At 43.2% G+C, this 1090904-nt stretch overlaps 22 protein-coding genes, 2 long non-coding RNA genes, 1 other non-coding gene and 2 pseudogenes across 108 annotated transcripts; 15 read left to right on the top strand and 12 right to left on the bottom strand.

Moving 5' to 3' along the window:
• Positions 1-3743: 3743 nt before the first annotated feature.
• Positions 3744-36281, bottom strand: Snap23 (synaptosome associated protein 23). Of its 3 annotated transcripts, none has more exons than XM_063250187.1 (8): positions 36107-36281; positions 22024-22126; positions 21161-21202; positions 20592-20640; positions 18748-18865; positions 9145-9303; positions 7610-7754; positions 3744-5171 (listed from the first exon to the last, which is right to left on the bottom strand). In XM_063250187.1, the coding sequence occupies exons 2-8, from the start codon at positions 22078-22080 to the stop codon at positions 5106-5108; spliced, it is 636 nt and encodes a 211-aa protein (XP_063106257.1). In that variant the 5' UTR covers positions 22081-22126; positions 36107-36281; the 3' UTR covers positions 3744-5105. The 3 variants fall into 3 exon arrangements, with proteins under 3 accessions (XP_063106257.1, XP_063106255.1, XP_003475764.1); XM_063250185.1 differs by lacking the exon at positions 36107-36281 and adding an exon at positions 35892-36010; XM_003475716.5 differs by lacking the exon at positions 36107-36281 and adding an exon at positions 25238-25323.
• A 6093-nt stretch (positions 36282-42374) lies between these two features.
• Positions 42375-122550, top strand: Znf106 (zinc finger protein 106). Of its 9 annotated transcripts, none has more exons than XM_013158760.2 (22): positions 42377-42531; positions 57103-57188; positions 73150-73211; positions 78388-78588; positions 81704-83887; positions 85175-85805; positions 88234-88303; positions 91482-91639; positions 91723-91783; positions 92132-92473; positions 94623-95379; positions 95683-95738; positions 96330-96475; positions 97702-97836; positions 104376-104492; positions 107501-107692; positions 108114-108176; positions 114584-114703; positions 115446-115517; positions 116326-116397; positions 118290-118436; positions 118810-122550. In XM_013158760.2, the coding sequence occupies exons 1-22, from the start codon at positions 42510-42512 to the stop codon at positions 118864-118866; spliced, it is 5751 nt and encodes a 1916-aa protein (XP_013014214.1). In that variant the 5' UTR covers positions 42377-42509; the 3' UTR covers positions 118867-122550. The 9 variants fall into 9 exon arrangements, with proteins under 9 accessions (XP_063106262.1, XP_013014214.1, XP_063106261.1 ...); XM_013158758.2 differs by lacking the exon at positions 42377-42531 and adding an exon at positions 55205-55234; XM_013158759.3 differs by lacking the exon at positions 42377-42531 and adding an exon at positions 55205-55234 and having other exon boundaries at positions 91485-91639.
• A 456-nt stretch (positions 122551-123006) lies between these two features.
• Capn3 (calpain 3) lies at positions 123007-173078 on the bottom strand. Of its 9 annotated transcripts, XM_063250198.1 has the most exons (24): positions 172458-173076; positions 143563-143632; positions 141921-142039; positions 140688-140821; positions 139694-139862; positions 138746-138889; positions 137135-137218; positions 136177-136262; positions 135503-135580; positions 134687-134847; positions 132838-133007; positions 132575-132586; positions 131824-132032; positions 130963-130999; positions 128660-128677; positions 126782-126895; positions 125693-125770; positions 125338-125395; positions 125190-125254; positions 124537-124605; positions 124370-124448; positions 124103-124219; positions 123864-123922; positions 123007-123542 (listed from the first exon to the last, which is right to left on the bottom strand). In XM_063250198.1, the coding sequence occupies exons 1-24, from the start codon at positions 172761-172763 to the stop codon at positions 123516-123518; spliced, it is 2463 nt and encodes an 820-aa protein (XP_063106268.1). In that variant the 5' UTR covers positions 172764-173076; the 3' UTR covers positions 123007-123515. The 9 variants fall into 9 exon arrangements, with proteins under 9 accessions (XP_063106268.1, XP_063106273.1, XP_063106270.1 ...); XM_063250203.1 differs by lacking the exon at positions 138746-138889 and having other exon boundaries at positions 172458-173077; XM_063250200.1 differs by lacking the exon at positions 128660-128677 and having other exon boundaries at positions 172458-173077.
• A 76-nt stretch (positions 173079-173154) lies between these two features.
• LOC134476398 (uncharacterized) lies at positions 173155-194024 on the top strand. 2 transcript variants are annotated; one of them, XR_010048000.1, is made up of 6 exons: positions 173155-173490; positions 177086-177219; positions 189560-189810; positions 190243-190456; positions 191592-191670; positions 193735-194024. It is a non-coding gene; the product is annotated as an uncharacterized LOC134476398 (long non-coding RNA). The 2 variants fall into 2 exon arrangements; XR_010048001.1 differs by lacking the exon at positions 190243-190456.
• Positions 180538-244112, bottom strand: Ganc (glucosidase alpha, neutral C). 6 transcript variants are annotated; one of them, XM_003475441.5, is made up of 25 exons: positions 243968-244108; positions 243109-243439; positions 241248-241310; positions 240528-240636; positions 234669-234796; positions 228037-228219; positions 222877-222922; positions 216744-216810; positions 214599-214695; positions 213394-213574; positions 213027-213180; positions 210093-210328; positions 207177-207303; positions 205876-205955; positions 203960-204103; positions 202427-202523; positions 199337-199438; positions 194039-194282; positions 192209-192273; positions 190492-190568; positions 187401-187475; positions 184068-184181; positions 182327-182439; positions 181696-181799; positions 180538-180799 (listed from the first exon to the last, which is right to left on the bottom strand). In XM_003475441.5, the coding sequence occupies exons 2-25, from the start codon at positions 243153-243155 to the stop codon at positions 180690-180692; spliced, it is 2763 nt and encodes a 920-aa protein (XP_003475489.1). In that variant the 5' UTR covers positions 243156-243439; positions 243968-244108; the 3' UTR covers positions 180538-180689. The 6 variants fall into 6 exon arrangements, 5 of the variants coding, with proteins under 5 accessions (XP_003475489.1, XP_005006287.1, XP_063106266.1 ...); XM_005006230.4 differs by having other exon boundaries at positions 243109-244063; XM_063250196.1 differs by lacking the exons at positions 180538-180799; positions 181696-181799; positions 182327-182439; ... (2 more) ...; positions 190492-190568; positions 192209-192273 and having other exon boundaries at positions 194117-194380; positions 243968-244112.
• A 6-nt stretch (positions 244113-244118) lies between these two features.
• On the top strand, positions 244119-292278 carry Tmem87a (transmembrane protein 87A). 4 transcript variants are annotated; one of them, XM_005006228.4, is made up of 20 exons: positions 244119-244302; positions 245413-245473; positions 250238-250323; positions 254294-254407; positions 256269-256322; positions 256405-256449; positions 257987-258104; positions 263478-263539; positions 264494-264677; positions 266078-266177; positions 268976-269069; positions 270334-270405; positions 272579-272687; positions 273827-273885; positions 274934-275037; positions 283470-283543; positions 283918-283979; positions 284954-285009; positions 285571-285601; positions 291140-292278. In XM_005006228.4, exons 1-20 carry the CDS (start codon positions 244162-244164, stop codon positions 291179-291181), a joined length of 1668 nt encoding a protein of 555 aa, XP_005006285.1. In that variant the 5' UTR covers positions 244119-244161; the 3' UTR covers positions 291182-292278. The 4 variants fall into 4 exon arrangements, with proteins under 4 accessions (XP_005006285.1, XP_063106278.1, XP_003475763.1 ...); XM_063250208.1 differs by having other exon boundaries at positions 284957-285009; XM_003475715.5 differs by lacking the exon at positions 270334-270405 and adding an exon at positions 270990-271058.
• Positions 292279-294360: 2082 nt separating this feature from the next.
• Positions 294361-346891, top strand: Vps39 (VPS39 subunit of HOPS complex). Of its 2 annotated transcripts, XM_003475713.5 has the most exons (25): positions 294362-294597; positions 300900-300965; positions 310004-310068; positions 310721-310763; positions 321191-321285; positions 322469-322567; positions 323002-323094; positions 325927-326110; positions 331361-331481; positions 331581-331701; positions 333078-333207; positions 335139-335281; positions 337426-337569; positions 338056-338197; positions 338313-338399; positions 338779-338852; positions 339133-339231; positions 339834-339951; positions 340396-340524; positions 341190-341292; positions 341479-341524; positions 343282-343431; positions 343583-343717; positions 343964-344055; positions 345076-346891. In XM_003475713.5, exons 1-25 carry the CDS (start codon positions 294525-294527, stop codon positions 345149-345151), a joined length of 2628 nt encoding a protein of 875 aa, XP_003475761.1. In that variant the 5' UTR covers positions 294362-294524; the 3' UTR covers positions 345152-346891. The 2 variants fall into 2 exon arrangements, with proteins under 2 accessions (XP_063106267.1, XP_003475761.1); XM_063250197.1 differs by lacking the exon at positions 331361-331481 and having other exon boundaries at positions 294361-294597; positions 331526-331701.
• Positions 346892-348978: 2087 nt separating this feature from the next.
• On the top strand, positions 348979-362419 carry Pla2g4f (phospholipase A2 group IVF). The gene is made up of 20 exons (XM_013158497.3): positions 348979-349184; positions 349903-349975; positions 350462-350598; positions 350678-350806; positions 351231-351271; positions 351530-351572; positions 352015-352081; positions 354217-354386; positions 354496-354609; positions 354807-354844; positions 355055-355190; positions 356810-356946; positions 357160-357379; positions 358260-358374; positions 358573-358710; positions 358789-358896; positions 360084-360275; positions 360503-360669; positions 361489-361675; positions 361953-362419. Exons 1-20 carry the CDS (start codon positions 349074-349076, stop codon positions 362171-362173), a joined length of 2544 nt encoding a protein of 847 aa, XP_013013951.2. The 5' UTR covers positions 348979-349073; the 3' UTR covers positions 362174-362419.
• Positions 362420-380970: 18551 nt separating this feature from the next.
• Positions 380971-398039, top strand: Pla2g4d (phospholipase A2 group IVD). The gene is made up of 20 exons (XM_063250211.1): positions 380971-381015; positions 383624-383696; positions 383841-383977; positions 384778-384909; positions 385951-385991; positions 386384-386426; positions 387004-387067; positions 387247-387383; positions 388115-388225; positions 388344-388381; positions 388557-388692; positions 388984-389120; positions 390344-390566; positions 393688-393805; positions 394178-394315; positions 394553-394660; positions 394749-394940; positions 395212-395378; positions 395909-396095; positions 396487-398039. Exons 1-20 carry the CDS (start codon positions 380971-380973, stop codon positions 396711-396713), a joined length of 2454 nt encoding a protein of 817 aa, XP_063106281.1. The 3' UTR covers positions 396714-398039.
• Positions 398040-415150: 17111 nt separating this feature from the next.
• Pla2g4e (phospholipase A2 group IVE) lies at positions 415151-469198 on the top strand. Of its 2 annotated transcripts, none has more exons than XM_063250213.1 (20): positions 415151-415349; positions 433825-433897; positions 439390-439526; positions 444100-444231; positions 445112-445161; positions 447065-447107; positions 448016-448079; positions 448809-448969; positions 449084-449170; positions 449506-449543; positions 450748-450883; positions 455231-455367; positions 458408-458630; positions 460129-460243; positions 460780-460917; positions 462448-462555; positions 462935-463138; positions 464164-464330; positions 465822-466005; positions 466383-469198. In XM_063250213.1, the coding sequence occupies exons 1-20, from the start codon at positions 415164-415166 to the stop codon at positions 466601-466603; spliced, it is 2604 nt and encodes an 867-aa protein (XP_063106283.1). In that variant the 5' UTR covers positions 415151-415163; the 3' UTR covers positions 466604-469198. The 2 variants fall into 2 exon arrangements, with proteins under 2 accessions (XP_063106283.1, XP_063106282.1); XM_063250212.1 differs by lacking the exon at positions 415151-415349 and adding an exon at positions 428368-428462.
• A 6885-nt stretch (positions 469199-476083) lies between these two features.
• Positions 476084-545321, top strand: Ehd4 (EH domain containing 4). The gene is made up of 6 exons (XM_063250251.1): positions 476084-476408; positions 493221-493397; positions 503658-503755; positions 527861-528273; positions 537648-537812; positions 542839-545321. Exons 1-6 carry the CDS (start codon positions 476173-476175, stop codon positions 543373-543375), a joined length of 1626 nt encoding a protein of 541 aa, XP_063106321.1. The 5' UTR covers positions 476084-476172; the 3' UTR covers positions 543376-545321.
• A 5204-nt stretch (positions 545322-550525) lies between these two features.
• Positions 550526-590516, top strand: Sptbn5 (spectrin beta, non-erythrocytic 5). Its single transcript, XM_063250252.1, has 67 exons — positions 550526-550771; positions 550940-551107; positions 552271-552387; positions 553709-553866; positions 554439-554667; positions 555440-556071; positions 556803-556941; positions 557034-557266; positions 557538-557691; positions 557781-557981; positions 558263-558473; positions 560295-560521; positions 561121-561273; positions 561454-561584; positions 561801-562040; positions 562349-562636; positions 563601-563841; positions 563972-564111; positions 564226-564325; positions 564841-565011; positions 565470-565634; positions 566062-566276; positions 566588-566774; positions 566979-567179; positions 567382-567498; positions 568051-568196; positions 568706-568841; positions 569058-569203; positions 569753-569867; positions 569943-570053; positions 570274-570453; positions 571617-571820; positions 572021-572170; positions 572485-572589; positions 572929-573096; positions 573242-573391; positions 573508-573699; positions 573888-573977; positions 575522-575637; positions 575724-575838; positions 576561-576674; positions 576921-577042; positions 577339-577501; positions 577687-577875; positions 578074-578151; positions 578563-578735; positions 580736-580817; positions 580919-581065; positions 581547-581684; positions 581759-582021; positions 582188-582374; positions 582577-582789; positions 583689-583885; positions 583975-584179; positions 584391-584585; positions 585522-585677; positions 586007-586224; positions 586336-586525; positions 586759-586935; positions 587078-587182; positions 587492-587701; positions 587817-587894; positions 588293-588384; positions 588465-588547; positions 589268-589331; positions 589509-589617; positions 590335-590516. The coding sequence occupies exons 1-66, from the start codon at positions 550661-550663 to the stop codon at positions 589579-589581; spliced, it is 10965 nt and encodes a 3654-aa protein (XP_063106322.1). The 5' UTR covers positions 550526-550660; the 3' UTR covers positions 589582-589617; positions 590335-590516.
• Positions 556268-558007, bottom strand: LOC134476399 (uncharacterized). 2 transcript variants are annotated; one of them, XR_010048006.1, is made up of 2 exons: positions 557894-558007; positions 556268-557676 (listed from the first exon to the last, which is right to left on the bottom strand). It is a non-coding gene; the product is annotated as an uncharacterized LOC134476399 (long non-coding RNA). The 2 variants fall into 2 exon arrangements; XR_010048005.1 differs by having other exon boundaries at positions 557826-558007.
• A 156-nt stretch (positions 590517-590672) lies between the features above and the next one.
• On the bottom strand, positions 590673-607018 carry LOC106024982 (bifunctional peptidase and (3S)-lysyl hydroxylase JMJD7). Of its 9 annotated transcripts, none has more exons than XM_063250245.1 (25): positions 606928-607018; positions 603388-603541; positions 603057-603310; positions 602683-602739; positions 602122-602217; positions 601814-601890; positions 598661-598733; positions 598198-598334; positions 597924-598055; positions 597429-597469; positions 597243-597285; positions 597032-597086; positions 596577-596707; positions 596260-596343; positions 596022-596059; positions 595098-595233; positions 594083-594219; positions 593620-593842; positions 593408-593525; positions 592989-593126; positions 592739-592843; positions 592439-592618; positions 592059-592225; positions 591373-591559; positions 590673-591288 (listed from the first exon to the last, which is right to left on the bottom strand). In XM_063250245.1, exons 1-25 carry the CDS (start codon positions 606989-606991, stop codon positions 591050-591052), a joined length of 3066 nt encoding a protein of 1021 aa, XP_063106315.1. In that variant the 5' UTR covers positions 606992-607018; the 3' UTR covers positions 590673-591049. The 9 variants fall into 9 exon arrangements, 8 of the variants coding, with proteins under 8 accessions (XP_063106315.1, XP_023423155.1, XP_063106317.1 ...); XM_023567387.2 differs by having other exon boundaries at positions 590673-591270; positions 606928-607004; XM_063250247.1 differs by having other exon boundaries at positions 590673-591270; positions 592045-592225; positions 606928-607004.
• Positions 607019-607138: 120 nt separating this feature from the next.
• Positions 607139-667325, bottom strand: Mapkbp1 (mitogen-activated protein kinase binding protein 1). Of its 10 annotated transcripts, none has more exons than XM_063250242.1 (33): positions 663585-667325; positions 663089-663180; positions 662819-662959; positions 636281-636372; positions 622948-623010; positions 622706-622763; positions 621865-622035; positions 621244-621381; positions 620845-621027; positions 620605-620622; positions 620113-620273; positions 619080-619269; positions 617992-618138; positions 617606-617781; positions 616536-616627; positions 616164-616289; positions 615824-615894; positions 615551-615672; positions 615204-615279; positions 614997-615108; positions 614760-614823; positions 614398-614532; positions 614109-614245; positions 613857-613906; positions 613090-613326; positions 612485-612648; positions 612144-612292; positions 611849-612046; positions 611596-611680; positions 611086-611366; positions 610317-610910; positions 609810-609895; positions 607139-609235 (listed from the first exon to the last, which is right to left on the bottom strand). In XM_063250242.1, the coding sequence occupies exons 3-33, from the start codon at positions 662933-662935 to the stop codon at positions 609008-609010; spliced, it is 4521 nt and encodes a 1506-aa protein (XP_063106312.1). In that variant the 5' UTR covers positions 662936-662959; positions 663089-663180; positions 663585-667325; the 3' UTR covers positions 607139-609007. The 10 variants fall into 10 exon arrangements, with proteins under 10 accessions (XP_063106312.1, XP_063106311.1, XP_013014201.1 ...); XM_063250241.1 differs by having other exon boundaries at positions 662819-662971; XM_013158747.3 differs by lacking the exon at positions 663089-663180.
• A 266-nt stretch (positions 667326-667591) lies between these two features.
• Mga (MAX dimerization protein MGA) lies at positions 667592-803406 on the bottom strand. 28 transcript variants are annotated; one of them, XM_063250215.1, is made up of 25 exons: positions 803269-803402; positions 750902-752029; positions 725840-726785; positions 724797-724875; positions 724584-724679; positions 710047-710178; positions 709723-709827; positions 707822-708564; positions 705547-705892; positions 701487-701713; positions 700114-700296; positions 699148-699220; positions 697400-697917; positions 693347-693641; positions 691119-691739; positions 689218-689253; positions 687618-687908; positions 685931-687438; positions 681855-681985; positions 679996-680041; positions 676288-676494; positions 675152-675263; positions 674637-674870; positions 672800-672976; positions 667592-671495 (listed from the first exon to the last, which is right to left on the bottom strand). In XM_063250215.1, the coding sequence occupies exons 2-25, from the start codon at positions 751960-751962 to the stop codon at positions 670222-670224; spliced, it is 9441 nt and encodes a 3146-aa protein (XP_063106285.1). In that variant the 5' UTR covers positions 751963-752029; positions 803269-803402; the 3' UTR covers positions 667592-670221. The 28 variants fall into 28 exon arrangements, 26 of the variants coding, with proteins under 26 accessions (XP_063106285.1, XP_063106286.1, XP_063106287.1 ...); XM_063250216.1 differs by lacking the exon at positions 803269-803402 and adding an exon at positions 802862-803112; XM_063250217.1 differs by lacking the exon at positions 803269-803402 and adding an exon at positions 762025-762144.
• Positions 803407-845436: 42030 nt separating this feature from the next.
• Positions 845437-862418, bottom strand: Tyro3 (TYRO3 protein tyrosine kinase). The gene is made up of 19 exons (XM_003475707.5): positions 862281-862418; positions 860474-860657; positions 860139-860239; positions 859251-859421; positions 857777-857863; positions 856922-857037; positions 854856-855033; positions 854099-854244; positions 853473-853617; positions 852815-852944; positions 852633-852733; positions 852275-852370; positions 851877-851957; positions 851240-851332; positions 850738-850859; positions 850211-850320; positions 849874-850033; positions 849538-849674; positions 845437-846862 (listed from the first exon to the last, which is right to left on the bottom strand). Exons 1-19 carry the CDS (start codon positions 862393-862395, stop codon positions 846472-846474), a joined length of 2664 nt encoding a protein of 887 aa, XP_003475755.1. The 5' UTR covers positions 862396-862418; the 3' UTR covers positions 845437-846471.
• A 21401-nt stretch (positions 862419-883819) lies between these two features.
• Positions 883820-910734, top strand: Rpap1 (RNA polymerase II associated protein 1). Of its 3 annotated transcripts, none has more exons than XM_003475706.5 (25): positions 883820-883895; positions 893166-893417; positions 894222-894370; positions 894608-894697; positions 895339-895459; positions 896554-896775; positions 899007-899183; positions 900127-900242; positions 900622-900720; positions 901535-901636; positions 901833-902000; positions 902222-902398; positions 902509-902643; positions 902730-902900; positions 903358-903515; positions 903978-904136; positions 904282-904480; positions 904980-905089; positions 905324-905519; positions 905699-905851; positions 906033-906175; positions 907109-907865; positions 909871-910047; positions 910171-910230; positions 910328-910734. In XM_003475706.5, the coding sequence occupies exons 2-25, from the start codon at positions 893240-893242 to the stop codon at positions 910475-910477; spliced, it is 4167 nt and encodes a 1388-aa protein (XP_003475754.1). In that variant the 5' UTR covers positions 883820-883895; positions 893166-893239; the 3' UTR covers positions 910478-910734. The 3 variants fall into 3 exon arrangements, 2 of the variants coding, with proteins under 2 accessions (XP_003475754.1, XP_005006279.1); XM_005006222.4 differs by having other exon boundaries at positions 883838-883906; XR_010048007.1 differs by lacking the exon at positions 910328-910734 and having other exon boundaries at positions 883838-883906; positions 909852-910047.
• On the bottom strand, positions 898479-898572 carry LOC111758501 (small nucleolar RNA SNORA40; annotated as a pseudogene).
• LOC111758518 (U2 spliceosomal RNA) lies at positions 909624-909784 on the top strand (annotated as a pseudogene).
• A 2671-nt stretch (positions 910735-913405) lies between the features above and the next one.
• On the top strand, positions 913406-922442 carry Ltk (leukocyte receptor tyrosine kinase). 5 transcript variants are annotated; one of them, XM_063250256.1, is made up of 20 exons: positions 913414-913656; positions 914322-914465; positions 914557-914728; positions 915125-915275; positions 915371-915517; positions 915693-915849; positions 915932-916114; positions 918172-918270; positions 918674-918826; positions 919217-919312; positions 919563-919752; positions 920188-920278; positions 920409-920473; positions 920606-920735; positions 920834-920931; positions 921099-921191; positions 921291-921392; positions 921516-921650; positions 921724-921814; positions 921926-922442. In XM_063250256.1, exons 1-20 carry the CDS (start codon positions 913614-913616, stop codon positions 922172-922174), a joined length of 2589 nt encoding a protein of 862 aa, XP_063106326.1. In that variant the 5' UTR covers positions 913414-913613; the 3' UTR covers positions 922175-922442. The 5 variants fall into 5 exon arrangements, with proteins under 5 accessions (XP_063106325.1, XP_063106323.1, XP_063106324.1 ...); XM_063250253.1 differs by having other exon boundaries at positions 913409-913656; positions 921099-921392; XM_063250254.1 differs by having other exon boundaries at positions 913409-913656; positions 914391-914465; positions 921099-921392.
• Positions 922443-922526: 84 nt separating this feature from the next.
• Positions 922527-932180, bottom strand: Itpka (inositol-trisphosphate 3-kinase A). Its single transcript, XM_063250258.1, has 7 exons — positions 931648-932180; positions 924435-924531; positions 924125-924341; positions 923841-924045; positions 923532-923633; positions 923203-923274; positions 922527-923105 (listed from the first exon to the last, which is right to left on the bottom strand). Exons 1-7 carry the CDS (start codon positions 932131-932133, stop codon positions 922902-922904), a joined length of 1383 nt encoding a protein of 460 aa, XP_063106328.1. The 5' UTR covers positions 932134-932180; the 3' UTR covers positions 922527-922901.
• Positions 932181-938442: 6262 nt separating this feature from the next.
• Positions 938443-993133, bottom strand: Rtf1 (RTF1 homolog, Paf1/RNA polymerase II complex component). Its single transcript, XM_003475432.5, has 18 exons — positions 992914-993133; positions 976440-976550; positions 965265-965412; positions 961479-961683; positions 957749-957863; positions 956831-956942; positions 950222-950357; positions 949730-949907; positions 947814-947896; positions 945142-945229; positions 944946-945053; positions 944344-944421; positions 943190-943311; positions 942964-943021; positions 942524-942601; positions 941695-941790; positions 940590-940701; positions 938443-940403 (listed from the first exon to the last, which is right to left on the bottom strand). The coding sequence occupies exons 1-18, from the start codon at positions 993109-993111 to the stop codon at positions 940297-940299; spliced, it is 2133 nt and encodes a 710-aa protein (XP_003475480.3). The 5' UTR covers positions 993112-993133; the 3' UTR covers positions 938443-940296.
• A 7961-nt stretch (positions 993134-1001094) lies between these two features.
• LOC111758555 (small nucleolar RNA SNORA2/SNORA34 family) lies at positions 1001095-1001231 on the top strand. The gene has a single exon (XR_002792728.1). It is a non-coding gene; the product is annotated as a small nucleolar RNA SNORA2/SNORA34 family (small nucleolar RNA).
• A 9494-nt stretch (positions 1001232-1010725) lies between these two features.
• Positions 1010726-1029285, top strand: Ndufaf1 (NADH:ubiquinone oxidoreductase complex assembly factor 1). Of its 2 annotated transcripts, none has more exons than XM_013159002.3 (5): positions 1010726-1011261; positions 1016846-1017496; positions 1022918-1023103; positions 1027508-1027582; positions 1028179-1029285. In XM_013159002.3, exons 2-5 carry the CDS (start codon positions 1016921-1016923, stop codon positions 1028326-1028328), a joined length of 987 nt encoding a protein of 328 aa, XP_013014456.1. In that variant the 5' UTR covers positions 1010726-1011261; positions 1016846-1016920; the 3' UTR covers positions 1028329-1029285. The 2 variants fall into 2 exon arrangements, with proteins under 2 accessions (XP_013014456.1, XP_003475479.1); XM_003475431.5 differs by having other exon boundaries at positions 1010728-1011322.
• Positions 1029286-1030670: 1385 nt separating this feature from the next.
• Positions 1030671-1059306, bottom strand: Nusap1 (nucleolar and spindle associated protein 1). The gene is made up of 11 exons (XM_005006219.4): positions 1059127-1059306; positions 1055500-1055568; positions 1047683-1047826; positions 1046548-1046704; positions 1043705-1043803; positions 1042089-1042186; positions 1038036-1038217; positions 1036715-1036875; positions 1034869-1034985; positions 1032235-1032343; positions 1030671-1031316 (listed from the first exon to the last, which is right to left on the bottom strand). Exons 1-11 carry the CDS (start codon positions 1059217-1059219, stop codon positions 1031220-1031222), a joined length of 1326 nt encoding a protein of 441 aa, XP_005006276.1. The 5' UTR covers positions 1059220-1059306; the 3' UTR covers positions 1030671-1031219.
• A 312-nt stretch (positions 1059307-1059618) lies between these two features.
• Positions 1059619-1078472, top strand: Oip5 (Opa interacting protein 5). Of its 3 annotated transcripts, none has more exons than XM_063250259.1 (5): positions 1059619-1059937; positions 1060237-1060303; positions 1062034-1062156; positions 1063405-1063486; positions 1071129-1078472. In XM_063250259.1, exons 1-5 carry the CDS (start codon positions 1059619-1059621, stop codon positions 1071282-1071284), a joined length of 747 nt encoding a protein of 248 aa, XP_063106329.1. In that variant the 3' UTR covers positions 1071285-1078472. The 3 variants fall into 3 exon arrangements, with proteins under 3 accessions (XP_063106329.1, XP_003475477.1, XP_063106330.1); XM_003475429.5 differs by lacking the exon at positions 1071129-1078472 and adding an exon at positions 1069655-1070383; XM_063250260.1 differs by lacking the exon at positions 1071129-1078472 and adding an exon at positions 1070202-1070383.
• The last annotated feature ends 12432 nt before the right edge of the window (positions 1078473-1090904 follow it).

Here is a 1090904-nt window from a genome sequence, read left to right on the forward strand (position 1 = left end):
CTGCCTGGCAAGTACAAAGACCTGAGTTCAATTCCTGGTACAAAAAAAAAAAAAAAAAAAAAATTATGGTAGTGTTCCACCTGAGCATGGTGGCACATTCCTGTAATATACCAACACTCAGGAGCCTGAGGCAAGAGAATCATTGCAAGTTTGAGGCCAGCCTGAGCTAAATAGTGAGATCTTGACTTCAAAAAAATAACTGTTCCCCACCCCTCTCAGAACCAGTGACTATCACTTTGTGATTTGAATCCAGCCATATTTTCAGATGCCTTTTGTTAACTTATTTTGCCCACTCAACCACACCAGATTATTCTGTTCCTTAAGCCTATGGTGCAGTGCCTCTTTTTGGGCTTACTTTGTGTTCAGGCAGAAATGCTATTTTATCATGAACATGCTCCTTCCCTGCATCTGAGCTCCTACCCTAACACTAAGCCGAATAAACTGTTCTCCCATCTGCCACTGTAACAGCTCTTGCATTCTATATTTATCTCTCTTTCCAGACTGACATGGAGGTCAGGGGCTATATAAAGAACTATGCCAGATGGGTGTGGTGGCACACATCTGTCATCCCAGCACTCTGAGAGGTTGAGTCAGGGGGATTATAAATTTGAGGCCAAACTGAAAGAAATATAAAAAAGGAAGAGAGGAGTCATCGAAAGTTACAGTGAATAAGATTTAGACTTATTTATGAGTTAAAGTAGACTGACTTGTAGAGACCCTGACTCTAGCTTGCCGACCAGCCTATGTCAACTAAAATTTTAGATCATGGTTAAGAAGTCAGTGTAGCACAGTAAATTAACAAGCCCTGGAGTCAGAAGGATCTGGTTTGTATCCAGAGTCCTTACCTTACAGCTTTTTTGAGCCATTTACTCTCATTTATAAGTATGGGAACTATATTCTACCTCTTATGCATGTCACAAACGTATGGTAAAAAGATACATAAAAGCAGGTGGTACAGTGCTCCTGACAGAATAAGCACTTAATAAGTCACATTATTTACTCTATGAGGCATTAAAAGGATAAAAATGGCTACAATTTAAGAAAGTTGAATATCAACTTGAGAAAAACATAAATTTGATTAGGAATGTAATTCTGGATAACCCAGAATTTTGGTAAGAATAACCTGAAGAAAACAGCATTAAAGAAACTAATTCTAAGTGTACACAATGTAGGATTTTGGGATGTACATGTTTAAAGAGAGACTGAGTCATAATCCACACAGGACATGGGAAGATACAGCGTTGAAATGTAGAATCAAATGATAAATTAAAACTGAAGAAAAAAATAAGTGAAGCTATATAGGATACAGATCTTTCTCTGACCAAGTGTGGTGGTTCACCCCTATAAATCCAACTACTTAGGTGGAAGCAGGATAACAAATTCAAAATTTTCAGTGTTACAGGAGAGGAAATGAACAAGTGGTTTCAAGTCAATACCTTTCATTTTGAGTGCATTATTATGGGCCTAACTTCTAGGGCCTCAGTTCTCTCCTTTCTCAGTAGCAGAAGCTGTGCAAGTTTGCAACCTGGGATCTAGGAGTAGACTTAGAAGACCTTAATGATCCTCATGCAAGATTTACACTTGTGGGAAGAGATGTACTGTCTTTCATTAAAATGACAAACAGATTTTGAAGACAAAAGGTTCTACCTTAGAGAAAGCAGCAGCTGTCACATATTAAACTCTTACACCTCCCAGGCACTATTCTAAGAGATTTACAGGTGTTAACACTGTAATTCTAAGCAGGAATCACTAAGCCTCACTGCCAGACTAGGAAACCAAGGCACACAAAATGAGCTTAGAGTTAACTCCAAGCAGCAAAAGCTAAAGTCTGAATCCAGACATTTAATGCCTTAGCACAAGCTTCTAAGAAACATTTAGTTACTGGCTTACTTTAAGAAAACTTGCAGGAGTTGGAAAACAGCGACGAAGGACAAAACAATTGTGCGTAATGACCCAGTTTTTCCCCTTCTAGGATTTTCTCAAAGAGTTAAAAGTCATTATATCATAGTTACACTTACAATTTTAAGTGTGACTTATAATACTATTTATTATACTATATAATACTACTTATTATCAGTGTGACGTACAGGGGCTGGAGGTTTAGCTCAGCGGCATAAGCGACTGCCTTGCAAGCAAGGCAGTCGCTGAGTTCGATCCCTGGTACCGATAAAAAGGAAAAAGACAAAAAAAAAACCCAACCAAACAAACAAACCAGTGTGACTTACAATACAATTTATAATACTAAATTTTGGAAACAATCCATATGTCCATCAACAGATAAATGGATAAAGAATGGATACTTTAGGCATTTTTAGGTAAATGGATGTACCTCAAGACCATAATCTTAGGTAAAATAAATCCAACACAAGTTTAAATATAGCATTGTTTCTCTAGTGCGAGAAACCCAAAATATAAAGAACAAAACAAAGGACAGATAGTAGGATATAGGAAAAACTTTTTCAAATGGCAAGAGGAACAAGAGATAGGGAGGCGCAAAAGGAGAAAGCAAAAAAAGGATTTAAAGAAAATTCAGAGGCTGGGGATTTAGCTCAGCGGCATAAGCACCTGCCTTGCAAGCAGGCAGTCCTGAGTTCAATCCCTGGTACCAATAAAAAATCAAACAAACAAACAAAAAAATTCAAGGGAAAAATGGAAATAGAACTTTTACAAAAGGAGGGGAAGAAGAGTTGTAAAGAAGGGAGGGGGAAGGAACAAAAAAAGAATTGAGACGTGTTATGTACATGTATAAATTCCCCATGATGAATGAGTTCTTTATGTACGGCATTTACTAATAAAAAATATTGTGTATAAAAGCTCCAAAACCAAGTATTATACTTAATTGGCAAAAACTGAAAATTAAATAAAAAACTAAATATTGTTAAATCTTTATTGTGACTATGCAATATTTTGTTTTATGGCCTGCATATTTTCACTGAGGTAACTACCCCTCTTCTCTTTTTCTGAGACAAGATCTCCCTATGTAGTTCAGGCTGGCCTTGAACTTGCTGTAATCTCCTGGCTCAGCCTCCTGAGTACTGGGATTACAGGAATGTACCACGCCTGGCAAAAACCTCTTTCCTTGTCTTTCACTACCACAAACCAAAGCCAAAACAGTAACAACAATAAAACAAATAAGACTGGTAAAGATTAAAATAAATTCATGCCCGGTACCGATAAAAAGGAAAAAGACAAAAAAAAAAAAAAATTCATGACAAATAATAGAAAGTCCTGTAATATTTCATTTGTTTGTTTTGAGAAAAGGTCTGGCTATGTAACCCAGACTGGCCTTAAAACTTTCAATCCTCTTGCCTCAGCCTCCTGAGTGTTAGGGTTACAGAATTGTGCAGCCATATCCAGCTCCTAAAATATTTCTCATAAGAACTGGAAAGAAACCAATGGTGACTATATATTAAAGCACTTTTGTTTTGGAGGGATCTTTTTGCAGTATTGGGGGTTTGACCCAGGGCTTCATGTATGATATGAAAGTGCTGTGCCACTATATCCCAAAGTCTTTTTGTTTAACCAAGTTGCTAAGTTGCCCATGCTGGGCTTGAACTTGTGATCCTCTTGCCTCAGTTTCTCAAGTAGCTGGGACTACAGGTATACACCTCCACATTCAGCTTGAAGTACTTCTTGATTTATGGAATTCTGATTCAGTTTGTTAAACAAAAGCTAATGAAATTATCACCTCCAAGACAACAGGCAAAGAAACAAGTACCTATTTGAAAGAATAAGACCATTAGTTAGTTACAAAATTTAATTATAAGAATCCACGAGTCGTTATTGGTGGAACCAATTCACACCAACAGCTCTGAAGAGTGCAGATGCTAGTTTTTAAATAAAGGTGACAAATACTGATTATATTCCCATAATAGTGTTTGGGATCTACATAAAACTTGATTCTGGACATAGTTCATTATACAGGGCTAACAGAACAACAAGGAAATCACCAACAATTACAACCAAAGGTGTAATTTCCAAAGCATTTTTAGTGAGACAGTAAGTCTATTCTAACTTTTTAAACATATAAAGCTAGGTAAAACTCAAATCTATTTTTCTACCTGAGATCAAAGTAAGTTTTCTGTTTTTTATCTAAACATAATTCTTAGCATTGAGGTAAATCTGAATTCACATATTTCGTCAAACTTTTCCAAAAACAATTTAAGCTTGCTTTAAAGATTCTCATGTTACAAATATATATTTACATTTTTTCTTCAAACACTAATGACAATCTTATGTGGTTAATAGGTCTATAATGGGACTGTGAAACTATTACCAATATGAAAATAAAAAGCTACTCATCTGTACAAAGTGATCCTGCATGTGCAATATGAACTGGGGTCACAGAATCTATGTACATGCATAAATTTCTAGAATTCAAAATGCTTTAAATTCACTATGCAGCCCTGCCTGGCCTTGAACTTGTGGTGATCCTACCTCAAGCTCCCAATTGCTGGGATTACAGGTGCATGACACCATGTCCAACTAAATTTACATGAAAAAAACTGTTTTATTCTACTCTTTGTGGCAGAGGTTACAAACTTGTGATGTAGGACAAAGATACTATGTATACAAGTTCCAGAACCAAGCCCTAACCTTAACTGGCAAACACTGCAACTTAAATAAAAACTAAACAAGACTAGATCTTTATTGTGGCAATGTAATTTTTTGTTTTGTGACCTGCATACTTTTACTGAGGTAAAAACCTCTTCTCTCTTATCCTTCACCTACTACAAACTAAAGCCAACAAATAAAAACAAAAAATACTTCCACAACTGCCTTCTTTACGGCTGTCTTTGGCAATGCTTCCAAAATGTGAAAGCAAAAGAACCTGCTGAGGTGAAGAGGATGATATTTCTCCTTTCTTACTCGATGTGACGTGTGAAAATCAATCTAAGAGTATGAATAGAAAACAAACAGTGAAGGTTGAGCGGTAGTCTACCCTCAAGAGAAACAGCAAATAAAGTAGGGAGGTTGTTCCTCTACTGGCCCTTCTACATTACCTCCCAATTAGCACAGTGTAAGATCAAAATTTCCAACTCTGAAAAGGTGTGGGAGGAGCAGCTAGAGAAGTGAATAAATGCTAATGAAGTACAGCAATAGCTTTAGCTGTCAATGAGTTTCTTTGCTCTGGTATTGGCAATGTCAATACGATCTTTGTTGGCTTCCACCTGAAAAAAAAGCAAAAGATAATAAGTATTACTTCATAAGGCAAGTCATTTTAATAAAAATAAAGTTTAGGCTAGGGATATAGATCAGTGGTAGAGTCCACACTGTGCAAGTGTAACCCACACTGGGTTCAATCCTCAGCACCAGGGGAAAAATATTAAACTTTATAAATTTGGAACACTTGACACACTGAGAGAATACAGGAAACACTTAAAGTCACATTATAAAACTCATTTTGGTAAGAAGTGACAGAAATGGAAATTCATTAGGGAAACCCTAGTATATAAATACAACAAAGATATAACAGAAGAATTCTCCAGTATTTTATCAATCTTTTTTTTCCCCTTCACTTTTTGAGAGAGGGTCTTGAACTCACTATATAGTTCAGCTGGCCTTGAAGTCACTATGTAGCCAGGCTAACCTCAAATTCACAGCAATCACCCTGCCTTAGCCTCCCAAAGTGGGAGGGATTACAGTTATGTGCCCCCACATCCAGCCCAGTATTTTATCAATTCTATAACGCATTTTTTCATTGTCTGACATGTCTGAAACTAAGATACATCTTATAGTCAGTGGGTGTTGTAATTTTTAATTTATTAAGAAGGGTATAAATATATAGCCCAAGCTGGCCTTAAATTTGCAGGGATCCCCCTGCCTCAGCCTCCTGAGTGCTGGGATTTTAGGTGTGTACCATCATGTCTGGCTTTTTTTGTTTGTGTCTTTTTCCTTTTTCCTTTTTTATCGGTACCGGGGATTGAACTCATGACTGCCTGCTTACAAGGCAGGCGCTTATGCCGCTGAGCTAAATCCCCAGCCCCTAACCATGTCTGGCTTTAAAGTGTGAAATTTTAAGCAACAAGAAGCCAACCCCTCCATGCAAGTCAGCGCCATGCACAGGCCACTGAGAGGAGAAGCAGAAGCCCACCCTTTTCTGTGAATCGGCACCATTTGTAGACTGCAGGAGAGAACAATGACAGCTATTGAGGTAAAATTAAGTTAATACTTGTAGTGTTTAGTGTTTCATTTTTATAGGCCAGCTTTGCAGGCCGAAAGCGGATAGTCTGATCATCTATTCAGAGGAAAACAATGCACAGTGTAGTATCTATGGGGTGTCTCCTTCTGAAGATGGCAGCTATTAATTCCCAATTATCTTGTTTTGAAGTCCTTTATCATTTTTATTGTTTTATTTGGTTGGGTTTTATTCTGTTTTGTCTTGATTTTATTATATCTGATGGCATGGGCAGCTATTTCAAAGACAACGATATATTGTAGTAGCCATTTTGGATTTACTACCATCTTGGTTTTTTGGGGTTTTTTTTTTGTCTTTTTCCTTTTTATCGGTACCGGAGATCGAACTCACAACTCCCTACTTGTAAGGCAGGCGCTTATGCCTCTGAGCTAACTCCCCATCCCCTACCATCTTGTTTTGAAGTCCTTCATTGAGCTCATTGTATTGTTTTTTATTATGTCTGAAGATATATGGGCAGCTATTTTGAAGACAAGAGGCATTATGGTAACCAATGTTGATTTCCCATTATCTTGTTTTGAAGTCCTGTGTCATACTGTTTTGTTTTGATTACCTTTATGCTGTTTCATTTTGGTTTTATTCTCTTTAAAAATAAAAATTACAAAAAATAAAAAAATGAAGTGTAAAATTTTGATTTAACTCATCTAACACTGAACATAATTTGTTTTTCAGTATCTTTTTTCTTTTGAGACAGAGTATCACCACATAGCCAAGGCTGGCCTTGAATTCATGGTGATCCTCTTGCCTCAGCCTCCCAAGTGCTGGGATTACAAGCATCAGTATCTTTTTTATCATGTAAAGTTAAAACAAGGAATCATAATTTTTCTTTAGGATTATTTTGTGTCTACTGTACAAGGACTATTTTACAGAACTGCTTCTTGCTCTTTTCTGAGATGTGAATTCTGGCACTTATTACTCAGTTAGTACTTAACACAATAAAACTAGCCAGGTGTGATGGTGTGCACCTGTAATCCCAGCACTCAGGTGGCTAAGGCAGGAGGATCACAGTGAGGCTTACATAATGCACTCAAGCCAGCCTAAACTGCATAGAGATATATCTTACAACAAATTATCAAGCAAACACTAAAAGCTAACAGTCACTGGTGAGGTGTGGGGTAAGACACACTCAAAGGCCACTGTAAACTCTAAGCTTTATGTGCCAAAGTTTAAATAAAACAACTTCATTCCAAGACTGAGGCTTCAAAATGAACCAAGTGACATGAGATGGGATGACTTGGCTTCTGCTTCTTCAGTGTATTAGAAGCTCTTCACCAAAACTCATCCAAACTGTGTGTCCAATAAACACAACAATGTCCCTCCTGCTGTTCTCCCCTACTGTACCTGTCACAGAGCATTCCTAAATGTTTACTGAGCTGAATGTCTCATTTTCTTGTGGTCATAAAAGGGTTTTACCTTTTTTGTGATTGAGTCTATTTGTCGATTTTGAGCATCAATTTCATTGCCCATGTCCAAGGCCAAGTTCTTTAGATTTCCCAGGATATTGCCCACTTGGGTCAGGTTCTCCTCCATCTCCTCCTCTTTGGCGTCATTGGTTATACTACCACAAACAGACAAATTAGTTCAGTACTTCTTATTACAATGTAATGGTCTCATTCTGAGTATAATTTTCCTAAAAATAATAACCAAAATCACGTCAACAAGTGTTAAATTCAAGGAGAAATAGGCTATTCGTCTAGGAAAATACTATATGGTTTAAAACTGTGATTCTTAGTGTCACCTAGGCATCTGTTAGACACAAAAATAAGCTAGATAATCATATCTCACCCCGGAACTGCTGAATCAGAAACAGTGGATCCACAATCCTCCTGCCTTAGCCTCCCAATGCTGTTCACTCTGTTTTAATAAATCCTCAAATGATTATCTTTTCTTTTTGGTGGTGCTGGGAATTCAACAAGTCCTTGAGCACACTAAGTAAGTGCTCTGCCATTAAGCTACATCGCCAACCCACTTTTACTTTATTTTGAGTCACGGTCTTGCTAATTTGCCTTGAACTTGTGATATGCCTGCCTCAGCATCTTGAATAGTTGGGATTACAGGCATGCAACACCACAGCTGGCCCTCGAATGATCTTAATGCAGGCTTAGATCTAAAAAAACATGGCTCTGAAATAGGTTAGAAAATCATGGCCAGAGGGCCAAATCTTGCCCTCAATGGGGATGTAGCTCAGTGGCCTAAGTGCCTGCAGGGTGAGCACGAGGTCCTGAGTTCAATTCCCAGTACAAAAAAAAGTTGTGGTTTTTTTTTTTTTTTTTTTTTTTTGTCTTTTTCATTTTTATCGGTACCGGGGATTGAACTCACGACTACCTGCTTGCAATGCAGGTGCTTATGCGGCTGAGCTAAATCCCCAGCCCCCAAAAAGTTTTATTCAAATATAGCCTCTCAGTCTTTTGGCGTCTTTCTCTTTCTCTCTCTGAGACAGAGTCTTGCCATATGGTCTGCCATATAGTTCAGACTGTCCTTGACTCACAGTGATTCTCTTACCTCAGCCTCCCAAGCGCTACAATTTCAGGCATGCACCACCACACCAGGTTTTTGTTACTTTTTTTTTTTTAATACATGTCTGGCTGCTTTCATCTTATAAGAACTGAGTTAAGTAACTGCAAAAAGACTATATAACCTGACAAATCTGAAATGGTTACTACCTGGCCCATAACCAATATCTTTACAGAAATATAGCTAATCCTTGCTCTAGATAAAATATCTTGAAACTTATTTTCCTACTTATAAAGTAAACAGGTCTACATTAACACTTTGAAAAGTACAAATTTGGACAACAACCACAGTCAACATTTTGTCAGATGGCAGGTAGATAAAAGTAGTTCTAGTGGAATAAATATTATTTCTATCGGGTGACACAGGGTGTATATTCATAGCTCCTAAGTGAGCCAGGACTCACTAGGAAAGGTACAGAAATGTGGAAGACGTACCGTTTAATGTATCCACCACTGACTGCTCCAGTGGCTGGCTGCTGGGGCTGCCCATTTGTGACTCGGGCTGGTTGCTTGGATACCACGTTGCTAGGTGAGTTGCCTCCCCCTTCTCCCCATGCTGCCTTATAGGCCTTGCCAGACTCAAAGTTCTTCGTCCTGTGGAAGAGTCAGGAGTGCAGAACCCCAGAAAGCAGAAGAGGGACAGGTGTAATTATTAACGTTCATCACCTTAAGGATGTCACTTAACACCTTTGGCAGAAAAACTATGCACAGCTAAATCTAGATTATCTATGCCTCCTGACAAGGTAGGACAAGAAAAGGATTAACTATGTAAACTCATTGATGTTAAATTTTTTTTAAAATAATTTTTATTTTTTGAGACAAGGTCTCATTATGTAGTTCAGGCTGGCCTCAAACTCACAGTGATACTCCTGCCTCAGCCTTCCAAATGCTGGGATTACAGGTATGTGCCACCACACGTGGCTTTAAATAATTTTTAAAAGGTCCAAATATTTACTACCAAATCTTTACTAAGCTATAGCAAGTAGTAAAATGCAAATATTTGATTTTTAAAGTTCTTTGGCTTAAAGTTTTAAAGGAATGTCATGGGATGTCATGAGGTTCTTGGACAGCAACTGTTGAGTATTTTCATGTATTATCCATTGGTTTAGCCAATTTATATGTATTCTGTATTAATGATGGGCCCCCAGGAAAATTCTAAAGCAGAGTAATGGTACATAATGTAAACGATATATTAGCTTATCAGAAAGTAAGTAACTTTAAGCTTTCACTTTAATTTCAGAGCTGAAAGACTGAACCTAAAACCTCACACTTGCTAACCATGTACCCTATCATTGCGCCACATCCCCAGAGTGGGGTTTTTGTTAAGACATCAAACTGGAACAGATGGAAGATAGAGAGTTTGAATTCAAAGTGAGTAAGGAGACAGTAGGTTTTTCAGTCTTAGCAAAGAGTAGATTGAGGCAAGACTATCTTAGGCCCCTGATCTATCAAGGTTCCAACCTTGACTCTAACCCATAGCTTACAGTTCATGCCTGTTAAGTGTACAGATTAACAGTGAGTACGTTATTTCTTCATCCACTGATACACCTTAGCTTTGAGATCTATTTGTAGCTGAATACGTAATTAGAATACGGCCACATAAGGAACATCTAGGTCTAGGCTGTTTTAAGAAAAAATGGTTCTGACCTGACGAGACTTACAAGATCAAATTTACAGCCCCTTCTGGGAAAGAATTAACCTATGTGATAAAATGTTTAATCAAATTGATGATGAATTTTAATGAGATAATTCTATCTGAAAAGGTAGAGATAAAGATTCAAGATTTATACCTGATTGTTACTTTCCAGAAATCTAATTTTTTTTTGAGTACTGGGGATTGACTCCAAGGCTTTAATGCTGAGCTACATCCCCAGCCCTTAGTTATTTTTTGAGACAGGATCTTGCTACATTGTCCTGGTCAGGATCAAACCTGAAAGCATGTCAGAGTGCTGGGATTCCACATCCAGCTAGAATCTAATAATCTTTAGCTATCACTTTTTTTCACTTAAATGTCTCATTAAGAATGATAAAGCCCTTTAAAAGAAAATTTTAAATATCCCTTAATGATAGGGGCTAGGGATTTAGCTCAGCGGCATAAGCGCCTGCCTTGCAAGTGTGTGGTCGTGAGTTCGATCCCCAGTACCGATAAAAAAGAAAAAGACAAAAAAAATACCCCTTAATGAACTCAAGAAGCAGAAAACAAAGTTATCAAGACATAAGCGCAAACTTTTTTTTATTAGTTCTGGCTGCCATCATTAGCACTGAATAAAAATAACAAAAGGAAAGCCAAATATTATTATTATTATTATTTTTATTAAGGAGAAAGAAAATTATGTAAATATTAATTATAATATGAGGGAGGGAGGGGGAAGAAATTATATATCACAGTATTAGATAATTGAGTTATAGGAAAGGAAAAAAAGGCAGAAAATAAAGGGTTCATTCAGAAACTTCATTTTAAAAAATTTAATCAGTCTTTTATAATTCTCATAAAGATCTAAAATCAAAGAGGTAAGACAATACAGTATACAGTAAAGTAACAGAGTTAACTCATGAAAAAATTAGGAATCGTTAGCCCTGTATCAACTCAACACAAAATCATAGCAAGCTAACATGTGATATAACAGAAATTATGGAACAATTGTAATGTATAGAAGGGGCATCTTCATTTTTATGTGATTTAATTATTTTTGAGACAGGCTCTCACTATGTAGTTCACATACATATAAAGGGGATTATATAATATGAATTATAAAGTGAGAGGGTAAGAGGCCTTGAGCTCACTATATAGCCCAAGCTGGCCTCAAACTCAAGGTGATCCTCCTTCCTCTGCCTCTCAAGTGCTGGGATTATACATATGTGCCAAGAGATCCAGCAGGAATATTTATTTTAAAAAAGAAGATAGTACATATGTCAACATTTAAAATTTATATCCCACCTTACTCTGAATAGGATTTAGGATGACTAGATTGTCAATTTCTTGATTTGGTAGTGGCCTAAATCATGGGGAATTTCAATTATTAGAAGCAACACTTTAAGAAAGAAAATCTTGATTCAGGAACCAGAAATCAAAATTTTATTGAGAGAGAGGCATTCAGTCTGAATTTTTTTACCTTTGATAAAACCTATATTGCAGCCACTATCTACAAATACCAACCTATTTTAAATTTAGAAAACTTGAGAAGTGTTTTTATTTTGGTATTAGTAGAACCATTAGCCAAAGGGAATTTTTATACACTAAGATTCTGTCAAGTTCACCTTTTGTCAGCATCCATGGAGAACAAATTCATTTTACATTTCACAGCACAGTACAGCACAGTACAGCACAGCACAGCACAGCACAGCACAGCACGATTTCTTGATCATTCACAAAACCACACACATACACAGCAAAGCCAGTAGAGCATCACCTTGAAAGAGCAGGTTAGCAGCCCACACTGCGCCACAACGGCATCTTAAAGTTCCCTTTCATCAGTAATTGAGCCCGGCTTCTGATGTTAAATCTTCATTTTAGTAAGCAGATTAGAAAGGAAGAGATTAGGTGAGAGAATGAGACAAAGAAAACAGTAAATGCCAGTCAAACGGAACAGAAGCAGATTTAAAAACGTAACACACTCCAATTCCTGCCTGATTTTACAGAAGCAACCCACAAATGAGAATCTAGATAAAAAAGAAAAATGATAGAACTATTTAACAGAAGAACTATTTAAACCAAAGCACATTTCATTTTCCCTCAAAATGTTTAGGTGATGATATCCCTTCCTAAAATTATAGAAATATGAGAGAAGACAAATATGGCAACATTCACTTCTTAGGGAACACAGATTTCTCTTAAATTACTATTACATATTTTATTTGCGTTATAGTTTTTAAAAATCTTTATGTCTAATTTTCCCACCAGCAAACAAGTTTCTCAAGAACAGTCTATTCACAAGTATTTCCTGAATATACATCAGACACCATGTGAAGCATAAAAAGATAAATTATAGGGGCTGGGGGTTTAGCTCAGCGGCATAAGCACCTGCCTTGCAAGCAGGCGGTCGTGAGTTCGATCCCTGGTACCGATAAAAATGAAAAAAGACAAAAAAAAAAAAAAAAAAAAAAAAAAAAAAAAATCAAAAAAAAAAAGATAAATTATAAACAAACAGACAGGGCCACAGGTATACCTTATTCATCTTTGTATTTTCAGTAAGTAGGACAGAGGAAGCACTTAATTGTCAAATGAAATATAATTCAGTATTTATTTTAATCACGCACAGCTTAAATTTTGCAGTTCAACATGACCAAAGATTAGAATAGTAGAAAACCTATAGTACAATTTTGAACTTCATTTCAAATGACCCAGAAATATTCATTTTGCTTCAAATTATATACCATTATGTAACAGACATTTGTTTTTTCTGCAAGCTAGATACTGAACCCAGGCCTATACTCACTGAGCCATACCCCAAATGCTTTCTTCAATTTGAAACAAGTCACTAAGTTGCCTAGGCTGGCCTCAATTTTGCAATCCTTCTGCCACAACCTTTTAAGTACCTGGGACTACAGGCTTGTGCTACTGTGTCCAGCTCTATATTAATAGACTTTAAGTCAGAACAGCTTGATAAGAATGGTTTAACTAGGATATTAGTTTACTACTCTGCAGTTTACTACTCTGAGACTTTCCAGTCTGTCCCTTGGTGAGACTGAGGGAGAAGGATCCCAAGTTTCAGAGCCAACCTGGACAATTTAGTGAGACTCTGTCTCAAATGACAACAACAAAAACGGCTTGGGATGTATAGCTCAATGGTACACGTGAGAGCCCTGGATTCAGTGCCCAATACAACAACAACAACAATAAAAAAAGAAAAAAAAATATGCATAGGTATGGTTAGGGAAAAAAAAGAAAAAATATATAAAAATAAGGAACAATTCTTGTGAGAGAAAAAAAAAGGATCTGGGGCATTTTACTTTTAGACTCCAAATGTGGCAAGTTAACGTATGTTTTCTTTTTAAAATTAGGGTTTTGTTTTGTTTTTTTGAGACAGGGTCTCCCTACGTAGCCCAGGCTAGCCTCAAAACTCATAGTGATCCTCCAGGCTCGAGTACTGGAATTACAGGCATGCAACACCATACTTGGCTCGCTCTTCTTTTCATGGTACAGGGATTGATCCCAGGGTCTTCTCACTGAACTACATACATCCCTACCCCCGTGAAACAGGGGCAAGTCACAAACTCAGTGATTCTCCTGCCTCAGCCTCATGACAGGCATGCACCACCACACCTTTATTTTTTATTTTGACACAAGCTTTTGTTAAGTCACTAAATTACCCAGTCTGGACTCAAATTTGGGATCCTCCTGTGTCAGACACAATAACATTTATCTACAATTTTAAACTTTAATCCTGGTAGTCTGTTATTAAATTCTACTAGTTCTTTAGGAAAAAAAAATCAGTGGCAATTCAATTTTTTTTTCTAAATAAAGCTACTCCTATTTCTTAAATGAAAAGATTTGCTTCAGTTATTCCACTAAACAGACCTCAACAACTACATGTCAGTCCAAAAGAGAGAAGCAATGGAGAGAGAGGTGGGAAGAAGGAGAAGGGAGGGGAAGGAAAAAGAATTAAGATTTGACATTTACATGTGCCAACTCTCTACAAGGACTGGAATCAAACGTGAACTCAAAAATATTTTCAAAAAAAATTTTTTCTTTTTTGAGATGGGGTCTCACTATGCAGTTCAGTCTGGCCTTGAGCTCACTTTGTAGCCCAGGCTGGTCTCAAACTCGAAACAATCCTCCCACCTCATCCTCCGGAGTGCTGGGATTACAGGTGTGAGTCACCACGCCCGGCAATTTTTTCAAAAATTTTAAATGAGTCTGGCATGGTGGCACATGTCTGTAATCCCAGCATTTGGGAGGCTGAGGCAGGAGGATCACTTTGAGTTCGAGACTAGCCTGGACTACATAGTGAGTTCAAGGCCAGCCTAGACTATATAGTGAGACCCTGTCTCAAAATGAACATTTTTTAAAAAATGAAAATAAATGAGAGGAAAAGGACACACACATGGACGCACACTTGTAATCCCAGCACCCTTGGAAACTAAGACAGGATTTCAAACTCAAGTCCAGCCTAGGGAACTTAGTAACTTAAAAGACCCTATTATAAAAAAATAAGAAGGGCTGGAGATAAAAGATAAACCCAGTGTGAAGATCTGGGTTTAATCCCCAGTAATGAAAAAGAATGAAAGAAATGTTGGGGTAGCAGACAGACAGACAATGGGCCTGTGTTGTTAGTACTACCAGTTCTGTAATCCTAGTACTTGGGAGACTGAAGCAGGAGGATCGCCATAGGTTTGAGGCCAGCTTGGCCTACATATAGTGAGTTCAAGACCAGCATGAATTATATAGCAAGACCATGTCTCAAAAAACCATTAGTCATCTTTAAACTGAGACATTAGTCTCCCCTTTTCAGGAAGCAACTGCTGCTATGGCAGCTCCCTGATTTAATCAGTTAAGAAATGCCCTCTTCGGACCCACTAAGACAGGGTACTACTGAGGGCAGAGGCTGTAGACTGCTTCATGACCATACTTGACCTCCACTCCCACCTATGTCTAAGAAAAGCTTGCCTCTGCTTGGCTGAGATGTACAAGAGAAAGAAAATTACTGCTGCTGTAGCTCTATTTACACATTTCTATATTTGTAACCATTTTAGGACTCATGGCTTTTCCTTTTATCAATCCAGGACCTAAAATTGATTCTACTCTATAAACTCAAGAGAGGATTTCTTCCTTCCTTTTCTTCTTGTAATAACTGGTCCCTAAGGGGTTGGGGATTTAGCTCAGCGGCATAAGCACCTGCCTTGCAAGCAGGCAGTAGTGAGTTCAATCCCTGGTACCGATAAAAAGCAAAAAGACAAAAAACAAACAAAACAAAACAAAACAAACTGGTCCCTAAGAAATTCGTGTACTTTCTCCCTCTTACTCTTAGCAGACGGAACATGGAAAACAGGCGAAAGGCATAACATGTTTGCAAAATATGGCTAACAGTTTGAAATCTATAATCTGTGCATTTGCTAGGCAAGGTGGCACACACCTGTAAGCCAGTGCTTATGAAACTGAAGCGGGAAGACTGCAAATATCGGCTCCAGTCAAGGCATGGAGCACCCAGTTTGCCAGTGGTGGCATTGTTCTTAGAGAAAATTCAGCTCAGCATGAGTGCTGTTGCCCTTGGCAAACACAGGATGTCATAAAAAGAGAAAAGGTGGAGCATGAAATCTTCCAAGCATCAGGACATCTGAGAACTTCCATACATTTACACCAGACGCCCTGAGGACTTTGACCACTGAGCCACTGGACATTTGAAGAACTTTGACCTCAGATCTCCTTACTTGAAGTCCGTGACCCACTTACCAGACACCTTGCCTGATCTACCCACTTGACCCACTTTGTCTAAGACCAATAAAACAGGCTCCAATTTTCTCTGTACCCTCCTCCCCAACAAATGCCTCTTCCATGCTCTGTCTGCCTGCACTGAGGCACAATAAATCTCATGCCATATTGCCTTTACACAGGCCTGACAGTCTGCTGGTCTCTGACTTGCGCTATTCCTTATAGCCACAAGTTTGAGGTCAGCCTGGGATACATAGTGACTTTAAGGCCAGCCTGAACTACATAGCAAGACACTGTTTCAACAAACCAAAACCAAACAAAACCACTGCCTTTATAACTTGTTAGATGATTATGTAACCTTAACTGATACGTCACAGCTATTAAAATACGGATTTTCAGAGAGTCAACCAAGATCTAAACAGATCAATCTACCTGTATTAAGATAGAAATTCAACAGACCAGGTTAGGAAGAACATTGTCAAATCTTAATTTCTAATGACCAAAACAAAATGTGAAGTTAACCAACTAGCAACTTAACACTATTTATCTAATAGAAATGACACAGAAAATGTTATATGACATTGATCTGAAAATACAATGATTTATCAAAAGCACTCCCATTCTTAACTGCTTTGAGGAGAAAAATGCTGAGAGTTATAGACCTCTGAGTGGGACTCTTCATTTACCAGATCACTTGAGACAACTGGATGCAAATACTGATGCCTATGAAGCTCTTCAAAAACAAACCCTTGTGCTGGGGATTTAGCTCAGCAGCTCAAGCACTTGCCTAGTAAGTGTGAGACTGTGAGTTTGATCCCCAGTACCAAAAACAAAAACAAAACAAACAAACAAACAAAAAAAGCTAATGTTGAAAAGAAATCCTTTCACAAGTAAGTATAGTCACTCACTTTCCAGATATTGTCATTTCAACTACATGTAAAGTTCAAAATTGTTTTGTTAACCATTTTTTAAAAAACAGATGAACAGAAGAGAATGGTTAACTCCCTCAGTCCAACTTCATCTACATCTGATAATAATATTTGTCAACATTGTGTAAGTAAAAAATATAAAGTCATTAATTAATAGATTGATTAATTAATAGATTAATTAAATTCCTTTGTATCAAGCATAATCTCATATGGTATACATCAACAGTTGGAAAACCTTGTATCTCCTAGTTTACTAGAGACTCCAAATCTCCACCTGCCTTTGATTCTTCCCTCTTATGGTGCTTATAGTCAGTTCCCTCTCATATTGCTTATATTACTTATGTAATAATAAATAATAATAAATTATAAATAATAAATAATAATAATAAAATCTACCTCCCAAGTCTCATCCTTGATTGCAAAGGGTTTTTAACTAGCTCATGGGGTAAGGTCATACAGTTCAATTTTGTTTCTTCTACTACCTGCTTCTTATTTTCCACTTCCCATCTACATGATTAGCTGAGTCAAGCTCTTCTTTACTGTTTGTTTACTCTGAATATTCCACAAGAAATTTTTCTGGGAGTTGCTCACTCCCTGGGGATTGAACACAGGGCCCCACATGGCCCCCTATATTCCCCAGGGGCCCTCTTCCTTCATGTTCACTCAAAGCCCAGGACATGTCCTCCCTCCTCTATGATACGTTCTCTACTTGACTTTTATCAGTTCTGCACTTTAGTCAGTATCACATGATCTAACACCAGATTTATGTGCCTTTTGCTATTCCTTCTCATATATCCAAGCACATGACAAATCTTTTAAAGACAATGCCCAAATCCTTCACTTCCTTGGCCATTTCTCATGTGCATATGGCATAATAGTCCAGGCCAAAGTATTCCTACTCCTTGTTTGAAAGTAAAAGATACTAACTCCATCCTGTTCCATATCATCCAGATGTATGTATTTCCCAACTCTTCCATGCACAAATTAAAATTGGGATTTCATTATAGGCAAGCCTGTTTAAATTTATGGCTTGCCTATGAAAAGCTTACTCTTCCTGAAGGAGAACGTTTTTTGCCCCCCATACTGAGAATGAACCTTCCCACTGAACTACACCTTATTTTTTTTTTTCTTCAATTTTTTTCCAAGAACTGGTTGAGACAGGTTCTTGCTAAGCTGCCATTTACCAAGTTTGAGCTCCTCCTGCTTGCAGTCCTCCTGTTTCATTCTCTCAAGAATGCTGGGATTGGGGCTGGGGATTTAGCTCAGCGGCGTAAGTGTCTGCCTTGCAAGCAGGCAGTCGTGAGTTCGATCCCCGGTACCAATAAAAAGGAAAAAGACCAAAAAAAAGAATGCTGGGATTACAGGCATACATCACCATGCTTGGCTGAGAACTTTTTTTGGTAGTATTGGTAATTTAACCCAGGGCCTTTGCCCTGGGTTTCATCTCTAGACTTTTTTTTTTCTTTTTTTGACAGAGGGTCTTCCTAAGCTGCTAAATTGACAAGGCTAGGTTCAAAATTGTGATCCTCCTGCCTCCGACTCCCAGAGCACTGAGATTATAGGCATATACTACTGTGCCAAGTTGAAGGAAAAATATCTTAAATATATCTATATCAAAGTTCCTCATTTAGGTCTAATTATATTTCTGACCTTATCTGGGGAAGAAACCTGTGGGTACATCTATTATCCCCTCCCACTCTCCCTCTTTTTCTTTCAAAAGGTGATGGCTTATCAACTTACCTGTTACATGGACAGACACAAAGGCCACAGCACTTGTTGAGTTCTGTTAAAGTCTTCTCTGTCTCTCTCATGTCTTTATTTATCTGGTCCATGCCTTCTTCTATGCGGTTTAGTTGTTCTAAGAATGAGTTGTGGGAGTTAAGTTTCGTGTTATATTACATTCTCAAACCATATATCCTATTATTATAGAGCTTAGATTTAACCTTAAATCTACCAATAACCTGCCAAGTTGAATATGTCAGTGCCATAAAATATTACAAACCATTCAACACGAAAGAGTCTCTCACATACTGATCCTGTAACTGAATTGATCATTTGATTCATCTTGCAACCCTGATTTGACCTCTTCTTGTAGAAAGATCCATTCTAAAGGAAGTTTGTACCAGGTATGGTGGTGCATGCCTGCAATCCTAGTGCTTAGGACATTAAAGCAAGATAATCACCAGTTCAAGGCCAGCCTAGACTACAATAGTGAGTTTTCATGGTCTCATCATGAACTATGTGGTGAGATACAGTCTCAGGAAAAAAAAAAAAAAAAACAGAGACAGAGAGAAGAAAAAGAAGAGAGAAGAGAAAAGAGAGAGACCAGGAGGTTGAGCTTGGGAGGGTGGTTCAGAGGGACTCTTACAACCAAGTTAAGTATACTTTGACCAGATCAAATTCCCAGTATTTCCATCACTTACTGGGCTCAAAACCTGAGGACTGGGGCTGGGGATTTAGCTCAGCAGCATAAGCACCTGCATTGCAAGTGTGTGGTCATGAGTTTGATCCCTGGTGCTGATAAAAAACCAAAACAAGGGGCTGGGGATTTAGCTCAGTGGCATAAGCATCTGCCTTGCAAGCAGGCAGTCCTGAGTTCGATCCCTGATAAAAAAGAAAAAGACAAAAAAAAAAAAACCAAAACAAACCCTGAAGACTGTCACAAGACTAATAAAAAATATATCACAACACCCATGGCCAACTCAGATACAATATTTCTTTTTTTTCTTTATATTTCTTTTTATTATTTATATACTTAGTTTTGGATTTTTTTTTTTTTTTTTTTTTTTTTTTTTTTTTTGAGACAGAGTCTCACTATGTAGTTCAGGGTGGCCTTGAACTCACTATGTAGATAGGCTGACCTCAGACTTGCAGCAATACTCCTGGATCAGTCTCTGGAATGGTGGAATAACAGATGTATGCCACCACACCTGGGTCCTTATTTTTATTTTTGGGATAGGGCTTGGTAGTTTAGGTTGGCCTTAAACTCACTATGCAGCCCAGGCTGGTCTTAAACTCACAGCAATATTTCTGCCTTAACCTCCGAAGGAATAGGATTACAGGCATGCACTACCATGCTTGATTCTAATCGAATTTTTTTTTTTTTTTTTTTTTGTCTTTTTTGAGATAGGGTCTTGCTATGTAGTTCAGGCTGGCCTTGAGCTCACTTTGTAGCCCAGGCTGTTCTCGAACTCATAACAATCCTCCCACCTCAGCCTCCTGAGTGCTGGGATTACAAGCATGAGCCACCGTGCCTGGCTGTAATCAAGTATTTCTAATGTCTTCAGAATTTAGACTTGCTTTAGGAATTAACTAGATTGCTGAGGAAGATGCAAGAATATCATAGTATTTGTAACCAATGCCCCAATATGTCATGCTGGCCTATCAAATATCTAATAGACAGCTGGGCATTGTTGTCTCTTATCCCAAACCAGCACGAAAAGTGGTATGATTCAAATAGGAAAAAAAGAAACATATTCCTCTTATCTTACAAAGGGGAGGTACTCCCAAATTTATGAGTGGAAGATTTGACAGGGTTTTAGACACTGTATGTCAAAAAGTTTCTACCAATGATTTCAACTCACCCCCTTGTTCATCCAGCAGGGTGATGGTCTTGATTCCTGCTTCCTGAGACTAAAAGAAGAGGAGAAAAGCAGATAATACAACAAAAACAAATCTAAAATAACAGAAACAAAACCTACACAGACTGACAAATAGAATCATTTAGAAACTTGGGTCATAAACCAACACACTTTAATATATTAATTCCCTAAAACAAGTCACAAAGTTATGATGAATGCATCCTCCCTGTCATACTCTAATATAGTCAGAGAGAACAGGAAAAGTCCATTAGTATACAACTTAATTTCAGCAACTTCTGGTTTCAGATAATAGTGTACTGATATGATATACTTTAACACCAACTCTGGTTCATGCTATTACAATGCTACCTATAAATTTCTGTGTTTAAGGTGACTATGAAACACTTCTTGGACAAGCATGGTAGTATATGCCTATAATCTCAGCACTCAGGAGGCTGAGGCCAGCCTAGGCTACAAAGTGAGTTCAAGACCAACCTGAATTCATAGTGAAATTCTGTTTCAAAAAGACGAAAAAACAAAGGAACAAACAAACAAAAAAATCCACTTCTTACCTGAACAGCTAAATCTAGAATTTTCCTTGTACTCTCCAGAGACTAGGAAAAAAACAGAGTTTTAACATTCTAAAATATGAAAACAAATGAAAACACAGATCATAATCCATATTCATGATGTTACTCTAATTTTAAAAATCACGAGGCCATCCTTCTCTTTAAAACAAAACAGGGCCAAGATTTAGATCAGGGGTACAAGCGCTTGCCTGGCAAGCACGAGGTCATAAATTCAATCCCCAATCCCCAAAAATAAAAAAAATAAAATAACAGAGTTGGTCTTCCTGCCAGATGCCCTTTAATAATTTAGAATTTAGATGGTAGAGTAATAGACCACATAAAAAATTAGTATTAGTATAACTCTAAATATATTATACACTATCAAGAAACAAAAGTTTAGAGTATCTTTGTTGCAAGGAACTGTTTAGAAATGACTTACCTAAAAGGAAAAAAATTATATAAATTGTTTTCATTTATGCAATTTTTCTTTAAATTGAAAAAAAAAAAAAGGTTAGTGAAGCCGGGTGTGGTGGATCATGCCTGTAATCCCAGCAGGAGGACTGGGAGGCTGAGGTAGAATGATTGTTACAAATTCGAGACCAGCCTGGGCTACAAAGTGAGCTCAAGGCTAGGGGGCGGGGTGGGGGGGCCCTGGGGATTTAGCTCAGCCGCATAAGCGCCTGCCTTGCAAGCACGTGGTTGTGAGTTCGATCCCTGGTACCGGTAAAAAAAAAAAAAAGCTTAGTGTATTATGGGACAAATGTATTTTTGATATAAAAGGCTCAGGAAAAGGCCAAAATGAGCTCTAGGAAGGCCCTGTCATTTCTCAACTGCGAAAACTGAAATAGAATCAATTACTTATTTACCTCATCAGTAAGCTGGTTAGCCCTCAGTTGAATGTCTTCGGGTGACAGATTATCCATGATGAATCAAAATTCTACCAGGTACAGTGATGGAAATGTGAATATTCTGTAAGAATAAGGATGCACAAAAGTTTGAGCAGAGTGTAGAGGTATGGAATTTATGTAATTATGAGGCAAACAGGACAAAAGAGCTGACCTAGTCACCAAAACACACACACACACACACACACACACACACACACACACACACACAGGTAAGGAATTAAGCTAACAGAGGAAAATTAGATGTTTTAGGTTAATTAGTACTTAAGATGAGATATCCTTTTCATCGGGAAAGTAATCCCTCTACTTTGGGAAGCCAATCATCACTGGAAGACAAGCTCTGAGAGACTATTAAAATAAATTCTCAGCTATATAACATTCTTCTTATACTGTCTGAACACGGGTAAGCAATAAAATAGTCAACTGAAGGCAGTGCTACACACTTGTAACCTCAGCTACTTGGGAGGCTGAAGCAAGAGGAGCTCAAGTTTTGGGGCTAGCCTGGTCAACTTTACAATTTAAATTTTAAATAAATTTAACAAGCGCTGTTGAGTGTAGATCAATGGTAGAAAAAGTGTGAGGTCTTGGGTTCAATCACTGGTGCTACCATGAAAAGAAATGAAATGAAACAAAACAAAACAAGACAAGACAAAAGACAAAAACAAAAAACAAAAAACAAAAAACACCAAGAAACCCAGAAGTTCAAGTACATTTTGCAGTAAAGTAACTCAAAGTCACATGAATGAAAAAGACACTGGAATCACTTTTTTTAAAAAAGTTCCAGAGAAAGTGGTTTACTTTTTGCTTTTAGAAAATAATATATTCCTAGAACTAAGATACTCTTAGAACTGTGTTGTCAGTTGATGAATTAGCACTTTCTTAATGCAACAGCCTGGAGGAGGCAGATGCCTGGGCCACACAGCACTGCTATGATAGGGTCCTGTACCTGCAGTGTGTACTGAGGACCAGATGGGACTTCATGCTCTGACTCCCTGGGGCCTTCCTCCTCCTTCAGCACCCACTCTCGGCTCCCTCCAATCACACCCACTAAGAAATCCAATAGGGACCCTAAGGGGGCCATGCTACTTTGGGACCAGTGTAGTGCCTTGTGGTGGTGCACGTATGTAATCCTAGCACTCAGGAAGCTGATGCAGGTGGATTGCTGTGATTTCAAGGCCACCCTGGGCTACATAATGAGTTAAAGGCCAGCCTGAACTACATAGTGAGACTCATGACTAAATCAATCAGTAAAGAAAAGACCTGGGATACAGCTCAGTGCAAAGGACCTGGGTTCAAATCCCAGTACTGCTAAGCATGAAAACAAAACATTTAGTTAGGTCTTACTCTGTACCACAACTATGTGAAATGAACAGTGACAAGTGCTTTGGGACAGATATAGGTTCTTTTTATTACATTTCCTAACTTTGTATTAAACTTTTATAAAATAATTTATCAAAGCTTTTTGTCACTGATGCACATAAAAGTATGGTTCATATTCTACATTTGTCTCCAGGCACCTAGCAATGCCTGGAGACACTGTTAACTGTCACAACTGGGGGTTGGAGATGCTACTGTCATCTACTAGGTAGAGACCAGGGAAGCTATTAAATATCTCATATGCATTGTGAAAGCCTTTCAACAAACAATGATCAGGACTAAAATGTCAAAGTACCTCACTGAACAGTCTATGGAGTTTTCTCATTGATAAGTACAAAATCTAGTTACCGAAGTAGGCACTACAAGACTGAACTCTTGGGCTAGGGATATAACTCAGTCGCACAGTGCCTGTCTTGCAAGCGTGAGATCGTGAATTTGATCCCTGGTACAAGAAAAAAACAAAACAAAATGAAACAAAAAACAAACAAAACTGAACTCTTGGTGGAGAGGGATGTGCTCTCTTCTCTTTCCATTTCTAGTGTCTATCAAGATCTGACATTAGGAACTCAGAAAACATCTACTGAGTACACAAATAAGTATCAAAACAGGCTGTCCTCTCAAAATAAATTGGCTCTAAAAGCTACACATGATAGTATCACCAAGCCTCCAAACAACTACTAGAACCACAGACCTAAAGCTGCTATTGAGTGCATATGATGTGGAACAGCCTGCTAGTCACACACAAATCTTTTGAGTTAGGATATAGTCAGAGACATGCTCCTGTCTCGTATGTGAGAAGGCCTGAGTGCAAGTCCTATCACCACAAAAATATACACAATATTTTTTAAGTCATGTTCAGTAAAATTACTACTCTAGCCATCACTTTTAATACAATCATCTTTAATTTTAAAAAATGCATTTCCAGTATATGGATTATGCTGGAGTTACTGCAAGGCAGGCATGGTGGCACACGGCTGTGACCCCAGCACTTTGGGAGGCTGAGGCAGCATTAGGCCAAGTCTGAGACCAATTTGGACAATTTGGCAACCAGTGAGACCCTGTCTCAAAATAAAAATAAAAACAGCTGGGCACCTAGCTTATTACCAATTGCAAAACTACAGCTGTTCCTCTTTAACAATCTGCCTTGCTAACAACTGTTCAGCCTTATGACCTGCTGCCAGGACTTACAACCTTGTGTATATATAGTTCTGTACATCTTGTTTAGACAGCCTCAGGTCTTTCTTTTTGTGCAGCATACCTTTATATAGTACTGTAATTTTTGCTGATTAAACAGTTTAGTACAGTACTGTAGTTTAATGTTCTGTACTACATTACAGTACTGCATGTAAGAGTCATCCAAATAAAAGCAAAGTCATCAAATTGGAGATCTCTTTGACCATTTCATTGTTCTGAATATTGTAATGTACACACTATATCCAATTCCTCATTTAGCAACCAATTCAATTAGCACCAATTCAGTTAACAACCTAGCTGCAGGAACATAACAGCCTTAAACAAGAAATGTCTGTAAATAAATAAAAAGGCACTGCAACTAGAATCCTATTTATAATTCTATCATAGCTAAATTTTTTTAAGGTTTAATTAGTGTGTGTGTGTGTGTGTGTGTGTGTGTGTGTGTACAGAGGCTCAAACCCAGGGCCTCATACATTTAATTAAGATTTTAAGCCTTGAGAAAGGTTCAAGAAAAAAAACTTTCAGTTCCAATTTTAGCTTTATATCTTTTATATCTGCGGTAAAAGCCAAAAGATTAGAACACTAAAATACATAATTGACATACAAAGGCCTAGACCAGGTGTGATGGCTCATGTCTGTAATCAGGAAGCTGAGGCAAGAGGATTGCTCTGCTCCAGGTTCAAGGTCAGCCTGAAATATGCAGAAAGAACCTGTATCAAAATAAACAAATTAATTTAAAAAGCCAGAATATCTGTTTAAAAAAAAAGAGGGCCAGGGGTATAGCTCAGCAGCACAGTGCCTGCCTGGCAAGCACGGGCTCATGAGTTTGATTCCCGGTTTAAAAAAAAAAAAAGATATAAAGGCCTCTCTTGAATTAACAACTGCTCATGCATTAGGTATAAGCACAAATAGAACCATGTGGTTTACTACTTTGCTAATCACTTATGAGACTTCAGCTTTATCACACATGTCCCATGCTACCACTCTTCATTAGCCAATCTTTTATATTTACAACAATAAACAGGAAGGGTTTTTTTGTGTGTGTGTTTGATTTTTCAGTTCTAGGGATTAAACCCAAGGTCTTTATACTATGTTCCCTTTTTTTTTTTTTTTTTTTTTTTGAGACAGGGTCCCACAAAGCCCAAGTTGAAATTGAATTTGTGATCCTTCTGCCTCATCCTCCCAGAGTGCTGGGATCACAGGTGCGTGCCATCTGTCACATTTGGCAGAAATGGAACTACATAGTAAGACCCTGTCTCAAGAAATGAAACAAAAAAACACAAAACAAACAAAAAGAAACAAAACAAAACAAAACAAAAGGATACTGAAGACTCCAAGAGTGCATATCAAAAGAAACAAAACAAAACTCCTAAAGCCACAGATATAGATGAAAATCAGTTAGGAAGTAAATGTGAAGAATCACTCCTGTGAAGACAGTGAGGTCATTCTGAAGAACACACCCTTTCAGGGAACTCAGAGATCTATTTAGTACTTCTTTTTGGGGACCAGGGATGTAGCTCAGCAACACAACACACAGCACCTGCCTGGCAAGTGCAACCTCATGAATTCAATTCCCAAAACAAAAACAAAAAAAGGTACATTCCTTAAGCAGATGACACACAAAACACAAAGCTTATGTGAAGTTCTCACACATGTGGCATGCAGAACACAGATGCTGAAGAATTCTCTACTTTGGATTCCTGAAGATATTAAGCACATGATCATGCTATGTGGAGATCAGAAAAACAACTGAATTGTAAGGGACAACAGAGACAAGAACCAACCCTCCTCAAACTCATATAAGACTTTCTAAGCTGCTTACAGGTATCAGGCATCATCTACAATTTTATTATTTATATATATTTACAGTTTTATTATATTTGTTGTTATCACCAGAAAGTTTCTTTTCTTTTCTTTTTTTTTTTTTTTGGAGACAGGGTCTTGCTACGTAGCCCAGGCTCTGGGTGATCCTCCTGCCTCAGCCTCCTAAGCCACCACACCTGGCATCAAAAGATTTCTTTTTTTTATGGAATCAGGACCATGCTACCCAGAATGCTGGGGAAAAGAATTGGTAGAGAACAGGCTGAAAACCACAATACAACCTAACACAAAGATGCCATTAAGTTTATTTTTCTCAAATTTAACCTAATAGGTTGAATATTGTATTATATTTTTAACAGCCCTGAGAATTTAATGTACTATGCTATATGCCTTTGGTGCTTTTTTTTTTTTTGTCTTTTTGAGAGAGGGTCTCCCTATGCAGTTCAGGCTGGTCTTGAGCTCACTTTGTAGCTCAGGCTGGTCTCGAACTCATAATGATCCTCCTGCCTCAGCCTCCCAAGTGCTGGGATTACAGGCATGAGCCACCACGCCCAGCTCTCTTGGTGCTTTTTTTATACACAGTTTTCCTTATGGTTTACAGCAAGTTAATCTCCCAATACTCTCAATTTAACTTTTCTTCTTTTAATTAATTTTTTTTAACCGGTACCGGGGATCGAACTCACAACCACAAAAAAACACAAAACAAACAAAAAGAAACAAAACAAAACAAAACAAAAGGATACTGAAGGATACTGAAGGATACTGAAGACTCCAAGAGTGCATATCAAAAGAAACAAAACAAAACAAAACAAAACAAAACAAAAAAAAAAAAAATTCCACGGGGCTGGGGATTTAGCTCAGCGGCATAAGCACCTGCCTTGCAAGCAGGCAGTCGTGGGTTCGATCCCTGGTACCGATAAAAAGGAAAAAGACAAAAAAAAAAAAAAAAAAAAGAAACAAAACAAAACTCCTAAAGCCACAGATATAGATGAAAATCAGTTAGGAAGAATCACTCCTGTGAAGACAGTGAGGTCATTCTGAAGAACACACCCTTTCAGGGAACTCAAGAGATCTATTTAGTACTTATGCCACCAGTGCTTATGCCGCTGAGCTAAATCCCCAGCCCTTTTTTTTTTTTTTTTTTTTTTTTTTTTGCTGTACTAGGGGATGGAATCCAGGGTGCTCTGTCACTAAGCTGCCTCCCCAGGCCTTTTTTTTTTTTTTTTTTTTTTTGGTCTTTTTCCTTTTTATCGGTACCAGGGATAGAACTCAGGACTGCCTGCTTGCAAGGCAGGAGCTTATGCCGCTGAGCTAAATCCTCAGCTCCTCCCCAGCCCTTTTTAAAAACATGTTTTTGAGGTTGTGTTTTGCTAAACTGCCAAGGTAGGACTTCAACTAGAAATCCTGCCTCAGCCTCTCTACAGGTATGTGCCACAGCTGGGTGTCACTGCTTTTCTATTTTAAGTCCGGGTAGAGAAAAAAATTTCATAGCATATCTACTGCATGTTGTATACTTACTAATTACATACATCACTGTCTCCATTATCTACTTTCATAGATGGGGAAACTAAGGCTGGGTTTAAATAATCAGTAAAGAACAGATTTATTATTCCAGTTTGGACTTACTCTGAAACACAGGTTAATTGGGCATGGTGGCACATATCTGTAATCTCAATACCTGATTGCTATGAATTCAAGGCCAGCCTGGGCTACATAGTTCAAAGCCAGTCTGAAATACATAGACTGTGTCAAGAAAAAAAATAGACGCGCGAGACAGAGACAGAGACAGAGACAGAGACAGAGATACAGAGAGAAAGAGACAGAGAGAGAGAGAAGAGAAGAGAAGAGAGGAAAAGGCCAGGGTTAGCTCATGATCTTGTAAACAGGTTAACTTCCTTAACAACTATCAGACCATATGAGACCCAATGAATACTGGAAAATTAGTTAAGTAATCCTACTTAATGGCTCATGTCCAAATTTCAGATGCCTTCTAAAAGATCACAGAATCTTATCTTTTCCAGACTCAAATATTACCATAGTTAAAGGGAGAAACAACAGAAAGGTCAGAAGAATCCTGGTTTTCAACTGCTATCTAATATTTTAAAACCTGAAAATATGGGCTAGGATTGAGGTTGGTGGTGGTGTGCTTGACCACCATGCTCAAGGCCCTGGGTTCAATCAATCCCCATCCCACAAAATACCTATGTTATGTTAGAAATGGAAATAAGGCTACTGAAAAGGAATACACAGAAAAAAGTTCTCAGAAGATACAATATGATTCTATTCATAAAACTGGACACCTACTCAGGAATTAATAGAAAAAGAAAAAAAAACCTTTAAATCACCATCAATTCCACAAGAGCCCTGACAAGAATGATTTTATAAAACAGTTCACTTTAGGCCAGACATAGTAGTGCATGCCTGCAATCTGACCACTTGGGAGACTGAGGCAGGAGAACTGTAAATTCAAGCCCAGCCTGGGCAACCTAGTGAGAACTTGTCAATAAATAAATAAGTGAGGATGTAGTTCAGTGTGAAAACTCTGTTCAATTCCCAAGTATCACTAAATAATAAATTAACAAATAAATAAATTTCCTGTTACTTAGCTTATTTGAGATCATTTAGTACACTGATGTATATAATGAAGTATATGAACATATGACATATGTATATGAAGTATATGAACAACTTTAACCCTTCTTACAAACATCTTGGTTTTGGGCTGAGGATATAGCTCAGCAGCATACCACCTGCCTGGCAAGCACAAGGTCTTGAGTTCGATTCCTGGAACAAACATCATGGTTTCAAAGTACAATGAAGTATATGATTCAAGACAGAAATTACACTAAGTGGGAGATAACCAATGAAATCAGGTAGGAAAACCAAAGTGGACCAAAATTACACTTTGGTGTACAGAAGTGTCTATTGCAATTTAACTGTTGATGTCTCATACCTAGTCAAGTCCTTGTCAAACCTGAAACCTTACAATTCGAACCAAGAGTAATCCTGCGGAGCCAAAGGCTGGTGTGACTGTAACCAGTTATATCAACCCTGTCTATACTGGATTTAAAAAAAAAAAAAATCCCTAGAGCCAGAAGTTGGTCATCTACCTGGGGCAGACATACAAACAATCTGGCAGGTGTATGTCCCGTTATGTGCTTGGGGGATCCCAACTGCAGGATTGGGATGGATAACAAGGCTTCAACTCCATGAAACACTGTCTCCAACCAAACTAGTATTCTCACTTAGTTTACTTAGATGCTTTCTAGGAAGCTTCTTAAATATTCTGCCAGGAGTTTGAAAGCAGATATAAAGCACATAAGCACTCAGGTCTCTGGAAAAAGATCACTCTTTCGATATATTAATTTCTTCTTTCTTTTTAAAAATTCTGTATCATTTTTATTCTTTTTTTATAATTAAAAAAAACTTATACCGAACAGTAAGAAACTAGCATTTCTATTCATATAAAAGGCAATATAATGGTTAAGTGGAAACAAATAGATTTTTTTTTTTTTTGTCTTTTTGAGGCAGGGCCTCACTGTAGTTTAGGCTGGTATTTGGCTTACTTTGTTTGTAGCCCAGGCTGGTCTTGAACTTGCAGTGATCCTCCTGCCTCAGCCTCCTGTGTGCTGGGATTACAGGACTACACCACTATGCCCAGCTAACAAAATGATTTTAAATACCGACTACTGATTATTTAACTTCTCTGTGGTTCAGTTTCCTCATCAAATAATAATGTTTATGGGCTGGGGATTTAGCTCAGCAGCATTAGCATCTGCCTTGCAAGCGTGTGGTCGTGAGTTCAATCCCTGGTACCAGTAAAAAAAATAAATAAAAATAAAAGACTAAAAAAAATAATGTTTACTACAAACACTGCATGGATTGAGTTAATTTGTGCAAAGCGTTTAGAAAAATGCTTAGCACTGAGGGTTAGCACTGTAGGTTAGTGAGAGAAGATGTCCTTACGATTCAGGAAGCCCTGGATCCAATCCCCTGCACCAAAAAATAGCACCAGTACAGTTCAATAATACTATTATAATTTTTTTTCTGGGATGAAGTCTTGCTTTGGTTGTCCTAGTTGGCATGGAACTTGCAATCCTCCTGCCTCAGCTTCCTGAGTAGTCCCAGTTATTTTCATAATTATTAAATATTTTGGGGCTGAGGGGATAGAAGTCAGGGTCTAGTGATAAAAGCTCCAAATAGAGCTTATGCTTAGCTGCAATTCATTACAAAAAAAAAAAAAAAACAAAACAAAACTTACTTTTGATTTATGTAAGTCAAAATTTAAGTATGACCAACTCTAAAAAATTTATGATGTTGGACTTTCAAAGAAATGCCACAGTAGACAGTCTTAGGGGTCTGGCAAGAGTATGCGTGTAGGAGTCTGAGTGGCTTTAAAAGGCAGACAGAAGGTGGACTGAGAAAAGCTTTGTATACTATACCAAAAAGTCTGTATTTTATCTCATAAGTATTAAAAGATCATCTAAAGTAATTTCAAGTCGAAACTGTCAAAATAAATTTTTTTTCTTTTTATCGGTACCAGGAATCGAACTCATGACGCCTGCTTGCAAGGCAGGTGCTTATGCCGCTGAGCTAAATCCCCAGCCCCTGTCAAAATAAATTTAAAACAACTTTAAATATGTTTCCAAATTCACAAAAATCAACAAGATGAGGTAATTTCAGAAAACTTTAGTGACATAGTAGTTTAAATACAATACAGTGCAATCTAAAGTGAAACCAAAACAAAATAAATACAAATGGAAAAACATTCATCATTTATGCAAATAGAGTCCTCTTTCACATCCAATATTTAAAAAGGAACAGAAATAGAAGTATAGGTCAGTGGTGAACACTTGTCTAGCATGTACAAGGCCCTGGGTTTGATCCCCAGCATGACTTTGGTACACGCTATTTCCTGGCTCCATAATCCCATTTCCTCTAATTGTTGAAGGTACTGGATTCATCTGCTTCACATTTGTACGCACCACCACCACAACAAAAGACCAGTTCCTATCATCTGCTCTTCTAAATATGGTACTAGGATAAAAAAAAATCTAGCACTTTTCGATGCAGGCAACATCATACATTACAAATGGCAACAAAATTGGGCATGGTGATTCACACGTGTAATCCTAGCACTCTGGTAAACTGAGGCAGGAGGAGCCTGGTTCCAGCCTGGGAAACCTAACAAGACTTTATCTCAAAAGAAAAAACAAATCAGGTATACACTTGTAATCCTAGCACTAGAAGGCTAAAGCAGAAGAAATGCCACAAGTTCAGGGCCAGCCTGGACTACACAGCAGGACCCTGTCATAACAAAACAAAAACAAACAACAACAAAACAGTTGACATATTCAAGGGTGACTGGAACACATAAGGATACCTACATTTTAAAGTATATGAAGTAATGTCTTAAGTAACATATTAAGTAATGTCTTAACACATTGCCATTAATCTGCCTCAAAATACTTCCCTTATTTTGAACACACTTATCCTATCATTCTTGTCACTTTCTGAACCAGTTCTGGAAGTCCTCTTTCATGAGTGTCTTTATGAGATGTGACCAAAAATATGAATGCTGTTGCCAAGTGCCGTCCAATGAAAAGGCAGGCTAATAAAAGCATTACAGTGTGTCCTCCTCCACCTTATTGATCAAGCACCATGAAACTACTGGTTCTTCCCCAAAGTCAAAATGCTCATGAAAGATAAATGTTTTTGGGGCTGGGGATTTAGCTCAGCGGCATAAGCACCTGCCTTGCAAGCAGGCAGTCGTGAGTTCGATCCCTGGTACCGATAAAAAGGAAACCGACAAAAAAAAAAAAAAAAAAAAGATAAATGTTTTTTATCTTTGAATTGATTCAGGACATGGATGTAGTCACAGCAAAAAACACAAAACAGGTCTTCACCCCAAGTGGCAAGAATCACATGGCAAGTGCTTTCTAAGTGAGGGGGAGTACTTCGAGGGGTCTTAATGTCTTTTATTGTCATAACTTTTTTTTTTGGTACTGGGAATTGAATTCACAACTTTGCACTTGGCAGGCAGGTGCTTATGCCACTGAGCTAAATCCCCGGCCCCTTTAATAACATTTTTAAAAACATTCACCATCTATTTAGATTATACCTCATACATAATGCGGACATGGCCAAAAAGCAGCTTTCTAGAGTGTGTGAGACACAGGAGCCAAAAAGGAAAATAAAACAAAACAAAAAACACTTATTGGAGGGAGGGGAGGAAGGCAGCTAATTTCATAAGCTTATCAAAGGGCAAACATCCTCTTTTTCTCTTTTGGTTTCTAATTTTCACTTATCTGGTGAAACCAAGTAAATTTACTGGAATTAGATCACAATAACGAATAGTATCTCATGGCTTACAGAATTGAATCTTATTACCTTTAGTCTAATCCTTATTTTATTTTAAAAATAAGTAGATTAAGCCCAAAATAGTATTTTACAAAGTGCAGAGCAAAAATGTGAGGTATTTTTACATGATACATGATCAATTTATACACTTGCTGATTATATATTTTACAACAATGTATCTTAGAAAAAGCTATAAAATACATCCAAATCATGATTTCAATTGTTTCACTACCTAAGAAACCATTTAAAGTATGAAGTAAAATTGGGGATGGAGGTACAGCTTAAAAGTAGGATGACTGCTTTTCATGCTTATGGCTTTCAATTCCCAGCACACTAAACAATAACAACAAAAGTTAAAATAATAACAGATAGCATTTTAAATGGCCAAAATTATGTAGTAGTATGATTCATAAGTGAAGAACAGTTGTGTCATGAGCACAGGGCTGTTTTTGTTTACATGGTTTCTTGCTGCTCTAGGTTGTTTTGAATGATTAGAAAAGATAGGACCTTTAATCAAAGAAGGTTATATACATAAAGTAAATTCATTCAGAGTTTACGAAACAAACACCATGATGCAGACAGAAATTCTACTGTTTATAGAAAGGAGAATAATACTATTAGGAAAATAATGGCACAAAAAATCATTTGTTTTTAGAATTAAGACAGCAAAAATTTTCTAATGCACATCCATATACTCTAGGCAGTCAAAAACAAATGAATAAAAAACTAGCAAGACTGATAAATACTGGCCAGGGATTTGGCTTAGTGGCATAAGGGCCTACTTTGTAGTTGTGAGGACCTGAGTTACATGCTTGGTACCAAAAAAAAAAAAAAAAAAAACCTGATAAATACTTTAACAGCGGGCTAAAGTATATGATCATTTAATTTACTTTCACGTGATCTGTTACAGGACCATGGTAATGTATAAAAAAAAAAAGTGTTGCTCTTATTTGCTACTCATTATACAAATGTGTTCTCATCATCATTTTTTTTTTATGTAAGACAGGCCTCTCCTTATAGTTTAGGCAGACCTTGAACTTGTGTAATAATACTCCCGCTTTAGCCTCCCAAATACTGCGATTACAGGTATGCACCATCATGTCCCACTTCTCATTACTTCTTGTCAAAAGAATGAATGGGAAGTGACCATTAGAAATTTTAGGCATCAATTCTACCAGTGGCAAGAATATGAGATTTTCTTATTTTGCTATTGGTACTCTATAACTGTTGAGGCAAACATGAAGCTCCAGGAGGCTGAAGCAAGAGTATGGAAAACTTGAGCCCAACTTGGGGAACTTAACAGTTTAGCAAGACTGTTTCAAAACAAAACAAAACAAAATTAAAAAGGCAGGAGATGTAGCTCAGAGTGAAAACCCTGGTTCAATCCCCAGTAACACCAAAACACAAAACAAAACAAACAAACAAACAAACAAACAAAAAAATCCAGAACCAAAACAAACAAGCAAACACAAACGATGAGATGAACCATTTCTTTTTCTTTTCTTTTTTTTTTTTTTAATCGGTACCGGGGATTGAACTCACTACAGACTGCTTGCAAGAGATGAACCATTTCTACAGGTCATGCATGCACTACTAATATTGTACTAGTACATCTGAGAATCAGTTTTTTGTTTTATTTTTGAGATAAGGTCTCATTCTCTAGTACAGGCTGGCCTTGAACTCATGACTGTCCTCCTGTCCCAGCCTACTGAATTCTGAGATTACAGTTGTGTGCTACCATATCTGGTGAGAATCAGGTTTTTACAAATTTCATTAATTTTGTGTTATTGGAAATTGAACCTAGGTCTCTCATACTAAACACTACAGTCCAAGCCCATTTTTAAAAATTTTTATTTTGAGAAAGGATTTTACTGAATCACACTGGCTGGGCTCAAACTTTCGATCCTCCTACCTCAACTTCCAAAAGTGCTGGTGTCATAGATGTGTGCCACTGTGCCCAGCCTGAAAATCAGTCTTAAATGCAGCAAGGCAGATGAAGGAGGTCCCTCTCAATTCTTTTTTTTTTTTTTTTTTTTTTTTTTTTGTCTTTTTCCTTTTTATCGGTACCGGGGATGGAACTCATGACTGCCTGCTTGCAAGGCAGGCGCTTATGCTGCTGAGCTAAATCCCCAGACCCTCAATTCTTAAAAATATCTGTTATTAAAAGCAACAGAAGCCGGGCGTAGTGACACAGGCCTGCAATCTCAGCAGGTGGAAGGATGACGCGGGAGCATCGCGATGAGTTCAAGCCTTGTCTGGGCTACATAGTTCAAAACCAGCCCGGACTATACAGAGTGAGACCCGGTCAAAAAAAAAAAAAAAAAAAAAAAAAAAAAAAAAAAAAAACCGCTACAGTATCTCACAAGTTTGAAAATACAGTATCCAGACTCCTTTCTCCCAGCCACAATCTCTTCTCTCACTCCCAACCTAGGTGATGAGTAACAACAAATGCTAAAATGACAACTCTGGTTCTTTCCCCAACTTTGATGTCTTTCGGTTTCTTTTACCATCAGCTGACTTTCCTAAATACCGTAATGACTAATAACTAAGGACAAAAGAAGAGGAGGAGGAGAAAAAGAAGAAGACGAATAAGATTTTACAGTACTTTTCTTCCTTACTACTTCAACTCTGAATTGCAAAATTCCTTCATTTACTGATCCTTTGAGCACGTCTGATGAGAAGCACGAAAGTGAGGACGGACTCTCCTAGAGAGCAAGAACTATCCAATGCCAAGAACCTTCAGTGTTCTTTTCAAACAATTCTTTTCTCATCGCGGTGGTCACCACGCAGTCTACCGATTCTGCTCACACCACACGGTGAGGAGGGGAATGCGGGGCTGGGAGCTGATCTCCGGTTTCCAGGAAGAGTCCAGCCACTAGCACCCGCCACACTTCCTCCATTGGTCCCTCCAGCCTCTGGCGTCTGGCGTCCCTGCACGGGCCCAACTGGCCGAGTCTGGGCCGGACCACCCTCAACTCCTGTTAAGCCTGGGCTTTTCAAATGTCATATTCTTTTGCCTCATAATATCCCACACTTTCCCCGGACCGGCTCCCTCAGCCCCACTCCAGGCGGCTCACCGACAGGTTTCCGGCCACTCCTCTCCGGCCGCGGCAGCTCGGACACTAGAGACCAGAACAGGCGCCGCGCCTTTATCGCGCCTGCGCGCATCATTTCTACGCGCCTGCGCACTTCTCCCGCAGCTGGGTCGCAGACACACCTCTACAGCTGGAGCCAATCACGTGCGAGAGGTTTAAATCTCCCTGCCACGCAGGCGGAGAGCCTGGGAACTCACCCGTTAACTCCATGGATTTCCACCCCGTCCGGTGTACAGGAAATAAACGTTTATAGAAGGCAGTCGTGTGTCACATATTGTGCTGAGAAAAAGACGACTACGAAGTCCTGACCTACAAGGTCTTTGATCTGCCTAGATTAAGAGATACATACCTAAATAAAGTATAGTGGGCACATACGGTGCCGGGCACATAGAGAACCCAGCGAGCCTTACAGTGAACAAGATTTTATTCTTAGGGGTGTCTGAAAGACTTAGGAGAGGAAGTGACTTTCTAGAACTGAAAGATAAGCAGTTCTCCCCTGGAAGTCTAGGAGGAAGGGAGGTGGTTTTCCGGGTTGTGAGAACAGCTTAGGCAAAGAACAGCATAATACTTCTGGAACTTTATTGTTAGAAAAGTTAAAGGTTAAGGAGATTCATTATAACGCCCATTCTCGTTGACTTTTCTCTACTTTTGAAGACCTACAATGTCTCCAATGGTTTGGTTTTGTCGGTTTTGTTCTTTACTGTTTTGTTCAATTGTATTAAAACTAATGGTATAGGCAATTCTATTAGAGATAGCGGGAGGCATTATGGTAACCATTATTGATCACCTTGTATTATGTTTTCACATTATCTATTATGTCCACCCTTTTGCCTTGACCGATTCTGTTCTGTTATGTCACATTTGGTTTTACTCTCTTCCAAAAAAGTAATAAGAACCGTGAGAGCAATGAAACCCAAAATGTGTAATAGTCATTGTACAAAAGAGAGGAAAAGAAAGTGCTCTAAACTATATAACTGCATGTATATTTAAGTGTATAAGATAGAATATGATATCACAGAGTTTTATTGGATCATTGAACAGAACTGTTTGCAGTATCATTGATGGAATGTCCACTTTACAAGCTTTAATTTTGTGACTTGAACAATTATTTCTAAGATGACAATATGTAATCCATTAACTAGTGATTTCCTACTGTTCATTTTTTTTCTGCAAATCTGTATAACTTGTACCCTTTCTCTGCTTTTTTTTTCTTTTCTCCTTAAATAAAATTAAAAAAAAAAAAAAAGAAAGAAAGAAAAGTTAAAGGTGTAGAGCTCCTTGTAGGCCCCTGAATGTAGGGGCAAGAGCTTTTCAGTGCTGGCAATGAGCCTAGCTTGATGGCTCAGGTCTACAGTCCTAGCTATTGGGAGGTTTAGGCAGGAAGATAGCAAGTTGAGACCAATCTGGGCAGCATAGTGAGATCTTGTGTCAAAGTAAATTATAAGAATGCTGAGGGTGTAGCTCCGTGGTAGAGCATACTGAGTTCAATCCCTAGCAACAAGGAGTTTGGGAAGGGGAGTTTTAAACAGGTGGATAACTATTTTAAACTTGGTCTGGCATCTCTTCCACACGTAAGAATTTAAAATCCTGGAAATGGGGGGGGGGTGGCATATATTTCTAAGGGCTCAAAGAAGAAGCCTGAAAAATGTCTTTTGAATTTAATAACACAGAGATCATTGGTGATATTAACAGCTGTTTAGGAAAATGAGGAGCTTGCAAACTAGGGTACACTACCTTAGGTGTGGAAACGGGACAAGTTATAAAATGTCTCTGGAAATTTTGGCTTTCACAAGGAAAGGAGAAAATAATGAAAGTCAGGGTTTTTCGGTTTTGCTTTCTATATTTTTGTTAGAGTTAAGACAGGAGAAACATGATAAGATCTAACTGAAAAAAAGTTGAATTAAAGGAGAGACAGGACTCAGAATATAGTTTAGTGGTAGAGCACTTCTTTACAAGAGTTCAGTCCCCAGTACCTCAAAAAAGAAAGGATACTCAATAGATAAAGATCTTGAGAGGATAAGAGTAAAGGAAATTCAGAGCACACTGGGAGAACTGGTCTTGGAAGAAAAGATGAGAAAAGGGAACTACTTCCTCAATTATAAAAATGTGATGGTAAGAAATAACTCCCAATCTTTTAGATGCCTTATGTGTAGAGTTCATGGCCTTATGATATCAGAACCAAAGGATGAGACTAGGAGCGTTTTATTGGAAATAAGAATAGCTGAAGTGGGTAGTTGTATTGCCCCTCAACCCAGCTCTAATTATAAATAAGCAGAGCACAAGAATTGCTTGTTTGTTCAGAGGCTGAATATCACAGATGGCTCTTTGAATTTAAAATGATCAGTTGGAACTCAGGCTTCTAACCCAGTTCCTCTGCATGTAGGGTTTAAAGGAAACTAGGATTTTAGAGAAAAACTGTTTTGTTTGTTGTATTTTTAATTCCTCAAAACTCCGTAGGGGGCCTGGGATTTAGCTCAGTGGTTTAAGCACTGCCTGGCAAGTTCAAGGAGCAGAGTTGATTCCCAGTACCAAAAACAACAACAATAACAAAAACCCCAACTCAGTAGGGAGTGGCTGTACTTCCCTTTACTAAGGAGATTACTGCATTCCATATTGCCTAAGGAAGTTCATCCTTGCTCTGCAATCGAATCTGTCCCTTATTTTGAATTCCATCAATATGGTTGATTATTCAACTCTATCTCAGGCCCTTCTCTAGCTAGCTGCCTCACAGAACAGCTAATTAAATAAACTTTACAGTAAGAGGAAGCTTTTGTAAGTTAGTTTAGTAATAGAAAATAAAGGAAGTTCTCATTTGATGACCTGTATTCTCTGTGAAATAGAGATCATCTGCTGATGAAAAATGAAGATGTTGGGAGTTTTAAGAAATATGAGAAGCTTTAAAGCATTGTGGAAAATGACAATGTTCTGGGTTTCTAAGAACTCCTGGAGACCTTTTTTCTAGGTACTTCTTATCCTGAGCAAAGAATTGGACCAAAAAAGCATAGAAGGTAGTAAGGTTTTGAATTTATTAAAAAATGGGGGAAAATGCTCTGCAGAATGAGCGTGGATCACTTAAAAGTAGAAAAAGATGTGCAGTTTAGAGGATGACAGTGGACCATCACAAAAGAGAGAGCACAGTGGCCAAGAGCCAAAGCAATAATCTTTTGTATCTCCCACCCCTCAGGATGAGGTCAGGTCTAGTCCTATCAAGAACTGTCTTGAGTTCTCCAGAGAACTGAACTAGTATTCTCTGGTGGGTTCCAGATGCAGGGCTTTGGGAACTGTTTTTCTGCACATTTCCTGGATCTATGTTTTTGGCAAGCCATGTCTGCTTGCTGAGGCAGTTTGACTTGCCTTAATCTCCTGTCTCTAGTTGACCAGAGATTAGTAGAACTAGTAGGTAGTGCTGAAGTCTTACTTAACTTTGGTAGAAATGATGGAGATGGTGAGACACACCTGTTAATCCCAAAATTCTAGGGAGGTGAGGCAGGAAGATCCAGCTGAGTGTGGGCAATTTAATGACTTACCATGACATTGTCTCAAAAGCAGAAAAATAGAAATGTAGCTCAATATGAAAGTTCTGGGTTCAATCCCTAGTACCAAAAAAATAAATAGTTGAGATTATGTAGGCCTGGTGGCACACACCTGTAACTGTAGCACTTGGTAGGCTGAGGCAGTAAGACCATGTCAAAGAAAAAAAAAAAAAACACCTGGATATGGTAGTGCAATCTGCAATCCACCGTGGGCAGTTTATGATTTAGTGAAACCCTGGGGTTGTTTACTCAATGTGAATGTCTTGGGTTCAATGTCAGTTAAAAAAATATTGTTAGACATAAACTCACCAGTTTGTATAGCTTCTGCATCCAGTAACCACTTCCTGAAGCCAGAGATAAAGAATATAAATTCATGTAAGGTTGGATATAATTTTATGGATTTAAATCAGGGACAATGTTGTTTTCCAATGAGACATTTTTGCATACTTTAGAAATACTTTTTTATTATTGTGATGAAAGTGAGGGTGGTCTGGAGTATTATTCACATCTAATGACCAGGGATGCTGCTAAACATATTCAGATGCAAGAATAGACCCTGACAACAAGGAATTATATGCTCCAAAGTGTCAGTACACTATGCTAAAGAGTGAGAAATCAGGGGCTAGAGGTTTAGCTTAGCGGCATAAGCGCCTGCGCCTGCCTTGCAAGCAGGCAGTCTTGAGTTTGAACCCCGGTACCGATAAAAAGGAACAAGACAAAAAAAAAAAAACAAAACGAGAAATCCTGATTTAGGGTGTCTCTGTGGTGGGTGGGACAGACATTATAGGATAAACAGTTCCGTGGTTTCATTTTGTTAAGACAGGGTCTCACTTTATAGTTGTGGTGATCTTCCTATTGTGTAGTCTCTTCTAGAAGTGGCTCACCAACTATACATTACAGGGTTCTAGATTGCTTGCCTCTCCTTCTGGAGCTGCACTTCAGGTTCTCATCTCAAACAAAGACTTGAACAAAATGAGCAAAAAAGCAGTGACCAAGTTTGAACTCACTGTGTAACCCAGGTTGGCCTCAAACTCATGGCAATCCTCCTACCTCAGCTTCCCAAGTACTGAAATTACAGGTGTATGCCACCAACCCAGCTCATGTGTGTTTTCAAAGGAGGGTAGAGTGAGCAATACAGCATAGAACCTGAGTGTTTCAAGTACTTGTGATGTCACAATTGCAAAATTAAAAGTTTCCTAAACTTCTAGAAGCAAATATGTATTTACACATAAATGAAAGTAGTTTATTTCAATTTGGGGTATTGAAGGCTGCACTATATGGAGATGTTATAGTTTAAATTTCCTATATGGAAGGAGAAGCACTTTACATTATTATCAACCTTATTGTAATTTTGTTTATCTGAATAGTTTTAGTTACTAAAATAAGGACCCCAGGGAGTGATTGTGGCCTGTTTAATTTTGGATATGGATTACAATATAATCATTAATACTGATGGAATGTCATTATTTATAGATCAACACTTGACCTATACTACACCATTTAATTTTTTTTTTTTTTTTTTTTTTTGTCTTTTTAAGACAGGATGTCACTATGCAGTTCAGGTTGGCCTTGAGCTCACTTTGTAGCCCAGGCTGGTCTGGAACTCACAGTGATTCTCTTGCCTCAGTCTCCCAAGTGCTGCGATTATAGGCATGTGCCATCACTCCAGGCTCTAAATCTTTTTTTTAAGTTTTTTTTTTTTTTTTTTTTTTTTTTTTGTACAGGGAATCAAACTCAGGACTTCATGCTTGCTAGGCAGGTGCTGTGCTGCCGAATTATATCCCTGGCCTGATTTTTTTGCTTTTGCATTTCTAAAAAATTTAATTGGCACATTTTAGATCTACATAATGATATAACATACATCATACAGGAGGCTAGAGATATAGCTCAGCGGCACAAGCGCCTGGTGGCAAGCATATAGGTCCTGAGTTCGGTACCCAAAACAAAACCTGCATTGTAGAGAATTTATATCTCTACATGTTTTATCTTTTTTCTTTTTTAAAATTATAAGTGAGGCATGGTGGCACTCAGCAGGCTGAGGCAGGAGGACTGCTGTAATTTTTAAGGGCAGCCTGGCTACCCAGTGAGTTCAAGGACAGCCTCAACTACACAAGAGCCGGTCTGAAAACAAATCAACCTTCCTTACCCTACATACAGTAAATATGGAAGCCGTGTGATGGTGGACACCTGTAAGCCCTGAATTTAGGAGGCTGGGACAGGAGGATCATAAATTCAAGGCCTGCCTGAACCACACAATAAGATCCTAAAATATATGTGTGGGGAGCTTGGAGAAATGCTCTGTGAGATATTTCTCTAGTAATTGTTTTGTTTTTGGTACGGGGGAGGGGAGGTTGAACTCACAACCTGGAGCTTGTCAGGCAGGAGCTGTGCCATTGAGCTAAAACCCTGGCCCTTGCTTTGTTCTTAGAGAAAGGGTCTCACTGTGTAGCCCAGGCTGGCCTCAAACTCACAATGAGCTTTCTGCCTCAGCCTCCTGAGTGCTGAGATTACGGGCATACACCACCACGCCGGACTTCACTAGTAATTTTAACTCACAAAACTGAGGCTCAAGAAAACATGTTATTTGCCGAAAGTCACAAACTGCAGTAGCTAGGCTCATATTTGAATCAAATTTTTTCTTTTTTAATTTTTTTTTTATCAAATTTTTTCTAAAGCTCTTGCCCCTTACATTAAATTTGGCTGTTTCACAGATAGGAATGGCTGTCACTACCTATGATGGGAGGCCCAGAAGGAGAGGCGAGAACAAAAAAGGTTCAGCAATGTTGTTGCAGCGGACTGATTAACCTCCAAGCTGACCTTGCTCTTGGATCCTGGCTCTGAGTAAAGCCTTACCCGCTGTGTCCGTTGTTCACTCTTGTGTTTAAATAAAGCTTGATTATTGAGAAGGCCTGGGGAAGAGCGGGACAGCGGCGCTGTGCGCCTGCGCGCTGGTGGCGACAGTGCGGGGTGGGGAGCTGGTCTGGAGTGGGCCGCGGGACCCTAAACTGAGGGGGGGCGTCTGGGACGCTGGGGACCTCCCTTGCCGGGCCCATGGCTGCTTGATGGAATGAGAAAGGTCGACTGTGAATGTGAGTCTTGGGGAGCCGACCTGCGCTGAGCCCGAGGGTCCTGGGGGTCTGCCCTTAAGGTGCGATGGATGGGGCTGCGGGACTTGGCTGGGTGGCTGCCCTGCAGGCTGCGGCTGCGGGATCACCCGGTCTCCCCCTCTTCTGGAGCCGGAGCGGGTTTACAGGCAGATGGTGTTCCTGGCTTCAGGGTAAAGGTTCTGGTGGGGGCGTTCCGACTCTGCTCCGAGCCTCGGAAGGAAACGTGGTCCAAAGCCTTGCTTGACCTTTAGGGGAGGCCGCTGCCTCCTGTCGGCCTGTGGTTGGGAAGGAGGCCCTAGACGCTGCTGCGTAAGGTTTAGGGGTCCTCGGGCAAGGGACACCTTTCAGCCTCTTGCGACAGCCTCTGTTGTTTTCCTTTGGTCGATCTTCCTTGTGGAAGGAGTTGTAGTAATAGCAAATAATAATTGGGTGCTTACTTTGTGTCTTTTTACTGTTTATTATAATCTCGGTGCATAATTATGGAGAGGAAATGCATTGCATCGCCCTTTCTTCGCACTCTGGTCCGTTCAGTCATCTTTAAGAGTAAAAAAAAAGTAAGGCATCTTCGTTGTGCAGTTTGAGGTTTATATAGCTTTTAACAATTTGGGACTGCCATCCTAGTTAAGAACTTTTCTTTTATTTTTTTTTTGAGACAGAGTTTTTACTGTACAGTTCAGGCTGGCCTTGCACTCACTTTGTAGCCTAGACTGGCCTAGAAGGCAAACCCATCCTTCTGTCTCAGCCTCCCAAGGGCTGGGATTACAGGCGTGTCCCACCACACTCTACTAAGGGCGTTTTTTTTGTTTGTTTGTTTGTTTTTTGTTATTTTTTAATCTAATAAATGTGCGCTTTAGCTACCATAATGATTTATACTGAGTTGATTCAAACCACACATCACTTTTGAGTACTTTTCTGATTCCCATTAGAAATCATAAAATTCTACAACCGGGCATGATGATACATGCCTGTAATCTGAACACTCTGTAAGCAGAAGGATTGCTGCGAATTCAAGGCCAGACTGTATTGCATAGTGAGACCCAGTCTCAAAAAACAAAAACAAATCATAAAATTTGCTATAAGTTCTGTTCTCAAGTTCTGGAGTTAGCTCTGGACTAGAAAATGGTAGGCTCCTCCTCCCTGCTGAGGATTGAACCCCAGGGCCTTCATAATGAGCTATATCCTCAGCCTTTTTTTTTTTTTTTTAAAACAGTTTTATTGAGTTACTTTACCAGTTACTTTTATTACTTTACCAGAATTTGGGACCCTCTTGCCTCAGACTCCCAAGAATGCTGGGATTACAGTGTGCATCAATATGCCCAGTGAATAGAAGCCTTTACTTAGAGTGATCTACTTGATTATTTTTTGTGAGTCTGCAGATAAATCCTAGAGTCTTGCTCAGGTGAGGCAGATGATCTACCCCTGGGCAATGAATTTTTGTTCTTCTTTTTTGTTTTATTTATTTATTTGAGACAGACACTCGCTCGCTGTGTAGTTCAGGCTGGCCCCAAATTTACTATGTAGGCCAGGCTGACTTGAAACTCATGGAGATCCTCCTGCCTCAGCCTCCCCACCACTAGGATTATAGGCATGCACTACTAGGCCTGGCCTATTGATGGTTTTTAAAGAGATTTTTTCATAATGACCTGCAAGGAGGTAGAGGATGTGCAAGAATTTGCTCTGGCTAGTTCACAGTCAATTCCTTTGATTAAAGGGGCAACATTTGAAAAGAAAAAACTGTTTTGATTATTATACATGTAAATTAGAGCAGATCTAGTTTAAAAATTTTTTTTAGGGGCTGGGGATTTAGCTCAGTGGCATAAGCGCCTGCCTTGCAAGCAGGCAGTCGTGAGTTCGATCCCTGGTACCAATAAAAGTGAAAAAGACAAAAAAAAAAAAAATACAAGTAGTTTCTATTATACAAGAAAAGCAAGGAACAATGACAGGTATTCATTGTCATTGTATTCATTGCCAGGTATGGCTCAGTGATAATTGTTTTCTCTTGAGACGGGGTCTTACTATGTAGTCCAGATTGGCCTCAAACTCATGGCAGTCCTGCCTCAGCCGCTCAGTGCTGGATCACAGGCATGTGCCATCACGCCTGGTAGTTCAGTGAGAATTATTTGTACTGTATGTTTTGTAATTGGAGTCATTTAGTGAGAAGTTTAGGATTAATTTGAATATCCAATGAATAAGAGCACCTATACTGAGAAGTTACATCTGAGTACTCTGATTGCACATTATTAGGCATGCTGAAAGCTTAAAAGCAATTGCAATTTTTTTTTAAAACTCAAAAAAGACTACTAAGTATGAATTCCCAGGCATTGATCATTGATCAGTAGAGGGCTGGTTAAGTGTATTACACAGTTATGCAGTTGTTAGAATCAGGCAGATCTATATGTGCTAATATTGAATATATGCATATATGATGTATATGTGATATATGGCATATTAGGGCACAAAGTATCTGTGAAAGGTAGTCAGAATTAGGGGCTAGGGATTTAGCTCAGCGGCATAAGTGCCTGCCTTGAAAGCAGGCATTCGTGAGTTCGATCCCTGGTACCGATAAAAACGAAAAAGACAAAAAAAAAAAAAAAAAAAAAAAAAAGTAGTCAGAATCATAGAAATAAAAGAGAATGCTGGTTGCAGAGGCTGGAGAGGGGGATATAGGATAAGTTGAATTTATTTACTGGATCCAGTTTTAGTTTCTTTTTTTATTATTATTATTTTTTTTTTGTCTTTTTGTGGTTTTTATCGGTACCAGGGATCGAACTCACGACTGCCTGCTTGCAAGGCAGGCGCTTATGCTGCTGAGCTAAACCCCCAGCCCCTCCAGTTTTAGTTTCTATAAGATAAAAGTAGTTACGAAGATAGATGGTAGCATAGCATGTGAATCCATTTAATACCACTAGGCTACACTTTGACACAATAAAATATTTTTTAAAAAGAATATCTTTGGAAGAATACATAAGTGGCTGGAGATGGTAGTGCTTGGGAAATCAGTGGATGGATACCTTTCTCCGTAAGACTTTTTATTCTTTTTTTTTTTTTTTTGTCTTTTTCCTTTTTATCGGTACCAGGGATCGAACTCACGACTGCCTGCTTTCAAGGCAGGCGTTTATGCCGCTGAGCTAAACCCCTAGCCCCCAGACTTTTTATTCTTGAACCTTACTTTGTTTGCAGAAAAAAAAAACTTTATTACTTATTACTGTAAAACATGTAAAATAGTCAGAAAAGTAGATAAAGTAGTACATTGAACGCCTGTGAATCTATTACTCAGATTTTAAAATCTGAATATTTTTCTGAAATATATATTGCTTTTATTTTTGAGCTTCTAAATATCTTCATGTATAATCACAGTCCACCACAATAATTCCTTTATATTATCCAGTCCTTGTTAAATTGTTTCCAAACTGTCCTCCACTTTTTTTTCTTTTCTTTTTTTGGTACTGGGAATTGAATCTAGGGACTCTGTACCACAAAGCTGCATCCCCAGCCAACCCTTTTGTAAAATTTTAAGAGACGATTTCTGAGTAAGTTTCCCACTTGACATCTTTCTGTCTTAATCTCCCAAGCAGCTAGGACTATAGGGGGAGCCACAGTGCTGATATTTTTGATTCAGTTTGCAATAGAAAGCTATCTATTGCTTTTTTTCCTCTTTCTTTTCCAATTCTAGATATTGAACCTAGACTCTTCACACTGATTGATATCCCCAGCACTTAAGTTTAACTGTTTTGTTTGAGATAGAGTCTTGCTGAATTGCCAAAACTGAGCTCAAACTTGGGAACCTTCCATATCAGCCTCCTAAAATGCTACGGTTACAGGTGTGAGCCACCCCTGCCCAATTTGTATTTGGTTCTGTTGTTTTGTTTTGTTTCGCTTTTTTGGTACCAGAGATTAAATTCACAACCTCACGCTTGCCAATCAGGCACTTGTGCTACTGAGCTAAATCCCCAGCCCTTGTATTTGATTATTAATGTGTTTGAAGTTTCTTTTTTTTTAAATTTTTTTTATTTTTTTGTGAGGAGAACAACTAGAGTGTTTGAAGTTTCATCTATTTAAAATTTTTTTTTTGTTTTTTGAGACTGTCATAGCTCAGGTTAGGCTTGAACTCTGTGTAGTCCAGGCTGGACTTGAGCTTGAGGCAGTTCTCCTGCCTCAGCCTCCCAGAAGTTTCTTTTAATCTAGAACACTTGACTCTCTTTTTTTATCTTTTTGAAACAGGGTCTCGCTGTGTAGTTCAGGCTGGCCTTAAACTCACTTTGTAGACTAGGCTGGTCTCGAACTCGCAACAATCCTCCTGCTTCTGCCTCCTAAGTGTTGGGATTACAGGTGTGAGCCACCACACCTGGCCTGAGTCTCATTTTCTTTCCTCTCATTATTCGTTGAAGAGCCCCAGTCAGTTTTCTAGATTACCAATTGATCCTGGTGAAATCATGTAGATTGTTATTACAAACTGGAAGTGTAAGTGAAATGCTTGATTAGATTCAGGTAAATGGGGATAATGACTACACTTTGTATGGTAGTATGTTAGAGATACATTACAGAGACAGGATCATGGGTTTAGGTGGGGAGTCCAGCTTCTGTTGTTAGATTGCACATTTCTGTTTGAAACTGGCTGTAAACCCTTTATATCTTTAGGATTCAGAAACTACTGGGATTACCTATGCAAAATATAAATGATTATCTTTAAAATGACAAAGCTCTGTATAAGAAATTGCTAGGTTTTTTTTTTTTTTTTTTGGTCTTTTTCCTTTTTATCGGTACCGGGGATCGAACTCACGACTGCCTGCTTGCAAGGCAGGCGCTTATGCCGCTAACCCCAGCCCCAAGAAATTGCTAGTTTTAAAAAACTGAATCCATAACAATGGTTTCCCTTATGAAAGAGAAATTTGAAGTTAGGAGAGATTAAAATTTACTCAAAGTAGTAGACCTATGAAGCATTTTTGCCTGAATCCGAGGCCTGTGCTTTTTCCATCGTGCTTTGTAACTATAAACTGCTATATGAATGCTGTTTGTACTTTCTTTGTAGTATCTAGTAAGATATTTTTGAATGTTGGTTGCCTAGATCTGTGTAGTGTGGTATCTGTAGCTACCATTTTGGGCTTGGAATGTGGGTTAGTGGCACAGTGCCTGCCTGTAATCAACCATTCTAAAAGTTCAAAATATGTGAAAGCCATTCCTTTTGATTTTTGGAGTCTCAAAAAAGTCTTAGTCCTTAGGTACAAAATTTTTTTAAAAAATATTTAAAAAACAGATGTAGTTTTGTTTTGGTGGTAGTTTTTTTTTTTTTTTTTTTTTGTCGTTTTACTTTTTATCGGTACCGGGGATCGAACTCATGACTGCCTGCTTTACAAGGCAGGCGCTTATGCTGCTGAGCTAAATCCCCAGCCCCCTTGGTGGTAGTTTTTAAAGATAATAATATGAATTGCTTAAATCTTAGAAAGTACACAAGATGGGGGCTGGGGATTTAGCTCAGTGGCATAAGCGCCTGCCTTGCAAGCAGGCAGTCGTGAGTTCGATCCCTGGTACCGATAAAAACGAAAAAGCCAAAAAAAAAAAAAAAAAAAAAAAAAAAAGAAAGTACACAAGACTCTTTGATGAAAAGTAAATCTGTTCCTGTCCTCAGGCCCTGAGTTCTTTTACTGAAGTCAGTGACTGTTACATTTTCTTGGGTATCACTGTAGAAATACTCTATATGTGTGTATATCTTCAAGGTAAATTCTAGCAATTGTATGTGTAAGCATCATTGCAGTGTAACCTAAAAACTGTGGAAGGTTATATTCCAGTTTTTATTATGTTTCTATTCCAAACATCTTAATTGTATTCACTTATTCAACAAATGTTGAATAGTTTACACTAGGTGACATGCTAAAAAGTGAGAATAAAATGTTGAACAAGAAGGTGTTTTGAGGCTGGCGTGGTGGTGGTGCAGCCTGTGATCGCAGTACTTTGGGAAGCTGAGGTACAAATTGAGTCCAGGTGCTGGGAATGTAGCTCAGTGGCACAGTGCCTGTCTGGCAAGCACAAGGTCCTGAGTTCGATTTCAGATACCTAAAAACAAAACAAAAGTTTAAAAAATAGAAAAATATGAAAAAAGTTTGAGTCCAACTCTAGCAACTTGATGAGACCTGATCTTAAACTCTCAGAAAGGTAAAAATAAAAAAAAAGACTGGTCATACAGCTCACTCCCAATACTAGAAAAAAGAATGGAGATGGGAAAGGAATATATGAGGTGTTGATATTATTTAAGGTTGATTTTTTTTAACCTAGTTTATTAGAAAGTTTTGTGTATGTTTGTATTACATGATGATTCCATTCATCATGGGGAGTTGGTACATGTACATAATACATTTTAATTCTTTTTACATCTCTTTCCCCTCCCTATTCTCTCTCTCCTTCCCTCCTAGAATGTTTAAAATAAGGATAAATGGTTCTTTTTTTTTTTTTTTGAGACAGGGTGACCTTAAACTCACTATGTAGTCCAGGCTGGCCTCAAACCCAAATTGATGGTGATCCTCCTGTGTCAGCCTCCCAAATGCTGGGATTACATGTATATGCATGTGCCACCATGCCTGGCAGCATCCTATTTAATTTTATTAAAACAACTTTAGCTGAATGTAGTAGTTGAGGCTGGTCTTGAACTGACTAAATAGCTAAAGCTAGCCTTTAATTTGGGGTGATCCTCCTCTCTCAGCCTCCCAAGTGCTAGGATTACAGATGTGTGCCACTTTACCTGGCTAGAGTATTTTTACTATGTATCCAGCTTTCTTTCCTTGTTTCATGCTGAATTCAGAGCCTTGTGCATGCTAAGCGTACACTGTACTGTTAAGCAGCACTCCCAGCCCTTACCACTTTCTTTATTTAATAGAAATTGACGACTTTGGTTTTGTTAAATCGAAATACAGTTTGTACTAGGTGTGGTTGTCTATTTTAATGCCTGTTACTCAGGAGGCTGAGACAGGAGGATCAGAAGTTTGAGGCCAGCCTGGGCAACATAGCTGAGACTCTTAAAATTTCAAAAGGGGTGAGGATCCATTTCAGTGGTGCAGTGCTTGGCTAGCACATCAAGGCCCAGATAGAAAAATAAAAAGAAACAAAAGGAAAAAAATATAAACTATGTTTCTTTTCTTTTTCTGCTTTATGCTTTTAGTGCTTAGTTCTCAACTGAGTAAAAGTATAAAAATTCTGCAATAACTGTTTCTTGTGCCAGAAAGTCACACTTTTTTCACTGAATTTATTGATTCTGATTTTTTGGTTTTTTTGGTACAAGGGATTGAAGTCAGAATCTCACACTTACCAGACAGGTACTATGTCACCGAGCTATATCCCTGGCCCTGATTATAAGCTTTTTGTTTTTATTTTGCTTTTGTCAACACCTTGAAATAGAATATAAATTACTGGACATGCCTTATCAGCCCTGGCCAAATAGTACTAAGTACTCAATAATTATTTATTGGATGAAATAGCAAAATATCACATGTAAGTAGTAAACTTGAAGTAAATGCTAAGATATGATAGCTAGGTGGGGTGGTGCGTGCCTGTAATCCTAGCACTTAGAAGGCTGAGGCAGGAGGTTCATTGTGAGTTCAAGACCAGCCAGGTCTATAAAGTGAGCTCAAGGCCATCCTGAACTGCATAGCAAGACCTTGTCTCAGAAAGACCAAAAAAAAAAGTAATGAGAATTAAAAGAATAAATGTGGTACAATACTTGGCAGCAGGGGGATTTATGTTAATTTTGAATATGATTTAGGAAATGATTAATAATACTGCAATCATAAATAATACTGTACATATCCATTAGGTGTATTTCTTTGTTTCCACAGTGAATTGATATTCAGCTTTTCAAATGTACAGATTTTTACCCTATATAATCTATTTTTGGTGTTGGTTATTTTATGCACACAGTAATGTTATGAAGTGGGCTGCAGTAGCAAGCAAGCTGCTGAACCACTAGAAACTTGGAGAGCCTTAGACCATCCTGATTGATCCTTTGCCATATTGTCTAGGGGTTACAGCTTGGCTGGTCCATGACCTCATTCTCTCCTGATTTTCAGTCTAAGAAATGAACTCCGTGTAAGGAAGTGGATATATTTGGTATAGTTTAGTGTTGTTTAGAGGGAAAAAGAGTGCTTCTTGGAGAGTGGATTTTAAATTTTTTTTCTTTTTTAATCTTATGTAGAGCATAAGACTGAAGAGGAAAGTATGTAAGTGCAGGAGAGTTGATTGTACAGTAGAAAACCTTCATGTCTTACCCTAAGCCTCAGTATGAGTTCCTTCTATGTCACAGTTAGTAATCCTGGATAATTCCATTTGGGATAATTTGACAAATACTTAGGATTGCCAACAATGTGGCAGCCACTGTCCAAAGTATTACAACTATACTAGTGATCAAAATAGATAATGTGCCTGTTCTCATGGAAGTTAAGTTTCAGTTGCAGCAGACAGAGAATAACATACATGATGTCAGAGCTGTTTGTTTAGGACTGGGGGTGCAGCTCAGTAGCGTAGTGTGTGTCTGGCACACATGAGGCCCTGGGTTGAATCCCCAACACCACTACAAAAAAGAAAAAAAGTTACTTGTTTCAGATATTTCTTGCTGCATTACAAGCTACCCCCAAATTGACGAATGGGTAAGGAAAATGTATTTATATATAATGGAGCACTACTCTGATATAAAGAAGCAGAAACTTGAGTGAGTTGTGGGCAAATGGATATACCTTGAGGTCACAATGTTACATGAAATAAATCAAGTACACAAGCTTCAATGTCAATTGGTTTTTCTTATAATGGGAAACCCAAAATATAAAGAACATAATAAAAGATAGATAATAGATCTTTTTTTTTTTTTTTTAAATTTTTTTTGATAATTTTTTATTTTTTTTTTTTTGGTCTTTTTCCTTTTTACCGGTACCAGGGATCGAACTCACGACTGCCTGCTTTCAAGGCAGGCGCTTATGCCGCTGAGCTAAACCCCCAGCCCCAATAATAGATCTTTTGTGAAAGGAAAGGGGACCACGAGTGGAGGGAGAGGGGAAATGAGAGGGAAAGGGGGTGAAAAAAGACTGAGATGTATTATGTATATGTATCAGCTCTTCACAATGAATGTGATTGTTATATACCAGTAAATGATAAAAATTGAACAAAAAAAGTTAAAACTGAGCCATGTGCTCACACTGTTTCTGTGTGAATATCTAGCTCTCCATGACTGCTCAATGCCCAGTGCCTACCAGCTAGAGCCTTTGCACCCCTTCCCAAATTTCAAAATTCCAAACTGACACTGGATGGGTCAGAAACTGACATGCAGCCCAATAAACCCTCTTTTAAAGAGGAATAAATAGGGGACTTTGGGGAGAACATAGCAGATAGAAAACAGCAGCTACGAAGGCTCTCTGAGATAGCCAGCTTAGATTCCAGGAATAGTGCAGTGTGAGGAGTCTTAAGTAGGGGGAGATATACACTGTCGACCCAGGAACGAACTAAGCTGAGAAAAACCAACTGGAAATGCAGTCCTGGTGCTATGACTGGAACAGCTAAAGTCTCAGGGCTGAAGCTGGAACCCACGCCTCTGAAAACCGCAGCTTGAATTTCCTGTTGCTGCTGCTGCTGCATCTGAATTGGCACAGCAAGGATATAGATATGAAAGCTCTAAAAGTGGGAATCAGCGAACTGAATTGAGAGCAGAGCTGGCAGGGAGCCCTGCATTGACCTGCGGTGAGTGAGAGGGACGGGGACCCTTCCACAGGCTAGGAGGCTTCAATAGAGGAGATTCTGGGACCGGGCAGACCACCCGGAACAGGACACTGCAGTAACTTCAGTCACATATTCCCCTCTCAAGTGGGACTGGTGGGGAGTGCTTGACCTGGGTGACGCCGCGGACTAAGACCCAGTAGGCTAGCCCAAACCAGGTCCCTGGGCCTGGCAGTGCACCTAATGCAGTGAAACCTTCAGCAGGTTGACTGACCTGGAGGGGTGGGCCCAACATACATCTCAGGTCTGTATCGCCCCTAGTACACTGCAGTGGGCAGGAATACCTAGCCGGCGCGATTCAAACACACTATAACCGACAAAGAAATAAACTGGGCCTCCTATATAGGCTTGTATGGAAGGAACAAAAAGTATGGGAAGAGGGAGCAACAAGAAAGGGTCCTCAGTCCCCAATCCTGAGAACACTGATCCAGGAAAGGTAAATGCAAAGGAGAATGAGGACAGAAAACATGCAATATCAGGCACGGCACCAATAGAGATAAAGCGATTATCACCGGAGCCTCATAGACGAGTTCAAAAGTGAAGTATTTAAGCAAGTAAAGCAAGATATAAGTAGAATAGTTAGAGAAATGCTAAGCACCTCCCAAGAAAAAACAGATGGTGGAATGGAAGAACAGAAAAAAGGGGAGAATTGTTTGATGAAGACAATAGAGAAAACGTAGAATACATGAAGCAGGTTCAAAGAGATTACCAGCAAACTAAAAACTCTATTGAAAGCTGGCATAACAACTTGAAAGAAATTAAGGATAGATTATCTGAACTGGAGGACAGATTTGTAATGTGGGAGCATGAAAGGAAAAACTTCTTAAAAATAATAAGGAAACAAGCAGTAACAATACAAAGGCTATAAGATGATAAGAGGATCTATAACTTAAGAATTAAGAATGTAAAGGAAGAAGCAGGGATACAAACAAATGAAGTACAAAGGTTATTCACAGAAAGAATCCAGGAGAACTTCCATAAGTTAAGAAAAGGTAAAGATGTATGAAGCATACAGGACCCCAGCCACCTACAACCCAAACAGAACTACACCCAGGCATATAATAATCAAATTCCAGAAATCCAATATGAGAACAAAATACTAAAAGCTGTCAGAGACAAGAAACAGATCACTTACAAGGGAACACCCATCATAATTACAGCAGACTTCTTGGCACAAACCATCAAATCACGAAGAGCGTGGGGTGAAATAATTCAAGCTTTGAAAGACAGTAACTTCCAGCCAAGATTGATATATCCTGCACAACTGTCCCTAGAAATTAATTGAGAAACAAGGTGCTTCTAGGATAAAGAGGAACTAGGGGAATTTGCGAGCACCAATTCAACTCTACAGAGAATACTGCAGGACATTCTAAAAGAAAAATAACAAGATTTCAAAAACAGTGGCAGAGAGGCCACAATGAATGGAGCAGAAAGTGAAATGAAGAATACAAACTGACAACTAATGACAGAAAAAGAGCTCAACAGAAATGAGGCAGAGAAGGTTGGATGGTATGAACAGTTGTTTTGAAAAAAACAAGACATCATAATAGCTAGTGCTGATTTAATACCATCTTGTTTTGAAGTCCCATCAAGCTTTTGTTCTTCTGTCTCCATCGGTCTTAATAGGTTGTATCTTATTGGATTTTATTATATGTGATAATATAACCAAAAACTTTTATAGACAAGGAGATTATACAGAAACCATCATTCATTTTCTGTTAGTTGGTTCTAAATACCCTATAATACTGTCGTTCTCTTGAATGGTTTTACATTGTCTTGATATGTTTGATGCTATAGTATACAAAGTTATACTCAAAGATTTCAAGGGCTGGGGATCTAGCTCAGTGGCATAGCGCCTGCCTTGCAAGCAAGCAGTCATGAGTTCGATCCCTGGTATGGATGAAAAGGAAAAAGACAAAAAAAAAAAAAAAAAGAAAAAGAAAAAGAAACTGTTCTTAGGGCTGGGGATTTAGTTCAGCGGTGGTAAAAAGGAAAAAGACAAAAAAAAAAAAAAAACAGAAAAAAAGATTTCAAGGAAAGAGACACTATAGTAACTACTTTTATGTCGGGATATCTTGTGGTGAAACACTATTTTGCTTAAATGGTTATGTTCTGACCTGTGCTGTTTTGTTGTTATGTCCTCTTTTATCTCAATGTCATTTTTTTATTATTTTTTTTTGTTTTTATCTTTTTAATTAAGAGAAAAAATAGATGAAAGATGGCAGGATATATTATAGTAACCCACTTTGATTTCCTATTGACTTGATTTGAAACCCTGTGTTCTCACCATCTTGTTTTGACTGATTTTCCTCTATCCTGTTTTGCTTGATGGTGCCAAGTTTGAGAGTACAGGCAACAACTGTGAAGACAATAAGATTCACTATGATGCCCATTTTGGTTGACTATTGTCTTTTGGAGTCCTGTAATGTCTCCAATGTTTTGGTTTCATTGGGTTTGTTCTTTACTGTTTTGTTCAATTTTGTTGTAACTGATGATATAGGCAATTCTTTTTAAGATAGCAAGAGGCATTATGGTAACCATTGTTGATCACCTTGTATTCTGTTTTTACATTATGTACTATGTCCATCCTTTTGATTTGACTGGCTCTGTCTTGTTATGTCACATTTGGTTTTATTCTTTTCAAAAGACAAAGTAATCAGAACTGTGGGAGTAATAAAACCCAAAATGTGTAATTGTCATTGTAAAAAAGAGGAAAAGAAGGTGCTCTAAAGGATATAACTGCATGTATATTTAGGTGTGTAAGATAGATAACCATATTACTGAGTTTTTGTTGGATCATTGAACAGAACTGTTTGCAGTCTCACTGTTTAAATGTCCACTTTGTATGTTTTAATTTTGTAACTTGAACAACTATGTCTCTCTCTCTCTTTTTTTTTATCGGTACCAGGGATTGAACTCACGACCACCTGCTTGCAAGGCAAGTGCTTATGCCGCTGAGCTAAATCCCCAGCCCCTTGAACAACTATTTCTAAGATGGCAGTATGTAATCTATTAACTGGTGATTTCCTACTGTTTTTTTTGAAATTCTGTATAACTTGTACCCTTTTTCTGTTTTTTTTTTCTTTTTCTCCTTAAATAAAATTAAAAAAAAAAGTTAAAACAACAATTTGCAAATAAGAGGATTTAAACCTAGGCATAGTTTAGGTACTTTTCCCCACATGGCACCATCTTATAAAACAGAACTATTTTATCATTTCTGTCAATTCTGTGGTTGCAAAAGGCTTTTTGGATGACTCATCTGTTGATGTTCCTTAGAGTTGGTCATTGGTCGATGGATCTGGAGTTCCCCAAGATGGCCCAGTCATGTGCTGTCAGCTGGCCCTAACTGTGGTGTGGTGCTCTGCTGGGCCTGGTTCTTTTTCACAGAGCCTGTGCTTGTGTGTGGTTGGGCTTCTCACAACACAGTGCCCAGGTTCCAAGGGAGAGTGCAACAAGGAGGCTAAGGGAGAAGCTGTGGATTTTTGAAAACATAGGCTCCAAAGTTACAGGATGTCGTTTTTACTGTATTTTGTTGGTCAAAATAGTTCACAAAGCAGGGAAACAGTACCTTTGGTGGCAAGATTACACTGCAAGAGCACATGGGATAGGAGATACTGCTCTGCATCTGTGGAAATGCAGTCAATTCAGTGAAATAATTAAGTTAATGGGGAGATAGAGGAATCGGGGAGGAGGGACAAAATGTGCAGTACAGAGATTGTTATGGTTTGTATCTAAATGTCCCCTCAAAGCCTCATGCAGTTTTAGATGGGCCTTTTTCAGAGGTGACTGAATCCAGAGTGTGTGATTAATTGGTGGTACGATGCTGGGATTAAGGGTGCTGGAACGGTGGGTGATTGCTGGATCTCTTCACTGATTGGATTGGCACTGTCCTAATCCCAGCAGCCTGGATAGAGTATAAAAAGGGCAGAAAGACTCTTAAGGGTGGGTTGTTGATTTTTGCCATCTTCTGCCATGAACTGTTGTCCTTTCTGCCTTGAAGCCTGCCAATTATGGACTGAAATCTCTACAATGAGAAAAAATTAACAAAGTAATGAGAGAAAATTAACAAAGACAGGGAATCCTAAAGCGGCAGTATTTAAGATACCAGATGGAAATTAGTGTAAACCATGAGTATCAAAGGACACTGTTAGGAAGAACACTCCAGGCGGAGCTCGTATACAGGACACAACAGCGGGTCCAAGGTGGGAGAATCTGCCAATTGGAAGGGGAGGATGACAGATGTGTATGTGACTGGATAGGATGATAAACCAGAGAGTGATAGGCACAGTCTGAGAGGAGATAAAAAATAGATTGGTAGCTTTGGCAAGCTCAGAATTTTCTGAGTAAGATGGGGAGCCCTGGAGGGTTCTGAGTAGTGAGATTACATAATTTAAACTTAAATTTTATGAAGTCTTCTCTTGTGAGAATCCTTGGCTACTATTTTGAGAGTAGATTACAAGAGGACAAGAATAGAGGTAGGGAGTCAAGTTAGTAGGCTAAGCCATGTGAGAGATGAGAGATGAGATAAGTAATGAGGAGGGTTAGAAGCTGTATATATTGCAAGATAAGATGGGTAGGATTTGTGGTTGAGGGTAAATATAGGGTTCAAAAGGGGGATCAAAGATGAACCTCAAAGCTTTTGCCCTGGGCACCTGGAAAGTTGAAATCAATGTATACTGAGCTAGGAATAGTTGGGAGGGCAGATTGGAAGTGAGGAATATGCAGGATTTATAATTTTGTCTATATTGAGGTGAATTAAAGATGATACCTGGGGAAAAGTTACTAAGTGTTACTTCTTCATTGCAGGTGTGACGTTGGGTGCTTCAGATCTGGTCACTATGGTACGAGAACGAAAATGCATATTGTGCAACATTGCATACAGCTCAAAAAAGGTAATAATGGAAGGAGAATCTGAGGCTTTATGACTGAACTTATTTTTAGAGGTATCTTATTAATAAATGGGTAAAAGCTCTTACAGTGATGTCTTATTTGTGTTTTTCTCCTAATCCGTAGTCTCATTTCACTGGTACTTTCCATTATTGCTTCATAAAGCCTGAAACTATATTAATTTTATCCAAATTTGTGCATACTCAAAGATGGTATACAGAAATTAGTTGGTAGCCAGTTATAGAGAAAATATCTTAAAATTTGGGTTATTTGAAGTTACATTATCTTCTGAGATTTTAAAACTACATACAATGGGGGACAGTTGAGGCCAGGGCCTCTTTGTAGTTCAGGCTGGTGTTAAACTTGTAAGGACCCTCCTGCCTCAGCCTCCTGAAGGCTAGAATTACTGATGTGAGCCACCACACCTGGCAAAAAAATGTGATTGTTAACTCATGAATATTCAATGAATACAGTTCATAATATTATATACCTGTGTTCTGTTGATGCCCAGCCTTGTAAAAAGTATAGTACAAGAGAATTGACAGTATCCTAGATATCCACAAGGTGGGGTGTTGCTTCAGAAAAAACAAACCTTTATAAAAGGCAACCAAGGCAGTGCTCAGCCTGTAATCTCAGCAATCTAGGAGATGGAGGCTGGTAGATGGCAACTTAATGACTTAGTAAGATGCTGTCTCAAAATTTTAATTTTAGAAAGGATTGGGGACATAGCCCACTGTGAAGGCCCTGGGTTCAATCTCAAGTGCTGAGAGGGGGAGAAATGTAAAAAAAAAAAGTTCACCTATGCCTCAGGGAAATTGGTACAATTTGTCTGTGTCTTCACCTTCTCTTGCTTCTATTTGCTTGCTTGGTTGGTTTCTTTCTTGTTTTCCTTCTTGACCCAGGGTTTCACTATGCAGTTCACTTTGTACCCAGGCTGGCCTCAAACCTGCAGCAATCTTCCTGCCCAGTGTATTTGCTTTCATAGTAGTGCTGCTAGCTTAAATATGGAGAATTTATTCTCTCTACCTTGATTGTCACTGAAAATTCAGTGAACTGGAAATCAATGAGCTGCGTTAGCTAGGGAATTCTGAGTGGAAGCAGGGAACCATCAAAGGTATCTAGGAGTGAGACAGTTTACATGAAAGGGAAAGAGATACTTTAGGTTTGCCCCCTTTTTTTTTTTTTTTTTTTTTTTAAACTTTTTATCGGTACCAGGGATTGAACTCACGACCGCCTGCTTGCAAGGCAGGTGCTTATGCCGCTGAGCTAAATCCCCAGCCCCTGAGATACTTTAGGTTAAAGGGCAACATTAATAGAGACAGGTGGGTTGGAGTCAATAGTAGTAGGTGTGGTAAGAAGACTCATCTGATTAAAACAAATTGTGTCAGCTAGATGTGGCGGCATATACCTATAATCCTGAAGCTGAGGTGGGAGAATTGCCGTGAGTTCGAGACCAGCCTGGCCCACATAGTGAGTTTATAGTTAGCCTAGACTACAGAATGAGACCCTGTCTCAACAAACAAACAAACAAAACCCTCACAAGTGTTTTTTGTTTTGTTTTGTTTTTTGTTTTTGTACCAGGCACTTAATCTCAGAAATTTTGTCCTGGCTCTGATGGGAGTATAACGTGTAATTTAGCTGAAGGTCATTGAAATTAGTTTTCCCCTTTCAGGATTTCTGTTGATGGTGTAAAAATGAGTTGAGACTTTAAAATCATGTTTAATAATAACCTGCTTTTATGAAAGTAAAAGAATGTTCTAGTTTTAATTTTTTTTTTTTTTTTTTTTTTTTTGGATACTGGCATTCAAACTCAGGACCTTGTGCTTGCCAAGCAGGTACTTACACTGAGCTATATCCCTGGCCCTCCTAGTTTTATTAAATTTTTAGATGAGGGTTTGTATAAGTTGTCAGTAAATTAGAATTCTTATGACTCCTTTTAATTGTAGGAAGATGGAGAAAATGTATGAGATGTATCACACATTTGTCTGAGATGTGATATCTGAGAGAATAGCAGCCCTATCTCTGATAGCATGATTTTGCCATTCTCAATCTTTTTAGCATTTCTTCCTGCTCTAGCTTAAAACATGTTTTTACCTCTTTATGCTTTCCTGTGATCACAACAAAGTTAAATCAAGTAATGGAGTTATTTACTCCTACCTCAGGGAAAGCCAGTTGTGTATTATTCAACAAGGAAAGAATAGTTTTAGTGTATAATACAATTTAAGAAATTAAATGGATTAGAAGGGATCACTCTAATGCATATGGTATTTTTGGATAGACTGAACAATTTTTTTTATTTTTTATTTTTAAATTTTTTTTATTGGTACCAGGGATCAAACTCACGACTGCCTGCTTGCAAGGCAGGTGCTTATGCCACTGAGCTAAATCCCCAGCCCGACTGAACAATTTATGTTGAAGCAGTTGTTTTCTCTAGTTTTCCAAATGAGTGTAATCCTGGTTGCTCCAAGTATGCTGTAAAGGAGAAAAAATTTCAAGGCAACGTCAGTGGGATAAGGGTGTGTGTCACACTCTTGAGTACCCTGATGCCAACACATATAAAAGACCAAGTAACTCAAGAGTTAATTAACAAATATGCATATTTTAAGATGTTGTTCTTCAGACCTGTTCAGTGATAACCCTCCCTCTTTCAAAAAAGTACTAACTGCAAAGAACTAGGGAGAAACCTGGTATAAAAGAAGGTATGTATATGGAATGCTGTTAGCTTATGCTGCTGGTTGGATCTTGCCTAGTTATTTTTCTTTTGTTAGTATATGTTTGCAATGCATAATTTCTTTCTTTCTTTCTTTCTTTCTTTCTTTCTTTCTTTCTTTCTTTCTTTCTTTCTTTCAGGACTGGGAATCAAACTTACAGCTTTGTACTTGCCAGGCAGGCACTGTACCCTTACGCTGTATCCCTGACTGCAGTATATAATAATTACCTTCATCATGTATATAACACATATCTCAACTTTCCCTCCTTTTGTCTCTTGATCCCTTCCCCTTTTGGAAAAGATCTGCCTCCATGTTTCCTATTATATAATGTTTTGATTTGCTCTTTTTGTATATTTTAGGTTTTTTTCATATAAGAGAAAACATGCAATATTTAAGCTTGTGTGTATGATGTATTTCACTTAACATTATAGTCTCAAGGTAAATCCAATTATTTTTACAAATGTCTTAAGTTTATCCTTTATGGTAGAGTACTACTTCATTGTGTGTAGAACCGCAGTTTCTTTATCCGTTTATCTTTTGGTGGACATAAAGGGCTGCTTCCAAGATTTAGCTATTTTGAGTTGTGCTGCATGAGAGCTGTGAGTTATATACATGGTCTGTGTGTGGTTTATATATCACTGTAATATGTGTTTAACTGTTTTGGGAAGATATCTAGAAAGGGAATAGTTGGGTTGAATGGAATTTCTATTTTTAGGTTTTTTTTTTTTTTGAGGAGTCTCCATTCTGATTTCCATAGTAGTTGTACTAGTTTATATTGTCGCCAAAAAGAATACAAGGGTTCCTTTATTCTTATAGTCTTGCCAATATTTGTTGTTTTTTGCTATTTTGTAGGTGGTATTTTTGTTGTTTTTGAGACAGAGTCTCACTATGTAGTGCAGGTTGGTCTTAAACTTGCTTGTGTAGCCCAGGCTGAACTCAAACTCATGGTTAGTTATCCTGCCTCAGCTTCCCAAGTGCTGGAATTACAGGAGTGCACCACCACACCTGGCTGTAGGTTGTCTTTTTATACTGCTGGTTGTTTCTTTTGCTGTGCAGAAGCTTTTTAATTTGATATGGTCCCATTTGATGATGGTTTTTTATATTCTTGTGCAATTGGGATTCTGTTCAGAAAGATGTTGCTTGTTTTTAAATTTTTTTTTTTTATTTTAAAGAGAATAAAAACAAACAAAATAAAACAGAATAAAGCCAATCAAAACAAAACAGTGAATGTGATACAGGACTTCAAAAAAGATAATAGGAAATCAACCATTGCTACCATAATGCCTCTCGCTGTCTTCAAAATTGCTGCCCATAACATCAGGTATAATAAAATCTAACAAAATAGAACAGAATAAAACCAATCAAAACAAAACATTGAATAAAAATAAAAGAGCAAAACAAAACAGTGAAAACAACATTGGATTTCAAAAACAAGACAAGAAAACCCCCCACAGTCACTATATTGCATATTGTTACCCTCTAAATAGATGTTCAGACTATCAGCTTTGGACCCGCAAAGTCAGTCAAACAATATAAGCATTAAGTGGTTTTTGTGCCTCAATTGCTTTCAACTCAATCTGTGTTTCTCTGAACCAGCCAAGGGGTCAGGTGTTGGCTTTTCTTGTCTCCCAGTCTGTGTGTCAGTTGGATCATGAGAAAAGCACTTCTGTTTCTCCTCCTGACCAGCAGTTACTGTTGGCTCATGGGAAGAGCACATCCTGTGGTTTATTTATTTATTTTTTTGGCACAGGATCTTATTATGTAAGTCAGGCTGACGTGAACTCACTGTATAGCCCAGGTTGGCCTCAAACTCATGGTGATCCTCCTGTCTCAGCTTTCTGAATGTTGGAATTACTTGTTTGCCACCATGCCTGGGAAATGTTTCTGTTTTAATGTTTAGGTCTTTGATCTGTTTTGATTTTAGTTTGGTATATGTGAAAAATATGGTTCTATATTCAGCCTGCATATGTTTAGCCAGTTTCTCCCAGTACCATTTATTAAAGAGGCTATCTTTTCTCCAGAATATGTTTTGGCCTCTTTGTTAAAGATCAGATAGCTAAATGTGCTTAGACTTGCTTCTGCATCTTTTATTCCTTTTTACTTTTTTGGTATTGGGAATTAAACTCGGGGGTCCTGGGCTTGCTAGGCAGGTGCTGTGCTAAGTTATATCTCCTGCCCCCTACATCTTCTGTTCTGTTCCATTAATGTATGGTCTGTTTTAGTGCTAATATCATGCAGGGTGGTTTTTTTTTTTTTTTTTTTTTTTTTTTGTATCGGGGATCACACTCATGACCTGTTTTTGTTGTAGTAGTCTTTTATTTCCTTGGTTAGGTTAATTTCCTATGTATTTTTCTTTGCTATTGTGAATGGTATTGTTTTCCTAATTTCTTTTTCTATTAGTGTACAGAAATGTTATTGGGGTGTGTGTGTGTGTTGATTTTGTATCCTTAATTTGGTTATTTTAGGAGTCTTGGTGGAATTTTGGGGGGGGGTTTCTATGTCATCTGATATGGGTTGATGAGTTGAATCAATTATTTAGTTGGATTAATGTATTGAATTCTTGTCTAGTTTTGGGATCAGAATCATGCTGTCTTCCAGTAATGACTTTGAGAGTATTCATTCCCTTCCAGTTTCATTAAAGAGTTTGAGGAATATTGGTGTTTGATCTTCTCTGAACTTCTATTAGAATTTAGTATTGAATCTGTCAGGCCCTGGGCTTTTCTTAGTTGGTAGGTTTGGTTTTTTTTTCCATTACTACTTCAATTTCCTTGCTTGTGACTGGGTTATTCAGTGTTTTTATAGATTATTGGTATAGTTTTGATAATTCATATAAATATAGGGATTTATCCATTTCTTTTGAATTTTCCAATTAGAGTACAAGTTTTTGAAGTAGTTTCTACTAATCTTCTGGACTTTGGTGGTGTCCGTTGTGATTTCATCTTTTGTATTTTTTTTTTCTTTTAACTTTTTAATTTTTATTTTATTGCTTTTTTTTTTTTTGTCTTTATCCTTTTTATCGGTACCGGGGATTGAACTCACAACTGCCTGCTTGCAAGGCAGGCGCTTATGCCGCTGAGCTAAATCCCCAGCCCCTTAATTTTTATTTTAAAGGGTGTAAAATTTAACACAACAAAACGGAACAAAATAGGACATAAGAAAGCAATGTAAGAGATATAAATTTCAAAGCTAGACGACCTGAGATCTTCACTATCTTATTGTCTCTTGTGTTCTTCCAAATAGTTGTCCATGTATTCACATACAGAGAATTCATACAAAACAACATAGTATAAAACTGATCTGAACAAAATGAGGAAAGGCGCTTTAGGTCTTCAAAACCAGACAATAGGAAAGTCACTAATGACTGCTGTAGAGTCTCTCATTTTATTCAAAATAGCTGACCATACTTTCACGTATATTGAAGTTCAACAAAACAAAACAGGCTAAAATAACACTATTAATTAGAACAAAACAAAATAGGGATAAAAGTATTTGCCTTCAAAGAGATGGTAGAAGGAAACCCCCCCTATTTGCTACATTGCCTATGATCAGCCTCTCAAGGGATATCCAGATCACTGGCTCCCACTTGCTAAGCGGGGGAGGGGGATGTAATGTTTGATTCTCAGCCCAAGTGCCAGCAGGCCCACAGTCCCTCACAGGGGTAGGGGGTTGCATGGCTCAGGTCCCAGTAAACATGGGAAGCTCCCGTCCACCTTTTGTATTTCTAATTGTATTGATTTTTTTTTTCTTCTGGATACCAGGGATCAAACTCATAACCTTGTGCTCTTTTTTTTCCTTCTGAGACAAGGTCTCCATGTTCAGACTAACTTTCAATTCAGTATGAAGACCAGGCTGGCCTCAAATTCACAGCAATCCTCTTGCCTCAAATGCTGGGATTATTGATGTACATCACCACGTTTTGTCGATTTGGGTTTTTTCTTCTTTAAAAATTTTTTAATTTGGATTCATTCTGTTTTTGTGATGTGGGCATTTATTGCTATAAATGTCCCTTTTAAGATGATTTTCTTGTGCCCCATAGATTTGGTATGTTTCACTGGAACTTTTATTTGATGCTAGGAATTAATTTCTTTCTTGATTTTTTTTTCTGTGATTCATTGATTATTCAATAATGTAGTAATAGCCATGGGTTTGCATAATTTCTGTGGTTTCTTTGGCCATTGATTTCTAGCTTCACTGCATTATGAACTGATAATATACATGGGCTAATTTCAGTTCTTTATTTTTTTTTTTTTGATCGGTACCAGGGATCAAATTCATGACTGCCTGCTTGCAAGGCAGGTGCTTATGCCACTGAGCTAAATCCCCAGCCCTAATTTCAGTTCTTTTTGTATTTTCTTAAGCATGCTTAATGGGCTATTATGGGTTCTCTTTTGGAAAAAGTTCCATATGCTACTGAAAAGAATGTATGGGTAGAATACTCTCGATATATTTTTAGGTCCATTTTGTTTTAAGGTGTGAGTCTATTCTAAAATTTAAGTTGTTTTATTGATTTTTTTTTTGTCCAGTTGATTTATTTGTGATAGTATGGTAATGAGGTCCTCCACTAATTGTGTTGATGTTTATCTGATTTTTTTTATGTCCTGTGATTTTTTTTTTATAAAGTTGAGTGTGCTGGTGTTCAGTGGATGTATAATTTTCTCTTTCTCTTGAGTTATCCCCTTAACCAATGTGTAGTGACCTTCTTTGCCTCTTCTAATTAGTTTCAGCTTGAAGTCCACTTTATTGAAAAATAGGGAAGGTAATCTTGCTTGGTTTCAGGCTCCTCTTGCATTGTTTCCATACTTTGATGTTTAGTCTATGAGTTCTTGGATCAGATGTGTTTTTGTATACAAGTCATACTGTTGGATTTTGTTTTTTGATCCAGTTTGTCTTTTTATTGGGGAATTGAGACAATTTACACTGAGAGTCATTACTGAAAGGTATTGATTTTTTTCTGTTATTGCGTTATTTCACTGTTGCTGATATCCTTTTCCCTCCTCTGCTTGATTGCTCACTGTGCCTGGTGTATTCATTTTTTTTTAGACTTTTTGGCATTATTGGCTTCATTGTCTCTCTGTAGGATATTCTTGAGAATGTTTAGAGTGTTGGTTTGTGATCATGAGTTTCTCAAGGTGCTCTTTGTCAAGGGAAGACAGGCATTATTTCTCCAATTTTTAATGACAGCTTTGCAGGACACGTGTGATTAGTTGGTTAGTTTGTTTTTAGTGCTTGAAACAGTTCTCACTACAAGCTGTCTTAGCTTTTAAGGCTTATATTGAGAAAGTCTGCTGTAATTCTAAATGGTTTATCTTTATAAGTAATTTGTTGCTTTTCTCTAAAGGCTTTTAGGATTCCACCCTTGGGTTGAATTTCTGAGATTTTTTTTTTTGTTACCGGGAATCAAACTCAGGACCTTATACTTGCCAGATAGGCACTTGTACCACTGAGCTATATCCCTGGCCTTCTGAGACTTTTTTAAAACCAGGATTTATCATGGAGAAGTTCTTTTCTGGATATTGTATACCATAAGAATCAGTAAAGCTACCACTGTACCATGTTTAACCATAAAAAGGAAACCTATAATTATAATATAGGCACACTGACAAAGCAAATAATGATGTACAGTGAATATCTACTTAAATGCAACAAGTATATCTTCATTAACAATAGGGAGGAATTCAATAATTGTATAGAGATAACAAAATTTCTAAAGATTAATAAAGTTTAAAGATGGTGGTGAAGAATGGGAAAATGAAAGAAGATCTGCAAAATAAAGTGAAATAGAAAGGAGGAAAGTGAGATCAATATCCTATTAAGGAGTAGAGCTTGGCATGGTAACACAAAGCCTGTAATCTCAGTGCTTGAAAGGCTGAGGCAGAAAGATCACTGAGTTCTAGACCAGTCTGAACCACATAATGAGTTTAAGGCCACCTAAACTACATATCAAAGTGTCTTTGGGTGTCTCAAAACAAGAACCAAAAAAATCCTATTAAGGAATAAAATAAAGTTAATAAGATTAAATAAAATTAACAAAAATAGCTGGGTGTGGTGGTACATGCCTGTAATTCCAGTGTTTGAGAGGCTGAGACAAGAGAATTGCTATAAATTTGAAGCCAGCCTGGGATACAGCAAGTGAGTTCAAGGCCAGCATGAACTGTCTCAAAAAAAAAAAGTGAAGACAACAAAAATGAAAAAAGAAAAAAACCTCAAAAGAAAAGTTCTTAATGTTTTTGAATGAGTGGTTTCTGTCCAGGTCTGCATTATTGGAGTCCACTAGATACAGGGGAGGGATCACTGCTAAGACCTATTTTGTTTCCACTTTCATTTTTTTTTTTTTTGTACTGGGGATTGAACTCACAACCTTGCACTTACCAGGCTGGCGCTTGTGCCACTGAGCTAAACCCTTGGCCCCTTCCAGGCTCATGTTTTTAATGTGTGAATTCTAAATCCCGCCTCACCTTTCCTGCTGGGCATGACTGGTCAGTGGTGTCCACCCTAAGGACACTATCACTCCGACACCTCCGTTTTATGGAGTGTGGTTGGTTAAGTGCTTGCCTTTCTTCAGAGGCCCCATCTGTACACGCCAGCTGTGGCAACTGTCCAAGCTCATGTTTATCCTTGGACTTATTGGTAGATGGAGAACATAAGCAGACTGAATTCTATGCTGGATGTAAGGGTATCTGTTGCTGGGTCAAGGGGTTCAAGCAGACCACTAGAATTAATACCAACACTTTCAGACCAGACCTCTCTGAAAGGCACACGTGACTCGCCTGGCTCTCACCACAGAAGGCAGGAATCCCATGTCTTTCCTGACCTGAGTTTACACTTCTCAGGGTCTGTGTCTAGCCTGCATCTCGTGTGGCTATCTCCTACTGACTCACTGTGATAGGGTGACAGCAGAAACTCTACAGAGTAGTTGTTCTGTAGCTCAGTGTTCAACAATTAACTCCTTCCCAGAATGGCTCCTGATTGAAGCCCCTCAAATACAGTGGATTTCTTCACTTCTTCATGTGGAAGGAGTCACTTTGGGAATAAAATCCCCAACTGTTTTTGCAGTTTACAGTAGCTGTGAGCTTTTCTTGGAACTATTGCTGCCAGCCAGTATTTTATTTTTAAATGCTTCCTAAAGTTTCTAACCCAATGTAGTCTTTTTTTTTTTTTTTTTTTTTGTCTTTTTCATTTTTATCGGTACCAGGGATCGAACTCACAACTGCCTGCTTACAAAGCAGGCGCTCATGCCGCTGAGCTAAATCCCCAGCCCCCCTAGTGTAGTCTTATCTGTGTCAGTAAACACAGATCTTACTCCTGGGAGCCAGGGTGGTTTCTACACTGCATTGTTCTTGTCTCTGTATTGTGTGGCATTTTTCCAGCTTCTCTGTAGTTTCTGGTTTTCTGTCAGCTCTGTCCTGATTCCTGGAGACCTTTTTTTTTCTGTTCAGGTTATTTTCCAGGTAACTCCATTGTAGGTCTCAAGAGAGGCTGTATTTTGCTGCTAGTCTCTTTAGTTGGCTGTTACATTATTTTAAAAACTCAGTTGTTTCACTGTTTGCATATATTCCTTAGAACAAAGTGGGAGGGGACTTAACCTGTCAAGTATATGTATATTTCATTAAATTCTTTCTGGATGAGAAATGACTTGGTGGCTGGGCACAGTGGTGCACACCTGTATTCCTAGCACTTGTGAGGCGGAGGCAGGATTGCCACAAATTTGAGATCAGCCTGGATTACATAGTGAGTTCAAGGCCAGCCTGAACTGCATAGACCCTGTTCAAAAGACCCTGTTCAAAAGAAAAGGGGAGAAAAAAGGGCTTAATTATAAAGAAGAGAACTTGTTTAAATTTAGTTCAAGAAAAGGAGATTTGACGTATGGATAAGAATCTAAATCAAGGAAAAAACTGAATAACGGAGTATAAAGGCTTGAAGATACTGTATATTCATAGATTTTCTTAATATATTCTGTCATTAACTTGACAGTGAAAACTGTTAAAGTGTGTTCTAGTGATTCCAATTGGTTGTGGCTTGATGGAGTCACATGTAAAGTTCTGTCCAAGTGAAGCAATTATAGAGATTAGGAAGGCAGTGAAGATCCCTATAAAATTGCCATTTAAAGAAAGTGCTGGAATCACAACCCTATTTATCACATTGTAGAAGAAAAACAATAGTGGGTTGTTGAATTGTACTGTTTCTACCAGCTGAACAGTACTACAACTCATTAGATGCTTTCATTTGGTGTTAGAACTGGCTTGAGTTTGAGTCCCAGTGTTTTTTTTTAATCTTTTTCCTTTTTTTTATCGGTACCGGGGATCGAACTCACGACTGCCTGCTTGCAAGTCAGGTGCTTAATGCCGCTGAGCTAAATCTGCAGCCCCTATTGAGTCCCAGTTTGATCACCTTTATCTGTGACTGTGAGGCAGCTTTTCATATTTATACTTGACATATAATAAACCCTTCATAAATATCTGCTGAGTGAAGCAGTTGACTTTGTTTTTTGGTTTTTTTTTTTGTTTTCGTTTTTTTTTTTGGTACTAGGAAAACCAGGTACTTGCCTGGCTGATATTTGTGCTGCTGAGCTAAATCCCTGTCAAGGAGTTAACTTTTATATCATTGTGTTCTTAAAAAATTAATATTCCTTCAGTAGTACTTTGCTGTTCATGTTAGAAAATATGGGAAGTGATAAACATGGTTTGGCAAACATGAGTATTTGGCTCAAGGCCTACTGTATTAGATTAGGGATGCCAATAATAAACTAAAATTTTTATTTTTAAGTATGTAGTGAGCTTTTTATGTCACTTTTCATGGAATTCTATTTGGTACCCTGTTTAAAAGAGAAAGGACAGGTTTAAATATGGAACTAATCCTTAAAAAAAGACACCAGAAGATATTATTAATAGTGTATCAGGAATCAAAACCCATATTACTCGCACCACTCTGCTTAGATAGAACTTATTCTGTCCCAGTTTGTCTAAAAGCACTAGATCTGAGAGCACAGCCATCCCAGAAATGTCAGGATGTAGCACAATAATCATCTTTAATTTCCTATTAACTTAATCTGGAGCCCTTATAACTTACACTGTTATATCATGACTGATCTTAGTTAAATCTGGTTTGTTTGATTGCTATTTGTTATCGACAGATTTTATTCAAAACTGATAGGATTGATAGTATTAAGTCTGAGAGTATGGGCAATTACACTGAAGATGACAAGACTCTACGATACACATTCTGGTTTGATTACTACCTATTTTTGCAGTTTAACACTATCCACAAAGTTGTGTTTCTATCAATACTGTTATATACTGATATATTCGATTATACTATATCTGTTGATATAGCCAATTCTGTTGAAGATAACAAGAGGTAACACAGTAACCATGGTAGAACTCCTTGTACAGCAGTTTTACATGTCTTTTTCGTTTTATGTATTTATAGGAATATGTTCTGTTCTGTCCTACTTGGTTTTGTTTCCCCCTCTAATATAGAAAGGATAGAAATATATGTTAGAGACTCATGCATGTGTATAATCTACGAACAGTTTACGAGAACTGATCTTACCACACATGATGAAATGAACAAATACTTTGAAGGGAGAAAGACACTACAGTACCCCAATGTTGATCCCAGAGTGTCATGATGTGAAATCCAGCAATACTATTATTCCTTGTCCAGAGTGATCTTAGTCTGCTTTGGTTTGTTTAATCTTAATATAGATGAAGATATGGATAACTGCGTATATGTTTAAGTGTATAGAATAAGCATATTACTAAGTTTTTGTTGGATAGTTGAATAGAACTATTTGCAATCTCGCTGTTTGAATTCTTACATGTTCCACTTTTGTATCTTGAACAGTTATTTGTAAGAGGACAATATGTAAACAACAACTAGTGATTTATTACTGTTTTTCTTTTTCTTTGAAAGAATGTATTATATTTACCCTTTACTGTTTTGTTTAGTCTTTTTTTAAATACGGGACTAATCATGTCAACTGGTATCTTTAGAGAAACTTTATTGGAAAGACTATGTAGCAGTTCCTCCTGTGACCTGGAAGAGCCCTCCTAAAGAAGGATTGTATTCCTCTTGTGGAGACACTTCTCTCAGGAATTTTGAGAGACACTACTTCAATCCCCAGCCTCATTGGGCTGGGGATTTAGCTTTGTGTCATTAGTGCCTGCTTGGCAAGTGCGAGGTTGAGTTCAATCCCCCATACAAAAATAAATAAATAAACAAAAAAGAAAGAGTCAAAGTAAGGCCTCATGGAGCCAGAACCCTTAAAAAATATGTCCTTATAACTCAACCACAGGATGGCAGCTAGCAGGTCATAGTACCACTTGACATCATGTAAAAAGCAAAATCCCAAAATAGCTAAAAAGATGGCTAACTGCAAATATAATGCTTGTCATGTGATTCCAATCAAAAGGCTTAAGGAATGTAGTTCTGCAAAGCTATGGATGATGAGCCAGTTAATTTTCCAAGTTTATTTCCATAAGTTTAGAATTAAATGACAGCTTCCTAGTGCTGCCAATCAGCTACTTGATCCAATTGTCTGGAATATAGATAACACGCATTACTTTTCTTTCTTTCCTTCGTACAGGAGATCTCATACTTGCCAGGCAGGCACTTAAGCCACTGAGCTAACCCCCCAGCCCTCTTCTCCATTTATTCTTAAGACTGTTACTTCAAAGATTATGGTTTGGGAGTGACTCAAAAAAGAGGCTTTGGCTGATAACCATCCTAATGATAACAAAAGGTAGAAAAAAGGTCAGAAAAACTGATGGAGAAGTATGGATTAAAGAGCCAGTAGACCAATGATTATTTTCTAGTCTTTAAGATTTAGGGACAGCTTAGCTGTGGGTCAGGGAATGTAATTCAGTTGCAGAATGCTTGCCTTGGACATGAGGCCCTGGGTTCAATATCTAGTCCAGTAAAAAAAAAGTTTTAACTGTCAAATTTTAGGTAACAACTCTCACACTGGCATCTTAACATGTTTTTGTTTGTTTAAATAAAGATTATTTCACACACATGCAAAATGTTTGAGGCATTTTGCATGGGTAAAATAATAATTCCCCTCTTTTTGTTCCTGAAACTTACGATTGAACTGAGGACCTTTGCACTGAGCTACATGCACCTGTCTGTCTGTTCGGAAGGAGTTGAGACAGAATGTTGCTGTGTAGTTGCTGATCTTGAGCTCACTATGTAGGCTAGACTGCTCTCAAACTCATGGCAGTCCTTCTGCCTCAGACTTCCAAGTGTTGGGATTACAGGCATGCACCGACACACCTGGCCAGGATGTACATATGTATGTGTGGATCGATCAATTTTTTTTTTTTTTTGAGGCAAGGTCTCATTATATAGCTTAGGCTGGCCTTAAACTCTGCCTTGAATTTGCTGATCCTCCTGCCTCAGCCTCCCCAGTACTGGGATTTCAGATGTGCAGCACCACACCCAGCATGTGAGCAGGTTTTTTGAGACAGGGTCTCATTAAATTGATAAAGTGCCTAGGCTTGGTTTTAAGGCAGTGATGGTGAACCTTTTAGGGCTTTCAGTGACAGAAGTCGTCCACCCCATGGCACACGTGCCATAGGTGTCCTACTACTGCTATAGGGGATGCTGGCTGTATATACTTTGGCATGGTGGTGAGATATTTACAGATCTTTGTATTTTGAGTGTGTATGTGTGTGGTGTGCATGTACATATATTTTTAAGTAACATCTTTTTCACAGATTTTATTTTCTTATTTAAGGGTGAAGTGACAGAGTGGAGTTGGGGGACTTAGTAATTGTTCAAACTTTTCATTAGACCCAGACAAACCAATTAGAGGAAGAAGGGAAGTGGGCAGTAAGAGAAAGCAATGATTGAGCTGCTATGTTCAAAGTTTTGCTTTTGTTTTTGTTTTGTGGTACTGGGGATCAAACCCAGGGCTTTCACAATGGGCTACAAGTCCTTTATTTTGAGACAGAGTCTTAATAAATCACTAAGTGGCCTGGGCTATGCTTAAACTTGGAATTCTCTTGGCTCAGCCTCGCAGAATGGTATGTATCAATCATGCCAAGCTGAAAATATTATTCGTTTTTTTTTTGGTATTAAGGAGCAAACTCATCACTTCATGCTTGCCAGGCAGGTGCTGTATCACTGAACTATATCCCCGCCCCCTGAAAGTATGTTTTAAAAAACTTCCAGATCTATTATAAAGAGACTTCTGTTATATTTATAATTGCTATCTAGAATGGCTGTAGTCATCTGTATTCATTCAATAAATATTTATTGACAACTGCATGCCAGGTTCAGTCAAGCCATAAGTAAGAGCTGTAACTTACTTTTGATAACTCTGACTTGTAAGTAGGGAAAGAGTGTGGGGATTAAGGTAGCAAAATAGCTCCAGGTGTGGTGATGTATGTCTATAGTCCCAGCACTTGAAGGCTGAGGCAGGAGGATCACGGGGAATTTGAGACCAGCCCAGGCTACATAGTGATTTTTTGCATTGCAAAGCAAAACCCTGTCTCCAAAAATAAACAACCAACCCAACTAGGAAAAAAGCTAAAAAGTGATTTGAGAGGGGTCACACTTCCCCCCTTTTCCATTACTGAGTATTGAACCAGGAATATGAGGCAAGTGCGATACTCAGCTGTGTATTTAGCCCTTTATATTTGATAGTGTATTTGAGTTAGAGACCTACTAAGTTGCCCGCCCTGGCCCTGACCTTGCGCAGTTTTCATACTACAGTCTTCAAGTAGCTGGGATTACAGACTTGGGTACTGTGCCTGACTGAGAGGTTTTTAAAAATAAACTGGTAAATTCTTTATAACAGGATAGAATTTAACCTGTATAATTTATTCTTAAGTGTTTTGTCTCCTGAAGGTAACTTTCCAACCATTTTGGAAAGCCACTTAGATATGCCTAAGAATTCCTTTTATTTAAAAATAAAATATGGCTGCTTACAGCAGAGCACTTCCGTAATGCCAGCACTTGGCAGGCTGAGGCAGGAGGATTGCTGTGAGTTCAAAACCAGTCTGGACTCTATTGTGAAACCTTATATCAAAAATGCCCTATCTCAAAAAACAAAAATAAAAGTGAATTATGTAAAAAATAGTCAAAGAATTATTTAATAAAAACTGATGTTAGTATTGAATTGAGAAAAGTGATCACAAAAAAGCAAAGGGAATTTGATCCCCAATTATTGATTGGCTAGGAACAGAGGAGTTTAATTTTTTTCCCCCCTTGAAGCAATCCCCTGTAGTTTAATCTACTTTCTTTAATTTTGAAGGAGATGGACGAACACATGCGGAGCATGTTGCATCACAGGGAACTTGAGAACCTGAAGGGCAGGTATGGGAACAGCTGTCTTCCATAAATTTGTGAATGGAGGTACAAACTGATTGTCCTTGTCAGTTTATTTTATAGTAACTCATCGGAATGAATGTTGTCTTATGACATAGAACAGTCATTTAGAATTAATAACTAGTAAGTTTTTGGCATTCAGAAGTGATCAATCCCGATACATGTATAGAATTCGTCTCACATGTATAGAATTCACAGCAGGCCTGGAAAGTAGGTTATGATAAAGGTGAGTTGAGAGGACCTAACTCTGTCATTAGTAAGCTGTCTCATTTCTACACAACAGCCAAACAACTAGGGTATCTTACGTTTTTGCTTTAAAAATATTACAGATTATTGGATACCATAAATCTGTATGTTGCTAAAATAGTGTGAGAAATTCAGACTGCTTTGCACTCACTCTCATTAGTATAGACAAATCGAATTACAAAAAAAGTCTAATTACAGACCTTAAATGTACTTGAGGATACTCTTTTGAAGATTGAAATATTTAAGGGAAGAAAATCTAATAAGTAGCTTTAAAAAGGAAATGTAACATATTGTATTTTCTGTCAATAGCTTTTTTTTATGTTTCTCACTTATGTGAATTTGAAGTTTAAAGATTGGATAAACAGAAAGGCATTGGGAAATTAAGAAATATGAATTACGTTTTATTTCGCGAATAATAGTTAAAAATTTTGATCAGAAAGTCACCATCAGTCTTTGGCATTTTTGTTTGCTTTCTGTTTGTTTTGAGATAGTGTCTCACTATGTAGCTCAGGTTGTCCTTGAACTCACTACGTAGCCCAGGATGACCTTGAACTCATGGTAAGGTAATCCTTCTGCCTCAGCCTTCGCATTGCTGGGATTGTATGTTTGTACCACCACACGTTGCTCTTGCCAGGCAGGTTCTGTGCTGCTGAGCTAAATTCTGTCTTAAAGGAGAGTTCAGACTACCTCCTACCCAGACTTTTACCTGTGTATTTACAATTGCACATAGAGGAACATTAAAAGTATTTGAGCTGCTAATATAAACGTCAGCTTTTATACTCTAATTCATTTTGTGTGAAGGAGAGCATTTTATTATTAATTTGTTAGACACAGTGCTAAGTTTTTTGTTGTTGTTGTTGTTTTTAAATTTTTTGTTACTGGGAATCAAACTCAGGGCTTTGTGCTTGACAGTCAGGCACTGTACCACTGAGCTATATCCCCAGCCCGAACAAGTTTTATATGATTTTTCTGGCCTGTGAAAAATTTGAAGGGAAACTAGGTACGGTGGCTCACATCTGTAATTTCAGCACTCTAGGAAGCTGAGGTAGAAGGATCATGAGTTTGAGCCTATCCTGGGCAACTTATTAACTTAGTAAGTCCCTGTGTCAACACTAAAAATAAAGCAAAGGATGGAGTTGTAGTTCAGTGTGAAGGCCCTAGGTTCAATCACCAGTATCATCAAAAATAAGAAATACTGTAAAAGTGGAGATGGGAAATAGCATACATAGCAAGAAAAATATCTGACAAAATTGTATTTAAGAAATAAGCACACAAAATTATATATTGGTTTTGAACATTACTGTAGGGATAAAGAATCATCCAGTCATTCCTTGTTTCTGTTTTCCTCAGTTTGTGATTATTTCTTCTGGATATCATGTTTAATGATGGATTTTCGAATGTTAAGACTTTATGTTTGTAGTTGTATCTATAATTTGTGGTTGTGATTTTGTGAGGAATTGTAAACTACTTACTTTTTAAGCTTTGAATGCAAACCTGACTGAAAAATAAGTAACTGACCCTCTTTGGTTCACAGTTAGGAACATCTGTAACACTTCCGTATTTTTTCCTAATAATACATTTATTCAGATGTGTGGTCTCTAAGTAGTTTCTTCAGATAGATGGAGTTAAGGAGACTCAAACCTTTATTTATCATGCAGCTGTTGTGGTGTAGTTAGAGCAAGCTTAATAAAGAAAAGCTTATGCAGAGAATATCTAAGACTGCCTTTCACACGAGAGGAAATTGTGTGGTAACAGGATGAAGCTAATTTGGGCCATTCAAGCAGCTTGAGGAAAATTATTACCTTACTTGGTAAGACATGAAAGCAGCACATTTTTCTTTAATCATTTTATGCACTTATATAGGATATTTAAACTGGTTATTAATAAAAGATTTGATAAGTGACATCAATAAATATTTAGTTTACTATTAACTTTTTAAAACATATGGCTTCCCATATACGTATGGAAGCATGATTGCCTGTTGTATATAGAGAAGAGGTTATATGGTTGAAATTAAAATCTGCGTATTTCGTACTATATTTCTTAACATTTTAAAGGGTCACTATGACCTTTCAGGTGTCTTTTTTTTTTTTTTGTGGAACTCAGGATTGAATCTATATTCTCCTGCATGCTAATCAAGTTCTGTACCACTGAATTATAGTTGCACCTCTATTCCATTTTTATGTATTTATTTGTGATTGTTTTGAGATAGACCCTTGCTATGCAGTTCAGGCTGGTGTGTTAATCTTGCTACAGTATATAGCTCATGCTGGCCTTGAACTCCCGGTGACCCTACCTCCTCAGCCTTTTGATTGCTGGGATTATAGGCATGTACCATCAATTTCAGCAATCTTTAGAGAGAGAGAGAGAGAGAGAGAGATCTTGGTGATTTGAACAGGAGAAAATTTCTCTTTTTTTTTTTTTCCTTTTTAAATTTTTTTTAATTTTTTGTCTTTTCCCTTTTTATCGGTACCAGGGATCGAACTCACGACCGCCTGCTTGCAAGGCAGGTGCTTATGCCGCTGAGCTAAATCCCCAGCCCCTTTTTTTCCTTTTTAAGACAGGATTTCACTGTGTAGTTTAAGCTGGCCTTGAACTCACTAGGTAGCCCAGGTATCCTGGAGCTTGGAGCAGCCCTCCCACCCCCTAGCCTTCTGAGTGCTGGGATTATAGACATGCACCATGCATTTTAGAAATAAAGATAAAATCAGGAATTTTATTTGAGAGTCTTTTAGGGGTTGTACTAAAGTTCCCAGCAGAATGGTGTTACTAATAGTACTGTAATAATAGAGTTTGGCATTATATGAGTTCTTAAGTAGAAAACATGATTTTAAGGAGTGTAAAGACAAAAACATTTTTCCACTGGAACATTAAGTTGATTTGAATTCCTATTGTAGTGTAAATTAGTTATGCTGCCTATTGTGGATCAATTTATATATTTAACTGTTGCTGTGAGAAACACCGTATTTTCTACTGCAAGTTAATGTTCACTTAGGATAAACTACCATCAATTTATTTACTACCCTTGGAAAGCTGGGAAAAGTTGAAGATTATTTTTCAAGTATATATGTGTAGTAAATATAGTTGTAAACTCTCAGTAAAAATAATGTGTTGAAGTACCTGTGGGATTTGAAGGAATTAGGATTTGAAGGAATTGATATTCAGAGTAATCAGGTATTGACTTTTTTTTAGGGAAACTGGTCACAGCTCCTTGAAATGAATCTTTAAAATACCAACAGTTGAGTTTGACTTAAGAGTCCCCCCAAAAGGTGAACACTTATAACATTTCTCCATATTTCTCTTCTCTGTGATGCTTACAAAGTAAAAAATTATTGTATCTGTGTGTGATGTTTTTTTATTGTGCTGAGGATCTTATGTTATGCAAGTGCCCTACTATTGAGCTGCACCCCTTAAGTATTGTTCTTATAGTTGGCCATGGTGGCTCATGCCTGTAATCCCAGCACTCAGAAGGCGGAGGCAGGAGGATCATTGTGAGTTGGAGGCCAGCCTGGGCTATGTAGTGAGTTCAAGGTCAGCCTGAACTACATAGTGAGACCTTGTCTCCCCCCGCACCCCCCAAAAAATTATTGTAAACTTACTGAGCATTGTTCATATGTTTATACTTTGCCATCCTGGGTGATCCTGGTGCCTCACGTATAGGAGTTGCTTACTAAGGTGGTTTTTGATTTCTGGTTTTAAATGAACATTTAGGTGATCTATAACAGAAAGTGTCTTCTAGTAAATGAAATGCTCTGTTTCAAGTTTCTTTTTGGTTTAATCAATATAAATTCTGCCCATGTTCTTGGTAGGTGCATATGAGAAGGTGGTGAGAGGTGCTCATGAGTGTGTTTCTGTCTGACCAAAGACAGCATGTGTTTTTATTTTTTTTAATAGATTGATATAGGAAGTACAAAAATATAACTAGTATAAACTCAAGACACATGATATGGGATCAAGCCAGTTTGGATTATTGACTGGATACTACCACCCTACCACCCTGTAGCCATGGCATTCAAATGTTTCTCATCAGTGACTACATAGACAGCTGACCCATCAAGGGATTTCATAGCAGAGAGCAGCAAAATAGTTGATCTCTTATAGACCTGAAGTAGATTGTAAGACTTTAGCTTAAGACTGGTCAAGTATGAATTTCACCATTAAGTGTGTCAAGCAAATGAAAAAAAAGTCTGCACAGTTTAAATACAAACCTATTCTGCTTCTCTCTGAACTGTAGTGTTTTCTGAAATTTGAGAAAAAACATTTGCCTAACACAGCTGTTAACGTCCCACAACTGAAATGCTTTCCATTCCCGTTAAAATAAGCCCTTCTGAAGCGGAGCATAGGTCACATGTATCATCCAGATCAAAAAAGCTGCTGAGGATGACTCCTATCAGAATCTCCACATTCCAGGCAGAGTGCCAGCTATTCAGATTTAGCTACCTGTTGGGATTGGCTGCGCCATCTACCCGTTTCTCCACCCCTTAATTTTGACTGGACGAACTCTCCAGAGCAGGAGGTTAAAATTCAAGCGCTGTCGCCAGGCTCTCTGAGTGCAGCTGGCACCATGGGTGTGCTCCAGGGCAACTTGTGTTTGCTCTGAGCCCCCTGCCCTGCCTCCCCTTTCACCACGTTTCCTCTGGCAAGATCTTAAATACAGCAATTCAAGAAGATCTCTCCTCCTAAAGCACATTAATCTGAAGTGTATTGCCTCTTGAATGCTGGAAAAGAATATAAAATTCATTTCAAAAATAACTTACAAATCTATTAAAAGTGATGAAAGGAGTCTTAAAATTGATGAACACTAATTTTCTACTGTGCGAAATTGTTCAGTGTCTTTCAGAGGAGACTGTAACATATCTCGTGAGTGTGCCATGCCAGTAGGGAGAATTGAATGTCCCTCATCTCCCTCTCTCCCTAGGGATAGTAGTCATGATTGCCGCGTGTGTGGAGTCACAATAGTGGGTCTCTCTGCATATGCAAAGCACATTTCTGGCCAGTTGCACAAAGATAATGTTGATGCCCAAGAAAGAGAAGAAGATGGAAAGGGAGAAGAAGAGGAAGAAGAGTATTTTGACAAGGAACTTGTTCAGTTAATAAAACAAAGGAAAGAACAAAGTCGGTAAGTAATGATTTTTTTAAATTCTTGACAGAACATAGTCCAGAATACATTTTTGTACCTTTCAGTCTATAGCATTTACACTTATCTTAGTTAAAAGTTTAGCCTGAGGTTGCAGTCTTCTGAGTAAAGAACAATGAAATGCTTTCTTGAATTGCTGTACTATTTGCTGTTAAAAAAAAAAAAAAGAAAGAAAAGAAAAGGCCCAGTAGTGTCCTGACATAAGCTAGCACTAGCTGTACGCCTGAAACTTTTGCCATATTGGTAATGATGTTCATACTCTTCCTACTGGTATTCAAATTTTATAGTGGAAAGCTATTAAATACCATTGAATAAATTACAATACTTACCTTCTGTGAATTAATGTGGTGCCTTTGGCAAATTTGATTTTTCTCTTTGTCTTTGAATCCCAGTGACTATCACAGTGCTTGGTTTACACTAAGTGCCTTTCTAACATATTATTGAATAAATTTATTTTAAATTTGACAATGTCAGAATCATTTGAGCAATACTTTTGATAGCTTGTACTGAATAATTATTTACCTACATTTATGTGTGTAAGTGTTAGGCATCATGTCTTTACTGATTCTGTATCCTAAAAAAGTTTTAACTAAAAAGGTAGAAAATTTCAGATATTAGTGAAAGGGAGAGAACCATATATTAGAAGTTTTTTGAACACGTTTTGAAGAAGACTTTCCTAGTTTTAAAATGTCATTAGTGACATGATTCTTGAATTCTTCAGTTGCTGAGTCCTTCAAATGACATTATTACTTTTAGTAAAGCTAGAGTTGATTCTTCTGTTTTAGGAATTTGGAGACTAACTTCTTAAATGCCTGTGCCATTATTAGTTTAAATGTATAAATGATTAAACACTAAGAGTAAGAAGCATTTTAGCAAATTAGACATTGATATACACTGTTACTGTTCTTTGAGTCTTTTGATATGCTTCTGTAATGACCTATATATAAAATCTTATTTGTTTTTGTGATGTTGTTGTCTCCCCCCCCCCTTTTTTTTGTACTGGGGATAGAACTCACAATCTCTGCCAGACAGGTACTTGTGCCACTGAGCTATATCCCTGGCCCTCTTTATGATTTTTAAAAATTTTCTTCTTTCCTTCATCAGTTTTTAAGTTATCCTGTAGTATTAGGGATTGAAACCAGGACATTGTGCAGGGTAACTAAGCCCAGTGCCATTGAGCTATATCCTGTCCTATTTTTAAATTTCGTGGGGTCTTGCTGTGTTGACCAGGCTTGCCTCAAATGTTTGACTCTTCTGCTTCAGCCTTCCAAGTAACTGGGGTGACAAGTGTTCATCACTGTATCTGGCTTCCTCCTGAGACTTTAACTTAGATTGTTGTTTTTAGGCTATGATTTAACTGAGTGCTGTTATATCCTCCATCTAGTCAGTTCATGGTGACCTAGGAATTCTGCTTTGTGATTTATTACAAGATTCTTTCCCCACTTCTGATCACATTCCCTTCATTTAGTATGGCTGAGTTTGTCATTCTCCTAGATGTTAAAAGTTACCTGCTGCTTAGAAATGAAATGAAAAAGCAGTTTGGTTGATGATGACCACTCCTAAAACAAAACTTGTTCGTGTATATAATACCACTCGTTCCTTGGAAACTTAAGGTCTCCTGCTGAGATGAGTTTTAATTTATAAAGTAAATAGATATTTAAAGTTTTCAAGTTAGATTAATTTTTAAGCCCATTTTATAAAAAAGGGAGAAATCCCAATTTGTGTCTAGAAGTTATTTCATAGGTATTATAAGCTTTTCAGACTAATTAAAGTAAATATGGAGTTTAAGATTTAGGTCAAGTTTAGAGAAACTTAACTGTGGAAACTTTTGTTTTGGGATTTTCATTTTGTAAAGTCCTTGTGGTTAGAAGTATAAATTTGAGTCAGATTGCCAAGGCTCAGTTTCTGCTCTATCAATTTGTCTTACTCTAGATAGGTTGCTTGATCTCGCTAATGATTAGTTTCCTTATGTAAAAATGTTAAAAATATTATTTGCCTCAAAACTAAAAATTATGTGATATAACCTATGTAAAATACTAGCTTACTTTAAATGCCTGATAGTAGATATTCTGTCACTTTTCACTAGTTCATTCAAGGTTTTGAGCACCTCCCATATGCTGAGCATTGTTTTGGGCAAACCATAGACAGTTTATAAAGGAAAAACTTTATTCTTGTTGCTGTGATGTTTACTTTAATTCACGCCTCTGTAGACTCTGTCTAACTTGAATAGTTCAAGCAGCTGAAGCTTCTTTATAAAAACCTCTAGCTCATGGGCTCCTTATAATACTTATTATGGTTACTACTTATTGCCGTGTGCTATTTTATTCCTGTGTGTGACCTTACTTATTTCCTCAGCTAGATTCTAAGGCCATCATGAACAGGAACTATGCCCAAAAGTTTTCTTATGTTACTAACAATAATTGAGTGACTGCTCAATAAAGATTTCATTAATGAAAGTAATCATGTATAGTATAAATTTACTATTCAAAAATGATTAAGAAACTAGATTATTAAAAAAACTTTCAACTGCACAAATCATATATTAAAAGTAGCTGAATGAACATAAAATTGTGTTAAAAATTAATCATAATTATGAAGTATACTTTTCCTATTTGGAAAAGTTGCATAATATAAAAATAATAGGAAAAAAATTCTAGAACATGAGCCAAGAAAATCAGAAAAATCCTCAGAAAGGAAAAATGGTACAAATGTGCCAGATTTTTAGTATTCTTAGGGTGATAAGGAAAATAATATATTGTTTAATTTTAAGTTAGGTGGGGAATGTAAATTTCCTTTTTTTTTTTTTTTTTTTTTTTTTTTTTGTCTTTTTCGTTTTTATCGGTACCAGGGATCGAACTCACGACGGCCTGCTTGCAAGGCAGGCGCTTATGCCGCTGAGCTAAATCCCCAGCCCCTGGGGAATGTAAATTTAAACATTATCTTTAAAGATATGAAAGCAATCACCATTATAGTAAAAATAGATTCTGTTACATAAAGCTTAGGAGAAAAGGGTGGAGGGCAAGTTTGGTGAGTTACGCCTTTTCAGGAGGCATAAGAATTTTTTTAAATCCATAATGAAAAATTGTTTTTCTTCCAGACAGGACAAATCTTCTAATAACAGCCAGGAAATAAACTCAGATGGCAGACAACCGCAGTGGAGGCGAGAAGATCGAATTTCTTACCAAGACAGGGAGACTTACAGTCAATCTGCAAGGCATCATCGTGGACCTCCACAGTGGGATTGGAAATGGGAAAAAGATAGCTTTACTAATAATAGGAAAAATAGCTTTTCACATTCTTTGAGGAATAGTAGTGGGCCAAGAGGATGTACTGGGTGGCATAATGGGATTACAAGAGGCTCCTCAACTTGGTTTCACAACCATAGTAATTCTGGAGGAGGTTGGCATCCAAATAATGGGATGGCGGATTGGAATTATAATGGTCCAGGAAGGAATTCCAGTTGGCATTCTGAAGGAACAGGTGGTTTTTCCAGTTGGCATATGAACAACAGCAACGGAAACTGGAAATCCAATGGACGTAATATAAATAGTTGGAATTACAGTGGCCCCGGAGACAAATTTCAATCAGGCAGAAACAGAAATTCTAACTATCAGATGGAAGATATGAATATACCGTGGAACAAGAAGTCTAATATGTCATGCAAATACAATCAAGAGAGATATAATTGGCAACAGCAAGATAATGACAAAATTGGTATGGTTGCAGCATACGGAAGTCCTTCTGAAGACTTTACTAGTGATAGATTTCCTTCAGAAGACTTACATGATTTCAATTTTGAGCAGCCAGAAAGCCAGACTACTAAACAGACAGAGAGTGCAGCTACCAAAACCGGTGGAAAGAATAGCAGCGTACCAAAGGAGAAGCTCCATCGCTGGACTCCATATCCTTCCCAGAAGACTCTGGATTCACAATCTGGATTGAAAGAAGTCACTGACAGTAAATCAGAAACAACAGATAAGCCTCTCTTTGATTTTAGCTTGATAACCGCAGGAATACAAGCACCTCTAATTGAGGAAATTAATAGTTCCCCAACACTAAAAACACAAAAAGAAATACATAATGGATCTCTTAATCACAAAGCCCCTTCTGACTGCCCTGCTTCCTGTGAGGTGGTGAGAGATTGTCCTGTTACAGATAACCCTAAGCAACGACATAACTCAAACAAGATGCCGTCCTTGAAATCCCCACTTCTTCCACTTCCGGCCACTAAATCTGTTTCTCAAAAACAAGATTCAAAGACTCCCTCAAAAAACACCAAAACAAATTCTTCTGCTGCAGAAAATTCAAATCCTTTGAACAAATCCACTTTAGAAGATAACCAAGGTTTTTCCTCCATGTCCAAATTACGTAGTTCATGTTCTAATGTTTTAAAAGCAAGTAAGATTGCATCTGGCACTCCAAAAGAATCTGATGTTAATTTAAGTGATACAATACAAAAAGCCAAAGAAGTGTTACAGTGTCATGAGTCATTGCAAGATCCACCTCTTAGCACTTCTAAAAGGACCAGGATCTATGCGAAAGCAAGTAGGAATGTAGAAGAGTCTGAAAAAGGATCTTTGAAGATTGAGTTTCAAGTGCAAGCATTAGAAGATGAAAGTGATGGAGAAACATCTGACACAGAAAATCGTAGAACAAAAATTGGAACCCTGGGTTCTGTAGCTACAGAGGTTTTATCCTGCAGCACTCATACTGTTGATGAGAAAGAAGGGGATGACCAGATCTTGAAAGTATCTAGAAAACTTTCTTCCACCTCATGTAATTCCACAGTTCATGAAAAAGAATCGGAGTTACAAATGCCATCTGCAGCCAGTCCACACTCTGGTTTATTACTAGATTTGAAAACTTCTCTAGAAGATGGCCAGGGTGATAACCCTGTTAAATCTCACATATCTTATGAAACAGAAGCCTTTGAGAATACTAGCTTGGAAGGAGAACTTCACAAAAGTGATATCAGTCAGCCTTCCAGTTCTCTCCTGCCCGAACTAAGTAAGCTTGGCTTTCCTGCCTCACTCCAAAGAGATCTAACCCGGCACATTAGTTTAAAGAACAAAACTGGAGCACACCTTCCTGAGCCAAACCTTAATAGTGCTCGCCGCATTCGCAATATTAGTGGTCATCGAAAGAGCGAAACAGAGAAAGAATCTGGGCTCAAGCCAACCCTACGACAGATTCTAAATGCATCTCGGAGAAACGTCAACTGGGAGCAGGTCATTCAGCAAGTAACCAGGAAAAAGCAAGAACTGGGCAAAGGCTTACCCAGGTGTGTGCCTCTTTTCAGTATCTATCTTGTTTTCATTCAAAGTTACCTCTTGACCTTGGTGAAGAGAATTCTACTTGTTTCATTTAAATGTTTGCCAAAAATAGCCAGTGTAAATATCTGATTTAATTGTCAAATACTGAGTAATGCTGTGTGACCAATAGAGTTCAGTCTTTCCTAGCAGAAAATGCAGTTAAAATGGAAATATACTTTCTTCTGAGTAACTAGAGAGGCACAAGGAGAAAAATCATCATTCTAATTTACTTCTTTTTCTTTCTTTTTTTTTTTTTGGTGGTACCGGGGATTGAACTCATGACTTTGTACTTGCCAGGCAGGCACTTATGCTGCTGAGCTAAATCCCCAGCCCCGTTTTCCTTGGTTTTTGAGACAGGGTCTTGCTATGCAGTTCAGGCTGGCTTTAAACTTAACTTTGTAGTCCAGGCTGGCCTCCGATTTACAGCAATCCTCTTACCTCAGCCTCCCAAGTGCTGGATTACAGGCTTATTGCTCTAATTTCAAGAGGCTAGAAAGTAACAGCATGGAAATGTATGTCCAGAAATCGGTATCTTTGTTTAGATCATAATGCTATAGTACAACTGTTTTAGTATTTTAGGTACAACTATTAATACCTTCTGCTTAGAACCTATGGATAGTTACTTTTCTATATGTACTCTGGGCATTATTCTTAGGATCACAAAATGCTTTCTCTTCAAGACTGGTGATATTTTGGGTATTCATTTCAAGTCAAGTATTAGACTTTTTTTTTGAATGATAAAGCAATGTGCATGATAGGTTTACTACTTGAGAATCATAATTTTGCAGTATTACACATTTATCCATGCTTAGGGCCATTTTTGTCCTCATTGAAATAATGGATTTATTTTGTTTCATTTTTTAAATTTTTCCATACTTTGTGGGTAGTACTCAAGATTAATTACTCAGCCTCAGTACTGTCCCTGCACTTGTGAATATTTACTTTAAAAAGTTTTTGTTTGCTTTGATTTGCTTTTAAAACTGATGTATTTATTGTAAATTCTTAGCTTCATTTGAAATAAAACTCAATTTTTATTCCATTTGTATTCTCATAGCTGTAATCAAGTCTTTAATTTAGCACTTGTGGCATTTTATTATGTATAACAATGTTTACTTTGTAAACACTTGCCTATCAAACTGAAGTACCGTAAGGCAGAAAGCATCTCATTCGCATACATGCTTAGCAGAGCCTGACACATTCAGTAGTACTTCTCCCCTGACCAGGGCTGATTTTTGTCTTTTCTTTCTTTTATTAAGGTTTGGCATAGAAATGGTACCTCTGGTTCAGAACGAACAAGAGGTCTTGGATTTGGATGGGGAGCCTGATCTGTCTAGTCTTGAAGGGTTCCAGTGGGAAGCTGTTTCCATTTCTTCATCCTCTGGGTTGGCCAGAAAGCGAAGCCTTTCTGAGAGCAGTGTGATCATGGACAGGGCTCCTGTGTATAGCTTCTTCAGCGAAGAAGGTACTGGCAAAGAAAATGAGCCCCAGCAGATTGTTTCACCTAGTAACTCACTGGGTGTTACACAGCATCAGAAAACAACACTGTGCCTTAAACAGGAAGCAGCACCTCTGGCCATCTCCTTCAGAACACACGAAAAAGCTGAAAACTTTGCTATCCAAAGGCGACATAGTACACAATTGCCATCTGATCATATGATACCTTTGATGCATTCAGCAAAAGATATGAATAGCCAGGAGTGTTCTCCATCGCCATTCAAGACTCACAATGCTCAGGAGAGCACTGGAGAAGGAAGCAGTCTGTCATCAAATGTGTCCTCAGTCCTTGCAATCTCCTGCTTAGCAGATGCAGCCACAGATAGTAGCTGTACCTCTGGTGCTGAGCAAAATGATGGCCAGAGTATTAGAAAGAAGCGAAGAGCCACTGGAGTGAGTATGATTTTTCTGTTTTGTTTTTTAATAGAACATCTTATGTAGTGACTTGTTTATAATAAAGGCTTAACTGTTTGATTTTTCCCACTAGTTGGGATTGTGGTTCTATCTACTCTGGAATAGAGTTGTGAGGCTCTTTCATCCTACTGGTTTCTTTTACTGAGTAGTTCTGCTAAATTAGATGTAATGTAATATGAATGTACAATACCAGGAAAATATGAAGTCATGTCTAAAACCAGTCTCCAACCCAGTGACTCTATCACTTGACCAAGGATAAGTTAAAACTTTAGCTGTAACTTAATCTGTTTTCGTAGATGCACTCTGTACTGCTTCTTAGGAAAGGCATTCTACTGTTGGATTTGTAGGGCTTGTATAAATGTTGCATTCAAGACTGTGAGATTTAATATTAAAGTGGTTTGATATTACTAAAGTGCATATATATGCATAATATAGAAAAAAATTTAGTCTCTCTCTCTCTCTTTTTTTTTTTTTTTTTTTAACAGTACTGGAGGTTGAACCAGGGCCTAGTACATCTAGAAAAGTACTGTGCCACTGAGTTACCACCAGCCCCCAGCCATTTTTATTTTATTTGGAGACAGGAACCTACTAAGTTGCCCAACCTTGGCCTTGAACTTGCGGTCTTCTTGTCTTGGTCTCCCAAGTACCAGGTGCTGGGATTACAAGGCACCACCAAATAGTCTCATCTTTACTTTGTTTCATTTTTTGGTGTTTGAACCCAGGAAGCACTGACCTACATCTCCAACCCCTCTCCCTTTTTTCTTTTTTGCTACTAGAAATCGAACTCAAGGCCTTGTACTTACAGGCAGGTGCTGCACCACTGTGTTACATTCCTGGTTTGCCCAGCCCATTTTTATTTTATTCTGAGACAGGCTCTTAACTAAGTTGTCTTAGCAGAGCTTGAGTTTGTGATTCTCCCCTTCAGCCTCCCAAGGAGCTAGGATTATAGGCATGTACTACCATAGCTGGCCTTGTCTGTCCGTCTGTCTCCATCTATCTATCTGTCTATCTATCTTAGCTATCTTAGCTATTTGTCTATTGTCTTTATAAGTCTATCTTTTGTCCTTCAGTTGCCTAGACTGGCCCTAAGTCGTCTTCTTCATTGATACCAATTTTGCTTTTCTGGCATTCTTGTCACACTAATTGCTTAACCCTCTCAGGATTTCTCTTTAAAAAGCAAATTACTGGAAGTGGTACAGGCTGGAATTTGGCCCTGTGAAAAAATGAACTTGTTAAAGCAAAGCAGTGTGTGGGTGTTGTGATATATTCCTGTAATGTCAGCACTCTGGGAGGCTGAAGTAAGAACCAAGCCTAGGCAATTTAGTGAGACCCTGTCTCAAAATTTTAAAAAAGTTGGAGATATAGCTCAGTGTGAAGAATCCAGTTCCCCAACTCCAAATCCCCAGTACTAGAAAACAAAAACAAAAAATTTTAAGAAATAAAATGACATAAACAGTAGTTAGTATAGTGAGTTTTAGACTCATTTCAAATTTCAGCTCTGTTACTTTCAACTAGACACTATGTGGCCAGGCATAATAGCGCATGCCTGTAATCCCAGCGTATGGGAGGCGGAGGAGGAAAATCACTGAGTTTGATTGAGGCCAGCCTGGGCTGCATAGTGAGATTCAGTCTTTTTTTTTTTTTTTTTTTTTTTATCCAGTCTTAAAAAACAAAAACAGCTAGACCCTCTATAGGAAATATTTATTAGATGATTTGAAATACATTTGAAGCTTGAGATTATCTTTCAACAAAGTTATTATCTTGAGATTTGTCTCATAGATGGTTTAGCTTGTTGTAAAGATTTTCTTGGTGAAATTCAAAATAGAAACACGCCAAATACGATGAGAATTGCAAGTTCATTTACTATTCAGTGATACATACAAGTTCAAAGCCAGCCTGGACTACCTAATGAGACTCTGAAAAACCAAACACAAAGTAGAGACTATACCAAGATAAACTTTGTATATGTTAATGAACTATCAGTGCTCTCATCTATGGAATGCTTTGCCTAAGTCTCATTAACTTTTATTACCTGTAGGATGCTCGGAGATATCTGATTTTAGATTCTGTGTGTGTTTTAATACTTTTTTTTTTTTTTTTGAGATAGGGTCTTGCTATGCAGTTCAGACTGGCCTTGAGCTCACTTTGTAACCCAGGCTGGTCTCGAACTCGTAAAGATCCTCCCACCTCAGCCTCCCAAGTGCTGGGATTACAGAAGTGAGCCACCATGCCCAGCACTTTAATACATTCTTTTAACTGCTTTTTGAGTTGGGCGTGAGACTTCTATTATCTTAGATGGTGGCAGTAGTGAAGGACAATGTTTGACTATCTTAGAATTCATTGTTTTTGCTTTCTTGGATAGTGACCTTTAACACTTAATACTATTAAAATTTCTTCATTTTCTTAGGATGGATCTTCTCCTGAACTCCCAAGTCTTGAGAGAAAAAATAAAAGAAGAAAAATTAAAGGAAAGAAAGGTATGGTACAGAATATTCTGGCAGAAAACTGTTGTTGTTATAGTACTTCAGCCTTTTGGATAATTCATTCTTTTTTGGGGGGGTGGATACTGGGGATTGAACTCATGACCTCGTGCTTACCAGGCAGGCGCTTACACCACTGAGCTAAATCCTAAGCCAACGTCAGCCTTTTTACAGCTTCATGCAGCACAGCAGTGGTCATCAAAACACCAATCATCCATTTATTATTTATTAGACAATATTGCCTTGCTAAAGAGTAAATTAGATTCCCTCCTTCACCCATTTACAGCTAGAAAGGACATATGACCTGAAAGCTAAGGCTTTGTATCTTAGTATGAACCAGAAGTCTCACTGGGCCTCTTCCTTGGCATGAAAAGAAAAAAAAAAAAAGAAACTGTTGACTTATTAAAAACATTGTATCTCTTGACCATTAATAGCGTTTCTCTTGTTTTTTAGCATCTTGGTTGCTTTGCTGATGTGAATGAAAGAGAAACTTGTATTATCATTGTCTCCCCCCCCCCCCCATTGATAGGTTTCAGTGATTCTTGCTTTTCTGAAGGAAGTGATGGGTGAATATTGAGTGAGTGGGATAGATCAGGGAGAGTTCTGGGACAGCCCTAGTTTCTGGCTCAGACAACCCAGTAAATGATACCATTTATAGAGCCAGAAGACTCCAGATGGGAGCAGAATGAGAGTGGAACAAGATTGAGTTCCCTTGGGGCTGGGGATTTAGCTCAGCGGCATAAGTACCTGCCTTGTAAGCAGGCGGTCGTGAGTTCGATCCCCGGTACCGATAAAAAAAAGAAAAAAAAAAAAAAAAAAAAAAGATTGAGTTCCTTTTTGGATCCTTTGACCAAGTAGACTTTTGAGACATTTGGTAGGGGTATTACAATTAATAGTTGTGTGTGTGAATCTGGTGTTCAGGGAAGAGATCTCGGTGTATTGAGTTAGTGACAAACATAACAATGAGAAATACACATAATACAGCTTTTTAAATTAGTGAAATGTGGCTTATATTGTGAAATATGTTTTTGATTTTTTTAAAATTTTAAGCAGAAAAAATAAAATTTCAAAACAAAAGGAGAGTAACAATAGTTAATACATTATGTATTTTTATCTTTAAGTTAGTTGCTCAGAGTCTAAGATACAGAAATTTAATTGTCCAAACAATATTAGCACAAACCTTTCTTTTCAGTGAACTAAGAAAAATCAGGGTTATAACTGTCTTAACTATTATATATGTATTTGCTTTTCCCTTTCTTCTTTTTTCCTTTCCTTATCCCAGTTTCTCTTTTCTTTTGAACAGTTTCATCACATGTCACATTATCTATTGTACATTTTGGATCTAATTTACTCTTTCAGCTTCTCACACTATACAGTGTTTGCATATGTGAGTGATTTATTTCACTTCTGAGTATGGTCTCAAGTTGCATTCATTTACCTATAAATTCTCCAGTTTGTCTTTTTTTATGACTGAGTAGTACTCTATTATATAAAAAGTTGGTCTTTATTTTGTTTACAGGCATACAACTTTAATATCCTCAGGAGCTCTGAAAGACAGGCAGAATTGGAGACTTAGGATCCTCAGCTTCACCCTCTTTAACTTCCAGAGTGGGAAGGAGCTAAAGATTAAATTGATCACTGGTGTCCAGAGACTTAATCATTCATGCCTGTATAATGAAGTCTCCATGAAAACTCCAAAAGACAGGGTTTGGGGATATCAGATACTGAGCACATGAAGGTCCCTGAAGCATAGCACATCTGGAGAGGGCATAAGAAGCTCCACATCGCTTTCCATATACCTTGCATTACACATCTCTTCATCTGTGTCCTTTATAATAAACTAGTAAATATGGACATTTTCATATGTCATCCATTGCAGCAGATTAACTGAACTGAAGGAGTGGTTGCAGGAACTTTTAATTTATACCTATCAGAAACACAGCTGCCCCTAAATATGAGGTTAGTCTTGTGGTCAGAGTCCTAAACTTGTGGAATCTGATGCTGTCTTTTAAGTATATAGTGTCAGAATGATTTGGAGGACAGACAACTGGTGTCTACTGCAGAACGGATTGCTTATTTGATACATCTTGTTTGTTACACTTGATGTCATAAGTATCTGTGTTGTTAGTATCTAATAGGAGAAACAGTCTGTTTGGGTTTCTGTTGACACAATATCAAAGTTGTTTTTTCTTCAGAAAACCTTTTCCAATAAAGAAAACTATTCTTACTATAAAGCTACTAGAAGAATACATAGAGGGAATGCATCATTGGAATAGGCAAGGATTTCTTGGATAAGACCCCAAAAGCAAACCAGTTGAATATAATCCCAGCACTCAGGAGGCTGAGGTGGGAAGCTCAAGTTTGAGGCCAACATGGGTTATATAGTGAGTTCAAGGCCAGTCTAAACTATATTGCGAGCCTGTGTCTCAAAAAAACAAAAACAAAAAACCTCTAAAGCAAAATTCGTAAATAGGACTACATCAAACTAAAAAACTTCTTTATTTTTCAAAGAAACAATCAGAGAAAAAGACAGTGTTAACACATGGGGAAAACATCTGCAAACTATATATCTGACAAATGTTTCATGTCCAGAGTATGTAAGGAACTAAAAAGTGTTAGTGACAGAAACAGGCAATCTGACTAAAAAGTATTTGAAGTTAGCTGACACACTAAGAAGAATATGGTTTGGAAGAGTGCAAGTAGTCTGGACCTGCAACCAGTCTGAGCAGAAGCCCTGAGTGAAGTGGGTGGTAGATAATGGAACAGTGAGAGATGAAACTTAGAAGAGCTGATGTACCTAGACAGAGAGCTCACTTAGAGAGGTAAATGTGGGACCTGGAGGTTGGGTCAGACAAACGACTCCATCTACTTCCGTCTTTGGTTTCTAGCTTTGATGTCATTTGTGTTTCTCTTTTTAAAATTTATTTATTTATGGTTTGTTTATTTGTTGAGACAGAGTTTTACTAGGTAGCACAGGCTGGCATCAAATTAAAAATCCTCCTGCCTCAGCTAATATCATTAGTCTTGATCACACATTTTATTATGAGATTTGTTAAATTTAATTGACATTGAGAAAACAAAGGTTAATCCTAAGTCATTGGTGGACTTCAGTCTTCTGAACAGCCTTATGATTATAGGGAAATCTCTGATATTAAGCTTGACCTTAATCTTTCAGCAGAACGGTCTCAGGTTGACCAGCTATTGAATATCTCCTTAAGAGAGGAAGAACTAAGCAAATCCCTGCAGTGCATGGATAACAACCTCCTGCAAGCCCGGGCAGCTCTGCAGACTGCATATGTTGAAGTTCAGAGGCTACTCATGCTCAAGCAGCAGGTAACAGGCCAAGAATGGTTTAATAACAACAAATCATCTCAAAGTTACATTTTAGTATGCATAACCACATACTTTATTTTCAGATAACTATGGAGATGAATGCACTGAGGACCCATAGGATACAGATTCTACAGGGATTGCAAGGTATCCAGTGTCTGATGAACTTGTGCCCCACCCCGAACTTACTGCTTTTTGTTGTCTATAGAGAAGAAAAGTAGTCATGAAGCAGTCATGTAATTTATTTCATGTCTTTGTTTACAACTCCACAACTGTTGCTCTATTTAGCAACAAAGACAGTAGCTTTGTGTTAGGAATCTTAAGGCTTCTGTTCAAATTTTGACTCTTCTTTAGTATAACTAATGGTAACTTTGGGTCAGTTACTTAAAATTTGAAAAATTTGGTAGTGATTCTGTTTTGATGAATTATGAGAACATACATATATATTTATATATATTCATTTTTGCATTTGTGTGTGTATGTTTCCCATTCTAGAAACATATGAACCATCTGAGCACCCAGACCAGGCAGCCCATAACCTCACTGGAGATCAGAGGAACAACAGATCTCAGACATCTGCTGATACCACACTGCTACCTGCTCCTCTTTTTCCAGCTTTTCTGGAGCTGCCTCCTTCCCATGGGTGCTTATCACCTGCTGGAGCCCCTCTCCAAGTAACCGCATCTGCTACATTCCAAGCCCATGGCAGTATCCCTGCTCCAGATTCATCGGTTCAGGTTAAACAAGAGCCCATGTCTCCTGAACAGCATGAGAGTGTCAGTGCCATGTCACAAGGCTACGCTTGCAGTGTGCCCAAGGAATTATTGCAAGCTAATAGTAAGTAAACTTATTTATGGATTAAAAGCATGTCTGTAGTGAAATTAGAACAATTGCATATCAGTGTGTAAAGCCATACTTGCCCATTAAAACTAAAGTCATTACAATTAATTTTTCATTGAAATGTCCTTCACATGGGAGGGTAATTTATTTTCTTTCTTTCTTTCTTTCTTTCTTTCTTTCTTTCGTTCGTTCTTTCTTTCTTTCCTTCTTTCTTTTTTAAAAAGAGGGTCTTGTTATGTAGTTTGGGCTGACCTTGAACTCACTGTACAGCCCAGTTGCCTTGGACTCATGGTAATCCTCCATCTCACCCTCCCAAGTGCTTGGATTACAGGTATGTGCCACCATGCCTAGCTTAGACAGTTATTTTAAAATATTACAGAGAATATAATTTAAATGTCAGAAACTTTTCCCTAAGTTTTTCGAAGGTTATTGAGTTGACTTTGCATTAACATCTAAAAGTCTCTATTTATTAAAAAGGATGTAGAGTTGTAGGGTCTTTGTGATAATAGGCTAAAGTTGTTCAGGCAGTTTTCTAGCTAAGATACATGTCCTGAACTTCGCAGTACTTACCCTTCTTTTATCTCAAACGCAAGCCAGGACTGATACAAGTCTGAAGGGTAGGTAGCCATGGTAAAGAAAGGTACAGGTTCTGGGGTTTGAAGTCATCTAACAAGAACCTGGGTAGTTTTTTTTGGGAGGGGGGTAGTTTTAAGAAGTAGTCAAGGTGGGTTTTTTTAAAAACTCTTTTCATAAAACACTCACCTGGTTAGCATTTGAGAGTAACTTCTTAGCTATTCAAAATACTATTAGAAATTTTCATGATTATATGGTGGTGTTATTAGCTGGGCATGACATTCTAGGAGGCTGAGGTAGGAGGATTGCAAATTTGAGCCAGCTTGAGCAACTTAATAACTTACTGAGACTCTATCTCAAAATAAAAAAATAAAACAAGAACTGAGAGTGTAGCTCAATATAAAGGCCCTGGGTTCAATTCTCAGTATACACAGATATACACATACACACATACACAGTGCTATATGAAAAGTCAAAAAAACAAACTGGCTTTATATAATTTCTTGAGTGAAAACAAAAAGTCTGAAAAATTAGTTTAGTTTTTGCTGCCAATACTCTGTTGCAATACTAATGAACATACCAATATCAAATTTGTTTTTCCTTTGCAGTACTGGTGATCAATCTCAGGGTCCTCTGCCCCTGAATTATATCCTCACCCTTTCAAAAAAAATTTTTTTTTTTTTTTTTTTTGTATTTTTACTGGTACCAGGGATCGAACTCATGACTGCCTGCTTGCAAGGCAGGCGCTTATGCCACTGAGCTAAATCCCCAGCCCCCTCAAAAAATTTTATTATGGGGCTGGGGATTTAGCTCAGCGGCATAAGCGCCTGCCTTGCAAGCAGGTGGTCGTGAGTTCGATTCCTGGTACCAATAAAAAACGAAAAAGACCAAAAAAAATTTTTTTATTGTGTGACAGAGCCTCATTAAGTAGCTCACGCTTGGGCTTGAATTTGCAATCCTCCTGCTTCAGCCTTCCAGATTGCTAGGATCACAGGTATGAACCAGCATTGTAAGAGCTTTTGTAAGGAGTAAGAAATACCTGTGTTGTTTTGAGATTAATGCAGTAACAGGAATACAAGTTATGGGAAACTGAAGAGTGAGTTAACAGCTAGCTGTAACAGTCATGATTTTGTGGATATATTACTGAAACATTTGATAATTTGCAATTTGTGTCTGTGATGGAAAACACTTACAAAAGGTGAAATAAACTGTGCATGGTGGTGCATACCTGTAATCCTAGCACTCCGGAGGCTGAGGCAGAAGGACTATAGGACTATGAGCCCAGCCTGGTCATCGTAGTTAACTTGGCAGCCCTATCTCAAAAGAAAACATAAAGAAAGGCTGGGGACCAGGCAAGGTGGTACACACCTGTAATACCCCAGCACTTGAGAAGCTGAGGCAGGAGGATCTTGGTGAGTTTCAGGCCAGCCTGACTTACATAGCAAGACCTTGTTTCAAAACAAAACAAAAATGGGAGAAGGGGTGTAACTTGGTGTGAATGTCCTGGTTTCAATGCCCAACTGAAAAAAGAAAAAAAATAAAGATGTAATACTTTGTTTTGTTTTCAATTCAGGAGAAATCAGTGATGGTCATCTGATTAATTCAGGCCTCATGGCAACAGACACTTGTCAGGAGCCTAACCAAGATCTGAAGTTTTCTGTGGAGCAGGGAAGTAGCAGAAGCAGAGAAAACTCTCCTTCTCCTCAATCAACTGATCTTCCTAGCATAAATAAAGAAGAAGAACCAACCCAAGGCAACAGTGGGTCTGAGGCCTGTAGCAGTTCCTTTCTAAGATTATCTTTTGCTTCTGAAACCCCTATAGAGAAAGAACCTCCCTCTCCTGTTGAGGAGCCTGAGCAACAGGCAGAATCTACTCTGACATCTCTTGAAACCAGGGGAAACAAGAAAAAGAAGAAACTTCGGAAGAAAAAAACGCTACGTGCTGCTCATGTTCCTGAGAATAGTGACACTGAGCAGGATGTATTTACTGCTAAACCTGTAAGGAAAGTAAAAATGGGCAAGTTACCTAAAGGAGGGAAAGTGACCACCTCCACCTGGGAGGACAGCAGAACTAGTCGGGAACAAGAGAGTCTCCGAGATGAGCCAGAGAGCGACTCCTCTCTGGAAGTTTTAGAAGTTCCTCATCCACAGTTAGAAGTAGTAGCCATCGATTCTTCTGAATCTGGAGAAGAGAAACCAGATAGTCCCTCCAAAAAGGATATTTGGGACACTGCAGAGCAAAATCCAATAGAAACTTCTCGTTCTGGTTGTGATGAAGTCAGCTCCACCAGTGAGATTGTCACTCAGAACAAGGATGGCGTCCTTGTAAGGTAAGGTGTTGTATTGGGCCAGATAGAACAGCTTTCATCAGCCTTTTTTTTTTTTTAAATAGGACTTTTAGTCATGAATCAATTTAAGAACCAAATTTTACGAAATAAGTTATAGAAGAATCAAATCTTGGTAGTGGATACTCTATTTTCTGTTGTCTGTGTTGTATTCACTGCTTTTGTTTCTCTTAGAAATTTCAGATGTATCATTATTGCTTTGCCATTGTTTAAAAAATCCTTTGAATCAGAAAATTTTTAGTTTTGCTACCTGTCCTGTTCTCATATATTTTTGCTATTACTTTGTAGTGTGGCAGAAACTCAGACTGTGATCAGCTCCTTAAAAGGCTCAAAGAATTCTTCAGGTATTTGTTGTTCTATTTTATTTATATTAACCACAGAAAAAAGAAGTTGGTAAATTTAGAGTTCACATTTCCCTGTTGACTAAGTTTACCAAATAGGAGAGTGATGAGGGGTTGCCCTAAGAGGACTGTTGGGATCAGCAGTAGATCTGCAATTTTGACCTTTGCAAGTTTCTGCTGCCAGTCTCCTATCTAGCTCCTTTGTCTTTGTTGTTAGTGTTAACTTTTCATTAGCTCCAGGAGTTTTTGCTTTGAGAAAAAACTGCTTAAAGAATGATACCTTGCTTAGAGAAAAACTCTTTGAAATTATGGAGGTGACATGGAGAGAGATAAGGTATCTTCCAATTGCTACTCAAAAATTCCTGCTGTAAAGATCTTTTTCCTAAGTGAAAGGTCTTCTCTGCTGTTCCTTATTATAGAATCTTCATAGCAAAGCTCTTTAATAAAGACTGTGATATCCTGCTAGTAGAAATAAGCTTTAAGGAGAATTTTTCTTTTTAAATTTAATTCAGGGATCAGTATGTGGTATGGTTTTGATTTTGAGTGTCTTTTCAGGCTGCAGCTGAAATGTCTGAGATACTTCTTGTTTTCTAGAAATATCTTCAGAGCCAGGAGATGATGATGAGCCCACAGAAGGAAGCTTTGAAGGGCACCAGGCTGCAGTGAATGCAATTCAAATATTTGGAAATTTACTGTATACTTGTTCAGGGGATAAAACTGTCCGAGTGTATAATCTGGTGGTAAATACATGTAATACTTTAAATGTTTTTGGTTGCAGGTTTTAGAAAATCTCACTTGCCTGGTATAGTGGCTTATGCCTATAATCCCAGTACTCAAGAGGTGAGGGAGGAGTATTACTGTGATTTCAAAGCCAGCCTAGGCTATATAGTTGTGTTCAAGGCCAATTTGTATCTTGTGGTGGAGCTCAAGGCCAGCCTAAATTATGTGACCTTGTCTTAAAAACCAAAAAAACAAAACAAAAAAACCACTTCACTCACACTTTCATTACTATAATATCTGTTGTACATTTTGGATCTTATTACTCTTTCAGTTTTTTTATTTTATTTTTTTACACTAAGGAGATATAAGTTTGATTTATTTCACTTGTGAGTATGGTCTCAAGTTGCCTCCATTTGCCTATAAAGTCCTCAGGATTATCCTTTTTTATAGCTGAGTAATATTGCATTGTATGAAAATACATCCTTTTTATGCATTCTGCAGTTTGGGTCTAACTTTAAATTGCAATGGGTGTGTGCACATGCACACATGCCTGTGTGTGTACTTGTGCATTCTAACTACTTGTGCACTCTAATGGGCACAGAGGTAACAGTTAGGATAGTCCTTTATACAACCACACCTGGACCGCTAGGACCTGGGAGGGCATCTGACAATTTTTTATATTGTGGAACATTCTTTTAAACTAAGAATCAAATATACAATTTTTCTGGGTAATTAGCTAGTTTAGTTTTGCAAGATCCTTGGCCTATTTGTTAGAGAACCTTGCCCAAGGCATTAAAATTCTGAGTTAGGTGTGGTGGCACATACTTCTACTCCCAGGACTCTGGGAGGCTGAGGCAGGAGGCAAGTTTAAGCCCAGCCTGGATAATTGAGTGAGACCCTGTATCAAAATTAAAAAATAGAAAAAAAGATTAGGGGATGTAGCTCAACATGAAGGATCTGGGTTCAGCCTTAGTAGAAATGAAAAAGAAATCTGACCCATGTTATAGTGAATCATTGTTTTTTAGTATAGCTCAGCTGACATAGAAGTACCTGAGAATATCAGACTATTTGCTACTCATTCAGTGAACAGATATTTCTTTGATACCTTTTGTGTGCCAGGCACTATTGTAGGCATTGAAAACAGCAGTAGAGTAAAAGTTCTGCATTATTTTGTTGAGTTGAGAAAATACATTATCTAATCCTTCCACATCTTTCAAGTAATCATCTGATCCGCACTTGACTTTAGAGTCGGAAGTGTATTGGCGTCTTTGAGGGCCATTCTTCCAAAGTGAACTGCCTCCTGGTTACTCAGACCTCTGAGAAGAATGCTGCACTCTACACGGGTTCCAGTGATCACACCATTCGCTGCTACAATATTAAGGTAGGTGGGTGCACAGAAGTCAAAGTGGAAGGTGGAGACATTGGGAAATGTTTCATTCTACCCACTTGACTCTCTTGTTTTGCTTCTAAACCTGTTTTAGCACATCAATAAACCTTAAGTCTATTGCCTTTAATAGAAACCACATTTTCTGTTTCTCCACCAGTGTGTATTTTTCTATTAATAAGTATACTTCCCTTGGTCTTGACCCACTAATTTTTACTTTTACATCTTATGCTCATTTGCCAAAATTAATCCTAAATAGAATAGAAAATAAAATGTTTATTGAAATCTGTAGAATTAGAGTTGAATATCTCCCCTGAGAGTTTTTGAAATCTAAATACATTGAGAGAAATGAGAGAAAATTGCATTATACAACAGATGCAGGGATAGGTCAGTGATACTGCATTTGCCAAGTGTGCTTGAGGGCCCAGATATGTCCAGTTTGTAGTCCATAGGCTGCTTGCCCTTTCTTTTTAAATGTTTGCATTTTTTAAATGTTGCAGTAACAAGTATTTTTAAAAGTTTTTTTTTAATTTACATAAAACTATATCGTATGTTTTTTGGGTAATCCAAGACAATTTCTCTTTGCTCAGTACAACCCAGGCAAGCCAAAAGGTTGGATATGTCTGCTTGAGGCCCTGAGTTTGGTCCCCAGTAGCACCAAAAAAGGAAAAAGGAAAAATAGTCAATATGTCTAACTGGTAAATGGATAAATAAAATGTGATTTGTAACAATAAATATGGTATATAAACCATCGAATGACAATAGCTAAAAAAGAAAGGAAAAATCGATGCGCATACCAACATGATGGATCTCAAAAGCTTCATGCTAGATGAAAGAAGCCCAGTGTAAAAGACTACATGCTATGTGTTCTCTTTATATGAAATCCTAGAAGAGGAACAACTATAGTAGTTACTTGGGGTGTGATAAGGATCTGTTGAAAGATTGTGTAGGAGAACAGTTTGGGCTGTTGGGATATTCTGTAAGTTAAGAGAATGTTTTCATCTTTTCACATGCTGTATGCTTTATCAAAACTTAATGAAATGTTAAGTTTTGTCCATATTAAATATGGACAAATTTTGTTTTATGGAAATTATGCAAATTGGTTGCAAAATTTAGTGCATGTGATTTTTTTTTAAAAGAAAGACAAAAAAAAAAAAAAAGAAAACAGGCAGAAATAGTACATACTTTCAAAGAAAAGTAATACAGTAATAAATCACTAGCTGATGTATACATATTGTCCCCCTATAAATAGTTGTTCAAGGTACACAAATGGAACATATAAATGGGATTTCAACCAGAGAGACTGCAAACAGTTCTGTTCAACTATCCAACAAAAACTTAAATGTTATGGCTATCAATCCTATACACTTAGATATGTACGCGTTTATCCATATCTTCATTTATGTTGAGACCTAACACAGTATATTAGATAAAAATCCTTCTGAAAAAAGATTAATAATATTGCTGGATTTCACATCATAGCACTCTGGAATTAGGATCGGGTACCGCAGTGCCACTTTCTTTCAGAGTTTTTGTTCATTTCATCATGTGTCATCAGATCAGTGTTCAAAAACTGTTTATAGGTTTTATGTAAGCTTGAGTCGTAACATGTATTTCTGTCCTTTCTATGTTAGAGGGAAAAACATAACAAAGCAGGACAGAACTAAACTTTTTCCTATAGACATATAAAACTAAAAAGACATATAAATCTGCTGTATAAAGAGTTCTATCCTGGTCACTGTGCTGTTTCTTGTTATCATTAACAGAATTGGGTATATCATCAGATAAAGTATAATTGAGCATATCAATTATACTTTTAACAGAATTAACAGAAATACAACTTTATAGATAGTGTAGAGCTACAAAAACAGGTAGTAATCAAATCAGAATGGATATTGTAGTGAATCAATATCATTTTCAGTATAGTTGTCTGTACTCCTCAACTTGTTGCTATCAACCTTACAGGTTTGAATAAAATCTGTCAATAATAAGTAGCAATCAAACAAGTCAGATTTAACTAAGATCAGTCATGATGTAACAGTATAAGTCATTCATGGATCCTAATTGAGTTAATAGGGAATTAAAGATGTCCCCTATGCTATGGACAGCCGTCTGTGCCCCTCAGATCCAATGCTCGTACACAAACTAGGACAGAACGAGTTCCAACCAAGCAGAGTCGTGCAAGTAATAAGGGTTTTAATTCCTGATACACTATTAGCTATATCTTCTGCTTTTTTTTTTTTTTTTTTTTTGAGGACTATTCCTCCCTTTTACTCCCCCAGAATGAACTATGTATTTTTGGGTCTCCCCAACACTCACGGTTTTGTATTGAGGGGGAAACCTGCTATTTACCTAAGTGTTTCTGAACTTTTTCACTCCTGGGCTGGATTTCTTCATCTATTAAAGCCTGTCTGTTCAACCTATCCATATATACTGGTCCAGTTACCCCTATTACTCTTTGGTTCCCTATCACATCGAGTTCCATTTTCTCATGTTTGATTTTGGTCCATATAACCTTCTTTAGGCTAATTATATTTCCTATAAAGAGCCTCTCGGTGGACCCTATCTCTTGATCTACTCTGCCTGCTATTCTCTATTTTTTCCTTTAAGTTAGTGTATCTAGGCCATCTATATTAGAAATTATATCCAACCTTCTCTGCCTCATTTCTGTTGAGCTCTTTTTCTGTCATTAGTTGTCAGTTTGTCTTCTTCATTTCACTTTCTGCTCCATTCATTGTGGCCTCTCTGCCACTGTTTTTGGAACCCTGGTACTTTTCTCTCTCTTTAGAATGTCCTGCAGTATTCTCTGTAGAGTTGTATTGGTGCTTGCAAATTCCCCTAGTTCCTCTTTATCCTAGGAGCACCTTGTTTCTTAATTAATTTCTAGGGACAGTTGTGCAAGATATATCAATCTTGGCTGGAGGTTATTGTCTTTCAAAGCTTGAATTATTTCACCCCACGCTTTTCGTGATTTGATGGTTTGTGCCGAGAAATCTGCTGTAATTCTGATGGGTGTTCCCTTCTAAGTGATCTGTTTCTTGTCTCTGACAGCTTTTAATATTCTGTTCTCATATTGGATTTCTGGAATTTTGATTATTTTATGCCTGGGTGTATCTCTGTTTGGGTTGTAGGTGGCTGGGGTCCTGTATGCCTCATACATCTGAGTATCTTTACCTTTTCTTAACTTAGGGAAATTCTCCTGGATTATTTCTATGAATAGCCTTTGCAGTTCATTTGTTTGTATCCCTGCTTTTTCCTTTACATTTTTAATTCTTAAGTTATAGATCCTCTTATCATCTTCTAGCCTTTGTATTGTTACTGCTTGTTTCCATTTTATTTTTAAGAAGTTTTTCCTTTCATGTTCCCACATTACAAATCTGTCCTCTAGTTCAGATAATCTATCCTTAGTTTCTTTCAAGTCGTTATGCCAGCTTTTGATAGAGTTTTTAGTTTGCTGGTAATCTCTTTGAACCTGCTTCATGTATTCTATGTCTTCTCTATTTTCTCCATCAAACAATTCTCCCCATTTTTCTCTTCTTCCATTCTACCATCTGTTTTTTCTTGGGAGGTGCTTAGCATTTCTTTAACTATTCTACTTATATCTTGCTTTACTTCGTTAAATACTTCACTTTTGAACTTGTCTATGAAGCTCCGGAGATATCGCTTTATGTCTGTTGGTGCCGTGTCTGATAGTGTATGTTTTCCGTCCTCATTCTCCTTTGCCTTTACCTTTCTTGGATCAGTGTTCTCAGGATTAAGGACGGAGAGCCCTTTCTTGTTGCCTCCTCTTCTAATATTTTTTGTTCCTTACATATAGGCGTATATAGGAGACCCAGTTTCTTTCTTTGTGGGTTACAGTTTGTTTGAATCGTGGCAGCTAGGTGTTCTGCCCACTGCAGTGTACTAGGGGAGAAACAGACCTGGGCAGCCTATGCTGGGCCCGCCCCTCCAGGTCAACCTACTGAAGGCTTCACTGCTAGGGTGCACCGCCAGACGCAGACCTGGTTTGGGCTAGCCTACTGAGTCTTAGTCCGTGGTGTCACCCAGGTCAAGTGCTCCCCACCAATCCCACTTGAGGGAGGAATATGCTACTGAAGTCACTGCAGCATCCTGTTCCGGCTAGTCTGCCTGGTCTCAGAATCTCTTCTGTTGAAGCCTCCTAGTCTATGGAAGGGTCCCCGTCCCTCTCACTCACCACAGATCGATGCAAGGCTCCCTGCCAGTTCTACTCTCAATTTGTTTAAGTGGTGGCAGGGAATTCAAATTGCGGTTTCCTGAGGCACAGGTTCCAGCTTCGATGCTGAGACTTTATCTGTTCCAGTCATAGCACCGGGATTGCATTTCCAGTTGGTTTCTCTCAGCTTAGTTCGTTCCTGGGTTGGCAGGGTATATCTCCCTCTGCTTAGGACTCCCCACACTGCACCAGTCCTGGATTCTAAGCTGGCTATCTCAGAGAGCCTCCATAGCTGTTGCTGTCTATCCACCATCCAGTCCGTGCATGTGATTTTTAAAAAAAAATTTATTACCATAAAAGACACATTGCCATTAATTTCTTTCCAAAACATTCCCCCTCACTCCTTATTTTTTAAAACAGTATCAAAATTTTATTAAAGGTAGGAAGAGACTCTGCAGAGCAAGTTTAGGCCAAGTATAACAGTAGGAAAAGTACACTGTACAGTGCAAGGGTGATCCACTGTGCAAATGGGAATACAGTGCCTGACCCTCACTTTGGTCACATTTGTCCTTCATTTTTGCTACTTTCTGAAACAATTCTGGAAGTCCTTTTGTAAGTTTTTTTAGTTGCTCTGTTGTGCCTGCCTTGATGTCCTGAATCAATTCAAAATGTTTACTTTTCAATTTAACTTTGGAGAAGAGCCAGATTGATGCCAGATTCAGTGAATAAGGTGGATAAGCACAGACACATCAAACTTTAGGAGCCTGCCTTTCCATTGAATGTTAGCAGCATTCGCCATATTTTGGATCACTTCTCATAAAACACAAGAGAGCTGCCGAAGTGACTGGACTGATGGGATAAGTGTATTCAAAGTAGCAGGGGGAGGGGGTTTGAGTGGAAATTAATAATGTATTTTATTATAATTTTAAAAAATTTCATCATTTACTGTATATTTCGATTGCCTGCAAATACTTCATTAAGGTAAAAAAATTAACCATATTTTGGCAACAAACAGTCTTATATGAAAAGGAAAATAACTAATATGTGTTGTAAAGAGTTTATACTTTTAAATCACAGTAGGTTTGTAGGCAAAGACAGAAACAGGTTCTAAGATGAAATACAAATAGCTGAAGATAATATTTTGCATTATTTATTATAATTATTATAGTGACAATGAATGCAAATTGAAACAAAATATAATATTATTTTGATTGATACAATTACAAAATAACTAGATTTTTCAGTTTGTTTGTTTATTGAACCAAGGGCCTTTTATTCTTGAGATAGAGTCCCCCTAAGTTGCTCGGGCTGTGTTCGAATTTGTGATCCTTTTGTTTCAGCCTCCCAGAGTGCTGGGATACAGGTGTGTGTCATCATACCCAGCTCAGTCAATATCCTTAAAGGTTTTAACATACATGATGTTTATGCTCACATATATTAAGATTGGAACATCTATAGTGTTTGGCATAGGAAACAAGATTTCACGTGTTAACCATAGGGAACATGGATCTTAGTATTTTGTCATTTTTATTAGGTTTGGCTGTATTTTATAATTTCATGTATAGCATTTATATTTGTAAGTTTATAAGGGAAAACTGGATAATTTAAGAAATTAACTCAGGAAAGAAGGCTGAGAAGAGATTAAAGGATTTGACAGCTGACAATTTGTACATTCTATAGACAGCTCTTATCTCCCCCATTTTTAACCATCTTGATTTTAGCATCAGTATTCAGACTTGCTTAAAAAGCTTTTAAGCAAGGGGCCTTTTGTTACTTAGTACCATTTAAAAACAATTTTTTTTTGTTCCCTAGTGCTAGGGTTGAACCCCAGGCTCATACATTACTGGGCTAAGCACTCTGTCACTGAACTACATCCCTAGCCCTCCACAACAGTTCTTCATTACTGTGTAAATAGCCTTACTGTCAGTTTTAGATTAGATTTGTAATCTAATTTGTAATCTAGTCTGTTTTTGGAAAATTAAGATAAATAATTTCTTAAAGATCATATCAAACAGTGCTCCTTAAACCTGCCTGAGATCTGAATTATTATGGAAACTCTTTGTTTATTTGCAGTGCTAAGATGGAACCCAGAGCCTGTACATGCTATCTAAGCACTCTATCTCATTCTAATTAAGTACTCTTAATTAGAAACATAGGCATTACTAGAATTTTTTTTTTTTTCATTTTTAGCCAGAGCCAGAAGTCTCTGGCCTCCTGTTTCAAAGAGAGAAAAGATCCAATATAGTCCTCTACAAAATAGACTGCCAGGTTTTCTTCATCAGTCATTTTCAGCTCTGCTTTCAGGAGAATTGTTTTTGTATTTCATTCTATCTGTTCACTAGATGTTGTGTTCTTTTGTTAGACCCGAGTGTGCGTAGAGGAGTTAAAGCTGGAAGACCGGGTTCTCTGCCTCCACAGTCGATGGCGAATCCTATATGTAGGACTAGCAAATGGCACTGTGGTCACCTTCAACACAAAGGTCAGTGGTTGGGGAACAGAAAGTAAATTCCCTTGCTGTTTGGAAATGAGAAAGAGTAGGGGTAGTCAGGCATTCGTATGTATTTGTGTGAGGAAACAACAGAACCATTACTCAGAAACTTTGTCTTCCGTTGTAAATGAAACAAGGTCCTCCATCCTGTCTGCTTAGACTCAGCTGGTCAGACCAAAATGTAAATTCAGTGAAGCCTGAAGATCTGGGGGGTCAAATAATGAGTCACAGATTAAACCAGCCTGTCTCATTTTAAGAGTGACACCATGAAAAAAGAACCTGAATTCCTTCATAAGGCAGTGGTATGGTTTGGAACTGATCTAGAGTTAATGAGATGGCTTATTCCATAAGGCAAGTCAGGTTTGCCTTGATGCTCATGTGACTCTTCCTAAGCAAAATCTTCCTGAACATCTGTTATGTGCTAGGCCCCAGGGTAAGTTTAAGAAGTTCTTGATGACCTTATGTTTTGCTAAAGTAGTTTGGCTTGTTCACATGTTAACCAGAGGGAACATACATGTATTATATCCGTGTTTCAGAAAATGTTACTATGGAGTTAATGAATTGGAAAATATAGTGTTAATGTAAGCTGGGAGATTATTCAAGAAGCAGAAGCTTTGCAATGAAAGCTGACATGAAAGGCTACACTAAGAAGAAATAGAAGGAAGTAGATGAAAGATGTAATCTAAGAGGTGGAAGAAATAATAGCCACCATATCCTCTGGTCATCATCTAATAGTATGTTAGAGTGTTTCCTGTTACAGTATCATTTGTATATTTATATCTAGCTAGAACTACTGTAAGAAAGGCAATAAAATATATCTGCTTTTCTGTATTTCTTCTTTTAAGAAAAGTCAAGTGGATGTAGTGGTGCATGCCTGTAATCTTAGCACTTATAAGGCAAAGACAGGAGAATTGCCATGAGTTAGAGGCCAGCCTAGACTACATAGTGAGATACAGTCTCTAAAAAAAAAAAAAAAAGTAAAGGATAAAAACCTAATACTCTTCTCTTTTATAAGATTATTGTTAGTAAAGGTAGATGTTAAAAGCAAGATATTTGAAGCAAGACAATCACAAAATTTGTATGTATGCATTTATGGCTTTTTTTTTTTTTTGAGACAGAGTTTCCCTATATAGTTTAGGCTGGCCTTGAGCTCACTTTGTAGCCCAGGCTGGTCTCGAATTTGCAGCAATCCTGCCTCAGCCTCCATGCTGAGATTACAGGCATGTGCCACCTTGCCCGGCCTTATTTGTATGTATGCATGTATGTTTGTATTTTTGAGATAGGGTCTCACTATGTGCTTTAGACTGACTTTGAATTCATTATGTAGCTTAGGCTGGCCTCAAATTTGCAATGATCTTCCCGCCTCAGCCTTCTGAGTGCTAGAATTCTAGGCATGTACCACCATACCCAGCCTAAAAGCTTTCTTTCTTTATTTATTTATTTATTTATTTATTTATTGCTCCAGCCTAAAAATTTTAAATGGAACAGTCCTGGTTGAAAAAACTGTGGAAAAGATGACAGTTTTTTGTTGGATTGGATGTTTTTTTTTAAGATAGCATCTCGTTTCCTCAAACTAGGACTAGCGTTTCCATTTGACCCAGGTATTCCTTCTGGCTATCTTCCCAAAAGAATTAAAAACATAATACCATAGCGATATATGTGCACTCACGTTTATTGCAGCACAATTTGTAATAGCTAGATCTTGTGCTCAACCTAAATGCTCATCAACTGAAGAATGGATAAAAAAAGATGTGATAATTTTAAACAATGGAGTTCTACCCAGTCATAAAGAAGGATGAACTGTGGACTTTTATAGGTAAATGGATGCAACTTGAGACCATACTCATAGTGAAATAAATAAGTCACACATATGTAAACATCGTGTCTCACCAGATTGAGAAGCTGAAACAGTGTATGTATATGTGTATATAAAAAAGATAAGAGAGTTATGCTGCTTATTTCTCTGAGTTCATTGAAGAGAAAGATTTGTGCTGGTATTGTTTGGACAGTTGAATGCAGGTGTCTTGTGCAATATATGTACCATTGTTGCCCCCTGATATGTTTTGAAATTTTGTCTCATTTTTTCTCTTTAAAATAAATGGATTTTAAAAAAGGAAAATATAGCATCTTTTTATGTGATTCAGACTGGCCTTGAACTCACTATGTAGCCCAGGCTGGTCTCAAACTTGGAGTTGTCCTGCTTCAGCCTCCTGTGTGCTAGAATTATAGCCATGCACTACCATGCCCAGTTTAGAGACAGTTATAAGCGTCTCTTTGTAGATATGAATTTTGAAGACTGGGGCTGAGTTTTATCTTTCATTATCAAAAAGGGAAGTGAAAAAGGGCATAAAAAGAAAAATTTTTATTGGGATCAGGATAGTATGTAGGTTGAAGGACAAAATAGTTTATTATGAGCCAAAGTTGGTAATGCATATCTATAATCCCTGCTATTATGGACACTGAGGCAGGAGGATTATAAATTTGAGACCCACCTGGGCAAATTAATGAGTCCCTATCTCAAAACAGAAAAATAAAAGGATGGGGTATGTTGCCTAGTACTCCCTGCGTTCAATCCCCAAACACAAAGAATTCATCGTTTAAGAATTTGCCCTTTTTAGATCGGGAGAAAGGAGGTCATGATCACAGCAAGAGCATTGGAGCGGACGCAGCAGGAATTGAGAGGTTAAGAATTTGAAGGCGGTATGAGAAAACTCAAATCTCAACACCCCCCCCCCCCATTTTTTTCCTGAAACCTCATCAAAAATTTTAATGGAGCTGGGCGTGGTAGTACAGGTCTGTAATCCTAGCACCAGGAAGCTGAGGCAGGAGGATCATTGTGAGTTCAAGGCCAACCTGGGCTAAATAATTCAAAGCCAGTCTGAACTACATAGTGAGAGTGCAGTGATGGAGCTGAGAGTTTGTAATAATTTTTGTTGGTTGGTTTTGAGCTTTTCTAGCTCTGTTACTTTTGCTTTATATAATGAAGGCTTATTTTTCAGAACAACAAACAACTAGAGATCTTTGAATGCCATGGACCAAGGGCTGTTAGCTGTCTTGCTACAGCCCAAGAAGGTTCCCGAAAGCTGCTGGTCGTGGGATCTTATGACTGTACCATTAGTGTGCGGGATGCCCGAAATGGACTGCTCCTTAGAACTCTGGAAAGCCACACCAAGACCATTCTGTGCATGAAGGCAAGTACAGTGTAGCAACTAGAGGGGCTTGGGGTGAGGGGAAGGGTATTGAATGGTATTTCCCATTTCTAAGATCACAGCCATCTTGAAAAGATTATTAATGCCTGGGTCACCGAGTAGAATACTACTCTTTAATGTATTAGCCAAGAAACAATTAAGAGAAGGTTTTATCATAGAATGTAGGTACAAATATGTTGCCTTTCTAATCATTCTGGGAAGGTAACATCATGAATCCATGAGTATGCCTAGTGGTGGGGCATAAGTATTAGTAAAGAAAATTGGTTTGGAGACATTATTTTATACCTAGTTCATGCTCATCTTGAGATAGTATGAAAGTAAAAATCTGCTAGTTCATATTACAAGTTACAGAGCAAACCGAGACCTTGTGTAGACTCTAACAAACTCAATTGTTCCATTGAAGGTGGTGAATGACCTTGTGTTCAGTGGCTCCAGTGATCAGTCTGTCCATGCTCACAACATTCACGTAAGCTTTTTTGTTGTATAAAAGGAAATCTTTAATAAGTTACTGGTTCACACTTAAAAGCTTCCTCAGACCTCTTGCAGTTTAAATTAAACCTTTTATGCAGTGAAAGAATTAATACTGATCCCTGTGTATATACTCTAGGATTGAACAACCTGAAAATTCTAACCTTGTCAAAAAAAATTTTTTTCCCAAAACTTTATCAAAAATTTTAATGGGACTGAGCATGGTGGCACACATCTGTTATCCTAGTACTTGAGAGACTGAGGCAAGAGGATAATTGCAAGTTTAAGGCCAGCTAGGCTTATATAATAAGTTCAAAGCCAGCCTAAACTATCTCAACCCCCCCTCCCCCAGTTTTTTTTTAAATGGGGAACAGACCCAAAGCTCATGCAAGGTTTCATTTGAATGCCTCATTTAAATTGAGGTAAGTTGAGCAGCTGAGGCTCTCAGAAAGTGGACATGATATGGAATTTAAAATAGAACAAGTGAAAACAGCTGAGATTCTATACTTAGATCATAAAGTCAGCTCTCTGAACCTCAGTTCCTGATCTGTAATCCAGGGCACCTAAGGAATTCATTGTCCAGGCCAGGCCCATGAAATAGTAAAAGCAAAAGTACAGATTGATCATCCTTCATCTGAATACCTGTTGATGTCCGCTCCCGGCCGGCAGGAAGGACACACGACAAAGTCTGGTAGTGGACAACCTTTTCTTTTTATTTTCCTTCTCCGTACAGCCTGCCCTGGGTTCTCCCAGCTGAAGCCTCCTCTGGTCCGCTCCCCGCGGCTCCTTTTGTGCTTCAGTCTGCCCCAAAGCCTCTACCGGTCCGCTCTCCGCGGCTCCTTTTGGGCTTTTACTTCTGGGCTTCTACCTGGCTTCTTCTTCCGCCCAGGGGTGGCACCGGTATATATACGGGTACAGTGTCCAATCATGTTAAAGTAAGCAAGGCAAGCTGATTGGCTAACATCATCAGTTGCCAGGCAGACTATATTGTTGAGCGGGTTGTTTACGCGGTAAGCAGGAAACTAACATATTCGATGGGAGGGGTAATCTACCTCAGGCTTTGCTCTTTACCACAGGCCGCACGTCCGCCGCGCAAGGCGAGCTATCACAGACGCGGCTCCCAACATCTCCCCCTATTTTATTTTTTATGAATGTGCGCATCGTAGCCCTTCCTGGACTGGGTGCAGAGGCTTATGCCCTATGTGTAGGTCCACCGTAGGTCCTTGGCTTAGACCCTGGTTGGCCATGCCATGGTCTGCCAAGGCCCTGAGGCCCTCGTCCTTTTTCTAGGGCCAGGCACAAACTGGACGGAACCTGGTTGCACACAAGCTTGCACTCATTTCCTCTCCGTAAAGAAATCCCCTCGGAGAGAAATTTAGACCTGGGCAGCATCTAACAGTCCAGCGGCTTACGTGCAGGATGGGGTAGGGCCTGGCTTAGGTCGAGTCGTGCTGGGGAGGCACGCTCTTACCCGTCATTGACTCACCTACCCTGCTGTGTATTGTCACCTTATGGAGGAGAATGAGGGATGCCCGCCATATCTAGACTCGGTCGTGGGCCAATTGAGCAAGCCATGCATATGCCTGAGGATCTTCTTGTCCATTTCGGGCTACCGCTATTTCTATTCATCTTATTGGTTGGTCTGTGATGGATCTCCAGTAGGGCAGGTCTGATCTTCAGTCGAGGGCTTTGTTGCCCGTGTCAGTCTCTCCGGTATCCACAGTGGTTCTCGTCCCGGTTCCTGTGGGAAAACACAAACCGCCCCTCGGTTCCAGCTGACCACTGGATCCGGGCCCATCCATTGTCCTGTCAGGACATCTTTCCACTTCACCCACCCTTTATGGTTGGGGGAAGGGTTGCAGTGCTCCACAGCTGGGGAGCGATTATCATTATTTAAATTTAAAAAATTGTGTGTGAATAGTGCCATGGATAATCGTGCCTTTGGGGCCAGGCCTTGGCCTACTCCCCCTTTTTGTTTTTGTAAAATTTCTTTGAGGCTTCTATGAGCCCTCTCAATGATTCCTTGACCTTGGGGATTGTATGGGATACCATGTTTTAATTGAACCTCCATCATTTTGCAGAACTCATTGAAGGCTTTGCCTATATAGGCTGGTCCATTATCAGTTTTTAATATTTTTGGTTTGCCCCATGCGGCCCAAGCTGCCAGGCAATGATTGATCACATTAGACACTTTTTCACCTGTTTCTGCTGTTGCGAATATGACGTGAGAACAGGTGTCTGTGGAAACATGAACATATTTAAGAGTCCCAAACTCCTGTATATGTGTGATGTCCATCTGCCAAACATCACCAGGGATCAAACCTCGAGGGTTTACTCCCATCGGTATGGCAGGTTTGTATGTGGCACAGGAGTCACATAGTCGCACGATATCTCGTGCATCTGCTCTAGAAACATGGAAATGGTTTGCTAGTGTCCTGGCATTAACATGAAATTTATCATGGAAGGCACGGGCTCGCTCGATTGGTGTTAGTAAGGTAAAAATCCATAACGGGCGAGTGGCAGTGTCAGCAGCCGCATTCCCCTGTGCCATGGGCCCCGGCAGGGATGTATGTGCTCTTATGTGGGTGGTGAAGACCTTATGGTGTCTGTTCTGAAGCAATGTCTGGATAGACAGGAACAGTCCAGCCACTGTGGAAGTGGATCTAATTAAACTGGCAGTCTCAAGCACTTGCATAGCATTGACCACATACCTAGAATCGGAGACAATGTTAATGGCTTCTGAGAACCGTTCAAGAATCATTTTAACGATCTGCAGTTCTACCACCTGAGGCTGATCTGGTTTAAATTGTATGGTAACCGGGGGCTTGCCTAGGATCACATAGGCGCCTATCCCCGTCTTGGAGCCATCTGTGTATATTGTAGTTGCTAGGACTAATGGCTCAGAGGCAGTAACCTTTGGAAAAATTATAGGGTGCTGAGTGACAAATGACAAGATAGGGTCTTTAGGGTATTGATTGTTTATATCCCCATGGAAAACACATCTCAGAATGGCCCAGGTATCTATGCAGGCAGCCAGGGTCTTGATCTGGCTGGCGGTATAGGGTACTCGGATGGCTTGTGGTCCTGAGCCAAAATGTTGGACAGCTCTATCATGCGCTTCAAGGGCCAATGAAGCGACTGCCTCCGGGTAATGCTCTATGACTTTTGCAGGTGAGACCTTAGGGTGTATCCACAGTAGTGGTCCTTTCTGCCAAATCACCGCTGTAGGCTGTAGACTAGTCTGTAGCAAACAGACATCAAAGGGTCGCCCTGGTTCAATTCTGTGTAAGGTAGCCCCACCTAAGGCTTTTTCCACTCTCTGTAAGGCAGCTCTTGCCTCAGGAGTGAGCCTCCTGTGGGAGGCTATATCTGGGTCTCCCTTCAGAAGGTCGAACAGGGGTTTGAGATCTGAATTTGGTATATGTAAATATGGCCTAATCCAATTAATGTCTCCCAATAGCTTTTGCATGTCATTTAGGGTCCTAACGCCATCCGTCCTAATGGTGACCTTCTGTATAAGTCTGGAGGCGACACTGAGGTCCACACCTGCTGACCCAGGGGTGGCCCTTGTTGAAGGTTGCCATCCTGAGCTGTCCTGTCTCTGGGGCGGGGGCCCGCCTGTGAAGGGGGCCCCCTCTGGCCGTTTTTTGGCTCTCTAGCATCTTGTCCACAAATACGGTTGCCCTGAGCATCAAAGACCGACCTACACTCCTCAGCTTTGTGTGATCCCTTTTTGCATCGCCCACAAACATATGGTTCTTCATTCCTAGGGCGAGGCCTAGCATCTGCATTGTTTGGGCAATGACGTTTAATGTGTCCTGGCTCCCCGCAGGCAAAACACCCTTTAGCCTTACATTCCCCTTCTAACCCGCGAGGTCCCCTCTGCTGTACAGCCGCGGCCAGGAGAGCAGCCACTCCCGAGTTGGAGAGCGGCCCCCCTATCTCTCTGCATATCCTAATCCAGGCGTTGAGGTCCTTGTTCTTATGAGGAGCTATCGCTGCCTTGCACTCCTTTGTACATTGCTCAAAAATCAGCTGTCTTACCAGCGGTTGAGCCACTCCCGGATCAGGAAATATCTTATCGGCAGCATCTTGCATTCGGGCCACAAAGTCAACAAATGGCTCTGTGGTACCCTGAATTATTTTTGAAAGACACAAGGAGGCTGTTCCGGCACCACTTACCTGTTTCCAGGCGCGGAGCCCTATGGCATTGATTTGTTCATAGACAGCGCCGGGGAACTGGGTCTGGTCATCAGCGTGCCGACCTTCTCCCATAAGCATTTCCTTGTTCCACCCCCGGTTTCCCCGATTGGCGTTTCTCTCAGCCTGCTCTGCAGAGAACTCTGCGTACCAGGCTCGCCAATCCAGGTAACTGCCCGAGGGCAGACACGCCTTTGCCAGCTGAATCCAGTCCGCGGGGGTGAGGGGCCCAGAAGACAGATTCTCCAGCATGGCAATGGTGTAAGGCGCAGTCGGCCCAAAGGTTGTAACTGCATTTTTAAGTTCTCTAATCTGCTTTATCTCAAAAGGCTCCCATACATTGCGTCCCTGGCCCATAGCTACTTGTACAGGAAATATCCCGTAGGGGCCACTATCTATCCCAGGTGGATGTACCTCATGAGACAAGCGTCCCCCCTGCCAAAGCCGCCTGTAAAAATACCGACCCGCCGGCGGCGGAGCATAAGACAGCGGCCGTGATTGGGCGGAAAATGGGGGCCCGTGCATCACTTCCTGTTCTGGCGAAAGGGGAGAGAGCTCCCAGGCGGCCGCCTCGTGGCGAGGAATCGCCTCCGGAAACGGCCCCCAAGGTGGGGCGGAAGGCTTCGCCTCCCTCTCGCGCCGGGGAGCGCTCAGGAGCTCTCTACTCCTCCGCAGACCAGGTTGAGCAGAGCGCAATTCGCGGGGCAACGCTGGAAAAGAACCCTGCGACTCATTATTGAGCGATTTAGGCTCCTGACAGCTGGTCTCTTTGGCCTCCTTGCCATTCAACTTTCCCTCGTCCTCAGAGTCAGACGACTCCGAGGCTAGAGCCCCGTCCTCCTCCTTAGCATCCTTGTTCCCCTTGACGGACCCCTCTCGGGAGCTCCCTGACTGGGCCTGCTCAGATACCCTGCGTACTTTTGTAAGCTCTTGAGAGCTTTCTCCACAACCACCCTCGCTCTTAGTGTTGCTACCTAACATGTTTCCCATCTTTTAATATGTTACTCACCGCGTGAGGCCCAAGGAATCCGCCACTTACGCGTGAGCCTGAGGGGAGTCTAAAAGCCCTGTAGGTGCGCGCCACCCAGAGCCCAGGCTTATCCCCAACTCACCTGTCTCGCAGCTCTGTACTGGAGCGTTGTCCACTTCCACGTCTCGGGGGTGATCAGTCCCCGGGCGGGCCTCCAAATGTCGATGTCCGCTCCCGGCCGGCAGGAAGGACACACGACAAAGTCTGGTAGTGGACAACCTTTTCTTTTTATTTTCCTTCTCCGTACAGCCTGCCCTGGGTTCTCCCAGCTGAAGCCTCCTCTGGTCCGCTCCCCGCGGCTCCTTTTGTGCTTCAGTCTGCCCCAAAGCCTCTACCGGTCCGCTCTCCGCGGCTCCTTTTGGGCTTTTACTTCTGGGCTTCTACCTGGCTTCTTCTTCCGCCCAGGGGTGGCACCGGTATATATACGGGTACAGTGTCCAATCATGTTAAAGTAAGCAAGGCAAGCTGATTGGCTAACATCATCAGTTGCCAGGCAGACTATATTGTTGAGCGGGTTGTTTACGCGGTAAGCAGGAAACTAACATATTCGATGGGAGGGGTAATCTACCTCAGGCTTTGCTCTTTACCACAGGCCGCACGTCCGCCGCGCAAGGCGAGCTATCACAGACGCGGCTCCCAACAAATACCTAGGAAGCAGAAGTATTTCAGATATCAGACTTTTATAGATGTTGGAATATTTGCATATGCATGAGATAGCTTGGGGGTGAGATCCAAGTCTAAACACAAAATTTGTTTATGCTTCATATACACGTAGCCCAAAAGTAATTTTATATTTTTAGTGTGCCTGTGTTTTAACTGGTTTGTCACATGAGGTCAGGTATGGAATTTTCCATTGGTAAAACAAATCTCCTCTAAAAATGTTTTGGATTTTAGAGTGTTTTTAAGTTTCATATTTTTTGGAGTAGTGTTGCTCAGTGTGTACTTCAGGAACTGTAAAATACAGAAAGCATTGTAGCCCTTCCTTTTCAGTAACTTAGGCTCTTTCTGTGAGGATGTAGTTCCTGTACATCAAAAAGATAACAAATGCTTGTGCGAGTACTTTACCTCTTTTTATAGATAGCCTCAGAATTATGCCTCCTAGAATTATAGAAATCTCAAAAGTATAGGAAAGAATCACATAAAATCTAGTGATCCCTACCTCTTTTCCAATATAGACTGGTGAACTCGTGCGGATCTATAAAGGTCATAACCATGCAGTGACCGTGGTGAATATCCTAGGAAAAGTGATGGTGACTGCTTGCTTGGATAAATTTGTTCGTGTCTATGAATTACAGGTAGAACTGAGTTCCAGTGTTTTTGCTAAATGGTTTGGGGACATTGTTTGTCTGGGTTGGTGTTGGGCTTTTGTATAGCAAGGCTGGGTTGGAGCACAAGAATGCATTTTCATAAGCACAGTAGATAATTACAGAATGGCTGGCTTAGGGGTCACCCCTTACAGACATTGTGCTGAAGTGCATGGTGCCAACCTCATGAATGTCAGACTCTAAAAGGTTTCTGGAGAGCAACCTGACCTCTTAAAACTGTCCAATTTTTCATGTGTGCATTTTCAAAGTTTGAGACTGATCCTGAAGAAACCAGCTTCTCTTTCTAATTAACAGCTTCCTCCTGGAGGAATGGGATTTTAAGAATGACTGATGCTTGGTACAGTAGCACACATCTAAATTTTAGCAGAGAAGGTGGCTGAGACAGACAGTTTGCAAACTCATATTCTTGGGCAACTTAGTGAGACACTGTCCCAAAAGAAAAAAGGGCTGGGGATGTAACTCAGTGGTAGAATATTTATCTAGCATGTGCCAATCATTGGATTCAATCCCCAGTATGAGGTTGTGGGGGGTGCGGTTTGGCATAGTAACTATTATCACTAGATTGTATTTCTGTTAGAATGCTGCTAGTACTTGATGTTAGTACCTCAGGTGCAGTTTTAAACCTCCTAGAGGCCTGAAGGGACTATGCTTTTTAAGCACAAGGTTTAAGTAATCTTAAATTCTTTTCCTGTTTTTTTTTTTTTTGCCTAAGTCTCATGATCGACTGCAGGTTTATGGAGGACACAAAGACATGATTATGTGTATGACCATCCATAAAAGCATGGTGAGCATTATTTGTCTTGTAAGATGTTTGCTTTTGAATATGTTAACTTGGAAGTCTATATATTGATTGACTTGTGACCTCTCAAAGTGATACCTGTTTCTGATACACACCTGAGTATTGAGTGCCTTTGATTCAGCACAATAGTGAGAAGTAACCCAGGGATATTGTTGAATATTTCATTTCTATTAATAGTATAATAAAATAGTATAATAAAATAGTATAATAAAATAATTACAGTAAATAATATATAAATATATTACAGTATATAATATTATTATAATATATTACAGTAATATAATATCAGTAAGTAGAAGATATATTTAAGATCTTCATAAAATTTTGCAGAAGCCTTATGATCTGAATAGAACTTTGGAGTCAGGAGATTTGACCAGCCTGGCAGAGTTAGAGCAGACCTAAAAGTAGATTCTGCTAAGCCTTACTTGATTTTATTTTTAAATTATGAGGTGGAATCAGGATGGATGTTTTTTAAATGCAGTGTAGTAGAAGCCTTTCTGGCAGTGAAATTCAGATGCCTGATGCCAAACACCAGTAAGAAGCCAGAGCTCCCTAGTTAAACAATGGGTGGTCCACTGGGTGTCCTGATGTTGCTCACAGATGGGGTTCCAAGAGTATTCTGTAAGGGGCACAACTTCTAGGTATCCAGACTCTCGAGCTTTAGAAATTGCTTTCTCATTCTAATACTGTGCAGCTGGTTGTGCTTTAAGTTAGTGTTTTCTTTAACTCTTTATTTTGAGGGTGGTGTTTCTTTGCATGCATTTTGGTCTGATATTATGACTTGTTTCTCCAGATTTACACTGGCTGTTATGATGGCAGTATTCGGGCTGTGAGGCTAAATCTGATGCAGAATTACCGCTGTTGGGTAAGCAGTAAAACCTATTTTGTCACCTGATTTTAGGAAATGCTCAGATAACTTCATAGATCTCCATCATCGTCAATGTAGCATTTTTGTATTTGAGCATCTAACTGGTATGTCTTTCACTGTAGGACAAAGAAAGAGGCTTTTATACCTCCTTAATGAAATATCTATCATAAAATTAGGCATGAGGTCTACTTAAATATTGTCTTCTCAGGTTGTGTCCTAGGTGGTTTTTGTTTTGTTCTGTTTGTTATAAAAAATACATGCTTAAAAATATCAACCATGGTGGGGGGAAGAAAAAGAGTTGCTTATTTTTATAGCCTGTCCTTTCAACCATATGCACCTCTCATGACTGCAGATATTTCATGGATTGCTTGTGTCCTCATTAGTTTCTGAGGAATAAGCAAGGAAAAGCTTATAGTCTCTAATTTACAAACCTAGCAGATATGATGGTACATACCTGTAATCCCAGCGCTTGGGGACGCTGACACAAGGATTGCAAGCTCAACCTGAGCAACTTGGACTGTCTCAATATAAAAAAATACAAAGAAGGCTGGTGATAGCTCAGTGCCAAAGTCCCGGGTTCAGTCATCAGTAGTGCAGAAGGTAAACTAATAAGAGCTGGGGCTGACCCTATGTTTAATCCATAGTACGGGAGCTTCAGTCCACTGGCCTGACAGGTGTGATTTCTATCTTTGGGGTAGCGGCTGACAATTAGCCCTTGCAACTTTGTTATTCTTTACAAGCCTTAATTTTTAAAAAAATTCAGTTTGAGGTTGGGGATTTAGCTCAGTGGTATAAGCGCCTGCCTGGCAAGCACAAGGTTGTGAGTTCAATCCCCGGTGACACCTCCCTCCCCCCCCAAAAAAATTCAGTTTGAGAACAGTAGTGACAAAAAAAAAAGTACATGCCACTGAATTTGTTTCCTCCATAGCTAGCCTCCTTTTCAGTATTGGTGAAATGAACTTGACACTTGAGTTTTAGTTGATTTTACACTTCTCCACAGCCTAACTGTTTTCAGCTTTTTAAATATATTATTGTCTTTGCTTTTTAGTATTATCAAAGAAGGCAAAAAAGATCTAGCACAATGAGATTTCTAGAGCACTGGAGAAAATACCTCATGATTTCAAACATAGCAGAGGCAGTGGTCTGACAGAAAAAACTCAAATTTGTATTATTTTTAGAAAAAAAATCAAGCCAAAACCAAAAAAAAAAAAAAAAGTTAGAATCACAAGATTTAGTACAAACAAGCCTCTAAGAAAAAAGTCAAGACAAAGGATGCTTATGCTTTCTGACTAATATGTGAAATTGAGTCATATTTAAAACTAAAATTAAAATTTAAAAAAGGATCCTAACAAGATTCAAGTGATAGCTTGTGAGAGAAGTCAGGTTTCCAAAGCAAACTCAGTTTTTACAACAAATATTTCCGCAGATGTCATTTTCCTTATCAGGTATTTTTGTTTTCAAGTTTATAAGTAAACAGTTCTCAGAATTGTATTTTAATTTAGGGAAGCCTTTTGCCTTTTATAATAAATGGACTAAGATAGAAGTTCAAATTTTATGGCAAGATAACAAATATAGTTTAAACTGAATTTATGGTGATTCAGATGGTAAGTATCTGTTACCCTTTCCCTTACCTAACAAGCACTAAGGTAGTGCTTTGCTTTCTCAAAACACTAGTGTGGTGAGTGGCTTTATTCTTTTCAAGGTGCCTCATTATATATATAATTTGGTTGCCTCTCGTTTTGCTACATGTTACAACTAAGAATGAATGAAACAAAGGGATTTTTGTTTTCATGGTATTTATGGAGTATTCTGACTACATGTTTACTGTGCTCTTTTTTGTGTTTTTACTGCACTCTTTTCATCTAGCCCCTCATTCTCTTTCTTTACAGTGGCACGGTTGCTCTCTGATATTTGGTGTTGTAGATCATTTAAAGCAACACTTGCTGACTGATCACACTAATCCAAACTTTCAGACCCTAAAGTGTCGCTGGAAGAACTGTGATGCTTTTTTCACGTCTAGGAAAGGATCCAAGCAGGTACGTTAGTAGCCTCTCCAAAGCAAAGGCCAGCAGATCTTTTTTGCTTTTTTAGAGTGTTCAGAATTATAGTATATACAGCCCAAAGATTTTTTAGTTATTCAGAGACTTGGGGGATTTTTCAGTGAAGAACCTTGGGAAAGTGTTTTCATAGGTTTCATATCCAGTAGCTGATTGTAATGCTTTGTGCTAAGAACTCATCTTAAAGAACACTTAAAGAACATAGTTTCGTGCCATTTAGTGGAGTGCGGGCCCCTAACTGCCTTTATGTACAGATACTAAGTATAATAGACCCATCTGGCTTTTTGTGGCTTTTATTTTCTCCTATTACACTGCCAGCTTGTCTCTCACAGCCCTTCTCCCTTTTTCCTAGGATGCTGCAGGACACATTGAACGACATGCTGAAGAAGAGAGCAAAATTCACTCATGAAGTTTTTTGCCTCCCATGTTGGGAAGTCATTAGTTGAACTATTTTCCTTTGTGCTCCTCACACAGGCACTCTTTTCCTTTCCTGGGGAAGTAGGAAAGGAGAAAATGGTTACTGGCCAGGTTGACCACTAACATGTGTGGGGAGCTCTGTGAGATGGTAGACTATACTTCAAGATCTTGCTGGAGTGTTGGAACAGCCAATTTCCAACAGTCTTTAAAGAACCATGAGGCATGACATAGGGAAATTCATGTTACCAGCATTCTCCAGATATCCACTAGAGATCCAGATCTTAATTTGTTGCCCAGTCTGACTACTAGTCATGTGTATTTTATTGATACCAGTTTTTAATTTTTATCTCATGTTCTTAATGATGGCTTAAACCTACTCTCAGGTTTTTGGAACAAGCTTATTCCAATGCTAAATTTTTCACAGGGATCTATTTCAGTAACATAAGTGCCTGCCTGGCAAGTGTGTGGTCGTGAGTTCAACCCCTGGTACCAAAATCAGTTTTAATTTCTCTAGTTGCAGTAACTGGGTATTTAAATTGGCAGATAGTTTCCTTCATGATTATGTACAGTGTGTTTCACTGTTTATCTGCTTTGTTGAAGGGCAGAGCAGGCTTTAAATGCTAAAGAATACACAAATTTTTGCAAAGCAGCTAAAATGGCTGCTCTGCACACTGTATATTTTAAGAATTCAGAAAACAAGTCCCACAGTGGTGATTTCTTCCTGACAGCATTTCCTGGTGAACTGCTATGCTCAACGTGAGGCAGCGCATAGCCTATCACTTGCCTTTTGAGTCTTGCTGCTAGACCTGAGCGCTTGTGCTGCAGTACTGTCAGACTGAACTGAGGTATACCTTTATGTCCCTCTCCAGGTTCTGGAGAACCTTGTGTGGGTCTGACCCTTTTGGTTTCCACCATTGTCTACCCCTGTCTCCCTGTGCCTGGACTAAGGCAGCCAGTAAGTGTTCCACCAGACTCACAGGGTGCTCCCTGCCCATCTGTGGCACCCAAGATGGGAGAATTAGAATAAAGCATCAGGATCCAGTTTCAGGGCTTCCAGGAGGCTTCCTGGAGACTCATTTCTGAAGCCAGTGTCTTTGCCTTCACTTTCCCACTAGGTGGAAGAGGAGGATGGAGTATGGTGGAGGAAAGCCTCTGCCTGTCCATTGCCAATATTCAAGCCAACAAAACCTGCGTAGGACTGCTTTGTTTTTTTAGAATTCTCTGTATTCTTATTTGTGAAGTTGTACAAGTGTCTTTCTAACCTTTGTGTTTCTGGAGTTTCAAAGCTCAGATTTCTTCAGATAAGGAAGGGGGAAGAGCCCAGGCCACATTCTGAGCTTCAAGATATTATGACACCTACTGTTATTTCGGATGGCAGAGTATCTGGGTTACTACCCCCTACCAGTGCACACACACATCTGCATGTCTTCTCTCAGGCTCTAGGGCAGTGACTTCACCTAGGGTTTCTAAATAAGCTACAGGAGGCTCTTCAAGCCCTGAAAGTATATACAAGATAATGTGTGTGGTTTCTTTTTTTTCTCCAGAAAAGGCTCCAGTAGTTCTGACTGGAGCCAGAACTAGTTTAGGAACTACTACTAGATAATGGATGACTAACCTCATGCCTATTCTGTCCTTGTGAGTGTCCTTTTTGTTAACCACACTGTTTAGATTTGCATGAGCTGAAGAGAGAACAGAGCTCTTATAGATAAAGTGTAATCATGCAGTTTCTGTGTGTGAGATTAACGGATCTTTCCCCACCTCTTACCCCTGTATCTTACAAGGGTGACCCCAGAAGCTGTACTATTCTGTGGGTTTGGGAATAGTGATTTCCCAGGAAAGTCCATTTGGATTCATTGCTAACTCTGACATTTTCTCTGGGCTGCAGTGACACATTGCCACATGGGTAGGGTGTAGTGTTCACAGAGCCCAAACCAGGATGATCGTGATGTCTTTGTACAGGAGGAAAGGGGAACATGAGATGCCAGGCAGTCTGGGAACTTCTGAGGGTGTTACACCCTGAAGGAGTCAGTAAGAACTGAACCGTGATCAGTTTCCCCTTGGTAGAATCATGTGCATGTATCTGCCTCTGTGTGCATGTGTGAAAGTCCCTCTCGGTGTGTATATACTTGTGGGCACCTATATTTGATATCTTTCCTCATCTCACAAAGTCCTCTGGGAAGCAGTGGTGGTAATATTGTTTCCAAGGACACATGGAATTCTTAATGCCAGATTAATGAGTTATTCGGAATGAACCATTTTAGCCCCCATTGAGAAATACAGGAACCATAAGTATCTTGGCTGCTGTGGTTGTGCTGCTCATCTCTCGTGGCATCATTGCAGTCATGCATGGCCTCTATTTCCCTCACTGAAGAACTTTAGCTCAGGCATCTGTGCTGACTTCGGTAGGTAGCAGCTTCATGAAGGAGGAAACTGTTCAGTGACTGATAAAAGCTGGCATGCAGGAGGCCAATTTTTAGAATTTTTTGGTTTGTGCCTGTTTTAGTATCTCAAAACCAAGAAAACCATAGAATAAATCCTCTCGTGTGTACATGCTGGTGTTTTAGTAGCCATTTGTTCTGATAAAGTATCAGTTACTTCAAGTTTTATGCAAAAGTTTTTAAATTAGATTCAAAATATCTTTTGGTACACTTCTACTTCATTATAAGACAAATACAATGTAAAAGAAGAGCAAGGAACTGCCTTGCCCTGCTGTTTCTTGAGTTTGAGAGGAGGTTGTTTCTTACTACTACTCCTGCTTTTGTGGGGAAAAGTTTTCTCAGAAGAGTTAGTGGTTGGCTGTTTAGCTAATGGCTTACATATCATTTACAGATACAACTGTTGCTTTTCAGGTATTTGCCTAACAAAGGTTTTGTTCTATCAGTTTTTTCAAGTAGATGATACAATGGACAACTGTAGAGACGAGGTATGTGGCTGATGTGGTGAGAGCAGGTGTACACTTAGAAGAATGATTGGTATTTTAGGGAGCGGAATTCATTGGAGGTTGAAGTGTAGTATGATGTGGAATTTGAGCAGTACATATTCTCTGGTTTGCTCTGTTAAGTGCAGTTTCCATATGCTGACTTAGAAATACTATTCTTGTCACCTGAAGGAGAGCTCCTAGGATTATTATGAAAGTCATGCCTGCCATATTTATCAGATTCATCTCTCTACGAAGTCATTAGGATCCTTGATGTTTAAGAGTAGTAGTCAGATGAGGAGAGAAACTGGTGGAGGAGATCAGGGCTCTACTGAGTTCCATGCAAGTGAGTTGCAATCCTCATATAAACCAAACCCACTACTTAACAGGCAGTAACCCTCTACCTTCTCCATCCTCAAATACATGGACTTGCCAGGTCTTTCCCAGATTTGCTCTAAACTCAAGTTAGTAGCTAAATAATTGGAGCCTGACAGGGTCAAGGAAGAAAAATGTTGAAGATCTCTCTTCTGTTAAAGAGAAATATGTGGCCTAAGCTGCTCCATTTTTGATTTCTGATTTTTTTTTAAACATGGAATATGATTTAGAAGAAGGATGAGATTAGATGACATTTGACTGCAAAAAATGTTTATAAATAAACAGCCTAGCCTTACATTTTGGTATAAAGTTGTGAACTTCATAACTTTGTAAAGCAAGATATAATGCAAATACAGAGGAAAATAAAATACTTTTACTAATGACTGTTTACTTGTATAATCTTGTCTGCATATTCACAGTCAGCCCTTTCTTTTCTGGCATAGAAAATCAGAAGAAACTGGATGGGAACCACAAGATGCTCATAGATGGGCTGCAGACCATGCTCCAAATAAGCTTGTCAAAGGTCAGCCTGCAGAGGAGCTCTGATTAAAAAACGGCATTGCTGTTCCATTGCCCTGGTCACTCCCTCCAGTCACAGGCCACCCATTTTCTACACCAACTATTCCGCCTTGTTCCTTCTATATCTTGGGAAGTATCTGAGTGGTTCCTGTACTTAAGAAATAACAATAGGTATGTTTTAATGGGCTTAAAGGCTTGTTTTTGTCTGAATTTCTGTTTTATTCTGGAATTAGGGCTTTCTGCAGGTGATAGGTGAATGTTGACTGGAAACTGTGGCCATGCTGTGTTGTCTAAATGTGAGGGCAAAAAAGAAAACAGTGGAACCAGCCATACACATGCTTTTATTTAGATCAACTCTGCAGAATGCAGCCAAACTTGTGAGTCAGAAACCCAAAGTATCCAGCTCTATACCACTGAGTTAGTGTAGCCCAGAGTGGGCCACCTTAAAACAGGCAGATCCAAGTAGAAGTTTGGTTACTCCCACAGTGAGGCGAGTGGAGGGTGAGGACAGCCATTGGCATGTGCTTCTGCAAACAGCCTGATGCAAGCTGAGGCTGCTCAGAATCAGCAGACCCCTCGGCGAGGCCACCTACCATTGAGGCACACACTTGCCTTTATGTGGCAAAGTGACAAAGCTGTTCTCCCAACGGTCAGGCTAGTCATGCTAAATGACAATATGGACCAAAATGGAGGAGGGACAAGAACAAGGAGGTCCCTGGAGGCCTTGTGGGGTTAGCTGCTGGGTCCTTTGAGGTAAGTGGCTCTAGCTATCCTGGGTAGACTGACTCCTGTGAGAGGTCCTGCATGACCTTGGCTAAGGCCAGCTGGGTTCAGGCGTACATGGTGAGCTGTAGCCACTGAAAGAGGAAATTCCAGGGTCAGAGTGTAGACCTTAGCTGTAGGGATCTTATGGGATGGAATATTTTCAAAGGACCAGTGGTTTATCACAGACTTTTTCTCCATATGTATTTCTGAGAAACATGGAAGCTGAGGCCTCTGGAGCCCTCCTCTGTACCTGTCTGTGAGTCACATTTCCTGCCAGGCTTCCCTCTGTTCCCTTCCTATCCCATGCCTCCCCCAGTCCTTGGAAATGGGAAGCACACAGTGGGTCCTGTTGGCCTCATTCATTCCTCCACCTTGAATTGCACGGTGCAGAGAAGGTGTCCATTATGTTTTACCTCTAGAACATTGAGTTTGATGATACCATCTCCATCCTTGTCAAATGCATTGAAAGCTCCTGCAGGAAAGAACACACAGATCAGAGACCAGTTACAGGTTCACTCTGCCTCTGCTGCTGGAACTTTTCTTAAGGGGGTGTTGTCTGCAGGCATAGTGTCATCAGTAACCCTGCCATGGATGGTCAGGCGGAGATTCCTACTGCTTCAATGTCCCTGTGGGATGGGGCTGGCCCACTTACGGAACATGCCCTCCAGCCTGACAAAGCAGCAGATGAAGCTGTCGAAGTCGATATTCATGTGTCTGTCTGCGTAACGCATGGTGATGATGTTGTAGAGCTGGCTGTTGAGATGGAAGCCTGCCGAGAGGGGTTAGAGGAGAAGCGAAGTTGGAATCCACATGCCTGCATTCCGTTCCCCTGCCCCATGGCCACCCTGGCTTCAGGACAGAGTCCCCTCCTTTTTCTAGAAGGGCCCTAGCAGCCTGATTCCCCCTCTCCTCCCACCACCTGCATCGTTCACTGCATTGCGCATCTCGTGGCTGTTGATGGTGCCGGACTGATCTGTGTCGTAGTGTTTGAAGATTTTCTGGCAATAAAGAATTTGAGGATAGAGGTCACACGCTGAATCCCTGAATCAGCCCCCACCTTCAGTCCCGTGCTCATTCTCATCCCACCTGCCAGGCCTTGATCTTCTTCCACAGGTGATGAAACTCTTGCAGGTTCAGCCTCCCAGAGCCATCTGTCTGAGGAGTGAGGTCAGGTCTACAGGCACATGGCAAAGTCCCCCTGGACGTGGAGGGGCGGCCCATAGGAAGCCTCCGCATGGGCTTCCTACCCACTGTCCTGTTCTGTCCTTGACCCTCCCCTCCACCCCCACCAGTCCAAGTTCCCACTGGCTCAGTAACCCATGGAATCTGTCTGAGGAGTGAGGTCAGGTCTACAGGCACATGGCAAAGTCCCCCTGGACGTGGAGGGGCGGCCCATAGGAAGCCTCCGCATGGGCTTCCTACCCACTGTCCTGTTCTGTCCTTGACCCTCCCCTCCACCCCCACCAGTCCAAGTTCCCTGTCTTTAAGGACCCCTCTGACTTGGAAGAATCCCAGGTAAACCCTCAGGCTGAGGTAAGAGCTGGCGATAGATGGCCAGGTACAATTCATGGCTTTCCCTTCTCCCCCTTTCAGACTGCCATCTGGTGCTGAGTCAGGTTCTCTTTCCTTGGGAACGAATTTGGGTCTTCTGTCTGACTGGACACCTGGACACCCCTAGTATGTCCCTGGCCCTGGTGAGGAGAAGCCAGAGAGTTGGGAGGGGATGGCAGGAAGGATACATCCATGAGGGCAATCATGCTACGGCAGGACTCCAGCGTGAACCCTTGTGCCTTCAGGTCCTTATCTGGGGAACAGAGAAGAGTGAGGGGCTGCTGTGCGACAGCTGGGCCCCCTGCACATCCCCCCCATGTGATTTGAGTTGCTCACGTTTGTTTACAACAGAGTTAAGGACATTCTTGAGCTCATCTGCAGAGATCTCCATGTCCTCAGGAGGAAGAGAAGAGAGTCATGGTTCACAAGGAGAGCAGCTAAAAAGCAGAAGCATTGCAAAGCAATCCCCGCTGTCCACATTTGTAACATCCCTGTTGGTGCTGTTCTACAAGGGGAGCTGGGGCTATGTGAGGCAGGCAGAGGCCCAGATACTGCGCCCCTGGCTCTTTCCTGTAGTGGGCAGTCACAGCCACCCAGCAGATGTGTCAGTAGAAGCTCAAGGACCTGGGGATTTGGTGCTGTGCAGAACACAAGTGCGCTCCTGCGGGCCCCCTGGGTTGGAGGTACTTACATCACCTGCTATCTGCTTGAAAATGTTGCGAAATTGCTGCTGTTCCTCACTTTCGTGGTCAGTGTTGCCAGGCGGTGGCTGTGGAAGTACAAAGGAAAATTGGTTCACAGGAATCAGGGATGAGTGAGTTGGGAGAAAAGCCAGAAAGACACCAGGGTCCCCGAAACAGATGCAGGTGGCAGCAGGAGCCAGCATCAAGCTGATTAATGCTCTTTGCAGTCCATCCTGGTGAGCTGGAGTGAGAATCAAGCCCTCATAGCTCTTCACATCTCACCAGGCCTGCCACCTCACGTGTGAGCCTACTGACATGCAGACGTCACCCCCTGGGTCCTCCCCAGCTAGAGCCTTCATTCTGGAACCCGATCATTCCCCCCAAATTGCCCCACAGCTCAGAAGGGTAGAGCTTTCTGATTCCCCTAGCACCTGTCATCAAGGTCAAGTTCTTGAGGATCCCTCTCCCCCTCCACTGAGGGGCAGCCCAGGACAGAGGACCCCTCAGCCTCATATTCTCTAGGATACATGTGACCACACCTTCCCACTCCAATATGACATCTTCCCCTGAGTCTGGAGGAGTCTGTGTCTGATGTCACACCCCCCCCCCTTGCTTCTACTATTCTTGTCTACTCTTGTCAAGAGCTTGAGCCAGGAATATAGCTTAGTGGCACAAGTGCCTGCCTGGCCAAGTGTGAGGTTGTGAGTTCAATTCCGGGTTCCCAGAAGCAAAACAACAACCAAAAAAACGCTTGAGGACTGAAGACATTGGTACAGTCTCTGCTTTCTCCGGCTGTTCTCTCAGCCTTTGCCACCACCCTTTCTTGCTGTCCTGGCTGAGAGCTCCAGTGGGGGAGGCTCAACTTGTCATTTTAGTGCTAAGACCAGTTTGGTGTGGCAGTCAACCCTCAAGATATGCACCCAAGCAGCAGGCCAAGTTTAGAGGAACCTACATGACAAAAGGGTCAGTACGACAATTCAAACCCTGCGTGTTTGAGACCTCCCTGGCAACCCCTCCACCGCCACACACCCAGGAGCACTGGTGGCCCTCTGAGTGCACAGTGCTAGCCCCCCCATGCATGCCACATGCTCAGAAACCTGTGGGGATTTCTCCTGTTTATCAGGGCTTGCTTTGTCTTTGCCCTCCTCTGACTCGTGGTCCACACCCAGCTCCTTGTTGCTGTTTGCTCTGTCTGAAACGAAGATGATGGGCTGGAGAGAGGAGGGAGATGGGAGGGGCAGGAAGGAAGCAAGGGTTACAGGCCGAGTGGCACACAGAGGCACTGCCCCAGCAGCTGTGTCTAGAGAGAAGAAAAACCTCAGTTCAAGCTCCAGCTCTGCTGCCAGCAAGGTGTGTGGCAGGGTAAAGATGCCACACTTCTGTGGGCTTTAGTACTTGTCTTTTGATACCCATTCCAGCGGTCCTCGGGGAAGAGTCACACAGGTGCCACCACAGGTGGCACATCCAGAAACGCGGAGACTGCTAAAAGCAGGATGACCTTGGGCTATGGTTTTAAAATATTCCATCGACTTTTTCTTAATGGAAATAACTTCAAATTACAGAAGTCTAGCGTAAAGCCATTATGAACAGAGCTTGGATTGAGGCAAGCAGAGCTCTTTGCCCTCAGTACCCACATCACCACGATGGCAACCAGAGAATCTCCAGAGAGACACAGAGTGAGACTGAGAAAAGACTGATAAGTGGCAGGATCCATGCATGGTCACAACACCAACCAGCCCTGCTCTTCGGGGAGAAATGTCTTCACTAGCTCAATTGCTCAGCCATTAAAGGGGATGCTTTTTCCTCCTCCTAAAGCTCTGATGGGGATCAAATGAGATGCTGAATGTAAAATTGTACTGAAAAAACATTCAAAGTGCTACACAAATATCAGGAATATTTTCAGGATACACTCATGCAAGAGGAAACGGAGTGGAGATGTTATGCCAGCAGGCAGGCTGTTCGCCACATAGCAGAAGGCATCACTGGGGTTTGGAGGCTGCTGTTCAGAGAACCGTTGGACAAGCAGCTTCAGAGCAGACCAAGGGAGACCCCAGAGTCTCCCCGTGCTACTTATTGGTCAAGGCCGAGTCAGGGAAGAGCCTATGAAAATAGCTCCCCTGCCTCTGGCTCTGAGCAGGCCCCAAAGCCCTTGCTCTGCCTTCTAAGCAAAGGTCTTGCCCAAGCAATGGGAGCTCATGTAAGTCACAGTCTGTAGGGGAATGTGCCAGCGGCATGGGGTAGTCACAAAGTGTCCCTGCCTGCTATACTTATCTAGCCCAAGTACAGGTCTAGACTACACAGGTCTAAGAGAAGTGGGGTCAGGAAACCCAGGTTTGTAGTAGACAAATAGTTTTGATTTCAGTTCCCTCATTGGTTGTGTGCATTTGGAGAAGTCACTCATTTCTCAGGAATGTCCCCTCTGAATCTGTCCTCTTGTCTATAAAAGGGAAATGATAGCACCTACTCCACTACCCAAAGGATGCTGTAAAAGAAGCGTCATCAACTGCACTGTGCTTGGCCAGTGGTGGCTTTAGTCTGGAGCAGTGCTGATATTGGGAGAAGCCCTGTATTGGGTCCCCCAGGCATAAAAACGAACCATAAAAATGAACACCAAACCCCTGATGGCAGGTTTTAGACCAGGGTTCAATCTGTGGACCAAGAGTGTGGCTCTGGTGCTAACCCTGCCTTGTTAGTTTATACCTTTGCTCCTTCCTGAAAATGAGGATCAGTAATGGCGCCAGTTTCCTAGAATATTCATGAGGACTAAGTTAACCCCCAGACAGCAGCCAGGAGCATGTTCAGCATAATGTCCTCTCAGTGGTACCAGCTTTCACTGTCACACAGCCCCAGCAGGAACTTGGTAGAGCAGAGGAAGGCAAGTCTGGTGCATACATGCACATGAGCACCTAAACACATGCACATGTACACATGGGTACACACATGCATGCTCCGCCTACTCACCCTGTTACACTCACCTTGGGCTTTTTCTTTTTCTAGATAAAAAGAACAGTACATGCAAATAAGAGAAAAGCAAGTTCCCAGAATGGCCAGTGCCTTTGGGATTCCCTATGTACTGATCCTTAGTTTGGGATGAGGCTTAGGGTCCAAATATCTGGATTATTTGGCACTAAAAAGGGCACAGGGTGGGGGTGAAGAGAGGGCATAGTTCTTCCTTCTTTCTCCCCCATGTCCAGAGACCGCTAACTTTTAAAAATGGTCACTAAAACCTTGAAAATAGTCTCAGCATTCTGGAGGCTGAGACAAGAGGATTGCTGTGAGTTTGAGGCCAGCATAAACTACATGGTTCAAAGCCAGCCTGAACTGCATAGTGAAACCCTGTCCCCCCCCCAAAAAAAAACCCCCAAAAACCAAATAAACAAAATACATAAAAAATGTGGCTCACTCAAACTGGCTTGAAAATGAGTTTATCTTATAGGTTTTTTAAAAAAAATTTTGAGCAGTAGTCAGGCATAGTGGTGCACGCCTGTAATCCCAGCACACGGGAGGCTGAGGCAGGAGGATTGTTATGAGTTTGAGACCAAGCTAGGCTACAAAGTGAGCTCAAGGCCAGCCTGAACTGCCTAGCGAGTTCCTGCCTCAAAAAGACAAAAAATTTTGAGCAAACATTTAAAATATGGAGACTTAAGATGTAAACTGGGATTTGTGGCTACTTTTGTAAAGTTACCCCTATAGCAACAATCAGCTGAGCTGGGCATGTCATCACTCTTCAGAATGCCACCAGTGGCTGCCACTCCTGTGGTCCCTTCAACATGGAAGCCAAGTGTCACTGTAGAGCTATAGATAAGTATGGCAGCATGGACCCCAATACCCCTACACCTTCCTGATTGCTCAGGTAGGTAACATGCTGGCTCCCATCAGATTTCCAGTGTGAGACTTGATAAATACTGTACACTGGTTACCAGTGTCCTAAGGAGAGAGCACAGCCAAATGCATGTGACACTGAAACCAAACACCTGTCCCAGTTCTGAAGACGGATTTGGAGATGTAACTGGCATATGGTTGGGATATCATCACTTGGAATGCAGTTCAGTGGGACATCTGTCCTCCCTGAGCTCAGGGGATTGTTTACTAACCCAAAGCCCAAATGAAACACATGACTGCTCAATACAGAGACCCGAAGCCACCTAGATCTGTGCTGCTGACCTTGCGCTTCTCAGCTCTGGGGCTGGCCCCAGCATGGAGGTGAACTCAAGAATGTGCACATGAATTCAGCCCCACTTGTCACTTACTGGCCCCATGAACACAAGTCATTCAACTCTACTGAGCCTCTACTCTCTGGCTTGAAAGGCAGGGGAGATAATTTCTCTTCTCAGAAAACAATCTTGGAAGGATCCAGTGAGATAACACATATAGAAAGTAACATGCCAGTTGTAAAATAAAGGATAAATTCTATTTGAGTGTCCATGCTGTGCCAAACACTTCACATATAGTCAAACTTAACATGTTTATGATGCTATAATTTATGTCTTGCAGCCGGGAGGCTCTGAACCACAGGTGGTACACACTTGACTGTCCCATTGGAAGGCATAGGACAGTCTCACTGGCTGGGACAAGTCACTCATAGGGAAAATTATGCATATACCAACAGTAGTGCAAGCTGGTGAGCACATGTAAATTTCACAAAACACTGCCAGGCCCATTATTCCTGTTCTGAAGAATAAGAAACTGAGTCAGGGGAAGGTTTATAACTTATGCAGGCCACCAGCTAGTAGAAGGCTCTGACACTGGGTGCACAGTAAGTATACTTCCTTCTGTGTAACACAAATCTACTTTTTTGTTGTTTGTCTTTTTGAGACAGGGTCTCTCTATGCAGTCCAGGCTGCCTTGGGCTCACTTGTAGACAGGCTGGTCTCAAACTCCCAACAATCCTCTTGCCTCAGCCTCCTGAGTGCTGGGATTACAGGCATGAGCCACGATGCCTGGTTAGAAATCCACTGTTGTCTAATCTCATAATCAGGGTAGCTGTTGTTCTTGTCATCATCCCTTCCTATGGCTTTGTTCCCTCCTAATTGTTGAGACTGCTTCTTCTCTCTCCCACACTTCCCAGTGCTGAACTGATAAACAGTCCTAAGATCGTCAGACCCATTACTTTTGGCCATGCCAAGCAGAAGCTACGGTGACATGGCGTAACTGTCCCACACAGCCCAACTCCCATCTCCCTCTGCCCACATCCATCCACCTCACCACCAGTCAGCCCCCTGCAGGGTTTGGAAAGTGACCCTCTGGACCTTTGCACACATAAAACCAAAACACTCACCACTGGTCGATCCACTGAGATTGTGTTTTCAACTTCCCTGTGAGAAACACAAATGTGGGTGTCTCAGTGTCACCAGGAACAAAGAGGAAGCACATGGAGGATTTCCTCAAGTCACATGACTTTCTGGTGCCCAAATTGGTACTGATCTTAAGAGAACCCCTGAAACTGAACCTTCCCCCCAGCCACCAGCTCCATGTGGGCAGCATCCCCAGCAATCCAGCCTGGGCCCAGCCAGCGACCCACGGACCCTGTGCTGCTTCTCGAAATGGACACCACGATGACCAAGCTAATGTGGACCTGCTGGCTTCCCTTGCCACACTAAGCTAAAATTTTAATCACATCCACTTCTTGGAGCTATATGCCTTTCCTATTTTATTTTCACTTTTCAATTTCTTTTCCGAGTCTAGCATACTAATATATATAGTAAATATAGTAAACTTTTTAGAGACAAGCTCCCAAATTGCAACCCAAATCCCACTTATTTATGACGAATTGCCTAAACTGCAGTTATACCTGCTTTTAGTTTAGAAAAAACAACCCATACATCTTTTGTCTTAAAAGAAAATTAACACACATGCCAGTGATTCACCACCACCTCTCTGAGTGTTAAACTTCATGAGGCAGAGCACTTTTCTATCCCCCAGTGCCTAGAAGAGTGCCTGGGACATAGTAGATGCTCCATAAATATCTGTGAGAGGAATGAATCAGCGATAGGGAGATGTGGCAGCAGACAGAGAAGAGATGCAGACTGCCCAATGCATCCCAGGAAGCTGGAGGAAACCTAGCTACTTCTGCCTCCAGACTTTAGAATGGGTCATATGAGCTTCTAGGGACAGATGAGGAAAGCCAGGCAGGACTCACTCAGAGAGATTCCTCTTTTCAGAGAAGACCCGGAGGATGAATTCTCCTTCCTGGTGGGGCTCGTAGGTGGAGGGCACGATGACGTACTCGCTGGGAGGCAGGCGGAAGCGCTGGGACACCTCTCGCATGTTGATGTAGGTTTTGCTCCTGGCCCTGGAGGCGTTGTACAGGAAGAAATCTTTCTGCAGGTGCTGCTTGTTCCCGTGCATCTGGGGACAGAGGAGCCCACTGGACCTGAAGCCCTTGGAGGCTTACCCCATCCTGCTCACAGTCCCTTCCAGCTGTCCCTTCCCAAATTCTGGGCAGAGACTGATCCACCTACTGCCAGTCCAAAGGTCTCAGCCAGCTCAGCATCCCCGGAGCTCCCTGTTTCCCTTCCTCTCCTTTCTGCTGAGATTCCGAAGTGAAGGTCGGGTCCATCGCCCCACATACAAGGCACTTACCAGGACAGCTGCTTGTCACCCGCGTCCCCTCAGGCTGCAAAGGCCCTCAAGGCTAGGTTCTGAGGGAGGTGACTCCTCCTCCCCAGAGAGAGCAGCCCCCCTCAGGACATGTGTGTGAGTATATACGTTCATGAGCATGAAAGCAGGTGTGACGGGGTTGTATGAGGGGCAGTGTCAGGTGGGAGGATGAAAGTGTACACCGTGCCACAGTCCTACCCACAAACCCCACAAGAAGCTCCTGGCAAGCCAGACAGACTTGGGACCCCAGTGAATGCTGCACACAATCGCTGCCGCTGCCACTGCTGTACCTCTTTGGGAACCTTGGGGAGAAACAGAAGAGGCCTCAGAGCTGAGCGAGGAGGAAGAGCCGGCAGGAGGGAAGCACAGCAGTCCTAAAGAGTGGTCGGACTCTGACTCCCCCTCGCCTGCCCTGCCAGCCTGGTCTCCCCCGCACTGCAGCCCTCGCATTTTCTGCTTGTCAAGGACAGAAGCTGCCCTGGGGAAGCTCCCCTGCCCCTCTTCCCATGAAGGCGATGTTTCCTGTGCCAGAGCCTAACCAGGGTCCACACACCTCATAGATGGCGAAGCCGATGGTGAAGAGGTTGGCGCCCAGCTTTCGATCCTTCCGGCGGTTCTTCTGCATCAGAGCCACCAGGAAGCTGCAGATAACCTCAGAGTCATCAGGGTCATCGTCCTCCTCCAGGAGCTTCAGACGGTACTGTGGATTGGTCCAGAAAGTGTCTGTGCACCCAGAAAGGAAATACAAGTTCAGAGCTCCCTCTTGCAGAAAGTGCAGGAAGGAAATGAGAGAGGACTCATCTCTATCCCCTATGGATGGTTAATTTAGGTGTCATTTTGCCTGGATTTACAGCCAGAGGGTGTCTGTGTCTGTGAGTGTTTCCAGAGGACAGCACCCCGTGAACTGTGGACTGAAGGGGAAGATGCACTGATGGGGGATCACATAGAACAAAAGGGAAGAAAAGAATTTCCCTTCTGGATCCAGGCGTGGTGCTGTATGTTTGTGATCCCAGCACTTGGGAAACTGAGGAAGGGGGATGGCCGAAAATTCCAGGCTAACCTGGCTAACCTAGGCCAGCTTGGACCACATAGTGAAACCCATTTCTCCTCTCTTTCCTGGAGCTGGGCACTCTTCTGCCACTGGACATCAGAACTCCAGGATTGCTGGCTTTTGTACTCCAGAACATGCATCATACCACACTCCATCCCAACGCCCACGCTTGCTGGTGTCTCAGGGTCTCAGTTTGCCCATGGCCTGTCGTGGGACTTAGACAGGATCATGTAAATCAATTCCCCTGATGAATTCTCTCTGTTCACCAGTCCTATTGGTTCTGCCTTTTTGGTGAACCCCAACTAATACTAGGTGCTCAGTAAATGCCTATGGAAAAAAGTGCGTCAGGCATTTGTCCAGCTATTTGGTGGGTGAAACCTCTACCTTATGCAGATGGAGTTGTGTGCACTGGATGTGTAGGTCTTCCTTCTCTCAACTTGCATTCTAGCCTTTACTGAAATCTTTACTTTTCTCACCTGCACCAAAATGTTGTGGGTCCCTAGGATCAGGTCTTAAGTCTCTTGTGCTCTCCACTGCCTATCCCGCTTCCCCAGTGTTACCTAGATCCACAGTTTACTTCACCCTGTATGTGGACAGCACCTGAGGTACACGTCTGCTCCGTCTCTGCTGCCTCCTTCCCTTCCTTCTTCCTTTTGTTTCTTTCTTGATTCCTCCCTTCTCCACCCCGCCCTCCTTTCCTTCCTTCTTTCTTCCTTTCTTTACTTTCTTCCTTCCATACTTAATGAGTCTGTATCATATAGCCACATACTTTCCTAATATGTGCATCTAATTCTTTTTGTTTTGGGTGCTGGGGATTCAACTCATGACTGTGTACTTGCAAGGCAGGCACTTACGCTGCTGAGCTAGATCCCCAGCCCCTATGTGCATCTAGTTCTATATTGCAAACACCACAAGTCTTTTTTTCCTCCACATTTCTCATCTGGCAATACTGACACTGCTTGCTTGGGTCCCTGCACAGAAAACTTGGCATCATTCTTCACTCTTGCCACACCAACCAGTCTCCTCTCTCCTGGATCTACCTGCTCCCATCCCGTCTCTACAGCTGCAAACCTGACCTCAGCTTTCAGCTGCTCTGACCTGAGAGATTCCTCTAGGACTATCTTCAACACAAAGGACCCCAATAATACTATTCTGACAGTTTCCTGTATTTTTATCAACTCCCTGCTGCAAACTCCTCAGTGTGGCAGCTTTCTTTCTCAGCAAAATGGGAAGGATTTAATGAGACAGTGGCTGTCCGGAGCCTGGTAGAGACTCGGTGCATGACTGTGAGGATGGTTCTACCTGGGACTTGGGCTGCTCAGACCCTTCCCCCTCCAAGAGTATCTCCCACCTGGGAAGTTGCGGCAGCCTCCAGCAGAGCAGCCCCTCACCCAGCGGCCCTCATTCACCGACACTGTCCACGTTTGCAGCTTGTCAGATTCCAGGGCGTCAGCAGTCAGGTTGCAGATCTCCAGCTTTGTGAAGTGGAAGGTGAAGTCATCATATGACATCCTGAAAGGGGCAAGAGAGAGAGCCACAGGGGACCAGATAAGGAGAGTCTGGGAGAGGGCAGACCCCAGGGCCAACACGACCCAGGAAATGAGTTCAGAGAACCTTGGTTGTGTCTCAGCAGATCATGCCCTTCCTATGTAGCAGAGATACCCTCAGTTCTAATGCATCCGGCCTCAGCTACCCTCCAGTCTTTTAGTAATGACTCAAACTCATATGTCCTTGATGGGACAGCTTGAAAGAAATTCAGTTCTCCAAAAAGTTGAAAGAGTAGTTATTTGGGAAAAACCATTAAGTGAGTGATTTTAAGGGTAACAAGCAACACAAATGAACCTTGAGAGTCCTGAATGAAGTTGCTGTTAATCTGCTGTCAGAAGCCTGCATAGGCAAGTGAGGCTGAGGGCAGCTGAGAGAGATCAGCATTTCCTAGGCTCAGTAAGGAGCTGTGTTAGGCCAGGCAGCAAGTGACAGGAGCAAGAGCTGCCTCCTGCTGGCCTGGTCCTCACTATGACCTAACACTCCAGTCTCTGGCTGGAGGAGGACAGGCCCAGATCTCCCTAGGCCTAGACTCTGACAGCCTCTGGGGGACTGAGGTCAGAGACTGCACCTCCCTAACACATCCCGTACCCTCCTGAGTCTTCCTAGATCTGAGACTCACCAGAACTCTCCATCCTCAGTGACCTGGTGCTGAAGACGAGCCTTTTCATCTTTGTCCACAAAGCTCCAGTCCTTCCAGCTGGTGGGGAGGTGGGGGAGTTATGGAAGGAAGAAGAAGGGAAAGCTTTATGTGGGGTGGGGCAGGAGCTGTCAGAGAAATGTGGAGTTGAAGAAATAGCCCATCTCTCAATTGCAGCCCATGTGAGCCTCTAAAACGTTGATCTGATCTGTTGCTCTCAGTGCAAATTGCTTCCTGTGAGGCCTTTTAACATGCTGGAGCCTCTGGTCTAGTCCTTTCAGTGACAAGCAATACATTGCTGTCAAAGCATATGCCTTTGTATATGGATAATGAAGGCCTGGAAATCTGAGCACCAGCTAAGCACTTTGCAAAAACATCTACTTATAACAACTCACACTGTAAGTGCTAATATTATTCCCCCTTTAAGATAAGGTAAAGAGGTTCCAAAAAGGGACGTTGCTTGTGCTGTTCAGACCCTAAGACTCTGCTTGCCCCGGGCATCATCTAAGCTTTCTGGGGTCCTTCCCCTCCAGTCTATGGCTGTCTGCAGCGTCTTGGGATTCCTGGCTCCCCACACCTGGACCCTTATCCTCTGTAGGTCTTCGGGTTTTGAAGGTGATTTATACCAGTTTGCTCTCACTGGTGGCTGCCTGTACCTGTCACTCCAAGAGCCGTTCCACTCCACCTGGCCCCAGGGGTTCCGCAGTCTCACCAGTTTCACTTTCTCCCCTTTGAACAGGGCCTGGGGCAGAAGGAAAGAAGCTCTCTGAGCCGTCTGCAAAGGGGGCTCTTGTCTCACCTGAACTGGGGAGGGGACCGAGCCCCCTCCCTAGAGGGCTGTCCTGATTGGCTGGCTGAGGAGACTATTGGAAGCTGCCTGTGGATGCCATGTGAGGGGTCACAACCTTAGGACTGAGTCATAAGGGATGAGTTCTGGCGCTGCTATCTTCTAGGAGGTGATTTTCCTGGAGAACTTGGCAGTCATTATGAGCTTTGGGGGGAGGGAGGAAGGGAGGTGGGTTCTGCAGGGGCTGTTGACACATCTGGTATCTGCGTGAATTTTTAAGAAGGGCTCTATTGGCTGAGGAGTCTCAGACAAAAGGCACCTCTAGATGGGTCAAGTAGAAAAGGTGTCCCTTCCCTCCAGTCTGCTGTAACGCGTTGATATCTTTCTGCCTGTGCCTTTGCTCAGGGCACAACCTGCCTAATTGTGCCACATTCAGCCAATGTTCCTGTCTCTGACATGTACCAGGGAAGCCCATTGTGCCAGAGGGACATTGTAACTGTAGGAACCTGAGAAAGCAGAACACGTGGGAACACAGGAAACCACATTGATAGAACAAAAGTGACATTTCTGTTTGTTTCTTGGAAATATTGGAGAAATTGCTATTTTTCATCCTAAAAGCAAAGATAAAGTGAGCACTGTCTGTGGTAAAGCCTGTCTCTAGCAGGTCCCATGGGTGCCTCCCCACTCAGGCACCTGCTTGGACCTTGAGCAGATTCCTCGAATTGGTGGCAAGCTCTGCGGTCCGTGAAGGGTACAGAAAGCTAAGCCCTGACTCCAGGACATCAACCCATGTGGTCCTCATGCATCACCAGGTGCCCCAGGCTCACCTCCTCCAGTCCAGTGACCGAATAGGCATGGCCTTTGACCAGCCCGCAGGCCATTCTTGTCTCATACTGAACCGGAACAATTGTCTGTGGGGCAACAACCAGATGGTGGGTCAGGAGTTGTACAGCAGAGGTTCTGCATCATGGAGACCAAGTTCTCAGGGGTCCATTTTCTGGGTCCTGTGAGGATAGCCCTACTATGCTATCTGAAAGAGTACCTTATGACCCAACAGCAAACCTTTGCTGGCCCTGTAAGAGCATGGAGAAGACGTAGCTCAGACCAGCTGGTCACTGAGAAGGCTCTAGGAAAACTCTGTCCTGATGCACAGGTGATAAGGAAGACCCTGCGATGTGGGACAGATGGCAGCTTCCCTTAGGGTCCTTCACAGGAGGCAGGGAGATGGCTGGGCTTCCTAGACTGGGACTATTCTGGTTATATCCCTCAACTCTTGCACAACCACCAAGCACATGATGTTCAAGAAATCAAGAGTCACAGCACCCAGGGAGGGAATCCCAGGGAGCTCTGCTCAGACAGGACTGTGCTTAAGAGTGAAGAGGGGGCTCTTGTACAGGCAGACACGCCCACATTGCAGGCACAAGGGATCTGGGCAGAAGGGTAGTGTCGCAGAGCTCAAGAGGGCTAGACAGGCTGTTCAGGGATTTAGTAGCAGTCTAGTCACACAATAGTTCTAAGGAGAGCTGTAAGAGCCACGCGAGACTATGGAATTCTTGGAGACTTTTTCAGGGTGATTGGCGTGGGTATGTCAGGGCTTCTGGTGTTTCAGCCTCTCCTAGACCTCAGTCCTCCTGACACACAGCTGAGCAGAAAGGATGCAGCAGGACAAGTGCTCATCCTCAATTCTACACTTGAGGAGCAGGTGCTCAAAATGACTCTTGATATCACATAAGAGTATCATTCAACTAGGAATTATACTACTGAAAATCTGTCCTAGGGTACCATCATGGACATAAACAAGCATGTATCTATTGCAATGTTCATTGTAGCCAAAAAACAAAAAAAGAAAAAAAAAAGCTTTAAGTTTCCAATAATAGGGTATTGGTAAGTAAATTACAACATATCTGCCTGTTAGAATATTGTACAACTACTGAAAATTCTATATGAGAATATTCATTAGTAAGAATATAAACCAGGAGCTGGGGATTTAGCTCAGCAGCATAAGCACGTGCCTTGCAAGCACGGGGTCATGAGTTCGATCCCTGGTACCAATAAAAAAAAAAAAAAAAGAATATTAACTAACTTAAAAAGTCTGCAAAGAGGACCTTGTCTGCAAATGACAAGGTCCCAGTCTAGGAAGCCCAGCTTAAAATAAAAATATGTATTAAGCTTGGGGCATGGAAAAGTCCTGGAAAGATATATACAACAAATGTTAAGAGTGATTATATCAGAAAGAGGAACGTCAGTTAAATTTTCTTCTGTGTTTTTCTGTGAAATGCAGTGCACAACTTCTGAAAACACTGGAGCCCTCTCCGAGGGAGACCCTTGCTTTCTTCACTGGAGAAGTGAACCAAGGGGAAGGAATTCACGGTCTTGTGCTGGCTGCTGTGGGGCAGTGACAGCAGCAGGGAGAGGTCCTGACAGCCGGAGGTACACACCCGCGATGGTCTGTCATCTGAGCCTCTGGGGATGAGGTCTGAGTCCCTGAGCAGCGAGTTATCCATGTTCCTCACCATCCGTTTAATCAACTCCCCCATGTTCAGACCGGAAGGAGAGGTTCCATAGGTCATGTTCGTGCCATCCTGAGGCCCGACAGGGAGGGTGGGGGGCCCAAGAGAGGGGTGGGGGAGAGCAGACAAAGGAGGGAAGGGAAGGAGACAGAAAGAAGGGAAGGGGCAGAAAAGGGAAAAGAGATTAACAGAACATGAATGGAGAGAAGATGGAGAAAAGTGACACAGAAAGAAAATGTTCATCTGTGGTGTTTTAGGCTAACTGACCTTCCCCAGCTTTCTGTCCTTGGAGAGTGCTGGGAGAGAAAGCGGAAGGAATGAGCTCAGTCTCTTCCTCTCTCATGGAAGTCACCAAGATGGCTGACATGCAGGGAGGAGGGAAGATGCCTCTCCTGACACCGAGCAGGCCTGGTGTCCCTGGCCTGGTGTCTCCTCAGTTCCCTTCTCCCTTTGCCTGGCTGTGTTGCTGAGCGTGGACTGCAGGCTCACCCTCCACTCAACACAAAGCTTGTGTCTCTGGCAGCCAATGTGGCCAAAGCTCAATGATGTGGACATTTTCTTAGGGAAACTGTGGGCTCAGATCCCTAGCTAAGTATGTGGCCAGCTTTTGGGGACATGCTTAGAATAGAAGGTCCAGACAAGAGAGGCCCCCTCTGACATAGGCCTCAGGACCCACGTTCATCTAAATTTCAGGGCCAGAATATCCCTGCCCAATCACTTTATGAAATCCCCAGGAACACTTAAAAAACTCCCATTTTCCAAAGTTGAGAATCAGTCCTCTTTCTTGAAACAAAATATTCACCCTGTCCCAGAAGACTGTGCTGCCATTAACTGAGAGATTGGCTCCCTTGTCTTGTGGCACCACCTCCAACTTACATCAATGGAGCAGCCCATGAGGGAGCCTCTCTCGATGGCTTTCCTCATGATCCTGTACATGTCTCGTGGAGCATCCTTGATCTCAAAAAACTCCGTCACCCCTCCTGTGAAGTCCTCCATGGCCTCTGTGGTATTCCCACCTTTTAGGGCTTCATAAGAACCGTGGAGCCTTGGGGAAAGGACGAAGAACAACCTGGGGTTATGTAATTCTAGGAAAGATGGCCAGGTACCATGGCCCCAGAACTTTGCTCAGGTCCCATGATGTTGTTTCATGAAATCTCAGTTACATGAGCTAACGAGACAGATGGTTACTGTGATTTCTGTTCTTCCCAGTGACAGAGCTGAGCTCAAGAGGCCAAGTGACCCACCCAAGGCCATAGAGAGTCAGAAACATGGGTATTGTAGCCCAGTTTGCCCATTTCCTGGCAGCCCTTTCAACTGAAATGAGCTTCTCAGTAAAGCGATGACAACATGGTTTATGCTTAATAAAACTCATGACTTTGAGTCAAGCAAGATCATGAGATCTGAGCTCCAAAAATACAATGTTCTGATCCAAGATTTGCAAAACCACCAGAAAGGAAGAATTTAAGAGCTCACTATGGGAAGTTAAAGCTAAAGACCGTTCTTTCTTTCTTTTTTCCTTCCTTCCTTATCCTTGCCTCCTTTCCCCCTTTCTTCCTTCCCTTTACTGAGGTGGGGTCTCACCATTATCCTGGGGCTGGCCTTGAGCTTGCAATCCTTCTGCTCAGTCTCCTGAGTAGCTGAGATTACAGGTGTGTGCCACCACGCTCAGTTTCTCTGTCCTCCTGCATTTCCTCTCTTAAACTTAGTGTTCTTAGTTAGAGCTATTGCTGTCTGATCCACTGACTCTAACTCTGGGTCTCAGTTGAATTCCCGTAACACCTGTGAGGGCTTCCACACACACATGCATCTTGCTGGATTCTGCAGCCCCTGCCTCGCTGCCCACCTGCCTCACACGCTAATGTCATCTTACTTAGCGTAAGCCTTCTCCAGCAGAGCGCTCCAGAACTCATTGCGGTGGTTGGATTTGGTGAAGACGAGCTGATTGTTGTATGTTGGCAGGCAGTCATCAATAACCACATCCACCCAGTCACCATAGCGCCAGAACTGCACGGACACAGAAAGCAGAGACACATCCTCAGATTACCACTAGGAAGTACACCTTCCCTCCCATTTTCCATTAAGAGGTAGTCCAAAACAGTTCTGTTTCCTAGTTCAGCATATTGGTGTTGGATCATTTTTTTCTGGGACGTGTGATGTGGAACTCTATCTGGTCTGTGAGCTTCTTGAGGACAAGGACTGAGTTACCTACTGCCTAGTCTTCCACAGAGTATAGTTCAGATCTGAGTGCGATAGGTGCTCCTTGAATATGCTGGGACTTGAGATTTTCATTGCCCTGCGTGGGAGTTCTGGAGCAGGTCCCACATAGCATTTTGTGTACAAGAAGATTCTACCGTGCAGTGAGGACTGAGAGCTCCTAGTGTCTGTGAGGGTGTAGTATCCGTTAATCTGTTAAGTATTTCTCCTTTCTTTCTTTCTTTTTTTTTTTTTTTTTTTTTTTTTGCACTGGTGATTGAACTCACAACCTCAAGGTTTAAGTATTTCTTGATGAACAGTATCCTAGGAAATACCTGATCCTCACTTTCATTCTAGGCCAGCACCAATATTTGGCTCTATGGCAAAATTATTTGGACCCAGAAAGTTTCTAATGAATCTAGTATCAAGAGACTTAGTTCCAGGCCAACATAGAAATCTGATCTTCAAATTAACTAGAATTTTCTTCCAAGGTCTGGAAGAGGCAAGTGACAGACCTGTAGAAGTGCCTTATGGCTCGAAGGAAAAGGAGCTGTAGTTGCTGAACCAGAGTCCCCACAGTAGCCCATGGGGCCCCACTGCATGTATGGAGTTACTTGTGAAGGGCTGCAGGAAATAACTCAGCTGCCAGCTGGAGGGCAAAAATAGACCTGCCGGCTAGCAAACAGGAGGTCTTCCTGACTCTCCTGGGCCAACGGAAAGTCTGGGGTTAGGAGGGCAGAGATAAACAACTGCTTCCTCCCTCCCAACCTTGTGGCATGGAGGGGTCTGGTCCTGCCCTGTGTTGCAGCTGGAGCGGGGGTGGGGCCTTCCCAGAGCCTTGGGAGTCTAGGCAATTAGAGGTGGGTGGGTGTCTAAGGCTGGCACTCTGAGCTCACACCCATCACCTCACCTGGAAGTGGAAGATCCCCGCGTAGTTTTCAGTGAAACTCTGGTCATGTGGGATAACTCGGAAAAGCAGCCGCTCGTTCAGGGTCAGGCAGGCAATGGCCGCGAGAAACCAGCAGTCCCCTGCAGGCAAACACACCCCAGGTTTCATGGGTCTGCCCATCCCGAAAGAGCAGACTTCACATTAGCCAGCTACGCCTGATGCTGAGGAACTGGGATTCTCTTAATGCTCTGTTTTGCTTCCAGATCAGACCTTACAGAGGCATCAGCCCATCAAGGAGATTTCACAGGAATTCCTGATAACAGAACCCACCAGGCCCTTGAATGTTTTCCTAAGGCCTTTGCCAAAGAAACTCAGTTCAATTTTGGGCCTTAACAGATAGGAGCAGTAGGGATTGTAACTAGGTTGTTCTAACATCTTCAGGAAATCCACTTGCCCTGTGCCTTCTGGTGCAAGTTTGCTTCCCTTTTGACCTCAGCAAAGCCCATCCGTTCTCTCACTGGATTTGTTGTTAGGGGAGGCCAGTTAGACAGCTGCTGTGGGGCCCATGTATGGGGACCCAGAGAAACTTTGGCAATGGGATGAGACAGGGACACTTTCTCCTTTGCTTCTTCTACCTCCTGTTGAATTAACTTGAGAGGACATCAGGGAGGATCAGCTGACCAGGGCTGTCATCAGCTATCACTGGGGCAGGGACCTGCACAGCCGCCTTGTCCTCAGCCTGTCCTCCTGCATCCAGAAAAACCACATTTTTCTCCCTCTGCTTTGGGTGCTGTATGCCTTCTGGTTTTAATTGTGTTCGTGGACTTTCTGAAGAGCTTTCCACAGAGCTTGTTTGCAGTCACACAGACAATACTTCTAGGACGAGGGACTGAGAAAGGGGAAAGTTGGAGTGGGACAGTTATGCCATCACAAACTAAACACCGGCTGCTCCTCCACAGGCAAATGTCATTCTTGTTGGAAGACTTTTGACATGGAGCTCTTCTGGTGCAAGTTAAATAAGAGTCTCAGTTATAAAGGCTTTTTTTGGTACTGCATTGTTTGTGAGTATATAGATTTTTCATGCCCAAGGGACACACTTGACACACAGTCACAGAAATGCTTTATAAGAGCACAACTGAAAGTCATGTGGAGGGGCTTTAGTCTGGAAGAGTTGCCACCCCACCCCCCCCCCCCGCAGCACAGGCAGTTAGCACCTTCGTGTTAAAACGACAAAAAGTCATGTTGAAAGCTGGACATGATGGTGAAGGCCAGGAATCCCAGCACTGTGAGAGGCTGAGACGGAAGTGCTCCAAGTTTGAGCCAGCCTGGGGAACTTAACAAGACCATGTTTCAAAATTTTAAAAATTTTAAAAGGACTAAGAATGTAGCTCAGTGGGAAAGCCCTGGGTTCAGCCCCCAGAATGGCAATGAAAAAAAGTCCTGCTGAGGGGGCATATAGTGTGTGGCACACCCCTTGCCTATGCAACCCAGGGCCAGGAAACAGAGCAGTGGCCAGCCAACATGCAGGTTACTTTAAGGGTAATTGGTCTTAAAATCTTCCAAAAATGCGTTAAAAACAAAAATAGAGCTTTGTCCCTTTACTTCCTGGAAAGGCACTTTCCCTCCTCATCACCCTTGATCACTGAGGAGGGGACTCTGTTACCTAGGTCTCCTTGGCAGATGTCCGTCCTATTGGCTCCGCCAATGATAAATCGGGGATTTTCACAGATTTCCTGTGAAACAAAGAAAGAGAAAGTGACCAGGATATAGTGATAGTAGCTGTTTTGTTCCATCATGCAGAGTGTTGGCACCATGTACCTGAAGCTCCAATACTTCACTGCTCTCAGCCTTCAAAACAGCCCCGTGAATTTTTTTCCAGCCAAGCAAACTCAGGCTCAAAGAGGTTAAGAAACACTCCCAAGCACACACAGTAGTAAGTGGTGGGAGCCAGAAGCGCTCCTCCCTTTGACTGTTCCATGTTGCTTCCCATGCGATCATGCTGTGTAAGGAGCGCCTTGAGAGTTAGGGAACCATGGCTCCCATCACAGATGTGACAGAGGGACAGCAGGAAGCATGGCTTTTGCTTTTTCCTATGCTGGAAGAAAGGGTACTCGAAGGAAAAAACAGATCTTCCTCTCCAGAGGAGACCACACAGATATTTAGAGTCCACATGGAACTTGAGTGCTCGGTATGAACCTCACTCACCTCCCTCGCTGGCCCTGGACACATCTTTATTCAAGGCTCCTCCTAGAGCACTTTTCAAGTCCAGGTCCATAGAGGCCAGCAGAGAGTGCTCTTGGTGTCCAGATATGTTATGCTTTTTTTAAAAAACAATTTTATAATTATAGACTCAGTATTTTAGTTTGAACATTGTTATTCACAGGTACAAGAACCCTTGTGACTGGTTATGGTAGCACATGCCTATTAGCCCAGCACTTTGAGAGGCTAAGGCAAGAGGATCCCAAGTTCTAACCTGCCCCGGACAATTTAAAAAATCAAAAAAGGACTAGGGGAGTGACTCAGCCCCCAGTAACCACCCCCCCCAAAAAAAACCAGAAAACTTTGCTATTCCAATGAAATGCACCCCCCCCATGACAACCAACTACATGCAAGTACACTGAAACTCCCACACTCGGGGGTGTCCCGTCCTCCTAGAGGGAAAGTCTTGCTTATACCACTCTTCAACTTTGATCTTACCCCATCAAAACTCTGAATGCAATGAAAGGATAGGTCAAGTTCTTAATTTTTATTTATTTATTTATTTATTTATTTGGAACCAGGGATTGAACTCACAACCTTGTACTTGCAAGCACTTATGCCGCTGAGCTAAATCTCCTGTCCCTTAATTTTCATTTTATTTATTTATTTTTGTAGTGCTGGGGCTGGAACCCCTGCCCTTACACATACCAGGCAATTTGCTCTACTGCTGAAATATACCCCTAGCTCTTTTCTTTTTTTTTTAATTTTAATTTTAATTTTTTCTTTCTTTTTTAAAATTTATTTATTTATTTACAGCATTTCCTTGGTTCAGAATTTCAATTCTCTCCATGATTCTGGTCACAAACTGAACTGGACTAGAACAAAATCAAATTTCCCCAGAAGGTCAACGTTGCACCTAACCATTGAAATTGATTTGCTTCTCATCCAATTTGGAATCACAGAAAGAATCAAATTCATGAACCAAAGTACCACTGAATTCCGAGACAGGGTCCTGTTAAGTTGCCCAGCCTGGCCCAGGATTTTTGATCCTTCTGCTTCTCAAGCAGCGAGGGTTACAATTATTTTTTATAAACTTCCCTATGTTGGAAGGAAGTAAAAAGATGAAAATAATAGGGATGGAAATAAAATTCTCAATATAAGTATTGGAAAATAGTTTTCACACAAAATTCACATAAAGTTTAACACAATGAAAAGTTAGAATTCAAGAAAAAATAATTTAAAAAGTAGTCTGCAAAAGTTGAAAGGAAACCAAAGGAAGGAGCCTAACTGCATATGAAGTCAGTGACCTACACACACACACACACACATAAAAAGTTATTTTGAGTAACTTAAAATGTAACTTTTTGGTCATTGGTCCCTTTTGGGATATATCTTAAGGACAAAAACCCCAAACCTTAAAGAAATAAGAACCATAACAAATAATAATAAATTACTGTTTCAAAATTTTGACATGTATGCAGCAGGAAAAGCAAATAAGAACTTACGTTAGAGTCATTAAGAGCAAATTTTGTTTTGCTCCTAATGAAAAAATAAAATATGTAAAATTATGATAACAATCCATAATGTTAAAGTCAAATTTGATATGTAGCTCATAGTTTTTTGTTTTTTGGTCCTGTTAAATAATTTTCTGTCCCTGTCAATTAAGAACAATCAAACAAAAACAAAAGGAGAAGCAAGAGCAACAAACAGATAATAGAGGTCTCTGAAGAAAAAAGCAAAGCAAAAGAATAGAACTATAGTTCTATTATAAAAACTATAGTTCAAAAAATCTTTCCCAAAATAATACATTTGATACCATATATTTGAAGGGCACAATCCTACTGTGACTCACATGAAAATATATTCTAAAATATTATTGGACTTTAAAAATAAGTTTTTTAGATATCCAGGAAAAAAAACCAAACAAAAACAAGTGATTTCTAAGAAGAAAACATTAATTTATCACTTTTCAGTAGCAGTGCTTTATGTCAGGAGAAATTAAAACAGTATGTTTGATACTCAGAGAAAGAAATTGTGAACCAAAGATTTATAAACAGCAGAAATTTCAAATATAAAGGCTGTGGGTAACCTGTTTCCAAAAACGGGAGAATTCAGGAAATGTTCTGTGAGCTCCTCTTGGGGAATCTGCTAAGGAATGATCTCCAGACAACCCGAAGCGGAGGATGTTGACCCAGGATTGGAGCAGCTAACACGGTACAGTGTAGTTAATTGCAGAATTAAAATTAAATGACGGTCAAAAGGGAGAACATATCATATGTAGTATTTTGCATGTGATATTCAAGTAATGCACACGCTTTGAAAACTGCTTTACGTGAGGAAAGAAAAATATACAAAAAACTTAAATTACTTTTAGGAATTATTTTGGTAGTGATATTATTAATATTGACATTCTGTAGCTCATGCAGACAAACAAAAGTTGAGGAAACTCATTGTCAGCATATTGCTGGAAATATTAAAAAGAAGTTCATCCAGGAGAAAAAAATAATATGAGAAAGAAACTTGGGTCCTTGTAAAGAAAAAATATGGAGGAAAGAATGAAAGTAAAATAAAATAATTTATTTTTAATCTAAAAGGTAATTCTGTTAAAAGTAATAATAAGCTGGGGGTGGTGGCGCACTCCTGTGATCCCCGCATTCAGGCAGGAAGGTTGCAAGTTCAAGTCCTGCCAGGGCAAATTAGTAAGACCATATTTCAAAATAAAAAATTAAAAAGGAATGAGGATGTATCTTGGTGGTGAGGCATCTTGGATTCAAAACTCAGCAATGGAAATTTTTTTTTTAAAAAACAGAGAGACATTGTATAAGAAAAAGATCAGTTCTCAAGAACACGTATCTTAAACTCGTGTGCACTTAACAGAGTGTCAAAATATATCAGGCAATCTGTATGGCGCACACATGTAACACCAGCTAACGGGGAGGCTCAAGCGAGGGGATCACAGGTTTGGGCCACTCTGGGAAACTTAGTGAGACCCTGTCTGAAAATAAAATAAAAAGGGCTGGGGATTTGGCTCAGTGGCAGACTGCTTGCCTAGCATTCTTTGAACTCTGGGTTCAATTTGCAGCAACACACAGAGTGATAGAACTGACAGGAGGAAGAGACAAATCCACTATCGTAGCTGGAGAGCTTCGCCACCCCTTTTCCTGTAGATCAATAAGACAAAAACTCAATGAGAGTATAATAAGCCCGAATAAGGCTATCGATTAACTTGATCACGTTACCATTACTTAATAGTCTATCCTAAAACAAAAGAATCAGCAGTCTTCTCAAATTCTTTTGTAATGATCACTGTGATAGATCACATTGTGGGCCACCACGCACTCTTTAACAAGTGTGAAAGAGTAGGAATCATACAAAGAATGTTTTCAGAACACAGTAGAATAAAACTAAAAATCAACTAACAAAGCAGCTGAAATTATTAGGAAATTAAACATCATGCTTCTAAGTACACATAGGTCAAAAAAGAAATTCTAGAAGAAGTTAAAAATATTTTGAATGACATGAAAATAAAAATACAGCATCAAAATTTGTAGAATGAAGCGAAAGCAATACTTAGATGGAAATTGATAATGTTAAATATATCATAAAAGAAGATCTGAAATCAGTGGGGACTATTAAAGCTTTAGATGGTAGAAAAGAAGAAATTTTAAACCTAAAGAAAATAAAAAAATTGTTATGAGTTCAATCCCTGGTACAAAAATAAATAAAAAAATTAAAAGTTAAAGTATAAATTAATGAAATAAAAAACTGAAATAATAGAAAGTCAATAAAAACCCTAATGATTCTTCAGAAAGATCCATAAAAATGTATATACTAGGCAAGATGTATGGTGCTTTAGCTATGCTCAATGAGGAAAAAAAGAGAAAACACAAATTACTAACATAAAAAATGTAGTAGTGGTTATCACTGCTGACTCCATGTCACTATAAGGATGATCAAGAAATACTATAATTAGACTCCTGCTCATAAATTTGAGAACTTAGACAATATGGACAAATTTCTTGAAAGATACAAACTGCAAAATCTTACACAAGGAAAAACAGATAATGTGAATAGGGAGTACCTCTTAAAGAGATAATGATTAACAACCCAGCCAAAAGGAGAGCAGTAGACCCAGACGTTTCCCTGGTAATTCTACCAGATTCAAGAAAGAAATGCTGTAAGTTTACCACAGTATCTCCCGTGAGTGGAAGCCGAAGGATCACTGCCATAACTGAGTCTATGAAATCGGCGTGCCCTTTGTACTCAAGCCAGAAAAACAGTGCAAAAAAAGGAAAACTACAGACCTATGTTTGCTATGGACAAAGAAAATCCTCAGCAAAGTGTTAGAAACTCAAATATGCAAACACAATTACACTCCATAAGTAGTTCATTCCAGTTACACAGGGTGGATTTAATATTCAAAAATCAATGTAAGTTACCACATCAACAGGCTAAGGAGAAAAAAATGATATGATCATAATGATCAGTGCAGAACAGGTATTTGACACTTCTCAATGCCCATTCATGGTTTAAATAAATAAACAATCCCCACAACTCTCACTTAACTAGGAACAGAGGAAAACGTCCACAAGGTGGTAAAGAACATCCACTTTTGCAAAGAACAACACTAAGACTTCTACACGGTGAGAAACTAGATGCTGTCTCCCTAAGACTAAACATTACTCTGGAATGCAATAACTAATGCAATAAAATATGAAAAGAAAGTGAAAGAGATTAGAGCAAAACAAAAAGCCCCTCAAAAAACTATATTTATTAAAAAATTACCTCATCACCCATAAAGAATCCTCTACAAATGACAAAAACTAAAACCAAAATCTCAGAAAGCCCATCTAGAACAAATAAGCAAGTAAGTGTAGCCTGGATTCAGGGTATAAAGTTAGCACATAAAAGGCACTGGTTTTTTACACACCACCAGTGAACAACTGGAATTTGAAATTTTAAAAGTTCCATATACAAAAAAGCAGAGAAATACTTAAATATAAGTCAGTGTGAACTCATGTTTAACTTATTATAGTCACATACTTACACAGTACACAATTTATAGGTATGTACATGCATGAAGTAGCACACACAGGCATGCATTGCTTTTCTCTAGCAGCTGAGAGGGATAAACAGTAGCAATGACATTCTAGTAGCAATGAGCATACCTGCCAATAGATCTTGGTTCTTAATACCATTTTCCATAAAAAAGATGGTGCTTTACCTCTGTGACCCTCCTACCAAAAACCCATAAGTCCAATGGGGAGAAGTGCAGCAAACAAATACCGCCTGACAGACTTTTAAACAGACCTAAGCAGCTCACGCCTATAATCATAGCACTTGAGAGGCTGAGACAGGAGGATCGTTGCAAATTCAAGACCAGCCTGGGCTACAAAGTGAGCTCAAGACCAGCTTGAACCGCACAGTGAGACCCTGTCTCAAAAAGATCAAAAAAAAAAAAAAAAGACTTAAGTAATTCTATAAAAACTAGGAAAGCTGAGACTGTCACTGTCAAGAGGAGGCTAAGGAAATATGGAGGCTAAATGTAATGTTGCCTGGGTGGCATCATGGAACAGAAAAAAGACTGAAGACAAAAACCTATAGAAGTCTGAATGCAGAACAGATGTGAGTTCCACTAGAATATCAATGTTGGTCCATTAATTGTTACAAATGCAACACATTAATGTAAGGTGCTAATAGCAGAGAACACTGTGTTTAGGGGACAATAGTGACATCTTATTCATACAGGATACATGCCAAGTCCCCAACTAGATGCCTGACCTTTAAGTAGTACTGGACCCTGCACATACTAAGTGCTTTTCTATGCATGCCTACATGTCTATGATAAACTTTAATTTATAAAGGAGCCAATTAAGAGATTAACTAGCAAACAGAATATTTATAATAATATACAGTAACAGATTTATTTAGAAGTTGCGAATTTTTTAGTTCCAGAATTTCTCATTTAATGTTTTTGGAGGCAAAACCACAGGTAAAGGAGAACTGCTGTAGGTGGGAACTCTATTTTGGCCTCACAATTTTTTCTATAAACCTAAAACTCTTCTGAACGTAAAAGTTTATTTTAATAAGATATTTAAATTGGGAAATATATTTTCATACACTGCAATGGACTCATCTTGCAGATCCACTGAGCCACAAGTCCCTGGGCAGAGAGCTGGGCTGCTCGAGTGCACGATTGCTGTTCTAGCTTAGGCAGCTCTTGGAAGCAGAGCGGCGTCCTGCACACCCCTGAGTACCTGGGCCTATTCCTGCTGGCCCAGATGGGCTCTTCGTCCTCCTATACATTACAGGGCAGCCGGCAGCAAACTGCTTCCTCCAGGAGGAGGCCCGCTGCTCAGCATAGAGCTTTCTGTTTAAACACAGTGACGCTGCACTAATGCACCAGGATAAGGACAGGGCAAGAAGGCTGGTCTCAGCCTCCCATTTCCTTCCTTTCCACAGAACTCTCCCTGAAACTGGGCACCTTGGAATGCTTAACTGTTCTTCTCTCCCATCCCTGAACTCCTGCTTCAAGAAGTACAGTGATAATCCATTACACTTTGCAACCTTCCTGTGTAAATTTGAGTAATGTGTTAGCACATATATGCAAATTCAGAGGCCCTCAGGACGTTGTAATGTACTTTGGTTCAGGAGTAAAGAATAACACCTCCAGTTTGGGGAGGAAGCAGCAAGGTATTTAGGGGGCTACAGGTAGGTAGAACTTGCTGAGGTGGGCTTTATGGCCTCAGGGTTGGGAGCACCTTACTTCCTGTTCCACAAAAGCTATCTCCTGAATCCACATCCCTTTTGTCCCTACCTTTGGCCTTTTCCACGTGATGGCCTTCATCTTGGTTTTCTGGCTGAGCTCATGCGAGCCCAGGGCCTGTACACCTGCAGGGAAGACCCGATCTTCAAAGAGGCACTTCTGAGCCAGGCAGCGTTTTTTGAGAACGACAAAATCCTGCCCCTCAAACTTGAGGGGCTGTGTCACAGTGCCCTCTCCATTCCTCCTGTCCCTCTCTCGGATCACGCGATCACAGAAGTATCCCGGCAGCATATAGGGCATGGTGTTGGTTCAGGGAGTGGAGCTGGGCCTTCACTGTAGCCTCTGCCTGCGCTGCCCTCAGCCCAGGCCTAATCCTCTCCTGAATGGCCCAGAGTCTATATAACTCCTCCACCCTCAGCGGCGTGATGCAAATGAACACAGCCCAGAGAAAGGCTGTGGTCAGAGTCAGCAGCTTTGGTTGGAGGCCCCTGAGCCTACGGTCTAGGGGTAACACCGTGCAAGTCAGAGAGGGAGCCAGGGAGGGGAGAGAGTGCCAGAGATGGGCCGGGGACAGACCACAGTGGCTTTCAGACCTTTAGGGCATCTCCAACAGCCTTGCTAGAACTCTTTCTTTAAAAAGAAAAAATATAGTGATAGAGAAGCTTATCCTGCCTCAGCAAAAGGCATTCATGCCTTTGACACTGGCGGTCAATGGGATATAGCATGGGGCCTACTAAACATGCTGTATACACTAATCCTATACAGGCTGCTGAATGCATAGGAGGAATCTGCTTCGAGCCATTGTGTGAGGGTAATGAAGCTTTTATTCTCCTGACATCCCTGCCAGAGACCTTGACCAGGCATTTAGGGGTTATAATCTGTGAGAAGAACCCAGGGGTGGGCAACTGGGCCTCAGAGGAATAGAGTAGCTTCAGCAGCAGTGAGCAGACGTTCACGTTGTGAATTCAGGACCCGTAGGGCAGGGAATGGGGCACACGTGGAAGGCAGATGGATGTGTATTGTGTACTTCCCCAAGAAAGACTGGCATTTTCAAAGTTATATACTGCTCAGATGGGCAACACTGAGAGCTGGGAGAGGCGTGGGTGGGAACTTGAGTCTGACAGGGTGCCCAGTGCTCGGCTACTCACTGATCCAAGTGTGGCTGAATAATCACCTCAGAATTACCTGAGATGCCATTGCAGATTACAGATGCTCAGAGCCAGCCTCAAGTTTCAGAAGCCTCAGAAATGTAGGTGGTGGTCTAGGACAGTCATAACAAACATTTTGGGGCTTTCAATGATCCAAATACCCTTCAGAAGCATGCATGTCATAGGTTCACCACCACTGGTCCAGGATCCCTCCTCTTTCTTTTTTTCTTTGTTTCTCTCTCTGTCTCTCTGTCTCTCTGTCTCTGTCTCTGTCTCTGTCTCTCTCTCTCTCTCTCTCTCTCTCTTTCCTTTCTGCTTTCTGGTATCGGAAATCAATACCTAAAATGGGTGCTCTACTACTGAGTTACACCTCCTGCCCTTTTTATTTTTAATTTTGAAACAAGTTCTCATTAAGGGGCCTACACTGGCCTTGAACTTGAGATCCTCCTGCCTCATCTCCTGAGTAGCTAGGATTATAGGTATGTGCCACTGTGCCTGGCTGGGACTCTGTGTTTTAAGTAGGTTCATCAGGAGATTCTCATGCTCACTGTTGTACTCTAAGAAAATAGCTTTGTTATATGTGTATTATAGCAAACCTGCAACGTGGCTTACTAAATGTGTTTTTTTTTTATCCTTTTTCCCTAACTGACATGTTAAGTGACCTAACTGATATGTTGAGCAATACTCTCCTCTGTAAAGAATTGCAAGAATCTCACCTAATTGATATGTTAACCATTGTTGCCCTCTACAAACTACAGAAGTTGTGCTAAAACAAGCTAACAAAGGTTGTTAATCACTGTTAGGCGCCTCTATTCTCCGCTAAAGAGCTAAAGAAAACTAGAATGGCCCATTAATTTACACTTGTTTAAAGTAACCTGCTTGTGTGCAGAGAGATTTGCGTGTGAGTTTAACCCTTTACCTGACCTTGACACATAACCGCCGTTTTCTGTTCTGTATGGCGCCTTATTGCCTCCCTCTCCCCTCACCTATCTATCTAGGCCATAAAGAATTTGGGTTTCTGGTGACCTCTTCCCGACCTGGTGATGATCTGTCATAAAATGAGCCTGCCCCAAATTTTAAGAACTGTTTAGCTTCAAAGAAATTACTGGGAAATACTATGGCCCAAACCCCAATCAGTGCTTTCCTTTTGTTCTGTATGCATCAAATGAGTTAGATATCAGATTTTTGTAAAACTTAAGTTTCAGCTTCTTGTAACTCTTGACCCCTTCGCACCCACTAGTGAAAACGAGCTGTCCTGGGATAATTAACTGTCCACTTTCTTCTCCAAATATTGTTGCAGATGTGCCACTCTGAGATAATGTCAGTCTGTAGGATGGGAGTAATTTGAAAAACACCAGGAACTCCCGAGATTGTCAGAGCTAAGTGGACAGAAATACAGTTTCCAGACTTGGGTCAACAAGTTTGATGGCTCTGCAGGTTTCTTTGTTTCTCCCCCCACCCTTTTCCTCCAGCCTCTTTTTAAAGTCCTCCCTTCAGTCTCTGGGACACAGTCTCCAAATTGGCTCCCGGAGACTTGTCACCAGGCCTGGAAATAAAGCCTTTGCCACCTAAATTTTTGGTCTCTTGCCTCCTTGGATTTTATACCGGTGCCCAAGTTATAACACTCACTAAAGTTTGAAACTATAGTTTTAGCATTACAGGATATTGTCATAACTCCAAATAATTTATGAAGTCAATTCTTTTAAGAAATAATTTAATTTTGAGGAGTTCAGCAGGGTGATACATGTCTGTAATCGCAGCTGTGGGTTCAAGGCCAGCCTGGGCTACATACTTAGTTCAAGGCCAGCCTAACTTATAATAGTGTGGTCTTGTCTCAAAAAAAATCCCCAAAATTTTTAATTTTGAGAGCTGGGGATGATATCTCAGTGGTGGAACACTTGCTTAGCATACATGAGGCCCTGGGTTTGAACCTTTAGAATTGCAAATAAATGAATAAACAAGTAAATAAATATTATTTAGTGTATACATGAACAAAGTTTTAAATAATCAAATAATAATACAAAAAGTATATACAGAACTAGTGGTCCCTTGCTGGTCCTCTTGACAGCCAAATCTCTCTCCTCAGAGGCAACCATTTTTAATTTTTTGAGTCTTTCTTTTGGCATTTCCTCTACACTTGACCTTGACCAAAAGACTGAGGAGCGATGGCATTTACCTCTCTATATCTAAATATATGCTTATATTACCTCTTTTTAATTTGTTATCTTTAGAAAGTATTAATATAGTGCCTATTTTGGTGAATTAGATGGAAACCTCTTACATTATGTTTTGTTCACTGTGTTCCTAAAATAGTTATAACACAAATTTTGGTAAAATTAAAATTCAATACTTACTTTGGTTGGGTAAATATTCACTTTTCAGCTAAGTGATATGTTGATCATATTTCCTAAGTAAATAATTCTTTTCCCTGATTATTTTGGCATTGGGAACTGAAATCACAACCTCGTGCTTGCCAGGCAGGCACTGTGCTGCTGAGCTATATCCCCAGCTTTCTCCGATTATTTTGAATCAATTTTTTTTCTTATGTGGCTTTCAAGCTTTCTTTAGCGATAGATTGTACAAATATGCAAGCTTTTTGGATACTCTAACAGCTGTTTCTGCCCTCCATGGCGCCTCCGCAGGCTCCTTCACCCCCAGACTGGCTGCTCTGCAGGCCTGAGGCAGTGTTCAGCGACGTTGTGCCTTTGCCTAGAAGGAATTCTATTTCTTGCGTTTTGTTTAAACACTGAGCTTCAAAGCCTGGGCCTCAAGCATGCCAGGCAAGCCCTCTGTCAGGGCGACATGCCTGGTTGGGATTATAGGTGTGCCCACCACACCCAGCTCAGTTTCCAGGTCTTCACTTTTATTTGGCTTGCTTTTTGACTTCACTGGCACAAACCTTCCAGCTTCCTCAGATGGGCTCCTTGGGGTGAACAGTGTGAGTTCTTGCAGTCTCCTGTATCTCTTCTCTATTTTTCTCTTGCCTGAGAATTTGGCTTGGTATTTTACGATGAAAACGACTTTCCTTCAGAATTTTTTCTTTTCTCTTTTCTTCTTCCTAGCACTGGGCATTGAACTCAGAGTGCTGTGCTACATCCCCAGCTCTTTTTACTTTTCTATTTTGAGGCAGAGTCTTGCTGAGTTTTCAGGCTGGCCTTGAAGTTTTTCTTTTGTACCGAGAATCGAACTCAGGTCCTTGCACTTGCCAAGTACGTGCTTTGCCACCGAGCCATGGCCCAGCCCTGGCCTTGAACTTGTGACCCTCCTGCCTCAGCCTCCCTAGGGGCTGGGGTTACACATGTGCACTGTAGAGCCCTGCTTCCCTCAGAGCTTTTAATGCACTGCTCTATTGTTCCTATTATCTGGTGTTTCTGAGAAGTAAAATGCAATTCTGTGAACATTCCTGTGTATCTGACCTAAGGTTTTCCCCCTGCCCTCCCTCCCTTCAAAATGTCACTCATCTGAGTTTATATCATTTTAGTTCTCACGCTAAGTGGTCAGTGATTGATTCCTTTTGATAAAGAGACTCTCCTCAGTCCTGCGATATTCGGTATTATTTTCTTTGATATTTTTTCCCTTACAATTTTTTTCTTTTTTGTCCTTTCTTCCTTTTAATTATTTTTTCTGTAGAAAGTAAACATTAGATGCTAAACCTCCTTCCTTGAATATTTTTCCTTTTGTCATTGTTCTGTCTCGGTTCCTTGCTTTCTGTATTCTAACCTCACTATTGAGGTTTTAAACTTCAGCTACTGAACTTATCAATCTTTTATAATGACAAATTTTTAATTTACATGGTAATTCAAAAAAGGGCACCCACTGGACATCTAGACCCAAAAATTGTCAACATTCTGCCATCTTGGTTTTATCTAAACAGGTGTGCATGCATATATTTTATTCCTTCTGCTGGGCCGTGTAAAGCATGTTGCTTCTTTATCCTTTACAGGTTAACGTTTAGGGTGTGCGCAGGACACAGCTGGCATCACCCAGAACAAGAGAACAAGAGCGTCTGTACTGAAATACCAGCATCACTGAGAAAGTTAACGACTGTTCTCCGGTGTTAGCCGACATCCAGCCCATTGCTAATCTCTTCAGTTGTCCCCCAGATGTCTTGTATGGATCCTTTAATTTAATTTTTTAAGACCAAAATCACTTAAGGTTAACATAGTAAAATTTATTAATTCAATCACTGAATTAGGACTGTTAAAGTAAGAATGAATGAACTGAAAGCTAAATCAGATGATACCATCTAGAACAGCACAGAAAGAATGAAAGAGATGGAAAGCTGAAAAGAAGAAAGTGGTGTAAGCTCTGTGGGGGACAGGAACTTTCCAGAAGGTAGAGAAAGGGCGTTAGCATTGATTCCAATTTTCAGACTCAGGAATTCCATGAATCCTAAGCAGGGAAGATAAAGCAATATATGCTTAGATACAGTATTGTGGCATTGTAGAATGTCAGAGAGATCTTAAAAGCAGAGGAAAAAGACAGACTTTGCAGTAACTAAAGACAGTCAGAAGACAGCATTGAAATCAACTGAGACTTCAGGGAAATTCTTTTTTTTTTATTTTCAAGAGAAAAAACCCAAAAAACCAAAATTTCAAAACAAGATAATTAGAGGTAACAATGGTTAATACATTGTATATTGTTATCTTTATATTAGCTACTCAGAGTACAAAATAGTTGCATTTAATTGTCCAAAGAGTGTTAGCACAAACCTTTCTAAGGGAAATTAATAGAGAAATTACAACAAAGAGAAATTAGTAGTCTGTCTATCTATCTATCTATCTATCTATCTATCTCTAATTTCTTTCAACTTCTGACACTCAGGAAGCCATGTGATGTTTACACATGTAAGTCTGATTTATTTCACCCATGACTATGGTCTTTAGTTGCATTCATTTACCTATAAAAGTCTCAAACTTATGTTCTTTATAGTTCAGTAGCATTCCATTGTACAAAAATACCACATCTTTTTTATCCATTCTTTGATTGATGGGGATTTAGGTTGCTTCCAAGATCTAGCATTAATAAATTGTGCTGCTATAAACATAGGTGCACATATATCACTGTTTTAAATTCTTTTAGGCAGATACTCAGAAGGGAAATAGCTGGGTCAAGTGGAACCTCTAGTCCTATTTTTCTGAGGAATCTCCACACTGAATTCCAGAGTGGTTGCACCAGTCTACACTCCCATCAACTTTGGAGAGGGGTTTCTTTTTCCCCACAGTCTCTCCAAGCTGTTTCTTAATACTAGCCATTCTTTCTGGAGTGAAGTAGAATCTCAGTGTTGTTTTAATTAAGAAATTAATTTTAGGGCATATTTTAAATTACCAATGAGGCTGAACATTTTTTCATATATTTATTTGCTGTTTATATATATATATATATATTCATATTTCTTCATCTGAGAAGTTTGTATTCATCTCAGCTGCCTACTTTTGGGTTCAGTCTTTAAAGTTTGGAGAGCTGAGTTTTTTGACTTCTTATATATGTTCTCAATAGTAATCTTTTGTCTGAGGAACAGCTGGCAAACATTTTCTCCCACATTGTGGGTTGTCTCTTCACTCTGTTGGTGGTTTATCTTGCTGTGCCAAAGCTTTTTAATAAGACGAGATCCCAGTTGTTGATTCTTTGGGATGGTTCCTGCGTGATCAGGGTTTTATTCATAAAGTCTTTGCCTATACCAATGTCTTCAAGGTTTTTACCTATTCTACCAGGAAAATTTCTTTTAAGTCTGAGATAAAATTTCTTTTTTTTAGTTTTTTGATACAGGGTCTTGCTATGTAGTTCAGGCTGGTCCTCATCTCACTATGTAACCTAGGCTGGCCTCAGACTTGCAGCAGTCCTCCTGCCTCAGTTTCCCAAAGGCTGGGGTTACATGTGTGTGCCTCTACTTCCAGCTAGGAGAAAATTTCATACAAATAAAAATGCTTCATAATAGGCAGACACTCATTAATGGAGCTCCCAAAAAATGCACTTCAAGAAGAGGGAAATTATTCTAGAAGGAAAATTTCAAGCTATAAGAAGGAACAGAAAATTGAGAACTCGGTAAACATATAAACCTAAGCAAATATTGGCTGATTAAAAATTACAGTGTCTTAGCTGGGCCTGGTAGTAGGACATGCCTGTAATCCCAGCTGCTTAGAGGCTAAGGCAAAAGAATTTCAATTCAGGACCACCTTGGGCAAGTTTTTGGGAATTTAGAGGGACTCTGTCTCAAAATAAAAAGCAAGGGGTCAGGGATGTAGTTCAACGGTTGAGCCACCCTGGTTTGATCACCAGTACCAACTGTGTATGCACAGGAACACACACACACACACACACACACACACACACACACACACACACACACACATTTAAAATTTCTCATTTTAAAAATTGGAAAATTAAGATAGAGTTAAAATGCTATGATATTGTTTGGGCAACTGTAGGCAGATGACTTGTGCTCTGGTGGATGATTTGGGGATGACAATGTGCAATGTATACACCATTGTTGCCCCTGCTTGACATATTTTGAAATTTTGTTTGTGTCTTCTTCTTCTTTTTTTCCTTGAAATAAAATGGATTAGAAAAAAATAAAAAAATAAAATGCTATAAGGCAATGGCATGCTAATTAGGAGAGAGGTACTTAATTGCTTTATGGTCCTTATGTTAGTTAAGATAAAGTTATTAATTAGTTTCAGACTTTGTTAAGATAAATATACATGTTGACATTTTTAGGGCAACTTCTAGAACAACAGAAATAATCTAAACTTTCAAACCAGTAGAATGAAAAAAGAACTTTGGAAAATACGCTTTTTAAATCAAGGATAGAACGAGAAAGTTTTTTTTTTTTTTTAAGCATTTAATAAGAACTGTTTCAAAGCTAAGTATGTTGGCAGACAGCTATAATCTCACTGCTCTGGGAGCCGAGCCTACGCAGCTGGGCTTGTCCTTCAACTCTGTGTGGCCCAGGGTGCCTCACACTGTGGCAACCCTCCTGCCCCGGCCTCCTGAGTGTTATAGGCGCGTGCCTTACTCCCAGTTCTGTTTATCTTTGTTCTTTTTCTTGTTCACTCTTTCCTGTGATTGTTGTCTAGCACAGTTAATTTCCTTTTACTCCTCAATAGGACCCTCTATCTCACTTTTATCTCCTCCCTCTCATATCCCATTGATTAATTTCTTAAATTTTGCTTTTTTATTCTCTGGTTCCCCATTCCCTCTATCTTTACTAGTATAACTATTAAGCTTTATGACTCTCTAGTTAACTAGTTAACTTTACGTTATTGCTGCTGCATACTGTCCTATTGTTTGTACATACATACCAGGTCAACAGTAGGTAAATTTTTGGTTTGTTTTAGTATTCATACTATAATTATAGACCTCTTATTGTGGTTAAGGGTGGTATGTTATTGGGTACTTAGGGTTTGTCAGTACTCAGTTAGGGTTTGTCAGGACTCAGTTTGCATTTGATGCTATCACTGAGGTTGATTTTATTACTATAGCCAAGGTGACACAGCTGTTGTTATTAATTGGTTTTCTTGGGAGGCCACTATCTAGATTGCCTTGGGGTCATTAACAATATTGTGGCTCATTCCTGGGGATCTGGGTAGTGGGCCAGCTACACTATGATCTCCCGTTCCAGGTAAATAGATGTAATAGGACCCCCCCCCCTCAGCCAGTACACTTCAGTTACCAGGTATTAGCTCCTGTTGTAGTTCTGGTTGCTTCTGTTTCTTAAAAATGACTGGTCAGGGCGATGCATAGCTGGTTACTATGATGCTTATTGTAGGAGCCAATCAAAGACAGCCAAGTACCCTATCTCTGTATCTCCTCTTTACAGACCATAAAAACCTCCCTCCCGAAGCCTTTGGGGCCCGACAATTTGAGAGACAATTGATTCCCTGTCATTCCTCTTTGATGTACAGTAAATCTGCCTTCAAATCCTAGGTGTCCTTTTGTTGTTTCTGTTCACTGTTGCACAGAGATGATTGGATCCTGGTGTGGAGGCAAAGGCCAATAGTTATCCCTGCCCAAAGGACACCATTGAAAAATAGACATTAACTAAAGACATCCCCATATCAGAAACAGAACTTTCCACTACAATCAGTGCGCAAGCCTGAACACAAAAACAAACAAAAAATAGAACATGAGAAGATAAGCCAACAAAACAACCTCTAAAACACCCAACTCCCGCAAAGCTAATTCTTGGGACACTGACAGGGAGAAAACTAAAACCACACACCACATTGTCTCCAAACGCTATCAGGAGAGATAACAGAACAGACCCAGGCATTTGGCAAGCTCATAGAAGAAACGTATGAACAGATATTGGACCAAATAAACAAAATGATCAGCAAGGCTACAGAAGACACTAATGAAAAGGCAGCAGAGCTGAGCAAAATGACGCAGAACACATTTGCGGTACACAAAGATTCCACTCATTGTGGGAGTTCCTTTCCCTTCCCCTCGCATCCCCCCCATGTGTATTTGATCACAATAAAAAAGTTTATGTAGCAGCTGTTAGACTTGGCCTTAGTTATAACTGGTAAGCTTTCTCTATGTCATATTGTCGTGTTATATAGTACCATATATTTATTTTTTCAAACATTCTCTGGTCAACGTATATTTTTTACATTTCAGTTGTAGAATCTTCGTTTTTGTACTTTTGCTTCACAGCAATAAAATTAATTTCATCCATTATCCTAATTTGTACCTTAAAGTCATCATATTTACATAAACAGTCTTCAGTGACCATCAGTGATAACAGTGAAAACTTACATTCTAAAGTGGAAAGTAAAATATTATTTATAGGTCTGCAACCCTCTCATAAACTAATATCTACATTAAATACATCTAATTTCTTTTAAAGTCATGCAGATAGACAAACTATTTAATACACACTCTTTTTTATTTTTTTTAAAATCTTTTTGAGACAGGGTCTCACTATGCAATTTAGGCTGGCCTTGAGCTACTTTGTAGTCTAGGCTGGTCTTGAACCTGAAATGGTTCACCTACCTCAACCTCCCAAGTACTAGGATTACAGGAGTGCACCACCATGCCTGGCTTAATATACATTCTTAAATCAACAGTGGGGTGCTAAGGATTTAGCTCAGTGGCATAATCATCTGCCTGGCAAGCAAGAGGTTGTGAGTTCAATCCCTGGTATCAAAAAAAATAAAATTTAAATAAATAAATAAATAAATAAACTGGATTTCTGAAAATAGTTCTAAGAGAAAAATTTATAGTCATGAATATTCATACCACGAAAACAGAGTGAGACCAAATATAACCTAATGATACACCTCAAGGTCCTGCAAAAACAGGAACAATCCAGACCAAAAGCTAATATAAAGAAGGAAATTATAAAGATCAGAGCAGAAGTCAATGAAATTGAGATTTAAAAAAATGCAAAGAATCAGGGAATCAGAGTTAGTTCTTTGAAAGAATAAGCAAAATAGACAAATACTGAGCTAATCTAACTAAAGGGAAGGAAAAGGAAAACAGACCCAAACCAATGCAATTAGAAATGAAAAAGGTGAAATCACAATGGACAATGCTGAAATCAAAGTGCTTCACAAACCTGCTTGTCAATAAATTGGAAAATACAGAAGAATTGGATTGATTCCTAGATACATGTGAATTGCCAAAACTTAAATGAGATGATTTAAAAACTGAATGATCCAATAACAGGCAATAAAATTGAATTTGTAATAATAATAATAATAATAATAATAATAATTTAAAAAATCCTATGAACTAAGAAAAGCCAAGTTTATATAGATTCACTGCTGAATTCTAAAAAAAAAAATCAAGGATGATCTAACACAAGTATTCTTCAAGCTCTTTAATGAAAATGAATTGCAAGGAGTACTTTCAGAGTCAATCTTGGAAGCAAGCATTTCCCTGATCCCAAAGCCAGACAATGATTCAACCAAACAAGAGAACTATAGACCAATCTCTTTAATGAGTATAGATGCAAAAATCCTCAACAAGGTATTGGCAAATGTAATATAATAAATCATCAAAAAGAGCATGCATTATAACAAACCAGTTTCATCCCAGGGATGTAAGAGTGGTTCAACATATTCAAATCACACAAAGAGAAGCAAGGATAAAAATCACATGAGCATCTCAAGAGATGCAAACAAAAGCCTTTCACAAAGTTCAGCACCCTTTCCTGATCAAAAACACTGAAGAAAATAGGTATGGGAGAAAGTTAATCTGATAAAAAGCCATTTATGATAAATCCATTGCCAATATCATACTGAGTTAGGAAAAGTGCAAAGATTTTCCTCTAAAATCAGGAACAAGACAAGGACATCTACTACTCACCTTCAACATAGTACTTGATCAGAGTGAATTTTTTAAAATTTGGGTACCAGAAATAGAATTTATGACCTCACACTTGCCAGGCAGGGACTTATACTGCTGAGCTAAATACCCAGGTCAACAGAGTACTTGAAACATCAGCCAGAGTAATTAGGCAACAAAAAGAAATAAAAGGGATACAGACAGGAAAAGAAGAAGTCAAACTGTCATTATCTGCATATGACATGATCCTCTATATAGGAACAAAAAAGTCCACTAAAAGACTCTTAGAATTAATAACAAAGTTCGGTAATGTAGCAGGTTACAAAATTAACACACAAAAATTAATATGTCACTGTACAATAATAATTAACCCACTAAGAAAGAAATTAAGAATAAATACCATTCATAATAGCACCAAGAACAATTAAACACATAGGAATTAACCTAACTAAGAAAATAAAAGATCTCTACAATGAATACTACAGTACTCTGGAAAATGAAATCAAAGAGGACATCAGAAAATGGAAGGCTATATTCTGTTCCTGGGTTTTTAGAGTCAATATAGTAAAAATGGCCATACTTCCAAAATTGATATACAGATTTAATGCAATCCCAATTCAAAAACCAACAATATTCTTCACAGAAATGGAGAAAGCAATCCTAAAATCTATATGGAATCAGAAAAGAGCCATAATAACAAAAGCAATCGGGGCTGGGGATTTAGCTCAGCGGCATAAGCATCTGCCTTGCAAGCAGGTGGTTGTGAGTTCGATCCCTGGTACCGATAAAAACAAAAAAGACACACACACACACACACACACAAATAACAAAAGCAATCTTGAGTAAAAAGAGCAAAGCAGGAGTCATCACAATATCAAATTTGAAGTTATCTTGCAAAGCTACAATAGCATGATACTGGCATGAAAAGATACACAGGTCAGTTGGACAGAACAGAGGATGCAGAAACTACCTCAAGCACATTCAACTATTTCATCTTCAACAAAGGGGCCAAAAACACACCCTACAGGAAGTGTAGCTTTTAATAAAATGCATGGGGAAGGCTGCCTCTCCACATGCAGAAGACTGAATTTAGACTCATTTATCATCTACTAAACCAAAATAAAAATGGATCAAAGAAGTCAATGTTAGAAGAGAAACACTTAACCCTCTGGAAGGTAAAATGGGTCGAACTCTTGAAATCATAGGTGTCGGCAAGGACTTTCTGAACAGAACCCTGGCTGCACAGGAAAGAGTCCTGAGAATCAACAAATGAAATCATATCACATTAAAAAGCTTCTGCATAACAAAACAAACAACAGAGCAAAAGGACAACTTACTGGAACAGGAGAAATTTTGCCACCTCAGAGGCATAATATCTATAATACATAAAGGACTCAAAAGATTAGACCCTCAAAATAAAAGAACCAAACAATGGGTAAATGAGATGAGTAAACACTTCACAGAAGTACAAATGGCCAATAAATAAAGAAATGCTCGACATCTCTGGCCATTAGAAAAAGCAAATAAAAACAACACTGATATTTTGCCTTACTCCAGAAGGAATAGTTGGCATCAAGAAACAAATAATAACAAATGCCAGAGATGCTGCAGGGGAAAAGGAACCCTTTTACACTGTTAGTGGGAATGTAAACTAGTAAAATACTATGGAAATCAATGTGGAGATTCATCAAAAAACTAGAACTGCAGTTTCTATTTGACCCTGAAAGAGTTAAAGACATCATAATAGGGTGATGCTTATATAACCACAGTAGCACAATTCACGATAGCTAAATCTTGGAAGCAGACTATATTTTCATGAACAAATGAGTGGAAAAAGAATATGTGTTACTTACACACAGTGGAGTACTACTCTGCCATAAGAAGGATAACCCTGAGTCATTTGCAGGAAAATGAATGCATCTTGAGACCATAATAAGTGAATAAATCAGACACAGAAGGTTAAATATTGCATGGTTTCTTGCATAGGAGAAACCAAAGTATAAATAAAGAATAAAGTAAATGCTCATAGGAAGTAGAGAGAGAGATCTTTCTCACATGGCGATTGGATCAGAGACAGAGACAGAGGAGGAGGAATGGGAGGGAGAAGGGGATGAAAACACGTATACCTAGTCCACAAAGGAGTGTAACTATATGCTAATAAAACACGTACTAACAAAAAAGGAAAATAAAAGAAATTACCACTGACCCAAGAAGAAAAACAATTTCACATAATCTTATCACTACTGGAGACGAAAGCAGTTGATTTTAAAAAATCTGTATAGAATCACTGGCAAAATTCTACCAGATAGAGAAATCTTTAGCTATTCTTGCATACAATCTTAGAGAATGGAAGAAAAAACATTTTCCACTCATTTTGTGAGGAGAGTAGAACCTTGATAACAAAATCGCACAGTAAAGAAAGGGCAACCAGCCAGGCATGGTAACACAGGCCCAGCACTTGGGAGGCTGAGGCAGGAGGATCACCAGGCCAGTCGGGGCTACATACACATCAACAGCTTCAAGACCAGCCCGCACTGTAGGTGAGACTTGGTGTCAGGAAAAAATGAAAAAGAAAAAGAAGAAAAGAAAAAACAGAAAAAGGAAGGAAGGTAGGGAAATAATGATCACAAGTTCATGAATTCTCACTAATGAAATAGATACAAAAACCTATGGAGAATATTTTTAAAACTCAGGTTCAGTAATGTGTGAAATAAAAAAAACAGCCAAAGACATGAAGAGGTGTTTCACAGGCAGTGACTGGGGAAAGGTGTCTCTCTTGGCCATTTCCCTCCCCGCCCTTCCCATTCCTGCCCTGTACTGCTGAATCATGTCGGCTGGTTTATCGGGGTATTCAGAACTGTCCCCACCATGGCCTGCAGGAGGAGCTGCCATCTGCTGCAGTATAAAAAGGTGGCCTAAAGGTCACAGAATTGTCCCGGAGCTCTGCCACCGAGCTACAGTCCCGGCCGCATTTGCCTTTCACTGTCTATGTCTGTTGTCACCGACCAGCTGATCCATTGTGCTAAGTGTTATAGTTAGTATCTCATTTAATTCTCATGCCAACAATGGAGACCTAAAGACAATCAGTCACCTGCGTGAGGTCACAGGGTTAAAGGTGAGCTGGGATCTGCATCAGGTCATCTTTCAGACATGGCAGTCACCCCTGGGCTGACTCTGCCCTGTGATGGTGGTAATTATTACCTTCCCTGGAGCATCTGGGACTTAAGAGTGCACCTTAGAGCAGCTGGACTTTGAAAAGGTCTTTATCTTCCTTGTAGCAGAGAAAAAACACACTGTAATCCAGCGGTCCTGACCACTAGGCTTGAGCCCCCAGTTCTTTCTCTTTGTGGCCAGTATGGTGAGCAAACTTTGCTCTCACTGACAGAAACAGACCCCAAACTGATCTTTCCGCCAAGCCAGCTTCACTGCGAAGAGGAAGAGGAAGCTTCCCAAGCCTGTACCCCAGAGCCTGCACCCCAGGCCCAAGATCTGGGGGCCCCTAGCTCTGAGGCTTCTAGCTCTCCACTCATCCCGCACTGGCAGGGAATAACTTTATTTTGGGCCAACCCAGGATTTCTGCTTTTTAGATCTGAACGGTGCAGGCTGGTTAACTCTCACCAGGGAAGATGCCTGGGATTCAATGTTCCTTCAGGTGTTACCCTAACCCTAACCCTACTCCCACCCCTAACCCACAGTGCAGCCTGCTCTGAGGGTGTGGAGGGGAGGCGACGGCCAAACGCTCAGCTCAGCTGGTAACCAGTGTGCAGGGCAATTCGGATTTTTCCCAGTTCCACAATTTACCATAAACTTGAACTTGGGGTTATAAATACATTTCACTGAGTAGGTGAATTACAAATACAGGATCTACTGATAATTCAGATTGACCGTGTATGGAGCATAGTACTAGGATCCCCAGTGCTGAAAATCATACCTCAGGGTAACGTTGGAGGAGTTCTGGGGTCATCTTTTGGGGGTAAAGTCAGAGGAGTTTATTTGATGTGAAAGAAGGGTGTCGAGGGGCTGGGGATTTAGCTCAGTGGTATAAGCGCCTGCCTTGCAAGCAGGCAGTTGTGAGTTCGATCCCTGGTACTGATAAAAAGGAAAAAGACAAAAAAGATTAAAAAAAAAAAAGAAGGGTGTCTAATTCAAGAACAGGAAAGATCACCATGTAGGGGGAAGCAGCTGACTCTTTCACTGTCACCTGGGCTAGAGACAGAGGTAACATTCTACAGCTGCTGCCAGAGGAGCTCTACCTAGAAGTGAAGATCAACTTTTAAGATTGTAAAAGTTGAGAGTTTTAGGTTGTTCAAAGAAGAGCAGTCCCTTTTCCATTCGGGAAAAGAAAATTTTCTACTTGGAATGACTTAAAGCAAGACTTCCTAAACATTTTGCTTCTGTCATCCATAAGGAGTGTTTGTTTGTTTGTTTGTTTGTTTAATTTGCTGTATGGGACTTGCACCCAGGCCTGTGTAAGGCTCCAACTGGACCTGAGTCTCCAGCCCCCAGCCTGCTTGCCAGCAGAAGCTCTACTCTGCAGGGAACTCAGCTCAGTGTTGCAGTTGTAACGGCCAGCACAGGAAAGGAGGTGAGACAGGAAAGGGAATTTTGCAGGTTCCCGGCAGGTTCTGAGGCCAGCTAGAGACACCTGAGAATTTATACAGGACACTTCATGGACTCTGCTCACTGAGGTGCAAGACATCCAGAGAACTTTAACCACAGAGGCTTATTGGGATCTTTCTGCCTAATGTCCCCGCCTTCTCTCTGTCCCTATGAAAAGGGACACACTTCTGTCTGTTCCCTGCAGACTGTCTTACCACACTCCACCTGCCCGCACCCGGCCACAATCAGTTCCCCCCATTCTGCCTGTACATGAGCCTGGTGGTCTCTGCTGGTCCCCCTCCCCCATGTTACAGCCTGAACATGTCAGTCAATGATCTGCCACTGAGCTATACCCTCAGCCCTCTCAGAGGTGTTTCTCAGCATTCTCATCACTGCGGAGTGTGCGGCACCCTGCTAAACATTCTGATGATTATTTAAATTTGAAGGTTGGGCTGAGCTTGGTGGTGCACGCCTGTGATTCCAGAACTTGGGAGGCTTGCGATAGGAGGATCACTGTGAATTTAAGGCCACCCTGGACTACCTAGAGAGACTTTATCTTAAAAAAATGTTTTTATTTGAAGGTTGGATGAAAACAGTACAGCTTTGTGAGTTTGATCCCTGGTACAAAAAAAAAACGAAAGGAAGGAAGGAAGGAAGGAAGGAAGGAAGGAAGAAAACAGTATAGCTGCATGAGCTTTTCCTGGAATGCTCCCCATGTGTTAAGGGGGGCCCAGACTTTGCTGGGGATGGGCCACATTTGGAACTCCTGGCTCACAGCATGTATGCAGACCCTGCAACCAGAAGCTCTGTGCTTCCTGGTAGCTCCATCTTTCTGGCATCTCTCTTTCCATGCTCTAATGCTTCCCACACTAAGTTCGTGGTGGCTCAGTCCCACCCATCTGAATCCAGATGCAGCACAAATCTCTGCTCTTCACCAAAAAGTCACTTGCTCAGTTGTTCCCCAAGGTGATCAGGAGACATGAGGTGAGGGTTAGGCCGTGGAGAGGGCTGCAGTGGGTGGGCGCTGTCTGCCCTGTCCGGGTTCCCTTCTGCTTCCCTTCTAGCTCTCCTCCTTGTAAACAAACCTATGATTTTCCCCTTCTTCTCTTCCCTAGAAAACAACTACATCCATCCCTGGAGAAAGTACTCTGTAATTTTAAAAAATCCACCTAATTTTTCCTTATGAGTTTTCTTCTTAAAGAAAAAAGTAGAAAGCTTCTGCATGTTAAGGATTTAAAAAGTAAGCACAAAGTGTGTAAAGAATCAAAGGAAAACCTGTGGTAGTCCTCAAGACAGTAAGTGAAGAAAGCAAACTTTTCCCTTGGTGTAACAGCCTTGGATTTTACTACTCCGTTCCAGGGGTCACTTTTCTGTGATCATGACACATCTTCTTCCAGCATTACCTAAAGCTTCCTTCCACTGCACTGAGCTCCGCAGCTGGGTGGAGAAGATGCTAGCACAGCCTGGCGTGGAGGCACGCGTCTGACGGGAGTCACGATGCACAGGAAATTGACACTTCCAAGAGGGCTTTGCAATACAGAAAGTTCTGGGGTCATCATAGTTTTTAATTTTAACTAATCTGTGTGACAGCCTCTTGCCCTTTGCTCTCACATGGAAGGTAAAGGACTGTGCCTGGATCTCCCCAGGACCCACTCCCACCATCTGTGTTAGATGCCTGCTCTGTGCTCACAAGGCAGCACTCCCCGATTGGAAGCCCCGCAGGACATTTGCTATGTGGTCCTTCAGTGACTTGACCATAGAAAGTTCAGGGGCTTTGCTGTTGGTAGTGGAGGAGCCGGGGAACAACTGGACCTTTCGGTGTTTGTCATTTCACACACTGACACGGGCTGTGAGAGGTAGAACACAATTGGCAGGGTAAACAGTTTTATTAATTCACAAGTCAGTTTTAAGGCTTAAGTCCACCGATGATTTTGGTAAAAACAATCTTTGTAGGTTTCGCCCCACCCTCTGCAGTGGTGGTTGAAAGGCTTTCTGGAGTCCTCTGTCTTGGTGAGTCAGGCTGGTCCCAGGGGTCTTGGTGGCCCCTACAGGTCCGGTCCAGCCAGGGAAGGAGTCTAAAGAGGAACAAGAATGGCTCCTGCTTGGAGGCTTAAGGCAAGTGACTCCTGGGCAGTTCCAGAGAGAGACTAAGGTGACCAATCAATCAGGTAAGAACAGGAGGGGCATTCCAGGCAGAGGACGGGAGAGTGGAGACCCTGGGGGAGAGGACCAGGGGCAACAGGCAGCCTGCTGGTGAATCAGGGTCCATGGGAAGGGAGTGGACCAAAGTGGCCAGGCGGGCGGGGCAGCCTGAGGCAGGCTAAGGAGTTTGGACCTAACCCTCGGGCAGTGGGGTGTCAGTGAGGCTCTGCCAGCAGGGATGGGACATGCCCCACTACGCTGGTAGCAGGACAGGCACTGGGCTGAGAGTGAAGCTCCTCACAGCGTTTCCTTTGCTCTTTGAAAAAAACTTTTTGGGATGTTTTGTTTTTGGAGATAGGGTCTCATCATATTACCCAGGCTGGCCTTGAACTCCAGATCTGCACCTCGGTCTCCTGAGTTGCTGGGATTACAGACAAGTGCCACCCCAACAATGGTTTGCAGTGTTTTTTTCCTGAACCGGCGGCCCTCAGGATAATTACGGGCTTTCCCTAAGAGTGGTCAGAATGGCGAAGGAGTCCTGTGGCACACAGGACTGTTGAGTACTCCAGCACTGGTTAACAGTCCAAAGCACGGTTAAGGAGTGCACCCGCCTTCTCCCTGGATCACTTCCTCCCTGAATTAGGTAAACTGTCCTTGCCATCTGATTCTGTGCCAGCTTGGCCACTGACAACTGACAGTCAACCACACAGTCACTCTCACAAATGCTTGTTTTCCAATCAGGACTCCATCTCCCAGAAAGCAATGTAGTTTGTCTTGCTATCATCCTAGTTACTTGCCCTGAGACTGGTATGTGTATGTGTGTGTAGTTTCTTGGCTAAGATACTTCTTGAATTAAGGAGGGTGCCATCTGGGCACATGTTACTCAGGAATCTGAGGAAGGAAGACCTCAAGTTGGAGCAAGACTCGGTCTTAAAATTAAAAGGTCCAGGGATGTAGTTCAACGGCAAAGTGTTTGTGTAGTATGTGAAGGCTCTAGGTTTGATTCCCGCAGGAAATAAACAGTAGCCATAAGTGGCATTATAGGTGGTCGGTGACTGGGGCAGGAATGAAGGCAGAGGCCCTCTAACTGTAAAGGCTATTTTAATGTAGAGAAAGTTTAAAAACTTATACATCTGATACTGAACATATTAACACTATTCAAGGATGAAACTAAAAACCACAGCCTGTTCCCAGGTTAGAAAGCTACAAACTTAATGAAGCTTGACATTCCGGGTGCCAATCACAAGATAAGTGTAGCTCAGCCCAGAAGAAATGTTTCTCTTGCTTTCACTCCCAGAGAGTTCTCACTGCAAGGATGTCTCAAGCCATCATTGCCTCCATTACAGCTAGGCCCATTGATTGGCTGGCAGGGGAAAGCCAGGGTTTGGAAATCCAGTCTCTTTTGCTGGGCTCGGTAGTTCAAGCAGGGTAAGGAAGGGTGGCCTGGGCACTGGCAGACCTGTCCTCAGGCGTGTGGGAGGTGACTTATGTGGGAGGATGGATTCTTTCTCCATTTTATGTGATGGTAACTTCACTTAGCTTCGGCTTCGTTAAGAAGCTGCCTAGCAATTAATGACAAAGAAATACGTAACTGGCCGAAGGATGTTACGTTATCTGCCTTTTGTACTTCCTTTTGGAAACATATATAAATGATTGCAAAACTGCAGTTGGAGCTGATGATTTGGAACTGGGATTCCCGTCAGCCCGCTGGCATAATAAAATCATCTTCTAGAGTTGTTCTAGAAGATGCCCTGTCTCCATTTGCTCTGGTCTTGAATTCCACACCATAACCCTGCTAAGTGACTCTGAGCAGCGGTAGGAACGAAGGACAGAGGCTGGCGCTTTCCCTGATCTCCAGGGAGCATGGGGTGCGCCCACTCCACACCTGTACCTGGTGACCTTCTCGTGTCCCCAGGTCGAGAGCCTGGGCCAAGTACAGAAATCCCCAGCGCCCGAAGCCTGCCGCCCTAGCCTCATCCTGACACGGCCAGCACCTGGACTCCAGGGCGACCCACCGCGCGCTCCCTCGGCGCCTACCGGGCAGGGGGCTGCTGGCCCAGCTCGAGGCCGCCCTGCGCCCCCTACCGGCGCCCGCCGGTGACCCCGGTGCCTTGGTCCTGAGACCGCGCCTAGGACGGGCTGCACAGGCTGGGGCCGCCGCGACTCTGCTGAGGGTCCAGGTCCCGTGCCCGGGGCGCCCGTCCAGTACCGCACACCCCAGGCTGGGCCGCGGAGTTGGGAGCAGCAGCCGCGTCGCCTCCCGCCCCTCCCCCGTTGTCCCCTGGGCACCTGGAGGGGCTCTGCCACCCTCTCCTGAACTCCAAGCCTTTCATCCTCCCACATAAGTCACCTCCCACACGCCTGACGGCAGGTCTGCCAGTGCCCAGGCCACCCTTCCTTTCCCTCCTCGCACTACCGAGCCCAGCAAAAGAGACTGGATTTCCAAACCCTGGTCTTTCCCCTGCCAGTCAACCAATGGGCCTAGCTTAATTAAATGTGTGTTCGTATTTTATATAATAGTAGGCAGTTTTATTTTCCTGGAAAAAAATACAGAGCAAAAAATAAAAAAAGAACAAGAGTCATGTTAGTGGAATGATCATGAAAGGAGCCAGGGACATAGTTTTCCTACTGGTAGATCACTGTAAGTGACACCTGGAGGCTGAAGAGTTTCCCAGGAGAGTAGAGATTTTATTGGGGCTCGGTCACATGGTCACTGGACAGATTCCACTCTGTGTGCCGTACCTTGGTTTCCTCATCTGTGAGGCGAGTTACACAGACCAAAACAAGAGCTAGGGTTCTTGTCATCCTGCTAATGCCTCATGCTTGAAAAAGTGGTCTCTGCTTGTGCCTTTCCTGTGTTTAGGCTTCTGTGGGAAATGGAAAGACTCTTACAAAGATACAAGCTGTTTAAACAGAGAGTGTGGATTGATCTTGCTGGAATTTGTTCTGGAGGAGAAATATTTATTTTTATAGGATGAATTAAAATGAGTTACAAAAAACTCATGGAAGAGCAAGTTTTAACCAAGCACGAATGGTCCATCCCTATAATCTCAGTTCTATAGGAGGCTGAGGCAGGAGGATCCCAAATTCAGGCGCAGCGTGCATAATTTAGTGAGAATCTGTCTCAAAGTAAAAAGGGTTAGGGATGCAGCTCAGTGCAAAGGCTAGGTTCAATCCTCAGTACCACAAACAATACAAAACTCAGCAAGCCCTCACCCTCTCAAAGCAAGAGAGTATCAGACCTGCCTCTTCTTTTAGTCTGGTGAAACGTGTAGGCTTTGTCTTTCTCCCCCCTTTTTCCCACTGGAACACAAACTTAGCAGAGCCGCTGCCAGGACCCTGCTCTCAGCGGCTGTGCACACAGCCTGCCTGGAGGTGCTGAGCGCCCCAGCCACCAGCCAGGAAGCTACTCACCGGAGGACGCTTCCAGACGAACTGGATGGGGAACTTCTGGCTGTAAAAGAGCGAGGTCTCATCCGGTGGGAACTCAGGGTCCAAATAAAGAACTTTCTTTTCCAGACATTTCTTGCGAAGCTGCTCAAATGTCTTCTCTTTCACTCCGATGACAGGAAAGTTGCGGCTGATGATGGCTGAATAGATGCCACCTGGGTGTCCTCCCCCAGCCTCAGTGGCCTTTCCCTGGGCTGGGTGTGGGACTGGCCCTGGGGACCGGGGCTCGGCCCCCGTCTGTGGGGCCACAGATGCGCTGACGGTCTGCATGGCAGGCAACTTTTGAAAGGAAGAGGTTTTACAGAAAACAAGATACTGCTACCTTTAAGGAAGGGAAGCAAGTGCAGAGGGGAAGTTGGAGTGGGTCTGTCATCTGAGAGAAAAATGTCCACCTCCAATTCCAAATTGAAAGCTGTCAGAAAGTCTTCTGGCTTAATGTCCAACTTAAGAAACCAAGCTTCAATCCTGGAGCCCTAAGTTTCCCCAAGGAACGAAGACAGCAGGATTTCTGAGGACTTTTTACCTGAGGGCTCTTACCAGCTGCACTCATGCCAGAGGGACAGTGACAGAGTGTGAGGGTTGTGTTTCAGTAGCCTGAAGAAGCTTGAGCCAGGAAAACTAAAAATAGATGTAAAGAAAGATTGGGAGCCCAGGAGAGAGGCTGCATGAAGGAGAGGAGGACCCGGCTGGGGCTCCCAGTGCTGCCAGTGTGGCCAGGAAGTGGGCAGGGAACAGCTGAGTAAGGTGGACGGTGGGAGCCACTCATTTGGCCACCAAGTTAATGAAAACAATATTTTAAAAGCTAACTAGAGTTGAACACGGATGGTAGTACACATTTGTAATCTCAGCACTGAGGAGGCTGAGGAAGGACTGCCGTTGGTTCAGTGCCAGTCTGGGCTATGTAATGAGACCCTGTCTCATAAATCCAAACCAAACCAATCCAAAACAACAAACAAGAAGAAGAAGCAAGTTCTAATGTGAGATGCTGAGTTTGAAGGTAATATTCTGTGTGTGTGTGTGTGTGTGTGTGTGTGTGTGTGCGCGTGCTTGTGTGGGGAGGGTGGTAGGGACTGAACTCAGGGCCTTCACATTGAGCAACACCCCCTGTGTTTTTTATAGAACGTGAATTTTACTTTCTAAGCTCTAGGATGCCAAAACGTTATTCATTATTGGGTTCGGCATCTCTTCTAGAATGTCAGTGCTCAGTGGAACCGTGTGCTTGGAAAATACCACTCAGTCCTCACTGAGGACTGACCCATCCACTCACCCACTTGACCTCATCTCCCAGATAAACACTGGGAGCAAATCTGCCACAAAAGGTGCGTCTGAGTTGATTATAAGTTGACTATTAAGCTGAGCTGCATTAGGCATCTGAGGCCTCAGAAGCTGTCCTTGGACAGTGAGCCAGGTTCACAGAGAGTCCTGGGATGTCCTACCTCAAGTGTGACTTCAGGGTTTTCAGTGAGGGCATACGTGTCTGGGGAGAGGATGGCTTGCCTGGCCTTTTTCTTGTCTTCTGCCCTTGGTAGCTGCTTCCTGGGTTATAAGATGGCTACATCCTATACCTGGCAGAGAACTGACCTCTCTCAATTTGCAGCCATGGCTGTTCCCCTGTGACCATCTCTCTGATCCAAGATTAGAGACCACAGGGAAAGGGGGAAGTGACGACTGAAATAGGGAATACTTACCAGGCTTTTGGGTTGCAATTTTGAAGAATCTTAGATCTGGAATTGTAGGGGCCATCAGTCTATCCTGCTCCTCCACGAAAATGACCAAGGATATTGACTACTTTGGGAAAGGAAAATAGAAGACAACATTGTTTAGAGACCGACAGTCCGGGTTCAAAGTCTAGGGTGGCCACTTTCTGGTTGTGTGTGTGTAACTTTAGCTGAGTTACCTTTCCTTTATTCCTGTGTGTCAGTTTAGTGTTCTCACATGTAAAATGAATACAATGAGTCTTTCTATTATTGCGTTGCTGGGGGGAATTAAACAAGCTTTATGGAATGTATTTTTTAAAAAGTGTTAGGATTGTCTGAGGCACTCAGTGAATGGACTTGTTAAGATCTGAATTTAATCCTACTTTGGGGTTAGGTGTGGTTGAATGATGCATTTGCTTACTGTGTTGTCAGCTTTGTGTCACTCTAAGGAAATGCCTGAGATAATTAACTTAAAGGTTTACTTTGGCTCACAGTGTGGAGATTCCAGTCCATGATCTCCTGGTTCCATCAGGCTGAACCATAGTGGGAGCTGGAGGCAGAACAAAACTGCCTCACCTTAAGGCAGGGAAGCAAAAGCGCGAAAAGCAAAAGGGAGGGACAGAGGTCCAGCAATCTTCTGAGGCCCTAAGACCCAGTGACCTAAGCACCTCTTTCTGGGCCCTGGCTCCTGAAAAGTGCCACAATCTCCAACAGCGTCACCCTCATGACCAAGCCTCTAACACTTGAGCCTTTGGGACACTCAGGATGCAAATCAGCATTCACTTTACTCAAATTTCCTGAACATCTCCCTGTGTACAGCGGCTGGGTCCCCTCCCCCAAGGCTTGCCAACTCACAAATGCTGAAAGAGTCTCTGGAAAGATTTCTGCCTTCCCTGAAATCCACCAAAGGCCCAGAGAACCAAGATGGGCTTTCCTTCCTCCACCATCATAATGCTGGTTCCTACCTAGTACAGTGCTTTATACCACACTGAAATGCACAGCATGGACCCGGATGTGTGTATGTATGTATGGTACAGGAGATTGAACCCAAGACCTTTGCACTGAGCTACAGCCTCAGCCCTCACTTTCTTAAGACAAGTTTCTGCTAAGCTGCCCAGGCTGGGCTCAAACTTGTAAATCCTCCTGGAGTGCTGGAATACAGACGTGCACCACATCTGGCTACCCTGTTTTATTGTTTCAGCTTATTTAACTTCTGGTTTGCCCAAAAGACTATAAAGGTGGGACTAGGTTCCCATTCCACCTTCAGGGCAAGCATACAGAAGGCCCTTAATGAATGTGTGTTGTGTGTCTATTGAATGAAATTTCCCTGTGTGAATAGAAATTTCATATATACATTTAATTTTTTTGAGACAGGACCTTATTATGTGGCCCAGGCTGGCCTAGAACTCACAGTGATCTTTCTGCTTCAGCCTCTCAAGTGCTGGAATTATAGGTGCATGCACCATACCTGGCTAGGAAATTTCTTATACTTAAGGCTTTGTCAGTACCACTGAAGTTTCATGGGAAATGTACTTATGGGGGAGAAGCTGTCTCTGGGCCACACCTATGGAGCTTCCTTTCCCCAGCTGTTTAAGGCAGCTCCACCTGTTAGTAACAAGATGTGTGTGCTTGTGTGTGTGTGTGTGTGTGTGTGTGTGTGTGTGTGTGTGTGTGTGTGACACACAGGGTCCAGACAGGGTGGAAGATTTAGTGCAGAGCGGGTGAGATGCCCAGGTCCAAGTCAAGGCTTGTCCAGCTGCACAGCTGGGGAAACTGATGTTATCATGGAGCAATCCAACCTGAGCCCATGATCAAAGGGCAGATCATGAGCACAGAAACTCCCAGAAGCCTCTTCAAAGATAAAGAACTAGTTTTAATAAGAGATTTCAGCCAATGTCATGCAACACCTGTGGGCAAAATGGTTTCTGCTGCACAATAGTGCTGGCTAATGGCTCCTTATCACTGATTCTTCCATTCCCCAAAATATTGCTTTGACAAACATTATGGGAAGCAGTCTATTTGCTTTCTTCAACACCTCTGATTGATTAAGTGCTTACTGAGAGCCAGCTACTTCCCAGTGAGCGCTCTAAAGAATTTAAAGAATAATTTTAGATCCCTATAAGAGTCAAAGAGCTAGAAGTCCTTAGTGTCCTCCAGCCTGATGACCCCACGGTCTTGGTTGTTCTTGATTTTGACACTTTTGAATAGCACTTCTCAGGTATAACATGTCCCTGGGTCTGTGTTTGTCTGATGGTTTTCACGTGATTAGAACGTGGTTATGGAGTTGGGGAGGAAGTCACAGGTGCAGCGTGTCCTTCTCAAGTCCTGTTTGGGGGTGTGTGATTGTTTTATTATAGGTTGTGTGCATTTTGATCATTTGGCAAAGGCAGTTGCCCCCAGGATTCTCTACTGCAAAGCTACTGTTTTCCTTTTCATCCATGTAAAGTATTTTCAGTCTATAGTACCACACTGTAGGTTTGATTAATTCCATTTTGCAATCAAGGTTCTGAGATACCTACTTTACCTTTATAGCTAGATTAAGGAAAACTCAGAATGTTGGAGATGATCTATTTTTCCACAAATGAAGAAACCAGGCCTGCAGGAGGTTAAGTGGCTTGGTCAGTAGAGCTCAAGTTTATGGATGGTTACGACTCCTCCCTCGAGATGAGTTAGGCATAGGATCTCTCCGGTCTGCACATACAGTCAGGGCTCCCTAGCCTTACCCGGTTGTGCAGGACTCTTACTTCCACTAGCTCTGCAGGAAGCACCTGTCAAAGAGCAGCAGTCTGATTCCGCCAGGACTTGCTTGGCAGCATAGCCTTTAGCAAGACTGGTCGTTGGATAAGCAGATCCGATATCCAGTGCTAATATTTCCACCTGTTTTGCTTCTTCTAGAATGCTGGCTCGTGTGTCCCTAATTGTCTGTGGCTAACAGGGTATGCGCTTCCAATACCACCCCTTCCTACCAGTCCAAGAAGCTGTTTTAATGTAATGGGCCCCACCGTTATGCTGGGCATTCAGAGGGCTTGGTAAGTAGAAATCTTCAAAGCACAGTGCACTGTGTGATACTGTCATGGAAATCCCATTACCCAGAGCTTTTAGGGAGGAAAACTGTAAAAGCTCCAGGCATGTGTCTGACTGCATTTCTGCTGCCTGCATCCTGAGACCCTGACACTGAAAGGGCTGTGAAAAGTGGAGTGTTCTGCATGCCACTGAACTCTACTGTTTTCCTGAACCACAGGTGGTTCTTCTATACAATAATCATGCAGCCCTTGAAATCAGAAAAACTACTATGCAATAAAAAAATTCGCCTCAGAATGCTGCTGGACTGTCCCAACAATGGCCTCTGTAGGTCTAGAGCCCACCTAGGATCACACATATGTGGTCACGTCTCGACTCTCTTTCCATCTGGAACATTTCCTCTGATCTGGTTTTTGGTTTTTGGTTTTGAGGCAGGATCTCACTATGTAGTGCTGTCTGGCCTTGAACTCACTATGTAGCCCAGGCTGGCCTTGAACTCATGGTGCCTCAGCTTCCTGAGTGTTGGGATTACAGGGGGTATACCACATGCCTGGTCCTCGGATCTGTTTTTCATGGGTCTCATGGTCTGAAAAATATACAGCTTCCTTCAGATTTAGCTTTGTTTTATTTTTTTACTTAGATGGAATCACTCAATAAACATTTTATCAAAAGTATTTCTATGTTAATACATATACATCGATTTTTTTGTCTTTTTGTGACAGGGTCTCTTTATGCAGTTCAGGCTGGCCTTGAACTCACAACAATCCTCCTGCCTCAGTCTCTTGAGTGCTTATTATTTTTAATGGCTACATACTACTCTCCTGCACAGAGATGCCAACCCTGTGTTAAAGGATACCTAGCTTCTTTCCAGTTTTCCACCCATAAAACACATTGCAGGGAGCAGCTCAGAGCAGTCATCTGACTTCTCTGAAGTGGTTTCTGGGATAGGGGATACAAATTTAAAATTTTGATAATACTGTCATCCTGAAAAATGATACTTGTTATAATTCTACTAATGATGTGCAAGAGTGCATGTCCTTACACCCACATTAGATCTGGGTATTTTCATTCAAAGTAATCTTGGCCAAATATGCAAAAAATAAAACCATTTATTTAGTTATTAATGAGACTGGGTATCTCTCATATGCTTATTTTATTGGCTTTTTTTGTTTACTTTTGTGCATTTTTTTTGTTGAGCAGTTCTTGTTTTTAAACTCAGTTTGCCAATTTATTCCTTTGCGTTTAAGTCTTTTTTTTTTAAATCTTTTTATCGGTACTGGGGATTGAACTCACGACTGCCTGCTTGCAAGGCAGGTGCTTATGCCATTGAGCTAAATCCCCAGCTCCGCATTTAAGTCTTAAAGAAGAAATAAACTAAGCACACATTTTGAAGCTGTGTTAAAATCTCTGCTAAAACGATTCTAGTTTCTTACATAAAGTCCACTTTCCTATAAGAGAACATGTCGGGAATTGCCAAATGAGTTAACTGAATGCCCCAGGCCAACTGAGCTTCGGGTTGGTCTTTGAAGGATTAGAGGATTCGCTTGGGTGGAAGGAAGGAAGGAGACCTCAGATAACCATGTCACAGTGCTAAGTAGCCAAGTAGTGCCAGCCTGAGAAGATGGCACACTGAGCGCTGAGGAGCTCAGGCTGCGGGACAGATGCTGGGCCCCTGGCAGAAGTGACAGGATCTCCGAGCAGAGGTGGCCGTGATGTAGCTGGTCTGCTGCGCTGTTCTGTTCTACGCTAAGCATCTTGAGCCTGAAACAAAGGAGAACTCAGTCCCACTAAGCCTGTTATTAAAAATTTTGATATTTTTCTGTATGGTTTTTAAAACTAATTTTGATTTTAAAAAATAATACAGTAAAGTACTATTTATTTTAATTACTGATTGTGTCAGAGGGAAGTGCCTCACCTGGATTACCATATCTTAGTTCTAACCCTAGGCTTTTCTGAAGTTCAGTGGTCAAGTCATAGGTACTTATTTCATTATTATAGTATAGTTTGCTCATATCATAAATACTTTTTGGTAACTAGATAGCATTAATTAAAAAACACAAAAAACTTGCATTTTAAGAAGGCTAATTTGGAACCTTTGAACCTGAGAAACATGAAAGGTAAACCGCCCTTGTGCTCCCAACCATTGTCTGTAGCGGAGGAGAATCACTCCCCTCTGTGGCAGGCATGCCGTAAGCCAGGGAGAGAGCTGTCTCTCACCTCCATGTTGGGGGTGATACAGGGATATCCACCTCCAAGTATGATATAAGGGAAATATTGTAACTCCCAATCTGCTACATGACCGAAACACCAACTTCATGTTCTCTAAAATTGATGAATTCTGAGAACACTGGAGGTTAAGAATAGGACATTTTTTTTTTCTTGGTACTGAGGATCAAACTCATGACCTTACGTTGGCCAGGTGGATGCTTATGCAGCTTAGCTAAATCCCCAGTCCAAGAATAGGAAATATTTTTTTTTGTTTTTTTTCTTTTTATCGGTACCAGGGATCGAACTCACGACTGCCTGCTTGCAAGGCAGATGCTTACGCCGCTGAGCTAAATCCCCAGCCCAAGAGTAGGAAATATTAACAGAGGGGGAGAGAGAGCTACAGTTCCTGAGAGGCAGGTGGAGCCCTGAATGGGCTGCCAAGGACCCCAATTCTCAGGAGAAGTTTATAGAGCACATCCACATGGGTTCAACATGGATTATAGCTATAACCAACCAGTAAGATTGTAAGTATAGTGCTTTAGGTAATATTGCTCCAGTGGGGAAGCAAGACAAGCAGCAAGTGCCCATGGAAAGAACAAAGAACTTTTTAGGAAGTGATAGATCCAAGAATGTCATTCACCCACTAGGTGACTGATGCTCAGACTTTATCAGATCAGGTGTTACTGGTTATATCTTGTCCTTTTGGAAAGTATGCAGGCCTGGTCAGTTTGTCGCAATCTTGAGGCCTAGTCTCCAACCTGACTCTGGCCAGGTTGTGTTTTTACCTTTATACAGACTCTCAAGGACCCACCCCTAGCTGACTCCCTATAATATTTCTACCTGGCTTAGCAGTCTAATAGGGGCACCACAGATGCTGCCCACTTGGAGCCTGGCCCTGGGCAGCTCTGCTGCTGTTACAGAGTGACTGCTGCGGGGTCTGATGCAAGCCTTGAAAGCAGACCCTCGGAGTGGCTTGGCTACATGGAACTGCTCCCTGGGATAGAGCTCAGGAGGCAATGGAAACACACACATTTTATCCATATCTCACGCTTTGAGGGTCTATGAGACAGGGGGTGTTTGTTCAACACTCAGATATCTTACATGTAAAGCCTCAAATCTTAAAATCTGCCATGCATTGTTTATTAATACACTAGTGGCTAGTCAAAGATTACTTTCAGCCAAAGCTGATTAGATGGTAGCACAAGTCTCAAAAAAGGCCAAGGGCTGAAGGGTGCAGGCCACTCCAGTGCATGTTGCTGGCTCTTCTCTGTCACTGGATGTGAACTTCCCAGTCTGCATCAATACTCAGGGAAAGCTTCTCCAGGCTTAAAGTGGACATTCTGGCACAGTACGCAAAAGCCACGGGCTTGACTTTCCCATCTGTATAGAAAGACAATCGAAGAGAAGGTCTAAGGACTATGTAGAAGACAAGAGTCTTTCACTCAAATCTGACATGTTTTCTGAATCTACCATAAGACCTTATACTTCACTTCGGGGAATCATTTTAATAGCACTTTTATTCATGAACATCTATGATGTTTTTACTTTATTTTTTAAGTTAATCAATTAAAAAGGATTTTTTCTTTCTTTTTTTTTTTTTTTGTCTTTTTCCTTTTTATTGGTACCGGGGATTGAACTCACAACTGTCTGCTTGCAAGGCAGGCGCTTATGCCGCTGAGCTAAATCCCCAGCCCCAAAAAGGGTTTTTTCTGAGACAGGGTCTCACTCTATAGTTCAGGAGGACCTTGAATTCACTGTGTAGCCCAGGCTGGCCTTGAACTGATGGCACTCCTGCCTCAGCCTTCTGAGGGCTGGGATTATGGAGCACGTGCCTCACAAAATTTAAAAACATGAAAAACTTCATTGTTTGAACACAATACTGGTTGAAAAGAAGCTGTAAGGAACAAAGTGATTTGTCCACAAAATTCACTTGGAAAGATACAGTTCCCATCCTTTGCATCCTAGACATGGGCAGAACTCTCCAGCTTCAGCTAACCATAGTATAAAGACATCCAGAGATACCTAGAGTATTATTTCAAGCTCCAGGTCTTTTTTTTTTTTTTTTTTTTCTGAGACAGGGTCTCTCTATAGAGCCCTATAGGCTGGCTTTGAACTCACTACATAGCCCAGGCTGAGTCCTCCTGCCTTGGCCTCCTGCATGCTGGGATCACAGTCATGTACCACCAGCCTTCATTTTCCTTAGGAATATATTAACAGTGTATAGGAAGAGGAGCAAGATGGCCTCATCCATGTGGCAGACAAGGACTTTTCCTCACCAGATGAGTGGGTGGTCACAGAAGATGGCTCCTTCCTGAGGCCTAAGACCAAGATCTGCTCCACCACACACTTGCTGGAAAAGTGTCCCCTCTCATCAGCACAACTGGAATAGATGCAAATAGTATTAGGAGACGGAAAGGGTTGTTGGTTTGGACTGGTCAACATGTCCACCTGTAAGCTCTCCTCACATATGATCTGGTTCACATAGAGTCATATTAATTAGGATGAAGAGGTGAAAAAGATGATTTTTTGGTGTGTGTCCAGGACTAGCTAACAATTAGCCAAACCAATTTCCCTTTAACAAGCCATATGAAGTAAAATCACTAAAGAACACAAAAATCACAAATATAACTAGGATATTAGTCAAACTGTAAGGAATCAGATGAATGGTAAATGTTAGAATGAATGGAATTAACTGGGCCTTAAATTGAATCCCTATTACTTTTTAGAGGAGAGAGAGATGAGGACACCAAGAAACAAATATTCATGATAGAGTGACTGAAAAACAGATGGCCTTCACTACTCACTTAAGTAGGAAACTTAAAACATCAGCTATACATTTATGTCAGGATGCCAAAATGATAGCACTGTGTAATTTAAGAATATACACGGCTTTTTTAGCTCTGTTACCTGTTGGTCAAAACCCTGGAACAGAATGAAAGCTTCCTGTGCAGGAACTGTCTCTGGTGGAGGTACTGGAACGAATGACCATCATCGAGATACAGCTCTCCCACTGCAGAACCCTGGAGAGTGGGTCACAGAGAACACACAATGTAGTTGTTTTATAGGGAAAGAAGTCAGTTCCCAAAGGTAAATAACTTTAGAAATTTTGAAAAATTGTGCCAAACAAAAGTGTACCATTTGCTACTGTTTGGGCCTGGAATATCCCCGAAAGGCCCATGTGTTAAAGGTTTGGTCCTCAGGCCGTTGCACCCTTTCGTGACAGGAGCCTTGAGGAGGTAGGGCCTTCCAGGAGGGTTGCAGGGCATGAGGGGGCACCTTCAAAGGAAGGGCTCCCCATCCCTTCCACTCCTCTGTGCTTCTTGGCCACGAGGTGAGAACCTCTGCTCTGCCACGCACTGCCTGTCTGGGTGTGCTGCTGCCCCATAGGCCCGAAAGCAACAGGGCCAACTGCTCATGGACTAAAGCTTCAGAACTGTCAACCAAAACAAACGTTTTCTTCTCATAAGTTGAGTATTCCAGCCATTACTGTGATAGAAAGCTGGCTAAAGTGATACATATGCATATTTTTTGGTACCAGAGATCGAACTCATAACCTCGTGCTTGCCAGGCAGGCACTGTGCTGCTGAGCTAAATCCTTGATGGCCAACACAACGTTCAAGATGCGCAAAGGTCTTACAAATACCCAATCACTCTCGAATACACGATGAATGATATGAAAAGGGAAGTCACACAAAAGGAGCACAAAGAATTGCTGAAAAAAATTTAAACTATATAAGTTTAAGCTTAAAATATACTTTAAACTATAACTTAAACTTAAATTTACACTAAACTTTAAACTAAGTGTTATGTAAGTGGCTTTCCTGAAAATACTATCCCAAGACATGCAGTGAAATAAAGTTCACAGAATAAAATCGAAGTTTAAAAAAAATCAGAAAATAATGGATTCTCCATTGAGAGGATGGTATCTGGCTCTTGCTTCTTTTTAGTACAAGTTCCCCTCTGCGTGTCAGACACTCCCTGAGATTATCATTATTGACAGTGTTGGATTCAAAGCCCATACTTGGCCCCAAAAGACATGCCTAAGCAAGACAGATGGAAAAGAAAGCTATAATTTATTTTATAACATTAATGTAAATAATGATAGGCATTATAGTAAGAATTGTTGCTTGGCCCTGTAATATATTTGGGCAAATGGACAGGAGGGAAACCTGCTCTAGGCCTCATTTGGCTCAAAAGATCTCATAAGGATGAATTTGTGCTGGATCTTCCCAGCTGTTATTCAAGGAGATTTTAGTCGTTTGGACTACCTGACGAGAACAGAAGTCATTTAGAGGGGCCAGGGTTCCTGAACTGGTAAAAGAAACACAGGTACACTGTACTAGGAGACTGGGTTGTAGGGGTGATCCTGGCTCAAGCTGTCTATGGCCTGATGGGCTTTCAGAACATCAGTAATCAATACCAGGCGAAGAGCACCAATAGTCACGTGCAAGAAAGACATTTCTTCAGGGTAGAAACGTTGCCTGGAGAACAATTCCAAGAAGGGCAGGCAAGCTGGGCAATGACTCATAACCTTGATTTCCAGACAAACATCAGATACACCTGTCTCATAGATGGGGTCCCCCGCTTTTATATGTCGTCACATCCTCTGAAGGCCACCACTGTAAAGAGGTAAGAATTTTCCAAATACCTCAGTGCTCAGGGCCACACGGAGTCCATATGGGGCGTCAGTCATCCAACCTGTGGACTTTCCCACGGCTGTCTTCACTGGCACCACACTTCCGCCTCGCTGAAATACTGGTATCTGTAACACAGTGCGCTCTCAGGTAAGCATACTCACAAAGGAACTTGCAGAGCAGAAGTTGAAAGTATGTTCATGCCTAGCATTCACCTTCTTTACAAATATAGTCTCAAAGGCAAAACAAACGTAAAGGCACAGAGATGGCAAATGTGGCAGACCTGGGATTACTCAAAAAGAAAAGACCTCAACTGGAGAACAGCCTATTTTTTTTTCAGTTATTTGAGAAACTGTCTCCGCTCACTGCTTTATTATATATTCGCCCATCTTTGCTTTTTTTTTTCCGCTAAGTGATGAATTCTATCTGCCCACCCCATAAGTGGCCTTCCTTGTTTTGTATTTTTGTGTTCTTGTCTACAATTACACGTTTACTTCTAGAGCCCTGCTGATGAGTGCATTTGCTGCCTGTGGAACTGGGCTCGGGTGGACTGCAAGTGAATGTGTACATATGTGACGGGCTGCTTGCTTTGAGGCAATGACTTTTGTCCTTTCTCACTGCACCTGCATACTTCTTGCTCCCTGCATCACTGGATCAGCAGGAAGGAGACCCAATTCTGAGGGCAAATTTGTGAAACTGTTACAGAGTTCTTTAAGTAACTCTAATAACACACTTGTGGGCATGGTGCAGAGCTAGTGGCCTTGTGCAATGGCACTTTTGTCAGCTTTGGCCTTCTGTCAGGTTTCCTGCCTCGGGTAAGGCAGCTGCCTGCATCAGATGACAGTTTATATTTTGCTTGGAGTAAAGTACTAGCAAGCAGAAGCATATATAAGCATTTACGAAGTTGGGAGTGAGGGTGGAAGACTTAAGATGCCACCTCTGTTTAAGCTACAGTTGGCAGCAAAAAGTAAAGCACATCTATTTACCCCACACCTTCTTGATTAGCCAATCTCTTTCTTATTTTATTGTTGCACATTTTTTTTTTTTTGAACAAGGCGGTTGTTATAGGAGAATGGGGTTTGGACCAGGAATCCAGCAGATGGGGCCTGTTTCAGTTCTACCACAATCCTGGTCAGGAAACTGAACTTCTCTGAGTCTGTAAGTGTGAGGGATTAGAGCAGATGATTAGTAAGGTCTGTTTTGCATCTGAGGGTTGATAACTGAAATGTCCTTCTTTTAATTCACGCATTACTAAAAAATTTAAGAAATAACATTACTATTTTCTTTTCTTTTCTTTCTTTTTTTTTTTTTTTTTTTTGGTACTGGGAATCAAACCTAGGACCTTGTGCTTGCCAGACAGATGCTTGTGCTGCTGAGCTGTATCTGTGGCCCTAATATCACTATTTCAAACCATTCAGGGCATGTGGTAGTGGCTGTGTGTTACAGTTCATGACTGTGCTGTGGCGTTGTGGCATGAAAGATGAAAGAAGGGGCTGGGGATTTAGCTCAGCGGCAAAAGCGCCTGCCTTGTAAGCAGTCGTGAGTTTGATCCCGGGTACCGATAAAAAGGAAAAAGGCAAAAAAAAAAGATGAAAGACCACTCAAGAGTCCATGTCCACTTTGACTTTAAGAGGGTCCAGGAAGGGCTGTTACCTCTCAGCAGGAGAGGCTCAGGAAAAAGGATGTCCCCAACCAAAGCTTCTGTGGCTTTTTATAGGTAGAACCAGGAAGCAAGAATAAAGGACAGGAAGCAAGAATAAAGGACAAAAAAGAATGTCTTAGTACTTGGGAGGCTGAGGCAGGAAGATCATTCAAAGTTCAAGGCCAGCCTGGGCTACATAGTGAGACCCTGCCTCAAGAACAATAAAGGAAGCCTGCTCAGGAATTCACGTAGGGTACAGGGAAGGGGGTCAGGGTGATCTGTTATGTGACTGACCTTAGGGCCAAGCTAGGTAATAAATCGGAGAATGAGGATGGGGAGGATGTAAGCCAGAGCATTCATTCTTTAAGGCAAAGTGCTAGTTGGGCTTGTGGCCCTGTAGGCACTGTTCTAATCTCTAACCATCTGCATATGTATCTCATACCAACCCTCACACTAACACTCCCACAGTTGTGAATCACCTCGGGAAGACACTTCCTTTAGAAACTCAGGACAGCCCAAAAGGGCCACTGTGAGTCTAACATCATAATAGATGCATTCCCTGGGGTCTGAAGGCCCGAGTTACATCTGAAACTGAGACAGGGTCTCACATGTGGATCAGGCTGGCCTTGGACTGCTTCGTAGCTCAGTCTGGCCTCGAATTCTCAAGTGGTCCTTCTTGCTTAGCCTCCCCAGGGCTGGGACAGGCGTGTACCTCCAATGACCAGCTCAAAAACTCATTTTCATTTGTCCCATATAAGACATTCTTTTTTTTTTTTTTTTGTCTTTTTCCTTTTTATCGGTACCGGGGATCAAACTCACGACCGCCTGCGTGCAAGGCAGGCGCTTATGCCGCTGAGCTAAATCTCCAGCCCCTAAGACATTCTTTTTGGCACATGTGGTGACTACCATTTCTGTTTTCAGTGTTATCATTTTCTTAGATGTACCAAATGTCAACATATCTGGGAGAATTATATTTATCCTCAGTGTTTCATACCAACTCTTTTTGCTCACATTTTAACAACTTCATTGACACAATTAAAATGCTGCAAAATTTACATTTAAAACATACACTTAGTTTACAGTATATTCAGCCATGCAACATTGTCATAACAGATTTTAAAGTATTTTCAGTACTTCCAAAGAAACCTGTACATAAACAGTACAGCCCACTGCAGTCCACCCACACTGGCCCCCACTGCACCCCCTGCCCTCCTGCCTCTGTTTGTATGCGTTACTAAGCAGAACACTTGCTTCTTTGAGTACAGAAGCATGTTATAGACTGATTATCTGTGCCCCCCTCAAATTCAAGTATAAAACCCGACCCTTCAGTGGGACTGTATTTGGGGTGGATGGGGCCTTTGTGCAGGTAATGAAGGTTAAAAATGAAGTCCCAGAACTGGGCCTTCCCTGAGAGCAGCAGTCTCCACGGCGCGGAGCGGAGAGCTGGGCAGGCGCTGTGTGCGCTTACTCACTTTCCCGCCTCCCTCCCTCTGTGCGTGTCAGTGAGAGCACAGGGAGAGGTGGCAGTCCACAAGGCAGGAAGAGGCTCTCATGAGGAAATGAGTCAGCTGGCAACTGGATCTGGGACTTGTACCTTCAGAACTGTGAGAAAATACATTTCTGCTGTTTAATGCAGTCTGTGGAATTTTGTTATGGGAACCTGAGTAACAAGGCAGGTAGAAACAGTGGCCTGGAAGGAACTCACAGTAGCCAGGGTTACCGGCATCTTCATGGTGCGTCCTCCTTCCCAGCAAGCAAATGTCTTAGAGTCATACCAGACCTAAAAAGTAACAGACACCACTGAAAAATAATACACGAGCAACTCTGCTCACACCTTTGTTTAGGAAACACTCATTTATCTGCATCTTGAAAAGCCCAGAAATATAAAGTACGTTGAATTTAACTTGGGTAGAAGTTAGGAAGAGTATATGCTTTTAAGAAAATCCCAAGATGGCTGGGGATTTAGCTCAGCGGCATAAGCGCCTGCCTTGCAAGCAGGCAGTCATGAGTTCGATCCCTGGTACCAATAAAAAGGAAAAACACACAAAAAAAAAAAAAAAAAAAAAACCAAGAAAATCCCAAGATGCAAAGTCAATCAAGCTAAAAAAAAAAAAAAAAAAAAAAAAAGAAGAAGAAGAAGATCCCGAGGGACAATGACTAAAAAGCCATTGTTTTTTTCTTTTGCAGTACTGGAGACTGAATCCAGTACCCATGGTAGGCAAATGCTCTGCCACTGAGCTACAATCTCCAACTCATCTTTTTTTTCCTTTTTGAAGTAGGGTTTGCTAAGTTGCCCTTTTAATTTGTGGTCTTCCTGCCTCAGCCTCCTGAATAGGAGTAAGTCACAGCAACTGGTTCAAAAGTTATTTATTGAACAACTTACCTCCATGGTAAGTGCTGGGTGTACATGATAACTAAAATCTCTATGTGCGTGAAAAGAAAAGACATAGCTCCTGCCTTCGTGGTTCTTATAGATCATCTGGCTTATAACAACTTAACACATCTACAAGTAAACAATATGATTACAATGGAAAAAAGAAACAGCAAGAAGAGAATCACAGACTGAAGACAAATGAGGCAGAAGAAAAGGAAACCATCAATGAAGAACAAATCTGGGAGGAAAACACAGGAACTTTTATCCCTAGAGTTCCTTTTTCACAGAACACAATTCAGAGCTAAGGCTCTCACCACGGAAGGTTAGCAGCAGAAGTACCAAAAGGGTCCCATTAAGTCACATGGTGGAATTAATCCTTAAAATATCTTCAAAATCACCATGAAAGCAAACATCTCATTTCTCTCTCCTAGCCCAGTGCACTTTCTGGCAGCCACAGAGTCTGTGTCACAAGTGCCCCTGCTGGGATTACCACATTCTTAATTTAGCAGGGGCACTGAGTCTCTCTCTGTCCTGTTGGGAAGGTGACAGTATTGTGACTTGACAATCACTAGCTATAATGAACTCTTCATTCAATGAGCTCAACCCCACTGCAGTCATGATGTGTGACCCTTGGTTGGATTCAATTTACTAATATCTCGCCAAAGATTTGCATGTCTGTGATCATGAGGGATGCTGCCTCAGCTTTCTTTTCCTGTATGCCCTCGTCTGGCTTTCTCCTATCTCTCTGACCAATTCCACGAGCTTTGCACAAAGAGCTGGTAGGGGAAATGTACAAAGTTAATGCAAACAAATTTGGAGATTCCATATCTACCATTTAAAAAAAAAATTAAATGAAAGGTGTAGGGTTTGTGAACAGATGCCCCCTGCAAAGATCTCCAACATCAAGAAGGTAGAACTGGTACAGAACACCATGAAGATCAGATCCAGACCTCTCCCCAGCTCCTCGGTCAGCAAGTGCTTACTGAGGGTCACTACATGCCAGAAATCCATCTCAGTGCTGGGGATCCGACAGTGAACCAGAGATAAAAACAACTGCCTTCCAGAAGCTCACAGTCACATGGGAGCGCGACATAATAAACCAACATATTCATATCTATATGCATCTCTCTATCTATCTATCTATCTATCTATCTATCTATCTATCTATCTATCTATCTTGTAGCTAGTCAAGGTAAAGGGGTAGGCCTGGTAAGAAATAGTACGGCTCTTTTATCCAGGGTTTGTGAAGATGTAGCAAGACGGACACTCACAGAACATTCTGGGAAAGTGCTGAAGGAATGCAGCACACAGTCACAATGATGCATTTGCAGTGGTGACAGGTCATTAATAAAAACTCTTGGCCATGTTTGGAAGGGTGCCAGTTCCGCTGCATGGGAGCTGCCTCCTTTGTCAGAATCAACTCAAGACACTTAATGTATGTACTTGGTGGGGCCATTTATTTAGTTATTGTTGTATTCAACCTTTCCCAGGTTTTCACTTGGCAGGAGAACCTTTGTAAAGAGCTCTCAACTTCATAATTAAAAACACTGGAGAAACCAAGAAGAAAGACCACACATCATCAACATTCTGGAGAAAATCCCAGTTATTGTCATATCAATAATGCCACGTGTGGTGGGCTGAATGTTGGCCCCTCATTGTGGCATGGCAGTACCCAGCAGCCAAGACCGCTGGTGTCCTCCCCGTCTGCCGAAGTCTGGGCAATGCTCTGGTGCCCAACGCTGTAAGTCTGTCCCTTCCTCCTCTCCATTCCATGTTGACAAGCCAGATTTCTACCCCGAGTCTTCTTTGGGCCCCTTTGGATGCATACAATCTCTCTGCTCTACAGATCATGGGTTACTCCCACCTTTCCACTGTACTCTGGGCTCTAGCAGGTATAGTATTTTATACAGTATAGTTGGTATTTATACAGTACACTGATGACACCCAGTAATAGTAACTACTAACAGCAGAGGAAGGCCAGAAGTTAGAGAAGGAAGAAAAAGGTGGTGTTTTTATCCACTTTAGAGAGTGTTAGGAGCCAAGTTTCTGGTAGCAAACTTGGCATTCAGAAGGGGCTGACACCAAAGAGCAAAATCTCTTTATACCTACATTTCCCATTCCTAACCCAAGTTTGCTATCTCACAGCTGACTGAAGATTTCTTCTTACTCTAAGCTTCAGGGTACTTATAGAAGACTCACTTAAGACAAAGTGTGATTATAAAAAAAATCATCATGATCATTCCTGGAGTCATCACCTGGTTTTCTGCCTCTCTTCTCCTTCATTACATTTCTGAGGACAGTGGCCATCAGTTGCACAGATGTTTGGAGTGTGCTCACAGCTGCATGATGAAGAAATCTCTCAGAAATGAAGGGGTGAGAGATATGAGGTATGAGATATGTAGCCATTTGTTAGGACTCTTACCTCATTTGACCCTGGCAGAAATATATCAACGGTGGTTGCTTTTGGTTCTGTGACTGGATGAACCAGTAAAGCACTTCCTAAAAAAATGGAAAAGAAAAAGAAATCGAGTATCATTGGATTTTTTTCTTCAGTACTGGAAATTGAACTCAGGACCTTGTGCTTGCAAGGTAGGCACTTGTGGCCACTGAGCTATATCCCCGGCCCCAAAATCAAATATCATCGTAAGAGATCTGAAAACATCCTTTCCATTTAGTTACACTTGTGCTGCTGAAGACCACTAGCTTGTGTACTTCTGTAAGGCAAGAAACACAGGGATCTAAAGGAATGATTCATCACAAAAGCACTGTGAGAAAGAGACAGGGGCTCAAAGAGATGGCTGAGGTATCACCTGTCATGAATCCACTGATGGCACCTGGGGGAAGGGACTCAAGACGGCCTGTCAGTCTCGCTTTTGCACCACTACTATTGGCTCACTAATCAAACAGCACTACTGCACCTCTCATATGGGTGTCACTGTTCGCTGTGAGGGATGCTGATGACAGTGAGCCCACAACAGCTATCTATAGGGTGCTCAATGTGGCTACCCAGTCCCTCTGCTTGGGGGTTATCAGCAGGAAGGTTTAGTTCTCCATAATCTAGATTATTATTTGATTTGGCTTTGGCATCAAACCTGTATAAAATCCATCAGTTTGTGAAGTCATTCTTTTATTCAATAAGTACTTATTTACTGAGTGTCTACTAAGTCCCAGGCTAGACTTTGGGGACAGAGTAACAAATAAAGCAAGCATAGTCCCTGCAATTAGGGAATTTACAGTAAATGAAGATAGATATTAAAAGATAATTACATGTTAATTACAATTTAGAGGCAAAGTTACAAAATGAAAAGGAAGTTAATCGGAAAATTAATTGGAAAAAGTGATTTGACCTGGGAGGGAAGAATTAGGTCCGAGGAGAACAGGAGTGGTCAGGGAATTTTCTCCAAGATAGTGACTTTGCCTAAGGACTGAGCCAAAAAGCAGCTTATTATGTATAACCTGCACTCTTCCGGATCTGTACTATAGCCATCTGATCTACTTTTTTTCTATATCCTTTCCCTGCAGTGGTCTCACAGGGATTGGAGGAATGGATTCAAAATAAAAACCCAAATTACTCCTACAAATGGGATGGATGTATTTGAAGGTGACAAGAATACTTACTATAAGTGGTACATTATAACGCAATAGAACTATGACCCCATTAATGCATTGTTATGGTTTGTGTCTGGATGTCCCCTCAAAGCTTCATGTGGTCATGGGGGGGTGGAGTAGGGGGGTGGGCAAAACCTAGAGTTTGCGATTGGTTCATTGTCTAATGCTGGGATTGGTGATGAGTGCTGCATCCACCCTGGGGCAGGGAGCCAGCATACAATATAAGGGAGGGAAAGTGGCTTGCTCCTCCCTTTTGTCCTTTTGCTCTTGTAGCCTGTCACAACCATGAATGCTGCTCCTCAGCCATGCCACCCTGCCTTGGAGCCAGCTGAGTATGGGCTGAAATTGCCTTAACTTTGGGTGTCAGGTATTTTGTCTTAGCAATGAGAAAAATGCATTAAAAGTTTTGGTGAAGGAATGTCTTTTATTTTTGGTTTTCTTGGAAATAGGGGTGGTTAAAATGCTCTCATATTAGAAAACATAATAAAAGCATAATTATAGTACTTATCATAACCCTAATTGATACTCACCTAGCATATATTCATCTTCTATGTCAAAAGTTTCTAATTCACTAGGGAACTCTATCCATAGAGGCCTAGGGAAAGAAATTCACATTTTAACCTCATTAGATGCTTTATTACATCTTTTCTTCGACTTTTGTTGTTGTTGCTGTTGTTTTTGAGACAAGGTCTCGCTACGTATCCCAGTCTGGCCTGGAACTCACAGCGATCCTCGTGTTCCAGCCTCCCAAGTGCTGGTTCTTTTCTTAGATTTTTATGCTTTCAGTTTAGGACTATTCATAGGGAATTGGAAAGCATCAAAGAGCCAAGATTCTTCCTCATATGATTCAAGATTTTATAAGGAGTTGCTGTGATTATTTTATATTTTTAGTATGTTGGAGAGTGGTTAATGCAAATGTTTCTAGAATTTGCAGTTTTTCCTTATGATTGTTGAGCACTAAATGCTGTGGAAACAGACAAAAACAGAACTTTATATAAGAGCAAATGCCTAACACCTTTGGTAATCAAATTAAATGTTCATAAAATCATATTCTATGATTATAATTTTGTGCCATTTTTCTTGCTGTCACTGTCTTTCATGTAGACCTTAATCATTAAGTATTTAAATGAAATGAATTTTACTACATATATTTTGGGGGAACTGAGAAATTGCTTAGTATTCTTTTTTATTGTTTTTTTCATGCAACTATTTAGAAGGCTTTTGGGTTCATAGAAGATACGACCTTTCAGTATCTATGTATCTGGCTACCAATAGTTCTAGTCATTTTTCAATTTCATGAGGAAAATATATTTTTAATGTGAAAGATTTTTATTCACGAGCTTTTGTAATAACATATTATTTTCATTCTGAATAGTAACAAAGAAGTGATTGCTAAACCCTGCCGATGCCTACAATCACAGGGAAACATCTAACAAATGCAGAGCTCTAAAACTTACCGAAGGACATTCTTTTTTTTTTTTTTGTCTTTTTGAGATAAGGTCTTGCTGTGCAGTTTAGGCTGGCTTTGAGCTCACTTTGTAGCCTAGGCTGGTCTCGAACTCTCAACAATCCTCCTGCCTCAGCCTCCAGAGTGCTGGGATTACAGGTGTGAGCCACCATGCCCGGCACCTAAGGACATTCTTAAAAGTGTTTGAGTATGGCCACTGAAGTCTATAATTTTAAAGCACTCCTAGGAGATTCTAATCTGAACTATTTAAGAACCACTAATCCTGGAGCCTTGGTATATTATTGCTATATCCTTCTCTAACCTAGCAAGTTGTTTTTTCATATTCTGCCTTCAAAATAAAATTAGAATTTAGACATTAAGAAAAAGTTAAACCCACATCAAGAAGAACTGAGCCTTAGGTAGAAGTCTAAGATTTTTCATGAGAGGGTACATGTGGGTTAAATACTAACAAAATCAGTTACAAGACCACTTCCTTATTCTTTGAAATGTCTCTATCTCTGTGTCTTAGCAGACACTAATACTTTAATCACAAGTACTAGGGGGACCTATTTTTTATCTTCTGCATTTTCTTTTTTTTTTTTACTCTAGGCCTCCAGTTGGACATCTGCATTTTCAACAGCCAGCACTTTCTGCACAGTTGATAATCAATAAATGGATGAAGTTGATTGAATACACGGATTTTCTTCAACTTTTCTTTTAAAATCTCTGTGCATGTACTCTAGTCCTTAATCACTAAGGGGTCTGGGAGAAACTGGTTGCTATGACCCTAAGTGGGGCTTTTTTCTCCATATACCGGGGATTGAACCCACTGCCTTCCTCATTCTAGGTAAGTGTTCTATCACAGAGTTAATCCTCAGCCCAGCAGGGTCTTTGTTTTGTTTTTTTGTTTTACCTCATGACAGGATCAGAAGCCACATGTGCTTGGTAGAACAGAGAATACAAATAGGGCAACAGAGTGTAGCGCTCTCGGATGGCTTCTCTGATGAGGTGGGTGTGCTCCTTCTCACACAGCCAGGGTTCTCGCCGCTTGGTGTTCATGGTGGCATGGCCACGGAAGAAAGGCTGGTAGGCCCCAGCCTGGTACCAGCGAACTAACAGCTCTGCTTCCGGGTTCCCGATGAAGCCCCCAACATCAGCTGGTTAGGCAAAGAAGGCCATGTGAGGTAACTTCAAATCAGAGACAAACAGGTAAAATACGGCCTTGAAGTCCTGACAAGGAGATGCCATCTGCACACTTGAAAGACAGGACAAAGCGTGGCCTCAGACAAGAGCACATGCTGCACAATGTACTCTGGGATCTGACAGAATACTCTTAGAGTACTCCTTTCTTGTCAAAGGACCACAGGCTCTACTGTGAAATGCACACTGTCATATGTTGAAGCCATGGTCCTCAGAAATTGCATAATATTGGCTTGATTAAATGTGTGTGTGTGTGTGTGTGTATGCATTATATGTGTGGGAAGAGGTTGTTCCTTTCCTTGAAAAAAAGATAAATCTCAAAGAACTAGAGAGAAACAAATAGCTAGAATTAGAAGTTTTGGTAGACTTCCATGCTAAGTCCTTGAGCAAGGTATGTATGTCTTATGTAGTACATGGACCAATGCCCTAAAAACACAGGAAGCTTTCTGCTTCCTGCAGCCATGAGTAGCTTCTCCTCCTCTAGGTCCCGCTGCATGCTGTCTTGCCTTGGAGCCAGTGAACCATGGACTGAAACCTCTAAAAACCATAAGCTAAAATAACCCTTTTCTTCTATTTTTTTTTGGAGGGGCAGAGCAGGGGCTGGCCTCAAAGTCTCTGTGATCCTTCTGCCTTAATCTCCCGGGGACTGCAGGCCTGACAAATTTCTTCCTTCAATTTTGAGTGTCAGGTATTGTATCTCAGTTACAAGAAAGTAACAAGGTGTCTCTGTCTCAAATTTTAAATTTTAAAAATTAAAGCTGTGGCTTAATAAGAAGACCCTTTCCAAGTATGGTGGTGCATGCTTATAATCCCAGCACTTAGGATTCTGAAGCAGGAGGATTGCTTCCAGTTCGAGGCCAGTCTGGGTTACATACGTGAGTTCAAAGCCAGCTTGTACTACATAGTGAGACCCTGTCTCAAAACAAACAAACAAACATAAAACTAGAAAACAAAAATCAATAAAAAGACCCTGGGTTCAATTCTCAGAACAGGCAAAGGAAAAAAAAAAGAACAGAAGGCATTGAGAATCCTCCTTAGAGTTCTGCTCTTTACAAATCTGAGAATCCCAAGTAGAAAGTGAAGTAGAAGTATTGCTGTTCACTGAGGAAGCCCTATACAACATCTAAAGGTGACTGGGATCAACATGTTGAGTCTCTAGTTAGAGTTCTCTAAGTGGTAACATAGGTCTATGTCCTGGAATGATATGGAAGAGCTCAGGCCACACAATGATGGCCCGATGCCAAGTACAGCAGGCATGCAAGGAAGCACAAACCACTAATAATAATTACTCTGTTTTTGGCATGGTGTTCATGCCTGTAAGTCAGCACACAGGAGGCTGAGTCAGGACACGGTGCTGACATCAGCAGGGACCACCTGAGGGATGGAGGACAAGCAGAATCCTGGTCCTTCTGCTGCTCATTAAAAGCATGACTTGTGTTTTCTTCTGGGACAGTCCAGGGCTTACAAGACATTTTTGTTATGAACCATTATGCTGTATCTGGGCCTCTAGATGCCAAATAGGGAATAAAAAGAGAATGAAACTTGCTCTCTGTGTTCTGTTCTTTGGGTCAGATCTCTACTCAGTTTCTTTGATAGGGAGTGTCTAAGAGCTGTCAGACAGGGTGGATTAGCCCTGAATTTAAAAGATCTCATCCTCCTTGAATGTTGAAAAGACAATGTAAGGGACATTCAACTACATCTAGATGTCTCTAGTCACTGTCCTAAATAAGTTAGTATCCAGATTCCAGGAAAGGTGGAGCTCCACATAACTGAGAACCCCAAGGATAGACAATCCCTACCTGGGAATAGAACCACCACTGTGCCAAGAAGATTCCAGAGCTATGACACTATGCCTGGGATGGGACCCCACCTGTGACAGGCATGGTAGCACATCCCTGCAGTCCTAGCACTCAAGAGGCTGAGGCAGGAGGATCACCAAGAGTTCCATTCCAGCCTGGGCTACATAGTGAGTTCAAGGCCAGTCCTGGTTACACAGTGAGACCGTGTCTCAAAAAAGCAAAATAAATATGTGGGGTGTGGTGGTGCATACCTGTGATTCCAGTACTCAGTGAGATTGATGCAGGAGAATGGCTACATTTTCTTGAAGACAGCCAGAGCTACAGAGTGAGTTCAAAATCAGCCTGACCTATATATTGTGACCTTTTTTTAAAAAAAGATCTGAGATATTAAATACTAGAACCAACAATTAAACTATTACAGAAAAGGGCCAAACAGAAGAAACATTGATCCCTGGACTCCTGAGTAGTAATCATTATTTAGTTTTTCTAAACCCAAAACACTTGATGGTCTTCAAATGCAATCAAATTATGGGCCAAGACTTGCTAATTCTGTTCTGTAATTAAAAGAACACTGTAATAGTAGGCTGAGGTTGGGGGCCAGCCTGGACAACTCTGAGGTCTTATCTCAAAACATAAGTGGGGTTGAGGATATAGCTCAGTGGCACAGGACCTGCCTGGCAAGTACAAGGTCTTAAGTTTGATTCTTGGTACCCCCAAACCCCTACAAAACCAAAACACAAGTGCTGGGGATGTAGTTTAGTGGTAGAGCACAGTTGAGTTCAAACTCGAAGACAGAAGAAGGAGGAGAAGGAAGAGGAGAAAGAAGAAGAGGAGGAGGAAGAAGAGGAGGAAGAAAAGAAGAGGAGGAGGAGGAGGCGGAGGAAGAAGAAAGGTGGAGAGGATTAACTTGCATGAAAATACTGAGTTTACCTAAAGGACTAAGGACAGGCAGGAACTAAAGGAAATCAATCATGGGAATACCCAACTAAGAGAAACAAGAATAACCCCTGGAGGTCATCACACACCTTTCCTGTGCAATACCTCAAGTTCCCTTTTTCCTCATAAAATCTGCTGGGCGTGGTGGTGCACACCTGTGATCACAGGGCTCTGGAGGATGGGGCAGGAGTATTAGGACCAAGGGCAGTCTGGACTGTATGGTGAGAGCCTGGCTCTCAAAAAGAAGGAAAAAAATTAACCACACTCCTTTTGTGTTATGGCTTGTGTCTAGATGTCCCCAAAGCCTCATGCAGTCACAGACGGTGGTTTTTTTTGTAACAGGATTGAACTCATGAACTCATGCTTGTCAGGCAGGTACTTATACCACTGAGCCAAATACCCAGCCCCACAGATAGAGTTTTTTCAGAGGTGGCTGGATCTAGGTTGGTGATGCTGGGATTGAGAGTATGTGGTTAAAATCAGTCCACTGATTGGGTTTGGCACCAGCTTTATCCCAGTAACCTAGATATAATATAAGGAACAGAAAGAGGATTGTCTGCTCTAGTTGTTTTGCTACCTTCTGGCTGCCATGAACTGGTTCTCCTCTGCGATGATGCCTGTCTGCCATGTGCCACTCTGTCTTGCAGCCAGCAGATTATGAACTGAAACTTGTACAAACTGTAAGCCAAATAAACCTGTCCTCCCTTAAAAACAAAACAAAACAAGAAAACATACTGTATATTAAAAAATGATTTAACTGTTTCTATTCCTGCAAGAAACAAGAGAGCTGGAACTGTGGGCATACTGGTCACCTTTCACCTTGCTATCACCATCTGCAGATTTCAGGATCTGGGGAAGGAAGTTCATCAGAGACACTTTATCAACTAAATTTACTTTTCTCAAGAGTGCATCTTTAAAAACCAGTCAAATTATGTCACAGAATTTTGAATCTGTTATGTGGAAAGAATTTCTGTAAGGCTTACTTTTATTGTTTGCAGTACTGAGGATTGAACTCAGCATGCTAGGCAAGTGCTCTACCACTGAGCTCTGTCTCCTACATAGGCTAACTTTTGATTTGCTCAATTCTTCATAGATCATTTTATTGTCTCAATTTCAAAATAAAAATACACGCTGTGATTGAAAAACATAGTGAATGTTTAAAAATTATTTTTTATTGTAAAAGACACTGGTATAGCTTAGAATTAAAATGGTCCCCAAAGCTTCATGTTTGAAAGGTAACTGCATTATGGGCACTATAGCTGACACACTGTGAGGAGGTGGAACCTGGTCAAAAGAGATGGGTCACTGTGGGTAGGGTAGATCTCCTTCCAGGCTCCTCCCTTGACTGTCTGCTTCCAGGACACCATGTGAGTAATTTTCCTCTGTGATGCTCCTCTGCCAAGGAATCAAATTTTGTAGCCAGCAGATTATGGACTGAAAATGTGAGCCAAAATAAGCCTCACCTCTTTTAAATTATAAGCTGTGGGTAATGGGTTCCAGTAACAAGAAAGTGGCCAAGATGGACACATTGCCATTAAACTCCGCAAAATATTCCTCACTTTGACAACACTTATCCCATCATTCTTGCTACTTTCTTAAGTAGCTCTGGAAGTCCTCTTTTGTGAGTGTTTCTAGTTGTGTTGTGGCTCACTCAGCATTCTAAATCAATTTACTTGCATGCTCACCTTGACTTGGGGGAAGAGCCAAAAGTCATTGCACAGCCCCAGATCTGGTGGGTAAAGTGGGCAAGGACACACCAGAAGGTTTTTAAGAGCATGCCTTTCTATCATATGGCACTCAGCCACAGCATTCACTGTATTTTTGGTCACACCTTGTAAAGACACTCATAAAAAAGGATTTCCAGAACTGTTCCAGAAAGTAGAAAGAATGATGAGACAGGTGTGCTCAAAGCAAGGAGGAACCGCATGAGGGGGTTAATAACAATGTGTCGATTAATGTAGTAACTTTTTAGAATGTAAACATTCACATGTATTTTGGTCACACCTCACATATGTTTCAGGAAGAGAAACTTAGCAAGTGCATCTCAGGAGGAAGTGGTAAGAAAACAAGGGAAGGAAGTACTCTGGTTGTCCTTCTGACAACCTCATTTTGTGTTCTCAATTCAGACAAGACACAAGCAAATCTGATGCTCCTCTTTCACTCTCCTTTGTAACCTGCTTTCACGTTCCCCATTTTTCTCTTCCCCACTTTCATCCCTGACTCAAACAGCTAAGGAGAAAAACGCACTTCAAGCCTTAGGACAGGACATATCTTACCTCCACAAAAAGAGATCCCAGTAATGCTGAGAGTGAGTAGCATTGGGATGGAAATTTCCAGGTAACTCCATTCTGCTGTGTTGTCGCCTGTCCACACTGCACCTTTGGTCACCAGTAACAAGGTATTTTAAAAAATGCAAATCAGCCCATGTATTTAATTTCATTTCACACTTAGATTCCTCATTTGTAAAAGACAAATTAATAAAAAGGAAAACAGATACCTTACCTTTAAATAAATTCTAGATTGTCTACAATAAAAAGTACTGATTTTCTAATATAAAAAAGTTATTAAAATCCACAAAATAAGCTAGGAAAATATCCTGAAATTGCACTTATTTTTGAAGCACAATTCAAATCTGAATACAGAAAAAAATTTTAAGTAATGGGTATTAAATTTAGGGTCTTGTGCATGCAAAACAAGTGCTCTACCACTAAGCTATACCTCTATTCTTCTTTTCTAAACAATTTTTTTTTGTCTTTTGTTGAGACAGGGTTTTGCTATGCAGTTTAGGCTGGCCTTGAACTCACTTTGTAGCCCAAGCCGATCTTGAACTTGAAGTGATCCTCTTGCTTCAGCCTCCCAAAATTACAGGCATGTGCGACTATGCCTGGCTAACAATTTAATTTTGAGAGAGGGTCTGACTAAATTGCCCAGGCTTCCCTCATACTTGTAATCCCCCTGCCTTAGCATCTCAAGTCGCTTGGATTATAGGCTTGTTTTATAATGCCTAGCAAGGAGGAATTTTTGGAGATAAAATTTACATGCAATAATATACCTATTTTAAGTAGACTTTGATGAGTTTTGAAAATCGCATATATCCATGTAGTCACCACCATAAACAAGACATAGAAACTTTCCAAAACTAGACAAGTTCCGTCAGGCTTCTTTGCAGTCAACAACTACCCACTTTAGCTAACTATAGAAGTGATTTGATGGATTCTCATTTATAAGTTTTCTCTTTTATGGTTCATGCTTTTTATGTTCTAGCACAGAAATCTTCTCCCATCTCAAACTCACGAAGATTTTCTACTAAAGTGGCTTTGCTTACTTGATTTAGCTTTTAGAATTTAGGTCTATATTCCATTAAGTGGTTTTAAGGCAAGTTTTGCATTCAGACAGTTTTGCTACAAAGCCAATGTTATTGTTCTCTTTATAGTTGGCAACAGTTTATAACAATAGATTATATATCACTAAGAGGATGTGGAAAAGGAAAAAAAATCTTATTTTACTATATTTGAGTACTTCCGAGGTATTTTTGTTTATATTCTATTGAACTAGTTTTAGTAAATATTTTGAATTTTCCACAGAAATTTTGAGCTGTCTAGTAGCCTTCCAAGAAAAATATTTTCAAGGGATTGTTCTTTTCAATAGGGCTTTTGTAATTTCTCCTTGACCTCAAGTGAGATATGTATATACCTACATAATTTTGAAATCTGCATGGTGACATTCTTGAGAAAGCTTATGTAAACACATAGATGTTTTCCTGTCTCATGCAGTTGCTTAGCCAGAAGCTCTCTCTGGTTACCAGTCTCACTGCATGACTAAACAAAATAGAGTTCTCTACATGTCTGGCTACACACTGGGCAAAGGTGATAGCTTCATACAAATACTGAAGGACAGGAAGTAGGTGAGCATTTAAGAGATCAAAGATAACAGTGGTCATATCTCCTCTTACACTATAAAGCTGCAGCTTAGAAATTTTTTCATTCAAATGCATTTTTAGTGGTGAAAAACTGTACTTGTATAAAATATGGAAAATAAAAGATAGGTAAAATGTGATTAAAATCACAATTACCAAGGAACTAATTCTTTTGTATTTTACTTGACTGTTTACCTACTTGTTGATTTAAATTTATAAAATTTACATTTTATAAAAAAATTGGGAAATACTATTCTTTTTTTGTCTTTTATCATGATGTCATGAAGATTTTCTCATGTAATTAAAGCTAACTTTTTGTTGTTGATGTTGTTTTGAGGCACAGTCTCACTATGTAGTGCAGGTTGGCCTTGAATTTGCTTATGTAGTCTACACTGGCCTTGAACTCACAGTGATCCTCCTGCCTCAGCCTCCCAAATGCTGGGATTATAGGTGTGTGCTACCTCATCTGACTAAAGCTAACATTATGAAAAGACTCATTATAGTATTATGTGGCTACATCATTTTTGTTATATATTTATCTTATTTTAAAAATATTTTTGAGACAGAAACTTGCTAGGTAGTTTAGGCTGGTCCTAAATTAACCATATAGCCCAGGCTACCCTGAACTCATAGCAATCCTCTTGCCTCCAGAGTGCTGGGATTCCAACTATGTGCCACCACACTTGGCTTGTTACCTCTTCAGATCTTTCTTTCTTTTTCTTCTTTCCTTTTCTTTACTTCCTCCTCTCCTTGTCTGTCTGTCTGTCTCTGTTTCTGTTCAAGGAATAATGCTGTGCTGAGATTATGTACATAAATCACTAACTGCAATGATAATGCTTTGGCTTTTGGCTAAGTATCATGGGCTGGTTTTCAGGGATTGTATAGGAGACCTAATAATATCTGCAAAACAGTAGAACTGAGCTGTTCAAATTAGTTATCTGTAACTAATTATATGGTATTTATACAAGAACAGGAGACTTAAAATTGCCTGCCTACCACAGGGTGGTTAAGTTGAACTAGATCTATATTAGCTAACAAACTACATCCAGTTATAGATGACCCTGACCACAACCAACAGCCAGGTCTATTTTCAGCATATTACTAACTGGAACAGGTGGTTGAGGAATATGTTAGAGGTATATTTCCCCTGTTTTGATCAATCCAAGAGACAACAGCAGAGATGACCATGCCAGCAAGCTAAAAACTGTGAAGGAGGATCACAAGTTTGAGGTCATCTAGATAACTTAGTGAAACTTATCTCAAAATACAATTTTAAAAAAGGGCTGGGAGATAGTTCAGCATGTCTTGGGTTTAATCCCCAGTACCAAACCAAACAAAATGAAACAGTAGCTCATTTCTGCTCATTTCATGATCAATACAATGGCAGCATATAAATGATAAAGACAAGTGGCTAATTTTTTTTTTCAGTTTGATGATACAGCTAGCTTACCATATTTTTGTGATCCAGCAAAAAAAGAACGTGAAAGAACAAAAGGTCTCTCCTTCCCTTTTGATCGCTGTATCAGCCCTTCTGCAGTAGCCATTTGCTGTAATGTTCAATGGGGAAAAATTTCAGTGATAAGTTTAGGGCACTATGCCAACACCATCAATAAACTATTTAACATGCAAAAAATAAATAATAGGTGAGAATGTGAAATGGAAAACATTAAAATCCATCACATCATTTTCGTGATATAATGAAACCAATCTAATATCCCCTATTAAAGAATGAAAAAAATTTTTATTGATGATCTCAATGAAATAATAAAAAACAGGGCTAGGGAGGTAGCTCAGTGGTAGAGCACTTGCCTAGCATATGTGTGGCCCTGGTTCAATCCTCAGCACTGAAGGAAAAAAAAGAAAAAAAAATAGTAGTAAATAACCAGCTTGTACTTATTTTTTTATTCACTGTTTACTATTACTATGTATTTTATAATAATTCTTTGTTTTTTGGTTTTTTTTGAGGGGGTACTGGGGATTAAACTCACGACTGCGCTTGCAAGGTAGGTGCTTATGCCATTTAGCCAAATTGCCGGCCCTATAATAATTCTTCTATAATCTTATAATAATCTCTGAGACAAGTATTTTTTTGTTGGCAAAAAGAAAAAAAAAAAGCCATTCAAAGAGGGTAAATGACTGACCTTGAACTACATAAAGCAATTAACTAAAGCAGTTCACAGTTATACTAATAGGCTATTACTTGAAAACTGTGCTGTTTCTAATCAGCAACTCCCACTGGAAAATACCAATTGATGGGAGGGCCATGAGTATACAGTGAAATTTTTAAAATAACAAAGAATCAAGGGTACAAAATTATGGTAGATGACTTTCAGGCCTTTGAAATGCCCCACTCCTTGCAACATGATGTGACTGGCAAATAAAATACAATTCTACCACCTTTATTGAGAAGGGTAAGTCCTTAATGAAAAGACATTCTACATCGGAAAAGCATATTTATTGAAATTACACATCTGAGGGGCTGGGGATTTAGCTCAGTGGCATAAGCGCCTGCCTTACAAGCAGGCAGTCGTGAGTTCGATCCCGGTACCGATAAAAAAAGAAAAAGACAAAGAAAAAAAGAAAGTACACATCTGTATTCTAAATCTTGCTCCCTTGTTATGAATGATAGGCTTGTTGTATTTGAGTATCTGTGAAATTTTAAAATGTTTGTCTTTGTTAGTATATAAATATTATCTACATTAGTAACATTTTGAGATAGTATCAAATGTAGTATACTAATGGGCTCTATTAACAGAGATATTTCTGTTTCATTAATCTCACAATATATTTAAAAGTTCATTGAGTTCATTATAGAAAGAAAAGAAGCAAAAAGAGAAATAATAAAAAGTCTTACATTGCTTATAAACTAAGACTAAACTGTACTTATTAGAAAAAACAACAGAGACAAGGGCATGTATGTGGCTATTACAAAGTAAACGACTTTAGTCCACTGGGGCAGGGCACTCGAGTCTCGATACCTCACCTGATATAAACCGTAGATGTTGTGAAGTTCTCTGTGCTCCCAGTTGCCATGATGAATGGCATTCTTTTGCATGGTTTGTTCTGGCCCCCGGAAGACTGAAGGCTCATTCATGTCATTCCATATGAAGAGAATATCTGTAGATCCCTATGAAGTAAATGTTAGTTAAAAAACACTCCCACATACTGATATGTAACATCACTTTACATTCTTTTTTCCTTCCCCATTTAATTTACTTATTTACTATGCTTATTGGGCAGGAAATTTCACGTTTTTTTCCATGATAAATAACATCTAGACTATTACTTGGGTCACAGAAAGTTGTCAATAAATGTATGTTGCTGGATGAAAGAATGCTTTACTGTACTGTCTATGAAATATATACTGCCCAGCAAGTTCACTCATATTTCTCTGGAGAACCCCTGCCAGAAATGTGAGTGTTCACAAGGAAGCTCTGCATCATTCATTATCTGCTACAACTGCTTTTTTTCTCTTTTTTTTTTTTTTGGTACCGGGGATCGAACTCACGACTCTGCATGCACCAGGCAGGTGCCTGTGTTGCTAAGCTAAATCCCCAGCCCTTCTGCTACATTACATATGAGACTTTTCTTTCTAATGCTCAGAAGGCTTTTAAAGGCTTAATTATCTGTTTGGTAACATAATCTTACTTGTGTTCTACACAGAATAGTTCAATACAGAGTGGAAAGGGAGAGGTGAGTTTTCCAGTTAATATGGTGTTATAATCCCTTTTACAGAATCCCTACCTGCGGCAGCTCATTCCATTATTTTCTGAATGCCCTGTTCCTGGCAACATCTGCTCACAAAGCCTAGTGTGCCTTGTAGGCTACCATAGAAGACATCTGCTGCCTCACTCAACCTTAGGGAGTCTGACAAATGCCAGGAAATGGTTTAAGTGTTTTCCTTTGACTCCTTACTTTCCACTATTTATAAACAAGTGTGCTTCCATGAACATGACTATGTAGTTTCCAAATAGTACCTTAACCGTTTCTTAGCATCTTCTAAGGCAGGCATTAGCAAGCTTTTTCTGGTAAAACATTAGAAAGTAAATATGTCTAAGTTTGGAGACCATAATATCTCTTTAATTCTGTCAGAGTAGAGTCTTAGATGGTGGGGGAGTGAATGAAGATGACCAAATTTGGCTCAAGTCATTGTCTAGTCCCACCCTAAGTTATTTGCTATTGTCTTAAGACTCAGAAATTAGTGTTTAGAAGATAAGTAACAAGTTTAGAAGTTAAGATCTTGGCTTAGCAGACTACCAGATGAGTTTAAATCTTGGGTAAATCACTTACTGGATATATGACTTTGGTAGGTTTTTAAACTCTCTATGCCTCAACTGCCTTATCTGTGGGATCAGATTTAATTAGAGCTCCACCTTCAAAAGGTTATTGCGAAGAAAATAATGGTATAACACACACAGCGGAATGCTTGCCACACAGGTTGCACTAGTATGTGTTAGGTATTGCCATCACCAAAAGCATTACTATCAATATTGCCAAAACTGGTTGAAACAGTTTTCCAGGTTTGGAGATAGGGCTTTTTTAGCTCTCTATGATTCTTATAAGATTTTAAAATAATAAACACTTCACTTTTATCAACACATTATATATTTTCACATTTATCATGCCTCTTTAATAGTTATAGAATGCTATTTTATATTAAAATATATCTCATAACTTGAAAATATAATAAATTTGTTATAATGTATACTGGTATGTCACAGAGTCTATCACAGCAGAGGTCACAGCTTTTGTGCACTTAGTCATGCACATGGCACCTCTTGCAGCACTTGGGAATCACACACTTATCAAGAACTACTTAATGGAACAGTGTTCTGTTTAATCCCTTTTTCTTTCATTCTTTCAACTTAACTAGAAAAGAGTAAAAGAACAAAAACAAACCTGATAAGCAGAGAAAGCAAAAAGACCTGCATACCACTCTCTGACCTTGGGATTGGTGAAATCCAGGTAAGAGGAGAGACCTGTTGAGGCAGAGCAGTAGACAGCCTGTTAGGAGCAGTGGTCTTCCCAGTAAGATGTGTTATAAAGAAGATACCAGATGCAAGAACTAGATAATCAATGGGTACCTCACATCAAACTTAAAAGAGAGATGAGAGAGGCGTCCTCTATAAGAAGTGAATGAAGGTAGTACTGGACTCTATGGGTAATCACTAGACCCTCCAACACCAGAGTTGGCCAATGCCAAAGAACAAGCATCAAGACGGAGCCTTGCCTCACTAATTAATGGTCTAGGACAGCCCAACTAAGCCATGCATGTATCTTGCAGTGGCCCCTTAGATTTTAAAGAGAATAGAAACATCTGTTCAACTGGTTTTAGGAGAGAAAAGGAAGGCCTGGATTTCCTACGCAGTATGTGGGTTTGTGTTAGAATTCTACAGTATGACAGAGGGGGCAATGTCTTTTTGTTTTGGGGGAGTACCCATTATGACTTAAGTAACTTTATTTGTTGAGACAGAGTCTTGAACTCACTGTGTAGCCCCAGACTGGCCTCAAATTCTTGATGATCTTCTGCCTCAGCCTTCCAAGTGCTGGGATCACAGGCGTACGCACCCACATCCAGCTTAAATTAATAATTTTTGTTTATTTATTTATTTTTGAGACAAGGTCTTGCTATGTAGTACAGGCTGCCCTTGAAGTCTCTATGTAGTCCAGCTTGGCCTTGAACTTGCAGCAACCCTCCTGCTTCAGCCTCTCCTGAGTACAGGGGAGGATTATAGGCATGTGCCACCATGCCCAGGTAAACCAGTAACTTTTGAAATGAAAAATCTGTAGTTTCCAAAAGCAGCTTAGGTTGCTCCTAAAAGTCTGGGAAGTCAAAACCATGGCCTAAAAGCAGAGAGCAACCACAAGAGACAGCCTTCAAGACACTCTTTTCCTTTCCTCCTTCCCTTGTCTTACTCTCTACTTCTGATATCTATTTGCTTAGAAAAATAGCATGCCACTGAGGTTTACTTATTTTATATTCATTCATTTGATTGCTGATTGAAATTCATCCAAAGTAATCTATGCTTTGGATATTATGAAAGATATTACAGAAGATAATACCATCTCTTTCTTAAAGGTGCTTAAAATGTAGCTAGAGGCATAAGGGACATCTACAAGGCACAAGAATGACAGCCATGTGACACTCACTAGCTGGAACTGAACGTGTGAATATAGTTAGGTATAAAATGATACTGTACCAGGCCAGCATACCCCTTCAAAGTCACCTCCTTCATGAGTTTTCACGAAGAAGCCCTGTTCTTTGGCCTTAATGTACACGGAGTAGTCAGGATCCACCTTGATGTGGGGGTCGTTGATAACCACGAGCTATCAGGGCATAATGGGTTGAAGATATCATCAGTTTTACATGACACATTCATTTACAGACTTTCATCATAGTTTTAAGCTTCAAATTTTATTCAGAAACAACTACAACTCTCATATTAAAATATTCAGATATTAGTAAAACTTCTATAATCCTTCATATGATCATGGAAATTTAAATTGGTATCAAAACCAGGCCAATTTTTTTTGTAATTATTGCTGCCTAACCAATACATATTCTTTGTGTGTGTGTGTGGATACAGAGAATTAAACCCAGGACTGCACTCTTACCATGCAGGTGATGTGCCACTGTGTTATATCCCTGCACTCCAATATGTATTCTTAGGAGGCATTTATTAAGCTGTCTGTGTTTCTGGGTGCTAGACGTGTTATTCAAAGGACTAAGAGGTGGAGTCCTGGCCTCCTAGGTACTTAGAGGCTAAGAGAACATCAATAAAAGCAAATTTTTTGTTGCTGTTTTGAGATAGGGTCTCACTATGTGGTTTAGGTTGGCCTTGAAAACACTACATAGCACAGGTTGGCCTTGCACTTACAGTGATCCTCTTGCCTCAGCCTGCTAAGTGCTGGGATTACATGTGTGCACCACCATGTTTAGTTATATAAGCAAATGAAAGCAAAAATATCAAACTCAGGACCTTGAGCTTCCCAGACAGGTACTTGTGCTACTGAAACATATCCCTGGCCCAAAAGAATAACATTTTTAAAACAACCCAAGCCCAACGGTACAGGCATATTTAGGAGGAAGATCTAAGAAAAGCAATGAGCCACAGCTCCAAATCTCTAGCATGTCTCCCTGTCTTTCTAATGCATTATATCTGCCTGATTGAGGTCTCTAATACCACTTTATTTGGCTAAACCAGCCTTCTAAATATCTCAACTCTAGTCTATCGTACATGCTAAAGTTTAATTCTTCATTGTTCAAAAGCTTCAGTATGTTTAATTATGGTAAAATATACTTAACACAAACTGTACCATCTTAACTACTCTTTAAGTGTATTATTCAGCCATGTCAAGTACATTTGCACTGCTGTGCACCAGTCTCTAGAACTCCTGCAAAACTGAAACTCTTATGAGTTAAACAACAATTTTTTCCCCCTCTTGGCAGCTACTTTCTAACTTTCTGCCTCTGTAAGTTTTGCTATTCTAGTTACTTCAAACTAATGAAATCACACAGCATTTGCTTTTTTGTGATTGGCTTACTTTAGTTAATATGCACCATCAAGTTTCACCCATGTTGTAACATGTATGAGAATTTCTTCCTTTTTAAGGATAAGTAACATTCCATTGTACAGGTAGTATGCATTGAATTTTTTTTTTTACATTTTTTATCAACTCATTTATCTAGAGATACTTCCATTGCTTTTATCTTTTGGCAACCATGAATAGTGCTGCTCTGACCATAGACGTACAAATATTTGAGTTCCTGCTTTAAAAAAAATTCCTTCTCACATGCTTGGGATGGAATCCATAGCTTTTGTCCTGAACTACATCCTCGCCCTTTTTTACTTTTTATTTTGAGACAAGGTCTCATTAAATTGTTAAATTGCTCAAGCTTGATTGAACTTGTGATGCTTCTACCTCAGCCTTCCAGAGTGCTGGGATTACAGGTGTGTGCCACCATGCCCAGCTGAGTTCCTGCTTTCAGTTCCTTTGAGTATATATCCAGAAGTGGAACTGTTAGATCAGATGGTGAACCTAACTTTCATTTTTTAAAGAAATGCCATGTTTCCTACAGTAGATCCACTATTTTATATTCCCAATAATGAGTACAAGGTTTCCTACTTCTCTATATATTTAGCAACATCTGCTGTTTTCTGCTTCTTTTTAAACAGTAGCCCTCCTATGAGTGTTAAGTGGTACTTAACTGTAGTTTTGATTTGCATTTCCCTAATGATTAATGATGCTAAGCATCTTTTCATCATATGCTTGCTGGCTATTTCTTTGGTGAAAAGTGTGTTCGTATATTTTGATTTTTTTTTCATTTTTGTAGTGGAGCTTGAACCTAGGGCCTCTCTGTCACTGAGCTATATACCTACCCCTTTTTATTTTTAAATTTTGAGACAGGATCTCGTTAAGTTGCCCAGGCTGGCCTCAAGCATGAAATCTTGCCTTAGCCTCCCAGGTATCTGAAATCACAGCTGAGAGCTACCACGTCTGGCTTTCTCAAGTCATTTGCAAACCATTGGAAGATGGTCCTGCTCTCCCCATAAAGTCTCACTATACATGTGCATAATAAAGTTTTATACTATTTGGAGTGTGTGTGTGACACTTCATCATACTGCTACAGGGCCACAGCAGCAAATGGAACAGGACATGCTCATCCCCTTCATTACTCTGGGGCCTCAGACAACTAAGGCAGTGATGGAGGGTGTCCATTGTCTTTTCATCATTTATTTTCTTTCGTAACATTTACAATTACATTAGAAGGTAAGCTTTCATAGCCTCTGGTATTTATATTTTATGCCCCCCCTCGTTTTTTTTTACCAGATGGCCTTCCTTCAATAAAGTACTAAGACAAAGTTAAAAAATCTTCTTCTCCTCCTTCTCCTTCTCCTTCTCCTTCTTCTTCCTCTTTTTTTTTGTCTTTTTGAGACAGAGTTTCACTATGCAGTGCAGGCTGGCCTGGAGCTCATTTTGTAGCACAGGGTGGCTTTGATCACAGTGATCCTCCTGCCTCAACCTCACGAGTATTAGTATTACAGGTGTGCGCTACCATAAAACATCTTAAAGAGCTTTTAATATGAAAGCTCCAAAATGGTGGCTTATTTTACCTTACGTTTTTTGCTTCTAAGCAGCTCTTGCATTCTTGTGGGGGTTGGGAATCTCTTTTTGTCCCAGGTGAAGTACCTCTTGCCCTCAGTGTGTTCTATGTCCAGCCATATAACATCATAAGGAATGTCATGCTCATCAAATCCTGTGTCCACTGCCCTGACATCCTGCTCATCTTCGTAGTTCCAGCGGCACTGGTGGTACCCCAAGGAAAAGAGAGGGGGCATGGCTTGAGTGCCTAAAAGGGAAAGATGATGGCTGAGTCAATGACCACCACAGTAATCATTATTCTTCGGTAAACATTTCCTCAGTATCTGTGCGGTAATGAGCACTGAGGTGGATACTAACCACAGAAGATCAAGGACAGGAAAGCACAGTCTCTACTTTCAAGGAAGTCATAATTTGGGTGATGAGGCAGGAATGTAAATAAAATACTTTGCCCTGCACTTAGAAGCCAGAGGCAGGAGGACTGCTTTGAGTTTGAGACCAGTGTGGGTTACACAGTAAGTTCAAGGCCAGTCTGAATTACATAGCAAGACCCTGCCTCGAAAAAATAAAAACAATACTTTGCCTTGAGGTATAGTTGCTATGTTAAAGGTACCAGCCTAATGTGGGAATACAAAGAGGTTAATACATTATGCCTCTGGTGAAATGGGGTCTTGAGAGGCTTCACAGAGTACATAGTCCTGGTTTCAATCTTGAAGAATAAGGAGGAATATCCCAGATAGGGAAAACAAGTAGAGTATTTCAGATATGGGAATAATAGCAGGGATGATCAGCAGGCTTAGGGAAAAATAAATACCCCTGGGTAAGGGAGACCAAGAGAAGATGAAACTGGAGGTCAGTTTGTAAACATTCTGTAGTTCAGGCTAGAAATTCTGAATCATTTTGGCCAGATGTAACCTCACAGATTTGTTTTATACAATTGAGGGGCTGGACATATAGCTGAGTGGTAGAGCACTTACTTACAAGGCCCTGGGTTTGTCCCATGATATGACTTAAGAAATTAAGGTAGGAAGCAGTGTTAAGGCTGACTGAAAGGGAAAGTGACTGAAGTTAAGAACTGTCAGCACAGTAATTATTTTAAAAGATCTGCATTAAGGAATTTCATTATAAACTTTCAGAATATTAAACAGGTATTTTAGAGAAAAGATCACATGCAAAGGAATAGAACTAAGAATGATTTTGGAGGAAGAAGCGAAAAGACAATAAAGAAACCATCAAATTTTGCACAAAGAATTTTTAATCTAGCCGGCCAAATTATCAACCAAGAGAGAAAATAGGAAAAAAGATAGCATTAAATCTGAAAGGAGCAAAAGTTTGCATTTCATTTACTTATGGCTTCTTTCAGGAATGTTTTGTTATTTTCAGTGTTCAAGTCCTTTACTTCTGCTCTAATTTAGATCTGGAGTTTCCCTAAAGGCCCATGGATTTGGTCCTCAGGTAGGTATGATGGGAAGACTTTAAGAGGTAGGACCTAGAAGTCTTTAGGTCTTTGGGCCTGTCCTCCAAGGAGACTGTGGAACTCTAGTATCTTCTTTCTTTTGTGTCCTGGCTGTTCGTGTTTTGTTCCATTTTTCATTTCTACCATGACATACTGATTTGCCATGGGACCAAAGGAATGGGCCAATCAATGATGAACTGAAACCTCCAAAACTGTGAGCCAAAACAAACCTTCTCTCTTTATAAGCTGATTGACTTGGGGATGTGTTACAGCAATGGAAAGTTGACCAATTTCTTGGTTAAGTTTATTTCTAGATATTTTACTCTTTTTGATGGGAGTGTAAATAGAATTTTGAAAAATTTCTTTTTAGGATTATTTCATTGATAGTGTATAGAAACAACTGATTTCTGTGTTTTGATCTTTTTTTTTTTTGAGATAGAGTCTTACTATGTAGTTCAGACTGTCACTGAACTCACTATGCAGCCCAGGATGGCCTCTACCTTACAGTGATCTTCCTGCCTCAGCCTCCCATGTTCTGGGATTACAGGCACATGTTACTATGCCTTGCTTGTGTTTTGATCTTTGTATCCTGAAACTATGTGGAACTTATACCTCTAGTAGTTTTCCTTTTTTCTCCCTTTGGTGGATTCTTTGAGGTTTTCACATACTAGATCATATGTCTTAGTCACTTTCCTTATCACTGGGACAAAATATCCACCCAAAAATGGAGATACCCACAAATTAAAGGAAGAGAAGTTTATTTTGGCTTATGTTCTAGAAATTTCAGTCCTTGCATGGTCAACAGCATAGTAGAAGAGCCTGGTTGTGGATAATTGCTCACCGCATGGTGGACAGGAAGCACAACACAAAAGAAGGAGCCAGGGAGGGAGATGATCCCTTCCAGACTATGCCCCCAGTAAATCAACTCTTCTGACCAGGCTCCAGCACCTAACAACACATTTGGCTATAAACTCATCAATAGACTAATCCACCAATGAATACAGTGTCTCCGTGACCTAACCATATCCCAAAATCCCAATGATCACGTGAGGCTTTGGGGCTCTTTTGAGGCAAATGTCCCACTACAGAGCTCCATCCCTACCCATTCTTTCAGTCTTTTAAAGGTAAAATGCTGTATTGCAAAATCAGCATTTTATTTTATTTTTTAAATTAGTATATTTTAACACAGAAGAAAACATTCAAAAGTTGGTCATCTGAGTTAGAGGTAGTTAGATTAACACCCAGAGACTAAATGCTCCATGGATGGCAAATGGCAAGTATTAGGGGTTAAGGCAGTGAACAGTTGTAGATCAGTGTCATATTTAATAGAGCTGAATGAGATGAGGGGTGGCGGAGGAATGCTTACCACTTAAAATGCTAAAATAAGTTGTTTATAAATTCTACATAGCATGAAACAAAAATTAACTTACAGTGGTAATACATGAGACAAAAATCCAATGGAACAAAAAATGGCACTCCTACATGCAAATACCTGTCAGACAAGAGTACTGCTTGAAAACGTCAGAAGGTGTTGGTCCTGTCAGCAGAAAAACATCAATAATTCCACTCTCAGATATCCAGCGCACATCAGTTTGACATCTGACTTTTTGTTTAGCAGCAGCTGGGCCCATTTGGGTCAGTGTGTACTGGAAAGGAAATGGAATGAAAACTTGAGAAATTTATCTTTAACCTACAACACTCGATTGTATGTGAGTCTGTTCTGTTAGTAGTACTCACGTTCACTGATTACACTGCAATATTTTCGGGGGCAGCGAACTGCCACCACAACAAAGAGCTCTGACTACCATGCAGTGGTTGTCTTTTTTCTGTATGACACACAGCCATGATTCACAGCTCACCTCTACTGCAGGCTCTGTATTGATCTCCACTAGTGTTTCCGAGGCATTCAGCCAAAAAATACCTATGGTTCTGCCCAGTTTGTGGGCCAGCAGATAAGGCACTGAACCATAAATGCCCATTTTGTCATGTATTTGATAGCCATAGACATCTAGGTTATAAAGACGGTAAGCATCTCCATCCCTAAAACAACAATAAGAATCATTAATTCCATCACAGATGTATTATTCATAGACAGAACACTTAGCACTTCTCTAATAATTTCCCAACCAACCTAGGTGAATGTGACTCTTGTTCTTTGGCTCCTTTGGCACCCCTATACCTTAGCTATCTTTTCTAAACATGTCTTGTGAGGCAAGATCTGTCTCCTGTGACACCTCTACAGTAGTCAGCACACACTAAGAATCCTGTGATGCATTTTGTGAGTACTTCTCTACAGCCAGAACAAAAGGAGATGTCCTAACATACTTCCCCACAGTGAGCAGGGAAAGATCACAAACTGAATTGGGGTGAGGGCAGGGTACAGAGCCAGGTTGATATGAGAGCACAGTTTCTGCTGGACTTGTTACTATACCTACTTGTCAGGTAAACAATTCAGGAACCTGGCACCTTTGGCCAGACTGTTTTTCTCCCTCTCTCTTCCCCTTCAGTCTGATGGCTCTCAGATTTTCTGTCACTATAAGCCTAAATGATCCCCGTGAGGGAATCACAGGCAATACGAGATGTCATACTTTTTAGCTCTCTGGCTTACTATTCTCTTTAGAGTAATGGCCCTTTTTAAAGTTCAATAACCTTTCACAGTGCATTCTCCCAAGATTCCACAAAAAAAGATTTAGCTCAGCGGCACAAGCACTTGCCTGGCAAGAGCAAGGCTGTGAGTCTGATCTCTGACGCCAAAAAAAAAAAAAAAAAAAAAAAAAAAAAAAAAAAAAAGAAAAAGAAAAAGAAAAAGAAAAAAAAAATCCACAAAAAAGCCCTGCAAGGTAAGGTGATGACCTAAAGAGAAAGATAGCTTCTTTGCTTCAATTGTAGCAGCTTCCTATTTTGGTTCCTCTGTATTAGTAAATTCAATATTATAGTTTTTATAATTGTCTAATTTTTGCTAAAAAAATTTGAAAACTTCTGCTTTGACCATTCAAGGAAGGTTCATAAAATTCTATAAGTAGTATCAAACCAGTCTCCTATAAGAATTATGGTTTTCATTTACCTAGTATTTTTAAGTTGGTGTGATTCTGCATGCTGTGGGATCCCATAGACATGTTCAAATCCATGCAAGGAGAAATCTAAACCAATGGAGGCAGGACCTGTAAAGATCAGAATGCTGATTACATTTTGCTCCTCCATAGGCTCATCAATTAAGGAGATTCTGTTGACTCTGAGATGACTAGACTAGTGTTAGGGAGACCTGAACTTGCTATGGTCGATCAGCAAATGCACTGCCCTGACCCTGCAAGAAACTGTATTCAGGTACTGATGGAACACCAGGCAAAACTCTCTGATTACTTTTACTCATGTTCTGTGAGGAACAAACTGTAACTACTGTGTGTTAAAGGCTGTGTCCTCATTTATAGTAAATGTATCTCTCTGCTACCTGTAAATACCTGTAAAGCAGTTACAATGCTTTAGGTTCTTTTTCTCATTGGAATTTTTGTAAAATACATCATATACTTTTTTTGTTTTGAGGAGCAAAGGCTATTGAACTTTTAATCTTTGCTGGGTGAATGAACATCTTCTATGAGGTAATTAATTTTTACTGCCATCCTTGTCTTACGGTTGCCTATAACGACTGTCATGTCAAGGGTACCAGGAAGGCCTTTCCTAGCTCCTCAAAATACTATTTCTCTGTTGTAGGTATATAAATTGTAGGTATATAAATTTCCTTTAAACAAACACAAAGTCCTTTATTTCACAATTAATTTAGAGTTCTGGGAAAAGTACAAATATAACATTGACATAAATTTACATTCATATTAAAAGTATCTGACATTAAATGGTCTTCACTTATAGGAGTTTGTGGAAAGAAAATGTACAAAACATTATATTACAGAAAGGAGAGCCTTAAAACCACTCCTTACTTAAAAAAATTTCAACGTTCTTCCAGCTGTGGTCATTATAGAATACCAACAGTGGCAAACCTATGGCACGCATGGCACAGTGGGCTGTTTATATCACTGAAAATTCTAAAAGGTTTGTAATTACTGTACTACGCTGTAAATAAACAGATGGAACAAGGATTCTAAAGGAGTCAGGGAAGGTTTGTTATTCTATAGGGTAGGCAGGAAGAAGAAAAAGAAGTATTTTTCTAACTATATACTGCCATGTAGCAGAAAAGGACTTCCAAAAGGGATAAACTCTATCCTCATTTCCCATAAATGCTGATAGGTCAACTTCATTGAGTTGAGAAATACCTAGACCATCTGTAGTGCATGCTTCTGGATGTGTCATGGAGGTGTCAATACACCTCCATGGGCCCAGTGAGGGCCACTCATGCGCTCTCATTGGATCCTTTCAGGAGCTGCTCCCCTGCTTCACTCCCCAGTCACCATGAAATAAACAGTCTTGCTTCTCCATGCCATCTGCCATAATACGCCTGCTTTGGAGCCATGCACTGAATTGACCAAACTGTGTGCTAAATTAAACCTGTCCTCTCTTAATTTGTGAGCATCAAGTATCATGTCTAGCAATGGGAAAGATAACTAATACAATGTGAAATGTCACAAATGGATATGTGATAACCATGGGAATGATGGGAGGCATGAAAAAGCTGGGAACACTAGATTAGAACAGTGGAGCTGATGAGCTCAAAAACATAGTTTCCCATAACTTAAATCTCATAAAAATAGAATGTGAATATCAAGGTATGGTGGCAAACACCTATAATTCCAGCATTCTGGGAGGCTGAAGCAAGAATACTAGAATCCAGCTTGGGAAACTTTCTGACATAGTGAGATCCTATGTCAACACAAAACATAAAAAAGGTTTGGGGACATGGGAATATAGCTCAATGCAAAGGTCCTAGGTTTGATCCTCAGTCTCTTTCTAACACACACACACACACACACACACACACACACACACACACACACACAGTGGAGTCTACTGGATAATGCAAACAGTGAGTTGTCCCAGGCCTCTTCCTGAGTCATGAGTTCTAGGTGGCCTATACTTTTCTCACATTCCCCATCAGATACATAGAATCACCAGTTCTCTGTTGGAATGCATTATAAAAGGATAAGGAACTCAAACCTGAGATTTCTGTTCACCTTACAGAAGTTACAGAATAACAAGGAACTTAGAGATATTTAGCCATTTTGGAATCATCTGTTTTAATACTACTCCGGTTTTAATTTACCATTAGCTTTGACATCCACAAAATTTCCAAATTTCTCTTCCCACAGGCCTAGATCCTCTTGATCTTCCTGTTGGTACAAAAAGAGCACAAATTGAGTTTATAAAGTACAATAAACAGAGTTACTACAAAAACATATTTGGCTTATTAAAAAATAAGACTAAGAAAATGATTCATGTTTTAGAAGAACAACTTGTAATGTCAGTACACTTCACAAATCAAATCTTTAATATAAATGTCAATAATCATCCTTATGAACTATATAGCTGCCATAATTTTTTTGTGATAAAATACATATATAACATATAATTGACCTTTTTTTTTTTTGGTATTAGAGATCAAACTCATGATCTTGCGCTTACCAGGCAAGTGCTTGAGCCACTGAGCTAAATCCCCAGCCTAATTTACCATTTTCGAGACCATACTTCACTGGTACTCTGGACCATAATTCACTGGATTGGAATTATCACCAATCTATCTCCAGAACGTCTTCATTTTGTTAAATGGGCCCTCCCCACTCATAAACCAATAACTCTCCATTCTTCCTCACACCATCTCTGACAATACCATTCTACAGTTGATACGAATTTGACTACTCTCGTCCTTCATGAAATGGAGTCATACACTATATGTTCTTTTATGACTGGCTTGCTTCACTTAGGATAATATCTTCATTATGTAATGTGTATCAGAAATTCTTTCTTCTTTAATGAATAATATTGCATTGTATAAACATAAGTTTGTTTATGCACTCATTCATCAACAGACACTTGAGTGGCTTCCTCTTCTTGGCTATGTGAATAGTGCTTGCTATGCCTTCACTTTTGGGTATATACCTACAAGTGCAATTGTTGGATCAAATTTTCAACTTTTTTTTTTTTGCAACAGGGTCTTACTCTATAATTCTGTCTGCCTCAAACTCATGGCAATTTTTCTGCCTCAGCCTCCCAAGTGCTGTGAAGACAGGTGTGTGCCACCACACCTGGCTAGATTTTAAATGTTTAATTTTTTAAGGAACTACTATACCATTTGACGTGAATTTTTTTGCACACACTAAAATGATATGAAAGTAGTAAAAATATAGTCTTTACATATATAAGAAATATTTTTATCATAAATTTGTGACACAAAATATTGAGAATCAACTAACTTCCATCTTTTGAGAGACTTTAAACAGAACTTTTTTTTCCTGAGGTAGGCACTATTTTTCCCTACTTCAATTAACTAGCTAGACTGCTGGCTATGTGGGTTTGAGAAGTCAAGTTACCTGGGATAGCAATAAATGCTCAGATCTACAACCTTTTAATCTATAGCTGTACATTCTTTTAGCTTTCAAGTCTTTCTTCTAGTAAAATGAATGTTTTAAAAAACTTGTATGTGTGAAATGCATATTTCTTTAAAATGAGATTATTTCAAGATTATATTTTTATAATTCAAGCTTCTGCAAAGTGATGATATACATTTTTTTTTAAAGTCACACTGAAATTTTTAATGTAACACTTATTTGGTCCATCGATGGGCTTTAGAGTATGAACTCCCTTGACAATAAGAAAATACATTTTTTTCTATAGAGATGATTCATAGCTTTTATCAAATTCTTTTTTAAAATTTTATTTAAAGAAAGACTAAAAACAGAAAATAGGTAGAAATACTACATAAATTCAGAGAAAAAAATAAACCGTAAGAAATCACCAGTTGATGTTTACATATTGTCATTTTACAAATAGTTGTTCCAGATACAAAAATGGAACATGTAAAGTCGGAATTCAAACAGTGAGATTGCAACCAGTTCTGTTCAACTGTCCAACAAAAACTTAGTAACATGGTTGTCAATCCTATACACTTAAACATATATGCAGTTATCCATATCTTCATTTATGTTTAGATTAAATAAACTAAAGTGGGTTAAAATCATTCTGAACAAAGAATAATAGTATTGTTGGATTTCACATCATGACACTCCGTGATCAGCACTGGGTACTTTAGTGTCTTTTTAAAAAAATTTAATTTAAAGAAAGACTAAACAAAACACAAAATGGGTAGAAATAATACATAATTTCAAACAAAAAAATAAACAGTAAGAAATCACTAGTTGATGATTACAGATTGCCTTCTTACAAATAGTTATTCAAGATACTAACGTGGAGCATATAAAGTGGGGATTCAAACAGTGAGATTGCAACCAGTTCTGTTCAACTATCCAACAAAAACTAAGAAATATGGTTATCAATCCTATACACTTAAACATACATGCAGTTATCCATATCTTCAATTATGTTGAGATTGAATAAACCCAAGCAGGCTAATATGACACTGAACAAAGAATAATACTATTGCTGGGTTTCACATTACGACACTCCAGGAACAGCACTGGGTATTTTAGTGTCTCTTTTTCTTCTAAGTATCTGTTCAATTTATCATGTGTCATATGATGAGTTCTCATAAACTTTATAGATTCTACACATGCATGAGTCTTAACATGTATTTCTATCCTTTCTATATTAGAGGGAGAAACAAAACAAAGCAAGACAAAACAAAACATATTCCTATAAACACATGAAACGAAATAAGCATATAAGACCATTGTATAAAGAGTTCTACCATGGTTCCTGTGTTGTCTCTTATTATCGCCAATAGAACTGGCTATATCATCAGACATTCTTTTTTTTGCCATCAGTTGTCTGCTTATCTTCTTCATTCTGTTTTCTGCTCCATTCATTGAGGCCTCTCTGCCAGTGTTCCTGGAATCCTAGTACTTTTCTCTCTCTCTAGAATGTCCTGCAGTATTCTCTGTAGAGTTGGATAGGTGGTTGCGAATTTCCCAAGTTCCTCTTTGTCTTGGAAACATCTTGTTTCTCCATTAATTTCTAGAGACAGTTTAGCAGGGTATATCAATCTGAGCTGGAGGTTATTTTCTTTCAGGACTTGGAATATTTTGCTCCAGGCTCTTCTTGACTTGATGGTTTGTGTTGAGAAGTCTGCTGTTATTCTGATGGGCCTTCCTCTATAGGTTATCTGTTTCTTGTCTCTAACAACTTTTAATATTCTATTCTTATATTGAATTTCTGGGATCTTGATTATTATATGCCTGGATGTAGTTCTGTCTTGGTTGTAGGTGGCTAGAGTTCTGTATGCTTCATGTATCAGAATATCATTTCCTTTTCCTATGTTTGGGAAATTTTCCTTAGTTATTTCTGTGACTAACCTTTGTAGTTCTGTTGTTTGTACCCCAGCTTCTTCATTCACATTCTTTATTCTCAAGTTATAGATCCTTTTATTGTCTTCTAGCCTTTGTATTGTTTCTGCTTGTTTCCTTGTTATTTTTAAAAAGTTTTCCCTTTCATACTCCCACATTGCAAAATTGTCCTCCAGGTTGGATAATCTATTGTTAGTGTCCTTCAAGCTGATTTGCCATCTTTCCATAGAGTTTTTAATTTCCTAGTGATCTCTTTGAATCTGCTTCATGTATTCTATATTTTTTTTATATATTTCACCAAATGGTTTTCTCCTTTGAATTCCTCCTCCCTTCTTCCATCTGTGTCTGCTTAAGGGGTGCTTAGTATCTCTTTCATTAATCTTCTTATATTTTGTTTTATTTGGCTAAATATTTCACATTTGAACTCATCTATGAGGCCCTGAATATATCTCATTATGTCCACTGGTGCTGTGTCTGATATTGCATGTTTGCTGTTCTCATTCTCCTTTGTATTTACCTGTCCTGGGTCAATGTTCTCAGGGTTGGGACCTGGGGACTTTCTGTTGTTGCTTCCTCTTCCCACTTTTTTTGCTTCTTCCAGGAGGCCCCAGTTTCTTTCTTTGTTGGTTACAATTCTTCTGAAGTGCGCTGGCTAGATGACCCTTCACACGGCTGTGTGCTAGTGAGTTGCAGACAGGGACAGCATATGATGGCCCGTCCCCTCTGGATCAGTCAAACTGTGGCCTGCACTGCACCACCTTGTGCCGCCTCCCTTCCGGATCAGTTAAACTTGCACTGCTCTAGGGACTTGATTTCAGATAACCTATTGGGTCTTAGCCATGTCATGTGACCCAGGCCTAGCTCACTCCACCAATCCCATTCGGGAAGGGAACAACTGACTGAAGTCACTGCTTCCCCTTGTACTTGCCAGTCTTGCCTGGTCCCAGAATGTCATCCGCTGGAGCCCCCCTATTCATGGAATGGCTCCACTCCTGTCACTCACCACAGGTCGATGTAGGCACCCTGCCAACTCAGCCCTCCGTTCGTCTCGCTGACCCCTGAACTCAATGTAACTGTGCCTCCAGTGAGTCGAAGTGGTGGGACCTCGGACAGCTTGGCAAGTTGTGGCAGGATCTTAGCAAGTCACGGCAGGACCTCAGATGGTTGGCAAGTTGCCTTAATTTCTTCTTGGGACGAGAGAATTCATCTCCATCTGTTTGGGGCTCCCCACTCTGTATTATGTTGAATTCTAAGTTGACTACCTCAGGGAGCCTGATTTCCTGCAACACATCTTTGGCCGTTGACTTATGCCGTGGGCGTGTGGGAGGGGTGGACCTTTTATCAAATTCTTTCAAAGAATTTGTGGCTCAAAATCACTGTAATTTCAGCACTTACAAGGCTGAGGCAGGACAATCATGAGTTCTAGTTCTGCTTACACAACTCTGTGAGACCTTGTGTTAAAGTAAGGAAAAAATCAAAAGGGCTGGGAATGTAGCTCAGTGTGAAGGCACCGGGTTCAATTCCAATACCACAAAACAGCAACAACAACAAAGCATCAGATATCTAATTAGGCATCTCCTCAAAAGTTGATTTTAGATTTTATCACAATTCAGTGTGAAGCTATGCATTTACCATCTTTATTTGGAAATGGGAAAAAATTGTCTTAGATTCATCACTATGGATCATTTCTTTCTTTTTTTGTACCAGTGATTAAACTCATGACCTTGCACGTGCCAGGCAATTGCTTGTACCATTGAGCCAAATCCCTAGCCCCTTATAGATCGCTTCTTAATAAAAAAAAGCACTTAGGGCTGAGAATGTAGTTTGGAATACAGTGCTTGCCTAGCATATATGAAGTTCTTTTTTTCTTTTTTTTTGTCTTTTTCCTTTTTATCGGTATCAGGGATCGAACTCACAACTGCCTGCTTGCAAGGCAGGTGCTTATGCCGCTGAGCTAAATGTCCAGCCCCATATATGAAGTTCCTATTGCACTATTATTTTACCATTTCAGGTAGTCATAGCTATTGTCAGGCTTCCCTTAAGATTTATGTAACTATGGATGAAGATAAAATTTCTAGAGTATCTACTCTTCATAATTAGGCCATAAATCTTTTAAAGTACAGAAATAAAACCATGTGTTTTTGCTGCTTAGAACTTTTATACAGTTTTCATTTGTTCTTAAGATAAGCTAAAATAGATTAACATGGCTTATAATCTCCATGGCAAAACAGGGGACTTAAGATATATTCAATGATGAACCACCAATATCTTGAACAGTGCCTGGAAGTATTGTTGAATAAGATAGTTATTACGACTCTGCACAACAGTGCCTGCTCATCTTTCTCACCTTATTACTCACCACTCTTCCCTTTGCTTTCCTTTTTCCCTTCTTGTATGTAGTTACCCACCCTTCCACAAACAATTTTTTACTGGCTAATGCATACTAGTGTATAAGTTTCAACCTTTTTTTTTTGGTACTGGGGATCAAACTCATGATCTCGTGCTTGCCAGGCAGGCACTTATGCCACTGAGCTAAATTTCCAGCCCCAGTTTCAACTTTAATATTACTTCCTTTGGAAGTTTTTTTAGGCCCTCCTCTTACATCAAGTCCCTTGTATTCTCCCACAGCACCTTTCTGTAAAACTTCTCTTGTTCCTAAGTATTTAATGCTTGCTTTCCCCAAGAGATTGACAAATTCTATGAGGACTGATTTGATATTTGTTTCATTCAAGATTGATTATTTTTGCCTAAAATAATGCCTAGCAAAAAGCAAGCATTCAAGCTCAGTCTGATTTTATGAATAAATGAATGAATAAATCAATAAGGTGATAAGTGATGGTAAGGGGAGCAGTATCCTTCTGTGGGAAGAACAGAATTCATTACATACCGCATAATTATGATGGTGGCAAAGAAAATAACAACTTGTTCAACCTATGTTACCTGAGATGTGTCAATTGATGTACTCTTCTCATGTTCTTTGGTAGCTCTGTTTTAACAAAAATAAAGTTGGTTCACCCAATGGAAAGAATAACAGAATTTTGTTCAATGACAAAGATCTTAATTTCTACCTTTTAGGATCTCAAAATTATATCCTTTAACTTAAAACATCATTATAAAAGTAAATTAATGTTTAAAACTGGATGTTGCACCTGCCTGGTAAGCGTGAGGCCATTGAGTTCCACCCCTGGTACCAAAAAAACGAAAAACAAAACACCCAAAAACGTGAATGTTAATGATGAACTTAAACTAATAGCTTGATTTCTTATATAACTGTACATGTATATGAATTTTCTTAACTCTTTAAAACACATTTATCAATTTTTTATTAAAAATGTAACACATGTTCATAATATTTCAACAGAATGTAAATTAACGAGGTAGTATATGGCACTCTTCCCTGCATGACATTCTAACATACAATAACATGGTGCAGTCTTCCAGAAAGATTGTGACTACGCTGCCACCCACAATCGCATTTTTTTTTGTCTTTTTCTTTTTTTATCAGTACCGAAGATCGAACTCATGACCACACACTAGCAAGGCAGGTGCTTATGCTGCTGAGCTAAATCCCCAGCCCCCACAGTTGCATTTGAGAGCTTGTCTTCTCACGTTCTTAACACTGGATTTATTGATCTTTTGAGCCCTTATTCTAAAAGTTTAGAAAGGATAATGTACTTTAGTTTGTATTTTTTGTGATCAATAATGATGTAGACTACCTTTTATCCATTTAATGGTACTTTTATTTCTTTGTAAATTGTTTATTCATAATCATTATGCATTAATTTTAGCTTTAGTATTAAACCAGCATGTAGATAAAATAGATACTGTATTCGAAGAGCTCAAAGAATAATAATAACTCTGATACACCATTAAGTTTAAGCAGCCAGAACAGCTCATTCCTCTCTTCAGATGCACCTGTGTATCTCTCTTCAAATGTATTCATATCCACCCTGACCTGCAGAGGTAATCACTTTATGAAATTTAGTGTTAATCATTCCCTTGATGTTTTATTTCTACATATACGCGATTTCTCAAACAAAATACTGTTTGGGTTTTGCCTTTAAATTTTTATATAAATAAAAGTATACTGTATATATTCTTTTGGATATGCTTTATTTTACTCAATATTTATTTATTTTTTGTCTTTTTGAGAAGGGTTTTGTTTATGCAGTTCTGGTTGGCCTAGAACTCACTTTGTAGCCCATGCTAGTCTTGAGCTCAGTGATCCTTCTGCCTCAGCTGTCTGAGTGCTGAGATTACAGGTGTACACTACCATGCCCAGCCAATTTGTAATTTTTTGATATTCACCATATTAATATGAATTGCTGCAGTTTGCATCAAATATTTGGGTATTCTTTTGCATATTGATTCAGATGAGCTCTATACTGTACCTATTAATTTTTAAATCTCTTAAAAATTTTCTTTGTACATATAAAATTTTTCCATAATATACATATTTCCATATATATATGTGTATATATATATATGTGTGTATATATATATATATATATTTTTTTTTTTTTTTTTTCTTTTTGGTTTTTTGGGACAGGGTTTCACTATGCAGTTCAGAACTTTGTAGCCCAGTCTGGCCTTGAACTTGCAGCACTCCTCCTGCTTCAGCCTCTCGAGTGCTGAGATTACAGGCATATGCCACCATGCCCGGTTTTCCTTACATAAGTTAAAATTTTAAAGTTTTCAAAAATTAATAGACTTTATTTTTTAGAACAGTTATAGGTGCACCGCAGAAATGAGCAGAGAGTAAAGAGTTCCCATATACCCTACTACTGCTGTCCCATACCACATTGGTACTTTTGTTACATTTGGTAAACTTGAATTGACACATCATTATCAGCCCAAATCCAATGCTTATGTTAGGGTTTACCTTTGGTGTTGCCCATTGTGTGTGCTTGCATAAAAGTATAGACATGAATTCACCATGGTAGCACTATCTATACTTGTTCTGCTACCTTAAAATGCTTCTGTGTCCTGCTGATTCATCCCTCTCTCCCCACAACCTATCGCTACCACTCATCTTTTTATTGTCTCTATAGTTTTTTTTTATTGTGACCTGTAGTTGTAGATTAGCTCTGTCACATAGTAATACGCATTTAAATTTTCTCTAGGATTTTTCATGGCTTCACAGCTTATTTCTTTTTAGTGCTAAACAATGTATTCCATTCCATAGTTTGTCTATTTATGTATTAAGAGACATTTTGGCTGCTTCTATGTTTAGCAAGTATAAATAAAGTTGCTATAAATTCTATGTACAGGTTTTTCTGTGGGCATAAATTTCAATTCATTTGGCAAATGTCAAGGAACATTACTGCTACATTATATAGTAATGGTGTGTTTACTTTTATATGAAACTGCCAAATGGTCTCCCAAAAATGGCTCTACCATTTTGCATTCCCACGAACAACAAATGAGGTTGTTCCACACCCTGTTCAACATCTGGTGTTATTGAGTTTTAGATTTAGGTTATTCTCATAGGTGTCATGGAATCTGTTCAATTTGCAATTCCCTGATGATGTATGATATATATTTTGTGTGAGATATATATTTTTTTGGTGAGAAAACTGTTCAGATTTTTCAAAGAAATTTTTTTCTGGTTTTAAAATCTTTTTATAGCCAGATATGGAGATGTATTCCTGTAATCCCAGCACTTGTGAGGCTGAGGCAGGAGGATTGCTATGAGTTTTAGGCAAGTTTGAGCTACATAGCAAGATCCTGTCTCAAAAAAAATTTTTTTATTGTTGTTATAAGAGTACTTTGACTATTTTAGATAATAATCCTTTATCATGTGTCTTTTGCAAATATTTTCGCCAAACAATGGCTTGTTTGCTCATTCTTTTGAAATTTCCATACAGCAGAACTTTTTAATTTTAATGAAGTTGAGCTTGTCAATTGTTTCTCTGTTATATTCAAAAGGTCTTCACTATACCCAAGGTCACCTAGATATTCTATGTTATTTTCCAAGAGTTTAACAGCTTCTTGTTTTACATATGAGTCTCTGATTCATTTTGAAAATTTTTTTTTTGAAGGGTGTAAGGTTAGATTAATTTTTTTGCATGTGAATGTCTAATCGTTCCAGAGATGAAAAGACTATCTGCTCTAGTTTATTGTCTTTGCTGGCAAGACCAGTTGACTTCATTTATGTAAGTCTCTTTCAGATCTCTCTATCCTGTTCTATTGATCAAACTGTCCATTCTCTACAGCCATGCTATGCTGATGACTGCAGCTTTATAGCGAGTCCTTTTTTTTTATTAGTATATGTTTGTAGTACACAATGACTACTACATTCCTTGTAGAGAGTTTACACATACATAATACATCTCAGTTCTCTTTTTCATCCCTTTTCCCTCTCTTATCCCATCTCTTGATCTCCCTCCCCTTTGAGAAAAATCTGTTTCCCTACTTCCTATTATCTTTTACTTGCTCTTTATATTTTGGGTTTTTCATATAAGAGAAATCATGTGATATTTAACCTTTGGTGTCTGACATATTTCATTTAACATTATGGTCTCAAGGTGCATCCATTTTCCTATAAACCATCCAAGCTTATCCTTCTTAATAGCAAGTAGTACTCTATTGTGTATAAATACCCTATTTTCTTTATCTATTCATCTGTTGGACATATAGTCTGCTTCTAAGATTTAGCTATTATGAATTATAAACATAGGTATGCATATATCACTGTAATATGGTTTCTTTAACTTTTTCAGGAAGATACCTAGAAGGGGAATACCTGGGTCAAATGGAATTTCTAGTTTTAGTTTTTTGAGAAACACCGATTTTCATAGTTTTTCTAATTTATATTCCCACCACCAGTACTGAAGAGTTCCTTTTTCCTCTGCAGCCTTGCCAGCATGGTACTATTTGATTTCACCACATCAGGTCTTGTCTTTCAAATGTTTTATCAGAGTCTATTATAGTTTTCCTCACATAGATCTTATATATATTTTATTAGATTAATACTTGAATATTTCATGTTTTGGATTCTAATATAATATAGTAAAATATGTTTTTTATTTCAAATTCTTCTTGTACATTGTTGATATACAGTAAAGCAGTTGATTTTTGTACACTGAACTCATATTCTGTATCATTGCTATAATCACTTAGTTCCAGGAGGGTATTTGTGTTTGTTTTTTGTGGTACTGTGTTTGAAATGTAGAGCCTGGTATATGATAGGCAAGGACTCTACTACTGAGCTACATCCCTGGCCTCTGAGGAAATAAGGCTTTTTTTTTTCTTTTTTTAAGTAGTGGGGATCAAATTCACGACCAGGTGCTTCTAAGGCAGGCGCTTATGCCGCTGAGCTAAATCCCCAGCCTAAATAAGGCATTTTTAATATTAAAATTTTAAAATAAAACCTAGTAGAATCTCAGAAAACATTACCATGTAGAGATAATGAATGTTAAATGCTTTTTGCAGACTAAATAATGTTTACCATTATGATAAAGTACAAAGAACTACAAACTAGGAGATTTAAAACTATAAGTGATTAAAAAAATGGAAGAAGACTGTCTGCTCTTATCATTCCTTTTTAATCACATGAACTGCAATAAACAACTTTGATCAAATGCACTGTCCCAGAAAATCCCTACTATTCAAATCTTGGTTATTGGTATTATTTTAAGGGAATAAAGTGACACTCTGAAGACATGCTAGTTCATATACCATTTGTCAACATTGTGCTTATTTAGAAGGGTGTAAAAGGTAGAGAATGCCATCAGTCACAATGTGTCTAAAGGATAAAATTCTCAAAACTTTGGGAATCGTTTTTGTCACAAAGCCTATATTCATCTGCAGAGATGAAAAAATGATATTTCTCATTTGTTCTGTAGTATTGGTGATGATGGAACACACTGAGCTATATCCTGGTCCTTCTTGTTTGTTTATGTGTTGATTAGTTGAAATAGACTCTTATTAAATTGCCCTGGTGGGACTCAAACTTTCTATTCTCCTGCCTTAGCCTTCTTCAGTGTTGTACCACTGTACCTCGCTGGAAAACTGACTTTCTGTGATGATTTGTTATATATTTAGGAAGTGGTATTCATAATCAGTGTAAAGGTAGGTGTCAAGTAATGTAAAAAATACCTTTGCTTGGGAGGAATCTGTAGATGCTCAAAGTATAACTGGCCCAGGGAATTTATGCTCATTACAACCTCTTTTTCAGATACCAAATCTATCTTAAATGGGTTTTCTGTGATATGACACTTCAAATATCCTTTTTCATCAGACAGTATCAGATTGCCTGTATCCTTGCAGCATGAAATCAGCCTAGAAAACAAAGCAAAGAAGAGAAAAAATTTTTTACATGGCTCTACATGATTTTCAACTCAAATTAACAGCATAGAATGGGTAATAAAAAACTGTCATTGAGAGCATAGGTTTTGGCATTCAAGAGTGTGTATTGAATGTAAGTCCACCAGGATAACAAAGTTATCCAATCTTTCTAGGTCTGCTTCCTTCTCTGTACAGGACAAATAATAAAAGCAACAACAAGAGAGACTGTCTGTAAAGAACTTGGTACAGGGCTTGACACACTAACATTTTTAAAAAATTGAACTGTCATCAATTCTGTCTGTAAAGACTAGTAATAATGTTGGTACATAGAATTTAAACACTTTCTTTCTCACTCCAATAGTAAATTCAGAAGCTGACAGAATAGAATAGATTAGATTCACAGGAGACAAAAATAGGTCAGTTTTATTTTGTTTTTGTGGTGCTAAGGATTGAACTCATGTCCTCATGCATGCAAGGCAAGAGCTGTACCATTGAACCACATCCTCAGCCCTAATAGGTCAGTTTTTACTTAACTATTTATTGCCTGACTGGTATCGAACTCTAATAATTTAGATCCTCAGGATACACACTCAGAACCATCCCTCAGAAGTCTAGATATCTCCCTTCCTCTAGTGCACTGTCACCTTGATAAATAGGACTCTTTAGTGATGGCTGGGAAGGGGATGGTTTATGTTCTTTGTTTTTCTTACTGGATTTGGTTAAGGATGCCCTAGTGGTAGGGGTACCCTATGACTGAGTTATGTCCTCAGCATTTTTTATCTTTTGAGACAGGCTCATGAAATTATTCTGCCTATGCTCAAACTTGTGATTCTCCTCAGTGACTGGGATTACAGGGTATGCTACAATGCCTGGTTTAGTTTGCTATTATTTTATCTGTTTAGTCCTTATCCATTGATTCTAGATTTTCTTTTCAATCAAGATACCTGGGTCCTGGCAACTAACTGCCTACTATTGGTTGAGGGGCTGTATCTTACTGTTCATTAAACCTGGATAGAATTCTTTGGATTCTTCTATCCACTAGGACTTTAGTCAAACCATTCTAGACTAATGGAGCCCAGAACAAATTTCTAATTACCCTGAGAGTCAGATCATTTTTGTGAACCATGTGGGGCCTATGGCATATTACAGAATTATGACCACTTTACATCTGAATTAAATATTGTTACCTTGCTTCTGTACCCAGGGTCTCATCTTTACTGATTCAGGGAGCTCATTTTACTGTCATCATTTCCTACCATTATCTAGTCCCCAAAAGAAAGACATCCACTATAGTACTTTCCACCTGTTCTCACACCTATGTATTTCTCAATCAAGGAGTGCCTTTTGGATCCTCTTTAGAAGGGCTCAGGGCTATGTGATCTGGTTGTACATAACAAATTTACTTCCACATCTTTATCTTCTTAAGTCCAGGGATCATTTCTTCTACACTGTGTTATGGAATTTGTGTATCTTAACTTCAGTTAGAATTCACAGCTGAATTCAATTTGTAGTTAATCAACCAAAGAAACAATGGGTGCCACTGTTAGTGGCTCAAACTAACATATCAAATCTGTATTCTCTGGCACATGTTCTTGTGCCAATAAATTTAGCTTGATCTGATTTTTTTTTTTTTTTTGGATACTGGGAATCAAACTCAAAATCTGATGCTTGCCAAGCAGGCATTGTGTTGCTGAGCTATGCCCCAGGACCTAGCCTGATCTAAAATGATTCTTTCCTTCAAGTCTAGAAATTCTCCAGAAATTATTTCCATGTATGTGTCCCAGATTTTCACCATTAAAAAATCTTACAATTCTGCATGCATGCATTTTTTCCTGGGTTTGACTGCAATAGATTCTCTGTGCAAGATGTGACATGACTGACTGACAATGGGTACGGTGACACTGAAGGATGGTGTAAGGGTGAAGAAGGAACACTAAAAGCCCTCTGTAGAATCTGCTGTAGGTAAGGTCAACAATGGGTGTTAGGGGGCTGGGGATTTAGCTCAGCGGCATAAGTGCCTGCCTTGCAAGCAGGCAGTCGTGAGTTCGATCCCCGGTACCGATAAAAAACCCAAAAAACCAAAAAACAATGGGTGTTCAAATAAGGTAGGGTCAATACCATCAGGTAGAGCAGAAGGAGGTGCTTCTGCTGGAATGGGAAGTTCAGTGTAGTTTTGTGTACTTAGAATCATCCAAAGTTTCCTGAATGTTGCCATTCAATTCTAAGAGCTCCTACCTTTTCCCAATTAATCTCACACATTCAAAGACCTGAGGAGGCTATGATTTCAAACTTTAGGCATCTGCAGTATCCAAATCATGTATCTGATTGTCAGCTACAAGGACTCTTTAGTTATAAGAGATTGAGAGACTTTTAGGAGAATCACAGAAACTCATTAGCTTTTTGATATTGTCACAAATTAAGAACTTTTAATCCTGAGAATGTTGTTCTCTTTCATTAACCTCTTTAGGGAAATTAAGAGTGCTGAGTGACAATCATAACTTGCTATGGTCCTACAATTTGGTCTGTTCTAAAAGACATTTTATTTCATTGACCATGTATAATAGTTTAAGTACCTTGGTCATTTAATGCCATGGTTTACCATTAGTTGTATCAGTTTGCTACTATTGCCAAGATAAAATATTATAGACTACATGACTTAAACAACAGAAATTTATTTTCCTACGTTCTGGAGGCTGTATAAGGTATCTGTTTCTTTTGCAGCCTCTCTCTGTAGCTTGCAGAAAGCTGTTGTCTTCTGTCCTTTCATGACTGTCCTGTTCTGTGTATATGTGTATCTATATATATACACACATATATATGCCTTTTTTTGAGACAAAGTCTCACTATACAGTTCAGATTGGCCTTGAACTCACTTACTAGCCCAGGCTAGCCTTGAACTTGCAGCAGTCCTCTGGTTTTAGCTTCTCAAGTGCTGGGATTACAGATCTGTGCCACCATACTCGACTTCTTAATTACCTCTTTAAAGGCTTTATCTCTAAATATAGTCCTCATTTTAAGGTCTCCCCTTCTGAATTTCTGGGGAGACAGAAATACTACTACTAGTACTCCAACTTTTAACGGTACCTCAGTCCTTATTGCCTTCAAATTCAAATAAATCAGCAGGTCAATCCCACACTTCTATTTTTAAAGTCTGTTGTTTAACCCACTTCTGATACCAACTATTTTATCAACGAGGGTTCAAGTGTCAATAACAAAACAAGTTTGAAGAGTTTCTTTTACTTTGGTATTGAAAGACAAACATCTTTATTTTAATGTATTTGAATGACTGTACTTGTTAGTCTGAATAATAAAAGCAAGTGAGGGGGAAAAAGAGAGAAAGATAAAATGACAGGCAGGAAACAGAAGCACAACTAATGGTGGGAGTTAGGGGAGAATGACATTTATTTATCCAAATGACAAGTAAAAATGAATGATTTTTTTGGACAGAAATATTTCATTAAGGTAGGACTGTGCCTTTTTTTTCTCACTTATATTAGGTATAAATACCAGAAAAATATTATTATTTTGCCTAAACTCATTTATTAAAATAAAATTTAAAATGTGGTTCCTAGACATCTACCTCCATCATATCAGGAAATAAATTGGTTTTCTCTTTTTTCCTCCAAATATGCCAGAAGAAATTAGGTAAAAATGTAATATAATTTATTACATATTTTCTCCACTATGGAAGAATATATACAGACTTCTTATACAGAATTTGAAAATCAGAGGGAAAATAATATTCTTGCCACCCAAAGAAAACAAATCTTAACATTTTAATTAATTTTCTTTCCCTTTTTTTCCCTTTAAAGTTATGAGCTGGGCACAGTGATACATGTCTGTGCACTTGGGAGGCTGCCTCAGCACTTGGGAGGCTGAGGCAGGAAGATTCACTGTGAGTTTGAGGCTAGGCTAGGCTACAAAGTGAGTTGGTAAGGCCAGCTTGAACTGCCTGGTGAAACCCTGTCTCAAAAAGATTTTAAAAAGTTATGGTTATACTCACATTTTACAATGTATTGGAATATCCACAATTCAATGATAGTGGTGTCATTATTATTTCCTTCCAGATTGAAAAAAAGCAACAAATGCTTTAGGAACCCTTAGTTCATGCATCTTTCTCTGAGCCCAACAGAAATAACTGCTTTAGTCTAAATTGAGTTAATTGGGCCAGGGATATAGCTCAGCAGCCCAGCATCTGCCTGGCAAGCATGAGGTCCTGAGTTCAATTCTAGCATTAAAAAAAAAAGAAGAAGAGAGAAAGAAAGAAAGAAAGAACGAAAAAACAATTGAGTTGATTTCAACTTTGCATCCTTCACTGAACTCTGGATACTCTATACAGAAAACAAGTGCCTCAGCCGAGTATGGTGGCACATGCCTATAATCCCAGCTGAGGCAAGAGAATCATTGTAAATTCGAGACCTGCCTAGGCTATAAAGTGAGCTCAAGACCAGCCTGAAGTACACAGTGAGACTCTGTCTCAAAAAGACAAAAAAAAAAAAAAAAAAAAAAGTGTCTTACTATTAGAAATTAATTGCTTGTGACATCACGGGAGGGAATGAAGTAGTAAGTTTCGTTCTAGACATCCAGTAATGGTCTCTAGAAAAATACTGCATTAACTGGACTTGGTGACCCTTGTCTGTAATTCCAGCACCTGGGAGGGTAAGGCAAGAGAATCACAAGTTTGAGGTCAGCCTGAGTTACACAGTGAGCTCAAGGCCAAGCTGACATACCTGTTTCAAAAAACTAAAATATAAAAAAAGAAACAAAAAGAAAAACAAAAAACTACATAACTATATGAAAAATAGAACCTCTATTAAACCAGGCATGATGGTGAATGCTTGTAATCCCAGTCTTTGGGAGGGTGCCCTGCATGAGGGTGCTTAAAACCAAAAAACAAACAAAAAACAAAAAAAGAACTTCTATTTCTATTAGAATCAGGAAGTTGGAGAATCAGAAGTCACTTTGGCAAGTGCAGGGCTCCAGGATTACGCTATTTTAGTTGTAATATGAAGAACAGGAAACTATAGTGCTAACTAATGAGCTTACAGCCAATCTACGGGTGTCAGATTTATACAAACAAAACAAGCAGTCAAGTGCTAACATTTTCTGTAAGAGCATATGATTGGTGGAAACAGAATTATATTAGAAACTCTATCTACAAAAAAATCTAAGAAATGGAGAAATGTAGTTTTTAGCTCTTTAGTTACCATAGTAGTAAAAGTATTTAGAAAGAGGATGGAGCAAAAACAGACTGACAGATCACATTTATCAAACAAAACTAGTATCATCCTATCCCCAACACATAGAAAATATGGTACAGAAAAAATCAGAGTAATTTTTACTTATAGAAACAGATACGAATTTTTTTTTTGTCTTTTTGAGATAGGGTCTTTCTATGCAGTTCAGTCTGGTCTTGAGCTCACTTTGTATTCCAGAGTAGTCTCGAACTCACAACAATCCTCCTGCCTCAGCCTCCTGAGTGCTGGGATTATAGAAGTGTGCCACCACGTCTAGCCAGATATGAAATTATTAACAGATCTATTAGCAAAGTGAATCCCCCAGCATAACAACAAATATATTGTGATCACATGGTTATATATATATGCAATGCTCACTTTCAAACTACAAAGTCTCTGAACAGTCTCTTTAATTCTTGTTTCCTAAATTGTTGGTAGTGAAGTTATATTTTAAATTTATGATGGTTCTATTTTAACTGAATAAATTTTTTCTTTTTAATTTATTAACTTCATTATTTTTTCATGGGAAAATAATCTGCATAAAACTATCACAGTGAAATAATTAATATTAAAGATCTGTCACATTCTTATATTCCCTTAGTGAAATAATATGAGAAAAACCCAAAAGTCAATCAGGAAAACCAAATTGAAGTCTAACTGGAAAGTGTAGGGAGAACTGATGAAGATTTCATAGGTACTTAAAAATGCTTTAGTCCCTAATGACTTCTTTCACTTAAACATTATTAATTTATACTCAACTCTAAGTAAAATTACATGTTAGTCTTCTGAGAATACCCTTAATTAAAAATGAGTCAATCTAACTATATACTGTAAATCGCTATAAGCAAGGGAGTTTGACTAGTGTATTAGGTCTCTGGAGCCCTGCTGCTATATAAGTAAGTAGCTTTCCTGCTATTTGCTCTTAAAGTCTAGCTAATAAGCTGCTTTTACTGTGAGAAGGAGGATAGAACTCAAAGCTCTATGTTCTCCATTAATAGATACTGATGAGTCAAATTAGTGGATGAAGGAAAACTAGAATGTATAATATACAAAACTGATATAGTTATCCTCATATAATTGAATACTAACCTTGAAAATGATTATAGATTTGAATGGGTAAAACAGGGAGGCAAATACAAAATCTATTCAAGGTGTGATAAAAGAACATACTGAGGGTGTATCTACGATACTTGTTCCTTGGCTTACCTTACAGTGTTCAGCTTGCTGATGAGGACATCAGAAACCTCATACCTGGGTTTCAATGGAGTCTCTTCATTGATTTTAAGTCTGAGAATGTTTTTCTCTATACCATAAACTTCAGCCAAGAGAGGAAGCTGGTAACAGATATATAAGCTTAGCTTCAACATACAATAATTTGTTCTAGTTGTTAAATTACAATAATTAAAAATTTTACATTATTATAAGCCAAGCAAATTGCAGAACTAATATCAATAATAAAAACGAGCTCCCAATCTATGTATGTACTTGCTCAGCTATATCTCTGATTGCAAAAGAAATACCTTCTGTGTGTTCTATGGATAGTTTAACATATACTTGCCCAAGACAGAATCTATAGAGTGAAAAGGATTTCTATTAATAATTACTACACAAGATAACAGGCATAATCTGAGATCAGCTTCACAATATTGGGATATATGTATCTATGATACAGTTTGATAAAGTATATATGAATTAAGAATAAAACAAGACCAATTAGGTTCCAGTTGAGTAAAAAAAGGAAAGACAGAAGGCTATAAAAAAGAAAAGAATAATACAATTACTGTTGGGGTTCTCTAGTGGAGAATGAAATAAAGCTTGCCACTCTAAAACTAAGAGACTTGTAACTGGAAATAGGCTCAGAGAACATTCTCAGTGGACTTGAAAATTTAGATAAAATTCCACCTACAATGAATGAATTATACAACATAGAACTATGAAGACGGTAGGTTTGAAAAGTACAACACAAAACAAGATGAACAAACCTCAGTACAACAGAAATGGCTGGATTCAGGTTACAAAATGAGTCTTTAAGATTGGAGGAATAAGGGGCTGGGGATTTAGTTCAGTGGCATAAGCGCCTGCCTTGCAAGCCTGTGGTCCTGAGTTCGATCCCTGGTACCAGTAAAAATACAAAATACAAAAAAAAAGAAAAGATCAGAGGAATATTTCAAGGCTATGGTTTTCAATTGATGAGCCATGCCACACTAGTCTACTGTAACTTCTTAAAGTATGATCCAAGTTTTGGTCACAAATGGAGACCTATATTATTATGTCTATTACAAGAGGCTGGGTAGGTACAATGTGGTGGATGCAAGACATAAGAAGCATGGAAAATACCAAGAGATGCCAGAAAAGGAATGTTACTCAAAGTTTGCTTCTTGAGGATATGAGATCACTTAAATAATGATGTGATATGAACAGTGATAAGCTAATACTATGGCTATGGATGCTTTCTAGGCACTTTAAGGATTATCACAGAAGTAATCACACTCTAATCACTATTTACATGTTTAATTTTTTTGTGTATTTGAATTATTATGTGTATTATAAGAAGCTATGAAAATTCTAACAAAATATGTCCAAATACAAATAAAGCCGAAATCCTATCAGACTAATATTATCTACCTCATTAGACATATATTTCCATTCTCTTAAGTTTAATTCAACTAAATATTGATTCGGCATTTACTATTGTGATGACTACTTAGAAAGATTACAATTTAGAGGACTAGCAGATGCAAAGTTTATGTAAAGCATTTTTATGGCAAGTGCTAAGACAGAGGAAAGACAGAGGGAAGAACATATAAGGTAAGTGCAAGATAGAAGAACGATGAACGAGATTCCCAAAGAATATAAGCTGAGAGGTTCTGGGTCATCTCTCTGGAGGAGAGATTTAAACAGGCCTTCATGGATTATTAAGACTTTAGGAAGGTAAGAATCGGGACTAACATCCCAAACACAAGGCACACAGGTGGTCTGCCTATATACGATTAACAAATTACATCTAGTTATGCACTCAGGATTCTATTTCTATTAAAATCTTCCTTTTTAAAAAATAAAGACAGTTCTGTATGTTCTGATGTTAAGGCTATGATACAGGAAAGAATCTTAATTATATGAGAAAAGATAACAATAACTCTGCTTTTGTCACAGTGATCTATGTAAAACTCAGAGTTAAAACCCTGTTAACATTTTTAAAGAATTAACCTTTGAAAGGTCAATATCCAGATTCATTTCTCTTTGGTTTTGGTGCTGGGGACTGAAACTAGGGCAGGCTAAGCACAAGCTCTACTACTGAGCTGCAAGCCAGTGAACGTTTTAGAGACAGGTGCCCAAACTGCAATTCAAAACCCACTTATTTATAGCAAAATGCCAACACTGCAATTAAGCTTGAATACTGAATCTGTAGTTTAGAAAAAACAACTCATATATTAATATCTTTTGTCTTAAAAGAAAAATAACATTTTAATCTAAGTGCTTTGAGAAAAAAAAAGAAAAATAACATACATTTTGTAGGTTACACTGTTCTGAGTACATAATTCCCTTAGACTTTATGCATGTGCTCCTTGATCTGGTTAATGCTGTATTTTCTTTTTTTTCTTTCCTCTATTTATTTTTTTGAGACAATGTCTTGCTATGTAGTGCAGGCTGTCCTTCAATGTACAGTGATTCTCCTGCCTCAACCTTGTGAGTGCTAAGATTGTAGGTATGGGCCACCATGCTCAGCTAATGCTGTACTTTCAATTAGCTTAATTTTTAAAAATATCATCACATTTAAATCTGGGAGTCATGGCACATTCCTGTAATCCTAGCATTCAGGAGATATGAGTTTGAAGCCAGCCTGAGTTTCACAATCAGTTCAAGGCAAGATTGGACTACACAGTGAGACTGTCTCAAAAAACTTTAAAAAGAGAGATATAGCTACAAATTATAGATATATATACACATATATATAGACATCTATATATCTATACCTATCTCCCTCTCTATATATATGTATCTCAGCACATTGCAAAAAAGTTTGTTAAGTAGAGTTACTTGGATGAGGACAATAGGGAGAGACTCTGAGGTCCCATCTTTAAGACCCATCTCTTCCCTGCATGGAGAAACCTTCAGGCTTTGCAGATGAGTTTAGAAACTACTTCCTTGAAGCTTCTTAGCTGATAGTTACTGCTCAATTCTATCTTCACAAACCTGCTCCTTCAAAAATTCTATGTAAAACACTAAGAGTTTCTATTTATTCCTAGTATTTGCTATGGAATTGTTTAGATATTTATGAAAAAATAAACTGACAAATCTCTTCCTCAAATTAGTGATGTGTGGAAATGACTATGGAAAAATATATAAAGAAGGTAAGTTATGAAAGCTGGGTTGCTAAGATTGAGAATTTAGTATTAATTCTTGGGTAGTAGGATAGTTTCACTCAAATATAAGCATATGTACTTATGTAAAACAAGTGAACAAACATATCTACAAATTTTAAATGGCCATCTTAAATGAGGTGACATAGCAGTGTTTTAATCCTTTAGAAATATTTAAAATGCGTAAAATTATATGTATAGAGAGAAGCCGAGACAAATTCTCAGAGACAGGAATACAATTTGGAGGTTCTTTTTAGTAGTCTAAGTCTCTACTTGTTTTTTTGTATACTTTTACTCAGAAGCACATCCGTCATGGTCCAGGAAATAGAGTACAGATTCTCTTTTCCTATCTTAGCTCCCACACTCAATAAAGATAATTAAAATCTGGCAGCTTGTCATCCATAAGTCTAGTTTTTATATGACCACATAGGTAAAAATATGAGATAATTTGTAAAAATACTGTAGTAGAGACAGTTTGGTTTATGTATTCAAGTAGAAGATTGATAGTAACTCTACTAAAACTTATATAGACCTGGGAATCATAACTAGTAGAGACTATAATTAAGTTAACAGAACAATCCTGGAATATCTATTTATAGGTATTAAGGAAAATTATAACTCCATCAACTCCTTGATTGGCAGATCTTACTTTAGTTCTAGAAAATTCATTTTTTTATTTATTTACTTGTTAATTTTTGTACTAGGAATCAAACTCATGACCTTGTACTTGGCAGGCAGTTGCTGTGCTGCTGAGCTATATCCCTGGCCAATATTTTTTTCTCTTTTCTCATTTTTTTTCTTTTCCCTTCCTTTGTTTCCCCCTCTCTTTTACCTAGTTCCTCTTCCCATTTGAACATTTTCTTTTTATTTCACAATATCTATTATACACTTGAGTCCTTGTTTATGCTTTGTTTTGCACATCAGAGAAACAATGTATTTATATGTGTCTGATTTAATTCACAGAAGAGAATGGCCTCAAAGTGTATCCATTTAGCTAGAAATGTCATAAGCTTATCCTTTGCAGCAGAGTCGTACTCCATTATAGAAAAAAACCCCACATCTTCTTTATCCATTTTTTAGTTAATGGGCATTTGGCCCGTTTCCAAGATTTAGCTACTACAGACTGTGTCCTCCAGCAAGATTTGGACACAGGGTTTGTTCTAAGGGGTCCACAAAGTTCTCAATTTTGGGAACTATGTTGCTAACACTCCAGATAATTTCTGAGTCAGATAGTACCTTGTGTTAACATCCTTTGAATCTTCCCATAGTACAAGTTATTCCCCCTGTAAAGCTCCAGGGCTTCGGTGCTATACGTGATCTAAACCACACTGTCTTTCACACAATCAGGAAACAAACAGAAAGAAAGGGATATACAGTCATGTGAAAGGGTACACTGGAGTCTACCATAACTGCACTGATACTCAGTTGTGTTGAGAATTTCCATTTTGTCTCATCACTGATAGTCAGAATAATTCTGCCTCATTTACTCTGCTTCTATGTGTCTTCATGAGATGCGATCACTCTGGAGACTGAATATATTAAGCCTCTCCAAGGATAGATGAAAATTCTTGTCCTGATCACAAACACTATAACTCTCTGGAGACAGGTACCATGGAACCAAGAAGGGAAACAGGAAAATGCCTGGAAAAATAAGACAAGAAGGTTTCTGACATCTGGTGGCAGGATTAAAGTCTCCTAAAAAGCCTCTGGTGGGCTCATTGCATTTGTCAGAGTGAAGTATTTCTTTTGACCCTGAATATTCTAAATTAAAGGTCTTCCAAATATTATGGAGAATTCCCTGATGAGATAGCCACAGATCTCAGGTGAGTCAGGGCCTCAGAACTGAGATGTGTTAGTGAGTTGGGTGAGTTATTGTCTAAACTGTTAGGGAGCCCAGACTATACAGCCATAATTGCAAAAATTACCAGTTAATTCATATTGCTTTGAGGGGCCCCACATGCTTAAATGCCTTTAGAAGATGGGTGAGAATGTGAAGATCAGACAGTCATGTTTCTTAGCATAGCCCACAGCATTTCTTTTATGATTGGCCCATCTCTGTGGCACATCTGAAGTAGCATGAAGAACTGACAGGTGAGAAAAACTACTTAAGACATGGTTCTGTAACCTTTTTGGCATATAACAGCTATAGTAATCTTATAGTAAAGCAGCTTGGGAGACGGAATACTTGTGATTTATGTTCTCTACTGCACAGTCCATTTATCTGTTCTTTTACCACCCACACTGTGAAGTCTAAATAGTTAGGAAACCTGTTTCTTATCCATGCTGCATGTACAATGGTATGTTGTAATGGTGAAAAGTGCATGGGTGTTTGATGGAGTCTGAGAGATTCAGGAGGGTATTCTGGTTACTGGTTGTGTGACTTTGGCAAGTGACTTTCCAGATTTCACTTTCCCTATCTGGTAATTGAGAATAATACAATGTACCCCTTGGTGTACTATGAAGGCTAATTAAAAGGAAATTAACACTGCAAATCAACTAGAAACACATCTGACACATGGACACTTTTTATGTTATTATCATATTATTATTAAATTGCTATAATATAGATTTGAAAAGATGACATCTCTTCTCACCAAAATTTGTATTGAGCTATATAAAGTTTTATTAGCTATTAAACTTACATCATGCAACTCAAATTAATACAGAAAAAAATTACTCTCTTTAGAAGATATTTCTATCTTACCTTTGTTGCTTCATTAATGATTTGGAAACTGGTGCTCTCTCTGCCTATCGTGACTGAGTCCAACAATGCCCGATAGGTGGAATTCTTGGAGGGCTGCTGTTTCTGACGCCTGTAGATATGGAATATATACATGTATGAGAACTATTTGTCACTGTTAGCAGCATCCAATAGACTATTATTACGTGAGAGTCATTAAAATTTACTACAATAAATATAAACTGGGCATAGATTATACTCTAAAAAAACCTCTCATGAATAGAACAGTGTATACAGAAGGCTATTTGGTATAAGACAGGGAGTGATATAAAAATATATGTACTTACAAAAGAAATGCTAGGGGAATAAATAAGTTAGCACTTGTTCCTCACAGGGACAAGATGAGAATTGAAAGGGATAAGATGAGATTAACCTTGTCAATTTACTTCTCTTTATATTATTTTTGAACTATGTAAAATTATTATCTATTCAAAGATATGAAATAAAAAATTAGCTCAAAAAATTTTGGTACTTAAATATAATACATTTTAAAAATTTAAATCATACAGTAGTGAGTATATAAAGTTAAAAGGTGAGTCTTGTATCTGATGAATTATTTAATCATTAAATTTCCTAATTGACCTTTTATTTAGAAAGTCTACCTAGTTTTCAAAAATTCAATACCACTAATTTTTAAATACAGTCCAGAAATATTTTGATCCATTTGATATTTATTTTCCATACCTGTAGAAAGCAATTTTGCTGCAGTCTCTGAAAATGTTTCTATCCACAGCTTCATCTTCAACACTAAATAAAGACATTTTAAGAAACATATTTTACACAGGGTTTGTGAACCCAATTTTACTGATACAAAGTAAGTCTTTGGAGTATATTTTGCAATGGAGAATTGTGTCACTGACATAACACAATAATATCATGTAATATAACAGCACTTATGCTGCAGAATAGTAATCTTTTGTAAAAAACTCGAGTCAGCAAATATCAAATTCTAGGATTACTTCAAAAGCAGTAGAAAGAGTACTGTTCCTTATGAAGAAGTGTTCTTTAAAAATGACTGCAACAGTTATATCTCAAAGAGCAAAAGAACAAGGCAAAACCCCCAAACAAAGCTAAACCAAAGCCCTATTTTCAGCAATAATTCCAGAAAACTATTTTTCAGAATATTCGTTCACTGGGTGTTTGGCTCTGCACAAGAAATAAACAGTTGTGTCCAAGCTTTTTGCAGGAGCCTAACCAGCAACTAGACAATACAAGCTGATGAATACTCTGAGAGGTATGTGCAAGGTGCTAGAACAAGAGTAGAAACTAATGCAGAAGATCTTTTATATTTTTTCTTTTTATCGGTACCGGGGATTGAACTCAGGATCACGCGCTTGCAAGGCAGGTGCTTATGCCGCTGAGCTAAATCCCTAGCCCTCTTTTGCTTCTTTTAGATAATGCTGATAATGTTCTTTAAAGGCAAGTTTTTAACAATGCTTCTGGAATAAAACTCAAACAAGGTGTACACTGCTCCGTGAATATATGTATTTAAATAAACCTCCATATAACAAAAACAACTATTGTCTATATGGAAAATAAAAAACCATATTGGCTTTCACATAGAGATGTGACTGAAAACAGCTGTAGTCTGCATGTTCATTATTTTGTAGGAAGCTATAATTGAATACAATTTTTAACATGAGAAAACAAGCCCAGATACAGTTGGTTATCCTAACTTGATCATGAAAGTAATTAACACTTCATTGAGCTCAGTTTTTTGCCAGTTTCTTTTAATCAAGTGTGCAAAGATTAGAGAATCTTACAGTCTCCTCTTTCTAGTTTTGAAGAATGAGTTCTGAAATTAATTAGCTAAACATGGAAAGTAACATGCTAGAAATTCGTGTGTTAGTGGCACAGTCACAACGTTTCCACTGTTAGTGTTACTTACCATCCTAAAAGTATTTTACGGGATAGCTATTAATACTAGCTGCTCTATTCAGAATTGAGTAAAAATGATAAGACACACAAATATCAAATATTCAAATAAGAAACGCAATGAAAAAAAAAATGACAATAACACCCAAAACCAAAAACCAAACAACTTCCCAGGCAAGGTGGCAAACACTTGCAATCCTAGCACGAAGGAGGCAGTGGAGGCCAGCCTGGACTATACAGCAATCCCTGTCTCAAAAAGAAAAAAACAAAATAAAACAAAAGGAACCGAATGGACCTCTGGCCGAGGATTTAGCTCAGCGGCATAAGCGCCTGCCTGGCAAGCATGAGGTCCTGAGTTCGATTACTGGTACAAAAAACAAACAAACAAAAAAAAACCCGAAACAAAAAACAAACCACACACCTCAGTAAGCCAGGTTGGTAGCACAGGTTTAATTCCAGCTATTTCGGAGGCCGAGGCACAAACCTCCTAAACTCTAGGCCAACAAGATCATTTCTATGAGATGGGGGTGTAACCCAAGTGATATAGCACCCCTGGGTTCTATCCCCAGCACTATGGGGAAAGGGAGAAAAATCAATGAAACTCAAGGCAGAAAGTTGCTTTCAACCCCGTTCCCTGGAATCATTTGGGGCCCAGCACTTTGTTCTTTACCTGATTTCCTCTTTCCCAGATGTTTCCGTGGCTTCCCTGTCACTCATACTGGCTTCCAGCTCGCAGGACAAGGCCTCCAGCAATCTTTTTAAAAACTCACGCAGCGGTCTTCCTAAGTTATGACCAGCATTTCATCTCTGCCAAATTTCCGGGAAACAGAGTCCTTTCCGCTTCCATATAGAGTAACAAATCTTACGCCTGCTTTTTTTTTTTTTCTTCCTAGTGTTTCTACAATTATCATAGGTAAATTTTTCTCGATTATAGGTGGGTGGTGTGGACTGTGCTTTTATTGGGAACCTCTGGAGCAGAGTAGGCGCAGAACTGATGACCCCTGGAAGGTAAAAGGTGAGAGATGAGCTCAGAAAGCAGCAAGGCTGCCTCTTTGACTGGAGCGAAGCTGCAGGTCCATTTCCGCGGGCCACGCCACTACAGCTGTGTGTAGTCTTGGGTGGGAAGTGCCGGCCGGGGGGATTTCTAGAGGAGCTATCGCGGGCCAACTCTTCTGTAGCTTTCTACTCTTCAGGGTGGAAGGGGTCTTTAAAGCTTATCTGTTACACTGTCCAATTTAGCAGTCGTTTCTACTTCTGCACTGCCAAATTCTGGCTTCTGCTTTAAACAGCTCCAAAACCAGAGACCTCATTGCTAGAAGCCACCATGCAGCTAGAATCACTGCTTCTCTAGACTTCTGACCCTGGGTGTCCGTCTTTGACGAAGGGGTGAAGGGTTGGGGCGAGCCGGAGGAGGAGAGAGGCAAACGTTGCACCGAGTGGCACCCTGGTCCCCAAGCCTTTTAAGGGACAGGAGGCAGAAGAGAAACGAGGCCGGACCCGCTTCTACGGACCATCCTAAACTAGCTTACCAAGTTGACAGAACGACGCCTGCGCAGTAAGTTGAAAGTCTCACGTGGAGTTCGGAGTATCGTGGAAGGGGTACAAAACAAGCCTCCAGACGTTTGAGGACCCGGATGATCCGCCCTCTGCGCAGGGCCGGAAGCGGGCAAGACAAACCGGAAGGAGGTGAAACGGTTTCTGTGGGTACTCAAAGGCTGTGAAGATGGCGTCGGCTGCGTGGCTTCAGCTGTTGCCTGTCATTCTTCTTTTGGGGGCTGAACCTTTCCCATTGTCACTTTTTGATGCGGGACCGGCAACCGTGTCTGCTGCCGACCGGTCTAAGTGGCACATTCCAATGCCGTCTGTGAGTATTACAGTAGCGACCGAGTCTCGAGAAGTGGGAAGTGAGACTACGGCAGTCCAGGCGGTCCATGAATGTTCTGAAATGTCCACTTCTAGAGGGTGGGATTCCGGGACGGTGTGCGTGCAAACGGACTGAGACCCACCTCCCAGCTGCAGAAAGGAGCTGTGGAACGGTTTTTCATCGGGCAAGTGATAGAACTTGCAGTGCCTGACTTGAGAGTACAGATGGAGTGGTTTAGACCTCGATATACACATAAAGATAGTAGCGTGTCTTTTAAGTTTCTTTCTTTCTTTTTTTTTTTTTTTTTTTGTCTTTTTCCTTTTTAGCGGTTCCAGGGATCGAACTCACGACTGCCTGCTTGCAAGGCAGGTGCTTATGCCGCTGAGCTAAATCCCCAGCCCCCTGTCTTTTAAGTTTCACAATCCGATGACCCTGGGTTGGATGGGGAGATATGTAAACGGCTTCTTTCTTTCTTTTTTCTTCCGCACTTTCATTTGTTTCTGCGTACTTTTACTTTCGAGATGGTTTGATTTCGGTTAAACTTTGAAATGGTTACTTTAAGATTGTGTGGCCATTAGGAAGCGTAGGGAAACTGTGTTTTAACACAGGAATGATTAACATGGAAGAAACAGTTGTGTAATGTAAAGCTTCATTTGCCTCTCTCACTTTTAAAAACTCATTTGAGTAAGATATATTCCTGTGAAGGACAAAAAACAGATGCAGGCAGAAAATGCTAAAAAAAAAAAAAAAAAAAAAAGCTATCACGTTGGTATTTTTGTTTCATTCCCTCAGCTCACTGATTGAAAATTTATATGGCAAGCATTAGCTTGAAAATCTTTTAGGTTTTCATTTTAAAATTTTTGTTTGTAACTACAAGGGTTAACAGTGGTCTTTTTAGACAAAGTGATACTCAAAATAATTATTTATGAAAATGACTTTATATTGAGCAAATCTTGGAGTTTGGATGTGATGGAATTTCGCTAAAAGGAGAGATGTTCGTGTTTTAGTTAGAAAACCAATTTAGGTATTTTATAAATTTAGGTGGTAGTATTTTGTCTTACAATTGAAGCCTTCTGATGTTAATTATCTTCCTTTTCTTTGTCTTTGCAGGGGAAAAATTATTTTAGTTTTGGAAAGATCCTCTTCAGAAACACCACTATCTTCTTGAAATGTGAGTTTTTGAATTTTCATAGTGTTTATTCGAGTTTTTTAAAGTTATAAACTTCTTAATTACCTGTTTACTACCTCAGATAACCTACTTGCCACACATTTTTAAGTTCTGAAATGTCCAGCATGATCTAGGTATAAGCATTTATTAGACTTAAGACCCTTTCATTAAACATATAGTTACTTGTGTGAACCTTTATTTTTCGTTTACTGTCCATTATATATGTACACACTATAGTTAATTTACACTATATTTAATTTTGTATACATTGTATATGCTGTACATAAAACAAGTATTTTGTATACTATATTGGATATGTATGTTGAATATATAATATTACATAGTGTGTGTACATATATAGTGTCAAAGTAATTAATGAATTACTTTAATAAGTTATTAGTGAGTTATTTTTCTCATTGCTGGGACGAATACCCACCACCCAAAGTTAAAGAAGGAAACGTGTGTTTAGTTCACAGTTTGCAGAGGTTTTCAATCCATAATTAATTAACTCCACAGAGAAGAAACAGTCTGTGGCAGGCAGAAGGTAGCAAGGAAACAATGGATGACCACAACTTTTTCTGTCCCTTACATCTTATCCAAGCTACTTAGGGCTACTTACTCTTTTCCCAGTGACCTTGACGACCCTAGCATTGCACCATGAATCAATTCCAGTGTTACCTACTCTAGATCTAACCATCTGAAAAATCACCTATAATAGCATGAGATTTTGGTGGGGACAAAAACATACAGAGCCATAACCTACAGAGTCCACCAAAAAAAATATATATACATCAGGAAAAGAAAAACTTGCATAAATATTTTAATAGTAAATTTATTGAGACCTTGTGAGAGTAATTGAAGTTACCTTTGGCCTCTACAGTTACAAAGAGGTGTCAGCGTGGAGGCCATTAGCTTTTAGACATTTACTAGTATGGCAAACTGATACTTGGGTAGCCTTGGCCATCAGGATTGCTGCACATGCACTTCGAATTTCTTCTCTAAGGCTTGGCAGTGTAGTGAGTTTTCTTTGATATATGACCTCCTCTAGGGTTCCCCTGATGGAGATAACACCATCTGTTGGAAAAAACATTGTACTATTCTTTTGCTGGAGTGTATATAAACTTTTTTAGCAGGCTCTATATACACATACACCATATTTATATATATATTAAATATATGTTCAGTCAGTTTACAGGTGAGTTACATTTAGTGCCTTGGTCGATTACTATACTGATGTTTTAATATGTTCTGAGTTGTAATAGGTACCACTGATTTTATTCTTCATGGTTGTTAGGCGCTTACAGAAAACATGACCTAAGGTAGTTAGACCATTGGGTCAGAGCAAATATATTCAGTAGATCTTTTATTTACCGAAAGAGTATTTTATCAAATTGAAATTCAGGGATATTATTAGGAAATAGGGGTTATATAGGAAAAAAAACAGTTTATCTAGTGGAACAATCTGGTATCCCATTGTTTATTGTTGTAAAAAGCTTCTAGTTTTAAAACCAGCTTTATTTTAGGGAATAAATGGCTATGGGAAGCTCTATGTTGAGATGAAGCATGAAAATCCAGGTCAGCCAGGTATGGTGATGCACTCCTGTCATCCCAGCACTCGGGCAGCTGAGGCAGGAGGATCCTTGTGAGCTTGAGACCAACCTGGGCTACAAAGTGAGCCCAAGGCTAGCCTGAATTGCATGGTGAGACCCTGTCCCAAAAAGACCAAAAAAAAAAAAAGTCCAGATCATTCATGTGTACTTCTAAACATACCTCCATGAAAGTGCACAGTTGTAAGTCATACTTGGAGGAATTTATTCTTTTAATTGTTTAATAAATAGTTGTGAAATACTTGCTGTGGGCTGGATCCTCACGGTTTTTTTCCTTTGAAGAGTCTTACTTATGTAGTTCAGGCTGGTTTACAACTTGCTGTGTCTTCCTCCCTCAGCCTCTTAAAAGCTGGGATTATTGGTATGCACCACAGTGCCTGGTTGGGTACTCTTATTTTAAATACCAGGGAAGTGATAGAAAATTTTCCTTTTTTTCTTAATCTTACATTTGTAATGAGGTTTAAGGAGCAGGTAATTTCTATATCCATGAAAATATAACCCGACAGATGATTAAAATTTGATTTAAATCAAGCCTACTGTGACACACTGATCTTTCTTACGAAATTTTGTTTACTGGGTAAGAGTAGTTTTTGGTGATAGCAGAATTTGTCTCTTGGAATAGCCCAATAGCCTGTTCTTTCCTGTTTATTATGGACAGTTTTTTTCTAACCTGTGTTTTGATTTATTGGTATTTTTCAAGGTTATACAAACTGTATTTTGAAGTGTCCACATTTTATTGTTTTTGGAGGATTTGAGGCTCCGTAAAGTTTACACTTTTATCTTTGTTACTTACGTGCTTTTATATTTACCTGTTCTATCTGATTGTATGCTTTTGTGGGTATGGTGTATAGCTTGTGGGTATGGGCAGGAGCATTGTCTCTTAAGGACTTTTATTCAAAGTCCTAAAGTTTGTCTTGGTTTTTTTTTTTTTTTTAAATTGGTACCGGGGATTGAACTCACCACCGCGCGCTTGCAAGGCAGGTGCTTATGCCACAGAGGTAAATCCTCAGCTCATCTTAGTTATCTTTTAACATAAACAATATTTTTGCAGCTAAATTCTTTTGCGTCTCTTTTGCTAAGGGGATGATATTGATGTCTAATTAACTTTGTATCTCTATAGTTTGATTTAAATAGTACATAATCAAATTGCAATATCTTGTATATAGTCTCCATAAATTCTGCTAAGCAGGTCAGAATTTTTTGTTCAGCAGGTCAGATATTTGCATATTCTGGTACAGCCCTGTGAAAACATGTTAGTCATTTAAAAATTAGTTTGAAAGCTGGACCTAGTAGCATATCCTTGTAATCGTAGTACTCAGGAGGCTGAGTCAGGAGAATTGCTATGAGTTCAAGGCCAACGTGAATTATCTCAAAAAGCCAAAATAAATAAAAATAATTTGAAAATCAATTTAAAACAGGAAAAGGGGATGCTTGTAATTAGATTGCTGCTTTTGCTGTGAACTCCTGAATAGATCTTTAAGTGCAGTCAGGTTTATTTTTGTTACATTTGCATTAAGTAGGGAGACTTTAATATGTTCTCCCTTCTATATTTGGCATGGATGATAAAGTGAATTCTTTTTTTGTTTGTTATTTTATTTTATTTTTTAACAGTAATAGGTATCACAGTATATTTCATTATCTTTACAATAGTTGTTCTTTCACTCATATATCAAAATAAAATGAAATACAGAACATTATAGCACTTATCAAAACAGAATATTGAATAGAGCAGTACCATTAATCAGAATAGAGCAAAACAGTAATAAAAATATTTGCCTTCAAAGAGATGGTAGAAGGAAATCCCCCTTATTTGGGATGGTCAACCTCCCAGGAGATGCTCAGATCTCTGGTTCCCATTTGCTAACGGGTGGGGGGGAGGGGGACAGGAGAAGTGGGATGTTTGACTGCACCACTAGGTTCACTATTGCTTAGCAGGTAGGCAGGCTCGTTGCTTGGTTTCCCAGCTTCATAAATTCCACCATGGTGTGGATCTCAGAAGACACTCCCCCTGGAGGGGCTGTAGTCTGCCACACGGCAGCCACTTACCAGGGAGGGGAGCTGCTTGCTTGGCTTCCCAGCATCCTAAGTTCCAACATGGCGCGGATCTCAGGAGCTGCCAGTGGTTCTCCCTCTGGAAGGTGATAAAGTGAATTCTAATTTCCTCCAGCTAAGAGAACAAATCAGTCATATAGTTAGACTTATATTTTCTTTCTTTCTTTTTTTTTTTTTTTTGTGGAACGAGGTATCAAACTCGCGGACCTTGTGCTTGCCAAGCAGGTATTTATGGCACTGAGCTAAATCCCTAGCTCGTCAGACTTACATTTTCAAGTCTTCAAACTAATGTCTTTTTAAAATTTTTTCTAGTGCAAGGGATTGAATTTGGGGCCACACACGTTAGGCAAGCTTCTACCACTGAGCTACACTCCATGCCCTACATTAGTGCCATAATCTGTTAGAAAGTTGTATTCTAATCTATACTTTAATGAGTTATATGAGACTTTTACAATTGCATAAGGCTTTTCTTATGGTGAATTTTGAAAAAAGTCTGGTTTTCTTTGTTTTTGGTTTTGTTATTGCCTTAGCCATGTTTTTTTTTTTGTTTGTTTGTTGCTCCATCTTGATGTCATTTAAGATTCAAACTACAGATTTTTTTCCTCAGTGGAACTATTATTTGTACCACAGTTTTAACGTTGTGAATTTTACCAAGTGACGTCTCTGATGTTCTTAGTCTGTGGCTTTTCAACTGTAATGTAGCCTTTTAAAAGGACTTTAATAATTTATTCCTTTCTCATTCCTCTTTTGTCCAGCTCTGTGCTATTGTATCTTTGTATGTTTGTGTTCTGCTCAGTAAGTGTTTGAATAATGGAAGACGGCTTTTAATTTAGACTGACTTACTACTTCAAGGCTTTTCTTAATAGAGATCTAGAATTTGAGGTTTTAAGACAGAAATAGAACTAAAGTTTCAAAAGGATAAAGTACTGTTTTTCCTCCATGAACAACAATACTTTTATCTGAAAAATATTGCTTTATTTCCTTAATGTTTGGAGAAAGGAGTGCTTTTGAATATCTCAGGTTAGAAAATAGGATATAGACTAATAGGGTAATGCTTCTAAGGACGAATGTTTTGATAATCTTTTATTCATAATGATTTCTTTTGTAGTTGATGGAGAACCTTGTGATCAGTCTTTGAATATAACCTGGTTTCTAAAAAGTGCTGACTGTTTTAATGAAATCAACAACTTTAAGGTAAGGAATGTAACACTACAGACTTGCTGGGCCTGGCAGTGTGTGCCTATAGTCCCAGAACTAAGGAGGCTGAGGCAGGAGGTTTGGTTGAGTTTGAGGTCAGCCCATACTATGAAGTGATTTTAAGAGCAACTAGAATTACATAGTGAGACTGTCTCAAAAATTAAAACAACAGCAAAAACCCCTGCAGACTTTGCTTGGATCTTATAGGTTGTCTGGTCCCAACCTCTTTGTAGAGGAAAGGGTATTATGTTAGTTATGTTTTACTCTTTGCTGGGACAAAATACCCAACACCCAAAATGAAGAAGGAAAGGTTTATTTCTTACAGTTCTTGGAGGTTTCAGTCCATACTCGGTTCCAAGGCAGGGTGGCAGCTGCAAACTGCCAGGTGCATACGACAAGACAAGAGAGAGACACACACCTTCTTCCTGCCGTTACATCATATCTTGGCTCCACCCCTGGGTGGGTGAACCGCTTGCACCACCAATCCAAGTGCTAGACAGTGAACCGATCACAAATGCTAGATTTGGTCCAATCCATAATTCATAAGGCTTGGGGGCCACTGATATAAACCATGACAGGTATTGTGTAGTTAGAAGAGCAAAGTGAAACAATAACCTATGCATCTCAATTTGTAGTCTGTGTCACTAATTCTGAAACTTTTGATTTCAGAACTCTTTTTTTTTTTTTTTTTTTTTTTTTCCCTTTTTTTTTTTTTTTTTGAGGCAGGGTCTCACTATGTATTTGAGGCTGACCTTGAACTCACTGTGTAACCCAGGCTGGCCTGGAACATGTGATCCTGCTGCCTCAGCCTCCATGCTGGGATTACATGTGTGTGTCACAACACTTAGCATAATTCTTACATTGTTAAAAATTACTTTGGATTCACAAAAAGCGTTTGTTCATATAGGTTTCTCTTTTAGAAATAAAAGCTGAGAAAATAAAAAAATATTTAAAAGCACTAATAAGTACTGCATGTTAACATAAATACATTTAAATGAAAATAATTTGTTCAAAAGAAATCAAAGTAGCATTGTTTTGCTTTTTGTAGATCTCTTTAATTAAAATCTGGCATAACAAAACAGTTAGGTTCTTGTAGTAAATAATTTTTATTCAGCCTGTTGTGATCCATTATTTTAGTTAAAGTATATGTTAAAAATTTGATTTCACACAGTTATATAGTTAGAAAAAGAGATGGTATTTCAATGACCTTTTCAGATAATTGGAGATGTTCTTTGTTTCTAAATCAAAATTCAATAATGGAAATTTCTATTTAGGTATTTTTATTTTTTTTTTTCTTGTATTGGGACTTGAACTCAGGACCTTGCCCTTGCCAGGTAGGCACTTTTGCTGCTGAGCTATATTTCTGGCCCTAATAAATGAGAATCTCTTAAAAGTTGAGCTTTAGAATCTGACAAAAGAGCCAGGGATATAGCTCAGTGGCACAGTGCCTGCCTGGAAAGTATGAGGTCGTGAGTTCAATCCCTGATACAAAAAAAAAAAAAAAGAAAAGAAAAGAAAAGAGAATCAGACATGTTCAGATATGTTCAGGGAGTTATGGCTATAGGTAGGTGAACTATGGAATCTGAAATCAAATTAATGGACTTTTTAATATTCTATAATATAAAATATGCTGACATGTCTCAATTTGAATGAGTCTTTTACCTGTGCATGATTTTATAACATCATTCATTGATCATTTAGAAAACATTGGTTGACATCATTATGTAAATCTTTAAAACATTAGTTTATTTTACACTAAAATCTAAATTATACTTAAAACTCCTGCCTCCTACTCTCCTTCCTATCAGTAGTTTCTTAAGTGTTACGAGCCATTTAGTTCGTACTAGTTCTTTAAAATTCCAGTTTTTGCTTGAAAGCTCAGATTTTATCATTGGTTTGTGTAGTGCTGTATCATTGGTTTCTGTAGTGCTGTGTTTGTTCTCTTCCTTGAAGTGACAGCTCAATTTCAGAATAGCCAAGTCTTATAACTATATTGAGTCATTCTATTAAATAAAACAAAGTAGCTGGTTTAGTTATACAGCAAAATAGTTGCAAAGTCCCATTTTGTCATGTAGATTATTAAAAGTGACATAGTGTCACAGATGTAGATTTAATAGCATTACTAATTTTTGCCATTTCACCAACGATACTCAGTTATAAAGCTTTTTTTTTTTTTTTTTTTTTTTTTGCCTTGTGAGCTAATGACTGAAGAACAGAACTAGTAGTATAGTTTCTTGCCACTGCCTTGGTTCCTGGTAAAGGGCATGATTTTACTGTTTTTCTGCCATCATTGCAAGGCAAATAGTTTTGATCTTTTACTCGTTGTGAAAGACCATTCTTTGAGAGTTGCTGTAGTATATATAATAACTTTGCCATTGCTCTTAGGCTTTCTCATTCTGTTTACATCCTGATATTTGCCATTTGCATCATTTCTTCCTTTTTTCCCCCACTAAGATTTTCCTATTGAAATTTCTTTACAAAGATAATTTGCTCTTAAAAAAAAAAACCCAAAGTCACCATTCTGACTCTCTGCTTAGGGTTTTTTTTTTTTTTTTTTTTGTCTTTTTCTTTTTTTATCGGTACTGGGGATTGAATTCATGACCACACACTTGCAAGGCAGGCGCTTATGCTCCTGAGCTAAATCTCCAGCCCCTTCTGCTTAGGTTTTTACATGTATTTTTTTGAAGTATAGATACTTTTTACTTGCTTTTGTTATAAACATTGGATTAGCTTGATATGGTGGGAATGAAATGACTGAAGAGTTTAGAAATAAATATGATTTGAGGTTTCATTGATCTTTTTCTCTTAATTATTTGCTAATTGAATATAGTAAAAGAGGTTCATGCAATTTGAAACTTGATAAGTGCTTAGCAGATCCTCTCTGTAGGAACTTTTGGATACAGGATAAAGTGTGGAGATGACAAGCAGAAAGTGGATATGGTACTGGAGGTTTTTTTTTTTTTTCTTTTTTTCTTTTTAATGAGGGCAAGATCAGAGATACGGGTATTAGAAAAACCACAAAACTGGTAAGTGAAGAAATTAGGTTTGGGGCTATGAATGGCTACAATAGTTTTATACTCTGTCTTAATTTATAACTACAAATATCTTTTGGTTGATGTAATTTAGGTTATTTTTATTAGTACATATTTGCAGTTCATGATGATTACATTCATCTTGGGGAGTTGATACATGTACATAACCCATCTTACTTGTTTTTATTTGTCCTTTCTTTCTCCTTACCTCTATTTCATGTTCCCCTTCTTACTTTCAGAATATTTGCCCCATTTTCCTATTATCTGTCTTTTATTTCAGGATTTAGTTTATGTATACTCCAGATTTCTTGTATAAGAGAAACCATGCAGTGTTTAAGCTTGTGAGTATGATAGGTAACTTTTAATATATTTTCATGTGATTAAAACCTTCTGTTCTCTGGCAGTTTCCCAGTGTTGCTGAAATTACTACCCTTTATGAGCTAAAGACAAGACTTCTTCAATTTATAGTTTACTAATGTTAGATTTTGGATATGATTATAATCTTTTTCTGATTCTGTTTTTATGGTGCTGGTAATTGAACCTAGACAACATTGAGCTACATTTCTATCCTTTTTCACTCTGTTCTACCCCTTTTCAAACATTTTATTTTGAGATAGGATTTTGTTGTGTTGCCTAGGCTGGCATCAAATTTGAAGTCTTCCTACCCCAGCATCCTGAGTAGCTGCAATCATAGATATGTGCAACCATGCCTCACTTGATGCTGTTAACTTTTAAAATAGACTCAGAGCTGGGGCTTTAGTTGACTGGTGCAAGTGCCTGCTTAACAAATATAAGGTCATGAGTTTGATTTCCAGTACCAAAAAAAAAATGGACTCAGAATTACATTTGTACCACCAGTGATCAGTTTGCTTGTGTCTACATAGCTTATTTTTGATAAGTAAGTTAAATATTTTATATTTTTCTTTTTTTCTCAGGCAGAAGGAGAAGAAACATATTTAGAAAAACTTAAAGAAAAAAGAGACTTGTCTGGAAAATACCAGACATCATCAAAACTGTTCCAAAACTGCAGTGAACTCTTTAAAACACAGGTAACCTTTGAAAGTGATTGGAGGAAAGTTTAAGAGGTTAAAAAATATAATAGCCTGTATTTTCTCCTGTATCGATTTCCCTGTCAGTTAAACAGAAATGAGTTGGAATCTTGTTCTGATAAGTGCAAAGTCAGCCACTTACATATTTATCTTATTAGAAGAGTGTACTTTCTTTCCTTTGCGTGTAAAAAGCCAACTGCAGGTTTTGTTACTGTTGTAAAATATGTACAGCTTTTTAATGTGTAATTTGATGTATTATTCAGTGACAGTTAAGTAATACATTCACATTGTTGTGCAGCCACAACCACCATCCATCTTCATAGCTTTCATCACTCCAAATTGAATTCCATAAATAATCACTCCCATTTGCTGCCAGTCCCTTGTATCCACTTGAGTGTTCTGGATGCCTTATATACATTGAATCATACAATTTTTTATTTAGTTATTTTACTTTACATAGTGTTTTCAAGGTAAATCTATGTTGTATTTCATTTCCTTTTAAGGTGAATTATATTCCATTACATGTATGCATTAATTTTATTTATTCATCTGTTGATGGTCATTTAACACTTCAAATTTTGAATTCTCTTGTCATGTGTAATTAGCATCTTCCCAGAAGAGTCAGAGCTTTATGTTTTATTGTTATAAATCTAAAGTTGAAAGGGTATCCCTCCCTTAGGGTTGAATTTCACAGCTTTCTTGGAGAAAGGAAATTTTTTTTTTATTACTTACACATGTATAATCATTTAATATAGTTTCTGATATGAAATTCTGTTCTCTCAGTAATGGAATCTAGTATCAGTTTTCTGATGGAAAAATTTTTATAGGTATTGAAATAGTTAATTTGTCTTTATTGTATCTAAAGATTTCTTTGGACCGACACATGGTAGCATATGTCTGTAATCCCAGCTTTTCAGGAACCTGAGGTAGGAGGATTGCAAGTTTGAGATCAGCCTGGGCAATTTAAACTTAGCAAGACCTTGTCTCAAAATAAAATTAACGGAAGGAAAGCAAAAGCTGGGGATATAGCTTAGTAGTGTCCTTGCCCACTGTGTGTGAAGCCCTGAGTTTACTCTCCAGTGTAGAGTAAAAAAACACTTTGAAATTTTTAGTAACTTGCTGTGAAGTGGCAAGGAGTTTCTTGAAAGCTAAGTTTTCTGGTTAGTCACTAGAAGGTGTTGATAAGATTTTCAAAATAATTGGTAATTGCTAAGCAAAGAAAAGTAATTGCATTGTAAGTCTGGCTCTTGTCCTAGCTTAGATTTTATGGAATTAGGGGCGAAAGAAAATAGCTTTAAAATGGTAGAAGAAGTGTGGAAAAATAAAACTAGAAGCAATGCAATTTTGAATCATTTGTATGTTTTCTGTTGGTTCTCTGAGCAATGCATAAAGATAGGAGGATTGGTGATTCTTTCTTAGATTTGATTATGGAAAGTGACCTGTTATAACTATGGCATGTATTATGGAAGGAATAATGGATTTAACAGACAGAGGTCAGGTTCAAATCCATTTCCGTCTTTATAGTTTTAACAATTTAAGCCTTATTTTCCCCATCTGTAGAATGAGAGGAGATTTTCTAAGGTCTTCCATTTTATGTATAAATCATAATCTTAGATTTTTGCCATTCATATATATCGTCATGCTTATATGGTAGAAAAATCGAGTGGCCAGTTTGCTTTTGATACTTTTTAGCTCACAGCAAAAGTTGTTCACTTTGTAGTTAATTGGGAATCTTGTCTGCTGATGCTTATTACTATCTTAATATTATGATATTATGTTTTTGCTTTAATCATTTCTAGGTATTTTGAGGTATACTTTTCCTTTACTGCTTATACATCTTAGTTTTGTGTTCGTTTTATAGATCTTTTCTGGGGAGTCAGTGCATCGGCTGCCTCTTTTAGGAGAAAAACAGGAGGTAATTATTTTCCTTTTGTATTTTTGAAAGTAAAAGAAATTATTCTGAATTAATTTCCTTGTCTTTTTTGTCGTGTTTAAAGGCTAAGGAAAATGGAACAAATCTTACCTTTACTGGAGAACGAACTGTAAGTGAATTTGGACATTTGAGACACTGAATACGTATTTTAATGTTCAGGTAGTTTTGAATTATTTTCACTATGCTAGCATTTACAAAGAAATGTAAGACCAGAGGCTGTACACCAACATGTTAATTAATGGTTGCCTATAGTTGACATTATGAGTGATTTTTATTTTCTTCTTTGTGTTTTTTATATTCTCTATAGTGAATCCTGTATTGTGTTGGCAATTATTCTTCAACAAATATTTTTGAATGAGAAGAAACTCATTAAAGAACACTTAAAATTCTATCTAAAATTATCTATGATAAGAGTATAACTAGAAGAGAGTTTTGGAATTCTGTCTAAGTTGTTTGAATTTGGAATCTTTCTGCTTCGACCTCCCAGTGTGTTGGGATTATAGGCATATAGCACCACACCTTCTCTCTGTTTTGTAATTTTTTTTTTTTTAGACAGTTTCCCTATGTAGTTCAGGCTGCTTTTGAACTCACCATGCAGTCCAAGTTGGCCTTAGACTCTTTGTGATCCTTTGCTTCAGCCTCTGAAATGCTGAAATTACAACCTTGCACCACGATGCCCAGCTCTGCATTTGTATTCTTAATACAGCAGCCTAGTAAATGTATAGCTGGAAGAATCACTTAATCTAATTTATTTGATGCTTGGAATTTTTATCATAAAATACATTTTGAACTCTTAGCAATTTTTTTCTTGAGTTGTAGGACATTTTTCAGCATTTAAGAAAAAACTAGTTGTACAAAAAAAACCTTATAAATGTGTAAACTCTGTTACCCACATTGAGGGGTTCAATTGGTGAGTGAAACTTACTCAGATTCTGTGGATAAAAGATTCTAAGATAAAACAATGTTAGTTGCAAGTCTAAATAGCAGTGTATTCTTTCATACACAGGGAAGGAAGAAGTTTTCCCTTTAATTCGTGTATCTTAGTCTTGTGCTGGGAAGACTAGTGTTTGTGGAAAGCCTCAAAGACGGGGATTAGAAGGGTGTTGCCTCAGCTTCTCTGGCTCTGGAGGCAGTGCCGCTCTCCCTATTATAGGCTAACCCTGTGGTTAACTTTTCTAGTTAAGTGGGAGCCTGTGTCAGCAGAATTGTGATAATCTTAGAAAGGGTATTGAGCAAAAGGAATCAGGCTCAAAATTTAATATATATCATTTGCATTCACTGATACCATCACAAATGTTTTTAGGTAATTGAATATTCCTTAGTTTCATGGAAACTTTGTAAAACACAAGCTAGCATGGTTTAGGGATTCAATGTAGTAGTTTTACTTGAGATTTACTTTGTAAAAAACAAATATATTAAATGTGACATGTGTATATGACTGGATATAAAATGTCCTGTCTTAGTATTTTATGATCTCGTGTGTTACTATGTACACTATAGGCTAGCTTGATTTGTTGTTCCCTTTTAATGAAAGTGGTGGACTCTTTCATGTTTCTGAGGCACATTCTGCAGCAAGGTTTTCATGTTGAATTGTGTACTCTTAATTCTTAAAACTTGAAAGTTTCATACCTTTCTTCCCCTTCCAGGCAATGCATGAGCCACTGCAAACCTGGCAAGATGCGCCATACATTTTTATTGTACATGTTGGCATTTCATCTTTAAAGGAGCCATTGAAAGAAAATCCACTGCATAATCTTTTCACCAGTAAGTTCATTGTTTTCATAAAGTTTGTGATTTTTTTTTTTTTTTTTTTTTTTTTTTTTTGGTCTTTTGTGACAGGGTCTTGCTATGCAGTTCAGGCTGGCCTTGAGCTCACTTTGTAGCCCAGGCTGGTCTCGAACTCTCAACAATCCTTCTGCCTCAGCCTCTCGAGTGCTGGAATTACAGGCATGAGCCACCATGCCTGGCTAAGTTTGTGTTATTTTCTACTTGTGTCAGATATGGTAGATAGGATAAAATTGCTTTTGGTGAAAGAATAATTTAGTAAGAATGTTTTTGTGAAGTAGCAAAATTAGAGGGAAAAAATTAACATCTTCATTCAGTATTACCAGGTACTTCATACATGCTTCCTTATGAAATATTGCAGGTACCAAATTATGTTTTTCTTCCTCCTGCTTTTAAAAATTTTAATTATTATCAGGTATTCTCTGAATAATTAGTATTAGTATCCTCAAAACTTGGTCAGGGCCTGGTATGGTGGGGCAGCCTGCAATCTCAGCACTCAGCTGAGGGAGGAGGATTGCTGCCAGTTTGAGACCAGCCTGGGCTACGTAGTGAGTTAAAGGCCAGGCTAAACTACATAACAAACCCTTATCTCAGAAGAAACAAATTTGGTCACCAAGTCAAAAATCATTAACATTGGTACTTTTTTGTTATCTCAAGAATTTTTCTTACCTGTTCTTTTGTTGGTGGAGAACAGTTTGTAGAGCCTTCACTTGTACCTAGAGTTTTGTGGAACTCCCTCTGTGGTTGTATTTTCTGTGATTTTCTGTTTTTGTTTCTTCTTTCTACCTTGCATTTTTTTTCTCTACCTTCTTGTCTCAAGTAAAATATTGAACAGAAGTGATGGCTGTTTTTATCTTTTTCTGACTTTTGGCAATATTCATATATTTGCTATAAGTGTGATGTTTACTATAAGTTGGTCAAAGTAGTCTTCATGTGGTTAAGAGTGTTCTTTTCTATTGAACTTACTACATATTTTCCTTTTTTGTACATGTTTGGCAAGTAATCTATCACTGAGTTACATATTCCTAGGCTCTCCTTTAAAAAAAAATACAAAGAAGTGATGCTGTTTTATCAGGTTAATTGATATTGTTGATTAAAATTAGCCTTTTTTGTTTAATATGTTCATGTGGCACATTATATTAATTGCCTTCTTTTTTTTTTTCTTTTTCTTTTTTTTTTTTTTTTTTTTGTCTTTTTCCTTTTTATCGGTACCGGGGATTGAACTCATGAAGGCAGGGCCTTATGCCGCTGAGCTAAATCGCCAGCCCCATATTAATTGCCTTCTAATTTAAAATTTTTCTTAAAGCCCAGTGTGGTGGTACATGCCTGTAACCCCAGCACTTAGGAGGCTGAAACAGGAGGATTGACATGACTTTGAAGTCAGCCTGGGTTACATACCGGTAGTGAATTTATGAACTACATGGTATAAGACTGTCTCAAAACAGACAAACAAAAAACTATTATTAAATTTCTTGGATGCCTGGTACTTGATCTTGGTAATTATGCATTACCATCCCCTCCCTCTCTAAATAACAACATGCCTATTGCTGAATTCTGTTAGTATGTGATTAGGGTCACTGTCCAATGTTCAAAGTAAGATTGGCCCCAATTTTTTTTTTCTTACTCTGTCTTCCTCTGGTTTTGGTTATGCTAGTGTCATGCAATGAATTGGAGAATGTCCCCTTTTAAAATACTCTTTGAAGCAGTTTTTGTAAGGTTAAAATTTTCCAATCTTTGAGTGAATGGTAGAACTTACCTGTCTTACTATTGTGACCTGATGTTCTTTTTGTCCATCCTCCTTCCCTGACTGATTTTAAACATTTATTTTCCTTAGTAGTAATGTGTTCTGATTTACTTTTTGTTTTCTTTGAATCTTTTTTTTTTTTTGAGAAATCATTCATTTCACTTAAGAGTTCTTCCTCTTTTTCTTAATTTCTTGTTTTACTTTGTCTTTTGACACAGGGTCACACTGGAAGTTCAGGCTGGTCTTGAGCTCACAGCTTCCCTCTTTGCCTCAGCTTTCAGAGTACTGAGATTATAGGTGTGTGCCACCATACCCAGCAAGATTTTATAATTTTTAATATTGCTTTTGTCTTTTTAACTTGTTAAATGTTTTTAGAATTTTTAGTTGTATTTTTATGCTGATGAATTAGCTTTTCTTTGTTAATTTCCCAACATTTCTTTGACTGCTTTTTTTTTTTTTTTGAGACAGGGTCTCCCTATGCAGTTCAGGCAGGCCTTGAGCTCACTTTGTAGCCCAGGCTGGTCTTGAACTCTCGATGATCCTCCTGCCTTAGCTCCCTGAGTGCTGGGATTACAGGTGTGAGCCACCACACCTGGGTATTTCTTTGCCTATTTTATTAACTTCTGTTTTTTCTTTTATTTGACTCACTTTTAAACTTCTCTTTCTGATTCTTTTGTTAAATGTTTAACTCCCAATTCTGAAATGCGTCTTGTGTCCCGGAGTGAAATAAGGTATATCAGATACCAGCAAGCCAGTGGGCAGTCTGGCAGATGTCTGTACGCTGACCTCTGAATATCTGTGTGTGCTGTTGCTTGTCCAAGGCCATGGTTTGTTCATGGGTGTAGCAGTCTCAGGGAGCAGTTGCTGGCGTTTATTTTTTAATTTAAAGAATGAAAAAGAACCTATGCTCCATTTTCTTTCAGTCTCTTCATATATCAAGCTTGACTTTAGTCTTCTTAAGTTTTTTTGTAGACTCCCACTAATTTTAGTGCTCCACTGAGAACTACACTTAGAATGCCTGTGGCCTGCTTTTGGGCCCAGAATTCAGCATGAACATGGATTTAGCTCTGCATGCTTTTTCTTTTTTATGTTTTATCCACTTATGGTTTGGAGCTAAGATGGTAATTATATCATCTGAAAGTCCGAGGATTATCTTTCTAAAAGAGTTTTATGTTCTCTTCATTAATACATTTGGCGACTCATCAGTACTAATAAAATGTCTATATTTTGCAGTAAGATTTATACAATTCTTTACAATGTTTTCCAGTTTATTTTTTGTTGCTGGGCATATAGCTCAGCAGCATAGCACCTGCCTAGCAAACACAAGGTCCTGAGTTTAATTTCTTTTGCCAAAAAAAGTCTCCAGTTTTTTGTTACCTTATGTCAGAATACTACTATGTGTTACTATGTACAGTTTAGACTAAATATTTTAAAAATATATCACATAATTTTAAAACGTGCAGTGCTGAGGAACCTAAGCATTAGACATACTGAGCTAGCACCCTACCATGAACTACATAGTCAGAACTTTGAAAGCTTCCTAATATGTCTTGGAAAGTACATACTTAAGCAGAATCTGGCTCAGAAATAGTTCTCTGGTATTTCCCAACTCCCTTTGTCTGCTAGGTGGTAATCAATTAGATGGCAGAAAACATCTTACTTAGCTTTCTGCCATGTTTTCTGCCTTCCTCCCCACTCATCCCTCCCTCTTTCCTTCTTTCCCTTCTGCCATTATTCCCTACTTTTTTGATTCTTCTTAAATGGCAGATAGTTCCTTCTTTATTGCAGCTACCCAGCTCCACTATAGTGGTGCAGGAGCAGGTATAGACAAACTATAAATGAATGAATATGTCTGTGTTACAATGAAACTTTGTTTATAAAAATAAAGGTGGCTAGAATTGGTCTATATGATATATTTTGCTACAGTCTGGCATAGAGTAAACAAAAAATGTGAAACAGATAATTCACTGCTGTTTTGATTACTTTTCTTGTTACTGAAACAAAACACTTGATGCCAGAGTTAAAGGAGGAAAGTTTATTGTAGCTTTGTTTGTGGAGGTTTCAGTCTGTAGTGGACTGTCTCCAAGGCAGGATGACATGACAGAGGGTTATCACAGAGGAGAAAGAGTCTAGCAGGCAGGCAGATGGCAGTAAGCAACAGGTGACAAGGCAGCCCTCTTTCTGCCCCTTATATTCTGTATAGGCTCTCAGCTTTTAGGATGGATAGCATTCATACCCAGGGTGGAGCACCCTTAAGCCTAGCATTGCACCATGAATCAGTCCCAGCATCACACACTAGGTCCAGCCACCTTTGAAAAAGTCCCACTGCACAGGGCTTTGGGGGACATCTAGATATAAGTCTTAACAACAAAGTTAGCAAAATATTTAGATTTAAGAATCAGTTCTCTGAAATTTTTGATGGCTATTATGTTTTTCTTTTATTGAATATTAGGACTTGTTTTACTTTCAATAATGTTACATCCTTTCAATGTGATAAACATTAAGTGCAAATTTTTGATCAAGTGGCAGTTATCATATGTCGGTCTAGAGAAGATCACGTTTTAGGTAAATCAGATTTTTATTTAGAAATTACCCAAAAAATTTTTTGAGAAGTATAGTTTTAAAATAGTCCATTTTAAAATAATTTTGTTAGTTACGCACAGTCTTATAATAGCCAGTAGGTTGCTTCAGAAAGGCAAATCTTTTTGATGCATGTTGCTATCGCTTTTTTAGCTTGTTAGAAGTTTTTGAAAAACAGTGAGTTTGGGAAAGTTGACTTCTGATTTTGTTTGATAGTTCTTTGTATTCATCTGAACTTTTAGTTTCTTTCATTTTGAAATTAGGCTCCTGGATGCACAATAGGGAACTAGATAGTATTTCCCTTTATTTTTTAGGAAGGGCATATGATTCATGGACGTCCAAATGAATTTGTACGGTTCTGAAAATGGTACCTTAATGTAGCAAAATTACTAAAATTAAAGTCAGAAAAAAATAAGGAAATACAGGTGAGGGGTAACATACAAAGATGGTGATGAAATGAAAAAGCAAATACTATAAAGTGTGAAAAATCAAATACTATAAAGTGTATTAGTGATATGTTGTAAGGAAAAGCATATATTGAGGGGCCGGGGATTTAGCTCAGCGGCATAAGCTCCTGCTTGGCAAATGTGAGGTCATGAGTTGGATCCCCAGTACAAAAAAAAAAAAAGCATATATTGGGATTTAGAGATGTGCACCCTTCAGTAGCTGAGGTAGTAGAATGGAGGACTGTGGGCAATCATCTGTGAAATTTAGAGGAGGCAGGATTCTTCTAGAGGGCAGTCAAGAGGGTTTTGTGGAGGATGTATTGTCCGTACTGGATAGGAGTTAGGAGAGAAAGATTTCCTTACTTCATACTGGAGTGGGTGTGAAAGTCTGTGGAGGACACAGGATGACTATGAGAATATTTGATGACTTTTAGAGGGCTGCACAAATGTAACATGGTATTCACCAGGATTGAAGCGGTGAAATGCATGTGATTCAACAAAAATGTTACTAAGTCACCAAATATGAGCATTTAAAAAAATTCTGGGTTTATTAAATTAATTCTGAGGGCTCTGTTTTGGCAGTGACTGTTGAAGTGAAAGGTCCCTATGGCTACCTCACACTGGAAGATTATCCTTTGATGATTGTAAGTAAACATATGTTGGGATTTTTTTTTTTTTTTTTGAGACAAGAATCTTGCTATATTGACCTTGGCATTCCTTGACATCGCTGTGTATGGTAGGCTGGCTGCAAACTTGGGATCTCTTTGCCTCAGCCCTTAAGAGAACTGGGACTACAGGCGTATAACACCATGCCTGGCATGACTTTGTTTTTAATGTCACCATTAAATGAGTTTAGCTTGAAAGCTTCTCTCTGTTTTCTGGCAATATCCTTTTTAAAGAATTATTCCTCCACAGTTGAGAAAATGTTCTTTGAAGTTCCAGGCTTTTCATTAGACTGACCTCGGCAGAGTTGGTAGCCCGCTAAACCTTGTTTTTTAACCTGTAAAATGAGGAGGTTAATAGTGTTTGGGTTTTGGACTTGGAAAGTACATCAGAGGTCTTCTCACTTTTCACATTGACACAAGATATGTCTTGCTGGAACCCTGTAGTTTCTAAGTCCATTAAAGTTACAAAATGGCCGTGCTTCCTTCTCTTCACTGTGTGAATGTGAGAGAAGTGTACAGCTCTGAAAATATCCTCAATCTGTTTTCAGCCTTGTTCATAGCTGCTCTTCTTTCTTTACTTTTGAGCATTTCCCGCTATGTTGTGTTTTATGACTGCTGGGTGCAGCCCTACCCTGTTATACCTTTTTCCCTCTGCCACTGTGTCTTCACTTAGGCAATTTGGGGTTGTAAGGTAAAGGAATTATTAATACAGGGGAGCAGTCACTCTTGAGGATGGATGAGTCCTTGTGTAGTCTGCCTCTGCTCAAGAGAATTCTTTTTATTTGCTAATAACTCCAAAGATATAATTACTGGTCACGTAAAAAGTTGGAATATGTACCATGTTTTTTTGTAATGTGTTAAGACTATATTCTAAATATAGATAGGCACTTGGCTCTAATTCTCCTTTTTGTTTCTTACCCCATTGGGTGACAGTTCTTCATGGTGATGTGTATTGTGTATGTCCTGTTTGGTGTTCTGTGGCTGGCATGGTCTGCCTGCTACTGGAGAGATCTCCTGAGAATTCAGTTTTGGATTGGTGTTGTCATCTTCTTGGGAATGTTTGAGAAAGCTGTCTTCTATGCAGAATTTCAGAATATCCGCTATGAAGGAGAATGTGGTATGTAGTACATATTGGCATTTTTCTGGCAGAACTTTTTTTTAAACAATTGTTCCTGAATAGTGGAGAAAATGTTCATTGAAGTTCTACATTTCTCATTAGACTGTGACCTTGGCATAGTTAATGACTCTCTAAACCTTGTTTTTTAAGCTATAAATGAGGAGTTCATTGGTGGGGGTGTATGAAATTTTTCATAAGGTGAGCAGCCATTTAATAGGTTTACATTTTCAAATTAGTTATTAGAATAACTAATTAAGATTGTGACTTTAAATTTCATAACTTAGAGGTTTAGTAATATATGAGCAAGTTCACTGAAATATGCTTGCCAGACTTGAAAAAGTAGTGACCATTTGGGGAATGATTATTTCTGTCATCAAATCTCATTTGCCATTGATATGTATGTCATCATTATTCTGTGCATCTCAGGAAAAACGTAAACAATGTCAATTTGATTATGTGATGCCTTTGATTTTAAATAAAAACCATGATTGATTGATTGCTAGATTGATTGATGAGACAAGAGTCTCACTTTGTAGTTCAGGCTGCTTTTGAATTCATTGGGTAGCCCAGGCTGGCCTCGAACTCACGGTTATCCTGCTTTCTCAACTTCCCAAGTGCTGGGATTACAAGCATGCACCTTCACTGCGTGGTGCAAACCTTGATTTTAAAGATCTTAATGTATCTAGGAATTGATAAAAACACAATAATATCAGCTGGGTGTGGTGGCACACATCTGTAATCTCAGCACTAGGGAGGCTGAGGCAGGAGGATCTCTTGAGTTAGAGGCCAGTCCGATGCTACATAAATTGAAGCCTGAACTTCATAGTGAGACCCTGTTTCAGAAACCAAACAAACAAAAAATTAAAAAACCCATGAAAATAGGAAGAAACTTAAGGTCTAGTAAGGAAAACTGACTATAACAAATTCTTTTGTAGTGAAATAGCTTCAGTTACATCTCATCAGATCATTTGAGTACTAGTGATTACTACTTTAAGTTACACTAATTAGATCTTTTCCATATCTTTGAGAGGGTTTCAAAATACCAGATATGAAGTTGAAAACCATACACATGCACGAATAGGTGTATGTGTATGTTTTGTACTCTTCATGATTTTTAGAAATGGTAAGGAAACTCCCTGAATGCCATAAAAGTAAGGTATTGTGTTAAAGTTTTAGTGAAGTTGAGAATTGGAATTGGTGGGGTGGAAAATGAGTGTACCCAGATCATATATGTAGGAGAGATTGTAAGTGGTGTCAGCTTTTATGCTTTTAACAATTGCAGAAGTGTGTTTTTTTAGTAGTGCTCATTCTGAAGTGTTGGTGATCTTTGTTTGGACATTAGAATTGAGCCTTTTGCTGAGTTTAAAAGTATAGCACCATTTCTCCTTTTTCTTTTTCAGTTCAAGGGGCCTTGATCCTTGCAGAGCTGCTTTCAGCAGTCAAGCGCTCTCTGGCTCGAATTCTGGTTATCATAGTCAGTCTAGGATATGGCATAGTCAAGTGAGTATTTTATTTTCTCTGTGAGAGAGCTAATTAAAATACTGTCTGAATTGAAACACTATTTTAAGTTCCCAATGTCATAATACTGGGAGAGTTAATAATTAAGAAATCATTTTTAGAAAAGTTATTTAACATTTTGTAGCATTGTAAGTGTTAGGAAAACTTACTGGTTCATGCAAGGCACATCCTCAGGAAACCTGCATTATAGCAAATGATGTCAAAGCACCAACTTTTAGAATAAATTTAAATGACTTCCAAAATTTTTTTCTAAATCAAGACTTTTTATAGGAAGAGCATAACTATCCAAAAAGTTTTTTGAGTTTTTTTTCCCCATAAAAGTTTTAATGGGTGCCCTATATATGTTAGACATTATTTTAGGCCCTGGGTAAACACAAGAATAAAAGATTTACAGTTTACATTTGCAGTTTCTTTCTTTTTTTTTTTTTTATTGGTACTAGGGATCGAACTCACGACTGCAGGCTTGCAAGGCAGGTGCTTATGCCGCTGAGCTAAATCCCCAGCACGACATTTGCAGTTTCATAAAGACATAATTGAGCTGAATATATGATGTCAGTGAAAAGTACTGTGAAGCTGAGAAAGAGTAAGGTGACTAGGAGTGCTAGGCAGGGGCTGGAGCTTGCAGTTCAATAGTGTTGTGAAGGAAAGCTTTGTTTCGTGACATTTAAGCAAATGCCCGAAGGAAGAAGGAACTGGAATGTGATTGTGCTTTCAAGGTTAGAGCCAGTGGAATGTCCTGATGGATCAAATGTATGATGTGAAAGACAGTAGGAATGAAGGAAAGTGCTGTCATCAAGTTTCAAGAAGTTTCAAGAAGAAATTGATATTACTGGGTTCAGGAAGCACATAAGTGGCATAGATAGCTGGATCGCTTCATGAAGTAGTTAAGGGAGAAAGGTTTGGGCAAAGATAGTTTAGACATCATCAAGGTTTACATGTTATTTAAAGTTATTAGACTGGATTTGGCTGCCAAAAAAGTGAATGTTAGTAGAGAAGAAGTCTAAAGAGTGGGCTCTTGAACATTTTCTATTATTTAGAAGTCCATGACATGAAATACAACTAGCAGAGGAAATTGATGATGAAGCAGTGTGGTGAAAGGCGAACTGAAGATTGTGTTCCAAGGAGTGATTGTGTTAGATGCAGCAGCTAGGTCATGTAATGTGATTGAGAAGTATCATGAGATTTTATTGTATGTTAATTGTGTTAGTGACTATAACAAGAACAGTTCTAATGAAGTGCTAGGGACTGGGACAGAAGTCCAATTGGAGGGAGAATAGGAGAAAATTGAAGTTAGTCAGATACATAATTGTTTTAAGGAGTTTATCCTTAAGTGGGATTAGACTGGTGGCAGAGAATAGTGTTAGTTCTTAAAATGTATTTATTCATTTAACGAATATATAAGTGCTTTCTGTATGCCAGGAAATATTCAGAGTATCTGCAGTTTAATAGCAGAGGGAAATTTCCATTCCTTTACAAAGCTCATTTATTTTAAGTGTATAACAAAAAATGAAGAAAGAAAGGGAGAAATAGGTTTAGCCAGATGCAAGTTAAGCCAGTGCATTTCATTTCAGATTATATTACTATGATGAAGTACCTGGGAATTTTGTTAAAATGTGGATTGTAGTTCAGCAGGATTTCAATGTGTGTGTGTGTGTGTGTGTGTGTGTGTGTGTGTATGAGTACGCATGCATGTGCACTTGCACACATTCATATGTACCTAGGATTGAATTTAGAACCTCACACCTAGGCTCTACCACTGAGCTACATCCCAGACCCCCACTTCTACCATTTTTTTTTTAAAATTTTGAGGTAAGATCTAGGTATGTTGCCCAAGATGGCCTCAGCTTTTTTGATCCTCTTACTGCCTGGCTAAGATTTTTAAAATTAAGGATCTAAGACTTCTTTTAGATAAAAGTTGTTCAAAAGGCTTTTCATGTATCTTTGGACTTTGAGCTTGCAAATGTACCATTTGTTTAATGAACTTTAGTAGGATATTTGATTATATTAAGAAATTATTAAAAATTTTTAGATTTGATAATGGTGTTATAGCATATTTTTTAAAGCCCTAAGTTATTAAAAACACGTGCTGAGGGCCAGGGATGTAGCTTAACAACGCGGTACCTGCCTGGCAAGCAGGAAGTCCTGGATTGATTCCCAGTAACAAAAAACAAAAACATGTACCAAAACATATACAAATAAAATGGTATGCTATCTAGGAATTACTTCCAGATAATATGAAAAGTTGGAAAAGAATGGGGTGTACATGCAGCAGAATGAACTATATAGATTGGTCATTGTGCAAACTAGGTGATGTGTTTGTCTATAGGGGTTTGTTATACAGCTTTAAGTGTTTCAAAACTTTGTAATAAATTTTTTCCTAAAGATGTGTAAGATGTATAACCAGGGACCAGGTAGGAAGTTCTCTTTTTTTTTTGGGGGGGGGGGTGATGGTGCTGGGGATTGAACCCAGTGTTCTGTGTGTGCTAGGAAAGTGCTTTCCCACTGAATTACGTGCTCAGCCCTTTTCGTTTTTAAAAAATTTTGAGGCAGCATCTCACTAAATTGTCCAGGCTGACTGAATTTGTGATCCTCCTGCCACAGCTTCTTGAGTAGCTGGGGTTATAGGAGTGAGCTACTGTGTCTGGCTCCCCTATGTTCTTCTCACCTGAATTGTTTGTTATTTATCATGAAACTACTGACCTCTACTAACAAGTCACTCACTTAGCTTGTTGAGAGTTTTGCTTCCTGTGTACTCACTGTCTCTTTGCTTTCTTCTTTAGGCCTCGCCTTGGAGTCACTCTTCACAAGGTGGTGGTGGCAGGCGCTCTCTATCTTTTGTTCTCTGGTATGGAAGGAGTCCTCAGAGTTACCGGGGTCAGTACTGTTTAGCCTGAATTTTTGTGATCACTGCAGTTCTCTTGGTTCTGTCTTGAAAAATTGCAGGGTGCACTGAAAGTGTCAGTGGCCTTCTTCACTATTGCTTCCACTACCGCTAAGCTCTGATTTGTAAAATGTATATACAGGTTAAGTATCCCTTTTATTTATTTTAAAAAATTTTAGCACTGCTTGTTTGCAGTGTGTAGTGATTACATTCACTGTGGGGAGTTGGTACATTTACATGACACATTCTAATATTTTTAATGTCCCCTTTCTACCTTCTTCCTTCTTCCTAGAGTATCCTTTTTCTGAGGTGCTGGGGACCAAAAGTGTTTCAGATTTCAGAATTTTTTAGGTTTTGGGATATTTGCATAGATTTTACTAATTCAGTGTTTCTAACCCAGAAATCTGAAATCAAAAATGCTCCAAAATCTAAAACATTTTGAGTGTCACAGAGTTGGGGTTTTGAATTAGGGAATACTCAACCTGTATTATTCATTTTTTTCTTTTTAATCTGTTTTCTAGACCTTTGTAAAATTAATGCATGATGCAAAGTAAATGCTTCTCCGTATGTCTCCATATTGACAATTACTCAGTTTCTTCTCCTAGAGAGTGGACTCCTTTTTTAAATAAAGGGCATGCATTGGAACTAGGGAATTACTGGTTAATCTAAAGTATCAGTGCTCTTTGCTTACCTAGCTCTTGAGTTTTGAAAACTTGCTTACAAGGCAGCTAATTAAATTTCATACTATCCTTGAGAAGAACAAAGCAGTGAGAATTCTAAGTGATAAAGTATGTTGAGACGTTGGTTAATGTGAAAAAATAGGCCTCTTTGGGCCATTCCAGTTAGTATTTTATTTATCTAAAAATCAGATTCTGCACTAATACAGATTCTTATATTCAAGTTGGTAAATTTGATAAACAACTTTTCCCTCAAAGCTGGGTTGGTTAAGCTTGTTTTGTTTTTTTGAAACATTGTCTCACTGTAGTTTAGGCAGGCCTTGAACTCAGTATGGAACTCAGGCTGGCCTCAGACTTGCTGTGGTTCTCCTGCCTCAGCCTCCTGCATGCTGGGATTGTAGGTATGCTCCACGGTGAATCAAAATGTTTTGCAGTCCATTTCCCCATAATTAAAACACTTGGAGATTGCAGATTTGTTTTTCAAACTACATTGTCCTCTGTGTGTAATCTCCTTAGACTTTGAGCAACTTTAAAACCCTCTTACCAGTTTTTTTTTTTCTTTCTTCTGCTGATGCTGTAGTATTTTTCTTATTCTTTGGCTTTGATGTTAAGCGTGGCCCTCTCAGCAATTGATGCCTGTATTATTTTATGGATATCCTTTCAACAATGTCTTGATGATTGTATTTGGATTACATAAAAAGCATTATATATAAATTTGTGGAAACTAACAAATAGCTTTGGGTAAGATAATTGCCTTACGTTTTATTTTAGGGGTGAGCTATTTTTAAAATTTCATTTTATTATAGTTTGGGAAATCAATAATTCTTAGTATATTAACTATTGATATTGTAACCAGAAGGATCTTATTAGGCTTGTAGTCTAAATCACAGTAACAGGAGCTCAGGAAGAGATGGAGGTTATAAACATTAGAACTTTTTTGATGTCACCTCTTCCATGAATCTTAATATTTTAGGAACTCTGGTAATTAGCAGCAGTTTCATTTTATTGAGATTATAATCATAATTTGTGTAAACCACTAAAGTAGCTGTATATTCTAGGTAAAGGCTTATAAGAAAGGGAAGAATGCTTAGATGTCAGGTGTTAGTTCTTGTTACAGTTTTCAGTTCAAATGCAAAGCTACTCTAAATAATTATATAAATACAGATCTTGCTCTCATTTCTTCTGTGTGTCTTTCTAGCAATCTGTTTTTCACTGCGTCTTTTTCTTTGTCTGCAGGCCCAGACTGATCTTGCTTCCTTGGCCTTTATCCCCTTGGCTTTTCTAGACACTGCCCTGTGCTGGTGGATATCCTTCTTATTGGCTTGTTTGATGTGCTCCATTTTCTTCCCTTGGAGATGGGTTTTTGCTAATCTTTCTGAAGAGTTTTTCCCAGTTTTGTTGATGTCTTTTTGATCTGGGAAATACTGTATAATATTTTAAGTGTTAACAACTTAAGGGTTCAGGTAAGAAATTTTTGTTGTTTTAATTTTTAAAATCAAGAGTTAGTGATTATGGACCGCATGCCCATTAAGTCTTCTGGCCTTCTCTTACATGAACATTTCATGCTGAATTTTTATTTATTATTTTTGTACCTTACTTTGGTGTTATAATCACTGGCTCCTCTTGATTCTGCTCTACTTAGCCTCTAGCAGTTGCTAAGAGCTTTGAAAGTTACAAAAAAGAGTTGATCCATTAAAATATGATCTGGTTCTTTTGAAACTCTTATGTAGGATTAGCAGGTTTTAATTCTTACAGGATGTTTTCTTCCCTTATTCAAAAGCTGACTAGGTGTTGTCTGAACGCTGCCACCTTTCAGAGTAAATACTGATACATGTGCATGCAAAGTCAACTGCTGATGAACACAGTTCTGTTTGAATCTTTTTCCTCTCATTTGGAAAATTAAACATTTAGTTACTTGAGACTTGTTATGTGAAGGATTCAATTTTTTTGAACTTTATCTTTTTGGGGTTATTTTCAATTTGTTTGGATTTCACATTACTGTCTTGATTTGGTTTATAAGTTGGGAATTTGAATGGATTGCCAAATGGATAGCAAAAAATTTATAACGGAAGTGTCCTGGGTCCAAATGGCCAGAGATTTTCTACATTGGTCCTTTTCAAGTATGTACAGTCAACTCTATAGTTTTCTTCGTTCACAGCAGTATAAGGTAGCTGTTGACAGGTTCAGTAAGATGAATGAGGTAGTGGATTTAGCATAGATGTATGGAAGGCTGTATGTGTGACTATAGTGGTGACCCTAGAATGAATTAACTGGTGGGACTAGTGGTGACCTTAGAATGAATTAACTGGTGGGAATAGATATCTGTCATCATGATGTTAATACTTTCTTTCTACCTATTAATTCGTTTTTATTTTACACCTTCATAGTTAATATTTTTCATCATTTTTTCTAGAAAGCTTCTTTTTAATATTTTTACCGGTTTTTACATTTTTTATGATTGTAAGTTTTATTATAGATAGGAAAAGAAACAGGTTCGCAGAGCAAGTTTGGACCAAGTAAAAGTAGGAAAAGAAGTTACACTCTACAGTGTGAGGGTGCACTACATTCAAGAGAAAACACAGTGGCTGCATTCTTACTTCATCTTACCTGAAGGGTCTTTTCTTCTTTTCTGTATCTTACTGAAAATAATGACTTTTCTCATTAATCTTGGTGAGGTTTAGAATGTTCATAAGACTTTAAGTGAAAATAAATAGAGCTGCAAGGCTTCTGAATCCATAGCTTTATTGATATAACCCCAGATCCTCAAGAAATCTGAGGATTAATTTTTACCTATCTGAATGTTTAATTCCTTGACCTGCAAACACATATTTATTAGCCTGACTCAAACCATGAAGCTCTTGAAACTTCGAAGGAATGTTGTAAAGCTTTCGTTGTACCGACATTTTACCAACACACTTATCTTGGCAGTGGCAGGTAAGTCTGAGATTTTCTGTTGTTTAATTTTGATTCTGTGCTTCTTTTAGAAACAGAGTCTTAACCTGAGAGGCTGTGGCTATGCATAGAATGTTTTCTGCATTTCACTCATGTCAGATTCTCAGAAGTATCTGTGGTCTTAAAAAGATTTAAGAACCTCTTTGTTTGTTTGGGTAGCAGGGATCGAGCTTATGAGTTTGTGCTTGCCAGGCAGGCATGTCGGCCACTGAGTTAAATCTGTGGCCCCAAATAAGAACCTTCTAAGTGTAGCAGGTGATGATTAACCTCATACAGTTTTAGCTCCAAGTGTGTCCCTCTCCTGTCTCCATTCTTTTTCTTGAAAAAAGCTAAATTGAATACCACATAGCATTTACAATTCTTTCAGAAGATGTTACAACATGATTGCTTGTTTTTGTTTTTTCATTTTTCATTTAAAAATTTTTTGTTGGTGCTGGGGATTAAACCCAGGACCTCCTGTATGTGAAACAAGTCCTTTACCACTGAGGTGTATCCCCTGTGTCTCCCTACCCCTCTTACTTGATTTTATTAAACAGCTATAGAATTTTAGGTTTGGGTACATGGCTACGCTAGTGCTTTTTTTTCATGTATCATTAAACATACATAAAATGTAGACATTAGATAGACTGTAACCAGACTAGGCTAATATGTTTACCTTGTGGCTCTTATACCAGGAATAGCGAGGAATGACCAACGGTGAGAACTGGCTCTTCTGTTAGTGTTATAGTCATTTTATTAATAACTTTTTTTTATCTGACCAGCCAGTAAGAAATGAGGATCACTACTGTACAGTAAAAATTATACTGATTCTGATGGAAAAAGCCTATTTTCTGATAATTTCTCTTCCAATTTTGAAGATTATTGAAATAGATAGATGCTAAAAAAAAACTATTTTAAGTTTATTCCTGAGTACAGAAAGGGTTGACTAGAATAAACACCTTGGGCCCTTGCTTACAGTATGTGGTTAGGAAATTTATATTTAAATATATTTGTGAAAATAACTGATGGAAAATAATTGTGATGTATTGGGGTTTAGGAACGTGTGGAATTTCACTTAAACAGGATCAGGAAATGTGTAACCAAAATTCATGTTCTGACCAAGTTTTTTCGTATCATGTTAGCATCTATTGTGTTTATCATCTGGACCACTATGAAGTTCAGGATAGTGACTTGTCAGTCGGTAAGTTATAAGCATATACCCTTCTGAGTATCATTCTGTTGCACACTTGATGGTGTATGGCAGTGTTTATGTTTTTGTGATAAGTAAGAAATGAGGCTGGATCTTTGTTCTGAGGATTATACAGCACTGTGTTTTTAAATGTTCTGTGCTGTCATCATACATGGCATGATAACTGGATTTTATCTGTTTTTGTTTTATTGGTTTACAGTACTGGGATTCAAATCTAGGGTCTTCGACATGCTGGTCAAGCCCTTAACCATAAGGCTTTATCCTTGAGCCTCTTTTGTTTATTTCGCTATATATTTCAACCCTGCTAGAGAATTGTGTGAGTGATGACTATACCCTATCATAATTTTGACCTGTTTTAACTAAAAATCTTGAACAAGCTGGAGTTGTTGGTACATATCTATAATGTCAACTACCTGGGAGCCAGAGGCAGGAGGATCACATGTTTGAATCCAGCTTAAGCAACTTAGTAATTTAGTGAGACCCTGTCTCAAAATTTTAAAGTTTTAAGTGTAGACACTGTAGCTCAATGTGAAGGCCCTGGGTTCAATTCCCCAATGCTGAGGAGATGAGGGCTCAAAGAAGAAATCCAGTGTACTGAACATCAGGTGTGTGTGAATGCTACTAATCTGAGTAGAAGTCATGTCCTTAAGATCTGTATGCAAAAATTGTGGTCAATAGGAATTTTCTGGAAGCAGTTAAAGTTCTATTTTGGTAAAAAGAAATGGAAATGTTGAAGTCTAACAACCTAATGTTACTTTCTCTAACTTTGTATAAAACTCTTCCTTAAAGCGTCTCAGAGCTGTGGTGAAGCTTTGATAAATTCTGTGTTCAGATGGTACTTCTTTTAACAACACCAAGTACTATGAGGGAGGAGCCTACATTCACTCATTTTGTGTTCCTAGCACTGAACACAGTGCCTGGCACACAACATGTTCTCAGGAAATATAGCTTATGTGCATAAATGATTTTTGTTCTCTGGTAAGGACTTGATAAAGAGAGGTTAAAATAATACGGATAAATGTGCTTTTCCCCCTTGTAGGACTGGCGGGAGCTATGGGTGGATGATGCCATCTGGCGGTTGCTGTTCTCAATGATCCTCTTTGTCATCATGATTCTCTGGAGACCATCAGCAAATAACCAAAGGTTCTTGGACTCTTCTTCCTTATGCTACTAACCATTAAATAGCCATTTCATGAGTTAGAGGCGGTAAGGGACCATGTCAGCGCTGTGTCATACAGTGCAAGGACCACCAGATCTGGAATCAATTGAATGGGGTTTCTCTCTTGGCTCTTCTCTTCACTTGCTTTGTGATTTTTGGCATGCTGTCTTTTCTCTTCTTTAGGCCTTAGTTGTTTTTTTCCCCCTTCATATAAGGGAATTAAAGCAAGTGATATGAGCTCTCTTTCAATTCTGACATTTTCTGATAATACAAATAGGTAGATAAATAGGTAGATGTATTGTATAATTATAGAGTCACTACCATTTAGTGACCAAAAGAAAAGTAAAATTTCTGTAGGCCAAGCCCAGCTCACTTTGTAGATAGAGATGGTAATATGAAAATTTAGGTGATTTGAATTTGGTTTTTTCACCTATTGGCAGATCTTACTTTGTTTTGTTTTGTCTTTCTGAGATAGGAGTCTCACTTTGCGGTTGAGGCTAGCCTTGAGCTCATGTGGTAGCCCTGATTGAACTCTCAATGATCCTTCTGCCTTAGTCTCAAAAGTGTTGGGAATAAGGCTGAGCCACCACTCTCAGTTTAGATTTTAATTCTTTAGGAACTGCCTGTCTTTATTTCCTGGATATCCATGCATTTGTTTTCCTGCTTATTTCTCTCTCCTTGTGTTTAGACAGAAGCTTAAACATACCAACTAAAAAGGAAAAGAATAACATGGTTTAACTGAACAATTAATTTTATAATCAGACATGAGATTATAATTTTATAATCTCATAAAAGATGAGAAAGAAAATAGGTGAACATAGCTTTGTTGTCTTTTCAAACTAAGTGCTTAGTATGTGTTCATTGAAAAAAAGTCAGGCAATAGAGAAAAGCCATGAAAGAAAATAAAGGAGATGTGAAATCATACTGTTCAGAAAAAATCCTATAGACAGACTTTCTTTTCATACCTCCCTGTTGATCTACTAGTTAATTGCTAGCTTATTTAAAATGTTTCCCTTCCTTCGTTAAAAATTTTATGTTGCCTTCTCCTTCCCTCTCTTCCTCCTTTCCTTTCTTCTTCTTTTAGAACATTGCCCCTATTCCCCATGACTTAATTGTTAACATCTTAATGTGGTGTGTCCTTCCACATTTTATTTCCTGTGCTCACACACAATTTTTCTATGCTCAGCATTGCACTGAGGAGATTGATTTCAAGGTTGCCTATTTTAAGTTGAACTCATTTGTTTTTGTGGATGGCCTAATGTTACAGGATTTACATGGAATGTAGGCAATTAACTTGTTCATTAATGAGCATTTGGGCTGTTTGCAGTTTGGAGACCACCCATACGCTTAATGATTCACTAGAAGGAATCATAGGACTCAGCATATGGTTATACTTAAAACTAAGGTTTATTCCAGCAAAATGATAGAGCATGGTGAAAAACCACAGGTAGAGTCTAGAGAAACTGTATTTTCTTTCTTTTGTTCATTCCCTCCTCTGGGGAAATACATCAGGTATGCTCCTTTTTCCAGCCATAGAAATGCTCTGGTATGTGAATAGTTTCTGACCATCGAGGCCAATTTACTCAGTACTTGAAATTCTTATTGAGGGCTAGTCACATGAGCACACTTTGCCTAGGACATAGGAAAGCTGTTTTCCCGGGAAGAAAGCCAATGTTTGTTGTAGACTTCATCGCACACAGCCTGTACTCCTTGCTGCCTATATCATTTAGGGAACAGGTCAGGTTTCCAGATATCAGCCATGGCCTAGTCTTACAAGTAGGCCTTTCTAAAGGCCTATTATGTTAACTCACGTTTATGTAGTAGATTAAAAGTAGGAGAAAGTACAATAGTGTAAACACCATGTAAATCTATTTTTTGGTACTCCGGTATCCCTTGCCCTATCCCTATGACACTTATTATATTCTAAATCCTACATATCTTTTAATGTATTTGTTAATGTCTGCCTTCTCCCACCCCTCAAAAAACCCCCCACAATCCAGAAAAATCTCAAATGTGAACATAAAGTTAAAAGAACTCTTCTAACTATAAAATTAGTTAAATTGCAGAATCTTACAGAAGAGTCCTGACTAGACTGGCTGCATTTCTGATACTAACTGGTTTCCAAAAGTATTGTCAGGTTTGAGAATTCACCAGAAAGACTCAGAACTCACTGAAAACTGTTACATGCTTATGACAGTGATTTATTTCCAAGAAGGAGTACAACTAAAATAAATAGCAAGGAAACTCATAGAAGAATCTGGAGGAACTCAAAGGCAGAGCTTCCAATTGTCGTGTTTTTACAGTCAGTCTGCCTTCTTTTGTGACTGCAGAACACTGCCAAGCAGGGAAACTCCTGAGCCTGAAGTGTCTAGTTTTCGCTGGGGCTCAGTTTTATCTTTCTTGTGAGGCTGACCTTTCATTTCCAACCCTTCCTGGTAGAAATGAAGCTAATGCTTCAGCTTCCATTTCCTCTGTAGGTCAGAACTAGTGTGGCATAGCCTTATAAACCACACTTACAGACTTTCAAGGAACCTGCAGGAAAACAGACATTCCCATTGGGCAGACTCAGAGGCATAGTGACCACCTCCGAGTGCTCAAGGGCACACAGGCTGGACTTCTTTTTGGGTAAGGTTGATTTTTATTTATTTTTTTAATGTAGACTGCCCCTGACTTTTGCCTAGTGCTTTCTCAGAGTCAGAGTTATATTTGTCTGGGCATCTCTGTTTACTGCTCCAACATTTTTGTGATAGAGAACAACTAAAAATATGTGTGACATTTGGAGGAGTGAGTATATGATAGAGATAGTTTTAAAGAAAAAGCTAATCTGTTTTCCAAAGCCATTACAAACATTTTCATGTTTTATACAGATTTAATTATGTATTCCCTTGATCTGCCGGTTTTTGTACTTAAAATAATTTGTTCAAAACCATGTAGCATAGAAATTGATGATTAGCTAATCTTTTCCATCATGTTTAGAGACAGACAATTCAACTCAGTATCCCAGCACATTTTATTATCATACTTTCATAAGGCTTATTTACATGAAGTAATTAAATCTTAGCAACAGTGCCAGTGTGAAGCAGTATCAAAGTATGGTAATGATATAATTCTATTAGAATTATAGAGATACTTGCTTTGCCTTCCTAACAGAATTGACCTTGCTCATATACCAGATGTTATTACAGGCAAGCATCATGGTCATGATTCATTTATTTCTGGGTTCTATGTTAGTTGAGAACAAAGCCAGACATCCTGTCAGTGTACAAGCTTTTACTGAGACAGATTTCCATTGTGTGGTGTTATATGGTAGAGCCTGCCTCCCTCCTACAGTGAGCACAGTGTGGCATCCAGAGTAGTCTTTGTGCTTGCTAGCTGTACTGCCACATATATCTGATTTCACTTGATTTGGGAAGTTGAGGGTAGTCGTAAGTGGTTGTCGCTCAAGTGATCACTTTTTGGTTTCAGATCTTGGCAGTTGTTGCAAGTTCTCAAAGGCTTTTTGTTAGAACCCTGGTCTGTATTCCCCCTGAGACTCTAGTATGGAGAACATGGCTGATCAGCACTCCAGCTTCTGTTCTTAGCACTGTATGGAAATTAATGACCTTTGCAATTTCATTGGTTGCCATTCAGCATGTCCAGTTAGTGTAGAGAGGGCAAATTTATGTGCTCTGTGTTTTATGATAATAGATCAGGGAAGAGTTCCCCTTTCAGACACAGTAGTCATCCTCAAGATAGAGAAGTCTCACCATATCACAGAGAGACTATCCAAGTATTTTGGGACTCATCTCAACCTGCACCTTCATCCCATCAGTTGTTGCATTCATACAGCCTCCCAGACTAACTATAGTTCTGCTAGGACTTTATCCATTGGCTTTTTGTTTACAGTATTAGAGGAGGTATTCCTCAATTAGATGTAACTGTTTTCTCTTTTTTTTTTCCTTCCCCTAGTGTATAGTAAGTTTACAGACACAGTTATTTCTGAGATACTTTGAGGTAAAGACATTCACCGCACATAAAGCCTCTTCAAATGGATCAGTTTTCATCTGAAGACTTACCTTAATTACACAGCTTTACATTTCTGTATCTTACCAGCCTCACTGAAACCCCGATCCAACTTCACCAATAGGCTTTGAGGCACCTAGACTGAGGACTACCTATTCTCTACCCCTTGGCCTTTTTACCCACTAATAATAGTGTTACTAGGTTTTGGGGCACTGGAGTGTCCTGGAAGTGGTTTCTAAGTTTTTTCTGTCCTGAACAAAGGATTAGTCAAGACAAGCATAAATGGTAGCAAAGTTTATTATAAGGTAGGAAAAGAAATAGGCTCTGCAGAGGGATTTTGGGCCAAGTACAAGAAGGAAAAATGTTATACCCTGCAGCATGAGGGCAGGATACCTATGCAGGAGAACACAGTGGCTAAATGTCAGTGTAGTCTGTTCTTTTTGCATCTCCCACTCCTTGGGCTGACAGGAGGTCTCGGTCATCCTGTCGAAAACTTGCTTGAGTTCTCTCAAGACATTCATATGCAGAGCTTTGGATACTGTCCTGGAATTTTGTAATTAACAGGTCTTACCTACTTCCCTAGCCAGCTTTGCTGTATCCTAATTTCCTGTCTTAGCTGGCCTACAGCCAAAGAACTTAGGCCTCTTTGTTTAGGACTTTTCAGTATGGAAGGACTAGCAGGTATTCGCATCAGTCTACCCAGAAGAAGGCTGAATGAAGCCTTTTGCTTTGGTCTCATCCATACCTGCCTTATTCACTCCTTCCTTTTCTTTTTAAAATTTTTTTAATTTTTTATTTATGTAGTACTGGGCATTGAGCCCAGGCCATTCACACTTGAGCTATATTTCTAGCCCTTTTTTTTTTTTTTTTTGTACTGGGACCTTTTTAAAATTTTAAGATAGGGTCTCACTAAGTTGCGTAGGCTGGACTTGAATTTGGCGTCCTAGAATTTGAATTCAGCCCTAGAATGCTGGAATTACAGGTGTGTGCCACCATGCCTAACTTTATTGCATTTCCTGGTATCTGTATAAAGACTTCCATTCTACTAAGACAAGTTCCAGTAGTCTTCACTTTCTTTGATTTCTGTTGTTTTCATCCTGCATCTGGATCCCGCAACTGGATTAGTTACCAAAGCTACCTGATATGTCTTAACATCAGAAGGCCTATTCTTCTAGCCTTACATTTTTTTTTTTTTTTATGTTTTTTAATAGCACTTGGAAGGTGGATATGTAGCTCATTGGTCAGAGGCCTACATAGCACATGTAAGGCTCTGGGTTCAATATCTAGCATCAGGAGGAAAAATAGCACAAATTGCTCTTTGTGTAATTCTGGAAATACTTTTAAGATTTTGATTAGAATTTAATTAAATTAATGTATTTTTTTATTTGTTTGCATATTGGAGATATGCGGGTGATCTACCACAGAGCTATATCCCCAGCCCTTTTTATTTTTTGAGATAAAAGTCTTGCTGAATTTCCCAGTTTGGTTTTGAAGTTGTGATCCTTCTGCCTCAGCTTCCCAAGCAGCTGGGTTTACAAATATGCACCACCATGCCTAATTAGATAAATTATGTATTTTTTTTGATAATTCCATTTTTGGTCATGTTGTTTCTCTTCATTCTTTTAGACCTTTCATGCTGCAATTAAGTGTAGCTAACATTTTTGTAAGCTGTTCTGAATGTAGTCTTTAAAATATTGCATGTGGATTTTCCAAATGTATTACAAATGCTATTGATATTTGAAAATTATCACAGCCATCAACCCTGCTACATGTTAGTTTTGATAATTTCTGGATTTTCTTATCAGGTATATTCTTGCCCAAAGTAATCATAATGTTCCTTCCTTGAGAAATTAGCTTTTGCATTTCTGATTCTCATACAGTAAGCCCCTCACTTACAGATTTGCGAACTTTCACAGATATGAACGGATCTTATATTAGGAACATTCATTTATGTGAACAGATCTTGGAAATAGCTCACATGTGTACTGGGCATTGTCACAGTTGTGCTGCTGGGTGCTTTCTGTGCAGTACGAGAGTGGACAGTAGCACAGAGCCTAATCACAGCCCAGGGTTTCCGAAGCAAAAGTAAAAACGGTGATGTGGAGGGCACAGCTAGCAAGCACAAAGCAATATACAGTGAATATTTGTGTCAAAGGTGTTTAAGACTCACTTTGTCAGACTTACTGCCTGTTATGGTTTGTGTCTACATAACCGTTAAAGCCTCATGTGGTCATAGTGCTTTTTTTCTGGAGCTGGCTGAGTCTAGAGTGATGCTAGGATTAATGTCACCTGATCTGCTCACTGACTGGTTTGGCACTGATCTAATCCCAGCAGCCTAGTTAGGGTATAAAAGGGGCAGAAAGACACTGTTAAGGTTACTTGCTTGCTTTTGCTGTCTTCTCTTGCCATGAATGTTCTCCGCTGTTGTATGCCGCTTGCCTTGGAGTCATCTGATTATAGATTGAAACCTCCACTAATTGTAAGCTAACTGAACCTTTCCTCCCTTAATCGTGGGCATTGGGTATTTTGTCTTGGCAGCAAGAAAAATAAGATAATGTATTGTCATGCTGGCTAAGTCTTTCTTAATAACTTTGAGTAGAAGCAGCAAGAGAGTGTCTCTGCCTCCTATTCTGATTCCTCTTCCTATTCTCAAGTGTCATTATTAACAAAGAAAAGACCTGGTGACTAAGTTCAGGATAAATTTCTAAATTCATGGTATATAGTGTCTTCACATCTACCAGGGCATGCATACATATGTATGTGTGTGTCTCTGTATTTTGTTGTTCTTTGGTTTGGTTTTGGTACTGGGGATTGAACTTAAACTGATATTTGCCACAGGGCTTATGTTTTTATACCATATTTGGAAGGTTTACTTGGCATATATTGGCTGCATCAAGAGCCATGAAATAATGCAAGTTGTTCATTGGTTGTCATGTGTTTGAACTGTATATAATTGCTTGATAGTTTGAAACAATGTTTTCAATAAATGAGCAAATAGCAGCCAAATTGTCAGATTTTTTTTTTTCTTGGAAGGTTCTTTTGGTTTTCAAAATCTAGGGAATTTTGAAAGAAACCAAATCTCTTGAGTGTCTTTATTCTAAAAATCTCAGCCTCACACCTGTCATTTCTCCATAAAGGTTCTGATGATTAGAATGATGAAGTCCTGGTATGAAAATTTCTAGTTCAGAGAGTGAGATGTCATGATAAATATATTTTTGAGTCTAACTATTGATGCATATAGAATGTTTTCTTATATTTCATTATTAGTATATTTTGAAGCATCTTGTAATATATTGTCTGTTACAAAGAAATTTCCAACATCATTGAACACAATTGTTCGAATGTCCACTTTGTATGCTTTAATCCTGTAACTTGAACAACTATTTCTAAGATGACAATATGTAATCTATTAACCAGTGATTTCTGGTTTTTTTGAAATTCTGTATTACTTGTAGCCTTATACTATTTTTTTTCTTCTCCTTTAAATAAAATAAAATTAAAAAAAAAAAGAAATTTCCAACAATGAATCATGGTGTTGGCATTCCCTCAAGAAAGTTTCACCTATGGCAAGAACCTAATAACATTTTCTGACTTAATATTAATGTTGGATTGTTTAGATATGCATGACTATTTTGCAGCATTTTTGACTTGTGAAATATTTATGTACATTACTGTTTTCTTCCTCATCTGAATCAGGGTCTTCATTCTGTACTTCTCTGTCATATCTCCATCTGTCATATATTGCTAGCTTCTTTTTTTTTTTTTTTTTATTGCTAACTTCTTTGGCTTACATGATCCAAGTCATCACTGATAGTCAAGTTACCTCATGACTCACTTCCAACCTCCTCCCAAAGACGTATAGATTTTTTATGTGACATTGTATTAAATTGGGCTAATTCTACAACAGAAATCAAAAGAAAACATTTAATTAAAGAACTTCTAAGTACACAAAAGTGAAGTACAGCACATGATGTGAGTAAAACCTATTGACACTTTGAAACACATGTGTATACCATTCATTGTATCAAATAAACAGAAAGACTGCTTCCTGTATTCCCCCAGCTCAACTGCACATTTGGCTACTGTTATACTAACATATATACTTTTATTAGAGAAGTATGGTATGAGTATTTGTGACCCAGTATGAGAAACTAAGAGGAGAGGTTAAATCACTTGTCTACGGTTACAGGGAGTATATGGTTGAGTACTTATAAATACGGTACTGTTCTGCTTCTTCCTTGCTAAATGAAGGCCCCTCAGAGCTTTCTGGAGAGGAAGAAGTATTGTTCCTAAACTAATTATATGTTAATTACTACAGTTGCAGTTTCAGTAATAAGTCCTGTAAAAGTCTCAGATAGTAGAGCGCTTTGGTAGTTTTTTTATTTTTCTTTCTCATCTGCCTTTGTTCTTACAGGTTTGCCTTTTCACCGTTGTCTGAAGAAGAGGAGGAAGATGAGCAAAAGGAACCAATGCTGAAAGAAAGCTTTGGTAGTGATAAAACTCATTTTTTACTTATACTTTAACTATCTTTTTCACATTAGTACATTGTTCATTCTTTACCAACATATTATTCCTCAGTTTGGTGTGTGATAAAGTTAGGATGGAAGGGAGATAAAGGTGTAAGTTTTAAGCTGAAGCAGTGATAAATTGAACAGTTTAACATCAAATGTCTGGTTTAATGCTAGAATTCTACTGTGAGTTTAGCTTTGAACTTCCCAGTATAAATGCAAAGATGGGGAAATGTCACCTGTTGTATAAATCACAGTCGGTAAGCTTAAAATGAAGTTCTCAATCCATTTTTTGCAATAATTGCTGATCTGTTTACACAGTTAATCAGTCTGCATACTTTTCTTCTTTTACAGAAGGAATGAAAATGAGAAGTACCAAACAGGAACCAAATGGAAATAGTAAAGTAAACAAAGCAGTAAGTCTGACTTTTTTCCTTCCTCTTTTTTACCCAAATTTCTAGTCCTTGTTGGAACTTAGGAGTTATATATAAGCCTTAATGGTTTTTGTGCCTATGCTATAATTAGACTTGCTTTATAAATCTTTTAATATATATTAATTTCCACATTCAGAATCAGACAGCAAATGAGACTAAGGTATAGTAATCTTTAACAAGATGATTTACTTCTCTATTCTAATATATAGCAGATCACTGTGGTTGTCCTGTATAGTGGTTTGCAGTAGTGAAGTCACAATCCCATTAATAACCTAAGCTATTTTTTGGAGTAAAGACCTAGATCTCGTCTGTCAGGGTTTTTTTTTTTTTCTTTTTCTTTTTTTTTCTGGTGATGGCGATTGAACCCTGGTTGTCAGATGTTTTAGGCAAGTGTTTCTGCCTCTTTAGAAATTATCTTAGTCTTATGGGTCAGAGCCTGTGTGAAATATACTTCATGCATTAGGCCAATTGGAAGAATATTTAATAATAGAGGATATTATATTTATATGACTTTAAAAATTAAATTATTTGATTCTACCCAGAGCAATTAGGCAAGAGAAAAGGCATCTATGTTAAAAGTTAAATTGTTCCTGTTTATAAATAACATGATCTTACATATAGGAAAAACCAAAGACTCCATAACTGTTAGAACTAATTTTTTTTGGTGGGGAGGGTATTGGGGATCTAATTCATGACCTCATGCTTGCAAGCTTGTGCTGCTGAGCTAACCCCATGGCCCAGAACTAACGAATTTAATAACATTTCAAAATAAAAACTCTGTGCAAAAATTAGTTGTATTTCTATACACCAGTAATGAATTATCTGGAAGAAATCAAGAAAATATTCCATTTGTAATAGCTATCAAAAAAAAAAAAAGATCTCAAAGCCTGTTAGAGCTTTGCTTGAGTTGTGTTATGTGGTGCATTGTATAAGGCCTAGTATTTGTGTGTTCCCAGCAGGAAGATGACTTGAAGTGGGTGGAAGAGAACGTTCCCTCTTCTGTAACAGATGTGTAAGCGCTTGAATCGTTACTGTTACTTCGTTTTGGCTGGCCTTGAACCCGCTATGTAGCCCAGGCTAGCCTCAAACTTGGGGTGATCCTTCTACCTCAGCATCCTGAGTATTGGGATTGTGGGCACGTGCCACCATGCCTGTCTTGAATCATTACTATTAAGAATCCTATTTCAAAGTTAGTACTACTTTGTTTTTTATTATTTTAAAGCTTACTAATGAGAATACAAGATGGTAAAGAATGATTTAAAAATAATTAGGATCATTCATTCAGATGACATTTCTGTTAGATTTAGTTGTAGCTCTTCCCAAAATCAGTGGCATGGTCCTTCCATAATTTTGAAGTTCTTTTCCAAAGTTGTAACATGAATGAATCACTAATTTATATTCCAGAACACAATTCTCTTTATTTGCCTTTTTTTTTCTAAAAGGGCCATTAATAAGTTACAAATCTTAGCTAAGTTGTGGAAAAGCTTTAAATTGTAGTCACTATCTCATTGTTCTTTATGAATTATTTAACTTATTTAACATTGTTTAACTTAGTATTTCCTTCTTTCTACAGAGCACTTCCAGCCCTTCTGGATTCAGATGAGGTTAGTAATCAAATTATGTCTATAAACTGTGGATCTAGTGACTCAGTAGTCATGAACTAAAGACTTAGGTTGGTAAAGCTGAAAAAGAGAATGAATAGAACATAAATGAATAGACATATTCATAGAATATGTCTATGAATAGAACATAAATGTTCAAAGAGTTTCCTTTCTTTACATCTGTTTGTCCACATCCCCTTTTTCTTTTCTAAAATTACACGTCCAACTTGAGAAATGTTTTCATTTAAATTAGGTAACAAATACTGAACTCTCCATTGTCTAGTTTGTTTGTTTTTAAGAAATTCAAATTATCATTATCTAATCTTGCCAAGATTAACAGAAAAATTGAGAAAGGAATATTATAGACTAAAAATATCAAGTTACCTTTTACATTTAATGTTCCTGTGTCACCATCCTCTTCTGGTATGATTATAATTACCTCTAATAGTTATGTTGCTTTTTAGGCTTTTAATATATCTCCATTCAGTTCCTTTAGAAGATGGCACATAGATAGTCTTATGTAGGAATTGTGATATGAGTTTATGGGACCTAGTTCTAGATACGTTTTGAATGCTAGACTCTAGTTCTAGAGTCCTTTGGTTTCAGAAAGCCTTTTGAAGCATCTTCCCTGATTTGGACTTAATGATATTGAGGTGGTAGCTAAAAATGATTTGTACCTTTCCCACTGACCTGCTTGGTGACAGCACATACATGCAGTGTCAGATTCCTTACTTGTCCTTTGCACTGAAATAATTGAGAATTCCACTATTCAGATTTGACATTTTATTATTCAGATTTGATCTTGTCCACAAAGTGCTTTGTTTCTTTATAGTGTCTTCTGTAGTTTCCACATCTCTCGCTTGGAGTCTCTCCCTGCTAATTACTTGCCATCAGGGTTTCCCTTTGGCTTCAGCTCTCCAGCCAGGCTAGGAGGATGACAGTAGGAAAGCAGTTGTGCCATTCATTAAAACACAGGATTACCATTGATTTCAGCTGTCTTTTCAAGTATATGTAAGTATCAGGGCCCTTTATTGCGATAACAACATAACAATGAGATCTGCCCTTAGAATTTTTTAAGTATATGGGTTTTTTTTGTTTTGTTTTGTTTTGTTTTTTTGTCTTTTTCCTTTTTATTAGTACCGGGGATCGAACTCACAACTGCCTGCTTGCAAGGCAGGCGCTTATGCCACTGAGCTAAATCCCCCGCCCTGAAGTATATGTTATAGCATTAAATATGAACATGGTTTATACAGATCTATAGGACTTGGATTGCCTAACTGAAACTTTTACTGCTGTCTAAGGGGTTCTTTCTGTGTCTCCTCTCCATGCTACACACTGTTCTACTTTCTTATATGAGTTTGACTCTTGAGAGTGTTAAATTTTTTCTTTTTGAGACAGGGTCTCGTTGTGTAGTTTGAGCTGGCCTTGAACTCACTTTGTAGCCCAGGCTGGTCTTGAACTCACAATGATTCTCCTGCCTCAGCCTTTTAAGTGCTGGGATTACAGGCGTGCATCACCATGCCCAGTAGTTTGACTGTTTTAGATCCCTCATATAAATGTAATTGTGCAGCATGTGTTCTACATTCACAGTTTTTCCTTTCTGATTGGATACTTTTATTCCTGTTACCTAATTGCTGTGGCTACAGCTTCCTGTGTTGTGCTGTGTTGAACAAAAGTGGTGTGATTTGGCATTGTTGCATTAGTTTTTATTGTTGAATACTATGTGAGCCATTCATTTATGGACTTTATTGTATTGAGGTGGTTTCCTTCTGTTCCCATTTTGTTAGTTCTTATTATAAAAAGGTAAGTTTTGTTCCTTTTTCTGTATCAGTTCATAAGATCATGTGGTATTGACCTTCACTGTGTCCTTATGTTGTATCATACTAATTGATTTGTGTATGTTGAAACTTCCTTTTATTTCGGGGATGAATTGTACTTTCACAGTATGTGATTCTTTTAAAAATGTGCTGTCATGGGGGCTGGGGATTTAGCTCAGCGGCATAAGCGCCTTCCTAGCAAGTGTGTGGTCACGAGTTCGATCCCTCATACCAATAAAAACGAAAAAGACAAAAAAAAAAAAGTGCTGTCAAATTTGGTATGCGAGTATTGATTAAAGTTTTTGTTTTGTGTTTTCAGAATTACAGATTGAACCCAGGCTTTTGTGCATGCTGGGCAAATACTGTATCACTGAACTATATCCCTTGCCCTTTATTTTTAATCCATTATTATTATTATTATTATTATTGATAAGGTCTTAAGTTCCCCAGGCTGATTTTGAACTTGAGCTCCTTCTGCCTCTGTTTGTCAGGTAGCTAGAATCACAGGTATGCCCTCCCCAGGTCCAGCTATTGATCTATACTTATCAGTTCTATTGGCCTGTAGTTTTCTTTTTTTTGTGTTATCTTTGTTTACTTTGATATCAGAGTAATGCTGTCTTCATAGAACATATTTGGGAGTTACTACTACTACTACTATTACTTTTTTTTTTTTTGTCTTTTTTGAGTCAGGGTCTCACTGTGCAGTTCAGGCTGGCCTTAAGCTCACACTGTAACCCAAGGTGGTCTAGAACTCACACTGATCCCACCTCAGCCTCCCACGTGCTGGAATTACAAGTGTGTGCCACTACGCCCAGCTTGGAAGTTACTTCTAAGTGAATTTATTTTTATCTGTGTTATGGAAGTGTTCTAAAAGGTTAGGTTATTGTTTGGTAGAATTCACTAATAAAGCCATCTGAGTAGTGTTGTTGTTGGGAGATTTTATTACAGGTCCATTTAGATTTTTTTGTTTGTTCATAACTCAGTCTTGGTGGGCTGTACATTCCTAAGAGTTTATCCATTTTTTTCTAGGTTATCCAGTTAGTTGGTTTTGTTTATGGTTTATTTTTGAAACAGTGTCTCACTGTGTAGTTTAGGCCAGCCTTGAACTCACTGTGTAGTCCAGGCTGGCCTCGAACTCTGAGTGATCCTCTTGCCTCAGCCTTCCAAGTACTGGAATCACAGGCATGTGCTGCCATGCCTGGCTTGTCAGCATATTTTTAAAAATATTTTTCACTCCTATGTTGAAATTCTTACATTATTTGTGCAGTGTTCTGGGCTTGTTGAATTATCTTGTTCTCTTGAGCTAGTTATCTTGATTCTCTGTCAGGTATTTCATATAACTGTTGCATTAGGGTTGATCTGTAGCTATATCGTCCTCCTTTGGGATCTAATTGCCTGTTACACTATTTTTCTTCATTCTTTGTGTTGGTATCTGTGCATTAGAGAAAACAACAACCTCTCCCATGTTCATAGACTTTCTTGTACACTTGTCTTCACCTTCACAAGTCAGGTTGGCCCGGGGCTGGGGATTTAGCTCAGTGGCATAAGTGCCTGCCTTGTAAGCAGGCAGTCGTGAGTTTGATCCCCAGTACCGACAAAAAGGAAAAAGACAAAAAAAAAAAAAAAAACAAGTCAGGTTGGCCCAAGATTCCAGAGCTCCTCCAGTCTTCTCTATATATGTGTCTTCTTTGGACTTGTGTGTATGAATTACTACTCAGAGGGATTTGCTTTTGTCTCCTAGGAATTGAAAGTTGCTTCTCTTCTGTTGTCTCTCTGGTGTACTGGGGGTCTTGGGGGAGCAGGAGCATGCTTCATCTTCTTTTTTGTTTCTGTTCACAGTGACCCCCAGGCACCTAAGTATAGAGTTTCCACTGTGTTCTAAGAAGTTAGTCTTTGGACAACTTCCTGAAATTTTGGAGTGTGGTCCAACTCTCCTCTTGAGGCAGAAACTGGGGTTTAGGACTTTTTCATTTGCTCTGCGCTAAATTTAGAGGTTTGGGGAGTGGATCTGGCAAGTGTGTGCCTTTTTGCCTGGACATCTGCCTTTGTTCTCAAGGGTTTCCAGCCTGGGATCCTTTGCTTTTAGTGTTCAAATTAAGGCAAGACACAAGCCATTCTACTGGGAAGCTTCTAAACAAGTCAGGATATTGAATGTGCTTTCCAGTCCTCCCTTTCTTCCCCATGTAGATGCTGGGAACTAAGAGTTTTTTCCAGATCCGGTAGTACTGTGCCACATTTGGGGGTTAAGTTATGGTAAAAAAAACACTTCAGCTTTTCCTCTTGGCTTTCTATGGCTAGGTTAGTGCTTCTGTGTGATACAGGAGCCCCTTAACTGGTTTCTGCATTTCCCACAAAGAGATCGTTCTGCACATTGTTCAGTTAGCGTGTTCATAAGGAAAGAGAACCTAGGCTTTTTATTCTGCCATTAGGCTGTCATAACTTTCCACGGACTTATTTTTTTAAAAAAAATTTAAAAAGATCTTAAATGAATTACAGAAGAAACAAAGCAGATAAAGGGACAGAAGTCAAAATGGCATCAGACTCTACAACAGCAATTTTGGAAGTCAGAATATACTAGGATGATGCCTTTGAATTCTGAGAAAAAATATTTTCAACCTAGAATTCTATACTATCTAAATCATCAATAGTAACTAAAGATGTATCACATAAGAATTGACAGTTTATTTATGTTTCTCAAGAAAATAAAGGAAGGTGTTCACTATTAAAATGAGGAAATTAGGAAAGACTGGTCCTGGAAATAAAGGATACACTGTAGCGATGGAAAAAAGATTCCTGGGGTAACAACATAAATTCTCAGGATGACAGCTGAACAGCAGGCTTGGAAAGCAGCTGGAATGAAATAGGTAAACAGACTTTCAGGAAATGTATTTGTAAGATAACAGAAGAATAAAGATTATTGGATGCAATTAACCATATTTTTAAAAATTTACAAATCTGTGATAGGTACTTAGCATATAAAGCAAAGGGAAACTGAGAAAAATACTAAAAATTGCAGAGTAAATCAAATTTGATAGTATATTAAAACAGGACATGTAAATACTATTTTATAATCAAACTGTGTTAAATTTTTACATGATTTTTAAAATTTTGGTAAAAACACCATTAAAAATTAAAAAAAAACAAAGCAAAACAAAACAAAAAAAAAACCACATTTAAAGCCAGGCATGGTGGCTCACGCCTATAATCCCAGCACTCTGGAGGCTGAGGTGGGAGGATTGTTGCAAGTTCAAGACCAGCCTAGGCTACAAAGTGAGCTCAAGGCCAGCCTAAACTACATAGCGAGACCCCGTCTCAAAAAAGACAAAAAAAAAAAAAATCCTGAACTAGGAGAGGTGCATGTTCTTAACTAAAATTTAATCAGAAAGGTGTGGTGGTGCACACCTGTAATCCTAGCACTCAGGATGCGGAGGCAGGAGGATAGCTGTGAGTTTGAGACCAGCCTGAACTACATAGTGAGACTTTGTCTCAAACATAGAAATAAAATATTTATTCAGTCATCTTAGTTGGCTCCAAAATATACATCTCTTTGTGAGTTGTGGTTTGTTGTCTAGAAAGCTTGGACATTTTGACTCGATTGATCTTGGTGGGCCTGTGTATTTGTTTTACAAAATCCTCATATAAGAACCTTGTACCATAGAAGGTATTTGACAGGTAGACCATTTTAAATTAATACACTTAGAATTAACCTTTTCTTCACCTCTAGGAACGAATGATCACACACTTTGAGCGGTCCAAAATGGAGTAACGAACGGGAAGATTTGCTATTGAAGATGGCTAGTATCAAGGAAGAGATTGGCTTCTGTGTGTCTTCTACAGTGGTCCACGGGATTAAAGGAGACAGTGACATCCTGATCTCTTTGTTGATCTTTGTGTGTTGGAGCTGGCGAGAGGTGTCAGAACAAGGAGAATATCTTGTGAAAACATGTTCATAGGATAAAAAAAAACCTACAAGCTTCTTATTTACAACATTGATGCCCTTTCCCTCCCAAACTCTGACACAGATGCTTATACAACTTATGTGTTGTTCCTGAACTTCCTGTGTTTCAGTTTAATCTGTCAAACTAAAGTTTAATGTCTTCTAAAGGACTGTCAACAACACCATTGTATGTAATCTCCAAGAGCAATTGCCTGTAATTTTTATTTATTTAGGGAGTTTCATGGGTGATGGGAGAAATTGTTGCTTATCTTTCAGTTTCCTGGGAACTCAAAGTTACATCTTGTAGAGAGTCCTTCTGAATTAAGGAGAGGTGGTTCTGTCAGTGATCAAAAGAAAAAAAGCAGTTATAGTGAATCATTTTTAAAAAGCAAAATCAAGTGCACTTTTGTTTATAAATGGTGTATATTAAAGATTTTTGTATTTCAGATGTACTTTAAAGAAAAATATTAGCTTCACTCCTGACATCTGCTATTGTGACGCATCCCATTGCTGGCAATGTGGTACACACCCAGAAACTTTTAACTGCTGTTTTGTAAGCCTCCAGAGGTGGCATGGAGAGTCTTACAGTGCCTGTCTGCCTGAGTGCCATTTCTTGAGAGTTGCACCAGATGCTGAGAAGCACCTATTTAAGTGCTGTGATTGAGCATCCTGGTAGGAAGACTGTCAAGCTTTAGAAGTGGGAGCTTACACAGAAGAAACAGTTCCTGCTGGCTGAAGCTGAACAGTTATTCTTGCATGAAGTAGTGGGGAGGCCCTGGCTGCTGCTCCTTCATTAGGATTGACTGTTCTCGTGTCTGGTGTTGGTTTAGAGACTTTATAAGGGACATCACAAGGTGATGGGATTCCCAAAATTTGTGTTCTACATAAGTTCGTGTCACTTTTTAATATAAAACATTTTAACAAAATATTTTTCCTCATTTATTTCAAGCCTTCTCTAAACATCTTTCTCTGTTACTCTTGTGGGATTCCCCCTCCCCCCATAGTTTTATTCTAGACTATCTGTTAAAACCAGTGATCACAGTCCTTACACTGTAATGAAAGTGTTAATGTTTAGGTAGCATTTTTGTACACCTCTTTGTTATGGTGATTTTTTTTTTTTTTTAGATCACACTGGCAGTATTTCTAAGAAAAAATAATTTAAACTACTATGTTCTTAAACAAACTACTATAGTAAAAGTCTAGGATAGATTTGGTGTTACTGTTGCACCCTAAACCTTGTAAGGTGAAATCATAGTTATAATGTTGCAGGATAGTTGGTTAAATATTGTTTAGTCTGTTTTGATGTTAACTTGAGGCTAGAAAAACAGACTTAAAACATGAGTATATAGGACACATTTTGTAGGCTGATGCCTTTTAATTCTATTTGTGTCTGTTTACTGGGATTGAATATAATATATATTTCTTAGTGCAAGTTCAAGGAGAATTTACAGTTTCACATTGACAAATAATAGTTAATATTATTTGTATTATTCTTGGTCCTCGAATCTGGAGCCACCAGGTTATTAGACTTTTTCTGGGTAATTCTTAATTTTGAAGGGAGTGATCCATTTCTATGGTAAAAATCAAACATAATATAAGAATAGTTGAGCAATTTTTGTGTTTCTAATTGCTTGTAAATTTACTTTCATTTATTAGAACAGCATTTGATAAAGATGTGACCTAAGAACCCTTAGTTTATATATGAAGAAACTGATACTGTATAAAAATATGGTCACTAGGACTTTTTAAAACTTTTATCCTTTTAGATTTTTTGCTTTAATTTCAAAAGCTTATTACATACATGGTGCTTTAATTAGGGGCAGTTACCAAACTCAGATCATTGTTGCAGCTCATATTCAGTTTTTGTTTTAAGTCTCCAGTGTGAATATTGTAACCTCAGAGAGTATGGCCCTATCAGAGGCCTAAGAGCTGTGTCACTTGCTTTCCTAGAAGAAACTAGGATGTAAGACACGGTTTGGGGAGAGTTGACTTGGCAGGTGTGTGATCAGTTTAAATTTGTTTTTAACTGACTTCTAGGAATTACAGATCAAATTTTGCTGTCTAAATCCTTACTACTCAAAATGTGGTCTTAGAAAAAATAGCATTAGCCACATGCACAAGCTAGTTAGAAATGCTTAACTGAGGACTCCACTGATTCTCCTTAACCAAAATCCCAGGTAATGACATCTGATGATTTGCTGGGAACTGTTTTCACAGGTGGGATTTTGTCTCTTAGGGGACTTTAGCAAAGGAAGGTGTTTAGAGTTCCATTTCTGATCTCTAGGAAGGGTGTTGCTGGCATCTATGTACTATTGGTAAACTACTGCCAGATAGCCTACAATGCACAGAAACAGTGCCTCCTCCAACCATCCTGTCCTAAATGTTAGTAGTGCTACAGTTGATAAGCTTAGGACAGGGGTTTTCAAGATTTTAAACCCAAGGGTTCACCTTGGGAGACTACTAAAAGATAGCTGTTCTTCAGAATTTGATTAGAACAGAAGAGCTGGAGTGAGGCCCGAGACTCCGTTTCTAACAAGTTGAGCTTTAGGAATCACACTGAAACCCATGTGCTACAACTTTTAAAATGTAAGCTTCAGGCAGTTAATTTAGTTGGGATATAATGGTAATACTGAAGCTTTTATGCATTGGCTGGTTAGAGTATATCAGTATTGCTAAGTGGGAACAATAGAACTTACACAAAAGCCATTTCATAGTTTAGGAAAATGAGGGCTAGACTGGGAATAAGTCCCCCAAACCAATTTATTTCCTAAATGGTAGGCCTCTTCCAATCTGACAACAACTCACGAGTACTTCAGCATCACGTTGATTGCTTGAGGCCTGGCTAAAGATTCAAGATCTGTCCCCTTTGGAAGCCCGCCAACTCGAGTAGAGCCCTAGATGGAGCCAGCCTCGCTGCCAGCGAGGCCAGTAAACAGATTACTTGAGGACACTCCTTGCCGCCAGTGAGGACAAGGCGGAAGGGAGGGGCTTCGCAGGCGGAAGGGGCGGGCCTAACCTGGCCGGAAGTGCTTCTTTGAAGATGGATGTGTTGCGGAAGCTGCTGTAGCAGAGTTCCCGGTGGATATCGGTTTACCTTATCCTTCACCCTGGTTCTTACCACGAGCCCGACCCATTTTGGGGCGAGGAAACAGCGGTGACCCTCAGCATCGCTATGCACGACGCTTTCGAGCCGGTTCCGATCCTAGAGAAGCTTCCTTTGCAGATCGACTGCCTGGCTGCTTGGGGTGAGCCGAGGGTCCTGGGGTCGAGGTCGGGTCTGCTCGAGAGCGGCCTGGACCTTTCGCAAGGCTGGAGAAGTGGACCAGCGTCTGGCTGTATGGACCCCGGTCAAATGATATCCGAGAGCGGTCCTGGACGAGGGACCCGGTGATGATTGTGGGAGCTGTTCGGGCGATCCCTTGAGGACCCAGACTTTTAGGGACCTACTACCCGCTCTGTGCAGTCAGAGGTTGAAGTCTGTACTCTTTTGGGCCCATTTCGAATCCCAAAAAGTCATCTGTGTAGAGGGGCAAAGTGGTGGGCAGGCATTCTGCCAGGCGCTTGTACTTGTCAAATGGTGGTATTTTCTAGGTGAAAGGCGGTTTATTGAGGATAAAGCAAATTAACACCATCTGCTTTTTTCCCCCATAGTGTGCCCTCGTAATTAACTTTTTCTTGCTGTAAATAGCTAATATCGGTAATCTCCTAATGCAACCAATTGTTTGTCTTATATTCAAATTGCCTAACTGTAGGTGGAAGAGCATCATACCAGAGTGCTGTCTGATAACCCATATAACCTTGTATAATCCTTTTGGGATTGACTAGTGCAGAAAGCAGAGTCAGGTATCTCTGTGTGTTCTGGAGTACAAAATGAAGATTTCAGGGATCTAAGCAAACCTTGGCTGTCAGCCACAAACATTGTGCACCTGCCTGTAGGTAGTTGTGTCCAATAACAGTCCCCAGAAATCAGAAATAATTTCAGTCATTCCTGTTAATGTCCAGGACTTGGAAATCAAGGGCTATAAAAAGATGGCTTAGAACCCTTATCACATTTTATTCTGTTATGGAATCTTTGAATCCATAACAGGAACCCCATGGAATTTTAGTGGCTGGGATCCTATGCTTCATCCACTGATGGTGACCTCTCATGCTTACAGTTCTTCATAGCCCCTTGAGTAGGATTCCTTCACTGTAAATCTTCATGTTTGTTTGGTCATTTGTTTGTTTAGACAGGGTGTTACTATACAGTTCAGGCTGACCTTGAACTCACTTTGTATCTGAGGCTGACCTTGAACACCCAGCAAGCAGTCCTCCTGCCTCAGCTTCTCAGAGTGCTGAAATTACAGGCTTGCACTACCACACCCAGCTAAATCTTCAAGTTAGTGTGTGCCCTCCTCCACTAGCAGCCCTGGGCTGCTCTAAAAATTGTCCCTCCACAGGAAGCTGTGGTCCTTTGGATTAGGGGGAGAATTTTATTTTGTCTGCATGCCTCAAGAAAACCTCCATTTCATTGAGGAAAAGTTAATAGAGGAAAGTGAAAAATAAATTAGCAAAATGAAAGACCTGAGACTGCATGGAAGGATTCATTTCTCTGTTGCTGCCTCAAATGTATATTAGAAAAAAAAATGTATACTAGGTGCCTGCGTGGACCATTGTCTGCCAGGGACAGGAAGGAATGCAGAGATGAGTAAGAAACTGGGCCTTGAGTGCAGTAAGTCAGACTTGGAAAGACTGAATGTTTTCCTCATATGTGCAACCTAAAATAGATGACAAAAAAATAAAGGAGGGACTATTACTAGACAAGAGAAAGTAAAGGAAAGAGGAGAAGGACTGTGAGGGCAGATAAGAGAGGTCCTGACTATGATCACTGTGCACACTGAACCTTTGTCCAAATATGAAACTAGGGAGGAAATTGGGGCAAGTGGAGCAGTTGGTGGGAAGTGATTAAAATATTTTAAGTACTAAATGAAACCCGTCAGCCTATATTACTAGTATGCACTAATAAGTGTGTGTGTGTGGGGGGGGGAACAGTGCGTGTGCTGCTAAAACACAGTGGAGAATAAAAACACATGAAGAAATTATGTTAAAAGATAAATGATACTAGAGACATATGCTGCCTATTAATGCAGTGTGCAGGATGGGTACCCAGCTCAGTCCAAGATACGTGCGTCTAAAACAGATGCATTTAGCTGCTTATCACATTTAGTTTGTCAGAATCTTTGACCCTGGTCTCCTGTGGGACCATGTATCTGTCTTGCTAACACCACTTTGTCACATTTAGAGATTCCTCATACCTATGCTTTTTTAAAGGAATACAATTTTGGACTGATAGGTAGCTTTTGGCTTACCTTTGTCACTCACCAAACAGGAGTAATGCCTTTACTGGGTTGCTGTGGTGAGTAGTGGGCTACAAGAGGCGATGTACTTCCTCCTGCCTCAAAACTATTAATTTTCAAGACTTGAGCAGCAAAAATTATTGCAATTTCTAGTCATCACCGCCTCGTATCTGCGTTCATCCATGAATCTACTGGAGTCATACCAAGGGCCAAAATTTGAGCTGGAAGGTCTTGGTGACAACATAATCCATGTCTTGGGAAATGGAAATGAGGAAGACTGGTGGTTTCTGCCTCAAGTTCTGAGTTACTTTTCTGGCTTTTTCATTTGAATGTGTGGCAGTATGGCCAAACCCATTCAAAACTTGCCTGTCTTCCTGTACCCCACATCTCACCAGATGGAGTCTCCGTACCTCTTTGCCTAAAGCCAAAACCTTGGACTTATTCTTGATTTCTTTTATTCTCTTTTATAATCTACCCAGTCCATCAGTAAGTTTTGCATGCTCTGCTTTCAGAACAAATCTAGACTACTCTTGAGGAAAGCACCATCATTTCTGAATTACTGAGTAGTTTTGTCACCCTGTGTTTGCCTTTGTGTCATTTTCAGATTTTTTTAATTTACATGGAGTAAACCTTTGAAAACTTAGATCATAACTGTTCTGCTCAAAATCTTCTAGTTGTCATCACAGCTAGAATGATTTCCAAAGTCCTTAACTATGGCAACAGTCAGCATTCTCAAGCTGTGGCTACTTCCCTCACTTAGTCTCATGTGGACTTACCCCTTACTCCATTTTAGTACCAGTCACAGTGTTCCTGGTCCCTCGAACAGACAGAACACCTGGTCCTTCAGGGCCTTTGCACTTGCTGGGATCACTCCTTGTTGGCTACTGCAATGCCACTTAAACAGCAAACTCTTTCCTAAATACACTGTAAAGAGAATGTCATGTCCACCAGTACAATATTCGCTTACTCTTGTCTTTATGGTGGATAACCACTCGGGTAATTTTATATACTTATTACCATCACTTTCCACATTGAAAAATCAATTCCTTCATAGCAGGTACTTGGTTTTGTACATTGCTGTCTCTCCAGTACCTTAAACAGTTTGTGACCCAATGAATGTCTGTTAAATATTCATTTAATCAATGAATAATGATATTAATATTTATTATTGATATTAACTTTCATTTATTGAGTACTGATCTATATTTATGAATATATAGTCATATTTACTTAATGTTTCCCAAAGAAACAATGGAAGGACCAAAAATTATTATATCAATTATTAAACCAAAAATTATTAAATCTTATCTGTGGCAAAAGGGAGAGATAAAGCTTGAATGTTAAATGATCAAAACTAGACTTCTTATAGTTTGGGCTTTATTAAAAAACAAAGTTAGGGGTTAGAAGTATAGCTCAATGGTATAGTATTTACCTAGCGTGTGCAAAACACTGGGCCCAACCCCTAGTACCACACACATACCCACATAATGTATGTATGAGTATATTTAAAAATGCAGCTTCTGTCGCCCCAGAATCATTGACTCAGAATCTCTGGATGCAGGGCTCGGGAATTTGCTTTTTTTTTCCACCCAGGAGTTGAACTTGGGGCCTTCATACTGAGCCTTCCTGCATCCCTCAGCTCTTCTTTTTTCCTCTCTCCTCCCCTCCTGCTATAGATAAGATTTAATAATTTTCTGTTTGTCCTTCCATTGTTTCTTAGGAAAATGTAAGTAAATATGAATGTATTTTTATGAATATAGATTAGTACTCAATAAATGAAAGTTATTAATCTCTTTAATAAATATTAATATCTTTTCTTATTTCTGTGGTAGTGGAGATTAAGAACAGGACCTCATGCATGTGAGGCAAATACTCTACTGCTTGCTTCATCATTAGTTCTCTCTCTTTTTTGGGGGCGGGTACTGCGGATTGAACTCATGACCTAGTGCTTATCAGGCAAATGTTTATGTTACTGAGCTAAATCCCTAGCCTCTTATTTTTTTTTTTATTTGTTTTTTTGGTCCTGGAAATCGAACTCACGACCTTGCGCTTGCCAGGTAGGCACTTTGCTTATGAGCTAAATCCCTGGCTCTATTTTTTATTTTGAGATAGAATCTTGCTAAGTTGCCCAGACAGGACTTGAACTTGTGATCATCCTAGTTCAGCCTCCTAAGTACTATACAAGAATTTGCATTTCTAATTTAAAGTGTGGAAGATTCTGACACAGCTAGTCAGAGGCATGTGCTTTGCCTGTTTAACTACCTTATTCACTGCTTGTTCCCTGTTCCCTGTTCCCTAGTTCCGTGTTGTGGCCAGCACTGGGCCAGCAGTGAAGTTGTTTATTACATGAAGGTGGGCTATACTACATTGTTGAATGGAGCTTCATTAGGGTAATTATAAGCAAAAGCATCCAGCTATATTTCCCAGGAGGGACCAAGTTCAACCTGGAGGCCCATTATTAGGCCATTACAGGTTGTCTAGGACTGGCTGGCTGATTTGTTTGTGTACATCCTGTTTATATCATGTGTCCCACTTTCTGACATGCAGAATTGGGTCTCAGAGTTCTTTGCCCTTCACACAGCTGGATGACCCACTGCTTATCATAATGAGTTTGGAATGAGGAATTAGTATGTGTGTAGTGTCTTTACTATTTAAAAAAAAGGAGTTTAAATACTTTGCATATATGATAAATATATTTTTCCTCATAAATACATGAAAGTTAAAGTTTTTTTAATTTCAGTAAATGTAATCTGATTTTCTTTTATGGCCAGTTGAACAGACATTTAATAAGATTTATTTATTGATAAATAAGCATTTCGGTGAAAATGGGAAATAGACTTGAATGTCATGTGAGGAGTTTATCAGAGAATTGTTATTTGGCACAAGAGGGTATTGGATCACGCTACCAATAGATAATATTTATTGAGCATGCTTTGTTTTGCAGGAAATGCAAAGCACATGCCATTTGTTACTTCACTAACCCTCACAACCATACTATGAAATAAGTTTTTATCTTTTGTTTTACAGTACTGGGATCCTTTGCACTAAGCTACATCATTAGCTGGTACTTTTCTGTTTTGAGACAGGATCTTGCTAAGTTGCAAAGTTGGCCCATGCTGGGCCAAATTTAGATCCTCTGTCTCAGGCTTCCGGAGTGGTGGGGTTCAGGTGTGCACCACCATGCCAGGCTGTTTTTTTCCCTTTTATTTCTCTTGGGTTAGTGGTAGGCCCAGGAATAGAATTGTTGAGTTAAAGGGTTACTCTGTTTAAACTTTTGGAGAACTATCAGACTGTTTTCCAAAGCAACATACCATTTTACATTCCTGTTAACAATATATGTTTCTAATTTCTTCACATTGTTGTCAGCACTTAGCTAGACCATCCTTGAGATTGTTAAATTCTGTAAGATTAGTATACTTTCTTTAGTGATGTCTAACAAAAAAAAAAGATTAGTATACTGTGGCACTTATTTCCCCTGATATAAAAATTATTAAAACTTAAAAAGATTCTTCTTGGCTGTTATTTCTGAGTTTCATGTTTATGCTATCCATACTATGACTTTATAAATGTCCATCATATTCTTTTTAGCTGCACTAAAATATATACACTTACTAAAATAAAAAATATCTTTTACCCCTGCTTAGTACTGGAGTTGAACCCAGGACCTTTGCATTGAACTACATCCTTAATTCTTAATTTGTTTTTTTTTTTAATTCGAGACAGGGACTCGCAAAATTATGTTGCCCAGTCTGGGTTCCAGTTTGTGATCTTCCTCAGTTCTTAGGTGCTGGAATTACGGGTGTGTGCCAACTGCACCCAGCAAAAATGTATCTTAATAAGAAATAAATATAATAAATGCTGAGCTCTTGTCAAAGAAAGAAAAAAAGATACTGACTGAGATTCTTTTTTTTTTGTTCATTTTTTTGAGAAAGGATCTCACTGTGTAGCTCAGAATGCCTTCTACTATGTGGCGTTAATCTCTTGGTGATCTTCCTGCCTCAGCTTCCTGAGTGCTAGAATTACAGGCATGTGCTACCATGCCCAGCTGCTCAGATATTTCTTGAATATAAGTATTTCTTAGCTTTTCAAGACATCTGCTATCAAAGGCAGCTCATTTTCTTGACTAGTTGATTATCATAAGACCCAGGTAAACAAGTAGTTTTATTAAAGCTTGCAAAGTTGACCTTTCTCTTGGTACTTTTACCTTGCAGAAGAATGGCTTCTTGTTGGAACCAAACAAGGACATCTTCTTCTCTATAGGATTCGGAAGGATGTTGGTAAGTGACAAACTTCCAGAACCAAGAAAGAAATGGGAAGAAATGACTTACTAGAAAAAAAAGTTTTGCTAGGTGACTACTATACAATTGTGAGATCAGTGATTCCTGGATCATTAAAGAGTGGCTGGGGATCGGAGGGAGCACTGTTAGAAATGGTAAGAAATGTGAGACTCTTTATGATTTTAATCCCTAACCTTTACCCTCATGTGGAGGTAGGATTAGATATTCCTCCCTCTTTGCGTCTCGTAAACTCACTTCTAGCAATATAAAACATTACAGGTGGGAATAAGAGTCCTGTGTAAAGTGTGTGTGTTGTAGGAGGGTGAAAATTTCAGAACTATTGATTTTAGAAGATGTTGTGAACTTGTCATGGGCAAACTCTGAAGAGAGGACCTGGCTTTGTGTTTAGTTTTACTTCTCTCTGTCCTCATGACTGTGGGCAGGTCCTTTCCAGTGTCAGGTTTCTGTTCTGTAATCTGTCTTGTCTGTTTCTGTAAGCTGTTGGGAACAGATAAAATAATAGGCATGAGGCACTTGAAAACTAATGTCTAATCAAATGACTTTTTCAGTAATAGAGAATAATAACTGAAATATTTGAAATTTGTTCTGCCAAAGAATTTGTGGCAATCCTGCTTTAGCTGCGTGTAGAGCACATACTTGTAATCTTACTGCTGTTGGGAGGCTGAGGCAGAGACTTACAAGTTTGAGACAAGCCTCAAATACAACAAGACCTAGTTTTTGTTTTGTTTTGTTTTAAATGAGACAGGGTCTCACTATGTAGTCCAGGCTGGCCTTGAATTTGTGGCAATCTTCTTGCATCAGTTTACCAAATGCTGAGATTTAGACATATACTACGACCCAGTCCTTTAAGGAAAAAGAATATCCTTTACTGGAGAAAAACAGTCTCACTCCCTTTTCCTAATTCTGTGCTCCTTTATAAACAGATGATGTTTGGATATTATACTTACACCCATAATCTACAGAAATTTGTTGTCAGTGTCAAGTAGATTGAACCAAATTGTTATTATTCAATCATAATAAGACTTACAAAAATAGCAGTTTCATAGCTTTCAGCCTAAGATCTGTTTCCATAGTAAATAAGGTAAGAGTGGAAATAGTGAAGATAATGAGATTCATTATAACGCCCATTCTCGTTGACTTTTATCTACTTTTGAAGACCTGCAATGTCTCCAATGGTTTGGCTTTGTCGGTTTTGTTCTTTACTGTTTTGTTCAATTGTATTATAACTAATGGTATAGGCAATTCTATTAGAGATAGCGGGAGGCATTATGGTAACCATTGTTGATCACCTTGTATTATGTTTTCACATTATCTATTATGTCCACCCTTTTGACTTGACCGATTCTGTTCTGTTATGTCACATTTGGTTTTACTCTCTTCCAAAAAAGTAATAAGAACTGTGAGAGCAATGAAACCCAAAATGTGTAATAGTCATTGTACAAAAGAGAGGAAAAGAAAGTGCTCTAAACTATATAACTGCATGTATATTTAAGTGTATAAGATAGAATATGATATCACAGAGTTTTATCGGATCATTGAACAGAACTGTTTGCAGTATCATTGATGGAATGTCCACTTTACAAGCTTTAATTTTGTGACTTGAACAATTATTTCTAAGATGACAATATGTAATCCATTAACTAGTGATTTCCTACTGTTCATTTTTTTTCTGCAAATCTGTATAACTTGTACCCTTTCTCTGCTTTTTTTTTCTTTTCTCCTTAAATAAAATCTAAAAAAAAAAAAAAAAAAAAGAGTGGAAATAGAGGCTTGGAACAGGGGTTATGTAACATGGAGAAGAAAAAGCACCAGAGGCAGGAGGGAGAGCAGAAGGCAGGTTCTGCTTAGAGAAATAAGCAAAACTACAAAAGAAAATGGAGAATTTACTTTTGTTTCTGCCTGTCAACGTTACTTTAAATCAGACTTATTTGCAAAAGGTTCACATGGGCTTTGTGGCTCCTAAGAGCCCTATTGTGACTGCCGCTGTAGAATGAGCTAAACCATAAACCATTTGTAAAGGAAAAGCATGGCTGTGTTCCAATAAAACTTTATTTACAAAAACACACAGGGGGCTCAGTTTGGCACATGGGCAGTACTTTGCTGATGCTTGCTTTAAATTTTTATTTCTCAGAGTCAGATTATTTACATTTCTTGACATATTCCTGGTCAGTAATTTTAAAACTAAGTGAAAGGGCCTGGAGATGTAGTTCAATGGCACAAGTTTCATTCTCAGCTCAGAAAAAAAAAAATTTGTCTTGATTTTATTCAGTGTCAACTGTTTTGTGTGTGTGTTGTTTGTTTTGCTGTATATTGACCTCAGATATAGATGATGAGAACTGGAAGCCAAACCATGATTGCTTCTTGGCCTTTGGCTAAGATCAAGTTTAGAAAACTAAACTATAAAAGTGAGTCTTTTTGCTGGGCATGGTGGGACATTCCTTTAATCCCAGTGCTCAGGAGGCTGAGGCAGGAGGATCATTGCAAGATTGAGACCATCCTGGGCTACAAAGTGAGCTCAAGGTCACCCCGAACTGTGTAGTGAGACCCTGTCTCAAAAAGAAAAAAAAAGTGAACTTTCAATGCAATGTATACTCTAATGATGTTAGTGTTCACCTGACTTCAGACCCTGGTCTGAAGGGTGGACCATTTCATGCCTGTGCAGGTCTCCATGTGGCCTTTGACAAATTCCTTTGTTTTCTTGGGCCTCAGTTTTTCCATAGATAACTCGAATAACACCACTAACCTCTCTATGGCACTTAAGAAATCCAAATATAATTTAAAACTTTGAGAAGCTTCCCTTCTCCCTATATCTGTAGAGAACAGTCTTACACCTGCCTCTGAGCTGAATGGGGCAAAAATAGATGTGGGCCTCTTTGAGTTAGTCTTGAGACAGTTTGGTTTCTAGGTTTGATATATTAAAATCTAAACTGTCTTTCCAAAGAGAAAGGAGGTATTACAGTGTCAGGAAAAGTCACAGGTTAGAGGACCTGTATTCTGACCTGATTTATACCAAATGAATGTCTTTAGGTTTCGTTCTACTGTGGCCTGGACAGATGGGTTAGATTAGGATAACTCCTTGTTTATTTCCACATTATTGTCACTTTACAGCAGCACTTCTCAAGATGTCATCTCTACACCCTCTTGTAATCCCAGTGCTTGGGAGGCTGAGGCAGGAGGATTCGAAGTTCAAGGCCAACCTAGGGCTGCATAGTGAGTTCAAGGCCGGCCTGGACTACATAGTAAAACCCTGGCTCAAACATCAGTCTAACCAAAAAACAAGAGTTGAGTGTGGTGTCACACACACATCAGAGGCTGAGGTGGAGGATGCTGTAAGTTCAAGGCCAACCTGAACTGGACAGAGAGACCTTATCTCAAGCAAGACAAAGCAAAATAAAACAAAACAACCCAAAAAGGAATGTTCTTGGTAAAACAGTAAATCCTCATAATTCAGTTATCTAGTATTTTCCAGGTGATCAGTGTTTGAAATTTCTAAGGCATGAGTACGAGTCTTGGGTTTTACTGTACCAAGAGTATAAAAAGCACCTGGACAGGTTTGAAACTGATTCTTTTATTATTATTATTATTACTTAAAGAAAGACAAAACAAAATAGAAAATGGGCAGAAATGGTACATACTTTCAAAGAAAAGAAATAAACAGTAATAAATCACTAGTTGATGTATACATATTGTCCCCCCATAAATAGTGGTTCAAGATACAAAGTGGAACATATAAATGGGAATTCAACCAGGGAGACAGCAAACAGTTCTGTTCAAGTATCCAATAAAAACTAATATGGCTATCAGTCCTATACACTTAGACATGTACGCATTTATCCATATCTTCATTTATGTTGAGACCTAACAAAACTTATTAGATTAAAATCCTTCTGAACAAAGATTAATAATATTGCTGGATTTCACATCATAACACTCTGGAATCACTGCAGTGCCCCTTTCTTTCCTTCAAAGTATTTGTTCATTTCATCATGTGTCATAAGATCAGTTCTCACAAACTGTTTATAGGTTTTATGCAAGCATGAGTCTTAACATGTATTTCTATCCTTTCTATATTAGAGGGAGAAACAGAACAAAGCAGGACAGAACTAAACATATTCCTATAGACACATAAAGCTAAAAAGATATATAAAAAGGCTGTATAAGGAGTTCTACCATGGTCACTGTGCTATTTCTTGTTACCGTCAACAGAATTAGCTATATCGTCAGATAAAGTATAATTGAACATATCAGTATGTAACAGAATTAACAAAAATACAACTTTATAGATAGTGTAGAGCTACAAAAACAGTAATCAAATCAGAATGGATATCATGGTGAATCATTGTCATTTTCAGTATAGTTGTCTGTACTCCTCAACTTGATACCAGCAACCTAACAGTTTTAATAAAATCTGTCAATAATAAGCAATCAAACAAGTCAGATCTAACTAAGATCAGTCATGATATAACAGTATAAGTCATACAGGGATCCTGATTGAGTTAATAGGAAATTAAAGATGACCACTGTGCTATGTCCTGATATCTTCAGGACAGCTGTCTGTGCCCTCAGATACAGTGCTTGTATACAAACTAGGACGGAACAAGTTCCAACCAAGCAGAGTGGTGCAAGTAATAAGGGTTTTAATTCCTGATACACTATTAGCTATATCTTCTGCTGTTTCTTTTCTTTTTTTTGAAAACTATTCCTCCCCTTTACTCCCCCAGAATGAACTGTGTATTTTAGGGTCTCCCCAACACTCATGGTTTTATACTGCGGGGGGCAACCTGCTATTTACCTAAGTGTTTCTGAATTTTCTCACTCCTGGGCTGGATTTCTAGTTATATTTCTTCATTTATTAAAGCCTGTCTGTTCAACCTATCCATAAATACTGGTCCAGTTACCCCTATTACTCTCTGGTTCCCTATCACATCGAGTTCCGTTTTCTCATATTTGATTTTGGTCCATATAACCTTCTTCAGGCTAATTATATTTCCTATAAAGAGCCTCTCAGTGGACCCAACCTCTTGATCTACTCTGCCTGTGATTCTCTCTTTTTTCCCATAAGTTAGTGTATCTAGGCCATCAATATTAAAAATTATATCCAACCTTCTTTGCCTCATTTCTGTTGTGCTCTTTTTCTGTCATTAGTTGTCTGTCTTCTTCATTTCACTTTCTGCTTCATTCATTGTGGCTTCTCTGCCACTGTTTCTGGAACCCTGGTACTTTTCTCTCTCTTTAGAATGACCTGCAGTATTCTCTGTAGAGTTGGATTGGTGGTTGCGAATTCCCCCAGTTCCTCTTTATCTTGGAAGCACCTTGTTTCTCCGTTAATTTCTAGGGACAGTTGTGCAGGATATATCACTCTTGTCTTACAAGGCTTGGATTATTTCACTCCACGCTCTTCTAGATTTGATGATTTGTGCCGAGAAGTCTGCTGTAATTCTGTTGGGTGTTCCCTTGTAAGTGATCTGTTTCTTGTTTTTGACAGCTTTTAATATTCTGTTCTTATGTTGGGTTTCTGGGATCTTGATTATTATATGCCTGGGTGTAGTTCTGATTGTAGGTGACTGGAGTTCTGTATGCCTCATTCATCTGAGCATCTTTTCCTTTTCCTATGTTTGGGAAGTTTTCCTTAATTATTTCTGTAAATAGCCTTTGCAGTTCCTTTGTTTGTACCCCAGCTTCTTCATTCACATTCTTCTTAAGTTATTCACATTCTTTATTCTTAAGTCTCTTGCCATCTTCTAGCCTTTGTATTGTCACTGCTTGTTTCCTTGTTATTTTTAAGAAGTTTTTCCTTTCATGTCCCCACATTACAAATCTGTCCTCCAGTTTAGATACTCTATCCATAGTTTCTTTCAAGTTGTTATGCCAGCTTTCAATAGAATTTTTAGTTTCCTGGTAATCTCTTTGAACCTGCTTCATGTATTCTGTGTTTTCTCTATTTTCTCCATCAAACAATTCTCCCCTTTTTTTTTGTTCTTCCGTTCTACCACCTGTTTTTTTCTTGGGAGGTGCTTAGCATTTCTTTATTCTATTTATATCTTGCTTTACTTGGTTAAATACTTCACTTTTGAACTCGTCTATGAGGTCCCGAAGATATCACTCTATGTCTATTGGAGCCATGCCTGATATTGCATGTTTTCTGTTCTCATTCTCCTTTGCATTTACTTTTCCTGGATCAGTGTTCTCAGGATTGGGGACTAAAAACCCTTTCTTGTTGCCTCCTCTTCTCATATTTTTGTTCCCTCCACATAGGCATATTTTGGAGGCCCAGTTTAACTTTCTTTGTTGGTTTTAGTTTGTCTGAAGCGTGCTGACTAGGTGATCCCACCCACTGCAGTATACTAGAAGGTACAGACCCAGGCAGCCTATGATGCCGCTCCAGGTCAACCTACTGAAGGCTTCACTGTGTTAGGGTGCACTGCCAGTTACAGGGACTTGGTTTGGGCTTGCCTGTTGGACCTCAGTTCGTGGTGTCACCCAGGTCAAACACTCCCTACCAATCCCGCTTGAGAGGGGAATATGTGACTGAAGTCACTGCAGCACCCTGTTCCGGCCAATCTGCCCAGTCCCAGAATGTCCTCTGTTAGAGCTTCTTTGTCTATGGAAGGGTCTTTATTTCTCTCACTTACCATAGGTTAATACAGGGTTCCCTGCCAGCTCTGCTCTCAGTTGGGTTCACCGATTCCCCCTCTCAGAGTGTTCACATCTCCAGTGAGTTGAAACTGGCAGGCTATCCCGGCTGTACCAATTCAGGTGTGGCAGCAGCAGTGGATTCAATCCGCAAGTTCAAGCTGTGACACCGAGACTTTAGCTGCTCCAATTGTAGCACTGGGACTGCATTTCCAATTGGTTTCTCTCAGCTTAGTTCATTCCTGGGTTGACAGGGTATATTCCCTTTGCTTGGGACTCCTCACACCACACCATTCCTAGAATCTAAGCTGGCTATCATAGAGAGCCTCTGTAGCTACTGTTATCTATCCACCATCTTTTCTCGATCCCCTGAAATTAATTCTACAAAGAAACTCCATATGCCAAATTTTTTAATGGTATCAAAGAAGATTCATAATTATCTGAAAAATCTATTAAAATAGTTCTTTCTTTTTTTCAACTGTATATTCATATGAGGAAAGATTTTTGTCATATCACCTAAAACTACATATCAGAACATACTAAGTACAGGAATGTGGGTATAGCTTGGTTGTATAGTACTTGCCTAGCATTTGTAAAACCTTAGGTTTGATCTCTAGCACTATAAACATTAAAAAAAAAAGAACAGATTAAATGCAGAAGTAGCAGGGCTGATTGGCACCTGCCTTTAATCCCAGCACTGGAGAGGCTGAGGCAGGAGGATCACCATGAGTTCAAGGCCAGCCTGTACTACATAGCAATACCCTGCCTCAAAAAGTAAGTAAATGAATGCAGAATTAGATATAAAAGTCCAACTGTTTTCTATTATGCCAGAAATTTATAAAGTGGTTTACAAAAATGCAAAACAGTACTTTTTTTATTTTTATTTTTTGGTAAAAACTTCCCTTTCACGAAACAATGTTATTTATGCCAGTTTGTAATGAATTTATTGCGGTTATTTTTAATTAATAATTAAGTATACATTTTAAATATAATGATAAATTTATAGGTATATATTTTAAATATTTCTCTAATTTTGAGGCCAGAGATTTAGCTTAGCAGTTCAAATGCTTGCTGGGTAAGTGCAAGGTCATGAGTTTGATCCTCAGTACAAAAAAAAAAAAAAAAAAAAATATATATATATATATATATATATATATATACTCACATACATACATACACACATATACATAAAATGTAGGAATTTGTAGTTAACCCATATGAAAATTCTCAGTAATTTTTAAGGTTAATTATTAAGGGACTCTGATACCAAAAAGTTGACAATCTCTGACCTAGAGAATTCTTAAAAAAAGAATTGTTAAGTATAATAATAGGGCCCTTTACAAATATAGAACATTTCCACAAACAGAATTATTGTTGATAGAATACCTTGTTTGCCACTGTAGGGCCTGTCTTTATTATCTCTCATGCTGAGGGACTCACAGAAGGAAGTCTGGCCAGAGAAGAAGTCATGTGGCAGCCTCAGTCTCCACCAGCTTCCTGCGCCAGCATGTGGCAAGCTGTGGGGAAGGAGGCCCAACTGTGGCGGTTTCTTCCAGCAAGTTGGAGGAGGATAGCAAGCTATGGGGCAGCACCAAGTTTATTTCCAGGCTCAGCTTGCAATGGCTGCTTCCTAAGTGCTTGATCCTCCAGATCCCTTAAAGATGAACCAGGAATAATAATCTACTTTTGGGGGGTTGTGGAGGCTACAGAAAAAAGTGTAATTTTTCAAACCCACAACCTGTTATCTATTGTTGATTAATGATAGCTGCTGTTATTACAATAATTACTGTTATTTGATGTCTTGCTGACTTGTGAGACTGAATATTTTAGTCATCCTCAGCAAAGCTGAATTCACCTGATTTTTGTGGTTTATAACTTTCTTCCCCTTTTTTGCAACAATGCCAGTAGATGTAGCATCACCTGAAAGCAGCAGTAAGTGTAGATCACTAAATGGTCTAGCTCTGGAGGTGGCATTAAGTGTTTGCTCTGTCCTTGGGATCTAGGACTAGGGCAGCTGCTGGGAATTTGTTGGTTTAGATGTCCGTGTGCTTTGAGCTGGTTTTCCTTGCTTGGGTTCTTATATTTGACTTTTTTACATTCTTTCTTGTGATATACTTGGCCAAGGTACTTGGGTAAGATCTTCAGACTTAGCGTCAGCCAACTTTTGTGATCCTTTCTACTGATACCAAAGGTACATGAAACCTTCTGTCCTAAACTTGGAGTTGAAAGCAACTTACTGTGCTTAGTAAAGACTGCCGGCAAATCTCTTGACTTTAGTCTTGTAGGAATTTTTGAAGATTTGTGTATAAGTAGTATTTTTGTTGTGATTGCCTTTATATACATCCCTGAATTTAGAGATTTGCATATCTGCTTCTTTTTCATAGGTTGTAACAGATTCGAAGTAACTCTAGAGAAATCCAATAAGAACTTCTCCAAAAAGATTCAGCAGGTAAGGAGTGATGATGGGTGCTACAAGCATATTTGACTTTATGACACTCTGCTGTATTAGTCTGCCTTTCATTACTATAATGAAATAACTGATACAGGCTAGTATATAAAGGAAAGAGATTCATTTAGCTCACATTATGGAGGTTCAAGGACCTGAAACCAGCATCAACCCTTCTCTGATGAGGCTTCCTTGCAGGAGCACACAGATGAGGGAGAGATCCTGTCTCCAAATGGGCAGCTAGAGAGTATTTTTTTGTAACAAGCCTCGTGAGTCTAATGTAAGGGTTCCATAAGAATTGTGTTAGTCACTTCTGAGGGTCCGTTTCCAACAATCTAGCACCTCCTCCAAGCCTGATCTCTTAATATCACCACACTGAAGACCGAGGTTTCAGCACATGACCAACACCTGATATAATCAAATCATACCTAAGCTAGAACTTTGATGTTACTTTTAACTCTTTGACTCCTCTGTTCTCTGCCCACATATCATGTACCTAAATCCTCTTTCATAACAGAAATTGTGGTTACACAAAAATGAGTCAGACTCCTGTAACTGGTTAGGTTCTTTAGTCCCTTCTTAGCGCTGTTGTTAAGTGAACATTTGCTAAACCTTGTCTACAATGTTTAATTTTGTCTAATTTGCTCTTTTCTAGATCCATGTGGTTTCCCAGTTTAAGATTCTGGTCAGCTTGTTAGGTAAGAAAAGGGGTTGCATTTGTATTTTAGGTGCTAAACGTCAAAAACTGATGATGTTAATTTGATGTTGATTAACTTTAAAATGAATTGATATGTTCCAAAGCAGATATAGCCTATGGGTAATAAAGACAGCATCTGCCATAAACAGGAACTCTGTTTTGCAAGGATCCTTGTTTCATTCATTCAGTAATCAATCAAGTACTGTGTTTATTGAAAAGTGCTGTGTCCAACACTAAACTAGACATTGGCAATAATAGGTTTAATGAGGTACTGTAGAATATGAGAACTGAAATAACAGAAAGTAATAGTAATATAAAGCCCCTCAAATTCAAAGACCCAACCCAAAACTGGGCATCTGAAATGAATATGCATTTCAAATGCAAATAAATAAATACATGAAAAAATGTTCAACATCATTGGTTATTTGAGAAATGCAAAATAAAACAACACCGAGATTCCATCTCACCCCAGAAAGAATGGCTGTCATAAAAAAAAAAAAAAAATGATCCAATGACAAATGTTGTTGGAGCTATAGGGAAAAAGGAGCCCTTCTCCACTGTTGGTGGGAGTGTAAACTGGTGCAACCACTGTGGAAATCAGTATGGAGATGCCTCAAAAACCTAGGATTGCTGGGGATTTAGTTGAGTGGCTTAAGTGCCTGCCTGGCAAGCACAAGGTCCTGAGTTCAGTCCCTGGTACCAAAAAAATAAAAATAAAAAAAACACCCTAGGATTGCAGGTCCCATTTGACTCAGCTATTCCCTTCTGGATATTTTTCCAGAAGAATTGAAAACATTATACTACAGTGATATATGTGCACTATTTACAGCATCATAATTTATAATAACTAAATCTTAGAAACAACACAAATGCCTATTAACCGAGGAATGGATAAAAAAAGATGTGGTATTTTTATACAGTGGAGTACTATTCAGCCATAAAGAAAGATGAACTCAAGGTTTTTATAGGTAAATAGATTCAACTAGAGACCATACTCAAATGTGAAATAAATCATACTTGTATGTGTAAGTGTTGTATTTTCTCCCTAGTATAAGAAACTGAAAGAGTAAATAAGATCTCAAAGGTACAATAGATGTGAAAGGGAAAGAAAGTACTCATAAGGAAGAACTGGGATAGGAGAAAGGAGAAAACAAGAAAGAGGGGGGGAAATACACACACACACACACACACACACACGATAGCAAGACAGTTGTATTAGTCATTGTATTACTTCATTGAAAGGAACTTACGTTGTTTGATCAATTTGTTTGCCTGTATCTGATAATCTGGGCAGCTATTTATTTTATTTTAAAGAGGGTAAAATTAAACATAACAAAACAGAATGAAACAGAAAGAAAACAATTTAAGAAACACAGATTTCAAAGCAGGACCACCGGAGATCTTCACTGTCTATCGTATTGTCTCTTGTTTTCTTCCAAATAGTTGTCCATATCTTCACACACAGTGACTTCATACTGAACAAAATAGTACTAAACTGATCAGAACAGGATGATAAAGGCATTTTAGGTCTTCAAGACCAGACAATAGGGAAGTCAACAATGTCTGCCATAGTGTCTCTCATTCTCTTCAAAATAGCTGTCCATATCTTTATGTATGTTGAAATTAAAAGAAAACAGACTAATATCACTTTGGACATAGGGTAATAGTATTGCTAGATTTTATAGCATGACACTACAGAATTAGCACTGGGTATCTTGGTGTCTCTGAGTATCTGTTTATTACATCATGCATTATATAATCTATTCTCATAAACTGTTTAAAAGTTCTACACATGCATGAATCTGTACATGTATACCTATCCTTTCTGTATTAGAGGGAAAAACAAATCAAAACAAGACAACAAAACAAATTCCTAGAAAAACATGCAATGAAAAAGACATAAAACCACAACACTAGGAGATCTACAGTAGTTACTATGATGTCTCTTGTTGTTTTTAATAGAATTGTCTATATCATCAGACATAACATAATTGAACATAGCACTACATAGCAATATTAATAAAAACACAACATTGGAGACATTATAGGACTTCAAAAGCAATTAATAATCAAACTAGAGTGGGTTTGATCCTATTGCATCTTGTCGTCTTCAGAGTAGTTGCCTCTACTCTTAGACTTGATACTATCAAGCATACCAAATTTGAATAGTCAGTCAAGACAAAACAGTGATCTAATAAACCAGATTCAAGTAAGATCAGTCATAGTAAGACTGTGTAAGTAATACAGGACTTCAGGTTAAGTTAATAGGAAGTTAAGGATAGTTACCGTAGTGTATCCTCTTATTTTTGGGATAGCTTCTGTGCCCTCAAATCTAGTACTGACTGAATTTAGACAAACTGAAACAGAATAAAATCAAACTGAACAGAGTGATAAGACTAATGTGGCTTTTAAATACTGATATACTATTAACAATGTCCTCTGCCTTCTTTTTTAGGCAGTTCCTCCCTTTTGCCTTTCTCAGGGTGCTTTGTACATTTTGGGCCCCTTTAGTTTTTAGATTAGGGGGACAACCTGCTATCTACCTAAGTGGTTCTGAATGTTTTTTACCCCTGAGCTTGATCTTGAGCTGTATTCCTTTACTCTACTAAAGCCTCAAGGTTTTCCTTCCTTATAGCTGAGTAGTTTTCCATTGCACAAAAGTGTCATGACTTTCCAACCTGTCTTTAGCTGCTGGATGAGCTGTCCGTATTTCTCTCTGGTTCCCTGTCACATAGAGCATTGTTTTCTCATCTTTGACTTTTGGTTCATTAATCCTCTTTCAGGTAGATTATATTTCCTATTCAGAGCATCTCTATAGACCCTATTTCCTGATCTACTCTGCCTGTGTTTCTTTTTGTTAGTGTATCATGGCCATCTGTGTTAGAGAATATAGCCAGTCTTTTCTGCCTCATCTCTGCTATGCTATTTTTCTACCATTGGTTGTCTACTTTTCTCCTTCGTTCCATTGTCTGCCCTGTTCATTAAGGCCTCTCTGCCACTGTTGCTGGAATCCTGATGATTTTTTTTTCTCTCTCTGGAATATCCTTCAGTATTTTTTATAGGGTTGGATTGGTGGTCATGAACTCCCACAGTTCCTCTTTGTCATGGAAACATCTTGTTTCTCCATTAGTTTTCCTTTTCCTATGCTTGGGAAGTTTTCCTTAATTATTTCTGTGAATAGCCTTTGTATTTCTTTGTGTTTACTCCTTCTTCGCTCACGTTTTTATTCTTAAGTTACAGATCTTCTTGTCGTCTTCTAGACTTTGTATTGTTACTTCCTGGTTTCTTGTTATTTTTAAGAGATCTTTCCTTTCACGATCACACATTGTAAATCTACAAGTTTTGAAAGTCTAACTTTAGGAGATTGGAAAATGGCGGCGAGCTAGGGGATCGAGCGAAGAATCTCTCCAGAGAATTCAAACTCAAAGATAAAAAAAGACAGCATGGAGAGGACCAGACAAATCGATAGCGATTCTTATTAACCAAGACAGTACAACTGGAGGATTTAAAGTCGTGCTGAGACTGGAGGCTACAAATCCCGCGCCCTTAAATCAACAAACAGACTCGTGGACCCAGCACGAAAAGCTGAGTTGCTTTTGGAGACCGCGGGAAACTGAGACCCAGATCGAGACTCCAAGTAGCAGCCAGTTCTGCACCGCTGCACCAGAGCGGATGTACAAAGCTCTGGCGATTCAAATCTAAACGGTGCACAGAAATCTGACCGGTCAGCGCTGAGCCGCGAGTGGGGGAAAAGTGGACAGCTTGGTGTGCGGCGGTCCCGGAACGAGGACTTGCACCGGACTCTGGTGAGTACAGAAAACCCCGCCGCTGCTGGGTTTGACCAGAGAACAGCTGGCCCGCCACCACGGGGAAATCAATAACACAGAATCTGGTGCAGACATATTAGCCTGGCGGCAGAAATCGCAGCTTGGTAACATCACCAGGTACCCCTGTAGGGAGGGCTGGTGGAAGACATCTTGAGTCCTGGCAGAGCCTGATTACTTGTTGGCTTCAGCTCCACACAGAGAACTTAGTGGGAGCCATCTTTGTTTTGGGCAGATCTGCTTTTCTGGTGCACCTATCACAGAGAGGTTTGGAAGAGAACGGCTGGGACCTGGGCAGAATCCTGTGCCATTACTCAGCTGCTTCTGATTCAAAGAGAACTGGCAGGAGCTTCTGGGGCTAAACCAAGCCTCTGCTTGGGGCCCAATAAGCAGATACAAAATAGTCACAACTCAGTGACAACCAGAAAGTACAGCCTAATTTATGAACTAACTGACACAGAGGCTAGAGACTAGACTGTACCGCCCCTACATCCCAGCCTACCCCAGATAACAGCAAATTGGGGAGGACAGCAAAAACTCAAGCCAGCACGCTTCTGAAAGGCCCTAAGCAATTCGGAGAGGGCCAGAGAACTCCAGGACAGTCTGAAAGAAACCAGAAACATGACAAGAGATAAAAATAAAAAAAAACCTCCAGCTGTTCAACAGGAGAAATTAAACCCAAGAGAACTAAACACTGAAGAGAACAAGCACAGTAACCATCCTCTACTCGACACTGCATCAGCCGAAATTAAAAAGTACTTACATGATCTCATAGAGGAATTTAAAGATGTACTCCTGCTCCAAGTGAGGCAAGATATAAAGAGATTAATTAAAGAAATGACAAGCCCCGCCCAAGAGAACACAGATGGAAGAACTGAGGAAATCAGAAAAGAAAGAGAAGCATCTGAAGAAGAATTTAAGCATAACTTAGAAAACATGAAACAGATCCAAAGAGAATATCAGGAAACTCAGAACTCCATTGAATATTGGCAAAATGCCTTGACAGAAACTAAAGACAACCTTCTGAAACTTGAAGAGAGATTTAGGGCTTATGAACGTGAAAGAAAAAGCCTCTTAAAAATAACAAGGAACCAGAAAGAAGCAATTCTAAAACTGGAAGATGATAAAAAGATACATAACCTAAGAATAAAGAATGTGAGTGAGGAAGCAGGAACATCCAAAAATGAAATACAAAAAATATTCACAGAGATATTAAAGCAAAATTTCCCACGTATAGCAAAAAGAAATGATATCCAGATAAAAGAAGCATACAGAACGCCAGCTACCTACAACCAAAACAGATCTATGCCTAGGCATATAATAATCGAGATCCCAGAAATCCACCAAAAAAACAGAATAATAAAAGCAGCCAGAGAAAGGATGCAGGTTACCTATAACGGGAAATCTATCAAAATAACAGCAGACTTATCAACACAAACTCTTAAGTCAAGAAGGGAGTGGGGAGAAATATTCCAAGTCCTGAAGGAAAAAAATATGCAACCTAAGTTCATATATCCGTCAAAACTCTCTAAAAATTAATGAAGAAATAAGATACTTTCAAGACAAGGAGGAACTGTGGGAGTTCGTGGCCACCAATCCAACCCTACGGAGAGCGCTGAAGGACATTACAGAGAAAGAGAGGAAGAGATATCAGGATTACAGCTACAGTGGCAGAGAAGCCTCAGTGAACGGGGCAGACCATGGAATGAGGGAATAAGGTGGACAAATTATAGCAGAAAAGTGGAGTAGCAGACATGAGGCAGAGACGGTAAGCTAGTCTTTAGTAGAGACAGCTCTGAAACTATATTAAAAAAAAAAAAAAAAAAAGCAGAGGTCATTGCTAATGGTGTATAACGATTTAAAAGACACAGTAGTCCTAGTGACATATTTAGATTGAATTAAATTTGTTCTGGTCTGTCCACTCATATCAGATTTGAGGACACAGACCTCTAGAACCAAAAATAGCAGGTTATACCACGGCAACTATCCTTACTTTCCTATTGACTTAGGCTGAAATTCTGTATTACTTACATTGTCTTACTATGACTGATCTTAATTGTATCTGAATCATAAGACTATTGGTTGGCCTTGACTGATCCTATTTGAAATCGGTATGCGTGTTAGAATCAACCCTAAAAGTAGAGGAAACTACTCTGAGCATGACAAGATGTAAAGGATATCCATACTGGTATGAATCAGTAACAGCTCTCAAATACTACAATGCAGTCAAAGATAAGTTTTTATAAAAATAGGTGATAGTATGTTTAACTATAATAAGCCAGTGTTGTCGACAAATCTATTGAAAATAACAAGAGAAAACATAGTAGCTACGGAAGATCATTTATATTATAGTTTTATAAGTCCTATCCATTGCATGTTTATCTAGGAAATTGTTTCGTTGTCTTGTTATGACTTGGTTTTCCCTATAATACAGAGAGGATAGGAACAAATACTCTGAGAAAGAGACCTGAAAAACCCGAGGCTTATTTTGTAGCATTATAATATAAATTCTAGCAATCTATTGCTTGCTGATTAAAATGACTCTGGACTGGTTTCTTCAGCTCAACTTCAGCATATGCAGAGATGGGGACGGTTATCACAAAGAGAATGAGAGATGCGATGGTAGTTGGTATTGTCTTCCCTAATTTGGAACTTGAGGACCTAAAAAGACTCCATCATCCTGTAATGATTTGATTAGTTCTATAATATGCAATAAGTATAGAAAGTGGGTGAAGTTAGGGACAACTATTTGTAAGAAGCTAGAGACAGTTAGATAAGGTAGATCTCCAGTGGACTTGCTTTGAAATCTGTATTTCTTTAAATTGTTTTTTATTTTTTTTTTAAAATGTTCTGTTCTGTTTTGATATGGTTAACCTTATCCTCTTAGAGATGTAAAACAAATAGGTGGGACTGATAATCATATTACGGAGCTTTTGTTCGGCCATAGAGCAGAATGGTTTGTAGGGTCATTTTTTTTTGAATGTCATTCTATATACTTTAATTCTATAACCTGAACAGCCATTTCGAAGATGACAATTTGTAACTTATCAACTGGCAATTTCTTACCTTTTGTTTGTCTGTAATTTAGAATTATTTCTACCTTTTTTTTAATCTCCATGTATTTTTTTTCGTTTCCTTTTCTTTAAATAAATTAAAAAAAATAAATAAATAAATAGTTGCAATTTGCTAAACAAGTAAATCTTACTTGTTACATATTCTCACCATGAATATGTGTGAGTGCCACACACAAAAGCACTGACACAATACTTACGTTAACTAGCTTGATTATAGTAACATTTCTCAATGAATATGCAGGCCAAAGAAGCACACTGTACACATCTTTTATCTTACTCTCTTTTGTCTATTTTACATTGTGTGTGTGCAAGAGAAAGAGATTTAGGCCAGGGATTTAGCTCAGTGGTATAAGTGCCTGCCTGGCAAGTGTGAGGTCATGAGTTCGATTCCTGATACCAAAATAAACAAATAAAAGAGAAAGAGATCTGACTTCCTATGGACTGTATTCCATTTCGTTGTGTCCTGCCATGTTCAGTTTACTGTGGAATTCCTGATTTCAAGCATTATATTTTTTAATTCTAGGGATTTCCATGACTCTATCATGAAATTCAGGTTGCTGCTTAAATTCTACATTTTTGTCTCTAATTTCTTGAACTTATTAATCATGATTTAAAAGCCTTTTTAATAATTTCACTTTTTGAATTACCTGTGATTTGTTTCTATAGACACTGTTTCTCTTGGTTTCTAATTGAATATCCTGTTCTCAGCATATTTCATATTTTATTGGAAATGGGCATTGTAAATGGATTCCCCTCAAAAAATAGACAGAAAATAAATACATTTCTAGATGACAAAAAAAAAAAGAAAGTCTAACTTTAGTTTCTGTCAAGGAATTTTGCCAGCTTTCAATGGAGTTTTAATTTCCTGGTAATCTCTTTGGATGTTTCATGTATTCTAGATTTTGTTTATGTTCTTCATCAAAGGTTTCTCTCCTTTTCTGGTTCCTCCATTCTTCCATCTGTGTCTTCTTGAGAGGTCCTTAGCATTTCTTTTATTAACCTTTTTATATCGTGCTTCACTTGAATTAGAATTTTAGTTTTAAGTTTGTCTATGAGGTCACGAAGGTATTTCTTTATGTCCACTGACGCTGTGTCCGATACTGCATGTTTGCTGCCCTTGATCTCTTCTGTATTTACCTCTCCTGGACTTACTTTCTCTGCTTCAGCCACTGGAGGCTTTTTCTTGTTTCTTTCTCTTGTCATGTTTCTGGTTTCTTTCAGACAGGTGTATGGTGGAGGCCTCAGGCCCTTTCCATATTGCTTACAGTTTTTCTGAAGCGTGCTGGCTAGGGGATTGTTGCCCTCGCCAGTTTGCTATTGATCTGTGAGGTGCACATAGGGATGATGCGGGCTGGCCCCTCCCCTCTGAGCCAGTCAACCGGCAAGTGCCTTCAGCACATTAGTCTGTGCCATGCAGACATCACAGGTTCAGGACTATTGGGTCCTGAACCAGGGACGTGATGCAGCCCAAGCAGATCCCACCAGCTTGCTTTGTGCCAGGGCTGGCTGATTGACGCCACTGCGGTTCTGGGTTCAGGCCTGCCCTGCCCAACTCCAGTATGTCGTCCAGCCGGTCACCCTACTCCACGGGACCAGATTCCTAGCACTCATCACAGGTCAGTGTAGCTCTCCACATTGGTTCTATTCTCCCTTGCGCCACATCCTCCCACCAACAGCCTTGGGCTCACCAGCCCCCAATTTCAGACTTCAGCGCAACCATGAGTTTTGATTCAAAGACACACCCAGCACAGCCCGGGACCGGCTCCAATGAGAGCACATCTGGTTTCAGCCTTTCGTACACGTTTTTCCTTCCTTCCTTTCCTTTTATTTTTCCTAAATTTCTTCCTGGATCGTGAGAATCCCTGTCTTTTTGTCTGGTCTTCTCGATGGTGTTAAATTCTAGCATCTGAATTGTTTTTCTCAGAGAGGCTCTCTACCCTGATACCTATCAATCTGCTATCTTCCCAGAATCCCCTGAGCAACTATTTTGAAGACAACAATATACAATATAATAACCACTGTTAATTTCCTATCTTGTTTTGAAATTCTGTATCATTTTTAATGGTTTTAAATAAAAAAATACAATTGTCAAAAAATAATAATACAAAGTAGTAAGTAACAGTGGAAATTTATAAAGTGTATTATGGGGTCAGATATGGTGGTACTTTCCTATAATCACATTCGGAAACTGAGGCAGAAGAAATACAAGGATGAAACCCATCTCTGTGACTTAAACTTAGCAAAACCCTTTCCTACTAATGTGAGGAACTGTGTTGTTTAGTGGATTACTAGGATTTCCCCAGGAAGAGAGGTGGGCTGAACATCACAGTCAGAAAAAACAAATTTGTACAAGACCTCACAACATGGCTACATGGCAAATGGCTCATTGTGGCTGGGCTTAGGATGTGACAGAGTGACAAGCTATCACATGGGGGAGGCAGATGGGATCAGACTGTTCAGGGGTATGTAAGGAGCCATTATTTCATAGAAGCAGCTTGTAAGCCCTTTTCAGGACAAGAAAAGGACTAGAAACCTGCTTCGTATTCTGCATATTTCAGCTCAGGACCCCACACTTAGTTTCTGAGGCTAAGGATGCACATTTAAGGCACCTTATGGCAGAAACTATGTAGGAGGCCAGGGTAGAATCACTGCTGTCTCTGTGATCCACAGTTTGCTTCTTGAGGTCTCAGTAACTATGGTCAGCTGTGAGTTCAAAAGAAGGGCGGCCAGGACAGTGCAGAAAGATATTTTGAGAGACAGCTACTACATTCACGTAAGCTTTTTATTACAGTATAATTGTTTAATTTTATTAGTTTAATGTATTTCATTTATGTTTTACATTTCTTACTGTATCTAATTTATAACTATCACAGGTATGTGTAGGAAAATATATATATATATATATATATATATATATATGTAAAGGGTTCATTACTATCCCAACTCAGCCGTCTGTTGGGGGTTTTGGAACTAAGTAGTCTAAGAGGGTACTGCTGTATTACAGTGTTAACTTGGCTTGGATGAAATCCTTGCCATATGTTCATTAAAAATCCACAGACTGGGCTAGGGATATAGGCAGTGGCACAAGTGCCTGCCAGGCAAGCGCAAGGTTGTGAGTTCAATTCCCAACACCAAAAAAAAAAGGCAGCCTAAAATCCACAGATTTCCTTTTCCTAATGTAAGTAGCTTTGAAAATTATTTGTTGTACATCTGTTGCATCACAAATTTCCAAGCTTGAGTAGGGCAAGGTATAACGTGCTTTGGACATGAAAGAGCTCTTCTGTTCAAATCAGCCCAAATTTTTAAAGATCAAAACATCCAAGTTGAGACGAGCAGATAACCTGTGAAATGTGTGGGCTGGTGACAAACCAGAATAAATCCTCATTAGTGAAACTGAAGCTACGTCTTGAATTGGCAACTGCCATTTGATGGTCTTAGGTATTACATAGTTATTGCCTTTTTCATCTTTAATGTGGCTGTACTAGAGAAGGATGGTCATTTATAGTGACATTTTACCTCTTTCCAAACAGAAAACAACATTTATGTCCATGATCTGTTAACATTTCAACAAATCACTACAGTCTCAAAGGCAAAGGGAGCATCGCTGTTCACCTGTGACCTCCACGTGAGTACATGCAGGAAAAGCATGGCGGCATGCTTGTGTGTGTGCAGTCTGCTCTACCTTTGCACAATTCTGTGAGGAAGTGGAACTGGTAAGCTCAGGCCACGTGAGTCGGAAGAGAAGTGCTAGGGTTGGGATTATCATGGAGAGATTTCTCTCATAGTGCATGGTGTGAAGCTGAGATATTTGCATTCCCTCTGTGTTTTAATTAGAAAGCCAAATGTCTGAATGTGATAATTACTCATTCAACTCTCATAGAAGCCCTTGTGATGGATAAACAACTAGTGGGAAAGCAAAAGTGTGATAGTATCATGAACATAATTAGAACATTAAATTGATTTGTTAAACAGATCACTGAGGGAAGTCTTTATTGTTGAAGCTTAACAGCTTCTTATTTTGCTAATTCATTATTCTTACAATCTTCAAAAATCTGCCTCACATCCCTATATGTGATCTCTTCAACATGTGTGCTTCACTCTGATGTTGCATTTTTTTGTTTTTTTAAAATTTATTTTATTGGTACTTTTTAGATATACATACACCATTCATTGTAAGGACTTTGTACCTGTACATGATACATCTTAATTCTTTTTCTCATTTCCCTCCTCTCCCTTCTCCCTTGATATTGCATTGTTTTATGCTTAGAACTTTCTTTCCCCAACTCTTTTAAAAGGGGTAAAGCTGAGTGTGGTGGCTCACACCTATAATCCCAGCCCTTAGGAGGCTGAGGCAAGAGGATTGCCATGAGTTGGAGGTCAGCTTTTGTTACATAGTAAGTTCAAGGCCAGCCTATACTACATAGTGAGACCCTATCTCAAACACCCCTCCCCCCAAATAAAAAATAAAACAAAGGGGTGAGAGTAGGCCTGGGATCACTGGCATGTGCTGATTCTTGTCTCACTCATGCTAGTCTTGAGTAATAGACATTTAAGAATAGAGTCATGTAAGTTAAGGCCTACACTGCGATTTTTGGCTAGTGGGACTTGGGGATAAAGTGCTCTGAGTTGCTGAGGACATCTAGGAGGATGTTGGGGTTCTCTCCAGCTTTGCTGGCAGCATGGCTTTTTGCTACAGGGGATTTTCAGCTTAACTGCCATTTCAAGGTAGAAAATCTCTGATGTAGTTGTCACCAAGTTACAGAGTCATCCTGTGCACGTCCTTATTTGCTCTTGGTATCTCTTCCCAGCACACAGAGACTGGAGAGGAGGTGTTGCGGATGTGTGTGGCAGTAAAAAAGAAACTGCAGCTCTATTTCTGGAAGGACAGGGAGTTTCATGAATTGCAGGTGAAGTCCACTGATAATGGGTCCCTGGGTTGGGTGGGAGCTGCTGCTGTAGACCTATAGTGTGAAAGACTTCCTGTGGCTCTAATGGAGTTTAGGATCCCAGCTTACACTCTCCCCATCTGAATACTCTGGTATAAAGTAGTTGAGAGCTTGTTCATGTCCACTTGTGATATATAATTCTATAGCATTGTATAGATTGGTTTATTCCAAAGTGGGCTTTACCTTCTCCAAGTGCACTTTGCCTCATTTTTGAATGACTTCTATTTTTATTATGCATGGTTTCCTGGCAGTGTGCTAGGAAAATTGTGTCCAGATGAGGGTGAGAGTTATTTTGCAGAAAAGAAGTGAAATAACAGGTCATAAGTTTTGTTTATTTTTTTCTTCTTGTTTTATTTTAATGTCTTTTCAACTATATTTCTGTTCTCTCTTTTCAGGGGGATTTCAGTGTATCAGATGTACCCAAGTCTATGGCGTGGTGTGAAAATTCTATCTGTGTAGGTTTCAAGAGAGACTACTACCTGATACGGGTAAAGCTTATTATTTTACAGATATCATCTGTTTACCTTGGGAAAGATGATTATGTACTTGGGAAAGTTGATTATGTACTTCTGAGGTAGTAAGTCGGGAAACCAACATAATATAGAGCTTTTGGCATATCAGTTTGTATGTTTGTTTACTTTTTATGCTGTTAGAATTTTTCACAAATAAGATATCTGAGTAATTTAAGCCAAGCAGTGTCTACTCTTTGTTTTCTCCATAATGATTATTTGTGGCATACATCTAATTATTAGGACCATGGTCACTAGAGCTGCTCACACATGACCTGCTGTCCTCATTCACTTCAGTCTTTATAGCTTTGAATCTCCTACCTCCCCCAGTCTCTTAGTACAATTGTTTTAAAACTTCTTTTTGAGCTGGGCATGGTTGCACATATCTATAATCCCAGCACATGGGAAGGATCACTTGGAGACTCAGATCAGTCTAACTTACGTAGCAAGACCCTACCTCAAAATTTTTTCACTGTTTTCTTACATTTCAAAAGCTACACATGTGTATTATTTTTTAAAAAAAAACAAAATCTAGATAAGGGACTAAAGGAAGTACAAATCATCTGGAATTCCCCTTTCAGAAATACAGTGCTGTGTCAGTTCATGAATGTAATTTGTTCTTTGGTTTTGGAAAAGATGGCCACATTTGTGTTTGGGTGGGAAAGTTGACTGGGGTCATGTTTGTTACCCAGTTCAGAGTTTGCAAACAAAAGCAAAGTTTTGCCAAATGCTTCTGTTTGTGAACTATATTGTTTGAATACCTCTTTTTTTGTGTGTGTGGTACCAGGGATCGAACTCATGACCTCATGCTTGCCAGGCATCCACTGAGCTAAATCTCTGGCATGAGCCATATTGTTTGCAAACAAAAGTGTGTGTGAATCAAGGTGCCACTGTAGTCACTAAAGGATGAGAATGCATCTTAGTGGTAAAGTACTTGCCTGGCATGCACAAGGCCTTGGGTTCAATTCTCCAATACTGCAAAAATAGATAAATAAAAAGGAGAAATTTTTTAAGTTTTTGGTTTATGGGCTTCTACCTTTTTATGAATATATCATGTATATTAGTCACTTTTCCATTGCTGAAACAAAGTACTTGACATATATGACTTGTAAGAGGCAACGTTTATTTTGTCTTAAGATTTCAGAGGGTTCGGTACACAGTTGATTGGCTTTGCAGCAGAAATGGCTTGGCAAAAAGTCTGGGAGAGGAAAGCTGCTCAACACATGGCAGTCAAGAAGCTGAGAGAGAGGGGCCATGGATAAGAATACTGCACACCTATCCAAGTCACACCCCCAGTGACCACCTCCTCCAACAGACTCTACTTCTCAGTGGCACATTTAACAGCGTTACCAATAGTGAATCATAGATGAATGTGTTTAGAGCTCTTGTAATCCATTTGCTTTCAACAAGCACCACTTCTGAACACATGAGACCTTAGGTAGACATTCTAAATCTAGATCATAAATAACTTCATGTTATACACATTGTTTTATAGTTTGCTTTTTCTCCCAATTTAAATGGTAAAGATCTACAACATTTTTTCCCTCCAATGTGTGTCCTCTGTGTAGAAAATGTTTCTATCCCATTTATTTCATAGAATGAACTAAATCCCTTTGCTTTACTCATTTTTATTGATCCAGACTTGCCAATTCTGGAAGACTTTCTTCCTGCTCCCTAATGTGTGAGTTCTTCATGGTTTATTAATATATTTGTTCCATAGTTTATTTTGAAAACATCCATCAGCATCAGGGTTACAAATCCCTGGAGGAAGCACTCCTGTGCAGCAGTCTAATAGCAACAAGGCATAGAGGTGCAAAGAGGGCACTGTGAGGTGGGGGACTGAACCGGAAGTTGGGGGAGACTCAGTCCTCTGACATTTTTGTTCATATATGTGCCGGACAAGTAGTGTGCCACTGAGCTACATCCCCAGCCTCCTTTACCTTCTTGAGTGCAGCATCCTAAGAGTAGGAAATCTTGCTTCAATTAAAAATTACTTTCTTTATTGATGTACATTAAAATTCATTCTTTTTGGTATACAAAGAGTTGTACAGAGGGATTTTAACCAGTGCCTACACTTGTATAACTAATACCACAATCAAAACCCAAAACTATCCTATCACCCCCAAACTCCTTCACACTGCCCCTTTGAGATCAGCCCCATGTTTGTCCAGCTCCCAAAACTTTGGTAACTACTGATCTGTTCTTTGTCTTCTAAGATTTCATCTTTTCTAGAACTACATATAGTCATTAGTCTTTGCAATTTGGATACTTTTGCTTGGTATAATACATTCCACATTCACTTTAATATGACAATAGCTTTTTTTAAGTGGCTGAGTACTGTTCTGTTTTATGAATGTACTGGAGTGTGTTATCCATCAGTTGCAGATGAAGTTGTTTCTAATTTTTGGCAATTATGATGAAGCTGCTATAAACATTTTCATTTGGATACTGCGCAAATGGATTTGCATTTCTCTTGGGTAAATGCCTAGAGATGGGTTGCTGGGTCATATAGTAAGTTTATGTTTAATTTTACAAGGAACCAGCAAACTGCTGCCTCTCCCAGCAGTGTATGGCAGCTCAGGTGCCCTGCACTTTCTGGCACCTGGCATCATCCAATTGCTAGGTAGACACTGTTCTCTATATTAGAGCACTAGTCATACAGTACTATAAAGGTTGTCATAACAAACAGATACTTACATCAAAAAAAGAACATTACTGGCCTCCCTAGGTGTGGGGTTTTGCCTGGACATTTCGACCATTCTTGCCTCTGGCCAGGGAAAGCTGAGTGACTCACTCTGTATCTTCCTGTAGGTGGATGGAAAGGGGTCTATCAAAGAGCTCTTTCCAACAGGAAAACAGCTGGAGCCCTTAGTCGCACCTTTGGCAGATGGAAAAGTGGCTGTGGGTCAGGACGATCTCACCGTGGTGCTCAATGAAGAGGGGAACTGCACCCAGAAATGTGCCCTGAACTGGACAGACATCCCAGCGGCCATGGGTGAGACTAGCGGTCACTGCCGTTTCCCTTTTAGGCTGGGTTGTGTCATCCTTGTGTAATGAGGTCCCATCCAAGCTCTAGCAGATTGCGTTGCACTGTGTTGTTCATGTGTATAGGTTCCTTTCACGCACATAAGTGATGTTTCAGGGCCTTTAAAAGCCCAGGAGGATCACCACAAGTTTGAGCTGAAGTTTTTGCATGAAGCTGAGTGTTGCTCAAGAGGAGAAAAATGTAAATAGAAATGTACGTTTCAGGACATGCTTGTCTACTGCTATTTTTACTTATCTCCTTTTCTGATGTCTTTTTAATGGTTTTATTGTATCCCCTGTCAAGAAGTCTATATTTGAAAGTTAGTGACAATTGCTCATTTGTTCCAGTGATTTATATGACTTCATTTGATGTCATGGTTATTGCTGCCATTCCTTTTGTAGCTTAGACACACAGACTGCAGTTAGCTGACCATCTCTGACTGGGTATCGAGTGTTTCTGCTGCTCTGCCTGCCTCAGGTACCCACCTCTGAGGAGGTGTTGCGATGAAGCATCTGCCCATCTTGTTTTTCTTTTCTTTTTGGGGTGGTGGGGAAGGGACAGGATCTCCCTATGTGTTTCAGGCTGGCCTCAAACTCACTGTGTAGCCCAGGCTGGCCTCAGACTTGTGGTGCTCCTGCTGCCTCAGCCTCCTAAGGACTGGGATTACAGGTGTGCACCATCACACCCAGTTTCAGCATCTGCCTACTTCTGCAGCAATTTCTTGGCAGCCAGAAACATGAGCACTGATAACTAGTTCCTGTGGTGAGGGGGGCACACAGACCTGCGTTGGATCTTGAAAGACTCTATAGTTTTAGGAAAAAGGATGATGTCACAGGAAAAGAGACAGAACACTTGCTTCAGATGTTCATTTGGATGCATTATCTTCAGCCTTTCTCAGGGAAGTTCACTGTTTTAACTAGGAAGATTCACTGCATAGCCAGGTCTGGACTAGGACAAGTAGGAAGTTTGGAATCTGGCTTGAAGAAAAATTTCCTTGCATTGGAGGCAGAAAGAATAGTTGGAAAAGTGGGTGTAAGTGCAGAAACTGTGTAGATTTGTGGGAAGCCACTGCCAGGACTGAGGTGCTAAAGCAGTGGTCTGTGGATGGAAGAGTAGGGTGGGGTCCAGGAAGCCAGAGGCTTCCTCAGTGGTAGTGGTCTTGATAAAGGCATTGTGTTCTGATGATAATCAAAGATGCATAAATCAGAAGGACGGTATTTTAGAAGGCCCAAGATTATGTGTAGTAACAACTTTGGAAGCTGAGAGGATCTGGGAGGCTTCTTTGTGTCTTAGGGAGCCCTGGTTTCTCTTCAGGTAAAGCAGCTTGGCAGACTAGATGAAGACCTGTGAAGCAGTGTTTGAAGTGTGTCTGAATCTCCAGCACGGGAGGTCCTGTGTTAAAGCCTTTGCTGGTATCACAGTGGGTTTCACAGTCTGTGCCTTAATTTCCGGGGCCATGTCCTGAGACCTGTCCTCAGGAGTCCTCTGGGCTGCTGGTAGGATGAGCCATTTCTCTGGCTTTCCACACTCATGTCTCTGAGACAGTGCTGTCCTGGCACCCGCCCATCACACTGACCACCGTGAGTGTCACCTCCTCTGGCTCCTTATATAAGTGGGCCAGGTTAAAAAGAATGAAGAAATTTTGCAAAGTTATACAAGTTAATACTAAAGAAAATTATACTAACTTTCAAAATGAGGCTAGCATAAAAAGAGAAAAAAAAAAAACACAGTCAATGAGACAATATGCCCTTGGGGCCGGGTTTGTAGCTCAGCAGCACAGCGCCTCCCCGGCAAGGATGAAACCCTGAAACTGAGTTTGATTCCTGTTACCAAAAAAACAAAACAGAAGAAAAAAACCTTGTCTTAAAATTTTCTTTTAGTTTTGGTAAACTAAAAAAAAAAATATCAGCATAATAATAACAAGAGCAATAAAAATGATGGAAATATGTGGACCCTAAATAACTAACTTCTTAGTTTCCTTTTAGCTTTGAGATCTTATGATATTATTCAGAGTATTAATTGCAAATGTAATAGGAAAAACTTTATCAGAAATAGATAATTATAAATAAAAATTAACAGCAAGTGAAATACACCAAGAAACTATAGGGATTATGTGTTTTTGTTGTCTTTTGTGGGAGTTGTCTGTTTTTGAGACAGGATCTTGCTGTGTGGTACAGGCTGGCCTTGAACTTACTCTGGGTATCCCAGGTTGGTCTCAAACTCAGCAGTCATCCTGTCTTGGCCTCCCAAGTGCCTGGATTCTAGGTGTGCGTCACCACACTTGGCAGAATACAGTATGTTCTTTAAAGTTAAATTTCTGTTTAATTATGCCACCTAGTGGTTTGCTTTTTGCTAACTTTTCACATTAAAACTATTTTTAATATTGTGAAAAACATTTAACAAAATTCATCATCTTAACCATTTTTAAATGCAGTAATATTAAATGTATTTTTTAACTTTTTCATCTTGGTTAACAGCAGCTCTTAGACCTAAACAACTACCCCTGACAGCCACTATCCTGCTTTCCATTTCAATGAATTTGACTCTTCTAGACACTTTCTATAAGTGGCATCAATCAGTAGCTGTCTTTTTATGTGACCTGGCCTCTCACTTAGCATCATGTCAAGGTTTGTCCAAGTTGTACCATCTGACAGAATTTTCTTCCTTTTCAAGGCTGAATGATACTCCATTCTGTGTATATATCACATTTTGTCTGTCCATGCACACTCGGTTTGCATTCACCTATGGCTGCTGAATAATGTTGCTATGGACATAAATATGCAAATATCCCTTTCAATTCTTTTGGCTCTACCAGAAGAGGGATTTCTGGAGCCTTTGGTAATTTGACCTGTAATTTTCTGAGCAACCCTCATGCTGTTTCTTATAGCTGCTTCACCATTTATTAGTACATATTTGCAGTACATGGTGATTATATTACTGTGTAGACTGCTGGGGATTTAGCTCAGTGGCACAAGCACTTGTCTTGTAAGTGCAGGGTCATGAGTTTTGTCCCTGGTTTATAAAAATAAAAACTGGTGGTACCATTCCTTGTGTAGAGTTGGTACATGGACTTAACACAGCAATTCTTTTCTTCATATCTTTTCTCTTCCCTTTCTCTCCCTCTCTTGATCGCCTTCTCATTTGAGAAAGATCTATCTCCCTACTTCCTATTATTTATCTTTTACTTTTAAAGTACTCTATATTTTGAGGTTCTCATATAAGAGAAACCATGTGATACTTTGTGTGTCTTTCATTTATTTCATTTAACATTATGGTCTCAAAGTGCATCCATTTTCCTATAAGTGACCCACGTTTACCCCTTTTTTATGGTAGAATAATACTCTAATGTATGTAAATAACCACATTTTCCTTATTCACTCACCTGTTGATGGACATATAGGCTGACTCCAAGATTTAGCTATATGAATTGTGCTGCTGTAAACATAGGTGTGCATGTGTTTCCATAATATGATGTCTTTAACTCTTTTGGGAAGATCCCTAGCAGGGAGTCAAACAGGATTTCTAGTTTTAGTTTTTTGAGGACTCTTCATTCCGATTTCCATAACACTTTTAAATTTTTTTTATTTTATAGTGTCCTTTGTAATGAGTATGAGGTAATAGCTCATCACAATTTTTTTTTACCAGTTCTTGATATAATATGGAACATAGCTGTGAAAATATTTATTTTATTTATTTATTTTTGCTTTTTTGAGAAGAGTCTTGCTCTGTACTTCAGGCTAGTCTTGAACTCACTTACATAGCCCAGACTGGCCTCAATCTTGAAGTAGTCCTCCTGCCTCAGCCTCTTGAGTGTTGGGATTATAGTCATACACCATGACAGTGGCTGATATGTTTTTATTTTTAATTATTCTTTCTTTCTGTGGTACTAGGCTTCAAACTCAGGGTCTCATGCGTACTAGGCAAATGCCATACCACTGAGCTCCACTTCCTTTTTTTTTTTTTTTTTTTTTTTTTTTGCTGTTTTTTTGAGACAGTGTCTTGCTATTCTGTTCAGGCTGGCCTTGAGCTCACTTTGTAGCCCAGGCTGGTCTTGAACTCCCAGTGATCCTCCTGCCTCAGCCTCCCAAGTGCTGGGATTATAGGCATGTGCCATCACATCTGGCTCTATTTTTCCTATTTTTAAGTTGATACAATTATATTTAATTTGTTTATATTTAATTTCTTCAGTAAAAAGTAAAGCAAAGCGTTATTCAGTGTCATTATAAGTTTGTGATTGTTTACTTGTTTTGTCTTTCTTGAGATAGTCTTTCACTCTGCAGTTTAGGCTGTCCTGGAACTCATTTTCAGCTGAGGGTGACCTCCAACTCACAATGATCCTCCTGCCTCAGCCTCCCCAGTGCTGGTTATTACAGGCATGTGCTATCATGCCCAGCTCAGTTTTTGTATTTTAAAGGCTATGTTCTGTGTTAGATCTTTCATCACACAACCTCTAAAAAAAAGAAAGGCTTTCCTCATAAGAGTTTTGGGCTTTTTACATACTGACTTCTTTAGTGCTTTGGTTCTACTTCACCTGCATGTTTAAGCTCTGGTTTGTCCCATGCATATTATATAGTACAGGCAGGAGAGAGTAGATATATTTAGGTGTTATTTTTTAAAAAATAGAGAAACCAGGTATTGTGGTACCTGCCTATAATCACAGATGGTCAGGAGGCAGAGGTGAGAGAGTCACACTTTAGCACCTATCTCAAAATAAAATTCCAACACATGATGGGGGTGAAAGTGCTCAAATCGTAACAGCCACTGAATGGAACATTGCACCTGTGAAAATCAGGCAGAAACGCTGGTGAGCCATGTGGCTTGAGAAGTAAGAAACTGCTTTTCTTTTCCTCTTTCTGAGATGAGGGAAGAAACAGTCTGTAGTCAGCTTTTCCCCTGAGGCCTTGCTAAAGGCTGCCACATCCAGCTTTTGTCCAGCTGCTTTTGACTGAAGAGAGAGGGCATGTGTGGGCGCGGGGTCGGGTCCCTTTGCAGAGCCAGCACGTCCTTTCTGCGCAGGAAAGTTCCCTCCTTGGCATCACTCAAGCTAAGTGATGTCCTTCCCTTTCGTACCATCATGGGATGACTATTTGACTGTGGTATTTGACTGATGGTATTTGACTTTTATTGAAAGTTCATTTGAACGCGGTGTCACATGAGCAACTGAGTCTGTAACAGAGCTTTTCAATGGAGCTGTAGCTCAGCCCATTCTCTCTTGCACAGAGCACCAGCCCCCCTACATCATCGCAGTGTTGCCTCGATACGTGGAGATCCGAACGTTTGAGCCAAGGCTTCTGGTGCAGAGCATTGAACTGCAAAAGCCTCGTTTTATTATCTCAGGGGGGTAAGGAATTTCTTTTTTCACTGTGGCTACCATGCTATCTCCAGGGTTAAAGTCGCCTGTGTCTTCATCTTCTACTGATAATCTTACTTCTGCATCCAGATTGAACATTATCTACGTGGCCAGCAATCATTTTGTTTGGAGACTCATTCCTGTTCCCATGGCAACCCAGATCCAACAGCTGCTCCAGGATAAACAGTTTGAATTGGCTCTGCAACTTGCAGTAAGTCTTATTCCTGAGATTTTGGGGTGAGTTGCCTTTGTTTTCAAAAGGCCGAATGTGATATAGATGGTATTTAAACAGTTACTTTTCTTTAAGTTTGTGTGACATGTTGCCCATGGCAAAGCAGTGACTGTGCCCTGTTCCAGTGGAGCTTCCGTTTCCAGGAATCATGTCTTTTGGTCCTGGACATCGAACTCACAACCTCACACTTGCCAGGAAGGCTCTTAGGCCCCTGAGCTAAATCTCCAGCCCCTCCAGGAACCATTTTGAAATTGACTTTTAGCGTCTAGGTCTTACTCTTATAAACATTCTCAGTGATGATGATTATAATCTGTGGAGAGTGCATTTGATTTCAAGAAACAGCGAAAGTCATTCTGAGCCTAAATGGAACAGTGCAGATTTAAAGACATTTGGATGAAGATAACAAAAGTTAATTTTGAAGCATACCAGCAATCCTTGCACTTGGTAGGCTGAGTCAGGAGGATCACAAGTTTAAAGCCAGCCTTGGCTATGTAACAAGACCCTGTTTCAAAAAAAAAGGGGGTGTGGGAATAAGCCTAGTCATATGCCGACAGTGGCTAGACTCAGGTGGCCATAGGGAAGGAAAGGGAAGAAGGGGACTGATATGTTGTGAAGAAGAAATTAGATTTGGTAAGGACTGATTAAATGGGATATAAGGGGGAAAGGTAATAAAAAGTTTATTGTACTTTTGTGATAAGTAGGCTCTTTCCCAACTCTGCAGTCTCACCAGATGTTTCATTCTTGAGCATACCGTGTTCTCTGTCATTTCAGGGTCTTGCACATATCTGTCCCCTTTCCCATGAACACACCCCCCTTTCTCCTCCCTTGCCATCCCTGCCTGGTTGCACGTGGCTCACTGCCGCTCTTCCCTGCTGCCGCAGGCTTGATCCCTGCTGACGCCCGTCCTGGAGCCCTGCTCAGACTGCTTCTGCCTTCATACCTACCCTGTCCCATTTTAGATTTTTGCTTTAAAACTAATTTTAAGACTTTATTCAGACTTGACCAACTTTTTTTCATTACTGTCCTTTTTTTCTGTTCCAGAATCAAATCTGGAAATTGTATTGCATTTAATTGTCACATATGCTTAGTGTCCTCAGGCCTGTGACATTGTCTTTCCTTTCCTTGTTCTGCATGACCGTGGCAGTCTTCAGGAGTACTGGTTAGGCTATTTACAGAAACCTTGGTGTGTTTTAGTTGCATGGTTACTTGTGGTTAGATTGCATCTGTGGGGGCAGACACACGTTGGTGCTGTGCGTCCTGAGCTTCTGTGGCTTCTAAGATAGTGTCACCCAGAATATGCTGAATATGTGTTTACTGGGTTAGTAATCACTTAACCTGTTCTACTCTCTTGGCAGGAAATGAAAGATGATTCTGATAGTGAAAAGCAGCAACAAATCCATCATATCAAGAACTTGTATGCCTTCAACCTCTTTTGCCAAAAGCGTTTTGATGAGTCCATGCAGGTCTTTGCTAAGCTTGGCACAGGTAACTACAGGTGTGGCTTTGGGATAGGAGCTTATAAGGCTAGTAGACCAGGCAGGTCAGGGATCTTAAACTTCTGAGAATGGGGAAAACTGATCCTCGGGCCTACCATGATCTTGTGATGGCTATAATGGTTGCATATCTACAGTCCTAATCTGGTCTTATCCATAACCAGAAACTTGGAATTTTCAGACCATATATGTACTTGATCAGGTAGTATCTATGGGATGCTGTCCTACACAGAGGTCCCTAGATTGAACAGTAGGACACATTCTAGAGCCATCACAAGACAACACTACAAAGTCTTTCCTTTTCTTAGTGTCTTAAGACTTCTGCTCATACCTAGGCATGAGCAGGAACTTTGACAGTAGCCAGCCTACTCGGCCGGGGCTGCTGGACCACTGTGTGTGTTTGAGTTCCCCCTTGCATGAGGTGGACAGTGCTGATGTTTACCAGTGTGCTGTGTAAATGAGGTGGCCTCCACTGTGGAGCACTGTGTGTGTTACTGTCTTTGTTAAACATGTTATTTCTACATGTTCCTTTTTCTTCTTCCTCCCCTTTGCTTTGCCTTTCCCCCCATCCCTCAACCCTGGCCTGTAATGCTCTATGGTAACTCCTATATCTGTTCAGGTTTCTTTGTGTGTGTGTGGACAAGGAAGCCAATTCTGAATGCCCTAAGCAGCATCTGATAAGTGAAGCAGGATGTGTTAGAATGTTGGTGGTTTGGCAGCTGGAAGTGCTAAACAGTTGCCAGGTGGCCAGGCTTGGAAACAGCTCTGTGAGTGCTCCCGGCAGGAAACAGGAAGCTGAACAGCAATCACTCTGTAGCCAGGACCAGCTGGGCAATCCTGCTCAGGCATAGCTACCTCTTTGGCCTTCCACCTCCCCTGTTAACTACATCCCCAGTAAAAACTGCACCCACCTATGTGTTAGCTATCTAATGCCATGTAACAAATCACCCCAAAACTTAGTAGCTTAGAGGAGCTGTCATCTGTTACTTTTCCTTGCATTGCTGGGCTCAGCTCTTGCTTCAGGTCTGTTGTGTAGGTGGAGTTGTGTGTCAGCCAGGCTGTGGTCACTGGCTAGCCAAAGGATGCATTTCAAAGCTGGCTTATTCTTCTCTTTGCTAACTCTTGGGAGTGGGGGCCTCTGTTTTTGTCCAGATGGGTCTCCAAAGAGCTGCCTAAGTCTCCTCATGCAAAACAGCTGGCAGGGGCTAAGTGATTAGCCAGTCCTTGTGGCAGGTGGACATCTGTGAAATTACAGGAAATTCTGAGTAAAAAAAGAAAATTTTACCACTTTGACATTACATTTTTAGTGTGGCAAAACTTATTTTTATCTTTCTTTTGCCAGTTCTTTTGTCCAAGTAAAATCTTAGAATTCGTTACCAGTTTGTGTGGATTTATGTAATCAACACTTCCTCTTAGTGTTTTGGTAGTACTGGGGATTGAGCCTAGGGTTCCACACATGCTAGGCAGGTACTCTGCCACAGAGCTGCAACCCCAGCCTGATTTTGTATAATCAGTATACTACCTTCTTGCCCACATATATTACAGATGTGTTCCCTGGCCTGTTGTCTGGGATTATAAAAACTAATATTTATTTTTTGACATATAAATTTTTTATTAAGTCTGTTGATGTTTTTCATTTCAATAGCATCAATTTTTTCTTGAAAGTTTTTATATTCTACTTAGAGTGTTGTTAAAGGTTCACTTCTAATTCTGTGGCTGTATCTGTATCTTGGAAGATAGTCATGCCACTTTTATAGTGTTTTATAGTGAAATATATGCATAATATTTAAATCAGATATACACAGTTCGCTGAGTCTTTCTGAATATAGAGACATTTCTGTCAGTCTGGAACTTTGCTATTGTAATAATCTTGCTTTATCTTTATTGTTATTTGCGGAGGACTCACGTTTGCCTTTCTTGTAGATCCCACCCATGTAATGGGCCTGTACCCCGACCTGCTACCCACAGAATACCGGAAGCAGTTGCAGTACCCTAACCCACTGCCCGCACTGTCAGGGGCTGAGCTGGAGAAGGCTCACTTAGCACTGATCGACTACCTGACGCAGGTAGGTACCGTGCAGGGGCAAAAAGGATTCACCTGCAGCTCCGTTCGCTGTTTCTCTGTAGCAAGGATTGAGGCTTCAGAGAAGGCCGAAGCATGCTGTGAAATGGTTGCTGCTGAGGTCATTCATGTGCAGGCACCTGTGTGAGGCGCTGTTCTCCCAGGATAATAGTACCATCAAGCTTGTTTTACCAAATCCTGACACCAGGAAACTTACAGAATTCCTAGTAATTTCATACTAAGTGATTATAGGAATTACCAGAAGTACACTTTAGTTCCTAAGAGAGTTAATGTTTCTGTTTTTGATTTTGTTTTTGTTTTGATGCTGAGAATTGAACTCCCAACCTTGTGCTTGTCAGGCAGGCACTTAGCCGCTGAGCTAAAACCCTGGCGAAAGCTAACTGTTTTTAAAATAAACTTTTTAATATTTTATATAATTACGGGGGAAAATAGCTCTGTGAAAACATAGAAAAGTACAAAACAGAAGTACAAATTGCTGTATAACTCTGCTGTCAGAAGTAAATAACTGATAGTTTATTTATTGTAGTAAGTTTACTAATAGTTTACTTTTGGGGCTGTGTTGTCCTCTTAGACTTTTATGTGTATTTATTTGTTAGCTTTTGTTTTTATTTTCAGTTTTTATGTATTTATTTATTTTTTTTTTTTGCAGTACTGGGGATTGAATTCACAGCTTTTCATTAAGCTGTGCACCGCCCTCACTCCCTTTTTAAACTTTTAAATTTAACATGGACTCACTAAATTACTGCATTGCTGAGGCTTGGCTTGAACTTGTGATTCTCCTGCCTCAGCTTCCCAGAGTGCAGGGATTACAGGCATGCACCACCACGTCCCACTACTTTTGTGTGCTTTTTATTGATTTACTTATCACAAATGGAGAGTGGGTACATGTATATATTAAGCTTTTTTTTAAACTCCCTTCCCCTCTGGTTCCCCATTCACTTGTTTCTTACCTTTGATGCTGTTTGTCTTAGCATATGTTATGGCTTATATATAATGTTTGCATTGGTTGGGAGTATTAGATTCTTGTGCATGACATATCTTACACAAAGCTCTTGTTTACTTCCTGGGTACCCATTCAGAGTCAGAATATTTTCTGTATGTGTTCTGCGGATCTTTCTAAGAAGTCTCCTGTGGGCACAAGAAGTATTGCTTTAAAAATTATAGTACTGTCTTCCACTCCCTGTGTCTGGGTCAGTATGCCTGCAGGTCTGCTGGACACACTTAAGCTTGGAACTGTTTGACATTGGCCTCCTGGCTACCGAATTTTGGTTGGTAGGCTGCCAGGAGTCTGTCTGCACACTGTACAGCCCTGGGCCCAGTGTAAAAGGTTCCTGGGGAGTAATCTGCCCCAAGACCTACTGTGTTGTAGGATACCCTCTCCTCAGGGGCTGGGGATTTAGCTCAGCAGCATAAGCACCTGCCTTGTAAGCAGGCAGTCATGAGTTCGATCCCTGGTACCGATAAAAACGAAAAAGACAAAAAAAAAAAAAAAAAAAAAAAAAAAAAAAAAGGATACCCTCTCCTCATAAGTGCGCACTCTTTTCTGATCTTCTGCACTGATACTCAGAATGTGTAAAGTTAACCAACAGCAGAATTGTGCCCAGGAGAGTAAAACACCTAAGACTGTGGGCTTTGCTAAATGCAAAAAAAAAAAAAAAAAAAAAAAAAAAAATGTAAACTGGTTTATTCCATTTATATAAATTAGAATAGGCAAGTGGGTATGGTGGCACAGCCCTGTAATCCCAGCACTCAGGAGGCTGAGGCAGGAGGATCACTGCAAATTTGAGGCCAGCCTGGACTACATAGTAAGTTCAAGGCCAGCCTGGGCTAGATAGTAAGTTCAAGGCCAGCCTGAATTATATAGTGAACCTGTCTCAAAAAAAAAAAAAAGGACAGAATAGAGAAAAACTGATCTCAAAGACAAATACATTGGTGCTATCATTGTGTCTGGCAATTTGGCACCCATGTGTTTTGATCCCTGAGAAAACCTGAATGTTAATGTGCAATCATGGTTGATAGGCAACCATGCTGAGCCCAGTGTAAAAGGCTGAGTTATCCAGTAGCTCAGGGTAACAGAAGAAAGCTGACTGAGTCCTGGCCTTGACCCTGCGTGTTTGACTTTTGCAGAAACGAAGTCAGCTGGTGAAGAAGCTGAATGACTCTGACCACCAGTCCAGCACCTCCCCGCTCATGGAAGGCACGCCCACCATCAAATCCAAGAAGAAGTTGCTGCAGATCATTGACACCACCCTGCTCAAGTGCTACCTCCATGTGAGTGACCTGGGCCCTTGGGTCCCCTGGCCCGGAAACTCCAGGATGTGGAGCAAATTCTGCACTGTAGGGAACAAAAAGATTAGTGCCACAAGGTCAGTGGAGATAGTAATTTCTCACAGCAAGTGTACCCTTCTCCCCATAGGACATGGAGGCATGTTTTATAGAAGGACACCTATGCTCTTAAAGCCACTATCTGTCTTAAAAGTGGGGAGGAGGGTTGCTTTTTTTTTTTCTTTTTAAAAATTTTTATTTTTATTTGTACACATTCACAGCACATGATTAAAATACATTCATCGTGGGGAGTTAGTCTGTGTATACAACACACCTTGATTCTTTTTAGTAACCCTCCCCTCTGGGTTGTGTGCTTTCTTGTACTTGTGTTACATTTTTGGCCTTCAGCTAGAGCAGGTCTGGACTAGGAAGGGTGGAGCTCCCCCAGGCAGCAGTTTCTGCTGACATCCTGCTCCCTACACCTATCCCTAGACGAATGTGGCCCTGGTGGCCCCTTTGCTGCGCCTGGAGAATAATCACTGCCACATCGAGGAGAGTGAGCACGTGCTTAAGAAGGCTCACAAGTACAGCGAGCTGATAATCCTGTATGAAAAGAAGGGGCTCCACGAGAAAGGTGCGGGGGAGGGGCTTTGGGGATCTGGGAGTCCTTGGCCTGCTGGTGTAAAACCTGAGAGAAGATGCATCTCCCCTGGGGAGGCTTATGACCTTGTTCTCGGCTCTGTGGCCAGCTCTGCAGGTGCTAGTCGACCAGTCCAAGAAAGCAAACTCCCCTCTAAAGGGCCATGAGAGGACAGTACAGTATCTGCAGCACCTGGGTAAGTCACCTCTGAGAAGCAGCAGGGATAGCTCTGTATGGTAGGTTGGTCCCCTCCCTCTATTGTTCTCACCCCACTTCGTTCCTCTGCCTGGCACAAGAATGGCTTGATACCCCCTTGGCATGTGATCATCCCGAGTGGCCAGTGCTGATTCAGACTATCTTGTCTGTGACATGAGTTCTGGAGCCATCTGGACTTTTGCCTTCCTGGTTCTATTAGACAAGTTTCATATTCTCCCCATCCCCCACCCCCCACCCCCGTCCAGGTATCAAACTTACAACCTCGAGCTTGCAAAGCAGGCGCTTATGCCACTGAGCTAAACCCCTGGCCCCACAGGTTTCATTCTTTCCAGTGCTGACAAGTCTTGCTTTTCCTCTAGGCACAGAAAACCTGCATTTGATTTTTTCCTACTCAATGTGGGTGCTGAGAGACTTTCCAGAAGATGGCCTGAAGGTGGGTTGCAGAGCCCCTCAGGCTTGGTCCTGATTGTCCCTAGGACAGCAGTGGCTGCTGGAAGGGCTCTAGTTTAGGTTTCTGCCATTTCTTGGGGCTTGAAAGGGAAGGCAGAAACAACAGAGTAAACTTGCCCTGGGGCTGGGAGACCTGTGGCCCAGTTTCTACACACTAAGCAGCTATGGCTATATCTCCTGCACCATTCCCTCCATGACTGCCCATCTAATCCCTGTGCGTGCATGTGTGGGCTCAACAGAATCACTCAGGTGTGTTCTGACAGATATTTACTGAAGATCTTCCAGAGGTGGAAGCTCTGCCCCGAGATCAAGTTCTTGCCTTCTTAATAGAGAACTTTAAGAGTCTGGCTGTTCCTTATCTGGTAAGATATTTTTTTGATGAGCACTAACAGACTTTAAACCCAGGATCCAGGACTATGTGATTCAGTTATCAGGCAGTTCAGATTTGGGGTTTGTGTCACTTGGGGCTAGTGGAGATGTAAGGAAAAGAGTTATTTCAGCTTCCTCTGAAAAAGATCCTAAGAAACCAAGATGGAAATGCTACTGTTAATGATACCTTTAGAATGTAGTAAACTACAGAGGGATAAAAGAATACTTTAGAGAAGAGTTAGTTATATTTATATAGCCTAACTCTGCTGTAACCATACAGGATAATCACATAGATTTTACGTACCAGAATATACTCATTTAACCATAATTACATGGGCTAAGACAAGAGTTGGAAGGGTTATAGGACAAAATTAAAAGGATTTGAGATTGAACATTGAAAACAGTTCCTGATACTGCTGGGTTGGATTGTGAGATTATCCTGTGGTTTCAGAAGACCTGGCCCTCGGTGATATTGGCAGCTTCATTAAGGGATAATGTAGATAGGACCTTTGGGGCTTTAAAAATGTGAGGGAGACCCGGGGCCTGGATCACAGCAGGGCGGGCAGCAGCCAGACAGCCCTGCATTCTTCCCCAGGAGCACATCATCCATGTCTGGGAAGAGATGGGCTCTTGCTTCCACAACTGCCTGATCCAGCTATACTGCGAGAAGGTGCAAGGGCTGATGAAGGAGTACCTGCTGTCCTGCCCTGCAGGTACCAGTACACCCCAGAGCCAGCGGGCCTGACCTTGGAGCAGGACAGAGCCAGTGCAGTGTGTGTGGGCAGCGAGAAGTCCCTGAGAGGAGCCAGATACCCGGTGGCCCAGGTCTAGCTGCATGAGACTCGGGAACATGGCCTTGTCTGGGTCTGGCCAACTCTGAGAGTCATCCTTAGGGGTGGACATAAGGAACATCTGTCTGTCCGTAAAACGACAGCCGTGCAAACAAGAAACAGGTCGACCTGCCAGTGTTTCTCTCTTTTTAACTAAGCTGCTGTTCGGGGACCACAGAGACCGCATAGTAGATTTTCACCTGGAAACCCCTCCGAAGCCCTTCTGGTCATGTGGCAGCAGCCCTGAGCCCCCTCTCCTCATTTTTCTTGGTGATTACACATCGCTGCCCCCAGCATCCTTTCATGTTGACTTGATTTCCCTGACAGGCAAAGCCCTGGTCTCTGCTGGAGAGGAAGAGGGGGAGCTGGGAGAATACCGGCAAAAGCTGCTCATGTTCTTGGAAATTTCCAGCTACTATGATCCAGGAAGGCTCATCTGCGATTTTCCTTTTGATGGTGAGTGTGTGGCTTAAAACTAGAAGTCTCTAAGTTTGAGGTACTGCAAAAGCTGGTCTTTCCCTTTCTGCTGGTCCCCATTCCTCCACAGAGATGAGTCTGGGAAAACTAGGTTTTCAGGCCAGCTCCTGTTTTGGCACCTCTGAAGAGTCACTTTTGTACCTTGGCTGGGCGAGGTCTCTTTGCTGGATGTGAACCACATGCTAATTGATAGCTCTATGTTGGAACCTGTTCCTTGCTTCAGAGCATGTTCTTGGCCGTGTTCATCAGTTAGTAGTTTTTGTAATCAGGCATATTCATCTAAAAAAGACATGTCTGTCTAATATATGAGCTCTGAGCTTTGAGACCACATATTGATTTCCCTTCCTGGAGCATCTGACTTGCGTAGGTCTTGTTACATACTTGACTATTGCATGAATATTGTTACCATTTATAAGTGATATTAGAAAGGTGGGATATGTACCTCCTAAAATAGCTGCCTTTCTCTTGTAAAAAATGTAGTCATTTTCTCCTGTTTACTCTCAATTTGTTTCATTATTTTTATTCTGGTGCCGTGAATTGAGCATACTAAGCCCACACCCCATACCTATGTTCAGTCCACTAACAGTGTAGTCCCCACCCTCATCGTGGTGGTGACAGTGACTTCTATTCCTTCTTCGTCCTAGGCCTCTTAGAAGAGCGAGCACTCCTGCTGGGGCGCATGGGGAAGCATGAACAAGCTCTTTTCATCTATGTGCATGTCTTGAAGGACACGAGGATGGCGGAGGAGTAAGTCAGCCCGACACTCTCCCAGCAGCCCCAGGGAGCCGAGGAGCACTGGAGGCTCAGAAGGCAGCTCCTCGCCCTACCGCAGCCTGTCTTCCATACCCGCCCTGGTTTTGGCTGTCTTAAGGTGTTTCAGGTGGCTACATGGAGTCAGCCCCTCACCTAGGTTGACCATTTTTTCCCTTGCAGGTACTGCCACAAACATTATGACCAAAACAAAGACGGCAACAAAGATGTGAGTGAGTAGTGGCCCGGCCCAAGGGAGCATGTGTGCCTTTCCTCTCGCTTTAGCAAGCTTCACCCCCTAAGTGTGTCCTTGGATGGTACTAGCATTAATTGCTGAAGGAGACAGGGCATATGACAGCGCCCTGAGTTTTGCATGTTTGAGGGAGAAGCAACGTCCTGTCCTGGTTTGCTTGGGATAATTCTGGTTTACATCTATGGTCATCCATGTGATTTTTTTTTTAATTTTATTTAAAGGAGAAAAAAAAAAAACCAAAACAATATAAGGGTACAAGTAATACAGAATTTCAAAAAAAAAAAACAGTAAGAAATCACTAGTTAATAGATTACATATTGTCATCTTAGAAATAGTTGTTCAAGTTTCAGTATTAAAGCATACAAAGTGGACATTCAAACAGTGAGACTGCAAACAGTTGTGTTCAATGATCCAACAAAAACTTAGTAATATGGTCATCTATCCTAATATACCTAAACACACTTGCAGTGGTATCCTTTAGAGCACTTTCTTTTCCTCTCTTTTTTACAACAACATTTATACATTTTGGGTTTTATTACTTCCATAGTTCTTATTACTTTTTTTTTTTTTTTGGAAGAGAATAAAACCAAATATGACAAAACAAAGCATTCAGTCAAAACAGAGGATGGACATAGTACATGATGTAAAAACAGAGTACAAGGTAATCAACAATGGTTACCATAATGCCTTTTGCTATCTTAAAAAGAATTGCCTTTATCGTTAGGTATAATAAAATTGAACAAAACAGTACAGAGCAAGACCAATATAACCTAAACATCATCCATGTGATTTTTAACAGCACCTCTGTCACCTTTAAGTTTGTGTATAGTTCATGTGGGCCAGGCCTGGTGGCGCATGCCTGTAATCCCAGCACTCGGGAGCCAAAGTCAGAGGGATCTTTGTGGGTTCAAGGCCAGCCTAAACTTCATAGTGAGAAACAAGACCATGTCTCCCCCCAAAAATTTTTTTTATCCAGGCATACTAGTGCACGCCTGTAATCCCAACACTTGGGAGCTAAAGCTCTAGGATCACTGTGAGTTCAAAGCTACCCCGGACTACATAGCAAGTTCAAGTCCAGCCTGAAATACGTAACAAAATCCTGTCTCAAAACACCAAAAATAACAAAAACAAAAATATATGTGATCAGCCAATTGAGAAGGAACATCTGAGAGGTCTGACCCTCAGGTGTGTGTCCATGTCTTCAGATATTTGTGATTGTCATGACTTGGGGCAGGGTGTTGCTAGAATCCAGTAGAGGCCAGAGTTGCTACTGAACAATGTACAGGACAGCCCCAACCACAGAATTACCCAGCCCCTAATTAAGTACCAAGGCAGAGAAACTGAATGGCACTACTATTGTAGCCAGGAAGAAATGTGATGTGCTAGTTTGGGTTAATCCTTGCCTGCCAAAAGATGGCCAGGGTCTCAATTTTCAAAACCAAAGAGAATGAGAAACGTTTTTCAGTTATTTTGCAATAATAGCATTTTGTAAGTGGTGTAAAATTAGACAAATGTGAGCCATTTGCTGTGGGGCGGGGGCTGGAAATCTAGTCTTTACTACTGCTTTTGCAATTGTTTGTCTGTTTGACTTTACTGAAATTTTAGAAGTTGGAAATGAGTGTTCAGTGTTCCCCAGACACTATTGCTGTAGACCAACTCCCCTAATCTTCAGGTGCATTCAGTCAGGCCAGGTTCCTGTCCCCTGATGTCTGTGACTTGTGTCTGTGAGACAGGTGTATCTGTCCCTGCTTCGGATGTACCTGTCACCCCCCAGTATTCACTGCCTTGGGCCAATGAAGTTGGAGCTGCTGGAACCACAAGCCAACCTCCAGGCTGCACTGCAGGTCCTTGAGCTGCATCATAGCAAACTGGACACCACCAAGGTCAGATAGAAGTCCTCAGGGAGGCTGTGGGGCACTGGATGAGAAGAGGAGTAGGGAAAGGGCTGGGGCCGAGAGCTCTTGGCCTCCAGTATTTTCCAGGTCTCACTCCTGTACTGCTTCAGCCCATCCCTACTTCTGTTCTTGTCCTTAGGCCATCAACCTCCTGCCAGCAAACACTCAGATCAATGACATCCGCATCTTTCTAGAAAGGGTGTTGGAAGAAAATGCACAAAAGAAACGGTTCAATCAAGTGCTCAAGAACCTCCTCCATGCGGAGTTCCTGAGGGTATGAGCCTTTCAGACTCAAGGGCAGCTTTCTTTCATAGTGTGACAGTTTCCACATGGTCTGTTCCCAGCAAGGCAGAGCTTTCCATACCTGGTCTGTATAGCACAGGCTGACCCAGCGGCCAGCTTGACATTTAACTGGAGGAGTTCCAACAAGGAGAACCTAGACCCTGAGAGGAAGTGATGCTAATCTGTGCCTTCTGTTGTGTACATGGGCATGGAGCTTCTCCCCCAAACTGTCTTCCAGGTGCAGGAAGAGCGTATTCTGCACCAGCAGGTGAAGTGCATCATCACGGAGGAGAAGGTGTGTATGGTGTGCAAGAAGAAGATTGGGAACAGGTGAGCTGCTTCCACCCACAGCCTCTGAGCGTGATGGGTGCTCCCTGGGGGCAGGCAGCACCCAGAGCACCCGGGGGAAGACACAGCTGCTGGCTGTCTTGACTACCTCTGCTTCTTGAACAATTAAGAGGGCAGGCCATGTTGTCTGTCAGTGGCTTTGAGAATTGAAACACACGGCATGTGTGGTGTGGAACTCTTGAATTCTCACACCAGGAGATCTTTTAGCAGTTAGAAATAACGATGTAGCTGTGGTATCTGAGAGACATTTGTGGGCTGGAAGTCCTTAAGGATGAGTCTCTGAAGGGATACAAGAGATCTTTTTTTTTTTTACTGGAAGACTACGGTTTAAGATACAAGAGATGTTTCAGCCTGCTATCTCCTAACTGGAACAAGCACGTGAGCTGGCATCTTATAGTGTTAAGACATGTTCCAGCAACCTCCTCTCAAAGAACTGGCTCATCTCTTTTTGAATGGCTAGAAGACTCCTTCCTTTCCAAAGATCTAACTACTGTCCTTTGTTAGAATTAGCCTGAAGCTTATTGTCTTGAGGATCATCAGCCTCCTGTGAGCCAGGACTGAGTTTTCACTTTGTGTGTGTGTGTGTGTGTGTGTGTGTGTGTGTGTGTGTGTGTGTGCATGTGGGCCTACCTGAGTTATATAGTGAGATCCTATGTCAAAACTTTAAAAATAATTTTAAAAGCTAAAAACATTTAAAAAAAAAAAAAAAAAAAAAGGCCTGGGAATATAGTTTAGTGATAGAGCACCCCTAGGGTACCGGGTTCAGTACTTAGAAGGGCGGGGAAGACAGAAGTATCCTCCCACACTTGAGCTTTGTGCAGCACATCCTCTGTTCAGTTCCTTATCAGAAATGGTGGCCAGGATCCCACAGGCTCCTGGGGCAACTGTCCGTTGGGAACAGATGGACTGCTTCTGGGGTGGTTCCTGGGTGTGAAGTCTCTGCGAGAGCTGGGGAAAGAGTATGCAACTGCCCGCACTCTTGAGCCTTTTCTCTCCCCACAGTGCTTTTGCAAGATACCCCAATGGAGTGGTCGTGCACTACTTCTGTTCCAAAGAGGTAAACCCAGCTGACACCTGAGCCCAGCATCCAAGCATGCGGCAGTAAACGGCGTGGCTATACAAGAAAGGTGAAGGAGCAGCCGGCCCAAGAATCAGGGTCTGCCACCACCAGGTGTCACCCCGTTTTGACACTGCTGGCTTTCTTGCACCCTGGAACATCTCTGACTTAATTAGACTCATGATCTGGCGTTGTCAGCTTTTTAGTAGAAAAAGAGATTAGTTGCACCTTCTACCGTTGTGTTGCGGGCAGGTCCAGAGAATCCGTACCCGCCTGGACAGGAGACCAGACGTCCGTGCCACCAAGTTGTTCAGAGAGTTTGCTGTTAAGATGAGTGTGTGGTCTCACAGTCTTCAGCATGGCTGTCTAGAGAGCCCCGTGGGAGGATAGTACCAGAGCCCCCCAGCTACAAAGAATAAGTGGCCGGTTGTCTATGTCATGCCAGTGGTTTCACCACAGCAGTGTGCCCTGTGTACCCCAAAGACTCCCTGCTTGTCTCTTTAGTTGTCATTCTCCTTTTTACTTCTATTTATTTCCCACTCCACCCCCTTTATCTCTTCCTTCATGGCGACACACAGACTCTCCTCCGCTTCGAGGACACAAGGGTTAGCTAATATTTAAATGAGGTCAAATGAGAAACGAGGGAGTCTTTATTTGCAGGAACACACTGAAATGGCCAGGTACATTGTGACTAGGTCCCTTTGGCTGTGCACTGTCTGCCCAGAAGCTTGGGGAGCACCACTGTGTGCCCAGAAAAGGACCTTGGCACCTGCCCTTGGGGACACAGCACAGTACAGTTTTGTGACCTCTGACAAGGTCCTGTGGAGGCACCCCCTCCTGCCTCACTCCCTAGCTGCCCTAGCAGGTAGCAGCAGAGTCTTCTGAGCTGTGGATACCTTGCTTTGTACTGTGGGTCTTGCCCTCTAGCCTTGCAGCAGGGCCTGGCCATCACTCCTTGCTTTGTTCTGTGAGGATTGGAGGATGGCACCAGAAGGTAGATCTCTGGCACAATGGGAATGATCAGCTCGGGAACTATAGTGATGTGATTTTGTGATGGGGCAAGGAATGACAGAGCAATGCAGGTGGTGGGCAGGAGCCTGTGGGTCTACATAGGAACTCCCCCAGCTCCACTGGGCCTGTGGGGACCCTACCTGCCAGTGGTGCACAGGTGGGGCCTAGAACCACAGGCTACGTGGGACATGTGGTCCTGCATCCTGTCCTCCCCAAGCTTCTTGTACACTTGTAGTCTTCCTGCTTTGGTGCCTTTAAAGGCAATAAAGATGGTGATGGTTCCCAGCACTGATGCTGTCCAGTGGCCTGGCCTTGACATCCTGAGGCTTTGGTAAACCGTACTGTGCCATGCTGTGGGCTGACTCACCGGGCACAAGTGGACCGGGCTGCTCAGGCAAGCTCTTATGGAGGTCAAAAGTGACCAAGAGAGAACATGAGCAGCATTTGGAGCAGCAGTACCACCACCACCCAGGAGCAACAGTGCTGCTATGGCCCCAGCAGACTGTGACCCTCCATGAAGCGCCTGATGGGCCTGCAGCAGGGCCAGAACCTCCCTGCCTTCCTGGCCTGCTGCTCTGTATCTTCCATTCTTGCGACCTGTGGTTGACACAGTAAAAAACATACAATAAAGACTGTTCCCTTTCCACTGTTTTCCCAAACTCCACCCTTCCTTCCCAGAGAGACAACCGCGCTATTGCGAGGACTAATGGAGGTTTCTTAACACTCATAATAAACATGACCAAGTAAGAAGATGAGTCTGTATAAGTCTCCTTTTTTCCCCCTTCCACAGATTTTGATGAAAATGTAATGAAAGAATAGTAATTTCACTAAGAATAGAGAATAAGCTAATGACTAAGAAAAAAGTCACGTAACACTGTTCAGTCTCTGCTGAGTAGTATGACAGGCAAAGTTGTGGGCTGAGTCAACAGCACAGGTAGGGAACATTTCCATTGTCATGGAAGTCCTGGATAATCCAGGTTGTCTCCCTTGTCGCTTCACACAACAGGGCCTCTTGTGCTCCTGTGGCTGTGATGGCTGGGAGAGCGTGTATCTTACCTTCTCTTTGCCAGGACACAATGCCTGACACTCCCAACTTAGAGGAAGTGAGGTTTATTTTGGTTCACAATTTATGGAGGTTTCAGTTCATAGTCTGCTGGCTGCAAGGCAGGAAACATGGCAGAGGAGAAATAGCTCATGGCAGGGCAATGGGAAGCAGAGAGTGAGATCAAAGAAAGTTAAGAAATAGATCTTTCCAGGCCATCTCCCCAGGGACCCACCTTTGGCCGGGCTTTACCTCCCCTCACAGTTAGCTATGAACTCATCAGTAACTAATCTGCTGATGAATATGCCTCCATGATCCAATCACAACTTGGAAACCCCAACCATGAATGCATGAGGCTTTGGGGGAACATCCAGATATAAACCATAACAGCATGTAGGGAAATAGGGTTGGTAGGAGTAAGGGACCCACGGACATTGGAGAAGTGGGAAAATACAAGTCTGTTCTGCTAGTTCCAAAAGGCAGTGTGGTCTCTACCATTCTACTCTTGAGCTGTCTGTGACTCTTCTGAGGTTTCTTGGGAATCAAGACCGTCTGCCACTATGAGTCATGACTTCATTAAGCACAGGGCAGATGACTTAAGTCACAATCCAAGAAGCCCTCTAGGCCCTCAGGAGCTGGACCCAGCTCGGTTCTTCCACCAGTTAGCCCTCCTGCTACAGGTCCAGGAATGCCCGCCATAGCATTTGCAGAGACCACCAGAGGACTGGACACCACACAAAAACCAAATTAAGCAGAAATGCTCTGCCTTGAGTCTTGGCTGCTAACAGTTACACCCTTGTGGTTCTATCTGAACTTCTCCAGTTTATTCATTTTGGAGTTGAATCGTCTTTTGGGATGTTGTCTTTCAGCCTCTGATGCTAGGTCTTGAAGAGAATGGAGATGACTGGTTCTTGGGTGAAGACATGTTTCTCCCTAGTGACTTCTTCACTGCCCCAGAAGTCTTGTCTCTCCCTGGAGACTGCCTGTCTTAGTCGCCTAGATGATCATAGTCCAGAGGAGTCATCACATACAACCAATGTGAGGCTTACAGTGATCCAGAGGGTTTGAAAGCCTTTATCTCTAGTACCTCAAGGAGAAGCAGGTCTGCTTTTTACTGCCCTTGTTATACCACCTAATCATGTCCCTATATCTGTGCCCAAGCCACTTTAGTGTTTCCACTGACCCACAAAGAGGACGGAGTGAGACCCACAGGGAATCATGATGCATAAAGGTCTATACCAGTGATGCTGAATCTTCTAGAGCTTTCAATGGTAACAAACAGCCCACTGCAGCATGCCATAGGTTCACTACCACTGGTCTACACAATAGATATGACCCACCTTTGCAAATTAGTGTAGAGTACAGGCCCAACATGTAGCAGGTGCTCAGTGTTTGGGGGATAAATGAGAAAGGCCAATAGAGACAGGAAACATCTTCTAGTCCAGATGAATCCTTGTCCCAGACACTGAGACTGAAAGGTTAGTTTTAGACCTTGGGAGCAGCTGCTATAGCAGCAGTCCCTGCTATAGCACTTCCTGGCTGGAAATAGGATTACCTGGACTCTATCCCAACCCAACAAATAGGACTGTGCTAGGTAAAGAGTAAAGCTCTCAGATACCTGTTCCTCATGTATCCAAGGGCTGGGTTCAGGAACCAGAGTACTAACTGGAGATTCCAAGAGTCTTGCAGAGGGCTTGAACTGCCTTCTGCCTGAAGAAATCAGGCTCTAGCTACTTCCTGGAGAGTATCAAACCCCACCTCCAGACCCTGGTTGCTCCACCTTCCCCATCCTAGTGCTACCTGTCAGACCTGAGTTGCAGTGAGTGTAGCCCAAGAGCTGGCAGCCCTGGAGAGCAGAAAGGCTCTCTGTTAGGAACTACATTGCCAGCCATGCTTGGGAACCTCTGGGCAAAGTGGCTGGCAGGCAAAGGGCTGCCCCTCCTAGGGGCAGTGATGCTGCAGAGAAGAGAGAAGGGGGGATCTCAGTGGAAGCACTGGCAGGTAAGGGACTGATGTCAACTGGGAAATGTGGACTGGACAGTCCTGGGAGCTGAGGTCCCCTGTGAGGATGGAGCCCACCCCCAGATAGTGGGATCTGTTTTCTTCAGAGGACCTGGCAGAGCTTAAGTTAGAGATATTGGCCAGTGGTTTGGCTCTTGAAAAGAATACCACTCACCCCAAATAAGATATGGAGAACAAGTCATGTGACACTCACCTTCCATTGGCTGAGTTTTTGAGGACTGTTCTAGCCTGGCTGTAGAACCCACTGTGGGGAGAAGTAATAGGAGCTTGCAGGTGGTGAGGGGAGTCTCACTCCCAGGCGACTGTGCTCCACTGTTATCTAGCTCGCTTGAGTCCTAGCTGCAGTCTCCTTAATGACTCGTCAGACCAGTATAAGCTGGTGACTCCTGGCTTCCCTTCCCCCAGTGGCTGCCTCCTGTGCACTTTCCAGTGCCAGTCAGGGAGCTGATTGGATGTGGTGTGTCACAGCTTTATTGTTTAATGTCTTTAAACACATTACCCCGGCTCTCTGGCTATTACCCCTGGAGCTGAGATTTATGGTCGTGATAACCATGATTGGTTCAGATAGCTCATGGTAGAGCTTAGACATGAGTTCAGGCATGGAAAAACAAGGAACTCAGGACTGAGAACCCCTAGAAGAGGAGACAAGACTTCATCCCCAGCTTCCTAGAACTCAGTGCCTGGTGTTTTGTTGCAGCGGGAAGCCCACCCATATTATGACCTCCAGGTGAAGGTGCTGAGAGCCAGAAACATCCAGGGTACAGACCTAAGTGAGTGACCCTCTTTTTATATTCTCCCCTCATTTTCCCTAAGGCCTTGCCAGAACTCTGCTTAGGATGTGTGTGCACACATTTGGAATGGGTGGAGGACCAGTGCTGACCTTGAGAGGGGACCTAGGAGGCACAAGTATGTATGTGTAAAGCCAGTGGTCATAAGCTTGTGTCTGCTTTCCAGGAGCTTGCTAGGCTGATGCTGCCATGGAGGCTAAGGTTTTATTGCCTCAGGCAGTTTCTGGTAATTACTGCGGCCACAACTGGCCACTGGCAACTGGCCACTGCAGTATTTCTGCTCTGTTGTGTGGGAGGTACAAATGGTCAAGATGGAACCAAGGACACCAAGGCTGTCCTCCACCCACCATGTTGCTTGGGCAATCTCCTCACTGGGCTGCTCCTTCCCCTCTGCCCTTCCTCCTCCAGGAAACCTTTTTAGCATTTAGGCTTACAACTGATCCACCCCCACCACCCCTGTCCCTGCAGTGTCCAAAGCTGACTGCTACGTACAGTTGTCCCTGCCCACAGCATCGCCCAGCCCCACCCAGACAAGGACGGTGGCTAACTGCAGTGACCCTGAGTGGAATGAGACCTTCTGCTACCAGATCCATGGTGCTGTGAAGGTGAGAGCCAGCAAGGGACCTGACCGTGGGGGAGAGAGAGCCCCCCTAGAGTGCTGACCTCCTGCTGCTCTGCTCCCAGAATGTCCTGGAGCTCACTCTCTTCGACAAGGATGTCCTAAGCAGTGACCAGCTCTCTCTGCTCCTGTTTGACCTAAGGAGTCTCAAGCCTGGCCAGCCCCATAGACACACCTTCTCACTGAACCAGCAGGTGAGCCTGCCTGTACTGGTACAGGCCACGCTAGTGGAGAGGCCAGCCCAGGGTCACCAACAGGGCTGGGGTACATCCACAGGACAAGTTGCCATAACTGTTCCATCCTGCAGTACTAACCCTGTAACACTTTCCCTCAAACATCACTGCCCCACGTGAAACCAAACATAGGCTCATGGAGGGCACCGGGTTCCATCTGCCTTGGTCCTTCTGAATCCTGTGTCTAGAACAGTGCCTGGCTCGCATTTCTAAATGAACAAAGCTCTGCATAAAAGTGCCATTGTACTATGTGCCCATGTTTAAGCCACAGCATCGCCTCTTCCAGTCCTTGAAGTTTAGGAGTAGTTAGATCAGGGACAGTTCCTGGGACCTTAGGAGCCTTTAAAACACCAACGTTCTTTACCCACCCCCACACCCCATGTAGGACTCACAAGAGCTTCAAGTGGAGTTTATTCTGGAGGAGAGGTGAGACCATGCAGGTCAATGCCTTCCCATTTGTTCTTGTGTCCCAGCTGTTCCCATCTGTCAGTCACCATGTCCCATGCTGGTCTTGGAGGCCTCGCCTCAGAGGAGACAACATGGTTTGCTCGACCATTTGCATGTCAACCAACAGCCCCCAGCCCCAGCCCCACCATGCTTCCAGGCTCTTCCAATGGCTTTGGTCACATTATTGGGATCACAGCAAGGGAGCCTGATGGCCCATGAGCCCCTCCTTCTTTGCAGCCAGGTGCCTGCACCTGAGGTCATCACCAATGGAGTCCTGGTGGTGAGTGGGGAAGATGCACTTGGGTGGTCTGGGGTCGGAGAAGGGAGTAGTCCCTGACCAAGTCCATGATGCAACTTTGCCTCTAAAGGACACAGCCCTGCTCAGAAGGGCAACTAGGGAGATGCAGAGCCATAAGCTGCCTTGACACTGGCTGCACTGTTCAGTCCCCAAGCTTCTGACCTGGTGTGCAGCACTTTATTCCCTCTGGATGTAGGCTGCCTTGGCTGCCAAAGCAGCCCCTACCAGGGTCTCACATTTCCCTTACCCACTAGGGCCACTTCCTCCAAGGCCTGGAGGGGAGCAGGATACAACCTTGGTGTGACCACAAGGGCCAGGACCAGGAATGGTTGTTTCTGCTTCTTCCTTCTTCCCTCCATCCTGGTCTGGACCCTGCAGAGGGCCTTGTGGGCTGGATGGCTCTCAAAGCTTCTGCTTTCCTCAGGCTCAGCCCTGTCTGAGAATCCATGGCACTCTCAAGGCAGACGGGACTGTTCCACAACGAGAGTACGGTGAGCTGCTCAGGGCCTTGGTCTTGCCATCTCTCCTGGGGCTGGGGCTGTGAGGATGTGTTGGGAGCTATGATGTAGAGGTGACACTGGGGAGGACATGCTCAACTCTTTCACTGCTCAGAGCTGACCAAGACAGAAAGGATTGTAAGTAGGGAATTTCCTGTCCTCGGAGTATTCAAGGGCAGACTGCACTTTTCCAACTATAGCTCCACAAACCCTGTGGCATGCAGGAAGAAGCACTTATTTTGCACATACATCTGGCAGTCAGCCAGGGTTTGGTTGGTTAAGACTGGGCTTGGCAGGGGTGGGTCTGGCTCTGCTCCAGGCAGCCCACTTGGCCAACAGCAGTCTAGCGTGGGCATATTCTTAAGGCCTCCAAACTGATGCAAGAGAGCAAACCCAATGGCGCAAGCCATTTGTTCATGTCCTGGCCATTAATATGTTATTGGCCCAAGGAAGTCACATGATTGAACTCCAAGTTGGAGGACACAACCTCTTTAGTGGGACAACCAGGGTCACTCAGCTGAGCATGGGATCCCGAGTGAAGGAAGTGAGGAACTAGGGCCATCAGTGCAGCCTGCCATCAAAGGTAACTGCTCAGGCAAAAGGACTTGAATGTGGAAGTGAAGCCAAAGCCATGAGAAGGCCAAGGTCCCTTTCTATGGGATGAGCACCACCCAAATGGCATGGAGCACTGTGTAAATGCTCTGCATTTGTTTGAGCTTGTAACCTCCAGCAGTCCCTTAGGGTAGATGCAATCACTAATCTTTCCCTTCATAAACTAAGGTCCCAAGAAGAACCTAAGTGGGGGGCCAGGACCAAGCCCAAGTGGAACAGCCTGAGGCTGCCTTCTTACCCAGTGTTTGATTCCCTCCTGTGCACGCAGTGTGTCTCCTTCTCAGTCCATGTGACTTGGTACAAATGAAACACCACATGCCTGACCTGCTCCACTCCCCTACCCCAGGCTTTTGTCAAGTCTCTGGTCTCATCTAGTGTGAGGAGGAAGAGCAGCGGGAGGGACTGGGACTCTGTCAAGATCTCCCCCAGAGGAGTCTGCCACTCACCGGCCTTTTGTATCACTTGTTCCTGTGCTGTGTTTGGAGCCTGAGACTCTTCTACGAGGCTGTCTGTGGTCCCCTTTGCCTAGATTTCATGTGCAGCCTTTTCTCTTGGGGGCTTGTCCTGCCCCCAAAACCTGCTAGGAAGCAGGGCAAGATGCCCTCTATTCCTTACCAGCACACAGGCCTAGTTTAGTTTCTTGCTTCTCCCCAGTATGTATATCACCTTGTAGTTGGGACTGGCCCTTGCCTTGTTATCTAAGGAATTCTCTCTGCACCCACGGGTCCCATGCTGCCTTTGACCGTCTCTGCTAACTCCCTATGTTCTCTCTCTCTCTCTTTTTTTTTTTTTCCTGAGGTTTGAACTCTTTTTTTTTTTTTTTTTGTCTTTTTGAGACAGGGTCTCCCTATGTAGGCTGGCCTTGTGCTCACTTTGTAACCCAGGCTGGTCTTGAATCCTCCCACCTCAGCCTCCCGAGTGCTGGGATCACAGGCATGAGCCACCACACCCCCAGCGAGGTTTGAACTCTTGACCTTGCACTTACCAATCAGGTGCTGTGCTGCTGAGCTAAATCCCTGGCCCCTCCTACATTCTCTTGATGTCTTCTTCAATTAGAAAACATTTCTCTTTTCTTTCTGGCCATAAACCGCCCCCCCCCCCCGCCCCCGGGGAAATAAGCACAGAGCTTGAATGGAGGAGAGAAATAGGGGAAACTGCCAGCTGAAAACTGGTAATTAATATAATGAATAGATGAATAATTGCACATAATTCTATATTATACATTGATATAATACTTCAAAATCACCAGACCCATAGGCTATGGAACAGCTCCTACCTGCCTGTGTCCTTTCCTAGATATTTGTGCATTTCCTACCCTCCCCCCACTCCTCATTTCTGACCCCAAGAACCCTTCCCAGTGGTTTCCCGTGGGCTGAGGGCTGAGGGTGAGTAGGGAGATGAGAGCAGTTGGTTCCTGTGGAAGAAGAGAAGGCAGGAGCTGTTGGTGTGCCGGTGCTGCTGTCTTGAGCCCCACACAGACCTCATTTTCACTCCTCTCCTGGACCTCCTGCCCTCAGGCTCCAGGCAGGTCCACCTGGCGGTGCCTGGGGCCTATGAGAAGCCACAGGTCTTGCCCCTGCAGCCGCCCCCGGAGCCAGGCCCTCCCCGCACCTTCACCTTCCATGTGAATCCTGTGCTGAACTCCAGGCTAGACGTGGACCTGAAGGAGAAGCTCAGGGTTCTACAGGTGAGCACCAAGGCCAAGGGAGGGATGATGGAGGCAGCCCAGCCCAGAGAGCCCCCAGAGGTACATTTTCTTCTACTTTGGGTTGCTCCTTTGGGGGCCTTCTCTGCAGAGTGACCCAAGTGCTGAGCTAGAGGCTCAGACCAGCAAGCTGGGTGAGGGCGGCATCCTGCTTTCCTCTCTGCCCCTTGGCCAAGAAGAGCAGCGCATCATGGTCCTGGGGGAGGTAAGGCTTTGTCTGTGGGCCAGGGACCCCTGCCTAACAAGTGACCATCAAGAGAGGTATGGGGTGCACAGGGTTAGGCTACTAGTGGGTCAGCCATCCGGCCACAGGTGCAGAGCAGTAGGGGCCATGGGCAGGAGGCAGTTTCCCTTAAAGGATCCAGCTCTGCATGCCAGGAATGGGGCTGCTCTCTCTTTCAGGACCAGGAGGTGACTCTGAGTGTGAAGGCAGAAATGAGGTGAGGTGGGGTTCCAGTCTCTGGGGGTTGGGCTGGAGGTGCACTCTGCCCCCACCAACTCCCGCTGCCTCGAGCCGTGGAGGTTCCTTTCCCTCCCCATTTCTGTGGAGAGTCCACAGAGTGGGGTCTGCCCCTGTGAAAATGGAGCGGGGCTGAGGTTCCCCTCTACCGAATAGTCACCTAGTCCTCCACCCTGTCCCTCTGAGGCAGCTCTGGGGACCTGGACCTGCGCCTTGGCTTTGACCTCTGTAATGGTGAGCAAGAGTTCCTGGACAAGAGGAAGGCGGTGGTAGCCAAGGCCCTGCAGCAGGTGCTGGGATTGAGCGAGGCTCCTCACTCTGACCAGGTATGGAATGGAGGAGGAGCTGGGTCTTGAGGTTGCTGGGAGTAAATCCAGCTTGTCCCCTTGTGTGGACAGAGGGGACTTGTGTGACATCAGGTGACAGGAAGCAGGAAAAGGAGAATAGTAGGAAGGGAGCAGATCTGTTTGAGGCATGATGAGGAGAGTCAGGACCCTGTATGGAAGGGGGGCTCCACAGCTCTGGCCAAGGGGCAGGTGTCTTAGCCTGGGCCGCCATTAAAAAATACCATAGACTAGGTGCTGTCAACAGTAGACATTGATTTTTTTCCCCAGTCTGGAGGCTGAAAACCCAAGGTCATGGTGCCAGCAGAGTGGGTTTCCATGAGATCTCTCTTCCTGGCTTGTCAATGGCACCTTCCCACTATAATCTCGCCTTGGCTTTTCCTCATGTCTGCAGATGTGAGGAGAGGAAAAAAGAGTTCACTGGTGTCTCTCTTCTTATAAGGACACTGGTCTTACCAGATTGAGGCCCTACTTTGTGATAGATCCTGACTTTTATTATTTCATTATAATGAGTTTTGGTCCCTAACCATGGCCAAAGGGATTTAGAAGTAGATGGGATCCCTGTGTAAAAACATGGTCAGTCTGTGGCCAGGAGATGGGAGGAGAAGATGCACAGAGGTATACCTGTGGGATGCCAGGAGAAAGTTGGTGGCCTCCACCTGGTGACACATGTACTCAGGAGATCAGGAGATGGAACCTGTGACCAGCAACCACACGCTGACAAGCCTGGACTGCTCATCCAGTCACCATGTATGGCTGTGCTGCTGGACACTTGCTGTCTCGTTCAGCACTGTGAAACAGCAGAGCCCCCAGCAAGCATTCTTTAATACAGAATAAAGAGGAAGAGGAAAGGACCCAAAAGTTGGGGTGGAACGAGGCAACTATCTGTGGGAAAGCTGACCAGCTACGAGCCTTTCAGTATGGTCCTATTAGGCTCCTCTAACCCTGAGGAGGACCCCCAACTTTTGGATGCCTCACATGTCTAGGGGCAGGTCTGGGTTGCTTACTGCTTTTCATTTAGCTCAATGGTTCTCAACTGGGGCAGTTTTGTCCCCCTCTCCCCCAGGGGATATTTGTCCACATCTAGAGATTTTTTTTTGGTCTTTTTCCTTTTTATTGGTACCAGGGATCGAATTCATGACTGCCTGCTTGCAAGGCAGGCGCTTATGCCGCTGAGAAGAGATGTATTTTATTTGACAGCTGGGGTAGCAGGTGCTACAGGCACCTACTGAGCAAAGGCCAGTAGCATTGCTAAATTTCCTGCCACACACAGGACAGTGCCTCCCAAATGATCCAGTCCAAAGTACCCGGATAAACCAAAATAAGGGGTTTTTGCTGAATCAAGTACATCATCTTGGAACCCTGGTTAAGAGCCAGCTCTGGAGCTATATGGTGTGTGCTTGACAGCACATCTTTTACTAACATTCTGATCTTGAGTACATTATATCCCATGCCTCAGTTTCCTGATCTGTAAAATAAGGGGTCTTATCAGATTGCCATGAGGATTCAATCAGATAATACCTGTAAGGTTCTTGTAATAATGTCTGGCAGGGATGGGCAATATTGTACAAGTGTGGAGTGGCTGTCATTACTGTGTACAGGTTCCAGTGGTGGCTGTGCTGGGCTCTGGGGGTGGAACCCGAGCCATGACTTCCCTATACGGCAGCCTGGCAGGGCTGCAGGAGCTTGGCCTCCTGGATGCTGTGACCTACCTGAGCGGGGTCTCTGGGTCCACTTGGTAAGTGGGGTGGGGTGCAGAGTGAAAGCCAGTCCTGCAGGATGAGGGGTGTGATCTGGAGAGCTGATGGAATCTTTGAGGTGGAGCTGGGTTAGGAGAGGGCTTTTGGGGCAGCAAATGCAAGTGTGTGTGGCGAATCCCTCAGCCTCCTGTGCCCCTCACTCTTTTGGCCGTACTCCCCTGCCCCAACCCAGGTACCTCTTCCACATCCAGGTGCATGTCCACGCTCTACAAGGATCCAGCCTGGTCCCGCGTGGCTTTGCAGGGCCCCATTGCGCATGCGCGGGCTCGGGTCTGCAGCAGTAAGATGGGAGCAGTGTCCATGGAGCAGCTGCAATACTACGCTCAGGAGCTGGTGGCCCGGGAGAGGGAGAGCAGCGTGTCCTTCACTGACTTATGGGGCCTCTTCATTGAGTATTTTCTGAACCAGGAGGTGAGAGATGAGCAGAAGTAACTCTCTCTACCCTTTTCACTGCGCCAGCTCCCATTTCTGCCTCATTCCTCAGGCTAAAGTCAGATCTTCCCTGGAGGGCTGAGCTCCCTGGAAAAAGGGGAGATACCAGAGTGGGCTAGCACCACTTTGCCTTTTGGGCTCTGAACTCTAATGAGAAGACCCGGTCCACAGTTCTCAGCTTTCTGCATAGTGAGATTTCCTGCACAGCTTTTCATGTTTTTCTCTCCCCTTTTTAACATTGGGATATGTTCGTGTTACATAAGTACGTTCAACATGGGACACTGGTGCACATATGTATTCTATCTTGATTCTCTTTTCTTCCCCATCCTTTCCTCTCCCTGCTATCAAAAACACCCACGCCTGAACTCTCCTTCCAGAGAACGCTGTCTGTTGGTCTCACTGACCAGCACTACCCTGACTCACGCCACCCAGTGGCTGTTTGTAGAAATGCAGGCCCAGCCTGTCCTTCGCAGCAGGGTTCAGAGCTGGGGACCTACTGGCTCTCAATTGTGTGAGTCACCAATGACTTCTCATTTCTAAGTAAAGAAGCTACATTTTCTTAGATAAGTTAGGCCAGATTTTCAAGGATTCCTTTTATATGTCCGTCTGTGCCTTCTGATATGCTCTCTTGAATAAAAAATGAGGGGAGGGTGTCCCTAGGGGCCCTAGAACTGTAAAAACCCAGTGGCTGTACCCTGATACAACTTGTCCCTTGGAGCTGTCCGCACAGCCCTGGCCTTGACAACTCAAGCTCTCTCCTGTGGGCTCACCACATCCTGCAGGGTCCTGACTTAAGATCTCAAGGATGGGGCAGAGGTATTCCTAAAAGTCCACACTGCCTCCCTTTTCTCCTGCCCAGGAAAACCCTGCCAAGCTGTCCGACCAGCAGGAGGCAGTTATCCAGGGTCAAAACCCTTACCCCATCTACGCCGGCATCAACGTCCACACCAACATGAATGCGGAAGATTTTGCAGGTACCTGGTGTGGAGACAAGGAAGGAGCACTTGGGATTGTTGGCAGGTTGGATGAGGTCAGAGCCTGGGGTCCAGGTGGAGTTGCCTTGGTGCATAGTGGGATGCTGCTTCCTGTCCTTGGCAAGGCAAGTTTCCTGCTCCGGCAGGAGGTCCCTGGTGGGAAACCTTTAGTGATTTTGCCTTCACTTGGGCCCTCAGAGTGGTGCGAATTCACCCCTTATGAGGTCGGCTTCCCCAAATATGGAGCTTACATTCCCACTGAGCTCTTCGGCTCTGAGTTCTTCATGGGGCGACTGGTGCAGCTCAGGCCTGAGCCCCGCATCTGCTACCTGCAAGGTGAGTGTAGACCCGAAGGCAGGGATAGGAGGAGCCGTGGCCAGGCCCTGATGTGGAGGCCTCTGCCTGTCTGCCTAGGTATGTGGAGCAGTGCTTTCGCAGCCAGCCTGGATGAGATCTTCCTGAAGATTGGTGGCTCGGGCCTGGGCTTCCTGGACTGGCACAGAGGCAGTGTGAACATCACAGGTGAGGGTCCAGCCCCAACATCTCCCTCACTTGCTAACACTAGGGTCCTGACAGAGAGAGGAAGGATAGGAGAGGGGCTCGTGAAGGACTTAGCTCTTCACTTGCGCTCAGGAAGGAAACTCTAGCTAGAGTATCCGAAAGCTTGGGGCAACAGAGGCCCGCATCCAAGTTCTCCACTGTGCCTCCTTAGATCATTTGGCCAAGGCCTCTAGATGTTCACAGTCCATTCATGGTCACCCTTCAGCCTAGCCCTCGAGAGACCTATGAGAGGCCAGCTGCCCAGCATGCCCATCCCACCTTCCTTTCCTGGTAACTTTCACTCCACCCGTAAGACTCAGCTTTCTGTCACTTCTGCTTTCCCGTCTATGCTAGCTGGGACTCAACCCCCGTGGGCCCTGAGGACTGCATGCCACCCTCGTGCTGTTATGATATGTTATTCTAGATGTATGAACATCCTCCCCCTTTCCAAGTAGGCTGCCAGCTGCAAGGCTGGGTCAGGCCCCATCAGCCTGTGTACCCCTCAAGTTTTATATGCAACAAAAGGAAGGGAGAGCAGTTTGCCAATGAACAGCATCATAGGCGACTTCCAAAGCATGACAAGTACTTTGAAAGGAATTCTGTGCCAAGTGCATAGAAAACTACACCACCATTAGCAAATCTAAAAATTTTAACAGTACTTTCATATAATTAACTATCCTACTGTAGTTGATTAAACTGTAGTAGCTTTGTAAGTTCAGAACCCACCAAAATAGCAAGTCTTTTGAGCAACTTCTGTTTGAAGGAAGAAACATCTTAGTTCTTTTTCTTTCCTATTTTTCTTTTCATTTCCCTCTTCTTTCTCTTTCTTTTTTTACTTTTCTCTTTCTTGGGATTCTGAGACGGGCTCTTGGTGTGTGTCTTAGGCCAGCCTTAAACTAACTGTGTTGCCTAGCTGGCCTGGAATATATAATCCTCCTGCCTTAGTCTCCCGAGTGCTGGGATTACAGGTGTGTACCACCATGTTCAGCTTCTATAGTCTTAATATTAAAAAAAAAAAAAAAAGAATACGTGAAGCAGTAGTTGAGGTCTGAGGGAGGAGGGGCAGGAAGGGTACGCAGTGTGGGGGAGGAGGCTGCCCTGAGCGGTCCAGCTGCTCTGGACAAAGGAGGGCATCACCGCTCACTGTTTTTCACTCCCATTCCACCTAGAGTGCCCACGGTCCCAGCTCTACGACCCCTCTCGCCTGCGCACCAGGCTCTTCACCCCACAGGGGCCCTTCTCACAGGTGGTGCTGGACATATTCACCTCCCGCTTTACTTTCTCCCAGAACTTTAACTTCATGCGGGGCCTCTACCTGCACAAGGACTACGCGGCCTGCAGGGACTTCATGGCCAGGAAAGGTCTGCCTGGGGTGTGAAGTGACAGTGTCCTTTGGCTGGGGCCAGCACTGCTGTGCATGTGCCTGTGAAGGGTGCTGTCTGCAGTGGGGATGGGGGCCTGTGATGGGGTACTCTGTCCCTGTGCTGGAAGGTGGGATTGCCTAGGTTGTCAGAGAAAGAGAAGGCGAGGTCTGTGGGGAGAACGCAGAGGGCGCACAGAGCCAGAGCAGCTGTCTCATACCTTGCAGACACACACCCAGACAGCCTCCCCAACCAGCTCACACCCATGTGGGACTGCCTGTGCCTGGTGGACGGAGGCTTTCACATCAACTCTCCCTTCCCATTGATCCTGCTGCCCCAGCGGTCGGTGGACCTCATTCTGTCTTTCAGCTACTCCCTGGAAGCTCCTTTTGAGGTACAGTTGGGCAAGGACTGAGGTCCTAAACTGAATGGAGGAGGGAAGAAAAGAGGACCCAGCAGAGGGCCAGGCTTAGTGTTTGGGGTCACTCTTCTGGCTGACCTGGATTCTGCTCAGTGGCTGGTACCTTTGGTTGCGGTTGCCAATCCAGGTCTCTGAGAGTTTCTGGGCCAACGGGTGGAAGTAGGCATAGGAGGCCAGTCCTTTCACATCTTCTGGCCGCTCTTCCACATCTGCCCGTTTGTAATGGGATTCTCCATCTCATCTGGGCCTGCTGTCCTTTGTTACTATGGTAACAGTAGGGTCATGGGTTTCCCTCAGGTGACTTCAGTAGTGACTCTCTTCAGCTCTGTCAGGCAGTGACCAGTGCCACTCCAGATGTGGATTCTGGTCATGCTGCTGGACCAGCCCTTCCTCTATTCTCCTGGTCCACCTGGGTACAGTGACCACCTGGGATTGGAGGGCTGAAGAAGTCTTGTCCAGCGCTGACTTTGCAACCACAGTGTCAACCACATGAAATTGCCATTGGCCCCCAACAAGGAGCAGGGAGGAGTCAGAGAAGGGAAGGCTGTATCAGGGGGAGGGGTGGCAATGCCAGAGGCTCTGGGGTATTGATGATCGGCCATTTCTGGTTATGGCAATCTCCTATGTCTGACTAGTCAGTTATTTGTGTTTGATGAATGAGGGGTGTGGCCAGGAAGGGCAGTGTTACTTGTCCACAGCCGTCCAGCTATGCAGAGGCAGAGCTGGCATAAGGCCAGGCTGTGAGCGTCCAGGGTGGGAGCAGGCAGGTCAGCAGCTCTCATCTCTGCCCAGGACTTACAGATGACCGAGAAGTACTGCCTGGACCGAGGAATCCCCTTCCCCAGGATTGTGGTGGGCCCTGAGGACCTGGCAGAGCCAAGAGAGTGCTACCTGTTTGCTGAGGCCGAAGACCCCCAGGCACCCATCGTGCTGCACTTCCCGCTTGTCAACCGCACCTTCCGCACACACCTGGCCCCAGGTGAGGGAAGCCCTGGCCTGGGTCTGACCTGCAAGGGCTGGGCTGGGAGTGCTGGGATGCTATTCCAGGCATGGACCCCTGCACGGTGTGCCAGAGCGTGCCTTCTGGGGTGGGGGATGGGGCTGACTAAATGTCACTTACTGTCCCTACTTGCTGGCCCTTGTTGTGTATATGGGACCTCTCCTCCAGATGGGCCTGAGAGCTGAGAGGTGGGCGGAGTCTAGGGCTGTCAGCTCCTGGGGAAGTTCCAGAGTGCCCCAGCCTGCCCCCCTCGCAGGTGTGGAGCGGCAAACAGCTGTGGAGAAGGCCTTCGGGGACTTTGTCATCAATGGACCAGACACCCCCTATAAAATGATGGATTTCACCTATGAGCACCAAGACTTTGACCGGCTGGTGGCCCTGAACCGCTACACTGTCCTGAACAACGCAGAGACCGTGAAGCGTGCCCTCCGGCTGGCTCTGCTGCGGCGGCACACTGGGGGTAGGGCTGAGGCCTGATCAGGTGCAAGTCGGGACTGTAGGACAGAGTGGAGCTGCAGGGCTCAAAGCCAGTGCTTGCCAAGCAAGAAGTGGGTGGACTGTTCTGCTGTAGTCTCAGCACTCTAGGAGGCTGAAGCAGGAGTTCAAATCCAGCCTAGGCAATTTAGTAAGACCCTGCCTCAAAATAAAAAATAAGAAAGGACTGGGGATATACCTCAATGCTCTGGATTTAATTCCCAATTTCCAAAACAAACAAACAAACAAACAAAGCAAGCACAACCCTAGTTCTGGATCCTAGCTGGAGGAGAGCAATCAGGGCCCTGGCTATGGCCCCTGCCCAGCCTGGCCTGGGACCTGTGCACAACCCCTTGCTGACAGAGCAGTGAGGGGTGGAGCTAGCACTTTTTGGCTGGCATGCGGTGGGCAGCTTGGCTCCCTGTTCTGCCTTCTCTGTTCTGCTGCTACCTCTCTGCTTCTCAGCCCAGCAGTGGAAGTTTACACGGGCACTCCTGCTGTGGCCACTGTCACCTGCTATGGCCACTGTCTCCTGCTGTGGCCACTGTCACCTGCTGTGGCCACTGTCACCTGCTGTGGCCACTGTCACCTGCTGTACCTGCAGTCATCATCCTTGGTGCTCATGGAGTTGAGAGTTCCCACTTTAGAACCTTGAATCTGTGTCTAATGCCCCTTCCTTTATTACCAGGCTGTATCTGGCTTCCTGGAAGCAGAGGACAGCAGCTTTTGTCTGTTTGGGCAGGGCCAAAGGGAGGTATGTGGGTTGATTCTGAGATGGGCTTTGGCTGATTTGCTGGGTTTACGAGTCTTCCTGGTCATCCTGACTCAGAGATGGGCCTCACTGGACTAGACAATAGGGAGCTGGCTCTGCTGATTCACTGTGGGGCACATTCCTCACCCCTACGATGTGGCCCCCACTCTGGACCTGGGCTGAGGCCTCTGCAGTAAGGCCTAGGGGTCCCTTTGTCTGTCCATCATATGGCTCTGGTTGGTATCCAAAGCCTGTTCTGGCTTTTCCTGTCACCTGCTGGCATCTCAGAGTCTCTGTCTCCTCATCTTCCCTCTCCTCTTCAGCTCCTTAAACTTTGCTGAGATTATTCAAGGGTAACTCCAGGCTTCTGAGAACCTGTAAAGACTGTATCTTGCCTCTCCATTTGAATTACCATCATTTGGTTCCAAACTAGTCATCTTTGCGGGAGTTTTAAAGTAAGTCTGGGTCTTGAGATCATTTGTTTTCTGTTTGCTATGCTTTTCCCCTGCCACTTTTCTGCTTTCTGATTGTATTAGTCTGTTTTTCATTGCTACAAGGCAATAGTGGAAGCAGGTTACTTTATAACGAAAAGATGTTTATTTTGGTTCATGATTCAGAGGTACAAAATCCTCCTGGAACCCCACCAGGTGATGCTTTCTTGCTGGCACATAGCAAGATGCAGGGAGACATGTGTATGTGCACTTGTCTTCCTGGTCTAACTTTATAAAGCCATGGGATTTTGATCTTGGAAGTTCCACCCAAAGATCCTATCTGGTTTCAGTCAGTTCTCCAAAGCCCCTTAAATGCTGGGATCAGATTTAGTCTTCTGCCTTCTTAATAACTCACACTGGGTACACCTGAAGCTTTGGAGGCATCCACACCATGTCAAGCCATAGCACTGACTCAGCTGTCGCTTCCTGCCCTCTCCCTGCTGCAGCCCTGAGGTCCTTCTGTTCTGTCTCTAGGAGCTGATGCTCTCTCCTGTCAAAGTCCTCCACGTATACTTTCTATAGAACAGCATGCATCCACTCTAGATGAGCAGCAGTATACTTTTTGAAGCTCTAAAAAATTATCTGCTCTTCATTGTCTCTTTCTGGAATTCATCATACTTGGAAATAAGAATATCCAAATCACTGTTCTATATTCTTAACTTTCCTTTAACACATTCTATCTTTTCATTGTGCTGTGTTCTGTGTCTTAGCATGACTGAATTATTTTCCGGTTCATGAACAAGATCTTCACCTGTGTCTTCTACCTGTCTTTTGGAGTTTTCTGTTTGATTTTTTTTTTTTTTTTTGTACTGGGATTGAACCCAGGGCTTTCACACCAACTACATTCTCGGCCTTTTATTTTCTATTTTTTTATTTTGATACAGGGTCTCATGAGGTAACTACATGACCCAGGCTGGGCTTAAACTTGTAATCTTTCTGCCTCAGCCTCCCAAACCTGAAAAAAAATTGTTAGTACTAGGTGTGGACTGTGCTGGACACAGTGGGCAGAAGGTAAGTGGCCTCAGCTCTGGTGCTTACTACTTTTCTCTTGGTACTAATTTATTACCTGGTACTAATGCTGCCACCTGGGAAGAAAGCCCCCTGGCTGCTCCTAAATCACCTGGTCCTTGTCAGGCTCCACTCCCTAGTGGATGCATTCCAAGCAACCTGGCTCAGGCTGCCACATTCCTGCCACACTGCCAGGGCAGAGGTGGTGGGGGTGAGGCCAGAGGGACCATTCCTTGGGTCTTAGCCGTTCTCTAGGTTCGGGGGCATCTACCTTCTCAGAAGCTTCATGGCCCATGGATCGGCCTCATCCTCTCCTTCACATCCTGGAGGAGACATGATGTCCTGTCACAGACACACGCCTTGGTTCTTGTTTATGGGCTGAGCCAGAGCTTCCTGCTGGTGCTGACTGACCTATAGGAGGTACAGGACAAGGGCCATCTTGGGAGCCACATGGAAGGAGCTGTCCCAAATCTCATAATCCCTGTCTCACTGTGGTCACAAGGTCACATTCCAGTGTCACAGTCCACTGTGATCATGATCGTTGGTGCCACTACCAGAGAACAGCTGTATTGGTCAAAGCCTGAGCATGGGCTGGAGCAGCAGCCAGGGCTGTAGCAGGGCAGAGGGCTGGCAGGGAGCCTTGCCTCAGGAAAGGTGTCCCTGCCATAGCTGCTGTGCTGTGCTCCTGAGTGGGACACTGTGCACCTCTCAGCCCTCCAAGTGGCCAGAGCCCTCTTACCACTCCCCTCCAGCTGTCTGCAGATTTGTGAGCCAGGTGGACAGGAGTGTTATCCTATGACAAGAGCTGGGCAGATCCAGCACTGGATCTTCTCAGTGTTCTTGGTGCTAAGGGACAAGCAGTCAGGTGGCTACAGTCCACATGCAAACTCCAGCCTAGCCTAATTCACCCACGTGCAAGAGGTGACTCAGACACACCCTGCAGGCTTTGCACGTGCCAGGAGCTTCTACTGGCCTTGTCCTCCTTCATCACTCCTGCTGAGTCACACCTTCTTCAGAGCCAGAGGTGCTGGAGAGCTGTGCTTGCGGGGGAGGGGGGGCAACTGTAGTTCCAGCTCTGGGAAGCTGAGGCAGAAGAATTGCAAGTTTGAGTCCAGCTTGGCCAATTCAGCAACTTAATGAAATCCTATCCCAAATAAAAATTTTTAAAAGCCTGTTTCTTAGGCCCCCCTGGTGTCCCATGTGATGGCTGTGGAGGGCACACACTAGCTGATGCTCTTGGCCTATTCCTAGACTGTGCCCGTCTTCTGCAGCCTTGGCCCTAGGAGTCTAGCCTGGGCGGTGTCCAGACTAGTGCTCCCAACTGGCACTCTCCAGAGGATATGCTGGGGATCCAATTGACCCCAGGAAATTGCAAATGAGAGCTAGTTTGGGGTCCAGGTCAGAGACCACCCTGAAGAACAAAATGACCTGAGACTTGCCACCACAGCCTGTGTCAGCCTGTGGTGCTGATGTTCCCAGCTGCTTATCCATTAGCAGGCAGAAGTACCTTGCTGTTGATTGGAGGATCCCCAGGCTGAAAGAAGTGTGGATGAATAAGGGAGCTGCTGGGGCCCTGGTTGGACACCTGGAATGTTCTGGAAGCCGGGTGCAGGGCAGAAGCTGCTTCCTGTGGTGGAGGGATCCTGACTCTGTCTGTAGCCCATGGCCTCCTCTGTCTTCTCCTCCACAAATCTCTTCACTACCACTTGGTCCTAGTTGACAGGAGCAGTGGGGATGAGGCTTGGCTTGCACTGATGGTGCAGGTGCTACAGTCTACAGTGGGAACTGCATGGCGTGAGACTGGCAAGTCAGAGCCTTGTGTGTTCCTGACTGGGAGATGGACAAGGGAGAGACGGAGTCAGAAAGAATGGAGACAGGAAGTCCTAGAAAGGCAACCAGGCCTCAATGGTGGGAACAGACAGCCAACTTGTATCTGTGATTCAGCAGGTGGGAACCATCTAAAACTGATGCTGAAGGCTGGTCTGAGATTAAGAGTGACATGGTGGCAAGTACAGAGCCATGTGGCCAGAAAGCCTGGGTGCTCTTCTTGCTCCATGTGATGCCTCTCACCTGCTCTGACAGGGTGTTTCCAAGATTATTCCTCCCTGGGGACTCTTTCTCAGCTCCAAGGCATCATATAACGTCTCTTTATGTCTTATGGCTATTTTATCACAGTTCATAAATCTTCATATTAAACTTGCCCTAGAGACTTCAGGGAGAACATGGTGGTAGATTGCAGCAGCTATGGAGGCTCTCTGAGATACCCCGATTAGCAGGAATGGGGTGGTGCGAGGAGTCCTAAGCAAGGGGAGATATACCCTGTCAACCCAGGACTGAACTAAGCTAAGAGAAACCAACTAGAAACGCAATCCCAGTGCTATAACAGGAACAGATAAAAATCTCAGCACGGAAGCTGGATCCCACACCATCGGAAGCCGCGATTTGAATTTCCTGCTGCCACTGCTGCGTCCAAAATGGCACAGCAGGGAGAGAGACGCGCGAAAACTCTGAGAGTGGGAATTGTCGAACGGAGTGGAGAACGGGACTGGCAGGGAGCCCTGCATCGACCTGCAGTGAGTGAGCGGAACGGGGACCCTTCCATAGCGTAGGAGGCTTCAGCAAAGGACATACTGGGACCAGGCAGGCTTGCCAGGACGCTACAGTAACTTTAGTCGCATATTCCCCTCTCAAGCAAGATTGGTGGGGAGTGCCTGGCCTGGGTGACCTGGCCTGGCTTCTGACTAAGACCCAGTAGGCTAGCCCAAACCAGGTCCCAGCGCCTGGAGGTGCACCCTAGCAGTGAAGCCTTTGGTAGGTTGACCTGGAGGAGTAGGCCCAGCAGAGACTGCCCAGGTCTGTGTCTCCCTAGTACACTGCAGTGGGTGGGAACACCTAGCCAGCGCAATTCAAACAAACTGTAACCCACAAAGAAAGAAACTGGGCCTCCTATATATGCTTGTATGGAAGGAACAAAAAGTATGGGAAGAGGAAGCAACAAGAAAGGGTCTTCAGTCCCCAATCCTGAGAACACTGATCCAGAAAAGGTAAAGGCAAAGGAGAATGAGGACAGAAAATATACAATATCAGACATGGCACCAATAGACATAAAGCGATATATCCGGAGCCTCATAGACGAGTTCAAAAGAGAAGTATTTAACGAAATAAAGCAAGATATAAGTAGAATAGTTAGATAAATGCTAAGCACCACCCAAGAAAAAACAGATGGTGGAATGGAAGAACAGAAAAAAAGGGGAGAATTGTTTGATGGAGAAAATAGAGAAAACATAGAATACGTGAAGCAGGTTCAAAGAGATTACCAGGAAACTAAAAACTCTATTGAAAACTAGCATAACAGCTTGAAAGAAACTAAGGATGGATTATCTGAACTGGAGGGCAGATTTGTAATGTGGGAGCATGAAATGAAAAACTTCTTAAAAATAAGAAAACAAATAGCAATAATACAAAGGCTAGAAGATGATAAGAGGATCTATAACAAAAATTAAGAACATAAAAGAAGAAGTAGGAACACAAACAAATGGACTACAAAAGCTATTCACATAAATAATCCAAGAGAATTTCCTTAATTTAGCAAAAGGTAAAGATACTCAGATGTATGAGGCATACAGGACCCCAGTCACCTACAACCCAAACAGAGCTACACCCAGGCATATAATAATCAAAATTCCAGAAATCCAATATAAGAACAGAATATTAAAAGCTGTCAGAGACAAGAAACAGATCACTTACAAGGGAACACCCATCAGAATTACAGCTGACTTCTCGGCACAAACCATCAAATCACGAAGAGCATGGGGGGAAATAATTCAAGCTTTGAAAGATAATAACCTCCAGCCAAGATTGATATATCCTGCACAACTGTTCCTAGAAATTGATGGAAAAACAAGGTGCTTCCAAGATAAAGAGGAACTAGGGGAATTTGCAACCACCAATTCAACTCTACAGAGAATACTGCAGGATGTTCTAAAAAAGAAAAATACCAAGATTCCAGAAACAGTGGCAGAGAGGCCACAATGAATGGAGCAGAAAGCGAAATGAAGAAGACAAACTCAGACTGCAGCCCTTCCAGGGGGAGAACTAGCAGTGTCTCCTGAGATCCACGCCATGTTGGAACTTAGGACTCTGGGAAGCCAAGCCAGCACCTCCCCTCCCTGTTAGCGGAGGCAGGGTGGCAGACTGCAGCCCTTCCAGAGGGAGAACTAGCAGTGTCTCCTGAAATCCATGCCATGTTGGAACTGAGGATGCAGTGAAAACAAATGACCATTCTGCCTCCCTGCTAAGCAATAGTGAACCTACTGCTACATGGCCTGGAGTCAAATATCCCACTTCCCCTATCCTCCTTCTCCTCCCCCTCCCTGTCCATTAGCAAGTGGGAACCAGAAATCTGAGCATCTCCTGGGAGGTTGACCATAGCAAATAAGGGGGACTTCCTTCTACTATTTCTTTGAAGGCAAATATTTTTATTACTGTTATGCTCTTTTCTTATTAGTGGTACTGCTCTGTTCAATATTCTGTTTTGATAAGTTCTTTAGTGTTCTATATTTCATCTCATTTTGATATACGGGATTGAAAGAACAACTATTATAAAGATAACAAAATATACTGTGATACCTATTACTGTTATCCCGGTAACCTGCTGTGAAGTTCTGTACCAATTTCACTGTACGATCTTATTTGGCTTTATTCTGACTTATTCTGTTGTATACTTTCAAAATAAAAATTAAAAAAAAAAAAAAGAAGAAGATAAGCTGACAACAAACGACAGAAAAAGATCTCAACAGAAATGAGGCAGAGAAGATCGGATGGTAGGAACAGCTATTTTGGAGAAAACAAGACATTATAATAGCTAGTGCTGACTTAGTATCATCTTGTTTTGAAGTCTCATCAAGCTTTTATTCTTCTGTCTCCATCGGTCTTAACAGGTTGTATCTTATTGGATTTTATTATATGTGATAATATAAGCAAAAACTTTTATAGACAAGGAGATTATACAGAAGCCATTGTTCATTTTCTGATAGTTGGTTCTAAATACCCTGTAATACTGTCATTCTCTTGAATGGTTTTACATTGTCTTGATATGTTTGGTGCTACGGTATACGAAGTTATACTCAAAGATTTCAAGGAAAGAGACACTATGATAACTACTTTTATGTCAGGATATCTTGTGGTGAAACACTATTTTGCTTAAATGGTTATGCTTTGACCTGCACTGTTTTGTTGTTATGCCCTCTTTTATCTCAATCTCCTTTTTTAATTATTTACTTTTTTATTTTTATCTTTTTAATTAAGGGGAAAATAAATAAAAAATAGCAGGATACATTATATTAACCCACTTTGATTTCCTATTAACTTGATTTGAAACCCTATATTGCCCTCACCATCTTGTTTTGACTGATTTTCCCCTATTCTGCTTTGCTTGATAGTACCAAGATCGAAAGTATAGGCAACAACTGTGAAGACAATAAGATTCATTATGACGCCCATTCTGGTTGACTATTATCTTCTTTTAAAGTCCTGTAATGTCTCCAATGTTTTGGTTTTATTCTTTACTGTTTTGCTCAATTTTATTATAACTGATGATATAGGCAATTTTTTTTAAGATAGCAAGAGGCAGTATGGTAACCATTGCTGATCACCTTGTATTTTGTTTTTACATTATTTATTATGTCCATCTTTTTGATTTGACTGACTCTGTTCTGTTATGTCACATTTGGTTTTACTCTCTTCAAAAAAAAAAGTAATAAGAACTGTGGGAGAAATAAAACCCAAAATGTGTAATTGTCATTGTACAAAAGAAAGGAAAAGAAAGTGCTCTAAAGGATATAACTGCATATATATTTAAGTGTATAAGATAGATAACCATATTACTGAGTTTTGTTGGATCATTGAACAAAACTGTTTGCAGTCTCACTGTTTGAAAGTCCACTTTATACGCTTTAATTTTGTAACTTGAACAACTATTTCTAAGATAACAATATGTAATCTATTAACTAGAGATTTCCTACTGTTTATTCTTTCTGAAATTCTGTATAACTTGTACCCTTTTTCTGTTTTTTTTTTCCTTTTTCTCCTTAAATAAAATTAAGAAAAAAAAAAAAAAAAAACTTGCCCTATATAGTAAAACCCCTCTGACCTGGACTTAGACTGCTAAATTTCCTTTTCTGGATAGAGTTTTGTTTTTTTGGATAAAATGACAAAAGTTCATAGTTTATCATAGGGTCATCTCATTTTTCTCCTGTCAAATGAGCACCATGGTTTGGAATGGGGAACTGGACAAAACACACCCACGGAAAAGGAGATTACAAAGTCATTCTCCCTCTGGCCTGGAGACACTTCTGGGCAGATACAACAGGAATTGGGTTCCTCCTCAGATTTCAACCAACCAGTGCCAGGGCACCAAATTGGTGATTGGACGAGAGCTAAGTATCAGCTTCCACTTGCTTCCAGCTGGGAGCCTTTGTGTGGAGCAATGAGTCTAGCCATGAGGTGTGGGTAAACTCCAGGTGGGGAGCACACAGGGTGAGACCTCTGTCGGATGGCAGTGCCTACCATTGGCAGAGGAAACACCAGCCAGCCAGGTGGGTCAGCAGACCTGTGATGTTTGTCAGTCAGCTGTGACCTCAGCCATTCTGGTTCTTATGCAATGAGCTCCGGAGTGGAGATCAAGATGGTAACTGATGGAAATAATGCATGGATCTGATAGCTGAGACTTCTGTTTCTAAATGACCCAGCTGCTACCACTGCTCAGTGTCTGACATGCCAGATACTGTGGTTGCTGTACCCAGAAACGCGACTGCCCCTTGGTGGCAAAATGGCTATACTGGACCCCATTGTTCTGGAAGAAACACAATGCATGCCCACTAATATGAACACCTGCTGTGTCTGTGAGCTTACCCATTCCAGGTTCTGCTCCTCCTCAGCTAGCACTTTTGCTGACCCATGTGGCTTTCATGGTGGGCTTTCTAGATCGTCCTCTCTGAGTATGCTGGAGATCTGGTCACAAGGTGTTATCAGACCCCAGTGGCTGTTTACCCATTTCACAATGAAAACTTGGCACCAGATTGCAGATGACCACCTGGGAACCAAATGTATCTCCTTCCCGTTTGCATCATCCCATTCATTATGTAGCCCCAGCCCTGTCTGATCCTGATGACCAGAGTCAATTCCTCCTGTGATGCAGTAACTGCCCCTTCTGCCTGGAGGTCTACCAGTAGGAGGAGCCAAGGCGATTAGGCAGCAGCCAAAACCTTAGGCTTAGTGGGCTTCTACTGTGTCTCCAGATAGAAGGTCACTTCCACTCCCGGCCAGCAGCCAAGACTTCCAAACCACAGAGCCTAAGGTCTCAGGGTAGGGAAACATACACGCTGGGTCCCTCAGAGCAGCAGTAAGTGAGGCCATTCCTACCTTTTGGCCTTTAAGCCCATCCATTCTCCATAGTGAATGTACAACACCATGCAATGGGCCTTGAATTGACTACTAACTGCATTTGCCTTATTGGTATGTTTGTGTTTGTTCTTACCATCATATTTTGTGCTTTCTATTCGGCCTGCTATTTCTGAAGGTTTTTTTCTTGAATTTTTCTTTTCTTTCCGTATTATTTTGGAATTTGCATGCTTTATTTTATTAATTTTTAAGGACCGCTAAATTTTAACCTGTTTACTTAAATCAACAGAATCTTTTTTTTTTTTTTGTCTTTTTCCTTTTTATCGATACCGGGGATCGAACTCACGACTGCCTGCTTTCAAGGCAGGTGCTTATGCCGCTGAGCTAAACCCCCAGCCCGAATCTTTTTTTTTTTTATTGGTACCAGGAATCAAACTTTGACCACGCACTTGCAAGGCAGGTGGTTATGCCGCTAAGCTAAATCCCTAGTCCCAAATCAACAGAATTTAAAATGAATCCCTGACCTACTCCAGATCAGTGGTCTGACTGCTTTGCTTCATTGTATCTCCGTTTCATTTGTCACTGGTTGATGTTTTGCTTTCTTTAGTTTCTGATTCTTCAGGTTAGTCATCACCATGATCAATGTTTAATTTACCATATCTTTAATGACTTTAGCTATCAGAACATCTTGCATGGCATCATCTGATCTATTTCCTTCTTCCTGGAGTAAATATTTACAAATGGCTGGTGGGATTTGTGACTGTAAACCTGCAGGTCTTGTTGAAACAATATGTGCTTCATTTAGTGCTTAGTCTTAGTAATCTTTTGGCTGGGTGTAAGAATCCCAGCTGTTGGAATTTTCCCTCTCAGAACTGAGAAGATATTTTGCTTCATTCTGGTTTCTACTACTGCTATTGAGAAGCCTGTTCCAGCCCAATTACCAGTAGTTTGCAAGCAACTTATCTCTCCTTCCTCAGAGTTTTTAATATTTTTTATCTTTTGTTTTCTGTGTCCACGATGAATTTTCTGCCTTTCAGATTATTTGGAGCATGCTGTACACTAGCAAAAAGAGCTTCGTTATGTTTATATGACCAAAGTACCTGTAAGGTTGCCATACTGTTCTGTGTGTGTGGTGGTGGGGGAGGTTCCCCTCTAGGTGACCTAATTGATATGTTATTATAAATCGCTAAAAACTTAACCTAATTGATGTGTTAACCATTGTTGCCCTCTACAAATAACAGATGTGATGCTAAAATAAGCTGACAAAAGATTAATGACTGCTAGACTTCTCTGTTCTCTGCTAAGGGAAACAAAGGTCTTCCTCATTAGTAGATTTCCTGATCCATGTCCATAACCCCTTTACTTTGTAAACTGTAATATCTACAAAAGGGCAGAAAAGTTTCAAAGTGACACACAGCTTTTGCTAACTCCAACTGCACTGTGTCGCCGGGCTCAGGATAAAATAAATCAGTGCTGCTTTTAAAATATGTTTTTGCCCCGTTTTTTTGAACTCGAGTTTGGGGGCTCATTTGTGGATTACAAGAGAGTAATAGCTTATAATAACAATAGTTAATATTTATTATTAGCTGTGCACCAGCCACTATTCTGAGTACAGTAACTTTACCAGGTTAACTCATTTCTTAGCCTCAGTACTACTATTATCCCCATTCTTTAGGTAAGTTAAGTATCTTTCCAAGTCACACAATAGTATATTTGAAGGCAGGATTTGAACCAAGGAGTTTCTCATGAACTTCCTGGGACTCCATGAATTGCTTTTCTACTTAAGCCACTTGGTTTCTGATATTTGCAATTACCAAAATCCTGACTGCAAGAGTTTTGGTCCAGACAGGACACTGTAGCCAGAAAAGCCTTGGAGGCAGAACCAAGGGGCTCCTATCTTCCCCACCCCTAGGAATTTGTCCGTGGTGCCAAATGAGTGCCAATGAGATGGGGGCGGTGTGTGGGGGGGGAGGTGAGGGAGCGTGTGTGTGTGTGTGTGTGTGTGTGTGTGTGTGTGTGTGTGTCTCCCCACATTCTTAAAATAAAGGTCATTTATATCTCATACTTCCTATCTTTTCAGCTGCCAGCCCCCACAATTCTATCACTGACTAATCCATTGGGCAACCAGGTGGATGTTGCTGCTTCTACTAAGGGAAATAGGGAATGCGGAGGAACAAATTCCTTTTGGAAAAAGGCACAGCATTGCATGTCTCATTTGGGACTTCGTTGAGTGTCCCACCGGGAGCAGGAAGTCTCACCAGCTGCGGAGCTGGCTGGAGCTGTCCTTCACGCATTCCTGGTTGTGGTCCCTCCCAGAGCTGAGCTGCAGAGGGGAAGCGCTGGCTCCGAGCCGCTTTCTGCCCCCCCCACCACAGAAGGGCGGTTAGCTGTGAGTGCACCATAAGCGGGTTATTGTCAATGACAAAACAACATTTTCAAATAAGTGTCTTTGAAAATTTAATGTTCAGCTAGTATTAGTTCAGGTAGTCTTGAACTCACTATGGAGCCCAGGCCAGCACCGCCACACTCAGTTTAATTTTAATTTTTATTACAGTTATTACTTATTTTAAGAAAAATCAAATCATTTACAAAGCTTGTAGTGAAGTCACATTAATTCTTTGTCCCACCCACTCATCTGATAGCAGCTACTTTAAATCCTTTGAATTATTTCTGTATGGATCTCCACATTTCTACACATCAAACTTCTATTATTTCCTGATTGTTTCGTAGTTCTTTACCTTTTCTATCCTCTAGTGACTCTCCAATATTGTTATAGTACAATTTTTGATCAATATATGGTGTTTATATTATTGTGATTGTGTAGTCTGTTATGATTATATTTCTTTTATTCTTAACTTTTAGTTTCCCTTAGAGTTAATGATTGCCTCATTTTCCATTTGCTTAGTTTTCTATGTTACTATCACTAATCAAACTCTCACCAGAAGTCTAAATCTTGGGCTGGGGATACAGCTCAGCAGCAAAGCGCCTACCTGGCAAACACGATGTTGTGAGTTTGAACCCTGGTACCATTTTTAAAAAGGAAAAAGTGTACATCTTAAAATACCAGGTAGTCATCAGTTTCATCATTTTTTCTTCTTTGACCTCTTCCTCCTTTTGATATTTCCTTTATATCCCAATTTACTTACTTACTCTTGTTTTTTTGTTTGTTTGTTTTTTTAGACAGGGCCTCACTATGTAGTCCAGGCTGGCCTTGAAAGTGAGGTGATCCTCCTGCCTCCAGTCCTGAGTCCTGAGATTGCAGGCTGCACCACTTGGCTGAATCCTCCGCTTTTCACAGCCTGTTCAGTATCAGGGTCTGATGGGTAAATCTGAGAGAGGGGAGGAGAGCTGTTCTGAACTCCTGGGCCTTTCACAGATGCAGGGGGAAATGTGTTCTGCACACTTGGGCTCTGGGCTTGCAGGCTGCCTGAGTGTACCCTAGGTCCCTCTTAAACTCAGACAATCAGGTCACTAGTCAGTTATTTGTGGGTGTTCACAGGAAAGCAATTATATTTCAGATGAGTTAATGCTGGGTGGAAAGAGGAAGATGAAATTCCATACAAACTCCTGGCCACAAGCAAGTGAGGGGAAGCTCTGGATTTGAGGCTCTGGTGGAATTTCTCATCAAATCTGGTGCAAGGGGGTGGTGGTCGCCACTGAGTTGAAGATGAAGATTTCTTCCTATTTGGTTAACTAGCTACAGAAATAAGAAGCACTAGAAATTTCCAGTGTGTGGAAGGATTAGCTTGGAGCAGGGGTGGGGACGCCAGGTGGGGACGCCAGGGGGGAGAGCAGAGGAGTGCCACGGTGGCTGCTCATTTTGCATGACCCAAAGCCCACATATCTCCAAACATATACTTATATGACCTTCAAACTAATGCAGTTAGCTGAGAGACACCTGTTTGCAGCTCTTTTGTGGCTCTTTTTCTTGAAATGCTCTGCATGAGATGTCTGTCCCTGCAGGTGACCTCTCAGGTTCCAGAGCACTGGCATCTTCCCTGGCTGAGACATGAGGAGTAGATGGTGGGCTGAAAGCTACCAGATGGAAGCTCCCCATTTTTACTCCTTGGCTGTCTGTTGGGTACATAGCAGGTGCTCAATAAATCCTTGTCATATGGCTTGGCCAGATGGTTTCCTGTCCCTTGCTTAGAGAGAAGCTCATCATTTCCAATGAGGAGAGGAGAGCTTGAGGAGAGGGCTGGATAACCTTTCCTGGACAGGAAATGGTCCTTTCTCACTTGTCAGTACAGGAAGGAACTACTTCCTCTGAGCAAGTGCACAGACCCACCTGTGTGTCGATCTTGGACGGTGACGAGGGACACTTCGGTGTGTGTCATCCCTGTCTCATGCCACCTTGCAACATGGTCCCCACCTACCTGCTTCATTGCATTTGCCTGAAATTGAGACTCAGCCAGGCATTAGCTGCCTTTCCTCTCCCAACCCTGTCAGGTGCTGCTGTTCCTCCGTAACACTGTCACTGAGTGCTGGTCTAGGGGAGTCACTGAGCCTCTCTTTCCTACAGTTAAAGTAAGTAGGAAGGATCTGGCACCCAATTGAAAAGCTCAGGTCTACATCTGCCTCTTCAGGCAAGGCTTGATCTGGGGACTCCCCAGTGGTCCCTCTTGCCTGCTCCATCCTGGGGGAAATCACAGTGCAGGTGATGGGTAAAAGCATTGTCTTTGGGTAGATTTTTGGGTATGGTGGGGCTGATTCTTCAACCAATTCCTGCCTTGGTTTTCTCACTTGTAAAATAAAGGTAAATAAAAGTAACTGGTTCACAGAGCTTGGCAGGTGAGTAAAGATGCTCTACATATAAACACACTTTAAATAGCCTGGCACATGGGCTGTATTCTGCGGAGCCTGAAGTTTACCAAATTAGGCATGAAAGTGAATATTTATTTAGAATAATGAAATCACATAAGTTACAACTTTTTAAAAAGTTGAAGAATGTCAGAACTTTACAAAACTGAAAAAAAAAAAAAAAAAAAAAAAGCCCACCGTGGTATTTGCACTAATCAGCAGACAGATTCGCTTTTCTGTCTCCTCTCTCCCTTCACTGTTAGGCTGCATTGAGTCTAAGGCTACCTTTATTCATGCCGATTTTATAATACCACTGTCTTTAGTGCAAATAGATAGCTATCTTTCGTTTAGTTTGGCTGAACAAAATTTTTAACTTACCTGTAATCCTAACAGCTGAGAGGCTGAGGCAGGAGGATTGTTGTGAGCTCGAGACCAGTTTGGGCTACAAAGTAAATTCAGTGCCAGCCTGTACTGCATAGTGAGACTCTGTCTCAAAAGACAAAAAAAAAATTAATTATTGACAGTTAATAATAGTTAATTATTGATAGCTTCTTTCCTCTTCATTGGTAATATTATGTAACATCTTAGAATTGTTAGTAAATTGGGAAAACCTCTGTTTTACTTACTTGACTATGTAAAAGATCAACCAAAACCTAAAGGGCCCCACATAGCAACCACTCAATTAGGTTCACAGATTCTGTAAATCAGAAATTCAGAATAGGCACAGGTGACGGGTGACAACTGTTGCGGCTGGAATCCCTTGAAGTGTGAAATGGCTAGGACTGCTGACTCCAGCTCTGACTGGTGGCTGTTCCCATGGCATGGCAGCTTCACAGCACGCTGGCCTACCAGCTGGACCCTTGTAAGTTTCAGGAAAGTTGCATTCCTTTATAATCTCACTTCAGGGGTCAGGTAGTATCATTTCCTCACGTCCTGTACACTGTGAGCCCATTACAAATTCACCAGATTGAAATTGAGAATTGCCCTCTACCTCTTGATGGAGAAATGCTTCTAGAAGGTTCATAGGTAGGCTAATGTGGCTGCAACCATTTTTGGAAAATAATATTTGTCATTACTTCTAGCAAGTTTTTTTTATTTGTACGTTTTTTAGGTATGCTAGCTACTTCCAGCATAGGACCTATGATAAATTCTCTCTCTCACTCTCTCTCTCTCTCTCTGTTACTGGGGATTAAACCTAGGATCTTTGCACTGAGTTACATCCTTAGTCTTTTTTTCTTTTTCTTTTTTTGGTACTGGGGATCGAACTCATGGACTCATGACCTCAAGTCAGGTTTGCCAGGCAGGTGCTTATACCGCTGAGCTAAGTCCCCAGCCTCAGTGTTTTTTCTTTTAAATTTGAGACAAGGTTTTGCTGAAATTGCTAAATTGCCCAAATTGGACTGGATTTTGCAATCCTCCTCTCTCAGTCTCCCAGACTGCTTGGATTACAGGTATGCACCACCAATGCCCAGTTGATAAGTGAAATTCCCTCAATAAAGGAAAAAATGCATTCAGGGTATAATTGAAACCATTATTCTCAGGATAGACATTCTGATTTCCATTTTGTTTTGTTTCTGGTGCAGAGAAATCAAACCCAGGGCCTGACATATGCTAGGTAATGGCTCTCCTTTGGCTCTTTTTATCTTATAAAGAATTTCTGAGGGGCTGGGGATTTAGCTCAGTGGCATAAGCGCCTGCCTTGCAAGCAGGCAGTCGTGAGTTCGATCCCTGGTACCGATAAAAGGAAAAAGGCAAAAAAAAAAAAAAAAAGAATTTCTGTTTTGATCAGGCACCAGTGAAAACTAAACCTTCCAAGCACAATTTTATATGTCTGGATGAATTTTCCACAGGCTGGTTTCTGACTACATTTCAAAATTTGTTTCTCTTCCTCGGTCCAATTCTTCTGGTACCGAAGGTCACGTCTGCACCACAATGCAATTGTCTTTTTATGTGACAATGCCATTGAGTCAGCACAGTGGGTGGTAGGAGTGTTTACGAAATCTGCTGCTAAACCTCAGGTCTCAAGGACTTCACTACCCATCAAGATTTATTGCAGACTACATAAAACATATCCTACTCAGCTGACATTAAAACTATCTCTAACTCACTTCCAGATCCTAGAAACATCCACTCCCCTATCCCTATCTAAAAACATCCATTGCTAAGAGAGGTGGAGGAATGGGAAGACAGCAGTCTTAACCAGCTGTGGGTAAAATAGTGGGCTTTTGTAAATTTTACTAAAACCATGACCACAACAACCTCTTGCAAGGGTTCCTCACCAGCCCAGAGGGAGAGATGCACAAGAGAATGGCCCAGCTGCAGCATGCTCAGCTCCACAGTGACGCCACTTCCACCTGGCAGAAGTGTTGACTATTATCATTGGCCCCATTTTCTGGTAGTTCTTCCTCTTATGGTGGGTGATACATTCAGCAACTTTAGCTTCATTTCCTCCCAGGTTCTGGTCCAACCAGAAAAACAACGTGTCTCTTCCAGAACTTCACACACCAGGATTTACCTTGATTACACTAATGTGAGTAGTGAGTCTAGCGAACCACACACCATGATCAGTGATTCCGGGAGCTGATGAGCCAGGATTGAGGCACCTGATGCATTCTTAAAACTGGAGGTAGATGCAACACCCACTAACCCATGGGGGCACAGCACAGGGATGGGCTGGTTGCCTAAAGAAAATTTGGGGAACTTCAAGAAACTGAATGCTGAGTAAAAACTACATGTTCATTTACTGTGAGCATAGAGCAAACTTTGAGAAAAGAAGGTGAAGGAAGGGAAGCGATGGGAAGACCTTCAGCTTGGCAGTGTGGGTCAGGTCAGCTCTGATGGACCTTACAGGGGTGCTCCCTGCAAGGAGCCCTCTGGTCAGGCAAGCCCCTGCAGGTCTCTGCCCACCTGCCTGTCCCCTTATGCTGATCTTGACCCTCCTGGACCTACTCCCTGTGTGCAACCTCCTGCTCACAGCATCTGCCATCTCTGTGAGACACTCATAACCACGAGAGTCTAACTGTGAAGCACTGGGTGGCTTTTCTTTCCTTATTTTGTGGAGATAGGGTCTTGCTATGTAGTTCAACCAGGCCTCAACCTCATTATGCAGCCCAGGCTGGTCTCAAACTCGGGGTGACCCCCTGCCTCAGCCTTCAAAGTACTGCGATTAAGAGTATAGACTTGTGTCACCACACCTGGCCAGAGTGACTTTGCTGCCTTGTGTCATCTAGGACTAGCTTTGGAATACACTATTCTTTGTAGCTTTCTACATATTTCACTTATGTCTGGTGCATGCAAATTAGAAGTATTTCCCATTCATTAGATTTTCACTTGTTTTCATACCAGTTTCGATGTTCTGTTTTGGTTGATTCTATAATAACACATTTCACACTCATTTGTAATAATTTGACATTAATTTAGTTTCATTTGCTTCAGAAAACAAATCATTATTGTTCAGAAATACATTATTGTTCAGAAAACAAATCATGGTTTAGTTCTGTGTCATTAAGGGACATCTGCGTCATTATGGGATGGCATTTAAGGCTCTGTGCACAATGAATAAAGAATTTGGTGGCTTCACATGATTTTCTTCTCTAACATTCATAATCTGAGGGTTTTTGGATTGGTCTCTTTTGTCTTTCTTTATTACCAAGTCTGCCATTCAATTCTAAAAGAAGTCCCGGGGCTGGGGATTCAGCTCAGCGGCATAAGAACCTGCCTTGAAAGCAGGCGGGCATGAGTTCGATCCCCGGTACCGATAAAAAAAAAAACAAAAACAAAACACAAAAAAAGAAGTCCTCAGATTTCTAGAATCTGCTGAACTCACGGCAGTGGGGTGGGTGGGGGTGAGGAGCCTGTGATCTGAGGTGTCTGGAAGCCTTTGCAGCTGGCCAGCAGGACACACTGCTCTCACCTGTAGTGAGCTCCTAGCTTCAAGGAGCCACCAAGAGGTCAGACTTCCTGCTGGGTCAGGTGCTCCTCTCTTGGGGGCTGGCTTGGCATGAGTGGGCCACAGGGCTCTCAGTTCTGCTGGGTCCTCCATCTTCTGTCCTCAGCCCTAGAGAAATTGACTTCCTGCCACTGCTCCTGGATTTGTCTGCCTGCCGTGGTTGCATGTATCCTGACAGTTTAGGTCTGGAATCGTGCTCCACCCAGGGGCCCTGGGGCCCTGGCAGAGGTTTCTGGAGATGCAAGTTGACCCAGCCTGTTAAGAAAGAGGAGAAGCAACCTAGGGGTGGAGTTCCAAGATGTTTATAGAATCCGAGCACCTCTGAGGCTAATAGATTTGAAGTTGATCAAGACATTGACCGACACCTGGCTAGGAAGCTGGCATCTTCATGAAGATGGGGATGGAAAGCCTGTCACCTGAGGGACCACCCAGCCATCTGCCCAAGGTAATAGTGTCTTCTGAGACCATGGGACAGAATGATTCTGAGAGGCTTCACACAGATGAAATCATGGTGGTTCGCATCTTTGCATGGGGTGGGAGGCAGGTCTTGTGTCTGTGCTTGGGAATGTGGGGTGGGGGAGATGGAACAATACCCACAGAAGCATGGGCCTGCAGTTCAGAGCTTGGTTGGCAGATCCTTCCTTCTTTACCGTAAGAGTCCAGGCAGTAGTCTCTAGAAACCTTTTCATTTCCCTAAAGTCTCATCTCTCAGTGGAAACTCACCAGGTACAAAGCCCACTGCCACAAGTAGTGGGCTTCCTGGATCTGGCCTGAGCACCAGAATCGCCCCATGTGCTCAGGATCTCAGGGAACCCCAATTGCCTCCACTGCCAATTATTTACGGGGTCTAAGAGTTAGGAGGCTGCATAAGGAGCTTGTAGACTGCTCACCTATCTGCCACACACTTCCTCTTGGCTCTAACGAACTCCTTATCATCTGCCAGGGGCTAAGGCCAATAGGACTAGCTCCTCAGATGTCCCCTGATGCTCCAGATGGTGGCCATGAGCAAGTCAAGTATACCACGGTCACTGCCCAAGATTCTTTGCTTCATTCAGAGCCCACAATAGGCTTCTTCTTGTCTTGGTCCTGGATCCAGGCTTGAGCTACAGTCAGACAAGTAGCTCAGAATGGAGCTCCTGGAAAAGATGTGGTCAGAGCAGACTATACCCCAATGAACCTGGAGAGCCCTTCCCCATAAAAAAACAATGGCTCTTGCCTCAACCTGAGGTCAGGAGGACCTACCCCTAAATCATCCATGAGTGGAAACATTCTAGTGAGGTTCTGGGGGAAACTGAGGCTGAAGGGTAACAGAGTGGCCAGCCAGCCTCAGCCCCATCACCACCTCCCATCAGGAGTGCCTCATCCCAGAATAGCCAGCTTTGAGGTTTCTGGAATATCTCTCTTCAAAGTCCATCTCCCTCAAAAAGCCTATGCACCTTTCCTCCTCTGTCTGCTCTGGGTCCAGCCTCAGTGGTGAAATAAAAGTCTGAGTCTGCCTCATACCTGGAAAGCCCTCGCTTCTGGCTGTGTTCCTAGCACAGGTCCTAAACCCAGGTCCTCGACCCCCAGCCTTCAAGTCTGGTCCTGTGATGAGGCAGCAGCTTCAGCACCTCTCTTCTGTTGGAATGGGTGCCTGCAGCCCATGCAATGGCAGGAGCTTGGCTGGCAGGGCAGCCTGGTCATCCAGGACTGGCTCTGGGATGCGCCTCTGTGCAGTCCACGGGCAGCAGCTCAGCCCAACCCAGGAAGCTACAGGGTCCAAAGCCCTGTCCATAGTATCTGTCCTCCCCTCTCAGCCTTGCCCACACGGTCACCACAGTAGCTGGGGGCCAGCAAGGGATGGGGGGAGGGAGGAGGTTGCTCCTTTTCTCCTCTCACCAAAGACCAGGGTAATGGTCACAGATAATCTGAACCCCAGTCTGTGAGCTCAGCTCTTCCATGGTCAGGGAACAGCACTAAGCTGTTCACAAAAATTCCCTGGCAAACACAGGCCCTGGGCTCCTGCACAGGAGGAAAATGGCAGAGCCCCAGGATCCCTGTGCAGTGGGCAGAGTGACTGAGACCTTCACCAGGGCATGCCCAGGATCTGCAGGCGGTGAGGCTGGAGCACCCCTTGAGAAGCACTTGATAATCCAGATAGGAGGGTCCTTTGACAGGGGAAAGAGCCCTCTCAGAGAGGAACTGTGTTGGCTAATGTGTTAGCTTGGCAGGCATATTAGTCAAAGAAGAGTCTACAAGATTCTAGCATCTAAATTCCCAGAGGGCACTGGGAGAAATTTGTGCTGTTACAAAGAAGGAAAGCCCCAGGGTGGTAAATAGCACAGGATTTATAGCAGTGTTGCCTGCCCTGGCTGCTGCCTGCTTTGGGCACCAATAGTCTTTAGTGTTATCAGCTCTTACTGTAGCAGTTCAGCATGCTGTGACCAAGACAAAATCATGACTAGGCAAAACAAAATGCCACCCAAGAGAGACTCATGCTGCAGAATAAGGGAGAGACTTTATTAGGACTCCTGCTGCCGTGCATGGGCTGATCCTTTAAGGGTATAGTGAGGTAAGTTATGCAGGATAAAAGGCAGGCTTACACACGCACATTGTCAGACTCACAAGCTCATGGGTAGGGGAGGGGTTCCCGTCTCATAGATCTAACTCAGGAGGGGGTTGAGGAACGGAACCATCCAGAAATGCTGCAGGGCAGAGTTATCTGTGATGGGTTCACATTCAGAGCTTGCTGCAGCTATAGCAGATGTCTTCCAGAGCGACCACGGGGTGCCCAGAGTGGCAGGGATTATCTCTGTAAGGTTGGGGAGCATTAGTCCTTTCTCTCTATTCTCACATGAAAGGAAGAGGATTCCACAACTCTGCCCCCAGCCGATCTGCCATTTCCTGCTGCAGCCTGAACCATGATCCCAAGGACAGTGGTACACAAAGATTACTTGGTCCCCAGCAGAGCTGGCAGCCTGGAGATGTAGAGTGTGTCCACCCCCATGGATGTGAGCTACACAGCAGCTCCAGATGTGGGTGGCAGAACTTAGCAGTGTGCTATTTCTATCCAGGGGGAGCCCTCTGCCTGTTGGCAGCTCACTGTGCGGGTCCTGGAGGCGCGGAGACTGCACAGGGCTGATGTGTGTAAGTAGCTGTCCCTGGGTGCCAGAGGATGCAAAAGAATGGAGAGGCTCTGGAAGTGTCTTGTGGCTGGGCTGGGCTGTTCATGGTAGGACTCTGGTGAGGCTGATAAGTTTGCTCCTTCTGATGGTCCCTTGACTTTGGCAGTGAGTGAGACAGATCCATATGTGATCCTGCAGCTGCCAACTGCTCCTGGAACGAAGTTCAGGACCAAAACGGTCTCCAACTCCAGTCATCCTGTATGGAATGAGACCTTCAGATTCCTCATCCAGAGTCAGGTCAAGGTAAAGGCTGGGGCACCATTGGCTGCTTTCAGATAGCCACGCCCACCCCTCAAGGTCTTGGGATGCAGGGCTTCCTCCAGGACTATCAGCACTCAGGACAAGTTATACTCCAGCCTGTGCATGCTGTGTGTGGGAGAATGTGTGATCTCCAGAAGCTACTGCTCCTTTCTAAACCCATCTGTGCTGTGGACACAGTAGGTGCCCCCTTTTGAGGGCAGTGCTGTGCGGTTGAAGAGTGCACTATAATCACAAAAGGCTGCCACCATAGTATCCCACACCTCCCTTGGAGTATGCTTTAGGAAACCAGTAAAGCTGGGCAGTCTTTTTCAGTAGAACTCTATTTTTGATAAAAATAAAAATCAAGAGCCGGGTGTGGTGGCACACACCTATAATCCCAGCACTTGGGAGGCTGAGGCAGGAGGATCACTGTGAGTTTCAAGTGAGCCTGGGCTACTTACTAAGTCTAGGCTGGCATGAACTACATAGTCTCAAAAAAAAAAAAAAAACGTCAAGAGGAGGAAATTAGGGACTTAGTTGGACTTCTTTTCTTTCTTTGGGGAGGTGGGGGTTGGTGGGGATTTTTTTGTTTGTTTTGTTTTGGGGGGCAGGGTCTCACTTTGTAGCTCAGGTTGGCCTTGAACTCATGATGATCCTCCTGCTTCAGACTCCCAAGTGCTGGGATTATGGGCATGTACCACCATGCCTGGCTGTTGGATCTTTATACTTTTAAATTTCACAGTTATTCATGAGTGGTGGTCAAAATGAAAAGATAATACACTGTTGCTGTTCCTGTCCCCTAGAATGTTCTGGAGCTGAGTATCTATGATGAAGATTTAATTACAAAGGATGAAATCTGCTTCAGGATTTTCTATGATGTCTCAGAAGTCCTCCCTGGCAAGCTGCTCCAGAAAACCTTTTCCTTGGGACCTCAGGTAGGCAGGGAAGTCCCTATGGGCCCACCTCATTCAGTCCAGGCTGAGGAAGGACTCGGTTGTTCTACCTCCTGGGATGCTGCTCGCTGAAGCAGTATCAGAAAGCTGGGACGCTTCCCAAAGAGATTTGCGTTTTAGTAGGAAGGGGGCCAGCTCACCCACGAGGCTCCAGACTACATCACTGAGAGCATTAGCCTTAGTCATGGCGGGAGGGAAGTCTGGGAAGTGGAGGGAGCATCCCTTAAGACACAACAATCCCTCGGGTGCGGGCTCTCCCTGCTGCTCATGGGCCCCAGGCCTGCTCTGTGCTGGGGAGAGGAGAGGAGGAGAAGATGGGGACCGGCATCCTCCAGTCTCCTTTCACTCAGCCCTTTGTCTACTCCTTCAGCGTGGCCCGGGGCTTGGGGAGCCAGAAAGAGGAAGCACTGTTCTCTGTAGACTTGCTAGCTGCAGCAATGTGGGCAGATCATCTTCTCGACCGCTCCTCAGTTTCCTCATTGTGAATGGGAAATAACTGTAACACCATGGATCCCCGCTTAAGACAAGTTGGGATGATAAGGCATATAAAAGAACGGTACTGTCTGCTTATGTTCACTGCTGAGACAAGACATATACAACTTAGGTCTCTTTTGGCTGACAGTGTCAGAGGTTCCAGCCTGTGGTTGGTTGGATCCAAGGCAGAAACATCATGGTTGAAATTCAGGGCAGACGAAAGCCCTCACCTCATGGCAGCCAGGAAAGAGGGAGAGAGCAAGGAAGAGTCAGAGAGGGAAGGGGCCGGGGACTGGATCTGCTCTTCCAGGTCACACTCCCGGTGACCCACTTCCCTCACCCAGGCCTCACCTCCTCACAGCACATTTAGCTAAGAAATCATCAATGGATTCATCAGCGCTGAGGTTAGAGTCGGTCGCCTTCCACAGCTCCACATCTGAACATCGGGAGTATACGATGGTGGGAGGGAGATACTGGACATTTTTGACCCAAACGATACCATGTGTCGGCTGTAAGTGTTGATGACTTGCTCATACTCTTTGATCTTAGGGACAGGAAGAGCTGGATGTGGAGTTTCTGGTGGAAGAAATGTGAGTAATGCCCTGTTTACTCACATTTATACATGAGTAATGTCACACAACCCAGGGCGTGACCAGGTAGCCAGGCTTTGTTCAGGAAAATGGCCCTGACCTAGAATTGTGTTGTCTTGCCCAGCTGAGAGTCATGGTCCCTTATCAACCCCTGCCAGAGAGGTCTGGAGCTCCCTGAGGACAGCTGAGGGAGAAAGGCCAATAATGTCCCTGCCCTGCTGTCTCCCCTTTTCATTCTGCACAGCGCCCCTCACTGATCTTTAGCCAGGATGTAAGAGCCCTCAGTATCACCCAGAGAAGCAGCAGGTGGGCAGGACCCTTGCCATGAGGGGCAGAGCAGTGTAGGATGGGCCTGTCTCCACCAAACCAGACACGTGGTTTTATTTTTCTAGATCCGACCCTCCAGAAAACCTGATCACCAACAACGTCCTTGTGGTAAACACCTTCTTCTCCGTTCTTAGGGGAGGGACCCAGAGCAAAGAGATGGGGGCAGGAGCACTGAGATAGGAGACAAGGGACAAGGCAGGGGAAAGCTTTGTGGGGAGACCACCCTAGTGTCCTAGCCAGGGATCACCTGTGGCTGTGTAGGGCTTTGGGGGTGTGGTGCTAGAGCTAAGGGACACAAGAAGAGAGGGTTCTGTTGAGAGGAGGTCTGAGGCTTGATGGCCGAGGGATGGTTGGGAGTATCAGATGCTTCCTGATGGGGCCTGGTCATGTCTGAGGAGCTCGGAGTTCTTGTTTGGAGTTGTGAAGCTATATGAGCGGCTAGAAGCTCAGTAAAGCCAGGATGACTGGGTTGACAGTGGACATGGGGCCTCCTGGGGGATCCAGATTGACCAAGGCTGAGCAACTGCAGTAGATTAGAGGTGAGGTGAAGGGTTCTACACACAGTCCGATTCTGGGCCCCCCTTCTTGTTCTGTGTGTGATGGATTTGGGACAGAAGGGCTCTCAGAGTGAAGGCTGAGGTGGTCCTAGCTGACCCTGCACAGTCACCACCATGGTCCGTCCCAGGCCAGGGAGCTGTCGTGCCTGGAAGTCCATCTGGACGGAGCAGAGAGCTGCTGTGGGTTAGCAGGTAAGAATGGCAGGAGGGTCTCTTGACACGGGAAGTGGGAGTCTCCTGGGTGATATGGGGAAGGCTCTTTTCAGAATCTAATGTACCATGGTCCAGCCTACCTGACCTCTTTCCAGATTTACTGCTAATTTCCCAGGTCAGAGCTTGAGTTCTTGCCAACCTGCCCACTGTCTCCCTAGATGGGGACAAGCTGGAGCTGGAGCTCGTCCTGAAGGGGTCCTTTGAAGACACGCAGACATCTGCTCTGGACGCGGCCTCTGCCTTCCGCTTCCATTACCTGGCAGCCCAAGACACAGAGCTACATGGATGCCTGAGGGTGAGTCTCTGCTCTCCAGCTCTCCCCACCCTTTTAGCCAGTTCCAGTGGTGGCAGAGTCCCCTTCTCCTGCCTCCTGGCAAGGTCAGGTGTCCTGTGGCCTCCTCAGCTTCCCTCGCTTAAGTACCCCAGCCTGGAAGACAGAGAGGATCATCAGGGGCCGCTACACCATGCAGGTCTTGGTTCGAACACACTGGTGGCTCCTCCAATGATGCTCTTGGAATAAAACTTGACCCCAGTGCCCATAAGGTGCACATAGCCTGCCCTTCACCACCTCTGCTGTCTTGTGTGGCACATCCTCTTATTCATGCTCCAGCTGCTTTTGTGTCCTCTTGCTTTACACCATGCCAGCAGCTCTCCCTGTCCTCCACCAGTTCCCTCTGAGGCCACCTCCCACTGCCTTGGTTACTCTGTCCTGCTGATGGCTGGTGTCCTCCTTCCCAAGGCCACATTCCATTTCTAAAGACATGTAATGTGATCAGAGGGAACAATACCTTTGCACTAAACACGTACTGGCCATTATTATTTTGTACTTGTTAGCATCTAATTGTTAGCTTCACATTAGTAGGATGGGATCGTGGCAGTTAGATGCTCAGTAAGCACTTGTTTGATGTTTTGGTATTAGGAATGGAACTTAGGACCTTGTGCTTGCCAGGCAGGCACACATGCTGCTGAGCTATATCCCTGGCCAACACTTGCTGAATGAATGAAAGAATGAATGTTTTCTTCCAGAGCTCCAGAAGCAATGGTTGGCACTCGAACAACTCAGTTGGGCACTTCACTGTGCCCCTGAGGTCTTTGGCCAGGGGAAAAGAGGTGACCATTAGTGTTCCTGCTACAGATGTAAGTGGCCTTGACTGTAGGGAAGTACTGTGGAAATAAAGACAGACTTGTCTCCAGGGGACATCCATGTCCCCCAGGATTAGGACATCCTGAGCATGGTTTCTTGCTCTGATTTTAGGACTCAGGAGTGAGGCTGAAGCTCAAGGCAGATAGCTGGTAAGGGACATTTGTATCTGTGGGAACAGTGGGGAGTTGTTATAGAAGGGGAATTCTGCGACACAGGTGGCTCTTGGGGTTGGATCAAGGAGGTAATTTGGCAGCTCCCTGCAGGCTTGGTCAGCCAGTGAGCCATGCAGGCGCCCCCTGACTCTTGGGTCCTCTTCTGTCCCAGCCCTAAGGAGATGGCCGTGCGCCTGGGCTTTGATCTCTGTGCAGAAGAGCAGGCCTTCCTGAGCAGGAGGAAGCAGGTGGTGGCCAAGGCCCTGAAGCAGGCTCTGCAGCTGGACAGAGACCTACAGGAAGATGAGGTCTGGGAGAACATGAGGGATGTGGGTCCAGATACCCCAGATTGACCTTGTGAAGCTCCCTGATTCCCGTACCCTCCTCAGACACCCCAGGCAATGGAAAATGGGGTGGGAAGGGAGAGAAGGGGCAAGTAGGTACACTTGGGGTTCTTGGTCCCTTGGGGCTCTGACTTGGGCTGAGGGATGTACCTGACCATATCAGGACCTGATCTCAAGGCTCTTGGGCTAGAGGCACAGAGTAGGATGCTGCTTGGGGTCTCCGTCCCTGAACCAGCCTGTATCTGTGTGGTCCAGGTCCCTGTTGTGGGCATCATGGCTGAAGGAGGAGGTGCTCGGGCCATGACCTCACTCTTTGGACACCTACTGGCCCTGCAAAAGCTGGGCCTCCTGGACTGTGTGACCTACCTGAGTGGTATCTCGGGTGCTACATGGTAAGTGCTATGGGGACTGGGACAGCAGAGATGACCGGGGCCTGGTGGGGAGCAGGACGGACACCAGGGGAGCCTGCATATGGGAATATCACAAAGGTGTGAGCAGGCATTTTCTTAAAACAGAAAACAGAAACAGAATTGCTGCCAGGAATGGTGGCAGGTGGTCTCTTTCCTGACATTACTGAGGGCCTGAAGGTGAGTGGTCCAAAGGGAGTTAGGCTTGGTCTCACAACACCACTTAGGCTTGGGTGACCTTAGTAACCTTCTCCCCTGAGTCTCAGTGGGCCTTTCTCCACAGTGAGTGAGCGCAGGGCAGGCATGGAACAGCCCATGTCAGCATTTAACTAACAACTGGCACTAACAAAGTGCTCCAGACTGGTAGCCCTTTTTTCTGCCATAGTTATTCCCATGGTTAGTGCTCAAATAGTTCCTGAGGTGGTTCTCTTCTTGCTTATAAAGTACAGAGGAAACTGAGGTCAAGAGTTACCATTTTAGCATTGCATATGATGAGGTGGGCCATTTCACTATGAAAGATTTGTTCCTTTGAGTCTCACTGAAATGTTACAGTAAAGTGTGAAAGAGAATTGAATCCTCAGAGATGTTTAGGTGACAGCAGCTGGCTAGCAGAGTCATGAGAACTTCAGGACAGGCCCATGAAGATGGGGGTAAGATTTAGTGCTGTCCAGTAGGGTGGCCACCACTCACAGTGGCTACTGACTCCTTAAAATGAGGTCCATCCAAATTGTGTTATAAACATATATTTGAAATTTTAGCTTGAAAGACACCAAATTACAACAATACTTCTAGGGATTATATGTCAAAATGGTATTTTTGATGTCTTGAATTAAATGCAATATATTATTAAAGTTAATTCTCACTGATTTCTTTAAACTTTTTTATTGTGGCTACTGGGAAATAGAAAATTCCATTTGGGGCTAGAGCTATAGCTCAGGACTAGAGCACCCGTCTAGCATGAGCAAGGTCTTGATCCCTGAGCCAGGACTTGGTTATCACCGCCGCCAAAAAAAAAAGTAAAGAAAATGAAAATTACCTATGCAGGTCACACCCTACTACTGGACAGCAGGGATGGGCAAAAGAGAGCTCCACACGGTTCCAGGACAAATGCAGTCCTGGCAGCAGGACCCCTGTCTGGGGAGAAGCTGCCTGTGGGAAGGCGCAGTCACAGGACAGCCTCCACCAACCCTCTCCTCTTCCTACCCCAGGACAATGGCTCACCTGTACTGTGACCCAGAGTGGTCGCAGAAGGACCTCCATGGACCCATTAGCCACATCAGGGAGCATCTGGCCAAGAGCAAGATGAGAGCTTTCTCTCCCGAGCATCTCGCAAGCTACCGGCGGGAGCTGCAACTACGGGCCTCCCAGGGGCTCCCCACCACAGCGGTGGATCTCTGGGCCCTTTTGCTGGAGTTCGCCCTGCATGGTCAGGTACTGCGCCTGCGCGGGAAGCCTCCCAGGAAGGTGGAGGGGCGGAGCCTTGAAGGCCGTGGGACCCACTGAGTTTTGCCATCCTTGCGACACTGCCTTTCTGAGGTCGGCAGCTCTTTGGTTAATTGCTATTAACAGAAATTCGTGAATCTCCCAAGATCTGGGGATAAGTCAGTATTAGTCAGTGAGATAAAGCTCTTGCATTGAGATTTCTAGAACGGCTTTTATTTATACTGCAGTATAAAATGTTATTATTATCTTCAGTGTTGTATTAAAAGCCCAGATTTTAGAAACAGAGTTCCTGGGTTCCCATTCCTGTGCATTTTACTCGTTGTGTGTCCCTTCTTAATCTCTGTGCCTTGGATTCATCTGCGCGACAACATGGAGCACAGACGTGTTTACTGCAATGGTTCTTCATGGAGAGTTTAGTAAGTTAACTGTGGGATCTTACACTAACTGATACAACTGTTAAAATTGAGTGATTCTTCCACTGGTAACCATCTGAATAAAGTTTCAAAAGCATCTGAAACAACAGAAAGACAAAAAAGTATGTTTAGCTTGCAAAATACATGTAAACTGTCTGGCTGAGGAGGTGGCTTTCCTAGCGTGAACAAGGCCCTGGGTTCCATCTCCAGTACTATTTTTTAAAATCAAATTTATTAATAGCAGAAGAAAGAAATAATGTCTCCTCGAATTTTGGAGGTTGTTATTTTTACTAGTACATGATTATGATCACATTTCTCATGGGGAGCTGGTACATGTACACAACACATTTTCATTCTTTTTTTCATCCCTTTGTCCCTGCTCCATTTCTCCTCAAATTTTTAAAACTTTTATTTTCACTGGCAAGCATAGTATCACTTTTATTTTTATTAGGTTAGCAATACTTATGCAAATATCAATATTTATTATTAAACATTATTAAAATCTTCACACCTAAAAAAAATGCGTGAACCATAAATACCAATGTAATAAATATGCATGACTTCACCAGACACTCTCAGCGGAAACCCCTCACTGTGTTTTCTCTCCAGCCTGCTTTTCTTCCTGACCTCAGAGCTTCCACATCATCCATCACACGAATATCTACAATCTATGCACTGTTCTATTCTATGTCACACATAATTCCATATAATGTACTTTATACACCTTTATTACATGGATATTTATTTCATATGATTTAATATCTGTACCTTTAAGAAAAATATTACTTGCAAGAATGCTTGTGCACAAGTCTCATTGTACATATGTGTTAGAGGCTTGTCACGCCTCTGATATTTACATTCAGGAGTTGAACTGTTGGGCTTCTGGATCTGTACCGTGTCTTTTCTAGCTACTATCAAATTGTTTTCCAAAGCAATAGTGTTAATTCACAGTCCCATTACCAGTGTGCAAAAACTTCTTTGTCTTTATGAGACAGGGTTTCACTATGCAGTTCAGGCTGGCCTGGAACTCACTTTGTAGCCCAGGCTGGACTTGAACTTGCAACACTCCTCCTGCCTCAGCCTCCTGAGTGCTGGGATGACAGGCATGCCTCATCACACCTGGTGATGTGTAATATTTCTTTCACTACATCTTCTGCAGATTTGTATTTTCATCTATAGATATGAAAGTCCATTGTAGTTTTCTGTTTCCTTGAATTTTACTGAGATGTTATAGTTTCAAGTATATTTATCATTTGGGATCCTCTTCCATGAATTACCTACTTAAGTTCTTTCCCAATTTTCTATTTAGTTTGGTTTTTTTTTTACAGTTCTTTTTAGAATTTTTACATAGTCTGCATTTAACATTTTACCAGCTGTGACCCTCTTGATGCATAACTCAACAGTCTTATTATCATTTTCTCTTTTATGTTGTATGTTTGAAGTGTTTTCCTTTTCCTTCCCCCAAGTTATAAAATCCTTCTCTATATTCTAACATAAGCTTTAAAACTTTGTTTCTTACAACTGGGGCTTGAATGCACCAGAATTTAAGTCTCATATGGCTAGGGGTCAATTTTTGGAGGCTGTTTCCTGGGATGCTTTCTTTCCTCATATACAGGTAGGGACTTTTCCAGTCTTGTTTGTGAATTTCTTTTGTCTCCCTGTTGCATTACTCACCTTGGATCAGGTTCCTGTGCCCCCAGGGCTCTTCTTGAGCTCTCTGTTCCATTGCACGGGACTGGCTGCCCTAGGTTCCCATTGATACAGTTCATGTCTCTGCCCCTCCTGAGTGCTTTTTTGTTGCTCCCCTTGCTGCATTCAATATGAGGTTGCATCTTGTGGTTTATTCTGCCATCTATTCTTCATTTTCTCTTCACTAAAACTCTGGGGTCTACAGTGGTTCCCTGCATTCTAAGGGCACAGAAAGCTTCAGGTCATCCTGGATCAGAGGAGCACAGAGCTTCCCTCCAGCTCTGGTTAGCTGAATGAGGGGCTGCTTGCAGCCTGTAGCTGTTCTCAGCAAGAAGGCCCAGGCAATCAGCCTCACATGGTTTGGGACAGGGCATTACATGTGCCAGAAATGTGTCAGCCTTGTCTTCGGCTTTTTGGGCTACAAGAGTCCCTAGGGGACTCCCAACCTCCCACAGCAGCCCTTACCAGCTGATTTACTTAGCAAGCAGGAATTTGGCTAAATATACACATGTCTTCCTCTCTACTCAGACTCAGTCTATTAGAAATTGCTTTGGAATTAGTCTTTTAAAAAAATCTTCCTGGTTACCTGATGACCAAGCAAGTGTACATCCTTGGAGTCTAGCTCAGCCATCTCCTGAGTTAGCTAAAAGGGGACTATGTGTGCTTTCTGGAAAGAAATGTGCATGTGTATGTCCTTGTACATGTGCCTGCACTGGGTGCCACTAACCTCATCCACTCCACCCTTAAACCCAAAGAGGTGGGCTCTGAAAGCCCAGGATGCAGGAAAAGGGACCATCAATGTGTGTGATGCAAGCTGTGTAGTCCACAACTTGTATAGCCCCAAGTGGCGACCCTGCAGAGGGGCCTGGGCAGAAGTGCCTCCACATCCCAACTCCCAGAACCCAGAGGGCTGCTGCCTCCTCATCCCCAACATGTTCTCCTGCACTGTTCCTTTCCTGTGGAGCTGCCACCGCACCTCACTTTGGCTCTCATCCCTCTGATGCTAGGTGATGGATCAGACGCTGTCAGGACAGAGAGATGCACTGGCGCGGGGTCAGAACCCTCTGCCCCTCTACTTGAGCCTTAATGTCAAAGAGGACACTGTGGACACCCTCCACTTCAAGGGTATGGTCCTATCCACTCTGTCCTCCAGTACACATGCGCCTCAGGCCTGTTCCCCATCTCCCCACCCCCAGCTCTCCACAGAAGCCAAGGCTGGAATGACTGTATAGATTGCCCCAAAATGGTACTGATGGGCCCAGGGCCAGCCCCAGCAGCACTGTGTCCTTGGACTGGGCACTGAAGCTTATGGACTGGGTTGGTGGAGAGTGGTCAACCAGGGGTCTGTTTTCCTCAGTCTGCTGAGTTGGTACTGGGCAGTGGGGAGGCTGAGACCTGCCCAGGATGGGAGGCAGTATCTTTGGCCCTTGCTAATGATGTGACTCCTCCAGCCCACTCTCCCCAACCCTTCCCTGCCTCTCCTTCTTACCCCAACAGAGTGGGTCGAATTCTCCCCTTATGAGGTCGGGTTCCTGAAGTACGGAGCTTTTGTGCCTCCTGAGCTCTTTGGCTCTGAGTTCTTCATGGGGCGACTGATGAGGAGACTCCCTGAATCTCGGATCTGCTTTCTGGAAGGTGAGAGCACTTACTCTGGAGGCACTGGCCAAATGGCTTCCTGGACCTGATCTCTGTAGCTGGGTCTGGGCAGAGGAGAGGGGAGAGACTGGGTGGTGAAGAGGAGCCATTGTGGGAAGGGCTTTTTCCCCTGCTGGCATTTCCCATCAGCACCAGGTGTGAGGGCCTTCGGCTTCCAGGGATGAGGAGGCAGGGCTCTGGGGCCTGAGGGCTGCCCTCTTCTGGGGTTGGCTTCAGGTATCTGGAGCAACATTTTCTCCATAAACGTGATGGATGCCTGGTGTAACCTCACCTGGTCTCATGAGAAATGGACACAGCATGTCAAGGACGAGATACATAACACAGGTGAGAGAGGGTCCCTGGGGTGGAGGGGGGAGAAGGGCTGGCATTTCTGGGCCTCTTGCTGGAGCATTGCCTGTTTCTCTGGTCATAGACAAGGAGCCAGGGGATTGCATGAGGACCTCTTCACTGGTGGAGTCCTGGCTGCAGCCTGGAACGGCCCTGGCACGAGCATTCAAGGGGTTCCTGACAAGGAGGCCGCTGTGCCACCATGGTGCCAACTTCCTCCACGGCCTCCAGTTACACCAGGGGTACTATGGCCAGAAAGACTTCTCTACTTGGGCGGGTAAGAACTATGGTCCTGTGCCCCCAGTGGAACTCTGGACTCCCAGATGGGTGTGGGCCATGATGGTTGACCTGCAGAGGCCTCAGGGGCCATAGCATCCATATCTGGAGGGAGGTCTGGAAAAGATCCCATTGGGAGGGCTTGGGGAGGGACCGGGCACCAAGGAGTGGCAGAGGTACAAAAGGGATGTAGAGGTGAATGTGGCCAGAGAGGATGGGTGGGCCACCCATGGCAGATGGCTGCCTCTGATTATCTCTACCTCTCTTGCCAGACTGCCAGTTGGACTCCACTCCTAGCCAGCTGACCCCCCAGGAGCCCCAGCTCTGCCTGGTGGACACCGGTTACTTAATGAACAACAGCTATCCCTCCATGTTCCAGCCAGGCCGCAGGCTGGACCTCATCCTCTACTTTGGCTACTCCCTGTCTTCACACTTTGAGGTGTCCAGGCTGTCCCATGGGAACCCCAGACCTCTGCCTAGTCAGACCAGGCTTTGGGGACAAGCAACAGACCCCTGACCCACAGCCTACACTTCCCATGTCCCCAAGGGAGGAGAATGACAGGGTGGTGCTGGGGTTCTAGGCCCCAAGAGAACAGGATGGAGTTCAACACACCTACCCTTACAGAGGAGCCACTGCGCCATGTGGGAGAGGCCTCTGGGATTTCCAATCCGACCACCCCCTTACCCTGCAGACTACTGGGGACTCTGGGTGGAGCAATGCTGGGGTGGACACTTCGGTCCTCTACTAAGGTCCTCTAAGCTTGAGGACTTGAATCATCCATTGATGACCACAAGTGGGGAGAGCAAGTTGGGTTTGCAGCCCACCTAAAGGTTTTACCTCCTGGGATCCTCAGATGTGCCCCGTGACAGTCCAGCACAGAACCAGCCTGCTGTCTAGATGCTGAGGGCATAAGCAGGCATTCTCTAGAGTAAAGATTTGGGGTGACTGTGCTTTCTCTGCCCTGCCAGGCACTGCAGCAGGCTGAGCTGTACTGCAGGACCCAGGGGCTGCCCTTCCCCCATGTGGAGGCCAGTGCTGAGGACCACCGCCAGCCTGGGGAGTGCTACCTGTTCTCGGACCCCACCTGCCCGGAGGCCCCTGTCCTGCTCTGCCTCCCCCTGGTCAATGTCTCCTTCAAGGATCACTCCGCCCCTGGTGAGGCAGCCTCTCCCCAACTGCCCAGGGAAGGTTTAAGGCCAGGCCCACAGCCTGGAGAGCCAAAGTTCCCTTGTTTCTACCCTGAGCTTTGGGAACCATGTACTAGCCCAGTGGCCTTTCTCCTGGCTGTTTCCACCTTACCCAGGGGTGCTCAGTTAGGATGGCAGGACAAGTGTCATGCTCCCCAGAGTGTGGCAGCAGAAAAGGCCCACTATCCCATAATAACACTCTGCCACCCACACGAGTGTTTGTGGGCACAGGGCATCGAGAGCTGGGAGGAAAGCAAGAAGCCTTCCATGGAGAGTGGCCCCACCTCCCCCCAGTGCAAAGTTTAGTCCAGTGGTGGAGGCCTCTGGGCCTGCTCCTGACCCTGTTCACCCCTGCACAGGTGTCCCGCGCAGCCCCACAGAGCTCCAGGCTGGTCAGGTGGACCTCAACAAGACCACCACGCCCTATTTCCTGCACAACATGACCTACTCAGAGGAAGACTTTGACCGCCTGCTACAGCTGAATGACTACAACCTGCGGAACAGCCAGGGCACCATCCTGAAGGCCCTGAGGATGGCCCTGAAGCACAGGGCCCCAGAGTCTGGGCGTCAAGGGGCCCAGGTGTAAGGTTGCTCAGGGGTCCCAAGATCCTGCGGGCCTGGGGCCTGACTACCTGCTGCTGGACCCTTCTTAGTGAGAGCCCTTCTTAGCTCCTGTTCTCCAGCTCTCCCAGCCTGGGCCACCTTTTTAGCTCATCTTACTGCCCTGATGCTTGCCCTGAGGTTCATAGCTGGCTCGAGGGTTGGAACTAAACTCGTCCTCTGGCTAGCATTTTAGCCGGGTATGGAGGTGCACACCTGTAATCCAAGCGCCCTGGAAAGCTAAGGCAGGAAGACTGCAATTTAGTGATTAGTGAGACTCTTGTCAATCAATCAGTCAATCAAATAATCAAGCAATCAAAGGGTGATTCACTCAATGCAAAGAGCCTGAGTTCAATCTCCAGTGGTGGAGAGGGAAGAGCAACTGGTCATATTAGATAAGTCTTCACAAGTAACTGCTTTCATACTTGAGCAGAATGGATTTGAGGTGGTTTCAGGTACCAGGAGTCACACTCTCTTTTCTTCTGTCTTTCACTGTACAAGTCTTATACTTTTATAAATTTATTCCTCAGTATTTTTTTTCCTTGAGACAAGGTCTCACTATGTAGTACAGGCTGGACTTGAATTTGCAGTCTTCCTGCCTCAGCCTCCTGACTGCTGAGATTACAGATATGCACTACCATACCTGGATATTCTTAAATATTTTATTGTTATGGTGTTGCAAATGGAATTATTAATTTCATTTTCAGGTAATTCACTGGTATTGCATAGAAGCACAGTTTTTAAAATTCTGTTTAATTTGGGGGAATTTTTTCACTTGTTTTGATACCGGGAATTGACACTCAGGACCTTGTGCTTACCAGCCAGGTGCTGTGCGCTGAGCTACATCCCAGGGCCCAGCACAGTTTATTTTTCTATTTTGATTTTGTGTTCCAAAATCTTGCTTGTTTATTAGCTCTAATTCTGTATTGGTGGATTCCTTAGAACTTTGTACATATAGAACGTGTCATCTGCACATAGAGGTGATTTCCTTTTTTCTTTTTACTTTAATGCTTTCTGTTTCTCTTTCTTCTGGCCTGGTTCCCCTTACTAGAATCTCTAGCCCAGTGCTGATTGTGCAGACCTGAGTGTCTTGTTCCTGATAGAGGAATGTGTTAATCTTTTCTCCTTTGGTTCTGGCTTTGTCTTCTATGTTCTTTATCAGATTTAGGAAGTCCCCTTCTATTCAGTTTGTTGAGTGTTTTGAGTTTCTTTCTTTTTTTTCCTATGCAACTATTGAATTTTGTCAGATGATTGTGGGTGTGTGTTGTGTCTATTAAGATAATAGTGGGGCTTTTGTCCTGTATTATATTAATGTACTCTGCATTAATTGCTCTTGCCTTCCTGGAACCATAGCGTATAATTCCTTATAGGCATCATGGGCATCACTTGGGTACTTTGCTTCTCACACTCAAAGGCACACACACACACACATACACACACACATGCACCAACTATGGCTGCCCTGGCCTGATGTGGGTGTCACAGTGAAGGGTTCACAACAGATCTAGGCTCAAGATCACCTCATTATCCTCTGATCTCCCTTTGCTCAGGATTTTTCTTTCTCTGCTTCTGTATGTATTTGGCTTTCAGCACAATCTTGTTCCTCTGCCTCCTAGAAAAGTTACAAAGACATCTTTCGTGAAATCATTGCTACTTCCCAACAGCACCCAATCCAGGCAAAACTTTGCTTCCTGAGCGCTCCCTCAGATTACCTTTCCCAAGCCCAGTCCTTCCGTAAGCCTCCTCTGAGCCACCCTCTTACATTCCCTGTGATGCACTGTCTCCTTAGTACCAACAAACTCTCATTCATTCAAGTACCAAGGAGGTTCCTGTGGCCTTTCACTGGAGGGCATCGACCCACTAAGCAACTTGCTCAAGATCACTAGACCTGAAAATGGCAAAGGCAGGCCTGGAAGTGGAGGCTTTCAAGATCAGCCCCCAGACTTGTAAGCCCTGTACCACCCCAAACCTTTGGCCTGACTTTGCAGCATGCACCTCTTGCAATGAAGGATTCATCTTACCTAAACACAGGTCTGACCTTTGCTCTTGACTATAGAGAGGTGATCTCTGGGCCATAGAATGTCCTGTTTGGAAGAAGTATCTTTGTTTCCTTGGATCCTTGACTGGATGGAAGAACTGGAGACTATAAGTGTTAGCCTGAGGAGGGGTTAGAGACTGAAGGGGCTAGAGACTGAAGGTCAGCCGTGTGGACAGCACCTGACAAGCCCCAGGAAAATCTATTCAAGGGCTGGCACTATTCTGCATGAACTGTGGTTCCTGTGGCTGGGAGGAGGTGACAGTATCCAGGACTTCACCAGGAAAGGAGGCCCAGGGTTCCATGTGTGGGTCTTACCCAGGCTCTGTCCTGAACATCTCTCCCGCTGGCTAATTTTAATTTGTGACTTTTGGCTATAAGAACACTGTAACCCTAGGTTCAATGATTTTTTGGAGACTGAATCCTGTGAGTCATCTAGAAACTATAGAATCCAAGGGGGGGTCTAGAGGCCTCTAGATTTGTAGCCATCTGGTCTGTAGTGAAGGCAGCCTGATCCCCTTGGACTGTGCAGTTGGTGGTCCTCAAGGCAGGGGCCCAGAATCCTGCAAAAACCTGGCAGTCTAACATGTGTCCTCAGCCTTGGGGTTTGGTCAACTCCAGGCACCCAAGTTCTGGAGATGACAGGGGTGGGGGTGGGGGAGTAAGGACAGGGGAAAATGAGCTCTTTCCACTTGGGGAACTTACTGATGCCAAAGAGGGTTAAGCAGGGTTCTATGTGACCCCAGAGTAGGCTGGGCTGAGATCCTGGCCATACTTGGCTTGCGAGTGCTTGTGTATTTTCCCCTCCTGCTGCTACCTGAGGGCCCTGACTCACCCAGTACCAGGAGGTCCTGCCAGAGGCACTCTGATTTGAACACAGGCCGTACCCAGCAGGGGTCAGGCCCAAGCCCATGGCTCCTAAGCAGGTCATACAACTGGGCCCACCTGACCGTGCCCAGAAGGGACAGGCAGAGACAGGAAACAGCCACCAGTGCCAGGCCTCTGCTCCATGTAGATGTGGCAGCGGGAATGAAAAGCAAAAGATGAGCTGTGGGGATTTGTTTTATGATCAAGTTGGACTTATGTAAAAAAATGCAAGAATGATATACATTAGAAAACTTACAAAAATTTTAATAATGTATGGACGAATCAGAACAATGGTATGAAAATATTGCTTGATAAAATTAATCACAAGCTCAGATTTTAAAAAAAAGTTTAAAGTAGGGCATTTCCTTAAAGGTTAATTTAATATGCCAGTGTGACTGAGCTAGTTTCTAGTCAGTCAAATCATATTCTGGATGTTTATCTGAAAATGTTTTTTCCTTCTTTTTTTTAATGGGGTTAACATTTAAAATGGTGGGCTCTGAGTAAAGCAGATTACCTTCTAAAAGTGGGCAGGCCTTGTCCAAGGTCAAAGGCCTTAAGCAAATGAAGACTGGCCTCCTCTGAACAAGAAGAAATTCTTGTCATCAGACGCCTATAGACTCAGACAATAGTTCCTCCCTGAGTTCCAAACTATTCTACCAGGCCCTGGACTCACCAGGCTTCTCCAGCTGCGTTACCCAATTTCTCAAGATAAATCTTTCTGTTTCTCTCCTTCTCTCTTTCTTTCTCTTTCTACACAGACACACACCCGAAGTCAGGGGCCCATATACATAAGTTAAAAATATTCAGAGAAAACTGTGTCTATGTTGAACATGTACACAGACTTTTCTAGTCTGATTTCCCTAAACAACATAGCATAACAACTGTGCACCTAGTAGTTACATTGCGCTCTGTATTATAAATTGTCTAAGGATTAATGTAAATAGTATGAGAGAATGTGTGTAGTTTATATGTAAATGCTATGACATTTTACATAAGGGAGGGTCCACACATTTGGGTGTTTGTGGGCCCCAGAACCAAGCTCCAGACACTGAGAGACAACTGTATGCACATCTTTGTACCACACTGGCTAATCAAGTATCTGTTAGAAGAAAAACCAGGGGACTTCCAGGAGAACATGGCAGACAGATAGCAGCAGGTACGGAGGCTCTCTGAAAGACCCAGCTTAGAATTCAAGAATGGTGTGGAGTAAGGAATCATAAGCAAGTGGAGATATGCCCCGCTGACCCAAGAACAAACTGGGCTGAGAGAAACCAACTGGGAATGCAATCCTGATGCTATAACAGGAACAGAAAAGCCTCAGTGTGGAAGTTGGAGCCCGCGCCATTGGAAGCCGTGATTTGGTTTCCCGCCGGCGCTGCTGAGTCTACATCGGCTTGGCAGGGAGAGAGACGCACGAAAGCTCTGAGAACGGGAATCGGTGAACGGAGTTGAAAGCAGGACGGGCGGGGAGCTGTGCATCGACCTGCGGTGAGTGAGAGAAACTGGGATTCTTCCACTGTCTAGCAGACTCCAACAAAGGACATTCTGGGACCGGGCAGACTTGCGGGAACAGGGTGCTGCAGTGACTTCAGCCACGGATCCCCCTCTCAAGCGGGATTGGTGAGCAGTGCCTAGCCTACGTGACGCTGCTGGCTGAGACCCAGTAGGCTAGCACAGCCCAGGTCCCAGCACCTGAAGGTAGATTGACCTGGAGGGGCGGGTCCCACATAGGCTGCCTGGTCTGCAACTTCCTGGTGTGCTTCGGTGGGCAGGAACACCTAGCCGGCGCAATTCAATCAGACTGTGGCTGACAGGGAAGGAAGCTGGGCCTCCTATATACGCTTGCATATATAAGGAACAAAGAATATGGGAAGAGGCAGCAACAAGAAAGGCTCCTCGGCCCCCAATCCTGAGAAAGAGGCAATAGCAGACACAGCACCAATAGATATAAAGTGCTATCTCCAGAGCCTCATAGACAAGTTCAGGAATGAAGTTATTAATGACCTGAAGCTAGACATAAGCAGAATAGTTAGAGAAATGCTAAGCACCACCCAAGAAAAAAACAGATGGTGGAATGGAAGAACAGAAAAAGAGGGGAATTGTTTAATGGAGAAAATGGAGAAAGCATAGAATACGTGAAGCAGGTTCAAAGAGATTACCAGGAAACTAAAAACTCTATCAAAAACTGGAATAACAGCTTGAAAGAAACTAAGGACAGATTATCTGAACTGGAGGGCAGATTTGTAATATGGGGGCATGAAATGAAAAACTTCTCAAAAATAACAAAGAAACAAACAGCAATAATACAAAGACTAGAAGATGATAATACAAAGACTAGAAGATGATAAGATTCTATAACTTAAGAATTAAGAACATAAAAGAAGAAGTAGGGACACAAACAAATGAACTACAAAAGCTACTCACAGAAATAATCCAGGAGAATTTTCCTAATTTAGCAAAAGGTAAAGATACTCAGTTGTATAAAGCATACAGGACCCCAGCCACCTACAACCCAAACAGAGAAAAACCCAGGCATATAATAATTAAAATTCCAGAAATCTAATACAAGAACAGAATATTAAAAGCCGTCAGAGACAAGAAACAGATCACTTACAGGGGAACACCCATCAGAATTACAGCAGACTTCTTGGCACAAACCATCAAATCACGAAGAGCATGGGGGGAAATAATTCAAGCTTTGAAAGATAATAATTTCCAGCCAAGATTGATATATCCTGCACAACTATCCCTGGAAATTGATGGAAAAACAAGGTGCTTCCAGGATAAAGAGGAACTAGGGGAATATGCAACCACCAATTCATCTCTACAGAGAATACTGCAGGATATTCTAAAAAAGAAAAATACAAAGAATCCAGAAATAGCGGCAGAGAGGCCACAATAAATGGAGCAGAAAACAAAATGAAGAAGACAAACTGACAACTAATGACAGAAAAAGAGCTCAACAGAAATGGAGCAGAGAAGATTGGATGATAGGAACAGCTATTTTGGAGAAAATGTCGTCTAATACTGATTTAGTATCATCTTGTTTTGAAGTCTCATCAAGCTTTTGTTCTTCTGTCTCCATTGGTCTAAACAGGTTGTATCTTATTGGATTTTATTATATATGATAGTATAAGCAAAACCTTTTATAGACAAGGAGATTATACAGAAACTTTTGTTCATTTTCTGTTAGTTGATTCTAAATACCCTGTAATACTGTCATTCTCTTAAATGGTTTTACATTGTTTTTGATATATTTGATGCTACAGTATATGAAGTTATACTCAAAGATTTCAAGGAAAGAGACAATATGGTAACTACTTTTATGTCAGGATTATCTTGTGGTGAAACACTATTTTGCTTAAATGGTTATGTTTTGATCTGCGCTGTTTTGCAGTTACGCCCTCTTTTATCTCAATCTCCATTTTATTATTTACTTTTTAATTTTTATCCTTTTAATTAAGGGAAAAATAAATAAAAAATAGCAGGATATATTATAGTAACCCACTTTGACTTTCCATTATCTTGATTTAAAGCCCTGTATTGCTCTCACCATCTTGTTTTGACTGATGTTTCTCTATTCTGTTTTGCTTGATAGTACCAGGTTCGAAAGTTTAGGCAACAGCTGTGAAGATAGTGGGATTCATTATGATGCCCATTCTGGTTGACTGTTATCTACTTTTGAAGATCTATAATGTCTCTAATGTTTTGGTTTTGTCGGTTTTGTTCTTTACTGTTTTGTTCAATTTTATTATAACTGATGATATAGGCAATTCTATTAGAGATAGCGGGAGGCATTATGGTAACCATTGTTGATCACCTAGTATTATGCTTTTACATTATCTATTATGTCCACCCTTTTGATTTGACTGACTCTGTTCTGTTATGTCACATTTGGTTCTACTCTCTTCCAAAAAAGTAATAAGAACTCTGGGAGCAACAAAACCCAAAATGTGTAATTGTCATTGTACAAAAGAGAGGAAAAGAAAGTGCTCTAAATGATATAACTGCATGTATATTTAAGTGTATAAGATAGATAATGATATTCCTGAGTTTTGTTGGATCATTGAACAGAACTGTTTGCAGTCTCACTGTTGGAATGTTCACTTTATAAGCTTTAATTTTGTAACTTGAACAATTATTTCTAAGATGACAAAATGTAATCCATTAACTAGTGATTTCCTACTGTTTATTTTTTTCTTTAAATCTGTATAACTTGTACCCTTTTTCTTTTTTTTCCTTAAATAAAATTTTAAAAAAAAGAAAAGAAAAACCAAACATCTGCTATGCTGAACCTTAGATCTGTTTCCTTGGGGTCCAGGAACAAGGTCAAGAGGCCCAGGATTTCGGTTTCTCGGTGTGGTTTCCTGGAGTTTTTGCAGTTTCTGTGGATCAGGAGCTGGGGCCTGACTTGGCTGGTCCAATGCTGTCAAGAAAATACAGCAGCACATGTCCAGCAGCTCAAGACTACTGGGGCAGTGTTGGTTCCCAAGCTTGAGGATGTCACCTCTGGCAGGATTCTGTTCAGAGACGGAGACATGGGGAGACACAAGGAAAGAATGGGTCTATGGGGGGAAAATGACACAAATTCTTTGATAGTTCAATTGAGAGGCCTGAGGAAGATAAAGACACAGCATCTCCAAAGGTTGTGGGGAAAGAACTTTTGGTCTTGGGTTTGAGCTTTTGTCCTCCATCCAACCACCGGCTAAGAAGAATGTGATATCAGAGCAGCTGGACCCCTCTCCCCCGTGGTACTGGAGATTGACCCCAGAGCCTTCACACTGAGCTACATCCCCAGCAATCTTCACTTTTTATTTGGAAGCAGGTCTTGCTAAATTGCCCAGGCCGGGCTTGAACTTTCAATCCTCCTGCCTTAGCCTCCAAGGATGCTAGGATTACAGACATGCACCACCATGCCTGGCTGCGGTTAGATATTTTTGATGTTAGACTCCCACAGAGTTCAGGCACAGCTATGATATTTCAAGGCATGGCAGGAGCCCAGCACAGCTGCGGTCCATAGTAAGAATTCAAGGCTGGTGGGCCTCAGAGCCCTTGGTCCATCATTTCCATCTGCAGTGAGGAAGCAGACATCAGAGGAGGTGACATGTCCTTCCCAGGGTCACACAGCAAACCCAGGGCATGTTGGTACTCCTTGTCTCCAGCTGTGACCACCACCCTTCTAGGAACAGAATCCTGGTTTCCATGCAAGGGGCTCACCTCTCTTGCACTTGCTTCACAGCTCAGTGTCCCCACACACTCTACCCAACTCAGCAGGTGGCCTTATGGCTCAGACCTGTCCATCCAGAAGGCCCTACCCCGGCCCGAAACTGGTATGGTGACATACTCTGCTTCAAAACAAGCTATTCCAAAACCGTACAGGAGAACAGCTGTTAACATTCCTCTCTATTGCAGACTGACAGTCATGTTATCTGTGCCCCAGGCCTAACAGAGGCCCCAGGCCTCATGTCTACTGAGAAAGTCCAGGATGTGACTCTCCCAGAACTGGACTGGCTTGAGACTTGGGTTCTTGGGTCAGAGGGGGTTTCAATGTAAAATGAAGACAGTCTTGGGCAGGCTGGGACAAGTTGGTCATCTTACCTAATACCTGATGGTGAGCAGTGACATGGGGACAGAGGACAGGTTGAACTGATGCCTTTCAGATGCAGAAAGATGGTGTCAGACTCACCCACTGGTACACTGTGATCTGATCAAGGTTATTCCAAGCACACCTTGTCCCCATTGTGAGAATAAAGGGGGAAGATGGAGTGGGAGAACTTGCCTAACAGCAGAGAGCTCGGAGAAATTCTGAACTGTTCTTGTCCTCCTTGGGGAAGGGACCCGGTCTGCAGGAAAGATCCTGAAGAAAGCAAGGAGCACCCAATTGGGAGGGCAGGACATGATTGTAGGGGGCAGGCTATGGTTTAATCCTGGGTCTGAGCACCTGGAAATGATTAGTGGACTTTTCTAAGCCTCTTCATCTTTAAAAGGAGCCAACCATAGCCTCTGCAGCATTGTTGACTGATGACAATGCAGGTGAAAGACTTGGCAGATTACTGAGAGGGGACCACCTCGCGGGGTGAAGCTGGACAACTGTGGGTTAGCCGTGCAGCTAAGCTGCTTTGGAAAATCAATGTAGCTGGGCTTCTTGAAGAGATGGATGGTTTTGACTCCAGTCAAGTACAGGTTCAGCTGTTAGGAAAACATCAGTAGAGCATAGCAGACTTGGAAAAGCTCTTCTGAAGTTCCTGTCTTCTGGATCACTGTTCATTTCCTTTTTAAATTTTTATTTCCTTTTAAACATTGCTTTTGCTTCTGTAGCTTTGCTCTGTTCTGATTTCCAAAGAAAAATTGCCCCATAGGATAGAGACAATATAAGAGTGGATACGGGGCTTTGTTCTGGGCTCCAGGGTGGACATTAGTCCCTGGGGGGGGCACTGGCAGTAAACTGCTCTTTGGCCTATTACTCCATATCTTGTTGGTTCTGTCAGAGATCCCCTGTAGTCTCCTCCTTCGCCGACACGTAGTAGGTATTAGGTAAATGCTAGTTGTTATTTTTAATGTACTCATTTTAAATATGGACCCGAATCCTGGTTAGATTTGGCTTTTATGTACATAAATGATCTTTGGTTCCTGTATAAGTGATATCCTGGGTGTGATGCTAGACAACGCCTGGTTTGAAACTTTGCCATTAATTTGAACTAAGGTTGCATTTCAGATGGCCGCCACCAGAGGGCTGTGTTGCGAACCAATTTCTGCAAGGACAGTGACCAGCAGTGGAATATGGGTAGGGTGGGTATCAGGTGGCAGACAGTTAAGGGAGGAGTGAGGGTGGGAGGAGAGAGTAACCGCCCCACGCACAGAGCATGTGCAACACTCTATAATATATATTCTTAAACTCATGTAGCGATCATAGTGTATTGATTAGTAACCAGCATTTATAGGAATATTTAAAAAAAGATATAATTCAGAGCAAAATTTCAGGGTGAGAGCACCTGAGTGAGGTCTCTAACAGTACTGTCCCAACCTGATGCCTTTTGGGGTTTCCTCTTCATGACTGGGATGCCCATCAATAATAAAACTGATAAGTAGATTTTGATGGATTCGTGCCATGAGTTACTAAACTATGGGAATGAGTACTGTGTCTTACACACAGCACTGGCGATGAATTTCCATCATGCTGAGGCATGAAAGCATAATCCTGAATGACAGCACGAAAGCTAAACTAATTATGATACTGGAAATGAGGACAGAGTATCTTGCAGGCCCCAGGGAGCATGACTGGAGGGGAACCCAGGAAGGTTCTGGGTACTCGTAATATTCTGTTTGTTGATCAAGGTACTGGTTATGTGAATGTGTTCAACAGTGTCAGTCTTTTCCACCGCCCTAATTGAATACTTGAGACTGGGTATTTTATAAAGAAAAATTATTTTTTCTATAGCTGTGGGGATTGAGAAGTACTTGGTGAGGGTCCTCTTGCTGTTAGGTGTCCCACAGAGTCTCAAGATGGTACAGGGCATCACATGGTGACAAGGACCCATACAAGAGAGACCCATAGAAGCCAGTGTGGGTTTTATTACAGACTTGCTCTGGAGATAACCTAGTAATCCATTAATCCATGAGTGGATCCAACTCTGCCTGAGGGCAGAACTCTTATTACCCAATCACCTGCCAAGATTCTATCACCTTTAAACACCATTAATCCATGATAATGGGACTTAAGTACCCTATGCAGAAATTCAGGGTGACAAACATTCAAACCATACCAAATCATGAAGAGTCATCAAGTTGCTCACTTATGATCCATGCCCTTTTCTGTATGTATTAAGAGTTTATTTTTTTAAAAAAGCCAGATACAGTGGGTCATATCTATAACCCCAACTACCCAGGAAGTTGAAGCCAGAGGATCTCAAATTTAAGCCCAGGCTGGGCAATTTAGCAAGACCCTATCTCAAGGAAAAAGATTTTAAAAGGCTGTTGATTTAGTTGTGAAAGACTCTGGGTTTATCTACCACCACCACCATCACAACAAAAAAATTTTAACTACAAAATTTGGGGACACATGGTGGGGTGCCCCGGCAAAAGGAAGGAACTCCAGTTCTGGGTCAGCCCAACTAGGCTTTCCTCAACCCGGACCATGTGAGTGGCAGCTGTGAACCTCAACATGGCGAGGGAGACCATGGATGTTCTGTTGGGGATTTCAAAAATCTTGAATGTTGATTTAGATATGGAAACTATTTGTGTATAACTTTGTGAGCAAGGCATTAAGCCATAAGCTTTATCACTAGTTATTAGGGCTATTAAGGCTTTTTTTTTTTTATCAGTACCGAGGATCGAACTCACGACTGCCTGCTTGCAAGGCAGGTGCTTATGCCATTGAGCTAAATCCCCAGCCCCTGTTATTAGAGCTATTAAAGCATTAAAGTTTGCTGAAAACACAACAAGCTGACTTTCCAGAGAAATACTGAGGAGATACTAGGTCAAGCTCTGCAAGAGGATATTAAGATTACATTGCATCAAAAAGGTACAGTGAAATTACTGTGTGCAGCAGTGCAGAAAAAGTTTTCCTTTAGGGAGAATTATAAAATCATAGCTTTATAAATAAATTGAAAGAGGCTTATAGAGGGAACTATCAGATGTATTTCCTTTGTGTCTTATTCAGTTTTTCTTTTTATTTTAAAAAAACAAAAAAGATAAAAAAGGACAGAATTTCAAAACAAAATAATAAGAAATTAACAGTAGTTAATATACTGCATTTTGTTATCTTCAAAGTAGTTTTTCAGATTATAAGATTTAGTCTTGAAAAAAAGGATCAAACTAAACGAAAACACAAACTGTTCTTTTTGATGAACTAACAGAGATTAGTAGGATAGTTATCTACTTGAATATATATACATACACACAAATATGTATACATATATACATAGAATCTTTCCCCGTCTTCCTTTTCTCCTTTCCTCTATCCCAGTTGTTCTTTCCTTTTGAGCACTTTCTTTCCCTTTCATTTTCACAATTATATTGCACATTTTGGATCTTATTCACTCTTTCAGTTTTTTTTTTACAGTAGAAAGGTAATATGATATTTACACATGCAAGTCTGATTTATTTCATTTATGAGTAGAGTCTCAATTTGCATCCATTTACCTATAATATCCTCAATTTTTCCTTCTTTATAATTTGAGTAATACTCCATTGAACAAAAATACCACATCTTTTTTATTTATTCTGCAGTTGATGGGCATTTGGGTTGTTTCCAAGATTCAGCTATTACAAGTTGTGCTGCTATAAACATGGGTGCATATAGATTGCTACGGTATGATGTTTTCAATTCTTCTGGGAAAATACTCACAAGGGGAATAGCTAGATTGAATGGGCCCTCCAATCCTAGTTTTTGAGGCATCTCACACTGATTTCCACAGTGGTTGTACCAATCTACGCTCCCACCAACAGTGCAGAAGGATTTTTTCCTCCCCCAGCTCTGCCAACATTTGTTATCAATTGATTTCATGATGATAAACATTCTTTCTGGAGTGAAATGTAATATCAGTATTATTTTAATTTGTATTTCTCAAATAACCAGTGATTTTGAAAATTTTATTCATGTATTTATTTGCCATTTGTATCTCTTTTGTTTTTGTTTTGGTACCAGGGATTGAACTCACAACCTCATGCTTGCCTGGCAGGCACTTATGCTGCTGAGCTAAATCCCTGGCCTAACATTTGTATTTCTTCATCTGAGAAGTGAGTGTTAATCTCAGATGCCCATTTTTGGATTGGGTATTTGAGTTTGGGGAGCCTTATTGAGTTTTTTAATGCCCCTGTGCTGTGACATGGCTGTTCTCATCTTTATGTATGTATTCCTTATTTAGAGCACTAATAACTTCAATTTTCTCAACAGGACTGTCTGTCATGTGCACACCTGTTGTGCCTTGTTGAAGGACAGTGGAGCCCATCAGCAGGAATGTGCAGTAATTATGACTTGTTGACATTTCCATTATAAGAGCCCTGGCCCTGGGTTTTGCTGATCAAACGCTGTACCCCTAAGAGAAAGCCGCCTGCTGAACAAACTGCTTCCCGGCACTGTCTTGCTTACAGGAGCAGCACAGAGTCCGAGCTGCTTTTCATTCCAGGTTTCTTTTGGTCCCACATCTTTTCCAGTAAGGTGAGGCAATGAGTTGCTTTTTATAGGTAAGCTTGTCTGACACCTGCCACTGAGGGTGCCCTGGCTAATCTGCTTAGCACCAAGGTGCCAGCTGGGCCTCTGGCTGTAGGAGAAAGAGGCTTCTCTTCCAGATACAGGGCCAGCAGCCTGGTCTGTCTCCTCTGAGAAGGAGATGTTGGGAACCTGGCTCCTTCCAGTCTCTCCCTTTTCTTCTGATCGTCATGAAGTAAACAAGCTCCCTTCCATTTTTACTCTTGAAATTTTAAGTCATGAAAGTGATCATTCAAGAATATATTTTAGAAAATTTCAACCTGCCCTCCAACATGATGTCCTGCATCATCAGAGACCCAGAGCAACAGGGCCAAGAGACTATGGACTTATACGATGGAATTTCCAAAATCATAAATCAAAATAAATCTTTCTTCTTCGTAAGTTTCTTAGTTCAGTTATTTCATCACAGTATTGGAAAGCTGGCTAATACAAGCATCAATCCAATGGGACATTATCAGAAACAGCATGACATTGCTGGTATATGTGGCACCCCATTCTCTATGTGCCCCCCCCCACCAAGATGTCTTCTTAATGCAGCACATTCTCCATTTAAGAGTCTGAAAGCTGAGGGTGTCATTTTCTAGCTACAGGATTTCCCACATCCTAAACTAAGTGGTTAGTTTAATATAACAAAGCAAAAAAGTATTCTACCATTTAATCTTGACATGGGAAATGTCTGTGCTTTACCAGTGTTTTTTGTAATAAAAAAGAAATAAGTAAAAACAAATGATCAGTCCTTTGTCCAATTAGCAGTGAGTAGGAATAAACAATGCAAAATAAAACCAACAAAAGCTAAAATTGCACATGATAAAGGCTTAAAGAATCACACTTGTGGGAATAAAAATAATTAATCTGGTTACACTTAGATTTGGTTTTTTGGTTTTGGTTTTTGAGACAGGGTCTCACTTTGCAGTGCAGGCCGGCCTTGAACTCATTATGTAGCCTAGGCTGGCCTCGAACTCTCAATGATCCTCCTGCCTCAGTTTCCCAAATGCTGGGATTATGGGTGTGTCCCACGAGACCCAGCTAGACTTGTTAAGAAATAACACCCACAAAAGAAAATTCACAAAGTTCAAGTTACAATGGGTGAAATATCATGGTATGTGGAAAAGACTTGATCTAAACAAAAACAAGTAGAAAAACTGGAAGCAGCTAAATATTTTTTATTGAAAGTTGACCAAGAAATTAAATTGAATTATTAGATTTATTCAGAGAAATTCTTTTTCTTCTATTTCTTTTATTGAGAATTATAAAAATACTGTTCTGTTATAAACAATTGGGATGAAACAGGAATATACAGCTTCCCTATACCCCCCACCTACTTCCCTTCTCTATAATCAGCTGTGTACAGATTTCATAAAATATGTTCTAGATAAAAATTCATTAGTGTACTCATAAAAATGTTTAATAAAATTAAGTTAAAGCTTCCCCAAGGTTGTAAAAAAGGGAGAAGTTAAAAGATGAACTTTAGTCACCAAGTAGGACAAACACAAATTACCTCGACATAAATCCTCTGTGGCTGTCACCCTGAAATGCTGCTGCCATCTCCACAAATCACCTACTGGGCCTTGCTTTTCTCTCCTCTTTTTCTTCCTGCTTCCCTCCATCTCTCCCTTTCTCCTTTCCTCTACCAATTCTTCTTTCATTGTCAACATGTACCAGGCTCTGTCATGAGCCAGGTACATTCCTCAGATACAGACCCCACCTCAGAGAGGACCCAGCAGAAATGAGCACAAGATGAGCCCTGGGGAGAAGGGTCATAAAGGTTTGCTTGTGTGTATTTAAACTCAGAACACACTTCTGTTAGGGATACTGCTGCTTGAACAATGCTGCCATTCCAGGACAATATTGCCAAGATTCCTGGGGTATCACCCACAGGGACCAAGTGACCAACTGTGCTCCTCCCAGGGGCCTTTCTGGAGACCAGGGGCCAAGGGCCTGGAGCTGGGGGTGGACCCTGATCCCGTGGAGCTCAGTGGAAGAGCCTTGTTGGGATACAGTCATTGTTTTGATTGAGGCAGAAATTCTTTTGACTGTCTTTAATTTTTAATATGTAGAAGGTGCATTTTACAGGGAAATAAGTGAGATGAGCCCTGGAGACATCCCTTAGAAATATTTCTAAACTGGGTATGGTGGCATTAGTCTGTAACCCCAGCACTCTGGGCAGTTGAGGAGGATTCTAAATCCAAGCCTAACCAAGGCAGTTTAGTGACTTAGCAAGACCCTGTTTCAAAATCTAAAAAAAAATTTTTTAAAGACTGGAAGTGTAGCTCAGTGCAAAGACTTGGGTTCAATCTTTAGTGCACAGTATATGGGCCAGGGGATGTTGCTAAAGGAAAATCATATTTGAACTCTGTGTGACTCGAGTCTAGATGACATGAGGGCTCCTTGTGCTCCTCTAAGTTCCCAAGGATCTACGATTTGTGAATGTCACCTAGCTGTCCCTTCATGCAGTTCCAGCCTTGAAGCAGCTCTGGAGCCTGGACCACATGGGGAGATGTGACCCAAGCAGGAGAGGGTCTTGGAGGACAGGTAGGAAGAAGAGGACAGGGTTTCCAGGGAGCAGGGAAGGAGCCAGCTGACTGTGCCCGCTCTGTACTGTCTCAGCCTCAGCACCTTATCCCCGGCCTCCAGCTCCAGCCACCACCCACTGCACCCAGTCAGGTTTGTGATGAGGATCTCCCTGGCCAGCTGCTCAGAACCAGTGCCCAGTGCCACTCCAGGTCTCACCTGCATGTGGGGCTGCAGAGCCAGGAGGGCCCAGCACCGCTCCTGTGCCCTGCAGGTGAGAGCTTCCTTTCCTTGATTAGTCCCAACAATATTTACCAAAGAAGTCTGAAACTGCCCCATTTCTAACCTCTACATTTATTTTAAAGTATAAAAACGATGAGAGTATAGAAATGAGAGTGAAGTCACTACTCTCCACCTCCTGTGAACACGTCTGCGCCTCCTCCAGCTCACCTGGATGCCCTGACCGTTCACTAGAACCCACAGTTCTCAGGATCTAGCACGTGCCTTCTCACTGACTTCAAAGAAGCCCGGCTTCAATTCACTTGGAGATTAGAGACTTCTATCCACAGAACTTTTTTTTTTTTTTTTTTTTTTTTTTTTGGTACTGGGACTGAACTCATGAGCTCTCACTTGCCAGGCGGGTGCTTATGCCACTGAGCTAAATTCCCGGCCGACAGAACATTTTTTCTTCCGGTTTCAGGCTTCCTCTCTCCTTTGGGGCAAGAGGCAAAGTTAAATATGATGGCCACAGCTGGCACTTATACACGGACTCCACAAATTACTTCCTTTTGTTCCTACTTGATTGCCAGCGATGAGAGCAGTCAAAGAGGCTGCAGTGTGGGACCAGGCTCAAGATAGCTCCTCACCTGCAGAAGGTTGTTTGTTTTTTCTTTTTTTTTTTTTTTTTTTTGGTACTGAGGATTGAACTCACAACCTTGTGCTTGCCAGGCAGGTGCTTGTGCTGCTAAATTAAATCCCTGGCCCTGCAGAAGCTATTTTTAAAAGTGTGAAACTCAACGTATTAGCAAGTAGAGGACAGAGTGATGCCCCAAGAAATGAACAACTTAAGTGAGAGTGTTTTGAGAACTGCTAAGTGCCCTGCCAAAAGGACCTGGAAAATTCTCAGATCATTTCCGAAGTGCTTTTAATTTGTAAGGGAACTAGATGTGTATTTAAAGAACATGGGCACTGTCTATCATTATTGGTGTTATTATTCATGTGACCTTCCCTCCAAGCGACACAAATAGAGAAAGGATACCTTGTGCACATTTTTTACCCCATTTCACTCAGTCTGAGGACAGATCTGGCCATCACATGGTTTCTGATGGGGCTGTCGAGGCCAAATACATCCTACAGCTCAACAACAGCCTCAGTAAAAAGCATCTTGAAAGAGGCTAGGAGAGTGACAGGGAGGTTTCCGATTCAAGAGCATGCTGGATAGCTCAGAGTCAGCAGAGAAAGAAAGGCGCACATTTTATTTTATTTTTTATTTTTTGATATTGGGGGTCAAACTCAGGACCTCATGCTTGCCAGTCAGGCACTTATGCCACTTAGCTAAACCCCCAGCCCTAAGTGCACATTTTAATGTATTTTTAAAAATTACTGTAAGCAGATTACAAAGAGGGTTTTTGTTTTTAATTTCTGATTTTTTATTTTTATTTACTTTTAAAAATTTAGCTTTAAAGGGAATAAAACAGATCAAGTAAATAAATCAAAACAGTTATAAAGACAGTAGAAAATCTACGATAGTAACTATATTGCATATTGTTGTCCTTTACATAGTTGCTTGGTTCTAAGCTTACAAAGTCAACCAAACCATACAGTTCTCCCCAGCCCATTCATCGGCTGGCTCACAGGCTGGAGCTCAGCTTCCTTTCTGATTTTTTGTTTTTAATATGGAGCTATGATGCACTCTCTACACTGCCAGATACTGTCTACCAAACCAAAGAAAAGGCTGAGCTGGATATGGTTGCACACACTCATAATCCTAACATTAGGCTGAGGCAAGAGGATTGCAAATTTGAGTCCACTCTGGGCAACTAACAATTCAGTGAGATTCTGTCTCAAATTAAAAAAAAAAAAAAAAGGCTGGTCTGTACTCAGTGCAAAAGCCCTGAGTTCAATCCCGGTACTCTTAAGACAGAGAAAAATAAAAATAAATAAATTAAAAAGGAAAAGAGGAAAAAAAGGAAGAAAAGAAGAAAGAAAAGACTGAAATGAGAGGCAGAATAAATTATGAAACTATTCGGGTCCGTAGCCTCCACCATAAGCTTGCAACACAAGACCAGGTATTCACTTTCAGTGCTCAGTAGAGGTCTGGTGTGTCAAGCAGGAGCCCGTGAGTCGTACTGCTCTCCAGGAAAGTGAGTCTCTCCTGGGCCTCCTGGCCTGGGCTGCTTCACCTCCAGCCTCACTCCCTCCTCTCCCTGCTGATATATCGAGTTTCACACATTTAAAAATAGCTTCTGCAGGTGAGGAGCTGTCCTGAGCCTGGTCCTGCCCACACTGTGACCTTGCTGCCCCAGCGCTGTCCAAGGTGAGCATGGTTTTAGCCCCTGGTTTCCCCAACAAAGCTCAAGACTTTCTCACTACCAGAGCAGGCACAGCTGTTTAAATTTTTCCCAGAGCGTGGGAGGAGGGGAGAGTCTTTACCTAAATTCTGGCTTTCTTCACTTCCTTAATAATTTATTTGGCTTGTCTTCAGCAGGAACCTGATGGCAGCCCTGTCGCTTTCTTGACAAAATATCCTTGAAACTCTCAGGAGTCCCCCACCATCCCATCCGTCAGTTTCACACAACTGTCCTGAGCCCAGAATGGGAGACGAGGCTGGAATGTACCTGCAGTCCTCAGAAGGCCACTGTGGCCTGAGAACTCCAAACCCCCAATGGGATGAAGAGGACAGTGGTTCTGGAAGACATTTCAGTGAGTGGGAAGATGCACAGGACCTGGAGACTCTCCATCACCCACCTTTACACCCAGTGGCCACTTGCGTCTCTCAGGTATATCTGTATCCCTGGGGAATTTGATCCACCTTTGACCCCCCACTTCAGTGACTGAATTAGGTCACTTGCTTTGCTGCAGTTAAACGATGGCGTTTGTATGAGTTCTTTTTGTTCCTGGAGGAGCCCTTCACATCTTCCCTATTGCTTACCTGTCCGTACCTCTCTCTGCTCAGATCTGCTGACAATAGAGATGAGCTTTCATTGAGTGTATTCTATACACCTGATACTCTCCCAGCTAGGAATTAGGTAAAGAGACTGAAGCTCAGAGGGGTCACATAGCAATGCTGATGGCAATCTCAGATGGCAAGTTTTTCTGTGAATATGATACTGGGAAGAACATACATGATCATGCACATGTGCATACAAAGCACCTAGCAGGGAGCCAGGTATATGATAGTCCTCAGGCCATGGAAACTAGCATGGTACATGGTGGGTCATACATGTAGAAACCTGTAGTTCAGAAGGATTTGACCCTGTTTGCAAATCCATCCTAGGCAACAAAGAGACACCTTCAGTAAGGCCCATCTGATAAACTTGGTAGGCTACAAAATGCAGCAGCCTCTGTGGGTAAGGTCAGTTGTCCAGATCTGGCCTCAGCTGCTTCCCAGGTGACAGAGGGCATCCTGTCAGTAACCCACGGTCTGAGGGACTGTGTTCTCCCTTGGCTGAGCTTGGCAGGGTGGGCCTCACTTTTCCCTGCTAGCCAAGGCCTCATTCTTGGAGTCACTGACAATACCTCCTGCCTCTGAGAGGCCCTCTAGGGTCTGCCTCCCCCAGCCTCTGGCTCATTGGGTCTATCCCAAGCCTCAGACATGGGATCACCTTGCCTGACCACAGAAGTCCCACTTTACACCTGCATCCTAACATCCGCCACACAAATTAACAAGAGGCATCCCTGGTACCCTTCCAAAAAAAAATAAGAACAAGAGGCCACTGAGGGAGGTTGACCCTGCGCATCCCTTGGCTAGGCTGACAGCTGTGGGCATGGAGAACTCTTTCCGCGGCCTTCTGAAAGCCACTCCAGCTGTGTAGTTCCCCCAACTTCTGCCCCATTCCATCTCATCCTTCCCAAAGCACATGTCCTCCAGAAGCCAGGCAGACCACTCACTCTTCCTCTTCTCCCCATGCCACCTCCTTCCCAGACATCCCTGTGTCTGCTCAGACAGGCTCACTACTTGGGGAGGGGGGGCAGTAAAGAAGGGATAGGACTCAGGGCCTCACATATGCTAGGTAAGCCAGTTGAGTCAGATCCCCAGCTCATAATGTTACTGTATTATTTTGAGATAAGGACTTCCTAAGTTGCCCAAGCTGGCCTTAAACTTATGATCCTTCTGCATTGGCCTCCCAAGTATCTGGGGTCACAGGTGCATGTCACCACACCCAGCCAGGCCCACTCTTGATGTGTTATGTAAAGGAGAGATAGGAATCAGGACAAGCTCTCTGCCCGTTGCCTTGCTAAAGAGGTCAGGGACCTGTGTGCCTGTTTGGGCATCCTAAGCTTCCTGGCTCACAATTAGAGGCAGCCATGAAAGCACAGTGGTTTAGTATCTGTATCTGTAAGAGCACTGGTCTCCTTAGAACGGCTCTGCACATGGGCTTTGGAATCAGCTGGGCTTCGATGCCTTGGTCTGCCATATGTCAGTTTGTTACCTCAGACACATTCATAACCTTATCCATCATCGGTGCCTCTGTCTGTGGGAAGTATTTAGGTGAGGTGTGAGAACATACTTAGCATAGTGCCCAAGTCATCCAAGCTGGAGCGATGTGGCTCATTGTGGCTGTTATTTTACCCTGTCATCTCTGTACCTGTCCAGTAGAGATCTGACCCAGTGCCTGTGGCTCCCTAATCTTTTTCCAGCTGCTTCAGAGCAGAAAGGCCACATGACTGGAACACAGAAAATCATAGGAAGATATTTTTTATTTTGTGTTGACTTTTAATATTTAATTTTATTAATGTTTTAATATTAAATATTAATAAAATTATATTGCTTAATTCGATTTTAATAGTTTCTTTTACAAATCTTTTAATGTTTAGCTGACACACAGTAATTATATAGATTTATGGGGTACAGTGTGACAGACAATGCAAAGCATGTGTAAGATATATAATGATCAGACTAGGGTAACTGGCATCTCTGTCACCTCAGAAATAATTTCTTTATGCTGGGAATATTCAGAGTCCTCTAGTTATTTTGAAAGTTCCATTTATTGTTGTTAAACATAGTTATCTGACTGTGCTGTATAACACCAGGAGTTACTTTATTTCTCCCAACCAACTGCACCCTGCCCCCATTAACCCTCCCCACTTCATCTTCCTACCCCACCCACTGCCCAGGTCCGGTAAACGCCATTCTAGTCTCCAATATTTTCATTTTTATATATGTGGAAGTAGTTTCTAAAAACTTTTGGAAAATGTAAAGGACAAAGCCACCATAATTCCATTGGGTCAAAACGGTAACTCTTCTATCTTTTTCTCCTTCAACAATCTTTATACAATCGTGCTCTTCATGTTTACACAGATATTTTAGCTTAAACATTATAGTCATGGAGAGTTTCTAGGTTGTAACATAAACTTTATAACTATCATTTTAATGGCCAGATACTATTCCTTTGTGTACACGCGCGTGTCATCATTCATTAGGATTTACTGGGACCCATTAGGGTTTTCGTAGGCCATTTATTTTTGTAAATCTCTGTAGGCTGAGAATGGTAGGCTGGCCATTCTCTAAGCCCTGTCTGAATAGGACTAAGAGTCATATCTCTGCAGCGAGGAGGTGCGTCTGTGTAAGGGACAGCACAGGTGATGGCGAACATGTGACCAAGCAGTGACGGCAGAGTCCTCCATTACATATGTGGCAGCTTTTGAGGGGAGGACCCGCCAGTCTTCCAATGACATCTGCCAGCCCTCTACCTGGCCTTGGGAGTCCCCGCTCTGGCCCACCCTGTGGACAAGGTGAGACAGGGGCTCCTAGTCTGGGGCAGCCTGTCACTGCTGTTGCCTCTGGCCAAGCCCAGCCCAACCAAGTTGTTTTCCTAGGTTTTACCTTTGCCTTGTACTCTTGGGTAATTCTTCATGTCACTTGCTACATTCTCTCCTGGAAATCAGGACAGATGAAGCATTTTTTAATTCATTGAACAAATATTTGTTGAACTCCCACTATGTATCTGGTGCTGTTTTTCTAGAAATGGGAGAGAGTGCCAAGCAGGTCAGACAACACCTGGCCCTCATGGAATCTACATTCTAGTGGGGGAGCCAGACAAAAACTACAGGACAGTTTCTGATAGCAAAAACAAAATATGGGGACCAGGGAGAACTAGGAAGGAAGCTGTCCCTCACCACCACGTGAGCCAGGCACATGGGCTGGGGAGAGAGGAACACACACACACACACTGTAAGCAGCCAGCAGATTCAGAGGAACTGTATCGTTTGATTGAATTTGCAAGCCTAAAACCGGTAGTCTGAGCAACTATTTAGAGGCTAACAATATGCAATATGGAACTATTGTAGATTTCCTACTGTCCTATCAACTGCTTCATTTTGCTTTATTTTTCTGTTTTACATACATACACACACACACACACACACACACACACACACACACACATAGTGAGTAGCTGACAAGAGGAAGAGGATATCTGAGGTCCAAAGGAACCAATAGCTAATAAATGATGAGCTTTAAACTAAGATCTGAAGGATGAGTTTGGCCAGGTGGGATCTAGAAACAGAAAACTGAGGTTTCTGGCAAGCAGAGACCAGGGAAAAAGCAGGAGAAGACACTGGTGGAAGAGAGATCAGAGTTTCATGCTGCGCCAGATGTGCAGAAAGTAGCTGTGGGGTCCACGGAGCATTCCCACCGCCTGTGTTTCACACTGCCTGCTATGGCCGGTTTACTGTGACTGTCACCTTGGAACAACAGGAAGACTAGTAAAGAGGATTTGTTATAGCTCGAGAGAAAGAGAGGTGGCTTGACAGGGATGGTAGTGATGGATCTGTCTGAAAGTGGAATTTATAGGACTGTGGATAGATCGAACATGGAATGAGAAATCACGGGTGCTCCTTGGGTTTTTGTCTTAATAACCCGGAGGTACCTGGTTTAGGGGAACTAGGATACGAATGAACTGGGGTGCAAGGGACTGGCAATGTCCGTCTAACTTGAGATTCATATCCAAGCAAAGCTGACCAGATGAGCAGTTGACAACACAAGTCTGAAGATCAGGAGCCAGGTTGGTGAGATAAGCTGTGTGAATATATATTCAGAGAAGAACACACTTGTTTTCAAAGCCACTAAGCTGGATGATCTCCAGAGGACAGGGGAAAGGGACAGAATAGAGAGAGCAAAATCTGTGTTTTGCTGTTCTCTGCCTTTTGGAAGCCCAGCCAGGGAAGCACCATCAAAGGGAACTAAGAAAGAATAGTTAATGAGGTCCAGAGGAGCCGATGCAAAGACGAAGTCCTGGGAGACTTTGTCTATAAACCTCCCATACTATTCTCTTTTCAGCACAGAATACATGTGAAAATATTTTCAGGGTGCAAAGGCTGTGCTGCTACTTGCTTGAGGCCTCCCCTCCCCTGATACAGACTTGCTTGTGTCAAGGGTGGATTCATGGCTGGCTGGCAGCTGGCCTAAGAATCTACCAGCGTCCCACTATCTGTGCCATCAAGACAGCACCTCCACCTGGCTCCAGAGGCCCCACCTGGGCCCCCACCCTCCTACCTCACGCCCTTCCCTCCTGGCAGAGCTCACGCCTCTGTGCCACCTACATGGCATGAGGCAAGCTCATTCCTACCTCTTCTTCCGTGTTCTGCCACTTCTGTTCCTGGAGATTGCTCTCTTTTTGACTTCCTGCTGCCGCTCCAAACCTAACCCCCACTTCAGGCCTAGCCCCAGGCCCTGTTCCCAGGTGCATCACCTGCTCCCACACTGGACCAAGTTCCTTCCAGATCCAGCCTCTCTGGGTTTTGCTTTTGTCCACCAGGTCCTGACTCCTCATGGCCACCCTATGCCTTAGCCTACTGTCCACTCCATCACAATACCCTGAAGTTCTCTCTGGAAGCACCTCTGTGTCCTGCTACCTTTTTCCATCTCCACCCTCACCCTGGTCACCAAAGCCCGTCCTCCCATTCCCAGTCCTGCCCACTCCCATCCTGCCAGCAGCCAGAGTGATCTTACATCTCTCCTCTGGTTAAGACACTCCAGGTAAAACCACGAGTCCCCACCATGCTCTTCAAGGCCATGTGAGACCAGCACTTCCCACCTCATCATTCCTAATTCTGAGGCTTCAAACATACATGTTCAGTTCCCAGACATGGTGGCATTTCCACCACTCAGTGGAGCCTGTGCTCTGTGCTCGGGCTGGGAGGCTCTTTCCTGTGGCCCACACAAGGCCAACTTTGAATTTTTCTTTAGGCTTCTTTTAACTTAAAGGCTGAGAGGTGGTCCCCAATTCCTCTTCCAGACTATATCACAATACTATAGTTGATGACAGTGATAAATTGCTTGTATTAATTCTTCCCAACTTAATTGTCCTGTAGCAAAAATAATAAAAACAGCAATAGCTATCCCTCGTTAAGTTTTATGATATGTTAGACTCTTTACACAGTTGTATAATCCACTGTGTGTATCTTTACAAGAATTCTGGGAAAGGGATTCTATTAACCCTGTTTATAGGTCAGAAAAATGAGTCTCTAAGAGGTAAATCAGCTGCCTAGCCATCTGGTTAGTACCAGAGCCATGATACAGATTGAGGCATCTTTCATCCCAGACTTCTTACTCTTTTCTCTAGATTTGCCATTGTGAGTCTTATCTAAGGCTGTGAATTTTGATGTGGTTGTTGTAAGCTTTTGGTTGGCAGATTTTTGATTTGTATTTTTGGTATCTTCAACCTCCATGTAAAATCATTTGTAGTGTTGTATCATTCAGCACATGAGACCCACACAGGACAAAAGAGTGCATGTTTCCATCAATGTTGTCCCAAGAAATGAGTTCCAGGGCTGAGTCTGAGAAAGGCAAAGTGGATGACCACCTCCAGATCCTGACTTCTAGGGACCCCAATAGCTTCTTTCAGGACCTGCAGCCTTACCCTGTCCTCCGTCCCTGCCTGTGAAGTCGCTGCCATCAGAGCAGTTCTTTACCTACTAGGCAACAAAGCTGACCTGGCTTGTAGGAAGCCTCTCCCACAAATGTTTCATCCACCTAAAGGGATTAGCAGATTCAGGGCAGAGGAGCTGGAGAATAACAGAATCGCTTCACTGAAACAAGTGGGCTGGGTTCTAGGCCAACCTTCAGTGCCCAGCACAGGAATCTCTTCCGTATCTATCTCCCAGACAGGTACCCATTGCATAATTCCAGGTATGCAAATTTATTGCTTCCCAAGCCACCAAGTTTTCCTACTCTGAAGTCAAATCTACCTGCCCACAAAGCCCAGTTTCTACCCACAGCTTTAAAACAACACCCGCCTGTGACACAAAGTTAATCTAACTCTTTCCAAAGCCTTGAAAGCATGTCATTAATATCCAAAATTATAATAATTTTTCTTCCTTGCCAACTTGACAGAGAAGTCAGTATTTCCCATAAATAGTCCAAAGAGCCCCCAGGTTGTTGTCCTTGTCTGTGACACAGACCCCCCTCACTCCTCTGCTGTCTAGAGACTTCACAAAACACCCAGTTGATTCTCCCTCTCAGGGCCACATCTGCCTGTCCCGAGGAGAGTTACCTGGGTACCAAATGCTATGGTGGTTTCGATATGGCTCATTCCACCAAACTTCATGATAAGGTTTGGCCCACATATACTGAAAGGTCTTGGGACCTTTAAGCGGGTATTAGATTATTAAAAGGGATAAAAGCTGTCTTCAAGGAGCTGAGTAGTTCTTGCTCTCATGGGACTGGTTTGGCTTAAGAGAAGCCTCACCACATGCAGCCCCTGCATGGTAAAACTTCTCAGCCTTCAGAACTGTGAGAGTGGATACCATTTTACGCTGGTACCATTTTATACTCACTGCGTTGGCAAAGCTTATGCATCACCCTGAGAGTGGACATTCTTACATAGTGATGGGAGAGTAAATCAGGGCAATTCAGCTAAAAGTGGTGACAGTGCCCTCCCATCACCAGCCGTGTTTTCTTCCAGGAGTACACAGTGAGGAAGCAGTATGAGAGTGGTCACAGCAGCTGAGTCGGTCCCCCTTGTCCCTGGATCTCCAGTACACCATTCATTACAGGAATCACACACATCACACATCATAATTTTTAAAAAGTATTTCTTATTTCGGAGATTTTTAAATGGGAAAAAGCATGAGCCTTAGAACTCATGAAATATAATAATAGCAAAAACCTTAGACACAGCTTGAATATGTGTCACCAAAAATGGGATAAATAATGGTGGTACAGTTCACAGCTATACAAATGAATAAACCAGATCTATATTTATTAATATAGGTAAACCTGACAAACATAATGGTGGCCGGGCGTGGTGGTGCACACCTGTAATAATAGCACCCAGGAGGCAGATACAGGAGGATCGCTGCAAGTTTGATGCCAGCCTGGGCTACATAGTGAGACTCTGTCTCACAAAAGCAACCAGCCAACCAACAAAACAAACAAACAAAAAACATAGCGTTGAGTAGAGGGAGAAAAACATGTTTATAATAGACTGTATATTCTTTATAGTATGTTGTTGAGGATAGTTTTAAAATATACAAAATAATACCAAATGCAGCTTAGGAATACATGCATGTGTAGGGAAAGAATGAAGCAATACCTGGAATGATAGATGCGAGCTCAGGAGGAAGAGAGGTGACAGGTGATGGGCACGTGTCTGGCTGACGGTCGTCTACACAGGGGGCTTCAACTCTGCTGCCAATGTTATTTTTTTAAGCTGTGAATAGATTCATGTGTGTTTGCTTGGCTGTTCTGCATGCATGTTGTGTATCAGGAATATTTATGACTTTTTTTTCAGTACTGGGAATCAGACCCAGGACCTCATGCTTGCCAGGCAGGCGCTGTGCCACTGTGCCCTCTTATTACTTTGTGAAAAGGAGTAATTTGGATTAAGGAGTAAGCAGGGGTGGTGTGCTTTCCTGGGAGGCCGCATTTTCACCACGGCAGGAAAGCAGTCTCTGCCTTCCAAAGCCTCTGCTTCTCTTCCCCCTCCCATCCATACCCTGGCCGTGTACCTTTTCTTGGTTTGAGTTGAAAAATCATCCTGAAGCCCAAGTATTGAGTCTACTTATGAGTTCTTTTTTATTTCATTGTTTTTGTTTGTGGTTTTTTTGTTTTGTTTTTTGTTTTGTATGCCCGCATGGTAGGCATACCATCACTGAACTACATCCCCCAGCCCTGTATTTTCATTAAAATATATCTGTTCATTGACACATAGTAATTGCACATATTTATAAAGCATTTGCAAAGTCTTTTCCCTACTTGCGTAAGGCATGGCTTCCATTTCCTGTCCTCCAGAGGAGCAGCAGCCAGTATGCTTTCTCCATCTCCATTACCAGATGATGAAACGGAGTGATTCAGGGGTTGGCTGGTCCTTCCAGGGCTGGGAGTGGCTTTCCCTGTGCTGCAGATGTCTCAAAAGCAGTCAGGCATGTGACGTGGGCGGATGTATGACAGTGTTGTCTTCGAGTGTCGGGGGCAAATGAGAGATTTGAGCAGATCCTTACCATGAGGGGAGGAATTGTGACAGGGAAGAGAAGGGACTTGGAGGAAAGTGCTCTTTCCCATCATCCCTGAAAGAGGACTTTTGAAGGCCAAAGATGTGACTTAGAGGAAGACATGCCTTCATCTAAAGGCATAAGGGACCCAGTTCAGAGCACAGAGAGGCACCTCCGCCCCATATGTGTACATCTCATTTGTGACTTTAACCCACTCTGTCCTACCCCACCTTCTTCATCTGTGACCTCTTTCAGTCTGTTCTCCAGTGATGCCCACACAATTTGCTTCCACATTGTGAAACCATAAGTGACATAGGGTAGATGCCCTCTTATGCATCTTTATGCGTGCTGTGGGAGATTTCTCCCGGGATATATGAGCCCCAGGCAGATTGCTCTGCAGATATTTTTTCTTGGTTTAAGTGGTGACAGACTGATCATAACATTTCCTCTTCCAGAGCAGGACATGATGGCACCTCTGTCCCCATAACCCAGCAACACATATCATTATCCAATTTCTCACTGCTTTCCAATGTAATAGCTATAGTGAAGTCTCATCTGTTGAACATTTTTTCATATATTCACTTGCTGTTTGTATTTCTTCATCTGAGAAGTGTGTATTTATCTCAGATGCCTATTTTTGGATTGGGTCTTAGATTTGGAAAGACTGATATTTTTGAGTTTTTCATATGTTCTCCATAGTAATCCTTTGTCTTAGGAACAACTGGAAAATGTTTTTCCCCACCTTGTGGGTTGTCTCTTCACTCTATTGGTGGTTTCTCTTGCTGTGTAAAAGCTTTTCAGTAAGATGAGATCCAGTTGTCTTTGTGATAGTTCCTGTGTGATCAGGATTTTATTCATGAAGTCTTTGCCTACACCAGAGTTTTCAAGAGTTTTATCTATTCTATCCTCCAGCAGGTTTAATGTTTCTGTTTTAATACTTAGATATTTGATCCATTTTGAATTTAGTTTAGTGCATGATAAAAGATGTGGGTCCAATTTTTATCTTCAGCTTATGCAAAGCCAGCTTTTCCAGCACCGTTTGTTGAAGAGGCTATCTTTCTTCCAGTGAATGTGTTTGGCACCTTTGTCAAAGATAAGATGGCTGAGTATGATTGGAGTTATTTCTGCATCTTTTAATTTGTTCCATTGATCTTCAGGTCTGTTTTGTTGTTGTTTTTTTGTTTTGTTGTTTGCCAGTACCACACTGTTTTATCATAGTAGCTTTATACTATAATTTCAAATCAGGGATTATGATGCTCTCTGTCTTGCCTTTGTTGCCCAGAATTGCCTTTGCTATTTTAGGTCTTTTTGGGTCCAGATGAATTTTAGGATTGTTTTCTCTAATTTTATAAGACTTACTGTTGGGGGGCTGGGGATTTAGCTCAGTGGCATAAGCGCCTGCCTTGCAAGCATGTAGTTGTGAGTTCAATCCCTGGTACCGATAAAAAAAAAAAAAAAAAAAAAAAGACTTACTGCTGGAATTTTGATCAGAATTGCATTAAATCTGTGTAACAGTTTTGGAAGTGTGGCCATTTTCATTATATTGGCTTTTCCTACCTAAGAACAAAGGATATCATTCTATTTTCTGATATCCCCTTCAATTTTCTCTTTCAGAGTACTGTGGTTTTCAATGTAGAGGTCTTTTACATCCTTTGTTAGATTGATTCCGAGGTATTTCAATTTTTTGGATGCCATTGTGAAAGGTGTTGTTTCTTAATTTCTCTCCCAGTGAGTTTTTTTATTCATATACAGGAGGCTATTGATTTTTGAGTGTTGACTTTGTATCCAGCTGCACTACTGAATTTACTTACTTATTAAATCTAGAATGAACTACTATTTTTAAAGATGATTTTGTTATTTATGGACATTTGTTAAGGATAAGAAATATGAAACATATTTTGGAGGTAGAGGTATGCTTATAGCATGTTTTGCTTTACTGAAGTTTTAAATTTCTATATATTAAAATAAGGCAGTATTTCTCTATTGGCTTTTAGATTTTTGGAGCCTCATTAAGAAAATTCTCCCCACCCCAATACTATATAAATATTCTCTAATGCTTTACTCTAAATCATAGGTTGTTTAAATGATGAGATAATCTCTCTGAGATTTATTGCAGATATAAAGTCAAGATCTAACTTTATTTTACTACAAATGGTAAGAAAGAGAGGCAAAGCTGCAGCTGGGAGGGGACAGGGACAGGTCTGTGAGGCCTCAGAGAATCATCTTGCTGGCTTCCCAGGAGAGTGGAACCAGCTGAGGTACTGAGAGGAGTGTGGTTCTCAGTGTCTGTCAGCCAACACCAGGCGGTCACCCACACCAGGCAGTCACCCATTCTGAGTCAGGTCACAGGCCCTGGAGACACAGCTACCTCTGCCTAGCTCCCTGCTCATCTGGGAAGAGGGCTGTGCAGTGGAGAGGGGCTCAGGCTGTTCATCTGTTTGCAGAACATTGTTAGAAGGAAGGGGGATTAAGGGAAGGTAGCTGCGGCCAGTCATTGTGTGCCAATTTGGAGCCACTGGACAGGAGGAAGGGCTTTCCACAGCTTTCCCTTTGTCGCTCTGTCCCGGGGACATAGCCCCTTCCTCATCTCCCAGTGACTTCTGCCTTCCCCAGCGTGCCTTCAGCCCCGTTCTGCACCACTTAGCATCCATACTGTACAACTGGCCACTTCATTCACCCCGCTCTTCCAGAGCCCAGATGATAACTACCTGAGGAGTCGTAACGGAGGTGCCACACAGCAGGTGGGTGGTGACATGTATTGGTAGATGACCCGGCCTCAGTGAAAGGCTGCAAGCCCTCCAACTCAGTCAGAGGCACCCGGGAGGGTCTGGAAGAAGTTTCCACCCCACCTCCTCTTCCTTAGCCTCCTATTCAATTTGATTCAGTCCAACTCAAATGAGTAAGTTGAGGCTCTGCTCCTGAGGAGCTGAAGGTGAGGAAATGGCCGTCAGTGGATGGGGTGGGGTGGAGGCTTGTGAGATGAGGTCCAAATTCCTTAGGGAATTCTTGGAGTTCAGAGTTTGCTCTGGGCCTAATTGTTTGGGAAGTTGGGGAAATGGGAGGGGAACAGGCCAGACCCTTGCGGGACAGTGCAGTGCTGTGGATTGGGTTGTCACAGCAGTTCTTGGATTCAGATGCTGCCTCTATGAAGCCTTTGTTTACTCGGCCTCCCCAGCAGGCACCAATTTCCATCTTCTGTGCATCCTGACCAGTTCTTGGTTGGTGACAGAATTCTGTAAACTACAGATCCTTGCAATTATAAAGGATGTCTGTGATCTTCCTAGGATGTCCACTGTCCCCACAGGGAGACCTCGACCTCAGAGCCTCTGATGGGCTGGACTTATTTGATCTCAGTTAGTCTATGAGTGGCATCAAGCCTGGCATTTCCATCTAGTAGTTGTATTTGTAAATGTTCACAAGGTGCACAAGCTAAGTTGAATTTGTGGCATTGACTGTGGCCATGGGTGCTACATTTGTGTCCCAGGCAGGATAGAGAGGGAATCTTTGACTGAGACAGGCTAAGGCTTTATCATCCTTCTCAAGGGCCAAGCCCAGGAAGAGATTCTGCAGACCCCACCTGCATCTGACCCTAACTACCCCTCATTCAGATCTCACCCTTGGTCCCGTAAAGTTGCTCCTATCTGTGGGCCAGAAAAGCCGGTTGTAAGGCCTCAGGCAAGAGCTGAGGGAGGAAACTCCCAGCAAAAGAGTCAGGCAGCCAAGCCGGCAAAGCTACCCTCATCCAGCCCAAATGAGCCAACCACCAGGCCAGAGATAAGAATCATCTACACAAGGCAGGGTGGAGCGGTGCATCCTTCAAACTGCAGGAGCTGAGCTCGCCCTATCTCTACACAGCCTCCCAGGAGGTAGGGCAGAGGCAGCTGCCCTGGACCCTTTGCTGACCGTGGCATCAGCCGATTGTTTTCTTTCTTCCCCCTCTACTGTAGGGATCCTCTCCCTGCCTCTTATGTGATCCCTGGCCACAGTTCCTGGGACATCAAACCATGGGACTGAAGTGTAGTTAGGATAGAGGGCATCTCCCCCAGTGGGAAACCTATGAGTCATAACCCTGGTGAGCTGGAGAGCCAGGAAACCAACATCCTCTTCATATCACCTCTGTGCCTTGGGCAGCTCATTCACTCTCCCCTGCCACAGCCAGAGCCACTGCAAGGTCTGAATTTCTAAGATCTGCCGATAGTGGTCCCTTGGTGATGAGAGATCTCAGCCAGGTACCCTACCTGCTATTCTCTTTAGCCACTCCTTGGGCCACGCCAGCCACTGCCAAGAGGTAGCCAGGAGGGTGGAGCTCTGAGTCAGAGTATAAGTTTCTGATCCTGCCACCCAGCTAGAGAGCTGCCGAGATGCTGCAAAGGACAATACCTGCCTGGATCTCTCACTCTGTGCTAGATCCATGCCACACAGAAGATAGTGAGTGTTCAGCCACCTGTGCCTTTAAGGTGAGGTTACAGGGCTGGGGACTGTGGACCAGGGGCATGGCCAAGAGGTAAGGGGTAGGGGCTGGGACTGAAGGGCAATGTGTCCAGTACACACCAGGGCCTTTGGCTCAAGAATCTCTACCTAGCACTGGGGAAGATGGTTTAGCCCTGTTGGGACCAGCGTGCTTGGGCAGACCCCCAGCTGAAAGTACCCAAAAGCTTTACAGGGCCCTGTGCTCAGGGCCATCCTGGGTCCAGGCCAGCGCCCTGGGTAGTGCTCAGTATTCAGTACTCAATACTACAGCAAGGATCCAGACCTGTACTGGTGGTGAGTGGGTTTCAGTCCTGTGGACATCTTGGGCTGAGTGATACCCAAGAAGGTTTTTGTCCCTGCAAGGAAGAGATGGAGACCCCATTGAGTCTTCAAAGGAGGGAGGGAAACTTTGTACTACACACAACAGTTAGCCCCACTTCCCTGGCAGGACAGACAGCACTTTTGGGTGGAGTGAGAGTTCCCTACTAGAAAGGCCTCTGGTGGCACTTGTTCCTGCCTTTCCAGTCTTGCTGAGCTTCCAGGAACTTGGGACAGGAGCACTGAAGCAGGTGGTGAAGCAGCTAAAATCTGAGGCCTGGAAAGTGACTCAAGGGACTTCACTGACTGCTCTGGTCCTTCTCTGGTCCTGGAGGGCCACGTCACTTGGTGCTGGCACTTCTTGTCCTGACTGTTCACTGAGCCTGCATAATAGAAAGTAAAGCAGCCATGAAGGCCCATTCCATGTGACCTCTATCTGGGATGTTGCTCAGGCTGATTGGGCCCTGTTCCCAGGTCCCAGATGTCCCCATTTTAAAGATCTCCTTGTAGATAGACAGCTTATGTATTCTGGAAGATGTGACCCACTCTAGCACTGTGTTGGGAGAGCATGTGGATAAACCCAGTTCTCTAGGGGGAAGGAAGTGGCACTGCCTGCCAGTCCTTGCCTAAGATGCCCTGGGGAAGGCAGCTGTCTTCCCTTTCCGGGTACCTATACCTCATGGGATAAGCAGGGGAGAAGATGCCTGGCCTGAATGGGCATCCAATCCACCACTTCTGAAAGCTTATGGTCAGACCTCCCTCTCCCCCACTGACACCCAGGAGCCCATCTGTAACTAACAACTCTTTGGAACAATTTATGGCAATAGCTGGACCCTTGGGCACAGGGAGAGTCCTGACTTGAGAGGTGAGGAGTTTATTTCTGCCTCTGCCATTAACCAGTCTGGTTTATCACCTGCAGCAGGCCAGTGTTGGTCCCAAGTGAGGAGAGCCAGCCTCCAGGTGGCTGGACAGTATACTGACAAGGCAGGTGGATGCAAAACAGCCCTGGGTCCTGGAGCCTGGCTCTGCTGCTTCCAGATGTGCCAACCTGTGTGGGATGTAATCTCCCTAAACAAGGATGATAATAATACACACCCCCCACTCTGAGGCTGCCTGGAGGGTTAGCACCCAGTGCAGAGGCAGTCAGGCACACTGGAGAAGAATAATCACTTTTGTTCCCCACCTCCATCTTCCCAGAGGTCATATCTATTGTGCTGGGCCTGGGAAGAGGCAGCAAAGGACTTCAAATGGCCCAAAACTCTAGGGGATGGCACTTTTCCATGTGATATGGCAAAGTACTCAGTCATGAGCAGATCTTACAAGGAAAGTATGGTCCTGCTGAGGTCAAGCTCAGAGGTCAAGGCCAGGCAGGAGGCTGGGGCTGTGTGTCTACATCCTGAGCACTGGGGTTCTCTCTCCCACATAGCTTCCCAGACAACTGCTGCCCAGCCCTCTTCCTGGCTCCACAGACAGATTGCTCCATGGCAGGATACAGCTCTGGGCTGTTTGGCCAAAGTTCCTGCCTCGGTTTCCAAACCCTGTGTGTACACGCTCTGCTCTTCACCCCAGGTTCTGTCCTATGCCCTGTGAAAGAATTATCTCAGTCCCTACCCCAGGGCTGCCCAAAGTGGCTTAGTAGCTAGTCATGCCTGTTATTAAATATTCTGACTTTTGCCCTGTTATCCAATCTCATCCAAAGGAACAAGTTTATCCGAAGTTCTCTAAAGTATTGACCCTTGCCACACAAGGGACTCCGTAAACTTGGGTTCTAAAATTTGGCTGGTTTCTGGCTCCCATCTGCTCCTGCATAGACAATGTGCTGGCTCTAGGGCAGCTGTCTCTATAGATCGGTTATCTTGAGGCTATGAAGTTTTGATCATCTCTAGCACTAGTCCTATCGAGCTGTTATACAAGGATCAAATGAACACATTCTTTCCAATCCAAGATCATTTTTCTTGGACTATTCCTGGACCCAGACCTAATGCCCACAGTCCTACTTCCTTTCTCCCAGAACAATCCTCTGCTGTCTCCTCAAAATCCTTCTGGGCTCAGTCTCTTGGCAAAATGTCGGAGCACTGTTTGGAGTACTTCAAAGCTTGTCTCTCCTAAAAATTCCTGGGCTTGAAGATGTGACCTGAGGCTCAAGGGAGACCATAAAGGAAGCCTTGGTGCTTGCTAGAAAATGAGAACTTCCTCAAGGACCTGGATGCCATGGCACGCTCTAGATGTCCACAAAGGACAGTAACCATGGGATGTGAGAGTAGAGACATAGATAACAAAAGCAGAGCCAGCAGGACTGCCAAGTTTAGGGTTTGTGGGGGCTTTGGAGGCATTCTCAGGGAAAAATAAAATTATTAAGAAAACTGGTTCTAAGTGATGAAATTCAAGGAAGAGAAGAGAGATCAAGTAATACTAAGGGTCATTTAAGTAAGACAAGAGTGTAACAGTGTTTCTGGGCACAGGTTTGAGAACTAGAGTTCAATTCAAACTCAGGTTCCTCTGATTCTAGCTGAGAGTCCTATGTCAAAGGACTGAGCTCCAGATTCTGCCTCCATAAAGTAAGCCTAATAGTACTTGCTTCACAGTGTAGTTGTAAAAATTAAGCAGATAACCAACAGAGCGTGTATATACAGCACATGCCACCTGGGGTGATGCTGACATGGCCTGCATTGCTGCACAGTTAGAGCGGGGGAAAAAATGATCCATCCCATTGAGAGGTACAGAGGCTCAGTGACAAGACAGTGTTTCCCTGGGGATGGGAGACCTTGACTGAAGTTGCAGGGGAAGCTGTGCACACTGCTTCTTTTCTAGAACAGACCCTGCAGGAATCATACTGGGCATCGCAGCCCATCCTGGAGACAGAAACGCCATGATGGCTAAGAAGACCTGGGCCTTGGGCTCCGAGCCCTGCTGCTACACTAGGGATGTCCCCAAGGATCAACCTCTGCTTAAGATGCACCCTTTTCAGCTCCTGCTAGGATTCCAGGTGCCCCTGAGAAAGTGGGCAGTGGGACCCGGTTTGCCAGAACTGTGCTCCTGCTGAAAGATGATTTCTGTCTCCTCACCAGGCCAGACCAGAACCCACCCTGCCCAGGTGGGAAGTGAGAATTGAAGAGCTCACTGTTCCATGCCTAGAGGTCCTGCCAAAGGCCATATGCATGGTCAAGGGCCAGAAGAGAAGCCAGTTATATGGCCTTGGTCCAAGTCACAACCCTCAGGACAAAATGCTGTTAGAATATTGAATGTACATCATGTCCAGAGTTAACCCACAAAAGGAATCCTTGGGTGTATGTAACCATCAGCCCAAATTTGGCTCTGGTTTTAGGTGGCTATTGGTGAGAGAAGGGGAAGAGATTCAGGCATTTACACATCTATCTCGCAGACAATATAATTTAGCAGTCCCACAGCCATCCTTCCATTGCTGCTGGTTAGAACCAAGCTCCAGAAAAGTCTTGAGGGATAGAAAGCAAATAATGATTGTCTCTGAGTGGTGAGATTATGCATATTCTTTCTTCCACCTTTATATTTTTCTGCAAACTTTGGTACTACTTAAAAAGAGCAAATTGTGTCTTCTGAAAAAAGCACCAAGTAAGTCTATTGCACAGAGCTCTGGTGGCATGCTGGTAAGCACACTGGCACAAGGCAAGTCAGTGGCATTTGTGCAAGCTCAGTTTAGGAGCGGACAATGACAGAGACACTTTGCAATTGCTGGGTAAAGAGCAGCTTGGGAGGCGAGGAGAGATGATTTCAGGAATCTGGCAAGCACAAAGTAACAGGGCACAGGGAAGACAAAACTGGCCGAGGAAACGGTAGACAGCAGGGCATGTAAGGGCCACCCCCACTGCACCCACTGTGGGCTAAGGAGGGTGGGGCTTACTAGAGGGCTAGAGCTGAGATGATGTCTCAAGACATGATCAGAACGAAAAGAATAGCAGGACTCGCCGTGGGAGAGGAGGGTTCTCAGGGGTTAGCGGTACCGACAAAGGCATCTAACAGGAACCAGTCATCAGATCGAGGGGTACTTATGCTTTTGCTATCATGAAAGAGAAGCCATTTCAGGTCAGTCAGACTTTCTAAACGTCAATTACAAAATGCAGTGAAGCAAAAAGAGGCAGGTTGTTCACTGGGAGGGAGAAGTTGAGGACCAGAATGATTTAGGGGAAGGTACAGATCCTGGACTGGGGCTAAGCACCAGGGTAATGGACACCTGGCCTGAGGACCCCAGTGAATAGGTGTCTGTCACTTGTCCAGTCACATCATGCCTGCTGGGCAAGCTGCCATCTTGGTCAAGCAGGAGAGCCTCTCTCTCTCTCTCTCTCTCTCTCTCTCTCTCTCTCTCTCTCTCTCTCTCTCCTCTGTTATTCAGTTGAGAAGGACAGTGAGAATACCTCAGGACTCACTTGTTGTTAGTGTTCCCTCTGGCACTTGGGCCAAAATGTTCATCCATTTATTCACTTATTTAATGGACATTGATTGAACACCTTCTATGTATCAGCAGAGGTGTGATAATGAAACCAGAAGGGTCCCAGAGCTATGAGCTTCCAGAATTTTCCAGGCAGGAAATAAGACAGATACCCAAACAAACAATGACAAGAGAGCACAGAGGTTGCTGTAGTGGGCAGGGAGGTATGCATGGGGGATATATCGGTTAGCTTTCCATTGCTGGGACAAAAATGCTGAGTACACAATTTACAAGAAAAAGGATTTATTTTGGCTCACGGTTTCAGAAGTTTCAGTCCATGGTCATCTGACTTCAAGGCACAAACATCATGGAGGAAGTGCATGTGGAGGAAAGCTGCTCACCTCAAGTGGGAAGCAGAGGTTAAAGGAGAAGCCAGATAGGAGACCAGATATAGTCTTCGAGGTTGTACCCTGAGACCTACCAAGACACATAAAAAAGCGTGTTTTGCTTATCTCCTAGTGTCTCTCAAGACAAGAAAGTTGACAGTCAAAATTAACCTTCACAGCTGAAGTCTCCCCAGGGGCACTGGCGTTGGGGCGATGCTTGAACCCTGTCCTCTCAATCCACAGGAGGGGCTGTCACGATGCTACATGTTGACAGTGAGGATCATCCGGATGAAAAATGTCCATCAGGCTGATGTGTGTGAGTATCTTCCTGGCTCTTCTTTCCTTATCTGAATGATAAGAGGCCCTGGCTGGAGAAATGGTCAGGTGTGTGTGTGTGTGTGTGTGTGTGTGTGTGTGTGTGTATGTGTGCCTATGTACGCATGTACACATATGCATGGGCACGTGTGTACTCTCCACTCTGGTTGCATTTCAGGGCCATTTTCAAGGGTCCTCACTCTTGCCATTACGTAGGCACTACCAGCCTTGCAGTCTGTTCCTGTAACTGTCCCCCACCCTGTTCTCCCCTCCCACTTTCTTCTCTGCCTCCTCATATTTATTTCCAAGAACATCATCTTCCCAGACTCTTTGATCTTCCATGAGTTTAGGGGAGAACTCATGATGTTGGGGTGAAATAGGAAATTTCCTTGGCCATGATGGGGTCAGCAGCTGCCAGCCTTCTGAGAGCCTTTTCATAGCATAGGGGTCCCAAACCGGGTCAGGGATGGGGTAGCATGGGCAAGTGTGTTACCACAGCGCACAGCTCTGCGGTCCAGTCTCCTGGATGTGCATGGACCTACCAGGGCTACCAGGGTTTTCTTGCACCCTTCTCCTTCCTTTGTCCTAATGCATGGTCAGGGAGCTTCTGCCTCAGGAAAAGGTGAAAGCACCAGAGTAGGTGGGAAACCCTTCCACCTGAGATCAGCCTCCCACAGGCTACCCTCCCTTTGCCCCATACAGAGAAGAGGTATGATTCCCCCGGGAGAAAGCTCTGTGTCCAGGATCTGTGGTTGTGAGAGTGTCCCTGCTCACTGGTGACCACACAGGAATGTGTGGTCCACAGGAATGTGGGGACACAGAGCTAAGATCCTGGACTTAATCTTTTCTTTTTCCATTACTGATATTGAATTCAGAGCCTTCTCAATGAGCTACATCCTCAGCCCTTTCTAATGTTTTTTTTAAATTTTGAGATAGAGTCTTGCTATTTTGTCCAAATTGGACCCAGACTTTGGATCATCTTGCCTCATCTTCCCATAGTGCTTGGATTATGGGTGTGTGCTATCACACCCAGCTCTGAGTTTACATTTTAGCAAGAGAGACACCCATGTCCAAAGCAGCCACAGAAAATAGAGATGGCATTTTGACCTTGTCACTACAGAATTTAGAGCCACAGCTGGGAGGGCCAGGGTATAGGCGTAGAGACCCAGGAACATGGTGTGGGACAGGCTGTTTTGAAAGATCTGCCTCCCGAGCCACTGCTCTGGGCTGGCCAGACCAGCTGTCCAAACACCATGTGATCTTCCTGAGAACCTACAGGGTAGTGGTGAGAGGTCTATTTTGAAGATGAGGGATTAATGGTTGGCTAAGGTGGAAGCGGTGTTTAGTTTCAGGCCTGAAGAAGTGGACAGAAGATGAGACAGGCCAGGGGAATGAGGCTGGGACCAGTTGGTGGGGAGGCCAGAAGCCAGGCAGAAGAGCTGTCTGATGGTCTCTAAGCGTGGGCTGCTTGAGTTGCCAAAGAAGGGATTGCATGACTTCCTGGGGGCACACAGTGCTCGTGCACAGTGCAGAGGCTGGGAGCTTACAAAATGGGGTGAGTTTGAAGGGTGCAAAAGTGCGCTGAGCCCTGCGTTCCCAGAGAGTGAGGGATCAAGCAGGTTGAAGTGTCCAGGGCTCATGCCAGTGGGAACAATTCCACACACATCAGGCTTTGGCTTGTGTCACCAAGTGGCCAGACAAAGGGCCCGAAACCTTTCTTGGGGCTTTCTCAGCCCACCAGTTGTGAGCTGAGGAGCCAGAAGTGTCCCCTGTGCCTAGACTGTGCTCTTGCCAAGGTGTGTCACTCACTTACTTCACCCTCTCTTGGGCAAAGATTGCCCCTCCCCTGGGCAATCAGCTGCACATGACCTCTTCCAGCTTCTCCTGAGGCGTGTCTGTCCAAATCCTAGAGTCACCTCGCCATGGGTGCTCACTCTGCAGGCCCACACTTGCATGCCACACCTTCCCAGGGTCCAGTGCTCTTTCTTCTGCTTCTTCCTGCAACACCTGTCCCCCAGAAAGTGGCAGGAGAGCTGCAATCTGGCTCTACAAGGCTTCTCTACCCCTTTTCCCACCCCGCCATGGTATGCCTTTGGGGGTCCCCTTTGGGAACCTCATTGCTATTTATGTTTTCCTCACTTTCCGAAGACCCAGAGGGCAACTGTGGCATCTGAAGTACCAGTCCCCATCACATCAGGTCTGGATTCTTTAACTGGCAAGGTCTGAGCCATTTTTCTACCTTCCTTAGTTAAGTTGAGACTATCTCATTGGCTTTTGGGTCCTGGGTCATTAATGCTCAAAACTGTCCCTCTTATTCGAATCCAAATTGAACTGCTCTCCAGTTTAGACCTGTAACCAATCTATACCCATGTCTCCCAAGATTTTGGAGAGGTTAATGGCAGAGAGTACGCAGAGCTTCAGGAATGAGCCCCTTGCCAACAACTAAAAAAGCACATGTGCCAGCTCTGGGCCAGGACTGGGGGACAGTCAGCCTCCAGACATCAGGAATCCTTGTTCCTCTTGGCAATGCTATGAGCATCAAGTAGGTGTCTCCAGAGGTATGTTCTGAACATCTGTGAAGATGATTGAGCCATCTCTGAAACTCACAGATCAACAAAGAGTACACATCATTCTTATGACCAAGCCTTCTGACACTTCATGGGAAATGAAGACTAGAACCTGTCCTTTCCAGGAAATCCCTGGATCCCTAGAAATTCTCATATTGGGTCACCACTGCTTTATCATCCCTCATGGAAAATGTCATGGCCACTAACCTACCTTTAGAGGCGCCTGGCCCAACTGTCATCCAAGCCCTAGCTGATCCTCCTCCATCACCCACCTTCCCAGGATTCCCATCTCCTTATTCCCAACATTCTGTGTGTTGGAAAGTAGGCAACATTCTGCAATAGAACTGAAAAATCAGTGTTGGTAGTGTGGATGAGTGTCTAATCAATCTTGTCTCTTGTAGCAGTATTTTTATCTTAACTAGAATTTAAGACAGGACAAAATCCTGAGATTTTTTTTTCTGAGATTTTATTTAATGGGAGAACTTAGACATGGATTGATGATGGGTAACTGTTTAGAAGGAAGAAGGCCTTCATAAGGTCTATCAAGTTATGCATGTGCAACAGGTCTTGAGAGTCAATAGATCTAGATTTGGTTGGTCCTAGCCTACAGGCTCTTACTATACAGGAAGCAGATCTGAGGTGAATATTCCAGGCCCAGTAGGAAGGGCTCGTGTACAGGAAAAGCCAAGAGAGGGCTCCAAGAGGTGGAGCAGGTCCCTGACGCAGCATCCCTGTGGGTAGAGCAATTAGACATGCTGAGCTGCTTACCTGGATCTGCAGTGACTCAGTAGAATTTCATGAGTACTGATCCATCCCTACAGCAGGAAGTAGAGCTATTCATCCATCCGTCTATCCACTCATCTATTCATTCCTTCATTCATTCAAAGACAATGGTGAGTGCTAAAGATACATAGCGTCCTGTCCCAGCCCTCTGGTGTTCAGAGAGCAACTGTTGTCACAATGTCACAAGAGAGGATCAGGGACTCTGGGCCAGGAGGCACCTGGCCTACAGCTGGGCTCTAGGGAAGGTTTCCAGAGGAACTTCCTTCTGAAACTGGAGGAGCTATCCAGGAGAGGAGAGGGCAAAGGAGAAGGAAAAGGTGTCCCAGGCAGAAGGACAGGCCCCTGAAAGGCTGGAGGGCAACACAGCCTGGCAGCCTGGAGACCTGAGAGATTGCGTCTGGTGTGTATGTACAAGGGCACTGTGTGCACAAGTGTGAGTGTGAATGTGATTGTGTGATGGGACAGGGTGGGCGACTGGGAGTGCAGTTGGAAAGTGGCACAGACACAACAGCGGCCGCCTCCAAGACTGTGGCAGTGCAGAAGAAGGGGCAGATTTGAGAGAGGCGAAGTTCGAAGGGTTCACTGTGAGAACTGAGGGGGACACGGGTTTCTGGCTGCATTTCTCATGCTGCCCATGAGATCAGCATGTTGAGCCCAGTGGCCCAGCCCTTGAGTTGTTCAGAGTGGTGGAGATGGGTGGCGATGGGTAGAGAATCATTTTCTTCTGATTCTGCCAAAGCATGGCTGTTTTTCTGCCTGGAGTAGATGATTATTATGACACCTGAAGGACTATGTCATCTCACCTTTATTCAACGGAAGGAAGCTATGCATTCTTATTCACTGAATGGTGAGTTCTCAAAGATCAGAAGTAAAACCAGAAACCAGGAATGCCTGGGACAAAAGACTTCACTTGCTTTCAGAATGAAACTCTAGCGCACTCTCTTTAATGATTATTAGTAATAATTAACTACTTTGGATCAATTCTATCAGTGTAAAATGCCCATCCAAACCAGTTTTACCATCCAGTTCTGGAAACTGTGATGACTGTTACCATTCTCTACCACCTGGTGTGTGCCCTGAGATTTACCTCAACAGATTGTTGAGAGACAGACAGACCCGGCACCTCCTCCCTACACCAAGGCAGAGCAGAGACGGAGCCACGATGGGCTGCTGTGCCTCCATATCCCTTCTGCTGCTCCAACCAAAGACTCAAGAGGCTTCCTTCTGTCCTTCTTTCTGTCCTTTTTTCTTTCCTTCCTTTCTTCTTTCCTTCTACTCTTCCTCACTTTCTTCTCTCCTTCTTTCTTTCCTCTTTCCTCCCCTACTCCTCCCCACCACCCTTCCTTCCCTTTCATCCCATGTTCTGTCTCCTTCTCTTTGTCCCCTCACCCCATCTCCCTAAAATAGGGCTTTGCTATGTTACCCAGACTGGCCTAGAACTCTTAACCTTGCCTCAGCCTCCATGGCAGTCAGGATCATAGGCCTGTAACACCTCGCCTGCCTCCTTCTTTCTGTTTTGAAAAGGTTTTTTGGGGGGCCAAAGCCTTCCAGGGGGTATAGAACTTGAAAGGAAAAAAAATGCACTTGGCATCAAGTATGAGAGTTTCCTTGTGCTGGGAGACCAGGGCAGGCATGAATTGCCTAGCAGGGTGCCTGTGAAGCACTGAGCTGGCGGGCAATGGTGGTCCCTGCTGACAGCTTGTTCCCATGGGGTCCTCCTTGGCCAATTTGCTGCAGGCTGTGTCCCCCTCTCATCCCCATATCTTCTCCTTAGCCCAGAGGCAGACCTTGGCCCTGATTTTATTTCCCTGGTGCTAAGGCAAGAAGTAAACCAGATGCTATGGGCTGGTCTTCCAGATCTTGCCCTGATAGGGGAAATGATGGTCATAGCTTGTCCCAAAGCAACAGGAATTTGCTCGAAGCCTGGGGTATCCATGTGAATGGTCAGTGGTCCTGATCTCCTCTGTGAAATGTACAGCCTGCAGACCTTCTCAGGACCACAGGGCAAGGGCATCTGCAGAGCTGCCCCTGAGTCAGGAAGAGGCCCTGCAGCTGAGAGAACTTCTCTCTGGAAGACTTGTCTCCTCTCTGAAACTGGGTCAGCTCCTCTCCTGTCTCCTCAACCCTTGTTTTCCTTGGACAGTGAGCCGGACAGACTGCTTTGTGAGCCTCTGGCTGCCCACTGCCTCTCAGGAGAGACTGAGGACCAGGACCATCTCCAACTGCTCAAACCCGGAGTGGGATGAAACCTTCAGCTTCCACATCCAGAGCCAAGTGAAGGTGAGCACCAACCCGGAACCTGCCCGCCTGCCTGCCTGTGGCTCTGTCCCCTCTCGCCTGTTTGTCCCTCTCTTTCTTGTGAGTCCTTCTTCTGCCCATTTGTTCTTCTTTATATGTACTTCTTCCGCACAGCCCGCCTTCCTCCTCATCCACGTCTTCTCTCTGCTTATGTGATGTGTGTCCCTCTCCAACGGCAAACATGGATCAGTGTCCATTTGTCCCTGGGGGAATAGGCCAAACAGTCTATCCTCCTACTTTTTTCTGGTCTCTCTTGCCCTTCCAGTTAACTTGCTGGTTCTGAGTCTCTTGCCCCAGGACAGACTGTTTCTAGTACCTTCAGAAGGAGATTCACAGAGGGATGGATAATTCTTTTAACCAGGTCCAAGATTATTCTATTAGCTACTACAGTCTAAGATCAATCTCATTGCAGTCAGAAAGTTTTCTCTCTCTTAAATCCTTTTCTGGTTGTGTTATTATTCTGTTTCCTTGGTTGCATGTTCTTCGTCTGTTGAGTTGTTATTATGTGGTTTTAATCTTCTTCAGATATATGGTCATTGTAAGTTCACATCTCCCTTGAGTGCCCCACAGTGTGACAACCTCAGCAGAGCTCCCTTAAGACAAATCAGGCCTCGTGGTAGAGGCATCAAACCCGGGCTTCAGGCACTTGAAACTTCACAGCTACTGCTTCTTTTTTAATTAGTACATATTTGCAGTATGTATGTTTATATGCCTTATATGGAGCTGGTACATGTACATAACACACCTTAATCCCTTCTTCTATCCCTCTCTCCCCTTCTCTCCATCTCTTCATCCCCTTCCCTTTGAGACAGCTCTGTATCCCTGCAATCTTTTATTTTGCTCTAGATTTAAAGTTTGGGTTTCTCATATGAGAGAAACCATGTGATATAAGCTTGTGTGTCTAATTTATTTCACTTAACATGATGGTCTCAAGGTGCACCTATTTCCTACAAATAACTCAAGTCTATCTTGCTTTATGGCAGAGTAGCTCTCCGTTGTGTGTAAACACCACATTTTCTTTATCCATGCACCTGCTGATGGACACATAGCTGCTTCCAAGAATTAGACATTATGAATTATGCTCCTGTAAACATAGGCAGCCGTGTGTATTTGTAGCATAATGTCTTTGATTCTTTTGGAAAGATACCTAGAAAGGGAACAGCTGGGTCAAATGGAATTTCTAGTTTTAGTTTTTTGAGAAATTTCTGTGCTGATTTCCATAGTGTTCTAATAGGTTTACATTCCCACCAAAAACGTACAAGGCTTCCTCTCCCCACCCCTCACAGCCTCTCCAGCTTTCATTATTATTTGGTTTCTTGCTGATGAACATTCTGCATTGTTACAGGGATCCATCAGATGGAATCTATGTTGTTTTAACTTGCTTTTCTTTAATGGCCAGGGATGTTGAACTTTTCTTTATGTATTTTTTGGCCATTTGTATTTCTTCTTCCCTGAAGTCTCTCCTCCTTGCACTTGCCCATTTTTTATTGGGTCTTTTATTTTGGGGAGTCTATTTTTTCTGAGTTTTTCATATATTTTAGATATTAATCCTGTCAAAGGAATAGCTGGCAATTTTTTCCCATTCTGCAGGTAGCCTTTTCACTCTATTGGTTGTTTATTTTGCTGTGCAGAAGCTTTTTAATTTGACACGATCCCATTTGCTGATTCTTGGAACTATTTCCTATGCAACTGGAATCTGTCCAGATGACCTCTCCTGTGCATCTGACTTCAAGAGATTTTCCTATTTTATTGACCACCAGGTTGTTTGTGTTTTAACACTTTGATACACTTTGATTTTAGTTTAGTATGAGTCTAGCTCAATCTTCTGCATGTGGAGAGCCAGTTTGCCCAACACCATTTATTAAAGAGACTATCTTTCCTCCAGTGTGCGTTTCTGGCCCCTTTGTCCAAGATGAGGATAAGTGTGCTTTGTTCCATTGATCCTTCCATCTGTTTCTGTGCCAGTAATATAATTTCAAGTCTTGAATTGTGATGGGTTAGCTTTTGTTACCCAAGATTACTTTTACTATTCTACAACTCTCACCATTCCATATGAATTTTGGAATTATTTTCTCCAGTTCTATGAAGAATGCTACTGATATTCTGGTTGGGATTGCATTAAATCTGTATATCAGTTTTGGAAGTTTGGCCATTTTGACTATAGTGATTCTTTCTATCCAGGAAGAGAGGCTAGTTTACCATTTTCTAATCTCCTCTTCAACTTCCTATTTTAGGGTGCTGTAGTTTTCAATATAGAGGCCTTTCATCTCTTCAGTTAGGTTAATTCCTAATATTTCATTTTTCTTGGTGCTGTTGTGAATGGTATTTTTTTTTTTACTAATTTCTTTCTCAGTGGGATCATTATTAGTGTATAAGAATGCTCTGGATTTTTGTGGATTTATTTTGTATCCTGCTGCATTCCTGACGTTGGTTACTAATTCTCAGAGTCATTTGTTTGTTTTTTGGGTCTCAATATCATGGTTCCAGGCTGGCCCTTGACTTTACTCTGTAGCGCAGACTGACTTAAATTTGTTGTAACCCTGCTGCCTCAGCCTTCTAAGTTCTGGGATTACAGGTGTGTGTCACCATGTCTGACTATAATCTGTGTGGACTTTTTTGGGACTTTTTTTTGGTCTGTCTTTAATCTGAGTGGATCCTAAGTGGACTTTTTTTGGGTCTTCTGTTTAGAGGATTGTGTCATCTGCAGATAATGATAATTTGACTTCTTTTTCTTTTTAGGGGGTAAGGTCGAGTTGAGACAGGGTCTTGTTCTGTAGTTTGGGCTGACTTTGAACTCATTATGTGATCCACGCTCGCCTCAAACATGCGGCAATTCTCCTGCCTCAGCCTCCCAAATGCTGAAATTATAGGTATTGGTCACCATAGCATCTCTTTCCCTATACATATGCCTTTTATTTCTTTTTCTTGTCTAATTGCCCTTGCTAATGTTTGGAAGAGTATCTTGAACAGAAGTAGTGATAGTGGATATCTTTGTCTTGTTCCTGATTTTGGAGGGAAGTTTTCAGTTTTCCCCATTTAATGTGATGGTGCAGGTAGGTGTGTTATAGATGATGTTTAGCAGGTTGAGATAAAGTCCCTATAAACCTACTTTCTTCAAGGTTTATTTTTCATGAACGGATGTTACATTTCATCAAAGGTTTTTTCTGTATCTATTAATATGATCATGTGACTTTTGTTCTATCTTCTGTTTATGTAACGCATCACGTGTGATTTGCATATGCGGAATCCTTCTTACATCCTTGAAATGAAGCCTACTTGTTCATGGTGTATAAGCTTTTCGATGATTCATTGATTCTGTTTTTTAGTATCTTGAGGATTTTTTTCATCTATATTCCTTAAAGAGACTGCTCTATTGTTGTCTTTTTTGGTTGGATCTTTGTCTGGTTTTGAAATCAGGGTAATGTAGCTTCCCAAAGGAATGCCTTTGAGAGTACTCCTTGCCTTTCAATTTCATCAAAAAACTTGAGAAATATTAGTGTTAGAACTTTCCTGAAGTTTCTTTAGAACTCAGCAGTGAGACTACATTGACCTGCGCTCTTATTAGTTGGTAGTTTTGGTTTTTTTAATTACTGCTTTAATTTCTTTGCCTGTTCAGGATTTTTATTTATTTTTTTAAATTTTTATTTATTTGGGTTTGTTTTTGTTTTTGGTTTTTTGGTTTTTTGGTACTGGGAATTAAACTCACGACCTCACGTTTGCCAGGCAGGCAATTGTACCACTGAGATAAAACCCCAGCTCCCTATTCAGGGTTTTAAAATCTTGGTTCAATTTTGGTAATTCATATGTAACTAAAAATCTATCTATCTCACATTTTTAAACAATGCTTTTCTATTCCTAGTTTATAAAGAATGCTTTTTGTTTGCACGGAGGCCTTTATAGTTACTACTTTTTTGTGGTGTTGGACATCAAACTCAGAGCCTTGTCATGCAAGCCAAGAATTCTACCACTGAGCCACATCCCCAGTTATAGTTACTACTTTATAATGATGTTTCTATCATCCATGAGTTTGGTGATGAAGAAGCTTTTCATGTAAGCTTAGTCTTTTTTCTTAAAATCAGAACTTTGATTTTCTCTGCATTAAGGATTATAGGGATGCTGGGTTGGCTGTAGGTCTTACTTGGGTATCTAGTAAATATAAGGTCAACAGATCTCATCTGGTTGGGAAGCCCCAGAACCACAGATAAGTCTACTAGACAGGGACCTAAGAGGTAATACTGGCCTTAACCCACATCTCCCAGAATCCTTGGAGCAAGAGGCCACTGAGATGAGTCCAGGTCCTCAAAGACCACTGAGTCCAGCTACCTAACAGGGTAGCCACTGACTCTTGACATGCTGCTTTGAGACCCTCTATGTGACTTTATCAGGGGCTGATGAGTCAAAGAATGGAGTTCTTACACCTTATCCCAATTCTATCAGTTATGCATCCTTAATTCCTCAGGTCTACCTCCTTGCTAGGACTGAGGCCAGGCCCTTCTCCTGGGATTGGATTGGTGCAACCATGATAAGCAGACTTGCACCCTTTTTTCTCCCCTAGAATGTGCTAGAGCTGAGCATCTGCGATGAAGACACAGTAACACCCAATGACCATCTCTTGACATTTCTCTATGACATCTCCAAGCTCTGCTGCCGGAAGAAAGTCCACGTGAAGTTCCCATTCAGCCGAGAGGTAAGTGCAGGAGCCCAGGCCTGCAGCCCTCTACATCTTGAGGAGCTGTGGATGATTCTGATGATGCCATTGCATGGATTCCTCCCCATATATAGCCAGCCAAGTCAGGAAAAGATGGTGCTCTAGTTCAAATCCCAGCACTCTCCATTATTAGACGTGTGATGCAGGGTGAGAAGATAACTTCACTCCTCCAAGTTTTCACTTCTGTCTATACAGTGATGACAGTAACATCCCCCAGGATGTTGAGAGGCATAAGTGAGAAATATAGTTAAGGCACCAAGTGACCCATGCTCATGATGCAGAATGGAGATGTTTATGCTGGTTCCCTTTCCTCTTTTTCTAGCCTTACAGTCCTTCAAGGATGCCCCAAGAAATGAGTACCAATGAGGGTAAAGGGGGCAAATCCACAAATCAGAGATGGTCGAGCTAAAAAGATTCAGTCACTTAACAAACACCCGAGAGCCTGCAGCCAGGCAGCTACTCTTCCTACCCAGGGCACCCTGCAAGGACAGGCACATTTCCCCTCCTCTGTTCCCAGGAGGAAACCGAAGCCCTGGCTTGCCTCAGGCCATACAAGAGCTGTGAAGGACCAGGAGAGGGAATGCCCGAGCTGTGAGGTTGTGGGGCAGAGAGGAGCCATTCTGGGACAGGGGGTGCACGTGCTGGTGCAGGGCTCAGCTCCTCACCCTGGCCCCTCTGATGTCAGTGTTGTCCCTGATGTCAAAGACTTGGGGACAGAGAGCATAGAGGGGGCCGGGAGCTATCTCTGCTCCAGGCCATGAAAGGTGGGAAACAATGGCGCATTCACAGGCAGCAGAGCATCCTGGCTGGCAGAGATGTCACACACTGCTCGCAGTCACTTTTGCTCTTTCCCCTGCAGGACTCGGAGTGCTTAGAAGAGCTGGAGGTGGAGTTCCTGCTGGCAGACAGGTGAGCAGACCCAGCCCCGGGAAGGCCACCATCTTGAACTGCAAGTGGCCCGCCCCTTCCAGTCTCACCCTGAACCCACTCTGGACCCCTTAATTGGCACCTGCTCCTTTGGCAGGTGGGTGTGGGCCCCACCCTGCTCCTCAAGTGCACCACCATCAGTCTTGCTCTAAAGATCCAGTCCCCTGCATTCCTGAGGGTGGCTTCTAGGAAGAATTCCTGCCACGACAGTAGGGGCCCTTCTTAAGGTCCAACTAAAAAAGAGCTCAAGATGTTAGTTCTCTTGACCCAGAACTCTCAGAATGAACACCCCCAAACCCTGGCCTCAGCAGCTGGACCCAACTCAGCAGGGAGACCCAGAGCCAACAGACAGTGTCTTGAGGCTGGGACTGTGCTGGGACACACAGAGCTGGAGGCAGGAAGAGAAGCTGGAAAACAGAAGGAAGGGAGGAAGGAGGGTCTACCCAGGGAGGCAGGCCACAGCCCAGAAGGGCAGAATCCCCTGTAATGAGGCAACCCAACCTCTTCTCTTCTTAACCTAGGAAGCTTGGGCCCCTGTACTTGTGATCAGCCTGGGGACAGGAAGACGTGAGAGGCATGAGATAAGACAAGAGGGTTGACCAGGTTCCCCACTTAGAGAGCCCTCTGCCTAGGGAAGTTTAGAACTATTTGGGGGACCTTGTTTCCTACCAACAGCTAATCAGCAAATTAAAATCGACTTTGTTTCACACTGAAGAAAATCTAGACTCTCTCCTTCAATTCTTGGTCTGACAGAACTTTTGAGAAGAGCTTCCATGACTGAATTAGAAAATGACTTACAAAATATGTCAAAACTGATAAGAGTTGATCTGATAGCCAAGCATGGTGGTGTAGACCTGTAACAGCACTTGGGAAGCTGAGACAGGAGGATCGCTGTGAGTTTGAGGCCAGCCTGGGCTACAAAGTGAATTCAAGGCATAATGAAACCCTGTATCAAAAGGACAAAGAAAGAATGAGAGAGACAGAGATAAAGACAGAGACAAAGAAAGTTGATCTAAAGACATAGTCATCTTGGGCTTAATTTTGGCAATGAAGGCTGTGGACCTGAAGCTAACTATAAACTTGGAGACTTATAATCTCAATTTTATAACACAAAGAGGTCTAACATCCCCAACCCACTGTCTGGCTAAGTCGAAACTGTTAGATGCATGTACTAGATAAAGCACACAGTGGAGACTGGATTTTTTTTGATGCAAAATATTTATTCTAAGTTAGTTATTTTATGCAGTAGCTTTCCCTCTCAAAAGACTTGTGATAATCACATCTCTTTAAGTCTGTAAATAATGTTAGCAAAATAATCTTAGGCTTTGAATTCTTACAAAAATTCATATTTTACAATCTACCCTGAATATCAAGGCTGTAAGAATAACACATTTCCTACAGCCAAATATCTTATAACTGTATCCCAAAAAATAAAAAAAAACCAATAAAACCATAGCTTGGGCTAAGGGCTAAAGTTACCCAAGGAGCCTAAAATAAAACTGAGATAAAATAAAGAGTGGGTCATCTGTGTGAACATACTATTCACATCTTCCCTGGTTGGTAGGCTGCAGATGTTTCTTGCAACTAACTGATCCTTATAACTGTACACAGTTGTGTCTAGTTGGACATAAAGAATAGCTGTTCTTTAAAAAATAATGAAAACTTTTCCATTTCTTCTAATTTATAACTCTTATCTTCCGCTGGACACTCTACTTAAAACACCAGTTTCCTCCTTGATCAGCTACAAATCCAGGGTTTCTTAAGCTGATTTTCTTTATGATAACCAAGAAGCTTCTGCTATTTTATTATTTACCTTATTTATGTCATCTGCATGAGAGATCATTCAAAGATGATGGAACTGAGGAATTCTCATTTTGTCTTTCAGTCCCTCTCCACCGGAGACCCTCATCACCAATGGCGTGCTGGTGGTAATTTTTCCTCTGTCCCTGTAGCTCTAGAGGTCACATCTGGCTGCTGCTGTCAAAAGACAGGACACTGGACCTGTGTGGGTCCTGGTCCCATCCTGAGCCCTGGAGGAGTTGGGCTAATGACTCAGCTAAACAGGGGTGCAAAGAGCTAGCAATCCTGCATCCAGGGAAGAGGTGGCTTTGCATCATCCTGGCCCGGCACCCCACATCTCCAGAAGACAATCCTTCCTCTTGGGGTCTCCCCAGTGAAGGAACTCACTAAGGGGAGCCTCCTCAGGCTCAGTTCTGGCCCTGTTCCCCATAATCCCAATGCTTCTGAAGCACAATGGCAGTATTAAATATTTCCCCCATTTCAGATATTGGTACAAACGTTTTAATCAAATGTATCTAATGCCCCCGGGTTCAGTGAAGCCTCTCCCTCAGTAAGCAGAGGATTTTTTGGTGCAGAGATGTAGCTCGGGGTTGGAGCACTACCATATATGAGGTCCTGGGTTCCATCCCCATCACTACAAAAAGCAAAAACAAAAACAAAAAATGGCAGAGGCTTTGGGAAATTGTTGTGAAAGAATGTGGCCTGCTTCTGTTTCTTGCAAAGACTACCTCATTCAGGGTCCTCACTGTCAAAGTGCAGAGCTGAACTCTACCTGGTTAACTTCTGGCACGCCCCTTGGTGAACTATGACCATGTGTCCAAGAGCTTACAGAACAGCCTCATTGTTAAATACTAAATATCCCGTTTCTGATTGGGGTGGCATATCTTGATTGGGGTCAGAAATGAGGGGCAGCACACCCAGGTTTCCCAGCCAACCCAGAATTCATAGCTCCGTCTTGATTTCCTCCCTTTGGGCTGGAAGAGAAAGGAGTTGGCTTGTTCTCCGAGTCCCAGTGACCCTCTCTGTTCTGTTATAGTCCCGCCAGGTCTCCTGCCTGGAAGTTCATGCAGAATCCAGGAGGCAGAGGAAACAGAAGAAAAGTGAGTATCTCAGCTCGCTGCTTTCTGGGGGAGGAGAAAGGGCTGACTGCTTCCAAGCCTAGTACCTACTCACAGTGTTGGTCTGGAGCAGAGGCTGGGGAACGTGAGAGAGAGCTTGGCTGAAGCTCCTCGGCTCACCCCACCCTCAGGTCCTGAGCCTCTGTCCTCCCCAGCCTCTAGGGAGTCCTGTGGCTGGGGCCTGGTGCTGCCCTCTCTATCCACACCTAACTGCTCTGCCCCCCTCTCACGGCAGCAGTGGTCCTGGGGCAGGTTCTTTTGCTGGGTCCCCTTCTCCAGCCAGCTCACCTTTCACAGAGTCCTGGCACTTGCCACGTGGAAGGGACAGAAGAGACCCAAGGACTCCTCCTCACTCTCCTGACCCAGCCTCCTATAGCCTCTAGTTTGTCCCAAGAAGAGAGCAGGCAGGACAGAGGCCTCTGCCACCAGACACACTGGGATAAGTGAGCCGTGACTCTGGACTGGTCCTGAGGATTCACTTGGCAGCCCAAAGGGCTTTCTGAAGACTTCATTGATAGCAGTGTTCACCAGCCTGGTTAGAATGCAGACTCCAAGGCCCTGCCCTGAAGATAGAATGGGACTCTGGGGCACCATAACCAGGGCCCAGACCATGTATATTCTGCTGGCCCCTCCACATAGGGCTTTTGCTCAGCCGAGTAGGGTGGGTAGAGAGAAGTTTCCCAGGAATCTCACCTTTGTCCTCTTTCTCAGTAAAAGACCTGCTGGTGACAGTGACTGAATCCTTCGAGAGAGTCCAGCGCATCTCACCCCACAGGGAGCCCCACTGCCCAGACCCTGCTTTCTTCCACTACTCCAAGTACTCCCAGCCCCGCTTGAAGGTGGCTGTACCCAAGAGCCACTGGGACTGTTTGGTAAGCAACACAGTGGCTGTGACAGCATCAGGGGAGGGGACTGGGGCAGGTGGACACTGTGGGGTGTCCTCCCCATTCCCCGTACCCCCTCACCAAGCCCGCCTGTCATTCCAGTGTGGCTGCTGCCGTGCACACAAGAATGGTCCTGTCTGCCAGCCCCTCGACTGCCTCTCTGATGGCCAAGCTGTGACCCTGCCTGTGGTGAGGGCCTGGGTCTGGGATGGGCTCCTGAGTGGCTCAGCCTGGAGCTCCTGTGGTTGGGGGACCAGGCGAGTCCAGGGCATACAGGGGAAGGGGACACGTGAAATGTCTCAGGAAGCCCTGAGAGGTCTTGGGAGGCAGGCGATGGAGGAGCCACAGAATGTGTGGAAGCCAAGTGAAGAGGGAGGAAGGCCATGTCCAAGGGAGGAGGAGGGGTTGCAGTGCACATGTGTGCTGAGGCAGGTGGGCTGTGTGGTCAGTCTCCACCTCTTTGGTTGGGGTCGCCTGGCTCTGAATTGTAGTCTGTGACAAGTTGTTCACCTTTCTATCCTCAGGGTGAGAATTACGAATTACACATGAAGTCCCTGCCCTGGTAAAGTGCCCCTTCTGTTCTTCCCTCTAACTTATCCTTACCAATAGATGCAAAGCAGTATCTCTTGTGGTCTCTATTTGCATTTCCTTGATGGTTAGTGGTGGTGAGCATTTTCATGGCTTATTGGCACTTACATACCTCTCTGGAGATGTGTCTATTCAAACCCTTTGCCTGCTTCTTAAACAGACTGCTTGCCTTAAGTTGTAAAATTTGTTGTATATGCTGGGTACAAATCCCTTATGAGATACCTAAATTGCAAATACTTTCTCCTATGCAGTGTGTTCTGCTTTTGTGTTCTTGATGGAGTTCTTTTGATGGAATCTATTAATTTTCTCCACTGCTTGTGCTTTTTGGTGTGATATCTCGAGAAACTGCTTCACAATCCAAGATCATGATGATTTACTGGGCTTCACGAGCTGGGTGTTGCAGGATGGCAGGTTATAGGTGGTCAAAGGAAGCCTGGTTCCAGTGAGACCCAGTGCAGAAAATCAGGCTCCTCCTGGGGCTCTGAGAGCCTGACACGCCTCTTCCAGGGGGTGGGTGTGGGCAGGGCAGGTAAGATCTTAGATACCAGGCTCAGAGCCTGGACTTGTGCCTGGAAGGGATGTGATAGAAAGAGGGCAAGAATCGTGCATGCCATGGCATCACCTACCGCTGGCCTAGGCCTGTGGGGAGGGCATGGTGAGATCGGAGATGTGAAGTGCTTTTGTCAGCAGCACTAATGCAGCAGGAGTGTGATTCCGTGATCAAGAAGGACTTAGTGAAGACTGTGAGCTCTGTAGGAGCAGGGAGCTGCTTTACTGAGCTCAGAAGACTGCATACCGTAGAACCTTGTCTGGAGAATTTGCCAGAAGGATTCAGGGCCCATTGTCACCCATCCAGGGACTCAGGCTACTGAAGGCACTGGGGGGGAAGCTCTCCAGTCTGGACCCTGCTGAGGGGCACAGGTATCAAACAGTCCCTGATGCAAATAGGCTGCTCTGTAGAGCGTGAGGCTGAAGTTTGGGGCTTTCTATGTTACCTCACTAAGTGCTGGGGACGGTGCTGATGGCACCATTTCACAGAGAGAAAGCAGAAGTCCAAGGTTGTAGGTGTAGCATATGGTAGACTTAGGCTTCCAGCCTGGGTCAAAGGGGCTTTAAAGTCACAGGTGGCCCTTGAAGGTGGAGACGGGACTTTTCAGCCAGGGTGCTCTGTCCCCCAGCCCTGACACAGTGGATGTACGGCTGGGCTTCAGCCTATGTCCTGAAGAGCTGGAATTTCTGGAAAAGCGGAAGGTGGTGGTGGCCAAGGCACTGAAGCAAGTGCTGCAGCTGGAGGAGGACCTCTTGGAGGATGAGGTGGGTAAGCAGGGGAGCTAGCCTGGGCCCACGGTGCTCTGCACCACGCTGGTCTTTGCAACCCCACACTCCACTAGCCACACAGCCCTTCCCTGCCCTCATCAACCATGGCACTCGCTGTCATGGAGCTCCTGCTGCCCCGAATACAACTCAGATATGCATTCACCAGGGCAGCGGTGGCCAAAGACAAAGAGAAAGAAAGAGCTCCATTGCTCCTGTGTGCGAGGTGTGAGTGACTGAGCCTGCATTAATGACACAGGGGCCAAATGGTCTCTGCACCCCAGCTAGAAAACATTTTAAGCTCTATCATGGGGTACACCTCCCACTCTACCCAAAAGGCCATGATTATCCATCCAAACCAAGAGGTTTCTTGTCCCTTGAATATGTACATATAGACAGTAGGGCACTGGAGAGAAGTAAGTGACTTCCACTCCCAGGACCAACTGCTTCTTTCCATGGAGCTAGACAGGGTGCTTCTGTCAGGGCTCTGCGCCACCTCCCTCATGAGGACTGGGCCCACACTGCCCAGCGTAGCAGGCCCAGTCCCTGAACACTGCCTTCTAAGTCTGACCTTAGTACAGATGGAGACTGGGTGGAGGGCACAAGGGGACTTGTAAATGGGCTTCAGCCAACTGAAAACTCTTATAGCTGCTGCTAAATGAAAACAGAGTGAATTTTGGTCAAAATTCCTCTTCTTTCTTCTATCTTTAGAGAGAAATATACTAAGAGAATTTTATTTTTTTTACAAGTAATACAAAATTTAAAAAATAAACAGTAAGAAATCACTAGTTAATAGATTACATATTCTCATCTTAGAAATAGTTGTTAGTTACAAAATTGAAGCATATAAAGTGGACTTTCAAACAGTGAGAGTGCAAACAGTTTTGTTCAGTGCTCCAAAAACACTCAGTATTATGCTTATCTGTCTTATATACTTAAACGTATATGCAGTTATATCGTTTAGAGCACTTTCTTTTCTTTTGTACAATGACAATTACACATTTTGGGTTTTATTACTCCCACAGTTCTTACTACTTTTTTTGAAGAGAGTAAAACCAAATGTGACATATCAGAACAGAGTCAGTCAAATCAAACGGATGGACATAATAGATAATGTAAAAACAAAATACAAGGTGATCAACAGTGGTTGCCATACTGCCTCTTGCTATTTTAAGAAGAATTGCCAGTTATAATAAAATTGAACAAAACAGTAAAGAATAAAACCAAAGCATTGGAGACATTACAGGACTTTAAAAGAAGATAATAGTCAACCAGAATGGGCGTCATAATGAATCTTATTGTCTTCACAGTTTTGCCTATACTTTCAAACTTGGTACTATCAAGCAAAGCAGAATAGGGGAAAATCAGTCAAAACAAGATGGTGAGGGCAATACAGGATTTCAAATCAAGTTAATAGGAAATCAAAGTAGGTTACTATAATGTATCCTGCTATTTTTTATTTATTTTCCCTTAATTAAAAAGATGAAAAAAGTAAATAATTAAAAAAACAACAACAAAAAGGGGATTGACATGAAAGAGGGCATAACTACAGGACAACACAGGTCAAAACATAACCATTTAAGCAAAATAGTGTTTCACCACAAGATATCCTGACATAAAATAGTTACCATAGTGTCTCTTTCCTTGAAATCTTTGAGTATAACTTAGTATACTGTAGCACCAAACATATCAAGACACTATAAAACCATTCAAGAGAATGACATTATCACAGGATATTTAGAACCTATTAACAGAAAATGAATATTTTCTGTATAATCTCCTTGTCTATAAAAGTTTTTACTTATATTACCATATTTAATAAAATCCAATAAGATATAACCTTTTAAGACCGATGGAGACAGAAGAATACAAGTTTGATGGGACTTCAAAACAAAATGATACTAAATCAGTACTAGCTATTATGATGTCTTGTTTTCTCCAAAATAGCTGTTCCTACCATCCGATCTTCTCTGCCTCATTTCTGTTGAGCTCTTTTTCTGTTGTTTCTTGTCAGTTTGTCTTCTTCATTTCACTTTCTGCTCCATTCATTGTGGCCTCTCTGCCACTATTTCTGGAATCTTGGTATTTTCCTTTTTTAGAATATCCTGCAGTATTCTCTGTAAAGTTGAATTGGTGGTTGCAAATTCCCCTAGTTCCTCTTTATCCTGGAAGCCCCTTGTTTTTCCATCAATTTCTAGGGACAGTTGTGCAGGATATATCAATCTTGGCTGGAGGTTATTATCTTTCAAAGCTTGAATTATTTCCCCCCACGCTCTTGGTGATTTGATGGTTTGTGTTGAGAAGTCTGCTGTAATTCTGAAGGGTGTTCCCTTATAAGTGATCTGTTTCTTGTCTCTGATCACTTTTAATATTCTGTTCTTATATTGGATTTCTGGAATTTTGATTATTATATGCCTGGGTGTAGCTCTGTTTGGGTTGTGAGTGGCTGGGGTCCTGTATGCCTCATAGATCTGAGTATCTTTACCTTTTGCTAAACCAGGGAAATTCTCCTGGATTATTTCTCTGAATAGCTTTTGTAGTCCATTTGTTTGTGTCCCTACTTCTTCTTTTATTTTCTTAATTCTTAAGTTATAGATCCTCTTATCATCTAGCCTTTGTATTGTTGCTGTTTGTTTTTTTGTTATTTTTAAGAAGTTTTTCATTTCATGCTCCCATATTACAAATCTGCCCTCCAGTTCAGATAATCTATCCTTAGTTTCTTTCAAGCTGTTATGCTAGTTTTCAATAGAGTTTTTAGTTTCCTGGTAATCTCTTTGAACCTGCTTCACATATTCTATGTTTTCTCTATTTTCTCCACCAAACAATTCTCTCCTTTTTTTCTGTTCTTCCATTCCACCATCTGTTTTTTCTTGGGTGGTTCTTAGCATTTCTCTAACTATTCTGCTTAAATCTTGCTTCAGGTCATTAATAACTTCATTCTTGAACTCGTCTATGAGGCTCTGGAGATAGCGCTTTATGTCTATTGGTGCTGTGTCTGATATTACATGTTTCTGATATTACATATTTTTGTTTTTTTAATTATTTACTTTTTTCATTACATGTTTCTCAGGATTGGGGGCTGCGAACCCTTTCTTGTTGCTCCCTCTTCTCATATTTTTTGTTCCTTTTATACAAGCGTATATAGGAGGCCCAGTTTCTTTCTTTGTCAGTTACAGTTTGTTTGAATTGCGCCGGCTAGGTGTTCCTGCCCACTGCAGTGTACTAGGGAGACAGAGACCTGGGCAGCCTATGCTGGGCCTGCCCCTCCAGGTCAACGTACCGAAGGCTTCACTGCTAGGGTGCACTTCCAGGTGCTGGGACCTGGTTTGGGCTAGCCTACTGGGTCTTAGTCAGTGCAGGCCAGGCACTCCCCACCAATCCCGCTTGAGAGGAGAATATGTGACTGAAGTCACTGCAGCATCCTGTTCCAGGTATGTCCTCCCAGTATGTCCTTTGCTGAAGCCTCCTACTCTATGGAAGGGTCCCCGTTCCGATCTGCTCACTCACCACAGTTCCATGCCAGTCTCCCAGCCAGTCCTGCTCTCAACTCCATTTACCGCTTCCCACTCTCAGAGGTTTTGCGCCTCTTTCCTTACTGTGTGGATTGGGATGCAGCAGTGGCTGCAGGAAGTTTAAATCGCAGCTTCCAGAGGCTTGGGGTCCAGCTTCCGTGCAGAGACCTTATCTGTTCCTGTTATATCACTGGGATTGCATTTCCAGTTGGTTTCTCTTAGTTTAGTTCGTTCCTGGGTCAGCAAAGTATATTTCCCCTTGCTTATGGTTTCTCACCTGGCACCATTCCTGGATTTTAAGTGTGGTTTCTCAGAGAGCCTCTGAAGCTGCTGCTATCTATCCGCCATGTTCTCCCGGAAGTCCACTAAGAGCATTTTAAACCTATGTCAATGCACAAATGTTCCCCCTACACCAGTCCTCCCTGCAGCAGAAATTCATGCTATTACACACACAGTACAGACTCTGTGCCATGGATTACATACTCAGGGGCTGGTGTCCTACCATCATATCCGATCATGGAAGACATGGGTTTGGCACTGTTGAGACCCCATCTCCCCACCTGCCCCCTGTTCTATCATCTGTCACCTGAGGCCTACAAAGGGAATGATATGAACTTGATGACCCATGACTGCCTATGACGCAGCAGAGCCCTTCCCGCCACCACCACTGCTCTGTGAAGGCAGTTGATGCTGCCCCTCTCCCCTCCTCTCCCTGCTCTCTGGCCAGTTTGTCCTCCTTGCTGTTCTATCTGAGCTGCTGTCTATCATTCCAAGCCCACTCCTACTCAGCCCTCCCCCAAACTCCCCCAGCAGTCTGTCTCTTCCATGACCACAGGTACCGCTGATAGCCATCATGGCCACCGGGGGTGGAGCAAGGTCCATGACCTCCTTGTACGGCCACCTGCTAGGACTGCAGAAGCTAAACCTCCTGAACTGCAGCAGTTACATCTCCGGCCTGTCTGGGGCCACCTGGTAAGGAGCTGGGAGCCACTATCCAGTGGAGTCCACAGCAGGCAGCAAATGGGCTGGCTGGGGTTTCTCATGAGGTTCTATCTCCTCCTAGCACAAGCAAAAGAGAACGTAACCTTTGGAGGCTCAGTGTCTAAATCTGCAAAGTGGGGACAATAGCACTGACCACTTGAGAGCACAATGAGAGCCACTGTGTGAATGACCATTACTGACCCACGAACATGGCAGCCAATGATTAGTGAACCTCTGGTGCCACTGACTCCATCCTGTGGGACAACGTGGATATCCTCTCCCAGGGCTGTGCAAGTCTCTTGTGGTGGGGACCTGGCCCTGACCCTGTGGCTTCCCTTCCTGGGGGCTCCCCTGCCCTGTAACCTGTCACTCCTCTCCCCTGCCCAGCTCCCTCACACTGCTTGAGGGGAACGGGGAGGACCTTGTAAAGGCTCTGCCTCCACACTCTGCTGAGGACTAAGGGGACGGAGTGCAGGCTCATGGTAGAATTCCTGATAGGGCTCATGATAAATAAAAATGTCTTATGACTTTTTAAATCAGAAATAAAAATAGACTTCTAGATTAAAGAAAATTTGTTCTTGGTTTTGGGGGGTTTTTTGAGACAGGATATCTCTATGTGGTCCAGGTTGGCCTTGAACTCACTATATAGCCCAGGCTGACCTTAAACTCAAGATGATTTTCCTGCCTCAGCCTCCCAACTGCTACGATTACAGGTGTGCACTACCATATCCAGAAAGGAAATGTTTTAATAAATAACATAAATATATTTGTCTTAATACAACAGAATTATAACACTTGCTTTTTAAATATTTTTCTGGTGGACGGGAACCACCAAAGTCATCATGTAGCCCTGGCTTTGAATAGCTGGGGATCCAAGACCAGGCAAGGCCTCTTGGCCCGGATTGCATCCTCCCGTGGTAGTGAATGGTAGGCCTTGGAGCCCTGGAGGTCTCTTATTGTGCCTTTTAACCTAGAGGAGCTCTGGGTGCCTGTCATTTAAGCAAACAGATGTGAACTTACCCTGGAAAGTTGTCAGGACCTGGAGAAGCCAGAATAGAAGCAAGAGCTGATAGTTGCTGGTGTGGCCTCTATGCTGAGCACAGATGTTCCTCAGTGTCAGAGAGGACGTCACTCCACAGCCTACCTCTCCAAGACACCAAAATCTACCGATGCTCAAGACCTCTATATAAAATGATTAGTGTTTATGCGTAACCTACATGCTTCTCCCACATGCCTTAAACATCTCTAGATTACTTATAATACCAAATGCAGTGCAAACACTGTGTGAGAAGCTGTGTGTGGGCAGTTGTTATGCTGTCTTATTTAGGAAGCAATAACAAGAGAGGAAAGGCCATACAGTGGATTCAATACAGAGGTAAATTTTTTCAGATATTTTGGTTCATGGTTTGTTAAACACACAGACGAGGATCCCAAAGACAAGAAAGACTGCCTAAATTTGCCCAGTATGACTTTACAGCTGGAGGAATGCAGTAATTTGCTGAGGGTCACTTAGCTGAGTGCAGACCAGGAGTTTGAGTCCAGGTCAGGGTCCCTATTCTTTACACAAGAGGCTACTCCAGAGAGCAGACCATAGGATAACCCACTTCCAATGAGGTTAAGGGCGATCTGCCCCCTTCCACCCCGCACTGCTGTGGGGTAGGCAGGAAATGGGGAGCGGGAAATGGGGAGGACCTTGGGCTCAGCGAGGGAGGTTGGTAGGCTAAAGGGGCCCCTGCCTGGGGAAAGAGTGGGAAATATTCTTCTTTTTTTAAAAAGGTTTGCTTTTTTTTTTTTTTTTTCAGGACTGAGGATTGAATCCTTTCCACTGAGCTACATCACCAGTCCTTTTCATTTTTTATTCTGAGACAGGGTCTGGCTAAGTTGCAAAGTAGCCTACATGTTGTCCTCCTGCCTCAGGCTCCCAGAGTGCCAGGATGACAGACGTGTGTCACTATGTCTGGCTGGGCAATATTCTTTTGAAAACAACCATTAGTAATGGTTTTTAAAGTGCAAAAGTAGCAGTGTAGTCTCCATTTGGTGGTGCACACCTGTCATCCCAGCACTCAGGAAGCTGGTCAGAGAAGTGCCGTGAGTTCAAGGCCAACACAGGTGACAGAGTCAGTTCAGGAGCATCCTGAACTAGATAGCAAGACCCTGTCTCAAAAAATACCACACCCATCACCTAAAAAAAGTAACAGGTGAATTTATGGAAAGTGGAGTGTTTTTTGTCCAAGAAATCTGACCAAATCCTACTTTCCCTACACCAAGTCCTGTGCAAGAACAGGCCATAGTTTATATAACTGCAACCTAGCAAGCTCTACCCCAGGGGTCACTCTCAGTTCAGAATAAAGAGGAGCCCTTCCCTGCCCTGCTGTAGACAAGAGGGGGCCAGGCCAAGGAGAGACAGACACAGTCTAGTCCCAGGCTGGGGGATAGGGTCAAGGGTGTCACTTGCTTAGTTTTGCTGCCCCTCATGGTCCATATAGAAGTTCAAAAGGTCAAAGAGAAATAAGTCTCTAGCCAACATCATAAACATGGGAATGAACATGTAGAGAAGAGAGAGCTCAGTACTGGGACAGACCCCACCTGGGCTTGTGTGTGGCCCCAGCGTTTGTTCAGTGCCAGTCAGTGTTCCAGAGCAGTGATCAGCACGAGAACTCTATAATCAGGGTCCCCCTCATTTCACAAACAGGGAAACTGAGGTGAAGAGTGGTTACATAGCTTGCCCAAGATCCCGCAGTGAGTGAGTGGCAGAGCCAGGTTTGAGTTTAAGAAGATCTGGGTCCAGAATTTCATCTTACCCAATGTGCTACGCCAGCACACAGTGGGCACTGGAGAAATAGTAGTGATTGCAATTATGAGTAATAAGATTCAGCCTCCCTCCCACCACCAGGCCCCATCTCAGCCCTTTCCCCAGGCTCCTCTCACAGTTTAGGGTTCCCGATGACTTGCCTATCTTCTCTCCCTCCTGGACCCAGGGTTGATCAGAACAGGGCCGGGTCAGCTCCATCAGCCATGCCTGTCTCTCCAGGACCATGGCTACCTTGTACCGTGATCCCGAGTGGTCTTCCAAAAACCTGGAACCTGCTATCTTTGAGGCCCGGAGACATGCTGTCAAAGACAAGATGCCTGCCCTATTCCCAGATTACCTCTGCAAATTCAAAGAGGAACTTCGGCAGCGCAGCCAGGAAGGCTACAAGGTCACCTTTACAGACTTCTGGGGCCTGCTGATTGAGTACTGTCTGAGCGATGAGGTAGGCATTCGGTTTCTTCAGGACCCACCTTTCTCCATCAGGGGTCGCCACAGCGATTAGGTTCACCTGCCGCTGCATCCATGGACTGTGTGAGCCATAACGCACTGGATGCATAATGCCAGATCTCCTCACATTCCCATTATAGGATTACTGGGACTTGTGTTTGAGGCAGTTTAGGTGCATCCCGATATGTGGGCAGCATGTTGTCCTAAAGCCAAGACACCTGTCAGAGAATATAGGAAAGGGGGAAGGAGAGCTGTCGGCCGTGATGCAAGTCTGAGCCTGAGTGGAGGAGAGAGGCAAGGTTTGACGGAAGCATCCCAGGCTTCTGTGTGGCCTAGAAAGGCTCCAGAAGGCTCTTGGAGGGTCCCTTGGCCACAGCCAGGTGTGAGTAGTGTCCTCCGTCCCTGAATGGGCCTGCTCAGCACCGCTGCTGCACTCGAAGGTTATGTGGCCTTGGTACCGTCTTGGATTTCAGAGTGCGAGCTAGGGCCCTTCATCTATAGCTCTCTTGCTGAGTTGTGCAGGGCACACTTTCCTGGCCACCATCCAGGAAATATATCCAGTCAGGTTCTTTCCTTCTAAGTACCAAGGAGCTATGTGCACCCCAGAATGGAGACAGCCTGTGATGGCAGAACCACGTGGGATGTGGTAGAGCAGGTGGACAACGTGACCTTGGACATCAGGGTGAGCTCAGCTAACACTTGGACCCTTCAGGTCACAGAAGGCCAATGAGGAACGAGCCCCAAAGCAGAGCTGCCCACCTGACTTGTATCCAGGCTCTAGCTCTCAGCCCCACTCCCAGCTGTGCCTAGGAATTCTGCATTCAAAGCAGAACTTTCCAGAAGAGGGAGAGGCAGCAGATTATCTTCTAGAAAATCAAGCAATTTGAGCAACCAAGGATGACTTGACATTCATCATCAATATTCACTCATTCCTTCCTTCATCTTCTAACTAAATTAATTTCCTGCTGTGGTCCAGGAACTGGGCTCTCTACTGGTGATTCAGAAAGGAGTCAGACCTAGCTAGTAACCCATGTGGGCTGAGCATTTTGAGGGTTTAGCATGGAGAAGAGCCAGGAAGCCAGCTCAAGGAGCAAGACTAAAATACTGTTGGGAGGCCTCTGGTTTTCTACTCTGGCCAAAGCAGAACCACTTTTTCTTGCCGTTGGCAATGACAGCGGACCGGGCTCCTCCCTCAGTCTGTGGCTTTACTTCCAGCACAGCCAGCTCTGTAGTGTCTGGCTATCCAGGCCCAGTTCCTTCCTTCAAAGGAAGCCCCCCAAATCATCGGACCACACACTGTGTTTGTCCTCTCACACAGGCTGCTGATGGATCACCTGGGGAGGTAGGGCACATTCTCCAGGAGCATTATAAGAGCATGCTAGTGGGCTTGAGAGCTGGAAAATGTCTGCTGAGGATCTCCCTGGGGGAACCCCACCCCTGGGGGAAGCTTCTTCCATCTCCTGCTTCCCCTTAACCAATTTCTTTCCCCATAGGGTAGTGAGTACAAACTGTCAGACCAGCGAGCTGCTGTGTGCCAGGGCCAGAACCCCCTGCCCATCTACCTCACCATCAATGTCAAGGATGATGTAAGCAACAAGGATTTCAGAGGTAACACTGGTGGCCAGCGATTTAGGGAGGGGGCCCTTCTGGGCGGGCAGAGGCACTCAACCTCCAGGTCTCCACACACACACTCTGCCAACCTCCACATCGGAAAGCTAAAAAAATCAGTTTTGCTTCCACAGTCTGCTATGTCCCAGGGTTGGTTGGGGCTCTGCTTGTGATTGCGTTTGATGGGACCGGGAAACTTAAGCTTGTGAAAGGAAGGGGTCCTGGATATTTCTTAAGCTGTTTAGAGAAGGAAGATCTCACTTAGGGAAGATCTCACCTGCATCAGGGGTCAGCTTGGTCCCTGTTTAAATTTACCAGGCTTTGAGGAGCCAAATTGCCCAGCCCCTTGCAAAGAAAGCTATTTTGTCAGCTTGCGGAGGCTGGCCGCGGGCGCCCCACGTGTCCGCTCTGGGAACTGCAGCTTCCCGGTCCCAAACTCCCACAAGCCTTGAGCCCAGGAGGGAGGCCCCGGTGGGTTGTGCACCCCTGGCTCCCTGACCTGGAGCTAACGCCCTGCCCTGCTGCTCCCTGTACAGAATGGTGCGAGTTCTCCCCCTACGAGGTGGGCATGCAGAAGTACGGAGCCTTCATCCCCACCGAGCTCTTTGGCTCTGAGTTCTTCATGGGACGGCTGATGAAGAGGATCCCCGAGTCGCGGATGTGCTACATGCTAGGTGAGTCCAGCTGAGGGGCTCCCCTGGAAACCCCGCCCTTGCCAGGGAGGCCCTGCCTTTGTATTAGAGGAGTACAGGCAGGCCCTTGTCCCCGTGCCGGGCCTGCCCAGAGCACGGGACTTCTGGCACCCCAGCATTGCCTTATCCCAGGAACCTGCCAGCCTCCAGGGCTGCCTGAATCTCCCTGTGGCCTTCTTGGCTGGGAAAGGCCTGACAGGACACACACACACCAGTCACTGGGGACCCCGGGGACTCTCCCACTGGTCTGGCCTCCAGTGGTCCCCCTGGGGACAGCTCAGAAGCAGCCTGGCTGTAATAGGCTGAGACAGAAGCCTCAAACTTCCCCTTCCTCCCCCTGGCTCCAGGCAGCAGTGTGTCTGCTTCCAGTGCAAGTTCAGCACGTGGGCTGTAGGGACCACGGGGTAAAGGGCAGAGCCTCTGGGGAAGCCCAGCCAGATCCCCACCCTGGGGTCCCTAGTCCTTCTCAAGCCAGGGCTGCGGAGTACAGGGACAACTGTGATGTCCACTCTCAATTCTTCCCTTTAGTGTCTCAACTGCATCTGCCAAAGGGTGACCTCAGAACACAGATTCTCCTGGGCTGGGGATTTAGCTCAGCGGCATAAGTGCCTGCCTTATAAGCACACAGTTGTGAGTTTGATCCCCAGTACCAAAAAAAAAAAAAAAAGAACACAGACCATCCTTACAGCCTCAGTGACAGTTACACTCTTTATTTAAAGGCCTTCCTTCTAGCCCAACCTGACTCATTTCACGAGGCCTAACGCATGTCCCATCTCTTTTGAGAAACCTACCTGGAAGCCCCCACCCCACAGTGGTCTCTCTGTCTGCTGAACACCTGTGTTAGTGACCATATTGTTGTGAAAACTATAGTTAATACACTTGGTTTTGGTACCGGGGATTAAACTCATGACCTTGTGCTTGCCAGGTAGTTGCTTACACCACTGAGCTAAATCCCTGGAAATACACTTGGGTTTGAACTCTGGTTCTCCATTTATTAGTTGTGTGAAGTTTCCTAAATTGCTTAACTTCTCTGAGCCTCAGTTTTCTCATCTGTGCATTAGGCTGAAGAGTATAACCTACCTTAGAGAGGATCCAAATGGGTCAATATATGTGAGAACGTTAATGAATATTGTACCTGTTACTTTTTTAAAATAATGAGATGACATTGCATGTATCAAGCCTTCACCCTATGCCAGGCACTGCCCTAAATATTTTAGCTCTGTGACCTGATGCAAGGGGTGAATCTGGACTAGAAATCCAAACCTGCACTTGTCATATGACCCTGCCCCCCCCCCGCCACCTCCTGAGCTAGGCCTTATCCACCTTCACCTCTCCTGCCAGCCGGAGGGATGGGGATGGGCAGAGGGCCAGCACCATGGGAGCTGCCCCATGGGAGAAGGGGGTCCAAGGCCCCCAGCCCCTGAGCATCTGGCTGGGTGGGGGCACCAGGCAGGACTGAAGCTGCCAGGTTTGTGGGGCCCGGGAGGGCTTCTCAAAGGCTCTGCTCCCTAGGTTTGTGGAGCAGCATCTTCTCCCTGAACCTGCTCGACGCCTGGAATCTGTGCAATACCTCGGAGGAGTTTTTCCACAGGTGGACGAGGGAGAAAATACATGACATCGGTGGGTGACCTGCTGGCTTTCCATCCTGGTGGAGTAGCAGGCAGTACGGGGCATGGACAGAGGAACTGTCACATGTGTCCACATGGTTCCATGGCCACAGACATGGAAGACACCGGGGCAAGATAGCGGGGTGACTAGGTGACACTTGTGTCAATCTGGCCTTGCTGTCCTCTCAGGAGCCCTGCATCTCCACTGCTGGCCCCTGGCCTGTGCCTCTAACCTGGGTCCCCTGGCACCAGGCCCAGGCCCTGGAGAGCGAGGCCAGGAACATGTGAGCTGTACATACAGGCTCTTCTGGGAGCAGGCAGTCAGGTGGTGGCTCACCTGGGTGATCGGGGTCCCCAACTCGTGTGCTCTGTCCTCTATCCCCTCCCTGCAGAAGATGAGCCACTCCTGCCTGAAATCCCCAGATGTGATGCTAATGTCCTGGAAACTTCGGTTGTGACGCCAGCGTCCTGGCTGTCCAATACTTTCCGAGAGATTCTCACCTACCGGTCCTTCGTGTCTGAGTTCCACAACTTCATGTATGGGCTGCACCTGCACACTGACTATCTCCAAAATAGCCAGTTTCAGAAGTGGAAAGGTACTGGTGGGCAAGTCCAGGGCCCAGCTCTGTCGGGAGGAGAGCAGTGGGGGCCAAGCGGCCTTGGAGAAAGGAGTAGACAACTCTGGCCATGTTCCCCTCACTTTTGGCCATGTCACCATAAGTGGATTATGGGGTGTGCCAGCAGGGTGCGCTGTGGGTATTTAACTAAGAGATTATACAAATCACAATCTAGCAATGGCCTACTCCTACAGACAGAAGAAACACCTTTTTTCTGCAGTTGTGCTAAGCATGGGTTGTTAAAGTGGTGGCTCCTGCAGGTGGGCAGGGGTGGCCCAGTGTGGGAATCCCTGAGTAGTAAGTAGCAGTGCCAGGCTTCCCACCATGCTCACCTAGCTTTCACTCATCACCTCCTCCTGCCAAGGCTCAAAGACTGACTTCTCATCCTCATTGATATTTTATTTGGCCATGACCTGCAAAGGCTGCCTGAGTCCTGCCTGTTAACCTTTGTCATCATGGTCTGGGCCAGAAGGGCAATAGGCTTTGGGACCTGGGTAGCCCTAGTTTGCAGGATGGTCTTAAGCTCCTATAACCCTACTAGCTCTGTGGCTGGGTCAGAGGGAGTTTCTGTGTATTACCCATAAAGGACTTGTTAAAATCCCAAGAGCAAGTTGTTACTCACCATCCCACCCAGAGGGGCTGTGGGGCTCAGGAGTGTCCTGGTCAGAAGGGGGAGGGCTGGAGTGTGGTGGTCCGTGCCTGCCTGAAATCCCAGCTCACAGCACTCTGAGAGCCTGAGATTAGGAGGATCACAAATTTGGTTCTAGCTCAGGCAACTTAGCAAGACCCTGTCTTAAATTTTTTTTTAAATCTTTTTAATAGACTGGAAATGTAGCTCAGTGCAAAGACTCTGGGTTCAAATCCCAGTACCAGGGAGAGAAAGAAAGTGAGAGAGAGAAAGGAGAGAGACAAGAGATGGAAAGGGAAGCTACAGGGCACTCACCCCCCAGGGGCCTTGGAGCATGGCACCGTGGCACACTGCAACCAGAAGTCTTGGCTTTCAGACACGGTGCTGGACTCCTTTCCAAACCAGCTGACAGAGTTTTCGAAACACTTGTGCCTGCTGGACACTGCATTCTTCGTCAACTCCAGCTGCGCACCCCTGCTCAGGCAAGAAAGAAAAGCCGACCTCATTATCCACCTCAATTACTGTGCGGGGTCCCAGACAAAGGTGAGTGCTAGGAGCAAGGTTCCTTTCTGAGAGCAGATGCAGCAAACATCAGTGTCGGAGCCATGGTGGCATGGTACAAAGCTGGAGGGCCAAACCTCAGGGGTAGCTTCATGGCTGTCACACACAGTGGGGCCCAGGGGAGACATAAATTCACTTAGCAAGTCCCAATTATATTCTTGTCTTTGAGCATTGGCTGTACTTAACCATCAGTTTTTAAAAAAGTTAAAAAACAAAATCAAATAAACATACAAAAAACCTTAATAAGCAAAGTTCAGTGACACATACTTATAATTCCAGCACTCTGGGACAGTAAGGCAAGAGGATTGCAAGTTTCAGTCCATCTTGGGCAACAACTTAGTGAGACTGTTTCAGAATTAAAAAAGGGCTGGTGATATAGCTCAGTGCAAAAGCCCAGGGTTTAATCCCCAGTAGTGAGGCCAGGGGACTTAATACAACCTAGTTCACTCTAAAATTTTATACCACTTAAAGTGTTTAGAATGTTACACTTCCAAAATAATCATACCAGACCCCCCTTCCCAGAGCGGTAGTCCTCTGTGTAATTACCCTAACAAGCAAGACCAAAGAGGTCTATATTTACTTCTGAAAAGTTCTGGTCCTCTCAGGACAAGACACTGGTTTTGGGCTACTTGTGTCTTGTCCTATCCCAAAGCCAGGGAACAGGAGGTATAGACAAATATTGAGATGACCACAATGTTGATGACCTAAGTTTATAAACAAGTAGCAGTATACTTTCTTACACATGGTCTCACCAGGTCCTGACCCTGATTTTTTGTTTTTTGAGGTTTGTTTTGTTATCTTTTGAGACAGGGTTTCACTATACAATTCAGGCTGGCCTTGAACTTACTTTGTAGCCAAGGCTGGCCTTAAACTTGCAGCAATCCTCCTGCCTCAGCCTTCTGAGTGCTGGGATTGTACGTGTGGGCCACCAGGCCCAGTTGACCCCAGTTATTTGAAGTTAATGACACAGCCACTATTGTCTCTTGAGTTATGGAAGCACGGGGAGAATACATAGCTTACTTAGGTTCACACAGCAAACAAACCATGGCACAGGTGTAGAACCAAGGGATTCAGACACTACTAAGTTTGTTGCTCTTTCTGCTGTATCATATTTTTAAAGATATTCTGTCAGAATCCAGCCCTGTGACAGTCATTTCCAAAATCCATGCATGTGCACAGGAGCCTGGCCAACCCAGCTCCGGTCACTGTTACCCCACAGGCCACCATCCACATCTACACAGGTACCTGCGTAGGTGAGAGGCCAGGGAGCCTGCTCTCCATTTCACCTAGGGAAGGAGCCAGCAGCTGGGCCCACACTAACCCTCTCCCTGAGGTTCTTGTCCTGATCTGGTAAAAATACCACAAACTGTCAAAGTAGTCAAGAACATAGTTATTAGGAGACTGGGCCAAGGACTCCATCTCTTACCTGCCTTCAGCCCTCTAGTCCTCAAACCTGTCCCCGTGATCTTCCAGCCCATGAAACAGACCTGTGAGTACTGCAGTGCGCAGGGCATCCCCTACCCCAGCTACAACATCCAGGATGATGACAAAAGCCTCCAGGAGTGCTACCTGATGGACTGTTCCCAGGATCCCAATGTCCCCATTGTGGCTTTCTTCCCGCTCATCAATGATACCTTCCAGAAGTACAAGGCACCAGGTGAGCTGCCCCCTCACTGTCCCCAGTCCCCTCAGCCCCCAGCTGAGAGAGTGCCTGCTTCGGACTTGTGGAAGCCCCTACTGCACAGAGGGAAGCTGGGCTTCCCTCGGGTGGAACCATTTTGGCTTTGGCAAGAAAGAAGAGAGCCCCATTGATTCTTTTTAGTCTTCAGCATTTCCTGACACCCAGCTATGTGCCTGGAACTGGTTGGTGCTGGGGCAAACCCAAAATGGGAAAGCTGTTCCCTGCCCTGAGGTGCATGTGAGTGTGTGAATGTGTGTACAGCTGTGTGGAAGGGTCCAATCCGTGCAGGGTGGAAATGGGTGCTTGCAACCTGACATAATAATAGTCCACAGCAAGTCTTTCTGCCGCCCCAGGTGTGGAACGGAGCCCTGAGGAGATGGAGCTGGGTCAAATTGACATTTATGGCCCCAAATCTCCCTACGCCACCAAGGAGCTGACATACACAGAGGCTGCCTTTGACAAGCTGGTGAAGCTCTCTGAGTACAACATCCTGAATAACAAAGACAAGCTCCTTCAGGCCCTGCGCCTGGCAGTGGAGAAGAAGAAACGCCTGAAGAACCAGTGCCCTTCCTAGGTCCAGGGAGCCCCGTCCATCCTGCGTCTGCTGCTGCTCTGAGTAGCTATCTCGGGCCACACCACCAGGCCTGCTCTCTGGCGAGTAATGTGGGCATTGGCTTGGGCTTTCCACCCAAAAACATCCCGAGAAGGGGAGAGAGGAGCCACACTAGGGTTTTGTATGGCTAGGATTTCTCTCCCCACTTCCCTACAAGGAAGAGTAATGGCCACGAACTCCCATCTTTCTCCTCGAACATGGAGAAAAGCGTGGCCTGAGAGAGGGGCTGGTTCCCAAGAAGCTCAGGCTCCAAGCCTCCCCCTTCCTGTTCCACAGTGAGCCTAGGGATGCTGAGAAGGACTCCAAGTTTCTCTGTAAAAACACTTTTCACATTTTAAGGCAATTGCATTTTTATATTTATTATCCAAAAATTTTAGGATTTTGACTTTCAGGGTTATTAGTTGCCAAGAGACCTAGAAGGAGAGCTAGAGAGAGCCTCGTGTCTGCACTAACAAAGCCAAACAAACGACCCGTGGTACCTGCCTGGAACAGGGCGATCCCAACCAGGCAGCCATGGCTAAGCACAAAACACCAAACAAAGCTAAGCTTACTGTGGCTCCCAGAGTAGGGACCTGGGCAGGCTACAAAGAACAGCTTCACGGGAGCAGAGCTGCCCAGTGCTGCCATGACGTCTCTCATCTCTCACTCCCCTGGCCACCTGATTTACAGATGAGATTATTTATTTCTAAATGTGATCCCACTAATTTATCATGCAGACCCTAAGCCGGTACAGTTGAGCACTTGGAGGATGAACTGAGAAAGGAACAGCTTGGCAAGGCCAGGTCAGCGCTCCCAGAAAGAACCACTCCTCCCTGCCCCCTCAGAGTTGGCCTCCAACCTGGGAAAGCCCTGGGACATGGAGAAGCCCAGTCAGTGTGACCAGATCCCCCAGCAGGTCAGGGGCTTAAATGGAGAAAGATGTCACTGAGAAAGATGGACACAGAAGGGCAGAAAGGCACATGGCCTGAGCAGAGCCCAGCAAGCCCTCTCTGAGCCACGCTACTCCCTACGCAGCGCTTCGATGGATGGTGACAGGTACTCCAAGCTTAGAAAAACTGGGCTTTCATTTTGACATCTTTGCTGCTCAGAATGTAGTGGGGAACTGGCTAGAAATTCAGAGTCTCAGGCCGGGGATTTAGCTCAGTGGCTCAGTTGCTTGCTTGTTAAGTACAAGGTCATGAGTTCAATCCCTGGGACCCCCCAAAAATTGATCCAACAGAAATGCAGATTCTCAGGTGCTGCCCAGCCACACTGAATGGAAGTACACTGGAAAGAGACTTAGGCCTCCTCTCCCACGCCACCCCACCCCTGCGTGGCTCCTGTGTGAGTTAAAGTTGGACAAGAAGCCAGGCTTCCAGCGTAGGGGTGCCTGCCTGTGATCTCAGTGTCACTGCGCAGTGTGCAGGTACAATCCAGGTGCTGGTGCACAGTAAGCAATGAATTGAAGGCATACACCAAGTGAAAAGCGGCCACATTCATTGAAGATCACAAGAAGTTGTGCTCAGGGCAAGTCTATGCCAGCAAAAGATACAGAGCAAAAGTGGTATGCCAGGGTGACAGCGGTGTAAAACCACTGCACAAACAGCACCCAGTAATAGCCACCCATAAATCAGCCTTTCGGAATTTAAAGGCTCTGTACCTCAGCCCTGGTGCCTCCCCTGAGTCTCCAGGTGTGACTGACTGAGAAAGTCCTGTGTTATCTCGGGGGCTCTCAACACACACGCTTGTCCTAGAGCTCACTTTGATCTTAATTACATGCATGAGATGTGGTTCCTATGTATGAACTCTTAATGAGGTGGAGTAGGGTGAAGATGATTAAAGGCTAGGAGATCCAGTAGGCATGCTTAGACCATCAAAGATCTCCTGTGTTATTGTGGTATGATTTTCCATCTCTTCTAAAGCAATGGAAGGAGGAATGGCCAGGGTGCTGTTTAAAATTAAATGGAGGGAAGGAAGTGACTTCCTCAGTTGGTAACAGTACTGTCAGCCTCTGGAGGGCTGAGGCAGGAGGGCTGGGAGCTGGAGCTAAGCCTGAGCAATTTAGGAATTTGGTGAGATCCTATCTCAAAATAAAAAAATGCCAATCGCCTTTCCTGGGTAGCTCGGTGCAGAAGTCCTGGTGTCAATTCCTAATAATAATACAAAAAAGGAAAGAGTACAGGAAGGAAGGAAGGAATGAGGAAGGGAGGGAGGAGAAGGGAAAGCAAAGGAAGTGAAGGGAAGGGAAGAAAGCTAGAAAGCCGGGGTTTACCCACTGTCCCCTACAAGCCTGGGACCCATACATCCTTCAGCTCTCCTGAGGCACTGGGAAGCTGGGCTCTGGGACCTGCAGCACTAGTCCCCACCCCGGTGACTCTAACCTACTGTCACCCCTCCCCTCTGCGCCACTCTTCCCTCCCAGCTACAAGCATGGGGTTCTCCAACTTCAGAAGGAGCAGGCCAGGCCTCTCTGCTTGGAGGGAAAGGCAGTCCTGCCGTGAGTTCGTCGCCCATGTGAAGTGAAATTTGTACATCATTATACTATGTGAGCACCAAATAAAATGGCCATGTGGTTAAGTGTTGTCAGCTCATCTGCTTTCATGCCCTAATACATGGAGCACCCACTCCTCGTGCCCTGTCCCTGCCCTGGCTTCCTGGGTCCCTTCCTTCTTCCCTCCAGGGTTCCCTTCACCACTGGGGACACCACAATGATCCCTTTTAAACCCAGGCGTCCTAATAGGGCTTTGTTTTCTACTGTCCCTTCTGATGGTGAGGCCATTTCCAGTTCTTGTTTCCTTTTGCTTTGTTTTTTATAATGGGGCTTGAACCCAGGGCCTTTGCACTAAACTATATCCCCAGCCTTTTTAATTCATTCATTTGTTTATTTTTATTTTGAAAAACGTTCTCAGTAAGTCGCTAAAATGCCCAGGCTGAGCTTAGACTTTGAGTCCTCCTGCCTCAGACTCCAAAGGTGCTGGAATTACATGCATGCGCCACTGCGCACAGCTTCTTCTGTTTTTAGGAAGCCGTGTCACCAACACATGAAGCACCATCCCACGCTGATCCAGGCTGCTTCCAGCTCAGATGTTTTTCAGGAAACACTGATTGGGAGGAAGGAAAGGCGATTGGCATCAGCAGAGCCCCTACTTGGTGCACAGTGGCTGTAAACAGTCTGTGTTCCAGGAACTTAGATTCTGGTCGTGGGACATGGAAAGATGTTAATACATATGTGAGAAATTAAGCAGTGGGTTAGTCACTGAAATGACGGAAGTGTCATCTGCTCCAACAGAAGAGAGGCCAAGAGTGGCTTGGTTTCAGGTCCTCTGCCCTCTGCCTTTGAGCATGATTAGCCAAAAAAGAAATAAAATCTCCTGACTCCCCAGCACCCTTCTGGCCCAGTCTCTTCCTCTCCTTCCCAAGAGTGACCAGTCCATGTCACCCCGTCACCTCAGCCTGCAGATAGCTCCCTCCTCTCTCAAGCCTCTCTTCCTGTACCTTCCTGGCTAACCACACCTCAATTCAGTCCAGCTTGCAAAGGGCTATTCCCTGCCAGCCCCTGCTGTAGGCACGGGGACAATGAAAAACATCAGCAACTCCAGGCTGCTTCCTTCTGGTCCCAAGTGGGAGTCACCCAAGGACAGTGAACTTCACAATGTAAGGACAAAAGCTCACTGAACACTTCCCGCCCTGAGTTTCTGCCCACTGAAAAGGGGAAGCCTCTCCTCCAGCTGCTCCTCCCCTCCTCTGCACTCCTGAGCAGTCTCATCTCTCCCGGATTTCAGCTATTGCTTCTATTTTGCCTTCCCCTCTGTCAGGGAAGCCCTTCCCTATCCTTCCCTCCCAACTGCAAGCATGGGGTTCTTCAACTTCAGAGCAAGCCTTTCAGCTTTGAGGGAAAACCTTTTAGCTCTAGCCTTATGTATTCGAACTCGCCTATTCAAATGCTATGCCTGTTTGCATTAGTTTTACTGTATAACTTAAAGATCTAAAATTATGATGGTTAAAAAAAAGGGCTGGAGAATTAGCTCAGCAGCATAAGCACCTGCCTTGCAAGTGCATGATTGTGAGTTCTATCCCTGATAGGATAAAAATAATAAAATAAAATTACGATGGTTCTTGATCTCATAGTCCAGAGTGAGCTCTGGAACTCCAACTATCATATCCATATTATAGGCCACAAAAAAGAAGGAGGAAGAAAATTAACTCTCTTCCTGTTAAGTAGACTTCCTGGAAGTCCCACACTTCCTTCAGCTAACATATCCCCAAACCAGACTTGGTATCATTATCACAGTGATGGAGGAGAAATACAACTCCCACCCTGTTAGATTCACATGTGTGAGTTCGTAGTTTTGCAACACTGAGGAGTGAAATTGTCAACCAAACGCAGAAGTTAGGAGAGTTTATTGAAAACAAAGAGAAGACGAATAGTTCCTGGATTTCCAGCAGGGGTCCTAAGTGGATAAGGCCTTTTGTCAGGGGTAATTTATACAGCAAAATTACAATGTGCGCACTGTTATCCACTTGTATGATTACAAGTACAGCCATTTAGTGGCTATTAATCCAATAAGGAAACAAGTCAGGTAGCAAGAGTGTAGAGAAAGAACGAAGGAATTCCTGAAAAAGGAGGGGAGGAAGGGAGGATGGGTCCTGGCATTCTGGCCACCTGCCTATGTGCCTGATGCCTCCCTGGACCCACTGGACCAGGTGGTGCTGATTATAGTATACAGTTGCTATTACACCCAGGGAGACATGCAGCCTATTTCTTTTCCATCCTGAGGGCTAGCTTCAGACTCACCTCTAGCCACAGTTCTGATCTCTTCATCTTTTTGTGCTGACCTCTCTGAAGGCCCTTGCTGACTGTCTATTAATTTCTATTTAACTTAGCTGCCTATAATAATTACCTGTAGAAAGGATGGGCAATTTTATTTTTTCATCTGAGTGGCAATGTGTCCAGGTAAAAATCAGAGTTCTGTTACTAAAGAAAGACAACTTAAAATCTTGCAGCAAGCACCTACTGGATACTCCCACCAGCAGATCCCACCTGCAACCCCTCTGACCTGGGTAAGTAGCCACAGAGAAAGGAAATGAACAAGTGAGAGGGAAGGGTCTTCGTAGCTCCAGGCCACGGTATTCCCCCATCCCTCAGATTTTCATTCATCCTGCAAGTTAGTTTACAGAGTAAAAAGCTGAGTTTTGGTAGCAACCAGAGCCAGTACTGAACATTGATAGCCAGCCTGGGGCTTAGTTATCACTAACATGACATCCGCCTGACTTGGCCGGGCCTGAGAAAGTTTATCTCTACAGAAGTAACTTCTGTGTTCTTCCTCTAGTTCCACAAATAAACTTCCCACTCCCTTTTTGTGCATGGATCCCTCTCCAATCCCAAGATTCCACAACCACCCAAGCGCTCCACCTCCAGCCCAACTCCATAAAGACTGTTTCCCAGCTTCCCCTTTCTGAGGGTCTCTGCAGTCTCCAGCAGCCCTCCTGAACTCGCAGTAAAGGCTTTTTAAAAAATCTTTTTCTCTCTTTATCTCTCAACTGCACCAAAAAAACCTGACAAACATAACCTAGTGCAAACCTTATCAGATTACCTGAAAGGGAACCTTACACAGGAATTACAATAAAATTTCCATATGGCAAAGACAGCCACAAATATTATTACCAGGACACTTATTTCCAGAATTATTTAGTACAACAAGTTTCTGAGCAACTAATACTACTACCTATACAATTGCTTGCAACAAGATTTGACCTATAAAAACAACTGGATTCAGAAGAAAAGGTGACTGGAATTTGAATTGTGTAGTCAGAAGAAAGCAAACCAAAAGAGTATGACAGTGAGCAGGGCATGATAATACCTGCCTGTAATCCCAGGACCGAGAAGCTGAGGCAGGAGGATTGCAAGTTCAAACACAGTCTTGCCACTTTACTGACTTAGTGAAACCCTATCTCAAAATAAACAATATTTTTAAAAGAGCCAAGGATTAAAAAAAAAAAAAAAAAAAAGCCAAGGATGGGGCTGGGGATTTAGCTCAGCGGCATAAGCACCTGCCTTGCAAACAGGCAGTCGTGAGTTCGATCCCTGGTACTGATAAAAAGGAAAAAGACCAAAAAAAAAAAAAAAGAGCCAAGGATATAACTCAGTGTGAGGATCTTAGCTTCAATATCCAGTGAAGGAATCTGACCACCACCGTCCTGGGCTGAGCAGAGACCATTTAAAAAATCCTTCTTCCTGCTGCACTTCCGGCTGCAGATGTGCGGTCATGGGTCAGTAAGGCCCAGTAAGCACAGGTACACCCTTTAACTCCCAATCATTGTTCAACCCTGCTCTTGACAAACAACAGCCAAGTCTTTGTACGTCCCTCAAGTCTTGTCCCGGGTGGATAGTCACAGCTCCTGTACTGAACGCTCCCCTTGAAAGTCCCATTGCGATGTTTTCCATCCGCAGTGCCCCTTTTTATGCTCATAACCCTTAAAGACTGTATGGCTTATGTGAGAATTCGCCAGTCTCATCTGTAACGCCAAAGCAGTTGCTCTCTGGGTTGATCTGAAATAAACCTGCTCTGCTGAGAGCATGTCCCTGCTTCTTTTTCTTTTTCTTTTCCTTGTCCTTACAAGCAGTACGCCTACACACACACACACACACACACACACACACACACACACACACAGAGTGTCACAATGAGGAAAGTGATCATCTGTGGAAGATCAGTTACCCTCTCTCTCCTCTGAGGACAGAAGGGCTAGGAGTAAGGCACAGGTAGCCCCAGTAATCCAACACTTTGAGAGGCTGAGATAGGAAGATTGCAAGTTTGAGCTCAGCCTGGGCAATTCAGTGGTTTAGTGATTCCCTGTCTCAAAAAATAAGTAACATAAAATAAAAATAAAAATAAATGAGCTGGGAATGTAGCTCAGTGTGGAGGCCCTCAGTTAAATCCCTATTCCTCCCTAAAAATCCTACACATTCACTTTGAGAATGATGGTATAAAAACCCCACATAGCACAAACATTTACCATCCTAATCATTTTTAGTGCACAGTTCAGGAAGGCTAAGCATTTTTATACTGTTGTTCAACAAATCTCCATAACTTTTTCATTTTGCAAAACTGAAACTTTATACCTTGAACAACTCCCCATTCCCTTGTCCCTACAAGCCCTGATAACCATCATCTGACTTTGTGTGTCTATGAGCTCGGCTGCTTTAGAAAACTCAGGTAACTACAATCCTAAGGTATTCTACTTTTTCTTTTTGGTTTTCAACTCAGTCATGTTGTAGCATGGGCCAGGATTTCCTTCTTTTCAAGGCTAAAATAACAGCAATAGTAATGCAGTAATCACATTTTGCTTTTCCATTTACCTGCTGATGGATAGCCTCTTGACTATCATCATCATCATCGTAATAATAATAATGGAGCAGGTACTAATACTACAAAGTATCTTTTTCTTTTTTTATCTTCTTTGAAACGGGGTCTCACTATGCAGTTTAGGCTGGCCTTGAGCTCACTTTGTAGCCCAGGCTGGTCTCGAACTTGCAATGATCCTCCTGCCTCAGCCTTTCGAGTGCTGGGATTGCAGGCATGAGCCACCACACCTGCCTTATAGTTTTAATTTGCATCTTATTAATAACTAAGGCTGTTGAATACATTTTCATGTGTTTGTCTGCCATCCAAATATCTTCTTTGTGTTTTGTGAAGCATAGTATCTATTCAAACAATTGGATTTTTTTTTTTAATGCTGGGAATTGAACCCTGGGCTTTATGTATGCTAAGCACACAGTCTACCACTGGCCACACCCTAGCTCCTCCTTTCTTTTACTATTTTAAAAATTGAGATGTTTACTTTCTCCTCGTGATGATGATATTTTGTTTTTTGAGACAGGGTCTCACTATGTAATTCAATTTCCCTTGAATACACTATGTAGCCCATAGACTGGTGATCTCACAGTGATTTTGCTTTAGCTTACCAAGTGCTGGGACTACAGGTGTGTGCCGCCACCCCAGACCATTTTGTTAATTTCCATTAAAATAAGAGTTAGCTAAAACTTTGCATTAGGATCACATTAATTTGGGGAAAACTGACATCCTAACAATATGGAGTCTTCTGATTCATGGACATGGTATTTATAATCTACATTTAGGCCTTCTTTATTTTGTGGCCTCAGTATATAGATCTGATACATCTTTATTAGATTTATACCTGTTTCATAGTTTTGACGCTATTAGGAGGATGTTCATTTTTCACTTTAATACTCTATTGTTTATTTCCATAATATAGAAATATAGCTGGTTCTTGTGCCACTTAATGGTCACAATAGTTTATATCAGTTTATTCTTCTATGCCTACTGAAGGATATTTGAGTTGCTTCCAAGTATTGGCAGTCAAGAATAAGGCTGCTATAAATGTTCATGTGGAGCCCTGGCACTTGCTAGAATTGTAACTTGGGCCCTATCCTGTAGCTGCTTCAACAGGGTCTGCATTTCTGTCAGGTGCACCAAGGAATGAAGCAGAACATCTTCCTCAGATGCAGGGTACACAAAAATCATCTGGTCCTTGCTGACTGCTGTCTCTCCTCAATATTTAACTTATTAAGAGAATAAGGACCCTCCTTCTGGAATGAGGACCAAGAACCTGCATTTCCTCAGTCAGCTCAGGTTATTCTTAGGTTACTGGCCTCATAGACCACACCAAGAAATGTTCTGATAAATATCCTAGAACTGCAACCAGAGTACCTGCGACGGCCGATCATTTCTCCCAGTCGCTAGACAAGAATCATTTAGTCTGAAAAGACACAGCTAGGAAGTGACAATAACTCTTTTTTTATGTCAGTTGCTGGAATTTAGGTTGTAAACTGAAAATAATGTAATAATGAGAGTGATGGATGAATCTTCAGTTTTACAGAAAGTTAAATAAAGCAAACTAAGAAGAAAGCGCTTTCAATTGATTAGTCGAGGCAACCTCAGTAGGCGAACTATGACTCATGAAGATTGGAGCCCAAGTCCTTTCAGTCACACCGGTGAGCCTAGGGGAATAAGGACCGGCCAACGCCCAGAAGAACCTGTCTGTCAACTTTCTGAACTTTTCCTCCTCAGTACTGACTTTCAAAGGCTTGAAACCAATAAATGTCCCAGGAGACAGAGCAGCCCGCAGAGGCGAGTTCGCACCGCAGATTTCCCCGGAAGCGGATGCCACCTGGCCAGAGATGAAGTCCGGGCAAGTGACTCTTCTGAATCACCCGCCCGGGGCACACCTTCCCCTGCCCTTTGGACAATCCGTCAATAATTTATTAGGAGCCTCCTCCCCATTGGCTGGCGCCTCCACCCCTCTGGCAGAAGCCCAATGAGGAAGGGCCCGAGAGAGTTCTTCTGAATATTGAATATGAGCCTGTGACGTAGCGATCGGTGATTGGCGGTGGCGCCCGAGGCGGGGCCAGGCGAGCGCGGCTGAGACCGCTGCCAGGGCATCCCAGTGGGTGCCGAGGAGGCTTGGGCGCTGTGCAGGGTCCCAGCGCGGGGTGGGTCCGGGCGGGCGCGGCGGCGGCCGGCGGCAGGATGTTCAGCTGGATGGGCCGGCAGGCGGGCGGGCGCGAGCGCGCGGGCGGCGCGGACGCGGTACAGACGGTGACCGGCGGCCTGCGCTCCCTCTACCTGCGCAAGGTGCTGCCGCTGGAGGAGGCGTACCGTTTCCACGAGTTCCACTCGCCGGCCCTGGAGGACGCCGACTTTGAGAACAAGCCCATGATCCTGCTGGTGGGCCAGTACAGCACCGGGAAGACCACCTTCATCAGGTACTGCAGCTCCCGCCGCCCGCGTCCTCCTGGGTGGGGAGTTCCACTGGCCCAGCGCCCCCAGACCCCGGGCCCTAGGGAGCGCGGAGCCCGGAACCCCGCCCCGCCCTGCCCTGGGCGAGGCCGGCTGGTCCGGCTGGCTGTCCCCACATGGGCTGTCCTCAGCGGGTGGCGTCCTCGACAGCCCTCCGGGGCTCCGAAGTCCCCTTCCTCGCCACTTTCCTCTGTCCCCACCCCACCGTCCTGGGCCCCGGAGGGTGGACACTCCTCAGCATCCGCAGAGGGGGCGGTGCCTGGGGCTGGAAGGAGTGAACTCGGCGCCCTGCGGGCAGGACTTTACTGGATGAATGAGTGAGTGCTAGTAGAGGGTGTTGCTCCAGCTCCCTCCCCGAGATCCCGGGTGCCACCCCGCAGGGTCCGTCCTGTCCACAGCCACGTCTTTACCCAGCCGGCCCTAGAAGTTAGGGGCGTGCTGCCACACCAGCCTGTGGAACTACGGGGAGTGTCGTGTTACTATTTGTTAGTTTCCATTTCTTTCATTCCCTCCTCCCTTACCCTTGACAACTGAAAATGTTTGTCGTGGCTGTGTCTCCTGAAGCAATTACTGACTCGTCCTGTGCCTCAAATCATATAGCTTCCTCTGAAGTGACTTTTGATGAGAAATAATTTACATGGAAACAGACTGCTTTTGAAATAAGCTGTTTATTTCTAAAACAGCCATAGTATTAAAACTCTCCATGGTAAGGAGACCTGGTTTTGGGGGCTAAACTCCTTATGGATTGAAACCAAGTGACTACCATTTAAGATCTGGGCTTGGGGTTTTGAAAATTCTAACAGTTTCATCATCTGATGTTCAACAGGTGTTCAGAAATCTGCATCTATATTTGGATACATGCCATTTCTGTTGAGTAGCGACCTCTTTTCTCCACTCCAGTGACCTAAATAGTTCTGCAAATAGAGTACAGTAGTTGTCACTACAGGAAATGTGTTAAGCCCAGTCCTATAGATATCCTGTGAATGAATTCAGCAAAGCAGATACACTGCATATTGGAATATAATTCTAGACAGAAAGTTGACTGTGAAGGAAGACCAAAGAAAATGTGTTAAAACTGTTTTATGTGGTGATTATTAATAAACTGAAAAGAATATTAAACATATCACCCAAGACACTCAAAAGTGAACTGTAGATACATTGCAGTAACTGACTTCTCAGAAGGTGACAAACAGATGGTACATTTAAGATCTTAGTAATACCAGTTTTTTAGTACTGGGAGAATAAAGCATTACAACTATGTGGTACAAGACTGGGTGGAGATTACATTTTAAGCACACAATAAATAACACGACACGTTGTTATAGTTTAATGGTGACATGTTCACAGCACTCCCTCCTTATCCTCCTGGTTGTCTTTGCCCTGAGGGCCTCTTTGTGCCTGTGTGTATGTAGGGAGTCCCTGCTTGAAGCTGTGCCAGCCTGGGGACAGTTTGGCCCTGTCTGTTTGCATACATAGCCTGAGGTAGAAGAATACAGTTCAACTCCTGGAACATGGATCAATCTATCTTTTCATTTTATTCTTACTCTTCTCTATTTTATTATTTGGGAGGAAGCTTCGTGGAATCACCAAACATAGTTTTAGTATATGTATTGCTGAAAGGAGCCACTAAAAGTAGTTTTAAAATGGGCCCAGAAATTTGATTCTTGGTGACCACATTTAAGTTGACCACTTCTCAAATTAACCTCTTCTCAGTAGGTGCTGGAACCATTTGTACCCCACAGTTGCAGGAGTGATCTCCTTAACAAGAAGCCAATCTCCTGGATCTCCTTAACAGGAAGTCGTTTGTTCTTAAGGACTTCCCTTAGCTGAGGGGCTTTGTCACTAAGTGATGGGCACAAGACAGACCTGTGAGATTAGAAAAAAGTTGGTGTTGACAGGAAGCTTGGTGAGGCCACAGGCAATGAATTTGGCTTCACAGTAGACTGAAGAGAAGTGATTAGTCCCTAAAGGGAAAGTCCCCAACAAAAGGCCAGCAGTCCTGAAGATTTGCACCTCTGGAATGGTGAGCAGGGTGCTGGCCTCCTACTGGGTGCCTCCTACACGGCCTTAGACTCTCATCCATTTGGTTCCCTGCACATCCCAAGAGGTCACTGACAACACCCAAGAGGTCATGTACTGACTGGGACAGGAACTTCTTTCTTCAATTGTAAAGTCACTCAGCAAAGCCATGGATGGTGAAAAAGAGCAAGTTAGTGGGCTCTCTGGCAGATCATAGCACTGATTTGGAAGGAGGCCTCAGATAGAGATGCTTGTCGGTCTCTTTGCAATAACTACACACAGCTGATAGCCCTATGTCACTCTGTTTTATTTCTCATTAAGCACAATGAGTGCCATAGGAACTGCGGCTTAGCCTATCCCTGACTCTCAGGGAAGAACTGCCAGAGAAAAAGAGATGGCCAGTTGGGAAAGTGACCAAGTCATCCTAGACTTTGTAATAGCCAAGGAAGAGTGTAAGTTAGGCTCTTCCAGGCTGCATCCAAACCTTGAGAAAGGCAGATTTCAGATTCTTCTAGAAAATCCCTGAGCCCAGGGGCTATGAAGAAAGATGTTTCCATGCCAGGCATGGTGGTGCATGCTTGTAATCCTAGCAGTGGAAAGCTGAGGATCACTGTGAGTTCAAAGCCAGGCTGGGCTAGGTAGTGAGTTCAAGGCCATCCTGAAACATAATGAAATCCTGCCTCAAAAAAAGACCAAAACTAAATAAATAAAATAAAAAAGAAAGATGTTTCCACTTAGAGCTGTGAGATCCAGCAGAAATCAGTTTAAACTACACATCGCTACTTCTGGCTCCTAAGAGCCCTACTACTTTCTCTCTTCCTCCTACTTATACCCTGTCTGCTACCCCCTAGAGAATGTATTCTAATGAGAAAAAAGGAGGGAAGTCACTCACGAAAGTATGTAGGTTTTAAAAGGACAGGGACCAGGACCATTAAGTAAACAGGAAAAAATCACCCAGATTAGAAAAAAGTAAAACTATTTGCTGACCACAGGATCTTATATATAGAAAATGATAAGGAATTCACCAAAACAAACAAAACAAACAAAAAGCTATTGGAACAAACATATCTGTCAGGGTTGCTGTACAAGATCAGTATATAAAAATCAGCTGCATTTCTACATGTTACCAATGAACAATCCTAAAGTGAAATTAAGATAACTCTATTTACAAAAGCATCTAAAAGAATAAAATACCTAGGAATAAACTTAACAAAGAAGTATAAGACTTCTTAATTGGGGAGCTGGGGATTTAGCTCAGTGGCATAAGTGCCTGCCTTGCAAGCAGGCAGTCGTGAGTTCGATTCCCGATACCTATACCGATAAAAAAAGGAAAAAGACCAAAAAAAAAAAGACTTCTTAATTGGAAACTATGCAACATTGTTGAATGAAACTAATAATAAATGAAAAATCATCCCGTGTCTATGGATTAGAAAATATTTTACAGTGGTAATACCTCTCAAGTTGATTTAAAGATTCGATAGATTTTTGTTTCTGGTACCAAGAATTGAATTCAGTGCTTTTGTACTGAGCTGTGATCCTAATCCTTTTTCATTTATTTTTTATTTTGAGCAGGGTCACTAAATTATTCAGGCTGAGGTCAAACTTGTGCTCCTCCTGCCTGGGCCTCCTAGGGTGCTGATATTACAGGTGTGTGCCATTATGCCTGCCACCTCATTAGATTGTCTATCAAAATTCTAGTTTGTGGGCTGGGGATTTAGCTCAGTGGTATAAGCGCTTGTCTTGGCAAGCATTAGGTCATACCAAAAACAAAAACAAAAAATCCTAGTTTGCGGCTTTGGCCTATAATCCCAGCATACGGGAGGCTGAGGCAGGAAGATCACTGGGAGTTCAAGGCCAGCCTGAACTGCACAGTGAAACCCTGTCTCCAGAAAACAAAACAAAAACAACTGATCCAGGTTTGCCAAAACAGTCTTGAAAAAGAATGAAGTTTGGAGGGCTGGAGATATAGCTCAGCAGCATAAGTGCCTGTCTGACAAGCGTAAGGTCCTTTATGTGATTCCCAGTGCCAAAGGAAAAAAAAAAACAAGTTTCATTTGGAGGATTTATATTTCCTGTTTCACAACTTACTACACTGCTACATGTAGTAAACTATATAACATGGTGCTGGTGAGACACCCTGTGGTCTGCAGTTGGGAATATATTTGTGTTGTTGGAGACACCCTTTAAGATGGGTGGTCTAAGATATTTGGCCTAAAAACCTTCTTTGTACCCTTTGAATCTTTGGTTGTTTCTTCATCTTAAGGTCAGGTTACTGCCCTGTACCTTAGGGATTTAAGTATGATAAGCTTCCAAGAAAAGACAAACAAGCCTGGGGAGTACAGATACAGATAACCTTGGGGGACTCTGGATAACCTTGGGTAGCTTTGTTTTAAAATTAGGATTTTCATGTCTCCTTTCTACCTATTTTTAGCTCTTCTACCTCAAGTCTTCTAACACTAAGAGCCTATGATTTATTTAATTTCCATAATTTTACAGCACTGCCAAATAATTTCTGCATCTATGTGATATGATTTAAAAAGAAAAATGGGCGCTAGAGAGAAAAAGAAAAGTAGAGAAGAGCTAAAGGAACCCAAGACAAAGGAATTAGAGGGTAAATGTGAAGGAGTACAAACAGGCGCCGCATGGTCCTATGTGGTTTTGCCCGGTGTGTTTGTCCGTGCGTGAACACGTTCATTATTCATAGCGCTCAGCTTGAGTTAGACAGAGATAGGGTAAATATTTTCTTTTAAAATGCTTGATTACCTAATTGTGTTTCAGAACTTTTAAATATTAGCATTTAAATATAGTGATTAATAGAGAAAAAGACAGAACCTACATTCAAAATAGAAATACATGCAAAATACAAAGGGTCAAGAATCTAGCATAGGCTAAGAGACCAAAAGTGCTTGGCACAGTAGAAGGGCCTTTTAAGGTATGATTAGAACAAGATAGAGAATCAGGAAGTGATAGATGGGCCCACTGCTTGGATTCCTGCTGCAATGTTAACAGAAAGCAGAACTACTCGGCTGTTATTTTGCTTCCTCCTTTTCTTTCAAAGAAAACCTTCTACTGAGGGTAAAAGGGAGCCCAGTCTTGTGCTAGGAGGGGTTAAAACCCAGAGGAGGAGAGGAGGAGAGGACCCTGGGCCTGCCACAGGTGAGGGTCCGGAAAGATCTGGGTGCACTGGATAGAAAACTTGTGGTTAGGATGGAAAAACCATCTGGCGATGTTGAAGACATGATGAAGAATATACAGAGTACTGGGAAATTGGAAGCAGGTGATGTCTTTTCAAAAAAGGAGAGAATGGATTCTGGGTAGGCACAAAGCATGATTTCATTCCCTTACTAAACCTCTGTACTAAGAATTTAAGAAGGAAAATGAAGGCCTCTATAAGGCAGCCTGCTATATACATTTTTGGAGTTACCCAGTCCTGGCTGACTTTGAACTCACAGCAGTTTTAATTCAGCCTCCCAGGTGCTCCACCATGCCTGGCCAGCCAACACACAAATTTTTTAAAAAAAACAAAAATCCCATATCAGAAACACTTGAGGGTTGAATCTGACAATTCTCTCATTCAGATGCTGGAGCCCCTGAAAATCATAGTCTCCTGTGCCATACACAATGCTCTCTCTAGATCTCTCTCGAATATTGAGGTATTATGTTTACAGAATTATAAATATATAGGCTATATTTACAGTTTGCAATATAAGGTCATGTTTAGATTCTAGTGTTCATTTATTCCAGTAACATTTATTTTATTTAGGGATTGGCACATTGTAGAACCGAGATTCGTGGAAATGTAGAGGAGACTCATCATATCTCTGGCTGACAAGGGCTATAGCACCAGGAGCCCAGGCTGACTGGAGGCATACGAGGGACACCTTGTCCAGGCTTGGGTTGGAAAAGGCTTCCCTGAGGATGCATCCTTACAGCTGAGCCCTGAGGAATGAACCAGAAGTAGCTGGCCAATGAGAACCAGGTTTCTGGTGTAACTGGCAGGTAGACCCGTTCACCGACCGAGATGAGGACCTATGAAGAGGAAGAAGGGGGCCTCATGATAAAACTAGATTCAAGCCTGCTGTGTTTAAATGGATACCAAGATGGAGCTTCCCCTGGCGTGGGTCTGGAACACAGGGATGCCTGGGTAATACACTGATTTGTGAGGATAGCATTGATGGCAGGTGTCTAGGCAATAGAATCTGAGGAATACTAGCATTTGAAGGTAAATGAACAAGCAGAAAAGCAGCTTGTGGAAAAACTAGCAGGAAAGTTGCCAGAGAGACAGGATAATGTGGTGGTGGCTCAGAGGTCCCTTAGGGCTCTTTAGATTGTAAGGGACAGAAATCCAACTGCACATGGCCAAAGTGAAGAGAACATTTTTTCATGAAGCTGATCAGGGTGTACTAGCTTCTCGCACATCTGGGATTCCTAGTGATGCCATTCAAGCCACACTGTTGCTCAGCTGCCTCACCCCTGTTGGCTCTCACTCAGGCATTTGGCCCTTGAGTGGGCAAATGGCCACCTCCAATTCCAGATCCACTTTCTGCCAGCTTAGCAGCCCCAATGAGAACAAAAACTTTTTCCCGACAATTTTAGCAAAACTCTCACTCAATGGAGTCTCATTGTTCAGTATGGACATATGCCTGACCATCTCTGAGCCAATCCGTAGATGTAGTGGAGGGCAGTGGCCAGTCCCCCGGTCCTTGGCCCAGGAGTAGGGGAAAACAGCTCTCAGGAGGTTGTTATCAAAAAAGGGACAGGATGCTAGACAAGGCAAAACAGCAAATGACCCCACAAAATCCAGGGAAAGAGAGACTGGTGGTCAGAAGCATCAGATGCTTGCAGGAAAAGGGTTGAAAGTGAAAAACCAGTGATTTTGCCATTAGGAGTCAGGGTGTCCTCGGCGAGAGCCATGTCAGGAAACAGCCGTGATGGAAGCCAGAGGATAGTGGGGTGAGGACTGAGTGGGGGGCAAGGCCTCAGGTACTGGAGGGAGGCAGAGGCTCTGGTCACAGGCATCTCATGGGTTTGGTTAAAGATGAGTATGGTCTGAGCTGAAAGCAGATGGGACGGGTGGCAGAGTATCTGGACTAAGGGACTCCGTGAGGGAGTTCTTTAGCAAGTGCCGCCCAGAAGGAGAACTTTTGCTCTCTGAAGGTTCAGCCAGTGACATAATGGCAGCTGGACATCAGGCCCGAAGAGGGTGAACCTCAGCCCAACAGGGGAGTCTAACGTGAGCAAGCTTGCCACTGTTCTGAGCCCTGCCCACTGACATTTTTAGCAGTGATTTGGATAAAGACGTAGAAATCAAGCTCACAAACCTGGGGGTTGCATATAAATACAATTTAGTAAAGTGATTTTTTGTCACTTAATATGATAAACATTTTCTTTTATTATTAAATAGTCTTCAAAAAATAACTTCAATATTATATCATATGGTATGATACAAGCTTGCAGGATTTAAGTTTTCTGATTTTACACTATTAGGCATAATGTTGCAGTGAACATTTTTGGTTGTAAACTTTTTTTGGTAACAGGAATTGAACTCAGGACCTTGTGCAACTATTTTTCTCATTAACAGTGATCTTTTGTCATAGTTGTTATAAGCACTTTTCCAGTTGCAGGTTTGCCTTTTAACTTTTCGTGATAATTTTAATATACAGATTGCCATCAAATCTTAGAATTGTTCCTATTTTTGATGTCTTTTATTTTATGGTTGGGAAATCCTTGGTTGTCCTGACTCAAGAAGTATTGTTCGTATTTTCTTTTTAAAATAGGCTTGAATGGGGGCTGGGGTTTTAGCTCGGCGGCACAGCACTGGCCTGGCAAGTGAAAGATCGTGAGTTCAATCCTTGTACCAAAAAAAAAGAGGATATAGCTCAGCGGCTGAAGTGCCTGCCTGGCAAGCACAACATCCTGAGTTCGATTCTCATTAGCCAAAAAAAAAAGATCTATTGGGACTTTTCTCTCCTGTTACACTGCTGTGAATTCTTAGGCCAGCACCATACTATTTTAATTATTGTCACTTTGAAACGTTTTTAACAAGTGGCAGCTTCAGGCCCTTTTAGGCTCATTATTCTTTCTTTTCCAAATACTATCAACCAGCAGCATCTTTTGTTGTTCTTTGAGAACTTTAAAATTACATTGTTAGATGCTTTGGGGAAAGAAATCCCATCAGGATCCTTTTGATTTGGAACTGCATGAGATTACTAAATAATGGTTTTGTAGTATATGCTTTTCTCCAGCAGAGCTCAGCATTGCTTTGACTGAGGCTTTTTATATATCTCAGAAAGGTGGCTGATTTACTCCTACACATCCTGGGTGTCACTGATTAACTGATTAACGTCATCTTCAGGTGTTTTCTATTTTGTTGTCTTGCGATTTGTTTCTTTACATTTTTTGACTGAGTATTGCTAGTATGTAAGATAACTACAGAGTATTTGCATTTTTGTTGATGGCTGGTCATTTGACTAAAAAAACGTACTCTGTCATCTTTTCAATAATTCTCCTAGGTCTTCTAAAAAGATATCCATATCTATTATATTCTTGATAACTTCATTCCCTCTTAGAGTTCATATTTTATGACACTAGGAAATGGCCATACATCGAGCTTCTAATTTAAATGGTATTAGGTTTGTTACTTCACCTTGAAATAGCCTATTTCTGGACAGGTGGCACACATTTATAATCCCAGCTATTTGGGAGGCTGAAGCAGGGCTATTAGAAGCTCAAGACTACCTAGGCAACTTAGCAGAACCTTGTCTCAAAATCAGAATAGAAGGGAATGGGCTAGGCGAGGCTGGGGCTGTAGCTGAACACACTCCATGGTTTCAGTCCCCAGTCCTGGGCAGGCGCAGGGGACTTGCTAGCTGTTGGTTAAGTATTTTATAAGTTAATCACATTAAGAAATTATTTCCTTTTTTGAGACAGGGTCTTGCTGCATAGCCCAGGTTGCCCTCAAACTCAAAATCTTTCTGCCTCCGTGCTGGGGTTACATGTATGCACCACCAAATCATTACTAATTTTAAAAGATTTTTTAAATGTTCATAGAGCTGGGTGTGGTGGTGCATGTCTATAATCCTAGCACTCAGGACGATGAGGCAGGAGGATCGCCATGATTTCAAAGCCAGCCACAGTGAGTTCAAGGGCAGTCTGAATGGCATATAGAGACCCTGTCTCAACAAATAAAATAAATATTCATAGAAAAGAAAGTGTTCCGTAGTCAAACAACTTTGGAAAATTCAGTGTTCTATGAGCCCCAAACACATGATGACTTTTAATAATACTTTTTTATTAAAGAGTTTGCAATTTAAAGAAAAAGTCTATTGTCAGATTCATTCAGTATAAATCATAACATCAAAAACACTCAGTAAGTATCCACTGTATGAGTGAATAAAAGACGAGAAATGACCAGGACTACACGAAACCGCTCTGATTCCTAGGGCTTCCTCTCCTTTTTGTAACTCTCCTGCAGCAGTGCGGACACCAGGAGTGCAGGAGTGGCCCTGGGTAGGCAGCAGGATGCCTGCTGGGCTCAGCCTCGAGTGCTTTGAATTCCATTCATAGCTGGAAAATTGAGATGTGAGGCTTAACCACCCCCACCCCAGATTTCAGGTTTTGGGTTTAACAGGCAAAGGTCCATTCCTTTGGTGGGCACAGCAGGTTCATAGATAAGATTACCAGACACCAGTTCTGGAGATAACATGTCAATGATTTAACCAGATGCAAATGAAACCTAGGTTTTACCCTTGAGAAAGACAGAATTTTAAGATGAGACTGGGAGGAAAATACAAAAACCAAAATTAAATAAATCAAACGGAAATGAAGAGTGACAATGACTAATACATTGCATATTATTATCTTCAAAGTAGTTACTCAGAGTATAGGATATAGGCGTGAAAAATTGACTGAACACTGTTAGTAAAAACCTCCCCTATTATCTTGTTTTGAAATTTTGTTTCATTGTTTTTATTGTCTTCTTTCTTTAAAATACAATATTACAAAAATTAAATATATAAATTAAAAATAAATAAAATGGAAATGAAGATCTAACTTAGTGTTTCACTAATTCAAAGATTAAATTCTTAAAAGTAGGTGAGATATTTGTTTGAGGATATTTATCTCAGCATTATTTGCAAGAAATGGAATCTATTTATTTTTGGCTGTAGGATTAAACCCAAGGCCTCATACATGCTAAGTATGTTCTCTTCCGCTCAGCTACACCTCCAGCCCCAAGAAATGGAAGCTATTTAAATGCTAACAGAAATACCAAACTAAAATGATAACATTCAGCTGGTTGAGATGGCACACACCTGTTATCCCAGTACTGTGGAAGGCTTGAGGCAGGAGGATCATAAATTCAAGCCAGCCTAGACAGCTTAACTAGGCCTTATCTCAAAAGTCAAAAATTAAAAGAGGCTAGATAGCACTGTGTGAAGGTTCCAGATTCAATCTCTAATACCTTCAAATAAAATAAAATAAAATGTAATTCATTTTATTTTAAAAAAAGTTAGTGCCTCAAGAAAAAATTAGTAGTGAAAAAATGTAGTTGCAAAATTATTTTTTAAACACTGCAATTTTATAAAGAAAAATTACATGCATAGAAGACTGGATGGGAACATATCGAAGTGTGGAAAGCAGTCATTACCTCCCTACAAGTTATTTAACTGGTCTTCAGCAATGTTCTCTGTAAGCCAATGATAAAATACCTGCTCCAGTGACAGCAAGGACAAAAAGACAAGGTGAATGCATGAAACGCATATAAACCGTAGAGCAGCTTCGAGACACCCTGGTGTGTTTGGCTGTATCTGGAAGCGGTAGCGATGGGGCACAAGTTTACTAGGAAATAAGTGTGCGTTCTGGAACATTTTGATTTTAGCAATGATAAGGGTTTGACTCTTCTCCCAGTTCCACATCTTGGTATTTAGCAGGAAGATACTTTAAGCAGTGGAAAGTGCTTTCAAAACATGATTTCCAGGTTGGGGATAAATCAGAAGAAAAGACTAACCCTTTCTTTTCCGTCCCTCTGCTAGTGAAATAGTGACTCAAATAAGTGCTATCAATAGTTATACGTTATGTGAAACATTCCAACACTTATCTTAAAGTGAAATGTGTTTAAACTCAGTCATAATTTAAAAATAAAGAAGCAATACTTTGCCTCCAAACTCTTACAAGTTGTACTTCCTATTAAGTTTCTTAATAATCAAGTTTGAATATTAATTTTAATAATACTCAAAGGAATAAGGCAACGTTAGGGTTAGTTTAATGCTCTTTTTAAAAAATGTTTCAAGAGGGGCTGGGGATTTAGCTCAGCGGCATAAGCACCTGCCTTGCAAGCAGGTGGTCATGAGTTCAATCCTCGGTACTGATAAAAAAAAAAAAAGAAAAGAAAATGTTTCAAGTACATAGCAATTAGTTGAACCCCAAATTCTGCCCAGATCCCTGTGTGCGCATGTGTTTTTTAAAAATCCTGTTTCCCACCATAAACCATTTGTCTAGATTTTGGCTTGAGAATGTTGAAACAATGCTTAAACAACACCAAATACATGTGCTGTGTTATTTTTTACAGTAGTTACTTACTGCTTAGCTACTGAAAGTTCTTCCATTTGTGTCCTTGTTAGGATTCACATAGCTCATTCCTCCCGCCGGAGGCTGCTTTGGCCTCTCACATGCTCACAGTTAGCATCCTCACAGGACTAGTAAGAAATTCTGTCTTAATAAACCACTTCACCTGTTTCGAGTCTTTGTTTCCTCGCCTGTAAAATGGGGATGAAAATAGAACCTACCCATAAGATAGGGTGAAATGAGGTTGAAGTGGTATAGACTTTAACAGTTACAGCCCTCAAATGCTAGGTGCATAACCTATTCCAAGCCGTAAGTGATAATGAAAACCTCATGATAACACTGACAAATGCCAAAGCAAAATAAGCAGCTAGAATTTGGGGTGTCTGTCACTGAGCCCTGTCCAGCGTATTGGTAATTTTGTTTGTTTGTTAGTCATTCTTAAACCCACCTTTGAGAAGGTGGTGCTTGAGTTCCTTGAGGGACTTTTCATTGTCCTGAGATTTGTTTCTTCCCCTTGTCGCAAATGCCATCTTTTCTACAAAGCTTAAAAATTTTCTCTTCAACCTAAGCAATAGAAGAAAAGCCACTGTGCTCCTACACCTCGGGTCACACCAGCTTCTTGAGACAGGCTGAGCATGGGTGAGGTTGGACTGGGTCCCCCGGCAACCGTGTGCTTCCGCCAGCTGCTGGGAGTCCAAGCCTGTGCCTTTTCATGTTGACTGCTTGGCTCAAGACCTTGGCAGCAGTCACCACTAGAACTGGCAGGCAGCTCTGAGAACATAGAAAGGGGGCAAGGTGGCGCCAAGGATGAAAGTTGTGCCTGTGCTGCACAGGATGCCTGTGGCGTGGGCTGCTCTGCTCTGAGCCACGGTGAATCCTTTCTGTCGTCTTCCTGTGGCCTCTGTTCCTTTGAACTCTTACTGTTGCAGATAACACCACAGAGTCCCTAAAACTTTTAGTTTTGGGAAAGCCTCTGGGACATCCAAAAACAAGGTTTAACACACTGAAATAGCCTTGTACACGGGCTTTGATCTGCCTGGGTACAACCCAGCTCAAGGTCTGCTCAGGCCTCTGCTTCCAGGTTGCTGTTTAAAACTGCATCCCATTGATGTCACATTTCCCCAGCCGCTCCTGGATGTCTTGGTCATTCTCTATAGACCACAGCAGTCAATGCCTGCCTGCTCAGCAGGGTGACAGAAATATATTTGGCTTCCAGCAGAGCTCCTCAGGGGAGTCAGCACAGTGTCATGCTTTGTGCCTGACAGATCCTACGAACAGCACCAGTCAGCTGGGGCCATTGGAGCCCCAAGGGCATGGTGCTGAGCCTGGAGTAGGAGCAAAAGCCTTGGCCCAGAGGAGGGGCTCTGGTCTCCAGGTCATTTTGTTGACACTGTTGTGGCTGCCAGTGAGTCTGACTAGTAACAAGTCACTTTCCTGCATGAATGTTCAATTTCTACCTGTAAAGACAGTGGGATGGATCAAGTGATTCCAAAGAGACTTTGGAGTCTAAATTCTGAGTATGTAAATCAAGGCCCACAGGAAATGACTCTATGGGAAGAGGAAAAATAGGCCCACAGATCACTGTCATTGCAGTGACATTGTACCAGCTCTTCCCCACCGACGTAGACAAGGGTGTGCATTTCATCGGATGCTCACCAGCACTGAGTCTTATGGGGTTTTTAAGATGTTTGCTAATATGCTGTGCCTTTAATTGGTATTACTTGGATAATGAAATTGAAGTGTATATTTTGAGAGAAAGTATCAGGAAACAAATGAAAAGCCTAAGCAAGCTTTATGGTGCAACTGGGAATTGTGGTACACACCTCTAATCCCATCACACAGGAAGCTGACGCAGGGGATCCTCGGACTGTGAGTCCGAGGCCAGCCTAGGCTTCTAAAGTGAGTTCAAGGTCAGCCTGAATTACTTCGTGAGACCCTGTCTCAAAAAAAAAAAGAAAGAAAACTTTATAGTGCAGTGATTCTTCCTGATTCTAGTTCCTCCTGTTCCTGGGACCCAGAGAATGAAGGATTTGCCAAGGCCACAGAGGAGGGGGTACCTTGTACTTCTAATGGTTTCACATTTGTAGCCTGCTTTGAAAGTAAGTGACCGTTACGGTTCTGTCAGGCAAGTTACTGTATAGGAAATTCTAGCTTCTATTACCATACATTTGAAATAAACACCTACTCTTTATTTTTTTCTCTTTTAGGGGGAGAGGGAAGTACCAGGAATTGAACTCAGGACCTTGCACTTGTTAGGCAGGCACTTGTGTTGTTGAGCTACATCCCTGGCCCAACATCTGCTCTTTAAACAATTTTATAATCAAAGTTTTTCCTGGAAATTTCTGTTGTGCTAAAATTAATGGAATTTGCTGTGCTTTTATATATATAAATGAAACCTCCAAAAAGAATCCAGGCACTTACTTCTTGCAGTGGTCACAATTTGACACCCTTATGTGTGAATTGTCCAGCGGTGATGTCCTGCCTCCTTGCGACACACCTGGGCCCTCTCTTACCTCTGCTCACCTAGAGCCTGGAGGCTTCTCTCCCTGCCCAGGCCTGGCAAAGGCATCACCTGACAGGTGGAATTCAACCCTGATCCCATCTCCAAAAGCCGGCAGCACAGCTCCTGCCTGGCCTGCCTGTTTTACTGGTCTGCATAACATTTTGTAAGCCGTTGTGTTAACGTTGGTCCCAGGGACAGTGCCCGCCAAATGTCAGACCAGCACTCAAATTTGGGCCTTTGATGATCTAGGAACCATGTGTGTCCCAGAGCCCTGCCCTCCTGCCTGGTATCTCCCCTTTCTTGAGTCTTCCTAGGATTCCTGGCCTAGCCTCGGCCAGGGCATGGGGTATCAACATCAAACCAGACACTGGGCATGCAACCTGGTCTTGGAGTCCAGCCACGCCACTGACTGACTTCAAACTAGAGAGCTTAGAGTGCCTGTGAGGCTGCACGTGTCTGGGTTTGCTAAATCCACACACTCCAGATACACAATGAATGCTGCAGTTTCAGAGTATGAAAGATGCTTATGACAGCTCTTACCAGTGTCCTTGCACCTTTGTGGAATATTATAAACACTCCTAAATATAAATGTCCCCCCCTTCCATGGTATTTTAAGCTGTTAGGTATACTAAATTGCGTGTGTGTTTGGGGCAGGGGGACTGGGGACCGAACTCAGAGGGTTTTTATGCTAAGCTGCATTCCCAGCCCTTTTCTATTTTGGGACAGTCTCACTAAGTCATTGACTTTGCCCATGCTGGGCTTGAACTGTGATTCTCCTACTTCAGCCTCCCAGAATACTGGCATTACAGGCGCACGTCACTGTGTCCAGCGTGCACTAAGATTTTGATTGAGAAAGATTTTAAAAAATTAAACTCCATATGAACACATTTTAAAATGACAATATGTATTCACCTTTTCTCTAGAGATCAGGGGAGCAGGCTCCTGTGGTTAGAGAGGTCAGGAGACCATGAAGAAGGGCAGTTTGGAGAATTCTTTTCCCTCATGATGAATGCTCTGAATGTCCCTCATGCTACTCTCTCTGAGAAAGCCACTAACTCAAGGCCAAGTTTAAACATACCCAGAGTACCCAGACATGGTGGTGCACACCTACAATGCCAGTACTCAGGAGTCTGAAGCAGGAGGATGGCTGCAAGTTCCCAACTGGCCTGGGCTACACAATGGGTTCCAAGCCAGCCTTGTCTCAAAGGTGAGACCCGATATCAAAAAACAAAAAAATCTAGAACACATGCACTGTGGGACCCAAATATAGTCCTAACTACCTGGGAAGCTGAGGTGGGCCATTGGAGCCCAGGAAAGCAGCCTGGGCACCATCTAAAAATAAATAAGTTGAGGATAATGCAAATTCAGGAATTCAACTGACTGCATTCTAGTAGTACTCAAACATTTATGTAACTCTAGACAAGTGGTTTTGTCTCCCTAATGCCTCAGTTTTCCCACTATAAAATGAGGAATGTTGTCACTCATTTGAGAGTGTTCAATGAAACAGTAGTGCATGGAGGAGGCTTTGTGCTTTCCCAGTAATTGTGTTGATACTATCGGATCTTTTTTCATAAGCACTCTTAATTTGGAGACACTTTTAAGTCATGTATCTGTTCTGAGACTCCATAACTTCACAAAAATGTAGAAACTTGGGGCTGGGGATTTAGCTCAGCAGCATAAGCGCCTGCCTTGCAAGTGTGTGGTCATGAGTTCGATCCCCGGTACCGATAAAAAGGAAAAAACAAAACAAAACAAAAAAAGTTTATTAAAAATGTAGAAACTTGGGCAACTAGTAATGATATAAAACTAGTAATGATATCAGTTAAAGGTTTAGAATGTAGCTTGCTAATCCATTTCCCTTTGACTTACATGGAAAACAGATTTAAAGAGTAGCTTCACTTCTCACTCTTATAAATATGGTAATATTGTGTTGGATTTTTGATATCCAAGTCTTTCCCTCTATCCCTGGAAATAGAGTCACAGGTTACATTTAACCAGGCAGGACTCTTAGAAGCTAACAAGTAGTATAGAACCAACTAGATCATCACTGCAGGAGTGGAGGGCTGCAGACAGTCAGGTGGGTCTCCCTCCTGTCCCTTCGTCCCCCTAAGTGAAGGGTCATGTGTTGGCAGGGCTGGGTCAGGACTAAGCCCAGTCACCTCAGGGCCTCAAGGGGCTCACACAAGTACGTATGTCACCATGCTGACCATCAACTCTCAGTGCCCAGAGATTACAAAGACGTTGTCCTCACTGAAGGCTGGGTGAAATGAGCCCAGGCTGTCACCCAGAACACGCAGGAGTGTGGGGTGCGCCCCGCCTCGAGTGGAACCACAAGTGAGAATGGCTGTGCTGAGCAGGGTCACTCTCAGAAAGCCTGAAAAAAGCCTGAGCTCTTTACTGGGGAGAAACAGGTCTATAGATTTCATACTTTGAATCGTATGTATTAGCAAAAGAATTAAGTGCCCTTTGTTTCTTCTTTTTCTTGGGGATACTATTTCTAAGTTTTTAAATGCTTAAAACATGGCCTGAGGATTTAGCTCAGCAGCATAAGCGCCTGCCTTGCACGTGTGCAGTCGTGAGTTTGATCCCTGGTACCGATTAAAAAAAATGCTTAAAACATGAGGCACCCCGGAGCTTTCTGGCCTCTTGTTTATGACATGCTAACCTTTCTTTTTTTTTCGCTTCTCCCCAGATACCTACTGGAACAGGATTTCCCAGGCATGAGGATTGGTCCAGAGCCCACCACTGATTCCTTTATTGCTGTGATGTATGGAGAGACAGAGGGAAGCACCCCTGGGAATGCTTTAGTTGTGGATCCCAAAAAGCCATTCCGAAAGCTTAGTCGCTTTGGAAATGCTTTTCTGAATCGGTAAGGGTCAGCAAACTGCCAATCTTTGGTCAGGTTGTTTTAACCTTTTCTCGAAATTATTGCTACTTACAAGTAAAGATTCAAAACAGAAAAAGACAAAGGGTCTACAGAAGGCATAGAGGAAAGCTAATCCCAGTCTTCCCTCTATGAAGAAGACTGTCAAAGGCCACGATCATTTATAAGTATTCTGGATGTGTCTGTTGGGCAAAGGCCAGGACTGGACGTTACCTGGCTGCAGAGTATAAAGACCAAGATCGCTGGTTCTGACTGCCTACCTCTTCTTCAGTACCCATACCTTTTCCCTCTCCCCCTCTCTCTGTTCTTTCTCTCTCCCTCTTTCTCTTTTTTTGGTAGTGGAGATTAGTCCTAGTGCCAAGTGCTATAGTGCTGAGTGACATCCCTAATATTTAAAAAAAAAATTATTTTGCAACCAGTTCTGGCTATATATTTCAGACTGGCCTGGAACTTTCAATCTTCCTGCCTTGGCCTCCCGTAGCTGGATGACAGGTGTGTGCCTTCTAGCCTTTCTTTTTTTTTTTTCCTTTTGAGGCAGGGTCTTGCTATGTATTCCAGACTTGCCTTGAACTCACTGTGTAGCTCAGGCTGGCCTTGAACTCCTGGTGATCCTCCTGCCTCAGCTTCCCAAGTGCTGGGATTTCAGGCTTGCGCCACCATGCCTGGCTTTTTTTTTCCTTTCATTCTTCAGTTCTTTAGTTCTTTCTTTCCTTTCTTTCTTCTTTCCCCACCCTGCATCTAATGTTCTTGCTTTTATTTTTATTTTACTTTCTATTTATGCAAGAGAACTTATGAAGCTTGTTTATATCTGGCTTATTTTGCCTAACATGATGTCCTCCCATTCCACGTATTTTACTACATGTGAAAAGGCTTCATTCCTCTTTATGCTAATACTCCCCTGTGTGTACGCAGCATATTTTCTTTATCCATCTATCTATTGGTGGGCACCTAGACTGACTCTGTATCTATTGTCAGTAGTGCCACAGTAAGTATAGGCACACAGGTGTCTCTTTACTTGCTGATGTCATTTCCTGGGGTGTAACCCAGGAGGAGGACAGCTGATCATAGCACACTTCCATGTTGTGTCTCCTGAGGAGCCACCATCCTGATTTCCGCAGTGGCTGTACCATTTCGTCTCACCACCCCATGTATAAAGGCTTCATCTCCACATCTTTCCTAGCATTCATAATTTTTTTATAATGACCATTCTAACTGCAGTGAAGTGGAATCTCATTGTAGTTTTGATTTGTATTTTCCTGATGGCTAAGACTGAACACTGTTCATGTATTTATTATGTTTTATTTTAAAGGGAATAAAGCAGAACAGTAAAATGAAACAAAGCCAAACGGTGATAGGACAGCAGGAAATCCACGATCGTTACTATACCACATATTGTTAGCCTCTAGTAACTTCTCAGGTTACCAGCCCCAGGCTTGCACAGTCAGTGAAACAACACAAATGTCAGGTTCCTTCCCTACTTGCGTTATCATCTCATCCTGTGTCATGTCCGGTTCCTTGTGTGTGGGGGTGGCAAACGGACGGAGGCAGCTTGTTGCTGGTTCTCCCCAGCTGAAATGGCCTCCACTGGCCTGTTTCATATATTTATTGGTGTGTATTTATTTATTTATTGGTTTTTGAGACAGAGTGTCACTTGAACTCACTATGTAGCCTAGGCTGATCTCGAACTCACTGCAATCCTCCTGTCTCAGTCTCCTGAGTGCTAGGATTACAGGCATGTGCCACCAGGCCCAGCACCTTTTAGAAGTGTCTATTGAAATCATTTGCCCACTTTTAAATTTTACTTGTTTTTGTTGTTGTTAAATTTCAATTGCTTTATAAAATGTGGACATTAAGGACCCTGCAAAGATTTTCTTGCATTCTATAGGTTATCTGATTCCTTTGGTGTGCAAATTTTTAGTTTGATGTAACCCCATTTTGACAGCTTTGGATTTTGTTTCCTGTGCTTTGGGATCCTATTTAGAAATCATATCCACAGATTGGAAGAATTAATATTTTTGAATTTTCTACAAGTAGCATGGTAGCATAAGCCTATAATCTCAGCATTTTGGGAGGCTGATAGGAGGATCTCAGGTTCAAGTACACCTGGGCATTTTAGCAAGTTACAGAGAGAGACTGTCTCAAAATAAATAAAAGACTGGAAATGCAGCTCAGTATAAAGGCCCTACTTTCAATCTCCATTATTGGGTATAAAAAAATGTAGTCTGTTTTTTGTTTTGTTTTTTAGTGTCGGGGATCAAATTCACAACCTCGTGCTTACAAAGCAGGCGCTTATGCCACTGAACTAAATCCCAGCCCATGTTTTTGTTTTTGTTTTGTTTGTTTGTTTGTTTTTATGGTACTGGAGTTTAAATCTAGAACCTCACACATGTGCAAATATTGTACCACTGAGTTACACTCCCAGCCCTTTTTATTTTTCATTTTGAAACAATCTCCCTAAATTGCCCAGGCTGGCCATGAATTTGGCAATCCTGCCTCATCCTCCCAGGTGGCTGGGATTACAGGCGTGTAATGCATATGCCTTGCTCCATAATTGCTCTTTAAAATACTCTTCTCTTTTCTCCTGTCACCCCCTGCATACACACTCCTCCATTTCCCTCTTTCAGGTCTGGCTTTAGAGGTGGGGGAGCTGCTGGTGGGAGGTGCTGAGCTGGGGAGCACTGAGAGAGGGGAAGTTGGATTGGTGTTGATGGGCAGCAGAGAGCTTGAGCTGTACTTCTTCTTTCTAGATGTTTCTAAAAATAGGAAGACTCCCCTTTGACTGCCACCCTCCTTGTGGCTGAGAGGCCCATCCCTTACCCCACAAGGGCCACTGGCATGAACCTCACAAGGACCATGTATGTCCCCAGGGTGTGCCTCATGCCCAGGGCACCCCGGCGCCCTCCACTGGTCCATATGTGAAAATCTGTTCTGTTGGGGCAGTTCTGTCTTTCAAGGGCTTCCTTATTCTGTTGCAGCAAAGAGGGCACCCAAAGGACCTTGGCACCCAAGGGACGAGCAGAAGCGTGCATGTGACATTGGTGAAGCCACGCTTTGTCTCATTATCCTCGCACAGGGCTGTTCCCCCTGCAGGATTCTCCTCAGAGGAGCTCACTCCTTAGCTCCAGAGCAGCTGAACTCCGCAGTTTCTGAAAGGAGAAGCAGAAGTTGAGCCAGGGTGAGAGACCCCACAGGATCAACTGCCCAGGATGAGTGCACCCGTGCTGAGCGGAAGTGAAACAGAGGCTCCCGGTCCGGGCCCTCTGAGATCCCTGAACATGGCACAGCCAGCAGCTGTGCTTCCTCCCCCTGCCCAGCCCTGGAAGGTTCTGCGGGCTCCGTTCCCTGGAAGGTGCTCTCGAGTCCTGTGGGTTCATCACTACCACCTTTTGTCTTATGCTTCTTTTGCCTGCCCAAGGCATAAAAGAGAAATAAGCTGCCACGTTTTTCAAATGCTCATTTTGTGAAATCTACATTCACAAGGGAAAAAGCAGGAAGAGTGATTATTGGCTTATCTCATTTTGGCAAATGATTTGCTTTCCTAATAAAAACAATTCGTCTTTCAAATCTTGAACATACTTCATGGAAGTATGGAAGAGAAATACTTAGGAAAGATTTTGGTTTTGGAGGGTTTTCCTTTTTGGCTTTTTGGAGTGTGTGTGTGTGTGTGTGTGTGTGTGTATGTGTGTGTTTCGTTTTATTTTGAAGCAGGGTCTCACTAGTGCGGGCTGCCCTTGAGCTCACTTTTGTACCCCAGGCTGGCCTTGAACTCATAGTACCCCTCCTGCTTCAGCCTGCCAAGTGCTGGGATCACAGGCATGCACCACACACTCAGCAGCAGGGGAGATTTTTTTGTATTGGAAATTGAACTCAGGACCTCACACTTGCCAGGCAGGCACTGTGCCACTGAGCTATATCCCTTGCCCAACATGGAAGATTTGAATGGCAAGCTTTGTGATCTCAGAATTTAGAAGGTACTGAAAATAATCCAAGTATTATATAATCAAGTGCTGAGTTCAGAGTGATACACAAAAAAATAACAACATAATTATATGGCATTTACCATCCAAACTTTCCTTATACATTAAGCAAAAAACTCTGGAGTATATTGGCGTTATAGCCTCCTAAAAGCTGTGTGCTAAGTCTGTTAGCATTGTTTCCTAGGAGGAGAGGAAGAATTGAAGCATAAAGAGGTTACTTTAACTTCCAGGCTGTCACTTAGCCAATACATAGTAGTGCTGGGATTGGAACTCAGGCCCCGGGCCATTCCTGCCAGAAACCACACTGCTGAGCTGCCTGTGTGGTGTTTAGACTGAGTCCTTGCCCATTTAGCTTTAAGGCAGTTCCTGGGATGCCTCCCAGGTAGGGAGGAGTAGCAGTGAATACGCCTTGAGGTGCACACGGTTTCACCTATGCTGTGCTTGTGGGTAAACAGGTGATATGGTGGCCGGGCACAGATACAAAAACTAGAAGCAAAGAAGGGCCTTGCTCCAGAAGAGGCCCTGAGGAAGAGGCAGGAACAGGAAATTCAGGTTCCCAAACAGAAGGGCCTGTCCTAGCAGTCCAGGGGGCTGTGCCTGTGTAAGCTCACAAGTGAGAACTGTGGTTTGGGGCCACATCCTGGTCACCCTAGGACAGCCCTGCGACCCCTCATTGCACTGAAGGAAGAGTTCAGTGAATTAGTGGAGGCACCACAGCAGGGTCCAATGATAGCAGCCCTCTGGGGACGCCCCCAGGGTTAGCTCCAAAGGCGGGAACCTGTTTTCATACGGCACACTTTCCTGGGAAGTAGGTCAAAATATAAAAGTTAATAGGAAAGAAAATTGATTGTTTTCTTTGGAGGACTTTCTTTCCCAGTTGTGTCTTTTCTCCCTCATCACAGGGTGTCAGCTTAGGGGTCTGCCCCTGGGGCACCTTCAAAGAGTTAAACTGTGCAGAGTGACACTACCGCCAGATGAAGCAAACCAGTGGGCCCAAGTCTCAATATCCAAGTCTAGCTTTTTGTTTGTTTTTTTAAAAGATAATTGTTTTTCCTCTTTTTTAAAAAAAAAAAAGTAACAGACATTGATAATACATAATTACATCTTAAAAGATGACCTAATTCAGTGAGAACAGACAGTAAGTGCATCCTAGAAGGCTGCTTAGTAAGTATTAATAATTTTATAAAGTCTTACCTGTATAAAAATAAGTACAGGCACTTAAGGTAATAACTAGGCACAACTATATTTAATAAGTGACAAACATGATTATAAATAAATAAATACCAAACCTAAACAGGAATTTGCATGGATTTTACTACCTAAGAATTTTCACACAGAGTAAACAAAATCCAAATCCCAGACTTGCAGGGTATCCAGTTAATACACATGGTCTCTTAGTGGAGGCCTACCTAACCTCAGTAACATTTCTGAAGCATAAAGTCATGCTTTTTTAAAAGATTGGTCCAGTTGTTTTACCTCTGATTTTAATTCTTCTTCTTCTTTGCAGTGCTGGCAGGAGAATTCTGTGTGGCCGTCTAGAATGGCTTCGTTCACTTCTCTCCTGTCTTCCTTTTGCTTCTCTCCAGTATTAGCCTTGTTTTTGCACTGGCTGTGTTCATCACTGTGTCACTTCCAAGGGCCTGGCTGCCGCACAGCAGTGCTGCCCGCCTTCCTTCCAAGGCCAGTGGTTTATTTTTCTCAATTCTTTTTTTTTTTTTTTTTTTTTGTCTTTTTTGTTTTTATCGGTACCGGGATCGAACTCACGACCACCTGCTTGCAAGGCAGGTGCTTATGCCGCTGAGCTAAATCCCCAGCCCCTATTTTTCTCAGTTCTTCATTGCTGCTGTTTGTTAGACTCCTGCTTGACCTCTCACCTTCAGGTGAGTTCGTCAAAAGGGAGCTCACTCAGCAGCTGAGTCATCAAGGCCATTATTTCTCCCTACTTCATTTGCATTATTACTAATAAAAGTTCCATGTGAAGTAGGGAGATCAAGTTGATTGTGTGTGTGTGTGTGTGTGTGTGTGTGTTTGAGACAGAGTCTCGCTGTGTAGCTCAGGACGGTGTTGAACTCACTATGTAGCCCAGGCTGGCCTGGAACTCTTGGCTATCTTCATATCTCAGCGTCCTGAGTGCTGGACTTACAGACATGGACCATCGCACTTGATTTGAATTTATTTTAAACAGGCCTGAACTTCCTTTTTATTTCCCGGATAGTCAACTCTCAATGAAACTGCAGTTTGGGAAATAGTCTGTGTACCCAAACCTGCACATGCCTAAAAGTGTCTTCAGGTCTTCAGCCTTTGACCTTTACCTTTGAATTTTGTCTTGTCAAATGCCTACTTTAAGACCAGGAGCCCTTTCTCTGAAATTATTCTCTGAGCATTCCACTTGGGTATATTCCTTTTGACTATTCTCTTTAGAGATACAGGAACAGGTTAATAACTCTAGTGAAATATACTGATTTAGTATTAAATAATTTAAGCTTTAATTATAAAATGTATCTCTTCTGAGTGAATAGACAAGTAGCTCAAATACAGATCGTTTTTATGAAACTCAATGCAAACCTTCATGAGCCTCAGCTCCTTTGCTAGCTCTCTGTGAAGAGGCTGGAGGTGGAAGGGAGGAAAAGTTTCATCTCCTCCACGATCACTGTTGCCTAGGTCAACCAAGCTACTTTCTCATGGTCCTAACATGTTTTTGCTAAGGTGGACTGCAGCAGCCACAGAGCTATGCTTGGTGTGGTGAACGAACTGTACCTCTCAAGTGGCTCTACGGAGCCTAGTTTTGAAGAGACTGCCCCACCTTCCACACCATGTCATGCCAGGAAGCTCCACTGGGGACAGCTGCAGGGCTGTGGCCCGTCACTCCTCCATTTCCCTGCGTGTGTGCTAAAGCGACATAGCCGTGGTTCCTGCCATGGTAAGAGTAGCTGACTAGTTAGGACCCTGGTCTCCACAGGCAGCACTGCCAGGCCAGCAGCTTCCCAGCTCCCTCACTTGTCCCCCGTAAACCCTGTGGATCCCCGTCTCCTCCTTGGTAAGATGACAGCCACAACCTGCTTGCATGGAAGGATTGAGTTCATGTGCAGAAAGTGATCAGAACAGCCTGACAGGCGCTAAGAGGTCGGTAAACACTGACACTGTTTAATTAGTACTGTGGCTACTGCAGACATCACTGATTCATTAGAAAATCAGAATCATTGGGGACGGAAAGGCACTCACCGTTGTTGTCCTATGATTGTTGTGTTTTGAAATACTGTTTTATTTTTTTCTTTGAAATAAATGGATTTGAAAAAATAGAAATCAAAAGCAGTACGAAGGTATTGGCTTATTCTTTTACAAGTCTAGTTTTATAAATGTTGAGCACTAACTTAGAATTTTGGCATTTGGAGGAAAATTTAAATTTAAATTTGGAGGAAAATTTTGGCATTTGGAGGAAACAGGTCTAATCTTGTTGCCCCCCCACCACCACCACCACTTTTACTGTGAGACAGGACTCCTGCAGCCCGCCCAGGCTCTTACAGCCCCCGCCACCTCTCAATCCCCGACCTTTCCATGCCCTGACTTTCCCTAGATATGCAGGAGACACAGACTGAGGGCCCGGGGCAGGATCTGTTCCCTCTCCTTTTTCTCTGAAAACCAAACTCTGGGGAAAGACATTTATGGAAGCCAGGCAAGACTCTGGGTCTAAGCGGCACCTGTCTGTGAATTTCATGTGACGGGAGAAGGCCAGGCACATACTCTTTGTGTTAGTCCCTCTAGGAAGGAGTAGGAAGCTCATCTTAGGATGGCACATCTCTGCTTGGAAATGTCTCAGTGGAAACGTTGGAGCAAGGTTCTGTGCCAATCATGGTGGACATAATAAATCACCTCTCTGTCATCCTTTCTCAAAGGAAAGGAAAGGCACAGTTGCTGTAGTGGCATCCAGCGTTTTCTGATTACTGTAGCCTGTGCCTTTAAGAGCACATCTGTACATGGTTCTGACCTGTGCTCCCTTGTCCCTGCCCACCCTCTGCCCTGGGCACTTTCTTGTGTGCAGTGGGGTCCAGCTTTGCATACAACCCTAGCCGCCCCTTCAATCATTCAGGCTTCTTCTCTTTTTGGCTGCCATCCTAACCCTTGACCTGCTTTCCTGCTGTGTTGTGCAGTGATCTGAGCTCATCTTGCTGCCTCTTGCTTTGTGGCCCACACATTTGGCCGTTGCTCTTGTGTCAGGAGGCCTGGGACCCGATGAAATGCTGTCACTTTTCACACAGAGAGTAAAAGATGTGCATATTTCTCCATGCCAGAATCTAGGATTTGTGTTTTGGAAAGAGCGACACTGAGTGTGAGCTTGTGGTTCTGGAGATGGATCACCCTCTCCATCCTTGCAAGCAGCTGTGATGTGCTCAGTATTGCATGGCCTCGACTCATCTGCTAGAAGGAAACAGGTCCAGCTCAAATGTGCTCCTAACCCTGCTTCTCCCCTTGTTCTAGAGAAGAGGATGGTGTGTTTTTCTCTTTGTGAACTGGGTCCTTTATTTTTGCCATTATAAAGTTTTTATTTTTCTACATTTTATTTATTTATTTATGGTTTTTTGAAATTGAATCCACCGTGTAGTTCAGGCTGGCCTTGAACTGGCAGCAGTCTTCCTGCCTCAGCATCCCAAGTGCTGAGATTACAGGCATGTGCCACTTACTCATTTCATTACGAGGTTTTTAACTTAATGGGTTAAGTTCTACTCACCTGACATCAGAAATGTCAGGTCGCAGCCTCCAGCCAGCCAGGCACTCGCACATGACCTTGGTGTCATAACTATCTTGTGCTTCAACTTTTCCACCCACAAAAGTGTCCGTCATGATATCTTTTCCTGCATATTCCTGGCCTGATCTGGAAGTATCAGAAGTGTGAAAACTTATCCTTAACACATAAGGGAAAGTGATCTTGATTTGTCAGTAATGGCATCTCAGGATGTGTCCACCCTCCCCTGCCTGTGGGACAGTGCTGGCCATAGGCACTGTGGGGTCTGGGCGGCCTCCCTGTCCCGAATTCCCAGCATACTTACTTTCTGAGTAATCCCGCCCCTTCCACTGACTGGAAGAATTGAGCTGGGTGTGAGCACTGTCAAGCTCTCTGCCCACACAGACGCAGAAGTTAGCACTTCTAACAGAAAAGGAGGGGCACCCCAGATTCCTCCTTCAGATATACACAGGGCTTAGCAAAGACCCAGCCCAGGCTCTGCCACCCAGGGTGAGAGGAACAGTGCTTCCTGCCGGCATGATGGAGTTCACAGGGAAAAGCCACGAAGGACACTGCCAGCATCTGGTCCAGAGGTCTCCATTTACACAGGAGGAAATGGGCTCAGAGGAGGAGGCCCTTGTCAAGGGTCCCACAGAAAATTATGGCAGAGCTTAGTGGAACCTGAACCCAGGTCTGCTGACCCACAGGCTGGTGTTCTCTTGCTGTCCTCTCTGCTTTCATGGGGCAGACATTAGGCAGCTGACTGAAACTAGAGGAGGAAGGACCAGGATCAGAAGGAAGGGATGATACCAGGCAAGTGAGGGGTGAGGAGAGAGGTCTAGAGGAGCTCGGCTCGCTCCCACAATCCAGACCAAAAGCCTGTTCTCAGGGGATCACAAGACTCTAGCACAGCGAGGGACGCGGGGCATTCCTGAAGGAGCCTGTTCCTTACTGACTTAAGGCCACAGCTGAGCTGTGATTTGCTGAGCTGAGTACTAAGCCTGGAGCATAAGACAGAGAAATGGGCCCCAATACCTGCAACTCTCTGGTTGGGCCATGAGCAGGACAGGACAGGAACCTTAGGGTACTCTGCTCGGAGGAGCAAAGCACCCTAAAGAAGCATGGGACTCCCTGCAGCAAAAGCCCAGACTTGTGGGCAGGGAGCAGCAGGAGGCTGTGGTTCTGCAGTCAGGTTTGCCTAGAATTAAAACCCAGCTCTGAGTTAACTCTGAGCTGGTTACTGAGCCTCTCTGAGGTTGACAGTAGGTTGACGCTCAAGGGTTTGATAAATGTCACCTACAGTCAGAATAATCAGTAAGGAGTCCCATGATCAGAAGCAGCAGGTGCCAGCTCCTCTCCCACACCTGTTGCACGGCATGGCATCTGTCGGTGGCACCCGTGCAGTTGCCAACGATCTCCTCCAAGCCCCTGCCTTGCAGGCAGCTTCACAGGTATCTCTGTTGGCCTCTTCTGCCGTCCTCCTTTGTGGACTCAGTGAGCCCAAGGCAAGGCCCAGTTCTAACTCTGCCTTCCGTCCATCTCTTCCAGGTTCATGTGCTCCCAGCTGCCCAATCAGGTCCTGAAGAGCATCAGCATCATTGACAGCCCCGGCATCCTGTCTGGGGAGAAGCAGCGCCTCAGCCGAGGTCAGTGCCCTGTCCACCGCCTCCCCCATAGCTCCCTGGGGTCCTTTCTGATTCTAAGCAGAGAATTTCTACCCCTGTTGTATTCTTTCCATCCTCTAGGACAGCACTGCCCAAGTTACCCCTTAGTGTCCTGGAGCAACTGAGGAGGCCCCAAAAGGCAAGCAGGGGGTCAAAGTATCATGGGCACTGCAATGTCAACTGAGCAGCTAACTTTATTAAGTCTACACATTTAAGAAAGGAAATATTCCTCAGTAACGTCATCTGGACACATGTGATAAAAACTAGGAGTAGGAACCTGGTCATAGGCGGGAGAGAGTGCTGCGCAGCTTGACTCTCCTCCCTTCTATACTGCGTGTTCCACTCCGCAGCCCTTGCGTGGTCCCTCCTATTGAGCAAGCCTGTCCTCGGAAACCATGTGGGAATCTTGGCCAGGGACGCACAAAGGCAGGTGTAGTTTCAGCCCTCAAACGGCTTATGTTCTACTGAGGAGGATAGCTGTCAGCTAGGGTGTCACAGAGCCACATGAAAGGTGAGGATGGCCCTGTGTCCTGGTGTACAGGGACCTGGCTTGGTCTTGCTTGTCGAAAGAGGCTCCCCAGAGGCAAGGACCTTCAGACCTAAAGAGTGAGTAGGGACTGCTTAGGTGGGCATTACATGGAGGGGAAAGCCTGGAAGTGTCAGAGGAGATCTGGAAAGAACAAACAAGGCTGGATGACAAGCCCAAGCTGCCGCTGTTTCCAAACCAGAGACGGGCTCGGCAGATGGGCCTGATGCATCAGAGGGCACAGTTGACCGACCAAGAGGAAATAAATGTCTGGCAGGAGGACATTAGGTTGACTTCCTGTAGTCACAGAGATAGGCCAAGCAGCTATCTGCACTCTGACCCTTGAAGGGAAGGTGCTTCTGCAAGGTCAGCTGGGAGGGATCAATGTGGCAGATGCAACGTGATTGTCACTCTTCACTAATAACTCTGTACAGCTCAATGAAACCACACTGAGAAGTGCTGGCATGCCAGAGTTGAGCTCTTGGCCACAAGCATGGCTGAGCATTGAACCACTACAGCTCACTAAGCAGAAGTACAGCTACACAGGCTATGAAAGGTGCTGATGGGGGCAATGACAAGGCCAGTGGCCCTCTTTACCATGGCATTTCAGGAAGGCCAGTCCTCGACCTGCAGAGTGCTCAGGGCTGCGCTGCTCCTTGGCTGATTCAGCCAAGGCATGCACGGTGCTCAGAGGCTACCCAAGCCTTCCGAGAGCCCAGCTACTGGAGAAAGGACCACATTCAGACTATTGTTCCCTTGCAAATAATCTTCGTTGGTTTTATTCTCTATTATAAAAGTAATAGATGTTTGTTATAAAGGGTTCAAACAATGAATATGGGTGTAAAAAGTCCTCACTGTCACAAATTCTTAGTGAATTTTTCCAATTCTTTAGAAGCTTTTTCTTATTCAAACATCATTTCTTTTTCTTTCTTTCTTTCTTTCTTTCTTTTTTTTTTTTTTTTTTTTTTGTATCGGGGGTCGAACTCATGACCTCGCGCTTGCCAGGCAGGCGCTTATGCCACTGAGCTAAATCCTCGGCTCAAACATCATTTCTAACCGAAATATGATCACCATGAATGTTTTCTACAGCTTGATATTTCTCCCTAATCATCCATCTCAGACTTCATTCCATATCAGAACATTCAAATTATATCATTCAGCAGCTGCTTGGGCTCCGTGAAAGGGACAAGAGTGGTGAACTAACTAATTTTGGGGCGCTGTGATTGTTGCCATGTTTTTACTCTTTCTGGTGTTACAGATGTCCCCTTCCTTGTATATCTTTACACTTCAGTGCCAATAACTTTTCTCTAATGAACCAGGTTAGGGCCATTCATTTGGTCCCAGAAAGGTTGCTCTGTAGATAAAATAATTTGTTTTAATACGATCAACTAAGCAAATACACGTTCCACAACTCTTCTGAGCTGCCCCACCTTGCTAGTCGTACACGTCTGACCCAGGCTTGCTGGGAAGGATGTAGTCCTGGAAAGTCTTCCTTTTTACTGCAGAATTTTAAGGCCTCCAGGTTTCGTGGCTTCTGTCTTTCCCATTTGTTCTTGGTAGGCTTTTGACCAATTCGAATCTTCTGTGTTCTTCAATGTTTCTCCTTCACTTAGTAATTATAAGTGTCTTTCAAGCTGACGGTGTTGAAGGTTGCATGATGCTTTCTGCACACTTTGAAGACAAGTTCTGTCCAGGTTTTTAGTACCATCTGACTCACATCCTGGTCTGACTTACCGTGGTGTATACTTACATCCTATGCACAGAAATAGCACATGTGGTTTGCCAGTCAGCTGATCCCTGTCTCTGTGACAGACATAGCAGCTGGTGGGGAAAGAATATGCACCACAGCCCATGGCAGTACAGTGACCCCATATTTGAGAGCCACAGGGTTTTAGGGCACAGTTGATGGTTACCAGCTAACATTTTCAGCATATTAATCCCCAAGCCTCTGTGGTGTTTCACAGCTGGTTCTGTTTGAACTATTGCAAACAATGCTAACTTCTCAAATATGCCATACTGACGTCCCTCTGTCTGGCTGTAAAAGATCCCAGTCTGACCTTTGCCAGAAACTAACGTCGGCGTTAGACTGTGGAGTACATGCCAGCTGTGACCCACTGGCTTTTAACACGGCCCCTGTTGACTTTGTTCGTGGCCCTTTCCTCCCTTACAGGTGTTTTTCCTGTGAAGGAAGAAAGGGGCAGCTGATGCTCCATCCTAAACTGCCTTTTCCAATCTCCTTCTTGCAGTTGATGGATTAACCTGTGCCTTGCCTTACGACTGAGCCTGATCACCAAGTTGATCCCTTTTACACATTTAAAGAGTCTACTTGAAGTGTGCATTGATAAGAGTATGATACGAGCCACTGCATGCAAGGCTTTGCTCTATGTCTACATCATGCCATTCATTTCTGATTTGTTTTCTAATTCAAACCTGAACAGATGAACAAGGAAACCCTCACTCTCCATTATAATTCCAGGAAAGTAGCTTTTCAGTGATCATGAGAATTTTTTCCCAGCTGCTAGGCAGTTGGGTGATCAAGTGTGACACCTATGGAGTGGCTAGAGTTAAAAATTGTTGACAAGTTGTGGTTTTTGGAAGACAGGTTAAGGGGAATGACTGCTCCCAACAGCAGCTGAGGCTGAAGCCATTTGGGAACCAGCCCACCTACTAGCCGTGGAAAGGTAGCAAACCCCAGACTAAGAAATCACTAGGAAGGAGGCAGAGCTGCAGCAGGAGATGGGTGAGCAAGTGGTGATGCCCCAGGAAAACCCACGACTCCCCCAAGCCCAATGTCTTGCATCAGCTTGGTACCCAGCAGATGGTAAGTGGGCAGTTGAACATTATGCTGGGTTCCAGATGGGTGACAGGAGGGACCTAAATTGGGCAGCTGGCCTCAGTCATCACTGACAACCTTCACACATATTGTCCAGTCCCACAGCTCTGGGGGCCAAGTGTCCTGGTGCCCTGTGAGGGGTTCAGATGCCTTAGTGGTGAAAACAGAAATAGGGACTCCAATCCCAGAGCTCGCTCACGTGCCTCACCTCACCTGGGCTCCTTGGTTCCTTATCAGCTGTCTTCCTGATGGCATCATACGCCTGGTGCCTTGGTATGCTGTGCTGTGTAGAGGGACAAATGGTTTGGGCCTCTGAGGCCATTCCTATCCCCTAGACACTGGCAGTAAGAAGAAACACTTGAGGCTTCTCTGTGATACCTCAAGTTCTTTGGTGTTAGAGTGTATCTTAACACATCCTTTTTCCTTTTCACCAGTGCAACCCAACAGGGGCCCCAGGAGTCAGGATATTGTGCCCCTGGACTCCTATTGCTGTGCTCTGAGCTCAAGTCAGCAATGATACCTGTCAGCATTGACATCTAAGCCTTCTTAGAAGCCGTGTGAATGAAACAGCTTGAGTAATCCAATTTTGTAACAATTGTTAATGTATCACTCTGTATGAAAACAAATTACCCTTTAGATGTTCCTTAGTTCAGTTAGCAAAAAAAAATCTTTAGAAAAAAAGTATCAAGTTTTATCAAGAAAGTGTAACTTTCTTGGCTGGCATGCAAGATTCAGTTCCCACCAAGCAGGGATAAAGACATTATGGTATCTTTAATATTTTATTGTAATCAAGGAAGAGCTACCTAACAGCCCTCAAAGTTTGCTTGATTCTTTTCTTGCCAAAGAATATATAATATAATCCCAGAACTCTAGGAGGCAGAAATAGGAGGGTCACAAATTCAAGCCTGTCCTGGGCAACTGAGGGACTTAAAACAAGACCCTGTCTCAAAATGTAAACAAAAACAGCAACAACAAAATGGTTGGGGGTATACTCAGTGAAAAGATTCTGGGTTCAATCCCCATTCTAGGGGGGAAAAATGAATTCTTGAGGTTTGCTAAACTCTTCCTGTAGTTGAGATGTGAGCTGGTTCACTCTGGAACCTACTTCCCCCCCCAGTGACAGCGTCCTGACTTTTCGCTGTGTGATGAGAAGACAGCGCATGTGTGTCCTGGGTTTTGTTCCTAATCTGTTGTTTGGACGGTCTACTTCCGAGATGACTTTATTACCTGCAGAATTTAAATATAAGCTGGGATTGCTTTCCAATTGTGGCGTAAACACTCATGTGTTCCCAGCTCTGTAGGGCTGGGCTCCGGGTTCTGGTTCCAGGCACAGAGTCCACGTATAATGATGAGAACACTTGGGAAAAGGGTAACACGGTGGTCGGTCTGTCCTGCAGCTTTGGTAGTGTTTTGAGGTGCTGCGGCAGCCACATATCATTTTTCCTGTGGTTTTCTGAGCGTATGCGGTTTTGTGTCGCTCTCAATAAGATTGACTGTGGCAACAAAAATAGTATAGTGTTTCCCTTTTAAAATGTAAATAATTCTAGAAGGAAAAACAAACCTCTGAATTTTCAAACAAATCTTCCTCTCCCAGAACCAACAGCTTCTAAGTGAAAACTTAAGAGTGCCTCCCTGGCACAGAAGCCCTTGGCACTGTTAATCCCAACCTGCGCATTATGGTGGGGACCAGAACTGAGAAGATGGTGGGAAACAGGGGCAGGAGCTAGCCTGCCAGGAGAAGCGTGGACAGTAATAGTGCATGAACCAGGGCGGAGCTGCTGTGTTTTAGGTGACAGTGAGGACCACAGGACCAGAGGCTCAAAATCACAGATTACTGTTTTACCATTTACATGCAGATATCCCTCAGCCTCCCACCCGGATGCTGGCAGGGCCCCATGAACCACCGTTTGGAGCTCTGCCTACAAGGCTGGGGTCCTCAGACAGGACCACAAAAGAATGCCCGGAGCTGGGAAGTGGGCGTGGAAATCCAAACTGTGTTAAACGTGGGTGTGGAAAAAAGTGGGAAAGGCAACAACAGACCGTAATCAGGGAAATACAAACACATCTACTTGACAAGTTTTTTCAACTTTAAAGACAAAAGACCGGATTTTGATGGCTGCGCAGGAAAGGAGATAGAATGGTTAGCAGTGGCCTGATAAGAAGGACTTCCCCTCTGAAGAGGTAGTCACAAGGAGGATTTGAGAGAAAGCCCACACAGACTCACAGAGGAATGGGGCTTTTCCCCAGGGAGTCAGAAAACCGGAGCAAGATGTCAGCCAAGTTCCGCAGCAGCCGAGAGCCCTGGAGGAGCCCTAGGGAGAGGAGGAGGGGCCGGTTAAGAGGTGTAAACCCAGAGCCCCATTCGGAGCTTCAGAAAGCTCCTGCCAGTACCTGCTGGTACCCCCAGAACAAGCAAGTTCAGGACAGGCTTGCACAGTATTATCAGTAAGAGTGAAAGTCCAAAATACAAATCACTTAAAGAGCAAAATTAAAGGTAGATGATAGGAAAAGTCAGGAGATGGAAAGGGGATTTGGGGATGGAAGGAGGCAGGAGGGTGGGGAGGGGAAGGAGAGGTAACAAGGACCAAGATGTGACCGGTGTGTACCAGGTCCTCAAGAGGAAGGTAATTGTTAGGTATCACAAACATGCTAATAATTGAAAAAATTAAGAATAGGAAATAGTAACTTTACAAAACTGTGCCACTCTGGTTACCAGAACCACCCAGCTTTGCTGCAGCGTGGGACACTGTGATCTCCAGAGCTCACTCAAAGAGTCCTTGATTGATTGATTGATTGTGGTGCTGAGGTTCAAACACAAAGCCTTGTGCATGCATAGCAAGCGCTGTGCCCCTGAGCCACATCCTCAGCCCCGAGTCCTTGCTTTAGGTTCTGCTTCTGCCCCTGATTGCCCAGCCTCTGGTTGCTGTAGGGTTTCTTGCTTTTATTTGTTATATTACTTACGTTTCTTGTTTCCGTGCTTGTTTTGTTTTGTTTTTATGATACCAGAATTGAATGCAGGGCCTTTACATTGAGCTACATCTCAGGGTCTCACCAGGGATTTAGCTCAGTGGCATAAGTGCCTGCCTGGCAAGCACATAGTCGTGAGTTCAATCCCTAGTACAAAAAAAAAAAAAAGAATGAAACAGAGTCTCACAAAGTCCCTGTGTAGCCCAGGCTGGGCTCAAATTTAACAAGCCTTCTGTCTTGGCCTCCCAAAGTGCTGGGATTATGGGATTACTGGCATGTGCCACTATGGCCAGCTCATTTGTCAGGTTGTTTTGTTTTGTTCTGGTACCAGGGATTGAACTCGTGACCTCATGCTTGCCAGGCAGGCGCTTATGCCGCTGAGCTAAATCCCCAGCCATGTCAGTGTTTTGATTATAGCAGTTCAAGCTCTCAGCAGCTCTCCCTGTCCACGTGGCTGCTCTTTCCCCTTCAGATCCACAAGTTGAGTGGACAGGGCTTAGAGTCTTATCGGTAGAGATCACTGTGTAGGTGGCAGCAGTTCATTAATAAACAAGTTCAGTGAAGATAAATTGAGCTGTTGTGAACCAGGTACCATGTCAAGACTAGGGAGTATAAAGATGAAAAAGGTACTGGCCCGTCCTAGAGTTACTACCAGCCCGTCACTGATATACCAAATTGTTCCAAAAGAGAGTGTTGTCTAAGTGGAGCTGTTCATTCAACACGTACTGAGTCAACATGGACACAGTCACTGTCTTTTTCTCCAATGAGAAAGTCAGACTAAAAGAAGCAGGCAAATTATTTCATTCATTACAGTGAAGAGTAATATCAAGGACTAAGAAAGAAACGTGAAATATTGAACTCAGTGAGAGGCCAGGTGAAGGCAGCTCCTGGGAGAGTGGAGGGATCTGTGGACACAGTGCTCAGAAGAAGCCTTTCAGGGCCTCAGGCTTTGACATTTGGCTGAGTACACTGACTATTCAGATATTTCCCACTTGAGATTTAAGAGATATATAAAATTAATATTCAGGAATCAGTTATTCATGCGTGAATTTAAATTCCTGCATATTCATGATTTTATGAGATTCTTTCTGTAATCTTATCATCAGGACAAACTTAGAATCAAACAAAATATTTGCCTTGACCCAAACAAGGAATTGAAGTTCCTGCAGACTGTACCACGTCGTAAAGCAGGAAGAACACAGAATGGCGTCAGATGTCTTGGGTTGAAAGTCAAATATAGCTCAGCCACTTACTAACCTCATGACCCTGAGAACACTGTCAATCTTTTGTGAGGTAGAGATGATAATAATAGAACTTACCACATAAGGCTGTTGTAAATAATACATAGAAACTAGTCGGGTGTGGTAACCCACACCTATAATCCCGGCACCCAGGCGGCTGGGCCAGGAGGATTGCTGCAAGTTAGAAGCCAGCCTGGGCTACAAAGTGAGTTCAAGCCAGCCTGAAATGCATAGTGAGACCAAAGGAGAAGGAGAAAGAGAAGGAAGAGGAGGAGAATGCAAAAAATGAAAGAAAAGCTATGGGCATAATCAAGGATGTGCTAAACACAATTCCCCCAGCACCCCACTGGCTTCGGGATGCTCACACTCTGTGGAGGTGGGTGCTCAGACAGCCACTCTGATGCTGCCCTGGGAACTCCAGGGTTTTAGTCAAGAGGTGCAGTGAACAGAAACCACCAGGCCCATCAGGAAGCAGGTGATGGGCTGTAAGTAAAGCTGCTAAGAGAGTTTTTCTCCTTCCTTCTTTTTGACTTCGTATTTTCTCTCTCACATAACATTCCTTTGCATGTGGAAATCCAGTTATCCCAACACAATTTGTGGAAAAGACAATTTTTTCCTCCGTCAAAGTGCCTTGACACCTTCATTTTTTAAAGCCAATTTGCTATGAATCTGAGGATTTATTTCTGAGTTCTCAATCCTGTTGCACCAATTAGTGTCCTTTTATAGGACTCTTTTTGACCAGTGACTGGCAGGACAAGTCACCAGCTCACCCATCAGCGAGGTCCTGGTGTCATAGACCGGGTGAGGATAGCACAACAGGATGATATGCAGCTGGTTCCGCGGTGTCTGCATGTCACATAGTCAGGGAGGAATGATGGTGGCTGCTCTCACTGTTACCGCTTCTAGACAATAGAAAGGTTGTGCAAGAATAAAAGATGCAGAGCTTGGGGCCTTTTGGTGGAAGAGGGCTGTGCACGCGTGGGAAGGTGAGTGCCTCACAGCTGGGCATGCAGGTGGCAGGAGAGTGGTTTTGTTCTAAAGGCTGCACAGAGCACTGCGCACTGAACTGGGGCAGAGAATTCTGTAGAACAAAAAATACATCCACACGCCCAGACCCTGAGGCCGTTTGTATACCTAGTGCTTTGAGGCCAGGAACCTGTCTCTGAGCTCTGTTAGGATTTGGCAGCAACAGAAGAGTGTCCATCCCTCAGGAACAGGGCCAGTCCCTGCAAATTTGTTGGAGTCCTGTTTTGTAGCTGTTGCTAAGGCCAGTCTCAGGTTGGGTTCTGAGATGCCAACCATCATTCACTCCTCAGACCTCCAGCAGGAAATCCGGATTTTTGTTTCGGGGAAGTCTGCTGACAAACACATTCATGGGTCCCTTTCCATCGGTGCCACGGGAAATTCCACACCACAAGTGCTGCCGCTTCTGACCCGAACACAAGAACATCATTGCCGTGACTCAGAGTGGCATTTGCCATTCTGGCAACTATTTTTAGTGGTTTTTAAAAAATATTTTAAATGTATTACTGATCATGAGGAATAACTTTTTTTGCTTTAAGACCTGAACTTTTACATGAAAAAGATATTTTAAAATTTTTGATGGTAAAAAGTACACTTCTCTTTGCATATAGAACAGCATGTGACCACACATTTCAACACATGGGGAACCAAATTAATCATAGAAAAAAGTGATTACTTCCCTGAGCAATAGTAATAGTAGTTAATACTAAGATAGGTGCTTTGTTATGTGCTTTTCATATATTATTAGCTCATTGGCTCCTCACAGAAGCTTTATGGTGTAGGAACAGTTTGTCCCATGTTAGGGAAGAACAGACTGAGACGCAGAGAGGCCAAGTGATTTCCCCACAGTTGTGCAGCAAGTCTGGTGTCTCCTCGTAACAGACGCCCCCACCTCCCAGCACCACACTACATCAGGCTTCTCGGTGCCTGGGGTCTTGGGTGGCCTTCTCCCCATGGTTTGGCCTGACTGTCCAACACAGCTTTGCTCAAGAGAATTCAGCAGAAGTGATACTGCATGACTTCCGAAGCTTGGTCAGCAGAAGCCTTACAGTTCCGTCTGGGCCTCTTGAAACCTTTGTTCTGGGGATGCCAGCTGCCATCTAAAAGGCCAGGTGTCTGGAGACCACCACACAGCAGGGGAGACCCAGGAGGCCCCGTGGAGAGATGGAGAGGTTCAGATGTGTGGCCCCTAAGCCATCGATCAGCTCCGTTAGGTTAGACTGTAAAACAACCTCAGCTCCAACTGCCCTCTGACTGTCATCTCGTGGGAGATGCCACCCGAGAACCACCAGCTGAGCCCAGTAAACCCTCAGTGCCACCAAAGAAAATAGGAATTGTTTAACCACTAGGCCTTTGTGGCTACTAACCAAAGAATAACACTGACTGAGTGTGATTCAAGCCAGGCCAGCCAGTTCCTGAGCAGTTGCTGTTAACTGCAGAGGAGAGATAGACACAAACAGGACAAAACATCCCATGATCCCTCTCTCCAAGGAGTAGCCGTGATGAGGGTACCTTGTGAAATATGTTTCCCCACCTAATGGGCCTTTGTACTGAGCTACACCCTCGCCCTTTTGTCGTGTGTGTGTGTGTGTGTGTGTGTGTGTGTGTGTGTGTGTAGACAGAATCTTGCTAAGTTTTGCAGGCTTGGCTTGAACTTGGAATCCTCCTGTCTCAGCCTCCCCACCATACCTGTCTTTCCTTCATAGGTGTTTGACAGTAGTCTTTGGGAAAGGTAGTACACATCACCCAGCTCTCACAATGCAAGGCAGTGGGAAGAGGAAGGAGGTCTTCCTAATTGCACTTCTGCGGTGCACCACATAGTAATAGGGGCCTCCTCACAGCCTGTTTCATAAGCATCTACTATGTGTCGGATGGCTTTTGTGTACCACTGAACAGCAGCAAGACAGACCCTGGCTGGTTACAAGGAGCACACATGGGAGAGGAATAGATGAGCCAAAATATAGAACTGTAAATTATTGAAACAAAAGCTTGAAGGACGTGGCTGTACCCCATGGCCACATGCTCCTGCTTTAGGTGACCAGGGCAGGGTGCACCAGTCTCTGAGGCGGTACTTGGGCTTCACATCAAGAGTAGAGGATTCACCCGGACACTTGCCAGTCTTGGTAGCCATGACACAAAGAAAGGAGACATTGACTTCAGGTTTCCCATCCAGGTGCCCAGTCACAGCCAGTAGAAGTCAAAGCCCTGAAAAGAACAGTGCTTGCTGGGCATCTGTGGTTTCCACAGAAGCAGAGACTGAGGTGGTGAGGTCCAGGCAGCTACTGTGGGTCCTGGAGGAAGCCAGCTGAGCTCGGTCCCAGCGAGGTCCTGGAGATGAAGTGAGATTCATTTCTCAGTCATTGAGCATAGAGTTGTGGCTCTGACCAGTGGGGATGGCAGTCACTGCTCATTTTATAGCACTAGGGTTAAACCCAGAGTAGACAGACCAGGGCCACCTTGCCAGCTCGGCCAGTGGCTGCCATATTTCCCAGAAGAGGATGGATGTGGCCAGGTCCTAAGACTGAGACACACAAGGACCCTGCTCTTCTAGGGACCAAAAACAAAAGGCAGAAGGAAATAAATTAAGTATTTGGAACCAAGAGCAGAGCCAGGAAAAGCCAGGAGAATACAGGCAGACTGGTCATGGGGGACCAGCCGCAGAGGATGACCAGCCCCCGAGAGTGACCAGCACTAAACAGTCTGTCAGAGGCTGGGCTCTTGTCACCTTTCCACTTCTTTCTGTCATAACTCTTTCCCTTACCTGTGGATATTTCTCACATGTGTCTCACCTTAGACAGCATCCTCAGAAATCACCTATTCTACCGGGTGTTTTTCTTCTGTTTCCCAAAACCGTCTTCTCTCTGAGTCCCACCCGTGACACAGAAGGCAAATGGGCTTGGTCAGCCTCTCGCTGGCAAGTGCTCTTTGGAGCAGAGCTGCTGTGTGCGGGGGTGCAAGCAAGCTTGGGACAGAACAAGTTCCACAAAGTCAGACAGTGGGGAATGTCTGTCCCGCCCACACGTCCGTCCTCTTCCTGGGACTTCCAAGGGAGGGCTGTCACCCTGCGCTGCATGGGGTTTTTCAGTTGCAATAACTTTTGGAGCTGGGGTCATTTCGATAGAGGACATTCAGGCTGCTCCTTACCTTCTGTTGTTAGAAACACAACCGCCATCAGTATACTTGGAATATTGACTGTGAAAATATATTTTGTAGGTACGGTATAAGTATATACATTTTGCACAATGCCAGTGTTTTTTTTTCAAATAAAATGATCTTTATTGGTACATTTTAGGTATACATAATGATCATTCATCATGGGGCATTTGTACCAGTACATAACATAACTCGATTCTTTTTTTCTCCATTCCCCCGCTCTCCCTTCAACCACTCTTTCCTTCCTTATTGACAAAAGTTTTGTTTCCATTTTTCCTTGTTTTCTCAGTTTCATTTACTTCTCCCTTCCTTCCCCCCCCATCCTTTGTTCCCCTTTCCATTTGAACATTTCCTTCCTACTTCACAACATCTAGTATATGTTTTGGTCCTTATTTAAACTTTCAGTTTCTCACACCACAGAAACCATGTGGTATTTGAACATGTGTGTCCAGTTTCTTTCACTTAAGAGGATGGTCTCAAAGTGCATTAATTAACCTAGAGATATCTCAAGGTTATCCTTCTTTATGGTAGAGTAGTACTCCACTGCATAAAAAACTCTATCCATTCACCAGTTGATGGACATTTGGGCTCTTTCCAAGATTTGGCTGTTACAAACTGTGCCACTATAAACATGAGTGTGCATGTACCACTGTGGTACGATATTTTTAATTCTTTGGGGAAAGATACCAAGAAGGGTAATACCTGGGTCAAATGGGACCTTTAATCCTTGTTTTTTGAAGAATGTTCATGCTAATTTCCACAGTGGTTACACTAATCTGCATTCCTACCAACAGCGAAGAGGAGTTGCCCACAGCCCTGCCAGCATTTATTATTGGTGATTTCTTGATAATAACCATTCTTTCTGGGGTGTGGTGGAATCAATGCCAGTGTATCTTAAAAGTTGCTAAAAAAAAAAATGTGAATTAGTACTTGTGTTAATTCGCTGATTTAGCCATTCTACAGAGCATACGTATTTCAGAAAATCATGTTGTATATAAACATACACAATTTTTATTTGTCAAACAAAAAAATGAATAGAGATCGATAAAAAGAAGTGCGAAGATAGTCAGAATGCACTCCCGGAAGGGGAACTGCTGGAGCAAAGGAACTGTGGTATCTGATTGTGTTAGCTGGAGCCAAAATGCCACTCAGAGCTGCACCTGCTTATGTTCCCACTAACTAGTACACACAATGTCCCTGTTTCCACATCTCCCCAGCACTTCACCCTTTACTTTTCCTAATCTGGGAGGTAAAAGGCATCTCCTTATATTCCTAACTTTTATTCCTCTTGGTTATATGGTAGGGCATCTTCCATGTTTAAACCTTTCAAAAGCATTTCATTTTCAGGAGTTATTTGACCACTTTGAAATTTTCTGATGACTACATGATTTTTGGTTGGTGAAATCCGTGAGTCATTTCTTTACAAGAAAATGTGGGCTCACGCGGTACCTGCTGGCTTGGTCCATCTTTTCATCTGTGATGCTGACCCAGAATTGACCGTTTCTGAGTAGCAACTTGGCTTTGTGGGCAAGTGAGCAATAACTTAGCTGCCAGAGCTGCTGTCCACAAGCTGTTGTCCACACGCTCCAGGACACCCATGCAATGCTGAGACGTTTAAAGGGAGGCCAGGGCCAGGAAGGGCTTCGGGATCAGAAGCCGCTTTCAAGCCCTTTATCAGTGTCAAAATTGTGGTCTTCGTTTACCAGCTCTCTCTAGAGAACCGTGGCTTGAAGAAACGTTGTCCTCTTGCCCTTCTGAACCCCAGGATGACAAGATGCTCTCTCAAGGTCAAGGCCTTGTTTGTCAGTGTCTGGCCTCATCGGACTCGGGAGGAGTCTGGAATCACTGGCATTTTGCCTCAAGATAGTTCAGCACTAGGAATGTTTGCCAAGCTGACTTCGTCTGATTTATAGACATATTGTACACGACTTTCTCGCCTGACCTACACAAAGCCTACTTGAAAAATGAGCGATGAGTAATTTCCATGTGCGTGACACTTGATTCCTGGATGCTATTATTTCTGATATTAGAATGTGGGATTTTATGACTTCTTGAGCATCCTTTGACCTAGCCTCTGGCAATTTCTTTCAGAATAAAGCTGTTTGGAATTGAATAACAAGAAAATTAAACTTTCAGGGTAACTGTCCTCTGGCAGTGATGGCGAAGCTTTTAGAGATGAGTGCTAACCCGGCACCTCCAAAGCCACTTATTATCACAAAGTGCCAGCACTGCAAGGAAACCTGAATGCTGAGGTTTTAGTTTAGAAAAAACAAGACATACATTAACATCTTTTGTTTTAAAAGAAAAACAAATAGCACTTGTGCCATAGGTTCACCACCACTGCCCTATGAAAACATCCAGGGACTTTCAAATTGGGCCAAGAGCTGTAGCACATGAGGCCAGTGGAAGGAATATAATAAAATAAGATTTATTTTTAATCATTTTATTATCTACAATAAGTCATTCAGTACTGTAGCTGCCTGGAGGCTTACATTTTTATGCTGGTTCTGTAATTCCTTAACATCTGTACTATGTAGACACCAGGCTAAATTAACTTCCCTGAAATTTTGACTTTTCAGAGAAGTTTACTATCCAGAATCACCATATATAGCTGTACCTTGTGCTCCAGAAAGAATCCTTGTCAGTCATCTGGTTCATCTTAAAGTTGTAGAAACTGAGACCCAGAAAATAACATGGCTGGTTGAGCCACGCTTCAGGACTGACAGGTTTTTCTTGGTGGATTTTTACCAAATTCCTTCTCCAGCAGATCCTAAGACATGTCTTTTCCAGTGCTTGCTTGATCCTCTTTTAATGGGCTTACTTCTAGAAAGTGAGATTTAAAAAGATATAACACTTTTCCCTTCCCCAGCCCCTTGACATCTTCTTCTAGAACCGTCTTCTATCCCCACCTGTGGTGTGGTGTGATGCTGAGGTAAGGGCCTCCCTCAGGCCTTGAGGTCCCGCCCCACTCCACCCTCCAACATGCCCTGCCATTATTCTCACACCCTCCCCAGGGGAAGGAGGCTGTGAGCTTGGCTTGTTTATTTTATGAGGAAACACACAGGAAAAAAAAATGCTGTAGAGGCCTTGCACTGAATCCCAAAGAGACGAGTAGGAGGAAAAGACAGAGGGAGTACAGTGCAAAGCCCACTCCTTGGACACATCTGGTCCTTGTTTAATCCAGATTTTTGTGTGTTCATTGACCGCCAGGCCAGGCACAGAAACCCAGGCAGGCTCTCAAGGCAAGATTTATTGTACAATCTCTGAGAGGCGGTTCTTGCCAACTGAGAACTGAAAGGTGCACTGACATTGAGCCTCCACAAAAGATGGGCTCAGGACACTTTATGTGTGGACATGGTAAGTGTGGCATCTCTTCTCCCCTGCCACCTTGCTGAATCTCCAGGACAGGGATTAGTGCCAGCCCTCCCCAATGTGGGGCAGGGAAGGGGGATCAGATAGCTTCTCGGTCCCCTTACACACACACACACACACACACACACACACACACACACACACAACTTCTGGGTCAGCTGTAGAAAGGGGAGTGGGCCAAAGGAGAGAGGAAGTTGGGCACAGTCACGGAGCCATGAGCTTGTTCCTCCTGCTGTGGGACATGCAGCTGACTGGGCACTGCTCCTTCCCTGGCGGAAGAGGGTGGGGTACAGAGTTGCTTCACCCTCAGGATGGTGACAGGCAGGCCCACACAACACCACCTCTGTGTGCAAAGTGCTAGAAGTCCAGCCATCTCCTCCCCCTGAAACATTACAGAAGAAAAGGAGCAACCACCGTAATTTTTTAATAATAATATATACACTGTAGAACACTTAGCCACCAATAAAAATAAAAATTGCCTCCAATTCTACCATGCACCAGCTCTGAGTTCCTAGGTTTGAGAAAGAGCTGTGTGCTTGGGGAAGCTACCAAACCTTTCTACTCTGCCTGCAGGAGTGTAGCTGGGGTCGTTGTGAGCTCTGCACATAGTGGTGCTGATACGGAGCTCTGGGACCACGAAAGAACGGAAGGGAGCTCAGTCAATGTTAGCTGCCTTTGTTGCTTTAGCCATCGCTTTGTTCTCAACTACAATCATTTTTTCAGAAACAACCCTTTCCAGTTGCAGAGTAAACTCAGCTAGGAAACGGTGCCAAGACTCCTTGCATATGCTTGATCGGTGACTATTTGTTAAAACATGACCCCAGATACTTGATGTTTATTTTGAGATTTATGCTTTCTAAAGCTAATAACAGCCTTTCTTAGAAGCTCATACAAAATCCTCCAACTTGCTAAAAATCAATTATACTGCTTGTTTAAGACAATTCACTTGATTAAACCAAATGTCTTCCTCGACAAAGTTTGGTGTCCAGTACAGTGTTGTTAGCTGAGACCACCATGTGGCCCAGCAGCTGCCCGGAGCTCAGTCACCTGGGATTCAGTCCTGTTGCTGAGCCACTCCCCGGGTCCCCTCTCTCCAGCTTCCGGCAGTCACCATTAACCCTCTGAGGGCGACAAGCTAGGTGGAATCATGCAGCAACGGCCCCCATGTCTAGCTTATTTATTAGCATTATGTCCTTGAGGCTCATCCGTGTTGCCTATTACAGAATTCCCATCATTTTATGGCTGAATGATATTCTGTAGTGCAAATGCATCACATTTTCCTTATCCATTTATCCACTGATGGACGTGTGTTGCTTGCACATTGTGGCTTTTGTAAATAAAGCTCCAGTGAACATGAGAAGGCTGGTATCTCTTTGAGATCCTGATTTTGGTTCTTCTGGATAAATACCCAAGAGTGATGTGGCTGGATCATGTGATAGTTGATTTTTTGTTTATATGAGAATAAACCAAATTTATCGAACCTCTACTATGAGTATATGAAGTGTGATCAAAATATACAGTCAACATGCAAATCGTCAAAAGTATATTGCAGCAAATATCTTTTATACATTGCCATTAGTCCCCCTCAGAATGCTCCCCTGGCTTGGAGCATCACTCTTGCCTACTTCCTGAAGCGGTTCTAGAATCTTCTTTCAGCTGTGCCTTTATGAGATATGATCAAAAATACAGTGAGTGCTACAGCTGAGCACCATCCTGTGGAAAGGCAAGCTTGTAAAGACACGGTGCATCCTCGACCCCTTATCCACTGGATCTACCCCCAAATCAAAATGCCCATGAAAGGTCAACATTTTGAATCAGTCGAGGACACCAAAGCAGCGACTAAAGGTACTCACGGAGGAGGACTTCCAGGACTGCTTCAGGGAATGGGAGCACCTGGCCGCAGAAAGCTGCTGCTGAAGATGCTGCTCCCTGGGGTCAGAGGTCTCGGCAGGCGCCCTCCTCCAAGACCCGCAGCACCTGCACACACCTGCCCCTGGGCTGCAAAAAATGTATCAGAATTCTATGAATACAACAAGAAGAAGGAGAAGGAGGAGAAGGAGAAGAAGAGGAAGAGGAAGAGAGAGGAAGAGAAAGAGGAAGAAGAAGAAGAAGAAGAAGAAGAAGAAGAAGAAGAAGAAGAAGAAGAAGAAGGAGAAGAAGAAGAAGAAGGAGAAGAAGAAGAAGAAAAGTGGTAAGAATGATGGAATAAGTGTGTTGAAGTGAGTTATTTTGAAGGGGATTATTGGCAATATATCTTTTACGACAGTAAGTTTGTTAAGTTTTTTAAATGTTCACTACATTTTCCCATCACATCTCACGTAATAGAGAACAGAATGAGAGGGTCTCTGCCCTCATGGAATTTTTGCCTTCTAATCACGAAGTAAATATTTGCACACTGTGGAGTGTAAGAGCTAAGAAAAGGCCACCACTGTGCTGTAAGAATATATCAGAGGGCTGTTAGCTAGATGGTGGAAAGCATCTGAACGGGCTTCGCAGTTAGAAGCTTGGTTGAGACCTGGTACCGCTCTTTGGCTGCCTGTGGTCCTGCCCAGTGAGTGAGCAGTGCCAGGCAGGAGCACAAAGGGCTGTGGCTAGAACAGACCCTAACAGGAGGACGCGGAGGAAGGTCCCATGCTACTAGGGAAGGGAAGGGGGGTGCATTCCAGGCAGAAAGGAAAGTCTGAGTGGGCCAGGGCACAGAGACAGGAAAGCACGACTGCTCCTGGATGTAGCAGAGAACCCGAGAGCTTTTCGGGGTGCAGAGGGTGGCGCCTAGTAGACTAGGAGAAAAGCTGTGGTGAAGCAGAGACTAATCATGAATCATGAACAATTTGTTCTATAAACATTATTCTCAAAGTCGTCAATAGTTTAGAGATTAGCTCAGAGTGCTAAGAAGAAAAGGGTGATTTGAGGGCTGGATTGGGAACAAGGAGAGCAATTGGGAGCAGCGCCAGCCCCCTCAGTGCCTGCCTGACCAGGTGCTGGGGGGGACACAGGGTCACGCAAGGCCTGGGAGACCTCAAATCAGCACAGAAATGCTGAGGTCAAAGGGGCAGTGACCAGATGCAGATGGAGTCGCTAAAGCTGGGAGTGCCACAGGCCATACCTCGAAAAGATGAAAGGTTCTAGCAGGGCCTCAGGCTGTGTCCTGGCAAAGGCCCTGCTGCCCCAAGGGCACAGGAAGGATGCAGGCAGGGGGAGCCCGGCCCGGGTTTTGGCTGTCCTCCATTGAACTGCATCCTTTCATCAACAGTCATCTTGCTTAAAACTCAGGTAATTAGAAATTTGGCTCTAAAAAAAAAAAAAAAAGAGTAAGATCCAGTCTTTTACAAAGTGAGCTCAAGGCCAGCCCGAACTGCATAGCGAGACCCCGTCTCAAAAAAGAAAAAAAGAAAAAAAAAAAGAGAAATTTGGCTCTGGGGGAAATTTAGGCTGTTTCCCCTTTCTTGTTCTATTAAAAATAGACAGCCAAGCTTGCTTCCTCCAGGGCCCCCACCCTGTATTTACCTGAGGCAGGGAACAACTGTGTAACCCCAGATGCTGCTTCCTGGTGGGTCTTTCTTTAGCCGGAGTGGGGGCCAGGGCTGTGACGGGAAGCCTCTTCCTTCCTGGCCCTCCCATTGTTCCTAGAACCTGGGGCCAGGAGTGCCAAGCTGGAATCTTCCACAGGGCAGACTGTCCCATAGCTTTGGGGTCCTTTTGCAATGATAGAAACCACACTGTTAGACAATAGAATTGACTACATGTCATACTTGCTCCAGATTCATAAGAGATCCCCTGGAAAGTCTTGAATTAAAATTTCCATAATTGAGTGAATAAATGTTAAAAATTGATTGAATAGGGACTGGGGATTTAGCTCAGCGGCATAAGCGCCTGCCTTACAAGCAGTCGTGAGTTCGATCCTCGGTACCGATAAAAAGCAAAAAGACAAAAAAAAAAATTGATTGAACACCATGGGCACTGTTCATAATTGTACAGATTTCTGCACTCTCCACGCACACGTGCGTACTACATCCTGACCTATCTGTTCTCAAGCTGTTTCATTAGGCCTGCCTCAAACTGATTCCCCTATACCCAAAGCAGTCTTCTTTCTGATCTGTCACCGTGGGAACCTCTTTTATCACCTTGGTCAGAGGGCAGGATGCTTGGGAAATGCACAGCCTTCAAAGTGCCAGCAGACAAGTCAAACTTTACATCAGCTTATTAGAATGTGTTGTGTTTTGTTGTCCAGGCTGAGGTTAAACTTGAGATCCTCCTATCTCAGCCTCCTGAGTGCTGGGATTACAGGTATACACCACCATGCCTGGCTTTCGTATTCCCCTTACAGTGAACACAAAGAGCTCCTGCCCTGTCTTCATTCCCTTCAGCATAGTCTTGACTTGACAGTCACATTGCAGCTGCCTAGTCCATCAACAGTTTGCAGAGATTTGTGTCTTTAAACAAGTTGAGCAACAAGGGTTCTGTCCTTTCTTCTCACTTATTTATTGTTACTTTTTAAGTCAGTTTGTCAACGTATAACTTATATGCACCCATTTCAATTGTCCAGTTTGGTGAGTTTGGCAAATTTGTATACACACACAACTACTACCATCATCAGTTATGTTTAGCTCTAAAATGCCCCTTCCCCAAATTCTCATGTGTCTGGAAGGCAACTGGATCATGGGGGCTCCATCACCAAGGGATTCACCACGGATGAGTAGAAAGTGTGCTGTTAAGAGGGGGGCCTGGTTTGAGGGGGTCACTGGAGCTGTGACCTGCAAGGGTGTTGCTCCTTCTCCACTCCTCCCTTCCCGGCTGCCGTGCTGTGAGTGGCTTTCCTGCACCCGAGCCCTTCCACCATGCTGGTTCTGCATTGGAGCCTGCTGACCCTACACTGAAGCTTCTGACCCTGTGAGCTAAAATAAATACCTCTTCCTTCAAGTTACTGGTGTTGGCTTGTATGTCCCAGTAACAAGCAAAGTTACTAAGATGAAGGTGTAGAAACTCCATCACCCCAAGAAGGTCCCTTTTGTTCAAGCCACCTAGCAGCCAGCAACAACCCCGCCCTAGCCACCGGTAGCACTGGCCTGCTCTCTGTGGCCTGCCTCAGCTTTGTGTGTTCCGGGGTTGATGTAAATGGAATCTCTGGGTGTGGGCTGTTTGGTGACAGTTCCTTTACTTCCCATCACAGTGTGCCAGTGTAGGCTTGTCTCCAGCCTGGGGCTCTTGGGGATAAAGAATGAGCAGCATGCGTTTTATAAATGTTTCCTGGTAACAGTTTAAGTACATCCTGGGCATTTGATAAGGATTAGTCATTTTCTGGCTTTTGATTTGAAATACCTTATTAAATTCTCAGAAGTTGGTCAGTATATTTCCAATTTCCAGACAGATAATATTCCAAAATATTGTGTAAAGCCAATTCTGGGCATTTTGAAGATGTTTTTCCTTAGGAAACTTTCCTTCAGAAGCTGCTTTTGGAGAGCACTGTCCTGGGACTACAGCCCCAAAGAAAGAAGAGCCCCCCAGTCAGCCAGCAACAGTGAGAATTGAGGCGACCCAGGGAACTGCAAGCACAGAACAGCAGGCTGGCTTCTCTGAGGACAGTCGGGTCTCAGGCCCAGTTAGGCCATCAGCAGAGGATGCCAGGGAGGTGCATCCGTGGATGAGGCTGCTTGTAAGACTGAGAAGTCCAAAGATTTAAGCTCCTCATTTTTTTTCTTTTGTCTTTTTCATTTTTATGGGTACCAGGGATTGAACTCATGACCGCCTGCTTGCAAGGCAGGTGCTTATGCCGCTGAGCTAAATCCCCAGCCCCTAAGCTCCTCATTTTAAAACTCCACATACACCAAGCTACATGCAGTCTGAAGGGTTTTTACGTTTTCCACGCCTTTGTGACCTGGTGTGACTGACTGCCAACGCTGTGGGAACCCATCTACCCTCTGTAACAAAAACTTTGGGATAGGTCCTTATCCTCATCCTCCTGGGTCCAAATGTATGCCCGAGTCAGTTCATCAGGCATGGGTATGCACAGAACTTCCCTGAGCCAGGAAGTATCTGTGATTGACTCAGATTTATTCTAGGAGCAACCCTGATTCTTTAGATTACCTATCAAACTGTCACAAGCAAGCAAAGGAAGGCCACCAGGGTTGTGAGTCCACCGCCCTATTTATAAAATCAGTGGATTTTTGTTTATTTGGTATCTTTCATTATCTGGTTTCTGAGTACAGTGGTACCTCAGTTCATGAACTTTATTTGTGTCCCAATTCTGGAAAAGATGAGCACGTTTGTCTCTGCTTCTTTTGGCACTGACATTGTGAGACACTTAGAAATACTAAAATGGGGAGGAAATGGCTCACCAGTTGTGCTTCTTGGTAGGAAAACAAAGAAGCTGATTCTAGCTAATCTGAGCAGACTTCTTAGGAATACATCATTCCTAGAATTACTGGGAAGCATGGAAGCGTAGGCTGTAGACTGAGCAAAGGATTAGGAAGCCACCACCATCAGATTGTCAGTTCAGCCACCACCACAACTGTAGTTCAATTCTTTTTTTCCCTCAGGGTTCAACCTCCATTCTGGTGGGAAGAGAGGACTGTATAATTCTGGGTCACCTACCCTTGGCCCTGCCTGCTAAGGAATGGGGCAAAGGACTGTCTGCCACAGTTTCAGCCTCTATAGTCCACAGAGGTCCCCTTCTCTCCAAACATGAAGGTGTTGAGCAAAAACCAAAAAACCATGGCCACTGTGCTCCCTAATCACATTGTCTTTAATCTGTTTCCAGACCTTCCTGTACCTGATCCTGGTCACAGCGAGGCCATGTGAGAAAGTGGTAGCATCAGAGAAAGGGACGGACCATCCCTGAAGGAAAAGCAACCCCCCTGCAGGTCCCCCTGTGGGTGGGTCCCATGGAACAGCAAGTGCATTCATCTGCTGAGGCTCTGCCACTGTGACCTGTGGTGTGGGGTTGCCTCGTACAAAAGTCAGTGTCAGGTGACAGTGTGGCAAAACTGTGGCCTTGCAGGGACAGGCTCAGAGTAAAATATTGACTCTCAATCTTTACGTACTCCTATGTGCCCCCTTCAGTAAGCCTTTAGTTTTCCTCTGACCTAAACTGGCTACCAAAAGAGATGAGAATATTCGGCCAGGTGTGGTGGTACACCCTTATAATCCCAGCACGTGGGAGGCTGGGACAGGACAACTGCGAGATCAGGGCCACCCTGGGCTACAAAGTGGGTTCAAGGCCAGCCTGAACTGCATAGTGAAATTCAATGTCAAAAAGACCAAAAAAAAAAAAAATGATAAGAATAAATTATGCCCCTCCTTCCAAACACTGCCTTTGTCTTCCTCATCCAAGAAGTTGGGGTGCTGCACCAAGACAGACTAGAGAAGTGAAAAGTAGGAACTGGACATCTCAAAAGTACCCAGTGGCATCTGCACATGCTGGCTGGTTTCCCTGGGGAAGATGGGAAAAGGACCAGGAGAGGCACACGGAGGCTTTGGCACTTCTGAATTTTTATTGCGAAAATTTATCTTACTCTACTTTGCATATGCAGCTGCTCCTCTTATACCTGTTCTTCAAAGGCATGAAAACGTTGGTCTGTGGATGCCTTCACTGTTCTCCTTAGACATGACCTGATCTGCCCTAGAGGCCCCACTCCCTCCATCCCACAGCCAACCAGTATCCTAAGCTAATAATGATGTTTTTGGATTTATTTGTACTGTAGTCTGTACTCCATAAATTGCTAAATATTATTTTGTATGTTAATATTTTACATAAACATTATCATGTGGTACTCATCCTTTTGAAACTTGCTTTTTTACTCAACAGTTTTTTGGTGTGTGTGTGTGTGTGTGTGTGTGTGTGTTTAAGATTTGCATGTGTTGATAAAGATCCAGCTCATTCTTACCCCTGTATAATATTTTGTTATCTGAATTTTTGCCTTTTGGTGGGGTGTGGAATGTTCTTTTTTAATTTTGCTGATTTTAATTTTAAAATAAGCTTGATGTCGAAAAGCATCTGAAATAAACAAGGCACAATGTCAAAATCTGTTATCATTTCCATCTGCATCACTTATACTCTAGATTTCGATAGATTTGAAAGTTTTAGAATGGAGAGGAAAGAGGAAACACCAGTGGAGAACAGGTCAGGAAAGGTAGCCTCTCCATCTAGGCTTCTGCAGCTAATCAGCCTGAGAGAAAAATAAACTTTGAGGAACCAATTTCATCTCATTTGCAACTCATGGGAATCTGCCTCCCCGGGAAAGGCCGGAAAGTCTTGACCTTGGGCTGAATGAAGGCTGTTTGTTTAGCTGCTTGGTTTGGAGCATATTGGTAGATAGCCAAAATGGGCTCAATGGAATTTGTTATAGGCCTGGCTATTTTAAAAGAGAAATTGGCAAGGAACCATTTCACAGAACTGCTATGCGACATCATTTTAAAAATATTTATAACATGTAAACTATAAATAATCCAAATGATAAATACCCGTCACAGCTTTGACTAGGCCAACCTTTGACTCCCTCAACACCCTACAATCTCGGGTTAAGAGAGGTCAATTCCTCTTCTCCTGTGTCTGCTGGATACCCTGTGGGACCCCAAGTGGCTCTCAGGGTCTCTTCAGGGAGGCCTGGCAGGAGTCAGAGCTTCCCGTGAGTGGTGCTTCCACAGAGCCGTTGATCACTGATGGAAGCACTGCCCTAAGTGAATCAGAGACCTGCAAGCATCTGATGGAATTACCAGTACGCAGCATGGGATCAGAATGAGCAGGAGCCCCATTTTATTCCCTGCTCCTTTCCATAGGCAGTCTCCACAGATCCCCAGTGTTAAGAGAGAGCCCCATTTAAATTATTTTCAGGTCATAGGGCCTCTGTTGCTTCTAACTTCAAAACGGAGCTTTCTCCTTGGTAACTGCTGGAGCCCATGTTATTTCCTGAATGCCCCATAACCATGCACCCCAAAGCTGTCAGGCACACTGACATGCCCTTCTCTCCACCCAGGGTATGACTTCTGCCAGGTGCTGCAGTGGTTTGCAGAGCGAGTCGACAGGATCATCCTGCTCTTCGATGCTCATAAACTGGACATCTCAGATGAGTTCTCGGAGGCCATCAAGGCTTTCCGGGGCCAGGATGATAAGATCCGTGTGGTGCTGAACAAGGCTGACCAAGTGGACACACAGCAGCTGATGCGGGTCTATGGGGCCCTCATGTGGTCCTTGGGCAAGGTCATCAACACACCCGAGGTGCTTCGAGTCTACATTGGCTCCTTCTGGGCACAGCCCCTGCAGAACACAGATAACCGCCGGCTCTTTGAAGCTGAGGCCCAGGACCTCTTCAGAGACATCCAGAGCCTTCCCCAGAAGGCCGCAGTGCGCAAGCTCAATGACCTCATCAAGCGAGCCAGGCTGGCCAAGGTAAGCTGGTGACACCAGGTCAATATCTAGGCTAGGGTGCTCCATCCCAGAGGCCTAGGGATGAGACACGTGACAGAGGAAGATCGAGGAGGCCTCCATACATCTCAGTTGCTGCTCTGTGAGCTCGGGCCAAGGGTTTGGCCTCTCTAAACTTATTTTCCAATCTTTAAACTGGAGCAGACAAGGGCACTTCATATGGTCCTTTCTAAGGATTCAGCATGACAGTTTGCCACTGTGGCAAACTGCATGACATAGGCCCTGACATACAAGGTAGGACCTATCAGGGTACTTGCTGCTTGCAAACTGTTCTTAGGACAGTGGTAGTGAAACTATCAGGTAGCTGAACCTGAGGGAGGTGGCCTAGGTGGAACTAGCAGGGTGCTGAGAGGCAACCCCTAGGAACCACATACCTAAGGTTAGAACTCATGTCACCTCCTGAACACAGAGGAGCCCTGGAGGAAGGTTGGCCCCCCCAACCCAGAGTGTGTGCTGGCCTGAGGACACACCTGCCTCCTCTCTGTGCTGTAGCTGCTCATCTATGTGTTTTGGCCCTAGCCCTACCTCTCCGCAGCCCCTGAGGCACATATGCCCTGTGGGCTGAGCAGCAATCTGCTGACCTCTCAAGCAGCAGAGTCAGTCGTGTCTCTGAAGAGAGAAAAGCATGTCACCTCTCCAAGAAGTATAAGGAAAAGAAGACTCTTTAGAAAATCTGTATACATTACATGAAATTATTGTCTTCTAATACTGGAAGCATTTCTAGAGTCACAGACCTGGCTGGTCCTCAGAAACCTGTCCCTGTGTGTCCTTACAATATGCACATATGCTCCTCTGTGTCAAAAGAGACGCATCCTGGGTGACTCTGATGAGCAGCAAAGGTTGGGATCACAGGTCTATGCTGACCCCTGTTTCACAAGGCAAGGTAAACTAGAGCTTTCTGCAGAATCACCTAATCCATTTGAGACAAACCTGAGGTTGAACATCAAGCTTCCTGGTAGGCAGCCCCGCCTTCTGTTCTGGGCCCATCCTTCTCATGCCAGTCTACAGCCTGCATCTGCAGAGCCACTGAGGTTTGGTTGGGAAGTGAGGTCAGCCCAGCTTTGGCTGGTCTTGGGGTGCCAGAGAACCCATGTCCCCTACTGCATTACTCCTAATTTTTGTCTGGCCTCAGTACAGCGATCAACCCTCTGGAGTCTACCTCATTCATCCAACAGGAATGAGTGGACAAGACTCAGCGCCCGAGGGAGGACTGAGGAGCTCGGCCTCAGGGAGAAGGGAAGAGGGGGGGTGGGGGCAATTGCTGTGGGTGCCTGTTCTGCAGGGGCAGTGAGGTACCCACTGGGGATAGGCAGGCAGAGCTTCCCTGAGGAAGACACCGGGGAGGGCCACAGCCTCCCAGCCTGTTCTTGCTCCTTAGCAGCCACCTTCATACCCCCAGTAGCATCTCTTCTGTGTCAAAAGAGACGCATCCTTGGCTGTCGCCGCTCCATCCTGTTTCCTGTCTGCTCACCTCCTGAGCAGTGCAGGCATATGCATCCCTCCCAGTGGCTCAGCGAAGCTGAGGTCACACAGTTCTTGTGTGAGTCACCACACTTTATCCTTTCTTCCCAATGCAAGCTGCTTCCTCTCTCTGGAATGGCAAGCCACTTTTTTCCAGTCCTGCAAGGCAGTTATACTAATTGGTTTGGAAATCCACTTGCCTGTCGCTCTCCCACATTATCTTTTCTCGAGCTTCCCTGGATCTAATGCTTGGTGGCAAGAAGTCTGTTTTTGCCCCTTCAGTGGCCTCCTCAGCATGCCCTGTCTCTCTCATCCAGCTTAACTTCAGAGTATGAAACAGCCCATGTTGCTTTAGAATCAAAGCTGGTAACTCATGCCATAGCTTTTGCAAATTTTAACATATTTTTCCCCACTATTTTTAATTACCCAATTGCCAGTCTTTACTCAGGGCCTGGATCCTCAAGAAACTGCCGTATTAGGTTATATAACTCAGTAAGGAACAAAGATCAGGCTAGAAGTACCAAGCACCATAGCCCCTGGGGCTTCCCTGCCACCCTGAGCATCTGCCCTTTAAACAGGCCAGTGTGGCTGAGGTTTCAAGAGGCACAGAATGTGGCTCTGTGTTCCACCACTGTGAATAATGAAAGCCCTTGTACAGATGCAGGGAGGCAGGGAGGCTCAAACTTGCTGAGCTTACTTATAGGAAAAAAGCTTGCATTTCTTTTCTTCCTAAGAATAGTATCTGGCTTGTTCCTTTTCACAAAGGAAAATCTTTGAGGTGCGGGTTCTTCCAGCCTGAGCTTCTCAGTGCTGGGTGCTCTGGGGCAGTGCCATGCCGAGTTACAGAGCAGGAAGCAGGCTCAGCAGCATGAGGAGCAGAGCTGAGCACAGTAGATCCAGTCACGGATGAGTGGCACTCATGTTAGACCACCAGCAGGATTTGTTTTGGCAGCGGTGAGGACCAAACCCAGCGCCTTGCACGTGCTGGGTACCAGTTTCCCAGTGAGCTGTCCCCGGCCCTCTGCCTGCCATTTTCCATTATACTTGTGAACCTTAAAAGGACAAGCAGCCACTTGAGCTTTTCTCTTTAGAATGTTCTATTTTCTAAAAATGTTTTTGCTTTGCTTTTGTTTTTTGGCTTTCGTTTTTGAGACAGTCTCACTGAGTAGCCCACACTGGCTGCAAACTCAAAGCCTCCTGCTCAGCCTCCCAGTCGCTGGGATTACAGGCTTTTAGTCTGGTGTATTCATCTTTCTCCTCTTGATCTAGTTTTCCTTTTGAAGCCAACAGTCCTCCGAGAGCCACACAGCTTGCATTATGTGTGTTATTTTCTCTGATCCTGTCAGTAGGCACACAGAGTCGTCCTCCTCCTCCTCCTCCTCATTTTACACACGTAGGCCTGACCCTTGCAAAGGTGGGCTAACATCCCTGAGACTCACAGCCTGTAAAATGTGAGTGTGTGTACTTGTGTACATTACATTCCACATCCAGGTGGTCAGACTGCTAGATCCAGAAAGTACTCACTTGCAATCTGGAGTAGACAGCCCCTTCTTTACACCCTTGCTTCTGCATTTTAATCTGCCGTTCTGTTTGTTCTAGAAAATTCCCCACCCACAGAAACCTTTACAAGCTGAGAGGCTTGTTGAACTGAAATTTTGAAAACAAAAACAGGGGGCTGGGGATTTAGCTCAGCGGCATAAGTTCCTGCCTTGCAAGCAGGCAGTCGTGAGTTCGATCCCTGGTACCGATAAAAACGAAAAAGACAAAAAAAAAAAAAAAAGAAAAGAAAAAGAAAACAAAAACAGGACTAGTTTTCAGATATCACTTAAGCAGTGACATCTGAATTGACTCTTGGGATACCTGATTATAGACTGCTGTAATTAAGCAGATTCCATGGCCCATCCAGAGAAAACAAATATGTCCTCATTTTAATTAAGGTGTCACAAAGATGACATTGTAACAATATCAAAAATAAGTACAGTTGCCAAAATCAGTTAACTTCTAGGTCCTCTGGTTTTTCGAGGCAAGGTCTTGCTTTGTTGTTCAGGCTGGTCTGAATTTTGCTATGTAGTCCAGACCTGGCTCAAACTCTCAGTCTTCCTGCTTCAGCCTCCCAAATGCTGGGGTTACAAGCATGCACTGCCACAGCTGGCTCTCTCTTGTCCATCTGTATTTTTTTTTTTACAGTATCTGTCCCAAAGCCAGAAAATCTCAGAGTGGGCTTAGCAGGGTACAGAGACCAGGTCTTGTGGTATCCATAGGCAGCCTGCGTGAAGACTGCTTACTCTCTAAAGTCTCTAAAGTGCACTGCAGGATTGTTTAGAATGAGCATTTAGAGAAAACCTTGAACAAGGGTTTGCAAATATGTTAGTTTTTTCAGCTCTAATAAATTAGACTCATGGAAATCAAAATCATCTTTATGAGAGAAATGGACTAAAGTAAAAAGAGAGGCAAGTTTACTACAGGTCCAACCCTTCATAAACACATTGCCCAAGATTCGGAAACATTCCCACCCACTTGGAGAACCTCACTCAACAAAAAAAGGTAGCATTTGAGGAAGGAACCAGTAAAAAATGAGAAAGAAATGGAGAGCTCAGTGATTTTGAGGGTTCACTATAGTTCTGCAAAATTCAGTTTCGTCTTCCGAACGTGCTTTCCCCTCAGTCACGTGTGTTATGCAGAGCCTGGCTTCCCTGTTCCCGAGAAGTGAGGCCCTTTGTACCCATGCATGAGCCCGGCTCGGGATGTGAGGACTGCTGTGTGCTGGGTGGGACTGAGCTCTTTATTGTTTATCCACCTTGAGGCTTTAAAAATAGCCCAGCCGGCAGCCAGAGCTGTTGTAGATGTCAGTGCTTGAGCCCATATACGGAAGCCTCTCACTTTGCAGCTTGACCTCAGATGTCTCCGCAGCCCCCTTAAGTCCCTTTAAGGCTGTTCTGGATCACAGGAGTCACGGGGGCCAGCTTTGATCTGAACACAGTGACAAACCCTTGCTCAAGCAGGAACCAATGAGCTGCCCGTCGGTGTCTCTTTCAGACTCACATTTTATTACCCCATGGGTTTATCTTTCCACTCTCTGCTCTATTAACTGAAATTTTCCTCCTCAATACTGTGGACTGACCCAGGGTCCTCACACTGAACTATATCCCCGGTCCTTGTTTATTTTTTATTTTAAGGCAAAGTCTCACTAAGTTACTAAGTTGCCCAAGCTGAATTCCAACTTAATTCCTGCCGCAGCCTCCCAGAGTGCTGAGATTACAGTCATACAACAACACCGCATCTGGCTATTAATGGAATTTTTCATATCTTCACAAACCCACTTCTTAAACGTGCTGATTCCCTGATTGTAAGTGTTCTGTATGTGTTTCCAGCTGAGCTTATAGAAACACAGGTCCCCACCAGTTTTTTTAAGTTTGCAAATGAATGGCAGGATGTCTAATCCTGCTTCCCCACCTGCCTCTGGAAACCACTGTCCAAAAGCTACATGCCATGAAGGCATCTGTTCCACCTGATACCTGTCCCCATAAGGGGCGAGGTGCTGCCTCCCAGTCCCAATGGGCTGAGCCAGTCTCTCTCCTGAGGCATCACTCCTAGATGATTTAGGACTTTTCCAATTTTATGGAAGGAAAAGGATGAATGGCACAAGATAAGACTGTTGCAAAGCCCACAGAGGTCAATGTCATTCACTTGTGAATTAAGCATTTGAGCCCAGGTTCATCATGTTACTGTTCAAACAGAGACAATGTGCTAGTTCCTCAGTAAGGACGAAGAACCAAACACTCTTGGGCAGTGGTTCCTTCAGCTGTCAGCCTTAGGCCAGTGGTTAAAAATGAGTAACATTTATCCTTCCCTCCCGAGTAGACCAAGCGTACTCCAGTGCATCATCTATGCTTCTCATAATAACTGTGTGAGATAAGTGCTGTCATTTGCAGTGTGTGGATGACAAGCTGAGGTGAGGCTCCCCTTGGGTTGTCCAGAGTGGTGACAGGGCCAGGCCTGCTGTTCCATCCCCTTCCCTCCCTCCAACTCCTCCTTCTGAACACTGTTCTTCCCTATTCTCCCTTTATTAATTCTCTTCATTATATAGGACAGAAAATCTCAGGCTCTTTCCACCTCTTTGCACAGGGGCATCTCCCAGTGTGGCCCTCAATCCAGAATTTAGCTGGAGAGACATCTCCGAACACGAGGGCAGGAGTGAGCTTTTCAAGTCAACTGTGATTTGTGCCATTTAGCCTGTCCCCTGTGTTTACCAAGCATCTTTAAAAAATGACAAGGTGCCTCCTGCCAGAGGATTACAGCCTCTTTCTGTATTCCCAGGTGGTGTCCCTAATGTCTGTGTGCCATGACATAGCCATTTTTGCTGTGCGGTAAAGCGAGAGTAATCATCCTCCCTTAAAACTTCCACAAATGAGGAACGATCCAAAATCAAACCCTGAGTCAGTTTTCCAAACTATTGTTCTATGAATCTGCCTTAGTTACTTTTTACTCATCGCTGAGACAAAATACTTGATGCACCAAGTTGGGAAAGGAAAGGTTTATTTCTTACAGTTTTTGGAGGTTTCAGTCCATACTCAGTTGGCTCCAAGGCAGGGTGGCATGGCAGGGCTGCAGTTCATGGCGGCTGCAAACAGCAAGACAGAATCAGGCAAGAGAGAGAGAGACACACCTTCTTCCTGCCATTACATTACATCCTGGCTCCACCCCTAGGCGGGTGTAGCACTCACACCTTCAAATCCAAGTGCTAGACAATGAACCAATCACAAATGCATAATACAAACACATGAGGCCTGGGGGCCACCGACGTAAACCATAAACCATGACAGAGTCATAGTTCTGAGTTCCAGATTTTAAACTTAAGTGAGATTTTTGTTGTTGTTGTTGTTTAGTATTAGGAGGTCAAATCCAGAGCCTCACATACGCTAGGCAAGTGCTCTACCTCTGAGCTACATCCTCAGCCCTCTCCTCACTTAAGTTTTTAACTCACACTCACAGAAAATAATTTTGTAAGGGTGGGAATAGGGCCTTTGGGTGCCAGTGCCAGCCCCATGCCTCCTAACTATTTGTGTGACCCGGAGGAAAGTATACAAAATTCCTGGAACCAGGAGTTCCATTAGACAGACTGTCCCTCCCATACTCAATCCTCTACAATTCTGATTTACCAGGCACCTTAATCAACTTTTTAAAGCTAGGGCTCCCACATGGAATCTGAGGCTGGGCCAAAACTGGAAGTGGGCTGAGAGTAGCATAGCTGATCGCCCGAGGGTGATGATTCAGATAATACCAGGCAGGTAACAGGTGGGGGAAGTTAGCACTCAATACAAGAGCTGCCCCCGGTGTGTCAGAGGACTGGAAGCCCAGGGTCCGAGGGCAGCCTATTATCCAGCAGCCTCAGTCATCAGCTGGCAAGTGCCACAAGATCTCCAATTAGGTATTAGGTGGCCATGAGCACATTATCTCCTGAGTTCAGCCCAGGCTACACAGGCCTGCCAGGGATCGGGATTAGGTGTCCAGTTTACAGAGCAAGGGCGGGGTGGGAATGAATCAGAATTTGGAGCAGTGATGAAACCTTCCCGGAACAGCTCAGCAATGTCTCCCTAAGCAGCCTGTAGGAGCTGGGCCTCTGGGAATGGGCAATCAGTAGGAGCTCCTCATGGGGGGCTGCCAAGCAGCTAGAAGCTTCCTACCTCCACTGGAGCTGGCTGCTACTCAGAGCAGGGCCGGCCTGGGCCAGGCCATAATTTCAGGGAGATTCTGCCCAAGAGTACAATGCAGGGGCAGATGGCAATTATCTGGTTCTTCCCACGGGAGTGTGGCAGTTCCGTAAGTACTTGGGACTCCCCCAGCTCCATCCATGCTTCACCAGGCAGTCACCACCCAAGGCCAGGCACTAGCTCCTCTTACAACTCATCATAGCCTAGGATTCTTTTTTTGGAGGGAGGTACCAGGAATCGAACTCAGTCCCATGCTTGCCGGGCAGACACTGCTGCTGAGCTAAATCCCCAGACCTCTTTTTTTTTTTTTTTTTTTTGTACCAGGGATTGAACTCACTCACACAGGCAATTATACCACTAAGCTAAATCCCCAGTCCCATAGCCTAGAATTCTAAGGGAAAGTTTCCTTTTTATCTCTAGAAAATCTTGGAAATACTGTAAATCATTTAGTATTGAAAAATAAACAAGATTGCCAGTGACGGAAAGATTGAGAATCATCTCTCCAGTTCTGTGTACTCTGAGCCATAGCTGGCAACGCAGCACGCACTATGCTGAGATGACCTTGGTGTAGATGGAAAAGTTAGCCCTGTCCCCTGTTCATACCAGGTTTGCATCATGCACCCCTCATCTTAGCAAATGTGTCCGGCTTTGTCTGGTGTGTCCCCATCCACAGAGCACCTTGGCTGAGCTACAGAATGTATCCACTTATCACTTACCCCGTTTATTTAATTCCCACGAGATTATGTTTTCTTTAATAGGGCTTCCCATAGCTATGTAGTCATTTTCTTTTTGTAATCTCTGCTCTGTTTTTCATTCTTTCTTATTTATTTACTTGACTTCTGAATTACTCTGTAAGAGACAGCCCCTACAGGAAATCTTTTGTGATGAACGTGTCACATTGCCCTGAACTGGGAAGCAGTGAAAGAATAGATATGTTGAGAAAGGGCATGACACAGGCTAAACTCAGCTCTCCCGCCCACTGGGTGACCATCCTGATGATCAGGATTTCAGGGGCTTCTCCCTCACACACCCAGGCTTCTCTGCAGGGGCAGTTTCTGCCAACCAGCATGGTCCGGGGTGACTGGTCTTGGTGCCACCTATAGAGATTTTGGCATCTAAACTTCCCACAGAGTTGTGGGCATTCTTGTGTCATTGCTCACTAGAGAGTTTCCGTGTAGATCAGCCATTGCTATCAGTCTCCAGTTTCATTTCCTGGTGCCCTGAGGACCAGGTGAAATCTTCTCCTATGTCTTCTGGTTAATCACCACATCTCAGGTCTGTCCCACACCTGTCACTTCCTACCCAGACCCCAGAATTGCCACAACTGGGCTGGAGCCATGGAATTTCCCCAAGTCAGTTACCCTGCCTAGAGGGCTGTGTTTAGGACCTGGGACATCCTCTTCGCTATTCCATACTGCCCGGTCTGTTCCAGCCCACCTGGGAAGCAGGTTGCTCTCAGTCTATGTGCTCTGTCGGCTCCTAGTACTTGGTGAGGAGAGTCTGTAGGCAGCCCACCCTCCTTCACCTCCCAAACCACATCCATGACATTGCCCCCATGCATGGTGTGACACCTCAGCCCATGCTCTTTCCTCCACAGGACTGGTGCATTCCTCCCCTCAGCCACACATCCTGTCTGTTCTGCAAGGCCAAGTTTTTTTTTTGTTTGTTTGTTTGTTTTTGTCTTTTTCCTTTTTATCGGTACCAGGGATCGAACTCACGACTGCTTGCAAGGCAGGCGCTTGTGCCGCTGAGCTAAATCCCCAGCCCCTCGAGGCCAAGTTTTATATCATCGCTTCCTCGATCTGTTGTCCCATCACCCTGACCTGTCACATTCCACCTCCCAGAGTCCTTCTGGCTCCTCTTCCATCTTGCTCTTGGTCGTGGTGTTCTCGCTTTACTCTCCCTGCATGGTTGCAGTTTCTCCCTTGGCTCTGTCCGCCCCACCCTACTGCCAGCTCTCAAATCCATGGTCCTGCCCAGCACTCGGGACTCTGTACATACATCCCAGCCCCCTTAGACAGTCTCCTCCCCAGACTTTGCTCCCACCCGTGTGTGAGGACCATGGCTCTGTATGGGTGCCCTTCTGTGTCGTTGACATATATAAGATGCAGTCTCTTTTCTGGAGCAGTTCTGAGTAGCACATCTTTACCTGGCATCCCCCTTCAGGTACATGCCTACATCATCAGCTACCTGAAGAAGGAGATGCCAAATGTGTTTGGAAAGGAAAACAAGAAGCGAGAACTTATCTACAGGCTCCCGGAAATCTACCTTCAGCTGCAGCGAGAATACCAGATTTCTGCAGGGGACTTCCCTGAGGTCAAGGCAATGCAGGTAACTGGGAGCCCATTCCCATGTCATGGGACGGGAGGGTGATGCAGTGGGGCGCAAGAGGGGCTCGTGGTTTAGGGTCAAAAGGAACATAAGAATCTGTCCCCCTGGATGAAGCAGAAACTGCCTGCTTTCCTGAACATTTAAGCAGAAGAGGTAGCATAGCCAAGCTCATTGGCATTCATGTGGAGAAATCAGTTGAGCCCTCTGAGGCTGTGCTCAAGGAAGTGGCTTTGATGCTGAGGTAATGCCCGTTTCTCAGAATCCTGCACCTTAAGGGAATCGGAGCTGGTATTGCCTTGAAATTCACCTTGGACAGCCTCCTTCGCCTGCTGGCACCATGGGATTATGTGCTCAGGGGGCCTCCTCAGGGGCGTGGGGCTCTGTGGATGTGGCCAGGCTTTGTCGGACATAACAAGGATTTTGCTAAAAGGCTGGTGCTGGTGACCTTGACCCAGTATCAGAGCCATTCTCAAGTTGAGTCTGGGAGGTCCCAACTGAGCTAGGCTGGGGGTTGCGGTTAGCTGCTGGACTGCCCAGTGTGTCTGCCTCCTCCTGGCAAATCAGACAATCATGTTCTCCTAAGAGAGCCACCCAACTGGCATCAGCAGACAGTCTTTGCCGCCAGACTGATGGTCGGCTCATCCGGATACACATCCATCTGCACAAAGCCACTGTTCTGTGGAGTCCGTGATACCAGCTCAGGTGCCTGTGGCCCCAGCCAGTATTGGGACCAAGGGAAGCCACCCAGGTAGAGAAGCACAGATGACCCTTGCTGACCACCTGCTTCTGACTGCCCCATCTGACAGGCACTTGAATTTGCATACAGAAGACACAGGTCTGCCCCTGCCATGGAGCTTATGGGCCCCTCATGGGGAAAGCATACTCAGTCTCCATGGGGACACTCTGTGCAGCCTAGTGAGCACCACTCTGAGGAAAGACAGGCCTGTGTGATCACAGAGAATCTAGCTTTGTATGTAAAAGCACCTGGTTTTCAAATTTTGACTTGAACTTTCAAAAAATTACTACACGGGCCAAACAGAGGTCATCTGCTTATCTGCTGTGCCCTAAGATCATTCATCACATCTGCCCCAAGCCACAGAGGCCAATGTCATTGAAGTAGCAGTGCACAGAACCAAGGTCCCTGCTAGAGGAGGAGGAAGAGGAGGGGAGAAGGGACCACAGTACTATAGAGTCAGGGGCCAGCAGGTGGGGACAGTGGCAGGAGTTTTGTTCTGAAGGTGGTATTTGGTAATGTGAGGTTTAATACATCACACGGAAACACAGGGTGGATCCTGCTGATCTGGGGAGAGTTCTTTTCACCTAGGCTCAGGTGAGCATTCTGGTCCAGCTGTATTTCATAACAAGTACAGAAGCATCTGTTCTCTTCCAGCAGTGAAACTAACATGCCTGTACGCAGAGGATAAATGGGGTTTCTCCTGTTACAAGTGGGCTGATTCAGGCCTCTCCAGAAAGTTCCCCATTCACACTCTCAGGCTGTGCCCGATCCTGTGACCAGCTGTTTCCGTTGTCTTTCAAATGGACCTTTAGTTGGAAGGGAACTTGATGTCTCAACTTAAATGAGTTATAAGAAAATACATAGCATGTGCCATGGCCTCATGGGCCCTCTGTGATTCCTTTACATGCCCAGGCTGTCACCATGTGTTAGCTACAAGAAGAGGATGCTCCTGAGACCAGGGCATCCTAAGCCCCCAGTTATAGGGCGCTGACTTCAGGACCAGAGCTACTCATATCAGAGTTAGGCTGGGCCTGGCGGTGTCATAGGACAGCCAGGCTGCCAGAGCTGGAGCAGAGGAACGGTCCCTGGGAAAAACCAAGGAAACCATCATCTCTGGAGCAGCAACAGGCTGTCCAGCTGGAGGCCACAGGAAGGGTCCAGGTGTGTTGACAGCCCTGTGGATCAGACTCCACACCAGGACCCATAGCAGCGGGTCACTTGTGTCCACTTCTTCCTTCATCTGAGACATGAAATGGCCCACCACAGCCAGGCACTGTTCTCAGTCCTGGGAATAAATCAAACAAAAAAATGAATGAGGTTAAAAATAATTTAGTCTTTACATTGTGACACTGGCAGTGAGGCTTTGGGCAGCGAAGTCTGTTGTTGGGTACACACTGCTTGCTACAGCATGAATGCTGTGTGCTTCAGAGTAATTAATTGCATCATTTCCTGTCTGTCTTCCTCAAGGCTGTGACTCCATGAGTTCAGTGACCCATGTTCTGTTCTCTCCCCTATTCCCGGCATCCAGGATGCAGTGGCTGCTCAGTGTACCTCAGTTACTACGTGTTCATGTGATGGCACCTGTAGGGTAGTGAGCTTTTCAGACCCTGGCCCAGATCTGAACCACAGAGAGCTTATAGATCAGGGGTTTCCAGAGGAACCCCTAGGAGCTGAAGGATGATTTCTCCTTGGGAACCCAGCTGGGTTCTAACTATATCATCCAGTCTCATTAAAGAACCCCATGGAATGAGGCGGGCCAGTGGCCCATCAGAAATGTTTACTGTCCCCTGTGTATCAGCTACCTGCTGTCATCTAGGAAGCTGGCATGGTGTGGGTGAGGGCCTCTCCACCCCAGAGGCCGGTGAGAATCTAACACCCTCCATGGGACCTCTCCGGTGTCTGGTATAGAGGTGGGGACGGAAGCTGAGAGACGACTGTGTCGTGGACTTCACCCCTATCAGGGTGGTCTGGAGCTTGTGTAAGTCAGCTAGCTCTAGGTGTTCTCCACACCCTCACAGACCCGTCTGGTCAGGTGACTCAGCTGTTGAATGAGCTAAGCCTGCATTCCGAGGCTTCCCGTAGTGGTAGGACAGGCTCTGCTCCTGAGCCTGCCTTCGTCTGTCCTGCCTTCCCTGAAGGAAGCTGACTTTTTGCACAGATGTGTCAATACCTAGAAATGCCACTTTGACTCACTTCCGGGAAGAACAGCATGGCCCCGTGACTGATGAGTTGGCAGCACATCAACAGCAGAGGGCAGCACAACCACCGCTGTCTGCCCCGCCCTCCTGGCGCTGAAACCCCACTCCTGGTGTCCCTTGGGAAGCCTAGGGCTGCGATAGCCCGGCCAGCTTGGGTTGAGCTGGGAACTGACCTTTGTCTCTCGGGAAGGAGCAGTCCCAGGGCCCTGGCTTGCTGGATAATTGCCAAGGGGTCCATCCTCAAACTCCCCAGTGTAGTCGTCCCAGAAAAACACTTCTGTTTCAGACCCACCTTGATGGAAGGGATGATGATGGTTTAACTTGAACGCCATGCTCTCTGCTCAGGCCTGTATGTAGGGTTTATGTCCTTTGTGCCCTTCGGGGGAGGAATAGCAGCTGTTCTCTGACCGCCCCTGCAAATACTTGGCCATTTCCTGTCAGTTTCCCAAACACATGCCTTCAGAATCTATGGCCCCTGTGAGCTGATAGTGTTAGGGTAGGCATCCCCCTCTCGTATCTGCCAGGCCAGACGCAGGGGCTCTGCGTGGTCCCGGTTCAGGTGCACTCCTGCGCTATAGTGCAGGTATTCATGTACCAGGGAACCCAGCCTTCTTTACCCAGCAGTGCTGGGATTTTTGTGTAGGATGCTTCCTCCTCCTCCTCTTCAACATATTCTTTTCAGTCCCCTGGCTGACAGATCTGGCATTATTGCTTGGTGCCAAGGTTGAGGGTGACATGCTGGTGACTATAATCATCCAGTGAGGATGAAGGGCAAGGGAACCAGAATTCTCTTTAGAGAGCAGTCCTGCTCCACCCCATTGCCCAGAGAAGGACACAGGTCACACTGGGGTGTCATCGCAGCCCTGCAGGGTTTGATAGCAGTGTGGGAGGCCCTCTTTTAGAGACTCACCAGGCTGGCTAGCTTCCGCTAACATGTCTCTACAATCTAAAGCTCAGGGTGCCCAGAAATATCAGCACAGAACTGCTGCCCTACCACGCATCCTAGAGACCATTTGATTCTCCATTACAAACAACCTAGGGGACAGGGTAAAGGGGAAATGACCCTTCTAGACAGTTAAGTTATAGAGCTACTAAGAGTAAGATTATATAAAAATTAACAGCATAGACAATATGAGTTTTTTTTTTTTTTTTCCAGTATTGGGAATTGAAGCCAGGGACTTCACACTTAGCTGCATCCCGGGCCTTCTTTTAAATTTTAAATTTTGGGATGGGATCTCACTAAACCACTATTACCCAAGCTAAACTTGGACTTATGCTCCTTTTGCCTCAGCCTCCAGAATGCTGGGATTACAGGCTTGTGCCACCATGCACAGCTGATACATTAGTTCTTTAACATGCTGATTGTGTATCAGTGTGGTGTTACTGAAGTGTGTGTGTGTATGTAAAAGTGGCTAGAAATGTATGCCCATGCTTGTGAAATGATGGCTGATGGCTATTATTACTCTGTATCTGCAAGATTCCCACACTCCTGACCTAGATATGCCGCAGAGGGCCGATTCCACAGGGCCCCCTGCCCCATCAGCATTTGGGGCCATTCATAAGAGATTACTGCCCTAAACTATGTTGGCGTTTTTTGTTGTCATCTTTCTGTTTTTCTTTCTTTTCTTTCTCTTTCCTTCCTTCCTTTCTTTCTTTCATTCAGCTGACCCAAAACAAAGTTCTTAAGTACTTTTTCCTCAAATACAGTCCCCCATCCCTCCCAGGATAGCATTAGTGAAGAGCCGGGACGTGTGGGCCCGGTCTTGACTCCATCAAGGCACCTTGTGTCTATAAAACAAGGTTGGAAATAGTGTTGCCTTCCCTAACCAGGAAAGGCACGAGGATTAGCTGATAACGTTTAGAGTATTCAGAAAAAGGGGCAGGTAAAAATAAAAGATTTTCTCAAAATCCTAGTCATGCAACTTTTCCTTCCAAAACCCTCCCTTCCCAGTGAGTCTGGGTGTGGGGACCCCATGAGAGAGCAAGCTCTGGAAAACACAGGGTAGGTGGGGGAGTTCATCTCCCTCCATCTGCCTTCCCTGTTCCTTTCTGAAGAGAGAGCGGGTCTTTAAGGCTGTGTTTTCTCCTGCAGGAACAGCTTGAGAACTATGACTTCTCCAAATTTCACTCGCTGAAGCCCAAGCTGATCGAGGCTGTAGACAACATGCTGACCAGCAAGATCTCATCCCTCATGAGCCTCATCAGCCAGGAGGAGATGAACGCACCCACGCAGATGGTGCAGGGCGGCGCCTTTGATGGCACCATCGAGGGCCCCTTCAACCAGGGCTATGGGGAGGGAGCCAAGGAAGGCGCCGACGAGGAAGAGTGGGTTGTGGCCAAAGACAAGCCGGTCTACGATGAGCTCTTCTACACTCTGTCACCCATCAACGGCAAGATCACAGGCGTCAACGCCAAGAAGGAGATGGTAACCTCCAAGCTGCCCAACAGCGTGCTGGGCAAGATCTGGAAGCTGGCCGACTGTGACTGCGATGGCATGCTGGACGAGGAGGAGTTCGCGCTGGCCAAGCATCTCATCAAGATCAAGCTCGATGGCTACGAGCTGCCCAACAGCCTTCCTCCCCACCTCGTGCCCCCCTCGCACAGAAAGTCCCTGCCAAAGTCTGACTAAAGGCCCCCACAGAACAGGGTGGGTAGGGAGGGCAGGAAGGGGGAGCTAAGACCTGCTCTGCCACTGACTGTGGAATGGCCTTGGGCAAAGCACTGCCCTCCCTGTGCCTCAGTTTCCCCATCTGTACGATGAGGAGGCCAGACACTGGATACCAGACACCAGACGAGGTCCTTTCACCTCTAAAACTCTAAGTTTCTGTTAAAATATAAGGGGGAGTGGGAATGGATTAGATCAGAAGTTTGAGAAGAAAGGGGAATTATTCAGGGTACCCAGGAGCCTGGAAGAACACATGTGCAGGGATGGGCTTGGTGGACTCCTGGACCGGAGAGTGAGCTGGGGTCCTTGCAGGAGCAGAAAAGTGTGTGGGCCACACTGGGCTTTGTCATCTCAAACCGTGGCTCAACACCTGTCTGTCCCTTGGAGGACACTAAGAGGCAGCAAAGATGATCCTATTTATTTTGTTTATTGTGTTTTCTGCTATATTTGGAGAGAAAAAAATAAAGCAGAAGATCCCATGCCCTCCAGACTAATGAGGAGGCTAATGCCCAGGCTTGTCTGCTGTACCCCTCTCCTAAGCAAGCAGGGCAGATCTGTCCCAGTGCCCACCCCTGCCAGGCCTCCTTCCAGGGTGCTTCTGGCAAAGCAATAATTGGTAAGAGATTTGGAACTCACAACCTCTGTGGATCTCCTGCGAGACCTCCAGGTAGCATTTCAGGTCATCTTGAAGTCTGAGGATTAGCCTGTTTTGCCAATTTGCCCAGCAGGTGCTAGTGAATCCACTTAGCAGAACTAAACCACACTCATTGTTTAGTATAGTCCCCATCACCTAAGGCTTCTTGGGGGGTGACAGAACTTAAATTCAGCAGAACCTCGTCTTGGTGTGTGCAGTGCTCCAAGCCCTATTTTCAGAGTATTCAAGGAGAGATCAGTCTAGTGGAGCTGGACACTGCTTTGTAGAAAAATAGGCACTTTTCTTACACTCACTTGTGTTTTTCTTATAAAAGGCTTTATACAGAAATGTTTATGTAAACCCTTTCTTCAGAGCCTGTGTGTTCTGCCCATGAATGCCCATCTGGAGGCGGGACTTGGCCACTTTCCCTTCCATTGGCTCTTGGGTGTCTTTCCCAAGCCCTCAGGTTTACCTGGGCCACCTGCTTGGATTCCTGGGTCAGGTGGAGGTGGCTGTTTGCACCACCACCCTCCCCACACTAAGGAAACAGCTGGGGCAGCAGGTGGCTTTTACCCTATTTATGCAATGGGAGAGAGTCACAAAGCAGCAAAGGCTGTGTGACCTGGACTTTGCCAGCATCATAAATCAGTGAAATCCGACAGTCTCACTGAACCTTCCAAAAGCCACATTTTTTACTCCCTTTTCCTTTTACCCACCTCCAGTGTCATCAGGGTCAAAACTGCACATTTAAGAGAAAATACTGAGCCAGGTGTGGTGGCACGTGCCTGTGATCCTAGCACACAGGAGGCTGAGGCGGGAGGATCACTGTGAGTTCAGGACCAGCCTGGGCCACAAAGTGAATTCAAGGCCCGCCTGAACTTCATAGTGAGACACTGTCTCAAAAAGAAAGAAAATACTGATTTGGGAAAAGAATTTATCAAGCTGGCCAGCCTTTACATTCTCCAACTTCCTTTCTAAATAGTTTTAAGAAATTGCATAATGTAGCTTTTAATCTGAACGAGCACTTTTAAATTAATTACACAGGCAGAGGAGACATTTGTGATTCAGGGAGTGTAACAGGTAGTTTGGGAAGGTGAGGACCACTCAGGTGTGCAGGAGGCAGTGGCTGCCATTAGCAACTTGAGAAGAGAGATGGTTTGTCCAGCAGTGTAGAGATACCAGGGAGAGCTGACTGTCCCTTCAGAATTGTCTTGCTTGCGTCTGTAACTGCTCAGTTATCATATATAAACATAAATATATACACATATACTCTTCACATGAGTATGACTTAATTTTTTGTTGCTGGTTGTTTTGGGTTTTGGTTTCTAGTTTTTGGATTTTTTTTTAGTGCTAGAGATGGAACGGGGGCCTTGGGTACACTAAGTAAATGCCCTGCTACTGAGCTACATCCTCAAGTCTAAGTTTGTATTTTTAAAACTTGTCAGCATGTACATATGATCAGACTGGGTCTCCACAAAGACCTAGAAGGAAGCCTGTTGCAGAGCAGCAGGCTGAGGCTCTGGTATGGCCGTGGAAAGAAACTCCTCAGGCAGTGTGGTCTTCCTGCTGGAACCCTGTTGACATTCTTCAAGGAAAGAAAGAAAGTGCCCACTTCTAATATCTTTTCTTACACCATGAAGTCACTCATCATGACAAGTTTGCTGGAATGGGAAACCTAGGCTTGGTGAGCAAGGGAGGGCCTGTCCCTTCACAGGACCAACACACCCCTTGAGTCTGTCCAGAACACCAGCCACCCTTCCCGTGCTGCCCCGGGGGTCAGAGCTACCTCTCCCGGGGTGAGTCCATGCAGGAGGGAGGAGGGTCCGAGCCGCCTGTCCCCGCACCCAGTCCCCTGCCACCCAGGCAAGGGTGCTGCCTGGGCCTTCCCACCTTGCCACACTTTCCCCAGACCCAGAGCAATGCCCAAGATAAATCCGTATGGAGATGAGGGAAGCATTCTTTGCTCATGTCCTCTGTGGATTATAGCAGGACAGCATTTTTAGGACAGAACCACTGAGGTGTAGTTAAGTAAACAAGGGCCTAAATTAAGAGCGTATCTTAATTTAGCTACACTTAATTTAGATACAGGTGCAGGGGCACACATAATCACAACATTCAGGAGGCTGAGGTAGGAGGATTGCTGCAAGATCAAGGCCAGCCTGGGCCACAAAATGCGTTTAAGACTAGCCTAAACTGCATAGTAAAATCGTCAAAAAAAAAAAAACCAACCACAAAACATAAAAACCATAAGAATTGGGGCTGGGGATTTAGCTCAGTGGCATAAGCGACTGCCTCTAAAGCAGGCAGTCGTGAGTTCGATCCCTGGTACCGGTAAAAATGAAAAGGCTGGGGGCTGGAGGTTTAGTTCAGCAGCATAAGCACCTGCCTTGCAAGCAGGCAGCCGTGAGTTCGATCCCCAGTACCAATAAAAAGGACAAAAAAAAAAAAAAAAAAGAAAAAGCCAAAAAAAAAAAAAAAAACATAAGAATTTCTGCATTATGGTTAAATCACTAATCAAAAAATTAAAAAATTTTGTAAAAGTCCTTTTTTTTTTGGTACCAGGGATCGAACTCACAACCGCCTGCTTGTAAGGCAGGTGCTTAAGCCACTGAGCTAAATCCCCAGCCCAAAAGTCCAAATTTGTAAATTTTTAAAAATCTCATTCTGAAGTCAATTAAGTGAAAAGTCAAAACAATTCTACAAATCATAAGTACTGTTTTCTTTCTGAAACTCATATTTTCCAAGACAAGTTTCCAACTTAGTTTTCTTTAATATTGGTATTTAGAATCATCTTTAAATTCTAAGTTTGTAGCTATCTTGATTTTTGTTTGTTTGTTTGTTTGTTTGGGTTTTGTTTTGTTTTGTTTTTTTTTGTCTTTTCCCTTTTTACCGGTACCAGGGATCGAACTCATGACTTGTTTGTTTGTTTTTTTATATCAGAAGTCAATGGGGGCTGGGGATTTAGCTCAGCAAGCAGGCAGTCGTGAGTTCGATCCCCGGTACCGATAAAAATGAAAAAGACAAAAATAAAAAATAAAAAAGAAGTCAAACTCAGGACCTCACAGTAGCCAGGCAGATGCCTGTGCCACTGAGCTACATCCTAGCCCCTGAATATCTTATTACACCTTGAAAATGTAGATCTAGGTGGACAACTCTTACAGAAGACTTCCAATTACTGTACTAAATACAGAGGAAATGAGAAAAGTAGCAATCACCATTAGAATGCCATTCCTTCTTTTCTTTTCCTGCAATCTTATTTAGAATTGGCAATGCCGGAAGACGCAGTCTACTGACCAGTGAACTAACGGAAACCCGGACCACCCTCCTGTTGGCTCTGGTGTTCAGGTGCTGGGTGCCAGGTGGCCTCACTGGAATGAAGTGTGCGTCACCTGGGTGTCTTGAAAGGAGGGGAGAAGCCAGGAAAAGCCATGCCTCCTCCACACACCCCGCTGACTTCTGCCTTCGTTCCAGGAGAGACTCCATCTAGCTGGGGACAGAGACCTCAGGAAGGCTTCAGCCCCACTTGCAACACGTGGGAAGCCGAGACAGTAGGGTTGGCCCTTGAGAGGCCGGGGACAGAGCTCCAGGGGGCACGGGGCTACCTCAAAGTGCACCCAAAGGTGGAGCCCCCTAGCTGATACCACCCTGCCTCTTGCTGGGCCTCCCCAGTGTGCACCTCCCGCAGTGCACCCCTCGGCTGCCCCTGCCCCTTGTGGCCTCTCAGTGATGCAGTCTGGAGCACCTCGACAGCACTCTCCCGCTTCCCACCTTCCCTCCCGGTCTTGACTGGTTGAGCCAAGTAGAGCACCGCATTCGGCATTCCCCACAGAGACTAGTTCAGAGACAGAGATGAGTAAGTGGCCAAGCTTCTGAGAGCTGCTCTCTCCCCAACTTCTGCTCCTGCTCTTGGGAGAGATATTCTCTCTTCTCTCCATTCTGTATAAAGAAGTGAGCCTATTGGTGCAATAGTATAAATGGCATTGGGAGGAGTACACATAGCTGCCAGGGGCAGGGGAGGGAGGTCAGGTTCCAGAAGCCACTCTGTGGCACATGAAGACAAAGGACATACTAAGGAAGGGACAGGAAACCCAGACCTGTGCTGATATCATTTGGGCTCCTGGATCAACCCTCACCAGAAGTCTTCCTGCCAGATTTTTCTTTCTTTCTTTTTTTTTTTTTTTTTTGTCTTTTTTGAGACAGGGTCTCTCTATGCAGTTCAGGCTGGCCTTGAGCTCACTTTGTAGCTTAGGCTGGTCTCGAATTTGCAGCAATCCTCCTGCCTCAGCCTCCCAAGTGCTGGGATTACAGGCATGAGCCAACACGCCCAGCACCCTGCCAGATTTTTCAATTATGTGAACCAATACATCTCTCTTACACTGTTTAATACAGTTCAAATTGAAAGTAAATTCCCTGCAATTCAAGTAATCCAAACATCATATTGATTAATGGGGTCTCGTCACTAGCGCTACAATCAGCAGAAAAGGAACTGGCCCTAATGGCATAGGTGTCCATGAGCTGTCCATGAGCTAAGGAGTCCCCGGTCCCCTCCAACAACCTCACAACCAATCACCTCCAAGACATCGGGCAGTTCGGCCTGTTCTCAGTACTCATGTCACACGAGACACTGCACCAAGGTCTTAGTAGAAAGAGAAGTAAACTCAGTCATCCCTGCGCTAAACAGGTGGGGAGGGACTTTCTGGAAGGAGCAGGACTTCAGCTGGGGCCACTAGGACACAAGAATACAGAGGATGGGAGAGGAAACCAGCCAGCCAGCACCCAGCCTTAGGACAAGAGAGCTCAGGTCCTGTCCAGGATGTAGGGAGAGGCAGCCCATTAGGAGGCTGGGGCCTCGAAACCTTGCTCAAGCCATCTCCCAGTCTTCCTAGCAGATAATGGGGAGTCTTCATAGGTGGGGTGTCATGCCTTGAAACAACAAAGGGGCATGGTTCCTAGGCCTAGGAGCCAGAGGACAGCCTGCAAGAAGTGGGGAAGGGAAGCTGAGTGTGGTGCTATCCCGGCACTCTGGGAGGCTGAGGCAGGAGGATCACAGGTTCCAGCCCAGACTAGGTAACTTAGCTACATACTGAGAGACCCTGTCTCAAAAGAAAAAAGGGTTAGAGATGTTCCTCAGCGCAAAGGTCCTGGGTTTAGTCCCCACACATGCACATTAGTAGAGAGAGAGAAAAAAACATGATTTGAGGGGGACAGGGCACAGCAGGCTGACAGCAGCAGCCCCTGGGGTCAGACTGGATCTGGGCCACAAGCAAAGCAGCAGCTTATGCCCTGTAAGCATCTGAAAGCTGGCAAGGGACAGCGGGGGACTGTGAAGACGGAAGTCAAGGAGAAGGAGCTCCTCCTGGTCACAGGGCCTTGCAGTGATCTGACCCACAAGCTCCTTCCATAGGGCCTGGCCCTGTGGCTGCAGGGACCCTTCCCCCAGGAGAGTCACCTCTCCTCAGAGCCTCAGGAATGCTGGGGTGGGTGCACCATGACACATGGGTGACTGTGACCCTGACTTTAACCAGACTAGCGTCTGAAACCACCAGGATAGAAGTTGCTATTTTTCGCAGATTCCCTCTGCCCACAGCCAGCTCCACAGAGCCCAAAACAGTTAACTCCAAGTCTCTGATTTTGAAGGAAATTCTGCCCTTTCCACAGCTTTTGCAGCTTCGGATGGTCCCTTTATAAAGGAAACCCCCCCCACCACGGGTCTGATCAGCCTGGCATCTATGGCTGCTCCTAGGGTCAGAGAGGCTGCTGGCCTCTCTGTATTGACAGGGTGGGGGTGCTCACAAGGCGTCCCTGGAGGGCACAGGAGGGTAGTTGAAAAGTGGGTCTTCTCTGGCCCTCAGCCAGGCTACCTCACCCCGTGACATTCTCACTAGACCCAATAACCATCTCCGAGGTCTCTGGGTCCACTTGATGACTGGGAAAGTTACCAGGGGCAGTGGAGATAAGGGGACATCCTCTAGCTATGGGCCTGGAGCATTCCTGAGCCACCCCCTCCAGTCTGGGCCACGCCCTGTGGCAGGTGGGAGGACAATGCTGCCTGTGTACAATGACCCCGACAGGCTGGCTCCGGAGCAGGGCTGTGGTGTGGCCCCGGCTCCAGCCTCAGGCCTCTCCTGTGCATCACAGCCCTCCGTCAGCCATCCCCACCCGTGCAGCAGGGCCTCCTCCCCAGGACCCGGCCATTGCCAAGGTGAGCGATGCTTTCTTTCCTCCTGCCTTCAGCAAGCCCAGGAGCACAGCCAACTGCTGTGGGCAGGGTCTGACCACAGGGGTCTGAGAGGAGGACTAGGAAGCTGGGGTGGGCCCTGGGCCCTCCAAGTGCAGGACACCAGCCAGGAGCCCCAGATCTCTCTGGTTAGGATCCAAGCCACAACACCTACCAACTGGGGACAGTACGCCAGAGCAGAGCCTCAGGCCCCAGACAGTGGGCTCGGCAGTATTCACACCCCTCCCCACCTCTACACTCAGGGAAAGTCCGGTGGTTTCTCATCCCCAAAGGGCTGCAGGCCTGACGGCTGCTCGGCCCATAACCCCCAGCAGCTCCCAGCTTCAGGACACCTGCAGCAGCAGGCCAGCCTGGTCCTATCCAGTGCAGGTCTCACCATGGCTTCTGAGTACGAGCTGGGCCACGTCCGCAGGCTGCAGGCTCAGCACACACACATGCAGGAGAAGACTTTTACCAAATGGGTCAATAACATCTTCCGGCTCAGCCAGGTGAGTGGCTGGGGTGCCCTCAGGTGGATCTGGGGCACCTGTGGGGACATCTGCCTGAGAATGTCCCGAGATCTCAGTAGAGCCAAGGACAGGGCTCCTCCCTGGCAGCTGTTCTGCCTGCACCTGCCAGGTCCCAGGCTAACCCTGTGCCTGCCCTGTCCCCTCCAGGTGGGCATCAAGATCCAGAACCTGTACACAGAGCTGGCCGATGGCACCCATCTGCTGCGGCTGCTGGAGCTGATCTCAGGGGAGGCGCTTCCAGCACCCAGCAGGGGCCGCCTGCGTGTGCACTTCCTGGAGAACAATAGTCGCGCGCTGGCCTTCCTCAGGGCCAAGGTGCGCCTTGGGGTAGCGGCTGTGCCAGTGCTGGGTGGGCATCTTCCCAGGGTGGGCCACAGGGCAGGACAGAGAAGGACACTGAGGACTCCTGGCTTGGACAGCACCCAGCTAGCCACAGCACAAACTTGCCACATGCTTACTAGGTCTGAAAATGTCACTTCTGTAATCAGGGAACTCTGCAGGGTTCTATGCTGAATGACTCTTCATGTTCTCCTAAACTTCTCCTTTCATAAATGTGGATACAGAAGGCCCCGATTATTTACCAGGCAAACACACAGTCAGCCAGTGAGCAGAGCCAGGCATGGAGGTATGAGAGAGGCCATCAGGGGGGAAAAGAAAGGCCCGGCCAATGAGCAGGCAGCGGGAGGGAGACAAGTCTCAGCAAGCAGGAGAGAGCCAAGGTCTTCCCTCTGGAGCCCTGGGATGGGTGTGAGCCCCGTGGCCCTTGGGAGAGGCCCTGCAGTCTCCTGAGCTTTACTACTGGCCCATCATTCACACCTGAGAAGAAGGCGTCCTTGACCCAGAAACACAAGAGGCCACTATGGTTGAGACAGGACAAAGAAGCAGTCCCAACACAGTCACCAAGTAGGGATTTCCACCGAGTGCCAAGCATTTTAGGTCAGTGCTTGGGACACCATAAGCAAAGCCACCCCTGACATCAAGGAGCCTGTGACAAGCCAGACCAGCTACATGCTGGTAAATGTTTCAATACTGATTCTCTGGGGAAAACCAAAGTGCTGGTTTACTTATTTGCTGATTTCTATGGTGCTCATCATGGCCCCTTCAAACTGCCAGCTGACACTGCTGAACACGGAGCTGGGAGGATCAGCTGGCAGGGGCAGACTCGGCATCCAGCCCCCAGGTGCTCCAGCAGAGCTGAGGCGAATGCAGCAGAGGCAATGTGCCAGGGAGGGAGGGGAGCGAGGGAGAGGGATCCTTCAGAGACCTGCCAGACACGCACGGTGTACCCAAGGAGACGATCCCCAGATGTGGTTCCCCACAAAAGGCGGTCAGTTAGGCCATCGGCCCCCCTGGTCCTGCAGTCCTGGCTGGGGCAGGTTAGATCCCAGGGCCTCCCACCCCACAGCAGGCCTCCTCGAATTCTGGCTCCTCTTGGGAACCTAGGCTTTATGGCTTAGCCCAGGCACCTGTGCCCACAGGTGCCCATACCGCTCATTGGGCCAGAGAACATTGTGGATGGAGACCAGACACTTATCCTGGGGCTCCTCTGGGTCATCATTCTGCGTTTCCAGATTTCCCACATCTCATTGGACAGGGTATGTCTCAGACCCCAGCACCCCATGACCTAGCCCAGCCCTGACCCCCACTCAGGCCTTTGGGACAGCACAGTCCCACCCACCCTTTATGATTCCCACATCATCCACAAATCAGTGTTCACTCTTCAGCCCAGGTATTGACCCCCGAATGTCAGATATGCTGCCATGAGGTAGCCTGAGAACTGGAGTCCGGGCCTCACACCTGAGTAGGGGCCGGTCACTCATGAGGTCGGGGTAGGGTGACCCAACAAGTCAGCTCCAGCTTGTTAGGAAGCAGTCACTGAAAAGAAGCCATGGAGCCCACTGTGGTGCCACAGGCCTGTAACCCCAGGACTTGGGAGGTTGAGGCATGAAGATCAACGGGAGTTCAAGGTCGCCCTGGAATAGAGCTTGGGCAAGAAGGGCACAGGGCACCAGTGTAGGGCAGGACAGGGTGTCAAGGCCCTGGAGTCGTGAACAGGCCACCCCCCAAAAACTACTGAGTTGGCAGATCAGGAGGACCTCAAAACTCATACGTGACCATGAGCCACAGGGGAACAGGGCCTTATTTGTCCACATCCTCAGAGCTGAACCCATGTTGGGGAAATGACTGGACAGGTGGACAAGTCTAATTGACCACAGCTCTTTCAGGAAGCAGCGCTGGCCTCCCTAGGCTCCCCGTGGACTGGGCCTGCCACAGATCAACCCCTTGGGAGGGGCAGGGGCTGAGTCCCCTTCCTGGTGACTTAGAAGAGGCTGGACTCCAGCTGCCCTGCTACCTCCAATGCCCAGCCCAGCATAGCCCCCAGATCCCATGAGGCCCAGCCCAGCTCTCAGGAGCTTGGGCCTGGCCTGCTCACGACTTCAGGGCCTTGCCACTCTGTCCTGCCCCATGCTGGTGCCCAGTGTCCTTCTGGCCCAAGCTCCAGGGCCTGCTCACTTCTGAATTTATTAAGAGCACTGTAGTGAGGGGAGCAATGGAAGGACAGGAGATGGGACAGCAAACCTGGAGAGGGGGGTTTGGGGAGCGGGAGCCGGTGGAGGGAGGGAGAGGAAGCAGAGAAAGAGTCCACTGAGGGAAGACAAGGAAAGAAGCCCAAGAAGAGAGGCAGGAGAGGGAAAGAAGCACTGACTGAAGAGGTGAGAGGGAATGGTGGCAGAATAAAAGAATCATCTCCCCAAAACAGGGGAGGGCGCTGGACCCAGCCCCTGAGGCACTGGGCATGCCCGGCCTGTGCCCACCACACTCCACAGAGAGGATCCCAGCCCTGTCCCAGCCTGACTCCCCACAGCATGAGGCTCTGCTGCCCCGCACAGTGACTATGCCTCCCTGTCCTTCCAGGAAGAGTTTGGACCCAGTGCAGCCCAGCTGTCTGCCAAGGAAGCTCTGCTGGTCTGGTGCCAGCGGAAGACAGCCAGCTACACCAACGTGGCCATCACTGACTTCTCCCACAGCTGGAGGGATGGGCTGGGCTTTAACGCTCTCATCCATGCCCACAGGTGTGGCCCAGCCCAAAGCCTCCACCCTCTAAGCCCAATGCACTGGGCTCTGGGACTTCACCTACCCACACCCTAGAACCTCACAGCTCTCAGGCCCAGAAGGAGGAGAGGAATTGTGCCCAGAAGCAGAGAGGGCTCTCAACCCTAGTGGCCTAGGTTAGCCCCTCCCCACTCTTTGGGACAAGGTTTGCCCTGACCCTAGCCTTCTCCACTTCCTGTGGAACCACTTTCTGGCTCTTTTCTCTGTCCTCTCCCTGTGCTGTGTCTTCCCCTTCCCCCCAGTACTGGGGATTGAACCCAGGGCCTTGCCCCTGAGTTACACCACTAGCCCCTTGTTTATTTTTTGAGACAGGTTCTCTAAGTCACTAAATTGCCCAAACCAGGCATGCCTGTCCTTTTAAACTTCTCCCGCAGCCCCTGGGTTGCCCCCAACCATCAGAGTCCTACCTGTACCTTCAGCGGGGGACTCGGGTCTCAGGGTCAGAGGGAGAGGAAGTGTGAACTGCAGATATGAACGTGTACGTCTTGCAGTCTATTAAACTAAGGCAGGACATAACCCTATCCTCTGCCAGACCAGACCTGCTGGACTACAGCTCCCTGCACCCCAGTCGCCCACTGCACAATCTCACCTGTGCCTTCCACGTGGCTGAGCAGGAGCTGGGCATTGCCCAGCTGCTGGACCCCGAGGATGTGGCAGCCCTACATCCAGACGAGCGCTCCATCATGACCTACGTCTCCCTCTACTACCACTTCTTCTCTCGCCTGCAGCAGGGACAGACAGTCAAGAGGCGGCTTGCTAAGGTTCGTGCTAAAGGGAGTCGGGGCAGAGCCGTGGCACTGAGCACCAGTGGCATGAGCATGGGCCCCAGAGTCAGGAAGACCCAGGTTTGAAACCTGCCCCTGCTTCTTAACTTGCTGTGTGGTCTTGGCCAAGTTACCCAACTTCTCTATGCTCCATATATAACACAGAGAGGACACCTGGGTAACAGAAGGTTGTTGGGCACATTCAAGGGAGCCAAAGAGAAGTACTCAGCCCGGTGCTGGAAAGCCAGTAGAGCAGTGTCTCTCCTGTCCCTCCCACTCGCTGGCTTGCAAACCAAGCTCCTAATGGATTAAAAGGCTTACAGCCAGGAGTCTGCAAGGACAGGAGTAAAAAAGGCTCTGTTGGAAAGGTTACGCCAAGTCCATGCATCTGGGCAGCTCCCTCACTCTCTGGACACAATGGCAGAGGCTGAGGCCTGGGAAGTCTGTCTTCAGGATGAGGGTGACACAGGGAGAGAGCTCTGAGCTGTCTTAGAGGGAGGAGACCACAGGGAAGGGCAAGAAGGCTTGGAAAGAAGAGCCGGAAGGGTCAACCCCAAAGGTGGGGACATAAGGAAATACAATCAAATAAACTTAAACTGCACCTCAGTCACTTCTGGGTGAGTGTACAATGTCCTGCTTTTCTGAGCGACCCTCACTCTGCTGAAGACAGAGTCACAGACCTTCTGGGCAAGTCTGGCTATACCCAGCATCCAACAGGGAAGGGCCTCCAGCCCAGGGGCACCCTGACCCCTTCCCCTGCCTCCACCAGATCCTGCTCCAGCTCCAGGAGACGGAGGCACTGCGGACGCAGTATGAGCAGCTGATGGCCGACCTGCTCCGATGGATTGCAGAGAAGCAGCTGCAGCTGGAGGAGCGGAATTTCCCAGACTCCCTCCCCGACATGTGCCAGCTATTGGCAGCCTTTGCCTCCTTCCGTGCCCAGGAGAAGCCACCTCGGCTGCAGCAGCGAGGTGCTACAGAGGCTCTGCTCTTTAGGCTGCAGATGGTGCTCCGAACCCAGAACCGCAGGCCCTTCGTGCCTGTCGAGGGCCTGAGTCTTGTGGAGTTGTCCCAGTGCTGGGCAGCACTGGAACGGGCAGAGGCTGCCCGGAGCCAGGCTCTGCAGCAGAGGCTACTGCGGCTGGAACGATTGGAAACCCTGACCCGGCGCTTTGAACGCAAGGCTGCCCTGCGAGAGAACTTCCTAAAAGATGCAGAGCTTGAGCTGAACCAGGCCAGAATTCCGCCAGCCAGCCCAGCCACAGTGGAGGCAGCCAGCCAGAGGTTGGGCATGCTGGAGGCCAGCATTCTGCCCCAGGAGGGGCGCTTCCAGGCCCTGGTTGAGATCGCAGACATCCTCCAGCAGGAGCAGTACCACAGCTGGGCAGATGTGGCCCACAGGTGAGCCATCCTCACAGCAGGATGGGCTTTCCTATCACATCCCCACCTTTGCAGGTGCCTATTCCCAGCCATGGAGGAGAAGGTGGTTTATGGATTTAGGTCTCCTAAAAAGATCAGTCTTCCACATGTGTTTGAAATTCCATCATCAGTAATTCATCCCATTGGTAAAGTATTGTCCTTTCTGGATAGACTCTGATTAGCTCACTCACAAAATGGGCATTTATTTATCTACTCTGTCCCATGCTCCATTCTAGGGGCCAGAAATGTAGCAGTGAAGAAGACAAAAAAAAATCTCTCTCTCCTCATAAGGCTTACACACTATTACGAAAGCAGACAAATACGAAAAATCTGGACCTCAAATTCAAGCCCAGTCTAGGCAATTTAGTGAGACCCTGTCCCACACACAAAAAAAGTTTAAAGACTGGAAACATAGCCTTGGGTGAAGGCCTGGGTTTAATTCCCATTACCACACACACACACAAAAATTAATCTGAGCATCCGGAAGGGGCATCAGAGCTGAAGGCCTGAACCTTCCAAGCCCTCTTCTGGTGTCTCTGCCTGTGACCCGGGCAGGACACATGCCGTGATCTCTATAAACCAGGACACTTAAGTCCAGATCCTGCCTCCAGTCTAGAAGTCTGACTCCTACAGTGCAGCCAAGCATACCATAGCCAGGAACCTGGAGGGAGCTTTCTGCTCCTGCCTGCTGGACCCTTATTCTTGTCCTTCAGGCAGCGGGAGATCACTGGGCGCTGGCAGAAGCTCCTTCAGCATCTACAGGAGCAGAGAAAGCAGATAGCAGGTGTGCAGGCTGTGCTGAACCTGCTGCAGGAGGTGGAGGTTACCGCAGAACGGCTCCGGGAGCTGCAGGTGGGTACCAGACCAGCCAGTTTCTGGGAACCGTAGCAGGGTATAGGAGGCCAGCATCTTGGGACTGCAACGACTGCTTTCTATCTGGTCAGGTGCCGGCAAGCTCCACCAATTGTGGGCGGCAGCTGGAAGAAGTAGTGGAGCTGCTTCAGAGGCACAACCTGCTGGAGGCCCAGGTCTCGGCACACGAGGCCCACGTGAGCCACTTGGCGAACCAGACGGCAGAGCTGGACCCCTCCGTTGGCATGAGCGTGGAGATGCTGCAAGCCAAAGCCAGGGTGCTGGTTCAGCTCCACCAGAGACTGGTGTCTCTTGTCAGGGCCCGGTAAAGGCTGGCCCGCAATTCCTCATCCCCAGCCCTTCAACCTCCTCTGAACTTCTCTGTAACCCAAATTATCTCCGGCCCAGGCTAAATATTGCTGGCCTGGCAGCCTCCTCTGCATCTACTCTCCGCAGCCAAGGCCTTTTTGTCTCACCTGTTGAGTCACCCAGAGAAAAGAAAAATCCCATCTAAGGGCAGGGTCTGACCGCGGTGGGGTACCCCTTACCCAGCCCTACTCCCTAAGCCAAGCCCTCCGTGGCCTTACTGCCCTCAGGCGGGCCCTACTGGAGCAGACTCTGCGGCGGGCAGAGCTGCTGCACAGCTGTGAGGAGGAGATGGCTTGGCTGGAGGGGCGCGCACTGCAGCTGGAGCAGACGGCGTTGGGCCAGGACCGCAGCCAGATCGCAGACGCCCTGCAGAAACACAAGGTGCCCATTCCTCGCCACCGGCTGGCCCTCACTTGCAGCCCTTCCGATCCTCCTCCCTCTCCTCGTCATCGAATCCTGCCCTCTGCTAGGCCCTAGAAGCAGAATTCCACAGTCACAAGGCTGTGTGCTCAGACCTCGTGCAGAGTGGGCGCGTACTCAGCACTCAGGGGCCCTCGACGCAGCCAGATCCCCGGGAGCGCACCGAGGCTGTGCAGGGAGCGTGGCAGCTGCTTTGCAACAGGGCAGCACGGCGCGGACGGCGGCTACGGACAGCCCTGCTAGCGCTGCAGGTAGCGGCGCAGGGCTGGAGTCAGATGAGAAAGGGGTTGACTATAGGCGTGGCCTCTTGGAGAGGCGTGGGCCCAGAGGCGGGCACTGTAGCGCTGTTTCCAGGGAGGGACTGTGGGGCGTGGCTTCAAAGCATGCGCAGCGGACCTTCTGGGGCTGCGCGGTGGGGCGGGGCTTCTGGTGGGCGGTGACTACGGGCGGGGCTTCGATGGCCGTGATTGGTGGGCGGGGCGGACATCATTGGTGGGCCGCTGCGGGCGTTCAGTCCAGCTCCTCTTTCTAGTACTTCGAGGATGCTGCGGAGGCGTCCTCGTGGCTGCGTGACCTGCGGCAGGCGCTGGGGAGCTCGTGCGGTGGGCAGGACCAGGCGTCCGCCCAGGTCTTACTGTTGCGCCACCTGCGGCTGGAGCGCTCCGTGCGGGCCTTCGCTGTCGAGTTGCGGCAGCTGGACGAGCAGGCGCGAGTGGCCGTTGCACAGTCGTCGCTCACGGTGCGTGGGGCACTGGAAAGGGACCCAGAGTGCACCGCAGCAGGGCTCCACAGATGGCAAAATGGAAAGACCTTTGTGGCCCTGCTCTGGGGATCTTGGCTTTCCCCTGGGCATGGGTGTGCATATGACTCACCATCCCCTGCATTCTCAGCGGCATCTCACAGCTAGCTGAGCCCTGAAGCAATGGAACCCTGTCCAATGTGACAGATCATAAAAGACAGCTGGGTGTGGGTTAGTTTGCCCAGCACAGTCCTGTATGTTAAACAGATTCCTCCAGAAATGCCCCTTTATTTTCAGTCCTAGAGTGACCCTTCACCCTCAGCCCATTTTGGCTCTCCCAACCTGACAGACAGCCTTCCTGAGTTTGGGGTGGCCTAATCAGTCGTTTCTGAAACTCCTCCCCCAATTCATAAGCTCTTGGTTTCCAAAAGCACTATGGCAGGCTGTTGAAGGTTGCCCCCTTTCAAGAAGCTGGGAGTGTAGTTCATAGTGCAGCCTTCAAGATCCCCAAACTTGTGCCTGTACTTGGGCTGTCTACCCTCATCCCTAAAAGAGCTCCAGCTCCTAGGAGCCCTCTCTGCTCAGCCTCGTCGCCCGCATACTTTTGAGGTTCAGCTCCCATCCTCCAGATCCAGCTGTGTATTTAGTAGCTGACTGGGGACAGGACTGTGAGTTCCAGTCCCACCCTACACTGAACAGCTTTGTGACAGTTTGCATTCCCAGGTTTGAAAGGTCAATTCTTCCCTGTTCCTTTATGCCTTTATGCAGGACCACATAATTAATAATTTTAAAAATAGATCTATGTTAGCAATTGTCTGGTCTAAGCCCCTTGCTTTACAGGAGAGGTAAGTAAGGTTCAGAAGGACCACATTTAGGGACTCACCGTTAACCCCACTCGAGAGGCCTCCCAACCTCCATCTAGGGCTGCTTCGCCTTCACCCCACACTGCGTCGTCATGTCTCCTTACAGTACTAACACAAAGTGCTTTTGATATAGGAAGATAGCTTTGCTTCTTCCTGTTCTCCATGCCCTCCCTGCCTTTCCAGTTTGCTAATTATTTAAATGAATGAATAGGAGCTATCTCGTCCCTTTCTTGTATCCTCTGCTACCCAAAAGATGCTGGCAATGACAGGACAGGCCTACCCCTTGACATTTTCAGACGTCTGCCCTGCATTGGAGGATTGCATTGTTGTCCCCACTGCTGAGAGGGGCACCCTCTTGGTCACCTAAGTGGAGCCCTTCTCCCTCCTCTCAGGAGGATCCCCCAGAAGGCTGGAGCAGGACTGATGGAGACATAACTGGGAGGCCCCAGGATGGAACCCACATCTTAGCAGCACCAGGCAGCCAGCACTCATGCTCCCAGGTCCAGATCCCCTTGGTCTCTAGAGGTACAAAATCAAGATCTATGTGAGGGGCCAGGGATTTAGTTAAGCAGTGTAAGTGTGCCTGCCTGGCAAGCACGAGGTCCTGAATTCAATCCATGGTACCAAACAAACAAACAAAAAATAACTATGTGGGAACTTAAACAGGCTGTCACAAATGAAGATATTAAACATCTTTGGCTCCCTCTGGAGCATCAGGAACTGAAGGGAAAAATTAAGGGGAAGCAAACAAGCTCATCAGAAAGAGGGAAAGAGTGCTGGGCACTCAAAGGAGAGCTCCTGGGTGGGGAAGAGGAGTGGGTCCTGAGCAGCCCTCAGCCTGTGCTCCCACAGAATCACCCTTTGCCTGGCTCCCAGAGGCTCTGGACACCTGGGAACTGAAGGACTCAGGGCACTTCCAGGCCAAGGTACCCATCAGCCATGGCATGGAACAGGAGTTCCAGGTACAGTCACCAGCCCTGCCCTGCCAGGACTTCTGCTGCTGGGTGGGAGCCCTGTCTGGAAAACTCTGGCTTCTCTGGAACAGGTGGTGTCTGCCCTGGGCCCTCCAGGAGGAGGCATGAGGATCACTCACCCTGCTAAGCCTGGCCTCAACTTTGACCCCAACACCATACTCCAGACACAGGATTTCCTGAGCCAGGACTATGAGAGCCTGCGAGCCCTGGCAGAGGTAATGTTCTTGGTTCAAGAAATGTTCATCAAGCCCCTCGGGCTAGACTGTGTGCCTCCATCCCAGAGGCAAAGCACTTTGCCCTCAAGGAGCCCATGTTATAGCTGAGGGGCTGTCAAGTCTTGGATGGATGCAGTGTGAGGTGTGCTTAGGAGAGACAGAGTGAGCCCAGGTCTGCTGGGGAGGCACCTCAAGGAAAGAACCTTTAAACTGAGACTTGAAGCAGAGAGCAGGCAGCCCTGGGAAAGCTAGCCGAGACCTGAGGAAAGGCCAGGAGGAGGCCTGATGAAAGAGGCTAGAGTGCCCAGAGCAAATAGGCCAGGATGGCAGTTGCTAAGAGAGAGCTGGGGCCACCCAGAGGAGAGCCGTGGTCCATGGAAAACACACATTTGACCTAAGAGCAAGGCCCCATTGGTTCCCTCAGCTGGGTACCAAGAGGATTGTGGCAGGATACAGGGCCCAGCCACTGGGCAGGGATCTAGGCCCAGGACCTGGGCAAATGCTAGTGGGCCTGGGTGGGCAAGAGCACCCTAGACCTGCTCTATATACCCTGCAGAGGACACTGACCCTCACCCAGCCCTGGGCCTGCCTGTCCTTAGTGCCACAGGACCAGGTTGGAGGAGGCGGTGGCCCTGTTTGGCTTCTGCAGTTCCTGTGGGGAGCTCCAGTTCTGGCTGGAGGAGCAGATAGCCCTGTGCCAGTCACTGCAGCCCCAGGCTGACAACTTGGAGGTCATGCAGCTCAGATATGAGGTACAGCCCCTGGGAGCCTAGGAGGTCTTGTGGTGCCCTCCCCACCCCCGTTTCAGCCACCCTGTCATTCACTGCTGGGCCCCACAGCCAGAGTTAATTGTGGTCCCAGGGGGGAGTGAGGAGCTATCCTGATTCTGAGTGACAGACAACATATCCTTCAGAGGTCCTCCTTCTCCTCAGAACTTCCTCACTACCCTGGCCATGGGGAAGGACCGCTGGACTAAGATCAGCCATTCTGCTGAGCAACTGAAGCGGCAGTGTCCTGGGGACGCCACAAGAATCCAGCGTCAGCAGGCAGACCTGAGCCAGAGGTGAGAATCGGGAGGACAGGGTGATGAGAATGGGAGGCAGCAGAGCCCAGGCGCGGGGCAGCCCTCCATGCCAGGTGGAGAGGATGGGCAGTGTGAAAGACAGGTGGCAGAGGGACAGCCAGTCTGGCAGCTTCTGGCAAGAAAGGTTGTGGCCACGGTCCCAGGACAGGCAGGAGGGCCTCATGTGATGAAGACATCCCTGTTCCCTCTGCCTAGGTGGGAGCAGCTGGCAGCTCTGAAGAAGGAGAAAGGCCTGCAGCTGGCCCGCAGCATGGAAGTGTGTGGTTTCCTGCAGGAGTGTGGCCCCACACAGACCCAGCTGCGAGATGTGCTGCTCCAGCTGGAGACGCTGCAGCCAGGAAGCTCCAAGGATGACCACCATGCCCTGCAGTTGACCCTGCAGAAGGTCCAGGTGCTGGAGAGCAGGATCCACTACCTCCAAAGGGAGGCCACAAAGTACGGCCAGGTTCAGCATGGCAACGGTGCCCTAGGAGGCAGTTGGGCAGAGGGAAGGCCAGAGCAGGGTGATGCAGTGAAGAAGGGGACAAATTGGGGTGGGAGAAAGTGGCAAGAATGTGCTGGCAGAGGCGCTCAGGTGGCGGTAGGGATGGTCAGCATGAGAAAGTGTCCTCATGAAAGGAAGGGCCACATGTTTATGCTGCCTCTAGGTCATGGTGGGTGGGGGACACACACTTGGGTACAAGACCTATGCCTGGGTACCAGGTCCAGGGCAGGCCTGGCTGTGCAGTGGCTTTGTCTCCCAGGGTGGCAGAGTCAGGCCCTGCGAACAGTCAGCTCCTGAAGGAACAGGTGGAAGGGCTGCAGAGGCTCCTGAAGCAAGCACAAGCCCGAGGGCTCCAGCAGGCCAGGGGCCAGGCTGAGGCTCAGGCCCAGCGGAGCTTCCTGCAGGAGAGCCAGCAGCTGCTACAGTGGGCAAAGGGTGTCCAGGCTCAGCTGCACAGCAAGGAGGAGCTGCTGGACGTGGCCTCAGCCCAGAGGCTGCTGAGGGAATTCAGAGAGCTGCAGGAGAAGATCCACATTCAGCAGGACAGGTCAGGATGTGAGGGCAGGCAGGGCCCAGAAAGGGAGGGCAGGAAGTGTGGTCACCAGAGGAGTGGCCCAGGCTAGTGTCCAGCATGGTTCCTGAGGCAGATTTACATGGGGCAATGAGGCCTGGGTTGGGCAGCCTGCATGCTTCAGGGAGAGTCCCAGGAGGCAGAGCCCACTGGGCAGTTCCATTCAGTCTAGCATCCCCAGAATTCTGGGTAACACAGACCCCACTGGTCCTTGGAGTTGAATATCTCAGGACAGTCCACAGGACCCAATCACACCTCTCTGCCTGCAAGAATGATGTGACACCTGGCTGTCAGCCAGGGATACCACATGTGTCCCTAGGCTGTGCCCTGCCAGGGGGGGCCTGACAAGTATCCAGTGGCCCCCACTTGCTGCACCGCGCTGCCTGGTTTGGGCTACAGTAAAGCGGAAGAAACAGAGGCTCTAATTCCCACAGTGGTGCTACCTGTCCCCAAGTTGTGTGAGCTGCATGATGCTGAAGGGCACTCTTCCTGTCTGTTCAAAGGCTCCTCACTGGGACTGGGGATTTAGCTCAGCAGCATAATTTCCTACTTTGCAAGCATACAGTCATGAGTTCGATTCCTGGTACCAAAAAAACAAAACAAAGTCTCCTCGTGGGTTGGCCATGGCCCTGTGGGCAGGCATGTGTGTGGTTGTGGCTGCCCCAGCTTGTCCATTTGCCTGGATATTGGCCACTGGTGGTCCTCATTTATAGGCAGGCAAGTCGGAATGAGGCACGGCCAGGAGCATGGAGCTCCTGGGTCCTGAGCACGCACTCTCCTATGCCCGTGTGGCAAGGGGACCAACAGGGTAAACAGCTGCAGGGCTTTGTATCAACCCTCACATCTGCACTCCACCAGGAGAGACAGAGGAGGCGGAGCAGGAGGAAGCCGGAGAGGAGCCAGATGGAGTGTGACTCTCTCTGCTTCTTGTCCTGGACAGGCTGAAGCAGCTGGAGGCTCAGGGCCAGCTCCTGGCAGCCTCAGATGGCCCTCACTCCCAAGAGGTGACCAGCACCCTGAGGCTCCTGAGCCAGCGCAGCTGGGAGCTGAAGGCTGCATGTGAGCAGAGACAGCAGTGGCTACATGAAGGGCTGCAGCTGTACAGGTTTGGCCAAGAAGTGGATGGCTTCACGGCTGCCTGTGCTGACCATGAGGCTGTGCTATGCCTGGACAGCCTGGGGGTATGGTGCCTGGGATGTGAAACTAGGGTATAGCTCTCCCATTCCCAGAGGAAGTTCAATCCATGGGCCTGGAAGACAGGCTGGGCAGGACTCTATCCTCCAGGCATAACCTCAGGTCTCTGCACTCCAGGAGGACGTGAGGGAGACCCAGAGCCTGCTGCAGCAGCACCAGAGCTTTAAGTGGCTCCTGGGCACCCTAAGCCTTCATGCAGAGGCCCTGCAAGCCCGTGGCAAGAAGCTGGTCCAGAGCCACCACCCTGCTGCCCACAGGTGAGCCTAGCGCTTGGCCCCTGCAGGAGCTGCTACCCCAGGCTGGAGGAATGGGGAGGGCAAGGGATGGGTGGACTCAGACAGAGAAGAGCCCTTCCTGTCCCTGCCTGCCAGGGTCAGAGAGCAGCTGCAGAGTGTCCAGGTGCAGTGGACCAGGGTCCAGGAGAGGAGCGAGCAGAGGCGGCAGCAGCTGCAGGCTTCTCTCCAGCTCCAGGTGAGGGGACTCCTTAGGAGCAGTGCCTAAGAGCCCACCCTTGGCTAAATGTTACCATCAACCTAGCACTGTTCCACACATCCTGGCAACCACCCACACATACCTCCCGGAGGCAGACTTCACGGCTTGTGTTTCTAGATGAGGAGCACAAGCCACGGGGCTCTCAGAGGCTGCCGAAGCTTAATATGTGTTCAGACCGCACCAAGCTGGGTCAGTCCACTCCATGTCCCTCCCAGACCTTCTGCCAGTTTGGGGCAAGATGGTCGTGCATGAGCTGCTGTGACTAGAAGAGTGCAGACCTGAGCAGTGCTCCTTGTCTCTGGGCATAGTGTCCCTGTCCCCTGTCCCCATTTGGAAAGCAGTAACCTCAGGCTCCACCTTCCTTGCACACTAGGGTTGGTTCTGGATCCCGCTTTTCCCCACGGGGTCCCTGAAACCCCTATTTCTAGAGATAGGTCCAGTGCCAGCCCTTGTCCCTGGGCTGAGAGACCCGCTGTCTCCTGGGTCTCGGGCAGGAATGGAAGCAGGACGTGGCAGCGCTCATGCTGTGGATGGAGGAGAAGTGGGCAGTGGCAGCGGATGAGCCCCCCCAGGGACCTGGCAATGTTCTTCGGAAACTCTGGCGGCACCAAATGGCCGAGAGTGAGCTGCTGGCCACCTGTGGGCATGTGGAAAGCCTGCAGCAGGTAGGGATGCCAGACAGAGGGCGCAAAGCTGCCCCTCTTGAGTCTCAGCACACACCTCCCCCTGTGTGTAGAGCACAGTCCCTGAAGAAGACTCAACTTGGAGTGAGGGTTCCCTGCCACCTCCTTCACTCAGCTGGGTGTCCCCTGGCCCTGGCACCCAAACCAGCACGGAAAGCTGCTGCCGTTCCTGCCTCCATTGTCCAGGGTGAACTTACAGAGCCTACCCCTGTCCAGATCAAGGCCCTCACCTGCTTCCACCTAATGCCTGCTCCCTCTGTTCTGCTCCTCTCCTGCCTTGGTCATAGCTGGGGGACCCCTGAGTGGCCAAACCCCCAGCCATCCCGTGGAAAGCAGCTGTGGCCCATCACCACCCACCCCCACCGAGGTCCAGGCTACTGTGGTTGCTGGTGGTCCTGGCCACTCAGAAAAAAATGCCCTGGGCCTTGTCTTCACTTCAGGCTGGGAGAGAGCTGTTGTGCAGCAGACCACATGCCTGGAAGGACGTACAGACCAGACTTCAGGGCCTGAGTCAGAAGTGGGAAGAGTTGAAGCACAAGATGGCGGAGCGTGGGGTTGAGCTTCAGCAGGCGGGACAGCAGGAGCAGTTCCTGAGGCTGCTGCAGGTCACCTGGGAAAGGGCCCAGGGCGGGGCAGGAGTGGGCAGGAAGGGAAGGGCCTGGGTTGTAATCCTAGCATTCTGGGAGACTGAAGCAGGAGAATTACACCCTGGGCAATTTAGTAATTTAGTGAGACTGTCTCAGTTAAAAATAGAAAAGTAAAGTAAACTGGCTGGAGATAACTCAGTGCAAAGCTGTGAATTCAATTTCCAGTACAAAAGACAGTCTGGATGCCCTGATGCTTCAGGCCCCATCAGTCCTGCAGCATGTGGAAGCCTCTGGCCCACAATGGGTGGCACATGGCTTTACCCATCAGAAGGCCAGTACTTGTATGCCCAGTGTATGGTCAGCACTTAATCCTCTAGGGAGGAAGAAACATGAGAGGAGAAGACAAGTTTGGGCACTGCTAATGAAGTTCCTGTGGCCACTGCAGGATGCCAGGAAGCAGATGGCGCAGCTAGAGGAGGATCTGCAATCCACAGAGGTGGGGCAGGACCTGCACTCAAGCCAGAGGCTGCAGAAATGGCACCACCAGCTAGAGGGCAAGAGCCAGGTGCTGGCCAGCGAGGTGACTGCCCTCATCTCCCAGGTGCAGCATGTGGTCACCTCCCAGGCTGTCCTGGAGGAGGCCCTCCAATGCCATCAGAGGTGAGTCCATGTCTACCCACTCCCCTCCGTTCCATCTTCATCCTACTGTGTCCCCTCTTCCCCTACTGGCACCTAAGGAGGCTGAGACATCCAAATATCCTTATAGATAGGGTCATTCTGGGATGGGAGTGTCAGAGGCCCCAGTAGTCACCCTAAAAGCCTAAAGTCAGGGGGTCCTCTTGGGGAGGTGGGGTCCTGCACCTCCATCTGTCCCCCATCAGAAGAAGTGTCCCTGTAGTCCCTGGCTCAGCCGTGAAAGGGACCTTCTCACCTTGTCCTTACCTGCTTGACCCTCTTCTCTCTCTCCTCAGACTTAAGTCCCTGCAGGGCCACTTGGCTGCCAAGCACATGCAGCTGCAGGCCACGGTTGAGCTGTACCAGTTTGACTACGTGAGCAACTTGGAGCTCGCCTGGGTGGCTGAGCATATGCCCAGTGCCAGTGCTACCAGTGGTGCCCAGTGCTGGGCTAGTACCCAGAGCCTTCAGTATAAGCACAAGGTATGGCTCTCTTTTTATCCCAGGATTCTGGATGTCCCATTCCCAGACTTTCAAACCTTCTGCTACTGCTCAAGGTCAGCTAACCTCTAAGTCCTTCCTGGGGGTGCTGATTTCCAAATCTCTGCCCACCTCTGGCTGGGGCTTTTGCTACAAGCAGGCCTGTGGTTAAGGGAATCCCAAGCAGCTCCAACCTGTCTGTGGCAGGAGCTACAGGCCAAGGTGAGAACACACCATGGGCGGGTACAGCAAGTTCTGGGTTCCGGCCAGAGCCTCGTGGCCTCTGGGCACCCCCAAGCACAGCACATCATGGAGCAGTGCCGGGAGCTGGAAGGCCGTTGGGCAGAGCTGGAGCAAGCATGTGAGGCCCATACCCACAGCCTGCAGCAGGCAGCTGCTTCCCAGCAGGTAGGCTGCAGAAAGGGAGGGGGCAGGGAGAGTCTGTGGTCCCTGCGGGAGGTAGTTCAGTGGTGAGAGCCCAGTGCCAGGAGCTGGCTTGTTCCCACAAGGGCCCACACCCTCTGTGCCGGCTGCAGTGAGCAGGTGTCCTTGCAGGGTGGTGGAGGGCTCGTCTGAGACGGCCAAGGTGAATCGGCCCCATTCTTGGCAGTACTTTCTGCGCGTGTCAGAGCTGGAAGGCTGGGTGGAAGAGAAGCTGCCACTGGTGAGAAGCCAGGACTTCGGGAGAGATGAGGCAGCTACCTTCAGGCTCATTAGGAAGCACCAGGTACCATGGCCCCACACAGTGGGGGTGAGGGGCCAAGGAGAGGAGAGGGCTTGGGCTTGTCACATCCTCGAAGCATGCATCCCACATCTCCCTGCACCCTGGGCGTTGGCATCTCTGTCTTCTCACTTCCTCTCTTCCCCAGCATGTTCTGCTCCATCACGGTCACCGACTCCAGCCAGCCCCATGCCTTCCACGTTCCCCCCGCCCAGGCTTTGAGTGGTCCCCTTCAAGTTAACTAAATGTTCTTCACCAAATTCTGGGTCCAGTATAATGTCCCCTCTCTTCCTTGGCACACACTACATAGCTATATAGTGGGTTCCCCGAGGGCACAAGAATGTCTTCATCTTACGGAACATAAATACACTTCAGTACTGACTAGTGGATGACAGACAGGTGGGCGGTGGAGTGGATGGATCTGAGAATGATTTGAAGGTTAGATGGGTGGAATTGATGGGGGTGTTGCTAGGGAGGGGTGGATAGAGGCAGGGAGGCAGGTTGGGAGGATGGGTAAGTTACCTATTTTGAGCCTGGCAGGGCCTCTTATGTTGGCAGGTGCTGGAGCAAGAACTAGCTCTTTACTGGAGCTCCATGGAAGCGCTGGACCAGAGAGCCCAAGCCCTCGCTGGGTCCAAGGCACCTGTGGTGCAGAAGAGGCTCTGGGAGCGTCTTCAGGCACTACAGGAACTGGCAGCCACACGGTGAGGGCCTCCCAGGATACAGGGAGCCTGACTACAGCTGACCATTCCCATACCATGGTCCTAGGCTCACACAGTTTTGTCAAGAGGATGAGGGCCTAGTGTGCAATCCCAGCACTTGGGAAGCTGAGGCAGGAGGATTGTTGTGAGTTTGAGGCCAGCCAGGGCTACACAGTGAGTTCAAGGCCACCCTGAACCACACAGCAGGACCCTGTCTCAAAGAAAAAGAAAGAGGGAGAGAGAGACAGAAAGAGAGAGACAGAGAGAGGATGAGACCTTGCTGGATGTTGCTTAACTCTTTCCATAAGTCTTCAACAAGGGCCCAAATCCCAGCAATCCACCTCTTCTCTATGTCCACATATGATCTTCCCATGATTCCTTGTCCCTGAGTCCTGAGTTGCATGCTTGGGCAAAGACTGTGAATAACCCCATCCATCAGGTCAGCCTTTCAGTTAGCCCTGTTCGCAGGAGGTGACAACTAACTCCTGGGGAACCATGAATGTCACCCACAGGAGTCGGCAGCTAGAGGGTACACAGAGGCTGCACAAGTTCATGCGGGAGGCTGAGGACCTGCAGAGCTGGCTAGCCAGCCAGAAGTGGGCGGCTACACGAGGGGAGTGTCTGGGAGAGGACTATGAGCACGTGCTGGTGAGGGGCCATGGGCAGGGAGGACACTGAGCAGGCGCTGGGAGGTGGGCAGCTGGTCCTTTGGGGTAGATGGAATCACATGGCCTCAGGGTAGTGGGCAGGTGATGGCCATCCGACCCCACTTGGTCCAGTGGGTCCCTGAGATCCCTTACTCCCCCAGCTGCTTGCTGCCTGCCTGCTGGGCCCACCCTGTCACCCACTCCCCTCTCTTCTCAGGACCTCTGCACCAAGTTTGCAAAATTTCAACACCAGGTAGAGGTGGGCAGCAAGTGGGTAGCTACCTGCCAGCAGCTGGTGGAAAGCCTGCAGGAGTGTGAGCATAGAGCTGCCCCCCAGGCCCGCCAGCGGCAGCAGGACCTGCAGTGAGTGCCAGGTTTGGGGGAGGCTGCATGGGCCAGGGAGGGTTTCCCGCGGACTTCCTCAGCAACCTTGGGCCCCTCCCGTACAGCCAGTCCACACCACATTTCTATGATCACCAGCAGGGCACCTTGAGGCAGGGTCGTGACTGGTCCCTGGCTTGGGCCCTGGCCTGGTAAGAAGTCTTTGCGCGCAGCAATTTGCTAAATAAACAAGGAATGGAGAGATGTGGTCTCCTCCCTGAAGGCTGTTGTAATTGGATCAAAATACTGAGAATCATACAAGATGCAAGAGCATCACAAAGCAGAGGTCAATTAAATCTGAGCATTACAGTGGTAAAGGTTCACCCAGAGGCCCTAGAGAGACAGGAAGACAGGCAGGGCCAGAGGCTGGAGAAAGCCTCTGGAGGGCCGAGAACCATTCAGGAGTCTTGGGCAAGGCAAGCAGCAGGTACAAGCCAGTGAGGAGGAGGGCTGACTACTTCTGCAAGGGAGGAGGATCCAAGCTGGCCATGATTGAGCCCTTTCTGCTGCTCTCTTTTCTGCTGGGAGCAGGACCACCTGGTTGGAGCTGTGGGAGCTGACCCAGGCCCGAGGCCACCTTCTCCGAGATGCTGAGACTGCCCTCAGAGTTCACAGAGACCTTCTGGGGGCCCTCACCCACATCCAGGTGTGAGCCCAGGGTAAGGAAGGGGAATCTTTCCAGGCTCAGACCCCTCACCCATCTCCCTGGTCCTGTCCTCAGGAGAAAGCCTCAAGCCTCCCCAGGGATGTGGCCCAGGACCTGCATGCAGCAGAGGCGCAGCTGAGGGCTCACAAGGCACTGGAGTGTGAGCTTCTGGGCACTGAACACCAGGTAAGGAGCTGACTGCCTCCCAGATGGACCCCCACAGGTGCCCTCCAGCTGGCACCTGGCCCTCTAGATCTCCTCTTCTCCCTTGGCCTCCAGGTGGGCCCGTTGGGCACAGCAGGGTGTGACCCACAGAGTCCCTGTGTTCCCACATGTGGGATACATGGTTGGCCCTTCAGCCTCTGTAAGGACAGCACCTTCTTCCCTGTCCCCTCCCTGTTACCAGCTGCAAGAATTGCTGGAGGCTGGTGGCAGGGTGCAGAAGCTGCATCCAGGGTCTCTGGCCCATGCTGTGTGGCAGAGGCAGCAAGCTGTGAGGCAGGCCTGGGAAGCTCTGCAGCTGAGCATGGACGGGCGCAGGACCCAGCTGGAGCAGGCGTGTCTTGTGGCTCACTTCCATGCTTTGGTGAGGGTGCCTTCCCCTTTGAAGGGTGTGTGTGTGTGTATGTGCGCACGTGTGTACGTATATATAATGTACATGCACTGAGGCCCCCTACTCTGGTGGGAAAACAAGTGTGAACAGGAGGAGCAGAACATGAGCCCGTCTAGATGTCAGTCTGCCTGCCTCAAGGTGGAGCAGAGCTGATGTGGACTCGTGTTTGGAGGAACACCAGCCCAGGTGAGTGACAGCCCAGGCAGTGCTGGAGAGTGACGATACCCTCTGGATCAGCCAGTGTTTGTGCAAAATCTGTTTCCAGCCCCCTGCTAGAGCTGTTCTGGAAAGGTCTGGAAGATGGAATGGCTTCACTTACAGAGCCCACCCATCTGGGGATGTGGACCTCAAGCCTGAAAGGATAGACCAGGACAGTGACCTTGCTGTGGGACACAGGAGTCTCCATATCCCAGAGCCTGCTTGACCAGTATAGACTCAAACTGCAACCCTGTGAACAGACTATAGTTTAGGAACCCTCATCTGCTACTTTGTCACATGTGAACAGGGCCACTTCACCCTAGGTTGTCACCCTTTGTACAAGTGCCTGTGGTGGTTTTGTTTCGGGATGGTGCTACTGGGAATTGAGCTCAGGACCTCATGCTTGCCAGGCAGGCACTGTGCCACTGAGCTGAATACCCGGCCCAAGTGCCCATTGTTTGCAAGACATATTCACATACTTGGTGCAGTGCTTGGACAAGGACCAGGTCTCTCCATATTTAATGCTGTGTAGTCATCTATATATCGACAGGAGGTAGGGTTAGGGCAAGGTAATGTCAAGGTACAGGGAAGGCTATGAAGGGAAAGGTGGCCCCAAAAAGCTGGGATTCTTTCTCCCCATCAACCAGCTGTTTGTTTGGCCACCTTGCCCTCACAGGCATGGCAGAGAGGGGACTCAGGAAGGCCCGCTACCAGGACGGCAATGAGTACCACGGTACAGGTGGTCTCAGTGAGGGTCTGGCCTCCATAGGAGGTTCATGGCTCCCAGAGAAGTGGACTGGGTGGGAACCCAGAAACCAGAAACCAGACCTCTAGCCCCATGGCCTCAGCTGAAGCCGGGTGGGGGGGCTGCTGTTGTGCCTGTGCACCTGGTTCTGCCAGCTGCACTCCTTACCCTCTCTCCTGATCTCTGGGGCCAGGTACGGGACTACACCTCCTGGGCAGCCAGTGTGCTTCGGGGACTGCAGGCAGAGGAGGGGCCCTGGGACCCCAGCAGCAGCCCATTCGCACTCATCACCCACCGACAGCTTAGGGCAGAGCTGGAGGCCCGGGAGGAGCTACAGCAGCAGGCCACCAAGCTGGGCCAGCGGGCACTTCTGACTGCAGGAACACACATCAAGGAGGTGACCTCTTTCCCAGTGCCCCCAGCCTACTCTGACTTGCCCCAGCCTGCCCAGCCACAGGCTCCTGTGCCACACTAGCTTCCCCTCACAGGCTTGCCCTGGGTTCACAGCCATCTTGCCTGTGAAGCCCTCCTCGTCCCCAACCTACCTCCAACCCTGTGCACCTGGGTCCAGCCCTGCCCCACATGTGCCTATCCTAGATCCAGGATGGGCTTGGAGCCCTACAGGAGGAGCATGACCAGGTGTTTCAGGCCTGGACCCAGAAGCAAGAGAAGTTACAGGCTGCACAACAGGAACAGCACCTCCTCAGACAGTGTGGTCACCTGGAGGAGACCCTCTCTGCCCAGGAGGCAGGTCTCCCCAGCCTCGTCTCTCCAGGCCCCCTTCCTTCCCAGGTTGCTTGGTCTTTTCTCTGACCTAGGGCACAGAGGTTGTGGCGGCCAGGGTGGTGCCGGGGTACCTGGGCCTCCACCAGTCTGTAGACCAAGCCCTGAGTATGTTGACTGGAGGCTCCCTTTCTGCAGAGGTTGAGGTGCCACTGGCCCCCAGCTGGGCCCGTCTGCCCATCCTTAGTACTTGGATCAGCCCCATCATGGGTCTCTTGCTTCTCCAAAATGCCTCAGCATAGACAGGCACAGAGAGACTCTGACTTTTTCTGATCCAGGTGTCCCTGGAAACCGGCACCCTGGGAAACTCAGTGGAAGAGGTAGAGCAGTTGATCCACAAGCATATGGTCTTCCAGAAGGTGCTGACTGCCCAGGATAAGAAGGTGACACACTTGGGGCCTCATGGGCGTGGTCAAGGGGTCCCAGTGTCAGGGCTAGGGTGAGCCCTGCCTGGGTGTGTGGGTGCTGGGCATATCCCCAGAGGCAGCACTCATAAGCCTGTGGAGCTTAGATACATGGCTAAAGAAGACCCAGGATGGGCTGGGCCACACTGAGGGACCACCAGCAACATTGAGATTGCTCCACACCACACAGTCACCAGGGAACCAACCATTCAGGGGCCAAGAAAGCTAGCAGGCCTTTGGCCATGCAGGGCTGGAGTTTCCTTGAAGAAAGGACGTTGAGCCCTGGGCACTGGCCCTGCCCCTGCCCCTGCCCCACAGGTGGCAGCTCTGTGTGAGCAACTGAAGGTGCTCCCAGGCCCCAGGGGACAGGACTTGCTTCGCAGCATCCTGGAGCATCAGGCTCATGTGAGGGAGCTGGCGGAAAACCGGGATCGCGTCCTGCACACCTCTCTGCTTATCGCCAGCTTTACCAGGGCCGCCGACCAGGTCAGAAGGCTACACCTGCCCAGTGCTTTCCCTTTAAACCACATTCTTTAGCCTGACATGGCTTTCATACCTGTGAATGGGGAAACTGAGGTTTGGAAGGGCCTGTAGGCGAAGCATCATAGACTCCTGTCCCTACTCATATCAGGCCGAGGACTGGGTCCAGGAGCGGGTCCAGCAGCTGAGACAGCCGATCCCTCCTGGAGACCTGAAAGATAATTGGAAGCATCTACAGAAACACCAGGCCTTTGAGGCTGAGGTCAAGGCCCTGGAGCAGGCCCTGATCTCTGTTGCCAAGGTAATGCCAGGCCTTGGTCTTAGCCTGCCCCAAGTGCAGATGGCAAGATGGGCCAGGGGGAAGGTCTCAGGCAGGGACTCGGAGCAAGCAAGCTTCAGTGTCCCCTCTCTCACCAGCAAGGTGAGGCTCTCCTGGCTCAAAGCCACCCTTGGGCAGGAGAGGTCTCCCAGAGGCTGCAGGCACTGCAGGAGAGTGGGGAGAAGCTGAGGCAGGCAGTGGCCATCCGGGGCCAGGAGCTGAAGGACAAGCGGAACTTCCTGGAGTTCCTGCAGAAAGCAGATCTCACAGAGGCCTGGATCCAGGAGAAGGTGGGGACCCAGCTGGGGACTGAGGTGGGGCAGGGAGAAACCCAGGCCTGCATTCTCTGGCCCCCTGGCAGGAAGGTGTCCTGGTGAGAAGTCTCAAAGCCTCCACCTACTGCAACACTGCCCGGGGCTGGGTGCCCGGGGCCAGTGCTCAGAGTGCTGTCCTCCCCTTCCTCCCTCCGCCTCTGCAGGAGATGATGGTGAACACTGGCGACCTAGGCCAGGACCTCGAGCACTGCCTGCAGCTCTGCAGGTGGCTTCACAAGTTCCAAGGCACCAAGGTGGGCACAGTACCTCCACTGGGAAGCATGGCTCCCAGTCGTGGAAGTGTGGCCTCTGTGACCAAGGGTGGCCTCAAGTGTCAGCTCTGCACTTACTGCTTAAGCAGGCTCCTTGGCTGTTTAAGATGTTGATGTTATGTGAGAAGCTAGGAGAAGGGTACAGGGAGCCTAAGGAACTCTCTGTACTACTTTTGCAATTTACTATGCATCTATAATTATTTCAAAAAATGTTAAAAATGGTATGTGTGCCTGGAGGTACTAATCAGTGTTCCTTCACTGGGATAAAGGGTCAGGGATCTGGGTGGCTCCTTCTTATACCACCTCCCCAAACACACACACACCAGAAACCTGTTTCTCTTTTATAGTATAAAGAGAAAATGTTGTTAGAGATCCTGTGCCAACCCTGTCTCCCTCCTATAAGTATACAAGGTTTTGTTTTGTTTTGTGTGTTTGTTTGTTTGTTTTGTACCTGGGATCGAACTCAAGATCACATACTTGCCAAACAGGCTTTTATGCCACTGAACTAAATCCCCAGCCCTATGCATGGGTTTTTAAAGGCTGCAGTGTTACAGGCAGAACTGCACAGATTCAGTGCCAGGCATTATGGCAGGAAGGGTGTGGGCCTGAGTCCCAGCCCAGCCACAAAAGAACCATCCCAGCCTCTGCACTCTGCTCCAGCACCCAGAAAAGGAGACAAACACCCATGCCTGCAGTCTTGGATGAGACACTTCACAGGGGCTTTGGAAAGTGCTTTAAAAGCTCATCTGTATAAATTCAAAGGACAGGGAGCCTACAATCCCTGCCCCTTGCCCTGCTGGGGCTCTCCTCCCCCTGAGCCTCAGTCCAGTCCTGAGGATGAGACACCCAAATCCCAGGAGGCTGGAGCTCATGGTGCCCCCCTCCACACACTTCTCTCTATCCTAATAAGCTGCATTTGAGTTTTTAAAATGTCTGTTAAAGCTAGACATGGTAATACACACCAGCACTCAGGAGGCTGAGACAAGAGGATTTACATGAGTTCAAGGCCAGCCTAGGCTACATAGTGAGTTCAAGGACAGCCTAAACTACACAGTGAGACCCTGTCTCAAAAAAAAAGCCTGTTAACCAGGAATGGTGCCGTACACCTGTAACCCCTGCACTCTGAGAGACTGAAGCAAGGTCATAAATTCAAGCTTAGCGTGGACAACTTAGCAATTTAGAGAGACACTGTTTCCAAAATATAAAGTAAAGAGTTGAGGGTCATATAGTTCAGTGAGAAGGCCCTGGGTTCAATTTCCAGTCCCATCTCCCCTCAGACCTCTATCAATGAGTGTGTGCCCCCTCCCCTTGAGGAACATATTCCCCGGCATGAGAGACTCTGAGGCTTGGGCTTCCAGCTGAACTTGCTCCCGTACCTGGGCCAGTGGCCTCCGCACCTACCACAGGAAGGAAGACATTCCCCTTGTCCCCTCACATGCTGTTCCTACCTCCGAGTGCCAGCTTCAGTGCCAAGAAGGGACTCTGAGCAAGTGGAATGAGTGCCCTTACCTTCACTTCCCCCACAGAGCGTCGTGGGTGATGCCCACATCAGGACCATCAATGAGCTGGCGCTGCAGCTCAAGAGCCAGGACCCTGAGGAAGCCAAGATCATCTGCCAGCGGCGAAGCCAGCTCAGTCACAGGCTAGTCACAGACTGGGGAGGGAGAGGGCTGGGAGCCAGACTGTGGGCCACCTCAGGTGTCACCTGTCACCCCACCCATTGACCAGGTGGGGGAATTTCCAAGGCAACCTGCTCCAGTACCAGCGGCAGCTTGAAGGGGCCCTGGAAATCCACACGTTGTCCAGAGAGCTGGATGACATCACCACGCGGATTGGGGAGAAAGTAAGCAATTGGGGTCGCCTTGCGCACTGTGAGCTGGGGGAGCAAACACCACACTTCATGTGCCTCTTAGCAAGTGCTTGGAGATCAGTCCTGTCACAGGTCACCCTTAGGGAGGGCTCAGTGACATGCCGTGGAAACCTCCCTTTCATACTGGAAGCCAGCCCACCTCCTCCTTGCTCCTTGGGGTTGCTGTGCGTCCAGAGCCCAAAGCTCATCCTCTTCTGGGCTCCAAGCAAGACCAAATCGCATGGGAAGTTTGCCCCAGATTAGTGTCAGCCACCACAGAGAAAAACACGGCCTGAAATCTGGCTGAGGCGAAAGCAAAGCCACACATAGCCAGGGAAGCCTCGCATGAAACAGACAGACGATGCCCTGTTCCGGGGCCGCCTGGCTTCTTCCGCTGTCTGCCCTCACGCGTCAGGCCCAGGCTGCTAGTTACTGCTCCTGTTCTTCGTAGTTCCACATAGGGATGAGAGTCAAAGGAGAAAATGGTGGGAAGCACTTGATGCAAAGATTCTTTCCTCAGAGGAAACCCAGGCCCGAAGTCCCTCCTCAGACTGTCCTGCCTCCACAGAGGAAGGGACCTGGCCCCACGATCCCCGCCGAGAGCAGTGGGCAAGGACTCATGCTGGATGCTCACTTTCCACGTTGCCACCCTGGGGCTGGTGAGGGCGCAGCTAAAGTGAAGGCCACACCCATAATGGCCCATTCCCCACCCTCAGGGCACCGAGGTCCAGACCTTGGAGGGCAGGGAAGAGCTGGAGATCGTGCAAAGGCTGCTGTGGAAACAGGTGGTGCTGGAGCAGGAAGTGGGCCTCATCCAGGCACAGGTGGAGGTGTGCAGCTAGGGGGTGGGGCAGCTGGCCCTGGCCCTGGGTGCTTCCTATCGGGCAGAACTTTCTAGAGTTTTCAGTAATATAAATAGCCTGCAGTGGCATACATGCCATAGGTTCACCACCACTCCCCTAAGGGATCATAGCAGACACCGGCGGAGAGAGCTTCAGGATCCTGAGAGCCACAGGCCAGGGGCCTCACCAGCCAGAGCCCTCCCTGCCAGCCTCTGATCCTAGCTTCCCCTACAGTCCCTCCAGCACAAAGTGGGCTGTCTCTGCCAGACACAACCTGGGGCAATCCATGGCCTCAGTCACAAGCAGCGAGAGATGATGGACAGCTGGTGGCAGCTCCAGAGCAGGGTGCAGAAGCGGTAGGAGCCCCTTGGGCCTGACTCCCTCCCTGGCCCATTCTCTGCAGTGTTTCAGTCCTTATTCTTCCCCCAAATTCCCATTTCCTGAGAGTCTGTTCTGCCCCATCAGGGTTCACCAGTGGCATCTTATTAATGGTCATATTTTTCATTCTCAATCCATTAACTCTCAGCCCACTCATCCTGAGCCCTTGAGTCCTTTTTTGTTGTGGGGATTAAGAGACAGGAGATGACACAGGTGGGCATGAGGAAAGAGGGCCTGAGTGTCCCTGGGACTAGCTGATGAACCCCGTGGACAGGAGGGAGTCACTGGAAACTGAGCACCAAGTACAGAAGCTCCTGGTGCTACTGGGAGATCTGCTGGTCTGGGCCCAGAGGCTGCGGGCTACAGTGGACAATCAAGGCACTCCCTCTAGCCTCGCAGTGTCCTGGCATATGCTGGAGGAGCACCAAGCATGCAAGGTAAGCTGCAGGGACCCTGGGCCTTTGGGGACCTCCCTTCTCCCTGCATTCCTTCCTGCCTCCGTCTCCTGCTCTCTTCCATCCTCTTCCGTCCCACACAAGGCCCTTCCCCATCTCGCCCTCCCTTCCCTATAGCCCTGGCAGGAGCTAACACCTGCAGGAATCTGAGCCCAGCTCTGTTCCAGGATGAGCTGGATGGCCGGAGAGACAGCATCAACCTGGCCCGAAGCACTGGGCAACAGTTGCTCGCAGCAGGGCATCCTTTGGCCCCCTCTATTCACCAGGCCCTGACTGCCTTAGACCAGGAGCTGAGCAGTCTGCAAGGGGCCTGGCAGGAGCACCAGCTGTACCTGCAACAGGCAATGGAGCTGCAGGTTGGTGCCACCGCAGTCCCCAGCCTGCACCACCTTCAGGGCCTCTGCAGCCTGAACAATCCCAGGCCAAGCCCATGTCAGAGGCTGCTGTGCCAGGGGCTTCCCCACAACAGGTCTGACCTGTGGAAGACCTGTTTGTGGGGCCAGGACCCTGGGTTTGCAGTGACTGGATCCTCTCACCTTTCCTTTTCTCACCAGCGGCTTCTGAGCTCTGTGGAGAAGGCAGAACGTGAGCTCTGCAGTGAGGAAGCCTCCCTGGCCATCGAGGGGCTGGGGGTAGGTGTCCGTCAGAAGCAGGGGGTGCACAAGGCAGCCTGAGGAGCAATACTGAGACTGGGGCTCCCATGCCCAAGCATAGCTGTCACCAAGAAGTTACTTCCCCTTTGGTCCCAAGTGCCTCTTGTTGGCCTGCAGTTCCTTTTTTCCCACCACCATACCAAGCCCATGACAGATAACTGTCTCTTGGAGAACTCAGCAAATATTTAGGGGTCTATATTGTCTGGCTGGTTGCAGAGAAGAGTGTGGGAAAGCTCTTTCTGCCCTGGAGCCTGGTCCAACCTTTACCCAACCCTTCTAAAGCCAGAAGAAGCCTTGAGGGGCTTGAGGGTGACTCAGCGCAGGACAGTGGCTCTGTTGGGAAGGGGTAACCAGGATGGCCAGACACTCCCAGATTCCTGCTCCTGCCAGGACCCCTCGGCCAAGATGGAGGTGCTCCTGCACAAGCACCAGAGGCTTGAGCAGCGCCTGGAGGCACAGGTGGAAAAGCTCAGCACACTGGAGGCCACAGCCCGAAGCCTGCAGCAGGGCAGACATGCTGAGGCCCAGAACGCCCTGGCCAGATGCCAGGCCTTGCTCCTGAGGTACTTGTGGCTCTAGGATGGTGGGGAAATGTGGCTGGACTGGCATGGGCCTCCCAGCTCTCCCTTCCTATCCAGGCTTTGTAGTCTTTCTCAAGGACCAAAGTTGGATGAGTCTTCCCCACAGCACATGTAAACTGCCCCTTCCTTCCTTCTTAATTCACTGATAAAGGGATTAAGGAGAGTTTGACAAGAATTACACACTAAGAAAATAATAGGAAAACCTAGCTGATGGGACAGGAGATAGGAGAGCACAGTGGTTAGGTCCAGGGTCAGGACACCCTGCATTCTCCACTGCCCACTAATGGCAGAACTGGAAGTGAGCTTCTCTCTGGCTTAGCTAAGACTCGAAGCTACAAAGAGGGGCTAACAACAGTGTCTGAGTCCTTCGGGATCTCAGCCAGATCCCTATTGCTCATTTAACTGAGGCTGGGCCACAGACACTCAGGGCCTGCCCGGTTATGACATCAGGTGCTGCCTCTTCCATCTTAAAACCCATCCGCCTCTGCTGCTCTTCCAGCTCCTCAGGCTTTTATTTTTTTTATTTTTTTTTCCTCTCTCTCTTTTTTTTTTTTTTTTTTTTTTTGACTTTTTATCGGTACCAGGGATCAAACTCACAACTGCCTGCTTGCAAGGCAGGTGCTTATGCCGCTGAGCTAAATCCCCAGCTCTTTCTCAGGCTTTTAGATACAGGCAAATATAGCATGGAGTCAGAGCCCAAACTGGCAGGATCCATCTTTCCTAGAGAGGCCACCAGCACTCCCAAATGTTGTGGCTCCCTGGCAGGGGCGAGGACATCCCTCTCCATCCCTGCAGGCAGCCCTCACTTGAGTATGTAGGTCTTTGACTTGACAAATGGCAAAAGTGGTTCCTGACAGGCCAGACACCCTCCAGCACAGTGCCACTGTGACCTTCACTGCACACCCATCCTCAGGAGGGCACCCGCCCTTCTAGGAAGCCTCTCTACACCAGCCACCACCCCACCCCCTGTCATACCTGCCGAGGACACACTAATAGAAAGGGGGAGCATGGTGCAGGGGGCGAGGTGTCCTATTTCCCATAGATCTCACTTATGACTTGTATTTTTGTGCATATGGCAATGTACTTAAGGCATTGGTATAGAAGTGCATATATAGGATGCACTCCTTGGGGGCCAAGGATTTAGCTCAGCAGCAAAGCACCTGCCTGGCAAGTACAAGGTCCTGAGCTTGATTCCCAATACCCACCCACTCCCAAAATGCATAATTTGGTGTGTGTGTGTGTGTGTGTGTGTGTATACATATATATGTATATAGCGCCATATTATTCTATTATAAATTATGTATTGAATGTATATAATGTGTTTGAGGGTTCTTGCTTAAAACATTTTTACTAATAGCAATGTGTAATTTTTAAACAGTAGCTTAGATACTATTAGTCTCAGGGTAGCATAACAAAATGCCACAGACTGGGTAGTGTAAACAGCAAAACCTTGTCTCACAATTCTGTTGGTCAGTGTTTCAGCAGGCTCAGTTTCCTGTCCTCTCTTGACTTGATGTGATTGCCTTCTGCTCCTGCCCTCACACAGTCATCCCTCTGTGTGTGTCCTCATCGTCCTATCTTCTGAGGACACCCACTGTATTAGACTTACCCATGTGTCTGCATTTTATCTTAGGGGCTTTGAAGAGGTAACTGACTCCAAATGTGGCCACATGCTGAGGCACTGGGGGTTCAGACTTCAACACAAGAATCTGGGAGACACAACTCAGCCCGCAGTGAACACTTATCTAGAGGAGAAGCATGATGTGCCTTTATTTCAAAGAATACCTGAGGCTCAGGGTGTGCCGATACCAAGGGGGGTTAGAAGAGCACACCTCTCTCTCTCTCTCTCTCTCTGTCTCACACACACATACACACACACACACACACACACACACACACACACACACACAACAGCACACCCACATACCCCTGTAGCAGTTCTAGGTCCTGGCAGGTGAACACAAGGTCCACTCCTCCTGCAGGAACAAGACCCTCCTTCAGCGAGCCAGGACCCAGGGTCAGCAGCTGGAGCAGCTGCAGACCTTCCTGCAGGATTCCCTCGAGGTACCTTGACTAGGGCAGGTGTGGTTGTGGATGGGAGAAGTCACCACAAGGAAAGGGCACCTCAGAGTTTAGGGAGCCCAGCAGAACTCAGTCTTCCCCAGGTGACCACATGGCTGAGGAAGAAGAACCTGGTGGCTCTGGAAGAGGGCTGGCGGGACCCTGCCACTCTGCAAGCACTGTTGTGCAAGCAGCGGAACTTGCAGGCTGAGCTGGACACGAGTCTGCACCAGCAGCAGGAGCTACAGCAGGTGAGGACAGCCCAGAGCTGGCAGCTGTGTCTGAGCCACAGTGGTGACAGCAGCTCCTGACAGTGCTTTCTCTTTGTTCTCACTTGAGCCCTAATGGGTAGAGCATTACAGTTGCTTCCTGGAGGTTTCCTCTTTAAAAACAGTGCCTTTACAGTAATTGTAAAGATGATATTTTGAGGTGTTAAGTGCATGTGAACCAATTGTGTGGGTAAAGATGCAAAACACTTCTTTTTAACATTACCTTTCTACCTGCCTGACCTCAGGCAGACCCCCTCTGATATAAGATACCCTGCTAAGTACTTCACATGCTTTATCTCATTTAAACAAATAATTATTTTCTCCATTCTGTGGGTGAGGAAAATAAGACTTAGGGAGGTTCAGAAACTTGTAGCTAGTGCAGAGGCTCAGTAGCTTGGGCTGTTGCCCGAACCCAGGGGCCAGCATCCCTGTGTCCCTGAGGTATGTGTCTCTGTCGCTGCAGGAGGGGCAGAGGCTGCTACAGGGGAACCATCCAGCCTCAGAGACCATCCAGGAGCAGCTGAAGGAGCTCAGGGAGCTCTGGGCTAAGCTGCAGGCCAACAGCCAGAGGAACATGGCCCAACTGCAGAAGGCCTGTGAGGTGAGGCCATGCAGGTCCCCGAGAAGTGCGGGGGCTCCAGCCTCTACCTCAGGCTCACTCGTGTTCTGCCCTAGGCCCTGCATCTACAGCGGAACCTGGGGGAACTGGAGAGCTGGCTGGAGCCCATGGAGGTGGAGCTGAGAGCCCCTCTTGGGGACCAGGACCTACCTGGGGTAGGCAAGCTCTTGAGGGCCCAGGAGGAGCTGGAAGCAGCTCTGAGCAGGCAAGTCAGGCGGGCATGGGCCCTACTGGACCAGGCACGAGTGTTGACTTCTGAGCAGGAAGGCCACTGCCTTGCCAAAGATGTGGAAGAACAGGCCCAGAAGCTGCTTCAGAGGTAGAGCACTCAGCCTATTCCTAGGTTTATTCCTCCTTGGCCCCCTTTCCTTGCTCCCAGTCCTTGTCTCCTCCTCTCCTTTCCCCTGCCCATAGTGAGGGGCACAAATTGGGTGAGCACTGTGTCTGGCCCCAGTGCTGATTCCACCCACTCGCCACTGCTGCAGGTTTAAGAGTCTTCAGGAGCCCCTGCAGGAGCGCAGGACAGCCCTGGAGGCTCGGAGCCTCCTCTTGCAGTTCTTCAGGGATGCTGACGAGGAAATGACCTGGGTGCAGGAGAAGCTGCTGCTGGCTGCTGCCCAAGATTTTGGCCAGAGCCTGAGCACTGTGCAACACCTGCAGGAGAAACACCAGGTGTGGGCCCATACAAGGAGCAGCCACCCAAAGTACTCAAGGCTTTCCGCCAAGGACATGGTGCCTTGGGGGCCCCCTGGATTCTATGGGAGGTCCACAACAGGGCACTGTGTAGGAGCAAATCTGTGGGGTGCCATTAGGCTTGAGGCACAACTCAGGTTGTCCCGGGTGTCCAGTAGCCTTCCTGGTCCTCCCTTCTCAGAACCTGGAGAGTGAGATAAGCAACCACGAGGCTCTGACAGAGGCAGTGGTGGACACAGGGCACAAGCTGGTGCAGGTTGGGCACTTTGCTGCCCACGAGGTTGCTGCCCGGCTGCAGCAGCTGGAGGAAGCACTGGAGCAGCTGCGGACAGAGGCAGCGAGGAGGCGGCTGCTGTTGCAGCAGGCCCAGGAGGCCCAGCAGTTTCTGACAGAGGTGAGAGAGCAGGATGGAGCAGAGGGCTGGGGCTGGGTCTGAGAACTCCTGGAGGGTGTGGGTGCTGCAAGACGACACCCAATGGGTTGGGTGCTATGCATCTTTCACCTCATTCTCCTGGGGTCTTAATTCTGTTCCCCAGAGAACTGAGGGAATCAATCCTGATTGATGTGTTTTGAAATTTTGTTGTAGTTTTTCTTCTGCTTGTTCTTCTTCCTCTTCTCCTCCTTCTCCTCTTTCTCCTTATCCTCCTCTTTCTTTTTAATCCTTGAAATAAAGTGGTTCTCAGGCCATGCTTTACATCAGAATCAACTGGAAACTTCGGTGCTGATTATACCTAAATCACCTCCCCATGGTGAATGCTCTTATATAAAGAGTTAAAGTAGTAAGTGAAGAAAAGAAATATGCTTAGGAATAGAAACCAGATTTGGTTTTATTATTGTGAAATAACAAAATCTTGTCGGACACAGTGGTGCATGCCTATAATCTCAGCACTTAGCTGAGACAGAAGACTCACCGCAAGTAAGGTCAATATGGGCTACACAGGGGGACCCTGTCTCAAAAAAAAAAAGAATGAGGTACCTTTAGAAAACACTGACCGTTGTGGATGGGGGCACACACCTGTTGTCCTACCTGGCATTTATGAGGCCACAGTGGGAGGGTCACTCAAGTTGGAGACAAGTCTGGGCTATATAGTGAGACCTCCTCTTGAAAAACACTGGAGCTCAGGCTCCATCCAGACCTCAGGAAAACTTGCTGGGTTGGGCTGGGATTCACCAGGTGACATCATGCAGCCAGGTGAGAACCATTGCTCTGAATCTTGAGACTTCAGAGCCTAGCTAGGCTTAAACCTCAGAGGGCTTTGCCCAGGGAAAAATGAATCAGTGTCATCACCCCAGCTCCTAGAGGCAGAATCCTGGCTGGCTGAACGCAGCCATGTCCTGGACAGAGAGGACATGGGCCAGAGTGCCGAAGCCACACAGGCTCTTCTCAGACGGTTAGAGGCCACCAGGAGAGACCTTCAGGGGTTCAGTAGGCGCATTGAGCAGCTGCAGCAGACAGCAGCCCTTCTGGAGTGTGGGCAGAACCCTGACAGGTGAGCAGGAGCCACGCCCCGGAAGGGGTCTGGGAAGGGTGCTCCCACCAGAGCAGCTGAAGCTCAGGTCTACGCTGTCTCCATTGCAGCCCCAAGGTGCTGGCCCAGCTGCAGGATGTGAGGCAGGCCCATGAACAGCTGCTGCGGAAAGCAGAGTGCAGGGAACAGGGCCTCTGGGAGCAGCTGCAGCTTCACCAACTGGAGCAGGAGGTCCTGCTGCTTGATGCCTGGCTGAACGCCAGGGTGGCTGTTGCTGAGTCCCAGGACTATGGGCAGGACCTGCAAAGTGTCCAGGCAAGACTGTCCTGGGATAATCTGGGACAATTGATGCATCCCCATGTTTGAGGATGAATGAAAGGCCACAGAAAGCAAGCTGGAGGAGGGCGCCTCTCTGTGAGGATCTTGGGGTTCTAGGAGGGTGGAGGGAGTTTAAAGCTCAGAGTTTAGACTTTTGGGCCCCCAGGCAACACTTCCACAGTGACACTCCTGGCCTCCATCCTGGCAGGTGCTGGAGGCGAGGTTTGATGCTTTCAGGAGGGAAGTGCAGAGCTTGGGTCAGGCCAAGGTACAGGCCCTGAGGGAGCTGATGAACCCCCTGGAAAGGAGAGCCCCTGGGGTCTACCCCCAGATTCAAAGCCAGAAGAGTCACATCGAGGCCACTTGGGAGAGGCTGAACAAGGCAATCAAAACTCGCACAGAGGTAGGAAGATAGGAAGCATGGGCCTTACAAGCTGTGTGTGTGTGTGTGTGTGTGTGTGTGTGTGTGAAGTTGGCTGCTTCAAATGCCCACAAACAAGCAGCTGGGAAACTTATGTTCCCCCTTCTAGCTTTCTTCAGTGGCAAGGCTTTCCCTTAGTGCATGTCTCAGCTCCAAGGAGAAACAGCACCCATCTAGCCAGGTTTCTGAAGCCCTCAGGCATCCCCAGCAAGGGCTCTAGTCCTTAGCAGATGCCCTTGCTGGTCCCTTCTTGTTACCCACGTGGCTGGGTGCTACAGGCTCTCATGCAATGCTGCGCTCCAACCCATCTTCCCCGCCCCCACCAGCTCTTCGTATCCAACTGCGTATCCAACTGCCTGGGTTTGTATCAAATAAATCTCCAGCTTTCTTCCACGTCCTTAGCTCTCAGTCACAACTGCTTGGTTGTTTTTTGTTTTGTTTCCTGTCTTTGTGGTATTAGGGATTAAACCCAGCATCTACCTTTGCACTGCTACGTCTCCAGCCACCTTTTTAAAATTATTTATTCTGAGACATGGTCTAAGTTGCCCGGGCTAGGCTCACACTTGTAAGCCTCCATACCTGGCTGCCACAGCTGCTTGTGTCTGTCAGAGAAGCCTGGTTCCCTGTGCTCCACAGCAGAAAAGATATCTAGGGGCTGGCCCTCTCCTCTTCTCCTGGATCTCATCACAGTGTTCAACCTCCTCCCTCATGGGGCCCCAAGCTCACACCCCCAGGAAGTTACACCAGCCCTTCTTAGATATGTTCTCTCTCTCCTCCCCACATGCTCCTGGGCCCAAACACATCACGAGCAACATCATATGTTCATCGCCAAGCCCTACCAGTTAGCAAGGAGGTGGCCCTGAAGGCCATGTCTCAGGGGAAGAAGTCAGCCCCAGCAGGCCTTCTGTCCTCTTTCAGAACCTGGCTATAGCCCATGAGCTCCGAGGCTTTGAGCAGGAGGCAGCAGAGCTCCAGGGCTGGATACAGGAGAAAACTACCCTCCTAGAAGGACAGCTCCATGGCCACAGCCTGCCACCTGTGCATCCCTTTCCGCAGCAGGACAGCTGCCTGCAGGTGAGTGATTCAGAGAGATAAAGGCTTTGTTTCAGTGTCTTCCCTCTACCCAGTGACTCCTACCCAAGCCCTCTTCCCAGAATCCCAGACACTCTTCCTCAGGGCCTCAGAACTTGACCCAGGTTGTAAAGCAACACAGTGCAGACTCCTCAGTAAGGCCTGGGTGGGGCCGGGAATACAGCTCAGTGCTATTGCCCCTGCCTGGCAAGCACAAAGTTGTGAATTCTATCCCTGGTACAAACAAACAAACAAACAAAATTCCTGGGTATGCAGGGGACAGGCATGGGGGTGGGGGCAGACTGAGGCCTGATCTTGTTCTCTGGTTGCAGAGGGAACTGGCAGCAATAGAAAAGGAGGTGGCACAGGTACAGATGGAGGCCTTCCAACTGGGCCAGCGGCACCCTGCAGCTCAAGAGGGCCTGGCTGAGCTGCTAGTCAAGGTGCAAGAAGCCTGGGCCACCCTGGAGGAGAAGGTCCAGGAGCACAGCCAGCAGTGGGCACAGGCAGCCCAGGGCCATGCCTTCCTCAGGCACTGTTGGGAACTGCTGTAGGTAGCATCTTCCTCTGCAGGGATGGGTGTCACCCTGCTTTGGGGGAGCAGGACTCTCTCAGGCTACCCTGCCAGCCCTGACAGCAACTTCTTTCCCCTGCCTTGCAGAGCATGGGCTCAGGAGAGGCAGGGGATTATGTCCTCAGAGGAGCTAGCCAGGGACCTGGTGGGAGCCAGGCAGCTCCTTGGACAACACAAGGAGCTTGGGCAAGAAATCCAGGAGCACTGTCTTAAAGCCCAGGCCATATGGCAGGAAGGACAGCAGCTGCTGGACAATGGCCACTTCATGTCCCCAGAGGTATGAGCCCAGAGGCTGAGATGAGCCCAATTGCCCAAGGCCTCAGAAGCCCTGGCAGTCATGGAACAGAAGCCAGCAGGCCAGAAAGACTGGTTGAGGGAGGGAGGGAGAGGCTGAGAAGAGGTAGGTCCTGGTCTCGTGGCCTGTCCTCTGCTCCCCACAACTTCCCTGCCAGCCCTGCCCCAGGCAGGAGCTGTCCATGGGCTCTCTTGGCATCAGCACTTCTCTACCAGGTGGCACAGAGTCTGCAGGAGCTACAAGGGCAGCTGCAGGAGCTGCAGGCAGCCTGGGTCCTGCGTCAGCAACGCTGTGAAGAGAGCCAGAGCCTGCTGGAGCTGCGGCAGGGGCTGGAGCAGGCTGAGGCCTGGCTGGCCTCCCGGGAAAGCCTCCTGTTGCAAACTAGCTTCGGGGTGAGTGAAGGCCCTCCTGGAACTGGTGTCATCAGGCAGCCACAGCCTAGGGTGGACCACTCACTGGCTGCCCAGCCTGGGCTGTGGGGGCTGAGGGAAGGCCCTGAGAACCCAGGGCCTCACCCTGACTTGCCTCTCCTAGTACTCAGTGTTGGATGTGGAGAGGCTGCTCCACAGACATGAGGACTTAGAGACACTGTTGGCAGCCCAGGAGGAGAAGTTTGCTCAGCTGCAGAAGAGGTCAGAGGTGTGGCACCAGGCAACAAAGGAGATGGGGTGCACTGAGTTGGGAGCTGAGGGCTGGTGGTAGCAATAGTCCCTCCACTTATCCTGCACATCAAGGCTCCCAGGCAGGGAATCCTTAGCCCCTCAGTCCCTCAGGGTTTACCCTATACTTCCTTGGCACCGCAGTGGGACAGGACACCACTGTAGGTTGGCAAGAGAGGGCAGTCAAACATGAGCATCTAGCACTCTTCAGAGTGTGATGCAGAGGCCGAGTGGCCTACAGCAGTGGCTAGTCTGCCTCAGATGGGCTCACCTTGTCCCCCACCCCAAGGTGGAAGAGAAGCCGCTAAAGGACCAGATCACTGGGAGAGCTGGTAGCCCCCCAACAGCCATCCAGCACCAGGGCCCAGGAGCGCAGCCAGCTGAGACCAATATCCTGCAGCCAAGTGTCCCTACTGGACTGTGCACACCCCTCACCATTAGTGTCTCCATGGAATCCAAAGCTGGGCAGCAGCAGCCCAGTGGAGCGAGTGTCAAGGGGGTAAGTTGTCCCTCCCCCAGCAGGCAGTGAGGCCCTGGGGGCTTTAGAGATGAAGCAGGGAGGAGAAGGGGCCTGTGGTCTGCTGGCCTGACATTTCCTGGGCCCTGTCTTGCAGTTCCAGGAGACAAAGGGTACCCCCACCGTGGAGGGGTCTCTGGAGCTTAAGCGGTGGCCTGTTCCTGGGGGGAGGCAGGTAAGTGCCACCAAATTCCCTGTGCAGCTGCCAGGATGCAGGGACCACCCATAGACTTGGGCAGAGCCCACATCCCCTATTATGACCAGAAAATGATGGGGTTCTGGTTTCCCCGTCAGTCACTTCCCCATGGGGACCAGGGTCTGGCCCAGAACTTTCCCTGGGACACTATGGAGATGGGTCAGACTGGCCAGACCTGGCTGTAGCCTCCCTCATATGTGGCCTCATCATAGCCCAATGCCAGCTCTTGGGACAGGTGCTAGGGGCCTTGAGTAAGAGGGTGGCAATGGGGGCGCGACAGTAGGGGCTCGAGAGAAGCAGCAGGTGGACAGGAAAAGCCCCATGGTGGCAGGGGAGCTGAGATGACCATGTGATTCCTGCCCCGAATCTCTCCTCAGAACGTGGCTTCCCTGGCCCCCCTTGATCTCAGAGAATCCCAGTGTGAGAGGCTGAAGGACCAGAGTGTGAGGAAACACATGTTCTCTTTAAGGTGAGAGACTGGACTCAGGCAGTAGGAGGCAGAATCCCTGATGGGAAGGGGAATTTGACACCTGACTGTTTGGGTGCCAGGCAGAGCAGCGGGGCACATATCCTGTTGGCAGCACTACCCAAAGGGCAGACTGGACGCTGGCAGCGAGCCCCAGGCAGTGCAGGTGAGCACAGGGAAGGGGGCTGGTAAAGGCAGGGTCCATTCCCAGGCTCCCCACTATGGTGTGTAGAGCCTACATAGGAGTTTGCTAGGCTTTAAACCTGAGAAGAACAGGGCCCAGGGAAGCTAAGTGATTTGGCTGAAGACTTTTGATGAAGCAGCCCCATCAGTGGTAGAACCAGATAAAAGCCCAGCTGCCTCCTCCTGGTTCTGCTCTGCACTCTCTGGAGTCCATCGCTCAGGCCTCCCCCTCAAGCCCTTCTGCCAGGGCCTATAGATTCTGTTCCCTCCAAAACTTCCCCATCTCTGCTCTAATCCTGGGACTTCTCTAACCTCAGTCATCTCTGAAGGCCACTCTACAGGTGTCATAAGGGCCATCATCAAGCACTTGGTGAGCAAAAGGAACATGTGGAAAGCATCCCTTTGGGCAATTTCCATCATCATTTGTCTGATAATGTCATAGGAGGCCTGGGGCTCCTTCCAGCCTATAGACCCTGGCTCCATTTCTAAGGTCATCTTTCTAGAATCCCAAAGTGACCATTTCTTCAGTATTTGAACACCTCCTACCTCCAGCTGAGACACACGGGAGCCTGCCTGCCTGCCTTCAAGTGTCTGTGCTGATATCTGTTTGTCTGTATGGGAAGGCAGGCTACAGGCAGGCTCCTCAGGGCCAGCGGCGTGGTGCGCAGGCTAGAGTAACTGTCGTTCTCCCCTTGCTGTCCAGCCCAGGATCAGAGTGCAGAACCCATGGCCAGCAGCTCAAATGAGACAGCAGCTGCTCTGCTCAGGTAGGGTGGGGTGGGGCTCCTGTGCCCCAGTGACTGACATGAGGCTTCCTCCTTAGCTCGAAGTCCTGAGACACAGTTTGTCCTGTAGGGCTGTGAGGGAACCCCTGAGGAACAGGGATCCCTAAGACTGCTGGTTTGGATGCAAAGCCAAGGCCACAAGGCTCCCTTTCTCTCCAGACTCGAGGGCTGTCCCCCAACAATGGCTCACTCCACCTCAGCTCTGCCCTCTGCAATGGAAGACACCAAGTGACAGGCCCAGGCCTTTTCCACTCTAGCCAGCCTTTAGGTAGGTGGCATCCTGGCTTCCTCTTGGCCACTTCTAGACTCTGGCTGATCTTGCCTGGTCCAAGGCCCATGCCATTGTCACCTCATGACCTCCCTTCACCCTTTCAAGACTGAGTTTTCAGGCTATCCCAGCCTCCTGCTGTTGTCTCCTGCTCCCCAACTGCAGGCAGGGATGGGGGGTGGGTGCATGTGTGCCAAGGCTGAGAGAGTGCAAAGGCTGAAGTACATATACAGGGTTTTCTCTGGACTCCTCAGCCTCCTGCAGATCCTGACATCACTCAGATGCTCGACACCACCATCTTTCCCCTCCACACCACAAGGCTTTGGGCTGTTCGGAAGGGACACCTGGTGCTGGAGAAACAGGGGAGGAACCAGAGACAGGCGAGACACGGTCGCACCCTCCAGACAGGAGCCCTTAGAATAAGCCAATGTCATGGCTTGGCTGTCCCTATCAGGCAGCAGCCAGGGATGGGTGTCTAACAGTCAATCCTACTGGGTCCACATGTCCCAACTTAAGGTTCAAGTGAAATGTGGTTAAAGAAGGAGGCCTTGTCCTAGGCCAAGTAGCCATTTCTTCTGCCCTGAAATCCCTAAATGCCCGGGACTGATAGACACAGCAAGCCAGATCATAAGCATCAAGGAAATTAGCTCCCATCCACACCAGAATTGGGGTCATCCTATGGCTGGCTGTCAGCCCCTGACTGATGGTCTCTCTCAGCTGCAGGCACAGGGGCTACTGTGGACCAGTTTTTGGAACAGACAAGTGTTCTACAGCCTGCTACTGAGGCCACTGTCACTGATGTCTGGTTCATCTGATCCCAAGTCGGGCTGCCCCTTCCATGTGGCAAGAATTGTGCTCTAACTGGATCGTGGCCCTACCCTGCTCCCTGCCTGAGTGAGGCAGACAGGGCAGGGGCCCAGAGTCACCAAGAAGATGCTTGCTCACTGTGAGGGGTGCCCAAGCTGACGAGCTCGCTGTGTCAGTTACCCAGAGAGATGGACTGCTTTGCTTTTTAACCAAGAGCCTGGAATGACAGATGACCTTGGAGACTGTCATGCATTTGGAAGTGCATTTGTATTGTAAAGTGCTTTGCTTCACTCTGTACATATGGTCACTTGTCCCCATCACTTCCCACAGCCACAAGGCCACTGAGCCCTGCCTGTCCATGGAAGGTGGCTCCATTCCACTCCATGGACTCTGGCTATGGCTACAGCCATAAAGAACCAGGCCACTCACTCCCAGCCTCTTGCAGGGGGTGAGAGTCCTCAGCCTGGACTCTGTGCAGGGTTGCTGGTGGTTTCAGTGCCACCCCTGGATGGTCCTGAGCATCACAGCCCCCAAAGGCTCCAGAACACATGATGATGCTGTCTCCATGTAGACTCACAGCCACAGGGAAAAGGGCTGGCAGGGCCCAGCTGGGCATCTCCCACCATCACTGGGGTCTGTGCTGCCTTCGCAGCTGCCGCCGCTGCACAGCTTGGCGCAGGGCCTCCAGAAGCTGCTTCCGGTTGTTGCAGATGTTGTAACGTGTCAGGTGCAGCAGCTTGTCCGTATCCTCAGGGCTGTATGTCACCTTGGTGTAGTGGTATGGGGAGCTCGTAGAGGACAGTTCCACCTCCCCAGCTGCCTTCTCCTCAGGTGTCCGCCGCACCCCTGCAAAGACAAGGCAACCTGGGCAGGGAGAGGACTACATTGGGGAAGGAGTCTGGGCCACTGCAGAGAGGTAGGGTAGAAGAGGGGGTATCTGTGGCTCACCAGGGGCCGAGTATTCCTGGAAGGAGTCATTGACCAGAGGGAAGTGGAGCACAATGGGGGCTTCAGGCTGGGTGGGGTCGCAGAAGGCATGGCACTCCTGAGGGTGGCTTTGCTCCTCAGGGCTGGGCGAGATATGAGGGAATGGAATCCCCTGCTCCTTACAGAAGTGGTCCAGGAGCTGCAGCTGCTGCAGGGCGTGCAGAAGGGTCATTAGCAGGAGGCAGATGCATAGGACCTACTGTCCGTAGGCTGAGGTGGAGACTACAGTGGATCCCAGGGGCGGGCCCACCATGACAAAAGCTATGACCTGACACTGCTTGCCATGCAGTCCTTAGTTTGGGGAAGTTGGGGGCAAATGTCTCTCACTGGAGCAACACAGAAACTCTCAGCAGCAGGGCCCACAGGGCCAGACCTTCCAGAGGGGTTAGGCACAGGAAAAAGGACTCCAGTCCAAAATGCAGAGGGAAACCTCCCCAGCTGCTCCAGCACCATAGCTCCTGGGCCAGGGAAGGTGCCCTGGTAGGACTCACAGGATCCAGCATACCATTCTACATGGTGTCACTGTCACTCAACCTAAGGTGAGCTGCACCAGACCCTGGACACCAATGGGCCAAGGAAGAGGTCAAGCCAGGGTCACCCACCACCTCCCATCTGTCCTGCAAGAGTACTCACGTGCCCCTTCTAACCTGGAAGGCTCCATGGAGGTTATAGTCCAGTGACAGGATGAGGTCCACATCCCGGGTAGGCTGCAGGAGTGGCAGGCAGCTAGTATTGATGAGGTAGCCGACATCCAACAGACAAAGGTGGGGCTCTGTGGGTGTCAGCTGATTGGGGAACCCATCCAGTTTGGTAGCTGCAAAGGTTTGTGAATGGGGTAAAAGCAGCAGCAACTGTCATGACACTGGGGACCAGACAATGAAGCCCATGGACAGAGACTCTTCAGCCCCAGCTCTGCTCTGCTGCACCCCACATGTTGCAGCACCAACACAAGCAAAGATCAAAGAGTGCTGTGCTCTAGGAAGGGAGGGACACTGTAGAGCTGGGACTAAGGCAGAAAAACCGCTACCTTTCCAGGTGGAAAAGTGGGGGTGGTGGAAATAGTCCTTGTGGAAATGGAGACCATGCAGAAAATTGTGGGTGGCCTGGGCCAGTGGGCGCCTTGTGAGAAGATCGGTGAAGAACTCAGCAATCCGGCCAGCTGCTGTGGGTGGTTCTTCCATCTTCACATGAGGAACCTGCTCCTTGTCTGATCAGCAAGAGTATTGGGGAAATAAGGCTCATGGGTCCTTATCCCAGTCTCTGTGTGAAGGGGGAAACACTGAGGTCCCTCGAGCCACCACCCTCAGTGTGCTGCCCAAGCACCTACCCAGGTTGGCCCGATCCTGGGCCCAGCGGTCCCAGAACTGGCTGGGGTCTGAGGACCAGTACAAGCTGTCCTGGAGGTTGGCTGCATACAGGTTGCTCCAGATACCTGAGGGAGGACCATGAGAAGAGTTCCTGCCCCATCACGATCTGACCATTCCAGGTGGCCCATCCTAGACCAGGATACTTTTTGGGGCTCAGGTCACAGCTCAAGGGTACTCCTCACCTCCATACTTCACCCTGGTGGCCCTTACCTTCCAGGAAGCAGATGCGGGACTCCGGGAGCTGCTTCACCAGCCGTCCCATGAAGAACTCAGAGCCAAAGAGCTCAGAGGGGATGAAGGCCCCATACTTGGGGAAGCCAACCTCAAAGGGGGAGAACTCACACCACTCTGTGAGGAGAGCACTCATCTCAGCTTGGGGCATCCAGAGACACCCACAAACCCACAACAAGCTTTGCTTAGGCAGCCTTGTGACTAGAGGCCCAGGCCTCATTGCTGTGACTTGAGCACAGAAACTGATGCCCTTACCCTCGTTCCACAGGCCTGAGGAGCCCCAGTAGGACAAGTCTCTGGGACCTGGCCCAGAAGAGACTGGTGTAAGACCTGCTTCCCACACACATGCCTCACCTTCACCCCACAAGAGCAGGTATCTGTGTTTTGGGGCCACTTACCTCCAAACTCAAAGGTTGTCAGGCTCTGCTCCTTGGTATTGAGGGCACAGTAGATGGGCAGAGGGTTCTGGCCACGACTCAGGGCCTCTCGTTGATCTGAGAGCCTGTGGTCATGAGGCTGAGGGAAGAGCATCAGAACCTAAGTGTGCCGCTTCCTGGGTCCAAACCTTTCCTGCCCAACCCCCAGGAAGGGACAGATCCAGTCCACATACCCCATCATGCAGCAGTGCCTCATTGATGAGGGCCCACAGGTTGGTGAAGCAGGGAGGGTGGCCCAGGCGGGTACGCTCAGCCAGCTCCTGTTTATACCGCCACAGCTTGCTAGGAGCCAACACACCCAGCTTACTCTTTGTCACCTGTGTCTTCAACAACTCAGTGGGCCTCGCCAGGTCCTTCTGAGACCACTCTGGGTCCTCATAGAGGTTAGCCAAGGCCCTAGGAAAAGGGGAGGTAGGGTCAGAGGTCTTATACAAAGAACCCCGTCTGGGCTGCACCTATTAACTTCTCTTTTGGAGCAAGCAGTCCTCTGGAGCATCTCTCCCTGTTGTGTTTGCCACCCAGCCTCCTGGTTTGTTTGAGGCCTGTGAGATTCAGCTGCCTTATCACCCACACCTCCTCCCACCCAGACCCAGTGCCACCCCACTGGCTCCAGTATTCAACCTGCCAATAGCTCACCAGGTGGAACCTGAGGCCCCTGTGATGTAGGAGATGCAGTCCAGGAGGCCCAGCTCTTTCAGACCAGCCAGCTGTCCATAGAGTGATGTCATTGCCCGGATCCCACCACCCGTGGCCATAATGGCTACCACTGGGATCTGGAAAAGAGGGTAGCCAATCTCAGAGGCTCAAGGAATGGGGAAGGCCATGCTCCATGAAAAGGAGGTAACAATCAAGGGCCCTTCAGCCCCCAAAGCCAGTCCAGATGTGATTAGGGGCCTGGGACAGTTGTGAGTCAGCGGTGCTAGGAAGATCTGTTTAGGAACAGCCTCCCAAGGGCCAGGCTTCTCTACTCATGAGGGCCCCAGGGTATATAGGTCATTTGCCCCTGCCCCAAAGGCCTGAAGAACTCTGATAGAATCAATCTCTGGGATCTGGCGCAGGAGAGGAGAGTGTAAGAGCTACCTCCTGCACACAGCTTGGTTACCTTCACCCTACAAAAGCACAGGCCCTACTCTAACAAGTACTACACCTCATCACTTCTGCTCATGTTCCTGGGGAGTCTAAGACCACTTTCTGGAAGTTCTTGGGCCACTTTAAGAGTCTCAATAGTCCATCTCCCTGCCTGCACCAAGCCATTCCCCTACGAGATGAACCAAGCTGATGTGAACCTTCTGGGACCTCCAAGACAGGAGGCTGTTCTCTACCAGAGGTCTGTATTACTTATCAGTTACACTGGGCCCAGTCCCAAACCTGGGCTAGGCCAGGGACCACAAACACAAGGAAAGAAAGCTAGCCCACCAGGGACATTCCTTTGTGTGAGCTCCAGATGCCTTGTGTAATGCTCCACACACACAACCCTGATGACATCAGTGGAAAGAAGTCAAGCTGAGCTGGCACGCAGGAGGAAGCTATGACCTCAGGTTGGCACCAGCTCTGGACCATTCATAGAACAGCCAGGTACATCATTCAGCCTTGGGTGCAAGCGAGCCCACAGTGACCCGCCCTAGACCTGCTCAGACCCCAAGCACCAAACCTCATCCTCCTGTAGGTCTCTGTCCAGCTGTAGGGCCTGCTTTAGGGCTGTAGCCACCACCTGCTTCCGCCTGTTCAGGAAGGCCTGCTCCTCGGTGCAGGGCCCACTGCCCAGCCGCACAGCCAGCTCCCTTGGGCTGGAGGAGAAGAAACATCTGGGATGCCGCTCTTGGCACTCCCAGAGGACAGGAAGCTGGGTCTGCCTTCCTGCCAGCTGCAACCTTCTCCTCTCTACTCTCATTCCTTCCCCTTTCTCCCCTCCCACTTGACTCTGCATGTGACACCTGTGAAGTGAGGGGAAAGTAAGCCCAGCCCATGAGTTGACAGCAGGGGCAATACAGCAAAGCATACTCGTGGGCCTGGGACTGTAGTGACAGAGGAGTCCATGCTGATGCCAGGTGCAGGGAGCTGGCACAGTGAATCCCACTTCAGTCCCATCTTCTTTTCCTCACCCACCAACTCCAAAAGTGGTGACAGAAAAGAAGGACAGGTAGTCCAATGGTCCCTTCTCTGTGTGGGGAGAAGCTGCTCTCCAACACAGGGAGGGCTGATGGGTGACCCTTCTTGAAAAGGGATTTATGATCCAGCTATACAGCCTCTACTTAAAAAGGGTACAGCACCCCTTCTCCTTGCTGTTTGCACCCCAAAGCCTGGTCCAGTTCACATTCCCCAACCTGTTCATGCAACCAAACATTTATCCAGCACTTCCTGAGTGCTGGGCACTAGGCTAGGCCCACTGTTCTGTCTAGAGTAGAAATGCCAAGTGCCACATCTAAGAAAAAGACATGCTCTACCTGTGAGCCAAGCCCTGTAGCCCTGGAGGGTTAACTTGCCATGAGCCACCCCCTCTCTCCACTGGACCAGCCACCTGCTCCTCACTCTTGCCACTTCCCTGTGGCTTCCATGTCCCTGCCAGGTCTCTTACCCTTCTTCTTTCTTCAGTTCCACCCTCAGCATAGGTTCCTGAAATCATAAATGCTGCTGTCACAAAGGGTGGCCACTTCCATCCAACCTGTTCCTTGAATTGGTTTCTGTGCACCCAACTTGACCCCTCATGTCCCTAGACTTCTGAGCAGTCCCCCAGAGCCTCCCCTTCAGTAAGAGGCCTTTGATGCCAGGGTCAGTCCCATCCCTGCACCCAGCTCTCCTCTGGATACTAGTACCTGGGATGTGGGGAAGACTAGCTTCACCAGCTGGCCAGAGGGTAGGGTCTGCAGTGGCACCTTCAGTTGCTCTTGGGGGTCATCCTACAGGGGGATGAAGGGCAAGCACCCCAGGAGTCTTTACCCTTCTTCTCTTAGTAAGGACCCCACCCGTTCCTGGCAGCAAGAGAGGAGCCTCAGGGAGAGAAGTAGGTGGCCAGCATCTCCAACTTCACCCAAGACAGTGGCCCTAGGTAAGCAGAGGCCACGTGGGAGGAGATATGGAAGGAAGGAAGTGGGAGGCTCTGGCGTCCAGCTCCCAAGGGCAGGCACATTACCTGCAGGTGAATGCTCAGCTCTTGCTCCCAAGAGGCCAGACAGTGGAACAGGAAAGAGCTGGTGCCCTTAGAGGCCTCCTGCATACCTTCACAGGCTCCTGGAACCACAAGCTGAACTCTCCTTTCTGACCCTAGAAATGGGAACCAAAGCAGAGGCCAAGGATGTCATCCTTGCTCAGAGTCCCTCACTGAGCCTTCCTTCTCTCTTCCCTTCCTTCCCTGTCTCCTCTAAAATGAAGATCTGGGTGAGGGCCTAGCCCTGACTGGGAGATGGAGTCCCAACCACAACCCTTGCAGACTATGGGGAAAACCCAGGTCCTGCATGGATTTATCCCAAGCCACACTCTTGCCTGTGGGAAATGAAGACAGCTAGTACAAGGTCCCTTCAAGGTCCCTCAGAAGAAGGAAGACTAGGAATGGAAGTGGAGGGCTGTTGCAGTAGATCACAGACTCACCTTCCCGGTCCCCCACCTCTTTCAGCTGAACATACAAGCAAGAGAGCTCCCGGGCCTGAGTTGGGGAGAGCATCTCAGATACCAGCGCAGGCCCCCTGCATCCTCACCCCTGCCCCTCAGCCTCAGTCACCAAGCCCTGCTTGGGCTGGTTCTCTTCTGAGGCACAATCACCCAGGGGCCCCAGCCACCTGGAGCATGGCTCCTGACTTACCACCAGGATGCCGTTGCTGACCAGACATTCTGCACAGTCTGTCCTGGAAAGAGCCCCAGAGACCTTAGCAAGGGCCCAGGTCTTCACAGTCCCTAAGCCCAAAGCCTGGGTACTCCTCCTGCACCAGGGAGAGCACCCAGGAGGAAGCACCACATTCCTGCCCAGCCTGTCCCATGCCCGACTCACAGGCTCTGCAGCCGAAACTCTACTTCCAGCTGCATCTCACCCTGGAGAGAAAGAGGAGTTAGAGAGAGGAGTGTACGTGTGTGTGCATGTATGCATGCATGTATTCCAATCTAGACATGAGCTGGGCCTGCTGAGGCTGCAGTGATGGGGAGGAGCCACTGTCCCTCTTTGGGTTGCTCTGTCCACATTCTTTGGGTCCTCTTTTGACACACCTGTAACACCAGTACTCAGGAAGCTGAGGCAGGAGGACCACAAATTCAAGGCCAGCGTGGGCCACAGTGAGTCTGAGGCCAGTCTGGACTACATGGTGAGACCCTGTCTCAACCCCCCATTCTCCCCAAACGAAATATAAAAAGCTACCCTTTAGCTCTTCTAGAAGCCAAGAAAGAAGTCTAGGGACAGGACGCTCCTTGGTTACAAGCTGTTCCTAGCTGACAGTGGCCCTGGGGTGCCAGGGATGCCTGCCATGCACTGGAGAAGAGGGGCCTGCCTTGCCTCAGTGTTCAGGGAGAAGCTCTGGCGCTGGAACTCCCCAGCTTGCAGGGTCCCTGCATCAAACAGCACTGATAACACTGCATCATCCTTGGTACACAGGTCTTGGTCAAAGACTTTCAGTTCCAGGATATTCTGAAAGGGTCCACAAAAAGATGTCTATAAGGAGGAGGAATGAATGCGACAGTGAGCAGGGTAGGGGTCAGGAGGCTAGGAAAGAGCAAGTGACCATGATACATGGGGACAGACAGCAGGGCCAGCTTGATGCCTGGACCACCTTGAGCTGGCTGTGGATTCGGAAGCGAAAGGTTTGGTTCCAGACCGGGTCTCTGCTGTTCTTGACGGTGCGCGTCCGCAGCCTGTGGCTGGAGGCTGTGGGCAGCCACAGAGTCACGTAGCAGTCAGAGGGGCTCACTGCAAGGTGGAAGAACAAGCACCAAGGACCAGGGACTTAGCTCAGCAGTGTAAGTGCCTGCCTGGCAAGCACAAGGTCATGAGTTCGATCCCCAGTACCAAAAAAAAAAAAAAAAAAAAACCACCCATGATGGTGAAGAGACTTCCCAGCCCTGCCACCAGAGACCACTTCTCCCAGCACCTGCAAATTATGCCCATGAGGCTAGACCCTCTGCCCCTTCTCCCCAGAACTGCTCCACCTTTTCCCACTGGCACAAGCCTGCTGGTGCCCACTGTAATGTCTTCCTCCCCCAGCCAGCACAAGGCCAGTGGCACAGCATACTCACTCAGGTCCTTGGAGGGCAGGCCATGGGCTTGCAGGACACGCACAATGAAGAGACAGGTCCCAGGGACCTTTACCTGCAGGAGGGAGAAGGGTATGTTTGCTGCCTGCAGATGGGACCACAGCAAAGACTAAGCCAGTCCTGTGAGGTGTAACTGAATCAAAGATTCAGGCCCACTCAGGCCCAGGTCCACCCTCCATGCCATCACAATCCTGAGCCAACAAGAGACAGTCGTACTGACACCTGGCTACACTGAGCAGGGCCGCACCAGGGCTCTATGTACATTCACTTACTTACCACACCACAGTCTGTGCAGAGAAATAAATATGATGAGTGACCTCACAAGGAAACTGAGGCAGAGGAGCAGTCATCTGCCTGAGATCTACTAGGGACTGGTTGGCTCCTATTTATGCCCACACCTAGCTGCTTCTATTTCCTTTAGCCTTTCCACCCTACACCCCCTAAGCAGCTTTGGCACTGGTCAAGGGCAGCAGGGCATATTAGCTACCTTGAAGGAAGGGACATGTCAGGGTCTAGACACACCTGTCCCTCTGCTATCCATCCCATCCTGGAAACTAGCTCTCTGCACAGTGGGAACAGTGGCTACCATCCTCCAGGTCCTACAATGACCCCTAAAGAGCTCTCTCTAAACCCACTCCCTGGTTCTGGGGATGTAGACGCTGGCTTGTGTGCTTGGGAAAAGGAAGCCTGTGTCAACTGGTCCTTCCTGTTGGTTCCCATCCCTGCCTCTGGAAGGACACCAACAGATCCAGTCCAGGGAGTTCCAAGGCCTGGGCCGAGCCAGAAAAGCTCATCGCCTGCAGCAGGGCTCCCACACCCCAAGCAACTGAGTCAGGAGGAATATCAAGCAGCACTTCCCGGGGCACATTACAGGGCAGAAAGTCCCTCAACCAAGGGACTCTGCCTTGCCTCTGCTCACTGCATAAGTCCCACAGTCAGCCTAGTCATACCTAGAGACCATAGCTTCTCTAAGAAACAGCAGAAAGCTGGCAAAACATAGGGGCAAGGTTCAAAGTTAAAAGTTGGCTAAAAGTCACTCCTGGCTGGCAGAGGCCTCTGTGATGCCAGGGTTGCCTGGGCCATGAACTGGAGAAGAGAGGCCTATGCCAGATACCCTCCATAGTGGGTACAGTGCCCATGAAGCCTTACCAGAGCCATGAAGCTGAGTCCTCAGAAGCAAGAACGATGGGGCAATGGCCACAGGAGCAAGGACTGCTGCCTTTAAACCCCAGCCAGGTGTCCTGGATGGCTGGAGCACCTCCCTGGTCCTGCCTACCTGCCACCTCCTCTCCACCCAAGTCCACGCCCACTGCAGAACCAGCCCACAGTCCCGGAAACCAGGTACCTTCAGCCTATATGGAGCTGCTGACACACTCATGGTGCAAGCCCCAGATCCTCAATGACCCAGATGTCCCACGTGTAGCCTGCCCCAGCCAGCCCTGCCTTGAAGGAGGAAGCTCTAGAAGAGCTTGTTGTCAGGGTTAAGCTGAAGGAAAGCAGAACCTGGGGCCTAGAGCAGCAGTGAACTGAGATGCCAAGTGCTCGACATCAGCAGGACCTTTCATAACCTCCTGGTGCCAGTACGACAGGAATGCTCAGTCCCAACTGAAGCCTCTGGCCAATCTGAGAAGTAGTACAGGCTCCATCCACACCTGGCCGGGGACTGGCTTTGCCACGTAAGCAGCCCTTCAAACCTATGTCTGGGTCTGGGCTGCCTCCACCTTTGGGGAAGAGGAGGCCAGAGATGAGCCTGAGCAATGACACTGAGAGACAGGGTCACTTTCTGCTCTTCAGAAGGGTGGCGAAGGACACGTCCTTCAGCCTCAGAAGGAGAATCCCAGGAGGAACAGGACTTCTGTCCTTTCCTGCCTGTGTCTACTGTAGGGTAAACAGGGTTTACCTGCTGTCCAAGATTGAGAAGAAAGCAAACCAGAGTAAAGCCAGGAATGGTGCCAGGGGCCACGAGCCAATGGGGCTTCAGCCAAGCAGTCACAAGTGAACTGAGGCCAACTTGCCCACCATAGGGAAGGGCAGCCAGGGTTGTTGTGGATAGTGCTTTTGGGCAATAGACAGCTCCCTAGGTCTGCATCTGGCCTATAGCCGCATCAGCATCAACCAGAGATTTTTACCTAAACCTTCACATTCTCACTAGGCCGCAGAAAGCAACTGTGACGGAGAATCAGAACAGGTGAATTACAGATTGTTTTATTGACTATTTCCTCTGTGCTGGCCCATACTGGCCTCCCAAATATTATCTCCATCCCCACAACAACCCTTAAGGAGGATCATTATTATTTCTGCTTTGAGGCCGGGGACATCAATGCCAACAGGTGGTGATGTGCCCTAGGTCACAGTATGGGTAACTGCTGGACCTGATCCCTACTCCTTCTCACCTGTGTGGCAACTTCCTGGCACCCTCCCGAAGACTTGCCTAGCACCTCCTGACTGCATCCCAACCCTTGCTGGCTCTGGGCCAGCAGCAGCAAATTTTCAAACTCCAGATTGTCACTGTAGTTGATGAGGCCAGGAGGGACTTGACCTTTCTCCTAAGCTGTCCTTGGTGGTATCTACAGGACACCATCAGTTGAGGCCTGCAGCCTTCGTGAGAGAGTCGAGCAGCTGGAAGTAACTGTACTTGAGGTCGTATTCCATGTCATACCAGAAATTCACTGTGGGGAGAATAGGGACCTGAACATGAGGGTCCATGTTTTAAACTGGAGCCCTCAACTTTCCCCAGATCCCCTGCTGGCCTGCTCAGCCTGCCCCAGATGCTTCTCACCAGCAATGCAACCATGGGACTGCTGGACATGGTGGAACCACAGAGCTGGCAGGTACAGCAGCTCACCAGCCTGCACTGTGCAGCACAGGGCCTGCGTCTGGCTGTAACTCGGGTATTGCGTCAGGTCTGGAGCCAGGGGGTCCAAGGGGATCCAGGGCACCTAGGACACAGCAAGTGCAGGAGGGAACAGGCCCCCAGGTCCAAACCCTCCAGCTCTGTTCTTCTAAAGGTAAATACCATGGATCCCTCCTTTGCTCAGTACTACAAGGCCTAAGAATTAACATCTTTTCAAAGCAAGGTGCCATGTGTCCAGATCTTCTTGCCCTCAGGGCCCTTTTGTCTCCTCAGACAGATACCTTCTCCATGGCTTCTTCGTCCACCATCTTAAAGGTGCCCTCTTCAGTCAGCTGGTAGCTTGCTGGTGTGAACAACTCTGAAAACCCAAAGAAAAGGGTTTTCAGAGCCAGCCTTGCCAGCTCTGCCCCATTCCATCAGGCCCATGTGCTCCCCTGGGTGCAGGGTCAGAGAGTTGAGGTTTCTAGTGCAGTTTAGATCTGTGGCTATGCTTCAGGACTGGACATCAGCCTGCCCAGGTCTCCTGCTGCCCTCCCTCCACTGCAGGCCATCACCTCCATAGCCTCTCCTTTAGAACATATATCCCTACCATAAGGGATAAAGGGCCGGTCACTGGGCGGATGTAACAGAAAGTGTTTCTCTCCAGACACCACACAATACAGGTTCTCATAGTGGTCCTTGTGCACTGTGAACACAGGTTAGGTTGGGAGCAAATCTCCTCCCCTCAGACCTGTACCCTAAAACTACCTATGACAAAAGTAAGAGCACCCAAAGGGTCAGCTGGTTCAAGAAGGTACCAAGGACTCAGGTGTACACCAAGGAACCCAACCCACCAGGACTGGACTCTGGGCAGGCCCTGCACCTCCACCATGAGGGTAAGCAGAGCCAACAGGTTTCTATGTTCCCTGCCCTAGCTAGCCTTCAAAGTGCCTTCCAGGAACCCAGAAGAAACAGCATGCCCCACTCCAAAGGACATGGGTACCCGCCCTGCTGTCAGGGGAGATCCTCTGTAGTGTCCATGTCCCAGAATTCCAAAGGAAGTCTGAGGGATCTGCCAGCCCAAATGCTATCCTATTGACCTTCTGTGCAGGCCTCATCCTCCATCCCTCTACCCTACCGGCTCCTCCCTACCTGTGATCCCCAAACCTACAGGATGTCACTGCGGCTGCCTCCCCAAGCCAAAAGTTCACTGCATCAGGCATCTTTCCTGTAGGGTAGAAGGTAGGTCAGGAAGGCCCCACACAAGGGTGGTCAGGAAGAACCCAGGCAAGAGCAAAGGAATGCAAGGAGTCAGGGAGAATAGGACGAAGGGGCAGAAAGAACAGCAGTAAGCTTCTCTTATGTGTCTATTATTAAGTCTAGGCCAAAGATAGGCTGTGGGCAATACCTGACCTCAGAGAACTCAGCCAACAGCAAAGAAAGAGAACAAAAGAGGGCTGACTCCCTCCTCCCCACTCCACCCAACTCAGCCTCCAGCCAGAGAACACCCCATGCCACCCCACTCCCTCCACTGCCTCCACGCACCCAGAGCCTCAGAGGCCCAAGGTATGTGGGGCTCCAGGTCAGGCAGCAGCTGGGGCAGCTCAGTGGTCAAGTTGGAACATTGCTTCTGCACATAGAGGACTCCCGGGTGCTGGGCCTGGCCCTCTAGCACATCCAGTACGCAGCTCAGGGGCAGGTGTCGCTCTGCAGGCATCACGAAGCGGTCACCTCGTACCACGTCTGCATAACCGTCTGGGGTCACAGCCACACTCACCTCTGTGGAGCCCACAGTGGCTCTGGAGGAACAGACACAGGCTCTCAGGTCAGCTGCCAGAAACCACAGCCCATCCAATACCCCCAGGGAAGCTCCCACCTTAAGTAGGGGAAGGACCACTTCTGAAGGGCTGGCCAGTGCTGCAGGGCATTGCGGATGATGCAGGGCCTGTTGGGGCACACCCAGTCTCTGTAGAAGCAGAGTGGAGTAGGCGGCTGGTCCAGGTAGGGCACAGCAGGAGGTAGGCTGAGCTCTGAGAGACAGCGGAAATGTGGGGCTGAGGGAGCAATACCCAGTCTGCTGCACTGCTACTTGAGGCCGGCCATCCCATGACACTGGGTAATGACCAATGGCTGGCCAAGTGGCCCTGGACAACAACGAAGGCAGGAGAGAGACAGCAGAAGGCACACACACAGAGACGGGCCAGGGCTGTTGCTCAGCTCATAACCCAAACTCCCCACGGGACAGTGTTAGGCCCTGCACAGTGGACACTCAGCCTTGCCACCCAGGAGGGGCCAATCTCCCTGCATCTCTTAGAAGGAAGTCACTGAGGAGGGGAGGGGAGGCCCAGAATGACCTCCATGTGCTGGGCTAGGAAGGGGTTGGGGACAAAGCTCTGGGAAGCCTCCTCCAAAAGTGATGCCAATATGGATACAAAGGGATGACCCAACCACTAGCTCAAGAAGCTTGTAACTCACCTGGGGAGATATGCTATCTGGTGAAGACACAAGAAGGAAGGTGAGGACTGTTTTGGGTCTCACCGCCCTTGGGTACTGGGGATCACCAGGGCTATTTGGACAGCTTATGCAGCAGCTCTCTGCTGGTCCTGTGTCACCCTGTGCCACTCATGACATCCTTTCCCCTGCTCTTGTCATCTTATTATCTCTAATGATGATTCTTCTGTTTCTCAAAGCCACCTCTCTGCCTGCTCTCATCCTCCTTTTAGTCCTCAAATACCACATAAGGCTTCCTTCCTTGACCATCCTTTTTAAAATCACAGTCTGCCTCACACAGGCCTATCCTTTCCCTGCTTTTTCTCCTTAGCCTTACCACCATCTGATATGCTTTATATTTCATGTATCTTTGTCTTCCTCTCCAGAATGATGTAGGCCTAGTACCCAGCATTAGTATATATATAGTAAATATATGCTTAATAGTTGAACGTATCTCAAACATCTGAAGCGGATAGTTGCTGCAGTGAACTAACTAGTTTTTCTGGCTTAACTCCCGTCTGAGAGCACCACCATCTGGACCCAGTCATCTGTAAATACAATTTCACCTTGTCACATGCCTAGTAAAAAATCCTTTGATGTGCTGGGTATGGCACACACCTATAACCCCAGATACTCAGGGGGCTAAGGCAGGAGGATAGCAAGTTTGTGGCCAGCTGGAGCAACTTGTAAGATCCTGTCTCAAAACTTTAAAAGAGGGTTGGGGACGTAACTAAGCACATGTAGGGCCCCAGGTTCAGTTCCCAAGGCCACCCCTACACATACTTTGATGGATTACCACTTCTTACAGAAGACAGACTGCTTGTCACACACTCAAAGTGCTTCATGAGCAAACAAAACCCATTTTTCTACTATGATTTGCTCCAGTTTCACGCCTACTCCTCACCACACACCCCAGCCAATGCTGGACTTCATTGTGACTGCTCACTCAGATTGGAAGGCTTCTCTGGTGGCTTTCACAAGGGCATAGGCCTTTGCTCTGTTACATTCATCCTTCAGGTCTGGCTGAAAGGCCCTGCCCCAGTCAGCACTTATTGTAACCTGCTCCTGATGGCCACGAACTCATCTTCACCACTGACATCATGCTTCACCTCTCAGGGCCACTTCGCCACACTAGTCATCTTTGCCTTGCAATCAGTCAGAAATGTGCAACTTCACATCAGAAACTGGAACTGAACAGAAGACCCTGGTATGTCCAGGAAAACAACTGGCACACATGTGCTTGCTTCCCTTGATAGGGACAAGATGAAACCTGCCATGAAGACATGGGAGGGAAGGAGGAAATGCCAGGTCATCCAAGTAGTCACCTCCAGAGAAGGTGTGATGGCATTCAGTACATCTTCCTGTTGTGTCCATCAGGATTGGGGAGAGGGCAGTCCCATGATTCTCAAAATATGTACAAACTGTCATATTTTATTCTTTGGATTTTCTGCCATTTGTTTTATCTGCTTACCATTTCCTTTAGAGAATGACTGTTAGTGTTTCAAAGTAAGAGAATGTGAGCCAGGGATTTAGCTCAGTGGTGTAAGCACCTGCCTAGCAAGAGGGAGGTTGTGAGTTCAATCACTGGTTCAAAAAAAAAAAGAATGTGAAAAGGGATCCCGTCAAATAACCTAAGAATTCTTCTAAGAATTTAACCAACAAAAATACATCCACAAAGACTCTCCTCCAGGCATGCTGGTTTCTTCACTTCACTAACCATACTGCCACCTAGACTCTGCTGGCCCACACCTCTCTTCTAACCTTCCTTAGGACTTCCTTTTAGTGTGCCCGTGGTTAACTGCCTCTTTACTGAGAAGATAAGCTCTTTGAGCTTTGTCTGTTTGGTGACGTACCCCAAATACAATGCAGAACCTGGTACAGAGAGGTGCTTAAAAAATATTTGCTAAAAGAACACTTAAGTATTGATTGTAGCATTACTAAAACCGACCTACATGGAGATTGGAAACGACCTACAATGTTTAGCTTCATGAGCTGATTAAGTAAATTACAGCGTTCATAGATATGAAAAAGACCCAGGTGGATGGATGTGGAAGACTTCTAGGATGCATGATGCAGAAAAATGTACTTACCCGGCAACTAGTTACAGTATATCAAAAAAGGGCTAGACTCACTCGTGCATGAACATAAAAATCTTTTTGGAAAGATGCAAAGTGGCTAAACGAGTAGCAGGAAAGCTTTTTTTGTGGTATTACTTGGGAATGAAACCAGGGTCTGACTACACTATGCAAATGCTCTCCCACCAAGCTACAGCCAAGCTCCCCACTCTCTTGATAGATTAAGAGCCCCTGTAAAAGCTTACATATATTATATACACAAGTGCCCATATAGCTTCTCCACGGTAATAAACCATGTGAAAGATGGCAAACCTGGCCATAGTAGTGCACATCTGTAGTCCCAGCACTTTGCGAGGCTAAGGCTGGAGGATCTTAGGATAAAGCCCAGCCTGGGCAACTTCGCCAACTCAGATACCTCGTCTCAAAATAAAAAGGCTGAGGATGTAGTTCAGGGTTCAACCCCGAATATACTGCAAAATAAACAAATGCTATAAATAATAAGTGCTATTTTTTAAAAAATATCGTTCCACAGACATGCAACGACGCACTGCCCAGGTTTTCTCAGCACAGGCTAAGCTGGGGAAGCCAGAACTGCACTAGGAAGACCGCGAGACCACAGCGGGCCTTGGGAACACAGTGAGTCGTCACTCCCGGAAGCCAGGACCACCCACGGCCGCCGCACGAGGAGCCGCGGACGCCCCGCTGGCGAGAAGGGCCGTGACCGCACAACACCGCCGCACGAGCCGACTCCGCGGTGGCGGCTGCCCAGGAGCAACGAGGTTCCGGTATCCCAGGGCCCCGCCCACGAAGAGCCACCCCCGCACGCCGCAGCTCTACAAGCACCCACTCACCCCGCGCCTCAGCCGGGAACTCTCGTAAAGCCCGCCTCACAGCGTCCAAAGCCCCAGCCGCCATGACACCTCCGGCCTGTAGCACCGCCCCCCGCGCACGCCAGCCCCTGGCCCCGCCCCTGCCGCACTGCCGCGCTCCCCACCCCGCTATGCGCGGGGTCCAGCGGGTTGCAGCTCTTCTGTAGCCGACCCGCTTGCTGGCATCCCAGTATTAACAAATGATTGTGTTTATTGATAAATTCAAACAGCAATACAAACAGACACGTTAAAAACACACCCCGCCCGGTGCAGCAGAAAGAGACAAGCGCCACGGTCCAGACAAAGTATAAAAGTTATAAATAAGGGGATCTCAAAACTGGGGCGGGTCGAGTCTGGACGGGGTGGCGGCGGCCGGCGACCTTAAACATGCACAAAGGGACATGTCCCCGGCCACAGGGCCCCACCTGAGCTGGGCAGACAGGAGAAGGGCGGCTACTTTCTCACGAACCGGCGGCGGGAATGTAGCCCTGGCCTGGTGAAGACTGGCTGAGGATCGCTAAGCACCTGGCCCTGGGGAGCGAGCCCGCGCCTAGTTGTGGTGAGCTGTGGCTGGTGCAGCCAATTTATTTGCCCGTGCAGGTGGTGGTGGCAGAGGGAGGTTTTGCCCTGCTCTGGGCACCCTCCAGGACCCGGTTTCTTTATCGCTTAACTACAGCGCTGCCCGTGTGTGAGCAAGCTTTTGTGGTCTGAACTGGTCACAATAGTCCTGCTGTGCGGAGTAGACGGAAGCAGGGGGCCCACAGACACGTTCTTCACTCCAACTGTGCACCATCTATTAACTACCTACCGTGGGCCTCCTATGCCCTCTCCTTCCCTTCATCCCTAACCACCACCCCTTTGATGCTAATCTGTCCCCTCACCTCTTGTCACTTCCCTGTGCCACCTGCCACCTTCCAGTGTGTCTCTTGGCCCCTGTGCCTCCTTCACAGCATTGCTTCTGTTGAGATGCATTCTACCAGGACCAGGTGAGTGTTCATGGGCTCCCTCACAGATAGGGTGTGGACACCAAGAATTTTGGATTGTGTGTTCCATTCCTTTTTGTGCTCCTTGATATGCGTTCCACATAAGCCAGGGTGTTGAAGCTGAGGCAGAATGTGAGAGGAACCCAGGCACGCATGAGGCAGCCAAGTACCCTAGTGAGGAGCACACAGTTGTGTGGAGTGGGAGGGGGGCTGGTTTCATCTATGGGTTAGGGTTAGGTGAACGTCCACCCCCTAAACCACAAAAGAAAGTCCACATAAGTGTAAGTTTCTGACCACATCATTTGGGATGCAGTGAGAAGGCAGTGGCTCCTGGGCAGGCTGCTGGGGACCAAGGCAGGAGGATAAGGAAGGCTAAGGGGCTGAGGAAAAGAGGCCAAGGCTTCGTGTCTGCCCAGCAGAGGGCTTTACTGTCCTGCAGCAACACCCAACAGCTGGCTGTAGCCACGAGGGGAGGGGCTCTTGGGAGTTGGAGTGGAATGTGGGGACTCAGGTCCTGATACCAACTCATCTCCTAAGGGCTGGGATGCTGTGCCCTTGCGAGCTGCCAGGAGCTGGAAGAAATAAGCTCTGCTCTGGGAGCCAACAGTGTGCAGCTGGTATGGGAGGGGAGTGGGAGTAGAGGCGAAGGTGCACTGTTGGCTGGTGGCACTGAGTACCATGTCACCGCTCACCGCTACCCCATGGTGTACCCTGTGTATGAGCTGATCCCTGAAGTAATTTCAAATGGCTTCTAAGAAGAGAGAGCCAGCCCTTCTCAGTGTCCATCAGATGGGGCAGGCTGCTCTCTTACCCTTCACAGCACCAAGATGACAAAGACTCAAGACCTCTGCCTGCCAGGAGCCACTGCAGGGGCTGTGGAGGCGGAGTTTTAAGGAAGTGAGGGCACAGTCAGGGAAATAAATTAATAAATACAGGGCCCCATGAGGAGCAGCTGGGAAGCTGCTTCCTGGATGAGTGCCAGTCCCTCCATCCACTCCAAGCATCCTGCAGGTTGTGGTGAGTAGAGGAGGAAGCACAGTTTAGAGTGGAGAGCATTCACTTGCAACAGGCGCCAGAGCTCAGAGCTTTCGTTCCATGCGCCGCTCCACGGCTCGAAGCAATAGCTCTGAGTACTGCTCCAGCAAGGCCTGTGTTTGCTCAGCTCCCACAGCCCCAGGGCTGCTGCCTGGGCTGGACAGCGCAGTCCCAGCCAGGGTCTCTAGCTCCTGCCGCACTGAAGAGAAGGTGTTTCTGAGGAGCTGGATGATTTGACTCTGTTCCTCTGAGGGTGTCTTGCAGCTGGCCACCTGCAACAATCCCAAGAGTTGAGTTGAAGGAGCTGTGGAGGGCTTGTCCATGGCCCTGCTGGCCCTAACCTGTCCCAGAAGTAACTGGCCAGGAGTTCCATACTCTGAGATCAGCAATCATGACCAGGGACTGTGGAGTCCATTCAGACTCTGAAGGGCGACCCAGAGGAGTGTCCTTTCAGATTACAAACCATCTACAGCTTGCTAGCACCCCTCGAAACAGCTTGCACAGGCTTCACTTTCGCTTTTAAAGTGTGGACCCTCATGGCCTGTCTCCTATGTCTGGCATGGTCAAATAATTTTTAGACATGCAAAGGGTATTATTAATACTTGTACTTGGACACTAGCCATAAATGAGGACATGATCATTCCAAGCCCTGTGCTTATCTGAGGTTTCCAGCGCTTCATGGGTAGGTGCCTGGTTTAGCAGGCATGGCTTAGCCTCTAGCACCCTCACATACTCCACCCAAGGTGCTTCTGAGTGATCCAGCCATATTATTCCAGACATTGAGCTGTCCAACACCCAGTATTACTGACATGCTTCATCTTCCTGCCAGCTGGTGTCAATACGCACCATGTAGTAGAGCCCCACAGCCTGGTGCACCTTCCCACGGAGCTCGGCCACAAGTTGTTCACACTGCCCCAGGCTCACTGCTGGCTCTGAGAAGGAGAGAGAGCTCAGTGAGGCTCAGCAGGTTATCCTGAGGCCTTCCCACCCAGGGCACTCAGAGCAGGAGAGGCCTACACTTCAGCGCTGCACCCTACACCCCAGTCCTCTGGCCCACTTCCCTTCTAACTGCCTCTCCGCCACCCCCAGCAGCACACAGACAAGGTCCAAAGGATAGGGCCAGCTCCAGATTGAGTCTGGAAGGCACTGCAGGGGTAGGTGGGTCACAAGAAGAATATGAAGATTGGCAGAAGTGTCTCACCATCAACGGTGTGACTTATGGACCGAGACAGGAGCAGACAGGACGAAAAATGCTAGAGGCTGGATGCACAGAGATGGGATGGAGCCAGAGGGTGGCCAACAGACAGGAAGAAAGGATGGAGTAGGGAATGGGAGCTGGGGAACTGTGCACACCTGAGTCCTGGCTCAGGGCTGACCCTGGCCTGGTGCATTCCAAGGGGTTGGGAGTCTTCTCAGGGGGAAGGGGCTGGAAGTTCTCAGGGCCTCGGAGGAGGGTGCTGACTGACAGCCGCTGGGCACCAGGGTTGTTGGACTCAAGATGAGCCTGGTACTGTGTCCTAAGCTTGGGAGTGGTACCTTCCCTTATACAGGCCTGCCTCTCAGTTGGACTGTGACCCTTTCCTAAGCCTGCTAGGGAGCCAGGCTGTTCTGTGTCATCAAAGGCCCGGCCCTTGGTTACTGGTGAAAATGTGGCCAGGGTAGGGCGGTCAGGCAGTGGCTTGGGGATGTCCAACACCAGGTGAGCCCGGCCAGGTAGGGTCAGCTTGCTGAGTGGTGATACTCGGAGTGGGACAGGAGCTTGAGGTTCAGCTGCTAGGCCCAGGTTCTCCCCGACAGAAATACTGCGGGCTATCTTGGCCATAGAACTGGTGATGGGGCTCTGGAAGGAGCAGGGCCGAGATGGACATCCATCAGCCTGAGGCAGGGCCAGGCCCTCCTGGGTCTCCATCTCCCGTGAGAGCAGGGGGCCCGATGCAGGTACCTCATCTGCAGAGATGGAGATACAGGCACTCAGGGAGGGTGCCAGGTGCTGCTCAGTCCCAAGGATCGCTCATCACCTTGCATATGCCCACTCCAGGGCCATGGCAGGCTCACCATCCCCCAGCTTGCCATGGCTTCCATGTTCCCTGCTTCCTGAAGCTGAGCCCACCAGCTTCCTCACCCTGTGGCATCAGACTGTGCACAGACTGGGCTTTCTGGAGTCCAGTCAAGGGGCTGGCTGTGGCCACTTTCTTGGGGACCCAGCTGCTGTCTGGGTTGTGACGGCGGCGTGGCAACAGCACAGGAGCTGCTTCATGGGAACCAGGGTTGCCAGAGGATGATCCTGCCCCCAGGGGTGTTTCCAGGGGACTGGCTCCATTGCCTCTCAGCTGGTCACCAGATGCCTGTGGCACCTGGATAGGTTTTGGTATCACTTCCACGCATGAAGATGGGGATGGTTCCCTACAGGGAGGAAATACAGGAGGAGGCTCAGTGCTCTTCTCACCAAGAGGGTGAGCTACTCTTATAGTACTCGTGAGGAACTGGGAGAAAGGATCAGACCAGGCCACTGTTCTCATCCAGGAGTGCAAAACACCCCTAGGGAGGGGGAGAGCAGGGCTGAGTGCTGCCCCAGAAGCACGAACACAGGCAGGTCTGTGGAGCCAACCTGCTATGGGGACAGGGTCCATACCTGAGTGGGGGTGTCTGCACTTGCAAGAGGAATCGTGAAGAGATGCTCCGAGACTCTGTCCTCTCTGGGACCCGCACTGGACCTCCTGCCAGAGCCACCAAGACCATGAATTGAGGCAGAAGCCAAGCCCTTAGCCCAGGTTCTGCCTCCCCAAGAAAGAAACCCGGCACTGCCTGCCCCTCCCTCTCAGCTAGGCAGGGAGAGGAGGGAAGGGGCAGACTGCAGTGACTGGACGCTGACCCTCTGACCACACCTGGAGCAGCCCCATTGGCCAGAGTCTCAAAGTGCTGTTTTAGGAACTGCTCCTGATCGGGGGTCCGGGGGCTGCCTTCCTGGAGCCCGTAGAGGCCAGTGCCTCCCTCCTCTTCTTCCTCTTCTTCATCACCCTCAGCTGGCTCTTCTAGGTCTGAGGAGATGCCATCCACACTCAGGGGCTCTGTGCTCTCGGAGTCTGGATGTTGGGAGGGAGAGGCATCACACTGCACCTGTCACCAGGGCTTCCTCCTTGCTTCAGACAACTGGCATCTCCCACTAGGCTGCAACCTCACCTTCATTGGGGTGCTCCGGGCTGGAAAGGCGGCTGCTGCTGTAATCCACAGAGCAGGCACTATCTGGGCTGTGCTTTTCTGAGCCCCTGCTGCCTGGGTACACTCGTCCCCGGGATCCTCGGGTCAGGGCCTGCACCTGGAACTCACTGCTGGGAAGGCCAGCGGAGGGAAGAAGACTGTGAGCAGACAGGAACAGCAGCCCACTGGACTCCTGCCTACAGGCAGGAAGGACTAGGGAGAAGGTGGTGAGCAAGCCCTAAGCTTCTGCTGACTGAAAAGCACTCAAAAGAAAGAAAACAGCTATAGAGCCCCAGGAGGTCTGGCTAGAGCAGGTCCCTTGCCTGGTATCCATAGTGGGGCTGTCACTAGGCTCCGGGTAAACGATTCCATCTTCAATGGGTGCAGGCTCCAGGTCTTGGGCAAAGACCCCTTCCTCTTGTGACAACAACTGGATAATGTGGGGGCAGGAGCAGGGTTGGAAAGCCTGAAGCTGAGACTTGTCATTCTGGGAACACACAGAGAGGCATGATAGAGTTACTTGTGTGAGAAGAGGGCCTTGGGGAGGACATGGAGGTGGGCAAGGGTTTGGTATGCATTGATGTATTCCAGCTTCTTGGAAAGAGACCAGGAGACCAGGATGGGCACCAACTGATACTGAGCTTCCAGAAGAACTGCACTAGCGCTCCAAGATGCCAGCCTCCAGCCACACTTAATACCAGTAATCATCCAAGGAACCCAGCCCAGGGCAAAGGCTTTGCCACTCCACCTCAACCCTTCCTCTGCCCACCTCAATACCAACGACGCAACCTAGCCTATGGTCAGGTGACTCATGTACCACAGGGTCAGAGCAAGCACAGCTGAACCCAGGCTCAGGCCCCAGCTGTTGGTAAAAGGCCAGCTGAGGCTTCTTGGAAATCTTTAGAGAGCAAAGAGAAAGCTGGCTCACCTGGCTAGCACATGAAGCCTCAGGAGCCTGCTGACCATGCTTCCCAGGCCCAGACGGGGGCATGGCCAGTGAGTGCTGGCTGGGCTCTCGAGGGCTTGGGGCCAGGGTCTCTAGCTGCCGCAGGTCTAACATGGAGCGAACACTCAGCGGCACACCTGGCTGAGCCCAGCGTCCCCTTCTTCTGGGTCCTGAATTGGTTGCTGGAGCTGGGTCCAGAAATTCTGCTGTCTCTTGGGCCTTGTGGGGGTTGAGGGTGGAGGAGTAACCATAAGAACTACACAATGCTGTCATAAACATTCATTTTCCCTGTGAGCCACGCCCCCTCCACACACTAGATCATTTCACCCTCACAACCACCTTACGGAGCTATTATCCTCATTCTGCTGAGGGACACGGAAGCACAGAGGGCTCAAATGTCCAGTCAATCTCCCACACAGTAGGAGACCTGCAGTCAGGTTAGCTCTGGAGTTCACGCTCTTATTTGCTCTCTCTGCCCTCATGGAAACCTCTAGTCTCTGCTGGTATCTACCATCATGGACACTTCAAATGAACACCCAGGCAGCTATATAGTTACTGTACCTCCCTGTGTGGTAAATAGCCTCATCCAGCACAAGAAAGGAAGCTGGGGTTTCCTTCATCACTAACCAGGATGCTCCCAAAACCTTTCTTGGACACAGGAATGGAGCACCTGGGCAGATCCCATACCAAGTCCCCTCCCTGCTTCCCGCTGTAAGCTCAGGAGCACATCTAAATGTCAGCCAACTCACCTGACTCATCTCCCAGTGGGACAGGCTTCGGGGCAGGGATGAGCTCGGGCCTGAGGCAAGACAGAAACAGGCAGCCATTAGGGATGTCACCTCATCCACTCCCAAAACCAGTAACCCACATAATCCCATCCCTCTCTGTGGCCTAAGGTGAAGTCTGGAGCGCTCAGCTTGTACACTCCCTCACAACCACCTTATGGTCCCTGACACAGTCCATCCAGCCACTACAGCAGCTGGTGCCAGACAATCACAGACCTAGCTCTTTTTTGGTCATTTTGGCAAGGATGGGCAGAGCTGGCAATTCTTCCTCTTCGGTACCCTCATCTTCTCCCTCCTTGTCACTGTCTGATGAGAGAGCTGGTCCAGAAGAAATTACCACTGGAGCCTGGGGCCTGGGTCCAAGACAAGAAAGGTCACAGGGAGAGGAGACTTGCTGGGGGAAAGGCCAGCACTGTGTCTTTACATGGAGGGAGAACAGTGAGATTGGTGAGCTTGTGCGGAACCACCTAGACCCACCCATCACCTGCCCACCTCCCATTCTCACCGCTTGGGTTCAGAAGCCCTCTGAGAAGAGGATGGGTCCTGCGGCTTGCCCCCTCGCTGACGCTGGCGCAGCTCAGCCAGACGCTGCCTCATGCTAATGGTCATCTCAGAGCTCAGGCGCCACACAAAGATGCAGCTGGGACAGAGCCACAGAAGTGGATGAGGGAGGGGCAGGGCCGGACCCTGGAGGTGGCAGCACCATTAGTCTTCTTCCCCATGCATGGAGAAGAAGATCCTAGCCACCTTCTGAGGTCAGGCCCAGCCAAGGAATCCCCATCCACGCCCACTTCTCAGAGACAGTGGTGTGTGTATGTGTGTGTGGGATATCTTTGGCTTCTCTCAGGGAAGCTGGCTTCTGCTTACCTGTCCCCTGACACAGAGATGAGATGTTTGCAATCATTACTGAATTTCATGCCAGTGACAATCTCTATGAAGAACAAAGAATAAGCTCTATGAGCCACCCTCAATTCACGACCAAACTCCCACCTCAGCAGAGGACCTGGAGGCTGACTAGAATGAGGTCAGGTACCTCTGCTGGGTCACAAGAAACTAAGAGAAGAAAGTAGAGTTCCAGGGGTGGCAGTGTGGGGCTACACTCACCTGAGTGACCAAACATGGTGGCCACACACTCGCCTGAGGAGAAGTCAAAAATGGAAAGGTTTTTGTCGGAGCAGCTGGTGGCAATGTAGATCCCTGAGGGGTCTGTCTGCACCTGGGGAGAGAATCACAGAAGTGCAAGTCCCCTGTCCACCTGGACAGCTCTATCTCCAGGCTACTGGCCCAATGCCCCGCCCACTTGGCCCTTACCTTAATGAGAGTGCCATCCTCACCCTGTGACCCTTTAAACAGCTTTTTCTGTTTCCCACTACTGATGTTAAAGATCCTGTAAAGAAAAGTACTTGCTCATGCAAGGAGATATGTGGATCTAGTGCACCAGGAGCAGAACCACTAGCATTCACTCCAGCCTTGTTCTCTCTGGGGGTTACCCCAGCATCTGCACAGGGGCTACTCTTCTGGGGTGAGGCAAGGTATTCACTTAGAGACTTAAGGGGCCAGAGTCCAGACAAAAAGACAGAACTGGGGACTTAGATGTGGGCAGCTGACTCCCTAGGCACGGCAGAAGTGGTCAGATGGCCTGAGGAAGGGATACCCACCGAATATTCCGGTCCTGACAGCCGATGGCTGTGTACTTCCAGCTGGGCTCCACATCCATGTCATAGAGGGTTGTCTTACGCACCACGTGGTGTGTCCGGGTAAATTGTATTCCATCTCCACACTGCCAAAGTGGAGCACGTGGCAAACCCACCCTAAGTGCTTTGCCAGGACAGAGCCTTGCTTTCACCTTCCTTCATCTCTTGCAGCTCCAGGCAGGGGAAGTAGAAACCCAACCCCACTCTGCCCCTTTCAGGGATCCCCAATACTCTCACCTTCTGCGCAGTGCGGAAGTAGATGCTCTTGTCTGCTCCACAGCTGATCATGCGCACTTGCCCATCGCTGGCTACGGTGGAGAGCGCCTAGTTGTTTCTGCTGTTTCCACCACACAGTGGCAGCCTTTCCTCTGCTTCCCTCCCTATTTTTTTTTCCATCCAGGCTGCTCCACAAGTAGCCTGGACGCCAATCAAACCAGAACTACACTTTTCATCCCATCCAGCCCCATGCCTCTCAACTGCTGTCCAACACTTCTCTACTCCTGGGAAGTGTGATCCTTCTCACACAAACAGGAGGTGATGGGAGGCGGCAGGATGTCCCTCAGTTGCCCCGACCCACCTGCAAACTTGACAGCGGTGATGGAAGATGAGTGTTCATCCAGAGTCTGCTGTAGGCTGTACTCCCGCCCAGCATCCAGCACGTGGATCAGCCGGTCTCGGCTCGCTGATGCCAGCAGCTTCAGACCTGGGATTGGAAGAATTCCATCAGCCCATGTGTGCCACGTGGAGGCCCATAACTAGTTATGGGGAGGGAGATGAGCCTCCAATCCCTCAGCTACATGAACCATGCAGCAAGGAACAGAGCTGTCCTTTTCAAAACCTGAAAAGGCCAAATGGTCCAAGAGATTACAGGCTGCACATCTACAAGCCACAAGAGATGTAAGTGCAGGCATGGAGGAGCTCTATGTCTGGGTACTGACAACCTCCTCACCTGTTTCTGGCTTAGAGTACTCCAGGCACAGGATCTCTGAGTCATGGGCGTCTACCTTCAGCATCTCACTCAGGGACTGCAGTTCATGCACCCTGCAAAGATGAGGAGAGGAGGAAAGAGGTTATTGCTAAGGCTGCAGGAGCTAGAACTTGCCCCACCCCCACTTCATCTATGTTGTCTCCCCTAATATTCTTTTTCTTTTCCTGCAACTTTTTATTTTTTTGAACTTTGCTGCTTAGAGGAAAATTACAGAGTACATACATTCCCCGTGTCTTACTCTGCTTTCTCTAATGTTAGTATCTTGCATAATGTTATGGTTTGATCTAGAATGCCCCCCACAGTCTCATGTGTTCAGAAGTGGAGCTTTTGGAAGGGACTGGATCTTAGGGGTGCTACACTCCTCAGACTTATGACTTTGGAGGGGACCTCTCCCTCTTCAGTCCTCTCTTCTGTTTCCTAGTTGCCATGGTGTGAGCAGCTTTGTTCTGCCATGGTCTTCCACAATGCCATTTCTGCTTTACTGCTGGCTAACCATGAACTGAAGCCACTAAAAACTGTGAACAAATAAATCTCTTCTCCTTTAAATTCTGGGTTATCGGATATTTTGTCCCAGCAATGGGAAAACTAACACACATAACAATACCAGGACCTGGAAATTTATGTTGGTATAATACTATTATCTAAAGATTTTATTTGTATTTCATCTTTTCCCCATGTATCCTTTTACTTGATCCAGGATCTCACCAAGGATCCAATAAGCATTTAGTGTCACTTTTCCTTAGTCTTCTGTAATTCATAATGATTTTTTGGTTTTTTCTTAACCTTTACAACCTTAACACTTATGTCCTCCTTAGTATATTATAGGTTTCATAGAGTTGTAAGATCACTTAAGATGGTTTCTGCTGGGTTTCTTCATTGTAAAGTTATTATCTTTTCCCCTTAAGTAACAAATGTCTTATACCTCCACCTGTTTTGAGACAGCCCCTCTTAAAGCTCTATCCTTAAGGGTCTAGCTACTCCAGGCTGCCTCATGAGAGGCAGTGAGTACTGAACTCCAGGTTTGGCCTTACCTAAGTGTGCCCATCCGATCTCCTGAAGCTAAATGCTGCCCATTGGGGCTGATACACAGAGAGCGGATGCCCATGCGGGGATCCATCAGGGATCCATCAGCTTTGTCTCCTCCTGGTAGTTCCGTGTCCAGAAGGGCCTGAGTGTTCCCATCCACATAGATTATCTTAATGAGATCCTGGTGGAACATGTTAGAGAGCTGGGTAAGGCAAACTCAAGGGAGGGGAGGGGAAAAGGATGCTGGGCAAGCTAAGTCTTGGCTCACAGAGCCCGGCCAAAGAAGAGCTGGAAGAGTATGGTCAGGAGGAGCAAGGTCTTGAGAAGGAAGCAAGAAACATATGGGTGTGGGGTGCAAAACCAGGAATGGAGTGCAGGACCTCAGGCTCACATTGCTGAGGATGTTCCGGTGCAGGGTGGAGCCATGTATTCCAGAACTCTCTGTGTTCCACAGGCGGATGGTATTGTCTGAGGAACAGGTAATAAAAGAACTGGGGGGCAGACAGGCCTGGTTACTATCCTTCACCTCAGGGTAGACCTGCAGGAACACAGGGAAAGAGCAAGAGCCCATTTAGATATCAGTCCCTTATCTGCCCCAAATTAAGACAGAGTAGTAGCTAAAACTTAGCTGGGTGCCCCCACATATAGTAAGCAAGACATACATGTTTTATAATTACAAAGGGAAGCTAATTAGCAGCACACCTACTGTGTACCAGGCACACATAAATGTGCCTTACAGCATTTCACTTCATTTTTAGAGCATTTAGATGAATCAGGTACATCATTTTACATCAAAGACTTGGCCAACTTAGTAACTTGTCCAAGATCACTGAGCTGAGGATGAGACAAAACTAAGGATACCATAGGGGCATATAAGAAGAAATCTGAGATGCATAACCACTAAAATTCACGCTCAATCCCCATGATCTATGAAAAGGGTGTTATGGTTTATATCTCGGTACCCCCCGCCCCCACAAAAGCCTCAAGAGCTCATAAATGGGGTTTTAGGGACTGACTGGATCATGGCTATGTGACACTGGGTCATGGGTGTGTGATACTGAGTTAGCCCACTGATTGGTTCGGCATAGTTCTGGGTATGTCTGAATGGATTTACTGAAGATAGAAGATCTACTCTGCATGTGAGTGACAGCAACCAATAGGCTCATAGCCTGGATATAATAAAAAGGGAAAGCAGAAGGAAGATTGCTGCTTCCTGCCTGCCTTGCATAAGGCTCTTTGTCCGCTGCTATCCTGCCCTGCCTTGGAGCCAGCTGACTATGGACTCTATAAACTATGAGCTGAAATAAATCTTTCCTCCATTGACTTGTGGGTGTCGAGTATTTTGTTCCAACAAGAAAATAACTAACATTAGTGATGGGGTATCAGGAACGTACGGTTACCCTTGGGGTTCCGTACTTCGTGTCCTCACAAAGCATCCCAGCAAACCAAGTCAGTCTCCAGCCAGCCTAGCCCACCTACCTCCACACTCCACACACAGGAGGAATGATACAGAGCTGAATACACCTTGCCCACTTTCTTGGGGTCCCTCACATCCCAAACATAGATGCTGTGATCATTGTACACACAAGACAGCCACTGATTAGTCGGATCAAAGGTCAAGGCAATGGTATCTGGATACTTGGCATTGGCCCCTCCAGAGAAGAGGCGGCTGTGAAGAGATGACAAGCAAAACTGGTGAGATTGAAGGGGAAGAAGAGAGGCCACTCACAAAGGAAGCGGCAGAGCATGGGGCATCCTCTCCAGCCTGCAGGTTTGCAAGTACTGGTGCTGCCTGAGAAAAGAAAGCAGCCCCTAAGAGCCCTCAGGCGGGAGCTAACTCCACAGTGGCTGTTGAGCCATGATGCTCCTCTAACAAGCACAAACATGCTCACAGGACACCAACACCAGACAAGGTATTTCTGTGGCCATGACGGGGTGAAACGAGATCACCATACAAACCCCAAAATGACCAAACATCATCCTTTCCCATCTAGCATGACTGATGGCTACTTCTTTAACAAAATAGCTTTACTGTACACATTTCATTCTAACTCTTTGATAATGATCATTTAGATGTTCAGTTGTAGAATGGTCCCCATTTCTTTTTGTTGTTCTTTGAGATAAGGTCTTGCTATATTGTTCAGGTTGGCCTCAAACTTGTGGGGAGATCCTTAGCCTCCTGAGTGCTGGGATTACAAATAAGTGGTGTCATGCTTGGCTTTGTCCCCACTTCTTGATAGCATACAACCAAAACAAACTTCAATCCCTGGAACTATTCCTCAATTATCTAACACAAGCCCAAATCTTACTAAGTCCCTCATGTCGCCTACTTACTGAGACACTCTCCACCCATGATGGCATGTGTTCTGCTCAGTCCCAACAAGTGCAAATAACCTGAATTTGTCTACAAAGGTGTCCTGGTACACTTTGAGCATCACCTGTTCCTTAAAGCACAAGGAAGCTGGACACAGGGTAAAGCTCTGAACAGAGGCAGGGGGTCTATGTAGCTTACCTGGCCTCGGTGATGCCAGCGATGTCTGTCCCCAGGGCATGGGGTCTGGGAAGGGTGCTGAGGAAGTGCAAGTTAGAGGGGTTGAAAAGGCGCACAGTGCCATCTGCGCAGCCACAGAAGATGTAGTCCTGGCTTACAGAGATGCAGTGGGCCACTGTGGTCTGTGGGCAGAGTGGCTCAGGTCAGCAAGGGGCATAAGTCCACTTAGTCTTTCCCTACCCTACCCACCCTAACCCCTCAGCAAGTCACCTGCTGAAAGGAGAGACAAACCAAGGCAGGAAAGCCTGGCTGCTCTATCCTGAGCCCCTCCATCTGCCTAATACTGAAATACACTCCCTCCAAAAGCAGGTGGCCAGAGGGACCCCCCAGCCCTGTGCAGCCAGGGGATAGCAACCAGGGTCCCAGAGGTTTTTGCAAAGAGGGTAAAGGTGGAAAAGCCAAACAGAGAAAATGGCAGCCTAAAGAAGAGAGGCAGAGCTAGGCAGCACTTACTGTGAAGCTGTCTGTGTTCTGAGCAGAAGAGGAAAGCAGGGAAGGAAGACAGAGAGAGAAAAAGAGAGAGCAAGAGGAGGCAGTTACACAGATCATGGGGCCAAGCTCCAGCACCCCAGGCCTCTCTTTGCTGGAGTCACCTCTTACACGCATGAGGCCCAGCCCCTTGTCTGCAGCTCTCTGCAAGCTCTCCCTATTTGAAACCCAGGGTATCCCTTTCCCCAAAGCAGAGGTACTTACTCTCAGCTCTACCCATTTGTCCAAAAGTCTGCGATCACTGAACTCGCACAGCAGCCCAGAGGATGTGATGCAGAATGTGCTGTCTGCCTTCTTCCCTCGGCCACAAGCCACATCAGTGAACAGGTTGTTCCGCAGCTCTCCCAGCAGCCCTGAGCGACCCAGCAGGGGCACGGTGGCATTCACCTGTGGAAACACAGCACCACTATCCATCCCCCCCAAGCCTGCCCCGGGAAGAAGGCCCTACAGAGCAGAGGGGAGCTGCAAGCCCCCTGTGTTGTGAGACCTTCTCCTTAGTCCAGATAACAGAGGACTCATCTAAAATTTCTGAGTGACACTGAGAAGGTAGATGAAACCCACAAGGAGCAGTTCTTTAGGCTGGGCTAGGCCTCACAGGCTTACCTTTGAGGTCTTGCTGTCATCGAGGTACCAGAATTTGATGTGCCGGTTTCCTGCAGTGACAAAGTAGCTGCAATCTTCTGAAAAGGACACTGCTGTCACCCGACTGGACACCTTGTTGGAGGCTACCACAATGTTCTTCTGCAGGGAAAGTCAAAGGAAGAGTTGAGGCTCTGCCTCTTGTGGCTAAAGGAGACTAAACCAGGTAGGAAGTGAATCCCTATAATCCTGACACTTGGGAGGCTGAGCAAAACGATCACAGACAGTCTGAGGCTAGCCTGTCTACATAGTAAGACTCTGTCTCAAAACAAATAAATGGATAAAAGGGCTCACAGAATGAAGGAGGCTTAGAATTTCTACTTTAAAAATGTTTCTTTCCAGGATTTGCTGGTCAGAAAAGGAGAAGCAGAGAGTTACTTTCTTAAGGAATTGAAAAAAGTCATTTCCTCTGGAGGTACTTGGAAGCATAAAGCCAGTTATCTCTAGCAACACGCTTGCACACAGTTGTTCTTTTATGATTCCAATAATTTTCTAGAATGAGGCAGAGATCAGCAGAGTGGAATGAAGCAGCCTGGTACCTGGAGTTCCACGTGGCCGCCAGGCCATCCCACCCTGCCCACTCACCTTCCAGGCCCACACGTTGACAATCATATCATGCTGGTAGCCCACAGAGACAATGTACTTGGCGCTGGGGGAGAAGGCCACACAAGCCACACCATACTTGTGCTCTTGTAGCTCTGCCACCTGGCTATGCTCAGCCACATCCCACACCCGTACTGCAGGCATGTGACCACTCTGCAGGGAGGCAAGGAATGGATGTGAGGACTACACAGTGATACACAGCATCCCTTAGCTGTTCAGAGTAGGGCCTGACCTCCTCCATTACTGGACACCATCCTCTAATGGACCCTGGCCAAAAGTCAAGAGCAGGAACAAAGGGCTAGAAGATTATGGTAAGTATCTGCAGGCAACAGTCAGTATCAGGGAGGCAGTGGCCCTGAATTTTTCCTCTGTATCTCTATACTGGGGCAACCTCCTGGAATGAGTCTGATGAGCAGCCAGGCTTTAGAACCACTACCACACCTATCTTGTCTCTTCCTTTCCCAGCCCCACCCCAAGCTGCAAGGGCAGAAGTGTTCACCCTGTGCCCAGCAGGGGGCCACCAGGAATAAGGAATATATGAGGGCAATGGTTTTCAAGGCTGTGAACTAACAGCCTGCATCAGCACTAACTGGCAACGTGCTGGAAGAGTACCTTGAGGGACCCGGACCTACATAATCGGGAGATTCAGCAGGTTTAGCAATGTTTACTTTGACAGGTGATTCTGATGCACTAATGAGTCACTGTTTAAAGGACAACAAAAAACCAAGGATTGACAGCAATACTAACTGCACACAGGACTACAGCTTTGGCCGAGGGCAGGCCACCCATACTGCATAGCGTGGCAGCCCTCCCCCTCACTCACCTCGCCTGTGACCAAGTACTTGCCATCTGGGGAGAAGGCTAGGGCAGTGATGGTTTTCCTGAAAAAGATAGGCATGCTCAGAAGTGCGCTAGCCACTCCGTGGACCTCTTCAAGGTGACCCCAGCACACCCCAGGGGTAAGTGTAGCACTTCCTATTTAACCCTGGGCTAACCAGGTCCCAGCCCCCAGAAGCCTAGAGCTCCAAGTCAGAAGAGGTGATCCCTGGGGTCAGGCCCACCTACCTGGAACTGTTGAGGATGTGGTGCTGTTTGTGTTTCCGGGGATTGAACAGCACAACCACACACCTGAGGAGAGGAACAAGATGTCAGGTTTAGTACCAAGCCCAAGATCCCTCAGAAGTCCTACACTACCTGCAACTTCTGGTCACCCAGAAAAAGGAGCAAAATTATTAAGCTACAGTAAAAGGGATTCTATTCCTTATTCCTGGAAGCCTATCCCTGCTTCCTTCCCCACATAGCAGGGTCATCTCTGCAGCTCCAGGGAGTGAGAAAGCTCCTTAAACACTGGTACCATGGGTGGTCATACCTATGAGGGGCAGCAGAGACATGACCTTCCTCCAGCCTTTCAATGCCCAGGAAAGGTGTACAGGGCAAAACAATAAATATGCTGAAGCAAGCCTCAAGTGTACAGCCAGTGCTTAGGCTTGGAGCCACACATATGCCAATCACTTGTATACTGAAGAGGGATGAGGCCTTGCACCTGGACACATGTGTCCTTGGCAGGAACTGGGCCCGTAACTTGCATATGTGGATGGGAAAGGCGTGGGAAAGGGTGTGGGGAGCTACACAGGGGCCAGAACTATAGGGAGGCCCAGGAAGATGGGGGGTGCAAAGAGGTGCAGACAGCTTGAGAGGGTCTGGGAAAGCTTTTAGTGCCACAGAACTTCTGGGCTCAGCCAGAGAATCCACGGCCCCAAGGAGCCTAAGAAGGCCTCCAGATTACTAGGATGAGCAGGGAGAGGGCAGCAGCAACTTCTCAGCCAGGTGGCAAGGCTGCTGGATGAGATCAGGTGCAGACCATCCAGAGGAAGCTCCACGGAGGGAAGTTAGGTGCTAGACACAGGAGCAAGAAGCTAGAAGCCAGCAGTCAGTGTCCTTGTCAGGGCCTACAGCTGTGAGTGGGCCTGGCCTGCTGCCCCCATGCCTTTTCATTAGCACTGGAAATAGGAGCAAGCTCAGAGTCACTAGGTCAGGGAAGAGGCGGAGGAGTAGGCAGGAGAAGACAGCTACTTCTCCCAGCCCTGAATTCCTGCAGGAGGCATCCCACTGCTGCCCTTGCATCCAGACCCCACTGCTAGCTGGAAAGCTGAAGCATGAGCTGCTGGTGAGTGCTTAGCATCTTAGGCCCAGCAAACCACCTCTGTATGCACATTCCCAAGTACTCTTCTTGGGACACTGGGACCTCTATGTGACCAGATCTGTCCAGGGCTTGCACACTGTCCAACAGCCCGGGATGCCTGAGTCTCAGCATCTCCTCTAATTCCCCTGCCAACCTCTCCTTGCTGTTTTCTTTGACTCCCTCTACCCCTCTCTTCCCTTGTTCTCATTTCCTTGTTCCTTGTTCCTCTTTTTATGCCAGCTTCTAGTATCCTGCCTTCCTTTCTAGACCACCACAGTCAGGATTTTAAGATACGACAAAATTAAGATAGTACTGGGAACCCTGGATCTTATCACTTGGATGAAAAGTATAGCAGTTATCATTCAAAGTCCACAGATAGAATATTCAGACACTAAGACTTTAGACAGTGTGAAAAATATCACTCTCTAGGTGTGCCATGATCAAGAATTTCCAAGCCCAGCAATTTTTAGTGACCAACTGGGATTTTCTGAATCTTCTTACAACTATGTTGACCTGTTGACGGGGTGTCTACTGGCTTGTCTCTCACAAAAAAGTCTTGTCTGGTTCTCGTTACCTAGCTTTCTGATTCCTCTGGATGAGCTTTGGTGAAGGCTACAGTGAACAGTTACTCTGAACGGACAGGATTGACGCAGAGGTTAGCCAACCACATTCTGAATCCAGAAGAACTAAGTGCCAAGGGCTCTATGGTTAAGTCTGTGCTTTCATTTCAAGCATTATGGCCTTTAAAGAGCAGTGTATTTGACTGTTTAAAACACTTCCAGGTCACTAGACAAATTCTGAGTCTTCTCAACATCCTGTTTCTTCTGAGTTCAAATCCTAGTAGGAGGAGGAAGGAAGGCAGCAGCTGTGATAATGGTGGTGGTGGTGGTGGCAGCAGCAGTGTGTGTGTACACAATGCAAAGTAGATGGCTAGAGGCAGATGAGCAAATCCTCCCTTCTCCATGATCTCTCAGACCCACTCTGCCTCCACTAGTGCCTACAAAATTCTAAGGCATAGCACAGAAGAGTTAAGCAAGGCAGGGATACATACAGATTATTATTATTAATATTATTATTCTATTATTCAGATCTGGAAACCATCCAATACAACAAAAGGGAGAAACCAACTCAAAGGGTTACAGATGCTGAACTCAGAGTGGAGCATCCTAGGTTCCCTGTGTGCCCAACTTGCTTCTGTCTTCCCAAAAAGACAGGGGGGCCTGTTCTCAACCTGTCTGAAGAGTCACCTTAGTCTTCCTGATGAATTTGGCACAAGCTCCTCAGTGAGCCAGAGAAAGGAGGCTGGGGCCACATCCCTATTAGGCACAGTGAAGCCTTACAGCAGTGCTGACCGAAATCCTCACCCTGCCAAGGGCTGTGCTGGTCCAACATGCTGGCTCCTGTAACTCAGAACCTGAGGGTGCAGAGAAATTGCTCACTCTCTCAAGGAGAGGGGAAGGCCTCAGTTCCTCCAGGCATCAGCCCTCAACATCTGCCTTCCCTGCACAGGTTCAGGCCTGCACCACTGTGAAGATCCAGGGTCCACCTCCTACCATTCTCCACCCTCCAGAGGCAGAGCCAAAGGAACCAGGATGAGCTCTGAACGGAGCGGCACACACGGAGCAGGCAGAGAAGGATCAACCAGTGCCCTCAAAGTTCTTCTTTCTGACCTTGTAAAACCGGATGGGGCCCTCACAAGGAAAAACATCACCTTCCTCGGCCCACTCCCCACCTTCCTTACTACTGACACCACCACTGCTCATATGTTTTTCCCACACACTCTCCAACTTGTAACAGTCTGTAATTTACTGTAGGGGGAGTGCCTATCTTTACACCCTACATTGCCGCTCTATGAAGACTGTTTTTGTATGTGTTGTTTACTGTTATGTCTCTAGGCCTAGAAGGCAAGTGTTTGTGATGAGTGAATAAAACCTAAGTCATGCTCTGTGGGATCTCCACCCTCTGACTGCTTAGACACCTGGGTATGAACCTGCGGCTCAAGAAGCTATGGGGCAGCTCTCCAATGCCCCAGGGCAGTGTGGCGGAAAACAAGAATGCTGTGGTCCGGCAGACCCATCTACTAACACATATGTGATCTTAGGTATGTTCTTTCAATTCTCTTAAAGTCGGGGCTGGGGATTTAGCTCAGTGGCATAAGCGCCTGCCTTGCAAGCAGGCAGTCTTGAGTTCAATCCCCGGTACCGATAAAAAGGAAAAAGACAAAAAAAAAAAAAAAAAAAAAAAAAGTTTCACGATTTCTCTTAAAGTCAAAGTCCTCACCTGTAAAATAAGAAACCTCTACCTCACAGAATTGTGGGAACTGAAGATAACATTCAAAGTTATCAGCACCTACACTTGGCCACAAGGCAAAGATGATGGCTAGAGGCAGACGAGCAAACCCTCCCTTCTCCATGATCTCTCAGACCCACTCTGTCTCCACTAGCACCTACGAAATTCTCAGACATAGCACAGAAGAGTTAAGCAAGGCAGAGAAACACACAGAGGGAGCCTCTTGAAATCTGAACCCTGCTGTACAAGTAACTATAAAAGAGTCAGCCAGGGGCAGCAGTTGCAACTAGAAGCCCAAATGGCATCTCATACAGGACACTAGTTAGTCTCTGAGATCATCCAGACATAGCATTATAAACTATTCCTCTAGATTCAATTTTGGAGGGGAATTCTTCTTGCAGGGAATACTGAGGACTGAACCCAGAGCCTTCACACTGAGCTATATCACCAGCCCTTTATTTTTTGTATTTTGAGACAACCAAGTTGCTAAATTTCCCAGGCTTATCTCAAACTTGAAATTATCTTGCTTCAAGACCCCACAGTGGAAGATAAAAGGCATGCAACACTAAGCCAGACTCAAAGAGGGACTTTTACGGCTCTAATTATTCCAAAAGACAATGATGCTACTATGCTTTTTGTTTGCTTGCTTTGGGGGGTTTCTTTCTGAGACAAGGTCTCACTGTGCAGTTCAGGCTGGCCTTCAACTTACTTTGTAGCCCAGGCTGGCCTCAAACTCAAAGCTAACCTCCTGCCCCAGCCTCTCAAGTCAAGTGCTGGGATTACAGGCTTTTTTTTTTTTTTTTTTTTTGGAACCAGGAATTGAACTCAGGACTTCATGCTTGCCAGGCAGATGCTGTGCTACTGCACTATATCCCTAGTTTTTTGAGACAGCTTCTTGCTATATAGTTCAGGTTGGTCCTGAATTCACTATGTAGCCCAGACAGTCCTTGAATTTCGCAATCCTTCTGCGTCAGCCTCTCAAGTACTAGGATTGCATGCATCACCATGTCCAGCAATAGTGTGTTTCTTACGGCACCTTTGGTTAAAGTCCTCTTTAGATACATGGAATCCAAAAAAGTAACTCTCTTCAGCAGGCCCACTATGTGAACCCCACCTCAAGGACATGAAACTTTAAGAACTCTGTCAAGTACATGGCCCAAGGTGCAGAGCTATCAGTATGCCTCCCTCTCCCACAGGACCCTAGCCTTATTCCCCTCTCAGACAAGAGGTGAAGCTTCATGAGCTGCAAGACTCACAGGCAAGGTCCAATGGCAGTACCCATGCCCTCCTCACTCAACCAGTCCAGCCACCCAGGTGCTGTGGGCTCCTCACACAAGTGAACTGATGCCTCCTTCTCTTAGCACTCTGCACTTGACAGTTCCTGCACCTGGAGCACTCTGGTGCCAACTGTCACATGGTACCTCCTCCTTCTCATTCAGGGGTCAGCTCAGCTGTTACCCTCACTGGGCCCTGATGCTGTCTTCAAGTAGCCCCTCTCAGTCCCCTATTATTCACTTTCTTTCCACCTCCTGACCTATTTTCTAGAACCTTTCCCGCTCTCTAATGTACCCTGTTTGTGGTTGTTTCATGTCTGTTGTGAGCTAACATTTCCTGACCTCCACAAGCTGTGGTCCTGTCAGTCCCGCTCACTGTTATTATACCTGGTGTTTGGCCTGGAGCAGGTTTTCAGCAAACATCTGATAAACAAATGAATGAATGCGCTGATAAATGAACAGTGAGGGGAAGAATTAAGAGGCTGTGGTTTCAGGTGTGAGACGGACAGAGAACAGGAGGGAAGGTAGTGAGAGCACAGAGGCTGTCTGCCCCTGGGTGTGATCCAACAAGGGCACCAGGTCCAGGAATCCTCCTTCAGACCCACTGGTCTCTCAACTATCCCACATGTGCCCTGGCCAACACACACAGGGCTGCCTCAGCATCAGAGGGAGCTCTGAGTCCTTCAGCTCAGATGCCACTCACACACTTCGGGAGATTCCATGCTCTGATGCTGGGCCATGTCTTCGCAGACCCCATATGGGCTTACAGGGCAGAACACCTCATCAGGAGAGGCCAGCGTCCTTTTCCCTCCACCTCTTGGCTGCTGCCCAGGCCCAGTCGCCTTGCTGGGATACTTTCCACTCCAGCAGTCAAGAAGCAGCTCTGCCCAGAACACTCACCCCCGTTATTCCTGCAGGGGAACCCACAAGTAACCTGTTCTCAGGACTGACTCGCTCTAAAGGGGCAACCAGGGCTATGAAAAACACCCCAATATCATTAAGGCTATTTGGGTAAACTAAGTCCCCCCAAAAGACTGCCTGGTCTTGACCTAACATCCTTGGGTAGGAGGGCTTAAAGAGTGGCAGGTGAGGGGTGGGCTTCAGGTGGGGAAAATGATAGCACAGAGAGAGCGGTGGAGAAAAGAAGCAGGAGCCACTAACACTGAGGTCGCTGTCCTGGGGCTCCACACTTAGCCTGAAGTTCCTCTGCCCTGTGCTGTTTCATTTCCTCTCAGAATACTTTGTTTTGGTTTGATGTTTGCTTCTAGGCCTCTGGGAGACTTTTCTGAGTTTTGTTTCTCTTCTTGTTTCTAGGATACCTGAGCTGGATCCTTGCCTACAGGAGGAACAAGACTGGGGGATGGGGTGGCAGTAGGATTATCAGATAGGAAGAGGAGAGTGACAAGGAAAGCAAAGGGCCTGCTTGGGCTCACACAGACGGTGTTGGTCTCCAGATACCCCAAAAGCAGATCAAAGAACTCTGGCATAGCTCTTTGATCTGAAACATTCAGAAAGAAGCTATCTGCATAGAAAGAAATTAAAGTTATAAGAAACCCAAAGGTCAGGGAACAAACAGATCAGAGTGTTGTGCAGGGCTGGCTTAAGCCAAGCTCACTCAGGAAGCCTACTAGAGGTTATGGTGGAGATGCTACATGCTCTGCCTGGAAGGATATGGGGGCTGGGTTGGGACCTGCCTGTAAACAGAAGCACAAACCCTTAGTGGTGCCAAGCCTGGGGCCTAGATGTGTATGAACAGAAGGGGGCTGGGTCTCCTCGGGCAAGGACACAGGGCTCAGCATGCAGGGAGCAGCACCCCAGGCCTTTCCTTCCTGTCCTAGCTCCACTCCCAGCCCCACCTCAACAAGACAGAACCTGGCTTTCCCAGGCAGAGGCAGGAATGAGCGGAATTCCCTGGAGGCAGGCTGCAGAAGGCTATCCAAGAACAGGGGTCCTTCTCAATGCTTCTGGAGCAGAGGAGGCGGCCAGCACAGCCTTGCCAGCAGAGCCCCCCAGCACCAAACACCAGAGGGCCCCTGAGGAGAGATCCCTGGAGGCAGCAGCCTCCCTGGCAAAGATTCAACTGCCTATAAATTAGACTCTTCTTTTTCACATGGCCAGTAGAGAGCTTAGAGGAAAAGCAGCGTTGAGAAACAGGCTAGTCTTCCCCCACCCCATGCCATTTTAGGAGTCAGAGCTCTGTAGTCAGACTCCTTAGACACCAGTGAAGAAACATGAACGAACTGTTTACCTCCTTGAAACTCAAGTTTCCTCATCTAGAACATGAGAAAGACAATAGCACCAACTGCACAGTGCTGCTCTGCATATTAAACAGTTTGTGTAAAATGCTTGGAAAGTACCTGGGCCTGGCATGACTGTGCACACCTGTAATCCCAGCACTCAGGAGGCTGAGGCAGGAGGATTGCCACAAGTTTGAGGCCAGTCTGGGCTACAGACAGCACATAGAGAGACCCTGTCTCAAACAAAACAAAATTTTAAAAAATTCCAAAAAGTCAACTATCATGATCCCATTAACATGAAATATCCAGAACAGGCACATCTACAGAGATAGAAGTATATTAATGGGGTTTTTCCAGGGACATTCTTCTATACCCTAAAGCTATCACTGTCCTAAATCTGTAATTATCTGGATTCCAGAAAAGGCAGAGTACCATGTATCTGTAACACCACAGACAGAGATAATATTTTCTTGGGAACAAAACCACCCTCAGTCATAAAGATTCTTACACTAACCTGGGATGGTGGCACAGCCTGTAATCCCAGCACTTGGGAGACTGAGGCAGGAAGATGGCTGTGAGTTCCAGGCCAGCCTGGGCTACAAAGGGAGTTCAAAGCCAGCCTAAACTGCATAGTGAGAACTGTCTCAAAACACACACACACACACACACACACACACACACACACACACACACACACACACAGAGAGAGAGAGAGAGAGAGAGAGAGAGAGAGAAACACAGAGAGACAGAGACAGAGACAGAGAGAGAGACAGAGAGACAGAGAGACACACTCCTATACTATGACACCCTGGCATAGATAATAATCAACAGACCCTAGCCCAGCAGCTAATACTTGATATCTGGCCTCCTTTTTTGGGTAGGTCAGTCTGAGCCCTGTATCAGTGGATCCCCTCCAGCTATCTAAACTGGAATCCTTTTTAATCTTCTAACTTTCCGTTTAAATTTTTTGTTAGAAAAAAATAGATTAGTGGTTGCCTACCTTTGGGAGTTCTAGGGGAGATGAGTAGGACAATGACTGCTAACAACTATAGAGTTACTTTTTTTCTTTTTCTTTCTTTTTTTTTTTTTTTTTTTGGTCTTTTTGAGAGAGTCTTGCTATGCAGTTCAGGCTAGCCTCAGACTTGCAATGATCCTCCTGCTTCAGCCTCCCAAGTGCTGGGATTACAGGTGTGTGCCATCACACCTAGCTCATCTTTCTTTTTTTTTTTTTTTTTTTTTTAACTTATTTTTGCAGTGTTAGGGACTAAATCCAGGGCCTTGTGCATGCCAGGCAAGTGACACATCCTGTTGCCTAGGCTTAAACCTCTGGGTCCAAGAAATTTCAGCCTCCTAAATAGCTTTTGGAGCTACATGTGCACGCCACTGCATTGGACTATATGGTATTTTAGGGGGCAATAAAACTGTTCTGAAACATATTGTTGTGACAGCTGCACAAATCTGTGAAAATATTTTAAAAAATAAAAGAGAAGAAAAGAAAGAAAAATAAAACACTGATATTTTATTTATTGTGGACCTAGGGCTCAAAACCAAGGCTTTGCAGATGATAGGCAAGTATATTCCCATGGGGCTACATCCCAATCCTAACTTGGCTATTTTAAAAGTACGGTGTCACATCTCAATAAGGTTGTTTTTAAAATGACCAAAAGGTAGTTACTGAGCCTGGGGCTGAGAACTGTGCATAACAAAGTATGAATCTGTATATGTAGATGGGTAGATGAGAGTAGATGGCCAAAAAGCAGGGTATGATGCAACAAAGGCAACACCAATGAACAGCCTTTTTCCCAGTCTGGCATCTAGGCAAGACATAACACGGGGTTACAACAACCCATCCTTTCTACTGTAAAACTTGTATTTTAGTTTAATAGCAGCAGACTGTGCATCTTAGTAGCTGCACCCGGGGGATGTTTACCCAACTGGTATGATGAACAACAAGGTATGTGTTATGTGTGCAAATTTGTCAAACTGGGGTTTTTATCTACATAATGTCCCTTCTAAGAGGTTTTGCACATTTCCTTGAGCATCACAGGGGGTAAAATATACCCACACAACTCTTCTGTTCTGCAAACATGCATTTTACCATAATGGATTGTGATTGTGACACACAACAACTTCCCCTGTGAAAAATAAAATCCCATCTGTGCAGTTATCCACTCGGCAGGTGAATGGCAAGGTATGTACAGCAGATCCAAAGTAGCAACAGGTGAGCTTTATAGATGAAATGCTCATAACTAAATTTCTGTGTATTTAGGATTTTTTTTTTTTAAAGTTCTCTTGAAGGGATGGGGATTTAGCTCAAAAGCATAAGCACCTGCCTGGCAAGTGTAAGGTCAAGAGTTTAATACCTAGTACCAAAAAAAAAGTTCTTGAGCTGTGTGTGGTGGCACATGCTTGTAATCCCAGTACTTGGGAGGCTGAGGTAGGAGGATTGCTGTGAGTTTGAGGTCAGCCTGAGCTGTATAAAGTAAGTTTAAGACCAGCCTGAAATGCACAGCAAAACCCTATCTCAAAAAGGAAAAAAAAAAAACTTTTTTCTTTTGGTTTTTCTTGGAGAAGTAGCCTAATTCAGTAAAACAGCACAAGAAAAACTGATTTGCCAGCTTTAGAGGAGGTTGAAAGTGAATCATCAGATCATTCATGTATGGATGATGAAGGTGGTAACGCCCATGATGCTGGCCATGTGAACCAAAGTTTGGTGGCAGTGAAATGGAGCAAGAATCAGACATGGGGAATGCAGACCTCCTTGATTTAGATGACAAAGAAAGCAGCACTACAAGTTCATATTGCAGTAGTAGGAATGGTACAAAATGGTCACACAACAAAATGGAATGACCCCATGTTAGAACTGGGTCCAAAAATATACTCAGGGTCTTGGCAGAGGTGACATTTATGGAACAGAATGCCAGTACTGCCATTCAGTGCTGGAAATTGTTTGTAACAGATGAAACACTACAAGATGTTGTCAAATGCATACATGCTGAAATACAAGTAAAATGTTCTGTATGTACAACAGCCTTACTCAAAAACATTTATTATGATACCCTCACTAGATGAACTGAAAGCACTGACAGATCTGCTGTACTTAGCAGGGCTTTCCATTGGTAATCACAGGAATGTAAAAGACTTATGGAAAGCCCATGGGGGTGGGCTTGAGGTCTGCAGAACAATGACAGTGAGGACATCTGGTTTTCTTCAAAACTGCCTGAGTAGGGGAGGCTGGGAATTTAGCTCAGTGGCATAAGCAGTTGCCTTGCAAGCTCACGATTGTGGGGTTTTGGTTTTTTTTTTTTTTTTTTTTGGTACCAGAGATTGAACTCACAATCTCATACTTGCCAGGCAGGCGCTTATGCCGCTGAGCTAAATCCACAGCCCAAGCGCACAATTGTGAGTTCCATCCCCAGGACAGATTTAAAAAAAAAAAAAATGCCTGAGGTTTGATGACAAAACCACCTACCAAGGAAGAAAAAGAACTTAAGCTAGCTGGTATCCACTCACTCTTGGAGAGACTCGTGGGTATGTGTCAAGCAATTTACATACCATCTGAATACATGACTATTGATGAATATATTGGACCATTTCATGGTCGCTGTAGCTTCCAGCAGTATATTCCCATAAAACCTTCACAATATGGCATAAATATTTGTGCCCTAGTAGATGTAATAAGACCTTTTATGCTTTCAGTTTAGAAATTTACCCTGGACTTGGCTATCTTATCATCATTATCACGAAGTACTAAACCAAATGATGCTGTCAACAGACTTGTTGCTCCCATCTCCCAAACTAATCAAAACGTGAAATTCAACAACTGGCTCACCAGGTTCTAACTGATGTTACATTTGCTAACAGAGCACAAGTTGACCAACAAGGGAACTGTATGCAGGAACACAGCAGAAATTCAAAATGAAATGTTGCATTCAAAATAGGGAACTGTATAGTACAGTCTTTGAATTTCAGAAAGGCATAACACTGGCATCCTATGTGGCAAAGAAAAACAAACATACTGCTGATGTCAGCATTGTACCATAATGGAACTATTGATAGGGAAACCTCAACAAAACAGAAGCCTGAAATGGTAACTTCTTATAACACAACCTAAGATGGAATAGATGTTGTTGGTGAATTACATGGCAACTATGATGTCACTCAAAACACAAAGCACTGGCCAATGGCTGTATTTTACTGGATCTTAAACATGTGTGACAAAGACTCGGCAAGAAACTGAACCATGTTTCCCCGTGAGCCAGCCGATGTGCGGGTCGGAATACCAGAAGAGCATCCCCCAACCCCTGCCATAAGAAACTGGCTGATTCAGAGGAACTCAGGGTGATATGATAGCAACTGAGATGAAAGGAACAGCTTGATGTTTGTATTCTCTGATTGACTCTGCAGGCCTTTGGCATCTATGTGGAGGATGGCAGTGTGTACAGTGGCACAGTGGGGAATTTCCTTCCGTCTCATTTTTAAAATTCAGTGTTTGTTCCGTTTTACTGTTTTATTTTATTCCTATATCTGGTAAAGTGAGCAACTATTTAAAAGATAACAAATATGCAGTATAACAACCATTGTGAAATTCCTAACAGCTTGCTTTAAAAACCTATATAGCTATTTTTGTTGTTGTCATTTTGCTTCTGTTGTTTTGTAGGTTTGTTTGCTTGTTGATTATTCTGTTTCTTTTTCTCTTTAAAATAAAATCTTAAAAAATATTTAAAAATTTTATGACATAGTTTGATAGTTTACAAAGAAAACAACAAATGTAAAACATCACAGAGAAATTTTCTTACAAGACTGGGACTGGAACTCAGAAGGGATCATTTACAGCAGAGGAAAAACAAAATGTTCCTGCTCAGGAAACTATGTACAAAAACTATGGAGCACCCTGGTAAGCTACAGGTGAACAGGCAGGCACAGCATCACAAAGATCTATACCAGGAAAACCAAAAGATGTAAACTGTGTCTTACAGGAAAACAAAACGTTAGTGCTACTGGTGTAAGCCACACTCGTATATGAACATGCAGTGTGCATGTGTGAAGCCTGCCTCGGGTGTCACAGTTGAAACAAAGATTATTTCTGTGGTAGACTTTTGTTTGTATTTACATTGTAGTTCACATAGGTTTTTTTTATTTCAGATGTTATCTTTTAGGTTTTGTAAGCTGGTAAGTAGCTGATGTGAAAACGTTAATGTCTACTCTAAGCACTCATAATTACATATTTGAGATTTTATTTTATTAACATCTTATTTTCCTGATGTGTGCACATTGTACAATACAGTAGGAAGTTCCTGAAAAACAAGAAGACAAGAGGTAACAAGACTGGCTTCCACGTAAGACAGGAAAGGTAAGCCCATGTGCTGGCAGTGTAAGCAAGACATGTTCATAGAACATACAGTTGTCATGTGTAAAGACAGCCTTGGAAGTGACCACTAAAGTGAAAATTAGTTTTGTTGTAGAGTTTTACTGGTATTTTCATTGTAGCTCATATAGGAATTTATTTCTGACATTATTTTTTTAGATCTTGTAAGCAAGTACAAAGCTGATGTGAAAATGTTGATGTTCATTATAAACACCAATACATATTAAGAATTTAATACTTTATTTTACTGGTGTTTGATGTTCCTGTTAACTATATATTGTATAATATAAAAAGAACCTTCTGATAAAACAGAAGACCAGCAAGATGTCAAGTGCATCCTAGAAAAAAGGCAGGAAAGCAAACACATATGATACCAGTGAAAGTGATACATGTATATGGACTATGTTGTTGTCATATGTGAAGACTGTCTTAGGTGTGATAACTGAGTAAAGATTATTTTTTGGCTGGATGGGATGGGGCACTCCTGTAATCCCAGCACTCTGGAGGCTGAGGCAAGTAGATTGTTGCAAATTCGAGACCAGCCTGGGCTACAAAGTGAGACAAAGGCCAGCCTGAATTGCATAGTAAGACTCTGTCTCAAAAAGACAAAAAAAAAAATTTTTTTTGTAGAGTTCTATTGGTATTTTTATTGTAGTTCATATAGGAATTTATTTTTTTTTAAACTTTGCATGCCAAAAAAGTTGATGTTGAAAATTTTTAAGTTTTTTAATAAAAAATAAATATTAAAAATTCAATACTGTATTTTTGATACTTTTTCCTGTTAAGTACACATTGCTTAATTTAATAAAACTCATAAAATTAAAATTAATAATTCACCAATAGAAATATTCTAAAGAATAAACATAGGTATTATATACCCACAATAATGCACCTTTATGACAAAATTGGAATTATACTCTATGAGCTACTAGAAATGGCACCAAAACATTAACCTGGAAATATCTCCCAAAAGATACCAGAAAAGCCCTGCCCATCCCAACTGGTCTAGCACAGCTATAAAAAGATCTCTTCTGAGTCACACACTTACCCAGCAGGGTAGGCAACTAAACCTGATCGGGGATCACAGGCAAGTCCTCTGCCTCCAGAGACCGTTATTCCCAGCACCTTCTCCAAGGTTACCTGTTAGAGCAAGGCAGAGAAATGACATGTTATAGACAGAGCAGATTTGGGGAGAGAGTACTGTAGACAGCTAGGACTGTACTTTGGCCTTGCTTTTCTGATACCTTTATCATCAGGAGAACAAGAGCCTTCTCCAGCTGTTCTGCCCACTGGCTCTTCATCACATGGAAAAACGCCAGTGCGAATCACTTGCATTCAATGGGGCTCAGTTTGCTGGTACCAACTGGTTAACGCACATCTCATGGCCTAGAGAGCAAGCATTCCTCCAATCCAGGAAGCCACCTGAAGTTTTGGGACCCCTCTGAGACTTGGGGAAGGCTAATGATCCTCATGCCTTGGCAGGCATGAAGGAGAGGCCAAGGAAAGAATGGTAGGTATCAATTAGGTGACTCATTTGAATTCCATCATGTTCTTCCCCTCATCAGATGGCTCCACTTCCCAAATGTCTACCAGTTTATATATACTTTGAGCCTAGAAGGCAGAAGCATGGCTTAATCATGTCTTTTTCAAAGCACAGATGCTCATAGTATGCTGGTTACTATTAAGCTGCAACTCCCAGCTGAAAAGAAAACATTTGTAAAGTGCTCACAGATCCTGAAAGGACATGGCCACAGGAGACAGGACATTTATCACTCATGAATGGGACCTCAGCCCTTAGGATCCACACTGGGCTGACTTCAGTTTAGTTCATGGTCCTTCTGCTAAATGATGCAACATAAGATCTCCTGCACTGTGAGCTCCTGCTTGTCATTCCATTTCATACTGTTATACAATATCCTGCTGGTCACCCCAGGACCAGCTTCATCCCAAACTGCCTACATTTCCTCCACCAACCCTCCTCCTGGTATCCCTGGACTCAGAGAGAGGAGCTTCTGAATGCAGAAGGAACATGGACACCATTCTGTCATAAAACCCTGACCCTGAGGAGTCTTGGAAATCCTAGGAGGGCAACATGAGCAAGAAAAACTTAAGAGGTGGTCACACTTGTGGCAGAAGAGAATCTGCTAATCCTAGCTAGTTTCTACACAGGAGAAGCTCAGCAAAATCAGTTAGGATAGTTTTAGGATTTCTCTTCTTTTTGGAGAATTAAAGTACTCTTAGAGAACCTGTTTAAATTCTTATCTCCAAGGATCATTTTAGCTTGAAGTAGGTTGGAAAAAGTATCCTGTGATGGCCCTGAGTCTCCCAGAATGGTACCCTCAAATTATTCCCTAGAGACATCCCCAAGAGTCTTCTGTACTTGTAGGATATAATCCAGAAATTCCAGTATGTGTCTACTCATTGGTAGAGGTGCTTTTCTTATGGGGCGGCAATCCAAAGCCACCTGGAAAGCACCAAATTTGTCAAGTACCCGTGGTCTCAGCTGGCACTAAAGTTAATGAGAAAATAAACTAATTTTAGCCTGTCTTAGCCTATTAATTCATCCCCCCCCCCAGGATTAGGGATCAAACCCAGGGCCACAATTGTGTCAACCAAGTGCTCTTCCAGTGAGCTACACTCTCAAACCTTTTGGTTTTTATTTTGAAACAGATTCTTGCTTAGTTTTCTATGCTGGCTTCAAACTCATGACTCTTTTTTCTCAGCCTCCCAAGTGCACCACTGTATGCACCACTGCACCCAGCTCCTAGACATTCTTGATAGTTTGTCTCACCTTAGGCCTCCTTCGATTCTTTTCCCTGGCACCCAGTAACCTGGAACTGACTTAAGAGCACAAGATCATTCTGGAGGAGTCTAGGGATACTCATCTTGGCAACAGGACTTCACCTCAGAGTAAAGAGAACTCTGGAATTTCCGTTGCCTACTGCAGAGGACAGAGAGGAACTTGAAGCCAGCCTGACCCACAAAGGTGGCAGGGGTCGCAAAATCAAGTACAGTGAGTAACAAGCCACATAACTATTCTCTTCAGACTAATCTGATTTAAGGCAAAGCCCTTGAATTCAAATTGCATCAGTTCCTTCCCTCCCTATGCTTCAGTGCTGATTCTCAACTGCTCTCCCTTTTTGATAGCAATTTAGGTTGCTGTTTAGAGATAGCTGACCTAGTTTGTAGAGAACTGATTCCAAAACCCACTTGCACTTTTCAATAGCAATTAAGGAAGGAGACATGGGTTACTCAGACCCTGAAGGGTTTATCAAAATTTTAGACTATGAACTATGGTAAGAAATTGTCTTGGTTACTTTTCTCCTGTTGCTGAGACAAAATACCCAACACCCAAAGTTAAGGAAGGAAAGGTTTATTTAGCTCACAGTTTTTGGAGGTTTCAGTCTGTACTCAGCTGGCTCCAAGGCAAGTGGCATGGTGAAGGGGTAACAGTTCAAGGCGGCAGCAGAGAGCAAAGCAACAAGAGCACAAACCAGGAAGAGCAGGCCTCTTTTTCTCCCTTATATTGTAAGCAGCCCTAGTCCTTCTGGAGGTATAGCACTCACATCATCTCTGCACAGGCTCAGGACGTTTACAAAGTGAGGACCCTGACCCCCCGGTGAATCACTTAGTTAAGTTCTAAACTACTCAAGTTGACACAGTGAAAACAGCTTAGAGTGGTAAGGGCATGTCCTCTGAACCCCAGGATGTAGAATTGCTAAGTTACTTAGTTAAGCTTCTAGACTTCTCAAGTTGACACAACATACCAACCACTACAAAAATATACTTTGCATCATGATCTAGTGTGTTCATACATTATGTGTATGTACATAATACTGAAATTTGAGTTCCACAGAACACTTTACTGTATGTGATATAGTCTAACATATCCCATTTCATTAAAAGTAATTATGGCCTTTTATCAACTTCATGACATGCAAACTGGCTGCAAGACCTATTTTGGGAGACTATCTCTTTCTGTGCCAGACTCTGCTAGACTTGAGTGACAGGGTCTAGTCACAGACATCTCTGTATTCTTTTGTCATTTCCCTCCTGGAACTTGCACAGCAGAACACACTTCCAGACTAGGGAAACCCCACAGACAGAATCCTGTTTGGGTTCCAACCTAACTTATTTTCAAAGGATTAACAGCTGGAGCATTTTCCTGGCTTTCTGAAATAGCTATCCAAGGAGGGGGTGGGGAGAGTTTCCTCTGGCTCTGAGGAAGGGGAGAAGCAGGGGAAAACATTTCGGGGCATCAGCTGGTTTTTATTTTATGTTCTTAAGTCAAACCAGCTTCCTGTTTGCATGGAGTTTTGGGGCAGAGCTCTACGCTCAAAGGACATGAGAGAGTTCAGAGCTCCTGTGAGGCCTCTAGCATTTATGCTGATATTGCAAGACTTCCAACACAATAGACTTTATAAACTGACTCCCTTTTCTGATAATGTTCTCCTTTCCCTCTTTTTGCAGGAAGGTAGTGTAAAGCTTCTACCTGTCCCAGGAAATGGAGACAAATCTGTACACCTCCTCCAAATCCTGCAGGCTAAATGCACCCACGTTCCATCGGCAGCGGACAGGGGTCAGCTTATATCGGTTCAGGAACAGATTATGCACCAGAGTTCCAACACTGTACCAGTGACAGACCTCACATCATGAAAGCAGCACAGGCCTTTGCTCTCCACTCAGAGACTTGGTGCATCACTGAGCTCCAGACACTACCATCTCTCACGTGGCCTGTACCTGTACCTGTACTGTAAATGTTCTCCTTGCTTCAGACCTTGTCCCCTGCTGTCCTTTCCAACATGGCAGGTCACAGTGTATCTCTTCAAATATAAATGAGATAACGTCATTACTCTGCTCAAAACTGCCTAGTGGTTTTGCATCTCTCAAGTTAAAATCCACATATCTGACCCAGATTTATATGGCTCTGTGTTATCTAGCCTCTGGCTACCTCTTTCGCTTCATTTTCTTACTCTCCACCTCACTCATCCCACCCCAGCCATCCTAGCAACCTCCAGGACTTGAAATAGACCTCTAGTCCTTTGCATATGCTATTCTTTGTACTAAACAGCTCTTCCCTCAGCTCCTCACATAGCTTATACTCAAACTTGAAGATCTCCTTGCAGAGAGCTCTCTAGCTTTACTTTAATCATTCTAATCTGACTTAGCCAGTTTTACTTTATTCTTTTTATTTAGTTTTTTGAGTCAGGGTCTTTCTATATACCATAGGCTGGTCTCAAACTGCCAACAATCCTCCTGCTTCCAAGTGTGGCAACACAGGTGTGCACCACCACACCCAGCTGTACCCACAGTATGTAAAGGCAGTAGTGATACTGATCTTATCTCTGGCCAGCTACTTACAGTCTGGCCTTCCCATCGAATGGGAGCGCCTTGAGGACAGGACCAAGGTAACTATCCCTCACTGATAAACCACCAGTACTTGGCACAGTCTGGCATACATGGGGCACTTTGATACAAAGTGATGAATAAATGAATGTCTGGGAGAGCTTCAGGAACAGTGGAAGACCACACATACACAGGAAAGCCCAGGACAATGAGGGTATTTCAGGCTGATAGAGCTATTCTCCACAAAGTATCTAAAATGTTATGGCAGAATAGCCACATTCAGCTGAAGATAAGCAAAAAGGGAGCCTGAAAATACAGGCAATGTTTTGTTTCTTAAGCTTATGGTGGGTTCATAACTATTTATTATTCCATGTCTTCAATACTGCATAATATTTTAGGATATGTGCTGCTAAAGTGAACACAATATCTTACAATGAATGTTTGAAAGGAAAGACATGGCCAAAGGCACGGCATAGGGGTTGAGGGCATTAGGAGAACCATCCTGTAACTCACAGCCCTGAATTTCTATCTGCAAGTATTTTGTGGCCACTAACTTGACCCACCAATGTGAGGGAAAGAGTCCGAAGAACTGAAGGACACATCATTTTATGTCACATTGTTTATGCTATGTTCTGACATGACATTTTTTTTTAAGGACAGGGGATAGAACCCAGGGGCCATGCAAAGTATGTGCTCCACAACTGAGCTACACCCTCAGCCCTTTATGAACTTCTTTTCTTAACTTCGGAGACAGGGTCTCACCCTGTGGCCTAGGCTAGCCTGGAACTCCCAATCCTATTACCTCTGTCACCCGAGTAGCTGGGACTGCAGGCATATGCCACTGTGTATAGCTGACAGGTCATTTTTTTTTAACAAAAAAAGAATAAAAATAATATAGAATTTAAAAACAAAATAATAGGAGATTAACAATGGTTAATATAGTGCAAATTGTTATCTTTAAAGTAGTTGTTCAGATTACAAGATATGGACATGAAAAAATGATCAAACAATGAAAGCACAAACCATGAACTAAGAGATTAGTCATATAATATCTATCATATATATATATGATATATATATATATATATATATATATACACATATATACACACACACACACATAATAAACATAAGGCTTTCCTTCTTTTCTCCTTTCCCCCATCCCAGGTGTTCATTCCTTTTGTGTAGTTTCTTCCCCTTTCACTTTCTACTGTACTTTTTGATGTGTCACTTTTTTTCTTTTTAATACCGGGGGCTGAACTCACGACTGCATGCTTGCAAGGCAGGTACTTATGCCACTGAGCTAAATCCCTGGCCCCCAATGTGTCACTTTTAAGAAGTACTTTTAAGAAGTACTAGGTATCGCTCTTTTCCTAGCTGCTAGCTGCTAAGCATGGAAGCAGAGATGAAACGGGCTCCTCAGCCTGGACCCCTGAGTTCTGATGTTGAACAGGACTCCTGTGTTGGCTCACACCGGATATGTAGCATGAGGAAAAAAATAAACTATCGGCTAGGCCACAAAGATTTAAGAAGTAGTTTGTTACCAAGCATGAGCTAGCCCAGTTTTTTTTTTTTTAAACTTTTTGAGTTTAGGACCTTCTTATAATCTTAGAAATCATAGAAGAGTTTTTGTTTATGAAAGAATTTATGACAGACTGGCTTTATCAATATTTGAAATACATTTGAAATAACAATGGAATTTTTTTTCAGTACTGAGGACTGAGTCTATGGGATATACACTGAGCTACATCACCAGTCCTTTTTATTTTTGAGACAGGGTCTCACTAAGTCATTAAATTGCCCAGGCTGGGCTCAAACTTGTGATCTTCTTGCCTCAACCTTCCAAATGCTAGGATTATAGTTGTGCACCACCATGTCTGACTTACAATGGAAATATTTTTAAGTATTTATTTGCTTCACTTAAAAGTAACAGCCAGGTGTGGTGGTGCATGCTGGTAATCTCAGTACTTGGGAGGCTGAGGCAGGAGGACTGTCATGAGTTTGAGGCCAGCCTGGGCCACATAGTGAATTCAAAGCCAGCCTAAACTACACAGCAAGCTCATCTTAAGAAATCAGCAAAAGAAAAGAAATAAAAGTAAACCCATTACTCATTTACATTTTTATTAAAGATAAATATCTTTCAAAAAACAACACAATAAGAAGAGTGGCAGTACCGTTGACATTTTTGCCAAACTTTTTAATGCTTAATAGAAAAGACAGATTTTCATATCTGTATCTACATTCAATCTGGAGTGATGCTATTCTATTTGAAATATATGAAAAAAGTCTGACCTCATTTGGATGGTAAAGTTGGAAAAGGGAGATGACATGGCCCAGTACAAGTTTTGGGGAGCCCAGGGGTTCTTGGGCCACACTCTGAGATAACCTAGCTCCTCCTGAACACTACAGCATGTTTCTATATAATGATGCAAGCTTCTCACTAGTGTAAGTGATCTAGCCTCAAGCAGCATTCAGGAAATCATGGGAGGGGAGGTCCTGAGAGAAAATAGCTGTCCCATAACTTTTTAAGTTGTGGCCCAAAATTCTGATCGAAACTTCACCTCCAAACTCTCAAGACTCAAATGTCAATGACACAAAGGCCAAGAGGCACCCTGCCTAGGCAACTGCTTATGGCCAGTGACTTGGGACACTACTGCCCCAGGTTGCTCCACAGCTCTACAACATTATTTCATGCCAAGTGAAAACGCAGAAGAGGGCGCCCATTTTGTACTCTGCCAGGATCTCCCCCACATCCACAATACATCCTGGAAGCAGGGAGGATACCCACATGGTGACCTGGAGTGCTGAGATGGAGGAAAGTCTATACCAACCTGAAATAGGTGTCATCTTGCCCCCAGAGGGAGGCTATCAGAGGACAGGATTACTGCAGGTACCCTGCCAGGGAGGGTTTATATGATCACCACTCCCAAGATTAACTAGCCAGGCAGTATAGCACCTTCTAGAGAGAAAGGAGGGAGGCAAAATTTCCCCTAGTCTAATGAGATAAAGGGATAACTTCACAATAGCTTAGTTTCAAGAAAAAAGGAAAATAAAGTCACCTGTTTAAGTGCTCTCCTGACTCTCATCAAAGTAGATGGAAAAAACAGGTGGCTCCGAGGCAATAGGACAACTCATTCATTCAAGATAGAATAGTGCTGGGGCTGGGGATTTAGCCTGCCTTGCAAGCAGGAGTTTGATCCCTGGCACCGATAAAAAAACAAAAAAGACCAAAAAAAAAAAAAAAAAAAAAAAAAGATAGAATAGCGTTTTCCAACCTTCAACCTGCAATCTGTTAGTGAGACTTGGACTCCATTTAGTTGATAATAAATAGAATAAAACAGAACAAACAGGAGATAGCACAGAGTACAGTAAGGGTAAGTATTGATGATGAGACTTTTGCTCAGTGGTGTATATGTATACAGGTCACAATGTAAAATGTACTTCTTAACATGGGCAGTTCTCAAATTTATGAATGCTATGGGAGAGCCTCCCCACCCTCAAAATCTGTTAGGAAAGATAAATAATTTACACAGCAACTCAACATGTGATAGAGGTCACAAGATATAAAGTGCTCAAAGACAAGGAAGAGGGACAATTTCTCAACAGAATCAGAGAAGGAAAACAAGAATGCTTGGGTCCCACAGTATTCATCTCTCTCTCTCTCCACTGAGCTACATCTCCAGTCCTTTCTAAAACAAATTTTACTTGAAACCAGGGTCTTGCTAAATCACTGGATTGCCCAAACTGGGCTTGAACTTGCACTCCTCCTGCCTCAGTCTCCCAGAAGGCTGGGGTTTAAGCCAGTCACCACCACAGGATTCCACCAGCATTTTGACAGGTGGAAATACAGACAGCAGGAATCATCAGTAAAGGAAGCCCTATGAGAAATGTTCAGAGATAGGAAGTAACTGAGCCAGTGAGCAATGGTAAGAGCAAAGAGCATATAGGAGAGATAAAAACAACTGGAACAGGTAGGGCCCTGAACGTCAGACTCAGTGGGTAATCTGTGGGGTCAGGCAAGCCATGGAAATAACCTTGGCAGATGCATGTGAAATGTATCCAGGCCAGCATGAAGATGGTGAAATGGAGGAGGTGTGATGTACTCAAACAGAGCAAACAGAATGGCAGGACACACTGAACAACAGGAAAAAGAGGGCTCGAACAATGAACTTCTAAGGCAGTGATCATGATCTCGAAGGAGATGAGAGCAAATGTTTTCGACATGCTGAATCTGAGGCTCTATGGACGTATTTAGGAGGAACTACAGAACACCCAATTGTGCAAGTTAAACATAAAACTAATGCCTGGAAAGACGTCAGGACTAGAAATAGATATTTGGAAATTATTCACATAGAAGTGAAAACCACCACTGGGAGTCCAAGGAGACAGGAAAACAGAGGGGAGAGAGAGGAGAGAGACAAGGATAACCTCTGGGAAAGCCTATTTTTACCGTATAGAGAAGTTGAGATACCAGGCAGTTAGAGAGGAAAGAGGTGCCCCAGGAACCAGGAAGACAGCTCGGAGAAGGGAGGAGCAGTCAGAGTGAGTGCTGAGACAGTGAAGGAAGCAAGTGTGCTGCTGCATGCCTGTGATCTCAAGCACTCTGGGAGGCTGACGCAGGACAGCAAATCTGAGCCTAAAGTGGGGCAACTTAACAACTTAGCAAGTAATAAAATATAAAGGGAAGTGGCTTAGTGCAAAAGCCCTGGGTTCAATCCCCAGTACCTTAAAAAAATTACTAAATAAAATAAAATGAGGCAAGCACTCTCCAGGGCCCAGGGCCATCTATCACACAGGTAGTGCAGCATAGGGTTCCACATAGTGCCAGAGCCTTCTAAGTTTTTCGAGTTGTGTTTTCCTCTACCTCTGTGTGTGTGTGTGTGTGTGTGTGTGTGTGTGTGTGTGTGTGTCCGTCCTTGCTTTTGACTGTCCATGAGCTAGAGATTGCTTGGACCCTCAGCATAAAGTGTTAAGTAAGACTTTCTCTTAGTGTGAAGGACTATTAAGAGTCTGTCCATGGCATAAGCAAGACTGCCTCCCCCTCCCCTGCACATAAGAGAACTGGGAGGCCAGAGTCAAAAAGGCCAGAATCACCTAGGAGCTGGCTGACCTCTAACTGGTGAGGAAGCCCCAGCAACTGGAGGGACACGGATTTCTGTTTTTGTTGCTGTGTTGTGCTGCTACCAGTTTCTTTCTTCCTCTTCCCTCCCCAACTTCTCAATCCCACTCAATACAAGTTATAAATACCTGGGCTGTAAAGCTCTCCAGCTAAACCATGGCTTGCTATTTCTACAAACAAGCATGCCAGAGTCCTGTCTTAGGCAGAGCACTCCTTGTCTCTCATTCCCTTCCTTCAGGTTAAGAATAACTATGTCTCTTGCCCACATAATACACTCTAATCTCACAAAGCAGATTTTCTACCAGATTCCGAGAACTGCCACTTATACCAAAGCCACAGAAGGCAGCAGTTTTGTGGAAACAGGAACGCAATGGGGCAGTGAGGTAGGGAGGGACCCAGTCACTGAAGCTGGAAAGAGAGGCACAGCTTCCTCACTTCAAGTCCTTCAGAGCACAAAGTGCCATCTGGTCAGGGGTAGGCGGGGCCACATGTCACTCCAAGACCAAAAACATACTGTGTCTCTCAGCTCTGGTCCTGGGCTCCAGGCGGTTTGGCTGATTTACTGTTCTGTCTATACACCAAAGCTCCCATAAACCAATGACTTCCAATATGGTAGAAAAAAAGCAGGCTATCCTGCTTAACAGATCAGAATTAGCTGGCGTTGAGTCAGTCCTCCTGTGCTGAGATTAAAATAGCTCCAGCTTCAAAGTAAGGTAAATCTGCCGCTGCTTGGGAGGTGACCTTAAGAAAGCTTCCAGCCATAAGCCCCTAGAGACCATGAAAGCAGAACAAAGGTTCCCAGATCTGCCCTACCAACAGAATTACTCAGAAGACTGTTTTTTTCCCAGATAGTAGCCCATCCCATCTCCACATCTGCTTTCCCTGTCCTGCAAGACTCTGACATAGAGCAAGGCTTAAGGATCTGCATATACAAACATCTCTGGAACCTAGCAGAGTGGCACACCACTGTAGTTCCAGGTCCTTGGGAGGCTGAGGCAAGAGGACTACTTGAGACCAGGAATTATAGACAAGCCTGGACAACACGGCCAGACCTTGTGCCAATCAGCCAATCTGTCAATCAATTAACTTTATCTATTTGGTTCTAAAAGATTAATCAGATTGTAAATTGGGGGGGGGTACTGGAGATCAAACTCATGACCTTGCACTTGCCAGGCTGGCACTTACACCACTGAGCTAAATCCCCAGCCCAGGTTTTTAACTATTAAACTAAAGCAATTTATTTCAAAGTTTAGTCCATCCTGCAACCAAAAGGAGAAAACAGTATTCTAAGCTTTGAAAGAATAGAAACACAGGGAGGCGAAGATGGGGGCCATCACTTGAAGGTGGGGTGGCCCAGTGGGCACTGGGGGCAGCTCCCTACTCACTCAACTTCCAGGCACCCAGCAAAATGAAATAAATTTCAACGTGAGTGGGAAAAAAAACCAACAACAACTGCAAGGTGCAGAGTCTTTGCCAGAGGCTGTCTAGCAGTGAGGGTTGCTATATCCTGAATGTACTCTGCGAAGAGCTGTTGTAGGCACTTCACAAGGACTATCTCATGCACTACCCTTGACAATCACTGTCAACAGCTTTAAAGATGAGTTCTATGTCTATTTACAAGTGAAGGAATGAGTAAGCAGTTAGTGGCAGAACCAGAATTTGGACCTGGGGCTGTCTGTTTCCAGAAACCATGGTGCCCTGAGGATCTCAGGGGTTCAGGTATTCCAATACCATCAGAATGTTAGTGTTCTCTCTCTCTCTTTCTCCCCTCTCTCTCTCCCTCCCTCTCCGTTTTCTGAGAGAGAGTCTTGCTATGTATTTCAGGCTAGTCTTGAACTCACTATGTAGCCCAGGCTGGCCTCAAACTCATGACAATCCTCATACCTCAGCCTCCTGAGTGCTGGAATTTAGGTGTGAGCCACCATGCCCAACCAGAATGTTGCAATATCTGAAAGAGCACATAGGGAAGTCACCATGCCTTTGTATTGGCGCCATAGACATGTCTCAGAACCAAGAGAGAAGGTAGAAGGTAGGCAGGCAGGGTGACATGCCTTTTAGTACTTAGAAGGTTGAGGCAGAAGGATCATTTTAGCCCACACATTTAAACCAATCTAGGCAACATAATGACAGCCCATCTCTTTAAAAAAAAAAAAAAAAGAGAAGGAAAGAAGAGAAGGAAAACAACAGAACATGGCACCACGATGAAGCAGGGGAATAAGAGACCTTTCATGCTAGCTTTAATTTTTTTTAATTACTCAAACTTGTCAGAAGCTGAAATGAATATAAAAAATGGTTTCTTTGCTGTCCATGATGGTATACACCTGCAATTCTAGCACTCAGGAGACTGAGGGAAGAAGTCCATCGTGAGTTTGAAGCCAGTCTGGGCTACATAGTAAGTTCAAGGCCAGCTTGAACTACATTGCAAGACCCTACTCAAAAAACAAATGAACAAAAGACATTTATAAACCAAATGTTTCCAACATTTCCTCACTGAAATAGAGTAAGAAAGAGAAAGAGAGGGTTTTTCTTTTTTTTTTTTTTTTTGTCTTTTTCATTTTTACCGGTACCAGGGATCGAACTCACGACCGCCTGCTTACAAGGCAGGTGCTTATGCCGCTGAGCTAAATCCCCAGTCCCCGAGAGGGTTTTTCTAATAGCAGCATATCCTGTATGGTCAGAGCTTGCCCATGTCAGGGCACGCTGCAACCTATAGGCAACATGGACAGATGACACCTGTTCCAAGGCAACTGCAGAATCCGAAGAGTGATTTTGTATGAAGATGGGGAAGCAGTATGGAGGGCACTGGACCTCCATAGGGGGTAGACTGAAGAGACTCGTGGAGTCTCTCTGAAAGGACTTAGTTCCAGCACAGTCACTATCACATGCCCCAGGCCAAGAGCAACTTTAACAGCACCACACTTGGGATAGGACTGTCCTTTCTACCCTCCTTTTCTGTGTCTTGGAAAGACAAGGACAAGAAATCACAGTTTAAGCAGACAGAATGGGGCGTTTGGGGCGGGGGTGAGGAGAGGCTGTCTCCTCTAAAATCAGGCCTCTTTACATCAAGACCAGACAGACAAACTTTGATGTAAGCTAAAAGTCTAGTTATCACAAGGGTCTTGGTCCTTTTCATTTGTCAACTCTACGTACCTGAGGAGTTTTGTTTTCTTTTGTTTTGCGTGTTTTTTGGGTTGTTTTGTTTGTTTTTTGAGACAGGGTCCCTTTACTGTAGACCATGCTGTTCCCCTCTTCCTAACCTATCAGAATAACCTTTCCCTGGTGCTTTGATCGGAAAGCACAGCTTTCCCGATTCTATTGTCTAAATGAAGTGTAAACATCTTAGCCCAGCATCAAGAGGCCATACATTTCTTCTAATCATTTCCTATGGGTCACATACCCATAGGTCAATCTGAATTCTTTATTACTCTGGAAAGGAGCCTTAGGATTTTATCTCATATTCTTCTTTTCTGAAAAGGCCTTTCCGTCTACTACCACCTTCCTTCAAGGACTAGTTTAAATGTCACAACCCATGTCTGACCTTCCTGTGATCACCTGGCCAGGACAAATCTTTCTTCCTTCAATACTCTTATAAAAACACTGACTGCATTATTCACCAAACACACACTACTTCGTAATTTATACAGAAATTCCTGAAGGTTGTCTATCTTTTCTACCAATCTAGAACTCAAGAGAGCAGAGGCTGTGTTTAATACAACTCTGTTCTTATACTCCAGAGTACAGTGTTTAAAATATATCTGTGATTCAATCCACGACCATGTGTATGTTAGGGAAGTATTCTGCCACTGAACTACATGCCCAGCTTTTTAAATACACTTTCTAAAATACTTAAAAATATTTATGAATACTTTTTAATCTTAGTGGGTTCCTTTATCTCCCAGAGATATCACCAACTATTTATCATTGCCAGACCTAGAAAACAGCAGGAGGCAAAATTTTCCTGTCTTTACAGAAAGACTGAGGAAGGCCTGATTGGTATCATCTATGCTTCAATCATCACAAATACTTTTATCCCTGACTATAGAAAGACGCAGGCTTGGGTCTTTATGAATTTGTCAAATTATCATTGAATAATAAATTTGAAAGATTAAAGGTAGTCAGGCATAGTAGTGCACATGTCTGTAATCCCAGTCCTCTGGAAGGCAGGAAGATCACAAATTTAAGCCCCACCTAGGCAACTCACTCAGTGACTTAGCAAGACCTGGTCTCCAAATTTAAGAAAAGTGGGGAGGGAAGTGGGAATGTAGCTCAGTACCAAGGCCAAGTTTAATCCCCAGCACTGAGGGGGTGGGGATGGTGGTAGAGGAAAGTACATGTATTTGAAAAAGGATTAGAGTCCGGAAGAACATGGTGGATAGATAGCAGCAGCCTGGGAGGCTCTCTGAGAAACCGCACTTGAAATCCAGGAATGGTGCCGGGCAGGAAGTCCCAGGCAAGGGGGGATATTCTTTGCCAACCCAGGACAAACTAAATTAAGAGAAACCAACTGGAAATGCAATCCCGGTGATACAGCAGGAACAGATAAGGTCTCAGCACGGAAACCGGACCTCGCGCCACTGGAAACTGTGATCTGAATTTCCTGCAGCCGCTGCTGTGTCCCAGTCAGCACAGCGGGGAGAGAGGCACGAAAGCTCGGAGAGTGGGAAGCATTGAATGGAGTTGGGAGCGGGGCTGGCCAGGTGTCCTGCATCGACCTGCGGTGAGTGAGCAGATCAGGACCCTTCCATAGAGAACGAGGCTTCAGCGGAGGACATACTTCCCGGAACGAGATGCTGTAGTGACTTCAGTCACATATTCCCCTCTCAAACGGGATTGGTGGGGAGTACCTGGCCTGGGAGACGGCGCTGGCTGAGATCCAGTAGGCTAACCTAACCAAGGTCCCAGCACCTGGAGGTGCACCCTAGCGGTGAAGCCTTCGGTAGGTTGACCTGGAGGGGCAGGCCGGCATAGACTGCCCAGGTCTCTGTCTCCCTGGTGCGCTGTGGTGGACGGGAACCCCTAGCCGGCGCAATTCAAACAGACTGTGGCCGACAGAGAAGGAAGCTGGGCCTCCTATATACACTTATACATAAGGAACAAAGAATATGGGAAGAGGGAGCAACAAGAAAGGATCCTCAGCCTCCAATCCTGAGACACATGCAATAGCAGACACGGCACCAATAGACATAAAGCGCTATCTCCAGAGCCTCATAGACGAGTTCAGGAATGAAGTTATTAATGACCTGAAGCAAGACATAAGCAGAATAGTTAGAGAAATGCTAAGCACCACCCAAGAAAAAACAGATGGTGGAATGGAAGAACAGAAAAAAAGGGAGACTTGTTTGATGGAGAAAATAGAGAAAGCATAGAATACGTGAAGCAGGTTCAAAGAGATTACCAGGAAACTAAAAACTCCATTGAAAACTGGCAAAACAGCCTGAAAGAAACTAAGGGTAGATTATCTGAACTAGAGGGCAGATTTGTAATATGGGAGCATGAAATGAAAAACTTCTTAAAAATAACAAAAAAACAAACAGCAACAATACAAAAGCTAGAAGATGATAAGAGGATCTATAACTTAAGAATTAAGAACATAAGAGAAGATGTGGGGACACAAACAAATGGATTACAAAAGCGATTCACAGAAATAATCCAAGAGAATTTCCCTAATTTAGCAAATGGTAAAGATACTCAGATATATGAGGCATACAGGACTCTAGCCACCTACAACCCAAACAGAGCTATACCCAGGCATATAATAATCAAAATTTCAGAATCCAATATAAGAACAGAATATTAAAAAGCCGTCAGAGACAAGAAACAGATCACTTACAAGGGAACACCTATCAGAATTACAGCAGACTTCTTGGCACAATCCATCAAATCACGAAGAGCGTGGGGGGAAATAATTCAAGCTTTGAAAGATAATAACCTCTGGCCAAGATTGATATATCCTGCACAACTGTTCCTAGAAATTGATGGAAAAACAAGGTGCTTCCAGGATAAAGAGGAACTAGGGGAATTTGCAACCACCAATTCAACTCTACAGAGAATACTGCAGGATAGTCTAAAAAAGGAAAATACCAAGATTCCAGAAATAGTGGCAGAGAGGCCACAATGAATGGAGCAGAAAACGAAATGAAGAAGACAAACTGACAACAAACGACAGAAAAAGAGCTCAACAGAAATGAGGCAGAGAAGATCGGATGGTAGGAACAGCTATTTTGGAGAAAACAAGACATCATAATAGCTAGTGCTGACTTAGTATCATCTTGTTTTGAAGTCCCATCAAACTTGTATTCTTCTGTCTCCATCAGTCTTAAAACGTTGTATCTTACTGGATTTTATTATATATGATAATATAAGCAAAAACTTTTATAGACAAGGAGTTTATACAGAAACCATTGTTCATTTTCTGTTAATTGGTTCTAAATACCCTGTAATAATGCCATTCTCTTGAATGGTTTTATAGTGTCTTGATATGTTTGGTGCTACAGTATACGAAGTTATACTCAAAAGATTTCAAGGAAAGAGACACTATGGTAACTATTTTTATGTCAGGATATCTTGTGGTAAAACACTATTTTGCTCAAATGGTTATGATTTGACCTGTGCTGTTCTGTTGTTATGCCCTCTTTTATCTCAATCCCCTTTTTTTAAAATTATTTACTTTTTTCATTTTTTTAATTAAGGGGAAAATAAATAAAAAATAGCAGGATACATTATATTAACCCACTTTGATTTCCTATTAACTTGATTTGAAACCCTATATTGCCCTCACCATCTTGTTTTGACTGATTTTCCCCTATTCTGTTTTGCTTGATAGTACCAAGTTCGAAAGTATAGGCAACAACTGTGAAGACAATAAGATTCATTATGACGCCCATTCTGGTTGACTATTATCTTCTTTTAAAGTCCTGTAATGTCTCCAATGTTTTGGTTTTATTCTTTACTGTTTTGCTCAATTTTATTATAAATGATGATATAGGCAATTTTTTTTAAGAGGCAGTATGGTAAACCATTGTTGATCACCTTGTATTTTGTTTTTACATTATGTATTATGTCCATCCTTTTGATTTGACTGAGTCTGTTCTGTTATGTCACATTTGGTTTTACTCTCTTCAAAAAAAAGTAATAAGAACTGTGGGAGTAATAAAACCCAAAATGTGTAATTGTCATTGTACAAAAGAAAAGAAAGTGCTCTAAAGGTTATAACTGCATATATAAGATAGATAACCATATTACTGAGTGTTTTTTGGATCATTGAAGAAAACTCTTTGCACTCTCACTGTTTGAAAGTCCACTTTATATGCTTCAATTTTGTAACTTAAACAACTATTTCTAAGATGAGAATATGTAATCTATTAACTAGTGATTTCTTACTGTTTATTTTTTAGATTTTGTATTACTTGTACCCTTTTTCTCTTTTTTTTTTCTTTTTCTCCTTAAATAAAAAAAAGGATTATAAAAAACTGACTTAACCACGGAAATATTTTTGAACATATTACAAATGAATGATTTCAAATCAACAAGTCAATTATGGGCTGGCAAGAAAATATTTTTATGTTCTCTTATTCCTTTTTAAAAGCCTTATTAAAACTGAGCCTATAATGCCAGATATATTTCCCAGTAACACTGTGCATAACTTCTTTAATGAAATAAATACACCAAGTTTAAATTTTTGAACATATTTATATAGGAAACACACATTTAAATTGGAGAGACTTTCATCTTTATTGTTTTCTCTACTTACAAAAATAATACAGACTCATTGTTTAAAGTTCAAACATTACAGAAATATATAATGTAGACAGTAAAAGTCCACCATAATCTACTATCTCTCCCTGAGATAACCAATATTAACAATTTGGTATATATAGCCACACTTTTTATATGCATATACTAACATGTATGTTTTTAACAAAAATATAATCATTAACATAATGATTATAAAAATAACTGTTACACAACTTGCTTTTCCTCTTCATTTCTATCTTATGTATCCTTCCACATCAGTACACATAGATGGACCTCATTCTTTTTAGCAGATACAAGGAATTCCATTTCATCGGACACATGACAATCCTTACTGATAAGTACTTAGACAACTTCAAAGTTTCACTATTATGAATAACATCAAATCAGTTATATATGCCTTTGTGTAGTATGTTTGCACAAAGTAAGACATAAGAATTAACTGCTGAATCAAAAAGTATGAATATATACATTTTTCTTCTGAGTACTTATCAAATTGTCTTGTAAGAAGGTTGGATCAATATATGCTTGTCGCCAATAGTATGAGTAGGTATAACTGCATCTATCTCCCCACATCTTCCTAGACCTCTAGGTTTTCCAAGCAAAAATAAATAAATAAATAAAACACCATAGTTTAAATAGAATATTTCACTCTGGCTTAAATATTAAAAGCTTAATTGATTATAAAAACTAACATTTTTACGCAGCCTGCAAATTCTTAGATTAAAAGGAAGCTACCAGATTAATTTACTTCTCAATATAAATTATTTGCAAAAGAAGAAAAATTATATTCATACCCAGAGAAAGTATAGATGTTAAAAAGCATGCTTATCATCTGAATGGTTTCTAGTGTGACACGGAAAATTCAGGCTCCCACTACCCCTTAAAGTTCACTGATTTGACTTTGTTTTTCAATTCCCAAAAGCTCATAGTCATAGCCCTGATATACATTACACCGTAGTTAGCATCAAAAACAACTTGTGCTAAGCCTTCCTTTAGGTCAGTAATAAAAGTAATATTGATACAAGCTAGAATACTGGCAAGCAAAAGGTACTAAGGATAGGTCACAATGAAAAGATCACACAAAGAGTTCATTAAATACGGGGACAAAAGAAGTTGAATCTACAAAAACGGACTTCTCGTAAATGAAAATTTCAAGGAATAAAATCTTGCCAGCAAATTAGAAGAAACTTTCTCAGCATTCTACAAATCTATGATATTAGCACTCTCTTACAGCTGTAAAGTTATTTAGGCCTTACAATGTGATTTCACATTTACTAAATCTCATTTAAGCCTCATTATAGCCCTATAGGCATGAGTATTGCAGCTTTTCAAATGAGAGAAACCAACTCCCCCAGAAGTGAGGAAGCTGCCCTAACTCCAGTAACACAAGTACACTGTGCATGCACACACACTCCACAGCCTGTCAACTCAAAGTGTGGGTCAAGGAAGAAGAGCCTGCGCATTACTGAGGAGCCCTGTAAGTAGGAATGCATATTCTCAAGAGTGGGCTTGCATCTGAATTTGTAACAAAAGCTCTGCCTTTTCCCAGTCCATCTCCCTAGGGTTTGTATTTTAACTGGCTAAAAGCCCCACTGATTAGCCAGAACTGAGTTTGTTGGGACAAAATCTGTGACAGCTGCTATAGAGACCTCAGAAGTGGGGCTAAAAGCAGCCTGGGGAAGAAAGGGCATCATATGCAGAAAGGATGTTTAGAAAAGTGTGCAGCAGGGTATTATGGCATAGTGCACCAATACTGTAGTCTCTCAAGAAGACGCCAATCAATGAGCGTCAAGAGCAACAAGAAAGTTGGCCTGCCTGCCCCAAGTTTAGTTCTGACAAGCAGCTGCTTGCTTTTCTCCAAGGCAGTCACTGAGAGAGGGCAAGGGTCAAAGTCTCTGAGTATGCTTTGAGATCCTCCCTCCTCACCACAAGTGCAAATGCCTGTGGCCTGCCCTGAGACCAATCCACCTGGCTTGGGGCTTTCTTAGCTCAGGACAAACATGACATTGTAGGGAAGCAGGTCTTGAGACCAGGACCTGCTTTTGCACCTACAGTGGACCCTTGAGTTACAACTAGCCTCACATACGAACAATGTGGGCTATGAATGGAATTTTAATTTTAATTTATACCCACACAAAAGCAATCAAGATATCTGCTGGTCTCCATTCCTTCACCAGCTTCAAGAGAGAAGAAACAACTGCTTATTAGTCATTTGGAGCCATGTAGCTATACTCTGTCAGTATGACATTCAAGTGCCCACAAAACCACAAGTTGCACAGTTCCTAACAGAACCCCAGGGCAAGAAGTGTGGATAACAGTAAATCTGAAGGTGGAAGTGAGAAGAGAAGCAAACAAGGATATGATGATGAGAGATGATGATTACTGAATAATGGCCATGAAATAAGCCTGGGAAATTCACTGAATTTACTTTTATAGGGAATGCTGGGGGAAAGCTGACTTTTTAAAGGAAATGCCTTTTTCTGAGCTAAATGCAGGGTATGACTCTTGGCTACAGTAATACTAAACTTATTTTTGTGCTCAATTTTGAAAAAGAAGACTCTCTGAGAGGAGTGTAAATGAAGATTAACTGTGGGCTTTCAAGTTAAGAAATCCTGTGTTGGAATTCCAGCTCAGCCACCTACTGGTTGAATAGCCATTCTCTACTCACCCAACTCTTACCATTAGTTTCCTCATCTACAAAATGGTATTTGTGGTAGAACCAAGTGAAGTTTAATGCAATAATATACGTAAAATGCTCATTACAAGCCTAGTAAATAGCAAAAGCTCAGTAAATGTCAATTACTATTATGATTACAAATGATATTTCTATTATTTATCAGAAACACCTGCAGGGGGCTCCAATCTTCTGTTGTGTTACTGTGCACAGCAGAAACAGTAAGAGACAAAAATGGCACAGCGGGGATCCAGGATGACCAGTTGTTCGTGGTGAACAAAACGCCATGAGGCAGCCAAAATCTCAGTATTTACTGAGGAAAATGGTGGGGGGATTACTCAAATGAGATAGTAATCTTAAACTAATGAGGATCTTGCCCTGCAACATTTTTATTCTTAGTAGTCTTAGTTGTAGCGTTTTAGTCTTAATCTTAGTAGATGGGAGAGGATGTCCCATCCCTAATGGGAAATCTCAAAATGGTGATACCAGTAATCTCAAACCTCTGTTCATCCCATAGGGAAGTATGTAAAACTAGCCATTGTGAATTCCTAGACCCCAACAATGATTATTAGAAAAGTACCTGTTAGGTTTGAACAAAGATCAGGCACAATGGTTCTAAGTAAGTACACTGTATGTCCAATGGCACAAATCAATAATAGTTGGAAAAAAGAGGAATTTGAAAAACAATTGAGATCAAGAACTTGGGTATTTTAATTTTTAAAAATAAACTACTTTAGCCAGGTGCAGTGGTACATGTGAAAAATCTTAGCCACTCTGGAGGGAGAGGCAAGAGGATCACAAGATTGAGGCCAGCTAATAATTCATCAATAGAAATATCCTGAAGAATAAATGCCAGTATTATATACCCACAACAATGTACCTTTGCCAGGAGTGGTGGTGCATGGCTGTAATCCTAACACTCAGGAGACTGAGGCAGGAGAATTGCTGCAAATTTGAAGCCAGCCTGGCCTACAAAGTGAGCTAAAGGCTAGCCTGAACTGCATAGCAAAACCTTTGTCTTAAAAAAGACCAAAAAGAAAAATAAAAGGTGACTTTATGACATAATTTGCAATGATGCCCCATGGGCTGCAAGAAGAAAATCTAAACATTCAAAACTACCAACCCCATCCAGGTATGGTGGCATGTACCTGTAATCCCACCTACTTGGAAGGCTGAGGCAGAAGGATTTTTGTTAGTTTGAGGCCTGTCAGAACTACACAGCAAAACCCTGTCTCAAAAAACACACTGACAAACCACCAACAACACTAAAAGTCTACACTGCTCAGTCAAACTGATCCAACAGGAGAACTTGCTCTGAAATGCAGAAAAGAAGAAGAAAAAACAAAAAACTTGGAAAGCAGCAGTGCTATTAGACTCTAAAATGAGTGAGCTGAAGCAGAGAAGGAGAGGCTCAGTGAGACATCTCAGAGCCTGAAGAGGCTGAGCTATTTTTGGACAGAATGGAAGAGGATTTTTTGGGTTCAAGGAGAAAAGAATCCTCTCTCTCTGGTGAGAATCACTTTGAAGGCTGAGGGCAGCTGCAGGCACTGGAAGGAGAATGAAATGGAGATCAAACAAAACCAGGAGGACACTAATGGTTTTCAAGGCAAACCACCTGTTCTAAGTATCTCAAGACACTTCATAAGCCTTGATTCAAGGACACAGAACAGACAGCAAACTCAGTGAGAGCTTGACCAAGGTCTCTAACACAGGCAGGTGAGAGGCAGCACAGCTGGCTGCAAGGGCCCCTTCTCTTGGTTATGTTTTAGGTGGGACCCCAGAGAGTTTGTATCTATAAAGTTGTTGGTTCCTGAGTCCCAAGAGAAGTACAGTGAAATGGTGACTGACTCGGCCTGAGTCCAGTTTCTTACTCCTGATCACAGGGGAAAATCCTGCTCATCTGCCTCTAAGGCAATGATTAGACCCTCAGATCTGAACTCACAACAATGCAGTTCTTTTAAGTCAGTCACTGACAGCAGTTTACAGAGCCATCATCAGTCTAGAAGTCTAAGCAGAGATAAAGAATACTCAAAGAAAAGACTAAACTTGCTAGGCTAGCTTGATATACTTTCTTTTTTCATCTTTTTTTTTTTTTTTCTTTTCTGGTATTTTTGGGTTTTTTTTGTTTTTTTTTTTGTTTTTTTTGTATTTTTGCTTTTTTGTACTGGGCATCAAATTCACAACTTCACACTTACCAGAGAAGCGCTTAAGCTACTGAATTAAACCCCAGCTGCCCTCCTCTTTTTTTGGCTTTTGGACAGGGTCTCACTAGGTAGTTCTGGCTGGCCTTGAACTGACAGCAATTCTCCTGCCTCAGCCTTCTGGGTGCTGGGATCACAGACACATGCTACCATATCCAGCTTGATATTCCTGAAGCCTCAATTAAGATTTCTGTATGAGCTAGGCATGGTAGCTCATGCCTGTAATCCCAGCACTTGGGAGGCTGAGGCAGGAGGATCTTTGCAAGTTCGAGACCAGCCTGGGCTACAAGGTGAGCTCAAGGCCTGTCCAAACTGCATATAGAGACCTTGTCTCAAAAAAAAAAAAAAAAAAAAAAAAAAAGGCTTCTGTATGAAGAAAACAGATTTCAGAGTCCTAGCCTCTAGGCCAGGGGTTTATAACCAGCAATAGGCCTCTGATGAATTTTCATACATTATTATACAACTACCAAATTGTACCCCCCAGAGATTTTGATTCCATACAGTTAGGATGGAACCTAGGAATATATGCTTTTTAAATGTTTCCTGGATATTCTAATGCCTCACTGCCTGCCCCCTTATCACTCTCCCAATTCCATAGCCATCAAGCCAAAACTAATAATCCACAAATGCTTTCAAAATGAGTATGTTTCTCCCTACCAGATAGGCAGATCAAAGAGTTTCAATACTACTATCTGGACTCAAACACTGAGCAAAAGCTGAAATTAGATTATTGCCTTTCTCCTTCACAGAATCCACCCACACAAACTCTTCTTAAAGCCATAGATTAAAAGGCTTAAAGCACCACCATATAATCACACAGGAAAAAAAAGAGAGAGAGAGAAGTATTAGACTTGCAATCATAAAAACAAACCAGAAGAAAGTCACCTTATCCATTGTTTCCAGAAGGGATAACACTGAACCCAGATTGGCTTAATAGTTATTAAGGAAGAGGAAGATTTCAAAACCTCCTTTACTTAACTGTTTCAAAATCTAACAAACCCCCAGAATAGACAATCCTTTTGTATCTCTAACTTACAGTCCATTTCTGTACATTGTTAAAACAGAAAAACAACTCAGCTCACTCCACCTAAAAATCTCAGAGACTTTAGGAAAGAGGGGGAGGGTTCGCTACCAAGAACACATACACTTTCTTCTTCAAGAAAACTCTGCCTTTTATAACAATCTTTTTGGTTTTATACTTTGAGTAACCACTTTGAAGATAATGATACACAATGTAACAACTACTGCTACTCTATTATGTGAAGATGAAATTGTGGGTTTCATAAAAATAAATTTCAAAAACAATAGCCTCAACTGAGATGAGAGGCAGGAACTGACAAACATACAGAAGCTGAACTTGAAGGGTATTTGTAAGTGATAAGTTACAAATCAAGTTTCACTTTAACTCAGCAGATTTGACAAAATAAAAAAACATTGTATCACTCTTTCCTAATTACTCCCCTACCCAGCAGACTCCCATGGAAAAAACTTAATAAAAATAGCAGCTCTTACCAACTATCCCTGTAGTAATTTAAATCTTCATCTCTATTGGCTCTCTCCCTTCAGCTTTTAACCATATTTCAACCATATATTTAACTAGGTCTCTCCTGAATTATAAAGTCCTTAATGAGCAGTCCTTCTAAGGTACATATGCTTCCCTTCTCCCTTTAAGCACTCTGCATGTAAATAGGTTACCTTTACTTTTTTTTCCTTTTTTGAGGTAAGGGTCTCACTAAGTAGTTCAGGTTGGCCTTGGACTCATTGTGCAGCCCAGGCTGGCCTTGAACTTGAAGAGATTCTCCTGCCTCAGCCTCCTGAGCACTGAGATTAGAGTAATCCAGCTATACTTCTTTTTCATCATGTTATTCCTAGTTTTTTTCTTCAACAGGTTACAAACTCCAGATCATTTCTTACTCTTTTGAACTTCCAAGTTTACCCTATTACATCAGACACCTTTAAATTATTCTATTTCATTTACTCCTTTAGTATTTACTACATATTTTATGCTGTCCTTTATATCACACTGTAAAATAACAAATACAAAACTTCACCTTAGAAAATGAAGACATACAGGAGAGGGCAGTTATATATTGGCTTCAAAGTAGTAAAGCTAGCCAACTAACCCCATCCCCTTTCCCAGAGAAAAGTGTAGAATTCTGATGAAAAGGCAGATGAAGGCAACCTCAGAACATGTGATTCTAGGCAGAAGCCCTCTGACCTAAGCGCTGTATAAAGACCCTGTAACACTTCCTTCTTTGCCCCTCTCCCCAGCTAAGGCATGTCTTTCTGTCTTCAATTTTATTTCAGAATTGGCTACCACAAGTCATAAGTTTTCTATTACCATGATTACCCACAGCCACCATACATTAAAACAATTCACGGAGCCCAACAGATTAGGACCTATTTTGGTTATCACGACACAGGCTTTTTAGAATGATCTTAGGTAGACAGTCATCACTACTAAGGAGTCTGGGGAGTTAAGCATCTCTATGGTCCTAAGGTTCAAAAAGCAAGCTATCCCTGTTGGATGTTAAAGATAAGCACTACTGCTCTTGCTCTGTCACACCACTCAAGGGTCATCTAACTCCTGTTAAATATTTTGCTCATAAACGTGTCAGGCCCTCTTTCACTGTTTTCCTAGTGCTCTCTCCTCTTACCCCACACTCACAGCTCACACATACCTTCTCTGTGAAGTGGTTCATACTCCCCCAAACTGAGGACCCCTCCACTGTGCTTCCATTAATAATGCATACTTCTAGAACAGCAATTACCATATCATGGTGTAATTATTTGTTGACATGTCTGCCTAGCTACAGGCTCTTTGATGGCAAGAATGTTTTATTCATCACTGATTCCACACTTAATAGGTATTCAATAAACACTTGTTGAATGTATTATGAAGTTAATGTGAAGTTTTAAAGAATGTAGACAGCACACCAAAATTACAGTAAGTATTCACAATTAAGACTAAACCATTATATATTTTTATTATGTATACCATTCCTGGCCAGAAAAATGCCCATAGATGTGAGACTGTTTTAATAGTGCTGGGCATTGATAAATTACCAGCAAAGAATATGAGCATCTGCAGTACTAACAACAAGCAAAGACTGTCATGTCTAACACATTTTCTAATTTGGGGGCTCATTCTCCTGCTTCTGGTATAGGTACAATTAGTAATAGGAATCCTTTAAAAGTCAGGCATGATGGTGCATACCTACAGATCCAGCTATTTTGAAGGCTGAGGCAGGAGGACTACTTGAGCACAGGAGTTAAAGAACAGCCTCAGCAATATAGTGGGACCTTATATTAGGAGAAAGGGAGAAAGGAGGAGGGGGGAGGGAGGAAGGAGAAAGAAGTTCTAAAAAGGGTCACCATCTCTACCACCATGGAATCTTGTGGCAAATTTTGATTCAATACAATTTCTGCTGAAAACTTTTCACCTTACCAAATCCAATTACGATTCTGCTAAGGGACAGAGATCTGCATTAAGTCCTCACAGAACCCTATCACAATGTACATGAGTACTCTAACTCATTCCTCACGAGTTACTCATCTCTAAAGAGTCCCAGGCAAAGCAATAAATGGTGCTGTCTCAAGTGACTTCCTGTAACAATCCTGTATCACACAAAACTAATATGTTTACAGGCTGCTATTAAGATACAAAGTTTTATCTGATCCTATGGGAACAAAGCCCTAAACTCCCTCAAGGGATTAAATAAATTTAGTTTACTTCTATATTCTCAGAGTTGCAGGGCTCAACAAAGTTGAATAAAGAATAAGGTCCAAAACCAGACAGGTGAAGGAGTAATAAAGGGTTCCGCCTTGGAGGAGCATCTGCTGCTGCAAAGGACATGGCTCTTGACATAACAGTAAACCAGATAAGCACTGTTCAAGGGCAAACCAGGAGAACTGCTTTGCTGCACACAGAAGTCCTTGCACATTATCATGCCTAAGAAGCCAAGAAGCTCAGGTTAAACTAATTTAGTTTTCCTAAAGAAACAAATCCATTTTGACCCCCGGCAAGAACAAGACATTAGCAAGTCAATATCTCAGACAAGGCTCTTTGGCATATTTCTTTCTGTTTCTACAGTCTTACGTAACTCCAGCTGCAACACCTGGATCCACATTACTCACAGCTTAATTCTTCACAGGTATTGGTCTCACTATCTTCTTCCAAGAAGGGAAATTGAGTCATCACATATCAACTGGCTTCCTCAAGCACGCTCTTGGTTTGTAGTGAGGTCAGCTGAGCTCAGGCTGCCTTCCTCCTATTCACCTCCCACGTGAACATCAGCAAGCTTACTAGTCCTGCTGCTCTTTTACCTTCAACCTAAAACCAAGTCATTGCCTCCTTGAGGAGCAGAGATAAGCTATTTATCTTTTTAGAGCTAAGAGCTCTCTTCTTCCCCAAGAAAGAGGAAGGTGAGCGAGGAACACAAAGTGGGAAAGGGAGGGATGGAATGAGGTGGCGCTAATACTAGGACTCACCTTAGAGCTGAGGTCCTCTCGCCGATTGCCTGCCTTACTCCTGCGTAGTTTAATGGATGGAGATCGCAGCAGGTTCTTGATCCGGCTGGTAATGGTTGACCCTTCCACAGCCATCATGATAAGGAGCCCCTTGGGACAGTCCTTTAAATGGTCCTGGGTTCAAGAATGGCACTTTCTTCCCACTCCACAAGGCCTTCCAATCTGCCCTTTCACTGGCCTGAGATGGCACAGGCCACTAACTTACGATCATGGTAGGTATCTTGTACCTACCTGAGTCTGCAGCTTTGACCTCTAGGTACTGCCCTCTTTCTCCCTCATCCCTTCAAGTCTTGCGTGTTTTCTTATAAAGTGGGAAGGCCAGACTAGTGAAAAAGGTGGAGGGACTTCTGAGCCATAGGAAAAACTTTGAGCCGCAAAGAAGTGCCAGGCCCACGCCTCCGAGAGGCGTTTAACTAGAAATGGGATGGGCTGTAGTGGGGGTGGTGGCCAGCCTGGTCTCCCGTTAAGGCTCAACTGTTCCCATGGCAACTGCGGTGTCCCAGGGAGGAGGCTACGGAGGCCACCTGGGAGGTCCCCGGGGGACCTCGAGAATTCGGCGCTGCGGCTCCCTACGGCCCAGCAGTTTTTCTGCCACGGAAGCCTCCCTCCCCCACCCCCGACCCTCAGAAGCTAGCTCTCTGCTCTCAACACCCTCCTGGATCTTACTCTTTCACCCGCCCAGAAGCCCCTGCTACTCGTCAGCGCCCCCGCTCGGGCCCAGCCTCACCAGCCCCGGAGCACTAGGGCTGCCTGGCCCACAGCGCCCTCAGGCATCGCGCTGGGCGATTTCAGCTCCGCCGCGGCAGCATCGACAGCAGCCGCAGCAGCTATGGTGGCACGAGCGGCTCAAAACGCGAACTGGAGCCTGCGCCAAGCTTCGGGCTGAAAGGCGGAGCCGACGCGAGGGGGTGCGGTCTGCAACCGGGAGGTCGTTCCCCGAGTGGACAAGCGAAGCGTACGGAGGCGGGGCCAGTGCAAGGTCCTAGGAAGCCGAAGATTTAGGACTCCAGAGCTACGAATTGCACACGGTATAATTGTGGGTACCGCTGTTAGAGGAAGGTCAACAGAAGACAGCTTCAGAATTGAAGAGAATCAGACCTTTTATGGTATTTTTAGGCCTGGCCCCCCGGAGAACTGCACTTCCCAGAACCCCAAAATTATAGCCACGCCTCCAGAAGGTTGGCATTTGATAGGCCCGAGGGACCACAGCTGAAACTCCTAGCTCAGAATTACAAGGTTGGGATACAGCCAGAGCCCTGCTACGATCCACCCCAAGCGCTGGAATTTAAAGCGTGTGGGATTGGAGTAGGTTTTGATCACTGTCAGCCCAGCGCTTAGGCCCACGTGGAAAGCATTCTTCTGCATAATCCAATTCAAATGCTAACAGCGGTGAACTGGGTAACGTCTGGTTTTGTTGGAAGAGGCGATCAAAACCCGAAACAGAGCTTTAAAGATAAATCACAAAAAGTAACAGGTGATCGCGCCCAAAAGGATATACTGTGTCTCATGGTTTGCCTCGAAGTCCTACAGTGTACTAGGTTAACTAGGACTTTGTTAACGACTTTCCTCGAATTTGTGAAATTTTGTGACTACTCACCCCCTTATGATGGGTAGTTTTCAAGGTCACTGCAAAGCTTACTGGGACTTTAGTGGTTAGTTTTTCTAGCTCGTAGGGTTGGGGAAATATGTGGAAAATACATTCACATGTATGTAAGCTAAACAGCTGTAGGCTTTTTCACCTAGGTAATAAAGATTATTATATTATGAAAAGATTAGCTTTGGCCTTTAGAGAAACGGTATGTTGACGCTGTCTGTCCCTATCGAGACCTTTCTGATCCCTGTGACACCTTCACAAGAACAGAACTCCTAAACAAAAGGTTGTGAGCAGACTGCACATAGCCAAATGACAAAACAGCAGTGTGTGTACTGCAATTATGTATTAAAAACAAGACTTACAATAAAGCTTACAGGTTGACATGGACATCAAGGATGCCACGTCCTGGAACACAGTGGGGCACAGCTACCAAAGGCTTCCTTCCCCTCAACCTGCATTGTAGATCTGATGAAATTAAAACTGGATTTTCAAATTACCCAAATATAAAGGAAGGATGCAAGAGCCATTAGCCATAATCTGAAAAGCAGGTAACTAACTCCTTTAACCTTTTGATTCTTCACAGAAAGCAACACTACTATAAATGTTTCCACCTGGTGTCCGTGCCAGTCATTTTTGTCAACTAATGATTTTCTTAGCTAACCAGGTCTATAGCTGTCACTGGTCATTTCTTGTGCAAAGCTAATTTAGCCCTTACAAAAAACATTCCCAAATTAGTCTCTGACACTAAAGCTACACTTGCATATCTAAATAAACTCCTGCTTTCCTTGTCTACCATGAAAAACAGGAGCAGTGTAATAAAATATAAGTCTGGAATCTGGATTATTAGAAGCGCCGGGCCAAAAGGACACATTGTAAATTCTTTCCAATCTAGGCCAGCTTAAGTTATTTAGATAGCATATTGCTTTTTTTTTTTTTTTTTTTTTTTTTTTTTTTTTTTGATGGGGTCTCGGTATGCAGTTCAGGCTGGCCTTGAGCTCACTCTGTAGCCCAGGCTGGTCTTGAACTTGCAACAATCCTCCCACCTTAGCCTGCTGAGTGCATATTGCCTTTGAGATGTCAATGTGAAGAACAGGGTCAGTGATGGAGATCCTTTTAGAGCTTTCAGTCATACAAACAGCTTGCTTTGGCACACATGCCATGGGTTCACCACTATACAAACTGTTTCTACACTTCATGAATTCCTCAGAAAGTATCAGGTGCAGTGTAAGGGGTTACTCCTTTTGCTCCAGTACTTGCTACCCTATACTTCATGTTTCATCCTCTGCACACTATTTATTATGCTTATGTCCTAAGCATGTACACGTTATTTACTAGACTCTGAAGTAACTGAGAATAGACATTACAGAATTGTTTCATTTACCATTATGCTTATGCTTATGAGGCTTTTTGTTGTTACTGCTGTTTTTAGCAATAGTAGGGATCAAACATAGGGACACCCATTCACTAAGCTACATTCCCGGTCCTTTTTATCTTTTTGTAAATTCTGAGATTCGGTCTCAACAAGTAGGCCAGACTGGCCTCAAACTTGCAATTTGCCTGCCTCAGTCTCCTCAGTAACTGAAACTACAAGCATTTTTAGGCCTGTGCCACAGCACCCAGCTTGGATCAAATTTCTTAAACTGCCTTAGGCAAATAAGGGGCAATTACAAGAACCTTCAAAACAGGCCAGATTAAACATTTGCTCATTATGCAAGACACTAAGTCAGCTGAGCTAGACTGCCATTGAAGACAGGATAAATCTCAGGGCAATGCTTCCAAAACCACTTTCCTGGTTAACAAAAATCTTTTCTACTAGCAGGGTTTTATAGTGATAGAACTTAATTTTGTCTCGAAATGTCTAACTTCTCATCTAGTATTTAGCTCCACCTATTCTCCACACATACCTCCACACTTATGTGCCTTGTACATCAGTTCCATCCTATTTAACTACTAGTTATGTCTCGGTTTAAAAGTTGTATATATCAAATTATTTTCCTTTGTTCCAAATATGCATTTTAACTTGATTTTTTTCAACTGACAGTAGGTCTTGACTACCTCATTATGAATTCATGTCCACGTAAAATTTTAAAATCAACAATACAATGGCACAGGAATCTTGATGGCTTTATAGGACCATTCAAAACTAATGATTCTGCACTGGAAATGTATCAAGATGTGCTACCTGTACTGTGTGAGACCTTTTCTTAAAATTCTGGGAGAGACTAGAGCTATCACTATTTTTTAGGTCCTTCTTCAAAGCATGTTTACCTCTCAATTCACTTCAGCCCATTTTAAGTACTATATGTCAACCAATTATAGTTATAAATATACTATCATACCATGACAGAAATATATAGATTGTCTGCCTTTGTCTTGTGTTCAAAATATTTTCAAACCTATTACAGAAAGGTATCACCCCAGATGTTTCATCCATAATTCTGAAAAAAAAATAGCATTTACTATAAAACTATACAGTATGTATAAAGCATATATAATTGAACTTGATTTGTTAGTGATCTCAGATTAGTAATACATCAATGTCAAAAAATCCCTTTAATAAAACCGTGTAAATTATGTGTAAAACTGTAAATTATGAGAGTTGGTAACATCTTGTCTTAAGAACACCTACTAACCACTAAGATTGTGTTTATGTCCTATTGTTCCTTGAGGTAACAAATTGCCTTGCACACAATGGTACATGAGGCTAGCTTTCATTGTAGGATGACTTCTAAAACACACACATGTCAAGTTGTACACAATTTGGGGGAGGGGGGTTTCTGGGGATCGAATTCATGACCTCGTGCTTGCCAGGCAGGTGCTTAAGCCACTGAGCTAAATCCCCAGCCCAAGTTGTACACAATATTGAAGCCTCTTTGGCAAGACATTCCACAAAGACTAGAAGACTAAATACACCTCCCCAAAATGGCATATTAGAGACTTTAAGAATGGGAAGGAATTCCTATGATGAAAACTTCAAAGGCACCCTCTCTCAAATATCTTAGGGCATTAAGAATTCTCTACTTCCAATTTTACAAAAATCTTCCAACAGCAAGTCCTGCTTTAATTAGTATAACTGATTTATTTCAATCACCAAACAACTTCTGTTCTTGTTTCTAAAAAAATAGTCACTTTCAAAAGCAGAAAAGGAAAGATATATATTTAATATATAAAAGAAAATGCTAAATCTGACATAATTATATTCTTAAAAACATTCCATTTATTTACAGATGTATAAAAAGATGAATTATTGGTCTACTGAGATCATGCGTCTTATAGTTAGGGTGACAGTTGTCTTCCAGATTTCTCAACTCTTTTCTTACTCATCTTTCATTCACACACATGTAATTTTCTTTTTTTTTTTTTTTTTTTTTTGGGTCTTTTTCGTTTTTATCGGTACCAGGGATCGAACTCAGGACTGCCTGCTCGCAAGGCAGGCGCTTATGCCGCTGAGCTAAATCCCCAGCCCCTACACATGTAATTTTCATAGATCAGTTTCTTCTGGGGCAAGATTAAAGGATATAAGTTTTTGGAGATTCTAGATTTCTGTCAAGACTGCAAGACTTTACTGAAGACTGAGCCCTCCTCAAACTTGCCCTGATGACTCCTAGATCTGTCTTAAGAAGACTGTATCTTAGTTGGGGGGTAATGGATTTGCAGCCTTCCACGAACACCTGGAATACTTCATTTCTATCTCTGTACATCTCTTGTAAGCATATCCATCCATTCAAGAATTGACCTGGACTGGTTTTCTTCTAAAAAAGGGAAAGTGTTCAAAAGTGAAAATGGTCCTTCTTTTCCTGAGGATTTTTCACTCCCTTGCCAGCTGATCCTCTACGGCCACAAGAGCCTTGGGAAGTCAGGAAGAAAGCAAAGAAGAGACAAACAATAAAACAATGGGAAACTACTACACCCAGGTTAAAGAACTGGCATCTCCAATGAATATTAGCAATGGAGACAGGTGCTAAACTCCTTGGCTAAGGCATTGAATAAAATCTGCTGGGTAAATAAGAGACAAGGAGACTAGGGAGCACTCTTTGAACTACTTCAAGCTTCCTCAGTAGAAAGGGAAAGTTAAGTACTAACAGGCAGGTCTAGAAAGGCAAGTAGCACAAAAACAAAGAATTTATTCTCTCTGCATTTTGCAAAGGAAGCCTTCCTATTCTTTTAGACCAGTTGATGGCCAGAGTTAATGGAAGGGGAATCAGTTGAAGTAATTCACCAGCTAGATCCATTCCAAAGCTGGTCTCACAACCTAGGTGTGAAGATATGCTGAGTGGAACTTGGGTAAAGGGGGAGGATACAGAAGAAACAGCATGACCTAGGCACAGCCCAGGCAGTGGAAGCTCTTGTGTTAGTGTTTTACAACACAAGCAAATCCTGTCAGTAAAGACAGAACAGGGGTTACATTCCAAAATATAATTATTTAAGAAAGGCAAAATGCAGCAGCTAAATCCCAGTCTATACATTTTCTGAATAGTGATTCTTGCCCCCCGGAAGTTTCCAAGAGACCCCTCAAGTGCACCATGATTATTTACAAACTAGATAGGAAACATCATTTCTATACTCAATACAAATCTCATCTTCTAGGTTGAAAACTTCAGCCTTTGAGAAATCTATGAAAACTATACAAAAATATAAATATCTTTATCTTTACAGGCTGTCAGTTCTTCATACCCTGACAGCTAATGAGTGAAAAAGCTCTACAGATCATTGAATCCATGATAGTAGATAAAAATATATACTGTGATTCAAATACTGCCTTATTTCCCTGGTAGAGTGCCTACTATGACTTTTCTTTACAACCTGTACAGGTAACAGTGAATTGAAACCTTCAAGCACCGGAAGGCTGGTTTGATCTGGGAAATACCCAGCCCCACAATTTTTAATTTTGGCCACTGTCTCTGGTCTTGGGGGCAGAGGATGCTTTTCATTTTAGCTATCTCTTGAGTGATGTGATTTGTGAAGGGGGAAGAGTTCCCTCCTTACCGACCTCCAAGTATGTATTACTGGTAGAAATTTCTGGCAATAGGAAATTATCTTCCAAGACCCACAAAGGCAGTGAGGAAGAACTATGGTTTTTAGCATCTCAAAGTAATCACCTTAATAATAATAAAGCTAAAAGATCTCTACTTTACCAAAAGGCTTGCATTTGGAATTCTGATTGAAAAGGTAAAGCAAATGGAAGCTACTCAGGATATAAAAGATAAAATTTTGCCAAATGACATAAAATCCTTCACTTTGGTATTTCACGGTACACATCCTATCTCAATCACTGAAATAACAACTTAAAATGATCTCTTCTGGACCCCCTTGCACAAATACATCACATTCCTTTGATTTTTAGATTTAACGAAACAGCTATCAGCTATAATTCAATCCAAAGCCAATTCCAAAGTCTAGCACAGCTTTTTCTCTTGGGGAGGTACGCAGTGGGGGTGGGAGGAATCTGGGACACTAGGTACCACTATGGAGCCAGAGTCTTGAATGAATTCCTTGGGTAAGGGGCACCTCATGTTCAGTAATGGATCACATCTTCTCAGAGAGGAACAGAGAGGACCCAGCACCACAAGTGAGGTAACACATTTTAACATGATCAGAATTTCATATTATTTCTTATAGCAGGGTCAGCACCCTACCCTCTTTCTCTATCTTCTACTGCACCATTAAAGTCAAGGAGCACAGTTCCATGACACAAACAAATGCCTACAGAGAAAGGAGGTGAGATTCAACTTTCCTTCACAGTCTGGTTTCTGTCTGAGGACAAACAAGTTCATTTCCCTGAAGAACTTGGTAAGACCCCAGAGTTGCCTAATTTAGCCATAATAGGTGCCAATGTAGGCATCACCTTGCTCTCCCGGCCTTCCTGATCACTCCCTGGAAAGTTCATTTTATGTCCAACTGACCCAATTTTAGCAGCTACAGGTGCCAAACAAGGCATCACCTTGAGAGTCTGACCATCTGCATCACTCGGAGGATTAGCTACTTTTAAACCTAAAGGTGCTAACTTTGGCATAGGTCTCCATATAGTATCTGTGTTGCTATTCTCCAGGCCAGTCTTCATGTGTAGGATGGGAGGTGAGGACACACTTTCGGGTTCTACAGGGAGACCAGAAGTACTCTTCCCTCCATCACTAGATTTCCTGTGAGAAAGAAATGAATCCTTTATCTCAGAGTCAATGACAATCTTAAGAACATCTGGCTCAGAGGTTGTTTCAACAAGTTGTTTTTCATTCTCAGAAAAATCATCTTCTTCCAAGTGCAAAAGGAGGGGGCTAATAGAGTCACTCTCCCCTTGGTCATCTGGCATCTCTTTCAAATCTGTTCCCAAGTGGCCAACCTGGAAAGGTGCTCTGTTCCCAGGAGGAAGCTTATTGATAAAAGCCCGCTGAGTATCTCCTGGGAACTCCGTATCCATAGAGGTGGGTAGTTCAGCAAGACTGACAGAGTCATCATTCAGCTGCTGATTAAGAAAGGCAATCTCATTGAGCAGTGAAGTCAGTGTCTCATCAGTATCATCATCATCTTCCATGTTAGTCAGTAGTTCACTGGGATCAAGAGCTGCTTCCTCTATAGCTGATGCGACTTTTCTCAGTTCCATCTCTATGCTCGAGTCCTTGAGATCTTTCATCTTTAATTTATGAAATGGAGAGTCCTTTGACTTCAGTCTTTCTCCTCGTGATTCACTCTCCTTCCACTTATACCGATTCCCTCTTATATCACCTGAAATCTTTTTAGGTAAAAACTCTTGTGTTTCCTGCATACTGGAAACATCAACTATTTGTGAAAAACCAGAATCTTTATTTGCCAGAAAAACTTGTGTTGGACCCAATGCCATCCTGCCATCTCTGTGATTTCCTCTAGAAGAGACTCTATCGGAATCTTCTGAGTTATTTTCATTCCTGACAGTCTCTTTCAGGTGGTCAGATGACTTGCCATCAGAAACTTCATGCGGGTATTTGCTGCCACCTGTATCTACTAAACTTCCCTCTGTGGCCAAAGATGTAACATTAACAATTCGTGGCATCATAAATAAGTCATCATTTTCTGAAAAATAAAATTTAAAAAAGAAAAATTCATTTAGATATACATCAGATATGACTATTCTCACCATCAATTATACCAAATGACCATCTTGATATAGTCAAAATTCACTAGTCTATTTTTTGTCAAAAAGATGAAACCCAAGTTAAATAAAACCCAACCAAAAGATTCTGATATTCCATCACCAAAAAAGTTCTATTTATTTGTTTTGTTTTTGTTTCTGGTTCTGGGGATTGAACTCACAACCTTGCACTTGCCAGGCAGGCATTTACACCACTGAGCTAAATCCGTAGCCCTAAAAATTCTACTTAGCTGGTACAGTGCTGCAAACAACCACACCTAGCTAACTTTTTAAACCTGGAGGGCTGAGGCAGGAGGATTACCATGAGTTCAAAGCCAGTCAGGGCCACATAGTAAGTCTGATGCCATCCTGGGCTACAAGGTATGTTCAAAGCCAGCCTAGATTACACATAGTGAGATTCTGTCTCAAAAAGTTCCATTTAAAGCCAGGCATGGTAGCACATGTATATAATCCCAGTACTTGGGAGGCTGAAGTAGGATCATTGCTGCAAATTCAAGCCCAGCCTGGGCTACAAAGTGAACCCAAGGCCAGTTTGAACACATAATGGGACCCTGTCTCAAAAAGGAAAAAAAAAGGTCCATTAATAATTTTAAAGAACTGCAACTAATTTTACTCCAAGGGCAGTGTCTGATTCTTGTTCATCCAATTAATTGTTACTCTGAGAAAAAAGTAAAGCCCTAGAGATAGCATGGTAAGGGAAACAGAGTAGTTCTCTAGATTAGACTTGGAAGCAGAAACAAGAACTGCTGTTGACATCAACAAAGTAACTAGGATTTTAATACTGATGAGGATGTTCTATTACCTTAACAGAAATTTAGGTGTCTAAGACCTAAATTACAAAATGAAACTTCCTTTTCAACTTTCTCCTTTTACCCTAAAAGAGTGGTACTCAAACTCAATCTTGCTGGTAAAGTGGGAATACACAATTGCTGAGTAAAACACAAAATTGATATTCATCAACACCAAGAACTAAGACAATAATCCCTCAACATCTTTCATTTTAGTATCTTTACTTTTCTACTTAAAAATAACCAAAGTAGTTCTTAATCCCAGATAAAACACACCAACTCAAGCTGGATTTCTTCAAAAACACAATTACTAGAGCAAATGTCAACAGAACAGCTATCTCTTGAACGTGTTCAATAATGAACACATTCAAAGAGTTTCTCTGTCAATGAGATACCAGGGCTTTTTTTCACTACCCATAGAAGAAAACATGGCATACCTGATTGAGCCATACTACTGCTGGCAACTTGAGGCTTCAGATCAGTTTCTAAAAGAGCAGGCGAAACAGTTACCACTGTTCCTGAGAGCAGAGGACCTTTTAAGGTAAGTAATTGCCCTTGTGGAGTCATCACGAGGTTGGCAGAGGTGTGTGGAGTACTACATGGAGAGGTGTTTTCTATAAAGATATAAAAGTTACAGATAAAATACCATACTTTCACTTAAAGGCAAGAAATACATTTCAAATTTAGAGCAACTAAATGTAGATTTTACTTTCTTGAATCACATTTAACTGAGTAACAGTTACCTGTCCAAAGACTCTGCTAAGGGAGAGAATCTATTGAAGAACATAGCTGTGAAAATATTTCTAAAATGATGTACCTCGATTTTATATTTAAATAAATATACAAAATTTTCTTTTTTGCCTCTGAGAGTATCAATAGCAAGTCAGGATAAAAGAACATAAAATTCTATCCCTGGGTTCCCTTTCCCATACATTTCTAACAAACTAAGTTTCTAGGTCTTAGTTTTTCTATCTGTGAAATGAGAAAGATGGCCACTAATTTCTTTCTAGCTGGGTGCAGTGGCACACACCTGTAATTCCAGCACTTGGGAGCCTGAAGCAGGAGAACTGCTGTGAGTCTGGGGTAGCCTATACTACATAGTAAGCTCAAGGCCAGTCTAAACTATATAGTAAGATTCTATCTCAAAAAACTAAAAGAAAAGTGAAATAAAATTAAAAGACAAATTTCTATCTTAGATAGAAATAGTTAATATTAGAACTAACTTGCCAGGTGTGATGGTACAAACATGTAATCCCAGAGCACAGAAGGCCAAAACAGAAGGATTACTACAAATTCAAGGCCAGCCTGGGCTACATAGTGAGTTCAAGGCCAGCAACTACATGGTGAGACCCAGTCTCAAAACAAACAAACAATTAATTCAGTATGTTAAGAGGTTTTAGTGTCCATATGGTCTGATACAATAACCCGTATTTCCTTGTTCATACACACTAGGCTACCTTAAGAGTAAATAAGGATGCAGGTAATGTACATGTATCTATAACCTTATTTCCAAAATCAAGACAAAAGACCTTACAGTCAATTTTCTTTGTTCCTTAACAGATTTGATGAGAAACAGAGCCTAATTCAATGAAATTAAATTTTCCCTTTTTACTTTTTTAAGCCATGGTTTAATGTTGCAGGGCAATTCCAAACTCCTAGGGTCAAGTGATCCTGCCTTAGTCTTCCGTGTACCTGAGACCAAAGGCAATCACCATGGACAACTCATAATTAAAAAAAAAAAAAAAAAAACTATTCTTCAGACAGGGTCTCAGTATGTAGTTTAAATTGACCTTGATCTCACTATGTAAGCTCAGGTTGGTCCTGAACTCACTGCAATCCTCATGCCTCAGCCTCCCAAGTGCTGGGATTATAGGCGTGTGCAACCATACCAAGTTAAAATGAAAAATGTTTAACAAAATTTCCAATGTACTGGTCTCAGCTAGACCCAACCTTGCTCAACCTATCAGCAGAATTGCAGGAAAATCTCAATGTCATGTATAAAATCTGAAAAGACAGTAGCTTATAAACTTACTAAAATTACCAACTGTAGATGACTATTAGAAGTAGGACTTAATGTGACAATGACTGGCTTAATTTATTAAGGTTTGCTTGAGAATGTGAAGCCAGAAACTGAAACCTAATGTAGTTCATGTTCTACTTTTCACACAACTCATCTTTAATTAAAACTGGAACTACTAATGGCCAAGAGAAGACATTCAGTCTACTTAATTGATACTCAACTGCATTAAGGAAAGCAAAGAATGTCCTTCCTACCTGTGGCCTGGTCTCTTTTTCTGGAAAGAATCAAAGGCTTTCCCCTCCTGTTATTAATAAACATCTGTCCAAGATCTACAGATGATGTAGAAGATCCTTCCTGCTGTTTGCTAGTTCTGGGAGACTCATCAAACTCATTTGATCCCATCTTCTTTTTTCTCTTTTGAGCCTCTAGTGCTTGTTGTTTTGCATAAATATACTCTAGTTTCTTCAGGACCACTTCTTCTGTCTTACCTACAGGTTGATAAGGAATAAATTATCACTCTTTTCATGACCCCACATAATAATGAGAAATAGAGTCAACTGAAATCCAGTTGATTTAACTATATTCCCCAAAACTATGGAAGGCAAGAGTGATTAGAGTCCAGAAAATATCCTCTTCCCACTCAAAAGATAGCTCTACTATAAACTTAAGGCACCAAGCTGAAACTAAGTAGTATCTAAAAGGCCTACTAAGGATTTCTCCTTGATAAATGTATTACTAAACTCTACTAGAGACTACTCACATATCTCACCTGAAAGAGATGATACCTTTCGTATCAGAATATTCCGTTTTCTAGTCAGGAGGTTTTTTTGTCCTATCAGTTTGTCTGCCTGATCTGTTAGTCCCTGAATTTCATTGAATGCCTAGGATAAAAATAGTAATATATTAGTTGATCCACTTTTCTTAAACACCAAATTTCTTTAATGAAAAAACTTTAAAATGGTATTTTGAGAACTTTATAAATGCCATGTAAAATAACCATGTACCAGAAATCATTTAACTGTATAAAGTTTTTAGGCTTATACTTATAGGGAAAATAGATTATGATTATTTCCGAAGAGCATCACTGAGTGTCAAATAGATGTTCCATTGTGAGGACACATAAAATACTCATATTCTGCTTAGATTTCAATCAAATTTAAAATAACATCAGTGGAGTAAGGTGGTACACACCTATAATCTCAGCACTCAGGAGGCTGAAATAGGAGGATCACCACTGAATTTGAAGACAGCCTGGGCTACACAGTAAGTTTCAAGGGCAGCCTGAACTACCCTTTATTTTTGAGACTTTATCTCAAAAATCAGAAGTAAAAATGAAGTAACACTGTCCTAGAGGGACACACATGTTTACCCTGTATGTTTCTAATTTCACTTTAAGCAATTTAAATGAAATTGCCTTATTCCATTTACAAAGGTGAAACATTGCAAGTTCTGCTAGCTTGAATATTTCAGATTTTCTTTTAAAATGTCTTCAACTGAGATATATATATATTTTTTAAATCGGTACCAGGGATCAAACTCATGACCGCGTGCTTGCAAGGCAGGCTCTTATGCCACTGAGCTAAATCCCCAGCCCAACTGCTAAATATATTAAATATGGTATGACTTTCCACTGTGATAAACTGTTCTAAGTGTTAGTGAAAACAATTTACAGAGTACATGGTAAACACAGTCAGTTTCTGACTTTATCTGAAGGTGGAGTAATTATGTCAAGTAAAAACTTAACTTTGAGTAAAAAGCTATTCTGACTCTACATATTTTCTAAGAGACTTATTAGGCATTCATTAGTCTACATCAATCTCCTGCATATGACAATGGGTCCCCTTTATTACAGCATGTGTAAGAGTCTTCTTTAAGGTCTTTGTTGTCATTTACACACACACTTACCCGAGTAAGAATAAGACTTTTGGAAACCTTGGAAGAATGAAGTAATCCCAACGTGATCTTCAACTTTTCAAAGAGATCTCTCATTTCACCACGCCGCCGCCGCTCATTGGCAGTATGTGTCCGGCGATAATAAGCAAAAGCTTCTGCTTCTTTCTGTAGTTTGTCGCTCCAGTAATCAGGTTTCAGTTTTAGAGGAACCGGTGGGATCTGTCCAAACAAGAATACCTCAACATCTTTCACGTGGACCTCTTCTCCTCTTCTACCCCAATGATACTCACTGCTCTATTTTGGGTACCTAGTGACATCTGTCTGGAATGTTGTTACAGTCATTCAACTACTCATCTTGCTACCATCTTGTGTCCTTCCTCCAAATCTACTTTCAACAATGCCATCGACGTATATTCTAAAAGACATGCTAATGTAATCACATCAATTCCTAGCTAAAATTTCGGAGAGTCTCAAACGAGAAAAAGTCTAAGAGATGGAAGGGATTAAGAGATTGGGAAAACATTACCTGTACAATTTAATAAAAATATAGCTCAGTGGCAGAGTGCCTGCCTGACAAGCAGGAGGTCATGAGTGTGATTCCAGTACCATAAATAAAATAAAATCACATAAAGTAAGTCTTCCTGATACCAACTACATGAAAAAGCAAAATTTTGGCTGGAGGAAAAGAGACTTGACCTTCAGTTTTTGATAAAAGATCACCTGTCAGTAACCCAAATAATCTTTCTCTTCAACAATTCCTATTAAAAACTCACAGCTAGGCATGGTGGTGCATGCCTGTAATCACAGCACTGGGAGGATCACTGCCAGTCTGAGGACAGCCTGGGCTATATATACTGTACTCAAGGCTAGTATGGAATGTACTGAGAGACCTTGTCTCAAAAAACAAACACAAGAGCAGGGAGTTTAGCTCAGTGGCTCAAGAGCTTGCAAGCTAAGCACAAGGTTATGAGTTCAATCACCAGTATCAACAAAACAAAACAAAATCCTAAAACACACAACCCACACATTCCTGTAATTCACAGGCATTAATCTATATCTGATCTATATCTTTGTCTTCTAATCTTCCACATCATTTAAATTTTAACATTTGAAACTCAAAGTCTGCACTGTTTTAGGAAAATCTCTTGACCCTCAGTATGCCTTAGAGCTCCTTTATCTTATCCTATTTCAAATTAAAAAAATTTTAGCTGGGCGTGGTAGCACATGCCTGTAATCCCAGCACTTGGGAGGCTGAGGCAGGAGGATCATTGCAAGTTCAAGACCAGCCTAGGCTACAAAGTGAGCTCAAGGCCAGCCTGGACTGAAACAAGCAAGACCTTGTCTCAAAAAGACAAATAAATTTTTATATGGACCAAGGGTATATAGCTCAGCAGCACAAAGCCTGCCCTGGCAAGCACAAAGTCTTGAGTTCAATTCCTGGTACAAAAAAAATTTTTTTCTTATGAAGAAGTTGTGGATACATGTGAGGTTTAAAATACATGAAGAGCTCATAATGAAATGCATAAGGCATAATGATACCATGCCTTGTATCTACTCCCAAATCTTCAGAAACATTTTTATTCTTTTAATGGCCTCTTCTGGTTCTCAAACAAAATATAAAGTTATTCTTTTTCAGTATCAGTAATACCTAGTGATTTGCTGCTATGTAGAAGGGGGTTTAGGGCATATTATTCTTAATAACTTTTCATTCCATCTTTCTAATACACAATTATATCATTAGTTCTTCTGACTTCTTAGTCACGTGAATGTCATTCTTTTCCTGTTTTGTCCATAAACAATGTATCTTCCCTTTCTTTATGAAGATATCATCTGTATCCTTCATGCCTTTTTCCCTCTTTAGCCTCCCAACTTGTGATTTGTATTTATATTTTTCAAGAGTGAAAATAAATCTTCCATGTTTTACTCATAGATTTAAGTTATTTTAAAAAAAAATCACTGAGTACTTAAGGTATTATGACATTGTACATATTCACAGAAAGTGAATCATGATTAATTCCCTGTCTTACATAGTTTTCTGTTTTTCTTTCTGAAGTATTTAATGGCCCCTTATCTGACACTATTTGTCTTTATCACAACGCTCCAAATTTCTTATGTAAAACCACTGTCTTCTTAAAGCTAAACCTACTGTGGACAAGGGGTCCCACCTGATGCAGCTATACCCCTTCTGAGTATCTTCCCAAAAGAATTAAAAAGCATCATACCACAGGGATATATGCACACCCATGTTTACAGCAGCATAATTTGTAACAGCCAAATCTTGAAAATAGCCCAAATGCCCATCAACAGGTGAATGGATAAAGATGTGGAATTTTTTATACAATGAAGTATTACTGTCATAAAGAAAGATAAGCTTGACAGATTTCTAACTAAACCGACGCAGCTTGAGGCCATACTCTTTTGTGAAATAAATCAGATGCACATGTACAAATACAGCATTCTCTGTTGTAAAATACCAAAAGTGCAAATGTGGGCCAAAATTCATAAGTATTGTGAAATAGGAAGAAAATATTCAAATGAGGAGGAGAACAACAAGGGAAGAGAAGAAAAGGAAATAAAAGAAGGGGAAAAGGAGGGAAAAGTAATTAAAAAAAAGAAGAAGAAAAATGGTAACAAAGCTTTTGTAAATGAGGAGGGAATGTGTTGAAGGGAGGGTAGAGGAATGGACAAAAATGCAATCAAGTTATGTACAGGTACAAATTCCCTATGATGAATGTGATCATTATGTGTATCTAAAATGTTCCAATAAAATTTGATTGAAAAAAGAAAAACCCACTGTGCATTAAATAGTATGAAAGAATAGCTGGGTGTAGTGACACACATGCCTGTAACTCCCAACACCCTCCCCAAGGACTGAGGCAGGAGGATCATGAAGTCAGCTTGAGCCAGCCTGGAATACAGTGAGATCTTGTCTTTTTTTTAAAAAAAAAGTGTAGAACAATAAAATGTGCGGGAGACAGGACAGCAAATCTCTACAAATATTTACATGAAATAATTTGAGTATTAATAATTATGTAAGATTTAGAATGAAAAAACGAAAGTAACATGCAAAACGATTACAACCACAGAAATATGGTTTATGTAAGATCTCTAAATCAGATTAACGCCAAAGCAATCATACTAAAGTTTCTGAAAGGGCTAGAATTTAAATACCATCTTCCAATCCAATCCTCTTCACTGTCTTTTCCCACTTAAGAGGACAGAATAAAATATAAAAGTTTAAACAACCACACACTCTTTTCTATTGTTAAAGAGAATGCTTGCTTAACTAGGCTATCATGATACTACCTGCTGAATGTATTTGCAAAATTAAAGGATAATAATTCCACAGCTCTTTGAACTGTGAGTCATGATTATTCAGAGTAATCTTTAGGCTGCTGAAAATCACGAACCCAGTCAACGAAGAATGCCAAGTGTCGCACTTCAAATCAATACAGTATACGATTAATTTTCAAATAATTACTTTTGATAAATTCCATACCCATTTTAATGTTGCCAAATTATTCCACTCTTTTTGGGGAAGGAATGAATTAAAAGAAGAAAAAAGTATAGTAATAATTTTATTATGGAAGACATGTTGATTATGCTAAGAAAAAAAAAATCACCCTAAAAAATCATGGTTAATATAGTATTGTTTCAACCGTAAGACAGAGGTTACCAATTTATTATATGAGTAATTTTCACTAAACATGCTTTAAATACCTTTCGACTTCTTTCAGTAGCTTTTTCATCTGCATGGGTATGGCACCTAGATAAAGACAGTATTGTTTAATATCACACTGAAATTCAATAATCTAGAATCTATTTCACACCTATATTTCATCCCAAATGTCTATATTATAACCAAATTATTTTCCCCAAGATGCAACAGATGCCACCTTGTTTATGTAACAGAATACATTTTTCCTCTACTCATTAAAATGGCAAATCTTCATGAAATAATTTCAAACATTAAAAACTGTACAAATACAGATATATTCTATACAGCTGAGAAATACCTACAAAATAGAGATCTCTGTGCAGTCTATTCAATCACATTTCTTTTCTTCCTTCTTACAGTTGAGCATTCCTGAACTGAGTTTAAATGTGTATCTTCAGAGTTTCACTGGGAATACTACTTTAAGTAATACATATTACATTTTTCTGTAATTCACTTGCTTCACTCAGCATTACACCTGAGAGATGTTGATAGTCAGAGTTCTAATTCAATCATCCAACTGGGCGTGACAATAGTGTATGCCTATAATCCCAGCATGCTGAAGACGAAGGCAGAAAAATTGCCCCGAAGTTAAGGCCAGATTGAGCCAATGAGCTCAAGGCTAGCCTGAACTACATACAAGATCCTGTCTCAAAAAACCAAGTCAGTCAATCAATTGGTCTTTTCAACTGGTATAGAGAGCTGGGGATATAGCTCAACAGCATGAGGTCATGAGTTCGATTCCCAGGACCAAAGAAACAGAAACAGAAGCAAATTCTTTTTTGGTACCGGGGATTGAACTCACAACCTTGCGCTTATGCCGCTGAGCTAAATCAGCTCAGAAACAAATTCTCTCTCTCTCTCTCTCTTTTTTTTTTTTTCCTTGCAGTACCAGGGATTGAATTCACAACCTTGCACTTGCCAGGCAGGCACTTGTGCCACTAAGCTAAATTCCTGGCCCAGAAGCAAATCTTAAACAAAGAAGAAGAAGGAGGAAGAAGAGAAGAAGAAGGGGGGGTGGGGGGGAGGAGGAGGAGGAGGTGCTTATGCCACTGAGCTAAATCCCCAGCCCCTGGTCATTTATTTTTTGAGACAGGATTTCACTACGTACTTCAGGCTAACCTTGATTGAACTCATTTTGTAGTCCAGGATGACCTCAAATTCACAATGATCCTCCCATCTCAGTCTCCCAAGCGCTGGGATTGACAGTGTATGCCACTATGCTCAGTTTGTTTGTTTGTTTGTTTTTTGTTTTTTTGTCTTTTCTTTTCTTTTCTTTTTTTTTTTTTTTTTTTTTTTTTTTTTTTTTTTTTTTTTTATCGGTACCAGGGATCGAACTCACGACTGCCTGCTTGCAAGGCAGGTGCTTATGCTGCTGAGCTAAATCCCCAGCCCCGCTCAGTTTGCATGTATAATTTAACATTTCACTTTGCTCCTTTCTGACACAGTGGTGCTCAACAGTAATCCCACCATTCAGGATCCTCCTGCCTCAGCAGGAGGATCATCACAAATTTCAAGGCCAGCCTGGGCTACTTCATGAGACTGTCTCAAAAAACAAAAAGAAGACTTTTACATTGAAAGAGATCCAAGACTTGTCTAAGGTTAAGTATTTCAAACTACAAAACTAGTATATTTATGCCAGTACATCTGGCTCAAAAGCACATTATTTGTGTTGCACAATGTCTCATAGCAATGACCAACGTTGTCCTTCCTATCTCAGTTCCTATTCTCATCTATACTCATCAATAAAACAGAACAGTAAGGAAACCTGATCTGTTACCTAGAACTCTTTAAACAGAGTATCTAGTTTTCTTTCTGGCTATAAAGCAATGACAACAATAATCCAGAGATAAATAAAACTTACATCTGTTTGAATGATTGTGTGTGAGTTGCTGTGGCGTTCTTGTGGGCAACATTAATTTCCTCTGAAAGTTCTTCTACAGTTTCAATATCCACATGCTCTTCATCATCCTCCATGTATTCTATACAATTATTCTGAAACACATTATTTTAACAGTAAACACTATGTTGGGAGGCACACACACCCCAACTTTCAACTGTAAGCTCTCCTTACAGAATCAACCAACCAGTGTCAAACACTGATCTTACACCATGAGTAATCATGATCCTTAACTTAAAGGAATTAAACTAAGAGAAACAATGTGATTATAGCCAACAAAGAACACCTTATAAGTCACAGATATATGTTAAACAGACATCATTAACCCTTGCTATGAACAGAGTCCCCAAAGGGTTGTACTGATGCTTCAATATTATTTCTAGAAGACCAAATTTAGTTATGAGTATGTTATGTATTTATTTATTTAGGTGGTACCAGGGATTGAACTCAGGGCCTTGTACATACTAGGTAAGTGCTTCACCATTGAGCTACATCCCTAGCTCTTTATTTTTATTCTGAGACAGAGTTTCACTAAGTTGCCCAGGGTGGACTGCCTCAGACTCCAGAAGCAGCTAGGCTGGCTTCATAAATCTTAAGATCAAGTAACAGTAAAATAAAATTTAGAAAGAAGAAAAATTCTATTGGGGGGGCTACAAGTATAACTCAGTGATATAACACGTATTTAGCATGCATAAGGCCTTGGGATCAATCCTTAAGCACCAAAAGAAAAAATTTTTTTCTTTTCTTTTCTTTCTCTTAATGGTCTTTTTGAGACACGGTCTCGCAGATCAGTCAGGATGGCCTCGAGCTCACTTGCAGCCCAGGCTAGTCTCAAACTTTGAATGATCTTCCTCAGTCTGCACAGCCTCCTAAGTGCTGGGTTTATAGGAATGCACCACCATGCCTGGCTAATATTTTCTATTTTAAGCGAACTTCATTATCAACCATATCAAATGCCCCAAATCAATAAACATTAACATATGTAACACAAATATATAAAAAAAAGAACAGAACCCAGATTAACCTTCTAAGTTCATAATAACACAGAACAGCATCTAATGAGGAAATTGAGGTTTCAAAAGAAACCCAGATTGCCATACTTCCTATACCTAAAAAGGAGTCAATAAAGTAGCATTTATTGAGCACTTTCATAGAAATTCACTGGATATTTTATGTAACAATAGAATTACATGGATATATGTGATAAACAGATATTTTTGAGTCCACCTTTCAAAGAAGTGTTTACTATACTCAGAACTAAACAAGGAATGTTATGTTATGTATACTTGTACTGAGAAGCACAACTCAAAATGAAGCATTTCAGTCACCTTGTTAATCTTTTAGATTTGTTGGAAAACTATCCCCAAATTGTAGGTCCCATAAGGCTAACAGACACTAAATACAACCTATTATTTATGTTTCCTTCTCACGTACTATGTAAATAATGTATATTAAACTTCAGCATTGTAAACAATATGTATTTAAGTAAACTCCAAGAAGCAAATTAATACAATCCCAACAGAATCTGGAGTTAGTAATGTAGGCATATGATTTATAATATTGAAACTGAGGCTGAGGCAGAAGGATTGCCATGAGTTTCTTGGCGAAATCCCGTCTCTCAAAAAAAAAAAAAAAAAAAAAAAAAAAACCAACAATACTGAAACTGAAAAAGGTCTAGCCGGGCATGATTGAGTGCTCCTGTAATCCCAGCACTCAGAAGGCTGAGCCAGGAGGGTTATTGTAAGTCTGAGAACAACTTCAGCTACAAAGTGAGCTCAAGGCCAGCCTAAACTGCATAGTGAGACTCTATCTCAAAAGATGACCAAAAAAAAAGAAGAGAAACTGAAAAAGGTCCGGTTATTTCATGGCTTTAACTACAGGGTTGGTAATACCCAAACTTCACAATGGAAGATTATGGTTACTCACAACATTCCTCATACCATCTAAAATAATGCTAAAAAGATAATTTAGGGGTGGGACATTTAGAGACAATTTAATATAAAGTTTTTACTTTTAAAAGGTCAGTGTAATTTGTAGGATTCCCTAAGAAGGGCATGGTGGCACATACCTGTAACCTCAGCACTGAGAGGCGGAGGATTACTTTGAGTTTGAGGTTAACCTGGGCTAGAATGTGAGTTCAAGGCCAGCCTAGACTAACATAATGAGATGCTGTCTCAAAAAATTCCTATTAGTACATTCAAGCAATACCACCTGATGATTAAGGTGCTCTTAGGTTTTATTATGGTCAGTTCCACTGACAGTCTTCAGGATTATTTGTTTCATTTTGCCTCCAGCGCCTGGGACTGGAACAGGAAGGAATGCGACATCCCCAGCTCTCTTTCATCCTTTAAATTTTAATAGACAGTGTCTCCCTAAGTAATTCAGGTTTGATACCAAAACTTGTGATCCTCTTCCTCAGCTTCAAGAGTAGCTGGGATTACAGGAGTACATACCCAGCTGTTTTCAAGACTGGACTGTTTCCTTGTTTGACATGTTTACCTAGACTAGTGGAAATGAGCCTATGGCACGCCTGCTACAGGTGGCTATTTGTTTCAATGAAAGTTGTAAAAGATTCACACGGTCACTGATCTACACTGACTTACAAGGTGAGACAGCAAAAAGCACAAGAAGATCTATAAAATAACTCCTAAATTCAATGAATTCAAATTTCCTTGAACAGGATTAAGCTATAGAAAAAGTATAGACAAATTTTAGAACTAAACCCTCATGTATGAGACAACTGTAGGAACAGAAACAACCAATATAAGAATATTAAAATAATTAGACTTCAGAGTCTTAAAATACTAATCTGTTCACTATATTTTATCTGCACAAGGCAGTCAGATATTAATAGAAAAGGACCAAATAACATGGGCTGAGTGAATCCCAAGGAGGTAGTATTCTAAAACAATCAACTGCAAGATTACTGGCAAAGATCTGTCATCTACTCCTAAAGAGGAACATAGTTCAAACTTCAGGATGCCCTGTAGGCAGCAGAATATGGCTGCCTTGGGTTTTATATCAGTCCCTTTGTCAGGGGTCAGCAGCTTACCACCTGTTTTGATAAGAAGAGTTTTACTGGTACACAGCTTCCTCATTCTCTTAAAAATTATTAATGACTGCTTCTGCACTCCAACAGTTCAATCATCAATCCTGCCAACTCTAAAGTACTATCTGCCTATTTGCAGAAGTTTTTCTATGTCTCTTATATCATTCTCTCAGTTATTTAGTTTAGTAAATATATCCAATGAAGTCTATATCTTGTATCTTTCTATATCTCTTATATCACTCTTATATCATTCTCTCAGTTATTTAGTTTAGTAAATATATCCAATGAAGTCTATAAAAATGCTTCATAAAAGTTTAAACTATAAATGCTATATTACAAAGAATGATGATCAAAATCTAGAATATAAATTCTAGTGACTAATTTCAGAAGGTATTTTAAAAAGCAACTTAAGGCAGAATATTAAAATATTTGATGGTATTTTGTAGTCTCCTCCCCCAAAAGAAAATTCTTTTCACACATACATTTTTTTTTCCTAGTTCTAAGGTCACCCACACATTCATTCTCTGTATCTTATTATATATATCAGATAAGCTACAATCACTCCATGTAGAAAATGTCAGAAAAACTGCTAGAATCAAATGGATGTAATGATTTCAAACACCTCTTTTAAATCCAACTTGATAGGAACTCCTAAGCATCTATACTCCAAAGGCTCAACCATAATAATAAGCAAGTCTCAAAAAAGAGAAACTCAATAAACACTGCCTGATGCATTCTAGAAACTAAGAAGGCATTTTATTATCTAAACCTATCCATCCAAATAAATGTATTAGGTTTGATTTTTTTCCCCCCTTTGGTATCAGGGATTGAACTCATGACTGCGTGCTTACAAGGCAGGCACTTATGCTGCTGCAATAAATCCCCAGCCCCTTAATGTATTAGGTCTTAATGATCTTCTGGAAAAACTACTGTCTCTAATAAATCATTTAAATCCTTGAGGTTTCAGTCACAACAAAAATGGGCTCACCACCTTTTCTACATCATCAACCTCCTCACTCTGGTAGTCAGACACAACATCCACAATTTCATCAACAGAATCATCGGTTTTCTCATTCTCATCTTCATCCTCCTCCTCCAAATCCAAGCCAGTGAAGTCAGCACTGCTGCTTCTACTCTTCTGTTCTTGCTTCAGTTTTATTTGTTTTCCTGGTAGTAGTAAATCGCCCCGAAAATGTTCATTTCCTCTGCTTCCTTTCATAAGTCGCGTAGGAATAATGGAGTAGGAAGCAGGATTACAAATCCTACTCCAAGAATCACACTCAGTTTTTAATACTCCATCACTTTGAGAAGTTCCACTTTTCTCATATAGACCAGAGATGTTTTGTTCTTGAAACACATCTGAATCTTCCTGATAAAGCTTTGTTTCTCTAATTAATTGCTCATCTGCCTCTTTCTTACATTCTTCATCTGCCACTTTTCTACATTCTTCTGAAGTTCTAACACACTTCTGGACCAAAGGGCTCTTTGGGTACTTTTTCCATCTCTCCCTAATACTGTCCTTCTCCAAAGTGTCTCCATGATCTTTCTCCTTGGCTTCTGGCTGAGGATTAGATTGTTGCTGAACAATAACTTTGCTCCCTGATAATTCAATAAACAGAAACTCATTTGGTTTTCCCTCTGGATTGTCTAATCCTTTCTGCTGCTCCACCTTCACAGCGCCAGATTTTTGAAGCTGTACTTTACTCACATTTTGTACTGCCATATTACTGGATTTTTCAGAAACTGTCCTAACTTCTAGAATAGTCAGTTTTTCTCTGGAACTGTTATGATTCCTAATCCTGTGCTCTTCAGTAACCTCTTTACAGTCTTCACCTGTGCATAATTCAGTGATACAGGAGTGCTCAGGAGGTTTGACAGGATCTTTTTCTATAAGGGATTCTTCATCCAAACAATCACCTTCATCTTCCAAGGAAACATTCAGAGTTTCTTTTGAGGTAATAATTCCTGAATTCTGCTTAATTATACTAGCCTCAGGACCTATACCTTCTCCTTCTGACTGTACAATCTTCTTAGTTTCCTTCTCTCTTTTTGCATAGTTTGCTTCTTCTTTCTGGTCTGTATTCTGGGATTCCTTCTTCATCTGAAGGGAAGCAACATGCTGAAGAATGGAGCTAGAGACAGGTTTTTGTCCTGGGAGCTGTAGTAAGGCAAAACTGCCAGACTGGAGAGGAATAAGATTGGCTGTACTAACAGGCTGCCCTCCTGAGCTAGATGTTATTTTGGTTTCAGACCCTGTTTTACTTGCAAAGCTCTGGGGCTCAGGAGCAGAAATTCTCAGGGTCAATGTACCAGCCTGGGAAACAAAACTTGGTCCAGAGGAAAGTAAAGATGGTGCCTGAGTGATAACATTCACCGCTGGAGAAGATCCAACAGCTTGAATTACAGGATTTACAACAGAGAAAGTAGAGGATGAAGTACAAGATGGTGGCATCTCAGAAGGCTTGGAAGGTGTAGGCAACCGGATTCCCACCACAGACCCTGTAAAGGAAAAAGAAAATTTCTTTAGTTACCACTATCCATAACAAAAATTTCAAGCATGCTTTTCTTTTTGGACAGATGACTCTAAGAGACCAAGAACAACCCTCATGTATTAATACCGTATAACATATGGTCAACTGATTACACAAAAACTGTCAGAAAGATCCCCAACTTTATACCTGGATTCCGAAACATGACAGGTTGTAAGCTGGGCTGGGTATTAGAGCCTCGGATCTGATGCAAAGGTAGAAGTTGGACAATTTGCCCATTGGGATGCCTAAATAGGTTCATTCCACTTGGGCTCCTAACAGGCTGTAAAACCATTCGATGTCCCTGAAGCTGTGGGTTTGGAACAGGTCTAAGAGTGGGAGAACCCTGTTGTACTGGAATCAACAACAACCGAGGTCCAGGACGTTTCACTGCATTAGGAGAGATCTGTGGCGCAGACACTGGAATCTGAGGGGCATTTTCTGAAAAACAAGCATGAAAACATAGTATCAAAATTCCCCCTTGAACATATATAGAAATGAAACTATTTATGACACAGGGTCTCAAAATACTGAATTATGAAGGTGAATGTACAAAGATAAAGTTTTTGTCTAATGAAAAGTAGAGGTAAGCCTATTAAATCAGAATTTATACAAAGCTCAAGAGATTATAAAATTCCATTCTTCAACTTTATTTTTATTTTCTATTTCTTGGTACTGGGAATTGAACTCAGGACCTTATACTTGCCAGGCATGTATTGTGCCACTGAGCTGTATCTCTGGCCCTAAATTTTTATTTTATTTTTTGGTACTGGGGATCGAACTTGAAACTTCACATTTGCCAGGCAGGCACTTAAGCCACTGAGCTAAATTCCCAGCCCCCCTACCACTCAATTTTTAAATTGAGGCTGAAAATATTTATTAACCTCGCTTTTAGTTTCATAGCTTACACTTGTGGAAGATAAAAGTCACTAAAATTAATGAGCCACATGAAAGGCTTCTTGGCTTTTTAAAGTCCCTAATAAGCAAAGTTTAAAGATCTGTAGAAACTATTTTTCCAAAGATAAAACAAGTAACATCCCTATCCCCAGCCTATGATACACAATTCAGAGATACCAAAGCAGCAGGTGGGTAAACCTTGATTAGGAAGGGCAAAAGAGAATTTCAAAACAAACTGATATGAGAAAAAATAAGTAACCTAGAGATTTTTTGGATGGGAGGTCATAGAAATAAATAGGCAGAAAAGGTGATAGTGAAGATACTAACAAAACTGACCTAATATTGCCATTTAAACTGGTGAACTTATTTGGCTTCTTAATAAAAAAACATTTTTATAGTTTCCCACTAAATTGAAAAATCAACAAACCAAACTAAGCATACTTTTCTTTTTGGACAGATGATTCTAAGTCATGCTCATAACATTTATGATGACAAAACTATACACAGAAAATCCAAGGGTGCTCTAAAAGTGAAATAAAGCTGAGCATGGTGGTGCACACCTGCAATCCCAGCACTTGGGAGGCTGAGACAAGAGAATCACACTGAGTTCAGGGCCAGCCCGAGTTACAAAGTGAGTTCAAGACTAACCTGAACTACACAGTGAAACAATCTCAAAAAGACCAAAAAGAAAATGGCGGGGTGTGTGTGTGTGTGTATGTGTGTGTGTGTGTGTGTGTGAAATAAGGACCACAGACCAAATTGCTCATGAAAATTAAAGTGTGCAATTTTTAAAAGCTCATTTATCTTACATTAATTTTTAAAGATGTTAATTTTCTTGATTAAAAGTATTCACCTTGGAGCCAGGGATTTAGCTCAGTGGCACAAGCACCTGTCTGGCAAGCACAAAGTCGTGAGTTCGATCCCCGGTACCAAAAAAAAAAAAAAAATTTCACTTATTACATTATGAAGATTTTTTAAAAATTCATAAACTTTATTTCTAGTGATTTTTAAATTATGCTTTAGAGAAGAGATTCCAACCGTAAATTATTCCAATTTAGAGAATGAAAGCAATCTTTATTATAACCAATGAATTTATGACATTTACTTAAATTATACATGTGGGCAAGAAAAGAGGAATAAGGGAAGTCAAATGAAAGGGCCACAATCAAAATGCCCAAGTTAAGATTCTCTCTTTAAACTAAGAATAAAATGACATGAAGCCTCCTTTGAAAAGGCAGTGCTCTGAGTCAACTCCATTTATAAAGGAGAAATGAGAAAATTAATGTTACTCTTTAAGTGCCATTATAGAAAAATTTTAAGTGGTACACAAATGTAGAGTAGCATCACATTATGTTACACTCTCAGAAAAGTAATTCTTTTATCAATTTTAGTCTTTTCATTATGTACAGAAGAAAGTATTAGTTTGATATTACATTTTCAGTATTACTCCAGTATTTTCTAGCTTTCTTTATTAACAGAAAGCCATATATTCAGAACATATAGCAGCTAAGTAGAATTTATTAGAAATAATTTTTTATTTATGTTTTCAGATTATGTACTTATCAGATTAACGTTTATTTCAACAAATAATGCTGTTGATTAAAAAATATGTTAAACAGCCGGGTATTGTGATGATACATGTAATCCTAGTACTCTGAGAGGCTAAAGAGGGCCACAAATTCCAATCCAGCCTGGGTGACTTAAACCTTGTCTCAAAAAAATTTAAAAAGGGGTGTAAACACAGCTCAGCACAAAAGGTCCTGGGTTCAATATGAGAGGGGGAGGTGCACAACCAGATCAAGCATGGTGGCACACACCTATAATCCCAGCTACTAAAGAGGCTGAGGCAGCAATATTTTTACTAGACAAGAACTCAAAAAATTGTCAGCAAGAGAAAACAAAACAAAATAAGGGCTTCAGCTTGGATACAGCACAGGCACAAGCCCTCATCTGTCTTTTGTAAATTAAAAAGCAGCACATATACACAAGTGCATGTACTCCAAAAATAAGAACATGTACATGGCACTACCTTCCTTGGAGAAGTGCACCCCAACTCTCAGCTCATAGTAAGTTGTACATTTCCTTCCAGACCAAGCTTATTGGCTGCTCTAATGGTTCAGAGTTCTACTCTCATATGTATTATTTCAGCATTCTTCAGCCAGCATTTCCATTCTAATGTTTTTTAATATCTTCTGAGGCAATCTCCAACTCTATCAAACTACTTATCAAAGTATCTGCCAAGGAATCAAACTGCTTTCTCAGCATCCTGGTAACAGAACTGCATAGACCCAGGTGTGGTGATGTAGATCTGGAATTCCAGCTAAGAGGAGGCTAGGCAACAGGACCAATCAAGGCCAATTTGCCAAGTTTAATAAGACCCTATTTCAAAAGAAATAAAGGGGGGGGGCCTCCGACAGTAGCGCGTCAATGCAAAGGCCCTGGGTTCAATTCCCAGTACTAAAAGAAAAAGGAAAAAAGCAAACCCACAGATTTTCAGTGATCTGTGCTATTATTCCCAGTGCTTAGTTTTAAGAATAAAATATTTTCAAGAATACAGAATAGCAAATATGCCTATACCAATGATAGCGAACCTTTTAGAGCTTTCAATGATCAAACAGTCCAGTGCAGCACATGTGCCATAGGTTTACCACCAATGACCCACACAGCTATCCTGATATATATGCATTCCTACCACAATTTCAAAATTATATACACAGCTATATACTAATGCAATGAGTAACAACTAGGCCTTACCTGGCCTCTGGCTTACTGGTGGATTTCCGTTAATTCCTGAGAGTATAATAGGAACAGAGCCCAGAGATGAAGTTGGTGTGGTCACCATGGAGGAAGAGGCAGCTGTGGTCACCATGACTATGGAAGTGGAGGCATTGGAAGCAACAGGAAGAGTTATGGTTGGAGGAGATGCTACCAAAGATTTAGGAAAAGCAACTGAAGCCACAGGGGTAGTTATCCCAGTAGTTTTGGTAAGGTTCACAGTGGTTGTAGACTGAGTAGATGTTACAGTGGTGCTGGTATTGGTTTCAGAGACCTTAATAACCCCTGCAGTGGTGGCACCAGAAGTAGTTTCTTTAGTTCCCACGTCACAAATAGCAGTCATAGATGTCACAGCAGTAACATTTTCTAAAAACACTTGAGGGGTGGTAGTAGTGACAGCAGCAGTCACAGTGCTGCACACCTGAACTGGCTCAGAAGAAACCACAGGTGTGACGACCATTACTGGAGAAGGTCTGATACTGAACTTCTGTGGCCCTGTCAGGGTTTGGGGTGTGCTAACTCCAGGTATCTTCTGCTGTAAGGCTCCAACTTTACTCATCACAAACTGTGTGAACACACCACCAGGAGAGGGTCGAGCCGCTGCAAATAAAAATTTGCAGGTCAAAAATCTTCAGTTCTCTTATTTCACCCTTCTAGTGACTGTGTTTATCAACATTAACTGTGCACCACTGGGTCAATTTCTCATAGGTACAACCACCTACCTTCATTATATGTGCCAATTTTTACCCACAGAAATCAAATACTTCCCGCAACCCAAAGCAAATAGTTATAATTCTACCAAGAAGAGAATTAAAATTTGAGCGTTCCCTCTAAAATTCTTTAGGCTATGCAATATATTCAAGGGGCCAGGGATGTGGCTCAGTGATAAGAGGTCATGCCTTGCATGCAGAAGGCCCTGGTTTGAGGCCCAGCACAATAAAAAAAGTGTCTTTCCTGCAATACATACAAACTGTCAGGACTCTAAAAAGAGACAGCAGTGAGTCAGTCTACCTAAAAAGAAAGAAGGAAAGGACTTTTTTCCTAATTCTAGTTAAAACTTGTTTCCACCATTTCCTCCTGCACCAGCAACTCCACCTCTTTTTTTTTTTTTTTGTCTTTTTCCTTTTTATCGGTACCAGGGATCGAACTCACGACTGCCTGCTTACAAGGCAGGCGCTTATGCCGCTGAGCTAAATCTCCAGCCCGCAACTCCACCTCTTTACAGCTGTCTTCTTATAGTTCAGTATTGTATATTCTTAAAATATATAAGACTTTTTTTTTTTTTCAAAAGAGAGCTTTTTTGTTGTTTTAAATCATAATTAAGGCCAGGGATATAGCTCAGCAGCACAGCACAGTACCTGCCTGGCAAGCACAAAGTCCTGACTTTGATTTCCCAATACAAACAAACCCAAAAAAAAAAACAAAAAAACAAAAAAAAAAAAAAAACACCTCAAACAAATTAGGCTGCTTTATAAAAGAGGAAAATATGTTCTTTTTAAGGCACACAACTATCCTCTATCTTCACACAATTCCAGCCTTCAGCCAGATATTTCAATTTCCTGTTAAAGGAATAAGAATGGAGACACAAATTGACACTTTCACTTAACATTCCTAAATAGGTTTGAAACAGCAAAAAAATTCAACAAACAACTATACATACCCTCAGTGCTAAAACAAGAATGCTTCAAGAATGCAATACATTATAGACTCTGACAATGAAATGTTAAGCAAAAGAAAGGTCCTTATTCACAAACAGGGATGTATAAAACAATATGACATTTTGAAAGTTGTATTTCACAAGAGATTTCTACTTTAAACCTAGACTATCTCATCACTAGCATGTGCTACTTTATGGATTCTTAAGTTCAAGGGATATGCTATTACAGGTGCTGAAAGTTTAGTCCTCATAGAAAAAATACTAGAGAAAGTATTCTTAAATGTCATCTTTTTTTAAAAAAAGGAAATTAAAATCCTAAGTCTTTAAATATATTAGTATAGCCAGTCAAAAGCCTCAAATATAACTGTAAAACCAACTAGTAGCACAGGTCATCAGAAGCACTATCAAGAAAAAATTTAAAATCTGTAAGATATACATAAACAATAATGTGATATTCTGTATTTCTCTAAGTTTCTACAATCATATATGTAATCACTGGCCAAGCACTAAGTTACAGGTCTTTCCAAAACAGATCTGTTCTCAAACTCACCAATTGGCCTTTTTGCCAGGACAAACGCCTTCGGATTCTTCCCAGAGCGGTTTGTTGGAGTGCCAGAGGATGCCGTTTTGGAATTGGATGTTGAAGGCAGCAGGGTGCGTGGTTTCCTGGATGCAGCCACCTTGGCATTGGATGCTACCTTGGAGATGACAGTACTGAGGGTTGAGAGGTCCAGGACTGAGGGTCGCAACCTGCCTGTGATATAAGCAGCTAGCCTATTGGCTGGATGCAATGCCCCCATCTGTCCCAATAGCAACTTAGCCTGCGGGTAACTCTTACCATTAACCTGAAACAAGTGGCAAAGAGAAATTCTGTAAAGATAAAATTCTCTTGCTAACTCCTCTCCCTTGATAGGGGTGTTTCTTTTTTCTTTCTTTCTTTTGCTTTTTGGAACCAGGGATAAACTCATGACCTTGCACTTGCCAGGTAGGCATTTGTGCCACTGAGCTAAATCGCCAGCCCAGGTATTTCCTTTGTATAAAGTTTTATATGTTTCTATTTCAGATGGGAGAAAAAGTTAACTTATCTGAGTAATGGGAAGGTAAAAAAATGCCATTATCTGACACTCTCAACTAACCTCACCTCCTTGATTTTGTAGGTTGGAAACAAGAAAATCTGAGAAATTCATCTTTTTTACACCCTAGATATCTGGAAAGACGCATGACTACCCAATTTTTTGCTTCAATAAGCAATTCTGAGTAGTTATCAGTGATCTGCTAGTTGAAAAACATACACAGAATCTCTCTGATAAGATCACAGGCATAATGAACTACTCACTCAAAGGTCCACTGAAGCACTTTTCATATTTGAAAAATATATGATAAATCTACTAAGGCAATCATTGTTACAATAACCTAAGCTAAAAAAAGTTACCTCAAATTTAAAGGCTCAACTCTGAAATCATTGTCCTCATATCTTAAAAATGCTAGTATAAACTTGCTATAATTCTAGATGTAATCATCAAGCTCTCAGAAGAAAGTAGAACCAACAAATGATAATATAGATTTTCAGTGCTGCCAAAGTTGATTACATTGCCCATCCTGGGCAACAGCACAATTATTTTGTTTTTAGGGAAAGAAAACAGAAACTTCCCAACAGAACATGGATATGTCTTATCTATATTCTCTAGCTCCTAGTGCTGGATGACCCTAAAGAAGGTAATTTTTTCTGTCTCTTTCATCATTTAAAAGTGGGAGACAGAGGTGAAGTGAGGAGGAGTGTACTCTCTAACACAGAACTGCTGAGGTGATAGCTACAGCAAGCCACTACATCTTCACACGAAACAAAATTACTCTTTGCTACTCAGGTAAACTTGTACTTACTCCCAGAAGTCAAGAATATCTCTGGCCTATGTTTGGTACCAACAGTGTGATCTTTCCATTCAAAAGTAACTTTTACTATAGTTTTTAGGTGTTATACTACATGGAATCTAGATCAGATATTCCTGTCTATTCCTTTGTTACTGCTCTGAAGCCTATCCTGCCTCTCCCCATTTCAGGTTGATCATTACTTAGCCAACATAGCTGAGACTAGTAATGTTTCAGATATGTGACCTGAAAATATCTGTACACACATACACACACACACACGTGTGTGTGTACAGATATATATATAATAAGACATATTGGAATGGAACCTAACCCTAAATATAAAAGACATTTGCATTTCATGTATCTTATATAATAGCCGTAACATAATTTTTAAAATATTTTTGGTGTGCATGCATTTTTACTACTACCTATTAAATGAAATCAGGCATAGAATTTTCTACCTATGGTTTTATTTTTGGTCATTTCAAATTTCAGATTTTTGGGGTTTTTTTCTGGTCTTTTTCGTTTTTATCGGTACCAGGAATCAAACTCACAACTGCCTGCTTGCAAGGTAGGCACTTATGCCACTGAGCTAAATCCCCAGCCTCAAATTTCAGATTTTTGGATTAAGGATGATGAACTTGTATTACAAACGGCCCAAATACTTATGCAAATCACATTCTATGATAGCTCATTTGCCTGTCTATACATTTTATTTTAGGGAATCTTTATCTCAGAAGTAACCAAGTAAGTCTCTGCTCTCAAAGTATCAATCAATCAGTATGTAAAGAGAACACTGTTCTTATCGACAAGTTTAAGAAATGCCAGTAGAGTCAGGTATAGAGGCACATGCCTGTAAGTCGCAGCACTTGGGAGGCTGAGACAAGAGTTTGAAGCCATCCTGAACTACAGAGTGAATCCAGGTCAGCCTAAACTACAGTGAGACCCTGTCTCAGAAACAGAAACAAGAAGCCGGGCGTGCTGGTGCATTCCTGTAATCTCAGCACTTAGGAGGCAGTGGCAGGAGAATCCTTTTGCAAGTTGGAGACCAGCCTGGGCTACAAAGTGAGCCCAAGGGCAGCCTGCATACATAGTTGAGTCCCTCCCTGTCTCAAAAAAAAAAAAACAAAAAACAAAAAACAAAAAAACCCCACAACCAACAGAATACCCAGACAGGTTCAAGCAGGTGGATTGCTGTGAATTCAAGTCCAGCCTGGGTTACAAAGTGAATTCAAGATCAGTCTAAACTGCATAGTGAAAGCCTGTCTGGAAAAGACAAAAAAAAAAAAAAAAAAAAAAAGAGTAAACTGTGATACAGTTTTAAAGTCAACCACTGGTATTACTTAATGGAGCAATTCTAAGCCTAGAAAAGCAGTTACTCTCATCAAAGTCAAGCAACCCTTGGCAATGATGTGAGCTACTTGTGCACATTTGCTATTTATCACTAATAAAAAGACATCTGCTATCACTGAGTTAGAAAAAACTTTTCAACTATGACAACATTTTAATTTAAAATTTCTTTTTCCAAAGGGTTTTCTAGATGTCAGTATCATTTTACTAACATAAACTACCTAAAGTATTAAATTGCAAGGACAAAAATATTTCTCCAACAATGACTAAAGTGGAAAAACCTCAAGAATAAAATAAAGAAAAAAATAAATAAATGTAGCTCAGTCATTTAATGTGTTTGAAAAACACTGAATTAAAATTTTTTCCAGGATTAGGGACATCCATCCATGATTAAGCATTTGCCTTGCATGTGTGAAGTACTGAGTTTGAACACCACCACTGTAAAACAAAACAAAATAAATTTTACCTGTTTCTAAATATATACTAGCTGCCTGCCTTAAAGATGACTTTACCAGCCAGGCGTGGTAGTATATGCCTGTATTCCCACCACTTGGGAGGCTGAGGCAGGAGGATCATTGTGAGTTTGAAGCCAGTCTGGGCTACATAGTAAGACCCTGTCTCAAAAAGTTAAAAAAAAAAAAAAATTTTTTTTTTTTGACTTTACCTTCCTCCTTTTCTGTTTCTAACATTTTAAAGATGGACTTGTTCACAGTACTGGAGACTGAGCATACTAGGCAAGCACATCCTACCACTGAGCTACATTCCCAGTCTGTTTTATTTTGAGACAAGATCTCGATAAAGTTGCCCAGACTGACTTTCAACTTGAAATCCTCCTGGCCTCACCCTTCCAAATAGCTGGGACTTCAGGCATACACCATGACACTGGCTACTTGCATTTATTTCTTTCCTTTTTTTTTTTGGTACCAGGGATCAAACTCACGACTGCACAAATGCCACTAAACAAAATCCCCAGCCCCTTGCATTTATTTTCAAAGTGGTTTGGTAATAATAAATTCCAAGAACTATACTGAATATCTAACTTTGCTTTACTATCCAACTATCACTAAATACCAGGCAATAATGGTTAAGAAATGCAAATTTCTGGGAAGACTAGAATATAAAACCAGTATTTCTATTTGTATAAAACCTGTATTTCTACGTGCAAATGTGCCGAACAGAAATGTATTTCTCTTTGTAAATTTGGCAAAAAATCACTGTCGGTATACTTCTAATCCTAAATAGAAAGGGAAAATGATTTTGTTATCTAGTTCCCATGAAATGTGAGGACATAATGATGTAAGGCCTACAAAGGCTCTGAAAAATAAAAAATAAAAATATTACCTAGGTATAAAAAGGTGCTATCCAGATTAAAGATAATTCTCACCTGGATAAGCCCAGATGTGCTTGAACTGGGTTTACGCTTATAGGCCACAAGCTTCCCTGCAGGAGAAAGCCCTGCATAAAAAGGCAGACCTTTGCCTCCATGTAATCTCTCCCTCACTGAATCCAGGGCATCTGTCTGCACAGGAGAGATATCATCCATTTTCCCAGGGGATAACGGACCATCAGGAGTCTCTGATCCAGATTTCTCAGCCATATCATCGTGGTCTTGACATGATGGCATAGAGATTTTCACACGAGAAGAATAAACAGGAGGGTTCTTCTCACCCTGGCTCTTTCGCTGAGAAGCCAACTCAATGATGAAGCTGCCCACCTTAAGTGATTGTGGCATGTTGCTATTGATGTGTTGAGATAAGATGCTCAAAATCTTGCTCCGGTCCTCCTCCCAGTTGCAGTCTGAGATGATCTCTATCAGTTTGGTGGGCCCACCAGATTTCTGATGCACATAAGAGGTAGAAGAAGATTCCCCTTCATTGGAGGGGGGAGACTTCCAGCTCTTTTCTGATTAAAAAAAAAAAAGTGATACTTCTATATATCATAACCACTTTATATTATATAAATTTTGAAAGGAATTCAATAGCTTCTCAATATCCCACACCCATATACTTTCAAGGGTAACCACATGTAATATTAGCAATTTTTGAGTTTTCCAGAGAGACAGACGATCTTTTTTTTACTCTACTTTTTTTTTTTTTTTTTTTTCTTTTTATTGGTACCGGGGATTGAACTCACAACCACCTGCTTGCAAGGCAGGTACTTATGCTGCTGAGCTAAATCCCCAGCCCCGAGACAGAAGATCTTACAGGATCAGATGACAATCATCTAAACTATTCTGCTTACTGAGCTCTAACTTAAAAGGGAAAGAAAAAAAAAAGAAAAGAATCTCTTAATAAACTGTTCTGAAAGGTCACTATTATCTAAGAAAGTACTAGTTTGCAAAAATAGCATGACCTTAATCAAAGTTAAGCTTAGCTAATGTAAGTTAATATTCTGCTATTGGCAAGGCATATATGCAAAGCAAAGACATTTCTTTGTATGCACCATGATATTTAAGGAGGAGAAGGGTGGTTTAAGAAGCATTGTTGCTTAAGTGTCATAAAGCTTAAGAAGCATAACTATAAATAAAGAGGTAACTACCTAGTTACTGCTTCTCTTCATAGTAGTAAACCAGCAACATTACCTCCTTTCTTCTTCTGCATTCTGCCAATGGTAGTAACTATGGAAGGCTCAGAGCGAATTTTAATAGCTAATTCTGCCAATAAAGCTGAGGTTTGGAAATGGCTTAAAAAATTATTTTCCTGACTTCATCCTCAATGTCTCTTGCCATAGCAACATCAATGAATTTTTTTGAGAACAGAATTATTAAACAAACCAAACAATGTACAAAGACTTTTACTTATGTAGGGGGTTTAGCTCAATGGCATAAGCGCCTGCCTGGCAAGTGCGAGGTCAACAGTTTGATCCCTGGTACCAAAAAAATAAAAAAAGTGGGGCATTTAGCTCAGCGGTATAAGCACCTGCCTTGCAAGCATGCGGCTGTGAATTCGATCCCTGGTACCGATTTTTTTTAAAAAGGAACTTTTACTTATCTCTATTTTTGGCAAAAACCAAAGGTAGATTATGTATTTTGGATTGGTAGTTTAAAAAATCTTGGTAGATTATTTCCCATCATTAAATAATCCAGATCTATATAATCACTAACAAACACTGGAATCTAGTCTTCATTCTGACCTTGTGATTTATCAGAATCATCCTCCAAGTCACAAAGGAATTGTTTTAAGGGCTGCTGTTCAGAATTAGGTTCCTAAAGAAGAAAACAACACAAAAACATTTCAACATATATTTAATGTCTACAGAGAGGAGGAAACAAGTATGAAATCTGTCAAAGAAGATTTCTGTTGTTATTGTTGGGTATTGGGGTCTTTTTTTTTTTTTTGAGATAGGGTCTAACTACATAGCCTAGGCTGGCCTTGAATTTGTCTCAATCCTTTTGCCTCAGCCCCTGGATGCTAGGTTTATACAGGGATGTACCACTACATCCAGTTTTTTGTTGTTTAGGTTTGTTTTTTTTTTTTTTTTTTTTTTTTGAACAGGGTTTCGTTAGGTAGCCCAGGGTGGCCTCAAACTCATGGCAATTCTTCTGCTTCAGAGTTTTGAGTGCTAGCATTAAGGGAATGAGCCACAATGGCTTGTAAATAATCAGTAACCACATAAACAATCAACAGTTTTACACCTGCACACACAGCTGTATTACCATCACACAATCACAGACAAACACAAGTAATTTAATTGCTAGGGTTCTTAATTATGGCTAACTCATTAAAGGAATAATTTACATAGTATTTTATAGTATACGGTAATGAAGAAGGAAAAATACTGGATGCTTAACAAAATAAGCTTCAGCTGTTAGAAAACTCACCAACATGGAAAAACGCAAATCCTAGTAATTATAAATAATTTAATTTAAACCAGAAATATTTAAGTTTTTTTTTTCTTTTCAATTACTGCAAAATCAGAAAGAAGCTCTTGGGAGCCTCACAAGATAGATCACTAGAACGGATAAAGAGAAATTAATTTATACTTCATGTAAATCCAGAGCACATTAACTATTCTGATACTACTGCCAATTCTCATTATTCTAATACCAGCAACAAGGAATTAATTGGACGTTAAAAAGTAATTGCACAACTAATTCACCTTTGTACTGTGGTTCTCAGGACTAGAATGACAGAAGTTCTGCTGCTGAAACGATGGAGATGGGGATGGGGACAGAGATGGCTGTCTCTGTTCTTCTTTTTTTCTTTCATATATTCGAACTCGGGCACAAGTCATCATACTTTCAAAGTACAAATAGACAGGATCTTTGTCCTCTTCACGTATCTGTAAGTTTTATACAACAAAACATTCCATACAATGGTGAAAAAACAGTCTCCTAGACTCCAAAAAAAAAAGGATATTTAATCTATGTTTCTGTTGTAACAGCTAAAATTTTTAAACATAACCTTTAAAACTGAACAGTCTTAAATAGTTTGTATGTTCTAATCTTGGGGTAGTCTGCTTCTCTATCAGGAAATTTCAAATCACACCAGAGTACTGCTTTTCAAATCATCTATGGATAAGGATCACTGTCTACAACTATAAATATAATTTAAAAAGTACTAGAAAAACAAGACATATGGGGCTGGAGATTTAGCTCAATGACATAAGCACCTGCTTGGCAAGCACAAGGTTATGAATTTGCTCCCTGGTACCAAAAACAAGAACAAAAAAACAAGACATATTTGCTCTTATTTTCTATACTTATTTCATCACGGACCAGTAATAGTTTTAGACCAGCACTAGTACAGAGATTATATAAACTATGAACCACTATAGTTGAGGATCCTTCTTCAAATTAACGAACTAGAAAAACTGAAATGGATTCAGAATCAGAATTGCTTAAACTATTGACATATCCAAACAATCAACTATTTTTATTTATCAGTCTTCACATAGTCATATAATATCAACTGTTACTTTAAACCCTGAACTTCACTGCTATAATTGTGTATTTTTCAAAAATCTGAAAAGCTTTTTCTAAATATTTTTCCAATTTTTTAATATGTTCTACATATTTCAACTAGATTGCCTACACTACTGGAGTAGTAGTACATTATTGTATTTTTAGTACATAATTTTAAAATACTTCTGCAAGGGGGCTGGGGATTTAGCTCAGCGGCATAAAGCGCCTGCCTTGCAAGCAGGCAGTCGTGAGTTCAATCCCCGGTACCGATAAAAAGGAAAAAGACAAAAAAAAAAAAAAAAAATACTTCTGCAAGTCACATAAAAAGCCATTTTCTTATAAGCCTTTTGAAGATCTAGTTATCTGTAAGAATTACCATTACCTCTACTTTTTTGACATTTAAAAAATGCCAACTATACTGATTAAACCAAAAAGGAAGATGCCATATACACATATTACATAAAAGCAAAACTGTTCAGAAAATAACCAAAAATCTGACTAAAATCCATCACCTTTATAAGTGACTTCTGCAATTTGCAATTTAAAAAATATTAAACTTCAGGCTTACCACAGGATTAGGTTTGGGAGTATACGCCCGTGAAGGTTTAATTCCAGTGAGCAGTTTGCCCTTCACTGTAGTAGATACTACTTCTGGTTGAGGCAACAGCAATGGTTTCATAGGCTCAATGACAGAAGGTGTAGGGATATAAACTGGCTCTGGATCTACTTCACCTTCTACTTTTACCCATAATGGATAATGTCGGACAGGTTGTTCAGGCTCTGTTTCACAGATAGCTTAACAACAAAAAAAAAAAGGTAAGATTTTAGGTGCTTTTGGAAACAAGTAAAACCAAAACAAAACTCTGAAGTAATATCAAAGCAAAGTATATTCATTCATAACTGATAATCTTTTTAACATCAAACAATTTCTCAATCTACCCCATGCAAAACAGTTGTTTTTTAAAACGATTCATTTATAATTATTTTTATTATTATTGTTCTGAAATATCAGAAAATATATCTAGAAAGAAATCTTAAAATTACTACGGAGAGGGGGTCAACAGACCCATTTTTCCCCCTTTGCAGTGGGGGAAATTGAATCCATGGCCTAATATATGCCAAACAATCACTCTACCACTAAGCTACAGTTCAATAAGCCTGCTATGGTTTGTGTCTAGATGTTTCCCCAAAGCCTCATGCAGTCATAGGAGGTGGCTGAATCCAAAGTATAATTATTCATAGAGCAATGCCGGGGTTAAGGGTGGTGGATTGCCACATCACTGCTGGTTGGATTGGCACTGCCCGAAAGCCAGTACACTGGATATAATACAAGGGACGGAAAAAGGTTCGTCTTGCTCTCTCTTGTTCTTTTGCTGTCCTCCACCGCCATGTGTCCCTGTTTTGGAGCCAGTCAACAATGGACTGAAATCTCTACAAACTGTGAGCTAAATAAATCTTTTCCCCTTTAACTTCGGGTATTAGGTATTTTGTCTTAGCAATAAGAAAAGTAACTAAGACAAAGGCTAATCAGATATTTTATGTTCTTCAGCTCTGAGATATTTTCTCAAATCACTGGAGTATCTTCTCGTCCTTTCCAAACTACCCAGAAAAGTAAGTAATAAAAGTCTGAGGATGTAGCTGAATTACTCCAGTACTGTAAACAAACAAATTACATAAACAGTGAAGAGATACACATAGAACTATGCTAGCAAATTTGTGCTATGTTTGACTTTTAACATTTAAAATCTTAAGTTATATAAAGATACCTAGATATATAAGGATAATATCTCACTTAAAAGATAAAATAGCAAATAAAAATAGCTTGGCACTAATCACAACTAGGAAAGACCAGAAAAATCAGTGTATTTTTAATTTACTGCCATTATAGGTGACATTTTTAAACTGTTAAGGAAAATACATATTATTCACACCAAGTGATGATATAACATGCTAGTTATTTGGAGAAGAAATTATTTCTACTACAAAACTCACATCAAATAAATCCTAGATACAGTGATGCTTCCTCAAGCCCACAAAAGTACCAGAAGACATCTAATGAGATACTTTTATAATCTTAAGGGTAGAAAATTACACAAGATTCCAAAGATAGAAAATCCCAGTAAAAGACTGACAGCTTTAGCCATTTCTGCTTCACACTTTTTTAGGAGGGAAGAGGGACAGAATTTGAGCAAAATTAAAACATTAAGTCACAGAATTACAACCTGGGAAAAATAAGGTTCCTACAAGCTATAGGAGAAAAAAATGCTACCACTCCAATGAAAAACCAGCGAAGTTGGGCATGGTGGCACACACCTGTAACCCCAGCACTCGGGAGGCTGAGACAGAAAGATCACTGCAAGTTTTAGACCAACCTGGATTACAAAGTGATTTTAAGGCCAGTGAAATCCTGTCTCAAAAAAAATAAACAAACAGCTAGCTAGCTAGCAGCAAAAAAATTCCACAAGGCATTTTACAGCAGATCATGATGAATGGTAAATAAACCTATCAATAAAGAAAAAAATTTAAAATAAGATGTGAATTTTTGCCTTACTAATAATTTAACATAGTTTTTTTAAGATTTTAAAAATACTACCCTTTTTTTTTTTTTTTTTTGCTTTTTTCCTTTTTATCGGTACTGGGGATCGAACTCACGACTGCCTGCTTGCAAGGCAGGCGCCTATGCTGCTGAGCTAAATCCTCAGCCCCAATACTACCTATTTTTAAAAGTATAGAAAAACTGTTGTCATCTAATAGCATGTTGGTACAACTGTAGCAACATCTAGAAACACTTAGACTCACTGTTACAGAAATCTCCCTTTTAATAGACTGCCTTAAACATGAATATTCATCACTATTTTATATATAATAAAGCCCCAAAAAGTCCAACTATAATCCCAGCACTAAAGAGCCTGAGGAAGGAGGATTGCCACAAGTTTGAGACCATATATCAGGTTTCTTAAGAGTTTAAAGTCAGCCTAAACTATAAAGCAAGCCCGTCTCCAAAAAAAAAAAGGTCCAACCAAAACATCTGCAAATTTTATGAAGTCCCTAAAAATTATACTTAGAAATGGTTGTATATGACTATAATCCCAGCACTTAGTAAGCTGAGGCAGGAGGATTTCAAGTTCAAGACTAGGCTGGGTTCCACAGACTGGACTATACCACAGTAACACACTAAAAAAACCCAAATTATTATGTAGATCTACAATTCTCTTTTTTTTTTTGGGGGGGGGGGTTACTGGGGATCAAAGCCATGTCCTTGTGCTTACCAGGGAAGCACTTGAACCACTGAGCTAAATGCCTAGTCCTACAACTCTTGATAAGCAAAGAGGAACATGACCTTATGAGCTTAAATGTATACAGATTACAACACCATGATATAAAATAGTCTACTTCTATAAATATATACATATATAATAGGGAGTCACAAAGATGTGTGTGTGGAAGAATACTGAAATATTAACCATCTCTGATGGAAATAAGTACACAATAGCCAGGCATGGTGGCTCACACCTGTAATCCCAGCACTCAGGAGGCTGAGGCAGGAGGATCATTGTGAGTTCGAGTCCAGCCTGGGCCACAAAGTGAGCTCAAGGCCAGCCTGAAATGCATAGCGAGACCCTGTCTAAAAGACAAAAAAGAAATAAGTACACAATAAACAGAAATAGTAAATATAAACTGCCAAAAACCAGTATTTGCTGATAAACTAAGAAACAAAAAAACCTATGTAAAAGTCATATTCATATTTTAAAATATGTAAGTAGGTATGTGTGGATTTACTTATTTAGCAGTACTGGAATTCAAACCCAGGGCCTCTCTAACACTGAGCTACATGCCCACCCCTTTTGAGTACGAGTCTTCACTAGTCCTCCAGGCTGGCCTCCAACTTCCAATCCTTTTACCTTCACCTTCCAAGTTGTTAGGATTATAGGTGTGTACCACTGTGCACAGCTCATATTCAATATACTTAAACAAATACAAAGATATAAGAGGAAAAAATTGAGAATTACATACATAAGACGTAACGAGTCTATACCATATTTTATTCAAAGGGAAAAGCAAACAAATACATGATGCTACTGTATTACACTCTTACTTTACTGTGCTCTAAATCTGCAACTACTTGGAAGTTAGCTTCATGATCAGAGGGTCTCCACTGCAAATTCCTTCTTGTGGGAAATATGATGGATTATACAGTATTCTTTTCAAGGAATACATGCAGAGGAGTTACAAAAGAACTAGATAAGCCAGTGATGAACTTCAAATTCTCAAAGACATTCTGGAAGTTCAAGTAAAGACTATTATTTTCTCTCACAGAAAAATTAAATTTTGTTTTATTATTTTTATTTCTTTATATTTTATACCAGAGATCGAACTAGCAACCTCACACTTGCCAGGCAGGCACTTACACTACTGAGCTAAATCCCCAGCAGAAAAATTAAATTTTAAAAAGGAATGTTTGTGTGCATATCACACATGCCATATAGAAACAACATGTGAAATATAAGAATTCACAAAACCCTTACTAGCTCATGAATTAGGATAAAAGCAGGTAGTATTTTTTAAATAACAATACTTTTCAAAAAAATAAGAAAACATACAGATCAGTTTTAAATTTCAAAACTCACTGTATTCTAGCTTTTTTCTCTTCTTTTTCTCTTTTATTTGTTCCTCCTCTTCTCTATCTTCCTCTCCTTCTTCTTTTGGCTCTTCTCCCAGATTATCATAAATTACTGGCTCTCGATGAGCAGTCTTCCTCTGAAAATGCTTAATTTTGGATCCCCCTTTAACGAGTACAACTTTTCTCTTTAAACAAGTGCAGCCAAACATGCAATCTGGTCGACGACAGTGGGCAGGCTGGCGCTTCTCCAAAGCAAGACTAGAACATACACAACCTAGTCGACAGAAGTCATTGTTGCATGGAGGAGCTCGTTTCCTTATGATTGTGTGAATAGGTTTAGTTTTCAGAGATGCCTAAAATTAAAGCAGAAAGTTGTAATTCTACTAAATTACCCTCTGACACCATCACCAATTTATAGACACGTATTGGTCTGCTGACTTCTGACTTTGATCACTTACATCACAAGACTACAGTGATTCAAAGGACAGAAAATGAAAATAACTAGAATTCTACACAATCTCCCATTCTAATGCATAGCACCGATAGCAACAGAATACATATCCTCATTAATTACAAGCATAAATATCAAGGTTGAGCCAGGCATGTTGATGGAATCCAACAGGCTAATAGAAGCAGAAGGATCCAAGTTTGAGCCCTATCTGGGAAATTTAGGAACTCTGGGAGACCCTGTCTCAAAAATAAAAAATAGGAAATGGTAGTGTACTCCTGTGGTCCCAGCACCTGGGGTGGAGGGGTCTAAACAAAAGGATTGCTGTGAGTTCAAGGCCAGCCTGAACTGCACAGTGAAACCCTGTCTCAGAAAGACTAAAAAAATAAATAAATAGACAAACAAATAAACAAACGAGAAAGTACATACTGAGAAGGTGGTTCAGCACAAAAGTTCTGGGTTCAATTCTCAGTAACACAAAAAATAAACATGTAAAAAGGATAGATTTACTTGACTATGTTCTATACCAGGGGCTGACAAACCTAAAGCCCATGGACCAAACCCAATGCATTTCACTAGAACACAGCCAGTTTCATTCATATATATATTGTCTATGGCACAATAGCAGAGCTGGTAACTGCAATCCAGCCAGCTAAAGCAAAACATTTACTATCTGGCCCCTTACAGAAAAAGTCTGCTGGCCTCTGCTCTAGAATAACTAATAAAAGGGCAAGGAATTATACATGTGTAAGTCAGTGAATAATGAAAAAGGTTAGAAACTGTATTTAGTTCTAACATTTAATGATTTTGGGCTCTGGAATTCAATATTCTAGTCTACTGTTTTACATGTTAAGCAGATTACCTGTTACTAAGCTAGCCCCCAACTCTCAGTAAAGAACTCTGAAGTGGAAAGGTGCAAAGACTCATGATTAGGGGCTAGGAATGTAGCTCAGCAACTTAAGTGCCTGCCTGACAAGCATGAGGACATGAGTTTGATGACTGGTAACAGGAAAAAAAAAAAAACCTCATGATTAAAATATTAACATGCTGCTGTGTCATTTCACATGCTTCCGACAGGTATGTCATTTAAAAAAAATTATATATTTTTTTAGCCAGGTGTGGTGGCTCACGCCTGTAATCTCAGCACTGGGGAGGCTGAGGTGAGAGGATCATTGCGAGTTTGAGACCAGCCTGGGCTACAAAGTGAGCTCAAGGCCAGCCTGAACTGCATAGCGAGACCCTGTCTCAAAAACAGATTTAAAAAAAAAATTATACATTTTTAATTTTATAAAACCAAAGTTTTTCTCTATAGGTTTGTAATTTTTGAATTTTCTGGCATTTAGTACCTTGTAAGCATAATTTTCAAAAGTTTTAACAAGACTATCAATGTTCCCTTCATTCCCTTCAAGAATGTTATAGAGGTTTTTCAGAATGGCCAGCTGCCAGTATACAGCAGCACAGAACATTCAAAAGCTCAACTGTCGAACATAGTGGCACACACCTATAATCCCAGCACTTGAGAGGCTGAGGCAGGAGGATCATTGTGATTGCAAGACCACCCTGGGTTACAAAGTGAGTTTAAGGTCTGCCAGAACTGCATAGTGAGACCTTGTCTGAAAAAGACAAAAAAAAAAAACTCAACTATACAGTCTCCCTCTGCTGGCAGGATCCTACATTAGAGACCTCGTTTCCAAAAACAAAACCAAAAAGACAGAAGAAAGGAGGAAGAAATCTCCTTAGTTGTTACTGGGAACACCCGAGCCTCCTGCCAAAAGGCTACATTCTCATTTCTAGCCAAGTATCAGTATGCTTCCAAAAAGCAAAAAGTACTTACCTGAGCTGTAAGTAGAGTTGTCAAGGATACATCTGCTCGCTCTTCAGTTATATAGGTCCTTGGTTTTCCTTCCCAAAGTGCACAGTCTTCCAGGTCCATTAGTTTTACCTGAGATTTAGACAAGCCTGGAGGGCGAGTTCCCTGTTGCTGTTGCTGTTGCTGTTGTTGTTGCTGTTGCTGTTGCTGCTGCTGCTGCTGCTGCTGCTGCTGCTGCTGCTGCTGCTGCTGTTGCTGCTGCTGCTGCTGCTGCTGTTGCGTCTGCCGCAAACTAATCTGCTTTGGAAATACATTTTCATCTACAGTTGGCACATTATTCACCTGATTATCTGAGACAGTACCTGAAGAATTCTTGGTAATCTTATCTCCTGCTATCACATGAGTATGTTTCTGCTTTGGTGAAACAGGGTACGGTAAAATAGATTTATAAGATGATTTAGTTCGGCCACTGAGTGTGGTCTGTCTGTTTTGAGGCTTTGCCTTCCGAGAGGCAGTGGGTCCCGAATGAGGCTTCAGAGAGTAAGAGGTAGAAGGAGAAACAGTAGATTGTTTCTTTAGTACACTATCAAGTGTTCGTACATAGCTGGTACTCTTGGTGGGAAGCTGGTATACCACAGGAGATGTGGGAGCATTGGAAGAGAAACCCATACTTGTTTCCATCAGTTTGCCTTCATTTTCCAAGTATTCATCTAATTTATCACTATAGAAAGCAGAGCGGTTTTTCAGTGACCCTTCTGAATTTCCACCTACAAATAAGGAGACACAAAATAACTTAATAAAATCTAGGACACATCTTTAGGGCCTGGTGGGAAACAACTTTAAAAGGCCAGGCATAATTACTCAGCATCAAGCTACTAAAACTTCTGTTTCTCCTCAGAAATAAGGTAATACAAAACCAAATAAAGGGTCTCAGTAATTATATGAAAATCCTTCTCTAGTCTGACACTAATTGTTTTAAAATACATTCTCTAAAATTATGCCTTGTTGGGCGTGGTGACTCACACCTGTAATCCCAGCACCTGGCAGGCTGAGGCAGAAGGATCATTGTAAGTTTGAGACCAGCCTGGGCTACAAAGTAAGCTCAAGGCCAGCCTGAACTGCACAGAGAGACCCTGTCTCAAAAAAATAAAAAATAAAGTAAAATTATGCCTAAACTTCAAATTAAATCCCCAGCCCTTCAATTTCTTTCTTTCTTTTTTTTTTTTTTTTTTTTTTTTTGTGCCTGGGATTGAACTCAGGACCTCATGCTTGCCAGGCAGGTGCTTATGCTGCTGAGCTAAATCCCCAGACCTTCTTTTGGCAACTTTTAACCTACCTTCAGAAACCACCAAAAAGTAAAGTCATTAAGAGCAAAAAGTAAGGATAAATCAAAGTAGAACTCAACAGATTTATACTGAAATTCTTAAAGGATTTCTATTTAAAGGACTGGTGTCCTTGCTATTTGACACAAAACCTTAGGGAAAAGGTAAAGCCACAAAAGAAATGTAACATTTAGTTTTTAAGGAAAATAAAATATTTAGCACATGGTGAAACACAGCAGTGTCATAACACCATAGAAATATTCAAAAATGACAGCAACTATTTCAGACAAATGATAAATTCACTGGTTTAGAGTGAAAGTGAAGTGGAGTTTTAAGAATAAACTATCAGGAATTATTATATGACTGACATATACATACAGTTCTAAAATAAAGTTTCAAAATGATGTTTTTGTAACTGCAAGGATAACAGATGGAAATGCAGTTTGAAAAGTGTAAGTATCACTTAAGCCTCTACTGGCAACTGAACCTCAGGTTTAGCATGTGGAGAAAGTGCTGAAGAAAAATAGTTAAGTCTTACTTTTAACATGAAGTTTTGGCTACATTTTACAAAAAGTATTTAAATTTTTTCAAAAAATCAATTACCCTCATTTCTAGATGCAGCAGCACTATGAAACTTCCCCCTCCATCCCTTGATCTTGGTAAAGTCATTGGTCTTGCCTGTTCTAGAAACAAAGGGAAATCCAGCATCTATAAAAGAAAAGTAAAAGAGATGACCAAAATTCTAGCAAGCCACCAGCAAATTACTAAGACTTCATCTAAAATTTATAAATTTATGAATATTAAGCCAAGACACAAAAGATCTATTTTAAAATCCTAATATTTCCAACAAATGGTAGCTTTTTTTTCTGTATCACAAATAACCAAAACTTTACATTGTACTTGACTTTACAAATGCTACATACTCACCAGGAGAGGCAGGGTTTGTTCCTGTAAGGTTCCAAAAAGGGAAGCTTGTGGCTGGAGCCAAAGGTAGCTGTACTCCCAAGTATTTGAGATCAATGCTCATTGTTGGATCCACTGAATTCAATTTTAACCCCACTACAAGAAAAAGGACAATAAATTATTATTATCTCCCTTTTCTTTTTTAACCTTTGGCTAGAGAGAGTAACAGAGACAAAAGAAATAGTGAAAACCAAAAACAGTGAAACAAAAATGAACAATGACAGATTTCATTTTAAACAGAACCCACAATCCACACCCTCTAGTGGGTTATATATTTGTGTAATCTCTTTTCCCTTGAGTGTGGAAAAGGCCTTGATTTGTTTGTAACCAAAAGAATATGGCAAAGGGCATGGGAGATACATGATTAAAGGTATGAGATATGTAAGAGTATAGAACCAGTCTTGCGAAGACTACAAGGAAATAAATTCTACCAAGCAGCTGAGGAAAGCTTTAAGTTGCTCCCTCCCCAGGCATGTTTCTGATAAGCCAGGGCTGGCTAACATCTATCATTGTGCCACATCAGGAGCCATACCACCATACTGGCAAATGCCGGTCAATATCTTAATTGTAACCTTGTGAGACTGAAAGTAGAGGGCCCAGCTAAGCCACGGTCAAGACTGCCAACAGGCAGAAAAAGTGAAAAGAGTAAATGTGCTGGTTTACATTGCTATATTTGTCAGCTATTGCTATCCTGCCTCAGAGCCACTGAAAGAGCCAAAATAAAATCTTCCTTTTACTTTGAAAAAAAGTGCTATGTTTGAGATAATTCGTTAAGCAACAATAGATAGCTAGCCATGTGTGGTGGTCCATGATTATAATCCTAGCACTTGAGAGGCTAAGACAGGAAGATCACAATTCAAGCCCAAACAGGGCAATCTAGCAAGACTCTGTCTCAAAATAAAATAAAAAGGACTGCAAATGCAACTTAGTGGTAAACGCTTCTTGGCCTTTTGGCTAAGATCAAGTATAGCTCAGTGGTAGTGCTTGCTTAGCACATTCAAGACCCTAGATTTAATTTCCTGTACTAAGTTACAAGGGTGGGACATGCGGGACAACACAGGAAACCCAAGGAAATCTGGTAAAATTACCAAAAAGTATATACAACTCAAAATTAGAATAAAAAAGAACTATGGAAAGTGGGGAAGAAAAAAGGAGTCAGAAGAAAAAGAATCCTGAAAGAGCAAAGGAGACACTATAAAGCTTTACAGAAAGAAAAATATTGTGTGACATTTTATCAGAACCACCACCTACAAAGAAAGCAGAATGAACAGAACAAAGCTGTTAAAAATACTTCCTTCTGGAAAACAGAAAGATTTGTAAAATGTAGACTCATGCTACCAAATTTAGAGACTATTCGTTACATATTATCTTGTCTGCATTTATTTGTATACTTTGAGCATTTCGCAAGTGACAGCAAGTAATAAGAACAAATTTTAAAAATACAATGTATTTTAAATATGCATTTTTTTTAAATTCTAAAAGTATACACTAATGATACATAATCCATTTCAAAGTAATTCTGACTTAGCTTATCCAGAAATACTTTGCAAGAAACATTTGCCATGCAAGAAAACACTCAGCTAACAGACACATGAGACCTAGACTTAGGTAACTGCTTTTTGGGGGGTGGGTTAAAATAGAGTTTTGTTAATGTAGTTCATTTTGCAGCCCAGGTTGGTCTCAAACTGGCAACAATTCTCCAGCCTCAGTGTTCTGAGTGCTGGGATTACAGGTGTATGAGAATGAGTATAAATAACTTTGGTTATCAGAGAAGACTTAAAACAATTTTAGAAAGTAGACTATAATACAGCTTTAAGTCTTTTCCATATATGACAGTTTAAACTGAATTATGATCTTAATTTTACCACATTTCACTATATTAGGATCTGCTACTTTGTTTGGGGGTTTTTTTTTGTTTTTTGGTTTTTTTTTTTTGAGATGGTTTCACTATGCAGTTCATGCTGGCCTTGAACTCGCAGCAATCCACCTGCCTCAGCCTTCCAAATGCTAGGTATGCACCACCACACTTGACCACAGGAACTACTTCTTAAAGACAGATTATATAACTGTATGTATTGGATCCTCCCATCTCACCTCCATCTTTCTATGGGCATGGTGGTGCACACCTGTAACCCCAGCACTCAGAAGGTTGAAGCAGGAGGATTGCTCCCAGTTCAAGGCTACCCTGAGCCAAAAAGTAAGATCAAGGTCAGCCTGAACTGCATAGTGAAACTGTCTCAAAAAAAACCAAAATGCAAAAATAACAAAAACAAAAACCAGTAGCAAAGAGCAGTTTCTTATTAGGCCATGCTCTAAGGTCACTGTGTTTCTAATTGGGATGATGAAGTACGGTTACATCGGTGAAATTAAAACCACTGTTATTCACAGAACAGAGTTCTTAAAATTTCACATGTAGGTTATACAAAGAGAATGATCAGCTTCAGATTTATTTGATCTAGAAAAATAAGATAATTAGTTCCTAAACTGTCAGAGTGGTTCCACTCACTATATTAACAACTTGAGTTAGTATCATGGGCTACACAAGCACCAAGATGAAAACAGGTTCAGAAAAGGGCAAAGAAGCTAAGTTGTTTTACCATGTGGTCAGTGTTCATTTTTGAACTCTATTTGAGTCTCCTGCTTCCTGATCACTTATTTCTCTTGCTTAACCCTCCAACTTTTTAATGCAAGACTTAATTTTGTAAGTGCACTTTTTAATGCAAGACTTAATTGACGGCAATCTATGCATTATGATACTCTTGTTTTTACAGTTCTTAGTGTTTATTGCCAATTCCTGTTGAGCTTTTACTGTTTTTTCCACTTGAGTGACTTTGCCTAATCCATATTCTTTGCCTTTTATTTTATATAGAATGGTTCAAAATCTAATTTAAGAAAGCAATTATGTCACCTTTAATTATTTTTAAGTCAGTTGTTAGCTCTTTATAGTATTTGTCCACTTTTCTTTCACTTACACTTTTAATGTTCTGAAAAGAAACAAATAGCCAGGGCATGTATGCCTGTAATCCCAGTATTCAAGAGGCTGAGGGAGGGATTGCCACAAATTCAAGGCCAGCTTGGACTATATACAGTGAGTTCAAAGATAGCCTATACTACATTGGGAGATTCTGGCTCAAAAACAAGAGAAGGTTTGAGATCATGTTCATGTGAAACAGTCTGAACTCATACAAATGAACCCTAGCATAAAAACAGGGGGAGTTAATGGGATCCAAAAAGCTAAATAGTTATTGTAAAAGTGATAGGGGAGGAAACACTTGGGAGGGAAAGGTGGGAACTACTGTTAATTTCATACTGTCTTGTCTTAAACTCTTGTATTGTTTTCACAATTTTGTTGGTGTTTGGCTTTGTTATGTCTTGTTTTGCTAAGATTTTACTGTCTGATGGTATGGGCAGCTATTTTAAACATAATGGGATGTATTATGGTAATTATGGTTGGTTTCCTATTATTGAAGTCTTATAATGCTTTCATTCATTTAATTGTTTTTCTTCTGTTTTGTTTGATTTTATTATTTGTGATGGTATGAACAGCTATTTTGAAGAAACGAGACCTTATGGTAGCCATTGCTGATTTATTATCATCTTGTTTTGAAGTCCTATGACGCTTTTATTCTTTTGTTTTGGTTGGTTCTATTCTGTGTTTTAATTTTATTATGAGTGATAGTATGGACAATTTTTTTTAAGACAATGAGATATTAAGGTAACCACTGTTCATTTCCTGTTATCTAGTTTTGAAGACCTGTAATGCTATCCTTCTTTTGATTGGTTTTATACTCTTCTGTTTTGTTTGATATTATTATGTGTGAAGGTATGGTCAACTATTTTGAAAAAAAAAAAAGAGCCATTATGTGGCACTGTTGTTTTTGAAGTCCTGTGATGCTTACATTGTTCTGTTCTGACTTGCTTTGTTTTGTTCTCTTTAAAATAAAAATTTCTTTTTTTCTTTAAAAAATAAAAAAGGGATGGGCTGGGGATTTAGCTCAGCGGCATAAGCACCTGCCTTGCAAGCAGGCAGTCGTAGTTCAATCCCTGATACTGATTTTTAAAAAAAAAAGGGGGGGGGGTTGTAGGGAGAAGAGAATGGGGAGGGAAGCATTAAAGTTTAAACTGATGCAGCTAAAAAGAAAATGAAAACACACAAGAGAGAAAATGCTTAGATTCTTTTTCAAGGGATGCAATACATATACACACAAAAAAAATCTCAAAAGTATTGAATATCTATTATAACACTATCACAAAAAGACTAATAAAGACAAAAGTGAAAAAAAAATAAACTTCAGGTTCATGAATGGTACATTTGCATAAGGTAATATATATGGCAAAAAATACCAGCCTTTAGCTAAAATTGCTGAAATATAAAGAATCCACAAAAACACAGTGGGTGTTTATAGTTAAATAAACATCTAATAATGACACAATGACTGAATAAACAAATGATAAGAAGAAAAATCCATAGTACATAACCATTCCCAATAATTTATACATATTCTAACCTCAAGGAGTTGCAACAAGCTGGGCATGGTGGTACCCATCTGTAATCTCAGCACTGTGGGATACTGAGGAAAAAAGAATCACAAATTTAAGCCCAGCCTGCACAACTCAGCAAGAACCATCTCAAAATATAAAAAAACTGGTAATGTAGCTCAGCATAAAAGCCATGTGTTAATTCTCCAGTACTGAAGAATAAACAAAGGGTAACAGGGGGTGTGCAACATAACTCTCCACTCATTAAGTATGGGATACACATAATAGCTTCCTAAAGAGTAGAGTATGAAAAAGAAGGGAGGACAAAAAAAAGGAATAATTTCATAGCAAAGAAACTTGATAAACAATAGCTCAGCCAGATGATCAAGGTCAATAGCAATAAATCACTTTGAGTATATATAGTACTTTTCATATGATAAGAATGGCACTATACATCTGTGTTCCCCCTCCAAAGATACAATCCTACTCTAAACAAGAAAAATCCCAACAACAGCTCACAAAAATAACTACAACTCTTGGGCCAGGGACTTAGCTCAGCAGCTCAAGTATTTGTCTGGTAAGCACAAGTCATGGTTCGATCCCTGGTACCAAAAACAAAAACAAAAAACTACAATTCTTTAAAACTGGCAAAGTTATTAAAAAAACAGTCATTGCCAGGAGGGTTCTAAAGAGATATAATTACCTAAAAGTACTGTGCGCTACCCTGAATGAAATCCTAGAACACACACACATGTATAGACACAGAAAAAATATATATATATTAAGTTAAAAAATAGTCTGAATAAAGTATAGACTTTAATAAATAACAATTTATCAACAATGGTGCATTAATTATAACAAACATACCACAATAATGTCAGTTAATAATCATCAGGTAAGGGGCTGGGGATTTAGCTCAGGGGCATAAGCGCCTGCCTTGCAAGCAGGCAGTCGTGAGTTCGATCCCTGGTACCGATAAAAAGGAAAAAGACAAAAAATAATAATAATCATCATCATCAGGTAAATTGTGCTCCTCATTTTTCTGCAAATCTAAAAATATTTCAAAATAAAATGTTTATTTTTCTAAATGATTTAAAATCAACTTGGCAACACAAATGCTTTCTTTGGCTTACAACAGTGTTGGGCCAAGAATATAGCTCAGAGCACAGCACCTGGCAAGCTCGAGGTACAGAGTTACGTTTCCGGTACCAATAAAATAAAATAAAAAAATAAATAAAAAGACAATGGCTCACTATACAGTTTAGGCTGATCTTGAACTCACAAAGTTGCCCAGGCCGGCTTCAAACTCAAAATGATCCTCTTGCCTTAGGCTCCCAAGTACTGGAATGCCAGGCATGTGACACCAGGCCCAGACAAACACTTTAAAAGTTTAAAAACATTTTCATTTTAAGATGACAGACTTAAGAAATGAGACCAACATAGATTCAGTAATAGTATAGTAAGTCCCAGACTTAGGAACACTCAAGTTTCAAACTTTCACATGTTTACTGTATAAGACTTACTTTATCAATACATTTTCCCAGCACAAAATTTGTTCTCAAGTCAGGGACTCACTGCATAGGAAACAAAAATAATGATACTATGGAAGGCAAAAATAAAAACCTTTTATTTGAACCAGGCTTAATCAATATTTCTTCCGTAACTCTAAGCAAGATCAAAAAGCCTTTCAAGGCTTTTTAGTTCAAAGAATTCTGAGGTGCTATTTTCTAAAAAAAAATGAAATTCTATAATTAATAGGCAAAGAAGCATGACATTATTGAACTGCAATTTAACAAATTCAGCATCAATTTTCAGAAACAGACCTAAAAGCATACTTTCGTTACCATTAGAGGGAGGGCTGGCATCAATCAATTACCAAGCATTTGGCTAAATGAACTTTTTTCCAAACTGTTAAATCTGCTTATTTAAAAAAAAAAAAAAAAAAAAAAAAAAAAAGAAAGAAAAGACTGTGCAGCTAGAGCAAGGAAGGAGAAATATGCCAAAATAGAAGAAAAAAAAAAAAAAATCTAAAACAGAACCCTGTCTCACACCTTGAAAAGTTAAGGATTACATGGATTACTGACTTAAATGTCTAAGAAAATACATCTGTAAGAGCACATGAATAAATCTATTTTTTAAATATGGACTCTGCTATATTACTCAGGCAGTCTCAAACTCCTAGGGCCTAGTGATTTTTCTCCAACAGTCTCCCAAGAAGCTGGGACTATGTGTGTGCTATTATACCAGCTTGGAAGTTAACTAAGTTTTAATAAATGTAGGATTAAAATACAAACTTGAATCAAGTGTAAATGTTTATTTTACTTTTTTTTTTTTTTTTTTTTTTTTTTGAGACAGGGTTTTGCTATACAGATCAGGCTGGTTGGTCTTAAACTCATTCTGTAGGCCAGGCTAGCCTCAAACTCACAGAAATCCTACTGCTTCAGTCTCCTGAGTGCTAAGATTATAGATGGGCACCTGCCCTGCAGAATCTATAATACATGTAATGACTCACAGAGATATTTGTTTGGCTTTGTTTCTATAAGATTTTAGTTGTCAGAAACTAATTTTAGCTACTCCCAGCTTCAAATGAAAAATGGAGTACCTGATATTGCGTCTACATTCCCAAATGACAATCTATTGATGTAGCTACCTGTGCTCCACCCTTCCAAAGTCCAACTCTACTCTCAAATTCAAACTAATTTCACTTTCACTAGTTACTAAAAAGGGGGGCGCTAGGTTCAAAAATTGTCACAAATTTTTATATTATTAAAGTACAAGACTTCTAAGAAGATGGTAGAGCAGTAAGTAGTACCATGTCAGCCTCTCTCAAGAGATTCAGAATCCAGATATTGGAATATAACATCTTGTAGAAGAAAAAAAAGGAAACAGGTAGATCCATGGGACCCAGGAAGAATCTGAAAGGAGAAATGGACCTCACTGGGAAAGTGAGGAGACAGACCTCAATGCACAAAGAGGAGGTGGCAAACTACACTTTCTTCCTGAATCCTGGCTCATATCATGAGAGGCTCACATCTAGTGAAGACAGGCAACCCTAGAGACCTCCACATGGGATGGACTCCAGAGGATCCCAAAGAGAAATGCACCACTGGAACACAGCAGTGGATGCCATAAACTACAATGGTTAGTGAGTGACTCTAGTCACCTGGAGAGGGATTGGTTGGATTCCATTTTAGAGAGGACCAGCTCAACCTAGAATTCAGGGCAACCGTGTGATGACTTCTTCTCGGGGCCCCAGCACCCAGGTGAGGTACAACCACAGGAGACATCCACAGGCAGGGAGCTAAGGACAGGCTTGCAAAAGATACCTACAATGTTGTAGGAAAAACTCAGGCCTCAGTCCCACAATCAGAGGTCAGGCTTGGTCTGTAAAGCTTCTGTAAAATCGAAAGAAACAGAACTAACATCCTCTCCTATTCCTACTGAGGGCTTGCTAGGACTGTCCCGGATGGATGGGAGCTGGGTCTGCCTCCTTTGTCACCAGAGACAACGGCAACATGCCCTGAATTGCATGTTACCACAAAACTGTAGGCCTCAGAAGGTAACCACAGGTTTGAAATCATAAAAAGTCTCTTCTTTCTCTTGCTCACTTTTGGGTTTTTTTTTAAATTTCCTCTTGACTGGTTTTGTTTTATTATGAGTGTATGATTTTTAGGTTTATTTGGTTATATTTAGTTCCTACCTGCCTTTTCCTTCTGTCTTCCTCTCGACTGTCTTTATCACCAGTTTCCCAAAACTAGGGTAATCTTTCTTTGTCCTTCAGCCTTGCTTTTTTTTTTTTTTTTTGGTCTTTTTGGGAGAGGATCTCGCTGTGCAGTTCAGGCTGGCCTTGAGCTCACTTTGTAGCCCAGGCTGGTCTCGAACTCACAACGTTCCTCTTGCCTCAGCCTCCTGAGTGCTGTGCTTACAGGCGTGAGCCACCATACCTGGCCCAGCCTTGCTTCTAATCTCTGCTCTTATTTCTCTAGTCCTACCTCTTAAGTCTTTTAAATTTTACCAAGGGTAAAATTGCTCTTATTGACAGGATACTGACTGCATATAATTTTCTAACTTATTTTGGGTTTTGTTATATAACTATAAATCGGTGGCAAATTAACAGTTATCACAGTTTGGGGGCTGGCATTTAGCTCAGCGGCATAAGCGCCTGCCTTGCAAGCAGGCAGTTGCGAGTGCGATCCCTGGTACCGATAAAAAAAAAGACCAAAAAAACAAAAAAAACAGTTATCACAGTTTGTCATTTTCTACATTGTACTTGATGCTATTGTTATTAGTGAATGCACTATTTTTAGCCAAGGTTCAATAGTTGAGATTGTTTTTCCTTATATACCAATACAGAGATTGTCTTGGGTTCATAATACCGTAGTCCAGCATCAAAGAACTGGGTGCAAAGTCAAAGAGGCAACAACATTTCATCCCTAATAAATTGAAGTAGGATTTTGGGATAAACTCAACAGTCAAAAGCCAGCTACACCTAGAAGACATCTCTGAGAAGCAGTCATTTCCTAACAATACTAGTAACAAAGCTACCTACCATAATCAATTTATAAGCATCAATGCAGAAAACAAATTTTTAAAAACAGAAAATGAGAAGACATGGAAGCAAGATGTAGTCCCAGACCTCTAGCTCATCCAATATAAATTCAAGCAGCCTTGAGGTGGAAGAAATCAAGTCACCAGCCTGAACTTTCTGATATAGTAACAGCAGAAATAAAGCAAAGAAGTTGAGGCTCTAGAAAAAAACAAATCAGATAATTTCACAGATAACCAAAGAGATAATGAAGGATATGATTGGTAAATCTAGAAAACAAATTTTTTTCTTTTTTGTCTTTTGGACACAGGGTCTTGCTATACAGTTCAGGCTGGTCTTGTACTCACTTTGTAGCCCACACTGGTCTTGAACTTGCAATAATCCTCCTGTCTCAGTCTCCTGACTGCTGGGATTACAGGCATGCACTACCATAGATAGAGATTTTAAAAAAACAAAAAAAGAAACAACAGAGAAGCTTAAAGAAGTGATACAAACCATGAATGTCCAACATAGAAAAGAACACAGTCAAACAGATATCTAGAGATTTGAAACTTTTGTTGAAAGTATGTGCAGCAGGATCAACCAATGTGAGGACAGAGTATCAGATCTAGAAGAAAGGTTTGCAGTCAGTAATTACCAAATGAAAGACTTCTTAAAAATAGCAAGGGACCATGAAAAATCAATCCAACAGCTGTTAGATGATGTAAAGAGTAACATAAAATTGATAGGTATCAATGAAAATCAAAAGATAGCACAAAGGCCATAAAAAACCCTGTTCACAGAAGTAATGACAGAAAACTTCCCAAGAATAGAAAAAGAATTTGATACACATTTAAGTGAGGCATTCAAACTCCAAATAGCCATGATTAGAGGAAGGGAGAGACTACACCAATGCATAATAGTAAAGATGTCAGAAATTCAACACAATAACAGTATTAAAATGTATTAAAAGCTGCTAAGAGAAAAAAATAATAACCTATAAAGGAAGGCCCATCAGAATCACAGCAGATTTCTTAACCTAAACTCTTAAGTCAGGGACAGCTTGAAGTATTGCAAGCCTTAAAAGCAAACAACCTCCAACCCAAATTAATGTAACCCATAAAATTATCCTTCAAAGCCATGAAGAAATAAGGTATTTTCTTGATAAGGAACGCCTCAAGAAATTCATGACCATCAAACTAGCACTCCAAAAAGTTCTGAAAGATACAGAAAAAAAGACAACAATTCCATGAATCCCAACAGAATGACTCTACTAGACAAGGAAAGCAATTAAACAGGGGAAAGAATGGGAATTAGTAACAGGAAAATAATATTACAAGGGTAAGTCAATACGTATCAGTTACAATTGCCAATGTAAATGGTCTCAATTCATCAAAGAAAAGAAACATTGGTAGAATTAATCAAGAAACAAGACCCAAGAGCTGGGTGTGGTGGTTACCCCTGTAAATCCAGCACTCCCGAGGCTAAGATAGGACTGCTGTGAGTTTGAGGTCAGTTTCGGTTGCATAAGTAAGTTCAAGACCAATCTAAACTGCACAGTGAGATCCTACTAAAAAAGAGCGAGCGAGCAGCAAGCGAGACAAAACAGAAGAAGGAAGCAAGAGAACAGGCAAGTTACCTCAGCAATATTCCACATACAAGAAACACATTTAACTAAAAAAAAAAAATTGTAGTCAAAGGATGGGAACAATACTGCATGAAACAAGAACCTGGAAAAAAGCAAGGGAAGCTATTCTATTTGTAGAAAAAGTAGATTTCAAGCTAAGACTGATCAGAACAAAAAAGGGTCATTACATACTTGTAAAAGGATCCAACAGTAAGAAACAAGAATTATATATTCACCAAATACTAATGCACCCAAATACCTAAAGCAAACATTAATAGACTTGAAAAATCAAATAAGCACTAATATAATTGTAATGGGGGGACCTCAATACCCCACTGTCACAAACAGATTAACTAGACAAATAATCAACAAAGAATCAGAGCTGAACCAAACCTCTGAACAAATGGACTTAGTAGATAGATACCTACCAAGTGTTCCAACCCACAACAGAATGTTCTTCTCAGTTACGCACAGGACATTCTTCAAAATAGACCACATACTAGCCCATAGAACATGCTTGAGTAAATGCAAAGGAACTGAAATTATCCGATGCATATTACCAGATCATAGTGCAATAAAACTGGAAATAATAGCAAAAGAAACCACAAAAACTCCATAAACACACAGAAATAGCATCTTCCGGAACAACCAATAGGTCAGAGATAAAATTAAAGAAATATTAGATAAGTTCCTACAATTAATATGCCAATACAACATACTGGAACTTATGAGAGACAATGAAAGCAGCCCTATAAGGGAAATTTATAGTGGTGAATTTCTGTATCAGAAAAACACAGCAAGCTCAAATACTTAACCAAGGGTTGAACCTCAAGCTTCTAAAACAAGAACAAGTTAAACCTAAAGCACACATTAAGAGAGGAAAATTATAAAGATCATAGCAAAAATTAATGCAACTGAGACTAAAAGAACAATACAAACAATCAATGAATTAAAGTTACTTCTTTGAAAGATTACATAAAATAGACAAACCATTAGTCACTTTTAAAAAAGAGAGAAAGGAAAGATTCAAATCCATGCAATTAGGAATAAAAAGGGTGAAATCCACAAGATCATCAATGCCTTTAAGAACCTGTACTCTGGGGCTGGGGATTTAGCTTAGCGGCATAAACGCCTGCCTTGCAAGCAGGCAGTCGTGAGTTCGATCCCCGGTACCGGGGGGGGAGAAGAACCTGTACTCTAAAATGGAAAATGCAGAAGAAATGAGCAGATCCCTTGATACATATAAATTACCAAAGCTGAATCAAGAAGACATCAAAATTCCTAATAATCTAGTATCACTAATTGAAACTGAAGTAATTTTAAAACTACCAGAAAGATAAGCCCAGTTCCTGATGGATTCACTGTTGAATTCCACAAGAAATTTAGAGAAGATCTAATCCCATTACTCCTCAAACTCTAAGGAAATTGAAAGGGAAGAAACCATTACCAGAGAAGGATTCAAAAAGGAGAATTACAGGATAAACTTCAGACTTTTTTAGGTAAATGAATGCACCTTGACACTATGCTTTTAAGTGAAATAAACCAACATGTATGTTTAAATATCTCATTGCTTCTCTTCGATGAAAAACTGAAATTAGTACCAAAATGAATGATAGGTATTGGGTAGCAAAAAGAAAATTTTCAAATGTGAAGGGGACTATGGGAGAGGAGAGGGATAAGGGAAAAGGCACAAAAAAGAGAATATAAAGAAAAAAATGGAAACAAAGCTTTTGTAAAGGCAGGGAAGAAGGGCTAAAGAGAGGGGAGGAAAATGGGGAAAAAAGAATCAAGATAAATCATGTACCTGTACAAATTCCCTACAATGAATATGGCCTTATTAAAGTATACAAATAAAATTAATTTAAAATTAAATTACATTATTTTCATAAAAAATTTTAAGTACAGTATGTAACAAAAAAATAAATGGGTGGGAATAGTAAGGCAGGTTAGTTAATAAAAGTCAGAGACCATATAAATCAAATAGCACATATGAAAGCCAATGATAAATAATAATAAACACTGTGATTAGCAGGACTACTGTGAAGTAACCATCCACTATAATTTATAGTATCCTGACCTTATTACTTGGATTAAGAATAGGATTTGCATATTCAAAGATCACAGTGTCACACAAACCACCAACTATTATGGCCTGTATTCTTCAATATTACCATATGAGTTAGTAATTAAATGATAATATATAAATTTAATATATTTATACATAAATATAAATCAACCTTTTGTTTCAGAGCTTCTAATGTTTAGAAGATCTTATAGTAGATCACTTAGTTGAGCCTCTAAAAAGTGAGTCAAAACCTAATAATTCCCCAAGAAGCAAACCTAAAATCAAAGATGCAATACACTAAAAATTGGGGCATGGTCTACAACCTGCGAACAGAAAGAAATCTAACTACAGATTTCATTATCTTTTTTTTAAAGGAAGAGGTCCAAGTAATAATCTATTACAAAAAAAGAACTAATTAAAATCTTAGGAGCCAGCAGCAGCCATGTGGGCTGGGAAGAGAACCAAGAAGAAGCCAATCCCTTCCTGTGAGCCAGTGACAGTCACTGGCCAGGACAACTCCTTCCTGTGAGCCAGAGGCAGCCATGTGAGCTGGAAAGGAACCAAGAAGAAACAAACTCCTTCCTGTGAGCCAGCTGGCACACAGGCTAGAAGATAAGAAGTACCAACACACACACACACCCCTCCCTGTAAGCAACTGACTGATTAGGAGAAACACAGGCTGAAATGATAGCTTCTGAAATAAAGAAACAATTTAACGCCTGCACAGTCTGACTGACTTTGCAGGCCTAAACACAGTAGTCTGAGTATTTAAAAGATAACAATACACAACATAGTAACTAAGGGGGATTTCCTTCTGAAAATGGTAGCCATTATTAATTCCCTATTATCTTGTCTTAAAATCCCGTATTGCTTTCATTGTTTTGTTTTGTTTGATTTTATTATGTCTGATGGTATGGGCTATTATTTGGGGATCTGCACTCATGACCTTGAACTTACAAGGCAGACACTTATGCTGCTAAGCTAAATCCCCAGCCTCTGGACTGCTATTTTGAAGATAACAAGAGGAATAATAGCCATTGCTGATTTCGCATTATCTTGTTTTGATTCATGTACCACTTTCCCTGTTTTGTTTTGATTGGTTTTATTCTGTTTTATTTTGTTTGGTTTTACTCTTTAAAATAATAAAAAATAAATAAATAATAAAATCATAAAATTTCCAGCAGTGTATCAAATATATAAAGTATTTCGTTTCTACACAAGAGAAAAGGTGTAGCTTGTTTTGTGTTGTTTTATATTTTTCTTTGAGACAGGGTCTCATTATGTAGGTCAGACTGGCCTGAAATGCTGACTCTCTTGCCCCAGTCTCAAGCGTTGCAGCTAAGGCATGTGCCCTGAGGCTGGTTTTTTTTGTTTGTTTGTTTGTTTATACAACACCCAAATATATTACTAGGTACAAAAGGACAAATAGGACCCACTCCTCCAAAAGAAAAACATGTAAACAAAAGCAACCAAAGGTAAAATAAAATGATGAGTGAGGAAAGGGATACCATTCTGTATGAATGATACCATGCTATACAAATGAACATAGAAATTATCACTTTCTTACCTCATATATTTTTTTCCTATACATAAGCTATTAGGATAAAGGACCCAGATATGTTTTTATTTTAAAGGGAAGATCTGTGGAGGTAAAAAGAAAAATGCAAATTGAGAGGTGCTAAAAGAAATCCAAGGATGGAAAGAAGGAGAAAAACAGAAAATAAAAAGAACTGAGGAAGAGGGAAAAGAGGAAGGAGAAAAGAAAAAGAATAAAAGAAAAATTGATATGTTTTAAAGAGTATTACCTTCTTGAAGACCAGGATGTATCACCTGCTTGTGCCGTAAGGACTTCAAATCCTCTATCAGTTCCTTTTCCAACTGAGAAATTCTTGCTCTGCAACCTATTCACAAAATAATGACAAAACAAAATGCGGTGCAATACACAAAGCTGATGTGGTATAATCCACTACTACAGTCTAAATCAGAAATATATCTCATTTTATACTATCATGCAATACCTAGGTCATTTGTGGTTGATGTCTGAAGACTAGAGGGTTCTTCCGTTGTTCCATCAACTGCATGAATGTCTAGAGCTTCCTATATATTAAAAATAAAAATATAACACAGATAATTATAATTCTAAACTTTTTAAGTAAACCAGGATTTTTTTTAAAAGCCCAAGAAAAATAAACCATAATGTTTACACTGAATAATTATTTTACTTTTTCTAAAAAATATTTTCTAAATGTCCTATATTAACATTACTTATTATTCAGGGGATGTGGATATAGTTCAGTGATAAGAATGCTTGCCTAGTATGTTTGATGTACTGAGTTTGATCTCTAGCAAAGAAGGGGATTAGAAAAGAAAAAATCTCAATGTCATATTCAGCCAACCTCAAACTATTTATAACAATTTGCATGCTGCTTTCTCAAGAGTCTATAAAGACAGCTTATTTGGCAGCTAAAAAAAAAGGAAGGAAGAAACTGGTAGAAAAATTAAACATCTGTTTAAACAATTTAGAAAGACTAGGCTGCTATAAAAGTCTAAAAATAGCTATTTGGAGAATACAATAAACAAATTATCAATGTGTAAGACACCAGAGTTAGTAAGACTACTATTTAGTTTTTCAATAGTGCTTCTACTACTACTGACCAAGGGATGGGGAGGATAGGATATTCCAACAATCAACAAACTTTTCATGTATTTCTATGCTTTCTGAAAGTCTATAATAATGAAAATTCCAGAAAAATCTAAAGTTTAAAAACAAAATAAGCTTCACACACTGTGAAAAATCACAAAATGGGATCTAAAAAGATATATTATTTAAAAATCTATTCAAAGTGCCTGAAGTGATACCTATCAAACATTACGAAGACATCTCTAGCAATCCCCCCAACATTATAAAGACATTTCTCAATCCCCTTGGAAACACTCTTGCCAAACACACCTTCATCAATTAACACATTCACAAAACTAGATCCCAGTTAATAATCGGCTTATATACAATTTAAGAATAACTAATTAGCCTTAAAAAGAATGCTAAAAATTACAATCTTACCTTTGATTCAAAGGAAACAAAGAGAACACCATCCACATCTTCCAAATCAGGCTTCACATCAGAAAAGGTACTTCCAAGGCCTACAGGGGTGTTCTTAGTAGAAGTTAAAGATTTTCCTGTGTTTTTAGGTGGTCGTCCTGCCTTAGAAAATTTCAATTTTCGAGGCCTTCCTCTTTTTCCATGAACATTTGGAGAGGCATTGTGGTTAGCACCCTCAGTCTTTGAGGCTGCTGCAACCTTAAGCACGGTTGTTCGCTTTCTGCCCAAATCCTCTTTTCCTGAAAATGAGTCCCCAGCAGAACTCTTTGAACTGTCAAGGATTCTTTCTGAGCCAATGCTGTCGAATATATCAGGATATTTCCACTGAGGCTCTTCAAGTGAAGGATATTTTTGTGCCACTGTAAGATCTGGTGAATGTTTACTAAGACCACTTTCTGATTCCTTGCCTAAGCAGAAGCCAGTTGCACTAGCATTTTCAATGTCTGTAGGCAAATACTCTAATTCCGCCAACATAGAAGATTTATCCTTTCGAGACATGGAAAGCATGTTATCAGGCAATTCAGAAATCTTCACTGTGCTTTTGGTGACAGCACAGGGCTCCAAATAGACTACTGGCATCTTTCCAGCATCTAATTTGAACATCTTAGCTTTAGCAACACCTGACGGGCTGCTTGGTAGCCATTTAAAAGACGGATGATCACCCTCTGGGTTATCCATTTTATTGTGCCTCTTTAGTTGTTTCTCTAATATAGGATCATCATCGCTGTTTGAGTATACATCCGTTTCTTCATCTGTCTCTTCCTGTTTCACGGTGATCCCTTCTGAATACTCGCCAAGTTCATAATCATAATCATCTAGAGGTTCTTCTTTAACAACAACATTGAAGTTTTCACTTGAGTCTAATGATTCAATATGGGAGCTGACTTCAAAATTGTTGGCAACAAGACTGGAGAGACAGGAGAGATTAAGAAAAATAAAAAATAAAGACTATCCATGTAAACAAGACTCAAAGAAGGAAAAAAAAGTGTTTTTGAAACTGGCAATATGTCAGATTTTAAACCATTCCTCAAAACACTCACTTATAGTTTAAAGAGGTTCTCAGAAGCAGTGTTTATCAACATTTTATCCTTTTCAGTTTTTCAATTTAAAAAACAAAGTAAAATTTCTTATCATTAAATCAAAATGCATGCTACATAATGCTCATTTTCCTTTAAGTATTTTAAAAACGAACTGATTTTTAAAATCCACACACCAACTGATAATGCAAAAACATGTTCCATTACAACTAGGAATCACAATGAAGATAGGAAATACAAACTGTCGCCTAATTTTGGTTTTGTGTTTGAGATAAAATTCACAAAACATAATAACATCTTAAACATATTAAAGTGTATATTTTTTAGTATATTCATAATGTTGTTGCCAGATGATTTTTCAACTTTAAGGTGGAAAAACTCACTTTCAGTGTAAAGAACTTGCCACTAATTTCTCTAAAATAAAAAGAAACATGACTGAAAGTGCATGTGACCCACAGTATATAACTGTTTAAAAAACACTGTAGCAACCAGCTTTTCCCTTCTTCTCAACTTCTTATAGTGTACAATAGTTCATAACAAAGCAACCTTAAGGTACAAAGTAGAAAAGTGTTTTAAAGTTTTTTGCTATTGCTTTTGTTTTATTGTGTTTTGTTCATAATACTGGAAATCAAACCCAAGGTGCTACTGAGCATATTGGTACAACCCTGTAATCCAATCCCAGTGCTTAGGAGGCTGGAGCAGGGAAATTGCTGCAGCTTCTAGGCCAGCATATTGGTACACAGTGAGTTCAAGGCCAGCCTGGACTCCACAGCCACACCTTGTCTCAAAAAACCATACAACAAAACAACCTGAGGTGCTCTACGACTAAGCTATATCCCCTTTCCCTTATTTTCAGACAGGATAGCAGCTAAGTCCCTCAAGCAGGACTTGAACTTCTGATTCTCTTTCTTGAGCCTCCAGGAATACTGGGATTACAAGTATGTGCCACCAAAAGTGTTTTTAAAATTCCAACCGAAGATGTCAAAAAACCATCAGGGCAGTGAAGACTTAAGGCACCAGCACACAAAAAAGGGTAAACTGACTAGGTACTAAATAATCTAGGCACTTTTATACCTATTACCTTCACTAATAATGTTTTCTTCCTAAAATAACTATATTAATGCTACTTCCCTATTAAGGTAAATAATGATCCAACCACACAAATCTTACTTTTCTTTTAACCCAATTTAATAATTTCTAACATCAATTGATCATTATTAATGTAGTAATTTTTTAACTGTTTACTAACTCAAAGTTAATGTTTGTATATAAAACTTTACCTCAAATACAAACAAGCAACCACCACATGAATTTGTACATGTTCTTGAACAGTAAAGATTCATGTGGTTGGATCACTGTTTACCTTAATTAGAGAAGAAAAATTAATACAATTGTTTATTTCAGGAAGAAAACATTAATGAAAGTAATGGATATAAAAGTGCCTATTTAGTACTTACTCAGTTTACCCTTGTTTCTTGACCTTACTGAAATATCCTTCAATGGAGGACCTTCCACTTCGAGTTACAATGTGAAAGATCACAGAAAAACTTCATTTCTGCTACAACAATGAGAAAGCACTAAGTATCTTTCTTAAAAGGCAGTGAGAAACTCTGGGTGCAAATAAATGTAAGTGAACTGAATTTTGGAGTGGGATCAGCCTTCTCTAGTTGACTACTGCTACTTCTTTTAACTTTTTACAATGCCCAAAAATACAGTGAAGTAAGGAAAAGGTAGCTATAGATAAAGGTTCTTCTTTGGAATACCTAGAAACCAGCCCAAATCCACCGCGTCCCCCACCTCACCCCAAATTAAACCTTGGGAACTCTGAGTTAAAGGCCCAGCCCATTTTATTTCTGGGAAATAATTATCCAGGCTGGGCTTGAACTTGCAAGCCTCCTGTCTAAGCCTCCAGAGTGCTGGAACTTGACATGTACTATAAAGCTTAGCCAGGGCCAGCCAAATTTACAATAACTGAATAAGAGCATCCCAAAGAGAGCTCAAAAAGAAAACTAGTTCCTCCTATCATCCAATTATGCTCCCTAAGACTTCAGTAGAAAAAGCAGCTGTGATGCAGAATGGTTGGCCCGAAAACACAGAATGTGTATTCCACTAGTGTTCAGGCCCCAAAGTTTGACAGAAGAACCCTTCACACCCCTAACACAGCATGAACTGAAATTTGCTGAAGCAATAAGTCACCTAGACTGCAAAATAGAAAAAGGGAGTAAACAAGAGACAGAGATTTGTAGCACAACAAATTATCTAACAGACTAGAAGCTGTATTTCCCAAATGATAGAAAGTAGAGAAATGATTGAATAGCAAATTAAAGAGAAATCTTACAAAAGAAAAATTTTAACCCACAGATCCAAGAAGCTCAGCAAACAACAACAGGGACAAACTTTAGCAGTCATTGTGGCACAGATTTGTAATCTCAGCACTAAGCAAGTTGATATAGGAGGATTCTGAGTTCAAGGCCAGCCTGGGCTGCACAGCAAGACCCTATCTCAAAAAACAAAACTAGACCAGGAATGGCGGCACATTCCTGTAATCCCAGCACCCATGAGGCTGAAGCAGGAGGATCACCATAAATTTGAGACAACTGTGGGCTACACAATAAATTCAAGACCAGCCTCCTCCTCCCCCCTCCAAAAAAAACCAACAAAGAACAACAACAACAATAATCTAGTCATACCTAAGCACATCAAGGTCAGGATGCTGAAAATTAAAGATCAAAAACAAAAAGCTGAAAAGCTGCAGAGCAAAACAACAATGCTATATTGAAAGAACAATGAGAATCCACTCCTTATACTGACTCTACACTGTGTTAAACCAGGCAAGGTAGTACATGTCTGTAATCCCAGCACTCTAAGTCTAAAACAGGAAATGTAGATGGGAAATTTGAGCAGATTCTGTCTCAAAATAAAAACAGGGCTGGGGATGTAGTTCAGTCCAAATACCCTGGGTTCAATCATTAGTATTACACCAAAACAAACAAATGAAACTATGTTTAATTGAATGACAATGAAGTTTACCTATAAAATATTTAAAGGGAAAAAGAATCAATCTAAAGTAGTCTATACCTTACAAAAACAACTTTTTAAAATTGAAGATCTACCAGATGTGGTGCTGCCTTCCTGCAATCCAGCTGCTTGGGAAGCTGAGGCAGGAGAGCAAGCAGTTTAAGAGAAATTGTTGAAGAGCAAATTAAAGAAAAATCTTCCAAAGAAAAATTTTTAATCCACAGATCCAAGAAGCTCAGCAAAACTGTGATGCTGTGAGGTGTGATCCATCAACTGATGAATTAATATAGCAAGATCTATATAATAAATTACTTGACAATAAAGAATGTAGTACGGATATTGGGGCTGGAGATTTAGCTCAGCAGCATAAGCGCCTGCCTTGCAAGCAGGCAGTTGTGAGTTCGATCCCTGGTACCAATAAAAGGAAAAAGACAAAAAAAAAAAAGAATGTAGTACAAATATAGTAATCTACAATGAGCAATTGAACAAGAACTTGTCTAAAAATTTTTTTAAAGGGCTGGAGATATAGCTTAGTGGTAGAATACAGTGAGTTCATTCCCCAATCCTGGGGGAGGAAGGTAGGTAGGAAAGGAGAGGGAGAGAAGAGGAAAAGAGACTGGACACACTTTTAGAGAGCCCAAGAGTACTCAAATTGCCCAATAAATATTACCTCCTAAGATTAAAAACAAGACAAGAAAGTCAGTTTTCCCATTTCTATTTAGCTGTACTAGAACTTACGCCAGGAATGCATAAGAAAAATAAAAGGCACTCAGATTGAAAACAAGCAAAATGGTATCTAGTCACAGAAGATACACTCTCGTATGTAAATTACTTAAGAATCTATTAAAACATTATGAGAACAAATGAATCTGCTAAGATTGCAAAATCCAAGACCAATAGTTTTTAAAGCTAGGCAGGTGATACACAATGGTAATTCCAAATTGGGGTTGGGGGATGACTGTTGGAGGCTCCTAACTTCAAGACTAGCTGAAACAATGTATCAAGATACCACCCACCCTTAACAGTCAATGTCAAAAGGAAATGAGTAAACAATTCCATGTATAACATCATCAACAAGAATAATACACTTAGGAATAAATTTAACCAAAGTATAAGATTGTATACAAAAAAACTGTAGATGACTAAAATAAAGACAACCTAAGTAAGTGAATAAATATCCCATGCTTATGGAGAAGAACACGTAATACTGAGAAAACTGCAATTATCCCTCTCCTAAAGATTCAATTCAATCCCAACCAAAATCCTCACCTCTGATGTGTCACACACTGACAAGCTGATCCTAAATTTCATATTGAAAATACAAAGGGAAGGGCCAGGGATTTAGCTCAGTGGCATTAAGCGCCTACCGTGCAAACGGGTGAGTTTGATCCCTGGGAAAGAAAGGACAGGAAAGGACAGGACAGGACAGGGAGAAAGAAAGCCAAAAGCCAAAATAATCTTGAATATTATGAATAAAGCTCTCCAAGGATTCCAAAACTCAACTGAAAAGTTATAGTGATCAAGACTAATACAGGATAACCCTAGATGTACAAATCAACTGAACACAATTGCAAATTAAAAAATGAATGCCCCAGCCGAGCATAGTGGCGCACTCCTGTAATCCCAGCACTTGGGAGGCTGAGGCAGGCGGTTCATGGCAAGTTAGAGACCAGCCTGGGCTACAAAGTGAACCTAAGCCCAGCCTGAACCACATAGCAAGACCCTGTCTCAAAAAAAAAGAATGCCCCTATTTATATCAATTGATTGACAACTGCCAAAAGTACCAAGAGAATTCAAGAAAAATGGTTTTTTCAACATAAATGTCCACACAAATACCTGATCACAAAGATTCACATCAACATTATTCACAATAGCCAAAAAGTAGAAACAGCTTTAATATCCATCAACTGATGAATATGGCAAGATCTATATAATAAATTACTTGTCAATTAAAAAAAAGAATGTAGTACAGATATAGTAATCTACAACATGGTGAACCCTGAAACATTACACACTAAGTAAAAAAACAAAAGCAAGGCACAAAATGTTATCTGTTATATCCATTTATCAGAAATGGGCAAAACAGCCAAAACTACAAAGACGGATAAGAGATAGGTGGGTGAAAACAGCTGAGGGAAAATGAAAAGCAAGAGCAAGAGGTTTCTTTTCTGAGCTGATGAAATGTTCTAAAATTAACTGTACTACAGTTCATAAACTTAATTCATGCCATGATTCTGGTAAAACGGTCTCATTCATGTTGATACCGGAAAGATAACCATAGTTGTATTTTTTAACGATTGCAGAATTCACAAACAAAAACAAAATGTTGCCAAACACTTCCATTTCCAAACCAAACTGTTCACAAACAAAGGCACTGTGACACTGCAATGGCAGCACAACTGAGAATATGCTAAAACTACTGAACTGCATATTTTTAAGGAGGGAGAGAGACATTATACATGGGAATTATCTCACTTTTCTTGTTTGTCTCTACTGAGGACCAAACCCAGGGTCTTTACACTGAACTAATCCCCAATTCTATTTTACTTTGTGTAAGTTATTTTTTTTGTTGTTGTTTTGGTTTGGTTTTGGGCCTCAATTTGTAATAATCCTGCATTAGCCTCCCAGGGTATTGGAATTATAGGCTTTTGTCACCATGGTCAACTGTGTAACAATTCTATATATGATTACTAACTGGTTAATGCAAATAAAATGTGAAGATTTGTTCCTAATGCTGTGTAAGTACACCAATTATTTACTATACAAATTGTACTTGATAAATTAATGATAATGTATACTTCATTAAAATTTCTATATTAATCTCATTACTATTGACTTAAATTGTGCCCCCCTCCATGTGTTTAAAATCCTAACCTGTAATGTGGAAACAGGATCTTCAGGATGTGATCATGGTAAAATGAGACAATAAGGAGGGACTCTAATATAAGTGGCTTTGAGGCAGAAACCAAACCGTACCAGAACCTTGACCTTCAGCCTCCAGAACTTTGAAAGAGTTTCTGATTCCTATACCAGTCAACCTATGAAAAATATCTTTTAGAGGACTAAGTATACTAATTTAACCACTTTAAAATACAGGACAAAATATACAGCTGATGGCATTCTCAAAATGCAGCCACACTTAATAAATTAAATGTAAATGAATAAAATAATTTAAAAATCAGTCTCCATATATGCTATTTAAGAGTCATAGTTGCCAGGAGTGGTAGCACACTTCTATAATCCCATCACTCTGGAGACTGAGGCAGGAGGATGGCCATGCATTTGAGGCCAGCCTAGGCTACACAACAGAGTTCAAGACCAGCCTGAACTACATGAGATCCTGTCTCCAAAAAAAAGAGAGTGAGTTATATTTTAAATCAGGCATGGTGCCTATAATCCCAGCAGTTAGGAGGCTGAGGCAGGAAGATTGCTGCAACTTTTGAGGTCAGCCAAGGCAATGCAGTACAGTTCAAGGCCAACCTAAAATACATAAAGAGCCAGGCATAGTGGTACATTTCTGTAATCCCAGCACCTGGGAGGCTGAGGCAGGAAAATTGTTTGCAAGTTCAAGACCAGTGTAGGCTATAAAGTGAGTCCAAGGCCAGCCTTAACTGCATAGTGAGACCTTGTCTCAAAAAGACAAAAAAATAAAATATATAATGAGACCCTGTTTAAAAAAAAAAATAGGAGCCAGGTATGATGGTACATGCTTGTAATCACAGCACTTGTGAGGCTGAGGCAGGAGGATTGCTTCAAATTCAAGGTCAACCTGGCCTACAAAGTGAGTTTTAAGGCCAACCTGAACTGCAAATCAATCAATCATACATACATACATAAAATGGGCACAATAGTTTTCTGGGGAAATAGCAGAGCGCTAAGCAACAACTCAGCCTTTTTTTTTTTTTTTTAAACCTTGTTTGAAGAACAACTCAGCCTTTTTGAAATTTACAAGTCAGACAGTGGGAAACAACACTTGAAGAAGAAAAACAGAGACGTAGAACCCCAAACAACGAAGGATCTGATGGGAAAATTAAAATGCACAGAGAAATTGAAGAGGCAGAACATAATGTGGAAAAGGGACATGACAGTGTGCATTTTCCCCCTGGCTCCTAGTTCTTGTCTTACAGAAAAGGGATACCAAATCTACAAAGTAAAAGTTGAGGACTCCAGAGGTCTGGAGAAACAAAGTGGTAAAATGTATTGCCAGGTGCTGTAAGCTAAAGAGATAACACAAGATTCTGTTCTCACATCAGTCCTTCAGCAGGTATCAGCTGGTAGTGACTCCTGTCCAAGAGATATACCTAGAGAGAGTACTTGTTTGGACACTATTCCAGTGAAGAGTTGACTGCTTGAACCCAGAATTCAGAGCCACCACATGACCACTTCACTTCACTTCAGGGTTTCCAGTGTTATGTTCCCACAGTGAGTGGGTGACAGTCACGTGAGTGGGTGACAGTCACAAGACACAGCCTTGGTCAGGGACCTGCACTCAGGGTGGAAGGCTGAGCGAAGACACAGGTCCTACCTTCACAGTCAGAGGCCAAGCTCAGTCACTGTTCTGGATGTCAAAGTCATTGCATTGATGCTCTCACCATAATCCTACTGCCTGCTGGTACCTGCATCCAGCACAGATCTGGGGTCTAACTGCTTTGTCTACCAGCATGAATTGTAGATCCTGCTAGAAAACTAAAATTCAAAATCACAGAGGGGAAAAAAACCCTTTTTACTCAGTGTCTTTTTGTTTGTTTGTGTGTTTTATTTTTTTTTCCCCTACTTTCTTCTTCAGCTTATTAGGACTTGAGCAATTTTTCTTTGTACATCTTCCTTGTTTCTTATCTTGTCTTCATTTTTCATTTTTTGCTCTTCTCCCTTTTTCCTCCCTTTTAATTTTTATCACTTATTTATATTTCCCATATAGTTTTTCATCTTACATTTCTCATCAGCTTTTTCCTCTTACATTTATCTAATTCTATAAATATTCTACTTCTCTATAAAATCCTTTGTATCATTTCTCTCTCTTTCTCAACTCTTATAAAGGTTCAAATTTTTCCTCTTACAGTCCTATTTCCAAACTGTTATCTTTAATAGTATAACCATAAAGTTTCATAAATCTTTCTACAGTTAATGCTATTAAATCACTGCTAAGTTCTTTTCTAATATTAGCAGAAGTAGTATAGCTGTCATATTTAGTATGCATTAGCTGTAAGTCAGCACCTGGGTTGTTTTAATGCAACTGTGGCTTTCTTCTCTAAGGTTAAGGATGATACATAATTGGTTCTTATGGTATATTAACATCCAATCTGTATTGCAATAAGACATTGTAGTTTATTTGCTTGATAGTACCAGGTTTGCATAATTGTTGGTATTACCTCTGTAAACCACCACCTAAGATTACTGTTGTGACATTAACAATATTAGAGTACATTCCCAGAGAACTCTGGTGTTAGGTGAATGACACTACATCCTTCCCTCCCAAATTAACCAAGATGGTCAAATCTTAGGCCTGAAGCAAAGGACAATACTTAGCTGTAGCCAAAGTACATCACTGGAAACTAACTAAAGAGATCTCTATACTACTAACAAAGTCTTGACTATAAGCATCCACAAGCCACAGCACAAACTCAAACAAAAACATGAGAAGACAAGGTAACAAAATACTTCCCAAAACTTAACTCCCTTGGCACCAAAGAACAGCATAAACCACACATCTGACTTACTTGAAAGGAAAACAGAGATTAAAAAACAGATCAAAGAGGTTCTCAGTGGGATCAGATTTCAAAAGATACTTAATAAAAAGTGAGGTGAGCTAAAACAAAACAATAAAAAAAATGAATGATCAGCATAACGAAGAATGAGTCCATGAAAAAATTTCAATGAGAAATCAGTAAAAACTGTACTGCGATATGGATAGCAAAAAAAACAAATGCAAGGACAAAATTTCACAACTAGACACAATGATACCTTCTAAGACCTTGAAAGCAACAAAAAGAACATGAAAAATGGATTCAACAAATGATAAAATGACACAACATTAAGAGTAACAAACAAATGAAAAATCAGAAGGCGGGGCTGGGGATTTAGCTCAGTGGCATAAGCACCTGCCTTGCAAGCAGGCGGTCGTGAGTTCAATTCCCGGTACCGATAAAAATGAAAAAGACAAAAAAAAAAAAAAAAAAAATTAAAAAAATAAAAGAAAAATCAGAAGGCAACACAAATGGCATAAAAATATACCATTCACAGAAATAAAGGCAGAAAACTTCCGACATATAGGGAAAGAAATAAATATATTAGATAAGTGAGTCATATAGAACCCCAAATAGCCAGGTTTGGTAGCCCATCCCTATAATCACAGGACTCAGGCTGAGGCAGTAGGATCACAACTAGTTCAAGGCCAGCCTGGACTACAAAGTGAGACCCTGTCCCAAAAAACAAAACACAGAGAAGGGAGGGAAGGACAGAGTGGCATAGGAAGGGAGGGTGAGAGAACCTCTCCATGCCACATAATAATCAAAAGTACCAGAAGTTCACCACAGAAACAAAAATCTTAAAAGCCACTAGAGGAAGACAACCATATAAAGATAAACCCAGCAGAATTACACTAGATTTCTCAACACAAACCTAAAAGAGAAGAAGGGCTTGGAGTGAAATGTTTCAAGCCCCAAAAGATAATGAGTTCCAACACTGACTCAGGTATCCTGCAAAATTATCCTTCAAAACTGACAGACAAATACAGTATTTCCTTGATAAGGACCCTCTCAAGAAATTCATGACCACAGAAAATCAATGGTAAAAGAAACCACAGAAATTATGCAAATACATAGAAATTAAACAATACCCTATAGGATAATCAATGAGTCACAGATGAAATTAAGGAAGATATTAGTTCCTATAATTAACATACTGGAACTTAGGTTACTTTCTAAAAAGAAAGTTTATGACAGTGAATTTCTACATCAGAAAAACAGAATGACCTCAAACATGTAACTTAATGCCCCTCAAGGTCCTAGAAAAAACATAGACAATCCAAATTCAAAACTAGTAAGAGGAATGAAATTATAAAGATCACAGCAGAAATGAATGAAATTGATTTGGGTTTTTTTTCCTTTTGAGTTTTGTTTGGGGGGCGAGGGGATTTGTTTTCAGACATGGTCTTCCTTTGCAGCCCAGGCTGACCTCAAATTCACAGCCGTCCTCCTGCCTCAGTCTTCGGAGTGCTGAGATTACAGACATATGCCACTACACCTAGCTAATTAATGGAACTGAAACTAAAAAAAAAATAAAAAGATGAAGAATCAATGAAACAAAGAGTTGGTTCTCTGAAAGAGCAAACAAAATAGACAAAACTTTTATTTAGTCAGTCTACCAAACAAAGCAAGAAAAGACCCAAATCCATGCAATTAGAGATGAAAAAAGCAAAATCACACCAGAGTCTGCTGAAATCCAAAAGGCAACTGGTTAATAACTTTAAGAACCTATAATCTAATAAAATGGGAAGGCTCTTAGATACATAAAAACTACCAAAGCTGAACCAAAAAATAAACAAAAAGTCTGAATAATTCAATCAGTCAATGAAAGTGAAGAAGTTTTAAAAAAAAATTTTTTTTTTTAATTATCAACGGAAGATGAGTACTGGACATGGCGGCCCATACCTGTAATGCCAGCACTCGGGAGGCAGAGGCAGGATGATCACTGTGAGTTGAAGGCCAGCCCCAGTAACATAGCGAGTTCAAGGCCAGCCTGGAAACACAGTGAGAGACCCGGTCTCAAAACAAGACAAAGAGCAAGCCAAATCAAACCTGGACTCCCAACAGATTCACTGCCAAATTCTATGATATTTGTATCTAATGCCAATATTCCTCAAATTCCTTTAATGAAAATGAAAAAGCAGTAAGTACTATCATGGTCATTCTTGGAGGAAGGATTACCCCAATTTCAAAACCAGAAAAGAATCCAACCAAAAACAGAGAACTATGGGCCCATCTCTTCAGGGAACAATGATGCAAAAGATCACAGTAAGACACCACCAAACAGAATGCAGCAGGCAAATCATCAAAAAGATCATATATAATGACCAAGTGGAATTCATTCTAGGTAGGCAGGGATGGCTCAACATACACAAATCAACATCACTGGTCATTAGAGAAACACAAATTAAAGCAACACTGACATTCTGTCTCACTTCAAGAATGGCCACCAGCAAGAAAATGCTGGGGCACAGGGAAGAAAGCTGGAGAAGCTATGGGAGAAGGAAAGAAACCCTTCTTCACTGGTGGTGGGAGTGTAAACTGATACAACCTCTATGGAAATCAGTGTGCAGATTCCTCAAAACACTGAAACTAAAAATTCCATCTGACCCAGCTACTCACCTTTTCAAGATATCTTTCCAAAAGAATTAACATCATATTACGATGACCCATGCATGAATGCCCATGTTAATAGCAGCACAATTCATAATAGTTAAATCTTGGAAGCAGCCTACATGTTAATTCATCAGTGAATGAATAAAGAAAATGTGGTACTTATACACAATGGAGTACTACCTGTCATAAAGGACACATGAATCATTTGTAGGAAAATGAGTGTCCCTTGAGACCATTAATATTAAGTAAATCAGACAAATAGGCTTAAATATCTCATGGTTTCTCCTACATGAGATTAACACATGATATAAATAAAATGCAAGGGCCAGGGATTTGGCTTAGTGGCATAAATGCCTGTCTGGCAAGCACGAGGTCGTGAGTTCAATCTCTGGTACCAAAATAATAATAATAATAATAATAAATAAAATGCAAAGTAATACCACAGAAAAAAGTTATTGTAATTTAGCATGGCCTAAGTATCTAAGAGTATACAATGTAATTACCCTAAGTGTTTTATATGGTTATTTTGGCCTGTTGGTTAATTAATCTGTGTTTATGTTAATTAACTTAATAAAAACAAAATTCCCCAGAATGAACGTGATCGTTATATACTGCAAACATGTACTAATAAAAAAATAAGTAGAACTGCTTTTCGGCCTTTTGGCTAAGATCAAGTGTAAAAAATAAGTAGAAGTTATTTAAATTCAAGGTCAGACAATAAAAAGATAAACCACGCAAGACTAATCAGAAGAAAGTCAGTATGGCTCAATATCAGAAAGTAGACTTTAAAATAAGGATACTATCAGAGATAAGGGCATTATAAAAGTTTTACAGGCTAATTCATCAGCAACACATAAGAATCCTAAAAAATATATGAACTTAATATACAGCTTCAAAATACTTGAACCCAAAGTGTATAGTACTAACCAAGCACAATGACACATACAGTAGTATGAAGATTGGGTAAGATGATTACCTGAGCCAGTGAGTTAAGAGACCAGCCTGTACAGGAGCATAGTGCATGCCTATAATTCCAGCACTTGGGAGGCTTTGGCAGGAGGAATGCCCTGAGTTCAAGGCCAGCCTGGCGTACAGTGAGTTTCAACGCTAGTCTGAATTACAGTCAAGAGTCTCTGCCTCAAAAAAACATGAGACCAGCCAGTGCAACACAGCAAGATTCCATTCCTCTGTCCAGTATTAAGAATTGATTCCAGGAGTTCACACAAGGGTCTACATAGTCTCACTAAAATATTGAATTGTTCAGGCAGAGGCCACACTTGCAATCCTACTGCCTCAATCTCCCCAGTAGCTGCAATTGCTGCCATGTTCTACCATAAAAACCCATTTCAAAAGGAAACATTACTGTACTAAAAAGAGAAACAGACCAATCCATAACAATAATAGATACAGTATTTTAACCCATCTTTTTCAGTAACTGATAGGATCTACATGCAACAAATATATACAAACAAAACTAGTAACTAAAAGAACTGAGCCTTATAGAACACTGCATCTAACATGTGAATGATACATTCTTTTCCAATATGCATTAAGTATCAATAAAAATGAAGTGGGTCTTAGCCAATAAAGCAAACTTAATAATTTTAAGGTGTTAAGTCACTATATTCATTTACAACAATAGAATCAAACTAATCAATCCCAAACATCAACATATTGAAATTTGTAGAACACCTCTAAAATAATGCTCAGAGTCTAATTTAGTTTTAAATATATACAGTCTGTCCAAATGTATACATGCTTCAGGAAAAAAAAGTATAAATATTTTAATACTAAGTTTATTGAGATACCATGAAAATCCTAACATGCCTGTGGACAAAGCAGTCGGTTTACTGGGAGTCAATGACTGGTATGTATTGGAATAGTTACACAAATTTTCTACATATTAAGAAAAAGGTCTAGGGCCGGGGATTTAGCTCAGGGGCATAAGTGCCTGCCTGGCACTACTAGCAAGCATGCAGGCATGAGTTTGATCCCCAGTACCAAAAAAAAAAAGAAGAAGAAGAAAAGACAAAGTTCTAAAATCAATTCAGGAGTTAATTTTTTTTTCCTGTTAAGGCTAACAATAAAATTTCTAAGCTTTGAAAAACTTTCCAATTTTGCCACTGAAGCAGAGAAGCCAGATAATAAATAAAATACAGATGCCCTGCAACAAACTATTCTAATAAGTGAATTTAGTAAGGTCACTAGATACAAGGTCAATATCCAAAAACCAAGTGTATTCCTCTTTACTATCAAACAATGGCAGCCAGGGCCAGCACTTGGGAAGCTGAGGCAGGAAGACTGCTGCAAGCTGAAGGCTAGTCTGGGCTACAAAATGAGGTCAAGGCCAGGCTGAAGTGCACAATGAAACCCTGTCTCAAAAAAAGAACCTTTATATATTATGAATAAAGTATCCTAGTAGGAGAATTTCACAAGCAATTTCTGTATTTCATTCTTTTTTATTTCATCCTTCTATTAAGTGTCACTTCAAATAAGATGGAACCATATCTAAGCAATAATGTGGACAAAATCATATAACTTTTTTAAAAAGATTCCTTTTTTGTAATTAAAAAAATTTCATTTTTTGTCATCAGCAAATAACCATACAAGCCAAATGTGGTGGTACATTCTTCTACTCCCAGTAGCCTGAGAAGTTGAGGAAGGAGGAGCCAAGCTCAAACCCAGGCTGGGCAAATTAGTGAGTCCTTGTATCAAAGTAAAAAAAGGCAGTGATATAGCTCAATACAAAAGGTCTTGGTTCAATTCCCAGTACAATAAAAAAAGGAGGGCGTGGGGGAAAGTCCACTAACCTATATTAAATAACAAAAGCCACCTATTAAGAAAGCTGTTTGTTTTTTTGGATTTTTTTTTTATGCCAGGGATCGAGCTCACAACTTGCACTTGTCAGGCTGGCACTTATACCACTGAGCCAAATCTCCAACTTAAGAAAGCGTTTAAGTACAACTAAAAAATTCAAGTCAACACTTACTGAGTGCCCAGTAAGGACAACCATTTTGTTGAACATGAGCATTACCAAAATAGCACAGTACCAATGCACAATGAATGTACCATCATTGCCCCAATTGACGTGTTTTGAAAATTTTCCCTGAAATAAAATGGATTTTAAAAATAAAATTAAAAAAAAAAAAAAAAACACAGTTTCTACACTCAAGTGTCAGTGCAAAAGACTGAGGACACTGTAACAGCTGCTATAATAAGGTATAACCTATTAAGTCTATACAGAACCCATACCATAATGCCTTCCATGAAACAGGGACATAAATTAACAGAGAAAAGAAGTCCACTGGGAAGAAAATGTACAGAACAAAATAAAGAAGCTCTTGGGAAGAAATGTGGATGCAGCTCAGTGGTAGGGTTTGCCTAGCACACATAAGACCCTGGGTTCACCCTCCCAGGGTCTGAAATAAGAGAAAGGAAAGTAGGAGAAGGGAAAGCGAGAAGAGGGGAGAGGAGAGAGAGAAAGGGTATGGAAGGGAGATGAAAAAAGGAGGGCGAGAGGACAGAAGAAAGGAGAAAAGAGAATGAAGAATGGTAGGCAATCTACAGTAACTGTTAGTCTACCACATGTAAGGCCTTGGGTCTGAGTCTCAGCATAGCAAGGGGAGGGGGAGGGAGGAAAGCAGGAATACACAGAGAAGGAGAGAATAGAGGCGGGGAGGGAGGAAGAAAGAGAAAAATATTGTCCTAAAAAAGAAAACTTGAAAAATTAGGTTCTAGGAAAAAAAGGAAAGGTAAAGCAAGTGGCACTATTTTTCATAAGTAGTTTTAAACTTTTGAAAGTATGTCTATGGACTTACTGCATAATAAATACAGAGTTTGTCTAATCTTTGTCTAAGCTTCCTGGTACTAAAATATTTGGAATTCTTGAACAATGTAAGTGTTTTTGTTTATTCCTGAGCCCTCTAGTTCCCATAGGAGTTCATGCTAATAACGGCTTATATAGTATGTCCCTCAATGGTATGATCATGAAAAAGACTTCCTTAGGGATAAGGACTGCAATTTGAGCCACCTCCACACTTAGGAGAGGGAAACGGGAGATCAAGCTCTACCACATGATCAATCACTTTATCATTCCTATGTAGGGAAACCCCAACAAAAACTCTAGACACTGAAATTCAATGGTTCATTGAATGGTTCATTTATTTCCCAGTTAGTGGACATATCAATGTGCCGAAAGAGCAACATATGCAATGTGAAATAGCATAGAAATAATGCATGACGCCCTCTCAAACACCATCTTACGTTTCTCTTCACTGGACCATTCCTAATCTTTGTATCTTATAAATAAACATGTAGGCCTAAACATAATGCTTTCTTGAGTTCTGTCAGTCACTCTAGCAAATTAGTGAATCAAAAGGAAGATTGTCGGAATCTCTAGACACCTAGCCAATTGGTCAAACATGCAAGTTGCCTGGTAGCAGGCGTACACCACTCCACATGGGGTCCCTAGTTGTAGGTGATGTCTATAGTAGGGACTCACTTATTGGGGATCATTCCCTTAAGTCCGTAGACTCTGACGCTAACTCTTAAGTATCAGAAATGAATACAGTACACTACCTGTGGTTGAAATATAATCCCCCCCTTAACTGTGGTTTTCTTTCCACAATTTCTTTTACCTTGCAGTCAACTGTGTTCAAAAACATTAAATGAGGGCCAGGGATTTAGCTCAGCAGCATAAGCACCTGCCTGGCAAGTGCAAGGTCATAAATTCAATCCCCAGTACAAAAAAAAAAAAAAAAAAAAAAATTTTTAAATGAAAAATTCCAAATAATTTTAAAGGTCTATCCAATATGGTGGCACACGGCTGCAATCCCAACACTCAGAAGACCGAGATAGGAGGATCACCTTGAGGTCAAAGCCAGCCTGGGCTTCACAGTGGGTTCAAGGCTGGCCTAAACTACATACTGAGACTCTGCCTCAAAAATAACAACAACAATAATAATAATTTTTAAATTCTAAATAATTTTTATTTTATAGCATGTCGTAATTTTTATTAACTAGTAAGTTTACAAATTAAGCTTTATTGCTGAGTATAAGGGCACATATCTAAAATCCCAGAGCTCGGAGACGAAAGCAGTAGGGACGCCATGAGTTTGAGGCCAGCTGGGGCTACAAAGTGAGTTCAATGCCAACCTGGACTACATAGTGAGATATTGTCTCAAAGAAACAAAAAGCAAAATGAAACAAAGTTGGACATGGTGGACATGGTGGTGTAATCTCAGTACTCCGGAGACTAAGGCAGGAGGATTGCTGTGAGTTCAAGGGTAGTCTGGGCTACACAGTAAGCTCAGGATTAGCCTGAACTACACAGCAAGCCCTGTCTCACAAAACAAAAAAAAAGAAAGAAAGAGTGAGTAAGTGACTGTTTGTGGCAGGGGCAACCACACACAAGCAAAAAAGCAAGCTAGCTTGCTTTAACATATTTATATACATAGAGACACAAACAGTGTATATATAGAGGGTCTGAAGTCTTGGAGTGAGTTGTTTTCTGTGGGATTTTTTGGTTTTTGTTTTTGTTTTTGCTTTTGCTTTTGTTTTGTTTGTTTTTTGAGATAGGGCGTCACTCTATAGTTCAGCCTGGCCTTGAAACCCCCTTACATAGTCCAGGCTGACCCCAAACTCTTCAATCCTCCTGCCTCAGCCTCCTGAATGAGGATTTGGGATTATGTATCCACCGTATATCTTAGAATGTATTCCTTGTGGCCAACAGGAGACTACTATAGCACCATTTTCACATTTTTCCTTCTGTCATACAGACTGAATACCTGAGCGTTGCCACTAAGCTACATCACCTGATCTTTTTATTTTCAGATTTATTTTGTTACCCTGCTAAATTGCCAGCCAAACTTATCCTCCTGCCTCAGCCTCCCTCGGTGATAGGGTTATAGGCATACTCCACTGCATCAGGTTTTCTGTTTATTTTCAAAACAGGGTCCCACTAGGTAGTCTAGGCATTCCTTAAACACAGCAATTCTCCTGCCTCAGTTTCCTGAGTGCTGGGCAGGAATGTACCACCCAACCAGTTATTCTTTTTTTGTTTTGTTGTTTTGTAGCTCACTCCTCAGAAATCGAGAAACTAGTTATTTTTAATTTTTAAAGTAATGTATGCCCCTGAAAAAGTAAAATAAGTTAAAATTTTTAAATTAAAAAGTAAATAATAAATTACTAAGAGAAACAGATTTCCTTTCAAAAATTAAGTCTGACAGGGGCAAAACTGGAAGGATGCTACAATAATAAAACAATACAATCTAGAGACAAAGTAATAAAAACACAGTAGCCTAGAATCAACAAAGAGTAGTTGTTAAAAAAAAAAAAGATCATACTACAAAGGTGAAATATGAAAGGGTCACAGGCAATTTCCATTATAAAGCTATACCAATGAAAAAATAAAACAATTTGGCCTTAAGGAGACAAAAACAGACAGAGGGAAGAAAACAATGACAAAGTCTCACACACACAATCATCTCAATGACCATAATGGCTACAAATGCTCTAGCTTTACTTATCATTAGATAAATACAAATTAAAACCATAACACTCCTACTTACTTTTAACGTGTTTTGTTTTGTTTTTTCCTTTTTTTGTGACAGAGTTTCACTACGTAGTTCAGCTGGCCTTAACTCACTGTGTAGTTCAGGCCAGCCTTGAATTCACTGCACTCTTCACTGCACCACCATGCCCAACTTAACATTTCCATTCAACACATTAATGGAAATTTAATAGAACAATTATGCAAGAAAAAGAAATATAGTCATACTACCCACAAGGAACAGCTCCAAGGTGTCTAGTAGACAAGTATAAATACTGCAGAATCCTCTACATAAACATACTGTATTTTCTCCTATACATATATAACTGTGCTGGTTTAATTCATAAATTAGGCATAGTAAAGAGATTAATAATATAAACTGATAATAAAAGCACTTATAACTTATTATAATAGAAGTTGTGTGGAATTTTTCCTAGAAGTATCCTATCCTACTGTATCCTATTCTCCCTTCTTGTGATGATGTGAGATGACACAATGCTTGTGTAATGAGATGAAGGGAGGTGAGAAACGTAGACATATTGCCAGTATCATTACGATACTGTAGAGTTTAACTGAACATAAGCACTATACTACCTCCACAGTAGTAGCTATGACATTAGAGACCTGCCTGACACCTGAAATAACTAAGTGACTAATGGGGCAAGTAGCATACACCTCAAAAGTACCGCTAGATAAAGGAATTCACAAACCTGGCAAAACAGTATGAGACTTCATCATACTACTACCAACGGTGTGCAATTTTAAAAGATGGGGAGGGCTTGCTAGATGGAGATCAACCCCAAAGCTCCATTCATGCTAGACAAGTCCTCTACCACTGATCTACACTCCCATCCCAAATTTTGTTTATTCTGAAATTTTCCACGTAGTATTTCCAGACATGACTCACTATCGGTAACTAAAAACCACAGAAGTCCAAACTATTGGTAAGCAGGGAACTACTTACTATAAAGGGTACTCAAACTAGAAAGTAGAATTCTCTATTCACAAATAACGTAACCCATATACACATACACAAAAACCTGTATATACACATACACTGTTAAATAATTTCAGTGAAACTGAATACAAAAATCACACACAAAATTCAACTGTATTTCTATACTCTGAAAAATATCAATAAAAAACAAGAGTGGGCAACACAAAAAGAAAGAAAACCAAAGGCAGGTGTGGTGGCACACACCTATAGACCCAGATACTCAGGAGACTGGGGCTGGAGGAATGCAAGTTCCAGGCCAAAGAATGAAACAGAGAAAAAAGAGGATGAGAAAAAAGAGAAGAGGAAGAGGAAAAGAAAGAGAGGAAGAGGGGAAGCAAAAGGAGGGGGAGAGATACAGACAATAAATCAAGAAAGAATACCTAATGCATAAAAACAAGAGATATGAAGAAGAAAGGGTCTAACATGGAAATACATCCACATAGCTAAGGTATAACAAACTTTGGAAAGTATGGTACAAGATGTGTAATACCAAAGTGATAAGCTAACAGTCTTTAAGTGCAATTTAAAAGGCCACTGAAGGACATTTATTCTGAAGAAAATGACTTAATTTGACTCCAAAGATCATTTTGTCTGTTAAGTAGGACATGGATTAATAATCTATTTAGGAAACCAGTTTAGTGGGGATGGTGTTTTAGATCACAACCGAAGCAAAAATGATACAAAAATTGACAGGCTCAGAAACTTACAAGAAGAATGGGACTAAATGGTTACAACCTTTGAGAATATGATTTAGCAATTAATCTGGATCCCTCTGCCTCAATTACATTATTAGGAACTAATCTTTATATTTCTAAGAGTATAAAAACTGTGCATAAGTAGTTTATGGAAGCATTATTTCTAATGGCTAAAAATCTTAGTCTCAAGATCTAGCAATACCGGCCTGACTAAATCCATCTTATACAATGCAGTCATTTAAACACAGCTGACTTAGGATGAGCATATATGGGGGGAAAAAAGCAGAATTCTACATGATACAGAAAATTAATTTTTGCAAAACTGTTTCCATGAAAGTCTAATTTTGGCATTTGTGAATTATTTTTCCTATTAAACCAGAGTAATTTACTCTATACAAGTGATGGTGAACCATTAGAGCTTTCAATGATAACAATCACTGCGGCATGTGTGCCGTAAGTTTGCCAGCACTGCTCTATACTAGGATCTCATTCACTTGCCTCTGATGTGCTATCATGGGGATAAAAGATGTATACCAACAGTAGTTATAATCAACCAATCAACCAACCAACCAAATGTGAAAGCATCAGAATATTATGAAATACATCGAAAAACTGAATAACCTGTGAATAGTTACTTTGCAAATATATACAAGATCCACTGATGCAGAAATTTGAGGTCTAAAATACTACCTAAAATTAGGTGTTCAGTCACCTAGTTATTCAGTGAATAACTGAATAAAGGAGAAGAGCAACCCTAAAAGGTGGTAAATATTTTCTCCAAATGTTTTAAAGAAAATCATAAAAGCATGAATTTAAAACAAAGGAGGAAGCAGGGGATTTAGTTTAGTGGTATAGGCACCTGCCTGGCAAGCACAAGGTCATGAGTTTAATCCCTGGTACAAGAAAGAAGGAAAGAAGGAAAGAAAGAAAGAAAGAGAACAAAAAGGAGGAAGCCAGATGTGGTGGCATGTCTGCAACCCCAGCTCTCCAGAGGCTGAGGAAGGCACAAGTGCCAAGAGTTCATGGTCAGCCTGAACTACACAGCAAGACTCTGTCTCAAAAAAGCAGAACAGGGGTTGGGGATTTAGCTCAGCGGCATAAGTGCCTGCCTTGCAAGCAGGCAGTCGTGAATTCGATCCCCAGTACCCATAAAAAGGAAAAAGACAAAAAAAAAAAAAAGCAGAACAACAAAAAATTAAAGGTGGAAGACAAATAGAACAAAGATAAAAACTAACATAAGAAATAAGCAGTCATACTATGAAATTAGTTGCATCAAAAAAACAGAAGTTAGGTATTTTGGTATACATGCAGTGATTCCTGCATTCCAGGAGGCTAAGGCAAGAGAATCACAAATTTGAGTTCAGCCTGAGCAACCTGGTGAGACTCTGCCTCATAATAACAAATAAGGCTGGACATGGAGGCACACATCTGTAATCCCAGATGAGGCAGGAAGACTGATATGAGTTCAAGGTCAGCCTGGGCTACAAAGCAGGAAGACTGACATGAATTCACGGTCAGACTAGGCTACAAAGTGAGTTCAAGGCAGCCTGAACTGCATAGTGAAACCCTTTCTCAAAAAGACAAAAAAATAAACAAAACAAAACAAAATATATGGGCCGTGGATACTGTTCAGTATGAAAGCCCTGTGTTCAATCCCTAGGTATCACAAAATAACAGTAACAATACCAGAACAGCTCAAATCAAGAAAGCTAATTATATATACATCGACAAAGATGAGGAAGAAACAAGAACTCTCAAGTGTAAGTTGGTATCTACCAAAATTATGGCTACCTTATACCCCAGCAATTCTATTTCAAATATAAAACATGAAAAAATTAGTGTATATGCCCACCAAAAGTCATGCACAAGCATATTCACTGTAAGCCAGGTGTGGTAGCACATGCTTGAAATCCCAGCTCCTCGGAAGGCTGAGGAGGAGCACTAAGAGACCAGCCTGGACTACATAATGAGTTCAAGGCATAGCAAGACCTTGTCTCAAAAAAAAAAGAAAGAAACAAAGAATCACTGCAGTTTTCTTCATAACAGTCAAAAACCAGAAACAATCCAAATGTTTATCAACAGAAGAATGACTTAATAGAAGGGAAAATGATGTACAGGTTTCTAATCTGAACAAGTATCATAGCTGACATGAACAAGTTTTAAGCAGGAATCAGTTTAAGCTCCAGATATAAAACTAAAAAAACTGAAAACATTTAAGCTAAGGTACTAACAGCTTTGAAAATAATCTATGCTGAAACGGTGGCACATGCCTTGTAGTCCCAGATACTTGGGAGGCTGTGGTGAGATCACTTGAGCCCCGGAGCTCACAACAAGCCCGGACAAAATAGCAAGATGCCATCTCAAAAAATTAAAATAATTAGTCTTATGGGAAAGTAGAGATCAGAGTTATAGATAAAGCTACAACAGCATACTACTGAAAAGTAACTATTTTTTATGTAATCTCATCAGTTGCTAAAACATGCAGGACCTTCCAGGTAACAGAACTTCTTTGCATTCTGGCTTCCGAAGAAATTTTAGTAACAAATTTTCTGCCAGCCAATTTTCCACTTTTGAACAATGAATATAAAATATAGTAACTGGTAAACTGGGGATTAGCATACCATATTGTCAACTGTGTAAATATTTTTAAATTTTGTTGATCAATATGATTAAATTACAGGTGGAGAATCTGAATCAAGCACTAAAGAAGGCATTCACTAGTTGCTCCTACCAAAAGTAAAAAGTGTAAACTGAAAAAACCTTCCTACCCAACAAAAACAATTCTGTATGCTGTGTAGCATTTGCATCCTGCAAGCCATTTGAAACCATAGCATAGGGTGAATGATTTAGGGATGACAATGTACAATGTATGTACCATTGTTGTCCTCTAATTAATGTGTTTTTGAAATTTTGTTGTAGTTTGTTTTTTTCTTCTTTTTATCCTTGAAACAAAATGGATTTGGGAAAAATAATAAATACCTAGACAAATAAAGCTCAAAAAAACAAAAACAGGGGCTGGGAATTTAGCTCAGCGGCATAACGCCTGCCTTGCAAGTGTGTGGTTATGAGTTCAATCCCTGGTACCAATAAAAAAACGAAAACGAAAAAAAAAAAAAAAAAAAAAAAAACACCAGAGGACACACTTGTCCACAAAGCTAGGAATTTCATGAGGGTGGAGATTCTAAATTCATTGACCAGTAGCTGTTAAAAGTACACACACAAAGTACACAAACAAGAAAAGGAAGGCAAAAGGAAAAGGGTGAACTCAGATTTACTTCTGAACATGAAGTCTGACATTCAAAATGAATCAAGGGGTTTAGCTCAGCAGTGTTAAGTGCCTTCTTGGCAAATGTGAGATCGGAAATTCAATACCTGGCACCAAAAAAAAAAAAAAAAAATCAAGTTCAAATAAAAATAAAATCATTATTTTTGTTTTTGTTGTTGTTTGAGACAGGGTCTTGCTTTGTAGTCCAGGATGGCCTTGAATTCACCATCTTCCTGCCAGGCCTTCCCTATGCTGGGACTACATGGGTGTTACCACCATGCCCAGAAATCAAGCAGAAATCAAGAACTCTTGACCTCCAACAAACCAAAAAAGCTTTTGTTATTCTAGAGTATTTCAGGCTTTGCAGCTTTTCACATTGAAGATGCTCATAGTGCAGTCTATAAAAGTATTTAAAAGTTAGAAAACTCCAAAACACAGGGCCAGGAGTTTCTCTGTGACATAGCCCACCTGACAATCACAAAGTTTTAAGTTTGATCCCCGGTACCAAAAAAGAATCCAAAACCTGAACCATCTAGTTATAAGCACCTCAGATAGAGATACACACAGACTCTACAATTAACTACAAATGAACTGCCAACTATTCATAAAGTACTCATAGTGCTGGAGTAAGGGAAATAGGGAGATTCTGCCCTAGAGTACAACGGTTCCATTATATCAAATAAGGCTTTTTAAAAAAGAAGCATTACATCACGCTATTTTCATATGTAATCATCTTCCATTTGTTTTTTAGCTGGGCAATTTAAGTTTCCTTTTTATCTATTTTGTGCCTCATTTTGGTAAATTTCATTTGTTATGATTCTTCTTCCTTAATTAATCATGAATTGTCTATACATATTCCCAAGAAACATTCTAAATATAAATAAGTAAAAGAACCCATTTGCCCACAATTCTGGATCCTCAGTCCAAATGACACTTCTTTTAGAGAAATAAATTATACTTCACAGAACATAAATACAGCTTTGTTCTTTTTAACAGGGTCTTATATTTACCAACATCTGTAGCATTTCACAGGACCAATGTGTTAAAATTTAAAATCTAGCCTATCTCAATCTTTAAGAACAGAAAAATAATTACACATACCTTTCAGAAATCTCTTGTTTCATTTGAGGAACTTCAAGTGCTGAATCAGTATCCATAAAACCAAGAAAGTCTTGCTTTATGTTAAGGGGAGGCTTCTCCAAACCCTTGCCTGATGTTTCATGATCTCTTGACATAGGATCAAAATCACTTGGGTCTATTTCTGATCCTTCACCTTCTGTAACACGGATCCGATGACCAGGAGAACCATTAACACTATTGCCTTCTTGGTCAGAGCTGTTCTTTTGTTTTCCATCTCTGGGGGGTTTACTATTCAGCCCATCATCCCGAAAACCTTTGGCGAATGGATTGTAATCTATTTTCAGTTGAGTTATCTGAGTGTTCTGATATGCTGTTACTGCAAAGAATTCAGTCTGTGGGAAAGTAAAAGTGTGAACACCAGGGCCGTTTAATTGTATCACTTCTGTAGCCTTTTCTGCAGGCACCAAATGAAGCCTTGGTAAGTAGCGATGCATGGAGTGCAAGATAATATGTCCTTCTTGGTCCAATGTATTGTTGGTAAGTTTGAGTTTATAGAAAGATACTGGTTGATGCATCCAGTAATGACCTGTGGAAGGAGATTCTGGATGGATAAAAACTCTTCCCAAAATATGGGGCTCAGCCTTTCCACTAGGCTCCCACCAACGACCATTCCATTTATAGCGGTGGTTATCCACAGGAGATATATCCATGACAAGGATATACTTTAAATTTGTATCTAAACCTGTTATCCAGTAACGACAATAAGGAAACATGCGTCTTCCCTGCTTGGTCAGAATCATCTCTGTGCTTCGATTATGGAACTCATTCCACATACTATTATTATCAAGGGTGACAGTGATTCTTCCCACAGTACAATCAGCTGGAAGGCAAATCTTCCCTTTAGATTTTCCTGGTGATGACACCCTAGTAGCCAAAGCACAAGCATCCCGATTGGTAACCAAAATTCCTTGATCAGTTTTGCCATTTCCTGGTTGTTTTAGGATGACAAAGAAGGTAGGTGCTGCTCCTGCCACTGTCCCACCATCTTGATTAGCCAATAAAATCTGCTGTTTCTCCTCCATGATTCCAGTGGGAAACTCAGTAGTAAAATAACTGTAGTCACCACATAGTCACAATGGCCTTCCTATCCTACAAACAAGCAAAAATTTAAAAATCAAAATCTTTAATGATTTTACTTTAAAAACTACAAGAATGACTGTCATCCCCAAATTTTCCTAAATTCTTCTAATACAAGCTTGATGTGGTTCTTTCAATCACTTTAAAAATACTCATCATTCTATTTTTTTTTCACAGTTTTCTATTTTGTTTTTTTTTGGGTTTTTTTTGTTTTTTTTTTTTTGTTTGTTTTTTTTGAGATAAGGTCTTGCTATGAAGTTCTGACTGGTCTTCAACTCACTGTAGAGCCCAGGTTGACCTTAAACTTGTAGTGATCCTCTGATCCTCCTGCCTTATCCTCCTGAGTGCTGGGGTCACAGTCATGCGTCACCACATCCAGTTCCATTCTGATCATTTTTAACTTCATTTTAATCCAATTAAAGTCATAATGCTAACCTTTCAAAAATTCACTATATAATAATTTCATGCAAAAAACAACAAAAAGTATATTCATTTTAGAAAATCCAAATAAAGATAAACAAATTTAAAGAGATAACTTGTACTTTAAAAGGATTCAAATATTTCATCAATTTGCTAGAAGATTCCTTTACATAGCCAACTGCTTTTGAAATAAATGAAAAAACTTTACTTCCAATCTAAACAGCTAACTGTACAAAACTATTTCTTTATATGGTATTAACATGCTTTCAGAAATAGGTGAAAAACTGTCATATTAATATATACACTTAAATAAGCCATGCTAAATCACTGGAACTTACTGGAAAAATAAGAGAGTGTACATAAAAGAATTCTAGATATGACTAAAATTTAACTTTGTTTTAAAAAATCTCTACAGATTTCTCTGAGTTCACTAAAGAGAAAGATCTGTGCTGGTATTGTTTGGACAACTGAATGCAGATGTCTTGGGCTCTGGGTGAATGATTTGGGGATGACAATAAGCAATATTATATACCACTGTTGACCCTGATTGACATGTTTTGAAATTTTTTTTGTTTTAGTTTCCCTCCCTTTTTTTATTTCCTCCCTGAAATAAAATGAATCTTGGGGGGGGGGGAGGACCTCAACAAATATTTTTTGTAAGACACAAAACCAAAAGCCAATAAAAACAAAAAGACGGAGGGGATCTGTACTAGGTATTGATCCCACAGGCTTCACACTCCACATTTCCAGTTCTTTTGAATTTTTTGAGACAAGTCTCACAAAGTTGCTATATTCCTCAGGCTGGGCTTGAATTTGCCATTCTCCTGACTCAGTCTTCCAGAATGTTAGGTATATTCATATGCACCCTCATATCTTCCTACAACATTTTTTTCTTTTTCTTGGCAGTGCTAGGGATTGAACCAACCAATGGCTTTTGTACGTACTAGGCAAGTACTCTACCACTAAGCTATATCCCCAACCCTATAAAAACATTTTTGCTGAATTCAACATTACGTAAATTTTTAAAATTCTGACAAAAGTACCTAAAGTAAAATTTTAAAAGCAACTAGCCAGCAAAAGGTATGTGTAACTTGCATCATAATAACTCATTCCTACAAGGCAAAAACTTTCAGAGCTGGAGATGTAGTGCAGTGGCAAAGGGTTTGCCTCGCATGCATGAGGTCCTCAGTTCAATCCCCAGTACTGCGAGGGGGAAAAATAAAAGCTTTCTTACAGGTCAACAAAACCAAATAACTATGAATCTAAAAACAGTAGCTAAGAAAACACAGTTTTCAAAATAAGAGAAATGTAAATTGCACTGGGGATGTAGCTCAGTTGGCAGAGTGCTTACCTACCATGTGCTTCACCCTGGATTTAATTTTCCCCACCAAAACCAAGGTGGGGAAAAAATAAATGTAAATTAATACCATTCTATAATAATACTTTTACTTATCAGACTGACAAAAATCAAAAACTAGTGGTTAAACCAAACATAGGTCAACCAGCATTATCATCTAACCTGCTCCTGGGAGTCTAAAATGACAGAAATCTGGGTTAGGGATATAACTCAGGAGCACAACACCTGCCTGGCAAGCCCAAGGTCTTCAGTTCAATCCCCGGTACTAAAAAAACAAATAAAATAAAACAAAATGACAGGATTTAATAGATCGATTTGAAAATCAAAACTGCATATAACACAGCACTTTATCTTAAATACAGTCACACTTATGATAAATTATACAGGCTCATTCTGATTCTCACTTATAAAACCAAAAGATGGGGGGTGGCTATGACTAGAAACTGATTAAACAAAAGATGATATATCCATAAAGTGGAATTCTGTGCAAATAAAAGACAATGCATTGACTTTATGGTGCACATATTCTCCCTAGATATTTTAAGGGTAAAATGATCAAGAGTTGTGGATTAATTTAAGTTTCTTACAAAAAAAATTTTATACAAGCCAAAGAACAAAGAAAACACATACTGTTTGAAAGAGAATAACATGAGAAATGCAGAAAAGGAGCTAATAATATTGGTTTTGTCCAAGGTAAAAAGGTGGCTTGGTAAATATTCTATGACATTTTATAAAGTTATGCCTTGTGAATGCACAATCTATTTAAAAACAAGTTAAAATCAGTTCCTTTGGGCCAGGGATATATAGCTCAGCGGCACAGAGCCTATCTGGCAAGCACAAGGTTATCAGTTAAATTTCTGGTACCTAGCTGTGCGTGATGGCACGTGCCTATAATGCCAGCACTTGGGAGGCTGAGGCAGGAGTATCACTGCAAGTTCAAGACCAGCCTGAGCTACAAAGTGAGCTCAAGGCCAGCCTGAACTGCACAGTGATATCCTGGTACTGGGAATTGAACCTAAGGCCTGTACACTGATCTGCACTCTCAGCGTTTATTTTTTGAGACATAATCTCACTTAAATTGTCTAGGTGGGCCTTGAACTTGTGATCCTCCTGCCCCAAAGTGATGGGATTACAGGAGTGTGCTACTATGCCCACTTTAGGTTTGTTTTTAAAAAAAAAAAAAAAAAGACACAAAACCTATTGAAAAATAAAATTAAAAGTAAAGCTTGGTATGGTGGCACACACCTTGGGAGGCTGAGGCTGGAGGATCACTATGAGTTCAAGGCCATGAGTTCTGGGCTACAGAGATAAGTCAAGGTCACCCTGGACTACACAGTGAAACCCTGGTGGGGGGGGGGGGAATAGGAAAAAAGAGGGAAAGGACAGGAGGGAGAGGGAGAAAGAGGCAATGTATATTGCATGAAATCTATTTATACGAAATATATGATAGGTAAATCTTCATTAAGACCTAGAGAAAGTAGAATAGTGTTAACAGGAAACAGGAGGGAAAACTGGGACTATGCCGTTTCTTTCTGATATGTATTTTTTGGTTTACTTGCTTTTCGCTTTTTTGTAATATTGAGGATTGAACCTAGGATGCAGTGACCTACATACATCGTCCCCCCTCCCGCCTTTTTAAAATTTTTTTTTGAGTCAGTGTCCAGCTTAAATGCTTAGGTTGGGCCCCAAACTTGTGGTCCTTCTGATTCAGCCCCAGGAGCTAGCTGGGACTACAGATGTTATGCTATCACATCTGCTGGTAAATATAGTACTTTTAAATAGTTAATTGTATGTTATGTAAAGCTGTAAAGAAATCTGATTATTAAACTCAAATAAACTGACCTGATATCACAAACCTACCACCTTCAAGTAGTTTGCCTCCACTTAATTGGTTTTTATTTTTGTTGGGGGTGGGGGTAAAACTGTCACTATGTAGTCCAAACTGGTTTTGAACTTGCGATGATCATCCTGCCTCAGCCTCCCAAGTGCTAGATTACAGATGTGCACCACTCTGGGCTCTCCAATTAAATTTTTATACAGAGACAATCCTATATTACAACTCCTATGTAGGTGGGTCACTAATTTTAATAAATCAAATTCAGCCACTTAAACTGGGCGTGATGACCCACAACTAATCCCAGCACTCAAGAGGCTGAAGCAGGAGAATCACTGCAAATTCGAGACCAGCCTGGGTGACAAAGCTCAAACTGCATAGCAAGACCCAGTCTCAAAAAAGAAAACAATAAAAATTCAGTCACTTATTGGCCTTTTTAGTTAAAAGTCTAATTTTATCTTCCATCAGAACTATTGACAAGCAGCAAAAGCGCCTCGTCTGAATTTTATTTTTACAGAATTGACAATTTGAGAGGAAAGAGCTCCAAAAACTTTAAACATTGGTCAACCTAAGGATAACATTTTTTAAAAATCAAGATAACATTTTTTAAAAATCAAGACTTTAAAAATCCAAGGGGAAGAGAGGCAAGAGACCATAAAAAAGAATTAAAATCTGCCAGGTATATATATTAGCTCTCCACCACGAATATAATCATTGAGCAATGCAAACATGTACTGTGCCAATAAAAATAAAACAAAAAAAGGCTTCAAAACATTGACTATTGTTTCCCACTATAACTTACTTCCTAACAGTAAAGTAACAGTACCCAAGAAAGGGGAGGAAATCTCCAATTTGGAGTGGGTTTTAGTTTGTTTTACAGTGCCTAGGACGGAACTCAGGGCCTCAAGCAGTCTAGGTAAGCATTCCTACCACTTGCTACATCCTCAGCCTCTGGAGTTACGTGTATTTAAAATGTACCCATAAAATCTGCTTTTCAAGGGAGGGAATGTACAGGGGGATCGAACTTATGACTTTGTGCTTTCAAACAAGGCATTTACACCTGGCCCTAAAATTTGATTTTAAAAAACTGCCTCAGGCTTTTAGTCATTGACTGTTTTCTACAACTAATATGCTTAGGCAATATCTATCAGAGATTGACAAAACAAAAATAGACTAATTGCAGGGCGTGATGGCACATCCCTCCCCATAATCTTGACACCACCACATGGGAGGCTGAGGCAGGATCTCCAGCAGTTCAAAGCCAGCCTGAAATAAGGGGGGACCCTGTCTCAAAAAAAAAAAAAAAAAAAAAGAGAATTCACAAAAACTTACCACTATAAAGGTACGTAATATTTGAACTACACACATCTATGAGAAAACTCCTAACTTTACATTTATTTATCCACAAAGTATAAGATTTTGTTAAAAATCAACTACTTGTATGGCCAACTATGCAAAAAAGTCTGTAAGTATATTTAAATATTACTAAGAACAAAAAAGTAAGAAAAAGTTCTAACTACCCCACACCTGTAAAATACATGAAAAGATTCATTATCTTTTACAGTATTTAATGCTTGACTTTTAGATCATTACAGATAAAGTCAGAGCAAAAACATTTTAACCAACACTTTTTTATTTTTTTGTATCAAACTCACAACCTCTTGCTTGCCAACCAGGAGTTTATGCCACTGAACTAAATCAATCCCCAGCCTTGACTGACACTTTAAAAATTATCTTTAGCTGGGCATCATGGTGCACACCTGTAATCCCAGCACTTGGGAGGTTGAGCAGAAGGATCGATGAGTTCAACGCCGGCCTGAACTTCACTGTCAGGCCCTGTCTCAAAAAGATTCAAAAAAAAAAAAAAAATATATCTTCTAAATGTTAATCTATGAATGCCGAAGATTCAACTGGCAGTAAATTAGCCACTGCATTTGAACTAAATTTTGAAATATTATACATACTCATCTAATTTTTCCTGTTGCCTAAACAAAAGAATTAAGTGCAGAAAAGTCAGACTGCCCTATTTCAACTTTGTCACAAGTACATAATCTAATAAAAAATGTAAAAATATACATGGAAGACAGGAAAAGTTAGAATTTTCAAGCTTAGGGTTATATAAAGTCTTTAAAAAAACACTAAACCTTGGGCTGGGGATTTAGCTCAGCAGCATAAGCGCCTTCCTTGCAGGCGTGTAGTCCTGAGTTCGATCCCTGGTACCAATAAAAACGAAAAAGACAAAAAAAAAAAAAAATACTAAACCTTGCTGGGTGTGGTATGCCCGTTTATCCCAGCACTCAGAAGGCTGAGGCAGGCCTGGGCTACACAGTGAGTTCAAACCTTGCCTGAACTACAGTAAGACCCCTGTTTCAAAATAAATAAACCAATCAACTTAGACCATCAGTACATCAAAATGCATAACATGAAAGATCTAATTTATGACCAAAATTTGTATCTTGAATTGCATGTTTGTTTGCTTTTCTTTTTTGTCTTTTTGAGGCAGGGTCTCAGCCTGCAGTTCAGACTGGGCTTAAACTCTTTTGTAGCCTGGGCTACAAAGTGACTTAGCAAGGATCCTTCTGCCTCAACCTCTTGGGCACTGCAATTATAGACATGCCTCACCATGCCTGCTTTTGTAATGGCTATTGTTAAGAACAAAGAATTGCTTTTTGTTTGTTTTTGTCTTTCTGAGACAGTTCAAACTGGTCCTGAACTATGTAGCCTAGGCTGGTCTTGAACTCACTTCAGTGCAATCTTTCTGCCTGCCTCTGCCTCCTGAGAGCTGGAATTACAGATGTGTACCACCTCGCCCAGCTAAGGAATTGCATTTTTAATTCCACACCACTCTTAAGTACAGATTCCATTCACCACACATATAGGTCTAACTTTCCGAACTACTATAGTAGGATTATTTTGGGGGTGGGGGGTCAAACTCAGGGCCTCCTGCTTGCAGGCAGATGATGTGTGCCACTGAGCTACACTACCAGCCATATACTGGATTTTCTAACCTTGGTTGTCAATTCAAGATACTCAGTTGTTTCACAAAGAGTCTTAAGGTAACCGCAAGCCAACTGCAAAATCAGATGTACCTTAGGAAGCGATAGGCTACTCAAGAAAAATCTGTTTTCTTTCCAGCAAGATTCCAAAAATAATTTGGCTAGCCTGGTGTAGCAGCGCATGCCTGCAATGCCAGCATTCAGGAGGCTGAGGCAGGAGGATCACTGCAAGTTTCAGACCAGCCTGGGATACAAAGGGAGCTCAAGGCCAGTCTGAATTACATAGTGAGACTTTGTCTCTAAACGACTAATAATAACAATATTTATAAAGACCAGAATTTGGAGAGTATCCCCTCATATTTTTTATACAATCAGGTTCAACTTTTTGACATCAAGCATTTATTTAGATAAAATTCCACATAAAAAACCAAATAAGTAAGCTTAGTCGTGGAGGTAACAATTCACTAACATCATGATTGTTTGTATCAGAATACATACACACAATCTTTCATGAAAAATGTTTTCATGTGGCAAGTTTCATAAATTGTTAAGAGTCTCAGAATTCTTAATCTAAATGTTATTTTCACAGTGACCAACTTGGGAAATCTTTTAACTACTAAAGTGATCAGCCTCATTCAACCCACAAGATGCTCATATAATCATACGCTAGTACTCAACTGTTCTGAAACTAGCTAAATTTGGTACCTGACCCATTTGGCATGAAAACTGAATCCCAGTACTCCTTTATTCATACTCTACACAAATAAGTTAGAACTTGTGGGGTGTAAATTGCTTCTTGACTGGATACTCTTCATAGCCAAAACAATTCATCTGATAATTTTTGATACTCCTGAAACCACTAAGAAGAGGTGCTATGGTAGTTCACTAGGCAGTACCTAACTCAATGACTTCCATAGTTTTTTTTCTCCATTGTTGTAAATAAAAACATTTTAACTACACCAAATCAAAATTCCAAACCAATACCATTACTTTTAAAACACAAATATTCAAGCGATGGTCCAAACACTGTGAATGTTTCCCAAGTTACACTACAATCTTTCAAATGGTAAATGCATTACCGCATGGCAGGCACTAAGATGTTAGTTCCACACTATCTCTACTACTAGAAATCATAATGCTAAATCATGTTTCCGAAACTCAAATTCTAAGAGAATAAATTCACTTGAAACGCTGCATTTACCAATATACACTGAGTCCAAAAAAAAAAATTTTTTTTTTTTTGTCTTTTTTGAGATGAGATCTTGCTATGCAGTTCCGGCTGTCCTTGAGCTCACTTTGTAGCCCAGGCTGGTCTGGAACTCGGAAGGATCCTCCCACCTCAGCCTGCCGAGTGCTGGGCTTACAGGTGTGAGCCACCACGCCTGGCTCTGAATCTTAAATTTTTTAAAAAATAGAATGAGGAAATAGCAAAATCTGACAGTAAAGTGTGGCAAAGACAGTAAACTAGTCAACTACATTTTTAAACACTTTCTTACCTGTCAGTAGTATAACTTTATTAATTAAAAATGGCTTTTGCAAACTAATGAACACTTCCGACCATTTTATTGCCCCCACTTTATAGGGTAAATTGTTTCAAAATATATGAGACATTTTAGGTTCTAGGGCACAAACCTCTATTGACCAAAGGTACTCAAACACCATGAGTTATTGAGGGCTGCAGGAGTTAACATCCTTAGAAACGAACCCCGAACTAGAACTTCCGATTAGAAAACTGCCAAGTAGAATCTGAAGAAGCAATTTCTAGACAGAAAGACATCCAGAGATTCAGACTAATTTGTCCCAGTACCCAGGGCGCACTATCTTAAGTCCGCAATTTGTGCGTGTGAAGCGGACTCAAACCACTCTACTCACCCATCTAGCCTAGAACAGATGCATTACCCTTGGAAGTAAAAGGGCCAAAAGAAATAGTCTCAGTTGACTACCAATTAATTGTCGTTTCTCAACTGCAGAGGCTAGCTAGCCAAGTACCACGTGAAAATATGCCACAAGGAAAGCTCTTCGGGTAACAGTCCGGACAGATCACGTGCTGCCGGCCGGAACCCTGTGATCTCACCGCCAGCCTCTGCCGCATTCTGTTACCGTGGAGACTACATATCAAGCCATCCAGCTGAGCCCCCTTCTCAGCGGCCGTCACACCGCCCCCATGAACCTTCCCTACAGCCTTGCCCCGGCGTCGCAGGCAAAAACAAGGATAAGTATGGTAAAACACTACGACACAGGCAGCGCACGCATGGGGTCGAGACTTCTAAGGATCCATGTGCCTGCTTATGCGACGCGGACCTTGGGAAGAGTGGCCTTCCCTCAAAAAGTTTATGCTGGTTTCTCCCGAGGTTCTGCCATCAGGAACCCGTCCTTGCAAAGATACCTTACAGCTCCCTATTTCCACCCTTGCCAGAGGAAGCAGGCATTCATCCCCAGGGTTCAAAAAGAAGAGCAAAAACCTTCAACCACTAACTACAGTACTTCCCTCTCTCGCCTCAGTCCGCAATCATCTTAACTTATCTATACTCTCTTCGTGGCAGATTCCTCAACTTCAGTTACTAATGCTCCAGAAAAACTAGCTTTCCAGACTCGCCTTCCTGAAAACAAAGATCTTCACAAGTCACAGAAACGGCAAGCCACACAAGCAGAAAACTAGCCAATGGCGGCCTCCAAAGAGAAAGAAAAAATACCACCTGCTCTTCCCACCTGCTTCCCTGCCCCCCTTTCTGCACTTTAGAATCACAGGTCCTTTGTTTACAAAGTTCCTTCCCACTTCTGTACAACGCATTTCCTCGCCTTCATCAAACTGCCGGTCATGATTCAATTTGACCAGAAACTACAAGCAAAAAACACTACTTTTCATACAGGTGTCAAAACGCTGTGGCCAGCTCCCTAGAAAATCGACGTCGGCGCCGTTTCCCTCGGAGTTCTGAAACCCCGACACCTGGGCTCTAATGCAAAGCTTAGAATGAACGCAGCTCTCGAGCTACACCCAGAGCTGAAAATCGTCACGCGCATCGTGCCACGAGGCGAGGAGGCCCACGCATGCGAGAGCAGGGCAGGGCCGCGCCACGAGCGCTTCTCACCCCGCCCGCCTCGTGGCTGCTGTGTCTGGCGTCGATGTTTCCAGTTAATAAGCTGCGCGACGCGGAAGTGAAGCAGAGGACGTAGGCGAGGTGACATGCGCAGCCTCGCTCAAGGGACCATAAGCGCGCGCCAAAGGCGGCCCCGCGCAAGGCCCGGCCTGACCCAGGCGTGCGAAGATCTCACAGCGAACGCTGCTCAGACGTGCAAATACACAAGAGCTTCAAACTCTCCAAAAACTCAATTGGGCCAGTACTCAAGCGACGCCCTCCACCCAGACCCGAGTTACCGTGCGGGGCGTGGCCGGCCTCACCCGGAGTCCTTCACATCCCGCTGGGGGCGGGCTATTCTGTTCGGTTCGCACACCGTGTGTCCGCTCCAGCTGAAGAGCCTGCGCGCGCACCGGACGTCCACGTCACCACGCACGCGCTCCTACCCGCTCCGAGCCTGTCGCGCAGGCGCAAAGGGAGGTGCCAGCAGCACCTCCCTTGCCCCTCCCCCAACACCAGGAGGCTAAACGGCCCGAGAGCAGCTACGAGGCCCTTGGGACCCGCCCCTGGAGCTAAAGCCTCTGCCTTGCCGCGTCCTAGCAACCCAGAAAAACCTGCTGAATCTTCTAGAAACAACAAAGTCGAGGCAGGAGTAAGGTACCCATTATCCTTAGCCTCATACTCGAAGCCATCGTGAAAACTGAACCCACTGCCCGCCGGGCCTTTCTCAACTATGATTCCACCTTTTCCCTCAGGCTCATCGGCCCCGCCCCGGCAACACCCAGCCCCACCCACCCGGCCTCCGCAGACCCCCATGGCTTGGCTAGGCCGTCAACAGAATTCCAGCACTGCCTCCCAAAGTACTGCAGGCTTAGAAAATGCCAGAGCATCGGACACCTCGACACAGACGCCTGGAGAGAAGGGTGGTTGAGTATGCAACATCCACAACCGAAGCACACTAGAACAATGGGAAGAAGACTAACAGCTTCACTGAAGAGTTGGGAGAGAAGAAGTTTCCACCAAATCTGTTAAAAAGATGAAAGAAAAAATTAAACGAATGATGTCTTACTAAACTGCAAATCAAGGAAGAAATGTGTGCCAGAGTAGGCTATGAGCTTTAGTGCTTTGATGCTCTGTATTTGTATCTGTTTTTTGTTTCTTCAAGACATTTAAGCTATGGAGTGCAAGAATGTGTTAGCTACTATGTATGTGTCGTGTCAGACAGTTGCCAAACCATCGGACATTATTTCTCCCAACCAAACATCAAAAAACAGTCTTCCTTCTCATCTTCCCCTCAGCTGTTTCTTCTATGCCTGTAACAAGGAAAAGTTGTTTAAAGTAAGAGAAAAGAGGCACCAAAAAAAAAAGTGCAGTGGGAGCAGAAATTGGTGCATACTCCAAAGCTTTCTTTCCCTCTCTTAGAATTTGCAAATACTGTAGTGAGAACTAACGTACTCCGCAGTAAGTGACAATACAAACCACTGGTGAAGAATGAGATTTATCCAACAGGGCTGATCTAACTCACTTTCCATTTAAGAGGAATCCTCTTATTATCTTTGTTTTACTCCTTCTGAGGAGATGTGAAGACAATGACAGAAATTATGCTGGAATAATCTGAAAAGAAAAACTAAAGTTTATAGACATCTGAAGTCGTTTGAAAGCCTCAATTCAGGTACCATCAGCAAGAGAATTCAAGATCCTAGGCAAAACTGAAAAAACGGTTTAACAATTTCCTCCTTTTGACTCCAACTACCTCTTTTCTACATACTGCCCTATCATTTCCCACATCATCCAAGAAAGCTGTCTTCTCAGAGTCTAAGGTTTCCTCATAAAATTTCCATGCTCTGAGGAAAAATAAAATTTGTGTTGATTTAGCACTGAAATATCTGTTCCTAACATGTAAATGACTGGTAAACAGCCATGTATTCCAAGAGAGGATCCAAATGACATTTCTAACTGAGAAATCTATGAGGACAATTTGGATGGAATAAGGGGAGTGGAAATTAGTTTTTTTATTTTCCCTACTCCAGGCAAACAACGATAGGCACTTAAAAGCTCCCTTACAGGCTGGGGATTTAGCTCAGTGGCATAAGCACCTGCCTTGCAAGCAGGCAGTCATGAGTTTGATCCCCGGTACGGATAAAAAGGAAAAAGACAAAAAAAAAAGCTCCCTTACATAAATACATACATACACACACACACACACAGAGAATTTCAAAACAGCACTAGATCTGGTGGTAGAGGTACAATACATGAAGTTTTCAAAGTGCAGTCGGCCTATTGTATAAAGTTAGGAGATGTATTATAAAGAATCCTGAAGTCCTATGAGAACTGTTAAAATACTGTTTTAACAGTAAATTCTTAAGAATAATAGTGCCACACCATTTTGGTGATCTAGTTTTGGTTTTCCATTTTTGTTTCGCTTTTTCAAATAGTCCCTTATGTGATTACATTCTACTTTAATGTTAACCCAGCATTTCTCAAACTGATTTCCTTTGTTGTACTGTTTTGATCTTTTTGGTCTTTTTTGCTTTATATTGTTTTTGTAGTACTACATATACATGCTTGACAAGTTCTGTACCACTCTGCTACTGTATTCCCAGCCCCATATTCTTTGGATATAAAGAACTTTCTTCCTTTAAAAGGCATTCTTAGCCAGCTGTTTTGACCACACACCTGAAATCCCAGCTCTCTGAAGAAAAACTGGCAAGATGATCCCAACTTTGAGGCCAGCCTAGGCAACTTCATGAGACTCTGTCTCAAAAAAGGCCTACAGATGTAACACAGTGCAAAGGCCTTGGATTTCAACCTCCAGTGCCACCACCACGAAGAGAAACACAAACACAGAATGAGGGAATGGATAGGCACTTTTATATAGCCCAAGGTTTTAAAATGTCAAACTCCTGGGCATGGTAGCATGTAATCCCAGCACTTGGGAGGCTGAGCAAGAGAATCACCATTTGAAACCCACCAACATAGCAAGTTAACATAATTTCATCTTAAAATTTTAAAAATGAGCCCAAGTAGCCGCTCAGTACAAGGGCCCTGGGTTGAGTCCTTAGTGAGAGAAAGAATATAAATATGAATGTCAATTCAGCCTGAACTATTACATAGTAAGATCCTGTGCCAAAGAAAAGGGGCTGCAGGGGGTTGGGGGGGAGGAAAAAGGGAAGAAAGGAGAACAGAAATGTAACGGAATGTAATGCATATTTTCATTAGGAAACACGATTCCCTCTTAACTGCCTTATATCTTAAGCTCACAATACTTCTCATGCTTTCCCCCAAGATCCTCCCCGATGTCTTCAAACTCATATTCACCTTTCATACTTAAATGTCACTTCTTCAAGAAATTTTCCCTAAACCCCCAAATCAGATTAGATTATCCTGTAATGTGCACTCATAGAACTCTATTTCTTTACAATATTTACCACAACTGTATTTTTAAAAACTGTATCCTAACATATGTCTTTGGTTTTTCAGGCCATGACAAACATCAAATTTTGATTTAATGTCCAATGATGTGGAATCCAGAAAAAGTAATACCACAGTGCATACTCAAGTTATATAAGCCAGTACCTGCTTTGGACAAGTTTCCAAAGGGCACGGTTATAATTAGAAAAATACTAGTATCCGTGACTCTTATGCCAAATTATTTCCCCTTAAGGAACAAGTATTGACACATCTTATACTTGAAGAGAGACTCTGTAAGGACATCTAACTGCTTATTGACTGCCTTCTGACTGAATTATTATCTAGAAAAACCAACAGATTCTTACTATAAATTAGAAGAAATATTATAATTATATTATTTACCATCTAATATTATAAGCAACAAGTAGTAATGGAAACCACCATTTGTATATACTCATCTATATGAAAAACTTAGTAACTATCTTAAGGATAAAAAGATACTTTAGTAACAAATTTAGTAACAAATAAAAACTAGAGCTACTCAGGAGCAGGGAAGATGACTGTGAAACAGCAACTAAACTGCAAGACTGAACTCCAACAAAAAAGCCTGTGACAAAAAATACATTAGAAAATCTCTGCAGATACAAAGAAATGAAAGAAGCCATGTTTATTTCACATGAAAAGAACTACTGCTGCACAGAAATGTCTTGTGGTAGTCCAGAGTTTCCAGATTACTGGACAGTACAGTTTCCCAAAATTCTGTCTTACAAGTATACCTCCTATCACTGTAAATTCTTTTTTAAAAACAGATACTTGAAGATCAAACACAAGACAGGATACATCTTATATGAATAATAATCTAATATGCATTTAGATTTTAAAAGTTGCAACATTGTTATTATTTTGGATACACCACTGAAAACATCCTTACACAGAGATATGCAGAATTACCAACCATCAGCTTCACTTAGATACCTAAATTTACTGTTCTGAGGAAAAAGATCAATAGGCCTGGATGGAGTATAAATCACCTTACCAAGAAGGTAAGAATCACCTTTCCTCATCAACAAAACAGGAGAAAAGGATCTCAGCCAAGAGACACCTAATCCAGACCAATGGACAACACAAGATTAACAAACTATTTTTGCTAAGGCAGAGGGGGAAATCCCCTGAAAAAAGGCAAAATTCTGAAACTTTGGTAACACAGAACAATCTAGTAAAAACAAGATCAAAGTGAAGCACCCACACAATCACTGCATAACTAAGTGTGCCACAAGGTGGTAAAGGAAAAAGCAAGTCAAGCTATACTTAGTTTAAGCAGGCTCAGAAGTATCAAGCATAAAGGAAAAAAGGGAAGAAAAACTTATTTTTACCTGAAAAATAAACCAAATGAGATTTCAATATTACTTTAAACACCAAGAGGATTTTATATACTTTATCTTCACTAATATTGATAGCTGTAATCTGATCAAACCACTGGAGGGCAGGGAATAACTATTAAAAGACAAAGTTTTTTGAAATTGAGAAAATAATCCCAGCACTCTGGAAACTGAGGCAGGAGGATGGCTGTGAGTTTAAGGCCAACCTCAGATACACAGTCTCTGTCTCAAAAAGAAGTAAAAAAAAAAAAGAGGATGAATATAAAGCTATTCAGACAACTGGAATGCAATACATAATGCAAATTATCTGCATACGGATTGTAAGTTATAAACAAGGCATGGGGACATATATCTCAATGTAATCTCAATACTGTGGAAGCTAAAGCAGAAGGATCAACTGAGTTTAAGGCCAGCCTGGATTACATAGCAAGGCTTTGCCTTAAAAACAACAAAGATTGTAAACTGTAGATAATATACAGGACCAACAATTTTGTTCTCTACCCAACATTCTTCAGGTTATCCTTAATAACATGAAAAATGAGATACAATCAGTTAGATACTTAAGTATTAACTATGTACAAGGTACTAAAGCATAGTTATGTGAATTAAAAAAAAAGTACCCACAAGAATCTTAAAATTGGGGCTGGGGGTTTAGCTCAGCAGCATAAGCGCCTGCCTTGCAAGCAGGCAGTCGTGAGTTCGATCCGCAGTACCGATAAAAAGGAAAAAAGACCAAAAAAAAAAAAAAAAAGAATCTTAAAATCAAGCCAGATATGGTAGGTAGCAGTTGAAATATCATTTGGGAAACTGAGGCAGAAGGCTCACTTTAAGTTTGAGGGCAGCCTGAGTTATCTAGTGAGTTCAAGGCCAGCCTGGGCTACTTAGTGAGTTCAAGGCCAGTCTGAACTACATAGTCTCAAAAAAATGAAGTAAGTAAGAAATTTTAAGTTCAGACTGCAAACACAGGAAAATTATATTGCAAAACTGTATATGTGTAGTGTGGAAATGGCCTTTTGGGAACCCTGAAAGTATGCACAGAGCCTAGGAGATCTACAGAATATATAAAGAAGAAAGGATTTTTCAGTGGGGATCCTGGAGAAATAAAACTAACAAGACAGAGTCAATACCATGCACAGCAGCTATAAAGTTTGTAAATAATAATAATGAAATGACTGATACAAACACAGGAAATGCAGACTTCCTCAATTCAGATGATGAGGAAAACAGCAATGTTTCAAGAAGATACAGCATTGGCCTTCTATACAGCAAAGAAAAATAAAATTGGTACTGCTCATGTCAAATTTCACCATGATGGAAATACTGATAGGGAAACCTCGATCAAACAGAAGCCTGAGGTGGAAACTTTCAGCAACAAAACTGAAGGTAGAGCAGATGCTGTTGCATGTTGTACAGTATAGTGGGAAAATCCTGACAAAGCAGGAAGAGAAGAGAGGTGATAAGACTTGTTACATGAGAAAGGAAAGCTAAGCACAGGGGCTGTCGCTGTAAGTGAGATGTGGGCATGGAACATGTTGTCGTGTGAAGACCGCCTTGGGTGTGACAGTTGAGGCAAAGCTTATTTTGGTGGTAGAGTTCCATTGATATTCTCACTGTAGTTCATACAGGAATTTATTTCCAACGTAATCTTTTAGGTTTTGTAAGCAAGTACACAGCTGATGAAAAAATGCTGATGTTTGTTCTAAATGCACAATACATATTAAGAATTTAATGCTTTGTTTTATTGATATTTATGTTTCTATTAACTACACACTATATAATAAGAACTTCCTGATAAGACCTCCTGACAAGAACGTCACTGAGATGTCAAATATGTCCTACAAAAAGGCCAGGAAAGCAAAACACATGGGCTGTCAGTGTAAGTGATACATGTATATGAAATGGACTGTTGTCATGTGTGCAGACTGCCTCAGGTGTGCCATTGAAGTAAAGATTATTTATTTTATAAAGTGCTATTGGTATTTTCCTTGTACTTCATATAGGAATTTGTGTTGTTCTTTCTTTAGACTTAATACACCAAAAAGCAGTCAAATGTTGAAAATGTTGATGCTTTCTAATGAACACTCAATAAAATATTAAAAATTCAAAAAAAATATACAGAATTTGAAGGTAGGGCTGCCTCTTTAAGGAGTAAAACATTTAAGCAGAGATCACCACAACAGGTAAGAATAATACCAGGTAAGAAAAGCAAGCATGACGGCACAAGTCTGCAATCCCAGCTCTCTGGGAGGATGAGACAGAAGATCACAAATCTGAGCTCAGCCTGGGAAACTTGGCAATATTGTGCCTCAAATAAATTAGAACAGGGGAATGTAGCTCAGTGAAAATGTTAAAATCCCAGTATTGCTAAGTATATACATACCTACATACATACATACAAACACAACAGGACTCTCATTTCATAGAAAACTAGAAGTACGTTATATACACAATGTATGTACCATTGTTGCCCCCAATTGCTGTTTTCAGGTGATTTTTTTTCCTTTGGAATAAAATGGATTTGAAAAAAGTGTGGGTTTTAGGGGCTGGGGATTTAGCTCAGCAGCATAAGCACCTGCCTTGCAAGCAGGCGGTCGTGAGTTCAATCCCCGGTACCGATAAAAATGAAAAGGACAAAAAAAAAAAAAAGAAAAAAGTGTGGGTTTTTTTTTTTTTGGGGGGTGGGGGTTGGTGCTGGGTATTGAATTCATGACCTTGTATATGCCATACATGTGCTTATGCTGCTCAGTTAAATCCTCAGCCCAGAAAAGCATGTTATATGGTATTCTATCCACTTTTGAGTACTAGAAAATGATGTCCTTCTGTTCAAAATCAGTGCATCTGCACTAGGGATTTAACTCAACTGTACAAAATCAGTCCATCTACCTCTACGCCTGACCCACATCAAGATCCTAAGTGCCCCATCTCCAATACTTTGTTATATTAACCATATCACATCTTGAAGCTCCATTTCTCCTCTATTAGAACTTTTCATGCTACACTAAAACAAGAGTGATATACCTCATCCCGTCTCTTTTTCCTCTTCTTAGCAAGTTGTTCACTTAGCATTTCCCTCCTTTCCCCTTTCTCCAGTCTTTCTCCTTCTTTTTCCTCCCATCTCAGCTCCCCTACTACTTCAGGAAAATACTGATTAAACCCAAGCTACATTAAACAACAACCCAACTTCTTATATTTTGTGACAAGGTTTTATTAAATTCCTAAGCTTTCAGGTAAGACTCAAACTTGGGATCTTCCTGCCTCAACTTCCCATAGTATTGGGATTACAACCATGACTTTATCTACCTATCTACTACATTTGACACACTCCTTTAAAATTTTCTAGTCATGAGTACAATGGCCAGAAAACAGCAGACACCCAAATATATGTACCTGATGACCATTAGTCAGGAAGAGAAACAAGATGTGCCCTTCCCATGAACAAGCAGTGTCTGTGGGCTGAGAGGAGAAATAAGATGCACCCTTCCTGTGAGCCAGCAGTGACTGTGTGGCAGGAGGAGAAACAAGAGCACGCTTCCAGTGAGCTAGCAGTGCCTGTAGGCTGCGAGGAGAAACAGGAAGCACCCTTCCTGAGGCAGCAGTAACTGTAGGCTGGGAGGAGAAACAAGATACACATTTCCGATGAGCCAGGAGTGACTACAGGCTGGGAGGAGAAACAGGAAGCACCCTTCCTGTGAGCCAGCCCATGTGGCCTCGGAGACAAGAAGAGCCAATCCCCCCTCCCCATCCTCATCCTGTCATAAGCAACCAGTTAATTCAGAGGAACACAGACTTAGTTGATAGCAACTGACATATGAAAACAACTTAATACTTATATTGTCTGACTCATTTTGCAGGCCTAAAGCTGGCAGTCTGTGCACGTATTTAGAGGATAACAATATGCAATAGAGCAACTATGGGGGGATTTTCTTCTAGTTTTTGAAATACAATAGTGTTCTTTTTTTGTTTTACTGTTTTGTTTTATTCAATGTTTTGTTTTGATTTGTTTCATCTGTTTTGATTTTATTATGTCTGATGGTATGAGCAACAATTTTGAAGATAACAAGAGGCACTATGGTAGTAATGGTTGATTTCCTATTACCCTGTTTTGAAGTCCCGTATCACTTTCACTGTTTTGATTAGCTTTATTCTGTTTGGTTTGGTTTTTCTCTCTCTCTCTCTCTCTCTCTCTCTCTCTCTCTCTCTCTCTCTCTCTCTCCATATATATATGCCACTGCTGGAGGGGGGCATTCATGGACTTCCAGGGGAGAGAGAAAAGGCCACACCAGGAAGCAAGCCCCCCCCCCCAACCAGCACCATGCATTGGCCATTGCAGGAATGGGGACAGCCAGACCCGACTCTTTCGGTGCACAGGCTGGCAAACAAGGAGTACCAATCCCTTCCCCAACCCACAAGCAACCAGCTGATCCAGAGAAACACAGGTTGTGTGACAGCTATTGAGATGAAAGGCAACTGGAAGCCTTTGATGCATTGGTGTTTCACTGACCTTGCAGGTCTAGGGCCAGTGGTCTGATCATCTGTTCCAAGGATAAGGATACACAGTGTCGCATCTAGGGGGGAATCTCCTTCAGAGGGTGGTAACCACTGTTGATTCCCTGTTGTCTTGTTTTGAAATCCTACATTGTTTTCATTGTTTTGTTGGGTTGAGTTCTATTCTCTTTTGTGTTAAATACAATGGCAGCAGCTATTTCAAAGATAGCAAGATATATTATGATAGCAATTTTGAATTTACTGTTGTCTTGTTCTGAAGTCCTTTAGTGCATTCATTTTGTATTGTTTCATTTCTATTCTGTTCTGTTTGATTTTTACTATGTCCAAAGGTATCTGCAGCTATTTTGGCGACAAAAAAAAAGGTACTATGGTAACTATTGTTGATTTCTTAATGTTTTTAAGTCCTATATCACTTACACTAGTTTGTTTTGGTTTTATTCTGTTTATATTTCTTGGTTTTATTCTCTTTAAAATAAACAACACATTTTGGCCACATTAATTTTGGACATTTTATATATTACTTTTGGGCATTATACATATACACACACACACACACACATACACATATATGAATAAATAAGGAAATAAAATTAAACACATCATGCATTTCTCTACCTGGAGAATAAGCAAGAAAGTCAACACACCATAAATTAATGAATTACAAATATCAAGGGCCATATAAACAGTTCATACCAATAGCAGAACAGTTCAATTACATAATTTGCTCTACTCATCTATGCCACTCAGAAATAAGAAATAGACAGAAATCCAGGATTTAGGATTAGCAAGGCCAACCTAATAGAAACACTAAAAGGGATCTACAGTCCTATTAAAGGCACAATGAAAACCTTTTGTTTATTGAATACTAAATAATATACCTCCCTACATATGATTTTTAAAAACTATACTTCTGTGCAATAATTTGAATCTGAAATGTTCCTCACAGGTCCATGTGCTAAAGACTAGGTCCCCAGTCCCATCACACTGTTGGAAGATGTTGGAAACCTTTAAAAGGCTAGACCTTGTGGGAAGCCTTAGGTTACTAGCCTGAGGTTGAAGGGACTGTTAGGACACTGGTCTCTTGCTCTTTTTCTTCGCTTCCTGCCTGCTGCAAAATGAACAGCTTCCTCCACAACATCTTCCTGTTATGATGTGCTGCCTCAAAATGTCCAAAAGTAATGCAGACACGTAATCTGATCAGAAACTATGATCCAAAACTAATCTTTTCTCTGCTTTCTGTCTACCATGTCATGAGCAACCTTCCTCTGTCATGTCATGCTACCTTGGAGTCACCTGACTATAAACTGAAATCTCTACAAATTGAAACAAAATATTTTAATATTTCATATTCATAGACATCACTGGCTCATCCCGCCAGCTGGCCACACGTGAAAAATGAAGACAGCTTCGGAGTCCATTTATATGGGCTGTTGCAGTCACTGAACTCCTTCAGGCTTGCCCTACTTTCAAAATATTCCCTGGCAGACCTAAAAGACACTTTTGATGACTTCTGCACTGGCCCTCCTGTAATACTCCAGCCTCTGTTCAGGCCAGATCTAGTAACACTGTATCTAATGAGGACTTATCCTTAGAACTGAAGACCAATCACAACTAAATCCCATGACTTGAGTTCAAAATGGAAGAGTATGAATGAGTTGGCTTTGTGTCAAAAGACGAGTAATTTTATGTTGAGTTGCAAAATCAGCCACATTTCTTACACCACGAAATGAATGGTACCAGTAAAAATCAACAATTTCTTTTTCAAAAAAGGAAAGACTGTCAAGGATGTTAAGAATACCCTTCAGGGGCTGGGGATTTAGCTCAGCGGCATAAGCTCCTGCCTTGCAAGCAGGCGGTCGTGAGTTCGATCCCTGGTACCGATAAAAAACCGAAAAAGCAAAAAAAAAAAAAAAAGAATACCCTTCAAAAATTACCTGAAAAAAAGACACAGAAGCCATGTCTTATAACTGAGAAGCTGGCTGCAAGAGAGTATAGAAAAAAACACATAGAAAAGTTGGAGCCATACTAGATTTTAGTGTGACATTAGCACTATGTAATGATTATATTGTTATATTTTAGATTTATTATTCGTCAGAAAGCTCTCCTTGGAAGGTAAGAGTATGGAAAATAAGGTGATTTATTCTTCCAAGGGGCTTGACAAAACTAGTTCCTTCCTAAACTCAGATTAATTTCTGACAGAGAATTTCCAGGCCTACTTGAATCAGTGATCCCACAGTAGGATAGCAGCAACTATGACCATGAGAAAGCGGTATGAGAGGAGCTCTGCACCAATGAACCCGGGGTCAGTTCTCCACTACCCTTCCAGTAATTAGCTATACACTCCTAAGTAACTGGTGGTCATTTTGAGGGGAATTACTTCCAGTAATTAAGCCAATGGTGATCACTGCCACTTGAGTCACAATTAAAAAATCATTTAACAGCCTGGTACAGAATAGCAGCTAATTTAAGGTTAGTGACCTGTTTCTAAAATAGTGATTGTGCTATTTCCTTAATGCTTAGGAATTGATAGAGGAAATAACACAGATAGATATCTTATATTTTAATTTCAATATAATTGCATTGACAATAATGCAATATAATTGCATTGACAATAATTATTTTTGAATAGTTTTTCAATATTTGAAACTTTTCACATTCAATGGCTTGTTTATTCTTTATTATTAAATTAGGTAATATTAATATGATAATGTAAAATCTTCACTGTTCATTTTCTGGGAAATATTGAGGTAGAGCATTTTCAGAACATGAGTAGATGCCTCTACAATTCACACTTAGAAAACAATTTCAGAAATAAAAGATTTACAAAAATATCAGACCTTAAGAACTATAATTCAGAATACATAAACATTAATTCCAGAACAAATCAAGAACTGGTGATCAAAGTATTTATTTTTGTTTTTATTTTGGTATCAGGAATTGAACTCACGCTTACCAGGCAAGTGCTTATGCCACTGCACGAAATGCCCAGCCCCAAAGTATTTGTTATCATTCTACTAATTTTTTACTAAACAGAAACCAAACTGGAAAAATGTGAAAATGTTATAATGAAAATTATTAATATGAAGTGTTAACATAAAACAAATTTATATCTTTATGTATTTCCTAACATCATGGACATTGAATTTCAAATCAATTTTGCTTTTAAAAAATACTAAAGGTAATATGATATGGTCTTAATGAATTCCCAAAATAAAAAAAAATTTAAAAACAAAATCTTTTTTCCTGGTTAACTTACTTCTTTCTGCTTTATTATGTGGTACTAACAATAAGCCAAGGGCCTTGTACATACTAGGCAAGCATGCTCCTAACCAGTTAAACATTCAGCCCCACCTTTCTTCCTTATCAACTAATTTATCTCAGGTACTTGTTAATCACAAAAGGTTGACTAACACTATGTCTCATAAGGACACATATAAAGTAGAAAAAAGTACAGCCAGATATGAGGGCACATATCTGTAATCTCAGCTCTCAGGAGGCTGTGGCAGGAGGATCAGTGAGAATTGGAGGCCAGCCTGGGCTATATATAGTGAGCCCAGACCAGTCTGAACTACATAGTGATAGTTGTCTCAAAAAATAAAGAAAGAAAATAGAAGAGTTAAGTATAAATCACCTGGAGACACCAAATATTTAAGAACTAATAAATAAATCAAGTTTGGTTTTGCAAAAGTAGAAGACATACATGAAAATATATAATTCTTACAGTCACAATGAAAATTCACTCGTTAGTGTAAGGTGGATTTCTTCCCACACAATTCCCCTTAAGTCTCATTTTCATTTTAAACTTCCTCAGTTGCCAATATAGTGAGAATTTTCCTCCAAACCTAGCCATCTTGCAATATACAGCCCTTTCTCCACACACATTGCCAGCCACTAAGGCTGTGTGCCAAACCACAACATAACAGCATTATCCACTACCACACTACACCAGGCTTACTGAGACCAGGATGGGCTGAGAGTGGCACCCTCACAGCTTCTCCCAAGAACCCTTCTTACTTTTTATTTTTATCCTGCTGTTTTAATCAGTGCCTGATAAAACCAAAAGCTCAGCACAGGAAGGGTTGGCAGTTTGATGGTGCTGCAGCCCACAAGAAATTCACTCCTATCTAAGCAGTCCCAATAAACTTATTCTTTGAGTTGTCATTTGGTCTGTCAGGTCTCTAGTACAGGGAAATGTTTCTTCTACATCTCTCTAGGAAATTTATGCAACACCTGGTATCCAAAGGACACAAATTCAGAGATGAGTCAGAGAAGATTATATGTGGGAGAAATCATAGGTGGTCATCCTCTTTCATGTGGTATAGAGTGGTGTACCTCTTTGGTAGTACAGTCTACCACATGAGTAAGAGGACGTCCCCAAAAAGGCCTAATAGACTGGACAGCATTCTTCAATCCCTGAAGGTAGTCCTTATGAGATGGGATTGCAGGAGAGTTGTAGCCATTATAACACTTCTGTTGTGGGTGCTAAGGTATACTTCCAGGCTTGAGATGTCTGCCGAGAAGGAAACTGAAAATCTGAATTCACAAATAAAAAGGATATGCAAGAAGCATCCTCCACATTAGCCACTGATTTGGCAAAAACATTACATGAGAGAACAAGATAGAAACACTAGCCCATCAGAATGGCTTAAAAAGGCCAACACGGAAATAAAATTCTACTGAGGAGGGGCAAGCATTATTAAGAGGACTGGCTGGGGATGTGGGAAGCTATTTCTGATGCCCAATTCTTACAGCTAAGGAGGTTTAAAAAAAAAAAGCACAGTTCTACACTGTGCTAGTAAATCCTACCCAGAACCCACGAGAAGACTTAGATATTGAGGAGATCCCAGCACTCTGGAGGCTGAGGTAGGAGAATCGTTGGGAGTTCGAGACCAGCCTGAGCTACAAAGTGAGCTCAAGGGCAGACTGAACTGCATAGCAAGACCCTGTCTCAAAAAAGACAAAAAAAAAAAAAAAAAAAGGTTATTGAGGAGAAAAATAAGGGGGTAAAGGTTGTGGAGAATACCCTCCAAGTCCAAAGGTTAACACAAAGGACAGGAAAGTTTATGACCTGGCATGCAGGGTGAAGATATTAGTAACAGTCCTAATTCAGAAAATTATGATTACCAGGGATACTCTGCTTCAGAAGTACTAGAATTAGAAAAAATTTTAAGCAATTAATAAAAGAGCATCTGATTGCTTGATTATGAAGCTTTAGAATATGGGGGCAGGTGGGATCAACTTAAGCACTTAGAGAAGTAGAAAAACTAAGTAATGTAACAAACCATCTCTCTCTGACACAGAAGCTACACAATTTCCAGAAATTTTAGGGCAACCATTCCCTTACAGAATGGCTTAAAAGGGCCATCAGGGAAACAAAATTCTACTGAGGAGGGGCAAGCATTGTTAGAGGACTGGCTGGGGATGTGGGAAGCTATTTATGATGCCAAATTCACCAGTCAGATAAAGCTATGTTTGATAGGAACCTAAAACAAAAGCTAATCCATCAGAGACCGTAAGATACGGCATGATATACAGACCGTAAGAGACTGTGATATATAGCGCTAGGACATAATTCTATAAAATAAGAGAAGCTCCTGCAAATTAAGTGGCTTGGATTATGATGCAAACCAAATATATATACAAAGTTTAGGGGCTGGGGATTTAGCTCAGCGGCATAAGTGCCTGCCTTGCAAGCAGGCAGTCGTGAGTTCGATCCCTGGTACCGATAAAAAGGAAAAAGACAAAAAAATAAAAAAAAAAAAGTTTAAAAAGAAGTGGGGGGAGAGGGGGAATTCAAGTGACCAGAAACCAAATGTGGTAGGATATGTGCCATGCTGGGGTACCACAGGAAACAATATAAAGCCTAGTTCAGTTCTGGTAGGTTTAAAGGAGAGCTCTAGAATCTGAACAACAGTTTGCCAAAAAGAAAATATGTGTCACACCTTCAGCATCCCCTATTGAGGAAAGTCTCATGGGGTAGGAACCTCCTCAGCTGCTTCCCTAATCAGGGAGGAAAGCCCTATGTAGAGCTACAAATACACTGGTCTCTTAGTAATGTATGAAACACAGAGGACCTGGTGCACATTAAGGCAAAAAGCATCCTAATTCATGGCAATCCCCATAAGCTGTAGACAGACACAAAAGGAGAACAGCACAGATAAAAAGCAAGCTAGTACTAGGGACAATTATCCCCCAGCTCCTGGAAATATGCCCCTTTATGAAAACATACTAAGAATAGATGTGTCATGAAGCACACTCTGTACACCAAGATGGAGAATTCCAGCTGAAGGTACAGATTATATAGGTAGTGACACAAGGCTAAACAAAATGGAAGCCAGTAAAGCTGCCTATCCTTTATGGCAGGGAGATACACAAAAATTACAGTCACTATTAACAAATTTTAAATGGTAAAAATTGTTCACCCCTAAACTGGGCATAGTGACATACACTACAATCCTAGCACTCAAGAGGCTGAAATAGGAAGATCATAGTTTGAGAACATCTGCACTACACAGTGAGAACTCCTGGCATTGCACACATGGAATCCCAGTACTCAGAAGGCTGAGACAGCATGAATTACACAGCAAGACCCTTTCTCAAAAGAAAAGAAGAAAAAAAACTCATTTGCCCAGCTCATAGCCTTTTCAACAGTCAGTGTAGCCAGTAAAAGCCAGATAGATCATAGAAGATATCTGGAGATTTCACAGAGTTAATAAGCTGGTGTCCCTCCTCCATGCCAGTACATCCAATATTGCTCTCTTGACTGAACAACTGATACTGATTACGGAATACCTTCATACTGTTTTGGATCTTGCTGATGCTTTCTTCAGTATTCCTCTAGCTGCTGAGTCCCATGACCAGGCTGCACTAACTTCAAAGGCACAGTAGGGGACCTAGTTACACAGCCACCACCACTACCCCACTTGCTTTGGGTTGGTGGCCTGGAACCTTGGCTTGTTATCCTGCCCACCTACTGTAAAAATGTTGAATTATACAGACGATATGTTAACTTCTGAGAATCTTACGGGTTTAAAAAAAACGCTGCAGGATACTGTATATAAGGACACCTAAACGAATAGGGATGGGAAACCAATCCCCACCATGGGACAGTCTAAAACTGCTAGAAAGTTTTATGTTTTTGCAAGACACACATAACACCTAAGAAGGTCACCTAAAATGTTTTTGTAGCAGCCTATGCCAATGATTCCAAAGCAATTACAAATGCTTTTAGGACCCTTGGCAGTGTTGACACATTTCTACAACCAACTTGCTCATGTTCCTATCCTCTATATAACTTGGTTAAGAAGGGGGATCACATAAGATTGGGACAAAAGACCTCAAGGGGCTTTTGAGCAAGCTAAGACACTTTGGAGCAGGCTAACCAGTTACATACCCCAATATCCTAGTCTTTTTGTTGTAGAGATTACTGGAAGCCCCAAGGCTAGAGCTGAGGACTATGGCTGAAACAATCTGAACAGAATTCCAACAGGGTTCTTGTCTCAGTCATGAAAACAGCTAAAAGCACAGTGTGCAACACAGGAGCAATAGTTTCTTGTTGCATATGAAGCCCTCTACCTGGTGAAACCTATCCCTGGATCTGCTTCAGTGACGTTCAGCATACCCAAAAAAGGCCTAGATTGAACACCTTTTAGCTAACTCCTTTCTAGGGTAGCACAAGATCAGATTTTGCAAAAGTGGCACATACTTAGAGCACTGTGTACTCTTATCTGCCAGCCCTGTGATAAATGCCATGTAAGCCATACTGGGGTCAGTGCCATTACAAGCACCCTGAATGATAGAGCCAAAAGTCAAGCCACATAAGGTGCTGGAACAGTCACCACCCACTCCTGAAGATGTTTAGAACACCTCTGGCTTAGTCGGGGCACAAAGCAGGAATGGATGGCAGAAGCAATATAGATTAATACAAATACCATCTGGCTAGGGAGTCGAGCAGAGAAAAGTAGTCAGTAGGCTGACCAAGGAGCAGTATTGATATGGTGACTCATGAGAAATTGTCACTCACTTTGCCTAGGTAATTGAGTGACCTTTATGCTACTGACCCTGTGGCACAAAAAGGAGCACCAGCAGGCACTTGGTAAGTCACTCTGGGGACAAAAGATGTGGAAAAAGCCAGGTATAAAATAATACAAAATGAGTCAGACCCACTAACAGTCTTTCACATAACTGAAAGACCACAGCCTGCTAAGTAATCAAGAGGTAAATGTCTTCACAAAGGTTCAAGCCATTTGTCTCTACAAATTTGGAAAAGCTTCCCATTGGGTACATGTGAGACTGGGCACAAGAAAATCAATATGGACTATAAGAGTGTAAAGGCTGCAACCATTTGTACAAAATATTCTGACGCAGAAAAAAATGGCAGCTTGCTAGGTGGCTGGATGCAGAGTCTCTGTGGAGAAATCAGATCAGATGCTAGAATATGACAACATGGAGAGGACCAGACGAATGCATAACGATTCTTATAAACCAAGGCAGTAACCTAAGGGAAAAATAAAACTAGGAAGAAGAAGGAAAAGCACAGGTGGAGAACTGAAGCCCGATGTGCTCACTGAGCCCCGTTCCATGCTGTACTAGGTGCACCCAAAGGATCCAAGGTTGCGCTGAGACCGCGGCTGCTGATAACAGGAGTCAGTGAATCCCAGACCCTTAATGGGAGGATGTGGCACAGTAAGCAGTGGATCCAAGGGTAAGAGCTATATTGCCTCTTGGCGACTGCTAGAAACTGGGACCTGGGGCCCCGCGAAGCAGCCAGAGCCACTTGGCCGAGCTGGAGGAAACTGCGAGAAGCTCCTGGGCTCCAAAGCCAGACACCCAGCAGTTTTTGGACTGATCCGCACTGTGCTGGGAACACAGTGAAGATACGCGGTACAGTGTGCAGTGGACCCAAGAGAAAGATCTGCATTGATTCCCGGTGAGTGCTAGGGATTGGATCCCGCGGCTACTGTAGCTGGCTGGAGGACATCTTGGAATTGGGCAGAGCCCGGCACCACGGAGGCATCAGTGACACAGAGAGGACTGGTGGAGGACATCTTGTAGTTGGGCAGAGCCCGGTGCCACGGTGATGTCAGATAGTTGCCTCTGGCACAGAGAGGGCTTGTGGAGGACAGCTTGGAGTTGGGCAGAGCCCAGCACTTGGGTGACATCAGTCAGCCACCCCTGGTGCACAGAGAACTGGCAGGGTCTGCTGGAGCTGAGCTACACCTCTGGTTGGGACCCAATAAGCAGGTACAAAATTGTCACAACTCTGTGATATCCACAAGGTACAGCCTAACTTGTGGATTGACTGGCTCAGAGGCTCGAGGCTAGCCTGCACCATTCCCTGCATCCCTGCGTGTACCTCAGATAACAGCAAATTGGGGAGGGCAGCAAAAACTCCAGTCAGCATGCTTCGGAAAGACCCTAAGCAATACGGAGAGGGCCAGAGACCCCCAGGACACACCAGTCTGAAAGAAACCAGAAACATGACAAGAGATAGAAATTAAAAAAAAAAATCTCCAGCTGCCAAACCTGGGAAAATAAGCCCAGGAAAAGTAAATACAGAAGAGAACCAGTGCAGTAACCATCCAATACTAGACACAGCATCAGCAGACATAAAGAAATACCTTCATGGGGCTGGGGGTTTAGCTAAGCGGAATAAGCACCTGCCTTGCAAGCAGGCAGTCGTGAGTTTGATCCCTGGTACCGATAAAAACGAAAAAGACCAAAAAAAAAAAAAAAAGAAAGAAATACCTTCATGACCCCATAGACGAATTTAAAACTGTACTTCTGATCCAAGTAAGGCAAGATATAAAAAGATTAATTAAAGAAATGATAAGCCCCTCCCAAGAGAACACTGATGGAACAACAGAGGAAATCAGAAAAGAAAGAGAAACCTCTGATGAAGAATTTAAACACAGGGGGCTGGGGATTTAGCTCAGTGGCATAAGCACCTGCCTTGCAAGCAGGCAGTCGTGAGTTCGATCCCTGGTACCGATAAAAATGAAAAAGACAAAAAAAAAAAAAAAAAAAAAAAAAAAAGAATTTAAACACAACCTAGAATATGTGAAACAGATCCAAAGAGATTACCAGGAAACTAAAAACTCCATTGAAAACTGGCAAAATGCCTTGACAGAAACTAAAGTTAGCCTTTTGAAACTTTAAGAGAGATTTATGATATATGATCAGAAAGAAAAGATCTCTTAAAAATAATGAGGAACCAGAAAGAAACAATTCAAAGGCTAGAAGAGGACAAAAGGATACATAACTTAAGAATAAAGCACCATAGGGGATTTAGCTCAGTGGCATAAGCGCCTGCCTTGCAAGCAGGCAGTCGTGGATTCGATTCCTGGTACCGATAAAAAGGAAAAAGACCAAAAAAAAATTAAAAAAAAGAATAAAGCACCATGAGTGAGGAAGCAGGAGTAACCAAAAATGAAATACAAAGAATATTCACAGATATATTAAAGGAAAACTTCCCAAGCATAGGAAAAAGAAATTATATCCGGATAAATGAGGCATACAGAACTCCAGCCACCTACAACCAAAACAGATCTACAACCAGACATATAATAATCAAGATTCCAGAAATCCACCAAAAGAACAGAATACTAAAAGCAGCCAGGGAAAAGAAGCAGATTACCTACAACGGAAAAATTATCAAAATACAACAGACTTATCAACACAAACTCTCAAATCGAGAAGAGCCTGGGGGGAAATAGTCCAAGCCCTGAAAGAAAATAATTTGCAACCAAGACTGATGTACCCAGGAAAACTCTCTCTCAAAATTAATGGAGAAATAAGATGTTTCCAAGACAAGGAGGAACTGTGGAAGTTCATGGTCACCAACCCAACCCTACAAAGAATGCTGAAAGACATTCCAGAGAGAGAGAGGAAGGGATACCAGGATTCCAGCAACAGTGGCAGAGAGGCTTCAATGAATGGGACAGACAGTGGAATGAGGGAGTAAGGTGGACGAATTATAGAGTAAAGTGGAGTAGCAGACATGAGGCAGAGACGGTAAGCTATAATCTTTAATATAGATAGACTTGATACACTAAAATAAAAAAAAAGGCAGAGTAAATTAGGAGACAGGCTCCAATGAGATGCTCTGACTGGGAAATACACTCAACCCAAAGGAGGGTTAATAAACTGAAAGTCAAAGATGAGAAAGCAAAGCTATATGTGACAGGAAACCAGAGAGAAATACGGACAACTCATCCAGCAGCCGCAGACAGACAGCTATGACACTTTTCGGCAGTGTAGAACTACACAGCTGGAAGGAAGGAAAACCCTATGACTTTAGTGAGTAAAGGAGTACAACTCAAAATCAAGCTCAGGGGTAGAAAGGTTCAGCAACACTCAGACAATGGGCTGGCCCCCTAATCTAAAAACTAAAGGGGCTAGTGAGAACCAAAACATACAAAGCATCCCGAGAAGGGGAAAGGTGAAAAATAGCCTTAAAAAAAAAAAAAAAAAGGAAGGCAGCAGTCATTGTTAATAGTGTATCAGGATTAAAAGTCACAGTAGTTTTATCGCTGTTTAGTTTGATTTTATTTTGTTCTGGTCTGTCTACTCATATCAGATTTGAGGGCAAAGACAGCTAACCCAAAAATAACAGATTATACCTTGGTAACTATCCTTAATTTCCTATTAACTTAAACTGAAACCCTGTATTATTTACACTGTCTTACTATGACTGATCTTATTTGAATCTGGTTTGTTAGACTGTGGTTTTACTTTGGCTGATTTTATTCAAATTTGGTATGCTTGATAGTATCAAGTCTAAAAGTAGAGGCAACTACTCTGAAGATGATAAGATGTAAAAGATATCCATTGATTATTAACCGCTCTCAAGTCCTACAATGTTTTCAAAGTTGTGTTTTTATAAAAATAGCTATGTAATACTATGCTTAACTATATTAAGCCTAATGATGTGGACAAGTCTATTGAAAATAACAAGAGAAAGCATAGTAACTATGGTAGATCACCTAATATTGTGGTCTTATGTGTTTTTTTCATTGCATGTTTTTCTAGGAATTTGTTTTGTTGTCTTGTTATGATCTGTTTTTCCCTATAATACAGAGAGGATAGATATACATGTAGAAATTCACACATGGGAAGAATTTTTTAAACTATTTATGGGAACAGATTATATAATGCACGATGTAATGAACAGATACTCTGAAGAAGAGACACTAAGAAATCCAATGCTAATTCTGCAACATTATGATATAAAATCTAGCAATACTATTATTCACTGTTCAGAGTGATATTAGTCTAGTCTCTTAAGTTCAATTTCAGCATACGTAAAGATAAGGACAGCTACTAAGAAGAGAATGAGAGACATTATGGTAGTCATTATTGACTTCCTCAATGTCAGATCTTGAAGACCTAAAAAGCCTTCATCATCCTGTAATGATTTGATTAGTTCTATAATATGCAGTATGTGTTCAATGTGTGCGAAGATAGGGACAACTATTTGAAAGAAAACTAGAAACAATAAGATAGTGAAGACCTCCAGTGTACTTGCTTTGAAATCTGCATTTCTTTAAATTGTTTCTTTATGAACTGTTTTGTTCTGTTTTAATATGTTTAATCTTACCCTCTTTAAGATAAAAAACAAGTGTGTAGGACTGATAACCATATTACTAAGTTTTTGTTGGATCATTGAGCAGAACTGTTGGCAGTGTCACTATTTGAATGTCACATTGTGTGCTTTAATTCTGTAACCTAAACAACTATTTCTAAGATGACAATATGTAACTTATCAACTAGTGATTTCTTACTGTTTATTTTTCTGTAATTCTGTATTATTTCTACCCTTTTTTTTTTTTATCAGTACCGGGGATCCAACTCACGACCGCCTGCTTGCAAGGCAGGTGCTTATGCTGCTAAGCTAAATCCCCAGCCCCATATTTCTACCCTTTTTTTTCTCCATGGTTTTTTTTTTATTGTTGTTGTTGTTTCTTTCTCTTTAAATAATAATTTAAAAAAAATTCTGACGGGCACATTACAGTCTCAAAGGATGGATGCACCAGCAGAACAGGTACACAAATCTATATGCCCACATAAGACTGTCAGGTCAATTATACTGGGCCCATGCCTATGAATGAAGGTTGTAAATACACACTCACTTACATGGGCACTACCACAGGCCTCTTACACATGTTCCCCTGTATAACAGTCACTGTGAAAGGCAGTACTAAAGGGCTTATTCAGCTCCACTTATATACAGATGTCAATAGGAGAACTGATAGTGTAAAGGACACCCATCTCACCAATGCTGATAGGCAAAACTGGGTTGAGGACAATCAAACAAAATGGTACTTTCATGCTTTACAACCCTACATAGGTTCACTTAATTGAAAGCAAAAATAGGTTATTAAAGCAACAGTTAAAAGGTTCACTGTAGGCACTCTACACAAGTAAGAAAAGGTACTTCAATATAGTTCCTGAATGAAATACCTCCTTGAGTTGTCAGCCAGAGCAGGGGTCCTTGAGTTCCCCATACCCTACAGATAGAGTTGGTTGCATGCCAAAACTGGACAGTAAGTCCCTATTGTTAAGACACCGTACACTTTGGCTACAGGACAAGCCATGCTTCCTTCCCATTGGCTAATGTTTATAGTGCCGGAGTGCAGTATGCAGGCTTCCAGTAATGTCACCAGTAATCCTACTTGACTAGGGAACTCATGTGTTATATTACCAGCATGCCATACAAGATTCACCTACCAGTGCAACAGAGATACAACTAGTCTAAATACAACCAACCACTTTCCAATTAGAGCTTAAGCCTGTTCCAAGGGAGAGGACTCACATTTGATAATACAAGACAGGACAAAAACCAATGGTTGAAGAAGTCACAGGTCCCAGTGGGGAAACAACTAGTGTTTTGTTTAATGGATATGATGCACCAGTACAAGTACCATCTATATTTTGTGTCTGTAACCATAGATAGTGCTGATACCAGCCACACCTGCAGGGAACCTCTTCTTGCAGTAGGCAGGGTCCATAGCAGCAACTCACAATAAGTCTAACTATTGAGTATGTGGTAAACTTACCCTTTCCTACAGTGGGCTGCCCTCAACTCCCCAGACCTGTACTTTAACTTCATGAGGACTCCAGAACTAAGACAGGGTCTTCCTATAAGTAATACAGATAAAATGGGAACACATGTCCTGGCAGAGGGATTAAAGCCTCAGCAACAGCAAGAAACTATGTAAGTGAATCCCAATCCTGGCACATTTCAGTGAGGGACAAAGGAACCTGGATGGTACCTGAAATGACTATTTGTACATTTATGCACCCTTGTATCTTGAAAGGAATGAGACTGTCACTTCCCTCCATGAACACATGGGACAGCTGCTACCTATCCCATGTAAATACAAAATACAAGCTGAGTAAATACAAAATACAAAATGGACTGGGAAATAAGGTGCCACTCACCGTTATCCCCCTTCAGGTATTGGGTGGCTATGCAGGGTTCATTTATAGCCATACTTGCCCTACAACTAGACTGGCAGATATATACTCAAAAGGCCTTTTCTGCCTGGCTGATATATGATACCTTGCCCACTAGTACCAGGGAACTAATATGGTGAGAATATCCCTTCACCCTGTTCCTGCCTCAAGCAGAGGCACTAGATACCTTAGTTCAAGTATAAGGTCTTGTAAACCTTACAGCCAAAGCATTAAACTACACACATAAAGACACCTTCCTTTCTATAAAGCATAAGAACAACAGGTGGCTGAGCCGGGCGTGTGGCTCACGCCTGTAATCCCAGTACTTGGGAGGCTGAGGCAGGAGGATTATTGTGAGTTCGAGACTAGCCTGGGCTACAAAGTGAGCTCAAGGCCACCCTGAACCCTGTCTCAAAAAGACACACACACACACAAAAAAAAAAAAAAAAAAAACAGGTAGCATAAAGGAGCTATTAAATCAAGTGAAACAAGACTGGTGTTGCAAAAGGTTAGACAATAAAAAACAAAGACTGAATGGAATCACTAGAAGACCAGCGGAGCATAGTCCAGGAGAAAATATTCTCCTCCTGTCGTGCCAAACTACTATCAAAACAAAGACTCCTCCAAGCAATCATCAATGAAAACTGTCCTACCTGAATCACTCTGATGAATTAATTATAGAGGTACAGTCCTTGCCTCAAGAGTGTTTAGGATAAAAGATGACAAAGCACAAATACTAAAATATTGAAGATTACAGCTGAGCATAATAACACCCACATTTGTAATCTCTACACTGAAGGACTGAGGCAGGAGGATCTCCACAAGTTCAAGACCAGCCTGAAATACACAGTGAGTCTCTGTCTCAAGAAACAAAACAAAACAAAAGACACGATGGAAGATAAGGCTGTTCTGCATGACAGTTAAGAGCCACAAGAACTCTTGCAAATGATTTAACCTCCATGGGCTTAAATTTCTTCTTTAACAACAACCAAAAAAAGAAATTCTTCTTTAACAAAGTGAAAGTTGTAACAGTGCCCAGGTCAGGGGTTATGGTAACATAGTCATTCAGTCAGTATTTACTGAGAACTTACTTTATGCACCATTGTTATTCTAGGCACTGCAGAAACAGCATTAACCAAAAGTCCTTGACTTAGGCTGGGAATGCAGCTCAATGGCTGGGTTTGATCCCAGAACCAAAGAACAAATTCTAGTCCTCATGTTATTTATATTCTATGAGGAGAAATATCAAACAAGCAAATTAAACATATAATATAATATATGATATGTGGTATGATATATGTTATAGTGACACCATAGGGGAAAAAAAGGCCAAAATGAAAAGAAATCAAAATTTGAATCAAAACATTCAAATCAATCCAAGCATGATGGTGCATACCTGTGATCCCAGGCTGAGGCAGGAGAAGCACCTAAGTTTAAAGCTACTGTTGACTACATGGAGAGACTCCAAAAGCAAAAACAAAAAAATCAAAATTTAAATCAAAATTTGAAATCAGAAAACAAGCTATAACAGTGTTCAAGGCAGAGGGAACCAGAAAGGAAAGGGCATATGAAGTGAAGCATGGTGGTGAACACCTGTAATCCCAGCCCTCAGGGAGACTGAGACAGATCACCTTAAATTTGAGACCAGCCTGAGCTACAAAGTGAGTTTAAGGCCAGCATGAACTACATAGTGAGATTCTGCCTCAAAACAACTAGAAAAAAAGAAAGGGAAACTCCGAGGAGCGGGGAAAGGAAAGGAGAGGGACAGTAGACAGCAGGCTGTCGTATGAACAGGAAAAAAGCGGGTAAGTCACTGGACCACAGTGAGGAGCAAATTGGTACAATAGATCACAAAAGAGGGGATCTAGATCACATAGATCCCTACAGGGCATAGAAGAGTTTAGCAGCTCCCCACTCAACTCCTGTACTGATGAGCTATATCCCCCAACCCTTTTCAAAATTTTTTATTTTGAAATAGGGTCTTGCTAAATGGCCCAGGCTGGCCTCAAATCTGTATTCCTTCCACTTCAGCATCCTGAGTAGCAAGGATTATAGGTATGTGCCACCATGTCCCTCAGATTTTAACTTTTAGTGATCAAAAATAGAAAGCCATTTGGGGTTTTGGTGACTTTCACAGGATCAGCATCTCTGATTTCACAGCGTAACTCTGGACTGCCACACTAAAATATGCTTACTGTAAGAGCCAGGTGTGATGGCACACATATAATCCCAATCCTTGGGAAGCTGAGGTAGGGAATCATCTTGAGTTTGAGGTCAGCCCAGGTTACATAGTTTAAAGATAGCCTAAACTACATTATAAGATCCTGTACCCCCAAAAGAATTATATATAGATATAGATAGATAGGTATACATAGATGTAGATACAGATATATAGATTACATACTATGAGACAGCAAGGTCAGGAGAAAGAAATCACGTAGGAGATTAAGCTAGCCAAGATGCTTAAACACAGCATGCTGATTAATACAATGCCTGACATGAAGTATACTTCCCTTAAAAGGTGTACTTCAGGTGTACTGATTTTTTTGTGGCTGCAGGAGTGATCAACCTTCTCCAGTATCCTAAAGCAATATCTTATAGGACAGCAAAGCAAAATGGCGGTGACTCTTGATCCTTTCTAATTGTCTTCTCTGGGTTGTAGTAGCAAACTTGAGATATGAAAGTGGGTCTAGGGGTGTGGTTTACCATCTGTAGAACACATAGCATGTACAAGGCCCTGAGTTCAATCTTTGGCATATACACACACATCCCTGTGTGTGCATTATGAAACTCCATCTCATAAGTATACTTAAATCTAGTAACATTTTTATTTTCAGAAAGGCTTAGACCAGACATGCTCAGTAATATGTGTAAGACCCTGGGTTCAATCCCCAGCTCCGGAAAGAAAAAAGCTGGGTATATATGGTGGTATCTGCCTATGAGCCTAGCAACTTGGGAGGCTGAGGCAGGAGGTCACAAGTTCAAGACCAGTTTGAGAAATTTGGCAAGATCCTGACTCAAAAACAGGAAAAAGAGGTGGGGAGCGGTGGATATAACACTATGGTAGAGCACTTGCAAAGTATGCACAAGACCTGGGGGTTCAATCAATCGACTAACACAGATGACAGGCAAGCTTGGATTCCAAATCATGGGTCTAAGGAAATGCCTTGCTGCCCTAATTCCTCTGACCAAAAAGTCATCAAGAAATAAACTGAAATGTATCAAAGAATTTGATATATGTTCATAAGAAGTTAAAGAATACATTTATAGCAATAGTTGCAAAACAAAAAACACCTGAATATAACCGTAAAAGGTCAGGTCAGACTTCCAAAGTCAGCTCTTGGACTTCTTTTTCAGAAAACCACCTACCTTCAGAGTTTGAAACAAAAACTGCCTGGTCACCTAAATTATTTTCCAAAAAAAAAAAAAAAAATCACCTAAACCCAATTCCTAAATTTCTGTTTTGTTTGGTTTTGGGTTTTTTGTTTTTTGTTTTTTTTTTCCTGATCTTTTGTTGGTTTTGGTTTTGTTTCTGAGACAGAGTCTAACTATATAGTTTAGGATGGCCTTAAATTCACTATATAGCCCAGGGTGACCTCAAACTCCAGGTGATCCACCTGCCTCAGCCTCTCCAGGGCTGGGATTATAGGCAGCCACCACTACACCCAGCCAATTCCTTAATTTTTGTTTTGTTTTGTTTTGGTCTTTTTGAGCCAGGATTTCACTATACAGTTCAGGCTGGCCTTGAAGTCACTTTGTAGCCCAGGATGGTCTCAAACTCTAGTAATCCTCCTGCTCAGCACTCCTAGTACTGGGATTACAGGCAGGCACCACCATGACACCCCAGCTTTTAATTTTAAACAAAGGTAAATCTGTTTGGAAACTTTTCCTTTAATGGCATGGAAAGTATTCTTTATATTTTGCATCCTTGCAGAGAAGTAAATAGAGAAAGGGACTATTATTAGACTTTTAAAATTTAAAGCAATTATTTTCCCCAGAATTAGATAACAATTGGATACTTTATCTTACACTGTTGATTGTACTTTAGTAATACTGTTAATTCTCCTTTTCAAAAGTATTTGTTAGCTCAGCGGCATAAGCGCCTGCCTTGCAAGCAGGCAGTCATGAGTTCAATCCCCGGTACTGATAAAAAGGAAAAAGACAAAAAAAAAAAAAAAAATCAAATGTGCATCCAGAAATAAAAATTTGGAGAAAATAATAACTAAATCCTGAAGTGGGCTACACAGTAAATTTACCAACAGATGACTGGATTAAAAAAAAAAATGTGGTTTTTTTGCTCTTGTTTTTGCTGTCTTCTACCACCATGAACAGTTACTCTTCTGCCATGTGCCACCCTGTGATGGAGCCAGCAGATTATGGACTGAAACCTCCACAAACTAGGAATTAAGTAAACCTTTCCTCCTTTAAAAAAAAATAAATAAAGAGCAAAAATGTGGTATCTCAGGGGGAGAACCAGCAGCAGCTCCTGAGATCCACACTATGTTGGAACTTAAGATGCTGTGAAACCAAACCACCAGCTTGCCTCCTTGCTAAGCAATAGTGAACCTACTGAAGCTGATGCATGGCCTAAAGCCAAATAGCCCATTCCCCTATCCCCCTTCTCTCTCCCCTCCCTACCCCACTCCCACCCCCCACCCCCACCCCCGCTGTCCATTAGCAAATGGGAACCAGAAATCTGAGTATCTCCTGGGAGGTTGACATAGCAAATAAGGGGGACTTCCTTCTATCATCTCTTTGAAGGCAAATATTTTTTTTCCTGTTTTGCTCTTTTCTGATTGATGGTACTACTCAATTCAATATTCTGTTTTGATGGGTTCTATAGTGTTCTATATTTCATTTCATTTTGATATACGTGATTGAAAGAACAACTATTATAAAGATAACAAAATATGCTGTGATACCTATTACTGTTATCCCGGTAACCTGCTGTGAAGTTCTGTACCAATTTCACTGTACAATCTTAGTTGGCTTTATTCTGTCTTGTTCTGTTGTATACTTTCAAAATAAAATTTTTTTTAAAAATGTGGTATCTATATATAATGGAATACTACTCAGCTTCAGAGGAGGACAAATTTGAGGCATAGATGCACCTGGAAAATACAATGTTGAGTGAAATCAATCAAACAAGCAAGCTTAAATATTGTGTTTGGTAGTTCTCATTTGAGTTAAGCCAAAGTAAAAACAGTATAGTAAAAGATAGAGACAAAGAAGTATCTCTTACAAACTTTAACAGTCCCAGCATGGGGTGCAGGAAGTGGGGAAAAAGAAGTAAGTAGAATTAAATCATATACAGGAACCTAATAACGTCAGTGAATATAATCTTATGTCACAAACATGAGCCAAAATTACTAATAACAAGAATAAATGAAAATGAGGAAGGAAATTTAGAGGAGGGAAGAAGAGAGGCTGGAGGGAAAGATTTTTTAAAAAGGATCAAATTGTACTATGTACATCTACCTACTTCTCCGATGATAAAAAATAAAATTCCTCATTTACAGCTCAAAAAAGAAGATAAATGACATTTAAACAAGTAACATAGTTTTTTAATGATTCCTATTCCCACTAAAGATGATATAAACTGGGCAAGGTAGCATGCCAGTAATCCCAGCACTTGGGAGGGTGTGAGAGAAAGAACATCAAGCATTCAAGGCCAGATTTGGCTAACAGTGAGTTAAAAGCTATGCTGAACTACAAAAAAGTGATATAGAAGGTCTAGTCCTACTTACATCATTAGTCTAAGCACTACACTCAGAAGGCAGTAAAATTAAGGAGCATATGAGGAAATTTAGTATATTTCTGCACAGAAATAAAACCTGGAAAAAATCTGCTCTTTTCAAATGGCACCAATATTAATCTAATTATCTCATAATTCCCCGAAGTAACATAAAATGATGGCTGCAAAATTCTGTATTTAAAATATAATGTTTTTTTAAAAACTGCAAAATAACCTGAGTCTTCAAAAGCTTTCATTTTGAAAACAATTAACAGCTTGCAAAATATTTGTCACTAACATATGCATAATCCTGATAAAATCACCTGGGTGGAAGGTACACAAGTATTTTGCCCACCCACTCCAAACTAGGGGACCAAATTCTCACAGGACTCTACATTTCCATTTTATCACTGTGAATTCAAGGCCAGCCTACGCTATATAGTAAGTACAAGGCCAGCCTGAACTACGTAGTGAGATTCTGTTTTAAGAAAGAAAAAAAAAGAAAAAGAACCATACACTTAAAAATTGTTTCAATAGTTGCCCATGGTGGTGCAGACCTATAATCCTCACACTCAGGAGGCTAAAACAGAAGGACTGCCTTGAATTCAAGGCCAGCCTGAATTATATAGAGACCCATCTCAAATAAATAAATAATTGTTTCAATGGCTTTCTATTATCTATAATTTGCCACACCAAAAAGGATTATAGTCATATAAGCATAATGATAAAAGTTTGAACAGAGCAGTTTTACTACTAGACAATGTATCCAAAACAACTCCTTGACCTTGAGACTCACTTAGGGAAGAACTAGTTGGGTAAGGGAGGTACACCAGCGTGGCTGGCTAGAGAACAGAATCTGAGAGATAGATTTGGTGGCACACACCTGGAATCCCAGCACTTGAGAGGCTAAAGCAGGAGGAACTTTACCAAATTCCTGACCAGTCTGGGCTACAAAGTGAGCTCAATCAGAGAGCAAGATTCTGTCTCAAAAACAAAAAAAATAAAATAAAAAAGAGAGAGAACAGACCCGCTAGGCCATATCCAGTTCTCTGTTTTCATTAAGGCCCACAAGTCAAGAATTAGAGGGGGAGTGTTTTTGCAATACTAGGGCTTGAACTCAAAACCTTGATGATGCTAGGCAAGTGCTCTACCATTGAGCTACCTGCCTAGTCCTCCACTTGCTCCTGGGGATTGAACCTAGGATCTTACACTGATCTACATCTCCAGCCATTTTTCAATTTTTATTTGAGACAGAACCAATTGCCCAGACTAGGTTCCAACTTGCCATCCTCCTGAGGACCTGAAATTATAGGTATGCCACAACACCAGACACAGCTTCTGAATTTTCTTTTTTGGATTTTTAAATGGTTTGAAAAGTCAAATTAATAAAATTTATGACATGTAAAAATTATATAAAATTCAAATTTCAAGCCGGGTGTGGTGGTTCGCCTGTTATCCCAGCACTCAGAAGGCTGAGGCAGGAGGATTATTACAAGTCTAGGCCAATCTGAACTACAAAGTGAATTCAAAAGCCAATCTGGGGGCTGGAGATTTAGCTCAGCGGCATAAGCACCTGCCTTGCAAGCAGGCAGTCATGAGTTCGATCCCCGGTACCGATAAAAAGGAAAAAGACCCAAAAAAAAAAAAAAAAAAAAGCCAATCTGGAACACATAGTGAAATCCAGTTTAAAAAAAAAATCAAATCAAATCAAACTTCAGTGTCTATAAATAAAGCTTCCTTAGAAAATAGCCATGCTCATTACTTTATAGATGGTCTACAGCTGGTTTCATACTACAGTTAAAGAGTTGAGGTTAGGCGTGGTGGCACACAGCTATAATCCCAGCACTTGGGCGACTGCAGCAGGAGCATCACTGTGATTTGGAGGCCAGCCTGAGCTACAAAGTGACTTCAAGACCAGCCTGAACTACATAGTGAAACTGTCTCAAAAAGACAAAAGAAAGAAAAAAAATTTTTTTTTTTTTTTTTTTTTTGTCTTTTTCCTTTTTACCGGTACCAGGGATTGAACTCATGACTGACTGCTTGCAAGGCAGGTGCTTATGCCACTGAGCTAAATCCCCAGCCCCAAGAAAAAATTTTTAAATAGTTTTTGGAAACAGGCCAAAAAAGCTTAAAATATTTACTATCACACCCTTTTATAGGAAAAGCTTGCTGTTGTAATTAGGGGTTGTGTAAAGAACAATTAAAATCAGGATGTGGAATTTATAATATTATTTTATGATGGTCACTCAGAGTTAACACAAGAAACTGCAGGAAATCTATCCACAACACCAAAGACAGAATATTCAACCAAGGGTCTGAACCTCACAGCAATGTCCTACATGAGTCCAGATGAAGACCCAGCGTTCGTGACAATGCCTCCCACAAGTCCAATAGTAGGTCTAGAGCCCACAAGAAGGACTCACACCAGTCTCTTTTACATATCTTTGCTGCTGGGAAGGCTCAAAGGTCAGCAGTGGAAGCTAGAAAGTCTATGCTTAGCAGGGTAAAGGAGCTTGGTAGGTTGAGAGTTCTACGCTAGAACCTAGAAGTCACGCTCAAAACAAAGATCAGGGCTGCCCTGAAAAGTACCACAGCCATCCTCAGCAACACGGAGGCCCTGAGCTCCTCCAACAATATGCACAGTCGAGTAATGCCAGGAAGCCAGCATGAGGAGTTCATCCTGGAGATTAATCAGCACACGTCTTCCCCTCTGGAGCCAGGAAGCAATGGTCAATGTAAGGACCAGAGCTTCTCCAGGAGAACCAATGGTTCAAACAGCAACACGTTTGAGGAAACGTGTTTGATTATAGGAAAACCTATAATGCCTCAACACCTCTCTTCTTCTCCACATCTCTATTTATGCTGGCAACTTTCCTCAGGTGGAACATCTACACTGAGCACCATGGTGATTTAATTCAGCTGGCGTTAAGTTGACCATCAGTTTTTAATCCATAACATTTGCCAAGACCTAACTTGAAAGTAGTACATGCATGTAGTACTGATAAACAAACGTGTATGAAGGAGACATGACATAAAACTAAGTAAACAAAATGAGTTGGTCACAATTTGATTACATTCACTGAAAGAAGCACTAAAAACTTATTAAGAACAATCTGAAAAAAAATGTGAAGCTGGGTATGGTGGCGTATTATCTACAATACCAGCATACTGAACACTAGCTAAGGCAGTAGGATGAAGTCTTGACACCAGCCTGGGCCAATTAAACCCTGTTTCACAAAAAATTAAAAAGGACTGGGGTTTGTAACCTAGTGCAAGTCTCAGGTTAAAAAATAAGTAAACAAAAACTTGCAATTAAAAGAAAGAAACCTAGAAGCATATAAACAGGCTAGCAGAGGTATACAAAGAAGGTTGAGCTGGGCATGGTAGCACACACACTATCATACCAACACTCAGGAGGTAGCAGGACTGGGAAAGTTTGAGGCCAGCCTGGGCTACAAAGTGAGCTCAAGGCAAGCCTAAACTGCATAGTGAGATCCTGTCTCAAAAACATTAAAAAAAGAAAGGAAGGAAGGAAAGAAAGAAAGGACAAACTAGCTCAGTACTCTCTGAGTTTAATCCCCAGTATAGAAAAAAAAAGAATAAAGCATTTGGTATACAGTAGAGGTACTCAGCCATAAAGGATAAACTTAAGACTTTTATAGGTAAATGGATATAACTCAAGACTATACTCATAAGAGCAGTAAATCAGGCCCATGTAAACATTGTATTGTCTTCCTATTTATGAGAAGCTGAAAGAGTAAATAAGATCCAACATGTACAATAGATATTGTGAAATGGGAAGAAACTGTTCAAAAGAAACTAAAATGGGGGAAAGGAGAAAGGAAGAAAGGAAAAAGGAAAAAATATGTATACACAAAATAGTAAAGGTGGTTATACTACTGGTTTCTCTCAGTTCACTGAGAAAAAGGATTTGTGCTAATTTTGTTTGGACAATTTTTCAAACCTTATCTTACAATCTGGGTAAGTTTTTAAGATTAAATTTCTGAGCCGGGCGTGGTGGCTCATGAGGCTGAGGCAGGAGGATCATTGCGAGCTCAAGACCAGCCTGGGCTACAAAGTGAGCCCAAGGCCAGCCTGAACTGCATAGCGAGACCCTGTCTCAAAAAAAAACAAAAAACAAAAAGATTAAATTCCTTTTTAATCTTATGTTTCAGTCCTCAACTAAACTTTCTTGGGCCTAACGTGCAGATACCATGTCTTTCTTTTGGGGGCCATCACAATACTTCATACACCATCCATATATAGTAGGCACTCAATATACATTCACAATTGAACAACAAAATAATCAAAACTACTTTGGGCTCACAGACTGCAGCTCTTACACCTACAATACACAACATAAGCTCTCCGCACAATAATTTAAAGGACATTCCTAGGGTGAGTACTGCTCATTCTACTTGATTTATTACATCAGGTTCCTTCTTCAGCAAAGAGCTCAAAGTAAAAGTGTAATGCTAAAATAGAATTCTTGACTACTGAGAAGGTGGGTGGCAAAGTGGATAAGTGAAGGAAAAATCTATTATAATAACTTACATGCAAATAATAAGCATTATTCAACCTTAGAGATTAAAACACTAGAGGCTCCTAATTGACATCATTTCATTAAACTTTTACTGGCTAAATTATACCACAATGAATACCATTAAAACCAAAAAACTGCCACACTAAGAAGATGCTAAAATTTAAGTTAATGTTCTATACATCTGTATATTGTAAGAATTAGTTTTAACTTACCCTTTTGTCAAATCAAAAATTTTAATCCTTCCCCCCAACACACACACACGTGTTCCTGCATGCCAGGCAAGCAGCTCTACCACTGAGTTGTAACCCTAAGTCTTTTTATTTCTGAGGGAGGGTCTCATTAAGTTGATGAGGCTGATCCCTAACTTGTGAACCTCCAGCATCAGTTTTCCAAGTAAGAGGGATTACACGAATGGGCTACAAGGCTAGTTAGTACTTCTAAACTTTTGCTTTTATGATGAAGCATCTACCACAAGCACTGGGGAAACAAAAAGCTGACCAAAATATTTTGCCAAAAACAGATACTAACTATAGCTCTGAAGGGTCAGTTTGGGCTACTATATGGAGAAATTACATACCAAATGTAAAGTATGCACTGAAAACTGAGTAGAGCTGTGAGGCAAAGCACAGAAAGAGAAGGAGAAAAACTACAGTATTTTAGAAGCCAAACAGGGCCAGGGGTTTAGCTCAGCAGCTTAAGTGCCTGCTTGGCAAACTCAAGGTCATGAGTTCAACTCCCTAGCACCAAAAAACAGAAGCCAAACATAGTGGCACAGGCCTGTAATACCAGTACTTGCAGAGGCGAAGGCAGGAGGATTGCCACCAGTTCAGTGCCAGCCTAGGTAACACAGCGAGTTCAAAACCACCCTGAACTACATAGCAAGACTCACCTCCCCCCCCCCCAAAAAAAAAGGTGGGTAGAGGGGTCTAGAGGACTACAAAAGTCTAGTGCACACTGGCATAGCAAGATAGCAAGGATGATAAGGCAGAGAGAACCTATCATATCACTTCACAATAGCCCTTCTTTTATGCTGTAGGGTGTATTCTTTTTACTTTTTCCTACTTTCACTTGGCTCAAATTCCCTCTGCAGACCCTGTTTTTCCTACCTTTAATAAATGTGTATTTGTCACTGTGGAAAAAAAAAAAGGAAAGAAATGTAGAGCAGAACCAGACATGATGGTCTAAACTGCTAAACTGCAAAATTTGGAATTTATATGCTTGAATAAGAAGAGAAAAATGGAAACATTTAGGCAAGAAAATGGCAAAAACCAGTTGGTAGCAATATCCTTGTTATAGTGTAATCATCTCAAGAACATTATTGAATATTACACCATTTAGACATTACTCAGTAAACCCTGTACTAATGTGAATACAAAAGAAATCTAAAATGCCAGGTACAGTGGCCCTCACCTACTTGATCCCAGCTACTCTGGAAATTCAGACAGGAGAATCCCAGGTTCAGGCCAACTTGGGCAACTTAATGAAAGCTAATCTCAAATAAAAATATAAGATCAAAGGATGGCCGGGTGTGGTGGCTCACGCCTGTCATCCCAGCACTCAGGAGGCTGAGACAGGAGGATCGCTGTGAGTTTGAGACCAGCCTGGTATGTGCTTGCTTGATATCCGTAGGGGCAGCCTACAAAGTGAGCTCAAGGCCTGCCCGAATTGCATAGAGACCCTGTCTCAAAAAGACAAAAAAAAAAAGATCAGAGGATGTAGCTCAGTGGTAGAGAAACCTGGCTTCAATTAGGGGAAGAGAGGAGAGAGGAAGGGAAGAGGAGAGAGGAAGAGGAAAACAAAGAGCGAAGAGGAGGGAAAAGAAGGGAGATGCAAATCTAAACGTAATATATTCCTATCCACGATTTCAACAAAGTCTCTGGGCTCAGCCACGGCCCCTCTTCTCTACTTTCCGGCTGACTGCATCAGTTCAATGTATTAAAATATCATCTGCTTATCGATGACATCATAAATGTATAGCTCTGATCTTTCCCTTGGGCTCCCGATTTCGCTCCCGATTTCAAGTCAACTGCCTACTCAACAGTTACTGCTGGGGCTGGGGATTTAGCTCACCAGCATAAGCACCTTCCTTGCAAGTATGTGGTCTTGAGTTTGATCCCTGGTACTGATAAAAATGAAAACGACAAAAAAAAAGTAACAGTTACTGCTAGGATTCAAGCATAAGGCACAAAAACTCAAAAAAGCCAACTAAACTCTCCATCCAAATTAGCTCCTTCCAGTCTTTCATCTCCGTTAAATGGAACCAGATGCTCTACCTCAAAATGTATAAGTATCTTGGGTTCTCCTCCTTCACTTCCCACAGCTAATCTAACCGCATCTCACTACCTCCCTGGTCAAAGAGTTTCTCATAACCATCTCAACAACTTTTTTTTGGTTTTGGTGGTACTGGGAGTAAACTCAAAGCCTTTGCACTGAGCTATATTCCTAGCCTTGCTTGTTTTATTTTGTTTTGGGACAAGACCTCAAATTTCTTCCCAATCTGGGTTCAAGTTTGCACCCCAAAAAGCTCTTCCTCCCAAAAAGCTAGGATTACAGGCATATAATACCACATCCAACTCCAACAACTTCTTAAATGGTCTCTTTCTGTACCTCTTGCTTCTACAGGGAAGTGTATTTTGAAAACATAAATTAATGCCAGGTGTGATGGCATAGTTTTATAACCCCAGAACTCAGGAAGTTAAGGCAAGAAAGTTGCTGCAAGTTTGGGACCAGCTTGTGCCACACAGTGAGTTCAAGGCCAGCCTGGACTACAAAGCAAGATCTTTGTTATGGTTTGTGTACAGATGCTCCCTCAAATCCTCATCTGGTCACTGGTCATTTCTAAGAGGTGGCTAGAGCTAGTGTGTGACGCTATAACTGGGTTTATGGTGCAATGTTTAGGATCAAGGACACTAAGACTAAGGGTGTGATTACTACCCATTTAAAGTAGCCTGGTTAAAATATAAAGGATAGAAAAGGATTGTGGTCATTCCTTTACTGCTTTGCTGTCTTCTGCCCATCCTGAAAGTTTCTCCTCTGTAATGCTTACATTAGATCCAGCCAATTAAGGACTGAAACATCTATAAACTGTAAATTAAATAAACGTTTTCCTCCTTGACTTTTGTCACTGGATATTTTGTCTCAGCAAGGATAGAAAAAACATGTATCTGTTTTAAAAAAAATTTTTTTCTAAACATAAATGAGAGCCAGGTGTGGTGGTGCATACCTGTAATCCCAAGAGTCAGGAGGCTGAGGCAAGAGGATCACTGCAAGTTCGAGGCCAACCAGGGCTACAAAGTAAATTCAAGGCCAGCCTTAACTGAATAGTGAAACTCTGTCTCAAAAAGACCAATAAATAAATGAACAAATTACACTGTACTATTTACTTCATAATACTGCTCAATGGAGTATATCACAATTGAAACAAAATCTAGAATCTTTATGGTCTACAAGACTCCATACAATCTGAGCCTATCAATCTACCAATCTCATTTCCTACTACAATACACCATACCATCTCTATCACTTAATACCCCAGGCACTCTGCTTCAGAATTCCAAACTGATTCTCCTCACAAAGCTTTGCATTAGCATTTTTACTCCTTGAAATGTTCCATATTCTGGCACGGCTTACTCATCATTGAGGTCACAGCTCAACTGTTGCATCAGAGAGCCATCGATGGAATTCATCTAACCACCAAACCCACTAATCCTGCTATCTTTGTGCTATTTTCTTTACAGCACTTCAACAATACCTGAAATCATACCATTTATTAACTCATTGGGTACCTACTAAAATACAAATTCCAGGTTTACAGTATATATCATAATTAACCCCATAAGGCCTATATATAAATGGATCTGACTGTGGAAAAATAAAAGGTGGTGAAGGAAAGAAGGGAAAATATATACATGTATTAATTCCCTACAGAGAATGTAATCATTATATACTACAAACACGTACTAATACAAACAAATAATAAATAAATAAAACTCAAAAAATAAAGATAAATGGTATCTTTGTAAAAAAAATTTTAAGGCCAAGCATGATGGTGTATACCAGCATGGGTGGCTAAGTAATACCAGCACTGGGTGGCTGAGTCAGAAGATCACCTGAGTTCAAAGCCAGCCTATGCTACATAATGGAGTTAAAACAGGCTGCAATACATAGCAAAATCCTGTTTCAAAAAATCAAAAAGAGGGGCTGGGGATTTAGCTCAGTGGCATAAGCACCTGCCTTGCAAGCAGGCAGATGTGAGTTCGATCCCCGTACCAATAAAAAGGAAAAAGACAAAAAAGAAGAAAAAAAGAAAGTGTATAGGGGTAGGGAGTTAGTTAAATGGTAGAAGTCTTCAGTTCTACTCCCAACACTGCAAAAAAAAAATAAAAATACTGTATTAATAATTTCCCTTCATTATTATAGTAAATAACTGCCATTAACTTCACTAATTATAATAAAGATGCCATACTAACAAAAGATATTGGTACAAGATCTAACTGGGTCCTGGGCATGGAAACGTTCTGTATTTTTTTTTCCAGTATTGGAGATTAAACCAAGGCCTTTACACTGAACTGCACCCCCAGTCCATTTTTTTCTTTTGAGACAGCATCTCCGTAAATTGTCCAGAATAGGCTGGAATTTCGGATCTTCTTTAGCCTTCCAGAACTCTGGGATTACAGGCACATACCACCTCACCATTTTAAACTTTTGCTTTTAAGACAAAGCGTCAGGCTGGGCTCAAACATTCAATGCTACTGCTTCAGTCTCCCAATGCTGAGATCCTCCTTATCAGTAATATCTTAGAAATTTTTCTATAGGTTTGTAACTAAACCAAAAAAATAGCCGGAGATTTAGCTCAATGGCATAAACACTTGCCTGGCAAGCATGAGGTTGTAAATTTGATCCCCAGTACCAAAAATAAATAAATAAAAAAGAAATAAAACATACAGACCAAAAAAAAGTTTAAAAAAAATAATAGTTTATCCAAAATCCTACACTCAAAAACACTATTTACATTTATTTCATCTTTTTAGATTTCTATGTAAAGGACATACAAATATATTCCTACAAAAATATTACACATAGCTTTGTAATCTTTTATTTATATATATTATATATATAACGTTTTCCAAGGCATTGAGAAATCTATATTATGTTCACTAGCCAAAAGGTACTCCTCTTCATAAAGGTCCCACATTTAACTGGGCATGGAGGCACATGCCTGTAATCCCAGCACTCAGGAAGCTGAGGCAGGAGGATCATCCCAAATTCAAAACCAGTCTGGGATACATAGTGAGTTCAAAACCAGCCTAAACCACATAGCAAGACCCTGTCTCAAAAAAAAGAAAGAAAAAAGAAAAGGTCCCACAATTACCTAACGAATCTCCTCTAATTTTTTCCAGTTTTTTGTTATTATTTTTAAAAAAGTGTTTCACATAACAAGACTGTTTCAAAACGACCAAAAATAAGTCCTTCAAAAACAACATGGAATTCAACAAACTTACCAACTAGGGCCTTAACAGAAAAAATTGCTGAGTCCAAGAACAGATTTTTTTAATTGACATACGATAAGAATTGAACCCAGGACCTTCATAATGGACTACATTCCCAAACCTTTATTTCATATTTTGAGACAAGGTACATGCCAAACCACAGCACTTAGGCTGACACAGGAGGATCACAAGTTTGAGAATAGCCTGAATTACACACAGTGAGACTCCACCAGATAAGGTAAGCCCTTTCTTGAAATCCCAGCACTAGACAGGCTACACAGTGAAATCAAGGCCAGCCTAAACTATATAGCAAGCCCCTGTCTCAAAAATAAAGACAAAAGAAATTTCCTTCTATACAAATGCATCCATCCAGGGCTGGGGATTTAGCTCAGCGGCATAAGCGCCTGCCTTGCAAGCAGGCAGTCGTGAGTTCGATCCTCGATGCCAGTAAAAAGGAAAAAGGCAAAAAAAAAAAAAAAAAAAAAAATGCATCCATCCAAACAAATTTTATAATTTTTGTCAAGTTTTTAAAAGAAAGTCTAGAAAGGAGAAGCCATAAAAAGAATTAAGATGTATTATGCACATGAACTAACTCTCCACAATGCATGTAATCTTTCTGTACTGCAAACATGTATTAATGAAAATAAAAATTTAGCACTTGGGAGGCAGAAGTTGGACTCCTTTGAATTCAAGGCCAGCCTGGGTACAAAGTGAGTTTAAGGCCTGCTTGAATTGCAGAGTGAAACTGCCTCAAAAAAAATAAGCCTGCCTTAACTACATAGACCTCATTTCAAAAAAATAAATTTTAAAAAATAAAAATTTTAAAAACAAAAAGAAAAGCTGCATGTGTCGCATGTGCCTATAACTTCAGCATTTAGAAAGCTGAGGAAGGACTGCCAAGGTTTGAAAGCTAGCATGGGCTACATGGTAAGACCCTATCTAAAATTTTTTAAAAAGAAACATTTTTTAAAAGGGCTAAGATCATACAAAATTACCAAATATATTATTGTTGGGTCCCTTACTTAATAGGTATTTTACTGTGGTAAAAACGGGTGCAATAGCCTTACCTCACTGGTTCAGTATGAGAACTAAAGGATTAAGAAATATATAGCACTTAAGCTGGGACCCAACTACTCAGGAGGCAGAGGTGGAAAGATCACATCACTGTAATGGTTGGGTGATAGTGACTTTCTTTTTTTGCGGGGGGTGTGGAGAAGTTATGTGGAGTCTCATAACTGTTAATCATTTGCTGTCTAGGATTGAACCCAAGGCCTCCGATATTCTAAAAAAGCACTCCACCACTGACTTACAACCCCAGCCCACCTTAGCTTTGGTAGTTACCTGGGATTAGATACTAGCAGTTGCTCAATTTAAAAAGAATGCCCCTAACAGACCTGAAACATTACAAAACTAGCCAAACGCCTGGAGCACAGGTCTTTCAACTCCGAGACCACAGCTCGTCGCGCCACGTCACGCAGTTTCTGGCGACGCTCGCTACGCTTCCACGTGGGAGGGGTAAAAGCAGACCATATGGCCCCCGGCCACAAGACCAGCCCCCGGCCGTTATATCGAAGACACGTGACTCGCCATGCCCCTCCCTCCCCCGGCTCCTTCCCCGCGCCAGCAGCACGCGCTGCCAACCTCGTCATGTGACCTTCACGCGGACCCGGCGCTGCCCCGGCAGGCGACTCTTTCCAGCAGCCATTTTGCCGAGACTTGTCGCCCGCGCAAACGGCGGAGGGGCACACCACGAAATGCAGTGGCCAGGTTTTCCAGGCTGCAACACGCGCTTCGAAAGAGCGCAGAGACCGGTAGGGCTGGGCCGAACCTCTCCAAACACGTCGCACCCCGGAGAGCTGGGGAAAGCAATTGGAGTGCCTCGGTCTGCGATTGGCTAGAGCAAGCACGTGACCTAAGCCCCCCCACCCTCGCAATCCTCCTACCCAAGGAAACACACACAACAGCCTCTTAGCACCTCGCGCCAAGGACTCGCCACCGGGCGCGCGGGGATGAACGGAGCGCGTGGCGAGAAAGGCGCCTGCGCGTACCTGCCAGGACTGACGATGGCCGGCCCACGCGCCGCGCCGCTCGCGGGTCAGGAATCCTCGCGCTGCCTGGCCACTGGGCTGGTGATTGGCTGTCAGGCCTGGTCACGTGCCGCTCGCGGCCCGCCCCTCCTCGCTAATCACCTGGCACCGCGCTCGAAGCGGCGACCTGAGTGGTTAGCACGCGGAGAGGGAGAACAGTCGGAGGTCCTCCTCTCCTGATTTCATGGGTTTATATCCTTGAAGGGGAAACAAGAAGCAGGGTTCCGAAACTAAGTAAGCTCGCACCTACTGGTTTAACTTCGCGGGCCCGACCAGAAGCCGTGAGCCGTCGCCCTTGGGCGCTCCCCGGTGCACGCTGGGATGCGTCTGGTGCCCCTCGGTGCGCTGCAGAGCATGCTGGGAAAGCCACCTCTCCCCAGCTCCTGGCTCGCACCTCTTGGGCGTTCCTCCAGAGTTCCCTTGTGTTGCGGACCCCTGGGCTCCAAATGAGACCATTTGGGCAACTATGGGAGTGTGACGGTAGAGCCGGCGCTTTTGGTCCCTCCTCCCCAATCACTAGATCTGTGTGATCTTGGGGAATCGCTTAACCTTTCTCTGTGGAGTGACTGGGTGACGGTAGATGAAGATTACCAAAGGTGTCTACCCACAAATAAACTAAGCAGCCTGTTATGGTCAGTGTAAAAATACGAACTTACAACTTACCCCAAGCGCCAACTTACCCCATCTGACAGCAGAAATAATAGCTACATTTTTTTAAGAACAAAAGAGCAGGGAGAGGAACGGAGGCTTTTAAAAAATCCAAGGTCACGTCCCTATCACAGTTGCTTGTTCTACTTAATACCAGTTATAGTGTAGTGGAACTGGGAAAAACACTATCTGCTAAGACAGAAAAGATAGTTTCGTGTCATAACATAAATTAATTTTTTATTCTCAAGCATCCCCCCAGGCCCAAACCTAATCTTAATTCAATGAATCTTCTACTTAAAACAATACCTTATGAATTCCATTGCTCTGTTTTGTTGGTGTCAAACTTCTATCAGTTCTTAAAAAGATGATCAAGCTTGAGGAATTTGACTAGCCCTCCTCAGATACATAGGAGCTCTTTACCTCTTGTTTTATTTCTGCTTTTTGCAATTGTGGATGATGACGTGTTTTTTAGATATATACTAGGGATTGAACTCACGACCTTGGGCTTGTCAGGCAGGTGCTCGTGCCACTGAGCTAAGCCCCTGGGCCCAGGAGCTCTTAACTATATACTAGAAATTAAAGATACTAATTTAGTATAATGATATCAAGTCAAAAATCTGATGCTACCAAACTACAGATTAGGCTTCTGGTTGCTGTGTACCTCATAAACCTAGTTATCAGAAAATTGTTTCTTGACTAGAAAATAAAATTAATAAGATATGTATATGTAATAACATTATAAATATATCTGTTAAACTTGACATTTATAAAACATTTTAATATTCTGCATTACTTTTAATCCTAACCTTGAAAGAAAAGGACTGTACTATGCTAATATTAATATCTGAGTTAGTCTTGAGTGGGAGTCTGGAAAAAATGTGTTTTTTAGTATGTTCTCTGGAAAATCTGATGGACTATTAGATTTGAAATCTACTGGCTGTATTCGAAAGCACCTGGAAGTCACACAGATCTGGGTAAAATTGTAGATCTTTCATTTCCTTTATGGAAATGGTGCCAACAGAGGTTTGAACTTTTACATCTTCAGTTCCTTTAACTGCAAATTGGAGACAAGCATATTCTTGGTCTTTGTGTTGGCATAATGATTCTGAGATTAAAGTATTTAAAGCACCTATCACAGACCCTAGTGAAGAGGAGGCAATCTATAAATGAGGCTTATAGTGGTAAAGTTTGCATTTAAACTAGCATCTTATGCTCTGTCCAATACAATGGTTTGGTTTGGTTTGGTTTTTTTGTTTGGTTTGTTTTTTTGTTTGGTGTTTTGTTTTTTGAGACAGGGTTTCACTGTGTAATTCATGCTGGCCCTGAACTCACAATGTAGCTCAGGCAGTAATCCTTCTGCCTGTGCCTCCCAAATACTAGGATTACAGGCATGCACCACCACACACAACCAACACAGCATGTTCTTGAAACATTTTTTCCTCCACTATTCTGTTTCTCCCCTAGACAGTGCTAGAAGCACACTAACATTCTTATACTGCAGATCTTTTTTAGACTTCTTAGTGACTATTGCCCATTTGTTGGGACACTTTATATTACCTCTGCCCTCATTTCAAGGTTTGTGTTTTTCCTTAATGTTAAAATGTTGAACTACAGACATTACTTTAGTAAAATAATGGTGACATGAACAGGTTTACAGGATAAAGAGGTACCTGTGCCTGCATTTCAAGGACACAGTAAAACCCTCAAAACTCACTCTCCCTTTCAATTATATAGCAATGTTTAAAATGAGCCCTTCTTTGTTGGGCGCAGGCGCTCAACATACCATACCCCACCCGGGACTAAGGACCACGCTAGCTTCCGCAATGCGCTACGTCCCTCTTTAAATTAGCCAACCCGTGCGCACCCCGCGCTCTACTCCGTACTCTGTGGCAACTCCTGATTGGCCACAGCTGGATATAGTATCCAGAGCCTGCATCCCATTCCCGCCCTGCTTCCTTGTGGCAGCATGTGATTGGTCACGGCCAAATATATAAACCACAGCCCCCGTAAATAAACTAGCAGTTAACTGTTGTCCATAAGAGCGTCTCCTGTCTCCTGTTTCGTTGGAGCTGCGCTGGTCACTTCTTCCCCAGTTTCCTTCCAGTAGTTTCTTTTCCTCTCCTGGCTTCATCAGTCACTGTTTTTGTTGGGTGGGAAGTGGCTTTGGTTTGTTTGTTATTTATTTGTTTGTTTTGGTACCAGGGATTGAACTCACATCCTCTTGCTTGCAAGAGGGTGCTTGTGCCATTGAGCTATATCCCCAGCTCCCATCAATCACTGTTAACAAAGGGATGTCGATGTAGCCCAGTAACAGAGTATTTCCCTGAGTTCAGTCACCAGTACAAATGAATGAATGCTGGGCAGAACTTCCCATAAACCTTTGAAATTCATTTTCCAAATGCAAACTTCCAAATGCAAATCTGTCTCCTCACCCTACTCCCAGGCTGCTACTGCATTTCCTTAAATGCCCAATGCCACCACCATGCTGTTAAGTACCTCAGGCTTCAAACCTACAGTGCCCTCAATTGCTTTTGCGCATCTATTTTCCATATATACCTGGTCACACAAAGTTCTGTCGTTTCCAACATTTAAAAGTCTTTTAAATTCAGTTCCTGCTCTCCATTTCCTCCATCACTGCAGCAGCTCAACACTTTTATCTCTGTGAAACTCCAATGTAATAAATATTGCTTTGTAAAAGACAATAGCATGTTAACATTTATTCTGGATACTAAACTCATATTATTTAGCCATAAAAAGGAGGAGGCTAGGCATAGTGGCACAGGGCTATAATCCCATTACTTAGGAAGCCACAGCAGGAGATTGACCATGAGTTTGAGGGCAGTTTGTACATGGCCAGCCTGAATTACATAGTGAGACCCTGTCTGAAAAGCAAAAAGAAGGAGACCCTGCCAGTTGTAACAACATGGATGAACCTGGCAATTTTTACACTATGTATTATAAGCCAAACACAGAAACATAAATACTATATGACATCACTTGCTTGTGGAATCAAAAAGAGTCAAGCTCATAAAATCAGAGACTAGTGGTTACCCAGAGCTAGGAATGGAGGAAGGAGGAGGAATGGGAAAACGGTGATCAAAGGGTACAGACTTTCATTTATAAGATAGATAAATACAGCCAGGCACAGTGGCACAGTCCTGGAATTGCTCCATTCTGGGAAGCTGAGGCAAGAGAGTCACCTTGATTTGGGGGCCAATGTAGACTACATAGTGAATTTAAGGCCAGCCTGAACTACATATTGGAACCCTCAAAAACAAATCAAGAAGAAGAAAAAAAAAACACAGATGAATACATCTGTAGATCTAATGTACAGCATGGTGGCTATAATGAATATTGAAATTTGTAAAGAATATAGTATTTTCACCAAAAAAAGTACATGAAGTAATAGATTTGTTCATTAGCTTAATTGTACTGATCTTTTCAGAGTATACTTAGATCATCATGAGATATTTGTATATTTCAAATATATATAATTTGTTTGTAAACTGGAGAGGACTAGGTATAGTGACATGCACCTGTAACTCCAGCACAGTGCTGAGGCAAGAGGATCAGGAGGATTGCTTGGGCCCACAAGTTCAAAAGTAGCCTGAGCAATCTAGGTAGACCCCATTAAGAAAACTGGAAGGGAGAAGAATACAAACTTTGTGATCTATATGTTTTTAACCAAAGATTAATAAAAGGTTTATGATATCCTACTTAGTCACTTTAAATTTCATGTGTGTACGTATGTGTGGTACTGGAGCTTGAACTCTGAGATTTTTTTTTTTTTGGTTTTTCTTTTTTTTGGTTTTGAGACAGTCTCACTGTCACCAAATTGTCCAAGCTGAACTGGAATTTCGCAGTCCTCTGGCCATAGTCTTCTACAGGTGTGCACTACTATGCCTGGGTCACCTAACCTAGCACACACCTAGAGATACAGAATTACAAGAGATTCATAGAGTGAACCAAAATCCAGTCCGTTCAAAATGACCCCAATTGTCAATGTCCAAGTAATGCTATACACATAGAAACACAGAGGACTCAAAGATTCAACAACATGAAGGGCCTAATTGCTGAGAGTGGCACGAAAGAAGAGTATACAGAATATTCATTCATTGGAACCTTATTTTTCACCCCAGGCCATAATCCATTCTCCACAGAGAAACGTAATGATCTTTTTGAATTATTACCGAGATCTTGTGATTTCCATACTTGAAGTTGGCCAGCTTCATATTATAGTAAAATCCATGTGCATTATGTTAACCTGTGAGCCCTAATGTTCCCCCCCTGCCTACTGACTACATTGTAGTCTGGGCTCCTTTTTGCCCTCCACCTGGAATGAGCTCTCCTTGCATGCATTCTTGCTTTTTTTTTTTTTTTTTTTGTACCAGCCATTGAACTCAAAGCCTTGCACTTGCTACAAAGGTGGTGTGCTACTGAGCTATTATATCCCCAATTAGCTTCCCCCCTGACTTTTTTTTTACAGGGTATTGAATTCAGGACCTTGTGCTTGCCAGTCAGGCACTTATGCAGCTGAACTAATCCCCAGCACTCCCTTCTCTATTATTATCATCAATCCAAACATCACTTTCTGAGACAGAGATCTTACCTGACAAAACCATCTATAGCTGACTCCCTTCATCCATCAGTTGGAGTTGTATCTATTTTATTTTGATTGTGGCACTTCTTACTATTACAAAAGGTTTGCGTTGTTTATATGGTACTAGGATTGAACCCGGGACCTTCCAACTGAGAAGCTAGATTCCCCTTCCCTGCTTCTTTTTTTTTCATTTTGAGACAGGATCTCACTAAGTCTCTAAATTGTACAGGCTGGGTTTGAATTTGTAGATTTGCCTCAGCCTGTACTGGGATTACAAGCATATGCCACTGTGTTAGACTACATTGTTTTAATGTTTCCCTTCAGTCTTTACTCAACACAATGTAATTTCCAAGAGAATAAAACCTTTCTCTGTATTTTCAATATCTTGAATATCAGCTGGAATATATAAATGATAATCAGAACCCAGCGTGGTGGTACAGGCCTATAATCCCAGCAGCTGGGAGATTAAGGCAGGAGGATCACCAGCAGTTCAAGACTAGCCTGACAACATAATAAATTCAAAGTCAGTTCAAACTACATACATAGCAAGAAGGGCTGGCCATGGTGATGCATGCCTATAATCTCAGCATTCTGGAAGGCTGAGGCAGGGAGATTCCAAATTTAAATCTAATCTGGGTGATTTAGCACTTCAGTGAGACCTTGTCTCGAAAAATAAACTAAGCACAGAGTGCACACTTATAATGCCAGCCCTCAGGAGGCTGAGACAGGAGCATCACTGTGAGTTTAAATCTAGCCTGAACTTCATAGAGAAACCCTGTCTCAAAAAGAAAATAATAATAATAATAATAATAATAATAATAATAATAAAAGAACTGGGGATATAGCTTAGTACAAAGGCCAAATCCCAGTACCAAAGAAAAGGAAGAAAACTAGGCAAAGGATTTTATAAACATTTTTCCAGAAAAGATGTACAGATAGCCAATAAGCATAAGAAAAGATGCTCAGTGTCACTAATCATTAGGGAAATGCAAATCAAAACCATCATGGGATACTAACTCATACTTGTTAGAATGGCTGTCATCACAAAACAGCAAATGGGCTGGGTATGTATCTCAGTGGTAAGCATCACTTGCCTAGCATGAGAGAGGCCCTGGGTTGCATCACCAGCACTGCAGAGAATTAAATAAGTAATAACAAGTGTTGTGGATATAAAGAACTTGGAACTCTTGTGCACTGCTGGTGGGAGTAAAAATGGAACAGCCGCTATGGAAAACAGTATGGCAGTTCCTCAAAAAAGCTAAAAATAAATTACCATATGGTCTAGCAATTCCACTTCTGGGTGTATACCTAAAAGAATAAAAGCAGCGTCTTAAAGAGAGATTTGTATACACAGTGTTCTTAGCAGCATTATTCAAAATAGTCAAAACATGGAACACCATCAATATCCACTGACAGGTGACTAGATAACAAAAAATATGCATTTTTTGTTATATATCCATCTATCAGTTATTTATTCACATGTCAGTGGATATTGGTGTACAGAAAGAAAGGATATTTCTGGGTGTGGTGATTCATGCTTGTAATCCCAAGCACTTGGGAAGCTGAGGCAGGAGGATTGCTGTAAATTTGAGTTTGGGCTACAAAGTGAGTTCAAGGCCAGTCTGAACTGCATAGTAATACCCTGTATCAAAAAAGAAGAAGAAGAAGGAAGCGGAGGAGGAGGAGGAGGAAATTAATCCCCTGTTCCACAAAAAAAAAATATGATACATATTGCACCATGAAAGAACATGGAAGCTATTTAGCTGAGTGAAATAATCAGTTACAAAAAAGACAAACACTGTATGGTTCCCTTCCATGAGGTATTTAAAAGCTGTCAGAATCAGAGAGCAGGAAAGTTGAGTGGGTTGCCAAGGAGTGGGGGGAATGAAAAGCTCTGAAGTGTACTGAGCTCTGTTTGACTTTGAGATATACAAATGGAAAGAATTCTAAAGAGGGATGATGAAGAGGGTAGCACAACATTGCTAACGTATTTCATACCACTGAACTGTACACTCAGAATGGTCAATTATGTGTCTTTATCACAATCTATAAAACAAGGAAAAACTCAAGTGAACTACCAGTATACACGGATGACCCCAAATGCTAGTGAGGATGTGGCATGACAAGAACTCTCATTCGCTGCTAGTGGGAATGCAAAATGGGACATCCACTTTGGAGGGCATCTGAGCAATTTCTCAGAAAGGTAAACATGGGTCTACGACTGTCACCACACGCTTGTAATGCCAGCACTCTGAGAGGCTGAGGCAGGAGAATTGCAAGTATGAGCCCAGCCTAGGTGATTTAGCTAAAGAGTAAAGATGAAGTTAGGTGTGATGACACACATCTATGATCCTAGCACGCTGGCAAACTGAAGAGGAGGCTCTCAGGTTCAAGCCCAACCTGGGCAATTTGGTGAGCCCCATTTTAAAATAAAAACTAAGGAGCCAGGTGTAGTTCAGCAGCTGGTGCCTGCCTGGCAAGCACAAGGTTCTGAGTTTGATTCCCGATTCCAAAATAAATAAAGCTAAGGGTTATACCTCAGTGTTACAGCCCTGGGTTTGATCCCCAGTACAGAAAAAGGAAGAGGAGGAGGAAGAGAAAGGGGAGGAAGGGGTAGGAAGAAAGAGAAAGAAGAAACAAAAAGTAAACATCACAGGTTTTATTTAATAAAAATGTATTATATTAATTCATCAATTATAATATGACCCTTTCTCTTTGTTGTGTATGGTACTGGGGGTGAAGCTCAGGGCCTTGTGCCCAGGAGGCAGGCAAGCATCTGACGTTGCCATCCTCTTTTTATTTTACTTTGACACAGGACCTCTTTCAGTCACCAAACTGGCCTTGAGCCTGTGATGCTGATCCTCCTTCCTCAGTCAGGATTACAGACATCTGACCCATGCCCCCTCAACCTTTTCTTTTTTATAGCATCCTGGAGGGCTTAGGGTTTAGGTCAGCACCACAAATGCCTGCCTCGCAAACTCACGGTCGTGAGTTTGATCCTTGGTATCAAAAAAAAAAAAAAAAAAAACATTCTAGAAATTGAAGTCAGGACCTTGGCACTGAGCTACTTTTTATTTTGAGACAGAGGCTCATGAATTGGCCTAGGATGGATTCGAACTTGAGATTCTTCTGCTTTAGCCTCCCAGAAAGCTAGGATTACAGGTGTATGTTACCAAGCTTGGCTTCACCTTTTTTTTTTTTTTTTTTTTTTTTTGGTACCAGGGTTCAAACTCATGACCTTGTGCTTGCCACTGAACTAGATCCCTGACCCCTGTGCTGCTGAGCTATACCTCTGCTATTTTTATTTTCTTTAAGAATTGTTTTAGTTCAATCCTCAGTACCGGGGGTGGGGGGGAGGATTGTTTTGGCTGGGGCTGGGAGTTTAGCTCAGTGGCATAAGTGCCTGGTTGGCAAATGTGAGATCGTAAGTTTGATCCCTGGCACCCCCCCAAAAAGAATTGTTTGTTTTGGCTACCCTAGGTTCTTTGTATTTTTATTTAAATTATAGAATTTGCTCATAAATTTTAATAAAAACTACGAGAATTGTTAGTGGAATTGAATTTAATTTATAGATCAATTTTTAAATAGTTAAAATCTTATTAATATTAGGCCTTCTGGTTTATTAACATGTACTCACAATACATATATCTGAAAAAAGGCAAAAATCCACAATATTGAAAACCCCTGCCAGGATGATGGGACATGCCTATAATCCTAGCTCTCAGGGGATGAGACCAGATTATCTCAAATTCAAGGCCAACCTGGGCATTTTAGTAAGATCATATCTCAGAATAAGACTTAGAGAGCTGGGGGTTTAGTTCAGTGGCATAAGTGCCTGCTTGGAAAACGCAAGGTCATGAGTTCAATCCCCATGCCGATAAATAAATAAATAAGACTTAGAACAAAGTTAGAGATGCAGCTTAGTGGTAATGTGTATGCTTGACTAGCAGTCACAAAGTCCCTGAGTTTGGTTCCCTACACTACAAAAAAAAACTGTAACTAAGTAATTTTGCGACAAACTCAGGATTTTCCACATGGGCACAAGATCTGAACTGACATATTTCAAAAAAAATGTACAGATGGCTAATAAGCATATGAAAACATTCATAACACCACTAATTATCAGGAAACGACAAAACCACAATGAAATACCACTTCTCTTCCTACAGAATGTCTAAAATTAAAAAGACTGACAAGTGCTGGCTAGGATCTAGAGCAACCAAAACTTCCATACATTGCCACTGGGAAGATAAAATGGTTCAATCTTTTGGAAGATAGTTTGACAAGTTCTTACAAAGTTTAATGTACATCTACCCCAGGTTGGGAGTATAGCTCAGTGGCATAAGCACCTGCCTAGCAAGTACAAGGTCATTCCTGAAACAGCCCTCCCCCCATAATATATATACTAGCCGTGTGTGGTGGCTCATGACTGTAATCCCAGCCCTCGGGAGGCTGAGGCAGGAGGATCATTAGGAGTTCAAGACCAGCCTGGGCTACAAAGTGAGCTCAAGGCCAGCCTGAACCGCATAGCGAGACCCTGCCTCAAAAAGGCAAAAGACAAAATATATGTACCTACACTGTTTTAACAGGCTTTTACTATCCATGACTCCATCTCGCTTTATTCCTGTTCCCTTTTACATTCCCAGATTACATTCTTCACCCTATATTCCAGAGCATCTTGCCCTCACCATAAGCATGGGCTGTCACTAAAAGATTATCATCTCTGATCAGCAAAACACCAAATTGCCTGACTCAAATTATGGGGAAAATGCTTTCAAGTAACCCCTAATCATAGAAGCATTCCCATACTTCCCCAAAGAGTTATAAGGCAAATAAAAGACATTAGTTTGTCCCACTTTCAAGGTGCTAAGATCCTCAATAAAGCTAATTTTACTTCCCTCTATACCTGTCTCTTGGGCACTGGTTTTTTGGTTTTGGAGGTTTTTTTGAGGGGAGGCTTTTGAAGCTGAATTCCATAACACTATGACCTAGCAATTCAACTCCGAGATATTTACTGAGGAGAACAAAGGGATATGGCCTAGTGACAGAGCACTTGTCTAGAATGCAAGAGGCCCTGGGGCCAATCACCACCATCGCCAGAAAGAAAGAGAGGGGAAGAGAAGGAGAGACAGAAAAAAATATCCACACAAAAATGTATGAAACAATTTATAACAGCTTTAGTCATAGTAACAAAAAACTGGAAGCAAATGTCCATTAACGAATGAATGAATGAACAAATTGACTGTCAGTGGTTGACCACTCAGCAAAAAGAAAATGAACCTGTTGTGGTAACTCACGCCCGCCCATAGTCCCAGTAACTCATTAGACTGAACCAGGAGGCTCATTTGACCCCAAGAGTTCAAGACCAGCAGCCTGGACAACAGAGGGAGACTTTGTCACACATACCAAAAAAAAGAAAAGAAGAAAGAAATGAACTGTTGTATTCTGATATATCAACAACAACATAGAGGAATTGCAAAACATGTATTTAGCAACAGAAACCAGACATTAATAAACGCTACGGTTGGGGGCTGGGAATTTTGTTCAGCGGCATAAGCGCCTGCCTTGCCAGCAGGCAGTCGTGAGTTCAATCCCCGGTACCGATAAAGAAGAAAAAGACAAAAAATAAAATAAACACTACGGTTGGGTGTGGTGGCACACACCTGTAATCCCAGCACTTGGGAGGCTAAGACAGGAAGATTGCTTCAGGTTCGAGGCCAGTCTAACCTACACAGTAAGTTCAAGGCCAGCCTGGACTACATAGCAAGAACTTGTCTCCAAACAAAAAATCATACAACCACCAAACAAAAAATACTAATAAACACTCTATGACATTCTAGAACAGACAGACTAATCTATAATGAGTGAGCTGGAATAAAGATGACTCATTCTTTGCATTTTCCCCAATAAAAGGATTTATTTCTCTACTCTCTTAATTTTTTTCCAGCTCTGAGGCTCAAACCGGGAGCTTTGTGTATGTTAAGCAAGCATTTTACCATTGAGCTACATCTCCAGCCCCCAGCTTTGAAAGACCAGAAGCTTCTTCTTTCTTCTTAATATTCATCCATTCACCATATTGGGAGGAAGCCTAAACAGTCGCCTGCAAGAACAAAGCTCCCAGACCACAGCCAGCCCTTAATTGTCAACCACGTGAGTCAAGCTATCCCACCAGTGCCACAGAGAGCAGAGACAATGGATGCCAGTAAACCATGACCATTGTGCACTACACTGAGCAAGTAACTACTTTTCGTTGTTTTAGGCCATTATATTTGAGCACAATCTTTGCACATTGGGAGTTACCAAAACTGATGATAATGGAAATTACATCAGTAGTTGCCTTGCAAATTGGCAGGATCAGAGTTTTCAAGGTGATGAATGTTCTATATTTTGACCAGGGTAGCAGTTATAAAGGATGTATGTCATATGAAAACTCTAAAGTTGGGGCCAGGTGTTTAGCTCAGCAGTGTGAATGCCTGTTTGCAAACATGAAGTTTGATCCCCAGCACCAAAAAAAAAAAAAGAAAGAAAGAAAAGAAAAGAAAAAGAAAACTCTGAAGTGTAGACTTATAGTATATATATTATCATGAATGTAAATTATACCTTAGGTAGATTCTTTTTTAAAAACTTTTTTTAATTTCTAGGATAATATAACCAAACAATACAAAACAGAATAAAGTCAATCAAAACAAAGCACTGAAAGGGATACAGAACTTCAAAACAGGACACTAGGTCATCAACAATGGCTTCCATAACATATCTTGTTATCTTCACAATAACTGTCCATGCTCTCAGACATAGTAAAATCAAATAAAAACAAAACAGTAAAACCAATCAAAACAGAGCATTGAATAAAACAAAGCAACAAATCAGAACAAAACAGGGAGAACAGTATTGGATTTCAAAACTTTTTTTTTTTCGTTTTTTTTCGTTTTTATCGGTACCAACCAAGACAGAAGGAAATCCCCCATATTTGCCATATTGTATATTGTCCTCTTCCCAATAGATGCTCAGACTACTGGCCTTAGTCCAACAAATGTCAATCAAATAATACAAGTATTTAGTTGTTTTTGTACCTCGGTTCCTATCAACTCAGCCTGTCCTCCAAACCAACCAGTTGCTGGGGGCGGGGAGGAGCAGTGTAGGAGTAGGGTCTTGATTCTCATGCAGTGTACATGGGAAACGTGAACTGGCTTCTCACTTCCTGGGCCCTGCATGGTCTGTGTGACTTAATGGAAGATCAAACTAGCTTCTTGATGTGCTCCTCTCACACCTAGCATGGCCTCAGCTGACTCACGGGAAAAACGGACTGGCTTCTCTTCCTGGGTCCTACATGATCTGCCCAATTCGTGGGAAAGGCAATATGGCTTCTCTCTCTCTTCATTTTATTTCAAAGAGAAAAAAATAAAACAAAATTTCAAAATACATCAATCGGGGGGCAAAAATGTTACATATATTATGTATTGTCTTTTTTTTTTTTTTTGAGACAGGGTCTCGCTATACAGTTCAGGCTGGCCTTGAGCTCACTATGTAGCCCAGGCTGGTCTCAAACTCGCAATGATCCTCCTGCCTCAGCCTCCCGAGTGTTGTTGGGATTACAGGCATGAGCCACCACGCCCAGCTATATTATATATTGTCATCTCCAAATCATTCACCCAGAGCACAAGACATCTGCATTCAATTGTCCACACAATACCAGCACAAATCTTTCCCTTCAATGAACTCAGAGAAATCAGTAGTATAACTATCTGAACTATTTTTATATACATATATATACACATGTTGTTTCAGCTTCTCACACTAGTGCGACAATGTTTACACACGTGTGATTTATCTCACTTATGAGTACGATTTCAAGTTGCATCCATTTACCTATAAAAGTTTACAGTTTATCATTCTTTATGGCTGAGTAGTACTCCATTGTATAAAAATACCACATCTTTTTTATTCATTTCTCAGTGGATGGGACATTTAGGTTGTTTCCAAGATCTAACTATTGAAAATTGTGCTGCTGAGCCAGGCATGCTGATGCACTCCTATAATCCCAGCACATAGGAGCCTGAGGCAGGAGGATCATTGCAAATTCAAGAACCAGCCTGGGCTACAAAGTGAGCCCAAGGCCAGCCTGAACTGCATAGAGACACTGTCTCAAAAAGACAAAAAAAATTGTGCTGCTATAAACATGGATCCACCTATATTGCTGTGGTTTGATGTTTTTAATTCTTTTGGGCAGATACCCAGAAGGGGAATAGTTGAGTCTAATGGGACCTCTAGTCCTAGTTTTTAAGGAATCTCTACACTGATTTTCACAGTGGTTTCACCAGTCTACACTCCCACCAACAGTAGAGGAGGGTTCTTTTTTCCCCCACAGTCCTTCCAGCATTTGTTACTGCTTGATTTCTTAAAAATAGCCATTCTTTTTAGGGTGAGGTAAAATTTCAGTGTTGTTTTAATTTGCATCTCTTGAATGACCAGTGATGCTGAACATATTTTTGTATATTTATTTGCTGTTTGTATTTTGTCATCTGAGAAGTGTGTATTCATCTCAGACGTCCATTTTCAGACTGGGTCTTTAAATCTAGGAAGACTAATTTTTTTTTTTTTTAGTTCTTTGTATGTTCTGAGTAGTAATCCTTTGTCTGAGGAACAGCTGGCAAACATTCTCTTCTGCACTGTGTGTTGTCTCTTCACTCTGTTGGTGGTTTCTTTTGTTGTGCAAAAGCTTTTCACTAGGGTAAGATCCCCATTGTTGACTTTTTGTGATAGTTCCTGTGCAATTGGATTTTGTTCATAAAATCTTTGCCTACACCAGTGTCTTCAAGAGTTTTACCTACTCCATCTTTCAGCAAATTTAATGTTTCTCTTATAATATTAAAATCTTTGATCTGTGGTGGGGATTTAGCTCAATGGTATAAGCACCTGCCTGGCAAGCACCAAGTTGTGAGTTTGTGCCAGTGCCCAGTGCCAAAAAATAAAATAAAATAAAATCTTTGATCCATTCCAATTTTAGCTTAATGCGCAGTGAAAACTATGGGTCCAGTTTTAGTCTTCGGCATGTGTAGAGCCAGTTCTCAGAGGCTGTCTTTTGCCCAGTGAATATGTTGGGCACCTTTGTCAAAGATAAGGTGGCTTAATGTGTCCGCAGTTGTTTCTGCATCTTCTAATGTGTTCCCTTGATCTTTGGGTCTGTTTTTTGCCAGTACCATGTTGTTTTTATCACAGTGGTTTTATAGCATAATTTCAAGTAAGGGATTGTAATGTCCCCTGTCTTGTCTTTGTTGCCCAGAATTGAAAAAAAATAAAAACTTTAATGCCTATAATAAAGACTAAATCAGTTTGGTGAGAGACTTCACAAAGTACCAGCAGCCTGAATTACCAAACTCTGGTTTACATTGAAAACAGATTTCTTGAAGCTGTTTTATCCTTCCAGCACATCACTCTTTCCCTTCTCAGACTGTTAAAGTCCCAGTCATCTTGTGACGCCCACTGTTATCCACCCCTACTCTGAGAGTCTTAGTCACCAACTCCTGTAGCTTGAAGAACACTTTATGAATATTTTTATTATAATACTTATCACATGTTGTATTGTAGATTTTTGTTTACATGTTTCCCACTTCAACTAGACCCTGACTGCCTTCAGGAAAGAAACAATTTCTGATTCATCTTTGTATCACTAAAATCCAAGAAACTGGGCAGGTAGTAGATACTCAGTAAATGATGAATGGTTTAGAGTACATGAGTCAGTCTCCTTTCGCTTTTCTCATAGCTTTGCTGGTAAGTATTCTCCAAGCCTCTGTGAGATGGGGTTTCCTAAGTCTCCGGCCACTGCTACCTTCCTCTCCTCTCCTTTCCTCCACCCCACCCGTCTCTTTGATAGTCTGAAGTTTCACTCAACCTCATAGCTGCAGCTATTTTCCTCTCTGAAGATATCTGCAAAAATTATACATTATAAAGTGGCTGCAGTGTGGCAGATTGTGGCCCTGGGGGAGAACCACCAGTGTCTCCTGAGACCCACGCCATGTTGGAACTCAGGATGCTGGGAAACCAAGCAACCAGCCTGCCTCCCTGCTAAGCAATAGGGAACCTACTGGTGCACGGCCTAGAGTCAAACATCCCACTTCCCCTACACTTCTTCCCCCTGTTCCCCCCCCCCCCCGTTAGCAAATGGGAACCAGAAATCTAAGCATCTCTTGGGAGGTTGACCACAGCAAATAAGGGCGATTTCCTTCTACCATCTCTTAGAAGGCAAATTTGTGTGTATGTGTGTGTGTGTGTGTGTGTGTGTGTGTGTGTGTCTTTTTCATTTTTATCGGTACCAGGGATCGAACTCACGACTGCCTGCTTGCAAGGCAGGCGCTTATGCCGCTGAGCTAAATCCCCAGCCCCAGAAGGCAAATATTTTCATTACTGTTTTGCTTTATTCTGATTAATGGTACTGCTCTATTCAATATTCTGTTTTGATAAGTTCTATAATGTTCTGAAGCCAGGCGTGGTGGCTCACGCCTGTAGTCTCAGCACTCAGGAGGCTGAGGCAGGAGGATCGTTTTGAGTTCAAGATCAGCCTGGGCTACAAAGGGAGCTCAAGGCCAGCCTGAACTGCATAGCAAGACCCTGTCTCAAAAAGAAAAAAAAAAAAAAGTTCTATAATGTTCTGTATTTCATTTTATTTTCATATACGTGATTGAAAGAACAACTATTATAAAGATAACGAAATATACTGTGATTCCTATTACTATTAAAAAAAAAAAAAAGAAAATTTAGGCCTAGACTTTACTTCTTTAAGGAAGAAATAATTATAATTCTGTAGAAACAATTCCAGAAAATAAAAGATAATGCTTCCCCCCCCAAAAAAAAAAACATTATACATTATCAAGCGTGGCACATGCCTGTAATCCTTGCACTCAGGAGGTTGAGGCAGTAGAATCGCAGTGAGTTAGAGGCCAGACTGGGCTGCATAGTGACTGATTTCAAAGTCAGCCTGAATTACATAATGAAACCTTATTTCAAAAGAACAAAACAAAAACATTAGATATTATCAGTAAATGTTTCCTTTATTCCAGGTACCATAGTAAAACTGGGACACAATGGAAAGCACTTACGGCCAGGTGCGGTGACATATGCCTGTAGTCCCAGCACCTGGGAGACTGAGGCAGGAGGATTGCCACAATTTCAAGTCCAGTCTGGGCTGCATAGTGAGTTCAAGGCCAGCCTAAACTACATACTGAGACCCTGTCTCAAAAAAAAAAAAAAAAAAAAAAAAAAAAAAAAACCTGGGCCTGGTGGCACATTCCTATAATCCCAGCATTTGGGGGAGGCTGAGGCAGGAGGATCACTGCAAATTTGAGACCAGTCTGGGCTACAAAGTGAGCCCAAAGCAGCCCAAACTGCATAGTGAGAACTTGTCTTAAAAAGACAAAAACAAGAAGCATAATAGGAAGGACTTGAGAATTTGAAGAACATAGGACAGAGAAAAGAAGTCAAACATCTCCAGGAAACTGTGCCTATGTACCCAGAAGAATGAAATACTACTGGCATATTGGTGCACATCTATAATCCTAGCACTTGGGAGACTGAGGCAGGAAGGTTGCAGTAAGTTCAAGACCAGCCTGAAATCCATAGCAAGACCCTATCTCAAAAACAAAGAAAAAAGAAAAAAAGAAAGGAAGGAAGAAAAAAAGGAAGAGAGGAAGGAAGGGAAAGGGATGGCATCATCACATGGAAAAGTCTAAGGTTTGGGTGAAAATCAATAAATTTTATCTTAACCATTTTATGTGTCATATCATTCCATAAAATTGTCTTTGTTATAGACAAAGATGCAGAATCTTATGTTTTTAGGATTTGTTTGTTTCTGTTGTGTTTGAGACAGATTTCATTATGTAGTCCAGGCTGGTCTCAAACCCATGGAAAGAAATCCTTCTGCCTCAGCCTCCTGAGAGCTGAGATTACAGGTATACACCACCACACCTGGCTTTATTCATTATAATTGTTTCCTAAAACACATATATACAACTTTATATACAACTTTCACTGTCATGAACTTTATGGGAATTATAGACATAAAGAATCCCATGAATAAATACATACATACACAGAGATGAAGGGTGTTGTCAGTGGAAGAGTACATGCTTAGCACATGCAAGGCTTTGGGCTTAAATCCAGCACCAAATCAATAAATAAAATTGGAATTCATAGTAAATGCTGCAAAGAAGTGCATGTTCCTCCAAAACCATGTAATACCATAGGAAAACTGGTCTGTTGGAAGAAATTGGCCTGAGAACTGATGAGCAAAACTGATAAAGGGACTAGAAGGAAAAGTTTCAGACAGAAGGAATAGAATACACAGGAGCCTCGAAGCACAGAGACAAAAAGTCAGTGGTCACCAGGAAGTGGTGGAGGGCAGGGAGGAAGGGGCTGCCTGTGAAGAGACCTGGGCTTTCTTTTTGAGGCAGTGACAGTGTTCTGGATTTGTTCGCTTGTTTTATCTTGGTTTGGATTTTTTGAACCAAGGTCTTGCTATGTAGCTCACACTGGAGGTGGCACACACCTGTAATCCCAGCACTAGGGAGGCTAAAAACAGGAGGATTTATGCAAATTAGAGGCCAGCTAGGGCTACAGAGTTCAAGACCAGCCTGAACTACAGAGCAAGACCCTGTTTTAAAAAGCAAACAAGCAGGGCTGGGGATTTAGCTCAGTGGCATAAGAACCTGCTTTGCAAGCAGGCAGTCATGAGTTCAATCCCCGGTACTGATTTAAAAAAAAAAAAAAGCAAACAAGCAAAAAAAAAAAAAAAAAAAGCAAAAACCTGAAAATCAAGCTGGCCTTGAATTCACTGTGTAGCACAGGTTGGCCTCAAATTCACAGCAAACCTCCTGCCTCAGCCACCCAAGCGCTGGGATCACGGGCATGTCCATCACATCTGCTTTAAAATTTTTAAGTTATAATAAAGATGAATGCAAATGAGGAATACCCATGACTGAAGAGCCCCAGCATCTTGAAGAAACTAAAAACAAGCCAGTTAGAGCACAGAGTAAGAGCAAGCATGATGAAGGATGAGGCTGAGGAGAACAGATGAAGGATGAAGGCTCAACCGTACTTAAGAAAATAACATGAAGCACAAGAGAAAAATCGTCCATCACATCTATCCAGCCTGCCTCTACAGCCACAGCCAGGAACAGCAAAGGAACCTAGAAGGCGTCACACACAGCTCTCCAGGCCTGTGCTCAGGCCGAGGCAAGAGGGCCTTCTGTGCAGAGATGAGCAGAATCTCTTCGCTAGAGAAACCAGAAATGAAGCAAAGTCCTTCAGATCCGCAGAAGGAAGGCCACCATGCTGTGAGCGTGGGGGCTGGGGAGAGCCAGATGGCAAGGAATAATCAGAGAATGAGTCATGCAGACAGGGAGGCAAACAGCGTTAGGCGCGAAAGGAGGGGGTGAAATGGGGCATAGCTGAGGGAGGGCGGTTCCTCGAGGCCCTTTCCAAATAGGAGAGACTGGAGAGTTTCTGGCCATGAGCAAAGAGAGCCAGAACAAAGGAACCAATTTAGAATATGAATGAGAAAATAACTCATGTGACAAATGCCCCCGGCACTGGAAAGATGGAATAGAGGCAGGTGGAAGCCTTAGTGACCCCAGGTTTGAGGGAAGAGCCCAGGTTTGCGCCCAGCATGGGCAACTAGGCAAATTTGAGCCCTACCTGCTCCAAAATAAATAAAAAGGGCTGGGATGTGGCTCAGTGTTCCCTAGGTCAATTTCTAACACCACAAGAAAGTGACACCACAGAAAACGAGATAGTCTTTCCATCTGAGGCAGGAAGAGAAGGGATGGGTCATGAGAGATTTTTCTAGGTAAAGAATTTTGACCATGGATTCGTGGCACTGGCCTCTGTCATCTCAGTAATAGTAAGAGCTGACATTTGTTAAACATTCTCCATGCTGTTACCTAAATCGCTTGTTTCGTTTTTGGTTTTTTGAGACAGGGTCTTGCTATATCATCCAGGCTGGCTGGCCTGATGGTCCAGCTGCCCTGGCTTCCTTGTGAGCTTGTTTGGGAGTCTAGCAGGTGAGCACAGCTACTCCCTACTCCAATGGAGGGGTGATCCTGCTCTATTGGGATTGCCATCTTCTTTGACTGCTCACACGGCTTCAGGAGGGACACACATGAAGCGCTGGGGAGGAAGGGGACACCCGCCTGGCTAGCAGGATCAGCAGAATCAACCTGGCAACCAGTGGGGTGACAGATGTCACAGCCATTCCTCTCACATCTTGCCTTAGCATCCTGAGCACTACTTCTGGCTCTGCACTATTTTTAAGGTATTCATATATTTAACTCTTATAATCATCTTATATGGTAAGTACTGTTAGTGCCGTCTTGCAGATGAGAAAACAGAATCACTAAGAAATGAAAGGACTTTTGTTTGGAAACAGAGTCTCACTATGTATCCCAGGCTGGCCTCAAACTCTCAACTCCCCCACCCTCACTCTCAGCCTCCTGGAGTGCTGGAATTACAGGTGTGTGACCCCAAACCAATCAGAAGTGAAATAATACTTTTGTTGCTTTTTTGAAATGAAACACTTCTAACAAGATCACACAGCTATTAAATGGTAGAGCACATACTTGTACCTGTAACATAGAAAGGGAGCAAGGTAATTTGCCAGGAGTAAAAGAAGAACCAGATAAGGGTTGGTAATACAGCTCAGTGTCACAGCACCTGCCTGGCAAGCATGAGGTCCTGCGTTTGATTCCTGGTATGAAAAAAAAATACAAAGAACGGGATGGAGGGAAGCAAAAGTGGAAGTTGATGACTCAAGAATATGAAGAAAAATTCAGAACAACCAAAGTCAATAGTATGCTTCTCGGCAGCCCACATCTGCTTCTAGGACCTCCCTGCTCCTCCAGTGCAGGGCTAAAGAGCATTCCACTCTTCCATTTAAGTTCTGGGCTCTGGGGTCTGCTCTTCAGTCAGGATTCTCCCAGGAGAGCTGAGGGATCAGAGAACAATTCTGGCTGTTAGAGACAGGACCTCAGGCCACCCACACATTCAGACATCCTTACTGAACCTTATAAAAGTGTGTGCTTCTAATGGCATTAGATCTGGGTCTCAGTGAATCCAATGTTTGGGGAAATATTGTCTTATTCAAAGTGAGTTAAAAAGGAACAAGAAAGCCAGACCTGATGGCACACACCTGTAATTCCAACATTCAGGAGGCTGAGCCGGGAGGATCATTGCAAGTTTGAGGCCAGCCTAGACTACGTAGAAAATTCAAGGCCCGCATGAACTACATACCAAAAACCTGTCTCAAAGAGCAAAACAAAAGAAACAATTTCTTGATATCTGAGATCCTTCCCACAGGTAACAAAACCTTTTTCTACAAAACCAAATCTGATCTTGTTAAAACTTTTGATATATTCACTATTTACATCACCAAGGAAACAGAAGGATTTACAAGAAGCCAAACTGCTCTATTCTCTTCCTCAAATGTCAGTGATGTGTTGGCAAAGACTCTTAGAGGAGTGAGAACAGAAAAGAAGCAACACTAAAAAACCAAAAAGTGCCTGATATAGAGACATCAATCAAAAAGTGCCACAACATGAATTTTATTTCACAGGGAGAAAAGCTGGGTCCAGGATGGTTTGCAGGCAGACTGTACCCTTGTTCTTACTCCTTGTAGCAGTACAAATGGCCCCTAGATCCTCGTGAGGCAGTCTAGCTCTGAAGCACATGCAGAGCAGGACTCACGAGGCTTTGTGACTCAAAAGGACAAATCCCGACCCACTGGGAAGCAAACTGAGATAGAAGGATGGAGCTGTCTGTTGTTCCCGAGATGCGCACAAGGAGCAAGCAGCGCAGAACAGAGTTGGTTTAAGGATGTGTCATGTGCATCCGCCCACAGACAACTCCGGAGCCGTTCCTGGAACGGGAGGAGGCTGTCAGCGCCTCTTCTCAGTAGCACCATGTGGCACAGGAATCATTTTTATTTTGGAAGTGCTTTTCTTTTTCCTTGGGTGATACTGGGGATTTTGAACCCAAGGCCTTTGCACTGAGTTAGGCCCCCTTGAACTTTGTGTACGCTCATCTTTTTTAAAAAAATTTTATTTATTTGAAAAAAAAATTTATTTATTTGATTTTGAAAGACAGTCTAGGTAGCTAAATTGCCCAGGCTGGACTTGAATTTATGACATTCCTGCCTCAGTCTCCCAGCGTGCTGGGATCACAGGGCTGTGTTACCAGCCAAGTTGGAAGTGCATGTTGATGTGTTGTTTCCCAGCCTTCACTGCCCTCTCCGGGAGACAAATTTGATCCTTACTCTCCTCTGTGATGACAGAAGTGGATGCGTTTTGCAAAGCCCTGTGGAGAAGGCTGCCAAGGCCACCCCAGTGTGGCCGTGCCCTCTGCCTCCTCCTGGTGGACATGGAGGGAGGAGACTCCCGTGCTTCAGAAGAGCTGTCTGAGGGCTCCACTGGGGGTCAGCTGAGGACCAACGGACATGGAAACCCAGATCTGCTTCTTCTCTCTCTGTGGACAAGCTCAAGAGGAGAGCACTGGCGGCTTCTTCCCCTTTTCTGGAAACAGAAGCCTAGAGTTTTCTTCACTCTAGGGGAAAATTCGTGAATTTCTGCCATTAAAGCCGATGTGAGTTTTAACTGTCCAAGCCACATTAATTGCTCATGGCTATTACCCAGCCCCAAACCTGAAGCCCCTCAGTATCTCAGTATTCTCTCTCTGCCTCTCTCCCTGTCTCCCTCTCTGCCTCTCTCCCTCTTTCCCTCTCTCCCTCTAACAGGTTCTCGCCATGTTTCAAGGCTAGATTTCCAGCCTAAATTTGAAGTCACTGTGTACCCCACCCTGGCCTTCAGCTCATGGTGACACCCCTATCTCAGCCTTCCAAGCGCTGAAATTACAAGTGTGCACCGTCACTCCCGACCACAGCAGCTCTCTTCATAGAGGGAACTAGTCATCCTACCATGGTTTCTGGTCACAGGTTAATGGCACACACCCATACATGCTAGTAAATCATGCAGTGAAGACTTGAGGTCATGCCAGCTGTCCTTAATTATTTGTATGTCTTTCCAGGGAGTTTCTATACAGTCCTGAAGTTCACTTCCAGAAAAAAAAAAAAAAGAAAGATACCTACAGTTTCTGCCTTATTCTCCTGGGATAAAGCCCTTCTCTTTGAGTTTTTGCATCACATTTCATTTCCTCTTAGTCACTGTTGAGGTTACATAGATTTGGACAATAAATTTCCACAAGAAATCAGCTCTTCTTATCTCTTAGTCATCTGTACCGTTCCTTCTCCTGTTGGTTTAGAATGATCTAACCGTAATCACACAGAAGGCCCTCATTTTGATTCCATCATTTTTTCCATAGACTCCTCCCTGCCAATGTACCTGTGATTGAACCCAGGACCTGAGCTACACCCCTCTTTTTTTTTTGAAACAGAGTCTTGCTAAGTTGCCTATACTGAACTGGAACTATTTTTCTCCTTTTTTTTTTTTTTGGTACTGGGGATTGAACTCATGACCTCGCGCTTGCCGGGAAGGGACTTATGCTGCTGAGCTAAATCCCCAGCCTTTTTTTTCCCTTTTTGAGACTCACAGCAGACTCACAGCAATTCTCCTATCTCAGTCTCCTGAGTACTGGAATTACAAATTTGTGCCATCACACCCAGTGACTCAAATTTACAACTTACAATTGCTTCAGCCTCCCTGAGTGCTGAGATTACAGGTGTGCACTGCACCACCTCTCTGAGACTCATTCTTGTTGAGTGTCAGAGCTTGAATCTGCAGCCTTTGGGGTTTCACTTGAGGCTGCCTGCTGATTTGAATGAAAGAGGGAAAAACGGTTGAGCTGTGAACCCAAAGTAGGTCACTGTCCATAAAGCAGAAAAAGAGCTTCATTCGTTCTGACGAGGTCAGAGGACAGGCTTTCGTCAATCCTCAGTGATAAAGGAGTTGTTTTCCAAGTTCACGTTAATGTTTCCTGCTGGTCAAAGAGATAGGGGACTCTGAAAACATAGTAACGGCACCTCTCTGACAATCATACTAAGGAAGCTGGGCGTGGCGGCGCATGCCTGGAATCCCAGCACTCGGGAGACTGAGGCAGGAGGATCACTGCAAGTTCAAGACTAGCCTGGGCTACAAAGTGAGCTTAAGGCCAGCCTGAACTGCATAGGGAGACCCTGTCTCAAACAGACAAAAAAAACCAAACCAAAACAAGACAGTCATACTGAGGAATGCAAAGCTGGTCTACTGCAGAAAGCACCTTTATGCCAGGTTATATTCCTCACCATGAGTACTCATACTGTAGCTCACACGATTCGAAACTCTTTTATCAACAAGGGCTAATTTGCTCCAGAGAAGTCTTCTTATCCCCATTGTACAGGCAGAACATTCAGAGGAGTTCAGTGACATATCTGGATCAACCAGACTAAGGGAGACATGAAGCAGAATGAAAAGAGGGAAATCCTAAAAAAATGATAAATGTTCTCAAAGAAGCTGTTGGCTTCCAGGCACAGTGGCACATACCTGTAATCTTAGTACTCGGGAGGATGAGGCAGGAGGATTACCATTAGTTTGAGGCCATCCTGGGCTATATAGTGAGTTCAAGCCCAGCCTGAAGTATATAGGAAATGCTGATTGATTGATTGATTGATTGATTGATTGAGGCAGGGTTTCACTATGTGGTCTAGGCTGGCCTTGAGCTCACTTTGTAGCCCAAGTTGGTCTTGAACTCACAGCGGTCCTCCTGCCTCAGTCTCCTAAGTGCTAGGATAACAGGCGTGCGCCACCATGCCCAGCTAAAATGCTATTTTTAAAAATAGATAGAGGGGCTGGGGATTTAGCTTAGTGGCATAAGCACTTGCCTGGCAAGCATGAGGTTGTGAGTTCGATCAGTGGTACCAAAAAAAAAAAAAAAATAGATCGATAGATAGACAGAAGCTGGGTAGTGACTCCCCAACTCTGACCAGGGGTCCTGTGGGAAGACAGCCTTCAGCTCTTTCCAGCAATGGAGACCACAGACATATTAGGCTTCCTCTGAAGCAAAACTGCAAACTTCCTACCTTTCTCTGCATATTTGATGGGTCAGTATAAAATGCTACCAGGAACTCAAGTTAATATCACAAGCAGAACTCTGCTTTTTTTCCTTTCCTCCCACTCTCACACTCCTGATTCTTCTGCTCCTCCTGCTGCCGCCTTGCTATTTACCTTTCTCTCCTCCCTCAGCATCACGCACTTCCTCTCCCTTTTGTTTTCCTCTTCCTCTCCCCACTCCTCCTCACTGTTTTCCTGCTGGGCTCCGAAGAACCAAGAAGCTCAATTTAAGAACTTTGTGAAATACAGTGGAACAGGCTGTGGCTGGCTGGCCCAGCCACGAGGAACACATCACATGCAGGTCCCAGGCTGTCACCTTGGACTGGCTGGGAGTCTCCCTGCTGTCCTGTTGGCAACAACTTCAGGGAGTCCAGATGGTCCTAGAAAATACTCTGCCCCAATGGTACAAAGACAGAATTCATTTTAAGCCCCTAGAAATGTTGTAATGTTTTTAGGGACTCTGGAATATGGTTGAATCTGGGGACCATTCCCCAAAAACTAAAATGTGACTTGTAAGGTCCATGTGGCCTCACCCAGGGACACTGAGATCTTGGCAGAGTCTAAGAAATGGTAGTAAAGAAACATCAGTGCAGGAGCCCAAGACTAGGAGAGACATAGGCCGCTCCTTGGAGGTGGGAACAGGATAGCTTCAAAGCTTCTTGTCCCAGAGAAGGTTTGTGGTTTGGGGAAGTTTCTCTATTCCTCAGGATGTCATGCAGGGACAGGGTCAAGCTGAGCACACTTCTATCCCTACCTGGCACTAAAATGCTGTCCTGAGTCTCATGCATGCACACATCTCTTCATGGACAAGGATGCCGCTTTTGGGACTGGAAGGTAATTATAGTCTGGTTTAAAGTCTTCATAACAGTGAACATTGCAGCTAAGGGAAAGGACTGCAACTGTGGATGGGCAAGGCCCCTGAGGCAGGCCAAGCCAGAGTCACTAGCCCTGAGACCAAAGCAGAGAATCTGCCTCCACAACTGAGAGAAAGTGAATCCAAAGGACAAGTGGGAGAACAGTTTTCCACCCTCACCATGAAAGACAAGCATCTGGGCTCCCCAAAGCAAGCCATATGGCCAGGACGTGGGCACGATGGGGACTATCCTGCCAGGAGGACCTTCTAGAGAAAATGAGACACGTGCCACGTTAGAACCGCCCAGGAGGAAACTGACTTCTTCATGCCAGAACTTGCCCTGAGTGACTGATGGGAGACCATAACAGAGGCAGAACAATTCTAGAATCACAGGGTTAAGGAATAACCTAAAAATGACAGAAACTCAAAAAAAAATTTTTTTTTAAACAAGACAAGTATCCACTAGGTGGAGGAACTGCAAGCAGGGTATTTCAAACCAAAGAAATGACCAGGGATCAGGAAAGCTGGTCACCTCAACAAAGGGCAAAGGGGTCTTCGCAGGCTCTGTAGCCTGGAAGCAGCTGGGAGCAGCAGTGTGGGCTGTCCCCTCAGTCCTCAGGAGGGAGCCGCAGCAGAGGATGCCCAGCTCAGGAGAGTGGAGGTCAGCCTGAGCCGCAGCCAAGACTCCCTCTTAAAACAAAAATAAAAACAAAGTGAAAGAAGCCTGAAACCAAAGAAATCCATTTTATTAACACTCAGATGGCAGCTGGGGATGGTGGTGCGCCTGTGATCCCAGTGCTGGGGAGGTGACGCGGCAAAGGTCAGAGAAGAAATTTACAGCTGGCTTCTGTTTTCCTCTGGCTTACGGGTGCTCTGGGAAACCTCTATCCATGGACAAGGGACAACAGTTTGGACACAATCATAGGCTAATAGTTAGAACACATTTTAAAAGGGAATGAGAGGTTTTCTTTTCTTTTTTGGGGTGTGTGCTTGTATGAAGCCAGGGCTTCACACGTGTCAGGAAAGGTCTGAGATCTTTTAATTCAAAAGAATTCCCGTTGTGTATCTTTTTCCCTTGGGTTAGCATTTACTTTTAAATCAGTGATTCTCCTGGGGGTGGAAGGTGGGAGAAAAGTGTGGCTGATTCCACAGGCGGGCAGGAAAGAAGGGGTAGGAGGCAGCTGTTCTGCAGTTGGTAGTTACCCCAGCTAACATGGATTTGTTTTTCCTCTCCTCCTCTTTGAGAATCACTGATCACCCAGTGGGAGAAGAAAGAAGGGCTGCTGTTTGTGGGGCTCAGCCTGGCTTCTGTTAGCCTCCCTAGAGCAGCAGCAAAAGGACATCATTACCATATTAATGGGTATTATCCCACACTCTTCAGTCAACCTCAAAAACCATTTTAGCATATCCCAGGAAGTCCTGTTATTTAAAATGTGAGTAATTGACCAGGGTATGGCATGATTCAAATGAAGTCTTCCATCATCCACTATTAGAGGAATTATTACTTTTTAAAAGGTAGAAACCAGGGATCTAAAAGACTGAGGCAGGAGGATCATGAGTATGAGCTGAAGGCCAGTTTGGGAAACTGATAGGCACTCTCTCAAGATAACATAAAAAAGGCCTGGACTGGGGCTGTAGCTCAGGGGCAGAGCACTGGCCTTGAATGAGTGAGATCCTGGGTTCCATTCTCTACCACAAAGGTGGGGCTGGAAAGAGATCTCAGTGCTAGAGTACTTGGCTAGCATGGCAGAAGTCCTGGGTTAAAGCCCCATTAGATAGATAGATAGATAGATAGATAGATAGATAGATAGAGAGAATGTTAAGATAGTTATACTCAAGAGGCTGAGGCAGGCGGATCATTGCAAGTCTGAGACCAGCCTGGCTACAAAATGAGCCCAAGGCCAGCCTGAACTGCATAGTGAGACCCTGTCTCAAAAAGACAAAAAAAAAAAAAAAAAAGAAAAAAAAAAAAAAGATAGTTATACTACTAATTTCTCTGAGTACATCAAAGAGAAAGATCTGTGCTAGGACTGTTTGAACAATTGAATGTAAATGTCTTGTGCTCTGGGTAACTGATTTGGGGATGGCAATGAGCAATGTGTGTACCATTGTTGTCCTCTGTTATGTTTTTAAAATTTGTTGTTATCTTGGTTTTTTTCTCTTTAAAATAAAATGGATTGGGCTGGAGGTTTAGCTCAGCAGCATAAGTACCAGCTTGGCAAATGCAAGGTCATGAGTTCAATCCCTGGCACCAAAATAAAAAAGGATTTAGGGGCTAGAGATACAGCTCAGTGACTCAGTGACATAAATGCCTGTGTGGCAAGCATGAGGTCATGAGTTCAATCCCTAGTGCCAAAAAAGAAAACAGAAAAAAGGAAATAAAATAGATATGAAAAAAAAATTAAAAAATAAAAAAGACAGGTGATAGAGGAGGACTATAACTCCCAACTTGCTAGATGTCAGAATTCCAAAGGACAGGGGCTGGGGATTTAGCTCAGCGGCATAAGCGCCTGCCTTCAAGCAGGCAGTCGTGAGTTCAATCCCTGGTACCGATAAAAATGAAAAAGACAAAAAAAAAAAAATAAAAAAATAATTAAAAAAAAGAATTCCAAAGGACAATGAATGCTAAGGAACAGCCACACTGCCAGTTGGAATGGGCTCATCCACTATCTCAGAGAAACAGGTTTCATTTTACTTAGGTCACAGAGGATGCATCAGCAGACCTGTCCTGAGGACATGTCAGAAGGTCAACAGAGGACATCCCAGCAGGTCATGAGCAGTCCTCGAGAAGTCATTGGGTAGATCCTTTGAAAAGTGGCTCACCAGGGCCGTGGGTTTAACTCAGTGGCACAAGTGCCTGCCTGGCAAGTGCGAGGTCATGAGTTTGATCCCTAGTGTCCACCCGCTCCCCAAATAAAAGGAAAGAAGTGGCTCGCCAACGAAACATTATTGGGTCCTGGGTTGCTCAATGCTCCCATCTCCCTCTGGAGTTGGATTCTAGATTCTCATCTGGAACAAAGAATTAAACAAAACGAACAAAAAGTGGCGGCCGTGTTCACTTAAGTAAAAATGAAGTGTGAGGGAGAAACTGGTTCTGCAGAACAAGCATAAGCCATGTGAAAGGAGAAAATTCAAGATAAAAGAACACCCTGGAGAAAGCAGGGTGGGCCAGCATGAGGAAACTCACAATACCAGGCTTTCACAGCATCTGTGTCCTTATATGTTGTCCAAATCTTGAGGAAACCCAGGAGAACTTGTTTATATGGGTCCTGAGAGGTGGTGCTGGGATCCCACGCCTCAGGCCAAGCCAGGTGTAGGCCAGCCGCTAGAGATACCTGCTCAAATTCTCTTGAGACATCCCATGTAGGACTTGGAGACCTGTTCTGCATACATGTCCAGGACCTGTAATTAACAGATCACTTCTACTTTCCCAGCCAGATTTGCCACAGCCTAACCTTCTATGTCAGAAGGACACATCAGCAGTTTACAGTAAACCACAAGCCTACCATTTCACCAACCATTGCCTTCAAAAGCCTGTCAGAAAACACTATTTTAAAAAATCCTTGGCCAGGCATGGTGGCCTACACCTATAATCCCATCACTCAGGTGGCTGAAGCAGGAGAATCCCTGCCAAATTTGAGGCCAGTCTGGGCTACAACACAATGAGTTCAGGCCAGCTTGAACTGCACAGTGAGACCCTGTTGCAAATAAATAAATAAACAAATAAATAAAGAACCAATCAATCAATCAGGTGTGGTGGTGCACTCCTATAATCCCAAAATTCGGGAGGCTGAGGCAGGGGGATTGTTGCAAATTCAAGATCAGACTGGGCTACAAAGTGAGCCCAAGGTCAGCCTGAGCTGCATAGTGAAACCCAGTCTCAAAAAGACAAAAAAAAATTTTTTTTTAAATCAATCAATCAAGGGCTGGGGATTTAGCTCAGCAGCATAAGTACCTACCTTGTGAGCAGGCGGTCATGAGTTCGATCCCTGGTACAGGTAAAAAAAAAAAAATCAATCAATCAATCCATAATAAATGCTGATGGGGCTTTGGGAGGAAAAAGGAACACTTCGCTGTTAGTGGGAGCGCAGACTGGTGCAACTGCTCTGGAAATCAGTGTGGAGATTCTTTAAAAACTAAAACTAAACTGGGTGTGGTGCATATGCAAGAGGATGACTTCGAGTTTGAGGCCAGCCTGGGGTATATAGCAAATTTAAGGCCAGCTGAACTACACAGTGAGACCCTGTCACACACACACACACACACACACACACACACACACACAAATAAAATGTGCATAAAAGAGGAAATGGCTCAGCACCTGCCTGGCAAGTATGAGGTTCTGAGTTTGATTCCCAGTATCTCCCCAAACAAAATGAAAACCAAAACCTAGAATGTTGTGCAAAGCAACACCTGCTACACACCAGAATGGACTCATGATAACAGCATGTAACAGAGGGAAAAATGTACATAAAAATATTGTATTTTGGTTTAGGGATTTAGCTCAGCTGCATAAGCACCGGCCTGATAGGCGTGAGGTTGTGAGTTCGATCCCCAGTACCAAAACAAATCTGTATTTTTCATACTATGTGATAGTCTAGTCATCACATGTAAGTAAAATTTATTGTGTATTCAGTATTAAATCAGACATTGATAATTGACTTTCTTTTACTGGTAAGTCAACATCCATTGGATATTTTCCAGAGTGGACCTTTTTGAAGTGGTAATAGATGACAATTCAATATAAAAAATTGATGAATTATCAAAAAAAATTTGGCAAGCCCATGAATAAACACAAAATTACTACATGACACTGCAATGTCATTCCCAGGTATGAATCTAAGACAATTAATAACATGTTTACACAAAGTACATACTCACAAATGTCTGTCACATTATTCAAAACAACCAAACAATAAAACAACCCAATTATGTATCAATTAATAAATAAAGAAAATAGGAGCCAGACATGGTGGCTCACGCCTATAATCCCAGCACTCAGAAGGCTGAGGCAGGAGGATCATTGCAAATTTAAGACCAGCCTGAGCTACAAAGTGAGCCCAAAGCCAGCCAAAACTGCATAGCAAGACCCTGTCTCAAAAAAACAAAAGGAAATAAAAAGGTTTAGGAATGTAGCTCAGTACAAAGGCTCTGGGTTGAGTCTGAAGCACCATCATATAATACAGTATATACATAAATACAATTAGCCATTAAAATAGAATTAAGTCTGATATATGCTATAATGTGGATAAACCTTGGAAATATTATGCTAAGTGAAACTAGACAAAAGAGGCTGTATCTGTATCCTTCCATTTCCATAAAATGTCCAGGGTGGCCAGACATGGTAGCACATGCCTGTAATCCTTGCACATGAGAGGCTGAGGCAGGAGGGTCACCTTGAGTTTACTATGTAGCCTGCTGCAAATCAGACATGGTAGCACATGCCTGTAATCCTTGCACATGAGAGGCTGAGGCAGGAGGGTCACCTTGAGTTTACTATGTAGCCTGCTGCAAATCAGACATGGTAGCACATGCCTGTAATCCTTGCACATGAGAGGCTGAGGCAGGAGGGTCACCTTGAGTTTACTATGTAGCCTGCTGCAAATAAATACATAAATAAATAATCAAGCAAGCAAGCAACTCACATAGTGAGTTCAAGGCCAGCATGAACTACATAGTAAAACTGTCTCAAAACAAAACAAATTAAAAGCATCATACCACAGCAATATATACATACATCCATGTTTATAGCAGCATAGTTTGCAATAGCTAAATCTTAGAATGAGCCCAAATGTCTATCAACCAATAAATGGCTAAAAATGTGTATTTTTTTCAGACAGTGGAGTAGAACTCTGCCATAAAGAAGGATAAACTGGAGGTATTTCTAGCTAAATGAATGCACCTTGAAACCATACTGTTAAGTAAAATAAATTGGACCCACATGTTCAAATACCTCATTCTAGAGCCAGGGATTTAGCTCAGCGGCAAATGCCTGGTAAGCATGAGGTCGTGAGTTTGATCCTTAGTATCGAAAAATAAAAAATAAAAATAAATAAAAAATTTAAAAATAATTTTAAAAACCCAAATACCTCATCGTTTTCTGGTGTGAGAAACTGAAACTGTAAATAAGGACCAAAATGTGTAATAGATATTAGGAAAAGGGAAGACAATGTTCAAATGAGAAGGGGGACAAGGGAGAAAGGAGGGGAAAGGAAAGGAGGGACAAGAAAAAAAAGAATGAAAAGGAAAAATGGAAACAAGGCTTTTGTAAATAAAGAGGGAGAAGGTGTTGAAGGGAGAGGAGGGTTGGAAAGAAAGAAGCAAGATGTGTCAGGTACAAACTCCCTGTGAGGGATGTGGTCGTTGTGGATATCTAAAACGAACCAATAAAAAATGTTAAAATATTTTCCGTTCTTTTTTTCTTTATTTATGTGTTTATTTTTATTTTACAGGGAACCAAACAACTATAAAAAGAAATGAAACAGTAGGAAATCTACAATCGTTACTATATTGCACATTGCTGACCTCTCAATAGTTGCTCCGACTACCAACTTCAGGGTGGCTCACAAGTGGGGGCTTAGCTTGTACCAAGAACATTTTATTTGGTGTATTTATTTATTTTTTGGTACAAAGAATCAAACTCAGGACCTTGAGCTGCACAACTGAGCTATATTCCCAGCCCTCCAATAAAATTTTTTTTTTAAACTTTTTTTTTAATCGGTACCAGGGATCGAACTCACGACCGCCTGCTTGCAAGGCAGGCGCTTATGCCGCTGAGCTAAATCCCCAGCCCCCCAATAAAATTTTAAAAGTGAAAAAAAAAAGTTCTCTTAAGCCTGTAAGAGACTTTTTCATCTACTCACACAGAGAGTAAACCTCCTTGGGTTTAGCAATAAACCTGCATGGACTGTTCGATTCACGTCCCTTCTTTTCCACTCAGTAAGAAAGGTGTATGGGGAATAGGCATCCTGAGGGCCAAGAGGGATCTTGAGTGGGTTGCCATTAAGGCCTGTTGTCAGGGGTCATTTATACAGCAAAGTCACAATGTGTGTACACCGTGGGTCAAATTATAATCAACCTATAGGTTACAAATATAGTTGCTTAGCTAATATTGACCTCATAGGGAAGCAGGCGAGTAGTAAGGTTATATTGCTAGCACATTAACCTTGGCTCATCCATGACTTCTACTCTTTTTTTTTGTTTGTTTGTTTCCTTTTTTATCAGTACCGAGAATCGAACCACGACTGCCTGCTTGCAAGGCAAGGCAGGCGCTTATGCCACTGAACTAAATCCGCAGCCCCACATCTATGACTTCTAAAACAGGAATATTTTGGAGAAGAGATAGGTCCATGTTTTCTGCTCACCAACCCATAATGGCTTAGAACTCAATATGTAGCCCAAAATGCCTTTGAACTGTATGATCTTCTCTTTTTTTTTTTTTGTCTTTTTCCTTTTTATGGGTACCGGGGACTGAACTCACGACTGCCTGCTTGCAAGGCAGGAGCTTATGCCGCTGAGCTAAATCCCCAGCCCCCTATGATCTTCTCTTATAGGCAGCTTAGTTAGATACAGCTGGATATGGTAGTGTACACTTATAATCTCAGCTCTCTGGAGGCTGAGGCAGGATAATCTTTGCAAATTGTGAGGCCAGCCTGGGCTACAAAGTAAGTTCAAGGCCAGCCTGAACTGTGTAGTGAGACCCCGTCTGAAAAAGACTAAAAGAGCCAGGGATACAGCTCAGCACCACAGTGCTTGCCTGACAAGTGTGAAGTTGAGTTTGATTCCTGGACAAAAAAAAAAAAAAAAAAAAAAAAAAAAAAGGAGAAGAAAAGAAAAGAAATTGATACTAGGAACTGGAGATGTGGTCTTGGGTTTCATCTCTAGCGCTGGGGGGGGGGGAGTGGAGGGTGGCGGAGAGGGAAGAAGAAGGGGTGGGGAGGAGATGGGAAAGAGGAGGGAAACCTTGTCTCAAAAACAGCAAAAACATGGCACTGGCACTATAACAGCAGACTAAAACACAGAGCTGTGACTTTGTATGAGGTAGCTTGTGACAGTGAAATGGACACTGTAAACTGAGTATCTGGTGAGACAGCAGCCTTTTTTGGAAAACCTCTTCCCAGGGAAACTTGGAAGCCCTTAGTTCAAGGGAAAATGGCTGGGGAAAGCCTCAGTGCTCCTGAACCCCAGGCTTAGAACTGGCCAGTGTACAACCCAAGTGCAGTACCTGAGGGGACCCCATGCTTTCTGCACTTTCCTCCAGTGGCTGGGAGAGCTAGGGACACACACAGACAGGGAACCCTGAGAGACAACTGGAGTGACTCTTCTTAAATGAAGAATAATTTCTGCAACTTTGATTATATAGAGACTGACTTCCTTCACTGATATGTACAGAGATGGCTAAGGTATTTTCTTCTCTCTTCACTTGGCTCTAAGCATTGCAGATAAGGCTGGCTGAGGTACTGGTATGTAATCTCTAAAGCCATCAGTCTCCTATTTCCTGGCATGGTGCTTTCTGTAAAAAATATGAGCACAGCGGGATGGTAGAGCCATCAGCTCCAGGAATGTCAACTGGGTATGAGCCTCAAGATAAAGAGGTGCTGACTCCTCAGGGCACAAAAATTTGCATATCAAAAACCGAACCAGGGCTGGGGATTTAGCTCAATGGCATAAGCACCTGCCTGGTAAGTGCAAGGTCATGAGTTCGAAGTCATGGTACTCCAGTACCTCAAAACAAAATAAAAAAACCAAACCAACTGCCTCCTAAAACACTTCAGTTGCTACCTTAATTGAATTATGCAAATTGATCCTTCTGCATCTTTTTCTCTGCATTTTGCAGAGATGCTTTTCTTTCCACCTGTAGCTCACCTAATTCCTGCCCTCCTCACTGTCACTCATCCTCCAGCCACCCTCTTTCTGCACAAGATAATGAATTCTGGGAGAGGCCTAAGATCAGGGCCTTTGTCCCCACATCCTCACAGGGATTGAATTTAGGACCCCTAGGCTGCCCTTGACTTGGAATATGTCTTGGGGTCTTTACTCTCACTGTGGGTTGCATTGGAGGTGGTAGGTGGAAATTAACTTGCTGGGATTCCAATAATGCCTCAATGGGATTACAAATATAACTGTTTGGATTGTGAGGAAAACTGGAAAAGGGATTATGATACTTGGATAACTACTCAGTATTTGGGATTACAATAGAACCCCATCCTGGAACCAGATCACATGGCCTCTGCAGGCCAAGTGGAAAGATCAAAATTTCAAGTCCAGATAGGCCAACTTGATTATATGGAAAGACTCTGTCTCAAAATGAACCTAAAAGGGGCTGGGGAAGAGACTCAGTGTGAAGGACCTGGGTGCAATTCTCAGTACCAAAAAATAAAGCAAAAAAGAAAACCTTTGTACAACAAAGACAACATGCAAAGACAAATCACAGAAGCACACATCTGTAATCCTAGCACTTAAGAGGCTGAGGCAAAAAGACCACTGTAAATTCAAGGCCAGCCTTCCCAACATAGGGCTACACAGTGAGTTTAAGGCCACCTTGAACCACATAGTGAGACCTGTCTCAAAAATCAGAAACAGAGTTGGGGATGTAGCTCAGTGGCACAGCGCCGGCCTTGTGAGTGCAAGGTTGTGAGTTCGACTGCTGGTACCATAAATAAATAAATAAATAAATAAATAAATAAATAACCGTGTCAGCATATAACTGACATACAGTTGACTCAGGACACAGCGAATTTCTATGCTCAGTACATAAAAATTAGCAAACTCTGTAGACAAAGAAAATCTCAGTGTCCTATAAACATTTGAAAATATTTTCAAACTTCCCAGTAGTTACGGATAACATTTTGCACCCATCAGATTGTTAAATATTAAAACATCTGACAATATTAAATACTATTAAGAATGTGGAGTAACAAGAACTCTCAGTCAATGCTGGGGAAATGTCATTTGTACAGCCACTTTGAGAGCTCAGCAGTATCCGGCAAGTGAGATCCATAGTCCTCCCAGTGTCTATTTTGAGACTCTCCTGGGTTAGGAGGTTTTTTTTTTTTTTTTTTTTTTTTTTTTTTTTTTTTTGTCTTTTTGAGACAGGGTTTCGCTATGCAGTTCAGACTAGCCTTGAGCTCACTTTGTAGCCTAGGCTGGTCTCGAACTCACAATAATCCTCCTGTCTCAGCCTCCCAAGTACTGAGACTGCAGGCATGAGCCACCACACCCGGCTAGGAGTTTTAAGCAAAAACATCCAATTGGAGCCAGGTGTGAGAGTGCACACTGTAATCCCAACAGAGGCTGCAGCAAGAGGATTGCTGTGAGTCTGCGGCCACCCTGGACTACATAATGAGATGGTGTCTCAAAAAGCAAACAAAATATTCATGGCTTACATCCACAAGACCCCGGGTTCAATTCCCAAAGCACAAAAAATAATTTTTAAATTTAGAGATTACTTTGGTCTCACTTTCTGCATAGTGCTATGAGGATGATTCTCACAGCAGGGCTGTGGTAGAACAATTGCCGGCCCAGCACATCCAATATTCTAGGACGAATCCCCAACATTGCAAAAAAAAACAAGTAATAATAATTCTCACAAAACAGTTTTCTGGTTAAGAGATGAAAGCAAGGGCTGGGGATATAGCTCAGCAGCGCAGGGCTTGCCTAGCAAGCACAAGGTCCTGAGTTTGATTCCTGGTACCAAAGGGAAAACAAACAAACAAATCAGAAGACTTTGCTGTTTTTATGGATGACACTGAGGAAGTTACTGGGTTTTGCTGGAAAAACAGGATTATTAGTCTACTCCAGGAGGCTGGCAGTGGAGCTGGTAATAGCAGCAGGAGTCCTGTGTTGGATTCCTAACTAGGCAAACAACAACAAGGAAAAATACTCTTCACTCCAAACCATCCTAAAGCGGTTAAATGCGTTGATAGGAGGAAAATTCAGCCAGGCATAGTAGCACATGCCTACAGTCCCAGAATTCTGAGAGGTTGAGGTAGGAAGAGTCCAAGTTCAAACCTAACCCGGACAACTTAGAGAGTTACGAAGATTCTTGCTTCCAAAAAAAAAAAAAATAGTAATCATAATAATAAAGAAAAATAAAGATAGCATTTTAAATTTTAATTGGGGAGAGTGTCTCCCCCACCCCCCATGAAACAAGGTCTGCCTACATAATTTAGGCTGGCCTTGAACTATGTAGTCTAGTCTGACCTCAAACTCATGCTAATACTCCTGTCTCAACCTCCCAAGGGCTGGTATTACAGGTGTGTGCCACCACACCCAGCTTTTGTTCTGTTTTTTGAGGCAGGGTCTCACTATGTAGCTCAGACTGGCTTAGAATTCACAAAGATTCCCCTTCTCTCAGCCTCCCAAGTGCTGGGATTTTGCATCACCATGACTAACTCAAAGTAAAAATTTTTTAAAAAGGACTAAATCTGTAGCTCAAAGGCCCTGGGTAAATCTCTAGTATCAAAATGAATAAATAGAAAAATAAATAAGAAAAAAGAGTAGGGCTGGGGATTTAGCTCAGCGGCATAAGCACCTGCCTTGCAAGTGCACAGTCATGAGTTCGATCCCTGGTATCAAAAAAAAAGTAGAAAATAAAGTTTGCTCAGGAGGCTAAAGCAGGAGGATTTTGGTTCTAAACCAAACTGAGTTACATGGTAAGACTGTCTCAAAAAAAAAAAAAAAAAATATGTTCAGGCTGGGGATTTAGTTTAGTGGCATAAGCGCCTGCCTTGCAAGTGTGTGGTCGCGAGTTCGATCCCTGGTACTGATAAAAAAGAAAAAGACAAAAAAAAAAAAAAAGTTCAGATAAATACAAAATAAACAAGTAGACTGTTATCTAAGTTAAACAAATAATACAGTTTGCATATTTAAAAGCAATAAAGCTTGGGTCTAGGGATGTAGCTCAGTAGTAGAGTGCATGTTTAGCACATGGGACACCCCAAGTTGGATCCCTGGCAGCACACACACAAACCTACACACAAATAATGAAGATTACAAAAGTTCAAGGAGAGCAAGAAGTGAGGGGCAATGATGATAGCACCAACTATCAGGTGGAAAGAAGAGCTCAGGATCCAACTAAAAGAAACAGCAGCAGAGCTGGGGAGATGGGCGCAGTTCCAGTGATCCTCAAAGGCAGCGCTGGAATGAGAGACAGCAGAGAGGCAGGAAAGCTGATCGCTAGAGGCCCAACACTTTCCTGACCCACTTGGAATTCAGAGCAGCGCGAGACAGCACGGTGCAAATACTTTTCTCTTCCTCCCGCTCCCTCTTCCCTCTCCTCTCTTGTCCCCTTCCTCTTCTCTTCTCTTCCTTCCTCCCACCCCCTCACCCAGTACCGGGAGTTGGATCCAGCCGATTTCTACATTAGGACAGTCTCACTAAGTCACTGTATTGCTCAGATTGGGTTTGAACTGTCTATCCTCCTGCCTCAGGCTCCCAACCTGCCATTGCACCCCACTGCATTTTATAAAGACAATTTTAGCAAGTAAAAAGTGATTTTTTGTGTGTGTGACTGTATGTAGAACTGGGGGTTGTATCTGGAGTCTTCACTCTGAGCAACATCCCTGGCGCTTGCTATTGTTTTTTATTTTGAGACAGGTTGTTGCTAAATTTCCCAGGCTGGACTCAAACTTCTTACCCTGCTGCCTCTCAGAGGGCCAGGATTACAGATGGCTAGGGTACCATCATACTGGCTTCCAGACTATTCATTCATTCATTCACTCATTTATTTATTTGAGACAGCCTTGCTGAACTTCCTTGGCTGGCCTCAAAGTTTCAAGCAAAATTTCAATCTTCCTGCTTCAGCCTCCCAAGTAGCTGGAAACAAAAGACTTTTTTTTCCCTCCTCTTTCTGCCTCTCTCCCTTTTTCTCTTTGTAAATTTTAGGAGTAAGACCATGGTACTTAGGGTCACCAACAAGAAAATATTTCCTAAGAATGAAGATTTAAATGATATTTTTTTCATTTTCATCAACATCATTAACATCAATATATTTTCACATGTTGATGTTATACATAAGATAATTTCCTTTTTAATAAGAGATTATTTACTGCTAGCAGGGTATAGTGGTATTTTCATGAGGCTGAGGCAAGAGGATTACAAGGTCCAAAGCAACCAGGGTTATATAACTCAGGGGCAGGCCTATAATCTTCTGGGAGATTAAAGCAAAATGATCACAAATTGAAGCCTCTCAGCCAGGCCTGGTGGCACACTTCTGTAATCCCAGCACTTGGGAGGCTGAGGCAGGCGGAATGTGGCAAGTTCAAGACCAGCCTGCAAAGTGAGCCCAAGGCCAGCCTGAACTGCACAGCAAGACCCTGTCTCAAACACACACACACGCGCGCGCACACACACACACACACACACACACACGAATTGAAGCCACTTAGCCCAACTTGGTGAGAGTGGGATGTAACTCAGTGAGAGGCCCTGGGTTCAAATCCCAGTGGAGGGAAAATTCGCTGAACTGGATTATGAAACACACACAGGCCTCCTAGCCACTCTTGGGCACTTACTTCCCTCTCTTCATCCCCAGTTGCACCTGGCCTCCCAGGCAGGTGCCAGGGGCCTCCCCAGTGAGCTTCCAGCACAGCAGGGAACCGTGAAAGGCTCCCTGCTTTCCTCTGCCCTGAGAAGAGCTAAGGAGTTTGGGGAAACCGGGAAACTGGAAGGAGCTGGTGCCTGATGTCAGTGGACTTTGGTGGCTGCATGCCACATACTTTTCTAGACACTTACTTAGTCTTAATAAAAACTCCAAAGGCCCTGTGCAGTAAGTATATTAATGCTCTCCCCTGGGTGCCCAAGGCACTGGATAGCACCTTCCCCAGCTGCAACTCCTCCATTTAAATGTCACTGGTGTCCTCCCTGTCCCTTACTCCCACATCCACTTAATAAGCATTTCCTGCGTGCCTACTGTGTGCTACAAAGCTAGGAACACTGTAAGGGAGAACACAGATAAGGTCATACCTGGAGGCAGGAAGAGAGAAGAGAAGGTGAGATCATTATTAAACCTGAAGGAGGAATGAGAACCTGGAAGACACACTCCACACCTGCTGGGAGAAGGCTTTCTAACAGGGTGCCCTGATGTGGTCCGAGACAGGGCACCCAAGGCACTTTCCCAGCCGTTGTTATGGCCTAGGAAACGGGCGGTCTGAAGGTGCCGCTAGGGTGGAGGTGGGGGGCAGTTTAGAAAGAAGGGGGGAAAAAAGGTAAGAAAGACTGGTGGGGTGCTGTAGACCTGTAATACTGGCACTTTCAGGAGGCCAAGACAGGAATATCATCAAAAACTCAAGGCCAGCCTGTGCTACATCATGAGTTCAAGTCAGGCTGAATTGCATAGTGTGACCTTTTCTCAAAAACAAAACAAATAGAGGGGCTGGGGATTTAGCTCAGCAGCATAAGCGCCTGCCTTGCAAGCAGGCAGTCGTGAGTTCGATCCCCAGTACCGATGAAAAGGAAAAAGACAAAAAAAAAAGATTCCAGAAGGTCTAAATATTAGTAGAATGCTCACCTGTCTTTCATGAAGCCTGGGTTCAATCTCTAGTACTGCAAAAAGGGAGGGGGGAGTAGAAATAGGGTAGAGTCTAGAGATAAACCACAGTACATACATTCATTCATTAATTAATTTTTTTTGAGGTAGGATCTTGTCATGTAGTTCAGGGTATCCTTGAATTTACTGTGTAATCCAGGCTGGCTAGAACTCTTAGCCATCCTTCTGCCTCAGCCTCCTGAGTGCTGGGATTATAGACCTGTGCCACCCCATCTGGCTAACAAAATAACTCTTAAGGGTCTATTTTTTTTTTTTTTGAGAGTCTTATGGTGTAGCTCAGTGGTAGATTAATTTTTAGCACGTAGGAGGCCCTGAGTTCAATCCTTAGAAAATGAAAAACAAAACAACAGTTAAGCATGGAGTGGGAAAGACGAAACCCAGAAGCCCTCCTCTCCAATTTAGAAACACTCAAGCCAACACAACAAATAACACCATACTTACTCAAACAGGAAGATATAGCTAAGAATGTATAGCTAGTATGGAGGGAAAGTAGGCTAAGTATAGCTAAGAATGGAGGAAAGTAGGCCTGATCTATTAACCCAAGGACACGTACACCAAACAGATCTCAAAGCCCTGGACAAGGAAATCTCATGGTACCTAGAGCAGGTTTTTGATAGGATGGCCTGGAGCTGACACCCATGTGGAAAATATAAAAGGACTTGACTGGGAAGCATTTGCTATCCTGTCTTTTGTGGCTTTTGTTGTTTGGGTTTTTTTTTTTTTTTTTTTTTTTTGTCTTTTTCGTTTTTATCGGTACCAGGGATTGACCTCACGACTGCCTGCTTGCAAGGCAGGCGCTTATGCCACTAAGCTGAATCCTCGGCCCCTGTTGTTTGTTTTGAGAGATGGGGTCTCATTAGTAGCCTGAGCCAGCCTTCAATTTGCACTGATCCTCCTGCCTCAACCTCTCGAGTGCTGGGATGACAGGCATGTGCCATCATGCTCAGCTCCCACACATTTTTTTTCCCACACATTTTAAAAGATGAATGATCGTGATAGATTTGAAGGGTGCACTTCAGAGTGGTGGTGCAAAGGGGCTGCACCATTTCTACCTCTGACATAGTGTTTTGTTTGGTAAGGAGACTCAAACCCATGGCTTGCCAGGCAGGTGCTGCACCGCTAAACTCACCCCCACCCCTTTAGAGTTTTAAGCCTGGAGCTGCCACTTATCAGCTGTACAACCGTGGAGGAGAAGTTGCTTGCACTACCTCTGCCCATCCTTTGGTAGATGATTATTATATTCCCTCTTCTACCGGTAGGACAGCTGTGATAAATGAGAGCACAGGTGAAGCCCTATGCATGGAACCTAGCACTAAACAGCACCCATAAGTGGCAGACACTTAGGTGAGAGAAAGTGCTTCTCAATGTAGCATTATTACACAGAGAATCACCACCTGCAGTTAAAGCTAATCACAGGAAGAATTCTGCAAGCTATTTGCCTGGAAGTTAATTCAGTCTCATGATCTAGGTGGGAATCACAACTAGAGAAGCAGCAACAGGTTTTTCAGGATATCTGCTTTCAGAAGTGCCAGCCCCTTTCATGGCCCTGGGCCCCTCCCTGTTTCCCACGCACCCTTACCAGGGGCCTGACTTACACCACACTTGTTTTTAGCTTGCTCTAAAAGCTAAACTACAGCATTTATGTGGAAATACTTGGAAGCAACCCAACCTCCTATTTCTTGTTCTCATAAGACTTCTCATTCTCTCTGGCCACTTATTCCCTGGGAAGTTTCTTGTGGCTCCAGGCAGGCATGACCTGGTAAGGACATAGTCTCTGCTCCTGGAGTGGCAGGAAATCCTGGTAAAGGGTAGGAGACTCACAATGACAACCTCTTTTCTTTCTGGATAAGGAACTTAGTTACTGGGCATGTGGCACACGCCTGTAATCTCAGTACTCTGCAAAGCTGAGGCAGGTGGATCACAAGTTTGAGCCCAACTTGGACAATTTAATGATTTAGCAGTACTGTTTAAAAAAGGGGGGCAGGGCTGGGGATATAGTTCAACAGCACACAGGGAAAGGTTACGTTGAGTGTGATCCCTGTATCAAAAAAAAAAAAAAAAAACCCTGCCAAAACCGTTGCATTTTTCAAAAGATCAGTGGTAGCTGTCACTGTGGTAGGGTTATAGATACCTGACATCTTTCATGATTTCTGCATTTCTCCATCTTACAAAGGAACATGTACTATAATAATGGTGAGATTCATCGGAGTCTTATCTAATTACAAAAGCATTTTGTTCAATGAAAAACTACAAAACATGAAGAAAAAGTCCCCTTAATCACCCACCATAAAAACAGCAGCTGCTAACATTTTGGTATGTCTTTCCAGATTTTTCTCTATGTAGAGATGCCTCATTTTTGTGATCTGGAAAAAAGCAAACATTTAAGAGACAAAGCTTTGTTTCTTTAGTCTTCAATTTTATTTCCCATTTTTAAACAGCAACTAACAGCTTAGAAAATGCCTAACCAGCAAGGGCCTGCCCCATGCCCCACGCATTCCACAAGGCTCCCTCAGCCAGGGCCAGGACTGGGCTCCAGGGAGACCCCTCACCCACACTGGCCAGCAGGCATATTTACTTTCTGGAGACTTGGGACAGACAGTGTCCAGTTAGCATGGAGGGGCTGGGCTCAGACACAGCTGCCTTTGTTAGTCTTGGGGGTTTAGTAGCATGCTCAGACTGTGGGAGTCTGGACAGGGTCTCCGTGCTCCTCGTCTCTATCCCAGGGCCAACCCTTTATGTGCTTCCTCTGAGGAGCTCAGTGGCACCTTTGCATACCCCAGAAGGTCCAGCCAGCTTCATGAAAGCACCCTCGCACCACCTTGCCCAGCACAGGCAGGGTGAGAATCAAGGCAGTGACAAGGATTCAAACCTGAGAGTGTCCCACTGCGCCCTACTGCAGGGATTTTGGACCTGACTCTACTAACCCATCACTAATTCTCACCTACAAGGAAATAATACAAGGGAATCTCAGTGCCTCAGAGGCGCAACCTGGCACTTAAGCCTCAATGTGGCAGGCATATCTGAGCCCCCAAGTGGAGGTGGCTCGAGGCATGCAATAAGGCAGCAGGGGCAGATCAGCTGGAGGGCAGGGGCCCACAGGGCTGCATCTATTCCCCCCAACTGCCGTCCACACCCATGGTAGCCATGGAAACATAACCACCTCCTCTCCTGCCAGTTGCCTGGGTTCAGGCAACCAGGCCTGGCCCACCTTCTCCAAGCCAAGGCCTGAACAAATGCCAGGCTGGCCATGGAGTGGCTGCAGGAAGAACTGGGATTGGGCGATTTGGTGAGTCCAGCTACCAGTGCAGCTTGGGAGGGCTACCACAGGAGCCTCTACCCCTTGCTGCCTGGGCTGGGGTTGGATTTGGCTTTGCCAGCCAGTACGGTGGCCTGCAGAGCTAGCCCTGGTCTGGCTGCCACTGCCTGCAGGCTAACAACTACTATGGGGCAGGAGCCCTTGCTGCACAAACAGCAGTCTCTGGGCCTCATTGACGGGGCTCTCTGGCTGCTGCTCAGTCTGCCCAGATGACTCAGTCAGGTCCCCAGGGCTGAGGATGTACCGATAGTCACTGGGGATGCCTCCAACTGCCCCCACCCCACTGCCATCCCCAGCTCCACTGCCAGGCTGGTCACTGCAGGGCAACTCTAGGTCGCTGCCCTCGGCAGGCTGCTTGGCCTTCTCGATGTTGATATACAAAGGGTCCTGACTGCTGGACAGCACAGACAGGTGACCCAGGATGGTCTCCAATTCCATCCGCAGGCATGTGAAGCTGGGGCGTTGCTTCGGATCAGCACTCCAGCACTGGTACATGAGATCATACCTGGGGCAGAAAGAAGAGGGAAGGGAGTGGTCTTTCCTTCAAAAGCAGAAAGCCAGCTAAGTGTAGTGATTGTATTCCAGCATTCTGGGAGGTTGAGGCAGGAGGATCTCAAGTTCAAATATAGCCTGGGCAATTTAGTAGCTCAGTGCCAAGACCACAGTGTATATCAGGCACTCCCCTAAGTATTTCATATTTATTGTTATTTAATTCTCATAACATCTGTGAAATAAAGCAATCCCTAGCCAGGTTCAGCCATATATACCTATAAATTCCAGCTACATGGGAGGCTGAGGTAGCGTGATCATAAATTCAAGGCTGGCCTGGCAATTTAGAGACCTTGTCTCAAAATAAAAATGGCCAGAGATGTAGATCAGCAGTATAACATTCTTAGATTTAATTCCCAATAACAAGAAAGAAGGAAGGAAAAAAGGAAAGGACAGAGGGAGAGAAGAAGCTATATCTATTCTACAAATGTGGGAATTGAGCATGGAGAGAGGTTGTGAACCCTGACCAAAGTACCTAGGAAAAAAGTAACAGGGCCATGATTTGAAGCCAGGTGGGCTAGCTCTTAAAGTCTTCCTCAACTATCTTGGGGTAACACTAAGAATCTATTTGTCTTACAGAATACAGCCTGTAGTGAAGGGTGATTTGTTCTGCAGTCCTGAGGATGGAACCCAGGGCCTTGGGCCTGCTCAGCATGTGCCATTTCTACCACAGAGCTCCCCCAGCCCTGGAGTTAGGCTTTTTTTTTAACCAGGGATCGAACTCACAACCTTACGCTTGTGAGGCAGGCACTCACACAGCTGAGCTAAATCCCCAGCCCTAGGCTTATTTTTGTTCCACATCCTCATGAGGCAGCACCCACGTAGTTATTCTTAAATCCTTCCTCATGGTCCATGGATACCTTTGAGAACCTGAGAAGAGCTTCCAGTCTTCTTCCTCTGGCAGGATTCTTTTTTGTGTACTATTTCAGGAGCCTCACAGATTCTCTGAAGCCTATTGCTGTTCCCAAGGAATGACTCAGGAAAAAAGAAAAATAAAACAACCCATAAAACCTAATGGGCTAGCAGCACCTGGGAGGCTACGGCGGTAGGCTTATGAGCTTAAGACTAGCCCAAGCTACTCAGGAAATTCTAGGCCAAACTGGACTAAACGCATCTCAAAAACAACCACCACCAAACCAAACCAAACCAAACTCCTTAACGGAGAGGGCTGAGATCTTATATAATCAGAGTCACTGCCTGACCCTTAACCATGGCAAAGTGCCATGTACTGCTTCTCACATCAGCCCTCCAAGAGTGCCCCCATGACAGGAAGAATCATGCCAGATCCTGGTCAGGCCATGGGAATGGGCCAGGGTTATGTGGCCAGACCGGGATCCATTCTCAAGGCTATGCTAGAATCCAGCTGGCACCAATCCAGCAGGCTCCCTGGTGGGAGTCAATGGTTGTCCACCCCTCATCAACAGCAGCAACCCCAGGCTGGGAGGAAGCTGAACCATGGCCTCTGCCTGCTGCCCACCCATCAGAGCTCCAACAGCTCCAGATGAGGGAGGGCCAAGGCAGGCTGAGTCTCAGGGACACCTACACTTTTAATCCCCATCTGCCCCAAGTTCCCCTGAGTGAACAGGAGGGGTGAGCTGGCTTGGGCAGTCAGATTTCTACTTCAGGTACTTGTGAGGCACCCACCTCAAACCTCCTGTCCTGGAAAGGCCCCAACATTCAGGCTTAGCCCTTCTCTGCCTGTGTATAGCACTGACCTGCTAGAGGTCCAACACCACACCCACAAAGCAGCCTACTTTCCCTGGGATGCTGTGGACTCTGCCCCACTGGTGTTAGCAAGAGGTCCTCTGGGGACCCAGGAACACCCTGACTTGGATGGAGTCAGACTAAGACCAGAACAGAATAATTGCAGTTGGTTTCACGGTTGACAGCACATACTCTGAAATCACAGGGATCTCAGTTCCAATACCAGCTTACTCGTGCAATAGCTGTGTGACCGTGGCCATGTTACTTTACTACTTTAATCCTATTTCCTCATCTACAAAATGGGGACAAAACAGTCTTTTCCTCCTAGTGTGAGAAGAGGATTATCTTACAGAACACCGTCTGTGCCCAGCTAACACTAGTGTTTACATCATCTTGTTGTAGGGGTTTGACAATGTGCTACCCTGCCCTGTTCTCCTGGATCTGGGGTTGGTGACAAGGAAATGTGGCAATAGATCCCTTCTTCCCAGAATGTCGAGTCACTTCTACTCCCCCAAAAGGAGCCCAAGGTCAAGAAAAGAATTCAACTCCTATCCCTTGCCACCTATGAGAGTGAAGGGCCACCCTGGTTTCCCTATGCAGCCCTATCCCAGGAGAGGCAGGTTGGTCAGGTTTTCAGACCAGCTGGAGGCCCGAGAAGGAAGGGGTAAGGGGAAACCTGCACTGATGCTCGACTCTGGTTTTCTGTCCATGGGTTCTTGGTTCCCACCGGAAACTGGAGAAATTAGAATGATTTAAAAAGGCTCAAGTGAGAAACATGGGGTGGAAAGGAAGGAAAGAGAGCACACAGGGAGGTGGTGGATGAACAGGACCCACAGGGTGGGAAGCTGGGCCGGCAGTGGTGGAGAAAGCCAGCTGCCAAAACCCCAGATCCCCACTTCCTCCCACAAAGACCTCCCCAGTACTTACACGTCCTCCATGCACTCCGGAGGCTGTTTCAGGCGGTTCCCGCCAATGAGGTAGTTGTAAATCTCAGCGTTTTCGATTCCAGCATAAGGCGTCTGCCCACGAGTCATGATCTCCCACATGGTGACCCCAAAGGCCCACTAGGACAGAATGGAGGTTGGGAACAAAGTGTCACTAGGCTTCCTGAGCCAGGGCTCAGGGTAGGCATATCTTAGGGCTCGGGCTGTAAAACTAGATAGCTTTTATAAAAAGCCCAGAGAGAAGAACTGGCAAGGCTCCTGAAAGTCCCTAGACGCATACTGGTCCATGTCACTGTATCATCTGTGCCACCTCACTCACCACATCACTGTGCACAGTGTACAAGTTGTCCGCCAGGCTCTCCAGTGCCAGCCACTTGACAGGCAATTTGGAGGCACAGCCCTGACGATAGTAGTCCCCACTATAGATTTTTCGGGATAGTCCAAAGTCAGCTACACACACTGTCATGTCCTCTGCCAGCCTGCAAGGGGGGATGGAGGGCAGAGTCAGCATCCCCCACACTCCCACTGTGCTCAAAGGCTTTGCTCCCAGGCTAACCCCATGCACAGCAGTACAAGTCCAGGCAGGAAGAGCGTCAGCCAGCTCCTCCTGCCACTAGCAGCCGCTGACTCCTACCCCAGCCCTCCAGAATTCCTACATGCAGTTCCGAGCAGCCAGGTCTCGGTGGATGAAGTTCCGGGAACTCAGGTACTCCATGCCACAGGCAATGTCCACCATGAACCGGATCAGAGTCTGGAGGGGCAGGTTCTGGTAGGTAGACAGGGCAAGCTCAGGCTGCATCTGCCCACCTAGCTGGGGCAAGATGAATGGGGTTCCCTGGCCAGACTTAAAGACTGTCCTCAGAATCACTGAAAGGAAGGAAGGGAATGGCAGGCTTTCCTAAGGCAAGGAAGCTCTGGCGAGTCCAAGAGAACCTGAGAACCAAGACTCCCCTGCTTGGGGTACAAGCCTGTTCTCCCAGAAAGGGCCGTCCCTAGTCTAAGATTTTCACAGAGCTCTGGGAGGAAAAAAGATACTAGCTTAAACAGAGTCAAGTCAGACCCTCCCACTTCCAGCCAGATCTTCAGCTTGAGCCACCCAGCCCTTCTTCTCCAGGGGTTGGTCCCTTTCCAGGGCCTCTTCTCCCACCCTTTCCCTCCTGACCATTCCCACCCAAGCACTCACAAAGGGGTTCTCCCCAATCCGGGAGGCGAGCAGGAAGGCATGCAGGTCTCCATGCTTCATGAATGGCAGGATGACCATAGGGATGGGGAGGCGGCCTTTGGCCCTGCTGCGGAGGCTCACACCTGGGGACGAGGAAGGGTCAGGAGCTGGGCATACACAGGTCACAAGACAACTCTAGTGTCTACATCAGTCCCCAAGTGCTGGGTCCCACCTCTAGCCCTAGCTCTGCCACTCTGTCCTGGGGACTCCATAGGCCAGGTTCTGGCTGCTTCTGCTAAATCCCGGGCATCTTCTTTGCTCCCTCCTCCTCTGCCAGCATAAGCAATCTTCAGGTAGACCTTCAGTCTCACCTGGAGCACAAGTAGATGCTGGCCAGGACCCTCCCTACAAGTTTACCCCCTGGTTAATCCAGTTACATCCAGTCTTCCCCACAGGCTGCCCACACATTGATGGAACAGGGTTTTAGCTCTGTTCTCTATCTGCCTGCCCCATGTGGGCTCACCAACAAGCTTGGCCACATGTGGATGGTCAAACTCCTTCATGCAAGCTGCCTCCCTGAGGAACTCTTCTATGTCACTTGAGGCGATGATGTCAGCTGGCAGAAGGGCATGGGGTAGGGAGGGAATAAAATGAGACACGCCCTGAGCTCTGACCCAAAACCCCTGGGTCTGGAGCTTTGCAGTAGACTCAGGAAACTGGTCTTACTATGAGCTGGAGGAACCCCATGGAATTGTTGCTATATAACAATTTGCCTACTAGGGGCTGGGAATTTAGCTCAGTGGCATAAGCGCCTGCCTTGCAAGCCTGTGGTCATGAGTTCAATCCCTGGTACTGGTAAAAATACAAAAAACAACAACAACAACAACAACAACAATTTGCCTAATTGTGAATGCCCTTCTTCTGGTTTGGACAACCCAGCATATAATCTACCCAGCCCCACCATCAGCATCCAGGAGTGAATTTGGGCTATCACTGCCGCACAGAGCAGTACCAGGGGTTTCTGTCTGTGAACTACTCATAGTACAAACAGCACCTTGTAAGTACTCACTAGCTCTTCCCACAAAATCTCAGTCGGAGGCAGAGCCTGTAGCAACACGGGTTCCACCAGTAACTCCTCCACATGTCTCTTCTCCACTCACCTTTCAGCATCTTAACAGCCACTTTCACGAAGGAGCCATCCTCCTGTTTTAGCTGGGCCTCCCGCACAGAGCCAAACTCTCCTAGAAACCGAGCCAACCAAGGGGTCTCCTTGGCTTCCTGCTCCCCACTCCCTCCCCTTCTGAGTGATCCCCAACTAGGACACAAAGGCATTACATTCTAGGACTGCTGAATAGCCTCCTTTCCTCTCATCAAAGCAGAGCACTGCAGAAACAGCTCCTCACACTTCTAGCCACTGTTCCCCCAAGCAAGCTGGACTCCAGAGCCTATAGCATATCTCAATTACAGGAGCTGACCAGCTGACCCAAATCCATAGCCTCAAGTGTCTGGAATACCCAGAGCCAGGCAAACCCAGATCAGCCCTGCACAGCCCACATACCTTTGCCCAGCATCCGGCCCAGAGTAAACTGCTGCTCTGGAATGAGCACATCTTCTAGCTTATCTTTCAGTTCATCACTGATGCCCAGGCTGTCCACTGTGGGGGGGGGGTGAGAAAGGGGAGGAGCTTTGCTCTGGCCAAATCCCAGCCTGCCTGCTCTGCAGGTCCTGGCCTCAGCACAGAGCTCAGCTCCCCCACAGGGGAGGTCTCTGTGTCTTTTCTACTCCTCTGTATCTGGGACTCGTCATGGGTCAGACATATTGGTCAAATTAATGTATCAGTCAAATTAATAAGCTGGTAAAAGAACACAGAGGAAGAGAGGACCCATGTTCTACTCCCACAGTCCTCTACCACTCACATGTAGCTTCGATGCGCTCTGGCCTTTCTCTATTGAAGGACCGGGCGGCCCGGAAGTGAACAGCTGGCTCCCCACGGGCCATGACACTGTCAAAGGCTTGCCTAAAAGGAAATCAGGGATCTGGAGGGCAGCTCCAAAGCCTTCTGTCACCACCTGCCTTCCCTCACGTCCCGCTCCCTTACCCGAAACGTGTCTCCTTCCGCCTCTTTCGAAGCAGGATGAGAGCCAAGGCAGCAGCTGTCACCAGAGCCGTGAGCACACCCAAGACCACGGGCACCCAGGATGTGGGGCTGTGGGGAGGGCCCTGCTGGCCTGTAGGAGGGAGGATATGCGTCAGACTGACACCAAGGGTCACTTCAGAATTTTCCCAGATGGCCACCTGGCCTGGTCAAGAGATTCCTTAAGTTTAAACATGAGCTCAAGAAAGGCTTGAGAAAGGCTGGTGTGGCAGAGCACACCTGTAATCTCAGCTACTTGGGAGCCTGAGGCAGGAGGATCTCAAATTTGGGGCCAGTCTGGGCAATTTAGCAAGGTTTTATCTAAAAATTATATTATTAATAATAATGATGACTAAGAGTATAGCTCAGCACTCCCTGGTTTCAATCCACAGTACTAAAAAGAGAAAAGAAAGAAAGAAGCAAAGACTCTGGAGAGTGATCTAAGAGTTTTTCTGCCTAGACTGTGACAGACCCTGGCTGTCATGACCTACAGAGTGACCAGGGATTTCTACGCCAGTCCTGGACTGCTGGAGCCTGCTGGGCAGGTGCCACAGCCTCTTCTCACCAGTCTAGGTTGCCCTCAGAAGCTTGATCCCTTGTCCCACCCCGGTCCCCACCTTACCTGCATGGTCATGAGAAGAGACCACCAATGGCTGACTCCAGGGCCCACAGCCAACTGCGTTGGAGGCGCACACACGCACGATCAGGTCCTTCTGGGGATCCCAGCCTGTCACATTGGCCCTAGTCCCCTCCACTGTCAGCTCATCCTGTAGCCAGGAAAGCCCCACCCCACACTGAGGCTAAGGATACGCCTCAGGCTGGGGCCAGAGGACAGAGTAAGGTCTAGCAAGGAACGTGCAAGCCTGGGGACCCTAGGAGTCAGGGACTGCAGAAATACAGCCTTCAGGGAATCATCACAGTCTGGTCTCGGCAGAGCAGAGGCCTTTCTGGAACACAAACCAGGCTCAGTATGTGGGGGATGGGAGGAAGCCAGGCTGGGGATAAAGCCTTATCTATGCCTGGCCCAGTTAGTGCAGGAATGTGCTTCCTGCTTTACATACTGAGTGGCCACAGGATTCGTTCCAGTGGGAAGCAGAATCCAGGAGTGGAGTTAGCCAGGGAGTGGGAAGAGGTGCATCCCTGGAGCAGTGGGCATCACTGCTCCCCATCCAGAAACAGTAAAAGCCAGGGCCCTGAGGGCTAATGCCCTGGGATCTTAGAGAAAGTGGAGGAGTCTGTCTTTCTCACCTGGGTTCCATTGTCTTGAAACAAGGCAACTTTATAGGGTCCCAGGGGGCCTTCCCAAAGGCCCTCAGGGATCACTTCTTCCCACTCCAGGATGAGGCCAGAATCTGTGCGGATGGCATGGAGGTTCTTCGGAGCTCTAGCTGGAGCTGTATCCAGAGAGAAAAGGTTAAGACTTTTCTCCCCCATCACTATTCCATGCAGACCTTTGGAACCAGCTGCCAAGAGCTGACTGGCTCAGGGAGCCCACCGTTGAGGAAAGGGCTCACCTCTGGCTCTGACTGCTCTAACCACTGTGTTGGGGAGAAGCCTGAGCCCCAGCAGCACCTCTGCCTGGCAGTATTCTCATCACCATGGTGATGCCTCAGCTCCCTCACCACTCCCCTCTCAGTCAAGAAGGCCCCCAGTGAGAAAACTTGGAGCAAGTTCCTTAGTCCTGCACCTGCTCTGCCTTCTCCCTGGAGTGATTTCCCCCCTGAACATTCACAGGGCTTCTTTGTTAGCCTTCAGATCACTCAGATTCCTTTAAGGAATTTTTCTAGGCCATTCTTCATCATCACATTATCTTTCCCAGTTTGACTATCCATTATAATCGCAAGAACTAAATACACAGAGATATGCAATGGTATGCAGGAGACTTTCAACAAATGTTGGCTGAATGATGCCTGAACCTTCCCTTCAGGTAGCTTTTTTTCCAAACTGGAGCCAAACCTCCCCACCCCGAGCCAAGCCCAGCTCCTCTGCTTTGCAAGTCACTCACCTAGACCCTTTGTCTGAAAGGGCACCCAGTCGGCATAGGGAGAGGGTCCCAAAGCATTGGCACAGCGCACCCTGAGGCTATAATTGGTAGCAGGTGTCAAGTCCCGAAGCAGGCAGGTAAAGGGTGGTACAGGGACCACAACAGCCAGGACCTCCCAGTCTCCTGGGGTCTGTGTCACCTACAGAAGAGCAGAAAACTAATGATGCAGAAGAAGGTGGTTCCCAAATTGAGGAAAGATGGGATAGGTATGGTATGCAGTCCAGTGGCCTCTTAACTACAGCAATTCTCCTGTGTTACTTAGACCCTGGTACCCTGGGATTTCAGCCACCACAGTGCCGGCTTTGGTAAGTCTGAATGAATGCTTCCTCTATCAGCTAGCATTTATGATCCCCACCCCAATAATCTAAAAGGTTCTACACCTCCACTCCAAAGATGTTGTTCCTTTTATCTGGAATAAGCTGTTCTTCCCAGTATCTCCCTATCATCCTTTAGGACTCAGTGCAAATTTCTTCTTTTCTTTCTCTCTCTCCCTTTTCTTTCCTCTCCCCCTACCCAGCCCACTACTGGAGACTGAACAGACAGCCTTGACACTGAGCTACACACACACACAGCTCTTCATTTTTTAAGCCTTAATCTTCACTAAGTCACTAAATTGCCCAAGCTATTTTGGAATTTGCAATATTCCTGCTTCAGCCTCCCAAGGTACTGGGATTACAGGAAGGCACTACCACATCCAGCTATAAATACCTCTTTAATGGTGAAAGCCTCTATCAACTCCAGGAAACTCTTGCTCCTTTCTACTTTATGCTTAACTGTTTCAAAGTACTTGCCACTTGTATTTGTTTATGCCACCTCAAAGTTTCAGAGCTTCTCAAAGAAAGGGGAAACTATGAGCCCACAGATCTTTGAACCAGTCCCTTACCTAGTTTTGAGGGTCCAGAGTCAGAGTACAAACAGAGACCCATGAACTAAATGGCTAAGTATTTAATAAAGCCACTACCATTTTTTTTTTTTTTTTGCAGTGATAGAACTCAAAGCCAGAGCCTTGTACATGCTAAACATGTGCTTTATCTTTGAGCTACATTCTAGGCCTTATTTAATGACTAAAAGGTTTCTGTCTTAGTACCTTGACAAACAAATTTTCAAAATCACGTACAAGTTCAGATTTACACTTAACAATCCTCTAAACCCTTGGGAATCCCAAGTCAGTGTGGTGGCACTGGAAGACGTGGACCCCGGGCAAAGTCTGTATCAGGAGCAGCTCAGGTATAGGCACAACACTGCTCAGACACTCAGGCCCAGTTCCCATCTGCTCACAGACAGCTACCTCTGGGGCTTAATGGTACATGTATCTCAACATGCCCTGCTTTGGAAGATGGAATGGTAGAGCCTACACGGGCCCTCGAATCAGACTCAGGACTGTCAAGAGCATGGCACGGCAATAAGGACAATCCTGATAGACCTGTGCTCTTAGCCCTGGAGGCTCTGCCCAGGAGCAAGGACTGTGCCAAAGTTGGGCCAGTGCAGAGTCCTCTAAATGGTACAACCCAGAGCAGGAGCCCCTGATGGCCAGGGGAACTCTAAGAACAGTTTCGAATGCTTCTCATGAAACCCCGTTTGAGCAGAAATAAAAACAAGCCAAGGCTACATTGCCTCTTGGTGGTGGTGCCACTTTATCCCCCTTTTCACTCTTTAGGGTTAGACTCCTCCTTGTCCTTGTGGCATGGCAGGGGTGGAAAGCATGGGGATGCAAAAGTCCAGATTATTAGATGTTTCAAAGGATACACACACACACACACACACGCACGCACGCACGCACACACGCACACACGCACACACACATCTCTTCCAGGTATCCCAAAACTGCTCTAATGATTTGTTTTCCAGCCTGAAGAAGGCTCAAGTTTGAATCAATCTGCAGGGTCTCTCAGTGGACAAAGCACCTGAAGAGCTGCAGAACAAGCCCCACAGACCATAAGCCCACTGCTGCTACCACTAAGTGCCGCTGTGCAGCTATAAGGAACACAGTTAGTCCGGGAGAGCCTGTGAGGTTCTTCTCAGCTCACCTGCACTGTACAGGACTGAAGCACAGCTTGACCATCAGCACCTGGCAACCAGGCCACGCTAGCATTGCTGCTGGAGAGCTTTGTCACTGTGATGTTGAAGGGGGCTGCAGGCAGAGCTGTGGATGCAACTTGGAGTCAGTGCCCAGTAATAAGAGCGGAGGAAAGAGCAGGCATGGAATCTAGCTTTGTGTTCTTCCTAGGGCCAGGATCCCGCCCCACCCCCAACCTAAGGATGGCCACTTGTCACTTAGGTCACAGGGATGCACACACCAAGCAACCGATAAAGGACAGCTGCTCACACCTGGGAGTGCCAAGGCTGAGGAGAGACACTGCCTCTCTCTGAATAAAAGGCTCTGGCCAAAGAACAGGAAGTAACATGTGGGGGCACAGTATAACACAAAAGGAGCACAGTACACCACAAAAGGGAAATACAAAACACAAAAGCAGAAATAAGCAGCTCCTCCACACACCAGTTCCCTCCCTCGCTCTCTCCCTCTGTACCAGCCCTTTAGGTCTCTTATCACCCACCAAGCTGCTTCCCCTGCCCCCTTCTCTTTTTAGAGGAGTGGCAGAAAGGAGATTGGGCAGGAGCCTTGACCATCTCCTGCTGGCTCCTTCTTCCCCTCCCTCCCAAGGACTCTGCTTCGTGATGGGAAATCTGCTGTGACGTCAGGATTCTATTCTTGGCTCAGCCATGGCAGGGTCTCAGGTGCTCTCACTAGGAAAGGGAGCTGTGCCAATTACCCCTCATCTGGAGATCCCAGCAGGATCCAAGGAAGCTGGAATGCCAAACCATCTCTCTGCTGCATGGCTGGCTGCCCCTGGCCTCACCCACCCACCCGACTGCCTTCCTACCTTGAAGGCGAACAGTGGCCGGGCGGGAAATAGCCAGGCCTTTTCTGTTGCGAGCTTCACAGGAAAACATTGTGCTCTGGGTCACCCCTGAGGCCAGAAAACTCAGTTAGTCACCAAACAGCAACTCCCCCTCAGTGTGGGACTGGAGAAGAGGGATGCACAGGTTTTGGTCTGGACATCCTAACAGTCCGTCCAGCAAAAAGGAAGGGGCTGAACAGTGGCGTACAGTGGAAGGGAACAAGGACCCTGGAGTCTAATGGCTCTCTGTTTGCTCATCTCTCAAATGGGAGAACTGTGAAAACCAGGTAATTTATGTAAAATGTAGGGTAGAGTAGAGGATAAACACGTGAAAAATATTGCTTGGCGCCTCCCATCTCGGTTTCATCTCCCAGACAGCACAGCTCTGCCTCCCTTTCCCGGGCACTCCTCTACTGTGCATACCAGAGCCCTTTTGTTTGCTTCCTGCACTATCACTGTCCTATCTGCATATTCTGTACCTTGCAACAGTTCCCAGTTCCTTATGAATGTGTCTTGTCTCTCCAATTACACCCAATTCTTTTGAGGAAATAGAAGGGTGATTTCTGTTTCCCCCTTGGTGCCCAGCACAGTGTGGTATACACAGAAGGAACCTGCAAGTGCTTACTATAGGCTTGCAGGCTGAGAGTCCTAACCATGCACGTCTGGAGGGAAAGGAACCCAACATCTTCTTGAATGTCCCCCACCCTACGTCCAGTGGGTACTGTGGTCTACCTCTTTTGATGGGAACTTGACATATCAGACCCCCTTTCTCTCACATCTCAGCAGAGGAGACCAAATTCAGACTCATCTTTTTTGCCCAATTCTAGCCTCAATCGGTAAACTCTATTTTATGCCTGAGGATCTTAGGGGCCCGGGTAGGTATGCAGGCAAGGCTGCTTTGGATCTAACTGCAGAGGTAAGAACAGATAATTCTTTGGGAAAATGGCTGGAGATTTCTAGAAAGAACCACAGAGAAGGAGGCCCCTGTATCTTTATGCTGGCCTCTCCTTCTTTCCTGTCTTCAGTCTGACAGTCTTATCTTTTCCATGACTGCCAGACACTCCTTCCCAGTTCTTCATCGGTTGGTTTCTGGTCCCTTCTCTTAGGAAAGCTTGGGGGAAGGGAATGGGTGGCTCTGGTCTCACACAATTCATCTGCCAGGGCCAGCTGTGCTTGGCCCAGACGGCTCTGTGTGAGGCAAAGGCAAGGCGGTCCCAGCACCCTCTTTGTGCTACCACACACAACAGGATGGCCACTAATCAGCCCACCCAGCCTGTCTGACACACCTGACTAATGAGCATTGCAATGGTGTGGCTCACTACCCAGGCGCTAGGATCCACTCTGGTCACTCACAACTGCAAACTCCATGATTTAGGCAGAGTCTATCTCTGCCAGGCTTACTACATGCAAGGACCCAGCTCACCCCCTGCTCAAAGCCCCTTCCTGTGAGGCTCACCTGTTACATTTAAAACTGAGGGAGAGGGAGCAGGTCCCCCAACCTTCGTTCTTCCTCTCCACCAGAAAATGGTAACAGGTTCTGGAGGACCCACGGCCTCACAAGAGAGTTGGAAAGGGGCATTGGGGGGCACTGCCAGATCTTTGGGCTCCACAGTGAAAAATGGCACACCTAAAAAAGAAGGGGAGTGGGGAATGAGCTCTGCCACCTCTAAGCTTCCTACTGCCCAAATCACAAGTTTGTTTCACTTGGAGTCTTCTCTTCAGGTCCCCACAGCTCCTTTCCAGTAGCTTACACACCACAGGCATGGAGCTTGGGAAGGAGCGGGCAGCAGAGGAGTCATCCTTTCATCAGCTCCCCTAGGAATATCTTTCTTGGGCAGGGAAGTTTTGGCTTGCCAGCCCCAGCTCTCGTCCTCCCTGCCAGACCTGCTCCGGCAGCCCTGCTCAGGGTAAGGGAGGAGAATGGGGGTGGGGTGTCGGGGGAGGAGGAATGGGTGGGAGTTCTGCTGGCAGGCCCCAGCTCCAGTTCAGGGCCCTTTGTTACTTTCTTAGTCACTTTGTTTTCCAGGGCTGAACAGCTCTGAGCTCCTGCAGCTGCATAGTGTTCCTCCCCTCCTCCTCCCCCTGCTGGTCAAACCACTTGGCAGAACTGGGTCCAGCCCCAGATGGGTGCTTGAGGCTTGTTGCTCAGACAGCTGAAATAGACAGCATAGCTGTAGGCTATGGGTCCTAGGTGTCCCCTTGATTCTCAGATATCTAGGTTCCAGCAGGTAGGGTATTCTGATGTCTGGGACAGCACAGCATCCTCTTCATCTTCCTCTGGCTATGGTCACTAGGAAACAGCACCTGCTCCAGGCCAACACACCCTGCACTTCTGCCTCCTTACCTTCTACTGTGAGCCACACTGACTGGGAGATCTCGGTCTTTCCCCCATCCTCCATCTGGCACCAGTATTGGCCTGCATCAGAACGCTCCACTGACTTCAGGCTGTGGAAATAGGATACCAAGCTCGCTTCCTAGGGTATGTGCGTGGGGGGGGGGGCAATTTGGCTGGGCAGACTTGATAGGTTCAGCCCACCCTGTGTTTGGAAGATTCCACAGGTTTCCAAATTGAAAAACCATGGACCTCTGGATATCCAAACAGCGCCCAGCTCTCAAACACTAAGTGAAAAGCCCACCTTTCCCCAGGCTGGCAACCCACACCTTCCCCTAGTCCAGCACCTGAGGAAGCAAATCCAGTACTGCTCACTGATGGCAATGTACACCTGGCTCCCGGTCCGGACCATAGCCCCGTCTTTCATCCAGTGTATGTCTGGCTCCTCTAGCCCTTCCTTGCTGCAGTTGAGTGTCATTGATTGCCCCTGAGACAAAGTCATCTTTGCTGGGGCTCCCATGAGTTTCAAGCCTGAGGGTGGGAAGGACAGTACATCAGCCTTTGCAGGTGGACCCTGTTTTGGGAAGTATCTCCTGTTCTCTTCCAAGAGGTGGCTTCTGTGATAGAGGGCTACTTGCCAACGCCAAGGAAGTAGAGGAAGGACAGCTTAGAAGGGAAGGGGACCAGAGCTGGGGGATGGAACATGACAAGCTCCTCTCCAAGTACTCTTTCTGTCACTGCCAGGTCTCCCTAGCTCCAAGGACCTCATTCACATAACTAAAGGAAGGCAAGCTGAACTGAAAGGGAGGAGTGTTACATCCTGGAGCAGGCATTGCCCTAGGAATGACTGCTGCACCCAACCAGTGCAACAGGCTGCCAGCCCTCTGCCCACAGGTCAGCCCAGCCCCTAAACTGCTGCCAGCTCCCCCTGCACCCCACCCTGCTAAACAAAGGAGGATTGAGGAAAGGAAGAAGGGGGTGCTCCCCTGAAGTGTAGAACATATGGATGTAAAACCACGTCAGATCAAACACATGGCAGCCTTCCTGGCAGCCGCAAGCTCTATTAATACCTGAATGTGTGCAGGGGCGGTGCTAGGAAGGTGGGAAGCAGAGGGAGGGTGGGGCCCTGAGCAGGAACCCAAGACCCTAGCAGCACTGTCACACCAAGAGAGCCACCCACTAGAATCTTACTCTATGCACACCTCGCCTGGCCTCCTGGCGTGTTTATAAGCAGATGAGCAGGTAAAATATCTGCATAGCTGTAATCCAGTTCTGCTTCTTCCTGCTCTTCACTGTGTGACTCTAGGGAAATTATTGGCACTCTGCGCATTAGATACACACCTTTCCACCCTTAACTATTTGTCACTCTTTTCTACTTCCCTCCCTGATAGTCTGATACGTCTCAAAACAAGAGGCCAACCTCTGACTGCTGTGCTCGCCAGTATCTCCACCTTTCAGTCTCAGACTCAGCCCCCAGGACAAGGAGGAATAGCTCTAAATCCCAGGAACACCCAGCGGTCCCAAAGGTGTGCGGCCTGAATTTAAAAGGGTGTTGCAGGAGCGCTTCTGCGTTGGGCCAATGCCTCGGGAACCACTGGGAACACGGGGCTGAGCCCCAGAAGACCAGCAGCCTTGCGCCTGCCCCGGCTCTCCAACACTCAGGCTTTCAGGAAGCTTTCAGGGCACAGGAATAGAGTATGCTCGGATGTGTGCTGGGACAGGATGCCCTCCAAATCCTTGTGTCTAAACGGTAGAGGGGTACCCCTAGGCGTTCATCCCCGACTCTGGTTTCAGAGTGGGACCTTCCCGAGTGCGGCGGGCAAAATGGGGCCCCCAGGACTGAGATGGAAAAAGCAAACAACTTAAGAGCATGGAGGCGGGAAAACGCAGCCCCAAGCACCCCCCACTCCCACCCCGCGCGCGCGCGGACCATACACCCCACACCCCTCTGCCTTCGCTTCCACCCCGCCCGGAGAGCGCCTGGCGTGAGAAAGTTGGGGGCGGGGGACCAGCCCGAGCCTGCGGCCAGCACCAAGCGCCCCGCGCTTCGGCCTTTCGCGTCCCACCCGCACCTCTCGCGCCCAGGCCCGGGCTCAGCAGCGGCCGCCAGCCCCGGGCTCTGACCCCGGCCGCCCCGCCACCGCCGCTCCCTACCTGCGGCCGCGGACTCCGGGAGCAGCAGCGAGGCCAGACCCGCCAGGAGCAGCAGCAGCAGAGGCGGCGGCGGCGGCGGGAGCCCCGGCCGCCCCATGCTCCGCCTCAGCGCCATCGGCGGCGTCGCCGCACCATGCCGGGCCGGGCCCGCGAGCAGGGAGGAGCGGGGAGGAGCCGCGGAGGGGCGGGCGCCTGGAGGAGGGGAGAGGGAGGCCGAGAGGGCGGCGCCGAGACCCGCGCCCGCCGGTCAGCCGCGCAGGGTCCCCGGGGCCGCTGCCGGGCCGCTGCGCTCCTTCCACGGCCGTCGCCGCCGTCGCCGCCGCTGATTCATGTTCTGCTCGGAGCCGCCGCCTCCCCCCGCGCTCCCCCGCCCGCAGCTGGGCTCTACCGACGCCCCCCGCGGAGCTCGGGACCACCGAGCCTGCAGCCCTCCTCGCCGCCGCCGCCCCCGCCGCCCGACAGCCAGACCCTGACCCGATCCGCCGCGCCCGGGCCCGGCTGGCCGACGCGCGTCGCGGGATGGGCGTCCTGGCCACGCCCCCTTCCCTAAAAACTCCGGAGCCTGCCCTGCGCACCTCACCCGGGTCCCACCGCATCCCAACTTCCGTCCTGATTCTGACCCCCTCTCCCGCAGTGAGGCCCCGATTGGACACTCCCAACCATCAGGCCCATCAAAACTGCTGGGCTCCCTAGAGGATCAGCGAGCACTCACCCCCCGCCCCCGTTTTTCCCTCATGACCCCTTTTCACCCCCATCCTTACCTTCCTGCTCTTTCCCACCTTTTACCTCCAAGTAGGCTCCTGCCTGAAAAGGACCCTTTTGCCGCAGCCCACCTTCCTACAGTACTTTTTAAATTAAATCACGGGGGCCATGAGGTTTCCAAGATCTGTTTGGAAACTGTCCATGTTCCCTGACATACATAATCTCCACTGCCCAAGGCCAGTCGCCCATGTGTTTGAAGGCAGTTACTCTTTCTGCTCCCTTCCTGGCTTCTAACCCCATTCCTTAGGGCACAGTACGAAAGTTGGCTGGGTACTTCTCTTGGTTACCCAGTGAAACAGCGTTTACTGCACACAGTAGGAGTTTCATAAACAAGCAGATGCCTGTTAACAAATGAGTTGCTTTGGAGCCTACATACAACCAGTAATCGTGGGGATAGCCTTGCCCACAAACATTTGGGAAGACGCAGAGTTGGCTCCAAACCAGGTGTACCAAGTTTTCCCCTCCCAGGTCCTGGCCTCTGACTGCCTTTGGAGCCCACCCCAAGAAGGCCCTTCCCGAAGGTCCTGGGAAGGGAGGAAGAACTTGCTCCTCAGCTCCCACACTGCCCATCATAGCAGCCTCGCTGGACCTTTTCAGGGATTCTCCCGAGCAGCACGGGCCTGTCTTCGCCCGCAGCCGGCCCCGACAGCGCTTGTTTATTAATTATTCTAACAAGAACAGCATCAGCACCAGCGGCAGCCTCCGACCCAGCTGGGGGCGCCCCCAGGCGGCTGCACAGGGAGAGACTCAGGAAAAGTTGGGTGAGGGGATCTGGCCTCACTTTACCTGGAGTTCCTGCTGCTAATTTTTTTTTTTTTTTTTTTTTTTTTTGAGACAAGGTCTCACTATGCAGTTCAGGCTGGCCTTGAGCTCATTTTGTGGCCCCGGCTGGTCTCAAACTCACAACAATCCTCCTGCCTCAGCCTCCCAAATATTGAGATTGCAGGCCTGCATCACCACATCTTGCTCTCTTTTCTTTTCTTTTCTTTTCCCTTCCAATTTCTGGGGTCAGCTTTAGGGTCCTTCCCTAAAGAAAAAGATTTCAGAATCCATGACTTTTGAATTGGAGCTGTTGGACAGTAGTTGGGGGTGAAGCCAGAATAGCCCCTGGCTACTGTCTTGCTCATGTGTCACTTCTCAGGACCCCTCTATCATCTCTTTTCTCTTCAGGTTTCCAGTGTAGGGAAGCCTCCTCCCCTTAGTTCCAACTGATATTAGATTGCTCCTGGACAGCTAGGCAAGGGACCACTGAGAGGCTGGGGCAGAGGATTGCAAGTTCACATCTTACCTGGACAATTTAGCAAGACTATATTTCAAAATAAAAACCAAAGGGCCAGGGATGTAGCTCAGTGGTAGAGTGCCACTACAGAAAGGAGAGGCTCCTGCAGGCTATCAAACCCAGAGCCCAAACAGCATTGTCCTTCCTCTGCAACCTTCCCTCCCCAGCCCATTATGTTCTGAGCTGACAGGGAATCCTAGCCCAAGGGCCATCTTTGCCATCAAGCAGATGGGGTCCTCAGGCATGTCCTGGATGCAACTACATTCTCTGCTTACAAATTTCTCACCCATTTCAGGTCTGAGACAAATCTCTGCACCTCAGACCACACACTTTCCTTGTAGGGCCAGGAGCACTGAGTTCCTGCTTCCTCTAACTCAGAACCCATCTCAGTTCTGAATACATCTACTAAGTGGGTGGAGTGAGGGTCCATGGAGTCCTAGTCTCCTGATTTTTCAGCTTCTACAGAGAGCAGTTGGCTCCTGAGCTCTTAGGACCCACTCACTTTGCCTATCTCCACCACCTTTCTCTGGAGCAGTCTGGGAATGTGCTTCTAGGGATATGTGAGCAGGTGTGATTTGGTGGAAGAAATGTGTAGGTGAGTGAGAGGGTGTGCATTGTTATATATGAGGGAGGTGTACATTTGTGCAAATTCTAAATGTGACTGACACTTTGTGGGTGGATGGGGAGAAAGTGTGTGTGTGTGTGTGTGTGTGTGTGTGTGTGTGTTGCTGAAAGAGGTTGGCTGCCTGTGCAAATGTATGCCTGCAAAAGTTCCCTTCCTTCCATAAATACATTGCTTAGAAGGAAACTAATCAAATCAATAGGAAATGTACTTGGCCTGACTCAGGAGCAGCTGCCCCAGGAGTTCCTGTCCTCGGAGAAGACCTGGAGCCAGCTCCATCTATCACAGGAAGTGATGGAGTGGAAGAAGGCTGAGAGAAAGGGCTAGAGGCAATCTCTTATAATGCAGGGCAAGCTGAGTCAAGGCATCCCTACTCTGATAAAATAAGTCTCTAGCTTTGGTTTGGTTTGGTTTGCAGAGATGTTGGGATCAAACACAGACCCTTTGCCTTTTGTATCCTGAAACTGTTTTAGGAACAGGATGTGACAAAGCTGGCCAGGGAAATGAATGGAACCTGTCAGTTACAAGATCCAAAGGAAACCTGAGGACCCCATATGGAGGACTTCTCCCAGGCTCCCATGAGTCATGGACAGCTTAAAAAAAAGAGCAGCCATCGTGGAAATTTGCTATCTTGCATGAGTTTTAAGGGTAACATGAACTTCATTTCTCAGGCGTGGTGTGTACTTTTGTTTTTGCTTTTTACCCTTTTTTTTTTTTCTTTGTTCCACCCAAGTTTGCTCTGCAGAGCTGCTTTTTCCTAAATGTATTTATACCACATCTTTCTTTCTTTCTTTCTTTTTTGGTACTGGGAATCGAACTCATGAGTGTGCGCTTGCAAGGCAGGCGCTTGTGCTGCTGAGCTAAATCCCCAGCCCTACACCACATTTTTCAAATAAACTTTTTGGCACCATTATTGGCTAGTTCCATCTAGTTCTTTGTTTGAGGCAAGAAGGACCTGGAACGCTTTTGACTGGCAAGCCATATCTAAAGAAACTACCTTGTAACCGTACCAGGGATTGAACTCACGACCACAGGTTTGCAAGGCAGGCGTTTATGCCGCTGAGCTAAATCCCCAGCCCCTTAGTAGAGTATATTTTGGCATCACCAGGCATGAGAATAAAACTGAAGCATTGGTGACCAAGGTAAAGCCCAAGTTGGGACAAAATTTTGTTTTACTCCACAGATTTTTTTTTTCTCCTTATTTCCCTCACTCCTGTAAGCCAGGAATGAGAGACTCTTCTCAAGACACCAAAGAAGGGCTTCCTCGCCCAGCTGGGATGGGGGAAGAGAATGAATCCTTCATTTACTTCATGGGTATGTCTCATTGTCCATGCATTTGTTTGTTGTTTTGTTAAACTGGGCTGGTCTCTTTGGGCCCCTTTTTGTGGGTTCATGGGCAGCATGAGGTTGAGTTATTATGGTTTTTTCGTTTGTTTGTTTAGTACCAGGAGTCAAACTCACAACCTCACGCTTGCAAGGAAGGCACTGTGCCTCTGAGCTATATCCCCAACCCTACCCCAGTCTGTAAATGGCTTTTTCTCAGTCTGTGTTTTGGTGGTGGTGGGTACACACAACTACATTACCTTGTCACGTGGTCAGCTGCCGTGTTGCCTTGGCATTGTGGTCAGCAACCATCTTGTCTTTTTGCATGACTCTATGTGACTTGCGTGGACATGTGTCACTAGCTGGTACCATCTCTCTCTCTCTCTCTTTTTTAAATCGGTACTGGGGATTGAACTCACGACCGCACACTTGCAAGGAAGGCGCTTATGCCGCTGAGCTAAATCCCCAGCCCTCTTTTTTTCTTTTTTAATAACTGACCTTGCAAACTACACCTCTGATTTGAAAGCACATGGGCTGATAGCAAAAGAAGGAAATTCTCTTTCTTCCCCCGACAAAAAGTGAAAATAGTGTACTAGCCCTTTAATTTTAAGAACTACTGGCAGAAAGACCCTGGGCAAAAGTGAGCGCATCTGTTAGGTTGGTTGCAGGCCTGAGGCCAAACTGGAGGCCTGCTTTCTTCCTAGCTGGTTTCAGTCTTACCAGTCTCTAGGCAGGAAGAAATGAAAAGTCAAAGCAAAATAACAAAAGAACTTTGGTTGGGAAGGTGGCAAAATATAGGTGCAGGATGGCACTCTAGACTGTGAGATTATTGTCCAGCTACGGTGTTTCTCCTTGAAACATGAAAGGTGGAGTCAAATGTTTTATGTTCAGGCTCTTACAACTCTTTATCAAAGGGAAGGTTTAGGAACTATGGTACTGACTCTCTTGCTCCTTCCTCTCACTCCTCTTTCTCCTCCTCCTGCTTCTTCACACTCCCGTTAGGAGAGAGCGCTCCACGTTGCCTCACTTTTCTGTACCCTGATTCTTGTCCTTTTTCTCCATCCTCTCATCATCCTCACCCTAGGAACATTGAGAGCTACGTGAACAGGGGCCAGGGAACAAGGAAATACTTCAGATAGCAGAATGTGCTGAATGGCCCATGTGGGTTCCAGAGCGCGCTGCCTGACTGTATCATGAACACGGACTGAAGGAGCAGGTTCCACCTCTCAAGAATCTGACGCTCAATCCTATGGCAGTGATGCCTCAGAGACTGCTTCCATGACCGACAGACAAAATGGGGCTAGACCTGACCTGGATGGTCAGTTAAAGAAACTGACCCCGGATGCCCAAAACATAGTAACCAAAAATGGGAAAAGGAAATCTGAGCAGGTGACAAAGTGTTTGAAGACAACAGAGTTGGAGGTTACACAAAAGAAAGGGACATGAAAATTGCCAGCACTCTTTTCGAGACAGAGTCTCACTATGCAGCCCAGGCTGGTCTTGAATTTACAATGATCTGCCTAACTCAACCTCAGGAGTGCTGGGATTACAGGAGTGTATCACCACGCCTAGCTAATAGCCAGTATTCTTTTTTTTTTGTCTTTTTCCTTTTTATCGGTACCAGGGATTGAACTCACGACTGCCTCCTTGCAAGGCTGGTGCTTATGCCGCTGAGCTAAATCTCCAGCCCCGCCAGTATTCTTAAAACAAAATAAGATACAAAATTATATATTATTTATAGATAAAAGATTTTGTTTCTTCCAAACTTTCTTGTAAGAGATCTCTGCTAATTGACCTACAAAAATTCTGACTATTTATAATTACAAACTTCCAAAATTATAAAAGTTATTATAATTTAATTTGGCCAGAAGTATATTTGAGTACACTCATATATACTGTAAATAGATTGTTTGTATATGTTGTTTGCTTATTTGACCTATCTGCAAGTTTATTTGTTTAGCTTGAGCTCAACAATTTTTTGTTGTTGTTGTTATTAGGGATCAAACTCATGGGCTAGGGATTTAGCTCAGCGACATATGTACCTGCCTTGCAAGCAGGTGGTTATGAGTTCGATCCCTGGTACCGATAAAAAGATTAAAAAAAAAAAAAAAAGGGGGATCGAACTCATAACCTTGTGTTTGCCAGGCAGGTGTTTTCACGATGAGCTAAATCCCTAGCCCAAGCTCAACAATTTTTCTCTTTACTTTTTTCTTTGGCATTTTTGGATCATTCGATCAAAGTTTTCTTTGGGTAATAGATTTATAAAGCATGCTTCCACCTGGGTTACAAACTGGTCAAAATGATACTAAAATTGATTATTTAAATGTAAAATATATTGTTGTTTATTATGACTTGAGAGTCTCTCATTTTTTTAAAACAATGTGTGAAGTGTTATGATTGGGTTTTCATAAGACATAAAAATTAAGAAAATTAGTAATACCTTAAGGTGGGGGTATATTACTGGAAAGGACTACAATTGATGAATAAGAAAGCAGCTACCTGGTAACATTAACCAGTTCTTGTTCCTTAATGGGAGGCCCCAGTAATCTCCATAACCTTATGGGAAATGCCCCAATAATTGTTATTAAAATATATTATTGTGATATGCTCACATTGATCATTGTCAAATGATTAAATTTTCTAGACTACAAGATTTTTTATTTAAACATGCTCTGATACCAAAAAAAAAAAAAACTATGGTATTAAAAAAAGAATTTTAGCATTGCCAAATACAGTGGTGCACACCTCTAATCTCAGCACTCAGATCACTGTGAGTTTGAGGCCAGCCTGGGCTACATAGTAAATTCAAAGCCAGCCTGAACTACATATTGAGAATCTGTCTCAAAAAACAAGCAAACAATAATAACAACAAAACTATGGTACTTAGTTCAGGCTTTGAGGAAGAAAAACTTACCTTGGATGACTCTGTTCTAAGATTCCCATTTGTCTCCCAGGGGGATCTTGGTCTTGGTAATGCATTTAGGGAGGGTAACCACACTAACAGTTCACCTTAACTTCCCCATTATAATCATCATGTTGCAGGAAAATTCCCAAGTGAAACTGAAAGTTTGCACCAAGGAAATAAAAAGGCAGGATTTAGGCAAGGAATGTAGCTCAACAGGCACAGCACCTACCTGGCAAGCATAAGGTCCTGACTTTGATTCCTGGTACCCACAATAAATAAATAAATAAATTTTAAAAATTTATTTATTGAATCTTTACACCAGAGGACTGTTGTGGGATCATACCCAAAGGCAACAGCACTGAGTTCACAAAGAGTTTAGTTTATATAGCATTTAGGAATGAAAAGTATAAATCAAGTGACAAAATGTTATATAAATGGATACATGGATTGAGTCATATATTGAGAGGCAGGCAATTGTTGAACAGATTTGTTGAACAAAGGAATTGTTAGCCAGGCATGGTGGTGTACACCTGTAATCCCAGCACTTGGGAGGCTGAGGAAGGAGGATCACTACAAATTTGAAACCAGACTGGGCTACAAAGTGAGCTCAAGGCCAGCCAGAACTGGATAGTGAGACCCTGTCTGGGACAAAAAAAGGGGGCTGGGGATTTATCTCAGTGGTACAAGCTTCTGCCTGGCAAGCTCTAAGTCCTGAGTTTGATCCCAGTACAAAAAAAAAAAATTGTTTATCATACTATATAGGAGACAATTTGAGCAACTCCTCTTGGATGCAGAACAATTGCTACAACACTGGTTAAATTGAGACTTACTTCCATATACTGATAGGTACAGAGCTGACTATGATATTTCCTTTTCTCTTCTACTGGCTCTAATCATTGCAATAAGGCTAGCTGGAGTCCTGGTATGTAATCTCTAAAGCCATCAGTCCCGTTTCCATGCATAGTGCTCTCCACAAAAAATGAGAGTAATAGAATGACAGAGCCACTCAGCTCCAGGGATGTCAGCTGGGTATGAGCCTCAAAGCAAAAGGCTATGACTCCCTAAGGCACAAAAGCCTGCGTATCAGAAACTGAAGCAACAGCCTCCAAAAATAATTCCATTGCTACTTTAATTGAATAATCAGACTGATCCTTCTGCATGTAATTTTCCCTGCATTTTGCAAAGATGCTTTTCGATCTACCTGGTTAACCAGCTCAAGTTACTCAGGTAGTTCCTGCCATCCTCACTGTCACTCATCCTCAAGCCACCCACTTTTTCACAAGATAATAAATTCTGGGAGGGGCCTAACGGTGGGGGACTGGTGGGCTGAAAAAATAAGAAGTAGGAAATATAAATGACCTTTATTTTCAGAATGCAGGGAGAGACACCCCTGATCCCCTGGGGCATGGCATCTCCCCCCAGGGTCGGCGATCTCTCTGTGGAACACGTGGAGTGGGGGCATATAAGTAGCTTAGGTTGGGAACCTAAGGGGCATTAGTGATGCACAGGTAGCCCATTAGTATTCTTTTGGCACCATAGGTAAATTCCTAGGGGTGGGGGAGATTGAGCTCCTTGGTTCTGCCTGAGGCTTTTCCTGGCTACAGTGTCCTGTCTGGGCCAAAACTCTTTCATATCCCGTCTTATGATTATTATTATGAAAAGGGGCGAAGATTTCTCTTTTTACTACTTCCTACTGTAGAGGGGCGCTGTACTGGGGTCGAGGGGAGTCGACAGGATGACGGTTGATGCCCAGGTAGAAGCTGGTGCCAGGTGTTTTAGCCGGGACAACTTCACTAGTGAATACACGTATGTTAGACTGGAAAAACAAAGAGACAAGATGTTATGAGGAGGCATGGCACTGTCATATTCCTTTTACCTCACCTGGGTCACCTGGACCCAGGTGATGTAAAAGGAAAGGTGCCTTTGATTTAGACATGTCATTATATCAGGACCATGCTGAGGTAGAAACATTTCCTGTGAGTGTGCCCCAGTAGTCAGAATTCTGAAAAATAAATGTGGGGTTAGAAGGAATGAAGTTATGAGAGGTGATTACCCCCCATCTGAGAGGGTAAAAGTTAAGAGGGTAGGTGGGTAAAACTTGTCTCTGGTCCAGGAGTTGAACTCGAAAAAATAGGGGGAGCAGGAAAGGCGGTGGCTGTACCAGTATAGGGAAGGTAAGGGCCTAGGCTTTCAGGGATGTCACGGTTAACCAAACAGCTGGGGGTAGAAAGAACTAAGACAGTTATCACATAGAACGTTATGAAGATGATCTTACGCATGATGTGGGAGTCTTTAGGAAAGACTGTCAAAAGCCCTGCTATAAAAATAGTAAGAAATTAGAAACCAAATTGAATAACAAAACATGACTTAGCCTGTGAACTGTGGCTGTGAGGCCTTTGTGAAACAGAGATGGGTGGGCGACAGAAGATAAGATGACCACTCAGAATGATCAGATTTAGGGCTGGGAGGGCACTGCTTAGCCTGAGTGATGTGAAACCAGGATGGCAGTCTAGCAACTTTGATCACTCTTGAGGTTGCTAAGAATATCAGGTATGGATCACTTTAACCTGGTTGTAGTCCTTGGAATGATTTGCTGTAACAGAACTTTAGCAAGTATATCAGCAGTCTCCCTGGTTGTGTAAAAGGCTTTTATGTATCCTGAAAAAGTATAAACAAAGTGAGAGGACAAAATTTATCTGTCAATCTTGACCAGTGTTGCCTGAGAAATTGGTGAGGAAGAAAGGAAGAAAGTGGTCTTCTATCACTGAGGATAGGTTTACTAGCAATAACAGGTGTAAGCTGTTGAGACCTCAGTGTCTGGGTCAGCCTGTATAAACATGAGGGAATAAAAGGCATTTTTAAGATTTAGGACTGTAGAGTGAGTGATGGAGGGAAGATTTGACACCACTGGGTGGATTGGGAAGAAGCAGTCTGGGACCTGCACGAAATAGGGCCTGTTTGTAAATGGCATAGGTTGGTTGACCTTTAATACCCCCTAGAGTTTGAGGGTTTAATATAGCAGCCTGAAAACTCAGGAAGAACTCTGTATATTTGGCCTCTATGTCCACAAGTATAGAGAATGTCTTACCTGAGACTTTTAGTGGGACTTGGACTCTGAGACAGACACCTTAAAGTGGGCTGCTGTTGGCCCTGAGCCCCGTCAGTCTTTAGCATCAAGTTTAAGCAGATCTGTCAGCGATGAATCTGGTGGTGTTGGCATTTCCTGTGAGGGCTAGAAGTTAGGATGGCTTACCCACTCTCTGGTGGCTAGGACAGTCCAGTAGCCCTGGGGTAAGGTCTCAAAGAACGCCAGGATGGGGCACTCTCTTGCCCAACGTCTTCTGCTGCATTTGAGGCATGGTCCATGGGGGCGCCTAGGCAGCTCCACCTTGTGTTGGTTTACCTGTCTCAGAACTCCAAGTGTCACAAGTATTATCTCTGTTGTTGAAAATATGAAAAACCTTGATCCCCGGTACCGGTAAAAAGGAAAAAGACAAAAAAAAAAGAAAATATGAAAAACCATATTAAGGTCTCTATGAGGTTTGAAGGTCAAGTTTTGCCTTTTTGGGGGGATTTGGTGTATAGTAGAAGGTATCTATAAAATTAAGTATGCGGGAGTTAAATATAATTAACAGGGTATTTATAATTTTAGTAATAGCTGGAACACACACACACAAAAAGGCAGCAGAAACAATCTGAACTCTACATCCAAAAACACGAATACAGCATCAGACCAGCAACCATGAATTGTAGTAGTCACATGAACTCTAGCTGAGGTATCTCATACAATGCTACGGAGATTAATGAAGGCTTTAGCTGACAAACAAGGCTGGTAAAATTACCAGCTGGCCACTTCCCATTTATCAGCCAAAGTCTTATCTATGGCCAGCTTATTTAACCTTGATTAAATGCTTTGAGAATGTAAAAAATAGTATCTCTGAGCCGAGCTGCTGAGCTGCTGTTTATCGTGTTTGTGGTTTAAAATGGCACTTGTGTTTGAAGACGTGGGACGCCTAAGGTAAGACGGAGCTCTGAGGCTGGGCGGGGCACGCCCTGGGTGGGGACATTGCATGCAGAGTGAAGGTGGGGCGAGCACCAGGATGTAGCATGCAGGTGGTGGTGCACAGAGGACAGGGCTGGGAGGTGGAGTTGGGACATAGCTGAGACCTTACACGCTGGTGGACTGATGGACCGATGCAGAGCTGAGCTGCCATGTGGAGCTGAACTGCTCGCCAGGCACGTGGATTAGGGTGCGGCATTAGAGTCAAACCCCACGCAGACCTGGAGCACCACATGAGAGCCAAGATACTGCGTGGAGTTGGGGCGCAGCCGTGAAAGCTTAAAGCAGCTTAAAGCAGCCCCATGTGTATCTCTCAACACTGTTTGGGCTCATTTTTTCCATCAGCGGGGAATGGGTCGGCACGTGGTGGGGGGAGGGGAAGCGGCAAGGAGACAAAGGGGATGCCAGCAGGAAAGGACACACATTCTCAAAACAGGCTTAAATACTTAAAGATAGAGAGTTTGGTAAACTTGTCGTCAGTGTGATAAGCCATAGATAGGTATGGGTTTTTTTTGGGGGGGGGGGACAGGAAGTAGTCCCCAAGATAAAATCTGGTGTGGAGTCTGGCCCACGGAGTTATAGCCAGATGAGGCAATGGACCGTGGTCTGCTAAGTGTAAGTCATCACTTTTTACTCTAGAGCGATCGGTATTATATGGTTCCAAAACTCATAATAATTGGCCGCGTCACCAATATACGTGTGGATTTCACATGAGTTTAGTAACAGCTCTGCCGTGAGAACTTAAAAAGCTCTGAAGGACGTGAGAGTCTTCCAGTGTGGACACAGGTTGGCCCAGAAAGACTCTGCCTTGGGCTATCTAAGGACGTGAGAGTGTCACGCAAACCCACGGAAAGGGGGAGAAAACCTGCCTGGGGCCCAGTGGCAATCTCTGGGGGTTGCTCACCTGTGGTAAATTGGGTCAGTGTTGTTTGCGAACTAGCAGCGACAAGTTTACAGCTCCCGAGTGTAGAAGTGAGGAATTAATTCGGGATGCAGTCCAGTCCTGTTCCTGAACAGCAGGGGCCTCAAACTGGGAGGGCCCAGGAGTCTCTCATCTGCCATTCCCGGTCAGGGAACCATATGATAGAACTGTGGGGGACTGGCGGTGGCTGAAAAGATAAGATGTATGAAATATAAATGACCTTTATTTTGAGAATGTGGGGAGAAACACCCCCGATCCCCTGGGGTGCAGCATCTCCCCCTGGGGTCGGTGATCTCTCCGTGGAACACGTGTAGTAGGGGCATATAAGTAGCTTAGGTTGGGGGTGGAACCTAAGGGGCATTAGTGATGCACAGGTAGCCCATTGGTATTCTTTTGGCACCATAGGTAAATTCCTAGGGGTGGGGGAGATGGAGCTCCTTGGTTCTGCCTGCGGCTTTTCCTGGCTACAGTGTCCTGTCTGGGCCAAAACTCTTTCAGTCCCCACATCCTCACTTGGATCAGGCTTAGGACCCCTTCACTGCCCTTAATTTTGAGTATGTCTTGGTGTCTTTACTCTTGCTATGGGTTGCACTGGAGGTGATAAATTGGAATTAAGATGCTGGGATTCTAATAACGTGTCAATGGGATTACAAATGTACCATTTTGCATTGTGAGGAAGACTGGAAAAGGGATTACAATACTTGGATTACAACACTCAATCTTTAAGATTACAATAATAGTATAGAAACATTCTGGGAACAAGGGGAGGGATCTCTTACAGGGTGAACATATTAAAGGTGCCCTTGACTAGCCCAGGATGCCTTAAGGTATAAACAATTACTCTGTTACTCTGACTCTGTGCTTATCAGGGGTATGCAGCCAGGCTTTAGACACTGTCAAGGTCAATTGAATTCAGGGAAAGCAGCAGAAATTTGGTCAGAGACTTCTAATTTGTTTCATACCTTATAGATATAGGGCCAGGGATTTAGCTCAATGGCATAAGCACCTGCCTTGCAAGCGCATGGTCGTGAGTTTGATCCCCGGTACCAATAAAAAATAAATAAATAAATAAATAAAATAATTTGTATCATGTTCTCTAATTTGTATCATGAAACACCTATAATTTTGCTATTTTATAAATATGTTCTTACATTATGATTGTGCCCCAGTAGTCAGACCAAAAAATCAGGTTCATCCACTTTAAGTGATCAAGGGGGTCCAATAGAGCCTAGTGCTCCGGAAGAACCCAACAGTCCTCAGCTTCTGCCACAGCCGCCTCAGGCAGCCCTGAGTGTCACAGGTACACACAGACAGCTTTAAGCCCTGAAGGCCTAACCTGAAGTGGTGCATCCAACTACTCCAGTTCACAATTTGTCCTGCCCATAAGAGAAGTCCTGGGGGGCAGAAAATACTCCAGTAGGTGTTGGTTTTTCAGTTGCAGATGTTCAACTATGCAAGGAATGATTAGACCAACTATCAGATGATCCCAATAAGTTTGCAGATGGGTTTCAAACTTTGGCTCTTGTTTTGACTTGTCATAGTGAGATGTCCAATACATCTTGGCCACTTGGCCTAGATAAAAGACAGAGAGCTGAGCATGGTGGCGCATGGCTGTCATCCCAGCTCTCGGGAGGCTGAGGCAGGAGGATTGCTGCCAAGTTTGACGCCAGCCAAACATTGTGAGTTCAAGGCAAGTCTGGACTACTTCATAAGATCCTGTCTCAAAAAGTAAAAATTAAAAAATAAAATAAAAGTCAGAGATATAGCTCATGGCATAAGTGTCTTCCTGGGCAAGCACAAGGTCGTGAGTTTGATTTCCAGTACCAAAAAAAAAGAGTTCTATTGGAAGCTAGAAACTATGCAGATGAACAATGTGCCTTACAAAGGAAAGGAAACCACCCCAGAAAGACTAGACTCTCTTTACCAGAGCAAACTGGGACTATAACATTTAACAGGAAATGATGTCTAGTACAACAGCGGCTCTTACCATGGGGATGAAAAGGTGTATTATAAAGTCTGTTAATTACAGTAAAGGGAATGGGATCTTTCAGGACTCAGAGTAAAATCCAGCTTTGATAATGGATTAGCAGAGGTCTACAAATACACTAAACAGATCCATCTTTTAGGGAGAGAGAGGCACTAATGGGGCATTTCAATTGCCAATCAGCCCCAGATATTTGGCATAGATTGGCAAAACTTCAGAAAGTGAAAATTATAGCTGTTGTCCGTGGCAATGCTTTAAACCTACCCAGGTCATCTAAGGAGAAACCCAGGGACAACTGAGGAAATGGTTCCTGTTTCAAGTATAGGAGAACTGGACACTGGGCACAAGATTGCACTAAGCCACTGTCTAGGCCCCTCTGTAATTGCAAGGCAGCTAACAAGCTGACTCTTGCCATTGCAGGTTTGACAGTCCCCATTCGGAGCGGGGATGGGGGGCACTCTAGGCCAGTCAAAACTTTCATTTCTTGCTCTGACAACTGAAGAGGAACAGGAGAACCTTCAATTCCCCTTTCCATGGACATTACTATCTCCTTTGAGGAAACTGCATGATCTTGGACATCATGAGTGAGCAAATTCAAGTACTTATAGATATAGGGGCAGCTCATTATGTTTTGATTTACTTCTCTGGAAAACTCTCCTCTAAAGCTATAACTATAATTGGGGTCAAAGAACTCCTAGTAGAGATTCTTTACTCTTCTGATGTGCCACATTGAAGGTCAAATGTTTAACCATGAGTTTCTAATTGTCCCACAGTGTCTGACTCTCTTGCTAAGAAGAGATTTATTAGCAAAATGGGAGACAATTCTAACACCTCACGATTCCTTCCATATGAGAAGAGAAGCTACATTGGCAATGGTCACTCAAGTCTTCACAGGGTTAGGACTAGGGACAACCACCAAACAGGTCTGCAAAGCTTGCCCGCTCTATACCTACAACAACCCAGGGAGGCCCAAACTGCCTCCTTTATTAGAGCCTGTACAGAGGAGAGGGACATACACCCTGGGGAGGACTGGCAATTAGACTACCCATATGCCACCATGTGGCCCTAACTGACACTTTCACAGGATGGATTGAAGCCTTTCCTACCTGTTCAGAAAAGGCTACAAAAGTAGTCAAAGTGATTCTTCAGGAAATCATCCTGAAATGTGGATGACCTGAGGTCTCTCCAGAGTGACAATGGACCTTCTTCCGCCTCCCATATAACTAAGGGGTGACAAAAGCTTTAGGAATAAAGCACCATCTCCACCCCTGCTGGTGGCCACAATCTTCTGGCAAGGTAGAGAGAGCCAACCACACCCTAAAGCGAGCTCTGGCAAAGCTTTGCCAAGAGACATCTGAGTCTCTGATGGCGGCCAACAGCAATCATGGGAGTTCATAATGTGACCCAAATTGGACTAGGTTTCAGCCCTTGAGATGTTAATAGGAGGGCATTTCTAGCTTCTGATGGTGACAGCAGATCTAGAAACAAACTCATAAGTATTTCATCAACCCTGGCCAAGTACAACAGTCGTTTTAAACACACGGAAATACAATCCTGCCAGCTCCTGGCCAAAGGGACCATCTAGTGTCTGTCCTGAAGACCAAGTGCTTATGAAAACATCAGCAGACCAGTTGAAGCCAAAACGGAAAGGCCCCTTTTCAGTGACCCTTGCCCCACACTCACTGCAATAGGAGAGCTAGTGCCACCTGAACTTCCTGGACAACAAGCTACTACTCCTGTGAACCCCTGGAAGACTTGAACTTTTTCTTCATAAAGCAAAACTCCACTGCTTGTAAAGATAAGCAAACAAGTCCTTGCTAATTTGTCTGACATACCTCTCTAACATGCATTCTTCTCTACAGGAAGTGTGGAAGTCTCATCTGCTCCTCACACCTGGGCTATTAGTAAACTTTCTTTCTCCCATTAAACAGGCAGCTGGATGGTCACTTCTCTTATTATTTTCAGACAGGTTTTTTTTTTTTTTTCCCAGCCACAATCCACAATAGCCCAAGATAGCTGAAGAGCACCTAATTCCTAGTAGGGATGGTCTGTGCCCCTTGAAGCTGGAAGAAGCTGTAGAACACAGAGACCTCCACACCCTCAGCACCCCACAAAGAATTATAGGATTTCTGTCTTTCAGAGGAAAATGCTATAGGAGACAAAATGTGGCAAAGTTGGTTGGAGAAATAAGTGGGACCTGACAATTACAAGATCCTAGGGCAATGAACTCAACCTCACAATTGCCAGGCCAACACTTGCTGCTGACATGTATCTTCTGGCCCTACCCTGAATTTTTCAAATAAACTTTTTGGCACTGCTGGTGGCTCATCTCTTCCAATTCTTTGTTCAAAGCAAGAAGGACCTGGAACACTTTTGATTGACAAACCATTTCTACAGAAACTACTTTGTAACAAAACTGCTCAAGAAAGATGAGGATCTAAAGAAAGACCAACCTGGAAATAAAAAACATTCCCCCAGGTAGCCGGGCACCAGCATGCTAACTTCCAGGGGTCCCAAGAGACTACTGATGTAGCCTGGTGACACTCCAGGATTCCCCTCTCCTCAGGAGGAAGGGAACCAAAGTGAGCTGGAGACATACCAACAAAATGTCCTGTGGGATCCTAGATGGGCACCTAGAACAGAAAAGGCATATTAGGGAAAAACTGAGAAAAATCAGAATAAAGTATAGACTTTAGTTGGTAATAATGTGGGCTCATTAATTCTAATGTGCCATATGGTAACTAGAAGGTAGCCACTTACCAGTTCAATTATTTAAATACAGGATAACTAAAAATTGCACTTTTTAGTTAAGTTTTATAAGATAACAAGAAATATTAAAATGACAATCTTATCAGATTTATTCAATGATTTTTCTGTGTATGGTATATCTTTTTTTTCCTTTTTATCGGTACCGGGGATCGAACTCACGACTGCCTGCTTGCAAGGCAGGCGCTTATGCCGCTGAGCTAAGCCCCTGGCTTATCCCCAGCCCTGTGTGTGGTATATCTTAAAAATTCAATACACAGTGCAGACCTACACTCTGTACTGTAGTATCTAGTCTTTTTCCAAATTCTTTTCACATTATTCTCTTTCTTTGAACAGCATAATTCACTCTGTCATGTTGGCCTTTGCTTTTTTCCTGTGGGTATTTCCTGTATAATTTCAATAAAATGAAATTATATTCCTATATAATTCCTGTATAATTTCAATAAAATGCCTACCCACTAAAGGTAGTTACTGATGACATCAGTGATAGATATTCTGCTTGTCATTTCACTACTCCGTGTTTTTTAATTACTTGCTCTATTAGACATAATCTAAACTATAAATGAATTTTTGGGGAGTGGGTATAGAGAACCAAACTCACAACTGCATGCTTGCTGGGCAGCCCCTGAGCCTCTGAGTTAAATTTCCTGCTCTGTGGTCTTGGTTACTTTGCTCTTGTTGCTGAGACAAAACATCTGACACCCAAAATTAGGGAAGGAAAGGTTTATTTAGCTCACTTATTTCAGTCCATAATCAGCTGGCTCCAAGGCAGGGTGGCATGGCACAGGGACAACACTTCAAGACAACTGACAAAGTAAAAAAGAGAAAACAAGCCTCCGGGCTGGGGGTTTAGCTCAGCGGCATAAGCACCTGCCTTGCAAGCAGGCCGTCGTGAGTTCGATCCCTGGTACCGATAAAAATGAAAAAGACCAAAAAAAAGAAAAGAAAACAAGCCTCTTCTTCAGGTTTATACGGTACACAGGCCACACCCTCTCCAGGACAGGTGTAGCACTCACAAAATCGCCTTGCCCTCCTTTGAACAGGATGAGGATATTTACAAAGTAAGAACCCTGACTCCCTGCTGAGTCTCTCAGTTAAACTTCCAAACTTCTCAAGTTGATACAATGTATCAACCATAACAGGTGTTTTGTTTTGTTTTGTGGTAAGAGTCTTGCTATGCAGTTCAAACTGGCCTTGAACTCATTATGTCACCAAGGCTGGCCTCAAACTCATAGCAATCCTCCTGTCTCAGCCTCCCAAGTCCTGGGATTACCAGGCATGTGTCACCAGCCCTAGCATGTAAAAGGCTTTTTCTCTTTCTTTCTTTTTTTTTTTTTTGGTACTAGGGATTGAACTCAGGACCGTGCGCTTGTAAGGCAGGCACTTATGCCGCTGAGCTAAATCCCCAGCCCTGTAAATGGCTTTTTAAACCTCCTTGTTTTGAATAAATAATAAATGAGTTACACATTGGTTGAGAAGGTTCATGCATATTTCATAACAGTATTTTTTATTGTTTTTTGATTATAAGATAGCTTGTTAGATGTTGGCCAACTCTGTCAACACCATCTGTAGAATTATAATCATTGACCACTACTGGAATTTTTTGCTTCAAGTTCCATCATTTCTTTTCTTTTTTTTTTTTTTTTTTTTTTGTCTTCTTCCTTTTTATCAGTACGGGGATCAAACTCACGACCGCCTGCTTGCAAGGCAGGCGTTTATGCCGCTGAGCTAAATCCCCAGCCCCCTTGTTCCATCATTTCTGTATTATGAATAGTTGACAATAAGGAGACTTCTTTCTGTCTTTCCATTCTGTAACTCACATTTTCCCTCTCTAATATACTTACATTTCTCCCTTTTGCAGTTTTTTCTTTTGCGGATCTTTTGGCACTTCCTATTCAGTCTCAGTGCCTCCAACTTGTCTGTTTTGCACTGTAAAAGAATATCACTGAGTTCTGGAAAATTATAAACATTATATGTAATGTACTTATAGTAAGAGTTTTTTATAGATTTCAACACAAAATTATAGGGTTATTTTGTTCAAATAAACACAAATCAAGCCAGGCATGGTGGCTCACATCTGAACCCCAGCACTAGGGAGACTGAGGCAGGAGGGAGGATTGTTGTGAGTTTGAGACCTGCCTGGGCTTCAAAATAAGCTCAAGATGAGCCCAAACTGCATAGGAAAACCCTGTCTCAAAAATCCACAAAAAAAGGGGCTGGGGATTTAGCTCAGCGGCATAAGCACCTGCCTTGCAAGCAGGCAGTCTTGAGTTCGATTCCTGGTACTGATAAAAAGAAAAAGACAAAAAAAAATCCACAAAAAAGAAAAAACACAAATCAATAAAAGAAAATAACCTGTGCTTATTATTAGATTTCACTAAAAATAAACATAAAGGCAAATACAATGTTCTAAATTAAAAAGTATGAAAAAATAGTCAATATAAAATAAACAAAAATAAATAAATAGACATACATATGTATTTTGTGCAAACAAGAATTGACTGGTTGAAACTGTACCTGCCCAAGTAACACTGAGATGAAAGCATTGCCTGAGTGGTGCTCATGGTAAACTGTTAAGTCGTTAACAGGGAAATTGAGGGAAGTGAAACTCTTGTTTCTTTGAGACAGGATTTAGCTATGTAGCCTTAAACTTTGCATCAATCCTCCTGACTCAGCCTCCCCAGTACTGAGATTATAGGCATGAGCCACCATCCCCAGCTCTCTTACCTCTCATGTAAATGCGTGGTGATGGGAATTGAACTCACACAGTGCTCGCATACACTCCAATCCCTTTTTATTTTTTGAAAACAGAGTCTCACTAAGTTATTCAGATTGAATTTACACTTGTGGTCCTCCTGCTTCAGCCTCTGTAGTAAGGGGGATTACAGGTAGCCACCATCACACCCAGAGCTCCTTTGCAACTTTTATGTAAAATCTAAAACCATTTTAAAATAAATTTTATTTTCAAAAAAATCCTACCCATACCTAGTAAAGTTTTAGTCTATAGGAATTGTTATTATTCACTTTTTACACTTTTGGAAAAAACAAAACAAAACAAAACAAAACAAAACAAAACAGCATATTATGTCCAGTTGTCTGACCTGTAGTGATGTTAAGATGTGTTAGTAGGGGCTGGGGATTTAGCTCAATGGCATAAGTACTTGCCTTGCAAGCAGGCAGTTGTGAGTTTGATCCCCGGTACCGATAAAAGAAAGAAAAAGACTATCAGATGTGTTAGTACGTTCCTCTGTTGGCAATCTGATCCATCCACATAAAGTTCTCATCAATTTTTCACCCAACAGTTTTAACAATCATTGATAATTGTTTATGGTCATTATTTCATTGCAAGTAAAGAACTGCCATGGCCATTCATTTGTGTTTTTGGCCTAACTTGGTTTCCTTACCACTCCTAACTTCGGACCATGATCAGTACTGTTTGGAATCTCAAAACTAGCTAAATACTAATAGTTTAATTTTACTATAATGGATGAGGCTGAGATAACTTGATAAGAATTCATTTTATGTCATTTATTTATTTATTTTAGGCACCAGAGATTTAACTCATGACCTTGCACTTGCCAGGCAGGCACTTCTGCCACTGAGATATATCCTTAGCCTTGTCTTTTTTTTTTTTTTTTTTTTTTAATCTTTTTTCGTTTTTATCGGTACCAGAGATTGAACTCAGGACTGCTTGCTTGCAAGACAGGCGCTTATGTCGCTGAGCTAAATCCCCAGCCCCAGCCTTGTCTTTTTGAGACAGGGTCTCATTATGCAGTTCAGGCTGGCCTTGGGCTCACTTTGTATCCCACAGTGGCCTCGAACTCACAGTGATCCTCCTGTCTCAGTTTCCCAAGTGTTGAGATTACAGGCATGCACTACTAAGTATGGTGAGGTTCTCATTAAGTAGTCCAGGTTGTTTTCAAACTTGTGATCCTCCTGTTTCAGCCTCCTGAGTGCTGGGATTATAACTAGGTGCCATCTCGTTCTTCCAAAAGTGCAAATTCTTGGTCCTATTTGATACTTACTAAATCAGAAATTTGGGGTGAAGCCTAGCAACGTGTTTTAACAAGATTTCTGATGCTTGCATAGTTTGAACACCAGTAACTAACACTGGTTACCCCTAAAATGGCCTTAATCAGTTACTACATGCTGAGCTCCTATTGTGTACATGGCAGTACGCTGTGTGCTGAGCATTAGGGCAGCAAGGAACAAGGTCCTGGGCCCACAAGGAACTGTTTAGGGAACAAGACATAGGCTGGCGAAAGGAAAAAGTAATGTGACCCCTGTAGCATGTCACACAGAAGTAAGACCAAGGCGAACCCCAAGTTCAGGGAGCAGACCCAGTTGGTAAAGGTTTCATAGGTGTCTCCACCTCATCCTTAAAGGAGATAAGGACTTCTTAGTTGTGGGAAGGAAAACAGAGAGGACTTCTAAGAAAGGAGACTGGCATGAGCAAAGGCAGGCTGATTGGGAAGAGCCCAACTCGCTGACATGGCTGCTTTCTTCTCTCTTCTCACCGTCCGCTGTTTCCCCAATGCTCTCTTGGCAGCGTTGCTTTCCTGGGGCTTTTTCATGGTTATTTTGTTGCTTGTGCACAAACACACTGTGGAAGCCACCTTGTTGTGGGCACTAATGGTGGGGTACAGGTACAGTTTTTTTGTGTGGGTAGCAAGAATCGAACTCAGGACCTCTCACTTGCGAGGTAGGCGCTGCGCCATTTAGCTATATCCCTGGTGAGTGCAGGTGGACGTAGAAAAAGAATCTTTGCTTCTGCCGCAGATGCTGTGCTACAGGAGTTCTCCGCGAGTCATCAGAGTGCTCACAGGATGCTGTATCGCAAATAGCGCGGCTTCTAGCTCCTGAGCTCTACACGCTGCGCTTAACCCGGGGCTTCGAACCTACTAAGGGAGCGGTGGGCGGGACTGCCCGGCGGAACCGGAAATCTGTCAGAGGCGGAAGTGCGGCCTTACGGGCCAAGATGGCGGCGCCCAGGTGAGCATCTGGTGAGTAGGTTCCTGGGCTTGGGGAAGGAACTTCAGGTGACTTGGGGAGGAGACTCAGGGACAAGGGTGTTTGGCTCATTTGTTGTAACTTTCCTGGGGGCGTTTAGTGTTACAGAGTAGCTGTGGTGTCTTCCAGCGCTTAGATCTCGGCCTTAACCCTTCATCTGCGGGCAACAAAGGCTGAGATTTGGTGATTTCCGGTGGCTGGCGCGGTGGTCCAGGACTCTTAACCAGAGCCCTGGGAGCTGTCATGGGAGCGGACTTGGGGCGGCTGATTCTGGCACTAGAGGATCGGTTATAAAGAGGCAGTCTGAGAAAATAGTGGTTCATTGTTAGCCATACGTTGCTTAAGAGTTATTTACTAGGAACCATCCTGATTGAACTGCAAGGTATTATCTGTCACTGCCAACACGGATTGTTTCTGGGCACATTTACCCTATCGCCTTATCTAGTACTAAAATCATTGCTATCCTTTACTGAGGCCTGTTTATGTGTATAACAGCCACTGTGGTAGGTGCTGTGCATGAAAGTCTATAGGAATTGTTATTATTCACTTTTTACACTTTTGGAAACTGGGCTTGGGATAACTTACAGTTTGCCCACTTTGTGCAGCTGGTAAGTAGTGGAGCTGGTATTTAATTTCTGGTCTCTTGATTCAAAAACTGATGTCCACAACCACCCAGACTCCGTGCAATTTGCATTATGGCCCACCTCAGTATTTAGCCTCTCTCTCTCTCTGTTTGTTTGTGTGTGTGTGTGTGTGTGTGTGTGTGTGTGTGTGTGTATGTGTATGTGTGTGTGTTTGGTGTTTGAGACAGGATTTCATTATGCCGTTTAGGCTGTCCTTGAACTCACTTGCAAGCTCAGGCTCACTTGCAATGATTTCTACCTCAGCCTCCCTAGTGCTGGGATTACAAAGGTGTGCACCATACCCAGGTTAACCTTATTTTTCATCTTTAGGAGTTTTTCTCACCTCTGAAATCCTGCAGCACTAATTTTCTGTATGTTTCTTTGGTTACTAGTACTGTATTTTTAATGTGTATGTGTAGTTGCCATATCCTTTAACCCCAAATTTGGGTGCATCATTTGAACAAAGGATTTCTACAATATGGGAAATGTCATTTAAAGGACATATTTTTTGGGTTTTCTTGGCTTTTGGGGCTTTTGGCTTTTGGGGAGGGGAAGAAAATGAAGTAGGGAAGTATTAAAAGAGCCAGTATTTTGGCTTGATCTGTCTCCCCATATGTTAACCCCAGAGGCTGGATTTTTACCTTCATTGCTTTGTATCTATTTTACACTACTCTGTCCAGAGTAAACTTTCATAAAAGTATCTTTGGTATTGTTCTTTAAACCCACACCCTCATGTGGTGGTGATTTTGACCTTTTTTTTTTTTTTTTTTTTTTTTTTTTTTGGTACTGGGAATCAAACTCACAACCTGGTGCTTGCCAGGAAGGTGTTTATGCTGCTGAGCTACATACCGAGCCAAATGTCTGGAGTGTTTGTTTGTTTGTTTTTTTGTACCAGGGACTGAACTCATGACCTCATGCTTGCCAAGCAGGCACTTTCTCCACTGAGCTAAATCCCCAGCCCAACATTTCTACTCCTGTTAGTTCATATGTTTCTAGTACTGGCCCAATCATTAGATTTGATCCTGGGAGGCTGTGCATGGTGGCACACATCTATAATTCCAGTACTTGGAAGGCTGAGGCAAGAGGATTGCTGTGAATTCAAGGCCAGCCTGAAATAGAGTGAGACCCTGTTTCAAAAAAAAAAAAAAAAAAAAAAAAAAAAGGAAAAGGAAGCAGAAGAATTGATCTTGCTTAGAATTGGATGAAAAAAATAAGAAAATGTGTTGTTCAGCACTTTAATTATTCCTACTATCTAGCCTGTCACCCTGTGTCTCACTGTCCTGAAGCTTTTAGAGGCAGCTGACTTCTTTGAAGTTTTCCAAGTATCATGTTTATTCTCTGCATTCACACTTTTGTTTTGTTTTTTGTACCAGAGATCAAACTCATGACCTTGCACTTGCCAGGCAGGTATTATGCCACCGAGCTAAATCCCTGGCTGCATTCAGCTTCCCTTTATGCAGGAGTCTGTCTTATTCTTTAAAGTCGTGTTTAGTGGTTTTCAGCTAAGGTTGATTTTTCTTCTGGGCAATGTCTGGAAAGTTTTTTTCTTTTAAAACAAGGTCTTCACCAGATGTGTTCATGCACATCGGTAATCCCAGTATGTCATGGTTATGGGTGGCCCCCAAGCCTTATGCCTTTGCATTATGCATTTGTGATTGGTTCATTGTCTAGCACTTAAATTGGGGGTGTGAGTGCCACATTAACCTAGGGGTGGAGCCAAGATATAATATAATGGCAGGAAGAAGGTGTGTGTCTCTCTCTTGCTGGTTTCTGCCTTGCTATTTGCAGCTGCCATGAAATGTGGCCCCATTATGCCACCCTGCTTTAACTATAAACTAAAACCTCCAAAAACTATAAGAAATAAACCTTTCCTTTCCCAACTTTGGGCATCAGGTATTTTGTCTCAACGATGAGTAGAAAGTGACTATGACACAGTACTTGGGAGGCTGAGGTAGAAGAATTGCTGTAGGGTTGAGGCCAACCTGGACTACATAGTGACACCCAGTCTCAAAAAACAAAAAAACCAAGGTCTTGCTATGTATCCTATGTCAACCTCAAATTTGAGATTCTCCTGCCTCAGCCCTCTAAGTGCTAGAATTACAGTACAAACTTGTGCCACCATGCACTACAGGAGTTTCTTTATAATTTACATAGTTGTGAGGATTAAATGAATGAATATGGAAAGTGTTCAGAGCAATATATGACATATACTAAATATTTAATGGGTGTTAGCTATAATAGTGATGATGATTTTATTGGAACACTCAGGTGTTTTGTATACTTGCCCAAGATTTTTTGTTTTTAATTGAGATATAATTTATACACCATAAAATTCACCGTTTTAAAGCTGGACATGGCAGCATATGCCTGTAATTTGAACATTCGGGAGGCTGAGGCAAGAGGATTGCTGTGAAGGTGAGGCCAACCTGGGTTATATAGTGAGTTTAAGGTCAGCTTAAACTACATAGAAAGACCTTGTCTCAAAAAAACAAAACAACCAAACCAACCAGCACTGTACATTATAAGGTCCTTTGTGACTGGCTTCTTAGAATTTTTTCAAGGTTCATGTATGTGATAGCTTATATTAGAAATTTCTCCTTTTTTTAACTTAAATTTTTTATAATGTATTTTTTTTTTTATTTTGAAGGTAGTAAAATACAACAGAACAAGACAGAATAAAGCCAACTGAGACTAGGTAGTGAAACTGGTACATAAATTCACAGCAGGTTACCAGGATAACAGTAATAGGTATCACAGTATATTTCATTACTTTTACAATAGTTGTTCTTTCAATCACGTATATCAAAGTAAAATGAAATACAGAACATTACAGAACTTATCAAAATAGAATATTGAATAGAGCAGTACCATTAATCAGAACAAAGCAAAAACAATAATAAAAATATTTGCCTTCTAAGAGATGGTAGAAGGAAATCCTCCTTATTTGCTCTGGTCAGACTCCCAAGAGATGCTCAGATTTCTGGTTCCCATTTGCTAATGGGGGGCGGGGGCAGGGGAAGTGGGATGTTTGACTCTAGGCCGCGCACCTGTAGGTTCACTGTTGCTTAGCAGGGAGGAAAGCTGGTTGCTTGGTTTCCTAGGGTCCTAAGTTCCAACATGTCACGGATCTCAGGAGTTGCTAGTGGTTCTCCCCCTGCAGCCGGCCACACCACAGCCGCTTACCAGGCAGGGGAGCTGCTTGCTTGGTTTCCCAGTGTCCTAAGTTCCAACATGGCACGGATCTCAGGAGACACTGGTGGTTCTCCCCTTGGAGGTGCCACAGTTGGCCACATCACAACTGCTTACCAGGGAGGCGAGCTGCCTGCTTCTTAACTTAAATTTTAATTTTTTGTCTTTTTGAGGTAGAATTTCACTTGTAGTTCAGGCTGATATTGAACTCACTATGTTGCCCTGGCTGGCCTCCAATTTAGAGCAGTCATCCTGTCTCAGCCTCCAGAGTGTGGAGATTACAGGCATTCATGACCATACTTACCTTTTCTTCCTTTTTTATTCTAGTATATGTAGAGTTTTGTTGACCTATTCACCAGTTGATGGACATTTATATTGTTTCCACTTTTTAGCTATTAGGAATAAGGCTGTTTTGAACATTTTTGCACCTGTCTTTTCTTTTTTCAAGGCAGGCTGGCCTTGAGCTCAGGCAGGCAGTCTACTTGGCTCAGCCTCTCGGGTACTGGGATTATAGGCATGCAGTACCATGCCTAGCCACAGTGAGCACATTTTCCTTTGTCTGGAGTATATCCCAGATAGTTGGATTGCTGTGTCATATGGTAGCTCTGTGTTTAACTTTTTGAGGGTCTGCCAAATTGTTTCCCATAGTGACTGCACTGTTTTACATTCCCACCAAGAACTATGAGAGTCCCAGATTCTCCCATAGCAACCAACATTTGTTATTTTTTATATTTTCCCTGTTATTTACTTACATTTTAAATTTACATTTTATTTATAGCCTTCCTTGTGAGTGTGAAGTGTCAGCTCATTGTAGTGGTGTGTGATTGTTTATATGTCTTTGTCTGAGAATTGAATGTTCGGTCTGCCTTGTGCCAAGCACAGTACTTTACTGAGCTACGCTTTCTGTGCTGTATTTTGGTTTTGATTTTCAGGGCTGTTTTGTTTGGTGTTTCTTTGATGTTACCCAGCCTGGTTTCTAGCTCTTGGAGTGTAAGCAATCATTCTGCCTCAGCTTCCATAGTAGCCGAGTCTACAGGCATGTGCCAGTGCACGCAGCTATGTGGTTTCCCTTTTGTTTCCATGATTACTAATGTGTACATCCTTTTATGTGATTATTGGCTACTTGTATATATTTTATTTTATTTTATTTTATTTTTGCTACTGGGGATTGAACTCACAAATCTGTGCTTACTAGGCAAGTGCTTGAGCCAGTGAGTTAAATCCCTGGTTCTGTATATTTTTAATGAAACATTTATTGAAATTCTGTACCCATTTTAAAGTTGTCTGTCAGTTGTTGAATTATAAGGGTGTTTTGTTTTGTTTTGTTTTTGGGTTTTTTTGAGACAGATCTCACTATGCAGTTCAGGCTGTCCTTGAGCTCACTTTGTAGCTCAGGCTGGTCTTGAATTGGAAATGATCCTCCTGCTCCAGCCTCCACAGTGCTGGGATTACAGGCATGCGCCACCACACCCAGCCTAAGAGTTCTTTATATATTCTGGATACAGGTCCATTATCAGTTATACCATTGGCAAATTGTTTACCTAATAGTGACATTTGATGGGCTAGACCAAGGTTGGGCAAGGGCCTGGTAAGGGGAAGGTTGTGTATTCAATCCCTAGTACAAAAAATTTTTTTGATGCACAAACACTTTTAATTTTGGTGAAATCGTTTATTGATCTTGTCTTTGGTTACCTTTGGTGTCATATCTAAGAAACCATTGCCTACTCTAAGAGACATGAAGATTTTAACTTTTTATTTTATCTGTATATTTTAGTACATAATGACCACATTCATCGTAGGGAGTGTATACTTGTACATGATACCTCTTGTTTCTTCTTTTTCTCCTATTCCACTCCTCTCTCTTCAAGCCCCCTTGCCCTCTTTATTTACAAAATTTTGTTTCCAGTTTTCCTTCCATTATTTTTTCTTGTCTTCCCTTTCCTCTTCCATGTCCCTTGTTCCTTTTCTCATTTGAACATTTTCTATTTTCCAATATCCATTACATTATATATGTTAGTCCTTATTTTAGTCCTTATTTTCATGTGGTATTTGAACATGAATGTCCAGTTTATTTTACTAAGAGTGTGGTCTCAAAGCCAGGGATGTAGCTCAGTTGCAAAAATGCCTGCCCGATAAGTGCAAGGTTGTGAGTTTGATCTCCAGTACGAAATAAAGGGAATAGGCTCAAAGTTACCCCCTTAACTAGAAATGTGTCTAGCTTATCCTTCTTTGTGGCAGACTAGCACTCTATTGTACTAAAAGAAAATCACACTTTTGTCTATTTCTTGGTTATTTCCAATATTTAGCTATTACAAACATGGGTGTGCATATACCCATATTGTGATATGATGCTTTTAATTGTTTTGACGATATCAAGAAGGGGATCAGCTGGATCAAATGGAGCCTCTAGATTTAGTTTTTTGAGAAATTACTGATTTCCATTGTGGTTGTACCAACAGTGAAGAAGGATTCCTTTTTTTCCATAGCCCCTGTAGCGTTTCTTATTGATTTCTTGATGATAGCCATTCTTTCTAGGATGAAATGGAATCTCAGTGTTGTCTTAATTTGTATCGCTTGAAAGAGCAGTGATATTTAACATTTTTTCTTATATTTATTTGCCGTTTTTACTTCTTCATCTGAGAAGTGTCTATTCATTTCAGATGCCCATTTTTAGATCTTTAAATCTGAGCGGTCTGATTATTTTGTCTTTAGGACAGGAGCACACACTCTTGATTAAAAGAGCTTTGTAGTTTGGTGTGGTGGCACACGCCTGTGATCCCAGCATAGCGGAGGCAGAGGCAGAATGGCCATGAGTTTGAGGCCATCCTGGGCTACAAAGTGAGTTCAGGCCAGGCTGAGCTGTATAGTCAGAGCTGTCTATAAATAGTCTTTTCTTAGTCTCCCAAGTAATAGCTGCAGTTGTAAGTGTGGTTCATTATGCCCAGCTTCAATTTATCAATTTCTATAAAAACAAGCCTTTGGAATTTTTATAGGAATTCCATTGAATTTGCAAATTTTAGAAGTATTTCCACCTTATAGTATTGTTTTCTGTTTCATCATTGTAGGCTATCTTTCTGTCTTTCAATTTGTTTAGGTCTTTTATGACCCAACAATGTCTTACAGTTTTTGTATGTAGGTGTTTTGGTTTTTTTTGTCTTTTTGAGACAAAGTTTCACTATATAGTTCAGGCTGAACTGAACTCCCGTTGTAGCCCAGGCTTCTCTTAAACTCATAGTGATCCTCTTGCCTCAGCCTCCTGAGTAATTTTGATTTTTTTTTTCTTTTTCCTTTTTATTGGTACTGGGGATCGAACTCACGACTGCCTGTTTGCAAGGCAGGTGCTTATGCCGCCGAGCTAAATCCCCAGCCCCATTTTGATTTTTTTTTAAGACAGAGTCTCACCATGTACTTCAGGATGGCCTTAAACTCTTTTAGATGATCTTCCTTATCAGCCTCCTGAGTGCTGAGATTGCTGAGGTGCATCACGCTGTGTGGCTATTTTATTGTTTTTTTTTTTTTTTTGAGGGGTGAGGTTGAGACAGTTTCACTTTATAACCCAGGCTGGCCTTGTACTCATGATGATTCTCCTGTCTCAGCCTCCTAAGTAGTGGCATCATAGTTGTACCCCACGATACTTGGCAGTTTTATAGTTCTGAATGCCCAAATCTTATAATTCTTTGGTTAGGTTTATTCTGATATATTTTATGCTTTTTAATATTATTGTAAATGAAAGTTTATCTTTCTTTTTTATTTATTTTGAGACAGGGTCTCACTATGTAGTTCAGGCTGCCCTTGAACTCAGTGATCCTCCTGCCTCAATTTCCCAGGTACTGCTGGGATTACAGCCTTGTGCCACCATGCCTCTTTGTTTGTTTGTGTCATATTGAGGATTAAACCCAGGGCCTTAGACATGCTAGGCAAATGCTCTACCACCCCCCAACCCTTTTTTAAAATTTTACTTTGAGACAGGAATTTGTAAAGTTGCTCAGGCAGCTGTTAAACTTGTGATTCTTTTGCCTAACTGGGATTATGGGTGTGTGCCACTACATCCGGCTAATGACCTTGTTTTCTTAATTCTATTTCCTGGTTGTTCTTAGTTAATATGTAAATGTGATAGCTTGGACCCCAAGGAAGCAAGAAATTAATTTGGGGAGCAAAGGGTTTATTTAGGCCAGGCCTGGTGACGAGTCTCCGGCAGCCAATTTGGAGACTGCGCACCCCTGAGACTGGAGAAGGGGATTTTAAAAGTTGGAGAAGACCGGGGGTGTGTGTGTGTGTGTGTGTGTGTGTGTGTGTGTGTATACCCCGCAGAGCTGTTAAGCTGTTGACCCAAATCTGGAAACTGTAAAGCTGTCCACTTAGTTCTGATAACATCGGGAGCCTTTTAAGTTACTCCCATTCTGCAAATAAACATTATCTCTGCAATAACATTCGGAGAGGAATGTAGAAAGTTAATTATTTTGGGACAGCTCGTTAGCGCTAACATGTGAGAAGGGGTCAAAAGTTACAAGAAGCTGAAACTTAAGTTTTTACAAGGATTTCGAACTTAACCCTTTTAACCCTTTTGGTGCATTAGGGTTAAGCCACAACATTTTTGTCATTTCTTTGAAGTTGAGCATTTCTTAAGAACAGTACAATTAGCACATTTTATGACAGACTACCACCGGGTAGGGAAAGGGGGAAGGCAGTGCAGCTTGCATTACAGAACAGAAAATATGGCGAGATTACTTTCCTTGGGGAGAGCAAGGTCAGGTAAGAGTTGTGCTAACAAGCAAGTCTCCCCGCGTACAAGCAAGTTTAGATAAGAAGAAATCCTGTTTTCCTCAGCAGAGAATGGGGAAGCCTAGGAGTAATTAACAACTCCTGTTAGTTTATCTTAGCACCGCATCTGTTATTTGTAGAGAGCAACAATGGCTAACATATCAATTAGGTAAGGTTTTACAATTCTTTACAGAGAAGAGCATTGATTAACATGTCAATTAGGTCACCAAGAGGGAGAAGGAAAACACATATACGGTATGGCCGTGTTACAGGTAATTTGCTATAATACAAATATAATGAAGCTATTTTTCTTAGAATACAACAGTAGACATACGAATGATTTGTATGTATTGATCTTTAGCAGGCTCTGGCTTTAATCTGAATACCATCAGTCCGTGTTCTCTCCAATTTGATACAGAATCACTGCTCTCTGTACTGACACATTTATCTGCCTGATCCCTGATGGCATTTTCTTTACCTGTTGGATGTTCCCATGATTATAAATGATCTGTGTTGGCTAGAGATGGTTTTGCTATGCTGATGACACAACAAAGGCTGAGGAGGGAAGGAATGCAGGAAAGAATGGGTCTGTGTGAACTGACAAAAAAGAGGATACCCCAATGCATAATGAAGGGAATTGGGGCTCAGTAGCAGAGGGGCCATTGTTTTCTGTTTTTAGAGGTGACTGAGAGGACGGCTCCTTGTGGAAGCAGTGCCTGAAGGAGTCTTACCTGGGAGGTTTGCAGTGCCAGGATGCTGTCCCGACCAAAGCCTGGAGAGTCCGAAGCGGACCTGCTGCGCTTCCAGAGTCAGTTTCTTGCTACTGGTGCCTCCCCAGCGGTGCAGCTGAAGAAAGGAAGCAGGAAAGGCAGTACTGCTAACGCAGATCGACCTCCTCGGCAGGACCATCGCGATGTGGTAATGCTGGACGGTGAGCGTCTGCGGGTATGAAGTAGAAGGGAGCACAAGGGTAGCCTCGGGGCCCTTCCCATCATTTCAGACACTGGTGCTGCAGTCTCATTTTACAGATGAAGAAAACAAGGCTCAGAAAGATTAAATATTTTATCCATGGTGACACAATTTGAGGCAGAGACCCACAGCCGTTGCCTTTTTCCCTTTGCCCCTACCCCCAGTCCCTCAGCGGTTGTCTTAGTTACTTTTTTCTTTGCTGACACAAAATACCCAACACCCAAAGTTAAAGGAGGCCCATGGCCAAGTGGGGCCAGCTTGGACTACAAAGTGAGTTGAAAGCATAGCATAACATAGCTGAACTGCATAGCAAGACCTTGCCTCAAAAAGAAAACAAAAAACAAAGTTAAAGGAGGGAATGTTTATTTGGCCCACAGTTTGTAGAGGTTTCAGTGCATAATCAGCTGGCTCCGAGGCAGGGTGGCATGGAAGAGGGGCATTACAGTGGAGAGACAGCTTATGGCAGGCCGAAGACTGCAAAAGTAGCAAGCAGCGACAATGGTAGCCGTCTTTCTGTCCCTTATAGTCTATCCAGGCTACCTGGGCAAGTAGCACTCATACCCAGGTGGAGCAGCTTTCATCCTAGCACCAAACCATGAATCCATTCCAGCATCACCTCTTTGATCCCAGCATCACACACTTTAGCTCTAGCTACATCCAAAAGCTCCGCCCATGACTGCATGAGGGAAACCTCTAGATATAAGCCATAACGTTATGTTTCTGGGAAGGCATGAGCATCCTCACATCTGAGGTTTCTTTCTTTCAGATCTTCCAGATTTGCCCCCAGCTTTGGTTCCTGCTCCAGCAAAGCGAGCCAGGCCCAGCCCTGACCAACCCTTGCCTGCAGATGAGGACGCTGAGGAGAGATTGAGCAGACATGACCAGCATATCACTGCAGTCTTGACCAAGATTATTGTGCGTCTTACTCCAGCTGAGTGGGACAAGGCGTCCGAGCAGCCAGGATGTTGGGGAGGAGGAGGAAGCAAACTTTCCATGAGTCGCATTAGGCTGGGTTAGAATCCATGTGACCTGACACAAGATGTGTTTGGACCCCTTTCCAGTGAGGGTCTCAGGATGGGAGCTGGGGCCCCGGGGATGGGCTCCCATCTGGAGAAGTCTGCGTCTTGACTGCTTTGTGCTTTGTTGCCACAGGAACGAGACACAAGGTCAGTGACTGTGACACTTCCTGTACCCAGTGGTGTAGCTTTCCCTGCTGTGTTCCATCGCTCACAAGACAGACAGGTGGGCAGGGTAACGTTAAGTGGTGCTTAGGGAACTGTTGTAGAGTCTCATCCAGGAGTTAAGCAACTCCATCTTAATTTTTGTATTTCCTCTTTTGGTTTTTTGAGACAAGCTCTCACCACATAATTAAGGCTGACCTTGAACCCTCTGTGTACAGTAGTACTGGCTGGCCTCAAACTCACAGCATGCCGACTCAGGATGCATCTCATTCCTCCTGCTTCAGCCCCTAAAGTGCTGGATTGCATGCTTGCACCACTGCCCCCAGCTAGCAACTCCATTTCTAAAGCAGCATCACACTAAGCTCATCACACATATTGACTCATCTAATTTTCATAACCCTCTATAAGATAGATACCACTATCCCCATTTTTCACATGAGCAGACAGATGCCCCAAAGAGATAAATAATTTGTTCCATACCACACATCTCATATGTGGAAGAGCTAGAATTTTAACTCAAGCTAATCAGGTTTCAAGATCTTTGCTTCTGTGGACCCCAAATTTTCTTTTGAGGACTGGGATTGTGACCACTGGGGATTGAACAGGGTCTCTTCTGTCTCTGTGTTCCAGAGACCTTAGTAAAGGGAGTTGAGGTAGAGTAGAAAGTGAGTGTGATCACTGGGTTTTCTTTTCGCTCCATAGGAGAAGCCAGCAGCATCTGGTAAGAGGAGCCTCTTTGCCCAAGAGATTGCAGCCAGGAGGGAGTCTGAAAGAAGGGCAACATCAATTGCAGGAGCCGTGGCCCACCCAGGACCACCAGAGGGTGAGCTGGGGCAGAAGATGCCCGGGCTTGGTCTGTTTTGTTTGTTTTGTTTTGTTTTTGTCTTTTTGAGACAGGTTTTTACTATGTAGTTCAGGCTGGCCTTGAACTACATAGTAGTTCAAGTGATCCTCCTGCCTCAGCCTCCCAAGTGCTAGGATTACAGCGGTCTGTTTAAAGACTCAATCATAGGATCCCCTGTGGATATAGATCTTTCCTGCCTCAAAGGGGAGGACTGTTTGAGTGATCATCTCAAGAAAGTCATTCTGTGTCCTCAACGTCACTTGGAATACTAAATTGGGGAGCCTTGGGTCTCGAGGGAAGTCCATAATCAGCTGCAAGGCAGGGTGGCGTGGCAGAGGGGCATTACAGAGGAGAAATAGCTCATGACAGAAGAAGCGAAAGCAGCAAGCAGCAACATAATAGCCTTCTTTCTGTGCCTTATTGTCTATCCAGCCTAGCTGGACGGGTAGTACTCATACCCAGGTGGGGCAACCTTAATCCTAACCCTGAGGGGCTGGGGATTTAGCTCAGCGGCATAAGCCCCTGCCTTGGAAGCGTGCGGTTATGAGTTCAATCCCCAGTACTGAAAAAGAAAAAGAGAAAGAAAGAAAGAAAGAAAGAAAGAAAGACAGACAGACAAGCAGAAAGGAAGGAAGGAAGAAAGGAAGAAAGAAAGAAAGACAGAAAGAAGAGATCCTAACCCTGAGCCATGTGTCAATCCCAGCATCACATCTTCAACCCCTGTTCCTTCCTGCATCTTCAAGGTGCAGGAAGGAACAGCCCTTATACAACTTGAAAAAGGAGGTGGAAGCATCTGGCAGAAACAGAATACACAGGCTAAATTTCCATGGTACTATATTAGAAGAGCATGGGGCAGACTGCTGGAGGAGATGGCTACCTAGCTGTCTGACAGAAGAGTGAGAAATCAGGAGGCTTCTTGGGAAAAGCTTTCCCTATAAATCTTAGGGGAAAGTGGCTGAACAGCCACTCCCGCTGGAGGCTGACTTTAGGGCAGTCAGACTCCCAGAGGAGACCTCAGAGTCCGCAACAGCCAGGCCAGCAGATCAGTGAGACTGATTGTACTCTTCTTCCAGGTACTGTGAGCTGTGAGGCACCTGCTCCTAGGGATCAGGTCACTCGACATCTGGAGAACAGCCACACTTTCCAGAGGCCCCGTCTGGTCACAGGAAAGGGGCTCAGTGGCCAGGAGGCTGAGCAAGAAGTCCAGACCATCCATGAAGAGAATATAGCCCGCCTGCAGGCCATGGCTCCAGAGGAGATCCTGCAGGAGCAGCAGCAGTTGTTGGCCCAGCTTGGTGCGGTGCTGGGCTTTCCTGTGGGTCGGGGCGGGTGAGAGTTTGATTCCCAGTACCAAAAAAAAAAAAAAAAAACAACTTCCCCTCAGGCTACACAGCTGCTGGGGAACACAGACTGGATTTACTTCATTTCATTTTTTTGTAATGCTGGGGATCAAGCCCAGGGCCTTGCACATGCTAGGAAAGGACTTTCATCACTGAGTTACAATGCCGGTCCTACAAGCTATATTTAAACATGAATAGAATTCAGCCCAAATTTCTGTCTGTTATTCTGGGGGCTTGCCTGGTTTTTTTTTTTTTTTTTTTTTTTTAATGTTTTTCTTGAGACAAGTTCTTACTCTATTGTCCAGACTTGACTTAAACTTGATGCATATTTCAGGCTGGCTTTGAACTCCTGCTTTAGCCTCTTAGGTAGTTAGGATTTCAGGCAGGCTCCACCATGCCCAGCTACTCTTAAGCACTGTGCTTTGTGTTCCTCTCCCACCTGGTGTACACATATGTGCTTTGTTATCATCGTAGTCTAATGCAGTAATGGTGAACATTTTGGAGACAGGTGCCTAAACTACAACCCAAAACCCACTTATTGATTGCAAAGAGCCAACAAGGCAATTAAATCTGCATGCTGTTCGATCCCTGGTACCGATAAAAATGAAAAAGACAAAAAAAAAAAAAAAAGAAAAGAAATCTGCATGCTGGGGTTTAATTTAGAAAAAAGCAACTAGGGGCTGGGGGTTTAGCTCAGCGGCATAAGTGCCTGCCTTGAAAGCAGGCAGTCCTGAGTTCGATGCCCAGTGCCGATAAAAAGGAAAAAGACAAAAAAAAAAAAAAAAAAGCAACTGTTAACTGATGCTCAGCTGCTGGGGTGATGTGGCTGACAGAGAGGACTCTGTGTGCCCACTATGGTTCGTATGTCAGAGGTTTGCCACCACTGATCTAGTGTAACCACAGTATGGTTTTGTGTTTTTTTTGGTACTGAGGATCAAACTCACAACCAAGTGGGTACATAGGCCGCTAAGCTAAACCCCTAGCTCAACCACAGTATGTACTACTGTATGACACTATGCTATGCCACCTCCTTCTTGATTTCTGTCGTCTTCTCTAATTTCTAGTTTCTAGACACACAGTCAGTCTTGTTCCTGGCTGAGTGTCTTACAATTATATAACACATACAAGATTTTTGTAAACATGTGCATAAATTAACAGAGAAGACAATGAAAATCGTTTCCCTAAATGTGTTTTCTTTGGCCATAGTTATCATTCATTCACTTGTTGCATAGTCAGCCACCTTTTTTTTTTTTCTTTGACAGCCACTTATGTATTTATTTTGGGGTGTTTATTTTATTTTTTATTAAAACCTGTGCAAATTATAATCTGATGTTACTACATTTAAACAAACATGATCCAACACAGTAACACATGTCTTCAACTCCAGCCCCATGTTCAAACACTTTCATGTGCTGCACCATAAAAATTGGAATACCAGATCTATAATTTTGCTTGTTTTCTGTGCTTTATAGTAATTTTAGTCTTAGCAAGAATCTTAATGGTTAATACTATCACTTTAATCTGTATTAGGTTGCTGTAATATTTTGCTTCTGCTTTGTTTTCTGAGGTCGAATCTCACTGTGCAGTCCAGGCTTCATTCCTCTTGCTCAGCCTCGCGAGCCCCAGCATCACAGACTTTTACCACTGTGTCTAGCAGTAATATTCCTTCTTATATCAAAACTCATACCAAACAATGAGTTCTGTGTTGCAAAAAAGGTTACTTTTTGCAGCCATCTGTTAAATTTTAGTCCACAATTTTTTTGTCTTTTTTTGAGACAAGGTCTCTGTAGTTCAGGCAGGCTTTGAATTCACTATGCAGCCCACGCTGGGCTCGAACTTCTGGCAATTCTCCTGGCTCAGCCTCCCCAGAACTTGTATTACAGGCATGTGCAACCACATGTGGACTACAGCCACTTACTTTTGATCTGTGACCCGGGTGCCAAGCATGGGAACCTGGGCCTAGGGACTTTAGAGGAAAAGACAGGAGAATGATCAGACCTCAAGGGCCACACACTGTGAAGAAGGAAGCACCATGGGAAGGCAACAGGAGGGCCCAATGGTCAGGCCAGGGCTGGAAAGCAGCTTCTCCTGTCCTGGCACCTAGAGGCAGACAGCTCTCACAAGTGCCAAGCCAGGGGAGCCCTGGAGGTCGGCCGTTGCTCACTGTACCCTCACCTCACCTCTAGACTCCAGCATGATTGCCTTCTTGCGATCTCATAGTCACACCCAGGAGCAAGCAGGAGAAAAGGCAACTGAGGAGCAGAGGCCAGGAAGATCTTCGGTTCCTGTGACCCAGGAGGAGCCCCTCGTGTCAGTATCTGCCAGTGACAGGCAGGACAGTGAGCCGGAGCCAGGAGCCCCAGGTTTGGAGGATAACCATGTTTTTGTGGATAAAAGTAGAGAAGTATTCCTTCTCATAACCCTGGCGAGTGGGGAAGAAAAAAGCTTCTGTGCCCTAGGAAGTGGACGGTTAATCCTCATTAGTGGCTTTAAGTTGGCTCAAATCAGTCTTCATTTGCTGTGCACATCTTCCTGTGCATGCTTCCTGTTTTCTCGTCCTGTTCTGCTCCTCCCCCTTCCTGGTGAGCAGCAGCAGGAGTCATGACTGCAGCTGCTTCCCTGAGCACACTCTCTCCCTGCCCTGCTGCAGCTGTCCAGCTGTTGCCCTCTCCTCTCCTCCGTTCCTTCTGCCTCTTCATGTTGGTATCTGCCAGCTACAGGGCATGGGAGAGGAAGAGGCTGATGAACATCTTTGTACATGCCAGATCTCAAGCAGAGGCCAGTGGAAGTACTCAGGTCTCAGAAACTAGATTATTTTATTAGGACTAACAAAGGAAGAAATTAAATTACAATGGCCAGGAACCTCCTGCTCCCGGAGGCATCCAGGGCCAGCCTAGGGCCAGCCAGGCAGGTTGGTTGGGTGGAGGAGTGAGAGAGTGAGACAATGTGTTCTTGTGTCCTGGCCCCTGGAGTAGTACACTGCCCCTCACTGTCCCCTCTCCTCCTTCCTTCCAGGGGCTACAACTGAGAGTGGGAAACTGATTTCCCTGTATATGTAGTCTTCCCTTGTTTCTCTGTTCTTCTTTTCCTCTCTGCTGTTTTTCTCCCCATCCAGCAAATCCTTGCAGGCAGTGGAAGGCTGGAGTCAGGACTAGATGGGTCTACCATAGCTAAGACCTTCACCCCATTCTTAGGCGTTCCTATCCCCAAGTCTCGCTTAGTCCCACCCAAGGGTAGAAGCTGTGGGTACTTGGGCACAGGGGAGTATGGCAGACCCTCAAAAAAAACCACCATGCTTCTATCTAGCTCTGAAACTGTCACTGAACCCCCACAAAGAATGGCTACACATGGACACTGTTGAGCTGGAGAAGCTCCAATGGACACAGGATCTGCCCCCGCTCCGGCGGCAGCGGACGCAGGAGGTGAGCACGGCCTGCTGGCCTACCATGGTGGGAGTGGCACTGCTGCTCTGGCACCCAGCACCCAGGCCCTTGTTCCCTGAGCCTGTAAAACACCTCTGCTCTCCCCTTCCAAACCCTCTCTGGGCCCTTCTGTCACAGAAGCCCATTTTCACTGACCAGTAGAGTCAGGACCTAAGTCCTCAGATGCCTGGGATTAAAGGTGAGCAGTGGGTATAAGAAAGCTGCTTCGGGGGGCTGGGGATTTAGCTCAGCGGCATAAGTGCCTGCCTTGCAAGCAGGCAGTCGTGAGTTCGATTCCTGGTACTGATGAAAAGGAAAAAGACCCCAAAAAAAAAGAAAGCTGCTGCTGTCCCAGCCCAGTCTTCTTTCTCTTCATTAGAAAATGCAGGCCCGATTCAGTCTTCAGGGAGAGCTCCTGCCCCCAGATGTGGACCTACCCACCCACCTCGGCCTCCACCACCATGGAGAAGAGGCAGAGGTGAGGCCTGGGGCCCAGGGACGACTGGGCAGATCTTGGGAGGAACTTTGACAACCATGTGGAGAAGCACCCCTGGCCCAGTGTGGTCTGCATGCCCTCTTCCAGGTCATGGCCTTGCTGCCCATTCAGTTTCTTAGGCTCAGAATTTCTTTCTATTGCTGTCATTCTGGTCAGTCCTTAAACTTGCCAGTCCCCTCCATGACCTCCCCTAATACTCCTGGGTTATGGCCTTATGCGCTAGTGTCTGCTGAGTCTCCAGGCCTGCCTCGCATTTCCTTGGGGCACTCCATCCTTCCTGAACTGCCCACGCTGGTTTCCTCTGGCCCAGCTCAGGCCACACCTCATCTTAGCAAGTGGCTTCCCTCTGTGTAGAACAAAGTTCTAGCTTCTTAGTTTAGCCAGGCAGTGCTTCCGCAGGCTGCCACTGCTGACCCTCTGGCCCTGCCTCCTTTATTCACTATTGTGGGACCACTCACTTTGCTGGCTCTGTCCTCATCCCCTGTGCTTAGGGACCCCAGAGCTCACTTCAGGGAAACCCTTTACTTTTGCTCTGCTGGAATTGCCTATTCATGAGACCAGATCATTTTTCCAGGTCCACATCCTTCCTGTCATCTGGTTGCAAATTAAAAATCAATTGCTATCTTCCTCCATCTGCCTGATGCCATGACACATGTGTACATGTCCTATTTTCTTTACCAGGCTAAGGCCCCTTGGAGTGACATTTATTTACCTTGTCTTTCCCTGGCATCTTGCTGGATATTTCTGGGATACCACCTGTGTCTTGCCTTCCTTCAGCTTCTTATTCCTGCTCCAGAGAGCAGGCTATTCCTTACAGGAGCTGTTCCTCCTGACCCGAAGCCAGGTGTCTCAGCAGCGAGTGTTAGCACTGCATGTGTTGTCCCAGGTCATTAGTAGGGTAAGTGGACTTCTGGCCTGGCCTGGTCAGCTCCATCCCGCACCCTCACCTTCCAGTCTTAGACTTCCCTCCCTTCTGTCCTTTCTGCCTGGCATGAGCCCATACATCAGTTGTCTGGGAATGGGGCAAGCACAGCAGTCATGGACTGGCAAAGATTTTCTGTAACTGCAGCAAGGTTTTATCCTCCTGCCCCAAGGCCCAGGCTGGCGAGTTTGGGGACAACCTCGAAGGCAGTGTCTTACGCCTCCTTTTGGATGCTGGTTTCCTCTTCTTGCTGCGCTTCTCTCTGGACGACAGAGTAGATGGGGTCATCGCAGCTGCCATCCGGGCTCTTCGGGTTCTGCTGGTGGCACCTGGAGATGAGGTACCACGGGGTAGAGCCCTGCTTCTCCTGCTTGGTGTGCCCTGTTGCCACAGTTTTGTGGGCAGAGTGGAACAAGGGATGGCAGGCCACCCTCTCCTAAAAGCCCCAATACCTGGAAACCGTGTCTTTCAGTTTTTTTCTAAGGGCTTCCACTCTTCCACTCCTGGACTCATTTCCTGCCCTCTCCTTGTTTTCTCACCCGTGCCTCCGTCCTCTGATAGGAGCTCCTGGACAGCACCTTCTCTTGGTTCCATGGAGCTTTGGTCTTTCCTCTGGTGCCTAGCCAGGAGGACAAGGAAGGTGAGGATGAGGATGAAGAGCCTCCAGCAGACAAAGCAAAGAGCCCTGAGGAAGGAAGCCGCCCTCCCCCTGAGCTGGCACGACATGATGTCATCAAGGTAGAGGAAAGGCTTCTTCCCCATCCCAGACTCAGCGTGCAAGTGTTTTGCTCAGGAAGGGTCATCTGGACTCACCTTCATTTGCCAGTTGGTTTTTCTCTTGACCCCAGGGGCTCCTGGCTACCAATCTGCTGCCTCGGCTACGCTATGTACTAGAGGTGACCCGCCCAGCGCCCACAGTGGTTCTTGACATCCTGGCTGTGCTCATCCGCCTGGCCCGGCATTCCCTGGAGTTAGCCACAAGGGTGAGAAGATGGGACCAGGGAGAGAGCCCAGAGTACACCAGAGCCTGGCCTTGCTTCTCCGCCTTCCCACCTCCTCTTTCCTGCAGGTACTGGAGTGTCCACGGCTCATGGAAACCATTGTTCAGGAGTTCTTGCCTATCACCTGGTCCCCTGTGAGGGTGGGACCTACCCCCAGTCTGTACAAAGTACCCTGTGCTGCTGCCATGAAGCTCCTTCGAGTCCTGGCCTCGGCCGGTAGGAATATTGCTGCCCGGCTGGTGAGTAGGACATGGGTCAAGGGATGGGGTCATGAGAGCTGGAAGCTAAGCAGAACCCCTGAATTTTGAGTGGCCAGCTCATACCATCTTCCTCTTTCTCTTCACTCTGGTTGTTTAGGCATTCAATAGAAACTACCAGACAGGAAGTGGGTCCCCCAGGAGCCCAGTGCATCCTGTGGTTCTCCTCTGGTCTCATGTTTAGGGGAGGCTCCCTGCCCTGGCCCAGATCAGAACCACACACACAGGCACTCATCATCCACAGCCAGATAACCTAGGAACCAAAATAGTTCATTAAAAAGAAGGAGGGAGATAGTTTCACCCCTTCCCAGAGCTGTGACCCTGTGCCACCACAGAGGGTTGGAACAGGCTAAGGTGAGCCAATTTCCATAGTGAAAGAACCTGATGCCCATTGAATATGGAACTGTATGACCCTGAACCCCAGTTCCCCTCTCTCTAGTTGAGCAATTTTGATATTCGAAGCCGCCTGTGTCGCTTCATAGCCGAGGCTCCCCAAGAACTGTCCTTGCCTCCTGAGGAAGCGGAGGCACTGAGCACGGAGGCCCTGCGTCTGTGGGCCGTGGCTGCCTCCTATGGTCAGGCCGGTGACCTTTACAGGTGAGGAGATTCGAGTGAGGGGAGACCGTGGAGGGAGGTCGGGAACATGGAAGTGGGTGTGAAACAGTGAGGGTCTGGACCAGCTGGGGAAGAGGAATCAGTGTGGACTGAATAGTATTCTGTGTACAAAAGCACTAGTATCTTGGTAACATCACATAGAAGTCCCTGTTGCAAGTAGCCTCAAAGGTATGTCCTTCCCATTTTTCAGGGCCAGTCTTTCAAGAGTGCTAAGATCAGGGCTGGGGATTTAGCTCAGCGGCATAAGCGCCTTTTTTTGCAAGTGTGCGGTCTTGAGTTCGATCCCTGGTACCAATAAAAATGAAAAAGACAAAAAAAAAAAGAGTGCTAGGATCTTCTCTGTCCCCATTTTCTCTCACCAAACTATGGGTCCTGGACAGGGCTGGGTCTGTGCCTTATGTCTGCATCTTCTTGCACACTGTGACAGTCACTGTTTTTCCCTAGGGAGTTGTACCCAGTGCTCATGAGCACCTTGCAGGCTGTGCCCACAGAGCTTAGCACCCACCCACCACGGCCCCTGTCCATGCAGCGAGTAGCTGCACTGCTCACTCTCTTCACCCAGCTGACCCTGGCAGCTAGCAACAGTCCTGCTGAGCCCCACAGGTAGGCCAAGCCCTGCCCTGCCCCCAGACGCATCCTGCTGGCATTGCCAGGACAGGAAGGTATGCACCCTCCCAGGGAGAGGGTAGCTGGAGCTTGGAGGGAGTGAGGCAGCTGTCTTCTCACTTGCCCCTTGATATTCCTGTAGTGACACTGCTGAGGCCCCATTGGCCACCCCTTCCTTTGTCACGTGGACACAAATATCTGGACTCCAGCCACTAATGGAGCCATGTTTGAGGCAGACTTTGAAACTGCTGCCCAGACCTGAGGTGTGGCATGCTCTGGGCCCCGTGCCTGCTGCCTGTCTGCTGTTCCTGGACGCCTACTACCAGGCCTGGAGCCAGCAGGTGAGTGCCTCTATGTCTGTCCCTAATGCATCCTGTCCCATTGCCCTCTCCATGGCCACCTCCACTCTTCCTTGTCCCCACTGTTCCTCACACCACAGCTCTTCGTTGTTGTTTTGGTGGATGAAACCCAGGGCCTTGTGTGTGCTAGGCGAATGCTCTGCCACCAGGCTATACCCCGTCCTCTGCATGTTAGCTCCCACCTGGCTTCTTGTTCCCACCTCCATATCACAGTGAGCTTCCAAAAACCTGTGTTGCCAGGGACCAGAGATGCTCGAGCAGCCGCTCAACTCACCTGTAACCCTTATATTCTCTTTGTCCACACATACACTGGGTACAGGACAGCTTTAGGGCCTTCTGGTCCTCATAAAAGTGAGACTACATAACCCTCCAAAGTGACCACTGGGGCTTCTGGAATGAGGGGGATGGCCTGGGAACACAGAGAGTAAGAACACAGACATCCTGGGCCATCCATCACCTCAGTGGTTCCCTTGGTCCTCAGCTAAGCTTGTGCCCTGAGGATTGGCTTCAGGACATGGAGCGCCTGTTGGAGGAGGTGCTGGAACCACTGCTGTGCCAGCCTTCTCTGTGCAGCTTGTGGGATTCACTTAGGTAGGTCCTTGGTGTGTTTAGCTAGGTGGTTGGGGGAGGACTCCTGGGTCCATTTCCCTGGCCCTTCCTGGAGCTTAACCCTCAGAGGTCCAGGGGGAACCTGGGTCCCTGGTGGTTAGCAGGCAGTGGGGCTCTGAAGAGTGTGGCGCTGGGCTACACAGCCATGCCTGCTGGCCTTGTCCAATCTGGTGCACATCAGGTCAGAGCCCCTCAGCTTTTGCATTCTGCCTGCAGGCTCTGCTCCCCTCTCTGCAACCCACTATCCTGTGCGCCAGCCCCTGAAGCTCTCCCCAGCCTTGTGTCACTGGGCTGTGCCGGAGGCTGCCCCCCACTCAGCCTGGCTGGCTCAGCCTCACCCTTCCCGTTCCTCACTGCCCTCCTCTGTCTCTTCAACACCCTTGTTCGGATCCACAAGGGTCTTTGTGGCCAGGTAAGCTCTGGGTGCCAGGTAGGGGTCGAGTGGGGCCAGGGTGGCAGGGGTCAGAAACAAAGTGGGGAGACCTCACTTCCTGAGAACCCATTTGCCCGAGTGTCTGGCAGTGCAGCCACCCAGGGAACCCAGAAGGCATCAGTCAGTTTCCAGATCTGAACAGACTCGCTTCCCCTCAGCTGGCTGCTGTACTGGTTGTCCCAGGACTTGAGAAGTATTTCCTCCAGTGTGTGGCTCCTGGTACTGCCCCGCTTCTCACACCCTTCTCCACATGGGCCCTGCGCCACGAGTACCACCTGCAATACCTGGCACTCTCTCTGGCCCAGAAAGTGGTAGGTCCCCTCTGTAGGTGCCTCCCCTCCTGTTAGCTCTCCTGCTTCTTTGCCAGGCCACCAGGCCGTGCTGCCTCTCCTCTGCTCCTGACGTTCCCTGGATCTGTGCCCTCCGCCTGTGTCCACTGCTCCACTGCTCTGCCGTCTTCCCTGCACTGAGTAACACTCCTTCTCCGCACAGGCAGCATGCCAGGCAGCGCCAGCCGCCAGTGCTGCCCTCCATCATGCTGTGGCCTTGGCCCTGCTGAGCCGCCTGCTGCCAGGAAGTGAGCACCTCGCTGAGGAGCTGCTGCAGAGCTGTGTGTTCCGGTTGGAGTTCCTCCCGTGAGTGTAGAGTCAGGGCATGAGCTCAGTCCTTTGCATACTATTGTGGTTGTCGACAGAGTAGCCTGATTTGAGGCAGGGGACCTATGGTCCCTTTCTTTCTATGGCTTATATGTACCCTATCTGAGCTTCTGTGTCCTCTTAGTAAAGTGAAGATGAGGCTTACATACTAGAAAGTGATCTCAAGACTTCAGTGCAAATCTACAGGTAAAAAGTGGTATATAGCTGGGGTTTTAGCTCAGTGCATAAGCGCCTGCCTGGTAAGCGCGAGGTCATGAGTTTGAGCCCATATACCAAAAAAAGAAAAAACAAAATGAAACAAAACAGTGGTATATAAAGCAGTCATAGACATCTCTTAGTTACTAATCATGTGTTCTGTGTCTGCTGTTCCTCTGGGTGTGCCGTGAGGTAGTAGTACTGTCATTGTCCCGACTGTCCTGTGAGGAAACAGGCACAGGGAAGTTACGTGAACTGTAGCTGGGGGTGGGCTTCAGCATCCATCCTCTTGGCCACTTCACAGCACTGCTTAGAAGGTCATCAGAGGAGCAGCGAGAAATAGGTTGAATTTAGAAGCCGTAGGTAACCTGGGCATATAGCTCTAACATACATGAGGCCCTGGATTTGATCCACAATACTGAAAAAAGAGCCGGGTGTGGTGGCTCATGCCTGTAATCCCAGCACTTGAGAGGCTGAGGCAGGAGAATTGTTGCAAGTTTGAGACCAGCCTGGGCTACAAAGTGAGCTCAAGGCCAGCCTGAACTGCATAGCGAGACCCTGTCTCAAAAAAAAAAAAAGACAAAAAAACACAACACTGAAAAAAGAAAAGAAAAAACAAAAAAACCCAGGAAGGCTCTGGGAAGCCCAGAGCGCTGGTGTAGCCTTCTGGCTACCATGGTTCTAGCCCTTGTCCTTGACTTTTGGGTTCTGTTCCAGAGAAAGCACATCAGGAGGTCCAGAAGCAGCTGACTTCTCCGATCAGCTGTCTTTGGGGAACAGCGAGCACCCTGCATGTGGGCGAGGGTCTCTCCTACTTCAGGCCTGCCAGGACCTCCCCAGCATCCGGAGCTGCTACCTCACCCACTGCTCACCAGCCCGGGCCAGCCTGCTGGCCTCCCAGGCGTTGTACCGAGGGGACCTACAGCAAATCCCAGCCCTGCTGCTGCCTGTGCCTAAGGAGCCACTGCTGCCTACTGATTGGCCCTTCCAGCCACTGATTCATCTCTACCACCAGGCTTCCGATGCTCCTTTGGGACTGTCTCCCACCAATACCATGGGGACAGCCATGCGTGTCCTGCAATGGGTGCTTGTTCTAGAGAGCTGGCGCCCTAAAGCCCTCTTGGCTGTGCCTCCTGCTGCCCGCCTAGCACGGCTCATGTGTGTGTTCCTGGTGGACAGTGAGCTGTTCCGAGAGACCCCAATACAGCGTCTGGTGGAAGCTCTCCTGGCCCAGCTCTGTCTGCCCCGAGTCCTGCCAAGCCTCAACCTGGATTGCCCACTTCCAGGCCTCACATCTTTCCCTGACCTCTATGCCAGCTTCCTGGAGCATTTTGAGGCTGTCTCTTTTGGGGACCACCTCTTTGGGGCTCTGGTCCTGCTTCCCCTGCAGCGTCGGTTCTGTGTCACCCTGCGCCTTGCCCTCTTTGGAGAGCATGTGGGAGCCTTGCGAGCTCTGGGCCTGCCTCTAACCAAGGTACTTCAGCCCAGCAGGACCTACCATGGGCACCCTCCATGGGGCACTCCTGGGGATGGGGAGCTTTGCTGGGGTTCATCACCTCTTGAGAGGCTTGAGAGGATTAGGAGAATCCATGAAAAGGGCTTAAATGGTATCTAGCATATAGTAGTTACTCTGTTTTGTTTTCTTTTTGGCAGTACAAGGGATTGAATCTAGAGCCTTCACACCAAACTACATTCCCAACTTTCTTTTTTTTTTTTTTTTTTTGTCTTTTTCCTTTTTATCGGTACCAGGGATCGAACTCACGACTGCCTGCTTGCAAGGCAGGCATTTATGCCTCTGAGCTAAATCTCCAGCCCCCCAACTTTCTTTATTACTTTTTATTATTAACAGTTTAGATAAGAGATTTTCTCAGATAGGCATGCTAATGCATGCCTTTAGTAATCCCAGCACTCTGGGAGGCCAGGGCAGGAAGATGTGAGTGCAAGCCCCGCCTGGGCAATTTAGTGAAAGCTTGTCTCAAGATATAAAAAAAGCTGAGTATATAGCTCAGCAGCATAAGTGCCCACCTGGCAAGTACAGGGTCCTAAGTTCTATTCCCAGTGCCACAAAACAAAACAAAAAGATGTTAAAAAAAAAAAAAAAAAAAAAAAAAAAAGCATTGGAGATGTAGTTCAATGTGAAGGCCTTCAGTTCAGTTCCCAGTACCAAAGGAAAAAAAGATGGCAACTTCAAGCCTTGATGATTTAGCAGCTCAGTAAGATCTTAAAAACCTAGCACCCGGGCATGGTGGCTCACACCTGTAATCCCAGCACTTGGGAGGCTGAGGTGGGAGGATCGTTGCAAGTTCGAGACCAGCCTGGGCTACAAAGTGAGCTCAAGGCCACCCTGAACTGCATAGCGAGACCCCGTCTTGAAAAAAAAAAAAAAAAGACAAAAAAATAAAAATAAAAAAGCTCTCAAAAATAAATAAATAAGCTCTAGTCGGGTATGGTGTAATCCCAGCACTCAGGAAGCTGAAGGGGGAGGATTGCCCTGAGTTTGAGGCCACCCTTGGCTACATAGCAAATTCAAGATAAGCCTGGGCACATAGTGAGATGCTGCCTATAAATAACTAAATATTAAAAAGGATTGGAGGTACTGGGGATGTAGCTCAGGAGCATAGTACCTCACAAGTATGAGGTTGTGAGTTTGATTCTTGCTACTGAAGAATAAAAAGGGCTGGGGATGGGGAATGAAGTCACTGCATATTTTTCTTAAGACTAGATTTTTGCCTTATAATTCTGCTAAATTTAAAAGCTATTTTAATATATACATACATTATATAAATATATCTTATAAAAAGAGAATTAGGGGCTGGGGATTTAGCTCGTGAGTTAGATCCCCGGTACTGATAGAAAAAGCCAAAAAAAAAAAAAAAAAAAAGAGAGAGAACTAAAAAGAAAAAAATACGTTTAGGAGCTAAAAAGTACATTATCTGGTAGCTGGTCACAGGGACATATGCCTGTGATCTCAGCACTTGGGAGGCTGAGGCAGGTGGATGGTTAAGTTCCAGCCCAGCCTTGGCAGTATAGCAAGGTCCTGTTTCAAACAACCATAAATAAATAAGCAAACAGACCATTGCTTTGTAGTACAATCCTGTAATTCCCAGCTATTCAGGAGGCTGAGACAGGAAGATTACAAATTCAAGGCCAGCTGAGACATTTAGCAAGACTCAGTGTGAAAAACAGGTTAGGGATGTGGCTCAGTGGTACAGCGTTTATCTAGTGCACATACATCGCTTCTTGGCCTTTTAGCTAAGATCAAGTGTAGTATCTAGCACACACAAGGCCTGGCTTTGACCTCTAACACTGGAAAAAATTTTGTTGTAAGTTTATTAAACAAGAAATACTAAGCAATAAAAATTCTCAAGAGCTCTTCGATCTGCTCACCTATGTGCTTGGGAAGGGTGAATGTCAGCTGTCTGCCTTGTTCAGTGATGCACACTCCCACCCTGCCCTTCAGCATGTCACTTCTGCCACAGTTGCCTGTGCCCCTGGAGTGCTACACAAGGCCTCCTGAAGACAACCTGGCCCTACTTCAGCTCTACTTCCGGGTGCTGGTCACTGGTGTGCTCCGTCCACGTTGGTGCCCTGTGCTCTACGCTGTGGCTGTGGCTCATGTCAATAGCTTCATCTTCTCCCAGGATCCAAAGAGCTCGGTAAGTTCTATTTGCTGATGACTAAGCTACTGCAGAGTCAGCTGGGGAGGAGGCAAGGGTGGGGCAAGGCCAATGATGGTGCCAGTCCTGGGTTTAGTGCCACCTTTCCCATTGCACTCATAGGATGAGGTGAAGACTACCCGAAGGAGCATGCTACAGAAAACATGGCTGCTGGCAGATGAGGTAGGCAGAGGCCTAAGAAGGTGGGAGATGAAAGGGCTTGAGAGGCAGAGACTGTAGTCTCATTCCCCATTTCATAAACTTTCTTCCATCTCTGCAGGGTCTCCGGCAGCATCTCCTCCACTATAAGCTTCCCAGTTCCAGCCTCCCAGAGGGCTTTGAGCTGTATTCCCAGCTGCCCGCACTGCGGCAGCAGTACCTCCAGACACTGGCCTCGGGGGTGCTCCAGGATGGAGTATCAGAGACCTAGAGTTGTGGATGGAGAGGTGGATTCATTCCCTCAGTCATGCCAGAGGATATCATATCCTAGGGGAAGGCAAGCACAAAGCAGCAAAAGACTTTCCTGGTTAAGAGTGCACTGTTTGAGCTTCGATGGAGCAGAATGAGCCTTTCCTTTCCATCTTGATACTTGGAGCTCAGGATTCTCACCCATCCCCAGCCCTACCCTGGGCCAGGAGGTTTGAATGCCATGCTGTACACTGAAAGAAATTCTTTTTTAGCCTCCCAGCTGACTTGGATTGATTTTGTTTGGATTTATTTGTTTTGGGGAGCATTTTTTTTTTTCTAGGACAGTCTAGTAGTTCAGGGTGACCTTCAACTCACAGCATCTTCCTGCTTCAGCCTTCTGAATTCTGGGATCCAGGAGTGTACTACCATGCTCAGCTGGGTTGACTTTAGTCACATTTGTTCAGAGTTGGTATGGAAGGGCAGCTTATCCCAAAGCAGAGAGGTGGTAAAGAAATCATGAGTGGAGGGCTGGGGATTTAGCTCAGCAGCATAAGCGCCTGCCTTGCAAGCAGGCAGTCATGAGTTCGATCCCCAGTACCAATAAAAAGGAAAAAGACAAAAAAAAAAAAGAAAGAAATCATGAGTGGGAAGTGAAAGCAGTCCACAGCTGGGGACAGCAAGAATGTGGGTTCTAGTTCCTGAGTGGAGCCAGGCCAGGGTAATGCTCTTGGGAATGGGGATGTTTAAAAAAGAACTCTGAGCATAGACATCCTTCATGAGGCAGCATCTATGGTCCTGTTTCTACTACCTGTGCCGCCAAGACATGAAGTCCTCAAACATCAGCTTGGCATGTAGCTGTGTTATATCCCCACCCTCATGTAGGTCCAGGACTGGAAGGAGTAAATTAGAGCATTAACTGGTTCATCTCTTCATTCTGGTAGAATTTCTTGATCATTCTTTTGTCCAAATCCTGACATGTGGGTTTACACTGTCTTCGTTGTATAGTTATAAGCATTCTGTCTGCAGAGCGCATGTGGTGCACCAGGCCTAGCCCTGTTAGTAAGTAGAGCCCGCTCCCTGGAGATGGAGTTGCTGAACACATAACTGTCCAGTAGATTTATTAAGCAGTTTCTTTACCTGCATTTGTAACAGTCCTCAATCTTACATGACAAAAATCACCTGTGAACATGTGAAAGCAGACAGAGTTTCTGAGTCAGTTCATCTGTTATGTGTTTTGTTTTTCAAGACAAGTCTTGCTAGATAGTTCATACTGTCCTTGAACTCACTATGTAGTCCAGGCTGTCCTTCATATCAATCCTCCTGTCTCAGCCTCTCCAGTGCTGGGATTACTGGTTCGTGCCACCATGCCTGGCTTGAGTCTACAGTACATCTAGAATGGGGTCAAGAATTTGCATTTCTGGGGCTGGAGATTTAGCTCAGCGGCATAAGCGCCTGCCTTGCAAGCAGGCAGTCGTGAGTTCAATCCCTGGTACCGATAAAAATGAAAAAGACAAAAAAAAAAAAAAAAAAAGAATTTGCATTTCTAACAAGTTCACAGGTGTTAACTGGTGTTGCTGTCCAGTACCAACCACAAATTGAGAATCTAGTTTTCCGGGACCTTGTAAAGTGAATCTTCACCTCATAGTGAAATATCTACTGTTAACTAGGCCATAAGTACCAGTTTTTACTAAAACAGTGTGGCCACACCTCGCTTTTTTACCCCTCTGTACTGAGGATTGAATCCAGGGGATTCTGGGTTGCATCCTGTCCCTTTTTATTTTGAGACAGAGTCTGGCTAAATTGGCCAAGCTGTTGTTGAACTTGTAATTCTCATGCCTCAGCTTCCCCAGATAGCTGCAATTACAGGTGTTTGCACCATGGCCTACCTAGCGATATTTAGTCAGACTATAAAGTTGCTAACTATAACGTTGTGTTCAGTTATCTCATATTAAGCAGAGGCCTCAGTCTTTTGTATTTACTTATTTATTTATTTATTTATTTTGGCTTTTTCATTTTTATTGGTACCAGGGATCGGACTCACGACCACCTGCTTGCAAGGCAGGTGCTTATGCCACTGAGCTAAATCCCCAGTCCCCGAGGCCTCAGTCTTTTAAGATTAGTACTTTAGGGTTAGGGATTTAGCTCAGTAGCACAAGCGCCTGCCTGGCAGGCCTGAGGTTGAGTTCAATCCCTGGTACCAAAATAAAATAAAACTAGTGCTTTAAAACCAGGCAGGGTGTGTAATCTCTAGCCATTATGGAGCCTGAGGCAGAAGAATGGAAAGTTCAAGCCCAACCTGGCAACTCAGTGAGTTAGCAAGACCCTGTCTCATTTTTTTTTTTAAGGTGGGAACATAGCTCCCTGCAAAGATGCTTGGTTCACTCCGTAGTGTGTGTTTGGGGGCAGGGCATTTTGAATGAAAGCTTGAAGACCCAAAACACAAAACACAGGTGTAAACTGGCTCTTAACAGTTCCTGGGAGCAATTGCCCATGGGATTTCGCAGGTGGTGGAAGCACCAACTCCTGCAGTGCCCTGTTTTGCCTTGCACCTCAGCCATGACTAGGCATGCTAGCACTCATGGTCGGATCTCCCCACGCCTGCTTATTACAGTAAATTGCTCACAACATTAACATGATCCTATGAACACAGAAATTCCTGTTTGTCAGTATCCAGGAGATTCCACCTGCAGCCATCATGGCACTGGAAAGTCTAAGTAGTACTTTCCATGCATGATCACGCCCCACCACCACGGGGGAAGCACTCATGGGCTCCTGGCCCAAGAAACCTAGAAGTCCCTGGAGTGCCTGAGATGTAGCCAGCCACTTTTCAGGGCACTGCCCCAGAGGAGGAGCGTATGGGACCCCCTCCCCTAGCTGAAGCCCCTAGCTCGAGCCCACCCGCTATCTTGGGGCAGCAAGGGGCAGAAGAGAGGGTGGGAGCCGCTGAGTCCGGGAGGGAGCCCCACAAGGCCAACCCCATAAGGCCTGAGTCCCTCACGCCCCGCCCCTTCCCGCACACTGGAGTCTGAAGTGGGCGTGGCTAGGCTGGCTTTAGGTCCCCAGAGTGTCTTGTGGACCGCTAGCACCCCTGTAAGCTACCGGCGAGGGCGCGGTGGCAAGTTGTGAGCTGGCAGCCTCTACCGGGCGCTGAAGGGGCGATGGGCCGCTCGAGTCGGCTGCTGCTGTGGCTAGGAGCTGCGGGTGAGTGTGGGTGCCTAATGAGTTTCCTAGGCTTAGGGACGGCGACAGTGACCGAACAGGTCACTGTAGGATGCGGGAGCTTCGGACTTTGGCGGCCCAAGCTCTCTAGTCTGTGTTTATGGGGTGTAAAAAGTCAAAGAACCGCCGGGCGCGCCCGAATCCGAATCCGAGCACACAGTTTTGGAGGAAAAGACAAACCCTGGGGTCCCTGGCCTACCTGGGGAGGGGCAACGGCACAGCCCGGCGCAGGGCAGTCCCAAAATTGTTCAGGGGCACGGCAGCCTGGCCAAGTGTCAGCTGGGTTTCTCCGTTGGAATGGGCGCTGGCTGTGGGGTATAGGGGTGTGGCTGTGAGCAGCAGGAGCTGACAGTTGAGGATGTGTTTTGTTTTGTTTTCTGGTCCTAGGGATTGAACCCAGAGCCCTAGCACTAAGCAACATACCCCACTTCTTTTTGTTATTATTGCTTTATTTTGAGACAGGATTTCGCTAAATCACTAAATTGCCCTGAATTTGCAATCCTGCCTCAGCCTCCCAGAGTGCTAGGATTACAGGCGTGCACCACGTCTGATTTGGTTAAGGGATTTTTTTCTTTTTAATCTGCCCCACCTTCAGCATTTAACATCCTGCCCTCTCCCAATCCCTCTGTCACCCTGCCACTTTTCAGGGATCATTCTCTGCTCCAACTCGGGGGCACAAGTGCCTTTTCCTCCATCCTCTCCCCCTCTGCTGCCAGCTCCCAGCCTCTGGAACCCAAAAATTACCGCCCTGCCTAGCAGACTGGAGCCAGGGTACCTCTCAAATCCTCTAGGTGAGCTCCAGGCTCCTCCCCTTTCTTTTTACTCACGTCCCCTGGGCCTGGCCAGGACCTCGAGGACTGTTTGCTCCCTCCCTGCTCCCAGGCACTGCGGGGCCTTGGGTGTTCTCTACCTGCGGGGCCAGCGGCCGGCGGGGGCCCACACAAGCTCAGTGCGACAGGGCATACGCGGGAAGCAGCGTGGTGGTGTCGGTGGAGGACTCCGGGCCGCTCCGAGGCGTGCAGTTGTGGCGGGCGCCAAGCCCAGGGCATTATCTGTGAGTGCCTGGCGGGGTAGCGCAGCGGCGACCTGCTGTCCGAGGTCCTGCAGTCGGGAAGGCAGGCCACGTGCCCGCCACCTCCCTCTTGGCGCATTCCCAGTGTCCTTGAGTGTCCCTCCTTTGGCGGGACCAGGGGAAGGGCGGCAACAGTCACGAAGCTCATGGTGGCCTGGAATCTGTAGCCAGGGGCGGCGCCAAGGGGGGCTTGAACTCCCCACCATCTCCATAAGTACTCTTGGACTCTGTAAAACTTGATTGTTTTGATGTTCAAATCTAGTTACCCATCCCTTCAGAGTCGGTTACAAGTCTTTAAGACTCTCAGATAAAAAGTCCTGGAGCCGGCAGGTCACCGACCCATGCCCAGGGCAGGGACCCAGCACCCTCTCCCGGCAGGATCTCAGCCTATGGAGCGGCGGGCGGCAAAGGTGCGCAGAGCCACCTGCCGCGGGCGCACGGTGTCTTCGTGTCAGCGGTCTTTTCCTTCAGTCGTGGGGAGCCGCTGTTCATCCTGGTGGGACAGCAGGGGGCGGACGCCTGCCCCGGGGTGAGTGGCCTGGCGGGGCAGCGGGGACTGGATGGGGTTGGGACCCGCGCAGCGTGGAGGGGCTGGGCCGTGTCAACCTTGCCCGGTGCCCGCAGGGGAGCCCGGAAAGCCAGCTTGTGTGCCTTGGAGAGTCAGGGCTAGACGAAGAGCACGCTGAGACGGAGGCGACCGAGAGCGGCCGGGGGTCCCGGCGCTGGGCGGGCGGGGGCGGCGGCGGAGGGGGCGCCACCTACGTCTTCCGGGTAGGTGCCGCCCGCCGCGCCCCGCACGCTGCACGGCCCCGCCCGTCAGCGCCCGCGTTCCTGGGGTCCCTTGGTCCCGGGGTCCCCCAGCCCGGCTCTGCCCGCAGCCCCTGGTCCCTCTGTCCCGGTCCTCCCCTGCGGCCAGAAAACGCCCCTGAACCTCCCCGGCCCACAGCAGCGCGCGGGCGAGCTGGAGCCCCTGCTGGTGGCGGCCGGAGGTGGCGGTCGCGCCTATCTGAAGCGGCAGGTCAGCGGCCGCACCCAGGCCAACCCTGAGAGACTGGAGAACCGAACGGAGGCGCCCGGGAGCGGCGGCAGAGGCGGGGCTGCAGGTTAGACCACCGGGACGCCTCACAGCTTGGGAAGGTGCCGTGTCCCCAACGCGCGGCCTATCGTGCTTCTGTCGCTCTACAGGTGGCGGAGGCGGCTGGACATCGCGGGCCACCTCTCCGCAGGCCGGCCGCTCGCTGCACGAGGGAGCCGAGGGTGGCCAGGGCTGCGCAGAGGCCTGGGCCACGCTCAGCTGGGCCGCGGCTGGAGGCTTTGGGGGAGGCGGCGGGGCCTGCACTGCAGGCGGCGGAGGCGGCGGCTACCGGGGTAGGTGCGCCCTGGATGAGCAGCCCTGAGGGTAAACAGGTCAGAGCTTTCAGGACTGGTGGGGAAGGCCCTCCCTCCTCTGTGGCAGCCCAGAGCAGGAGCTCTTAGTAAAAGCCAACTCAGTCGGGGATAATGCAGGCTGACAAGTCACCCTGGATTTTTTTACATCACAAGATTTCATCTCATTCTGCAGCAGCGGGAAGAATTTAGAGCTGACTGGGGTAGCAAACTGGCACTTCTCAAGGTGGGGCTCCCAAACCACTAACGAAATGTTTGTGAATTTCAGTCTGAGGAGGGGAATTTGGAAGATGTCTATTTGGAGCACACGAATTTCAGTTAGGAAAACTTTCAAGAGACCTAAGGCACATCATAGTGACTACAGCTGCTGCTGCTGCTTCTCCTCCTCCTCCTTCTCCTCCTCCTCCTCCTCCTCCTCTTCCTCCTTCTTCTTCGCTTTTTTTTTTTTTTTGGTACTGGGGATCTAACTCAGGACTTCGAGTTTGCCAAGCAGGCATTTATGCTGCTGAGCTAAATCCCCAGCCCATTAACAGCATATTCTTGAAAATGAGCAAGAGAATAGATTTTAGGTGTTTTCACAACAATAAAAGTTTGCTAGCCCAACACCTATAATCTCAGCACCCTGAGAGGCTGAGGGAGAACAAAAAGTTTGATCCCAGTCTGGGCAATTTAGTGATTTAGTGACACCCTGTCTCAAAATTTTAAAAAATACGTTGGGCTGGAGGTTAGTGAAAAGACCCTATGTTCAACTCAACCCCAGAACCAAAAAAAGAAAGAAAGAAAGAGAATGGTGTACATAACATATATTGATTGGCTTAAATCTACTGTTGCACAGCTTTTACTGTTTTATATTGTTATATACAATAAATATGTACATACTGTCAATTAAAAAGTACTGATTTAAAAATAAAATTCTGCTGGACATGTGGTGCATACCTATAATCCCAGCACTTGAGGCCAAGGTGCAAAGGATTGCTGCAAGTTCAAGACCAGTCTGAACTTCAAAGTAAATTGGGCATGGTGGTGTGTGCCTGTAATCCCAGTACTGGGAAAGCCAAGGCAGAAGGATCCATGCAAGTTCAAGGCCACCCTGGGCTACATATAGTGAGTTCAAGGACAGCCCAAACTCCACAGTGAGACCCTGTTTCAATGAATGAAAGAGAGAAGGAGGAAGGGAGGAAGGGAGAGAGAGAGAGAGAAAAAAAGAAAGAGAAAGAAAGGCCTGAGTTACATAGTGAGAGCCTGTCTCAATAAATAAATGCAGGGCCAGGAATTTAGCTCAGTGGCATAAATGCCTGTCTTGCAAGCATGCAGTCATGAGTTTGATCCCTGATACCAAAAATAAATAAATAATTTTTTTAAAAAGCCAGGTGGCAGACATGTCAGGTCCATCACTTTGGGAGTTGATTTGTGCGTCTTGGAGGATTGCAAATTCAAGCCTAGCAATTTAGCTATAACCTGTCTCAGAAAAGGCTATCTTTAAAAGAGATGTAGCTCAGTACAGAGGTCCTGGGTTCAATCCTTAGGCCCATCAAAAAATTATTTTAAAATAAATATAAATTCTTAGCTGTTTCAACCTACTGAATTAAAAATTCCAGATGGAGGTCCTAGCCATCTGTTTTTATCAGTCTTATAGAGGATCCTAAAATGGCCCAGAATTGGGCACCGTATGGGAAGAGAAACAGCCTCTGCGTCTGTCTGAGCTGTGCAGTTCATATGCACTTTACACACATCATCTCCGTAAGAAATGGAATGTGTGCGCACTGGGTTCCATTTCCTAACGAGGTCTTGGACCGGAGGGTTCAGGTAGGAGTGTCCCAGCCAGCCTGAGCCCGTCTTCAGGTTCTGATTCATTCTGCCCAGCTCTCCAGCCCCTCAGCATCTGTTGCTGAGCATGCCACAGTAACGCCAGGGTAGGGAAGGCCACACTGGTGAGCTTCCTAACGCTTCACAAGCCAGCTCCCCAGCTGTGAAGCAGCTGTGCCCCCATCTTATCCCCGCTCCATCTTGTGTCAAACCCTTCATCACTCATTTTCCAGGGGGTGATGCCTCATCAATTGACGTCCTCTGGGCTGATGGGGAAGATGGGGTGTCCTTTGTACACCCTAGCAGCGAGCTCTATCTGCAGCCTCTGGCAGGTACTGGTCCCACCTCTACCTCTCAGTTTGGCCCAGTCCTTCTTGTGCCTGCAACATGCCTAACTTCCGTGGCAGCCACAGGGGTTACACTGTCAGCTGCCTGGTTCTTACGAAGCACAGGAACATTTGGGAAGGGGACTTGAGATGCCAGTATGGGACATTCAGGAGTACTTGTCAAATGCCCTCTTGATACGGGACCTCTTCAAATAATTGGGGTCTCAGTGGTTCCAGAAAGGGGCGTCTGGACAGTCCCCAGGCTCTGCAATGTCCTGTGTCCTTGGCACTCCTTTCCCTAAACTCCTGGGCTAGAATTAACCATGTAGCTAGAAAAGACATGTATATCTCATACCCATGCCTACTTCCCATCCCCAACACCCCACCTTATTGGTTGTTTTACTCGAAGTCATGGAGAGCCACGGAGAAGTAGAGATCCGAAGACATCCCAGTTGCAGTCATTGCCCTTTGAAAGACTGCCAGTGGCAGGCAGAGCTCCAGCTGGCTGCATGTGTGTGTCCAGAGGGAATGAAGCTAGCTGAGGATAACATCACTTGCACTGGTGTGTCTTACCTTTGCCCCGGCTCTGACTCCTGGGTCATAGGCTGGGAGGAGCCATGGGCACTGGGAAAAATGGTTCAGAGGCCTGCGGTAGACCAGGCACTGTTGGGTGCTGGGCAGGGGGTTGGAGGTGCATTGCACACTCTGCCTTCAAGGAGCATGCAGATAGTGTGGGAGGTGAGGCGGGTACTTAGATGTAGATGTATGGATACATATCTAAAAATGGCAGTTGCTATGGGAGATATCAAGTGTTTAGGGGTTCTCAGGGAGAGGTTGCTTTTTGTCTAGGATAATTGAAGGTGGCATCTGTGTGTAACTGAGCTGAATTTTCAGGGTGGTTAAGACTAGAAGAACACAGGGGCATTGCCCTCTGGAAGTCTCTCTCCCTTAGACCTGCCCAGGTCCCCAAGCCCTGTGATTCTGATGGTGGTTGTGACGGCGACCTTGACACTGAGCCTGCTCATGGTCTGTGGGGCCCTCATCCTAGGTATAGAACATCCAGCAGGCATGGCTGATTCAAGACTGCCCCTTTTCCCACTGAACTGTGTTTTGGGTTTCTGTGGGGTCCTGGGGGAGGTGCAGTGGACACAGAATGGTGGCAGACTCCTCTGGGCTTCCAAGAGTGGGAGCAGCCCGGAGGCCTGGGGAAATCACTGCATGGAATGGGCATCTGGGGAGTGGGAGGCAGTGCGACCTGATGGACAGGGAGAGGGCCTGTTGGTTCTTCCCACTCCCAGTGAGCCAGAAGAAGTGTCAGGACCTGTGGAGGACCAGGCTGCCGGATGCTGAGCTTGAGCTGAGCAAGCTTCGAACCTGTTCCCTAAGGACAGCCCCCAATTCATATTACTGCCAGGTGGGGCTTGGCCCAGCCCAGTCCTGGCCTTTTGGGCTCCCTGAGGTTTCCCCAACCAATGTCACTCTACTCAGGTGAGTCCTCCATCTCTTCTGAGAATCCTAGCACTGTGATTCCACATCCCCATCTTGCTTTGCCACTATGGGGTCCAGCAAACACCCAAGTCAAACCCTTTGTGTTAGGAAGGTGGAGGCTCAGACAAGTGTCAGAGGGAGGTAACTTATGCAAGGTCATTTCTCTGGCCCAGTTCTAGACTAGTAAGGACTTTGGAATATGACTTTTTGTGGAGTTCCAGAGCCACTTTCCCTGCAGTGCAAAAGGGGTCACCGCACCCCAAACCCCCTATCCAGCTCTAGCCTTTGCTTGCCCTTTGTGAGCCAGTACTCACTCACCTTGCAGTTTTATGCTCTGGACATCCGTGGTGCAGAGCTCACATAAGGTCAGCTGGGCACACAGTGGGACAAAGCAATGAAGGGTTCCTAAGCCACTCCTCTCCTGTCTTCCTGTAGTGCACTGGGCTGTGGTGCCTTTGGGGAAGTGTACCAGGGACTGGTAACTGGCCTTCCTGGGCAACCCAGCCCCCTGCAGGTGGCTGTCAAGGTGAGGGGAATGGAACTTCTTGCTTGGGGTGGAGAGCAGGGCACCACAGAGAGATGATGAACGATCCTTAGAGCCAAGGTTAACTCCCCTCCCCAGTGAAACACACAATGACTGTACTGTTCTCTCCCAGGCTCTACGGAAGCTCTGTTCTCCTCGGGAGGAGCTGGACTTCCTCATGGAGGTGCATATCATCAGGTGAGCCTGGGGAAGGCAGGAAAAGCTCAGGACTACCCACCAAAATGATTTTCTCCTCACTGAGCTGAGAGGTCCCCAGTAGTGTATGGTACCCAGAACCTGCTTATCTTTTCATGTGCCCCACCCACACAGCAAGCTCAGCCACCAGAACATCGTGCGCTGCGTGGGGCTCAGCTTCCAGGCTGTGCCTCGCCTCATTCTTCTGGAGCTGATGTCTGGAGGGGACATGAAGACTTTCTTGATGGAGAGCCGGCCTAATTTGGTGAGTCCTTTTCCCAGGCCCTAGGCCTCTGTAAATCAGAAATCTTGTCCATGTGTCCCAAGACCAGTACAGACTGCCACACACTCTTTCTTACCCAGGGTAAACCATCACCTCTGGCCATGCAAGACCTGCTACAGCTGGCCCAGGACATAGCTCAGGGCTGCCACTACCTGGAGGAGAACCACTTCATTCACAGGTCAGGAGCATTTTTGGCTCAGGGACCCCTAACCCAACCCACTGCCCAAAGGACAACCCTTGCACCTGACTTAGGGAAGTACATCAGGCAGGGCCAGAGCTGAGTTCTGGCAGGTTTTTTTTTTTTTTTTTTTAATGTTTTTGTTTTGTTTTTGCCTCATTCTGCAGGGACATTGCTGCCCGGAACTGCCTGCTGAGTTGCACTGGGCCAGGCCGAGTAGCCAAGATTGGGGACTTTGGGATGGCCAGGAATATCTACCGGTGTGGTGCTTGGGAATGTGGGAAAGCTGGGCTTTTGGGGGTTTCCCAGCTCTTTCATGGTATTAAGACAGCTGGTTGTTTTCCTCCTCCCTCCTTCAGGGATAGTTACTATCGCAGGGGTGGCCCGGCCTTTCTCCCAGTCAAGTGGATGCCCCCCGAAGCCCTTTTGGAGGGCATCTTCACATCCAAGACAGACTCCTGGTGACAACACTCCCTCCCCTTGTCCCCTTCCCCGCCATGCAGCTCCTCCTGCCTCCCCTGAGGGAAGGGAAGCTTGCACCTGATTGACGAGCTTCTACTTGTTGTACTGCACCTGTGATGCAGGTCTTTTGGGGTGCTGCTCTGGGAGATCTTCTCACTGGGGTACATGCCCTACCCTGGGCGCACCAACCTGGAGGTGCTGGACTTCGTCATTGCAGGGAGTCGGATGGACGCTCCTCAGGGCTGTCCAGAGCCTGTGTGAGTTTCTAGTGTTGCCCAGGAAGAGGCCCCTGGAGACTGTGGGTGGGCTCGAACTTCCACCCCTCTTCAGGTACCGCATCATGACCCAGTGTTGGCAGCATCGACCTGAGCTCCGCCCCACCTTTGCCAGCATCTTGCAGCACCTCCAGGACTGCACTCAGGTGTGCCCAATCCCCTTTCCTTAGCCCCTCACCCCGTCTCTTTTGCAGGTCTGGAAGAAAGCCATAAATAACCAAATGACCCTTGTTCCCCACCCCATCCCCACATCACAGGACCCTGAGGTGCTGAATTCACCCCTATTGCTAACTGTGCGGCCCACTCTGGAAGAGGAAGGGGCTTCTGAGCTGGGGAACAGATCTTTAGAAGGTCCCAGGTCTCTACAACCCCAGGACCAGAGTCCAAAGACCCTGAAAAACTGGGAAGAAGGCCATCTTGGCTGCTGGCTCTCCTCTGGCCTCGAGCCCCTCAAACCTAGAGGCTTCCAACCTCAGAACCTTTGGAATCCCACCTATGGCTCTTAGAGCCCCAGAGGGTGAACACTCTGCACTGATCTTCGCAAAGACTCCTCCTGCACTACTTCCTGGGCTTCCCCGTAGCCTCTTTCCACTGCAGCCTTGAGGCATGTCTAGGCCTGTCTCAGGGTCATCCTGGCCACACTGAACTTTTCATGCTGGAAACAGCTCTAGGGCTCGGCAGAGAGTCCTGGATTCCCCTTTCCCGTGAGGGACTTTCATTTGAGCAGCTCCCAACCTTGCAGGTGTTTCTAATAAAAGCTCTTTTCACATCTGACATCATCTGAGTGGACGTGAAGGAGTCCAGAACTGAAGAAGATGGGACCAGAGTGGGAGGGAATGAGACCTGAGTCACAGAAGCTGGGTCTCTGGGTTTTATTGGGAAGGGAATCCACTGTAGTGTGGTAAGCCTGTCCAGTAGGTCTAGACTTGCAAAATGAAATTCTTTATCTGAGCCCTCTGAAGAGGTGCAGAGCCCCCTCAGGAGAGCTGGGCTGAGGAAGAAGTCCACTGTTTTCCTCCTCTCCTCTAAATTAGTGTCACCCAGCTCTGGGAATGTGGGGTTTGCGTGAGGCCAATTCCCTGTGTTGGCAACACACCCCTTGGCTCCTGGCTCTGCAGGACCAAGTAACTGCCCGCCCAGCGGGGTTTGGTCTTGCTGGCATGCACTGTGGGGTCACAGCCACAGGTCCACATTTCTCTGACTGGCAGGCCCAAGTGGCAACAGGGCCCAGCCTCATCTCTCCGCAAGGCTTGCTAGGATGCCAATGAGATTGTCCAGCCCTAGCAGATAGCCATCCTCCCGGTTGCCTTCCTCCCAGGGCCGCCGGTGGTCCAGGATCTGGCCATCTGGAAGGGGCGTGGTCTTGCCAAAATCAATCAGCCACACACCAGCGCGATGGCAATGATCATGCACGAAGAGGAGCGAGCTGCCGATCACCTGTGAGCCCCCCCACACACAGTCAGGCCGCAGCCCCATTTTGAGGAATCCCCCACACACCACACCCCTAGCACCTGAACCCACCCAGGCCTCTTACCTCGTGCTTCCTAAAAAATTCGGAGACCTCCAGGGTGTCCCGGATCTGCTGCAGACGGTTCAGATATCTTCTCTAGACAGGGTAAAGTGAGCAGGTTACCTGCATGCTAAGGGAGACCCTGCAGCCACCATGCATTTTCAGCTTGGCAAATCTGGTTGTGAGAAAGAAACAGGCCCCCAAAGGGCCTAGAGGGAAAGGCCACAAAACAGTTTTAACACAGCAAGATGAATGCTGGGGGAGGGCAGCAGATGGCACTAGAACAGATGAGCAGAAGGCACCCTTGGGTTCAAGCACTTCAGCACCTCAGAGTTCTAGGACCAGGCTCTCACCAGCACTTCCATATCTCCTTGTACAAACTCCTCAAAGACACGGGTCACCTGCTCCCGGCTTCTCGTGGTCTTGAAGTCAGTACTGCAGGAGCCATCAGCTTTCTGAAGGTGGGCAAGGAGTGTCAGGGCCCGACCCGCCTGAAGAAGAGGATCTGGCAAGGGTGGGGGTATCTCCCTGGTCCCCAAAGCATGTTTGGTTTTTGAGAACAAGGAGATGGGGGTAGGAGGGGGGTGAAGAAGGGTGGAACCACAGAGGGGCCAGGGTAGAGCAAGAACCCAGGCCGGGCAGGGCAAAGGGGCCTGGCCCACCTTGATGCCCTCAATGCGGAAGCCAAGCGTGGTGCTGGAGCTGATGCCCTCCCGCCACTGCATGTAGCGTGGCTTGGTGACTGCCCGCTGAGCGTGCTCCTCCTCAGTGGGCGCTTCGGGGTCCACCGCCAGCATCTTCTTGTACATGTCCTTACGCAGTTTGGGGCGCTCCCGGGCCTTGGTGAGCTCCTCTTCCAGGTAAGTCCTGTGGAGCACAGGCAGGAGCATGAAGGTGTGCAGGGGCCCCACCCACCACTCACAGGGCACCCCTGGGGCACACACACCTAACGCCCATCTTGCAGTCCAGCACGCAAGGCCCATCGAAGCCGTCCAGCAGGTCCTGTAGCTGTAGGTAGCTCTCGCCGTCTCGCTCCACCACGCCATGGAAGGTGGGCACGCAGCCACGCAATGCATCCCCCATCAGCCGGCCCAGGCAGTACCGCTCGGGTTCTGAGCTGCGCTTCAGGATCAGCCCGCTTGTGCCCGCCGCCTTGAAGCTCCCTGTGAAATCATCGTGAGCAAGGCTGCCCCCTCGGCCCACCCGCGCCGGCCCGTGCCCACTCACTCACGCCTGCCCACAGCACCCCTGCTCACCTGTGTGCCCTGCCAGCTGTACCCAAGAGTAGCGCTTCCGGAAGGGGCTCATGACCGGCAGGTTCACCATGGTGCGGATCTTCTGCCAGTGGCTTTTCTGAAAGCAATGGGTCCCAGTGTGCAGGTAATGTGTCAGGGAGGCAGGTGCTCCCCGTCCAAACCCAGAGGAGGCAGCCAGGGCCTCATGTGCCACGTGCCCCTTCGGCCCTGGGGAAAGATTAAGGTCTGCACACACTGACACAGAGCAAGGGACTCCAGCTTTGGGAACAGGGTAACAAGCCCTGGGTTTACTGTGGGAAGGCCCAGGTTCCCACCAGCTCCACCACTGAGAAACCGCCTTGCCTGTTCTCCTGGGGAGTTCTGTGAGCTCCAGAACTAACTACTGGTGTCACACACACACACACACCTAGTAGGTAGTTGAACCAGGACCTTCACACAGAGCTAATTTTGTTTTTACACTTTTTTTTCTTTTTTCTTTTTTCTTTTTTTTATCGGTACCAGGGATCGAACTCACGACCGCCTGCTTGCAAGGAAGGTGCTTATGCCACTGAGCTAAATCCCCAGCCCCACACAGAGCTAATTTTGCATTCACTCATTCATTTGTTTTTTTAAGACAGGATCTCACTATGTAACCCAGGCTGGCCTCAGATTCAAAGTAATCTTTCTGCCTCAGCCTCCCAAGTGCTGGGATTACAGGCGTGGGCCACCACAGTCTGCTTCCCAGCCCTTTATTTTTTTTATTTTTTTGTCTTTTTCATTTTTATCGGTACCAGGGATCGAACTCACGACTGCCTGTTTGCAAGGCAGGTGCTTATGCCACTGAGCTAAATCCCCAGCCCCCCAGCCCTTTATTTTTTAAAACAGAGTCTCACTAAATCTAGGCTGGGCTGGAATTTTTGATTCTCCTGTCTCTCCCAGAGTTCTGGGATTACAGCTGTGTCTCACCACATTTTGTTTGTTGTTTTGTTTTCTGAGACAAAAGCTCACTGCATAATCCAAGCTGGTTTTGAATTTTCTATGTAGTTTAGGCAGGTCTGAAATTGAGATCCTCCTGCTCCAGCCTCCCCAGTGCTGGGATTACACGTGCTACCTCACTCATCTGATGATGACTTTTAATAGAGCTTCTCAGATCTACAGCAGGAAATTCTGGGTAGGTCTGAGGTAGGAGCAAACATTTGCATATGTAGCCTCAGCATCAGTTTCTTCATCTATGAAATCGGGGAGGGGTCAGGCATGGTGGCACATGCCTCTAACCGCATCACTTAGAGGCTGAGGCAAGAGCATGACTAGGAGGCTCTCTGGGCTATATAAAGTGAGTTCAAGGCCAACATGAATTTCATACTGAGACACTAGGAATGACTCTTTTATACACATATAAAGTGTGGGAATAACGACACTTTCTGGGGTGTTGTGATAGTAAATGGGACTTCGGCGTGACTTAGCTCCACAATCCCATGCCTCAGCATAAAGCAGATGCCGGACAGACCTAGATCACTGATTCATTCACCTAGGGTAGAGGTGGCAAACCTAATGCATGCATGCCACTAGGCACACAGAGCTCTCCCTTAGCACATGAGCCAAATCACCCCGGCAGCTGAGCATTCAGGTTTAACTGCAGTGTTGCTACTGTGATAAATACATGGTCTGGGCTTGCAGTTTAGGAGCTCAGTCTCTAAAATGTTTGCTACCACTGGTCCAGGCCTTCAGTTCGTCTAGTTCAAGGAAACACAGAATCAGCCCTTTCCTAGGCTCAGGATAGAGAGGCTGGCTAGGCAGAATGTGCAGGAAAAAGTGGCTTAAGGCCTGTAGCCTCAGCACTGCGGAAGGCTGAGGCAGAATCACCAGTTCAAATTCAAGCCTAAGGGGCTGGGGATTTAGCTCAGCGGCATAAGCACCTGCCTTGCAAGCAGGCGGTTGTGAGTTTGATCCCTAGTACCCATAAAAAGTTAAAAAAAAAAAAAAAAAAGAGCAAACAAATTCAAGCCTAGCTGAAAAACTTAGTGGCTTTGTGAGACTCTGTCTCAAAATAAAAGTACAAGAAAAGGCTGGGGGTGTAGCTTAGTGGAGAGGTACTGGGTTTAATCCCAGTAGGCAGTGTATATGGTGGAGAGAATATCCTGGGGTTCTGGGGTGGTTAAGGTGTCAACTTGGATTGGCTCTGGGATCCCCTTTGGGGAAGGTGGAACACACTGCAGCTCGTGTGTGGGTGGATCACGGGTGTGGCCTTGGGTCCCTCATCCCTTCCTCTTGGCAGTCTTCCACCCTGCTTCCCTGCCCTGCTCTGGACCGAACTGCTTTCTCTGCCATACCCTTCCACGATGATGTCCTGGCGTTGGAGCCGGGAGACCATGGACTGAAACCTAAACAATCCCCTTAAATTGTGGGTGCTGGGTTATTGTTTCAGGGAGAAGAAGGCTGACTCGGGGACACAGCTTCCTAAGACCATCGAGCTATCCCTGGGTGCCATGCGTGCCTTGGCACCCTTCGTCATCTAGACACAGGAAACTGAGCCCTGGAAATGGGGTGCAAAGCTGAGGCCCTGGCATCTTAGTCACCACTGTAGGGAACAGAGATTTTGGGGGTAGCATTTACCTCATGACCATTGCTCTGGCCTCCAACTGATTCTGAAAACATCTTACACCCCATCCTGAGCCTGATCTGTGTTTACCCTAAGGTGCCCGGTTTTGTTCCTGTCACTATATCTGCCGCCTCCTCTTAGAAGTGCTCGCCTTTCAGTGATGTTAAGAAGCCAGCAACTGGCAATGAGGGATTCCGGGTGGGAGAGGGAGGATTTAGCAGGTGGCCAGAGTAGGGGGACAGACAAAAGGACTTTTCATGGAGAGTTGAAAGCAAAGCACTGCGTGAGGACTGGCAGGGGGTTCCAGTCCCCGCTCTGTCAATCATAGCTGAGTGAGCCTGAGCAAACACTGTCATCTGTGTGGGTGTCTTTCTTCATGGGGGACACATCAGCTGCCCTAACATGAGCCACCACTTACTGCCTGCGCACACTGCCATCAGGCACCTTCTCCTCTTGTCTCAGACAGCGCTTGCTGCTTATGTGTTCCTACCTACGTCCCCACGGTGCACCAGGGTGTGATCACGTGTCCAACCCCGGGATCTGGGGGTGTAGCCAGAAGCAGCCCACTAAAAGCATGACATCTCTTTCAAAACTCCCTTTTAAAATCTTTAAATACACACAAGGTTTGCATTCTAATGCATAATAAATTTCAGTTTTATTATAAAACTCCCCACCTCCAAATCTTCAAGTAAAATTCCAGGAAGGTGACTTGTGCACCATGCATCATCAGCGCCATCCTAGGGCTCCTTTTCTCTGGTCCCACTTAGAGCACCGGTGAGGAAGCCCAGGCATGGTAAGTGCAGAGGGATTTTACACAAGAAAATCAAGGCTCAGAGGCAGTAGCATTCACTCACTCCTTGCCTACAGATTCCCAGTCACCAGCTGAAGCGCCTGCCAGCCCTGTGCCCTCTGCATGATCCAACTGCTCCAGCACCCTCCGCAGTCTGTGCTGCCACTGTGGGGTCAAACTAGACACTAATGTGGGAGCTTTGCACTGAGTGATCTGCAGCTAAAGGATGCTGCTCAGTTCTGAGCTCTGCAGAAACATGGGACTGGCCTATCAGTTGTGGGAATGGCTTTCATAAGAAAAGCTTCAGGCAGTCTGGGGGCTGCTAGCACAATGTGGAGACCAGTGGGACTAGAACGGATCTAGTGATTGTGTACAATGAGTTCCACAGTCACCCACGTAGAAGGGGAAGCAGCTTTGGGATAGCAGAGCAAAGTGACTGCCAGCCTCCTTCCTCTTGGGGTTGTGTGGAAGCAACAAGGGTGTGGAAGAGAAAGTGGGCTTGGCTGCAGGGGTTGGGGTGGTTTGCTACACTTACCAGCATTGCACTGCTCCCAAGGAGAGGGGAAAGAGGGTCATCTACCCTCCCAACCATGCTTGTACATCCCAGCATGAGGAAAGAGCAGGAGGTAACAAACAGCTCTGTGCCCAGCACCTGAGTCCTCTCAGCCACCTTCTGAGCTTGCTTCTTTCTTTTTGGTGCTGTGGATTAAACTCTAGCCCTCCTCCTTTTTATTTTTTATTTTGACACAGGGTCTCGATAAATCACTAAATTGTTCAGGCTGGGCTTGAATTTGGAATCCTCCTGTCTCAGTCTCCCAAGTCCTGGGATTACAGACATGCACTACCATACCCAGCTTCCTGACCTTTCTTAGGGCAGGATTCTCTTGCCAGTAATTGTCAAGGTGGAAGAAGTCAGGCCAGATGTGATGGAACTCAACTGGCTGTCACCTTCCACCTCCGTGAGTTACCTCCCCCAAGGAACACAAGGCCTTCACATGTGAATGTAGCCAAAGAGCCTCTTGGGGAATCACTGGTGAGTGGGTAGGTGGGGATTTTGGTTCATGAACAACAGGGGAAGAATCTTTGAGCAACTGAGTTATTATATGGGCATCAGAAAGATTATTTTTTTGATATTACAGAGTAAAATCTAGTGCCAAGGAGACTGAAGCCTTATCCTTTGACCCAGCATTCCCTCCATGGAGCTGCTATTTGATTATCTTGGAGCAAAAGACAGGGGAGCTGACTGTGTGAGGCTCTGGTAATAATGCCCAGAGCTGAGCAGGGAGTACTATGTCTCTGTGGGCTAGAGTTCAGCTTCCAAAATTCAGCCTGCCTCCGGGCAGAACAGGCCTCCAGCCACTCTGCCAGCCCAGCACCCCCCTCCCCATGCTCCATTTGTCCTATCAAACTAGCACTCCCGTGGTAGTGGTGGTGGGGAGAGCAATCAGCTTAAATTTATAAAGTGATTTGCACCAAGGTATAAGTGACCCACGACTTCACTTTCCCATAGGCATTTGCTTTTTAAAAAGGGAGTCTGTTAACCTAAATTCTGCTCTATAATTAGTGGAAAGTAAGGTGTGGGGGTTCTGAGTACTGGAGGGACCAACATCCAGGTCTCCTTCCCTAGCCTGGAGCAAGGAAAGGAGAAAGACAGAAGCACCAGAGGGAAGCACCCTCTCTTCTGCTAGAGCCACCCCTACAATCCTTTGAAGCCCAGGGCTGCCTTGGGGCAAGCCGTCCAGCCCTTTCTTGGATTGGGGCTCATGTTCCCTTTCCACAAGAGGAAAGACTGCTGGAGAGAGAGAGCAAGGGTGCCCGGTGCACCTGCCCTGCTGTGGCTGGCTCCTGGGGGAAAAGGGACGGCGGTATCCGTATACGCCCAGCAGAAGCATACAGAGCCTGCGGTGTAAGGCGCTGGCCAACTGGGCGGCTGAGTGCATCCTTCCCAGCCGGAAGTGCTCGCTTCCTGGGGAAGCCCTAAAGGAACCCCGGGCCAACGCTGCACCGCTGCTGGATGGCCCAGGCAAAGCACAAAGTCCGCTGGAGGCCCTTCCACGCTGACTCAGGCAGCCTCTGTCAACAGTCCCCGGCTTATCTGCGCCATAGTGCCTGTTTGCCTTCGGGGAGGCCCCGGGAGCAAACTGGGGGATGGGAAGGCCTGCAAGATGCAGCCTGCTGCTGGAAGGGCACTTAGCTGCCACCTGCCCCAGGTCGTGGGGCGCCCGGGGACGCCCAGGTCCATCCATGTGGGGGAGGCTGACTCAAGGCCCCAGGAAACGGCTGCGTCTAGGTGGGGCCTTCCTCGCTCTGAGGGTCCCCACTCACGCTCTGTAACCCCTCCGGTTGCCCTTGCACCCACGCCTGCCTCTCAGGTATCAGAGATGTTAGCGAGGACGCGCCCAATGAGGAGGGTGGGAGGGAGGGGTCCTTTCAAGGCTCCACCTGCCATTGCCCTAGGGAACCTTGGTGGCTCTGGCTCCGGTATAGAGGCAGAGCAGCCCCAGAGGGTCGCGGCGGCTCAGGACTGAGCCCTGCACCCGCCCTTGATGTGGTGCGGACCGATGGGAGGTGTCCTGCTCTGCGAACATGGGTGTCACCAAGCCCACTGCCCTCAGGGTACAAGGAATCGTGTGGGTCCCAGAGTCACGGAACTACTTCACAGTCTCCCGCATCTGCTTTAAGGAGACCACGCAGCTCGGTCGGGGTCTGCAAGGCCCGGGCCGCACTGCAGCACCTGCACCTCGCGGTGTTCCGACCTGGAAAGCGGCTGTAGCTGTAACCTTGTCGGCCGGCCCGGTGTTCTGGGCAGGCCTGGAGACAGTAAAGGCCCTTGGCGCCCAGGGACTGCTCGCTCCAGACACATTTGCGTAATGTGGATCTAAGCAACTCTGCGCTGACCGCAGGCAGTTAATGCATTTGGCCTAGGTTAACCTGGTGCAGTGGTGCACGCCTGTAATCCCAGCACTCTGGGAGGCTGAGGCGGGAAGAGCTTAAGAAGTTTGAGCCCAAGATGGGCAACTTTTTGGGACCCTGTTTTTTAAAAACATAAGGCCTGGGAATGCCTGACTAAAACTTGTAGTATTAGAAAAAACGTGAGAGGCCGGGGACTTAGCTCAGCGGTCCAGCGCTTGCCTGGAAAGCGCGAGGTTCTGAGTTCGATTCCCAATATAAAGGAAAAAAAAAAAAAAAACAAAAAACAAATAACATGGGGTACTAGAAAGCTCTCCCAAAGGTGCACACCCCTGAGGGACGCGCGCTGGCAATGACTTTACCGCACTCCGACCCGTTATGCTAGGTCAAACTTGGCCCAAACATCCAGACTCCAGGCAGCAATTAGCATGTTGATCCAGCCCCTCTCTGTCTCAGTTTACCTTTCCCCCAGGCTACGTTGAGAAGTAGCAGGCCCTGACCCAGGGCCCCAAGTGGGCTGCACCCCACTCCAACTCAGCCCGCGCCCCTCCCTCCTGCGTCCACGCCTCGCGCGGGCACCGGCAGCAGAAGGCAGCGGCTCCACTCCCACTCAGGAGCGGGAAACCGTGGCAACGGCGGGGGTGGGGCCGCGGCGCCAAGAGGGGGTGGGGAGCGCGCCTCGTGCGCCCGGCTCTCTCCCAGGTTCACAGGTTCACGGGTTCGGCTGAGCCCTTCCGAACCCCCAGTCCCACCTCACAGCCCGTAGTGACCACTGCCAAGGCGAAAGCTTGGCCTGGTGTCCCTGTGCGCCCTGCAGATTCCTTCCACAAGGGGATTCGGACCCGCGGCGGAGGCCGCCGGGCCGGGCCGGGCCGGACCGGACCGGAGTTCCCGGAGGCGTCGCCCGCGCGCGACCCACACCTGCCCGCCGGTACCTGACCAGCGTCCTCGCCGGCTTCCAGCTGTACGTTGCCGCGACTTCGACTCTCGCTGTCGCTTAGCAGATCGTCTTCCGAGTCCTCGAGCAGCGACGAGGAGCCGGTGGAGGACAGCGACGAGGTGGAGAGGCGGCGCGGCTGCTGCAGGTGCGCGCCCGCGGCCGGGAGCCAGCGCCCCTCGGGCTCCGGCGGCCCGGGACTGGCCGGGGGCGCGTCCGGCTCCTCGGCCGTCACGGTCAGCTGAGGGATCGCCGGCGCCGGGGCGGCCCGCGGGAGCCCGTTGGGGACCCGGCCCCCGCGCCGCTTAGCCCCACGGGCCCGGGGCTCCCCGGCAGCGGCTGCGGCGGCCACCGCGGCGCAGCGTGCCTCGAAGAGAAGGCGCAGCTCCCCGACGCTCCGGCGCGGCGCCCGCTCCAGCCCCGGGCTGCAGGGCCCCGCGCGCCCCGGCCGCGCCATGCCGGTCGGGCCCCCGGGCAGGGTCATCCCCGGCGCGGGGCGCACCAAGCCCGCAGCCCGCAGCCCGCGGCGCGGCGGGGACTGGAGACGCGAGGCTCCCGCCGCCCGAGCCCGCCCGGGGCGGAGCCTCTGCGCAGCCCCGCCCGGGACGCGCCCCCCTCCGCCCAACCCTTTCACTTTCGTGGAGCCTGGTTGGCCCGGCGCTAGCACCTTGGGGAAGCCTCGGGGTGACTCCGCGGAGTGGCACCAGAGTCCGGGCCTGGCCCTGGCTCAGGGCTCCCCCGTGGTCCTGGGGCTGGGAACGATTCCTCCAGTCGGCTCCGCGGGCCGGGACCCTGCCTAGAGGGAAGTGCTCTTGCTCCCTGCCGGGCCCTGAGGTTCCTTTCCTGCTCTCAACAATCCCAGGCAAAGTCTTCCAAGTCTCCACAGAGTTCAAGGCCATCAGCCTCCAAAACAAGCCCCACCCCAGTTTGTGCGCCCAATAAGAGAGGGCCCGGGGCCGAGCTGAGGCTGCTTCCCATCGTTGGCCCCTGAAGCTCCCAGCTTCCTGGCGGAGGCGGAGGTGGAGCCTGGATCTCTCCAAATGTCCCAGCGAGTCCGGGATTGCGTCCCGCTGCTGGCTGGCCGCGCATAACAATCCCTTCTAGCCTCCTTCTTACGAGCTCGGGAGTTTCGACTCTTCTTGGGGCTTTACAGTTTTCATCTCCTTTAAACTAAGCATCTCTCTAGGATTGCTGTCCAACTCGCGAGTTGCTGTAAGAATAAAATTGGAGATGTACGCTGGGGTACATCTCAGTGGTAAAGCACTTGCCTAGCATGGGATGTAGGTCAGTGTGAAAGCCCTGGCTTTAATGCCCACTACTCAAAAAAAAAAAAAAAGTGTGTGTGTGGGGGGCCTATAGTGAGCACTGTATGTGGAATTAGAGACCTGAATGCGACAGCTGGTTCTGCCTATTTTATAGGCTGTACCTATATATATGAGTACTGCAGTTTCACAGCACTAAACCTAATAAAGCTCAGATAAACCAGCTGCTTTCCCCTACCCTACGAGTTCTGAGGGTTAAATCTTTATCATTGAGCTTCATCTTCAGTCATTAAATTGCCCAGGTTGAGCTCAAACTTGGGATCCTCCTGCCTCAGCCTCCTAGTGTGCTGGGATCAGAGGCATAAGCACCCACACCTGGCTCCAGTCCACCTTTTAAGGGTTCCCTTTCCTCAAAAGGAAGGCTCCGATCTACCTGGTGAGGTTCTTCTGCAGATCGTATGGAATGATGCTTGCAAGAGGCTTCTCGGATTCGGTAAGTCTAATGACATCCCCAAGTTACTTCATTTGTAAAATCTCCTAGTCCAAGTCCCACATAAGTAACCAGTTCTTGTATCAGTCACTGTTTGAGCTCCTCAAAGATAGAACTTGCCCGGCCTGATGGTGCACACCTGTAATCCCTTACTAGGAAGGCTGTCAGGGAGATCACCACCAGCTGGAGACCAGCCTGAACTACACAGCAAGACTGTCTCTAAATCTAAAAAATAAGACAAAAATTCTACAATTCAGCGCAGCTAGGTGCTAAGAGTCCACATCGAAATAGCCCCAGACCCCACAAGACGTGTAGTCCTTGGAGAACGCCGCCTACTGACTGTATGGGTCACCCGGCTACCACTTCTCTCCCAGATCCTCATATACCACCTGCTGCCTCCAGCCCCGCACCACTCAGCATGAAGCAAGACCTCCAGTGCAGAACTGGTCTCTTCTCTTAAACCGTTAGAGCCTCTCAAGTCGCTGAAAGTGTAGCTCTGTGGGAGATGTGCCCCACATTTGATGTCCAATACCAAAAAAAAAAAAAAAAAAAAAAAAAAAAAAAAAAAAAACAACAACAACACTAAAATGTTAAAAGCCTGGGCAGTGCTGGACTGTAGTGAACTGGGCACTGGGCTGCTAACCCAGCTACCAAGGAAAAGTCAGGTAAAAAATATGCTTCATGCATCAAGCACTTGCCCATGTCCTAGGACCAGGAACTGGAGAATTACCATTCCTGCGCCTGCTGGTCCTGGACAGGGAGGACACACGTAGGAACAGAGGGATGGAGAGCCAGTCTCATGGGGAACAAGCTTCACTGCAGCACCCTCCTTCCACTGCAGGAGAAGGACCTGGGGGTGAACTGGCTCAGCAAGGAGCATCCAGGCGCTCATAAAAGACCATGGCGAGCAGATAGATAAGCCAGTTTATCCTGGACCCTCACTTCTAATGTGCTATGCTCCATGTCTGTCATTAATATCTTGTTCTGCCTTGCTGGGCACCCAGGCTTATGTCTATAAATCCTAGCACTCTGGGAGATTGAGGGAGGAGAGGGACAAGCTTGAGACTGGTCTAGGCCACATAGAGAGACCCTGTCTCAAAAAAGCCTCTTATAATTCCTCACAAGTCTGCTTTACCTATCAGATGAACAATAGGAGCCCCTACTGAAGCAGGGTCTGTGTTCCCCAAATAGCTCTGATATTCTCTTTGTTGAACCAGGAATGAACTTTGAAGCAACTTTTGTTCTCTTGTATCTCAGTCCCACCCTGTTCTGGGACCCACTGGTGTGCACGGCACCACACCTGGCCTCCCCACTTTTGATGCACGAATAGAAGGGATATGGAGGAAATGAGACTGGCCCGCATGGAGGACAAGGAGGCTACCACTCATGTGCTGAAAAAAATGTGGGTTTCAGGGATGGGAGCTGAGGCAAAGCAGAACGTGCCCAGGTGTTTGTTTGTTTTCCATGCCCAGGTTTTGGTGGCTCTTAGATGGCTGTTTGAGACAGGCTAAGAGAGTCACTTGGCCTCAGGGCAGCTCTATGCAGGACCAGAATGAGGGCCTTCACACTGAGCTGTATCACCAGCTCTTTTTAAATTTTACTTCTTGCACTACTGGGGATTGACCCGAGGGCCTGCACACTGTGCTGCATTCCCACCCCTTTTTATTTTGACACAGTCTCAACAAGTTGCCCAGGATGGGCTTGAACTTGTGGTCCTCTTGCTTCAGCCTTCCAGAGTGCTGGAGTTATCCATGTGTGAGGTCCTGGAGCTTAGAGGTCTGTTTGCTTCCTGAGGTGCCTGAGCCCTCAGGGCTCACTGAGCCCCTGGGCTGCATCTCTCCTGGCAGGCAGCAACCCCAGGACCCAAGAGCTGGGCAAGGGGATGTGGCGGGCAAGGGTTGCCAGGGCTGCCCAATTCCTCTCTGTTCTGTCACCGCCAGCCAAGAGCAGAATCAGTGGCCCAGGGCAAATCATTGCTCATCCTCTGCCAGGTGCTGTGCCAGTTTCTACTTCCTGAGACACACAAGCAGGCTTCTCACCCAAGGTGTGTGGCACCTGAGGGCAAAGAGCCCTCAGCGGTGGAGAGGAGCGGGTCAAGATGGAGTGGACAGAGGGCCAGATGTGTAAGTCCTGGGCCACGCGGTGCAGGGCCCATTGCTGTACAAGCCAGGCATGCTGCGGGTCTTTCCAAACCCAGGTCCAGTACTGTGGGCAACACCTGTGCTTCCAGCATCCAGAGTGGGCAAACTTCTGTGGAAGTTGCCATGAAATGGGCTTTGTGCGTGGTGGAAAGCACACAATGAGCGCCGTTGGGTTCCTGGGGGCCCGGGGTGCATGTGGCTGAGCCAGGAGCCCGGGTGGTAGGAAAGACTGCAGCCGCCAGGCACTGCCTACTCAAGGTCCTCTCAGGGACTGGGTTAGAGAGACCAAACTGGGAGGCCCACAGGGCTTTGCATGGTCTCTCCTCACCTCCTCTTCACAGCTTGTGAGGTGGTCATCAAGTCCGGTGGCTCTGGCTGCCTCAGACACACGTGGGTATGGGGCTGGCATAGACCGCGTGGTGAGGACCACACTAGGGGGAGGCATGGGAACTGTACCCAGAGGCTCCCTGGAGGAGGTGACCTCAGAGCTGGGTGCTGATGGGGGAAAAACCAGGCTAGACTGAATGAGTGTGGCCGAATATTTTCTTTCTTTGCTTTTTTTTTTTTTGTCTTTTTGAAATAGGGTCTCTATTCAGTTCAGGCTGGCCTTGGGCTCACTTTGTAGCCCAGGCTGGTCTCAAACTCACAAGGATCCTCCTGCCTCAGCCTCCTGGGAGTGCTGGGATTACAGGGGAGAGCCACACCTGGCTATTGTTCGGTTTCTATCACTGCTCAGAAAAGCAGGGCCATCCACAACTAAATCAGGAGGGAAAAAGTCCGATTTTTTTTTTTTTTTTTTTTGAGACAGGGTCTTATTATGCAGTTTAGACTGACACTAAACCCACTACAGAGCCCAGACTGAACTTGAACTCACGGTAATGTTCTTGCCTCAGCCTTTCAGAGTGCTGGGATTTCAAACGTATGCCACCACGCCTGGCAAAATTCGGTATTTTGAAGGAGGTAATGAGGTAGTTATTGTGGAAAGTCATAACTTATTTCTGTAACTTTTTAATTACTCTTGGTGGTGTGGTGGGATGGAGCCCTACAATCCTTAAAAGGATGTGTGATGGGGGAGGGGAACAAGGGCCTTAAAGTCTCTGGCCAGATCCCAATTGAGCTGGAGGTAGCCTAGGTGGAGCAGGCCTGGGGTGGGGGGCTTTGGGGCCAGCTCCTGCAGTGCCCTGTCTCACGTTCAGGCTCTTCTGCAGCTTCTGCCCTATCCCATCCTGACCCCAACCCTGGGGGCACAGTCTTGTGCTAGCTGCCTTGATGGCCTCTTTTATTCTTGTTGAAAGATGGGAGCTTGTGTGCAGAGGAGATAGCTCAGCCCTAGGTTGACTGGACTGGAGTTGAGCTCCAGGACTGAGGGGACTTCAGAGCAAGAAATGCCACCACTAGGTTCCACTGGCCCGGCCTGGGCCCAGAAGGCAGGCTGTGGGGGCCTTCCCTGGAGCTCATCTTGGACTTCATTTCACCCAGGGGAGCCAGATTTGTTCTGGGAAAGCATGAGAACTGTGCTGAGCTCAGATTTCCTAGCTCCCTGGAGCTGCTGGGTCACAGCTATCAATGGCTACTCCAGGAACAGCCTTGAACACTCTACCGCCTCCTTCCCTCTGCCTGCTCTGGAGGTTGTCACTTCTTTTGCCCTGGAAACAGGCAACAAGTGGCTTCCTGAGGGCCCCCAGATCCTGAGGGATGAGCTAGCTGGCTGTCTTCAGCTCTATGGCCCACTGTCCCCAAAAGTCAAGCAGAGGGAGTCAAGGGTAGAAAAATGCAGTGGACAGATGCTCTTGAAGGCTAGATCCCGGGGTTTCTCTTTCCAGCACCAGAGGCAGGCTTGACCTTGGTTATCCTCATGACTGTCATGTTTGACCTGCCACATATGTCCATGGGGGATCCTTGCTTCCTAGTTAAAGTACGTCTGAAAGACCAGCCAGCTTCAGCAGCTAGGGGTGGGGGCACACTAGCACCTCCTCCACAGCCCCTCAGGCCCTGGGCTCCAATGGCAGCAAACAGGAGCAAAGGAACTGTGCAGGGGCCAAGTGCAAGCTGTCAGGACGGAGTCACTAGGAGTAGGCAGCCTATTAGGTGCCTCCCCTAGGAAAAGCTTACAGAGCCTTACCAAGATAAAGTGAACCAAGCATGAGGTCTCCCTGGGTTTAGGCAACTGCCCTAGCAAGAGGATTCTGGGCATCAGTCTACTGCAGTCACCAACACCCACTTTTACTTTCAGGGATACTAGGCTGAGAAGAGGAAGGAAAGACACAAAAAGGAGGCTCAAGAGAGGCTCAGTCCTCCAAGAGGACTTTCCAATTTCCTTTGGGAGGTGCCACTCAGGATGCAAACCTTGGACTAAATCTGAATCTCCCTGTTAAAATGGATCAAGTTTATTTATAAATATCTGTACAATTTAAGTGACAAGTCAGGACTTCACAGAAATAGAAAACAAGAGCATTCTTTCTAAAGGGAAGCTGCAGACATCAGACTTTCCCTGCACCTGTTAGAAGCAATACACAAACAGACCCACACGGAATGAGCGAGGCATACAGGCATGGGCCTTCTTGCTTCTACGAAAACAAAACAGCCTTGGGTCCTATACCCAACACCGAAACCACGCGGGGTGGGGCCGTGAAGGGATCACTGGGGCAGGTCCTCTCCAACAAATCCCTTGACCAACCAGGAAGGCCAGCTGGGGACATGCTAGTGTCTGGTGAGTCCCTGCCCCAGTGAGGCTACAGCGAGTCCTCGGTTCCGTAGCATCCGAAATGCCTCACTGCTACGCGCTGAGTCCATTTTGGGTCTTCTTTGGCTGGTTTCTCTCCCACTGTGTGCTTTGGCCTCAGAATGAAGCTTTCCGTGGCTGCAGGTGAGGAGGTGGTGGCAAAGTGGTTACACTGTGATGCAGTTTTAATAAAAATTTTATTACACAGCCATAATGTAATCAACACTTCTCCAAATCCAAATGATACTAAATACAGATCTACATGGTGGATCAGAATGACTCCAGCGAGTTATATGGGTTCTATGATTTTATGTCGTTTGAAACCAAGTAGAAAAAAAGTCCGAGTTTGACATGATAGAAGAGGTCCCGGCAGCCCTGGGACTGCGGAGCCCAGGCAATGTTTAACAGTCTGTGATTCCACATTTACACAGTCTACAAAGAGCTTCGGCCGATGGACTCTTCAAGTATATATGGTTTTAATGAGTCCATCACCACTCCTCCTCCCAGCCACCCTGAGCACAGCTACCGCACAGCTGTGCTACTCACATTTACCAACTTTACAGTCACAATACGTCTTGAAAACCATCCACTGCCGTTTTAAAAATAAAAAATGTAAACTAAATTAAAGCAACACCGAGGCTCTACTAAACCCAGAAGTGTTATCAAGTTCATTTTTATGTTTAAATACAATGTAACTCCATGATTTCCCATCAACCCCCTTCGATACAAAAGTAGAGTGAAGAAGTACAGAGCAGAGCGTCTAGTCCTCCCCTCTGGAAATCAGCAGCTCCTGCTGTTTCTTTAGTTCAGTTCCTGATATATATAGTCAGCTGTACTTTGTTCTGAAAAGATTTGTTAAATGCCACTTTTATTTACACTTGGAGCTTTACACCTGAGAATGATTATCGAGCAGTCAGCTTATCTCTCTTTAAACATTCCCTAACGACACACGCTTCTTTACTGGCTTCCCCCAGCCACACCATATACACGCTTACCATGTAGCTACGCAGACACACAGGCCGCTAACATTTGCAACCTAAATCTTTTTGTGTTTGCTCTCCACATTCATGTTGGATAATTTCTCTTAAAAAACAAAACAAAATGGTATTCTCGCCAAAACAGAATCACCAGGAAGAGACAGGCACACACTCTGTGTTGGGCTGAGAAGCTGCAGGCTGGACCCCCGATGGGGACGCCTCTGCGGCTTCCCTGGGCTCCCTCCCACCAGCGTGACACAGCCTGGGCTTTGCTCTAGGGTGGGGAGGGGGAGGAAGGTACAGCTACAGCAGTCAGGCCTGTTTAGTAAGAAGAATCACATTTAATGAGTTTCTTTCTTGCAGTTTCAGATGCTAAAGTACAGCTGAAAAAAATCTGAAACAGCTATAGACTCATGACAGACTGATACAAAGAGTACTGCATTTTTAAAAAATGATAAAAAAAATCCACACTTACACATATACACACGCGCTCTCTCTCTCAAATTAGACCCCCCCTCCCCACAAATGTACACTTTTTGGAAATTAAATTGGTTTTGAAAACCCCTCTTCCACAAAGACAGGAAGAGGAGAGCAATGAGGAGAGGAAGCAGGGCTGCAGGTGCCCAGTCCCTGCTCCCTCTGCAAGGGCCAGTGCCAATGCTCAGTGGCTGGGTCTGGGGCAGCGTGGAGGGGACTGACCCACGCCCCTGCTGTGGCCACTGAGGGCTCAGCAAGGATCCCAGCTCCATGGTAATACTGAATGCGTGCAGAGTGGCCAATGAATTGTGCTGGTTAAAAAAAAGAAAGGCAAACACAAATCTAAAGACATGGAAAAGCTCAAAAGAGCTCAGATCCACCCTGGGCGGGCCTGAAGTTGGTGGGAGATGGTGCAGACAGGGAGTTTATACAGCAAATGGTTTATATTACAGATGGCTGGCAGTTCATGGAGTCTCTTCCCAGTTCTGTTGCTGCTCCAGCCCAAAGAGGGCAGATCAAAGGGGAAGAGGAAAGCTGGGAACTGATGGGCATGCGGGGTTGGAAGCAGCAGGCTGGGCTCAAATCAGCCCCCGTCGCTTTTTGTAGTCTTCTAAGTTCAGAGATCTCCTTGGAGCCCCATCCTTGGCAGGCGGAGCCTTGGAGGTGATCGCCAAAGCCTTTGACTCTGCAAAAGAGGAGTAACCACATGGGAAGGCCGGGAAGCTGCTGCCGCACTGCTTTGGTCCTCGCTCACTCCTCCTGCCTGTGCCCTCTCACACCCAGCTGCGGCCAGGGTGGCCCTGGCCTGAGGTGCACCCCATCTCTTCCCGGCATCAGTCCTCAGCTTTTGACACCGCCCCGCCTCCCATACCTGAGCTGGGGACCTGGAGGTCGATCTTCACATCAAAATCGTGCACTTTGAACAAGTCTTCTGAGAGGTCACTGGCTGACTTAGAGTTCAGATCTTTATCCTTCCCTTGACCCTGCAAGGAGAACAGAGCTAGTCAGAGGTGTAGCCAGCCGTGGCCCAAGTGCTTGCATGGGCTCACGGATTTCCTCACTGAAGGACTTTTTGCTTTTCTTCTTCTTTCCCTCCCCTTCTTTTTCTAAGGGAGGGTAGAAGGGCCAAGATAAACACCTTCCTTTCTGAAGCCTTTTCGGGTTTCAAAGTGAAGAAAGGGAAGACTCCTGTCTGCAATACAAAGTAGGAAGGGAAGCTGCCCCTAACTTTGAAACAGGCTCTCACTGTGTAGTTCAGACTGGCCTTCAGTTCACTATGTAGCCCAGGCTGGCCTCAAATTCAGTGATTCTCTTGCCTCAGCCTCCTAAGTGCTGGGATTGCAAGCATGCACCACTACACCTGGGAACAAGTTATTTTTAAATGTCATTTCTATTCTCTTGCTCACTGGGTACTCTGTAAGACAGGTAAGGTTGGAAACTTTTGTTCTCTAGTTTTCAAGGCTGATTATTCTGTGTTTAAGACTTCTTTTCAGGGAAAAGGGGAAATATAAATTTAACTTTTTCATTTCACTAATGCATCAAGAACAGGAGTCAAATAAGCCACTGCAGCCAATGATGGTGTCCTCTGACCAGAACTCAGAACCCCTGGGACAGCTGGGAGCCACAGAAGACCTCAATCAGGTAGTGCCTGCTCATCCTACGCGTCCTGCAAGGCAGATGGGTACACTGTTGTCCCAACTTCACACGCGAGGAAGTCTGCTGCACTGGTCCAGAAGGCAGGTGTCAAAGACACAGTGGCCCTAGGTAAGCAGCAGTGTTGGGCTTAGAGTTCACACTGTCTGCTTAAAACTCAAAACTGCTGAGTACATCTGCAAGTAACTGAGATGCAGAAGGGACTACAGGCAGGATTCCATGTTCCAACAGGTGGGAAAATGAAGCCCAGGCCAGCCAAGGTGCACCCTGCAGGTCCTGGCCGGCAGCCCAGCTCCGAAGCCACAGGGTGGCCCTGCACTTGCCTTGCTCATCTCCTTGGGGGCATCTGGTAACACTCCAGAACCGTACTTTGCATTTAGCTGAGCCAGGATGGCAGCTTGGACAGCTGGGTCCCTGGACTGAGAGAAAAACATCAGTTATTTTGGAGGCTGTCCGACATTCAGAGTTGGGACTATCCACCGCAGGGCCTGTCTAACCCTGCAAGCTTGCAGTGCACTCAGCGGCGGTTCACTGGAGCTTCCTCAGGCAGCAAAACAGGGCACGAAAGGTTAGAGCTAAGCCTAGCCCAGCCAGGCTCAACATCCATCACCTGAGAATCTGAAATCGAAAATGCTCCAATTCCAAGAACTTTTGTGCACCAACACAGTGCTCTAACTAGAAAATTCCATACTTGGCTCCACATGACAAGCTGAAGTCACACTAAAACGTGATATAAATTACCTTCAGTTCATGTATGTATCATGTGTATGAAATATAAGTGAATTCTGCATTTAGACTTGGGGCCCAGCCATTATATATATACACGGATATTCCCAAATCCAAAAACCCCTGAACTCCAGAACACTTTGGTCCCAATTATTCTGGAGAAGGGTTACTCAAAACTCTTCTGCACTGCAAGCCCACCCTGGCACAGAGGGGCTGGCCCTGGCCTCCTACAAGTTCATGCCTGTCCTTACTACGCACATGCCCTGCAGCAAAGTGAAAAGGGCAGTATCCAGAGCCGAGAGCTTGAGGCGAGCAAATCCCAGCTAGCAGACCTTATTTTTAACTTCTCTATTAACTTCCTAATGGGAGGCACTTTGCGTCCTAGAATCTGGGTCCCGCCAGAAGACATCCTCCTCGGACACTCACGTTAGAGACGATGGTAGGCTTGCACTGCCGCCGCGTAAAGGGGTCCATCTGTTGGTTCCTCATGTTGTGGCTTTCAGCCTGAAACACACAGCACGCATCAGGGAGAAGCCTACCCCTCCTCACTCATGCGAACTTAAGTGTGATGACACCTCTGCAAGGGACTGAACGATCAGGAGCCTTTTATAGGCACTAGAGCCGAGAGGAGCAGGAGTCACACAGCAGACACTGATGAGGTGAGTGACTGTGTGGGGAGCCCAGGGTGGAAGACTGCTGCTTTCCGTCACTCACTGGGGATGTGGGAGGATGTGTGGCAGGCCACGTGCACCTGTGTGCACACGTTATCTTCACGACTGAAACGGACACCTAGGCAACACATGGCCAAGATTTCCTATCATTTCATCTGCGTCTTTGCAGGGAGCCTGTGAAACTTCCTTACTCACCACCAGAGCTTTCTCAGACTCCACGATGTTCCACTCGCGATTCCGCTGGTTGATGTAGCTGTGAGGGAGGGAGAGAGGGCATGAGAAGCGGGCTGTGAAAGCAGGAAGGAGCCGATGGCCCCTGACAGGTGTGTGGACCCTGAGTGGCAAACTGGGCACCTGGCCACGGGCTACCTCCTCATTGTTGCTGAGGGGAAGCCCAGGCAGAAGAGGCTGGGCCACATACCTGATGGCAGATATGTTCTTGGTCCGCTGGCGGTCCAGGGCCTCTGCGCGCTCCTCCAGCTCATTCAGCTGGTCTTGGATTTGCTTGGCTTTGTCCTGATCTCCCAGGTCCTCAGCCATGGCCTGCACAGAGACAGGTGTGACCTCCGGCCGGCTGGCTCTGTCTCGCAGATGCCCTCACTCCAGCACAGGCAAGGCCCGCACGTGATGCATACAGCACCAGAGAGGGGACGGGGCAGTGCAGAGTACTTCGGAAAGGTCTAATTCTTCACAGCAGTGACACCTTCCTGCATGGCCCCCGGGCTCTGCAATATCAACCTTAAACCCAGCACATGGCTAAACTAAAGCTGCTTCATCTGGAGGTCAGGCATGGAAAACCACCCTCTACAATGTCATTTGTTCAGATCCAGTGCTGGACACTCGCCTGGGGAGTGGGATGTATTTTAAATAATTAATTTCCTTTTTTGAAACAGTCTCACTAGGTTGGCCTCAAATTCGTCGTCCTGCTGCTTCAGCCTCCCCTAGTGATGGGATTATAAATGTGTGGAACCGTATCTAGCTCCTGAGTCGATCTTATAAATGAACTAAAGTAACTGGAAAGTAAGCAGATTGGAGCAAACAAGACCGATTTCTTTTTCTTTTCTTTTCTTTTTTTTTTGTCTTTTCCCTTTTTTATCGGTACTGGGGATCGAACTCACGACTGCCTGCTTGCACGGCAGGCACTTATGCCGCTGAGCTAAATCCCCAGCCAACTGATTTCTTTCTTTTTTATTTTGGTACCAGGAATCAAACCTAGGACTTTGTACTTGCCAGGCAGGTGCTTATGCCACCAAGCTGTATCACTGGCAACAAGACCAATTTTAATATAAGGAAAAATGCTCAAGGGATGCCACCCAGGTAGCAGGAAGGGACTATGTTGCTTATAATCAGGTCAAGACCTTTCTCCTAAACCTGCTAACCACAAACTTGGCAGAGGTTGGAAAAGACTGATTTTTCTGGGGTACAGTAGCGGATGCCTAGGGCCGAGGCAGGAGGATCTCAAATTCACTGCTAGCCTGGCCTTAGGACGAAGGCCCCTGGTTCACTCCCCAGTCCGTAACAATGCACTGGATTTCCTCTTAGAGGATGGGCAGAGGATGGAGCACAGGGCCTTACCTTTTCCTTCAGCAGCTGAGTTTTCTTCATCGCATAGTTGGGTGGAGCTTTTCTGAACCTTTCTTTCTCTTTTACAATCTGTACCGGGGAGGAGATACCAGCAGTGAGCTATTCCCAAACTACTATTTGTAGACAGGCTATGCAACCCCACTTTGGAGGCAATCAGCTAGTTTAGCAGGACTGCTCCTCCTGCAGCACGGCCAAGTGAGTGCATTCTGAGGACTGCTATGCTGCTGCCAAGGTCCCAGTGGTTCTTCTGGGACAGTCTGAGGGCTGTGCACAGAGAACAGAGCAGCTCAAAGGCCTGGCAGTGTAAGGCAAGCCACTGTCCAAGAGGACGAAGGTCAGTGCTTTGGATAAAGAATGGTCTAGAAGATGAAGCCTAGCAGAATGCACACGCCTTGGACTTGAACGAATCAGGTCTGTGTGGCTCTATCTGTAAGCATCGTTCAGAGAAACCCCCAACTCCAACACGGCAGCAGGGTAGGTATTCCCTCGCCTTCACGTCTAACTGAAAATGTTAGGAAAAGGAAAGCAAACCATGGCTCTGTAATCCAATGAATGTGATAAAGCTCCAGGCTCTGGGGTACCAGGTTTCTTACCTCTTCAATGTCCTGATCATTAAATTTGTAATTAAGAGCTTCTTTAATAGATAATTCCTTTTTGTTGATTTCATCGAGAGTGGGCAACTGCATGCCAGCAGAAAACATCTGCACGGAAACACGGCAGGAAAGCATTAGTGAGAGCACGAGACAGCGTCCGTCTCCACGCGCACCTGCTGGCAGCCTTGCCACTCACCGCTTCCTTCCACTTCATGAACTCACTCTCAGTGAATTCCTGGTTGGAGACAAACTCGAGGCGGAACACTCGTTGGTCACTGCCGTGCCTGCACAGGGAGAGATGGCTAAATCGCTACGACGCCCCGGCTGGCGCAGACTTGCGGTCCTCCTGCCCCAGCCTCATGCAGCGCTGGATTACAGGTGAGTGCCACACCTGGCCCAACTGTCTTTTTAAGAAAAGCTGGGAGGACAAAGGGGTGGGTGCGGGAAGGGAGAGACCGACACTAACAAGTCAGACTGGAGGCCTGCCAGCTCTACTGCTGGTTATTTGCTGTGCAGTCCTGGCAAAGTATAGTAATAACTCTGCTTGCCAACACTTCTGTTTGCAAACAAAAGCGCTTGACAAAATCTTGCTTCCATTCACAAATTCTGCATGGGGTGACAAACCTGACCACAACCATCTTTCCCATACAACTGCAAATACAGTCATCCTCTCCCAAACTGTAAAACAAATCAAGTTCATCAACTCAGGCGCTTTTTTAATAAACGGTGCTGGAAAAACTGGCTTTGCACATGCTGAAGATTAAAGTGGGACTCACATCTTTCACCATGCACTGAACTAAATTCGGAATGGATCAAAGATCTAAATTTTAAAACACAAACAATAAAATCTACTGGAAAACAAAGTAGATGAAACTCTTGAAGACACAGATGTAGGCAAAGACTTTATGAATAAAACCCCAACTGCACAGGAACTGTCACACAGAATCAACAACTGGGATCTCATCTTTCTCTGTTTTGTACCGGGGATCGAACTCACTACCTTCCACTTTGCCAGGGGGATGCTTGTGCTGCTAAGCTAAATCCCCAGCCTGGATTTCATCTTTTTAAAAAGTTTTTGCACAGCCAGAGAAACCACCAACAGAGTGAAGAGACAGCCCACAAGGTGGGAGAAAATGCTTGCCAGCTGTTTTTCAGACAAAAGACTACTATTGAGAACATATAAAGACAAACATATAACTAAAAAAAAAAAAAAAAAAAAATCAGTCTTCTCAAATTTAAAGACCCAGTCCAAAAATGGACATCTGAAATGAATACACACTTCTCAGATGAAAAAATATAAACAGTAAATAAATATGTGAAAAACTGTTCAACAGCACTGGTCATTCAAGAGATGCAAGTAAAAACAACAATGAGATTTTACCTTACCCTAGAAAGAATGGCTATTATTAAGAAATCAAGCAATAACAAATGCTGGAGGGGCTGAGGGAAAAAGGAACTCTTTTCCACTGCTGGTGGGAATGCAGACTGGTGAACAATTGTGGAAATCGGTGTGGAGATTCCTCAAAAAACTAGGATTGGAGGTCTCATTTAACCCAGCTATTGACCTGCTGGGTATCTTCCTAGAAGAATGAAAAACATCACATGATAGTGATATATGTGCACCAGTGTTTATAGCAGCACAGTTTGTAATAGCCAGATCTTGGGAACAACCTAAATGTCCATCAACTGAAGAATAGATAAAAAAGATGTGGTAGCCAGGCGTGGTAGCTCACACCTATAACCCCAACACTTGGGAGGCTGAGACAGGAGGATCGTTGTGAGTTCAAGAAAAGCCTGGGCTACAAAGTGAACTCAAGTACAGTCTGCACTGCACAGAGAGACCCCCTGTCTCAAAAAGACAAAAAAAAAAAAAAAAGATGTAGTATTTTTATGCAATGGAGTACTACTCAGCCATAAAGAAGGACAAACTTGAGACTTTATATCTAAATGGATACAACTTGAGATCATGCTCATTAGTGAAATAAATCAGACATGTATAAACATCACATTTTCTCACTCGTGAGATACTGAAAGCAACTATGTACATAAAAGCTGGTTAAACAGTTATATTACTGATTTCTCTGAGCTCACAGAAGAGAAAGGTTTGACAGTATTGTTCAGAGGATTAAATGTAGATATCTTGTATTCTAAGGAACTGATTTGAAGATAACAATGTGCAATATATATACCATTGTTACCCCCTAATTGTTGTGTTTTTAAATTTTATTTTTTTTCTCTTTAAAAAAACAAAAAGCCCAGGATTTAGCTCAGTGGCATAAGCACCTGCCTGGCAAGCACAAGGTCACGAGTTCAATCCCCGGTACAAAAAAAAAAAGAAAAGAAAAAAAAAAAGAAATCTAAAACAACAACAACAAAAAAAAACTGAGGCACTACGGTACTTCCATACTTCCTGTGTGGGGTCTTTAGAATTCTCAGGTTCCAGGAGGGTTGGATTTCTTTTGAGACAAGTTCTCACTACGTAGCCTACGCTGGCCTTGAACTTACAGTGGTCCTCCCGCATCAGCCTTCCAGTGCTAAGATTACAGACACAGGCCACCACACCCAGCCAAGGCAGGGATCTGGTGTATCTGTTTTATTCTCTCCTTTCTCCTGAAGCCTGTAACAGTGCTTGGTACACAGTAAACATTTAGTAGCTCAAACAGCACTGGCCGCAAGGCGCTGGTGGGGTCACTCGGGAACCCTGCTGCAGCGGTCCTACACTGCACAGCCTGGCTCCCCCACGGGAGAGACTGGGGTCTTCCCTCCAGGCAGCGACAGTCCCCAGGCTGCCCCCTCACTGTGACAAAACCATCGCGGACGGCAGGGCCTGGGGGGAGGGACTGAGGCTGCGCCCGAAGCCCCTCTTACCGCAGCTGCAGTCCTTTGTTTGTTCTGGTGCCACCCAGCTGGTAAACTTTGGCAGTTTCTACAACACCTGTGATCTCAGCGACCTAGGACAAAGCAGAGCATTGGTCAAAAGCAGACTCTCACTGCTTCCCACATCTTTCTGACACTGGCCCCACTACCAGGGCACAGACAAGTGCCTCATGCTGAAAGGAGCCACAGCTGGCAGATGTTTGGGCCTGATCTCAGGAAGAGGCTTCTGAGGGACAGGCAGGGCATAGGAGGTCTCCAGCCAGGGCATGATGGCAGTAGGCACAGAGGTCCCACCAGACACTTCCCGCCAGCTAATCCCACCTCACTCCGGGATGTACTCGGGCTTGAGGTCCTTTTTTTCTTTTGAGACTGGGGACTCACTATGATGCTCAAGCTGGCCTTGAACTCCTGGGCTCAACATATTCTCTTACTTTAGCTTCCCAAGTACCCAGAACCACAAGTACCTGCCACTGTGCCTATCTCTAGGGGTAGATTTATTTTTATATTTTGGTGGTGGGGGTATGGGGGTTGCTGTGCTAGAGATTGAACCCAAAGCCTATCACTGAGCTCTAACTCCAGCCCAGAGCCCCATGCAGGGACCAGATTTTATTTTTTATTTTATTTTATTTATTTATTTTTTGGTACTGGGGATTGAACTTGTGATCTCATGCTTGCCAGGCAGGCGCTTACATGGCTGAGCTAAATCCCCAGCTCCTGGACCAGATCTTATTTTATTTATTTATTTATTTATTGATTGATTGATTGATTGATTGATTGATTGATTGTCTTTTTCATTTTTACCGATACCAGGGATCGAACTCACAACCGCCTGCTTACAAGGCAGGTGCTTATGCCTCTGAGCTAAATCCCCAGCCCCAGGACCAGATTATTAACCAAGCGTGAAGATCATGGACACCAGTTTCTGTCGCCCAGCTTTCTGGAATGTGGCATCGCTATTAGCTATCATACAAGGAGGTAAGTACATTAAAATCATACAACCTAGCACCGAACAAACAACTATATCCCAGCCATCCACTAATACAAGTAGCACTAGAACCTACAACATAACCTGTATAAGACTGGAATTCTTTCAGTTTTAATTTTTGGTACTGGAGATTGAATACAGAAGCTTTGTACTCAGCTACATCCACAGCCTACCTTTCCCTTTTAAATTCTGAGACAGAGTCTTACTAAGTCACTAAATTCTTAAGCTGGGCTTGAACTTGTGATCCTCTTGCCTCAGCCTCCCAGAAGAACCACATGTGGCTGTTTTCTCTTACCTGCTCTAGCCTAGCAGTCACTTGGCATGTAAAATGGAAAATTTTTTATTCATTTATTTTTCAGTTGAATAAACCTAGATTATATAACTCTCAATTCATAAGCATTTCCTTCTCCCTTTTTATACTGAAGGAGGGGCAGAGAAAATGATCCCAAATCCAAACCCACTATTCTCTGAGGCTCCCTGTTCTTTTTGGTAGGTCACAAATAATCTCTGATCACAAGCTTGTACTGTTCTAGGGCACCTCAAGTGGAATCTGTTTTCTAGTCTGCTGGAGCTGGGATCTTTTCTCCTCCTAGGTACTGTGGCTTGAAGGCTTAGTCCCTAGCTTAGCACTACAGGGAGGCAGCACATGTGTGAAGATGTGGGGAGGCGGGAGGCTGCAGGTCATGGTGGTGGGGTGCGCAAACCCTGGTCTCTTGCTTTGTTTCTCTCACGTTCTTGCCCTCCACAGCGTGGATTCTCTCCGCTGTGTCCCTCAGACCTTTATCCTTTTGATAAAGTCATTATCTATAGAGTTTAGTAAGGAAGGTGACCAAGACACAAATGGTGGCAGAAGAGTGACATATTTGTTCAATAATTCCTACATCCAGCAGAGAATCATTGTAACAAAGAGAGAAATTCCTACCCGGTAAACTGGTTTACTGTTGTGGTTTCCAATGCCGATCCGTACAAAACATCCTGTGACAGTTTTAGCAAAGAAAGGCATGTGACACCAGCGCTCTAGCTTATGCCGTGATAATCGCACCCGATTCAACTCTTCAGGCAAGGAGACTGGCTGTGATTTGGGAGGGATCTCTTCTTTCCTGCAAGGGACAGAGGGGCAGGAGAAATGTTCATCACAAAAACGGAACAAGACAGATATGTACCATCCAATTCTTCAGCCATAACTAGGAGGAGAAGTAAAGCTCCAGAAAGGAGTCTGCTCTTGACCAGAGTGGATGATGGCAGGGGATGGAAGTCACCTCCCCCTGGGCCCAGATAAAACGTCCCCTGCTATGGAAAAAGAAGAAGTCCAGCACCTCAGGACACTGAGCTGAGGCGGAGACCCTGGAAACTGCACTAAGGTCCCCTCAGTGCCCGCTGGGCCTGCCTTCCAGACCAAGGGTACACGGCTTACTCTTCCTCCTCATCAGATGAGGATGTTCGGGACGAGCGGTCTGACTTTTCACTGGACTTGTCATCTTCTTCCTCCTCCTCATCGTCAGAGTAGACCTCACTGGTTTTTAATGGCTGTTTTTTGGCGAGGAGCTCAGCTAGAAAGAGAGGGGAAACATGTACTCATCTCTCTCGCTCACGTTTTTCCTAGAGACAGTGTCTGACTATGTAGCCCAGGCTGGGCTCACAATCCTTCTGCCTCAGCCTGTCAAGGCATGCACATGTCCAACGCATCTTTCACCTTTAAAGAGAAACTTAAACAGGGCAGAGGACTCAAAATGACACCTCTACCTCTTTGGAGCCTGTGATAACACATATCACAGCAAGTCACACCAGACTTAAAATCATCTAGGCCTTGAAGAACAGGAAGCCTGGAAGGGTATTACTAAGTGGGCACAACACCATGGACAGTTTGTCTTTTATTGCACTTGAAATACTGGAAAATGGGCGGCAGCATGGAATTATGATTGTCTTCAGAGAGTTTCTGAAAAAAAAAAAACAACCCTTTATTTTGAATTTGTAACACTATCTATAATAAGAGGGCAAAAACAACCCAAATGTCCACAATAGGGAGTGGCTGTTATACCCAGTGAACACCTATGCACATAAAAAAGGAATGAGACATGATCCGACATTCTGAGTCACAGTAATTTTTCTTTTCTGGCCTCAGGTGTGCTAGGCAAGCACTCTCTCACAGAGCTATGCCCTTGGCCCCAGAAACAGCCACACAGTAAACATTTCAGGTGTGCTGTGCATAGTCTCATCATCTCAACCACTCAACTGCAGTTTAGCTCTGCGTGGTTTTTCCTCTGGATCCGCAGACCGTGGTTAGTAGATTTGACTTTAGAGCCATACATTTTACATAATCATAAGACAAAACACTAACAGTAAGTCATCTCTAAACATCAAAAGCAAAACGGCTCTTTCCACTGATGATTCTACTGTCTTCCATTGCCAGGAACTACTGCCCCTCTGCCAGGCACCACCCTGCCTTGGAGCCTGCTAATTATGGACGGAAACCTCTACAAACTGGAGCTAAATAAGCTTTTCTTTCTTTAACTTTGGGTGTTGGGTATTTTGTCTTAGCAAGAGAGAACCAAGACAGAATTTGGTACTAAAGAAGTGGGTTGAAGTGAGTGAGTCAGGTTTACTATACGTGACCTGGAGACTTTGGGAATGGCTTGTGGGAAGAATTTGGAAAGGTTCAGAGATGTCGGCTGAAAAAGTAGAGCTAGAATCCTTAGGCTATTATTCTGTATGGGAGATTCTGGTCAGCAGAGTTCAGAAGACCAGAAAGCTGATAGAAATCCTGCTGGTAAAGACCAGACTCAGGTTTCTGCTGGGAAAGACTGTCCTGGCTGTTGGGTTCCAGACGATGTGTGTTATGGCTTGGCAGAAAGTTTGTCTGCTTTTTTCTCATGTCCAGAGACTTTGTAGGATGACAGACTAATCTGGTAGAAGAAATTTCAAGGCAGTCTAATGTTGAAGTGGTGGCATAGCTACTGCTGATGGTTTTTAGCCAGATTTATGTGAGAATCAAGAGCAAAGAGCCCAAGAGAATGATATAAAATATTGTGAGTTTAACCACAAAGGAAGCTGTACTAAAGCTGTGGACTTCAGAAACAACAGAGGAGATTGTGATTGCTGAGAAGTAACAGGAGGGTAGGAAAGATGGCATGAGGGCATCATACACAGTAGGACTCCACCTTTTGCAGCCTCACAATTCCAACAGGGAGAGACTTTGCCAGGAAGAGAAAGCCCGGGGAACCATGTTCCAGAACAGCAGCAGCATACAGAATTTGTTCCTCAAAACTGGATTCAGAGTGCTCAGCAAGCCAAACACTAAACCCTTCCAGCCAAGAGCAAGGGAAGCCCACCTGGCAGCAGACTTTGGCATCATCCATGCGGTGCTGGTTTTAGGTACATGCAGAACCGAAGAGCTGGGGGTCAGAAAGGCTTCCACCCAGATTTCAGAAGGCCTGAGAGGCCAGGCAGTGTGACCCAGAGTGTGTGAAGCTTGTGAATATAAAGCCAAAGGTGCAGTTGGAGACCACAGAAATTTAGAGAAGCCAGGAATGTGAATTGTTTGAGGAAAACTGCAAGGAGGTAGCAGAGTGGGCCCGAGACAGAAGCCATGGAAGCTATGAGCACCGGTGGTGCCCCAAGGGCAGAGCCACCCAAGTCCTTTGGAGTTTGTATCTTGCCACAAATTGCCTCAGATGCTGCACAGAGGACTGAATGTTTGCCCTGATGAATTTTGGACTTGCTTTGGTTCCATTCCTTTGTATCCCCCTGTGTGTATCTTTTGGAATGGAAATCTTTATCTCGTGCCATTGAACGCTGGAAGTACTTAACTTTCTTTTCATTTATACAGGAGCTTGTGGCTAAGAGTTTGCCTTAGATCTTAGAGAAGACTTGGGACTTGGACTTTTCAGCAATACTGAAACCGTTAGGACTTTGGCAGCTTTTAGACATGGACTAGATGCTTTTTTCATAAAGGAATGTACATGCGTCTTTGAGGGGGCAGAATGTTATGGTTGTGCAGAACTGTCCTCCCAAAGCCATGTGGGTCATGCTTGTGGGGCGGTCTTTTTGGAGGCCGCTGAATCTAAATTTTGTGACTAACTCATGGTCCAAGGCTGAGATTTAGAGTGTGAGTGCTCTACTTGCCCTGGAACAGGCAGCCTGCAAACAATGTGAGGGACAGAAAGAGGCTTGGCCCTTCCCTCTCTTCACTGTTATTTTTGCTGAGTTCTGCTGCCATGAACTGCTGCCCCTTGGCCATGTGCCACCTTGCCTTGGAGCCAGCCAATTATGGACTGAAATGTCGACAAACTGTGAGCTAAATAAACCTTTCCCCCTTTAAAAATAACAACAAAAAAAAAAAAAAAAAAAAAAAAAAAACCCAAAAGTAAAGTGAATCACACAGAAAGAAACTGTAACAAGTGACTTGGGGGGGGAACAACAGGACGTAAAAACTACTGATAGGCAAACAGCAATTTTCAGCAAAGGGTGCAAAAAATGAAGTTGGCCCTTAACTTACACCCTCTATAAAAATTAAGACAGTCCCAATATCAAAATGTCAGATCTTTACTACAACACTCTTCCAAGAAACACAGAAAACTTTAATAACATTGGATTTGGCAATGATTTCTTGGATATAACACTGAAAGCACAGGCTTAAAAAAAAATTAGGGGGCTGGGGCTAGGGATTTAGTTCAGCGGCATAAGCGCCTGCCTTGCAACTCTCAGTTCGATCCTGGTACTGATAAATAAATAAATTAATTAATTTAATTAAATTTAAAAATTTTTAAAAAGCAACATAAGGGCTGAGGATTCAGCTCAGCGGCATAAGCGCCTGCCTTGTAAAGCAGGCAGTCGTGAGTTCAATCCCCGGTATCACTAAAAAGGAAAAAGGAAAAAAAAAAAAAAGCAACATAAATTGTACCTCCTCAAAATTAAAACTTTTTGTGCATGAAAAGATGTTATTGAGAGTGTCTGCTTGGGCAGTTTAGCAACTTACTGAAATCCTGTCTCAAAATCAATAATAGATTAAAAAAGGGCTGAGAATTCAGATCAGAGTGAGCAATGGAGGCTCAATCCCTAGTACCACACACACACACACACACACACACAAACACACACAAAAGTATGATGATTAATCTCAATCTACCTGCCAGCTGGATTGGCTTGAGATGCTGAGAGATCAGCTAAGCACAGCGGTGTGAACTTGGGAGCTTTATACCACACCTAACCCCTTCCCCTCCAACTCTCTGTTTCGTTTTGTTTTCTGCTTTTGGTACTCGGAATGAACTCATCACTTCATTCTTGCCAGGCAAGTGCTGCACCACTGAGCTGTATTGCCAGCCCCTTGTTCTCTTAAAAATCCTGTCTCCTCAGGAGGTACACAGCATGCTTTGCTATGGCATTCTGCTCATGACAGATCAGAAGCAATGGAGTTGGGTGGCCATGGGCCAAACCCTCTGAAACATAAGCAAAATAAACCTTTCCTACTTTCAGTTGATGTCAGGATTTTTGCTTCAGCAACAGAAAGCTGACCAATTCACACAATGAAAAGGCAACTCATAATATGAGACAATATGTATAAATCATATCTGATGAGGAATTAATATCCAGAATATGTAAAGAATTCCTGCAATTTAACAACACAAACAACAAAAACACCTGATTGACAAATAGGGAAAATACTCGGAAAAGATACTTCTCCAACAAAATGCAGTCGATAAGTGCATGAAAATAGATGCCCTACGTTACCAATCATTAAGAAAATGCAAGGTGAGAGCACAGCGAGAGCTGGGATTATGGTTCATCGCACAGGACTTGCCAACATGTATGGGGTGTGGGTTCATCCCCAGCCCTGTCTCCCAAAACACCTAACAGGGTCTTTGTCAAAGGAACCTATTATCGCTGGTTAATAATCTGAGTATCAACAATAATAATAACTGCCTTAGAAAATACATAAATTATGTTACGATCAGCCTGAGCTGATGGAAAAAACCATTTGTAATCCCAGCACTCTGGAAGGCTGAGTGAGTCAGGAAGATCACAAATTTGAACCCAGGCAACTCAGTGAGACCTTCTGTCAAAATAAAAAAGTTTTACAGCTGGGAAATAACTCATTGCATGGTATCTCCTTGGTAGGTATGAGGTCCTGCGTTCTGATTCCTGGTTCGGGGAAAAGAAACCAAAAAAAACAAGCCTATATCCTGCCTTTCCCATTCAAAATTTCTTGGGGATAAATTAAGAAAGAACAAGAGGCTGGAATATCATCACTGGGCAACTCCCGATGAATGAAATGATCTATGTAATGATCACCAATGGGACAGAACATAGTATTGTTTCCTTTCTTCAGGGCTCTGTGGCCAGCATTTTTTGCCATGTGACTTGGTAGTTCCAGTTCTCCAAAGCTCCAGCAACAATTCTATGTCTACCCCTGAAAAGGCACTGTGCGTTCTGCCTTCCTCTTTCATAATTCTACTGTTACCATGATGTCAAGAAGGGACAGAGACAGGGAGACAATCCCAGCTTAAGCACAGGTGTGAGAAGAGGAACAAGGTAGTTTGTTATCTCATATATACTTTTTTGATAGCAGGAATTGGACTCAGGACCAATAATTAGTCTTTTTCCTAAAACAAAAATCAAGTGAAAAAAGACCCATAAACCTAATTCCCCAGCTCTAACAATTTATAGAAAACTCAGAGAGTAGAACATATCCAATACTGCCACCAAAACACAATGAACACACACGAGAAGCTATAACATAGATGAGCTACTTCCATTAGTAGATATGTTACAAGGAGGGCAGGGATTGGAAGAAAAACGGAAAGATTAAGTGAGTCAAGGAACACATCAATAAATCATAGCATTCAGGCTTCAAATCCTGATTCAAATAGTATCATAGAGAAACTCAACCACGAACTACATATCTGATCATATTAAGAAATTCACTGTTGGGGCTGGGGATTTAGCTCAGCGGCATAAGTGCCTGCCATGCAAGCAGGCGGTCGTGAGTTCGATCCCTGTTACCGATAAAAAGGAAAAAGACAGAAAAAAAAAAAAAAAAAAAGAAAGAAAAGAAAAAAGAAAAAAAAATTTACTGTTAATATTTTTCACATGCGATAGTACTACACAAATTGTTTAAAATGAGAATCCTTATTTTTAATTAATTAGTGGTAGTAAGGATTAAGCCAGGGCCTTTAAATGAACGACATCCCCAGCCTCTATATTTTATTTTGTTTTGTTTGAGATACATAGATCAAATTGGCCTCAAACTTATGACTCTCCTGCCTCAGCCTCTCAACTGCTGGGATTAGAGGTGTGTACCACACCTGGCTCCCTATGTTTTACATTTTTATTCTGAACAAGGTCTCTCTAAATTTCTGGGCTTGAATTTATAATCCTTGTGCCTCAGCTTCCAGGAGGCTGAGATTACAGGCATGCACCACCATGCTTGGCTCAACAGTCCTTATTTACGAAACACACACTGAAATATTTATGGTTGAAATATGATGATGCCAAGATTTACTTCAAAATATTTTGAAAGGCTAGATACAGTGGCACACTGCTGTCAACTCTGGCCAGTCAGGAGGTGCAGCAAGAGAATGGCAAGTTCAAACCAGCTGGAGCAACCTGATGAGATCCTACCTGAAAGTTAACTTTAAAAGGGCTGGAGTGCAGCTCAGCACTTCCGGGTTTAGTACTAGTACCACAGACACTTAACCCCAGCAGAATGGTGGGACTGGGATGCAGCTCGGGGATGCGGTGCTTGCTTAGCATGCGGGAGACCCTGGGTTCCATCCCCAGTCTTACAAAAAGAAAACAGAGAAGCTCCTGAAAACTTATGTGGTGAAAGAGGGGACCACAGATTTAACAAAACTGTCCATGGCTGAGTGCAGAGATCAAAGGATCGCAGAGGTTCACTACACTATTCTCTGCATATGGCTGGAATTTCACATTGTAAGCAGCTAAAAAGGTGTAAAAGCAAAGATGGGCACCGGGAAGTCAAATCCTGTGATCAGAAAAACAGTCCCTGCGACAGCTCTCCACTTACCTGTCCTGTTCTTCCTTTTTTCTCGCTCTGCTTTCAGTTCCTCCATGGCTTGGGATTTCTTATCTAGTTTCTCATCCCGCTTGGAACGTCGTTCCTTATTGTGGGATGTTACCTGGGAAGGACAAGGGTGAGCAGAGCGGCCTTTTTACTACCAGCAGAGGACAAGACTTACATCCAACAATTATGCAATACTTTCAGTCCTCCAAGTGTGTAGGCTGCAGAATTGTCAACTGTGGAAGGGGACAAGGCGCCTCCTTGCGGACAAAGAGGGAACAGCAGTAAAATGAACCTGGTTTACCTGCCTAATAAACACCTTTGCTTTTTATTCCTATCTTTAAAATGCTGCTTTGTTTTGTTTTGTTGAGACAAGGTCTTGTAATTCAAGTTGGCCATGAATTCATTATGTAGCCTTGTCCAGGCTGGCCTCAAACTGGCAGTGATCCTCCTCCTCCTCCCTCAACCTCCTGAGTGCTGTGGTTTCAAGCATTCAACAAGTTTAAGAGCCGTTCCAATAAATTCTTTCTAGAAGAACACCCTACACTAGGATCTAATATTTGCTAGTATTTTATGATGAAAGCAGAGATAACTAATTTTCCTAGCTCTATTCATACCAAGTCTAGGATGATACACACTTGGGGAAATATCACAACCAATCTGGGAAACTGGGATGGGCGGGTCAAGAACGTTCCCTCCAGGTTCACTCACACTCCAGTGTTTCCAGGGAAAGGCACACCTGGTGGAGGTTGTCCAAAGGAGGGAAGCAGTGTAGCCACCAGGGTAATGGGAGTTCAGAGAGGGATGAACGCGGTGCTGGACACACACGGAGCAGTTCTGCACTAGCAGCCCAAGGCTGGGTATGCACACGCACACACTCAGAACAGAGTATACTCCTTGGTAGTAAGAACCACTAACTCCTACCTGAGATTCTTGAATCTGTGTCAGCTTTTTCTTTTCCTGCTCCTCTTCTTGCTTTTTCTTTTTTTCTTTCTTTTCTTTCTTTTTGGCTGTTTTTAGTTTTTTCTTGATTTCAAACCTGGTTAAAACATTTATTTGGTTTTTTCAAAGCAATAATATATATATATATATATATATATATAAAAGACTGATTTCTATTAAGTAGGAGACAGTATACATATATATGTACGTATGTATGTTGTGGACAGGAGTGAATAAACACTTTGACTTTTTGCAAGTAACACTGATGTATCACATTAAGTTCAGTAAAACCACTGAACAGAAGTACAGCAAAAGCACTTGAAAGCACCACAATGGACAGCTATCAGACAAGAGAAAATATGCAGGGTACAGCTGAGCACATGCTGAGACTTTTCATGACACTGATCCTGCAACCTTCACCTAACAGAAGAAAGTTGTTTATTCCTGGATCAAGTTAGGATATCCAGTGATATTCCACTCAAAAGACAAAGTCACAGTCTGAAGGTGCTCAGGGCAAGAAGTCTTTTCCTTTGGGAGTCAGGGACTGAAGCCAGGGCATGGAAATGCCAGGCAGGTACTGTAACACCTAGCGCCATCCCCAGCCCGGAATGTGTTTGGAAAACACTTTCTGTCTTTCTTCATCAGGAAAATGGTCCACCCTGCACACATGTGAACAGATATGCTATCCTCTTAAACATCTGCCCAAACAAAAACCAGGCTTTTACGAAACAAAAACAATTTTAAATGTAAGAAACTTTATAGAATAAAGTAATGTAATAAATTCTCATTATAGCTGAACATTATAAAATAATCTTGTCAATTTTAAAACTTAGCCCCCACCGGTCTTTTGTGGTACCAGGGATTGTACCCAGGGGCTCATGTATCTACTTCTTTTACTTCTTATTTTGAGACAGGGTCTTACTAACCCTCCTAGGTCGGACCTGAATTTGTGATCCTCTTGCCTGTGCCTCCTAGAGTGCTGGGGCTACAGGCATGTACCATCATTCCCAGCTTTTATTTATTTCTTAAATACTATACTACTCAATATTTTTTATTATGTTCTTTTCACTCATTGATGTACATTTACAATGGGAGCTGGGGAGAGCTATTATTCCTTAGAAAAGTTACTAAGGCCAGGTGTGGTGGTGCACACTTGTAATCCTAGCACTTGGGAGGCTGAGATTGGAGGCTCACCATGAGTTCAAGGTCACCCTGGGCTACATAGTGAGTTCACAGTCAGCCTGAACTACATGGTGAGAGCCTGTCTCAAAAAGCAAATGAACATGAAAGAAATTTTTACCCACTACACTGTGCTGCCCTGAAGGAATCTGTCTTAACTGTTATCAACCTAAACATTGTTCTAGTCACTAAATCTGCCACTGAATCAGTCAACTGATTTCACATCAAGTGGGAAATGTTTAAAAAAAATCATGCTGGGTGGGGTACAGCTCAGTGGTAGGGCACTTGGCAGCTGGCATGATGCTGAACTCAGTGCACAGCATGACCTAAACAAAACATGCACACAACCCCCCAAGTTTGAAAGAAGTCACTTATTACTCAAGCCACTCTATGATTGTCTTGGGACCCCACTGACCCCATGTGACAACCTTCTGTTATGCTCTCCAAGTCCAGGAGCGCACACTCCACAAGTCACCCCTAAGCACTTGGCAACTCAGGTGGAGATACTTTGGTCCTGTTTGTTCCAGCGCAGGTAACCTTGGGAGCATTCATGCTCCAAACAAATGTCTGCGGACTGGAAGCCAAACATTCTTGCCTAAGATAACTCACCCTTTTAGTGGGGTTTCCAGAAGGAACAAATAGGTTCCCAAAAGAGACCAGACTGACTGCTGCCAAAGAAAAGTGCTTTGTGCTGCTTTTCCTGACTCAGCAGATAGGGAAGGACCCTAAGTCTCCGTACTCCCTTTATTTCCCCAAGACAAAAAACAAACTTATATTCACCTTGAAATTTTGTTAGGAGCTAAGGAAAAGCTTCTGTCATGTAAAAATGGCAAAAATTCAGAAAACCAAAGCAGCTTCTGATGATCAGAAAAAGTTCTTAGAAAAATCATTCTTAGAAGAAGTAAGTATAATCAGAATGAGAAACCCTAGCTCTTAAATCTTACAGAAATAAGGTTCCAAAGCTAAATTCTGAAAGGTTATTTCTATGTATGACTCTAAAAAATTTGAAGCCAATTTGTAAAATACAAGGTTGTAAAACACCATTTATTTGGCTAGTTTTTATATAATAGTTGATAAGTTAACACATTACTTTCAATGATTACTAGATTTAAATTCTAAAATTAAGACAATCTCACCATTTTTTGCTCAGGAGAAATAAAAAATGTGGTTAATTTTATCAGGACAAAAGGAAAAAAAACTCACAAAACTTTGCTTTCCCTTAAAAACACTGAAGAACACTGCTTGTACAATAATACTTGGGTCATGAACACTTCTGTTTGCCAACAATTTGGTTTGCAAACAAAAACAGCAAAATTTTGTTTCTATTTGCAAACTTTGCGTCAGGTAACAAACACAACCACTCTCTTCCCCAAAATCATAAAACAAATTAAGTTTATAAACCAAGGTACCATTGTGCTTGTTAGGATAAATAAAATAACAGGAAGCAGGAAATCATGCTGTCATGTATTTTACAGAATCAGACGGTCCCAGTTTTGAGATCAAGTTCTGTTATTTACCAGCTCAATAACCCTGAGCTGAGGGAATGGTGACACATGCGTGTAATCCCAGGTCCCTGGGAGCCCGAGGCAGAAGAATCTCAGGCTCAAGCCCAGCCTTGGCATCTTAGCTAGACTCTGTTTCAAAACAATATAGAAGAAAAGGGCTAAGGATGTAGCTCAGTGCAAAAGTCCTGAATTTAATGTTCAATACTATAATCGAGACAAAACAAAAACTCACAATAAAATCCTTGGAGAAAAATTTACTTAATTTTTTTTTTAGACAAGGTCTTGCCTTACAATTCAGGCTGGCTTTGAACTCATGGCGTTTTCCTCCCTCAGCTTCCTGAGTGCTAGGATCACAGCCATGTGCCACCACACCTGGCTCTTTCTTTCAACAAATCTTCAGCGTGTGTCTATGTCAGTCACTGTTTTAGGAAGCAGGGATAGAGTGAACATGACAGACGTATATAAAATCTACTTCATGGAGCTTACTCTTCAGTTATTTCATATCTTTTAGCCAGTTTTCTGCCTCCTAACAAGGTATAATCAAGTTTATAGGGCTGTTGTAAAGATGAAATAACACTGTAAATCTCTTACCAGTGAAACCTTATGAAAAACACATTAGTGAGCCTGAGTAAACAATAAATTTGACCCTCAATACAAACACATTAACACTCTCATTTCCAAATGCCAACGTCTGTATATAGATGCTCCCCAGGGCATACACAGACATCCCTGCAACTTACGATGGGGCTGTACCTCACTGTCACCACTGGAAGTCAGAAATACAAGCTGAGAGTGCGTTTAATACAAGTACCCTATGAAACATGATTTGTAGTCTCACCTGGCTTCAATGTCCTCAGAAATGTGTTAGCACATAGGTAGTATACATGTAATTTACTGAATGAAAACAGTCTACACTTTTACAGTAGTTGGAAAAGCTTCATGTTGCTGGACCGGACCTATCAGGACAGGTCGGCTGTGAACACAAAGGCAGCACAAGAGCACGGGGGGGGGGGGTAACCCCACCATACCTTCTCTTCAATACCTCCCGCTTCTCTATGCGATTGAACAGCTCCTGTTCTCGCTCCTTCTCTGTCATCTGCTCCAGACGGGCCCTGTCCTCCTCGTCACCCATGAGGTCCTCACCGTAGCCATCGTGGAATTCTTCATCTTCTGAGGAGGAGTCGGAATCCGAGCTGGACGAGGAGCTGTTGCTGTCAGAATCTGACACTTCCCCTGCAACAGAGGCCCAGCACAGGTCACACAACACTCCGGGGACCCCTGTGCTAGCAGCACCACCTCTGCGCTGCTCCAGAGAGTGGCACAGGGCTACCTCAATTCCCCTGGCACCACACCAGCTGCTGGTATTTGGGTAAATGCAGACACCTGTCAGGGAAGTTCAGCCTGAGGTAAAAGATCAGATTGCTCCTTTCAACTTCATTTTTTATTTTGAAAAAAAAAAAAAAAAAAAAAAAAATAGACCTACAGAAAACAAGAATAGCATGGCTCTTCTGCATTCCCTTTTCTTCTTGCTCCATCTCCAGCCCTTCACACATTCTTTTTTTTGGTACCGGGGATTGAACTCACAACTTTGCGTTTTTCCAGCAGGCACTTATGCCGCTGAGCTAACCCCCAGCCCCTTTCATACATTCTTTACTCTGATCCATTCCTTTGAACACTATTGTACTTTCTCTTTTTGTCTGCACACACAGAATACTTGCATGTATTTTTTATTACTTTCTGCTCTCACAGTTTAATTTGAAATGTCTCCTCCCCAATCTCATATTCAGAGGTGGGGCTCTGGGCAGCTACCTGGATCACGGCGTGCTGTAGCTGCCTTTCTGTTAGGAGGAGGTGCTGAGGTGGGGGCGAGGCCCGGGAAAGTGTGTTCTCACCCCTGGCTCCTCTCCTCCCTGCTCTCCCTTTTCCCACCCACCATGACATGAGCAGCTTTCTCCCATGCAGGCTTTCTACCATGTCATTTCTGTATTCAAGTTTGTCAACCACAGGCTTCAACTTCTGCAACTGTGAGCCAAAGTAACCCTCTCCTCCTTTAAACTGCAGGTGCTGACGACTGTGTCTCAGTGATGATGAAGTGACTAAGTCACTTACGTTGCCAAACCGAACACGTCTTCCCATTTCCCAGGATCTATTGTACATTTTGGTTCTTATTTACACTTTCAGTTTCTCACACCAGAGAAATAATGCAGTATTTAAATGTGTATCCAATTTATTTCACTTAAAGAGTATGGTCTCTAGGTGTACCCATTTAGCTATAAATATAAATGTCTCAGGCTTATCCTCCTTTATGTATGTTGCCAAACTGAAAGTTGCAGAGATCACAACCTTTTATTTGTAAATGTTTCACCTAAAAAGGAGAGGCTCTCATGTAACTAACTATACAATAACCAAATTAGGAAACTCAGTGCCAATACAATTCCATTATCTAACAGACAGCCTATACTCAAATTTCACAAAGTATTCTAATATCAACCTTAATAGTCACTTTTGTTAAATAGTCCAGGCTTGGGGCTGGGGATTTAGCTCAGCGGCTTAAGCATCTGCCTTGCAAGCAGGCGGTGGTCGTGAGTTCAATCCCCGGTACTGATTTAAAAAAAAAAAAAAAAAAAAAAGTGTAAAAAAAATAAATAGTCCAGGCTGGCCTTGAACTTGCAATGGTCTAGCCTCAAGTTCCAGAGTAGCTTGGATTACAAGTGTGTGCCACTACACTGAGCCAGTCTGTCTGCCTGCCTGCTTCCCCTTCTAGTGGTGCTTTCTTCAGGAATGGGGATCAAGTCCAGGGCCTTCAGACTGAGCTACATCCTTACATCTATCTATCTATCTATCTATCTATCTATCTATCATCCAGGGTCTTGGTACGTAGTTATGTGTTTGGGCTGGCCTTGTTCCTGCCTCAGCCTCCCAAGTGTGGGACTACAGGTGTGTATCACCATGCCTGGGATATTTTAAATTTTGAGACAGGGTCTCACTAAACCACTACGGTGCCCAGGCTGCGAATGAACTTGTGATCTCCCTGCCTCAGACTCCCAGAGTGCTGTAATTACAGGTATGCGCCACATCCGCCTCTAACTGGTTTCCTTTATAAGACAAAGTCTCAGGCTACGTCACTCTCACTGGCCTCAAACTTTAGGGTTCAAGTAATCTTCCCACTTCAGCTACCAGGGTAGCTGGAGTACACCACTGTCCCTTCATGAGCAACCTTTGTCTCACATGCTATTGAATTTCTGAAGAACATGAGTCTGTAAAATTGTCTAACAGAATTCTGGGAGATGGCAGTAAAAACACTCTCTATCTGAATAGTGACCACCATGTTTCTAATGCATAACTGAAGTGTGGCTTGTGCAACCGAGCAAATGAATTTTAAACATTAATTTTTAGCTAATTTAAGTTTAATAACAAGTTATCAAAGGTTCTATAATTTGGCTTTGCTGATCTGTCAAGAAATAATTTAGGTTATAAATTTTTGATAAAAACACTCCAAAAGTAATTGTGTCCTTTTCTATATATTATACAGGAAGTACCTAACGTTTTCCTGATTGTTTTCTTTTTTTGGCATTGGGAATCAAACTCAGTACCCCACACTTGCCAGGCAGGTGGTGCACCACTGAATTAAATCGCTGACCCCTTCCTGATGGGTTTGTCCCATTATTGGTGACATTAGCGTGGGTCGCTTCATTAAAAGTGGTATTTGCCAGATCTTCGCTTTGTGCAGGCACTTTTCCCCCCTTGTACATCAGTATGCATGGGGAGATACTTGTAGACTTATGAACACCTCGATCCCCACAACTACACCAAATGGTTTCACAACCACCAACTCTTAGGTATATCAACTATCACCACGATGGCTGAAGAAAGCTCATTTTTCTAACCCTATAATTTCTTCTATATTTATGCATTAGTATTTGATTTTTTTTTTTTTTTTTTTTTTGGTCTTTTTCGTTTTTATCAGTACCAGGGATCGAACTCACAACTGCCTGCTTGCAAGGCAGGCACTTATGCCGCTGAGCTAAATCCTTAGCCCTATGCATTAGTATTAAAAAAAATACAAAAAAAGTTTTAATGAGTACAAAACTAATTAAGTGATTTCTCAATGGCTCTGGGTCTTGAAAGACAAAGAGTGGCATGTAAAACAACAACATATATTATTAATCAGTATTAAATGAATTCAGCATTTTTTTTTTTCTTTTTTGGAACTGGGGATTGAACTCAGGACCTCACACTTCCCAGCAGGCGCCATTCCACTGAGCCATAGCCCCAGCCTAATTCAGCAGTTTAATAAGAATTTGTGCTTGACTCGATTTGAGCTAATATTTCTAAGCATGGGCTTAAAACCAGCTCAATTTTTTACCAGTCAAGTTTATTGTAAGCCTTACTTTTCAAGAAAATTTAGCTTATCAATGTAGTTCGAAGAGCAGTTCAGTTGTTAAAAAAGTGTTAACAAAAAACTCTGGAATTTGTTAATAGATCGTTTTCTCGTAAGTTTTGTATCTGACTCAAGGACTTCCCTCCATAGTCAAACCATGTAACGCAGCACAGGGAAGGGGACAGAAGCCCACAGGTAAAGCGAATGGGGACAAATGCAGGGACTCCTCACAGTTCCACTGGTGAGCTGCAGAGGTCTCACCAATCCTTCTGAACTGCATGCATTTTTTTGCTTTTATTCAGTGTCAAAGGATTCAGGAGCACTGGAAAAGCTCAGGATCTCTGCTCTCTGCTCCCCTTCAGTCCCCACTCTGCCTCTGCCTCTCCAGTCTGGTGGGTGTGGGTTCCCTCTCCAGGCTGGGCACTCTGCTCACCTTCCTCAGGGGCTGAGCTCTCAGCTGAACTGTCTTTGTCTGAACTGCCTGAGGAGGCAGTTTTGTTGGCTTGCTTCTTCATGGCTGCTTTCTTCTCTATTTTTCTGGCTTTTCCTTTCTTCTTGTTTTTATTGCTCCCAAATGTCCACTACAAGGGGAAAAAAAAAAGGAAAACTGTAATAGAAATCGGAACTTTATTGGGGGGGGGCTGAAAGATTCAGGAAGTCTCTTTCTCTAGCCAGGTGTGGTGGTGCATGCCTATAATCCCAGCACTTGGGGGTTGAGGCAGGAGAATAGCTGCAAGTTCGAGGCCAGCCTGGCTACATAGTGGGTTCAAGGACAACCTGAACCACATAGCAAGCCCCTTTTTCAAAACAAAACAATCAAGTAGTAACCATCTTTTTTGACTTTTTTGGTCTGAACCTACTGAAACTGTGAGCCAAAACAAACCTCTCTTCCTTTAAATTGCACGTCAGGTAATTTGTCCCAGCAACTAATATACTGAGTTAAAGCTATAATTTCTGATTTGGAATTCCTTAGTAAGATAAAATGTATATAACAGACACAAAATTAATGTACTTTTTAGTGCAAAAGAAAAAAGTATTAACTTTATAGCAAGTTAACTAAAAAGGAGAGCAACAGTTTTTCATGTTTTCTGTGGCAGAAATGACAATAACCACTAAGTGATTATTCAGATTTATTCAGATTCAGATTATTCAGATTTTCAGATTCAGATTATTCAGATTATTCAGATTTTAGTGAAGACGGTGGTTTAGTGCTGGGTGGGTCTCAGGAAGGCAGTCAATAGAGACAGTCTTCTGAGAAATCTGCAGAAGGGACAGCGGAAAGGATGAGGGCCATTTTTTGGCATGGAGGTAGCAATGGCAGCAACCCCAAGGAGGCAGAAAGTAAAGGAGATCCTTAAGTATATCTTGTATATCTTATTTAAAAATCTGGATACATTATAACAACTTTAAACTGAATTATAACTAGAAACCTAAAGGGAGGGACTCAGCAATTTGTAATAACATAGTAACAGGCTGTAGGCACATACAGTTAACCACTCCAGGCCAGAGACAATCAACTTCACCAAGCTCTTTAATCATACTGCTGAATGACTGCTTAACTGTCTATAAGAGTTCACAAAGACCATTTAGTTTATTAGGCCCTATCTCTTTTGATATTTTAACTTACTGATTATTCTGTCTTTTTTTATTGTGCCATAAATTGAACTCACAACTTCATGCCTCCTAGGCAGATACTGCACTGCTGAACTACATCCCCAGCTTCACTTGCTGATTTAGAATGAATTTAGGCAAAAAAATGTTTTACTTGAGAACTTTATGCTATATACTATAGCATATAAAGAATACTCTTCATCTTTCCACCAACACAGAACAAATACTAAATTTCTTTTTTAAAAATTTCTTAATATAAAATGTCAATATTCAATATTTAAGAAAAGCACAAAGCCTTTGCTTTGCTGATACTATAACAGGATGATAATTAACCTACTACCTCACAACAGTTAAGGTCAGAAGTAACCTATATGGGGTCCTTTGAGGAGAAGCAGAAAAGAAGAGGAATCAGAACTTTTTTTTTTTAAAGACAGAGTCTCACTCTGTATTTCTGCCCAGCTTTGAACTCACTGCATAGCCCAGGATGGCCTCAAACTTGTGGCAATCCTTCTATCTCAGCCTCCAGAGTGCTGGGACTACAGGCATGCACCACCACCCAGCTATTGTTTTTGAACCCAGGGCCTCATGCATGTTAGGCAATGCTCTACCACTGAGCTACATCCTTGATTCTTTAAAAAAAAAAAATTTTTTTTTTTTGAGCCAAGTTCTAAATAAGCTGTCCAGGCTGGCCTTACATTTGTAATACCCCTACTATAGCCTCCTGAGTAGCTGGGATTTTAGATGGCACCAATATACCTAACAGGAGTATTTTATTTCTCCAAATTCCCTTTGCCCCATCTCAGGATTAAATCCAGGGCCTTTGCACTGAGCTACACATTTACTTGCTTACTTATCTGATAGGGCCTCACTAAGTTGCCTAGGGTGGGATTGAACTCAAGATCCCTTTTGCAAACAGAATGTCCTTGCCACGTCTGTGTCTACCTACACGAGTGTGAAGGGGTTAAGAGTGAAAGGCTGCACTCTCAGGGTCATGTGTGTCAGAGCAGCTAGGTCTATTTTTTCCTAAAGATTTGGGTTTCTGGTGTGCAATAAGCCAAACTATGAACTCCCTAGGGAAAGAAAAGTGTTCATGAGTATAAAACGACCTGAATGTGAAATCACACAAGGAATCCAACTCAGGAGGTGCTAAAAAGCTATCTGCTTTCCTCAGCTTCCATCCTGTCTGCTTCAGTCTGCCACAAGAGCTTATTTCAGAATAAGAAATTACTTATCAAGAGCATTTATAGTCTATGAAGTTTATCCCTTGCAGGGGAGAGAGAAAAAGGAAAAATCAAAGAAAATGTTTGACTTAAAAGGGGCTTTCCTACTTGGGCATAGTTGGCAATCCTGTACTCAGGAGGCTAAGGCAAGAGGATCACTACAAGTTCAAGGCTAGCAAGGATTACATAGTAAGTCTGGGCCAGCTTGAACTACATGGCAAGATCCTCTCTATAAATAAACAAACAGGGCTTTCCCGGTCAAACCTGAACGAGAGAAGGGTTTTTGGCTTTTACTTCCATCAATTTTAAAAAGAAATAAGATGATAAAGTTGTCTCATCTGTCCAGAGGCTGATTCAGCAGGATCTGTCAAGCTGAAGATAATCAACAGCTCCACATTTTAGGAGGCTGTGTGGGGGGTGGCGTTGCATGGGGCATGGTATAGGGGATTCAAGCCAGGGCCTCTGTACCATGTCGTTTTAAAATTTCTTATTCTGAAATTTGCCCAATCTTGACTAGAACTTGCAATTCTCCTGCCACAGCTTTCCAGAGTACTGAGACTATATGCAGCTTCCACCATACCCAGCTTTTTGTTTTGTTGTTGTTTTGAGATGGGATCTTGTTGTGTAGTTCAGGCTTGTCTTGGACTCACTATGTAGCCCACGCTGGTCTCCAACTTGCGGTAATACCTTTGCCTCATCCCCCTGACTACTGGAATTACAGGCATGTACCACCACATCCAGCTTACTCAACTTATTTTTGGAGAGTTACAATAACACTAGTGATTTTATATTAAAATCACAATTTTTTCCAGGTGTGGCAATGCACACCTGTTATTCCAGTTATTCGGGAACTTGAAGCCAGCTGATTGCAAGATTAAGGCTAGCTAGGCAACTTAGCAAGACCCTCTCAAAAGTAAATTAAAAGAGCAGAGGGAGCTGGGGATGTAGCTCAGAGCCCCCTTACCAGTACCACAAAAAATAAAATCAATTTCTGCCACATAGTGGTATACGCCAGTAATCCCAGCACTCAGGAGGCTGAGATAAAAGGATCATAAGTGGGCTGGGGATTTAGCTCAGTGGCATAAGTGCCTGCCTTGCAAGTGTGTTGTTGTGAGTTTGATCCCTGGTACCGATAAAAAAAAAAAAAAAAAAAAAAAGGATCATAAGTTCAAGGTCAGTCTGGGCTACCGAGCAAGACAATGTCTCAAGAGAAAACAAAAATTCACCCAGTTACTTAAAATTTGAGGTCAGTCTCATTATCATTCCTACTTAATTCTGAGAAACAAATTCACTTGGCTCCCAAAAATCTTTTAAAAATCTTTTTCCTGAGCACAGTTCCCAGTCCCTTGGCCTAGGTACATGCTTTAGATATTTGTTCAATATCTGTTCTCCCAAGAACAGAGCTAACGCACTATAAAAGAGATGGTCAAGACCTATGGCCAGTCGAACTGATACAGGACTGTCCTAGCCCAGTTGTTGGTCCAGGAGTGGCTAATAGCTTGCTCACCTTCCCCATGCAAGCACCATTCTTTTGACGCTGAGTCAGAGGGAAAATGAGCTCTTTCAGTGCCAGACTGTGGTAGTTCAGTGGAGTCTCAAGAATAAAGGACAGGACCATCGAGAAGTTGGGAGGGAGCAGGAGACAACCTGCATTCTAAACTTGTGTAGGGAACTACAGCTATGCAGAAAGGCAAGCTCCGCACCCAAGAGCACGAAGGCCAAGACAAGTGCCCGCTGGTCTCTACTCGCACTGATGCTGCTCACAAGCCACCCGGAAAGGGAAAGTGCAAGGATACAGCTCACCAGGACTCATCCACACTGATATCCTGTTTCCCTACTGTAACTACACATGCCCAGCACTACGACTATGCAGTGAACAAAACTGAAGTCTGAAGATGTTTTCTTAGCTACTAAACTAAAACAGACGACAGAATGACCCTCGTTGGTGTCACAGATGCTCCAAGGAATGGCCACTGTTGAACAATACAGGAAGGCACCTACTGTCCAACCCCACACCACTCTGTGTGAGAGTGGTGAGGGCCACTGCACAGTCTCCACTCTGGGAAGAGGCTGTCCTTGCTGGCACTCAGATAAAGACAGGGTGGAAGTGGTGCTTTGGACTTGCATGGCACAGGGATACTGAGTAGTGTGAGGCTCCTGGAGGCAGAAAACAGACACTACCGACATGTCTCTAATTGGCAAAGAATACCCATATTCCTATGTTGTGAGGCAGTCCACCCCGCTATTGTGATTGAATTTATATGTAAAATGGAATACTGTAAATTAAATAGGGTTCAAGAAAAATAGCTGAGACAGGTATGGTGGTACAGGCCTGTAATCCCAGCACTTGGGAGGCTGAAGCAGGAGAGCTGTTGTTTGAAATCAGCCTGACCTACAAAATAAGCTGAAGGCCAGTCTGAACTGCACAGCAAGATCTTGTTTGAAAAAAGAAGGAGGAAAATGAGGAGGAGGAGAAGGAAGAGGAAAGGAAGAGCCGGCTCTCCACTCTTTCTCTCGTTGCTTTTGTTGCCCTTCTGCCATGTGCCACCCTGCCTTGGAGCCAGCCGATTATGAACTGAAAGCTCTACAAAATAAATCTTTCCTCCATTTAAAAAAAAAAAAAAGGGAGAAGTTGGGCAAGGCATGGTACAGGCCTGTAACCTTAACACGCTGAAAGCTGAGGCAGGCGGATTTGAAATTTGAGCTCAGCCTGGACAATTTAGCAACTCAGCAAGATGCTGTCTCAAAATACAAAGAGCTGAGGATGCTACTCAATGCAAGGGGCTGGGTTTAACAACCAGTACTAAACTAGCTGGGCCAAGTAAGAACTGGAACCAGCACAAGCTTTTAACTGAGCTCACTTCCTTACCTATAAAGGTTAAATAACAAACTGCCTTGGCCACCTATCAAGGTAGTATGAGACAAGAAGAGTGCATTAGAAACCATGACGAGGTTCTACACAAATGTAACACACTACGGGAAACACACATGTGCAACACACATGCAGGAAAAGAAAGTCAGAATTTCCAGGGAGCTTCTGTTTTCATTCTTCCTTTTTATTTTTGGTGCTGGCAACTGAATCTCTAGGTCAAGTGTCTTTTCCTACCTGTGGATTGAGAAGATCTTTTCATTGTAGGGTTCCGTGTGAACTGAGTGTTGCGGTGGCTGGGAGAGAGGTACGCTCAGGACTAGGGGGCTCCTGAACACAGAAAAGGGTCAGCGGACCCAAGAGTAAACATGACTCAGAGCATTAAGAACAGCTAAGCTTTCTCTTCCATTCTATTATGTAACGACTCAAAATACAAATGCTAATAGTGTATGTTATAATCCATCAATCACAAGTATTTCACAAAGCACAAAGGATTTCTGCACTCAGTCACAAAAATTCAGTCTGGTAATAGAGACATACACAAAGAAACAAGTGATAACAAAGAATGCAAAAATATAATTAATATATAAAATAAAATTCATTACATGAAATATACATAAAATATAATTATATAAAATATGATACACTTTTTTCCTATTTCATGGGAAGTGTCAGAATTTATTTGTAAACAAATTTGAACAAGTAGTTGATTCTGAAGTCACTTTAGTATTTCAAATCCTCGTGTCGACATTTTAATGGTGAATAGCTAAGGTCTCTGTGTTCAGAGTCGAGGGAAGTATGTAAACGTAAGGCTAGGCGGCACCCAAATAGCTATTCCAAGCTAAATTCACCAGGTGCTCATGTCCCAACCCCAGAACAAGTCTGATATAGGAAGCTGGAAGTAAAGAAGATTACAGAGAGAGAGGCACACACATCACTTGTCACTTGAAATAAGGGACGAGAAACAAAAGCTATAAAAAGCAAGGACACCCTCCTGTTGGATACTCTGAAAGACTTATTCCTAGTGCAAAAAAGCCATTCACAGTTGTGGTTTTCAACCAGAAAAACTGCTACCTATAATATCATTTATCAAAATGTTTTTCAAAGAGAGGTTTTACATATTATTTTTTGTTTTGAGACAGGCTTTCACTATGCAGTTCAAGCTGGCCTTGAACTCGCTTTGTAGCCCAGGCTGGCCTTGATCTTGCAGCTGTCTTCCTGCCTCAGCCTCCCCAGTGCTGGGATTACGAGCAGGTGCCACCATGCCTGGATAGAGGTTTTATATCTGTGTAGTAAAGCAACAACATATGCTTAGGAATCTAGCCCAACTTCTGGGAAAGTTGTTTCTAAGTTCGCTTGTAAGTAAAAGTCGTACATTTTCAGAGTATGCTATTAAATCAGTGTACTAGAGCCAGCAGGAGATATCTGTACCGTGAAGAGCAGCACTGGATCAAGGGAGGGTCTATATTTCTGCAAGGTCAGATGGGATGAGAGAAAGGCTTCATAAAGAAAGCAGAAAAAAATCAAACATCATGAAAACAAGAAAAGAGCAATCTTCAAGAGGCAGGGAGGACATAAATGCAACCAGGGAGGGCTAACCAAAGTTCTGGGGAAAGTTAGGTATGATGGCACAGGCCTGCAGCCCCAGCGCTTGGGAGGCAGACACAGGATTGCTGTGAGTCTGAGGACAATGTGGACTACAAAGTGAGTTCAAAGTGAGACCCTGTCTCAGAGAAAAATAAAATTCTGGTAAAATTCTGGGGAAGAAGAAACAATGCTGATTTACAGGGCTAGGCTAAATGTATTTCTTCAAAATGTTGAAGTCTATACATGAAGCTTTTAAATCATAGCAATTCTCACCGGGTGGTGCAGCCTGTAATCCCAGCACTCAGGAGGCTGAGCCAGGAGGATCGCTCTGAGTTCAAGGTCAGCCTGAGCTACACAGTTAAGAGCTCCCAAAAAGAGAAAAAAAAAAAATCATAGTAATTCTTGTTTAGTTGGACAGTACTCGACCGTATTTCAACAAAATCTTTCATTGTGTCTAATGTAGTTATATTTCATTTTGAACTTTGCTCTTCAAACTTTTTATATAAAAAGGTTTTTTATTTACCTAAGGTGCTTTTTACTGGTAACAGAAAAATTTAAGTTCTCTTCATGTCTAGCTGGCAGTTGTGTCAGTATATGTTTTTTTCCAGAGACAATGTATGAATATTCATTGAGAGAGAGGAAAAAAAGATCCTCTATCTCAAATTTTATATCCTAAGGACAACTCACTGGTCCCCTATCCAACCTAAAATATCTACAGAAGCTGTAACTGAGTTCCTGGCAACACCACTGAATTGTCTGACTCAATTCTCTAAGTGGAAGTAAGTTACTTTTAAAAAATTTTTCATAGTATTTTTTCTTTGTTAGATATAGATAATGTATCTTATTGAGGACTAAACCCAAGACTTGCACACTGAGCTACATCCTCAGGCTTTTTTTTGTACGTACTGACTTTGAAACAAGATTCTGCTAAATCACTAAACTGCCTGGGTGGGGATCAAACTTGCAATCCTACCTCAGTCTCTCGGAGTTAGTGGGATTATAATGTAAGCCACCACATTGGGCTCAAGTTCTTTTCTTTTCTTTTTTTTTTGTCGTATTTTTCAGACAGGGTCTCGCTATGCAGTTCAGGCAGGCCTTGAGCTCACTTTGTAGCCCAGGCTGGTCTCGAACTCTCAACAATCTTCCCACCTCAGCCTCCCCAGTGCTGGGATTACAGGTGTGAGCCACTAGGCGCGGCTCCCAAGTTATTTTCTTTCTTTGTTTTTGTTTTTTGGAGACAAGGTCTGGCTATGTAGTTCAGACTGCCCTTGAACTCACTTTGTAGTACAGGCTGGCCTCAAACTTATGGTAATCATCTTGCCTCAGCCTCCCAAATATGCTGGGATTACAGGAATGCCCCACCATGTCCGGCCCTCAGGTTATTTTCTTAGTTGTCAAAAATAACAAGCTATGGGCTGTAATTTTGAAATGCTCTAAGGTTACGCTGGACCCAAACAGAGCTGATCTTTCACAATGGCCACAGGATGGAGGCTGCTTTTCCCAGTGTGGGGCAGCCAGCGGCTGTAACAAAGTTGTCAGTCTCAGGCAGCAGCAAGAGCTAAGAACTCAGTCTCATTCCCTGCTATAGAGCGTACAGCTTGCCTAGCAGCTTCTTCTCCAACTAGTTGGTTACTAGTCTAAATTGGTAACTTTTGACTTAAGTAGCTGGGAAATACTTAAAGAAAAGAAAGGGGTTTAGTTCAGCAGCACAAGTGCCTGCCTGGCAAGAGTGAGGTCATGAGTTAGATCTCAGTACAAAAAAAAAAAAAAAAAAAAAAAAAAAAAAAAACCCAGCCAAAAAACAAAGAGAACCCCAAGATTTTTATGGACACTGGGTGTGTTCTAATACAAGTTTTGGGTTGGAATTGGAATGCTATGGAATTGGTACAACTCCATCTTCCTTATAGAAGCAGTTAAAAGCTGAGCATGGTGGTGCATTCCTGTAATCCTAGCATTTGGGAGGCTGAGGCAGGAGGATAGCTGCACATTTGACAGCAGCCTGGGCTACAAAGTGAGCCCAAGATCAGCCTGAACTGCATAGTGAGACCTTGTCTCAAAAAGCAAGAGAAAAAAAAAAAAAAAAAAAAAAAAAATGAAGAAGCAGTTAAAAACAATGAAAAAAACCCAGGCCCAATGGTGCCTGCATCTAGTCCCAAATACTCAGGAGGCTGAGGCAGGAAAGTTCCTTAACTCACAAATTTGAAACCCACCAGAAACCTTAGTGACATCTTGTCTAAGAAAGAAAAAAAGAAAAAGATGAGGGGAATCCCTGTAATAACTCTTTACATAGAACTAGATTAGAAAGGAACTTAAATTACCCAAAAATAGGAATGTGAAGAATGAGAGTTCCAAGATACTCCTTATAAAAAGAAAAAAAAAAGATACTCCTTGTATCTTCAGCAACAACAAAGACCACAACCATAATCCTGAGAACCCCAGATACAATACAAATTGAAATTTATTAGAAGATTAAAGAGGAAGAAGGAAACTCAGCAGGCGACTTCTGAATATAAGAAATAAAAGTGGAATAGTGGGAGAAACATACCTGTAAGGCCAACACTGTGGAATCTGAGGCAAGACTGTGGGTTTGAGGCCAGCCTGGTTAAAAAGGAGCTCAAAGCCAGCCTGGGCTATAAGGTAAGACCCTGTCTCAAAAACAAAAAACAAAAACAAAAAGAAAAAAAACAAAGAAAAGAAATGAAAAGACAAGACATAGTGGTATATACCTGTAATCCCAGTTACTTAGTAGGCAGTAGGAGTACAAATTTGAGGCCACAAAGGAAACTAAAGAGACACAATCATAAACCAGGCATGGTGGCTCATGCCTATAATCCCAGCAACTCAGGAGGCTGACGCAGGAGGATCATTGCGAGATCCAGACCAACTTGGGCTACAAAGTGAACTCAAGGCCAGCCTGAACTGCATAGAGAGACCCTGTCTCAAAAAGATGAGAAAAAGAAAGAGGCACAATCACAAAAAAAATTTTAAAAATAAAAATTAAAATGAGGCGGGGGTTTAGTGGCATAAGCGCCTGCCTGGCAAGTGTGAGGTCGTGAGTTCAATCCCAGGCACCAAAATAAATAAATAAATAAATAAATAAATAAATAAAATAAAACAGTTAGGAATGTAGATTAAGGCTCCCAGGATTCATTCCCAGCACTACCAAAAAGAAAATGTGGAAGTGGGAATATAGTTTCTCCTTTAAAAATATATAGAACACACATGTACCTGCAACCCTAGCACTCAGGAAGATTGCAAATTCAAGTCCAGACTGATCAACTCACTGACTTGGTCAGATATTGTTTTAAAATAAAAAAATGAAAATAGGACTGGGGAGTAGCTCAGTTTAGAAAGCCTTGGGTTCGCTTCCTCAGGACAGCAAAACTCAATCAATCAGTCAATCACTCACTCAAATCAAACAAACTAGGAGTCGCCTGTCACAAAATAAAAAGGGGATGAGCTCAGTGACAGAGTGATCACTTAGCATGTGTGAGAACTTGGGTTCAATCCTCAGTACTGTAAAAATAAACAGACAGAAAATTTGAAAAATAAAGGAAACAATAAATATTGTAAGAATACCTCTTGACATGGCTGGGCATGGTGGCACACACCTGTATCCCAGCCTCCTCAGGAGGCTGAGGCAGGAGGATCGCAGTGAGTTTGAGGAGGCTGAGGCAGGAGGATCGCAGTGAGTTTGAGGTCAGCCTGGGCTACACAGTGAGTTCAAGGCCAGCCTGAACTACACAGCAAGACCATCTTGAAAAACCAAAAAAAAAAAAACCCACAAAAACAAATAAACGAAATGAAAAGAATACCGCTTGCTATAGAATATAATTTTTAGGTCTATTATATTATTTTTTTTCCACTTGTGATTTTGACTATTAAATTATTTAAAACAATGCCATCTTCCCAAAGAAAGCTCTGTGTCTCACTGAAGTATTTCCTATAAAATACCACACGTTTGATGGCATTTCTTTCCTAACATGGAAGAAGCACTAAAAAGATAAAACAAAACAGTGCTAACCAGCTGAGACCCTCCTTCAGCAGTAAGTCTGGAAAGAGAAGAAAGATTGGCCACAAATGTCCTCAGAGCACCTAACGAACAAGCAACTCAATGAGCACGACAACCCGGGGCTTCCTTTATACCAATCACCCTTCCCCAGCAACTAACCCTAACCCTAACCCTAACCCTAACCCTAACCCTAACCCTAACCCAGCAACTTCCATAGATCCCAGGTTGTGGGTCTTGATTCAAGGGGAAAAGGCTGCCAGAAGTCACCCTCTCAGGGACCCTCAAGCCTGGCCTCACCCCCACACCCACCTCATCATCGCTGTCCGAGGTCTCCGAGTCTGACGAGGCTGCAGGCTGGCTCACAGGAGGCTCCTTCTCCTCAGAGTCACTCCGTTTCCGTTTTGCCAGGGACAGCAGCTCCTGATGGGGCAAAAATGGTAGTATCAGCTTTGTTCAGCAAAGAATAATACAATGTCCACCTTCCCGGATCTTTTCTCCATCTTCGTACTTTCAATTGAAAGACACTGTCATGAGCAGACAAAGTGCCAGTATTCCTGGGCGCTAAAAATCTGCTTCAGTGTTCAATGTGGTGGTTCACGCCTGCTATTTAGCTTAAGGCAAAGATTCACAAATTCAAGGCAAGTCTGGCCAATTTAGCAAGATCCTGTTTCAAAATTTAAAAACTAAAAAGGCGTGGGGATACATCTCAGTGTTCTCTCAGTTCAATACCAAATACTGCTAAAAAGAAAGAGTTACAAAAATCTGCCCCTTGCATCCACGTCTGCTTTGGGTGGCACACCCATAACCCAGGCTCCTGGAGCACTGAGGCAGGAAGGCAACTGATCAAGACCCTTCTCAAAATAAAAAGTAGTTCAGTGACAGAGTTCTTGCCTGGCATGAGTAAGACTCCGCGTTGAATCCTTAAACCCTCTAAAACAAAGCTGAACTGAGGTTACTCCCAAACTGTCACCAACTCTCTCTAAACTACAAAAATATTCAGTCAGGACTGCTGAGAATCATGCTTACCACAGTTAATTTGCTCACTGTTTGAACTGAGATATAACTAATATTCCAAGGTCTCAGATTGTATTTTTTGGTAATTGGTGTTTCTGAGCTGTTCTGAAGCTTACAATCTGTAAGTTTCTATGACCAGGCATGGTGCCACACACCTGTAACCCCAGTACTCAAGAGGCTGAGACAGGACGACTTCAAGTGCAATGCCATCCTGGGCTACATAGTGAGTTCAAGGCCAATCTGAATTACACGGTAAGAACCTATCTCAAAACAAACAAACCCTAAGGTTCTGAGGTAATTTTATATTTTCAATGCTTAAGTCAGGAAAAAACTATGTCTATGTCTAGTGTTTAGCCCATGGTCTGACAAGATGCAATAGATGTGCTGGCCATTCTATCCATATACTAATTTGATAGCCCAACGCTCCTTTTTTCCCCATGTCTGCCTGTCCTCGTGGTTTACATGAGATTAGAAAGGAAGAAAATGTGACACTGAAGGAGTCATGGCTATCACCAGATTCCACTGTCACAAAGGTTCCTGACCTTTATTTCTTCCTACTCAGTTTAGTGACAACTGCAACAGCTGGGTATTGTGGGGCATGTCTGTAATCCCAGCACTCATGAGGCAGGAGAATTGCCATGCGTTTAAGGCCAGCTTGAGCTATATAGCAAAAGCCTGTCTTAAAACAAGACAAAACAAAACAACAACAAAAACTGCAACAAAAGGCTATTTCCTCTGCTAACACCAATACTGGCCCACAACTGTGCCAAGCACTTTTTTCTCAGCACCCACATTTACTCTTCCAAGCAGCCTACAGTAAGTATCCTCATCACTGCCATCTATAGACAGAGACATCAGAGAGCGGGTTAGGCTGGGACTGGCCTAGGAACACAGCTAGCACAGGAGAGAGTCAGGATCTGCAGCTAAGCAGGTGGAATCCTGTCTCTTAATCCAGTCATGATTTGCTAGTCTAAAACTGTTTCCTTTGTGCCAGAAAAGTATAACTAATAAATACCAGCAGTATCCCTTGAAGATGGTGGTGTTAAGCAATTATAGGTCAAGTGACAAAGTGGATTGTAAAATAACAGATTGCTACACTGTATCTGTTTTCTTCTCCAGGCTCTATTTCAGGAACACCCTCCTTCCTGGGCCAGAAGGAGAAAATGACCTTCTCATATTAAATAGCTGGCACCCTTCTTCATGAGCAGCCATGAAATGCTACTCTTCTTCTGCTGGGAAGCTAGCACATCAGCTTGCTGGAAACACAAGAACACTCTCCGTCATGTCGAACAGTAATTTCTGTAGACCGAATTGGAATTATAGCAATAATGTTTTTCTGGTTTTTCAAAACTTGAGCTATAACTTCCACATAGCATATTTTATCACTTCTAATAGATGTGATTGACAAATACATAGTTTAACTTCTCCCACAAGATGCAGAGCAGTTCCACACCACCCCCTAGATTCCTCCATTCTCCTTATGACCTGCTGGTAACCACCACCCTACTTCCTGTCCCTGTAGATCTGCCTGTTGTGGACTGACACAGAGATGGAACCATAGTCTGTAGCCTTTTGGGTCTGGCTTCTTCATTCCCTATAACACACCTGAGATTAATCCACACTGTAGCATGTGTCAGTAGCTTGTCCAGCTTTACTGCTCAGTAGTATTCCGCTATATGGATGCACCACAGTGTTTGCTAGCTGGAAAGCATTTAGGTTGTTTCCATGTTGGGATGATTTTGTGTGCATAAATTCTTTCTTTTTGAGACAAGGTCTCACTATGAAGTTCGGCTTGGCCTCCTACTCACAGCAAACCTCCTGTCTCAGCCTCCCACGTTCTAGGATTAAAGGTGTGCAACATCATGCCTGGCCATAAACAGGTTTTCATGTAAATACAAGTTTTCTTTTCACTTCAGTAAATACCTAGGGATTGGTGAGGTGTATGGTATTTTGTGGATGGCCTTTGCTATTACCTTTTCTCCCCAGGTTACCTTAGCGCAAATTTACCAAAATTAGGAATGTCGGCAAGCAGTCTCTCCCTGACCCCTTGAAGCCCACAAATGCAAATGCTTTAGGATCTGCTGCAATACCAATTCATTATAACAGAAATTTGGACATTCTCTTAGAGTGGTTTGAATATGGCTTGTCCCTTTGAATTCATTCAGCAGTCTCATTTAATGGTATAAAAAAAAAGTGGGTTCGCAAGTGATGCATACCTGTAACTCTGCCTGGCCACAGAGCAAGCTCAAAGCCAGCCTAAGTTACGCAGGAAGACCTTGTCTCAAAAGCAAAAACAAACAAAACAGCTGAAAACATAAACTGACAGGGCTGGGGATTTAGCTCAGCGGCATAAGCACCTGCCTTGCAAGCAGGCGGTCGTGAGTTCGATCCCTGGATCCCTGGTACCGATAAAAAGGAAAAAGACCAAAAAAATAAAAAATAAAAAATCATAACCTGACTATGGCATCCAGAGGTTGGGCTTAAGAGAGCCGTTAGATTATTAGGTTACTAGGATAGAGTCCCCATACAATTGAACCCGGTGACTTCATAAGAGATAAACACACACAGAGATGCACATGAGCTCTCACCATGATGTAACATAGCCAGAACCCATGACACACTGTTGGTCTTTGAGCCTCCAAAACTATGAGTTAAATATACTTTTTCTCTTAATAAAAATATCCCATTTCATTAGCCAGAAGTAGTGGTACATAACTGTAATACCACCACTATGGGAGGTTGAAGCTAGACAGTTGCAAGATCCACCTAGCCTGGGGAGAGTAGTGACTTAGCAAAACTCTGTCTCAAAATAAAAAATAAAAAGAGCTGGTGACTTAACTCCATGCAAAGGCCCTGGGTTCAATCCTCAATATTTCAATAAATAAATAAATTATCCTACTTCATTAATGTAGTGAAAAGCTGATTAATATATTTCTCAATCGAAACCTTTCCTGAAATATTAAATACATTCAGTAAATATCAATTAGAAATTACTGTAACTAGCTGGGTGTGGTGGTGCATGCCTGTATTCCCAGCACTCAGGAGGCTGAGGCAGGAAGATTGCCATGAATTCAAGGCCAGCCTGCAGTTACTTCATAGTGAGATCCTCTGTCAAAAAGATTTTTTAAAAAAAGTTGCTATAACTAGTGCTTACTTTAGCAGCACATACAATAAAAGTTACTGCAACTAGAAGCACGGTGACACATGCTTATAATCCCAGCTACTCAGGAGGCTAAGGCAGGAGGTTCTCAATTAAGACCTTATCTCGGGGCTGGGGATTTAACTCAGCGGCATAAGTGCCTGCCTTACAAGCAAGCAGTCGTGAGTTCGATCCCTGGTACCGGTAAAAACGAAAAAGACAAAAAAAAAAAAAAAAAAAAAAAAAAAGACCTTATCTCAAAATAAAAAAGATGCAGCTTAGTGGTAAGAGTGCATGGAGGAAGCCCTTGGTTTAAGCCTCAGTATTAAAAAAAGAAAATAAACTGTGGTAGCCTCCTATTGTGCCAGCACTTCTTAAAAATTACTAAAACTAAACCTGGATTCTGGCACAGGCCTATAATCCCAAACTGGGGAGGTCTACATAGGAGCATTGGGAGTTTGAGGCCAACTTGTACTATGTAGTGGGAGACCCTGTCTCAAGAAAAAGAAAACAGCCAGGAATTTAGCTTAGCGGTATAAGCTCCTGCCTTGCAATCACACAGTTGTGAGTCTGATCCCCAGTACCAAAAAAAAAAAAAAAAAAAAAAAAAAAAAGGAAATAGAGAAATTTCTGTCTAGTATTAGGACATTAGTAATGCCTACTGGTTAAGAGGGTCCACGGTACCCTAAGAATCTTACAAACAGGTCTCCTTCATCAACAAACTGTACCTGATACACAGCCTCTCTTCTGCGCTACAGTAAATACCATACTAACTCTGCAAGGGACCAGCAGAGACCTTCTTCACGCTGAGGAGACGGGGAGATGTCCTTGCAGGTTCTGAGAGCTACAGGAAGTCACTGAGAGAACTCCTGGGGGGGCCACTCTTTCTAGTTTGGTGTTTTATTCCAGAACAGCTGGACACACCAAGGTATAGTGGAAATGTAGGCAAACCACTGGGAGATTAGTCAGGGGTGATCTACCCTGCACTGCACCCCGGAGAGCTGGGAGACTGGTGCAGGCACAGGCACAGACCCAGCTGCAGCCCTCACAGTTCCTTGAACCATGCTGTGCTGGGAGAACAGATCTCTTGTGTTCAGTGAGTCCCTCTCACTGCCTATCCTGATCTTCATCCCATCCACTGCAAACCTTTCCCACTTATCTTCCCATTTCTTTAGGGGAATGGAGTGTGGGATACCGGCGTAATAGATCAAAATTAAACTAAACTAAAGTGTTTCTATTTTTTGAGACAGGGTCATACCATGCAGTCCAGGCTGGCCTTGAACACACTGTAGAATCCAAGATGGCCTAAAACTTGCAGTGATCCTCCTGCCTGAATCACACACCCAACTTGAACTAAAACTTTGTTTAAAGTAACGTCAGTGCCCACATACTACAGGGAAGGCTGTGTGGCAGTGTCATGGCTGGGTTCTAGGGCTGTCTCATTAACATTTCTTAGGAACCATATTGAAACTACACAGGCAGAAGTGAGGCCCAAAAACAAAGGGAAGACAAATAAAGCACTTATGAATAAAACTCCAGAGTTTTACATCTAGATATCATGCTAAATTCTTTCTCATTTATTCCACAAATGTAACTAACATAAGTAATAACCACCAGCTTGGGCAACTTGACATCCTGGTTTGCTCAGCACTGTCTTGGTTTTGTTTTGTTTTGTTTTTTTCTTATCACTACTGGGGATCGAACTCACGACCACGTGTTTGTAAGGCAGGCGCTTATGCCGCCGAGCTAAATCCCCATCCCTACTGTCTTGGTTTTGGCACACAAAGTCCTATGGTCTGGCAAGCTCCTCAGCCCAGGGAAGCTGGGCCGCTGCTCTCCTTACAGCCATGCCCACGGTGTGCCAAGTGATGGCAGGGAATAGTGAGGGAGGATACGTGGGTCCTTGGCCTCACAATATTTCAAATCAAGAGTGAGAGAGAGATGATAAAATGAGCCAGGAAACAACACGTTCCAGATAATGACAGATACCACGAAGGAAGCAGATCAAGTGGACAGGGCCCATCTCCAGTAGGTCAAGTAAGGGAGGCTGTGGGGAGAACTTGCAGAGGGAAGGGGAGCGCAGTGCTCTGGACAGAGTCCTCCAGACAGGACAGTGAGAGCTAGTGTAGCTAGCAACAGTGTGGCTCAAGGAACTGGAAGGGCAGCAGCGTGACTGGAGCTTGGCACAGAGTGGAGCGCGGGGCGAGCTGGGCAGTGAGAACCACACCATTCTGAGGTTCCCCACCAGGGCTGTGCATGGGCTTTGTCTAATGGCAGTGGAAGGCTATCAGATGGTCTGAAGCAGGGGTATTTAGAGTACTCTGAAGCCATGCACAGTGGCACCTGTATTCCCAGCACTCAGGAGGCTGAGGCAGAAAGAATGCTGAGAGTTCAAGACAGCCAGGGCTTCTTCATAGTGAGTGCAAGGGATAGTCCAGAATACATTGCAAGACCCTGTCTCAAAAAGAAAGGAGCACTCAGGCTGATAGAGGAAGACTAGACAAGAGGGGTCTGGATGGAAACACGGAGTGACAAGGAATGTATAGAAGTCTCAGCAGCGTGGACAGCACCTTGGGCAAGGTGTGTAGCCTCAGGGTTAGGGTACAGTGGGAAGCCCTGAGAGGTGGTGAGGAAAGTCTGATAATTCAAGTTTCCTTGTTTTTTTTTTTTAAATCGGTACCAGGGATCGAACTCACGACCATGTGCTTGCAAGGCAGGCACTTATGCCGCTGAGCTAAATCCTCAGCCCCTCCTTGTTTATTTTTTGTAGTACCTGGCCTGAACACAGGATCTTATGTACATTAGGCAAGTGCTCTAGTGCTGACTGACACTCCTAGCCCTTTTTATTTTTAAGATACAGTCACAGTAAATTAACCAAGGTTATCCCTCCAACTTGTGAACTTTCTGCCTCAGCTTCAAGTACAGTACATGGGCTTATAGGCATGCACTATGTGCCCAGTTTATGAAGTTCTGAATTTGAGATGTTCACTTATATTCTTCCTTTCACATAGTAATTATTGGTGAAAGAATATGTTCCAACAATGGACACTGGTTAAGTTTGTTTTGTTTTGTTGTTTGTCTTTCTGAGACAGAGTCTCATTATGCAGTTCAGGTTGGCTTGAACTTACTTTGTAGTTCAGGCTGGCCTCAAACTCAGAAATCCTCCTGCTTCAGTCTCCCCAGTGCTAGGATCACAGGTGTGTGCCACCACACACAGTAGATACAGGTTAATTTTAAAGAGTTAAGAAGAGAGCTATTATGTGTACACACAGTCTGCCAAAAAATATATACATACTTTAGCAGTTTGCCATACTGAAGCTATGTCCTCAAGCTAATGGCTATTACCACTGTGAGTACCGCTTGCAGAAGATAAAGGTAACTTGTACTAATCTCATGATATCTCAATATATTTAGTATTAAAAATTTATATAAGTTTTTCTTTACCTGATGTATACATTAGTTTCTGACAGACTATATTTGTGGCACAAAAAGTTATTTCTACACTGTTAGGATTGCTTTAACAAGCATGTACTATTTTTAATAGCAATAGGAATAAAGTGATACTGGACATGGTGGCTGGGACATGCCTGTAATCCCACCTATTCAGAAGGCTGAGGCAGGAGGAACACAAGTTTGAGGACATCATGAGCAACTCAGCGAGACTTGTCTCAAGATGAAATTTAAAAAGAACCAGAGATACAGCTCATAACAGAGGATTTGCCTAACATGTGTCAAGGCCTGAGTCTGATCTCTAGTGCTGGAAAAAGAAAAAAAGAAAAAAACACACACACACACACACACACACACACACACACACACAAAGCATCAAAATAATAATCCTTCTGAACAAAAATACTTCTGAAGCAGTAATTCTAAAGTGACAGTATAAGAATTCTTTAAATTTCACACTAAATTTGGAAATTTTCCCTCAAGTTTCCAGCGAAGTAATTATAACTACAGATGAAAACACTCAATTATAGAAATGCCCAAATGTTGCAGAACTGATAAAAGCTGGATTTTTAATCGTTTTTAAGACAAGACCTCACTCCGTAACCCAGGCTGACTGACCTCACTCACAGTCCTCCTGCTTCAGCCTCCTAAGTAGCTGGGGTCAGCAGTGCTCTCAACTCACATAACACTAAAGCTGCATAAAAATTAAAAGGGAAAGATCCCACCACTCTTACTTGTTTTTCTTAGCTCCTTCCTCCTAATACACTTTCTAACACAAATGTCTACTCTCTAGAGAGGGCTATCAGTGTTACAGTAGAAGGGCTGGAGTAGCCTACCTTACTTCTACAAGTAATCCCACTGTAACCAGGCTAGAAGCTGCATCGTGGGTAAACCAAGTAGCGCCTGCTTTCTCAACCAGGACTTCTGTGCCTACTGAGGGTCAGGAAGGCATGGTTTCCAGCTCCCAGCCTGATGTCTCCACTTGACTGTCTCATGGATACTTTAAACTTTACACATTCAAGACTGAACTCATGGCACTCTCCTTCCAGCTTTATCTTTGTCCAGATTCCCATCTCCTGGCCACCCTTACACTTCCTTTTTTTCAGCCAGCATCCAGTCATCAAGCCCTTGTGCAGCTGAACCACGGGGTATCCTGGCTGTAACCACCACACCACTCCAAGCTGCCCTTTACTCGACAAGTGTTGGCAGGTGTCTGCTGCATGTGGGGTGCTGTTCCAGAGCCAGGACACTGTAGTGAACCACCATTCTGCCCTCCTGGGATATCCACTCCAGTAGAACATGCGTCTCACCAGACTCCTCTACATGTCAACTAACAAACGCCCACTCCTGTTACCTTCCACAGAACAGCCTGGATGGGCTTCTAAAAGGCAACTATGAAAACCAGGCATGGTGGCACATATCTGCAGTGGTACCTACTCAATGAGCTGAGGCAAGAGGATTGCTTGCTTGAGCTCAGGAGTTAAAGGTTAGCCTGGGCAATAGAGCAAGATTCTCTTACCAAAAACAAAACAAAACGAAACAAAACAAAAAAGGCAAATCTGAAAATTCTTCTGGCTTAAAATCCTTCAATGGAGGTCAGGGATATAGCTCAGTGGCATAAGCACCTGCCTGGCCAGTGCAAGGTCCTGAGTTTGATTCCTGGTACCTGCCCCAGCCAAGTTTCTTCGATGGCTCTTACTGCCTTCAGTATAAAGTCCAAGTCCTTAACGTTGCCAACATGGTCCTATCAGTGGCTCTGAAATGTTTTCTGAGCCAAGGATATAGCTCAGAGGCATAAGTGCCTGCCTGGCAAGTACAAGGTCCTGAGTTCGATTCTTGGTACCAAAAAAATATTTTTTTCTGTAGCTGGGTGTGGCGGTGCAAGCCTATAATCCCAGCTCCCTGAGAGACTGTTGAGGAAGAAGAATCCCGAGTTTGCTTAGGCAACATAGCAAGACTATCTCAAAATAAAAAATAAAACGGCTGAGGATGCAGTTCAGTATAAATGCCCCAGCCCAGGTTCAACTTCCAGTACCACAAGAATAAAAACAAAACTTTTTCCTAAACCCAGCTCACACTAAGATCAACTGTACTTCATGCCCACACATACACGTACACAGAAGCATAAAACGTAAGTTTTATGAAACAATACTTATCTTTGTAATGTGTAACACCCTTGATGTTTTCTATTCAATTTTTTTCCATGATACTGGGGATTGAACTTAGGATCTTTACACTTAGCTACATTCTTAGCTTTTTAAAAATCTTTTGTTTTAGGGGCTGGGGATTTAGCTCAGCGGCATAAGCACCTGCCTTGCAAGCAGGCGGTCGTGAGTTTGATCCCTGGTACCGATAAAAAAAAAGAAAAAAAATCTTTTGTTTTGAGACAAGGTCTTCCTGAGTTGCACACACTGGGTTCAAATTTGTAATCCTCTTGCCTCAGCCTCACAGAGAGCTGAGATTAGGGGCAGCTGCCACCACACCGGCTCAATTCATTTTTATTTTTAATGCTGGCTGCAATTCACTAAACTGGACCTCTCTGTTCTCAAAGGATCCAAACAAGATCTACCTCTACAGTGTCATTTGTACTATTCTCTCCAGCTAACTGTGTTCCTGTCACTGTGGGCCTCTTTCAGTTTCAGTGTTAGGTCCTTCCTGCCCCATTTCTTTTGCATATGTGGTCCCTCTACCATGAACACACTAACACCCTCCCATTTATTCCTGAGACTACTAATCTTTTCCTTAAATCTCATCCGGCTCTCAGTTTAAATGTCATTCTCATCAGGCTAGTACAGCACTCCTGGTCACATCCTTACAATATACTCGCTCTTCTTTGACAGCCTATAGCACAATTTTCAGGAAATAACTCTGAGTGCCCCCACACACACTGTGGGCCTCTTTAAGGCCCAGACTACTTCCATTTTATTTTCCCACTACCCCAGCACTTCTGCTGAAACATGACAATCTCTACCTCTAAAAAACATTCATATATACCACAATACAACCTGCATTTGAAGATGGGTTTTGTATCTTTCCTAGAAGGCTTCTTCTTAAAGCCCCATAGGTCTTGCTTTTCCCTAATCATTTCTAAAGAAAAGGCAAGTAGAATCAGCAAGTTAGATCAACCCAGATGCGACATTATCATATAAATAAAAACTTTACAAATTAACAGTAACACCCCTCAGAAAATCACTATAAATTTCAAAAACTGCTTTAACCCCAAGATGCCTGTATCAATGAGAAGCACAATCTTTAAGTTTCTTAAGTTTCATGGAGAAGGCTTATGGAAGGATGCTTTATAACAATGAAATCTCTTATATATAATGTTTTTTAAGGGGGGTCCTTGAAACTATTGATGAGGCTTACTCTTGGACAAATTTAATTACTGCTACTTTAAGTAGGTGTGTGGAGAAAGTAGCCATGATAACATATCCATTTCCTTCTCTTTTTTCTTGGAACAAGGTCTTACTATATAGTTCACATTGGCCTTGGACTTGCTGTGCAGCTAGCCTCCAACTTGTAATCCTCTTGCCTCAGCCTCCTAAAATGCTGGATTTACAGGCAGGTGCCACCATGCTTGGCAACCATAATCACCCATGTATGTATGTTATATATATTCATTTATTTAGCAGTCTTGGAGATTGATTTCAGAGCCTTTGCACTGAGCTACATCCCTATTACTTTGAGACATGATGTCGCTAAGTTGCAAAATTGCCCAGAATGGGCTCAAAATAGTTACTATTGTCTTGCTTCAGTCTCCCAGAGTAGCAGAATTATAGGCCTATGCCACTATGTCCAGCTCATAATCACTAAATAAGACAGGAAGCTACATGTTGGTGCAAATTTGTAATCCCAGCACTTTGAGAGGCTGAGGTAGGAAGACAGCCAGGGGAAATTAACCAATTAGTGAGACCCTGTCTCAAAATAAAAAATTAAAAAAGAGCTGCAGATGCAGGTCAGTGTGAAAGCCTTGGGCTCAACCTTCAGTACCTGAAAAAAATTAAATAAAACAAAGCATTCTACGAGGAAAAAAAAAAAAAAAAAAAGAACAGATTTAAAAAATGGAAACAACGGGAAGAGATCTAGCTCCTCGGCATAAGCATCTGCCTGGCAAGCATAGGTCATGAGCCTAATCCCCAGTACTGAAATAAATTAAAATAAAATAAATAAAAATAAAAATGGAAACAAATACTATGCCTTCTGAAGATGTTAAAAAAAAAAAGGAAACAAAGCTTTTGTAAATAAGAGCAAGAGGGAATGAAGGGAAGGGCGAGAAATAGGGGGAAAAAACAAAATATATCATATGTAGATACAAATTTGCTGTGACAAATATACCAATAAAATTTCTAAAACACAAATAAAATAAAGCATTCCAGTGTACATACTGCTCAATTTTTTTATGAGTAAATTTTTATATATACTGAACTGTTTCCTTTATGACCTCAAGCACTTTTTTTTTTTTTTTTTAAAACAGGGTCTCACTATATAATACAGACTGGCCTGGAACTTACTATGTAGCCCAGGCTGGCCTTGAACTTGCAGCAATCCTCCTGAGCATTGAAATTACAGGCGAACATGACCACCACACTCGGCACTTTTCATTCTATAGGATGCACTGCATAAAGAGTGACACATTATCTCAATCCAAGACACGGTAAGGTAAAGCCTCAGACTCTTGAGATTATGCTTATTCTCAATAGGCAACAATGGTAAATACTTTGCAATCTAAAAGTGTTGAAGCATGGGTGATATAAAAACATGTCATATGCTAAAATAAAATCCTTCCAATTCTTGAATTAAGGTCTGTGTTTACATGGGAGGCTGAGGCAGTTGGATCACTTTGAGTTTGAGGCCTGCCTGAACTATATAAGAATAAGACTCTGTCTCAAAAAAAATTTTTTTTAAAAATTGGAGTTTAAAAACTTTTGAGAATTAAGACACATTTCAACTACTCCAAGTTAACTATATATTTCTTCCAAATAAAAAGAAGAAGAAGAAAAAAAAAAGAACAAGCAGGGCATAGTGGCGTTTGCTTGTAATCTCACTGCTTAAGAGGCCTAGGCAGAAGAACTGCTGGGAGCTATGGGCTACATAGTGAGTTCAAGGCCAGCCTGAGCTACATGGCAAGCTCTGGTTTCTAAAACAACAACAACAATAATGATAATGATAATAACTTTAAAAAACATCTTTAGGGGCTGACAGCTGAGACACAGAGCATGTTCTCAACATGAAAGAGGTGATAGATTTGATCCTAGTACCAAAAAAAAAAATAAAAATAAAAAGCATCCCACAGGTTAAATTGTTCCAGAGATTCAGAACCAGCATTTTACCCCTTTAAGCATCCCTGTGGCTTACTGGTTATGCATGTGCCCTTAAATGGGACGTACTATGACAGATGAGAAGCTATTTTTCTCTCCCTTTAAAATACCTAGAATGTCTTACAGATTGTAGCCTGCATACAGATTGTAGCCTCAGTGATCAACATCAGTCATAATACCTGGGCTGGACCTGTTACAAATGCTAAGGTCAAGGCTCTCTATCCTCTGAGGTCCGATTCTGGAGGTCTGATAGAGGAGCCACAGACCTCACCTTCCTAGCCTACATTTAAATAAGCAATCTAAGCAGCCTCTGCCACTAGGGTCCTTCCCCATCCACAGGGAAAAACTAGGCCAGAAGGCTCACCCTTCTCATCCCTAATAAGGACTAAGTTGGATTTCTGACATAATGGCTTGGATGCCCATCTGGAAAAAGGGCATCCAAGGTGCCTGAGTTATTAAATGGTGTCACTTTCACACTGGATACCTGTCGATGGTTTGCTCTTTCCACAAGGACCACACACTCCCAGTCACCAAGTTCAATATAAACCTCAACAAAGACTCAGAACCTGATAGAGCAGCCCAAGGAATCTTGGTCAGAAAAACCCAGAATGTATTGAGTATTCTGACAATTCCAAAGATCCTAAAGTTATGCTGACAGTGAACTTCTGCTAATGGCCTCTGGTGAACACATCAAGAGAGCAGAGATCTTGCTTTTTGATTCCTCTAAGAACCTGGTATTGTACTGAACAGACAACAGAACACACTGAGGTCCCTATGAAGTTGTACAAGGAGAGGGACCTTTGATTTGATAACGAGAGTATCACTGAAGCCAGGCATACCGATGCATGTCTGTAATCCTGGTATTCAGAAGGCTGAGGCAGGAGGATTGCAAGTTGGAGGACAACCTGAGCTACACAGCAAATTCAAGGCCAGCTTGAACTAAACCTAGTGAGACCCTTTCTCAAAGAAAGTGTGCCACCAAATAGTTGAAGAAAACTTGAAATTGCTATTAAAATGGACTGGAACTAGAGTACTTACAAATTTAATATTAATTTCTCTTTATGAATATATATTTAGAATTAGATTAAAGCTGCAATCCCCTATTGTTCCCACTTTGGAAAATCTCTTGTAGTTCAAGTAAAATATCTCTACCACCTACAAAAGGACTCCATCCATTTCACTCTTCAGCAATCTGGAACTAAAGGCAAATTATTTGCAGCTTAGTTTGTTCACATTAGGAAGAGATGTCTTCAGAGTGTTTTATCAAAGTCCCAAATAATCTTTTTAAATGATGTCCCGCTTTCTTCTCAACTGTTCACTGTACTTTAAAATACAAATTCTAGCAACATGGAAAATGCGCATGAGGCATTATTCTCATTTTGCAGTCTAAAAAAGTTAGAGGCTAAAGGGGCTGGGGATTTAGCTTAGCGGCACAAGCACCTGCCTTGCAAGCAGGCAGTCGTGAGTTTGATCCCCTCCCCCCCCAAAAAAGTTAGAGGCTAGCAGACTAAACTTGGTAAAGAAAAAAAAAAAAAAGAGCACACGTCTTTTACTTGTGCAGATTTGGGTTAAATTCCATCACTTACTATACTAAAATTTTCCTTAATTTCCATTTTCCGCTGTGTAAAACAGGGAAATGATTCCAACTTCACCATCATTTGAAAACTTGACAGTATAAATAAAGCACTTAATTAAGGTGTTAAGTTCACCCCAAGCACTATGTAAATGACAGCTGATGCTATCAGAAACACTTACCCCTATATATCAAAGTATAGTAAACACTGGATTCCAAGCTGATGTGATGGCACATGCCTGTAATCTCAGCACTCAGGAGGCTGAAGCAGGATGGATCATCAAGAGTCTAAGGCCAGTAGTTGAGGCCAACCTGGACTACATAGTGAGTTCAAGGACAGCCTGAATTATACAGTGAGACAACAAAACAAAACACCAAGAAACTATTCCAATCTTCTTACCAGTCTAAAATTCTCCCCGCCAGTCTAAAATTACCTTATCAAGAGCCAGGGATATAGCTTAGTAGTACGGTTCCTGCCTGGCAACTGCAAGGTCCTGAATTCAATTTCCAGTACCAAAAATAAATAAATAAAATTACCTTATCAAAGAAACTTTTACAATCAAGAATATACTTTTGGCTGGGTATAGTTATGCATGCATGTAATTTCAGCACTTGGGAAGCAGAGGAAAGAGAACTGCCCAAAGTCTGATGTCAGCCTAGGCTATGTGAATTTAAGGGCAGACTAAACTTCACGGTGAGACCCTGTCTCAAAAATAAACATTTTACACACACACACACACACACACACACACACACACAGAGGCATGGGGTGCACACTAAAATCCCAACATTGACAGGAAGATTGCTCCTAACAGGGCTAACAGGGAGTCTGACACGAGTTCAAGGCCAGCCTGGGCAACCTAGTTTAAGGGCAGCCTGAACTACATAGCAAGACCCAGTCTGAAAACACAAAAGAAAGTAAGACTATATTGTTGTAAATTTCAGAAGCCTTTCAACAGAATATTTTCAACTTAGTCTTTTAATTTCTATCCCAAAACAAAGTTTCTATCTCTTGAAAGTCTTCCACTGGCCCTACCGCCATTTTTAGAAAGGTCTTCTTTAACACTTTCCCAGTACTTCTTTCTTTAATAATTCTCCCTTTTCATGTCCTAATACTTAGGTCTGAGACCTCTGGCCTAGTATAAAAACCATGAAGAAGCCATTTATACAAAGCTTTATAGGTTGTAAATGCTTGTGGCATTTATTCTTACAAACGTTTGATCCTTTCAATTGTCCAATTAGATACAGAAGGCTAATGCTTTATCTAATTTTACATCTAAGATCCAATATACATAGCTGGAAAGCAGCATAAGCCCAGTTTAGCACCCTAATTTTCAGATTCTGAATTCAATACTCTTTCAATCCAACTTATAAAGTTACTAAATCTCATATATTTTTTCTTTGTATCATTTCTTATTAAATACTTAAGAAATCACCTTTATATCTCCTAGTATCATTGGAGTACTGTTACAGAGGACAGCTTCCTACCTACACTAATTTTTAAAGTATATACACATATCAAGCTATCCCAGGATACTAAGGCCCTAAGTTACTTTCACTGCTCCCTGCACAATCTTCAAACGAGAATGAATTCCAGGATGTTGCATCAAAAAGGTCCAGCGGCCAGGACTCCAATCCCCCCAAGCCGCCCCACAGTTCCTCCAGTATCTGCCTCCTTTCCTCCTTGCAAGAGACTGCGTATGTGTTTTGGCCTGACGTCCCAACGGGAACCCATCTCAACCACAAACGACCCTAGTCGCCAAAGACACTCGTGCCCACACAGCATGGCAGGAGCTCCTCGGAACACTTACGATTGCCTTCCTCCCTGTACACACCTAGTCTAAAAACTTCATCCTTCTGGGTTCTCGCCCTCCCAAGGCCCCAGCTCACCCCTGCATCACCTCCAAGTCCTCCCGGCCTCCACAGTTGGTGGGCGACACTTCCTACCTTTCAGGGCCTGGATCTCCAGGCCTGCGGCCCGCCGCAAGGAGCTGGCCCAGCAGATCGCGGCCCCTCCGGGACCCCAGGGCCGAGGCCCATCAGTGCGGTCCCTGCCCCGCCTCCCGGCCCAAGGCGCCAAGTCCTCCAGGATCCGTCTCCAGGCTGGGCCCGGGCTCCGACGGCCTCGGATGGCAAGGGGAAGACAAGAAGGCAGCTGTGGCAAAGGCCAGGGCGCGGACCCGGCCGGGCGCTCAGGCCAGAGGGCTCCGGGCCCGGCCGGCTCCGGTCCCGCGGCCCGGACTCAGCCTCCCGCTCTGCCGGCCCGCGCCTCCGCGGCCTGGCCCCCACCTGATCCAGGTTCTCATCGCTGCCGCTGTCCTCCGTGTCTGAGTCGATCACAACGCGGCCTTTCCGTTTCTTGACCATGGTGGTCCCCTGGCTCCCACGCCGGACGCCGCCCGGACTCCCCTCTTGCCCGCCTGCCAGTGGGACCGCCACTGCCGCCGCCACCGCCGCCGCTCGACCCACACAAAGGCGACCGCGCATGCGCGCTCCGCTCCGCCCCTGGCTCCGCCCCCTGCCCGCCGCCAGCAGTTCGCTGGGCGCTCCGCCCTGCTCCACCCCCGTCGTAGCGTGGGGCTGGGCCACGCGCCCGGGGTTCCCAGCCCCGGAAGTGTCGTTAGGTAGGCTCCCGGCGAGTCCCGGACTGCGGCTGAGACACCCTGGGTCTGCTCTGAGGAGCTCCAGGTATCTTCAGATGCCCGAGACCGACAGAGTGTGGCGACCAACCTCAAGGACTGTCCACGTGGAAGACACCTGTCACCGAACCTTGCTGGGGGCATCATTGAAGGATGGGGCCTGCCTACCTGAGTTGTGCAAGTGACAGCTGAGCTGGGGCCGTAACAATGCATTTGAGATGCCCAAAAAAAGTGTGCAAGGGTTTTCCCAGTAGAAAACAGCGTGGAGAAAAGCTCACTGATAAGGGAGGTTAGTTCGATCACCAGCCCTAAAAAATAAACCCGGAGAGAGCATCGGATTGATGATTGGTCAGGGAACCAAATTCGTTGTAGCTGGAGCATCCTGTGTAGTATGGAGTGAGTTGATGAGACTGGGGAAGTCGCAGCAGCCACATTATTGAGAGCTTAGTAAACTTATTAAGGAGTTTGAACTTTAGTATTTAGATATTTAAAATTCAGGAACGATGTAATTAAAAAATTTAAAAGGATTACCCTGGCCACCTTGGGACTAATGTATTAGAACAACAAGAGATTAAAGCGAAGGAGACCACTTGGGCTGTCAGATGTCTTAAGAGCAAGAAATAATGATGTCCCGAATTAAGAAAGACAGTAGAAATGGAGAGAAGTGAATGGATTGTTGATAATTTGGAAGGTCGAACCCACAGGGTTTGGATTCGTTCAAGCAGGAAAGGCAAGGCTCCAAGTAGGAATAATGTTGAAATTGTGTATTGACCGCTTCCATCCATTACAGTTGCTCACTTCTCTAAGTGAGTTACTACTCGGGATTGAACCCAAGATCTTCCTACTGAACTACATCCCTAACTTTTTTATTTTTTGTTTTGATTTTCTTTATGATTTTTATTGCATGTATTTTTTTTTTTTTGTCTTTTTCCTTTTTATTGGTACCGGGGATCAAACTCACAACTGCCTGCTTGCAAGGCAGGCGCTTATGCCGCTGAGCTAAATCTCCAGCCCCTATTGCATGTATTAGTACGTATTTGCAGTTCATATTGATTACACTCCTCATGAGGAGTTGGTACTTATCCTTAACACATCCTAATCCTTTTTTTTTTTTTTTTTTTTGTCTTTTTGAGACAGGGTCTCCCTGTGCAGTTCAGGCTGGCCTTGAGCTCACTTTGTAGCCTAGGCTGGTCTTGAACTTGAAAGGAGCCTCCTGCCTCAGCCTCCCCAGTGCTGGGATTACAGGCATGAGCCACCACGCCCGGCTACACATCCTAATTCTTTTTACATCTTTTTTCCTTTCCTACTCACCTTGCGTCTCTTGGTCTTCTTCTCATTTGCAAAATATTTATCTCCAAGTTATCTACTATATATATTTTATTTTAGTGTTTTGTTTTTTGAGACAGGGTTTCCCTTTGTAGTCTATGTTACACAGTTTGGAATTATAGGCATTTATTTTACTCTTTTTTTAAATTTTTTTTTTTGTCTTTTTTTCGTTTTTATCGGTACCAGGGATGGAACTCACGACTGCCTGTTTGCAAGGCAGGCACTTATGCCGCTGAGCTAAATCCCCGGCCCCTTAGCAATTTTTTTTTTTTTTTTGTGCTGGGGATTGAACTCATGACCTCACATTTGCCAAGCAGGCACTTATGCCACTGAGCTAAATCCCAGGCCTATTTTACTCTTTAATTTATATATACTTTAGATTTTTCATATAAGAGAAGCCATGTAATATTTAAGCTCTGTGTCTGATTTATTTTACCTAATATTACAGTCTCAAGGGCATCTATTTTCCTACAGATGATTGAAATTTATCCTTATTCACAGAAGAGTAGTGTTCCTTTTTGTATAAATACATATCACATTTAAACTGGGAGTGGTGGTGCATGCTTGTAAACTCAGCACTTGACAGGATAAGGCAGGAAGACTGCTGCAAGTTCAAGGCCAGCCCATGTCTACACAGTGAGTTCAAGGCCAGCCTGAACTACATAGTGACACTCTGTCTCAAAAAAAATTATAAGCAAATAGATTTTTTTATCTGTTCACCTGTTGATGGACATTTGGGCTGCTTCCAAGATTTAGCTATTATGAGATGTGCTGCTGTAAACATGTATGCCAGTATCACTGTAATATGATGCCTTTAACTTTTAAAAAAATTTACTTTTTTTTTTTTTTTTTTTGAGACAGGGTCTCTCTATGCAGTTTGGACAGGCCTTGAGCTCACTTTGTAGCCCAGGCTGGTCTGGAACTCACAATGATCTTCCTGCCTCCCGAGTGCTGGGATTACAGGCATGAGCCACCACAGCCGGCTAAAATTTACCCTTTTTTTATGGTGCTGGTCATTGGACCCAGGCCTTTGTACATGCTAGGCAAGTGAGCTATATCCACCAGTCCCAATCTTTAAGTTTTTAATATCTTTTTTTTTTTTTGGTCTTTTTTCATTTTTATCGGTACCAGGGATCAAACTCACGACTGCCTGCTTGCAAGGCAGGCGCTTATGCCACTGAGCTAAATCCCCAGCCCCTAGTTTTTAATATCTTAATATCTTTTGGAAAGATAATCTAGAAGGGGAATTGCTAAGTGAAATTGTTTCTTTTTTCTTTTTGAAACAAGATTTCTCTATGCAGTTCATGCTGGCCTTGAACTTACTTTGTAGCCTGGGCAGACCATGAATTTGCAGCTACCCTCCAGCCTCAGGCTCCTGAGTGTTGGGATTAGAGGCATGGGCCACCATACACAGGGGTAAAATGAAATTTCTATTTTTAGTTTTAGAGGATTCTCCATACCAATTTTTATAGTGGTTGCATGCTAATTTACACTCCTGCCAACAGTGTAAAAATTTCCTTTTCCCTACACAACCTCATTAGCATTTGTTATTATTTGATTTATTGATCATGGCAGTTCTTTCTGGAATGAGATGGAACCTCAATGTTGTTTTAATTCTCTAGTGATCAGCTATATTGAACATTTTTTTCATGTATTTAATTTTACTACTTCTGAGGAGTGTCTTCATTTCCATTGTCCATTTTTGATTGGGTTTTTTATTTTGGGGCTCTAATTTTTTTTTCGTTCTTTATATATTCCAGATGTTGGTCCTCTGTCAGAAATGGCTGACAAAAAAACTTTTTCCCCATTTTGTAGGTCATCTCTTAACTCTGCTGGTTATTTTCTTTACTGGACAGAAGCTTTTTAATTTGTTAAAATCCCATTTGTTGACTTTAATGTTATTTATCATGCAGTTGGATTCTATTCAGAAAGTCCTCGCCAATGCCTAATGTCATTGAGAGCTTTGCCTATTTGATCTCCTACCAGACTGTTTCTGTTTGAATATTTAGATCTTTGATCCATTTTTATTTTATTTTATTACATGGTAAGAGATATCAGCCTACCTCATAGAGAGTCAATTTTCTCAGCTTACTTTTTAATTTTGAGATTTCTTACTAAGTCTCTAAGTTGCCCAGGTTGGGCTCACACTTAACATTTCTCCTGCCTCAGCCTCCTGGAATGCTAGGATTACAGGTATGTGCCACCAATCCTGGCTCAATCTTTTTTATTTTTTATTTTGAGACAGGACCTTGCTAAGTCACTTAAACTGGCCTCAGACTTAGCATTTGCCCTGCCTCAACCTCTGGAGTAGCTGGGATTAAGATGTGTGTCACTCCACTCAATTTCTCTGAGCTTTTAAAACTCATTCCTAAACCATCTGTGTTGGTAGTTCTGGCTTTTGTGTTTTGTTTTAAACTTCATGTGTGCGATAGAGGTTTTTTGTTTTTTTTTTTTTAATCCTTTTAAGATCCATTGAGTAAGGGGCCGGGGATTTAGCTCAGCAGCAGCATAAGCGCCTACCTTGCAATCAGACAGTCGTGAGTTCGATCCCTGGTACCGATAAACACGAAACGGAAAAAAAAAGACAAAAAAAAAAAAAGATCCATTGAGTAGAAGTAAATCTATGGACTCCTTAGCAGGATCTTGTATCTTAGGAAAGTGCTCCCCACTCAATAAACTCTTCCTTATCCCCTTATTTTGTGATGTGGTCTTCTTAACCAAGCACCCTCAGAGTGCAGTTCTCCCAGCTCCTGCCATTACAGGATTTACTAGTTCTTGAAACTCTTCTGAATGTAGTCCCTTCTTTCTTTATTGGGTTCAATATGTCATTCACTGGATTATGTAGTGACCTAACCCTGGTTATAAGCCTGGTGGCAGGAGGCAAGGATAGATTTGAGCAGGGGCAGAGGTGGAGGCTCATACAGGCTCACAGGAGACAGGCCTCTGTACAGTCTACAGGAAAGGGAGGTTCAGTGTGTAGCTTAGTGGTAGAGCACATGCCTAAAACCCTGGTTCCATCCCTAGCCTTGCAACAGTAACAACAAAAAGAAACAAAGAGGGGGGTGGTAGTTGGCAGGCCAGGAATGCAGGTTCAGAAAGTTCAAGAGAATCTGGGAATCAAGATCTTCAGAGCATTAGCCAAGTATTCCTATCTTATATGTTGTCATCCCAGTTTTTCCCAGCTGAGGTCTTGGCCTTGACTTAAGACATCTGCCAGGCCTGGGAGTTTAATTTTACTTGAGCTCAGGCTCTCCTGATGATTGTCTCTGACCTCAGGTTCCCTTCCTGTCAGATTATATATTGAAAATTCTTTTTGTGCAAGAAGGGAGGCCCTCTGTCTTTCATACTATAGCAGCTATTCAATTCTACTGTTTTTTTTTTACTATCACTCCTGTATTTTTTCACTATCCTTATCAATACTATGGCCCATATTTTTCAAATATGTGATACGTCCCACCAGGATCACCCATTTCCTCCCCCTAGCATACTCTTCCTGAATATCAACAATGAAATATTCCATTACACCACCATCTCACAGCAAGTCTCCATTGACAGCTGGATGGTAAGAGACTGAGCTTCTAAACATGATTTCATTACCTGCTCTCTTAAGCCACTTCTAGATAAGGCTATTGCTGATTGGATTCTTTAAGAAGCAGATTCAGGGGGCTGGGGATTTAGCTCAGCGGCATAAGTACCTGCCTTGCAAGCAGGCGGTCGTGAGTTCGATCCCTGGTACCGATAAAAAGGAAAAAGACAAAAAAAAAAAAAAAAAAAAAAAAAAAAAGAAGCAGATTCAGATGGAGATTAGCATGCAGGATGTTGCTTAGTGAGTGTCCCTGGGATTGTCAACTGTGCCAGGAGGGAGACTGAAGAAACTGAGCTCTAGTGTGGACCTCACAGCAATATCAATCTACCACTCAGGCACTGGAAGCTAAAATAGACCATTGGAGTTATCCTACATTGGGTTACAATGGCCAGTTCTTAATAGCCTTGCTATAGTCATTGGATATAGGTCACCTGGGAAGGGTGTGACCTTGGGCAAGGGATCTGTCCAGGACTTAGCCAGATGCTAAAGTACCTGAGAGTTAGATGTCATCACTAGGGCAGCAAGTCTTTTCTTCCTGGACAACACATCTCTATGTGTATCCATATATGGAGGCAGTGGGGTTCTTAACATCACACAACTATCAGCAAATTGGTGTCATTGCCTGGTCTGGTAGACAGACAACTACACACTGCTTATCCAAAGCAATTAGGGCCAGGCCCATTTAAAATAACCGTAGAGTAAAACAAGTCGAAGATTATAAAGGTAGTCAGAACAGGGGAGAAAGTAAAAATACCAAGCCAGAAAGGCGTTGGAGAGGAGGGTTTCTCTTAGTGCTACCGGAGAGAGTGTCATTTCCAGTCCATCAACCTGGTCATAACCTCCTGAAACCAGGAATGAATGGCAGACTAGGTTCCAGAGTTGAGGAAAAATGCCACTGCTCAGCCTCCAAATCCATTGGCTCTGAAGCCCCTGTTCACCAAGTAGTGCCCTAACTCAAGGAGGTTTGTCCGCTTGAGAAAAGACTTTATCTACTGCCTGACTGGCCCAAAGGTTCCTTTCAGGCATGCTTATGGTAAATCATCAGTTGACCGTATGTGTCATCCTCTGTTTTTGCCTCACCCTAACCTGAGCACCTTTCAGTAAGGAACAGAGCAGCCAGAGTTTAAGGGGAGAGGAAAGACTGCAGGCCACGAGCCCAAGCTCATGGTTCCCCTCATTGTCAATCTGTGCTTTTCTTGCATGGGCCCCCTTTCTTACTTCCTAGCCTTAGAGTGGTGATTCTTTTCAACCTGAAATCACCTCTTATGGCCTCATGATGTGGGTGAAATTATATCTTCCTGCCCACCATGATTTTGTGTGGTTGTAACTGTGGTTCCCAGTGTTACCTTTTTTTTTTTTTTTTTTTTGGTCTTTTTTTCATTTTTATCGGTACTGGGGATCGAACTCATGACTGCCTGCTTGCAAGGCAGGTACTTATGCCGCTGAGCTAAATCCCCAGCCCCCTAGTGTTACTCTTAGAAGGTGGCTTACTCTAATTCCTTTGCTGCATTCTGTGTGTATGTGCATGTGTGTGTGTGTTTCCTCCTAGTGACAGAGACAGACCCGAAGACCTTGCACATGTAGCCAAGCACTCTACCATGGATCTTAATCCCTAAACCATGGGCTCTATTTTTCTGGTGGGGAGGGTAGAGTCTCACTGAGTTTCTCAGGCTGGCCTTGAGCTCTCCATCCTTTGCCTCAGCCTACAGAGTGGCAGGGATTAGAGGCATATGTCACTGCACCTGACTTAAGAAAAAAGGAAGAAAAAGAAGAAGGAAAAGAAGTAGGAAAAAAAAGAGAAAAGGAAAGTAAGTTCTTGCAGCACTGAGGGCAAAGCTTGCAGCCATTTTCTTTCAATGTGTTTTCTAGATTCTTTATTCTTTCATCAAATGTATTTCGGACACGTGTGAGTGCCACACACACTTCTACATGCTGTTCCTTTGAGTCAAGTGTAATTATGAGAGTTGGGGGACACATGGGGTATGTGTCGAGTACTCTTTCCCAGCTCTTTAGTTATTTATTTTATTTTATATATTGTGGGTTCTGGTAATTGAACCCAGGGCCTGCACACAAGTGCTCTGCCACTGAGCTACATGCCTAGCCTGAATTTAAACTTATCATTTCCCCCCTGTTACTGGGGATTTATCAGGGCTTTGTGCTGCTAGGTAATTGCTTTGCCATTAAGCTACATACATAGAGAATTTTGCTTTCCAAGTACAGAATTAATCCATGTCCACAGTAAATAAGAACCCAAATCCAGAAGTATATAAAGGAAGAAGGAAGCCCTCACTCTCGTCCTCTTTCTCAGTCTCACCCCCCAAAAGTAACTCCTATGACTACTTCCATATTATGTTATTGCACACCTTTGAGGGAACACGTGGACCAGAAAGCCCAATACACTGCTGGCTTAAACAAGTGAAAAAATCTGTTAGACTATAAAGGTAGTCAGAACAGGGAAGGAAGCAAAAACACCAAACCAGAAGGGAGTCAGTGGGGTCTGGGGGAGTGTCTGCTAGTGTGACCACAGTACTGGAGAAGAGAGTATGTCATTTCCAGTCCACCAACTTGGCCGTGCCGGGAATGGGTGGCAGACCAGGCTTCCTGGGCCTCATGTGTGAGACACTCAGCGTGAGTTCAGTCCCTAGCACCAGCACCACACACACGAAAAAACTATCATTTCATGTGAACAAACACCTTGGAGACATGTCTGGCTGAGATAAGGCCTGATTCAGTGGCTCCCGGGCTTCCTTCTGCTTTTGCTCTGTTCAGTTCTTGGATGTCCCACTCTGCCCACATCCAGGCAGCTCTGGATTCCCTGCTTATGGTGGTGAAAACGGCTCACATCCTCCCACCGTGTTACATGGGGAAAGGGTGTCCCTCACAGTAGCCTGTGAGGATGAGAGAGCAAGATGCTTCCTTCTGGCCCTGAATCAAAGCCAGCAGCATCCTGACACTGCTGGTTTCAAGCAGGAGCCTAAAGAGATGTCTTTCTATGGTCTGTTGGCCATTTCAGAACTTGGGCAGTGAAATGGTCAATTCATTAGAAAGAAACAACTTGAAGCTACCTCCCCTAACCCCCGTGAGTGGCTGTGAGCGTGGTAAGCTGTGGCGGCCCAGGACGGGAGCCACTGGCGTTTACTGGGACCCGCGCCATGCTGGGACCTGGAGCGCCGGGAAACCAAGTAATCCCTCCCCCTTGCCTGTTTTGTTTTGTTGAACTTCAGTATACATGAAAGTATGGACAGCTATTTTGAAGAGAACAAGACTCTAAAACAGCCATTAGTGACTTTCCTATTGACAGATTTTTGAAGACCTAAAACACCTTCATCATTCTGTTCAGATCAGTTTTATACTATGTTGTTTTGTATGAATTCTTTGTATGTGAAGATATAGACAACTATTTGGAAGAAAACGAGAGACAATACGATAGTGAAGATCTCATCTAGCTTTGAAATTTATATCTCTTACATTGCTTTCTTATGTCCTATTTTGTTCTGTTTAATTTTACCCTCTTTAAAATAAAAATAAAAAATAAAAGAAATGAAAAAAAATGATGCTTCCTTCTAGGACGGTCCTGTATTCCTTGTCACTGATTGAATTAATTGTCAGTCTCTGAACTAATCCCTGAGGCCAGAAGGCTGGAATATGCTGATTAAATAAAATGAGCTAAAACAACATTTTGGGAGTAAATTTACAGTCACACACTCCCACCTCCTGACGTCATCCAGCATGGCTGTGGGTACTCACCACTGGATTAGCCCGCTGATGGGTTTGTAGCTGAGTGTGATGGTGAACCTTTGCTGCATGTCACAGTCATCTGCTGGACACTCAACACAAACAGCCATTCTAACAGTAAACATGGATCCTTTGTAAAACTCAGTAGCATGTCTGAAGGACCTGAGAGCCGGTCTCAGAAATGTAACCATTAAAAGACTCTAACATCCCTGGTACCGATAAAAAGTTAAAAAAAAAAAAGACTCTAACTTATGTCTTCAAGACTCTTGAAGGGTGCATGCATGGTGATTCACAGCTGTAATCCCAACACTCAAGTGGCAGAGGGGTCAGTGATTCAGCTCAGTAGCACAGCACCTGCCTGGTAAGCACAAGGTCATGAGTTCAATTGCCATTCCCCCCCACAAAAAAATCAGGTGGGAGAGATAGGAAGACTGAGTTCGAGGAAGCCTTGGGCTACATGGTAAAAACCTGTGTCAAAAAAAACTAAAACATGATAACAATCCCCTCAAGCTTCCTCCAAAGTATAAAACCTCCATAAAAGGTTTCTTCACAATTGATAATGACCAACCAACAAATGCAGCTGGCCTTGTATTATTTACACAACCAACTCTTTGTAACTTTTGCTTCTCTGACTCCAATAAGGGGACTGTGACAGTGCCTGCTAAATTACAATTGAAATTGTAAAGAGGATAAATTTCCTCAGTCTAACAAAACATTTTAAATAAGGAGGGGAGGAGGAGTTGAATGGAGGGAAGGGGAATGAAAAAAATAAGTAAAATATGTCATATATAGGTACAGATTCTCTTGATGATGTTATGTATATCTAAAATGTACTAATAAAATAAAATTCTTCAGTCTGAAGTGGTCATGTGAACATGTTGGGCTAGTGTTATGGATTAAAAACTGATGGTCAATTTAACACCAGCTGAATTAAATCAGTGTTGTGCTAAGCGTAGATGGCCCACCTGAGGGAAGTTGCCAGCATAGAGATGTGGAGAAGAAGAGTGGGACATCGTGGGTTCTCCTAAGTCTTGCTGTTTTGAGCTGTTGGTTCTCCTGGAGGAGCTTGTCATGATTAGTTTCCCCAATATGAGTTCAACCATTATCATTGGAGGAGCTCGGGACCTTGTTGGTGAGAGTGACTGTGGTTCACTTTGGGGGAGCTCTGGTCCTTATGTTGATCAGGTCCTTATGTTGGAGAGGAAGATGTGTGCTGATTAATCTCCAGGAGAAGTTCATCATGCTGGCTTCCTGATATGAACTCAACTGTTCTCGTTGTTGGAGGAGCTCAGGACCTCATTGTCACTGAGGGTGGCTGTGATACTTTTCGGGGAGCCCTAGTCCTTATTTTGAGCGTTGCTTCTTGGCTCCAGTATAGAACCTTCAACATACTGGTACAGATCCTTTATCCCACTGACATAGATTTTCTAGCTTCCACTGCTGACCTTTGGGCCTTCTCAGCACAGACCTATGAGATAGACTTGCTCTAGGCTTCCAGCTGTACTTGTGGGAGGCATTGTCATGGTCTCTAGGTCTTCAGCTGGACTCGTACAGGACATTGCTCTGGGATCCAGGCCCTTGGCTGGATTTTCTACGTCTTTAGTGTTGTGGACAGATTTCCTGCACTTTCTTATATTTAACTTTGGGTGACTATAATAAAATAATACTATAAATTCTATGTCCTAAATGTAATTGTTCTCCTTGAAACCCTTGACAACAAGATCTAGGATTTGTTAATTTTCCATTGGATCACAAATGTCCTATTTTTTGAGACTTTTACCTTGTGTTTTAGGGGATTTCTTCCCTGTATAGGCTATAGATTAGTAGCCCATTGTCACTTTTGGAATCATAATGGTCATAGTGCACCTGGTCCTTGAAATAAGAGTAGGGCAAGGACTCAGGGGAGGCATATTCTGTACATCACTAGCAAGAAAGCATGGCAGCAAGGAACCCCGTATAGGCTGTGGACATAGAAATTTGGGGTTCAGATCTGCATGAACAGAGCAGAGGCATATAATGATTTTAGAGATAAGTTTTATTATAAAATTATAGCAGGGCCAGGGATTTAGCTCAGCAGCTCAAGCACTTGCCTGGTAATTGTGAGGCCATGAGTTTGATCCCTGGTACCAAAAAAAAAAAAAAAAAGTATAGCAGATATGAGTATAGTCAAATAGTATATTACCACACAAAGAGATAGGAAACATCACCAAAGATGAAGAATCCTGCTTGTGGCAGAGTTTGTTAGTTTTTTTGTTTGTTTGTTTGTTTGTTTGTTTGTCTGAGATGGAGAGTTAGGGGATTTTTTTTGTATTTCAAAAAGAGAAATAATGTCAAAACAATAGGAGGGTAACAATGGTTAATACATTGTGTATTGTTTGTTGGTTTCTTAAGTACTGTGTTCAGACAAAAGTGGTGCCAACAGGCTTGTGCAGCTGGAAGGATTGTTCTTAGCCTTGGCTAGAGCCAAGGATACATACACTGATAGCACACTTAAGGCTCTCTGCAAATAGCCTTAATAGCCAGGTTAAATAGCCTCTCTTTGTAAGAAATGGCATGTAGCTGAGTTCACCTACTGAACACATGCATGTTGCTAATGCTCATTATTTATGTAGCTTTTTTTTTTTTTTTTTTTGGTATGAGGCTCGAACTTGGAGACCTTGCACTTGCCAGGCAAGTGCTTATGCCACTGAGCTAAATCCTTGGCCCGATGCTCATTATTGTAACCCTTTTCTTGACAGGGAGATAGGGAAAGACATGTATTCTGCTTTAGTGGATAATGAACCATGAGGAAAGCCCATGAATGCATGTCTTGTGTTCCCTTAGATCCCTGTCCTATTTTACCATCATGACCCTAATATTGCATGAGGAAATCTTCACAAAAATCACCTGTTTTCTTCACATGGATGCCATGCTTGGTCATCCTCAAACTCTAAAAAAACTTCAATTTTTATCTCATCAAGCACTCGAATTCTTGTATTTTTCTTAACTAAACTATTGCAGTATAGCTGGCTGGCCTTTGTCACAGTAGTCCTTCCTAAAGATTTTTTTTGTAGGGCATGGTGGTGCACCCCTATCTTCTCAGCACTCTGGAGGCAGAGGCAGGAGGATTGCTGCAAGTTCAAGACGAGCCTCGGCTACAAAGTGAGCTCAATATCAGCCTGAACTGTATAGCGAGACCCAGTCTCAAAAAGACAATAAAATATAATCAAATATTTTAAAAACTTTTTAATAGTACCTATTTGCAGTAGTGATTTAGTTCACTGCAGAGGATTGGTACATATACATGACACATTTCAATTTGCTTCTTTTCCCCCCTTCACCTTTTATTTTTAATTTTTTCACCTTTTATTTTTTAACATTGGACTTATTAATTTAGAAGAACTTTTAATTATCATATATACATATTGAAAACCAGGCTGATAGGCCAAAGAACATACCAAATGTGTAAGGCTAGGCATGGTGACACACGCTTGTAATCCCAGCACTCAGGAGGCTGAGGTAGGAGGATTGCTGCAAGTTTGAGGCCAGCTTGGGCTACGTAGTGAGTCAAAGGCCAACCTGAACCACATAGTAAGACCCTATTTCAAAAAAACCAAGAAAAAGGCCGGGGGGTTAGCTCAGCAGCATAAGCGCCTGCCTACCAAATGTGCATTGATCCCTGGTACCAAAAAAAAAAAAAATTGTTCTAAATCAAGGTACACTTTTAGATACATTTTCCACACTGGATTACATTGCCTTTTTTCTTTCTCTTTTTTTTCCTATTATCTTCTTTTATTTCATACAAACTTTTCATGATACTGACTTTGTTTGGCTGGGTAAGATAATATCCGTCCTGAGTCTAAATTTGATTTTTTTTTGAGGTAGTGTCTCACTATGTAATGCAAGCTGGGTCTAAATTTGTGCCAGTTACTATAAAATATATTTTAAGTATATGACAAAATCCTTGCCTTCACAATTTATTCTTGTTCAGGAGATGCCTTGTATACAAAAGCAATAAACAGGTTTTCTTCTTCTTCTTCTTCTTTTTTTTTTTTTTTTTTTTGGTACTGGGGATCAAACTCATGACTGCGCACTTGCAAGGCGGGTGCCTATGCTGCTGAGCTAAATCCCTGGCCCCCATAGATAGTTTATTAAAGTTTATGAGGGGCCAGGGATTTAGCTCAGCAGCATAAGTGTTTGATTTGCAAGCACGTAGTCGTGAGTTCGATCCCCAGTACCAAAAAAAGTTTGTGATATAGTTTTCATTTGACCATAATTGTCAGTGTGTATCACATAAAAAATAAATGTAACCAGGAACAGTGGTACGCACCTGTAATTATAGCATTCTTGGAGCATGTTCAGGAAGCTGGCAAGCCCAGCCTGGCTATTTTAGCAACTTAACTTTAGATCCTGTCCTAAAATAAAGAATATAAAAGGGCTGAGGATGTAGCTGAGTGCAAAAACTGTGGGTTCAATCTCCAATATCCTCCCTCCACCGCAAAAAAAGAATAAATTTGGCTGGGCAAGATGGTACTTTCCTGTAATCCAGCTATGCAGTATATCCAGCCAGCCAGACATACAAGACTTGTCTTTAAGGTGAAGCAAGAGCATTGCAAGTTTGAGGTCAGCTCAGTGGTACAGCACCTCTGGGTTCAGCTCCACTAGTGCTTAAGAAAAATGAAACATTTTGGGGTGTCAGAAGGGAGTAATCATGGGATGAGAACAGTAAGTTTTAAAGAACATGATTTATTTTTTAAATTAAATTTGTTGACTGATGCATAATATAAAAGTTATACATAAAAATTGGATGTGGCAAACAAACAAAAAATTACTAAAAAGATGACAAACTGGGGGGTGGGGATTTAGCTCAGCGGCATAAGCTCCTGCCTTGCAAGCAGGCAGTCGTGAGTTCCATCCCCGGTACCGATAAAATTTTAAAAAGTAAAAAAAAAAAAAAAAAAAGATGACAAACTGGGTGTGGGAGTTTGGTCTACATGAGATCCTGTCTCAAAAGAAAAAAGTACATTAAAAAGTGCCCAGGTTGCCAGGCGTGGTGGCTCATGTCTGTAATCCCAGCACTCGGGAGGCTGAGGTGGGAGGATTGTTGCGAGTTCGAGACCAGCCTGGGCTACAAAGTGAGCTCAAGGCCAGCCTGAACTGCATAGCGAGACTCCGTCTCAAAAAGACAAAAAAAAAAAAAAAAAAAGTGCCCATGTCGGGGCTGGGAATTTAGCTCAGTGGCATAAGTTCCTGCTTGCCAAATTCAAGGTTGTGAGTTCAATTCCTGGTACAAAAAAAAAAAAAAAAAAAAAAAAAAAAAAAGAAAGAAAGAAAAAAGTGGCTGGGTGTTGTGGTGCATGCCTGTAATCCCAGCACTTGAGAGGCTGAGGCAGGAAGATTGAGGTGAGTTAGAATATATAGCCAGCCTAAATTACGTGCTGAAGGAGATCCTGCCTTGAAAATGTTGCATGTATTAATGGGTTATGTTTTGGATTTTATATATATATATATATATATATATATATATATATATATATTGTAGCAGAAAATGTCCCCCAGTTTGTTAGTTTCCCAGGCAATAGTTCCTGTTGCTCCTGTCTCCTAGAAATGGCTGGTGACTATGATGCATAGCTGGCCACTCTGATGCATATTGTGAGAACCAGTCAAAGATAGCCAAGTACTCTGCTTCTTGCATGTAACTCCATAAAACCCCCCTCCCTGAGCCTTCAAGGCCTGAAATTTTGAGGGACAATTGATTCCCTGTCAATGCCTGTCAATGTAAAATAAATCTGCCTCTAAATCCTGTGTGTCGTTTCAGTGTTCTGCATGCTGTTGCAGTATATCTTTAAATCCAGTTAAATAGATCTGTTCAAATATTTATGATTTTAATGGTGAAAACTTTCAGAATCCTTTCTTCTAGTTTTTTGAAATACCCAGTACATTATCATTACCTGTAATCACCCTGCTATCCAACAGCACTATTGAACTTGCTCCCACTAACTGCTCTGGCACTCCTTACTCACCTTGCCCATCCTTGTCTCTCCCCAGAGAGTGGATTTGTGTCTTCTGAACAGGTGGACTTAATGTATCAATGAGCAATCACTGGTTGCAAGTAACAGAAACTCCATTCATTTAAGGGAAATTTATCATGCTTAGAATTCAAGGAGCGGGGGCTGGGGATTTAGCTCAGCAGCATAAGCACCTGCCTAGCAAGCAGGCAGTCGTGAGTTCGATTCCCGGTACCGATAAAAAAAAAAAGAATTCAAGGAGCTAAACAGTCAATCTATGGGAGGGAACATAATTGACTAGAACTGGCAACATCCATGTAAACTGAAATTTATTTTATCCTTTGATACCAATATTCTCCACAATATTAATAGACGATTTAGCAGGAGCCACTGGGATGAAAAGGGCCTTTTCATCTCTAATTCAGAAAATCCTTCAGAATAACCTGCGTGGCTCAGTACAGATCAGGTGCCTACCCCACACCTAATTCACTCAAGAATGGAAGGTCAGGTACCCAGGAGGGTTGGAATGGGGAAGGAGTGGGTGCCGAGCAGAGAAAATCTTATTTTTTCATGAGGAATATCAGTTATGGTTTAGCAGATACCAACTGGGATGAGATACTGAAGATAAATATGAATAGCATAGATGGAATATGAGATTATGGAAGGCTTAGACTTTGTTCAGCAGCACATTTGGAGGCCAAAAGGAATATGGTATTTATATTTGGGTTTTATCTTTTTTTTTTTTTTGTCTTTCATTCGAGACAGTGTTGCACTATGCAGTTCAAGTTGGCCTTGAACTCAGGGAAACTCCTGCTTTAGCCTTCTAAATGCTGGGATGACAGGTGTGTGTTACCACACTTAGTCTGGGCTCTACATTTTAAAGGTGGAAATAGACAAACTTTTAAAAATTAATTTTATTGCTACATTTTATTTATTTATTTATGGGCATGGGGCCTTTATTCCTCATCTTTCTCTGATCTGAGTAAGGGTTTTGTAGGTTCAACTCAGGACACGTTTTTTTCCTGGCTGGACATCCTCAAGCTTAGGATCCAGTCGAATGCCTTAACAAGGCCCTACAGCAGCCTTGAGGGAGCCCAAGACCGTGTTAGATGATTCAGAGATGCTAGCTGTCTGGAACCCATATAGACTGAAGGGTGGCCACTGTGCCACCTGCCTCTTCGCCCCAGTTGGCGATGGCAGCCACCAATGTCTTCATAGCGGTCAAGGAGAAAACTGCAATCCTGGTCATGGTGAAGTCCACGGATGTCAAGACCAAGTGTGCAGCACCCAGGGCCATAGCTCCTCCGATGGCAGCAATGTGGTCAAGTCGAAGGCTCCAGCGGCACTCGGCTGGGGTCTGGGGAGTGTGGTTCTGCTCCTCGGTCTCCTAGCCCTTGGGATGGTGCAGTTCCTTATTAATACATTTTAGATACCTCATAGTGAGTTTGTAACTGTACATAATATATCTTGACTCTTTTTTCCCAAACCCTTCCCCTCCCTTCAATCCCTCCTTTCCTTATTTATAAAAGCTTTGTACCCACTTTTTTCTTCTGTTCTCTTTTATTCCCTTTTCCCTTCCTTTCTTTCCCTCTCCCTCCTCCTTTGTACCTCCTACCCATTTGAACAGTTTTCCCTTAATTCCCAGCATCTATTTTTTTTTTTTTTTTGTCTTTTTCCTTTTTATCGGTACCGGGGATCGAACTCACGACTGCCTGCTTACAGGCAGGCGCTTATACCGCTGAGCTAAATCCCCAGTCCCTTCCCAGCATCTATTATACATTTTGGTTCTTATTTATTTTTTCAGCTTCTCACACCAGAGAAACAGTGTGATATTTAAACATGTGTGTCTGACTTATCACATTTATTAGACAAACTGTTAATGTGTTCCACCTAGGCCGATCAATAGCTGGAGGGAAAGTAGTATAAGGACAATAACCATGAAAGTCACCATGTTTGAAGAGGAGTGAGATCAAAAGATCAAAGCCAGTAAAGAGAACTCAGTAGGACTTAGGATCAGTGAGAAGAGGTGTTCATAGCAACCAAGGATCTCCAGCCTAGGAGGATGTGGGCATTTACAGAAATAGGGAAGATGCATGGGACATACTTGTAATTCTTGCAATCTGCAATCTGAAGCAGAAGTATCTTAAGTTTGGACCAAGTCTGGACAACTTGAGACCCCCATCTCAAAAAATAAAAAAGAGGGGGCTGGGGATTTAGCTCAGCGGTATAAGCGCCTGCCTTGCAAGCAGGCAGTCATGAGTTCCATCCCCGACCGATAAAAAGGAAAAAAGACCAAAAAATAAAATAAAAAAGAGGGGGCTGGGGATTTAGCTCAGTGGCACAAGTGCCTGCCTAGCAAGTGCAAGGTCATAAGTTTAATCCCTGGTACCAATCAATAAATAAATAAAGGGTTGGGGATGCAGTTCAGCGTTAAAGCCCTGGGTTCCATCTTCAGTACCAGAGCATAAGAAAGCAAGAAGCAAAGAAGAGTAATTGATATGGTATGTGTTCACACATCAAATTGGAAATGCTAGGTCCCACCACTGGAACTGCTGCAAGAATTGGGAATGTATCCCAGGGCGTAGGAAAAGAAGTTATCAAATTGTCTGTAGAAAATGCCTATTGGAAACTAGAAAAAGGGTGTGTGTAGCTTAGGCTCTGGGGAGAATTAAGGTGGTGGAAGAGGAAATCATTGAGGAGGTAGGACCGGAAGGATCCAGGCCTTAAATGTGGAGTCCAGAGAAGACGAAGTAGAATTTTGACTGAAAACTGATGGTGAAGGAAACCCGGAAGTGGCAGCAGCGTTTGGTGCCCTCTGCGAAGCCCCGGAGAACAGTGCGCGTCCGGGGCCGCGCGTCCCGGTAGGGTGGGGAGGGCAGGCTGGCGGGTCAAGCTGGGACTCAGCGACGGTGGTCTCCGCTGGGCGCCGGGGATCAGCAGCAGAGATGTCTTCCCGATGAGCTTCGGACAGCTCCTGGGGACGGCGTAGCGAGAAGGCAGGCCGCCGGCGCCTGGTGTGAATGGCGCTAACAACCAAATCCTACGTGAGAGGCACAGGGGTGGAGTGTACTGCATGGGGGCGGGAGGTGAAGATCTCGGAATTTTCTTTTCTCACACAGAGCAGAGATAATGACGGGATGTGGAGGTCGGGCCTTTTGTGGAGTTGATGGACCAACTCTCAGGTCGCCGGGCTGCGGCATCCTCGCCACTCTTTCTGGGACTCTGCCCAGTACCGGAACTTTAATGCTGAATCACCTATTTGGCGCCGGAAAGGAAAAGCCGATGGACCTACACCGGAATAGTGGAGGACCGGGCGGGAAAGGGCGGCGGACTCGGACAGAAGCTTTGCTTAGCCTCGGGAAAGGTGAGCAGAGGCTATAACTGTGGGAACGTCTGCAACCCGGGAGGCGGCGCAGGTCTGACAGGTGAGGGTTGACGGGGTTGTCCCCTGGCGAACTGTCTCTCTCCTCTGGCCCGGGTGAGGAGCTACAGGGGTTAGTTTTACCACCAGCTGTGTGACCTCGAATAATATTGGAACCTCCGTTTCGGAGGAGTCTTTATCTGTTATTTTATTTTTTGAGCAGGGTCTCGCATTGCAGTCCAGGTTGGCCTTGAATTCACTATGTAGCCCAGGCTGGTCTTGAGCTCATGGCAGTCGTCTTGCTTCACCTTCCTGAGTGGTGGGATTAAGCAATACTTACTTATTTTAGTACAAGAGAACGAACGTTGAGTGCTGTACCACTGAGGTGCATCACAGACCTGGTTATTTTCTTGTTTTTTGTTTTTTGAGACAGTCTTGCTAAATTGTCCAAGCTGGGTTAGAATTTGCAATCCTTCTGCCTCAGCTTCCCTAGTTGTTAGAATTACAGGCATAAATCACTGCACCAAATTGATTTCCTTGTTTTGTTTTTGAGACAGGGTCTCCCTATGTAGTTCAGGCTGGCCTTGACTCATTATGTAGCTGGGAGTGGCCTCAAATGCACAGTGATCTTCCTGCCTCAGTCGCTCTAGTTTTACAATTTTTAAAATTTTTTTGATTGAACACAGAACCTTCACCTGAGATCATCATCAACTTTTTTTTTAAATCTTTTTATCGGTATCAGCGATCGAACTCATGACCGCCTGCTTGCAAAGCAGGTGCTTATGCCGCTGAGCTAAATCCCCAGCCCCAACTTTTTTTTTTTGTCTTTTTCCTTTTTATCAGTACCGGGGATCGAACTCACGACTGCCTGCTTGCAAGGCAGGCACTTATGCTGCTGAGCTAAATCCCCAGCCTCAACTTTTGTTTTTGGATAAGAGGTTTTGTTGAGTCTTTAATTGCCGATAAGTACTAAGTTTGATGTAGCAATCCTCTTGCCTCAGCCTCCTAGAGTGCTTAAGGTTACCAGGTGTTTACCACCACACCTGGCAGAATTTACACTCTTTATTAATACCACTAGTTGCATGGATTCCATTGTGAAAACTCACTGCTAACATCAGCCCATCATTGTTGAGTTACTAGATGTGACTTTGTCTTTTGGTAAAAAATGAACCTCTGGGGGCTGGGGATTTAGCTCAGCAGCATAAGTGCCTGCCTTGCAAGCAGGCAGTCGTGAGTTCAATCCCTGGTACCGATAAAAAGGAAAAAGACCAAAAAAAAAAAAAAAAAAAAAAAGAACCTCTGCCAGGTTTGGTGGCACTTCAGCCTGTAGTTTCAGCTACTCAAGAAGCTGAGGAAGAAAAATTAGTTGAGCCTAGGAGTGTAGGACCAGTCTGGGAAATATAGTGAGATCCCATTTCAAAATAAAACATAATTATATTTATACTACTAAAGGAGTATCAATACTACTGAGGGTTTAGAAAATGGTAAAGCCAGGGATTTAGCTCAGCAGCATAAGCATCTGCCTGGCAAGCACACAGTCATGAGTTCGATCCTCGGTACAAAACAAAAGAAAGAAAATGTTAAGACATGTTATTCAAAATCCCATCCTACACATTAAGCTTTTTTTCTCTCAATATTTCTTGTTTCTGCTTTTTTATACTTGTAACATTAGTGTGTGGGGGGGTGACGTTTTTGAGTGAGACTCCCCGTGTACCTAGGCTGGCCTCAACTCACCATCGTCCTGTGTCAGCCTCCCACGTACTGGGATTATAGCCCACACCTGGCTTGGTTCTACTGTACTTGAGAGGTCTGCCTGAGTTCTCACGTGAATGGGAAGAGAGTGGCAGGTGCCTCATCACAGCCTTCCGGAAACAGGCGTGTAGTCGAGTGGGTTGGGTCTGTTGCCTCTCGATAGAGAAGCACAGCATGGGCACGATGGGGTGTCTCAGCAAGAGGGGTCAGGAGGGCACTGGCTGAAAGTTTCTGTCTAGCAGTGTTATAGAGCTTACCATCAGGAGGTAGAGGTAGAGGTGGTGCTATGAGAGGGAGGAAAGCAAAAAAGTGAAGCGAATGTTGCTTTTTTTTTTTTTTTTTTTTTTTTTTTTGGTCTTTTTCGGTACCGGGGATTGAACTCACGCCTGCCTGCTTGCAAGGCAGGCGCTTATGCTGCTGAGCTAAATCCCCAGCCCCTCTGCACTGCTTTTTATATTTTATGTTTTTAGTGCAGGGGCTCAAACTCAAAGTCTTGGTATTCTGCTTTCAAGCTGGACCTCCAGCCCTGAATCTGTCTGTGCTCTGAACAGTGTCAGTGGTTTTGCTGTCTGCAGACTTGAATCAGAAGGTCTGTCTAGCTGAGGTGGCTACCAGCACTGTAAGCTGTCAAACCAAAAGGGCCATTATTGGGAAGTCCCATGTGTGTTTAGGAGTTCACATTCTAGGAGTGGCTGAAGTAGTATGGGAAGTGCCATCATATGTAGAAAAGTTCTACTGCGTCTAGCCATAGGATGGAGAAGATTAGCATCAGCATGGTGACCAGAGTCAGGATTTTACTACTTAATGTTCTCCATGGGCTAACAAGGCATGTATTTAAAAATGCAGATTCTCAGGCCCTAAGCCATATTTGCTGAATCAAAATTGCATTTTACCACAATTTCCAAGTAATTAATGGCATGTAAGAGTTAGAGAAGCCCTTCTTTAGAAGAATTGCTCAGGGATGACAAGCAGCAGCATGGCTTTGAAGCAGGGCACTTGTGGCAGAAGTACAGAAATGTGTAGATGTTTGTGCAGATACGAGATGCCCCCTGCATGTGTCACGGACTGGAACCAAGGGTGGCACAGTGGGGAAGGACTCTGCTCTCGAGGTACTTCCAGTCTGGGGAGAGATTGACAGGTCAATAAACCACAGTGGAACTGCTCAGTAAACTATAATAGGGAAAATGTGACCCTAGGCTTGGAGACTAGACTAGCAGCACTGATCTTGGAGAAAGTGGGCACTCAGGCAGGGCTTTTGGAAGAGGCAAATATCCAGATTGAGCCAGGCAGGATTGGTGGGGGCCATTCCTGGCCTAGGAGCAGCCATTGGTCGTGGTCTGCAGCCTAAGGACAATGTGTTATTGGTGCTTGTCAATCAGGCATCTCTGACTGGGGCAGAGTGGTGAGGTTTGGAGGTACAAGCAGAAAGCAGATCTGGAGGAGCCCAAGGCCTATGGGAAATACTGGGCTTTAGCATTTTAGGGCTGGACATCAAATGTAGGGCACATCTTCTACCAGGGAGTTACACTTTCAGCCACTTGAGGTGCTCTAACAGTTTAAGAGAAGAGACCGGTTCTGCAGCAGAGGTCCTGCCTCATGCTGAGTGGTGCGGGGGCTGGAGGAGCCGGTGGTGTATGAGAATCTGGGAGAGAAGTGGTGTTCGGGTGACCCATGCAGTCAGGAGGCAGTGTTCTCCAAGGACTACACGTCCTGTGGGGTCTGGGACCATTTCAACGTAGACTCTTAAACCTAGCTGCACTGAACTGTAGAATTTTTGTCTTTTATTTTTTAAGTTTAAGAGACAGTCTTGCTGTGTAGTTCAGGCTGGTCTCCAGCTGGTGGTGATCTCCCTGACTCAGCCTTCCTAGTAAGGGATTACAGGTGTGCACCATCATGCCATGCAAGTTCTGCCTTTGAGGAGTTCAAACAGTGACTGATACAAGAACTGGTTACTTATGTGGGACTTGGACTAGGAGATTTTACAAATGAAGTAATTTGTGGATGTCATTAGACTTACGGAATCTGAAAAGCCTCTTGCAAGTGTCATTCCATATGATCTGCAGAAGAACAGGTAGATAGGAGACTTCCTTCTGAGAAAAGGGGGCCCTCAAAAGGTGGACTGGAGCCAGGTGTGGGTGCTTATGCCTCTGATCCCAGCACACTAGGAGGCTGAGGCAGGAGGATCCCAAGTTTGAGCTCAACCTGGGCAATTTAATGACTGAGGATGAAGCTCAATGATAAAGGTTTAACCCTCAGAACTGGTAGGGTAGGGGAAAGCAGCTGGTTTATCTGAGGGTAAACAGCTTTATTAGGTTTAGTGCTGTGAAACTGCAGTACTCATATATATAGGTACAGCCTATAAAATAGGCAGAACCAGGTGTCGCATTCCAGTCTCTGATTCCACATACAGTACTCACTATAGGACCCCTGTTTTTTCTTTTTTTTTTTTTTTTTTGAATAATGGGTATTATTAAAGCCAGGGCTTTCACACTGACCTGCATTCCAGCCTATGTATGTATGTATGTATGTATTATTTATTGTCTTTTTGAGACAGGGTCTTTCTATGCAGTTCAGACTTGCCTGGCCTTGGGCTCACTTTGTAGCCCAGACTGGTCTTGAACTTGCAATGCTCTTCCTGCCTCAGCCTCCCAGTGCTAGGATTACAGGAGTGCACCACCATGTCCAGCTTAAGTGATCCCCTCCTTTTTTATTTTGTATGGGGGATTGAACTTATGACCTCACAGTTGCCAAACAGCAGCTTATGCTGCTGAGCTAAATCCCTAGGCCCTCAAGCCCCCTTTTAAAAACAATTTTTTAGCCAAGCTTGGCACATTCCTGATATCCCAGCCCTTGCAGACTGAGGCAGGAGGATCATTGAGAGTTTGAGGCCAGGGGCTGGGTATTTAGGTCTGCGGCATAAGCGCTTGCCTGGCAAGCACGAGGCCATGTGTTCAATTCCCGGTACCAAAAAAAAAAAAGAGAGTTCGAGGCCAGTCTTGGCTATATAGTGAGTTCAAGGCCAGCCTGCACTATATAGCAAGACCTTTCTCAAAAAAAGTAACAAAAGAATGGATTTTTTGGGGCTGGGGATTTATTTAGCTCAGTGGCATAAGCGCCTGCCTTGTGAGTTCGATCCCTGGTACCAATAAAAAGGAAAAAGACAAAAAAAAAAAAAAATGGATTTTTTATGTTGAGACAAGGTTGCTAAATTGCCCAGACTGGCCCAAATTTGCAATCTTCCTGCTTCAGCCTCCCAGAATGCTGGAATTACAGGCATGTGCCATCATGCGCAGCTTACCCCTCTTTTTAAGAACGGTTACACTGAAAGTCAGTTGGCCTAGGTCCTAAAGTGAATTACTTGGGTATTTACTGTTTTAGAACCTACTATTTCTTTAAAAACCCCGTGTTAAAATTTAAAATTGATACATCTGCAGGGTATGGTGGCACATGCCTATAATCCCAGCACTCTGAAGGCTGACGTAGAAGGATCACTGGTGAGTTCTAGGCCAGCCTGAACTATGTAATGAAACTGTCTCGAAAAACAAAAAACAACAACAAAAAGTTGATACAACATCCTGGGGTAGCATTTGACACATACTTGAATTATTTTTGGGTTGATTAGCATGTTGATGGAGCTGAGGCTTTGTTTTATGAGGGCTTGATTTTAGTTATGTTGGTATTTTTTGAAGTGTGTGATACAATGCTTTGCTCATAAATGAATGTTTTAAGAATTAGAAAATATGTTTAAAGTATCCTAATTCTGACCCCTTTTGAATTTGAAATTGTGACGCATTGGTTGCTGCACTGCTAACTTTTCGTTGTCTTTTCATCACAGGTGGAATCAGGCTGTTTGCTGAAGTGTCCTCCCTTGAGAACGGGGGAAACATTTACCCTTTGCCCTTTTCGAAGCATGGCTTTGGCCTGCAGATTCCCAAGTGGCCCGCATGTTCTTGGAAAGTACTTGAAGCTACACAGGGCCCTGCGTCAGCCTCTGGGTGTTTGCGTCACAGCCTATTGTTCAGGGAGCCTTCCGAAGCCAGGCACCACTCCTGGAAGAGCCTCCCAGCAGAGCAGGCCCGAAGAAGGTTTGCAAGGACATGAGCAGAAGGAAGTCTCGGTGGATATTCTCTCTTCTGAAGAGAAGCCTGAAGTGAGTTTTGAAAAAGCATTGAGGGACGAAGTAAAGGACCACTTTAGACGCTTGAAGAATGAGATCGTGAGTCGCTGGGTGGGCCCGGAAGGCCGCCCCCTGCACGAGGTCCTGCTCGAGCAAGCCAGGATTGTCTGGCAGTTTCGAGGCAAAGAGGACTTGGACAAGTGGGTCGTGACCTCCGACAAGACAATTGGAGGCAGAAGCGAAGTGTTCTTGAAAATGGGCAAGAACAACCAAAGTGCGCTGCTGTATGGGACTTTGAGCTCCGAGGCTCCCAAGGATGGGGAGAGCAGCCAGAGCGGGTACTGTGCAATGATATCCAGGGCACTCCGGGTAGGTAAGGCCAGGCGACAGGGGCAGGGAGGAGCTGCTTTCCTGGGCAGACTTCTTGTCACTGGCTCACAGCACCTGGCATGCAGTGGATGGCATCTTTCCAGGGCACAGGAAGTGGTTCCTGAGGAGTATTCCTTGTTGCTGGCACTGTTTTGTGCAGTGGAACACTGCTATGTGAGGGCTCCCTAGCAGTCAGAGTCCTGGGTGATGTTTGGAGGTTGATGTTTCCTCTGTCTTACAGCACAGACACTCTGGTGGCCTGGGATTTCTTAGAGTGGATATAAGGTTAGTCTGTGGCTTTTTTCTTTTTTGAGTACATTTTTTATTTTAGAAGAATTGTTGCTTTATAGAAAAATTGCAAGTACAAAGGTAGTGCAGAGTTCCTGTGTACCTCTTACCCAGCTATGAGCACAGTATAGATTACTATACTACACTTGTCATGACTAAGAAACTCTCTTTGTTTTTTTTGGTTTTTGGTTTTTGGTTTTTTTGATCGGTACTGGGGATTGAACTCATGACCGCACACTTGCAAGGCAAGTGCTTATGCCGCTGAGCTAAATCCCAGCCCCCAAGAAACTATCTTTGGTACATTGCTGCTGACTAAATTCTAGACTTTATTTGGATTTCTTTAGTTTTTGTAGTAATATTCTTTTTCTGTTCAAGAAGCCTATCCATGGTAGCACACTGCATGTAGTTATTATGTGTCTTTAGTTCTCTGATACATGATAGTTTCTTAGTCTGCCCTTAAATTTTGTTTCTTTCTTTTTCATTTTCGTTTTCATTTTCATTTTTTGAGACAGGGTCTTTTTGTACAGTTCAGGCTAGAATCAAACTCACCATGTAGTTCGCCTGGCCTTAAACATTCTTCTACCTCAGTGTCTTGAGTGCTGAGATTTACAGCTGGGTGTCACCATACTCAGTTTCCACAGAGTTCTGATATATCTTCTCTGTGTGTTGTCCAAACAGGTCTCAAGCTACTGGGCTCAGGTGATATTCCCACTTTAGTCTGTCAGATAGCTGTGACTATCAGTGCTAATTTTCAGAAGGATTGAGATTTCCAGAGTGACCCTTGTTTAGGGATTCCTGGTGTCTTTCTCCTGGTGTTTTAGGATGGATACACACAGAGTTAAACACCCTTCTCTCTGCATACTAACAGGGTATGTGACTGCCTGAGCAGGACTGTGTTTGCCAGACAGTCTTCTCATTCTTTTCACAGGTCATGAGTGCAGTCTGCACTCAGGTAGGGAGAAGGAATAAGCTATTTCTTGGAGGACGTAATATCTGCAAGTTATTTGAGGTTTTTTCAGAAGATTTGCTTTCTCTTCTACTTTCACTTTATTCATTCAATCCTTTAGTATGGAATTTCACTTTGTTGATAATTTAACACATTCTTGATGGGCTGTAGTTCATGTTTCACTGCTGAGTGGCTTGAACCACCGGTGGACACTGGCAGCTTTTTACTAATTTTATACTAAAAAGACTTGTCGATGTCCGCTCCCGGCCGGCAGGAAGGACACACGACAAAGTCTGGCAGTGGACAACCTTTTCTTTTATTTTTCTTCTCCGTACAGCCTGCCCTGGGATCGCTCCCAGCCGAAGCCTCCTTTGGTCCGCTCCCCGCGGCTCCTTCCGGGCTTCGCTCCGAAGCCTCTACCGGTCCGCTCTCCGCGGCTCCTTCTGGGCTTCTACTTCCGGGCTTCTTCTTCCCCCCCAGGGGTGGCACCAGTATATATACGGATACAGTGTCCAATCATGTTGAAGTAAGCAAGGCAAGCTGATTGGCTAACATCATCAGTTGCCAGGCAGACTATATTGTTGAGCGGGTTGCTTACGCGGTAAGCAGGAAACTAACGTGCTCGATGGGAGGGGTAATCTACCTCAGGCTTTACTCTTTACTACAGGCCTCACGTCCGCCAAGTGAAGCGACCGGGCTCGGGGCTGCGGCTCCCAACAAAGACTGATAAATGTGATTAGATGCGCCCTGGGGGACAGTCATGCCTGGACCAGTGGTTGAGCCAGGCTCTTACTTTTTGCCTAGTAATCCCAGCTTTCACTACTTAAGTGCCGTGCAAGGTTGGCCCTCATGCTTTTCTCTTTTGAGCACTTTTTGTTTGTTTGTTTTGCAGTGTTGAGTATCAGACCTAGGGTCTTCACCCTTTAGTTTGTTTGTTCATTTTCAGTTTTGGAGTCTTAAGTTGCCAACTTACCAAGGCAAGGCTTGAACTTGCCAGCGTCCTCAGCCTCCCAGAGTGCTGAGATTACATACCTGTGCCAGCACACTCAGCTACTTTTGAAAGCACTTTGTGACACTACAAGACACTCTGCACTCATCTTGTAGTTTTCCTATCCTGGCAATAGAATTAGTAATTTCTTGAAAGAGACCTGATCTGATGTTTGAAGAATGGGATTGGATACCAAAGGCTGGGTGCAGGGTATGCTTTGTGCCCTCTGGCCTTTTTCAGTAGTTATAGGCAGAAACACAGGCATTCCCCCCAGACTAGCTCTTCACTCAGTCGCAGGCTGCATGTATGATGGCCGTTCCGTGAAAGTGTTACGAAGGTAAAACATTCTTGTCACCAATCATTCAGAACCTGGTATTGTGACATGTCACTCCCATGTTTGTTCTGGTGGTGGCTGTAAACTCAGTGTGCTGCGAGCCAGATAAATGTATGGCCCAATTATGTGTAGTACTTAACAGTTTAGATGTGTGAACGACAATGATACTGATGTACATGTACTTTTTATCATTATTTTAGACTGTATTCCTTGTACCTAAAAAGAAGCTCACTCTAAAATAGTGTGTTAAAAATAAAATAGTGTGTTATGTTATGCTGGTAGCAGCCTTCTAGATGTCATGCTTACTACATCTCTTGATTGCATCAGGAGATCATGCTGATGCTAGGTGTGATGGCACATGCTGTAATTCCAGCACTTGGGAGGCTGAGCAAGAGGACTGCCATTTGCATCCTGCCTGGGCAACATAGCCAGACCTTGTTTTGAGAAAAGAAATCAAAGAGGACATGTTGGATAACCAACTTGTGCCATCCAGGTTAGTGTGAGTACACCCTGATAGTCACACCAGGTAACTCACCAACAGTGTATTTCTATAGAAGGCTTTTGCCAGGTGTGGGTAATCCCAGCACTTGGGAGGCTGAGGCAGGAGGATTGCACCATCAGGTCCAGCCTGAACTACATAGCAAGACGATGTCTCAGAAAGCACCAACCAAACCCCCCCACTAAAATGTAACAGTAGCAAAAATCAAAACATACCTCTGGTTTAAGTGACAAATCATGGTATATGCATGTGTAGTGATCTTATTTCCTTGCCTACTTAGGCCTACAATTTTATGCTTAGTGGGAGTTCACACCATTGTCTGAGTCTAATCCAGTGCCAGATGGTTTATTCTAGTTTCCCTTCTCTTGCTCAGCTGTAACTTCCTCTCTTAACATTGAGAAACCTGGGTCCTGTGTGCTATCCATTTATTTTTAGCTCTAGTATATATGCAAAGCAATTTCAGATTTGATTTTTTTATGTTGTTGCCCAGGCTGGTTTTGAACTGGGCTCAGATGATCTTCAGCCCCCAAGTAGCAGGAATATAGGTACTATACATGCCACCTTGCCAGTGTCATTTTTCGAATTGTAGGTTTTTTGTTTTGTTTTTGCATTGTAGGGCCTTGTACATGGGCACGCAGTCTACCGCTGAGCTATACCCTGACCCCAGTTTGAGAACTTTAAACTTATAGCTCATAATTAACTAGAGTACAATGTTTATGTAGTTTCTTTTGTTTTTAGTCTGTGGCTTCCAGTTAAAACACTACTTTCCAAAGTTGTTTAAATCAACCCCTTTTTCTCCCACCTGCCTCCAGATTTTTCTGATATTTTGCCACCTTGTTTGGGTACTGCTGTAGACACTCTTGTGTGCCTGACTGCTGACCTTGATTGTGGGCATTTGCTTGGCTACTGTGCTTTAAGGAGAAAAATAAGTGTCAGCAGTGGTATTACACTCCCTCTCTTCCTATAGTAATGAAAAAGAAAGCTATTTGTTCTTCCAGATGCAACAAATGATAGATAGGAGTTTTGTTAGCCTGTGAAATCCACAGACTGGCTTTGGTCAGTGTGGAGTAAAGAATAATTCTGAGGGCCCAGGTATGGTAGCCTCTAATCCTTGCTACTCTGGAGGCCTTGAACTTAAAGCAGTGTGAACAAATAGCAAAAACGGTGCAGAAGAGGGGATAATATGTGGCTCGACAGCCACTATGGGTAATGAAAACGGAAGCTAGTAGTAGGAAAATTTATTAGGGAATTAGAAGGGGAACAGGAGGAGCTCCTGAGAGACAGGAGGGATTCCAAATGGGTTGTTCTGTTTTTTGTCTTTTTGAGACAGGGTTTCACTATGCAGTTCAGGCCACCTGTTGAACTCACTTTGTAACCCAGGCTGATCTTGAACTCACAGTGATCCTCCTACTTTAGCCTCCTGAATGCTGGGATTACATGCATGTGCAACCATACCTGGCTGAGATAGTTTATTAATGCACTTCACCAGACCATGTGCTGGGCACTTCATCTACATTCTTTCATTCCACTTATCTACATTATTATTTATTCCTCACAACAGTCTTGAAGGGGAAGAAAGATCATTATAATTTTATGGAGGAGGAAACAGGCTAAGGGATCAGTGTCTTGTGTAGCTGGTCAACATGAGTTCTTGTCTGAGCACTGTCAGTCATGAGTCAGGCTGCCCTTGAGACTGCTATGAATAACTCCTTTGAAAGCTAGCACAGTCCCACTTTTGTAAAGCACATGGACTTGGAATGGAGATGTTACTGCTGTACTCTGAAACAGTAAGATGGTGACACCTTTCTCACAGGGCTGCTGTGAATCTTAGATGAGATCATTCAGACAAGTGCATAATCTTAAGTTTTCAATGTCTTGGGGGCTGGGGGTTTAGCTCAGCGGCATAAGCACCTGCCTTGAAAGCAGGCAATCATGAGTTCGATCCCCGGTACCGATAAAAAGGAAAAAGACAAAAAAAAAAAAAAAAAAAAAAAATTCAATGTCTTGTAGCAAGATCCTATCTCAAAAATAAACAACAACAAAAACCAAGCCCAAGCCCTTGAGCTCTGTTTCTCAGTCATTTATGATTTGGGGCAAGTTGCACAGTGGGCCACTCGGATGCCACTGCTCCTGGGGGTCAGAAAACAGGCACAGTCATTTCCTCCAAGCTGGCAAGTGTGTGTCCCCGCCAATCATTTCCTGAACGTGACTTGATAGGAAGGTAGGTCAGTATTTTGTGCTAATGTAATAATCACCAGGTTAACCTGCCTCCCTGTGATAAAAAGTGCATCAGGACAGAGGAGCAGACCCTTGGGTACTGCTGACTTGATGAGTGTGAGGTTAAACTACCTTGCTTTTGTACTCAGGGTGCCTTTGACAAGAAGATGTCTTATGACTGGTCCCAGTACAACTCTCTGTATCTCCGCATCCGCGGCGATGGGCGGCCTTGGATGGTGAACATCCGGGAGCAGACGGACTTCATCCAGAAGAAGGACCAGATGTACAGCTACTTCATGTACACCCGCGGTGGGCCCTACTGGCAGGAGGTCAAGGTAACAGCACAGGCTCTGTGAGAACCAGGCCCTTGAGACTGTGTCACATTATGGCTTTCTTGTTGGCACTAACCCTTCTGGAAGTGGGTGGTGGGGAGTGGGGGAGGAAGGAACTTACACGTTAGCTTACTAACCAGTAAGTGTTTCTGACAAGGACATAGCCAGATCCATGCTAATTCACTCACTGCCACTCTGCTCTGTACCCAAGTTGATATTTCTCTCACTTTGTTTTTTTTTTCTGGCAGTACTGTGGATTGAACCGAGCTCTGCACATGCTAGGCAAGCAGCTCTACCCCTCAGTTACTCCCTCAGCCTTTTTATTTTTTTTGATTTGAGCGAGGTCTCACTAAATTGCCCAGACTGGCCTTGAGCTTACGTTGCTCCTGCCTCAGCCTCCTGAATAGCTGGGATTACAGACATGCCAACAAACCCAGTTAGATGTTTAAGTTCCTGCCGTGGTCAGGCAACTACTACGTTACAATGCATAGCTTAGTAGGAAGGTTCCCTTAAAGAGAAGCAGTACTTAGGCTCACTTCAGCAGCACATATAACTAAAAAAAGGAAGAAAAAATGCTTTACTATTATGAAAAATTTTCAACTTCTTGAAAGCATAAGCAGTCTAGTTTGTAAATAAGATGTTTTTTTGCTTTGTAGCACGAATCAAACTCACAACCTTGCACTTGCCACGCAGGTGCTTGTGCTACTGAGCTAAATCCCCAGCCTAAGATGAAGTTTTAAGGATTAATTTGTTTGGTTGTTTCGTTTCTTTTCTTTTTTTTTTTCTTTTCTTTCATTTTTTGAGACAAAAGCTCACTACGTAGTTCAGGCTGGCCGCCTCCTCCTGACTGGTATTAGTCTTCCTGACTCAGCCTTCTGATTGCCCTAGGATTATAGGCATGAACCACCACACCTTGCTCAAGAATCATCTTCTTAGGACTGCAGATACAGCTCAGTGTTAGAGCTGCTTGTCAACATGATCGAGGCCCTGGGTTCAATCTCTGCTACTGCCAAAGAGAAAATACCCTTTTTACCTTACTACGCTGGGTGAGGAGCTCTGTGGAGAGGCTCTGCTGACTGACTTCCAGCACACCTGGGAGGCGGTGCGGAGTGCTGACCAGGCCTCGTGTGGGAATGACTAAAATCTGGCACCAGTCACCACTTCCGGCTGCTGAAGTGTTTTCAGGCGCCAGTTTGCTCATGTCACAAACTCAGCTTGGCTTGGATTTCTCCTCTCCTCCATCTCACATCCAGGCTGTTCTCAGGTCCCCCTCACCTCTCTGCTTTCACAATGTCCCCATTTTGGGTGCGGCCATTTCCAGCGTCTCCAACTCACCCTCAGCCATATGTTCGGGTTTCCCTAGCTGCCTCCCACTTCACTGACTTACAGGAAGTGAAGGCTGAAATTGTGCTAGTGAGTCAGGGCAGAGTTTCTCCTGTGACCCTCCTGCCTCAGCCCCGGGAGTGCTGGACTGCATGCCTGAGCTACCAGCCTGGGGTTCTTTTTAACTCATTTTAAAGTACATTGACAATATCAGTACATTTAGACTTGAATTTTTATTTAGAGTCAGGTTCTATTTTTATTTATTTTTTGTGGTGCTAGGCTGGAAAATAGGGTTTCCTACCTGCTAAGCATGAGCTGTACTGAGCCACCCACTCAAGTTTTATCTCCATCTTGATTTCTTTTTTTTTTTTTTGATTGATTTCTTACTAATAATACATCCCAGAGGTTTTCCCATTGTGTCCTATATCGATTCATTTTTCCCATGGCCAGATGTTCAGTTGTATGGATGTACCATAATTTAGCTGATTTTTTTCCTTTTTATTTTCTTACTATTACAAAAGCCATATCTCTATTTATCAGATCTTATTTGTCATATAAATTGTTTTTGTTTTTTGAGATAGGGTCTCACTATGTAATTCAGGCTGGGCTCAATTTCACTGTATAGTTCAGGTAGGCCTTGAACTCATGGAGATCCTCCTGCCTCAGCCTACTGAGTGCTGGAATTACAGTTGGTAGGTCAAAGTTAGAGCATTTCACATTTTGTTACATAGCAGTGGGTTCTCTGTCATACATAACAAATTATCTCAGATTTAACATTTTAAAACAACACGTACTTGTTTGTTCATAGTCCAGTAAGTTGTAAATTTGGACCTGTTGTGTTGTGCTCCATCATTGGTTCTTGCTTCTTTTTTGGTTTTGAAACAGGGTTGTGCTATGTAGTCCAGGCTGGCTTCTCATTTGATTCCAGGTATACTGCTATACGTGGCTCGCAGTCAGTATTTTTTTTGTTGTTGTTGTTTTGTGCTAGGCACTGAACCCAGAGCCTTTGCACTGAGCTGTGTCCACTGGACTCTTTATTTTTCATTTTGAGACAGGGTTTTACTAAGTTGCTAAATTGCCCAGGATGGGCTTAAGTTCACAGGCATTCTGTCAGCTTCCCAGAGTGCTGGATTACAGACGTGTGCCTGCAGGCCTGGTTGGCCAATTTTTTTTCCCCCTTGGTGTTTTGTTTTGGTTTTTGGTTTTGTTTTGAGAAAGGGTCTTGCTATGCAGTTCAAGCTTGTCTTAATCTCACTTTGTGGCCCACGTCAGCCTCAAACTTCCTGCTTCACTGTGCTGAGTGCTGGGATTTCAGGGTTAGGGTGTCTGCTGGGTTGTGCCGCTCCCTGGAGTCTGGGGAAGACTGTCTTAGCTTTTTCTCATTCTTAGAAAAATTTAGCTTCTTGTGATTGTAGAGGAGTTTTCCTGGCCTTGCTGATGGTCAGAGGGGGTCCTGACTTTCATGCTCCTCTTTCACTAATTAGAAGAATGTCTAATTAGTAGTCTCTAATTAGAAGCATGTATTTCTGGGCTCATGTGCTCACCATGTGTGCACAGGACAGTCTCCTGAGTGAGGCCAAGAGCCTTACCTCACAGAATCTCCATATAGCAACTGAGATCAGTGTTTGATTGGATACTTGGGAGGTGTGTCTCTACCAGTGGGTGGGAATTGTCAGGACCATCTCAGAATGCTGCCTGTCACACTTGCCAGCTGCCTCTAAAACAGCGGTGCTGAGCCACCCTCCCTCTAAAAAGGGTGCTTGTTTTTCTCTTCTTTTTTTTTTTTTTTTTTTGTCTTTTTTCCTTTTTATTGGTACCGGGGATTGAACTCACGACCGCCTGCTTGCAAAGGCAGGTGCTTATGCCGCTGAGCTAAATCCCCAGCCCCTTATCCTCGTTTTTCTATTTGATAGTGTAATATTTTTCCTAGGTGTTTCATTTTGTTTTGAGACAGGGTCTTGCTATGCAGTTCAGGCTGATCTTCAACTCACTATGGAACTCAGCCTGGCCTTGAATTTAATGATCCTCCTGCCTCAGCCTCCCAAGTGCTGAGATTATAGGCATGTGTCACTATGCCCAGTCCCTTTCTTGGGTATCTGTAAAAAGTTTTATTTAGAAGACAAAAAAAACCCACCAAAATGGGCATGATGGTGCATTCCTGTAGTCCAAGCATTCAGGAGGCTGAGGCAGGAGGATCATGAGTACAAGGCTAGACTCAGCCTCAAAGTGAACTCAAGGCCAGCCTGAACTGTGTTGCAAAACTGTCTCAAAAAGACAAAGAAGAGGGGCTGGGGATTTAGCTCAGCGGCATAAGCACCTGCCTTGCAAGCAGGCAGTCGTGAGTTCGATCCCTGGTACCAATAAAAACCAAAAAAGACCAAAAAAAGACAAAGAAAATAAAAGCTATGTTTAGGATACTACTCTTAAAAAAAAAAGAATTCTACTCTTTTGTCCATGTTACAAATACTTTTTCTTTCCTAATTTATTTTCTGTCTTTGCGGTCAGCTATGATTTTACTCTATCACTTTTCCTTTGGGACTGCTGGCTTACAAAATTTTTCATTGTGTTTTCTAGGTTTTTGGTTTTTGTTTATTTTGCTTTTGCACTATTAAGTACTGAACTGGGGAGCATTGTACTACATGCCCAGTATTTATTTATTTGGCTGTCTTCAAACTTCTAGTCCTCTCTATTCTCAATTTAGATTAGCCTCCCCAGTGATTACAGGTATGTATCACTACACCCAGATTTTTTTTTCATTTTTTTCCCCCTTTTTGAGACAAAGTCTTGGCAATATAGTCCAGTTTGATCATGAATTTGCAATTGCTGCCCCAGCCTCTCATGTGCTGGCATTACTGGTGTGCACTGCCATGCCCAGCTGGTTTTACAAATGTCTGTCTTTGGGCTGTGTCACTGCCATGCATGCTTAAGGCCCTGAGTTTATGCCCTTGTATGTTTGATCCAAACAACTTCTCATATTTTTTGTTATTTTAAATAACGTAATAATATTTAAACTGTTTTCATCATTGTAATTTCATATAGATGCCTCAATTGCTTATTTTTCAGCTATAAAATATTTTCTTTCAGATTCCCTTTTCCAAATTTTTCTTCTCAAATAAAGGAAGAATCCGGGATGCCCAGTACAAGCTTCTGCTTGACAAGGTAAGCTAGTTCCTGTACTTTTCAGCCAGGATGATAATGTAGTGAAATAACTCCCATGAGGACAAGCTCAGATCATCTTGAGAAGCTGGCAATGAAAGATGAAATTCCTCTGCAGGGCCTTCTCTATTGCCCAAAGTCAGGCCCATCCTGTGAGTTAACCCCATCCTGGTAGGACATGACTGTGTCATCTTTTCATGGTGCCTGCAATTTATTTTTGCTCTCAAATGAGTTTAGAAGAACTCCAGTGCTGGGTGTGGTAGTACACATCTGTAATCGCAGCACTCAGGAGGCTGAGGCAGGAGGATCACCTCAAATTCAAGGCCAGCCGGGAATACTCAAGGTCAACCAGAAGTACATAGTGAGACCGTTTCAAACAAGCAAGCAAAAAAGAACAGATCTTAAGGCATCTCCATTAGACATTTCTGTTGTCCTTCCTACTCTGAAGGAGCTCACCTAATGAGGGGAAGAACAGCAGTCTCTAATTTGCTCCAGCACAGGAGAACTACTGTGTCCTTGCCGAAGCTCATGGTGTAAAGACTCAGGGACAGCAGTACATCCTTGTTAAGATTTTAATCAACTTCTTTGTTTCAATTTAGATCTCTACTATAGGATTCACCCTGGCTGATAAAGTAGATGGTCCATTCTTCCTGGAAATAGATTTTATTGGTGTGTTTAATGACCCAGCCCACACAGAAGAATTTCCGTATGAAAATTCTCCAGTGCTTAACCCAAGACTTTTTAAATGAGGAAGAGGATATGCCAGTTTTGTGTTGTTAGACTAATGATGATAGTAGCAGCCACAGTGATGCAGACAAAAAAGTAAGTGTTTTGTTTTGTGGGCTGGGATGCAGCCAGCGTCCCCCAAAAAGAAAAAAACTAACGGCACCAGATATGAAGATACACGACTGTAATCCCAATGCTTCTGAAACTGAGGCAGGAGGATCATGTGAACTCAGAGCCAGCCTGGGCTACAAAATGAGTTCAAGGCCAGCCTGAACTACATAGTGAGACTATTTCAAAAAGACTAAAAAAAAAAAAAAAAACAAAAGAAGACTAAAAACCAAAACCTAATGGCAAATAAATTGCTGGTATGTATTCCATAAAATAGGATGTTATAGTTCACGTCTAGAGGTTACCCCAAAGTCTCATGCAGTCAGAGGTGAGGATTTTTGGATCTAGGGCATGTGATAGTAGGATTAAAGGCATGTGGTATTAGTCCACTGATTGGTTTGGCATAGTTCTGGGTGTAGAAGGCCCTCCCTACATGTGGGTAGTGCCACCCAAGGGCAGACAGCCTGGAAAGACAAAAATAAGCCGTAGGGCCAGGGATACAGCTCAGTGGCGCAGTATCTGCTTGGCAAGATTTTGATTTCTGGGGGCTGGGGATTTAGCTCTGCAGCATAAGCGCCTTTCTTGTAAGCAGGCAGTTGTGAGTTCGATCCCTGGTACCAATAAAAAAAAAAAGAAAAAGACAAAAAAAAAAAAAAAAAAGAGTTTGATTTCTGGTACCCAAAAAAAAACCCCCAAACACCAAAAAAGCAATAGGTTGCTGCCATTGCTTGCTGCCTTCTGCATGTCCTACTCTGTGATGGATGGTTGTTCCTCCTCGGTGCCCCTCTGCCATGCCACCCTGCCTTGGTGCCAGCTGACCATGGAGCAAAACCTCTGTGAACTGTGAGCCAAATAAACCTTTCCGCTTCGAACTTTGAGTAGTGGGTATTTTGTCTTAGCAACAAGAAAAGTGATTAAAGGCTAAGACGAACTGCTGTCAGTAAGAGACCAGATCAGGGGTATATTGTGAAACCAGACGCTGTCTCTTAAGTTGCAAGCACTGATATAACATGTTACCATGTTTTTGTCAGAATGGTTCCCACCACAAGGATTTCGTACATGAGAAGGCAGATTCAAAGGAAGTCTCAGAGGGCTGCTGCTGCCTTTCTACCATTTTTTCCTTTTAGGTTTCTTCTATTTCCTTATTGATAGGGATGATGTGGAAGTTACTGAGAAATGGAATATTCAGTGGAGAGCCTGTCCTCCAAAAATGCATGAACCAAAAAAAAAAGCATGAACCCGATATTTATTTATTTATTTATTTATTTATTTATTTATTTATGTTTGGTACCAGGGATTGAACACAACCTTGGGCTTAGCAGGCAGGTGCTTGTGTTGCTGAGCTGTATCCCCAACCTGTTATGGGTTATTTTTTGCTCAGGCTGGGCCCAAACTTGTTATCTTCCTGCCTCAGCCTCCCAGTATGCAGCACTACACCCAGCTTCCAGGATCTCTTGATTGATCTTTGTGCCTTGGTAGGAAAATCTGAGTTTTTTTTCAAGTAACCAGGCATGTGCCACGTTCTGAAAATATATGCAAATCTGAATGTAATAAAGCCAAAGTGGACATGGTGAAAACTTATTTGTAATCTCAAAACTTCGGAGACTGAGGCAGGAGACCTGGGCTACATAGTCTGAACTGCATCGTAAGACCCTGCCTCAAAAAATAAAAAGATAAAAACCAAAACCTGAGAGGCACCGTGGAAATACAAAGGAAGAATAGGGACATTTTGTTCTTGGGGTGGAAGTAGGAAAGGAGGGTGTGTGAAGGGTGTATACATTTAAGGCCTTGTTGGTCTTAGGTGTCGTCCAAATGTAATCATAAGGTGATTGTTACATTCACTCAATCTATGAGAAAAGAATGTCATTTATGAAAAGTTTGAGCAAGACACAAAACTCCACAAAGGTAGTGCAAAGAACAAGGATATTAGGTTATACAACTCTAGTCTTTTCCATAAAATTAGTAAGATACGACAAGGCAGAGCAGTCTTTAAAGCCAGGCATGGTAGTGCATGCCTGTAATCCCAGCACTCACCGGAGGCTGAGGCAAGAGAATCACTTTGAGTTCTAGGCCAGCCTCAGCTACATAGCAAGACTGTCTCAAACAACAAAAACAGATCTTGAAAGCAGTAATCTGCGTGTGTGTGTTATTGGGGACTGGATCAAGCTAGGCAGTCACTCTGCTACTGAGCTACATCCCATCTCTCCAATTTTGATGGAGCTATGTAGCTTTTTCTTTTAAATAAGCAAGACTAGAATCAGTTGTGGAGTTTTATTTTTAAGAATATAGCAACTAACAAATGGCAATTATATAAAGGTATACAAAGGTGCTAGTATGCTAAACAAAATATTTTTCACACAGGCAAAATACTGATGCTATCACTAAACCATAGGGCCAGCTTGGTAAGATTAGTAGCTTCTGTAGAGGATGAAGGGGTGACTGTCTTACCGCAGCTTTCCCCATTCACTTTTCATTGTGCAGATTCTTTTGAAGCTTGTAGTACAGTGCAGTGCCCTTGGGTAAATGCTCTTGGATGGAAGAGTACTGCCAACCTGTTAACATTAGCACCAGCAAGCAGAAATATGTTGACATTACAGGTTATGAATCTTAGGATGAGCTGTACAAAGGCTTAAAGCCATTCCAAAGAATTTATGAACGTTAAGATGTTTATGCCTTTCAGAGCTGTGGCATGTGAACTGACAGGCTACATATATAATGAACAAAAGTTACTGGTAGGAAAACAAGGACAGTGTAGAAATATATATAGAGGGAAAGTGAATGAAGTAGTATTTACAGGAATTAAAAATCATCTATCTTTAACCACAGTGAGGCCCCTTCGAGCTTCCAGAACCTTGGCTTTCTTCTCCTTTCGTTCTTGCTCGTGTTTCTTTCGTTGCTCTTCCCTGAGGAGGACAGGCCATAGTTAGTTGGAGCGAACCTCCATCCATGATAGACACTGTGAGTAGCGACTGCTGGACTGCTGTCTACATGTAGACAGCATCTGGACGCTTGTGCAGAACAAACCCCTGTGGCCACTGTGCTCTACCTGCAGGTTCTGGCATCTGCTGTAGCTCACTGATCTAAGCTCTGCATTCAGAAATCATCCATGAGACTAGAATTAGAAGGCACCTTGGTGACAGAATTAAAATCCTGTGCTCTACAAATGTATTTTAAATGAGAAATGTCTAAGTGTCAGGTCAAGCTCACAATCACACAGTCTGGGGAAGTGCTAGAACTATGACCACATTTACGTCACTTTTATTTTCTGGAGCGGATTACACAAAGAGAAAAAGGCCAAGACCACGTTACCTATCTTAAAGACAAACATCATTGGTAAAGACCTGGAAGAAGGCTAACTGTAGGCCAGGAGACGTCTACTTAAGTGTTAAGGTGCTTGGGTAGGAAACTGGTATCTGGAGGGACAGTCACATGCAAGACCAGCACTCTTGAATCTACCTCATCCCAGTCACCTGTGGTGCCTCAGAGATACTGGGCCTCTGCTCAGACCCCCTGACTTAGAGTTACCTGGGCTGTGTAGGTGTACAAAGCTCTATAAGGGACTCCATGTTGCTATTGAACATGAGTTTTGCCCGCTTAAGATCCACATGGACAGTTGGTCCTCAAGCAGTGGCAATAAGAAGTGAGAAAATCTTTTAAGAAGGTCATTAGGTCATGCAGCTTACCCGGAGGGACTAGTGTCCACCTCCAGGCTGCTATCTGCCTGGCTAGACATTCCACTTCTGACCTGAGATTCTGTCCTTCAGCAGTGATTCTGTATATTGCTTTTTAAAACAGAAAAATAACAATAAATATGTCCTTACCTGGTATGGAGAGGAGGTTGCTTGTAAGTTTTCTTATGGTAACTCACTCTGCTCACATGTTCATTCAGAGAATTATTTTCTTTAGATTGCCCCCAGGGTTTCAGCTTTCCTAAGTTAAGACAAAGACAGTTTTAATATTCTTTTAGTTATAGTTCTGAATTTGTAATGTTCTTCGGTAGCTACTTGATTCCTATATCTGCCAGTGTAATTCGTTACTATTTTAATTCCACATTGTAAGAGACAAAAATAGTTTTAATTGGGCCATATTTCATTAACCACTCAAAAGGTCCCTATTCACAGAATTAGCTGGGTCAGATATAGACAGACACACAGGCTATAAAATGACTCACAAGAGAGATAAGGTACTAAGCAAACAAGTTTTTCTGAATTACAGGTTCTATTCTTAAGAAGCCAAAAGGTCATAAATAGCTACAAAAAGGAATGGGGGCAAGGTACAAAAAGGGGAGTATCAGATACAGGCTAGGATAGATTGTTTGGGATAAAGAATGAACCCCAGATCCCAGACCACGGGAGGTTGGGGGAGAGATTCCTGCGAGTTAGGAATAAAACCACATAACTTCTCAGCTGTGGTGTGCCTGTGTGTACAGGCACCACACTGGCAAGGGAAAGGATTAGAGCCTCACTTTTACTGCCTCTGGAGTCCGAGTTTTGGGGGTCTGAAAAAGTAGATTCATTCTTACTGCATTCCACAGATGGAAACCAGATTTTTCTTCTCAAAATAAGAAAGTGTCATTTCTTCCAGACATGGTGGTTCACGCCTGTAATCCCAGCACTCGGGAGGCTGAGATGGGAGGATCACTGTGAGTTTGAGACCAGCCTAGGCTACAAAGTGAGCTCAAGGCCAGCCTGAACTGCATAGGGAGATCCCGTCTCAAAAAAGACAAAAAAGGGGCTGGGGATTTAGCTCAGCGGCAAGCAGGCAGTCATGAGTTCGATCCCTGGTACCGATAAAAGGAAACAAAAAAAAAAAAAAAGAAAGTGTCATTTCTAAATTCTTCACCACAGAAAGAAAAAGTTTTTTTTCCCCTATTGTGTTTGGAGACAGGGTCTCATGATACAGCTCAGGCTGACTCTGAATTTGTGGCAAGCCTCTTGCCTCAGCCTCCTACATGCTGGGATCACAGGTATGCGTCACCATGCCTGGCTTTTTTTTTTTTTTTTTTTTTTTTTTTGTTCTGGGGACTGACTCAGTCTGCAGAGTCTCACTCATTCTCACTCTGGGAACTATGCACATGCTAGGCAACCATTCTATCACTGAGCTATATATCCCCAGCCCTAAACTAAAATTTTATTTTTTTATTTCATTTTATTTATTTATTGGTACTAGGGATTGAACTCAGCACCTTGCACTTGCCAGGCAGGTGCTGATGCCCCTGAACTAAATCTCTGGCCCAAAATATATTTTAAAAACTTCAAAATGAAATCCAGTTGCCCAGTACACTGAAAGAAGCCTACACCCAACTACTTTATCCCCTGATTGTGTAAGTATTATGTTTTAAAGTAGCATCTTGGCAATGTAGTTTGTGATTATTGTTACCTGTTTATATTTGGGATAGATTTTGTTGGAATTAGAACTGGGAACATAGGTAGCAATTCTCATTTCTGGGCATTTGCCAATACTCCCTCCATACAGCATTGTTTACAATACTAATAAGTTGTGAAGTTATCCTGTCGGATGAATGGATAGACAAGAAAATGTGGCACATATATACAGTGAAATACTTTTTAGCCTGAATTTCAACACCGTGGATGATCTCAGAGAACATCATGCTAATGAAAATAGCCATTCATAAAAAGACAAATACTGTACATTCTCTCAAAAGTGGTTGAACTAAGAGGTGGAAAGGAACAGTGGTTTCCAGGGTCAGGAGAGAGTCAGGAGGGCTGATGAGGTGCTAGTGAAAGGACGGACGCAGGTTCCAGCGTGTCAGGAGGGTTGTGTTAAAGAGGTCTCTTGTATAATGTGACGACTTACTGTGCTACACACTAGAAAATTCCTAAATGTACTCATTACAAATAAATGTGAGATGAAGAAAACAAAAATGCACAGACTCAAACAGGTATGTTCTCGTAGTCCCATTATTCACATGAGCTGCAGGGTGAGACCTTAAGAAGCTAACTTAATGATACGGGCTAAAATTTTATTACTTTTGTTGTAGTAACATTTATTCATTCATTCATTTATTTATTGATACTGGGGATCGAACTCATGACCTTATGCTTGCCAGGCAGGAGCTTATGCCATTGAGCTAAATCCCAGCCCCCTGTAGTAACATTCTTTAGAAATTAAACTTTCGGGGCTGGAGATTTAGCTCAGCGGCATAAGCGCCTGCCTTGCAAGCAGGCAGTCGTGAGTTCGATCCCTGGTTCCGATAAAAAGGAAAAAGACAAAAAAAAAAGAAATTAAACGTTCAGTTAATAAAAGCTTACATAAATCCGTTATTTAGTCTTTGTTCACAGGACACTATTTAGAACTTTAGCTCCATGTGGAAGTAGGGGCAGAGGACACAGCTCTGCAGGTGTGGATTTGAGTCACTGAACTTGGTTACATCTTCAGAGACACTGAATCTGAAATCTCTTATAGGCCCCATATCTGGAGAATCCCCGCCATACCTTTGTGTGGCTCATAGTTGAGGGGACGAGACAAACTTGCTTTGAGATCAAATACTGGTTTCTTACTGGAGACAGGAGTCTGCATTCCCTTGGCTGTCAGATTGAATGGGGTGATACCTAAAAACAAACAGAAATCCTCAAAACACCAAAGGCCTTAACTAGGGAAAAGGACCTGCCTTAATGGTTTTAATCAAAGTATCATTTCTCAGTCAAACTACTCTAGTCCCCCCACAGTGTGACCGGTATTAGGGGCAGGCCCTTGGGGAGGTAAGTGGGTCATGAACAACATTAGTATTTTCTAAGGGCTCTCATAGTGCTCCCTAGAGCTTTCTGCCACCTGGAGATACAAGTCAGGAGTCCACAAGACCAGACCAGGCTAGCACCCTGATCTAGACTCTGGATCTTAGAGTCTGCTGTTTAGGAGCCACAGTTTCTGGTAGTGTTTCAGCAGACTAAGCAGGCTACGACCATCTATATGAATAGTCTAAAGCAGATGTAGGATTAAAGAGGGGGAGAAAAGAACTTGGAAAGCTAATCAGTAGCTATTCTTCCCTGGAAGCTCTCAAATCATCTGAATGCCATGACATTTCTTAGGGCATCTAAAACCCTGTTTGAAGAGACAGCTGGGATGGGGTTGGGGATTTAGCTCAGCGGCATAAGCGCCTGCCTTGCAAGCAGGCAGTCGTGAGTTCAATCCCTGGTACCGATAAAAAGGAAAAAGACCAAAAAAAAAAAAAAAAAAAAATCAACCTATTGTTATTAACTTAAACAGATATAAAGACACTTAATGCATATGGATGAAGAGTCCTAAAAAGGCTATTCTCATTTAAGGATGTAAAGTGTCTACAGGGTACTGTGGCACACACCAGTAATCCTAGCAATTGGGAATCGAATCAAGAGGATCACAAGTTTAAAAAAAAAAGTTGGGAATGTGGCTCAGTGAAAAGGGCCTCATGAATACGATCATTGTGTATATCTAAATTGTACCAATAATGGGCTGGGGATTTAGCTCAGCGGCATAAGCGCCTGCCTTGCAAGCAGGCAGTCATGAGTTCGATCCCTGGTACCGATAAAAAGGAAAAAGACCAAAAAAAAGGAAAGGTCCTGGATTCAGTTACCAGTAAAAAAAAAAAAAACAGTGAAACATACATCAGAATGGTGGAAGTTAAGATTTTTTTGCTGTTGGTTTTTTTTTTTTGCGGGGGGAGGGGGGAGCGGATACGGGGATCAAACTTGCAATAGCGCACTTGCAAGGCAGGTGGTTATGTAACCCTGAGCTAAATCCCCGGCCCCCAAGTTTTTTTTTTATCAGTACCAGGGATCGAACTCACGACTGGCTGCTTTCAAGGCAGGCGCTTATGCCGCTGAGCTAAATCCCCAGCCCCTGCCCCTAAGATTTTTAAAATGTTACTGGGGATTAATTTCAGAGACTTTTCACTGAACCATATTTCTAGACCTTTAAATTTAAAAAAAATTTTTTTTGTTTAATATTTTACTTTTATTGGTACAGACTGGCTTCAAACTTGCAATCCTCCTTCTCAGGCTCTCCAAGTAGCATACCAGGTGTACAAGCATACACCACCACCCCTGGCTATAACATTTTTGCTTTTTTTTTTTTTTTTTTTTGGTCTTTTTGAGACAGGTTTCACTAAGCAGTTCAAGCTGGCCTTGAACTTACTTTGTAGCCAAAGCTAGCTTTGAACTCACAGCAATCCTCCTGCCTCTGCCGCATGAGTGTTGGGATTACAGGCATCATGCCCAACTACTTTTGACTTTATAGATACAGAGAAGCTTTAGGGAAAGATACTTTCAGGAAGTTACATGGCTTAAAGATGAAGCTTTTTACCAGCAGCAGCAGAATTCCTCTTGGTGGTCTTTAATGTGGGTGTCCTTAACACAGCTTGGCCTTTTAACATGTTCCCAGATGTGGTCACATGTGGAGACTTTCTGGCTGGAGTCTTGGTCAGTGAATGCTTATGCTCATTATCTTTAGTAGCAGCTGAAAACCTAAACAGGATTGTGGAGTGCAAGATACAAGTTCTTATGTGAGGTTTACAAATGACACCACTTGAGCATCTCCAGGCAGGAAACATGTTTTTGAGAGGCCGATGCCAAAACAAATCATGTGTCAACTTTCATTTTTCAATACTTGTAAAATACACATTTAGAATCTTTGGTATTTCCACTTGGCCACTGACCTGTGAGGCAGTGTGAGGATACAGCTATAGGCTTGGAGTTACAATTCAGGAGCTAATCCAAGAAGGCGCCTCTTAACACACACACACTGTGATTCGAGGTCCGAGGGCCAAGAGAGTGATGATCACATCTTCCTAGAATACCGTGATGTCACTCCTTTGAGCGGTCTATAAATTAGCCTAGTCTGTCTTCATGGCAAATCGCCATGAATGTATTTCAGTGATTCTCTGATGCAGGTTGTTTTCTACATTTTAACATCTCTGAAATTAAGAAGCATTTTACCATGGATAACACGTCTGTCAGCAGTCACTGGAAACCAACTTTTGTCTTCATGGTTAACAAAATAACAGTGAGCCTTCAATCAATGGATAGATTTAATAAAATCCAGTAATGACATAGGTAAGTATATAGGAATACGTTTATTGTTTGTGGGGCCAACAGAGTGGAACTTTTGGACTTACAAGTGTTCATGGTGATCCCTAGTCATGTCCCTAGACCATTCCTCAAGCTCTGTTGCAGCACTGGGCAGTCATGTGTGCTAGGACAGATGCTGTGAGGTGCAGGATGCTGGGTACATGACTGTGAAGTGAAGCTTAGCTCGCTCTTTGACTGTGGTATTAAGTAGCATTAAATACAATTAGAACCATGAATTATAGGTACCTCATATTCCATGCTAACTCAATAAATAGAATTCTAAACGTCAAAGAAAAAAATCAGTACATGAAATGAAGATTAACCAAATATATCTTATCTTGTATCCTTATCAAATGTATGCTGAGGGCAGTTGGCTCAAACAAGAAAACTGAACCCAAATAAAGATGAGAACTTAAAACTGTTTGCCAATCTTTCTATTGCTGATCCTTTTATTTTCTGCTTTTTATTAACGTCAAATCTACCTGAACTCGTGTCCTTGGCTACATTTTATTACCTTTTTTTGGTAGCCAGCTGCACTTTAGAAGTGATCGCCTTACCTGACGTTCACTTTCGTTGCTGAGAGAGCAGACTGCTTGGCCAACCCTTTCATAGCGCTCATAGCGCTCCGCCTGGCAGGGTCTTGGCCTTGTGAGTGCTGCTGGCTGGCAGGTGTGCAAGCACGAGAGAGTCTTCTTGGAGGAACAGGTGTCATTACCCCCTGATCATTGCTGGGCTGCTTCTGAAGGAAAGAAAAGAGCATGGCCTCTTACAGGGTACCCTGTCCTCTGAAAAGTTCAGAAGCTCGCATTCACAGTTTCCTGTTCCCTTGGAACTGGAACCACATCCCTTCTCCCTACTCTTTCATCCTGTGCTGTCTGGCCACCGCGCAGTTACCCATCCCCGTGTGCCACATGTACTGTGACCACAGAGCCTTTCCAGGCTGCCACATACCTAGGTATTTTCTAACTAGGAAAAATGAGGCCAGATAGTTCCAAGTAGCTCTAGGGAATGCTGAGAGTGTGATACATAGTTTATTAAATATAAGCTTAAAGGAGAACCTACTCTAGATTTAGCACATAGAATCTACAAATGATTCTTGCCTTCTCCCTAGCCCTACCCACTCCCTTGCAACAGTATTTTAAAGTTCTTAAATAGCACTGCCCCACAAAAAAAATAAAAGGGAAGAAATGCTCACTCTGACACAGCTGTGAAGGGCTCCACCTAGGTTATAGTTTTTAGATACTGTGCAGGCAAAAGAATAAATGAGGGCCAGGCATGGTGGTGCACAGCTGTAATCCCAGCACGTGGGAAGCAAAGTCAGGAGAACTGCCACAATTCTGAGGCCAGCCTGGACTACATAATGACACCCTGTCTCAAAAAACCCCAAAATAAATAAAATATTGTCATCATTAGCTATTATGTGTTGCAAGAAGAAAAGTAACTTCATTGCCAGACAATGGAGATAGGACAAATAATTGACTTACATAAGAATAAAAACATGGCTGAAGGAATAAAACACAGGAAGGAAGTAATAAAAGCAGTAGAAATAAATACAGGAGCAAAGGCCAGACCTTTTTTTTTTTTTTTTTTTTTTTTTTTTATCGGTACCGGGGATCGAACTCACGACTGCCTGCTTGCAAGGCAGGCGCTTATGCCGCTGAGCTAAATCCCCAGCCCCAGGCCAGACCTTTCTAAGCATGCTAGAAAACTCAGAAAAGAAAATATTTTAGCTAAAATAAAACAAAAAATCTTCCTTAACAACATGATCTTTGACAGACTGAAAACATGCTAGAAGAAAGATGCCCTCTTTAGCAAATGCTGCTGGGAAAATTGGTTATCCACATGCAGAAGATTGGAGCCAGGCATATGTCTCTCACTGTGTACTGAACTAAAATATAAAGTCCTAAATATTAACACAGAAACAACCTACTGAAAGGTAAAACATTTGGAAGTCATAGGCATACGCAAGGAATTTCTAAACAGAAATCCAGTTGCACAGAAATAAAATCAAGAATCAAGTGGGATCGTGTCAATTAAAAAGCTTCTGCACAAGCTGGGCATGGTGGCACATGCCTATAATCCCAGCACTTGGAAAGCTGAGGCAAGAGGATCATTACAAGTTCCAGACCAGCCTGGGCTACTAATTGAGCTCAAGGCCATTCTGAACTACATAGTGAGACCCTGTCTCAAAAAGACAAAAACAAATGAACTGCTGTACAGTAAAGGAAAACAACCAACAGAGTGAAGAGACAACCTACAGAATGGGAAAAAATTCTTACTGGCTATACCTTAGAGGAATAACATCTAGAATATATAAGAACTCAAAAAACATTTAGATCTTTCAGTGAAAGACCCAATCAAAAAATATATAACTGAAATGAATAGATATTTCTCAGAAGAAGAAATACAAATGTCACACAAGTACACGAAAAACTGTTTAACACCACTGGCCATTATAGAAGTACAAATTAAAATAACACTAAGATTCCACCTTACAGGGCCTGGGGATTTAGCTCAGCGGCATAAGCGCCTGCCTTGCAAGCAGGCAGTCGTGAGTTCGATCCCCGGTACCGATAAAAAGGAAAAAGACCAAAAAAAAAAAAAAAAAAAAAAAAGATTCCACCTTACCCCAGGAAGAATGGCCATCAACAAAATATCCAGTAGTATCAAATGCTGGCAAGGCTTTGGAGTAAAAAAGAAACCTTCTACAGTATTGGTGGGAATGTAAACAAGTGCAACCACTACAGAAATCAGTATGGCAATTCCTCAAAAGCCTAAAATTAGAAATTACATTTAACAGAGCTATTCCCCCACTAGGTATCTTCCTGAAAGAGTTAAAAACATTGCATTACAGTGATATATGCCTATCGTGTTTATAGCCACACAATTCATAATAGCTACCCTTAGAAGCAACCTTTCTGTGTACCTATGGTAAAACAGATAAAGAAAATATGGTATTTGTACACAGTAGAATACTACTCTGCTCTAAAGGATACATTTGACTCATTTGTAGGAAAATGGATGCACTTGAAAACAATGTTAAGTGAAATTAGACACACAAGTTTAAATACCAAATGGTTTCTCTCATCTGAGAAATCCAAAGTAAAATTAAGAGCAAAATGCAAAATATATAATAAAAAGAAATAGGGAGATAGATCCATTGCAAATGGGAAGGCAATCAAGAAATGGGAAAGGGAAGAAAAAAAAAAAAAAAAGAAATGGGAGAGGGGAAGGGAGGGAGGAAGGGACATAAAGAGTTAAGATGCGTCATGTCCACTGTGCCACATTGAAAGTAGTCACGACAGTTATGTATAGCAAACACATACTAATAAAAAAATTTTGTGAGTTAAGCAGTTTTTCTGGTCTTTACCTGGAAATTTAACTTCTCCCTATTACATAATAAGGAACACTTGAGGATCCACCAAAGACTTAATAGGTCCAGCTGCCTGGAAAGGGACGGGCGGTGCTTGCAAGCACCTTTCCAGCTGGCTCACACCTGTGTAGGAAAGCAGTGCTGTTCTCCTGCGCTGGCCTCCGAACCTCTTGTGCCACTTCTTAATATGTCAGGCAGCCTGACCACGGACACGCTGGATACCTGTGGCTGCTCCATCCGTGTTGTAGGTTAGTGACGAAGGCATGGAGATGTTTAATAGCATGGCTCGGTTTTGTTGCTATTTTCAAGTTGATGGTGTCTTTAAGTAATAGTGATTTATAAATACAGTTGAATTGAAATGAACATTTGTTCTTTTAATTAGGCTTCTTATCAGAAAGCTTATATACTGTACTTTAAAAGCACCGCTGTATCACTGATTTATATCCCCAGGTCCCATCCTCTGCTCTGGCTTTTTTGGGGAAGTGGGGGGACGACAGGTCTCATCATGTCTCTCAGGTTGGCCTTGAATTCACTATCACTATATAGTCCAGCTGGCCTCAAAATGGCAAGACCTTCCTGCCTTAGATTTCCCACCACAGGTATGTCCCCCCACATCCAGCTTCTGTGCCACTTTTAAATGGACTTCACAGTGTCTCCTGTTATATTTAATACCATAAACTGCCTTAAATGCTTTCTGACAAATAGGTTTTCATATATCATTAAATTCCAAACTAAATGTTTCTCAGCCCTCTTAACCCCAGATACCAATTACATCAATTTCCTAGGATGCTATCAGCTCATTACCCCAAGTCAAACTCCAGGCTGCCTGCATCACCTCTTCTTCCTGGAAAGGGCACCGAGTCCAGCAAGGCCTGGCCTGCAGACCCTAGGGAGCTGTTACCACAGGTGCCCTTAGGGAGCCACTGTGCCCCACTGTCTCCTTGGTGACGATGACTTCAGCCATACTCAGTCCATTCTTGATGAATGGAGGGCAAAATGTCAGGGAAAAAAGAACCTGTTGTCACTCTGGAACTGCATTCTCACAGTGAGGGCATCTTATTTCATCTGGAGACTTGAAAATCTTCCAGGTGAGGGAAGCAATTTCAAGATAAAGATACGTTAAACACAAGCAAAATGATCCCTCGGGTAGCTGTACAGAACTGGCTGTATTAACATGGCTTCAAAATTAAAACCAAACAGTTTAGTACCAATAAGAATATGAATTTTATCTACATACCTTCATTTCATGAGATGAGTGGTATTTCTTTCGTCTCTTAATATATTCATCAATGGACTCCATTTCCTTAAAATGAGCCTCATGGAGCTTTTTAAAGTCTAGAATATTTCCCCAAAATATGAAAATTATGACAATCCATTTAGTCCATTTCTTGTTTTTTTCTGTTAAAAATCTTTTTTTTTTTTTACATTCCTAACATTCTTTATTTTTTATTTTTGGAGACAAAGTCATACTACATAGTTCAAGCTCACCTTAAACTCATTATGTAGCTCAGGGTGGCCTCAAATTCCCAGCAATCCTCCTGCCTCAGCCTCCTGAGTGCTGGGATTACAGGCATGTACTATCATGCCATGCAACATTCAACTTTAATACCTATTTCCTAAAACTTTAATTACTATTATTATTTTTTTTTTGTCTTTTGAGGCTAAGGAGAGACTAGTCTTTAGCTCACTTCTTAACCTAGGCTGGTCTCGAACTCACAAAGATCCTCCTGCATCAGCCTCTCAAGTACAGGGATTATAGTATATGCCCCCACGCCCCACCCTAAATTTTAATTTCAAAGCATGCAGTTTTTAAAATACTCTCAGCAAAGGATATTCATCTTATAGACCACTAAACATTCACTGATTCCCCATTGCCCATTTCCCTGTCAGCTTGGCTTAGTGTAAAGAAGAATATTAGACTGTCTTGTCCTACTGAGGAGTTAGTTAAATGGGTTTCATTTAATCATCACGAATTTGATGGAGGGTGGCACTAGGGATTAAAGGCAGGGCCTCCTATATGCTAAGCACATATTTCTGTGACTAAGATATAACCACCAGTCCCTCAAATTTGGTACTTTATAATGCTTAGAAAGCTGTATGGTAAGGGATAACGGACTTTCTGTTCATGGGCTTGGAGGCTTTGTGGCTACATAAAGCAAAAGAATGCTTTAAAAGTGAGAAAAGCATTCTTAGTGCAAGAGAGAGAAAACTAACCAAGGTGGGTGGGCAGAGTTTGCTGATCACTATTCTGTGCTATTTGAATTATGTATATAAACATTTCTAATATGATAAGTATTCTCCTTTTTTTGGACTGAGAATTGAACTCACAATCTTGGGCTTGCCAGGCAAGAGCTGTGCCACTGAGCTGTAGTCCCCGCATGCTAAGTATTCTAACAACTAAAAATATATAATACTTAGTTACCATTGAATGTGCCATGCATTGTTCCACCAGTACAAGCTGGAGGAGATTTACATGTCTAAAAATGGAGTCCATTAGATCCACTAGAAACTTAGCACCTGGTGGGTACTGCATCAGTGCTCCACGGGTTTTTACTGACAGCCTGGTACATGCAATGGCACATGCTGTGGTACACGTTATGGTACATGCCGTGGTAGGTAACCGACGACAATCTCAAGTTTACCTGTCTGATGAATCAGGTAGTACAGTCACTTTTATTTTACACTGAGGAGCTTGCTCCATTGAGAATAAGTCACTAAAGACCTCAAAGCTAGAAACCAAGAGCTAGGGAAGGTCAGCCTTGGTTCCAGCATCTGAGCTTTTACCCTCTACCTTTCGCAGACTCCACTAGTCCAAAGTGGGCCAACTGCCTCCTGTGTGTGTCCGTGTCTTACTTGGAGTAGTGACTGCAGTTCTTTTCCTGTTCCCAAGTCTGGAAAATCCATCTGTACAGTGAGAACTTTTTTCTGAGGGTTCCTTTGAATCTTCATTATCTAAATCCAAAGATACAGAACTAATGAAATTTTTTCCATGAATTTTTTTTTTTTAAAAAACTTAGTCTTGCTATGTTTTTTTAAAAATGTAGTATATAGTTTAGGCTGGTCTTGAACTGCCAGCAATCTGCCTGCCTCAGCCTCCTGAGGGCTGACTTTACAGCTATTTGCCACCATATCCAGTTCCTTAAGCATTGTTGACCTAAGTAATGAATTTTTAAAAAGTTCTAAGAAACATTTAGGAGTGGTGGTACATGCCTGTAATGTTAGCATTCCAGAAGGCTGAAGCAGAAAGACTAAGTTTGAGCCCAGCCTGGATGACACGGTAACTTAAGATCTTGTCTCAAAATAAAAGGTTGGGGATGTAGCTCAGTTCAAGGACCCTGGGTTCATACCCAGTATCTCCTCATCCCAATATATACACACAAAAAAGAAAAAAAGAAAATTAAAAAGATTAGTTATAAGGTTTAATATGAAAAAAACACCAGTGAACCTTTTGTACTCTGTACATTTATGTAACAAAATTCTTGGGCCAGGATTTAGTTCAGTGGTGCTAGTACCTGTCTGGCAAGCATGAAGTTGTAAATTCAATCCTCTGTACCAAAAAAAGAAAGAAAAAGAAAATTCTTTAAGAAAACACAATTTATGGGGGCTGGGGATTTAGCTCAGCAGCATAAGCGCCTGCCTTGCAAGCAGGCAGTCGTGAGTTCGATCCCTGGTACCGATAAAAACGAAGAAAACGAAAAAGAAAACACAATTTAGCAGGGCCGGGCATTTAGCTCAGAGGTGTGAGGACCTGCCTGAGAAGCGCAAGATCATGAGTTCAATCCCTGGTACCGAAAAAAAAAAGAAAGAAAACACAATTCGCTGCAGCCAGTGTACACCTTTAATTCCAGTAACTCAAAAAATGAATTTGAAATTTCAAATTCAAGTTCAGTCAGGGGAATTCAGCAAGAGTGTCTCAAAATAAAATGTAAGAAGTACTACAAGTTGGGTGTAATGGTACACACAGGTTGGGTGTGGTGGTGCACACCTGTAACCCCAGCATTCAGAACAGAGGCAGGAGGATTACTGAGAGTTCTGGACCTGCCTAAAATACAGTGAGACCCTGTCTCATTCAATCAAGTGCCATGTCAGAGCACCATGTAATTCAAGGGCCTTGGGTTCAATCCCTAGTACCACAAATGAACAAAAAGAAACCCGATCATGAGGAATGGGGCACATATTCCTGTCAGTCAGCGAGCTCAGGAACAGCACCCATGTGGATATATAGTGGGCACATAAACATTAATAGACTAGAGAAAAGGCTAGGGCAGATCCTTCTTTGAGAAACCTGGAAGTCTGAATAAGACATACATAGGAACACTTAGTAATCTAGGTCCAAAATTACATAATAATAAGCTCATTTCTTCTCTAAGAAACTACATGGCTACAAACTGCCTGTGGCTTACCAGATGAATCCAACTCACTGGCCTATCTTCCCTTTATCAGGAAAGAGAAACCAAGTCCTGGACACTCTCACTGTCAACTTGCATATTTCATCTTGCTTTATATCATGATTTAAAAATAGTTCTATGCCAGGCATGGTGGTGCACGCTTGAAACCCCAGCACTCTATAAGCTGAGGCAGGAGGCTTGCACGTTCAAGGGCAGCCTGCGCAATTAAGTGACTTACTGAGACCCTGTCTCAAAATTAAAAACTAACAAAGGGATGGGGACATAGCTCAGTGTAAAAGCCCTGGGTTCACTCCATAGTCACACACTGACACACACTGACACACACACACACTGACACACACACACACACACACACACACACACCATTGAGAATACCTGAATCAAAATGAGCTGGAGAGACTTGTTAAAAACAGGCAGAGATGTAGCACAAAGGTAGACAGCATACTAAGTGTGTGGCTGGCCCTGGGCTCAATCCTTAGATTCCCCAAACAACTTCTCCAGCCAAAAAAAAGAAGAAAAATGAGTAACTCCGCAGATTTCCCTGCTCTACAGTTGGCTAAGGGGACTGAGATGAAAGTGAGAGCTCTCCTGTGACCACAGAGAGATTAATGTCCCTATGCTTTCTGCCACAACTCTTTCTACCTTCCTCTTTTTTTCTGATCCAGAGCCTCTGCAGTCCAGGCTGAGCTTGGATGCTCTTTATAACGGAGACAGAGAGCAGTGCAGTACGCTGTAGGCCAAGGAGCACCAGGAAGCCACAGTCCCACCAGGAAGGGAGAGGTGAGGAAGGTACTGGGGTCTCAGACACACATGGCTCTGCTGCCACCTTCTTCTGGACTTGGGGCTCCCTGTACTGTGAGAGAATCAGTCTCTGTGGTTCTAAGCTGCCCAGTTTGTGATACTTACTTACAGAATGAAATGAGGCATAGGGAAAAATTACCTGGCAATTTTGTTATTGTTTTGAGACAATGTCTTACTATGTAGTTCGGGCTAGCCTTGAACTTCAGTGATCATTCTGCCTCAGCCTCCTGAGTGCTGGGATTACAAGCATGCAACACCACAGCCAGCCTGGCACATGCTATAAAAGTTTCTTTTCCTTTTTTTGTTTTTTGGGTCTTTTTGAGACAGGCTTTCACTGTGCAGTTTAGGCTGGCCTTGAACTCACTTTGTAGCTCACACTGGCCTCAAACTTGAAGTAATCCTCCTGCCTCAGCCTCCTGAGTACTGGGATTACAGGCATATGCCACCACATCTGGCTTGCACTGGCAGTTTTTAGTCTTGACATACCATTTATTTCACTTTTTCCTGAGGAAACTGCATGCTTCTCTCCAAGGCACTTGTCTGATAGAAAAGGGATTTTTCCAGTAGTTCCAAGTTCCCTGTTTTCCTGGTCTTCTTGATTCTGCGATTCAGTGAGATGATTTAGGCTTATCTCAGAATGCTCCTGTTATAAATTTACAAAGGAAATAAGTAATTTAAATGAAAAATAAGTAATCACTGCCTTCTACAGATAGGTACCAAATGAGGAAGCAAAATGGTTAAAACAAACATAGAGTAAGACACAGAATGGTAGGTTTGGTTTTCGGCCCCACCCAGTGGCATAACAATGTGAACCTGGGAAAAGAGTATACTCAGGACCATCGGAAGGAACGGAAAGATGACCTCTGTTACCTGTGATGTAAGACCCAGGTAGTCTGCTGATGGGGGGGGGGTGTGAAGTGAAGAAATAAGACAGTAGGACTGTGCCTGGTTAAAGTGACATCTGCATGCAGAGACTGCCCAGAATCAAGTGAAGAAGCCCATAGTCACATTACCACGCTGTTGAAAGACCAAACATGACTGGGCCAGGGGCAAGATACACAAAACAGAGAACTTTTTATTTTTGAGACAGGATCAGGCTGTGCAGTTCAGGGCGGCCTCAAAATTGCAGCAATCCTCCTGCCTCAGCCTCCCAAGTGCTGGGATTACAGGTGTGCCCCACCATGCCACACAGAAAAAGGGAATTGTAAACCATACTTCTCCAAGTGGAAAGGGGATATAGACATGGAGGGAGAAGAGAAGGGGAATAAAAAGAATCAAGGTATGTTGAGTACATGTGTAGCTACTCCCTAAAATGAATGTGAATGTTACATACTGCAAACATGTACTAATAAAAACAAAACAAAAATATGCTCCATTGGTTTTCCTTATTTACTTCACCTTTCTTTGGTAAACATTTAATGACCATTCACATTTGCTCAACAAATATTTAATTTACACTAAATACTTAGTCATTGTTTCCCAAGTACCCAGACCCAGGACACAGTAATCAGGCATGACACATGTCTGTGTACCCTCCAGCCACCCAGCATCACCAGAGAATCAACAGGCAAAGCCAGCGAAGAAGGCGCCAATGGCAGCACAGGCTGCAGGTCCTGCTCACCCGGGACGCGGGGTTCCAGTAGACTGTCTGGCGACGTCTCCTTGTTTTGGTGATGTGTTCCTCTGCCTCCTTCTCGGTTTGTTCCTTGCCGTTAATCTGTACCTCGTTCTCATCACAGGAGGATTGAAAAGCTTGACTTTCATCCTGAAAAGAAACACATTGATCTGTCATGTCCTACTTATAGAGTTATGATGCTCAGAATCAGAATTTAACAGATGCAAGGCTGAGGTAGGAGGGTTGCAAATTCAAGCACAGCCTGGACAATTTAGCCTATTAGCGAGATCCCAAGTCAAATGTGGCTCAGTGTGAAGGCCTTGGATTCAATTCTGCAGTAATAAAGAAAAGAAAAGAAAAGAAAAGAAAAGAGAAAAGCAAAGCACTGTTAATAAGAAGGTACAATATGAAAATTGTATGGTTAGGTATCAGAAGATCCCAAATAGACCTATTATACAACAAATCACTGATAAAAGTTGTCCTTCATATTAATAAGGACAGTTATGTTTGTTATTCAATACACAATGCTAATTAGCACCTATAATCCCAGCACTCAGGAGACTGAGGTAGGAGGATCATTGCGAGTTTGAGACCAGCCTGGGCTACAAAGTGAGCTCAAGGCCAGCCTGAACTGCATAGCGAGACCCTGTTTCAAAAAAAAAAGAAAATTTTTTTTTTCAAAAAGCTTAGCTTAGTGGCATAAGTGCCTGCCTGCCTGGCGAGTACGTGATCTTGAGTTTGAAGCGCGATACCAAAAAAAAAAAAAAAAAAAAAAAAAAAAAGATAAACTATTAAAAAAGCAAATGAGTTAGCTTTTTTTTGTTGTTTGTTTTGGAGACAGAACCTTGCTAGGTAGTGCAGGCTAGCCTTGAATTTGTGGCAACCCTCCTGCCTCAGCCTCCTGAGTGTTGGAGTTACAGGAGTATGTGACTGAGCCCAGCTAGCTATGTTTTTATATTTTTGGTGGGAAACAACTTGGCCATTCTCTCACACCAAAATGAAATCTGAGAGATGAAAGATTTAAATGTAAAACTAGACAGCATTAGGGAAAGATACCACGCAAATTATTGCTCTGACTGTGAAGGCCTCTAAAGCATCCCCTGGTATCCAGAAACCGAAAAGAATTTGATTTTGATGTATTTTTCATAAGCAACTCCAGTTTTTTGTTTTGTTTTGCTACATAGTTTAGGCTGGCCTGGACTCACTATGTAGCACAGGCTGGCCTCGAACTCATGGCAATCCTCCTGCCTCAGCTTCCCCAGTACTAGGATTACAGGCATGCACCACCAACCCTGGATAAACTCTAGTTTAAAATCAACATAGGGGCTGGGGATTTAGCTCAGCGGCATAAGCACCTGCCTTGCAAGCAGGCAGTTGTGAGTTTGATCCCTGGTACCGATAAAAAGAAAAAGAAAAAAAAAAATCAACATATATATCCTTTAAAAAACAAAACAAAACCCTCAAACGCAACTCCCTGGGTTTGATCCCTAGCACAAAAATACAAAATAAACAAAAAACTCTAAAGCAAACCACTCCAAATGCTAAAAAATAGATTACAGTGAAAAACAATTGTTACTTTTAAGCTTAGTTTAAATGGCTATTTATATACAACTAGGTATCTCTTGATGACATATTCATTTATATTTTTGATAGCTCAGCACCTATATGTTAAAAATTATACTTTTCTCTGATTAGTAATTAAACAGATTTGCAAGCTGGGCTTGGTGGCACACAACCTGTAATCCCAGCACTCAGGAGGTTGAGGCAGGAGGATCCTCTAGGCTACATAGTGAGTTCAAGGTCAGCCTGGACCATGTAGTGAGATCTTGTCTCAAAATAAAAAAATCAGAAAACATTTCACACAAGTGCATTGAGTATATCCACTATAACACATAACATATTGAATTATTCATGAGACACAGCCACATCCATTTTTATCAAAGGCACATGTTATTTGTGCAGTGTCTATATTCTAGTTGCTTTATACAGGTGTTTACCGCTTGTCCAAAGGTGTCCACTTGGATATTTATAAATATTTCATTTTATTACCATTTATTTTAAGTATTAATATCAATAATATTATTTATACTTAATTATATATTATTTTATAATTCAGTGCATTCATTTGTGTGTTGCAATGGATGTACTAAATGTGTGCAGCTGACAGTCTTAACTGGGGCTTATTTCTGGGGTAGGTCTTATATTACAAGCATCCTGAAAAATCATCCTAGAGCATATTTTCCAGTCAGATCTTATTTTGGGGGAAATATGTTTGAGAATTACAATATAAAACAAATGTGTTAGGTTGAGTGTGGTGGTACACGCCTGTAATCCCAACACTCAGGAATTAGAAGGTAGCCTGGGCTACATAAGTGAGTGTAAGGGTAGCCTGCACTACATTGAGGGGAAAAAAATGTTGGGGTGTGCTGTGTGGGGTGTGGGGTATAGGCAACTGCAATGGCTGGGCCATGGGGGAGGAGCTTAAAGGGGGGCTTAATGTGTGTGTATATTGTGGGGAGTGCAGCCCCAGGGCCCCAAACCCTGTGGACAGCTCCAAGGCAAAGCCCAGCATCTCAGTGTTTAGGGTTCCTGGCACCAGCACCCTGGGAGACTCGGGGCCACCTCTCCCTGAGGAGCCTGGTGGCTCATGCCTGGTCCTAGGGGTGCAGGAAGCCAACAGGCCCATTGGCTGCATTTGGCTTTGATGCTGGGTGCCCTACCTATGCTACTACCCTTGCGGTCCAGTCTGCAGGAAGATGTTCCTAGTACTGTTACTCACCAGGGAAGAGGCTGAGGCTGAGGTGGAGCCACCTGCCCAATGTCGGGCCCTGCAGTCCCTGTATGCATCCTGGGCTGCCCAGGCTGCAGAAGATGTCAGTGTTGCTTTCAAAGATCAACAAAAGATAAACAAATTTGCATGGAATACGAGTAGAATCACAGAACTAAAGGAAGAAACAAGTAAAAAACAACTTCAGAATTTAGAAGATGCTTGTGATGGCATCATGTGCACAGATGATAACTGCTTAATGATACCTTATGAAATTATTTTATGTTTTCACTAGTCATTCTCAAGAAGAAACATGAGGAAAGGTAGGGCCAGTGGCAGCCATGCAGGCTGGGAAGAGAATCAAGAAGCCAGTTCATGCCCTCATGTGAGCCAGTGGCAGCCATCCGGGTGAAGAGGAGAGCCAAGAAGTCAACCCATGCCTTCCTGTGAGCCAGTTGGCAAGGGCTGGGAGACAAGAAGCGCAACACCTCACTTCCTCTGCCCCATAAGCAACCAGCTGATTTGGAGGAACTTAGGCTGAGATGAGAGCAACTGAAGTAAAAAAAAAAAAAAAAAAAAAAAAAAAAACTAACCTAATGCTGGTATCATTGGATTGACTGTAGTCTGAGCATCTATTTGGAGGATAACAATATGCATTATAGCAACTGTCAGAAGAGGATTTTCATCTGTATTTTGAAATTCAATGTTTTGTTCCATTTCATTGTTTTATTACTGTATCTGGTAACCTGAGCAACTATTTTGAAGGTAACAATGTGTAATATAACAACCATTATCAAATTCCTATCATCTTGTTTTGAAACCCTATATTACTGTTGTTTTCTGTTGTCATTGTTTTGCTTTTGTTGTTGTTTTTTGGTTTGTTTGCATCTTGATTTTTCGGGGTTTTTTTCTTCCCCTCTTTAAAATTAAAAAAAAAGCCATAGGTATAGCTCAATGGCTTAAGTGCCTGCTTGGCAAATGTGAGGTCATGAGTTCAATCTCTGGTACCAATAAATAAATAAGTAAAATTTAAAAAATTAAAATAAAAAACAAGAAATGTTAGAAGAAGCAAAGAAAAAATTTTAAGAAATCTATGCTTTAGAATCAATTCAGCAGGTGCTAGCAGACTTGAAAGTTCAATTATATGCAAAATTTGGCAGCAACATAGACCTTGAAGCTGACGAAAGTTAAACACTTTATAATAGCTTTTAAAATTTGTTTAATAGACTTGAATATTGTTTAAAGTGATAATTTCCCTTCAAATAACATGGAAAGGAAAACTTATTTTCATTCATTTAATAGAAACTTGCCTATTTTCACATGCCTTTGCTTATTTATTTTATATTTTTAGAAGGCAGGATTCATCTATGTATTTTACAAGGATTATGTCAAGTCTAGGGGTTTTATGTCATGTTATTAAAAATCAGTTAATAAAAAAACAAATATGTTGCAAATAAAATAATAAAGATGCTTCCAGTGCGGAAGGCTTTAGACAGAAGTGAAGTGTTGTGAAGTGGAATAGTTCCATGTGAAGAGAAGCCCAAGGAAACAGGTGACTAGTGAACACCAGCAACTAACAGTCCTAGGGTTAAGGAGCACAGGCAAAGGTGTGGCAGTGACATCATGATGGACCTTTGAACTCTCCCCAAAAAGGTCAAGACCTACGGCTGCAAACATGATTGCAGCTGAGTGCGGTGGTGCACATCTGTTATTCTAGCACTCGAAAGGCTGAAGCAGGAGGGTTGACATGAGTTTGAGGCAAGCCTGGGCTGCGTAGTGAATCCAGCCTGAACTACATAGCAGAGATCAGAGATAAGTGATGAGAAGAGCTAAGCAAAATTTTAAAGGAGTCATTTTCATGAGAGTGGAGAGAGGCTACCTGGACACCACTTTCCAGGGAAGAAAATAAAAGAACAGATACTTTCTACAAGAACAGTGGTACCACTGGGTTTTACATATTGCTGGTCTAAACAGAAACACTTTTTTTGTTTCTTTTGTTTTGATGGGTACCAGGAAACTTAGGGCCTTGTGCTTGGCAGGTGCTGACCCACTGAACTACATCCTTGGTCCACAAAGACATTTTTACTCACTATCCCTGTCCCTTTCCCACCCAGCACAGGTCCTAGGCCAATTATTAGGACAAGTCCTCTAGCTGGTTTTAACACCAATGACATGTGTTCTTGAGGCGGCATGTTTTAATTGCTCATACCTGCCCAGCTTGTCAGCCTGGGCATCTGAGAACAGTGGGGAGCAGTGTGTGTACCGAGTCTAGGGATGGCAGAGGCACACACAGCTCACAGAAGGGAGTCCCCCAGCACACCATAATCTACATCCAGAGAGGTTCTACCTCTGGAGGTCAGAAGAGTCTGCAGTGGAAAGCGGCCTCCAGGAGCCAGTGTGACTCTCTGGCCATGCACTCCCTGGGCAATGATTTGGGGATCCAGAACTTACACATATTTATCCTGGGTAAGACTAATTATGTCTTTTCCATGTATTGGACTCCGTCAGTACATTTTTTGTATCCTAAATTAATTCTCTTGATTTATCCAAGGGCTTTCTATATCCAGTCACCTAAGATCATTACCAGATTTATCACTTAGGTAGGAATCCCACATCTGATGCAACTTTTACTATTACCCTGCTCAAAATGAAACAGCTCCAGATGATAAATTTGAAATAATGCATCACTTTAAGTTTAGTCTATTATTACCCAATGTAAAATCTTTTGGTTTTGGGCTAGGGATTTAGCTCAGTGATTCAAGCACTTGCTTGGTTGTGAATTCAATCTCTGAAACAAACAAACAAACAAAAAAACCCCAAATCTTTTGTTTTTATAGTGCTGGAGATCTAACCAAGGGCCTTATACATGCTACCTCTGACCTGTATCCCCAACCCCCAAAGTAAAAATCTTGATTTCAGATGGCTTTATAAGCATGAATCCTTAGCTACAGGGGAGAAGGAAGATGGGGTAATAATTTTAACGATACAGTGCCTCGTCTAGTGCAGCTCTTGAAACTTCAGAGAGATGACTGCAAGGTATGAGGACAGGAATCAATATATAAAAGCTGAGGTCAGGTGGAGCCCCTTTTCCTGATGGGAGAAAGGAACTCCCCAGAACCCACAGTGCATTTATTTATACAATCAGCATAAGAATAAGTTCACAGAGAGTTTAAGGGGAAGGTAGGATTTGGGACAAGAAGAAAGTCCAATCCAGTACAACAACATGTCTTGGTGGCTTCATGAAGAACAAGGGAGGAAATGTTTATAGTATCTCAAGCAAGGGTCAGGTTTCTATGTGCATCCATTCCCTACGCTGTGCACACTTCTCATGGGGCCCTACCAGACCCAAGAGAAGCAGTTGCGTTGTCCTAGATATTCAAGATACAGATATCTTCACCACCAACAATATAGGAATTTTTTTGTCATTATTGTGTGTCTTTTTGAGACAGGGTCTCACTATGTGGTTCAGGCTGGCCTTGAGCTCACCCTGTAGCCCAGGCTGGTCTCAAACTTGCAACAATCCTCCTGCCTCGGGCTCTTGAGTCCTGGGATTATAGGCATGAGCCACCACACCTGGCTAATATAGAAACTTTTTTTTTTTTTGGTCTTTTTCCTTTTTATCGGTACCGGGAATCGAACTCACGACTGCCTGCTTGCAAGGCAGGCGCTTATGCCGCTGAGCTAAATCCCCAGCCCCAGAAACTTTTTTTGAGACAGTCTCACTATGCAGTTCAGGGTGGCCGTGAACTCATTTTGTAGCCCAGGCTAGTCTCAAACTTAAAATGAGGCTTGGGAAGCCTCAGCTTCCCAAGTGCTGGAATTATAAGAGTGCGCCACCACACCTGGCTTATATAAAAAATTTTTCAAAAATTTTAAAAATTTCAGGGACTGGAGATTTAGCTCAGCGGCATAAGCGCCTGCCTTACAAGCAGAGAGTCGTGAGTTCCATCCCCGGTACCAATACAAAGGAAAAAAATAAAACAAACAAACAAACAAAAAAAATTTTTTTAAATTTCAAAAAGATTTAAAATTAAAAAAAAAAAAAAAAAAGATTTAAAATTTTTTCTTAATACAGGATCTCACTTTGTAGTTCACGCTGGCCTTGAACTGACAGTAATCCTCCTGCTTCAGCCTCCTAAGTGCTAAGATTATAAGTGTACGCCATCATACCCGGCTAAAAATAGATTTTTTGACAGGGCTGAGAGTCCAACTAAATACTTCGTGCATGCTAGGTAGCAGTCTATCATTGAGCTACATGCTTGGCACTAAGAATGCATTTTGAATTCTAGCTTTAAAGAATGGGATAGAGTTTAGTGGAAATGTGCTTGGCTAGCATGCACAAGGCCTTGGTTTGATCCCCAGCACTGCAAATTTGGCAATACCAGGGATCGAACCCAAGGCCTTGCATATGCTAGGCGAGTACTCTACCACAAAGTTTTGAAATGTTTATAGAGTAGAATTAGAGCTATAGAGATTGCAAAGACAGGATGAAGTTTGATTTTCAGCTCGCGTTTATATTTACCTTCATTTCCAAATATCTTAGCAATCTCTCCAACACCCTCAAGTTCTTAGGGGCTTGCAACATTTTCCTCAATTTCAAGTCAGGAGTCTTGCCCACTGCTCCATCTACACATCACACTTTACCTAGTCTGTGGTTTGGGTCTGAAGCAGCTGTGATAAATGCAGATTTTTATTCAGCAGAACACATAAGATTTCCATTTTGAAAAAGAGAATTTGCATTTTTTGCAGCCAAATAAAGAAATGAGAGTAGCCAAGGTCTGACTTCAAATGCAATTCCCTCCCTACTGAATCAAGGTATCTCTATCTCTCACATTTGGCATGTAGTACATAACTTCTGCAGCTGTGTAAGGACATCTTCTGCCACAAGCCGTCTCACCATTTGTAATACATAATTATCAAAGGACTCATTCCTAGGCACTATCACCAATAATGATGTTTGGTAACAAGCAGCATGTCTTGATTTAAATCATTGCTAATTGGGGGATTAACAAAACATGATTGTTTTACCATTCATAATGCTAAAGATATTACTCACCTGATTCTTATTTTCTTTGTTTGCTTTCTGTTTAAGGTGGGTTTTCAAAGCCTTTAACAGCTTGTCTGCCTGCAAAAAAAGATCTTATCATTAGAACTGAAGTCCAATAATAAGATGTGTGGAACAAATTTCGCTGAGTGCTGGAATTACGGAACTATGTTGCTCCATCTGACTATCTCCAATTTTGGTTTTATGTTTAAAAGTATGTTTTTCTCTAAATCAGGATCAAAGTTCTTTTATTTCTTTTCTTTTTTTTTGTCTTTTTCCTTTTTATCGGTACCAGGAATCGAACTCATGACTGTCTGCTTGCAAGGCAGGCGCTTATGCCGCTGAGCTAACTCCCCAGCTCCAGGATCAAAGTTCTTACATGAAAGTTGGTATAGTCTGAATTTTATTAATCCAATTTATTTTTTGCCATACGGAGGGGAGGAGGGTATTAAATTCAGGGCCTAGCACTAAGCTATATCCTCAGGATTTTTTATTTTGGGAAAGGGTCTCCCTAAATTGCCCAGACTGGCATGGAATTTGCAATCCTCCGGGCTCAACAGCAGGTGGAATTACAGGTGTGTGCTATAGCGTGTGGCCAGATTTTATTTTAGATGTGTGGGAAGTCACTGGAAGGTAATGAGTAGAAAATGACTTGTTCTAAGCTCCAAAAAGCCCTCAGACCCCTGAGACTTTATTACTGTGAGTTTGTGCACAGGCTGCAAGCCTAGCAGGGCGCCTGAGGGCCTCACCAATAGGCAGTGCTGTGGAGGGCAATGCAGTGCTGGGGTGGCGATCAGAGATGAGAATGCAGGAGTACGCTGAGGTGCTGACTGGCTATGGTGGGTGTAGGTAGTGAAGGGAGGGATCAAAGGGGGTCTAAAGTGGGCCAAAAGCACACAGAGACAGAGGAGGCCACAAGTGTTTGGAACTGACTGTGCTATACAACATTCCCCTTAAGATGGGAGTCAGCCCCTCTGGGAGACATAGATTTGGTCTTTTTTCTTTTTTGGTACCAGGAATCAAATTCAGGGCCTTGCACTTGCTAGGCAAACACTACACCACTGACCTACATCCCTGGCCTGAGACATGGATTTGGGAGGTATTAGCTGCTAGATGAATGTAGTTATGGAAGTAGATAAAATCAACGAGAGGACACAGAAAAAGGTCAAGGAGAGAAACTTAGGATATTCTGCATTAGAGGTTTATAGAGGAAAACCTAGCCAAGAACACTAGAAAATACAAAAAATAAGAGAAAATTAAAAATTTAAGACATACGGAAAAAGAAATGGTTTGAGCAGGTGGAAAGGGTCAGTCATGCCAAATGCCATGGGCCAGAGGAGGAACACAGACTTTGTAAGATGCTGGCCTTGATATGATAAATTTTAGTAACAAAAGCGGAGAATGGGGCAAGCAATGGGAGCAGGGTATAACCATGCACGCATGGCAGTGACCCAGCAGAGTGAAGAACTGTCCCAGCAGGTATTTTCAAAAGCAAGGACAAAAGGCCTGGGATCTTTGGCTTAAGTAGCAAGGTTTCCCACAGGTATAACCTTTCACTATGAAGGAAAGGAAGGCAGACCATGCTGGGGATTTAGCTCAGGATAAGTGCCTGCCTCGCGCAAGTACTCGGTCTTGAGTTCAATCCCCAGTACCAAAACAAACAAAACAAAGAAAGAAAAACCAAGGGAGGCAGACCATGCAGGTACAGGTTGGCTGGAGGGCCCTGGGTGGAAAGATGATGTAATTCTCAGTTGATTGCATCTATTTTCCTGTGACTTATTAGGAAAAATCAGCTGGGAAGGAACCAATTTCAGGCAGAAGATAGGAAACAATTTTTCTCAAAAGTGAGAAAGTTATGTATCGTCCCAGCTACATGAGGACTGAAGCAGGATGATCACAAGTTGGAAGCCGGCCTGGAAAACTTACAAAACCCTACAATGTACCAGATACTGTGATAAGAAATTCACTGCCTCCAAGAAAAGAGTAATTATTTGGACACTCAGATCAGATGGCTCAAGAGATAATGATGGCAGAACTTTCAGAAAAAGATTTAACTTGCAGGAGCTCTTCAGAGATTCCACAACTGTGTCTGAACTCAGGCCAGGAGGCCTCCCACACATGTCTTTTTTTTTTAAAAAAAAAAAAAGACAGCATTGTTTCACTATGTGGCCTAGGTTGGCCTCCAATTCTTCAGTGTTAGGCTAGCCACATAAATTCTCTTGCCAACCAAATGATCTTCTGATGTATTATTCTAATAGTGTCCACAAGTACTGTATAGTTTTAAGTAATTACCCAGCATCTCCTAAATAAAACGTACAACACTTAGTGCTGTATATATTTCTCAGGTGGGTGAAATCACAAAGAAAGGAAATTAATTTCAGATTGCTAGGTAGAACCTAACAAATCCTTAAAGAGAACACTTGAAAACACTAACAAACACCGAGGGCTTCTCAGGTGGCTTGAGTGGTAAACCTGTGGCCAAGGGAACAAAGAGAAGGGGACAAAGTGTCATATCAGTGACATTTCAGTTAGATGGTGGAGAGTATTCATGCACATGAAAAGGGAGAGAGAATGGAAAAAGGTCAAAATAGAAAATAGCACAGATGGATAAAAATGCCGGACAGTTGTGTGTGTAATTTGATAACAGACAAATAGGCAGCAAAAAGTAGCTATGGGACCCAGACTGGGGTTGGGGGTATAGCTCAGCAGCACAGCGCCTGTCAGCCAAAGGTCCTGAGTTTGATTCTCTGTTACCCTTCACCCCCAAAAGCTATGGGACCTAAGTAATTAAGGCTCTATTCATAAAGCACACCAAATTGGTCCACACCTGTAATCCAACCATTCTGGGAGGCTGAGGCAAGAGAATCCTATCTGGGCAAGCTAGTGATTTAGACCATCTCTGATAACAACGACAATGATATAATAAAGGGCTGGGGAAGGAGCTCGGTATGAAGGCCCAGAATTCAATCCCGATAACAAACACACAAAACAAAAACCACTATAGTTCAAAGAGGACATGCCGTTATCATTCAGACAGACCCGAGAGGTGCCTAAGTCTTGATTATTTTGTTAAACCATTTCACCGATTCAATGTGAACAGCACAGCCTGCAGTGTAAATCTCTGGAGTATAATACATTAGTATTACGTGAGAAATCGCAATTACAATATTTAAAACCATTCTGAATTCCCACAGTTTTCCGCAACGCTTTGCAAATTTACCCTGTTTGAAGCACAACACCACAGCAGTGATGAAGAAATAAAAGCTTGTACTAGACCAGGTTGAGCTATCAACTTATCTATATACCTGACCCTGTAAAAGTCATAATGTATCAAGCGATTCTGGGCACTGTCGCAATTCACAGAACTCCTACAGTTTGTAGTTTTCCAGAGCCGAGACAATTATTTCTCAGGTGTCTCACAACTGGCATTCGTTTAATATCCTGGCGCCTTCTGGGCCTGGGAAACACCAGAGCGCTTTCAATAAAATCAACCTGACCCCTCTGGAACAGAGGCCTCCATAAGCCTCCAGAAACGTCGGCCACACGTTAGGGTGACAATGATGGCTCCTCTCCAGTTCCACAGAATCCCAACTACCGCGAGCCGCACCCACCGCCCAACCGCCGCACGTCTGCTCCTACCCTCAGGTTAGCCCGGAGGCCCAGTCTCTTGGCTAAGTTCTGAAGATCGCTGTATTTGAAGGAGTCCAATTCCTCCGCGGAGGGGACGGTCATTGTGTTCTAGTACTCCAAACGATACACCTCAGAGGACCAGGAAGCTGATTCGAGGTGCGGCGTTCAAAACTCTGGCGCCACCCGAGGCTGAGCTCCAACAGAACTTTATAGTCAGTTTAAAATAAAGCATGCTGCAATTTTATTGGTCACAAATGACTCAAGGGCGGGGTTTCCGAGGCTGGCCAATAGAAAGGATGGTATCCAACACTCCGAGGACTGTGTTTTCTCCCACCCACCCACGCACTTACACCTCACTACGCAGACGCCAAAAGGAGGGCCGTTAATATAGGAAAAGACCGCGCGGGAACGCCTATGGTTTATCCTGGCCAATGAAGCCCGAAAAGGCGCTCCGGGGCGGGACCTGGTGCAAATTTGAAGCCCCGGCGCTGACAGCGAGGAATGGCGGCGCAGTCGGGGACGTGTAGCTTAACGTCTACCGTGTATTCCTCGGGCAGCTTTCGCGATGCCGCCAAGGAGACGATTAGCGAGCCAGGCTCGACGACCTCCATGGAGTGGGATACGCAGGTGGTGAAGGGGTCCTCGCCGGTCGCCTCCACGGGGTTAAGGGGCGAGCAGCCCACAGGCCCGAGACTGCCGTCGTGGCTGCAGCCGGAGAGGTGCGCCGTGTTCCAGTGCGCGCAGTGCCACGCCGTGATCGGCGATTCGGTGAACCTCGCCTGGAATCTGTCGAGGACCCTCGGGGCCGTGGTCTTCTCCAGTGAGTGGGCAGCGCTACGGAGGTAGAGGCGGGCCACTTGCTGGCGGGGAACTAGCTGGGCGCAGAAACGAGGTGAGGGTTCGGAAGATCAAACTGTACCCAAGGAAAGTAGTTTTATTTTGGTTTTTGCTCGCTTTTGGTATTGGAAATCGAACCCTGGACCTCGCGCGCTCTGGGATAGCGCTCTAACTGAGCTACGCCCCTTTTTCTTCTTCATTGCTCGGTGTGTCTGTCTAGACGAGAGGTTTTCCTTTCTAAGAGTCTTACAATTACATATTTGACCCGTGTTTGTTTTCTAGAAGTCACAAAAAACGTCGTGTTGGAAGACCCTTTTCTGGTTGGCATCGAGGGTTTGCTCAAGTGCAGGTACTGTACTTATCAAGAGCTCAGATGGAGCTCTATTCTCTATGAGACCTGGAGTGGGAAACGGATTGTTAACGGCATTGCAGTAGAAGGAAACTTTATTGCTGACATACTATATTTGAATAATAGGCTGCATCCTGAACCTATCTGACTTCTGTTTTTGATGCATTAATGAAACCAAACAGTTAAATTTGTATTCTTTTTCCTGAAAAGAAGTCCTAAAGGCAAAATAATCAGCCCTGAAAACTAGAGATCAAAAACGCCAACCTTGGGCTGGGGATTTAGCTCAGCGGCATAAGTGCCTGCCTTGCAAGCAGGCAGTCGTGAGTTTGATCCCCGGTACCGATAAAAAGGAAAAAAGACCAAAAAAAAAAAAAGCCAACCTTACCTTTCTTACAGAGTATCCACTGAGCAAGAGAGTAATTATGGCATTTGAAAATAACCTTGTTCCCAGGTGTGGTGTCACACGCCTGGTAATCCCCAGCATTCAGGAGGCTGAGGCAGGAGGATCATTGTGAGTTTGAGACCAAGCCTGGGCTGCAAATTGAGTTCAAGGCCAGCCAGAAGTGCATAGCCAGACCTTGTCTCAAAAAAAAAAAAAGAACATTGTTACCCTGAACTTCAACTATGCTCAACAGAATGTTTACTTAAGTGAAACTTTCCTTATGTTTATGATAAGTAAAGTGTATTCTTTTTTAATTGTTATGGCAAACTCAAAAAAGAGTATCATGAAACTAGACACTATTGCTGAACTAAACATTTATCAATTTATGTCCCATCTTGTTTCATCTATGATCATAATTACTTCCCTTCAGCCTTGTGTTTGAAGCAGATACCTTAAATTGTATCATTCCATTCATAATTAACTTTTATGAGAATCTGTATTGGATAGAAGCTTTTTTTCTTTTGGAAAGATATAACTCAATTGGGCATAGTGGTGCACACCCAAAATCTTAGCACTTTTGGAGGCTGAAGCAGAGGATTGCAAGTTTGAGCCCACTCCAGGGAATTCAGGGTCTTACTGATATCCTGTCTTAAATTAGAAAGTAAAAAGGGATGGGACTGTTGCTCAGTGTGAAGGCAGTGGACATAGTGAAATCCTGTCTCAAAAACAAACAAACGAACAACTTTTTAAGAATATCTGCATAAATAATGCAGATTTGAGTTCTATTAATAAATTATTCTGTAAGCCTCCTAGTCAACTTGATTATTTTGCATCAACTATCAATTTGACATGATAGTGATTTAAAATATAGCAATTGTGTTTTAAAGATTTTTTTAGGGGCTGGGGATTTAGCTCAGCAGTATAAGCGCCTGTCTTGCAAGCAGGCAGTCGTGAGTTCGAACCCTGGTACCGATAAAAAGGAAAAAGACCCCCCCCCCAAAAAAAAAAGATTTTTTAATGATACTCTGATTAGTTAGCTGTTTTCTGCCCCAGAGGTAAATTACTTTTCTCTACTTAAATGTCAGTTGTACATCCATGATTGCATTTATGGCCACACTTCAAGAAGGTTTGCATAATTTAAGGTGTAATAACCTTAAAACCTAAGCTAACCTAATGTAGCATTATTTCATTTGCATTCCTATTCTAGTATAGTTTTCTTCTATTGTAGTATATATGTCATTTGAAAGCTATAATATAGCTTTCTTGTATTGTGATAGAAATACTTCCATATACTGGTTACTTTTGTTACCTGATTTTCTTTCTTAGCCTTATTCTGCTTCTTCCCCAGCACTTATAACCAGTTATTCTGCAATTCCTGTGGGATTCTCATTGGTTTTCATCTGTATTCCACGCATGCTGCTTTGGCTCCCCTGAGAGGTTATTTCTGTCTTTACAGTGATAAGATGAGTTGGTGAGTAGACAAATATTGTCAAATATGATTTACAAGATCTTTCAGGAAAAGACAAACTATATGTAGCACAGAAAATGCTAGCTGAGCATGGTGGCACACGCCTGTAATCTCAACATTTAGGCTAAGGCAGAATAACCATGAGTGCAAGGCCAACCTGGGCTACAAAGTGAGACCCTGTCTCAAAAAAAAGAAAATGATAATCCAGGTATTCTCTTTTATAAGAAAGATAACACCAGACTCAGAATCTGATCTCATACTGGCACAGCATTTTCAGTGTCTTCTAATCATACCATATCTTAATATCTGTAACATGGAATACTTCAGAGGGTAGTTCATTAAAGGATATCCTGAGAGTTTTTTTTTTAATTTAATTTTTTTTTTTATTGGTACTGGGGATCAAACTCATGACCTTGCGCTTGCCAGGCAGGCACTTATGCCACTGAGCTGAATCCTCAGCCCATTAATGGGCTGAGGATATTCTGGAAGGTAAGCTTTTACAAAATAATGTTGCCACGAACACCTTTTCCATTTGTGCTGTGATCTGTCTCTGAACTTCCATGGTGATAGCATGCATGGCACAATTCACAGGTAACTCAAGAGGGGCCAAGCAGATTTCCCACCCTAGGAATTTGGGTGGGACTCAGAGACATGTCATTTGTAGGTGGTCTTGGTGACAAAGTCAGCTACAACTGTGTCACAATGTTACCTTAAGCTGAGAGGCAAGTATGTGACAGTGGGTCACAGGTGGCTTTGAAGTTTGGGTTTTTTTTTTGTTGTTGCTGTTTTGGTGGGGGTTTTTGTTTGTTTTTGTGTTGCTTTGAACAGTTATGACCCAGCACTTAGGATGAGGCACATGCCTATGGTAGACAAATCTGGATTGTGTTAGTAAGAAGTAAGGAAATGATACTGGCTGAGCAACCAACATGATTTGTCACATGACTTCAAACTGTGCCATAGAATCTACTGATGGAGTAAAGCTTATACTCATCATGATTGAATAACATATAACCTTATTTTGGTCTTCATTTTATCTGGAGATAATTTTGTTTTTGGGAAGGGGTAGTATGAGGCATAGAGTCTCTCAGATTTATTATGAATTTGTTTTTCTAATAAAATACATCATGAATCTTAAAATGGAACTTGGTAAAAAGGCAGAATTTGCTTGACAGATGTGTGCTTTAGAGGGTAAGCTTGGTTCACTGAGAGTCTTCACTGTGGCAAAATACCAATATTTTGTTTTCTGTGCAGCTATCTCCTAAAAACAAAAGCCATGGTACACGCATCTGAGATGGATGTTCATGGTGAACCTCTACTAGAAAAGATTACAGAGGTAAGATTCCTGGTGATTGTCTGGCTCCTTTAATAGAGACAACCGTTAGTGATTTTTACAAATGAATTTGAAGATGAAATTGATAGGTACTATGATGATCCTTTACATTTGGCTTGGTGAACCTTAGAGAATTTGTAACATGAAACAAAATATCCAAGTTATATTTTGGTCTAATTCAGGGGTAGAGAAAGCTGCTCAATATAATATTCTTTTTTTCTTTTTTTTCCCAGAGAGAATCTCCTTATGCAGTTCAGGTTAGCCTTAAACTCACCATGTAGCCCAGGCTGGCCCTGAACTCATGGTGCTTTTCCTGCCTCAGTCTCCTGAGTGCCAGGATTACAAGAGTGTACTACCATGTCTGGCTAACATAACATTCTTACATTTTCATTTATGGTAGGAACAGACATTATTATCCTACACAGAGCTGCCATCCCTACCATCATCACCACCTCCCCCTTTGGTGGTACTGAAGATTAAACTCAGGCCTGCACACTGAACTGCAGTTTTTATTTTGAGAGAAGTCTCATTAAGACACTAAGTTACAGGGCTGGGGATTTAGCTCAGTGGCATAAGCGGCTGTCTTGCAAGCACGCAGTCATGAGTTCGATCCCTGGTACCAAAAAAAGAGTAAATGGAAGCCGGGCGTGGTGGCGCACTCCTATAATCCCAGCACTCTGGGGTCGCAGGCAGGAGGATCGTTGTGAGTTCAAGACGAGCTTGGTCTACAAAGTAAGCTCAAGGTCAGCCTGAACTGCATGACGAGAGTCTGTCTCAAAAAGACAAAAGAAAAAAGACAAAAAGATTTTTAGTTTACTCTGATTCCAGTAGATTTATTTGTAATTCTTTTTTTGAGGGAGTTTTTAGTTTTTTGGGTGTTTTGTTTGTTTGTTTGTTTTGAGACAAGGCCTCACTCATTCTGTAATGCAAGCTAGCCTTGAATTCACTGTATAGCCCAAGCTGGCTCGAACTTGTCTTAGCCTCCCAAGTTATAGGTCTAATCCCACCTGACATATTCACAATTCTGTATTCCACAATGTCTTTTTCTTCTTCTTTTTTTTTTTTTTTTGTACCAGGAACTAAAATCAGGACCTTGCACTTGACAGCAGATGCTCATGTCACTGAGCTAGATCCCTGCCCCCTCTACATTGTCTTAAATTACTTTTTTGCATGGTTGAGACAAAATACCTGGCATCCAAAATTAAAGGAAGAGAGTTTATTTCAGCTCATAGTTTGTAGAGGGTTCAGTCCACAGAATTAGCTGACTTCAAGGCATGATAGAATGGTCAAGGAACAATGCAGAGGTGAAACAGCTCATGGGGTAGCAGGCCAGGTAGAAGTCAGCAGGCAGTGACGCCTCCCTTTATATGCCATCCAGGCTATACCACACCGAGGGTGGGCCTTCCTATCACCCACGCCCAAAACTGTGCTAAGCCAACTAGGAGACTGATCTAGCACTATACAACCTTAATATTAATATCATACCTGTTATTTATTTATTTATTTGGTCCTGGGGATCAAACTCACGACCTTGCCCTTGCCAAGCAGGTGCTTGTGCCTTTGAGCTAAACCTCTGGCCCATACCTGTTTTTTTTTTTTTTTTTTGGTCTTTTTCCTTTTTATCGGTACCGGGAATCAAACTCATGACTGCCTGCTTGCAAGGCAGGTGCTTATGCCGCTGAGCTAAATCTCCAGCCCCGTTTTTGTGTTTTTTTTTTTTTTTAATTTTATTTAAGGAGAAAAAAAAAAGCAGAGAAAGGGTACAAGTTATACAGATTTACAGAAAAAAATAAACAGTAGGAAATCACTAGTTAATGGATTACATTTTGTCATCTTAGAAATAATTGTTCAAGTTACAAAATTAAAGCTTATAAAGTGGACATTCCAACAGTGAGACTGCAAACAGTTCTGTTCAATAATCCAACAAAACTCAGTGATATCATTATCTATCTTACACACTTAAATATACATGCAGTTATATCATTTAGAGCACTTTCTTTTCCTCTCTTTTGTACAATGACAATTACACATTTTGGGTTTTGTTGCTCCCACAGTTCTTATTACTTTTTTGGAAGAGAGTAGAACCAAATGTGACATAACAGAACAGAGTCAGTGAAAACAAAAGGGTGGACATAATAGATAATGTAAAAGCATAATACAAGGTGATCAACAATGGTTACCATAATGCCTCCCGCTATCTCTAATAGATCAGTTATCATCAGTTATAATAAAACTGAACAAAACAGTAAAGAATAAAACCGACAGAACCAAAACATTGAAAACATTATAGGTCTTCAGAAGTAGATAATAGTCAACCAGAATGGGCGTCATAATGAATCCCACTATCTTCACAGCTGTTGCCTAAACTTTCGAAACTGGTACTATCAAGCAAAACAGAATAGAGGGACATCAGTCAAAACAAGATGGTGAGAGCAATACAGGGCTTTAAATCAAGATAATGGAAAGTCCAAGTGGGTTACTATAATATATCCTGCTATTTTTTATTTATTTTTCCCTTAATTAAAAGGATAAAAATAAAAAAGTAAATAATAAAGTGGAGATTGAGATAAAAGAGGGCATAACAGCAAAACAGCGCAGATCAAAACATAACCATTTAAGCAAAATAGTGTTTCACTACAAGATAATCCTGACATAAAAGTAGTTACCATATTGTCTCTTTCCTTAAAATCTTTTGAGTATAACTTCGTATACTGTAGCATTAAATATATCAAAACAATGTAAAACCATTGAAGAGAATGACAGTATTACAGGGTATTTAGAATCAACTAAGAAAATAAACAATGGTTTCTCTATAATCTCCTTGTCTATAAAAGGTTTTGCTTATACTATCATATATAATAAAATCCAATAAGATACCACCTGTTTAGATCAATGGAGACAGAAGAACAAAAGCTTGATGAGACTTCAAAACAAGATGATACTAAATCAGTATTACCTCTTAAGATGTCATTTTCTCCAAAATAGCTGTTCCTATCATCCAATCTTCTCTGCCTCATTTCTGTTGAGCTCTTTTTCTATTATTAGTTGTCAGTTTGTCTTCTTCATTTTGCTTTCTGCTGCATTCATTGTGGTCTCTCTGCCGCTACTTATGGATTCTTCGTATTTTTCTTTTTTAGAATATCTTGCAGTATTCTCTGTAGAGTTGAATTGGTGGTTGCATATTCCCCTAGTTCCTCTTTATCCTGGAAGCACCTTGTTTTTCCATCAATTTGCAGGGATAGTTGTGCAGGATATCTCAATCTTGGCTGGAAATTATTATCTTTCAAAGCTTGAATTATTTCCCCCCACGCTCTTCGTGATTTGATGGTTTGTGCCGAGAAGTCTGCTGTAATTCTGATGGGTGTTCCCTTGTAAGTGATCTGTTTCTTGTCTCTGACGGCTTTTAAATTCTGTTCTTGTATTGGATTTCTGGAATTTTAATTATTATATGCCTGGGTGTTGCTCTGTTTGGGTTGTAGGTGGCTGGGGTCCTGTATGCTTCATACAACTGAGTATCTTTACCTTTTGCTAAATTAGGAAAATTCTCCTGGATTATTTCTGCGAGTAGCTTTTGTAGTTCATTTGATTGTGTCCCTACTTCTTCTCTTATGTTCTTAATTCTTAAGTTATAGACCCTCTTATCATCTTCTAGTCTTTGTATTATTGCTGTTTCTTTGTTATTCTTAAGAAGTTTTCATTTCATGCTCCCATATTACAAACCTGCCCTCCAGTTCAGATAATCTGTCCTTAGTTTCTTTCAAGCTGTTATGCCAGTTTTCGATAGACTTTTTAGTTTCCTGGTAATCTCTTTGAACCTGCTTCACGTATTCTATGCTTTCTCTATTTTCTCCATCAAACAATTCTCCCCTCTTTTTTTGTTCTTCCATTCCACCATCTGTTTTTTCTTGGGTGGTGCTTAGCATTTCTCTAACTATTCTGCTTATGTCTAGCTTCAGGTTATTAATAACTTCATTCCTGAACTTGTCTATGAGGCTCTGGAGATAACGCTTTATATCTATTGGTGCTGTGTCTGCTGTTGCCTTTCTCAGGATTGGGGGCTGAGGACCCTTTCTTGTTGCTGCCTCTTCCCATATTCTTTGTTCCTTATACATGCAAGCGTATAAAGGAGGCCCAGCTTCCTTCCCTGTCAGCCACAGTCTGATTGAATTGCGCCGTCTAGGTGTTCCCACCCACTGCAGCGACCAGGAAGTTGCAGACCAGGCAGCCTATGTGGGGCCCGTCCCAGGTCACCTTTAGGCGCTGGGATCTGGGTTGTGCTAGCCTACTGGGTCTCAGCCAGCAGCGTCACGTAGGCTAGGCACTGCTCACCAATCCTGCTTGAGAGGGGGATCCGTGGCTGAAGTCACTGCAGCGCCCTGTTTCCGCAAGTCTGCCTGGTCCCAGAATGTCCTCTGTTGGAGTCTCCTAAATCGTGGAAGAGTCCCAGTTTCTCTCCCTCACTGCAAGTCAATGCACAGCTCCCTGCCCGTCCTGCTTTCAACTCCGTTCACAAATTCCCATTCTCAGAGCTTTCGTGCATCTCTCTCCTTGCCGAGCCGATGTAGACACAGCGGCAGTGGTGGGAAACCCAAATCGCGGCTTCCAATGGCGCGGGCTCCAGCTTCCACAGTGAGGCTTTTCTGTTCCTGTTATAGCACAGGATTGCATTCCCAGTTGGTTTCTCTCAGCCCAGTTCGTTCTTGGGTCAGCAGGCCATATCTCCACTTGCTTGTGATTCCTTACTCCACACCATTCCTGAATTCTAAGCTGTGTCTTTCAGAGAGCCTCCGTACCTGCTGCTATCTGTCCGCCATGTTCTCCTGGAAGTCTCGGGTTTTTTTAATTTAAAAAATTTTTCTTGAAGCAGAGTCTCACTGTGTCACCCAGGCCAACCTCACACTCATGGCCATCCTCCTGGCTTAGCCTCCAAAGTGATTAACTATAGACGTGTGCCACCATGTTCAGCCTGTATCACACCCATAACCCACATTCACACAACTAGATCCATCCACCTCCAGAAAGTCTCACCTATGAGTACATGAGCACTGTGTCCTGTGCAGCTCCTGAAACTTCAGAGGGAGGACTGCAGGGGATGGAGAAGATAGGAATCAATATACAAAAGCTGAGGTCAGGGGAGCCCTTTCTCCTGATAGCAGAATGCAAACTACCCAGCACCTGTAGAGTTATTTATACAATCAGCATGTGAATAAGTTCATTGAGAGATTAAGGGGAGGGTAGAATCTGAAACAGGAAGAAAACCTATTAGCAGAACAGCAAGTCTTGGTGGCTTCACAGGAACAAAAGAAAACTATCTCAAGCAAAGTTGTAGTTACTATGCATCAACTCCCTGAGCTGTGCATACTTCTCATGGGGCCCTGCCAAACTCGGAAGGCAGTAGCCTTGTCCTGGATACCAAGGGTACAGATAGCTTTGCCCCCAAAACGTGAGTCTTTGGGCGGGGAGGCAGGATATGTAGATACAAGCCTAACAAACACAAACTTTTTAGTTGAAGTTTATGTTGTACAGAGTTAACACCACTAAATTTGGTTTTAAATGTAGCTGTTTAGCTACGTGTGGTGGCACATGCCTGTGTGCAAGTACCTGGAAGACTGAGACAGGAGGATTGCCAGAAGTTCAAGGAGAACCTAACTACACAGTGAGACCCTGTCTCAAAAAAAAATACGTAGCTGTTCTGCCTAACATGATTGTGTACACCCATAACCCCAGCACTCAAGGCTGAGGTCGGAGGATCACTGAGTTTAAGACCAGCCTAAGCCACACAGTGACTTTTAAGACCAGCCTGAACTGCATGAGATTGTCACCTCAGAAAGATAAAACAAAAGCATTCTAAGGTAAACTCTTCAAAAGTTTCTAACTGTATCAAACATTGGTTCCAAACCTGGTAACTACAGCTACTTTTGAACTGTTAAGGGAATATCAATGTCAGAAAGGCACTTGTTACGGTTAACATAGGGATAAAAAGCAAAGCTGAAATTTGGTTTCACATGACTTTGTTTCTAAAGATCTTTCTTGAAGTTCTTTCAGAAATAGATTTTTAAATTTCTGATGCATTGACATTGCCAACTGCCAATCATGATATAACTAATTTAAATTTGAAGTGGGATTACAGCTAGCAAATTTTGAATGAGTTCTCTGTATTTCTCTTCCCAGCTGAGAGAGAAGATGATGCTAATACCCCCCCGTTTAGATGCAGTCATGAAGTCTCTGAGTGAAGGGACCCCTGACCAGTCCAAGCCAGAAAACTATTTCAAAACCGAGGCTTGAGTATAGTCTTCAGGTCTTTCTGCTACCCTCAACCATGGAGCTGTTTGATCTTTTTATTTCTTTTTTCTTGAGACAAGGTCTTACTCTAGCTCAGGCTGGTCTTTAACTCTGAATCCTCCTGCCTCACCTCCCAATTGCTGGAATTACAGGGATGTGCCACCATGCCTAGCTTGTTTAGTCATTTGGAAAAAATGGGCTTCAAGAATTGGGAGAGGAAATTAAAAAGAAAAACAAAGCAAAGAAAGAATAGTAGGAGGAAAGATGGCTTTATGTTTACTTTTAGTCTGATTTTCCAAGTGATTTATGAAGCTGTTCTTAAAAGGTAAGAGACACTAGGGAGTCTTATGCATGTTACATAGCTATTTACTTATTTGCCTAACTTATTTGGCTTATCAGTTTCATAGTATCTATTTCTGAATTTCTTTCATTTCAGGTTTTAGGATTAGGAGGCAATATCCCATGTTTCCTCTGATCTAAAGACACAGGATTGGGCTAAAGAGCTAGGCTTAATGTAGATTCTTAATGTATAGCAATTGTTATATAAATACTGTTGAATCCTTTTTTAATGTGAAATACACATAATGACATTTAATAAACTGACTACAGAAAGTACAATTTGTCTCTTTTTTGTCACTAAGGTATATTCTCCATCCTTTTTGAGTCAGGGTCTTGCTATGTGAAAATATTCACAAAATGAGGCAATCACTCAGAGACAGATTTCTCAGAATGTTCCTTTAGTTACGCCACACATTAAGTACTTAAACACTATGAGAATAAACACAACATACTGAAGCTGTTTTTTTTTTTTTTTTTTTTAATACTGGAGATTGAATGGAAGGCTGCCATGTTGAGCTACATTTCCAGTCCGTTTTTTTCTTTCTTTCTTTGTGACAAAGTCTTAATAGGTTGCCCAGGCTGGGCCAGAACTTGGTATCCGCCTGCCTGTCTCCAGGATGCTGAGAATACCACATGCCTGGCTTTCTTTTGAGTTTCTTAATGATAGAAACCAACATTTAGCATAGTGTATGGTTTATGCTATCATTACAGGGTGTATTTGTTCAATGAAGTTTCATAAATCAGAATGTATTAACTAGTCATAGTAAAAACCAGTTTCTTTGTTCTTCCCCATTTGACAACAGCAATCCCAAAATCTGTAAAATCCTTACTGAAAAAAACTTTTCTCCTAAACAAGTATCTTTTTGTTACACTTTAATGTTAAAACCTCACCATGTAACTAAAACCAGTTTACATATTAAAAACAGCAGTGCCTCAGTTCACAAACCCAATTCTCAGATCAACACTGAACCTAACCATTGAATTTAATTGTTTTTTTTTTTTTTTTTTTTTTTATTGGTACCAGGGATCAAACTCACGACTGCCAGCTTGCAAGACAGGCACTTATGCCGCTGAGCTAAATCCCCAGCCCTCTTTAATTCAGTTTTTGTCCAACTTGGTTTGTGGCCAGAATTGTGGAAAAAAACTCATGAATCAAGGTACCACTGTAGAAGTATCTTAAATGCGATATATATGTATTTCAAGTGGGAATGATTTCCTGGAGTTGTTTTATTATACTACTATCTTCTCACCAGAAACGAAGTGTTTATAGATGGACCATACAGTTGCCCCACAGGTGAAGTGGGAATGCTTTTCAGATGCCATCTGTTCCACTGGACAACATACAACACAAACTATAACTCCTTAACAAGAGACGCTGGTCCTTTGTGGGCATCTAGAGCCTACTTCAGCTTAGGCCTATGAAAATTTCCTTCTTTCATCATTATCATTTATAGCATTCTCCAAAGTTAGCCAATTCAAGTAACAACACACAGAAATTTCAGTGCATTGCTCATGCTGCTTTATTGCTTAAAAATGTCTATATACACAGGTGCAGAGTTTCCAACTCTTTCACAGCTTTTTACGTCACAGAGTAAAACTTTTTCAAAACTTCCAAAGATGCATAGACTAAAACTTTTTCAAAACTTCCAAAGATGCATAGACAGCAAGCTGCCTTCTGTAATACTTCAAACGTACCCCATTTTAACATTTTTCAACCCCAATTATGTAATGGAAGATATGTACAATAGCAAGTAAACACAATAAGCAACTTCTGTAAAGGATAGTAAATAAACTATTGTGAAAGGTACTCTAACATTCTTAAATCTTTTAAATTATAGGAGATGAGTAGTTTTAAGGTTAGTGCCAAAACTAGTATAGCTGTTTAAAGATTTATGAAAACCTATTGCTAGAATACTTTTTAAACCCCTGGATGGAAAAATGTTTTTTTGCTAGGCTGAGAATCAGACCTGGGCCCTCACACATGCCACACTCCCAAATCAAAAAGTATTTTGATTTCATGCCATACAGTCATCAAGGGAGATAAATATTTTGCAAATGGTCAGTAACCGTAAGTCTGAGCTCCTGGAGAAATTTCCTATGAAGTTTGATTTTCCAGTACAATCTATTTCAATATATCTTAGAGTAATAAGAAGAGTTAAGAGAAAATCTGACCTTAACTATTATTTGGTAGGCAAGGTAGCAGTAAGTGGCAAGGGACATTTATACATGGGTATGTCTCACTTCCTGCATTTGTGTGGAAATCAAACATCACAAGGACAAATCATTCTCAAGCACTAACGTAACAATTCCACTTAATTCACTCTGTATGTTATTTGTAGTAAAGTTCGATTACAAAGACTAAAGTTAAAATAATTTTGAAAAAATGTTTTTCAATTGTAGGACATTAAAACTGGAAGGAACCTAGTGAATCTCATAATCTTACTCTGAGTTTTGTTTCTTTCAGATACCATAAATTCGATTTGTACATTACTTATCATAAATACTTGTGTTATGTTTGCTTTTTGCAGTACTAGGTACTTAAAACAGGGTGTTGTACATGTTTGGCAAGTGCTCTAAAACAGCTCCGTGCCTAGACTTTTGGAAAATGTTTTTCAGTGTCTTGCTAAATTACCCAGATTGGCCAGGAACCTGCCTTGCCTTAGTTTCCCAAGTGCTGGGATAATAGGCATGTGCCATTGCGCCCTGCTCTTTTTAAAATGGGAAAAACTTTTTGTTCACCTGGATCAAAACTGTTAGGAAAGGAGTTGTGCACTCTGACCAAATCATCAAGATCAAACTGGCTATAAAAAATAATAAAGTTTTAATACAATAGAAAGTACTATGTATTAGTATTCTCAGCTCTTCCTTTAACATGCAAAGTCTGTTGCTGCTGATGTCCTTTCTGAGTGATCAATACTAGTACCACCCAGCACAGTTAGTTACCCCGTTACTTAAAATCCTAAAACATCTGAAATAATGTGCACATTAACCTTATTAGCTTCCACAACACTAGCTTGTTTTTGCTGAGAGGGTTTTGCTGTGTTGCCCAGGCTGGCCTCTATCTCATAGGATCAAGTAGTCCTCCTGCCCTAGCCTCTGGAAGTAGCTGGGGCTATAGGTGTATGCCCTTGTACCTGGTTCTACAGACCAGTTTTAAGAGACTTCAAACTTAAACAGACAAACCTTTGAATCTTAAGTAGTTCACATGCACTATTATTTCCTTTCCTGCCCTTTCTGAAACTCTGCACCTTTTTGATTATTGTAGCCATAGCAGCTTATTTAATAAACATGCATAATTTCTGCCTTTTCAAACATGCTTGAGGACTAAAGGAAATAATAAAGAGATTAGAGAGTAAGCATTGCTGTGCTCATTTATTCCTTATAGTATGAATGTCTTGTGGTTGCCCCTTTATCTACTACTTATCATTTGCAACAGAAGTAAAATAATTTTCAATCAGAAAATGAAAAATAATAAACAGTAAATTCAAGCTATTTATATTGCTTCATTATAAATAAATGCATATATAAAATTACTAGTAACTACAATACTAGAAATTTGCAATCATGCAACAGAGTATTAGTATATTACCATCAGACTTATATGAACCTGCAACTATTGCTTGAACTTTCAACCTGACCCAGTTTTAATAAACATGCAGGGTAAATCCTTTGACTCAGAGGAAATTATATTAACACATGCAAATTTTCAAGTGGAAGTTGCTTCACATGTATCACAACGCTGTCTTAGAAACAGCAGCTTAAGTCACACAAAAGGTTAAAATTAGGATCACTGTTCAGTAATAAAAGGCTCATATTCAAATCCTGGCCCTTTTGGGTAAAGAAAGAATTGAAAGATGCACAAGAAAGAATTGTGGAGCAGTAAGTTTTCTGGGCCATTTACTGACAGTATCTAAGAGCATGGGTGGCAGGGTGTATGGTGAACTGCTCTTAGGCAGAATGGTTCCTTCTCCAACTCACGCTAATGAGCAGCCTCTGCACAGCTCCTGAGGGCAAGGAGTTGATGAGTAGTTACTAAAATGTAAACTCACGCATTGATGCCCTGAAGTTTAATACAACCCTCTGCTTTTAAAACCACTGGCTGAGATCCTTCCAAAATGATTAGCATCCAAGCAGTGTTATGAACTATAAGCAACTTGCTGGCACCAACAGCACCATGAGAATGTAAACTCCTTGAGGCCAAGGGTCTCTTCATAGTTTGCATATCACAAGTACAGAGTAAACAAGAGACCAGACCACAAGAACTTCAAAGAGCAACCAGATATGCTAAGACTACAGACACTTGTAGCATAGTTTAGAACTATTAATATGGTTTTTAAAGGTAATCTTTAATTGTTTGAAGTAAATGGACATCACTGTAATTAGTAGCCATGTCCTCATGACCATGCAGATGTCTGAATATTGCTTGGTTGTTCTGTGTCTAACACTAACAAAAATGACATTAAAGAGCCATCATCAATTTAATGCAGCCTTTTCCTTGACCACTGAAGCTACCACATACAGTAATTACATATTCAAGATTCATAGATCTTTACCACTTCAGTTTCTTCCCCGCTCTGCAATACAATCCTTTAAAGCAATCTTTAAATTGCTCAGTCAATATGGACACCAGGTGAAAGGAAGTTAAATCAGCCCAGTTCTACTACTATACTCTCAGGGGAGCTATGTGATCAAGAAAGCAGCCTGTCAGGTCCTTAACAAAAGCAGTAGCCACACGCCACAGGCTTCATCCTATCTACATTAGTTAGGATTTTTTTAAAAATGTCATTATCTTTGGCTATTTCCCTCAATTCTTTTGCTCCTTACACTTCTTTCTTTTGAGACAGGCTCTCCTTGAACTTGTGGCAATCCTCTTACCTCAGTTTCCCAATTGCTTGGATTATAGGCATGCACTACCATGTCTGGCAACAGCTTCTTACCTTCATTTTTTTGACTGACTTAATCAGGATAACATTGAAAGTGCTTTAGTTCTGTAATAAAGCTTCTTACCTTTAAAACTTAAACTTCTTTCATCATAAGCAGAATGAAAAGCCAGCTATCCAAGTTCTTGGGATTTTTTTTAAAAACCCTAATCACTTACATAACATTCTTCCTTTTTAAAAATGTGCCCAGGAATCCAACAGAAGAAGGTAACAAAGCGGAAAAGATGGCATTCTATACAGCAAATGTCTGCTGCCAACCAGTAAAACTTAAGCATAACCTCCATATGTGGACTTCTGAGGTTACAGGAGTATATTTGTTTCTAGATTAAGCACTAGAAAGACTTCAACAGCTCTAAGCCTTTGCTTTGGGAAAGAAATAGTTTTTAAACTTTAAAATACACAAAAGTTGGTATTTCTCACTTAGGTATATTAATATACATTCATACTAAGTATCTTTTGTATGCTCTTTACCTACAACATTTTTTTCCTTTTGTGCAACTCTGTTAATGACAGAGCCCCACCAACTCAAGTAGTAATCACTTATCCTACTGTAAAGTTTGCAAATACAATTCATTATACATGCAAATGTTATTGCTACTGAAATTCTACCTCTTGAAATTATCAGTTCATTTTATGGCTTGTTTTTAACAGGAAATATCCTTCCCTATATAGTGTTATTCTGTATTCATTACTCTGAGTTTTTAAAAATGCTTTTCATAAACAGATTCTCCCAGGCACTAAGCTATTTGACACAGAACTCAACTATTGTATGCACACTATGAGAACCTAAACCTGGGTCCCTAGAGATCTGCTACCAGAATCTACTAATTCTAAATTTGCTTGACAACACATGGAAATAGTTTAATTTCCCATCACACTACTGTAGAATGTGTCAATCCTCGATTCTCAATATTGAGATCTTAGAAGCACTCCAAAAAACTGCTACCTTCAAGGTAGCTTTTAGAGGTAGAATTCCTTTTTACAGAAAAGCAATTTTTGCTTTCACAACAAAACCGTTTTATTTCTGTAAAGAAAGTAGAAAAAAGTGAAAACTGTGAGACTTGCTATAACCAAGGGAAAGCAACCACTTATAACATAGCAACTGAGGAAGGTTTCATCTAGCTGCCTTTCCAATTCTCATGAAAAGCTCTGGAATCCCATCAATATACAACTCAGCAAACTTAGAAATATGTTAACAATCTAGGATTCTCCAAACCACCGACAGAGTTCTTCCATTAACCCATGTACTGTAAACAGGAAATCTAAATGGCCTAGAGATTAGGTAGCTCTCACTGAAGTAACAACATCTCAGTAAGACATGCAAAATATAAAATAATTTCTGGATGCAAAAGGACTAGAAAAAGGAATCCAAGTAATACAATGTGAAGACTTACAAGAACAAGGTTACCTCTAACCAAGAAAGCACTGCAGAATTATAAAATGACTGTTTTGATTTAAGGTTTCATAAGATACAAAGGCAGGTATTTCTAGCTACCTTGGGGAAAATTTATGTATCTTCAATGTTTTGGATTGCGAACAAAGATTTCTGGGGTTTTTGGCCTTAATTTCATTTCCCCAGGAAGAATATCAGATTCAAATATTTATGAAAAAGTCTAGATTTTCCACTCATTTTATACTATTGGTTATTATCAATAATTCATTCTGAATTATTGAAATTTCTAGGCTCATGCACTAACCCCTAACATGGCACTACAATATGCTACCAAGCACTAATGCTTACAAAACTATACACGTCTCAAAATGGAAGACATTGGTGATTTTGTTGTTCTTAAACAACTTGTAACATTTGTCCACAAGTATTAAAATATATATATATTTCTATTGCACATATCCCGTTTTTAAAATTTCCAAAGGAAAAACTATCAGATAATGTGAATGAGCCAAGAAAAGAAAGGAGGCACAGCTACAGATCAAGGTATAGTTCTAAAATTAATAGTTTTTGCTATTAATGAGACCAAAAATTAAATGCAAAATAATACAGGGCAACAACTGATAATTTGCCCATTTGGTCAAATGTCACCTGGTGTCAACCCTGGAACATGTGAGAACAATGTCACTGAAAGACAGCACTGAATGCACAATGTAAGTACACTGTTGCCCCGACTGACTTGCTTTGAAATTTTCTTTTTATCTTTGAACATGGATGGGTGGGACAGAGGGTAAAGAAAATGATAGCATTGAACACTGACTCCCTGAACTGTAGGCTGAAAAATATAAAGCATTTGGAGATGGATCTGATACCTGTTCAAATAGGTGGGTTCAATCTGGTTTCACTGGCATTGACATTCCCTGCCCAATGACCCTGATGCAAAGTTACCAAAGCATCATGGAGATAATGAACAACAGAAAACTGGAAGGTCCAATGTAACCATGATAGGTTCGCAACCTCTCAGTGGGACTCATGTATGGAGGTTCCTTTTTTCTCAGTACTAGGGATCAAACCCAGGAGCCTGTATATAGGCCATTCCTCTTAACACTGAGCCACATCCCCACCCTTATCTAAATTGCCCTATACCCTTATCTAAATTTTAGTTTGAGATAGGATCTAAATGGCCCAAGCTGGCTTGGAACTTGTGATCCTTGGCCTCAGCCTCCTAAACAGCTGGGATTACGGGCATGTGCCACCACACATAGCTTCATTCTGTCTCTTACTGTTTTAAAATACTAATGAAAAATATCAAGAAGTGGCTAGGGGATTAAGAGAAAAATTTAAGTTACCTTTAGATAGTATTATTTTCATTATGCCTTATCACTAACTGCCCTCAAAAGAAGTTACATTTTGTCTTGTATGTTTTATGAAAAAGGGTTTTCCTCCCTATTTACATTAAACAGATTGACCAATCTGACTAATCATTACAATATTCAACATTGACCATTTTAGGTTATTTCTATCACTCTCAAATTTTGGTAAACCTACCTAAAATTCCTGGCATCACAGCACCCACACCTCTGGGGAACCATTCCACAGAACAGAGTAATCATTTTTCAAGTTCTTTCTCTACTCAGAAAGAATGAAAACCAAAGGTTTCCCTTTTCTTACAGAAACCTGACATCTCATACTATAGTCCCCTGTTGATTTGGAGGGACAGGGTTCTATGACAGTGTGTTTGCTCATCATAGAGTTAACTGTGGAGGGAAAATAAAGTAGATCGATAATTCTTACTGGAACTACTTTTCTTGAGTTCTTTTCAGATCCTAAATTTCTTCTAAATCTCTAATGATCAAGCACAGGATTGAGAACATTACTTCTAAGGCTCATTCTGAGAAGAAAGCTCAGTTTTAAATAGGGATATTTGGGGCTGGGGATTTAGCTCAGCGGCATAAGCGCCTGCCTTGCAAGCAGGCAGTCGTGAGTTCGATCCCTGGTACTGATAAAAAGCAAAAGGACAAAAAAAAAAAAGTATAAATAGGGATATTTACCTGAGTTCTAGCCTTTTCAGCCTAATATGACACCCACTGCCTAGAAAAATAAAACATTAAGTGCCCATCCTGGGTCAAAGGAAAAGTTAGTTCATATAAAATGGAGCTATACAATGTAAAATGTTAAAACTCAGATGGTGCTACCTAAGACATTTTGCTTCTTTTTCTTAGCAGCAAGGTATGCAGAAACTTTCTCATTTTTATCTTCATACTTCCATGTCCCAGAGTTGAGGGCAGGCTGTACAACAGGGCCCATTACATCTTCTGAAGTGAACCCCTTTTCCTTCCTGCCTTCACCACAGGGAAAACAAAGTCTTCTGCTATATAGGATTCCACTCCAGGAAGGGATGAAGAATTCTGTAACAGTTGCCACTCATCTTAGGGAAGTGAATAGGATTCCATCACTGGATTCAAACTATGTTGTTTTATCATTCTTTCAACTAAGTGAGAACATGCATTCACAAGATTAGCTGCTGCGTGGGCTGCTCCTTCCTTAGAAGAATGAAAAAAAACTTTTTAAAGTATCAGATTTCCAAAAACTTCTAAAAAATAAGTCAACATCGTCCTTCTCTAACAGAAAAAAAAATTTTGTTCAAAAACGTAAGTTTTCTTGTGTAAAAATGTGTATCTACAGAAATTGGTTTACTCACATATGAAATCAACCTTAGTATCTCTATGCTTCTTTATAATATCGAAGATTTAATTACAAAAGTGGATCTTTGTTCTCCTCCAGCAAATCCACGGCAGGATAAGCCAAGATTTTGAGATATATGTAATGTTTTAACATCTCTTTCATTATGAATCATAATGACTATTTGGAAGTTACTAATACAGTCTTAACTGTGCTTCTCATATCGTGGCTGAAGCTGGAAGACATTTTTAAGAACCCCTGAAGTCGTCCATACTTGCTGTTTATATACTCTTGTTGTTTGGAACAAAAGTGAAAGAATTCACAAATATCATGACCTAAGCACCTGTTTAAAACTAAACATATATGCCTTCAGCTTGCAAAATTTCTTTATAATTAAGTAAACCATAGTACAAGCCCCACATCAGTTAGGTTTTTTTCCTGGAGAAGTCACAGGTTAACTGCATCCTAAGGGCATCTCTGTTGAAGCTGAGAGGTGGAACAAAAGGAAGCCATCTTTTTCATTCCAAACCATGGAGGTGATCTGTAGAAAGTTATCAATATTTCAAGACAGGGAAAGAGGGTAATTAATAGGACCACTGCTCTAGAAGATAACGCAGAAATACCTGGAAACAAAACAAAACAAAACAGGAAGATTAAACCAGGAACTTGTCCAAGAGTTTTGTTTAATAAATATTTGAAACACACATAAAAATATTTTGAATTATACACTGTCTAAAAGAAAGTGCCTAATTATAACATCAAATTAATTATTGTTTCAAGGAGAGCAGCACTAGAGCTAGGCATGGTGGCACATGCTTATAATCCCAGAACCCTGGGAGGCTGAGGCAAGAGGATCATAACTTTGAGCCCAGCCTAGGCAACTTAGCAAGACACTGCAAGAAAAAGAAAAAAGGGGCTGAGAGGTAGCTCAGTGGCACAGCGCCTGCCTGGGAAGCATGAGGTCCTAAGTTTGATTCCTGGCAATGCCCCTACCAAAAAAAACCTAAAAAAAAAAAAGGAAGGAAACAGGGCAGGGATATAGCTCTGTGCAAAGGTCCTGGGTTTAACCCCCAGTACAAAAAAAAAGAATATATATATATATATATATATATATCTTTATACACACACACACATCTGATTAAAAAAAAAAGCTATATACATAAAAACAAATTATAAGAAAGATACATGTCCGGCTGGGGATTTAGCTCAGCGGCATAAGCACCTGTCTTGCAAGCAGGTGGTTGTGAGTTTGATCCCCAGAACCGATTTAAAAAAAAAAAAAGGCTAAGAAAGATACATGTCACTGGGTGTGGCAGCACATGCCTATGATCACAGCCCTTGGGAGGCTAAGGCAGGCAGATCACCAAGAGTTCAAGGTCAGCCTGAACCACACAGGAACAAGAAACAAAAACAAAAACAAAAAATATGGGAATTGGCTCTTATGCCAATGCAATACCAAGTTTTATATAGCCATAGAAATATTCTAGCCAGGTGTGGTGGAACACACCACCACACCCAAGTCCCAGCACTGGTAAAGTTGAGGCAGGAGGATTGACCTGAGTTCCAGGCCAGCCTGTGCTACACAGTGAGTTCAAGGCCAGCCTAAATTACCTAGGGAAGCCCTGACTTAAAAGAAACAAACAAAAGTGTAAATACTGTATGATTTCACTTACATGAGATAATCCTGAATAAGCAAATTCACAAGAGACAAAAGTAGAATACAGGTAATCTGGGGCTGAAGGAAAAAGATCAAGAATTATGAGTATAGAGTCGGAAATGATGGAAAAACTGTAGAAACAGATAGTGGTAATGGCTATACAATTTGTGGTGTACCTAACACCAATGAGTTACACACTTCAGATACAATGTTAAATTTTAATTTACCATTTAACAATGTAAGACATTAATAAGTAAATCAGATGTGTATCAAAAGTTTAAATGATTTTAGGGACCAGGGCTTTAGCTCAGTGGCATAAGGGCCTGCTTGGCAAGTGCAAGGTCGTGAGTTCAATCCCCAATACCAAAAGAAAGTTTACATGATTTTAGTTTATGATAATGGCCAAAGTGATTGGCTAACTAGTTTTTCTAGCCCACTGGGTTTTTGGGGGTTTGGGTGGGGGAGGGGTCCAAACCATTTTATTGGGAGACTTGGAGTGGGGAAAAAACACTCAAGAGACCCTTTGGACAAGAACGGATGTCCTTGGCATGGCTAGATCAGTGTCTACTATCATCAAAGAAAAAAGCTAGCTCATTTATTTTTAAATCTGTCCCGCATATTTAAAAAAAAAAAAATCTTGGATTAGGGATATAGCTCAGCCACACAGCACCTGCCTGGCAAGCGCAAGGTCATGAGTTCAATTCTCAGTACCAGAAAAAAAATTTAAAAAAGCCTTAGCAGCCAGGCATAATACCACGTACCTCTAATCCCAGCTGAGGAAGACTGAGGCAGCAAGCCAGCCTGAGCTACATAGTGAATTCAGGGGCAGCCTGCACTTTAAAAAGTGAGACTGTCTCAAAAAAACAAAACAAACAAAAAACCTTAGCTAGGCCAGGCAACGTGGCACACTTCTGTAATCATAGCATTCTGGGAGGCTAAGACAAAAAGATTACAAATTCCAGTCCAGCCTGAACAACTTAGTAAGACCTTGTCTCAAAAATGCAGGGGGGCCAGGCATGGTGGCTCACGCCTGTAACTCCAGCACTCGGGAGGCTAAGGTAGGAGGATCATTTCGAGTTCGAGACCAACCTGAGCTACAAAGTGAGCTGAAGGCCAGCCTGAACTGCATAAAGAGACTCTGTCTCAAAAAAAAAAAAAAAAATGCAGGGGGTAATATTTGGGGATATACCAAAGTACAAAGGCCCTAGGTTCAATTCCTAGCACAATTAATCAATCCATCAATCGATTAAGTTAGCTGGGCACACTGGCATATGCCTGTAATCCCAGCTACTTGGTAGGCTGAGGAAGAAAGATCACAAATTAGAGGCCAAACTGTGCTTGGTGGTGCATGCCTGTAAACCCAGCACTCAGAAGGCAGAGGCAAGAAGATTGCTGCACACTCACAGCCAACCTGGGCTACATGAGTTCCAGGTCAGCCTGCACTACATAGTGAGACCCATCTCAAAAAACAAACAAACCCAAAACAAAACAGCTAGGCTTAATCCCACAGGACTATGAGTCCTAGGTACTAGGGAAGTTAAGGCAGGAAGACTGAAAGTTTGAGACCCACCTCACCAATTAAGATCCTACCATAAAAGAAAACTGAAAAATAGGGCCTGCGCCCATAGCTCAGTAGTAGTGTTCACCTAGCGTATGTTAGGCAATGGGCTCAGTCCCCAGTATCAGAAATAAATTAGTAAGTGAATATACTTAGCTAACATGAATGACAAAATTTGAAACAGACACAAGTTCTAGATATTGGTGAGAAAACTGTAACTAAACTCTGTTGCACAAAACTTGCAAATATATTCCCTATAAGGTTGGTGCCCCAGTAGACTTTCTAGTCTCTGAAGTCATGGACTAGGAGTTTTTGGTTATACAAAATAACGGATACTTACATCTGATTTATTAGGAGGCCAGAAAGGAAGCTGCAGAAATTTCTGTAAGTAGCATTCAGGCTACTCATCCTGTGAGACAAGGATTTCAAGGGTAGCCTTCAAGATAGTTCCCTGGGCACTGCTGCCTTGGGTTTTCCTGGCTTTTAAAGTCCTCTCCAAGAATGAATAGGGTTACACTATGTCCTATAATGAAGAATTTGACTGACCTTTGTCACTGGGAGACCTATACTCTTGAAATTTAGAGTAAATGAGCCAGTGCAAGTTAAACAACACACTCCTAAAAAAGCAATGGGTCAGCTGGTCATGGTGACACAAGCCTGAAATTTTAGCACTCTGAAAGGCTGAAGTAGGATGATCACAAATTCTAGCCCAGTCTGGGTAACATAGCAACTCAGTGAGATCCTGTCTCAAAATAAAAAATAAAAAGAGGGCTGGGGATGTAGTTCAATGAGAAGGCCCTAGAATTAATTAATCCCCAGTACCGCAAAAATAAAAACAAAAAAAACCCTGCTGGGAAAGTTGAACAGTTTCTCCCCAGAAGTGGATATACTGTACTCATGTAAAATCACTGCTTGAGCAAAAACTTCTCATCAAGTATTTATTGAACACCAGCACTGAAGCAGGGTACACTGCAGAAACATTAAAAACAATCTTGAAATATTTATTGAAAAATTTTATTTGAAGCATTTTATTTAGACAATACACATGAAACTGGGCATGGTGACACATGCCTATAATCCCAGCTATTCAGGAGGCTGAGGTAGGAGGACTGAGAGTTCAAGGCTAGTCCAGACAACTTTGTAGGACCCTCTCTCTAAATAAAATAAAAAGGAGCTTGGTACATGAGCAGTCTGGGATCAATACCCAATATTACAAAAAAAAAAAAAAAAAAAAAGTACAATAGGTAGTTTCTTTTTTGTCTTTTTGAGACAGGGTCTTACTATGCAATTCAGGCTGGCCTTGAGCTCACTTTGTAGACTAGGCTAGTCTTCAAATTGTAACAATTATCTCAACCTCCCAGAGTGCTGGGATTACAGGCATGAGCCACCATGCCCAGCTGGTAGTTTCTCCTCTGTCCTCTTACATATTTTCTACAATTCTACATATAGATATATAACATTTATGTATATATTTTCTCTCACAAATGTAATCCCATTATATAATATCCTGCAATTTGCTTTTCCCTATGTGTTTTGGAGACCTATATCACAACTAGAAGCCATCTTACAAATGCAGAAGTACCGAGATTTACTGAGATATTCTTCATTGATGAACATTTTAGGTTATCAATATTGTGCTTACCCTCATGTTTCTAAGCTTCTTTCTTTTTTTTGGACTGGAGATTGAACTCTTGACCTCATGCTTGCCAGGTAGGCACTTGTGCTGTGGAGCTAAATCCCAGGCCTAAATTTCTATGATCAAGTGATAAAGCTTTTCCCCCAAAGGCCTGCGATAAAGACTATCACTGAAAGGGCATTCTGCCCTATCAGGTTTTGGGGGGCGGTTGGGGTTGAGGAAGGTGTCTCCCTCTGTAGTTCCAGGCTGGCCTCAAACTTGTGGTAATACTCCTTGCCGCAGCCAGCCTACTTGTTTTTATTCCTTTCATACTGTTAAAATACATTTTCTTAAATGCAGGCATAGGTACACATCTGCAAACACAGCATTGGGAGGCTGAGGAAGGAGGATCTCTACAAGTTTGACTCCAACTTGGGCTAGATAGTGAGTTCTAGACCAGCCTAAACTACATAGCAAGACTGTCTCAATCCCTAGCCCTAAATACACTCTTTTCTCCTCTACATTTTTAAAAAACTGTATAAAATACACATAAAATTTATGATTTCAAACCTTTTACACATGCGGTTTTAGCAGTACCTGGTACAGTAATACTGCCATGCCACCACCACCTACCCTCTATCTGCAGAACTCATTTCGACTTCTCAAAGTGAAAGCCTATACCTAAAAAACAACTTCCCATTTCCCCTTCTCTCTAGGCCTCAGCAAGCACCACTCTAATTTCTGTTTCTGTGATTCTTTCTACCCTATATACCTCACATAGGTTGTATATAAGATTTTAATCCTTGGCTGGGGGTTTAGCTCAGTGGCGTAAGAGCCTGTCTGGCAAACGCAATGTGGTCATGAGTTCGATCCCCAACACCAAAAAAAAAAGTAAAAAGAAAGTTTAATTCTTGTATTAGTTGTACACGGAATGGTTTTCACATTGTATAATCAATGTCTGTATTCAAATAGGAGTTACAGGTTAGAGCGCTTCCTTTCAAAATTCTTAAGTCTAAGTCCTAACACCTCAGAAAAGTGAGCTTATTTGGAAATAGTGTCATTAAAGAGATCACTTAAAATGAGAACACACTGCAGGAAGGGTGAAATCCCGATCCTGGTGTCCTCATAAAAGGGATAGTAGAAGCAAACACCTGTAACCCGAGCTGCTTGGGAAGCTAAGCAAGATGACCAAAAATTCAAGTCTATCCTAGGAAATTTAGTGAGACAGTGTCTCAAATAAAAAAATGACAAAAGGGCCGCTTGGGATGTAGTTTAGTGATACACTGTCCCTGGATTTGATCTTCAGTACTTAAGAATAGACCCGGATCCGGACCCATACACACAGATGGACACACACGCATGCAGAACAGAAATCGGTGTCAAGATAGAAGTTATGCTGCCACAAGCCAAGGAACTTCCAGAAGCTACATTGGCCTAGAGCCAGGGACACACACCTGTAAACCTAGCACTTGGAGGGTTAAGGTAGGAGGATCACTCTGAATTCAAGGTCACCCTCAGCTACATAATGAGTTCAAGGTCATCCTGAAATAGAGAGACTCTGTCTCAAAAACCTAATTAATTAAATTTAAAAAATAAGTCTGGAACAAATTCTCCTCTAAGGTCTTCTGGTGAATGGCCCTGGTACCACTTTTGATTTTAGGTAACTGACCTTTAGCACTATGGGAACTTGCTCCAAACTAGCTAATTTATGGTGCTTTGCCACAGCAGGCCTAAGCAAATAAACACAGGAGATCTGAAGTCTGATAAGGATCTTATTTTTTTCCCCTGCAGTGCCGAAGAGCTAACCCAGAGCTTCAAACATATCTACCTAGTGCTCTTCCACTGAGCCACATCCCAGCCCAGATAAGGTTTAATTTTTCTTTCCTCCCTTTCTTTTTTGTGTCTGGGCTTCAACTCAGGGCTTCTGCCCTGAGTTACAACCCCATTTATTTTTAGTTTTATGGTACAGCAGATTGAATTTAGTGCCTTCAGAGTTACGTCCCAGGTCCTTTTTTCTTTCTTATTTTGAGGATAGGGTCTCCTTAAATTGCCTAACTGTGCAGTGGAACTTGAACTTGCCATCCTCCTACCTTAGCCATCCCTATGCTAGAATTACAGGTATGTACTACCACATCCAGCTTTTATTTTGTCTAAGAAACAAAAAACAAAAGTATGTATTAATAATTTATACTCATTTTTAATGTTCATCTCCTACTGAACCTGTTTTTGTTTTTTTGAGACAAGTTTCACTATGTAGTTCAGGCAACTCATGACGTAGCCTGGGCTGACCTTGAACCTGTGGTAACCTTGCCTCAGCCTCCTAAGTACTGAGGAGGTACTGAGGATTACTAAGTACTAATTGTTCCACTTCTTTTTTTTTGGTATCAGGGATCAAACTCACAACCTCACATTTGCCAGGCAGGCACTTATGCTGCTGAGCTATATTCTTGGCTTATATAGCTATTTTCAAGCTGCTTAAGCCTTATTTGAAATGATTACTCTACTACTACTTACTTGCCAAATCCTGAGTTCAGAATTGTTTTGAGCACCTAAAGATCAAGAAAATACTCTTGTGTGATAAGAATCCTGAAAACAAAGAAAGAAAAAAAAAAAACATTAAAATAAGACTCTGTCACTGGTCTTGGATGTGTTAGTATGGAAAAATTACACACAAACTATTCAGAGATGAATACAATCAGATGTAAGTTACTATCTACCTGCTCTGATACTGATTTTTAAAAGATGTCAAAAGTTCTTAAGCAGGGCATGGTGATGCACTCTGGTAATCCCAGCACTTAAGGCTAAGGCAGGAGGATCACTACAATTGAAGTTTGGCTTGAAGAGCAACCTCGACTCAGCAAACAAAATTCTTGAAGCAGTAGTTTTGAAGCTCCTCTTAAATACTGTTCGAGAATCTCATAATAGTGTGGACTCATTCCTCTTCATAAACTGCTAAAATAAGAGTTCTTGTAGTTCAGTTCTCTTCTAACCCTAACCCTAACCTCTTGCTTTGATGGGATAGAAGTTTACATTTCTTCTGGTTCTAATCTTTTCTCCTGAATGTGATGATAAAACTACTACTAACAAAAACAACCGAAAAAGAAGTGTTTCTCCTCTTGCTTTATGATTTACCAAAAGAAGCACTGATTTGTACTACTTTCCATTTGAACTAGACCAAACTAATGCACCAGTTTTAGTCAGTTATCCCTTATTCATTTATTTTTGTTTTGTTTTTGAGACAAAGTCTCACTATATAGATCAGGCTGATGTCAAATTCCCAGATCTTCCTGCCTCAACTTCTCAAGTGTTGGGATCACAGGGATGTGCCACTACATCTGGCAGCTTCTCACTAATTTTGAAACCTAATAAAAGAAACTTTCCAAGAATGTAACAGAGATCTAACGTGGGTTTACAACCCTGCATATTACAAAATGATACCCTCAAAATTTAAACAAGAATCGAATACAAATATCAGACATTACTAACATTGTCAAACCCTGCCTCCTTACACAAATTATGTGCTATCCATATTCCTCAAAACTATCATTTGTCTACTAAAATACAAAGAAATTTAACCCTTATAAGCCAACTCCTTTAGTTCTGGGTAAGAAACCAACATCAGTGGCTTCCACCTAACATCGGCCGAAATTAATGCGCCGTGGGCGATTATCCCAAAGTACGAGGATGAACCTTGCCCCCCTCCTTTCTAATTTAAAGTTTGGGAGGTCCAAGTAGGAGTGGGAACGGGAAGGGCACAGTAGGAGCTGCAAGAGGTCAACGTCTGCGGGGGAAACAGACAGCGGGGGGGGGGGGGGAGTCCCAGGAGGAACCGATTAGACCAAACCTCAAGGTCAACCGGCTGGGGACGCAAAATACTCAGGCCTACGGCAGGCCCCAACTGACACCGCGGCCTGAGGCAGCAGACTGGTCGCCAAGACATCAATAAAACAAAGGCATTATTTAAAAAATAAATCAGTAGCCGGCGTAGCGGCTCCCAGCCGCTACCTGGCGCGGTGCAAGCTCCGGGGACTAAGCCGAAAGCACAAGGTCAGCCACGGACAAAGCAGAGGGAAGGTTGATGGGCGGTCGAGAAGGAAGTACACTGAGCAATACACCCGACGGCTGCGCGGGTCGCCCGGGACGAACACCGCGCCCAGCGCAGGCCCCCCAGCGGCCCACAGGCTCGCGCGCACGCCGCCAACCGCAAGGCTGGCCTCGCAGCTTCCTGCTCACCTCCCCGTTATCGTCCGTCTCCGTTCACCTCACATGATCTAGCTGAAAGCAGAAGTAAACGCCCTCCCGGGGGCATATCTGCCCTGGCCTTGAGGCCACATAGCCAAGGAGACCCTCACCCCGCCATCTTCACTCCTCGCTTCAGCCAAACCCGCGGCGGGCTGCTCCCTAAGCTACGCCCCCATGACTGGTACTGAGTGATGATTGGATTTTGGCTTGCAGGCGCGCGCTTCGTTTCCGTCGCGGGTTGGCTAGCACTTAAGTCAATCAATAATGCTGTCCACGCCTGCAGTTTTCTTTTTTTGTGGGATTGGGGGGTTGGGCTAAGGAAATAGGGGACAACGTTTTTGAGATTCATTTTTTAGGAATGCAAAGTTATTTCTTCATAAGAGCACCATCTCGGTAACAAAGTATGGCCAGGCAGCACGACTGTTTTAAACCCATATTAAACTAAGATATGTCATCCTAAGGCCTGAAGGTGGTTGATCCTTGACCTCTAAGGAAACAAACACGGGGTTTTAACACGGGGTTCCACAAATACAACCCTCATTTTTCTACTGTAAATTTTTACTAGCATAATAGGATCAGGCTCTATGTCTCAGTACCTTTGCCTGAGGGATATAGGAAGCAATCTTTGTGTTTACCTTCTTGATGCAAGGAAAGGCAAGGTGTGTGCTCCTATAGAAAAGTATCAAACTAGGATTTTCACCGACATGATGCTGAGGCTAACACGTTTGACATATGTTTACGTGAGCATCCAGAGCGTGTAATACACCCAAACCACTCTAAGATTTTTTTTTAAGTTTCTTTTGATTTTTCTAGTAGAAGTAGCCCAATTTAGTATGATGGCATGTGACAAACCAAATTTGCAAGTTTTGGAGGGAGTGTGTTATGTATTAAAAACTGGTGGGCAATTTTTTTTGTTTTGTTTTGTTGTCTTTTTCTTTTTTATCAGTACCGGGGATCGAACTCATGACTGTCTGCTTGCAAGGCAGGCACTTATACTGCTTAGCTAAATCCCCAGCCCCACTGGTGGGCAATTTAACACCAGCTGAATTAAATCAGTATGGTGCTGAGCTTAAATGGCCCATCTGAGGAAAGTTAACAGCATAAATACAGACATGGAGAAGAGTGGGATGTCGTGGGTTCTCCTAAGTTTTTGCTGTTACCAGCTGTTGGTTCTCCTGGAGGAAAGTGTCATGATTAGCTTCCCTAATATGAGTTCGGCCATTATCTTTGGAGGAGCTGGCCATTATCTTTGGAGGAGCTTGGGACTTGTTGTTGAGAGTGACCATAGTTCACTTTGGGGGAGGTTCTGGTGCTTACATTGAGCATTGCTTCCTGGCTCCGGAGGAGAAGATGTGTGCTGTTTAATCTCCAGGAGAAACTTGTTACACTGGCTTTCTGCCATGAACTGAACTGTTTTTATGGTCAGAGGAGCTCAGGACATGTCGCTGAGGATGGCTGTGGTATTTTTCAGGGCAGCCCTGGACCTTATTTTGAGTGTGACTTCTTAGCTCCAATGTAGAATCCTCAACCTACTGGCACAGCTCCTTCATCCTGCTGACATAGACTTTCTAGCTTCCACTGCCGACCTTTGGGCCTTCCCAGTGCAGATCTGTAAAATAGACTGGTAGGAGTCCTTCTTGTGGGTTCTAGACAGACAGTTGGACTGGGAGGTGTTGTCATGGGCTCTAGCTCTTCATGTGGACTCATACAGGACATTGCTGTGGGATCCAGACCCTTGGCTGAATATTCTGGGTCTTTACTGTTGTGAACAGATTTCCTGCACTTTTTATGTTTAACTCTGGGTGACTATCATAAAGTAATATTATAAATTCTGTATCTTGATTGTGATTGTTCTCCCCACAACCCCTGACAACAAAGTAAGAAGTGAATCATTAGATTATTCATGCATGGAGGGTCTTGGCAGGGTGCAATGTATTGGACACAATGCCAGTGCTGCCATTCAGTGTTGGAAATTGTAACAGATGAAATGCTACAAGATGCTGTGAAATGCAGAGGCTGAAATACAAGTGAAATGTTCTGTATGTATCAGTAGCCATATTAAAAATGTATTTATTATGACACCTCACTAGCTGAACTAAAAGCATTCCTAAATCTGCTGAATTTAGCAAGGATTTCTCATGTAATTTCAGGAAGTAAAAGACTTATGGAAAAGCAATGGGGCTGGTCCGATGGCAGTGGGTTATCAGAACTTATTAACATTAGTGTCACTAAAGTTGGTATACCACCCCCCCCCCACTGCTAAATTTGACTGGCTTAAAAAAAAAATTAAAGGGGCTGGAGATTTAGCTCAGCGGCATAAGCGCCTGCCTTGAAACCAGGCAATTGTGAGTTCGATCCCCGGTACCGATAAAAAGGAAAAAGACCAAAAATAAATAAATAAATAAATAAAAATAAAAAATAAATTAAGAAAAGAAAAGCAATGGGTCAAAATAGTACATAAAAATTTATATCTTTGTATATGTATAGACATTATGTTTTCAGTTTAGAAATTTATCCTAGAACTCAACCATCAGGTTCTTATTCATATAGTAATAAACTAGATGATGTTGTGAACAGACTTGTTGCTCCCATCTCCCAAACTAACTGGAATGTGACATTTGACCAAGTGGTTCACCAGTTTCAAAATGATGTTACATTTGCTAACAGAGTACATGTTGACCAGCACAGGAACTGTATGCAGGAACAAAGCAGAAAT

This window comes from Cavia porcellus, unplaced genomic scaffold (assembly GCF_034190915.1).
Source record: "Cavia porcellus strain 051 isolate PalLab524CR breed Dunkin Hartley unplaced genomic scaffold, mCavPor4.1 scaffold_6, whole genome shotgun sequence".
In the NCBI taxonomy this organism is placed as follows: Eukaryota; Metazoa; Chordata; class Mammalia; order Rodentia; family Caviidae; genus Cavia; species Cavia porcellus.

Coding starts and splice junctions, on each gene's coding strand:
- Pla2g4d (XM_063250211.1), top strand. CDS start 380,971: ATGGAAAGCCTGTCACCTGAGGGACCACCCAGCCATCTGCCCAAG. Junction 386,427..387,003: donor TCACCAACAACGTCCTTGTG/GTAAACACCTTC, acceptor GGTCCGTCCCAG/GCCAGGGAGCTGTCGTGCCT. Junction 388,693..388,983: donor GAGACCTACAGGAAGATGAG/GTCTGGGAGAAC, acceptor TGTGTGGTCCAG/GTCCCTGTTGTGGGCATCAT.
- Vps39 (XM_003475713.5), top strand. CDS start 294,525: ATGCACGACGCTTTCGAGCCGGTTCCGATCCTAGAGAAGCTTCCTTTG. Junction 310,069..310,720: donor TCTCCAAAAAGATTCAGCAG/GTAAGGAGTGAT, acceptor GCTCTTTTCTAG/ATCCATGTGGTTTCCCAGTT. Junction 335,282..337,425: donor TGATCGACTACCTGACGCAG/GTAGGTACCGTG, acceptor TGACTTTTGCAG/AAACGAAGTCAGCTGGTGAA.
- Ganc (XM_003475441.5), bottom strand. CDS start 243,155: ATGAGTGACAGGGAAGCCACGGAAACATCTGGGAAAGAGGAAATCAG. Junction 192,274..194,038: donor GCTTCTGATCCTGTCATGAG/GTAAAACAAAAA, acceptor TTCTTTCCCTAG/GCCTCTATGGATAGAGTTCC. Junction 180,800..181,695: donor TGTGACCACCCACTCATCTG/GTGAGGAAAAGT, acceptor CTTTCTATACAG/ATGGGAAAGTCAAGCCCGTG.
- Ndufaf1 (XM_013159002.3), top strand. CDS start 1,016,921: ATGGCTTTGGCCTGCAGATTCCCAAGTGGCCCGCATGTTCTTGGAAAG. Junction 1,017,497..1,022,917: donor TGATATCCAGGGCACTCCGG/GTAGGTAAGGCC, acceptor TTTTGTACTCAG/GGTGCCTTTGACAAGAAGAT. Junction 1,023,104..1,027,507: donor CCTACTGGCAGGAGGTCAAG/GTAACAGCACAG, acceptor ATTTTCTTTCAG/ATTCCCTTTTCCAAATTTTT.
- Sptbn5 (XM_063250252.1), top strand. CDS start 550,661: ATGGCTTCTGAGTACGAGCTGGGCCACGTCCGCAGGCTGCAGGCTCAG. Junction 557,692..557,780: donor ACGCCCTGCAGAAACACAAG/GTGCCCATTCCT, acceptor GCCCTCTGCTAG/GCCCTAGAAGCAGAATTCCA. Junction 578,152..578,562: donor TGGCCATCGAGGGGCTGGGG/GTAGGTGTCCGT, acceptor TGCTCCTGCCAG/GACCCCTCGGCCAAGATGGA.
- LOC106024982 (XM_063250245.1), bottom strand. CDS start 606,991: ATGGCGGCTGGGGCTTTGGACGCTGTGAGGCGGGCTTTACGAGAGTTC. Junction 602,740..603,056: donor TTGGGCCTCTGAGGCTCTGG/GTGCGTGGAGGC, acceptor TCTACCCTACAG/GAAAGATGCCTGATGCAGTG. Junction 591,560..592,058: donor ACCTCCATGGAGCCTTCCAG/GTTAGAAGGGGC, acceptor CACGCCCTGCAG/CAGCTGCAGCTCCTGGACCA.
- Mapkbp1 (XM_013158747.3), bottom strand. CDS start 662,935: ATGATGGCTGTGGAAGGGTCAACCATTACCAGCCGGATCAAGAACCTG. Junction 615,895..616,163: donor CACCGCTGTCAAGTTTGCAG/GTGGGTCGGGGC, acceptor TCTCCACCGTAG/CCAGCGATGGGCAAGTGCGC. Junction 611,681..611,848: donor GGCCAATGGGGCTGCTCCAG/GTGTGGTCAGAG, acceptor TGGCTCTGGCAG/GAGGTCCAGTGCGGGTCCCA.
- Mga (XM_063250215.1), bottom strand. CDS start 751,962: ATGGAGGAGAAACAGCAGATTTTATTGGCTAATCAAGATGGTGGGACA. Junction 693,642..697,399: donor GCACATCTGGGCTTATCCAG/GTGAGAATTATC, acceptor CACTTGTTTCAG/GTTAATGGTAAGAGTTACCC. Junction 672,977..674,636: donor AAAAAGAGACCAGGCCACAG/GTAGGAAGGACA, acceptor ATATCTTTATAG/AAAACACCTCTCCATGTAGT.
- Snap23 (XM_063250187.1), bottom strand. CDS start 22,080: ATGGATAATCTGTCACCCGAAGACATTCAACTGAGGGCTAACCAGCTT. Junction 21,203..22,023: donor CTAACCAGCTTACTGATGAG/GTAAATAAGTAA, acceptor TTTTTTTCCTAG/TCTCTGGAGAGTACAAGGAA. Junction 20,641..21,160: donor TTCTAGATTTAGCTGTTCAG/GTAAGAAGTGGA, acceptor CTCTTCTTTTAG/TCTCAGGAAGCAGGAATCAA.
- Itpka (XM_063250258.1), bottom strand. CDS start 932,133: ATGACCCTGCCCGGGGGCCCGACCGGCATGGCGCGGCCGGGGCGCGCG. Junction 924,046..924,124: donor GACTGCAAGATGGGCGTTAG/GTGTGTGTGCCC, acceptor TGTGCTCCACAG/GACTTACCTGGAAGAGGAGC. Junction 923,275..923,531: donor AAGGAGATATGGAAGTGCTG/GTGAGAGCCTGG, acceptor TACCCTGTCTAG/AGAAGATATCTGAACCGTCT.
- Znf106 (XM_013158760.2), top strand. CDS start 42,510: ATGAGAAAGGTCGACTGTGAAT. Junction 57,189..73,149: donor TTGCATACAGCTCAAAAAAG/GTAATAATGGAA, acceptor TTAATTTTGAAG/GAGATGGACGAACACATGCG. Junction 78,589..81,703: donor CAAAGGAAAGAACAAAGTCG/GTAAGTAATGAT, acceptor TTTTTCTTCCAG/ACAGGACAAATCTTCTAATA.
- Oip5 (XM_063250259.1), top strand. CDS start 1,059,619: ATGGCGGCGCAGTCGGGGACGTGTAGCTTAACGTCTACCGTGTATTCC. Junction 1,059,938..1,060,236: donor CGGGGCCGTGGTCTTCTCCA/GTGAGTGGGCAG, acceptor TTTGTTTTCTAG/AAGTCACAAAAAACGTCGTG. Junction 1,063,487..1,071,128: donor TACTAGAAAAGATTACAGAG/GTAAGATTCCTG, acceptor TATTGGTACCAG/GGATCAAACTCACGACTGCC.
- Pla2g4f (XM_013158497.3), top strand. CDS start 349,074: ATGCTTGGGAACCTCTGGGCAAAGTGGCTGGCAGGCAAAGGGCTGCCC. Junction 350,599..350,677: donor AGATCCATGGTGCTGTGAAG/GTGAGAGCCAGC, acceptor CTCTGCTCCCAG/AATGTCCTGGAGCTCACTCT. Junction 360,276..360,502: donor GGACTTCATGGCCAGGAAAG/GTCTGCCTGGGG, acceptor CATACCTTGCAG/ACACACACCCAGACAGCCTC.
- Tyro3 (XM_003475707.5), bottom strand. CDS start 862,395: ATGGCGCTGAGGCGGAGCATGGGGCGGCCGGGGCTCCCGCCGCCGCCG. Junction 860,658..862,280: donor CCCGGAGTCCGCGGCCGCAG/GTAGGGAGCGGC, acceptor TCCCACCCTCAG/GCTTGAAACTCATGGGAGCC. Junction 850,034..850,210: donor CTGGCTGCTCGGAACTGCAT/GTAGGAATTCTG, acceptor CCCCCCTTGCAG/GCTGGCAGAGGACATGACAG.
- Nusap1 (XM_005006219.4), bottom strand. CDS start 1,059,219: ATGACCGTCCCCTCCGCGGAGGAATTGGACTCCTTCAAATACAGCGAT. Junction 1,055,569..1,059,126: donor GCCTCCGGGCTAACCTGAGG/GTAGGAGCAGAC, acceptor CTTTTTTTGCAG/GCAGACAAGCTGTTAAAGGC. Junction 1,042,187..1,043,704: donor AACTGCAGTCACTACTCCAA/GTAAGACACGGA, acceptor GAAATATTCTAG/ACTTTAAAAAGCTCCATGAG.
- Tmem87a (XM_005006228.4), top strand. CDS start 244,162: ATGGCGTCGGCTGCGTGGCTTCAGCTGTTGCCTGTCATTCTTCTTTTG. Junction 244,303..245,412: donor GGCACATTCCAATGCCGTCT/GTGAGTATTACA, acceptor TTGTCTTTGCAG/GGGAAAAATTATTTTAGTTT. Junction 273,886..274,933: donor GGATAGTGACTTGTCAGTCG/GTAAGTTATAAG, acceptor TCCCCCTTGTAG/GACTGGCGGGAGCTATGGGT.
- Ehd4 (XM_063250251.1), top strand. CDS start 476,173: ATGTTCAGCTGGATGGGCCGGCAGGCGGGCGGGCGCGAGCGCGCGGGC. Junction 476,409..493,220: donor GGGAAGACCACCTTCATCAG/GTACTGCAGCTC, acceptor GCTTCTCCCCAG/ATACCTACTGGAACAGGATT. Junction 503,756..527,860: donor GAAGCAGCGCCTCAGCCGAG/GTCAGTGCCCTG, acceptor CTCTCCACCCAG/GGTATGACTTCTGCCAGGTG.
- Rtf1 (XM_003475432.5), bottom strand. CDS start 993,111: ATGCGCGGTCGCCTTTGTGTGGGTCGAGCGGCGGCGGTGGCGGCGGCA. Junction 944,422..944,945: donor ATGATCAGGACATTGAAGAG/GTAAGAAACCTG, acceptor TCCCCGGTACAG/ATTGTAAAAGAGAAAGAAAG. Junction 942,602..942,963: donor AGTCTGAGAAAGCTCTGGTG/GTGAGTAAGGAA, acceptor TGTGTGTTTCAG/GCTGAAAGCCACAACATGAG.
- Ltk (XM_063250253.1), top strand. CDS start 913,614: ATGGGCCGCTCGAGTCGGCTGCTGCTGTGGCTAGGAGCTGCGG. Junction 914,466..914,556: donor GTACCTCTCAAATCCTCTAG/GTGAGCTCCAGG, acceptor CCCTGCTCCCAG/GCACTGCGGGGCCTTGGGTG. Junction 920,279..920,408: donor CCCTGCAGGTGGCTGTCAAG/GTGAGGGGAATG, acceptor GTTCTCTCCCAG/GCTCTACGGAAGCTCTGTTC.
- Capn3 (XM_063250198.1), bottom strand. CDS start 172,763: ATGCAGACCGTCAGCGCATCTGTGGCCCCACAGACGGGGGCCGAGCCC. Junction 142,040..143,562: donor CATCTGCCAAGGAGACCTAG/GTAACAGAGTCC, acceptor GTTTGCCTGCAG/GGGACTGCTGGTTTCTCGCG. Junction 136,263..137,134: donor CGGTCACTGGACTGGAGGAG/GTGAGCCTGGGG, acceptor CTTCTGCCCCAG/GCCCTGTTCAAAGGGGAGAA.
- Rpap1 (XM_003475706.5), top strand. CDS start 893,240: ATGCTGTCCCGACCAAAGCCTGGAGAGTCCGAAGCGGACCTGCTGCGC. Junction 893,418..894,221: donor CGATGTGGTAATGCTGGACG/GTGAGCGTCTGC, acceptor TCTTTCTTTCAG/ATCTTCCAGATTTGCCCCCA. Junction 906,176..907,108: donor TTCCGGTTGGAGTTCCTCCC/GTGAGTGTAGAG, acceptor GTTCTGTTCCAG/AGAAAGCACATCAGGAGGTC.
- Pla2g4e (XM_063250213.1), top strand. CDS start 415,164: ATGGGAGACGAGGCTGGAATGTACCTGCAGTCCTCAGAAGGCCACTGT. Junction 415,350..433,824: donor TGGCCACTTGCGTCTCTCAG/GTATATCTGTAT, acceptor CTCAATCCACAG/GAGGGGCTGTCACGATGCTA. Junction 449,171..449,505: donor AAGCTGTGACCCTGCCTGTG/GTGAGGGCCTGG, acceptor TTCTATCCTCAG/GGTGAGAATTACGAATTACA.